This window comes from Schistocerca gregaria, chromosome 7 (genome assembly GCF_023897955.1).
Source record: "Schistocerca gregaria isolate iqSchGreg1 chromosome 7, iqSchGreg1.2, whole genome shotgun sequence".
Classification (NCBI taxonomy): Eukaryota; Metazoa; Arthropoda; class Insecta; order Orthoptera; family Acrididae; genus Schistocerca; species Schistocerca gregaria.
In genome coordinates this window covers 219,466,011-220,619,443 of record NC_064926.1, presented here as the reverse complement: position 1 = coordinate 220,619,443, position 1,153,433 = coordinate 219,466,011, and the positions used below count along the sequence as shown (strand labels likewise).

At 43.2% G+C, this 1,153,433-nt stretch overlaps 1 protein-coding gene and 2 non-coding genes across 4 annotated transcripts; all 3 read left to right on the top strand.

The window, feature by feature from the left end:
• Positions 1-575,801: 575,801 nt before the first annotated feature.
• Positions 575,802-575,876, top strand: Trnal-caa (transfer RNA leucine (anticodon CAA)). Its single transcript has one exon. It is a non-coding gene; the product is annotated as a tRNA-Leu (tRNA).
• A 29,187-nt stretch (positions 575,877-605,063) lies between these two features.
• Positions 605,064-1,139,562, top strand: LOC126281354 (mucin-5AC-like). 2 transcript variants are annotated; one of them, XM_049980262.1, is made up of 4 exons: positions 605,103-607,471; positions 1,051,392-1,051,625; positions 1,108,691-1,108,756; positions 1,134,689-1,139,562. In XM_049980262.1, the coding sequence occupies exons 1-4, from the start codon at positions 605,507-605,509 to the stop codon at positions 1,134,863-1,134,865; spliced, it is 2,442 nt and encodes an 813-aa protein (XP_049836219.1). In that variant the 5' UTR covers positions 605,103-605,506; the 3' UTR covers positions 1,134,866-1,139,562. The 2 variants fall into 2 exon arrangements, with proteins under 2 accessions (XP_049836220.1, XP_049836219.1); XM_049980263.1 differs by lacking the exons at positions 1,051,392-1,051,625; positions 1,108,691-1,108,756; positions 1,134,689-1,139,562 and adding an exon at positions 736,524-738,237 and having other exon boundaries at positions 605,064-607,471.
• On the top strand, positions 887,983-888,055 carry Trnap-ugg (transfer RNA proline (anticodon UGG)). Its single transcript has one exon. It is a non-coding gene; the product is annotated as a tRNA-Pro (tRNA).
• Positions 1,139,563-1,153,433: the final 13,871 nt, after the last annotated feature.

Here is a 1,153,433-nt window from a genome sequence, read left to right as displayed (position 1 = left end):
CAGTGTAACATCGTTAAGAAATAATTTAGTTACTTTCGGATGTATATATCGTGTTGTGTGTAGTTCTAAACTAGAAACTGCATTGTTGTGTTCACACATAAAGCATTGAAATCATACCAAGCTGATAATTAAGGTACACGAAGACTGCAAACCTACACGTTTCGTGTAAAAATCCATCAACAATATCCACGTCATTGTGGTGTGCCTGTCACGTTTGCTGGTGCAACACATAAATAAACCGTTGTAAATGTGGTGCACATTGCTGGTGCAGCTTTTACGCCGAGACGTCTGAGTGCTTGTTTATAAGAGCGGAACATTTACAGGCAATTAGTTCCTGAGATATTTCAAAGATAAACTGTGTTTGCGCTGCAAGAGTTTTATAACCTCTGAATCATTCCTGTCCTCAGAGTAAACACCGTGCATTTCAGAGCCGTATGGAAAGTTTTTCATGAAAAATTTCAACAATCAGTAGTAACACAAGACGTCTTTGATGATTCCTCCTTATAAAAACGCCACATTTAATGCAGACAGTGAAAATACACAGGCCACAATAGCTCTATAGGTACGGCACCCTAATAGTTTCTCTTACTCATACTGCGACTGAATGATTGGAAGTCCAACATACAACATTTTCTGGAAAGCAAAACATAGAATACTGTAATTGCAGCACCCAATGGATTTTGTTTTCGCATGAAGGGTTCAACTGACTGGTGACAGTTTTAGCCAGTAATTACATGTGTTTCGAATGACTTTGGACAGGAAAAGGTTTACTTTGAAATTTCAGTTACACTGCATTCCATTTTAACAGGTTCCTTCCATCAGCTCTATTTTTCTCGAATCGTGGACCTTCAAACTGAAGCTAATACAGATTGTATGCACTTATACTCTATAAAAATAGTACGATGTCACAACTGTAATTATGAAATTAATCAATTAACTTACGCAAGTTGGTATGCATGTTTGGTTTTCATTTGTCTCCTTTACATTTTTGTGACAATTTTGCTCTCCGACTGTTTTCTATACGAAATCTGGATAGGCTTACTCCATTTGGCGAGTTGCTGGTACAATTCGGTGCAGCGCAGCATCCCATTTAGAATTTTTCAACACCAGAAATTTACTCTCACTGAAGGACACTATAAACATACATTGTCTGCTACTGTCACATAACGATGCAAATGGCACCACCGCAAGGAATTATAGGAGTGTGATCTAATCTCTTCAGTACAGACGTTGAGGCTGCATCAATAATACCAGGGTAATACTAGGGCAGCGATGAGACGAAAGTAACTTCTTCAGCAAGCAAAATTACGTCAGTAATTTAGTCATTAATTCAGAAAACAGTACGACTGTAGTTGTTTCGAGATGGAGAGCACACATGGTAGTAGCGCCACACGAGAAAGTGACGTACCATCAGAATAGCCGTACGGAGGTGATCCTGCCCTGTCAGAACTACCAAAGCTGCTCTCAGCCTCACGTAAAGCAATCTTTCTGCACTTTTTACGTAGATTTTATAATTTTGGAAGTAAGTTTATAAAAAGTTCGTATTTAGACGTTTCTTTACGACGCTACATGGATGAAATTGAAACGTCCCCTTTGAACAATTGTGCAAGACTGTGCTTAAACTGACACACAATATTTTTAGCGCAACGCAATCTGACTTTCAGTAATCGCTACAAGAGAAAGGCCCTGACTAACATTAACCTACACCTTTCACAAATCACCTACCACACAAAAATCTTCGTTACTCGAACTACTGCTATACAGCGAGCGCCACTACTGCCAGCTAAATAAAAGATTCAAACTACTGAAGGCACTAACTACTGATAGGCACAGTTAGCAAATGAAATATTTTAATAGAGGACAAACAATGTATTTACCTCAATAGTGTTCAAAAGTCATTATGTATATAGCAGTTCATGACATCCAGTCTTACAAATTTCAAAACTCAGCCATCTTTCTCCCCACGTCCAGCACTGCTGGTGGCCCACCTCCAACTGCGCAACGCTACGCGCTGTTAACAGCCAACTGCCCAACACTACAATGGCAGACAACAATGCAAACCAGCCACAGACTGCACACAGCACAGCCAGTGATTTTCACACAGAGCGCTACGTGACGGCGGCGTTACCAATATAAGAACCTAAACAGCCTATTTACAAAATGACACTGTAGAAAACGACATTTTGACAACACGGAGTGTTCGGTGTGGCAGGCCGAGGGAAACGCTTCTCGTTGACAGTAGATAAGGGCAGACGAAATCCCAAACCCCTCAAAGTTAATTCCAAAATCTCCTTTCTTTCTGACTTTTTTTTTCAATCTGTTTTTGCGCCTCCTCCTTGCTTTCGCCTTGGCAGGGGCCAGTAGCATAACAGGGACAGTTGTGGCCCAAAGTGTGTCACCAATGTCATCACTGATGACATGATGGGATTCCTGCCCCTCCCCCTCCCGCCTGAAAAGGCCAATTTCCTTACGTATAAAATGCCGGAAAATAAAATTCTTATGTGATATTCAAAATTATGACAGGAATTTAAAAAACTAGCCCAACTGCAGGAATGTGTTTTATATGGGACAGGACTATTGTCCTAATTAAGAATTGGCAGGAAATTCAAAATGTAGCATTGTCATGCTATTATATCACTGTCCAAGACTGGAGCACCAGCCTTAGTATGACGTCAAAATCCAAGATGTCTGAACTGGAATACAAGATGGCGATCAGGGCATATTGGCACCGGCTCTATGATGTCACAATCCAGCTCAGACTTGTCGAGCAATTAATAACAGTGCATAATTGTGACGTAATGGCCAGGATTCAGATGATGCATTGTCATGCTGGCTGACTCGGGATACTGCCTGTTTAAAGTCACAGTCTGGCTCATACCTGTCAGGCCATTTATAATAGGGTAGAATTCTGGTATACTGCCCCAGAGCTCGAATGCTGGTGCAGCTGCATGACATCAGAATCCTAGATGGATAACCGGGAATACAAGATAGCGACTGAAATACACTGGTGCAGCTCTATGACTTCAGAATCCATGGCTCAGAATATGGGCACGGGCTCTGTGATGTCCGAATTCAAGTTCTGGAATACTGACACAATGTAGTCAAAGACAAGGGATGTTTGTTCAGGTACAGGACTGTTTAGTAACCAACTTGACATGTTTTCTTCAAGCTGCTATCCATTCAGAGGTCAATGCACACTGCTTCTCCCAACTCTAAGTTTGGATACACCCACACCAGGAAAGATTTTTAAAAAATACCCTACCAGGGAGCCTAGCAAATGATAGGAATGCTGGAATTGAGAAGAACCAAAGTGGTGCTTCAGTCACTTCTACTCAATGGGAATGAATGTCGGCACTGCTAGTGAGAAACACCAATACTCTATGACCCATACACGCATATGTACAGTCTGGATGGAACATGTCATGGTGGACACTTTTGCACAGGCTCTGAAGCTAAACAAAATGGATTCGTGTGCTATGCTTGTAAACTCCATCACAAAAATGCGTGTGGGATGGATGGCGGTAATAACATAACCAACTGCCACAAACCTATTTCTTTTTTTAAATTGTTATTTCATCCCCCTCACCCCACATGGGAAGGTAGTGGCTGTTACCAGTACAGCTCACTGCTCTTCAGCCAAGTGAAATAAAAAAAAATTCTAATGAGAATATACGAACACAATTTTGGGCTGTTTTCTGTTTTAAAGAATCAAAGAAGCATAATTAAAAATGACAAAAATACACAAATTTTAAAAACACATCACAGGAGGGTAAAATGCTTCTGATGAAAACATAAAATCTGAAGTACTGGCAACAGGGTTAGGAGTGTTGCTGGAGGAGACAGTAAGTTCCACAAGGTTGAGGGGTGTGGGTAGAAAGATAGGGTCTTTTAGGTAGGAAAACTATGGAGATGAGAGATAGGAGTTGAGGTGGATAGTGGAAAATACAATCGGTGGGAAAGACAATGGGTGAGGAGTAGTGTGTTGTGTGGGTAAGGCAGCGGTTCGAGCAGGAAAGGGATGGGGATGGATGGAGAAGGAAAGAAGAGAGGGGCCTTGATGTGGAACAGCATAGGTGGGGGTGAACTAACATTGGTTGGAGGATAGGATATGGAGTGTGTGTAGGCGTATGAACAGAGGAAATAAGTAAGGATGTGACTGGATACCTGGGTTGATGATCACAGGTGAGACAATAGGTGACTGGAACCTAGTTGCAGACAGTATAGGAGATATTGAGGTGTTTTATGTGCATGAGGAGAGGTGAGGATCCAGGTGGAGCCACACAGAGTGGCTGTGCTGTTTGAGGTGCCATGTCACGGACTGTGCAGCCCCTCCCACTGGATGTTCGAGTCCTCCCTCGGGCATGGGTGTGTGTGTTGTTCTTAGCATAAGTTAATTTAAGTAGTGTGTAATGCGTGTGGGACTGATGATCTTAGCAGTTCAGCCCCTTAATAATTTACACATATCTGAACACATTTGATCCAGGAGGAAGAAGGTAAATAGATGCGAAAAATGAGCTGGAGAGCATGGTGTTTGAGGATTTGGATGGACTTATAGAGCTTTGGTGGGGCTGAGACCCATGCAATATATTCATAACAGAGGATGGGCCAGATCAGGGTTTTGTAGGTGTGGAGGATAGCGGAATGGTGTAATTCGCAAGTTCAGTCTGTTAGTAATTTTAGTCTATTATTGGTTTTCTGTTGCATGGTTAGTAGGTGAGTGTTTCACATTAGTACCTGGTCGAGGGTGAGTACAAGATATTTTAGTGTGTTACTTAGGTGGATAAGACAGTTGTAAATGGTAAGGTAGAAGTCATGGAAGTGGAAGGTGATTGTGGTTTGTATTTTAATTATTACCTGGGTTTTGGAGGGGTTGATATTGACGAGCTAAAGGCTACACCAGGGTGTAAACTGATTAAGGTTGTTTCGGAGGGATTGTTGGGATTTCTGGATTGTAGGGTAAAGGGCAGACTGGTGGGGGTGGTTTGGGCATATCAGCAGCTTATAGGACATAAAGGTGAAGTGAGAGCTGTTTTTTCCCTTTATTGTTATTTCACATCCTCAGACTGGGGATGGGCTGGCAGTGGACATTCATCTCTTCAACCAAACACAGTGGTCCTTTTTTCTTTGATTGGGATTTCATTCCCCTGCCCCATATGGGCATGGAAGAGCTGGTAGCGACACAATCCGCCACTCTTCAGCCAAGTGACATAACAATTTATAGAAGAAGGAAACTACACATATAAAAGGCGATAAAAAGGGGGCAGTTTATAGGGATATCAAACACGCGAACTTATATATGGAAACAATGTAGCATCGGAAGCTGAGAATGAAACACATGTATATTTATTTACAAGTTGAACAATAACCCTCAAAATATACATATGATGGGGAAGTATTACGTTTCCTACAACAGTAATGGTCTATACCATTCTCGTACATCACATTTCAAGACGAAAAACTGAACTGCCATCACGAACAGAGTGCAGCGCCAACTGATGGTAGATGACTGTGGCTATCATCAGCGACACTTACTTGCTCCATCTGAAGGAGGGAATGTGAACACAATAACACGAGAGTGCTGTCAAAAACTTATCAGGGGTGACGTGGTGAATGCGCCAGCCTACTGTAAAAACAGTGTTCGTGTACTTCACTGGACTGGCGACCGAGGTCTGCAAACAGCAGCCCCGAATGGCTGGCGTCATTCCTGTATCTAAGTCTACTATATACTGGTAGCTGACCACAGCCAATCGAATTTTACACATAGGTATACATTACAGCGTTGTGTCTGTGCTATGCAAGAAGAGAATGTTCCTGACGGCACTGACACATTTAGAACCTGTGACCCCCAAACATAGAACCCATCCTTTAACACTTAATATTTTACAGTAACAGCAGAACTTTACGAAATCAAAAATCAAACAACTTTGCCACTGTAACTGCGAAAGGTTTCTGTGATCAAAATCGTTTGGTGGGAGGTGGGATCAGAGGTTAGGCATCGAAATACTGCGAGCAAAGTGGTATCGTTCCTATAGAGATCAGAAAACGCATGAGATTTACCATCAGTTCTTGAGAAATTGGAATTGCTGAACAAAATAAACAATTTCCCACATAAATCGAGGAGTTTTCACAACAAAATACTTAACATCAAACGCCTCCATATGATTTTTAAGTGGTGTCAGGTGACATACATACAGCAACTCATTGAATTTTCACGTCAACTTGAACCAGGACAAAATAGGAGAAAAACGTTAGAGATCTACTAGAAGCATATAGAGGTACCGTATCTAGTGTTAAAGCAACACACAGGTTGACAATTATTGAACCATGTGAAATAAAATTGTCATTAACTTCTGAACCGTTTGCGTAGGACGTCCAAACTGCACGGTTGTCCGCGAGCGTGATGGGAATTAATATGTGATGTATGGTTTGGTTTAGCGACGAAGCCCAGTATCATTTGGATTGGTTCGTCAATAAGCAAAACTGGAGCATTTGGAGGACTGAGAATCCGCATTTTTCGATCGAGAAGTTTCTTCACCCTCACCGGGTGATTGTGAGGTGTGCAATGTCCAGTCACGGAATAATCGGTGTGATATTCCTTGATGGCTCGATGATTACCGAACAGTACATGAAGATTTTGGAATACGATTTCATCTCCATTATCCAAAGTGAATCTGATTCTGACAAGATGTGATTTATGCAAGACGAAGCTCGACTCCATAGAAGCAGGAGAGTGTTTGATGTCCTGGAGGAGCAGTTTTGGGTCCGCATTCTGGCTCTGGGGTAGGCAGAAGCTACTGGCATGGGGCCCGATTGGCTGCCATATTCTCCGGATCTGAACACATGTGACTCTTTTTTGTGGGGCTGTATTAAAGATAAGATACACAGAAATAACACGAAAACCATTGTTGAGCTGAAAACAGCTATGTAGGAGTCATCGACAACATCGATGCCCCGACTCTTCAGCAGGTCATGCAGAATTTCGTTATTCGTCTGCGCTGCATCATCGCAAATGATGGTAGGCATATCGAACATGTCGTAACGTAAATCCGAAAACTTTTAGTGACGTTTACATGTTGAATGAAGAGTGTGCACGCCGTACTTTCTAACTAATTTATGTTTTTTTGTATGGTTCAATAATTGTCACCCTGTACATAGTTCCCAGAGCTCGTAATATAGGAAGCACAACTAAAAGTCTGAAATCAATACAGCAGCTGCAATGTCAGATAAATTGGAGCAGCACGCAGAACTGGTTTCAGAAAACCTCTACGGTTTATTGACATTGGAACAGGAACTTTAAGGGGGTGAAACTACTACCTTGGACACCAAATACAAGTTTGATTCTGTCTGGTCAACTCGTTTGTAGGTTTGCAGAGGTGAACAAGGTCAAGTGTTAGGAAATTCACGTCCAATTACGGTTTGAAAATTGTGGTAAGTTCACATAATTTCTATAAACGTTTCCAGGAGAGTTGAAAATCATTTACAATGAATTGTAATAGTGCTCGTACAGAAAAATGTGCTATAATAGTTCATACAGACGTGTGAGTCACCTTGACTCAGTTGGTTTACTATCATACTAGCAGTTGTAGTAGATTCAAACAGTAGGTCCCATGGCGAATTCGATAAGGTAGACTAATGCTATAGTTGGCAGAAAGTTCACAACTAGCAGCAGATTCATAACGGATGATTCTCAGTCATGTGTACCATAGCGACTCATACACTTTTTTGAGGGATGGCTGTATGGTTTTTTAACTAACAGAGAGACTCCCACTGTAGCTACACCTTAGCGTGATGGGAATTTGATATCGATGCATATGAAATTGTAGCCATCCTTCCTATAGACAAAACGCGAACTAATGCACCATCCTTCACAACTTCGAATCCCTCATACATCCTATCCTCTGTTATGGCAGTATTGCCTGGATCTCGCCCCCCCTCCCCACGCTTTTATAAGGCCATAAAATCCTTGAACTCCATGCACTCTGCGTTGTCTTCCATATCTGCCTTCTGTCCCCCACACAGCTCCTGTACGACTTCATCCCCTTCAGCCAAATCTTCCATTTCCACCAACATATCCACATCCTTTACACTGGCTGCAGGCTTGATCCCCCCCACTCCCTGGTGTCATCCTTCTACTCCATCCCCCCCCATCTGTTTCTCCACCTCTATCAGTGTATTCCTCCTCTCTCCACCTCCCCATCCTCCATATCCATCAGGGCAATTTCCAGCACCTCCACCCTCCGCTGTGACATCTACCCTTCCTACCAACTGTAGCCTAGCCTTGTTCCCCCCACCTCACAAGCCCCCCCTTTACCCTCTCCTTCTTCTCCCCAGAGCGGTTTTTCCTTCTTTCCTCCCCTTTGTCTCTGCACTCCCTCCTCGGCTGTTTTCCTCTTCCGTCCTTTCCTCCACCGCCCCCTTTGGCGCGTCCCCCACCCCGTCCCCCCTTCTCTCCCCCCTCTAGTAGCACTGCCCCTTCCCCTTTCTTCCATTCTCCCTCATATCCCTACACCTGGAAGATCCCCCAAGTTTGTTCTTCGTCACCAGTTTTGTATTTGGTGCCATTCTACAGTGAAGTCAAGTGCTGTGGTTTTAATCGTGTGCTTGATTGTATACAGTTTTGCTGTCTGTGATTGTTCTGTGCTACGCCGCCCATCGCAAGGCTGTTGTAATCATTCTGCAAGATATGCTCCAGCCGTACTTCCCCTTGTGTTCTTTAAATCCTTACAGTAAGTGGTTTTTTTATAGATTATTATCTCCATTTTTACAGTCATCCCCTTTTGTATGCTCTCTTCCATTACGTTCCCCCTTCTTATATCTATGTTCCGGAGTGTTTTCTCCTTTATATTGTTTTAAATATCTTCTGTTACATACTTAATGTCTCTCGGTTGAAGAGAAGCGCCAATGCTCCTACCAGCCCGACCTGGATGAGGAACTGAAATACAATAAAGAAAAAAAAAAAAAAAAAGAAAGAAACTTCAGCGCCAGCAGTATATTTTTAAGTGTCTCATAACATAAATTATTAATGTTTCACGTTGTACGTAGAACATTTAACATTTACAGCAAAATTTTATCCACGACGGGGTATTTGTTTCGATATAGGATGTTCATAGGTGACACACACTATGTGATCAAAAGTATCTGGACACCCCAAAAACATACGTTTTCCATATTAGTTGCATTGTACTGCCACCTACTGCCAGGTACTCCGTTTCAGAGACCTCAGTAGTCGTTAGACATCGTGAGAGAGCAGAATGAACTGTCCCACGGATCTCATGGACTTCGAATGTGGTCAGGTGATTGGGTGTCACTCGTGTCATACGTCTGTACGCGAGATTTCCACACTCCTAAACATACTGAAACGTCCTCTTTGAACAATTCTACACGAATGTGCTTAAACTGACACACAATATTTTTAGCGCAACGCAATCTGACTTTCAAAAATCCCTACAAAAGAATGGCCCTGACTAACATTAACCTATACGTTTCACATACCACTTACCTCACAAAAATCTTGGTTACTCGAACTACTGCAATACAGCGAGCACCACTACTGCCAGCTAAATAAAAGATTCAAACTACTGAAGGCACTAACTACTGATAGGTATAATTAGCAAATGAAAGATTTTAATAGAGAACAAACAATGTATTTACCTTAATGGTCATAATATATATATCAGTTCATGACATCCATTCTTACAAATTTCAAAACTCCACCATCTCTCTCCCCACATCCATCACTGCTGGCGGCTCACCTCCAACTGCGCAACGCTACACGCTGTTAACATCCAGCCGCCCAACACTACAATGGCGAGTATTACAACAATACCAACCAGCCACTGACTGCACACAGCACAGCCAGTGATTTTCATACAGAGCGCTACGTGGCGTTACCAATAAGAAAACCTAAACAGCCTACTTACATAGCCCCCACGCTCCCCACAAAAAAATTTACAAATTGTTTTGGGCAGTGGCCAATACAGATTTGAAAAAAATTATCATAATTACAATAACAAAGAATCGAAAAGCACACACTTATTGATACAATGTTGGTCAAAAGCTAAAATTTTCTCACAGTCCATAAATACAGTCCTGATCGTTCATCACAGTAAAATAGCAGTGTTTCCGCTCAATGTCCGAGCAGTAAAAGAAAATGCACACGGAAGTAGTGGATTTCCTTGCAGTCTTGTAGAAGTAGTATTGTCCTTCCAACGGAAAGACAGTGCTGACTCTTGACGTGCTGACAGGTAATGTGCCACAACAGAGCAAACCCACAGCAGGGTCAGTCGAAGTTTTGAAGAATATTGGTAGGTAGGTCGCCACAGAGTAGACCCACTGTAGTCCTGGTAGAGAGTATGGTAGTGGTGGGCCATCACAGGTGCAGACCCACTGCAGTCCTTGTAGAAATAATGGTATTGGTTGGTCATGAAAGGTGCAGACCCACTGCAGAAATAATGGTATTGGTGGGTCATCAAAGGTGCTGACCCACTGTAATCCTTATAGAGAGTGCCAGCAGCCATCTGTTGCGACTGTGCAGGTGCACAATCGCCATCGAAGAGTCTTGCAGAGAATATAGCAAGTCCATAAACCACCACTTGTCCACTCACAAAAAATCTGTTTGAAATGACCTTAGAACCAGCAATGCTGTTATCCAGTCCCTTGCTGAATTGTCAACACACGTGCAAACACTAACATTCCTTTTTTTCACATATTGTGCATATATTATGACCAACAGAAACGTGTGCACTGAAATGAAACTTAATTTGAAGAACTGGTGTCTATACAATTATAAATTTACAGCATAATAATACAATTACAAAGGTACAAAATACATCATTAAAGAACATAACAATACAGATAACATTTGTAGTAATACAGGCTTTACAAAAGAATCGAAATAACATATACATCAGTGTTACAAAAATTATGACTTAAGTACATACATAAAAGATCAGAATAACTTTTGAAACATCAACTTCACACATGAGCATTAGAACAAAACAGAATAAATAATGTGTAAACATCTTTATGAAGTAAATAACATGTTATTAATGCAAATTATATTTGAGGATAACATTATCATAGTGAATGTAGCTTAGTATTAGAAGAGAAAAAATTCTATGAAACAGTACACAGAGATAGGAAGAAAATAAATACACAAGGGTACACAAACACATAGTGGGATAACACAAAAGGAAAGGACAAGGTTTGTTTTCAGGGTAACACTTGGTACTGCAGTCCAACCCAAAACTGCATTCCATAAATCGTCCCTCTTATTTCAACATTTGCTCCAGCTCAAAAAAAAAAAAAAAAAAAAAAAAAAAAAAAAAAAAAACCTATCCAAGCATGCTTTCTGTATAGTGTTCACATCCTCTTTCAAAAATATTTTTTCTCCACTGTACACTACTTTTTTTGGCCAAACCATTTTCTTATAGCTTCTCAATGCTTTTCTTCCAATGCATCATACTTAGTTTCTTATATAGTCTACCCCCTCTTAAGCTAACTTAAACCTACTGAGCTCAGATGCTAAACTAAGGGACGACGCAATGCAGCAGCACAAAACAATTTACACAAACAGCAATGACAAAAAAAATTGGCAAAAAAGGTAGCAATATAGGACTTAGCAAAGCAAATGCAACATTACAACTAATATGAAGCATTGAACAGCAACAAGAAAAATAAATCAGTAGTAAAACTGGCTTAACAGAGTAATACAAAGTGGAATTCAGTAACACTATGCTTGGCAAACAGCAGCAGCAAATGCAGTAACTTATATCTAAACATGACAAAGCTCAAGCAGAAAAAATATTACAGTTAAGACAACAATGCAGAAAAGGGAAATGTCTGTTCACATATTAATATCTATGTCATTAAAGTGGTGCACCACAAAACTAATTCTACAACAGATATTACCAAGTAGTTGAAAAGAAAATTAAGTATTCAGTTACTGTTATTAATCCCTTCTTATTGTTCTTTCCTTTCCAAGTGCTCCTTTTTCGAAGAACGTGGATCATAAAATGATTATTTAATAGATCTGTTGACAGAAAGTGTTTACATTAGCAAATGCATTTAATTTTATTTTATATAACCAATGCTGCAACACAACTGGAAACCAGATATGAAATGAAATAAGCAACTATGAAAGGCAAAGCATAAAAATATCATTGAATAGTCATGTGACATTTCATAAGTTAATACAAATTCTCTCAACTCTCGTAGAAAGACGCTTGTCATTATCAGGTGTGCAGATGTAAGAAAGTATCTTTCCAAGTAATGAGCGTGTCGTTTTTGCGATGCTTTCTACAAAGGAATGTCAATAGCGAGGATAATGGCCTCTCTTTTCTTTCATCTAATGGCTTTCTTTTGTCAGGTGGCTGTCGCGCAGCTGGGTGCCAAACAGCCTACTTACAATACCTAGGTCCACTGTTTCCAATGTTATAGTGAAGTGGAAATGTGATGGGACACGTACAGCACAAAAGCATACAGGACGACCTCGTCTGTTGACTGACAGAGACTGCCATCAGTTGAAGAGGGTCGTAATTTGTAATAGGCAGACATCTATACAGACCTTCAGACAGAAATTCCAAACTGCTACAGTTAGGCGGGAGGTGAGAGAACGTGGATTTCATGGTCGAGTGGCTGCTCATAAGCCACACATCACGTCGGTAAATGCCAAACGATGCCTCGCTTGGTGTAAGGAGCGTAAACATTGGACGACTGAACAGTGGAAAAATGTGTGGAGTGACGAATCACGGTACACAATGTGGCGATCCGATGGCAAGGTGTGGGGGTATGGCGAATGTACGGTGAACGTCATCTGTCAGCGTGTGTAGTGCCAACAGCATAATTCGGAGGCGGTGGTGTTACGGTGTGGTCGTGTTTTTGAGGATGGGGCTTGCACCCCTTGTTGTTTTGCGTGGCATTATCACAGTGCAAAGCACCTTCTTGCTTTCCACTGTTGAAGAGCAATTCGGGAATGGCGATTGCATCTTTCAACAAGATCGAGCACCTATTCATAATACACGGCCTCTGGCGGAAGAACTACACGAGAATAACGTCCCTGTAATGGACTGGCTTGTACAGAGTCCTGTTCTGAATCCTACAGAACACATTTTGGATGTTCTGGAACGCCGACTTCGTGCCAGGCCTCTCCGACCGAGATCGATACTTCTTCCCACTGAAGCACTCCATGAAGAATGGGCTGCCATTCCCCAAGGCACCTTCCATCATCTGATTGAACGTATGCCTGCGAGAGTGGAAGGTGTCATCAACATCATATTGAATTTCAGTGTTACCGATGGAGGGCGCCACGAACTTGTAATTCATTTTCAGCCAGGTGTCCAGATACTTTGGATCACATAGTGTAGCTCTCCACAGGAAGCCGGTAGCGAACTAGAGGGAAGCCTGAACGTAAATAAAGCTAACTGCTCAACATAAATAGAACTAGAAATACTGTACACTGTAACAAGGAACACGTTTGAAAACGCTGTAGAAATAACAGAATGACGTCAAATTGCAACGGAATATAATCAGAGAAGGGGGAAAAATTATGGCAGAAGAAAAAAAAATAAAGAGAAAATTGACCATTAGATGGCGCTGTATGAGCCACAATATGTAAATGGAAGAACCTGTGATGCGCATGGCACACTGAAGTTGGTATAAACACGACAGGTACACGGCTTTTACTCCTTTCACGTCTGTGACATTCGCCATGACTATCTCAATGCAGGATCGCGCTCTACTTGTAAAGTTGTATTACAAAAATTATGAATGTGCACACGTCGCTCTGCAGAAGTTCCGGAAACTGAAGGGTTTGAAAATAGGCGTTGGTCCAATGACCGCTGAGTGTCTGGAGAAAATGATTCGGAAATTCTAAAAGACGGCTTCTTTTGGTGTGCAACATGGTAGACGTAGTAAACGAATTGATTCGACGTCAGTGGGAGCAGTGTCCACAGCAATACAGGAGGAGACGAGTGGTGGTGTGCAAACGTGTGGTGCAAGGAGAATCGCCCAAACATTGGACATATCCGTCAGCACGGTGCGTTGAATCCTTCGAAACATCCTTCTTTGCTATCCATTCAAAATTACCCATGTGCACGAGTTGCTTCCTGTTGACCTGCCAGCAAGAGAGACCTTTGCTTTGGAACTTCTTGCTTGCATAGAAGTGGACAATGATTGGCATGGAAGATTTTGTGGACAGACGAAGCCCACTTCCATCTGACAGGATATATCAACACACAGAATTGTCGAATATGAACAACGAAAAATCCACATACAAATCAATCAGTACCACTTCATCCTGGAAAGGTCACTGTGTGGTGTAGGTTTCCTGCATCTTTTATAATAGATCCATATTTATTCGAAGAGACAGGTGCTTCTGGTCCTGTTACTTGTACTATCACTGGTAAGGGCTATTAGTGTCTTTTGCGTAATCACATCATTCCAGCTCTTCAACAGCGTAGATGTGAGGATGGGATCATTTTTAAGCAAGATAGCGCACCTGCGCACATTGCAAATCCAGTGAAGCAGGTACTGAAGCGCCATTTCGGAAATGCTGGAATTATCAGCCGTCATTTCCCTACGGCCTGGCCGTCCCAGTCACCTGATCTTAATCCATGTATGACTTCTGGCTATGGCGCTATCTGAAAGATGTTGTGTTCAGTGTTCCGACTGCAAACTTAGCTGCATTGAAGGCACGCATTGCGCAACACATTGTGAACGTGACCCCAGGAACACTTCGGTCAGTTGTGGAACATCCTGTTTTTCGATTTCAACTTGTTGCAGGAAACGGTGGACACCATATTGAACATGTTTTGCGACAGTCACACGGAAATTAATAATCCGATTTAATTGTAATTGATGGTTTCTATGCGGTGTTTGGCCTCAGGACAATTAAAAACCAATTTTTCCCATCCTATATGATACGACATTGCTGTTGTGGATGGGCTTATGGAACTAACAGAATCAAACCTGTACACTGGGTAGTACAGTTTGTTTAACGTCAAATGAACACTTTAGGCATTGTTATTTGTAGTCGACCACTATTAAGTTATGATGCTTACAGCGCCATCTATTGCTACATTTTGTAACTGTTTATTTTTCTTCTGTCATAGATTTTCCCCCTTCTCAGATAATATTCCGTTGGAATCTGACATCATTCTAACCAGTGGTGTTATTTCTATAGCGGTTTGAAAGCTTAACTTTAATTATAATCACCCTGTATATAGCAGTAAGCAACTGGGGCTAGAATCTGTCAGATTCAGACTCAACTGCATATTTCTTACGGGAAGCAATGGACAACCCTCAATTAGACGAGCATGATATAAGACGCAGTTGCACTGGTGGAAAACGCAGGCTGGCAACCAGGAAGATGAAGTACGGAACGCTCGTGTGATGGTGAGCGTGCAGATAGAGGAAATGACAATGATAGAAGCTGTAGTTGAGGATGCCTTTTGTTGTAAGCGATTTGTGGTGAACATTTTAGTACAGTTTTCAGACGTTTTGAAACAATGTTTCTCTTTGTTGCAACATGTAGGAGAGTTGAAGTGTTATGTAGCCTCCACTGATCAACTTCCTGCTTCCTCGAAGTCCAAAGTTCAACTGAAATATTTCAGCTTTATCAGAACACTTTAGAAGAAGACTCTGCTATGAATTTTTGTCAGGTTATTCACATATGGACACTCCAGCACAGCAAACCACTGAGCAGGATTACAACACATGCTTGACAACATAATCGAAGATAGTTTTAAGTTTGAACACCATATACTGAATCCCTCCATAGCGATCCTTATTGCAGAGTACAAGTCGCACAATTTCACCACAACTGAACGCTGAAACTTATTTGATAGAGACACGAATTCGTTCTCCCAGTGCTCCATATGCAAGTGGGGTAGCAGAAGAGCCAAACCACTCCTCTCTCTCTCTCTCTCTCTCTCTCTCTCTCTCTCTCTCCCTCTCTCTCAATGTACTCTGTCGAAAAACTCAAGAGATGCACATTCGTCCCCCTGATGGTGGGCCGTTCCCTTCTTATACATGACATTTCAACACAAAAAACAATCACTAGTGCCAAATGCTAGACCACAGCGCTCCCTGTGTTTAACAGGGGCCAGAAGTCAGGAACGCTTACTTTGTGTTCCGACAAATACTTGACAACACAATCGAAGAACAGTTACGATATATCTGCCATTGCGATCCAGTGGCACTGGTTCACTCGGAAGCTTTCGTATTGCACCATAGGCAGATGGAATAGCACAAGTGCTCAACTAGCGGTGATATATTTTCCACAATGTGTTGTATGAGGGCTTGTTGAGTATATAAGTCGTATTTCTAAGGTCGGAGGTTTAGCAGAAGCGGCATCAAAGTCTGTAACACTTCACACAACACATACCTCTCATTTCTGACGATTTGTAATAACGTTTGTTCAGAACAATGTGCTATAATAGTCTATACAGATATGTGGATCACTTTGGCTCAGTTGGTATAGTACCATACCAGCCGTGTTGTACTAGTTTCAATAGATTCAAATCGCAGACTCCGTGGTGAATTCAGATTACAATAGGTTTCACCTAACGGTAGGATTCTCAGTCAGCAGTACCCTAGCGACACAAACACTCTTGACAGGTGACACTATTACTTTTTAAGTAATTCCTGTAGACACACTTTGGTGTGATAAAACGTTAAACTACAGCTCTCCTTCCTATAAACATAATGTGATCAAATGTCCGATCTGGCACTGCATTTTTAAGTGATTCATGACATATGTACATAGGACATCCAAGCTTTTCAGTAGGTTTCTAGTCACTACTCACCTTTAGCATTCAGGCGGCTTACTGCCCATCAAAAACGAAGTCTCTGCTACGAGTTTCTGCCGTGTTATTCATATCTGAAATTCCTACGCAGTAAATCACTGAGCTTGTTAATGCTGTTTCTATGATGTCACCATGCAGGTACTAACCTGCATAATTCTAAGTTTAGAATCGGACATCCTTGATGATATCACACTCTCCTCTTCTGCCACAAACACCATGTGTGGTTCACCCGTTCACCCATTGTGTGTGTGTGTGTGTGTGTGTGTGTGTGTGTGTGTGTGTGTGTGTGTGTGTGGTTTATCATGTATGCTTCAGCTTCTTGGTAGAATAACGAATCCAAAAGATAAACGCTTACAAAATGTGTGTGGAACCTTTAACAATCTCTCAAATTCCTAAAACGTATCTCCTGTTCTTTTAGTTGCCAATATCCACATTTTTATGCAAACGAGCCGCTGTTACTGTAGTAAGACGACACAGAGAATATCGTTTTCGTTGCACAACACTAAATTAGTCAGCCTAGTTAGGGATGACTAGAGATGCAGGGCAAATGCTCTCCGCGTGCAGCGATCTGCTAGAGGTGGAGTTGTAAACCTACCGTAGGCTACTGTTACCTGTCATAAGTAAGCGGAGACTACGGCAGTTTTCCTAGTAGCATCGGCAGTTAAGATCGTAACTGCGATACCTGAACGTTAAGTGTGTTTCATACCTATAGGGCATTACTCCATTTCGATCATTTTGTTTCCGTATGCGCTCAATGTCTTACTATATTCCCCTAGAAACCAGAAGCTGTGAACTGTCTAGAAAGTGAATGAGGGTATATACAAAAGGCTGTGTAGCCTACGGAACATTTTTGTTATACATAGTTAATTTCCTCTCCTTTACTTAAAAATAAGCAGTATTCATAACAACATTGAAACTGTTAATGTTTAATTCAGGTTTTATTCGAAAACTGTTCACTTGTAACGTGAAACAGATTTGCCATATTGCGCTAGAAAATGCAATTTCCTGAAAGGAACGTAAAATTAAAAAAAAAAAAACGCAAAATAAAGACATATCAAACATTGCTTCAGTGCTTTGTCGAGCTTATATAAAACATGTCTGTCTTACTCATAAACAACTTCCACACTTATCAATAACAATAGGAAACTCTTGCCTTTGACCGTGATGAAGAACTTTCTATTGAGTACATAATAACAACAGTAATTACATAGACTTTTTATGCTTGAATATGTAAACCAGTTGCATCAAAACTAACTGCTTTGGCAACATAAAAGCATGGGAGTTACGTGCTTAACTAGTTTTTATTACTTATAAAACGCAGTTTACATTTTGTAAAGATACAAAATACACCAAGAGCGGATCTTAGTGTGTCCAAAACAGACAAACAAACAAAGAACAAAGAGAAGCCTTTGGCTCCCAGTTTCTCTCCCACTCATTCATTTGTGTTTCTTTCCCTATCAATGGCACCAGTACCACGAAGAACCATATCACATTCTACGTCATTTATGTATAGTACCAAAATTGCCGACCAGTAGTTTTTTTGGGCGCAACTCTAATCAGTGGCGAGGCTGCAGCGTAAAGGTATCCTGAGGAAATGAAAATGTCTCCGGAAATTAAGAAAAGGCAGGTCCTAACACTTTGCTATCTTGTGGACTACGGGAAGATTGATCTTGCTTCTTTCTTGCTATTTGACTTGCCATATGCCATTTTAGGTAAATTCCAAGAGGCAAATTCTAGCTAATTGCGGCTTTATTGTCTGCACCCTTTTTATGAATATTTTCCTTGTTATGGGCTGCTTGGCACTGAGTTCCGCGGACGTCTCTGCTTCTGGTACTCTCTGATAATACATAGTGATTAGTGCCGTATCATTTAATTTTTGACTTGTTATCTAACTGCTTCTTTCATTTGATTAAATTGTGGGTGAAAGAGTAACTGTTCGTTTTATCTACATTCATGATCAGGAAAGTGTTGAAATTTTCAGTGTGTTTTATATCCTTTGTACCAACTAACTTCAGTTTTATCTTGTAATACGCTTTTAAATTTTTTATCTGGTAATATGGGCCATTCGTCGAATCCATTTCAGATAATAAGAAGACGAAGAAAAAGAAAATTCTGCCTTGCGGAGAACGGAAAAATCGAACTTGCTTCTTGCTTGCTTGTGCCTTAATCCCTGCGACACATACCATCTCCATATTGTCACTCGAATTACCTTTTAAAGTGCCTTGGCAAAATCATACTTTGAAAAGTGCGCTGCAAGTGGTTGATGAACAGCATTAAACCGCTAAGGCTCCTCACAATCGATCCTCCAGCTGTTGCATGAGTTAAGCATACGGAGAAAGCATCTTTTTGGTGAATTGCGCAAAAACTAGAAGGGCAAAACAGCGTGACGAATCTATTAATAGCAGGTGAGTACTACATTATTTTCAACTTTCGTTCATCAGTGAGAACACAGTATAAATAAATTTTCTCGAAAGTATTCGAAATGGTGCAGGGGGAGAAGGAGCAGCTGCGGTTAACGTCAACTGAAATTGAGAGAAAACGATCTTGAGCTCTGTTCGACAAAAGAGGCTGTTATACGCTCATAAAAAAGAAAGTAGGGTATACTAGTAAAAAGGCGCTTTTTTTTAAACACATCATGTTTACGCCAGTGGCTGTTAAACTTTTTATTTCCACTATTGCAATTTCGGCCTTAGGCCATATTAAGAGCAGCTGAAATACAAAATGTCTATAAAACATTTTACAAAAATCGTTGTGTATTTTGACATTCGGCCGATTACACAATTTGAAAAATGCAGCTATGTAACCACGTTTACTTACATGTTTTGGCTTTAAGCCATGTCAAATTTATACACGCTGTAAACAGTCGTTCGCTACTGTGGTTTAATGCAAAAGTTACTACTGGTGGTGGAACAAATATGTGTATATACAGAGTGTGCTCTTTTACGATATATGGACATGCGTGCTTGCACTACTTAGCAGCGTTAAGAATGTATATAACATCAAATGACAACGACGTATATATATGTGTCAGCGTGTATAAAGTTGACATGGCTTAAAAGCCAAGACATGTAAGTAAACATAGTTACATAGCTGCATTTTTCAAGTTGTGTAATCGGCCGAATGTCAAAATACACAAAGATTTTTGCAAAATATTTTATAAACATTTTGTATTTCAGCTACACATGTTAACGGCGTAAGGCCGAAATTGCAATAGTGGAAAAAACAGTTTAACAGTCACTGGCGTAAACATGATGTCTTTCAAAAAATTTTGCATGACTGTGAATCCCAGTTATGAAAAGTTAAGTAGGCGCTGTTGTTCCACGTTTGAAACTACTATCACATTACACCTCCATAAGCTCCGTGGGAAGTTAGCACTTTCGATTCGTTACGTCAAATCGTTCTTAGGTGGATTTCCACATCTGAATATGGAAGTTTCGGGTAGTTGTAAATTCCCTCCGCCGGAACATACTATTAAAATAATTAATATACAAAACCCCACAGAAAGATATTCCACGATTCACTGTAGTGACAAGGTGATGGATGTGATTCCACAATTCGCGGAGTATGTTATGGTGCCTATTTTTGCATTTTTTTGGTTTGCGGATGAAGGCTAACCAAAACTTTTTTGCATTTGTTTCTGTAAATGACCACCCACTTTGGTTTCTCACGTAAGGATTCGATCACAGAAGTAAGTACCAAAGCCCTTATCGGGAAAGCTCATCGTCGACAGACTCCACGAAGCTGCGCATAACGCTACAAAATGAATAAGTATACTGTTCCGTTAATTTAAATGATTATCCGATCTAACACACAGAAAATGACGCGTACCGCATTGCCAACCACACTCGTTAAATACAAATTACGAACACTATTCACATTTTCAAATTACAGCGCACTTTATTTCAGTTCTCACATCCCGGGGCTCGAAACGGAATCGCATACATATATATTTGTTTCTTCCATATATGAACAGATTATGTCTCACGATTACGCTGCTTAACGACTACACAGCAATTCGCGATCCAATCTCTATGAGCCAAACAGTTTTCAGCTTTCCAGTCCATCACTGCAATGTGAGCGTATCATATGAACCCACGGATCGTATCTTCGCTTTACTGTGTAATTTCTGGACGACTGCAGTAGGCTCCTGAAACAATATAAGTAGTATATTCTTAACAACAATACGAACAGTCACTCTACTGTGGCACTGCTGTCGGCAAATTTCCCTGTCCTGTGAGTAATCGAGAAGGAATAATTTAGTTGATAGACGCCGTAATCATGTAGTTGTCAGACAGATAGAATTTTTTATTTGCAGTAATACTGTCTTTTTTTGAGAATTTACCATACTAGTATATCAAGAATACATCAAAACTCAGTATTTTACTCCCATTAACTGTAGAATTTGCATAGTTACAAAAACAGCTATTATTCTTACAACAAAAGTATCAGAATCTGTTACTTTTTTGGGCCCATCAAACATTTTTTCCATTTTAGTTTTCATCAATACACATGCCAAAAATTCATTATGTTTCACTCAGATTACTACTTTTGTCGTTACACTATGTATATTAAATAAGTGATCGTTTCGACAGAAGAAGAATACAACTGGTATTTCGCATCAAAATTGAAAGCAAGTGCATTTGTGCAAAACAATTAATAAATTGTGCATAAACATCATCTAGTATTTTATCAGTTGTTATTATTGTCTTTCATTATACACAAAATACTTTTATCTTATGAGAAACTGGGGTATATAATCTTTGCATAAACTGTATGGGGATGATAAATTACATCAATGGGAATAACTTTTGTCAGAGGAAAATGTTCGTTGACCCATGCAGCAACGTTATGCGTCTTTTAAAGACACAAATTGGTTATGCCTTTGAAAGGCATTAGGGCGTAGGTCCTCTACAGTATTCGCAAGCAGTGTGTGTTGCCTACAGTCAAATCAACTCTGCGTAAAAAGGGTAAGCTGAGTTTCTAAAACATCTTAGAATTACTTCACTAGTTAATTAGTTTCATATTCCATGGTTCACCTGCAAGATAAATTATAATGATATGGAATGAGTCATTTTACATTCACATTGCAAATTAATATGTAAATATAGCTACATACTGAACATTTAATTAAAAAAAAATCTTTTCATTTGATAAGATATAAAGTAATTTCTATCCCTCATTTTACATTTATGGTAATAGAAATTGTCCTACAGAATAGAAGCAATTGCCAAGGAGAAACGTGTTCAGTCTGCCTTCAAATTTTACACTACTGGCTGTTGGTCATTTTTTATCACTGGGTAAGTAACCAAAAATTCTGGTTACAGCATTGTACATCCCTTTCGTGGTAAAGACAACCTTAATGCGGAGTAATGAATGTAATTTTTTCTTCTGGTACAGTAATTATGTACACTATTATTCCTTTTGAACTGCTGTGGGTTATCTACAACAAACTTCATGAGTGAATAAATAAACTGTGAAGTAGTAGTGAGAATGCTCAGCTCCTTAAACAGACGATTGAGAGTGAGTACCATATATTATCCTTACAGCCTCTTCATGACCAATGAATACTTTCTTTCTTCAATATTAGTTATCCCAGAACGTTATTTCATATGACATTATGAAATGAAATAATCCAAAATACGTAAAATTTCTGATTTATGTCTCCCCGAGATTTGCTATGATTCTAAGTGAAAATGTGGCTGACTTAAGTTGCTTTAGGAAATCCAAAATGTGCTTTTACTGGTTTAAATCCTCATAAACAATGACACCTAAGAATTTTGAAGTTTCCATTCTGTTTATTACCTCCTCACTATGTGCTAATCTTACAGTTTCTGTTGTACCACTAGATGTGCAGAACTAAATATGTTGTGTCTTTTTAAAATTGAGGGTGGTAGCATTTGCAGAAAACCACTCAATAATACTTTTGTGAACATTGTTTATCATTTCTTCTGTTGCTGTACGTATGCATGGATAGATTATAACGCTAGCGTCGTCCACAAAAGTAACTAATTCTGCTTGTTGTATATTAGATGGAAAATCGTCTACGTATATGAGGAATAATTGCAGACCTGAGACAACCTTGGGGAACCACACATGAGCTTTCTTCCCAGTGAGAATAATTACTTGGACTACGTTGGTTGACTTGCAAAGTCCAACTTTTTGTAATCTTTTGGTCAGATATGACTTTGGTTAGAGATGACATTGTCCACTGGTCGGCTATACCCTCAGCTCTATTAAACTTCATTTTATGTAGGAACATATAGTGATTCACACAACAAAATATCATAGACAGGTCACACAAAATACGAGCTGGCGATATTTTGTCATTTAATGCTTGTAAAATTTGGTGAGTCAACATGAGAATGGCATTATCGGTACAGCAACTCTTTTGAAATTTAATCTACGAGTTGGTCGTGCGGTAGCGTTCCCGCGACCGGGTTCCCGGGTTCGATTCCCGGCGGGGTCAGGGATTTTCTCTGCCTCGTGATGACTGGGTGTTGTGTGATGTCCTTAGGTTAGTTAGGTTTGAGTAGTTCTAGGGGACTGATGACCATAGATGTTAAATCCCATAGTGCTCAGAGCCATTTGAACCAACCAATCTGCGAGTTGCTGAGGATATTATTGCTTCTCGGGTGAGATACCTTTCTAGAACGCATCACCCTCTCAAAAATTTTCGAAAATCATATCAATAATGAAACAGGTTGGTAGTTAGTGACGTCTCTCCTATCACCTTGCTTAATGAGAGGTTCGATAACATATTTCAATCTCCTTGGAAAAATGCCTTCAGTCAGTCAAGCGTTACATGTTTCAGATAAGACAGGGCTTATTATATGGGCCGGCCGCTATGACCGAGCGGTTCTAGGCGCTTCAGTCTGGAACCGCGCTGCTGCTACGGTCGCAGGTTCGAATCCTGCCTCGGACTTGGATGTGTGTGATGCCCTTAGTTTAGTTAGGTTAAAGTAGTTCTAAGTCAAGGGGACTGATGACCTCAGATGTTAAGTCCCATAGCGCTTAGAGCCACTTGAGCCATTTTTATTATATGGGAACAAATCTTAAGTATTCGATTCTAAACGCCCTGAATACCATATGGGCTTTTATTTTTGAGGGAATATATAATTTCCTTAACTTTTGAAGCAGAAGATAGAGAAGATAGTGATACATTCATATGATTGAATTTTATGAGAATGGGTTTTTCAACATACTACTGCGATTTGCCTCTTTAAATGTTTTTTCCTACACTTTCTGCTATATTTAAGAAGTGATTATTAAATATATTTTCCATCTGTGAATCATCATTTTAGCTCTTCCATTTCGCTCAATAGTGATGTTATCATATGCTGTGGCTACATGTCCTGTCTCTCATTTCTCTACATTCCATACAGCCTTAACTCTGTTGTCAGAAGTACTGATTTCTGACACGATGTGCATGTTCCTTGATTTGTTAGTAACTTTTCTTAGTAATTTTTAGTAGTTTCTCTAACTTGCCGTTACTGCAGGATCTCTACGTGTTCTTTCCAACAGAAACATTTCCATTTTCCTTTCATAAGATACTTTAATGCCTCTAGAGATCTATGCTTTTTACATCACTAATGTCCTTTCGAATTAGCTTATGTGAAAAGCTGTTTTAAAAAAATAATATGAATCATTTCAACTACATACCAACAGTCTTTATCCACCTCTCCTGGAAAGTTAATTACTGAGATCAAATTGTAGGATCCAAGTGAGAGTTCCATATCATTTTTGCTATCAGAATCCTTTAGAAAATCTACATTGAAGTCACCGTCTGCTTCTATCTGACAGACAACATAGTAAGGGATGCAGATTCCTCATGTATAGTTCAAGTATTTCACAGTGGAAATCTGTACACTGTTACAGTTAAAGTGAACTATTTTCTGTGGTTAATTCACAAGCACACACTTCGCTCTGCTTATCACTACAAAAGCAACTTGTCTCAACGTTTTTGAACTTGAGTTCTCTCTTAATATATCTAACAACTCCTGCTTATTCCATATTAGCTCTTCATGAATAAGATACTAGAGCTTAGTCTTCTATATGTAACCTATCGAACCCTGTGGTTATGTGGTACTCGAACAGGCACAGAATGTATATTTTTCAGAGTTCTTTAAATGTTCCAAACAGAAACGTATCTCTTCTATCTTATTACTCTATCCTCTAACATTTCGAAGAAATAGGCTAAACATACTTTTCTGTGCCGTTTAAGTATTTTCTGTGTTACTTATTTCTTTCAGAAGAATGTGCCTAAATGCTGATTGTAACCTAAGAAAGGCACATCTCTGGCAGCAGTAACCACAGGGATGTAGCTTTGTGTGATGATGGTTTCCCACATATTTTCTCCAAGAAGCTGAGCCAGCTTATCTTTCCCTCTCCTTTTCAGGTACAGGCCGTGTCTAGCATATCCCCAACTATAGTAACAGGATCTGCGCTCATAAGAGATTTAATCATCCCGCGCCAGCCTGCTCATTTCCGTTTTCACACGGCTCACAGCAGTGTTCAGCCAGGCTGGTCGTGGTGCTATTGGACCTCCACAAAACTCACATTTGTTTGTATAGTTGCTACTTATATTTCATCCAGATCACCCCTAATGCTGTAGTAACTGTCCTTAGCCAGGCTGTTCCTCGCTCCACCTACTACAAAAACCTGATCCTCCTTTCCAAAATTGTTGCACTAATTCCCTATTCCTCTGTCACCTGGCTAAGATTATTACTTGACTTCACAATACTCGTGACCTGGTGCCCTGTTACTAATCTGTCCTGTACCATCTGTCCTTCACCCGTGCCATGGCTACCGTCTACCAGGAAGACTCTCTTCTTCCCTCCCAATTTTGGTACCGACTTACATTTAGTTTCTTTGCTAGAAGTCTGCTGCACCCACTGTGACCCAAAGCTGAATAAAGCTGTTCCTCTCCTACTTCTGGCAACATGTCAGAGTCAGATTTATTAGACACTCTCAGGTCAGATGTCGGTGAAAGAGTTGAAGAGCTGTTTCCCTTTCTCCCATTGTTCCCACCATCTTTTCCACCACTAAACCCGTCTACCTCAAATTTCGTGTACTCTAACTCAGCCTGAAGGACAAGCATCTTTGTGTCCTGTTCAGCGATTCTTTTGTCTCTTTTGCAAAGTCTACAGTCCAATGGGCGACCCTAGCTGAGTTCCACATTCAGTTTCCCACTAGTCACCCAAGTGAAAGTCCAACCCACAGTCTATAACATACGACTCCCTCTCTGACTATCCTACAGGATCATCCTCATTTTTCACGCATTGCAGCGCGGATTACACCCTTAAAAATAGCGTTAAATCACTCAGCAGATTTCACACTATGCGAATTTTCGTTACTTAGAGGCGCAAAGATAAGCCTACAGATTAGCCACTCAGGTATGGTAAATGTAAAAAGTTAATTATTTCCCCTTACAACACAAACTCAGCACTCACTTTTCGTTACTTAGAGGCGCAAAGATAAGCCTACAGATTAGCCACTCAGGTATGGTAAACGTAAAAAGTTAATTATTTCCCCTTGCAACAGAAACTCAGCACTCACTTAACTGCGGTATCTGTTAATTAACCTATTGACCATAGAATGTAACTTTCAATTTAACTTTGACGTACGCAAACTGTATGTAAACAAACTACACATACAAAAGGCTCTAGATGAAACAACTTGAGATCTGCGCTACAAAGCTCAAAGTTAAGGCTTTCTTGATTAAAAAGACTATCAATATACTGCGGTAGGTAGTATGCTGATGCAGAGGACCTGCTTAGTAGACCCTCCTAGTTCGGTGAAACGCTGTGTGGAAGGCAAACCAAGGACGGTTTTTGTTGGCAGAACTCTGTGAAGATGAAATAAATGTACTGAAGAGACTGCTTACTCTAAGTTTGTCCTTCCCCTTCTGCAGGATGTGCTGTATGTGACCCTTACTATATCGGTCTGACAGTGGACTTCTAAAAAGTTCAAATAAGGGCAGCTCGTGAAATGCGAGATAGTGTCCCGGATATGATGCGCGAATAGTGGTAGTAGTCATTAAAACAAAGGCGTTTTTCTATGCTGCGAGATCATTTCATGAAATTTCTATTTGCAGCTTTCTCCTACAAAAGTGTCTGCCTCCGTAGCCCAGCGGTAGCGTTACCGCCTACCACGCAAGTCGCCAAAGTGGCGTCAACTATAAAGACTTGCTATACGGCGGCCGAACCCCGAAGGGGATATCCCGGCCAGTAAATGCCTTATAATCATTTCATTTTTTCCCCTACAAAGGCGAAAATATTTTGCTGACGCCCACCTGCGTAGGGAGCGACAATTCTCGTAATGAAATAAGAGAAACCAGAGCTCGCACGGAAAGATTTAAGTGTTCGTTTATCCTGACAGAGAAATAGTGTGAAAGTTGTCTGATGAACCGTCTGCCAGGTGCTTAAGTGTGAACTACAGAGAAGTCATGTAGATGTAGATCTCATCGTGCCAGGGCCGATAAATTCAATGAAAAGACGCTTAGCGTCACCGGGAAATGTCCGCGAACATTTTGTCTCCAAAAACAGTTTACCCCCAAGATGCGATATTCGTTTCATCGACATGCATTAAGAGGGGCATTAAAACACGAAAAATCTACAATGATGTGAGAAAACGCATAGGATACCCTCATAATATTGTGTCGGACCTCCTTTTGTCCGGTGTACTGCACCAAAACGACATGGTATGGACTCAAGAAGCCGTTGGAAGTCCCATGCAGAAATATTGAGCTACGGTGCCTCTATAGCCTGCCATAACTGCGAAAGTGTTACCGGCGCAGCATTTCGTGCACGAACTGACCTATCGATTATGTTCCACGAATGTTCGATGGCATTTATGTCGGTCAATCTGGGAGGCCAAATCACTCACTCGAACTGTCCAGAACGTTTTACATGGCGTACTGTCATCCATAGAAATTCCTCGTTGTTTGGGAAAACGAAGTCCATGAGTGCCTGCCAACGGTCTCCAAGTAACCGAACACAACCATTTCCAGCCAATGCTCGGTTCAACTGAACCAGAGGACGCAGTCCATTCGATGTAAACACAACCGACACTGTTATGGAGCCACCACCAGCTTGCACAGCACCTTGTTGACAACTTGGGTCCATGGCTTCACACACGAACCCTACCATCAGCTCTTACCAACTGAAATAGGGACTCATCGGACCAGGCCACGGTTTTCCAGTCGTCTAGGGACCAACCAATATGGTGGCGAGCCCAGGAGACACGCTGCAGCCGATGTTGTGCTGTTAGCAAAGGCGCTCGCGTCGGCCGTCTCCTGCCATAACCCATTAACGCCAAATTTCACTACATTGTCCTAACAGACACGTTCGTCGTACGAGCCACATAAATTTCTGTGCTTATTTCACGCAGTGTTGCTTGTTTGTTAACACTGATAACTCTACTCAAACTCCGCTGCTCTCGGTCGTTAAGACTGCGTTGTCTGTGGTGGGAGATAATGCCTGAAATTTTATATTCCTGTCACACACTTGACACTGTAGATCTCGAAATATTGAATTCCCTAACGATTTCCGAAATGTAATGTCCCATGCGTCTAGCTCCAACTACCATCCGGTGTTCAAAGCCCATTAATTACCGTTGTTCGACCATAATCACCTTTTCAATTTAATCTCCTGAGTTCAAACGAAACTGCCTTTTTGTAATGTGTGCGTGTTACTACCACCACCTGTACATGTGTATATCGCTATCTCGTGACTTGTCACCAGCCACTGAGCAGCGCTGCTGCATGGCTGTGTCAGTTAGCGTGGGCCAACGCGATGCACGAGTAGCCGCTACAACACTCAGAATGTATCGTGTTTTACTGTCTTTGTTAATACATGTCGATGACATGAATATCACTCTAAATTGGGACCCCTCTGTCTAATGGGTACGCAAAACTCCGCTTAAAAACGCATTTTCCTTGTAACAGGAAACAAACCAACGCTTTCCGTCGACAATGGACGTCGGATGGAAGACGTATTTGTTTGGGCTGACTCCAGCTGCACATTGCGAAAACCGCATTATTTATGACAGAATTAATGGAAGGTCCTTCCTTATTACACTCGTGCAAATGATATAGTATCCCTGTTTGTAAGACCATAACTTTTAACAGTCCATCCCATACACTTTCTAGTAGGTAGATCTAACTACGACGTGGTTCGCAATGGCCGTCACTTGTGAGTACACGCCAACGCATAGCAGCGATGACGATTCTCAACAGGTGCGTGAAGGTCAGCAGTAATATGATGGTATCTACACGTGGTCTGGCAGCTCGTCATCCCGTGGCACGGAGAAGCTGCAATAACTGAATGCTGAATCGCTGCATGAAACGGATAATTTAATGTGACAGTGTTTCTAGAAAAACATTCGATACTTCGTTATGTAATTTGATTTATTAGTTAAAACACACAAAAATCAAAAACTTTGACACAGTATGTTTTACCAGTGCGAATTAGGTACACTTTACAAAGCTGTGATTATCTGAATATATTACTGGAATAATCAACCATTCTGACCGAAAATTTTTCTGTAAAGACATGTCTCATTCCTCCGATGGCGCATCTCAAAGTGCCTTCTGACTTTACCAGTATATAACGGGCGTTCAGTAAGTAATGGAACGCATTTATTTCTCGGCCAGTTTCGGTTGAAAACGTGCGGAATCTGTTGCGGGACATCGTGGAATGTTCCCTATTCAGCCCGCACAGTTTCATGAATTTCCGATAGCTGGCGGTGCTGTAAAAAATGATTCAAATGGCTCTGAGCACTATGGGACTTAACATCTATGGTCATCAGTCCCCTAGAACTTAGAACTACTTAAACCTAACTAACCTAAGGACAACACACAACACCCAGCCATCACGAGGCAGAGAAAATCCCTGACCCCGCCGGGAATCGAACCCGGGAACCCGGGCGCGGGAAGCGAGAACGCTACCGCACGACCACGAGATGCGGGCGGCGGTGCTGTACGTAGCCTTCAAAATGGCTTATTTAGTGGACTGCGTTTCAAGCAAGGAGCTGTCGTTGAATTTCTTTTGGCAAAAAACCAGAGCATTGCAGATATTCATAGGCCCTTGTAGAATGTCTACGTCTACGGAGACGTGGCAGTTAACAAAAGCACAGTGAGCCGTTTGTCATGATCGCAACAAGGTCGCGCAAACATGTTCCATCTCCTATTTGCCAGAAGGCAGCACACAGCTGAGACTCCTGCAGTTTTGGAACGTGCGGACACTCTCATTTGAGATGAACGCCGGGTCACAGTCGAAAACTTTACTGCGTAACTGGATGTCTCTGCTCGTAATGCTGACACACGCGTCCGTCAGTTACGATGCTCAGTGTGCTCGCAGGGTTGCTCGCCGCCTGACAGAAAACCATAAAGAGCAACGTAGGACCATCAGTGCGGGTTTTTGTCGAACATCGTCCCAGACAATGAAACACGGGTTCATCACTTCTAACCGGAAACAAAACGGCAATCCGTGGAATGGCGACACACATCTCCTCCGAAGAAAAAGTTCACAGCTGCACCCTCAACCGGCAAAAATCATGTTGACAGTCTTCTGGCACTCTGAAGAGGTTACTCTGTTTGATGTCCTCCATCATGGTGCAACGATCAACTCTGATGTGTATTGTGCCACCCTCAGGAAATCGAAGAAACGACTTCATCATGTTCGTCGCGACATAAATGCAAACGAACTTCTACCTCTCCGTCACAATACAAGGCCTCACACAAGTCTACACATCCGAGAGGAGCTTACAGAACTTCATTGGACTGTTCTTCCTCTCCACTCTTCAGCCCGGATGTCGCACATTCCGACTTCCATCTGCTTTGCCCAATGAAGGATGCACTTCGCGGGAAGTAGTACGAGAATGATGAGAAGGTTATTGAATTAGCAAGATGTTGGCTCCGATAACACCAGTAGAGTGGTACCGTACGGGCGCTTCCAGTAATGTGACGCAAGGCCGTAGCCAGATATTGTGTTGAAGAGTAGGGTATAGGGCCAAAGGAATGTGTAATAATATGGTGTGTAGGCATCCCGAATAAAACTAACGCGCTTTCAGGAAAAATGTGTTGCATTTCTTATTGAACTCACCTTGTACAACGATTTCAGACATAGTGCTTCTTAAAGTCTGTTCACAGCTGGTTGTGATCACACTAGTTACTATTATGGTCTGATAAATTAACACTAAAAACAAGAAGCGGTGCAGTAAGATAAAGGAATACTTCCATGCGTATTTCACGGCAGCGGCAAAGCAGTGTCGAAGCATTTTTCGAGCATTTTGTGGAACTTTTCCACCTACAGAACTGTGGTGTCTTCATCTTTGCCAGATAGCAGTGTCGCTTTCCACGTCAGCAAGTGAGATACGCGTCACTCATTGTCACCTAATGTTCGTCATCACCCATGCCTTGGAACACCTCCCAAGGGTAAATAACTGCGTCCCCTGAAGCCAGTTCGATCTGTTGATGGCTGCGATGTGATTACAACAAATCTCTAAAATTTCCTTAAGTGATAATTCCAGCATAGCTGGTCACGCAAAAAGCTACAAAGAATTACACTTTCACCTTTATTCGTAAATAAGAACCGTGCCAGTCATGCGCTGACACGAATATTCCAAATAAATGAAATTTCTTTTACTGCGTTGATACTACTGGCAGAAATTCTTGGAAAAAACTTATTTCGTCATGGACTCTGTGGGTGTAGTCTTTTCCAAACTTTCAGATCAAACTTACGTTGACGCTAGAGGATCTTAGACTGAGTGTTTTGAAATGAGGAGCCATTGTTTGGAACTGAATATTTCAGGCAATATGCACAAAGAGTACGTGACACATGTTTTTAAACTTCTTATGTATCATGGAAAATAGCTATTGCATCGATACTGGTGACAGTACCTTGAAAAGTACTACACAGTCTTCTGTGATGAAGCAACGGTAAAGTATTGTGATATTACTGGCTGTGGCCGCCAGTATTTAATCTTGCTAAAGCCTCGCCCCACAAAGTGGAGTGAGGTACAAGCGTCAGATGGTACAGTATGTACCAGTCCCGTGGGAGAGTTCGCCAAGTGTACTGAACTCCCAGAATGAGATTTTCACGCTGCAGCGGAGTGTACTGAACTTTCTTCTGATTGGTCGACACATTCGGATGTTAGGCGCCAAAACTCCTAACTTCTCTTATTGATTATTTGTATACTTTTCATTGTATTTAATCCCTCTTTCAGTATGACAATCTCTCATGGTTACCCTACGAGTGTACCGTTATCGATAATTAAATTTCACTACTTACGAGAAACATAAGAATAATGATATTTGCAACCAAAGTGCTTTGTACACTTTCGGGTCGCTTTGGCCAGCCTAAGTTTGGGTCGTTCGGAGGGCTGGACGCGTAAGAATGTTTCTGGCGTTCTTCAGAGCCGGACATGTATCTTTGTTTGGGGGCGGACATTTCGTATTCTATATCGAAAGTTGTTAGAAAAATTACTTACGATGAAGAATGCTATGTCGAGTGTTCTAAATGACAGTGTAAAAAGTGCAATCATATAAAATACAACAAAACGGGATACAGTAATGGGAAGTGTCGCCTACCATCATTGTCAATACTACAGATCTTGCCCTCTGTAGATACGGAGACTAACCTGGCCAAGTAGCATCCCATAAAAAGGCACAATCACAGGTTCCAGATGACTGCGTAGCAGCCTCCGACGAAGAAGATCCCACTACCGACGAGCTGCCTTCTGCGCTTGGCACATAAGTTTAGAAGACGACAGGTTGGTGGAAAGAACGGTTACGGACTCTTATTCAATCTCTCCAGATTTCTCCAGCTTCCAGATCGGACTTCCAAAGGACACACATAATTTATAGTACACTTCTGTTTATAGTTCATGACTGTTCGCGATAGGTGACATTTTTTTGTTATGGTGTTTCCTCATTATCATTTCATCCTAATCAGTGGAAGGCAACGGGAAACCACCACTGGAATCACTTACCTAGACGCTCATGCGGTGGACCTCTCTGACAAGGCTTCCCCCATGCACCATTAGTAATTTCCTTTCCTGTTCCCTCGCAAACAGAGCGAGGGAAAAACGACTTTCTATATGCCTCCGTATGAGCCCTGATTTCTCGAATTTTACCTTCGTGGTTCTTACGCGCAATGTATGTTGGCGGCAGTACAATCGTTCGCCAGTCTTCTTCAAATGCAGGTTCCCTAAATTTTCTCAATAGTATTTCTCGTAAAGAACGTCTATTTATCTCCATGGATTCCCATTTGAGTTCGCGAAGCATCTCGGTAACACGTGTTGTTCGAACCTACCGGTAACAAATCTCTGAACTGCTTCGATGTACCTTTCGACTGTTTTACTTACGGTTTTTGAGATTTCCTTCTTTCGTTTGTCAAATTCAGTATATTTCGTATTATCCCGAGGGTTCTACAGGGGCTTGACTTTATACCTAGGTCCTCTGGTGCCTTGGTTATACCTCTCAGAACTATCCATTTGTCTCCTATTGTATTTATTTCTCCTGTTTCAGTCAATAGGCGCTAACGCGCCATTTCAAAACAAACCCTGATTCTTTCGACGTATCCAAGCCCCACGGCCTTAATTTCTTACCGTCTCGTGATTTATTCAATTTTAATCTGGAGTTCATTACTATGGAATTATGATCAAAGTCCTTATCTGCTCATGGGAATGTTTTGCAGTTTAGAATCTGGTTTAGCAATCTCTCTTACTCTGTTATACGCCATATGAAACCTTCCAGTGTCTCCATGTCTCTTCCACTATAAACGTCTTTCGTAACTCTTGAACATAATGCTAGCAGTGGTTACGCTGTGTACTGAGGAAAATCCTACAATACTGCTGTGTATTTTGTCAACATTCTCAGAAAAAAAATTAATAGCTTTTAATACGAATGAAAAGAAAGCAGGTTTCTCAAATGTGAGATAGATGGTGATGGTACTTGATGAACTATTTGCACAGTAGAGTGTCAGTACATGATGGTGGGAGAAGATTCGACGACAGTAAGGACTCGTCATCTTGCCTGTGAAATGTACACCTTTAAGAATATAATACACAGTGGTTCGTAAAATGAGAGATCTCTGACAGCTACACGTGGTCAGCAAACCGTTTACCATGACAAATCGCATAACACCACTTTGTTTACATTTCTACAAGAACGCCTTAGAGTTTCTGCAGTTATATGCGACAATGGCATTCAGGCAATGCTGACGGCAGACTTTTTGTTGACAGCTATCGAAAGTACTTTCACCTGTCGGGGATCTTCTTTCGCCCTACGGAGTCCAGAGGAGCAGCAAATACAGTTTCATCACAAACAACGCGTGCCGGTAAATGAGCCAAATGACTGTCTACCCAGAGTTCAGTCCGTCAATAGATTATAAAGTGCAACACTGCAGTGCCGAAAGTCTTTGTTGTTCACAGATGAGGTTTCTCTCAACCCTGATGATGTATTCAACTCTCGCAATAGCCACGTCTGGTGTGATGAAATTCCGTACTTCACACTCGACCTAGAGCGTCGACAACGAGTTTCTGTCAGCTTCTGAGTGAAACTGTACAAGAGCATATGAGTTGTTATTGCTACTCCAGTGATGGTGGAAGTGCTGGTGTTTTTCGAACTGCTGTTGCAGTTTCTGAAAACTATACCTTTGGTTATTCTATAGTGCGTCATCAAACTTAAATACAAACGTCTCTGGATACCCAAACAACGGATGATGGCGACATGTTTGATCGCCGAAATATTGTGCCCGTTGGACACTATAGACCGGCAGTACACCCGTGGATATTTTGATTATCAAATACGCCGGGAGAAACTCAAGAATCACAACGGATATCCAGATTGCTGGAATGGACGGGTAGTCCTCTTCCTTGTCGTGTCCTTTGAGTCTTCACGCTGCCACATCTGTTCGTATTTTCCCTTAAACTAGCATAATATTTGGTAGAATTTGTATCTTAATAGCATATTTTATACCAAGTCTACATTAACAGCATAGAATTTGATGCTGAGGAGCATGTGGACGTCATAGTCTGTGTGTGTGTGTGTGTGTGTGTGTGTGTGTGTGTGTGTGTGTGTGTGTGTGTGTGTGTGTGTGAGAGAGAGAGAGAGAGAGAGAGAGAGAGAGAGAGAGAGAGAGACTTTAGCTAGTATCAAACAGTCGGTCACTGTCGCTTCTCACATAGCAATAGAAACTGTGACGCCTTCATCTCACGCCGCTAGAGTCATACAATTTCAATGCTTGCACGCTTAGATCCTTCTACTTCCTGGGCTTATCCAGTGTCCTTACAGGTCGTCATGTTAATCTAAATTAAAGTCGGCAAAAGATGCACGACACCCTTTGGCTACACTGCTTGTAGTTGTGGACAGGTTTACATCGGTACCACAAAGAGAAGTGTGAACACCCGTCTTGTTGAATATAAGAGGAACTGCCGCCTGGGTCACACGGATAAATCGGCCGTAGCGGAACATGTTTACCAGAAAGGTGATCATGAAATAAAATTCAGCGAGACGAGCGTCATATCAAAAACCTCGCATTATTATGCACGCTTGTATAGAGAGGCTATCGAGATTGATAAACATCGTAATAATTTTAACAGGACAGACGAAGGTGTTAAACTGGATAAAATTTGGATGTCAGCGTTGCACCGCAAGCGTGACGATCGATTACTTTCAATCGAGAATGTTGGCGTTACCAGAGACAATCTCATAGCCGACGCCACGTGATCAACAGTGGCGCCCTCTGTAATGCCTATATAATCAGCGCTTCCTCGAGTTCTCTTCGCAGTTCGTCGCTTTACCTCCGAGGATGTCTCCCGCAGACGGAGACGAAACGTCAGGAGAGAGTTTTATACTTCGACCACGGCCTGTCAGCCCGGAAGTTTTAAGTGAAGACAATACCGGCCGTGAAAGCTTACATTGTATGATCATTTCGAAAACGTTCACACTCTTTCACATTGATAAGGCTAGAAACAGACAAGTGGATGCTTCATCATGACAAGTTCAACCCCCCCCCCCCCCTAAAAACCTAATCTGAGTCCTTGGGACTTTTTTCTTTTCCCGAAACTGAAAAATATCTTAGAAAGACGTTACTTTAGGGTTCTGGAGAACATTCAGAAGACTGTGACCAACATTTTAAAGTACCTACAAGTTGAAGGCTTTCGACGCTGCTACCAAGACTGGAAACGACGACTCCGCCGGTGTATAGCTGCCGAAGGGGACTACTTGAAGGGAACAATACTGTTGCTCGAAGAAAACCAAAAAGTGTAGTTGATGAAATGCCAGTCTCATTACTTATATCACACACCTCGTACTTCTCACGTGAGGGCAGCGAAGACAATATAAGAGTCATCAGGTCCTCGTTTGGAGGGATATAAAGAGACGTTTTTCCCTCGCTCCATTTGGGAGTGGAATACAACAGGGAATGACTAGCAGTGGTACAAGGTGCCCTCCGCCATGCACCGTGTGGTGGCTTGCGGAATATGTATGTAGATGTAGATTTAAAACGCCATTTGACTCAGAACTGATAACGCAAGTAGTGTTGTTTGAAAATAGAGCCACGTCACACAGAATGGGCAGTTGGTGCTAAGCTTTCTAACGAATCAGACTGAAACGTAACAGCCCAGTTAGACTCACTTAAAACATGCATTCTCCAGATGAATTCGGAATTACACATGCATACAAAAATATGTAACTCGTTTAGAAAAAATTATAACTGCAAAAATAACTGTTTGATTTCATTTACTTCAAAGTGTAGAAGCTCTGTGAATGAAGGGAACAGATTCCATGAAGGGAGCCTCAAGTAATTAACGAGCTATGTAAATGCATTATTGTAATTATGTATTCGAGAAATTATACTCAAATAGTATCAAAAATATGACCCAACATAGAATTGTACTTGCTGTTCTGGCGCAAAAATACGTTTATACACTCCTGGAAATGGAAAAAAGAACACATTGACACCGGTGTGTCAGACCCACCATACTTGCTACGGACACTGCGAGAGGGCTATACAAGCAATGATCACACGCATGGCACAGCGGACACACCAGGAACCGCGGTGTTGGCCGTCGAATGGCGCTAGCTGCGCAGCATTTGTGCACCGCCGCCGTCAGTGTCAGCCAGTTTGCCGTGGCATACGGAGCTCCATCGCAGTCTTTAACACTGGTAGCATGCCGCGACGGCGTGGACGTGAACCGTATGTGCAGTTGACGGACTTTGAGCGAGGGCGTATAGGGGGCATGCGGTAGGCTGGGTGGACGTACCGCCGAATTGCTCAACACGTGGGGCGTGAGGTCTCCACAGTACATCGATGTTGTCGCCAGTGGTCGGCGGAAGGTGCACGTGCCCGTCGACCTGGGACCGGACCGCAGCGACGCACGGATGCACGCCAAGACCGTAGGATCCTACGCAGTGCCGTAGGGGACCACACCGCCACTTCCCAGCAAATTAGGGACACTGTTGCTCCTGGGGTATCGGCGAGGACCATTCGCAACCGTCTCCATGAAGCTGGGCTAGGGTGCTGGGCTAGGGTCCCGCACACCGTTAGGCCGTCTTCCGCTCACGCCCCAACATCGTGCAGCCCGCCTCCAATGGTGTCGCGACAGGCGTGAATGGAGGGACGAATGGAGACGTGTCGTCTTCAGCGATGAGAGTCGCTTCTGCCTTGGTGCCAATGATGGTCGTATGCGTGTTTGGCGCCGTGCAGGTGAGCGCCACAATCAGGACTGCATACGACCGAGGCACACAGGGCCAACTCCCGGCATCATGATGTGGGGAGCGATCTCCTACACTGGCCGTACACTTCTGGTGATCGTCGAGGGGACACTGAATAGTGCATGGTACATCCAAACCGTCATCGAACACATCGTTCTACCATTCCTAGACCGACAAGGGAACTTGCTGTTCCAACAGGACAATGCACGTCCGCATGTATCCCGTGCCACCTAACGTGCTCTAGAAGGTGTAAGTCAGCTACCCTGGCCAGCAAGATCTCCGGATCTGTCCCCCATTGAGCATGTTTGGGACTGGATGAAGCGTCGTCTCACGCGGTCTGCACGTCCAGCACGAACGCTGGTCCAACTGAGGCGCCAGGTGGAAATGGCATGGCAAGCCGTTCCACAGGACTACATCCAGCATCTCTACGATCGTCTCCATGGGAGAATAGCAGCCTGCATTGCTGCGAAAGGTGGATATACACTGTACTAGTGCCGACATTGTGCATGCTCTGTTGCCTGTGTCTATGTGCCTGTGGTTCTGTCAGTGTGATCATGTGATGTATCTGACCCCAGGAATGTGTCAATAAAGTTTCCCCTTCCTGGAACAATGAATTCACGGTGTTCTTATTTCAATTTCCAGGAGTGTATATGTATTTTCAGTTTTTATATGTTAATTTTAATTGTTATATATATATATATATATATATATATATATATATATATATAGGGGTAGCCATATTGGCAGAGGGGCTCAGTACTTTGTGTGTATTTGGTCAGAAAACATGTAGCTTGTTGAGCAAGATTCATTTCATTATTGTATGTTACTACTTATTTCAGATTTGTGAAGATGCCTTTATTTACTTTGAGATTGTAATAAATATTCATCTGAAACATTATACTGGATTTAATATTCATTTTACTTATTAGTTAGATCTTTCAGTCGGTGTTATCCAGGACTTCCGCTGCGACAGATCGTCTGCAACGATGAGTACACAGAACCCCAATATAAAAGTCAAACTTATTCATAGTCACGTTTCAAGATGTGTACCTACGATCAGTGTCTGGCTGGTAACTTGTTTCTGTGTTTTAGTTAGGCAACATGTTTGCTTTGTTGACCATTAATGCAATGGAGTACAGAGATAAGTATTTTCAACATGTCCAGAATGAATCTTTCACCCTGCTGACAAATATGAGCTGCATTGAAAACGGCTTCACCGTTTCTTCCGAAGGCTCTAGTGCAGCAAATCTGTGTGAGGTTTGGAAGGTATGATAAATGATGGCGGAATTAAAGTTGTGAGCGGGAGTTGTGAGTTATGTCTGGATCACTCAGTCGGTAAGGACGTTGCTCGTTAAATGCATGGTTCCGAGTTCGACTTCAACATGCACCAAAAATCGTGTTAAAATGGGCAGAATCTTTACATCCGGAGCATTGGAAGAGGTAAGCACGGGAGTTATTTTTGTCGTACAGTTTACTTTAGAAGCATATTAAGACGACAGACTTCCGTATTTCTTTTTGTCGACACATTATATAACAAATAATCGCAGACAAACTGTTTTGCATTTGTTACGTAAACCGTGTGCATTGAGAAAGAGCGTTGTAAATCGTTTAAGAACGGGACGTCAGGGAAAGCCACTCGTTTACCTAACGATACGTTGCGTAAACAAAACTTCTGATGAAACAGTGACGTATGACCGTAAGTCCGCAACCCTAACGATTATGTAACTGCGAAGTGCTGACGGGGCAAAGAGATTCTGATAAAAGACTTCGCAGGCGGAATTCAGATCTATTTCGGTAGGGGCTGTGAAACAAATTGGAAGAATGTCATGATAAACTGAAAGCACAGTGCACTCATTAAAGCCGATTGCCCAGAGTGTAATTCATTTACTGTGTTCTTCAAGCAAAATTCTAGACGCAAAGTATCATGAACGCTAAAATAGGTTGCAGACAGAATAAAAATTCGTTGGTCATGGACTGCGGGAAGTATTCAGACGATTTCTCTCTTTGACGCTATCAAAGAGAATTAAGGTTAAATTAGTAGCATGGAAGAAGTCATCATGAGCCATTTTTCACCCGCTGCAGAATGAAGGGCTCGCATACGCTTTTCCAAATATGCATCGAATTTCGCCCTCCCTTGTATCCTAATGTCTTGTACTCGTTTTCCGTCGGGTCGTGACAAGATGGTTTATTCCCAAGAGGAATCCAGAAAGACGTTTACTTAGCCAATATTCAGTCACTTTAAGTATAGGCTCTATTCATTACGTTCCATTTTCGTAATTTTCTCTATGACAACCTGTCTTCTCTCTTACTCATTTATTCGACCACGTAATTTACATCATTTTAGACGTGATTCTTTCCATTTTTAATAATGTGAAGCTTTGTCGCATGTTATAACGATCGTTCACAAGGTCTAAAGAATGTCAGAGTTTTACATTTGAATATAATAGACAATTTTTCAAACTCATTTTTCTGTGATAATTTATGTCAAGTGGAGTTCTTGGACTTTCAACTTTATTCATTAATAGTATATGTTTAAAAGGTTTCATTAACTGTTTTTATTTTTGTTGCCTGCATGTACAAGACGTTATCAACTGATCGAGCAGTATGTCTCCACCTACGTAAGTCCTTATCAGTGTCCATTCTATCAACTATGGAACACAGCAAGCAACATAAATAACGTTAATCTTCTATATAGGTATTTGCTTTGGGCGACTAAAGATCAAATAAGGCAGAACGGATGGATAGAACACAGGGAGGAGAAGACAGTCAGAGGACCGCCTTCTGCCGTCCTAGTGTTTGAAAGAGTTTATTTGTAGCTGCAGTTCTTCCATCGTCGCAGATGAGTGCGAGAACCATCACTTCGACGCACCGGACGCAGTATATGCGGTGATATCGCAAATTGCTTCGGCTTATTAGGGCTATAAAGCTAAACAGCTCTGATCACGTTAGTTTATTTACACTGAGGTTCCACAGCACCGTAGATCATCTTTGAAAGTAGTGTCTTCTAGTGTTTGATACGTAAATGATGTCAGTCATTTCACGTTAATGATATTAGACCCCACAGTCATAATACGAGTAAGGGGCAGAGTTTGGCAATTGATTAATATTTTTAGTTAGGAAATACAGACAATTATACTTAAAGAGTTGATTTTAATATATATATATATATATATATATATATATATATATATATATATATATATATATATATATATATATATTGAACAACAACGTTTATCATTTAGTAGTATTAGTTGCCTTCATCATTCATTTATGTTTAGATTGTAATTTATATGTTAAAAAGAGCATTAAGAGATCTTAATATCTGCTTCAGGGGTAGTCAAACAGGGCCACATCATCATTTTAGCGCTTATTATTTTCCGTTGCGCACATTCATATTTACATCCGCCTGGAGTAGCATCTTGGACAATGAAGCAACAATGACGGAAATAAAAGAATGGCCCATGAGTGAGATTAAAATTCAAGATAAAAGGATATCAATAATAAGATTCGCTGGTGACAGTGCTATTCTCAGTGAAAGTGAAGAAGAATTACAGAATCTGTTGAATGGAATGATGAGTGCAGATTGTGGACTGAGAGTAAATAGAAGAAAGGCGAAAGGAATGAGACTAGCAGAAATGTGGACAGCGAAAAATGTAACATCAGAACTGGGTATCACTAAATAGGTGAAGTTAAGGAATTTTGCCACCTAGGCAGCAACATAATCCACGGTGGAGGGAGTAAGGAGGACATAAAAAGTAGATTAGCGCTAGCAAAAAGGGGATTCCAGACCAAGAGTTGTCTGCTAATACCAGAAGCCTTAATTTGAGGAAGAAATTTCTGAGGGTGTAAGTTAAGTACACCGATAAGGAAAGAAATGAGGAGGTTCTGTGCAGAATTGGCGAAAAAGGAACACATGGAAAATACTGACAAGATGAAGAGACCGGATGGTAGGACGTCTTAAGACATCAGGGAATAACTTCCATGGTACTAGAGGGAGCTGCCGAGGGTACAAACTGCGTAGGGGACAGAGACTGGAATACATGCAGCAAATACGAGGGCTGTTCGGAAAGTAAGGACCGATTGGTCGCGAAATAGAAACCACAGTGAAAATCAAAACTGTTTTCTTTGTACATTTAGCTACACCTTCCAGGTGCTTCACTGAATTGTCGCCGCTCCGACTTAGACATTTGTCGGAGCGTTATACCAGATTTACAACACCATTGTCATAGAAGACAGCCGCCTGTGTTTTCCCATAATTCTTTACACTGGTCTATAGCGCGTAGCCTGCGCCCAAGTGTTGTCTTCGTATCCAGTGTTTCATGTGAACAGAGATTATACTCACGACGAGCCATTAGGGCTGTGTTGTGGGTGATCGAATAATTCCCATCGAAAAGGCTGCAGGAGCATCTACACTGTCCCTGCAGAGTGCGGCTGAGAATTACCGTGAAGAAAGAAGTGCGTGGCAGTTGTGTTAGGTGGACTGCATTCATTAAGGCGAAGCCTCTCAGCGGGCCCTCCTACTTGGCGGAGACATTGTTGTTCTAGGCACCTTTACGCGCTCTCAGTGCGCTCACAACTGAAAAGAGCATCTTGATGCGATCGACGGGCATACTAGAGACACTGTCCAAAATGTCTCTGAGAAGCCTCGACGGGTTTTCACAGTGGTTTCCACTTCGCTACCGATAGTTCCTCACTTTCCGATTAACCCTCGTAATTGACGACGTAGGTTGCAATTGCAACTCTTAGGCGAAAAGGTTGGCACAGGAGAGGATTTTGTGCAGACCAAATCAAACCAGTCAGAAGACTAATGAGTCAAAGGAAAAAAAAGTATGTTGTGCCAGTCTCAGAAGTTTTGCAAAATTTGCTGTGTTTCATGCTGATGGTGTTTCGAGAATCGATTTGCTTCTTTGAGGCCAGTTTCTTTTCCTCGAACAGAGAACGTACTATGAGATCCTGAAAGGAACGGACAAGAGTAATGATATGTCATTTCGTGTGTCTCTTCTTTTTATCATACTTATCAACAGGAGTCTTTTTCAGCGATGTAGGATTGTTTCCAGTAGCAGTGGTACTCGAAAACGTTGAGGCAAAGGGGTTGATTCCGCACCATTATAAGTCCAAAATCTTCTAGAAATTCTGTGGAGCTTTTAGTGCCGTAAGATGCAAACGTCTACTCGTGTGAGGCGCTTTCACCAGGCCAGGATATCACACGACGTTTCCAGACAACTCTGTTGAGTAACAGAGCATGGAGGACGGACAGTAGTTCCCCAGTGTTATATGAAGTTACACCATCTGATCAAAAGTATCCGGTTGCGCAGAGTGGCCAAGCGGAGGCGACGTGTCACGGATTGCGCGGGCGCTCCCGCTGGAGGTTCGAGTCCTTCCTTGAGCATGGGTGTGTGTGTTGTTTTTAGCATAAGTTAGTTTAAGTAGTATGTAAGTCTCGGACCGATAAACTCAGCAGTTAGGTCCCTCAGGAATTCACACACATTTCAACATTATTTTTTTGAAAAGTTGTAACCTTCTCGTAGAAAATAAAAAATATATAATTTAATGAAAATTTGATAATTAAGTTCTAATGTATGAAAACTGATAAATCTTAACTCATGAAAAACTGATAAATTTTGACTTAAGCATCGCTACGCCATGGCCCTGTAAAATGAATCTGAATCTGTCCGTGAGAAATAAACTGAAAACTTCTTGAATGAGATTTTCACTCTGCAGCGGAGTGTGCGCTGATATGAAACTTCCTGGCAGATTAAAACTGTGTGCCCGACCGAGACTCGAACTCGGGACCTTTGCCTTTCGCGGCCAAGTGCTCTACCATTTTTTTTATTGAACACACGGATAGTACATATATATATATATATATATATATATATATATATATATATATATATATATATATATATATATAAAGCAACAGTTCATCAAGGTACCAGTTAAACATATACAAATGAGTTTCAGGTAAACAAATTATTAGAATAACATTAAATACAACAAAATATAACATCCTTTTTTTAATAATTTGTATTGAAGAAACTAAAAGTACATATATATTCACCATGCAAGAGTTCTTCAAGGTACCATTCCATTTAAACACATACAAATGACTGTTAGTTAAGCAAAAAAATAAATAAATACATTAAAAAGAAAAACATTAAATACAACAAAGTATAATATATTCTGTCTTCTTACTTTTTTTAATTTTTTTTTTGTCGAAGCATGGGAACGTGGATAAGGGTGTTGCATCATGTGACAGTTATGCATGGTACACCCCAGCTTTGAGGGGGGTCAAGGAAGACGCTGCGGAGACAACCGGCAAAAGTTTGTCGGTAAGATGGTTTTTGGGTGAGGGTGCTATGCGAGGTCACAACTTTGTACCAGAAGTCAAGGACTGTATGCGGACCATTTTGAAAGAGGTATTCTAAAGCCAGTCCTCGAAACCAGATGAGAGTATGGTGCTTAGCAAGAGGGTAGTGAAATGTCTGGGGCAACAACAGGAAATCGGGGGTTACTGTCATTGGCGGGGCACGGAGGTAAAAGCCCACGATTCGTTGGATGAGGAGCCATACGTTTTGTTTCAGGGGGCACGTAAGACGGTGCTCGTCGGTGTCTTTGAGCTGACAGTCAGGGCAGAGTGGGGAGTTGGCCAGTCCTATGCGATAAAGTCGACTGTTAGTCGGGAATTTTCCATAAACTAAAACATACCAGAGTGCAGACACAGACGACGGTAAAAAGGGTGCATGCACACACCCCCAAACCGTGCGCCAGTTAATGTCAGGATGCCGTAGCACCATGGGGTCGCAAGGGTTGGACAGCACAAACAAACGATAGTAATCTTTTGTACGGGGAGGACGGGTGACTGGAAGATCGGCCCGAAGGTAGCTGAGTTCTATGAAACAATTGGCGACGTGGTACAATAATGGAGAAATAGGTGCCACATTGATCAGTGGATCGAGAGAAGCTGGTCGGAGGATATCTAAGAGACTGCGTGTTAAGGACGGAACCGTCCCCTGCCAGTGCCGCAACAGAGTGTGGACAAAGAGTGCAGAAGATCGTGCCCGCACGTTGACGAGTCCGAGGCCATATTTTGCAGGAGGCAATGTTAAAGTGTTGTAGCGGACTTTGAAAAGTGCCCCTGCTGACACGAAATATCCAAAGGCTGATTGGATGCGGCCGCCAAGGAGTAACGGCATTGGGAGGATCTGGGCGACGTGTACCAGTTTATGGGCTACATACATGTTGACATAGGCCACACGTTGGAGTTGGTTTAAGTTACGGTGCACTTGACCGCGGACATGGTGCCGAATCGACTGCAAAAGCCGCCGGTATGCCAGGGCCACTGTGCGGTGTGTGGAGCTCGTAAATTCGATACCCAAGTAACGAAGGGTGGTACTGACTGGGAGTGGGTTCGGCACCATAGCCAGGAGGCCGCGCCCAATGTGCATCATAGTCGATTTACGGACATTAAGAATGCTACCAGAAAGACGTCCATACTGGTGGATCCATTGGATGGCGTCATCGAGTTCCGTGGAGGAGCAGGTGAGAAAGAGGAGATCGTCCGCATAAGCCCTACAGTGAAAAGTGTAGTCACGCAAAGTGAGGCCCTGCAGTCTAGAGGTAAGTCCAGTGATGAGGGGCTCAAGTGCAATGGCATATAGTAAAGTAGACATAGGGCATCCTTGACGTACAGAGCGGCATATAGGAATCGGTTCTACAAGCCTCCCATTGACTTGTACCATCGAGACGGCGGGAAGTCGTAACCGGCGAATGGCATCGACAAAAAGTAATGGGAACCCCATACGTGTCGCCACCACGAGGAGGAATGGGTGTCGAACGCGATCAAAGGCACTTGTGAAATCGACGGATACCAGTGCTGCATGAAGGCGACAAACCGACGCCAGTGCAATGAGGTCACGGCATTCTCCTAGGGCTGTTTGTAAGGTGGCCCCACAACCACGTGCAGTCTGCTCAGGTGAAAGGACCGTAGGTAAGACGGTGCGCATGCGCGCTGCTAAGAGGCGTGCATAGATTTTATAGTCTGCATTCAGTAGTGTAAGGGGGCGATATGCAGAGAGATGAGGCCCTCCCTTCGGTTTAGGCACAGGTAGAAGAATGCCAGTGACGAATTCAGGTGGAATTGGGAAGGATGGAGTAAAGAGTTCCTGAATCATTTCTGTCCAGCGAGGAAGCATTAACGTGGTGAACGCCCGGTAAAACTCCACTGGGAGACCATCTGGTCCTGGTGATTTGTTCTTGGCCCCTCTGTTGATCGCATCTACTATCTCTTCTGCGGTGATTGCAGACATCATGGACGTTGACTCCGCTACGGTGAGGGTCCGGTTAGGGGAAGGACGGAGATCATCAGGAATTGGCGTCGCCATCTGTTCATCATTATAAAATTGGCGATAATGTTCAGCAAAGGCAGACACCACCGCCGCCTGTGTTGTGTGGTGAACACCATCGGAGGTCGTGATGTTGGAGACGAAAAGTCGACGTCGACGACTATGGTCGGATGCGGCATGGATTGTGGATGGGGTTTCGTCGTGGAGGAGGTCTTGTCGTCGGGAACGCACCACGACACCATGCAGTCGTGCACGTTAAAGAGAGAGGAGACGAGCTTCAGTACGCTGTCGTTCCCTATGGGTGTCAGGTGATGGAGGGAGCGCATCGAGCTCACGGAGGACGGCGTAGTAAAAATTTGTGGTGTCTCGATGCCATGCTGCTGCTTCCTTGCCACATTGTATGAAGGCCTTTCTGATCGCAGGTTTGGCACATTTGAGCCACCAATGGAACGTGGATGTGTACTGCGGAAGGCGTCTTTCGCAAGACGCCCACGTAGTGGCAATACATTGTCGGCAGTGTGAATCATTAAGGAGGGAGGTATTAAGCTTCCAGTAACCTCTGCTGCGCCACACTGACTCAGGTGGCAGAGCCAGGGAGCAAATGACGGCGCAGTGGTCCGAAAATGCAAGGGGCCACCGTTCAGCTTGGGCGACGTCATTGCCAAGGTGGGCAGAGACATATAACCGGTCCAGTCTGCTCGCAGAATGTGCTGTATAATGGGTGAAACCGGGGGTATTGCCATGAATTTTCTCCCAAACGTCCACTAGATGAAAATCTTCGATTAAGGTGAGAAGCGCCGGGCATGGCGAATAAGCAGGCATTTGGTCCTGTGGATGGAGGACACAGTTGAAATCGCCTCCCATGATAAGGCGATCATAACGTCCAGAAAACAGGGGCGCCACGTCATGTCCGAAGAAAGTGGACCGCTGCCGACGGTTCGTGGAGCCAGACGGAGCGTAGATATTGATGACGCGAATGTCCAAGATGGTAACAGCCATGCCTCTTCCACAGGGAAGGATTGTCGTGTCCTTGAGTGGGATTCCTTCGCGTATGTAGTAAGCCACTCCACGCCCTGATTGATCACATATGGACGTGTATGAGTCGTAGCCGTAGACTGGTGGTAGTGTGGCAACGCGTACTTCCTGAAGAAGGGCGACGTCGACGTCAGAGGCCCGAAGCATGTCACATAGGAGTTTCAGCTTGGGTACAGTGCCGATCATGTTGATGTTCAGCGTGGCAAACCGATACGTTTGTTTCAGTGGTGGTGGACGCGCATCTACCATCACCAAGGGAAGTAAGAGGAGGGCACCGACAGGAAGTCCCGTCCCATCAGCTGCAGGGCCTCGGTTTTGATGTTAACAGACAGCCTTGTCCGGCGGAGGCAACTCATCCGGAGGAGGGGGCGTATCTTCCTCAATCTCGTCGGCCCATGCTCCTGTGCCATGGGTCCGTCCAATGTCCATGGGAATTGCGTCGTGGTGAGAGAGATCTGGAGTTGTCGGCGGGGAGACAGGCGTCTCAACCGGCGCGCCGATCGTTACATTGTGCGTGGCGACCTCCATAGTGGTCCCGTCCTGCGAAATGTCTTGATCATCGTGAAAGTTGTCCGCCGACCTCTGCATGGAAATGTCGGTTGGTTGGGTGTCGTCTTCGTCGTCGCGGGTGGCGACGCTTTGAGAGCCCGTGGGTGAACGGCGACGGCGTTTGCGCCTACATGGCGAGCGTTGTTTGCGCACGTGTTCCTCAGTGTCGGACGACGGCAAGGAAGAGCGTCGACCTGGTTCGAATGCGTCGGTGGGTACAATGAAATTGTCAAACAGGTGTTGTGAAGAAGTACTCTTCTCTTCAGCGTCCGGTGCGGGAGCCTGTTCGGCGGCAAGGTTGTCAGGTGGGACGTCCGCACCGTCCATAGGTGACTGGGACGGTGGGACGTGCCGATCAGAAGGACCGGGCGACGGACTGGACGAAACTGTAGACGTGGCAAGAGCCGCTGCGTAAGTGACCGGTAGGGCGGTCATCGTGGGTGTGACGGACGCTTCCGACAACGGGAGCTGCGCGACATGTCGTTGAATTCATTCAGACCGTAGGTGACCTTCTTTCCCGCAACCGGAACAGGTTCGAGGTTGGCCGTCGTACATTATAATGGCACGGCAGCCTCCGATAAGTAGATAAGAAGGCACGTGTTTCTGGAACTCGATGCGGACCTGTCTAACACCGTTTAAAACGGGATAGATCTGAAATTGTACCCATCGTTCGGCAACATGTTCCAGAACGTTGCCGTAGGGACGGAGCGCCTCGATGACGACGTCTGCAGGTAGTTCGAACGGCAGTTCGAAGATCCTTATCGTCCGTGTGCCGAGACCTGCGTGATCGACGGTAACGGGTCCGACGTTGCCGTCGGAATGGCAGAAGCGCAGTCCACGTTTTGCCTCTTGAAGCACCTTGTCGCACGCCGCATCGTTGATCATTTTGACGTAGACGCTACTGCTAACAATCGACAAGTGGATACCAATTAGATCCGTTGGTGGTATCTTAACTTCATCGCGAATAAATCGTTCTACCTCCAGGGCCTTGGGTCGGGCAAAGTCGGAACAAAAGTTGAAACGTAATGTCTTCTTCCGATAGTTGTGCGCCATGATGGTCTAGAAGGGAAAACGGCACTTACAGCGACCGAAGTAAACACAAACACACCGTGCGCGCCTCGCCCGCAGCGCTCTGGCGCGTGCCATCTGAGCTACCCAAGCACGACTCACAGCTTTACTTCAGCCAGTATCTCGTCTCCTACCTTCCAAACTTAAAACAGTTTTAATCTGCCAGGAAGTTTCGTATCAGCGCACACTCCGCTGCAGAGTGAAAATTTCATTCTGGAAACATCCCCCAGGCTGTGGCTAAGCCATGTCTCCGCAATATCCTTTCTTTCAGGAGTGCTAGTTCTGCAAGGTTCGCAGGAGAGCTTCTGTAAAGTTTGGAAGGTAGGAGACGAGGTACTGGCAGAAGTAAAGCTGTGCGTACCGGGCGTGAGTCGTGCTTCGGTGGCTCAGAAAGGCAAAGGTCCCGAGTTCGAGTCTCGGTCGCGCACACAGTTTTAATCTACCAGGAAGTTTTGAAAAATTCTTACCTCGTGATGGTGTCGCCGGATAACGCTGTCTGTATATCTCCTCGTAATTGGCACAGCCTAGTGCAATGCTGGTCTATCTACTAATACTGGGTAATATTTGTCTGAGATCTGAATTACTAGAAAGACTGACTTTACTTAGTGACACAACTGCACAGCTGCTCCTCTGAGCACATGACTATGACCTCACAAAAAATTGTGGGATATTTTAATTCAGGTAAATGACTGGATCGAGACTGGCAATGACTTAAGGGGAAATTACACTTTTATACGTGGCTGGTAAAAACAATTATATTCGGAAATTTTTTACGTTATTGATAAAGATCTACAATCCATTACATGGGAAAATTGAATATTTTACAAATCTGGGTCAACTGGTACTCACGAATCACAAAAGAAAAGATTGAAATAAATTCATATTAACACCTCAGACAAGTGCCTTAACTACGCGCAAGGCAACAAAAATAATAAAACGTATCTTACAATAGATGGTTGACTTAATTACACTGTTGATTTTTCATTATATTAACAGTTATTCATTTGTTCATCATCATCTCAGTCCACCGCATCATTTGGGTCTGCGTCTGATCATAATTATTATCAGTTCCATATAGTAAAATTTTACAATTTGTTCTGCACTGTCACTTTAACAACCGCTCACTGTAAACTGCGCTTTACCAGCGACAGACTACAACTACACTGTAGCAGCGAGCGACTGCAGCGGAGACTGCTCTGACCTGCGACTATAGTGCAGCTCTCTTTTAACAGGGGCAAAGACATTTTATGTCTCAGGGAGAGCCTGTGAATTGTCGTTCTAGCAAGTGAGCAATACATCGAGATTACATTTGCTCCTGTAGGGTGGTGAACCTCTTACAAAGTATCCAGACATCTATCAGTAGACAATTTATGGTATGTCAGACTCCGCCTTTGTGGTGGCTTGAACGTTGTTGTGGACACTTTTCAATGAGATGTCTGAATGTCTGTGGAGGAATGGCAACCCATTATTGCTCATGATCCGAAACCATAGAAGATATGTTGAACGCTGGGGTCTGTAGCGAAGTCGACTCACTAACTCGTCGCAAAGCTGATCCATTGGGCTTAGGCAGGAATTCTGGACAAGCCAATCCATTTCAGTAATGTTGTTGTCCTCAAACTATTGCCTTACTGATGCTTTTTGATCATACGTTGCAATGTCATGGTGATACGTTTATAGCCTCCAAAGTGTTTCTCCAGTGTACAGAGCACACAGTGCCGTAAAATGTATTCATATCCTTCCGCTCTTAGCGTTTACTTAAGCGCAATAAAGGGACCACACGCCAACCACGGAAAATGGCCACATCATAACACCATCTCCTCCAAACTATACAATTGGCATTACATGTGTCGTCGTGTGACTAGGGCCTTCCGTCGGGTAGACAGTTCGCCGGGTGCAAGACTTCCAATTTAACGCCACTTCAGCGGCTTGCGCGTGAATAGGGATTAAATGATGACGGTTAAGACAGCACAACACCCAGTCCCTGAGCGAACGAATTCTCCGACCCAGCCCGGAATCGAACCCGGGCCCTTAGGACTGACATTCTGTCGCGCTGACCACTTTTTTACTTCATTTTGTTCGTTTTAGTTCGTTGCATCTGTTCGTGGCGGACGTCACAAGACACCCGTTTCAGTTCGTCGTTTATCCATTAACCAAGTTTTTTTTTTATTACAGAGGGCAGCTAACCCTCTGACCGAACACGCCGAGGTACCTTGCCGGCACCACTTGGCCACAGGGGGCGGACGGCGTTACATATGATAGCAGGTAACGTTTTTTAAGCATTCGCCAAACCCAAATCCTTCTCTCGGATTGCTACAGGGTACAGCGTGATTCAGCACTCCTAATCACACGTTTCCTGTCATCCACTATTCAGTAGCGTCGCACTTTTACGCCACGTGAAGCGTCGCTTACCACTGGCTACAAAAATGTGCGCCTTATGAGTAACTACTCTACCACTGTACCCCCTTCTTTTCAACTCCTTATGCGCAGTTATTGTGATAGGTGGACTACTGGTAGCACTTTGGAGCTCACAAGTGATTCCTTTGGCTGATTTCATGTGATTATTTGCCACCAGCCTCAACAGTGGTGCACGGGCACTGTCCATCAGTCTGCCTGGTCTTTGTAATGTACCCCTTATTTAAAGATAAGAGAGCATCTTACTTTACTTCCAGTTTTACTGTTTCACATACGTGAGCTGAATGTGTCAGTGCTGCAGTACGTATGCAGTAAGGAGCGAGCAGTAGGTTTCCCACGTTGGCTAGCAGAGGCAGTTGTCCATGTGGCGCTTTTTGAGCCAGTGAGATGTGCCGAATCAGAAATCGCTCCTGATGTCCGCAAAAAGGTGCGTAGGGCAAGTACGTTTACTCTGGAGCGAATCAAGTAATTGTTAGTAATAAATATTTGCTAAAGAAGTAGCCTTTTGCCACACAGTCATTAGGAGGAGTCTATGTGTCATAAATACTATGTCTGTAAATGAATAACATTGGCATAACCAAAGTTGTACAATATTATACGAACTACACATATTGTACGCTCAAGTTACAGACAGTGCGTCATAGTCGGCAGTCTTCCATAGGCTGCCTTTCGATCCAGTCATGCGGCACACCATGATCTCAAACCGTTAACAGTTTGTTTATAATCAATGTGAACAAGTTCATTTTGCTGTGTTTCTTAAATAATCTCACCATAATGGCAACCTGTGTACAAATTAGTTCCACAAGAAAAAACTTCTTCCCACTTCATTACATAAAACGTATACAGTAGTATTGCACTTTCAGAATCCAACGGCACTGCTAAGGGTCTGCAGGCGGACATAAAACTTCGAGAACATCTCCGCATAACAAGTAGGAAGAATTCCTAGCCTCCCGGAATGGCCGAGCGTTTCTAGGCGCTACAGTCTGGAACCGCGCGACCCCTACGGTCGCAGGTTCGAATCCTGCCTCGGGCATGGATGTGTGTGATGTCCTTAGGTTAGTTAGGTTTAAGTAGTTCTAAGTTCTAGGGGACTGATGACCACAGCAGTTAAGTCCCATAGTGCTCAGAGCCATTTTGAAGAATTCCTACGCAGCGGATCGCTAGGTCAGTAAAATTATGGACTGACTTAATTATCGCAAAACTCGTGTGAGAAAGCATGGCCAGTTATAATGCGCAAACCTACACCACCATCCACAAAGTCACTGGCTAAACTGTCCGCCTCGACAGCTGAGTGGGAAGTTGGCCTTTGGCTGTGCTGCGGTGAGGACGCGCTGTTTGTGTTCCTGCCGCGGAGCGAGCGCTCGTGTTGTTTACATCGTACTCGGCCGTTTCGCGCGTGCCGGACTCCGCATACAGATCAACATGGCGCACCGGTACAGAAAATCGACGCTCAAATTTACGTTCCGCAACGAATTTACACGGCCCAAAGCACTCGAAGTCGAACGATTTCTACGAGAAGAAGTTAAAATCCCGGCGGCCGACATTCTCGGCATTCACTTGTCCATTGTGAGCAGTATCGTATATGTCAAGATCATTAACGACGTAACATGTGAACGGATCCTTCGGGAAACGAAACAGGGCCTCCGTTTCTGCCATGCTGATGGCAATGTGGGGACTGAGCACGTCGATTATTCTGGCATGGGACTTAGCACGATCAGACTTTTCGAACTACCGGCGGAGGACGTCGTGACAGTGCTGCGCCCTTACGGCACGGTGCATGAACATATTTCGGAAAAATGGACGCAATTCCAGACATATCCTTTGCTAAACGGAGTCCGTCAGGTCCGAATAGAACTTAAAAGACACGTACCTTCATATCTGAATATCAGTGGCTGCCGTGCCATCGTCATCTACGACGGGCAACCGAAGACCTGCTCTGGTTGTGGGAAGGAGGGACACCTCAGATCCGAATGTATCCAACGTCGAATCACTCAACTGCCGCCGGACCCGCCGAGGACCCGCCGTCGCAGCCGACGCTGCTTCCCGTGACTTATGCAGCAGCCCTCACGACAGCTACCACTTCACCACGACAGCCGACATCCACAGTTGGGTCGCGGCTCCATGCTTCAGTACAGGGCGATGATGACACACCCATCCCACAAGCTACGGATTCAACTCCGATGCAGCCTCCCCCGTCTACGGATAACAACATACATGACGACAGCATGGTCGTAGACTCGCTTATTGTACCTACGGCTGCCTTTGTGCCAGAACGTCGTGAATCTTTGCCATCGTCTGACACAGAAGGACACACCAGGAAGCAACGCTCTCCGAAGCGACGGAAGCGGAGGCGTAGAGCACCTTCCGAACGGGATGCGACACAGCCTCCAGAGGACGACGACTCCACCTTCAATGACGACGCTACCACAGAGGCAGCCGCGGCACCAGCGAACGGAACTGAGGACAAACCACACGTATCTACAGTGGCAAAAGCGGATACCGATACGCAGGACAGATGCTGCCAACCATGCCGTGTCCTGAGGAAGCTAGGGAAACCGATCTGGCTTTGAGTTCCGCGACGTGGGCGGATGACCACGACGACGACGCCACCATGCAAGTTACGCCAACAGGGCCCCCACGCCATTGGCGCCGGCTCTCTAGAAAGGACTGCAGGTGAGGTTTGGGGGGATGCGGAGGTGTTAATACAGTCCGAAGCGTAATTCCAGTCTTAATGGATAACTTAGCACCTGCGGTTCGGCAACAGGCTTATCGTATCGCCACTATTAACCGCAACACGATACGAACGCCAGTGAAGATCCAGTTGCTGCGTGAGATGCTTCGTTCTTCGGACGTTGACAGTGCCCTATTGCAAGAAGTGTATATAGCGGCCCTCCCTGCTTTCTACGGTTATGTGACATATATGTCACCGGCGGACCGAATTGGCAGCGGTACGGCAATACTAGTGCGCGACGGAATTGCCATCGAAGAAGTGACTTACCTTCCGTCAGGAAAGGGGCTGGCGATCACAGCACTGGGCACGCGCATCGTTAACATTTATGCTGCATCAGGAACTGACCAACGCCGCGAACGATCGCTGTTCTACTCCGAGGATATCGCCCCTCTCTTTATCAGTCGCTTCGATCAATATATCTTCGGCGGCGACTTTAACTGTGTGCTCCACCCCAAAGACCAAGTCCCTCATTTCTCGACTTGTCAAGAACTTCGGCTCCTGGTGAGTGATATGCTTCTCACCGACACGTGGGAGACACTAGACGGTGACCGTCCTGGGCCGACATATCTTACTAGTCACTCAGCCAGTCGCCTAGACCGCATTTATGTCTCACGAGCTCTAGCGCCGGGAGTATTGGACGCCGAACTTTGGCTGCTTGTCTTCTCCGATCATAGCGCTTTCATATGCACACTCACTCTACAGCAGTAGCGGATATGGCGCAGCCGAGGACCCTGGAAGCTGAATGTGGCCCATCTTCAAGACCCGGAATGCCGTCAGATTATCGCCAACACATGGATGGATTGCGAACGTCGTCTTCCCCGATACCCTTCGACTCTAGCATGGTGGGTGGAATGTGCTAACCCGCTTTTCGGCTTGTGCTAACACAGTTCGGAAAAGATATCGCAGCGTGGCATCGTCACACATTGGACTTTTACTACACGATGCTCCGCGAACTCGCCAGCCAACCACCATCTCCAAACCGACAAATGGAAAGCCGCCGAATTAAAGGTAAAATATTGTCGCTTACGAGGAAACGTTTGGAGGGGGTCGTCGTGCGATCGCGACGTCAAGACCGAGCGGAAGGAGAAAACCCGTGTATGCATCACATCGTGCTCGACAGCCGCCGACGCCGACAGCAGCTGATCACGGACCTCACATTGCCAGGTGGTAGGGTCGTAATGACTCAGGCGGCGTTTACAGAAGCCTTTGTACATCACTATCGCCAGTTTTACGACGAGGCGAATACAGAGGAAGCGGATGGGCACGACATACTGCAGCACATGTCGCACACACTCGACGATGCAGCAGCGACGACGCTGTTAACTGGACTTACGAGGGACGACATCGGGGAGCACTCAACAAATCTCCCGGGCCAGACGGACTGCCGCTCGAGTTTTATCGGACTTTCTGCGATCTAATGATGCCCCTATGGATCACCATGTACCAAGGACTGATGACCCCCGGTTCCCAAAATGGTTCAAATGGCTCTGAGCACTATGGGACTCAACTGCTGTGGTCATTAGTCCCCTAGAACTTAGAACTACTTAAACCTAACTAACCTAAGGACATCACACACATCCATGCCCGAGGCAGGATTCGAACCTGCGACGGTAACAGTCGCACGGTTCCGGACTGCGCGCCTAGAACCGCGAGACCACCGCGGCCGGCCCCGGTTCCCACGTGCCATCTGGATTCGTGGAAGGTCTCCTCATACCGATACACAAACCTTCCCGAGGTCGGACGGTCGAGGACTACAGGCCCATTACAATGCTCAACGCCGACAGTAAATTCTTCGCCCGACTACTCGCCAGCCGCATAAAGAAGGTTCTGCCCCTACTCATCTCCATGGAGCAAACGACACAGGACGGAGTGACCAACATGCAAACGGCAACCAGCGAATGCAGGGATTTAATAGCTATCGCCACATCCCGTCGCCTTTGAGCTGCTCTGATCTCCATTGATTTCGACCACGCCTTCGACAGAGTTCACCACAAGTTCCTCCTGTCCTTTATGGCCCGCATGGGCTTCCCGCCTGGCTTTCTCGACATCTTTCAGCGCCTTTTCCGTGGAGCTGCATCCCGTGTACTGGTGAACGGACGGATTTCGGGTCCCTTTCCGACCCGATGGTCAGTTCGCCAAGGATGCCCACTCTCCATGATCCTTTACGCGATCGCACTCGAACCACTTGTCGGAGGGTTGAAAAACTGGCTCTCGGGCATGTCATTGAGGGATCACACATTTCACTGCAGGATATATGCTGATGACCTTCTGTTACTTGTCCGATCTGGTGATACAATGGATCAATCGCTATGGTTTGGCAGGGGGCAGCCTCATGAATGTGGCCAAGTCGGCAGCGATGCCCATGGGAGAGGTCTACAGGAGGACGCTTTAGCCCCACTCCCACTAGTCAACAAGATCCGGTTCTTGGGCATAACATTTATACAGGATGTGCGCCGCACGGCTGCCATGAACTATGCACGATTACTACAGGCAATAAGCACCGAAGTTCGCCAGAACCTACTTCGACAGATGGACTTCCTACAGCGTGTGGAATACCTCAACCTTCACGTGGCGACTAAGATGATCCACATGGCTCAGGTCCTACCGATATCAACAGCGATGGCACACAGACTGCAAGCAGCGTTTGGATATTACCTTACCGCCGGACACCTATTCAAAGTCCGCTACGAAACACTCACCCTCCCCCACGTGATGGCGGACTGGGACTTATAAATGTACGAGCGAGAGCTACAGCGTTATACTTGTGCACGATGATGAAATTGTGGACCCACAAAGATGCTTCCCTTACGGGACATCTGTTAGAGGAATTGCTGCCTGCGTCTCTCCTGCCACCTGTCACGATTGCGCACATTACACCCTCACTCTCGCACCTCTCGGCATTTATTCTTGAGTATAGTTACGTGCACCCAGACCTCCCCAACACTCGCACTCCCAAGGCGAGAGACGTTTACCGGCTGCTGCTAAGGTCCATCCCTCGCAATATGATTGAGAGGAAAAGCCCGACCATCCTATGGCCTGCAGTGTGGAGAGCGGTCCAGAAGCCGTTTCTCCCCACGCGGGTACGAGCAGCGTGGTACCAGGTGGTAAACGGAAAGGTTGTAACACGACAAAGGCTGCACGCTATTAGGATGTCGGATTCCCCCCTTTGCCCACGTTGCCACCTCGTGGATACTGACGAACACCGTTTAACATGTGGATCGGCGTTAGAGGTATGGCTACTAGTGCAGATGATCCTCGCCTGCTACCTACGTATCGCGCCTCGCACAATTGAGCCACGGCTCCTTCTTTGTCCAGAGAATATTTATTTCCCACCTGCGAAGACTCACGCTCTCACATGGTTTAAAGGCATGTCCATATACTTCCTCTTTCGTGATGATGAGAAAATGCTACTTGATTACTGGCAATTTCTCCAGGACAGTCATAGCAAACTTGAGTGTGCACCCAGATACCGACAACTATTTGCGAACTATTTGCGCAGTGTCTTCGATAACCCCCCTCACAGTTGGAGAGTACCGGGCAGAGGATGACCGTCGTTGTGGAGCTCCACACGCTGCCAAATGTTTTATTAAATTGGGACATGGAATCTGTACGCAGATGAGCCATGCACAGGGAATGGCGTGCCGGATTTGGTTACATTTTTCTTTCTTTATTATTTATCATCATACTATTAGTTTGGAATTCTATTTCATAGTTTAGAAGGAACTCTTGTTCCGTTGTTGCTACGGATGTACTTAAAAAAAAAAATGGTCAGCGTGACAGAACGTCAATCCTAAGGCTCCCGGTTCGATTCCCGGCTGGGTCGGAGATTTCCTCCACTCAGGGACTGGTTGTTGTGTTGTCCTAATCATCATCATTTCATCCCCATCGAGGCGCAAGTCGCCGAAGTGGCGTCAAGTCGAAAAACTTGCACCCGGCGCACGGTGTGCCTGACGGGAGGCCCTAGTCACACGACATTTACACTTTTACTACTGATGACTCTACCTGTAACTCTGCCTGACTTAAGAAAATATACGGTTGCCAGTCCCTAAGGATGCCATCTGTTTTGAACTTAGTAAATGTCAGCATAAATTTTCTTTTTTTCACTTGCAAAGAAAGGATAGGGGCCCAACATGTGATAAACAATGAAACGCCACTACTAGTTAACTGATGCAATATGATTTAAAAACCACTGAGATTTTAAATTAAATCTGTCCTTTGTGTAAAAGTAACTACTTAATAAACTGAAAACAGTGATTTGATATTTAAAAAAAAGTGGTCAGCGTGACGGATTGCAGTCCTACGGGCCCGGATTCGATTCCCGGCTGGTTCGGAGATTTTCTCCGCTCAGGGACTGGGTGTTGTGTTGTCTTCATCATCATTTCATCCCCATCCGGATCGTAGGTCGCACAATGTGGCGTCGAATGTAATAAGACCTGCACCAAGCCGGCCGGATCTTCCTTCTCAAAGGGGCCTTCCCGCCAATGACGCCAAACGGTCATTTCCATTTTTCCACTGGTTAAACTGAGACGAGACGAGTGGTGCGTCTCGATAAAGTTGTGCCTGTTTCTTCGCGTTTCCACCTCGAACTAACATTACCAGTATACTTGGGCAGCATTAGAAGGGGAGAAGTATTCCTAATGGATTTGTTACTCAGGTGACATCCAATGGCTAGTGCAGATTTGAAGTCGGCGACCTGCGTTGCTGTTACCTCCCTACTAAAAACGCAATAGTTCCTGCTTCTTTTCATACTAGCAGGTCCACCTCTCGTGACATCTAGTGGTCAATTAATAACACATTACAAAGCAGTGTCCAGATCCTTTCGATTAGTTAGTGCATACATCACACGGCATTCAGTATTTCAGAACCGACCTGTCTACATCCCTTTGTCTAGCTTTCGCTGACTATGACTTGCGTTTCGTATTGGTTTTCGTTCGCGTGTTACTGCCTTCCGCGAATCGACACATCCCTCTCTGCGCGGCCTGCGCCAGTCGCGAGCTAGCTGGCAGCCGCACAGCTACCGCCAGTCGTCCGTCTGATCGCAACTGTGGCGCAGCCATCACCAGCTACATTCGTGTGATAATATCTTGTCAGATAGTGTAGAGGCATTCGTCGTTTTAAGTACTGTTATTTCGGGGATGCTTATTTTAGTATCACGTAACTGTGAGATTCTGCGGCACGCAAATAGTGATATAGTCTACGGAGCCTCATGGAAGACAGTCTTAATTGCAACATTTACGAGGAGCTTTCAGTAAGTAATGCAACACATTTTTCTCTGCAAGTGGACTGGCTTTATTCAGGATTCCAATACACCACCTTATTCCCTCCTCTTTTGTCTACAAAATCCTATTTTTCAACCCAATCTCTTACCGGGAGGGCCTGTATGCCCGTATAGAAGCACTCTACTGATCGACGTCGGAGCCAACGCTTTACTGCATCAGTGACTTCCCTACCATCCATGTACTGCTTTCCAAAGAGTGCATTCTTCATTGGGACAAACAGATGGAAAATGTAAGATCCGGGCTGTAGAGTGGATGAGGAAGAATAGTACAAAGAAGATTTGTGAGTTCCCCCCAAATGAGCACAATTGTGTGAGGCCTTGCGTTGTCATGGGGAAGGAGACATTCGTTTGCAGTTTGACGTTGAAGTCATTTTTCAGTTTCCTGAGGGCAGCACAACACACTTCAGAGTTGATTGTTGCACCGTGAGGGAGGACATCAATAAGCTTTTCAGAGTCGCAAGAGGTGGTTCCATGACTACTGGCTGAAGGTGCGGCCTTGAAGTTTTTCTTCCGAGGATTGCCGTTTTGCTTCCGGTTAGATGTATTAAACTCATGTTTCATCGCCTGCTGACGATGTTCGACGAAGAATTGTCACGATCAGCCTCATAACGTACAAGCAACGCCGCACAGATCGTCCTCTGTTTACTCTTTATAGTCTTCCGTTACGCGATGAGGAACTCAGCAGGCACACATCTTGGAGTACCCTTACTGGTGGACGAGTGTGTCAGCACTACCAACAGAGTTGTCAAGACGTACAACGGGGTATTTGACTGTGATCCGGCCATCACATTCCAACGCTGCAGGAGTCATCGCTGTGTGCGGTCGGTCGACACGCGGGAGTTGGGACAGGTTTGCGCAGCCTTGTTGCGATGAGGACAGACGCCTCGCCCAACGTCTCACCGTTTTTTCCTTCACTGCTAGGTCTCCGTAGACATTCTACAAGCTCCAATGAACATCAGTGATGCTCTGCTTTTCCTCCAAGAAAACTCAATTTCAATGGCTACGTATAGCGCCGCCCTCTATTGGAACTTCATGAAACTATAGTGACTGAAGCGCGAATATTCTACGCTGTCACACAACAAATTCCGCATTTTTTCAACTGAAACTGGCCGAGAAAAAAATTAACGCCCCTCGTAAATGTTCGGTTGTTTGATGAACTCAGTTTAATTTGCATTACGCGGTGAGCGAGGCATGTTTCTGTGCCTAACGTCTTCTATCCTAATGCTGCTCATGCAGGAGACATCATCAGAGGCTACAGAGGCTGAGAGAGTAGTTTCAGACTTGACTAGCTCCCCAAACCGAACTGTTTATACATACAATCCGGTCATGACGTCATTAGACCGCTGCTCAGGACCACGCACTCGTGCCGACGTGTGTTGTGGAGCTTGTAGTCGGGAAGAGTGGCGCTGTTTGCTTTATTTACCTCTACGGCTCACAGCTTGTCTATTTTCAACCTTCTCTTCTGCTCATATTATTTTGTGCTTTTGAATTTCTGTGACCTCTCTGTGCATCCTAGCCTAGTACTGATTGGATCCTGATATCACCGTAATAAGAGAGAAAAGAATTTAGTGGTTCCCTTGTCCCTTGTGTGCTACTTCCGATTTACCCTTGTTTGCCAGACAGCAGTTGTGCTTTTGTTCCGTAAGCCGAATGTTAATGTTTTCTTGACGGCATGCGGAAATAATTTTGTATCCTCCTCCTGTGCCAAATGGTGGGTGCAGGTCCTTTTCACCGTTCAAATATTCACGCACCTTTTTCATTCGTTTGAACACTCTGTCAATACCATGTCTTCTTAGTCCTCTGCTAATACGATATGTGGCTCGTTTTGCGAATGGGAGGAAGACGCTCCATTTTTTGATCCTTTTTCACTTAAGCTCCAGGTGTTTTGGTATGTAATGCCTTTATTTATCTGTTTGTCGGGTTCTTTCTCACAGTACTTAAATGATCGAGCTCTTTCTCAAAGTTCTGTGTTGTTTACAGGTACTTATAGCCCTGTCCATTGATGTTTCAATGACAGTCCTATTAAGCCTTGGACCACGGTCTATTACCCATGGAACAAAATTCATCAGAGACGCAAATACAGGCCGTGAAAGCCTCCACTGTATTCTGTTCGAGGCCAGATGCGTCTTTGATAATGTAGAGCTTTCAAAGCATTCTTCATTCTAGAATGGGCGTTCAATAAGAAATTCAACACACATTATTCTGAAAGTAGGTTGGTTTTATCCAGTATTCCAATACATCATATTATTCCCTACTCTGTTGGCGCCAGCCGTAGTGACCGAGCGGTTCTAGGCGCTACAGTCTGGAGCAGCGCGACCGCTATGGTCGCAGGTTCGAACCCTGCCTCGGGCATAGATGTGTGTGATATCCTTAGCTTAGTCAGGTTTAAGTAGTTCTAAGTTCTAGGTGACTGATGACCTCAGAAGTTAAGTCCCATAGTGCTCAGAGCCATTTGAACAATTTTTGAACTCTTTTGGCCACAAAACACTATTTTTCAACACAACCTTCGTTCAGTGCGACGGCCTTCTGTCACAGGGCCTGTGTGCCCGCATGGTACAGCTCTACTGGTCGGCGCCGGAGCCAATCAACGCCTTGCTCCATTAAATAACCTCTCCCCCCCCCCCCCAAGCATTGGTTCCCCTCTGAGTGCAGCCTTCATTCTGCCAGACAGATGGAAGTCGGAAGTTGCGAGATCCATATTGTAGGGCGAATGGAGAAGAACAGTCGAATGAACATTTGTGGGCTCCTCTCGGGTACGCAGTCTTTCATGAGGCCTTGCTATGTCGTGGAGAAGTCTGTCTGTATTTTTGTGGCGACGAACTTGCTGAAGTCGTTTCCTCAATTCCCTGAGGACCAGCCAGCACGAGGAAGATCTGGCAGGTTTGCGCGATCTTGTGATGATGACAGAAGCCTCACCCAACGACTTACTTTGCTTTTGTTCATTGCTAGGTCTCCGTAGACATTCTGCAAACGCCTATGAATACCTAAGATGCTCTGGTTTTCCGCCAAAACAAACCCAATGCCAGCTCTCTGCTTGGAACGCACCTCCATTATAAACGCCATTTTGAAGTCCAAGTGTAGCGCCAACAATCGGAGCTTCAAGAAACTATTGGGACTGAAGCGGGAATACTTCATGATGTCCCACAACAAATACTGCATCTTTTTCTACCGAAACTGACCGAGAAAAGAAATGTGTTACATTACTCACTGAACGTCCCCAGTATTTTGAATATTTAAAGGCGTCTGAAATTACTAATGTAGCAGTGAGCACTATTTACTTTATTTTACACTGAGATCCACAAATATTTTAAGATTTCTTTCTAATGCAGTTGTGTGGATGTTTCTTTGTTAGAATAGTCTCCTTATATATTTTAGTTCGACCTCTAGTTATGTGAGTCGTGTTGGGGAATGGTGGTCTTATTAATCTGTGTTATCTAGAAGTTATTGGGCTTCTTTAAGAGCCTATTTGTGGCCCCTGTGTATACTTGGCCGCTTCTACTATGTGTTATGATGGACACAGGTCCTTAGGAGTTTTTTAATTATTCAAAGAAGTTTCTTATTGGTTCGAGTTTCGTATTCATATCCTGTCTTCGTAGCACTCTGTTGTTTGATTACTTTTAAGAACGTTATTTAAACTTTTCCTTTATCCAGATGTTTTCCGTCAGCTGTTTTTCTGCACGACGTCTTAAACAGTACAGTTCACCCGCGAAGTACAGTGGCTCACATTCCTTTAGCCGTATCCTTCATAGGATTAATTATTCCTCTGTTCTGTTTAAGAGTGTCAAAATGGCAACATTAAGCCAAGGTAGGTCTTTCAACGTCTTTTATTAACTCACTGGGTACATGTTAATTCAGAGCACGTTTTACGATGTTGTTTTAGATTTGATCATAATCCTACTTTTATCAGATTCGGCACTAAAGGAGATTAAGAAGACTTGACGCTATTTTGTCGAAAACTTACATTTTGAGAACCATGGCAGCAATACTATCTGGTTTACAATGTTAAACTTTAAAGAGGCTTAATACTTTTGTTTTATTATAGATGTAAGTTACTTTCATGTTTCAGGGATTATTTTTCACAGTAAACCGTGATGATGTGGAACTAATTAGTACACACATGTCACAAATTAATTTTAAATATTGTTACATGCTGAACATTTATAAGTTTTAAATTTTAATGATTTTTTTTAAACTTACAGATGTCAGTTAGTAATTCTTACCCACACCTTTTACACACTACAGTAACAGAAATTCACCTGTGGAATAGAAAGAGTTATCAAGGAGAGACTTCTAGGTTGAAATTTTACTTTGCCGCCTGTCAGACATTTCATATTCCCGCGATAAGTGATTAAAATTTTTAGTTGCAGCATTGCACATCCCTTTTATGTTAAAGTCAACCTTAATTTGGAGAAATAAATGCCATTTTTCCTTCTAATAATATAATTATGAACATCATTGATCATAATTGATTCCTCATCAAAATGGACCCCTAAAAATTTTTAGCTTTTCACCCTATTTATTATTTCCTCACCATGTGTTACACTTATCATTGGTTTAGTACCCATAAATGTGCAAAACTGAATGTATCTTTTTAAAACTGAGAGTGAGAGCCCAGTGGCAGAAACGCAGTCAATGATACTTTTAAGAACTTTGTGTACCATTTCTCCTGTTTCTGTGTGTATCCTTGGACTGACTACAATACTAGTGTCGTATGGATAAAGAACTAATTCTGCTTGTTGTATATTAGACGAAAGATCGTTTCCATATATGAGGAACAACAGTGGACCTGCGATTGAGCCTCGGGGAACCCCAAGCGTGATTTCTACCCAGTCAGAATAACTTCATTGGACTACATTGGTTGAATTGATAAGTACAACTTTCTGCATTCTTTTGGTTAGTATTTGGAGTTTATGGGCACTCAAAGGTAAGATTATCAGGTCACTTACGTTGGGGTTAGACAAGACATTATCCGTTGGCCGCCTATACCATCAATCCCATAAAACTTTAATTAAGTTGAAAACGTCCACGGCTCCATATTAATACAATTGCAGTTGTATGGAAATATATTCTTGACAACGAGTGCTGGGTATACAAAATACATTGTACGTACTGGGAGGTATCATTAAATAGGGTATTATCACTGAAAGTCATAGAGACGAAATACCACTCAGTTAGATAAGGATGAAACTGCAAATTGGCCACGGCATTTTTATGGAAACCATCCCATCTTTCGCCTGAAGTGATATTTTTGGATCCCATGGAAAACCTAAATTAAGATGGCTACACGAGGATTAGATACCTATTTGCATTCAGACAGGTATAATCAATGGCGCGAGTTGTCATTCAGTAATCCCTAACAAGCAATAACAAATCCCAGTTTGTAACACAGTTTTATTTACCTTCATGAAACATCTATATAGGATTTTTCCATGAAGATGATTATAACCTTCAGTGACAATGGAGAAAGGTAAATATACGCTTTTGAAATAGGGAACCAAAGTCTCACACCGACATAGTGAAAGAACTGGAAGCGAGGTGTAGCAAAGCTAATGCAGCGAGCGCTCAGCTACGATCTACTCTCTTCTGCAAGAAGGAAGTCAGTACCAAGACTAAGTTATCTGTGCACCGTTCAATCTTTCGACCAACTTTGTTGTATGGGAGCGAAAGCTGGGTGGATTCAGGTTACCTTATGAACAAGGTTGAGGTTACGGATATGAAAGTAGCTAGTTTGATTGCAGGTACTAGTAGATGGGAACAATGGCAGGAGGGTGTCCACAATGAGAAAATCAAAGAAAAACTGGGAATGAACTCTATAGACGTAGCAGTCAGGATGAACAGGCTTAGATGGTTGGGTCATGTTACACACATGGGAGAAGCAAGGTTACCCAAGAGACTCATGGGTTCAGCAGTAGAGGGTAGGAGGAGTCGGGACAGACCAAGAAGAAGGTACCTGGATTCGGTTAAGAATGATTTTGAAGTAATAGGTTTAACATCAGAAGAGGCACCAATGTTAGCACTGAATAGGAGATCATGGAGGAATTTTATAAGGGGGCCATGCTCCAGACTGAACGCTGAAAGGCATAATCAGTCTTAAACGATGATGATGATGATGATACAAATTTCCAACCTGTGTTCAGACCAATTTCGCCACTTTCATGAATGATGGTGAAATGATGAGGATAACACAAACACCCAGTCATCTCGAGGCAGGAAGAAATCCCTGCCCCTGCTGGGAATCAAATTCGGGCCCCCATACTCGGGAAGCGAGAACGCGACCGCGAGACCATGAGCTGCAGACAATATTAACAGAGATGTATTGGGCAGTGTGTATAGTATGCTCGTAGATCGCGTCACGTCGCTCTTTTCAGTTCTCAGTGTACAGTGAGCATGTAAAGAAGTCTAGAAAATAAAATCTCCCGTTAAGTATGAGTGCCTGCTAGGAGATTTCGCCTGATTTCATACAGCCCACATAACGTAAATGCCATGCATTTCTTTCTTCATGACAGTTCGCGCCTGCACATTGTGGAGGCAATGAAGGCGATTCTGCAACGTTTTCGACGGTAAGTTCACCCTCCATACAGTCTCCTCTCTCCGAGTTTCATCGGTGCTCTAGTGAACCGCTGGCGTAGACAACGAGCTGCAGACCAGGCTAGTGAATTGGATGAAAGAACAGGTGGCTGCCTTCTGTGCTAAAGGTATTGGAAAGTTGGTACAACGCTGTGAGAAGTCGGAGCGGCGACTATGTAGAGAAGTAGCTGGATGGCGTAGCTAATTGCTGCAACTAAAACGATTTTTATTTTCACTGTGGTATCTATTTCGCGACCGATCGGACTTTAATAAACGAGTAGCTCTCGTATGATTAAACGACACACAGTTTGGGAGGTATGGCGTTTTATACATGAGACGCCGATTTTTTAAGGAAACCTGGGTGGGTTGGGCTGCTGGGAGTGGATCACTGGTCATACATAAAAGAAATCAATGGGATGAGATCAGGTGAACGAGCTGAATGAGACTGGACCTCCTCTTTCTTGTGACTAATCATTTATGTGAAATGAATCACTAATAGTATCGAGTACTTAAAGAACTCCATTTTTAGCCATCTGCTGTATAAATAACCCTTTATTCCCTATTGGTTTCGGTTACTCAGACCATAATCACAGGAAGAAAAGACAGATACAGTGAAAATGGTCTGAATGACCGAAATCGATAGAGAATAAAGGTTTATTTACACAGCACACGGTTAAAAATGCAGTTTTTTTAACTATCATCTCATTAACATGCACTGCCGGTCAAACTTTTTCGGTCATCCAAAATAAAAACTACGTACTTTCTTTCAGCGTAAAAACACATCGTATAGACTAAATAAACTAATACAATAAACTATATCGTTAAATAAGATATAGTTTGGTTCAGATTTTAGCCTTTTCAAAGTATCGAAACTCTGCACTGTCATGCTGCAGCATCCACTTGTCTACAATGTCCACTCTCACTCGGTTCACCCTTTCCCTAAGCCTTTCAAGCATACCTTTGTAAAACACTTTGTTGACAGTTTGTCCTGAAGGAACAAATTCTGTCTGATCCTACAAGGACGCGCACATTTTCGACGTTTTCATCGGGTTTCGAAGTTGAAGGTCTATCTGAGTGAGGTTCATCTTCAACGTGTTCTCGACCTTCCAAAAAATGATTTGTGCCAGCGAAAACTTGTGCTTTTGAAATGGAATGTTCCCTATAGGTCTGTTTAAACTTTTCATGGGTCACACTCGCGGATTACCCCAAGGTTAACACGAAATTTCACTGATGGTGCTCTGAAAAACCACATGATGGCTATACAGAGCTGAATCTCGGACGGATCACCTGGAAGGGATGAACACACTGGTCTACACAAGTAGTACAACATACGGCGCCAGAACGCTACGTAAGAGAACGAGAGGGTGCAGATTTTTTTCTGAACGGCACGTTGCAAGCGATCCCAGATATGCTCAGTAATGTTCATGTCTAGTGAGTTTCGTGACCAGCAGAAGTGTTTAAACTCAGAAGAGTGTTCCTGGAGCCAATCTGTAGCAATTCTGGACGTGTGGGGTGTCGCATTGTCTTGCTTGAATTGCCCTAGTGTGTCGAAATGCGCAATGGACATGAACGAATGCAAGTGATCGGACAGGACACTTACGTACGTGCCACCTGTCAGAGTTGTATCTATATGTATCAGGGGTCCAATATCACTCCAACTGCACAGGCCCCACACCATTACAGAGCCCCCACCAGCTTAAACAGTCGTCTGCTCACATGCAGGGTCCATGGATTCATGAGGTTGTCTCCATATCCGTACACGTACACAATTTCAAACGAGACTCGTCCGACAGGGCAACATGTTTCCCGTCAACAACAGTCCAATGTCGGTATTGACGGGCCCAGGCGAGGCGTAGAGCTTTGTGTCTTGCAAAGGTACACGAGTGGGCCTTCGGCTCCGAAAGCCCGTATCGATGATGTTTTGTTGAATGGTTCGGACGCTGCTTCTTGTTGATTGCCCACAACTGAAATCTGCAGCAGTTCTTGAAAGAGTTGAACTTCTGTCACGTTGGACGATTCTCTTCGGTAGTCGTTGCTCCCGTTATTGCAGTATCTTTTTCCGGACGCAGCGCTGTCGTAAATTTGATGTTTTACCGGATATCTGATATTCACAGTACACTCGTACGCTCGTGAAATGGTCGTACGGGAAAGTCTCCACTTCATCGCTACTTCGTTGATGCCGTGTCCCACCGCTCATGCGCTGACTAACTCCACGTTGAAACTCACTTAAATCTTGATAACCTGCAATTGTAGCAGCAGTAATCGATCTAACAACTGCGCCAGACACTTGTTGTCTTTTATAGACGTTGCCGACCCAGCTCTGTATTCTGCCTGTTTACATATCTCTGTATTTGAATACGCATGTCTATACCAGTTTCTTTGGCGCTTAGTGTATATAGCGTATTTCACACGTATTTCACTTGATATAATTTTGCAGGTGTAACTAGGGGTATATGTGCATACACTCTGTGAAGTGTGTCGTAAATACAGGTAGTAGTAAATAAGTAGTAAATTAAAGCGTCATGCGGCTGTTTTACTGCACGAACAGCGAAAATGTAGTGAGCGATAAATTTTTTTCCTCTCATCATTTCAAGGCGAATTTGAAAATCTCCTCTGTGGGAGCTGACATGAATACCATCAACAAAGATATTCTGGAAGTCAGTTTGACCTGTTCGACCATGAGGTCCTGAGGGAAGTCTACAATCCCGCCAATACTGATGCCGTGTTCCTCACCTTCCGGAAGGCAAAGGTGCAGTTGCGACACGTTGCCAGGTGGGAAAAATATAAGTTTGTTTCATGTAGAAGCAAGCTCATGCCCGCAATTCACATTTGTATTTCACTTGCGCTAATAGCGCCGAGCATTGTCGCTTTTACTTCGTTTTTAAAAATACTCCACGCCTACGTGTCATTGCTGTACACGGTGGGTAAATTGTTCTCATTTTGTCACACATCAAAAAAGTCCATTTTCTTATTTCATAAATTTGTTTTTTATGAACGTCCTGTATGCCCTTCAGCTGTTTATTTGCGCTTTGTTACACGTATACGTTTGTTATTTTGACGTGGTTCTTATATTCTGGGAAATAATATTTTGACTATATGGATTATTTGAAAATGGGTCCCAACCTGAAACTATTCATCAAGTAAATAAAAGGGAAATATGCAACTTTGGGTATTTTTCTGTTGAACTAAACATATTTTTCGTTCTGATTTTCTCATTTTTACACCTGATGATAACGGCAAAACCCGAAACTTGTCATGATTTTTAGTAAAGTAATATGTGACCAAAACAGTTATTTCTACAATAAACTGGTGGATACTTGAGATTTTCATCCTGGATGACGCGATATAGAACCGTTCGCGTTGAAAAGAAGTATATCCAGGGACAAATACTTTTTGAATTAAGGGAAAGAACTGTTTGTCACTTCGTTTACGTAGCTAGCACCAGCTGCTTGTGGAATATTTCAGTTTCCCCTCAGATGACTAACTACGTTTTTGTTAATTGCCCTGATTACTTTCAGGCTATTAAATCTTTTTACTTCTTTTTTTCAAAAAGTAGATCCCCTCTCTCCGTTTCCCGCTCTTCATTTGGTTGTGAAAATTCTGACTAATCTCGTACGTAAGTTCTAGGGCGTCTTGGTTTCACGCCGCTCAAACGTTTCAATAACAAGGAAATAAAAAAAACGGAAAGAAAATCCAGGTTGTACCAGTAGTCTGAAATAGCCTAATTACGGAGAAAACGTTCCCAGTGTACCATTATTTCGGTTTTCCTGCACTCAACTGCCCTTGACGAAATTCATCGAACCCTCTAGAACTTTTTCATGTCTGACGTAACATCGCAAAACGATTCGAAACCATATAAACGGAATGCTGTTTGAGCGAGCAAAATGTCTTCAGGCTTCCAGAGAGTGCATATGCAGTTAATCGCCTAAGTTACCGTATTGTAAAGATGGAGAAAGCGCTAAATCCTGCAGGATTCGAGGAGTTGACTAACTTTGCAGTTATTACCTAGAAATTAATTACTGTGGAGAGAGCTTAGCCCCAGTCGATTCTTGCAGCAGCAGATGAATTTATCGGAGGTATTTCGAGGGTTAATGAATCCTTGCAATCGAGGGATAATGAGTCCTTGCAACTGGAAAATAACGCTGTCACAGCTACAATTTGGCTATTACCCGAACATTGTAAAATTAATGTACATTAGTGTTTCTTTTAGCAGAACTAAATTTTAAAGGCAAGTTGAAATTATAATTTTCTTACCCCGAGTTCTTCATCTACTGAACCTTAATAATATTAACAACGAGATGGCGTCTGTATGTGTGTGTGTGTGTGTGTGTGTGTGTGTGTGTGTGTGTGTCCATTTACGCTATAAGTGATTTATTCTTCTCTGCAGCACTAGAGGAAACTATCAAACTGTTAAAGTTGGGGAAAAGAATAAGGAATATGCGTTAATGGAACAGTGGAGTGTATTCGACAACAGCCTTTTCACTGATGACACAGTTCCGGTTTCCTCCAGTAGAGATAAATTTCAACGACGATTGGAGAGAGACGTCTTTGAAAAGGTCTTTACAGAACCACTCCACAGAATCTCTTTAAGTGAGACTATGTGACACTGTACTTGGTGATCCGTCGGTCGTAAGGGTAGCCTACGCTAATCACTTTTGGTGCTCTTCGAGAGGAGGCGGCTGTCTGCTAATAGTGGGCTTTACCTCCTCCCTTTTCTCATAACCAATCCACACAAACATGACAGTACATTATCCACCAATGAGGAGGAGAAATGCGTACCATCACGTTTCCGACTTTGATAAAGGTCGGATTGTAGCTTATCGCGATTGTAGTTTATCGTATGGCGACATTGATGCTCGCGTTGGTCGAGATCCAATGACTGTTAGCAGAATATGGAATCGGTGGGTTCAGGAGGGTAATACGGAACGCCGTGCTGGATCCCAACGGCCTGATATCAATAGCAGTCGAGATGACAGTGATCTTATCAGCATGGCTGTAACGGATCGTGTAGCCACGTCTCGATCCCTGAGTCAACAGATGGGGACGTTTGCGAGACAAAAACCATCTGTACGAACAGTTCGACGACGTTTGAAGTAGCATGGACTATCAGCTCGGAGACCGTGGCTGCGGTTACCCTTGACGCTGCATCACAGACAGGAGCGCCTGCGATGGTGTACTCAACGACGAACCTGGGTGCACGAATTGCAAAACGTCTTTTTTTTTTAGGATGAATCCAGGTTCTGTTTACAGCATCATGATGGTTGCATCCGCGATGGCGACATCGCGGTGAACGCACATTGGAAGCGTGTGTTCGTCATCGCCATACTGGTGTATCACCCAGCGTGATGGTATGGGGTGCCATTGGTTACACGTCTCGGTCACCTCTTGTCCGCATTGACGGCACTTTGAACGGTGGACATTACATTTCAGATATGTTACGACCCGTGGCTCCACCCTTCGTTCGATCCCTGCGAAACCCTACATTTCAGCAGGATAATGCACGAGCGCATGTTGGAGGTCCTGTACGGGCCTTTCTGGATACAGAAAATGTTCGACTGCTGCCCTGGCCAGCACATTCTCCAGATCTCTCACCAATTGAAAACGTCTGGTCAATGGTGGCCGAACAACTGGCTCGTCACAATACGCCAGTCACTACCCTTGATGAACTGTTGTGTTGTGTTGTAGCTGCATGGGCAGCTGTACCTGCACACGCCATCGAAGCTCTATTTGACTCAATGCCCAGGAGAATCAAGGCCGTTATTACGGTCAGAGGTGGTTGTCCTCTGCACTGATTTCTCAGGATCTATGCACCCAAATTGCGTGAAAATGTAATCACATGTCACTTCTAGTATAATATGTTTGTCCAATAAATACCCGTTTATCATCTGCATTTCTTCTTGATGTGGCAATTTTAATGTCCAGTGGTGTAGTACGCTGATTAGGACTGCACAACGACAGGAGCGGCCTCTATCCAAAGAGAATAAAAGCGCCGCCGCTGATAGCCACGCCGCACTAGAAGACCGGCACTAGAAGACGAGCTGCCATCCTGTTTAGCTGAGACTTGTGCCTTATATTAATTGCTTGCATCGAAATTGTATATAGCGAAGGACATTGATGACTTGCATGTCGCCAACTGCTTGGGACACTTCATTGTGAAGAGGCAAAGTTAAGTATTGTCAATTCAGTTGCTGTAATAAACTCCGTTAATATGAATTGCTTGCCTGTAGTTCAGCTATCCGAGAAAACAGCTTCCTAGGCACCCTGTATCACGCGAGTGGGTAGGATCCCATAAAGTGTGTTCAAACAGAAAGGGAAATTTTGTAATTTCGCTTGTTGTACTAGCAATTTTTACGTTATTGTTTTTGGTAGACGTTGCTACAGCACATGTTTCTAAGACGCAAGCAATTTTAGCCACTCGCGAAAGACTTATTACCACGCAGTTCAGAGTATCTCTCCCGCCTTGCGATACAGAAATAACCTTTTGCCGTCCTCAAAGAACTTGTGGATAATTCTGGACCCTCACTTGGAATGGATTGAGAACGTAAGTGCGGTCTGTAAGAAGGTGTCAGCATCTGTTCACTTACTACAGTAATATAAAAAAGTATTTCCTTTAAAGATTAAAAAAATTAGTAGAGGCAATAATACCCTGAATACCTACCTATGGTGATGGTATTCTCCAAAGACTTTCGTATGGAGGCTCATGGAGTATAGAACCATCATAAATGGTTGAGTGCGATACGTTTGTGATGAACGCTATTTCTTCGATACCACTTCTGCCTACGCACAGTTATCACGATTGCGTGCCGATAAGTGTAGAGACTATCATACTCTGTGTCTGCTCTATCGTCGCCGGCCGCGGTGGCCGTGCGGTTCTGGCGCTGCAGTCCGGAACCGCGGGGCTGCTACGGTCGCAGGTTCGAATCCTGGCTCGGGCATGGGTGTGTGTGATGTCCTTAGGTTAGTTCGGTTTAATTAGTTCTAAGTTCTAGGGGACTTATGACCTAAGATGTTGAGTCCCATAGTGCTCAGAGCCATTTGAACCATTTGCTCTATCGCCTTTTTAGTCATTCAAATCCTTCTTATTTAACTTCATCTTTTACACTACTACCTGAACAGCACAGCAGGAATACTGACTTTCAGTAAAGTAAAATGCTCTCTGCACCATCACATAATACTGCCGTGTTTTCTAACTCATTTGCTGCACCAGGAACCTGACTTTGGAACAATCTTCCTCAAAATATCTGAGAACTAAACTCGTTCTTGACTTCAAGAAACATTTAATAGATCAGCTTGAAGCAAAGCAAGCGCTGTATCATGTATAAGATACAGAGGCGAGCGAGTGCACGGGACTTACCCTAGTTCACTGCTAGTAGCGTCACGTCATCGTAACGCGCCTGCATATAGTATTGCACCACGTTTAACATAAAAGTAAAAATTAAGATTTGTGTGTAAAACTTTGTTAAAGTATAGTTCTATGTAATAATGTTTCAGGTAACAAATCTTAATGTTATAAAATTAGTAGTTTACGTAAAATTCACGTTTTGAAAGAAAAATAGGAGGCGCTAAATAATGACGCTAGGAAGCCAAAGTTTGGTGAGAAGGTGCAGTAAGAAGTCATTAATGAATGGTGCTGGTTTCCAAAACCATAAAACTAAAATTGACTCCAGAATCCGCGTTTTTCAGAAAAATCAGAGGCGCGAAATAATAGAGCTACAATATTGAAAATTGGTAGGATGCTTCAGTTCACCCTAATAATAATAATGGAAATACCACAATCAGTTACCTCTTCTAGTTTTTTAGTAATTTAGTAAAAACTACTTTTGTGAGTAAAATGTACATAAGCATTATAGATTAAGTACTTTAAATTTTAATGATAAAACAAATTCTTTAAGACCAATGATCAGATAGGACAATTAACAAAGCTACACCAAGTTTTAGTCTTGTAGCATAATTAACAGCTGATACAAGTCTTGATAAAGCTATGGTTCAGAGGTAACAATCTACCGTTAGTTCCATTGTAAAAATTCTAGAGAGTAAAGTTTTAATTTTAGCGGGCTGAGATTTTCTACGTGCTTCTGTACTGCTCAGATGTATGTATACAAAAATTGAGAAGTTTGTAAAGCTATTATTAAATGTGATATTTAAGATTATGTGCCTGAGATAGCGATCATTTGGAGGTTGCAGGCATCTGCATAGGAACGGAAAGAACAGATGCTCTCTTGGCGGTACGCGCCGGAGCTATATAAAAAGAGCGGCAGAGGCAGTAGTAAGCTCACTCCGCATTAGACCAACGCCTAGTCCACGCGAGCTTAACGTCCGATCGCGCCTCGCCTCGGGTGACGTCATAGCGGGCTGTGACATGCGCGTACTTAGCAATGTAAACGGACATTGAAAATCGCGAGGACTGTACACCGTCCTGGATCGTTTAGACTTCGGTAACAAACTGTTATTGTGCCGTCCGTGTGAAGTATAATTCCGCGTGGCAAGTGGTGACTAACTCCACTTTTAAGGCGAGCATTAATCTTTTTTTTTAACATTATTGCGAACTATTAATAGAGCACTGTTAGAGTAATGAACTAGTCGGGAGGAACTTGCTGTAGAAGTCGCCTCTGAACTATTAAACGATTGGCTGAATTAACAATATTTAATGTCTTTAGCATTTTCAGAAGTTTCGAGTCATTTTTGTGAGCCTTTAAGATAATAAAATCTTGTTTGGAACTTTAAATTTTATTGAAGCAGCCCTAATCCCGTGAAGAACTATGGATATTTTTCGTTTAGCTGGGCTGTACAGGAATGTGGCCGTGCAGACTGGGAACTAAGGTCAGTAAGTTTCCCTTCGCTTTCTGACTGGCCACCAAATTAGTTGCCAGGCTCGCGTGATTTAAGGTGGCAATGTTCAACTTTCATTCAACATTAAACAACGACTTCTTCGCCGTCCCACATATGTTGCATCGGCAATAGTCTGTTACGTGAAATGAACATTCAAACAACTCATTCGACGACTTCTTCGCCGCCCCACATATGGTGCTTATCGGCCGGGAAAACTGAATTAAAAGCAAATAAAAGTGCTCGATGTGTGAAAGCGATTGGTATAAATTAACGAACTCGGTAGGCAATAACAGGACACTGAATTGAACTAGTGTGGGAACAGTGTTACCAGTAAAGGCGGGTGTAGTGTATAAACAATAAGTGTCTACCGCTGTACGTTGGTTAGTGACGATGGTGAGGAAGGCGACGATGCTGGATCGCGGCTGCCGACGGCGCTGAGACTAAAGGAAGACGGTGCGTCATCGCGGAGCTGCGCTGATCTGCGAGACAGCTGCCGGCTGCGCCGAGCGGTCAACGGTGCCTTGCTGCCCCCCCCCCCCCCCCTGGAGCTATTGCAGTAGGCGATTCCTGTGGCGGTACTCGACGCTACAGCTGCTGCTGCTGCCTTCAATACGTCGCGACGCGTCGCATCACGATTGCTGGTACACCGCGACGACAACATTCGTCGAAATCAAGCATTTAAGTTAAGTCAAAGACTTTTAAAATATTTATTAACTGCTGCTAACAAACTAAAAGATATGGAAAGTAGTGTACATTTCAGAAGGGAACCGGTCTCTGACCAAGAATCCTCAGGATCAGGAATTGAGTTTAATGAGGATGGTTCCATTAATCCCTCAAATATTGAACTAGAACGTAATTTGTCACCAGTAAATTATGACTTTAATTTAAATGAGAGTGCAGGGATGCAATCAATAAGTGAAATAGAAGTCAAAAGGGAGCCAGTAGAGTTGCTTTGTCAGGTAGTGAAACTGAGCTCAATATATCTCCAGCTCAGTCAAGTCAAGAGATACAAAGTATCAAGGTAGAAGCTCCGGATTGGATGCAAATACTGTTTGCCAAACTCGAATCAAACCAAAATAAAATTGAGGCTAAAATTGAAAATAGTAATAAAGAGTTGGAAAATAAAATTGAGGCTAAAATTGAGGATAGTAATAAAGAACTAAAAGAAGAACTGCAATCAAAATGGAATAGTTTGAATTATAAGATAGATGCTATTCATCATGACATTCAAGTAAAAGTAGGGCAACAGTTAACTAAAATGCATAGTACTTTCAAATGTGAAATAGATCAAATTCAAAAAAATTATCAAGAGGCAGATGAACTTTTGGAAGAGAGGTTGTCCGAAAGATTGAGCAACGAGTCCAAACTTTGCTCTGACAAAGTTAAAGAGGTACAAATTAAAGTAGATACTTGTCAGAAAAACATTGAGAAAGTAAAAGAAACCTGTACCGAAATTCGTGGTGCAGTGGAACAAAGATGTTCTGCCAGGATAGAAGCAGTAGAGTCACAAGTAGAGGAATTAAATACTAACATTGCTAACCTAGAAAATAGAGTAACCTCTGTTAATTCTAGTCATTCTACTGTACAGCATGTGACTTCAGTTGACGCCGCTTTTATAGGGTGTCGACAGTTTTTGCGCTTTGATCCTGATAAGTACATTCACCCTCTTGAATTTTGGAATGACTTTGAGGATGTTCTCCCCAACACTTGGTCAGAAAGAGAAAAAATTTCATTTATAAGAAGTCATTTGTCAGGTGATGCTTTGCGATGGTCAGCGGGTGTAATGATCAAATGTAAAACTTTATCTGAATTTAAGTCTGCATTTCTCAACGAATACTGGTCACATAACAAACAAAATGATGTGTTAAGGGAATTCTGGAGTGGTAAGAAGTTTTTCCCAGGGCGTGAATCAGTAAAGGATTTCGCTAGGAAGTGGGTTTCAAGACTGTCACATTTGACAGAAAAGATGAAGCCAGATATGATCATTATGGGTTTAGAAGGTAAGCTGCCGTGGTACTGGCAGAAGAGGATCATTTCCGCCCCTAGAGATAATATAGACAAATTTATTGAATATCTGGAAAGAGTGGAAAGAGTAGCTGCTGCTGAGGAGCAGGTGCAGCAGAATAACAAATCTTCTAACAATCACGTACAAAATAATGGAAACGTGAACGTTAGAAATATGGAAGTTAGGCACACCAAAACAAACTATCGAAACCAAAGCCGTGGCAGAGGAAGAGGGGGTAGATACTCACCACGCTTTCGTAACAACTACTATGACGAAAGTGGAGAAGTAAATACTACGCCATTAAGACAAGAAGGGAGTCATGATGCTACTATATCTAGTGGTGTCACAGATGAACACAACAGGCCGCGTGTGGGAAACTAAATCCCGTCTATGAGGAAACTGGCGCTCACCAGGCGGTAACGGAAACACAGACAATCAGCCAACATACACAGACAGACAACATGGATGACGAAATAAATACAGATAATACCAGTGATGTGTTAAGCCACTCTCACAAAATAGTGGATAGTATTTTGGATACACTAGAAAAATGGGTCAAGGAAGAACAGGAACTCAAGGTAGATAATGGGGAAGAAATAGATAATGGGTTTGAGTCTGATGGGAATAATGATGAAGTAAAAGCTTACATCTTCGATGAAAATGGCAATCTAAAAGCTGAAGTAGAAATAGCAGAAGTAGAATCAGTACTGCAAAACTTTAGAGAGGAGGAAATGATGAATGAAGGGGGTAGAAATAGTAACGAGGTGAAAGAATCTAGTAGCTGTGTAAACGTGCCACAAATGGTTGAAGGTGACGACATTCTTATGAACAGCAATATTGCGCAGGGACGCAGTTGCTCAGAGGTAGAGGATAGTTTGGCAGATGTGCAGCAAACAAAAGTAGAAAAAGTCGTCAGATGCTTCGATTTAAAGTTAGTGGACAGATTAGAGAAAGCAGCTAAGATTATAGAGCATGATGAGCCCCAGGATGTAAATGTAAATGTAATTGCAACTGATCAGAATTACTTTAGCTGGAAGAACATAGAACGAGATTTATTAGACGAGGTGTGTGAGCAACCTGTTCAATGTAAAATAACTCACCCTGTTTTCAAAGTAAACATATCAGGAGTCACTGTGCGTTGTCTGCTTGACAGTGGCAGTGAAGCAAGTGCTTTATCACAAACATTTTTTGACACCATACCCAATAAAGAGAAGTTAACAGTTATGAAAGTAAGTGGCTTAAAGATTATAGGTGCTACTGGAAAAGTCTCTAGACCAGTTCAACACGAAGCTTTGATACCCATTGGTATAAATGACGTAGTAATAGATCATCCTTGTTTGATTGTGCTAGGCTTAAGTGTTGATATGTTGATTGGTACTGATTTCTTATCAAAGTACCAGGGAAAGATCAATTTTGATCAGAACAACTTAATTTTAACTTTACCTGACTCTAAAGTGATAAGAGAGTCTTTTATAGGAAGTCATATAGGCGGTAGTAATGAAACTTGGGAACTGCCTATTAGAGTAATAAAGAATAAAGGATACTTGCAGGAAAATTTGGTTTTCAGTGAGAATGAGGAAAGTGCTAAGGTTGAAGAGAGACACATCCTAAAGGAAATAGAGGAAAAGGTACAATCAACAAAGCTAGTGCTGGTCAAAACAAAAGAAAAATCAAAGAAAATTTCTGCAGAAACTAAAAAGTTTATGCATGTATATCATGGACCATTTAGAATAGTAAGTAAACCTCATGCAAATGCCTATCGTTTGGAATATCCAAAGAGTAAGAGAGAACTAGGTCTAAGAAATATTGTGGATCTAAAGGAATTTAAAATTAACAGTAATTAATTACTGTAGGGAGTCTGCCACTCTTTGGCGGATACACGGTTTGGCGTACCGTGCAGTCCCAGCTGGGTGAAACTTTATTTCCTTTTCAAGTTTCATTCCCTTCTTCTGGTCTATCATAACAGGTAAGAATCACATATGTCTTCATGTTGTATATATGCTATTAGGTTTTAAGTATTCTTAGTAAGGATCTACCTAGTGAATGGCAAAACAAAAGTCTGGGTACCAATAAGAGGCAAACATGGCTAAAATAAATAAATTAAAATATTTCATGTAATTGTAAAAGGGTTAGAAACTACAACTAAGAGAGACACTTTGCAGTATATGAAGTACGGTATGAATATGAATAATCCATGAGATTATGCAGAAGGTAGTATGTTGCTAGAAATAAGGTTGTCTGAAGGAAAACAGCGTAAGAAGGTAATGCTCATAGAGGCAAGCAATGGCGTTTTAGAATTAAATAAATGGAGATGTGTGGAAGTGGTGTGAGGATCGCACCAAATATATAAAAACAGGACGTCAATAGGCTGACAAAAGGAAAAGGGAGAAAGAAGTGGAGAAATGAAGTATTTTGAATCTGGAAGAAAAGGGAGAAAATGAATAAGGTAAAGAAGTGAAGTAAGTAAATTGAAGTAAATGATGTAGGATTAAAGAATAATTCCCTCACGTCTCGTGAAATGGTGAAAAACGCTAAATCTTGCTTGAGGCAAATAAATAGTTAAACAGACAACAGAAACACACAAATATTGGAAAATGCAGAAATTTGGAATCGGTATACTGAAAATAACTAATTTCTTTAGTAATTCATACAATAAAGCAAAGTGCTGGTCAGCAAATGACTTCTTTGATGAACTAATCCATACGATAATTAATCCAGAGTACATTAAAACTAAAAGGTTACTCAATTTTCTAAGTTGAAGCAAGATCTTAATATATTAATTTGCTAAAAGAATTTTCACTATTTAGGAACCTAAAAGATTATTTATGAAAGAAGAAAGTAGGAGCTATTGTATCAGATACGACTTAGTGCTAAATGTCTTTCTGACAACTTCACAATTAGTAAAATAGTGCCAGAATATAAACTATAAAATGTACTTTGTCCTACCTTAGATATAAGTTGAAAACAGAAACTTAGACTGTATTGTCTGTTTCTCAGGGACATGCAGGCTGCATGAATGACTGACAACAAGCGGTAGGGAGATTGGAAGTAGAGACGCAAACCACAGTGAATACGATTTCCTCCCACAATTCCACAATTTTGTCAATCAGTGAAATTAAATGAGTGTTACAATAGGACACCCACCACAGTGCCGAGTATTATAGTAAAAGAAAAATGTGAGTGCGTTGCAGTGATAAAAGTCGTGTGTATTTTCTTTTTCAGGAAGAGACTGACTTTTTTTTAAAAAAAAATAACTATTTTGTAACCATTGAAAAATTTATATTTCCATGTAAATGTATGTAAATAATTTGTGAATGTCTTCTGTACTAGGTTTTCTATGTGTATATGAGTATGGTTATTTTGTGTATGTAGTAATAAGGAATTTCCTAAGAAGAAGCAACTTACGTTGAAAGAGGTATACTAAAGTAATCCATCGCTTGTTTGTTCTTTTAGAAATTTAATTTTGTTCAAAAATAGATTTTCACGAAAATTAAAAAGGGGGTGATGAAGCAAAGCAAGCGCTGTATCATGTATAAGATACAGAGGCGAGCGAGTGCACGGGACTTACCCTAGTTCACTGCTAGTAGCGTCACGTCATCGTAACGCGCCTGCATATAGTATTGCACCACATTTAACATAAAAGTAAAAATTAAGATTTGTGTGTAAAACTTTGTTAAAGTATAGTTCTATGTAATAATGTTTCAGGTAACAAATCTTAATGTTATAAAATTAGTAGTTTACGTGAAATTCACGTTTTGAAAGAAAAATAGGAGGCGCTAAATAATGACGCTAGGAAGCCAAAGTTTGGTGAGAAGGTGCAGTAAGAAGTCATTAATGAATGGTGCTGGTTTCCAAAACCATAAAACTAAAATTGACTCCAGAATCCGCGTTTTTCAGAAAAATCAGAGGCGCGAAATAATAGAGCTACAATATTGAAAATTGGTAGGATGCTTCAGTTCACCCTAATAATAATAACGGAAATACCACAATCAGTTACCTCTTCTAGTTTTTTAGTAATTTAGTAAAAACTACTTTTGTGAGTAAAATGTACATAAGCATTATAGATTAAGTACTTTAAATTTTAATGATAAAACAAATTCTTTAAGACCAATGATCAGATAGGACAATTAACAAAGCTACACCAAGTTTTAGTCTTGTAGCATAATTAACAGCTGATACAAGTCTTGATAAAGCTATGGTTCAGAGGTAACAATCTACCGTTAGTTCCATTGTAAAAATTCTAGAGAGTAAAGTTTTAATTTTAGCGGGCTGAGATTTTCTACGTGCTTCTGTACTGCTCAGATGTATGTATACAAAAATTGAGAAGTTTGTAAAGCTATTATTAAATGTGATATTTAAGATTATGTGCCTGAGATAGCGATCATTTGGAGGTTGCAGGCATCTGCATAGGAACGGAAAGAACAGATGCTCTCTTGGCGGTACGCGCCGGAGCTATATAAAAAGAGCGGCAGAGGCAGTAGTAAGCTCACTCCGCATTAGACCAACGCCTAGTCCACGCGAGCTTAACGTCCGATCGCGCCTCGCCTCGGGTGACGTCATAGCGGGCTGTGACATGCGCGTACTTAGCAATGTAAACGGACATTGAAAATCGCGAGGACTGTACACCGTCCTGGATCGTTTAGACTTCGGTAACAAACTGTTATTGTGCCGTCCGTGTGAAGTATAATTCCGCGTGGCAAGTGGTGACTAACTCCACTTTTAAGGCGAGCATTAATCTTTTTTTTTAACATTATTGCGAACTATTAATAGAGCACTGTTAGAGTAATGAACTAGTCGGGAGGAACTTGCTGTAGAAGTCGCCTCTGAACTATTAAACGATTGGCTGAATTAACAATATTTAATGTCTTTAGCATTTTCAGAAGTTTCGAGTCATTTTTGTGAGCCTTTAAGATAATAAAATCTTGTTTGGAACTTTAAATTTTATTGAAGCAGCCCTAATCCCGTGAAGAACTATGGATATTTTTCGTTTAGCTGGGCTGTACAGGAATGTGGCCGTGCAGACTGGGAACTAAGGTCAGTAAGTTTCCCTTCGCTTTCTGACTGGCCACCAAATTAGTTGCCAGGCTCGCGTGATTTAAGGTGGCAATGTTCAACTTTCATTCAACATTAAACAACGACTTCTTCGCCGTCCCACATATGTTGCATCGGCAATAGTCTGTTACGTGAAATGAACATTCAAACAACTCATTCGACAACTTCTTCGCCGCCCCACAAGCTTTTATCACAATAGCCATCTCTACTAGTCTGCAGCTCACTCTCATCAATCCCCCCTCCCTCACAACGTTTCCTTCTCCATTGTTGCCAGAGTTCGTTATTTAAATTCTGTTCTTTCCTAACAGCCACTATCATTCCATATCAGTCTTCTCCCATTTCTTTGCCCCTTCCACTTCTATAATACTAAATATATATTCAAATGTCCTGTATTGATCTGTACAATTAGTAATTCTTTTCACTGTTGTTATCGTTATTGCGGTATCGTATAGAGTTCGCGCAATGATGTATGGGAGATGCTCCAGCAACAGCATCGCCCTCACAGCCTCTCAAGAATAGCAACGCCCTAAGACTGAGGTCAACATAGTGTCGACCATGCATACACTCTTCCCAGTTCAAGACCTCTGCTACAGCAGTCAGCATCATCAAACAGGACAATGACAGTTAAAGTTTCGGGTGAAATGTACTTCGTAATGTTGAACGTTGTGCCTACAGAGAACAGTTGTTAATTATTCCAATAAGTCATGCTTTGCTAGTCGATGTCAGCTGTAAATTGTCCAGTACTCGTGTGGCAAACAATTGTGTTAAAGTTAAGTAAATCTTTAATTCATTTATGTACTAAAGTGAACTGATGTTCCATGTGATCTAGTTTCATGAGTCTTCTCCCTGAGCAATCAAAGAATCCACAGTTGTGGCTGGACAAGAGCAATTTCCCCTGATCACATTATTATTATTGTTAGTACCAATTATTATTTTCATTATTATTATTATTATTGTTGTTAATTCTTATCGTCATTATTAGTGTCTACTACTACGACTTTATTATTATTAATATTATTCATGTGAATGTTTTTCGTAATATCTTTGGTACATCTTGTTCCTGCTCAGATGTAAGATAGGACCTCAAGGTCCTAATCTAATCAAACCGAATAAGCAATAAATAAATAAATAAATAATAGCACCTGTACAGTTTTAGAAGTAGCGAAAAATTTTTGCTGTCGGCTGTCAATCAGATCGCGTGTTTTGTCATATTCGTCGAATGCACTTGGTGCTGAACGTATACATGCGGTAGAAACAGAATCCCTTATCACCAAAGTAGAAGCTGTTTCTAAGGAGCCTTGCTTACCAGCAGCAACTATACAAATTCGGCACAGGACCGAATAGGGATAGCCAACAGCTATGGCAAAAGTAGATGGCAACCCAGATTAGCAGCAGATTATAATAATTTGTTGATATATGATCGAGATTACATTCTGCTATCTGTCGGTTTCCAGGAAATGTGTGTTACAACTAGACCACTAGGCCGACATCTATAGTTCATCTATAATTTCCGATAACTGAGTTTGCGACATTCAAAATAGCTGACATATATGGCTGTGTCTTTTGACTACATTGACTTAAAAGCTTGAATGTTTTTACACTGCCAAGGGACCGCGACTTTAGTATTTGACATAAATTTCAACTTGAAACTACCACGTTCCTGAGAAAAAGCTGCCCTTAACAGTTGGACAGGCAGACAGACAGACAACAAAATGATACTATAATGTGTTTCAGTTTTTATCGATTAAGGTAAGGAACCCCAAAAGCTGGCTAGATTCATGGCTACTGGAGACGGTTAATACACCCACTCATAAGTTATTGTTCTTTCGTTAATTTTTGCTCACAGGCAATACTAGCATGATTCCCCAGTCTCCATATTCGACTTAAACAGTTGACTTTTCTCTGTTTTCAAAAGTAAAAGGCCAAGATGAGACCCAGACAGCATCGCCGAGGATGCTTAAAGTTATCCCGGAGATCGACCTCCAATAGTGTTTCGGGGATTAGAAAAAGCCCTGGCATACTGGTATGACATTTGGTAGGAACTGTTGATGTAGACAAATAAGTAAAATTATTTCCAAAAAATAAATGTCCGTAATTTTTTTTTGAACAGAACTCGTGAGTGATAATTTTCAGAAGCTCTGTAACGTTTATATTGTGCTTTCAGGGTTACCACCGAGTTGTTTATTCCATCTTTCAGCAAGAAATTTGTGTGGTTGATCCAGTCGCCTTATCCAGGTTCTGAGACCTGTGTTACGCGTACTCACTGACTGGACTCCAACCAGACTGTGAAGTATTGTTGGTGTCACTTGAATTGCGCCAAAGTGGAAAGGTACTACAGAATTTTGACCGAAATAATCACACATTTCCAGTTACAAATTTAAAAAAAATATTTGCGTGGAGTCGTAATGTCTCATAGCGTATTTGCCGAAGACAAAGGAATTTTGTTTCCCTTCAGTTTTCTAAACACTACGATATCCTATATCTAAGGGTTTCTGTAAAGGTAAGAGTAAACCAATAAGTTTCCACGCTTTGATTTCACTTTCAACAACGACAGATTTCTGACTTTCAGTAAAAATTACGAAATTTACACGGCACCCAAATTTCCCAAAAGTTTTGTTCAAAAGGCTCTGAGCACTATGGGACTTAACTGCTGTGGTCATCAGTCCCCTAGAACTTAGAACTATTTAAACCTAACTAACCTAAGGACATCACACATATTCATGCCCGAGGCAGGATTCGAACCTGCGACTGTAGTGGTCGAGCGATTCCAGACTGTAGCGCCTAGAACCGCTCGGCCACTCCGGCCGGCCCCAAATGTTTGGCAACAGTAAATGTAGGTGAGTCCAAATCCACGAAAGATTGCTTTCACGTATCTGTGTATAAAGGACAGTGTCCTGATTGACTGACTGGCTCATCATCGCTCAGCCCAAACCGCTAAGGAAAGAAACTTTAAATTTGGATAAGATGTGGGTCTTATACTGTAGGCGTCGTTTAAGAAGGGATTTTTCGAAATTCTAACCCTAAGGGACTGAAATAGGGAATAGAGGTTTTTTGAAAAATGTCGCTATTAATTCAGTTTTGAAACTAGAGCCAAGAATTTGGTTTTTCGGGAAGAAGTAAAGAAATAAGTGTTTCAGCATATTTGGAAATTTAACCCTATGGGCGAATTTTTTAAAAAATACATCGTTATTAAAGAACTGCTAAAGTATTTTTGAAGATACCTTTATGAACACTGGTGTCTGACTTCTCGGTTTCAAATAAAAACATACATCTTTCACTTGTTTTTGGAATTTTGAACCACTAAGGGGGCGAAATAGCAGTTGAAACGTTTTATGAAAATATTTCATAGCGAAAGCATTTTTAAAGCTAAATCTTTAAAAATTGGTGTCCGGGTTCTTGGTTAGAGATGAAAAACATACGAGTTTCATTGACCCCTAACGGGGTCAGACTGATTCACTGACTCACCATCGCCCAACCCAAACCGCTAAAGACAGAAACTTGAAGCTCGGAGAGGGTGTGGACCTTATACTGCAGGCACCACTTGAGAAGGAACTGCCAGAAATTCCACTCCTAAAGAGTTAAGTAGGGGTTGAAAGGCTTTTTGAAAGTATGTCGCATTAAGGGTGCCGGCCGCGGTGGTCTCGCGGTTCTAGGCGCGCAGTCCGGAGCCGTGCGACTGCTACGGTCGCAGGTTCGAATCCTGCCTCGGGCATGGACGTGTGTGATGTCCTTAGGTTAGTTAGGTTTAAGTAGTTCTAAGTTCTAGGGGACTAATGACCACAGCAGTTGAGTCCCATAGTGCTCAGAGCCATTTGAACCATTTTTTGAGCATTAAGGGTATTTTGAAGCTAGTACTACGAAAACTGGCATTTGATTTTTCAGTCAGAAAACAAAAAAATACCTGCTTCAGCATTTTTGGAAGTTCAGCTACTATGGCAGTAAAATAGCGTGTCGCTGAAGTGGCGTCAAATCGAAAGACTTGCACACGGCGACGGTCTACTCGATGGGAGGCCATGGTTAACAAAAACGTTGTACTCCAACTACCAGAATCGCTTTTTGGTCGGAATTACATTCGAAAAAGGCCATGCTTATATGGCCTCAAGCACCATAAAGAGCTTAGGAGACGTTGCAATTTGTGAATAACATAAAATTCGATTAGATAAAAAAAACAAATCAAGAAATCTCTGCATACCATACAGTCTAAGCAGGAGTGCGAAGCTAGTCTACACACATACTTTGCAAATCACTGCAAAATGCATGACAGATAGTAGGTACAAGGCTACCCTACGAATTTCCCTCACCAAAAAAATGGTTCAAATGGCTCTGAGCACTATGGGAATCAACATCTGTCATCAGTCCCCTAGACATAGAACTACTTAAACCTAACTAACCTAAGGACATCACACAAATCCATGCCCACCGCAGGATTCGAACCTGCAACCGTAGCGGTAGCGCGGTTCCAGACTGAATCGCCTAGAACCTCTCGGCCACACGGCCGGCTTTTCCTCACCGATTTGATTCATATCAACAGGTGTGGTGGACGCGAGTGGGACTTCAACATATGTAAACAGGAAGACGAACCTCAACCGTTTTCGAGAAACTTGAATTTGATAATGTTAGGCGAGTTTGTTTGCTCGCAGCCAGCCGGTAACCGCGCGACCGCTACGGTCACAGGTTCGAATCCTGCCTCGGGCATGGGAGTGTGTGATGTCCTTAGGTTAGTTAGGTTTAAGTAGTTCTACGTTCAAGGGGACTGATGACCTCAGATATTAAGTCTCATAGCGCTCAGAGCCATTTGAACCAGTTTTTGTTTGCTTGCTAGTATTCAAGGAATCCGCACCTGAGCTAGTAAACGCTTAGTTTCATGAGTGAGACGAATCTCGCTGATGGTATTTTTTAAAATAGCAATGTAATCCTAATGAGAGCTTTATTTGTTTGTAGATTTTCCAGAATCCTGCCACAGAACCAAAGTCTGTCGCCTTTTGCCGTTAATATTAGCTCTCTGGTCATGCGTTGTTGTACATAGAGAATTATATTCGCTACTGCAGCTGCGAAAGTAAGTAACGAGACAAGTTATCCACTACGCAAGTGACAGAGGGTAACCACACGTGGACCTGCAGTGTGATGAAGCTCTGATATTAGCATAATTTGTCACTGAACGATGGTAGATCGGAGGAACTCCCGTGACAAAATTGGCACCAAGGAGCTTAACGACCAGTTAAAATGCGTACGTAATGTCTGTCTTTGTACAATAACCAGTTTAACAGTTCTGAAGTCTTTACCCATGCAGACTCTATATAAACGGTATTTATGTTAAAAAAATAATATTGTCAGATACAATTGAATTAGATCACTACAACGAATCTCGGCGGAGATCACGAAAGAACGTTCTATCGCGGGCACGTGGGGTGCTCAACTGCGCTGCTATGAGAACCCGTACAAAGTCCCAATCTGTACACAGTCGAACATCGTCATGTTCACGAATAATGATGAAACTATAAGGACAACACAAACACCCACTCCCCAGGCAGAGAAAATCCCCAAACCGACCGGGAATCGAACCCGGGACCCCGTGATCCAGAGGCAGCAACGCTAGCCAGTAGATCACGAAATGTGGACGTGGGAAACAGAGGCAGTTTAGTCCTGGATTAGTCATCAATTAGCTATTGCGGTGTGAACATGTGACACAGTCATCAATAAGCCAGAATGATGTGAAGACGTAGATAACCAATTTTAGCTCAAGTGGTTCAAATGGCTCTAAGTACTATGGGACTTAACATCTGAGGTCACCAGTCTCCTAGACGTAGAACTATTTAAACCTAACTAAGGACATCACACACATCCATATCCGACGCAGAATTCGAATCTGCGACCGTAGCAGCTGTGTAGTTCCGGACTGAAGCGCGTAGAACCGCTCGACCACCCAATTTTAACGATGTAAACATGTATAAGGGCAGCCAAATGAAAACAGAACATAGGGATAAAGTACGTAAACCCTTTATTATTGCAAAAGCTATCGCCGTAACTATTAATACATTTATGGGACACACGGTCAGTGTCTTAATGGGAAATCCAGGCGTGCACCTCTTCGTCCGACGGCCACGAATGTCTTTCTTCAGGGCTCCAAATATATGGAAATCGCATGAGGAGAGATCGGGCGTATAGGGAGAACGTGTGAGGGTCCATATCGAAACTTCTGCAGCGTGGTTGAAAAAATAGGAACGCTAGTTCAGGGAAAATCATGGTCACCTTTTTCCTTAATTGGAAGGGCTCACTGCTCATTTACTTCCAGAACATGGTGCCACAGTTAAAGCACAGCGGTAAGTGGGTGCTTTGCGAAAAATGAAGCGCATCATGAAGTACAAACGCCCAAGAATGTTGTTAGACGCCATCATTCTGGCGCAGGATAACGGCCACCCTCCTGTAGCCAAGGTTGCTTCCAGTACATTGCAGAAGTTCCATCATACTGGCGCAGGATGACGGCCACCCTCGTGTAGCCAAGGTTGCTTCTAGTACATTGCAGAAGTTCCGCTGGGAAGCCCTTACACATGCTCCTTAATTGTGCCGACCCCTCCCCACGCGATTTCCATCGTTTCAGAGCCCTGAAGAAAGACATTTTCGACCGACGATTCGCTTTGGATGAAGTGGTGCATGCCTGGGTACCATCATGGTTCCGTAGGCAGCTACAAATAGTTTTCCTCGAAGACACCGGCCATCTTGTCTCACAGAGGGATAAATGTATTAACAGTTATGGTGATTACTTTTGAAACCTAAACAGTTTTCTTACTTCTCTATCTGCGTCGTTTCCATTGGGCTGCCTCTTATATATCAGTCATCACGGAGCGTCTGTGATGTGAACGTGCATCAGTCATGATCAAACGGACTAGTTACTGCACGTATGTGAAAGTGATACATATGATAATTTTGACTAGTAAAACGTTAATTTGACATTCAAACACTCATACGTAAAAGCAGTAAAGTTATATTTCATATTTGTGGTGTTCGAGATAGTATGATCAGATCTTGCGAACATTACTTTGTTTTATGAATTTCGACTAGTTCCCACGTAGGACAAATATTTTGTATAGCCAGATACAAATATTTCCTTATTCCCTCGGACTACTAAAAAAGGTGGCATCCTTTTTTTTAAATTAAAATTTATACGTTAATTTAGCGACAGTAGCAGTAATGCCAACCGCCACACTGAATTTCTTAATGCCAACCGCCACACTGAATTTCACTGTTAAAATTAGGAATGTTAGAAGCAGCGACCTACGGAGAATAATTCCAGTGGGGACAACGAGACACCTTTAGAAGATACGAGGTAAGCAGGGATCTTCTTGAACGGTCAGCGAAATACTAAGTGCAGATTGATAGGATTTACCCTTGTAATTTGTCCAGCAGACCTCTCCATATACAACTTCACGTAATGGACAACTTACAGCTTAGCATACTTCGATGCAGTGACGTATAGCGGCTAGAAGGTTATGTATATCGATCTTTTTTACTAGAAGAGACCATACCGGGGAACTGCTACACGCTGCCTAGCCTATGGCTGAGCCTATGTGATCATTCCGGCCATCATTGCAAATTTTTGCACGCACTTAATTATGTGATTTGACTTATTCTAATTGTCAATCATTGATATTGTTGTTATAAAAACTATGCTCTTTGTTTTATGAAATACATAATTTTAAATTCCTGCACAGTGAAAACAATCTGGCAATCCGTCACAGATTCGAAATCTTATCAAGATCTAATTGAATATTTTTTTAGTTTTTTTCAGACATCACGTCATTATACATAACTACCGGCAAGTTATAATTAAGTTGCAGCAACTTATGGAGATCCACTGTTGACCATAATTATGGTATGACAACGAAACAAGGTAGATACTCCGCCCGAATAGGCCATGAAGGCCCAACGGTACCGACCGACCGCCGTGTCATCCTTAACCCACAGGCGTCACTAGATGCGTATATGGAGGGGCATGTAGTCAGCACACCGCTCTCCCGGCCGTAGGTCAGTTTACGAGGAACTAGGCAGATACGGTTATGGGTAATTTCCAACAATGATTGCCTTTCGAAGTCGTGGGGTCCAAACGATACATATCGAACGTGCGATCCTACATCGATCATGTGTTATGATAAATTATTGGTGATCCTCATTGTTATCTATTTTCCATTGTTCCCTTAGTTGCTCTAAGTTACATACCTTCGCGACTTAATGCAAAAAGGGAATTGTTCCCGTAGCGTACTCATCACGTGGTCTTTCACATGAGGACAACACCTACGACGAGTAAGGTAAGTCATCTCCCTTCTAATTATAAGTGTTTTTGTAACGGACTTCTTTTGTCATTGCTGCAGTGACCACCGTAAACATACTCATAACGCCCGCCATCACAGCCGCGTGATCGATGTAGGGGCATCGTTCGATATGCATCGTTTGGACCCCGCGACTTCGATAGGCAATCAGTTTTGGAAATTACCGTAATGTATTAATGCGGAAACGATTTACATGGAAAAAAAAAACATACTTCCAAATTTCGCCACAAGGTGCAAACAGTATTACGATATGACATCCACCCTGTCGTTTGAAAAGCCATAACATCAGCGAACATTATGCCTACCGCTGTAAGTGAAATTGTTTTATCTGAACAGCAGCAATTACAGTGCTACACTGAGAGAGTATCGCCGACTGAAACGTCTGAGCAGAGGCCCGATATCATTAAGCGTTTTAAAAAAGATTCGGAAACACTGCCGAGTTTGGTGTGGCACCTGGAAGAGAAAGGCGTTCTGTCCCTGTGGAAGTTATTGATGCGATCGCTGTTGCTGTAACTGACGGTGTAGCATGTTCCTTGGGTAGTGATAGAGCTCGTGCAGTATCACGAGAATTTACGTCCCATGGTCAACGGCGCGGGATTTCGTTGTGTCAGTTAGTGTCAACAGACACATAGGCTAAGATCAATAAGTGTACTTGTTGTCGACTGTACACTTGCTTGTAGAGAAGCTGTTTGTGCCATTTCGCACCATATTGTATGAATAATTACGTTTAACAGAAAGATGTGTGGTTTGAGAATGGCCGTGTTAGTCGAAACCGGAAACCACTATAGTTGAATTTTATATCAGTGCAACTGAGACGGACGAAACAAAAAATTATCCAATTTCCTCAGTAAGGAAAGTTTTGCGGCCTACGTTACAATAACACCCGTACAAGATTCAGACGGTGCAGCAATTTGAAACCTCATTATCCGTAGCATCGTTCTGAATTTGCTCTTCGGTTTCTGGCAATACTCTATGGAGTGACGAGGCACACTTTCCATTACAGAGTGCAGTGAACACACAGAATTGCCGAATTGGGGCACTGTTAAACCGCGTGTTGTGCAAATTCTTGTACACTGACAATTGACCCTAAATAACGAAAAGTGTAGGGTCATCAGCACGAGTGCTAAAGGAGTCCGTTAAACTTCGGTTACACAATAAATCACTCAAATCGAAAGGCAGTAAATTCAACTAAATACCCGTTGTTGTTGTTGTTGTGGTCTTCAGTCCTGAGATTGGTTTGATGTAGCTCTCCATGCTGCTCTATCCTGTGCAAGCTTCGTCATCTCCCAGTATTTACTGCAACCTACATCCTTCTGAATATGCTTAGTGTAGCGATCTCTTGGTCTCCCTCTACAATTTTTACCCTCCACACTGCCCTCCAATGCTAAATTTTCGATCCCCTGATGCCTCAGAACATGTCCTACCAACCGGTCCCTTCTTCTTGTCAAGTTGTGCCATAAACTCCTCTTCTCCCCAATTCTGTTCAATAACTCCTCATTAGTTATGTGATCTACCCATCTAATCTTCAGCATTCTTCTGTAGCACCACATTTCGAAAGCTTCTATTCTCTTCTTGTCCAAACTATTTATCGTCCATGTTTCACTTCCATACATGGCTACACTCCATACAAATACTTTGGGAAATGACTTCCTGACACTTAAATCTATACTCGATGTTAACAAATTTCTCTTCTTCAGAAACGCTTTCCTTGCCATTGCCAGTCTACACTTTATATCCTCTCTACTTCGACCATCATTAGTTATTTTGCTCCCCAAATAGCAAAACTCCTTTACTACTTTAAGTGTCTCATTTCCTAATCTAATTCCCTCAGCATCACCCGACTTAATTCGACTACATTCCATTATCCTCGTTTTGCTTTTGTTGATGTTCATCTTATATTCTCCTTTCAAGACACTGTCCATTCCGTTCAACTGCTTTTCCAAGTCCTTTGCCGTCTCTGACAGAATTACAATGTCATCGGCGAACCTCAAAGTTTTTATTTCTTCTCCATGGATTTTAATACCTACACCAAATTTTTCTTTTGTTTCCTTTACTGCTTGCTCAATATACAGATTGAATGACATCGTGGACAGGGTACAAACCTGTCTCACTCCCTTCCCAACCACTGCTTCCCTTTCATGTCCCTCGACCCTTATAACTACCATCTGGTTTCTGTACAAATTGCATATAGCCTTCCGCTCCCTGTAGTTTACCCCTGCCACCTTTAGAATTTGAAAGAGTATTCCAGTCGACATTGTCAAAAGCTTTCTCTATGTCTACAAATGCTAGAAACGTAGGTTTGCCTTTCCTTTCTCTATTTTCTAAGATAAGTCGTAAGATCAGTATTGCCTCACGTGTTTCAATATTTCTACGGAATCCAAACTGATCTTCCCCGAGGTCGGTTTCTACCAGTTTTTCCATTCGTCTGTAAAGAATACGCGTTAGTATTTTGCAGCCGTGGCTTATTAAACTGATAGTTCGGTAATTTTCACATCTGTCAACACCTGCTTTCTTTGGGATTGGAATTATTATATTGATCTTGAAGTCTGAAGGTATTTCGCCTGTCTCATACATCTTGCTCACCAGATGGTAGAGTTTTGTCAGGACTGGTTCTCTCAAGGCCGTCAGTAGTTCTAGTGGAATGTTGTCTACTCCCGGGGCCTTGTTTCGACTCCGGTCTTTCAAACTCTTCACGCAGTATCGTATTCCCATTTCATCTTCATCTACATCCTCTTCCCTTTCTATAATATTGTTCTCAAGTACATCGCCCTTGTATAGACCCGCTACATACTCCTTCCACCTTCTGCTTTCTCTTCTTTGCTTAGAACTGGGTTTCCATCTGAGCTCTTGATATTCATACAAGTGGCTCTCTTTTCTCTAAAGGTCTCTTTAATTTTCCTGTAGGCAGTATCTATCTTACCCCTAGTGAGATAAGCCTCTACATCCTTACATTTGTCCTCCAGCCATCCCTGCTTAGCAATTTTGCACTTCCTGTCGATCTCATTTTAGAGACGTTTGTATTCCTTTTCGCCTGCTTCATTTGCTACATTTTTGTATTTTCTTCTTTCATCAGTTAAATTCAAAATTTCTTCTGTTATCCAAGGATTTCTACTAACCCTCGTCTTTTTTTACCCACTTGATCCTCTGCTGCCTTCACTACTTCATCCCTCAGAGCTATCCATTCTTCTTCTACTGTATTCCTTTCCCCCATTCCTGTCAATTGTTCCCTTATGATCTCCCTGAAACTTTGTACAGCCTCTGGTTCAGTCAGTTTATCCAGGTCCCATCTCCTTAAATTCCCATATTTTTGCAGTTTCTTCAGTTTTAATCTGCAGTTCATAACCAATAGATTGTGGTCAGAGTCCACATCTGCCCCTGGAAATGTCTTACGATTTAAAACCTGGTTCCTAAATCTTTGTCTTACCATTATATACCCAGGAATAACATTTACGAACAACTTAAATTGGAAGGATCGTATAGAAAACGCTGTGGGGAAGGCTAACCGACGAATGCGTTTTATTGGCAGGATGCAACAGATCTCCTAAAGAGATTGCCTACACTACAGTTGTCCGTCCTCTTTTACAATACTGCTGCGCGATGTGGGATCCTTACCAGACTGGATTGATGGAGTACATTTAGAAAGTTCAAAGGAGGGCAGCACGTTTTGTATTATCGCGAAATATGGAAGAGAGTGTTATGGAAATGATAAGGGATTTGAGGTTGACATAATTAAAACGAAGGCGTTTTCCTTTGCGGCGGAATCTTCTCACGAAATTTCAGTCTCCAACTTTCTTTTCCGAATGCGAAAATATTTTGTGACGCCGATCTACATAGGGAGAAACGATTATCATAGAATAACGGAAACCAGAGCTCGCACGGAAAGATATAGGTGCTCGTTTACTACGCGCGCTGTACGAGATTGGAATAATAGTGAATTATTGTGAAAGTGGTTCGATGAACCCTCTGCCAGGCATTTAAATGTGATTTGCAGAGTATCCATATAGATGTAGAAGAGCCACTGCATTTGTAATGTGTGACTGAATCAAGCAGTTTTATTCTCGGCCTGTTCAGATGTATTGTGACGTCTGCACATTATCAAGAGCTCCTTGTACAGCTTGTGAATCCTGCATTGGAAGAGCGCTACTATGCATTAATCACTGTTTTCATGCAATATGGGGCAACACCTCATGTCGCTCGCCCAGTGAAAGATCTGCTTAATGCAACTTTCCACGAACGTGCTATCGACAGAGGTTTTCCAGATGCATGGCCTGTGATATCACCTGATCTGAATTCTTGTGAATTTTGGCTTTCGGGATATCTAAAGGAACTCATTTACCAGGGACACGTTCGATCTCTACCCGATCTGAAGACCAGTACACAGGAACATTTTGCTCAGATTCCAACGGAACTGTTGATCACGTCGTTTTACGGATGCAGCATCTCATTCATGTATCTGGTACTATACTGAACTAACTGTGTAAGCAACAGTTAATAATAACATTATACCTTTCTCATTCGTTTGGTCTCTCCTGCCCATGTCACGTTCCTAATCCATTACATATGAACACATTTCCATACGTGTTCCCTGCATTCCCAGCGCCAGATTTGCATCCAGTCGCCAAAGTGTTTTGCATGGACACATCAGCATATGTACCAAGTTTCGATGTAATACGATAATTACAAGGCACAATGGTCCTCAGTGAGTTGTTTCACTGTAATTACAAACTCCTGTACATCATCTGTCAAAAGTATCAGGTTACTATTAATGTTTCCTGTCACGTCATTAACACACAAATTAACAAAAATGATCCAAACACACTACCCTGGGGCACATCTAATGTTATTTGAATTTCTTTTGATGACTCCAGTCTAACAACTAGGTCACAACTTTTGTTTGACGCATCATATAACCACACCTTTGTAAATAACCATTGGTGAAGAAATTAATAATAATGGCAATACTGGCTGATTAAATATATTTTATGTTCTAAACCAGTTATAGCATTGGCCTTTGTTTATACCAGATGCAGATAACTGTCTTGATTCCAATTGGAAAGTACCTGCGTTTTCACAGTCGTGTCCTAGTTTTAGCTTTCACCATGACAGTAAGAAATGAAGGGATATGCTGGTGCCGTACGGGAAGCTGCGAAAACGTCCCGGGAAGCTTTTCATGGGAGTGGAGTTGTGGCGCTTCGTGCTCGTTGTTGCAGACTCCAGCACACGCGTGAGGCATTGCGGTCTGACAGCGGGCGACGCGCTGGAAAATGAGATTCCACCCAGTCACCGGCCAGTAAATAATGGCGACTCAGTTCTGCAGCGGCGCTGCACCCGGTAAGGTGTAGGTAGCATCAATACTTCGTGCTCTCGTATCATTCCATCTCGTCGTAAGGAATGCGTTCAACGTTCATCGTGTCTGGCGAGGAGAGTGTAACCCTCACAACATCAGGGGGGTGGGGGTTGTGTCCACCTTTTGAAAACATTGATATCTACTCAAATACTTTATGTTTTAAAATTTGTAAAAAACATTTATTGTCTTCAATGACGTCTTTTTCCAGATTCTGTAATTGTTTTACATTTTTCGTTTAAACTTAATTGAAAAATTTACGTTTATAGGAGGTGGTCATGAAGTCTCCCCCCTTGGTTTTAGATGCGTCTTAGTCCACAAATAATAGCATTACGTTGTCTTAGAACACATGGACATTGTATTTCTTTGGATTTACAGCAACAATGGCCACAACAGTGATTCATTTCTCTTTGGTTCGTTATTGTTTCCTGTTCAGTAGCACTTCAAAAATATGGTTCAAACGGCTCTGAGCACTATGCGACTTAACTTCGGAGGTCATCAGTCGCCTAGAACTTAGTACTAATTAAACCTAACTAACCTAAGGACGTCACACACAGCCATGCCCGAGGCAGGATTCGAACCTGCGACCGTAGCGGTCGCTCGGTTCCACACTGTAGCGCCCAGAACCGCTCGGCCACTTCGGCCGGCTCAGTGCACTTACTCCAGTGTAAATACAACTGTGATTGAAAATGTATCGACACTCACTTATTGGCAGGGAAATATCACAAATTTTGGAAGAATTCACAAATTCTCAAATTGAGTTTGATAAAAATGACGATGTAGGGAGTGAACATGAAGAATACTTACACACGCTGCAGATGAACTCTGTTCGCCTGAAACTGATGTGCGACGCAGCTAGCGATGTTAGTGACAAATATATTACAAGCACTGGAAAAATTTATAGCTCCAAACCTCCTCGCATTATAAGACGAGTAGCACAAAACATAGTGGCACAAAGAGAAGGCATAAGAGACGAAGGTGAACTAGGAACAATAAGAGAATCATCTGAAAAGTTTTTGTCACCAGAAGTTGTCAACATCGTAATAAAGCATACCAATGAAGAGGCATTGAGGCAGAAACTACACAAGACAGACACATACAGGACACAAACAGGGCTACTTATTATTAAAGGGAATGAAAACGACAGCAAGTCATGTTACAGATTTATGGTCCTACACTTCAGTAAGGTTTATTTATACTGCTATCATGAGCCGAAGCAGATTCCAGCAGATTACTAAAGTAGTATGATTTGATGACAGAGTTGCAAAAGCGATCGCGGGAAACGTGATAAATTTTCTGCAATACGAGAAGTTTTTTGATAAAATGAATGAATTACTGCCAAAATGTTGCTCTGCTGGGATGCACAGTGTCATTGATGAAATGTTGTCATTGTTCCGTGGCAGGTGTCCCTTCAATGTCTTCATGAAGGAAAAACCTGGTAAATACGGGATACTTATTAGTATGCTCACAGTCGCTAAAACCAGATATTTTATAAGCATGGAACCTTATGGTGGGGAAAGAAATGATGGTACACAACAATCAAATTCCGCTGAAGCTGTGGTTAAACACATGGAGGTTCCTATACATGATTCAGGGCGAAATGTCACTACAGACAGATATTACACTTCAAGTTATTGGGCCGAATATCTATGGAGGAATCACAAGCTAACACTCGTGGGAACGTTACAAACAAAAAGAAAACATATACCTCAAGAACTGAAAGATATCTAAAGACGAGAATTATAAACTAGTAAATTTTCCTTTAGTGATACTAGTACTGGAAATATTCCATTCAAATTTGTTTCTTATATTCAGCGTGAGAAACCTAATATAAATCTGCTGCTTCTATCATCCCAACATTATCAACTCTGCATTTGGTTCACTTACTGATACCAAGAAGAAAACTGGTATAAATGGCGTTGACACGATAGATCAAATAGTGAGGAAATATTCAACTAAGAGGGCTACAGGAATGTGGTCGCTGTCTGTTTTCTATACTCTTGTGGACATACCAGCGTTAAATAGTTACACACTATTTTTGTTGAACTTCCCGGATTGAAATAAGAAAAAAATCTAAAAAGCGACGACTTTTTCTTCATTTTCAAGAACTGGGACTACAGCTCACGAAACTATACATTGAAGGGAAGGCTACATACAAATATTGCTGTTGTTTCAAGTATGGAGGGTATTCTCGGACGGAAAATCAAGCAGAACTTCGGTGCAAAGGAAGCTCGTGAAGGTAAAGGTAGATGTCATTTGTGTGTTAGCGAGTTAATAAACTTAATAAACGTAGACTTAATAAACGTAAATTACGAAATAAGTGAAAGATATAAGATGCATTTTTGAAAACAGTTTTGAAAGAAATATTCAGTTTCTGGATCCTGATTATGCGTCAATAGATCTTTCAAAAGTATGTTATTAATTTAATTCAAGAACAATTAATGAATTTTATTTTTTTAAATTTTTGATGGTGGGAACAAAGTATCCCCTCCCCCCGCCCTTGGTAATACACGTTACTAAAAGTGACTTGGTGTTGCGGGGGATATGCCAGGTTTGTTGACAACAGTACAATCTCATTTGATTTAACTCTGGTGTAAAAAGGTATTTTGTTTCTAATTCTTGCAAAGAAGTTGTCATAACATAAAAAATCCAGTGCTACACTGTTCATTCATTTCTCAACATACTCGCTACACAGACACTGTAGTTAAAGTAACTATTACGTCTGACTTCCATTTTATGTATTCTAACTTTCCTATTGCTTACCCGAAAACTGATAATGAGGGAGTTTTTGAGCTCAACAAGAGGTTAATATGTTAGTACAGTAACAGGTCCGATATACAGCAGTCCCATATACCGCAAATTCGGATATTATGCCGTGTAAAAACATTATTACAATCTACATGCAGCGCTTCTGCAATATCACGAAGAAGAAAGCACAGAAGACACTCCCAGTACACGTGAAATATTTGATAAGACAAACAAAATGGCTACGTGGATGGAGATACAATGTGAACCATATCGTATTTAATTGTTGCACTTGATGAAGATCAAATAACACGCTCAAAATAAAGTACGTGAAATTGTCCTTCAAAAAAAGGTAACTGACTTCTTTAGAGCAGTGAAAACTTGAATCTACGATAGCTTGCGCTCAATGTCGTTTATAGTCGTGTATTTTGTAATGTACACTGAAGTTCAGAAGAAGCAGAACACTTTGAACAACTGGAGGTAGGACGTTCATATTCACAGAACATGTACGTCAGTATGTTCTGCAAAAATTGTAAGCATTTCGGTTACCTCTTTTCAGCATGTGTCCTCTTCCCTAGGAGGCGCAGGGCCACCATGGGCCCTGATAACTTGTTCCGTGCGTGATGGTATCGATGTGTATAAGGCGCGAATGGCGTCGTGTGGAATTGCCATCCATGCTGCATTCACCTGGTTCAGAAGTCCATCTGTGGTGGTTGGCATTGGGTCAACGCGCTACACCCGTCGTTTCACCATATCCCACACATTTTCGATTGGCAAGAACTCTGGGGATCTGGCGGGCCTACGGCACCAAGTAGGCACGTGTTCATGTAGTAACATGTGGTCATGCGTTGGCTTCCTGAAAAGTGGCATCTGAGATGGTGGGCAGAAAGGTTACGGCAACCGGTTCGCAGGATATCATTTAAGTAAGTCACACTGGTAAGTGCCCTGGACATCCACCACCTGTGATTTGTGGAAGTACTCAATAGCGTCCCACACCATAATGTCTCGAGTTGGCGCGGTATGTCTGGCGCAATTGCAGTTACAGTGACTCCGCTCACCCTGTCTTCGCCTGCGCTCGCAGGTTCGAATCCTGCCTTGGGCATGGATGTGTGTGATGTCCTTAGGTTAGTTAGGTTTAAGTGGTTCTAAGTTCTGGGGGACTGATGACCTCAGATGTTAAGTCCCAAAGAGCTCCATTTGAACCATTTGAACCCCTGTCTTTGGCAAACCGAAATGCGACCTTCGTTTTCAAACAAACAGAACTTGGATTCGTTCGAATATACTGTCTGATGCCATTCCTGTCTCCAGTGACATGGCGGCGCCCAGTGACCACGCGGTTTGAGGTGCCAGGTCACGGCTTGCGACGCCCTTCCGTCGGTGGTTCGAGTCCCCCCTTGGGCATGGGCGTGTGTGTGGTTCTTAGCATAAGTTAGTTTAAGTAGTGTATAAGTCTAGCGACCGATGACCTCCGCGTTTGATAATTTTTTCCAATGACGTCGTCCAATACACCATATTGGTCTAGCATGTTTCCGCACATTTTTCAAAGGGAGATGGAGAAGTGGACAACGCGCACATAACCATGCTGCAATAAACGGCGATGGACTGTCAACTCTGATAGTGAACGATCTGTTCCACTGCTGCGCCGGAGCCGAGGAGGACACTGATCTGTCCTGCAATGTCATTCGCATGAAGTGTCGATCTTATCGGAAACGGAGGGGGGTCTGGGTGATGCAACCTGACCCATCTCGTCGTGTTCTATGGCTTTCCGTGAACCGACCTGCACACACCCGTTGCTCTGCCGAAACACTTCGTCCCAGACGAGCAGAAATTTCGCAAATGGACGCATGACATTCTCTCATGCAAATAATGCACCCTCTTTCAAACTCACTGATTTGAAGGTACGTAGAGCGCATACGTCTGCGAGGCATCCAGCACGTCTGCTCAAGTCACACCGATCCATTGCCTTCGGTTCATGGTGACAACGAGTGCCGCAGGCACATTTTACCGGTAGGTGGTGTTGCGCCGCAATATGGAACCCGCGGACCCACATGTTTCAAATACAATCTTCTCTGCAGAACATGCTAATGTACACATACTCTAAATATGAACGCCCTATCTTTAACCGTTCAAGGCGTTTTTATTTTTACTTAACGTGACTGTATTTTATATAGTGTTGTGTATTTTATTTATGCTGATGTATTGTTATTGTTTGCTTGCTGTTTGTGTGACGTTTATCTAATTGTTGTATTTGTCAATTTTTAAAATGTTTTTCTCGTAACGTTTTTTAAATTTAAATACTGTGCAATATACAGGCTGTCCCATCCAGCTCCGCCACATCAAACACTTCCGAAATGAAACAAAATGTGAAAAATGCGATTGGCAGGGGATGTACGTACGTTCGGGGCTCACACAAAGGGCTGGAATGTCGAACACCAACTTAAAGACAAAGCTACGTTTATTTAATTGACACATGTATGTTTTTTCTACAGAAATGTAAGCTAGACGTACAATTGTGATAAGAAATGGTCCTAGTGTCCTAAACACAGTTACTAGTGGCACATAACTTACAGAAACTTCCAGTATATGCTTGACATCCAGCATGGAAAAAACACCTGCAAACAACCGGTAATGTAACGTCCAATGAAACTGCGTCACTCAACAGATGTTGGAAGCTCCTACCGTTTACACCAATTCCCTTGTGGATATGGCGTACAAGTGGGCGTTCCACAGATTGTAATGTTCCCAGAGATACTGCCGCGCATGCAGCAGTAATATGTTGTTGCATATTCTATGGTGTCGTTGGGGGTTCGTGGTATACAGACTATTTCACTGTGTCCCAGACAAACAAGTCTAACGGCGTCATGTCAGAGGATTGGGCTGGCCAGCTCACAGGAGCTCCCATCCTGTTCCACCTATTTGGAAACACTGCATCCTCAATTTGCCTGGAAATACGTGCCACGTGTGCAGGACATCCATCATACTGGAACGACATTGATAGACGCCTTTCCAGGCCCAAGTCCATGAGACAGGTTAAAGTGTCTTGTAGAAATGATACATATCGCCGTCAGGTTAAAGTTCCCTTTCAAAAAGGTCTTACAATAAGGGTACAAATGATACCGCACCAAAGACTGGCGCACCACTGTTGGTGAGGAGCAACCGCCCGAAGCCACTGATGATGGTGCACGGGTCAGTAGTGCATGTTCTGCGGTCTCACAGGACCATAATTTTGTGAACGAAGCTTCATCCGCAAACAATGTATGACGTACGAGGTCAGGATGGCCTTACAACTGTTGAAGTGCAAAACGACAGAACTCAGTGCGGGATTCAAAGTCATTCCCGTACAGTTCTTGATGGAGTGAGATATGATACAGACGAAACGTATGCTTACGCAAAATTCTTCACACATCGCTGCAGCTTATTCCAGAACTGCGTGAAATCTGTCATACAATCACCTTAGGATTGTGCGCTACAGCGACCAGAACAGCAATTTCGTTGGCGCTGTTAGTTGCTGTGTTTGTACGCTGACGCTTTCTAGCTGCCCATCTGCCTGTTTCCGTGAGACTTGAGCAGATGCTGGAAGTAATACGATGAGAAGGACGGCGTTGATCGGGGTAGCGTTCAATGTACACAGCTACAGCTGTACAGCTGTGGTTGTATTTCTGTGACATTGGCCATATATTAACATCATTTACAGTTTTTCATTATTACTGAGGACTGGCATATCGACGAGACGACCACCAAAGTCGGAAGCCATACCAAAACGGAAAGCACTGTACCAAACGAATGTGAGACGAGCACAGTGTACTTTCCTTTTCGACACCGGTAGCAGTATACCAGGCCCGAACAGGAGACTCTTGTAGACTGAACAGTGTAGGCAAGCCGCTGTTTACAGCAGGCTGCAGGATAGTGCTAGAAACTTTTGCCTTGCGCATTACGGCAGGAACCGCGGTGCCGATGCCTGCCCTTAAAGTCTGATATTTCAGAATGTATGAGGTTTAGAAAAGCGAAACCACGTCTGGCGTTACTAACTGTACCTCTGATTTCCATTTCTGCAGAAAAAACATAAATGCGCCATTAAAAAAATGTAACTTAATGTTGAAAGTGTTGCTCGTTGATCTTTATGGATTAAGCATTCCTGTCCATTGTATGAGTACCTGACATAGGTGGGTCCCTGGCCAATTGTATTTTTCACATTTTGTTTAATTTCGGATATATATGAGTTACCTGGGACACCCTGTATGGTACAACATAACGTTCCATTATGGGCATTTCCAACCTTTCCACGTCTAGTTTGTCATACCACAGTTCACTCTAGATATACTACAGTTCGCTATAATGCAAGAGTAAAGCATGCCTCCGAACAACGCGCTGCATCTGGCTTCTACGGAATACAAACTGAAGCGCCAAAGAAACTGGTATAGGTATGCATATTCAAATACAGAGATATATAAACAGGCAGAATACGGCGCTGCGGTCGGCAACGCCTATATAAGACAACAAGTGTCTAGTGCAGTTGTTCGATCGGTTATTGCTGCTACAAAGGCAGGTTATCAAGATTTAAATGAGTTTGAACATGGTGTTATAGCCAGCGCAAGAGCGATGGGGCACCGCAGCTCTGAGGTAGCGATGAAGTGGGTATTTTCCCGTACGACAGTTTCACGAGTGTACCGTGAATATTAGGAACCCGGTAAAACTTCAAACCTCCGACATCTTTGCTGCTGAAAAAAGATCCTGCAAGAATGGGGAAAAATTTGGAAATTTGTCGTAAGGTCGTATGGGACCAAATTGCTGAGGTCATCGGTCCCTAAGCCTACAAAGTACTTAATCTAACTTGAAATTTGTTACTCTAAGAACAACACACACACCCATGCCCGAGGGAGGACTCGAACCCCGACGGGGAGAGCTTCACGGATCGTGACAAGGCGCCCTTGACTGCGCGGCTACCCCACGCGCCCAAGAAGAGTGGGGCAAACGACGACTGAAGAGAATTGTTCAGCGTGATAGAAGTGCAACCGTTCAGCAAATTGCTGCAGATTTCAATGCTGGGCCATCAACAAGTGTGAGCATACGAACCATTCAATGAAACATCATCAGCATGGGCTTTCGGAGCCGAAGTCCCCCTCGTGTACCATTGATGACTGCACGACACAAAGCTTTACGCCTCGCCTGGGCCCGTCAACACTGACATTGGACTGTTGATGACTGGAAACATGTTGCCTGGTCGCTCGAGTCTCATTTCAAAGCGTATGGAGTGGATAGACGTGTACAGGTATGGAGACAACGTCATGAATCCATGCACCCTGCATGTCAGCAGGGGACTGTTCAAGTTGGTGGAGGCTCTGTAATGGTGTGGGGCGTGCGAAGTTGGAGCAATAGTGGACCCCTGATACGTCTAGATAAGACTCAGTCGGTGGCACGTACGTAAGCATCTTGTCTGATCACCTGCATCCGTCCATGTCCATTGTGTATTCCGACGGACTTGGGCAATTCCAGTACGACAATGTGACGCCCCACACGTCCAGAATTGCAACAGAGTGGCTCCAGGAACACTCTTCTGAGTTTGAATGTCTCCGTTGGCCACAAAATTCCCCAGACATGAACATTATTGAGCCTTGCAAAGCACTGTTCAGAGCAGGTCTCCACCCCGTCGTACTCTTATGGATTTATGGACAGCCCTGCAGGATTCATGGTGTCCGTTCCCTCTAGCAGTCCTTCAGAGATTAGTGGAGTCCATGCCACGTCATACTCTGGCAATTCTGCGTGCTCACCGTGCCCTACACTATATTAGGCGCGTGTAACTGTTTCTTTCGCTCTTCGGTGTACGTTGCATAGATTTCATGTAAGATATTACAGAAAGTAACTTTTGCGAAGTGCATGAGGTGTGACACAGGTAACAAGAGCTTGTTTCTTAGGAGGGCACCAGCCAAGAGACTCTAGAGGAAGGGTTGGGGAAAAATATTGAACATAATTTTTTACCGAGTACTCGTTACTATTATTTATTAACCAATAATATAAGGCTAAACTACAAAGACTACTTGAGATTTCACCCTTAAAAAAAGGGTATTAAATATGAAACACCAGAAGCAAACAATGTAGATATTCTTTTAAGTTTTCACTAAAAATTAAAATTCACCAAAATATTTTATTTTAATAATTCACTATGAAAATAATGCTGGAGCACACCATAATCTGAAAATTTTAACAAAGTAATAGAGCAGCCCACGTCAAAACAGGGCTCAAACTTGCAAATGACAGAACAGACCCCAGATGTAGACATCGAGACCCAGCCCCCAGCGGCAACAAGCCGCGCTACAACGTATACAGCAAAGCTCTTTTCAGCAGTGGATAGTTTAAATAAAACCAAAGCCTTTGACCCAGCTCCAAAAGAAATCTAGTAACAATTCTGATTTAAGATTGAAGCGCCACAGAATGTTAACTCGCCTCGTGATGCTAGTTAAAGTGAACAGGTTTGAGCGAGACACACACTTAAAGCAGGAGTTGCTACTGGCTAAGGACCAAAATTGTTAGTATCTTAAATATAGGACCAATACCACCACAGTTTTAACAGGTGCAGGAGGAGCCTTCAAATAAGCATCCACAGCCTAAGACATACCAATAGCCTATTATTAGTTTAAAGATCAAATCACAGTTTCTTAAGAATTCCAATTGTCCTAATGGAACCGTCTTCAGCACAGCTAACATATAATTTAACGGAGGCAAGCACCATATAAAAAATTCCACTTATTTTTCTTAAGAGTACTTGTGGTATCTAAGCGGAAAAAAGCTTACTGCCCGCAAGAAACAAGTTACTGCCACTATATAAATGTCAAAACCCATAAACTAATCTTGTCATACAGATTTACACCCGAACCAGACCCTGAAAAACTGTCGTCAAAGTTGTCACAGGGCTCCTTCCATCAAGTAGGGTTGGGGTTGAACATGCAGTCGCATTGTATAGTATTTTTTCGAGCTGTTGGCAAACCTGCCACTGGCTGCTGTCAGATATTGCCACAAATTTTACACGCCACAAATGGAAACATTTTTACAAGGAAATGACAATTAACAAATACTTAAATCACTCTTTCATTCTCAGTAAACTCCGACAGCACTTTTTCGAGAGTTCAGTCGGTTCATTAGGACGTAACCACACAATAATCACGCTACACAAATAGAATACTGAGGTCTTTTTGAACAAGCATTCAACAATTTGCCACCATGCAATGCACAAATTACACCAGTGGAACTCAGAAATAACGTGAAGACAAGCAATGAATGGATGGATCGATCCTTTTCCTTATATATGTGGAGAAAGGAAAGGTAAAGAGAGTTTTCGTTAGGACAGAAGATTACGACAAACACAGAAGTATCACGCAGGAGAACATATTTTGCTGAAAACTCACCTAAAGTAGCAAATTCTTTGAAAGGAAAACTGCACATGGCAACTGTTGTTCACCGTGTCCTATGAAATTACAGATATTCCGCACGAAAGGAGCTATCATCTGGCGCACCCTAAAACCAACAAAATTAACCGAGTTGTACGTCTATCATGATCTGAAGAAATATTTTCAGAAGTAAAAAACAAGCTTACCCATACTGAATTAAAATAGTAGTTAGTGTAATTATTAGTTATGAGTTGAATCTAAACTGGCAAGTGCTAATGGCAAAAGAACTCATTTTATTTGAGATATGATTTGTACCGATAAGGAGAAACTTAAAGTATTAATATTAGAAACAATTAAACATACCAGAAGAAATTCTATAATAGTAGAAAAATAAATGATTGCTACTCCTACATGTAGGTTATACGAGATGAGTGCACTGTGTTGCTAGACATTTCTCTGTATAGAGTATTAAACTTACTAGCAGATGTATATAATTATGTCAATAATAGTAATAAGATGATTTAAATACAAGCAGTGTAATGTGAATGTTAAGCAGCAGGTTACTTGGTCAGTACTCAATAAGACAGAACGTAAGCAATATGACGATAATGAGAAATTTATATAGAGGGGATTTATTTCGTTACGACGGTTAGACGTAATGATTAAGGAAAAATGGGAAGAACTTTTTCTCTAAGATTTTCACGTGTTGATGGACAGGTGACGAAACTGTAACACAGATCAATTGGTCCAAGTAATTCTTACGATATGAGCACTTTTTACAAGATCTATTGTATTTAGAATTTAAGATAGGTGAATTCTCATCACCTCTGGAGTCTGTAATAAAAGCCTTGGCGATAGGTAAATTGTCATCACCTCTGGAGTCTGTAATAAAAGTCTTGGCTCACTGAGAATGTACTACAGTCAACAAACTGTATCTATTCTTACATTCATGTTACCAAAAATAGCTTTAAAAAGTTTTATATATAGTCCTCTGCAAGACCTTGTATATATTAGTTGTAAGTAAAGCAAATACGTTTTGTATGAGCACGGTTCCATTGCTTCTCGCGATTTTGAACACTGATCAGGTTTGAGCCTCGATTTTCCTTTGCAGTTAGTTTCCCTATCAGTGACCCACGTACCTATTTATACAGACACTCAATGTCTTGGTTAGACTCGCCACTTTTACAAATAGACAATGTCAATCTAACCAGTCCGTAAACGGACCTAATGTAAAGATAAGCGCTGATTAGGTCTGAAACGTAACTAACACGGAAAAATGGTTGTAACTAGCTCTTTATAATGTATGGCAATAACCTTTATGTTACAATGGGTGCTTATTGTTTTGAAAATAAGATAGTTAAAAATGTTGTGATAAAGGCACTTGGATACCCTGAAGAAAAAAATGGTGTAAACTGTAAAATGTGAAACCAATGGGTGATGGTAATGTGAGCTCAGTTTCTAGGACACAAGACTCTTATGAATGTGAGCAAATGACGTGATATAAACAGCGATGAACACTACAGGGTAATGGCGGCACAGTCCGGGCTAGTACTGTGTCGGGCATGTTGTTGTGAGCTGTAAAAAAGACTAAAATACTGCCTGCTGCTGGTGTAGTACAAGCTTTACGACGGTGTTGTCCCTGTGTAGTGCGACGTGTGCTACATGATGTGGTAAAACTCACATTGAAGGATGCACTGTTACGACACTCAAGAGTTAGCAACTGGGACTCTACCCAACTGTTGCTGCGCTTAGCTCTCGCCCGGATTGTTGCTATGAATTCTTGGCGCATTGGCACTGCTAGATAAGAATGAGAGAAGTGAATGTGATAAAGTGATGCTTTAATAATCAATAACAGATTTAACTTATCAAGTAACCCTGTGGCAAAGATCTTTGTCAAATTTAAGTAAATATTTTATTCTTTTATGTAATAAAGTGAACTAACGTTGCATGTGTTCTAGTTTAATGTGCCAGCTTATAGAGAAATCAAAGAAACCACGCTTGTGACCAGAAGACTGTAATTTCGTATGGTCACAACAGATACTGTAATATCCTACTGAATAAAATGTTACAATGCAACAACAATCCTGATGCCAATTTTCTCACGACGCATTCTAGGGGGCAGTGTAACTAACCGTTTCAGGTGTAAAAACAGATATTGCTTTATGTCTGTGCAGCAATCGCTGATGATAATTACATTTCCTGGTAAAAAAGTGGTTCAAGATTCGCCTCCTATCTGTTGTCATCACTACTTCTTCGTAGGCCTTCTTGTGCGTAGCAGCTTACCATTTAAAAAACCTTGTACTATTATTTAAGGGGTTGCATAACAATAACAATAGTAGTTGTAATATATACCTCTGTCTATGTTTCACTTTCAAAGCACCATGCTAACCCTCGTCAATAGTGATAACAAGATTTGTCTTTTTCAGTGTAACTGAAGTTGGAAGGAGTTCAGTTTGGCAACGTGTCCATTTGCGCGGCAACCACGAGCCGTTACGTGCAGATTTGCACACCCCAGAGAAGTCGAACCTTTGCAGTCTAAGTTTACTTCCGGAAGTCCGACCTACACTACTCCACGTATTGCTACACTATTCGTTGCATCGCGTTTAATAAAACCGCTGTCCGCGGTCACCAAACTTTTCAGTTTGTCAGCAACGGTTCGGCACCTAATTATCAGAACACCCGGTAAACGAATCGACAAAATAGACAACTTGCAGTAGAAATTATAATGCATTAGCACAACTTGATTTGTATGATTGATTTCTGCGATGGTCACTATGACTCATCCCGACTTCCGAATAATTAAGATTCGGAAGAATAATACAGTGACGGGTAAAAAAATCGCAACACAAAGAAGGAGATGGGTGACAAACGAAAGCTGGTAGGCGCGTTTCCACATCTGAAAGACGATGTCTATTCAAATTTTGTGTTAGTCTCATAAGAGTGACTGTAGTAGCGAGTTTGCTTTAAATACACTTTGTAGCGGTCGTGGGCGTTAGATATTGTGAGATTGAACATGGTGAGTTCGTATTAGTCAAAAATGCCTTTAAGGCGAGAAAGACGCCATTATCAACACCTCACCGAGTTAGAAAGTGGTCATGTAACTGGGCTACGAGAAGCTGGATATTCTTTCTGCGGTAATGCAGAAAGACAGGAATGTAGCCACTGTACATGGCAGCGGTGATCAAGAGAATGCAAAAAGACTGGGCTCTAGACGGATTATTGGCACTACCGACAGGGAAGACCATGGTGTTCGGCCTGTGGCCCTAGCGTATCATACTGCAACTGCAGCAGCAGGCTAAACATCAGTTGGCACCGCAGTGCCATAACGAACTGTTATAAATCGGTTACTTCAAGGACAGCTCCGAGCTAGACGCCTTATAGCGTGCCCTGACACCGAAGCATCGCCATTTACCACTACAGCAGTGTCAAGCGAGATCTCAGTGGAGATCAGGTTGGAGGCCTGATGTGTTTTGTGATACAATCTGGTTCTGCCTCTGTGCCAGTGATTACTGTTGTGGTTGCGTGGAGACCTGTTGAGTTCCTGCAACCAACCTGTGTGCATGCTAGACAACTGAGGTTATGATCTGGGGTGCGTTTTCGTATGAGACTGTAGAGCACTCTCGTGGTAATCCCACGTACAATGACTGCAACTTTGTATGTCAGCCGATTGATTAGACCTGTTGTGCAGCTATGCATGAACAGGTTTCCAGGGGTTGTTTTCTGACTAGATAACGCTCACTCACATACCGCTGTTGCAACTTAACTTGCTATACAGAGTTTGAACATGCTGACTTGACCTGCTCGATCACCAGATCTATCTCCAGTCGAGCACGTATGGGACATCATCGGACGACAATTACAGCATCATCCACAAGCAGCATTAACCGTCTCTGTATTGACCGACCAAGTGGAAAACGCATACCACAAACTGACGTCCGGAACATGTACAACACAATGCGTGCACGTTTGCATACTTCCATTCAACATTCTGGCGGTCACACCGGTCATTAATGTACCAGCATTTCACAACTGCACTGGAGTATCTCGCGCTTACATTAACCTGTGATCATACAAAGTTAATCAGTTAAATACACTCCTGGAAATGGAAAAAAGAACACATTGACACCGGTGTGTCAGACCCACCATACTTGCTCCGGACACTGCGAGAGGGCTGTACAAGCAATGATCACACGCACGGCACAGCGGACACACCAGGAACCGCGGTGTTGGCCGTCGAATGGCGCTAGCTGCGCAACATTTGTGCACCGCCGCCGTCAGTGTCAGCCAGTTTGCCGTGGCATACGGAGCTCCATCGCAGTCTTTAACACTGGTAGCCAGTGGTCGGCGGAAGGTGCACGTGCCCGTCGACCTGGGACCGGACCGCAGCGACGCACGGATGCACGCCAAGACCGTAGGATCCTACGCAGTGCCGTAGGGGACCGCACCGCCACTTCCTAGCAAATTAGGGACACTGTTGCTCCTGGGGTATTGGCCAGGACCATTCGCAACCGTCTCCATGAAGCTGGGCTACGGTCCCGCACACCGTTAGGCGGTCTTCCGCTCACGCCCCAACATCGTGCAGCCCGCCTCCAGTGGTGTCGCTACAGGCGTGAATGGAGGGACGAATGGAGACGTGTCGTCTTCAGCGGTGAGAGTCGCTTCTGCCTTGGTGCCAATGATGGTCGTATGGGTGTTTGGCGCCGTGCAGGTGACCGCCACAATCAGGACTGCATACGACCGAGGCACACAGGGCCAACACCCGGCATCATGGTGTGGGGAGCGATCTCCTACACTGGCCGTACACCTCTGGTGATCGTCGAGGGGACACTGAATAGTGCACGGTACATCCAAACCGTCATCGAACCCATCGTTCTACCATTCCTAGACCGGCAAGGGAACTTGCTGTTCCAACAGGACAATGCACGTCCGCATGTATCCCGTGCCACCCAACGTGCTCTAGAAGGTGTAAGTCAACTACCCTGACCAGCAAGATCTCCGGATCTGTCCCCCATTCAGCATGTTTGGGACTGGATGAAGCGTCGTCTCACGCGGTCTGCACGTCCAGCACGAACGCTGGTCCAACTGAGGCGCCAGGTGGAAATGGCATGGCAAGCCGTTCCACAGGACTACATCCAGCATCTCTACGATCGTCTCCATGGGAGAATAGCAGTCTGCATTGCTGCGAAAGGTGGATATACACTGCACTAGTGCCGACATTGTGCATGCTCTGTTGCCTGTGTCTATGTGCCTGTAGTTCTGTCAGTGTGATCATGTGATGTATCTGACCATAGGAATGTGTCAATAAAGTTTCCCCTTCCTGGGACAATGAATTCACGGTGTTCTTATTTCAATTTCCAGAAGTGTATGTTACCTAGACAAATGTATTCCCAAAATTTTCTCGAATTTTACTCTCATCTTTTTATTGGGATGAGTGGACGTACTGCCAATTGCCCTGTCTCGGTGTAGCCAGTACAACTCATGCTGCACCACTTCTCCTACACGTCTCTCCTCTTGGTCGCCGCTGTGGTCTGGCGGTTCTAGGCGCTTTAGTCCGGAACCGTGCTGCTGCTACGGTCGCAGGTTCGAATCCTGCCTTGGGCATGGATGTGTGTGATATCCTTAGGTTAGTCAGGTTTAAGTAGTTCTAAGTCTAGGCGACTGATGACCTCTGATGTTAAGTCCCATAGTGCTTAGAGCCATTTGAACCATCTTGTTGTTTGTGCTACTTACCTCTGTACAAGACTGTATACCACGCAAATACCTTCAGAAAATATTTTTATAACATTTGAACATATATTCGATGTTAATAGCTGCGGATTTTGGGAAACGTTCTCTCGCTGTTACCAATATGAAGGCTATCTAAATTCGGTCATTGTCATTAGTTCTGCTGCCCAAATAGCAAAACTGATCTACTAGATTTTAGTGTCCAATTTCGCAGTCTAATTCGATCAGCATCATCCGATGTACTTCGTCTGTCATAACTGCAGTCCGGTTTCTGTACAAGTTGTATATTACTTTTTCTCTTTATAATTAATTAATCCATGCTGTTTTAAAAATTTCAGAGTGTATTCCAGTCAACATTGTTTAAAGTCTCTGATTCTAAAAATGCTGTAAATGTACGAAGGTGTTCTGAGAAAAAATGTGTGTCAATTTTTTGTCTGAAAACTCGTAATGATTTTTAAATAAAACAAACATTATAAGAATTCTACATCTTTCGTCTTCATGTCTACACATTTTTTTCTCAACATAGTCACCCTGGCGAGCAACAGATTTCTCTCAACGAGTGACCAGTTACTTGCTACCATCACTGTGGAATATTTGATTTTGTTGACAGTCGCAACCTCACCTTTGCTTGTACCGCTTCATCACTATCAAAGTGAAGGTGCCGAATGTGTTTTTCAAGTTTTGGAAACACATTAAAATCGGAAGGGGTTAAGTCGGGACTGTATAGAAGGATGTTCGATGACAGTGAACCCAAGTCGTCGGACTGTTGCAAATATCAGAGAGATCGTGTGTGGTCTGGTATTGTCATGCTGAAGGAGAGGTGCTCCATGTGTGGATGAGCTCTTCGAATTCGAAACTTCATTACAGTACAATGTTTCTCACGCATGGACATAATTACGTTACAAACCTCCAAGTTACACGCTTCAATTTGGAGGCCTCTAGCGGCGGAGGGCTGCAAATATGTAGACATGAAGGATAAGAATGTGGAATGTTTAAAACGTTTGTTGGATTGAAAAAAGCTTTAATGGTTTTCACATTAAAAATTCGGACAGCACACTCTCCTTGGTTTGACTCTCTCCAGTTATGTTCTAAGGTATGTCATAGGTCACTTGTATCAGACGCTGTCATTTAATTGGCGAGAGGAACAACCTCAGCTGGCCAATCGGGTGCACAGATGTACCTAAAGAAGCCACTGCAGAATAATAGGTGAGAGATCAACTTCGAGACTGCGAAAGAAGGGACTGAGGATCTGGGTCCTATTCCCACTACATCATCGGTTTTTAGTGGTGGGAGGCCTGCAAGGGGTGGTCTCAACCTCGTGAGGCCATCTGCGAAGCTGCTTGAATGAGAAGTTGCAAAGGCTGGTAAGCTGACGACGGTATGGAAAATGGTGTGCTGACTCCATGTTCCTCCATAACGCGTCCAAATGACGCAAAATGACATAGGATGAGATGGCCCAGTTTGCATCGTATGGTCCTGATTTCAGAAAGACTTTTTATAGTCGTGTTAGACGCGACATAAGAGGACCATTTGCCGGTCGGTGTGGCCGAGCGATTCTAGGCGCTATAGTCTGGAACCGCGCGACAGCTACGGTCGCAGGTTCGAATCCTGCCTCTGGCTTGTGTGATGTCCATAGCTTAGGTAGGTTTAAGTAGTCCTAAGTTCTAGGGGACTGATGACCTAAGCAGTTAAGTCCTATGGTGCTCAGAGCCAATTTGAAGAGGACCATTTGACAAAAACACTTAAAGGTACATGAATTGAGTTCGAACCAATAATGAAGAACAGTGTAGGTTGTTTTGCTATAATCGCTATAACCACTATCGTGTTCGGAAATTCCCGTTACTTTTAGGATGTGTAGAGGGAATGAATAGATAACGTTTCGAATTGGAATCCATGCCCGAAAGCGTACTGTTTGCATGCTACAACCATTTGAAATCATCTATATCTACATATATTCTAGCCACCTAGCGGTGTGGGGTGGAGGGCACTATTCACGCTAAAGTCATATTTCCCCCCTGTGTTCCGCTCGCGGGCGTGCGAGGAAAAAACGACTGTCTGAACTCCTCAGTACGAGTTCTAATTTCCCTTGTCTCTCAATGGCGATGACTGCGGGATTTGAAAGATGGTGGTAATAATATACGCTCTGCATCCTCGGCGAAGATCAGATTTTGGAATTTAGTGAGCAGCCTCTTCCTTTTGTGGCGTCGTCTATCTGCAAGTGTGTCCCACTTCGAACTTTCTATGAGATTTGTAACGCTCTCGTGATGGCTAAATGTACCAGTCACGAATCTTGCCGCTCTTCTTTGGACCTTCTCAATCTCTTGAATCAGACCCAAAGGGTAAGCCGAGCGAAGTGGCGCAGTGGTTAGCACACTGGACTGGCATTTGGGAGGACGACGGTTCAATCCCGCGTCCGGCCATCCTGATTTAGGATTTCCTTGATTTCCCTAAATAGCTCCAGATAAATGCTGGGATGGTTCCTTTGAAAGGGCACGGCCGACTTCCTTTGCCATCCTTCCCTAATTCGATGAGACCGATGACTTCGCTGTTTGGTGTCTTCCCCCAAACAACCCAAAGAGTATCGCGACCACGTTTACAAGTAATTGATCAGTCTTGACACAGCACATCACCTGTTTCACAAGGCAACTCATTAATAGCGAAAGACATTGCTTGTGTATTCCTTGACGGGTTCTCTTCAGTGATGCAGTACGGCCTCTTCCAATTCGGGTGTGTGGCGTCTCCTTGGAGCATCACAGTCAGGATTGCTAACAGTGGAGGAACTCTTCTTCGAAGCCGTTGCGTTACTGTGGCGAAAGGGGTATAAGATGAAGTTGGACGTTTTGGAGAACGATCTTGATGAAGGCGACGAGCTGCTCTTCTGTTACCGTGAGCTTCGCCATTCAGAAGGATATTGTTGGTGTGTTGTGTTAACGTGTGCTTGCAACCATGTTGCCCTAACACTCAGGGGGACCTGAATGAGACTCGAAGGAGGTCAGAGACTTAGAACAGACGTCAGATGACATCAGCCGATCCAATGTATAAACAGCCCCGCCATGACTTCCCTCCTGCACACCTACCTAGCAAACATGTTTTCGAACGGCTGTTGCACGAAGCGGTACGTTGCGGACATGGTTCCATATTCAGAAATTATGCGCTCACTCCCCTTACAAGTCCTAGGAATTTGTAACGGGTGTTTCCGAACACCCTGTATAAACTCCAGGGTTTACAAAAATGTGTGTAGCGAACGAGAAATATTTTACAATATTAAACTGAGTACCTAGACGCCACTCTTAGAGGGATATTTGAGAAACGCCAGAGAAAAGTGAAGGCAAAGAGTCACTCTTGCATACAACGCGACGGTACGGTACTAAAAAGAGATTGAAATTGTGCTGTTGGACTGAAACAGGCGCAGTGAATATTTTTTATTTATTTTTTTGAATCAGGATTGTCTGTCAGAGCACCCGAGCTGCCTCACGTCTACCCTGCCCCCTCCCCACACCGTCCACGTTTTTTCTCTCTCCAACCATTGAAAGTGCCCGTGCGTTTGTACTCTCACACAACTAGCACAGGCGCGGAAGAGAGAGAGAGAGAGAGAGAGAGAGAGAGAGAGGGTGAGGAGAGGGTGGCGGTTGGAGGGAGAGAACGGCAGGCTGCCAGAGAACGGGAGAAATAAACGAAAAATAGAGAGAGGAAATGACTGAGTGCCAATCCAAACAAGCTACATCGCTTAATCAATTCTGTTGCGTGCGTTCGCAGATCAAAAAACGACACAAAGGACAAATTTCATGCAAAAAGTACTGGAACAAAGTAACAAAATCAAAAATTAGTTAAACGTTCTGCCATTCTCGACTGGAAATGTATTCGAATTCTGAAAGAATTAACAGGAACACTGCTGTCTCAACACGACCAAAATGCTACACGCAACTTAGCAAATTTGCATTAACAATTTCCGGACGCCCGGTTTCCCTAATGGTCTCTGCTCGAAACGTTTTTACAACAGAGGAAAGGTTTTTACACTTGCATGAAAAGCGCAGGTTCACAAAGTGCACGTGTGAATTGTTCCATTAAAATAGTCATAGCTTTTTAAACTCAGATCTGTTTCATTACAAGAAAACTCCTATTAGTCTACAAATCGGCAGATTTTTTTAGCAGGACTATAGGCTGACGTGGATTTACTCCTAGAACAGAACTACGGTTACGGTCACACGATCGTATTTTTCACGTAGCGTGAAGCCCAGAGAAATCCCGTCAATAGTGCGTCGGAGCAAGCTGTGGCATCATTTCCTGTAGGCGGTTAGTATCAACTACAAGCGGAATTTCATTAAATAAGAAAGCTGTCCTTGCACTGCGTTCTGCGATAGTTATCCACAGGCGTCAAGAAGCGACGGCATGAGATAAAGTGCTGGATTCACCGGATATTACGTGGGACATTAACAAAGGGAGAGGTTGCGCTTTTACACTGCAAACTGAAGACAAATCCAGAAAGTTTTTTTGAATACCAAAGAATGTCTCTTAAAGTTGTTTGAAATGCTATTGAGCATGTTCAGAGACAGAATTTCTGAAAGGAACACAACTACGAGAGTATGTATCAGTGCAGAGAATAATTCGCAAAAACTTTAAGGTATCTCATTACGATTCCAAAATCGCTGTTAAGTTACATAGTTCTATTCGTTACAATACTCATTTTTTGGTAAATAACCATCGTCAGATTATTTGTAAGTAAATGCTACATAATTTTCTTACAATATTTCAAATATAGTAGCTAATATTAATTAGAAAACATTATCACAAAATTTGTTACATAAGTCAGTTGTGTTTGACTTTCACATTTTATCATGGTTCTGTCGCTGTCTCTCTATTTTGATTACAGTCCTTTAGTATTCCTGGAGTAATATACCTGGTTATAATAGATATGATTTGTTATAGTCTACAGATAGTCACTCACTATACAGCAAAAATACCACACCACTAAACGTTAATATACGAAAATAAATCACATTTGCAAGAGACGCACCAGTCAGAAAGAAATCCGAGTACGTGCCAACTACATACCTATGAAATAAATCTAATAAAATTAACCCGCCACTAAAAAATACAAAATAAAACAAAAATACTGCAGCAAAACCGCCACATCATATGGATGTCAAACCCATCTAAAGACTGTAACAGTCTTTATAATAATGTTTTGTAATTAATATTTACATACTGTAACCTCCCCACAAAATACCAAGTGTAACTTCCTGTCTGGTGTATCGTGTTGGCTGGGCCGGTCGTGTGTTTTGATGGCGGGGCCTGAGCGTTGTAGCATAAGGTAAAAGCAGCCTCGCGCATATGTAGTATTGTTACATCAAGTCCCATGTAAATCTGTTAATCTTTCTCATAAAAAGTAACTTTTGATATTCATCTCAATTTAAAGAATTCACTAATTTCTCCAATCCTTGGCCGTCCCGATTATTGAAAAGAAAAATCAGTTATTTCCTTTTATATAAGACGAATCTATCGGCCAGCATTGCACTTAGCTGCGCCAGGAAAATTTCTTATAGGAGCAGATATATACGCGTTATCCGGCGATCTAATTAAGGTAAGATTTTTTAGTTTATTCAGAATGATGAATCAGGGCCATGACGCAGCATTGCTGACGTCCAAAATTTACCAGGTTAAGTTGACTGTCAATTATTGAAAGGTTGTAAGTGACCCACATTTTTTTATTGAGAGATTAGTCACATTTTATTATTGACACGTTACGCAATTTTCCTGTTGGTAGGTTATACTGAATGTGAACCACATAATTATATACCTACATCGGGTAAATGCCCATACAACACATAATGTTTCAAGTTCTGTAACAGAATAATTGCGTTCAGCAGGTGACAGAATGCGACGTGCAAAGGCGATGTTTTTAATTACTGTATTACCGTCTTCTTCAATTTCCTGAAAAATGTGTACACCTAAAGCTGTGTTAGAACTGTCGGTGGCAATGGAAAAATTTCTAGTAAGATCTGGGTGTGATAAAAGTAGTGCGTTCAACAAAGCTTGTTTCAGATTGACAAATTCTGACTGCTCTTGGCTATCCCAGGACCAAATAGTGTTTTTACCCGTCAGTTGGCATAATCTAGGGGTGTCTAAAGCAGAGTAATGAATAAATTTACGGAAAAAGTTAATTAATCCCAGAAAGCTGCGTAATTGTTTCTTTGTCGTTGGAACAGTAATGTCACGTAAAGCTTGAAGTTTTTCCGGGTCAGGCGCTATGCCTTCTGCTGAAATTACATGTCCAAGAAATTTTATAGAAGTTTTGTCAAAGTGTGATTTGCTAACATTAACTGTCAGTCCTCGTGCACGAGAAGTTTGCAACAGTTGTTCCAGAATCAAATTGTGTTCAGACCAGTTAGCTTCTGCAATAAGAATGTCGTCTACATACGTTGTGATTCTGTCTTTAAGTTCTGTCGGAAGTATAGTATTCAAACCGCGTATAAACGCTGCTGAAGAAATTGTTAAACCGAACGGTAATTTGCAAAATTGATAACAGTCCCCAAAGCAAAGAAATGCTGTGTACTTTCTGCAGTTCGGATGGAGCTGAATTTGCCAATCCCGATCTCAAATCTAGTGTGGAACAAACAGCAGTACCATGAAATTTCTGTAGAAGTTCTTCTAGTGTCTGTGGGCGATCTGTTTCATTAATAATAATGTCGTTCACATGACGCGAATAAAGTACGTGTCGATGTGATCCATCCTTTTTCTTAACAATGTGTTGTTGTTGTGGTCTTCAGTCCTGAGACTGGTTTGATGCAGCTCTCCATGCTACTCTATCCTGTGCAAGCTTCTTCATCTCCCAGTACCTACTGCAACCTACATCCTTCTGAATCTGCTTAGTGTACTCATCTCTCGGTCTCCCTCTACGATTTTTACCCTCCACACTGCCCTCCAATGCTAAATTTGTGATCCCTTGATGCCTCAAAACATGTCCTACCAACCGATCCCTTCTTCTAGTCAAGTTGTGCCACAAACTTCTCTTCTCCCCAATCCTATTCAATACCTCCTCATTAGTTACGTGATCTATCCACCTTATCTTCAGTATTTTTCTGTAGCACCACATTTCGAAAGCTTCTACTCTCTTCTTGTCCAAACTAGTTATCGTCCATGTTTCACTTCCATACATGGCTACACTCCAAACAAATATTTTCAGAAATGACTTACTGACACTTAAATCTATATTCGATGATAACAAATTTCTCTTCTTCAGAAACGCTTTCCTTGCCATTGCCAGTCTACATTTTATATCCTCTCTACTTCGACCATCATCAGTTATTTTACTTCCTAAATAGCAAAACTCCTTTACTACTTTAAGTGTCTCATTTCCTAATCTAATTCCCTCAGCATCACCCGATTTAATTGGACTACATTCCATTATCCTCGTTTTGCTTTTGTTGATGTTCATCTTATATCCTCCTTTCGAGACACTGTCCATTCCGTTCAACTGCTCTTCCAAGTCCTTTGCCGTCTCTGACAGAATTACAATGTCATCGGCGAACCGCAAAGTTTTTACTTCGTCTCCATGAATTTTAATACCTACTCCAAATTTTTCTTTTGTTTCCTTTACTGCTTGCTCAATATACAGATTGAATAACATCGGGGAGAGGCTACAACCCTGTCTCACTCCTTTCCCAACCACTGCTTCCCTTTCATGCTCCTCGACTCTTATGACTGCCATCTGGTTTCTATACAAATTGTAAATAGCCTTTCGCTCCCTGTATTTTACCCCTGCCACCTTTAGAATTTGAAAAAGAGTATTCCAGTCAACATTGTCAAAAGCTTTCTCTAAGTCTACAAATGCTAGAAACGTAGGTTTGCCTTTTCTTAATCTTTCTTCTAAGATAAGTCGTAAGGTCAGTATTGTCTCACGTGTTCCAACATTTCGACGGAATCCAAACTGATCCTCCCCGAGGTCTGCATCTATAAGTTTTTCCATTCGTCTGTAAAGAATTCGCGTTAGTATTTTGCAGCTGTGACTTATTAAACTGATAGTTCGGTAATTTTCACATCTGTCAGCACCTGCTTTCTTTGGGATTGGAATTATTATATTCTTCTTGAAGTCTGAGGGTATTTCGCCTGTCTCATACATCTTGCTCACCAGCTGGTAAAGTTTTGTCATGACTGGCTCTCCCAAGGCCGTCAGTAGTTCTAATGGAATGTTGTCTACTCCGGGGGCCTTGTTTCGACTCAGGTCTTTCAGTGCTCTGTCAAACTCTTCACGCAGTATCGTATCACCCATTTCGTCTTCATCTACATCCTCTTCCATTTCCATAATATTGTCCTCAAGTACATCACCCTTGTATAAACCTTCTATATACTCCTTCCACCTTTCTGCCTTCCCTTCTTTGCTTAGAACTGGGTTGCCATCTGAGCTCTTGATATTCATACACGTGGTTCTCTTCTCTCCAAAGGTCTCTTTAATTTTCCTGTAGGCAGTATCTATCTTACCCCTAGTGAGATAAGCTTCTACATCCTTACATTTGTCCTCTAGCCATCCCTGTTTAGCCATTTTGCACTTCCTGTCGATCTCATTTTTGAGACGTTTGTATTCCTTTTTGCCTGCTTCATTTACTGCATTTTTATATTTTCTCCTTTCATCAATTAAATTCAATATTTCTTCTGTTACCCAAGGATTTCTAGCAGCCCTCGTCTTTTTACCTACTTTATCCTCTGCTGCCTTCACTACTTCATCCCTCAAAGCTACCCATTCTTCTTCTACTGTATTTCTTTCCCCTATTCCTGTCAATTGTTCCCTTATGCTCTCCCTGAAACTCTGTACAACCTCTGGTTCTTTCAGTTTATCCAGGTCCCATCTCCTTAATTTCCCACATTTTTGCAGTTTCTTCAGTTTTAATCTACAGGTCATAACCAATAGATTGTGGTCAGAGTCCACATCTGCCCCTGGAAATGTCTTACAACTTAAAACCTGGTTCCTAAATCTCTGTCTTACCATTATATAATCTATCTGATACCTTTTAATATTTCCAGGGTTCTTCCACGTATACAACCTTCTTTCGTGATTCTTAAACCAAGTGTTAGCTATGATTAAGTTGTGCTCTGTGCAAAATTCTGCTAGGCGGCTTCCTCTTTCATTTCTTAGCCCCAATCCATATTCACCTACTATGTTTCCTTCTCTCCCTTTTCCTACACTCGAATTCCAGTCACCCATTACTATTAAATTTTCGTCTCCCTTCACTATCTGAATAATTTCTTTTATTTCATCGTACATTTCTTCAATTTCTTCGTCATCTGCAGAGCTAGTTGGCATATAAACTTGTACTACTGTAGTAGGTGTGGGCTTCGTATCTATCTTGGCCACAATAATGCGTTCACTATGCTGTTTGTAGTAGCTTACCCGCATTCCTATTTTCCTATTCATTATTAAACCTACTCCTGCATTACCCCTATTTGATTTTGTGTTTGTAACCCTGTAATCACCTGACCAGAAGTCTTGTTCCTCCTGCCACCGAACTTCACTAATTCCCACTATATCTAACTTTAACCTATCCATTTCCCTTTTTAAATTTTCTAACCTACCTGCCCGATTAAGGGATCTGACATTCCACGCTCCGATCCGTAGAACGCCAGTTTTCTTTCTCCTTATAACGACATCCTCCTGAGTAGTCCCCGCCCGGAGATCCGAATGGGGGACTATTTTACCTCCGGAATATTTTACCCAAGAGGATGCCACCATCATTTAATCATTCAGTAAAGCTGCATGTCTTCGGGAAAAATTACGGCTGTAGTTTCCCCTTGCTTTCAGCCGTTCGCAGTACCAGCACAGCAACGCCGTTTTGGTTAATGTTGCAAGGCCAGATCAGTCAATCATCCAGACTGTTGCCCCTGCAACTACTGAAAAGGCTGCTGCCCCTCTTCAGGAACCACACGTTTGTCTGGCCTCTCAACAGATACCCCTCCGTTGTGGTTGCACCTACGGTACGGCCATCTGTATCGCTGAGGCACGCAAGCCTCCCCACCAACGGCAAGGTCCATGGTTCATGGGGGGGTTCTTAACAATATGGAGCAGATTTATGTACGGACTAACTGCTGGTTCAATAATGCCCTGGTCAAGCATAGCTTGCAATTCTTTTTTAACCTGTTCTCTGTGAATATACGGAATGGGATAATGTTTAGCTTTAAATGTGTCGTGCTGTTTAACTTGAAATTCATACATGAAACCGGACATAGTACCAGGGATGTTGTCAAAAACTGGAGCTTGCTGTAAAATAATTTTGCGTAGTTGCGTACGTTCGTCGTCTGTATTTGCACTGCTCTGTTTAACCTTATCTGAAATCATTTGTATAACGTCATAGTCGGCTTCGTCTGGTGTACTGTAGTTGTGAACATACGTATCTGTGAACAATGTGGAATGACAGTTTATGTTACGTGATGCAAAAATGACCTCTGTCCGATTAATTGTTTGTTCTTCTGTAGATAAAGAGTGCTGAAATTCTAATGCCAGTTGTACATTTTCATCCTTTAACATTACATAAGAATTTTGAAAGTCAATAATTGAGTCATGTTGTACCAGAAAATTCGTACCTAAAATAACGTCTGTTGTCAATAAGGGATCAATCCAAAAATTTGAGTGGAACGTACGACCTGCAATACAAAATTATAAGTGTGTCTGTAATTTTACATCTACTCCTTTACTAGATACTGCTCCTTTTACTTTAGTTTTACCTAATGGTAACGTAGGATAAGTATTCTCTTCGTTACATTCGTTGAAAGTTTCTTCATTTATAACTGACATAGGTGATCCAGAGTCGATTACTGCTGAAAATGTGGATGATCCAATCTTTACTTCAATGACAGGGTGGGAAATGGTTTTTTTGAATAACTGGTTTTTCCTGCAAAAGAGTGTCTCGGATGTCGTCAAAAGTAATAACATTTTCGTGAACAGGAGTCTGTGTATCAAAAGTATTGCTTACATCGCTGGAAGGTTCAATCTGTGCTGTATCTAGTCAAATTCTATCTGACGTGCTGTTATTTGCGGGAGGATACTGTGGCATTTCCACTATTTGTACTGTTCTGCATTTCGTCCTGACGCATTAGGTTCGGGATGATACCTACTGTCTGGTTCATTCATGATAATCTGTTGTTGCGGATGATTCTGCTGCTGGCAAGACCTACTGTTATTACATGTACGCTGAAATCAGTGCTCATTACTTTTACGTCTGTCATGATAATCATTGCTATACGGCGCGTTGCGATAGGAGTTGAAATGATGTGTTTTCTGTACGTAGTGATTTCCTTGTTGCTGTGCGTTACTATTTGGTGGAGCCGACGCTATACTTCTAGGCGGCGAAACATTAAAGCTTGTTGACCTTGCAGACTACATTGTTAGTTAGGTATGCTAACCGGCTGGTTTTGATGCTGTAGCGGAGAAAACCCTCTATTGTTACTAAAATGTGTCTGCGATTTCTGAAAATTTTGTACATACTTATGATTAAAATTTTGTCTGTTATTAAAGTTCTCGTGGTTGTCATTTCTGGAGCGTATAATGACTGTCACTTTCAGGGAAAACTCGTCGTATCAGGTTGTCTTTACTCATTCTTAATCCTAGATAGATCGATAGTTGAAGAGCTGTTACGATAGATATAAAGGACAGTAAAAGAGAAGGCAGCAGTGCAGAAAACTAAAGATGACATAGCACTACTACGGCTCGGGGCCCTGTGCACGCTACGGCACATATTCATCGAAGTGTAATGAATCCCCTGAGGTCACTTACGCGCTGCAAATAAATTTTAGTTTCTGCATTACAGGCAATGTCGGTGAGAATTCAAATGCAAATTGTTGTATCCAGGCCAATTCTAGTTTCTGCATTACACGTCAAGCTGATGAAAATACAAAAGCAAATTGTCGTATCCAGTCCAAAGGATGTATCTGTTCTGTCATTTTTAAATACCTTAGATTTTTTTACGGATAAAAATTGCTTATAATCAACGTTATCTTCTCTGAATGTGTGAAGTGGTTCAGGATTGTATGGTAATCCGTTTGTCTGTGTCTGCCCGGAATCCAAGTCACGTACTCTTTGTAAATTACCTAAATTATACTGCATGTGTGAGTGTGTGAAATGTTCGGAATGTGGCGTATGTTGTGCCGTGTTAGTGGCTGAAACATTTTTCATCTCTGTCACTTCTTGCTGTAAAGATGACAGTTTTCTACGTAATGTATTATTGGACGAACCTATCTCACTGATTGTCTGCTGTAAGTTTTCGAATTCGGGTGTCTGATTGAACGAAATCAGTGACGTATCGACTGGTTTAGTGTCATTGTTATTTTCGATAACCTCAATACGACTGACCAATTCATCAAATTTTTCAGTCAATGCTTTAACCTGATCATCATTTTTAGTGTCACAAGCATTAATTTGTTTTTGGATTTCACGGGTAGTTTTGTTCAATTTCTTAACGTATGCTTTAATGGCATCGGGATCCTGTATCAATTCTAATTGTTCAAGTCTGTTGGTCACTGTCTGAAAGTCTACTGTGTGTGTGTCTGTTTTTGTTTTAAGATCGGAGATTTCATCATGCAATTCGGTGTTCAACTGTTTAATAGTATTGATTTCGTCTGATACTGTAGCAATGTTATTGTCTACTTATGTTTTTGCTTTCGTAAACAACTTTCGCTTATCTTCTTCTCTCTGTGCAGTAATTGTTTCCATCATTTGTTTCTTTACTTTGTTCTGTTCCTGTATGAATTTACGGTAACGCGTTTCATTGTTTTGTAGGTGGTGATTAAAACGTTCGTCAATTTGGCTGTTTTGTTGTTAAAATTTCGTGTCTACTTTCGCATCCAGTGTGCGTGAAAGTTCTGATGACATTAATTTAAACTCGTCGCGTAACTGTGTTGCGTTTTCAGAACATTGTTTAGCGACTGCACTAATTTCATCTCTAAGTAATTTGGTTGTGGCTGCATGTGTATTAAATATTTCTTGTGCAACGGATCTAATTTCTTCACTACTATTCCTAGCACTAGCCTTAATTTCCTCACGTAGCTGTTTTTTAGTTTCATTACACTGCTCGGCAATGGCTGTAATCCGTTCAGTAAGCTGTTCAGTAGAGGTGTCAAGTATTTCATTAATCTGTTTGAGATTTTCATTAAGTTGTTTGTAATTGTTGTCTTGTTTTTCATTCGACTGTTTGTAATTGTTGTCTTGTTTTTCAATCGACTGTCTGAGTTTTTCATCAAGTTGTAGCAATAGTCCCATAACTCGATCCATGCCAAAAGTAGCGACTCTATTTTCTATGATGTGTGATGGTGTAACTGCATGTGACACGTTTTGGATAACGATTTGGTCATTGCCTGATTCACGAAAAGGTTCGCTAATCGGGTGTGCACTGTTGGCCACTAGAGCGGAATCAAATAAATCTGACGTGTTTTGTGTATGTTGTTCACCTTCGTTACAAACAATTATCTGTTCGCTACGTAAATTTTGCAAATCCGGCGTGTCAAACTGCACAGCGTTCATTGTAACGGAAAGTGCCGCGTCATCAATTGTCGTTAAATTTACATTGGACACAATTGAATTTGTTTGCTCATCATTTAGATTAGAATCATTACTGGTGGTCGGTACGCACTGATTGTCTGTAACTGGAGGATTATCATCAAGACACTGAGTGTCGCTAGTATTATCAGTCAAATTATTATAGTCGGCTTTTTTACCAATTACGACTCGCGATGTACTGTTGGCAGTTTTTCGCGGCATTTTCACAACTCAAAGTTAAGCACAAAATCAAACAAAGACAAAGCAAAAATGGAACAAATACAGTTACAACAAAGAGCAATAAATTGTCGATGATCTGTGAAAGAAAAAGTGACAAATTAGTAAATGCGTTGGGCCAGATGCAAACTACTTTTAATATCAAGTAAATAAGAGCAGACATATAGCTGACTACTTCTCAGAAATTCACAAAAATACGATCGTGGCCGATTGTCGACAAGTGTAACCTCCTCACAAAATACCAAGTGTAACTTCCCAACAAAATAAAATAATATGAATAATATTCTCATTTAGTGTAACCTCAAAACAGAAAAATTCCTAAACCTCTCAACAGTAAAAAAATATAATTATGTCGTTCACATTCAGTATAACCCACCAACAGGAAAATTGCGTAACGTGTCAATAATAAAATGTGACTAATCTCTCAATAAAAAAATGTGGGTCACTTATAACCTTTCAATAATTGACAGTCAATTTAACCTGATAAATTTTGGACGTCAGCAATGCTGCGTCATGGCCCTGATACATAATTCTGAATAAACTAAAAAATCTTACCTTAATTAGATCGTCGGATAACGCGTATATATCTGCTCCTATAAGAAATTTTCCTGGCGCAGCTAAGTGCAATGCTGGCCGATAGATTCGTCTTATATAAAAGGAAAGAACTGATTTTTCTTTTCAATAATCGGGATGGCCAAGGATTGGAGAAATTAGTGAATTTTTTAAATTGAGATGAATATCAAAAGTTACTTTTTATGAGAAAGATTAACAGATTTTTTTAAAACATTTACATGGGACTTGATGTAACAATACTACATATGCGCGAGGCTGCTTTTACCTTATGCTACAACGCTCAGGCTCCGCCATCAAAACACACGACCGGCTCAGCCAACACGATACACCAGACAGGACTGCTCGCTAGCAACAACTTACTCCTACACAAGTTCCTACTGCAGTCAATACTGCTCTTTGATCTCAGATTCCCTTCTAGCTTACATATCGCAGGCAGCTCGTGAGCAATACATCGAAATTACATCTGCTCGAGTGCGCTAGCAACATATTCCTTAATTATGGACCTCTTAGCGTCAAGCTACTGGTGTTTATATACAATATCATGTAAGTGACATAAGACATATTTAAAATGTAAGACATTGGAACTATTACTCAAGGTCGGTATTCTAATAATACATAGACATAATGGAATCAATACACAGAAAATTTGCATTATCTTTAGGACTAAAAATATATCTTAAACTGGTAACATTATTTAGTTGTATACAGGTAATAATTGGGACTTGAAATTTTTTTCTTTTTTTTTCGAGAATCGTAATTAACCAAGTCCTTAAAATACAGATATAACGCAGGGGGCCCAAAGGACTAGAAAAAATGTTGAGGTTTTTATTTATTTTTTTTTAGTCAGCTCATGTACAAATATTAATTAAAGTAGTTTTTGCCAATGTTAAAATTCTTTGACTGGAACAGTTTACAAAATTTATAATTACAGATCAAAAAGTGTGGCGAAGGTTCTTTACTTTGTTCGATGCGCTGTGATACATTGATTTCATAGTATTGTGCGTAAGGCTGATTAACCGTGCCGCAAGTTGGTGGAAACGGTGAGGATGAAGATATGGAAACGATATATGATTTTAAAATTTGAATGAATTTCAATTTAAAGTCCAAATTGTCATCTATTTTAAGATTCCTAAATACAGGAAGATGCTACATGAGACTCATCTCGTCCACGCCATGCACGAGAAGCGTAGATACTACCAAATGTCATTTTAACAGCTGTAAAATTTTTCCCCTCGACTGAATCCTGTTTCTTCTTCTTCTTCGATTTTGAGCTCAACGTACATTCTGTGGATTAAGGCTGAGATGCAAGTACGCTCTCTGTACTTTGATCACTTTGAACGATCTTTATATTCACGCCTATTTTGATACACAATGGCGTTTTTATACACTCCCGGAAGAAATAAATACACCTGTAAAGACGACATCGATTTTGATCCAGTGACGTCGTATGACGCCGAGGGTTAGCAGAGGTACTGATATTGGTTTCAATGTTGTCCGCAAACAGATAGTGTAGTGGTGTAACCATCAGCATTATCTGTGTCTGTCCTTCAGTAGGGAATGCTCACAGTGAGAAAGCTCATTGTGGTGCGAACGTGTGAAGCAAGCAGGCAATCATGCCACGGAGAATTATCCGTGCTTTTTACAGCCAAATGAGCGAGTTTGAAAGGCAGGATAAATCTTTCGAAGAATTGCCACAAAAGTAGGATGTACTGCGTCAGTTGTGCTACGACGCTGGTAACAGCGGTGAAGTGAACATCCATAGACCAGGTTCTGGACGTCCATGCAGCGGTGAACACCCATAGAGGAGGTACTGGACGTCCATGCACCACATACGCTCGCCAGGATCGCCGTATTGTAAGGGCAGCGGCAGCAGATCGTACAGCTACCGCAACACATACAGGATGTTACAAAAAGGTACGGCCAAACTTTCAGGAAACATTCCTCACACACAAAGAAAGAAAATATGTTATTTGGACATGTGTCCGGAAACGCTTACTTTCCATGTTAGAGCTCTTTGTATTACTTCTCTTCAAATCACATTAATGTTGGAATGGAAACACACAGCAACAGAAAGTACCAGCGTGACTTCAAACACTTTGTTACAGGAAATGTTCAAAATGTTCTCCGTTAGCAAAGATATATGCATCCACCCTCCATCGCATGGAATCCCTGATGCGCTGATGCAGCCCTGGAGAATGGCGTATTGTATCACAGCCGTTCACAATACGAGCACGAAGAGTCTCTACATTTGGTACTGAGGTTGTGTAGACGAGAGCTTTCAAATTGCGAAAAGGGTGATCTTAGATAGTTTTGGTCGCAGATATACTGAAATCAAAGTATGACGGTACCCATATCCCTCATTTCGGCGTTCATTCTAGTCTCAGGGCAGGCACACCAATCTTTCACTGTGCTGTTTATTGCGAGTTGTAGTATATGAAGTTGCAGCGTTGCAGTTTTTTTTCTTTTTCCTGGAATAAAAGGTACCGGTACTCACAAAGAAGATGTTGAGAGGTCTCTGTTGGATTCCTTTCATGTTAATTTCTTAAATCTGTTGTCATTTACGGCATAAATTCCTCTTCTAAATTTACTGTGGTTTTTCTGACTATCCTGTCAGGGTCGCCATGTGTAACATTGTTGCTTTAATTTGTGCTGTAAGCGGTGCTGATGTTCAAGACCATAAAAGTGGTTTAAAAGCTGTGAGATATCTGAGGAAGTTAACCTTGCATTACTGCACAACTGTTTCACCAGGTATCCAGTCTAGCTTACCAAATTCCCAACCAGACTAACATTAATTATAATCTTTTAGTACTCATCATACGATAACCGGTGGTATATATATAAAGACAATTTAAATAAAAAGAAATAAATAAGTTTATATTTGGACATTTATTTTAACATTGATCATTGTTCCATTAAAATTTCAGCATATCAAACTTGATACATAACTAAACTGGTGCTTTATTTAGGATTGTGAAAATGTGAGTCTGTAATCTTACAGAACACATCAAATGTGGAGCAACGATTGGGAGACTGCATACAACACTGCATTCATAAAATAACACACGAAGAATGTTGAAACATATGCAAGAGGAAATTAACCACTACCAACCGATTCAATTTTCGCCGAAAGAAGTTACGTTCGTAGCGCAATCCTGTCCGTCATGTAATTACCACACACTGGTATACTAAATTCATACTGTCTGTGAAATCTTCCCGAAAAGAAGAGCTGAGGGCTACTTTGATGATTATACCACATGCTTCACGTGGTCAACTTGGTTTATACAAAGAGTGTAACTACAATAATTTTGATAATTAAAATAAATTAGATCGAAAAGCAATTTACAAAAGAAAAACCTCAAACTGGTTACTAACGTCTTACTATTAACCTGATGGGTCAAACAATTGTATAAGCACGTGGTACTGGTCTCACAAAGTACACCCCACGTGGGTTGAACATAAAGAAAAGTTGCTGTATTGAAAAATATTGTCAAGGCGAGACGTTATAATCTCACACACATTCGCATTTAAGATTGATGATCTTAGTTAGAGTTACTGATCAACACGTCGTTCCACATTACTCACAAAGTAGTGACCAAGCAACTACCGGAATATATTCTGAACTTCACACTCGAATTACACTGTGTTGCAATTTAAGATAACATTAGATATTTTAGTGCTAAACCTGAAATAAAGGTGATTAAATTTTCAGTTAGGCTGATCTTAAGAAATCCATTGTCCTACGGACTTAGCAGACACGCGCTTAGCCGGAGATCTTACCACTTCAGACGCTCGCCGCGGACAGACTGCCGTGATCCCTTCCTGAGGGTGGCTCACAGATACAAACGGAAGTGACCAGAGAGGCAGCTTCCTATACCAACATGACAAGGGACGGACAGGACCATACTAACAATAGAAACCTCTTTGCTTCTAGAAAGCGTAGCTACCTGTTCCGACGTTGGTCCTACTGTTCTCTAGCAGACTACTACAATCAAGCATGCAACTAGAAATACATTTGCTCATTCATTCTTTCACACAGAAGGGAAGGGGGATGACAGTATCCTATCATATACAGTATATACAAGAAAGCGGATGTAGGTTCCGTATGAGACTGTGTGACATGAATTACATATAAACTGTGTTTAAAGTGTAGTAGTGTGACAGATCGTTCTTGTTTATGTGTAAAAGTAACACGTTTCATTGTTCAGTCTCCTCCCAGATTGTCAGAAACACCACAGTAAATTTAGAAGAGGAATTTATGCCGTAAACGACAACAGATTTAAGAAATTAACATGAAAGGAATCCAACAGAGACCTTTCATAAACCCAACGCTCCGGGAAAAGACTGTGCAGGGAATTTTCTGGCCATGCTAGGACATTCCCAAGCGGGCTTGTCACACCCAACTTAAACCAAAAATGTAAAGAAAAGGCAAAAGTCACCAGCCACTTGCTAAAACACAACACATCTTTAGAATCTACCAATTTCAAAGAGAAAAAAAGACAATCTGTGACACCTATTTAAAAGATAGTGTAGACCTAATTCGGTCAGCAAGTAAAAACAATGGTTCCTGTGTCATTAACATGAAAACAATTTCTGGTTGTTACCCTTATGGACTTCACCAGTATTTGCTCATTGCAGGAGCCAGCTGATCACAGGAAAATTTATGACTGTTTATTAACAAGCAAAATTTATGAAAATAGCAAAGGTGCCACAGCAGTAGCTTTTTTCAGACTTATACAGACTTATATAAAGATCAGACGAACTAAATGTAGGACGGAGTCTTTCACTTTTGTGGAATTCAATTCTTTTGACCTTTATGATCTCCTTCCATTGGAGAGAGATGCCGTAGTATCGACTACAATTTGCAGTTCCCTCAAAATCTGAACTTTATTCATTATCCTCCTGTGTGTTTTTGCAGGTCAATATTTCTCTATCGTAGCCCTAGACTTAGCTTTCTAGGCTCTTGGAGAACATCAATCGTAAAGTCCAAACTGAGGTCGTGTATCTTTTTTTCAGTGACGCTAACGTTTCCGGATTCACCAAAATGACTGCTTTTGCCATATGCCGACTCTGTCCAAATTTTCTTACCCATTCGTTTTCCGACAGCTAGACTTACGACATCACGGCACAATTTACATTCCAGCATTTTATTCTTGACACATGGCCACATGTTTCTCACGCGAAAGTCATTTTCCTGCAACAGTGTCCTACATTCTGACCGGTCGTAACCAAAACATTTCTTGTCCGAATCGACAAGTCCTGGTTTTGTGGCCTTCCTTTTTTTTACTAATCGACATAAATAAACTACTTATTTAATCATTTTCAAGAATGATAGTACTGATTTACGAGAGAATGACTCAAAATCGCCGTGAACAACTACCAAAAACTTGCCTGCAACAGTGAAAACAACTTAGAAAAAGAGACCCCGATGTACTTTTAGCCAATGAACTGCACACGACTTTCTTTTTCCGTTACCAAAATATGAAACAAAAAAGCCTGATGCCTACTTATCAGGAATTTGATTATACGGGGATGTTTATCATACGATTCGCTCTAAATAAATCTAACACAGTTATTAAAACGTAATAAGAAAGGTACCGGTACTGCGTACCGTTGTGTACTGCCAGAAAAAACGCAATGCCCACAAAGATAATGATCACTGATGAGTTTTCAAGCAATTGTTCACGATTAACTCTTTGAGTGATACACTTGGAAATTTCAGTACCATTTCATGGTTAGTAATTTACATATCAGATTTCTGTATTCAGAGTAGTACGGCTGTTAGATGGATGGCCGGCCGGGGTGGCCGAGCGGTTTTAGGCGCTACAGTCTGGAACCGCGCGACCGCTACGGTCGCAGGTTCGAAGCCTACCTCGGACATGGATGTGTGTGATGTCCTTAGGTTAGTTAGGTTTAAGTAGTTCTAAGTTCTAGGGGACTGATGACCTCAGAAGTTAAGTCCCATAGTGCTCAGAGCCATTTGAACCATTTATTATACGGATGTGTGAATTCGTACAGTTTTTGTTTTGCATGATGGTGTTCGGCTATTGTAGATCTATTTATCAATTGTTATTTTTATTTGCATTTCATTGTTAGTGTTTGAGTTTACATATTATTATCTTACCATTTGGAGATAATGAGTGAAATAGTGCACTCTAGAAAAAGGAGTGCCATAGAGCGATGCGTCGTCTATGGGGATAATGCCATTGGACAGCGCATTACAAGAAAATAGTTTTCTCTCTTTAAGGAGTATCATTTTGATATTAGTGACTCTTCACTTTCTCTTCGGGGTTTGATGAAATTTTAAACGCATTACTCCACAATAATCCACATAATGTCTTCGAGAACTGGCAAATGTGATGAACCGTGGTCATTCCAATAATGTGTGACATTTTCATGCAATGGGGAAGATTCAGAAATCGGGTGTATGGGTACCGCATACTGTAACCTAAACTCTCAAAAATCTGCGGGTGGCCATATGTGAATCTCTGCTTCCTCGTCTTCGTATGAACGACACCGACCATTTCTAAACTGTATCGTTGATGTTGACGGGAAATGGTGCCTTTATGCTAACATAAGAAAAAGAAAGTAATGGTTGAGTCGAAATAAAGCAGCAGCTCTCCGTACAAAGACCTGTGCGCATCTACAAAAGGTAAGCAGCTGGTTGAATAGCGAGTGTCGTGTACTAGGAATTGCTTCCCCGACATGTAACAATCACTGCTGACATTTACTGTCAACAACTATGACGTCATGCAGACGAAATTCAAGAACAACGACCAGGATGCTTGCGTGAAGTAATCCTACTCCACGATAACCCACACCCACATTATGCTAGACTCACGAAAAGCAATATACAGGAGATGGATTGGGAAATCATTCAGCACCCACCCCATTCACCTGATTTTCCGCTCACAGATTTTCGCCTTTTCCGTTCTTTACCAAACAACCTTCAAGGAACTTTCTTCCCGTATGAAAATGCTCTCCGAACATGACAAGTTCTTCGCCTCCAAACCACGTGATTTCTACAGTTGCAGATGAAAAAGTTACCCGAGCGTTGGCAGACTGTTGTAAATAATGAGGGACTTTGTATTATCAATGACTAAAGTCTCTGTTAAGTATGTTTATTTATGGAAAAACGCTACGAATTAATGCACCAACCCAATATATCACTTCTAGCTCGCAGTGTAGGGAAGCGCACTGAAACATTACACAGAGAGGCATAGTATTAAAGATTACACTTTGTTACACACACACACACGCACGCACGCACACACACACACACACACACACACACACACACACACACACACATATATATATATATATATATATATATATATATATATATATATATATATATATATATATATATATATCAGGTGCTTTTTTTGCTAGAGCATGATTCTTTCTCTCAGGGATACTATCTTTTCTTAACACTTTTACTTACGTGCATAAGTAAATATGAAACGGGTTCTTGAAGGGCTGCTGTTATTCATGCCTCAAATTTAGATTTTGAACGTGATGACTAAAATATAGTTGCCATTAACTGAATTGACTGTAATTTTGTTAATTTCTAGTTATTGATTGCAAAGCAAGGCTCGAGGGAATTTCGATTGTTGCCGTGGAGCGGCCAAGATAAAACTTACTGAACTCATGGAATGTGTATAATTTAAAAATGAACTTTAACGTTAAATTAATTATCTGTTGCAATTTAGAAAGGTTCTTACAACGAAATCTCTCGCATTTATAGTTACTGTAAACACTGTGAAAAATAAATTAATACTTCGGCGCTTAATGGCAGATCAGCGGCTGCATCGGAAGATGAGCTTTCCGCAACGCAAATTACTAAAAAAAATGCTTATTAAAAATAATTAGGCACTGCTACCATTTGAGGTGACAACTATTACAAGGAAGTTCATTTTGTGATAACAATTATTAGTTTATTTTAGCAGAATACAAATAACTTGCATAAAATATGTGTAGCCGCTCAATGGCTGCCTTCCATATTGCGAAACAAAACAGTGTGTGTTCCATAAAGTATGTCCGTCCTCCTCGGTCGTACAAAAGCGTCTCTTAGCGATCCTTTTTTTGTTTTCATAAACATGTTTTAAAAAAAGATGCTACTTTTAAATTATCGCTGCATATCAGCTTTTTTTTCCAAGAACATTAACAGTATCTTTTATACTGATTATGTTTATAAAATACGTTTAGTGTTAACAAATAATTTTTAGTTCGCCCTTAACAATTCACAATATTTTTCACTGCTTACAACCGAAAAAAATGTCAATATTTATTTGACGTACCGTCACAACTTCTGTCATAGCATATACTAACGATAGTAGAAAATACGCTGAAGCAGGAATTATAATCCGGGCACAGTATTGTACTTCAAACCAGCATCTTTCACAGAAGAAGTCTTGTTCAACAGTATCGACATAAAGTTTTCAGTCTGTGACGGCAAGTCAAAAGCACTGCATACTATGACAGACACAAACAAACGTAACGAGTAATTAATATTTTGTACTACTGGTTATGTGGTATCGAATACACACTCTGCCACTGAGCTTTGCCTCAGCAGCAGCTGCCACTGTGCAACTATCTGGAGGGCGCAGCGCTGCAAAGCGGGCGGGGTTCCGCCCCCGCGACGCCTCCACAGCAGATTCCGCGACCGTCTCCGGCCTCCGCTGCGTCCATTCCGTTTTTCTGAATGGCTGCCCCTTCCGGCCGGCGGCGATTCGATTTCTGGCGGGAGCTCCGGTCAGACAGTCAAGAGCACGACGCCAGACGCTGACGGAGAAAATCCTTGCACGATAAAATGAAAGAACAAACAGAAGAAATGCGTGCGTCGGGTATCGTCGGGAAACTTCCGCCCGTCTATTTGGATGTCTCGGAGGCAGTCGGGAATCTGCGACAGGCGGGGCTTCGCTGCACTCGTAACTCTGCCCGTCTGCCGTTGCAGACGTCCCTAAGGGGGAAAAATAGGGTTCTGTTGAGTTACGCAAAAGTTCCTAGCAGAGTTGGTCGTGATAAAACTTTTTGTTTGAATAGATTAGGATGCGTAAGAAGCGTTCGACAGTGTAAAATGACTTAAGTGATTCGAAATTCTCAGGAAAATTATTGTAAGCTACAGGGAAAGACGAGCAAGATACAGTATATACCAGAACCATGAGGGGAAAATCAGAATGGAAGGCCAAGGATGAATTGCTCGGGTTAAAAAGACAGGACGGCTTTCTCTCGTCCCCACTGATCAATCTACACATAGAGGAAGTACACTACTGGCCATTAAAATTGCTACACCACGAAGATGATGTGCTACAGACGCGAAATTTAACCGACAGGAAGAAAATGCTGTGATATGCAAATATTTAGCTTTTCAGAGCATTCACATACGGTTGGCGCCGGTGGTGACACTTACAACGTGCTTACATGAGGAAAGTTTCCAACCGATTTCTCATACACAAACAGCACTTGACCGGCGTTGCCTGGTGAAACGTTGTTGCGATGCCTCGTGGAAGGATGAGAAATGCGTACCATCACGTTTCCGACTTTGATAGAGGTCGGATTGAAGCCTATCGCAGTTGCGCTTTATGGTATCCCGGATCGTGCAGGCACGTCTCGATCCCTGAGTCAACAGATGGGGACGTTTGTAAGACAACAACCATCAGCACGAACAGTTCGACGACGTTTGCAGCAGCATGGACTATCACCTCGGAGACCATGTCTGCGGTTACCCTTGGCGCTGCATCACAGACAGGAGCGCGTGCGATGGTGTACTCAACGACGAACCTGGGTCTACGAATGGCAAAACGTCATTTTTTCGGATGAATCCAGGTTCTGTTTACAGCATCATGATGGTCGCATCCGTGTTTGGCGACATCGCGGTGAACGCACATTGGAAGCGTGTATTCGTCATCGCCATACTGGCGTATCACCTGGCGTGATGGTATGGGGTGCCATTGGTTACACGTCTCGCTCACCTCTTGTTCGCACTGACGACACTTTGAACAGTGGACGTTACATTTCAGATGTGTTACGGCCCGTGGCTCTACCCTTCATTCGATCCCCGCAAAACCCTACTTTTCAGCAGGATAATGCACGACCGCATGTTGCAGGTCCTGTATGGGCCTTTCTGGATACAGAAAATGTTCAGCTGCTGCCCTGGCCAGCACATTCTCCAGATCTCCCACCAGTTGAAAACGTCTGTTCATTGGTAGCCGAGCAACTGACTCGTCACAATACGCCAGTCAGTACTCTTGATGAACTGTGGTATCGTGTTGAAGCTGCGTGGGCAGCTGTACCTGTCCAAGCTCTGTTTGACTCAATGCCCAGGCGTATCAAGGCCGTTATTAGGGCCAGAGGTGGTTGTTCTGGTTACTGATTTCTCAGGATCTATGCACCCAAATTGCGTGAAAATGTAATCACATGTCAATTCTAGTATAATATATTTGTCCAACGAATACCCGTTTATCATTTGTATTTCTTCTTGATGTAGCAATTTTAATGACCAGTACTGTATATCCATGATAACATTCGATTATGACATTACTATCCCCAGTGTTGTGTGACTAGGGCCTCCCGTCGCGTGGACCGTTCGCCGGGTGCGAGTCTTTCAATCTGACGCCACCTCGGCGACTTGCACGTCGATGGGGATGAAATGATGGGCGAAGAATATCTCCGACCCAGCCGGGTATCGAACCTGGGTCCTTAGGGGTGTCATTGTGCAGCGTTGACCACTCAGCTATCGGGAGCGGGCACTTTCCCTGTGAAAGTGAAAGAGAATTGTAAGATCTGTAGAATGGAGTGAACGGCCTGTGGATTGAGGATAAATCGAAGAAAGAGGAAAGTGATGATTAGTGGCTGAAATGAGATTAGCGATAAAGTAAACATAAAAATTTAAGACTACAAAGGAGACGAGGTTTAGGAATTCTCTCACCTTGGCAGCAAAATGATGTACGACGGACGAAGCAAGGCGTCGTACCGGACGAAAACACACTCGCTGCTGCAACGGTGGGTTCTTTGGTTTGCTCCAGGAGGAGACCGAGTGGAAACTGTAACGCATAAAATATTGGCTAACTTTATTGTAACATAGATAAGAAGAATTTATTGACTATGCACAATCCATTTCCACAGGAATGTCATGACTAAGCCGTGGTAAGAATTGCTGTTTTGGAGAGCGTGCCGCAGCGCGTAGTGTGAAGCAGTCGCACTCCGTTTCTGGCGGTGGCGCCGCTGTGGCAATCGCAGATTTCGTGTCTCCCTCAGGTGGGAAAGTAGAAAGGTTGCCTGTTCACGTACATTGAAGGGGCGCTGTGAGCTCGCCAGTCGCGGTCAGTCTGTGTGAGTCTGGAGTCAGTCTGGGGCCAGTCTATCGTCGCCAGCTTGCTAGTCTGCCTCTCGTCTGGATTGTTAGTATGTATTTCGTTCGGATCAGTCTTTATGCCGCATAATTGAGAGACTTTCCACTCCGTCAGTAAGAGAATTGTGCGAGTGGTCGCCCTATCAGGGCTTAGTTCCTGCATCTGAGTCTGCACGTTAGGCCGCCAGTCTGCTCGAGTTGCTCAGGCAAGGGTCATTGGCGGTTGGATCGATCGGTTGGTCGGTCGCGCACTGAGACAGAAGATGACTTGTCCGCCTTGAGCGTCGGCGCATGTGAGGTCGCCACGTGAGTCCAGTAGGCCGCGCCGTATAACGAGGGGTAGTGGCTTTGCGGCCGACACGAGAGCAACAGGAGTCAACCCACGACATCGGTCTGGCCGGTGCGAGCTGCGACGCCGTGAGACGGGAGATCGGCGCACCTTCCTGTGTCCGTTGAAGCGGCTGGCAGCGGCCGGTTCGGGAGAGCGATTTGGGGGTGCTACGCCAGGTCTTCTCGAGAAAACGCAGTTTACTAGAAGATAAGTGATTGGTGATATGTTGTTTGATTTACTTGTTAAATTCTACTTGTTTTCTTGGCGAGGTTCAAAAAAATGTGTGTGAAATCTTATGGGACTTAACTGCTAAGGTCATCAGTCCCCAAGCTTACACACTACTTAACTTAAATTATCCTAAGGACAAACACACACACCCATGCCCGAGGGAGAACTCGAACCTCCGCCGGTACCAGCCGCTTGGTGACGTCACCAGCCGCTTTGTTTTGTGGTCATCCCACCATTCTTCTCCGTTTGCCCACCGGCGGGAGGGTGGTTATTTATGAATTTGGTGGTACATTTTTCTCTTGTGGAGTAGGGGCGGGTTACAGCAACCTGCGGTTCGGGTTGTTCGGTAATCTCCCCATCAATCTGCCGTACGTTAGTAGCTGCCTGTGTCATGTTTGTCGGATTCGGTGTGTTAACAAATTCATTGCTTGGAGTGTAAGGCCTAATTCCTGAAATATGTTTTTATTTTGCCTATCATCTTGAGAGGCGGTATATGTGTACTGTAGAGTGTGTTAACTCGTTTGGCAAACCTTGTATAATTTGAAACTTCCTGGCAAATTAAAATTGTGTGCCCGACCGAGACTCGAACTCGGGGCCTTTGCCTTTCGCGGGCAAGTGCTCTACCATCTGAGATACCGAAGCACGATTCACGCCCGGTGCTCACAGCTTCACTTCTGCTAGTATCTCGTCTCCTACCTTCCAAACTTGTCAGAAGCTCTGCTGCGAACCTTGCAGAACTAGCACTCGTGAAAGAAAGGATACTGCAGAAACACAGGGGATCTCAAGTTGATTCCGTATTTCTAGATTTCCGGAAAGCTTTTGACACCATTCCTCACAAGCGACTTCTAATCAAGCTGCGGGCCTATGGGGTATCGTCTCAGTTGTGCGACTGGATTCGTGATTTCCTGTCGGGAAGGTCGCAGTTCGTAGTAATAGACGGCAAATCATCGAGTAAAACTGAAGTGATATCAGGTGTTCCCAAGGGAAGCGTCCTGGGACCGCTGCTGTTCCTGATCTACATAAATGACCTGGGTGACCATCTGAGCAGTTCTCTTAGGTTGTTCGCAGATGATGCTGTAATTTACCGTCTAGTAAGGTCATCCGAAGACCAGTATCAGTTGCAAAGCGATTTAGAAAAGATTGCTGTATCGTGTGGCAGGTGGCAGTTGACGCTAAATTACGAAAAGTGTGAGGTGATCCACATGAGTTCCAAAAGAAATCCGTTGGAATTCGATTACTCGATAAATAGTACAATTCTCAAGGCTGTCAATTCAACTAAGTACCTGGGTGTTAAAATTACGAACAACTTCAGTTGGAGAGACCACATAGATAATATTGTGGGGAAGGCGAGCCAAAGGTTGCGTTTCATTGGCAGGACACTTAGAACAACAAGTCCACTAAAGAGACAGCTTACACTACACTCGTTCGTCCTCTGTTAGAATATTGCTGCACGGTGTGGGATCCTTACCAGGTGGGATTGACGGAGGACATCGAAAGGGTGCAAAAAATGGCAGCTCGTTTTGTATTATCACGTAATAGGGGAGAGAGTGTGGCAGATATGATACGCGAATTGGGATGGAAGTGATTACAGCAAAGACTATTTTCGTCGCGGCGAGATCTTTTTACGAAATTTCAGTCACCAACTTTCCCTTCCGAATGGGAAAATATTTTGTTGAGCCCAACCTACATAGGTAGGAATGATCATCAAAATAAAATACGAGAAATCAGAGCTCGAACAGAAAGGTTTAGGTGTTCGTTTTTCCCGCGCGCTGTTAGGGAGTGGAATGGTAGAGAGATAGTATGATTGTGGTTCGATGAACCCTCTGCCAAGCACTTAAATGTGAATTGCAGAGTAGTCATGCAGATGTAGATGTAGATGTAGATGTAGAACACAGTTTTAATCTGCCAGGAAGTTTCATATCAGCGCACACTCCGCTGCAGAGTGAAAATCTCATTATTGTATAATTTTATAAGATTGCATTTCATGACCTTTTATTTAAAATGTCGTTTTAGTATTTAAAGTTGCCACCCTTCCACCGTAAGACTTTTCTTAGAAGTTAAAATCAAGTTGCACCTTCGGTGGCAAGTTAATCTTTTAATTTTAGTGTTTTGTACCATTTCCATCCCTCCTACGGGGTGATAGTTTGTGTGCTTGTGTGAATTGTCAAAACTCTTAGTTTAAAGTAATCTGGTGTGTTGCAGATTTGCACCAGTGTAGTCTTTCAGAGGTTGTTGTGAGCGGTCGTGACTACGGCCGTGTCAAAAGTGAGTGGCAAGGTTCTCTGCCCGAAAGCTCATACACTAAAAAATTTGTTTCTTTCTGCCTCTGAAGAAATTGTAACTTTGGATGGTACTTTCTACTTATAATTTCAAATCTCTATTTTTTTTGAAGAAACTCTTTTAGGAATAAAATTTCCATTTGTTAAAAGCAATTTGATTATGATTTCATCAGTTACTCCCTGGCAACTGCTTCCACGTTCACGTCGTGTGATTAAATGTTTTAATGTTCTTTATGAATCGATAGTAAATAAATTTAAATTTTTAAGAAGATTCTTTGAAAATAAATCCACGGTTCAATGAGTATTCACAGCTGTCTCTGAAAATTAACTAGCACATGATACAGACAAAACGAAAGTTTCTCTGTGAGAGTGCATTGAAAATAAATTCTGTGGAGACTTTGTTTGATCCATTCATCATATAGCTGGGAAACTAGAAGACGTTGCTGCCATATTAGTCAATGACCGCGGACTGCGCTGAGCAGTACTTCGCCCATCTTTGTGTAGGAGAGCGGCTGCTACAGCTTATCGAAACGTTTTCGAGGCGTGGCTACGCCGGTATCGCTCATTCCTCGTTGCGGCTTGCAGCGATTATCTTCCCTCGTGGTTGCGTTGCATATTACCAACCTTGCTTTGGTACCTGGCACACAAGGTGGATATAAGAAACAGACTAGCCCAGGAAGAGAGCATTCCTGGTCAAAAAACCCTACTAGTATCAAACATAGGCCTTAATTTGACCCGCCTGCGGTGGCCGCTAGGTTCTTAGCGCTTCAGTCCGAAACCGCGCGACTGCTACGGTCGCAGGTTCGAATCCTGCCTCGGGCATGGATCTGTGTGATGTCCTTAGGTTAGTTAGGTTTAAGTAGTTCTAAGTGTAGGGGACTGATGACCTCAGATATTAAGTCCAATAGTTCTCAGAGCCATTTAAACCTTAATTTGAGGATGAAATTCATGAGAGTATACGTTTGCAGTTGAAGGCTGTATGGAGGTGACCCACAGATTGTAGGAGAAGAAAAGCATCGAAGCGTTAGAGATGCGGTGCTACAGAAGTGTTGAAACTTAGGTGGCATGAGCAGGTTCTCCGCCGAACTGACAGGGAGAGGAATATGTGGAAACATTGACAAGAAGAAGATACAAGATAACACCCATGGAAGCTGCAGAAAATAAAAACGGCAGTTGAAGACGTAGACTGGCATATTGAAACGTCTCCTTAGAAATATTACACAAGACTGTGCTTAAACTGACACACAATATTTTTAGCGCAACGCAATCTGGCTTTCAAAAATCCCTACAAAAAATGGCTCTGACTAACATTAACCTATACCTTTCACAAGTCGCTTACCTCACAAAAATCTTGGTTACTCGAACTACTGCAATTCAGCGAGTGCCACTACTGCCAGCTTAATATAAGATTCAAACTACGGAAGTCACAAACTACTGATAGGGATTAGTTAGCAAATGAAAGATTTTAATAGAGAACAAACAATGTGTTTACCATAATATCATAAAAAATCATAATATATATAGCAGTTCATGACATCCAGTCTTACAAATTTCAAAACTCCGCCATTTCTCTCCCCACATCCTCCACTGCTGGCGGCTCACCTCCAACTGCGAACCGCTACACGCCGCTAACAGCCAACAGCCCAACACTACAATGGCAGACAACAATGCAAACTAGCCACAGACTGCACACAGCACAGACAGTGATTTTTATACGGAGCGCTACGTGGCGTTACCAATAAGAAAACCTAAACCCCCTACTTACAATATATCCAACAAAGAATTGAGGAAAGACGCAAGTCCACACTTAAATGAAGAGGCTGGCACGAGAGAGGAATTGGTGGCGAGGCGCTTCAAGTCAGCCAGAAGACCGATGAAAAAAAAAAAAGACTCGTCTCTAATATAGCGTCTTATCTTATCAGTAAAGGTCTCACCGCTGGGAATCTTTCAGAAAAGAAGTATGATTTAGAGTCTAAGACTGTGTCTACCTAGGTTGGAAAGAAACGTACCACTGCTAAAAGAACTCGCGCTCTGATTGTTAATAAATGGAACAAAATGACATACTGTTACAATTCTTGCACGGTGGAAGGTCGTCTTATATGCTCAATAAGTGCCAGAACCACCATATCATGTGTTTGATCGTTCCTCCCCTTTACCTGCACCCACATCGTATTGACAGCTTATAGCACCATAGTTTCACCTGGTGAAAGAAAGTGGAACTATTATTTTTCAGCATACTCCACGAGCGCTCCGATTAATGAACATACCTACGATGTTTCAGCGTCCTGCCGTGTATACAGCCCGCACTATAACACTCGGAATACCGTCTATTCAGTTATAACCATCCGGTATGTCTACTCGGAAGGACGATAGCAGCCACTGTGGAATGGAGAGACGTCACGCCATATATAACATCAATGAACATCGGGATATATGTCACCACTGGTATGCATCCAGGACTTATAGACTTTTGATTCAAATAATGAACATTTATTTACCAATGTGCATAAATCTTCGGCGTATGAAACGAAAATTATGAAACTCGATAATATTGTCAACAGCAATGCAAAACAATGATATGATTACCTGGCATCTTCAGCTTTAAGTGACAATGATGGCATATCTTTACTATTGAAATGTTCATAACCAAATTCTAAAAGTATTTGTGCAATAAAACCCTCGCATTTTAGTACACCATCGGAAATTCTTCTGTATCCTCTGAAGCTCGACAGGCCGTGCCAGGATTACTTCATTTGCGGCTCTGCCAACCTCAGTAAGGAATTGTGCGGTCGCTGTTAGCGAATGCTTTGTTGTATACGTTGCTTGACTATGTGTTGTGTGTTGCCTGTTAATTTCTTCTCTCATTTCGAAATGAGTGAAGAGACTAAAACAAGGCCATCATGGGGATCGAGTACGACTCTCAGAACACTAGAAGAGATCGCCTATCTCTGTGACGATATGTCAGGCCTGCTTTCAAAGAAGCACAAATCATTGATACAGACTCTCATGTCTGCGAGAAGGAAGCGCAACTTCTTTCCCTGCATCGCTCCTCTCTTCTCCGGCTGTTCAAAATGGTTCAATTGGCTCTAAGCACTACGGGACTTAACATCTATGGCCATCAGTCCCCTAGAACTTAGAACTACTTAAACCTAACTAACCTAAGGACATCACGAACATCCATGTCCGAGGCAGGATTCGAACCTGCGATCGTAGCAGCAGCACGGTTCCGGACTGAAGCGCCTAGAACCGCTCGACCACAGCGGCCTGCTCTCTGGCTGTCTCAAGCTCCCGCTCGTTTATTCGGACGTGAAGATCCTCAAGTATCCTTTTCCATTTCATACCACATAATAGCATATGTACATGAAATTTGGTGTACTACATGTGCCTGTATGGTCATTCTAGTTTCCACTTGTGTGGTATGCTTTCTAATCTCTGTTGAGTTTTGTTCTTATGTTCTATTTGTCTATAATTGTTATGTTAAGATTCCTCAACAATAAGCATTATAACTATGTGTTTACTGTAAAATAATTTTAAATCGTTGTTCACACTATTTACATCGTGGTTTCCCTGTTCATATAACTTTATATTTTGTATGAACGTGTTGCCAGTATGGTTCAAACGCAGCTCCTGGTCGAGAGGCTAGCGTTGCTGCCTCTGGCTCGCGGGGTCCTAGGTTCGATTCCTGGCCCGGTTGGGGATTTTCTCTGCCCGGAGACTGGGTGTTTATCTTGTCCTTATCATTTCATGATCATCATCACCCGTGACAGTGGCTAGATTGGACTGCGCAAAAAATTGGCCTGTGTAAAAATTGGGACTTCGTATGGGTGCTGATGACCGCGCAGTTTAGTGCTCCACAAACCAAACATTATCACAATATGGTTCAATAAACCCAGTGCAATATAAAGGTGAATATTTATAGTTTGTTTACGCTCATGGCTGACTGCTGTTTGTTTACATTTTTTAGTTACTACTGAAAATTTAATATTAAATGTATTTATCCTGTTCTTAAAAATTATTTGTTAATAACAGCAATGGTGAGTAACTGTTGTTGCTATGCATGTATCGATGTATATCAAAGGAGGGAAAGTTACGTCTCCTAGGTTAGCACCAAAAAACGTCAAGTTATTGTTATCATGCTAGTACGAGACGCTTCAAGTGTTGGAAGTTTTGAGACACAGTGTAAGTAAAAGTAAACATCGAAGAGCTAATTTATATAATTTTATCGCCATATATTTACAAGACAAATGCCAAATACAGCGTGCATTTGTGCTGTCAGAAAGTCCATTGAATGTTTACACTTGAAACTTCTATATTTAAGTCCAAAACTGCTGAATGCAACTACTGAACCTTCTTAAACTATCGAGTGCAATTGAACGTACTGTCTCGTTACTTATTTTTTTATCATTTTAGCACTGACCTGCAGAATTTTCCCTGACAAATACACTTCAGACTTATTCTGTTCAGTTGTAACCCACAATTTACAAACGCAACGCAATCTGACTTCAAAAAGTTAACACAAAAGAATGGCCTTGAATTAGAAGAAATCCTAACAATAACCCATTCATTTCTTAAGTTACTTACCTCACAGAAAATCTTCATGACTCGAAGCACAACAAATACAGCGAAAAGCAACGACTACAGCAAGCTAAATAAAAATATTCTAGCTACTATAGGCTCGAACAACTAATAGGCATGTAGTTAGCAAAAGAAAGATTTTGTTGCAGAGCAAACAGTGTATTTAACAGATTTTATCTTTCTTTAGTCAGTACCGCCATTAGACTGTTTTTTATTTGCACAGTTAAATTTACACGATCATGATTTCGGCTTAAAATGCCATTATCAAGTGTTTTAATGTTATACCGTGCCTAAGATGGCATACTATTGTTTTTAACAGGTATTTTAAATACGACAGTATGCCATCTTAGGCACTGTATAACATTAAAACACTTGATAATGGAATTTTAAGCCGAAATCATGATCGTTTAAAAGTAGCACTGCAAAGAAAAAACAATCTAATGGCGGTACTGACTTTATATAAATATATTATGTCTGTGGCCCCACATTATGAAAAAATTATTAGATTTTACCTTATTCATGTGACATCCAGTTCCAAAAATTATATAATCGTCAATAATTCCATTTCCCAAAATCAGCAGATACATCTATCATCATTTTACAATCCATTTCCAACCAATACCAAATCTCCATGACGTATACACGTCCAGACCGCCTGCTCGCTCACTGCTAATCTCCAACATTGTTAAATATTAACTTCTATTTGCGAGTCCGACCAGTCACAGAGTCTCATACATAGAGCGCACATTGCTGTCAGTGATATGAATGCAGTCTATAGCGCTGGCAACATACAAACACATAAACAGGCTACTTACACACTTTTTTGGGTAGTTTTCATACGCATCTAAGTTTTTATATACAGCCTTTAGTTGCATTTCCAGTCCCAAAACCCGCAGATGGATCGCATTTTATTCGTTTCAAACACAGTCTCCAAGTCTGAGATATTTGTGCCCATAACTACCGTGATTGTGAGAAATCGTTATTGTGGGTGCCATCAGATGTTTTCTCTACACAGATGTGTGGAATATATCATGCTACATATTCACAACTTTTTACTGTGTTGCAAGTAACAGAGGTAGCTTGAAAAAGCCCAAGAATTCGAAAATAGCTAAGTTATGAAATAAAGTGATAATTTCAAATTAAAACAACCTTAAAGCAGCACACGTTTATGTTTCGGAAACATACGAAACAAGCACTCGAATATGTAAAAGAAATCCATATATTTTCTCTTAAAAAATAACCTGAAGTCAAATTAGGATAATCATTTTATTGTATCTTCGCCAGAGACAGTAATTAAGGAGCCACAGTTCTAGAAGAATCGCGAAGCCATATTCTAATTTTTTCCGTTCGCATATTTGCGCTGCTTTCTTGTCTGGTCTCCAGCTATGAACACGTAAGTGGCATTTTCCGTTATTGGGCCAAAATAGTACACATTGTACTCTTAATGCAGATTATTTTTATTTGAAAACACTCTACCTTACTCGTTTCCTGTGGTATGAATACAATTAATTAAATGTATTTATTTATTTATTCAGTGGCCGTATTGAAAAGACCGAACGCGGATCATTCTGTGGTATAACGACATGTCACTTACGTATGCCTTCGTTATTTATTCCTTATTACAAAGCAGAACCACCATGAAATTTATTTTCCGATATTTTCTCATTCTCGAGTATATTGTTACGTAAGAATTTTGCCAAACTGACCGGTCATGTATCATCGAACTATGAACTCGTCAGTCGCCTCATAGGTCTTATGTTCACAGCCCCACAATCTAATTTTGACGATGAATTTCTTCATAAATATATGCTGAATTATAATAATTCAAGATTTTACACCATTTTATCTACAAAGGAATTAACTTTTATTCATCGCCTTTGGAGGTTTTTCTCTCTCGTCGTGGTATTCGAGTTATGCAAAGTTTCTCGGTATTCATTGTCTTCGTATCTTGAATTACTGAGAACAATTTTTATTGAAATATCTTAGTCTTTAGAAAGGAGATGGAACGCTTCAGCCTACACAGGTAAATTATTTCGCTCAAGAAAATATTAAATATGGATTTCAGAGTCATTTCTCAGTGTTTTACAGATTTTCTAATCATGAAAATTATTTTAAAAACGTTACAGTAAGAAGTCATATTTCTAGTACCTCTGACAATGTGAATGATAATATGCGATTCATATTTTAGTTTCCCTTTGAGGGAATGAAATTTATACATATGAATATATTGTACAAGAAAATAAAATAGAAGTATTCGTTACTCCAATGAAAATTTCAAAGTGTGTACAAAACACTTTACAGTAGAATGTGTGATATGGTAAAGTTTTAAGGAGCATTTGTGTGACAGGAGGGGTGCAACAGGCACTTAACTTTGTTCTGCATTCATTCAAGTTTTTGAATGTTTCAGTGTAATATTTTTTCTTTATTGTATTGGACGCTACTCTGAGGTGAGAAAGATCATGGGATACCTCCTGATATCTTGTTAGATCATCTTTCACTCGGCGTAGTATGTACTCAACTAGCCATTGGAAGTCCCCTGCAGAAATCTGTTAAGTATTGCCGGCACAGGATTTTGTGCACAAACTGAATTCTCGAGTATGTCCCGTAAACGTTCGATTGGATTCATGTCGGGCGATCTGGGTGGCCAAATCCTTCGCACGAATTATACTGAACGTTCTTCAAACTAATCGCGAACAATTGTAGCCCAGTGACATGACATCATTGTTTAAAAACGTGAAATCCATGAATGGTTACAGATGGTCTCCAAGTAGCCGAACATAGCTATTTCTGGTCAGTAATCCGTACATTTGGACCAGAGCAACCCGCCTCTTCCATGTAAACACAGCCCACACCATTATGAAGCCACAATCGGCTTACAGAGAGCCTTATTTACAACTTAGCACCATGGCTTCGTGGGGTGTGCACCACACTCTAACCCTGCCATCAGCTATTATCGACTGAAATCGGGAATCATCTGGCCAGGCCAAGGCTTTTTCAGTCGTCTAAGGTGTAACCGATACGGTCACGAGCCCAGGAGAGGTGTTGTAGGCGATGTCATGATGTTAGCAAAGTTACTGAAATTGGTCATCTGCTCCTATAGCCCATTAGAGCCAAATTTCCCCTCACTGTTCTAATGAGTATGTTCGTCGTACGCCCCTCACTGATTTTTCCATTTAACGCGGTATTGCTTGTCTGTTAGCACTGATAACTCTACGCAGACGCCGCTGTCTTGGTCGTTAAGTGAAGGCCGTCGGTCACTGCGTTGCCCGTGGTGAGACGTCATGCCTGAAGTTTGGTATTCTCTGCCCACTCTTGACACCTTGGATCTCGGAATATTGAATTCCCTATCTATTTCCAAAATGGAGTGCCCCTTGATTGTGGCTCCAACTGCCATTCCGCGTTCAGTTCCTACCGAGCGGCCATAATCACATCGGAAACCCTCTCACATGAATCACCTGAGTACAAATCGCAGCTCCACCAATGCACTGCCTTTCTATATCTTGCGTACGCGCTGCTACTGCCATCTTATTATGTGCATATCGCTGTCCCAGGACGTTTTCACCTCAGTGTACATCTCTAATGTGTTCCAACATTATAAATTAGCTCGAAGGAAAGGGTTCATTGACAAGCAGCCAACATGCATTCAGAAATATCGTTCTTGTGAAGCACAGGTAGCTCGTTACTCTTACGAAGTAATGAGTGCTATCAGATTGCTTTCATATTTTTAGATTTCTAAAAGACTTTTGACACCGTTCGTCACAAGAGACTTGTAATCAAATTGCGTGCAGATGGAGTATTGCTTCAGCTGTCCGACTGGATTCATGATTTCCTGTCGAAAATGTCACTGTTCGTAGCAATCAACGGAAAATTATCGAATAAAACAGAAGCGTTCCCCAAGGAAGTGTTATAGGACCTCTGCCGTTTGTAATGTACATAAACGATTTAGGAGGCAATCTGTGCACCCCCCTCGATTGTTTCCTGATGATGCTATCATTTGCCGTCTACTAAATCAGCAAAAGATGAAAAAAAATTAGAAAATGACGAAGACACGATATATGTATGGCGCGGAAAGTGGAAATTGTCTCTCAATAAGGAAAAGTATGAGATCATCCACATGAACGCAAAAAGGAATCCGTTAAATTTCGGTTACACGATGAAGCTCACAAGTGTAAAGGCTCCCCATTCGACTAAATACTTAGGAATACAATAGCAACTTAAACTGGACCCATCACATAGGTAACATTGTGGGGAAGGCAAACTAAAGTCTATGTTTTACAGGCAGAATGCTTAGAAGATGCAACAGGGCTACTAAAGAGCCTGCCTACTCTACGATTGTTCGTCCTCTGCTAGACTATCCCTGTGCTGTAAGGGTTCCTTACCAGATAGGATTAGCAGAGGACAAAGAAAAAGCTTAAAGAAGAGCAGCTTGTTTTGTATTACTGCGAAATGAGGAAGAGAGGGTGACGGATAAGACAAGCGAATTGAGATGACATCCATTAAAATAGTGGCTTATTTCGTTGAGTCAAAATCTTTCTACGAAATTTCAATCACCGGCTATCTCCCGTGAATTTGAAAATATTTTATTGTAACCAGCCTACATAGGGAGAAACGATCATCATAATAAATTAAGAGAAATCGGAGCTTGTACGGAAAGATTCAAGTGTTGTTTTTCCCACGCGCTATTGGAGAATAGTCTGAACGTGTTTCGAAGAACCCTCTGACAGGTACTTACGTGTGAACTGCAGAGTAATCAGTTGGACGTGGATGTCAGCATCAGGCCTACACACAACGCAGCGCTGTTGCTTTGAATCTGCATGTTAACCAGTGTGCGATGTGCAGGAACTTCAGTATTCCGGGCGGAGTGTGGTTAGAATTACCACCCGGCATTCAGATTCGTCTGTGGCTAACAATGAGACACCATCAGTTTCGTTAAGCCGGCGGCGTAACGAGAAATATATACGCCTTGCTGGGTGTGCGACCTTCAGAGGGCGTTTCGGCCGACCCTGCAATACAGCAGACAACACCCTGTGGAGAACCGGATTACGGCCTGTTCTCGTCGCTAGTTAGCGCGCCGTAATTGGGAATTCATCGAGGGTGCGTCGCTGATTGGCATCCAAGTCAAAATACAGCTCTTAGAGCCTGTGAAACTCTGCATCTGGATCACACGGCGTGTAACCTTTTTTTTGTACATGTAGTACACTACAATTGACGAGGTTCTAATTACAACAAGGTTTTAGTGAGCCAAAGACAATTCCCTATAACTTTGTAATATGGACAGCCAGAGATGTTGAAAATCAAGGCATACTGAATTCAAATAAAACTGCAAACAGGTGTTAATTTATCATTTTTTCACACAACCAGTATCGCTGCGTTAAAGCAGAATCAGGTGATGTCAAATACACTCCTGGAAATTGAAATAAGAACACCGTGAATTCATTGTCCCAGGAAGGGGAAACTTTATTGACACATTCCTGGGGTCAGATACATCACATGATTACACTGACAGAACCACAGGAACATAGACACAGGCAACAGGGCATGCACAATGTCGGCACTAGTACAGTGTATATCCACCTCTCGCAGCAATGCAGGCTGCTATTCTCCCATGGAGACGATCGTAGAGATGCTGGATGTAGTCCTGTGGAACGGCTTGCCATGCCATTTCCACCTGGCACCTCAGTTGGACCAGCGTTCGTGCTGGACGTGGAGACCGCGTGAGACGACGCTTCATCCAGTCCCTAACATGCTCAATGAGGGACAGATCCGGAGATCTTGCTGGCCAGGGTAGTTGACTTACACCTTCTAGAGCACGTTGGGTGGCACGGGATACATGCAGAAGTGCATTGTCCTGTTGGAACAGCAAGTTCCCTTGCCGGTCTAGGAATGGTAGAACGATGGGTTCGATGACGGTTTGGATGTACCGTGCACTATTCAGTGTCCCCTCGACGATCACCAGAGGTGTACGGCCAGTGTAGGAGATCGCTCCCCACACCATGATGCCGGGTGTTGGCCCTGTGAGCCTCGGTCGTATGCAGTCCTGATTGTGGCGCTCACCTGCACGGCGCCAAACACGCATAAGACCATCATTGGCACCAAGGCAGAAGCGACTCTCATCGCTGAAGACGACACGTCTCCATTCGTCCCTCCATTCACGCCTGTCGCGACACCACTGGAGGCGGGCTGCACGATGTTGGGGCGTGAGCGGAAGACGGCCTAACGGTGTGCGGGACCGTAGCCCAGCTTCATGGAGACGGTTGCGAATGGTCCTCGCCGACACCCCAGGAGCAACAGTGTCCCTAATTTGCTGGGAAGTGGCGGTGCGGTCCCCTACGGCACTGCGTAGGATCCTACGGTCTTGGCGAGCATCCGTGCGTCGCTGCGGTCCGGTCCCAGGTCGACGGGCACGTGCACCTTCCGCCGACCACTGGCGACAACATCGATGTACTGTGGAGACCTCACGCCCCACGTGTTGAGCAATTCGGCGGTACGTCCACCCGGCCTCCCGCATGCCCACTATACGCCCTCGCTCAAAGTCCGTCAACTGCACATATGGTTCACGTCCACGCTGTCGCGGCATGCTACCAGTGTTAAAAGACTGCGATGGAGCTCCGTATCCCACGGCAAACTGGCTGACACTGACGGCGGCGGTGCACAAATGCTGCGCAGCTAGCGCCATTCGACGGCCAACACCGCGGTTCCTGGTGTGTCCGCAATGCCGTGCGTGTGATCATTGCTTGTACAGCCCTCTCCCAGTGTCCGGAGCAAGTATGGTGGGTCTGACACACCGGTGTCAATGTGTTCTTTTTTCCATTTCCAGGAGTGTAGGAAGAAAAGCATTCTAGCAATCTAAATATTTAAAACTTAAGGAAAACCAATAAAAAATCTAAATGAAAAGTACTTACAACAGTGTTACATAAATTAGCACAAGGAGACGCCTGCAAAATTCGTCGTCACGGAATCCAGCCCCATGAAGAGCGGAAGTCGTCAGCAAAAAATAACCGGCAGAGCACTGAGGCGAATAGTGCAGGGGAAGAGGCGCTAAGGCAAAACTAACAGTAGCTAAATGTAATAAATAGGATTAAATTGTAGTAAAAGAAGCATAAAACAGTACTTAAATAGTATCATAAGTAGAGAGTCCGTCTGAGATACGTAACCCGTTAACCAACACCGTTACTACAAAGATAAAAACCTTCAAAATGAAAAAGGTACGCAAGATTAAAATTGGTAGCGAGAAGTTATTGGGCCTACATGTACATCCATGTGCAAATTGAATGCAGGCGAAGGAGGAAAACTATTAAAAACCTTATAAGTTTATAAACCTTATTTAAGACACTTAGAATGAACGTATTAGATAGTAGAAGACCCCATTTATAATGGAAAAGCCAGGAAACCAGAGGAATAAATTAATAAACCGCCTAATATAACTTGAATGTCCTAATATACTAATTTACGAGACTTGTATACCCAGTACGTGATAGTCGCAAGGCTAAAGCACCCGAGGCGCTCAGCTGTATACTAAACTCGTAGGTATAGTCCGATTTTTAATGTTGCATAACTTTTTCCTTCTGAAGATTTTTATCTCTGTAGCAACGTGGCTCGTTAATGGGTTACATACCTCAGACAGACTGTCTACTGATGGTATTTTACAAATAGGTCACACTGTCACCTGCAGAGCTATCCATAAATTCAACGTAGAAAAAGCTTTTGATATGAAGTTTTTCATTCCCGTGAACGCGTGTATTGTACACTGGATTACTAGTTTCTACAGGACTAAGATGTCATCTTCAGATGCACAGAGTACAGCCTGATTTCATAACATGTACTTTGTGGATCTGTAGATGGTAGCTTAGTCCTGCCGAAACTAGTATCCCAGTATACATACATGCGGTGAAGGCAATAAAAAAAATTTAATATCAGAAGCTTTTTTTAGATTGGTGGTATCTTATGTAATGCATCTTGTAATACAATTTAAGCATGTTTATTACATTTTTTTGTATAGTACACCATCCCCTCATCCCCTGTACTATTCGCCCCAATGCTCTGCCAGTTACTACGTGGGGTTGGATTATGTGACTACGAACGTCGGGTGGAGGGGGGAGGGGACATCGCCGTGTGCTGGCCTGTGTGTAAGTAATTTTAATTTATATTTATTTTTATTGGTTGTCCTTAAGTTTTTGGTTATATAGGCTACAAGGACGCTTTCCTTTCTACGTAGTATCACCTGAAGACGCTACTTTAACAAAGTGAAACCGGTCGTCGAATAAATCAAGTAACCGCTGTTTGAGATTTTATTCAAGTTCAGTTTACCAAAGATAATTGCCTGACCAGTCCTTGTATAAATTTTAGTTTAGGGCAATGGGGATTTTATACTGGAAATTAAGACAGCGCCTAGCACAAACAAGACCATGTCAAGTCTCATGGAAGAATTGCGTTGAACCTTTAACGTATGACATTGCATGCCCGACCAGGCAGTTTACCATGTGGGCCAACTATTTAGCCAGATGGTGCAAAGGCGAGTCGTTTTGAACATTTAGTACCCCATATATCTAACGTGACACTGCAACTTTTGACATGAGCCGTTTAGTTTTGTCTAAAAATGGTTCAAATGGCTCTGAGCACTATGGGACTTAACATCTATGGTCATCAGTCCCCTAGAACTTAGAACTACTTAAACCTAACTAACCTAAGGACATCACACAACACCCAGTCATCACGAGGCACAGAAAACCCCTGACCCCGCCTGGAATCGAACCCGGGAACCCGGGCGTGGGAAGCGTGAACGCTACCGCACGACCACGAGCTGCGGTCCTAGTTTTGTCACCTTAGGTTCTGGAACTATTAATTATGTGAGCCATGCATGGTTCGTGTTCATGCCATTTATTGTTTGTCATCTTCTATTACGGTATGGCCGCCTCGTTTTCTTATTCCATTTACTGGCGTCACTAACTTCCTGCTTAACTTGCCCGTGAGTGACAGCGTATCAATATGAGCACTGTCGTACCATCTCTGGAGCGACCGATAGTATTTCCGGGCCGTCGTGTGTCTGGTAGTCAGTTGGAGACGGATCAGCAGTACAGTCGGGGACGGAGCAGCGGCCGGCGACGAAGGAGGGTCGGGGACGGAGCACCAGTGAGGTGTGGACAGCCAGTAGTTGCGACCGCTGGCGACACAAATGCACTGTCCAACTGAAGCAGACTGGAGCGGGAACGACCGTTGATTGGTCGTTCGGTCGGTCGTCCCGTCAGCCGACGTCTGTTTGGTCCTTTGACCGTTTCCGGGTGGTGGCAGTCGGTCAGTTGCGGCAGAGCAGCGAGGAAGTCTCCGTGGCGTGTTGTCAGGCCGGAGCCGCTGGTGGCATGCACGCGAGGTTGGTGTTGTGAGGCAATTCTTGCGAGTGTTACGAAGTTCGTCGCCCACCCATCATGGGCACTAAAGTTGAGTGCTAACTTAACCTACTATCAAGCCTCAACTGCTATTACATCTCTTCGTTTGATCCTGGTTGTCACTTTCTGGGAGATTCCTACGAGCAACTACGTGTGTCCATTGAAGACAGGTAGAATTGCAGCTGTCTTCGTGTGTCGTTTTTAACTAAATTTAATTCATTCCTTCATTAATGAAGTGTACCAGCGTTATCTTCTGCCTTGTAGACGTTGATGTTCTGCTGAAGTGCCCTGGTTGTTGACATCGTTTTCGCCAGTGTATTTTCCTCGTCGTGTTGATGCTGTCCACCACGGCGTGTAGTTCGACAACTGACGTGTGTTGGTAGTTTTGGGCGTTTATTCTGACTTGGTTGGATTGGACACAAATATCCAGAACGTTGTGCTATTGACAGCTTGTCATTTTGCCGATTGGTTGGAGCAGAACTGATCTTGTTGATTGGTTCACTGGCTGGCTTTCAGTTGGGTTGCTTTCCGAATAACAGGTTGTCAGTCTGGCTGCCTGTCTCACCTAAGCGTGCGTTAGTGTTACCTTCCCAGGCCGACCCTTGGAAACTTCTGAGCGCCGCTCCCTGTGTTTTACATAGTGATTTCCTTTTTAGTCTTAAGTATTTTGTGTGGCCTTCAGCCGAGTTTTAGCTTATTAAAATTGCAAGGTTTCTTCTTTGGCCTTAAGTCGTAAAAGAAAAAAAATTGTTCTTGTCTGGTATGTGGCCTTCAGCCGCGTTTTCAGTCTTTTCAAATCAAAAATTGAAAAATTTTATCTAGGCCTTAAGCCGTAAGAAATATTTTTTAGTTTGTATGTGGCCTTCAGCTGAGTTTTCCAGCTTCAATTAAAAATGGGAAATTTCTTTGTCTGGGCCTTAAACTGTGAGATTGTTTGGGTTTCATATGTGGCCTTCAACTGAGATTTTTGTGAAGCATTTTAGGATAAAGCCTTTAGCCTATTTTAATTGAAAATCAGAAGCTCTTCCCTTTTGACTTAAGCTGTAAAATAGTTTTCTGCATGGTGCGTGACTTCAGCCGAGTTTTAATCTCCGTTAAATTAAAAATTAAGAATCCTTGACCTGCCCTGAAGTCATAAGATTGTTATTCCTTAGCATGAGGCCTTCAGCCTTTTCAAATTGACAGCTCTTCTTCCTAGGCGTTAAGCCGTTAAATTGTTTTGTTGATATGCGGCCTTCAGCCGAGTTTCCAGCCTATCTTGATTGAACATTGAAAATCTTTGACTCGGCCTTAAACTGTAACACTGTTCTTGATTCAGCCAAGTTCTATGGAAAAAAAGGCTAAGGCTTTCAGTCTATTTATACTGAAGATAAAAAAAGTTTCTAAAGAAGAACTCCTGTACCTCAATTCCTTGCTTAGGCCTTGTGCCTTGGATTGCGACGTGACCTTCAGCCGATCTAAATTAAATCAAAGGAGGTCTTTCGTTAAAACCTTGAGAGTTTTTGATTCTTGCTTGTGTGATTGTGTGTTTTAACAAATAAAGTTTATACGTTGAGTGCAAGTGACAGTAACTTATTTTGGCCCCTTTCCACAAATATAACCTCATCCGCTCTGTCCTGCTAGCCCAGGGATTTGGTTATGGTTGCGTCTTCCTCATTATCTTTTGCTGTGGGTCACTCTTCAGTTCGTTGAATGGGATCACTCAGCAGCTCGTTCCCTTTAGCTTCATACGTTGTATTGCACATTATTACTGTGGGGGTTTCCTTTGTTGGACTGTAAGATGACAATATCATTGTTATTCCTGAGCCTTTTGAAGGGCGCACTTTCTTCTTGCGATAGACACTGATCAGTCAGAACGTTATGACCACCGCCCTGCTGTCTATATAGGCCCGCCCAGGCGGTAGCAGTGACACCTGGGGAGGAATGACGGCTAGGCAGACACACGCTCGGTGCAAGTAGTATCAGTGAACATGATGTCCGTATGTAGAATGGAGAAGGCACGTGATCTATCCGAATTTGATGTGGGGTAGATTTTGATGGCCCGGAGCATTTCGAAAACTACACGATTTGTCGGGAGTTCGAAGAGTGTTGTATGAGTGTGTTCAACGTGTGGCGAAACCAATGTGAAACCGCGTCTAGACGTCGTGGGTTGGGGAGACCACCTCTAATTACAGATGTTGGACGACGTGAGCTGGGCAGACTGGCAAAACAGGACAGGAGGCGAACTGTGGCGGATCTAACATCACACTTTAATCCTGGGCAGAGCAGAAGTGTGTCTGAACACACAGTGGACCGAACACTCCTAACGATGGGCCTCGGCAGTTGACGCCCAATGCATGTTGCCAATGTTAACACCGCGACATCGGCAACTGCGACCGGAATGGGCACGTAGCCATCGGCACTGGACGTTGGCGCTGAGGTAGAGCGTTGCATGCTCCGACATATCGTCATATGTTGTTCATTATACCGATGTGAGGGCGCGAATCCGTCGTCTTTCGTGCGAACCGCTCTTTGACACCTGTACTGCGGCAAGGAGACAAGCTGGCGGCGGCTCGATTATACTGTGGAAAACAGTGATGCAGGCATCAATGAGTCCAGAGTATAATCTCCCCCCTCCTTCCTGATTCCTTCTATTGTCCACATTAAACAAAGTTCAGTCCAAGTAATAAATAAGCAAAGTCTGTTATGATTTGAAAGGAGCAAAGATATAATAAATTTTCAAGTTTACTTCTCTTGTCATGTTGAGATGGGTCCAGTCCTTGTTGTCTAGGGGTCTGATAATTGAAACTGAAAATCTCAATCAGGCCATCACCGTTGGTTTGAAGTAAATAAATTTGAAGATCATTGCCGTACAATTTTCTAAGTAAATATATATTCTCACATTTTAGTATATAATACAGTATTTTCATGTTTCTCATTAACGAAGCCGAAATTACATTGTTCGCACAGAAATGCAAAAATACATCCTACCACATCAGAGGCAACGTTACGACTACCACACTCTGTGGAAATAGTATTCCAAAGAGTCTACATTTTTTCTCAAATGAATTTCTACTGCTTTCCGTTACATTATTAATTTTGATTATTATTTCATAAATTAATCCAGAAATAAACATAGTAAACTGTACAGGATTGTGAATTAATATTAAAAATTTTAAGTTTGCCAATAATTCGTAATTTCAAATGTTTCTAAAAAACATAATTTTAATTGTACGTTAGAACATTCCTTAAGACCCTCCAGATCCTCGAGCACCATACACTCCGCCTCACCTTCCGAATACGCCTCCTGTCCCCCTCTATCTCCACACCTTTCATCTACTTTCCCAAGGTGGCTTCCTTCAACTCTCCCTCCCAAATGATGCCCTCTCTCCCTCCATTTATCCCTCCTATCAACTCTGATGCTCACTTCCCATCCTTTCCTCTGTCCTTTCACTGGACTCCCTCTTCCCTCCCTTCCATCCTGTTTTTTCCTTGCCTACCCTCTCTCTGCCTCCCTTCTCTCCCCTCCCCCCCCATCCTTTTGCATTCCCCTCCTCTGCCTTTCATCACTCCCTCTCACCTCTGCCCAGCCCCCTCCCTCTTATCAGTCCTCATCCTCTGTCTACTCCTTCCCTCCTCCCCACCACTTCGTTTTTCCTCTCCTTCCATTTTTTCTTCCCCATCATCTATCCAGGTTCTCCCCATCTGCCCTCAGCTGCGGTGTGTGATTTTTGTGCCAACTTTGTAGTGCAGTGTTCAAGTGAGTGTTCTGTGTTGTGCGTCTTTTCCAAAGTGTTCTGAGCAGAAATCATGCTGTTGCTGGGTGTGATTTTTATATCCCTTGCGAACAGAAACCAGACGGTCGCCGTATTTTTTTAATTGTCTGTCTATTATTTTACCTGTCTGCTTCCTGTGTATTTTATTAGCATCGCCAACCCTTTGTTTTATGTTTTAAGTTCCACAATGTTCTGCCATTTTACCATTTAAGTCAATGATTTTATCTCCTGCTTTTATTATCATTAACTTCACTTTTTTTTTAAAAAATTCTGTAGGCTGAAGAGTGACCTACTAAGCTGCTGCCAGCCCACCCCCTTCGGAGGGAATCGAATCTCAATCAAGGAAAAGAAAAGTAAATTCTTTACAGTCTCCTGCCACACCATGATAGACATGACGCTACCAAAGTGAACCAGGGGGTACAACATTATTTTTACGTAATTCATTGTTATAAGATAGTTGTCATTAGTTTGTGTAAGATATATATTGTAATTTCACAGTATGTTCGCCCTGCAGATGGCCCCTGGGATGGGCTGAAACCGGTCGGCACTAAATAAATAATAAAAACGCGATAAGACTGTTTTCGTAATACTAAGTTAATTACACTCCTGGAAATGGAAAAAAGAACACATTGACACCGGTGTGTCAGACCCACCATACTTGCTCCGGACACTGCGAGAGGGCTGTACAAGCAATGATCACACGAACGGCACAGCGGACACACCAGGAACCGCGGTGTTGGCCGTCGAATGGCGCTAGCTGCGCAGCATTTGTGCACCGACGACGTCAGTGTCAGCCAGTTTGCCGTGGGATACGGAGCTCCATCACAGTCTTTAACACTGGTAGCATGCCGCGACAGCGTGGACGTGAACCGTATGTGCAGTTGACGGACTTTGAGCGAGGGCGTATAGTGGGCATGCGGGAGGCCGGGTGGACGTACCGCCGAATTGCTCAACACGTGGGGCGTGAGGTCTCCACAGTACATCGATGTTGTCGCCAGTGGTCGGCGGAAGGTGCACGTACCCGTCGACCTGGGACCGGACCGCAGCGACGCACGGATGCTCGCCAAGACCGTAGGATCCTACGCAGTGCCGTAGGGGACCGCACCGCCACTTCTCAGCAAATTAGGGACACTGTTGCTCCTGGGGTATCGGCGAAGGCCATTCGCAACCGTCTCCATGAAGCTGGGCTACGGTCCCGCACACCGTTAGGCCATCTTCCGCTCACGCCACAACATCGTGCAGCCCGCCTCCAGTGGTGTCACTACAGGCGTGAATGGAGGGACGAATGGAGACGTGTCGTCTTCAGCGATGAGAGTCGCTTCTGCCTTGGTGCCAATGATGGTCGTATACGTGTTTGGCGCCGTGCAGGTGAGCGCCACAATCAGGACTGCATACGACCGAGGCACACAGGGCCAACACCCGGCATCATGGTGTGGGGAGCGATCTCCTACACTGGCCGTACACCTCTGGTGATCGTCGAGGGGACACTGAATAGTGCACGGTACATCCAAAACGTCATCGATCCCATCGTTCTACCATTCCTAGACCGGCAAGGGAACTTGCTGTTCCAACAGGACAATGCACGTCCGCATGTATCCGGTGCCACCCAACGTGCTCTAGAAGGTGTAAGTCAACTACCCTGGCCAGCAAGATCTCCGGATCTGTCCCCCATTGAGCATGTTAGGGACTGGATGAAGCGTCGTCTCACGCGGTCTGCACGTCCAGCACGAACGCTGGTCCAACTGAGGCGCCAGGTGGAAATGGCATGGCAAGCCGTTCCACAGGACTACATCCAGCATCTCTACGATCGTCTCCATGGGAGAATAGCAGCCTGCATTGCTGTGAAAGGTGGATATACACTGTACTAATGCCGACATTGTGCGTGCTCTGTTGCCTGAGTCTATGTTCCTGTGGTTCTGTCAGTGTGATCGTGTGATGTATCTGACCCCAGGAATGTGTCAATAAAGTCTCCCCTTCCTGGGACAGTGAATTCACGGTGTTCTTATTTCAATTTCCAGGAGTGTATATATCAATCGCTGTTACTCCACAACCATGTTGTCCAAACATTTTTCGTAGCATTGTACCAGCTTTCCAATGCCCTTGTCATTGAAGGCAGCCGCCAGTGCCTTCTGCCAATTCTCTAAGCTAATCTGTCAAAAGGTTGTCTGTGTCAAAAGGCTGTCTTGGTACCCAGCGGTTAATGTGAGCAGAAATGAAAATTAGAACGAGCCTGTTCCGGACTGTGTGGTGGGTAATCAAATACTTCCCAGCGAAAACGCTACGGAAGCGTCGCCACCGGCCGCTCTGGTCAAGCGGTTCTAGGCGGTGCAGTCTGGAACCACGCCTCGGGCCTAGCTGTGTGAGCTATCCTTAGGTTTAAGCAGTTCTAAGTTCTAGGGGACTGATGACCTCAGATGTCAAGTCCCATAATGCTCAGAGCCATTTGAACCTTTTTTTGTGTGTGTCCTCATTGCCTCTATAGTGAGTGGCCGAGAATTGTCATGAAGAAGGAAATACATGACAGTTACGTTGTGTGGGTTGCATGAGATCAGGCGAAATCTCTTACAGGCATTCATACTTGGCAGGAGACATTATTTTCTAAGCATTTTTATGTGCTCAATTTGCGCTCAGAACTGTGAAGACCGCCGTGACGCTATCCAAGGGCTTACTAGAGACACTGTCCAACATAGCTCTGCAAAGTTTCATCCGATTTTCACCAAGTACAATGCAAGTGGCTGTAGAGGAAAAAAATGTTAACGGAGCCAATACTAAGAAGTTCAAATGAGTTAAACGAGACTTTCCGATGATTTTTAGAATGGAAACAATGTGTCAAACGTCAGTAGTGGGGAAGTATTTATTTTGAGTATGTCAGACAGGATGACACTGCCTCCTTCGCCTTCTAGCCACGCTAAATGCTGTTTAAATTTTCCCCTGCATGTGCAAACGGCGTAAATGTCTGACGTCGTCTCTTAACGAGCTCCCATTTGGGCGCTTAACAGCTCGTATCCGCGGATATGGCGCGCAGCCACCTGTTGCTCCCGTGGAGAGCGCCTGCCCTCTAACCTTATGGCAGTGTTTCGACGGGCCACACGGCTCTGCTGGGGATATGACGCCAGCGGAATTACTACGACGCATCCACTGCTGCAGGGTGCGCTGTCTGACCACCAAGACCTCGTTCTAAGAAGGGTTCTCTGTATCATACGGAACTTTCCGAGTAGTATTTTATATCCCGGACAACAGCAGATGTTGAAAGGCTTCAAGCCGCATCATCAGATGACCCTACACGATACAAGACAAAGTACAGTGTCACCACATTTTTTTTTATATTGAAATTAATAAAGGAATGTCTAAAATATCCTCACAACGTTTAAGGATCATCGGCATACCCATCGCTCCTGGTCAAAATTTACTATTCAGAGTATATCGTCACGACTACGGCGAGCGAAGGATGAAGAAGACGTGGTCCATTATTTAAAATTTGCCTCTATCTAAAAAGAAAAAAAATGGTTCAAATGCTCTGAGCACTACGGGACTTAACATCTGAGGCCATCAGTCCCCTAGAACTTAGAACTACTTAAACCTAACTAACCTAAGGACATCACACACTTTCATGCCCAAGGCAGAATTCGAACCTGCGACCGTAGCAATCTCGCGGTTCCGGACTGGACACTGAAAATAAAGTGTATCGTATTCTCAAACGAGATAGCGCTCGTCAAAACTAAAAAAATAATTTTTTAAACAGAAAACTTTTTAATATAACTCGTTTTTAAAACGGACTAGAAAGTATAATACCTTTTCCTTAGCCCTGTACAGATTCCTAATCCCATACGGATAGTCTTGAAAATCTGGGCTCTTGAATTCTTAACAGCTATGAAAATAATTGTAGAATTTAAAACGAAAAATGTGGAGGGCATGCAATAGGAGGTGAACTATTTGTGCATCAGTTATGTATTGCATGCGTTCCAAGTTTTCCGTTTTAAAACCTCCAAGTAATTTCATAGTTATTAAAAATTCACAAGCATAAATTTTCTGGGGTCTCTTATGGGTTTAGGAATCTATACGTGGCTAGGAGAAATTATTTTATACTTTTCACTGCTTTTAAATTACGCATTGTACTGAAAAGTTAATTATTTAAATAATTTTCTGCATTTTAGTCTTATGTGTCATTTTTCAGTCGGTTTCAAACATTGTAATGTGATTACAACAAAGACAGGTGGTAAATTTCAGGAGTATTTCACTTCTTCACCCGAGGCAACCAGTACATCGCTTCCTCCTGTGAGTATGCCACGAACAGACCTGTAAGGTAAGAAATAGAGAAAAATCGAGCTCACGTGGAGACATATCAGCAACCGTGCTGACTACTAAACATTCACAAGCGGAACAGAATAAGGGGGAACTGCCGTGATACACACAGTACTTTCCGCCACACACCAGATAAGAAAGCCAGTTAATATTGCACTGTCATCCAGTTGTGAGCTATGTTGAACATTTTAAGTCTCCAACCCATTGGGAGATTATAGTGGTAAACGAAGTACCATCTGTCATACACCAGTCAAGTAAACGAGTTAATATTGTATTGTCATTCAGTTCTGAGCTATGTTGGAAGTTATAAGTCTCTATCTCATTGGAAGTTAGTTTAAAATCAACTGAATATTTTTAATGAACAAACAGACAAGTAACCGACCCAATAGAAAGGTGCTAAAAAGGTGCCATGAATATATCTGTTCAGAGCCAGATATTTGTTGAGACTGGGCCAATCAGCGCTATGTTAACCAACTGCCTGTAAACGCTACAAGATGTGCTATGTGTGAATACCATTCATTTTTACACATTCTTAAGTCGTCCTCCTCAAAGAATCAGAAACTCACGCGAATACTCTTGACTGCATTCGAATTGGATAGACACGCGCTCATGTAACGTGAGCTTATCGTGTAGAAGATACCCATGCCTTAAAATGTCCTCACAGCCAGAGATCTAGAGGATCGCACAGAACTTCTGGAATCGTAATGCCGCCACTGACTGTAGTTTTAGTTTATTTTACATTATCGGCCAGCTTCGTCTACTGTGATATTTTCAAGTGATAGTTGACGCGCATGGGGACAAACTAGCAAGTTGTCCAGCAACCAGCGTATGGCGGGCAAACACAGGATTACGTGTCGTGTGTTATGTTTGTCCACAATGCGCTGGTTGCTCAACAGCTTGTTAGCTTATTCCTATGCGTGTCAACTATCAGTTGAAAATGTCACAGTAGAAGGAAGTGGCCCATAGAACAAAAACGATGATTACAGAGTACGGCAGAGACGCTGTCATTTCAGAATCAAGACAGGTGAATGGTGAGGCCATACTACTGAGCCTCTTACAAAAATCCGCCGTTCATCAAAAGTCTGTTAGATAAATGGTGTTACACAAGGAATGCAACTTCTGAATAGGTAATAATATGCAAATATATTGACGAAAATTAGTAATTTACATATTAATGCAGTGTATGCTGCCTGCGATTACACATGAAATATGATACTACCCAAATCCGCTCAACTACTATTCAGGCACACTCCCATCCTCTCGAAGAAATTTTCCATCCCTTTTCGATATACTTACATCTCCACTTCTGAAATTACATGCTGAAGCTCTGTCTTGAGCCCTGCAAATGATACTGATTTGTTGATGTACCCACAATATTTCAAATACCCGCACAGAAATAAATGACATGGTGTCAAACCAGAAGATCAGCATGGCCAATACACGTCACCGTTGCGAGAAATCACCCGTCCAAGGTAATCTCTTTCATAAAAAGTTCACCCTGATAGCTGGGTGGTCAGCGTGACGGATTGCCGTCCTACGGGCCCGGGTTTTATTCCCAGCTGGGCCGGGGATTTTCTCCGCTCACGGACTGGGTGTTGTGCTGTCTTCATTATCATTTCATCTCCATCCGGCGTCCACGTCGCCCAATGTGGCGTCCAATGTAATAAGACCTACACCAAGGCGGCAGGACCTGCCACTCAAGGGGCCTCCCGGCCAATGACGACAAACGCTCATTTCCATTTTTTCATAAAAATTTCATTTTTGCAATTGATGTTTGGTAAGCTCCGCCATCGTGTTGAAACAAAACCTTGAGCGTTCACATGATCCAGTTCAGACCACAAAACTCTCTTAAAATATGGCAGTAGCGTTCGCTGCCCGCTTTTAGTGCGTTTTCGGCGTCATCTTCGAAATATGGGACCAATTACGCCTTCAGTCGAAATTTCACACCAGTCACTCTTTGTGGATGTAACGGCTTCTCCAAAACTACTCGAGGATTTACTGTGCCCCAAATCGTGCAGTTTTGCTTATTCACGATGTCATTCAACAGAAAGTGCCAATCATCAGTGAACATTTTCCTGAAGAAATTGTTGTACGCTATTTATTTCGCAAGCAGCCAATGAGCAGACGCTCGGCGCTTTTCGTTGTCCTTCGGCTTATGTTCTTGATTCAGTTGGATTTTATAGGCCCAGAGGTGCAGATCTCTTTTCAGAAATCACTGCATGAACGTTCTGGGAATAACATATTATTGTGAACGTCGGTGAATAGATTTCTTCAGACTTACAGTAACATTGTCACACTCGATGGCGATATTTTACGCCCCATAGGTGTCCACAATTGTACCGGTTACCTCAGATATGGCAGTCAGTCTCATTACAGTTGACTTATTCGGTGCATTACGTTGACAAAACATTCCACGGACTTTCCCCTAAGTCTGAGAAGAATGAAGTCTGTCATATTGAGCTTATGGAGACGCTGATCGAGGTGGAGACTTAGGCATAGAACTATCAAGAAGTGGCCTTCCACTAAACCTACACGGATAGCCAATCGTGTGGAAAAGTAAATTACAGAAATGTGTTATTCTTTCTTGGGACTTAAGTTAGCCACTCAGGCCGCTGCGCGGACAAATGCAAGCGGCCCGCCAGGTACAGTTAGTTGTTTTCACAGCGTAAATGACACCGCACGAGACTGCTCAGCCTTTGGCTCGAGTTTGATCGTTACTACCGTCTCATGTCGAGTTCGTGTGTCGCTCTCAGGTTCGATTTGAGGGAATGAAAGGAAGAACACGTTTGGTGGCACCATCTCTAGCAGTCTGCTTCACTTTGCGCAAGCAACGGCCTGATTGGCTTCCTTCAATGCGAATTAACTCGGACAAGGTGTATCGTATTTTTCTTAACAGATATTTCTCAGTCCAGCCTACCCTGCAACACCCTTATAAGCTTTTTGGACTGTTTGTGACTATCCTGTGTTTGTATCATTAATCTCTGAGAGGCTGTCACTTGTTATTATGAAGACTTCTTGAGTGCTTTGATGTTCTTGCCGTATTTTTCTACTATTGCCGTACTTTCGTGATATTTCAAGTAAATGTTTCGTTTTAAAACGCTGTTTGACGTTGAAAGGCCTCAATCAATCCGCCGGTCGTAATTGTGTGATTCTGCTTTGTCAATTTCAGCAGAGTATCTCTTCTCTGTCTGCTTTTGTTTATATTTTCCATGTCAGGAATTGAGTGTGTTCATTATTCGTGTTATTGTAAGGGGCAGTCAAATAGATAGAAAAAAAGTAAGTAAACTTCATTATCTCAATAGTAATCGCCAAAATTGTTAACACATTTATCCCAGTGTGAGAAAAAACGGTCTATGTTTTCACAAAAAGATTTTGCAGTTGCCTACGGAACCATGATTGTAGCCAGGTTTGGACCTCTTCATCCGTAGCAAATCGCCGGCCACGAATGTGTTTCTTCAGGGTTCCAAAAATATGGAAATTGCACTGGGGGAGATCGGAACTGTATGGAGGATAAGTAAGGGCTTTACAGCGTAGTGCAAACAACCTTGGCAATATGTAGGCGAGAATTAACCTGCAACAGAATTATGCCATCCGTCAACATTCACGGTTGTTTGGAGTTGATGGAGCACTTCAGTTTTTGCATAGTGTCCACGTGTCGCTGTGCGTTAATTCCGGCGCCAATAGTGTCAATGAGAAGCAGGCATAGCAGTTAAAGAAAATCCGCGTTTCTGTTGTTTCGGCTACGCTGCAAAGGTGTGCTGGGAAGTCCTTACACAGCCTCTTCACAGTCCCTACGTCTCTCCAAGGGATTTCCATATTTATGGACTCCTGAAGAAAGATGTTCGTGGCCATCGATTGCTTCAGACAAAGAGTTGCACGCTTGGGTACAATCACCGTTCCGTGGGCAACCGCAAAAATTTTCCATGACGGCACTGGCCGTCTTCTGTCACGGTTGGATAAATGTGTTAAGCCGGCCGGTGTGGCTGAGTGGTTCTCGGCGCTTCAGTCTGGAACCGCGCGACCGCTACGGTTGCAGGTTCGAATCATGCCTCGGGCATGGATGTGTCTGATGTCATTAGGTTAGTTAGGTTTAAGTAGTTCTAAGTTCTAGGGGACTGATGACCTCAGATGTTAAGTCCCATAGTGCTCAGAGCCATTTTGATAAATGTATTAACAGTAGCGGTGATTAATTTTGAAAGAATGAAAATGTTACATACTTTTTTCCATCTGTCTCTTTTTCAGATGTGCAACTGATAGTCAGCACAACATTTACCCATCACCATCTGTCCTAAACATGAATAATCCCTTGTTTTGAATGAATATGGCTGTGATCACAAACACTTGCAACTGGATAAATTCAAGTGGAAATTCTTGGTTAAAGTTTGCAGTAGCAGTCTGGAAAGTCGGTTGAATGTAATCTTCGAAACCAGCTCCGGTGGCGACAGTGTGTCACAAGTCCCAGTCGAATACCTAGACGCATTAGCCACGCCATTGGTCCCTCCGAATATAAGGGTGGCGATGCCGTCTTCGGAATACCAGACGTTAAATCGGGTCGAAGATTTTAGACCAAAGGAACAAGGCGCTTCCTCTCCTGTGTTCTGATTGGAGGATACACCTGGAATCCCTGCTTAATTGGTCTTGCTGACTGGTAAGTGCGCCCCCACCAATTCTGTTCGCTCTCGGTACGCAGAGGAGAGGCAGTTCGGATTTTTTAATCGAAGCTACAGGGAAGCGGATGAATCGAGTTTCAGCATTACACGCAGCTCTGTGGTCACGTAAGTGTGACGTGCTGCTACCCTGCACACGAGAACAGTGATTTCTGAATGGGAATTGGTTCAGTTGAGTTACGATTCTCTATAACGGCTAATATCAAATGCTAGGAGCAATGGCGGATTCTCGGGAGTGATGATTTTAGTATCGTTCTACGTATATAAATTCAGATGAATCCAAAACAGATCCATTATTCACGACTCACTTTATGTATGGTGTGCCCAGTTAACTTTCGTTGTGACTTACGAGCTGCCTTGGACATTTCAGTTATTAGTGGAAAGTCATGAACTTTGCTTTCGACAACTCGGCAAGTTTGAATTTTTGTGTGTGAGCACATGAGAGTGGATGTTGCGTTTCCTTAGTCCACAAACCCTTGGTGATTAATAATAATTGATACGTTATTATCGTTTGCTCGTATGGAACCACAGCATTTTTGTGTGTGTACTATGTTTATTTGGAATGAAAGTAACGTAAAAATTGAAAATAGAAATGTTTACAGACAGGGACTCCACCCGCGAACCCTGAGTTACCGTGCTGAACTCTTTCCACTGCGCCAAAACGCTGCCTGACAGGTAAATGGCTCAAGCCTCACCATATGCACGCCAAAACTCTTGGCCATCTGGAGCTCCCAGTTGTCACTTTCATTCCTGGCCAAGCTCTACATATGCCACAAATCTGAATGAAACAGATGATGACGAGTAGGCAATGTCACCTTGTCAGTCTCGTGTCTTTTTCTCCTAGAATTTATTGTGTGTGATCATTCCATTTTACTCGTGAGTTACAATAGTTACTGTTTCCGGTGATCCGTCGCCACTAGCGTAGAGCAGTAGCGGGTCTCTCCGCCTATTTACGTGCATGACGTGCGCACCGCGACAGGTAGAGAGAGAGTTGGAGGGAGGTAGGCCCCGCCCTCTTCGCTGGAGGAACTCGGTGGCAGAAAAACCTGGCACCTGGCTGGCGTCCTTGTGGAGACGGCGATTGGTATGTTGTGGCTGGTGACTGGTGAATGCGGACAGCTACTGCTTCATGCTGTGGCTTCCGACTCACAGCTACCAGTGTTCGAACAGTGGCCCTCTTAGGGATACAGTAACTAGGTTGTGTATAAACACTAGTGGCAACTCTTAAACAAGCGGGCGTTCGTCGAAGATCTCCGCAGGACTCTCCTTCAGTTACCATCCGTATTTTCCCAAGAGCAAATTCCTAGCGGCTCGTCTGCCTGGGAGGCCTCAAGAGCAGTGGTTTCCAACCTGGGGAAAATTACCTCCTTGGAGGTAAAATCTAATTCCCTGATCGGTAAAAACAAAACGGATCAACTGTGTTTCGCTCGAAGAAACTAAACTGTTTTTAAAAGAGCATTATTACTATTTTGTAACACTTTAATACAGATTAAGTAAGCTTCTAGTAATTAGATTTTTTCAGATACTAACATTAACACGTGACATAATATGGTTGAAGCTATAGCTTGTAAAACAAATGAATGAACACCATGTTCGTCATATAGTCATTACACTACACATATGTTTTGTATTTTGTACAATGCACTATGACTGAAAAATTGAGAGACACACACGACATGTGGTTAAATACGTCATGAAAATTCCTTCTGCGACTTGTAGTATAACCCTATCATTACTATTGTTGGAAGGATAGTCCTATTTATAGGAAAAGGATATACATTATAGGATAAGGATATATATTATAGGATAAGTAAATCACACTATTCACTTGTTTCCCTAAGGTCTTACCCAGCGGCTAGATAGAAACGCAGTATGAATAATGTTATATTAAAGCTAGGACAACTCAGCTTCAAGTTCATTTAGAAAATATCTACTAATGGTGGCCAGCCTTTCCAAGCAATGAAACAGTGAAGTATTGGGAAAGCAGAAGTATGAATTTTACCTACTTTTATGCTACTGTTTAAATTGATTCTTCAAATAAATATTACTCCACTTAATGTTGGACTGCACCCTTATACATTAGGTTTTTGAAAGGGAAAAAGCCCAGTAGATAACTTCAAGGAAGCCTTTCCAGGCAATGAAACAGTGAAGTATTGGGTAAGCAGAAGTATGAATTTTGCCTACTTTCATGCTATTGTTTAAATTGATTCTTCAAATAAATATTACTACACTTAATGTTGGACTGCACCCTTATACATTACGTTTTTGAAAGAGAAAAAGCCCAATAGATAACTTCAAGGAAGCTAAAAAATTTGGTCAGGGGGACCTTTAGAAAAGCATTTTCCATAATCAAAGGTAAATGCTAAAATACTTAGATACTAAGGCACACACTTATTTTTTAATGAACATTCCACTTCAAGAAAACCTCTGTCTTACTGGAATTTACTTTCAAAAGCTATTGTTCTTTGAACTAACACTGTATAGTTAGTTAACAGATTCTAGTAACTTGGCTTCAATCTGAATTTTACGTAAGCAAACGTTTACTATAACACTTTGCACGAGTTCAGAAAACTTTCTCATTATTTACACATAAACAATTTAAATGGAGCCCCTTTATATTAGCTTAGCACTTCGTAAGTCTGTAAAAAAGGATACTCGGATTAATCAAACACCAGGAAGGAACATTATATAGGTGTGTGATTAGGATGAAATAACAGGGCGACCCAGTTTCTTTAAAGTTCAAAATGGCCCTGAGCACTATGGGACTTAACTACTCTGGTCATCAGTCCCCTATAACTTAGAACTGCTTAAACCTAACTAACCTAAGGACATCACACACATCCATGCCCGAGGCAGGATTCGAACGTGCGACCGTAGCAGTCGCGCGGTTCCGGACTGCGCGCCTAGAACCGCTAGACCACCGCGGCCGGCCCTTTAAAGTTCAAGAATAATTATTAAAACACAGTTTAAATTAATGGTTCACGGTGTACAAAAGTAAAATACAAATAAATCTTACCTGGTGGCTGTAGCCTTGAGTGTGGCGAACAGTTATGAAGGTTACATTACCCACAGTACGGCCTGCAAATATCTTGCTGTATGCGCTCGATTTCCATTCGTGACGTCGTTCAATTTTACATGCAGCAGCCCAACAACTCGTAGGTATGCCGTAAGCCGGTTTCAGTCGTCATCCGAGGCAATTTTGTGCAAATCTGCAGGCAAAGCTTCTCTTGCTCCACACGGGTGCTGTCTCAATCACTGCTGCTTACAGACTATATGACTTCCTTCCCGCTCTTAGTCTAGGTAGCGCGACAATTCGCCCATGCCACCTTTTCGATTCCCCAGAGCCACTTTCGTTTGAAACAAAGGACCACTGGCTTTTACATAACACCTATTTCTTACATTGTTCCTAAGCGTGACCATTTCTTACAACTGTCAAATTTACATCAACATGAGCAGTTTGTACACACAAATATTTTAAATACAAAATGTTATCAGAAAATTATTTTGCATAATAAACAATTTACACAGTATTTTACATACATTACTCGCGTACAATGCAAAGAACTTCAAACTCCGGTGTAGCACACTTTACATATACAGGAAACATAGTATCAATATGCGAAAATTTTAAAACAAAATATTACAAACATTTAGATGAACCATAAACAAATAGTGTTGTAGTTGGTAGTTAGAGGAATGGACCATAAATTGGTTCATTATTCACTTTGAACAAACGAACTGACTGACAGCACAACACCAGGGTAAATGTGTAATGGATTCTACACTGCTGAGGCCTACACTGTATTATTATTATTATTATTATTATTATTATTATATATTATTAGTAGCAGCGGTGAGACACAATGCACTGCAGCCTGAAGTCATCTAATTACTGACGGTTGAGAAGCGAGGAGTCGAGCAATCGAGTGATTTACCAACAGTAGGTCTAAGTATAGCGCACACTTTTTAATGTTATTTTTAAATGGACGTGCAGGGTGTGGGTGCAGCAAGTGTCGCTAGGGAGAGGGCTGGTGTAGAGAAAGCATGCTCCGTAACAAGTGTCTACTCTCAATGTGGATAGTTACCTATGTTTCCTGAGAAGGAGTCATAGCTTATACTAAGGATGTATAGAGGATTGCTCCATCATTCAGTAAAAAAAAAAATTGTTATAAATAAGCAATACCAAGTGTGTCACTGGCTCATTAGTTCGTGGTTAAATAAAGTACCTACAAAAACTAAAATGTTATTTATCTTTCATAATTTTGAAATTCAACGTGTTCAAGTAAAACTGCTCAAGAGGGATTAAATAAAGTACCTACAAAAACTAAAATGTTATTTATCTCTCATAATTTTGAAATTCAACGTGTTCAAGAAAAACTGCTCAAGAGGGATTTTCAGACGTCTGTTTGCAAGTTCTACCTGCTGAACACCACTTCGGTGAGTTACACACCTCAACCTACCCCAGTAATCCTATTGGCGAAAGGGAACATGCAGTTGAACGTGGAATTAGAACCAGGTGTCATCCTGGAATATCTTCATATAACTGAGAGGTGAAGATTAGCGTGAAGGCAGACTGAAAAATTCCGGTATCTGATTGGTATTCAGTCCAGCGACCTTACGGTCTTTGGCATCGCACGTTTCCACTAGATGACCAATCTGGGAGTCTGTTTCGTAGGAGGATTTTAAATAATGCAATATGTAAAAGGTGGTGGATAAGAACTACTAATTCACATCTGTATTTAAAAAGAAAATTAATATATGGATGTAAAATGACTCGTGCCACATCATTATGATCAATCTTACAAATGGACTGTGGAACATTAACTAACGCTGCTCTTCATCTCAGACCAGTATGAACATCCAACGAATTAAATTATTTGTACTATACTGTGTGAACCCGAACTCCACCAAAAAATTTCTGAGGTTGTTCACGGATACTTTCTATTTTTTTGTTGATGATTAATGAAAACCATCTCAGCTGTTTTTCAAACATTTATTTTGTTACAACGTTTTTCGTTTCTTTGAACATCTTCAGGTTGACAGTTTTAGTCTTGTACCTTGAACTGCAAGGACTGTTCCCTTCGCCTGGTGAGGCAGACAGAAAATAATATTGATCGTGTTGAGCCCATAGCTAACAGTAATACTACTGATCAATGAAAACCACCTCTGCTGTATTTTTTCACATAAATGTTTAAAAACACAGCTACGGTGATTTTCATTGATCACTAATATTAATGTCAACTGTGGCCTCAACAACATCAGGATTCTTGCTTTCTGTTTTGTTATAAAGGACTTTTGGTCTTCGTTGGTTCCTTACAAAGTGATAATGTAACAACGAATTCTTCCATTCTTGCCTCAGATATATATATATATATATATATATATATATATATATATATATATATATATATATATATATTAGTGAAAATGAGTGTCTTTTTGTCATTACTCTTTTGACTGAAACTTCCTGGCAGATTAAAGCTGTGTGTCGGACTGAGACTCGAACTCGGGACCTTTGCCTTTCCAGGGCAAGTGCACTAGGAGTAGAGAGAGTCCCGAGTTCTAATCTGCCAGGAAATTTCATATCAGCGCACACTCCGCTGCGGGGTGAAAATCTCATTCCAGTCTTCTGACTGGATGCGGGCCGCCATGATCTCCTCTCCTGTGCTAACCTGTTCATCTCAGAGTAGCACATGCAACCTACGTCCTCAGTTGTCTGCTAGGTATATTTGAATCTCTGTCTTCGTCTACAGTTTTTGCCCTCTACAGCTCCCTCTACTTCGGTAGACGTCATTCCCTCAAGACTTAACAGATGTCCTAATATCCTGTCCCTTCTCCTTATCGGTGTTTTCCACATATTCCTTTCCCTCCGATTCTGCGGAAAACTTCCTCATTCCTTACCTTATCAGTCCATCTAATTTTCAACATTTGTCTGTAGCACCACATCTCAAATGATTAGATCCTTTCCTGTTCCGCTTTTCCCATAGTAAACCGAAACACCCGAATAATGGCTTCAGCTCCTTTTTTAAGAACTGTACATTGAAATTTCCATAAGCTACTGTTTCTTCATGTATGACAGATAGCTCAATAATACATCTAGATATCTGAAAAATAGCTGAAAATTTACAGCAGCGTATTTTTAGAGTACCACAATTACCAGAGAAGTATTGTGCAGTAAAAAATCACAAGTGCGTGGCTCTAGATTCTGATCTGCACAAAACTGTTTTTTTTAATATTTCTTAGTTCGTGTTGAGCTCTTATGTATGTTGCAACTCCTTTTTTCTACGCTAACTCTACATGAAAATGCCACTAATCTATAATCCACTAGTCCATAATCCCTGATATTTAACTTCTCCATCCCTGTGATTACACAGTGTTCAGAAAGGCACGGAATACCTAACACATTAGAATTTTCCGCAGATTGTTCTATGCTATTCTAATTTCTTTCAAAAGTTATGTCTCTAATATGACTAACCTAACATATGTGGCCCTCTGTCCCTGGTAATCAAAGGGATACAGTTTTGTTGGCTTGCGCTCCCCCCCCCCCCCTCCCTCCCCCCTCACAATTTCTGTAAGATGAGACGATGTTATAATCAAAAGCAACCTTACCATTTCTTTGTTTAGGCAGCTAACAGCTATGTTAACCCAGGGCTAGGCCTCCAGAGGCATTTTCGCTAATTAGTACACCCTGATGAGCAAAAACATTATGACCTCTACCAGCACTTGGCTGAATACAGTCTGGTGGCATTGAGCCCGCATGACTCGGTAAGGAAACAAAGGAAGCGGGGGAGAGATAAATAGGCAATCATTCTAGCAACGGCAGGGACTGCAAGTGAGGAAATCCACTGACAGACGAGTTTGACAAAGGGCATACTATTATGACCCAGCGCCTGGAAACGGCAAAGCCGGTCGAACGTTTGCATGCTACTGTAGTGAGCGTATATGAAAAGTGGTTCAATGATGGTGAAACTACGAATAGGCGACAAGGTGTTGGACGTCCACACCTCATTACAGAACGTTGAGCTTGGAGCTTTCATCACTCTGTGTTGTGTACATAGTTTCACATAGTCAGCACGTACACAACTTTCACACCAGACAGCGCCCCGCTAAGCACAACAGCGCAGGCGCAGCACTCGTCTGTCTCCGCACTACGAGATGGCGCTGCCTTAGAGACGGACCAAATTATGCTTCCGCCTATCCGCGTGTTAATATGTAACGCACCCAATGAGATTGCTGCTAATGTAAAACCTTTTCTCCTCATGGATCACACTCGCGCAGTGATACATTAACGCACAAGGTATTATAACAAGTGTACACACCTCCGGTTAGTCAGTCTGCATTAGTCTATACCAGTCTGCATTAGTCTATACCAGTCTGCATTAGTCTGTACCAGCCTGCATTTGTCTGCACCAGTCTGTACCAGTCTGCATTAGTCTGTACCAGTCTATAGTCAAGTTTCAGTCTACACCTGTTAAGATTATCATATTCCTGTACATAGTCATGAAGAGAAATGTATAGACACTTTGTCAAGTATCAGAGATATGTGAGAATAAGATTAACTCACCAAGACCAAAGGAACTTCAGGTTGTCAATTGTAAATAGCATGCAGAATCAAGTTACGTAAGGTTTATGCTTGTTACTATTTTAATAAATGTGTGTGAAAATTAATCAAGTTCTGTTTAAAGTTGGTCACCGTCAATGTGCCACTCTAAGCGTGCAATTGGCATTTCTATCGTCTGACTTAACGGCAGAAGATAAACACGCCGCAATAAGACCACGAGACATATTGCTGACACCCGCCTACTTCGTTAGAGCGACAAGTCAAATAATGTGATGGTGTGTGTACCGAAGGTCTTACAGTACGCACACTCTCTGTAATGCAGGATAGACGGCGATCTGTGGCAGCTCTGACGTTAGAGTACAGTGCTGTTGCAGGCATAAGTGTATCGGAGCACATTGTTGAACACGGAGCTCCACAGCAGGTGAACCCTACGTCTTTCCATGTTGACCCTATGGCATTAATTATGATTTCAGTGGACACGGAACCATCGAGACAGGGCGTTGGGTCGATATAAACGTGTCTCGCAGCAGGTTTAATCGCGTTTCTTGTTACACCAGGCCGACTTTCATGTCCGATTATGGCGCCATCCTCTTCGAAACATGCATCGCGCCATGAGCGCAGGCGGGTGCGGGCAGTATTAAGCTATGACGGATATTCACCTGAGCTTTCATGGGACTTGAGATAATAATCGAGGGCAGTATGTCGTTGTTGACTATGTGAACACTACTGCGAACCACCTGCATCTCTTTGTACATGATGTCTTCACTGAGGGCGATGTCATCTTCCAGCAGAATTAACTGTCGGTTTCACTAGGCCAGAATCGTGCTGCAGTGGTTTGCCTATCATGATAGTGAAGTCACACTGATGACTTGGCTACCAACTTCGCCTGACCCCACGCAATACAATACATCACGAACATTATCGGGCGTAAGCTCAGCACCCACAGACAACAGTAATTTGCGTAGATATCTGCTGCCACATACTCTACGGGAACCTAACAAGAGATTGTCGAATCCGTACCGCATAGAAGAGGTACCAAACTGCGTTCCAAATGTGGGCGAACACGTAGTTAACCAAAAAGAGGTCATAACGTTTTGCTTAGTAAGTGTGTACTCCAGTGGCTTGTTACGGAGTCTGTTGTTGATGTTTTAACAGCGCTGAAGGTAGCGCGACATGCGACAAGAGTATCCTGTAAGAGTTAACCGCAGTAGCCACGAAGAGTGAGTGAGGAGGCCGCCCATTCGCGAGGCGATTGTAAATGTGTGGTACAACCCCTCGGACGGACACATGATGACCCATGCACTTTGAAACATCCCCCATGACATTCCTTTATTGGATTTTGCGTAATTTATCGAAGCCGCCAAACAGTTAATTATTATAATTATATGACCGTGTGCTTAAGGCTATCGATTTTCCTGCTGTGGTTTCGGGGATATTTCAGCGGAGTGCGGCTATTCTGAGACTGAATAGTGGAATGATTGAAAGTTTGTCTATTATTAAGGACCACGAAGGTTGCGATGTACAAACTGTATTGTATTTTCTATACTAACACACAAAGTCTGAGGCAGTTGCTACCTTCGCCTTACACATCTAAGTACGGTTGTATCTCTTATTGGTTGCTGATTTTAGTTATTTCGTTGCACGCAATGATGATGTTTAACATCCACAAGAATCGTCACTGCAATCCATGGTTGTTGCTGGCCGACGCGGTTGACGCGAAACACGAAATTCGGCACTTGTCACTTTCTGTTTCATATCACTCGCGAATCGGTATTAGTGAGGGTCAATCCCACGACGATCAGGGGGACGTGCTCACTCGTCATACTCCGGTGATTTTTACCATTTACAACTCACTCGACCACCATTCTTGCCCGTCTCTCCACCACTACTTTTCACTCGACACTATCCAGTACTACTCTAGTCAACACTCGTCTCACTGCCTCCTGCAGTGCTCAACAATCGACTCCTGTCTGCTATCGACCTGGGCGTCGGATACTAGCATCTATGTTTGTGGGATCACGGATGCCTTATAACTTATTGTTTAGGTAAAGCAAACTATGATTTACGAGTTCAAAATTCCAAATTTTGCGAAAGAATATATAAATTTCAGTAAACAGATTTTGCAAGGAATGATTACAAATTACAAAACTCAACGAAAAAATTGAGACGAATTTCATTTTCTACGAAAATAATAACTTTTGTACACAATTCCACATTCACATATGTATTCTAGGATTCGATTTCAATGAACAGCTTTAGCTGTAGCTTCTAAGACGCCATTTCCCAAAAATCTTCCTTCGGCGTGCTGTTGGACAATGTGCTCCAGGTCTACTCTGCTGCTGCGTAGTCTCATTCAGAGCTATCGTCTGTGCCCACGGGCCTATGGCAGCTCTGGTTCTGTTTACAGTGAGGTGACAAAAGTCGTGGAATACCTCTTTATATCGTTTCGGATCTCCTTTCCCCACGCAGTGCAGCAACTCGACATGGCAAGCGCCCAAGTCGTTCGATGTCCTCTGCAGAAATATTGAGCCATGCTGCCTCCATAGCCGCCCAGAATTGCGAAAGTGTTACAGATGCAGGATTTTTTGAGGGGGGGGGGGGCGGTGGCATGAACTGACGTTTCGATTGTTCCCAATAAATGATCGATGGGATTAACGTCGGGCGAACTGGGTGGACAAGTCGTTAGCTCGAATTGTACAGAATGTTCTTCAAACCGACCGCAAACAATTGTGGGCCAGTGACATGGTGCATTGTACCATAAAAATTTCATCGTTGTTTGGAAATATGAAGTCCACGAATAGCTGCAAGTGTTATCCAAGTAGCCGAACGTAACCATGTCCGTTCAATGATCGATCTAGTCCATTCCACGCAATCACAGGTCGCACCATCATAATGCCACCACCAGCTTGCACAGTGCTTTGTTGAAAATGCTTTGTGGAAAACTTGGGTCCTTGGTTTCGTGTGATCTGTGCCACTCCCGAACCCTACCATCAGCTCTTACTAACCGAAATGGGGATTCATCTGATCAGGCCACGGTTTTCCAGTCGTGTAAAGGCCAACCAATACAGTCATTAGCCCAGGAGAGGCGCTGCAGACGATGTCTTGCTGTTATAGAAGGCAGTCGCGTCGGTCGTCTGCTGATATAGCCAATTAACGGCAAATTTCGCGACACTGTACTAAAGGATATGTTCGTCGCACGTCCCACATTGATGTCTACGGTTATTTCACGCAGTGTTCATTGTCTGTTAGCACTGACAACTCTACGCAAACGCCCCTACTGTTGGTCGTTAAGTCAAGGCAATCGGCCCCTGTGTTGTCCGTGGTGAGAGGTAATGCCTGAAATGTGGTATTCTCGGCACACTATTGACACTGTTGATCTCTGAATAATGAACTCCCTAAAGATTTCCGAAATGGAATGTCCCATGCGTCTAGCTCCAGCTGCCATTCAGTGTTATGTTAATTCCCGTTGTTGTTGTTGTGGTCTTCAGTCCTGAGACTGGTTTGATGCAGCTCTCCATGCTACTCTATCCTGTGCAAGCTTCTTCATCTCCCAGTACCTACTGCAACCTACATCCTTCTGAATCTGCTTAGTGTACTCATCTCTCGGTCTCCCTCTACGATTTTTACCCTCCACACTGCCCTCCAATGATAAATTTGTGATCCCTTGATGCCTCAAAACATGTCCTACCAACCGATCCCTTCTTCTAGTCAAGTTGTGCCATAAACTTCTCTTCTCCCCAATCCTATTCAATACCTCCTCATTAGTTACGTGATCTATCCACCTTATCTTCAGTATTCTTCTGTAGCACCACATTTCGAAAGCTTCTATTCTCTTCTTGTCCAAACTAGTTATCGTCCATGTTTCACTTCCATACATGGCTACACTCCAAACAAATATTTTCAGAAATGACTTACTGACACTTAAATCTATATTCGATGTTAACAAATTTCTCTTCTTCAGAAACGCTTTCCTTGCCATTGCCAGTCTACATTTTATATCCTCTCTACTTCGACCATCATCAGTTATTTTACTTCCTAAATAGCAAAACTCCTTTACTACTTTAAGTGTCTCATTTCCTAATCTAATTCCCTCAGCATCACCCGATTTAATTGGACTACATTCCATTATCCTCGTTTTGCTTTTGTTGATGTTCATCTTATATCCTCCTTTCAAGACACTGTCCATTCCGTTCAACTGCTCTTCCAAGTCCTTTGCCGTCTCTGACAGAATTACAATGTCATCGGCGAACCTCAAAGTTTTTACTTCGTCTCCATGAATTTTAATACCTACTCCAAATTTTTCTTTTGTTTCCTTTACTGCTTGCTCAATATACAGATTGAATAACATCGGGGAGAGGCTACAACCCTGTCTCACTCCTTTCCCAACCACTGCTTCCCTTTCATGCCCCTCGACTCTTATGAATGCCATCTGGTTTCTGTACAAATTGTAAATAGCCTTTCGCTCCCTGTATTTTACCCCTGCCACCTTTAGAATTTGAAAAAGAGTATTCCAGTCAACATTGTCAAAAGCTTTCTCTAAGTCTACAAATGCTAGAAACGTAGGTTTGCCTTTTCTTAATCTTTCTTCTAAGATAAGTCGTAAGGTCAGTATTGCCTCACGTGTTCCAACATTTCGACGGAATCCAAACTGATCCTCCCCGAGGTCCGCATCTATCAGTTTTTCCATTCGTCTGTAAAGAATTCGCGTTAGTATTTTGCAGCTGTGACTTATTAAACTGATAGTTCGGTAATTTTCACATCTGTCAGCACCTGCTTTCTTTGGGATTGGAATTATTATATTCTTCTTGAAGTCTGAGGGTATTTGGCCTGTCTCATACATCTTGCTCACCAGCTGGTAGAGTTTTGTCATGACTGGCTCTCCCAAGGCCGTCAGTAGTTCTAATGGAATGTTGTCTACTCCGGGGGCCTTGTTCCGACTCAGGTCTTTCAGTGCTCTGTCAAACTCTTCACGCAATATCGTATCACCCATTTCGTCTTCATCTACATCCTCTTCCATTTCCATAATATTGTCCTCAAGTACATCACCCTTGTATAAACCTTCTATATACTCCTTCCATCTTTCTGCCTTCCCTTCTTTGCTTAGAACTGGGTTGCCATCTGAGCTCTTGATATTCATACACGTGGTTCTCTTCTCTCCAAAGGTCTCTTTAATTTTCCTGTAGGCAGTATCTATCTTACCCCTAGTGAGATAAGCCTCTGCGGACATAATCACGCCGGAAGCCTTTCACATGAGCCACCTGCCCTTTGATACCTGGTTTACGCGATACTACCGCCATCTGTATATGTGCCTGTCGTTATTCTACGACTTTCGTCGCCTCAATGCAGGCGGACCAAATCCTCATGGGTAGTTCGCATACTAAGGCTGGAAACAGGTGCGGCTTAGTAGCCGTTACTGTGGAAATTTTAATCAGCTTCCCACCTCTCTTTCCATGCCTTCTCAAGGAGAAAGGGTTGACGCTACAATGGGAAACTAGTTGATACAATGTAGCATATTCTCGCTACTTAGCCATATTGTTCCATCAAGGAGTCGGGATCATGATAAAAACTCTGTTTTAATTTTAAGATAATGTTAAAGTGTCTTAGTATTATACCTTGTTTGAAGTCAAGAATGAGATCTCTCTCACACATAACATACAGCGAACTTTTGCATAGCACAGCTCTGTCGCAGTTGTTATTAAAAGACTTACAATCAGCTCATTCAGTTGATACTACACATTCCACTTTAGTTTGTTTTGAACCGAACTTTAAAATGTGGAAAACGCATTTAGAAATTGATTTGGTCGTAGAAGATTTCACTCCTTCTCAGGCCAAAAAAGTACGCCAGCTCCACGCACTTTGCTTGTGTCTTTTCCGTTGTTCAATTTGAGCGTTATAGTGCAGGTAACGACAAGGGTGCAGCGCCGCTTGCGAATACGTAATACTGTTTTAACTGTGAGGAGTGAATTTTCCTATGGTAAGTGCGGTATTCTGAATTTCGCACTGTGTTTCTTAAAAACCGTAGACTTTCCATCAGCAAGTATTGAGGATCGCTGCTGTACATATTATGGCTTCTGTGAAGGCAGGATTGGAAGACGAACTTTAGATCGGCAGATGAGGACTGTAAGGTGAGTCGTTGTGTTATCTGAGTTCGCTTCCGAGCCTGAGTTTCGGCACCAGTAGGAAAGACATGCGAGTATAACTATTGTGTAGTTTGGCTCCTTGTGCAGGTCAATCTAGTATTGTATTAATCTGTATCCGTTCCTTACTAATGATAAAACTGTGAAACCGTCGTGTCTGTTTGTCTGTTTGAACACGTTAATCTCTAAAATTACTACACGCATTTTCATGGGGTTTTTCACACGTACTTTGACCGTAGGTTGGGGCCACAAGTAGGCTTAGTTTTATCAAAATCGGAACACGAAAAACAGATATGGTAGTTCACAGTTTCATCTAAAATCATCTGTTCTGGTTAGTAGTTCGTATGTTTAATCATCATGGTGTAGTTCACTAGAGAACTAACAGTTGGTGCTGTTATTATTTTTTTAGCTTGGTGTCAAAAGTATTTCTGGAGGTTTGTCAGTGACATAATGTCCTCCTCCGCCTGAGTGTCAGTCTGCTTTCGGTAGTGGTGAGGCGAGCACAGCTTGTTCGCGTCTCGCCTCTTGTACTGCTTGTGAATGACGGCGCGTTTGTTTACTTCCGCGTACAGGCTTGTCTTTACGACCAAATTCACCGATCATCTTGGCGTTTTCCTATCGCCAAGTCACGATTAAATTAACGTTTCCTTTGGATCATGAACGACCCGAAATGTATGTAGTTGAGCGGTTTATATGGGACGAAATGCCTCTCCCGCCGCAAGATGTTCTCTGCATTGATTTTTCGATCCTTATTACCACTGTGTGAATCAAGCAGGCGAATGAAGAGCTGTGCGCCAACGTTGTGCTGCGCCATGCTGCTAATAATCCCATGTTCCGATACTCTGACTGCCATATAGAGGCTGTCGCTGGTATCTGCCTCCGATTGTTCCGAATCTTAGAAAAAAAAATGTTCAAATGTGGGTGAATTTATAAGTGACCAAACTGGTCTGATCATCAGTCCCTAGACTTACACCCTACTTAAACTAACTTACGCTAAGGACAAGCCCGAGGGAGGACTCGAACCTCCGGCTGGAGGGCCCACGCAATCCAAGACTGGCGCCTGGAACCATGTGGCCAGTCCGCGCGGCACGAGTCTTAGAACTCTCATTTGAGGTGCCTCCGGACGTTGTGGTAGCCGCCTTTAAGCCTTACGACAACGCCGTCAGTCACGTTGCTGAAACGTGGAAGACGTTTGAAACGTATCGTGCCCTCAATGGTGTCCGTCAGATAAAAACTGAACTGAGGAAGCACATGCTTTCCTACTTGGTAATTGCGGGCTACCGAGCTATCGTCTTGATAGATGACCAGCCATGCACTTGTTGAGGTCGTGGCCAGGAAGGCCATGTCCTTTCTGAATGTCTCCGACGTAGACTGGTTCGGACGCCGATCAGAGATGTCGATCTCCCTGCAGCACCCACTGTGTTACCTCTAGCTCATGAGTCAGCGGAGGGTTGCCTGTTGCGCCCCCTCTGAATCAGGTGGTACCGGTGTCGACTCCTCTCGATAATACGTCGACGTTTTGCCTGTCTCTCCTACACTGCCGCCGGACTGTGGCCGTCAGCAGACACAAACTGGCTGGGGTGGGTTGTTTGCGAAAAGAGATCAAACTGCGAGGTCATCGGCCTCATCGGATTAGGGAAGGACGGGGAAGGAGCCCTTTCAAAGGAACCATCCCGGCATTTGCCTGGAGCGATTCAGGGAAATCACGGAAAACCTAAATCAGGATGGCCGGACGCGGGATTGAACCGTCGTCCTCCCGAATGCGAGTCCACTGTACTAACCACTGCACCACCTCGCTCGGTCACAAAACGGTTGCCCCGAGCCCATGACTATTGATCATGGAGCTGTACCGATCTCCTCTTTTCTCGCTTCAGGTCACATGTCCGACGACAGCCGCCCGGCATCTGACACGGAACAGCATGTTAGGAAGCAACATTACGGCGGTCTCTAGATACCCCTTTGGCTAGGTTCCTGGGAACACAATAATGCATCTGCCCTCCGACGTCACGAAGTCCATGATGCCATGCAGACGGGTTCTATGAACAAGTTGCCTTGCTCTGACGATCTCCCACTGGAGTTTTATTGATTGGACATTTCTTCCTCTAATGGGGCCGGTGCGGATGGAAATTTGTCGGGACCTTATGTCGCCTTTCGTGTAGTCCCCAGACTGTTTCCTCAATGGCCTCTTCATTCCCATCCACAAGCATCGGAGTACCTCCTGGAAATGTGATTAGCGCCCATTAATGTCGCTCAGCAACGACACAAAGATGTTAACCTGTCTGTTAGGTGTATGGCTTAAACGGACGGCCTGGTAAATGGTTTCGTCTGATCAAACTTCTTTGGGATATGCCAACAACATCCGCACTGCCTTCTGTCGATTCGGAACATAATCGCTTTTGCTCATGCTTGTCGTGTGCCTGGACTTTTGGCAGCTCTTCAGCCAGGCGTTCGATCAGATCGATCATGACTACCAGGAAGGGGTTCCCCACAATATGGGATACCCTGATAATACCATCGATGTCCTTCACGGAGCAGTGTCGTGTGTACTCTATAATGGCCGTCTCACTCCTCTCGTCTTGAACCACCGCTCGGTGCGTCAAGGCTACCCGCTCTGTTCTGTTGTATGCTTTCACCATGCAACCGTTGTTCTGCGGCCTCCGTCCATGGAACACGGTGTCTTAGCTCCGCCAACCTGGTACAGTGTGTAAGGCCAGCGTCAAACGAAGCGTTGCCCTGCAACACGAGGTAATAGAGGAGATAGTACGAGCAGTTAAGGCGTCTTTCTTGTTGGGAAAATTAGGAAGACTACTCATCATACACGGCATGAAGGAAGGACGAATATTTTGCTACTGCATTGCGACACATCTCCAAACTGCATATAGATACTGTAGTCCGAAGGAGATCTATGTCTCTCAGGGTGGTATTCATGTACATCACCCAAACATTAAATATATTGGTTCATTGGAGCAGGTGGTTGGTGATCGAAGTCGCTTCCATAGATCGATATAAAGTTTCATCACCTGTACTGTAGGATGACTATCCAACAGACGGTCAATCACATGAGAGGGTTCCTGTAGTGTTCCTACACAAGCAGTTTAATACACAGTTTTTTTCGGTTGTAACACACCCAATCAGTGTACACTGCCACACACTTTGTTTTTTCTACCATGAGTTGGAGATCCGTGTCAACTGCTGCTAAACCGACATTAACACGTTTCGATCCTCTGGCTCTCACAGAAAAATGAACATCGCATGGCGTAAACTATACAGCTACCACAACACAGCCTGGTAGAAATAAAACACAGAGGCGATGTTTAGCATCGAAAAAAATGTGCAAGACATCACAACATATGGAAACTGGAAGAGTCTGCGGTATTGTAGAGTGCTTCCAACAGCTATTCGAAGGTGATTACTTGTACTGTTAATCTCATCTTCCCATCGACAGGGTAGCGGATGTCTCGGTGCTCCGTTTCGAAAAGCAATGTTTCTTCTTTTCGCAGTCATATATGTGATTACTGTCAAGTGTTGACCCTCTCTGGAAAGTGCTGTTCACAACACGCATGAGGTAGAACAAATAAAAACAGCTACTGTTACCTTATTGGTGAAAAAAATAAAAAAATAAAAATAAAAAGACGTGGAGGGCATCGCTGCATATGGAAATAGGACGAGTCTGTAGCAATGAGGAACGCTTTCAAACAACTCTATTAATGTGTTGACCTCTACGTTTAATCCCATGTTCCACAGCGAAAAGTAGCAGATATCCAGTGTTCCACAAAGGTTCGCTTCATCTCAACGAAGTGGTGTCAGTCAATCATTATGCGGTAATCAACAGGGTATCTAGTGGACAGTCGGGATGGGAAAGACACCATTGATATAGAGAGATGTACTGTATTGCACACCGCAGTTAATAGCGAGATCAATTTCAGCAATTTTACCCATCAGTCGGAGAGAGCAATATCTACCACATCCTGCAACCTGTGTAGAAGCAGAGAGAGCTGGGTTAATGCTGTAGGAGAGTGTTTTGACCACTCGGTGGAAACACATTGTCGTAGCTCTGCCACCCGTGTACGTTGTGTAAGGTCACTTTCAAATGAAGCCTGCTCTTGCAACACGATGTAGCATAAAAGGCAGTGCGAACAGTTGCAGTGGTGTTTCTTATGGGGAAAATTAGGAAAACTCAACATCGACGCAGATCCGTGTCCTTCTGGATCTATTCATCTCTATCACCCAAATTTTCTATCATGGTTATTCTGTACCATCGAGCAGGGAAAAATTACAGCACAGCAGTCTTAAGTTCTCTACTAGCTGTACCTCACATCTGTTACTCTACAGTTCTCATCCCTCAATATATCTATCCTCTCCATAAAAGCTCCGCTAATTTCATCCTATAGACTTTTACCGCATCTCTCTTCTGGTATATCGTAAACAATGTCTGTGCCGGCATCGAGCATACACTCCTGGAAATGGAAAAAAGAACACATTGACACCGGTGTGTCAGACCCACCATACTTGCTCCGGACACTGCGAGAGGGCTGTACAAGCAATGATCACACGCACGGCACAGCGGACACACCAGGAACCGCGGTGTTGGCCGTCGAATGGCGCTAGCTGCGCAGCATTTGTGCACCGCTGCCGTAAGTGTCAGCCAGTTTGCCGTGGTATACGGAGCTCCATCGCAGTCTTTAACACTGGTAGCATGCCGCAACAGCGTGGACGTGAGCCGTATGTGCAGTTGACGGACTTTGAGCGAGGGCGTATAGTGGGCAAGCGGGAGGCCGGGTGGACGTACCGCCGAATTGCTCAACACGTGGGGCGTGAGGTCTCCACAGTACATCGATGTTGTCGCCAGTGGTCGGCGGAAGGTGCACGTCCCCGTCGACCTGGGACCGGACCGCAGCGACGCACGGATGCACGCCAAGACCGTAGGATCCTACGCAGTGCCGTAGGGGACCGCACCGCCACTTCCCAGCAAATTAGGGACACTGTTGCACCTGGGGTATCGGCGAGGACCATTCGCAACCGTCTCCATGAAGCTGGGCTACGGTCCCACACACCGTTAGGCCGTCTTCCGCTCACGCCCCAACATCGTGCAGCCCGCCTCCAGTGGTGTCGCGACAGGCATGAATGGAGGGACGAATGGAGACGTGTCGGCTTCAGCGATGAGAGTCGCTTCTGCCTTGGTGCAATCGATGGTCGTATGCGTGTTTGGCGCCGTGCAGGTAAGCGCCACAATCAGGACTGCATACGACCGAGGCACACAGGGCCAACACCCGGCATCATGGTGTGGAGAGCGATCTCCTTCACTGGCCGTACACCTCTGGTGATCGTCGAGGGGACACTGAATAGTGCACGGTACATCCAAACCGTCATCGAACCCATCGTTCTACCATTTCTAGACCGGCAAGGGAACTTGCTGTTCCAACAGGACAATGCACGTCCGCATGTATCCCGTGCCACCCAACGTGCTCTAGAAGGTGTAAGTCAACTACCCTGGCTAGCAAGATCTCCGGATCTGTCCCCCATTGAGCATGTTTGGGACTGGATGAAGCGTCGTCTCACGCGGTCTGCACGTCCAGCACGAACGCTGGTCCACCTGGGGCGCCAGGTCGAAATGGCATGGCAAGCCGTTCCACAGGACTACATCCAGCATCTCTACGATGGTCTCCATGGGAGAATAGCAGCCTGCATTGCTGCGAAAGGTGGATATACACTGTACTAGTGCCGACATTGTGCATGCTCTGTTGCCTGTGTCTATGTGCCTGTGGTTCTGTCAGTGTGATCATGTGATGTATCTGACCCCAGGAATGTGTCAATAAAGTTTCCCCTTCCTGGGACAATGAATTCACGGTGTTCTTATTTCAATTTCCAGGAGTGTATGTGGCGATCCTATTAAATACACAGGTGTTGATGCGTTGGAGCAGGCAGCCTGTAATTTACGTCGCTTGCACAGACCTGTGTGAAGTTTCATCGCCTGTACTGTACGAGGATCATCTCCCAGACCCTACCAGCCGCAGGAGAGGGGTCCCTGTTTCGGTGTTTGATACACCACTCTTTCTGCTATAACCCGTTTTGTGCAGTGCCGTACATTTTGATTTATTCCACCACTACTTTGACGTATGTGTCAGGTTCTAAACTGACATTAACACATTTTGGTCTATTGGCTCCCCCAGAAAACTAGACATCACACGGTGTAAATCATGTTGGGGCTTCTGATCCCACAATACAGCCATGCAGTGTGTGATTGAAATAAAAGACAGTCACAACATAAGGAAACTGGAAGAGTTTTCAAGCGTTGTGGACCGTTTCCGAATTGCTGTCTGAATGTGACTGACGACCTCTACCTTTAAACTCATCATTCACAGTGACGGGATACCTGATGACACTGTGTTCCGTTTGAATGATTCCTCATTTGCTGCCGTGCATCTGTGTCACTGTTTCGGTGTTAAGCCATCCCTGGAAGGTGTTGTCCCCTACACCAAGACTCTCTTCATCTCAAACAAGCGATGTCAGTCAGTCATGTGGTAAAAACAGTGGATGATTGGGATGGAAAAGACATCATCGATGTATTGTAATAATAAACACCATAGTTCACAGTTCGATCAATTTTAGCAATTTTGTCGTAATTTCAACACCGACCAATGATGTGGCAGCATGCTTAGCAATTTCTGTATCATCGCTAAACAGCCCCTCCACTACTTTGTTACCAACGCAAATGTAAACAGATGACTGTGCAGTACGTCCATTCATTGTTTATTCCCAAACATCTACATCATCAAAGTATACCAGAGAGCTACCTACACATTTCTAGCACTTCAATCATAGTGCGTAATACAAGATCTTTCTCTATGTGGATGGGAGTCACAGGGCATGCACGCATTCCTAGGATAAAGCTAGAGATCGAAAGATCTCCTCGCATTGTCTTTGGCCAACGCTCCCTGCAGCTGACCAGAGATAGACCGCTACATTCCAGGTTTCGTGTAGGAACAGTGCGAACCGAGGCTGTAACTGCTGTCCCGCACGCATCCAAGAGTACAAGATTTCTCCAAATGTGCGAATGTCAAGGCTGTTAGCACTTCTTATCAGTGTACAGTAGGTATGAAACTGTTCTGATGATATAACAGATGGTTAAAAACAAGAAACGAATGGTTTTTATGCGTGATGGAGCTCCAAACACATGGAGTTTGCTGCGTTTTACGTAAATCAACTGCTCTAGCAATTCTAAATTATTGTTCTAGTGTCTGTGGTTATTACCAAGAAGGTATTGGTAAGAGAGAACATAAACACTTGCACTCCTAAGCCTACAATGTTCTGCTCTTAAAACATGTCATAATGTTAGATCGTTGCGGATTCCGACCTGACAGTCGTATAGAATGCAATGCTGTTACTACCGCAATGTAAGAATACCTTTCCAGCGCATGAAATACATTCTCCTTGCAGGTTTCTCTACGATAAACTATGGTGATAAACTGTAAAATGAAAAACTGCTTCCTTAAAACAGCGATTCCTTGTGATACACATACAATATATCTTTCCAGAGGTGTAGCCCCAACTATTCACATCCGATCTTGGTTCAGAATGCTGGCACCAGTCCTATATAAAACGATCTTTAGTAACGGACAATGCCTCTTTCAAAGAAAGGGACAAACGCATAGCAGCGGTGTTTGACATGTGAAATTACGCGTCATTCCGCCGTCCGTAAACAGGATATCTGTCAAGCAGATGTATGCACGGGGATTGCAATACCTCACAAACACCTGTCACTAACTTAGAATCACCGTAGTTATGAAGCTGAAGACTCGATTTTATGTATAAGATGCAAAAGGAGAATGGAGTACGCGGCGTAATTATTTGTTCGTCTACAGGAATGTGTCGAAACAGGATGGAAGTCCTTTGATGATCGAGATGTTTGCTGTTAACGATTGCAAGTCGGCAGTGCTCTATGTCACACACAGAACACGCAGTTGTATGCGAGTCGAACGCAGGTTATGTCAGACAACTGATGCATCTCGACAGAGCAACTGAAAAAAATGGTCAAATTACCTGCAGCAATATGCTCTCTCTCTCTCTCTCTCTCTCTCTCTCTCTCTCTCTCTCTTTCTAGAATGCATCATCAGTCTACCATTAAATCCTACCTTCTTTTCAACTCCATCTCAATTGATCATCCATTAACGCATATGCAAGTAAGTTTAGAGACAGGTGGTTCTCTTTTTTTACAGGAAAGCATCGAAGACAGTAGTCAACTAGCATGTGTCACTATTACCTCAATAGACATACAGTAGAGTACTTCCTCAACGAAAAATAAAAAGAGTGTTTCCCTGGTTCCCGGTGCTTCCAAATCCACGTTTTCCTGTATTTCTCTTTCTGTTGTATACTCTTTCTCATGTACAAGAATTGTTCTGCACACATGAGAAGACATGCTGACACTCCCTCAATTTCAACGCATTTCGACGTATTTTCCCTCAATTTATACGTACTTTCCGTCGTTTTAATGCACTTCTATCCACGTGGTAACGACATTTATCGTTCCGTGTTCCAAAATGTAGTACAGCTGCCAACACCTAACGCAAATGCACCAATTTGCTGGTCGGACGACATAGTATAGCACTGTACTCGAATGCAACCTGTAACCTCCGACCGGACATTCTACAGTTGCAGCATGTCTGCTGTGCTTTATCTATGTCTGCGTCAGTGCATGTGTCGCAGATGGCTCCCAGGTCCCACAGTAGACCCGAGCTAGCATTCGAATGCGGATCCGTCAAGTGTTATATCTGGAGCGATGTTGTGATGCGGATCCACAATACGTCACATCTGGGCTAGGGCTCGAAGGTGGAAAAACCACGTGTTACGTACGGAGATGCGTTCTGTGTTCGAAGCTGGAAGCACCAGCAGGAAAAGCACGTCATGGGAGCCTTCTGCGACACTTGCACGGACGCAGTCATAGATAAAACAGAGCCTCTGTGTTTTATATCTACCAGCCTGTGTTTTGTTAGCTGTATAGTTTATGCCATGCGATGTTCAGTTTTCTGTGAGAGCCAGAGGATTTAAACATGTTAATGTCGGTTTAGCAGCAGCTGACACAGATCTCTAAGTCATGGTAGAAAAAAACAAAGTGTATAGCAGGCTACACTGATTGGGTGTGTTACAACTGAAAAAAAACTATGTATTAAACTGCTTATGAAGGAACAATACAGGAAACCGCTCGTGTGATTGATAGTCTGTTGGATATGGTCACCCTACAGTACGGACTGTGGAAGCGACTTCGATGACGAACCACCTGTCCCAATGAACCAATACCTGTATATTTAATAGGATCGTCGCATATGTTTGGGTGATAGACATGAACACCACCCCTAGAGACACAGCTCTCCTTTGGACTGCAGTACCTGTATGTAGTTTGGAGATGTGTTGCAATGCAGTAGCAAAATCTTTGTCCTTCTTCATTGCCATGTATGATGTATAATTTTCCCAGTTTTCCCAACAAGAAACACCGCCGTAACTGCTCGTACTATCTCTTCTACTACTTCGTGTTGCAGAGGAATGCTTCGCTTGGCGCTGGCCTTACACACTGTATCCAGATGGCGGAGCTCTGACACAATGTTCCCATTTCCAACGAATGGTCAAAACGCACTCCTGACGCATTAACTCAGCTCGTCCCTTTTCCCCACAGGATGCAGAAGGTCTTTGATATAGCTCTCTCTGACCTACATACAGGTCAGACTTAAATTGGGACGACCACATAGACCAAGCTGAAGGGAGGGCAGGGCAGAGACTTAAGAGCAGTTACAAGATGCAAAGGGACTGTCTAAAAAAAGTGCTGGAGTTCTTGGTGTATGAGATCCTTGGCAGATAGGATCGAAAAGAAGGTGACTCGTTTCGAGGTACGAGAGTGGCAAGAATAGAACTCACCAGTGGCTGTTATCATTCACGGACGTCTCTACAGGATCAAACGCAAATATGTGGTTGAGTGAATAGACTTGATTCCAAATGTTGGACAGCATTTTGGACAACATTTATGCCTGAAAGCTTAACACTATCAGTGACCGTGTATGCGTGTAGACTGAAGACCTCTTTTTGTGCAGGTTGATGGTAACATAGGCGTTATGGTTGTGTTTTTAATAGTACGGTCCTTTTGCAAAATGTATGTTGTGGGTTGTAGAATCCCTCTGTGCCATTTCTCATTAGCGTTCATCGAAAAGAACATCGTGTTCCCTACATGGATTTCCAGTTGCCCTACTTGGCGACTGTAATCCGACTGCTGAAAAAAAATTACTCGCCATAAACAATGACTCTCATGATCAATTTAATTAATTAGCCTATCAAATTGATGTCAATGACGTCTCACATGGCAGGTGGAAAAGATGGGTAGGGCGCTACAGAATGATTCTTGACAAGAATTTCTTTTTTTTTTTCGTTGTGGCGATATATTTTAACAAAATTGGAATCTCCCACTTACACAGGGCGATATAGGCTCTCACGATTTGTTTCGTAAACACTAGTATGAAATATCATCACATTGGTAAGAGGGGACTTGTCAGTGTACAAAACAGCTACGTTCTCTTGAACTATAGCATCTGGTTGTCAAACGTAAAGTGAATGTGCCATTGGCATGAAAGATTGTCTATAATGTTTGTAATACATATGTGCATGACAGTTTATTTACAGACACTGAACACGAAAGAGGCTCTCAGGGCGTGTAATTTGTTAAACAAGCTGAAATAAATTGTTAAATAAAGATTTTTTTGCAGTCGAGTGTAAAAACTATGCCGAGTTTACTCATGAAACCAAAAGAAAATGGACTTTATCTATTTACGTGGAAGGAGGACATTTATTATGGTCGCAAATGTGTTTTCCTTTTTTTAATACACGCTTGACTATATATGCGTCGACATCAAATGAAAGTGTTTTCCATTGCAGAACGAGAGGCCTATTGGATGCGTGGGTGCCTACCTAGTCTGTGTCAGGTCACCGCAGCATGTGCACTTCCTAACCATTCTGGGCAGCTGTGTCACTATAGACAAACAATTAGCACTTGGGGCGGCAGCCCTTTCTCCTATTGTTTAGTTGACTAAACACGCTACAGTGTTACTGTAGGAGTGTCACCTTGAGGCGGCGGCCAGATGGTGGAAAGCCTATTGCTGCGTGACATCTGCACCGTTCTCCGGATGGGCGGCGTTATACCTGTAAATTTCCCTTCTGTGCTAAAGGGCGCCGCCTCAAAGGCATGCCGCGTATCGCGAGTGACCACGGAGGACCTGGTGGGTCATGCAGCAAATGTCTGGCAGCGGGGGCGCGAGAAGCTCTATGGAGCATCTGGCCTTTTGAAGAAGCATGTGTCCTCCATCTAAAGAGATGGATGAATGGAGGGGGAGGGGGAGGCGCAAGGGGAAGTGAGAAGGCATTGGTTTTGTGCTGCATTATGACCAGTTCATTACGAGTGCTGGTTTTTTCACGACAATTTTTAAGTGTAATTAGAGCTGTGACGCTTTTTTTCCATGAGTTGCGGTAGCGTATATTGGGTTCGATTACCTGGGCTGCAGGATGGGGTCTGAGAAGGGTCCGCAGCTCGTGGTCGTGCGGTAGCGTTCTCGCTTCCCGCGCCCGGGTTCGCGGGTTCGATTCCCGGCGGGGCCAGGGATTTTCTCCGCCTCGTGATGACTGGGTGTTGTGTGATGTCCTTAGGTTACTTAGGTTTAAGTAGTTCTACGTTCTAGGGGACTGATAACCATAGATCTTAAGTCCCATAGTGCTCAGAGACATTTGAACCATTCATTTTTTTAGGAGGCATCTGTAGCAAACTCTGACGTCAAACAGCGATGGATACTGACAGCTTACAGGTAATACACTTTTTAAACTCGTCTCTGTCCAACACCAGCATCTCGTCAGTTGAATGTATTTCCCACCAAAAAGAATAAAGATAGTACCTTACACCCCCTGCCTTTTCCTTGCCAGCTTGTAGGTGTACCGTAAAGTTTCAGTGTGTCTGTCGCTAGTTTCGAGTGGTATTGCGAAATTTTTTCCCAGCAGGATAACACCAGTTGTGTGGTATCGTTTCTGCGTTGTATTGCGATTTTATGCCATTCTTGGGTATCACTATGGGTATGGTTGTGTAATTAGGCCTGATCTTTGTGATTAATTATGTAATTAGGGTCGATCTTTGGGTCAGTTTCCCGACAAAATAAATAAAGCACTTTAACCTACCGTTCCTTTCCTGAATCTGGACAGTTTGCATGTGTTAGGCGGTGCACTTAGGCTTCCCAACCAGCATAATCAGGGTTTGAGTCCCAGAAAGGGCGCCACCATTTTTAATCTCCTGTCAATTCCAAGTGTCTAGTGGTATAACCGTGTTAGGAGGGGTCCAATTGGGCTTTCCGTCCAGGAGCACCAGGGTTTAAGTCCCAGAAAGGGCACCGGCAATTTTAATTTCCTAGAAATTCCCGTGTGTGTGTGTGTGTGTGGGGGGGGGGGGGGGGGGTGATGGGATGTCAGCAGAGACCTGGGACTAAGAAATTCCCGCCAAAATTCGAAATGCCCACCAAAGTTCGAAATTGCCGCCAAAATTCAAAATTTCTACCAATAGGGTATGTTGTGGGATGGGGAGGGGTTGGGGCAGACGTGCAAGCTGAGAAAAACACATGACATCATATGGGGTCTGGGGTGTGCGTGGCCGGGGTTAGGGTCGGGTGGGCGTGATTAATTGATAAATTTAAATAACTTGCATATCAATTTTATATCAAAATTGCACTGAGACCGCCATCTCCATACTACTTGCGGTGGCACGGTTCATCATACAAAAGAACTTCATGCACTGTGACTGGAGGTGAAGATCCTCACACTCGGCAATTCTGTGTGTTCACCTCACCCTTCAGAGAAAAATGAGTTCGTTGTCCATAGAATGGTCCAGGGACAGCCCAGGTCAACTTCAGTCCTTGCGAAGAAGTGGAGAGCGAAGTTAACACGTCGTTGTACGGCCTTTGGAGCCAGCTGCTATATTATATGGATCTTGTATGGGTACCATATGAGAATGGTTCGATGTACCTTCTGTATAGTAGAGCATGGAATGCTCAACTGGCGTGACACAGCATGCACACTGCCTGACGATCGGGAATTGCGTGTTGTCAGCCAAAGCAATAGCGATTTCATCAACCACCTCTGCTGCAACCGGTCGTCGGCCTATTCCTGGAGCGACGCCCAGTTTCCCAGTTGATTCGAACTTCTTCATCGTGCTCCATACAGTAATCCTTTCAGCTGGCAATATTCTCGAAGTGCAGCTGCAGCGTTACTGTTACTTTGATAACAAAGGTTCACAAATAATGACCTGCCTCTTTTGTCCGAACTCACGTTGACACATCGACAAGAGCACTGCGACTGGTCAGGTGTGTGAGACTATGAATCACGATGACTGATCACAGCACCTGGTCGCCGTAGTTGAAGCTCGATGGTAGCGCTATGACGCAGGGAAATCATGCACCCCATACTCTGTACATTAATGACACCAAGTGTTATACTCGTACGGTAATTAGTGTCCGTGTTATAAGGTGTTAAATAAAGTTTAATTATAACCACCCGGGATTAGTAGTGGCTTAGAGCTGCCCAGAGGTAAATGGGTTGTTTGCTGGTCTGTCATAGGTGGATTAGATAGTTTGAAGTGCCTCGAGCTAGGTAACATCACGAGTGCGTTTTGGTGAATGTTGAGTCCTAACATATACGGCAGACACCATCTGGCTCGTTAGCTTGAATTTGTCCATAGACAGTTAAATAGATCGGAGCCTTAGCTGATATTTAGTGCGCAACGTAGTAAAGTGGAACGATTAGCGAACAGCACGTAAGTAATCTGAGACTTGCCGAGTGAAGAGCGACGAGTGGCCAATTTTCAAATAAGAAATTGTGACGCCAACGCCTGAAGAGACAGGGCTTTGCTTTGATTACTAATTGTGCGGGTCAAAGGGGCCGTGGCATTTATAATTTTTGTTTTACATTTGTTGATTGTGTTATTAGCGATTTTTGGTGTATTAGCTTGTTCCTGGCACTCAGTCACGTACATCGAGAAAATTGTATTGAAATACATTTTAAAATTCAAATTAAATGATACTAAGTGATAGAAATATAAAGGAAGCTTGTGCTTTGAATTAAAGTTGTTGTGATTCAGTACCATAGAATTTGCATTACAAGTGCTAGGTTGGCGTAGATATAGTCAGCTAGAAAGAGAGTTTATTTATAGCATCTACCTAAATCAGATATAGTAATCACAATCAGTAACTGAATTTGATAGGAGATGAAGGTTCCTGCAAAGAATACAGTAACCTGCAAGTGTCAAAGAAGGCAAATTTAAGAGTTTCACTTTGAAGGTGAAATTTCAATTGCTCGTTACTCGTAAATTATTGTTTTAATGGGACTCAATACGCAACTGGAAATCTCATATTTTCGGTTAGTTAACGTAAAAGATAGAGAAAAAGGTTGCAGAAAATAAACGAGATTAGTATTTTGAGACTTCTTTAGAGTAAATAACAATTGGTAAATAAGTTTAATAGTAATTACGCATTATCGTTGACATTCAAAGATGTGTTAACTTTGATGTACATTACGACGAACTGACAAGGTCTCTAAAGTCCTGTTTAATGACGTATTGTTTAATCGGGAAAGGCATTAGAAAGCAAAAAATATTCTTATATATGCATTACGTTTAACTACTTCTCAGAAAGGAAAGAAAGAAAGAGAGAGGTTTACTGATAATTCATGATGTACTTAATTACAGGCGAGGAATATCTAAGTAGCAGGATTCAAATATATTGCAATTTGACGCGAGGAAATGTATTGCATAGTGGAAATGATAGCGACTTATTGCGATACATCAGAAGAAGTCTAAAGAGTTAATTTCCACCTAAACTAATGCGAGGTTAAGATTTATATGACTTGATCTGAATTTTTCAGGACTCATATTCATTGCCATCAGGATTTTTATGTCTGTTGAGATTCCAGTACGTGGCATTAACCTGTAATATGTCTCGGTGGCTGATGTAAGATTTCGAGTACCGAAAATCTGTTTCTTGCTATTAATTACACAGAAGCGGTAATTAGCACTGCTGTTTCTGAAGTAGAGTCACAAATATTTGTCGTTGTGTAGTTTTGCGTCTTACCTTGTTCCACTCATTCGACTTTGGGACTTTGAATAATAATTAGTTTTAAAACACCTCTGGAGCATTTTGAGACTAGTTTTATGTGAGGAATAAATAACATCTTCACTAATATAAACACTGTACGTTGAATCACTTCTGGTGAGCAGGATTGCAAGTCTACTCGGGTATTAGGGCAGGCCGGCCGAAGTGGCCGAGGGGTTCTAGGCGCTACAGTCTGGAATCGCGCGACCGCTAAGGCACTGAGCACAATGCGATTTAACTTCTGAGGTCATCAGTCGCCTAGAACTTAGAACTAATGAAACCTAACTAACCTAAGGACATCACACACATCCATGCCCGAGGCAGGATTCGAACCTGCGACAGTAGAAATGACCTAGTAGATAGTGCCGGAAGTTCCATGCGGCTTTTTGTGGATGATGCTGTAGTATAGAGAGAAATTGCAGCATTAGAAAATTGTAGCGAAATGCAGGAAGATCTGCAGCGGATGGGCACTTGGTGCAGAGAGTGGCAACTGACCCTTAACATAGACAAATGTAACGTATTGCGAATACAAAGAAGGTTCCTTTATTGTATGATTATATGATAGCGGAACAAACACTGGTAGCAGTTACTTCTGTAAAATGTCTGGGAGTATGCGTGTGGAACGATTTGAAGTGGAATGATCATATAAAATTAATTGTTGGTAAGGCGGGTACCACGTTGGGATTCATTGGGAGAGTCCATAGAAAATGTAGTCCATCAACAAAGGAGGTGGCTTACGAAACACTCGTTCGACCTATACTTGAGTATCGCTCATCAGTGTGGGATCCGTACCAGGTCGGATTGACGGAGGAGATAGAGAAGATCCAAAGAAGAGCGGCGCGTTTCGTCACAGGGTTATTTGGTAGCCGTGATAGCGTTACGGAGATGTTTAGCAAACTCAAGTGGCAGACTCTGCAAGAGAGGCGCTCTGCATCGCGGTGTAGCTTGCTGTCCAGGTTTCGAGAGGGGGCGTTTCTGGATGATGTATCGAATATATTGCTTCCCCCTACTTATACCTCCCGAGGAGATCACGAATGTAAAATTAGAGAGATTCGAACGCGCACGGAGGCTTTACGGCAGTCGTTCTGCCTGAGAACCATATGCGACTGGAACAGGGAACGGAGGTAATGACAATGGCACGAAAGTGCCCTCCGCCACGCACCGTTGGGTTGCTTGCGGAGTATAAATGTAAATGTAAATGTAAAACTGGTTATCATTTGTTGATTTCAAATCAGAATACAGAAGCACAAATGTGCTTATAAGAAATCAGTTTGTTGAAATTGAACAGATACTAACACAAGCAACGATGAGCAATGATACAAAGTGCTTCCGTTTCAGCATATTCGTTGTGATCTTCACGCGGAACTTGTTAAGAATATGACTTCGGGGAGAACAAGTCATTCTGCACTCCTGTTTTATAAAACAAATTGTTTCCAATTTTACATAGTTATTCTGTGTGCTCATTGAGTGATTTCTTCTCTCTTCATTGAACGTAAATCTCGAGCTCCGTCCTGAATTCTTTCTTGGCTATCGAGTTAAGCATGTACGACAGTGACCTGTCCCGTTCGATGCTGTACACCGTACATCTTTTTGTGTTTAGCTCTTTTGTCTTAAGAGGCGGCTCTGAAATGACTTCAGTTCCGAACGATGTTATCTGACATTCCATATCCGCCCGCCCCCTCATATGTAGTTACCCTTAAGACTTCGTCCTATTATCGACAGATAAGTGGGACAATGCGCATCTCCCACAAAAGGTGTGTCACACCAATTGAGGATAGAATGTATTTAATTGGTTATGGAAGTGTGCATCGTAAAAGTAGCCCATTGTTTACCTAGGCTAGCATAGAACGCGACCTGAATGTGACGCCGAAGAAGGTCGATAGCTGGTAACACTCGAACTCTAATCTGATTGACGTCACGCGGCACCTCTCCACCTCGCTATAGGAGTCGATACTTGACTCTTCGTGCCTCATCCCCAACCACACGCATAGCCATTCGGACTCCCTGTACTACCAGCAAGAAAGCAGTCATCAACAACCTTAAACAGAAGTAGAGGCAGCCATTTATTTTCCAATTTCGCTATTTTCCAACAACGCGCTTCGGCAGCATGGTACCATCATCGGGTGCCTAACTCTTATTTACACATATATACATAATCAGATAAATACATACAATCACGCACAGATAAGATAATTTGTGCTACATTTAAGGTTCTGGATGTAGGACGAACTGGGAAAGGTTTTCAAAAAGATCAGTGAGCACATAAATATCTACTACATCAAGAATTATTCTACATCAGCAGTAGCTACCTACATTAAGGACAGAGGGCACACAGTCAATGATATCAAAAGTGATCTTCATATATTACATAAAAGTGACTTATTTGAAGAATCTTCAAATTTTCATCTGAGGCATCATACGTAGTAACACGTTTCTCAGTGATGAGATAGAAATTGATAACGTAATTTTTTTAAAAACTTTCTTCCGTTTTGAATGCCTATTTCATTAACAGTTAAAAGACTTACGGCATGCTAATCCTGTACATGAAGACAACTAAGGTAATTGCAATTGGTGACTGTTGCCGAAAAGGGAGAAAAACGAATAATACTGTTGATAATACATTGAAAAGTATACTATGTAAATGTGTCACAATGTAAATGTACTAGGAAAATAAAAATACCTGTGCTCTTATTGTGTGTTGTATTAGCACCTGCATTCTGTATTGTCTCAGAAGCTGAAGAAACTTCGGTGTGCTCTAGTAACTCCAATGTAACTACTGTGTGAGAAATAACTGGTACTGTGTTATTTTGCTTCGTGTGCCAGATATGGATATATCCTCACTAAATGTAATTAAAAATATTCTTGAGATAATTTAAAAAATACAATCCAACAAATGGAATACAATTACATAAATTATTCTTACTGGGCATCGGCAACAAGATTTCGGAACATAACGTCATTCACCCGCAACCGACAAAAATTCTTTTTCTCACTTTAAAGCAATCTGCTACTAAAAGTGATATACAAATAAACGTGACTGAAGCTGAGGAACCGTTATTTTATAATTTTCACAGTGCAGGCATGGACTTCGACCAGTTCCATGGAATAAGACCAAACGTAAGTGAAGAATACTGATTAGAAAGTCTGATGGTACAGGAGTAATAACAAACCCATCATTGAGCATTTGACTTAGCAAATTGTCCCAAAATTCTAGAACGAAGGTTTCTTTTACTGTTGGAACAAGTTATCGAACAGATCAAATGTTAAATTTACTCACGTTAGACCATGGAACTGATGCTTACGCAGAATGTGGTGCCTTCTAATTCCGCTAATACTCGATCCTTCATTAGATTCATAACTTTGAAGAATAGCTTATGATAAGACTCTCTCGGTCAAAGTTCTTTGCCTCAAAAAAACCCCGGCAAATGCGTCGTCTATCCAATGACCCCTTGCTCTTTATCTGCATTTGCCCAAAGATGGCCACTATCTTTTATTCGACATCTGGTAGTTTATCAGAAGTCGGTGATATGAATGGAAATAGGTGAACTATTAACGTAATACTGTTATTTATTGCAAATAATATTTTTGTTAGTGACCAGTTTCGAACATTTTTGTTCGTTCTCAGATCATTACCTACAGTAGAAGGTAAAATGTTATTAACAAGCCATGAAACACAACATTTTCAAAAGTTTTGTGTGAACAAGTCTCAGACATTATCACATTATTTTAGAAATTACTGATATGTTACCGTTCAGTAAAGCAGGTAGCTTGTGACATGTCAGTAATTTATGAAACAGTGCGATAATGTCGGAGACCTTTATCTATACAGTAACTATGTGTTCAGTTGTAATATTATGATCTCTGAGATACACAGCCTAAGGACTTATACTAAACGATTAAAGGCGCCCGTCAAATATTTATGTATAAAGAACTATAAACGCCTGTCGAATTTTGAAGATATCAAGGAAATCTTAATACAGTCTAATAACACCTGTTATTTTGATCTAATGTAAAAAATAAATCTGTTACGTACAATGAAACATTACAAATGCAGGTATGTCATGAACGATTTATTGCACTGCTGTAATCTGTGCACACAAAATGTTTGAAAGTGCTACATTCCATATTTTGTTAATTACATTGTACCTCATAATGTAGGTAAAGGTTTTATAACGAACGAAAATGTTCGAAACTAGTCAGTAATAAAAACTTTATTTGCAACTTTGACGGAAACCTTTATCAATAAATTACAAATGTATTGCGTTGCTGATCACGATAACAACACAATGTTGGAATTACGTAAGTGTTTAACAGTGTTAGTTTGTAGTGAGATATAGCCCAGCTTCGCAACTTCACAGTGGTATTCCAGACAAATCTATCTCCATGCAAGTTTTATGTCACAGTGGCACACCTGAAATTCAAGCATGGACGCCAAAAAGAAAGTCTGTACCGAGTCTGAAGAACGGACTCCCTCCTGTTTTGAGTATGGAGAGACAGTTCTTAACGATGGGATACCTGGGTGTTAACGTCGGAAAAAAGCAACGTACACCGAAATCCTGTGGACGAGCAGCTTGGAACACACAAGACTATTCAGCACAAAACTGCTGCTGGCAGCAGCAGACAACAAGATTTTAAAATTATTGTCGAATTGCCCTGCGGCAGCGGAAGTGAAAATATAAGAGTGCCTAGCTCCTCCACAGCAGAAAGACAAGATCCTAAGGAAACTTCCGGTGATTAAGATATTGTTCATGTGCGTGGTTGATTGACTGGTTGATTTGGGGGAAGAGACCAAACAACGAGGTAATCGGTCCCATCGGATGAGGGAAGGGTGGGGAAGAATATCGGCCGTGCCCTTTCAAAGGAACCATCCCGGCATGTGCCTGAAGCGATTTAGGGAAATCACGGGAATCCTAACTAAGGATGACCGGACGCGGTTTTGAACCGTCATCCTCCCGAACGCGAGTCCAGTCTGCTAACAGCTGCGCCACCTCCATCGGTCACGTGCAAGGTATTGGATGATTTTTATATATTTTTTATTTTGACTAACATGCTTGTCTACGAACCTAACTAGTGTTGTTCAAGTACGGCATAACTATCTCCCCTTGCGGATTTGTAAATGAAATGACTTGAATATGTGATACAGTGATTGTGTGAGTAAACAAGAGTATTTTTCACGTACTGTAGAGGACTGTATGACTTAAAATCCAAGTCAATAAAATAATATAACAAATCGTAGGTTGGATTCCCACTTATCGATCTACCAGTGCCTGCAAGAAAGAGCAGATGCACTTAGTCATCTTGCAACATAAATGACAAATAAGATGTTTCTCATGATGGTATAACAGCAGTGGAGCGGAATTCGTGGTGTTTGAATTCTACCTCTCCTTCAGACCAGCAGAGTGTGCAGCTTTGTCCGTCTGTAACATTCTTACGAATGGCAACTGGCCGTGCAAACTACGGGGACCATCGAATGGAGGAATCATTGGCCCTGAACAGGCTGTAACATCAGCAGCCGCGCCCGCAGTTATCATTAATGTGTTGTGAATCACTGATTCCTTAAGTGCGCCGGATCTCAGGCCTGAATGTTCGTCTGCTGAAATTTACAGTCCACTGGTAAGAGCACGCAGAAGTGCCGCAACACGACGTAGCATGGACTCGACTAACGTCTGACGTAGTGCTGGAGGGAACTGACATCATGAATGCTGCAGGTTTGTCCACAAATCCGTTAGATTACGAGGGGGTGCAGATCTCCTTTGAACAGTACGTTGCAAGGCATCCCAGACATGCTCAGTGTCCATGTCCGGTTGTTTGGTGGCCAGCGGAAGTGTTTAATATCAGAAGAGAGTCTTTGGAACCACTTTTTAACAATTCTGGACGTGTGGGGTGTCGCATTCTTTCGCTGGATTTGCTCAAGTCCTTCGGAATGCACAATGGTCATCAATGGATCCAGGTGATCTGACAGGATGCTTACGTCCTTGTCACCTGTCAGAGTCGTATCTAGACGTATCAGCGGTCGCATATCACTCCGACTGCACACTGTCAACACCATTACAGAGCCTTCACCAGCTTTACAGCCCCTGCTGACATGCAGGGTCCATAGATTCATGAGGACACTTCATACCCGTACACGTCCATCCGCTCGATACGATCTGAAACGGGACTCGTCCGACCAGGCGACATGTTTCAAGTCAATGTCGTCAGTTAGCCAGTGTCGTGCAGTCATCAAGGGCACACGAGTGGGCCTTCGGCTGCGAAAGCCCGAATCTGTGATGTTTCTTTGAATGGTTCACACGCTGACACTTGTTGATGACCCAACACTGAAATCTGCAGCAATTTGCGGTAGGATTACACTTCTGTGACGTTGAACGATTCTCTTCAGTCGTTGTTGGCCCTGTTCTCGCAGGATCTTTTTCCGGCCGCAGCGATATCGGAGATTTGATGTTTTACCGAATACCTGACATTCACGGTACACTCGTGAAATAATCGTACGGATATATCCCCACTTCTTCGCTACCATCGCTCTTGCGCCGACTGTAACACCACGTTCAAACTCCCTCAAATCCTGATAACCTGCCATTGTAGCAGCTGTAATCGATCAAACTGCGCCAGTCACTTGTTGCCGACCGCAGCGCAGCATTCTGCCTGTTTGCATATCACTGTATCTGGATACGCATGCCTGTACCAGTATCTTTGGCGCTTCAGTATACATTCCACTGCACAACACTACGGAGCTCGATCATCACAAAATTTTAATACAACTTAGCTTGTCATATTTTTGATACTTTTTGTCGTAATTACGGAAACCTATTTTGTGAATTTTTCTACAGAATATTTTCTCAACATGGGTAAATTAAATGAAGTCATTGCAAGTTGTCGTCACGTCCTGCATACTACCAAATGTCTGAAACGGCCGGCCGATGTGGCCGAGCGGTTCTAGGCACTTCAGTCTCGAACCGCGCGACCGCTACGGCCGCAGGTTCGAATCCTGCCTGGGGCATGGGTGTGTGTGATGGCCTTAGCTTAGTTAGGTTTAAGTAGTTCTAAGTTCTAGGGGAATGATGACCTCAGATGTTAAGTCCCATAGTGCTCAGAGCCATTTGAACAATTTTTTTTGTCTGAGACACATACTAGATCAAAAGTATCAAGACACCCCAATGTGATGCGGAATTGGCCACTAGATGTCACTAGAGGAGGACCAACTATTATAAATGGAGGTGTAGAGTATTTTGTTGTCACTAATGGAAATGAGCGTTTGGCACCATTGGCCGAGAGACCCCTTGTGGGGCAGGTCCGGCCGCCTCGGTGCAGGTTTTATTACATTCGACACCACATTGGGTGACCTGCGCGCCGGATGGGGATGAAATGATGATGAAGACAGCACAGCACCCAGTCCCTGAGTGGAGGAAATCCCCGACCCAGCCGGGAATCGAACCCGGGCCCGTAGGACGTCAATCCGTCACTCTGACCACTCTGCTATCGGGGCGGACTGTTGTCAGTAGAAAAGCAGTAACGGCGGAATGGGTCGGTGAGGAGAGCTCAGTTACTTCGGCCGCGTTCTAATCGTCGAATGTCACTTGAATAACAAATCTGTCAGGAAGATTCTTGGCGTTCTGTTTCTGCCCAAGTCAAGTGTTCGTGATGTCAATGAGCAGAGGGGATGGATACAAGTTTGTCCCATCATGGCTGCCAGCCTTCAAAATCCGACAGGCCGCACAAACAACACGTGACGCAATGGCTACCGGCGAGTAACTACCGCCACGAGTCCGGTGTCCAACAGAAGGAAAAATGCAGCCAACACCTCACTCGCCGATGAGCACCGGTCATAGCAAGCAATGCAAGAAGCAATAGAGAACAACAAATTCCCACTCCCTCACCGTAGCAACCTATTACATGAAGCACCAAAGAAACTGATAGGCATGCACAATCAAATACAGAGATAAGTAAACAGGAAGAATACGACTCTGGGGTCGCCAACGCCTGTATAAGACAAGAGGGTCTGGCGCAGTTGTTCGATCGGTTACTGCTGCCACAATGGCAGTTTATCAAGATTTAAGTGAGTTTGAACGTGGTGTTATAGTCGGTGCACGAGCGATGGGACACTGCATCTCCGAGGTAGCGATGAAGTGGGGATTTTCCCGTACGACAATTTCACGAGTGGTACCGTGAATATCAAGACTCCGGTAAAACATCAAATCTCCGACATCGCTGCAGCCGGAAAAAGATCCTGCAATACCGGAACCAACGACGACTGAAATGAATCGTTCAAGGTGACAGAAATGAAACCTCCCGGAAGTTGCTGCATAATCCAATGCCGGGCCGTCAGCAAGTGCTAGCGTGCGAACCATTCAACGATAGATCATCGAAATAGGTTTTCGGAGCCGAAAGCCGACTAGTGTACCCCTGATGAATGCAAGTCCATTTTGGACGTCAGATAAACCGCTCCGTTTCGACATTACGACAACGACTGCACTGTTACCTTGTTTCCCCGACACGATTTATATACTGTGCACTGCTAGAGCTACTACCGGACGTCCGCGAGCGGTTATAGCAGATTGACGCCGATCATAATATTGCGACTGGACAGTGTATTACTGGTTGTCGGTTGGAAATCAGAAACGAGCTCTGTGTTCTCGATTTAAACTTGCCAACGAGTCCTATGACGTCGTCTGCGAACTCTCCACCTCTGTGTGCTCGGAGACTCGTCTCTTCAGTATCCACCGATGTCCATTTAACCTAGGACTCGTTAGTTGAGTCTGCTGCCGGCTAGTACTCTCGCTTCTCTGCGGTGGAATTTCGTCACACCATCTATGATAGCCATCTAATTAGAGTGTATTATATCACGGACTTAATTTGTGAAGCACTTTTGTGCCCACACTTTAGTTAGTTACTTAGTTATCTGCATATTCAATGGCTCCGGTCTTTGAGAATGATGTGGAATGTGCCAGTGTTCTAATTCTAGTAGCCTTTCTCACTAGGTAAATGTGCAACCTCGAACGCTCAGAATCTCACGAAACTGCCCTTAGAACATAAATAACTCATTCCTAAAGCAGTGGTATGAGCTAGTTGCATGCAAAACTGCTTGGCTTACTAATAGAGATATTTGAATGAAGACCTACTAAAGCTCTAAGACAGAAATTTTGGCTACGCGAAAAAGCAAAACGCCATATAATGGGACCAGAAACACGCATTTGTCAATCTCATGACTTATTGCTGTATTTCGCTCTAAAACTTACTGGCAGATTAAAACTGTGTGCCGTACCGAGACTCGAACTCGGGACAGGAAGTTTCATATCAGCGCACACTCCACTGCAGAGTGAAAATCTCATTCTGGAAACATCCCTCCGGCTGTGGCTAAGCCATATTTCCACAATATCCTTTCTTTTACGAGTGCTAGTTCTGCAAGGTTCGCAGGAGAGCTTCTGTAAAGTTTGGAAGGTACGAGACGTGGTACTGGCAGAAGTAAAGCTGTGAGGACGGGGCGTGAGTAGTGCTTAGGTAGCTCAGACGCTCCAGTCCAGCCTACACCACATCCTTCTCGCCGATTCACCCTTGTGTGCCACATGCCAAGTGATTGACACGGATGAACATCGTTTCGAATGGGGGTCGGCATAGGACGTTTGGTATTTGGTGGGTCAGATATTGGCTTTTCTCACACGCAATGTTACCGACAGGATAACTACTTGATCACTTCCTTTCCCCGATGAGATGTATTTCCCAAGAGCCACGCTGTTCACTACATATTCGGTAATGGCGGAAAGACAGTACCCGATTTTTGGTATTACCTCAACGAACGATATTGTGCGATCGTTAAGAACCCTAAATATAGGCAATATTTTTCTAAATTTCTTTTGAGCGCATTCCATAATCCGCCTCGCAGCTGTATTATCGATGACATGAGAAGATAACCATAGCACCTCTTTCCAGTTCCTTTTTTTATGAGATTGAACGAACAACGGAAACAACACAGCAACGAGACGACAGTCATAGAAAAATTCGAAGCAGGCTGTAGTATGGAGCATCCTTTGTCGTAACGGGACGACTTCCTATTATTCTGTTTATGTAACCGAAGAGGAAGGGCTTTCCTTTTATACATTTGTATAAAAATAAAAATAAAAAAGTAGAAAAACAAACCTTCTAAAATCATTTTTCCTTTTTTTCACTTTTGTTAAAAAAAATAAAGACGGTACATCACTTGCCTGCGAAAGGCAAAGGTCCCGAATTCGAGTCTCGGTCCAGCACACAGTTTTAATCTGCCAGGAAGTTTCATATAAGTGCACACTTCACTGCAGAGTGAAAATCTCATTCTGTATTTCGCTCTGTTCGAAATAATTATACTATCTGAAGAACAAAATTTTCTACAGACCTGACACTGCTTCACAGTTGTTCAGCATTAATACTAGATGTATGGGATTTCAATGAAGTGGTTAAAGCAACGTAGAACAGAACAATATACACATCCGACTAAACCATTTTTTAACAATCAACATCTCTTCTGCATTCAAGTCTTCCAGTATCAAGCCTCTCACTCGTTAATTTTAAAACGATCATAATAATATGGGCTGTTCGAATGCGAAAGTGATGTTCAATGTTAACAAGTGGTTTAGTCAGAAGTGCATATTCTTCTGCTCCAATTTGCTTTAATCACTTCATTCAAATGCCACACCTGCTCTTTGAAGGCTGAATAACTGTGCAGCGCTATTAGGTCCGTGGGAAAATTTTGTTGTTCAGTTTTTATTTTTACGGCGAAGGGAAATACAGCAATAAATCACGAAATATGAAACTGAAATATATGTATGTATAGTCCTATTAATATTACATCGGTATTTTGCTCCTTTGCGTTACCAAGTTCCTTTCGTAGACCTTGAATAGGTGATCACTAAAATATCTATGCTAGTTAGACTGCAGCTTTGCATGCTAGGGGCTCACACACTGTTTTTGGAATGGTGATATACGTCCTGACCACAATTTTGTGTTTCTGAGCGTTCGAGGCCACTTACCTTGTGAGTCAAAAAGTGGGAACATTCTGACCGCGAGAATGATTGTCGGAAGCTAGTTGTACACTCCTGGAAATGGAAAAAAGAACACATTGACACCGGTGTGTCAGACCCACCAACTTGCTCCGGACACTGCGAGAGGGCTGTACAAGCAATGATCACACGCACGGCACAGCGAATACACCAGGAACCGCGCCGGCCGCGGTGGTCTCGCGGTTCTAGGCGCTCAGTCCGGAACCGCGCGAGTGCTACGGTCGCAGGTTCGAATCCTGCCTCGGGCATGGATGTGTGTGTGCTGTCCTTAGGTTAGTTAGGTTTAATTAGTTCTAAGTTCTAGGCGACTGATGACCACAGATGTTAAGTCGCATAGTGCTCAGAGCCATTTGAACACCAGGAACAGCGGTGTTGGCCGTCGAATGGCGCTAGCTGCGCAGCATTTGTGCACCGCTGCCGTAAGTGTCAGCCAGTTTGCCGTGGTATACGGAGCTCCATCGCAGTCTTTAACACTGGTAGCATGCCGCAACAGCGTGGACGTGAGCCGTATGTGCAGTTGACGGACTTTGAGCGAGGGCGTATAGTGGGCAAGCGGGAGGCCGGGTGGACGTACCGCCGAATTGCTCAACACGTGGGGCGTGAGGTCTCCACAGTACATCGATGTTGTCGCCAGTGGTCGGCGGAAGGTGCACGTGCCCGTCGACCTGGGACCGGACCGCAGCGACGCACGGATGCACGCCAAGACCGTAGGATCCTACGCAGTGCCGTAGGGGACCGCACCGCCACTTCCCAGCAAATTAGGGACACTGTTGCTCCTGGGGTATCGGCGAGGACCATTCGCAACCGTCTCCATGAAGCTGGGCTACGGTCCCGCACACCGTTAGGCCGTCTTCCGCTCACGCCCCAACATCGTGCAGCCCGCCTCCAGTGGTGTCGCGACAGGCGTGAATGGAGGGACGAATGGAGACGTGTCGTCTTCAGCGATGAGAGTCGCTTCTGCCTTGGTGCCAATGATGGTCGTATGCGTGTTTGGCGCAGTGCAGGTGAGCGCCACAATCAGGACTGCATACGACCGAGGCACACAGGGCCAACACCCGGCATCATGGTGTGGGGAGCGATGTCCTACACTGGCCGTACACCTCTGGTGATCGTCGAGGGGACACTGAATAGTGCACGGTACATCCAAACCGTCATCGAACCCATCGTTCTACCATTCCTAGACCGGCAAGGGAACTTGCTGTTCCAACAGGACAATGCACGTCCGCATGTATCCCGTGCCACCCAACGTGCTCTAGAAGGTGTAAGTCAACCACCCTGGCCACCAAGATCTCCGGATCTGTCCCCCATTGAGCATGTTTGGGACTGGATGAAGCGACGTCTCACGCGGTCTGCACGTCCAGCACGAACGCTGGTCCAATTGAGGCGCCAGGTGGAAATGGCATGGCAAACCGTTCCACAGGACTACATCCAGCATCTCTACGATCGTCTCCATGGGAGAATAGCAGCCTGCATTGCTGCGAAAGGTGGATATACACTGTACTAGTGCCGACATTGTGCATGCTCTGTTGCCTGTGTCTATGTGCCTGTGGTTCTGTCAGTGTGATCATGTGATGTATCTGACCCCAGGAATGTGTCAATAAAGTTTCCCCTTCCTGGGACAATGAATTCACGGTGTTGTTATTTCAATTTCCACGAGTGTACTTTCGGTGTATGTTTTCCCTAGAGAAACAACGCCTGCCTGTTAGGAGGCTGTAACGTCAGGTGCAAGGCCAGCTCAGCGTCTGAAGGTGCGACTTTGTGGCCACCTGCGTGTCGCGACTTTCTCAGATCGCTTTCTGGCGCAGCGGCAGCAATCGCTGGCCCTGCGAAAGCCGCCCTCGAGGCCAGTGTCACTGAGGCGACCTCGCGGTCACCAGGACGCTCTCACGGCTGGTTTCTACCGCGGCCGCAATCAAACTTCCTCACCCAGCAGTCTCCACTGTCGTGTTACTCATTCCACCTCGAGACAACAAGAAGACGAGATGAAATTTGCCCTTATCTGCATGGGAGTTGAATAGGAGAGGTAGGGCTGACCTTCATTCCTTCATTTAGTGACTGAATCCTCATCTACACAAATACTCCGCTAGCCTTTTGTGCAGGGCGTGATCGATGACAAGCATAGCGTTTGTTATAGGATAACAGGATTAAGGTTGGATAATTAAGCGCGCTATTGAGATGAGATGCGATGGAATGTCTGATAAGGGGACCGCACCTGCTCGTTATGGCAAGAAAGGAAGAATGAATTGATTGTTGGCGTTAATAACGATCATTCTCCTTTCCCTCCTTTGCGTTACTGCAGATGACGAGTCGCTGACCACATTTGTTCTGTGCATGCTGTACACGTGAGGCGCCTACTTGTGTCCACTGCACTGTGTGGAATACGAAGGTTCTGTTACAGTTCACTATTTTCAGGTTGATGTCCCCAGCGCAGAAAACAGCACGCAGGTCGTAGGTTCTGTATCTTGAGGCTGAAACTGACTTTTAGCGAGGTTCTGTTCTGAAATAATGTATCACTTCTTTTTAATATAGCCACACGAGAAGACTACATGCTTTTAATACAACACCTTCTGATACAGCAAAGTACATGACGAGACACAATGTTTACGAAAATGTATCTTTACACTATTTGTGGCACGTGTCTGTGCCTCATGACTTCCGGAGTGAATCTTTTAATACTGAATACTGACAAACACATCCTGCGACAGACAACATGTCTGTACATCTCGACTGCCTAATACAGAGTGACGAACAGGATCTTGAATAAAATTGGAAACACATCCTACGACAGACAAGATGTCTGCTCTTCTGGACTACCTAATCCAGAGTGATGAACAGCCCGAAACACTTCCCGCGCCATGCTAGAAAAGGCGTGACCCGAAAGCTTCCAAAATGCTTCGTCTGCAATTTCTCAGTCTTTTGTTTTTGATTTAAATTGTTTTTAATAATTCTAAAATGACTGATTGATAGTCAGCTGTTGAGAGATACTTATATTGAAAAGTGAAATCATTCCAATGAGTAGTTTAACTAATAATAATAACTATACTTTAACATTTTGGAGCTATTGCTCCGAACACAGCAGCCAATCACAGAGCAGTAGCATTATGCAGGCGGTCTTTCTCACGGGAATGGTACCGAATCTAACATCTGCCACAGGTACCTCCCACCACATTTCGTCATCTATATACTTCTTGCATCTCCACTGCTCTGGGAACAGCTTCTTGGAGCCTGATATGATGGCTGACCAAGCCAGAAATATTAGATCGTCATCGCCGATTTCGTGCAAATTTACTACATTGAAGGGCCAAAGAAACTGATATAGGCATACGTATTCAAATACAGACGTATGTAAACAGGCAAGAATACGGAACGGCGGTCGGCAACGCCTATATAAGACAACAGTGTCTGGTGCAATTGTTAGGTCGGTTACTGCCACTGCAACGGCAGGTTATCAAGTTTTAAGTGAGTTTTAACATGGTGTTATAGCCGGGCGCACGAGAAATGTGACACAGCTTCTCCAAGGTAGCGATGAAGTGGGAATTTTCCCGTACGAGCATTTCACGAGTGTACCGTGAATATCAGAAATCTCCGACATCGCTATGGTCGGAAAATGATCCTGCAAGAACAAGACGAACGACGAGTGAAGAGAATTGATCGACGTGACAGAAGTGCAACCCTTTCGCAAATGGTAGCAGATTTCAGTGCTGGGCCATCAACAGGTGTCAGCGTGCGAACCAGTCAATGAAATATCGATATGAGCTTTCGGAGCCAAACGCCCACACGTGTACTCTTGATGACTGCACGACCCAAAGCTTTCCGCCTCGCCTGGGTCCGTCAACACCGACATTAAACTGTTGATGCTGGAAACGTGTTGCCTAGTCGGACGAGTTTCAATTTGAATCGAGCGGTTGGACGTGTACGGGTATGGAGACAACTTCCATGGACCCTGCAATTCAGCCAGCAGTGGAGTGTTAAGGTTGGTGGAGGCTCTGTAATAGTGTGGAGCGTGTGCATTTGGAGTGATATGGGACCCGTGATACGTCTAGATACGATTATGACAGGTGACATGTAAGTAAGCATCCTGTCTAATCACCTGTATTCAATTTCAGCAGGACAATGCAACACGCCACAGTCCATAATTACTACAGAGTAGCTCCAGGAACTCTCTTCTGAGTTTAAACACTTGCGCTGGGGAACCAAACTCCCCAGTCATGTACGTTATTGAGCGTACCTGGGATGCTTTGCAACGTGCTGTTCAGAAGAGATCTCCAACCCCTGGTAATCTGTCAGATTTGTGGACAATCCTGCAGGACTGTCTGTTCCATCCACCACAACTTCAGATACTAGTCGAGTCCACGCCATGTCTTGTGCGTGCTCGCAGGGGACCTACGCGATATTAGGCAGGTGCACCATATTCTTTGGCTCTTCACTGTATGTTAGCAGCAGCTGGTCAGAAATCAAAGTGACAGATCGCCGAGCGTTTAGAGCAAAGTAGGATTCGTGGCGAGGGTCGGGCGTGGCATGGGCGAGTTATGTCACCGAAGATTCCAGGCAGCGGTTGGCGCAGCGCAGAAGATACAGAACGGTAACCCGAGGGTCTTGGGTCGAATTCCTACGCGGTAGCTTTTACGTTACTTACACTTAAAATGAATCGAAATAATGCTCAATATACTGCATTTATTAATATTTTCTTAAAAGGAATGAGGGGGAAAGGCAAATGAATATCTGGGATTGTCATCGTGCAGTTTTGAAGTGACTCCCCTAGAATGCACTACGGCAGTGCGATTCTGCGAGGAATACTTTTATCGTCAGATAAAGAATTTGATCATAATCCTTCAAAATTGCTTTTGACTCATCGAAAGTGAATAAAAATCAAACTCTGAGAAGACAGCATCAAAATACATTCCAGTGTATATTACCAGCTGTCATTGCCAGCCAAGCGGGATGGTGCAGTGCTTGGCACACTGGACTCACATTTAGGAGGACGACGGTTAAGACCCGCGTCCGGTTATAAATGACTTTACCTAAATGTCGGAATGGTTCTTCTGAGAGGGCATGGCCGATTTCTTCCCCCACCTTACCTAACCCAAACTTATGCTTCGTCTCTAATCACGTCGTTGTTGACAGGACATTAAACACTAATTTCCTCCTTCTCGTGATCACCGATATATGATGTTGGGTTACGCATGGTTAGTCGCCAAATTGTTCAATGAAAGAAAACCTTTTATGAACCGAAAGCAAGTTTGTTTTTCTATAGGGAACATGTGGAAGAGACCGAGAAAGTTACTGCTTTTCCTATTTTTATGATGAATGTCACCCCAGCACATGTGAACCATCAACTGGAAGATGTCGCGTACGCCTTAGATAACCTTTGTGGAAATTTATCTGCAATCCCAAATTTTCCCTTGCCTTCCTTTTCATGCTTCTATGAAAACATACATAAATACAATATATAGAGCATTATTTCAGTTTATTCGGAGGATAAGCAATATGAAAATGAAAAAAATGTTAGTACATGGAGAGGACCCAACGATCAGCGGATTCCCGCTCTGCACCTATTTCGCTGCGCCAACCGCAGTCGGGAAGCAATAAACTTTGGACGAAGTCGGTGATGACGAGGAGGCGCGGTCCCGGTGTGAGTGTTCGTCATACCACACGGCTTTTATCATCTTTGTACACAACGTACTCGAACATATAGAAGCTAGGGCATTACTTGTTTATCCGAGAATGTTTGTAAAAGCGTCCTGGTTCATTTTCACAATAACTTGAATAATCGGGCACAAGTCATGGAACGGAAGGCAGATTTTAAAAAATCACTACGTGTAGGCAATAACACTCAAAACACCACAGAAACATCTCCGTCCTGAACTACACCTTCCAAACGTTTTGGGTTAAATGTTCGATAGGATCATCGGTGCACTCGACCCCCTACATCAGTTGGAAAGAGCCAAAATTACGACACGATTGACCACTTTACAATCCCTCAATCAGTAACTGTCCAGTTCGTGTATTGTTTGATCCACTGAAGAGACACAGCGTTATTTGCCACGGGGTAAGCAACGGTTTTTCGTGAGGCACCCGATTCTGCCAATCCTCCACATACAAATGTGTTCTCATTTTTCTCTTGTAAATCAGTTGAGATAGACCTACATTCACTGACAGCAGACGTTCTAAGACGGCCATTCAATAAGTAATTCAACACATTTTTTTCTCAGCCACTTTCGGTTGCAAAAATGCATAATTTTTTGTGGGACATCAAGCAATATTCCTGATTCAACCCTTATAGTTTCATAAAGGTCAGATAGGTGGCGGCGCTATGCGTAACCTTCAAAATGGCGTCTTAAATGTAAGTGCGATCCAAGCAGGGAGCTGTCACTCACTTTTCTTTTGGCGAAAATCCAGAGCATCGTAGATACTCATATTAGCTTGCAACGGAGAGCTGGCAATGAACAAAAGCAAAGAGAGTCATTGGGCGAGGCATCAGTCATTATCACAACAAAGTCACGCAAATATATCCGATTTCACGCGTGCCTCCCGGCCGCACGCAAAAGTGACTCCTGCGATACTGGATGATGATTATGATGATGTTTGGCTTGCGGGGAGCGCAACTGCGTGGTTATCAGCGCTCAACTTTTGCTCAGTCCATTCGGAATACTTTCATGAATGATGATGATAGCACAAGTACCCAGTCATCTCGAGGCAGGTGAAAATCCCTGACCCCACCGGGAATCGAACCCGAGACCCCGTGTTCGGGAAGCGAGAACGCGATCGCGAGACCACGAGCTGCGGTCTGCGATACTGGAAAGTGCAGACACATTCATTGGAGGTGATCGACGGATCACAATCAAACATCTCAGTGCTCAACTGGACGTCTCTGTTGGTAGCGCTGACACAGTCGTCACCAGTTTGGGTACTCAAAGGTGTGTATCCGTTGGGTTCCTCGGCGCCTAACAGAAGACGAAGGACCATCTGTGCTGAATTGCTTGCTCGTTACGAGGCTGACTGTGACAATTTTTTGTCGAATCTCTTCAGTGGCAATTAAAAATGGGTTCATCACTTCGGACCGAAACAAAACGGCAATCCACGGAGTGGTACCACACCACATCTCCTCGGAGGAAAAAGTTCAAAGGCGCACCCTGGTCTCGTGGGACTATGATGGGGTTATTCTGTTAGATGTCCGCCCTCTTGGTGCAAGGATCAGCTGTGGAGTGTATTGTGCTACCCTCAGGAAACTGAAGAAACGACTTCAGCGTGTTCTTCGCCTCAAAAATGCAAACTAACTTCTCCTTATTCACGACAACGCAAACCTGAGCACTCGAGATGAGCTCACAAAACTTCATGGGGCTGTTCTTCCTAATCAACCTTACTACCAGGATCTAGCACCGACCGACTTCCATCTGTTTGGCTCAGTGAAGGAGGAGTAGAACGTGGATGATGGGAACGTTATTGATGCAGCAAGACGTTGGTTTCTATGTCTAGTAGAGTGGTACCATGCGGGCATATAGGCCCTCCTTGTAAGGTGGTGTAAGGGCTTCAAACTGAACGGAGATTATGTTGAAAAATAACGTATTGTAGTCAGAAGAATGGAGAATAAAGTGGTGCATTTGAATCCTGAGTAAAAACAAACCTGCTTTTATAAAAGAATTGTTGTATTACTTATTGAACGCCCGTCGTAGCTGGGTTTGAAACCGAGTGTCATTGATAAGATGGGACACTCGGTCTCCGGTAAATGAGTGTTTGGCCGGGAGGCCCCTTTCGAGACAGGTCCGAAAGCCTTGGTGCAGGATTTATTACATTCGACGCCACATTGGACGACCTGCGCGCCGGATGGGGATGAAATGATGATGAAGACAACACAGTACCCAGTCCCTGATCGGAGAAAATTCCCGACCCAGCAGGGAATCGAACCCTGGCACCTTAGGACGGCAGTCCATCACGCTGACCATTTTAATTTTTTTTGTTTTGTCGTTGCGGACGTCGCATGACATCCGTTCAAGTTCGTTGTCGATCCTTTCACTCAGTTTTTGCATTACAGAGCTCTCAGACCGAACACCCTGAGCTACCGTGCCTCTGGCCATTCAGCTCTCGTCTCCGCTCTCCATAGGTTAGTACCGTTTTACGCCTATCGTTCTTACGCAGTGTTACGTGGCTGTGAGTGGTACATTATTCTTTGTAGACAAGTTCTAAGTTGCCTGTTTATGTGTCTGTATGTTGGCAGCGCGATAGACTGTATTAATAACTCTGATAGCGCTGTGCGCACTCTGTAACAGACTCTGTGGCTGGTTGGACTAACAGTTGGAGGTGAACAGCCAACAGTGATGGAGGCTATAGATTAATAATTAGCAATGTTGAAGGTTTTGCAGTATTAGCGCGAGCAGACGATCTGGACGTGTCCGACTTGGAGACTGAATATTATTCATGGTTATATAATTTTTCAAACTGGATGTCAGTAGTTAGAATCCTTTATTTAGCTGGCTGTATTGGTGCTTGCTGTAGTTCGGGTAAGAAAGATATTTGTGAGGTAAGTGACTTATGCAAGATATAGGTTATTGTTAGGATTTCTTCTAATTCAGTGCCATTCTTTTGTATTATTTATTTGATGCCAGGTTATCATTTTTGAGCAGTCAGATTGCGTTGCCCTAGGATATTGTTAGTCAGTGTCGAGATGATAAGGAATGGTAAAGAGACAGTACGTCAGTTTCACTCAGCTGTTTAAGCAAAAAAAATTCATAATTAAGAAGTTTCATGTTCACAGTTATTTCATTTCAGTTTAAGTAAAAATTTTTTTTATGAAGAAGTTTCACCGTGAGACAGCCCACGTTGACACACCAAGGAACTGGGCAACCTCATACACGGTGCAGTGAAGGGCGGTCGATCACGATAGCTTCTTTCTGTCATACTGTCATGCTACCGCGTCCGACCATCTTCCTGTGCTGATTCCATACAACCGAGTGGCACATCATCTGCGGTGGAGGGTCAGATAATCGTGTGGAACCAGTCCTCCGCCATCAAGGCTGCATAGCGCTCCCAGGCGGCCAATGTGGTCTTTTAAAGAATCGATTTTATGTCGACCTGTATTGGCGGTTGCCTGTGCTAAGCCACTCCTTTACTGAGCGAGGAAAAAACGACTGTCTGTGTGCCATTTAAGCGCCTTAGTCCTATTATCTCACTTTCACGATCCTCACGCAAAATATACGATGGCGCCAATAGAATTGCCGAGCTGTCTTCCTTGAAAACCGGTTCTCTAAACTTACTTTCGCTGGATTAACATCACGTTTCACTGTGGAACGGAATGTGCACTGATTTGAAAAAATAGAGCATTTCCAGAATGAAATTTCACTCTGCAACGGAATGTTGCTTACTAGGCGAGTGTGTTAGCCACTAAGTGCCTCCCTAGTAAGCAGGAGACCCTGGTTCGATTCCCGGCTATGGTACAAATTTTCATTCATCACTTCAGTCTGTATACATAAAATCATATCTGTATGAGATCAGTAAAATCTCTGAAAGTGTGTCACTTCATCTGCTAGGATTTGTCGGTGTGAGTGAGAGAGTGGTGGGGTGCTACAATTGAACCTTCAATTGAATATATTAATATAGCCCACTAGATCTGACATATTTACCAATGAAAACAACGATACAGAAATTCGTCTGCCTAGGAAGTTAGACAACGAACTCAATTAACTCAATTTATTATACATAAATTCAAAAGAAATGGTTTAACAATCATTGATAGTAAAGAGCTAATGCGTAGGAAAACATAGGCAAAGGATCTGGAAAGCTGTTCAGATGAAAGCATATATGATATACCATTTACATTCGCGAAAGTCGTAATGGTACTTCGGAAAGTTAGTGCATAGAGGTAGAAAATACTGCAGAAGCATATGTCTGTGTATTTAAGCCGGAATTGAAAGCATATTGAACTTCTAATTGCAAACGAGTCTCCAGAATGAATACTGACGTTACTAAACATTGATAAAACTGATTCGACTTTCCATACAGTTCACGTCGATGTTGCGGCTGGACCTCACCATAATCCCCAAGTGGTGGATGAAGTGGCTGCAGAATCAGTCGCTTGCTCTGTACCAAAACTAAGCCCCATCTGCGGCTTAGTTCAGCTCCGCCGGATGGGAGCCTCTCGATCGAGACGTGCCTGGAGAAGTCCAGAAGCGAAGCCTGCCCACGGAGACGGTGAACTACGAAATGAATTCCAGCAGTTCGGTACTGATACAGAAGACTCTGTTCTCTGTGTTTTTTCGCGTCATGTACTTTTAGCTGGCTAAGTGATAAATATTGTGAGTGGCAACAAGTAGAAAGCTGTCTTACAAGACACAGGTCTCCCTGTATTACTCGTGTTTCAGGTGGTTAACCAGTTACAAAATTCAGTATACTTAGTGCTCCAAAACTGTGTCCTACTTTCTCTCTCTGTCTGTCTACGTTCGCGTGCTGGCCAGTAAGGCTGGATATCTGTAGGAACAGTTGTTCTCATTACTCCCAATTCCGAATTATTTATGTGAACCAGTGATCACCATAGTTACATTCCCTTAAACATTCGGTTTTGCGGGACCTGAGGGTGGTGTTAGTGTCTCACGATCTCCAAAGGAGCCCTGAAATCTCTGTTCCCATTCCATTTTCTAAGATGTTATCTTAACAATCCGTGATTTTCGGCCAAGTCTGATTGCCAGCATTTCTTTCTACAGTACCAGTTCTTCTGGAAATCTGCCAAAAACTACTCACATTCCAGACCACACACAACACGCTGAAAACAGTGTTTGTTATCCCCGCACAACTTGGAGATACGGTGTAGTCTATCTTTTGTGACTTTGGGAGTCCGGCGCCTAGGCAGCTTTCGTGCAAATCACTGTCGCTCCCAACTGTCTGCCATGGTCCTTCGCTCGGGTGCGGCCGGCAGTTCCGCCAATACCTCTGGGGGATGGTTCCGTTCCACTTTTATTCTCATAAAGCGCATCCTGTCGTTCATAGCCAAGTACAACCTCTTTTCACAGTGGCTTCTTATTTACCTACACAGGCAGTTCAACCATACAGTACTTACACTACAATTTGGTATAAATTGTTACCTAAGGACTAGGTGGTTACGACTGGAGTGCAGCCACTCACAGAGGTCTAGTGTGGGCTGTAATCACCGTATAGCAGCGGAACTTGCCAGATATTCTAGACTGTGGAACCAATTTACAGGGAACAAAAATTAGATCCAGTTTTGGCTCAAAATGGCTCAAATGGCTCTGAGCACTATGGGACATAACATCTGATGTCATCAGTCCCCTAGAACTTAGAACTACTTAAACCTAACGAACCTAAGGACATCACACACAACCGTGCCCGAGGAAGGATTCGAACCTGCGACCGTAGCGGTAGCGCGGCTCCGGACTGTAGCGCCTAGAACCGCTCGGTCACACCGGCCGGCTCCAGTTTTGGCTCTGTGAATGCAAGAAAGAGTATACACTCCTGGAAATGGAAAAAAGAACACATTGACACCGGTGTGTCAGACCCACCATACTTGCTCCGGACACTGCGAGAGGGCTGTACAAGCAATGATCACACGCACGGCACAGCGGACACACCAGGAACCGCGGTGTTGGCCGTCGAATGGCGCTAGCTGCGCAGCATTTGTGCACCGCCGCCGTCAGTGTCAGCCAGTTTGCCGTGGCATACGGAGCTCCATCGCAGTCTTTAACACTGGTAGCATGCCGCGATAGCGTGGACGTGAACCGTATGTGCAGTTGACGGACTTTGAGCGAGAGCGTATAGTGGGCATGCGGGAGGCCGGGTGGACGTACCGCCGAATTGCTAAACACGTGGGGCGTGAGGTTTCCACAGTACATCGATGTTGTCGCCAGTGGTCGGCGGAAGGTGCACGTGCCCGTCGACCTGGGACCGGACCGCAGCGACGCACGGATGCACGCCAAGACCGTAGGATCCTACGCAGTGCCGTAGGGGACCGCACCGCCACTTCCCAGCAAATTAGGGACACTGTTGCTCCTGGGGTATCGGCGAGGACCATTCGCAACCGTCTCCATGAAGCTGGGCTACGGTCCCGCACACCGTTAGGCCGTCTTCCGCTCACGCCCCAACATCGTGCAGCCCGCCTCCAGTGGTGTCGCGACAGGCGTGAATGGAGGGACGAATTGAGACGTGTCGTCTTCAGCGATGAGAGTCGCTTCTGCCTTGGTGCCAATGATTGTCGTATGCGTGTTTGGCGCCGTGCAGGTGAGCGCCACAATCAGGACTGCATACGACCGAGGCACACAGGGCCAACACCCGGCATCATGGTGTGGGGAGCGATCTCCTACACTGGCCGTACACCTCTGGTGATCGTCGAGGGGACACTGAATAGTGCACGGTACATCCAAACCGTCATCGAACCCATCGTTCTACCATTCCTAGACCGGCAAGGGAACTTGCTGTTCCAACAGGACAATGCACGTCCGCATGTATCCCGTGCCACCCAACGTGCTCTAGAAGGTGTAAGTCAACTACCCTAGCCAGCAAGATCTCCGGATCTGTCCCCCATTGAGCATGTTTGGGACTGGATGAAGCGTCGTCTCACGCGGTCTGCACGTCCAGCACGAACGCTGGTCCAACTGAGGCGCCAGGTGGAAATGGCATGGCTAGCCGTTCCACAGGACTACATCCAGCATCTCTACGATCGTCTCCATGGGAGAATAGCAGCCTGCATTGCTGCGAAAGGTGGATATACACTGTACTAGTGCCGATATTTTGCATGCTCTGTTGCCTGTGTCTATGTGCCTGTGGTTCTGTCAGTGTGATCATGTGATGTATCTGACCCCAGGAATGTGTCAATAAAGTTTCCCCTTCCTGGGACAATGAATCCACCGTGTTCTTATTTCAATTTCCAGGAGTGTAGAAATGTCCTATATGTAACGGATTAGGAGAAAGGCGTAATGTTTCTTTTTTTGTTATTAACTACCGCTTTCACAATTTGTTCAGTATGAGCACCGGAGACGTCGGTGGGAAAGTGTACAGTGCCCCATTTGCAGTTAATGGCCGGAACTGGAACCAATTTTTTTCCAGCTGAAATCGTTTTCTCCTTAACGCATACTATATGTAGCAAGTTTCGCTGCAATGCTATAATCACAGCTCTCAGTGCACCTCCTTGGAGGAGCTGCAGTATAAATACAACCACCCGGCATGAGGACGAGCTGAAAAGTAATATTTCTGAAGTTTTTAAGCTAAAACAAACGTTATTAGCGTTCTACATCTTTATTCTTCATACCTATACATTTCTCAACATAGTCGCCATGGTAAAAGACACATTTCTTTCTCCCCTGAGAGACCAAATGGTTAATACCGTCATTGTGGAATGTTTGAGTTGTTGATGGGTCCATAAACTCACTTTTGCTTGCACTATTTTATCTCTGTCAAAGTGAAGTTCTTGAATGTGATTTTTAAGTTTTGGAAACACATGAAAATCAGATGTGGCGACGTCGGGACTGCATGGTGGAAGATTGATGACAGTGTGGTATGTCATTGTCATACTGGAGGAGAGAGTGCTCCATGTGTAGACAAACTCCTCAGATTCGAAGCTCTATTACAGAGTGATGTTTCTCATACACCGAAGTATAGCGGTTGATGGTTCAGATGGCTCTGAGCACTATGGGACTCAACTACTGTGGTCATCAGTCCCCTAGAACTTAGAACTACTTAAACCTAACTAACCTAAGGACATCACACACATCCATGCCCGAGGCAGGATTCGAACCTGCGACCGTAGCAGTCGCACGGTTCCGGACTGCGCGCCTAGAACCGCGAGACCACCGCGGCCGGCGAAGTATAGCGGTCACGCGAGTGTGCGCCAACTGAGCCACACCTCCAGCTGCTCTGTACCATGAGCACTCTATGATGCTGCAATAGAGAATGATCGATGGCAGCCATATGCCCCACTCACTATCAGAGCCACTTGGCTACGTGATGCTAATCAGATGCTGCCTCATCGAGGCTCTGATACCATTGTTAGTGGGTTAGTTCAGGGGGCCACATCCTTGTTGTTATTGCATCACCTCATTTCCGACAGTTCTGGAACCTGTACAGAAAATTGGAATAAAGATCAACATAAACATAATTTCCGCCCTTTTTGTTTTTCACAAAAACCACACACTGCATGTTGTACCACCATACAACGAGACCTTCAGAGGTAGTGGTCCAGACTGCTGTAAACAGCGGTATCTCTAATAACCTGTAGCACGTCCTCTTGCACTGATACATGCCTGTATTCAAATGTTCAAATGTGTGTGAAATTTTATGAGACTTAACTGCTAAGGTCATCAGTCCCTAAGCTTACACACTACTTAACCTAAATTATCCTAAGGACAAACACACACACACCCATGCCCTACGGAGGACTCGAACCTCTGCCGGGAGGAGCCGCACAGTCCATGACTGCAGCGCAATAGACCACTCGGCTAATCCAGCGCGGCATGCCTGTATTCGTCGTGGCATACTGTCCACGAGTTCATCAAGGCACTGTTGGTCCAGATTGTCCCACTCCTCATCGGCGATTCGTCGTAGGTCCCTCAGAGGGTATGGTGGGTCACGTCGCCCATAAACAGCCATGTTCGATAGGGTCCATGTCTGGAGAACATGCTGGCCACTCTAGTCGAGCGATGTCGTTATTCTGAAGGAAGTCACTCACATGTTGTTGGGCCCATCTGTACCGCGCTGCATGCTGTCTGTGGTGCTTGCAAAGATGGACGTAGCCACGGACGTCGGGTGTAAAGTTGCGCATCATGCACAGTTTGAGTCGTAACACGACGTCCTGTGGCTGCACGAAAAGCAGTATTCACCACGGTGGCGTTGGTGTTAGGGTTCCTCCGAACCATAATCCGTAGGTAGCAGTCATCCACTGCAGTAGTAGGCCTTTGGCGGCCTGACCGAGGCATGGCATCGACAATTCCTGTCTCTCTGTATCTCCTCCATGTCCGAACAACATCGCTTTGGTTCACTCCGATACCTCTGGACACTTCCCTTGTTGAGAATCCTTCCTGGTGCAAAGTAACAACGCGGAGGCAATCGAACCGCGGTATTTTCTCTCTAGGCATGGTTGAACTACAGACAACATGAGCCGTGTATTTCCTTCCTGGTGGAATGACTGGAACTGATCGGCTGTCGGACCCCCTCCATCTAATACGTGCTGATCATGTATTGTTATTACATAGTTGGACGGCTTTAGTGACATCTCTGAACAGTCAAAGGGACTGTGTCTGTGATACCATATCCACAGTGATTGTCTTTAGGAGTTCTGGAAATCGTCGTGATGCAAAACTTTTTTTTGATGTGTGTATTAGCTGGACTTTATTCCTTGCTGCATTATTTTAATGAGTCTTTGTACCCTCGGAGAAAGCTATCAATCAAGTAAATATATTGTTTACTGTATTTACTTGTTCGCTCATCATTTCTGCTCCTATCCAATTTGCTTTGGTGATAGCTGCTGGACCACTCTGTAGCCCACCTCTCCTTACTGTTGTATACAACGTCATACACAACAATGACTGTTACAAGTTTTTATTGCACTATTGCAATTTCGGCCTTAGGCCATTATCAAGTGCCGATATTATGGCTTTAAGCCAAGTCAGCGTAATGTTAGCTGACACATTACGTTGACATGGCTTAAAGACACATCATCATCTTCGTGATGGTATGGGGTGCCATTGGTTACACGTCTCGGTCATCTCTTGTTCGCACTGACGGCACTTTGAACAGTGGATGTTACATGTTACGGCTTTAAGCCATGTCAGTGTAATGTAGGCTGACACATTACGTTGACATGGCTTAAGGCCATAATATCGGCACTTGATAATGGCCTAAGGTCGAAATTTCAATAGTGTAATAAAAATTTATAACAGTCACTGGCTTAAAGATGATGTCCTGCAAAAAAAAAAAAAAAAAAAAAAAAAAAAAAAAAAAAAAAAAAAAAAAATCATGACTGTGAATCCGAGCTACAACAAGCGTGAAATATGGAATGGTACTGGAATGTAAGCCCTCTGATTTACAGGCTTACCATGGAACACAGCTGCTCTCTTTGAACCTTCCCCAATGAACACCCTGAGGCATCAGTAAATGGTCAGTTTACTAATAGAGGGAAATGTTGGAGGGCAGAGGATGAATACTGTAGAAGGAGACAAATGCTTGACTATAGTATCCGGTTCAAGTCCACGTAGGCTGCAGTGGTTACACAGAGACGAAGAGGTTTGCACAGGATGGACTAGCGTAGAGAGCTGAGAGACTGAAGACAACAACGAAAATAAAAACAACAGTTCCCACTGGAGTTTGCTGAAGTTCCCTGTAACGATCACGAGCTACATGTCCAAATGCGAGACCAATCGCCTAGCTCCTCTTTAAATTTTTTAAATCCATTCCGTTAATTCTATACGGTAAACAGTTTATAAGCGCCTGGTGTTGTTGGTGAATTCAGATAAATCTGTGTGACTAGAGTTATCAAATACTTCTTCTTGCCCCCCCCCCCCCCTCCCTCCTCAAGCATTAATCATAGAGGTCTTCCACGGCTAGGTTGGTGCACCCAACGTCCAACGCTTCTTAACCTTACGTGTTGACAGTTTCAACCTATATTTCGGATCCTGCTGTCATCCTTCCGTTTTACATGCCTCATCAACACTACTGGCCATTAAAATTGCTACACCACGCAGGTGACGTGCTACAGACGTGAAATTTAACTGACAGGAAGAAAATGCTGTGATGTGCAAATGATTAGCTTTCCAGGGCATTCACACAAGGTTGGCGCCGGTGGTAACACCTACAACCTGCTAACACGAGGAAAGTTTCCAACCGATTTCTCGTACGCAAACAGCAGTTGACCGGCGTCGCCTGGTGAAACGTTGTTGTGATGCCTCGTGTAAGGAGGAGAAATGCGTACCATCACGTTACCGACTTTGATAAAGGTCGAATTGTAGCCTATCGCGATTGCGGTTTATCGTATCGCGACATTGCTGCTCGCGTTGGTCGAGATCCAATAACTGTTAGCAGAATATGGAATCGGTGGAATCAGGAGGAGGGTAATATGGAACGCCGTGCTGGATCCCAACGGCCTCGTATCACTAGCAGTCGAGATGACAAGCATCTTGTCCGTATGGCTGTAACGGATCGTGCAGCCACGTCTCGATCCCTGAGTCAACAGATGGGGACGTTCGCAAGACAACAACCATCTGCACGAACAGTTCGACGACGTTTGCAGCAACATGGGCTATCAGCCCGGAGACCATGGCTGCGGTTACCCTTTGACGCTGCATCACAGACAGGAGTACCCCAGATGGTGTACTCAACGACGAACCTGGTGCAGATGAATCCAGGTTCTGTTTACGGCATCATGATGGTCGCATCCGTCTTTGGTGACATCGTGGTGAACGCACATTGAAAGCGTGTATTCGTCATCGCCATACTGGCTTATCACCCGGCGTGATGGTATGGGGTGCCACTGGTTACACGTCTCGGTCACCTCTTGTTCGCATTGACGGAACTTTGATCAGTAGACGTTACATTTCAGATGTGTTACGACCCGTGGCTCTACCCTTCATTCGATCCGAGCGAAACCCTACATTTCAGCAGGATAAGGCACGACCGCATGTTGCAGGTCCTGTACGGGCCTTTCTGGATACAGAAAATGTCCGATTGCTGCCCTGACCAGCACATTCTCCAGATCTCTCACCAACTGAAGACGTCTAATCAATGATGGCCGAGCAACTGGCTCGTCACAATACGCCAGTCACTATTCTTCATGAACTGTGGTATCGTTTTGAAGCTGCATGGGCAGCTGTACCTGTACACGCCATCCAAGCTCTCTTTGACTCAATGCCCAGGCGTATCAAGGCCGTTATTATGGCCAGAGGTGGTTGTTCTGGGTACTGACTTCTCAGGATCTATGCACGCAAATTGCGTGAAAATGTAATCACATGTCAGATCTAGTATAATATATTTGTCCAATGAATACCCGTTTATCATTTGCATATCTTCTTGGTGTAGCACTTTTAATGGCCAGTAGTGTATATATGTCGGCATTTTTCCAACTGTTTGGAGGAAAAAATAGGCGCATAAAAATATGAGAAAGGAAGTCGCCTTCTGGCCTTGCTAAAGAAGCCTTCGTTAGGCTTGAGATTGTTTTGGGGAAATAACATGAAACTAAGTCAGAGAAACTGGACCAGAATCAACTTCCAACTCCTCCACGAGACGATTCTAATATCTTAAATACTGCGCTACTTTGCTCCGTGAAGGAAGTTTCATAGCAGTGCTTTGTACTCTTATTACAAACTTTGACCATGTCTGGGGGAGATAGCTGTTTATCTGCGTGTAGTGACTGGAATTACGCGATTTTCCAAACAAAGGTAACGGATAACTTAAAGTTATGCAGACTGTGTTTAAAAAATTCAAACTGACTTATATGCCAAGATCATCTTTCAATACTGAAGTGGCACGTTTTTGGAGAGTAGAATAAACATATCTGAGAGAAGATTAGAACATTGATTTAGACTTAAAATGATTGATGTGATGAGATACATAAAAAGTGGAGTGGAAATGTCAGCATTATATTTTCGGTTATTAAACATGAAAAAAGGATGCAACGGGACACCTAACGCATAATGGTGACAGGAAGGTTCCAGTTCTACACGTCATAAATGCAAAACTTAGTGCGGTATATGTTGGGCCCTTTCTCTCGCTGGAGATACGTACATAGACAGAGAAAGAGAGACTGGGGGAAAGGGAGAAGGAAGAGAGACCGGGGGGGGGGGGGGGGAGGGGTGGAAGGAAAGAGATAGAGGTGGGAGTGAGGGAGGGCTGGTTGGGTGGTTGATTTGGCGAGAAGGGACCAAACAGTGATGTCATAGGCCCAATCGGAGTAGGGAAGGATGGGGAAGGAAGTCGGCCGTGCCCTTTCAAAGGAACCATTCCGACATTTGCGTAAAGCGCTTTAGGGAAATCACGGGAAACCTAAATGAGGATGGTCAAACACGCGTTTAAAACGGTCGTCCTTCCGAATCTGAGTTCAGTGTGCTAACCACTGCGCCATCTCGCTCGGTGAGGAAGGGCGAGTGAGGGTGGGGAAGGAAGGGCGATGGCGAGAAGAGAAGGAGCAAAAAATTCTCAGATGCACTTCACGCCTTGCCGTCATGCAGAGGACCTGAGCATTCAGCAGAACACGGAGATCATGGTGTGCATCCAAGGAAAATAACTGAATTCATTTCAGTATGCACCGTGTCACAATGCATTAATATTGTTCAGAAGATGAAAAATGTTATCCCAAAGATCAGCATTTGCAACGTGAACAAATAATTCGATGCAAACGCGTGAGTAATTTTGCGTGATGGGCTAGAGACTTATAAATAATTCTACCGTATTACAAGGTTATGTAGCGTAGTAGTTCAGGCGAATTCATAAAATACTGAAGATTGTCGGTTCGAATTGCATCAGGTGCTCTCACATTTTTATTTTTGAATCTTGACTAAGGTTACTGTGATCACTACTTTTATTCTGTCAATTTGTGTAAATGTTGTTTTTTATTTCCAATCCTTTGACGCGTTGTTTTAATTATATTAACTTTTTTATTTGCTTAATTTTTCTTCCTATCATTAGTTTTTCGTTTGAATCTCTATGCGCGTGATTTTTACAATTTTCATTTATCCATTATAATATTTAAACGTTTGAAACTGCTGATTAGTCGGTTACAAAACAAAGACGATATAATTTATTTACATCCGCTGCGCAATGGTTAGAAAACTTATTTTTCATTACAAGATGGAGGTTTTTGGATAGTAATCCTCATGAAAACATTTAAAACAAATTCTTGTTTCACTACGGACAAAGTAATGCAAATGAAGATTAAAGTGACTGAAGGGATCATAAATAAAGCGAAATTGAAGTAACATGAGATGGTAAATAATCAGGTTTTCCAGCACCAAGAAGTGAAGTAGGTGAACCTACTACAGGCTGAATATCAGTTATATCTTGTGGGGGTCTTCACGATCCAACACCAGTATGGAGTGCTGTACTCTGAAGCAGAATTTGCTATTTTACGTTTAAAGGGAGTGAGCAAACAAATAAACAAAATGTAAAATTCCTGTGCTCTATTTTGCAGCACTTGTTTCCTGAGGTTCATCACACAGTTATTGCTCTTTATGTATGAAAACGAACCTCTACAGGGATTAGGAATCTGAATAAAGAAGCTATACTGGAAGCCATGAAGAACTGCCCCACAAGGAGGAAACAGCTATGGATTATGCCTTCATCTAGTAAAGGGCAACAGGAATCTGAGAAAGGCTACATTAACGTCTGCTTCTTCATCATATGACTCATTTATTTTTCATCTTGACTATCGGTTATTTAGTCCTAAGGTGTAATACATATGTGATGCGTATTAATTCGACCAAAATTTTTATTGAACCTAACTAGTAGGAAAATGAACGAGCAATACACCACAGCACCTATGGAGCGGCGCATTTGCTATGTAACCCCACTGCTGCGCTGCGCTACACAATCTCCTTGTGACAACATAGTAAACGTTTTCGCCGGAATTGAGTGGAACAGGGCTGACAGAGGGAGGGAAGTGTTAACACGCACAGAATGATACTGTATTCATATTCTGAGCACGTATACTACACTCTAAGACAAAACAAAAAGGAAAGACGCACCACGAAGGAATTATCCTATTGGAACGGAAATCGGTAGATGAGATGCACATATACAAACAAATGATTACAGTTTCAGAAAATTCAATGACTTGTTCCTGAGAAAGACTTTACAAATTGAGCAAGTCATTAACGTATTGGTCCACCTTTGGCAAGCAGTTATTCGGCTTGTCATTGGTTGATAGAGTTAGTGGATGTAGGCACCATTTGGACAGAATATTTTTTGTCATTAGATTGTATTTAAATCTCTCTCTCTCTCTCTCTCTGTTTGTCTGTCTATCTCTGTATGTGGATGTCACCGCGGGCGCGCTTGTGTGTGTGTGTGTGTGTGTGTGTGTGTGTGTGTGTGTGCCTTTGTTAGAGTGTAGGCACGCTTGGTCAACAAGAGGCATATACTGCGTACAAAGCAAATAGTTAATGAAAAACTGTTGTTTGGTTTATTGTGCATGTCAGCGGTAGGCGAATAGCTTTTTATAGGAAAATAAAGGAGCCGTTGGGAGTTCGGCAGACAATGAGGGCGAGCTGGTGACAGCCACGGAGGCAGTGTGTGCGGCAACCTTTACTGCGGCTGGTGCACTGCACATTATATGTCAGGTGTGAAGGCTGCCGACAGCGGCGTTCACTGGAATGCCCTGTTGAGCCAGTATGCAGTGCGTAGCTGCTGCCGCTATTGGTGCACAGCATCATCTGGCCAAACCACCACAACCGTCACAAATGCCGTCGACCACGTCGACATACTCCTCCACTGCACGCTGTCTTGGATATACAGACGATGGCGTCCTAGGCCTTTCACCTCCTAGTCCCCACCACTCGTTTGTTTGCACTTTCGACTTTTTCTGTTGTACTGAAAACTCCAGATTCCATAGCAGAAAAAATGTAACAATAATGGAGTTACTTAAAACTGTCATAACCAGACAGATAACTTTAAAAAAATAGTAGCTAACACACACTATGACGACAAATGACAACCAAAGCAGTGTCAGGGAGCCAAATAAAACTCTTAAAAATGTAACTAAAAATCGAAATTTCACGCCATTGTTCTACAAGTTCGGAGTACTGTTGGCAATTATTTAAGGAATGCCCCATAGGCGGCAGCATACTACAGACAAGCGAAACGCACCGATGACTCCAGTTCAATATGTTTGCCCATCTTGCGACATATAAGAAGGAAGAACAGCGTTGTTATACGTTTTCGAGCAGAGAAGCTACGAAAACTATTGAAATCTATAGGCAAATGAGGGCCATCTAACAAGATTAAGGCTGGAGTAGAAACTTCGGAAATGGCGTGATTTCCGTAACACACGCTCAACGCCCGTCAGGCCACTACGTTGTCACACCAGAGAGAAGTGAAGCAGTTGAAGCCATAGTGATGTAAAATCACCGTATGACAGTCGATGGAACTGCCGCAAATCTGAACATTAATCCTGGTTCAGCACTTCACATTACTCACGAAGCGTAAAATCAAAAACACCTTTACCCCTTTATATTTCGTACATAGATGGTGAAGGTGTTTTTGGTTTTAAGTTTTACACTGAATGGCCCAAGTTCCTCAACCATCGTATGCGAAGATGGACTTAGAGAGTCATTCATGAACTGCTCAAGTTCCACGAAGTGTCTACCACGGCACCGCATCCCAGAGGTGAAAGAGCGACGCACTGACATCTGTGAATAACTTTTGGGGCGCTTTGAAGCAGAAGGACACGGCTTCTTCGTGAGAGTCTTTACAGGACACGATAACTGGGTCCACTACCGCAAACCAGAAACAAAGAGAGAGAGCCAAAGAGAGTGGCGCCATTCATTATCACCACGACTCAAGAAGTTCTGGACGCGGCCATCTGCAGGGAAGCTTTTGGTGACTATTTTGAGATGAAAGAGGCGCTGCCTTGGAACGCTACACTGCTAGAGGCTACATCATCACTAGTGCACCATTTTTCAATACGTTAAAAATCAGCTTCGTCCTGCAATAAGATCAAAGCGACGTGGACTTCTGGCATCAGATATAATTTTGCTACATGACAATGCTGAATTCATACTGCCCGTGAAACTCTTGCAGCCGTCGATGAGTCGTGCTTTGGTACTCTGCCACATCCGCCATACTCACCAGACCTCACAGTGAGTGACTACCACTCAAAGAGGCGATGGCAACAAAGAAATTTATTTCCGATGAAGAAGTGGAGCAGACGGTTGACGGGTGGCGACGCACGCGACCATAAGGATTTTTTTTTATTTTATTATTTTTATTTTTTATTTTTTAGAGGAATTCATGCACTTCTTACGCGATGAAGGAAGCGTGTTGAACGAGAGTGAGCGAGACTATATCGGGAAATGATACATTTGTATTTTACTCCCCCTCGTAACTTGCGCCAAATGTAGAAATACATTCCCGTCCTGAGCGCCGGGCGGTCCAATCTTTTCGTTCTGAACGTGCGGCCACATCAGCTAGTTGTGCTCATTACTGTCTCTTTATTACATAGAATGGCACCACAAGCTTCACATAGGTGAATGGAAAGTTTTTTACAATCAGGCAGGTATTACACAAGATGACTTAGAGAATATTTCTAATTGGTGTGATGAAAGGCAGCTTACTGTAAATGTAGCAAAATGTAAGCTAATGTAGGTGAGTAGGCAAAAGAATCCTGTAACGTTCTAATGCAGCATTAGTAGTGCGCTGCCTGACACATTCACATCGATGAAATATCTAAGCGTAACGTTGCAAAGCGGTATGAAATGAAATGGAGCATGTCAGGTTGGTAGTAGAGAAGGCGAATGCTCGACTTCGTTTTGTTGGGAGATTTTTGGGAAAGTGTGGCTCACGTACAAAGGAGATACGAAAAACTGGGGCTCATACTGACGCTTTTAGGCAGTCATTCTTCCCTGGCTCTACACGCGAGTGGAACAGGAAAGCACAAAACTACACTCCTGGAAATTGAAATAAGAACACGGTGAATTCATTGTCCCAGGAAGGGGAAACTTTATTGACACATTCCTGGGGTCAGATACATCACATGATCACACTGACAGAACCACAGGTACATAGACACAGGCAACAGAGCATGAACAATGTCGGCACTAGTACAGTGTATATCCACCTTTCGCAGCAATACAGGCTGCTATTCTCCCATGGAGACGATCGTAGAGATGCTGGATGTAGTCCTGTGGAACGGCTTGCCATGTCGTTTCCACCTGGCGCCTCAGTTGGACCAGCGTTCGTGCTGGACGTGCAGACCGCGTGAGACGACGCTTCATCCAGTCCCAAACATGCTCAATGGGGGACAGATCCGGAGATCTTGCTGGCCAGGGTAGTTGACTTACACCTTCTATACCACGTTGGGTGGCACGGGATACATGCGGACGTGCATTGTCCTGTTGGAACAGCAAGTTCCCTTGCCGGTCTAGGAATGGTAGAACGATGGGTTCGATGACGGTTTGGATGTACCGTGCACTATTCAGTGTCCCCTCGACGATCACCAGAGGTGTACGGCCAGTGTAGGAGATCGCTCCCCACACCATGATGCCGGGTGTTGGCCCTGTGTGCCTCAGTCGTATGCAGTCCTGATTGTGGCGCTCACCTGCACGGCGCCAAACACGCATACGACCATCATTGGCACCAAGGCAGAAGCGACTCTCATCGCTGAAGACGACACGTCTCCATTCCTCCCTCCATTCACGCCTGTCGCAACACCACTGGCGGGCTGCACGATGTTGGGGCGTGAGCGGAAGACGGCCTAACGATGTGCGGGAGCGTAGCCCAGTTTCATGGAGACGGTTGCGAATGGTGCTCGCCGATACCCCAGGAGCAACAGTGTCCCTAATTTGCTGGGAAGTGGCGGTGCGGTCCCCTACGGCACTGCGTAGGATCCTACGGTCTTGGCGTGCATCCGTGCGTCGCTGCGGTCCGGTCCCAGGTCGACGGGCACGTGCACCTTCCGCCGACCACTGGCGACAACATCGATGTACTGTGGAGACCTCACGCCCCACGTGTTGAGCAATTCGGCGGTACGTCCACCCGGCCTCCCGCATGCCCACTACACGCCCTCGCTCAAAGTCCGTCAACTGCACATACGGTTCACGTCCACGCTGTCGCGGCATGCTACCAGTGTTAAAGACTGCGATGGAGCTCCGTATGCCACGGCAAACTGGCTGACACTGACGGCGGCGGTGCACAAATTCTGCGCAGCTAGCGCCATTCGACGGCCAACACCGCGGTTCCTGGTGTGTCCGCTGTGCCGTGCGTGTGATCATTGCTTGTACAGCCCTCTCGCAGTGTCCGGAGCAAGTATGGTGGGTCTGACACACCGGTGTCAATGTGTTCTTTTTTCCATTTCCAGGAGTGTAGCAGTGGTACGTGGTATCCTCCAAAATGCACCGCACGGCTGCTTTCATATTGTGCATGTAGATGTAGATTATACGCAATGCCACTAAATTTATGTCACAGGAAGCAAACAGAGAAACAAACATCTCATTATAAGCTGTGCTTGGAAGCGTTGCAGAAATTGCTGGCTTTTCCCATAGCACAGTAAAGAGAATAACGAAGGAGGGGCAAAACAGCTATATGTACCTACCAGATATCTACATGACTACTCTGCAATTCGCACTTAACTGCCTGGCAGATGGTTCACCGAACCACTTTCAGGCTGTTTCTGTACCATTCCACGTTCGAATAGCGCGCGTGAAAAGCGAAGACTTACTTCGTTCCGTGCGAGGCCCGATTTCTCTTACTTTATTGCAGTGGTTATTTCTCCTTATTCAGGCGGGCACAAACATAATGTTTTTTCATTTGGAGAAGAAACTTGGTGATTCATATTTTATGAAAGTATCCTGCCGAAACGAAAAACGCCTTTGTTTTAATGATTGCCACCCCAACCTGCGTAATATATCCGTGACATTCTCTCCCCTATTTCGTGAAAATGCAGAACGAGCTGCATTTCTTTGAATATTTTCGATGTCCTCCGTCAATCCTATCGGATCTGCACTGTGGAGCAATACTCCAGAAAGAGGACGAACCTGTTACATGTAGGCAATGCCTTCAGTACACCTGTGCCATCATCTATGTGTTCTGCTAATAAACTGCAGTCTTTCGTTCGTTTTACATTTTAGCTGAGAAACTTTAGGGAAGATACTCAAAAATAAGATCAAAATTTTACATTTCGATAATATTGATCAGCAGATTGTCAGGAGACTGACAATTTGTTTTACATTCTCAATACAGTAGCAGGCGACTAAGTCCGCTAAGCTACGTTTTTTTGTCCTTTTTTTCATTTTACGAGATTTACACGTGGTCTGACTTGTTTTGCTTCTCTGGAGCCTTTGTTTATGCAACTTTTCGGCGGGGCCTACTACAGTGAAAAATGTCATCGAAAAGCAATGACATCGAAAGTCTATATTTGACGAATTATTGGTCGTACTGACAAAACCTGGCAATAAGGTCGTTTTCCGACTCACTAGCTGCCATTTACAAGTTCTGTGAGATATGTATTTGTATGAAGGATTCAACTGTCAAATAACACATTCGCTAGCGCGTGATGGCAGTTCATAACGGAGGCCTCACCTATACTCAACAGAGGAAAGTCCACTGGACCTGACGTGATACCAATTCGATTCTACACAGAGTACGCGAAAGAACTTGCTCCCCTTCTAACAGCCGTGTACCGCAAGTCTCTAGAGGAACGAAAGGTTCCAAATGATTGGAAAAGAGCACAGGTAGTCCCAGTCTTCAAAAGGGGTCGTCGAGCAGATGCGCAAAACTATAGACCTATATCTCTGACGTCGATCTGTTGTAGAATTTTAGAACATGTTTTTTGCTCGAGTATCATGTCGTTTTTGGAAACCCAGAATCTACTCTGTAGGAATCAACATGGATTCCGAAAAAAGCGATAGTGTGAGACCCAACTCGCTTTATCTATTCATGAGACGCAGAAAATATTAGATGCAGGCTCCCAAGTAGATGCTATTTTTCTTGACTTCCGGAAGGCGTTCGATACAGTTCCGCACTGTCGCCTGATAAACAAAGTAAGAGCCTACGGAATATAAGACCAGCTGTGTGGCTAGATTGAAGAGGTTTTTGCAAACAGAACACAGCATGTTGTTATTAATGGAGAGACGTCTACAGACGTTAAAGTAACATCTGGCGTGCCACAGGGGAGGGTTATGGGACCATTGCTTTTCACAATATATATAAATGACCTAATAGATAGTGTCTGAAGTTCCATGCGGCTTTTCGCGGATGATGCTGCAGTATACACAGGAGTTGCAGCATTAGAAAATTGTAGCGAAATGCAGGAAGATCTGCAGCGGATAGGCACTTGGTGCAGGGAGTGGCAATTGACCCTTAACATAGACAAATGTAATCTATTGCGAATACATAGAAAGAAGGATCCTTTATTGTATGATTATCTGATAGCGGAACAAACACTGGTAGCAGTTACTTCTGTAAAATATCTGGGAGTATGAGTGCGGAACGATTTGAAGTGGAATGATCATATAAAATTAATTGTTGGTAAGGTGGGTACCAGGTTGAGATTCATTGGGAGAGTCCTTAGAAAGTGTAGTCCATCAACAAAGGAGGTGGCATACAAAACATTCGTTCGACCTATACTTGAGTATTGCTCATCAGTGTGGGATCCGTACCAGATCGGGTTGACGGAGGAGATAGAGAAGATCCAAAGAAGAGCGGCGCGTTTCGTCACAGGGTTATTCGGTAACCGTGATAACGTTACGGAGATGTTTAGCAAACTCACGTGGCAGACTCTGCAAGAGAGGCGCTCTTCATCGCGGTGTAGCTTGCTCGCCAGGTTTCGAGAGGGTGCGATTCTGGATGAGGTGTAGAATATATTGCTTCCCCCTACTTATACCTCCCGAGGAGATCACGAATGTAAAATTAGAGACATTCGAGCGCGTACGAAGGCTTGCAGACAGTCGTTCTTCCCGCGAACCATACGCGACTGGAACAGGAAAGGGAGGTAATGACAGTGGCACGTAAAGTGCCCTCCGCGCACACCGTTGGGTGGCTTGCGGAGTGTAAATGTAGTTGTAGATGTAGACTATTCTCACCTCGTTTACCATAGTTGACATCTGAAGTTTAGGCTCCAGTGTTTCAGGCCGCGACCGCAGCATTCTGATCCTGCGATTATAGGTAACGACATTGATGTCTGTGTCCCCCATAAAAATGTAAGAACTTTAAAATTCTTGTATGGTATAGATCTCTATAAGGTATCTAAGTATCTAAACAATCTGTTCTGAAGTGTATTTAGGCTGTTAAATTTTTCTGTAACGGATGACGTCTTCCCGTCCAAGAACGCCAAACTACGAAAGCCATTGAGCTCACTGAAAAGTATATTTGTAGATCACCAAAGGAATTCACTCAACAATGAATAATTTCCAAAGTTACGTTTCCTGTATATAACTTCGGAAACCGATATTATTTTGTACGTTTTTCAGTACTTAACTTGTACGAAGTGTGAAGTTCAATGCGTCTACGCTGACGAAAAAAGAATCGCAACACCAAAAAATACTTAATATAGAGTAATGAAATTTCGAGACTACATTTGTCTAGGTAACATATTTAAGTGATTAACGTTGCAAGATCACAGGTTAATATAAATGCGACACAAGCGACAGCAAATGTGAAATGCTGACACATTAAATATCTGTGTAACCGATAGAATGTCGAATGCAAGAATGTGAACGAGCATGCATTTTGTTGCGCACGTGCAGGATGTAACTTTGTGGGATGGATTTCCATGCCTGTTGCACTATTGTACTTGGTCAGTCTTTACAGGGACAGTTAATGCTGTTTGTGGATGACGCTGGAGTTGTCGTCCGATGATGTTCCATATAGGCTCGATTGGAGACAGATCTGTTACTCCAGGAGACTAGGGCACCAAGTCGACGCTCTGTAGTGCATGTTGGGTTACAACAGCGATATGTCGGCGAGTATTACTCTGTTAGGAAACACCCCCTGGAAGGCTGTTCATGAATGGCGGCACGATATGTCTAATCACCAGATTGACGTACAAATCTGTAGTCCCACGAGGGTGCTCCTGCTGTCATTCGAATCACACCCCAGATCATAACTCCACTGCCGGCCGCTGTGGCCGAGTGGTTCAGTCCGGAATCGCGCTGCTGCTACGGTCCCAGTTTCGAATCCTGCCTCGGGCGTGGATGTGTGTGATGTCCTTAGGTTATTTAGGTTTAAATAGTTGTAAGTCTAGGGGACTGATGACCTCTGATGGTAAGTCCCATAGTGTTTAGAGCCATTTGAACCATTTTTCATAGCTCCACAATGTCTAGCACGCAGACGGGTTGGTTCTAGATCCTCAACTGGCCTCCTAACCAACACGCTGCCATTCATTGGCACCGAGGCAGAACCATTTTTCACACAGACCTCCAACCCGCCCTCCAATGAGCTCTCGCTTGACAACACTGAGCCGGCCGCTGTGGCCGTGCGGTTCTGGAGCTGCAGTCCGGAACCGCGGGACTGCTACGGTCGCAGGTTCGAATCCTGCCTCGGGCATGGGTGTGTGTGATGTCCTTAGGTTAGTTAGGTTTAAGTAGTTCTAAGTTCTAGGGGACTAATGACCACAGCAGTTGAGTCCCATAGTGCTCAGAGCCGCTTGAACCATTTTTGACAACACTGAAGTCGTAAACGGCTGTGTTTTGGGGTCAGTGGAAAGCTCGCTACCGGGTGTCTGGCCTGGAGCTGTGCATGAAGTGACTGATTTGTAACCGTTGTGTCACAGTGGTGCCGACTGCTGCTCAGATTGCTGGTGCACATGCAGTACGATTGGCCAGAGCCATACGCCAAACACGATTGTCTTCTCTCCCGGTACTGCCACGTGGCCGTCTGCAGTCCAGTCTCCCTGCCACGGTGGCTATATTCCTGCCAAGTCTTTCTGAAATATGACAGAAGGAACATCCAACTCTCATAGCCCTATTACGCGACCTCGTTCAGACTCAGTGAAGTGTTAATAATGGCGTCGTTGTCGTCTTACAGGCGCTCTTGACCAACATAACTCACCACGTCCAATCTCAATGGTAACTAACTCTTACTACCATTACAGTACAGTGTGTATTTAAAGAAAACGTAATGTGCATCCTCATTGTGGTGGTACTAGAGTCATTCATAATGCTACTCGAGCGAAATTTGAATAGACGTAATAGTTTAGGTTTAGAAACACGCCAACCAACTTTCGTTAATGTCGCATAAATCTTTCTTGATGTTGTGATTTTTTTCCGTCACTGTATTTCCTTCAAAAATCACATACAAGTTCGGAAATGCACATCTAGCAAGGACCTACATGATATCTCTTAGCAACTCAGACAACTGTGCACAGTTCTTCTTCGGGCTGTAGTTACATTTTGTCTTGGAACCGACAGAATTAAGGTGACGGGAGAAGTTTCGTAGTTGACAACTAGCTGACGCAATGCTTTGCGAGATGGTAGTGGCAACACGATGGCAGCCGACAATGCTGGTATAGCTTCCATTGGAGAATTGCTGTCGGGAGCTGTCCAGACCACTCGCTGTCAAACCTGAAATCAGACTGTACCTACAGTAACATCTGTTTACCTCTCCTCTGCCTGTGGCCTTACCGATAAAATGAATTGTCCAGTAATGCCAATCAAAATTGGAGGATATGATATTCCATGTGTATCACTGGCAATCTTTAGACATTTTCTTCGATGTTTCGGCAAATTTTTCCAAACAAATGTTGCCCAGCAAGTGTTTCACGCTACTCCCATTGCTAATACAAAACATTGGTTTGTTTCTCTTTAGAAAGTAAATCTTTTTTTAAAGTGGAATTTTATGTATTAATTCGCTATGTTGATCCAAAATTTTTCTAGTACAACGTTCGATCTAACGCAAATTCCTTCAAAAGCACTTGGTCAGCAAGTTTTTCTGTGCGACTCGCCCCGTCTCGTGTGTCTGCGACCTGAATCAAGCAGCGCCGTAAATAAACGACCTTGATGAAACTTGGCCTGTATGTACAGTCAAAAAAATGAAATACGTCTTTTCACGTTCTGGCCCAGTTTCAATTTTAAGGAGTAAAGCACACCTCGAGAGGTAATTTGGCATGTTAGGTTTCCCTGACATATAAAAGACGTATTTCACGTAGAGTTGAAATGTAATTCACGTTCTTGAAAATATATAATCAACTTTTGTCACAATTAGAAATTTTTTGAAATATCCATCACTATTAATCAATATTAATGCGTAGCAATTTTTTTGAGAAATAAGCTTACTCATTGTGTTGCTGGAGTATTTTCAACTTACCTAATTAAAATATTTAAATGTTTATTGTTATTCTAATTATTTGTTTTGTATATTTCTTATTTTATTTTTGAAATTGTTATTTTACATTTGAAATTAATATTTTTAGTTGACCCCATCTCACGTACATGTATGTTGTTAATTGAAAATAATAAATAACTCGTTATGATACGAAGTCACTAGAGTAGTGATAATTAACAAATAAATGCTTAACGGTTTTCTTACACCATGAAACCGAACGGAATTGCTTTACAAAATACGCGGGACGGACACACAATATAAAACAAAATTCAGCAGGACAAAAATTGTGGCGGGTGACCCTCTAGATATCCTGATTTGTATTAGGCATGTTTAAATACGTTGGTGAACCTTAGCGAAGAGAACAGATTATGTACTAGTGAGCGTTGCTTGATTTTAATGTTTCTCAGTTGGAGACTGACATTACAGTTATTCAACAAAATAAGATCTGAAAATCTTCTCACGAAATTCTTCCAGCCTCTAATAATTTTTCTAAAACTATGACAAGGAGGTGGTCAATAAGAAAAAATCATTTTGAGTGTCATACCTGAGGACAAGGAGTTTGTTCATCTGGTGATCCCAAAGGGCCCGACGGAACAGATACAGCTATTGATTAATTTCGATAAAGGAAACTTCTTGTTACAACTTAACTTAAAAAAATTTTCACACCACATCCGTCCATGTGTAATAAAGCTGTTTTCTGAAATACCATTTTTGGGAAGTAAGCTGTACACAATGGTCTGTTGAAGTATTTTCAACTTACCTAAGTAAAATATCTAAATGTTAATTATTATCCTGATTATTTATTTTACGTACTCTTCTCACAAAGCTCACATTGAAAGCAGTGTTTGTTTAACGGCAGTACGTGCTCTGTCGAGCCTTTTGGGATGACTAGAAAAACTATTAGAGAGTTTGGACCGAGAATACGAAAAACATTTTGTAAAGCTCAAAATGTTCTTGTGACGGCATCTAAATATGGTAAACTAACGTGTGACCACGTCACAAGGCCGGCCGAGGTGGCCGAGTGGTTCTAGGCGCTACAGTCTGGAACCGCGCGACAGCTACGATCGCAGGTTCGAATCCTGCCTCGGGCATGGATATGTGTGATGTCCTTAGGTTAGTTACGTTTAAGTAGTTCTAAGTTCTAGGAGACTGATGATCTCAGAAGTTAAGTCTCATAGTGCTCAGAGCCATTTGAACCATTTGAACGACACAAGTTTTTGATGGAAGTTTCCTTGACCAGTGCCGGACAAAATTTTGTATTATTGTTAAAAACTTAGGGACGGTCAGTGTGAAAGAATCACTTTGAGCACTTTACCTGAGAATAAGAAACTTGTTCATCTAGTCATCCAGAAAGACTCGACAGAGCAATGTGCGAAGAGCTTTCTGAGAAGAGTACGTAAAACGAATAATTAGGATAGTAATTAACATTGAGATTTTTACCTTGGTAAGTTGATAATGCTTCAACAGACCATTGTATACAGCTTGTTTTCCAAAAATGGTGTTTCAGCAAACAGCTTTATTACACATGGAGGAATGTCGTGTGAAAACTTTTTTAAGTTGTAACAAGAAGTTTCGTATATCGAAATTAATCAATAGTGGCGGGGTGTTTGGCAAAAATTCGGATTATTATAAAAGTTGATAATACAGTTTTCAAGAACGTAAATTACATTTCCGCTCCTATATGAAACACATTTTTTTTATATGCCATGGTTTCGTAGATATTCCCTCGAAACCTAAGATATCAATTTACCTTTTGGTGTGTGTTTCACCCGTTTAAAATGAAATTTTGACCCCTCTATACACCCACCAGGTTATCATAAAGATAGTTTATTTACACCTGGGAACGTTCCAATGTCAGTCACATATTTCACTGGGAGATAGATCTGGATAGCGTGCAGATTAGGGCAACAGATGAACGCCTTCTGTATTTTTGTGGGTCAACACAGCATGGGGAAACTGCGGTCTTGTGCTGAAAAATAATGTCAGTAACCTCAATGAGGCCAACGGCCTTTACACGTCAAAAATGTAACAGCTGCTGCCCAGATTATTGGCTAAGCGAACCAGAGACGTTCGTGTTGTGTACCCAGTGGCAACCCATGCCATAGCACCAGGTGCTGGAAACGGTTGATGGTTACGATCTACCTTAATACATCGTGATGCTGATCGCTGTACTCTTGTGAAAGACTACTTGGCGCCCCTCCTGTGTTGTCTTGTCGTTGGTCATACTGCTCTTGGCACCCTCAAGTGAGGGTGTAACAGTACCCGCCATGCTGGCAGTCTGCGGTACTCAGGACTTCGTCAACTGTCTTGCTCTAAACATGCCTGACTTCAGATACGTGACGCGGTTGTACGATCCTGCACGGCGTCCGTTCTCTCGACCACTAGTCACATGCGATACAGGAAATTCTGCCTGCTTTGTATACACGGAGGTAATAGACACGTTTGATATTACGTATAGTATATCTATGAGAGGTCGATATGTCACCGTAGTTATGTTTGGAGGTCACTCTCGTGACGAACACAGCTGTTCTCACGTTGTTGGTGTAATAGAATTCGGTGCAAGTAAAGAGCAAATTTTCAGTAATAGCGCGACGACAAATGCAACACGTTTTTTATCGTATTGTAGGGCGGGCAACCACAGTCAAACTTCGACATTTTTTCAAAGAAAATTCCGCACTGGCTGTATGGATGATTTTTATTAAATCTGCGACCGGTTTCGTACCACTTACCGGTGCATCCTTAGGCAATGTGCACAAAAAATAATAATATAATAATAAATAATACGAACTATTCGATCCTCCAATTCTGAGGTGTAAATGCGCTATTTATAACATAGTAATGTTGAACAGTGCCCTGTAGCCACTTCCCACCATTCACGTCCAATATACCGTCATCTGGTGAAAGCGATAGTTAAAATTTAAAAGTATTTTTTTAAAAATTACTTAAATGATGACAGTGACAATGACCTAGAAAATTAAAATAAAATACGATGCTGATAAAACTGCCCTAAACACGAACGACAAAGAGCGGAACATTAGCACGAACAAACAGAGGAGTTAGGGCAATGTAAACATATCAGAACATACCGTGCGAGTTGAGAGGAGCCGCGCGGCAGCGGACACAGCCTGGCTGACTGGCGCGAGAATCGCCAGAGGCCGGATGACGTGTGCAAGGTGTGAAGAGTGGGGTGTGCTGAACATTTCATAAACAATTCCTTACATCTGTTTTTTTAAAAAAGTCTAATACCGTACTAGGTGTACAATATAAAAAATGGGCCGTTAGTTAAAACCATAAGAATAATAAATGTGATGGTTCTGAATAATAATTTACACCTCAGAACTGGAGGATCGAATAGTTTGTATGAGCTCTTATTACATTATTTTTTGTACAGATTGCCTGAGGATGCACCGATAGGTGGTGCGAAACCGGTCGCAGATTTAATGAAAATCATTCATACAGCCAATGCGGAATGTTCTTTGAAAACACGTTTTTTATTACTTAGGAAATTTGATCCTGATAAGAGTAACGTGGACAGGTTAGTGATGCACTCAGAATGTTGGGGTTGGCAAACACAATCATCAGCAATGTCTCCAATTATGCTGATCACACAGAATTAATTTTACAGGTTTTGCGGTTTTGCAAGAAGATCATATGACACCTTTTCAGCGGGATTATGGCTGCGTTCAGCTTATCAAAAGTGTGTTAGTGTTTTATTATACACAGCCACGTTAATGTGGCCACCTGTCAAAAGCCTCAATGGCCACCATTTGCAGCGCGGACCATTGTGGCACGTGCTGGAGGAGTGTCACTGAGATTCTGGAAGCTACTGAATAGGGTGTGGAGCCACGTCGTTTCCAGTGCCGTGGCCACTGAGCTGGGCTTCTCGGTTGAGGATGCGTGGCGAATACGGCTCGATGAAGGTGCTCCCACAGATTCCACATTCGATTTAAATCCTAGGAGTTCAGTGACCGGAGGAGTACGGTAGACTGATCCTAGTTCTCTTCGAAGCACGCAGATGCACTGCAAGCTGCATGGCACGTTCCACTGTCCTGCTGGTAGATGCCATCGTGCCCTAGAAAACCAAACTGCATGTACGGATGGACATGGTCCCCAAGGGCAGATACATATTTGTGTTGATTCATTGTGCCTCCTAGAATGACGAGATCACCTAGGGAATGTCTCAAAAGCACTCCCTAGACTATAACGCTCCCTTCACCAGTCTGCACCCTTCCGACGATTATTGCAGTGTGTTTGCTTTCAGACGTTTCACGACTTACATATCAAACGCCATATGTCAGATGGAGCATGAAACGTGATTCATCCGAAAAGGCCACTTGTCTTCACTCAGTGGACGTCCATATGCGGTACTGACGTGCAAATCTCAGCCTTAGTCGCCGATGAACAGCACTCAGAATGGGTGCATGAACCAGGCGCCTGCTGCAGAGGCCCATATGCAGCAAAATTCCCTTAAAAGTTATTGAAGAGCCACTTTTGGTAGTCCCTTGGTTCATCTGGATGTCGCTCAATGTTTGTACGTCTATTCGCTGGTATACATCTCCGCAGCGTCCTTCAGCCCTGTCATCCATGACCCGTGGTGCACGACAGTTGTCTTGGCGTCGCTGTCGAATAGGGCCATTTTTCCATGCTCGGTATTGTATTGAACTGGGGACCTAGAAACGACGGAGAGGCTTCGTCCCCGCCGTAGCCCACTGTGTTTCACAACCCAACAACAGGTTACAGCAGTCCACTAACCCCACCGCCGCCCCACACCGAACCCAGGGTTATTGTGGGGTTCGGCCCCCAGTGGATCCTGACATTACGTCAGTGATCACAGAAGGAAGTGTAGCGTGTGAGTATACACATAGCGGCAAAGTTTAAAGAAGTAATTTGAAACTGACTAGTCATTTATTTACAGAGCGAAGCGCACTCCTGAATTGCATTAAACTTGGAACACATACAAATCTCTAATATTGGGATTCCGTAAAACAAACCGTACTAATCGTTATCATTCAGCGAGGATTGGCTGGTCAGAGGGCCCCACATGAACGCACCGTCTCTCACATTCATGGTCTCAGACATTTACAGAATTACCCGAGAAAATATTCACCTTCTCGTCAATGCTGTCATCAGAACTAGGTTGCGCGTCTCAGTGGAAAGAATACGAAGTGTAATCAGAATCATGATGCATGAAGTGCGTCGTGACCGGGTAAACAGCAAGTTCAGCCCCATCTGAAATCAGCTGAATGTTAACAGAATTATCACTTTCGAGAACCTATAGCGCTTTTAAGAAACGACTTTAAACTTACACAAAGTTAATTGCTTTGTAAATAAAAAACGCGTCTCTTGCTGCACTGTGTTTTTGTTTCCTCAGACGCGTTTCATCTTTTTTCACTTTAAGTCATCATCAGTGGGATCTATAATGATACAGTTACGATTCAGTTTTGATTTGATATGTGCTATTCTTAGATTATAAAACAGTTCACTTCAAGCTTTTTGTGGAAATAAGTCATTACTTGCGGTTCTTCCTGTTTTTAGTTGACATCTATTTACGAAACATAGTGCGACCTCCAGACCAGATGAGACGAAACACCGATGCCAACTAAAAATAGGAAGAACTGTAAGTAATCATTTGTTTCAACAAAAAGCGAGAAGAGAACTGTTTTGTAATGTATGAATAATACATACCAAAACAAAATTGTGTCGTAACTGTATCATTATAGATCACACTGATGATGGCTTGAAGTGAAAAAAGGCGAAACGCGTCTGGGAAAATAAAACACAGTGCAGCAAGAGCAAAAACAAATATTTATTTGCTTGTTTTGGAGGATGACCAGCAAACAAACTCGTTACACGATATTCCCTGATGGAAAATTCCGGACTAATTCCCATCCTGATCACCGTCTAAGTGCGCACAGACGGGATACCTCATACTCACCTGCACAGTGGCTGGTCTGGGACACGGCCAGTAACTCTACCTGAAATCCAGTCTGCCTCGTTTTCGAGAACAGAGACCAAGAAACCTGGAGGGGGCGAACTGACCAATGGACAAGACAAAATTTTTCGTGGTCCAATTAGAAGACAGAAGAGACGACGCCATTTTACTCGTTCTGAAAATTTTTTCATCGGTTCCGTGTCTCAAATTTGAGCTAAAGCGACTCTAGCGTGTTGCTCTGAAAGACGCAATCGCACGGGCACCCGCACAAGTAATGTTGCGACATACCGCCTGACGGTGCCTCAAGCCACATGCTGTTTCCAAGTCTCTGCTGCAAAGTTAAACCAAGAACGTCTACATGAATTCACCCAGATTCATGCGTTTGGAATCCAGCAATCAACCAATTTTCGGGACAGGTGGCTTCAGTAATATAGTTTGAATATCAAATGTAATAAAAATGAGAAAAATATCACTCGATTTGGGTTCTTAGCGTGATCTACCTCCGTGGCACGGAAAAATATGAGAAAATACAGACAGAGAAAAGTCTCGCTGTCTAACTTGATAAAAACACAGAATTATGAACCCACAAAAATATATGATAGGTAGATTGATTGCCACCTTTCAAGAAAGCAAGAAGCTGAAACTAGTTTCTAGCAAGTTTCTATGCAATATATTACAAGAATGTTAGTAAATTTTCATCAATCTTTTTGCAATTTTATACTGACGCCGTGGGCTATTTTGTTTACAATTATCAGGCGTCTGCCGGTAGCACACACCGAATGAAAATAGTAACACATTTTAATAAAATTGGTACAGTACCTGATGGTGTATATTAATATGTCTTTGATTAAATATATTACAAGTGTGGAATACGACCTTGAAAAAGAATAATTGTTTAATCATACATCGCTTTAGCAACGTATGGATATGTACTAGAGTCTTCAACTATTGACCATGTATGTTAAAAGAAATTATGTCGTCGACGCCCATTATCCTTGCTTTTCGGCAATTTACGTGAATTAAAAAAAGCAATTGGTGATGGGTTCTTGCGACCCTAGTGCAATATTCTACATTTCCCTTCCGCCGTTCCTGCACTACTCACCTTCTCCGCTACAATGTGATGACTGAAGCACACATGTGTGCTTTTAATTTCCAAGAGGCGTTTCGGCGAATGTTTACGAGTAGCACAGCTACAGAGAATAACGTTGTGCTGATCATTATTGTTGACAGGCGAATAATACTGATTCACTTTTTCTTTACGATCCTACAGTCGCCGAAATATCTCTCAAAATACCTTCCCTGTAGGATCGTCACGTAAAATATGTATTGAAAGTCTTAGGGCATAGGACGATAACAATAACAATAGTCTCGATTCCTCATAGATCATTATTACTGGTGCGGAAATAGAAATAAAGTTGCAAGCAATTAAGAGATGAACAGAATAGACTATGACATAAGAATGTAGACAGCGTGACATAAGGAATTTCGGGCCGCTCTACGGAGTGTTCTCGGATATCCTAAGTGGTAAAGCGACCGCTCCCGATAATTGGGAAAATCCAGGATTAAGTCCCAGTGCAGCACAAATTTTCTTGTCGCCGATGGGTAGTGTAGCTATACCCAGTACATCTGATTCAGTAAGAATTCACAGTTCAGTGAATATATTTCGAGAAACATCCCAGTTCATGGCTTTTTGAATCAAAGTGTACATGCATACTGTGTTATTATATGGCGGCTGTATTGAGTGCACATATATTCATCGCACAGGCCTTGTAAGCTTGTGGTGTTTATGCCACATAACTGCCCACGTTTATTACAGTTTGTTGTTGTGTTTTAATGCACGGCATAGGAATATTTTGTAAGAGGAGAAGGCTAGCGAGTAGGCAGGATCACGAAGCAGACTCATCGAACGAGGCGCCAGATGGTCACATAGCGTGAGAAAGGTCATGCGAGCAAAAGCCGTAGCTTGCTCTTGGAGAGAAGCTGCTGAATCACCTAACACGTTGGGGGCAAAGAAGTGAATCTTTTATCTTTTAAGCCCGTTTCACACCAGCGACGGTCGCCGACAGAGATACATTCGTTTGAACTGAGGCATTCACACCGGGACACTACAATGCTCCACTGTGACGCAGCAGTGACCCACCCTCGCCACGTGTGACGGACAAGATCACTGTGTTCACGGCAGTCACCGCAGGGCACGCATTAGTTTTGATTGAAGTGTTCGCACTGGGACACAGATCACAGACACAGCGCTACAGATTTTACAACAGACGGCAATCATTTTTTGAGACAATGCCGCGAAACATTCATTCTACATTATACTGTACACATTTTAGCCATGAGTTTAGATTTGATTAACACGGAAGACTTCATAAGTGAAGTAGAAAGTAGTCCTGCTATTTGGGATGTCAAAAGCGATGACTATAGCAACAAAGTGATAAAACTAATGCTTGGCAAGAAATTATAACGAAGTTTGTGCCTGATTTCAATGAGAAGAGCATGGATGAAAAAATAAAATTGGTAAGTTGTATGTTCTTTTATCAAATTTAATACCTTATTTTTCCGACCATGAAAGAGTAGCGAAATTTAGTTGCTAGGTCTGTAAAGGCTAGAAGGGTAGTAACCTTCAAGCACATTTGCATACCTCACCCCTTTTCTTTCGCATTTACCAGTATTAAGTGTACCTTTACACAGTCTTAATGCGGTGAGAAGGGAAAAAATGGAAGAGAATGGAAACCATGAACGCACCCCTAGAGGGCGAATTAACAAGAAATCTAAAAAAATACTTATATTTCAAAATTTTCATAACAACATTAAGTGTGCGTCTTATCGTCGTCTTAAGGCGCTCCGCCTTATTGTCCAGAAAATACAGTTAAAATATTATTGTCCATCCCTGTGATTTCTTCTTTCGCTTCTCTTAGCAGTTCATCAAATGAAGATTTCGACGTTCGAAAATACTGAGAAAACTCCTTTTCATCTATTCTCAAATCGACATAAAGAGTATAAAACAGTATTTTCTCCAGCCGATCTCGTAGCTTTGGCTTGCTTAGAAGTACTAACAAAAGTTCCACCTCGCTCGAGCCCATTTCACTAACGAATCAGTTGGCAATACCTGCGGTGTCAGACTCCAGTGATCCAGGAGTGTTCACCACAATTATCGGTAACCATCGCTGGTGACCGTCACCAGTGTCGCTGTGTGAAACGGGCCTTATACTTACTGTTTAAACATTGATATACAACTCCAACTGTGTTTATGAGGTACCTTGCACTGAGAATTTGTTAATGATAATTTCAGTGTCACCAAGTTTAAAAGTCACTGTCACCAAGTTTATGAGCAAATGATAATCATTAGTTACTGTCAGTGCTTATTAATACAAAGGAACCCATTACAAGTGCGCCTTGACAGGGCAGGAGCTAAACTGCTAAAGACAGCTCACTACTAGTCTACGATGGGTTTCCGAGGATGTAGTACATGAATACGTGTTTAAAATCTGATCTCGTGAGAAAATGGGACAGTTTGTTGTAAAACTGCCTCGGATGACTTGCTTGTTCGATGTTGTGTTCCTCCAAGGCAGTCTACGATCGGTTTCGAGATGGAAACACGCGAACTAGTGTGCGAAGTCCAACTGCGCTAAAGACGGAATTGATTGATAAAGTTCCTCGGAAAACATATTTGTGGGATTTCATGATTCTATGATCGTGTGCAGCATTTTTGAGACATTTGCGGTGCTCGGAAAATAATGATTAATGACTGTGAATCTTGTTTTGATTATCAGCCATAGACTGGCTCTAGAAATCGTGTTAATAATTTTGCGGTTAATGAAATAAAACAAAATTAGTTGGCATCCTAACATTTTACGATTCGTACAGGGTGTTCATAAATGAATATCTGGGTTTTAACGCTTTGTAATATTTATTACGCCGGCCGGAGTGGCTGTGCGGTTCTAGGCGCTACAGTCTGGAACCGAGCGACCGCAACTGTCGCAGGCTCGAATCCTGCCTCAGGCATGGATGTGTGTGATGTCCTTAGGTTGGTTAGGTTTAATTAGTTCTAAGTTCTAGGCGCCTGATGACCTCAGAAGTTAAGTCGCATAGTGCTCAGAGCCATTTGGGCCATATTTATTACATTAAACTTACAGTTATAAATGATATGTCAAATGAAAGAGCAACTCAAACAGTTTTACCAAGAACATTATAAATATTCAATGTGAGCACCATTTGTCATAAGGCACACACCAGACCTATAGCCGAGTTCTTCCCAAACGACGATGACAGGGCTTGCTTCGCATGGCCTCCACGTTCACCCGACATAACTCCATGCGATTCTTTCCCTTTGGGACTTCATCAAGGATTGTGTGTATGTACCTCCGGTACTAGCAGACCTCTCTGAATTATGAAACCGGATTGAAGGAGATGTTGCTACAATCACTGAAGACACACTTATCAACGTCTGGGAAGAACTCGGCTATAGACTCGATGTGTGCCGTGAGACAAATGGTGCTCACACTGAACATTTATAACGTTCTTGGCAAAACTGTTTGAGTTGCTCTTTCATTTGACATATCATTTATAACTGTAAGTTTAATACAATAAATATTATAAAGCGTTACAACCCCGATATTCCTATATAAACACCCTGTGTTATGCTTAGCATTCATAGATGGATGAACAACAGACCAAAGACATTACTGGCTAGGAATTAAACATCTATGGTCCATAGAACAATAACACGACAGTACTGGCGAGCCCCTGCAACACAGTTATTACTGCATACCCAGATGTACGACCAGCCGAAAAACAGGCAACCGCAGGGAAACCGTACTGTACACAGCACGCAAACCAGCCACACACACCCCCTACACCGTCTGTGAGCCGATCTATGACCGATCGCCCACTAATCTACAACGACCTTGAACTGTTGCAGGGACGCAGCAACTGCAGCAAGCGCCGCAACAAGCTCCAACAACGGCAAAGGTAAAGATACACGATACCTCGAACTAACACAACCACACCTTGCATGCACTGTCGCAGATAGCAAGCCGCTACTGCCCTTACTACCCGTCCTACTTTCGCAGAGGTTTTTTCCCCTTGGCTCTTGCCTTGGCACTTTTTTTCCTCTGCCCTTACAACCGCTACCCTTCGATCGCTTTCGTCCACTCTCTATCTCCTGGTAGACCATGTTAATGAGTAATCTTATCCAGACGCATGGATAACATCACAGCCCGCATCCTGTGACTCCTGATTCAATAACTAACATGAGGTGACAGTAGAACTTTTGGTTTGGTCACCACGTTGGGGGCCCCATCCTTTGCGAAAAAAAAAGCTTAGCATTCAAACGTACCAACTTGTCACACTATTCTGCACTGTTTGTGCACAAGCGTTAGAGCTCGCGACTGACGGAGAAGAAACCAAACGGGACGACGGCTACGAGACATCTTTAGAATATGTGAGGTTTGCAAGTTGCCTCCAGTTGAGCTAGGGGAAGTGATCGCAGACAATTCATACTAAAATCCACCGTGTTTGTTTCCCGGCATACCTTTAAGATGGGAAGTTTCTTTTACTGTAACCCGTTGTGCAGCTTGTTGGGATCAAATCCGCGTTTACTATGAGACGTTTTACCACCGACTCTACTACTCGTTACAATTTTTCACACGAACTTGTCAAGTGGTTCAGCGTGTTAGTACATTAAGAACCTTCAGACATTTACTTACAAGATATTAGCTAATTTTGCATACCAACGTTGATCATGGACTAGTCTTGGTTTTGGCCAGAATGGAGGTAGGCTCCACTGCTCAGTGTCCTTGGCGGCGTCCTAAATCTACGGCCGAGCCGACGCCCTTCGCCCACCAGCTTTGTCTTCTAAACGGCCTGAGGTGGCACCCCTCCGTGTGACGTCGCCACGCCAGTGGGCGTTAACGGCCGAGCTGCGTCCCACACAGTACTTTGCAGGTGACAGTCTCCCGTTTTGCTGTAGGGAGACATCGATTAGCAGTCTGGAATGTTTATCTCCCAATTCCAGCGTAAGCCTTGAAGCAACAAATGAAATTCTGATTCCACCCACAAATAACACTAGTGATATATGAATGGTCTAAATCAGGGACTCCAAAATACGACTCGCAGGCCGCATCCGGCCCGCAACAGATTTTAATCCGCGCCGCGCTTGAGCGAAAAGCGGCGCGCGATTCTTCCCTCTCGTTTAACGCTAAAGGCCCTTACACACGCACCAATTTATCGGCCGATCGACCGACCGACGCATTTCGCGGCAGCCTACACACGTCCCGACCGACTGCACTCTGATTACAGCTCCGTCGTGTTGTTGTAATTTGTCTATTTTAAGCTCACTATAAGTTTTACGAGATATCCTTTGGTTTTACAAAGAAACAAAAACTGGGTTTTTTCTTGTCTGTTTAGGCCAAAAAGCCGCGAGAAAGCTGTGGGAAAAGACGTGGCTAATGTAAAGAGAGGAATTCACCCTCGCTCTGTTACTTAACGAGCTGGGAGCTGATGATTTTTGTAATTATCTAAGAATGAATTAAACGTGAATTTGGAGCTGCTGACCATAATGAAACCATTCTTAAGGAAAAAGAATATAGTCGTGAGAGAGGGTATTAGTTGGGAGGAGAGTCTGTTGGGTACATTATGGTTTCTAGCCACTGACAGAATTTAAGAGGACCTTAAATTCAGTGCTGTTGTGTCCCCAAAATTATTACCTAAATACTTCCTGAAACTTGCAACGTGACTTATGGTTACCTAAGGAAATTCATCACAGTAAAGTAAAATAAATTAAATAAAGGAGGTTCATGTCAACTGCATTAATTTATTTATGTAGTAGAATAAAAGATGTCTCTATAAGTTTAAGAAATTCATTTCAAATGAGAAGAAGAAAGACGACAAATGGTGGTGGCGCATATCATCTAACAAATACAACAGATACATAGGAAATGAAGCATTTAACAACTGTAAAATAAACCACACACATTGCTCTTCGTAGCAGAAGGCTTGGATGTACGCTGGACATTTTAAACACTTATAACAACGATACAAGTATGTTTTAAAAATAAACGTCCATTGCCCGTCTGTATTTCGGTTTTATTTTCGATACGTATCAGAAATGAAATTACAGATCTAATTTGTCTGCAATTCGGTTTTCAGATTTCGTTTACGATAAGTGTCGGAAGTAAAACCTAAAAACCGAAATACAGAAGATGAGCGAACTGTAATTCACAAAATATGCATGGTGAATCAGCTAAAACTTCCAACGCAAATCTTGCAGAAACAGAAAGTGTGTAGCCTCCCCATTATGTTTGTTTCCGTATGAAATTTAGCACAATTTTACCTTCCACTCTGTAAAACCTACGTATTTCCAAAACTACGTACTCACAAACTGTTACCCAACTTAAACTGGTATGCTAACCTTTGACTGAACAGAACCTAATATGAACTGAACTGTAACAGGTCTGAATGCAGCTTGTCTTTTTACTCGCAACAGAAGTAAAGCAATTATCTGACCCTAATCAAAATTTCCAGTTACCTCGCTTCCTGACAACATAGTTGCAGATTTCTCGAAAGCACAACAGCAAACAAGCAGGCAGCGGCTAAGCTGGATTTCTGCTTCTAAATACATATTGTGCATAATACAGGCGTTGATACACATTCACGGGTACAGCTGAAAATGTGCCCCAACCGGGACCTCCTACTTCCATAGCAGACGCTCCATCCATCTGAGCCACTGATGGCACAGCGAATAGTGTGACTGCAGGGATTTATCCCTTGCACTCTCCCCGTGAGACCCACATTCTCAGCTTAATGTCCACCCACTACTTTCGTATTGCCCTTGCCCATCACACTCATTACTCGCGGCAGACAATCTTACAGAGTCCCGTAAGAGTTTGGGTTAACCGACCATTGACTTTCTTGTACTGTGCTGGATGAACACGCATTGTCCGAACTCTAACGGGACTCGGTAAGATTGTCTGCCGCGAGTAATGAGTGTAATGGGCAGGGACACTACAAATGTAGTGGGTGGACATTAAGCTGAGAATGTGCGTCTCACGGGGAACGTGCAAGGGATAAATCCCTGCAGTCGCACTGTCCTCTGTGTCCTCGGTGGCTCAGATGGATAGAGCGTCTGCTCTGTAAACAGGAGAACCCAGGATCGAGGCGCAGTCGGGGCACATATTTTCAACTGTCCTTGCTGATGTATATCAAAGCCTGTCGACAGTTTACGATCTTGATTTAATTATCATTTCATTCTAAGAGTGCAGCATGGTCACTGATGGTATTCTTCATATAGTTCAAATACATATTGATATTGTTGCATGTGGTAATGGGTAATGATAAGCATTTATTAAGGAGTGGGATGGGGAGAGTAATTACTCCTAAGACATGATATTCCAAGACAAAGATTTTAAAATGAAGTACATATTATAAAAGACAGACTAAAACTCCCCGTGATCTTCATTCATTGTCATATAACATTGGTCTGGCCAATATTATTCTTAACAAAGTGAACAATGATTTAAAAAGGATATAATGTTGACAGGGAATTTCTATAAAAATCAAACAGCTTAATCGATTTATATATTAAATCATAACGGAAGGAAGTGGGGTGGTCTTTCAGTCCACTCTAGCTGACAATAATCATTCCGACAAATTAAGTGCGCAGTTCTGCAGTCTCACCTCAAACTTCTCTTCAAAAACAATCACGTTATTCAGAACTTATATTCCTTTCATCTTTCATTGTCTACATAATATTCATCCTTGCTGTCCTCTCTTCATCTAACAGATACAATCACAAATCCACACAGCACTACTAAATGCGTCCACCACCTACCACACTTCAACCAAGAGTATCAAATTGCGCAGTGGCAAAGACTATGGCATGACAAGACCAAAGATTGTTTAACAGTAATGTGACTTGCACTCTCTCTGACGTGCACATTGATGACATGCTAAACCCAAATGACATGACCACTGTACAAGTGCTTCAGGACGTGACCTACACGTTCTCCATCGACATAGCACTCCGTCTTCAAGCCCCAAGTGGTCCATCGGGACCATCCGACCGCCGTGTCATCCTCAGTTGAGGATGCGGCTAGGAGGGCTGTGTGGTCAGCACACTGCACTCCCAGTCGTTATAACGGTTTTCTTTGACCGAAGCCGCTACTATTCGGTCGAGTAGTTCCTCAGTTGGCATCACGAGGCTGAGTGCACCCCGAAAAATGGCAACAGCGCATGGCGGCCTGGATGGTCACCCATCCAAGCGTCGGCCACGCCCGACAGCGCATAACTTCTGTGATCTCACGGGAACCGGTGTATCCACTGCGGCAAGGCCGTTGCCCGCCGACATAGGCTCCATTCCTATCGCATCTCTATCAGTCCAGAGCTCCATGGAAAGATTATGAGAATCGTGTTAACATCTATACATGGACATTAAGACAGATGTATCACGTATCTCGTTTAGTGATGAATCCACATTTACCAATCACGGCCTGGTAAACCGCCGAAACATGCACTACTGGTCTGCTGATAATCCCCGTTTGCTTCGCCAGGTGGAACGTCAGCGTCTGTGAGTGTAAATGTGTAGTGTGGGATAGCAAACCATCAGTTCATAATCCCGGTTTTCGTAACAGAACACTGAAAGCGCGCAAGTATCGCAGCCTCCTAACGGAGCATCTTCCACGGATGCCTAGAAGACGTTCCTCTGCACACAAGGAAGAGCCTATGGTACCAACAAGATAGTGCACTAGGTACTTCAGCATGTCTTCACGAATTGTTTCCAGTCCGTTGGATTGGTTGCAGAGGACCTGTAGCTTGTTCGGCCAATTCCCCCATTTGAAGCCTGCAACCTTTTTCTGTGGGGAAAGCTGAAAGACCCTGTCTGAAAGGACATACCACCCGATGATATGTATTACCGTGTTACTGCTACCTGCTGGGACATCTCCTCTTCAATGTTGGCAGGAGTGCAGCTGTCATTCCATACCAGACTGGATTCCTGTATTGCAGCTGTCAGTGGTCACAACACAACCAGTAATGGTCAATCGTCTCGTTCCTTAGAGTGTGCAACCACAGGTACTGTACAAGTGTCGTTCTGGCAACTTTTAAAAATATGGTGTCTCGTAAACCACTCGCACTAGAATCCTGCATCAAACACCACTGACATCCTGATTTACCCTTCGTTTAATTTGTTAATGTCCGTCCCCGGTAACTGAGTGGTCATCGTGTCAGAATGTCAGTCCTAAGGGCCCGGGTTCGATTCCCAGCTGGGTCGGAGATTTTCTCTGCTCAGGGACTGGATGTCGTGTTGTCCTAATCATCATCATTTCATCCCCATTGACGCGCAAGTCGCCGAAGTGGCGTCAAATCGAAAGATTTGCACCCGGCGAACAGTCTACCCGACGGGAGGCCCTAGTCACACGACATTTACTTGTTAATGTCAATAGACACTATTCCATTTACAATAGTGTATGTCTGCACAAAAAATAAGCTTAATGGATATTATTAAAATCTGTTTACTGGCTAAAAATACGAGCCCATGACTGCTAAACCATTCTGTGAAAACCACACGTCAGGAATACTTTCCATTTCCGCAGTATCTGGTCGTTCACCCTGTATATTTTTTTCTCTATGTGCCGCATAAACCATTATGAATTCGTTAAAAAATTAAACAAGTGCTCCATTTCTTGCACGTCTATTGCTATATTCGCATGACGTGACCCTTAAACATTTCTAGTCTTTAAATTTCTTCAGAAACTCTGTGAAAGTTTCGTCCACCTTGCACTCTGTAGAGCAGCATTGAACCCCGCGTGTAGTGACAAAAGACGACTGTTTGTCGCGCATTTAGCACGACAGCGCTACACACGGCACAATTTGTTGGGCGAAGTGGGGGAGGGGGGACGGGAACTGTCGTGTGTGTCCTACCCGTCCGACATCCGCCAAGGACATTCTGTCGGTCGGTCGGTCAGACACCTGCACATATTGAATCCGTTGGTCGATCGGACGGTTAGTGCATGCGTAAGGTCCTTAACCCTGCGTTGCTACAGTGTTCGTTTGTACCACCGTTGCTGCGACAGACCCGACCTGCGTATAGTCTGATTTGTTAAGCATAGGGAGCACAAAGGGTTTTCACATTCACGTAAGTTGTCTAAAGAAAGGACACAAGTTTTGCTCCGGGTTTAAGTAAATTGTTGTCCTTTATTACTACGTAAGCAGAGTAGACAGTGATTCGAACATTTACATATCGTACAGAACAAAAATGGTTACACAGTGTGACTGCCGTGTGTCATAGCACACAAAGTAGAACAATGAAAGCTACGAAAACCAAACTCAGGTATGAACAGATGAGTAGAAAACATGTACGAAAACGTTGAAAGTGAACGGAGAGTCTCCACAATGTCTTTTGAACTTATTGCTTCCACATGTCATTTTACCACACCAGGCCACTGCATGCAGTCTTTACAAATTACACTTGAGTGTTCTTTGAGACACACAAACTTAGAGCATTTGTAACAAACATATTGCGTTTTGCTACCTTCACCCTCAGAGTACCGTCCTCTCTTAGGTACCGTGCTCTGGTTCACACTATCATCATCTTGCTGTTCGACCCTCGCCAGTCTGTTGACAGATCATTTGAGGGGGCGGTTGACATGCTTACTGCCAGCCCTGTCTAGTAACTGGCCTCTGACAAGAGCCTTCCCAAGCGATTTCAGGAAGACTCTCCTCTAGGTCTCCCCCTGGTTGTTAGCTCTGAAGATGACGAAACTATTTATGCCTGCTACATTCAGTAAGCAAAAGAATAAGGCCAACGGCTACCTTCTAGTTGTTCTTGCTACATCATAGGCGGCACAAATCTGATCTACTACATCTAACCCACGCTTAGTAGCATTATACAGAGTTATCGTCTCCGGCTTCATTTCTTTCTCAGTTGTTGTTTCTATTTCGTTGTCACTATGCATAGTACTCATTAGGAGTAGGTGCCTGTTTTTCTTTGGTACGTAATTCACTAATGTCTTCTGAAAGCCACAAATATTGTAAAAGCATTTCTACCTCTTGTGTTCACGAATTCTGGGGGAATTTCCGTCTTGTTATTCCATACTGTTTCCAAAAGTTTTAATTTATGGTCTTTCAGAAGTGACAGGGCCAGTTCAAAGCTCGTAAACCAGTTATCCATCGTGATGACCCTCGAAGTCTTGGAAATACGGTTACACAACCTTTGGCAACAACAGCTGCACGATTACTCAACTTATACGGTCCATCTGGCTGTTCACCTAAATAAACTTCCAAATTTGATGTGTACGCCGTTCTTGCATCTGCTAGATTGAACACCTTTATTCCATATTTGCCAGGCTTGGAAGGAATGTACATTCGAAAACTACATCGTCCTAGAAATTTGACAAACATTTCATCAACAGTGACATATTCTCCTTGAGAATAGTGTGCTGTGCCGTTTTTGGTGAACAAATCAAGCATAATTCGTATAGGAGCCAATTTATCCTCTTTTCGCCGGTCGGACCTCCTTGACTTATCGTCAAGTCTCGGACACTGTGCCAGAAACCAGAATCTCTGTACCGTCATTGTAGAGCAGAATAATTCCAATCCTGTTCCATCTCTGTCCCAGAGTTCTTCTAAATTGACTCTACCAACCTTGTAGAGTCCACAAAAATACAACAGACCAAGATATGCTTCAGTTTCACCTTTATCTGTCTCATGAATGAAGGTCTGAGACGAGGAGTATCTCGACCTAGCGGATTGGATACATTGGTTAGTATGTATCACTACTTCATCCATTAGTTCATCCGTGAAGAGCAGCCGCCATATTTCTACATCCGTCCTTTTATTCTTTGCCCTTCCCCTCACACCAGGAACATGTGACAGAATATTATGTGACCTCGTTATGATACGAGGAGTATGCATATCTTTCATCCATTTAGTACGCTTGCCCTTACCAACAAAATATTACTTATTGTTGTAATATCTATCGCTGTCATCCCCACTTTCGTCGCTTTGCGTATCGTGTTCACTATATAGTTGGACGTCTACGTCTCCACCTTCGTCACTTGATTCGTCACTAACGATTTCATTTCGCAATGCATCGTTACACAGATCTTCTGTTACATCCATTACAGCCCTCGTCTGAAATAAATAGACTGATTCAGCAGTTTGAATGTGTGTCACAAAGGTATTTGTGTTGGGACAAACGATACCATCATTGCTACTCTGTGTCCTGTAGCCCCAACAAGTACTTACCCAAACACGCTACAAGCACTCCTAGACAGTGGACTTCCGCCGTCATTTGACGAGCAAGTGGCACAGCTGTTTAAGGTAGGAAGCTACAAGGATCGCTGCTCATGTGCAGTGTTGTGAATCTAATGAAAACGAACCACTCACACAAGTCAGGGTCCAGGAGACCCACCCACCAGTAGCAATGCAGGGTTAAGAGAGGCCCCTAGAAGCAATGTCTTCACTAGTCCATAAATAACAGAGATGCCAAGAGTGTTTGGTTGCAGCTGACTGTAACTTCCTGCTAAATGAGGCAAGCAATTAATTGACTGTGATTACATAAGGGGGGGGGCATTTTAGTTACAGCTTAAGAACTCTTTCCTGAAAAATTATACAATATAAACCAATTAATCTTGCAGCAGTTTTGGTGGGACGTCGAATTGAAGACATCGCTTGTAATTTAAGAATCAGATACAAGAAAAAGCACCTAAGTTCGCCTCGTACTCAATCACCCTCGACTGCGGACACCTCTGATACTGCTCAAGTACTGTTGTTTTTTATAGGTACCAATACGGACTTCGAAGCTACTGCAGAACTAGTAGATCTGAAAGGCGCCCTGGCCTCACTCATGTCCATCCTTGCTGGCTGAACCACTGCCGGAGCGTTGTTTCTGGTGCCGCATTAAGCGGAGCCATGTCAGTGGTCGTCGCGCCGGCATACGCCGTCAGCGTTTCTGTGTGGACACTTGTCTCGCTGTGCGGCTGACAGGGCACTGCATCTGTCCTCTCGGTGTTGCTGAAATCATTAATTTCATTGGGTATGGGCCTCCTGACACCACGAAGTCCTTACACGTATCCAGGTCTTCGGATCCCGACCTTAGCGAGCAGCAACTTCGCTGAACGACAAACCACCAATCTCCATATGCAGCGGAGCTGCCGCTGTCGACTTACGTCACGTGCTGGTCGACGCCTGTGTTTTTACTCAAAGCATAACACGATCTTCTCACAACCAACCGGCATTCAGATAATGTCTCCGAATGAGAAAGACACTGCTTAATGATTCGTTATATGCGGAATGTTTATTGCATTACTGCAATCTGCTTTGTGCGGGTGCACTGAAATGTTGATCATTTACATATCGAAGCATTTAGTACACCACATGCCAGTTTGACTTTCGTTACATGACATCTTCATTTTGTTGCTGTTTTGATGACCGTAAATGTCGGAATGCAATGCCGCGTTAGGCTGTCTGAGGTAGGAAGGACAGGGCCAAAGGGAGACTGAACATCCTTCGTGTTGTGAACTATATTTTAAAAGAACACACTTAGCCGGATTCATAAAACATTTATTAGAAAAATACCTCCAGTGATATTGACTACAAAGAAACAGAATAATTTACAATCATAAAGCTGTACCAGATTCATTAATAAAAAACAGATTAAATTCAATAATAGAAACTGTAGCAGTACAATAAAAGAGCTAAAAATTCTTTCTCGAAACAAACTTTAAGTTTTACAATCCAAAGTAGGAATATAATTTGCAAATAAGCACCATATAAGAAGTAACAAGCGCAGAAATGTTCTCACTGAGAGGGACTTAATAATTGAGATTAAGAGACCCCAACCTTACAAACAATAAAAGATATAGTCAAGCTTGGCAGTATAAACACCCAATAACATAACAGATGAAATTGTGCGGTTCAGTAATAGTACATGCAGGACGTGGCACATGAAATGAACCTACCTAATATATAATAGGATGTTAAGACCGAACTTGACAAAGAACACTCAAATTGGAACATTAGATAAGAAAAACATTCAGTAGTTTTATAAGAGTGCACGCTCGACTTTTCTGCCTAGACACAGAAGCAAGACCAACAACCGGAAGTCTGATATGGAACCGGACGTGAACTTCGGACAAACAATCACAAAACTACCGAACTGAACGGTGACAGTACTGGAACAGGAAATGGCAGTTATAGCTATGGTTACTGCCGATGCTCGGCTCACTCGATCCGATAAACCAAATCGGAGGCTTACCAGACACATACGTACAACGATCCTGGAAGAACAGTGTGGAGCCGACACACAACTTCAACACAGTAGAGGTTCATCTTCCGCCTCCAGTTCCAGCCGGTAGTTTAGAAGCACGGAACACGCTCATTCCCTCGGTACGAGCCCCACACGTCCGAAGGTTTGCAGCCAAACACAACTGAGGTAATAATGGTTCACAACCCAGAAACCCGCCTGAGTGTGTGTGCCTCGCTCAGAGCCTGTGACTGTTCACTGTCACAGCCTCACGCCTCCGACCTCCGCACGAACCACGCCCTCCTAAGGCAAAGATGTTCTACTAGAGACCGGGGAACTATCTATCTATGGCGCAACAATTCAGTTGTACCTATTAGCTCCTCTGCTGTTCCAATCTATTCGGGAAAGAAGCGAGAGAAAAATGACTATATTCGCACTCCCCTACACATTGTCTAATGTAAAGTTTCCAAACTGTGTTCTGCGGAACACTGGTAATGCGCAGGAAGTGAATAAGTTCTCCATTAAAAATGTTAATAACATGGCGTTTCTTTGAGAGACTGACAATACCAATTATTTATTAACATTGTCATGAATTCTGTGCTATTAGTAATGGTTTAAAATTGAAGTAATGACTGAATAACACAAGTTCCTCTCATTTTTAAAAATTTTATTAACCTTCAAAATAAAGAAGGTGTCCCATCAGAGTACCAGGATTATCAAACTGTTCGCTCACGATAACTACGTAAGATGTACCATGGATGCAGTATGTCGCTCACGTTGCCTTTCCCCTAGAGATAGTCATTTCAGTTTCAGGATGCGTCTGTTACAGTTTCATTTGGATTACATAAATGGACTCGTTTTGTTCGTAGCAGCGCGGCTCTGTATGCATTCGGTGTATGCTGTCATACATGCTTGCAATAGGCTCCAGACTTTAAAACAGATAGCACTAACGGCTGCTTCACTGTTTTCGTTGCTCTGTACCGCACTGTTCCCGATTCCTCCGAATAAATCTTACAGTCGCCTTCCAAACAACTGATATGGCATGTTCGTTTCTTCTCACATTCCTACGTGCTGTTAACTGTGTACATGTAGATGCCGTGGTAGACTCTAAAAATTCTTTACTTGTCGTCCAATCGAATCCACTGTCAACCTTTCGAAGAGTAGTTTCCGTTTCGCATTGTACTGTGCTCTCGCGACCTTCATTCATTCATTGACAGCTAGACTCCAGAGCCTTCGCTTATCTGTCTGTCTCATAAGGTGAGAGTGAATCCTCCTCCACTTATCTGAGGCGAGAGAGAAACTTGAGAAATGCTTCGTGATGGAATATTGCATCAACAGGAAACAACAAAATGTTGTCGTTACTGTATTGATATACAAATTGTGCATAAGTTTCGCCACGTACTGCAAGGTAGCTTGCAGAGAATAAATCTATTGATTTACACTTTAACTTTTTCCAGTCATTTATCGTGTGCCATTTGACTTTTCGTTACAGTTGCAAGTATGTAATATTTTGGTGTAACTGTAGATGGCAGGACAACCATTAGAAGTATAATCCCCGCACAGTACGCCCCGTTTTCCCCAGTCGCTATCATTACGTGATGATGTTAAGTGTGATCATCAAATGTAACGCACGACGACGTGGTTTCTGTGGAAGGAGGGTGTAAATACTGCGGATGTTCACAGGCGACTGATGGTAGCATGTGCTCGTGCTAACTCGTCCCCATACGAGTCGGAAAACTACGGTTTCCATCACTGAAATGGGGCCACCTTCACCCCCCATCCACCTTCTCCAGTACGCCGACGACATCGCCTTCTTTGCCCTTGCCCCCACCCTGCAGCGCTCCCAACACCTTCTCCAATCCCATATTGACCGGTTCACCACTTGGTGCAACCAGTGGTTGCTTAAGGTCAATCCTTCCAAACCCAGGCTATCATCGTAGGAAAAACCACCCCTTCCTTCCGCCTCCTCGATTTCTGTATCACCATCTATGGCCGTTCTATCGTCCTCACCCCCACCCTTAAGTACCTTGGCGTCACCCTCAACCGTCACCTCTCCTGGAACCCCCACCTCCAGACAATCCAAGCCAAGGCACGATCCCGACTCCGTCTCCTCAAGCTCCTTTCCGGCAGTACATGGGGTCTGGACCCCTCCACCATCCTCCATACCTATAAATCCCTCATTCGCCCTTTCCTTTGCTAAGCCCACCCTGCCTGGATCTCCACTTCCCCTACCTTTTACAAATCCCTTCAGATCCTAGAACGCCATGCTCTTCGCCTTGCCTAACGCATCTGTCTCCCCACCCAACACAGATCCTGTACGACCTTATTCCGTTCCCCCACCTCCTCCTTTTCCTCGAATAGATACGGATCCTCTACGCCTCCCGTAAACTCGATCCTCCTCACCCGCTGGTCTCCTCCATCCTCTCCAGCCCCCATCTGCTGCCGCGCCTGCATTTGCACATCCCACTTGCTCTCCATCTCTCCACTCTCCATACCCTCTCCCAAGGTGGTTTCCACCAGCTCCCCTTCCCTGATGATGCCCTCCTCCCCTCCATCTACCCCTCCTACCAATTTTGATCCTCCTTCCCTCTTCCTGTGTTTGTTCCTACGGGCACCCTCTCTCCCTTCTCTCCCCCTTCCCTCCCTCCTCCCTTTCTCCCTACTCCTGCCACGGGCTTGCCCTACCCCCATACCTCCATTCCTCCTACCATCTCCTCTGCCATTGGCATCTTTGCTCTCCCCTCTCCCTCCCCCATCCCCTTCTTCCCCTCTTGGCAGGTCCCCGAACTCGCAGACATTACGTATCCATTCGCGCGCCGGAGATCATCGCCATCTGTTTCTCGTGTGTGTGCCATCGTATTTGTGTTTAGTGTTCTTCACCATCAAGCTCCTACATTCACCTGTGCCGTCGAAGTCGTCAGTGTTTGTGCGCCGTGCCACAGTTTCTAGTGATTTTTTTTTGTTTTTCGTCTTTGTGTAAACGGCTTCGAGTTCTTTGTTTCTGAGTCTACGGTATTTTTGCCCACCGGTTTGTATTGTATCTTCTGTGTCTCCTTTGCATTTTTATTGTACAACTTGAGGCTGAAGAGCAGCATAATATGCTGCTGCCAGCCCACATTATGTAAGGTGTTAAAATAACAATAAAGGGGAAAAAAACCTGAAATGGGGTCCTGGGAACTGCCGCACACAACGTTTTCTCCTGAGTTGGCTGATTTAACTTCTACAGCGTCCCCTCGAACCACTTTTCTGGTGTCTACTGCACCGCAGAAGGACAGCTGCTCGCCGTTCATGGAAGTCTGCGAAATGATGTCCGTACAGAGATTTCTTCATAACCCCGAATAGATGGTAATAAGAAGGGGCCAGGTCAGGAGAATGCGGTGGGGTGCGACAGTACCTGGAATCCTATTTCAGTGATGGCAGCTGTGGTCTTCCGACTCGTACGGGAAGGAGCTCTGTGTTGCACGAGCACTTTTCGTGGCGGAGCACACTCTCCATACACTGCCACCAACCACATGTGAATATCCCCAGTGTTTACTCCCTCCTTCCACAGAAATCACACCGAGCGACGTGACGCAGTGGTTAACACACTGGACTCACATTCGGTAGGACATTAGTTCAAACCCACGGCCGGCCTTCCAGATTTAGGTTTTCCGTGATTTCCCAGCAAATGCCGGGATGGTTCCTTTAAAATGGCACAGGTGATTTCCTTCCCCATCCCTGACACCATCCGAGCTTGGGCACCGTGTCTGATGACATCGATGTAGACTGGACATTAAACCCTTCTTCCTTCACAGAAAGTACATCGTCCAGCGCTGCCCTTGATGATTACTTTCCATGCTGCCCGCTCACGTAATGACAGCGGTTGGGAAACTGAGCTCTACTGTGCATGGATTACACTTCTAGTAATTGTCCTGCCACCTACGGTTACATCAATGTTCTACACACCTGCAACTTAATGATGAGTCAAATGAAGCACCACGAATGATCAGAAAAAATGAAGCAGATGGCAGGGCAACTTCTAGAAGTGTAATACCTGCTCAGTACATCCCATTTTTCCCAATCGCTGTCATTACATGATGACGTGGAGTGTAATCATCAAATGCAGCGCTCGACGTCATGGTTTCTGTGGAAGGAGGGAGCAAATGGAAACGCCTCGCGTATATGAAAATGTAAAGTCAGAGACTGGATTACATCATTTCACAAGCCCTGCGTTTTACCAACTGTAGAAACACTGATACTACTGTACTAAGATATCGGACCCTTCTACATACGGCCGTGCGGTTCCAGGCGCTTCAGTCTGGAAGCGCGTGACCGCTACGGTCGCAGGTTCGAATCCGGCCTCGGGCATGGATGTGTGTGACGTCCTTAAGTTAGTTAGGTTTAATTAGTTCTAAGTTCTAGGGGACTGATGACCTCAGATGTTAAGTCCCATAGTGCTCAGAGCCATTTGAACCATTTTTTGAACCATTTGAATCTACATACAAGAAAAGCAGTCCAGGTGGCGCAGTGGAAAGGAACAGGACTCATATTAGGAACAACGGGGGTTGAAATTCTGCCCGGCTATCCAGACTGATTTTACTTAATTTTCCCAGCTCGTTCAAGGCAAACGCCAGGATGGTAGGTTTGAAAAGGCACGGCCGATTATCTTTCTTATGCTTTCCCAATGCAGGCTTATACTCTGTCTCTAATGATATCGTCGTCGAGGCGCCAAACCGTATTATTACATTTTTCTCGGAAAGATTCAAATACTCGTATAACGGTTACGAGTCTCTTCCGGTCAGGAAAGATTACAAAAAAAAAAAAAACGCTGTGCACAACGATATATACATTCGTGCAGTGTGGAACTGAATAAGAAACGGCCTGGACATACTGACGAAGAAAAGAGAAAGAAAGTCTCATTTAAGGGCAGAGCTGCAGACGCACAGCGTCAGACTACGTGTCTGGTCGTAAGGTAGTGGGGCATTGGTGGAGTTCAGAGTTTTCACCAGCACCGAGATTTTACTCGAAACAAGCGAGGCTAATAGCCCAAGCGTGGCTAATCGTAGTCTTAAGCGGACCAGGAACACGCTTACAACAAACAATACCGTCACTGGCGTGTTAATTTTTTTCCTTGGACCGAACCGAAGGATTCCAACAAGCAACGTATCTGCCAGCGCGTGCCTCTGTTTCCACTGGCTTTCAAGGCCAGACATGTCTCTAGGCACACCCGCAACGGTCTTATGCAAACGCACTGTAAAAGTAACGGTTCAGTTTAGTACCGTACGTATTCGGTACTGTCGGCACAAGTCCCATCAAAAAGTATTCGTTACTCGTTACTCTCGTTACACAAATATGTTCTTTTTTTATTTGTTGTGTACTTTGTACACTGAACAACGATTTTGAGATAATACAACGGCTGTTCAGTGTAACGATGGGGATTTTGATGAGTCTGGTGAAAGAATCGTGTTATGATGCAGACGCCAGGCTTTGCGAACCAAACACCAATCTTGAGATTACGCAGCCTTTCTTCCGAGTACTGTGGGGATTTTCTGATGCATAGTGCCACATGTTCTGTGAGTTCACGTACCGTTACAAGTCGAATCACGTCTCATCTGAAGAAATGAAAGCGGTGGATCGAAAAGTACTGATTCCACTTCACAGAGAAACTTACTGATCCAGTACTGATGGGGATCTTAGGATGCATAATGACGCAAGCTCTGTGAATTCACGTAACCTTACAAGCTCAACTATCTTTCATCTGAAGAAATGAAAAACTGTGGATTCAAAGTTATTGATTCCTCATCAGTCAGCAACCTACTGATGCACCAAAATCGCCATTGCTTGCATTTTCTGTGATAGGCAGTTCTCATTTTCATTAACAGCGGTCAACTCCACATCAGTTTTACTGAAATATTTTCCGGCCAGTTTTATTTGGTCCTCTCTATATTAAAAAGACGAATACTACCACACTTCTGTACTGAGCTACGACGCAACATGCGTAATGGTACACAGAAAATGAGGGGCTTGTAGATGACTTAGTCAGGTACGTGCTTGTGCGTTTTGTTTTAGAGATTGTGTGATAGCAGATGGTTCGCTGGAACAGAAACTAGTCATGATATGAGATCTGTATGCATTCCAGAAGAACTTTAAAGTTTGTTGTGCATCCTTTTATTAGGAATTTTCTCTCAGTTTGTGTAAATTCAACAGATCCAGAAACAAACGATGCTATTCACAAGTTGATTCTTGATTATGCAGAAAAATATAGCCAAGGAAGGAGACATATCTTGGGAGCGTGATAGTTTCCTTATTAAATCCATCTTACATATAATGCAGCTTACAGTAAACTGGATGCAGAAACGTTTAAGCAGTATACATAACGCGGCAATAGTTGAGGCATCCAGTGTTGTTTTGGTCCATTCTGTCTCTTCAGAGGACTTCTTGGATAATTCAGTGACTGAGGTTGAAACCTGGCTCCACATTTGTATTCCTGAAACCAATGGACAATCAAGGACATGACAGCACAGGGGTGCCCGAGGCTGAACAAGTTCTGCGCCCATAGAATCGGCCAAGAACCCAACGCGCCCGGTATCTGGGACAACTATTGATTTGTGTTGGTGGAGCAGTTTTCTCCGGGCTAATTCGTAGCCATAATGTAACACGTCTGTCTTCTCCACTAGATGATAGAGGCAAATTAAGACTAAACGCAGTTTAAAGTCGTCCAAAGGGGAAACATTTTTTTGCATTACGGTGTATCTCCACACACATCCCAATTCGTGGCTGCCAAATTGACGGCCCTGCGTTTCTATTTGGTCGACAATTCCCCCTGTTCACCTGACTTGACCTCTTCATACAAACGGGATGTTGTAATAAAAGTGCAGCTATTCACAGAGGTACAATGTGGGCTATAATTAACGTATGGCAGCAAAACGTGCCAGATATTCTAATGCGTTAATGTGGAACCAATTTACGCTGGAAAAAGTTGATACCAGTTTTGGCCACCAGGCGCAAATCTGGCGCTATAAGTACTAGAAATACGTATGGAAATGTTTCTGTACGTAATAAATAGGAACAGGAGATGGGCACTAAAGGTCAAACGAGTGACAAAGGCGTAATATTGATCTTATTATTAACCGCCACCTACACAATTTGTTCAATACGAGTGCAAGACAGGACGGCGCGATGCCGCATCTGTAAACCGACGTGATCAACAGTTGCTCGCAGCATTTCCGGTAGAAGGCTGTGGAACATGTTAGATTAGATTAGATTAGATTAATACTTGTTCCATAGATCATGAATACGACACTTCGTAATGATGTGGAACGTGTCAGGTTAATGAAAGATGTCTGTACAAGATATTATATTACACAAAATATTGCATGACACTAATGCTTAAGTTAGTTTTTTTCCTTCCCTTAATTTATGTCTAAAAATTCAGCCAATGAGTAGGAGTTGTCATCCAGAAATTCTTTTAATTTATTTTTAAATGTTGGTTGACTAACTGTCAGGCTTTTGATGCTGTTTGGTAGGTGACCAAAGACTTTTGTGGCAGCATAATTTACCCCCTTCTGTGCCAAAGTCAGATTTAACCCTGCATAGTGAAGATCATCCTTTCTCCTGGTGTTATAGCTATGCACACCGCTATTACTTTTGAAATGGGCTGGATTATTAACAACAAATTTCATAAGTGAATATATATACTGTGAGGTTACTGTGAGGATCCCTAGATCCTTAAATAGATGTCTGCAAGATGACCGTGGGTGGGCTCCAGCAATTATTCTGATTACTCGTTTTTGAGCGATGAATACTTTTCTACTCAACGACGAATTGCCCCAGAATATGATACCATACGAAATCAGTGAATGAAAGTAGGATAGTAAGCTAATTTACTGAGATTCTTATCATCAAAATTTGCAATAACCCTAATAGCATACGTAGCCTAACTCAGACGTTTCAGCAGACCATCAATGTGTTGCTTCCAGTTTAACCTCTCATCAATGGACACATCTAAAAATTTTGAAAATTCTACCTTAGCTACAGACTTCTGTTCAAAGTCTATATTTATTACTGGAGTTGTGCCATTTACTGTACGGAACTGTATATACTGTGTTTTATCCGAATTTAAAGAGAGTCCGTTTGCTGAAAACCACTTAATAATTTTGTGAAAAAACATCATTTACAAGTACATCACTTAGTTCTTGGTTTTTGGATGTTATTACTATACTTGTATCATCAGAAAAAAGAACTAACTTTGCATCTTCATCAATATGGAATGGTAAGTCATTAATGTATATCAAGATCAGTAAAGGACCTAAGACCGAACCCTGTGGGACCCCGTGCTTGATAGCTCCCCAGTTTGAGGAATCAGCTGTTGTATTAACATTACATGAACCACTTATTTCAACTCTCTGCATTCTTCCAGTTAAGTATGAATTAAACCATTTGTGCACTGCCCCCCTCAAACCATAATGATTTAGCTTATCTAAAAGAATCCCATGATTTACACACTCAAAGGCCTTTGAGAGATCACAGAAAATACCAAAGGATGATGTCCGGTTATTCAGAGCACTTAATATTTGATCAGTGAAAGCGTATATAGCATTTTCTGTTGAAAAGCCTTTCTGAAAACCAAACTGACATTTTGTTAGTACTTTATTTTTACATATATGGGAGGCTACTCTTGAATACATTACTTTCTCAAAAATTTTTGATAGAGCTGTCAGAAGAGAGATTGGGAGATAGTTGTTGACATCCGACGTATCCCCCTTTTTATGCAATGGTTTTACAATGGCATATTTCAGTCTATCGGGGAAACACCCTGCTCCAAAGAGGTATTACACACGTGGCTGAGAATCCTACTTATCTGTGGGGAACAAGCTTTAAGTATCTTGCTGGAAATGCCTTCAATTCCGTAAGAGCTTTTACTTTTCAGTGAGTTTATTATTTTATTGATTTCAGAGGGAGAGGTTCGTGGAAATACAGTTGTTTCAAACTGCACAGGTATGGCCTCTTCTATTAGAAGCCTTGCCTCTTCTAGTGAAGATCTAGATCCTACTTTCTCCACAACATTTAAAAAATTATTATTGAAAATATTTCCAATTTCAGATTGTTTGTTAGTACACTTGTCATTCAGTTTTATGGCACTAAAGTCTTCCTGTGGTCTTGGTTGTCCTGTTTCCCTTTCAATAATATTCCAAATTGCTTTAATTTTATTATCAGAGTTACTGATCTCAGACATGATACACATGCTTCTGGACTAAAAACTTTTCTTAGTACCGCACAATAGTTTTTATAATATTGAACAATTTTGGGGCCAGTACTCCCTCTTGCTGTTAGATACAGTTCTCTTTTACGGTTGCAAGATATTCTTATTCCTTTAGTTAGCCAAGGTTTTTTATATGTTTTCTTGAAATTATGTTTCACTGTTTTCTTGGGAAAACAATTTTCAAATACCCTTAAAAATGTATAGTGAAATAAGTTATATTTCAAGTTTGCATCGGTTTCCATATACACTTCATCCCAGTCTAGCTCCTTTAGTCTTTCCCTTAAGTTTGCAGTATTTATATTGTTAATAGAACGCACTGCTTTGAAATTCTGATTTGATATACTGCATGGAGCTATGCCATGTACTGTAACTAGCTGTGCACCATGATCTGAAAGACCATTCTCAACAGGATAAGCATTTATGTCCTTAAACTTATCTTGGTCTATAAAAAAGTTATCTATCAATGTCCTGCTGTTCTTTGTTATCCGAGTAGGAAAATCAATGACGGAGCTCAAATTGAAAGAACTGAGTAATACTACAAGGTCATTCTTCCTATCACACTCTTTCAGGGAATCAACAATGAAATCCCCACAAATGATAATTTGCTTCCCCCTGTCTGACAGATAGCACAACAAAGCATCCAAGTTTTCTAGAAATAGCTGGAAATTCCCTGAGGGGGACCTATACACTGTTACAATTATGAAAGTGCCATCATTTAGTTTTAGTTCAGTGGCACATGCTTCTATACGTTGCTCTACACAAAATTTTTTAGTTTCTGAATGTTTCGCGCTGTGGAAGCTTTTGACATATATGGCAACTCCTCCTCTCATCATATTATCTCTACTTACATGTGCAGCTAATTTGTACCCATTGATGCTAACCTTTTGCATATCAGTGACAATGTGATGCTCAGACAGGCATAGTACATCTATTACATTCTCAGTTTCTATATCTTCTAAACAAAGCAGAAGCTCATCGATTTTATTCTTCAATCCCCCAATATTTTGATGAAATATACTAACATTTTTCATTTTACTTTTGTGAGTATCTTGAACTTTTTTAACATCTTTAGTACTTGCCTGGCTGAGTTTCCCACTGGACACTGATCTTACACTAAAAAAGAGTTACCACCATGACATGTAGTTCCTCCCCCCTTTAAATTTCCTGCTATCAGCCCAGCCAGTTTATCCTTCCCCTTCTTGTTGAGGTGTAGACCATGTCTAGTATAGTCCCACCTACAGAGTGAATCAACAGGAACCACACTAATGTGTGACCCCGCATCAGATCCAAGTAGCCGTTCCAACTTCAAATTAACTCTGCTGACGGAAGAGCTCAAATGAGGCCGGTCGTGGCGCTCCAGAACCGACACAAAACCAACACTGGTATGACTCGATGCCGATGCAATATTTGCCAGGTCACACTCTATGCTGTACCCCGGATCTCTGTCAATACTGTTGTCCGGCCCACCCACAATAACCACGGTATCTTCCTTAGTAAAGCCTCTACATAGTGAACCTAAATCCTCTGTAACCTGCCCCAGTCCAGCACTAGGTTTGAAAAAACTTGTGACCTGGTATTCTGACCCTAATTCATCCTGCAGAAGTTGGCCCACACCCCTAGCATGCGAACTACCTAGCTACAAGACTTTATTTCTCTTTGCACACTTCCCTACCTTCTTATTCAATTTGCTGCTGAAAGCTTGTTGAGCCCTGTCTACATCTACTTCTGTGAGAGGCTCATCAGTTCCTCTACACAGCCCCTCAGATCCGGTAGAGACCGAACGTGTCCCTGGTAAACGCGTTCTTTTATATATCCCCAGAACCAAGAGTCACATGGATTCAGATCAGAGTTCTTGCAGGCCGTGCCTTGGCAAAAACCGCTGGATATAACATGTTCGTGGGAGGTTGCCTTAAGCAGACCTTTCACTGGGCGAGCGACACGAGGTGTTGCCCCATCTTGCATGAAAATAGTGATTTCCACACTGCTGCGTTGCTCCAAGGCAGGAATCCCATGCTGTACAAGGAGGCTTCCTTAATGTGCAGACGTCACGGTACACTCGATTGGCCCTCTGGGTGTTTTCTCTTCAAAGAACAACGGGCCGAGATAGGTACTTGGGAATCCACACCTCACAGTCACATACGGCGAGTGCTTCGGCTCTTTCTGCACAACACGCGGCATAAGAGTACCCCAAATTGGGCAGTTACGTGCATTCAAGGCACCCCGTAGTGTAAAATGTGCCTCGGTACTCCATAGAATATTGCCCAACCCATGTCATCAACTTCGATTCGTTCCAGAAACCGAGGAGCGAATTCAGAACATTACAGTACATCGTGAGGGGTCAGTTACTACACCGTCTGGGTCTTGCACGGGTACCGGTGTAACACTTTCTGTGCTGCTCACCATGGGATGGACAGTCCTCGTGACAATGCAACAGCGTTAGCACTATACGGGGCAGTTGCTAGGTGGTCAGTTAAAGCAACAGCAACCTCGTCAATAACTTCCACAGGGATAGAGCGCCTTCCTCATGCAGGAGCCACACCAAGCTCACCCGTGTTTTCGGAATTCATTATCATCTTCTTTAAGCCATTTAATGACAGTGTGCCTCTCCTGAGAGACTTCAGTTTGGGACACTCTGCAAATGCAACACCGTAATTGCTGCTGCTCACATGGAATAGTTTCACTAACAGCGCAGGGTCTCTATTATCGATAACCATACTCTTCACTCACGTCATTCCCTGGTGTGGATATCATACAGTCATACAGACAGTGTGCAGTTCCAGATTTGCATCTGGTAGCCACAAATGGAACCACTTTGTTTTCCAGCGTATATAGGTTCCACAAAACGCATAAACATATCTACCAAGTTTCGCTCCCATACGATGATTGCAGAGAGGAAATCTATAAGACAGGAAAAACAAAGCTATGCGCTGTTGTCAAGAACAACGTGAAAAGCGGCTAAGCGCTACGATTACTTCCAATGGCGCATGTAAGGCATGAAAGATAGCGTGAGCGATATGTGCTGGCCCACTGGTGAGGGTAAAGCGGTCAAAGTGCCACTAAGCTTTGAAATTGTTGAGAGCTTGTGACAGAGACTTTGCTCAGATTGAAAAACGTAAGAGGCTGGAAGAATGTCAGAATATCAAGTATCTAAGACCTTGTACAACTTATGGAGAATGCAACGTATAGCAACCCATTTGTGGTTACTATGCTCCAGCCCGAGGACTTTTTTGATTAAAAAAAAAGTAGCTGATACACAATTAACACATCGAAAGTAAATATTTCCAAATTTAGTTGTATTGGAGTGAAAAAATTGCACCTTGTGTCGTCAAGGTAAAATAAATGTCGTGTGATAGGGCCTCCCTTTCGGGTAGACGGTTCGCCTGGTGCAACTCTCTCAATTTGACGCCACTTCGGCGACTTGCGGAACGACGGGGATGAAATGATGATGATTATGACAACACAACACGCAGTGTCTGAGCGAAGAAAACCTCCGACTCAGCCGGGAATCGAAACCGCGCCCATAGGATTGACATTCTGTCGCGCTGACCACTCAGCTACTGGGGGCGGACGTCATCAAGGTGAGAACAATGTTGAAAGAACTTGATGGCTGGAGCACCAACAAGATCTTCAAGAAAGAGGTTACCACTTATATAATAAAGAACTTTGTTTTACCGTCACAACAATGTAAAAGCAACTTGTCAGCTGAGAAGAAAAATGGTCTGCAACAGATGCAGTCGTATTTGAAAGTAGCTAATCAATTAGCTAATTAATTAAAATTACTTTGTACTCTATAAAATTAAAAGTGGGATTAAAAATAAATTAATCGCAGAATAGTCTACTTGTGAAATGTGCCTGTAAAATGTTTATTATTAAGTAAATGCTTGACATTTCTTGTAGTGGTGCACGTTCTGCGTTTTTCGGAATACAATATTTATTTTCATTGGTAAAAGGAAGGGAATTTTAAGCAAATTTTGCAATAGTTGTGGGAATCTTACTGTAGACAATAAACAAAAATGTTGTTGAGATTTTTTCATTAAAATACTTTCGTCAAAACAAAAAAATGAATAATTCGGAACCTGGTCTGTTGCTGACTTCCATTCTACAATTACAATCCACACTGCACTTCTGTGATTAGTTGCATTTTAATAATAAACATCGAGCATCATCTGTTTCCTTACGCGAATGAAAATTTATTTGATTGTCGTTTGGATAAAGTTGAAGACCCTAAATACGCGCACGTTTGCTAAGAGCTGATCTGGAAATATGATGATTTTTAATGTGCTAGAAAAGCTGTGCCAAAGATGTAACAAGTTAACGGATGTGAGGACTGGAGGGGATGGGGTTTTGAATACATGTCTACTGTCAAAATCTACCTCAACTCTCTGTGTGCAGTGCTAATTACTTTTCAGTCCTCTACTCCTCTTACGGATGGCGAGAGAGAGAGAGAGAGAGAGAGAGAGAGAGAGAGAGAGAGAGACAGCAATCTGGCGGCTTCAGAAAGACGTTGCCTTTAGTCGGCGACGGCTTCACAGCCGGCCGCGTAACAGAGACGCAGCCCGGTGGCTGGCAAGCGCCCAGTGGACAAGATTCCCCAGTGAAGCCAGCGACGCGAGTCACGTCTTGCTCTGCACTGGCAGCGAACAACGGACGGCCCTGGCAGAGGTCCAGCCTCGCAGAGGTCGCGCGCCCACGGCCTGGGACACCTGCACGCTGATTGCAGAGTACCGTTACTCTCGCTCCAGCATTCATTCGACACGAGCAGACAAAGGGCTACGACAAGAGTAGCGGTGACCACAGTCTATGTGGTCTAGCGGCTAAAATCACTGCCTACTGTGGCCAATTAACTGGATATGGTTCGAATGATGTAGACTTGGGTGTGGCCAGCTGAGAAACTACTTAAAAAAGAAAATGTACGTAGCGTTATCGAGACGGAAATTTCTCAAGGATAGTCACATAGATGTTATTATTATATATGGTGAAGCTTTTCCATTCTAGCGTAGTTGTAAGGAAGAATTATTGTAGTACTAGATTCATTGCTCTCTACGTTACGGGCTATTTTTGCAGTGATTAAATTATGTAAGGACATTCACTTGCAGTCAGCTGATGTAGATTATACTTGTTAAGAGTAAAATAATGACACTTGAGTAGGGAATTTGTAATTATTAAAAAAAAGGTTTTTGGACCACATCACTAATAATTCTATGCATAGTAACGGAAGAAGAGCCAGTTTGGACCTACACTTTCCACGGAAAAACAAACAAAAAGCTCAGAACAGCATTTTCAACAGGAAATAAAGCTGGTAATAAACTGCCATAGGAGAAGAAAAAGTTTTGTAAAATACATCACTTTAAAAACGGAGCTAAAAATTCTTCATAAGTAATGCGTTAATATTCAGTTAAAGATTACTAAAGGACTGAGAGTAGTGGTTATTAATGAAACTGGAAAATATGGGGTTACCTCCTGTCTCGCAATTAGAGCATTACATCTACATCTACATCCATACTCCGCAAGACACCTGACGGTGTGTGGCGGATGGCACCTTGAGTACCTGTTGTGGGAGGGGGGGGGGGGGGGGGGGGGAGCATATGGGCGCTCAACATTGAGGTCATCAGCGCTTGAGTACCTCTATCGGTTCTCCCTTCTATTCCAGTCTCGTATTGTTCGTGGAAACAAGGGTTGTCGGTATGCCTCTGTGTGGGCTCTAATCTCTCTGATTTTATCCTCATGGTCTCTTCGCGAAATATACGTAGGAGGGAGCAATATACTGCTTGCAATATACTCCTCGGTGAAGGTATGTTCTCGAAACTTCAACAAAAGCCCGTACCGAGCTGCTGAGCGTCTCTCCTGCAGAGTCTTAAACTGGAGTTTATATATCATCTCCGTAACGCTTTCGCGATTACTAAATGAACCTGTAACGAAGCGCACTGCTCTCCATTGGATTTTCTCTATCTCTTCTATCAACCCTATCTGGTACGGATCCCACACTGCTGAGCAGTATTCCAGAAGTGGGCGAATAAGCGTACTGTAACCTACTTCCTTTGTTTTCGGATTGCATTTCCTTAGGATTCTACCAATGAATCTCAGTCTGGCATCTGCTTTACCGAAAATCAACTTTATATGATCATTCCATTTTAAATCACTCCTAATGCGTACTCCCAGATGTTGTTGTTGTTGTGGTCTGCAGTCCTGAGCCTGGTTTGATGCAGCTCTCCGTGCTACTCTATCCTGTGCAAGCTTCTTCATTTTCAAGTACCTACTGCAAACTACATCCTTCTGAACCTGCTTAGTGTATTCATCTCTTGGTCTCCTTCTACGATTTTTACCCTCCATGCTGCCCTCCAATAAAAAATTGGTGATCCATTGATGCCTCAAAACATGTCCTACCAACCGATCCCTTCTTCTAGTCAAGTTAAGCCACAAATTTCTCTTCTCCCTGATTCTATTCAAAACCTCCTCATTATTTATGTGATTTGCCCACCTAATCTTCAGCATTCTTCTGCAGCATCATATTTCTAAAGCTTCTTTTCTCTTCTTGTCCAAACTATTTATCGTCCACGTTTCACTTCCATACATCGCTACACTCCATACAAATACTTTCAGAAATGATTTCTTGACACTTAAATCTATACTCGATGTTAACAAATTTCTCTTCTTCAGAAACGCTTTCCTTCCCATTGCCAGTCTACATTTTATATCCTCTCTACGTCGACCATCATCAGTTATTTTGCTCCCCAAATAGAAAAACTCCTTTACTACTTTAAGTGTCTTATTTCCTAATCTAATTCCCTCAGCATCACCTGACTTAATCCGACTACATTCCATTATCCTCGTTTTGCTTTTGTTGATGTTCATCTTATATCCTCCTTTCAAGACACTGTCCATTCCATTCAACTACTCTTCCAAGTCCTTTGCTGTCTCTCACAGAATTACAATGTCATCGGCGAACCTCAAAGTTTTTATTTCTTTTCCATGGATTTTAATACCTACTCCGAATTTTTCTTTTGTTTCCTTCACTGTTTGCTCAATATACAGATTGAATAACGTCGGGGATAGACTACAACCCTGACTCACTCCCTTCCCAACCACTGCTTCCCTTTCATGTCCCTCGACTCTTATAACTGCCATCTGGTTTCTGTACAAATTGTAAATAGCCTTTCGTTCCCTATATTTTACCCCTGCCACCTTTAGAATTTGAAAGAGAGTATTCCAAGTAACATTGTCAAAAGCTTTCACTAAGTCTACAAATGCTAGAAACGTAGGTTTGCCCTTCCTTAATCTAGCTTCTAAGATAAGTCGTAGGGTCAGTATTGCCTCACGTGTTCCAACACTTCTACGGAATCCAAACTGATCTTCCCCGAGGTCGGCTTCTACTAGTTTCACCATTCGTCTGTAAAGAATTCGTGTTAGTATTTTGCAGCTGTGGCTTATTAAACTGATTGTTCGGTAATTTTCACATCTGTCAACACCTGCTTTCTTTGGGATTGGAATTATTATATTCTTCTTGAAGTCTGAGGGTATTTCGCCTGTTTCATACATCTTGCTCACCAGATGGTAGAGTTTTGTCAGGACTGGGTCTCCCAAGGCTGTCAGTAGTTCTATTGGGATGTTGTCGACTCCCGGGGCCTTGTTTCGACTTAGGTCTTTCAGTGGCTCTGTCAAACTCTTCACGCAGTCCCAGATAATTTATGGAATTAACTGCTTCCAGTTGCTGACCTGCTATATTGTAGCTAAATGATATGGGATCTTTCTTTCTATGTATTCGCTGCACATTACACTTGTCTACATTGAGATTCAATTGCCATTTCAATTTCATGAGCGTACCGTTAATATCAGGACACCGGTAAAACATCAAATCCCCGACATCGCTGCGGCCGGAAAAAGATCCTGCAAGAATGGGTCCAACAACGACTGATGGGAATCGTTCAACGTCACAGAAGTGCAACAGTTCAGCAAATTGATTCAGATTTCAGTGCTGCACGATCAGCAACTGCCAGTGTGTGGACCATTCAACGAAACATTATCGACATGGGCTTTTGGAGCCGAAGGCCCGCTCGTGTACTCTTAATGACTGCACGCCACAGAGCTTTACCCCTCGCCTGGGCCCGTCAACACCGACATAGGACTGTTGATGATTTGGATACATTTTGCCTGGTCGGACGAGTTTCGTTTCAAATTGTATCGACGTGTACGGGTATGGAGACAACCTCATGAATCCATGAACCCTGCATATCAGCAGTGGACTGTTCGAGCTGATGGAGGCTCTGTAATGGTGCGGGGCGTGTACAGTTGGAGTGATATGAGACCTCTGATGTGTCTAGATACGACTCTGATAGGTGAAACGTACGTAAGCATCCTGTCTGATTACCTGCTCCCTTTCATGTCCATTCTGCTTTCCGACGGACTCGGGAAATTCTGGCAGGACAATGTGACACCCAACACGTCAAGAATTGCTACAGAGTAGCTCCAGTAACACTCTTCTGAATTTAAACACTTCCGCTGGCCACCAGGCGCCCAAAATACACTCCTGGAAATGGAAAAAAGAACACATTGACACCGGTGTGTCAGACCCACCATACTTGCTCCGGACACTGCGAGAGGGCTGTACAAGCAATGATCACACGCACGGCACAGCGGACACACCAGGAACCGCGGTGTTGGCCGTCGAATGGCGCTAGCTGCGCAGCATTTGTGCACCGCCGCCGTCAGTGTCAGCCAGTTTGCCGTGCCATACGGAGCTCCATCGCAGTCTTTAATACTGGTAGCATGCCGCGACAGCGTGGACGTGAACCGTATGTGCAGTTGACGGACTTTGAGCGAGGGCGTGTAGTGGGCATGCGGGAGGCCGGGTGGACGTACCGCCGAATTGCTCAACACGTGGGGCGTGAGGTCTCCACAGTACATCGATGTTGTCGCCAGTGGTCGGCGGAAGGTGCACGTGCCCGTCGACCTGGGACCGGACCGCAGCGACGCACGGATTCACGCCAAGACCGTAGGATCCTACGCAGTGCCGTAGGGGACCGCACCGCCACTTCCCAGCAAATTAGGGACACTGTTGCTCCTGGGGTATCGGCGAGGACCATTCGCAACCGTCTCCATGAAGCTGGCCTACGGTCCCGCACACCGTTAGGCCGTCTTCCGCTCACGCCCCAACATCGTGCAGCCCGCCTCCAGTGGTGTCGCGACAGGCGTGAATGGAGGGACGAATGGAGACGTGTCGTCTTCAGGGATGAGAGTCGCTTCTGCCTTGGTGCCAATGATGGTCGTATGCGTGTTTGGCGCCGTGCAGGTGAGCGCCACAATCAGGACTGCATACGACCGAGGCACACAGGGCCAACACCCGGCATCATGGTGTGGGGAGCGATCTCCTACACTGGCCGTACGCCTCTGGTGATCGTCGAGGGGACACTGAATAGTGCACGGTACATCCAAACCGTCATCGAACCCATCGTTGTACCATCCCTAGACCGGCAAGGGAACTTGCTGTCCCAACAGGACAATGCACGTCCGCATGTATCCCGTGCCACACAACGTGCTCTAGAAGGTGTAAGTCAACTACCCTGGCCAGCAAGATCTCCGGATCTGTCCCCCATTGAGCATGTTTGGGACTGGATGAAGCGTCGTCTCACGCGGTCTGCACGTCCAGCACGAACGCTGGTCCAACTGAGGCGCCAGGTGGAAATGGCATGGCAAGCCGTTCCACAGGACTACATCCAGCATCTCTACGATCGTCTCAATGGGAGAATAGCAGCCTGCATTGCTGCGAAAGGTGGATATACACTGTACTAGTGCCGACATTGTGCATGCTCTGTTGCCTGTGTCTATGTGTCTATGGTTCTGTCAGTGTGATCATGTGATGTATCTGACCCCAGGAATGTGTCAATAAAGTTTCCCCTTCCTGGGACAATGAATTCACGGTGTTCTCTTTTCAATTTCTAGGAGTGTATGAATATTATTGACCATATCTGGGATGCCTTGTAACGTGCTGTTCAGAAGAGACATCCAGCCCCTCGTACTCTTATGGATTTATGGACAGCCCTGCAGGATTCAAGGTATCATTTCCCTCCAGCACTACTTCAGACGTTACTAAAGTCCATGCCACGCCTTGTTGGAGAACTTCTGCGTGCTCAAGGAGGTCCTAGACGATATTAGGCAGGTGTACCAGTTTTTTTGGCTCTTCAGTGTAATATTTATCCTGCAAACAATTAAGAAGTTGCCTAATTTACATTTGCTCATATTGAGCTCACAGGAAGAAGAGACAAATCAACAAGGACAAGATAAAGGAATACGACTCATTCACTTTTTTCAGTAGCTTTACATTCAACACCTATAAAGTTTGTGAAACTATCGACGTATGGAATATGTTTTTTGAATCTTCAGCGAATACCGTTTTTCGCTAGATGTATCCCTTTTTATAAATGAAACCATTTTTTCTCTTATCATGTATCACAACACCAACTAAATGTGGGGAATGTAGATAAAAAAGAAATAGCAAGGAACATCTTAAGAACTATAAGTTCCTGTCACACTGCCGTACATGATCACAATGTAACACTTTTATAAGGGAATCATGTGACAAAATCTGTAGTGCATGACAGTAATGTCTTGTCATTCTCCTGAGCTCAATATCAATATCTCATTCGTCATGGGAGGGGGGGGGGGGGAGAAGGATAGAAGGATAGCGTTGCGGATTCTGTTTCTCAGATACACTATGAAGGGAGAGCATGAAGATGTGTGTGGCGCATAGTTACATATTTACGGGCCTGAAGTTAGTTTTCCAAAAAATCGGGAGGGAGAGCAAATGCCATAGCAGCATGCTCGTCCGATTCACCAGGGGCTGTTCTTAGTTTGTGCAAAGATTCAGTTCAAACTTCGCTTTATGTTATAACTTCTCTGCTGCAAATAGTGTGTAAATCCCACTACAGCGTACAATGAGGACCAACGCTACGAGACAGTACAATTGTTAATGTCTTGTACGAACTACGGAGACAAATCAGTGTACACAAATAACAAGTAAAACTTAACCACTATATTAAGAAACAACGCACCTTTCGTTAATCGTCCCGATATGGTTATTTGATACTTAGTGCCCGAATCGTTTAGAGTATTTAGCAACCAAATTAACAAATGTGCTGCGACGTAACGGTTGTGTGACAAGTCCACCTTGATGCTGAAGATGAATAGGCACACTATTAATAATCAGTAAATATGAACATTTCGAAGACTTCACTGTGACGTATAGTAGCACACTGAACACTTCTAAGAACTGTATGTTCGGTGCAAGACAATAACCTATAACGCATGTCAGCCTGACGACAGTACTCTAAAGCTGACTCGACGAGGTAACTCACCAGTAACACACGCGCCACGCTGTAGCATCGGATACACAATACCACAGCGAGGTGAATTCTTAATACACTAGAACTTCTTGTCTGCTGCGGCTGTTCTTATGAGAAGGCCTCGCAATGGCGGCACCTGGGATTTCCGAGCCCCGCTCGAATTGGTCGCGCCTTGGATGTTTCTCTCTTTCAGCATTTCTGTTGTTGTCGACTTCTTGCTTGGAGTTTAGATATTCGATGACAGTGCAGTTAAGACATCAACCTCATATTCTGGAGGATGTAGTTTGCTCTGGTCGTGCACCGTTATTTAGGTATCTTGTGGTTTTCCTAAATAATTTCAGGCAGTTGTCAGGATGGTTCCTCCAGTAAGGCTAACCGCGATCTCCTCTCGTGTCCTCATAAAAATATGAATATTCCATGAGAATATATATTTTGAGCTTTTTTTTCCATTGTGTTATGATGACAGGTCCTGTATCATTCTGAGACGATCCCTGGATGATTAAATCAAATCAAATTTAGTTTGCCCGCATCTCGTGGTCGTGCGGTAGCGTTCTCGCTTCTCGCGCCCTGGTTCCCGGGTTCGATTCCCGGCGGGGTCAGGGATCTTCTCTGCCTCGTGATGGCTGGGTGTTGTGTGATGTCCTTACGTTAGTTAGGTTTAAGTAGTTCTAAGTTCTAGGGGACTGATGACTATAGATGTTAAGTCCCATAGTGCTCAGAGCCATTTGAACCATTTTTTTTTTTTTTTGAAATTTAGTTTACCTTAAAAAATTTATTCTGAAACGATTAATATCTTACATTCCACGCATTTTTGTGGACAATTTGTCACGAAATCGATTATTAGAATTTTCTTAGCATACAAATTGTATCGCCGCGACTATCTAGAAGGCGCTTGTTTGGCTGTCAGGTTATTGTTTTATTTTCGAAACCCGTAATAAAAATTTCTTTTCTTACTCTTTTTATACAGGGTGGACGGGAAATACCCGTTACAGACTTCTAGGACTTGTATAGGGGAGTGAGTACACCGTATTTTGAATAGGAACCCATGTCCGGAAACGTAACCCAACGAGACCACAGAGCGTCAAAGTTACAGGCGCGGGCGTCTGTAAATGTACGTATACACGGGGTGATCCCGTGATGATTTTACAGACTTTCTAGGATGATGGAGAACGATAAATGTATTAATTTGAAGTAAGTGTCCCTGCACCGGAAACGAAGCAGTCGAAAGTTATAAACGGAAACCGTTCTGATACTTCTGACAGTTGAATAAATATACTGGTTCTTGTGTTGCGAAGAGTGCAGGACTGGTAACTTTCAGTGGTGGTAGGGTGGAGGAAAACGAGAAAAATATCCAATGAACGTGGGCTCTAAATTGCATACCTGAGGAGTTATGACCATTTGTTCATCTTCGCTAATGTGAAACACATCTCCTCTACTGATCAAGTGTTCAGAGCTGTTAAGGTACGCACTGTAGAGTCCACGTTTATTGGACTTTTTTCTCGTTTTTGTCCACACTACCACCATTGTAAGTCTCCAGCCCTACACTCTACGCAGCACAAGAACTGATGCATGTATTCAACTGTCAGAGCTATCAGAACGGTTTTCGTTTATAACTTTCGACTCGTTCGCTTCCGGTACACGGATCCTTGCTGCAAATTAATAAATTTACCGTTCTCCATCATCCTAGAAAGTCTGTATCATCATCACGGAATCACACCGTGTATACGTACATTTACAGACGCCCGCGCCGATAACTTTGACGCTTTGTAGTCTCGTTGGATGAAGTTTCCGGAAAAGGGTTTCTCTTCAAAATACGATGTACTCACTCCCCTCTACAAATCCTAGAAGTCTGTAACAGGAATTTTCGATCACTCTGTATATCAGATATGTGGCAAAAAAGTGTTGAATATCTATGGCCGAATAAACGTGTAACCGTTGAGCAACTGACAGCCAGATGAAGCAAAGGAATACCAACAGCGTCCCTTCAACGACCGTTCAGCGAGTGTTGCTGCATACGCCCTTTGCAGCAGGTGGCTTGCTCATGGACCCATGCCGGCCGCGGTGGCCAAGCGGTTCTAGGCACTTCAGTCCGGAACCGCGCGACCACTACGGTTGCAGGTTCGAATCCTGCCTCAGGCATGGATGTGTGTGATGTCCTTATGTTAGTTAGGTTTAAGTAGTTCTAAGTTTTAGGGGACTGATGACCTCATAAGTTAAGTCCCATAGTGCTCAGAGCCATTTGAACCATTTTCATGGACCCATGCTGACTGCTGTTCATCGGCGACGAAGGCTGCACCCCAGTACCTCAACTGGACGTCCAGTGCGTGGCGAAGGGTTATCTTTTCAAACGTTCGTCGGATCGGTCCAGGCCGGAGGAGGGAGTTTTATAGTCTAGAGAATGTTTTCGTGGAATTCGCTGGGTGAAATCGTCATTCTGGAAGGCCAAACGAATCAGCACAAGTAAGCACCTAACATTGGGACCTCGTCCACGCCTACGTGGAGTTTATTTTTTTCTCGGCATGATGGCATCAACCAGCAGGACACTGCAAAGTTCCAAATAGCCCGCAGTGTACGTGCGTTGTCCGAAGAGCTCCAGGATGAGTTAACCACACTCCCTTGGACAGCAAACTCCCCGGATTAAAGCTAACTGAAAAGCCGTGGCACCACGTCTATATGGCTGTTCGCGACATGTATTCTCAACTAGAAACCTAGCACAGCTGTCTATGGCACTAGAGTCGGCATGGGTCCACATCCCTGTCGGTGTCCGCAGCAGGTGGTCTAGCGGCTAGCGTTGCTGCCTCAGGATCACGGGGTCCCGGGTTCTATTACCGGCCGGGTTGGAAATTTTCTCTGCCCGGGGACTGGGTGTATGTTGTCCTCGTCATTTCATCATCATCATCATTCGTGACAGTGGCTGCATTGGACTGTGAAAAAAATTGGACCTTATGAAAATAGGGACACTGTATAGGCGCTGATGACCACGCAGTTGAGCGCCCCACAAACCAAACATCATCATGATTCCTGCCGATTCCTTCCACAACCTCATTGACTCTCTTCCTGCATGTCTAGCAGCGCTTCGCTCAGCGAAAGTTGGTTATTCAGACCTTCAAGAGGTGCTCACATGAATGTGAGAAGGCAGTGTATGTGCTGTAACTGAAGTATGTTCTATGCAGTGCAGTACGTCCTGTTCGTGACATTTTCCTGCAAATGTTACACACGTACATCGCAATTTTACCAATTTGTGTTTAAAAACCTATATCTGCGCTCTGTGTTTACTGCACTGTTGCCAACTTCCGCAGTGCGTTTCCCTGTCGTCTTTTGTTTGTGTTCTGTTAGTGGCGGTTCCAAATACTACAAAACCACAGGTCAGACACACTTGTTTGAAATTAAACTGCTCAAAACTGCTTCATGAGATATCTGACATGTAAAAATAGTAAAAAACAAAACCTACGAGAGCGTAGTGAAAACTAACGCCTCCTACTCTTTATCTGAAAAGTCTTAAAGGTGTTTAAGTAAGACAAACTTCACTATTATTCTACCTGTATATTCTTCATGCCGCATATTTATTTCTCTACATAGTCACCAAGGCGACGAACACATTTCTTCCAAAGCGGGAGCAGTTTGTTGTTACCGTCATTGTAGAATGTTTGAAAAAAATTGGAAATTTGTGGTAAGATCTTACAGGACCCAACTGCTGAGGTCATCGGTCCCTAAGCTTACACACTACTTAATCTAACTTAAGCTGACTTAGGCTAAGGACAGCACATACACACATGCCCCGCGTGGCATAGAAGGTTTGTTAACGGAGCCACACCTCACCTCTGCTTGCAGCGCCTCATCACTGTCTGAATTATCGATGACAGTTAAGGCAAGGCGATGGATTGTCGCAGATGTCACAGCGCTCGCTAGTGGTCTGCCATCGTTCCGCTGAAGCAGGCGGCGCTCCATCCGTGGACGACACTCTGAATTGGAAACTCGATTATAACAGGCTGTTGCCCACGCAACGACATAGTTACGTTACACACCGTCATGTTACGCACTACAGTTCGGGACCCTCTAGCAGTGGACTGCAGAAATTTGTAAGCATGAAGAATAAAGATGTAGAATGTTAATAACGTTCGTTTTACTTTAAAAAATTTAAGAGTTTTCACATAAAAAATTCGACGCTGTAGTTTCCAGCACTCTCTCATATACGTACTATTCACTAATAAAGATTCTTCCAAAATAAAAGAACCAGTCTGGTAATCATAGAATCAGCCTGTCATTTAGTCATAGAGACCGAACGAATACGCTAATAAGTTTTCAATAATTAAGTAATTAATATTTTACCATCAGGCACGATAAGGATGGTGCAGGAATTCGTAGCGTTTTTGTTTTACATGTTGGTACTCCCGTTGCTATGGGTTATTTATCGTCTGCCATTTTTTATTTGTATTTTACTGTAGTTATCTGAGTTTACATGTTGAGATTTTGTCACCTGGAGATATCGACGCTAGAAAATGAAGTGCCAAGTGCAAAAATCGGGACATTTCCGACTTATTGCTCTATTGAGAGGGGTTACGGCAGTCGAGGTAGCCAGAAACATATTGGCCGTGTATGGGAATTACGCCGTAGGACAGGGCACGTCAAGGAAATTGTATTCTTGTTTTAAGGCAGATGGTTTTGACATTAGTGATCCTCCGTGTTCAGGAAGACCTTCGAAATTTGATGAAGATCGCTTAAATCTATGAATCCACGATGATCCACGTCACGCGGCTGCTACGGTCGCAGGTTCGAATCCTGCCTCGGGCATGGATGTGTGTGATGTCCTTAGGTTAGTTAGGTTTAAGTAGTTCTAAGTCCAGGGGAGTGATGACCTCAGAAGTCTCATAGTGCTTAGAGCCGTTGGAACCATCTAACCCACGTCAGTGTACTCGAGAACTGGCATATGTTATGACCTGTGGTCATTCAGCCAACGTCTGCCCCCGGTAGCTGAGTGGTCAGCGCGACAGAATGTCAGTCCTAAGGGCCCGGGTTCGCTTCCCCGTTGGGTCGGAGATTTTCTCCGCTCGGGGACTGGGTGTTGTGTTGTCCTAATCATCATCATTTCACCTCCATTAACGTGCAAGTCGCCGAAGTAGCGCCAAATCAAAAGACTTGCACTCGGCATTTGCACGAAATGGGGCTTGTTCAAAAAATCGGGTGTGTAAGTACTGCATGCTCTAACCCAAAATCACAAAAATCTGCGGGTGGCCAAATGTACATATAGTGTCTTTATGTCAAAGTAGGGAAAAGAAAGGAATGGTTGAGTCCAAACAAAGCTAAAAACTCAACGTCAAAGACATGATCGCATCCACAAAAATAATGTTATGTATCTGGTGGAAGAGGGACGGTGTGGTGTGCTACGGATTGCTTTCCAGAGGTGTAAGCATCTCTGCTGGCATTTATTGTCAAGAACAGTCAAGAACAACGACCAGGAAGTCTGCCTGAAGTGATGTTATTAGGTGATAATGCCATCCCGCATTCTGTTAGACTCACAAAAAACACTGCATAGGAGATGGGTTGAGAAGCTATTCCATTCCGGCCTTATTTGTCTGATCTTGGGTCGTCAGATTTACACTTTTCCGCTCTCTATCGAACAACCTTCAAGGAAGGTCTTTTACGGATGAAAATGCGCTCCGAACATGGCTGACAAGTTCTTCACCTCAAAACCACGTGATTTCAACAGTCGCGGAATCGTAAAGTTACCCCAATGTTGGCCGACAGTTGCAAATAATGAAGGAGAATATACTATTGATGACTAAAGTCTTTGTTACATGTATCTGTTCTGTTAATTATACTTACGGAAAAATTCTACGAACTTATGCCCCAACCTAATATAATTAAAACTAAGAAAACAACAATATTCTCAACATGTTAATGAAAATACGAAAGTTGCTTCTGCTGAAATTTTGTTGTTGGTTTGAGGCAAACCGAACGCTTGCTGGCGGCCTTTTATCGGTAAGCTGTCGGACGGCGTGCGGCAGTTTGCTGACATTTCGAGATTCGTGGTGCAGAACACTCAGCAGCGGATGGAGATAACGATCAGTATGTGTCCTTGGATGCGACGGCTGGGCAACATCCTCTAATCCCCTCTCCCCCCCCCCCCCTTTCCCCATCATTCTCCATAATCTATGATTGATAGCCATTACAGTCAGAAGCAACTTATTATTTATAGCCGTGTTTCATTTTATACGTCTATTTCCGTAGGACCTAATTGACAAGCAAATCTCCATGGTCACGGAACGGGTCTGTACCTGAAACTGACATCAGAAAAGTAATAGCAGATAAAATAAAGTGTATACGAGTCCTTCTCAGGCTGCAAGTTGCGAGTATATATTAGCATTGTAAACAGGTTAACACAGAAACTAGAGTACGTTGATCACTCTGCGGAAGTTGCCGCGCCCGTTTCTGACTGGAAGGAGTGGGATCACAGACGGATGTAGACTGATGGCCATTAAAACTGCAACGCTATGGAGGATAGCGAACAACGAAATTTTAGTTGTTATGCGTACACAGTGCAGTAGGAAGAACGTGCGATTAAGTTTATAGCTGATATGGTTGTATGGCGTGTCCGAATTTTCGTACACTGATTTACCACTTATGATAACATCAGTGACTGGACAGTGGTAGCCGTATTACGTTGGGGTAACAACTACGTATACGCAATGCTACGTTACTTGGACTATGTCCCAGAGTTCGTCATAGTGGCTGATGACTGGCGCTTGTTAATCTTTCGTTAACCCACGACCAGATGTTTCCTGTGAATGAGATACGATATCTGGAGCTCGTGATAGCAAGGGCCACTGTCGAATGGCCTCTAGATCGAGGAAGATCGGGACAGCACGGGAAACACAAAGATTTGCGTTATCTTGTTGAAAGGTAATGTCACGGAGGCCTCAAAGATAAGGCACAGTCATTGGCCTCTTCCGAAATGCACCAGCTGCTGCACAAATAATCTGCTCTACGAACCAGAGATAATCGTGGTGCGTACACAAGATCTGCCCATGTTCTCACGCTGGATGGAGAGACACCACGCACGGACATGTTTATTGGTATTTTACATGAAGAACCAGAACTTGTCTGTAAACATGACATGATGCCAACCGTATGTCCAGTGTTGTCTTTGAGCACACTAAAGTCACTGTGTTTCTCTCTGCTGTCTTGTCGAGGGAAACCGTAAGAATGGTCACCATGTTAACAAACATACGTCCTTTGAGGCATTTGAGATACAGCATGGCGCTTAGTTTGACGCTCTTGGAGCTATCGATTCCATGCTATCATGGCTGTCATGTAAACTTGACTAGCACGAGCAGCAATGTAAAGGAAAACTGAGCTTCTTTCTCAGTAGGCTACAATCTCCCCACTGCCAGTGTGCGATAAGTGCTGCTACTTGTTTCTCCTTTTTACACAATCGCGCAAACTAAGAACGTTGAAGTGCGGTTTCTCAATGAGAAACCCGCTGCACGATTTTGTCTTATATACTGAATGTAGATGTTGTTCTTCCTATCTACTTTTTTTTGCGGCTCCACTAATACGCTTATCTTTTGCATATCCGGGCACGTTCTGCTCTTCACATCTATTCGGCATTTGTTGCATGCTGCCTTCATAGAGTTGCAGTTTTAATGTTGGATAGTGTTTTTCATCCGACGGTATTCCAAAGTCGTAAATCCCCCAGATGCCGGCGGCAGTTTTTCACACACATTATCACTAGCACACATGAATTAATTGTTGGTAAGGCGGGTGCCAGGTTGAGATTCATTGGGAGAGTCCTTAGAAAATGTAGTCCATCAACAAAGGAGGTGGCTTACAAAACACTCGTTCGACCTATACTTTAGTATTGCTCATCAGTGTGGGATCCGTACCAGATCGGGTTGACGGAGGAGATAGAGAAAATTCAAAGAAGAGCGGCGCGTTTCGTCACAGGGTTATTTGGTAACCGTGATAGCGTTACGGAGATGTTTAGCAAACTCAAGTGGCAGACTCTGCAAGAGAGGCGCTCTTCATCGAGGTGTAGCTTGCTCACCAGGTTTCGAGAGGGTGCGATTCTGGATGAGGTTGTTGTCGTGGTCTTCAGTTCTGAGACTGGTTTGATGCAGCTCTCTATGCTACTCTATCCTGTGCAAGCTTCTTCATCTCCCAGTACCTACTGCAACCTACATCCTTTTGAATCTGCTTGGTGTATTCATCTCTTGGTCTCCCTCTACGATTTTTACCCTCCACGCTGCCCTCCAGTACTAAATTGGTGATCCCTTGACGCCTCAGAACGCGTCCTTCCAACCGATCCCTTCTTCTGGTCAAATTGTACCACAAACTTCTCTTCTCCCCAATCCTATTCAATACTTCCTCATTAGTTATGTGATCTAGCCATCTAATCTTCAGCATTCTTCTGGAGCACCACATTTCGAAAGCTTCTATTCTCTTCTTGTCCAAACTATTTATCGTCCATGTTTCACTTCCATACATGATTACACTCCATACAAATACTTTCAGTAATGTCTTCCTGACACTTAAATCTATACTCGATGTTAACAAATTTCTTCAGAAACGCTTTCCTTGCCATTGCCAGTCTGGATGAGGTATCGAATATATTGCTTCCCCCTACTTATACCTCCCGAGAAGATCACGAATGTAAAATTAGAGAGATTCGAGCCCGTACGGAGTCTTTCAGACAGTCGTTCCTCCCGCGAACCATGCGCGACTGGAACAGGAAAGGGAGGTAATGACAGAGGCACGTAAAGTGCCCTCCGCCACACACCGTTGGGTGGCTTGCGGAGTATAAATGTAGATGTAGATGAATAAGACTTCTCGCTGCATTACATAATTCGGTGATATATTCGTGCTGTTTCGACATGTTTTCTAAAGCCATACCCTTGAAAGGAACTGCGCATGTTTATGCCACTGATTCCGGGACGGGAAAGTACGCGGTCCCCAGATCGAATTCTCCTGGCGGGTTAACGACGACGGATCGATTTGCCGGCCAGCACGAATGTGTTTTTTGGGCGGTTTTCCACATTCCAATGTGTGTATACCGGGCTGGTTCCCATGTTCAGCCTCAGGTACACGCTACCCAAACATTTAGAGCTCTTTCTCACACTTGCACGCAGAATTTATACGCAGATAGATCGGATGCACTGCTTCCGTCATACGGGGTGATAAGCAGTCTGACGACCTTTTAGGTCTTCTTAAACACTTCCTCACCATCAGCAGCAGTTAACGTCATCAACGCACCTTCAATTAGAACATCACTTTGGTCATTTCATATCTCTTGGAATACAGCAAGGAACTTCTTTGTTTCATATACCGTCTATATGCCAAGCTATATCCACGCAGTTCAAAAAATTTTATGTCTGTATTTATAATAAACGGAGAAAATTAAGAACCTGGCTGGGTGTCTTACATAATCTCCCTCCCCTCCCCCCTCCCCCCCCTCCCTCCTCACCACTTGAGTACGTTTATAAAACCATGGCAACTGTCACAAACGGCCTTCTTTATGATACTGTTCAACTCGCATGTGACATAGACTTGATTGTCTGTTGTGTCGTCAAAGCATTGACCCTTCATGTGAATTTCTTCACTTTGTCGTTCTGCGGTAGGTTCGTATCGATAACACAAAAACCTCGTTACCCGTGATGACTTTTTCCAGAGAATAATTGTCCGCGTTTTTCATTTATGTCAAGTCGTGGTAGATGTCCACATGTCGTCGTTTTGGGAGTGGGTTGAAGAGCAGGTTGAATTTAGGAGAGTAGTCAGGAAGTGTGAATGGGCAAAGAAGTGGGATACTGAAATACTAAGGTATGAAGAGTTACTCTTTAACTCCTCGGAGGCCACAGATACTGCGATAATGGGCAGCTCGCTAGGCAGTTCAGTTGAAGACGAATGGATACCTTTAAAAAAAAGTTGGAGAGGAAAACGTAGGTACAAGGAAGGTAATTGCGAAGAAATTATGGGTAACAGAAGAAATACTTCAGCTGGTCGACGAAATTTAGGAATACGGAAATAAAAGTCGCTTAAGAGCGAAAAAAATAGGAAGTGCAGGGAAGAAGGGAAACTAAGGCGAAATAGCATGAAAAATGTGAAGAAATCGAAAAAGAAGTGACTTGGAAGGAATGACCTGGAATATAGAAAGACCAAAGTAACTTCCGATTAAGTTAAAAGCAATGGGGGGGGGGGGGAGGGGGATACAGTGGGAATTCCACTGTTAAGTGCAGAAGAGAGAGCGGATGGGTCAAAAGAGTACACTGAAGCCCTCTGTGAAGGAAAGGGCTTGTCTAATGTCGTGAGAGGAGAGGAAACAGTAGTCGACAGGGAAGAGATAAGGGGTCCAGTACCTAAGTCAGAATTTAAAAGAGTTTTCAACGACTTAAAACCAAATAAGTCAGAAGGCATAGACGACATTTCACAATTAATAAAATGTCCAGGGCTATTATGTCGTGGTCGAATGCTTTTCACCTTAAAACACAACGTTTCGTCTCCATCTGCGGAGGGTGAACGTAGCTATTAATGTCCGATTCACACTCTGGCTCGCTACTAACTACAGCAAAATTTCGATTCCGCGTAGTGGCGTAACGTCATATGTTTTGAATACGCGAGTGCAATTGATCGCTGTGGACTGCTGCCGTTGACTGTTGCTATCACCGCATGCTGGAAGACTGTTACACATCTTTTTCAGCATCCGATACCAGACGTCATCCAATTCCACACCCTCTTCCTTCCTGTTGAAATACGTGGAGTGTTTTACAATCTCTATGGGCTCTCTGTATAAACTTTCATTTTACAATCCCTATGGCCTCTCAGTATAATCTTTCATGGTATCCGCTTGTGGCTGCCAGTACTTGAGACCTATCAAAATGAACGCGGTGGTCTCCTGGCTGCAAAGCATGTTTCGCAAAAGATGATCAGCCAGTCTCCCCTCTTCTACAATTGTATGTGGGTACTACAAAAAGAACGGCCATCAAACGACTAAAAGAGCACATGAGCAATTGCAGAAGAATGGAGATAGACTATAGTTAATAGAGAGGGAAACTCTACCTCAGAGAGGGTGTAGAATCTGTTAGGAGTTCCATTACGTCGTGGGACTTTGTTTAATTTTAACGAATTCAGCTGTTTGCCAGCGCCGCTGACGCAAACGTCTGTTTCATTCATCTTTCAGTGGTACGAGGATTTAACTGGGGTACAGTGACATGCCTCAGACAGTCTAATGCTAAAGAGAGAGCACCAAGGCTGCGAATACCGGCACTCAAAGCCTGCATTGTATAACAAATGTACACAATCTGAGACTTAGAAACACTCTCCAAATGTACAGAAAGCATGAACGAAATAGGGGTCAAGGTCGATTCTCACCAGAGCTTGCAGCGCAGAGAACGTAGCGCTAACAGCACAGCTGTCATGTTGTCATAGTCTATGGCAGTATGCACAGTACACTTAGTAGCGTGGTTTGTTCATGTAGAACTTTTCTGCATGACTCGATGTATGTTTGCGCTCGGCTTAATGTTAGATGAGTCAGTTGCTGCTAAATGAATTATCAACTGGATAGGATGTGCCGGTAAGAAAAATGTAACACTTTCAAAGACAAGGTCATTTTATTGAAAAAGTGATGTGACTGGCAGTTCATTACTGTAGGACTATATTATCACAAATTCACTCCAAATAAAACACACTTGTCACAGTAAAATGTGCCTAAACAGACACATCAAAACACAGTGTATGCCTCTCTGATGGCAATGCAGACGTGTATTCTTATATAAAAACCACCGTAAGGGTGCTGAATCGTATCTTGTGATACATTTTTCGCAAGCAATTTCCATCTTTTGTTGCAGTTCCTGCAGGCCCTGGAAAACGAGTAGGTTACTTCACCATGTCGCGTACGTATTCAAATAGTTCAAATGGCTCTGAGCGCTATGGGACTTAACTTCTGAGGTCATCAGTCCCCTAGAACTTAGAACTACTTAAACCTAACTAACCTAAGGACATCACACACACCCATACCCGAGGCAGGATTCGAACCTGCGACCGTAGCGGTTGCGCGGTTCCAGACTGTAGCACCTAGAACCGCTCGGCCTCTCCGGCCGGCCGCGTACGTTTTCACTTGCCAACTAATCGAGTGATTTTACTTGTCAGGATAGTAGTACATCACGAACAACACGTTGTTCTGTAACAGGTGCTTATGCACGTTCACTATCCTGCTGAAATCGCAGATCTATCTGTCAGAGATTTAGTACTAATTCGGGAAGAGCGACGTAGTAGGCACAGATTACTTTACCCTGCAGATAGACCAAATATGACTGCAAATTGTAACTGATGACGATTTCACTACAGAACAGTCCACTCACAATGTCTACGCCCAGCTACTTGTACATCTACCACTCGCATACAGACTGGACGTACTTCAGGACTGAAGACAACAGATTGCTACTTTAATCTGCCGTGCTTGGCAGTGTTTGTGGCGCCAGTGGTAGTCTGATCAGAGACTCACGTCATCTTAATCCTACTGCAAGCAGACAATTCTCAGTGGTCCTTGATGACACACCAGGTGCAACATGTACCCACATTTCTTCCATGGATGATGTTCAGTCGGCTACTGCTCCTCTCACAATGCGTCGATGCTGATGTGCGTTTTAACGGCGAGGGCGTCCAGAACCAAGTCTGAAAGCGCCCACATGTCACCGATGCTTTGTGCCTAGTATTTGCAGCAATACGTCAAGACCGCATCTCGTGGTCGTGCGGTAGCGTTCTCGCTTCCCACGCCCGGGTTCCCGGGTTCAATTCCCGGCGGGGACAGGGATTTTCTCTGCCTCGTGATGGCTGGGTGTTGTGTGATGTCCTCAGGTTATTTAGGTGCTCAGAGCCATTTGAACAATTTGAACTAATACGTCAATACGTCCATACATCTCACAGATCCACAATGCGACCTCGTTTAAATGGCCTAAGTTGTTCAACAGGCTTACATACTCGACAGCGAGACATGGTTACTCCCTAGAACGAATGTTGCAAACACTGGTCACCTGTAAACTCAGCACTGCTGTTACTGCACAGTCAAAACAGAGGATAAATAGACCTACAGGACGCCACTTTAACCGCCTATGATCGAGACGAACCACTAACACCACAACCCCACATTACGCATATAGTGTACTTTGGTGCCACTGAACGCAGTCCTTGAGGATGTCGCGCTTTTTCTGGCAGTGAAAATACTTTTAATTTCAAGATTCTTCCACATCTTATAGTCTCACATTTTTTGTTGATAATGAACTAGATTTCTTTTCTTTATTCATTATTGACACAGCGACGTACCAAAACTAAATAACTCTTTACATTAAAGATAAGAGTTTGCAGTGGTTAGAGGACAGTGAGAAGACTTTGCTTCTGATTCACTTTAGGTCACACAGTGTGCATATGATTATCTAAAAAGTATTTGAAGCTGAGAGTAGATTAATATCTATCTCCTTTCTCACGAAAATGTCTTGTATGTGTGGCGAAAGGATGCGTGTAGTGCACGTCATTCTGTCCCTGTACATAGTAATTTCCTGTCTGTCTCATAACATTATTTTTTTCTCGGTAAATGATGACAGCCAAAACAGTAGCAGGATAAAGATTTATTAAAATTCTTGACCACGGTTTCGGTATATCTAAATATACCTTCATCAGAAGTAAAATACACTAAAATTATATCCTGCAATGGAGATTAGTACAACAATTGTGCCAGAGGCGTCGCCGGTAGTTAAAACATCATCTCCATTTATACAACATGATTATGGACAGAGGGTCGATGCGAACACAGCTTAGCATCAGTACTTCGTCTATGAACTGATGTTTTATTAATGTCCATTGCAGGATGTAATTTTAGTGTAAATTACTCGTGATGAAGGTCTATTTAGATACACCGAAACCGTGGTCAAGAATTCATTTACCGTGAAGAATTTCAACAGTTGGTGTTTCAGCCACGTTTAATTTTTTTTTCAAACGCTCGATATCTTTTTCAATGACACGATGATGTCCGCCCCCGGTAGCTGAGTCTCGAACGGATGTCTTGTGACTGACGTCCACCCAGACCAAACGCATCGGAAAAAAAAGGTGTCAGCCCGACAGAATGTTAATCCTAAGGGTCCGAGTTCGATTCCCGGTTGGGTCGGAGATTTTATCCGCTCAGGGACTGGTTGTTGTATTGTCCTAATCATCATCATTTCATCCCCATCGACAAGCAAGTCGCCGAAGTGGCGTCAAATCGAAAGACTTGCACCCGGCGAACTGTTTACGGGGCCATAGTCACACGGCATATATATTAAGTGGAACGATGTATTTATTAAATTACATCTGTCAGCTCGTGATCATAGAAGTGTTGTGATATGGTACACGTTAATCATGTTATTCACTCCAGAAGAGCTCAAACGAAGAAGTAAACACAAATTTTAATTATATCAATTTGCATTGAGTTCTTTTCATTATGTCCAACCTTTAGAGTGCTTTAGACCTAAATGTAAAAACACTAACTTGGCAACTAGTCTTTTATCATCACAATTCAAACAGTATTTATGGGCAAAAAAATACGACCTCTGACACTCTAGTTCAATTTACTTTATCCAAAAGATTGCACATTCGTGGTGGAATTCCCCTGTGAAACATCTTGGTGCCAACTGTCAAATATAATTTCTTGTACGTCTTTGGAATCCACAACTTTCGTAGGATAATATAGGACACTAAATGAGTGTACCCACTGATGGCAGGCTGTGAAGAAATTATGTAGGACAATAGTTGCCATAACAGTTAACTTTAAGTTTGGGCCTTAGTTGTAATGATAAAACGTCGGTTCATCACTTGGTTGCCAAAGTACTGAATATATGTTTAATTAACCTACATATGCGAAACAGATGATACTGAAAATAGTTTCATATGTTGAGTACCGCCAGTCCGTGTGGCCGTGTAGTTCTAGGCTCGTCAGTCTGGAACCGCGTGACCGCTACGGTCGCAGGTTCGAATTCTGCCGCGGGCATGGATGTGTATGATGTCCTTACTTAGGTTTAAGTAGTTCTAAGTTCTAGGAGACTGATGACCACAGATGTTAAGTCCCACAGTGCTCAGAGCCATTTGAACCATTTGTTCAGTACGTCTGACAAATTCATGATGTCACACGAGCAGTTGTTGGCTATCGAGAGTCGGAGTGATCTGCCACTCGACTGAAAGCGGAACGTACTTTGGGCAGCTCCTCTGGCGCTTCAGCTTTCCTGTTTCGGCAACGCGGACTCTGTAGCCAGTCTCAGCTCTAAGTCGCACGAGCTCAGATCTTATTTACTTGGTCTATTCTTGCTTTTGCATAAATGTTAAACTCTTCACGGTGCCGCGCTCTTACCTCTTCCGTATTTGTCCCTAACCGTGCCTTCGGACTCTCGTGGTTGACACCAAGTGTTTTCCGCGGGGCCATCCATCATGGTACACTGCGCTCATCATGAGGATTTTTCTTGGACAGGATAACATCGCTAACGAGGCTCAACAGATGGTGACGAGAAATAGTTCTCGCTTGTACGCTCCTTTTAGTGTTAATTATTGTACGAGGGTTGTCCAGAATGTTTCTATCGCGAAATGGAAACCACAGTGAAAATCAGAAACGTTTTATTTGCAACAGTTAGGTACACCTTCCACCTACTTCTCTACATTGTTGCAGCTCGAACTTCTAGTGTTGGCGAAGTGTTGTATCAACTTTCCAATATCCTCGTCATAGAAAGCAGCCGCCTGTGCTTTCAGCCACTTATCTGCACTGGTCTGCAGCTCGTTGTCTGTAGAAAAATTTTGTCTTCATAGCCAGCGGTTCTTGTGAGGAGAGATGAGACTCAGGGGGAGGCAATTACGGACTGTATTGTGGATGATCAAACACTTCTCATCGGAAACGCTGCAGGAGCGTCTTCATTGCCCCTGCCGTGTGCGGCCGAGAATTGGCATGAAGAAGGAACTGCTCGACAGTTATGTTATATGGGCTGCATGAAACAGGCGAAATGTTTAACTAGGCCCTCATACTTGGTGGGAGACGCTATTCCCTGCGCATCGTTACGTGCTCACTGTTCACTCAAAACTGAAAAGAGCGACGCGACAAAATCGACGGGCATACTAGAGACACTGCCCAACACATCTGTGCAAAGCTTTACAGGATTTTCCCAGTGGTTTCCATTTCCGGACCGTTCGGAACTTACTTTCTGGACAACCCTCGTATATTGTGGCCATCACAGGCCCACCGTTCTTCGAGCGTCGGAGGCAACATACACAGCTGCAGGGAGAGCAGCTGAATCAGCAGCAGCAGCAACACCAACGACAGTTGCAACAGCAGCAACAACATTTGCGACAACACCTGTTCTCACGGTAACAGGAGCAAACTTAGGACCTCATCGTATTTGCTAACGATGCTCCCGATGGCGCAGTCTCAAGCAACCTGCCAGTCTCATTTGCGGTTTTTGATGCCACAACGGTTAGGTACCAGAATTATCAAAGCCCTTTTAAACTGTACTACCAGGTAAGGTGCAATCACCTAGCTAGTAGTTAAGAGCACTTTGTTGCTATTGAGCAGTAGTACACTACTGGTCATTAAAATTGCTACACCAAGAAGAAATGCAGATGTTAAACGGGTATTTATTGGACAAATATATTATACTAGAACTGACATGTGATTACATTTTCACGCAATTTGGGTGCATAGATCCTGAGAAATCAGTACCCAGAACAACCACCTCTGGCCGTAATAACGGCCTTGATACGCCTGGGCATTGAGTCAAACAGAGCTTGGATGGCGTGTACAGGTACAGCCGTCCGTGCAGCTACAACACGATACCACTGTTCATCAGGAGTAGTGACTGGCGTATTGTGACGCGCCAGTTGCTCGGCCACCACTGAACAGACATTTTCAGTTGGTGGGAGATCTGGAGAATGTTCTGGCCAGAGTAGCAGTCGAACATTTTCTGTATCCAGAAAGGCCCGTACAGGACCTGCAACATGCGGTCGTGCATTATCCTACTGAAATGTAGGGTTTCGCCGGGATCAAATGAAGGGTACAGCCATGGGTCGTAACGCATCTGAAATGTAACGTCCACTGTTCAAAGCGCCCTCAATGCGAACAAGAGGTGACCGAGACTTGCAGCCTATGGCACCCCATACAATCACGCCGGTATGGCGATGTAACGAATACACACTTCCAATGTGCGTTCACCGCGATGTCGCCAAACACTGATGCGACCATCATGATGCTGGATTCATCCGAAAAAATGACGTTTTGCCATTCGTGCACCCAGATTTTTCATTGAGTACACCATCGCAGGCGCTCCCGTCTGTTATGCAGCGTCTAGGGTAACCGCAGCCATGGTCTCCGAGCTGATAGTCCATGCTGCTGCAAAGTCGTCGAACTGTTCGTGCAGATGGTTGATTGTCATGCAAACGTCCCCATCTGTTGACTCATGGTTCGAGACGTGGCTGCACGATCCGTTACAGCCATGCGCATAAGATGCCTCTCATCTCGACTGCTAGTCGTACGAGGTCGTTGGGATCCAGCACGGAGTTCTCTATTACCCTCCTGTACCCACCGATTCCATATTCTGCTAACACTAATTGGATCTAGACCAACGCGAGCAGAAATGTCGCGATACGATAAACGCAATACCGATATGCTACAATCCGACCTTTATCATAGTCGGAAACGTGATGGTACGCATTTCTCCCCCTTACACGAGGCATCACAGCAACGTTTCACCAGGCAACATCGGTCAACTGCTGTTTGTGTATGAAAAATCGATTGGAAACTTTCCTCATGTCAGCACGTTGTAGGCGTCGCCACCGGTGCCAACCTTGTGTGAAAGCTCTGAAAAACTAATCATTTTCATATCACCGCATCTTCTTCCTGTCGGTTGAATTTCGCGTCTGTAGCACGTCGTCTTCGTGGTGTAGCAATTTTAATGGCCAGTAGTGTAATTTCTATGGGACCCTGGAAGAGTAAAATTTACAGAGATGTGTAGATTACCATTGCATTACTATGGTCGGATAACGCACGTAGTAGCAGTTCTTGCCTTCTCTGTAGCCTGCCCTGTGCCTTTGGCTGTGTGAGACAAAGTGAATGTGAAACTTCACAGATGGCAGAATCTTTGGGTGATGTCACCGGCTTCATCATGGCAATAGACCATCACCGAAGTCTTGATCCAGAAACACAATCATGATGTTAGACTTCGCACCGACTTCAAGCATACAGTCGTTACACAAAATGGAATAGATATTTTTCCATTCCGTATGCCGAGTAGTTGCTGGATAAGTTGGCTGGCAGTTGGTATTATTCCAAAACTGACCTCAAAGTGCATAGTTGCAATTGCGATTCGACGCTGAGTCTCGACGGATTTAGTAATAAATACTCCTTTTGGGGCGTACCAGTTTAACCATTTCCCTTTTCGAATGACTTCAGCTCTAGGAACACTCCAGCGTTTTTTTGAGCAACATATGAAAGATATTCTGTGCTGCGTCAACTATTTGGATGACATTAGGGTTACTGGCTCCACGAGAGAACAGAAACTGCAAAATCTGCAGGCAGGCTATCATTGACTGTCAGCATTTAAGCTTGAGAAATGTATGCGATGTTTTGTTTTGGGGGTTACATTTTGTTGTTAGAAAAATTGTTCCTTAATATATACCAAATATTACATTGTTACAGTTGATCTACAGTTAGCAATGTGTTTACATTCCTAATTGTAACTCAACTGTAACAATGTAATATTTGGTATATATTAATGCACAATTTTCCTAATAACAAAATGTAACCCCCAAACAAAACATCGCAGTTAGGCAATCAAAAATTAGTGTCCAGTGCAACTGTTCACAACAAACACCAAAAAATTGTAATTTTGTAATAATGTGTAGTCTAAATAATTCTAATATTGTCATACACGGTACTGACAAATCATAAAATGTGATTTTATTATGTTAAAGAACACTTTTACAGAACAAAAAGTCAAAAGACCCGTTCGACAATTCCAAAGACAATAAACTAAGTCCGTTGTATCTTAGTCCAGAATGTTTGGTTCATAAGAACACAAGCTGCTTGTAAACAATTGCCAGTAGTTATCTGAAGATGGCCTAATAAGCCGAATACTAGTTCATACAAATAAAAATCAGTAGAAGAAAAATACCACCTAAGTGTTATTCAACCCTTAATATATTAAATTTCACGTAAAAAGATAAAAAAAAACACTCTTTTTGGATTCGTGCAGGTTCTCCGCTATGCATCTCATTTGATTTTGCGGACACTTTTAGGTAAAAGAATTTCTTTTCTTTTCGTTACTACCCATACCTATCGTGATGCTTCAAAGTAAAGTACGAAACCACGCGTATTTGGAAAAGTTTATACCGATTAATGTCGCTGTCCAGTTTACGTTTTATGACAAACACTACCGTGTACTAACTACGTCTAACATATCGAAATGTTTTTAATGATAGGAAGACAATCATACTCCTTTCCATTATTGAGAAAATGTGTGAGGGCTATTGGAAATCGCCAACAACGAGGCTGGCACCTGAGCACCATACGTGTGAATACTGCAGGCTGATAAGCGGAGTGCGGGCCTGCCTCGTGTTTTTCTTTTTCATGTCTTGCCGATACAAACCGAAGCTGGAAATGAAAGGATAGTACGAGTCATATATAATATATGCTCTCGGGTTTAAGTTCTTTTAGATTACTAGAAAATAACGTACAATGAAACTAAAACTAAAATAAACTTTGCTCCAGTATGAGAAAACTGTATATCATTGTACATAATATACGCTCTCACGAATAAGTTTTTTAAAATTACTAGAAAATAATCTACAATGAAACTAAAACTAAAATAAACTTTTTCCCAGTACGAGAGAACTGTATGTGATAGAAGAATGTTAAGAACTGTTTTGTAATCGGTATAAAAAACCTATTTAAGAGTACACGTTTATTTTGAGTTTCCTTATATCATGCGGACGTGTTATCGGCATCATGCAGTTAATTTATTATCAGCCGGCAAGCGTTGTGTCTGCAAGGGACGCGAAATGGCACACTGAGAGGTATGTGTGTCGCCAACACCATAACCAACACATTCTCAGGGCTTAGTGTACATTAACTTCTTTATCGACACTGCAAACAGCAGCTCCTAATGTCTCGTATCCAGGCGATCAATTCTGTGGTGGCGTCAGTACAGACAACAGTAAAGTAAAAGACAAATTAATGACCTAGCACCGGAGGTGCCTCTCTGTTATTTATATGATTAGAGATACTGACACACACTGGAATTCAAGCAATATAGCTCATTACTCGAATTGCGACAGCCTGCCTCCACAAGGTGAAAGGAAGCCGCAAAAACGACATTCCCCAACGGCCTACAAACACGAGAGAATGTAAAGCCAGCGCGCAGAGAATGAAGACTTTCACACAGCCAACGTATGACAAGTGAAGATCCGTTGCTACGTATACAAGGCTACTATGAAGTCCGTCACTGCCCAGCCAAAATAGTGGACAGCTCTTGCACAGCGTGATTCAGCTCTTTTTCATTCCTCTCTGCCATTATTCTTGGCTATTTCGTCTGCCGAACTAACAGCTCGCTGAAAGTTGAAACAGGAGGCCTAACTACAGTGATTATATTGCTCATATGACGCGTTTTCGAGTTTATCCACCCCCATATCTCCAGGAGCGATCACCGCTCGTACGTACGAGGATGGAGTTTCCAGTTGTACGTGAAACGCCGTATCTAAGTGCAGTAATCGCTCCTGGGTATCTGACGATGGATAAATTCCGAAACGTGTCATGTGAGCAATAACGTCATACCTTGCCTGATGTTTGAATTTTACTATTGCGATCCAGTCATCCTGAATGGTTTTAATTTAATGTTTGTATTCGGACAAAAAACGAGAAAAGAAATATCTTCTTCGTATGAGATATGCCGGCCGCGGTGGTCTCGCGGTTCTAGGCGCGCAGTCCGGAACCGTGCGACTGCTACGGTCGCAGGTTCGAATCCTGCCTCGGGCATGGATGTGTGTGATGTCCTTAGGTTAGTTAGGTTTAACTAGTTCTAAGATCTAGGGGACTAATAACCACAGCAGTTGAGTCCCATAGTGCTCAGAGCCATTTGAACCACTTTTCGTATGACATAATATAAAATTAACATTTTTCAGATTTTTCCTTTATTGTACTGTCAAACCTCGCTTCTTGTCTAATATGATCACCGTAGATCAAGGGGGAAGATCTTATTTCACTGACATCGATTTGTCGTTGAATAATGGAACATACACGCCTGGAAATTGAAATAAGAACACCGTGAATTCATTGTCCCAGGAAGGGGAAACTTTATTGACACATTCCTGGGGTCAGATACATCACATGATCACACTGACAGAACCACAGGCATATCGACACAGGCAACAGAGCATGCACAATGTCGGCACTAGTACAGTGTATATCCACCTTTCGCAGCAATGCAGGCTGCTATTCTCCCATGGAGACGATCGTAGAGATGCTGGATGTAGTCCTGTGGAACGGCTTGCCATGCCATTTCCACCTGGCGCCTCAGTTGGACCAGCGTTCGTGCTGGACGTGCAGACCGCGTGAGAAGACGCTTCATCCAGTCCCAAACGTGCTCAATGGGGGACAGATCCGGAGATCTTGCTGGCCAGGGTAGTTGACTTACACCTTCTAGAGCACGTTGGGTGGCACGGGATACATGCGGACGTGCATTGTCCTGTTGGAACAGCAAGTTCCCTTGCCGGTCTAGGAATGGTAGAACGATGGGTTCGATGACGGTTTGGATGTACCGTGCACTATTCAGTGTCCCCTCGACGATCACCAGAGGTGTACGGCCAGTGTAGGAGATCGCTCCCCACACCATGATGCCGGGTGTTGGCCCTGTGTGCCTCGGTCGTATGCAGTCCTGATTGTGGCGCTCACCTGCACGGCGCCAAACACACATACGACCATCATTGGCACCAAGGCAGAAGCGACTCTCATCGCTGAAGACGACACGTCTCCATTCGTCCCTCCATTCACGCCTGTCGCGACACCACTGGAGGCGGGCTGCACGATGTTGGGGCGTGAGCGGAAGACGGCCTAACGGTGTGCGGGACCGTAGCCCAGCTTCATGGAGACTGTTGCGAATGGTCCTCGCCGATACCCCAAGAGCAACAGTGTCCCCAATTTGCTCGGAAGTGGCAGTGCGGTCCCCTACGGCATTGCGTAGGATCCTACGGTCTTGGCGTGCATCCGTGCGTCGCTGCGGTCCGGTCCCAGGTCGACGGGCACGTGCACCTTCCGCCGACCACTGGCGACAACATCGATGTACTGTGGTGACCTCACGCCCCACGTGTTGAGCTATTCGGCGGTACGTCCACCCGGCCTCCCGCATGCCCACTATACGCCCTCGCTCAAAGTCCGTCAACTGCACATACGGTTCACGTCCACGCTGTCGCGGCATGCTACCAGTTTTAAAGACTGCGATGGAGCTGCGTATGCCACGGCAAACTGGCTGACACTGACGACGGCGGTGCACAAATGCTGCGCAGCTAGAGCCATTCGACGGCCATCACCGCGGTTCCTGGTGTGTCCGCTGTGCCGTGCGTGTGATCATTGCTTGTACAGCCCTCTGTCAGTGTCCGGAGCAAGTATGGTGGGTCTGACACACCGGTGTCAATGTGTTCTTTTTTCCATTTCCAGGAGTGTATTTTGTGTTCAGACATAATGACCTTTCTAGACTCTGAGAAGCCCATCTGCAGAAACCAGCACGATTTTAGGAGACAGTGGTCATACGAGACACAGCTGGCCCTCTTTGTGCATGGTGTACAACATGCTGTAGATACCGGCTCTCAGGTTGATGTCATATTTCTCGATTTTCGAAAGGCGTTCGTCCCAGTACCGCACTCTCGCTTGCTCCAAAAAGTGCACGCTTACGGTCTATTGGATGACATATGCTGTGGGATAGAAAGTTTTCTACACGACAGGGAGCAGTATGTCGTCCTGAAGGAGGTGACTTCAACAGAAACAAGCGTAACATCAGAGCGCCCCAGGAGAGCGTAATAGATCCACGGTTTCTTACGATTTACATAAACGATCTGGTTGATGGTATTGACAGCGGATTAGACTGTTTGCCGATATGCTGTAGTCTACAGGAAAGTAGTATCACACGAAACTTGTGAACAAATAAGTGGCGATTTGCAGAAAATAAATGCTTGGTGTAATGAGTGGCAGTTATCTCTCAATATTAGTAAGTGTAACCTACTGAGTATAACAAGGCGAAAATTCCCATTGATGTACGAGTACAAAATAAATGCCCAGTCTTTGAAAGCGGTAACATCCTTCAAGTATCTGGGTGTGACTATTCGAAATGATCTCAAATGGAATGATCAGATTACACAAGCAACGGGCAAGGTGAACTCTAGATTGCGGTATATTGGTAGAGTCCTGAAGCGATGCAGCCCTTCAGGAAAGGAAATTGCTTACAATACGTTAGTTCGTCCAGTCTTAGAGTACTGTTCATCTGTATGGGACCCTTAACAGTTGGGTCCGATTCAAGAGATTGAGAAGATCCAAAGAAGAGCGGCAATATGCGTGATTGGTACATTTAGCCATCGCGAGAGTGTTACAAATCTCATTGAAAGTTTGAAGTGGGATACACTTGCAGGTAGACGACGCGCTTAACGGAAGGGGCTGCTCACTAAATTCCGAAATCCGATCTTCGCCGAGGATGTAGAGCGTATATTATTACCACCAACTTTCAAATCGCGCAATGATCACCATTCAAAGATAAGGGGAATTAGAGGTCATACTGAGGCGATCAGATAGTCATTTTTCCCTCGCGCTTTCGCTTTCCGCGAGTGGAACGCAGGGGAGACAATATGACTTTGACGCGAATTGTGCACCGCGCCTAACACCGCTTGGTGGCTAGCGGAGTATATATGTAGATGTTGATGTAGGTTTCGATGAATGACTTTGCTAGTACCAAAATATATGACATATATGGCCGTACGTTTTTGTTCTGGTTGTTAGAAGTTATCGTTTATTATACCTCCAAGGGGGACCTTAGAATGTGACGTAATTTTCAACGTCATACATCTTCCCGTTCCCCTGAGAGAGAGATTCTTTTTTTTTAATCTGTTTGGCAGGCGGACAGACAGGCAGACCGACAACAAAGCGATCCTGTCGATTCTATAAGGATTCCGCTTTTACCGACTAGGGACAGAACCACAGCAAAAAAGAAAAGCAAGCAGGCTCTGCAACGAATTGGATCTGAAACAGCCCACCCTGGCCTCGGCCGAAAGAAAACGAAGAGCAGAGGAGGGGGTGGACGTATTGAAAATTCGACTGTAGTCTTCCGCTCTTCAAACGTAGATATCCTCGCACGTGTGGGGCCTTAATATCCTGTAGCCGAACGTAGGGAAATTACAATGAAGGAGATACCTGGTGGTACGGCAATGTCAGCGTCTAGTCCGAAATATTCAACGATACTGCTGCGCCTGTTCGCTAGAGGAAAAATATTCACGATCCATCTAGAGCACACTGAATGCCACTCTGCCCGAATATCACCTCCGTGGCTGAGGTCGCTAACACACGCTGCTGCAGCAGCGTTCAGTTTGCAGTATGACGGTTCCAATCCAGGAGGACGAAGAAATTTTCGCCACCGGTATTGGCTCGGCAAGGGAAGAGTGGTGGTGGCGTAAAGTTCCTGATCGCCAGACTTTTCTCCATTGTTGTAGGTCATATACCAGTCCTTCCCACTATGTGTCATGGAGTGCGGGGCATGTGGTATAATAGTGATCCGTGCATTGGTTGGGGCCGTTAAGCCCGATAGCCTCCATGATATTGTTCGAGAGGAGTGAGCTGTGTGCTGGCATCGGATTTCACTCTCTTCCTTCTCTCACACATCGTCGTCAATAATAATAATAATAGTAATCACAACATTACGTGGCACGAATTCAACACATTAACCTGCGCCACACAGATACAATGCTGCAACACTTCGCAAAGAACAAGTGTTGCTGCCTGTGACCAATATGTTAGCCAGCTGAATCATGCCCTTGGTGCCTCTGATGCAGCCTGTCATGTTATACGACTATATTTTATTCTATCAAACCTAAAATGAGACTAACTTTAAATCTTCAATCCTGAGCAATATCCTAGTATAGCCGAAGAAGTGTAGATGGATTACTATTTCCCCAGCACCTAACAATAAACTGAAACTTTCCATCTGGTTTACCAATAAGTGAATCTATTAGACATTTCAAGTCGTAAAAAGTAGCTATTCTCATGAATTTCATGAAATGGTTGCATCTAGTTCTGATTGAGAAACCTTGATATTTACTTTTTGATAAGTGCAGAACGGTATACTTATCTACATTCACCAGTCTTCACAAGCAACGGTGCTCGATGGACTCCTATGCGGAAGTGCTTTCCGGCTATACCAATATCATACCAATTTTTAGTGAAAGTTCACTGAAGACTTCGTGTAAGTGTAAACAGACAGATGAGCGGAGACACATCTGTGTGATGCAGGTATAGCTGTGTGGAAACCTTGAAGCACCAATGACACCATTAAACTATATTAGAATACAATCATTTAGGTTATTCACAAAGTTTACAAGTTGTCGTTCATTCCCACCAGCTTTGCCTGTTGCTCATTCAACTGTGTGTCGCATTCTAGCTGACACCTACTGAATCATCTCAAGAATTGGATGCCCATGACAAGATGTCGGTGACCTGGCGCCATGATGGGTTACTGGCGATCAGGTGCAGCCATTGCCCAGCACAAACTGACTCTCTCACTGGCTACTGGAGTGTCCTTGCTCCCACTCCGAATTCTACAATGACCCTTGATGATCCATCAGTAAAGTATCCGGTGTCAGTAGTTGTGTGGTCGATTGATCTCCTCCCTACCCATGGTAGATTTCTGCATTTGGAGGCACCTGGCAGTTGATCAGGAACATGGACCCCAAGAGGGCCTGTTGTCTTCCATGTTGAAGTTCTATGTTGGCAGCACTCTGTGATGCGGTATTGTCGGAAGATAGTTTCTCCATCAATAATGGTACAGATGATAGGTGGCAAGCAGCATAAGTTCGTCAGGATAAGGCCATCTTCTTGAGTGCATCTTTGGCTAGTTCGTAGACTGTGCTGGAGCATCTAGGACACAGATTCACTCACGTAATTGAGTTCCGTTGCTGTGAATGCCATCATCCCAATGATCAACTCACGATAATAGCTGTAGGGCTGGGGTAATTAAAGGGGGCCACCATCAGACTATGGCACGACGCTCGATTCGTAATGACTGCTTGTTCCTTCTTATTCTGCTATATTCACTTAACAAGTTTACCAGTTCCTGACTATGAGCTCTTTTTAAAGAGATAGAGTTTTTTGCACCATGTCTTACAAGCTAAATAATATTCTTGTCTCGCTTCCTTTGGTTTTCTGTCGCAGTCTTCTTTTTGCTGAATGCATACTTGGCACACAGCGTTGTTAAGTGTTGTCGACCTGACCCCCTTTGAGATACTCGCTCGCTTCTTGTTTCTGCCCCTGTACCTGGGATGACTTGATTTTGCCTGTGGCAGTGTGAACGAGATTTAACTTTTTTTTTCTAATTTCCACCCCTTAATATTCTGTGCCGTAACAGTACTTACCAGACTTTCCAGTCAGTGATTTTCGGTGGACTTCTGCATGGAGGCGCTTTGCTGCTATGCCTGACATAAGACCAGTTTACGGTGAACATTCACTGAAGACTGTTTGTACGTGTAAACAGTGACGATTAGTGAGATCATTGTTGATAAACATTTAAGCCAGTCGAGTGGGAGGGCAGTGGCCCACATAGCCACTCGTCTAAATGCTACCTTCTTCCAATGTTCACTATGTAGTCACTCAGTTGCTGATGCCATAGAAATTAATCACAGTTTGTTAAAGGGAATGCACTAACAGATGTGAGTACACATTTGACTCTAACAAACCAATTGTCAATTTCATTAACAATTAACACTTATATTCTGAATATGCATCTTCCTCCTGCAGAGAGTGCACATGTCAACACAGCTTATGGATGTGTATCTGATGACTGAACAGACCAGTCCTGGCACAAAACATGCGCCCACTCAAATCGTGCTATATGTTTGGTGGAGGAGGGGGGGGGGGGGGGGGGCTGTAACTGCCCGAGATTTCTTGCCTGTCGCCTTGCTTCTTCACGACAGCAGTGGATGTAGTTTCCTTCACAGGAAATGGTCCACAGATCATCCTTCCCATGTTTGTATGTTTATACCAGTCGTCTTCATGATGTGTTTCAAGTGATTTTTAAAACGCTTAGAATGGGTGCATGGAGTGTACTGCCAGAGCAGAGCTGATCATAAAGGACTTAGCACGGAAACTTCGTATCACTCATGTGGTGAACGTGGCTCGGCGGATGAACGATGGTGGTTGCCACAGTATTATTTATCATCGCCTCTTTGAGAGCCGTAGTTTTGGTCACATAGTTGTGCCATTTAATGTTCAAGGTGCATCGCGTTTTTAGAGTTCCTTTCAATGTGTAAAAACGGAACCCTTATAGGATGGCTTTGTTTCCGCCTGGCGCTCAGAATGTTACCACGCCTTTTTCTCAGGAACGGGCAGACGTATCAAGTCCAAATTTATATCGCATATTAAAGTCTATGGTCCCTCGGCAGTGTGAAAACTTCAAGATTATAAGACGCTTTTAATCAAAAGAATGGCCATTGATGTCACTTATTTAGATACTTGAAAACTCGATCATCAAAACCTATAGGGTACTCCCCGTTGGCCTGGCATCATTGAATTTGGCAAGAAGCAAAGTTTCATAATACAAGTAAAGTAAAAAAAACTGATAAGTGTTAAACTGTGATTATCTCACATAAAGAATATATTTTTGCCTTAAGAACACACATTGTATTCATCATGTCAAAGGTATAATAGACGAATGTGTCACTAGTGCTCGCTGGATGACTACCCAGGTTATTTGAGATTGAATTTCGGTGATCTATAGTAATGGATTTAATTTGAAGTTTAGAAGTGACGAGTTTCTCTCTGAGCTGGTTATAGATGATCTTCTCGGTTTGCGACAGATTGAGATCGTCAATCGGCAGATAAGCAGCTTATGATAATTATTTCCGTCCTGATGACAAGGATACCCGTATAACCACATTGCCCTGTGATGATATAGTCAAGGATGTGCCAGTGCTTCCAGCGAGAATGCTACCAAGTGGTCTTGTTACGATTAGGCAGGAGGAACTGAGTGTTGGTGATAAAGGGTTCATGTTCAGTACATAGGCTAAGGAGCAGTAAAACATTGCCCTTGTTACCACGTTAAATTGCGATTTCAACGCCGAAGTTTGTATACATCATCATGAGATAAATATTAATAACAATTACTACACACAAACATAAAATACAAGTTCTAGTCATGTTTTAGCCAGTGCATAAAAATATCTTATTAAAAGTTCTATATTTACATTTATATACACTACTGGCCATTAAAAATGCTACACCAGGAAGAAAGGCAGATGGTAAACGGGTATTCATTGGAAAATATATTATACTAGAACTGACATGTGATTACATTTTCCCGCAATTTGGGTGCATAGATCCTGAGAAATTAGTTCCCAGAACAACCACTTCTGGCCGTAATAACGGCCTTGAGACGCCTGGGCATTGAGTCAAACACAGCTTGGCTGCCCATGCAGCTTCAACACGATACCACTGTTCATCAAGAGTTGCGACTGGCGTACTGTGACTAGCCAGTTGCTCGGCCACCACTGAACAGACGTTTTCAGTTGGTGAGAGATTTGGAGAATGTGTTGGCCAGGGCAGCAGTCCGAACATTTTCTGTATCCAGAAAGGCCTGTACAGGACCTGCAACATGTGGTCGTGCATTATCATGCTGAAATGTAGGGTTTCGCTGGGATCGAATGACGGGTAGAACCACGGATCGCAACACATCTTATATGTAATGTCCACTGTTCAAACAGCCGTCAATGCGAACAAGAGGTGACCGAGACGTGTAACCAATGGGACCCCATACCATCACGCCGGGTGATACGCCTGTATGGTGGTGACGAATACACGCTTCCAATGTGCCTTCACCGCGATGTCGCCAAACACTGATGCGACCATCATGATGCTGTAAACAGAACCTGGATTCATCCGAAAAAATGACGTTTCGCCATTCGTGCACCCAGGTTCGTCGTTGAGTATACCGTCACAGGCGCTTCTGTCTGTGATGCAGCGTCGAGTAACCGCAGCCATGGTCTCCGAGCTGATAGTCCATGCTGCTGCAAACGTCGTCGAACTGTTCATGCAGATGGTTGTTGTCTTGCAAACGTCCCCATCTGTTGCCTCAGCGATCGAGACGTGGCTGCACGATCCGTTACAGCCCTGCGGATAAGATGCCTGTCATGTCAACTGCTAGTGATACGAGGCCGTTGGGAACCAGCACGGCGTTCGGTATTACCCTCCTGAACCCACCGATTCCATATTCTGCCAACAGTCATTGGATCTCGACCAACGCGAGCAGCAATGTCGCGATACGATAAGCCGCAATCGCGATAGGCTACAATTCGACCTTTATCAAAGGCATGGCAACAACGTTTCACCAGGCAACGCCGGTCAACTGCTGTTTGTGTATGAGAAATCTGTTGGAAACATTGCTCATGTCAGCACGTTGTAAGTGCCGCCACCGGCGACACCCTTGTGTGGATGATCTGAAAAGCGAATCGTTTGCATATTACAGCATCTTCTTCCTGTCGGTTAAATTTCGCGTCTGTAGCACGTCGTCTTCGTGGTATAGCAAATTTAATGGCCAGTAGTGTAAATTGAAGTCACTCCTCACTTCGTTTTGTATTTCCAGGGTAGTCAGAGAAACTGCTATGGAGATTCTGATACGGTATTGAAATTTTTGGTCCGATATCGTGCACAGAACCCTCAGTGTGAGAGTACTGCACGCACTTGACCAATTTGTCGTAAGCGCTTAAGTTTTTTGATATCATGGAGATAGAGTGTCCACGTTTCACAGCTATGCAAGGGCGGGAAAGTGACAACAGCTCCGTGCACCTAGAGTTCGATGTACAGCTTTAGTTCTTTGTTAGTGAAGATTGTGAATTAACTGTTCGAAGGCTAAGTGGACAGCACCTTACTTTGCCAGCATCCTGTTGGCAGGTATGGCAGTTAAACAAGATGCTTCGAGGATATGAAAAATGATCAGTCTACTCCAGTGTTGTGTCCAAGATGGAGGTACTGAATTCAGCAAGAGTTAATCCTGTGACAGGTTGTATGACTAGCTTCGTTTTTATCGCTTTCATGGTAAGACCAAAGCGACCACAGGCAGTTTTAAAGCAGCTGACTGACTGTTGTAACTCTGCAGGTGTTAGAGATGCGGCGTCATCGGTATACTGTAGTTCTACCGAGCGAGATGGCACGCTGGTTAGCACACTGCCGCGTGGAGTGGACGCGCGGTTTGGGGCGCCACGTCACGGATTGCGCCTCTCCTCCCGCCGCAGGTTAGCGTAAGTTAGTTTAAGCAGTGCGTACGTCTAGGGACCGATGATCTCAGCAGTTTGATACCTTAGGAATTTACACAGATTTGAACATCTGTTAGCACACCTGAATCGCTTTTGGGATGACAACGGTTCAAAACCGTGTCTGCCCATCCACATTTACGTAAATAAATTCAGGCAAATACCGGTATCGTTCCTCTGAGAGAGCATGAATGATTTCCTTCGCCATCTTTGAAATATTTCGAGCTCTTGCTCCGTCTACAGTGATGTTGATGTCGACGGAACATCAAAACCCTAATCTCCCTTCCTTCCTTCCTTTGCTGTAATTCTGCCACCCAGTTGTCTGGGTAGGACTTTGTGCACGAAGTCTTGGAAGACTGAAGAGACCTCCAGCAAAAGGAAACTTAATGCCTTGGTTGTTTTTTGCAGATGATTCATACAGCATGACAGCCGTGTACAGTGCGAAGAGTGCTGGAGCACGGTAGTTCCCGCATGCACTACGATCGCCTTCCTTGAACATGTGATGGTAGCATTTTTCAGATCGTCAGGAACTTCTCGAATTTCCCGAATTATGAGGATGAGTATAAAATGTTTAGTCTTCAAGGTTATACTTTTCTTTTTGTATCAAATCCAGAGAGATGTCATCAGGCTTTGTTGATTCCCTGGTTTGGGAAAGCTCTTTATGTGGGTGAAATTGCCATCCATGGTTTCTGGGGCGGCTGAGGGACGATACAAAGAAAGTCCTCAACAACACTGGGGGCACGATTGAAAAACGCGGACAAATTTTTCTTCCAACGCTCTAAGATATTTTTCACTATCAGTTAAAGTGATGGAACTGTCAGCAGTCTTCAGTGTATCTGATGAGGACGAATTGGGCTGTATATGTCCTTCATGCATACATAGAATGTTTGCAGCTCATGGGCATCAGCTGGTATTTGCAGTTCTTCAGCTTTTTGTTGGCTCCAGTTATTCTGGATATCCCTAATTTGTGTTTTTCACTTCCCTTTAAGTCCCATAAAACGTCGTTTTTTCACTCTGAAACAGGGATCATGAAGAAAGAATGGGTGGGTAATGATCAGCCGCGTAATTTCTTTATTATTTTCATCAAACCAGTCTTTCCTTTTTCTCTTCTTCACAAAATCAAGTTCTCCCTCACCTGACTCAGCAATGGCCTTCTTAAGCGTGGCGCACTACTGATTTCCACTACTAGTGCTGAGTGGAAGACTGCCCAGCGTATTAGAGATTGAATTGCTGTAATCTGTAGCAATGGATTTAATATGAAGTTTAGAAGTGATGAATTTCCGTCTGGGCAGGTTACGGGTGATCTTTCAGGTTAGCGACAGACTGATACCCTTAACCAGCAGAAAAGCAGCTTTTGATGTTTCTTTCGGTCCTGGTGACCAGGATATCCCTATTAGCACATTGTCTGGTGACGATATAATTACGGATGTGCCAGTTCTTCGAGCGAGAATGAATCCAAGTGGTCTTGTAACGATTAGGCAGGTGAAACTGAGTGTTGGTAATAAAGAATTCATAATCAACGCACAGACCGAGGAGCAGTAGAACATTGGCATTGTAGTTCACAAGTTCTTGTTACCCCATGACACTGTGTTTTCAGCGCCAGAGTTGGTAAGGTCACCATGAGATAATTGTTAATGTAATGGGCATGTTATATCTTAGTTTGTTAGAGAAGGATATTAGTTGGTTTGGTTCAAGGAATTCAGAGAAAGCTATGAAGTAATTCTCAAAAGATTCCGATTTATGATAATTCACACAGAAATAAAAGGCATTATGAGGAATTGCAATTATATTATTGCAGATGGAGCACCTAATTATATAATTTTATAGATTACAAACTCTGCACTCAAACGCAGTATTTTAACGAAAGTGTGTGGTTGAAATCTACATCTGTCTATCTTTTGTAATTTATAAATGTAATAATTGAGAGGCCCAAAAACAGCAACAAGAAATTACGCTGCATAGCATGACATTCCCATTGCTGACCTTGATGTGCTATTAAATATTAATGTTGTGTGTAATAACAACATTTTCTTCTAGAAACAGCCAATCAGTTTGCAAAATGGAAGTTTGTTAAAACCTCTTTACCATGTTTTCAACGTTTATAAAAACACCTCCTTCAGGAGGAAATATTGACAACGTAACAGTAAAAGCGTATTGGGATTATATTTACATAAGTACAATATTGTCTCATTACGAATGCAAGAAAATTATTCGAACTTACTGGTTTACCTGTGTTGCAGAGGTATGTTAAAATATAGCCGAAAGACATCAGTCGAATATAAAATATCACCCCTATTATAATTGAACATGCACAACATGGTCGTTGGCACTTGTTTTTTCTCACCAATGTTCAGCTAGTGCGCTAGCGTCACGTTCGCAGCGCTTGGGCTAAGGAAAGCTTCTGGCAACAGATCTTAAAACGTTAAAATTAAAATTATGACATTAAAACTCAGATCATATTTAGCTGTGTACATATTTAATTTTAATAAAATGTCAACAAATAATAATTTACCCTCTGAAAAAGGTTATTGTGCCATAAACAAATTAAGTAAAACTGTGAACAGTGCAGCAAAAAGAACCAGGCCGGAAAGGGGAGAAGAGGGGAAAAGGAAGAGGAATGGGAGTAGAGGCAAGGGGGGGGGGGGGGGGAGAGAGAGAGATGGAGGTGGGTGAGGGGGAAGATGGCAAATGTGTATAACTCTTAAATATAACACATCTGAAAAACAGCGAACATCAAACATCTAGAAATGTGTCTGCATCGTAACAGTGAAGAAACTAAAGTACTACTAGCATTAACAGACGAGGGATAAAACATATCCTGCAGTAGCATGGAAGATCGAGACTTTTCTCTTCCGCCTCGCTCGCCATTATCTCCCACCATACCACCCTTATCCTTCTCTCCCTCTACCCCCCATTCCTTTCCCCTTATCCTCTCTTCCCCCTTCTCCATTCTGGTTTTTGCTATTGTTTCTGTTCCACTATTCACAGTTTTACGTAATTTGTTTTCACTGCAATGATCTTTTTTAGATGTTAACTCATTATTTGTTGCATTTTAATAATTTTAAATGTGTACACAGCTAAATATGATCTGGACTTTTATGTCATAATTTTAATGTATTAAGTAAGCTTAGCGTGATAAAGTTACGTTCACTATCGCGAGTACTACTTGCACACTCTCTTGCCAGAAGCTTTCTTAAGCCCAACCGTTGCCTACTTCGCGGTACTGCATTGGCTGTACATTGGTGAGGAAATACCAAATGACAACAACCATGTTGTGTATGTTTTAGTTATTGTGGGGGTGAACTTTTATATTCGAGCGATGCCTTTGAGCTACATTTCAACGAACCTGTACCACATCGTGTAATCCACTACGTCTGAATAATTTTTCGTATTCGTAACGAAATGTTATTGTACCTATATATAAGCGTTCAAACCATGGTAAAGGGGTTTTGGTAAACCTTTCAGTTTGAAATTGATTAGCTGGTTACTATTTCTACAAGTAGATTGATTCCTACAGTTGCTACTCCATCCGTGTACAAAATTTTAAAATAATAAGAAAATGTGTTTCCGCCTTCAGCAAACAAAGTTTTTCTTATTTATTAGCCATACATGTTTTGGAGAAGTTTCCGCATCCTTAGGAGGTTTTATTTATCTGTCGAACAATATACAAAGAAGTTATGCACTGTGAATCTTATCATTTTTTGGAGATTATAGTATTTACATTACTCTAAATGGTTACAGAAAGGGTAACGTAAAGAATAAATATATGGCTTGTTATTACATATAGGTATTTACAAGTCTGTTTGGTATTTGCATCTCAGGTACAATTATTGCGTTTCAGTAGGTCATTTGCAATTAATAATTGTTTATCACTGTTTTGTTACATAATTTCTAACAGCTTTTTAGGGCATAATATGATAGTACTAGTTTTTTTTTCTTTACCTATCTGTTGCACTACATTAATAATATTATGTTGTTTCGTAAGCAAACGTTTACTGTTTTAATCTTTGACTAACATTTTTTAGTGACAGTGTATGTTTCGAAAAATGTGTTGAACTGCATGGTGATTGTGATTAGTATTTCTGAAATGTTGATTGGGGATGGGGAGTGATCTATGTATATAAATCTGTGTACTTAATTTTTGTAGATCTCGCGTTTTTCTGCTTCTGCAGGGTGTCTGAGTGGCGCTTCCTAACACACAGTGTTTCACTGTTTGGGTCATGTTCATGTTCCGCCATTTTGTTCTGGTTGTTCCGTATATGTTACTTTTCTTCTGTTATGTTTCTGTAGAGTTCTATTGCTGTATTTAAGAATTTTAAAATCTATGTATATGTCTGTTGGTCTGTGTTTCTTGTCCATGAGAAGATCTTCAAATGTGGAATGGCTGCTGTTACTGAAATGAAATGTTGTGCAACAAGGGCCTCCCTTCAGGTAGACCAGTCACCTGGAGCAACTCGCTTTAGTTGACGCCACTTCAGCGACTTGTGTGTCGATGAGGATGATATGATGATGATGATGCAGCACAACACCCAGTCTCCGAGTGCAGAAAATCTTCTACGAAACTGGGAATCAAATCAGAGCACCTCACATGGAACTTTGGTATGATGACCACTCAGCTATTGAGGAAGACACTGCTGTCACTCTTAAGTGTCGTTAATATAAAATTCAAGAAAATCTGTCTCTCTCAAAAAGTAGTAACTAAGTATGTACATGGAACTGTAAACAGTATGTTACCGGCAGCACAACCTGCCAAACACAAAGCAAAAATAGGTTGGCTGAAAAAGGAAATTTAATGTATTACAAAAAGAACACACTCACCTTTGAAGCATACAAGAATCTCACAAATATTTATTGACATCATGAAGAGAGCGAAACACCACACAGAAATCCTATTCGAAGCAAATTTTGAAGACAGCAACAAAAAATACACACAGTTGCAGAAAGTAACACAGCAACTATTGTTAAAAACAAAAGGCAAAGAACACACATTTCATGTATGACTGGTCAGCCTTACTGATATATAGATCACAAATCAAGAATTAAACCTACTAGAAAGAGGAACTAAATACAATGTCAACACCAGGCTACGTGCTAGACAATAAAGAACCAAATAACAGAAAGAGAATATATAAAAAAACAAGAGAGGAAAAAATTCCTTATTTCAATGCAGAGCCAACAAAAGAGCTAATTGCAGAGGATATCGAATGCATAACAAAGGGAAATACAAATAGCATGCTGTTGCTATTGTTGTTGTTGTTGAAAACAACAAAGGAAGGAAAAATACAAAAAAAGAATAAATGAACTTAGAAGCAATGGAGCTCTCATCACATAGTGAGACAATAACAACACCATGGTAGTAATAAAACAGGAGGAGCACAAAAATAAAACCTAACAATTTATAGAAGAGAACATCATAACACGACTAAACTGTGAGCCAATGCAAAGATACCAGGAAGATACACAAACACTTCTAAAAACATCTCACAAATATTCACAAAACAGAAAGTAAAATGGCTAAAACGAAAGAACCCAAAGTTACCCACACTAAATAGCCTATCAAAAATACACAAACAGGACACATCAATATGGCCGATCATAAGTTACAGAAGTGCACTCACATATCACCTAGGCAGAGAAATACACACATATTTACAGAAAAATTATATGTACAGAAAGAATGGAAGTATACACAACACTCAAGAGCTTATAGAAAAGATCAAACATGTCAACATAGCAACAACAGCCAGACTCACATCATTTGACATCACATCCATGTTTACCAATATTCCCACCAGAGAAACCATCAACATTATCAAAAGGAAATTAGAACAACCAAAAGATCCCACATAAATGAAATAATAAACATTCAAAAATAATCACAGGAAAAAACTGTTTCACATCTAACAACTACTTCTACTCGCAACAGTAAGGACTCCCCAAAGGATCACCAGTCAGTGCAGGCCTAGACAACATTTCTTAAGTTGCACTGAAAACAAAATATTTGAAACCATAATGAAATCCAGACAGCACAGAATAATGTACTAGTATCGTTATATAGATGTCATATGCCTTCTAGATGAAATACCTGACTGCATACAACAACTGCACAGTGATATAAACGCAGTTCACTCACAGGTAAAATTCATCATGTAATCAGAAAAGGACCAAAAGCTAAATTTCTTAGACAGTACAGTACATAGAAAAAAATGACCAGCACCAGTTTTTCATAATAAGAAACCCAGGAGTACCGGCACAACAATACATCAACAATCAGACAATCCCATTACCCATAAGGAGCTTGGGTTCTGAAACATGCTACACATATTGAATAAATCTCCCCTTGGTGAGGACAACTACAAAAATAAGCGAAAAAATGAAACAAACAGCAGCTGAAAATGGATAGAAAACAAACATGATATGAAAACTAAACCAAAAATTTTTAAAAATGTAAAGTGCACCAAACACAAAGCAGCAAACGTATCCACACCAATACACAACACAGAACATAAACACACAGAGCGCAAACACACACCACACATCAGAACCAGAAGCATCCACAAGAAAAAGCAAATGGCATACACTCACCTAGAACTACAAAACAGCTCAAAAAATATGTAATATATTCAAAAAAGCAAGGACTGAAAATTACCTACAAAACAGGCAACTCTATACAAAAAAAGAGGCTAACTAACGCTAACACAGACAAACACAAGACATCTGTGATCTACCAACTCATGTGTCAAGACTGTCAATTTGTACTGGACAAAAAAGTAGAAATTTCAACTTCAGATACACTGAGCACAGTAACAGCAGTCATTCCACATTTGCAGATCATCTCATGGCCAAGACCAACAGTCATAAACACAGGGTTAAAAGTGCTTAAATGCAGCAATAGATCCTCACAGAAACTTATAATAGAAAAAATTTACATCTTACAAAAAGCCGTATTAGAAGGAAAAGAACTGATGCATGAATATACAGCAATGAAACCCTGTTCTCAGCTCCAGAGGAATTATCAGTAAACACACACACACACACACACACACACACACACACACACACACAGCCTAATTCACTGTGAAATTCAACATTCCCTCCCAGAACACCGTGAACAAGATGTGGAATAAGTGAACATCACACAAATAGTGAAACAGTATGTGTTAGGAAGCTCCACTTAAACACTTTGAAGAAGCATGGAAACGCGAGGCCTATAAAAAGTAAGTAGACAGATTAACACTCAAAGTCTGCTCCCCCTCCCCAATCAACATTTCATAGAGGCTAATCACAATCAGCATACATTTCAACACGTTTTTCGAAAAAATGGGACGGTAATCTAAAAAGTACTAGTCAAGGAGTAAAATAGCGAATCTTTGTTTACAAATCAACGTAATATAACAACAGTAGTGAAATAGAAAGATAACGATAATATCATGTTAGGCAATCAAACGTTGTATGAAATTGCGTAACAAAACAATATAAATGCTTATTGTTTGCAGATGACATACTGGAAGGAAATAGCTGCAGCTACGCTGCAAATATCAGACAAACGTGTGAACACTTGTAGCTAATTATAAGGTAAATATTTATTCTTCATGTTAATATTTCTGTCAACACTTCTAGTAGTGCAGATACTGTAATCTCAAATAGACTAGTAAGTGTCATGGTGCATAAATTCGTTATATATTGTTCAAAAGATAATAAATAAAACTCACTGAAGATGGAGAAACCTCTCCAAATATGTACGGTCATTAGAACAAAAAAAATTATGTTTGCTGAAAGTACAGGCTCATTTCTTTATTATATATTAGAAAACAAACGCAGATAAGAAAAGAGCAACAGCAAAATGATCATGCCAATGTTTTGTTATGTGGAGAGACTTGTTCTGAATTACTGAAGGTTTGATAAGATACCTCTTAAAATAATACAAATAACTAACAGTATCGCAAGCTGATACGAGAAGCAGTTATCAATAAACTGGTGGATGTAGTGTTTGAATAAATTGTGTTACGTTGTTTGAATGGTCGTGTGATTCTGAACACTGCCTGATTTATGATTTTCTATCTTTCGTTTATTTCTCTCGTCATGACGTCACATACTTGTGAAGAGCTGAAGGCGTGTTATTTTGGAGGAAATTAAAGAGAGCTTCTTTATTTAAATGGTCATAAAAAACGCAGAACTAGAAACGTGGTTCACAGTAGTGAGAATTAAAACAAGCCCAAAAAAATCAACAGTTGAAATTAATAGTACAGGGCAAATTCTGGAAGCAGGAATTCCAACGACAATTCAAGGGGATTAGTGGGAACTGAAAAACAAGTTACTAGGCCACACGTCAATGCAACGATCCGTTAGGAAACAAGGCGATGATGCAGTTGTTTGAGACGGTAAACAATACGATTAGATTCAGTGAAACGTTAGATCGGAAGCTGATAACGAGTCTAAGCACAGCAATTCGTAGTTTTTAGATATGGTAAAACATTCAGCCAAAGTTGCTAAATATTACTGAAAAGAAATTGAGCAAATGTATGTGGTCGAGAACAAAACGCAAGAAGCGATAGACGATGCACTTCGTAATTTAAAATAGGAAACGACAGAACCGATGGCGAGTCATCAAGACACTGAGAGTGTTTCGGCAGCGGGAAAGAGAGTAGAAACTAATAAGGTAAGTGCCCACAATCCAAGTCAACGTTATGAGGCTTCTCCACAAATTAATGATGCACAAGGTAAGGCAGTCAGGAACATACGTCGCGGCATCGCTATAGTGAAAGGTGGCGTTGTAAAAGAAAGTAGCAGTCGCCACAAACAGACCTTGTTTCTAGGAGAGACAGTAGTTGATGTTTCTTTGCCGATATACAAGCGAAGCAAAAATGTGTGCCGGGAAGAGTTCTTAAGAAATCTCGAGTCATTATTTTCCAATTAAAATTCTCACTGAGTGATAGAAAATATAGTCCGTTCTTTAATGGGTGTTTGAACGGAAAAAAGTTTTTTTCACATATTCGGATTTTTATCTCATTACAAAATTGGCAATTTTCCAAATAAAATGACACACATATCACTTAAAACTTATATGTGAAGTATTTTATTTTTTTTAAATATAATTTACACTGGTTGAAAATATTAAAATTTGCATGTGCGTTGCTTCAAGATTTAATAAAATCGGTAATATTTTATATAGATGGCTGTGTATTGCTGTGTTATAAAGTTAAATGACATTTTTGTTTTGGCAGCACTGTTAAAAACAGTACCGTGTCGTTTCATAGTATAAACACGCGTTGTATGTCGAAGCGCTAACGTTTTTCTGAGGGAAAGTGATAAACAGATTGGCAAACCTCTGAAAAAGTAAAGTATGACGCCAAAACGAAGTGTTTTTAAGAAATGTGGCTTTCATGGTAATAGATTTTCGAATAAAGGGAAACATTGTGTTCAACAAGTGGCGTGTGAAGTTACATGCAATGAAATACAGGCAAGTTCGTCAGTATCTAGATAAAGACCCATCAGTGCTTCGAAGATTGAAATCCAGCGTTGTGATACACAATTTTCTCAAAATGAAAGTGATGTAAATGGTAGGTTAGGTAATGTTCTAATAGATTTACACATCCTAACGAGGGTGTTATGTGAATGTGTGTGTTGTAAAATAAGTGGAGGGCCAGTTAGTTTACATGAAGTGAGTGAGGAATCAAATGGATTAGCCAGGAAACTTATCATTAATTGAGCCAGTTGTAAATATACTCATTTTGGAATTTTGATAAGTGTAAAGTAAGTAACTGTTAGGTGGCTTTATGGATTGAGAGCTATTGGCAAAGGACACAATGCAGCAGAAACGATGTGTGTCGTGATGAATATGCCATGCCCGCCTTGTAAAATCGACAAATATGCAGGATTTATTGGAGCTGCTGCGGAATCTGTTGCATGTGAGTCAATGAAGGCTGCTGCAAACTCACATGTTAAAATAAATGATGGAATGACTGACATACCAGTACCTTTCGATAGCACTTGGCAGAAGTGCGGCTACAATTCTAAGAATTCTGTTGCTACACTGACCGGTATGGATACTAGAAAGATAATATATTTCCAGATTTTAACCAAACATTGTTACAAGTGTAAATCAGCGAATGAAGAAGGGCATATCTGCGACAGAAATTATGAAGGAACAAGTGGTGATATGGAGGTCCCTGCAGCTAATGAAATATTTAGTCCATGTGTGAACGAAAGGGAGTGTGTTACACTAAGTTCTTAGGTGATGGAGATCAAAAGCATATAACAGTGTAGTTGCAGCTCAGTCGTATGGGGAGAAGATTATCACAAAACTGGAATGTGTTGGCCATGTCCAGAAGAGGATGGGCACCAGGCTGAGGAAGTTGAAACAATGTTTGAGACACAAGAAACTTTCTGCTGTAAAACAATAAGAGGCAGACTGACAGACAAAATTATTGATGAACTTCTTCTTCTTTCTTGGCTCTACAGCTCATGATGAGCCTTGGCCTCTAGTACAGTTTCCTTCCATCTCTCTCGATCCTTTGCCAATACTCTCTAGTTTCTATAGCCCATCCTCCTAAGATCTTCGATTACTCCATCTTCCCATCTGGCTCTTGGTCGACCACGTCCTCTCTGCCCTCCTGTCTTTCCTTGTAATATTCTTTTTGGTACTACTGTATCATTCATGCGAGCCACATGTCCCGCCCACCTCAGACTGGATGATTTCACTATCCTTCTGATGGGTTGGTCTTTATATATTGTGTACAACTCATGGTTGTACCTCCTCCTCCATATTCCTCTTTCACAGTTTGGGCCGATAATTAGTCTAAGTACCTTTCTTTCAAAGGCATCCAGTGTTTAAAATATCTGTAGTTGTTCATGTCCAGGCTTCAGAGGCATATGTAAGCACTGGTCGTATAAGTGATTTATACATAGTTAATTTCGTGGTACGAGTCAGGAGCCTTGAGGATAAAAGTCTTGTTAGGGCAAAATAGGCTCTGTTGGTCAGTATTAATCTCTGCTTAATTTCAAAGGAGGCCTCATTTTGATGTGTAACTGTCGAGCCCAGATACTTGAAATGTCCAACTCTCTCAAATGTATAGTTGCCCATTGTTATTGCATTTGGCATATTTTCTCTATGTGCTTTTCCAGCTGCCAAATATTTTGTTTTTTGTTCTTATTAATGACCTACAGCAGTATTATGGGATGACCATTAGAAATAATACTGAGGATTCGTTGAGAATGAAGCAGGCAGCATAGACTACCTTCTTCCAAAGACTGTCAACTGATGAAAATCCAGTACACCATCTTTGCTCTCCTGGAACTGATTCATGGTGCAATTACTGCAATGCCCAATACTCAAACAGTTCATACAGCCATAAACATTCCATCCCAGCAGCAGTCATGGATATCATAAAACCTATTTACAGAGACCAGGCAAATCCTGAATTACTGAAGAAGTCTGCATGGTCAGACTCAAAATCCGAATGACTCGTTCAATAATCTTATGTGGACTCACTTCCCAAAAAATGTTTTTGTTGGAATGAAGACACTGAAGTGGGGGGTCAGTGATGCTGTTATTTCTTTTAATGATGGCAGCATTGGTAGGGTGAAAGTGCTACAAAAAATGGTTCAAATGGCTCTGAGCACTATGGGACTCAACTGCTGTGGCCATCAGTCCCCTAGAACGTAGAACTACTTAAACCTAACTAACCTAAGGACATCACACACATCCATGCCCGAGGCAGGATTCGAACCTGCGACCGTAGCAGTCGCACGGTTCCGGACTGCGCGCCTAGAACCGCGAGACCACCGCGGCCGGCGAAAGTGCTACAGCATTTGGGAATTAATCCTGGAGCAAACTGCATCAGAGAACTTGAACAGATGGACAAGGTTCGCATTGATAAAGCAGAGTATGCAGCACAGTGGGCCACTAAGGAGTCCAGAAAGACGAAAAGAAGAAAACACTTGGTAGAATATCAAGAGGATAATATACAGTATGGTGCAGGGTGCTTCTGAGTGGCTAAAAATAAAACATTATGCGTATATTAAGAAAGTTACAATCTTCTGAAACTTTAGAAGCCGTTCCTGAAGATTTACATTTTCTTTTTCATTTTTCCCTAAATCTCAGAAAGCACTTCGAGTAGAGTATTCAAATTTCCAGGGAGTAATTATATATATATATATATATATATATATATATATATATATATATATATATATATATATATATATATCCTGAGTGTACTGAATTAAAAGAACAATGTTATGTATAATCAAAATTATTTAGGATAACGTACAAAAAAGTACACACAATTTTAACCGTGTAGTTAAAAAATCGTACTTCCGAATGCGGTGGTTCAAATGCAATTATTATAGTTCAGTAGACTCAGAACATACAGTTGAATGTCCTGTAAAAGTCTTGTCAATGGCTGCAGTGGTGCCTGAAAATACAGGGAAGCCAAGTCACTAAATTTACATGGTCGGGATAGGGCGTTCCAACTACCTTAAGCACTAAAAAGCAGGGAAACTGCATGGTTCACACTCTCGTATGCAGATCGGACTACGTCGAAGGGTTTTAGGGAGATTTTGTGAGCGCATCGAAGGTTGAAACGTAGCCTTTCGTGGGCAGTAAGAGTCACGCTCAAGATAAACTGTGGCTCCTGAGGTAATATTTTCAGATGAAAAGACAACGCATATTGTTAGGCGTAAGATCGACAAATGAGCTTCTTGAAATACTTGTATCGCTTGTCGACATCGACCAGAGGAGAGTCCAATGGCCACGAAATTTCGAGGCATAATATGGACGTAATGGACAGCAAAGATTCGTCTGTAGTGGTAATCACAATGTTTAGTCAATCCCTTCAGGAGATCCACGTAACCGCTACGTTCACAGGTTCGAATCCTGCCTCGGGCATGGATGTGTGTGATTTCCTTAGGTTAGTTAGGTTTAAGTAGTTCTAAGTTCAAGGGGACTGATGGCCTCAGAAGTTGAGTCCCATAGTGCTCAGAGCCATTTTTGAACCTTCATGGGAGAATCCACTACCATGCATAGGACCACTTCGATTCAAAATACAATGAAGAACAAAGGAAACGAATGATGACAGCAACAGTGAGTATCGGAATGTGATCTAAGACTGACCAAATAAATGTAATGGGTGTATGCATATCGAACTGGAATTTGATGCTATTGCGGGAAGATATTTTGTGTTAACAGAAAATAGCAGTGCTGAGGGTGAAGACAACGGACAGATGCCTACTCGGAAGACAGAAGAGCAGCTCTCGACCACATGGCTATAGACAATCGTCCGGAACTGACTTAAACAGGGAACGTCGTTTAGTGAACTCTTAGAAGTGAACAGACAAGTTAATTCTTAGGAGCGAAAAGACAGTTGTTGTATATTGCATTTGCTATGACTGAAAAGTTTTCCTACGATTATCTTCACTTAGCTATTGATGGCCATTTTTGTGTTACATTACATGCAGTGTTGCAGACTTCGATATTATACACGTCACAGAGGTGAGTAAACCTTTTTAATTCATTAGTGTGACTTCATTACTAATTTGTTGGAGTGTTGTAGAACCTTCGTTCTCCTATCCAGTTATCTAATCCTGGGGCATAGCTGTGTAATACAGACAGGGAGAAATTGTCTTAGCGGTGTACTGCACCAGAAAACGTTTCACGAACTCGGTCTACCGTAACAACAGTGGCAACACGGCCTCCACAGCAGTAGCGACGAGGCCTTTACAAAACTGGCAACGAAGATTTACAAAATTGGCGACGAAGGTTTACAAAACTGGCGACGAGGGATTACAAGACCATTAATACGTTCAAATGTGGTAAGGTGAAACAGTGCCTGTAAATTTCTGGCCTCCCGAAGACCTGCCAGTGGGGTAGTGTAATACACGGTCAACGTATATTAATGTGACCATCGCCTATGTTCGACATCGACGTTCAATAACCACTCACAGACAGCAGGTAGCAGTACTAGCAGTGGAGTAGATATGAAGTGTGTCGGGACCAAGAAGAAAACAGTGCAGTGGTTGTCACAACGCAGAAAGGCAGCAATTTATTGGATGTCCAAAAGGACATGATCACTGGCGTTCGGGCACGGAATGAAGTACTGCCGAAATAGCAAAGTCCGTAAACCGTTCGCGTGCCGCCGCTCTTGAAGCATAACGCGTATAGCAAAATGGCGCTATCCAAAACCGGTGCCGGGGCTACTACGGTGCACCATGGGCTATAGATGACAGGGGTCATAGACGGCTGCTGAGATGTGTACGGGGGAATAGAAGTGCAAGTGCTGAGCAACTAACCGCTCAGAAGGAACAAGGCTCTACCAAAGCGTCTCCCCAATACCCGTTCAGAGAACGTGTAAGTAGGCTGTTGAGGTTTCTTACATTGGTAACGCCACGTAGCGCTCTGTATGAAAATCACTGGCTGTGCTGTGTGCAGTATGTGGCTGGTTTGCATTGTTGTTGGCCATTGTAGTGTTAGGCAGCTGGCTGTTAATAAGTAAAATATGCCCAACACTACAATGGCCAAAAACAATGCAAACCAGCCACATACTGCATATATTATTTTTAACAGCCAGCTGCCCAACACTACAATGGCCAACAACAATGCAAACCAGCCACATACTGCACACAGCACAGCCAGTGATTTTCATACAGAGCGCTATGTGGCGTTACCAATATAAAAAAACCTAAACAGCCTACTTACAAACGTTGATGCATATGGGTGCCTGGTTCATACACCCACGTTTACAGCTGTTCATCGGCGAAAATACTGGAATTTGAACGCCAGTAGGGGAACTGGACGTCTTGAGTGGCGGCAAGTGGTCTTTTCAGATAAATCGTGTTTTATGCTCCATCGGACAGATGGTCATTGGCTTATAAGGTGTGAAACGTCTGAAAAGAAACACCCTGCTTGCGTTGCATCCTGGGAAATGTTTTCGTGACATTCCCTGGACTATCCCGTCGTTCTGGAAGGCACAATGGATGAACAGAAATATGCATCTATCCTTTGGGGACCATGTCCACCACTACATGCAGTTTATGTTGCTTCGGCATAACGACATAGCAGTGTACATGTGTGGTTTGAAGAGGACATCAAATTCCCCAGGAGTATGTGGAACCGTGTCGATCGGGCTGTTTGCGCCATGTATCCTCAGCCGAGAAACCTGACGCAGCTGGCCACAGCAGTGGAGTCAGCAACGCTGCAAACCCCTTTCGGTACTTTCCAGAACTTAATTGACTCTCTTCCTGCACGTCCTGCAGTGACCCATACTTCAAAAGGTGGTTATTCAAGCTTTTGACAGAGGATCACATTAATGTGACTGGACAGTGTAGATAAGCAATAACTGAAGAAACTGCGCCTGTCATTGTATTATTTTGTTTTCTGATGGTGGAGATAAGGGTGTCTACAGAAATTTATCCACTGGGAGGTGGGGAGCAGCCTGTGTATGGGGACGCGAGTGTCCATTTCCAATAAAGTGTCAAATAAACATCTTGGGGTTGAAGCTGTTTTTTTCCGTGTTTGCTTTAACAATACATGTTTTTCGATAAAAAATCCTAAAAGCTACTGTCACACTAACTTCTTCCTCTCTCTCTCTCTCTCTCTCTCTCTGTCTCTCTCTCTCTCTTTTTCACACAAACATAGACACACACACACACACACACACACACACACACACACACACACACACAAAATCACAGACGCCTCTGAAAGAATCAGAACAACCGCCAGGAACACCTTCAACTGTTCCACTGTCAGCCATCTTTTTTTTACACCTTTCACTACCCGCCATATTTGTTTTTACAGCTGGTAAACAGTGAAACAGTGACAGCGATAGTGACAAACCAATATATAGTGTTTGAGAGTGATGAAGAAACGCAAGAGATCATAAAAACCACAACATGTGGAAAAAAGGTATGAATTCATAATCTGTCTTTTTTTTCAAATATCTGCAATTACGATTTAAAAACTAATAGTTACATGTATACAAACAGTAAAGAACATTCTTTATCTTTAACAGATGAAAAATAAAAGCCCATTGAAGATGAAGCAACTGCAGCGAAACATGTTTGGGTTAAAAAACAAAATTGTGTTTTGCTAAAGGCGGACCCTATCCAAAAACATATGTAAAGTGTCAAATGTTGGACCTTCACCACACAAAAGTTATAAACTTTTTCTTTTTCGTTTAACCTCAGTTGTCTCAACACGTTTCGTTGAGGGATCTTTGTCCCTCCTTGATCGAATTTTTCATCCAGCATTTTTTTATGCTTGAAAGAAAGTAGAGCAGTTATCACAGCAGCAGCGTCTTCATCGCCCGACACACCGAACCACTGTATCAGTGCTTCATATTATTAACAGTACAATCGAAAACATTATTGCGCACTCGAGATTCAATGTCAATAGAATTGCATAATATTATTGTGCAGTATTATTGACCTTCATGGGGCGCTTTAGCGATAACCAGCGAGTGGGGTTGATCATAACATGGGGCCCTAAATTACCATTACAGTGTACCTACTCTAGGTTCGTCTACTCCAGCTCATCGTGACACTGCAAGAGGACTCGGTAGGCCAGTCAAGTATCTGACATTCCATGTGTTGTCAACTGTTCGTATGTGCCATTAGTAATCTGCTGAAGCAGAGTATGACAGCAGGGTTTACAACTCTTGGTACATGACAGCGAGCTAAGCCTCCACTCAACAGTTGCCAAATCAGCCCTGTTCTCATATCAAGCATCTCTCCACTCCATCATTCCAGGTATGGAATTTCAGAATCGCTGCTTCGTGTAACGTTTCATCTGGTCATCTACAGGGACGTTGGCATCGACATGATTCCACAAATAAAAGAGAGAGTCATCGTGGAACAGCACAGAATTCCACACTCTGTTCCAGATGACTTCTGCTCTACACCACGTAAGTCTCTGTAAGCTGTGGTGTGGTGTCAGCGGCAAACAACGCTTGGAACCCCGCGGTCCCAAACCAACTTCCAGTAATCTGTTTCCTACGGTTTGTGGTGACACTGTGCCCTTCTGCTGTATCACAGCTGATGCCATTCGTCTATTCCCCAAAGCTAGCCGCCAGTCCTACGATATTCTCGTGGTGTGGTTCTGCTGGAAGGCCATATGGCTTCTGTTCTTGTCACAGTGTTGTCTGAGTCCCATTTCGCCACCATTCCTTCACTATAATCATCTGTGCGATCTGTTGGTGTGATACGCCTATGACCCTTATTCCAATGATTTGACCAGTAAGTTCCGTAGTATATTTTCAAACCTTGTTCACTCCACGTGTGACTACTGTATTGATGTTAATTATGTGGTTAAATTGTTTTGCGGGTGGAAGACATGTTTGCTACCTCTCTACTATATATTGAGGTGATTTTGTACTTATCTACACGCCCGGAACTTGATGCCAGAGAGACAGAAACTCCTAAGTCTATGGTACAGTAATGACGAATTCCAATTACCTACATAAGATTCAGAAGCTGCTAAATGCTACACATTTGCAACAGTTGTTCAAAATGGCGTGCCCGAGCGCCGCACATTGCTCTGTTGCGCTCATTCTATGTCCTCGGTGTCGTCCGAACAGTGTAGCAGACAGCGAGAGTTCTTTCCAGGAGATCCTCTTCAGTCAAGACACATGTCTCGTACATGTAACTATTCATATGGCCCCACTAGAGGAAATCAAGTGGGGTGATACCAGGTGAGCCAATGCCTTGCCGCAGTGGTAACACCGGTTCCCGTCGATCACCGAAGTTAAGCGCTGCCGGGCTGGGCTAGCACTTGGATGGGTGACCATCCTGTCTCCCAGGCGCTGTTGGATAGAGGGGTGCACTCAGCCATTGTGAGGCAAAGTGAGGAGCTACTTGATTGAGAAGTAGCGGCTCCGGTCTCGAAAATTGACGTACGGAAGGGGGGCGGGGGTTTGGGGGGGGAGCAGTATGCCCCTCCATATCCGCATCCAGTGACGCCTATGAGCGGATGACACAGCAGCCGGTCGGTACCATTGGGACTTCATGGCCTGTTCGGGAGGATAGAGACCAGGTGAACGTGCTGGCCAGGAAACAGGAAAAAGGACCTCATCTGCTTATAGTCGTTTCAGTGACTGTCTGTTCCAGGTTCCATTATGCTGGAACGACAATTGTTGACAAATAACAGGTAGAATGAATTACAGGAACCCGGATAGTACGTCTCAGATAAACATTGTGTCCATTGGAGCCTTTAAGAGGGAGGCAAGAAGAAACGGGCCTAACTAGGCCACACGTTGACTGATAATGTGTGCTGATGGTTATTCACACCTGTAGCGTTGGGATTCTCGTCGGCCAGTACGTGACCTTCGAGACTGTTTAGTATTCTCAATGATCGGAGAGGCTTAATAGGTGAAAATTACAGACACATACACAGGAAAGCAATGATTGACTGTAAGACAGTGCAAGAACTACTGGCTCAACACGACACGAGGTTCAAAATTAGCATGAGCCAAAATATGTTTTTCTGTGGATGGTCGGTGTGTAGATGCATTACCTGTGATACTCGCTACGCGGTACACTATGAAATATTCGTTTCATGTACAGCTGCTCGTGTGCCGTTTGCAGATGACTTATCCACTCGAGCAAGCACCACATCTTACAACTTGGATGTCCGTCTAGTTCGTCATCGCCCTCGATCGCTGGACTATGCTACCAATCGCTCCACTTCACTTAATCGTTGGAATTTATTTGGTAACATGTTGTGAGCTGGGTGTCTTCTACGAGGATATTTTGTCCTGTTCAACCATTCCACTTTTCTGCTGCTTCCATTTGCTTGCCCACACTCGAAAATCATGTCTGCAAGTCCTGTCGCCTGGTACCATTCCATGTAGTTGGGGCTGGTCGGCGTTGGCACTTCAGCTCGTGAACACAAACTTCAGAACCTGTAGAAATTGAAATGTATTTCTTTCAAGATTTTGTTCGTTTTTTCTCTTCTGCATGTCTTTACAAGTGTTTCCACAAGATTTTATTGTCCTACGATAACTCGCTTGTCATGGGGATCCACACAAGTAACAAAAGATTGATTATAACCAATACTGGGTGTTGCGCAGGCATTGTCGGGCGACGGTGGCAAGTGATGTGCCCAACTTTGCTGCTACAATTCGTGTGTACGGCAACATTATCGTGCCCAATGTTGTTGACAAAGGAATAAGGTAGAAGGAGTAAGTAGTGGGTCTATACAAGGGAGATGCACTAGAGGGCAATAATATGGAAATGGAAGAGGGCGTAGAGGAAGATGAGAAGGGAGATTCGATACTGCGGAAAGAATATGACAAAGCTCTGAAAGACCTAAGTCGAAACTAGGCCCTGAGAGTAGATAAAATTCCGTCAGAGTACTGCCTTCTGTGAGCCAGACATGACAACACTCTTCCATCTTGTGAGCAAGATATATGAGACAGGTGACATATCATCAGACATCAAGAAGAATATAATAGTCCGAATTCCAAAGAACGCAAGTGCTGACAGGTGTGACAATTAATGAACGATCAGTTTAATAAGCATGGCTGAAAAATATAGCACGAATCCTTTACGGAATAATGGAAAAACTGGTAGAAGCCGACCTCAGGGGAGATCTGTTTGGATTCCGTAGACATGTTGGAACACGTGAGGCAATACTGACCCTACGACTTACCTTAGAAGATAGATTAAGGAAAGGCAAACCTACGTTTCTAGCATTTGTAGGCTTAGAGAAAGGTTTTGACAATGCTGACTGGAATACTCTCTTTCACATTCTGAGGGTGGCGGGGGTAAAATACAGGGAGCGAAAGGCTATTTACAATTTGTACAGAAACCAGATGGCAGTTATAAGAGTCGAGGGGCATGAAAGGGAAGCAGTGGTTGGGAAGGGAGTGAGACAGAGTTTTAGTTTGTCCCCGATGTTATTGAATCTGTATATTTAGCAAGCAGTAAAGGAAAGAAAAAAAAAATCTGGAGTAGGAGTAAAAGTCCAGGGAGAAGAAATAAAAACTTTGAGGTTTGTCGATGACATTGCAATTTTTTCATGAGCAGCAAAGGACTTGGAAGAGCAATGGACAGTGTCTTGAAAAGAGAATATAAAATGAAGATCAACAAAAGCAAAACGAGAATAATGGAATGTAGTCGAATTAACTAAGGTGATACTGAGGGAATTAGATTAGGAAATGAGACACTTAAAGTAGTAGATGAGTTTTTCTATTTGGGGAGCAAAATAACTGATGATAGTCGAAGTAGGGAGGATATAAAATGGAGTCTGGCAGTGGCAAGAAAATCCTTTCTGAAGAAGAGAAATTTGTTAACATCAGTTATAGGTTTAAGTGTCAGGAAGTCCTTCCTGAAAGTATTTGTATGGAGTGTAGCGATTTATGTAAGTGAAATATGCACAGTAAACAGTTTAGACAAGAAGAGAATGGAGTCTTTTGAAATGTGGTGCTACAGAAGAATGTTAAAGATTAGATGGATAGATCACGTCACTGATCTATACAAACGACCTGGGAGACAATATGAGCAGCCGTCTTCGATTGTTTGCAGATGACGCTGTCGTTTATCGACTAATAAAGTCATCAGAAGATTAAAACAAACTGCAAAATGATTTAGAAGAAATATGGGAATGGTGAGAACAGTTGCAGTTGAGCCTAAATAACGAAAATTGTGAGGTCATTCACATGGGTGCTAAAAGGAACTCGTTAAACTTCAGTTACACGACAAATCAGTCTAATCTAAAAGCCGTAAATTGAACTAAATACCTAGGAACTACAATTACGAACAACTTAATTTGAAGGAACACATAGAAAATTTTGTGGGGAAGCCTAACCAAAGACTGCGTTTTATTGGCAGGACACTTAGAAAATGTAACAGACTACCTACGCTACGCCTGTCCGTCCTCTTTTAAAATACTGCTGCCCGATGTGGGATCCTTACCAGATAGGGCTGACGGAGTACATCGAAGAAGTTCAGAGAAATATGGGAGAGAGTATCAGAGAAATGATACAGGATTTGGGCTGGATATTTAAAAAAAGGCGTTTTTCTTTGCGGCGGAATCTTCTCACGAAATTCCAATCACCAACTTTATCCTCCCAATGCGAAAATATTTTGTTGACACCCGCCTACATTGGGAGGAACGATCACCAAGATAAAATAACGGAAAGATATAAGTGTTCATCCTTTCTGAGGGATATACGAGATTGGAATAATAGAGAATTGTGAAGGTGGTTCGATGAAGCCTCTGCCAGGCACTTGAGTATCATTTGCAGATGTAGATGTAGGTGTAAGGAGGATATAATGAATAGATTTGGGGAAAAGAGAAATTTGAGGTACAACCTAAAAGAAGGGATGGGTTGGTACGACACATTCTGAGGCATGAAGGGATCACCAATTTAGTACTGGAGGGAAATGTGTGGGGCAAAAATCGTAGAGAGGACCAAGAGATGAACACAGTAAGCAGATTCAGAAGGATATAGCTTGCAGTAGTTATTCAGAAATGAAAACGCTTTCACGGGACAGACAGCATGGAGAGCTGCATCAAACGAGTCTCTGGACTGGAGACCACAACAACAACAATTGTTGACGGTATGTACTTTCTACGGCCCATGTAGACGCACCTCCGGAGAAACTGAGCGGCCTACCCCTGGGTGTGGAGGCGTCAGCGGTGGCTGTTGCGGTGACGTCACGTTGGATGGGCGCGCCCGGAATGTGGCTGGCTGCGCCCAAGGTGAGCCGGTGCTCGCCACGGCCTCGGACAGCTGATGCCGGGACACGTCTGCACTCTGCACCTCTCCTCACCGTCCCTCATCCCGAGACAGGCAGGTGCAGCTGCCCGCCTAGCTGGACCAACTCACTCATCATCCTCCACTGGCAAAAACCCGCGCCTCTAGTACTCGTGCACCAAATGCTGGTGATGTGCACTGCACCTACATACACTCCTGGAAATTGAAATAAGAACACCGTGAATTCATTGTCCCAGGAAGGGGAAACTTTATTGACACATTCCTGGGGTCAGATACATCACATGATCACACTAACAGAACCACAGGCACATAGACACAGGCAACAGAGCATGCACAATGTCGGCACTAGTATAGTGTATATCCACCTTTCGCAGCAATGCAGGCTCCTATTCTCCCATGGAGACGATCGTAGAGATGCTGGATGTAGTCCTGTGGAACGGCTTGCCATGCCATTTCCACCTGGCGCCTCAGTTGGACCAGCGTTCGTGCTGGACGTGCAGACCGCGTGAGAAGACGCTTCATCCAGTCCCAAACGTGCTCAATGGGGGACAGATCCGGAGATCTTGCTGGCCAGGGTAGTTGACTTACACCTTCTAGAGCACGTTGGGTGGCACGGGATACATGCGGACGTGCATTGTCCTGTTGGAACAGCAAGTTCCCTTGCCGGTCTAGGAATGGTAGAACGATGGGTTCGATGACGGTTTGGATGTACCGTGCATTATTCAGTGTCCCCTCGACGATCACCAGAGGTGTACGGCCAGTGTAGGAGATCGCTCCCCACACGATGATGCCGGGTGTTTGCCCTGTGTGCCTCGGTCGTATGCAGTCCTGATTGTGGCGCTCACCTGCACGGCGCCAAACACGCATACGACCATCATTGGCACCAAGGCAGAAGCGACTCTCATCGCCGAAGACGACACGTCTCCATTCGTCCCTCCATTCACGCCTGTCGTGACACCACTGGAGGCGGGCTGCACGATGTTAGGGCGTGAGCGGAAGACGGCCTAACGGTGTGCGGGACCGTAGCCCAGCTTCATGGAGACGGTTGCGAATGGTCCTCGCCGATACCCCAGGAGCAACAGTGTCCCTAATTTGCTGGGAAATGGCGGTGCGGTCCTCTACGGCACTGCGTAGGATCCTACGGTCTTGGCGTGCATCCGTGCGTCGCTGCGGTCTGGTCCCAGGTCGACGGGCACGTGCACCTTCCGCCGACCACTGGCGCGACAACATCGATGTACTGTGGAGACTTCACGCCCCACGTGTTGAGCAATTCGGAGGTACGTCAACCCTGCCTCCCGCATGCCCACTATACGCCCTCGCTCAAAGTCCGTCAACTGCACATACGGTTCAGGTCCACGCTGTCGCGGCATGCTACCAGTGTTAAAGACTGCGATGGAGCTCCGTATGCCACGGCAAACTGGCTGACACTGACGGCGGCGGTGCACAAATGCTGCGCAGGTAGCGGCATTCGACGGCCAACACCGCGGTTCCTGGTGTGTCCGCTGTGCCGTGCGTGTGATCATTGCTTGTACAGCCCTCTCGCTGTGTCCGAAGCAAGTATGGTGGGTCTGACACACCGGTGTCAATGTGTTCCTTTTTCCATTTCCAGGAGTGTATATACTGCGCCAGCCAGTGTCCAGGGCATGGTAAGGATGGAAACAACCGATCGGTTAGAACTGTTACCGGTAGTATATCTGTGAATAACCGGTATTCTTCAGTATTTGGTCTCAGCTACAACAGCTACTTTTCTTTTTTTAGTATAAATAGGTACACACTGAGGTGACAAAAGTCATGGGATACCTCGTAATATGGTGTAAGACCTCCTTTTGCGCGGTGTAGTGCAGCAGCTGGACGTGGCATGGACTCAACAAGTCGTGGGAAGTCCCCTACAGAAACACTGAACCATGCTGCATCTATAGCACAGATGGGATATTGTTGGCGGTGCAGGATGTTGTGCACAAACTGACCTATCGATTGTGTCCCATAAAAATTCGCTGGGATTCATGTCGGGCATTCTGGGTGGTCTAAAACCAAAAATATGGTAGTTAAAGAAATAGCAAAATTAGTTATCCTGATATTGACGGGAGCTACTGACAACAAAATTAACACTATTGCAAGTTTGACTCTCAGGAGTACTACGTAACTAACAACGTTTATTATGAAGGAAGGACTAAATGAAACTTTAAACAAATAATTCAAAATATCTTCCTTAAGAAGGTTAAAGCCCAGACCCAGGTTGGGAGCCAAATAGTGTGGCGTTTTATTTGTGTCGGCTCGATGGTGATGGTTGTCGCAGTCTGGTTGACATGCAACAGTGTCCGTCAAGCGCGACGAGTCCGATCCGTAGCTTATTAAAAAAAAAAAAAAAAAAAAAAAAAAAAAAAAAAAAAAAAAAAAAAAAACTGCTCGCTTGGTTAATTAGTTTCAGACACTATCTCCCTTAGGCTGATACAAGCGTATCGATGGAGCAGCACGCCGGAATGTGTAAGCAGCCCTTGTTTAAAATTGAAGCACTGGTGTTCGAAGTCGGTCGGTCTTCCTTACTTCGAACCCACAGCGACTGCACCACTCAGTACTGCAACAACTCCCTTGATCGGAAAGAACTAACTAAATATGCTTCGCGTGTTCACGACATGCTGGTAAGCTTACGCGAACTTGATAACTGTAGTTCTTATGCCCGGTTCGCGAATGAGTGTTCAAACGCAGATAATAGGACATCTTGAATTGGAAAGTCCATCACTCAAGCCGGTGCCACATCACAGTTTTGCGAGGATGTTGATTTATTAATTAATATAGCGTCGTCAAGATATCGCCACGGTGTTAATTCAACCACTAATACGACGTAATTCCAGAGATAAAATATCTTCGGACAACGTACAGAAAGCGTGGTATTTCGGTGTAAACTTGCTGTTCACTATTAACAAAATCACTAAATCACGTTTAACTTCTGCGTTCTCTCAAGAAATAGTTAATTTCACAATTGCATGGTAAATTTCCATTAAATTACGTAGCCGACAAGAAGCATTAAATTTACATTGTAGTTTATTGAACTTAGTAATTATTTAAACCTGTACAGAAAACACACCGATCTGTCATTCAGGGCTAGCCGCTGTGGCCGAGCGGTTCTAGGGGCTTCAGTCCGGAACTGCGCTGCTGCCATGATCGCAGGTTCGAATCCTGCCTCGGGCATGGACGTGTGTGATAGCCTTAGGTTAGTTAAGTTTAAGTAGTTCTAAGACTAGGGGACTGTTGACCTCAGATGTTAAATCCCATAATGTTTAGAGCCGTTTCAACCATTTGTCATTCAGGGTCTTGAATCTATTTGCATCAGCGACTGTGACATTGACTGCAGCTTCCGATAACTCGGCGTAACTTTTTCTTCGTGATCGCGTGTAGCTGTTTCCTACTCAAGGTTAATAATAGTTTATGTTTGCGGTTGGTATGTTGTTGTGTCCTTTGATGTTCGTGACAATCACAGATCACGAAGGCTAAGTCCCAGAGTTAATCAGGTATCACACGATTTACTTTTCTTTCACAGTGGTCAAATAATTCGCTATAATCGTCCAGAACACTCTTTAAAACAATCATGAACAATTGTGACTTGGTAACCTGACATAGTTGTGTCGGAACATGAAGTCCATGAATGGCTGGAAGTGGTCTTCAAATAGCCGAAGATAACCATTCCAGTCAATGTTCGGTTCAGTTGGGCCAGAGGACCCACTCCATTCCATGTAAACACAGCGTACACCTTTATGGAACCACCACCAGGTTGTAGAGTGCTTTGTTGACAACTTGGGTCTGCACCACACTCGAACCCTATCGTCAGCTCTTACCAAGTGAAATCGAGACCCACCTGACCAGTTCACGGTCATACAGTCGTCTAGGGTCAAACTGATATGGTTACAAACCCATGAAAACCGCTGCAGGCGACGTCGTGCTATTGCCAAAGGGAATCGTGTAGGTGGTCTGTTGCCATAGCCCATTAACCGCAAATTTCGCCACACTCTCCTAACGGATACGTTCGTCGTACGTCCTACATTGATTTCTGCAGTTATTTCACGCAGTATTGCTTATCTGTTAGCACTGGCAACTCTACAGAACCGCTGCTGCTCTCAGTCGTTAAGTGAAGGCCGTCGGCCACAGCGTTGCACGTGGTGAGAGGGAATGCCTGAAATTCGGTATTCTCAGCACACTCTTGACGCTGTGGATCCCTGAATACCGAAATCTCTAACGAATTCCGAAATGGAGTGATACTTGGGTTCAGCTGCAACTACCATTTCTTTTTCAGAGTATGGTAATTGCCGTCGTGCGACCGTAATGACTTTGGAAACCTTTTCACACGAATCACCTGAGTTCAAATGACAGTTCCGACAATGCACTGCCTTTTTGTACACTGTTTACACGATACTACCGTTACCTGCACATGTGTAAATTGATATCTCATTACCTTTGTCACCTCAGTGCAAAACCGATGTACCAATGCGCCATCTACATCTACGTTTACATGGATACTCTGCAAATCACATTTAATTGCCTGGCAGAGGGTTCATAGAAACCACCTTCACAGTTCTCTATCTTTACAATTTCATATAGCGTGCGGAAAGAATGAACACCACGGAAGTACGAGCTCTGATTTTCCTTATTTTATCGTGGTGATCGTTCCTCCCTATGTAGGTCGGTGTCAACAAAATATTTTCGCATTCGGAGGAGGAAGTTGGAGATAGGAATTTCGTGAGAAGATTCCGTCGCGACGAAAAACGCCTAATTTTTAATGATCTCCAGCCCAAATCCTGTATCATTTCTGTGACACTATCCCCATATTTCACGAAAATACAAAACGTGCTGTCTTTCTTTGAACTTTTACGTTGTACTCCGTCAGTCCTGTCTGGTAAGGATCCCACACCTCGCAACAGTAGTCTAAAAGAGAACGGACAAGCGTAGTGTAGGCAGTCTCCTTAGTAGGTCTGTTACATTTTCTAAGTGTCCAGCCAATAAACCGCAGTCTCTAGTTAGCCTTCCCCACAACATATTCTACGTGTTCCTTCCAATTTAAGTTGTTCGTAATAGTAAATCCTAGGTATTTAGTTGCATTTACGGCTTTTAGATTAGACTGATTTCCCGTGTAACGGAAGTTTAACGAGTTCCTTTTAGCACTCATGTGGATGACCCTACACTTTTCGTTATTTAGCGCTGACTGCCACTTTTCGCATCATAGCAACGGTGCTGAAATTTCTGCTTTTAGATAAAACTTTCTTAAAGAAACGTGTTTGATTGGGCATTTTGTGGCTTCTGAAAGACTGATTCCGTCTTTCAATGATGTTTTTCAAAACAAGTTCAAATGTGTATCGATTCCTAAGGGACGAAACTGCTGAGGAGATCGGTCCCTAGCCTCATACACTACGTAAACTAATTTGTGCTAAGAACAACAAACACACACACACACACACACATGCCTGAGTGAAGACTCGAACCTCCGGCAGGAGGGACCGCGCAATCCGTGACAGAGCGCCTCAAACCGCGCGGACACTCCGCGCGGCGGTGTTTTACAGATCAACACATGAAAGAAAAAGTACTTACGAACATATTGCATAGTAAAAATTCACTAATTAATTAATTCATTATTGAAATTTTAACTGTTGTCACGTAAAGGTTCAAAGAATACTTGAGTTTGACTTCAAACACGTACCCGACTCATACGATTACAGTTGGTCGTGACTTTAATTTTCCATCGGTAAGTTGGCGAAAATGTATGTCTAATTCCGGAGGAGTGCATAAAACATCATCCGAAATTGTGCTAAACGCATTCTCTGATAATTATTTTGAGCAGTTTGTTGATGAGCTCACGCGAATATTAAACGGTTGTGAAAACACGCTTGACCTCTCAGCAACAAATAATCCTGAGTTAATAACGAGCATCAAAACAGATGCAGGGATTAGTGAACACAGGGTTGTTGTAGCTGGACTGATATTGTAACCCCTAAATCCTCCAAAAATAAACGAAAAATATACCTATTGAAAACAGCAGATAAAAATTCACTTGAAGCCTTCCTGAGAGACAATCTCCACTCCTCCCACATTAATGATATAAGTTTAGGCCAGATGGGTCTTGAATTCAGAAAAATAGTGTCGGCAGAAATTGAGAGATTTATAACAAATAAATTAACAAACGACGGAGCTGATCCTCCTTGGTGCACAAAACGGGTCAGAATACTGTTGCAGAAACAACAAAACAAACATGCCAAATTCAAACAGACACAAAATCTCCAAGATTGGTGATCTTTTACAGAAGTTCGGAATTAAGCGCGGACTTCAATACGATATGCTTATAAAGTTTCCACAACGAAACTTTCTCTCGAAACCTGGCTGGAAATCCAAAGAGAATCTGGTCGTATTTAAAGTATGTTGGGGGCAAGAAACAATCAATACCTTCTCTGCGCGATAGCAATGGAGATACTATCGAAGACAGTGCTGCCAAAGCAGAGTTACTAAACACAACCTTCCGAAATGCCTTCACAAAAGAAGACGAAGTAAATATTCCAGAGTTCGAATCAACAACATCTGCTAACATGAGTAACGCAGAAGTACATATCTTCGGAGTTGTGAAGCAACTTAAATCACTTAATAAAAGCAAGTATTTTAGTCAAGACTGTAAACCAGTGAGGTACCTTTCAGACTATGATGATGCATTAGCTCCATACTTGACAAACATATACAACCGTTCGCTCAACGAAAGATCCGTATCGAAAAACTGGAAAGCTGCACAGGTCACACCAATATTCAAGAAAGGTAATAACAGTAATCCACTTAATTACAGGACCATATCATTAACGTCAGATATGCTGTAGGACTCTAGAACATATACTGTGTTCGAACATTATGAATTACCTCGAAGAAAAGGGTCTATTGACTCACAGTCAACATCGGATTAGAAAACATCGTTCTTGTGAAACACGACTAGCTCTTTATTCTCATGAAGTGTTGAGTTCTATTGGTAAGGGATTTCAGATCGATTCCGTATTTCTGGATTTCTAAAATGCTTTTGACACTGTACCACACAAGCTGCTTATAGTGAAATTGCGTGCTTATGGAACATCGTCTCAGTTATGTGACTGGATTTGTGATTTCCTGTCAGAGAGGTGACAGTTCGTAGTAGTGACAGAAAGTCACCGAGTAAAACAGAAGTGATTTCTGGAGTTCCCAAAGGTAGTGATATAGGCCCTTTTGCTGTTCCTTATCTACACTCCTGGAAATTGAAATAAGAACACCGTGAATTCATTGTCCCAGGAAGGGGAAACTTTATTGACACATTCCTGGGGTCAGATACATCACATGATCACACTGACAGAACCACAGGCACATAGACACAGGCAACAGAGCATGCACAATGTCGGCACTAGTACAGTGTATATCCACCTTTCGCAGCAATGCAGGCTGCTATTCTCCCATGGAGACGATCGTAGAGATGCTGGATGTAGTCCTGTGGAACGGCTTGCCATGCCATTTCCACCTGGCGCCTCAGTTGGACCAGCGTTCGTGCTGGACGTGCAGACCGCGTGAGATGACGCTTCATCCAGTCACAAACATGCTCAATGGGGGACAGATCCGGAGATCTTGCTGGCCAGGGTAGTTGACTTACACCTTCTAGAGCACGTTGGGTGGCACGGGATACATGCGGACGTGCATTGTCCTGTTGGAACAGCAAGTTCCCTTGCCGGTCTAGGAATGGTAGAACGATGAGTTCGATGACGGTTTGGATGTACCGTGCACTATTTAGTGTCCCCTCGACGATCACCAGAGGTGTACGGCCAGTGTAGGAGATCGCTCCCCACACCATGATGCCAGGTGTTGGCCCTGTGTGCCTCGGTCGTATGCAGTCCTGACTGTGACGCTCACCTGCACGGCGCCAAACACACATACGACCATCATTGGCACCAAGGCAGAAGCGACTCTCATCGCTGAAGACGACACGTCTCCATTCGTCCCTCCATTCACGCCTGTCGCGACACCACTGGAGGCGGGCTGCACGATGTTGGGGCATGAGTGGAAGACGGCCTAACGGTGTGCGGGACCGTACCCCAGCTTCATGGAGACTGTTGCGAATGGTCCACGCCGATACCCCAGGAGCAACAGTGTCCCTAATTTGCTGGGAAGTGGCGGTGTGGTCCCCTACGGCACTGCGTATTATCCTACGGTCTTGGCGTGCATCCGTGCGTCGCTGCGGTCCGGTCCCAGGTCGACGGGCACGTGCACCTTCCGCTGACCACTGGCGACAACATCGATGTACTGTGGAGACCTCACGCCCCACGTATTGAGCAATTCGGCGGTACGCCCACCCGGCCTCCCGCATGCCCACTATACGCCCTCGCTCAAAGTCCGTCAACTGCACATACGGTTCACGTCCACGCTGTCGCGGCATGCTACCAGTGTTAAAGACTGCGATGGAGCTCCGTATGCCACGGCAAACTGGCTGACACTGACGGCGGCGGTGCACAAATGCTGCGCAGCTAGCGCCATTCGACGGTCAACACCGCGGTTCCTGGTGTGTCCGCTGTGCCGTGCGTGTGATCATTGTTTGTATAGCCCTCTCGCAGTGTCCGTAGCAAGTATGGTGGGTCTGATACACCGGTGTCAATGTGTTCTTTTTTCCATTTCCAGGAGTGTATATAAACGATTTGGGAGACAATTTGAGCAGCCGTCTTAGGCTGTCTTCGGAAGACGCTGTAGTTTATCGACTAATAAAGTCATCAGAATATCGAAACAAACTGCAGAACGATTTAGAAAAGATATCTGAATGGTGTATAAATTGGCGGTTGACCCTAAATAATTAAAAATGTGAGGTCATCCACATGAGTGCTAAAAGGAATCCGATAAACTTCGGTTACACGATAAATCAGTCAAATATAAAGGCCGTAAATTCAACGAAATGCCTAGAAATTACAATTACGAACAACTTAAGTTAGAAGGAACACACAGAAAATGTTATGGGGATGGCTAACCGAAGACAGCGTTTTATTGCCAGGACACTTAGAAAGTGTAACAGATCTACTAAGGAGACTGCCTACACTGCGCTTGTCCGTCCTCTTTTAGAATACAGCTGCGTGGTGTGGGAACTGAAATGATACAGGATTTCGGCTAGACATCTTTAAAAGAAAGGCTTTTTTCGTTGCTACGGAATTTTCTCACGAAATTCCAATCACCAATTTTTTGCTCCGAATGGAAATATTTTTTTGACACTGACCTACATAGGGAGAAACGATCACTGCGATAAAATAAGGAAATCAGATCTCGTATGGAAAGATAGAGGTGTCCGTTTTTTCCGCGCGCTATAAGAGATTGGAATAATACAGAATTGTGAAGGTGGTTCGATGAACCCTCTCCCAAGCACACAAATGTGATTTGCAGAGTGTCCATATAGATCTACATGTAGGTTTAGATGTAATTGTTCCTGGTAAATGTTGTGTTTTGTCGGCAATTTATATTCTTCATCTGAATTTTTTAATAGAGGATTTTCGGTTTTCCTGCGAAACCCAATTGTATTCAACTTCCCGTTAGAAGGTAATGATATATATTTCACTGAAACGGCTTTTTCATTCGAAACAGTTAAGTAAAAAGAACGCTACAAATTTTACACAAAAGCTTACTTTCTGTCTGCCATTTCTAAGAAGTACTGAAAACAGGTATTTATGGGATAAGGACAGCTGCCTGCGTCTACATAACATGCCTTTGTCTGCTTGCACCCCTTACAAACGGATAACATAACACGAAAAGCAAAGTCTTACACTCTCCGTTTACATCATGTAGCACTGATTATTCGTAATACCCAAAGAGTGCTATGATCCTCTATTATAACGTAATTCTGAAATAGATATTTAAAAAATTAGAATTCTTCGGATATTAAACTCTCGTCAGTTTTAGAGAAAAGCAGCGAATGGTAGGCAGACAAACTTTTTATATTTAATTATTTTATTTGATATTTTGATTCTATGTGTCTTGAAATGTATGACTAAAAGTCAAAGAGAGTTACAGAATTTTTTAACCTTTATGCGATGTCTATATTTATTGTTGGAAATAATAGAAATAGAAAACCGAATATCGGTTATTTCCGAAACTGGTTATTTCGAGCGGTTGTAACAATCAGGTTAAACTGGAGATGAAAAAACCGGTGTGACCGAAAGCCGGTAGTCAACCGTCATTCCTAGTGCACGGCAGAGGATATGTCTCACCATCACTACTGATACGCCCTCAAATCTTTCTCTTCTTACTCTCATGATCCCGTAAAGATGGACTGCATTTTCTCTGAGTCCTTCCAAATAAACCCATTCGCCTAATTTTACATAATCGTCCCACTATGGAAGGTGAGCATCCTATTAAAAAACAGAAAATGTGTCCAATATTTTAAAAATGCTATACAGCGATACAATTGTTGACATGTGGCCCATCCCTAGGGGCCATGGCGGGCCAACTTTGGAATCTTAAATGGGAACACTCTATTTTCATTGTAGATTCGGATTCTACGAGAAAAATGCGTAACGTCTGTAGAAAACACTTTTTCGTTGCGGGATAGACGGCTTTGTAGTCGACAGGTAACACATCTGAGATCCAAAACAGCAGTATCTAGAGGAAAATGTGCGTTGGGTCAAAAAATGAAACCCAAACGTGTTTAGCACTGATTATTCGTAATACCCAACTAGTGGTATGGTCCTCTATCACAAAGTGATTTTGAACTAGAGATTTAAGATATTAGAAATCTTTGGGTATTCAAACTCTCATTAGTTTTAGAGAAAAGCAGCAAACCTTGGCCAAAGTAATTTTTATTTAATTATTTTATTTGATATTTTGATTCTCTGTGTCTTGAAATATTTAACGCAAAAGTCAGAAGGAGTGGTAGAATTATATAACCTTTACCTTGTTTCAGGTGCGTCCTGTCACCCCGCACCAATGAGTTGCTATTTGGGGTGGGTCCTCTCGGCAGTGGGATGCTTGTTGGAGAATTATTTCACAGGTAGTGCTCAAATACGTGGTTAAGCACTTCGATGCACGTATTTATCCGCACATGCAATGACTGGACAAAATTAAGATGTTTTTGCGATGTAATCTGCTGAATGCATTAGTGATGCTCCGAATCATGTTATCGCGGGTTTTCAGCATTTCACTACTCTTGAAATATCCTCACAAACAGAAGAGAGGCAAAGTAAGAGCTGGAAATTTTGCAGAAAAGGACACTGGACGCGATATAATACCTCCCATGCTGCTACAGAGTAATGTGCTGGACAACTGTCATGTTGAAACCACGTAGTTTGCCGAAAGCCCAAGGGCAGGTCTGCAAGCGATGCTGGAAGGTAGTCCTCGAATAGTGTTCGGTATTTGTTTTGTGTTCGCTATTTATCACCATTTATGGTGCCGTCGATAAAGAACTGGCTAATCAGTTTGTCACCGGTTATTCCACACTAATTCACAATACCACGGAAGCTGACGTTCAGGTTGAAGTAACCAACGTGGATTTTCCACGTTCCAACAACGCATGTTGTGTTGATTAATCGTATTGTGGTTCGTAAGACAATACTCGAGCGAGGAATTGGGGTCTTTCTCTCTTTTCGTTGAAGCTTTCACTGGTAAAATGTTACTTGTTACCGGAAATTACTGCCATGAACTTGCTGATGGAGGGAAATATGAAACCGATGATATTTTCAAAATTCGGCAAACAGTAGTCCGACTAATTCCCGAATCGCGGCTTACCTGTCGAGTGCTAATACGGGTGCTATGTTTCAGTGAAGTAAATATCGCAGTTTCATTTTCTCTCCAGGAACTGTTCTTTGGCGGTTCTTTTTTCTAGTTGCACAGTTCCGTCGGTGGAATAACCCGACAAAAAGAAGCGCCTGATAGTATCCTGTATGGAAAACGTAGAGCATGAAAAGTTACAAGTTACAGCTTTATCGACATTCCTGCCACTTTCTCCATAAACGTAAACCATTTTAAGTTTCTCTTCTATCATAATACCCTGTACTCTGATAGTCAGATTATGAAGGAATGTATTTAAGAAATGAGGCACAACGTAATGCAATGAGATCAAGCTCAATAATCAATGACCGGAGAAAACTGCAAAACGGTAGGTCGATTGCGTCTTTTCAATTCCATGCATTTGTCTTTTGATAAAACCGTTTTGGAATTCAATAGTGTTATTTCCCGATTATAATGCCATCCATCACGCAAGAATAAAAGCGCTACACACAAAAATCTAGTATTTTTTCCTGTAGAATTCGAATATACAAGATTGGGATCTTCCTATTTAAGATTTTAACCTATTTTAATCGAATGCGTAGTTTTGGAGATATTTTGTTGTATCAAGATAAAAAAAGCCTCACCCTGGATATAGCTTGTACAGAAAAGACAGAGGGAGAGGCCTATTAATAAGTTTTTCATTGCAGACTTTACGGAGGTTTCATCAAAACATTTCGTCTTAAGTCTTGCGCAAACAGGTCCGCCCACGCTTTTCCATGAATTGTGCTTTGAACAATGAACACGTACTGTTCTATCGCGAGCACCATTTTGTGCTGAATCGAACTGGTCACTAAATGCCTCTGTTCCTCTCACTCCCTCAAATCTAGAGAGACAGCGAAGTACTCAGGACAAAACATGCACGTGATGAACATGCGCCGACGTATCACAGCGTCTGATTGGAGCATCAAAACACGATTTCCCGCATTTTATGTGATGGTCAACTTTTCCTGTTCACTAACAACGATCAGTTCTGCGTCATACTTCTAAATATTTTGGGGGCCAACATTATTAACTCGGAATGGTGATGCTATGTTACGTGCACCAGTAATCTTGTGATCACAGTGTCGGATTCTTAGTCTTTGAATGGTGATATACTTCTCTTGGTCAACATTATATTTGTTTATTGATCACCTCATCGGTGAGTGTTGGAGGATGGAGTAGCAGGCGGCAGGGTAGTTTGTATTGGTTTTGACAGATATGTTGACGGGGTATTTCCGAAACACATTATGAGGTGGCAAATTAAAAAAACAAAATATCGGTGTCCAAGACGAGTATATTATCATTCAATGCTGCAGATGATAACAGATCCCCTGAAAGACTTTCGTCTAAAATGATTATTACCCTTTGTATGGGCATTATGTCGAGATTTGATGATTGGTGCAGGGTTCACACTTGAAAGTGAAGGTAAATAAATATAGCATATTGCGTACGGAGAGGCGAAGAAATCCACTACTGCACGATTGCACTGTTGGCGTCTGCCCACTGGAAACAGGCAACTACCGTAATAAAACAGAAAAAAAACTGACGCACGACGAAGGAATCATCTGCACGGGACAGAAATCGGTAGATGTTTTGTACGTGTACAAACGAGCAAATGATTACAATTTCAGGAATACTGGACGATACATTCAAAACAAAGAGCTTCACAAATTGAGCAAGTCATTAAAGCTTTGGTCCACCTCTGACCCTTATGCAAGCATCTATTCGGCTTCGCATTGATTCACAGAGTTACTGGATGCCCTCCTGATGGATATCGTGCGAAATTCGGTCCAACTGGCGTATTGGATGGTCCACACCCCGAGCTGGTTGGAGCGTACTGTCCACAATGCTCCAGACGTTCTCAGTTGAGGAGATATCCGGCGTCCCTGCTGGACAGTGTAGGATTTGGTAAGAAAAAAGGCAAGCGAAAGAAACTGTCGCCGTGTGTGGGCGGAAATGTAAACCCAGAATGGCTTGCCATGAAGGGAAACGAAGCAGGACGTAGATTGTCGTAAACCTAATGTTTTCCTGTAAGAGTGCCGCAGATGACATCCAAAGGGATCCTGCTATGAAAATAAATGTCACCCAAGATCATCACTCCCGCCTATTGGGCTGTATGGCGGGCGACAGCCAGGTTGGTATCCAACCACTGTCTGGGGCGACTCCAGACGCATCTTCGATGGTCGTCAGGTCACAGATCGAAGCAGGAGAATTCTACGCCAGGTCGAAGACGTGTCTGGAGACACCCCAGATAGCCGTGCAATATCACCGTGGCTGCTGAGGAATGGTGGTTTGGGGTGTAATTTCTTTTCACAGCAGGACCCTTTGCTTGTCATCCGCGACATCGTTGTAGCACAGCGGTTCGTTGACGATGTAAGGCCCCGTCTTGTTGCCCTTCATGGCACGCCATCCTCGGCTTACATTTCAGCAAGGTAATAGCCTCCCACATACTGAGAGAGTTTTTGCTGTTTGTCTTAGAGCTTGCCAAACTCTGCCTTGACCAGCAAGGTCGTCGAATGTTCCCCCAATTGAGAAAACGTTTACATCATTATGAGCAGGGCCCTCCAACCAGTTCGGGATTCTGACGATCCAAAGCGCTAATTGAAAACATCGTTCCTGTGAATCACAACTACTTCTTTATTCACTTGAAGCGTTGAGCGCTATTGATAAGGAATTTCAGATCGATTTCCTATTTCTGGATTTTCGGAAGGCTTTTGACACTGTACCACACAAGCGGCTCGTAGTGAAATTGCGTGCTTATGGAACATCGTTTCAGTTATGTGACTGGATTTGTGATTTCCTGTCAGAAAGGTCACAGTTCGTAGTAACTGACGGAAAGTAATCAACTACAACAGAAGTAATTTCTGGCGTTCCCCAAGGTAGTGTTTGCTGTTCCTTATCAGTATAAACGATTTAAAATGGTTCAAATGGCTCTGAGCACTATGGGACTTAACTTCTGAGGTAATCAGTCCCCTAGAACTTAGAACTACATAAAACTAACTAATCTAAGGATATCACACACATACATGCCCGAGGCAGAATTCGAACCTGCGACCGTAGCGGTCGCGCGCTTCCTGACTGGAGCGCCTAGAACCGCTCGGCCACACCGGCCGGCAAACGATTTAAGAGACAATGTGACAGCCGTCTTAGGTTGTTTGCAGATGAGGATGTCGTTTATCGACTAATAAAGTCATCAGAACATCAAAACAAACTGCAAATCGATTTACGAAAGATATCAGAATGGTGCGAAAACTGGCAGTTAACCCTAAATAACGAAAAGTGTGAGGTCATCCACGTGAGTGCTAAAAATAATCCGTTAAACTTCGGTTACACGAAAAATCAGTCAAATGTAAAGGCCGTAAATTCAACTAAATACCTAGGTATTACAATTACGAAGAACTTAAATTGGAAGGAACACGTAGAAAATGTTGTGCGGAAGGCTAACCGAAGACTGCGTTTTATTATTGGCAGGACACTTAGAAAATGTAACTGATCTACTTGGAAGACTGCCTACAGTAAGCATGTCCGTCTTCCTTCAGAATACTGCTGCGCGGTAGTGGGATCCTTACCAGAAAGGACTGACGGAGTATATCGACAAAGTTCAAAGAAGGACAGCACTTTTTGTATTATCGTGAAATATGGGAGAGAGTGTCACAGAAGTGATACAGAATTTTGCTGGAGATCAGTAAAATTAAGGCGTTTTTCGTTGCGACGGAATCTTCTCACGAAATTCCAATCACCATCTTTCGTTGACACAGCCCTACATATGGAGGATCGATCACCACTATAAAATAAGGGAAACCAGAGCTCGTACAGAAAGATATAGGTGTTCGTTCTTTCCGCGCTCTATAAGAATTTTTAATAATAGAGAATTGTGAAGATGGTTCTATGAACCCTCTGCCAGGCACTTAAATGTGATTAGCAGAGTATGCATGACGATGCCATCAGGAGAGCATCCAACAGCTCTGTCAATCAAAAGCCAGGCCAAATAACGGCTTGCATGAGGACCAGAGGTGGACCGACGCGTTACTGAGTTGCTGGATTTGTTAAGTTCTTTCTCTTGAATAACACATTCAATTTTTTAAAAAAATGGTAATCAGCTATTCACCTGTACATGTGCGTCACTCCTACCGGTCACCGACCCATTCGGATAATTCCTTCATGATGTGTCGTTTTTTGTGTCTTAGGGTATACATGGTGATCACCCGCAGCCATAGTGCAGGTACTTCTTCAATAGCGCGCTTGTACACTGCCGAGCAAAAAAAGTGATGCATCCAGAAGACATGGTCGGATAACAGTGTAACCAAAACATGTACACATGGTCGGCGGGAATGTAAATGATTAGAACTGCAATTCGATTTGACAGATATAATGGCCACGATACAGTACTGGCGTTGTTCATGTTTAGTGTTACCAGGTCACTGTGAAGAACCCAGAGATGCCACATACCCGTGTGAGACAGCGTTGTCAGCACTGGAGAAAGTTTGAAAGGGGCCTCATTGTCGGTCTCTATTTGGCTGGATGATCGTATCGTACGATATCCAGATTTGGGGAATCCACAAGTAACAGTGGTCAGATGTTGGACTGCATGGGAACGTGAGGGCAGGAATACGCTTTGTCGAAGTTCCACTTGATCACGTCTGATCATCACAAGGGTGGGCAGCCAGACGTATTATGCACGTCATGTTCTGTTCACATCTGCGCCTGCCGTCCGAGAACTCTGTGCAACGTTCTGTGTCATCCCGCACCGTTTGTCGGAGACTATCAGCGGCTGGGCTAGGGAATTAGCGCCTTATGTATATACTTTCTTTCAGGAGTGCTAGTTCTGCAAGGTTCGCAGGAGAGCTTCTGTAAAGTTTGGAAGGTAGGAGACGAGGTACTGGCAGAAGTAAAGCTGTGAGGACGGGGCGTGAGTCGTTCTTGGGTAGCTCAGTTAGTAGAGCACTTGCCCGCAAAAGGCAAAGGTCACGAGTTCGAGTCTTGGTCAGGCACACAGTTTTAATCTGCCAGGAAGTTTCTTATGCATAGGCTGCCGTCAACACCACAGCACAAGTGGAGTGGTGCTGCAGCAGGGAAGCATGGATTGCTGATGAATGGCGTCGCACTGTGCCGAGCAATGAATCGCAGTTCACGCATTACCCATGATGACCAACATCGGCTGGTGTCGCTGCGACGTGGGAAGAGGCCCCATTCTTCCAATGGTTTGGAGAGGCACAGCGGTGTTACTCGCAGCATCCGGATGCGGGAAGCCATCTGGCAGGTCTTCAAGTCACGACTGTTAGTGACTGACAGAATTTTCACAGCTCAACGATACGTCAGGAACGTTGTATGTGCCCATGTGTTAGCGCTCATGATACAGTATCGTGGTGTCATTTTTCAAAATGGCGATGGCTGTCCACGCATGAACTGTCTGCACGATGTTGTCGTACTACCTAGCCAGTAAGATTCTCAGATCTGTGCCCTATAGAACACTTAAAGGGACTATCTCGAACGTCAAGTCCATCCCAATGACAGTATCTGGACTCTCAAGGACCAGTTATAACATTTATTGGCTAGCGTTCCTCAGGACACGATACAACGGCCTTATGAAACTCTTCCGGAACAGGTGATCGCATGCCTGCAGGCCACATGGGGTGCGTCATGATGACGACCGGGCTCATACTGCCAAGGCCTTTCTAAATCTGACTAGATATTGTAATTACTGAAATAACATCACATGCGCTCTCAACCCGTGAAGCCTCATATTTTTCCTTCTCCTCTCCAGGCTGCTTCACTTTTTTTTGTGAGGTAGTGTCTATTCGCTAATGAAATTCATCATAAATGGTCCGTACAATTTGAGAAGCATGCTAATGTCAATATCTTCAATACTAGAAGAAAAACCCTTTATTACTCACTGTTGAGATTGTCAGTGATGCGGAAAGGAGTTCAGTTTCTTAAAAACCTTTTCTCGCTCATTTGCCTATTAACATAAAATATCTGACCGGTAGGTAATGTTCAGATGTTCAAATGGCTCTGAGCACTATGGGACTTAACATCTGAGGTCATGAGTCCCCCAGACTTAGAACTACTTAAACCTAACCTAAGGACATTCCACACATCCATGCCCGAGGCAGGGATTCGAACCTGCGACCGTAGAAGCAGCGCGGTTCGGGACTGAAGCACCTAGAACCGCTCGGCTACAGCGGCCGGCGACAGGTAGGTAACTTCAACCTAATATCATATCTGTAGGACAACTCCTTCTATTTCATTGCACAAGAAACTAGTTTTAAGTGTAGTTGACGAGTGGACTGAAAAATAATATCTACATTGATAAATTTACGGCAGTGCTCCATGTAGGAACTTGTAAATGGCCAGCGTTAAGCCGTGTAATGAAATTACTCATGTGTACATATTCTGTAAATTGAATCGGCCCACGACTTTTCGATGAAAGCATCGTTCAAATATCAATGGAACTTGTAATATAGTAATCCGTCCCTCACATGTGGTCATTAAACTTGGCTGCCCCATTGATACTGTTCGAGAGGATTAGGCTGTGCGCCGATATCAGATTTCACCCTGTGCCTTCTCTCATCACCATGCGGCACAAACATGACACATAGGGTCATCTACACTCAGTAGATACACTTGAGGCATAACTCTCACATGCCGCCAGGAAAATGGAAATTGGAGGAAGAGAACCGTTTCCGGCAAGGCGTATAAACCAAATACTCCTTTTGGTCTCGTCCGCAGCTTGTGGTCTTGAGGTCGCGTTCTTGCTTCCTGAGCACTGGTTCCCGGCTTCGATTCCCGGCTGGGTCAGGCATTTTCACCTGCCTCAAGATGACTGTGTGTTTGTGTTGTCATTTCATCATCATTCGACTGAGAAAAGGTACGGGCGCTGATAACCGCGCAGTTGAGCGCCCCACAAACCAAACATCATCATCATCCCTTTGGTCTCCCAGCCAACACTGCCGTATAGTCCATTTATCGTCTCCGCCAATGACCGAGGAAGAGCTGCTGGCATCTGCTCATTCCTCTGCCATATCAGAAAGCTCTCGCTCTTGGCGACCTACCAGCTGTCTGGTGCTGACATCCCATCGATGAGCAGCCGGGACGTGGAGTGCTTCCGAACTGCGCTGCCCATCACCGATTCCGAGCACGCGGCAGCAGCGGACATACCATTTAGCGATGCATCTGCCGTCTCACACAGATCAACGTGAGGCAGAGAGAGCGAAATAGTGTGGATGGAGTCAGTAAATAAGTGGTAACGAGCTCGGACAAAGACGTGGCCTCTTCGAATCCTGGGGGTGGGTGTTCTACAACGGTAGAATGTGGGCGGTCAGACGGAGAGGAAATGTTGATCGCCACCGGGGTGTCAGAATTGCTCTTCTTCTTCTTCTTCTTCTTCTTAGCCTGTGTTTCTACAGTTAAATGTGAACTTTCGCCTCTTCAACATTTCTCTGCTAGTTATCACGACCCAACGCTCGGATTTTCCATCCCTTGCAGACCATTTTCTGCAGGTTCTCCATAACTCCATTTAACAGCCTGCTCCTCAATCGATCCCGTCCTTTTTGACCCCCTACATTTGCATTTAGTACTCTTCTAGCTATTACCATATTCATCATTCATGCCAAGTGACTCGCCCATGTCAAGCTGACTGATTCCGCTATTCTTCTAATTTATGCATCTTTATACAGAGTGTATGGCTTATGATTATACCTCCTCATCGTTCTTACTCTTTCAGATGCTGGGCCCCTGGTTCTTAGAAACACCTCTCTTTCAAAGGCATCGATCGCACCACTAGCTTTTGACGTTGCTAGGTATATGGAAGCACCGATGTCGCCTATTATCCTAGGCTTAAGATCATGACAAAAGATGTTAAGTGAAACAAGTGGAAAAATATCTTTTGAACAGCAGTGTTCGTCTGAATACCTTACAAACACACTAGGAGGAACCACCGTTGAAAATTATTTTCCTTCCATAACTTTTCCCTAACTTAGAACGCAAAATAAAATATGGAATAAATTTTCTTTTTCGTCAAAGACCAGATAGCTGGAATTGGCACAAAAGAAACCCAGTTCTGAATTTTCAGGAGGGTGCTACATATTCCCACATTTGCCTGATAACCAAGGAAAACATTCGAAAACCTTTGTCATACTTATCTGTTATCAATTTTTTCCTGAGAGAATGATGTTCCAGACAAAAATATAAACAAAGGTACTGCAACCTACGAGGCACTTTTTTCCTTGCACTTAAGTGGCAAGCCACTTTGTCAATTGTGAGCACTGTTCCCTTACGGCCGAATCCTAGCGAACCGAATTCAAAGACAAGGCAAGCAAGAAGGTCCATAAAACCAAATCTACTGTCAGCAGTCCTCGAGGAAGTATTCAGACATCTAAAGCGGGAAAGAGAAGCGGGTATGCATGTTAAATGGACATACGTGTATCAACAGTATGAAACTGTACTAATTTTACAATCCGATTTTTCTGCATAGTCGTAACTGCATTACTAAGCAGACTAAAATGTTCAAATATGTGTGAATTCCTAAGGGATCAAACTGCTGATGTTATGGGTCCCTAGACTTACACACTACTTAAACTAACTTATGCTTAGAACAACAAACATACCCACGCCCGAGGGAGGACTCGAACCTCCGGTGGGAGGGGAACCGCAATCCGTGACATGGCGCCCCAAACCGCACGGCCACTCCGCGCGACAAAGCGGACTATACCTGTCACTACAGACTAGCCGTTTTGCATCCACGTGTCCACTGTGCAACTCCTGACGTGCTGCCCATGGGAAAACAGCATTAATGGCTTGCTCTTGCCACATCTAGCTGAAGGTATTAACCAATCTAAAAACATATGACTCGTAACTGTTACTATCATTAGTCTGCAAAACACGTAAAGACAGATTTAATGTTGTTCAGTACACAGTTCTCAGTCTCAAATAGATGTTGTTATTGTTGTTATGGCCTTCAGTCCCGAGACTGGTTTGATTCAGCTCTCCATGCCACTCTATCCTGTGCAAGCTTCTACATCTCCCAGTACCTACTGCAACCTACATTCTTTTGAATCTGCTTAGTGTATTCATCTCTTGGTCTCCCTCTACGATTTTTACTCTCCACGCTGCCCTCCAATACTAAACTGGTCATCCCTTGATGCCTCAGAACGTGTCCTACCAACCGTAGATGTATGTGCACTTATACCCATTACATCTTGTGTGTGTAAGGGTGTGCCCCACGAGTTGTCGGGCCATTTTATCTGGTTTTTCGGCAGAGATCTGCTATTTCTTTTTTCAGTCTGTAGTTGGAGTCGTCCCAGACAGATACTACCCATCTCCATCTTCACGTTACACCCAGAGTCGTCGGTAAGCGTCGGTTTGTTATCGGTTACAAACGAAATTATTTTTAAAGTAAAATTTTACATGCTCATTCTACGAGCGGTCTCGAATTAGTCTACTGAAGTATAATTTTTATCGATATGTATTAACAGGAACCGTAAAACACGAAGAATAAACAGTACTCAAGCAGCAACTGAGCAGCGCTGCTGCGTGGCGGTAGCAGTCAGTGCGGAACAGAGCTGCGCTGTGGCTGCTTGAGTACTGGTTATTCTTCGTGTTTTACGGTTCCTGTTAATACATATCGATACAAATTATACTTTAGTAGACTAATAGGTAGACTAATAGCAGACATAGTAGGTGAATATGGATTGAGGCTAAGAAATGAAAGAGGAAGCCGCCTGGTATAATTTTGCGCAGAACATAACTTAATCATAGCTAACATTTGGTTTAAGAATCATGAAAGAAGGTTGTATACATGGAATAACCCTGGAAATACTAGAAGGTTTCAGATAGATTAGGTAATGGTAAGACATAGATTTAGGAACCAGGTTTTAAATTGTAAGACATTTCCAGGGGCAGATGTGGACTCTGACCACAATCTATTGGTTATGAACTGTAGATTAAAACTGAAGAAACTGCAAAAAGGTGGGAATTTAAGGAGATGGGACCTGGATACACTGACAGAACCAGAGGATGTAGAGAGTTTCAGGGAGAGCATTACGGGATGATTGACAGGAATGGGGCGGGAAAATACAGTAGAAGAAGACTGGGTAGCTCTGAGGACTCAAATAGTGAAGGCAGCAGAGGATCAAGTAGGTAAAAAGACGAGGGCTAGTAGAAACCCTTGGGTAACAGAAGAAATATTGAGTTTAATTGATGAAAGGAGAAAATATAGAAATGCATTAAATAAAGCATGCAAAAAGAAATAGAAACGTCTCAAAAATGAGATCGACAGGAAGTGCAAAATGGCTAAGCAGGGATGACTAGAGGACAAATGAAAGGATGTAGAGGCTTATCTCACTAGGGGTAAGATAGATACTGCCTACAGGAAAATTAAAGAGACCTTTGGAGAAAGGAGAACCACTTGCATGAATATCAAGACCTTTGATGGAAACCCAGGTCTAAGCAAAGAAAGGAAAGCAGAAAGGTGGAAGGAGTATATAGAGGGTGTATACAAGAGCGATGTACTTGAGGACAATATTAGGGAAATAGAAGAGGATGTAGGTGAATATGAAATGGGAAATATGATACTGCGTCAAGAGTTTGACAGAGCACTGAAAGCCCTGAGTCGAAACAAGGATCCGGAGTAGACAAGATTCCATTAGAACTACTGACAGCCTTGGGAGAGCCGGTTCTGACAAACCTCTACCATCTGGTGAGCAAGATGTATGAGACAGGCGAAATACCCTCAGACTTCAAGAAGAATATAATAATTCCAATACCAAAGAAAGCAGGCGTTGACAGATTTGAAAATTACCGAACTATCAGTTTAATAAGACACAGCTGCAAAATACTAACACGAATTATTTACAGATGAAAGGAAAAACTGATAGAAGCCGACCTGAGGGAAGAACAGTTTGGATTCCGTAAAAATGTTGGTACACGTGAGGCAATACTGACCCTACGACTCATCTTAGAAGCTAGATTAAGGAAAGGCAAACCTACATTTCTAGCTTAGAGAAAGCTTTGACAATGTTGATTGGTATACTCTCTTTCAAATTCTGAAGGTGGCAGGGGTAAAATACAAGAAGCGAAAGGCTATTTACAATTTGTACAGAAAGCAGATGGCAGTTATAAGAGTCGAGGGACATGAAAGGGAAGCAGTGGTTGGGAAGGGAGCGAGACAGGGTTGTAGCCTATCCCCGATGTTATTCAATCTCTATATTGAGCAAGCAAGAAAGGAAACAAAAGTTCGGAGTAGGTAATGACATCCATGGAGAAGAAATAAAAACTCTGAGGTTCACCGATGACATTGTAATACTGTTAGAGACAGCAAAAGACTTGGAAGAGCAGTTGAACGGAATGTATAGTGTCTTGAAAGGAGGATATAAGATGAACATCAACAAAAGCAAAACGAGGATAATGAAATGTAATCGAATTAACTCGGGTGATGCTGAGGGAATTAGGAATTAGGATTAGGAAATGAGACACTTAAAGCAGTAAAGGAGTTTTGCTATTTGGGGAGCAAAATGACTGATGATGGTCGAGGTAGAGAAGATATGAAATGTAGACTGGCAATGGCAAGGAGAGCGTTTCTGAAGAAGAGAAATTTGTTAACATCGAATATAGATTTAAGTGGCAGGAAGCTGTTTCTGAAAGTATTTGTATGGGGTATAGCCATGTATGAAAGAGAAACATGGACCATAAACAGTTTAGGCAAGAAGAGAACAGAAGCTTTCGAAATGTGGTGCTACAGAAGAATGCTGAAGAGTAGATGGGTAGACCACATAACAAATGAGGAGGTATTGAATAGAATTGGGGAGAAGAGGAGCTTATGGCGCAACTTGAGTAGAAGAAGGGATCGGTTGGTAGGACATATTCTGAGACATCGAGGGATCACCAATTTAGTATTGGAGGGCATCGTTGAGGGTAAAAATCGTAGAGGGAGACCAAGAGATGAATACACTAAGCAGATTCAGAAGGATGTAGGCTGCAGTAGGTACTGGGAGATGAAGAAGCTTGCACAGGATAGAGTAGCATGGAGAGCAACATCAAACCAGCCTCAGGACTGAAGACCACAACAACAACAGACTAAGTTGAAATCACTCTGTCAAATAGACATGTGAAATCCTACCTTAGAAATCTTTATGTTTGTAACCGGAGACAAAAGTAGACATTTTGTCGGCATTGGGCGTAAAATGGAAGACGTGATGCGTAGTATTTGTTGGGGTCACGACAGCAACACACTGCAAAAAAGGAAACTGCAGATCTCTGTCGAAACAGAAGAGAACATCCGCTTACGAGAGATGCCCCGTATATGGCGCTTCAATTAGTTGTCCATTTGAAGGAAATACCACAAATACACTTGTGCTCAAAAATTAAGGATAAATGCAGAATGTGGTGCCACACAACGTGACACTACACAAAACTGGCGCTAATGGCATAGGCACATAGGGAACACACACGACACAGATCTGTAAGTCCACGGGATTGGTGATAAGTTGAGAAAACCGTCCCGAAACACCATGTGCTGCAAAACGCCACTGCGTATGTACCCCGACATCAATATGGGATATGATCACAATGCACACGTACACAGGCCGCACAGCAGGTTGGCATACTCTGGATCAGGTGGTCGAGCAGCTGCTGGGGTATAGCCTTCAATTCTGGCACCAGTGCCTGTCGGAGCTCCTGAAATGTCGTAAGGGTTTGAAGACCTGCAGTGATACGTCGACCGAGAGCATCCCAGACGTGTTCGATGGGGCTTAGGTCTGGAGAACATGCAGGTCACTCCATTAGCCTGGTATCTTCTGTTTCAAGGTACGCCTCCACGATGGCAACTTGGTGAGGCCGTGCGTTATCATCCATCAGGAGGAAGGTGGGACCCACTGCACCCCTTAAAAGGTGGACATACTGGTGCAAAATGACGTCTCGATACACCTGACCTGTTATAGTCCTTCTGTCAAAGACATGCAGGGGTGTACGTGCACCAATCATAATCCCACCCCACACCATCAAACCACGATCTCCACGCAGGTTCCTTTCAAGGACATTGAGGGGTTGGTATCAAGTTACTGGTTCACGCGAGATGAAAACCCGGCGAGAATCGCTGTTCAGATTATACCTGGACTCATCCGTGAACATAATCTGGGACCACTGTTCCAATGATCATGTACTGTGTTCTTCACACCAGGCTTTACGGGCTCTCCTGCGACCAGGGGTTAATGGAATCCACCTTGCAGGTCTCCGGCGAATAAACTATGTCTGTTCAGTCTTCTGTAGACTTTGTGTCTAGAGACAGTTGTTCCAGTGGCTGCGGTAAGGTCCCGAGCAAGGCTACCTGCAGTACTCCGTGGCCATCTGCGGGCACTAATGGTGAGATATCGGTTTTCTTGTGGTGTTGTACACTGTGGCCATTTCGTACTGTAGCACCTGGACATGTTTCCTGTCGCATGTAATCGTTGCCATAATCTTGAGATTACACTTTGTGGCACATGGAGGGCCCATGCTACGACTTGCTGTGTTTGACCAGCCTCCAGTCGCCCAAGTTTCAACCCTCATAACGTCATCAATATATATTCTTTGAGCCATTTTCAACACACAGTCACCATTAGCACGTCTGAAAACGTCTTCACACTTACTCGCTGCATCGCAGTCCGACGTGCACCAACACACCTCGGCGTATGTGGACTGCTGCCAGCGCTACCGTGCGACGATCGCAGGTAACATGCACCGCATGGTCATAACCCGAGGTGATTAAAACCCGCAAACCGCCCACCAGAGCGTTATTTCATCATGTATCAGCATTATCTTTAATTTTTGAGCATGTGTGTATTTAGCAGATTTGAACAGAACATAGAATGCAGACTAGTACTGAAAATAATTAAATATGTAATCATGTAATATTAATTTAAGTGATAAAGGATTTTCCTGAACGTATTAACCGGGACTGTAGCCATGTAAGGAAGTGAAACTTAGATAAAAAAAACAGTACAGATAACAATGGAAGTCTTTAAAATGTAGTGTTTCTGAAGAATGCTGAAAATTCTGTGGGTATGGAGAATAACAAATGAAGAGGTATAGATCGAGATGGGGAGAAGAAAAGAAATAGTGAATTGCAGGCATTTGTTGATAGGACATATTCACAGATGTTTGGAATAATTAACCTGATAATGCTTGATCATGCTGGAAAGTTTGTGTGTGTGTATGGGGGGTGGGGGGGGGTGAGTGGGGTGAATCATTGGGGGACGCAGGGGGAGGGGGGAATGCTCTCCTACAGTAAGTAGATTAAAGGGGGGTAGGACATCAAATGTGCCGACTTGAAGCAGGAGAGGCACCACAAGACATTTTAATTTTCACTGTCTATACTTTTAAAATTAATTCATAAAACTTTGCCAGTATAAACAGGAAGGATTCAGAATTCACACTGATAGCAGTGGAAGTGCAAAAACATTACAAAATAATGTTTTTACGTGCGACATTTCATCATTTTTTCACTTACTATTGGCTGCATTTGTTACTGTAGGTACACTTTTCTTCATAAGTAAGAGACATCCTTCTATGAATTTTGTACATCGTACAAACCATACTTACAGGTGTATGAAACTCTAGAATTTTCCAAATCTATTAAAACTGTGGTAAAAATTGATATAATTAACTATAAAATTTGACTTTTTTATAAACAGGAAGTTTAAAGTGTAACAGCTCATTCATTTTTTCATAAATTAAATAAATTCTTGTGTTTTATACACCTGTACATATGGGTTGTATGCTGTGCAAAATTCATAGAAGAATCTCTCTTACTTATGAAGAAAAGTGTGCTTATAGCAACACATGCAGCCAATAGTAAGTGGAAAAATGGTGAAATTTCACAATTAAAAAAATTATTTTATTATGTTTTTGAACATCTACTGCTATCAGTGTGTATCCTGAATCCATTCTGGTTATGCTGGCAAAGTTTTATGAATTTATTTTGACTTCCTACGCCCCTTAAGGTTGCTCTAGATAGCTGTAGTTGCGCATAGATGAAGAGACGTGCAGAAAACAGACTAGCATGAAGGGCTGATCAAATGAGTCTGGCGGTTTAAGACGACAACAACAATATGAATATTTCAAAAGCCGTAAAAAGGCTACAGTGTATTGTGTACCAACATAAAAAGTGGTTCTTATCAACGCCATCTTAGTGACTGGCCTAGAGATTTTCGCCTTGTCCAACACCTACGGTGAGGCTTGTTTATACTTCAGTCTCACCACAGTGCGACCGGTGCATTGCAGTGGCCGTTGTTTCTGTTCTGTCAGAGGTCACGAATGAAATGCGGCCTGAAAGGAACCTCGGCAGAGAAGGATGCGGCCACGGGAAACACGATCCTCCAGCTGTCTGGAGCTGGAGACTTCTAACGAGCCACGGCGTGACCCCCTCGCAGACGCTGGTGCAGACCCCGGCCGGCTCTGGAGCGTCATTATTGTCGTGACTGTAGCCGGCGCCGTCGTTAGTGGGTCTTCTGGAGCCTTCTGCGGCTGCGCTCTTATTTAAGCAGCAGCCAAAGGTCACAAAGGAAACCAGCTCGTGCCCTGGTCAGGAGCTGAAAATGTAGCACAGGTCTTTAAAATACTTCACCACGTTGATTTCTTAAAGCTGAACGTGTTGGGAAGATTTCAGTACGCAAGATGTTTGACCTACATTTAAGAAAACGAATATTATAATGCTACATTTAAAGAAACGCAATTCTACTGAAGACACCATTTATAATCTATTTATTTATCTTCTGAATTTGCTCCACAAGCAATAAAATGTTTTTAAAAGTGACTCTGAAAGGTGCTTTGTAGCAGTGTTCCCGATATGCTGTCCCTTCCTGCTTAGGTACTAAACAAGGGAAAAAATGACTTGCTGCTCACCTCTGTATTTGCTCTACTCCCTTCTATCTCATTCTCATTGTTCCTATGTGAAATATATGGGGTGGTCAGAAACAGTCTGAAAAGCTTGTAAGGGTGTCGCTGTGTAGGTTGTACTGAGAAACAACTATTAAGAAACAAATTTGATATGTTGCGCCGTTTCCGATTTATTTAGCTTTGAAGTTCGCCAATCAAGTAGTTGCACGCGCAGAGTCAAGCAGTCTGCCGTATACATTTACTGTCAGTTCTTTTCATAGCGTACATGATAGCGCACCACACTGCTCGGTCGTTGCGTTGGTTCGATCCTTACTACCGCCCCATTTTTGTGTCGCTCTCTTGTTCGATTTTAAGAAAAAACACGTTTAGCAACACCGTCTATGGCAGGCCGCTTGAAGTTGCGTGCAAAACAACGTGATTTACTAACGGCAGTGCCAATTCAATTGGAAATGACGCAACGTACCAATTTTTTTTCTTAACAACTGTTTCTTAGCACAACCTACCCTGGAACACCCACACATGCTTTACAGACTGTTTTTGACACCCTGTGTGTATGGCTTTGGCAGCAGAATTGTCCCATATTCTTTCTCGAATCCGATTCTCTCACTTCATCCAGCAAGGTTAATAGTGAACCAAGTCTCCTTTCTTCCATACCTTTCCACTGATGTTCTCCGTGCTTTTCTGTCATACATATCTGTCACGATCTCAGGAGTGCGACTTTGAACTTGTTCTGTGTCTGCTCCCACGCGTCCTCGATAAGTACCCCAAACGCTGGAATCGGTCGCACTAGAGATTCCCTTTGCAAGTATGCCATAATTTTGTAGGATCCTATCGAAAAATCAGTCTCTCCCATTCGCCCTCCATACTACCGATTTTACGACTTCGTGTCATTTAATATTGCTTATTTATGCGCAGTACTCTGTGTGTTCACCACAAACTTTGAAATCGGATCGTGCAGGATACTTTGTGTTTAATATAGGTATCCACACTTAACCCTTTGAATACCAGTAGTTTCTACCTGAAACCACAATTTTTTGAGGGACCAGTGCCTTTAGCACGGAACCACATACGCTGCTGCGAGACAGAGACATCAAGTGGTACACTGAAGTATTTCTACAAATATAAAACATTGTAGTAGTCACCTATAGCGTTCAGACCAACAGTCGCCCAGAGATTGTGCTACATGATTGTAGGAGAAAATGACAAGCGTTTTCTCTCTCTCCCTCTCTCTCTCTCTTTTTTTTTTTTTTTTTTTTTTTGAGTGGCCGTATTAAGGGGATCATTGACAGTGAAAGTAAATACATCTAAAGTTATTGTAACGGAAATTTGGGTTTTACTATTGTTTTATGAGCGGTTTAGGAATGAAACCACTGGGGCAGTATATACTTTTGATAGAACATTCATTAAATTTTAGGCGCCTGTTGCTCGTTATTTAGGACTATAATTTATTTTTAGAATTTCGATTTCGTGGACGTTCCGAGACGTCGAATTGTCTCGAAGATAAGCGTGATTTTGTTTCCAAATACACTGTAAGCCAAAAACGACTCACCACGAAGAAATTATACGAATAGGTCAAATATAGCACGTCAGATCCCTTCTGATTGTCGGACTGCATGACGAGCTACAGTCAGGTTGCTGTCCCACCGCTGTCCGAGGCGTCTCTAGACACATCATCGCTAGTCACCAGGGCTGAGTTCGATGTGGGACTCATTACTGAACGAGCGAGGTGGCGCAGTGGTTAGCACACTGGACTAGCATTCGGGAGGACGACGGTTCAATCCCGTATCCAGCCATCCTGATTTAGGTTTTCCGTGATTTCCCTAAATCGTTTCAGGCAAATGCCGGGATGGTTCCTTTGGAAGGGCACGGCCGATTTCCTTCCCCATCCTTCCCTAACCCGAGCTTGTGCTCCGTCTCTAATGACCTCGTTGTCGACGGGACGTTAAACAACACTAACCTAACCTAACTCATTATTGAAGACAGTTCTACTTCATTCAATGAGATTCCACGCAGAATGTGCTCGACAGCACTGTAAACGGGCTTGGTGTTCAGAGGTCAATGGTAGTCGGCGGACGGGGTGCCGTGAGGTCAGTTCCCTCTCTGTGAGCCGCCTATCAATAGTCCATGTGGTTAGCAAACCACCAGCTGCACGTCGGGTCGACGATAATGATGGATCAAGTGCCCCTCTGACGACTGATCACTCCTCACGTTAGCCGGCCGCTGTGGTCGAGCGGTTCTAGGCTCTCCAGTCCGTAACCGCGCTGCTGCTTCGGTCGACGGTTCGAATCCTGCCTCGGCCACGTATGTGTGTGATGTCCTTAGGTTAGTTAGATTTAAGTAGTTCTAAGTTATAGGGACTGATGACCTCAGATGTTAAGTCCCATAGTGCTTAGAGCCATTAGAACCAACTGCTCACGTCCTGTCGCCTCTCTAGGTCAACTGCTTCCTTTCTGACGTTGTGTTCTGCCACGGTTCACCCTCTCGTGTCATTCCAACACCGTAGAATAATGGCATCGCTCCTATTCAAATGTCGAGCGATTCGCCAATTACTCCAACCGGTTTCTTTGAGCCCGACTACACGTCCACTTTCAAATGCAGACATCTGCGTATATTGTTCAAGCCCGTGTCTGCGAGCCAAAGTTACTATCCAGCTGAGTATATGAAATGATATAATTACGTAGGCTTCCGCGGCCACAGTCAGTCGACATAAAAGATTTCTGGGCATGGTACCGCGTGATAAAGTATAAAGAGAAAAACGAACGCTTCGGCCACGGTTGCAGCGGACTTCTTCTGGGTCTACTTCCCAGTATACCCGGAAGCAGGTCGCTGCAACCGTGGCCGAAATGTTGGTTTTTATCCAACAGCAGTGGTTTTATACATTATGACGCGGTACCATACCTAGAAAACTTTTATATATGAAATGAAATTCCAAAGATTTTATGTCCTGGAACCGACATATTCCCTGTTTACTATCCTTGCCAGCTGTGAGGTAAAATTTCACTGCAGCTTTACACATTCATCACCGGCCTCCAAAGTTTGCCGTTTTGCATTTTCCTTCGATACCTGTATGAAGGTCACTTCTGACCGATTTGCATAGCTCTATCGTGGTGCGTCTTTTTTTATCCCTTAGGGAGTGTCAGCACGACATCTGTGAGTATTTCTCACGTAAGGAACGGCATTATGAGAGCTTCCACTGTTGATAAATACAAATAAAATAGCTTCTGCGTCAGGCACTGGTTTATTTTGCCACTATGCGTTTCAGCGTTTCTCACGCCATCATCTTCAGGTGGAGAACTGTTTGTTTATATGGCTGGTGTTGGCGCAGAGAACAAACGTTCAGATGGTTCAAATGGCTCTAAGCACGATGGGACTTAATATCTGAGGTCATCAGCCCCTAGACTTAGAACTACTTAAACCTAACTAACCTAAGGACATCATATACATCCATGCCCGAGGCAGGTTTCGAACCTGCGACCGTAGCAAGTGTGCGGTTCTACATCTACATCTACATCCGTACTCCGCAAGCCACCTGACGGTGTGTGGCGGAGGGACTGAAGGGCCCAGAACCGCTCGGGCACAGCGGCCGGCTGTACAGACGTATTTTCACAGTTGCAGACCAAGGGCAGTGAAGGTTTTTTAGCGTCTTTTGCTAATGATAAAAATTTGTTTGTTAGAAAAGGCACTTCAGAGGCTGAAAAACATGAATTTCTGACTGTGAATTGTACTTACAGGGACGGCAGAGTTGTAAATAGTCTGCATACTGTTGGCTGCCGTATGTCCTCTTCACTGCACAGTCAAGTGGGCATACATCAGGCTTTTTACAACTCCACCGTCCCTGTAAGCACAATTCACTGTCAGAAATTCATGTTTTTCAGCTTCTCAAGCGCCTTTTCTAACTAACCAATTTTTATCATTAGCAAAAGACGCTAAAAATTCTACACTGCCCTTGGTGTGCAGCTGTGAAAAGACGTCTGTACTGTTCGCCAAGACCGGTCATGTAAGTATACAAATCTCCACCTCAAGATGTGTGAGCTATTGGAACGCGTAGTTGCAAAATAAACAAGTAGCTCACGAAGAAAGTGTTTTACTGCTACCACGACCTGTACTACCCAGGGAACGTACTTTCTTGCTGCGCGCGCACTAGTGCACGAGTCGGAGACGGATGGAGCGCAGAGAGTGGGGCAGCTACACTGTGGAGTGCGGGAGTTCACAGCCGCCACGGCAGAAGCCGCAGCCTCGGTCTCGGACGTGCTTGGCTCGCCGGCGGGTGTGTGTGGTACGCGGTGGCAGGGCGCCCGCTCCAGCCGGGAAAGTTGAACGCCCTGCGCCGCCGATCCGCTGGGGGGCTGCCAAGCCGCGCCGCTCTGGGCCGCTCACCGCTCACACTTTCCCGCCGTGGAGCGCCCGCTGCAGCCAGCGGGTGCCGGACACGCGGCCGTCAACTGGCCTGTGATTCCAAGGTCGCGCCGCAGCGCTCACAGTGTTACCGCCATCGGCGGATTCCGACGACGACCATCAGACCTGCTAATATCTTATATACCGTTTGATCAAAAAGTCAGTATAAATTTGATAACTGAATAAATCACGGAATAATGTAGATACAGAGGTACAAATTGACACTCATACTTGGAATGGCATGGGGTTATATGAGAACTAAAGAAATACAAAAGTTCAAAAAATGTCCGACAAATGGCGCTTCATCTGATCGGAATAGTAATAATTAGCATAACAAAGTATGACAAAGGAAAGAGCATGTTCTTTGCATGAAATACTCAATATGTCCACCATCATTCCTCAACAATAGCTGTAGTCGAGGAACAATGTTGAGAACAGCACTGTAAAGCATCTCCGCGTTGGCGTCGGATGTTGTCTTTCAGCATCCCTAGCGATGTCGGCCGATCACGATACACTTGCGACTTCAGGTAACCCCGAAGCCACTAAAGGCACGGACTAAGGTCTGGGGACCTGGGAGCCAAGCATGACGAAAGTGGCAGCTGAGGACACGATCATCAAATGACGCGCCCAAGAGATCTTTCACGCGTCTACCAATATGGGGTGGAGCGCCATCTTACATAAACATCGTACGTTCCAGCAGGTGCTTATGAGCCAGGCTGGGGATGATGCCATTCTGTAACATACCAGCGTACCTCTCACCCGTCACGGTAGCAGTTACAAAACCAGAATCACGCATTTCATCGAAGAAAAACGATAGATCTGGTAAATCCAACCCATACCGTGACTTTCTCGTAGTGCAATGCAGTTTCCACGACAGTTGTAGGATTTTCGGTAGCCCTTCCTACGGCGATAGGATCGTAACGCTGAACTAGCACATTCCCCATCCTGGTAATACAGCTTCACTAAAAGCGCCTTTTCAGGTAACGTCAACATGCTGCGACTGCTGGTGCGTCTGATTCTCTCTCTCATTACAGCTCCTTTTATACACGATTGTCATGCGCGGTCACTGACGTTTTGCTGTCCAGCGCCATCTGTCGAACATTTTGTGAACTTTGTTTTTTTTTCGGTTCTAATAAAACCCCATGTCATTCCAAGCATATGTGTCAATTTTTACCTCTCTATCTACATTATTCCGTACTTTATTAAGTTTTCAATTTTATACTGACTTTTTGATCACCCGGTACACTGAAGCGCCAAAGAAACTGGTACACCTGGCTACCCATCTAGGACCGCGCCAGCACGCAGAAGTGCTGCAGTACGAAGTGGCATGGACTCGACCAGTGTCTGAAGTAGTGCTCGAGGGAACTGACACCACGAAACCTGCAGGGCTCTCCATAAATCCGTAAGCGTGTAACGTTGTTGCATTAATTTGTTATGAAGGCGGTGCTGATAGACAATAAAAGCGGGTTCAAGGCTATGAGCTGTCTGGGGAAGTTAACCTTGGATTACTGCGCAACTGTTTCACCAGATATCCAGTCTTGCTTACCAAATTCCCAACCAGACTAGCATTAATTATAATCTTTTAATAGTCATTCGACAACCGGAGATATATATATATATCAGTTTATATTTGGAAATTTATTTTAACATTGATCATTGAAAATTCAGCATATTAAACTTGGTTCATAACTAAACTGGTACCTTATTTAGGAATGTGAAAATGTGTGTTTGTAATCTTACGGAACACATCAAATATGGAGCCAAGATTGGGAGACGGCATACAACACTGCATTCGTAAAATAACACATAAAGAACGTTGAAACATATGCAAGAGGAAATTAACCACAACCAGCCGATTCAATTTTCACCCAAAGAAGTTACGTTCGTAGCGCAATCCTGTCCGTCATGAAATTACCACACACTGGTATACTAAATTCATACTAACTCTCTGTGAAATCTTCCCGAAAAGAATAGCTGAGGGCTACTTTGATGATTACACCACATGCTTCACGTTGTCAACTTGGCTTACACAAAGAGTGTAACTCCATAATAATTTTGATAATTAAAATAAATTAGATCGAAAAGCAATTTAGAAAGAAAAACCTCGAACTGCTTACTATCGTCTTACTATTAACCTGATGGGTCAAACAATTGTATAAGCAACGTGGTACTGGTCTCACAAAGTACACACCACGTGGGTTGAACATAAAGAAAAGTTGCTATATTGAAAAATATTGTCATGACGTTATAATTTCGTGCACATTCGCATTTAAGATTGATGATCTTAGAGTTACTGATCAACACGTGGTTCCACTTTACTCACAAAGTAGTGACAAAGCAACTACCGGAACATATTCTGAACTTCACACTCGAAATACACTGCGTTGCAATTTAAGATAATATTAGATATTTTAGAGCTACACCTGAAATAAAGGTGATTAAATTTTCAGTTAGGCTGAACTTAAGAAATCCATTGTCCTACGGACTTAGCAGACACGCGCTTAGCCGGAGATCTTACTACTTCAGACGTTCGCAGCGGACAGACTGCCGTGGTCCCTTCCTGAGGGTGCCTCACAGATACAAACGGAAGTGACCAGAGAGGCAGCTTCCTATACCAACATGAAAAGGGACGGACAGGACCATACTAAGAATAGAAACCTCTCTGCTTTTAGAACGCGTAGCTACCTCTTCCGACGTTGGTCCTACTGTTCTCTAGCAGACAGACTTGTCTGCTACCCTCAAGCATGCCACTAGAAATACATTTGCTCATTCACCCTCTCACACAGAAGGGAAGGGGGATGACAGTATCTTATCATATACAGTATATAAAAGAAACCGGATGTAGGTTCCGTATGAGACTGTGTGACATGAATTACATACAAACTGTGTTTTAAAGTGTAGTAGTTTATGTGTAAAAGTAACACGTTCCACTACTCAGTCTCCTCCCAGATAGTCAGGAACGCCACAGTAAATTTAGAAGAGGAATTTATGCCGTAAATGACAACAGATTTAAGAAATTAACATGAAAGGAATCCAACAGAGACCTTTCAAGAGTAAGAGAGGGTGGAGATCTTTTCTGAACAGCACGTTGCAAGGCATCACAGATATGCTAAATAATGCTCATGTCTGGGGTATTCGGTGGCCAGCGTAAGTCTATAATCTTAGAAGAGTGTTTCTGGAGCCACTCTGTAGCAGTTCTGGAAGTGTGAGGTGTCACATTGTACCGCTGGAATTGTCCAAGTCCGTCGGAGTGCACAATGGACATGAATGGATGCAGGTGGTCAGACTGGATGCTTACGTACGTGTAACCTGTCAGAGTCGTATCTAGACGTATCAGGGGTCTCATGCCACTAGAACTGCACACGCCCCACACCATTACAGAGACTCCACCAGCTTCAACAGTCCCCTGCTGGCATGCAGGGTCCATGAATTCAAGAGGTTGTCTCCATACTCGACACGCCCATCCACTCCACACGATTTTAAGTGAGACTCGTCCGACCAGGCAACATGTTTCCAGGCATCAACAGTCGAATGTCGGTATTGACGGGCCCAGGCGAGTCGTGAAGCTTTGTGTCGCGTAGCCATCAAGGGTAGACGAGTGAGCCTTCAGCTCCGAAGGCCTATATCGAAGATGTTTCGTTGAATAGTTCGCACGCTGACGCTTGTTCGTGGCCCAGCATTGAAATCTTCAATAATTTGCGGAAGGGTTGCATTTTTGTCACGTTGAACGATTGTCTTTAGTCGTCGTTGGTCCAGTTCTTGGAGGATCTTTTTCCAGCCGCAGCGATGTCGGAGATTTGATGTTTTACCGGATTCCTGATACTTACGTTACACTCGTCAAATGGTCATACGGGAAAATCCCCACTACCTCGGATATGCTGTGTCCCGTCGATCGTGCGCCGACAGTAACACCACGTTCAAATTCAAATCGTGATAACCTGCCATTGTAACAGCAGTAACCTATTTAACAGTAGCGTCAGACACTTGTCTTACAAAGGCGTATTATGCCTGTCTACATATGTCTGTCTCGGCCATGGATGTGTGTGATGTCCTTAGGTTAGTTAGGTTTAAGTAGTTCTAAGTTCTAGGGGACTGATGAGCTCAGAAGTTAAGTCCCATAGTGCTCAGAGCCATTTGAACGTACCTCTGTATTTGAATACGCATGCCTATACTAGATTCTTTGGCGCTTCAGTGTGTAAAATACAGTGTCCTGACTGACTGTCTCACTCACTCACTCACTCATCATCGCCCAGGCGAAACCACAGAGGAGAGAAACTTCAGATTTGGCGAAGACGAAAATCTTATACTTTAGTTGCCGTTTGAAAAGGTATTTCTTCGGAATTCCAACCCTAAGGGAGTGAAATAGGGGATGAAAGGCTTTATGAAAAAATGCCGCTATGAAGGCAATTTTGGAGCTCGACCTACGACCTATGGTATTTGATTTCTCGGTGAGAAATAAAGAAATACGTGTTTCAGCATTTTTGGAAATTTAACCATATGGGGGTGAAAAAGTGGGCGAAAAATTCACTGAAAATATATCATTATTAAATAAATACTAAAGTAAATACATTGGTATTTGACTTCTCGCTTACAAACAAAAAAGTGACGTGTTTAATTACTTTTAGTAACTGAAACCCTAAGGGGATGAAATACAGGATGAGATTTTTTACGGAAATATTTTATTATGAAATGTATTTTGAAGCTAAATTCATGAAACTTTTTATTTGGTTTCTCTGTTAGTAGTAAAACATACGCATGCCATAAGTTCCAGTTTCTGCAGTTACATAAGTGAATGGACGAGTTACTCGGTGAAGGACAGCAGCAGCAACGGGATTTGACATTTACGCGCGAGGCGTGCGTAAAACATAGAGAAATGTCGTATCGATTTGAAAAAGTGGCACAATAAAACGAAATAATTGAGGCTTTTACCAGCCAGAGTATCAGAAGCTAAGGAACTACAGTGACGGTGATTGAGTATGACTCAAGAAAACACGAAGTCTCACATATTTGTGTAAATATAAGGAGTGTACAGCGAATGTTAATTGGGGACCTTACGTAAGTTAAACTGATATGGTCGGTTTTCTTTGAAGTTTAGTGCATCGACTCAAATAGTTGTTACCCGGGTGTCATTAGCTTAAAACTATAATCGGCCATTTTTATTTATCTTTTAAGTATGCATTTCGGAGGATTATACCTCCTACATTACACAGATTTCTTTAAATTACCGTAACACAGACAGTTTTTCTGAGCAACCAATGCCTCTGCCTGACAGTAGAAAGCGAATACGACACTTTTTCTGTTCATGGTTCCGAACCCATACAGGTGCATTGATTCTTCCGTAAATAGCTACGTAGATAGCTTTCAGTTTACACAGTCTACTTTTCGGAAAGGTAGTTCCAACCCACACTTCCATTTTCATGAAATGAGGATGTACAGGCTGAGAGCTAGCTGTTTAAAAGTGTGGGAAACTTACCATATTGCGATGTTCCTAATAGAAGGTATGCGATCATTTAGTAAGAGCCTAAGCATTATGGGAAATTCAAGTGGCAGACGCTACAAGAGAGGCTTTCAGCGTCTTCAAGAGGTTTACTGTTGACATTCCGAGAGCGTAAGTTCCTGGAACAGTCTGAAAGCATATTATTTTCTCTCACATTCAACTTAGAAAGTTTGCAAAATGAGAAAATTGGGAAATCGGAGCTCCTACGGAATTATATTGACAGTCGTTTGTTGCGCCATCTTAATTCTGGAAATAGTCAAGAAACGTATGCAGATTCATATTGAAAGGTCTATTTGATCAGATCAATTGATAACCAGGGATATGATAAACGGCAGTTGTAATGATCTTCGGTTACGACTAACTTAATGTCTTTATTTACTCTTGATTCGGATTTGCATGCTTTGGAGAATGAGAGAATGTTGAAAGCATTCTGGACGGTGGAGGGACAGTAGGAGTTGTACGTCACCCTTAGAGCTATTTAGCAGAAGGCCTACCGAGGCAGAGGCGAGAGTTAATAGTCCACGGCCAGGTAGTTCTTCGTGACGCCGCCCTGTGGCACCTAAGGCTTCGTGGACACACAGATACAACCTCCTGTGGTGCGAGCCCCCACCACTAACATTTTACTACCCTGAAAGAGGGAGAGCCACACACGTTTCAACAGAAAGCATTATTGTACACAGGCACAGTAAGCAGAGAGTTTTTTCCGGACGGTGCCAGGTACCACAGATAAAGATCTCGAAAATGGAATAGGGACCCACAGTTTCGGGTCTTTGAAAACTTGAAATACCGGTGGATTTGTTGACTTCAGAAAAAACAAATGTTTACATGTCATAAGCATCGCAAGGATTGAGTCAACTAAATAAACTACGCGTTAGAGAAGCGCGAATGTGCCGACGAGGGTAGTTCGTCTGGTCACGGAGAGAGACACACAGATAGAGAGAGTGAAGCGATTGTTTTCTGTGTAAGGTGTTGTCTGGTTGAAGGCATATGCGACACTCATCGGTGAAGAGAACGCGATGCCAATCGTGAGCGGTCCATTCGGCATGTTGTTGGGCCCATCTGTACCGCGCTGCATGGTATCGTGGTTGCAAAGTTTGAGTCGTAACACGACGTCCTGTGGCTGCACGAAAAGCGTTATTCAACATGGTGGCGTTGCTGTAAGGGTTCCTCCGAGCCATAATCCGTAGGTAGCGTTCGTCCACTGCAACAGTAGCCCTTGAGCGGCCTGAGTGAGGCATGTCTTCGACAGTTCCTGTCTCTCTGTATCTCCTCGATGTCGAAACAACATCGCTTTGGTTCACTCCAAGACGCCTAGACATTTATGTTGACAGCCCTTCCTGGCACAAAGTAACAATGCGCATGCGACTGAACCGCAGTATTGACCGTCTAGGCATGGTTGAACTACAGACAACACGAGCCCTGGGGCTCCCTCTTCGTGGAATGACTGGAACTGATCGGCTGTCTGACCCCCTCAGTCTAACAGGTGCTGCTCATCCATGGTTGATTACATCTTTGGGCGGGTATAATGACATCTCTGACCAGTCAAAGCGACTGAGTCTGTGACACAATATCCACAATCAACGTCTGTCTTCAGGAGCTCTGGGAACCGAGGTGATGCAAAACTTTTTTATGTGTATATAAACTATCTACTACTTTGTATATACTTTTGTATATTTATTTTTGTATACTTCATTTACTGCTCATTTTGTTGTTGTAGCTCTACTGGACTTGATTTCAATGCTTGTATCATCAGGAACTAGCACTATTCCTGCTTTGTGACTGACAAAAGAAGGTTATTTATCTATAGCATAAACAGGAGTGGTCCCAGAATTGACGCCTGTGGAGCGCCAGCAGGAATTTGTTCCCCATTTGAAGAAGATTCATGATGACTAGCTCGAACTGTTATGGGGTAAAAGATTACTACCAGAAATCGGCTAAGGATTTACTGGACACATGGTTTCTTATACTATCAATCACTGTTGTCTCGATTCATTTCGCGGCGTGCTTGATTGTTGTAGTAAATACGGTGCACAATGTACTAAATTACAATTAAAAGTCTATAACCAGTACATACTGCCATTGCATCTTACGGAACCGAAGAATGGGCATTTAATGCGCACACAGTCCAAATTCTGAGGTTGGCCCTGCGAGCAACGGAAAGAGGAATGTGTGGAACGAGAAGAGCTAAAAAGACAAGTAAAAGGATAAGATAATAGGCAGGACTGTAGGAAACCGGAATGAAGATGGAATGGTGATGTAGCGAGATGTGACGATAAGAGATGAGCAATACAGAAGACGAATTATCAAGGGACAGAGTGACGACATGAGAAAGTAAAATTAAAATGAAACTATTTGGTAAATAACATAGACATGTGTTAACTCACACAAAAATAGGACACAATATAAAAAGATTATGAAATGAAGTTTTCATTCTTAAGCAAAGAGTTTGCGTAAGATGTATAGCTTGCATTTCTTTACGCTCAGCGGTTCCACCGTCCTTCGACAGCAGTTATTTCAGAACTGAACAACATCACCGCAAAGTAACCGTGAAGACGCTGACAAATCATAAGCTGCGAATGATTCAACGATTCAGTTATCGACCGACTCTAAATATGACTGCTGTAAGAGATATTCTTGTAATAAAGTTAATATCTTCATACATTTTGTTAAGAGCTCATTTATCAAATTGTGGTCCCTTATCAAAGCCTACTGCTGTAAGACACTGTAAGGTGGTAAGCAATATCCTCCACATCATTCATGTTGCATAATACGTTGGACATTTTCTCTGCTGCTGACAGTTTCTCAGGACTGTTCTCGTGCAGTTCTTCATACACAGCTTGCAGATGCACACACCATCCAGAGATTACGTCTCCGGTATTGAACATGATCTCTCTGTTGATTTGCAACATTGTCCTCTAACTTCTTAGCGGTTACAGGTTAGTCTATAAGATATGTGACTATTTCTCCACTGATATTTATTGCAAAGTGTGCGGTCTTAAAGCATCGACTGCACACCGACCGCCGGCCGTTGTGACCGAGCGGTTCTAGGCCCTTCAGTTTGGAACCGCGCGACCGCTACGGTCACAGGTTCGAATCCTGCCTCGGGCATGGTTGTGTGTGATGTCCTTAGGTTAGTTAGGTTTAAGTAGTTCTAAGTTCTAGGGGACTGATGACCTCAGATGTTAAGTCCCATAGTGCTGAGAGCCATTTGAACCATTTTTGCACACCGACGAGCACAGCGCCGCCAAACGGCATCAAGAAGGCGCTGGGAAGACAGAGTTCAGCGCCCCCCAGTCAACGCTGCTTTAACCAGCCGCAGTCTTCGAGGGCATCAGTACTAACTAATGCGAAGACATTACTTAACCTGAGTTCTGCGAGCTGTAATGGTGTACAGTAATTGCTTGTAGAAGGCACAAGCAGCACCCCAAATTTTCTTTTAGAAATAAGAAGTTGTATTAATCTTGAAGAGCTTTGTGCAGATGTTTTTTATTCCTGCTACCGGCCACTGCAACTTATCTCCTTCCTTGTGGGAGTCGATGCTGACTTTCAGAGTAGCCGACACGACGCTGAGTATCTACGTCTGCATCTGTGCTGGCCAAGTCAATTTATAATGTTTGGAGGAGGCCACTCCTGTTAGCACTTTTGTTTTTCTATTTCCATGTTCCCTTCACATTTAATTTAAAAAAGACACAGTTCAAATCATTCTGTACGAAGCAAGATATACCATTATATACCATTACAGTAACAATACAGCATGGGTGAAAGGAAATATATAAAACTAATTTTCAAAATTATCGATGTGCTTACTCGTAAGTACATGAATTCGGTATCATGTATTATAGATAGTCTTCACTGGACTTCATCAACACTTGCCCTAAATGCAACTGATGATTTTGATGACGAAACGATTACAAAATAGGTTACTTCGTATGCTCCACTCACACAGGTCATATAGTTTCCATTCATCTACATCTACATCTACATCTACATGATTACTCTGCGATTCACATTTAAGTGCTTGGCAGAGGGTTCATCGAACCACAATCATACTATCTCTCTACCCTTCCACTCCCGAACAGCGCGCGGGAAAAACGAACACCTAAACCTTTCTGTTCGAGCTCTGATTTCTCTTATTTTATTTTGATGATCATTCCTACCTATGTAGGTTGGACTCAACAAAATATTTTCGCATTCGCATGAGAAAGCTGGTGACTGAAATTACGTAAATAGATCTCGCAGTGACGAAAAACGTCTTTGCTTTAATGCCTTCCATCCCAACTCGCGTATCATATCTGCCACACTCTCTCCCCTATTACTTGATAATACAAAACCAGCTGTCTTTTTTGCACTCTTTCGATGTCCTCCGTCATCCCACCTGGTTAGGATCCCACACCGCGCAGTAATATTCTAAATGGCTCTGAGTACTATGGGGCTCAACTTCTGAGGTCATTAGTCCCCTAGAACTTATAACTAGTTAAACCTAACTAACCTAAGGACATCACACACATCCATACCCGAGGCAGGATTCGAACCTGCGACCGTAGCAGTCTCGCGGTTCCAGACTGCAGAGCCCAGAACCGCACGGCCACTTCGGCCGGCAGCAATATTCTAACAGAGGACGAACGAGTGTAGTGTAAGATGTCTCCTTAGTGGACTTGTTGCATCTTCTAAGTGTCCTGCCAATGAAACGCAACCTTTGGCTCGCCTTCCCCACAATATTATCTATGTGGTCTTTCAAACTGAAGTTTTTCGTAATTTTAACTCCCAGCTACTTAGTTGAATTGACAGCCTTGAGAATTGTACTATTTATCGAGTAACTGAATTCCAACGGATTTCTTTTGGAACTCATGTGGATGACCTCACACTTTCGTTATTTAGCGTCAACTGCCACCTGCCACACCATACAGCAACCTTTGCTAAATCGCTTTGCAACTGATACTATCTTCGGATGACCTTACTAGACGGTAAATTACAGCATCATCTGCGAACAATCTAACAGAACTGCTCAGATTGTCACCCAGGTCATTTATATAGATCAGAACAGCAGAGGTACCAGGACGCTTCCCTGGAGAACACCTGATATCACTTCAGTTTTACTCGACGATTTGCCGTCTATTACTACGAACTGCGACCTTCCTGACAGGAAATTACGAATCCAGTCGCACAACTGAGACGATACCCCATAGGACCACAGCTTGATTAGAAGTCGCTTGTGAGGAACGGTGTCAAAAGCTTTCCGGAAATCTAGAGATACGGAATCAACTTGAGATCCCCTGTCGATAGCGGCCATTACTTCGTGCGAATAAAGAGCTAGCTGCGTTGCACAAGAGCGATGTTTTCTGAAACCATGCTGATTACGTATCAATAGATCGTTTCCTTCGAGGTGATTCATAATGTTTGAATGGTCAGCGCGACAGACTGTCAATGCAAAGGGCCTCGGGTTCGATTCCCGGCTGGGTCGGAGATTTTCTCCGCTCGGGGACTGGGTGTTGTGCTGTCCTAATCATCATCATTTCATCCCCATCGACGCGCAAGTCGCCGAAGTGGCGTCAAATCGAAAGACTTGCGCCAGGCGAACAGCCTACCCGACGGGAGGCCCTCGTCACACGACATTTCATTTGATTTCATAATGTTTGAATACAGTATATGCTCCAAAACCCTACTGCAAATGTTTCGTTGTGGAATCTATTAAAGGCATCTCGCATTGAAGTCCGTGCCAAATTTCGCGCGTCTGTGAATTTTAGCCAATCTTCGGGATTTCGCGTTCTTCTGAAATTCGCATGCTTTTTCCGTTGCCTCTGCAACAGTGTTCGGTCCTGTTTTGTGTACCATGAGGGATCAGTTCCATCTCTTAACAATTTATGAGGTATGAATCTCTCAATTGCTGTTGCTACTACATCTTTGAATCTGAGCGACATATCATCTTCATTTGCATAGTCAGTTCGGAAGGAATGGAGATTGTCTCTTAGGAAGGCTGATTATATCTGGTGCAACACCTTTAAACTTCATGTAAGCAACAATCTGAAAAAACCAGTCATGCTAACAACAGCCTCACAGTGCGTTGCAGCTCTTATGATGTGTGTTGCGATGAATCAGACTCAATATGGAAACAACAGCAGCAATCATACATACGATACTAGGAACAAAAGTAGCCTCCACTATCCACTACTTATCCTTACTCTTGCACAGAAAAATAAATTTAAATCATTTCTACTTGACAACTCCTTCTACACCTTAAATGAATTTCTGAGCAGATTAATATGTAAACGGTTGGGTTACATTTATGAAGCTGTTTTAAATGAAGTTATTAATAAATTGGAGTTATGTAAATAGCCAGATTTCAGCCATGTTTTCTCAAAGAAAACGTGTCCTATTTGTTGCTGTCATGTTCGACATCTTAGCTAATTGTCGTGGATGTGAGCTACGGAATGTGAAACAAAGAAAAACTAAACTAAACTAACTTAGGTCTACGTATATGCACTAACTGGCTGAAATTAATTCTGAAATACTTCAATAATGTGTAGAATGTGAGCAGTGCAGCCTCAGTAATTTGTGAATAACTCGCTGGTATTATTTTGTGTGTTGCACGAATATGTACTACAACATACGTATTTTTGTTGTGACGTATTTTGTGCAGCACACATCGATATGCTACTGGAGAACATTAAGAAGTGGCTGCTGTGAGCGACGTAGTGCAATACCTTGTACCCGAGGGTGTTGGCCACAGATCGCCTTCGTATTCTGTGTGGCCCTTCGTCATACGACAGGACGTCAGACTTGGCGGTCTAGCAATGGCATGCGACTCGCCGAACAACAGGCAGCTGTTCTCGTCGTATGTCCGCGTACAACTTGACTTGCTTTAATGCAATACATAACTCCAGTGGCCTCCCTTGTAAGAAGAAGGTAACAAACATTACAGCTGGTGAAACGAAATTAGTTTTCAATTGTAACATGTATAGCCGAACAGCTATGTGTCTCACTTAGATATGTCAAATCCATGGCTGGCTCAGAGCACTATGGGACTTTTAACTTCTAATTTCATCAGTCCCCTAGAATTTAGAACTACTTAAACCTAACTAACCTAAGGACAACACACACATCCATGCCCGAGGCAGGATTCGAACCTGCGACCGTAGCGGTCGCGCGGTTCCAGACTTTAGGGCCACCCCCCCCCCCCCCCCCCCCCCGGCTCTAATCCATGTTCATCGGCAAGTAACTTACCTTCCATCGATCCGTGCGGACGTGTGGAACCACTTTTCCCCTAGCCTGTTCGTGAATGCACTAGTATAGTGGCAAATTACCGTCTGCTACGCACAGTAGAAAGTTTTGTTGTGTATTTATGAAGATGTAAATAATGTATGCAAAGCTGCTAAACGCAGAGGAGAAGTATGTAGGTGGGAAGAGTACGTTAAAGGCGTCTACCAGGGGAAGATGTGACGTGAAAGAGGAAGAAATGGGAGTCGATGCAGAAGACATTGGGCACCCCGTGTTAGAGTTTAACAGAGCTCTGGAACATTTGCGATCAGGTAAGGTGGATTGGATATATAATTTTCCTTTGGAAATTGTAAAACCATTTGGGCAAGTGGCAACCAAACAACAAGCCAGTTGCTTTACACAATCTATGGGAGTGGTGACTTATCATTAGACTTCCGAAAAAATACCATCAACACATTACCTAGAGAGCAAGGGGAGATAAGTGCGCGAAATGTCACACAGTCAGCTTAACAACACATGCATCCAAGTTACTGACAGAAGTAATATACAGAAAACGTAAAAGAAAATGGGCTTTAGGAATGCTAAAAGCACCAGAGAAGCCGATCGGACGTTGCGATTGGTAATGGAAACAAATAAAATACACATTCTTTCGGAACACCAGTCGTACGTGTTGCAGTTCTTCGTTTTGGCTCTCCTCGTTTGAAAGTGTTGGGGCTCTATTGATCAGAATATTTGGCTCCGAATTTCTTTGTGACGAATGGTGATAGCTCGAGGCATCGCGACAGAAGTTAGTGCGTGTGGGTTTCCTATATACACCGTGACCCAGCTGTCTGTCGTTTCTTCTGTTAACTAACACGTCGGGGGAAGGTAGTTGGCCCGCAAATTAAATACGCGACACAGTCAAAGTCAAGAACGCCTGACAAAGTCGTTCAGAGTGAGACCAAGGAAGAGAAGAGAGCAAGCCATATGCTGGGCCAATATTCATAACTATCGGTAGATTCCTACGGAAACATGGTATCCGTTGTATTTCGCTCCCTTCAACTATTCTGTGTAATGTTAAAGACTATCTAGGTCTCCGAGTGCTGGGATTGTCTTCAGACACGTCTCCGTCCTGGAATCTCGCTGACTACAGTAGAATTGTGCTGTTTGAGGCTTTCCCGGCGCTGCATCTGCTTTATAGGTTCCCGGGAATTGTGCCGGATAATATTGTAAAAACCGCCCGCCATATCCAGGTGCTACTGTCGCGTCGCTGAAAAGCTCGCCAATTTATATCTTGACTTCCTAGAACATCTCAGACGCCAGAGTGAGCATAACGTCATCGAAGACCAATCGTAGACGGCGTCAAATAGCATATGAAACAACTGCTATGGTTGCCCATAATTTTCGCTACCTGATCAGTAACTAGCGGAATTCCTTCTTAAGCGGATATATACACTCCCGGAAATGGAAAAAAGAACACATTGACACCGGTGTGTCAGACCCACCATACTTGCTCCGGACACTGCGAGAGGGCTGTACAAGCAATGATCACACGCACGGCACAGCGGACACACCAGGAACCGCGGTGTTGGCCGTCGAATGGCGCTAGCTGCGCAGCATTTGTGCACCGCCGCCGTCAGTGTCAGCCAGTTTGCCGTGGCATACGGAGCTCCATCGCAGTCTGTAACTCTGGTAGCATGCCGCGACAGCGTGGACGTGAACCGTATGTGCAGTTGACGGACTGTGAGCGAGGGCGTATAGTGAGCATGCGGGAGGCCGGGTGGACGTACCGCCGAATTGCTCAACACGTGGGGCGTGAGGTCTCCACAGTACATCGATGTTGTCGCCAGTGGTCGGCGGAAGGTGCACGTGCCCGTCGACCTGGGACCGGACCGCAGCGACGCACGGATGCACGCCAAGACCGTAGGATCCTACGCAGTGCCGTAGGGGACCGCACCGCCACTTCCCAGCAAATTAGAGACACTGTTGCTCCTGGGGTATCGGCGAGGACCATTCGCAACCGTCTCCATGAAGCTGGGCTACGGTCCCGCACACCGTTAGGCCGTCTTCCGCAACATCGTGCAGCCCGCCTCCAGTGGTGTCGCGACAGGCGTGAATGGAGGGACGAATGGAGACGTGTCGTCTTCAGCGATGAGAGTCGCTTCTGCCTTGGTGCCAATGACGGTCGTATGCGTGTTTGGCGCCGTGCAGGTGAGCGCCACAATCAGGACTGCATACGACCGAGGCACACAGGGCCAACACCCGGCATCATGGTGTGGGGAGCGATCTCCTACACTGTCCGTACACCTCTGGTGATCGTCGAGGGGACATTGAATAGTGCACGGTACATCCAAACCGTCATCGAACCCATCGTTCTACGATTCCTAGACCGGCAAGGCAACTTGCTGTTCCAACTGGACAATGCACGTCCGCATGTATCCCGTGCCACCCAACGTGCTCTAGAAGCTGAAAGTCAACCACCCTGGCCAGCAAGATCTCCGGATCTGTCCCCCATTGAGCATGTTTGGGACTGGATGAAGCGTCGTCTCACGCGGTCTGCACGTCGAGCACGAACGCTGGTCCAACTGAGGCGCCAGGTGGAAATGGCATGGCAAGCCGTTCTACAGGACTACATCCAGCATCTCTACGATCGTCTCCATGGGAGAATAGCAGCCTGCATTGCTGCGAAAGGTGGATATACACTGTACTAGTGCCGACATTGTGCATGCTCTGTTGCCTGTGTCTATGTGCCTGTGGTTCTGTCAGTGTGATCATGTGATGTATCTGACCCCAGGAATGTGTCAATAAAGTTTCCCCTTCCTGGGACAATGAATTCACGGTGGTCTTATTTTAATTTCCAGGAGTGTATTTTTCGGAGCTCTACGGTGGGCACGGTAATTAACATTGGATTAGTGCTTGGTGCTACAATATTGAAGACCAGAGGCGTTTCACGCCTAAGCGACCCGACCGTGCTTTGCGTAGACGCAAAGCAGCTTGGTACGACACTGATTGCTTCACCTACACACCTTTCTCCTTTCCTCTTGCGGTATGAGTTTGTCGACTGTACGCACCCACACTCGTGGCGTACTTAGCGAACTGTCCACAGCAGCGCTCGGCAAACTAATCTGCGGTTGCCTCGGCGTAGTGGAGTGCCAGGCAACGCTGTGGCGGGCGAGCGCTTGGCTTGTAGAACGTGACGCCTCCAGCTCGGGTGACGGGAACACACGTGTGCCGGAACCCGCGCGATCGAGTTCTGCTGATACCCAGGGCGAACCGCGTCCCTCTTCTCCTCTTAACAAAAGACACGTGCGCTGACACAAATGTGCAGCGTGGTAATCCACGTCTCTCTACCAGCACTTGGATGCAAAATGCAGACCACCGTACTGTGAAATTTCACCAGCGTGTACGCAGGGCTTTACCGCGATGGTGCGGTGGTAAAAAGGAAGGGAGATTAGGGCTTAACAATCCGTTGACGACGAGTTCATGAGAGATGGAGTACAATCGCGGATTGTGAAGGCTGGGAAAAGGAATCAGTCGGACCTTTTTCAAGGGAACCATCCTGACATTGGCCTTGACCACGCAAAACAGAAGGCTGGATGATCGTATCGATAATTTAACAGCCATCTGCCTGTGCGCATGCGGTGTCTTAACAGTGTGCCATCTTGCTGTGTTTCAGAAATACACTCTAAGACAAAACGACACACCACGAAGGAATTATCCGAATGGGACAGAAATCGGTAGATATAATGTACACAAACAAATGGTTGCCATTTCAGAAAAACTGGATGATTTACTCAAGAGAAAGAGCTTCACAAATTGAGCAAGTCAATAACGCTTTGGTCCACCTGTAGCTCGTATGCAAGCAGTTATTTCGCTTTGAATTGATTGGTTGAGTTGGTGAATGTCCTCCTGAGGGATATCGTGCCAAATTCTGTCCAATTGGTACATTGGATCGTCAAAATCGGGAATGGTTGAAGGGCCCTGCCCATAATACCCCAAACATTCTCATTTGGGAAGAGATCCGGTAGCCTTGCTCTTAAAGATATGGTTTGGCGAGCACGAAGACGAGCAGTAGAAACTCTCGCCAGGTGCGGGCGAGCTTTAACCTTGCTGAAACGTAAGCCCAGGATGGCTTGCCGTGAAGGGTAACAAATCGAGGCGTAGAATATCATCGATCTACAGCTGTGCTGAAGGGATCCGCGGATATCAACAAAGGGGCAAAGAAATGACATCCCAGACCGTCAGTCCTGGTTGTCGGGTCATACGGCAGGCAACAGTCAAGCTGATAGCCCACCACAGTCCGGGACGTCTGCAGACACATCTTTGCTGGTCATCGGGGCTTAGTTCGAATCGGGAATCATCAATGAAGACAATTCTACTCCAGTCATTTAGACTCCAGGCTGAAGACGTTTCTGGATACGCTCCAGACGGCGTCCGGTTCGGATAATTTCTTCGTGGTGTGTCATCCTCTTTTTTTTCTTACAGTATATTTGAGGTGGGCTAACTTATCACTTTGGGTGAAGGAACTGTGATCCGGGAACGACTGAGTCGAAAGCTACGAAGTCCAAAGTCTTAGAAGGTAATACTGGTCAATGGAACACTGCAACCTACGAATCGCTTTTACGATACAATAAACTGATTTGTATTGCACGTAGCTGCTAACTTTGAAAAGTAGGGAAACTCGAACAGGTAGGCAGATGACATTATGTGTGCAGTGATACTGTCAATCGTGATGTAAGTGTTACATCCCATTGACGTTTCATTGTACCCTCATACAAATTTAGCAGACATGATTTTGTGGTCGCACAAGGAAATGGGAATTAGTGTATTTACTCGTGGATCACTTTGAATAACTGAAAATGTGATGTTATTGAGGGTAAAAAAATATAATACTCATTTACAAGCATTTACCTAGGGGAATTGTTGCACCTGGAGGATAGTGTTCATACGAACACATGATGTTTCTTGGTCGGTGACTGCTTTTCGAATCGCATGAAAGAAGCGCGCATTAGAACCCGTCTTAAGCAATTTCCTTGATTTTCTGCTATTTTTGTTTTTGTCAGACGTGAGTTTGTGTTCAATTATTTTGTTGAAATATGAAGAAGCTAGATGACACAAATTGCAGTTACTAGTGACATGAATGATCTCTTATTTAAAATTTGGAATTTTATTCTTTGGTTTTGCATTACATCTACATCTACATGACTTCTCTGCAGTTCACAATTAAGTGCCTGGCAATGTGTTCATCGAATTACTTTCAAGCTACTTTTCTACCGTTCCACCTCCGAACAGCGTGCGGCAAAAAAGAACGCAGGGCCGTTGCTAGATGTTTTGACGCCCTTGCCAAGAACTGAAAAATGACGCCCTCTTTTTTACTACCATCAGTCTCCCCGATAAACCCCACATCACCTTTTGGTTGGCTTTCCCCACAACATTATCTATATGATTGTTTCAGTTTAATTTATTCGTAAGTGTTATCTCTAAGTATTTAGTTGGGTTTACATCCTTCAGATTTATGTGATTTATCGTGTAGAAGACATTTAGAGGCCCTTTTACAAAATTTTAAATGTTTTTTAAGAGCTCATGTGGGTGAGTTTATACTTTTCGAGTTTTGGAGTCAATTTCCATATCTTGTCTAAATCATTTGGCAATTCGTTTCGATCATCAGATGAGTTTACACAACGGTAAATGCCTGCATCATTTGCAAACAATCTAAAAGGACAGCTCACATTGGCTTCTAAAATGTTTATATAGCTCAGGAACAACAGAGGGTTAAAAACACTTCCTTGGGAAATGCCAGATATTACTTCCGTTTTACTCGAAGACTTTCCACCAATTATTACGAGCTGTTACCTTTCTGACAGAAAATAACGAATCCAGTCACACAACTGAGACGATACTCCATAGTTAGGTTGGCTTTTAACTCTCAACAAGTAAATAGTATCGATGATGATGTTATGTACGGTAGCTGTCATTCGTCAAGTAATCTGTGTTAAAACCTGAACATGAATGAAGGCTGCACTGATGATCTGGACGTTCCCGCCGTTCTGCGTCAGAGCAGGTACAAAGAATTGACGATCGCCTGAAATTTTAAAACGTCGAGTAAGTTCACTGATAGAACTCTCAGGGACTGCCTGAACACAATGCAGTTCTTGAAAACTGAAGCGTGGATGTCCAGCTGGTATCAAGGAAATATTCAATTAAAATCACGGGCTATTACTCTGTCCAACAAAGTGGCTGTGGTTAACACGACACTGTATTGACGACCGAGGTACGACACTAGACATTATTGGCGCCCCCCCCCCCCCCCGTCCTTCAGAAACACACATAGTAATACAATATATTGTACCTACTCTAATAATAATGTATTTTCCGGAAAATCTGGGTTGCCTTGTAGTCCATTTGACGAATCTCTGCAAGCAGTACCAGAGGCATGATGGACCCCCTCGAATCCCCTCCCCTCTCCTCGCAACACTATGGCCAATAAACAGGCAATATTCATTTTCCGAAAGCCCTAAGCGTTCGTAGTCCACAGTCTCATGAAACTCATTTCCTTGTATAATAACTACCATTTTTCACATATACAGGCATAAAAATGTTTTAATTAACTCTATCGACTTCAGTGGCTGCCTTTACAACAGGCAGGATCCTTCGAAAAAGAACATGCATCCCTTCTCTCTCACGTCTAGACACCGAAAGATAATAATATCATACTGCACACAATAAACTCGTTGCATTGCTTTAGTCACTTCTTTGCTAATAACAGAAATACAGAAGAATCGCAGACATCTCTCGCAGCTAAATTATCGGAGGCACTTTACAAAATGTAAAAAAAGGTGGTTCAGTTGGCACGTGTAATTCATCGATCGATGTGGTATAAGGTAGTATGTTTATAGACGAGCAATCACCAGTATGTCCCAGTTACGCTGTATAGTTTACAGTAGTATTAAGTAGTATCTCAAATTAATACTGTCGTGTCGCGCGTATATGTGTGTGCCGATAACCCCAAGCATGAACAAATTTGTTAATAAATATACAGAAGTAAGTGATGTGTAATATATTAAATAACCACAAGCATGTACAAATTTGCTAAAGTGCGCGTCATTTATGTTGGCGGCCGAGTTTAGGTTCGTTCTGCGCATCTGACGTCACAAAACACAGTCAGCCAATGAACAGAGAACGACGTTGCCAGATCTCGACTGCAGTGCAGAGTACGGACGAGTGTCTTCAGTGTTAGAAACGTTCAGTCAAAAATAAAGAAATAGAACAAAAGCAATGTCTTGATAGACTTCCTTTTATAGAAAGTTTGAAAAAAGCCTTATTTATACCTATTGCTTCATATTCTATTAATTAATTAAACCAAACAAGCAATAAGACTCCTAATTCAGGCGATAGCAAGGAAAGGCGTTTGTATCACGAACCGCTTTTCGCAATAAAGAACAGCGGTAATTGTTTATTCCTATTGTACTTCGACGAAGCGTGAAAAATTTGTAGCCATACCAACAGTGTTTGTCAGTATTTTGCGTGTCCTGTTAGAGAATATTGAAGTGCCTTACTTCACGAATTTTATTCGTTTGAATGCAACTTTTTGAAATTTCTAGTGTTTTTTCTCTTCATTAACCCTTTCGCTGCTGCAGACACGTGCTCCCCGCATTCCGCTCTATGCGCGATTTTGTCATCACTGCATTGCTCGTCTGTGCAGACACATGGTGTTCCCACTGCTTTGACACACATATCATTGGATTTCACAAAAACTATTTGACCCAAAAATTTGATATTTACACGTCTTCTTGACTGATACCTTCCCCCCATAAATGACTTAATTTTGTTTCGATGTTCAACGCAGTTATTGTGCAGCATTAAATGTAGTAAGCAAAACTTTTGTTACAGTCACGAAAGATGGAATATTTCTCAATATTACATATGACACCTATGTGGTACTTGAATTATATTAAATATTGTTATACAGTAAATTTTATATAAAATTTAGGTATCTTGTCCGCATTTCATTCTGAACATTGTGGCAACTAAAATCGACCATACAGAAAGTATACGCTATGGACTTTTACCTCTGCAAACTCTTCAAAATTTCGTGCAATGGTTTACTATATTTAATGCTGCATAATAACTGCGTTCAACATCAAAACAAAACTAAGTCATTTATGGGGAGAACGTATCAGTCAAAAAGATGTGTAAAAATCTAATTTTTGGGCCAAATAGTTTTTGTGGAATCGAATGATAAGGGTGTCAAAGCAGTCGGAACACCATTTGTCTGCACAGGCGAGCAGTGCAGTGACAAAATCGCGCACAGCGCGGAATGCAGGGAGCACGTCTTTGCAGCAGCGAAAGGGATAATGTGGCCGTGGTGGCTTCACTTCATGAACTGCGCGCTCCCCCCTAGACGTAAGCTTGCGAACTGTGCTATACTATGGCGCTGCTTCTCTTGGTTGGTGCGTCGTGTGAAACTGGCAACGCAGCAATCTCCCGCGTCTGGGCGGGCATGCGCGGGCCGCCAAGATAAAAGTATTGAACTATAGTAAGTATTACAAATTATACAGATTTAAGTGATGTGTAATATATTTGACTTATTTGTAAAATGTTGTACGTCTTCAGTTACAGGGGTTTGTGGTGGGTTAAATCATGTACATTTTTAAAACTGTTTACTTAACGTGTGGGTCGTTAAGCAACACTTCTTTAGTCGTGCACCACCTTGAACAATGAAACTGGACTTTTTGCCAGGGAACACTTGATATTTGCAAATCTGCTGTGTTTCTTTAACGTCTCGACAGTCTTCCTTTACTTATAAAGGGAGGCACGTGTTAGCTGCCGATGGCTCCTCTTTCAAAATATTTTTAACTTGTACCTTTTTGACACTACTTTTTCTTAGTCTGATTTCACTTACTGATTAGTTATTTGTGTGTAGTAGAGTAATAATGTAACACAAAGAGTACTAAACACAGTATTGATAAGGTGTTCTCGATTTCGTGGAATAATTGTTCCTAGGTACATAACCATGTTGTACCCTGTAATATTTCTTTACATTTGGGAAAAACTTGCTTTTTCGGAGTAATTTTTGTAATTTCAGAAAAATATTGCAGGTGAAAGCTCTCTTTTAAAAATGAAATATGAAAATGTGTTAACTTTTATTGCAGTGCTAACCAGAAGCGGAAGCCTGAAAAGGCCAAGTGCAACACTCTCCCCTACTTGTCTGGTCTGACAAAGTATGAAGTACAACTATAGTCCGTTAACAACAGCGCAACCCACGTTCAGTTTACTACTAGTGTTTAATGCTGTTTTGTTTGCACAATGTTAAAAACAAGTTGTTTTCATAATTTAAAAGCCGACCGTGCTGGTCGAGCGGTTCTAGGCGCTACATTATGGAACCGCGCGACCGCAACGGTCGCAGGTTCGAATCCTGCCTCGGGCATTGATGTCCTTAGGTTAGTTCGGTTTAAGTAGTTCTAAGTTCTAGGGGACTTATAACCACAGAAGTTAAGTCCCATAGTGCTCAGAGCCATTTGAACCATTTGAGCCACAACATAAAAATATAGCGTTAAACTGTTCATTCAGTTCCCGACACCACTCACTGCACATGCCACATGTACTCTCAACTGGCATCAGGCCATGGCGATGGCGTTTGGTTTTTCGTGTAGTGTACCACTACTTCCCGTTTGCTTACCTGAAAAAGTGCGTCAGCAGTCTCCTGAAATGAATGAGATGCTGAGCTCAGATGATATGCTGATTAAACCGGGCTGACTTAGGAACAGAAGGCTAAAAACATACAAAAGCAAAAATCATTATAAATTTGCCAAATAAAAATTGAACCTAACGTTATTGATATGTACGAGAATATCAAAAGAATGTGTTTTATTAGTACAGTACAAATGTGAAATGCTATTTTATCAAGAATAAAAGTTTTGAACTTTACCGATTCAAGTTTGTTCAAGTTTTATTATTTAATGTTGATTAAAACCTCATAGAATATATTAAACTAGAACAGAAATGGATAAAGTCAAACACATTATGCTGCACCCAAAAGTATTCTTATGTTTCTGCAGGACCAGCATTCAATACGTGAAAATTCAGGTTATGAAGAACAGGGAGCCTCCTCTCTGGGCCACTCAATAAAATATTGAACGAGTGCATGCATTTGACTTTACATTTGCAAGAAGAGCAGAACTACGTCGCAAAGTGCAAATACAACACCTTGTCGCCCAACCAACTTAGACCAAAAAATTTCGACTGGGGGAAAAATTCGTGTAGCCGCAAAGTTTGGTACAACAGTAGGGGAGAGTGTCATGAACAACATACTAAAAACCATGACCAGAAGGGTGCGAACTTGGAGGGTGGGCGGGGGAGGGGCGGCGTGTAAAGATCAATTTCTTAGGTTTTCCTTGAACATCTCGAAAACCGCGGCTTCTATCGAAAATGTTTCGCAGCAAAATTTGAATTACATTAAATTTTCTACAAAAAAGGTCGCATTCATTTTTCTCTTGGTCTAAAGTTTCTGCACTGTTGAGAGTCAAAAAATCGGAGGGTGTTTCAGTGGCATAAAGCTGATGTTTACCGTTAATGAAGTGGTTGGCTCTGAGCACTACGCGACTTAACATCTGAGGTCATCAGTCGCCTAGAACTTAGAACTAATTAAACCTAACTAACCTAAGGACATCACACACATCCATGCCCGAGGCAGGATTTGAACCTGCGACCGTAGCGGTCGCTCGGTTCCAGACTGTAGCGCCTAGAACCGCACGGCCACTCAGGCCGGCTTGATGAAGTGGTTTAAGAACAAATATTACATGTGGATACCACATCCAAGTAGAACCGTATTAATGGATACATTGTGTAACATTTGTTCTTAACCTACTTCATTTAACAATAAACATTCGTTTCATACCATTAAAATACCATTTTTTAATAACCTCTGATTTGTTGATACCTTGCAATGCAGAAACTTTATTTCGACAGAAAAAAACGATTAGGACCTTTTGTGGACGAAATAGTATGTAGTTTTAGAGTTCGAGGAAAACGTAAAGAGTGACCTCAACACATGCCCCCCCCCCCCCATTCGACCGGTGACAATTCTTGTAACATTGGTAACATTGTCCATGACACTGTCGCCACCACTGTATAAAAAATTTCCGGTTACACGAATTTTTACCCTAACTTTCCTTCGTTGCCGGGCAAAGGGCTTAAACGCTTAGACCAAACCATCAGCTACCTAACAGCTACTGGCAATTTCCAGACTTACTGAAAACCAAACTTTTGTTGTCCCTGGAAGACATAAGATACCTATAACTGGGTCTGTGCAGTCAAGGACTAAGAGTATGGTCCCTGCGGAGGTTCGAGTCCTCCCTCGGGCATGGGTGTGTGTGTTAGTCCTTAGGATAATTTAGGTTAAGTAGTGTGTAAGCTTATGGACTGATGACCTTAGCAGTTAAGTCCCATAAGATTTCACACACATTTTTTGGAACTGTGCACCGTGCATCGTTTTAGCCGTTACTTAATATACATTGAAGTGGGATAAGTCACAGAGAACCCCGTAGTATCGTGTTGGACGTCCTTTTGCACGGCGCAGTGCAGCGACTCGGCGTGTCATAATCTCAACAATTCGCTGGAAGTCCCCTGCAGAAATACAGAACCGTGCTGTCTTTATAACCGTCCATAAAAGCGCAACTGTTTCCTGTGCAGGATTCTGTGAACGCACTGATCTCCCGATAACGACCCAGAAATGTTCGATGAGATTCATGTGGGACAATCCGGTTGGCCAAATCATTCGTTCGAATGGTCCAGAATGTTCTTCAAACCAAGGTCCAGAATGTTCTTCAAACAGCGAGCAGCTGTGACTAGGTGAAATGGCGCATTGTTGTTTGGGAACATGAGGGAATGACTGCAAATGGTGTCCAAGTAGCCGAACATAACCATTTCCAGTCAATGATCTGTACTGTTGGACCATAGGAACCAGTCTATTTCATGTAAACACAGCCCACGCCATTATGCAACCACCACCAGTCTGTGCCTTGTTGAAAACTTGGGTCCGTGGCTTCGTGGGATCTGCGCCACACTCGAACCCTACCATCTGTAGTTACCAACGGAATCGGAACTCCTTTGACCAGGCTACAGTTTTCCAGTCGTCAAGGCTCCAACCAAATGTGGTCACGAACCCAGCAAAGTCACTGCAGGCGATGTCGTGCTGTTAGCAAAAGCACTCTAGTCGGTCATCTGCTGCCATACCCACTAACGATGGATTCGCCGCACTTTGATATCGGATACGTTCGCCGAACGCCCCACATTGATGTCTGCGGTTATTTCAAGCACCGTTTATTGTCTGTTAGCACTGATAACCCGACACATACGCCGCTGCTCTCAGTCATAGAGTGAAGGTCGTCCGCCACTCCATTGGTGAAATGTAATGCATGAAATTTGGTATTCTCGGCACACACTTGATCCTGTGGAACAATGAATTCTCTAAAGATTTTCTAAACTGAATGCCCCTTGTGTCTGGTTCCAAATACCATTCCGCAATCTAAGTCTGTTAATTCCGGTCGTGCGGTCATCGTCACGGAGGAAACCTTCTCATGTGACTGCAAATGACAGCTACGCCAGTGCACGGCCGTTCTATACCTTGTGTACGCTATACTATGTCTGTCTGTATATGTGCATATCGCTATCCCATGACTTTCGTCACCTCAAGGTACATTGTGGTGATCTCCTGTATATTGCAAAGTTTCCTCCTCCTTAAAGAATTGCTTTTAAGTAATCTATGAATAACAAGTGAGTTTCTTCACTATATTGTGGTGTTTATTTAATTAACCAGAGGAATAATGCACCTGTCGAGGCACAAAAAAGGGGAATATGTTTGTCGTTACAAGACTGTGATAAAAAGTGAGGAACGAGCACCCTCAATCCTTATTCTGCTTTCTTCACCAAAAATTTTGACATGGGCAGTTTAAATCCCTTCAGCCAGTCTGTCTTAGTAGTTAAATTTTCATTCTCAGCATCTCCGTCTCACTGCCACTGTCTATATATGTCTCTCTCCAGACGTCTCCTTCTTCTCGCATTGACTTAAGGCACATTCCACTGGTACTGCCTCTTCTCTCACTTACACTGTCTCCTTTTGACTTCCTTCCCTTCGCCACTGTTTTCCCCATACCTCGGTAGTTCGAATATTTTTTGAGGGGAGGAGGCAAGGAGCAGGGTGCAACTTATTTTTTCCCCTTACACCCATGTGTTAAAAAATTTCGGTCCAAAGTGCGTCCTCCCCTGTTGGAGTTCACCGGTCTGGGAAGGGGTCTTCTCTCTTTTGCTCCCAGAGCTACTATATCCATCCATCTCTCTTTTTCTTATATTGCCATTGTCTCCCACTGACCGTCATTATCTCCACTGCTATTGTCTTTATCCATCTCTCTTTCTCTTTCACTACCACTTTCTCTTTCCAATCATCACAGCCCTCTCTCTCTTTCGCCGTCACTGTCTCACTGTCTCTCTGCTACTCTCATTCAGCAGGAAAAGAGCGAATATGTCCGCATGCCAAAATTTTGGTGACGTAAGAGGAATGAGGGCAGCAAGTTCCCCACTTTTCTGTCAGTGTATTTTAAAGGGGACCATAATTGCCTTTTTTGTGCTCCGACAGGAGCATTTTTTTGCTCGTTCCATTCTTTCTACTGCTACAGCTGGGTGTGCTGCTTATATAAAACGAATTCTATAGGTCAGTAAAGTTTTGACACTCTTTTTATATATTCCGATACATTTATATACTTTGACACGTACAGACAAAAATGAATTACGCTAATATAAAGTTAACATACAATCGTTTACTTTGTATTTTTTCTGGATGGTTTTCTCATCACTTGCAATACTTATGATTTGTATCTTAAAAGATTAAAAACGTTGTGGGAAATATGTTACTGAATTTGCAGTCTTTCCAGCTGCACATAATTTTTTGAAGTCATTTTGAATTCTTTTCAGGCATGTTAAGATCCTTATTAGCCCTGTTTTGGCTCCGCAGTTCCACTTTAGGCATATTTGTGTAGGTGTGAAATGCCCGTTATATAGAAAAAGGGCGTCATAAAACTTTATTGGAGAACTAATGCTGTCTGAAAACACTGTTTAGTAACCACGCCACCCTTGCAGTTACCCTAGAAGCCTTGCCATGTATTTACTACGTCAGCTTAAAACTGTATTTAAGCCTCTTAAGACGTATTACGTGTATAATTGCGATATCTTTGAAGCTCAGGATCTTAGTCACGGATAATGAGTTCGTAAAAGTTTTTAGGTTTCTGAGAACATCATCTTAAGAACATATGATACAAATTTCGAAGATTTGCCATGAATAGAAATTATATAAGTGTCATCTCCACGATTAGTAGTTTTGCTATCCGAAAATCATTGCTCTTCGAATGTGTGTTGATAACACATGCAGATTGTCGAAAACGGTAAAATGGCGTTTATAGACGAATGTCTAAAGTGTGTCAGTTACAATTAGAACAATTAATTACGGTTAGTTTTTTAGATAATTACGTCTCACGGTGCAAAAATGGCTACGAAAAGGCTTTTGCGGTTTTCTGCATAAGCAAGGTAACTTTGAACCTCTGAATCTCGGTAATGGGTAATAATACCGAAAAGAGTTTCGAAGTTATCCGAGAATATCATCATAAGAACATATTCGACGATCTCCCATGAACAGATAATGTAGAAGTGGCCATATGGTATTTTTCGTACCAAAAAATCATGGTTTTTCGAGGTTTCCTCGGAAGCCGACTGTCAACAAATGCCAATGAACCAACCATTTTGTTCAACTTCCCTTGGCTGGACGAAGTGTGTAATTGCCTGCTCTTTCGATAGGAGTGGAAATCGTCGCTAGGCCAAAGCCTGTCCAAATGACTTGACTCTTTATCTCTGTGATCAATAGAACACGAAATATGATCTCACGATAAATCGCATTTACACCCACAGCTTTTCTCGACGTATTGGTACTGACCACTGTCATCACGGACTCATTTGTTTCAGTGCTGTTGTATTCTCCGTGCAACACTTTCCTTTCCTGAAACAAGACTTTATTTTCCTATGATGACCGATTAAATGTCCGCCCCCGGTAGCTGAGTGGTCAGCGCGACAGAATGTCAATCCTAAGGGTCCGGGTTCGATTCCCGGCTGGATCGGGGATTTTCTCCGGTCAGGGACTGGGTGTTGGGTTGTCCTAATCATCATCATTTCATCCCCATCGACGCACAAGTCGCCGAGTGGCGTCAACTCGAAAGACTTGCACCCGGCGAACGGTCTACCCGACGGGAGGCCCTAGTCACACGACATTTACATTTACCGATTAAATGTTACGAAACTTCATGGACATGCTTGGAGTATATATTGTAGTCACTATTTAATTCCTAATGACTCTGTTACTCATCAGAAATAGACAGGCTTCCACCTTAAGTTACGTACCTCAATCGGTTAAAACGGAACCGTTTAGTATTACATTGTTGACCACATGATGCATGATACTTGCTTTCCGCAAAGCCTTGGCATGCATCCTCAATTTGAAAATGGCACCTGTGGAAATTAAATGAAGGCGCCTACAACTGTTTGCATGAGCAAACATGACTACACAACCTTTCTGCTTATTCATTAACTTTAAGTTGAAAGTTTGAATAACTTAATAGGAATGGTAACAGAAACCAAGTTAAGAATTTTATATAACAACAACATATATTTAATGAAAATCGTGAAATATACTCCTTGATCACCCCCTTTACTTAATAGTACGATTATATGGAATGTTGGCCCATCATCAGTTATACAAAATAAAAATAGTAATTTTATCCAATCTATCTCTCCTAAGAAAGATGACTACAGGGGCCAGCACGCGAACGTCTATACTCACCAGAGTCTCAGCAGGGACTGCCTAACCGTCTCTCCTCGTCCGGGGTCCACACACGGTGGCCGGAAGGGCTCAGAGAGTCTGCAAAGCGGCTATTTGCCAACTTAACAGGGCCTGCTAACGCGCGGGGAACTTACGTCTCTCTGGTCCAGTGCAGTCGCACTCTACTTAATACGATGGTTGGCTAAAACTGCATATCCTCGTTCACAGAACCCACAGCACACAGCCTACGCATACGTAAACAGACGACCAGCATTTACTCTCGCAGACTATACTAAGAGTGATAATGTAGCATAATTCCGAATGATAAATCTTATATTGCTCTTCCATGAGTGTCAGAAGTGCACCCAGATGTGTTCGACTATCGTGTCAAGCCATGTATCGGCTCACGTGGAGTCGTTACAATGTCTGTCTGGCTAACCGCTTGTTAAGATCCCTAATGCGCCGGAATCAAATTGAAATTTATATTAAATACTAATATCTACCGTACCATGGCGTGTAAAAAATTAAGCTTTGAAGTCAATGCGATCACATATTTTCATACTCGCAAACTCTCTCATGAAAATCTATAGATGAACTATCTGCATAGATAATTACGTCCTACTCGCACCTGTCAGATTTTTTGTATATTTTCCCATTCTGGTGGAGTATATTTACTTCTCGCCATATATTTACAAATCAACCGAATATCTCTAAAAGCCACATACGTTTCAACAGTTCTCCTTTTACATAGCCATTTCCTGTAGGTTGTTTGTAAGCGAAAAGATAGAATACATGTAAACAAACAAATGTGCAGTGTAGTTTCGCTAGTAGATAATTTCCTCAGTGCGCTGTCCTTAATATGGTGGAAGTGTGGCTGTCCCTCTGGGGCCCACACTTCTCCCCAATGTGAATAATCTGTGGGGTAGGTCAGCATGGTGCCCCACTGCAAATTTCAAAATGTTTAGAGCATAAGCAACTGTGTCCACATTTGGGGCGATGCATAGCACTGTTTTCAGTTACTGACGGGTTCTTCTTTCAAGACAATAATACTGTATCCATCTCGTGGACACTTTCCTCCAGGAGGCAGCAATCAACTCAACAGAGTGACCTGAAGTGCAGGGTGTATCATAAAGAGCCATCCGAATTGGCACGTTTATATTTCTGAAATTAATAAACATATACAATGACTTTGTTTTTTGATGAACTGGAAACTCAAAACTTTTTTTTCATAACTTTTCATAGGTGTTCAATATGCCCCCCTTCTCTTCTTGAGATACACTGCATGTGTCAGTGCGGTATTCAGATTGCTCCCACACTGCAGGGAGCATGTGTTGAGTTACAGTTTCTACAGCTGCTGTTAAGCGGTGTCTCAGTTCGTTTATTGTTGTTGGTAACGGAGGAACATAAACAGTCTTTTATAAACCCCCACAGGAAATAATCACATACAGTCAGGTCCGGTGACCTTGGAGGCCAGTAACGTAAGGCTGAATCATTTGGCCCAGTGCGGCCGATGCATCGTTCAGTAATCGTTTGATTTAGAAATTCCCGCACTTCCAGATGACAGTGTGACGGACACCATCCAGTTGGTAAATGAAATCGTTCGAATCAGTCTCCAACTGTGGGAGAAGAACGTTCTCAAGCATATCGAGATATGTGCTTCCTGTAAGAATGTCATCGGCAAAGAAAAATAGTGCGACTGGTCCCGGCGGAGGTCCGAATCCTCCCTCGGAGGTGTGTGTGTGTGTTTGTCCTTAGGATAATTTAGGTTACTTAGTGTGTAAGCTTGGAGACTGATGACCTTAGCGCCGGCCGCGGTGGCCAAGCGGTTCTAGGCGCTTTAGTCCGGAACCGCGTGACTGCTACGGTCACAGGTTCGAATTCTGCCTCGGGCATCGATGTGTGTGATGTCCTTAGGTTAGTTAGGTTTAAGTAGTTCTAAATTCTAGGGGACTGATGACCTCGGATGTTAAGTCCCATAGTGCTGAGAACCGTTTTTTTATGACCTTAGCAGTTAAGTCCCATAAGATTTCAATCACATTTGAAAGAAAAACAGACTGTACACCTTTTACCACGAAACTGCACAAAACACATTAAACACATTAAACTTTGGAGAGTCCCTCTCATGTTGTACAACTTCATATGGTTGTTCCGTACCCCGTATTAGAACATTATGACGGTTCTCCTTTCCATTTTAATAGAATGTTGCCACGTCACTAAACACTAAGCGTGGAAGAAAACTGTCTTCCTCCATCTTTCCAAGAACGAAATTACAGAACGCCGCACGTTGTCGTCACCTTCACGTAGAGCTTGCAGTAGCTGAATTTTGTATGGTTTCATGTGTAAACGTCGACGCTACACACACCAGACGGGCATCGGGGGTATGTTGAGGTGTCGAGAACGGATTCCTGCGGACTCCTTGTGAAACTATGGCGGATGCGTTCTACGTCTGTGTCAGATACTCAGGGAGGGCCCGGCGATTTGCCTTTACACAAACAGCCTATTTCTCGGAATTGTTCATTCCATCGTCTAATGCTCTGTGGTGTAGGATGATCCACACCATACCTAACAATGAAGTCACGCTGAACAGGTACTATTGACCCGCACTGCGCCAAATGTAGAACATAAAACGCTTGTGCCGACATCATTTTTACTAGAACCGAAGTCGGCGAACACTGCTGCTAACTAGCGGGAACCATGTGAGACTTGACAGTCTGCTTTTTCCACCAGTACGTTGTTCACGCACGTATCTCAAATAATGTAATAGCTATGATTTTTTTTTAAATCGGATGATTCTTTTTGATACACACTGTGTAGTATTTGCCGGTGTAAATTCAATCGAGTGTGCTTGGGACCAGTTGATACTTGTAGTAAGATGTTCGAGACACAAGAACTTTTCCCGCAGAAGACAGACTTTTTTTTTATTGCTTACAGAAACAGAAAGCTTGGCAATTAAGCCACACATTTTACGTTGCCGTGAATAGGCCTCTGCCTTGTCCATAGATAGCATCATTAGGTGTCTGTGTCTTTTTCACCCAGAGGACAATTTTCAACAAGATCCCTGCGAAATAGCAAGTCACTTCGTCCAACAGTTTGCTGTAGGTAGCTGTCTGAATAGGCACAGAGCGTGAGTTCTCAGAAATGGAGTGAAGGTTATTGTAAATGGTTTGACGTCAGCCGTAATTCATTCTGTGTTCCTAAATGTAAATGGCAACTGTTAACGATTTTAACCTCAAAAAAATAGTCTGCTGAACAAAAGTCTCCAAGATGATCCATATGGAGGACATCCGAAAAGCACAACCATACAAGAAACCGTAAAAAAATTTGTAAGATATCATCTTGGAAAATCGTTATACGAATATGTTTGCAATTACCGTAATTGCAGGAATTACAGTTACTTTTCGATGAAGAATTGCACCCGAGAAAGGTTTTTGTAAAATGGGTGTCACGTGTGGCCCATGGTGGATCAGAAAATAATTCGCACGACAATTTTGGCGCGTTTTAGTGAAACCAAACGTTTACAAAAGCCAGTTAATAAGGCGAAGATTATGTTATCTGTGGAAGAAGTAATGGCTTTGGTGTTTTGGGATGAGTAAAGATTTCTGTTAAACATCTTCAAGAGCGTGAAACAAGAGTAAATTTCTAACGGATCTGGGTAAAAAAATTCGAGAAAAGAGTACCTGTCTGCTGAAAAAAAATATTTCTTTTAGATAATGCACCTATCCACAGAACCGCCTTGTCAGTGAAAAAACTCAGGGTATGCGCCACGAAGTGTTGTTATAAGTGCCTTGTTCCATAAATATGGCTCCTTCAGGCAATCATCCCGGCCCACAGCGCAGAATCTTCCTGGCTGGTCAGGGGGTTTCGTCCAGCCAAGAAGGAATTACAGCTGTAGACGAGCATTCTGAAGAACTTCCACAGGAACATTACAGAGACGGAATAATGTCACTGGGCCACCGCTGGATCAAGTGTGATATCATTACGTCGGGAAATAAAATGTTTGTGATAAGAGGAGTTGTCATTTTCTGTATCAGTCCGAGAATTTCTAGGACGATCTTCGCACAGGTAAGTCCGCAATACGCCCTGCAGAGGGTGTTAATGTTTATCCAGGCAAAGGAGACCAGTAAACCCCAAATCATAATATGAAACGTCCCCTTAGAAAAATTATTGAATTACTGTCCTGATAAACCTCTTACATTATTTGATTTTCAAACAGCTGAGCAAAACTGAACGTACTCAGATATTTCGCTCTTTACCTATTCTGATCAACACTAAACTGACACACAATATATTTAGCGAGAGGCAATCTGACTTTCAATAATCCCTACAAAAGAATGGCCCTGACTAACATTAACCTACACCTTTCACAAATTACTTACCTCACAAAAAACTTCGTTACTCGAACTACTGCAATACAGCGAGCGCCACTACTGCCAGCTAAATAGAAGATTCCAACTACTGAAGGCACTAACTACTGATAGGCATAGTTAGCAAATGAAAGATTTTGATAGAGAACAAACAATGTATTTACCTTAATAGTGTTGAAAAGTCGGAATATATATATATCAGTTCATGACATCCATTCTGACAAATGTACTGTCTCTGATGGACACACGTCCAGATCATCCGCTCTCAAAAATTCGCCATCTCACTCCCAATATCCACCACTGCTGGCGGCTCACCTCCAACTGCGCAACGCTACGCGCTGTTAACAGCCACTACCCTAACACTACAATAGCAAATTCCAACAATGCAAACCAGCCACAGACTGAACACAGCACAGCCAGTGATTATCATACAGAGCGCTACGTGGCGTTACCAATATAAAAACCTAAACAGCCTACTTACACTAATTCTTAAAAGACTTGAACTCTCTTTCATAAAACAGCTGCAAACGTCTGGTAATTTACAAATGAGTTATTGTCGTCTGGTCCACACTGTATACCAATTAGGTTCCTTTTCGAGTATTCTGATGCATTAGCTCCATACTTAACAATCATACACAACCGTTCGCTCGACGAAAGATCCGTACCGAAAGACTGGAAAGTTGCACAGGTCACACCAATATTTAAGAAAGGTAGTAGGAGTAATTCGCTAAATTACAAGCCCATATCGCTAATGCCGATATGCAGCAGGATTTTGGAACATGTGATGTTTTCGAACATTATGAATTACCTCGAAGAAAACGGTCTATTGACACACAGTCAATATGGGTTTAGAAAACATCGTTTCTGTGAAACACCACTAGCTCTTTATTCACATTAAGTGTTGAGTGCTATTGACAAGGGATTTCAGATCGATTCCGCTTCAAACTGCGGCGGCAATGTTTTTCCGATCAAGACATTAAAGAAAGAGTACTTACGAAAATATTGGACAATACATATTCGCTAATGGATTCATTCATTACTAAAATGTTAACTGTTGCCACGTAACCTTCAAAGAAAACTCGAGTTTGATTTCATACACGTACCCGACTCATACGGTTATAGTTGCTGGTGGCTTTAATTTACCCTCGATGTTGGCACAAATACATGTTTAATTCCGGAGGTATGCATAAAACATCATCCGGAATTGTGCTAAATTGAAAATTATTTCAAGCAGTTAGTTCATGAGCCCACGCGAATGTAAACGGTTGTGAGAGCACACTTGACCTCTTAGCAACAAATAATCCTGAGTTAGCAACGAGCATCAAAACAGATGCAGGGATTAGTGAACACAGGGTAGTCGTAGCGAGACTGAATGTTGTAACCCCCAGACCCTCCAAAAAATAAACGAAAACTATACCTATACAAAAAAGCAGATAAAATTTCACTTGACGCCTTCCTGAGAGACAATCTCCATTCCTGCTGAATTAATGATATAAGTGTAGACCAGACGTGGCTTGAATTCAGAGAAATAATATCGGCAGAAATTGATAGATTTTACCAAATAAATTAACAAACGACGGAGCTGATCGTTCTTGGTACCCAAAATGGGTCAGAACACTGAAGCAGAAACAACGAAACAAACATGCCAAATTTAAACATACGCAAAATTCCCAAGATTGGCGATGTTTTATAGAAGTTCGAAATTTAGCGTGGGCCTCAATGCGAGATGCTTGTAACAGTTTCAACAATTAAACTTTGTCTCGAAACCTGGTAGAAAATCCAAAGGGATTCTGCTCGTATGTGAAGTTAGCAGCAAGAAACAATCAATGCCTTCTCTGCGCTACAACAATGGAGGTATTATCGAAGACAGTACTGCCAAAGTAGAGTTACCAAACACAGCTTTCCGAAATGCCTACACAAAGGATTAGAATCACGAACAGCTGACAACATGAGTAACGTAGAAGTAAATATCCTCAGTGTAGTGCAGCAACTTAAACCACTTAATAAAAACAAGTCTTCCGTCCAGACTGTATACCAATTACGTTCCTTTCAGACTATGCTGATACATTAGCTCCATATTTGACAATCATATACAACCGTTCGCTCGACGAAAGATCCGTACCTAAAGACTCGAAAATCCCACAGGTCACACCAATATTCAATAAAGGTAGTAGGGGCAATCCACTTAGTTACAGGACCATATCGTTAACGCCGATATGCAGCAGGATTCTGGAACATATATATTGTGTTCGAACCTTATGAATTACCTCGAAGAAAACGGTGTATTGACACATAGCCAACATGGGTTTAGAAAACATAGTTCTTGTGAAACACAATTACCTCTTTATTTTTATGAAGTGTTCAGTGCTATTGACAAGGGATTTCAGATCGATTCCATATTTCTAAATTTCTGGAAGGCTTTTGACACTGTACCACACAAGCGGCTCGTGAAATTGCGTGCTTATGCAATATAGTCTCAGTTATATAACTGGATTTGTGATTTCCTGTCAGAGGGGGGATAGTTCGTAGTAATCGACCGAAAGTTATCGAGTAAAACAGAAGTGATTTTTGGCGTTCCCCAAGGTAGAGTTATAGGCCCTTTGCTGTTCCTTATCTGTGTAAACGATTTGGGAGACAATCTGAGCAGCCGTCTTCGGTTGTTTGCAGATGATGCTGTCGTTTATCGACTAATAAAGTCATCAGAAGATCAAAACATACTGCAAAACGATTTTGAAAAAATATGAATGGTGAGAAAAGTGGCAGTTGACCCTAAATAACAAAAAGTGTGAAGTCATCCACATGAATGCTAAAAGGAACTGGTTAAACTTCGGTTACACGATAAATCAGTCTACTCTAAAAGCCGCAAATTCAACTAAATACCTAGATATTACAATTACGAACAACTTAAATTGGAAGGAACACATAGAAAATGTTGTGAGGAAGGCTAACCAAAGACAACGTTTTAGTGGCAGGACACCTAGAAAATGTAACAGACTTACTGCCTGCACTAAGGTTGTCCGTCCTCTGTTAGAATACTGCTGCGCGGTATAGGATCCTTACCAGAGTACGGAGTACATCGAAAAAGTTCAAAGAAATGGCGCACGTTTTGTATTATCGCGAAATATAGGAGAGATTGTCACAGAAATTATACAGGATTTGGGCTGGACATCATTGAAAGAAAGTCGTTTTTCGTTGCTACGGAATTTTCTCACGGAATTCCAATCTCCAACTTTCTCCTCCGAATGCGAAAATATTTTGTTGACACTGACCTACCTACGGATGAACGATCACCACGCTAAAATAAGGGAAATCAGAGCTCGTACGGAAAGATATAGGTGTTCATTCTTTTACGCACGCTATACGAGATTAGAATAATAGAGAATTGTGAATGTGGTTCGATGAACACTCTGCCAGGCACTTAAATGTGATTTGCAGAGTATCCATGTAGAAGTAGATGTAGTTTATGTTCAATAGTTAACGTTAAGCATGTAACACATTTACAACTGAAAACGCAAAACCCTAACTCCGTTGGTTTTATTAGTTAATAGGCTAATGAAAACATTAAACTACAGTAGCATGGATTTCCGTTTCTTCGCAATTTTTTCTCTTCTTGTTCTAAACTGACTAACACTTACTAGACGAAAGCTTATAAACACTCAAAAAGAAAAGCTGGTTTGTCATGTATTACAATATTTTTGATGACATGTCTTCTGATATATGTGTCGTACAGTGACATATCTTGCAGATAAATTCACGATATAGTCTGCAAAACGTGTTTCGAATAGAGTTAGTAATTAAAAAGTACCAGGGACGTTCTATAAGCAATCCAAAACTTTTTTTCTGAAAGAAGGTTGGTTTTATTGAGAACTCCAATATGCCATGTTAATCCCCATTCTTTGGGCTACAATATCAGACTTTTCAACATAAATTCCGTTCAATGCGACGGCCTAACGCCGTCTCCCCATCATCGACGTACTGCTTCCCACGCAATGCATCCGTCGCTAGGCCAAACAGACGGAAAACCGAACGTGCTAGATGCAGGCTATGGGTCATATGGAAGAACAGTCTAATGAAATTTTGTGAGCTACTCTCGGGAGCGCATACTTGCTTTGGGCCTTGCTTTGTCATGGAGAAGGAGAAGTTCGTTTGGGGCGACGAACACGCTGAAGTCGTTTCTTCAATTTCCTGAGGGTAGCACAATACACTTCATAGCTGATCGTTGCACCATGAGTGAGGAAGTCAAACAGAATAACCCCTTCAGAATCCCAGAAGACAGTCGCCATGATTTTACCAGCTGTCGACGCGGCTTTGAACTTTTTCTTCGGAGGAGAGGTGACGGTGGCGCCATTCCGTGGATTGCCGTTTTGTTTCCGGTTCGAAGTGATGAACCCATATTTCATTGTCTGTGAAGGTGTTCAACGAAAAGCTGTCACGATCATCCTCGTGACGCACAAGCGATTCCACACTTACGGTCCGTCGTTGCTCTTTATGGTCTTCTGTCAGGCGGCAAGGAACGCAGAGGGCACACTTCTTGGAGGAGCTCAAATGGCACATATCAGTGTCCGCACAAGCAACAGAGATGCGCAGTTGTCTACTGAGGTTTTGGACTGTCATGCGTCGATCACGTCGTATGTGAGTGCCCATGTGTTCCATATTTGCAGGCGGAAGATCGACTGGTTTTGGCGACTTCGTTGCGATGCCTCACCCAATTACCCACCGTGATTTGGTTCACTGCCAAGTCTCCGTAGGCACTTTCCAAGTCGACCGCAGGTCAAATGCACCGCATGGTCATACCCCAATGTGATTTAAACCCGCAAACCGCCCACCAGAGCATTGTTTCACCATATATCAGCATTATCCTAAATTTATGAGCATGACTATATATAACTTAGTGTGTTAAACTTTTGACTTAAGATTACACTGAGGTAACAAAATTCATTGGATACCTCCTAATATCGTGTCGGACCTTCTTTTGCCCAAGTAGCGCGGCAACTCAGCATGACATGGACTCCGCAAGTCGTGGCACTTCCTTGAAGAAATATTCATCCACGCTGTGAGGCGTGCCAAGCATGTTTGAGAGATTCGCCGCCACTCGCGTGCGAAAAACCTTTGCGATGTGATTGCAATCATACGTGTAAGCTGTTAATTATGCGTATATGAACATGTTTACATCCACCCTCTTGTATATTGTCCACTGAAAGCACGCAGTACTCAGCAGGGATAAGCCACTAGACAGCGCAGACTCCAGAGACGATATGACACTGTGGAACAGCTGGCCGCTATACGAGATCACCGAATTCGGATTTTGATACTTAATTGGTTATCAAAAGTCGAATTTGATCAACGCGTTTGTCAGTTTTGCAGGTTTCCTATTGTATTCTGCACGGAGACTAGAGAGTTGTTCACTAGAGCTGTACAGGAGTGGTGCTTAGCGTAATTTTGCAGGAGAATTGCGTGTATCACTAATCATAGGCAGGAGTTTAGCAGAGGTTTGGAACTGACGTTAGGTTCTGGTTTACTGTGTGGTGAGTCGAGATGCAGATGACTACTGCGGATTTTAGTAACTTTGAATGATATCCCAGTAAGATCTATGATTTGTTTGGCTGGTTTCCAAAAATAGAGTTCCGGTTCTACGAAATGTCTTAGTTGTGCCAAGGGCGATTTGTAAGATTTTGAGCTGATGAGAGGGTACAGTAATTTTTGTAATGACGACGGATCACGTTTATAGGACAGCGAGCCCAGGTGTTACCGTTTGTTATTGGAGTGGCATTTTATGATATCGTAATCTTCTGGTCGTTTGTGATGAACTGTTACTTTGCCGTTCCGCGATCCCAGAAGGAATCGGGTATTTGCCAGTTTATGTTGTTGGATGGTCTGGATGTGGCACTAATAGAAATAATCACATACTTTCCTTGGATTGCATTCATGTTGTTACCCAACAGTAACTGAAATCGCACCTTCACCAGATGCGGTTGTTTGAATATTTACAAAACTCAAGAACTCATCAATGCAAAGCGCTTAGCAATACTGAGACGTGGAAGTTAATAAAAGTCGATTTGCTGTTTAATTATTTCACTGAGGATTATAAAGATACGCTTATCGCCAACACATGAAGAGATTTAGCTTTGTAATTTTTGAATGAATGTTAACATTAGATTATGCGGTGGCATTTAGGATTTTTGTTTCGTTTTTGTTGTATTGCTTGTTGTATTGATCTTCTGCAGAGTAGGAAAGAGTGTTTAGCTTTGATCGCAGCACTGGCAATTTGTAATCTACGAAAATCTATAGTAGTTTGAGTTTATTGAAAAATGGGCTACTACACTGACCAAAAGAGAATTAAATCTGACATATAACTATGCAGTATTATGTAATAGTGATTGTTATTATTCAATTTGGTGTGAAATAATAGAATGGATAAGTACGAAAATTTGAAGAGAGAGTTTATCTTTGGAAGATAAAGATAACGATTTGTCTGATAATGAACTGACAGTATTCAACCTGGTTAAACGATACTACTGTACTTTTATTTGAAGAGAGAATCAGTGAGAGTGTTTTGAGATAATGCTTTGAATTATTACAATGTCTATCAACGCTGATAGTTTAGTATTGTGACAGTTAGGAATTTAAAATCGAAAGCAACGATCCAAAGATAGCGACTGTTTTCAGCAGACTGATTAACTGTTACTTTTACGAAATTACTTCTGATTGACATTGACAGAACACTTTATTTCGAAAGCTAGTTTATTAAGAGTTATCTCGACTATGTCAAGTTTATTTGACGAGATGGTTCTCTAATATATTTATATTTAGGGACTTAAGTTTCACTTAAGAGAATATTACAAAAGAAATTATTTGCATTCAATACAGCACACATTTGTTATCGCTGACCTACCTACAGAAATCTTATTGACAATCGACATGCTCAGGAAATTAAACAATTGAAAGACTTGTCTAAATCAGTTAGAAAATTCTTTTCCAAGCTGAGACTTGATATTTAACGTTCGTTTTGTTTCCGCGAATCTGAACGCTTATACCGATTTTGAATTCTATTAAAAAGGGATTACAATGCAGGCCGATGTAAATGGTTGTATAGAGTGAAAGAGCCTGCATATACTTCCGCTGGCGTTGTTTGGAATACTTAAGCACACTATAGATAGCCGCTTTTCTTGAAGTGCAAACACTGAGAAAGAAGTGACTTTGCACAATCTATTTAATTAATGAAATACTGAAGGCAGCAGAGGATCAAGAAGGTAAAAAGACTAGGGCTAATAGAAATCCTTGGGTAACAGAAGAGACATTGAATTTAATTGATGCAAGGAGAAACTACAAAAATTCAGTAAATGAAACAGGTAAAAAGGAATACAGCAGTCTCAAAAATGAGATTGACAGGAAGTGCAAAATGGCCAAGCAGGGATGGCTAGAGGGCAAATGTAAGGATGTAGAGGCGTATATCACTCGGATTAAGATAGATACTACCGGCAGGATAATTAAAGAGACGTTTGGAGAAAAGAAAACCACTTGCATTAATATATCAAGAGCTCAGATGGAAACCCAGTTCTAAGCAAAGAAGGGAAAGCAGAGAGGTGGAAGGAGTATATAGAGGGTCTATACAAGGGCGATGTTCTTGAGGACAATATTAGGGAAATGAAAGAGGATGTAGATGAAGATGAAATAGGAGATTGGATACTGCGTGAAGAGTTTGACAGAGCACTGAAAGACCTAAGTCGAAACAAGGCTCCGCGAGTAGACAAAATTCCTTTAGAGCTTCTGATAGCTTTGGGAGAGCCAGCCCCGAAAAAACTCTACCATCTGGTGAACAAGATGTATGAGACAGGCGAAACATCCTCAGACTTCAAGAAGAATATAATAATTCCAATCTCAAAGAAAGCAGGTGTTGACAGATGTGAAAATTACCGAACCATCAGTTTAATAAGCCACAGCTGCAAAATATTAACACGAATTCTTTACAGACGAATGGAAAAACTGGTAGAAGCCGACCTCGGGGAAGATCAGTTTCGATTGCGTGGAAATGTTGGAACACGTGAGGCAATACTGACCCTACCACTTATCTTAGGAAATAGATTAGGGAAAGGCAAACCTACGTTTCTAGCATTTGTAGACTTAGAGAAAGCTTTTGGCAATATCGACAGGAATACTCTCTTTCAAATTCTGAAGGTGGCAGGGGTAAAATACAGGGAGCGAAGGCCGGCCTGTGTGGCCGTGCGGTTCTAGGCGCTTCAGTCTGGACCCGCGTGACCGCTACGGTCGCAGTTTCGAATCCTTGCCTTTGGCATGGATGTGTGTGATGTCCTTAGGTTAGTTAGGTTTAAGTAGTTCTACGTTCTAGGGGACTGATGACCACAGATGTTAAGTCCCATAGTGCTCAGAGCCATTTGAACCATTTTTGAACAGAGAGCGAAAGACTATTTACAATTTGTACAGAAACCAGATGGCAGTTATAAGAGTCGAGGGGCATAAAAGGGAAAGAGGGAGTGAGACAGGGTTGTAGCCTATCCCCGATGTTATTCAATCTGTATAGTGAGCAAGCAGTAAAGGAAACAAAAGAAAAATTCGTAGTAGGAATTAAAATTCATAGAGAAGAAATAAAAACTTTTATGTCTCTGACATAATTACAATGTCATCGGCGACCCTCAAAGGACCTGGAAGAGCAGCTGGACGGAATGGTCAGTGTCTTGTAAGGAGGATATAAGATGAACATCAACAAAAACAAAACGAGGATAATGGAATGTAGTCGAATTAAATTAGGTGATGCTGAGGGAATTAGATTAGGAAATGAGACGCTTGAAGTAGTAAAGTAGTTTTGCTATTTGGGGAGCAAAATAACTGATGGTGGTAGAAGTAGGGAGGATATAAAATGTAGACTGGCAATGGTAAGGAAAGTGTTTCTTAAGAAGAGAAATTTATTAACATCGAGTATAGAGTTAAGTGTTAGGAAGTCGTTTCTGAAAGTATTTGTATGGAGTGTAGCTATGTATGGAAGTGAAACGTGGACGATAAATAGTTTAGACTAGAAGAGAATAGAAGCTTTAGAAATGTGATGCTACAGAAGAATGCTGAATATGAGGTGGGTAGATCACGTGAATAATGAGGAGGTTTTGAATAGAATCGGGGAGAAGAGAAATTTGTGGCTTAACTTGACTAGAAGAAGGGATCGGTTGGTAGGACATGGTTTGAGGCATCAAGGGATCACCAATTTAGTATTGGAGGGCAGCGTGGAGGGTAAAAATCGTAGAGGGGACCAAGAGATAAATACATTAAACAGATTCAGAAGGATGTAGGTTTCAGTAGGTACTGGGAGATGAAGAAGCTTGAACAGGATAGAGTAGCACGGAGAGCTGCATCAAACCAGTCTTTGGACTGAAGACCACAAGAACAGCAACATTTAATTAACATTTAGGCCTTGTATCCAACAAATTATCCTCATTTCATAATGACTCTTGGTTGTCCCTGCCACACTGCAATTTTTGTTGTTGTTGTTGTCAGATGTTGTTTCCTACAACGAGATAAAGTACTTGCCCTGGAGCAACAGCCCAACAGTTAGTCTTACAAGAACAGAGTGAGTTTGAGAACAGTGGCGCACGCCGCTAACGGTAGAAAGCTCTTGTTTACAGATCGCCACAATAAAGCTGCTTCTATAGCCGTCCAGAGTAAGTGCTGCCTGTGCAGGACTTCGTGCTCTCTATTATGTCCCATTAATCTTCAATGGGATTGATCGGGCTATCGGGTGGCCAAATAGTTGGCACGAATAGTCCAGAATATTCTTCAAACCAATCGCGAACAGTTGTCATCCACAAGAATAGCATCGTTGTTTGGGCACCTGAAGTCCGTGAATAGCTGTAAATGGTCTCCAGGTAGCTTGAACATCATTATTTGTAGACACTGATCGGTTCAGTTGGGCGGGAGGACCCAGTCCATTCCATGTAATCACAGTCCACACCATTGTGGAGCCACCACCAACTTGAGAACATGCCCATAGTTTCGTGGGATGTGCGTCACACTCGAATCCTACCATCAGTTCTTATCAACTGAAATCGGAACTCATCTGACCAGGTTAGACGTTTCCAGTCGTCTAGGGCCAACAAATATGGTCATGAACCTAGAAGACGTACTGCAGATAGTGTCGTGACGTTCGCAACGGCAGTCGCATCGGTCGTCTGCTGCCACAGCTTATTAACGCCAAATTTCAGGCCCTGTCCTAACGGATACGTTCGTCGTACGTCCATCATTGATTTCTGCGGCTATTTCACAAAGTGTTGCTTGTCTGTTAGCACTGACAACTCTACGACCTGCTCTCGGTTGTTAAGTGTCGGCTTTCATCCACTGCGTTGTCCGTGATGAGAGATAATGCCTGAAATTCGTTACTCTCGACACACTCTTGATACAATGGGTCTCGGAATATTGATCGCCCTAACGATTTCCGAAATGAAATGACCTATGTGTCTAGCTGCAACTACCATTCCGCGTTGAAAGTCTGTTAAAAGCCGTCGTGCGGCCATTATAGCGCCGGAAATCTCTTCACATGAATCACATGAGTACATCTGCATCTACATGGTTACTCTGCAAGTCACACTTAAGTGCCTGGCAGAGGGTTCATCGAACCATTTTCATACTACTTCTCTACCATTCCACTCTCGAATGGCGCGTGGGAAAAGTGAACACGTAAATCTTTCCGTTCCAGCTCTGATTTCTCTTATTTTACTGTGATGATCATTTCTCCCTACATAGGTGGTTGTCAACAAAATATTTACGCATTCGGAAGAGAGAGTTGGTGATTAAAATTTCATACATAGATCGCGCCGCAAAGAAAACCGTCTTTGTTTCAGTGACTGCCACCCCAACTCGTGTATCATATCAGTGACACTCTCACCCTTACTGCGCCATAGCACGAAACTAGCTGCCCTTCTTTGCACTTTTGCGGTGTCCTCCGTCAATCCTACCTGGTAAGGATCCCATACCGTGCAGCAATATTCCAGCAAAGGACGGACAAGTGTAACGTAGGCTGTCTCTTTAGTGGGTTTGTCGAAGCTTCTAAGTGTTCTGCCAATAAAACCTAGTCTTTGTTTCGCCTTCCCCACAATATTATCTGTGTGGTCTTTCCAGTCTAAGTTGCTCGTGATTGTAATTCCTAGACAGAGTCGAATTGACAGCCCTTAGATTTGTGCGATTTATCGTATACCCAATATTTATCGGATTTCTTTTAGTACCCATGTGGATGACCTCGCACTTTTCTTTGTTTAGTGCCTATTGCCACTTTTCAAACCATATAGGAAGTCGATCTAGATCATTTTGTAATTGCAGTTGATCGTCTGATGAGTTTACTAGACGGCAAATTACAGCGCCATTTGCAAACAATCTAAGGGGGCTGCTCAGATTATCACCTAGATCATTTATATAAATCAGGAACAGCAGAGGGCGTATGACACTAGCTTGCGGAACGCCAGATATCACTTCTCTTCTATTCGATGATTTACCGTCTGCAACTACGAACTGTGACCTCTCTGAGAGGATATCATGAATCCAGTCACACAACCGAGACGATACTCTATATGCACGCAATTTGATTAACAGTCGCTTGTGAGGAACGGTATCAAAAGCCTCCTGGAAATCTAGGAATACGGAATCGATTTGAGATCCCTTGTCGACAGCACTCAACACTTCATGGGAATAAAAAGCTAGCTGTGTTGCACAAGAACAATATTTTCTGAATCCTTGTTGGTTACAAATGACAGTTCCGCCAATACACTGTCATTTTATACCTTGTATATGCGATACTACCGCCATCTGTATATGCGCATATCTCTCTCCCATGACTTTTGTCACCTCAGTGTATGTCTCTTAAAGAGTAGATTATGACAGCATTTTGAATTCTGAAATTCGATCAGTAATTATACGATTTATCGAAAATCAAATTTTTGATGCTCCTGGAGGCTGTTAAAAGGCAACCAGCAACTAGGTTGCCGATAGCGCTGGGAGAAGTGTGCACGGGCCGGGGATTTAGCCAGCCGCAGCCACCTGAGGGCGAGAGCCGCCGAGGTCTCGTGTGGCGCAAGCAACAAGTGTCTGGCGCGACCGCCCCTGCTAATGAGTTTCCTGGGCCGCTGCTGGCCCTGCTGATGGATTCCGTGTCGTGGCTTCGCAGCCTAAAGGCCGCCTCGCAACGCTACGAGGTGTCCGGGCAGACACACTGCGGATTTCACGAGCCCACACTATTCAGCCTCTTAAGTCGCGTCCACACCCCCATTGAAAGTGACGCCGTTGATCGTGGCATACCGTAACGGCACCGCAGTAGCGCGTGCGTCTAATTGTCGGTGGTCTCACTGCTTTGGTGCTGCTTTTTGCCACGCAACAAAAAGTTCCCCTCGGTTGTATTTTGTTGCGCTATTAACGTTTCACCATCATTGAAAAAATGGCCTAAATAGCTCTGAGCACTACGGGACTTAACTTCTGAGGTCATCAGTCCCCTAGAACTTAGAACTACTTAAAACTAACTAACCTAAGGACATCACACACAACCATGCCCGAGGCAGGATTCGAACCTGCGACCGTAGCGGACGCGCAGTTCCAAACTGTAGCGCCTAGAACCTCTCGACCACTCCGGCCGGCTCACCGTCATTGAACATAGCCATTCGACTGCTCCCTTGTGGGTATATTTCGGAATACTAGCATCCCGTGCCAGGTTTCGGGGCATAATTAATGCTGTGTTCTGCTCGATTTCAGAGTGGTTTCGCGTTCTTCTGATCGTTTTTTAATTACAATTTTAAGTTACCGTTTCACAGGGTCTGAAACTATAGACTGACCAGATACTGTTTTTTGTTTTTTTCTTAATTTTCTGTGAAGTAAGTGTATGCTTTGGTGTTCAAATATATATATATATATATATATATATATATATATATATATATATATATATATATATATATGTGTGTGTGTGTGTGTGTGTGTGAATTCCTATGGACCAAACTGCTGAGGTCATCGGTCCCTAGACTTACACACTACTTAAACTAAGTTATGGTAAGAACAACACAAACACCCATGCCCGAGGGAGGACTCGAACCTCTGGCGGAAGGGGCCGCGCTGTCCGTGACATGGCGCCTCAAACCGCACGGCCACTAGGCACGGCTTCAAATGTATACACAATATTTATAAACGAGCGATATACCTCTCAATCTGGAATGATTTTTTGTCGTGTAAACAGATGTATTTGAAGGAGCTGAGCCGTTCAGATTTAAAATTGTAATCAGTAACACAATAATAGAACAAGATAAGTTTTAATTATTTCAGAAAGCATCATAACAGAGATATGGACAACAAGCTTCAGCAGTTTCAGCATGTAGGAGGTGTAGCTGTAAAATAACGGGATTGATGCTGAAGAACACATAATCCAAAGATGAACGACTGGAAGCTGTGAAGCCTCATCATTCGAATGCTGTATCTTTAATGTCTATAGACAAATGAATGTGGCCGTGGCCTCGTTTGCGTAAGAGCTAGTTTTTCTGTCGGAAAAATTATAAGTAAGATAATAGAGCAACGAATTGTTGGTACGTTTTACATTAAACTTACAAAAACTGTTATTGAAATCTGTCTTTTACTACAGGAACTGTGTGCACTGTTTATTACATAAGCAAGCTCTTGAGTGATTCAAACATTTCCAAGGTGGCCCAGAAGACGTTGAAGATGACACACGCTTGTGACGCTCTTCAACATCAAAAATGGATAAAAATATCGAAAAAGTAGGTAATCTAATTCGATGTGACTGGCCGTCGACTATTAGATCTATTGTTGAAACTGTAGGAACTAACCAATTTAACACAAAGGAAGCGCAAGTGAAACTAGTGCCGAAAACTCTAAGGATCGAATAAAGAGCAGTTGGTGAAAATATTTGTACTGACATTTCGAATACTATTGAAAATGCTCCTAATTTCTTGGAACGAAAGATAACAAGCAACGAATGTTGGTGTTTCACTACTGACCCAGAAAATAAGCGCCACTACATGCACTGGAAGGGCCTAACTTCACCGAAGGCGAAACATACTCAAATGACGAAATAAAGATTGAAAGAGGTGATTATTTCGTTTTCGATATTCGTGGAACTGTGTATCTTCACGAGGTTCCTGAAAATCAAACTATTAATAAAACTTGCTACCTTGAGATTTTTTCTCGGTTCTGTGAAAACATAAGAAAGAAAAAGGATCCGAACTATGAAACAACCAATTATGAGTTCTGCTTTAAGACAACGAATCGGCTTACGAGGCTCCTAGCAAAGTACAGCAACCCACCTTATTCCCCTGACCTAGCACCATGTGACTTTTATCTAGGTCAACTCTGCTTTAAAAGAAACAAGATTTTACTCCATTGAAGCAGTCAAAGAAAAATCAAGGAGCGCTCAGAGGAAGACTTTCATCAGTTTCCATAAATAGAAAATTCTCATGGAGCGTTGTACGAATAAAGGTATGAGTATATTGCGGATGAAAATAACGTAATATATATGTTTTTGGAATAAACTGTATAAGGCGGCTGTTTTCTGACGATGTTATTGGATGCATTAATATTTGTAAAGGAAAATGGTGTATTCGAAGAACAGTGGTCACAGAAACAGTTATTAGAGAACGGTATCTGTGTCTGCGATGGCAGCAGTGTGGAGTCGTTGAATCTTTGACAGTAGGTTGTGGAAAGCTGCGAAGTGCAGCAGGCGGGGTTTCGTTGAGTGTTGTCAGTGTGTGGGTGTTACGTTGACGAGTTGTGCAACGGGTTGATCTGACAAGTACCCTTTGGCTACTGCAGGAAGCAATTTCCACCCCACGCTACTACAGAAGTCAGACAGACGCTCCTAACATACCAGAAAGAAATGCTTGAAAAAGTTTCAGCAATAAATATCTTCTGGAGTCATCCGCTATAAGGAAAAGACAAGAAAATATTCCATTTTCTTACGTAACTAGTGAGTTACTTACGTACCGTAGTATTGCTAGTTAGTGTAAGAAAAACATTAAACGAACGGAAAATATTATTTATTGCAAAATTTCTGAAAAAACAAATGAAACTTTTATATATAAACAGATAGAAAAATTTCCGGTTCTTTTCGGAATAGAAGGTTGCCTCTTATGGATAGGAATCCTGTTAATGACATTTATATACAAAGTGTGCGAAAGCTCTTTTGTCCCTTTTCTTTAAGAATGTTATTCACTCGGCAGAATAGCTGAGAGCCGCGCCTACTCGAATAATTATCAGATTGAATTTTTCTACGTACGGCCGAGGCTGTCGTGTGAGAAATGTAATGGAGTGACGTGAATGAAGTATGTTATTTCTAATGGAGGAAAGTTGGAGCTCGCCTATGCTGTAGCACACAATACCGTGAGCTGCGACGACTGCTGCTTACGTCGTCGGTTGCTGTAAATAACAAAACTATCTATTTCTATCTGGGTTGACCTTCGCCAATCGAACTCTCACTACGCCTTGATGAAGTCAAGGACTCGTATCTGCCCCTAGTCTAACTATTTGCGTGGTACTCCAGTCAGATAACCAGTCCACCGCGATGCCACTCAATGTTCGCTCGCAGGCGCCAACTAACACTCTGTGTTCACACCGCACATTAAGTGTCGTGGCCAATACCGTGAACAAACGCTTAAGCACGAGCGACTCAATATAATCACTCTGATTCGCTAGCGACAGAGGTGCTCTCTCAGTGCAGTACTGAGTAGAGACTTTGTTCCTCGCTCTCTGTGTACACACATGAGTGCACTCGCTCCCACTACATGTTCCCGCTACAAGAGCGTCACCGGAACGACTTCCCTCCACGCAAAAAGCGAAAGAGTATATCATCCGCTGTCTTTCCTTCAATCCTCCGGCTCAATGCGTCAGAAATAGTCCACCAATCAGCGTTACTCTTATAAACGGGAGTATGGCTAAGCCGACCAATCCGGAAATATATAGCATCTGCGAAAGGCGTTTACTGTCCACTTGTGAGAACTCTGAAACTGAGCAGTAGGTCTGTCAAAAAAAATTCGTGTACTGGGGCTCTCCCAACAATACAGCGTATTTTGCTTTTAAGTTGTTTTAAAGTCCTTTCTTAACCGAAACTCGTTAGTGTACGGTGTATTATGTCTTGGTGTGGTTATCTCTTTTCTTTATTTAGGCTTTACGAAAATGTTCGCAAAAGCTCTGTTGTGTTACTTTGTTTTATTTATTTGGGCATTATCTTTTCTTTTCGGTGTTACTGTTTTTTTTGTGTAAGATTGAAGAAGCGTTTCCTCTTAATTCTGTCCTCAGTATTAATATTATTACCCCAAAAGAAGAAAAATCCTGCATAAATCCTGTTCTGATTTTACATGTAAAAGAAATAAATAGACTCTCCAATAGTTTGTTAGATTATATAACTAACTAAGTTTCTTTACAAAAGGTTTTAAGGCATCTATAAATTATTGACTTTACATATATAATAAAAATAATTACTTTTACAAAGAAAGAGAAGAAAAATATCATATTACAAATGTATATAATTTTCATAAATCTAGTATAGAGAGAAAATTTATTTATTTATTTATTTATTCATTTTTTATATTTTTTTTCGAAATAGTCTTTTCGTTTTGTGCTGCTTTGTCAGTTTCCGTGCTCGACTATCCCCATTGAAGTACTGGAAGGCGTTGACTCATTTATATGGATGTCAAAAATCATGTGAGAAGCACTACAGTGTGTGATGCTTTGTCTCATTTGTTGACGTTGTCATCATGAAGTAGTACTTCTAACTGATGGTTGTTGATGACTGTGGTTTACTGAATATACTGTGATGTCCTTGTACCCATTTACTGTCACACCTGGTGCGGTATGGCAGTTCGATGATTGTAGTAAGTTGATGATTGCTGACGGCTGTCACCCATTACATATGCAGTGATGTCTTGGTGCTACACACCTAGATCGGTATGGCAGTTCGGTGATGGGGTATGGAGAATGATATTTATTTAGCTTAATCCATTTCTTGATCACGTTTGTTGGTACAAGATTAATATGCTGTTTGACGTTTGTTAACATTCTTTTGAGTACACAAGATTTATATTTTGAGAGATAGCTGTAGTGGTTATCATGCCTCAAAGTTCATGGAAAGACGTATGTAATAATTTTTAGGATAGGAGAGAAAGATATTTTGCTCTCTTCTACCCTTCTTCGTCTTCTGGTCTTCTCTTCTTTCTTGCATTGCTCCGTTCTTTTTGGGCTAGGAATATGTGAATTTTAATGTAGGAGAGATATAGGATTTGTAGAATCTGACTGTTTTTCCCAAATATTGTTTTATGAGTTTGTAGATCTTAGTATTTTTTGTACATTCTTTGTAGTCTTGTTGTATCATGATTCTCCCCACGCTCTTCTGCTGAGTTGTAGTGTTGTGACATATGAAATGCCCGGGCTGCGTGCTGTCCTCCTGAAGTTCAACCTGGTTGCCCTGCATTTTTTTATAACCTACGACTCCTTCATTCTTTTATTAGTTATGGATCATTTATGGTTTGGGAGCATGTTGCGGTGTACTCAATGATACAAGGAAATTGTTAGTCTGATATGTATCTCTCTTTCTTTCCTTTAATTAATGTGTTAATTTGTCGATTATTTAATTGTCTTTTATTTAGTGATTAGTATAAGATATGAGATTTCTTTTGCCCCTTGTGTCTTTTCTTTTCTTTTACTGTTCTTTTCATTTGGATGCTTTTAAATGACTCATGTGGTAGATGCCAATACACTTACCTGTTTTTGGATTCGTTAGCTCTACCGCATTTTCGTGAGAGATTCTGGAAATTATCATCGGCCCTATATAGATGGCAAAAAAATTATGGCATTTATTTTGGCTCTTGTGTGAAAGGTAATGAGTCTTTATGAATACTTTCTGACCCAACGTGAAGTGTTTCTTTGTGGCAGACTTGTCTTGGGTGATCTTACATCTCATTGCTGCTGAGTAAATGTTCTGTAAGGTAGAAGCGACGATTTGTCTGTGTTGCTTTCGGGAAACCATTGGAAATTTAATGATTTCTTTTATTTTTTCTGGTGGATCTATATCTTTTAATACTGTAATTGGTGGATAAGTTTTGGTACTATGTGGTGTCTCATTAATTACATCTTGGAAGTCGCCTAGCTATAGGTCCCAAGTACAATGGTTCTTTCTACAAAATAGTCTGCAAAGTGTTCCCAAATCTTTCATGGTACATGCAGCAGGATTCCTACTTGGTTTGTATTTAGAAATAAAGGTAGATTTGATTTTTAATTTGTCTAGCATGTTTTTCCAATGCACTGACGCGTATTGAGGTCCATTGTCTGAAATGATTCTTTTTACTCTCCCAACCTGTTGTATGAAATCCTTTTCAAATGCTTTACTAATTGTAAATCCAGTTGCTTTCTTTAAGTGTGTAAGTGTAGTGTACTTTGATGCTAGTGCAATTACAACAAATATATAAGTGAAGCCTTTCCTTGTTCGTGGAAATGAAACATAGATATCGGTTGTTGCAATTTGTCTTAATTTATCAGGAATAGTTGGATACATTGGTGGTCTATGTTACATGTTTTGACTGTATGCATTTTTTGCAGCTTTTAAGAACACGTCGCTCCATGTTTGAGAAGTGTACTGTTCGTTTCATTTTTTTTAGACAACATTTCTTGGGATCAAAATATCCACTGCTGAAGTGGGTGTACCAAATGTATTTATTAACAAGGTCATCTGGGATGCATGCTAACCAATGTGTTGTATAACCATCATGTTTAAAAAATAGAATATTGTCTTTTACTACGTAATTTTTTCTAATTTCTGTGTTTGTTCTGTCAGTAAGTTTGTGTTTAATCTTGGGGAGGGCCTGATCCTTGTTTTGCTCGACAGATAATTTTTTTAAGGCATTTGTCATAAAATTTTCAAATGGTACGTTTTTTAGATAATGTATAGTTCGTTCTTCTTCTTCAATGTTGATTTTATGATCCTCCGTGATTCACTGTGGTAAACGAGAGAATGCACCAGCCAGAATATTTTCAGGTCCTGGTATGTATGTGACTGAAAAGCCATACTCCCGCAATACTTGCATTCATCTTGCCAAACGTCCGTGTGTTAATTTAGAAGTGGTTAAAGATTCTATTGCTTTAAGGTCTGTGTTTTGTTTTCATTTGGGATACTCCGCTCTGTTCCATCACGTTCTTTTACCTGATTCTCGTCAAATATATGGGTAAGTCCTGTTACAATGCTTCATTGCGCAATTCTTTAGCACACAGAAGTGGTCGCAGTTCGTCCTCACTTTCAGAATTTTCCCATTCTATGCTGTTTTCCCAGGCTCTGAAGCGTAATTCAACTGTATTGGGCGCTGACTCTTTATCGGAAATTTTGGTAAGTGCCTGCTTATCTGAATTGTGGCTACTGTCAGTTTTTTCTAATTTTGATTTATCTACTTCGAAGAAACGAATGTTCTGTTTTGATTGTGTTAATGGGTAATCCTTGAAATGTTGGAATTTTCTAACTGTCAAAAAGAGACCTGTGTCGTATCTACTCATAAATCGGGGTTGTGGCTGATTCATAGGCTCAAATAATGTGCCACTGCTTGTGTTGTCTTGCCTATTCTCTGGCAATCTACTGCCTGTCTGCATATTATCAATTTCCTGACCCATATTCGTATCATATCGTAACATTGGTGAACAAAAGTGTTGTTCGTTTGTCTCTAATCTGGTCGTTCGCGGTACTGTACCTGTGCTACTGTTATTTGTGTCATCGGGTTTACTAGTTCAGACACCTGTCTTTCCATTGGTATCGGCTGACTGTGTGTCTCCCGTTTCCCTAGACACTGTGCCTGGTTCTGTGGCGTGTCATGTGTCACTTTAGTAGGGGCCTTCTGTTTCGACTTCTGCGCGAGTGTTACTTTTGGTCTTTGTTCTACTTGAACTTTCTAAGACGGTTCGTGTTCATGTGCTGAATTTATGCTTGATTTATCAGTTGTTTCGCTACAGGTGTAATCGGTTTCGATCTTTTCTTCGATAGTTTGTATCAACTCCGTTCGAAGCTTTTCAAACTGATCTTTGTTTTTAAGTTCTATTTTATTGATCCGCTGATCATATTTTTTCAGTGCAGCTTTTGCGATCTTCCTTTGAATAGCTTGTTCTTCCGAAATTTGTATTGCTGTTCGAGCGGCCGTTTTCGTAAAACTTTCCACTTTTTTGTCAACGTTTACGATGTCCCATTGGACCTTGTCCTCGTCAGTGCGTAACTGCAGCTGACCTTGTGTTAGTACCTGAATTCTTTCCCTAGATTCTTTCCGCGTGTTTATTTACCTGGGTGACCTGACTATCAATTCTGGCGATCCCTTCTTCTACTGGATTTTAACCTGTTGAATCCTTGTCTTAATTTCTTGTCTCAATTCCTGATTATCCTGTTTCAATTCATGATACTGTTTCATTATCTGGGTATTAATATCCTGATTCTGTTTCGCTATTTGTGTCGTTATACTATCGTTCATTTTTTGTAACATCTCCATAATCGCGTCCTGTCGTGTAACACTACCTTCTGCTGAACTGTGTGTTTTCAATCTATTATTTTCTACTCGGTCACTTTACTGGACTGTGCTGTGACGTTTCTAAGTTCGATAACTGCAACAATCCGTGCTGTCTTCCGTTTTCCCTGTGTTGCTCTTTATGTTGAGGACCAGTTGCGTTTGTCATTGAACCATTTCGTGGCGTAAACAACTCCACACACTGCCCTCTCTGTTGTGTATGTCTTATGTTTGCAGGGGCAGTTGCGTCTGTTACGCTACTTTTTCGCGGCGCTCGTAACTTCACAGAATTCTGTTCCTGTTGCTTAGGCGTATTTAGAATGTGTACAAGAGGTTCGACGTATTCTAAATGTTCCCCCTCTTCCTCACTGTCTACTTTTCTTTGAACGTTAGCTAACTGCCGGTTCATTGACTGTATTGACGCGTATTCTATCTCTGAATATGCGGCAAACAAACGAGTTTCCTGAGCTCGTTTCGCTGCTAATTTTTGCCATTCCCTGCGTGGGCTGTCTATTTCTGGCTCAGAATGTGCCCTACACGAAATTTCGTATTCTGAAAATTCGGTGTTCTCGTCCCTTCGATTCTGATCTGTCTGATTTGTCTCAGGTCTATCCAAATCTACCTGAGCCTGCTGATTCTGCAGATCACCGACTGTCCTGGCGTCTGGTTCGCCGTCTGACCTATTCTCAAAGAGCTCGTTTGGGTACTGTTTATCTGGTTGCTTCTCCCCCATTTTATCTACTTGCTGTCTATCACGTAACCTTTTGGCATGCGCTCTCTTTAACATGGAAGTTCTTTCAACACACCACAACAATGTCTACAAAACTGTAGGACCAATTACCAGCTGGTTGAACTACCAACAACGACGTCATCAATTCTCGGCTACTGTTCTGTCTGCTCTGCTACAGTCTCCAATCTCCTCCTGTGCGCTTGCAAAGGGAGCAAAAATGTTACTTCTTAACTCTTACTAATTTAATACTACGTCACTCTGCGTCACTCTGCGTCTGTGCCTATCACCTGAAAATCTTATGCCCTAACAGCTACTCAAAAATCGTAAAAATCAAAAAATTTTCCAAGACAATAACACAAGACCTTTTTACTATAATTCTGCTTTCTTCGCTACTTGTATCTATTCTGATCCTAGATCTTTGCAAAGACATGAAAAAAAAATTTCAAAGTGATAATGCATCCTAACATAAATTTTTTCTCCAATTAACTAAATTTCTTTGTTTTTTTTTTCAAGAAAATTACAATTATTTGCTTCTCGCTTAACATAACGTTGCATAAATAACAACAAACTTTGTGTAACACACATTTTTTTTACTAAGATTGCGACCTGCCATACCTAACTACTATGTATCACCTATTCTGACACTGTCCTATCTTGGTAACCTACCTATCCTGACAGGGTCACCATTTTCTGTCAGTGTGTGGGTGTTATGTTGATGAGCTGCATAATGGATTGATCGGACAAGTACCCTTTGGCTCCTGCAAGAAGCAATTTGCACCCAACAGTACTACAGAAGTCAGACAGACGCTACTAGCGCACCAAAAAGAAATGCCTGAAAAACTTCCAGCAGTCATCCGCTGTAAGGAAAAGACACAAAAATATTCTATTTTATTACGTAACTAGTGGGATACTTGGGTACTGGAGTATTGCTAGTTAGTGTAAGAAAAACATAAAATGAACGGAAAATATTAGTTATTGCAAAATCAAATGAAACTTTTATTTATAAACTGATGCACAAATTTCCGCGTTCTTTTCAGAATAGGAGGTTACCTCTTATTGATAGGAATCCTGTTAATGACATTTAAACAGGGTGTTACAAAAAGGTACGGCCAAACTTTCAGGAAACATTCCTCACACACACATAAAGAAAAGATGTTATGTGGACATATGTCCGGAAACACTTAATTTCCATGTTAGAGCTAATTTTAGTTTCGTCAGTATGTACTGTACATCGTCGATTCACCGCCAGTTGGCCCAATTGAAGGAAGGTAATGTTGACTTCGGTGCTTGTGTTGACATGCGACTCATTGCTCAACAGTACTAACATCAAGCACATCAGTACGTAGCATCAACAGGTTAGTGTTCATCACGAACGTGGTTTTACAGTCAGTGCAATGTTTACAAATGCGGAGTTGGCAGATGCCCATTTGAAATATGGATTAGCACGGGGCAATAGCCGTGGCGCGGTACGTTTGTATCGAGACAGATTTCCAGAACGAAGGTGTCCCGGCAGGAAGACGTTCGAAGCAATTGATCGGCGTCTTAGGGAGCACGGTACATTCCAGCCTATGACTCGCGACTGGGGAAGACCTAGATCGACGAGGACACCTGCAATGGACGAGGCAATTCTTCGTGCAGTTGACGATAACCCTAATGTCAGCGTCAGAGAAGTTTCTGCTGTACAAGGTAACGTTGACCACGTCACTATATGGAGAGTGCTACGGGAGAACCAGTTGTTTCCGTACCATGTACAGCGTGTGCAGGCACTATCAGTAAGCAGCTCATTGGCCTCCACGGGTACACTTCTGCGAATTGTTCATCCAACAATGTGTCAATCCTCATTTCAGTGCAACTGTTCTCTTTACGGATGAGGCTTCAATCCAACGTGATCAAATTGTAAATTTTCACAATCAACATGTGTGGGCTGACGACAATCCGCACGCAATTGTGCAATCACGTCAACACAGATTTTCTGTGAACGTTTGGGCAGGCATTGTTGGTGATGTCTTGATTGGGTCCCGTGTTCTTCCACCTACGCTCAATGGAGCACGTTATCATGATTTCATACGGGATAATTTACCTGTGCTGCTAGAACATGTGCCTTTACAAGTACGGGACAACATGTGGTTCATGCACGATGGAGCTCCTGCACATTTCAGTCGAAGTGTTCCTACGCTTCTCAACAAAAGATTCGGTGACTGATGGATTGGTAGAGGCGGACCAGTTCCATGGCCTCCACGCTCTCCTGACCTCAACCCTCTTGACTTTCATATATAGGGGCATTTCTAAGCTCTTGTCTACGCAACCCCGGTACCAAATGTAGAGACTCTTCGTGCTCGTATTGTGGACGGCTGTGATACAATACGCCATTCTCCAGGGCTGCATCAGCGCATCAGGGATTCCATGCGACGGAGGGTGGATGCATGTATCCTCGCTAACGGAGGACATTTTGAACATTTCCTGTAACAAAGTGTTTGAAGTCACGATGGTACGTTCTGTTACTGTGTGTTTCCATTCCATGATTAATGTGATTTGAAGAGAAGTAATAAAATGAGCTCTAACATGGAAAGTAAGCGTTTCGAGACACATGTCCACATAAAATATTTTCTTTCTTTGTGTGTGAGGAATGTTTCCTGAAAGTTAGGCCGTATCTTTTTGTAACACCATGTATACAAAGTGTGGGAAAGCTCTTTCATCCCTTTTCTTTACGAATGTCATTTACTCAGAAGAATGGTTGAGAGCCGCACCTACTCAACTTGAATAATTATCCAATTGAATTTTTCTATGTACGGCCGAGGCTGTCACGTGAGAAATGTAATGGAGTGACGTGAATGAAGTATGTTATTTCTAATGGAGGAAAGATGGGGCTCACCTACGCTGTAGCACACAATACCGTGAGCTGCGACAACTGCTGCCTGTGTTTTCGGCTGCTGAAAAATAACGAAACTATCTCTTTCTATCTGGATTGACCTTTGCCAATCCAACACTCACTGCACCTCGATGAAGTCAAGAACTCGTATTTGCCCCCAGTCTAACTGTTCGCATGGCACACCAGTCAGATAACCAGTCCACCGCGATGCCACTCAATGTTCGCTCTCAGGCGCCAACTAACACGCTTAAGCGCGAGCGACTCAATATAATCACTCTGATTTGCTAGCGACAGAGGTGCCCTCTCAGTGCAGTACTGAGTAGAGACTTTGTTCCTCGATCTCTGCATACACGCATGAGTGCACTCGCTCCTGCTACGTGTTCCTGCTACAAGAGCATCACCGGAAAGACTTTCCTCCACGCAAAAAGCGAAAGGGTATATCAGCCGCTGTCTCTCCCTCAGTCCTCCGGGATAATGGCTAAGCCGACCAATCTGGAAATATATATAGCAGCTGCGAAAGGCATTTACTGTCCACTTGCGGGAACTCTGAAACGAAGCACAAAGTCCGCAAAAAAAAAAATAAATAAATAAATAAATAAATAAATAAAAAGTGTAAATAATAGAGCAGGTTTTGCTTTTAAGGTGAACACGCAGGCCATTATCCCTTTTCTCTGGCACAAATTGTTTTGGTCCATATGCGGTCGGCCGTCCGAAGCAGCTGTGTGCTAACCCACCCTCCTACAGACTTTCCAGCAGGCTGGTTGCCTCTGCCAAACAAAAACTCCTGTGGCCGTCGGATCTTGAATGGTTGTGTACGCCAGCCACAACTTTTTAATCTCGGTGCACACTTGCGATTTATATATTAGATTTCTATATCGATTAAATGAAAATATGTAAAATTGAGCTACACTATCGATTTGGGCTCGAATGAAACGTCTTAATACGCAGAATACGATGGTGAGGTTGGGATGTGTAGGAAATGAAGGTCAGGAGACCACACCACCTTACAGTGTACAGTGCAATGCGTAGACGCACTTTTGGAACTATATGAGTTGCAGTTTTATTAGGTGGAGGAATTATGACTCAGAACAATGGTTGTATAGCATACAGACATAAAAAGATTCCGGATTGAAGAACAAGGTATTAGTTAATGGGTTAAAAAGTTTATTTTTGTAGACTTGTATTGTTGGTCCCCTTCACCGTCCTTATGGTAGAGTTTTTGATAATTATTCTATTGATTTATCTTCTGAGTTAATTTACTGTACCATGGAAGTTATTAGGTTAAATGAATTTTCATATTAGAGTCTATAAATTTTTTACTTGATAAGTTCCTTCCTAACCTAAACTGCAGTACATAAAGGGTGAGTCACATGTTTAATTGGCATTCTGTATCAAGATTATGAAGCCAATTTCCCCTTACCAAAGTAGTTAACTTTTAGCAATATTTTTTTTAGATGTTGGGGAGTCTTGCTGTGTTGCTGTTACTGTCAGTACATTTTTTTGCAGGTGGGATTCATAATAGGTCATTGTTTCGGTTCCTTTGTGCAATGCAGGTTCTGTCAGTTTCTTTATTTTACAAGGGCTATGTGGCAGTGCAGATATTTTCGTGTGTTTTAGGTTACATTCTTATTCAGGTCAACATTACAGTTTTTTATGAAGTTACGTTTTTTTCCAAACAGTTTGCACTGACGAAGTATACTGAGCTTGAAATTATTGGTTTTCTTATTTATTTGTTTATGAATCAGATCAGTTTTTATACAAGGCATTTCTTCGGTTTCATGTACGTGATGTGGCTTTGAGCACAGTAGCACATTCTGTTGTCAGTTCACATTACCAGGTTTGTATTTACGACGACGCACACACAAGTAAAGGCTACTCACTTACAAATGTTTTACAGCACTAGTCACATTATTTTATACCCACACATGATACGAGGGCAACGAAAACTCTTTGCCCCTTTTTTTTTGGCAAATTACGGGTGTAAATGCGAAGTCAACGTATCTATACTTCATGCGTCCGTGGCAAATAACGAAGGGGTATTCGTTTTCTATGGAGCAAGGGACGAACTCCCATCGAAACCCACAGGAAATGCAGCCTAAGTATTGCGAAAAGTGTCTAACCTTGAGAAATGTGAGGTGGTGGTGCTGTCTGTTCGCAAAATGCCACGAAGACTCGCATAACAATGAGCTATCGGCGAATCCGGGTATGTCGCTCAGTAGCGACATTTCCCGCGTGGATGCAGTAGTGAAAGCGGATCGGCGTATGCGTCTCAAGGCCATTTTCTGATGGTCTAGCCTGTCGTGTGGGAGTGTTTACGAGATCGTTCACGGTCCTTAGAGTACCGGAAAGATTCTTGTCTACGGTTAGCTAAGCAGTTGGACAACATAATGAAGTGCAAGCGAATGATTGTTTCACGTTACCTGCGACGGTATGCCGACAAGGCTGACAGTCTCCTGGAACGCATTGTTACTGGAAATGAAATGTGGACATTGCATATCACGCTGAGATCGAAGCAAAAGATCATGGAGTGGAAACATCTGGGTTCACCTGTAATAAAGAAAGTGATATTAACGGTCTTCTGGGATCACCGTAGACCGCTCCTGCTGGATTTCATGCCACTGGGTGCAATCATCAACGCCGACAGTTATTGTTTCGCTCTGTCACGTCTGTTGGCTACCATCACGAAGAAGTGCTGAGGGGTTCTCAATGCAAACAACGTGGCTAACCTCTACGACAGTGCGAGACCTCATGTGGCAATCGGAACCACCGTCAAGTCCATATACACTCCTGGAAATGGAAAAAAAGAACACATTGACACCGGTGTGTCAGACCCACCATACTTGCTCCGGACACTGCGAGAGGGCTGTACAAGCAATGATCACACGCACGGCACAGCGGACACACCAAGAACCGCGGTGTTGGCCGTCGAATGGCGCTAGCTGCGCAGCATTTGTGCACCGCCGCCGTCAGTGTCAGCCAGTTTGCCGTGGCTTACGGAGCTCCATCACAGTCTTTAACACTGGCAGCATGCCGCGACAGCGTGGACGTGAACCGTATGTGCAGTTGACGGACTTTGAGCGAGGGCGTATAGTGGGCATGCGGGAGGCCGGGTGGACGTACCGCCGAATTGCTCAAGACGTGGGGCGTGAGGTCTCCACAGTACATCGATGTTGTCGCCAGTGGTCGGCGGAAGGTGCACGTGCCCGTCGACATGGGACCGGACCGCAGCTACGCACGGATGCACGCCAAGACCGCAGGATCCGACGCAGTGCGTAGGGGACCGCACCGCCACTTCCCAGCAAATTAGGGACACTGTTGCTCCTGGGGTATCGGCGAGGACCATTCGCAACCGTCTCCATGAAGCTGGGCTGCGGTCCCGCACATCGTTAGGCCGTCTTCCGCTCACGCCCCAACATCGTGCAGCCCGCCTCCAGTGGTGTCGCGACAGGCGTGAATGGAGACGTGTCGTCTTCAGCGTTGAGAGTCGCTTCTGCCTTGGTGCCAATGATGGTCGTATGCGTGTTTGGCGCCGTGCAGGTGAGCGCCACAATCAGGACTGCATACGACCGAGGCACACAGGGACAACACCCTGCATCATGGTGTGGGGAGCGATCTCGTACACTGGCCGTACACCTCTGGTGATCGTCGAGGGGACACTGAATAGTGGTAGAACCCATCGTTCTACCATTCCTAGACCGGCAAGGGAACTTGCTGTTCCAACAGGACAATGCACGTCCGCATGTATCCCGTGCCACCCAACGTGCTCTAGAAGGTGTAAGTCAACTACCCTGGCCAGCAAGATCTCTGGATCTGTCCCCCATTGAGCATGTTTGGGACTGGATGAAGCGTCGTCTCACGTGGTCTGCACGTCCAGCACGAACGCTGGTCCAACTCAGGCACCAGGTGGAAATGGCATGGCAAGCCGTTCCACAGGACTACATCCAGTATCTCTACGATCGTCTCCATGGGAGAATAGCAGCCTGCATTGCTGCGAAAGATGGATATACACTGTACTAGTGCCGACATTGTGCATGCTCTGTTGCCTGTGTCTATGTGCCTGTGGTTCTGTCAGTGTGATCATGTGATGTATCTGACCCCAGGAATGTGTCAATAAAGTTTCCCCTTCCTGGGACAATGAATTCACGGTGTTCCTATTTCAATTTCCAGGAGTGTATTACTACCCACCATACTCCGGATCTCGCCCCTAGTGATTTTCATGTTTTCGTTTCGCAGATGAAGTTCCTGGCAGGACAGGGTTCCATGTGCAACGATGAAGTCAAGACAGCGGTCCGACAACGTGAGCTGGACAAATTCAGTCATAGCACCATCTCACATTTAGAGCTTAAATGGAAAAAATGTCTGAACCCGTCAGTGGACTATGGAAAAATAGTGTACTGTATGTAGAATAATATTATATTTTGTAATAGCCTGTATGTATCTGGTTTCGGTTAACAAAAAGTAGGGGCAAAGACTTTATGATTAGCCTTCGTATGAACCTTAGAGAAGTGAATTGGAAAGGGAATAAAAAAGAAGTTCTGTAAAACTATGGCTGTGAAGTCTCTGCTGTGCGGAGGTGAAACTTTGGTTCTTACAAAGAGGGATGAGAGTAAAATTCAAGCATCTAAAATGGGATTTCTAAGAGCAATGAAAAGCCACACAGCCAAGATCGGATTAGCAACGAACAAATTAGAGATGAACTGAAGGTTGATGAGATAAACAACATCGTAGGGATATTTATAAACAGTTGGAAATAACGTGTGAACAGAATGCTTGTAGAAAGACTGACGAGACAAGTAATGAGATACAGTCCGAGAGGGAGAAACCCTGGTAGGTCCAAAATGAGATGTCCTCAACAATAACCTTTGGAGACGGAACAGGCAGTTAGCCTGATCCCTGGAAGTGAAGATGATTAAGATGACAAAATTAAAATAAAAAAAGCGGGTAAGTGCGAGCGGCATTCGTTCTGGACAATCTTAATTGTGAATATACACTTTGGTAAAGAGGTCATGGGATAGTAACGTGCACATATACAGATGGCGGTAGTATCACGTACACGAGGTATAAAAGGCCAGTGCATTGGCACAGCTGTCATTTGTTCTCAGGTGATTCATTCGAAAAGGTTTCCGTCGTGATTATGGCCGGATGACGGGAATTTACGGACTTTGAACGCGGAATGGTAGTTGGAGCTAGACGAGTTGTACATTCCATTTCGCAGATCGTTAGGGAATTCAATATTCCGAGATCCACAGTGTCAAGAATGTGTCTCACAACGGACAACGCAGTAACCGACGGCATTCATTCCATGACCGAGAGCAGCGTCATTTGCGTAGAGTTGTCAGTGCTAACATATAAACAACACTGGGCGAAATAACTGCAGAAATCAATGTAGGACGTACGACGAACGCATCCGTTATGACGGTGCGCGAAATTTGGCGTTAATGGGCTATGACTGGAGACGACCGACGTGAGTGGCTTTGGTGACAGCACGGCATCGCCTGCAGGGCCTCTCCTGACGTCGTGGCCATATCTGTTCGACCCTATACGACTGGTCGGATGAGTCCCGATTTCAGTTGTTAAGAGCTGATGGTAGGGTTCAAATGGTTCAAATGGCTCTCAGCACTATGGTACTTAACAGCTGAGGTCATCAGTCGCCTAGAACTTAGAACTACTTAAACCTAACTAAGGCCATCACACACAGCCATGCCCGAGGCAGTACTCGATCCCGCGACCGTAGCGCCTAGAACCGCTCGGCCAACCCAGCCGGCTCGACTTTGGAGCAGACCCCGCGAAGTTATGGACCCAAGTTGTCAAAAACGCAGTGCGCAAGCTGAGGGTAGCTCCATTATGATGTGCGGTTTGTTTACATGTAATGGACTGGGTTCTCTGGTCAAACGGAACCGATCATTAACTGGAAATGGTTATGTTCGGCTACTAGGAAATCATTTTCAGCCACTCATGTACTTCATGTTCCAAAATATGTCGCCAGGCCAAAATTCTTCGTGATTGGTCTGAAGGACGTTCTTGACAGTTCGAGCTAATGATTTGGTCACGCAGATCCTTCGCACCCATGAACCTCATCAAACATTTGTGGGATATAATCACGAGGTCACTTCGTGCACACAGTCTTGCATCGGCAACACTTTCACAGTTATGGACGGCTATAGAGGCAGCATGGCTCATTATTTCTGCATGGGACTTCCAGTTACTTGTCGAGTCCATGCACCGAGCAAACAGAGATACTACAGGATGGTAGAAGGTATGCCATGATTTTCGTCTCCTCGATGTAATTAGTTCATTGATCCCTGGAAACGAGACTATCGGCTATTTTTGCCTCCTATCGATATCGATACTGGCCAGCTATCGGTCGCGAAAATTCCGAGCGTTTATCGAACGACAAAAGCATATTTTATGTAATATATTTACCGGTTACCAGTTTTCGGATTTTTTTCCTGTAAGTGTACTATGAAACCCCGCTTTTTGCCAAATTTCATGATTCTAGTCCAACGGGAAGTACCATACACGTACTTATGGGAGAGTTTGCGAGTATGAATGTATGTGACATTAATAGCTGTATATTTTGACTACATTGATTTGGAAGGTACAATTTCTTACATCGCATAGGGACCGTAGATTTTAGTATGTGACATGAATTTCAGCTTGATAGAACTACACGTTCTTGAGAAAAAGTGTTCTTAACAGTCGGACAGGCAGACAGACGGACATCAGTGTCATCCTATAAGGATTCCGTTTTTACCGATTGACATACAGAACGCTAAAAAGAAGATAGTGGTTTGAGAGTCAAAGCACTGTAAAAAGTGTTTCATCCATGTAGAAAATATCCTCCGGGTGTGATGTGATAGTTATTAAAGAAAGAATTAGAGGTCTTCAAAGCGCTTACGTTAACGAATACATTAAAATTCTAAAATCTCGAACGAGTAATGCGTCTACATTTTAAATTTACTGTTGGCTAGTACTAGACAGCAGAAAGTCTTCGAGTGTTCTTTATTTTAAGTATTTCTTTGCCCCCATTTTATTTCTGCATGCAATCGATTTTAGGATCATACAGCTGAGTTTTATTTTTCCGGATGTTTAAATGTTGCCTAAACTCGAACATTGTAACATGCACCATAACATAAATACCGTCACTACTGACTAAATTGTGCTTTGTATAAAATATTACCTTTCTGGTTCCCTTTCAATTCCTTTCGCTAATCAGTGTTCTCCTACTATTTGTAAATTTTCCTGTCACTTAAATATCCGAGTAATTTTTTTTTACCTGAGAAAACATCCGTTCAATGTCTTCAATGTCGGAATTATTTCGCATATAAACTTGTATTACCTTGGTGGGTGTTGGATTTGTATCTGTCTTGCCTATGAAAATAAGTATGTCATGCTGTTCACAGTTATTAGTCCCCATCCTACATTAATGGACATTAAAATTGCTACACCACGAAGATGAATGCTACAGACGCAAAATTTAACCGACAGGAAGAAGATGCTGTGATATGCAAATGATTAGCTTTTCAGAGCATTCACACAAGGTTGGCGCCGGTGGCGACACCTACAACGTACCGATGTGAGGAAAGTTTCCATCCGATTTCTCATACACAAACAGCAGTTGACCGGCGTTGCCTGGTGAAACGTTGTTGTGATGCCTCGTATAAGCAGGAGAAATGCGTACCACCACGTTCCCGATTTTGATAAAGGTCGGATTGTAGCCTATCGCCATTGCGGTTTATCGTATCGCGACATTGATGCTCGCGTTGGTCGAAATCCAGTGACCGAATATGGAATCGGTGGGTTCACGAAGGTAATACGGAACGCCGTGCTGGATCCCAACGACCTCGTATCACTAGCAGTCGAGATGACAGGCATCTTATCCGCATGGCTGTAACGGATCGTGCAGCCATTTCTCGATCCCTGAGTCAACAAATGGGGACGTTTGCAAGACAACAACCATCTGCACGAACAGTTCGACGACGTTGCAGCAGCTTGGACTATCAGCTCGGAGACTGCCCTGTCCCGGCCAGCACATACTCCAGATCTGTCACCAGTCGAAAACGTCTGGTGAATGGTGGCCGAGCAACTGGCTCGTCACAATACGCCAGTCACTACTCTTGATGAACTGTGGTATCGTAATGAAGCTGCATGGGCACCTGTACATGTACATGCCATCCAAGCTCTCTATTTGACTCAATGCCCAGGCGTATGAAGGCCGTTATTACGGCCAGAGGTGGTTGTCCTGGGTACTGATTTCTCAGGATCTATGCACCCAAATTACGTGAAAATGTAATCACATGTCAGTTCTAGTATAATATATTTGCCCAATTAATCCCCGTTTATCATCTGCATTTCTCCTTGGTGTAGCAATTTTAATGGCCAATAGTGTATTTTCTGACTGTTAGACCTACTCCTGCATTTCTACCGCTGCATTATTTTGTGTTCAGAAACTTTTACTCACCTGGCCAGAAGTCTCGTTCTTTCTGCCAGCGAACTTCACTAATTCTCACTATCTCTAACTTCAAACAGTCCATTCTTCTTTTTAAATTTTGTACCCGATCTACACGATTAGGGAAGCTACCTTCTTATGCTCCGGACCATAGAACGCCGTATCTGTATAAGCGGCGCAGGTATATTTTCAGACTTAAGTGCGGTGCCTTTTGCTGGGATCCGCTTCCGCTGCGAGGCGGCCGCTGTGACGTCGAACAGTTCTCCGCGCCGCCGCCCGCTCCCATCTCCTCCGCTCGCTTTCCTTTGCCTCACTTTTTTCCTATGCTGTCAGCCCTTTCACCTGTCCAGAAACACCACGCTTCGGTTTTCCCTTGTGGGGTAAGAAAGTGTGAAGGACGTCCTTTGTTTTCGATTGCCTGTTTCTCCCAGAGTGTTCTCCATATACTACGACGATTAAAAAGAAGAACTTAATTATTTATTATTATGCAAATGAGGTAACGCAAAAAATGTAAATGACGTGCAATGCACGAATTTCACCGCTTCGGAAGTGCATGGATACCTCGTGATAAAAATTCTTATAGCTGCGATTTCCAGCCACTCGCTCACCGCCATTTTCACACCTTTATTGCTTCTGAAATGTTTGCCTCCCAGCTCTTCTCTGAGCCGTCCAATCACACGAAAGTCACTCGGGTTGAGTCTTGGTGAGAAGTTGGCTATTATATAAATTCATATTTCGTACTGTTGCTGCGACTGAATGGTAGTATGGGGAGAAGCGTTGTCGTGTTGCAACAATACACCTCTAGTCAGAAGTCGTTGATGTTCAGTGATGACTGCCGGGCGAAGGTGATTTGGTAATAGATCTGAGTATGGAGTAATGGTCACCGTTAATTCAGTTTCCATGTAATACGCCAAAAGAGTAAGCATGACTTTTCCTGCCGACGGTTGAGAGCGGAATGCTTTAGTTTGGGCGAAGAGCTATGGCGCCATACATTGGTCAGTCATTTCCTTGTTGGTTGGTGGTAGTGCACCCTAGTTTCTCCTGGTGTAACAATGTGTCTAGAAATCCGCTACCTTCCTCACAGGCACCTATGTGATGATCTCTTGATTCAGTAGTCAACTAATCTGGCACCCATCTTGCGAAAATTGAATCGCAGTATGTCAGACACTGTGCGGAACCGATGCTAATACCCAAAATAGTTATTTGTAGTTTACAACACCACGATTGTTTCTCTTCACTAGCTCTTCCACTTTGACCAGATTTTTATTCGTCACTAAGAGTTGTGCCTGCCCGGGACGGGCTTCTTCCACAGAAACCGCGTCTCTTTTAAACCATTCGTACACTTGCTGCAGGGACAAAAACGGATTACGATGTTGTGTTCTCATCCTTTGATGCATTTCCACAGGTCCAGCAGCTGAGGAAACGTATCACACACAGCAGCTCCAACGCTGTGCAGGTCAACAATGATGTCGACATCTTTGCGCTGATAAAGATCCGTTTCTTGTGATGCCTCAACAGGTTATCAACTGTTGGTCATTTGTCAAAGCGCAACGATGAGTCGTGCCAACTGTCATATCCACAGAACAAATTTGAGACATTTTATTGGACTTTTTTAGTTTTTTGTTGATCTAGTAGAATATGCTTTCTACATATCATTCCTTATTTCGATAATGCTGTATGACTCGACATATTTATGTAACAACCACATTGCACATATTTTTTCCATTATCTAAGACAAAAACAGTTTTACTGCCTCTGTTTGACATTTATTTTCTCCACGAAGGTTTCGACAGGAAGGAACGAAGGAATATTTGCGTTTAATTTCTCGACGATGACGAGATCATAAGAGACGGAGCAGAAGCTGTGACCGAGGAACTGTAGGGAAGGAAATTTATCAAACATTTTTTCAAAGAAATGAACATGTAGACTAGGAGGCGACGACGCACAGCGGCGATGGAGACACCAACGTGGAGACACGATGCGATGACAAAGCACTACAGACTACCTCCAGGCAGTCGAGATAAGAATCTACGATGGCAGTGGCCAATAATGCCGGCCAATCTAGCGATAGATTCCAACGTATGGATGAACACATTTTTTTTTCTTTTTCTTAATAGTTATTTCATTCACTTCGCTTCACATGGGCAGGAGGGGGATTGTCTGTGGCACATCCAAACCGCTCTGTAGTCAAGTACACTATGTGATCAAAAGTATCCGGACACGCCTAAAAACATATGTTTTTCATATTAGGTGCATTCTGCTCCCACCTACTGCTAGGTCCTCCATATCAGCGACCTCAGTATTCATTAGACGTCGTGAGAGAGCAGAATGGGGCGCTCCGCGAAACTCACGGAATTCGAACGTGGTCAGGTGGTTGGATGTCACTTGTGCCATAGATCTGTACGCGAGATTTCCACACTCCTAAACATCCGTAGGTCCACTATTTCCGATGTGATAGTGAAGTGAAAATGTGAAGCGACACTTAACAGATTAAAAGCGTACAGGCAGATCTCGTCTGTTGACTGACAGAGACCACCGACAGTTGAACATGGTCGTAATGTGTAATATGCAGACATCTATCCAGACCACCACACAGCAATTCCAAACTGCATCAGGATCCACTGCAAGTACTATGACAATTAGGCGGGAGGTGAGAAAAGTTGGATTTCTAGGTCGAGCGACTACACATAAAGCACACACCACGCCGGTAAATGCCAAACGACGACTCGCTTGATGTAAGGGGCGTAAACATTGGATGACTGAACAGTGGAAACACGTTGTGTGGAGTGGCGAATCACGGTACACAGTGTGGCGATCCGATGGCAGGGTGTGAGTATGGTGAACGAGCATGTATACCGCAACAGTAAAATTCGGAGGCGGTGGTGTTATGGTGTGGTCATGTTTTTCGTGGAGGGAGCTTGCACCCCTTGTTGTTTTGCGTGTCACTATCACAGCACAGGCCTACACTGATGTTTTAAGCACCTTCTTGCTTCCCACTGTTGAAGAGCAATTCGGGGATGGCGACTGCATCTTTGAACACGATCGAGCACCTGTTCATTACACACGGCCTGTGGCGAAGTGGTTACACGACAATAACATCCCTGTAATGGACTGGCCTGCACAGAATCCTGAGCTGAATCCTATAGAACGCCTTTGGGATGTTTTGGAACGCTGACTTCGTGCCAGGCCTCACCGACCGACACCGATACCTCACCTCAGTGCAGTACTACGTGAAGAATGGGCTGTCATTCCCCAAGAAACCTTCCAACACCTGACTGAACGTATTCCTGCGAGAGTGGAGGCTGTCATCAAGGCTAAGGGTGGGCCAACACCATATTGAATTCTCGCATTGGCAATGGAGGGCGCCACGTACTTGTAAGTCATTTTCAGCCAGGTGTCCGAATACTTTTGATTACATAGTGTATATTTAGTACACACTGAGCCGTGTGTGGATCGTCTTCGTGCCATATCTCCTTTGACATCCTGTTTTTACTGTATTACCACCTCGTTTTGTTAGTTTCAGTTACTGGTGTCACTGAGTGGTTGCCTTGCCTGCCCACGAGCGGCAGCAACCGCGCTTATCTATATAAGCCCTGGCGTATTATCTTTGCTGACTGTTATTACTTCCTGGTTGTCGTGTGTTCGTAGTTAGTTGAGATCTGCTAGTGAGTTGGAAGGTGCCAGGAGTTAGTTCGGACCTGGCAGTGTTTGAGTTGGCGCACTGCACAAGGTCAGTCGGGGCGCAGCTGCAGTGTGGTCCGGACCGCCATAACTCTCGCCCGACGGTTGCCGACACACATGATTGGAATGGGGACTACTTTTGGTTTGTCTTCGGTCGGTCGTCTTGCCGGACGACGTGTATTTGGCCGGTGATGGCATCTGGGTTGGCTGTGTGTGCCGACGCGTGATTTGCCCCTGTTATTGTACAGTCACTGCCCTTATCTACATCTACATCTACATGACTACTCTGCAATTGACATTTAAGTGCTTGGCAGAGGGTTCATCGAACCACAATCATACTATCTCTCTACTATTCCACTCCCGAACAGCGAGCGGGAAAAACGAACACCTAAACCTTTCTGTTCGAGCTCTGATTTCTCTTATTTTATTTTGATGATCATTCCTACCTATGTAGGTTGGGCTCAACAAAATATTTTCGCATTCGGAAGAGAAAGTTGGTGACTGAAATTTCGTAAAAAGCTCTCGCCGCGACGAAAAACGTCTATGCTGTAATGACTTCCATCCCAACTCGTGTATCATATCTGCCACACTCTCTCCCCTATAACGCGATAATACAAAACGAGCTGCCCTTCTTTGCACCCTCTCGATGTCCTCCGTCAATCCCACCTGGTAAGGATCCCACACCGCGCAGCAATATTCTAACAGAGGACGAACGAGTGTAGTGTAAGCTGTCTCTTTAGTGGACTTGTTGCATCTTCTAAGTGTCCTACCAATGAAACTCAACCTTTGGCTCGCCTTCCCGACAATATTATCTATGTGGTCCTTCCAACTGAAGTTGTTCGTAATTTTAACACCCAGGTACTTAGTTGAATTGACAGCCTTGAGAATTGTACTATTTATCGAGTAATCGAATTCCAACGGATTTCTTTTGGAACTCATGTGGATCATGTCACACTTTTCGTTATTTAGCGTCAACTGCCACCTGACACACCATACAGCAATCTTTTCTAAATCGCTTTGCAGCTGATACTGGTCTTCGGATGACCTTACTAGACGGTAAATTACAGCATCATCTGCGAACAACCTAAGAGAACTGCTCAGATTGTCACCCAGGTCATTTATATAGATCAGGAACAGTAGAGGTCCCAGGACGCTTCCCTGGGGAACACCTGATATCACTTCATTGTCTGCTTCTTCGTGCAAGTGTTCGTGAAACTGTGTGTAGTTTGTGTGACTTTGATTGACAAGTTGTTTTAACCGTTGTCTTCGTACTGCTTCTGAGGAGTCGGTCGGTTTGTGTGGATCAGCCAGGAAATCTCCGCGCGGCGCTGTGGGCCGGCCCCACTGGCGGTCTCTACGCAGTGTCGGAGTGTGTGAGAGCTGTTCCAATTGCTACGAGGTTCGTGGCTCACCGACCAAGGACGTCAAAGTTGAGTGGTGGTTTAATTACCGAAGCCAGACTGTTCACATTGTGCCGCTGGTTTTCATGGTTAGCTGTTGGGGGTATTTCCGTGAGCAACAGCGAGTTTTCGAGTTGGCGAAAGTTTGGCCACCGTCCGGTTGAGTTTAACTGTATTTTAGTTGTTTGAAATCCAAGTGGACCAGCGGAATTTTCTGCCTTGTGGCTGTTAGCGTTACCTGCCCTGGCCATTGACGTAAAGTTCAGGCAGTGTCCTTTCCTCTCCATGTTGTCGCTGTCCACACGTGTGGTGTAGTTTTGAAAGCTTATGCATAACTGGTTGTGGGCGGCTACGCCTTTTACGCTTTGGCTTTGGAGTTCCTTGTGCACTGGTCGAGTGGAAAGCACCTCTTCTTGTCGGTGGGTCCGTTGACTGTTTCTTGGTTGGGTTGCCGGCGGATCGAATATAGTTGGGCCGACTACTTGTCTCCCCTAAGCGAACGTTAATATTTCAAGTGCAGACCGACCCCGGCAAACTTCTGAGCGTCGCTCGCTGTACTGCCTTTGGTTATTGGTGTTTGTGTATTTTAATGGCTTACAGCCGGTGGTTTGAATTTGTATGCTTTTAGCTGGGTTTTCAATAATGGGCATTCAGCCGCATTAAAATTGAAAGTTCCTTCCTTGTCAAGTCTTGCACTTTTTGGGCCTTCAGCCTCATTTAAGAATATGTTTTGGATAAAGCTTTGGGCCTTCTGCCTTTTGAAAATTTATTGTAGTTGTGTTTTTCAATAATGGGCCTTCTGCCGCTTTAAAATTTAAATTCCTTACTTGTTAAATTTTAGATTGTTTTGGTCTTCAGCCTGTGTAAAATATTGTTTAAAGATAAAGCTTTGGGCTTTCTGCCAACTAAAAATTGTTTTAGATGTTTTTAATCATCGGCCATCAGCCGTTTTTAGATTACAGTTCTTGTCTTTCAACTATCAGACTGTGTGGGGCCTTCAGCCTGTTGCCTTGTGTTTTTTTCTAAAATTAATTTTACCTGCAGTCTTAAATCATGGGTCTTCAACCGTCCTTAAATTAAAATTGTTTGTTTTTCAAGTGTTAGATTAGTTGGTCCTTCAGCCAAGTTAAAGAACTTACTTACGTGACGCCTTCTGCCTTCTAAATATTCTGTTTGAGTCTGGATTTTAAGTTAATGGCTTTCAGCCGTTTTTAAATTTAAGTGGTTGTGACCTTAAGGTATAAGATAGTGTGGCCTATTCAGACGATATCTAAGTTCAAAAATTTTTGCAGTATTGTTTGGACAAGTAAATAAATTTATATGTGTTTGAGTGTAACTGACAGCCCCCTTTTGGCCACTTTCCATAGTTCCAACTACCTGCCGACTTAAGCAGGGCGTGTTACACACAAAGACGAAAACCCAGGAAATTAAAAGGTGGTATATGTATGAGTGATTTTAGAAACTGTACAGATGAATATAATGGAAGTTTTATACGTCGTCAAGTCATATTAATGTACCCACGTGCCAAAAACCTAAACAACAACCTTTTGCTGCGCGGACCGGCTTGAGACGTGTAGGAAGAGAGTCAGTGAGGTTATGAAAGGTACCGACAGGGACGTGGAGCCATGTAGACACCATTTCCGCTGTCAGGTGCATTAGGTTTCTCGTTTGAGGATCCAAGAAGCGAACAGCCCGATCGGGGTGGTCCCGCAAATTCTAGACTGGACTTAAATCCGTCGAATCTGGTGGACCAGGCAGTACGATAAACGCATCCCGGTGGACTTCGAACCAAGCATGTGGACTACAAACTGTGTGACACATTGCATTGTCTGGGAGGTGTCATCGCGCAGAGGAAAAACAGATTGCATGTAAGGACGAACATGATTTCCAAGGATAGATGCATACTTGCGTGATTCATTAATGACGAGATACCCAGGGAATGTCACGAAAGCATTTCCAGGGCCATATCGCTTCCTCCTTGTTTGATTTCAGAACTGCAGATGTTTCACGCCACACACGCCAACGGGCATTAAATGTGCTCCACCTGAAAAGGCTGCCAGTCACTGGACGTCCTGTTGCGGCACTGGCGTGCAACTTCCAGCCTTCGTCTCCGATTAACAGCAGTCAGCGTCGGTGCATGAGTCCAGCTCCTGCTGCATTGGTCCATAAGCAGTAACATTCGCTGAAAGATCGTTGAGGAGAAACCGTTGTTTCATCTGGGCGGTCACTTACTCTACAGTTGCACGTCGTTCACCCCTGTAATCTATGGCCCATGGTGTACCACAGCTGCCTCAGCGCCGGTTTTGGATGGTGCCATTTTGACATACACAGATACTTTAACCTCAGCGGCAAGCAAGTTTACAAACTTATCCGTTTCGGAAATGCTTCCACCATCGTACCTTCTTGGACATCAGAAAAATAGCTCCATTCGAGCATTGCCACAACGGCTGCACTGTTCTCCACGCCCTCTGCCCAACATTCTTTATATATCCTTCACCGCTAGTGCTGCCACCTGCCGTGTGTGAGTGGTTATTGCACGTTGACGTCGAACATATATGGTGATCATGTTAATTTGACTGGACTGTGTATCAAAGATACCTCATTTTCATAGTCGCTAATTATGAAACATTAAGTAAAAGGCAAAACAAACGCAATAAAAATACATTCAAGATGTTTAAAACACAATCTAGAAATGTTGACCCTTAAAACGAAGCACTACTCTGCCACAGAAGTGGAAGGGCCTGCCGCAGAAAAAATAATTTGTTGCTGGAGAGAAAACACTGAGGTTTCAGTACGACAGAAGGGTGTGGGTACAAGTACGGGGGACTGGTGAGTAGTATTGGAGAAGAAGTATATGTACTGACTGCACGGAACAAACGCCATGTATAGACATGTAACCGACGCTAACGGTTCACAGAGAGCAGTAGGGTATTCACAGACAACGTTTCGAAAGTTATCTAAGCGCAGTTGATAGAGAAGCAACCCGCTATGGCTCGAATTTCATGACTGACACGAGAGATATCACAGAGTTCAGGTTCTTCGAAAATGTTTCATTACTTCACCACTTTTAGCCTTCTACAATATTTGTAGAAAGCTACATGTAGACTGAAGCGAATGCGTCGCCACCGTATAGTCATTATTCTCTATATTTGTCGTATGCTCTTAAATCAAAACGAGATGAAGGAAAAAACTAATCGTATTGCGGATTTAGCAGTAAAAAGGTCTTTCGGGCTTTTGTGGTTATAGAATATGTAACCTCCCCACAAAATAAAATATTTTAATTAATATTCTCATTTAGTGTAACCTCAAAACAAAAAAATTCCTAAATCTCTCAACAGTAAAAAAATATAATTATGTCGTTCACATTCATTATAACCTACCAACCCGAAAATTGCGTAACGTATCAATAATAAAATGTGACTAATCTCTCAATAAAAAATGTGGGTCACTTATAACCTTTCAAAAATTGACAGTCAATTTACCCTGGTAAATTTTTGACGTCAGCAATGCTGCGTCATGGCCCTGATACATCATTCTGAATAAACTGAAAAATCTTACCTTAATTAGATCGCCGGATAACGCGTATATATCTGCTCCTATAAGAAATATTCCTGGCCCAGCTAAGTGCAATGCTGGCCGATAGATTCGTCTTATGTAATAGGAAAGAACTGATTTTTCTTTTCAGTAATCGGGATGGCCAAGGATTGGAGAAATTAGTGAATTCTTTAAATTGAGATTAATGTCTAAAGTTACTTTTTATGAGAAAGATTATTATTAACAGACTGCTCGCTAGCAACAACTTACTCCCACTAACACACAGTTCTTACTGCAGTCAATACTGCTCTTTGGTCTCAGATTCTCTTCTAGCTTACATATCGCAGGCAGCGCGTGAGCAATACATCGAAATTACATCAGCTCGAGTGCGCTATCAACAAATTCTTTAATTATGGACCTCCTACATAACCCTCCACTGGGGGGCAAAAATTTGGCAGCGATGGTGAGTCAATTTGACTTGCCATGAGCAACAAATTTTTCTATAATCTATTTAGTTTACTAAGGCTACAATCACAGAGTATATACATCATTGATAAGTGCAGAATATATTAAGAAATTAAATACAGTGCACATGCACTGAGTACAAAACATGTTCAGAAATGACAAAGTATATAAGCAATGAGTACAAAATATATTAACAAAATAGAGTGCACACGCACTGAGTACAAAACATATTCAGAAATGACAAAGTATATACGCAATGAGTACAAAATATATTAACAAAATAGAGTGCACACGCACGATAAAAGTTTTTAGCATTTTGTAACTACTGAATTCATTAAGAAAAGAAATAAGGTGCACACGCACTATAAAAGTTTTTATCATTTTACAAGAATTTAAATGCTCTGTATAAGCCTTTACTATTTTACAGGAACTAGGAAAGGAATGGGAAGGATTGCATCATGGTTGTAGCACAGTAGGTTGCACGTAGCTGCACTGAAAGTCCATATCTTTCTACAGAAGCACAACACCAAGTGAGACCATCTGAAGTTCTCTTCCCTGAAGTATTTATCAGTGTAGCCAAGACACTGAAATGTTGTATTAATATTCAATGTTATCATTTTGGTAGTACATTAGGTACACCAAACAGTGGGACCATAATAACATCTCCATCGTTCAAGGTGGTGGACAGCTTGATATGTCAACAGCATATTCTTGTATAATCCATACTCTTACAGCAATGTAGAATTAGTGCAAAAACCAATATAGTGCTCCATGATCATGAGGATGGACAGGATAAACGGATATTGCAGTAATTAGGTCAGAAGGTGAAGGACACATTAAGTCTTATGCTAGTCATCATAGAATTACACTAGTGTATCAACCGATATGAACAATTATTGGCACTCATGGCTAGTTACTAAAGATGTAGTAAGTATTGAGTATTACAAAACACTATTCATAACTCATCTGATTGAATCAGTGGCATGCATTGGCCAGTTACTAAACATGTAGCAAGTATTGAGTATTACAAAACACTATTCATAACTCATCTGATGGAATCAGTGGCATTTATTGGCCAGTTACAAAGTATTCATATAGTGTTACAAAACATTATTCAGTGTTATTCACAAGTCATCATTTAAAATAGGAGCTATTGAGTGTAGCATCAAGCTACTGGTGTTTATATATGATATCATGTAAGTGACATAAGACATATTTAAAATGTAAGACATTGGAACTATTACTCAAGGTCGGTATTCCAATAATACCTAGACATAATGGAATCAATACACAGAAAATTTGCATTATCTTTAGGACTAAAAATATATCTTAAACTGGTAGCATTATTTAGTTGTATACTGGCAATAGTTGGGACTCGTAATAATAATAATTTTTTTTAGCGATGCATTGCACTGGGATCGATAATTAATTGCTGGGGCATGAAAATATTTGCTTTTGACTTATTGCTGGAAATAAGGATTATTAACGTCATTTGTCATGAGTCAGCTGTAGCAAGGTTATGAAACAAGTACAGTATATGTGATCACATTCATAAATGATAGACACAACTCGGTAAAAAGATGTAAGTATTAGAACAGGTTTAATAACTAACTACTTATAGCATATTATGTCACGAAAAGCTTCTCCTGGAAAAAATACAAAATGGGTTATTGAGCTAAAAGAAGAAATGCATATTATGCTGAAAAACAGTGAACTTTGAATTAACAGGTAATGAAACGTGTACTTAATATGTATGTACACTAGCTGTATTTTTCAAAACATTCAGTCATTATACTATGCGATACAAGACATACTGTCAAAAGGAACTGCAACAAATACTTAAATAACTACATAGCATTTCTTAACTAACAGTAAATATTATCATCATCTGCAAAGAAAAAACTTCATTATTCATATTATCATAACTTCATCACTATAATCACCTGCAAAGAAAAACTTCATTATTCATATTACCATATTCTTCATATAACTATTCATCATCATCTGCAAAAATTAGACACTTCATTATACATATACATATTACCATTTACTTCATACAACTATTCATTATCATTCATTACTTCATATAGTATAGAGTTTCTTACTTCTAGCATATTTCATCACTAAAATTAACATCTGTAGTTCTGTCTGACAGTCTGCATCAATCGCCTTGTATTCTGAAAGAAAAATAATGTCAAGACTGCTATCATACGATGTGTACAGTATATTCTGGTTAATGCTTGTTAATTCTGATCCATTTACTCCTTATGACAATATATTGCATTTTCTTTCCTTCATTCTGATGGTAAAATTTCCATTTCATAGTAAACCACTGTGGTTGTTTAATTCATTTCTTTTACACGGTATTGCTTTCTGAAAAATGATGAATATGGATTAATATCTTGCATTTAATTCATATACCCATTAAATAAAAACTTGCTTCTAGTAAAATAATTAAGCATACAGCATAGCATAACAGAAAACGTATTAGGTCAAAAACATAGACAGTTTTCAAGTGCAAAAAATGTACACACAGTATCATAATGTAGTAGCAAAAAATGTAAATTAGTCAAGATATTGAGATATCATAATGCAAAATGTCAATGTAAACTGGTGTTGGTTACATCTTAAACATTTCATAGTGCATAGAGACAAAAATTCTACTTTCGATAGCAAAACAATCATACATACACAAAATCGAAAATGTGCACGGTCTGATATATAACGACAAGAAAAGCGACCTGCTAACCTTACCTTGCCGGGCACTTGCTAGGAAAAAATATGATAATCATCAGTAAGTGTTCATATCAATAACCGGAAAAGGCATTAAAATGTGCTAAATCATAAAGTATGTTCATTCAATAAAGGCTTTAATATTGGAGACGTGGTGATTGCCTTTGCTTTTTCTGGTTCTCAAAGTTTCAACATGTACCACATTTGGATGAGGAATGCTGCGAATTATGTATGGACCAGCGTATAGAAGTTCAAATTTACTGCATCTACTCTTTCCTCTGTTGGATAAATAGTGTGTGCGTACTAATATCTTCTGTCCAATGTGAAAGTCACGGCGTGTACAAACCTAATTTAGCTGTCTTCTCAGGCGCTCTGCGGCACGTTTGATGTTGTTGAGCGCAATCTCAATTATTTCATGGTGGCGTAGTCGACGAGATGTAGGAAAGGATACTAATTCTTTGATTTTGTTAGGTGGTTCAACATTTTTCAATATAACAGTCGGAGGTAGCATAGTAGATTCATTTGGTATGGAGTTAATTACATCCTGGAATGAGAGTATGTGTGTATCCCAATCAATATGTCTTATGGCAGTATATTCTACATAATTTACCAATTTCTTTCATCAGTCGTTCACAAGGGTTCGAAGAAGCGTGATACTTGGATATATAGATCGGAGAAATGTCTCTAGCTCGTAACATACGTGTCCATAACGCAGATCGAAATTGTGGTCCATTGTCGGAAATTACTTTCAATACATGCCCTACATGAAATAAAAAATGATTTACAAATGCATTCGAAATAGATTTAGCAGTAGCTTTGCGCAATGGAGTGAAGGTAACAAATTTCGAAGTGAGTTCAACAGCGACAAAGATGTATCAAAAACCTCTATTAGTTCTGGGAATCGGTCCAAAAATGTCTACAGCGGCCATGTGCCTCAATTTAACAGGTACAATGGGATGTAACGGAGGAATATGTGAAGTCGTGTCTGATTTAGCTATCTGGCAGATTTTACATGACGCTAAATCTTGTCGAATACGTTTCTCCATGTTGGCCAAATAACAGTTCTGTCTCAGTATAAGAAAACATTTTCTGGCTCCATAATGTGCGTAACTTAAATGAGTATACCAAACTAATTTGTTAACAAGCTCGTCAGGAATACATAATAACCAGTTGTTGCCGTCAGGGTGAGAGCGGCGGAACAGAATGTTATTGCGTACCGTGTAATGGTTTCTAATGGTAACAATATTCTTATCTTGCTAAAGGTGTTTAATTTCCTTCCATACGTTGTCCTTACTCTGCTCCTGTGCTATGTCTCGTAATGACGATGAAATGAAATTTTCAAATGCGACATGTTGAATATACATGATGCTAGAATTTGCTTGGCAGAAGTTAGTTGCGATGTCTTGCTGATTGTTGCAGAGAGAACGGGATAGTACATCTGCTACAACATTTTGTGTACCGGGAATGTGAACAATTGTAAAATTAAATTCCTGTAATTTAAAGTTTCCATCTGCTTAATCTGTCGTGTGTAAATTTAGCGGAAAGTAAAAACTGAGTAGCTCTATGATCTGTGTAAACGGTAGTAGGTCTTCCATAAAGAAAGTGCCTAAATCGGGTAAATGCCCATACAACACATAATGTTCCAAGTTCTGTAATAGAATAATTGCGTTCAGCAGGTGACAGAATGCGACTTGCAAAGGCGATGTTTTTAATTACTGTATTGCCGACTTCTTCAATTTCCTGAAAAATGTGTACTCCTAAAGCTGTGTTAGAACTGTCGGTGGCAATGGAAAAATTTCTAGTAAGATCTGTGTGTGATAAAAGTGGTGCATTCAACAAAGCTTGTTTCAGATTCACAAACTCAGATTGTGCTTGGCTATCCCAGGACCAAATAGTGTTTTTACCCGTCAGTTGGCATAATCTAGGGGTGTCTAAAGCAGAGTAATGAATAAATTTACGGAAATAGTTAATTAATCCCAGAAAGCTGCGTAATTGTTTCTTTGTCGTTGGAACAGTAATGTCACGTAAAGCTTGAAGTTTTTCCGGGTCAGGCGCAATGCCTTCTGCTGAAATTAAATGTCCAAGAAATTTTATAGAAGTTTTGCCAAAGTGTGATTTTCTAAGATTAACTGTCAGTCCTCGTGCACGAGAAGTTTGCAACAGTTGTTCCAGAATCAAATTGTGTTCAGAGCAGTTAGCTTCTGCAATAAGAATGTCGTCTACATACGTTGTGATTCTGTCTTTAAGTTCTGTCGGAAGTATAGTATTCAAACCGCGAATAAACGCTGCTGAAGAAATTGTTAAACCGAACGGTAATTTGCAAAATTGATAACAGTCCCAAAAGCAAAGAAATGCTGTGTACTTTCTGCAGTTCGGATGGAGCTGAATTTGCCAAAATCCCTATCTCAAATCTAATGTGGAATAAACAGCAGTACCATGAAATTTCTGTAGAAGTTCTTCTAGTGTCTGTGGGCGATCTGTTTCATTAATAATAATGTCGTTGATGTGACGCGAATCAAGTACGAGTCGAAGTGATCCATCCTTTTTCTTAACAATATGGAGCGGGTTTGTGTACGGACTAACCGCTGGTTCAATAATACCTTGGTCAAGCATAGCTTGCAATTCTTTCTTAACCTGTTCTCTGTGAATATATGGAATGGGATAATGTTTAGCTTTAAATGTGTCGTGCTGTTTAACTTGAAATTCATACATGAAACCGGACATAGTACCAGGGATGTTGTCAAAAACTGGAGCTTGCTGTAAAAGAATATTCCGTAGTTGGGTACGTTCGTCGTCTGTATTTGCGCTACTTTGCTTTACTTTATCAGAAATCATTTGCGTAACGTCATAGTCAGCTTCGTCTGGTGTATTGTAGTTGTGAACATACATATCTGTGAACAATGTGGAATGACAGTTTATGTTACGTGATGCAGAAATGACCTCTGTTCGATTAATTGCCTGTTCGTCTGCAGATAAAGAGTGCTGAAATTCTAATGCCAGTTGTTCATTTTCATCCTTTAACATTAAATAGGAATTGTGAAAGTCAATAATTGCGTCGTGTTGTACCAAAAAATTCGTACCTAAAATAACATCTGTTGTCAATAAGGGAACAATCCAAAAATTTGAGTGGAACGTATGACCTGCAATACAAAATGATAAGTTTGTCTGTAATTTTACATCTACTCCTTTACCAGATACTGCTCCTTTTACTTTAGTTTTGCCTAATGGTAATGTAGGATAAATATTCTCTTCGTTACATTCGTTGAAAGTTTCCTCATTTATAACTGATGTAGGTGATCGAGAATCGATTAATGCTGAAAATGTGGATGATCCAATCTTTTCTTCAATGACAGGGTGGGAAAAGGTTTTTTGATTAACTGGTTTTTCATGCAAAAGAGTGTCTCGGATGTCGTCAAAAGTAATAACATTCTCGTGAACAAGAGTCTGTGTATCAAAAGTATTGCTTACATCGCTGGAAGGTTCAATCTGTGCTGTATCTAGTCAAATTCTAACTGACGTGCTGTTATTTGCGGGAGGATGCTGTGGCATTTCCACTATTTGTACTGTTCTGTTATTTCTCCCTGACGTATTACGTTGGGGATGATATCTACTGTCTGGTTCATTCATTATAATCTGTTGTTGCCGATGATTCTGCTGCTGGTAAGACCGACTGTTACTCTGAAAACTGTGCTCATTACTTTTATGTCTGTCATAATAATTACTGGTATAGGGCGCATTGCGATAGGAATTGAAATGATGTGTTTTCTGTACATACTGATTTCCTTGTTGCTGTGCGTTACTATTTGGCGGAGCCGACGCTATACGTGTAGGCGGCGAAACATTAAAGCTTGGTTGACCTTTCAGACTACATTGTTGGTTTCGTATGCTAACCGGCTGGTTTTGATGCTGTTGCGGAGAAAACCCTCTATTGTTGCCAAAATATGTCTGCGAGTGCTGATAATTTTGCATATACTGATGATTAAAATTTTGTCTGTTATTAAAATTACGCTGGTAGTTCTTGAATGTCTAATGAAAATTGTCACTTTCGGTAAAACTTGTCATATCGGGTCTTCTTTACATGTTTCTAATCACAGATAGATCGATAGTTGAAGAGCTGTTTTGATAGATATAAAGGATAGTAGAAGAGAAGGCAGCAGTGCAGAAATCTAAAGATGAAATAGCACTACTACGGCTCGGGGCCCTGTGCACGCTACGGCACATATTCATCGAAGTGTAATGATTCCCCTGAGGTCAATTACGCGCTGCAAATAGATTTTAGTTTCTACGTTACAGACAATGGCGATGAAAATTCAAATGCAAATTGTTGTATCCAGGCCAATTCTAGTTTCTGCATTACACGCCAAGCTGATGAAAACACAAAAGCAAGTTGTCGTATCCAGTCCAAAGCATGTATTTGTGTTCTGTCATCTTTAAGTACCTTAAACTTCCTAACGGACAAAGTGCTTGTAATCAAAATTTTCGTCTCTGAACGTCTGAACAGGTTCAGGATTGTATGATAATCTGTTTGTCTGTGACTGTTCGGAATCAAAGTCACGTACTCTCTGTAAATTACATAAATTGTACTGGCTGTGTGAGTGTGAGAAATGTTCGGAAAGTGGCGTATGCTGTGATGCGTTAAAGGCTGAAATATTTTTCATCTCCGTCAATTCGTGCTGCAAAGATGACAATTTTCTACGTAATGTATTATTGGACGAACCTATCTCACTAATCGTCTGCTGTAAATTTTGGAATTCGGGTGTTTGATTAAACGAAACTGGTGACGTATCGTCTGATTTGGTATCATTATTATTTTCGATAACGTCAATACGACTGGCCAATTCATCAAATTTTTCAGTGAATGCTTTAACCTGATCATCATTTTTAGTGTCACAAGCATTAATTTGTTTTTGGATCTTACGGGTAGTTTTGTTCAATTTCTTAACGTCTGCTTTAATGGCATCGGGATCCTGTATTAATTCTAATTGTTCAAGTCTGTTGGTCACTGTCTGAAAGTCTACTGTGTGTGTGTCTGTTTTTGTTTTAAGATCGGAGATTTCATCATGCAATTCGGTGTTCAACTGTTTGATTTCGTCTGATACTGTTGCAATATTGTTGTCTACGTATGTTTTCGCCTTCGTAAACATTTTACGCTTATCTTCCTGTCTCTGTGCAGTAATTGTATCCATGACTTGTTTCTTTACTTTGTTCTGTTCCTGTATGAATTTACGGTAACGCGTTTCACTGTTTTGTAGGTGGTGATTAAAACGTTCGTCAATTAGGCTGTTCTGTTGTTCGAATTTCTTGTCTACTTTCGCATCCAGTGTGCGTGAAAGTTCTGCTGACATTAATTTAAACTCGTCGCGTAACTGTGTTGCGTTTGCAGAACATTGTTTAGCGGCTGCACTAATTTCATCTCTAAGTAATTTAGTTGTGACTGCATGTGTATTACTTAATTCTTGTGCCACAGATCTAATTTATTCACTACTGTACCTAGCATAAGCCTTAATTTCCTCACGTAATTGTTCTTTAGTATCATGACATTGCACGGCAACGGCTGTAAGCTGTTCACTAAGTTGTTTGTAATTGTTGTCTAGTTTTTCATTAAGTTGTTTGTAATTGCTGTCTCGTTTTTCATTCGACCGTTTGGAATTGTTGTCTAGTTTTTCATTAAGTTGTTTGTAATTGTTGTCTTGTTCTTTCTTCGAATGTTTGAGATTTTCATTAAGTTGTAGCAATACTGCCATAACTTGATCCAAGCCAAAATTACCGACTCTATTCTCTGTACTGTGTGATGGTGTATCTGCATTTGTCACGTTTTGTGAAACCATTTGGTCATTGTCTGATTCACGAAAAGGTTTGCTAATTGGACGTGCACTGTGGGTCACTACCTCGGAGTCAAATAAATCTGACGTATTTTGACTACATTGTTCATCTTCGTGAGAAAAATTTATCTGTTCACTGTGTAAATTTTGCAAATGAGGTGTGTTTAACTGGGCAGCGTTCATTGTACCGGAACGTGCCGCGTCATCAATTGTCGTTAAATTAACAGAGGACACAATTGAATTTCTTTGCTCATCATTAGCATTAAAATCATTACTTGTGATCGGTACGCACTGATTGTCTGTAACTGGGGAATTAACATCAAGACACTGAGTGTCGCTAGTATTATCAGTCAAATTATTAAAGTCGGCTTTTTCACTCATCATGACTCGCGATATACTGTTAGCAGTTTTTCTCGCGGCATTTTCACAACTCAAAATTAAGCACAAAATCAAACAAAGACAAAGCAAAAATGGAACAAATATAGTTACAACAAAGAGCAATAAACGGCCGATGACCTGTGAAAGAAAAAGTGACAAATTAGTAAATGCGTTGCGCCAGATGCAAACTACTTTTAATATTAAGTAAATAAAAGCAGATATATAGCTGACTACTTCTCAGAAAATCACAAAAATACGATCCCGGCCGGTTGTCGACAAGTGTAACCTCCCCACAAAATAAAATATTTGAATTAATATTCTCATTTAGTGTAACCTAAAAACAGAAAAATTCCTAAACCTCTCAACAGTAAAAAAATATAATTGTGTCGTTCACATTCAGTATAACCTACCAACAGGAAAATTGCGTAACGTATCAATAATAAAATGTGACTAATCTCTCAATAAAAAAAATGTGGGTCACTTATAACCTTTCAAAAATTGACAGTCAATTTAACCTGGTAAATTTTGGACGTCAGCAATGCTGCGTCCTGGCCCTGACACATCATTCTAAATAAACTGAAAAATCTTACCTTAATTAGATCGCCGGATAACGCGTGTATATCTGCTCCTATAAGAAATATTCCTGGCCCAGCTAAGTGCAATGCTGGCCGATAGATTCGTCTTATATAAAAGGAAAGAACTGATTTTTCTTTTCAATATTCGGGATGGCCAAGGATTGGAGAAATTAGTGAATTCTTTAAATGGAGATTAATGTCAAAAGTTACTTTTTATGAGAAAGATTATTATTAACAGATTTTTTTAAACATTTACATGGTACTTGATGTAACAATACTACATATGCGCGAGGCTGCTTTTACCTTATCCTACAACGCTCAGGATCTGCCATCGCTGCACACGACCGGTTCAGCCAACACGGTACACCAGACACGACTGCTCGCTAGCAACAACTTACTCCCACTAACACACAGTTCTTACTGCAGTCAATACTGCTCTTTGATCTCAGATTCTCTTGTAGCTTACATATCGCAGGCAGCGCGTGAGCAATACATCGAAATTACATCACCTCGAGTGCGCTATCAACAAATTCTTTAATTATGGACCTCTTACAAAATGTACAACAGGAAAATGAATACCAATCAGAGTATTATTAATAGAGAAATTACATTCATTAAAGAAGAGAGGGGAAAAACAAATCGAGATTCGTGTCCCTACCGTAACTAGGTAGTATTCGCAGTAGAACTGGTAATTTAAGAGTACTGAGATAGGAATTAGCTTTCGAACTGAAAATAATTGGCAAGGCATTTCGAGGTATAAAAGTGCGAAAAGTGAACCACATAGTAAATGAAGAGTGTATAGAACTAATTGCGAGATGTTTCATGAGATAAATAGGCCTGGAGCATGGAAGAAGACGTCAAGAAGTACGTGGAAGATAACAGTCTCGAAAATAAATATAGTTTAAAGATGGTTAAGCGGAAGCTTATGGCTGGAAAGAATCATCTAGCTGCGTTAGACACAGACTGAGGCCGAAATACATATAAGAGAGGAATACTCGAATATATTGAGAATTTTTATAGTAACCTCTATAGTAAAGCCAAAGCTGATATCTTAGTCATAAACGAATTGGATGCTCCTGTTTTCCGAATCCAAGAAATACTCTTCTCAGTAGTCAAACATACTGCAGTCAAGATAAAAATGCAACTGCTGCAGGTGATGAACACCTCCCAGTCGATATTTTACAGCCGATGGACGTGGAATCTATAAAGCATTTAGCTAAAATATCTTCAAGTTTTTTGCACAGTGGAAAATTACCAATAGATCTGAATAAAGTCCAATTTACCCTAATAGATAAAAAAGATATAAAAAGAACTATCGCCCTACCAGCCTCCTGTCCATACCAAACAAAGTTTTTACTGTAATTTTGACTACTAGATTGAGCACTATACTTGACGGGGCTCGACCCATTGAGCAAGCTGGTTCCCGCACACGACTTAATGCAATTCATCATATCCTCAGTCTACCTGGAGCAGTTAGCAGATCAAACGAGTTCCATCTATCTCTTTGCCTTCGCTTCATAGATTTTGAAAAGTCATTGGATTCGATCTGTCACCAGCTGTGTCTGGTACACAAACAGAACTAGGAATTGAATACCTCTATATTAAAGTCTCATGCAATTATATATAAAATATCCACATCGTTTTTTAACGTTATTTAAGAGATCAATGAATTTACAATTGAAAAAAGTGAAGTGATTCTATATCCACAAATTTATTTTCAGCCTTCCTAGAAAAGGTAATGTATATATTGGATTGGAAAACAAATGGAATCCAAAGTCTGCGAAAGAGCTTAAATAACTTGAGGATTGCTCATGATATTGTTCTATTTGCAAATAGTACAGAAGAACTTCAAATACTGGTTAGTGAACTTGCAACAGTTTTCTCTGAGGTTGGTATAAAATGAACTATGATAAAACCAAGATCGTGATGAATGAATGAACACTGGAGGGAAATACTCGTATATCTGTTGGAAGTACGGAACTGCAAAGCCTCACAGAATATATCTGTCTGGATCAACTTGCAAATATGAGACCTCAAACCAGAAATGTTTCGACGTATTAAATTAGGCTTGCTAGCTTATGGAAGATACTCTTCAATTTTTATGTCTAAGATGTCGACAGAGCTGAAAAAAAGTTTTTGACCAATGTTTACTAACCATGATAACTTACGACTGTGAGGCATGGAAATTTAAAGAATATATTGCTAGACACTCAATATTAACCCAAGAAGGAATGAAAAGAACAATGTCGGGCTACAGAGAGAAAGCAGTCGATACCAGGCAGATAACAAGAGTCAGTGACATAATGGAAAGAGTGAATGCCTTGAAATGGCGGTGGGCTGGTCTTGTTGCCCGAAAAAAAGACGACAGGTGGTCAAAAAAAGTACAAGATTGGAGACCAATTCTCCAGGAAAGACCAAGGGGAAGGCCATCGGACAGATGGGACAGAGAATTAAAGAAGATAGCAGGACTGAACTGCAAACGGGAGTTCAAGATCGGCAAGAACGGAAGAATCTGGAGGGATCCTGTGTCGCACGCCGACTCAAAGAGGCCGAATCACGAAGTGATCGAACTGTTGTTGTTGATGATGATGATGATGATGATGATGGATGATGATGGACATAGGAGAGACAGGACACACGTTCACAATTAGGTATAAAGAGCCTGCTGGAAATACGGAAATAGTGACTATGGTGGTATCACATCTGCATCAATCTGGACAAGTTTCAGTAAATCCAGCTTCCTCATAACAAACACAGGATGAAGTGAAGAAAAGTAAGGTAATGAATATTTTGGAGGAGCTTGCGAAGATATCGTAAATGATGAAAATTATCTACGCCACAGGAAGCCACGTGAAGCAATACTATGCTTGCTAAGCTAAGGTACCACGTCGACACGAAAATAGTGTCAATAATTATTTTTAAATAACACTTTATTCACTTAATTTTAGCTCTAGTCTTAATTTTTTCAATTTGTTGTCTTTTGGGCTGTGACTATTCAACTATCTCAATAGTAATGTCGGTTATGACGAAATGGCATAAGAGAACATCCAGTCCCCGAGAGTAGAAAATTGCGATCCGACCAGGAATCGAACCTGGGTCTCCTCGCTTTGCTACCATAACGGTTGATAGGTTATTCGCAGTGTACTATGTAAATTAGTAATGAATGTCACGGCGTAGCAGTCTGTCTCTGTACCCTCTCTGCATAGATCACATGTAATCTCCATTATGTGATCCGTTAGTCGTCGGTCAGCCGTGAAAAAGGCGTGTATACATCGGTGTTTGAGAGCGTTTATCCTGTGCAGTAAGTGCCTGACTTTAATTATTCTTTTTAGCTGTTCGTATGATTTACCAAACTTGCTTCAAAGTTTCTCTCTGCGTAAGTAGTTCTGTACGCGGTGTACGAGTCACTAGTATTACAAAATGACGCAGACACGGGCAGCAATAGAGTAGACACTTTTTTATGCATAGTATGTTAAGTCTCATGTGTTGGATTATGTTTCCTATGACTGCAGAGAGATTCTTCTTTGTATTTGCCGCTTTTATATGTGTTTGCTCTTCGATGTACACAACATGTACGCATTTTTCTTTTTATCTAATTGCAGTTGCCACTTCAGCACAGAAGGACTCCAACTGCCTTACAAACGGCTTGTTTGCGAATCATATGTAATGGAACATGTTTTTCTTTCTATTAAGGCTACAGCATTCATTCACCCATGTCAGTTTTCACTATATACGAGGCGTGTGTTTTAAGTAAGGTCAGTTTTGTTGTAGACACTAGTAGTTCACGCGCAAACCGCAACGAGCGCGTGCGTCGTGTACCGGCACGCCTTGGAAACAACTGTGCCCAGTTTCAGCTCTATAGATAACCTGTACGGTTCTCTTCTGTGCTTTCAAAATGTTTATCAACTCGCCCGCCGCTTGCGATACGGCTTTTGTAGGCAAGGAACATGTCTGCTGCAGAAATTCGTCGACAGATTTGCGAAGTTTACGGTGATACTTTTATGAGTGAAAGAAAAGTGCGTAAGTGGGTACGAGAATTCAAAGATGGCCGTGACAACGTCAATGGTGAAGACTACTCCGGTCGCCCTTCTTTGATTACAGAAGATTTGGTGGCTTCAGTTGAAGCGAGGATTCGTGAGAACAGGCGCTTCACAATAACAGGTCCCTCAAACGAATTGCCTGGCGTGTCGAGATCAGTGCTTTACGACATTGTTTCTGAACACCTAAAGTTTAGGAAACTGTGATCCCGTTGGGTCCCGAAACTCCTAACAGAGGACCAAAAAAACCAAAGATTTGAGTGTGTGTTGAAGTTCTCGACTTGTTATCACGAAGAAGGTGACGGCTTCTTGAGTCAGACCGTAGCTGGAGACGAAAGATGGGTTTCGTATATCACGTCCAAATCGAAGCATCAGAGCATGGAATGGAGACGCACACACTCGCTTGTAAAGGTGAAGGCCAAACAGACTCTGTCCCAGCGCAAAATCATGTCGTCGGTGTTTTGGGATAAGCATTGTGTTTTGTTGGTCGACTTCATGCAACGAGGAACCACTATCAATGCAGAAGCATCCTGCCAAACCCTGACAAAGCTACGCAGAGCGATTCATAACAAAAGACGTGGCACGCTGACAAAAGGGAATTGCCCTTCTCCAACACAAAGCAAGACCTCACATTGCAGGTCAGACCCGCGATTAATTCGACGGTTTTGGCTGGGAAGTTTTAGATCACCCATCCTACAGTTCTGATCTTGCGCCGAGCGATTACCATCTATTCCTCCACTTCAAACGGCACCTCAGTGGCAACCGTTACGATGATGACGACGACGTGAAAACGGCACTGAATTCTTGGTTATCAGAGCAGGCGGCAAGTTTTTATGAAGAGGGTATTTTAAAATTGGTTGAGGGGTATGATATGTGTTTGAACTAACTTGGCAACTATGTCGAAAAATAGAGTGAAGTATGTACTTTCTGAAAATAAATTTACTTTTTTGAAATAACCTTTCGTTATGTAGTTATGTTCAAACAGATCTTACTTAAAAAACACGCCTCATATATAGATTGCCTGAAAAGAAAATGGAGCACCCACAAGGACAGGAGGAAAAAAAGTGGAAGTTCATGGGTTGAGAGGGAGCGTGATATTATTTTACTGGTTACAAAATCGAGTCAAATTTGCAGAGAACTTAGCAATATGAGCAAGTAAGACGTTGCACCCCGTATGGCCGGGATGCTTCCACTGATTCGGTAGGGTAGGTGTCGTAAAGCTGCTGTATCCTTTCCTGAGGCAAGCTGGCCCACAACGGCTGTAACTGGACCTTGATATCCTAGATACTGACAATGGGACGGAGCCGACGTCCGACCTGGTCACACACAGATTTTCTTGGGCAGATCTGGGAACCTACCTGAACACGTGAGTACTTTGTCATGCAGACAGTATCTAGAGGCACTTGCCACATGCTATGTGTGGAGGAGCTTTATCCTGTTGAAAAATGGCACAAAATGTCGCATGAGAAGGGACACATGAGGACACATGATGTCGATGACGGACCATTGTACCTTCAGAGTTCGCTCATCAATACCAGCCATGATCTGAAGTCATACCTGATGGTTCCTCGCACTGTGCCAGGAGTAGCTCAACTGTGCCTCTCCAAAACATTGGAAGAATTGAATCCTCTTCTCAAGCAGCCGCCGTACGTGCTGAATAAGGTCATCTGTGTTAGCATGATTCGTGGCTGAAGGCAATGTGTCGCCATCAGAAGCCCATGCTTCCCAGTCACGACACCACACCAAACGCAGTAGTTTGCCGCTAGTCTCCGAAAAAGCCGTGGGATGATACAGATTGTTGCAGGGAGTCCATCGCTTGATCTTGCATTGCAGCGTAGGTGTGAAGGAATTATGATGTGTTTGCATCACAATACGGTTATCTTCCTTTGCAGTGATCGGACGTAAACGACCCAACATTGATGAAGGGTGAACCTGCGCTCGCTTTCCTTTGGAGTCCAATTTCAGACCATTATCACGTCTGGCTGCTTGGGTGGCCGAGCGGTTCTAGGCGCTACAGTCTGTCGCAGATTCGAATCCTGCCTCGGGCATGGATGTGTGTGATGTCCTTCGGTTAGGTAGGTTTAAGTAGTTCTTAGTTCTAGGGGACTGATGACCTCAGAAGTTAAGTCCCATAGTGCTCAGAGCCATTCGAACCATTTTGAACCACTATGACGTCTGAATGTCTCCCAGATCTGGGTACTGCACGATTCGATCAGACAGTCAAATGGAAACCTACAAGGAAGTCCTGTCCAAATTCTGTCAGGTGCTGATAATGCTGTCTCACATGAGTTCGCGACATCTCTGTGTCTTTGACAGTGATCACTCGACAACCGGCGCTATTCACGCTCCACATAAACCACACCAACTCTGGTAACAACACCTAACACCAACAACACTAATGCTCCACAGTGGCCATTCTACCTGTCACAGAGAATTGTGACGTACCCGCTTATATTGAATACGTATATGAAGTTTCATAGACATATATTTTGGGTACTTCACCATTCTTGTCAGGCGGTATACGCTTCTTATATTTACTAGTGTTATATTAGAATTCTTAGAGACAGTACAGTTAGTTGGATCGTTATTTGATCAGCCATGAGAAAGTACACGATGTTTCAGGACCTCTCGACTAACATTTTTAAGGAACATTAAACGTTTTGGTCAGCAGTTTACGACTTACGGAAGTGGTGAGGGTGTGTAGCACTACAGAGTGGCCTGCTGTGCCGATTCCAGTGAGGTTATTGCTCTGTGGAGTCGTACCAGTCCTGTGATTCAGCATATGTGGCTGTAAGACTGCGAAGGTTCTCCATAAAAATGTGGGCGGGATTTGTGGATAATCATCTTGGAGAACCTGGCACCCATGTTAAATGAAACAGATTACTAAACAGTTCCTGCAGGACATACTTCGGGAACAGCTGGACAGTCTTCCGCTTGTTGTTCGAAGAGGCCTCTGCTTCCAGCACACTTATGTGCTGGAGCGCCGAACACGGCTAACTAACGATTTTCGAGGAGAATGGGTAGGATGAGGAGGTCCTTTAGCGTGGCGTACGCTTTCGCCTAACTAGACGCCCCTTTAGGGACATGTCAACGGTATGGTTTACGTGACTCCAATCGCCACTAGAGCTGAGCTGATAGTCCAAATCACTGATGCGTTCCACCAATTCCGCTACAACCCCTGCGTGCACTCCAGAGTTGTATGAGCATTGGTACGAATGGGTGTAGCACGTATTAACGTACAGGTCGAATTGATTGAACCATACATGTACGAGTACATTACTGTCTGAATATGCCTAATGATGATAAATGACAAATTTTGTGAAATTGTAGTTATAAATCATTAGAAAAATGGCTCTGAGCACTATGCAACTTAACTTCTGAGGTCATAAGTCGCCTAGAACTTAGAACTAATTAAACCTAACTAACTTTGGACATCACATACATCCATGCCCGAGGCAGGATACGAACCTTCGAGCGTAGCGGTCGCTCGGTTCCAGGCTGTAGCGCCTAGAAATGCACGGCCACTCCGGCCGGCCATCATTAGAACTGTAAGGGTGTGCTTAAGAGTATATGTTCCTTAATTTTAAAAATAAAAAAATAAAAAAAATGAAAAGTTAGCCAAGTGTGAGTAGGACCCGCTTACTTAGGATTCCGTACAAGCTTGATTGTGTGCACAGACATTTCATCCATTCCGGGAACCGAGGACCTCGATGATTTTTTCGTGTTATCGGCATTGGTACTGGTGAGATATCGGTTCCAGGAATTCCAAGACCTTCGAGAATGGTTCAAATGGCTCTGAGCACTATGGGACTCAACTGCTGTGGTCATTAGTCCCCTAGAACTTAGAACTACTTAAACCTAACTGACCTAAGGACATCACACTCATCCATGCCCAAGGCAAGATTCGAATCTGCGACCGTAGCGGTCGCGCGGTTCCAGACTGTAACGCCTAGAACCGCTCGGCCACCCCCGCCGGCAATCAAAAAAACAAATATTTTTCTTATGATATAATTAAAAATCAACAGTTTTCTGATTTTTCCTTTACTTGTACCGTGAAGCCCTTATCCTTAACGAATTTCATAATTCTATGTTAAAGGGAAGTACGCTGTAAGTTTTAATGACAGCGTTTGCGAGTATCGAAGTATGTGACATAGACGGCCGACTCTTTTGATTGCACTGACTTAGAAGCTTCAGTTTTTTACGGTGTCAGACTAACGTACATAACCGTAAAAATTCGTCAAGTTTTGTCGGTGAGTTCATGAAATACCGTCTATTTTAACTAGACCTTTACAGTTTCGTCTGGCACACACACACACACACACAGAGAGAGAGAGAGAGAGAGAGAGAGAGAGAGAGAGAGTGGATCAATGAATTTTATGAATAGAACTCCGTAAACAGTTTATATTTCAGTTACATATTTACCTACACATATTTTGGAGCCAAAGATCATTTTTCGGATTTATTACTTTCAATCGCTTCTTGTTATGAAGGCTTGGTGAAGCCGCTACACTTGGATTATTTTGAATTTCTGCTTCACTAATAGGCCACTTTGAAATTGCTCTTCGTTGTCTGAACTTTATTACACCCGTATCTCCACAATAAATTGTTGTGGAAAGCATTACGTGGTCACTATTTTCGCACATCACTGTTTTGTGGTCTTGTGAGTGAACAACTTTCACACAATGTACTGGTAGATCTGATTGTCCTGTAATCAGGAAATGGGCGCTGGGGTTAAATGAAGAAATCTGGCACTGCCATTCAGGGCAAAGTCACTGTGGAGATCGTTTGCCGTTGGCTTTCTCTGACATGCTATGGTGGTGTATTGTGATGGGCGAAGAGACGGGAGACGGCAAAACCTGACGTTGACACGCAGTATACTTCCCTTGAGTAACACCAAGGAGCAATTGAGCTTAACGTTCGACGGGCGAGTAACAAAGTATCCTCAGTTCGCGAGACACTCCGTAGAGATTTGGAACTTAATGCTGCATAACGGTGCAAAGTCTGATGATCAAGAATTGGCGCCATCACCTATAATCCCTTGGTGGCGAAAATTTCTCACACGACCAACATTCGAAGCGGCTATTTGTGAGTCGACTGCAACTATTTCCCAACAATACTCATATGCGACCTCGGCAACGAAATACACAAACAAGTTTAGGTCTCTCTCGAAACTGAAATATATCGCCAGAATATCAGTGTAGCCTCCAGGCGTGCATCCAAGGGAGAGAAAGGGGAGAGAGGTTACGCGTGTTCTTGACATCTTCCCCCCCCCCTCTCCCCGCCACCAAAGTAATTATACAAGTTTTTATACTTTTACGTATATTAATTCCTAAATTTCGCAGCTAACTTTCGGGGAATAAAGCAGCACTGAAAACACAAAAAATTAAAAAATAAAAAAAACAGTCTCGAAAATTGCAAGCTACGTTTAACACAGCATACTTCTCAGTCCGTTGCTTGCGGGCCGCCAACATTATGGCTCGACCACCAGCTTCCCATGGAGGGTACAGCTGCCTATGATCAGCCTGACCTAGCTGCTGTCAACAACAAACCTGACAACGTTTTTAAATACATTTTAACGAAAAAAATATTTTTGTACCACGTGACTGCCCTTAAGCAGCGCTTCACACGGTCAGTACAAAAATTAAATGAAAGAAGAAAACCCACCCTTTGTTCTAATATTTTGGGCAACAGTATTAACAATTTACGATGCATGGTCCTCGGTCATAACAAATCATTATATCTGACAAGGGGACCAAACAAGCAAGGGGATTTTTGAAATTTTTATATTTATGGTATCGGGATACCTTCCATTAGGAACGTGGTTGCACTCAGAAACTGTGAAATGACTTTCAAATAATAGATCACAGCAATCAGTCGTCCTTTTCTTGGGTGTTCTACTCGGCAAATCTAGATTTCGGCTAGTGCCTAGACATTACCAATGCACCATTTTACTGTATCAATTTATATTCTAATACGTCAGTCTACTGTTTTTCGGGCTTCTGTCACATTTCTCTCGAGAGTACATGATAGAAATGTGACAGAAGCGCGAACGACATTGGACTGAGGCATTAGAACACGTATTGATACTACAAAATGGTGAATTGATAATGGCTACGCACTAACCGAAATCTAGATTTGCCGAATAAAACCGAAAAGAGAAGGACGACTGAATGCTGTGTTCTATCATTAGAAAAAAAATGTTTATGTTACGTTAGGTCCAGAAACCAAATATCAGTACGCCAAAGGAGATCAATGCAACTCTGAAAAATTTTCGAGATAATCGACTTCGAACTTTTCTAACTGTTTAATATGCTAAAATAAGGTAGATCTCGAAAAACGTGAAGCTGAGGTAGAGAGCACGCTGGGTGCCTTGGTCTGACTCCTAGCGCAATCATTTTTTTTTTCTACGAGCTCTGCTTGAAGCATAGAATACATAAAAATGGAAAAAATGGGTAACGCTCGAGACTGGTAGTCGCAGAACCGAGTCTCGTTTTGTTCATTATTTTGTTTATTTTTTGCTGTTCAGTTCGAATATCTACGTTATTTAAATATGAAGTTCATGAAATATATGCTAATTAAGACACCAAGTTGAAATTTGTGTGAGAAATTATTTCTAATAACATAACGCACACAAAAATCCAATTTCCACTGCAAATGTAAGCTCTTAACTGCTTATCTTTTATAAAAGGTTATTTATTGGTACTGTTGAAAGTTAAAAACAATATTAAAAATTAAAGTATTTCCATCTTATGTATTTTAAAATTCACGGAAATGCTCATATAATGTGCGACTATGTTTAAAAATTTGATTCCACAATAAAACAAAACCCAGGTCTCACATGGGTCAGGCAAACACTCTTCCACAAAACCACGCTGCTTGTTGTAAAGAAATAGACCTTACTTTATCATTATAAGCATCGTCGGGAGACATCAAAGTAGATTTTCTCGAGAATTTTTGAGAATTGCGTCGAACTGCTTTGGTGGATTGGTATTTGAGTTTCGAAATTCGCCTACCGTAAATGTAAAAGGTTACAAATATCCGCGTGGTCGCCCTTAAGATTAATCCAGCAGTAAAATATGACACGGAAAAACAACTTTTAGAATTAACTAGGATCATAACATATAACTATGCGTTGGTGTACTCCTATTACTAGCAACCGTCACCAGATAACTACCATAACAAGCCACATACTACTCTTTACCTTACTCCTTGCTCGTGTATCCCAATGTTCCCATTCTGCAACGCAGACATGTGATTATTGACGTAGTACAAGGAACACAATGAATTCTCAGCAGCCACGCTCACAGCAAAGTTTAAACAAAACACTTCGTTATTAAGACAAGTAAACACGCACAAAGCGTGTACGTAACAAGAAGATCTGTTCTCGCTCACAGCGCAGCACACGCCCTCACTTCCGTGTACCTTCAATAAACATTGAAAATTTGTCACTCGATAACCACATACTTCAGTGTAGACGCCTGCACGCGACACTCAGATAAAATGAATCTCTGGAGAAAGAAAAAACGTGCCGTTCGGCCAATCACAAATCCAAGCGGTCTAAGGCACTGCAGTCATGGACTGTGCGGCTGGTCCCGGCGGAGGTTCGAGTCGTCCTTCGGGCACGGGTGTGTGTGTGTTTGTCCTTAGGATAATTTAGGTTAAGTAGTGTGGAAGCTTAGGGACTGATGACCTTAGCAGTTAAGTTCCATAAGATTTCACACACATTTGAACATTTCCACCGGCAGAATCAGCAAATGACAAGGAGATGAGTAAGTGAAGACAGAAAGGGAAAGATCCTGCTCTAAGAAGAAACAAATACAGAAAAGTTGATCTCCATAGCGCAGCTTAAAACGACTGAAAAAAAGACCATTCTACATCTACATATATACTCCCCCAGCCACCGTATGGTACATAGTGGAGGGCGCTAGATTAGATTAGATTAGATTAATACTTGTTCCATAGATCATGAATACGACACTTCGTAATGATGTGGAACGTGTCAGGTTAATAAAAGATGTCTGTACATCTAATTACATTACACAAAATATTGCATGACACTAATGATTAAGTGTTTTTTTTTTTTTTTTTTTTTTTTTTTTTTTTTTTTTTTTTTTTACTAATACTAATCGTTTCCTTTCCACTCGCAAAGTGAGCGAGGAATAAACGATTGCCTTCAGGCCTCATAACGAGTCCTGATTTCTCTCATATTACCTTTGTGTACGGGATACACATATTGGCGGCTGCAGAATCGTTCTGGACTCAAACGTCGGTTCTCAACCAGTGTCTCGCGAAAAGAGCTTCGTCTTCCCTCCAGGGATTCCATTTGAACTCACGAAGAATCTCCGGGATACTTACATGCTGGTAGAACCTACCAGTAACAAATCTAGCAGCTAGCCTCTGGATTGCTTCGATTTTTTCCTTTAATGTGACGTGGCGGCCATCCCAAATACTCGAGCAATAATCGAGACAGGGGCGCACTAGCGTTCTATACGCATTCTCCTTTACAGATGCGCTACACTTTCTTCCCACACGCAGTAGTTTGCAGTCCTTTGTTCACAATAGTTGTGCTTGGTGAAATTTTGATAATAGCGAGAGCCTATTTCGATTTTATTTTACATAAATTATGATGCTCTCTAAGTTGTGGGAGCTTGTCATTATCACCGTTATTAAATTAACTGAGTTGTAAGCTTCCCACAATGTGTTTCTGTGTGAAATTTAGCCCAAATTTACCCCTCACAAGTCTACGTATTTCCAAAGCTATGTACAAACAAACTGTTATGCAACTTACACTGGTATGCTAACCTTTTACGAAACAGAACCTAACTGGTCTGAATAGAAGTTGTTTTCATATTAAATGCACAACTGAAATAAAACAATTATCTGGCCCTAATCAAAATTTCCGCTTACCTCGCGTCTTGACATTGTTACAGATTTCTTGAAAGCACATCAGCAAGCAGGCAGCGGCTAAGGTAGATTTTTATTTTTGAATAAAATTTCCAAACAGTTTAAATGGCTCTAAGCACTATGGGACTTAACATCTGAGGTCATCAGTCCCATAGACTTAGAACCACTTAAACCTAACTAACCTAAGGACATCACACACATCCATGCCCGAGGCAGGATTCGAACCTGCGACCGTATCAGGCACGCGGCTCCTTACTGAAGCGCCTAGAACCGCTCGGCCAAAAGTCCGGCTTCCAAACTGTATCCATAGTGTTGCATACCACATGGTGCAATGTGGCAATGCATAATGATAAACCTTCTTTTAAAAATGCGATGGTGACAGTAAATATTTCTGTGAAATGATATTCCAAGACAACGATTTTGGAATGATTGTGTTCTAAAAGAGAAACTTCGGATGACCTTAACACACTTAACATTGGTCTGAACAATGTTATGCTTAACAAAGTTCAAAATGGTTCAAATGGCTCTGAGCACTATGGGACTCAACTGCTGTGGTCATTAGTCCCCTAGAACTTAGAACTACTTAAACCTAACTAACCTAAGGACATCACACACATCCATGCCCGAGGCAGGATTCGAACCTGCGACCGTAGCAGTCGCACGGCTCCGGACTGCGCGCCTAGAACCGCGAGACCACCGCGGCCGGCCTTAACAAAGTCACAATGATTTAAAAACGATAGATTGTTAACGGAGAATTTCTATAAAAAAAAACAAACAGTTTAATCAGCTGATATGTTCATGCGTGATTCAGGGAAGTGGGATTGTCTTTCTCTGAGATCTTACCAAGTAAACAAAGTTGACCATCTGACAATATCTGACAAACTAGCTGCGTAGTGCTGCAGCCTTACTATAAACTCCTTCTCTTCAAGAAAATAGCATTATTCAAAATTTATACTCTTTTTTGTGTTAGCAGAAGAGCCAACACAGTGTTACGAGTGGAGGCCGAAATGCACGCGTTTTAGCTCAAGCAGGCTAGCGTGGGGAGGGAAGAACTATACTGACGTGAGGTCTGGAACATGACAAGGAATGAGAATTCAGAAAGCGGACGTAATTAGTTTGATACTTAACTTTAATCCATTAATGATGAACGTCAATCTTGACCGTACATGATTCACAATATTATCTGTTCAGAATACATTCTTGAAGTAATTATAGTAACTGAATATGGCGCCTTGCTAGGCCGTAGCAAATGACGTAGCTGAAGGCTATGCTAAACTGTCGCCTCTGTAAATGAGAGCGTATGTAGACAGTGAACCATCGCTAGCAAAGTCGGCTGTACAACTGGGGTTAGTGCTAGGGAGTCTCTCTAGACTAGACCTGCCGTGTGGCGGCGCCCGGTCTGCAATCACTGATTGTGGCGAAACGCGCGTCCGACGTATACCAACGGACCACGGCCGATTTGAAGGCTATCACCTAGCAAGTGTGGTGTCTGGCGGTGACACCACACTCTCTTCGCCTTTCAATGTATACGTCGTATTCAATCTTCCTCTACTCTACGATAAGTCTTTTTTCATCTAATAGATACAATCCCAAGTCAACACAGCACTACTGAATACGACCATCATCCACCACAGTTCAAATAAGAACGTATCAGACTGCGCAGAGGAGGGTGCCACAAGAAAAGATTTTTTAACAGTAACGTAACTTGCTCTCTCTCTCTGGCGTGTACATAGGTAACTTACAAAAATCGAAGTGACACGCACACGTGACAGAGTGACGCATTTTCAGATGTATGGTTTTCTAAAGCTATCTGTATCTTTCTGAACTGTAATTTCTTGGACGATATGAAAAGACAATGCATTATTGACTATTATAAACAATTTATTATTATTATTACATTACAATATTTTATGTTAATTAAACTGTTTATTATTACTCTATTAAACTTTTTTAATATATTTTATTGTTATAATTATTGAAATTGCACACAATTGCCGAGCTGGGGGCCTTGGTTTGACTCCTAGCGCAGTCACATTTTTAAACAACGGTGCGTGTTCTACGAGCTTTACTTGAAGTGTAGATTACAAAAAGCTGGAAATAAAACAACTGTAGCACTCGAGACTGATATTCACTCGATCGAATCTCGTTTTGTGCACTATTTTGTCTGTTTTTTTCTGTTAAGTTCGAATATATACGTCATTTAAATATAATTTTATATTTCGTTAAACGTGGTCTTAACAGCAAGTTATATTTAGGTACCTGGCGACCTCCTTGTATCCTGATTAAACCAGGTATGTATTACATGCCTCTGAGCGTGTTTCTTGCATGATTGATACATACTACGGGCCGGTTAAGTTTCTTGCCTTACACTGAACAGATGTGCTAAGGTGAGCGCGCTTCTTGCGTGATTGATACACACTGTGGGCCGGTTAGGTTTCCTGCCTAACACTGAACAGATGTGCTAAGGTGAGCATTTGTGCTTCTGCTTTATTTAACACGCTTGAGGCAACTTCGTTGTGGGATTGAAAAATGTTCGCGAGTTTCTAGGTTTATATCTTCTACTACAGTCCCGGTTGTTTTTCGGATATACTCTATTTGATACTGGTAGAGAGCTCTCAGTTGCTAGTGGTACTGGGCACGGTGGGATCGCTTTTTCGCCCACTCCGAGCTCGGGACTTGGGGGATCCGTATCTTCTCTCTCTGTGTTGGTTTAGCTGCTTTACCATCTGGTCCTTTCCGTCCTGAGGTCCTCGCCAACGAGGGCCCTTGTAGATCAAACCGCGCTCTTGACTGCTCTTCAATGTGTTGCGGTTGTGAAACGTCGGTGGCAGTGTGATGGAAGCATTACAGTTCCTCCAGTGCTCACCTTTTCAGAATCTACATCTACATCTACATCCATACTCCGCATGTCACCTGACGGTGTGTGGCGGAGGGTACTCTGAGTACCTCTATCGGTTCTTCATTCTATTCCAGTCTCGTATTGTTCGTGGAAAGAAAGATTGTCGGTATGCCTCTGTGTGGGCTCTGGTCTCTCTGATTTTATCCTCATGGTCTCTTTGCGAGATATCCTTAGGAGGGAGCAATATACTGCTTGACTCTTCGGTGAAGGTATGTTCTCGAAACTTCAACAAAAGCCCGTACCGAGCTACTGAGCGTCTCTCTTGCAGAATCTTCCACTGGAGTTTACCTATCATCTCCGTAACGCTATGGCGATTAGTAAATGATCCTGTAACGAAGCGCACTGCTCTCCGTTGGATCTTCTCTATCTCTTATATCAACTCTATCTGGCACGGATCCCACACTGCTGAGCAGTATTCAAGCAGTGGGCGAACAAGTGTACTGTAACCCACTTCCTTTGTTTTCTGATTGCATTCCCTTAGGATTCTTCCAATGAATCTCAGTCTGGCATCTGCTTTACCGACGATCAAATTTATATGATCATTCCATTTTAAATCACTCCTAATGCCTACTCCCAGATAATTTATGGAATTAACTGCTTCCAGTTGCTGACCTGCTGGACCATAGCTAAATGATAAAGAATCTTTCTTTCTATGTATTCGCAACACATTATACTTGTCTACATTGAGATGCAATTGCCATTCCCTGCACCATGCGTCAATTCGTTGCAGATCCTCCTGCATTTCAGTACAATTTTCCATTGTTACAACCTCTCGATATATTACAGCATCATACGCAAAAAGCCTCAGTGAACTTCCGATGTTATCCACAAGGTCATTTATGTATAATGTGAATAGCAACGGTGCTACGACACTCCCCTGCGGCACACCTGAAGTCACTCTTACTACGGAAGACTTCTTTCCATTGAGAATGACATGCTGCTTTCTGTTATCTAGGAACTCTTCAATCAAATCACACAATTGGCATGATAGTCCAAATGCTCTTACTTTGTTCGTTAAACGACTGTGAGGAACTGTTTCGAACGTCTTGCGGAAGTCAATAAACACGGCATCTACCGTGGAACCCGTGTCTATGGCCCTCTCAGTCTCGTGGACGAATAGCGAGCTGGGTTCGACACGATCGTCTTTTTCCAAACCCATGCTGATTCCTACAGAGAATGTGTGTGCAAAGCATTTACTTACCGATTTTTATGAGTGATAATTAATATCAAGTAACGTTTTCGTAAGTCTACTCATCATACATTGGTTGCAATGATTCTTGCGATTATTCTTATGAATTATTTACGTTCTCCAGAATCGTCAGAAACAGTCTGATAAAGCTTGTAAGGGTGTTGCATTGTAGACTGTGCTGAGATATTGATACTTTCCGTTTTTACCGAGTTAATTTGCACTGAAGTTAGCCAATCAGGCCATTGCAAGCGCAAATTCAAGCGGCCCGCCAGAGACGGTGTCGCCAAACGCGTTCTCCACTCGGTTTACTAAAACTGATCAAGAGAGCGATAAAAAAAGTTGGACACAAAACCAAAGAATGATCGAACCCAAGCCCATGTCCGAGCAGTCTCGTGTGCCATCGTCTACGCTATGAGAACAACTGACACCAAGTGTATCTGGCGGGTCGCTTTAATTTGAGGCCAAAGAGGCTGATTAGCTAACTTCAATGTTAATTAACTTGGAAACGACTCTGTGTAAAGAATTTTTTTCTTAGCAATTATATCTCAGCACAGACTACCCAACTACAGCCTTAAAAGCTTTTCAGACTGTTTCTGACCACCACGTACATGCGTTGATGCTTGCGTATTTATCCTTTGCTATGGAATTCCCATCCTCCAGGCGCCCGTCCTTGGACACTGTGCTCAGAAATACTACGTGGATCTTGCAAGAAGCACTTCGCAATTAAACTGTGACTTAGTAAGTAGGCAAATGCGATCACTCTTCACTTTAATGATACGGCGTCAGGAAGAATATCATACTCTAAAGCGCCTACATTGTTATCACGCGAATCTATCTTCTCGAATAACTACTCAGCAGTATCTTTCATTCTCTGTATTTCGTGACCATGAGGAAGACGAAAGCTCATCGTATTACGTCTTATAGCTGTTTTTATTTAGTGAGCAACAGCTGTACATACAGGGTGTTTCAAAAATGACCGGTGTATTTGAAACGGCAATACAAACTAAACGAGCAGCGACAGAAATACACCGCTTGTTGCAATATGCTTGGGACAACAGTACATTTTCAGGCAGACAACTTTCGAAATTACAGTAGTTACAATTGTCAACAACAGATGGCGCTGCGGTCTGGGAAACTCTATAGTAGGATATTTTCCACATATACACCATGCGTAGCAATAACATGGCGTAGTCTCTGAATGAAATTACCCGAAACCTTTGACAACGTGTCTGGTGGAATGGCTTCACATGCAGATGAGTTGTACTGCTTCAGCTGTTCAATTGTTTCTGGATTCTGGCGGTACACCTGGTCTTTCAAGTGTCCTCACAGAAAGAAGTCACAGGGGTTCATGTCTGACGAATAGGGAGGCCAATCCACGCTGCCTCCTGTATGTTTCGGATAGCCCAAAGCAATCACACGATCATCGAAATATTCATTCAGGAAATTAAAGACGTCGGCCGTGCGATGTGGCCGGGCACCATCTTGCATAAACCACGAGGTGTTCGCAGCGTCGTCTAAGGCAGTTTGTACCGCCACAAATTCACGACGAATGTTCAGATAGCGTGATGCAGTAATCGTTTCGGATCTGAAAATTGGGCCAATGATTCCTTTGGAAGAAATGGCGGCCCAGACCAGTACTTTTTGAGGATGCAGGGACGATGGGACTGCAACATGGGGCTTTTCGGTTCCCCATATGCGCCAGTTGTGTTTATTGACGAAGCCGTCCAGGTAAAAATAAGCTTCGTCAGTAAACCAAATGCTGCCCACATGCATATCGCCGTCATCAATCCTGTGCACTATGTCGTTAGCGAATGTCTCTCGTGCAGCAATGGTAGCGGCGCTGAGGGGTTGCCGCGTTTAAATTTTGTATGGATAGAGGTGTAAACTCTGACGCACGAGACGATACGTGGACGTTGGCGTCATTTGGACCGCAGCTGCAACACGGCGAACGGAAACCCGAGGCCGCTGTTGGATCACCTGCTGCACTAGCTGCGCTTTGCCCTCTGTGGTTGCCGTACGCGGTCGCCCTACCTTTTCAGCACGTTCATCCGTCACGTTCCCAGTCCGTTGAAATTTTTCAAACAGATCCTTTATTGTATCGCTTTTCGGTCCTTTGGTTACGTTAAACCTCCGTTGAAAACTTCGTCTTGTTGCAATAACATTGTGTTCTAGGCGGTGGAATTCCAACACCAGAAAAATCCTCGGTTCTAAGGAATAAACCATATTGTCCACAGCACACTTGCACGTTGTGAACAGCACATGCTTACAGCAGAAAGACGACGTACAGAATGGCGCACCCACCGACTGCGTTGTCTTCTACATCTTTCACATCACTTGCAGCGCCATCTGTTGTTGAAAATTGTAACTACTGTAATTTCGAAAGTTCGTCGGCCTGAAAATGTACTGTTGTCCCAAGCATATTGCAACAAACGGTGTATTTCTATCGCTGCTCGTTTAGTTTTTACTGCCGTTTCAAATATACCGGTCATTTTTGAAACACCCTGTAACAGCATACTGCTGGGCATTAAAAATGCAACACTATGAAGGCAGCTTGCAACAGACGTTAAGTTAGCATGAAGTGTGCTACATGCTTGGATTGGCAATTCATCGGCATTTTAGCACAATCACAGTTTTAGAGTAATATTCATTCTGTACAAAATCACCCCCATGAACCATGGACCTTGCCGTTGGTGGGGAGGCTTGCGTGCCTCAGCGATACAGATGGCCGTACCGTAGGTGCAACCACAACGGAGGGGTATCTGTTGAGAGGCCAGACAAACGTGTGGTTCCTGAAGAGGGGCAGCAGCCTTTTCAGTAGTTGCAGGGGCGACAGTCTGGATGATTGACTGATCTGGCCTTGCAACATTAACCAAAACGGCCTTGCTGTGCTGGTACTGCGAACGGCTGAAAGCAAGGGGAAATTACAGCCGTAACTTTTCCCGAGGACATGCAGCTTTACTGTATGATTAAATGATGATGGCATCCTCTTGGGTAAAATATTCCGGAGGTAAAATAGTCCCCCATTCGGATCTCCGGGCGGGGACTACTCAGGAGGATGTCGTTATCAGGAGAAAGAAAACTGGCGTTCTACGGATCGGAGCGTGGAATGTCAGATCCCTTAATCGGGCAGGTAGGTTAGAAAATTTAAAAAGGGAAATGGATAGGTTAAAGTTAGATATAGTGGGAATTAGTGAAGTTCGGTGGCAGGAGGAACAAGACTTCTGGTCAGGTGACTATAGGGTTATAAACACAAAATCAAATAGGGGTAATGCAGGAGTAGGTTTAATAATGAATAGGAAAGTAGGACTACTGGTAAGCTACTACAAACAGCATAGTGAACGCATTATTGTGGCCAAGATAGATACGAAGCCCACACCTACTACAGTAGTACAAGTTTATATGCCAACTAGCTCTGCAGATGATGAAGAAATTGAAGAAATGTACGATGAAATAAAAGAAATTATTCAGATAGTGAAGGGAGACGAAAATTTAATAGTAATGGGTGACTGGAATTCGAGTGTAGGAAAAGGGAGAGAAGGAAACATAGTAGGTGAATATGGATTGGGGCTAAGAAATGAAAGAGGAAGCCGCCTAGTAGAATTTTGCACAGAGCACAACTTAATCATAGCTAACACTTGGTTTAAGAATCATGAAAGAAGGCTGTATACGTGGAAGAACCCTGGAGATACTAAAAGGTATCAGATAGATTATATAATGGTAAGACAGAGATTTAGGAACCAGGTTTTAAGTTGTAAGACATTTCCAGGGGCAGATGTGGACTCGGACCACAATCTATTGGTTATGACCTGTAGATTAAAACTGAAGAAACTGCAAAAATGTGGGAAATTAAGGAGATGGGACCTGGATAAACTGAAAGAACCAGAGGTTGTACAGAGTTTCAGAGAGAGCATAAGGGAACAATTGACAGGAATAGGGGAAAGAAATACAGTAGAAGAAGAATGGGTAGCTCTGAGGGATGTAGTAGTGAAGGCAGCAGAGGATAAAGTAGGTACAAAGACGAGGGCTGCTAGAAATCCTTGGGTAACAGAAGAAACATTGAATTTAATTGATGAAAGGAGAAAATATAAAAATGCAGTAAATGAAGTAAGCAAAAAGGAATACAAACGTCTCAAAAATGAGATCGACAGGAAGTGCAAAATGGCTAAACAGGGATGGCTAGAGGACAAATGTAAGGATGTAGAAGCTTATCTCACTAGGGGTAAGATAGATACTGCCTACAGGAAAATTAAAGAAACCTTTGGAGAGAAGAGAACCACGTGTATGAATATCAAGAGTTCAGATGGCAGCCCAGTTCTAAGCAAAGAAGGGAAGGCAGAAAGGTGGAAGGAGTATATAGAAGGTTTATACAAGGGCGATGTACTTGAGGACAATATTATGGAAATAGAAGAGGATGTAGATGAAGACGAAATAGGAGATACGATACTGCGTGAAGAGTTTGACAGAGCACTGAAAGACCTGAGTCGAAACAAGGCCCCCGGAGTAGACAACATTCCATTAGAACTACTGACGGCCTTGGGAGAGCCAGTCATGACAAAACTCTACCAGCTGGTGAGCAAGATGTATGAGACAGGGAAATACCCTCAGACTTCAAGAAGAATATAATAATTCCAATCCCAAAGAAAGCAGGTGCTGACAGATGTGATAATTACCGAACTATCAGTTTAATAAGCCACGGCTGCAAAATACTAACGCGAATTCTTTACAGACGAATGGAAAAACTGGTAGATGCAGGCAATACTGACCTTACGACTTATCTTAGAAGAAAGATTAAGAAAAGGCAAACCTACGTTTCTAGCATTTGTAGACTTAGAGAAAGCTTTTGACAATGTTGTCTGGAATACTCTTTTTCAAATTCTAAAGGTGGCAGGGGTAAAATACAGGGAGCGAAAGGCTAATTATAATTTGTACAGAAACCAAATGGCAGTAATAAGAGTCGAGGGGCATGAAAGGGAAGCAGTGGTTGGGAAAGGAGTGAGACAGGGTTGTAGCCTCTCCCCGATGTTATTCAATCTGTATATTGAGCAAGCAGTAAAGGAAAAAAAAGAAAAATTTGGAGTAGGTATTAAAATTCATGGAGACGAAGTAAAAACTTTGAGGTTCGCCGATGACATTGTAATTCTGTCAGAGACGGCAAAGGACTTGGAAGAGCAGTTGAACGGAATGGACAGTGTCTTGAAAGGAGGATATAAGATGAACATTAACAAAAGCAAAACGAGGATAATGGAATATAGTTAAATTAAATCGGGTGATGCTGAGGGAATTAGATTAGGAAATGATACACTTAAAGTAGTAAAGGAGTTTTGCTATTTAGGAAGTAAAATAACTGATGATGGTCGAAGTAGCGAGGATATAAAATGTAGACTGGCAATGGCAAGGAAAGCGTTTCTGAAGAAGAGAAATTTGTTAACATCGAATATAGATTTATGTATCAGGAAATCGTTTCTGAAAGTATTTGTTTGGAGTGTAGCCATGTATGGAAGTGAAACATGGACGATAACTAGTTTGGACAAGAAGAGAATAGAAGCTTTCGAAATGTGGTGCTACAGAAGAATACTGAAGATAAAGTGGATAGATCACGTAACTAATGAGGAGGTATTGAATAGGATTGGGGAGAAGAGAAGTTTGTGGCACAACTTGACTAGAAGAAGGGATCGGTTGGTAGGACATGTTTTGAGGCATCAAGGGATCACAAATTTAGCATTGGAGGGCAGCGTGGAGGGTAAAAATCGTAGAGGGAGACCGAGAGATGAGTACACTAAGCAGATTCAGAAGGATGTAGGTTGCAGTAGGTACTGGGAGATGAAGCAGCTTGCACAGGATAGAGTAGCATGGAGAGCTGCATCAAACCAGTCTCAGGACTGAAGACAACAACAACAACATAAGGAAATATTACGCAGAGAATTTCTGCCAGAAACTATATTTCAGTGTTGGTTAATCGTAAGAAGATCGTGTTATGGCTCATGTAAAAACGATAAACGTCTAGTAAAATGACTGTCGGAATTCGACAGTGGCGAGATCGTGGCCCATTAAGATTTCAGTTGGTCTGGTTACCATGCTTGTCTCGCGCATATTGCACCAATGGGTTTAGGACGACCATTCTCGACGTTCTAACACCCCCATTCCCTCTTTCCAATAATCACAAAGATGGTTAACTCAACACAAAGTTAGTTTCTGGATGTTTCTGTCGTCATTAAGAGATATACAAATGTGCAACACTACAGTTCAGGAATCAGACTTGTAGATAGGCGACACCTGTGTTGTTTGTTGCAATAAAGGAAAAGCAAAAAATATACTCTTGATTCTTCTGAGCCCCTGGTCTTGGTATGTTTCCGAGTAGAACAGTAGCCTGGTAACGATGATTCGTGGTAATGAATTCTTGAAATCAACTCGTCAATAATGAGAGGTTGTTCAATTACATAAAATGTGATTGGATAAAATTGTAGGTTTTTGAAATAAACTCTTTTTAAGATCGACTTTTGTATATATGACCATAACCAGTTGCAGAACAGTTCTTGAATATAAACATAGTTCCTCATAGACGAATTTCAAGTAACACATATTACAGGGTTAAACGTGGAGATAAGTTCCAGGCTTAGCTCCGAATGTCTGATCTCCTCCACTGCCTCACACAGACTTTTTCAGATTCGTTATTTCACTGTAAAGAAAGATGTTACATTTCGACAGAACAGACAGTTTGTTCTGACGAACGCTATACCATTTGACTGCGTTTGTCACTATATTGGATCTCATAGTATTGCATATGCACTGTGCGTAACTGTACCAACAGACAATTTTAATTTTCCTTCGAATATCCATGCCGCTATGTGATTTCCACGACCATACAGAAATATTATGTCGAACAAAAACAAGCTTTGTAGAGAATTAATGACTTTGAAATCTCAAATATGATTTCTGTAACGGAGTTTTATATTTTGTGTATTGTGAAATGCAACATTATTTGCCTGTAGTTGGCAAAAGAAACATAACTGCTTTCATTCGATAATGATCGTTTTCAGAGACAAAATGAGAATGCAAGAAAATGGAGTCCTAAAAATTGCAGAAAATACAAAAAGATTAATGAAATATCGTAAAAAGGTGATCAAACAACATAATGATGCCGGAAGCTTCCATTTGCAGTAAAACGTGTGAAAATTTCAAAGAAACCTCGTCAAAATAATAGAGGTATCGACCGGTTCATTTGACACAGATGTATCGTCAACTACTACAGCGTCATACAGGATTTCAATGGCCCCATGCAAATAGTGCTCAAGAGGACTGCCATATTGTTCGCTCCACCGTAAAGGATCGGACAGCTACGTCATGACCCTTGAGTCAGGAAATGGCCTTCTTTGATGCAAGATATCTATCTACACGGGCAGTGCGACGGCGTCTGGTTCAAATGGCTCTGAGCACTATGGGACTCAACTGCTGCGGTCATCAGTCCCCTAGAACTTAGAACTACTTAAACCTAACTAACCTAAGGACATCACACACATCCATGCCGGAAGCAGCAGCGCGATTCCGGACTGGAGCGCCTAGAACTGCACGACCACCGCGGCCGGCGACGGCGTCTGGAACTCCGCATAGTGTCAGCCGGTCAGACTTCCCTTGGAGCCGACAATGGTGCGCCTGTCGACAGCGATGGGTATAGGACACCACGTCGTCTTTTTACATAACTCTTAGTTCCGCTTAAATCACCATGAATGTATTCGTGGGCTGAGACTCTGAGAAGAACGATCCTTTCCAGACATCATTTGTCATGGCCATAGGGGCCTAGCACATAGTGCGACGGTATGGTATTTTGTTATGGCACTGAGTACACAGTGTGGTCACTCTAGCTTGCATGGCTGCTACTTTAGACAGTAGGCGTTAAGTTTCTGACGTATTAAGGTTGGTGGCTGTGCCGTATCTTTGAGATTTCCGTGACGTTATTTTTCAACAACATAATGCCACAACGCTTCTTACTTTTGCTATCTTGTCCTACTTCGATGCAAGGGTGTTTGACTGTCGTACTGGTCAGCAAGTTCCCCGGAACTGTCACCGACTGAAAACATTTGGTTATGAGTGTCCAATACATTCGAACTCAACCACTTGTCTGTTCCCACAGTTAATTATCCCTGGTATAGAGCTGAGACATCATGGCATAACGTGCAAGTTCAGGATGAGTCACCTCCCCCTACCTATACCGTTTCGTGCAACCTGCAATGTTATATCTGGCCTTCAAAAACCACGCATGAGGATTTTTACACTCTCGTTCGCTACGCGCAGAGGATTAATCCTAAAAATGAACAGGATCTTTATGCAAGAAATTTAATGTTGTCAAGTTATGTTCTGGGATACGTTTTCGCAAGAGCCGCTGGAGGCCACGGTTTTCGACTTATTCAAGAAAAACGTACAAGGCGATCTTCAAACGCATTCCCCCACTCCCACACTTACCCCTCACCACTTAACGATTCTTAGTATGTTGTTCATAGGACTACCACCTACCACATTACGAAGATTTCCGAACAACACGAGCTATTCCCGATATTCGACCGATTTTGCTGTCTACTGACTGGGCTGTTATGCAACCAGTATAGTCGGCTACACATTATTAATTTTAACGTGCTCGTGAGGGTAATGAAAGAAAAACGACTTTTGTAAACGATAAATTAAAACCAATTACGATGAAAATTGGATCCGACTTTTCTTAGTCAGAAGTCCTGAGGAATACTACGATGTACTTGTTTATTTTACGCTGTAAAAATTCCTAAAACTTTTAGGTAAAATTTACACGAACGTCAAATTTACTTTTGTAAGTGCTCGACCAAGCCAGTGGCATAATAAGGTCAGTCAATGATGACCAAATGAGATCGAATGTGGGACATAATGTGTGCAGTCGCAAACTTTGGTACAGTGAAAGGAGAGAGTGCAGTGAACAAACTACTGGAATCCTGACTGGTGGGACTTGGACGTGGGAGTGGCACTGCGTTTGGGGTCAGGTTTTCTTGAAGATTTCGAAAACTGCGACCTCTAACGAAAATTTATCCCATTACAAACTTTAACTACATTAAAAACAATCCAGTTCTTTTTTTCTGTAAGACTAATAGTTTGTGCTTAGCGAGCGAGAGAATAGAAAATCTCGCAGGTGATTTTTTAGGGTATGATTTAAAAACGGTCGCAAGGCAACCCCGGCAGCCTCAAGCCACACCCCCATACTACTAATTCACCGAAAAATTAATGCAAGGGATCGCGTCCACCCCATGACACGCCCACAATAATCTATCTACGCACTTGTCCCTCCTGGAGGAGCCACATGATAGTTAGTACAGTGATGGGTAATTGACCGAATGCAGTATACACTCCTGGAAATTGAAATAAGAACACCGTGAATTCATTGTCCCAGGAAGGGGAAACTTTATCGACACATTCCTGGGGTCAGATACATCACATGATCACACTGACAGAACCACAGGCACATAGACACAGGCAACAGAGCATGCACAATGTCGGCACTAGTACAGTGTATATCCTCCACCTTTCGCAGCAATGCAGGCTGCTATTCTCCCATGGAGACGATCGTAGAGATGTTGGATGTAGTCCTGTGGAACGGCTTGCCATGCCATTTCCACGTGGCGCCTCAGTTGGACCAGCGTTCGTGCTGGACGTGCAGACCGCGTGAGACGACGCTTCATCCAGTCCCAAACATGCTCAATGGGGGACAGATCCGGAGATCTTGCTGGCCGGGGTAGTTGACTTACACCTTCTAGAGCACGTTGGGTGGCACGGGATACATGCGGACGTGCATTGTCCTGTTGGAACAGCAAGTTCCCTTGCCGGTCTAGGAATGGTAGAACGATGGGTTCGATGACGGTTTGGATGTACCGTGCACTATTCAGTGTCCCCTCGACGATCACCAGAGGTGTACGGCCAGTGTAGGAGATCGCTCCCCACACCATGATGCCGGGTGTTGGCCCTGTGTGCCTCGGTCGTATGCAGTCCTGATTGTGGCGCTCACCTGCACGGCGCCAAACACGCATACGACCATCATTGGCACCAAGGCAGAAGCGACTCCCATCGCTGAAGACGACACGTCTCCATTCGTCCCTCCATTCACGCCTGTCGCGACACCACTGGAGGCGGGCTGCACGATGTTGGGGCATGAGCGGAAGGCGGCCTAACGGTGTGCGGGACCGTAGCCCAGCTTCATGGAGACGGTTGCGAATGGTCCTCACCGATACCCCAGGAGCAACAGTGTCCCTAATTTGCTGGGAAGTGGCGGTGCGGTCCCCTACGACACTGCGTAGGGTCCTACGGTCTTGGCGTGCATCCGTGCGTCGCTGCGGTCCGGTCCCAGGTCGACGGGCACGTGCACCTTCCGCCGACCACTGGCGACAACATCGATGTACTGTGGAGACCTCACGCCCCACGTGTTGAGCAATTCGGCGGTACGTCCACCCGGCCTGCCGCATGCCCACTATACGCCCTCGCTCAAAGTCCGTCAACTGCACATACGGTTCACGACCACGCTGTCGCGGCATGCTACCAGTGTTAAAGACTGCGATGGAGCTCCGTATGCCACGGCAAACTGGCTGACACTTACGGCGGCGGTGCACAAATGCTGCGCAGCTAGCGCCATTCGACGGCCAACACCGTGGTTCCTGGTGTGTCCGCTGTGCCGGGCGTGTGATCATTGCTTGTACAGCCCTCTCGCAGTGTCCGGAGCAAGTATGGTGGGTCTGACACACCGGTGTCAATGTGTTCTTTTTTCCATTTCCAGGAGTGTAGAATGATCGACGGCAGCCAAATGCCCCACTCACACTCAGAGCCACTTGGGTACGTGATGCTATTCAGATGCTGCCTCATCGAGGCTCTGATACCATTGTTAGTGGCTTAGTTCAGGCGGCCACATCCTTGTTGTTATTGCATCACCTCAGTTCCGAGAGTTCCGGAACCTGTACAGAAAATTGGAATAATGATCAACATAAACATATTTTCCGCCCTCTTTGTTTTGCACAAAAACCACACACTGCATGTTGTACCACCATACAACGAGACCTTCAGAGGTAGTGGTCCAGATTGCTGTAAACACCGGTATCTCTAATACCCTGTAGCATGTCCTCTTGCACTGATACATGCCTGTATTCAAATGTTCAAACGTGTGTGAAATTTCATGAGAATTAACTGCTAAGGTCATCAGTCCCTAAGCTTACACACCACTTAACTTAAATTTGCCACTGCCTTCCTCCGACCGTAATGGGGATGAATGATGATGATGTAGACGACACAACACCCAGTCATATCGAGACAGGGAAAATCCCTGACCCCGCCGGGAATAGAACCCGGGACCCCGTGCGCGGGAAGCGAGAATGCTACCGCAAGACCACGAGCTGCGGAGATCGAAATACTCTGTGAATATTCGACATTGTATTAGTGTTCCTGCAGTCCCATTCTTCGCTGTGCTGGACAACATGCATTAATACAGTTTGTTGCCGTTTAAAATGTATACTCTGCCATTCCTGGCTCTTCATGACTACAAATATACGAGACCTTTCAACATGATACCGGAAATGTTACTCACACCTATAACGTTATCGCCCCAGAGCGGAACCTCCTGTTTCTCACATTGAAGATGCCGAGCACACTTCCAAGGATGAGGTGTGTACTCAGCATGCAGCCTTACGGGTGGTAAGCGGGTATCTCCACCATGATTTTTAATTGCTGTTGCCATTTAATCAGAAGCACGGACGCAGAATTAAAAGTTAACTGGTCGTTCCAAAGCGGTGGCTGGCGAACAAACTGCTGACCAGCTCCGCTTTGATTGGCGCGACACGCAACAGAGGCGCCGTAAACCGCCGACAGAACTAATTGGAAACCGGAGCGGCTACAGTTGGAACGGTGTTGGCTAATTGGGTGAAGTGTCAGTATTACGTAAGGTACAGTGACGTTTCATGCGACAGGGAAGGGGAAAAGTTCAGTTGTTTTTCACTCCCATCAAGCTGTGTCATAACTTCAAGCCATCTCTGGTTGATGAGTTGGGTCTCTGGTTGATGCATTTATCCTAGTAAAGGAAAAATATCTGCTTTTAACGGATGTAAAAACTTTTCCCGCACGTGTGCAAGGAGCCGGCCGCGGTGGTCTAGCGGTTCTAGGCGCTCAGTCGGGAACCGCGCGACTGATACGGTCGCAGGTTCGAATCCTGCCTCGGCATGGATATGTGTGATGTCCTTAGGTTAGTTAGGTTTAAGTAGTTCTAAGTTCTAGGGGACTGATGACCATAGATGTTAAGTCCCATAGTGCTCAGAGCCATTTGAACCATTTTGAACTAGTGATAGGATAAAGTATGGTGTGCTGTACATTTATATTTACATGACTGCAGTTCATAATTAAATGCCTGACAGAATCACTCTCACAGTACTTGTCTACAGTTCCACTCACAAATGGCTCGCCAGAAATGCTAACACTTAAATATTTCCGTGCGAGCTTTGACTTTTCTTAATTTATTATAATAATCTTTTCTCCCCTCGTAGGCGGGCGCCAACAAAATATTTTCGATTCGGAGGAGAAACTCGGAGGGCGAAATTATGTGAAAAGATGTCGCCACAACGCAAAATGCCTTTGTATAAATGGAGAAATCCTCTTTGAAATGTTGAACAAAATCTATTTTTTTTGCTTAAAATGATCTCTGCAACGTCTTATTTACTCTAGAGTTTATGTACAGTTCCCCGGAAATACAGTTACCAGGTGATTTATGAAGCACTGTCTCCGAAAACCATTCACAGAGGGGAAAAAATAGTTGACATCTGGGCCAATATGGCAACATGTAATTTCAACGACAGCCTTGCTGGCTTTGTGGAAATTATGAAAGTGCCTTAACTCGGGACCAGACCAGACTGGTAAAACTTCTGCACAAGAGCGAACGGAGAGCGTATCGAGCGAGCGGGGCAGCGAATGACAGAAGCGCCGAAGAGACCTGCAGCACCAGCACGGCCACGAAGAATATGGAGAAAGACCTCCTTTCGGATCTGGAAGGATTTCTGTACGGTGCACGGCTCGCTGACTGGAAGTACGTTTAACTCCACAAAAAAAAAATGACTCAAAACACTAAATGCGTTTTTCTCGAAACAGTGTTTTTCAAGTTGGTGTGAAAGGGGGGGGGGAGGGTATAACACTAGATGGTACATATGATATGGATCAGAATTTGATGCTGGATTTATAAAAGCAATTCTCTAGACGTAGCCGTTTCGCTATATCTTCAAACGTCTATTTTCGGTGCACGCTTTTGTCCCAATTTTTTGGGCGAAAAAGTCACCATTTTGTCAGTTATCCTATGTATGGTCACAGAAAAATATTGAAAATGACTTACATAAAATCATTTTGTTTAGGATCGACTAGGATAACCAACATCCTGGCTGCAAGGAATCCTTCCACCTGGTGGAGCGGTTACAGGGAGCGTACGATATGGACACAAAAATGATTTTTGCAGACAGAGATGTAACGAATAAAACTGTATCATCAGATTTAGCATCACTTTTCATTTCAATTAAAAAATCACGAAAAACAGACAGAGATGTAACGAATAAAACTGTATCATCAGATTTAGCATCACTTTTCATTTCAATTAAAAAATCACGAAAAACACCTATTTACCTATTTCTCGTGCCTTCAAAGAGGACTGACATTATAATGATTGGCACCCTAACTCGCGTATCATATTCATGAAACTCTCTCCCCTATTACGCGATAATACAAACAAGCTGCCCTTCTTTGAACTTTTACAACTATCTGGTAAGGACCGCATACCGCACAGCAATACTCGTAGAAGAGGACGGACAAGCGTTTTGTAGGCAGTCCCTTTGGTATAAATGTTGCATGTTCTAGGCGTTCTGTCAATAGAATACAGCCGTCGGTCCAGCTTCCCAACAAAATTACCTATCACCGTTTAATATAATTGAAAGCCTTCAGATTTGTGAAATTTATCGTGTAACCGAAATTTAACGGATTCCTTTTACTACTCGTGTGAATGTGCATCTGGAACCTGCCACCTGAGAAAACCGAATGTCCGATAACCGCTTTATGCTACAGAAACAGAACCAATACCCTCCTGCACCTTCACATCTGTGTCTTGTCGCATATCAGATACATGTACAACAGTGTATACGGCGTCTAAAACAACATCAGCAGGGGCTAGAAGAGCACCAAGCTTGCAACTGTATTCCCAACCAAGAGTAAACAATGCTGAGTCAACACAACACTGTTTTTATTAAATGTCTCTGAGTTAACCAAAGATTACATTTCCGAATCTAACTTTACTTGAGCTACTGCGCTATAGAATTTGAGGGTTAATTTTTCGAAACACGTAATCGTCTCGATTTACGACGTAGAATTTAGAAATTGGGCTCAAAGCTGCCTACAACATCCTTTGTAAAGGTGCAAAAGCGTGGCACTCTGCAATCTCATCTTAAATTGTGGCTACGCTTCAAACAGCAAGTTGTCGACTCATGCGAAAAATGGGGAGAGCTCAGAAATTCATGTGAGGTTTAAGGTGGTTTAATAATATCACATTGCCACCAAAAGCCATGACGATTCTGCCCAACGCCATAGTGGGCGTGTGACACTACGGGAAGGCCGTCATTCCCCTCCTATCCATATTTCATGCCTCTGCCATGGAAGTAAGAACCTCGACGCACAGCACTTATGAATGGCCGAGAAAAACACACAGATGCTCAGAATCGGCAGAAAAGGGCCTCAGGGAGTTTCATATGAATCAAACACTTTTCCTTGGAACATTGATTTCCACACAATTCGCGGTCGAAAACGACAATTCGCTGTGTGGTGCGCAACAAGACGACTTTCTTGACACTTCAACATGGCTGACACCTCTTGGACGATTCAACACTTCTCTAAGACACCATGGGCCAGCAACTCCATTAAACATGATCGCTCCACTTTCAAGCGCAGTGCGAACGCAATTTTTTTCTGATGTACGGGGTGAAACCACTAGGGACTGATCAAAACCACTGGATAAGATCTGAACTGACTCGAAGCAGGAACTTGTGTCTATGCTTTTTCAGCCATCCTGTTTTATGCCCTCCTGTCACGTGATCATGGACAGTTGGGTGGGGAGGTGCGTCATTGACACATGTATGAATAAAATGGCAAAGTATTCCAAGTCGATCCAGTTTGACAACACTCTCAGTGCCGCCTGCCCGCCTTTGTCGAGCACTCTAAAAATGTACCTGTACAGAGGCAAACAGTGACAGAGACCTAGGCGCCTGTAGGCAGGCTACACAGCTGCTCTAGCCCCTGCGAGGAGGCAAGTGGGATCAGGGGGCTGTTAGTGGGTTACCTCCTGGCATGTACCTGTATATGTATATTTATAGTGTGGTCAACAAAGGTGCGTCGGTTACACCGAGAGTGTTGCTGAACTGGGGTATGTTAGAGGATTCCATTGCCATTTATTCATGCGTGTGTCCCTGCTCTGTCCTCATGTGATCACACCACAGCAGAGTACACAACAGGAAGGCTGGAAAAGGGTAAGCACCCTTTACTACTTTGGATCAATTTCAGATTTCGTCGAATAGTTTTGAACGGTCACTAGAGCCTCCACCCCTGTACACTTGAACAAAAATCGCAGCCAAACTACACTCCAAAGTGGTGCGATTAAGTTCAGTGTGGCTGTTGGCCTAAAATATCCGTATATGAGGGTGGAATTGTCCATAGGATGTCAGCAATTTCATATGTTGTCAAGAACGCCGTACTGTTGCTCAAGCTAATTGTCATCCTCGACTGCAAATAGTGTGGGAATCAATACCCCATGGAAAGGACTGGTTTCGTTAACGTCCTTTATGCCAATCCCTGATACCGTTTCGTGTCGATTTGGAGAGACAGTGTGTCTGGTATGTTTTCCTTAGCCACCCATATGAAAACAATGTGATTTCAACGCTGCGCGTCTTTTCTGACATCCATGGCAGAGGTGTCAATAACAAAGGGTGAAATGTGGGCAAGAGAAAGTGTGACGACCTTGTGATCATGTAACACGTCCACGATGGTTTTTCATTGAATTTTGGTGAAATTTGGTGCTAATTTGACATCATTAACACACCTGTTACCTCACATGAAATTCTGCGTTCTGTCCTTTTTTGGCATGTGTCGACACCTTGCTGTTTGAAGCTATTCGGAGACCGCAGGAGGCGTCGCGGGTCCCACGCTTTTGCATAATTAGAGAGGAAGGTTGTAGTAATCCTTGAGTTAAATTTCAAACTTAAGCGTCCCAATGACAGTCAAGGGTCCGCCGCCACAATTCCTAGTGACACATGCCCGCGTTCAGGTGTAGACCACCTAGGCTGCAGCCTAAGCTATAATTTAAGATAAAAAAATATCCTTTCAGTCATATTTTGGTGAGGACCCTCTTGTAATTGTAAAAGACGCAGACTCGCTGCCTGTAATTTCCGAGACAGAGAATGTGATGAGAGCTTAAGTCTCGTTGTTGGCGAAGAAGGAAGAACGAAGGAAGATTGAGATATAACATCCGGTCGACATCGAGGTCATTACAGCCGGAGCACAAGCTCGGACTGCGTCAAGTATTGGGAAGGAAATAGATCGTAGGAACAATCCCGATATTTTCCTTGAGCAATTGAAGGAAATCACGAAAACGTGAAGTGCCAGATGCGGATTTGAATCGTCGTCCTTCCGAATGCGAGATCAGTGTGCTGACCAATGCGCCACCTCGCTCGGTGTGTTGAAGAGAGACAGAGGCTTACTAGAGCATCATAGCGGACAGTGACACGAGACGTATTTAACAGTAGAAACATTAGACATAGAGATCTCTGTGTGACTTTCGAGTATACTGAAAAGAACCTACTTATTTAGTTCCTTGAACATGTTGGGTAGCTGTTGTTGATGTGGTCTTCAGTCCTGAGACTGGTTTGAAGCAGCTCTCCATGCTACTCTATCCTGTGCAAGCTTCCACGCTCCGATCCGTAGAACGCCAGTTTTCTTTCTCCTGATAACGACGTCCTCTTGAGTAGTCCCAGCCCGGAAATCCGAATGGGGGACTATTTTACCTCCGGAATATTCTACCCAAGAGGACGCCATCAGCATTTAACCATACAGTAAAGCTGCATGCCCTCGGGAAACATTACGGCTTTAGTTTCCCCTTGCTTTCAGCCGTTCGCAGTACCAGCACATCAAGGCCGTTTTCGTTAGTGTTACAAGGCCAGATCAGTCAATCATCCAGACTGTTGCCCCTGCAACTACTGAAAGGGCTGCTGCCCCTCTTCAGGAACCACACTTTTGTCTGGTCTCTCAACAGATACCCCTCCGTTGTGGTTGTACCTACAGTACGGCCATAAAAACAGTAACTGTGGGAAGTGTTACTCTTCTGCTTCCCTCTCAAGAAATCTGCTGCAGCAAATCGTCGTTAGCCAGTAGAAGCCTATGGACCACATGTTCTCTTGGAAACAACTTGCGAAGATTGGTTTCGCCGAGTCAAAGACAACGATTTTGAGATGAGTGGCACAATACGGTGTGGTGTAACATGAGCAGCTGTAACCGGGTCTGACGGTGAATGCCGAACGCGACAAAGCCCAGCTGCTCAATCTGAATCGCGCACTTCAAGAAACATGTCCACAATATGCTCAGAGACATGAGAAAGACAATCTGCTTAATGACAATACCAAGCCATATGTTGCAAACCGACTGTAGGAAATCTTGAAGGCTCTTCGATGCGATGTCTTATCCCACCTGCCATATTCACCAAACATCGTCCCTTCCTACAACCATTTGTTTCGGTCCATACAGTGTGGTCTTACTGAACAACACGTCACATCTTTAAACGATCTCGAGAACAGTCTTCTGAGTGGATCACCTCAAACGATCATGAATTTTTTTCATCTTTTAATCCATTTGTTATCCGAGAATTGGGAAAGGTTGTATCGATCGAAGGACACTATCGTCAGTAAATTATCTTATGCTATTCTGTTAAAATAAACATGTGTTTTCTGTCCAACGAACAGTGAGATTCAAGTACCCAATACAAGCCGTCTTACCAGTCGTATAACATGTTAAAATATATATTTTTTATGTGACTACGTAGAGTATTTTTCTGTTTTTGCGTGACGGCTGATCACGGGGAAAATGTGTGGCGCCTTTGAAGACGTAAGGCGCTGACGAATGAATGTATGGTTGCAACTTGTAACGCGCCGAAGTCCGTCGTCAATCAGAGCAACGACCTCAAATTTTCCTTGCTTGCTACGTGAGAGTTTTATTGGCGTTAGTAGTTTTTCATGTTCGTGGATCTGGTTTAAATGGAGTTCATTATATCAGATGGGCGTGTTCATTCTAATGTACAAAGCTTATAACACCAACAAATGTTTGTTCAACGTTTAAAAGAAGTATTGTAGTTGTTTCTCTGGATTTTGATATATTTCATTTTATGAAAGAGAAGAAAATTCGTTTTATTAGAAGAACACATTCTATTTTTTACTGTACACTTGAGTTTGGAGAGATGTTTTTTGTTTTTAAAACAAAAGTTTAATGAAGTATTAGACCTACCGACGTAATTTTATGAGAGAATAAAATTATTTATTATTTTTTATCCATATGTAGACGTTCTGTGCCCTCAGGACGATTTCGTGAATTCTATTGACGACAAATAGTTTCCAAATTTTTCTAGTCGTTAGCCGGCCGGAGTGGCCAAGCGGTTCTAGGCGCTACAGTCTGGAAGCGCGAGACCACTACGGTCGCAGGTTCGAATCCTGCCTCGGGCATGGATGTGTGTGATGTCCTTAGGTTAATTAGGTTTAAGTAGTTCTAAGTTCTAGAGGACTGATGACCTCAGAAGTTAAGTCCCATAGTGGTCAGAGCTATTTGATTATTTTTTTTCTAGTCGTTATCCCTGCTCTACGTTTTCTGTTATCTTTTCCATCTCACACTATACAGAGCCGAATCTACCAAGCTAAAAATGGAAATTAATATTATGAGTCAACGAGAAATTTTCGTACTGTGCAGGGAATACAGACCTTTGATGGACATCTTTGCTAACTGAATTGATGTATTCAACATACTCGGAGAAAATAAAATTTATTTAGCAAAGAGTAAGACACGACGATGACACTACAAGACGTAATTACCTTGTAAAGGCTTATTCGGCTACATTTTTCAGTGGTGAATAAAATTAGCACGCCGGCCGCAGTGGCCGAGCGGTTCTAGGCGCTACAGTCTGGAAGCGCGCGCGACCGCTACGATCGCAGGTTCGAATCGTGCATCGGGCATGGATGTGTGTGATGTCCTTAGGTTAGTTAGGTTTAAGTAGTTGTAAGTTATAGGGGACTGACGACCACAGCAGTTAAGTCCCATAGCGCTCATAGCCATTTGAACCAACCAAAATTAGCACGTCGCCCAACGTCAAATGGCTGGTGGCGCTCGGTCAAACGAGTGACACTTTAGTTTACATAAACGCTATGACTTTTAAAGGTCCACTTAACGGAATGTTGGCAGTACGAAGTGGATTCGCTGTAGTGAAAACCCAGTTTACTGCACAGCTAATTTTATGCAAACAGGAACCAGATTTTTCCCACTAAACGCCTGGGAAAAGCATTTTCACTTAACTTTGCTCTTTTAGGAGATATCTGCGGTAACGTACAAGATTTCTTAAGATCCATTGAATCTGACAGTTAGTTTGCTAACTTGTGACGTCATAGCATAGTAAAGCGATCACCGTCGGCGTTTTAGCGGAAAAATTCTGAGTTCGCTCAGTTCTGAATACGTTATTTTAAGTTCTGAAGATATTATAAGTAGCATCATTAGTAGAAATAGTAGCCACAAACCAATTAGGCAGTAAGATGGTTGCAAGCTTTCATTTTAAGACTAACTGTTTTTGGAATTACTGCATTTGGATAAAATATAAGTAAAATTAGTTCGTTTGTTACATTAAGTTTGCTGTCTTGTATTTGCCAAACTAACACGTTTGCTTATGGCTACACAACGTTATTTAAAAAAATTAAATGTTGATTTTGAATGGACATGAATCCTAGCCTTAGGTTGTTATTTTGATTTTTGCTGTTTAATACAGTTGTTCACAGTACTGTTAATAACTCGAGCTGAATGCCTTAATGAGTGCAGTTCTTTTCCCTCTTAGGATTAAGTACCTCAGTCGGTAGAAACGGAACCATTGTGCGAGTGTCGTCCTTCCGCATGTCTGTCTTTCTGTCCGACTGTAAAGACCACTTTTTCTTAGGTATGCTTCAAGGTATCACGCTGAAACTTATGTCACATTTAAACGTCTTTTATCTCTTGGTAGTGTGAAAAATGTAACTTCTATATCAATGCAATCAAAAGACACCACTATTTAAGTCACACATTTCGATATTAGCAAGCTGACTCATCAAAACATGTAGGGTACTTCCTGTTGACGTAGAAACATGAAAATTGACAAGAAACAAGGTTTCACATTACAAGTAAAGGAAAAATATTAATTTTTAATTACATCACATAAAAAACACTGTTTCTGCAATTTGTTTTCGTCTGTACGCCTATTCATCTATTAAGTTCCCTTTCTCTCAGGAACGGTTAAAGGTATCAAGTTCAATTTGGCGGTTTAAAATGTTTTAGCTCTGAGTCAATGCAGTCAATACAAAAAAAGGCTCTGAGCACTATGGGACTTAACTTCTGAGGTCATCAGTGCCCTAGAACTTAGAAGTACTTAAACGTAACGAACCTAAGGACGTCACCCACATCCATGCCCGAGGCAGCATTCGAACCTGCGACCATAAGGGTCGCGCAGTCAACACATGTCACATATTTTGCTACTCGGAAACTTAGTAGTCAGAACCTACTGACGAGCAATCTGTACACAAGTCGGGGGTGGGGAATTAACGGTGAAGTGCTGGCATGGAAATAAAGACGTTGCGGAATAAATTTCGGTCAGACAACTCATTTTTCAGTCTTCGTGTTAACCTAACCTACACCTCCTAACGAGGTGAAAAGCCTCCAGAAACAACACGTGATTCGGATTCCGCGTTAAAGTGTAGGTTCGCTTTCACTGGCTGCATCACTGGGGTAGGTTAGGGACACGCAACTAGCAGAAGTGGCGTCCAATAGGAACACTTGCACCAGGCCATTTGCCGTGTTCACCCTTACACATACAGTCTTCGGTTCTTTCTCACTCACTATAAATTTGTTTAATGGGTAAGGACTCATAATGATTTCTTAACGGCATAATTTATGGCCGTGTTGCTACCAACTGCAAGTGGACCCAAAACACCGGAATACGTGCTTTCGCTTTAAACAGGCAATCCTCCTCCGCTTCGTATTCATATCTTTCTCAAATTAGTGGGCTACACCTCCTTTTTGTGAACCAAAAGCAATAAGAAAAAATCCTGGACGTAAAATGCGTGTTAAAACCCGTGGACTGCAATTGAGAATATTTTGAAAAACAACATAATTTATTGTTAATCGATTATAGCCTTTCTTTTAATATCCATGGTTCCTTCAACATGTAAATTAACTTTCATTTAAGGGCATCGTCCCAGTTCAGTCAGTAAATTACAAACTAGCACAGCCATTTAGACGTAAAGTGACGCAAACGCCTACCTTAACAATCCTCAAAGTCACTTCAAAATGTATTTATAGAGCACAGCCATCCAACGATTATGTTGTGAGTCACAAACACACTAACGAGTTTCTCCACAAATAGTTGTTAATACTCTTCATTGTTCTTCTTACCATTTAGCTACGAATAGTTACTAGGATTTAGGAAATCGGAAGGATATTAGCAGTATCTTTTGCTGATTTCTCATCAACATAGTAACGTTATTACTACGATCACCGATTTCGTAACTTTGTATGTTATTACTTGCAACACATATGTTGATACAGTCATTGGCGGTCAATCATTATTCCTCTGACACATCACCTAAACCTTTCATGATTATACAAATCTCCAGTACCACGTAACTAGTTACATAGGTTAAACCACAGAACAATTCGCTCAAGTCAGAGATATTGTTTTACACTTTGCGCTCATAATAGTTCTCGTCTAAAAAGGTTCGTATTTCATGCAAATTGTCAATATGAGAAAATAAACCTAAAACTTCAGACTGTCCGTGAACCTTGTGAAAATTAACTCGCTAAATCTTTTGAAATTAGATAATAATTTTTCTAATTATATCTGCTCAGTGCTTCGAATCTCCACAGTACTTCTCTCCATAACCATCTCCAATCACTGCTAGTCATGTGATGAAGACAGTTTTTAGGGAGAACAGCGTTTTAATTACCTTTTCACTAGCTCAGATACAACACTAGTCACAAAATTTTTATGTTTCATTTTGTGTCAGTTTTAATCAAAGGAATAGCACGACAATGTCTTCCAGCTTGGTAGGACCCCGCTGTCCATCGGGCGGATATCAGTATTGCCCAGCTACCTCCGACCAGCGACACCCACACTCAGCTGGAACACTTTGCCATCTCTCATGATGAACATGAAACAGATAAATCATGTATACAAAATCAATACAAAAATTAACAGTTAACGCAGGACATGGAATGAGCGACCATAAAGCGGTTACAGAATCGGTAATTTCAGCCGTAAACAGAAATATTAAAAAAGCTAGGAAGATTTTTCTGTTGAGCAAAAGTGGCAAAAAGCACATTTCAGAGTACTTGACGGCTCAACACAAAAGTTTTATCTCAAGTACACATAGTGTTGAGGATCAGTGGACAAAGTTCAAAACCATCGTACAATATGCGTTAGATGAGTATGTGCCAAGCAGGATCGCAAGAGATGGAAAAGAGCCACCGTGGTACAAAAACCGAGTTAGAAGACTGCTACGGAAGCAAAGGGAACTTCACAGCAAACATAAAGACAGCCAAAGCCCTGCAGACAAACAAAAATTACACGAAGCAAAATGCAGTGTGAGGGGGGGCTATGCGAGCGCGTTCAACGAATTCGAAAGTAAAGTTCTATGTACTGACTTGGCAGAAAATCCTGAGAAATTTTGGTCTTATGTCAAAGCCGTACGTGGATAAAAACAAAATGTCCAGACACTCTGTGACTAAATTGGTACTGAAACAGAAGATGACAGACTAAAGGCCGAAATACTAAATGTCTTTTTGCAAAGCTGTTTCACAGAGGAAGAATGCTCTGTAGTTCCTTCTCTAGATTGTCACACAGATGACAAAATGGTAGATATCGAAATAGATGACAGAGGGATAGAAAAACAATTAAAATCGCTCAAAAGAGGAAAGGCAGCTGGACCCGATGGGATACCAGTTCGATTTTACACAGAGTACGCGAAGGAACTTTCCCCCCTTCTTGCAGCGGAGTACCGTAGGTCATTATAAGAGCGTAGCGTTCCAAAATATTGGAAAAGGGCACAGGTAATCCCCGTTTTCAAGAAGGGACGTCGAGCAGATGTGTAGAACTATAGACCTATATATCTAACGTCGATCGGTTGTAGAATTTTTGAACACGTATTATGTTCGAGTATAATGACTTTTCTGGAGACTAGAGATCTACTCAGTAGGAATTAGGATGCGTTTCGAAAAAGACGATCATGTGAAACCCAGCTAACACTATTCGTCCACGAGACTCAGAGGGCCATAGACACGGGTTCCCAGGTAGATGCCGTGTTTCTTGACTTCCACAAGGCGTTTGATACAGTTCCCCACAGTCGTATAATGAACAAAGTAAGAGCATATGGACTATCAGATCAATTGTGTGATTGGATTGAAGAGTTCCTAGATAACAGAAAGCAGCAGGTCGTTCTCAATGGAGAAAAGTCTTCAGAAGTCAGAGTGATTTCAGGTGTGCCGCAGGGGAGTGTCTTAGGACCGTTGCTATTCACAATATATATAAATGACCGTGTGGATAACATCCGAAGTTCACTGAGGCTTTTCGCGGATGATGCTGTAATATATCGAGAGGTTGTAACAATGGAAAATTGTACTGAAATGCAGGAGGATCTGCAACGAATTGACGCATGGTGCAGGGAATGCCAAATGAATCTCAATGTAGACAAGTATAATGTTCTGCGAATACATAGAAAGAAAGATCCTTTATCATTTACCTACAATATAGCAGGTCAGCAAATGGAAGCAGTTAATTCCATAAATGATCTGTGAGTAGGCATTAGGAGTGATTTAAAATGAAATGACCATATAAAATTAATCGTCGGCAAAGCAGATGCCAGACTGAGATTCATCGGAAGAATCGTAAGGAAATGGAGTCCGAAAACAAATGAAGTAGGTTACAGTACACTTGTTGGCCCACTGCTTGCATACTGCTCATCGGTGTGGGATCCGTACCAGATAGGGTTGTTAGAGGAGATCCAACGGAGAGCAGCACGCTTCGTTACAGGATCATTTAGTAATCGCGAAAGCGTTACGAAGATAATAGTAAACTCCAGTGGAAGACTCTGCAAGAGAGACGCTCAGTAGCTCGGTACGGGCTTTTGTTGAAGTTTTGAGAACATACATTCACCGAGGAGTAAAGCAGTACATTGCTCCCTCCTACGTATTTCTCTCGAAGAGACCATGAGGATAAAACCAGAGAGATTAGAGCCCACACAGAGGCATACCGACAATCTTTCTTTCCACGAACAATACGAGACTGGAATAGAAGGGAGAGCCGATAGAGGTACTCATAGTACCCTCCGCCACACACCTTCAGGTGGCTAGCGGAGTATGGATGTAGATTGCAGTGAAATTATAAATGTAATCACATAAACACACAGGTTGTTTTTGAAATTCCGTGTACAAACTTCTAGAACGTGCAGAGGGGAGTGAGTATATAACATTTTGAGTAGGAACCCATGTCCGGAAACGTCACATGCAACGACACTACAGAGTGTCGAAGTTAGAGGCGCTGCCGGCTGTGGATGTCCGTATATACAGAGTGTGCCGGTGATGGTGTTACAAAATTTCCAGGATGATGGAGACGGATATATGTATCAATTTGAAGCAACGAATGAGTCGAACGGTTCCTTTTGTCCTATTTACCAGCACTTACCTGTGATCTCGTTGCAGCATATCTCCTGTAAGAAAGCCGAGCAGAAACAAAATCATTCTGATACCTCTGACAGTGAAATAAGTGTACCGCTACTATTGTTGCTAATAATGTACGGTATGGAAGTTTCAGAGATGGTGGTGTGGACCAAAACAACAAAACATGTTTAGTAAACTTGGCCTCTAAAATGCGCATCTGAGGAGCTATGAGTGCTTGTTTATCATCGGTAATGTGGGACACATCTCCTCTTAAGTTATGCATTTTAGAGCCCAGGTTTACCAGACATTTCTTCTTGCTCTGGTCCACACTATCGTCCCAGAAAATTGCCCGTCCTACAGTCTCAGAAACAACACTGCCGGTACGCATATTCCACTGTCACAGGTATCAAAACGGTTTTCGCTTATAACTAGTTCGTTTCCGGTACAGGGACCCTTATCTCAACTTGATGCATTTATCTTTCTGCATCATCCTTGAAAGTTTGTAACATCATCGCGGAATCACAATGTATACAGGGTGTTTCCGTAAGAGCGTGCAAAAATCTAACAGGACACTGAGGATGCTCCACTGAACAATTTGAGGTAGGGAACCTGGGTTCAGAGAAGCCAGCTTAAGGAGATAATAGGAATGAAAACACATTACTGTGTACTTTTTTATTTACATTAGTTACGGTTAAATGAAGTACCCTCACTGTCACAATGGACATACCATTTGTACTGTACCTTACAAAATCTGCTCAAACCGACGGCCCTCAACCTCAGTGCAAGCATTACATCGGCGAAGAAGATTCAGATGCACCCTGACAAATATCCCTGATGTGTTTCGAATCGCATGACAGGTATCTACATTTCTGGCAACTAATTGCATCTCCGTATCCACTGTGGTCTCATAAACAGGTGACTTCAGATATCCCCTTATAATAAAGGGGGTTCAGGTCAGATGACCGTGCAGGTTATGGAGTAGGATCTCCCCTCCCAATTCAGCGACTGGGGAATACAGCAATGAGATGGTTGCGGACATCCACTGAGAAGAGATGCAGTGCACCGTTGTGTTATATCCACATCCTCTCGCGAACAGCCAACAGGTCAGGTACAACTATTTGCACGGAGCTCAAATACAGATGGCCATTCAGACGGTCAGGTAGACTTCCTAGTAATGAGGCTTGTCCTTCTTGCTTCGTTGCAGGAAATGAGCAATATACATATAAATAAACAGCACGTACGTGTAAAAATGTACGCATGTTAGTCGTAAATCGGCTGGAAAACAGTAATCCTAGACGAAGTGGTACACAAGTTTACTTCCATACCTCATCAAGCTAGCTTCTCTGACCCCAGATTCCCTACTCAGTTTGTTCTGCGGAGCATTCTTTATGTCCTGTTACATTTTTCCACGCTCTTACGGAAACACTCTGTACTTGCCCTTTTCCATAAGAAAGCCATAACATAATACGTTTTGATTAGTTACGACAGTTCAACTACCGCCATATTAAATTGCGATTAAAATAATAGAAGAAAGGGAAATGTCTATTATTTTAATAGAAGAAAGCGAAATGTCAAGTGTATATTACTCTGAAAATGCAAAACAAAGGAAACAAATTAAAATATTGACTCACTTTAAAGTTATGTATTTTTTTTACCTTTTTGAATTTTGTCGCTGATAATTTGTCTTAACACCTCTCATTATTGTTGTTGTTGTGGTCTTCAGTCCTGAGACTGGTTTGATGCAGCTCTCCATGCTACTCTATCCTGTGCAAGCTTCTTCATCTCCCAGTACCTACTGCAACCTACATCCTTCTGAATCTGTTTAGTGTATTCATCTCTCGGTCTCCCTCTACGATTTTTACCCTCCACGCTGCCCTCCAATACTAAATTGGTGATCCCTTGATATCTCAGAACATGTCCTACCAACCGATCCCTTCTTCTGGTCAAGTTGTGCCACAAACTTCTCTTCTCCCCAGTCCTATTCAATACCTCCTCATTAGTTATGTGATCTACCCATCTAATCTTCAGCATTCTTCTCTAGCACCACATTTCGAAAGCTTCTATTCTCTTGTTGTCCCAACTATTTATCATCCATGTTTCACTTCCATACATGGCTACACTCCATACAAATACTTTCAGAAAAGACTTCCTGACACTTAAATCTATACTCGATGTTAAGAAATTTCTCTTCTTCAGAAACGCTTTCCTTGCCATTGCCAGTCTACATTTTATATCCTCTCTACTTCGACCATCATCAGTTATTTTTCTCCCCAAATAGCAAAACTCCTTTATTACTTTAAGTGTCTCATTTCCTAATCTAATTCCCTCAGCATCATCCGACTTAATTCGACTACATTCCATTATCCTCGTTTTTCTTTTGTTGATGTTCATCTTATATCCTCCTTTCAAGATATTGTCCATTCCATTCAACTGCTCTTCCAAGTCCTTTGCTGTCTCTGACAGAGTTAGAATGTCATCGGCGAATCTCAAAGTTTTTATTTCTTCTCCATGGATTTTAATCCCTACTCAGAATTTTTCTTTTATTTCCTTTAGTGCTTCCTCAATATACAGATTGAATAACATCGGGGATAGGCTACAACCCTGTCTCACTCCCTTCCCAACCACAGCTTCCCTTTCATGCCCCTCGACTCTTATTACTGCCATCTGGTTTCTGTACAAATTGTAAATAGCCTTTCGCTCCCTGTATTTTACCCCTGCCACCTTTAAAATTTGAAAGAGAGTATTCCAGTCAACATTGTCAAAAGATTTCTCTAAGTCTACAAATGCTAGAAACGTAGGCTTGCCTTTCCTTAATCTTTCTTCTAAGATAAGTCGTAAGGTCAGTATTGCCTCACGTGTTCCAGTATTTCTACGGAATCCAAACTGATCTTCCCCGAGGTCGGTCTCTACTAGTTTTTCCATTCGTCTGTAAAGTATTCGTGTTAGTATTTTGCAGCTGTGGCTTATTAAATTGATTGTACGGCAATTTTCACATCTGTCAACACCTGCTTTCTTTGGGATTGGAATTATTATATTCTTCTTGAAGTCTGGGGGTATTTCGCCTGTTTCATACACCTTGTTCACCAGATGATAGAGTTTTGTCAGGACTGGCTCTCCCAAGGCCGTCAGTAGTTCCAATGGAATGTTTTCTATTCCGGGGGCCTTGTTTCGACTCAGGTCTTTCAGTGCTCTGTAAAATTCTTCACACAGTATCGTATCTCCCATTTCATCTTCATCTACATCCTCTTCCATTTCCATAATATTGTCCTCAAGTACATCGCCCTTATATATTATTACCATTGTATATTGTATCATTATTATGCTACTTTAATTTTAATTACGGATCTGATAATGGCAGCAGCCGAAACGTCGTAATAAATGAAAACATATTAACCGATCTAGAAGGCTTCACTCTCAGAAATCGACAATGATAACAGACTTATTTACCGAATCTACTCTTTTTAAAAATTACTAGCAGCGGATAAGCAAATCACTACTTCTCTTTAGCCATCTCTATTAAGAGAATTCAAGTATCAAATCCAGCACCTTGCAGACCTAAATACTATAAATCCGATGTAATATTTGTGCCAACCCACTTCGTAATTCGCTCAGCTTTTAGACAAACTGTACAGTTTAACCAGTTGTTCACATGAATTTTGCATAAGCAATGGCTATCTGTGGAGAGAGCTGCTTATTCATACCGGTGCTCTAGGATTTTTAGTGAGAGGGCCACTGTTTACGCGTATGGAAAGCTTTCATCGGCAGAGAAAAATACGGCGAGTAATTGCGGGTCTGAAATGCGTAAATGAATCAGAAGCGTGTGACAGCTATCCGACAGATAGAGGTTAAACCTGGATTACGTGGGTGCAGAGCTCTGGCGTCAGTGTACACCGATTACCGGTATCTGTAATTGTCAAGTGGCGAACCTGCCGCCCGTGATGCATCAGACAGGATTGTCATGCCACAGCAGCCAATATTTCCAAGAGATTTCTTTCGCTGACTCACCTAAATTGGTTAATAAACAAACAATTGATGTTAAACGAGAAGTTATGTTGTTGTAGCTGTTCAATGTAAACGTTGTCGCAGTTACATCAGCTATCCATTGTTTGATAGCTTTACAAATGAGTTCATGCGTTCGAAATTTGACATTAAGCAAGTAAAACCTTTATAGCTTAAGACGGGAAATCCTAATTAGTTTCGGATTTTTTCACCGATAGGCTAATGAAAAAGTTGAAACCAACACCGAAACAGTAGTAAGCGATAAACTTCTCCCACTTTATTAATTTGTTGGATGTTTCAGTGAGAAAAATGTTTGGAAAGGTTTGAAATTATATCTAGTTTGTTGAAAGTCGCTAGACGTTCTTCTCCTCTAATACTAGTTGAATATAGTCTGGTTAATTTGCGCGCCGAGAGTTTGCTCTGTCAAGATATATACAGGATAATTATGAAGTCCATGAAATCTTTAGGAAAAATCGGTACCGATAAATGAAGAAGAACGATGTAACAAATGAGGCATTATTCGAAAGACAGACTCTCAAATATTTTTCACAATGTTTATGAAAGCTCTACGTGTCCAGTGTTCTTCACAATGCACACATGTAATTGTTAATCGAATTCTGTTCATACCATACTCTGCATATTAGAAGAGATGGTGAGAACCCCTGATGCGATGTGTTGTCACATGTCTTGAAGGTTCTGTGATATATATGGAACGCTGTTCTTGATGTAACGCGACAAGAAAAAATCGCAAACCAAGCCCTGCTCAAATATTAGCCACTAGATTAGCGCCAGGTCAGGTGTCGCTACTCGACCCATTCAGCGGTGTCCCATTGCGGTGATTTCGTACACAATTGTGGAAATGTGGAGGGGCGCCATCTTGATGAAAAATCAAATCCCTGCTATCAGCTATCAGCTGCAACTCCAGTGTGTCGAGATAGGTGATATGCCTACCACTGACAGTTCTCTCAGTGACGAAGGGTCCATAGACTGTCATGCCGGACATGACACAGAACACTTAAACTAATGCTGGACGTTTTCGACAGTTGGATGTGGTTTCCCTCTCTGGACGCGGGCAAATTCTAGCAAACAAAATGCTTTCTCTGATGGTTCGCCACCATTTTCACAAGCAACGATTAGTGGCACCACAGTCGGCCGTTTTACGAATTTACTTTTTGGCATCACGTTAAAAAACTTCCTGGCAGATTAAAACTGTGTGCCGGACCGAGACTCGAACTCGGGACCTTTGCCTTTCGCGGGCAATTGCTCTACCATCTGAGCTATCCAAGCACGTCTCACGCCCCCTCCTCACAGCTTTACTTCCGCCAGTACCTCGTCTCCTACTTTCCAAACTTCACAGAAGCTCTCCTGCGAACATTGCAAAACTAGCACTCCTGAAAGAAAGGATATTGCGGAGACATGGCATAGCCACAACCTGGGGGATTTTGCAAGAATGAGATTTTCACTCTGCAGCGGAGTGTGCGCTCATATGAAACTTCCTGGAAGATTAAAACTGTGTGCCGGACCGAGACTCGAACTCGGGACCTTTGCCTTTCGTGTGCAAGTGGCCGATTTGGATTAATCCATGCTTGGATAGCTCAGATGGTAGAGCACTTGCCCGCGAAAGGCAAAGGTCCCGAGTTCGAGTCTCGGTCCGGCACACTGTTTTAATCTGCCAGGAAGTTTCATATCAGCGCACACTCCACTGCACAGTGAAAATCTCGTTCTGGACGTTAAAAAACGTTTGTATTTCAGATATTGCATGATTTGTTACGATACCGTAAGCGCTTCACTTCCACCAGGTATTTAAAATGTTTTGTGGACTTCATAATTAATCCGTACACAGTTTCTAACTTTAATACTGTCTTGCTGTGTTAAACCTTTAACTTCAGGTTATGCCTCTGAATGAGAGATTATGACAACATTTTAAATTTGATAAGTAATTATACGAAATATATAAGACCAAATTCTTGTCGCCCCTAGGAGCCGCTGCAAAGGTAGCCTTGAACTGGGATCAGGCGACTATAAGATCCGTTTAATAATTTAGATTTACTAAATTTATTCTGAAGCACATGGTTGCCAGCTTTGTTTAAAACAACGTATTTTGTAATTTTCTGAAGCCATTATTTGGGTAAAACGAACATTCCGGGATGACAGTGGCTAGATTATCTTTTGACAGCGTCTTCTACGTGTTACAATTCATCGGACTACAGGAATAAAAACGGATTCCACAAACAACGATTGTGTTAATCCCAATTCTGTTCGTCCACGAGAGCCAGAAGGCAATAACTACCGGCGCTTAGGTTGATTTCCGGAGAGCGTTCGATGGAGTTCCTCAGTGCCGCCTGATGAACAACATACGAGGATGGTCGGTTGGTGCAGGGATGAGCTTTTCTACTACATCTCCATCTACATTCCTATACAGATTCCACAAGCCTCTGTATGGTGCGTGGCGCAGGGTAGGTTGTACCACTACTACTCATTTCCTTTCCTGTTCCACTCGCAAATATAGCTAGGGAAAAACGACTATCTATATGCCTCCGTGCGAGCCCTGATTTCTCTTAGGTTATTTCGTTATCCTTACGCGAAACGTACGTTGGCGGCAGTAGGATAGCTCTGCAGTCAGGTTCAAATGCTGGTCTCTAAATTTTTTCAATAGCATTCCTGCAAAGGAAAGTTTCCTTTCCTCCTCGGACCCCTTTCTAGTTCCTGAAGCATCTCCATAATACGTGCGTTTTCCCTTTTCTGGTGATACATACAGTAGAATATTTTTTACATTTTCTTTAGAAAATTTGAGATAAAAGTGTTGTTAGCCTGTTTCTGTGCTCTTGTTGTTACTAATATTTGCTGTGGAGCTAGTTGTAGTTTCAGTAACAATTTGAATATAGCAGCCTCTGATAGTGCTGCTCCCTTCTACCGGGCAATCTCTTATGCTTTTCACCGCGTCCGCACCCTCTTTCTCGTTCTATGTCATATTGATCGCACCCTCATACTCGAAATTCTCCGTCTGTTCATTTTGAAACAAGGACGGGCTCCGAACTGTCTGTTCCATGGGAAACGTTATCAGCTCTTCCAGTATACCTGATAATTCCATATCTTGATGTCCCTCTCTTATTCGAACTTTCTATTAACTTAAATAACTCCTTAGTTGCTCTCGTCTGAATCCTAGTCCTCATTAAAACAATTATTCAAAACACCTCACGTACAGGTAGATAAAATATTATTAAACCCATCCAAAATAATTACGACGCTGTATCAATGCTCTTAGATTGGTAGGATGTGGAGCAATTTCCACAAAAACCACAGAATACTGAAATATCACATACATGAATTATTTAATTCGCGCTAGTAAAAAGCCTCTGACTAACGCGTATCTATGTCTCTAGAAATGTGATTATAAACCAGTCTAATTTAATAAGTCTAAGTTTTTGTTCCAGGCTACATCACAAGGTAACCAGTCACTGCCATGATCCTGGCACGAGTACATTAAAAAGGCACTACACGGTTCCCTTATCCGTTAGGTAATTAAACTGTATCAGTATGTAGATGACCAAAGAAGATGTAAACTATCATTTGTTGTGCAAGGATTTTTATTAACGCTTGATTATTGTCCTATAGACTTCAAAAGTGTGGTGGAATAGAGACACCATAATATAATTTTGCGATCTGGTAAGATTTGTAGTTAACGTAAGTTCCACTGTTCATTATAAACGCTCATATGAAACGAGTGCAGTAGTTGCACTGAAGTATAGCAGGAACGTGTTTAATAACATCCTATTCACTGACAAATTATCACAAAAACATGAAGCTGTTACAAGTAACTAACTTTGACCGATATTCAAGACAAGGAACTGATACGTACGTTACTACATTATTATCACACTGATCCGTTTTCACGATCTGACGATAGTGATTGCCCGAATTTCCATGCCAAAGGGGAGCCTTCGTCCTCTTCCTTAACACTCGCGTACTGAGTACATTACGACCTATACATGCTCAAGCCGGTTGCAAATCTCACCCCTTTTTTTCTTTTTTTTTAGCAGCGTCGTTGTGTTGTCTGCCAGAGATCCTGTTGGTGACTGTTGTGTCGGATGATGCCCGTGGATACCAGAAAGCTACCACACCTAAACTACTTTACATCCTACACCAATTGGCACTCCAAAGTGAAATGACTATGAAGTGATGGAGTCACTAGCAGCGGATAAAGTGTCACTTTAGCTGATCCTGTCTTCTCTCGTAGTATTCACCCCTTATTCAAGAGCCGATCCTAGCCTCTCAAGAGCAGTGATAAAATGACAAGAATCAATTCTCCTGGAGTGTTCTCCAAATCTGAATAATTTTTCAACAGTTCTACGTAATACCAGGCTAACCAACGAAATTCCCACGTTTTCGCACCCAGAGTCCTACAGCTAAAGAAAGGAATTTTTTATGCCTCTGTCCTGCCCGTGTCTTAAAGGAGCACGTTATTGTGTTACTGCATGTTGTTTCCTATGATCCTAGTGTGTGCTAGTCCGCAGCTCGTGGTCTCGCGGTCGCGTTCTCGCTTCCCGAGCACGGGGTCCCGGGTTCGAATCGCGGCGGAGTCAGAGATTTTCACCTGTCTCCAGATTACTGGGTGTTTGTGTTGTCCTCATCATTTCATCATCATTCATGAAAGTGGCGAGAGTGGGCTGAGCACAGGTCGGGTATTTGTATGGGGGATAATAACCGCGCAATTGAGTGCCCCAGAAACCAAACATCATCATCACCAACATTGTGTCTGCTATGTGTGAGGGGCGATCCACAGGTCTATTTGAGACGAGAAAGATGCAGTGTAGTTGTTGTGGTCTTCAGTCCAAAGACTGATTCTATGCAGCTCTCCATGCTACTGTTTTCATAGCTTGGTCCCCTTTACGATATTTGCCCCCCCCCCCCCTCCACGCTTCCCTCCAATACTAAACTGGTCATCCCCAGATGCCTCAGAACATGTCCTACCAACGGTCCCTTCTTCTTGTCAAGTTGTGCCACAAATTCCTCTTCTCCCCAATTCTTTTCAATACCTGATCTTCTACCCATCTGATCTTCAGCATTCTTCTGTAGCACTACATTTCAAAAGTTTCTATTCTTTTCTGGTCTAAACTGTTTGTCGGCCATGTTTCACTTCCATACATGGCTAAACTCCATACAAATACTTCCAGGAAGAACTTTCTATACTTAAATCTATACTCGATGTTAACACATTTCTCTTCTTCAGAAAAGATTTTCTTGCCATTGCCAGTTCACATTTTATATCTTCTCTACTTCGACCATCATCAGCTATTTTGCTGCCCAAATATCAAAACTCATTTACTACTTTAACTGTTCCATATCCTATTCTAATCCGCTCAGCATCACCTGATTTAATTCGACTACATTCCATTGCCGCCGTTTTGCTTTTGTTGATGTTCATCTTATATCCTCCTTTCAAGATACTATCCATTCCGTTCAACTGTTCTCCCAAGTCCTTTGCTGTCTCTGACAGAATTACAAAGTCATCGGTGTTACGGCGCAAAGTCAAGCCGTCACGCTAGTCGGCAAAGAGACAGAAGAGATGGCTGTGAGGAGACGTCAGCCAATCGCACGCCGACCGACCCCTCTCAAGGATGACAACGCGATAGCAGCGGACCCTATGTGAAGAGGAAATAAGCGCCACGCGCGAGTAGACGCGTCCCAGTTGTACAATAGCTTCAAGATTAGTTTCAAATGGCTCTGAGCAATATGCGACTTAACTGCTGAGGTCATTAGTCCCCTAGAACTTAGAAATACTTAAACCTAACTAACCTAAGGACAGCACACATCCATGCCCGAGGCAGGTTTCGAACATGCGACCGTAGCAGTCGCACGGTTCCAGACTGTAGCGCCTAGAACCGCTCGGCCACTCCGGCCGGATCAAGGTTAGGCACTTGTATAGCAGCGACATTGGATTATCGATACTGAAGAAAATTGCTTATTTTGCCTGCCACCCTTGCCTGCCACACATCTATGACACTGAAGAAGTTAAGTTTTGTGTGTTTTCAGTCCTGCCACCTTTAGAATTTGAAAGAGAGTATTGCAGTGAACATTGGCAAAAGCTTTACCTAAGTCCGCAAATTCTGTGAACGTAGGTTTGCCTCTCCTTAACCTGTCTTCTATGAGAATTCGTAGATTTAGTATTGCCTCGCGCCTTCCTACCTTTCTCCGGAACCCAAACTGATGTTCCGCAGTGTTGGCTTCCACCAGTTTTTCCATTCTTCTGTCAAAGATTCGTGTTAGTATTTTCCAGCCGTGACTCATTAAACTGATAGTTCGGTAATTTTCACACCTGTCAGCACCTGTTTTCTTTGGAAGTGAGATGATCGTGTTCTTCTTGAAGTCTGAAGGTATTTCTCCTGTCTTCTACATATAACTCACCAGATGGAAGAATTTTGTCATGACTGGATCTCCCAAGACTATCAGTAGCTCCAACGGAATGTTGTCAACTTCCAGGGCCTTGTTTCGACTGAAATATTTCAATGCTTTATCAGATTCTTCATGCAGTATCATATCTCCCTTCTCATCTTCATCTACGTCCTCTTCCATTTCCATAACATTGCCTGCAAGTGCATTACCTTATCATAGCCCATCTATATATTCCCTCAACCTGTAATATTATATATGTCATAAAAGAAAAGGACAGCCAAAGAGCTGTAGTTAGTAAAAATGATAAGCATCACAGCGCGATAGTAAAGAGAAGAAATATATTTTTTTTTAATGTACGCTTATACCAAGACGCGCTTCCAGCGTTTAAATACTTTAAATAAACACTATGACACGCTGGGCGCAGATATTTAAAATTGCCACAGCGCTTGACAGCAAGAAGCTGCGAAACAGAAGAAAGAACAATCTATCTTTTGTTAAGAAATATTCTAGAGACTACATTATCCTTTGTACATTTGGTCGCCGACATGTTAAGCCGTAGTACATAACATTGCTACAAGTTGCATTTTTATTTTGTGTAAAAATTATGTGAAACGACGAACGAACGTCTCGGAAACTCGGGTGAAGATATAATGTACTTACGCGCACACAAGGACATAAGGAACGGACTGAGAGAGCAGCGATTACTGGACTGCGACACGTACAAAAGAAACATCAGATGTAAGTTCATTGTATATTTATCAATGTCTAGAAGTTTAAAGCCATTTTGTTGAAAATATATTAATATTTTACGATGCAGTAATTTTTTTTCTTATTCTTTTCTTGCACTAACCAGAAGTGATGTTCAAATGTATATGAGCTTTGTTATAGGTTCGTTTTTTATCGCGGTGTCTCGATTGTATTTGGGACACCACTAATGTCTTCAACTTCAGATCTATTAGTCTTTTTCTTACTAAATTCCAGTAAGTTGCTTTCATTTCCATTTTCATATTCAAGTAGGTCACTTAGGTATTTTCATCGAAGATTCTGATTGCGTGAAGGGAACCCGGGTCAAAAGGTCAATTAAGAAAACCACTTCGAGTAATCAATCCGTACGTCTCCTGAACACAATCGAGAACCGACGCGTCGGTGATCAATTAATAATCTCTCTCTCTTTTCAAGTTGTACAGAAAAACGGCCACACAGGATAGCCGTAAGTACACAGTCTGGTGTTAAGTTGCATTTTGCCAGTAAATATTACCAACCAACAGTGATAGCGTCACTATTATTATTTGCTACTATTTCTTATACAGAATAAGCAACGCCAGAAAACTTTCTGCTTTCCCTGCATTGCTTAGGACTTGTTTTCCATCTGAATCATCACACCCCGCCTGCCGTTTTGTGCCAAGAGGATAAACCCATGAAAAGCTATAGTTTTCACAGAGCTTGCATAGTGTCCACCGGTACATTGCTCTCGTATTGAAAGACTGGCATCGTCTTCTACCCATTCTCCACCCAAGGCCCATTATTGCCCACCTTCCGGGATCTCTATTGTGCTTTACAACACCCTCAGCACACGAAAACGCTTTGGGAAGGTGGGGCCAGCGGTCATCTCGTGCAGGATTACGACTCCTCTGTGACTGTCCAGACGTCCACGGCATTAACTGCCGTTTGCATTGTGTCGGCCTGCAACGGGCATCCCCTCATTCTGTCCTCTACACTCAACAGCCATTAGCGAATTCTGACCTATTTGGCAGCAGCTTCAACTTTTACAACGTGCGTTAAGTTAATAGATCTCTTTGGCCCACTTTCATCTGCTGTCTGTTTGTGAATCTGCCAGCCCAGCCAAACAAAATTCTCAAGAAGTAAAACACCTACAAGTACTTTACGTATTGGCAGTCACTGTTGGATAATCGTTAACAAAAATAAAGGAATACTTTATTTTCAGATCAAATTAATTCAATCTACATATCACTCTATACAATTTGTTTCTGAAACGGTTAACTGACACTTACGTCGGTTCTTGGTAGAACAACTTCTTAACTATGAATATTGTGTTAAGTTCTACAGTATTAATTTAAATTGTCAACCATTTTTCGTGTCACAAGTCTGTTATTATAGTGTGCGCTGAGCACCTTCATTTCATTCACACACTGCCTCACATTTTGACAGAGTGCAATCAATTGAGGCCCCAAAGCAATCAACTGTGAAATATAATATTAATAAAACTATTGAATGAGAGGGTCAGCACTTGGCTTCATCACCTAGAAACAAATGTAAAGAACTTCAGAAATTTTCATGTCAAAGTCGGAACAGTGAATCTGTACATCTACTATAATGTTATGTAGATGGTCGTTCCTTGAGAGGTAACAAAACATTTGTTACCAGAAAAAATAAAATTGCTTTTTTAATACTTTAAGAGCTCGAAATATCGAAGAAAGTTTTCTGATACCATTATCGTAACACATTTACACTTGCCGATATGATTCTCCGATAACCAAACATTTACTCTGGCAAAAATATCCTATAAATAATTTACATGCAAACAAACCTAAAATATTATGGAATACATCCACAAAAATGGTCACTGCAAGAGGAGCAAAATCAAATATTGAATAAAACATCAAATAACTAAGCCTCGTTACTTGCTATTGCACAGACGTATGTAACTTTTCTGTTTTAAATTTTTCTTAGGATTTATACAAATGCTAGTAAGTGTAGCTTTTATACTCTAATTTTTCTGTTGAGACAGTATACCATTTATGCGTGAAACTTTTCTGCCTGTGTGACCGTCTATACAGTGTAACAATATTCTCTTTATTGACTGTCTGTAACCATTAATTTTACTGCATATGAAGCACCTGTGTTTAGAATATCTACATGCATGATTATGTACATCTCATGCAATCCTTATGAGCACTGTTTATCTGACGTACTACATTTCAATATTATGTTACTGTAAAATTTTTATGAATAATCCCCTACGCACAACACCTACACAACCCCAGCTACAAAGTAGTGTGTACTTCTACAACTACTGAACTAAATAGTATTAGAATGTATGTGAGACCAGTTATGATTTCACTGAATGTAATTTCATACACATTCACTGTTCCCTAACTGGACGAAACAATTTTTAATGCTGGCCCTAATAACGACTTGGCTTACCTGTGCGACAATGAATAATTAGGCTACTGTAATGCAAAGGCACTTCTCTGAAACACCCTGAAAGAAATAAAGCTGCTTTTGCTTTTACTAAAATACATAAAATTTTAAATAAATTTTTTTACAATAATTACTTTGTAAGAAAAAGGGATAAGAGTGATATGGTTCTTCCCTGAGATCATGCGTATTGCTCATTACTTGAAACAACAATACAAAATAGTGAGACAATGCGAGTTACGAACATTTACAAACCAAGACTGAAGAGTCCCGTAAATGCAACATCCCATTTTCTGCAATGCTAGCACTCATTGATAATCGGACCTCACATGTGAGTCTGAATTCCAACCTTTTAAAAATTTTTAAGTATCAAGTGAGATGTGGAGACTTTTTATCGAATAATTTAAAAAGTAATTGAACTTCAATTTTCTATTCTTTAGAAGATTAGAGAATATGAACAACCATATATTATTAATCTTTGTTGTGAATAATTGCAATAACTTCGAACACTGAACATAAATTTCGTCGTATAAAAATTTAAAAATTTTTTTTCACAGTGATTACTTTGAAACAAAAAGAGTTCAGAGTAGTGTGGTCGTTTCCTGAGCTCATGCGTCTTCTGTATTATGTGAAATAACAGTACCAAATGTTCAAAAAATTCGAGTAACGAGAAGTTACAATCCTGATGTGGTCCGATGGCTTAGTATGAATCATTCTGTTGTTTGTCGGATGTGGCGGAAGTGTGTAGAGACCGAAACGGTGTCCCGAGGACCAGAGCAGAGCCGACCGTGTGTGACTTCAGAAGAGAGGAGCATTATTTGGCTGTAAGGGTACGACAGTATCGCTTTAGAACTGCACTGTAACTGGCATGTGAGTTCGCAGCATTCACTGGACGAGTTGAGTTGAGGCAGATCGTGGGCAGTAGGCTTCAGCAGAGTGCCCTTTATTGTCGGAGACTTGCTGTATGTCTACCTCTGACGCATCTTCACAGAAGGGAACGTCTAGAATGGAGTCATCAAAATGCCTCCTGCACAGTCGAACAGTGGGCCAATGTTGTTTCCACAGGTGACTCCCAATTCAGTCTGGAGAGTGATTCTCGATGGATTTGCATCTAGAGGGAACGTGGAACACGATTTCGGGACCTAAACATTGTGGAAAGCGACCGATATCGAGGAAGGTTCCTAATGATGTGGGCAGTGGTCACGGTTACCACTCGAACACCTCTTCTTGAAGTTGTATGTGTGAATCGGCAAGGTTTAACTGGTATTAGGTATCGTGTTGACATCTTGGGATCTCATTTGTGGCTGTTGCGAGGTGTTGTGGGCCCAAACCTCGTATTGATGGACGATAATGCTCGACCTCATAAACACAGGTGGTTGGTGTTTTCTTGGAAACGGAAAATACTGCACACATGGCGTGGCCTGCTCACTCTCCAGATTGGACTCATGCAGACATGTTAGGGATGCACTAGGGAGACGGCTTGCATCACGTCAGCATCCACCAACCACTCTCCAAGACTTGAGAGCACCTCTGCGTTCACAGCATTCCCCGTTGTTGTCAGGCCTGCACTTGTGCTAGAGGTGGTCACACCCTTTGCTGAGCACTTTAACCAGTTGTCGGTATGTCTGTGCAAATCCGTTAAGTTGTAAAAAACGAAGAACATTTTTGTCTACCGTTATGCATGTTGCACAACATTTTGTATTCTTTTACATTTTGTGTTCTTTACATTTTACATTTACATTTTTTTACATTTTGTATTCTTAACATTTTTTGTACTTTACTATCATCTTTTTATACTTTTTTGTGGCGAAATAAACACTACCTTGGAAAATTTCCGTTGTTGCCTTAATTCTGCAACAAGTCTTGAACTTTGGTTGTCAATGACGACAGCGTGGAAGGTTTTAAGAAAACATTTACACACGAGTCCATACTGATTACATGTAGTTTGTACTTTAGCCGGAGAACTGTGGTTCGTTCGTTATAACTTTGCACCTGATGTGTTGCAGTAGGAAAATTACTTTCAAGATCGTGTGGTGTTTAGTAATGAGGCAGTTTTTCACATAAATGGGAATGTTCATGTCTTAGGTCAGAAGATAATATGTATGTAGCGCTGCGCCCCGACGTCATGAGCACAGACCATTTTTCTTTTTTTCTCTGAAGCCACCGTGACAGGCGTAACTTATCTGGATACGCTACAAGAATGTTTTTTTTTCCTTTTAGAAGATGAAATTGAAAATCTTACTTTGTGGTACGATAGAGCCTCTCTCCAATGGCATCTGTTGTACGAGAGTGGTTGAGCGCTACGTCCCTGACCGTTGGATTGGTCGGAATTGTCAATACGACAGAGCTGTTTTCCACTGCGTTGGCTTCCACGCTCACTTTATCGCTCACCACACGATTTTTTCCTTTAGGGCTTTACAAAAACTGGTGTCTCGTGTCTACGTTTCGCCACAACATAATGATTTTTCAGAACTGAAACGCAGAAATGAATAGGCTATTGTTTCCATTAATCTGGGCTTGATCACTGTGAGAAGAATTGAATTTTGTTTATATGAGTGCCGTATAAGGAAAGTTGCACATGCTGAACACTTGTGAGAAAAACTATGTTCTTTATCTTCGTTTGGTGCACGATTTGTTGTCTGTAGTCCACGTTATACTGTTATAGTGTGCCACTGCAATTGGGTGTTTGTTTAAGGGCACCGTGTACAGTGGAAGTCAAACAAATATGGGGCGCGTAGCTAAGTACCTGTGAATGAAAAACCTTGTCTGAGTGTACACTGTCCTTTTATACTGCAATTCATTTTTTTCTTTCTTTAATTCGTAGGACTAAAGTCATATTTTTGGTTGAATGAGAAATAGAAGCACTCACGAATGGTCCTTTACCGGAGCACGAAAACTGTCCTTATTTACTTACGTATAAAGTAAACCAATATTTTCTTATCTCAGAGTGATTACCCTGATTCGTGGCTGGAGAAATTGTAAATAGTACTAGCCAGCTGTCTCAAAACAAAGTTTGTATGTGAAGAGCTCTCTGCACATGTGCAACAAATCGGAGGGGAGTGAGCGGGAAGACCTCTGTGACCGAGCAGTTCTAGGCGCTTCTGTCCGAAATCGCGCTGCTGCTACTGTCACAGGTTCGAATCCTTCCTCGGGAATGGAAGTGTGTGGTGTTCTTAGGTTAGTTAGGTTTCAGTAGTTCTAAGTCTAGGGGACTGATGATCTCAGATGTTAAGTCCCATAGTGCTTACAGCCATTTGAACCATTTGGAGTGGGCGGTTCGTTCATCGCCTGCTTGGCCTTTAGGAATTCAGTCCATATGACACCCTTATATGGTACGTTCTGTGTGTGAGAATTCTGCAAAAACAGTGATTCGGCGACTGTAGCACGGAGGAAATTTTGCAGTCATCGTGGATTGCACAATGTAAATGATGCTCCAAGCGTCCCCCTTATCCGAGAATTGGTCGAAACGTTTGAGGAGATTGGTTCAATACTGGCGAAAGTGAAATTCAGGAGATCAAGGTCATGAAGAACGAATAAGGCCGTGCAAACTGTAATCCGGTCTGTTCGTTACATCCTAAACTCTCCATTCGGAGGCGTGCAAGTTCTTTAAAGGCGCATAGGTCATCACTGCATCGAATTGTGCATAAAGACCTCAATCTGCACCCTTATTAAATCTAATTGGTGCAAGAATTAAAGCTTCAGGATGCTAGACATTGGCTGCAGTTCGTTTACGATGTGACTGGGCGTCCTTCATTTAATATTTTTTCTGACGAAGCTCATTCTTCAAATGGTTCAAATGGCTCTGAGCACTATGGGACTTAACATCTACGGTCATCAGTCCCCTAGAACTTAGAACTAGTTAAACCTAAGGACATCACACAACACCCAGTCATCACGAGGCAGAGAAAATCCCTGACCCCGCCGGGAATCGAACCCGGGAACCCGGGCGTGGGAAGCGAGAGAAGCTCATTCTCGCCTAAATGGTAACGCCAATAAGCAAAATTGCCACTACTGCAGTGCAACGGATCCTGAACAGAAGTATAAGAAACTCCTTCATTCGCCAAAAGTTTACTGTTCGGTTGCGATGTCGGCTCGAGAACGAGAGTGGTCGTGCAGTTACAGTGTGACAATTACTGTACTATATGGAAAAAAATCACCAAGCTTGTGCACGGTTTATGTTAGGACGTTCAAACAGCACATTTGGCCGCGGGTCATGATGGGAATTACTATGTGCCTGCGCACGCGCCTTGTTGTTTCATTTGGATGGTTTCATCAATAACCAACATTGGCGAATTTGGGTGACTGAGAATCCGGATTTTGCGATCGAGAAGTCTCTTCACCCTCAATGGGTCACTGTGTGGTTTCCAACGTCCAGTCACGGAATAATCGGTGCGATTTTCCGTGATGGCACACTGACTACCGGACGGTACGTGAAGGATTTGGAAGATCATTTCATCCCCATTATCCAAAGTGATCCTGATTTCAACAAGATGTGGCTCATGCAAAACGGAGCTCGTCCCAATCGATGCAGGACAGTGTTTGAGATCCTGAAGGGGCGTACTGGAGGCGGTATTCAGGGTCTGGGGTACCCAAAGACCACCGGCATGGACGTCGATTGGCCGCCATATTCTCCGGATCTGAACATATGCGACTTCTTTTCGTTGGGCTTATTAAAGAGAAGGTTGTAACCTCCCCACAAAATAACTTCCGAAACCTACCAACAGCAAAAAAATAATATAAATAATATTCTCATATAGCGTAACTACCCAACAGTGAAAATATGTGTAGCATTGACATTTTGCGTGACCTACCAATAATACAATGTGACAAACCTCTCAATAAAATTGTCGCTCACTTATAACCTTTCAAGAATTAACAGTCAATTTAACCTGGTAAATTTTGGACGTCAGCAGTGCTGCGTTATGGCCCTGATACATCATTCTCAATAAACTGAAAACTCTTACCTTAATTATTTCGCCGGATAACGCGTATATATCTGCTCCTATGAAATTTTTCTGGCGCAGCTAAGTGCAATGCTTGCCGATAGATTTGTCTTATATAAAAGGAAAGAACTGATTTCTCTTTTCAATAATCGGGATGACCAAGGATCGGAGAAATTGGTAAATTCCTTAAATTGAAATGAATGATTGTCAAAAGTTACTTTTTATGAGAAAGATTCTTATTAAGCGGCTTTTTTTTTAAAAACATTTACATGGGACTTGATATAACAATACTACATATGCGCGAGGCTGCTTTTACCTTATCCTACAACGCTCAGGCTCTGCCATCGCTGCACACGACCGGCCCAGCCAACACGATACAACAGACTGCTAGCAACTACTTACTGCTACTGCGACACAGTTCCTAGTGCAGTCAACACTGCTCTTTGGTCTCAGATTCTCTTATACCTTACATGTCGCAGGCAGCGCGTGAGCAATACATCGAAATTACATCTGCTCGAGTGCGCTAGCAACATATTCTTTAATCATGGACCCCTTACAAGGTCTACAACAAAAAATCCTAAAACCATTTCTGAGCAGAAAAGAGCTATTCAGGAAGTCATCGACAAGATCATGTTCCAACACTTCAGCTGGTCATGCAGAATTTCGCCATTCGTCTGGGCCACATCGTCGGCAATGATGGCAGGCACATCAAAAACGTCATAACCTAAATCCGAATATCTGTAGTGACGTTTACATGTTGAATAAAGTGTGTGCAGGCCGTAGTTTGTAACTAATTCGTCTTTTTCATACAATTCAATACCTGTCACCCTGTAGAGAACATGGTTTCAGCAAGATGGAGCCATAGCACACGCGTCCAAAGCGACTATACTGCGAATTCGTCAAATTTTCCGTGGCAAGTTGATGTTCAGAGGGGGTGACATAAAGTGGTCCCCACGCAGTTCAGATTTGAGCCCCATCGATTATTTCCTATTTGGATGTGTCATATCCAAAGTGTATGTCAACTGCACACCTGGCCGAGGGCCATAACGGGAATTAGTCCGCGCATGCGCACGCACCCAGTCTCTGGAGCAACTGAAACAAAACATCCACGGAGAAGCGGTAGCCATCCCAGTGCCTACAGGCCGAGCCGTCATACAAAATTCCAATAATAAACAAAGATTCTGTCGAAGGACTTCAACCTTTATTTTATTTAGATAGTGAAATGACGTAGTCAATAGTACCCCTTACGTATCGCTTTTTGTCTGGAACATTCGGAGCTCAACCCGCCTTGTCCAGCAGCGGCATTGTCTCGCTGTTTCGTTCAATATTCCCCAAGCGCTATCGTTCACTGTCCTTTATGCGAGGCGCGGGTAGACGCTATGGATGTTCGCTTGGAATGTGCACTGTAGAAACGGGTACGAATAGTCTGACTCTACCTATCATGTGAACTCTTTACATAGCTGTTGGGGTTCCCTTCAGTGGAATTGATCCTGTTGCGATCGCAGCTGAATATAGGTTTTCCAGTACAAATTTATTAATATACGTAGAAACAATTATAGTTTCAACGCATCTGACGAGTTGTTTATGTACAAAGATATTTTGGTTCTTAACAGATAGCTTATGCGCATCAGCGAATCTTTTGAATTTAGTAATAATATGCGGTGATAAGCACAGGCAACTCTCTCTTTACCTTAAGTGCAATTACTTGCCTACGATTTTGTACGTAAGATTACCTCGGTTTCTTTTACTGTGAACAGTTACGTAAATGATTTTTTACGTAGCGCGCATCACGAACTATCTATTGCGGACTTGAGGCTTTTTATCGAAAAATCTTTTCCAGCTACAAGCGTCCAAAATTAAGGAAAGGGAGAATATTAACAGTAACACCTTTTTCGCAATTTTCTTGTGGAATAAAAAATCTGCTTCAGTTGCCAGTAATTAATCTTAAGGTGCCACCAAATGGGGACATAAATTTGTGTCGGTCTGGCCTGTCAATCATGGGGATCACACTCACTTCGAACAAACGCATCGGAGCGTGGGAGCAGCAACCAAAGCGCCCGCCTGGACAGCACGACATGTAAGTGGCTCATACAAATGCCTTAGATAGTGGTTCTTGAAAAGGATGGTCTATGTTAAACTATTTCAAAGCACATCTTCAGAGACTTACTGGCGAATTAACAACGTACAAAGTAAGTTTTAACTGTCAAATACTAGAATCTGTCACGTTAAATACAGTGCACTTGAGACATTACTTTGCTAAAGGCCAAAGCTCGACCTGTACACAACCAGACAAAACAGCGACAACTCAGTTGCTACCAGATGAGCCGTGGCTGACTCGCGTCATGCCTTGTTTTTTATCTCTGGCCGCCGTGGCGTTGCTGTCTTCTCTCCATGAGTTGCAGCAGCAGCTTGTATTGATACTAGTGTTGCTGTAATATCTTTGGTGTAACGGATATATTTTCCGGGTGTGATGTGTGTGGCAGTCGGTCGGTTGGGGGAGAGCATCGAGGAGGCCTCTGTGGCGTTTAGTCAGGCCGGAGCCGCTGGTGGTGTGCACGTGCGGTTGGAGTTGTGAGGCCCTTCTTGCGAGGGTTACGAAGTTCGTCGCCCACCCACCTGCACACTAAAGTTGAGTGCTCACTTAACCTACTAGCAAGCCTCAACTGCTATCAAATCTCGTCGTTTGATCCTGATTGTCGCCTTCTGGAAGGTTCCCGTGGGCAACAACGTGTGTGCATTGAAGTCGGCTAGAATTGCAGCCGTCTTCCTGTGTGGTGTTTAACTTAATTTAATTCATTCCTTCATTAATGATGTGTACCGGCGGTATCTTCTGCCTTGTGGCCGTTGACGTTCCGGTTACCTGCCCTGGTCGTTGACGTAGTTTTCGGCAGTGTGTTTTCCTCGCCGTGTTGATGCTGTCCAGCACGGCGTGTAGTTCGACAGCTGAGATTTTGTTGGTAGTTATGGGCGTTTATTCTGACTTGGCTGGATTGGGAACAAGTATCTAGAACGTTGTGCTATTGACATCTTGTTGTCGTTTTGCTGATCGGGTGGAGCAGAATTGATCTTGCTGGTTGGTTCGTCGGCTGGCTTCCGATTAAGAGGGTGTCGGTCTGGCTGCCTGTCTCATCGACATTTCTTCTTCTTGAAATCGTGTTTCCAAATTAAAATATTGACATAACTACTGATGACGTGGTGGTGGCTTCAGTATACTGAAAGATTGATGGTATAGTATTGTTAACAAATATTGAATGTGTGAAGGCCGTTTACGTACCGGCGGTGCAGTGTTACCTTTCCAGTCCGACCCTTTGAACTTTCTGAGCGCTGCTCCTTGTGTTTTACATAGTGATTTCCCTTTTAGTCTTAAGTGCACTGTATGGCCTTCAGCTGAGTTTTCCATCTTAAATTAAAAATTGGAAATTTCTTAGTCTGGGCTTTAAGCTGTGAGATTGTTTGGGTTACATATGTGGCCTTCAGTCGAGTTTTATGTGAAGCATTTCAGGATAAAGCCTTTAGCCTATTTTAGTTGAAAATTAGAAGCTCTTCCCTTCAGGCCTCAAGCCGTAAAATTGTTTTCTGCGTCATGTGTGGTCTTCAGCCGAGTTTTAATCCTTCTTAAATTAAAATTTCTAAATCCTTGTCTTGCCCTTAAGTCATAAGTTTGTTATTCCTTAGTATGAGGCCTTCAGGCGAATTTTACACGAAATATTTTAAGATAAGGCCTTCAGCCTTTTCAAATTGAAAGCTCTTCTTCCTGGGCCTTGAGTCGATGAACTGTTTTTGATAAGCGGCCTTTAGCCGCGTTTTTAGCCTATTTAGATAAAACATGAAAAATCTTTGTCTCGGCCTTAAGCCATAACACTGTTCTTGATTAATGTGTGGCCTTCAGCCAAGTTGTATGGGAAAAATTTAAGCTAAGGCTTTCAGCCTATTTATATTGAAGACAAATGTTTTTCTAAAGAAGCAAAACCTCCAGAAGAACTCCTGTACCTCAATACCTTGCTTAGGCCTTGTGCCTTGGATTTTCGATGTGGCCTTCAGCCGATCTAAATTAAATCAAAGGAGGTCTTTCGTTAAAACTTTGAGAGTTTTTGGTTCTTGCTTGTGTGATTGTGTGTTTTAACAAATAAAGTTTATTTGTTGAGTGCAACTGAAAGTAACTTATGTGGACCCCTTTCCACAAATATAACCTCATCCGCTCTGTCCTGCCAGACTAGGGACTTCACCAGAATTTCTAGCAATGTTCCACAGACAAATACAGATACTAGTGGACTATCACTAATCACCGAATCACGATCGCAGACGTTAATAATTACTTCTTACGACCCAATGAACGTACTACTGCATGAATAAATAATTAACGGAAGGGATAATATGCGACTAGATTCGTGATTTCCTGTCAGAGAGGTCACAGTTTGTAGTAACTGACGGAAAGTCATCGAGTAAAATGAAAGTGATTTCTGGCGTTCCCCAAGGTAGTGTTATAGGCCCTCTGCTGTTCCTTATATACATAAATGATTTAGGGGACAATCTGAGCAGCCATCTTAAGTTGTATGCAGAAGATGCTGTCATTTAACGTCTAGTGAAGTGATCAGAAGATCAAAATAAGCTGCAAAACGATTTAGAAAAGATGCCTGTATGGTGCGAAAATTGGCAGTTGACCCTAAATAATGAAAAATGTGACGTCATCCACATGAGTGCTGAAAGGAATCCGTTAAACTTCGGTTACACGATAAATCAATGAAAGCTAAAGGCCATAAATTAAACTAAATACCTAGGACTTACGATCACGAACAACGTAAATAGGAAAGAACACATAGAAGTGTTATAAGGAAGGTGCACCAAAGATTGCGATTTGTCGGCAGAGCACTTAGAAGATGCAACAGACCCACTAAAGAGACTGCCTGCACTTCTCTTGTGCGTCCCCTTTTGGAGTACTGCTGCACGGTCTAGGATCCTTAATAGATAGGATTAACGGAGTACATAGAGAAGATTCAAACAAAAGTAGCACGTTCTGTATTATCGAGAAACAGGGGACAAAGTGTCATGGGCATGATAGAGGATTTGTGGTGGACACAATTAAAATAAACGCGTTCCTTATTGCGGCAAAATCTTGTCACGAAATTTCAATCACCAGCTTTCTCCGGCGACTGCGAAAATATTTTGTTGATGCCGACTTATATAGGGAAAAATGATCATAATAAAAAAAGGGAAATTAGAGTTCGCACGGAAATGTATAGGTGTTCGCTTTTTCAGCGCGCTGCTCAAGAGTGTAATAATAGACAATTATTGTGAATGTTCGATAAACCCTCTGCAAGGCACTTAACTGTGATTTGCAGAGTATCCATATGGATGTAGATGTACTGCATCTTGAATTTTTGGCATCTACAACACAATTACGCCACACATGTAACAGAAGTTTTACAGGCTTTCTTAAAAGTTGCTTGAATGCAAAACATATTTGCAGATGCTGAATCAATAAGTGAAGGCGACACAAAAAAAGAAAAAAATCGTGCGTCTTTGGCTTGTACAGCACAAACTGTTACATTCTGTCGAGTCGCACTATAATATATCAACAGCCTGCAGATGTTGATAAAGTATGCGTTTGAAAGTTTTTCGTCGAATGCAAGGGCAAGTGATTGATTCACCGGTTTATACGGGGACGATCTCTGTAAATATACTCGTTCTCAGTGGAGAAATTATTATAGTCATTTTTATGAGCAGGAGTCATTAGCAAGCTATAATACTATGTGAACAATTGTGTAGGCTATCATTACCTTTCACAGCATTATATTTTAATTTGGAAAACTAATACAGTAATGATGAACTTCAGCTTAAAACTGGAATCAAATTCAATTGCTTTGTGAGGATGCCTGGCCCTGACCATTATTAGTAAGTATATTATTTACGAACTCAATAAACGAAGCAAATAGTGTGAAATGTATTCCGTTCAAAGCAACATTCTTCGTTTACAAATGAGCTTTAACATTCGTATAGGAAAATGTCGTTTTCGTTTTGGGCAGCACAGTCAGCTTTCGATCGAAGTGTCTTCTGCCTGTTAACCTTGGCTCACCTATTTTTGATAGCCGCAAAGTAAACTGTTTCAGTTAAGTATCAGACAATATAGTGGGAGGTAAGTTTCAAAATAAGCTGTACTACTCTTCTAAACATTCATGGTGATTTCTGTTTGTTTTATATCATGTCTCCCTACCACTTTCGCGCAACGACGCTCTGAGCGTGTTTTTTAGGGAATTGGCTGATCTGAACATGGGGCCTGTTGCGGCTAAGGAGACGCCAGACCACACATGACATGTAGAATTCCGAAGAATTCAGTGAGACTAGCGATGATATAACCAAATACTTAATGATTTCAGCGTCAGCTACACAGCACTCCCTGTAAAAGAATCATAATACTAATTAAATTTAGTGGAAGGGGTTCAAGACTTTCCTATTTTTAGTTAGCTGGTAAAATAACGTTGAAAAAGCAGTTAAGTTTACCAAATGGAAATTTTATTCTACTCACAAAACATTGTTTATAAATTGAATTGCACTATTGATAAAAGGAAGTGTTTTAATACAGGATGGTAAAAACCAACTGTGTTCAACAAAAATGTGAACGAATATTCCCTGAATGGGTTTCCAAGTTCTACAATGGATCGAAGGATGACCTATGCCATATCACATCTATAATCTAGGTTTAAATTAAGTTTCACAAAAGAGAAAACTATCAAAATGGTCTACAGTGACCCTCAATTATCTTTCATTACCTATCTAATTTGTCGTAAATTACAGTGGCTGATGTGGCTTCTCAATAATTATATAACAGAGAAATCATCGCGTTTCAGATTTTTACTTCAAGTGGCAAATATGAACTCCATGAGCTTTAATTGACGATCGACACTAGTATTACGCAAAAAGGGGGTGTAACAGATGAGACTTCTGCAGTTCTGAGTGAAGCCTTATGCGCTCAAAAATGCGGCATCGCGTGCGTTCATTACCTTGTCGGTGTTTAGGCAGTGTCAGGGCGGCGACGGGCAGCACAGCTCCGCTCACCTCGACATCTCGGGAGCAACTCACTCCTAACTTCTCCTTACTACCATTTACCGAAGTTGGTTTAAAAAAAAACTATCTGGCTGTGTTTTCATCTGACCAATCAGGGTCTCAATGTTAACCTTACGCTCCGTCTACAAAAATTCTGTCTATCCAATGAGAAACGTTATACTTTTCGTGGTGGGGCAATGTTTTTAAAGTTTGCAACGTAACAGAGACGCGGAAAAGTCGCACGCTAAAACTTGCAGCTGGTGTGGTCCTTTTAGCGTTATCGTAAGATCTATACTGTTTTTCTGGAGGACTCTAGCTTTTAACATGGGCTGGGGGGGGGGGGGGGGGTGGTCCTTGACATAACAGAGATGCGAAAAAGTCTCACGCTAAAACTTGCGGGTTTTGTGGCCCTAGTGGTTAGCTGGCGACGTGGGTGTCCCGTCCGTCCCTTATCGTAGGGCCTTCTAGCTTAACACGGTTCTGCTCTCGGCTTCTGTTCTCGTTTCTCCCTTCAGAACTGCGTCTGTCTCGCGGTGGGAAGGTATGACATGCATTTAGGCATTCTTGCGTTAGTCTGTGGTATTCCATTTGCTCACTCGTTACTCGTATTACTTTGGATAATTTAATGTCACGATTTAGTCGGAGCTATGTGACATACTACTGGATTTGCTTATCATGTCAGGGTTTTCATGGAAGGTGTTGGATTTGCCTGACACCTTACACTCTCTGTAGCTCTCTATAGTCTCTCTCTCTCTCTCTCTCTCTCTCTCTCTCTCTCTCTCTCTCTCTCTCTCTCTATATATATATATATATATATATATATATATATATATATACTCTCTCTCTCTCTCTCTCTCTCTCTCTCTCTCTCTCTCTATATATATATATATATATATATATATATATATATATATATATATATATGTGTGTGTGTGTTGTGGTTGGCAGGAGAGCCAACCGTGTTCCTAAAGGAGGCCGAAATGCACGCGTTTTAGCTCACGCAGGCTGGTGTGAGGTCTGGAACATGACAAGGGAATTAGAATTGAGAAAAACGGACGTAGCTGGTGGAATACTTAACTTTCATCCATTAAAGGAGAACGTGGCTCTTTATGGTACATGATTCACAATATCCTTAGTATGGATACTGGCGCCTTGCTAGGTCGTAGCAAATAACGTAGCTGACGGCTATGCTAACTATCGTCTCGGCAAATGAGAGCGTAGAAGTCAGTGAACCATCCCTAGCAAAGTCGGCTGTACAACTGGGGCGAGTGCTAGGAAGTCTCTCTAGACCTGCCGTGTGGCGGCGCTCGGCCTGCAATCACTGATAGTGGCGACACGCGGGTCCGACGTATACTACCGGACCGCGGCCGATTTAAAGGCTACCACCTAGCAAGTGTGGTGTCTGGCGGTGACACCACAATATATATATATATATATATATATATATATATATATATATATATATATGATTTTTCCAAAATAGACTGTTGCACTTCCTTCGCTGCTTCAAATAACCTGCAACATATAGTTTTCTGCATGTAAGAGTAAACACGAAAAATTCATTTTACATACATTTATAATAACAGTAACGTATCATATCTTCCTATAAGTTTGAATCTGAACTTTGTATATGGAGTGTAATAAAATTATCCTCGAACGTAATAATAGGCAGTAACCTGTGTCCTCCAGGTTCGAGCACGTCACCGGCAATTTCAGTCCCATCGGAGTAGCTTCGTGTACGGAACTGCGTTGCAAGCCAGTCGGCAACCAGTTATCGATCTCGATCAGCTACAGGTTCCCTTTCTTCTGAGCAGCTCCGGGTATGGACGCTTTTAAACTTGTGCTATGACGTTGCTAGATATGTATTTTGCGGTGAATGAGCTATGAGCAATAAGCAGCAACCATTATTATATTATTAAATCCATCTAATTACGATTTTAATAGCAGCTCTTGTAATTCATTTTAATTCTATTTGCGTATGTTGTATGCCTGTCGCAGTACGTCACTATTTTTGGACTGTACTGCATGATTATACAAAGTGTTTGCCTAACAAATTTTTCGCGCGTATTTCATAGGAATTTATAGTCGGAGGCATGGCTTATATGACGGACGTTCAACAAGTAATGCAACACATATTTTTTTTTTCTCCGCCGATTTCGGTAGAAAAAAATGCCAAATTTGTTGTGGGGTATCGTGGAATATTCTCGTTTCATCCCCTATAGTTTCATGAGGTTCCGATGGGCAGTGGCGCTGTACGTAGCCACCGTAGTGGCGCCTGTAATGGAGGAGTGTTCAAAACGGGGAGCTGTCATTGAGCTTCTTTAGGCGGAAAACCAGAGCATTGAAGATATTCATAGGTGCTTACAGAATTTCTACGGAGACCTGGCTGTGAGTCGTTGGGCGAGCGACTTTCACTATCGCAATAAGGTCGTACAAACGGGCCAGCCGCACACAGCTGTGAATCGTGCACTGTTGGAACGTGCGGACACTCTCGTTCAAGGTGATGGCCGAATCGCAATCCAACACCTCGCTGCACAACTGGACATCTGTTGATAGCGCTGGCATACTCGTCCACCAGTTGAGGTACTCCAAGCTCAGTCCAGCTGGGTACCTTTCTGCCTAACGGAAGATCATAAAGAACGAAGAGTTTGGCTTAATGAAGGATGCCCTCCGCGGGAAGCAGTACATGCGTGATGTGAAGGTTGTTGATGCAGTAAGACGTCAGGTCCGACGTCGACCAGTAGTACGATACCATGCGGGCGCACGGGCATTCCCAGTTAGATGGCGTAACGTCTTCGTATTGGGCGGAGATTATGTTGAAAAATATGGTTTTATAACGAAAAGAGTGGAGACAAAGCGGTCTATTGGTATAATGAAAAAAAAAATCTGCTTCCAGAAGTAGTGTGTTGCGTTACGTCCGTCGTAGTTCTTTCGTTGACGAGTTATGTTTGTTCATGCACTGCGAGAACTCGTGCTATTACGGCCGCTTTCGTCCTTCCTATTCCATTCACAGTCGGTGTTCCGGAAACCACGTTGCCAGTAAGTGTCTGGGTAAGACGGAACGTGTAACCTTTTAACGCCACGATCATTAAGCGTGAGTCCCGTAATTGGGAATAGCATATACTATGTGATCAAAAGTATCCGGACACCTGGCTCAAAATGACTTACAAGATCGTAGCTCCTTCCATCGGTAGTGCTGAATTTCAATGTAGTGTTGGCCCACTCTTAGCCTTCATTACACCTTCCACTCTCGCAGGCATACGTTCAGTCAGGTGCTGGAAGGTTTCTTGGGGAATGGCAGCCCATTCCTCACGACATGCTGCACTGAGGAGAGGTATCGATGTCGGTCGGTGAAGCCTGGCACGCAGTCGGCGTTCAAAACCATTCCAAAGGTGTTCTAAAGGATTTAGGTCAGGTCTCTGTGTATGCCAGCCCATTACAGGGATGTTATTGTCGTGTAACCACTCCGCCAAAGGCCGTGCCTTATGATCATGTGCTCAATCGTGTTGAAAGATGCACTCGGCATCCCCGAATTGATCTTCAACAGTGGGAAGCAGGAAGATGCTTAAAACATCACTATAGGCCTGTGCTGTGATAGTGCCACGCAAAACAACAAGGGGTGCGAGCCCCCTCCATGAAAAACATGACCACACCATAACTCCACCTCCTCCGAATTTTACTGTTGGCTCTACACATGCTGACAGACGACGTTCACTCGGCATCCGTCATACCCACACCTCCCGCCTAACTATCATAGTACTTGCAGTAGATCCTGATGCAGTCTGGAATCTCTGTGTGATGGTCTGGATACATATCTGCCTAATACACATTACGACCCTCTTCAACAGTAGGCGGTCTCTGTCAGTCAACAAACGAGGTCGACCAATACGCTTTTGTGCTGTACGTGTCTCTTCACGTTTGCACTTCACTATCACATCGGAAACAGTGGACCTAGGGATGTTTACGAGAGTAGAAATTTCTCGTACAGTCTTACGACACAAGTGAGACCCAGTCACCTGACCACGTTCGAAGTCCGCAAGTTCCGCGGAGCGCCCTATTCTGCTCTCTCACGATGTATAATAACTTCTGAGGTTGCTGATATGGAGTACCTGGCAGTAGGTAACAGTATAATGCACCTAATACGACAAACGTATGTTTTTGGGGGTGTCCGGATACTTTTGATCACATAGTGTATTTAGCTGCTCGAGTTGGAATGTACGCTTTTAGAATTTCAGTGAACTACCTGTGTTTCTAGTTCCTTCACCCATTGAAGCATATGGACCATTTTGTGGGTTGGCACTCTTAATAAACAAGAAGGAAGAAAAATAACAGTTCTCGGGACCCGTGCGGTATCTGCTACTACCGGTTTATCCGTCCTTCCTTGACGACAATTGCTGCAGTGCTCCTTGAGCCGGGTGTATCTGTCACAGCAGAAGTATAAAAAAAAAGAAAGGGGAAATGCGGTCAAGTATACATAGGAACTACAAAAGAGAAACGTTAAACCCGGCTTAAGGCAAAAAAATACTACAGAAAGACTAGTAACAACGCAAATCCTGCAGCGCACCTATCTGAACATAATTTCTATGATGCTGAGTGTCCATATGCTAAATAGTATTCCGTCTACAATGGGCAAGTAGCGAAAGTTCAGTTATAGCCACCCTGTGTGTGGTTCCTCAGGCCCGCATCTCGTGGTCGTGCGGTAGCGTTCTCGCTTCCCACGCCCGGATTCCCGAGTTCGATTCCCGGAGGGGTCAGGGATTTTCTCTGCCTCGTGATGGCTGGGTGTTGTGTGTTGTCCTTAGGTTAGTTAGGTTTAAGTAGTTCTAAGTTCTAGGGGACTGATGACCATAGATGTTAAGTCCCATAGTGCTCAGAGCCATTTGAACCATTTGGTTCCTCAGGTGCCTTTCCTCACATTACGCGTTGATCAACGTCAGTTGTTTTTGCATCTCCCTACTCCAAGGCATTTTTTAAAAGTAAGTTCCATTTTTAAACATGTTCAAAGGGTATACACGCTTATTTGATGAACACCTGCACCCATTGGCTACTCACTTACGCCAAAACAGAAGCATTTGTGTCATAATAATTTTCTTCGTTCATATTGAAAATTCCTCAGTCGAGTGTGGAATACCCCTGTGATCAGTTTTTTCTAAGCCAAAGGCGTGAATCAAATGAATAGGTGCAGTATGTGGAGAAAACGCCCTAAGTGATGTAATGGTAAGAAAACATTTAATACATTTAAAGATGATCGTATTAATGTTGATAATGAAGTGCGAAGTGGCAAATAATCTGTCATCACACTTCGACTTGGGCATGGTGCAGAAAGTTGCAAATATGCAAGAAAACGACCTATTCTGTCCTTGAGAGCGCGCTTGTGTTCTTGAGAAAACTACTATGTGCCAGCGCCACGACATTTACTATGAAGTCAGTCTGGCAAATTAGTTGACAAAGGTTTATGAGAACAGAATTCAGCAGATATTGGTACGTTACGACGTATGCCTTAATAGTGGTGGAAATTATACCTAAAGGTTTTTTTTAACTACCGCTACCAGCCCCAAACGTTGATAACTAATGTATTATTTATTTATTGTGCGACATGTTTCGAGGATATACCTCTTCATCAGGTTAGATGGCACCAACAAAACAATTTCACAATAGGATTATGTAGATATTAAACAGTCTTTTCGTAAGTGCTGTGGTTATCCTGTGGAAGAAGAGAAAACCGAGTAAGGGTTGATGTCACTTTGTAAGCTGGACTGATATTTTCAGTCTCTCACTTTGTTCTTATGCCGCGGTAATCTCGTTGTGATGAGCTGAGGTGTTTCCATTTCTGTGGTTCTCTTTGCTTTCTTGATCACTGCCCACAAATTTTCAAAAACGTACAAATAACTTGGAAACAGGATCACAAACACCAATCTGTAGTGCAGTGGACAAGGTGGCGGTGAAAATACAGCTGGTTTCGATTTGTTGATCTATGTGGTGTCAAATGATCTAACATTCAGTGCAACTTTGATAACACGACGAATGTCTAATCTGCAATCAGTTGTCAAGTCCTATGAAGCCAGTCTTGATGTATGGCGGTAACTGCTTGTAATATTTTGTAAGAACGAAATAATGTTTAATCTTTCACTACCCTCCGTTTCGAATTTTTTATTATTAGGAGTTTTCGCGCTCTTTTTATTTTGTCGGACAAATGTACAATGTCCCTAAATACATGTATTAGTTAAGAATTAACTTCTAGGTTGAAAATCAGCCATTCTTACGGTGCACCCACACAACAACTTGCGCTTATTATACACTTTCTTGCTAAATGTTCGCTTCTATGACGCTTCTTTAATTTCGTCACTTTCTCAGACAACGGAACGGTCTGAGCGGCCTTAGTTCCTTAGCCGCTAATTTCTCCAGGTAATTTTCTTTGCTGTTAGCACTCAAAACAGAATCAACAGAGTTCATGTTGACACTGCACAGCAAAGCCGATTCCTGCACAGTAAACGAGCAACTACCAAAACAAACTGCAGCTTGCGGAAATGATTAAGTAGTACTGTCTATCAACAAGGTCACTTGACTAGAATACAAATGAGGCGCTGAGAACCAAAAAGGCCAAAAGCGTACCGTCTTCGGCCCCACATTTAAGTGAATAACAGAAAAATCTGCGAGACGGCTCTTAGTGATTGCTTATATAAACGCACAATGTGGGACTACAGTACAGAAAAACCAGGCCCACCATAAGATCGACAGACGTCAGAAGCAAAGATAAATGCAGCAGTCTCACAATCGACGGTAATGTATTTTATGGTTCTCAGCGCCTCAGATAGATTACCGTACAAATCTAAAACTTAGTATACTATATCTCATTCAGAATACCACAAAATAAATTTTTCTATCAGTATATCTGATGTCCGATTAATTTTACTGCATAATGAATGTATCGGCATATCTGGGGAATGTGCTACCGTCTAGTGGGATTTATGCTAAGCGAAGTCAGCTGCAGTGTGCTATCACCTAGTGGCAAAGACGTAAACACGTAGTTGAGTAGTAGGGGCTAACAGTGCACGCCATGACCAGTGCACATTTTCTATCAAATCAATTTGGTCCGTAAGGCAATTACGTTACGCAAGTTGCGCATGCGCAAAAGCTCCTTAAAACGAACACAATTGATGGTCTGCTCGTGACCCCGTCACCAAGTTTCACCGAGGCTAGAGGAGCGATATAGCACAGTGCGGTAGATTTAGTGTAGTGCATTTCAGATTACCACATTTAAGTTACGTTTAACAGCATTCAAAGGAAAATTTATTAATAAATTCGCGAGATGTCAGAAGTTAGGGTGTTCACATGCTCTTTAGATCTTACACTACAGCCACCACTGAGTTTGTGTAACTAATTTATGAACACCCTGTTGTGCTTCATTGGCGATGGAAATTACGGAAAAAGTTACATTGACTAGTATCGTATTTCGCTTAGTCGTCAGAGTGCCTTCAACGATGTTGTCAGCTTGCGTCTTCTTCTTCTTATGTCTTTGTCCCACATCGGCATAAATGGTTCAAATGGCTCTGAGCACTATGGGACTTAACATCTGTGGTCATCAGTCCCCTAGAACTTAGAACTACTTAAACCTAACTAACCTAAGGACATCACACACATCCATGCCCGAGGCAGGATTCGAACCTGCGACCGTAGCAGTCGCGCCGTTCCGGACTGCGCGCCTAGAACCGCTAGACCACCGCGGCCGGCCACACATCGGCATAGAATCACCGTTATCACTAAGATAGTTACTTCTTTGTGTTTTAAAATTTCTTTATAGTCCTTAAGTGGTTGTGACACAAAGACTGCCGAACTCCCTTCTCCTTGTTCTAGAACAGTGCCCTCTCAAGAAATACACAGAAGTAATTACAAAAAAGTTCTTTGTAGTTGTCGCCGGTGTGTCTCCTGAGGTTCCAGTGCTGAAGCCGCAAGATTTCCAGGCATTCCTCTCCTACATTCCAAACTCGAAGTCGTATTCAAAGACGTTCGTGGTCAGTGACTTATTGGCGCCAGTCTCGATGACATTTCACCCCTTACTGACTAGTTTGGGGTGAAAATGGAATGACGTGAAAGTAAGTAACAAGGCAACACCGGGTAATCAGCTGGTAAATAAGTAAACATTCCGCTAAAACTTTTGTTCATTACCAATGCGGAACACTGTGACTTTGATGCATAAATGTTTCCCGAAATCACTGCAAACAGTCGCCTTTTGTTTTATTCTTAGGTTTTTATTTTCCATTACCGGTGACTCATCGTCAGATGGTGGATATTTATTGCATATTTGCAGCATTGTAGGGGTCGCGTAGCCGTGGCAGAATGTATAGATGAAACATGTCTGCACTGAATGTGGCGAGAATTATTAACATTATGAGGTCGATTGATTGTATTACTTACAGTTATTACTACCTGTTGATTTGTTCTTGGTGCACACATTGTTTTGAAAAACATAACGTACGTATTTTCAGCGACATTAATTTTACACCAATTCACAGTTCTATCCACAGGTAATAACTTCTACGAGCTTTACAAAATGTAAATAAACGAAAGAGCAGGATTAAAGTTACGTTCTAAGAGTTTGTGTTGGAGAAGAGAGTTTCTTTTTTCGGCACCTCCATTGCACATCGGCGACAGTAAATGTGAATCTATAGTATATTCACTAGTGTAAAAATAACTTGTATTTATATTATAAACATGACATGTGCTATTTACAAAATTACTAAACAATGGGCGGCCCGAGTGGCCGTGCGGTTCTAGGCGCGAAATCTTTCGAAAGTAGATAATAATTTTTCTAGGCGCTTCAGTCTGGAGCCGAGCGACCGCTACGGTCGCAGGTTCGAATCCTGCCTTGGGCATGGATGTGTGTAACGTCCTTAGGTTACTTAGGTTTAATTAGTTCTAAGTTCTAGGCGACTGATGACCTCAGAAGTTAAGTCGCATAGTGCTCAGAGCCATTTTTACTAAACAATGAATCTGCATGTTATTTCGTCTACAATTTTAATAATGAATTTAAGTTTGATATTTATCTTTATGCATAATGGACATTGATCGTTACGTATGAAATAAACATTAATTCTTAGTGTGTTTGCGCGCGCGCGAGTGTGTGTGTGTGTGTGTGTGTGTGTGTGAGAGAGAGAGAGAGAGAGAGAGAGAGAGAGAGAAAGTGCGAGAGAGAGCGAGGGAGGTTTCTTTTTTCTTCCTGGGTTGTTAAGTTTTTCAAGTTTAAAGATTTTTTTACATTTTGTAAAATGTGTTTTTTGCTAAGTCAGTTTGTTCTTTTTAGATGGTGTGGGGTGGTTTATTGTTATGGGTGAAAATCTGTAATTGTTCCTTTGTTTAAAGTGTGCAGAATATGTAGAATCGTTTTGATGTCTGTAACTGAATTACATTTTTGTGCTAGGTGGGCCGCATATCTTAACTAATTTAAATTTTTTAAACAGTGCGTCTGTGTGCTCTTTGGTTCGATTGCGTAGTTTCTTCCTGTTTGCTCCAGGTAGTAGCAGCAGCAGCTTTCATACTTTAATTTACATATACCAGATTTACAAAAAGGTATGTTGGCTGTTTTAGTGTTATGAACTATTATGTTTTATTTTGACTGTGTGGTATTTAAAGAGCTTTGCAAGTTGATACGAGATGTTACAGAGGAAATGCATGGAGATATATTTAGCTTCTTCTGGTAATGAGGACTGTGTTGTGGATGCTGTTCAGTTGGTTTTTATAATGAAATCCCATGTGGTAGGTTTCCTACAGATTTGGAATATTTATTTGTTCTTGCGATAGGTTACGGTTAAGTTTAATATTCAACTGTGAAAAGCTTCACGACCCTCACAATACTGCAAACATGCAATAAAAATGTACCATCTGATGTTGAATTCCTAGGTGATTCTGAACCGGTAATCGAAAATAAACATTGAAGAATAAAACAAAAGGCGAATGGTTGCTGTAGTTTCCGGAAACATGTCACTGTTCTGAGAGTGCGTCGTAATCCGCACCAAGAGGCATCCGTTTGGTTTCAGCGTCGCTGGGTAGCTCCTCTCTCTTAAGAGACTCAGCGCCTAGGAAGCGTGAGAGAGAGGAGAGGAGAGAGAGAGAGAGAGAGAGAGAGAGAGAGAGAGACGCTCGCGTTTGTTTCGCCAGACAGCTTCAGCCACGGCAGTAAGCAGTTACGGCTGCTTTAACGAGGGCAGGCCAGCGCTCTGCCTTCTTCCAGGTAACGCGGCTGTAATTGTATAGCGCAATTTTCCGCTTTGTCGTGGGCAAGATCTCATAATGCGGCGTGGGAAGGTAGCATGTGGAGCAGGCGGCACCTCTGTCCCTCTTGCGTCACGCTCACGGCGGCGAGTGAACCGCTCTTATGACTCCTAAGCGAGCCAGATTAATTTCTCCCCCGTAGTGGTGAAAAATTTGTCACTGCGTGGCTGTCCTCACAGCTGCCAACAAAGGAAATGAATGACATGAAAGATGTGGGTTAACAACCGACAAGTCTCAATTCGTGAGTTAAGTTACAAAAAAGCTTCAATTTAGCTACGAAAGAAATTTCTTACAGAAACATGAAGCATTTTTTTAGGTAAGTATCGTTTTCCTATTACGTACATAAGAAAGTTGGTTCTGGTTCCAAGCAAATGTAGGACCTATGACGGAACTGTAGTGATACGAAATATCCTGTCCTATCATTGCTGGGCTTTCCAGCAGCAAAGATTTATATTTTTGAGTCGATTTCATGTTTCAGTGTAATTGAGACACGGAAAACCATAAAGGTCCAAAACACCCAAAGAAAGTTATATGAAAAGTAGCACTTTCTAAAAATGAAATTTATAGACAGACCACCACTCTCATAACTTTGAATTATATTTAACCTAGTCTCTGTGTCCTACACTTCCTACGAAAAATAATGTATCCACTTTATGTTACGAAATATTAATTATTGGTTCAAATGGCTCTGAGCACTATGGGACTTAACTTCTGAGGTCATCAGTCCCCTATAACTTAGAACTATTTAAACCTAACTAGCCTAAGGACGCCGCACACATCCATGCCCGAGGTAGGATTCGAACCTGCGACCATAGCGGTCGCTCCGTTCCAAACTGTAGCGCTTAGAACCGCTCGGCCACCCCGGCCGGCTATTAATTATTACTTAATATCATACAGTAAGTGACATATGAGTCATGGGATAGCGATATGCACATATACAGAAGCCAGTAGTATTGCGTCCACAGTTTATAAGACAGCGCATTGGCGGAGCTGTCGTCAATATTCCGACATCGAGAGAGTCAAGAGCGTGCCGAGAATATTACATTTCAGGCATCACCTCTCACCAGGGCAACGCAATGGCATACGCCATTCAGTGACTGAGAGCGGTAGCGTCTGCGTAGGGGCGTCAGTGCTAAAGAACAGCAACACTAAGTGAAATAATCGCAGAAATTAATGTGGCACGTAAGACGAAAGTATCCGTTAGTACGGCGCGCAAAATTTGGCATTAATGGGCTAAGACAGCAGACGACCGATGCGAGAGCCTTTGCTGACAGCACGACGTCGCCTGCAGCGCCTCTTGTAGGTTCGTCACTGTATCGGGTGGACCCTAGACGTCTGGAAAACCGTGCCCTGGTCACATGAGTCCCTATTTCAGTTGGTAAGAGATAATAATAGGGTTCGAGTATGGTGCAGACCCCATGAAGCCATCCACCCAAGTTGTCAACAAGACACTGTGCAAGCTGGTAGTGGCTCCATAATGGCTCGGGCTGTGTCTGCAAGGAACAGACTCGGCCCTTTCGTCCAGTTGAACCTGTCACTGACTGGAAATGGTTATATTCGACTACTTGGAGACCATTTGCAGCTATTCATTGACTCCATGTCCCCAAACAAGGATGGATTTTTTATGGATGAAAACGCGCCATGTCACTGGGCAACCTTTGTTCGTCATTGATTTGAAGAATATTCTGGACAGTTAGAGGAAATTATTTGACCACTCCGATCGTCCGACAGGAATCCCAACGAACATTTGTGGGACGTAATCAAAAGCTCAGTTCATGCACAAAATCCTGCACCGCCGAAATTTTCGCAATTATGGATGGGTGTAGAGGCAGCGTAGCTCAATATTTCTGCAAGGGACTTCCCAACGAATTGTTGATCCCATGCCATATCGAGTTCCTGCACTACGCAGGCGCAGGACAAACGGGGGGGGGGGGGGGGGGGCATACGATATTATGAGGTATCCCACGACTTTGTCACCTCAGTGTATCTAGTATTAACGTTAATTCATTAAATTCCCATATATGGGCTAGTCATAATAGTGTCTTGATAGTCGTAACGTTTGTAATTAATGTGAAAGTAGAATCAGAACATAAAGAACAGTTACTAAGTGCACCAAACACACCATTATGATCTAAACCTTCATGATCGCCATTAGCATCATTTTCGTTAAGTACATTTCTTGGTTCGAGGTTCAGATAAAACTGCCAATTCACCTCCAATTATGAAGAATTACTACTCTGTACATGATGTAAGATATTAAATTATGTTGTTCAACCATCGAAAAGAATTGAGCAGCGCAGGGTAACAAAATTATGCTTTGTACCTTGGGACCATATGGAAATGAATATAAGAGAAATTGGTGACACCTTTTCGTGAATGTTCATGTATACAGTGTGGTGATACAGAAACATCTACAGCTATCTACGTCTACATGGATACTCTGCAAATCACGTTTGTTTGCCTGGCATAGTGTTCATCGAATTCACAATATTATTCTAATCTCGTATAGCGCGGGGGAAGAATGAACACCAATATCTTCCGTACGATCTCTGATTTCCCTTATTTTATCGTGGTGATCGTTTCTCCCTTTATTTCACATTCGGAGGAGAAAGTTGGTGATTGGAATTCCGTGAGAAGATTCCGTCGCAAGGAAAAACGCCTTTCTTTTAATGATTTTCCTGTATCATTTTTGTGATACTCTCTCCCCTATTTCGCGATAGTACAAAACGTGCTGCCTTTCTTCGAACTTTTTCGATGTACTCCGTTAGTCGTACCTGGTAAGGATCCCACATCGCGCAGCAGTATTCTAAAAGAGGACGGACAAGCTTAGTGTTGGCAGTCTCCTTAGTAGGTTTGTTACATTTTCTAAGTATCCTGCCAATAAAACTCAGTCTTAGGTTAGCCTTCCCTACAACATTTTCTATGTGTTCCTTCAAATTTAAGCTGTTCGTAATTGTAATACCTAGGTATTCAATCTAATTTACGGCTTTTTGATTAGACTGATTTACCGTGTAACCGAAGTATTTAACGAATTCCTCTTCGCACTCATTTGGATGACCTCACACTTTTCGTTATTTAGGGTCAACTGTCACTTTTCGCACCATTCAGATATGTTTTCTAAATCGTTTTGAAGTTTGTTTTGATCTTCTGATGACTTTATTAGTCGATAAATGACAGCGTCATCTGCAAACAACCCAAGACGGCTGCTCAGATTGTCTCCCAAATAGTTTACATAGATAAGGAACGGCAAGCGGCCAATAACATTACCTTCGGGAACGCCAGAAATCACTTCGGTTCCACTCGATGGCTTTCCATCAGTTACTGGGAACTGTGACCTCTCTGACAGAAAATCACAAATCCATTCACATAACTGTGACGATATTCCATAAGGACACAATTTCACTACAAGCCGCCTGTGTGATATAGTGTCAAAAGCCTTCCGGAAATCCAGAAATAGGGAATCGATCTGAAATCCCTTGTCAATAGCACTCAACACTTCATGTAAATAACGAGCTACTCCTGTTTCACAGGAACGATGTTTTCTAAACCCATATTGACTGTGTGCCAATGGACAGTTTTCCAAATGGTTCAAATGGCTCTGAGCAGTATGGGACCTAACTTCTGAGGTCATCAGTCCCCTATAACTTAGAACTACTTGGACCTAACTAAACTAAGGACATCACACACATCCATGCCCGAGGCAGGTTTCGAACCTGCGGTCGTAGCGGTCGCGCGGTTCCAGACTGTAGCGCCTAGAACCGCTCGGCCACTCCAGCCTGCAATAGACAGTTTTATTCGAGGTAATTCATAATGTTTGAACACAATATATGTTCCAAAATCCTGCTGCATATCGACGTTAACGATATGGGCCTGTAATTTAGTGGATTACTTCTACTAAGTTTCTTGAATATTGGTGTGACCTGTGCAACTTTCCGGTCTTTGGGTACGGATCTTTTGAAGAGCGAACGGTTGTATATGACTATTAGGTAGGGAACTAATGTATCAGCATTCTCCGGAAAGAACCTAACTGGTATACAGTCTGGACCGCAAGACTTGCTTTTATTAAGTGATTTTGGTTGCTTCACTACTCCGAGGATATTTACTTCTACGTTACTCATGTTGGCAGCTATTCTCGATTCGAATTCTGTAATATTTACTTCGTCTTCTTTTGTGAAGTCATTTCGGAAGGGTGTGTTTAGTAACTCTTCTTTGGCAACACTGTCTTCAATAGTATCTCCATTGCTATCGCGCAGAGAAGGCATTGATTGTTGCTTGCCGCTAACATACTTCGCATACGACCAGAATCTCTTTGGATTTTCTGCCAGGTTTCGAGACAAAGTTTCGTTGTAGAAACTGTTATAAGCATCTCGCATTGAAGTCCGCGCTAAATTTCGAGCTTCTGTAAAAGATTGCCAATCTTGGGGATTTAGCGTCTGTTTAAATTTGGCATGTTTGTTTCGTTGTTTCTGCAACAGTGTTCTAACCGGTTTTCTGTACCAAGGAGGATCAGCTCCGTCGTTTGTTAATTTATTTGGTATAAATCTCTCAATTGCTGCTGATACTATTTCTTTGAATTCAAGCCACACCTGGTCTACCCTTACATTATTAATTTGGATATAGACAAAGCAGGTGCACCATAAGATGAACAGATGTCAGGAGCATGCATAATACTACAGTCTCAAAATCGATGATTGTGTGCTTTACGCGCTTATTGTTCTCGGTGCCTCAATTATAACCTACGATTTCACGCTGATGCATTATGTACTGTTTGCGTGTAACTACAATAGGTGTTGTTATACTATGTTTCACGAACGGCGCAGCATGAACTTGAGGGGACGGTAGTCTTTATATCCGAGAGAACAGTTAACCCCACCGAACATCCTCGCCATAAAGTCGGCGACCAGAGGAATGAAGAAAATGCCGAGAGCCTCTAGTTCTTGCTATGTCCTTTCCTGTTAACAATGGGTAGAGAAATTATTTTGAGAAACTTTCAGTGTCTTGATATCTTGAAAGGTCAAGAGTAGTAATCTGAATTCTTAAATTATTATGTTGCACGACGCTGTATACATATTTTTCCAATACACGTTTTGTGAAGCTGTTTGAATTAATTGAAGATTTTTTTTGAAGAGTATCTTTGAAGAAGTGGTACTAGAGAAAGCAGCGCCATTTTAGGAAAATACATCCTTAAAGACGAGATTCAGACTGACGCTGGCGAAAAAGTAAAATTTCGCTTTGGTTTATATAATCTTACAAAAGTGATCAAATGGACTTTATTAATATGATTGATGGCGGGAAATCAGTTCCAAATGTTAACTGTTAGTTAGAACTCTAAATAGCGCAGTGAAGTGAGTGCAGAAATTTAAAAGCCAATTTGCATTTAATACGTTTGTTTCCTTGACCTCCTTCCGCAGCAGTCGTTAAAATCAGTCATTATTAGTTTTTCCGTATTGAGGTTAAGGTAATTTGATTAAAGACAATTTTACGTCAGACGCATTACCCCATTATTTTTAAGGCATCTTCTGTGGTTATTCTGCAAACTAGTTATGCATGTTTGTGCATTTTTGGTTGTTTTAGATTAAATAGCGTTTTGTTTATAAAGTTACTTACAGTGTTTCTTTACACATTTTCCAAATCACTGTTTCTTACCTCCCATCTAGCGGCGACTGACGTAGGAAGACTTCGTTTCACATACACACTTAGCAGTTCTTGCCATTCTGCATTATTACTTGTGCTGTATTTAGATTACTTAAACTTCGCTTCCGTAAATCGAACAGAAGTTATGTCAGTTTTTCACTCTGCACTGTGTTACAGTGTTTTCGCCTGCTGGTTCGTTTTCGTGCAGGCTGTGAGCATTGCCAACCTGTGAAACTAAATTTTTGTCCGCGCGCGAGTCGCGAGTCTGTATATGTGTGTATGTGTGTGAGAGAGAGAGAGAGAGAGAGAGAGAGAGAGAGAGAGAGAGAGAGAGGAGGGAGAGGAGAGACGAGATGGATTGTGTGATTTTCCATTTTGTTTCTTGTTTTTGGCGGGGGAAGGCCTGGATGGGTGATAACAGGACAGAGCCTGGGAAGAGATGGTAGTGTCAAATGGAGCCTACGGTTATATATGTATACGTAAGGTTATATTCAGTGGTCAATCAGTTTAAAGAGAGTGTGGGTTGCCAGGTTAGTCTGATCATTGATGGGTTGTTTCTTTCGGTTATGGTTTTTTGAATGTGGTCGTCTTCTTGTTAGGTGAGGAGATGGTTCTTGTTGTTGTTTGTCCTCAAAATTTCCATGTATGTGTATCTGATGGTAATTTTATGTTGGTGTTGGTGTCAGTGTTCTGCAAAAGTTGGATATTTGTCGTATACTTATATGCTCTTACATGTTTCTTGAATCTGGTGTCAAATGGCCTCCCGATTTGATCTATGTATCTTCCATCACATATTTTCCATTTCAGGTGGTATATCCCTGATTTATGATATAGATCAATTTTTCCTATTGTTTTTTGGAAGTATTATTGGATTGAATTATCGGCTTGATGGGCTATATTTACGCCTTCTTTTCTGAAAATATTTGATGTTCTGTGTGTGTATTTGTGGTTGTGTGTCATTGCGTACCGTCGTTCGTTTTGTGTTTCTTTCTCACTTTGTGTTGTTCCTGTTCGTGTATTTTGTGTGTTTGTTTGCGTGGGATTCTGTCCTTATGCTGGTGACAACTGAGAGTTTGTTCTTTTCCTTCTCTTGATTTCATTGTTCAGCTTTGTTACTAGGTTATCTTTGTATCCTTTGTTTGTGGCTATTCGTATTATGGTATTCATTTCTTTAGGGTAAATGTCTGAGTCTAATGGTACTGTGTTTAGTCTGTGGAACATGTATTTAAGTGCTGCCTGCTTTTGAAAACTGAGGTATTGAAGTGTGTCATGTATAACTGTGTCTGTTGCTGTCAGTTTTCGGTATATGCCAAATGCATGTTGGTTGTTTTGAATCTTTATGGTAATGTCCAAGAAATGAAACTACCTATTTTGCTTTTTCTCTATTGTAAAATGTATCTTGCCATGAGCAGCTGGTCAATTTTATTGCTTGGGTCATCTATCAGGTATAAGGCGTCATCCATATATATATAATCCAGTATAGGACGTTGTACCTATTTGGCAGTCACATCCACGTCAAAGAAGCACATGGGACTGGAACAAAAGTGCTATCTTTGGTGTACAATAGGAGTAATGCAAAGACGTAGTCGTTGAAATGAAATAGCATAAAGTGTATTATATACATGGGAGCGTCACTGTTAAAGTACTAATTATAGTAATACATAAACGTAAGTGTTCGGGGAAAATGCCTCAAAGTCAACATGACGGAACGCAGGATAGTAAAAAGATAAAAGATAAAAACACAACAAAAACGGGGGTATGGATGTTATACAGAAAATACAGCCAAAAAATTAAACAATAAGACGGCACCAGCTGAAGGGCGGCAAGAAAATGATGGTAACCGCTGCGATCGGTAATGATGTATGACTTCATCTTTAAGAGGTAAAAGAAAAAAACGATCTTAATACAAAAAATGTACTCGTGATGAAACTGATATACACAACAGGAACGTCAATGTGGACACATAAAACAGAACGGCGCATGACATGGTACCATACGTTATAGAAATAAACGAGAGGTACCTAAAAGGAGGTCTAACCTAAAACTAAGGCAAGCAGATAACGAAACTAAGTGTACATGTAGTGGATGAGAATACTAAAATTCGGGTATCGCAGCATCAATGTAACGGCTCAGTCATTAAAATAAACTAGCAGAATCTATGTTACATTCATGGGAGTGTCAGTGTTACGACAGTTTGCAAACGGAATTAAAGTCCAGGGAGAGGAAATAAAACTCTGAGGTTTTCTGATGGCATTGTAATGCTCCCAAACAGGCAAGGAACTTGGAAGAGCAGTTAAATGGAACGTTTTGAAAAGAGGTTATAAGATGGACATCAACCAAAGTTAAGAAAGGATAATGGAATGTAGTCAGATTAAAACAGGTGAAGTTGAGGAAATTAGATTAGTAAGTGAGATATTAAAAGCAGTGGATGAGCTCTGCTCTTTGGGCAGCAATATAATTAATGATACCCGAAATTAAGAGGATAACAAATAAGTCTGGCTTTAGTAAGAAAGCCAGTTCTGAAATCGACATTTTGTTAATTTCTATAAATTTACTTGCTAATAAGTCTTCTCCCGAGGTATTTGTGTAGAATGTAGTGAAACGCATACAGTAAACAGTTCAGAAAGAAGAGAATAGGTTTTCAAATGTGTCGCTACACAAGAATGCTGAAGATTAGGCAGGTGGGTTGAGTAGTTGATGAGAAGGTAATGAGTCGATTTAGGAAATTTATGGCACAACTTGACTAAAAGAAAGCTAATGACGGTGGTTTGGTGCCAGTGGAATGAACGCAACAGGGCGTTTGGCTTGTAGCTCTCCTCGAAGTAACCGATTTGTAGCAGTTCGTTGTGTCACTGTGGTGCCAGTTGCTGCTCATATTGCTGCTGCAGGTGCATTACGATGCGCCAGAGCCATACGCCGAACGAGATGACGTAGGGCCATGTGGCGTCTGAGCCCTGTTTTCTTTTGACTGTGCAATTTCGTGACCACCGTTTCCAGCAATCATGTACGATGGCTATATTCCTACCAAGTCTTTCTACAATATCGCAAAAGGAACACCCAAATTCTCATAGCCCTATTACACTACCACGTTCACTCAGTGAGACGTTGATAATGGCCTCTTTGTCGCCTCAAAGGCATTCTTGACTAACATCAACTCACCATGACCTATCTCAAAGGTAATTAAAGCTTACGATTGTTACAGCGTGCATTTGCAGCAAAAGTGATCTGCATCCTTATAGTGGCGCTTCTAACGCCACTCATATGTGGCTGGCGCGAAATTTGAATAGACATCATCTTTCAGATGTAGAAACACGCGGACCAACTTTCGCTTATGTTGTGCAATTCCTTCTTGGTGTTGCGCTATTTTTTGTTTGTTTGTTTGCCTTCAGTGAAGATACAGGTTGCAGTAGTTACTCAGAGACGAACAGACCTGCACAGGGTTGGGTAGCTTGAAGAGCTGCATGAAACCAGTCTTTAGACTGTAGATCACACCAACAGAAAGGGAATTTGGCTTCCGTTTCCCATCGCTGTTGTCTCCTGATGACTAAAGGATACTTTCCTTACGCAGTAACGATCGCTGTTACTCTTCCCTGCTGTCAACTAAGAAAGATAAACTCAGAGTGAAAGAGGTATACATTACGTTCGTTTGTCAGCATCGGATGATACAGCTAATTCTCTGTGTTATTTAGCTTTGAACAATCTGAACCTGTAAGCTACTGTTCCGAACATCGGTGGACTGCCTCTTGAGGTATGGGACAATGTGTGATCTCCGTTTCCTTAATGTTATTTTCTTTTGGAGATTCTCGCAGCAGTTTCAAATTCACTGACCATTAAGTAAACATATGTACCGCTATATTCCCGTGAGTTTCACAACAATGTAGTATACCGTAGCAATACGTTGGAAAAGGCAGGTTATGTTATCGAACAGCTGCATGTAAAATCAGATTGTCAGATTGGGTTTAATGTTAGGAGTACTTTGCGTGGCTAGGATTGAGGTGGAGACGTTATAAAATCAACTCTGTGCATTCGATATCTATTCTTAGCAAGATTCAATTTATCTTGATGAAAGGATAACGAGGCCAGAATTGGAGACTATCGGCAATATTGTGCGTATTTCTGACTAGTAACAAACAGATACCGTTCCTGTTGTTATTTATCGACGTATAGCACTTCTGTGAGTAATAAGGCTATATTTATTTGACTCAGTCATATTGACTGCGTTTGAGATTGGTAGTTAATTAGGAACTTTTTGTGATTTTTTAAATATGTAAATTTTCGATTTCTTTAGTATTTTCTCTTGGCATTTTCGAAAGAATCCCCCTTTCCCTCAATCTTCATCTTCACGCTCCTAACGCATGTGTCTTCAACGTCTCGAATTATCATGGTGTTTTCAGTGCAGGCGAAACACTATGATACGCCTAAATCCATCCAAAATAATACTGTAAATGCGGAAGTGTGTTCGTCTGTTACCGTTCCATGGCAAAATCACTGAACGCAATTTGATGCAATTTGGTATGCACATAACTGACCCTTGCGTGGCTCGTGTTCCCGCCATCATGTATTTTACACCCTGTTTTTAACGTACTTCCACCTCATTACGTTAATTTAAATTACTACTGTCACTGAGTTGCTGCTTTGCCAGACCGTGAGCGGCGTTGGCAGCGCGTATCGATATATCCCCTCTTGTAGTACCTTTGAATGACTGCTATTACTTCCTGGTTGTTGGCGGTCGTAGGGAGTTCGTGGCGAGTTCGGCTCTGCCAGTCATTTGCAACGACTCTGGAGTGCAGTCCGAACCTGCCAGTGGAAGTGGCGACGTGGCACTTGGGCAGTCGGGTTGTAGCAGCAGTGATGTTTGCGTCGACACGGCTCGCCCGACCATTGCCGCCATGCATTACTTGAGCCGGGCCACCGTCTTGGTGGATCGTCGGCCGGTCGCCCTACCGGACGACGCGTTTGGGCTCGCCGATCGTTCATAAATCGGCTATGTGTGCGTCGCGTGCGTGCTTGTGCGCGTGCATCGACTCCAGATTTGTTTTCGTGTGTTTAGTTACTGGTGGGGTCTCGTTCAGGTCTTCGTGCAAGTGTTTGTCAGGTTGTGTGTGTAGTTATCCTTATTTTTACTGACGACTACTTTAGATGTTGTCGGCATTCTTCGGGTAGTCGGTCGGTTGCTGCGGAGTTTTCCTGTGAGGAACATAGTGTTTGGAGTGGTCGAAATAGCCGCCGTCAGGTGGAATTAATCAAATAGGTTTACTACTGTTCAAATGTATCGACGGAATTTTTTTCTGCCTTGTGGCCGTTAGTGTTCTGGTTTCCTGCCGTGGCCGCTAACGTAATTTTAGGCGGTGTCCTTTCCCCACCTGTTACAGCTGTGTAGTTTTGGCAGCTTAGTACACACATATAGTTGATTGTGGATACTGACGCTCGTAACTTTTGGTCTGAATTCTCATGTACTCTTTCGTGGCAAGCAAATAGTTTGTTAATCAAAATATCCACGGGTGTACTGCTGGTCTATAGTGCCCGTTGGACACTATAGATCGGCAGTACACCCGTGGATATTTTGATTATCAAATACGCCGGGAGAAACTCAAGAATCACAAATAGTTTGTTGGTCGGTCCGTGGCTGCCCCCTGGTTGGGTTCCTCCGGATCAAGCATAGTTGGGCTCACCTACGTGAACGAGGGTAGACCGACCTCCCTGGAGGCCTTCTGAGTGCCACCGGTATTTAATTATCCTGTTACGAGCTATTTTAAATTTTAGTTTTATGGTTATTGTTTGTTTCTTAAAATCCTGCAAATTAATTTTTAAATTTCTTTCAAGCTTGAATACTGCGGCCTTCTGCCTTTAAAGATTGGTAATATATTTTGAAATTTGTAGTTTGATTGTGGTCCTCAGTCATTGGTATTGCATCTTGAATATGTTGTCTCTTTAAATTATTTTGCTATCTTTTTTGGATTTTTATCTTGTTAATTCGAGGCTTTCAGCCGTGAAACAGTTGCTAAAATACAATAAATGACAATTAGAAGCAGAAACTGACTTAAACACTTGGCTCTTTCCACAATCCTATTACGTGTTTTGCACAGCGGGTTTAGCGGGCATTTCAATAGCACAAACCCTGAAGAACAAAAGCTACTTTAAAAATTGTGCAGTAGCACATATTAGTTGATTTGAAGAACATAAGGCGAAGTAGGGGAAAATATTTACAATTTGAAAAAGCTATTTACCTTCTGACTTTTTTACTTTACCATATTTCTGAAAATACTATTATTGGACAATATGTTCTGCGTAACACGATTCAACGTAATAAATGCAATACTTATACAATCGTACTTCCATACTAATATTATCGACCCGTGACAGAGTGGGGTCGGAATGGAGCATATTTTTTTTACGTCAAACATAAGACATATTAAAAATATATAAAATTTGTTGCATAGTGTATAGCTACCTCAGTAGCACGGTAAACAGATGTGCCCTCCTGCCAACACCCCTCTGTACGCACCTCCCCCTCTCAGCATGGGGCGCTTGATGAGGGGGGGAGGGGGGGGAAGGCGGAGGGAGGAGGCTGCACACGACGAAGTTATGCCTACCCAAACAGGCAGATAGGTGAGGGTAGCTGACATTATTGCACGTGCAATAGGTTACTTACACACTACCATCCTACGTAAGAAAACTACCAATATGCCAACGCAACTGCGGATAACAACTAATTCAAAAATGGCTCTGAGCACTATGGGACTTAACATCTGAGGTCATCAGTCCCCTAGAACTTAGAACTACTTAAACCTAACTAACCTAAGGACATCACACACACCCATGCCCGAGGCAGGATTCGAACCTGCGACCGCAGCGGTCGCGCGGTTCCAGACTGTAGCGCCTAGAGCCGCTCGGCCACCCCGGCCGGCTAACAACTAGTTTTCCTTAAGTCACGTTAAGCTGTACGGCGGAGGAAACTCTGGTATCGCTATGATGTCCCAGTTTCCTGTTAATTACGCAAATAGTGGGTGCGATGATCGATTGGCAGTAAGCCACTCCGTGAGCTCCAATTCCTCAGATTATCTACATGTGGCAATTATACGAGATACATTCAAAGTAGGAATATGTATGGAGCCAACATGGTGTACTGCTCATGTCAGCAACATCAGACCTTCATTCTCACGTGTCACTGGTATGATGCTGGTGTTTACATTTTGTACAAACACTGATTTTTTTTTTTTGAATAGTCGCAATAGGAAGCTATGCTACTACTATCTACAATGTGGAGAACGATTACATGTGAGTAATCTTTTAGTTTCATTAAGACTGAAAATATGGGATCATAGATGAAAAAGGTAAGAATTAGGTTTCTAAAAATACGAGTATATCCAGGTACAATAAATAACTAATTTGCTGCATGTCATGATTCCACATTCGTTGTTTTTCAGGACATTTTCATTTTGGCGTACTAAAAGCAGTTTTGTGCTGCCATCGCTCTTTCATTGTCAGACTTTGAGAGGCGGTAATATGGACCAAAACAAGGAAAAAATCTCCAATAAACATGGGCTTCAAAGTACATACCTTATTAAGAGCTATGAGCACTTGTTCAGTAGAAGCGAAAATGGAAAAGTGCTCATAGCTTTTGAGGCATCCATTTTGAAGTCCATGTTTGTAGTAGCAATGCAACGATATTCAAAATCTGCAGAGTGATTAAGAGTACAGGTATAGCTTACGCCGCACCATAGTCGTGTGACTTTTGTGACAAAAATTTCACTACGTATATGAATGCTCGTTCTATAGATACTGTCACTCTATGGATGCATATAGGAGGAAATGATGCGTTGCGCGATTTTTCTCGGAATGTGTGGTAAAGGAGTTAAGTCTATTAATTTTTCCGCGATGAACAACGCCTCTTTCACTTAAGTTCGACGATAATTACCGTGGCGCATCGGTCTGCGCTTCTTTGTATCGTCCTCATCCCGTGTAATAATCATCCTAATAACGTACTCAGAGTGGAGGGCTATACTCAAGTCATTAGAGCTATTGTTTCATAATCTGCTAGTTTCGCTGATGAATTACAGTTTTACAGGTCTTTTAATGAATCGGAGGTTCACTATGATATTTGCTCTTGGCAGTGTTTTATCGTGTATAGTGTAATCGAATAGTAGTGGAACTCTCCGCCTATGTATGCGCAATGCGTTGAATCTATTTTTTGTTTGGTACATTATTGCCGGCCGGGATGGCCGATCGGTTCTAGGCGCTACAGTCTAGAACCGCGTGACCGTTGCGGTCGCAGGTTCGAATCCTGCCTCGGCCATGGATGTGTGTGATGTCCTTAGGTTAGTTAGGTTTATGTAGTTCTAAGTACTAGGGGACTGATGACATCAGATGTTAAGTCCCATAGTGCTCAGAGCCATTTGAACCATCTGTGCTAATAAGTGTTTTTTATTTTATTTTTATTTTTGTGTAGCCTTTATTTTAGCCGCGCTATTGTGGGTTGTGCAGACAGCGTTCATTTTGACGCAAAATATTCCGACGGTTGAACTAATTGGTGTCATCGTATCCTGCGAGGGATGGTCGTAAATACAGAATGGTGCTGGGAATCAGAATCTATATCTACATGATTACTCTGAATTTCATAGTTAAGTAATACGTAGAAGTTGGATAGATGTAGATTTGTTTTTTGATCGGATTTCAACAAATGTGGCACTCGTAATACACAAAAGCTCCTTAGAGGAACTTCTTCTCGTAAAGCATGCGGTTGTTCAATATTTTATTGATTTTTAGGGTTCTACTCCTCAGTCTCTAAAAACGGAACCCTTATAGGATCGCATGTCTGTCGGACTTTGAAGAACCATTTTCCCGAGAAACTGGAAGACGTATCAAGTCTAAATTTGTGTCACGTATTAAAGCCTATGGTCCCCTGACAGTGTAATAACTGATAAGCTTCTAAGTCCCTTCAACCAACAGATACGTCCATTTATATTACATGTTTTGATACTCGAAAACTCACTAACCAAAACGTGTAGGGTACTTCCCGTTGGCCTAGAGTCATGAAATTCGGGAAGAAGCAAGGTTTCACATTAAAGTGAAGTCAAAATCTGAAACTTGTTAAATTGTTATTATATCACACAAAAATATATTTTGGCATTTGAACATACATTGCATTAAACATCCTTCAAAAGCACATAAACGAATATTACTACACGTAAACATAAAATGTAAGTTTCAGTTATGTCTCAGTAAGCAAATAAAAAATGTTTGTCTTCCCTCTCTACCTAAAGTATGTGATCAAAAGTATCCGGACACCCCCCAAAATGTAGGTTTTTTCATATTCGGTGTGCTGTGCTGTCACATACTGCCAGGTACTCCGTATCTGCGACCTCAGTAGTCATTAGACATCGTGAGAGAGCAGAATGAGGCGCTCCGCGTACTGCGAACGTGGTCAGGGGACTGGGTGTCACTTGTGTCATATGTCTGTACGCGAAATTTCCACACTTCTAAACATCCATATGTCCACTGTTTCGGATGTGATAGTGAAGTGGAAACGTGAAGGGACACGTACGGCACAAAACCGTACAGGCTGCCGTCGTCTATTGACTGACAGAGACCGCCGACAGTTGAAGAGGGTCGTAATGTGTAATACGCAGACATCTACCCAGACCATCACACAGGAGGCCCTCGTCACACGCCATTATTATTACCACACAGGTATTCCAAACTGCATCAAGATCCACTGCAAGTACTATGGCAGTTAAGTGGGAGGTGAGAAAACTTGGATTTCATGGTCGAGCCACACATCACGCCGGTAAACGCGAAATGAGTCCTAGTTCGGAATTAGAAGCGTAAACATTGGACGATTCGACAATGGAAAAACGGTGTGTGGAGTGACGAAGCACGGTACACAATGTGGCGATCCGATGGTAGGGTGTGATATGGTGAATGCCCGGTAAACGTCATCTGCCAACGTGTTTAGTGCCAACAGTAAAATTCGGAGGCGTTGGTGTTACGGTGTGGTCATGTTTTTCATGGAAGGGACTAGCATCCCCTGTTTTGCATGGCACTATCGCAGTATAGGCCTACATTGCTGTTTTAAGCACCTTCTTGCTTTCCACTGTTGAAGAGCAGTTCGGGGACAACGATTGCATCTTTCAGCACAATCGAGCACCTGTTCATTAATGCACGGCCTGTGGCGGAGTGGTTACACGACAGTAGCATCCCTGTAATGGAGTTCCCTGCACAGAGTCCTGGCTGAATCCTGTAGAATGCGTTTGGGATGTTTCGGAACGCCGTCTTCGTGCCAGGCCTCACCAACTGACATCGACACCTCCCATCAGTACAGCACTCTGTGTAGAATGGGCTGTCATTCCCTAAGAAATCTTCCAGCACCTGGTTGAATGTATGCCTACGAGAGTGCAAATTGCTATCAAGGCTAAGGGTGGAGCAACACAGTATTGAGTTCCAGCATTACCGATGGAGGGCGCCACGAACTTGTAAACCATTTTTCAGCCAGGTGTCCGGTTACTCTTGATCACATTGTGTATGTAAAATGAAGACCCGTCCTCGCTTCTTCTTATGTGTCTGGACTAGTCTGAGGAACTACAGTTTAAATTATCTGATAAGATCTTAGAATTCCCGGGACCAATATCCTGCCAGTACTGATATCGTTCCCCTTTTCCCAGGATGGACGAACTATATATGTACATATTTATATACAATGTACTAAATGTTCAGTGCGCGATGCCTACTTGCCCTTAGTCAATTTATATTATTCATTTATTAACTCTTTAAAATGGCTTTTTGATGGATATTCCACATGTACGAATTTTATGTTTAGGTGGTATTTCGGACTATCCAGTCGAACGATATAAAACTACTACTATGTGAAATTGTACAAGCAGAGCGACTTGGCAGCCCAAATGCACACACATCTTTTGTGTGTAGGATAAGGTGAAAAAACGAAGGTAAGTTAGTTCTTGGTCACCATTGATTTACTGACGCCGTTAGATGTGCAATGACTTCTGCTGATAGCTCGAGAGAGAAACTAAGTGCTAGTAGATGGGCCAGGAGCTGTGTGTGCTGGAAGTTCTGCTTTACTGCAAAGAATTTGGGAGAGTCAACCAGAACGTTATAAGATGCTGGTAAGCGAGCCAGCCTGAGAGAAAAATCAATCGTGGTAGTTACGACGTGTCAATTTTTACAATTGTGTGGCTATGCTATCAAATTTATCCCAACCATTATCTTATTACAAGCTCCTTGGTCTGCAGTATTGTTTTGTTCTCCAGTGTAAACTTGTTGCGAGTATTTCTTTTTATGCCGACGAATTGTGAAGGGCTGAAAAGTCTATATTTCATATATAAAGACAGGAGGAACTTGAGTGAATTTTATCTGAGGCGTGGGTCTATGAAGCATTTATTTTCAAAAGACCCCTCCAGTTTTATAGAGGTATAACATTTACATGTTCAAGTGTACAACCTTGGGCAACTAACATCAACGGACAAAAAAATCGTCACGCCTAGAGAAATCATTACAAGTATCATATCACACAGTTCCGTGTAATTCCGACCCTGGATTTAACTTCCTGGATTCGGTTAGGAAGTGAGTCCACTCGGTTGTGCAGGCACGTCGCATCCAGGCTAAGCCACTTGCTAAGGATCTGATTGTGCATTTCCACCAAATTGCAGGGAAGCTAATGTCGGCGTTTCAGCCGCTGTTCTAACATGTCCCACAGATTTTCTGTGGGTTTCTAATGGCTGTTCCAATGGCTCTGAGCACTTAACTTCTGAGGTCATCAGTCCCCTAGAACTTAGAACTACTTAAACATAACCAAGGACATCGCACACATCCATGCCCGAGGCAGGATTCGAACCTGCGACCGTAGCGGTCGCGCAGTTCCAGACTGAAGCGCCTAGAACCACTCGGCTGCCGGCTGCGGGCTTCAAGTCAGGCGATTTTGCAAGCCTGTCGAGGATGGCGGAGCGCTTAGAAAACCAGTCAGATATTGCAGTAGCCCGATGAACTTTCCTGTTGTCTTTATGTGCCAATGTGATCAATGGCGCCGGCCTCTGTGGACGAGCGGTTCTAGGCGCCTCAGTCTGGAACCACGCTGCTGGTACGGTCGCAGGTTCGAATGCTGCCTCGGGCATGGATGTGTGTGATGTCCTTGGGTTAGTTTGGTTTAAGTATTTCTAGGTCTAGGGGACTGATGACCTCAGACGTTAAGTCTCACAGTGGCAAGATCCATTTGAATCATTTTTGAGCAATGGCCTCTTGGGAGGCGGCACGCTGTTTCCGTCGGAATGTTATGTCGCTGACAGCTTGAGGTGGACCTTCATTCACTGCCTGCAGCAAGTCCAGTCAGGTTTGAAAGCGATTTTGAAACACAAGCTGTGAAACGCTTCTTTGGTTCCTCTGTCAGGATCTTTTTCCGACCACACTTTTGACATCGTGTTTTGTGACCATGTGTGTTATACTACTGTATGTCAACGCGTTCAACAACTTACCGCGGAGCACCAACAAATCCAGCAACTTCACACAACGTATGGCCATGGGTACGGCCAAACACAATTGCCTTTTTTTCCACTGTGCCACGTCCTGACATTCATACATGTTTACGTACAACGTCCGTTTGAAATATAAATGTCTCAGTGATCGCCACTGCCTTATTCTCACTTAGTGCGCATGCTGTTGGGCTCGATGTCTGCGCCCTCTGTAAAGAGTTAACGATTCATTTGTGTTTGCGCACTGAAGTGACTAATTTTTTGTCCTGTGAATTTATTTAGAAATATATAGAGGATAAATGCTTTCAGTTATTTTTCAAGAAGGTTCAGTGTGCCCTCCACTGGACACCAGATACATCCGGACCATAGTCAACTCGTCTCACACATTTTTGAGCATGTCTGATGTTACTGGATTCATTGTATTTGCGACGCTGCGTCCCAGTTTATAACCAAAGTTGTTTCAAAGGCAGTCACGTAACGGTAGCCTTCCACAAACCCCTTAAAAAGTATGTCTTGAGATCAGATTACCTCTGAGGCGAACGGTGCAATGCGAGATTGGCGGCCCCCCTCACTATCGAAACATCCTTGAGACAACTGATAAAGAAATGGATCTTACGTGTGGCAGGTGGCAGTGCGGTGGTGTTCCGTCCTGTTGGAAAATGAAATTTTTGGTTTACCCATGTACGTTATGTCTGGAACCGTCTTTCTCGCAGAACAGGGAGAGGTCGCAAATCCTCTCTAAGGAAACGTCACAAAACACATGAACTTTGGAAAGGCTTTCTTTCGTCTTCGACTGTGGTATGCGCCAGCTACGTTCCTCACTTTCTTACTGTGGCGGTTCTGTTGGCCACGTAGATGGCTGTAGCTTCATCACTGAACACTAAACTTGACAGGAAATTGTTATGTTTCATCATCATGCCCATAATAAATTTATAAAATTATACACGTGTGGCTTGAAACGCAAGCGTTGGCGCGACACGCGCCATACATATGAGGAATGGCTAAAGCCATTGGCACACGGACGTCGACGTTGAGCGTGCCAAATTCAACATGTAACTGAACGCTCAGAAACGATGATACTTGTGTATACAGTGCATGTGCCTCAACGTCGTATACGCGATCGCAGTCCGCAGCAGCTGCAGCTGACGGCTATATCTGATTCGCAAATCATACTGTTTAGGAAGTAGACGGGCGCTAAATTCCTACGTTAGCTCTATTAAAACGCAAATTTCTTCCCCTGTCCATGTCCTATTCATGTTGTTCTGCCAGTAACATACACAAGCCCGCCCGTTTAGCCGTGCTCGGCTTTCCGGACTGGTAAGGAGCCCCTGGTCTCCGGCACGAATCCGCCCGGCGGACGTGTGGTGAGCCTGCCAGTCTGTGGATGGTTTTTGGGCGGTTTTCCATCTGACTCGGCGAATGCGAGCTGGTTCCCCTTATTCCGCCTCAGTTACACTATGTCGGTGATTGCTGCGCATACGAGTTCTCCACGTACGCGTACACCACCATTACTCTACCACGCAAACATAGGGGTTACACACGTCTGGTGTGAGACGTTCCCTTAAGGAGGGGAGGAGGGGGAAGGGTGAACCGCACAATAACCCTGGGTTCGGTGTGGGGCGGCGGAGGAGTGAAGTGGACTGCAGCAGTCGTCGTGGGGTTGTGGATCACTGCGGCTGCGGCGGGGACAGAGCCTCTCCGTCGTTTCTAGGCCCCCTGTTAACATACAATACAATACAATACAATATACACAAAAAACTTCAATATTCATGAGCGTGGTATAAGCCAAAATTGAAAGTATCATATTCAGTCATTAAGGACATCGGATTACAAAACTTCCATTAGAATTAGTGTGCTAGAAATTTATAATAGTTTTCCACGTAAGATAAAAATTATTTCATCGTTCTCATTTTATAGTAAAACCCTAAGGCCTTTGTTACTTCCTCACTGTTCCTATCGGGCAGCACAAGCCTTACAACATGTGAAATACAAAATTTGAAACAACTCGCACATAAAGCCACTCTTCAGAAAGGGCGAACTCATATTTGCACAACAGCGAATATTGTTCAATATACTGCTATTGAACTAATAAAGTATCAGACCTTATAAGAAAACGCTGTTAGTAAAAAAAAAAACATAGTCGTCTAGTGAGGTGCGAAGCAGCAACATCTCAATATTTTACCTTACAGTTCTAAATCTCCAATCATTAACGCTACGCTGCATGAATAATAAATACACCACCATAATCTACATCTTACCATCTCCTAAAAGCTTTAATCATATATATCATCTTAACTGGCATTTAATTACAACAAAATGTACCAAGAACAGTGCACTTTTAATGAATCTTCAATGAGCTATTGCCCTAAAACGGTCCATTTTCATAATATGCAAATTACTACAATTCCTTAACCGTCACTGTAATGTTTCCCGTCGTTTAATGTCAACAAATCGTGCAATTAATGATGGATTTTCGAGAAATTCTCTCTTTACTGGTGCTTGAAAGGATATATGTACATATGTGCTTCAACTGAAAGCCAATATGGCGTCTCGCGACGCTGTACTGCAGAGAGACGGCGTCATCTGACGTAGGTGGTGGTACTCAATCTCACTGGTCTTTGTCCAGAAGCACATTCAGAATATCTGACATGCTAGGTGTTACTTGGCACGTTCGGAAAAACTCCCAAACGTGATGATGATGATGAAGAGAAGGCGGAGGAGCAGGAGCAAGATGAGATTGGTGTTTAACGTCCCGTCAACAACGAGGTCATAAGTGACGAGGTACAAGTTCGGATTAGGGAAGGACAGGGAAAGAAATCGGCCGTGTCCTCTCGAAGGTACCATCCGGCGTTTGCCCGAAGCGATTTAGGGAACTCACGGGAAACCGAAACCAGGATCGCTGGACGCAGGAAATTGAAAGTTGGAAATTTGTGGTAAGGTCCTATGGGACCAAACTGCTGAGGTCATCGGCCCCTATACTTTCACAGTACTTAATCTAACTTAAGCTAACTTACGCTAAGGACAACACACATCCATGCCCGAGGAAGACTCGAACCTCCGTCGGCGGCACTGGACACGGGTTTGAACCGTTATCCTCCCGATTGCGATTACAGTGTGATAAACACTGCGCTACCTCTCTCGATTTGACTTTGGAATGCACGGTCTGTGTGACGACTTAACTCTCGGCTGGCACGATGAATAGAATCTTGTGGACTATATACATCGCATTTTACAGACTGCAACACGCACTTATTTCTTCCAAAAATATGCCTCCAAAATTCAAGTGCGTCTTATAGTCGAGATTGATATAAAAATGTCTAGCGTTCGATTTAAAATTCCCGCCAGTCTTAAGAATGGCCATATATTCGATGCCACAGGAAACCTATCTCCACCCACCGATGCGACGAACATGAGTTGCGAGGATTCAGAACCTTGCTGACACTATCTCCCTTCCGCTCCGTCATCACAAACTCAGAACATTGTTTAGCCTATGATGTATCACTGCAGTCTACAGTGCCAGTGAACTTAAACTGAAAGCGATTTGTGTCATCGGTAACAGTACAATACTTTTTTAGTAGCTAGTTCCGTAATGAAAAAATAAAAGGTATTCGTAGGATGCGGTCTATAAACTGAAAGTAATAGGATATACATGAGAACATGGAAACAGAGCAGCTGAGCGACATTTCAGCCCTCCTCCAACAGAAAAAACCATTCTCAATTGGTGGGCTAGTAAAGAACGACTCCAAAAATTAGGAATACTAAACGTACTAAATGTGCAAATAGAGGACTGAATGCATAACGGCCAAAACTAGAAGACATATTGAAATGGATTCAAGATCACCATAAAAATTGTACTGAAATTAATAAAAAAATGATTCAAATACACACTCGTAAGCTAGCGCTACAATGGAACCTAACAAACCTTGAGTGGAGTTGGTTGGTGCTACGGGTTTATGAAGCATCATGGACTTACCTTGCGAATCAAAACCAAAATATCTAAGAACGTACCACAAGAGTATGGACAGAAAACATTATCTTCCCATCGCTTTATTATTCAACATAGAAAGAAAACCAGTGTGGAACTAAGCCAAATAGCGAATATGGAAGAAACTTCTCTGACATGTGATGTGACGAGTAACAGAACTGTTGCCATGAAAGGTGCTAACACTGTAAATATAAAAACAAATGGATATGAAAAACTGCACTCACTGTTATCCTTTCGTGTTGTGTTGACGGTACTAAACTTAATCCATTGATTGTTTTGAAGACCAAAAAAATGGCAAAACCTTCCGAAATATCTCCAGGTTTTGTTCACGTACATAACTAGTGCCGGATGGTCGATACTGTTTTGAAATTATGGATCGTCAGTGTGGGAGGGAAGGAAAGGTGCTTTACTGAAGAAAGGTTCTCTTCTTGTACTAGATCAGTTAGCAGTCATTTGAAAAATTGTGTGAAAGAAAAACAGACACGGTAATACAAAGCTTGCTGTTATTCCGAGAAAACTTATTTCGCAGTTTCAACCTCTTGATGTCTCGATAAATAAACCATTTAAAGCGTATGTGAGAGAATAATGGAACAAAAGGATGGTGGATGAAACTCAACAATTCACGCCGGAAGGAACTTTAAAAAGAGCAACAGTTAGAACAAGTGTGTCAGTGGATAGAACAGCCGTGGTCTACAGTGAGAGAAGACATATTGTCAAATCTTTCAAGAAGCGCGGCGTAATTAACGCTCTCGAGGGCAGTGAAGATCACGTTATATATGAAGAGGACAAGATGACGTCTAAGAGGAAGAAGAAAGAGAAAAAAGTTCAGATAACGAATTTCAGGGATTTTAAAGGTCAAATGGGTTTTATAAAATAAGATTTTTTAGTCTGGTTTTGGAGTCTAATAATAAAAATGGTAAAAATCTTATTTCTTTACAAAATACATAAAAAATTAAGGTGTTTCTTATAGTCCGTAGCGTCTTATAGTCCGTAAAACACTGTAAAACTGTTGCATGCGCTGTACGACCTGTGGAGTTCCTCTTAAATAAACAACCAGTGCGCTGAAAACGCTGGTGCCATCGTTGAAAACTTTGTGCCGTAGGAGGTGTAGTGCCGTATCCGCTACGAAAATCATGCCGCACAGCTGTAGCTGAACTGTACCTTTTGAAAAGGAGAACGATAAATGCGTTTTGTTGTTGTGTTATCATCATCTCCACTTGACGCACATTGCGTGACGCACGGGCAAGAGAGAGAGAGACAGCTGAGGGAAATGACTATTGCAAACGACATAAACCGTCAAGATATAACTGGCGTCAAGGTAAACGGTCAGTTTCCGTGTGTAACTTCAAACTCACTCCAAGTCCCTATCTTTACTCACGTAGAAGATATACTCATGTGAAATCAGATGAATCTTTCTGAAACGGCCTGTACTTCGACCTATTAACTGTCCATCTTAAATTCGAGTTCACCCTTGAAGAACAAAATTAGTATGAAGAATTTTTGAGGCCGAACGGAGCGACTTTTCACCGCTTCTGGCCGAACGACTACAGAAAGCTAAGTATAATGGTCTTGATTACAGTATTTTCTAGTAACTAGAAAGCATGTTTTGTTGATGTACTCTGTTGTTTGTTTGTAAGTGTCTTACCCAGTTTTATCAAAGGAAAACTGGTAATTTGAAAGATTTTTCTGCTTTAGTTTCTGAGAATCAAAAAGCTCCCTATTATGTCTGATCAATTCAAATAATATTAAAATAATAATATTGAAAATGTGAAAGTAGCTCTGTCTAAGTTTTCCCGTCTAAACCGCGGAACTAATTTTGATGAAATTTGGTATGGAGACAGCTTGAGTTCTGAGGAAGAACATAGGCGACTTTAGAAATTATGTACTATGACATGTTTATTGATTAGGAGAATATAACAGGAAATATGGAACAATAATTACTCTTTAAAACGCTATTTACTCTTTGACTTTCGAACTTTATCAGATTTGTGAAAATGCTTTTATTGGTTCATATGACCTACGTAATATCATTCAATGTAATCAATACAATCTTTACACAATTCTCAGCTTGTTTAATCCACATACCCCTACTAATACCAAAATTGTTAAATTCGAAAGTAGCTCTGTGTGTTACGTTTTCATGACTCTACTGTTTACGATCAAATTTAGTACGGAGATAACTTGAACCCTAACTAAGATCACAGGCTAGTTTAGAAAGTTGTATTATGTTTCAGAATATTATTAACATTCTTAAATATGGTGTACGCGAGCGGGATGCAAACGACGCTGGTGCGACTTCCGGCGACTCTTAGTATTTATAGATTATTCCCTGACATTTAGTATCTAATGTTATTGTGAGCGCAGTTTATGGAACTGATGTGCTACACCCCCTTCATACCAGGACAGTTTTTGTGGAGATACAACCATTTCGTTGTGATCCATTAGCTAGGTTAATCATCGAATAATGATCTTAGGGGGAATGTGTAAAAAATAGTCATTGTCATACGTTGAAATGAAAGGAAGAAACGGTTGCTATCTGATGCTCTGGTCGCAAAATCTCACTTTCAGTACTAGATGTCCCAGTAGAATCCGTATAAACTCTACGTCTGGACAAACGTAATGAATTGAGGTGTTTTTTAACATAATTATAAAATATAATGCATCTTCAAAGTCTCTTCGGGTTTGCTGCCGGATCCTAAAATCAACTTGATTCGTTATTTCGGCGATCCAGCTGGACGCCATCTTCAGGAAAATGCTGCTTCTGCTGATGAGTCCCGCTGAGAACTGACGTCAGGCTGCAAATCGACGTCCTATATAGGCCACCGTCCAGTACACGGCGCATGCGCCGCCCATCACGGTTTCTGCCTTCCCAGACAGGGAGGTGGCGCCGCCCTTAGTGAAACACTACTGGCAACGATATACCGCACTCAAGGCCCCACCGAATAACGTTCAGTTTGATGCGAGATAATACAGGATTCCACGTCTTGCTAAGAGCCATTGTCTCTGTTGATTAAATTATCCGCCAACCTAATTTCAATCGCCTCTTTATAGACACTGTTCCAAAAACCGGAAATGTTGGCAACTACCACAGTTTCATCAAATTTCATACTGTTTCCCTCGTTTAAAAAGTGTTCTGCTACTGCCGATTTTTTCGGCTGTTGTAGCCTCGTATGACGGCGGTGTTCCACACACGTGTCATACACTGTGCGAATCAAACAGCCAACGCAAGCTTTCGCATATTGACACGGAATTTTGTATACACCGGGTTTCCTACGCCCCACATCATCTTTTACAGAGCCGAGTAGTGCCATAGTTTTAGAAGGTGGAAGAAACAAATTATTAATGTTACAATTCCTTAAAATTCGTCCAATCTTAAACGAAATGTTTTCAGCATAAGGAAGAAAGGCCACCGATCTATGTTTCTCTTCATGCACCTCCAGAGATGGTCCAAACTCCTATGCAGTCATATAATGCATGTTTTCAGATGGCTTCAGTTGGCATGGATGCAGAGCTCAGATTGCTAGATTTTTCGACGTCTTTGACAATACAAGTTCAGATTTACCATAGACTTGGTTCTCTGCTTCCACCACATATACGCATCACCAACGAAATAGGCTGTAGGTGTGATAATATCCAAGTTGTGTAGAAAGAGACGGTTTCGGATATTCAGCTAATCATTCATGTGCCTATATACAAGCACCAGAAATGTACATTCTTGCGCACGTACTTATCTATACTATTAGATAAACGGATATTTATAAATTACTAGATTATTTTCTCACAGTCACTCATCATTACAATGCTACTGATATGCGAGCGCAGCCGCGGTTAACATCTAGTACTAATACATTCCTGGAAATGGAAAAAAGAACACATTGACACCGGTGTGTCAGACCCACCATACTTGCTCCGGACACTGCGAGAGGGCTGTACAAGCAATGATCACACGCACGGCACAGCGGACACACCAGGAACCGCGGTGTTGGCCGTCGAATGGCGCTAGCTGCGCAGCATTTGTGCACCGCCGCCGTCAGTGTCAGCCAGTTTGCCGTGGCATACGGAGCTCCATCGCATTCTTTAACACTGGTAGCATGCCGCGACAGCGTGGACGTGAACCGTATGTGCAGTTGATGGACTTTGAGCGAGGGCGTATAGTGGGCATGCGGGAGGCCGGGTGGACGTACCGCTGAATTGCTCAACACGTGGGGCGTGAGGTCTCCACAGTACATCGATGTTGTCGCCAGTGGTCGGCGGAAGGTGCACGTGCCCGTCGACCTGGGACCGGACCGCAGCGACGCACGGATGCACGCCAAGACCGTAGGATCCTACGCACCGCCACTTCCCAGCAAATTAGGGACACTGTTGCTCCTGGGGTATCGGCGAGGACCATTCGCAACCGTCTCCATGAAGCTGGGCTACGGTCCCGCACACCGTTAGGCCGTCTTCCGCTCACGCCCCAACATCGTGCAGCCCGCCTCCAGTGGTGTCGCGACAGGCGTGAATGGAGGGACGAATGGAGACGTGTCGTCTTCAGCGATGAGAGTCGCTTCTGCCTTGGTGCCAATGATGGTCGTATGCGTGTTTGGCGCTGTGCAGGTAAGTGCCACAATCAGGACTGCATACGACCGAGGCACACAGGGCCAACACCCGACATCATGGTGTGGGGAGCGATCTCCTACACTGGCCGTACACCTCTGGTGATCGTCGAGGGGACACTGAAGAGTCCACAGTACATCCAAACCGTCATCGAACCCATCGTTCTACCATTCCTAGACCGGCAAGGGAACTTGCTGTCCCAACAGGACAATGCACGTCCGCATGTATCCTGTGCCACCCAACGTGCTCTAGAAGGTGTAAGTCAACTACCCTGGCCAGCAAGATCTCCGGATCTGTCCCCCATTGAGCATGTTTGGGACTGGATGAAGCGTCGTCTCACGCGGTCTGCACGTCCAGCACGAACGCTGGTCCAACTTAGGCGCCAGGTGGAAATGGCATGGCAAGCCGTTCCACAGGACTACATCCAGCGTCTCTACGATCGTCTGCATGGGAGAATAGCAGCCTGCATTGCTGCGAAAGGTGGATATACACTGTACTAGTGCCGACATTGTGCATGCTCTGTTGCCTGTGTCTATGTGCCTGTGGTTCTGTCAGTGTGATCATGTGATGTATCTGACCCCAGGAATGTGTGAATAAAGTTTCCCCTTCCTGGGACAATGAATTCACAGTGTTCTTATTTCAATTTCCAGGAGTGTATGTGCCTGTGGTTCTGTCAGTGTGATCATGTGATGTATCTGACCCCAGGAATGTGCCAATAAAGTTTCCCCTTCCTGGGACAATGAATTCACGGTGTTCTTATTTCAATTTCCAGGAGTGTAGATCAGGAACAATAGAGGGCCTATAATACTTGCTTGGGGAACCTGAGTACAAATGACAGCTCCACCAACACACTGCTCTTTTATACCTTGCGTACGCGATACTACCGCCGTCTGTATATGAGCATATCGCTATCCCACGACTTCTGTCACCTCAGTGTAACGGCTCCGTATCGCCCCTCCGGGCGCCTGGGCAGAGCACGTCTCGTGCTCGGCGGTGCAGGAAGTTTGCGGCACTGGCTGCGCGGACACCTGAGCGGCCGCTATCGGCAGCTGTAATCTGGTGGCGGCGAGATAAGCGGCGCCCGGGACCCGCCGCCTCGTATCGCCTCGCCACGGCACGCTCTGCCCGGACCAGCCGCTAACCTTTGCAGAGGTGCGACCGGCGCCGTTTCTGCCGCTGTTTATCTGGCTCGCCTCTAATGTCAAGGCCGAGAGCGTTTAGTGAAACCTGTTTCCTGCGCCAGGTAGCCGCTGCAGCTTCCACTTCTAAGTTCTGCTGCAGTTTAGTGAAATTAAGGTTGCACTTTAGCACCGATTTGCTGCTGGGTTTGGTGAACCTAGAGATTGCTTTATGCTTCTCTCTCTCTCTCTCTCTCTCTCTCTCTCTCTCTCTCTCTCTCTCTCGTGTGTTAATGGTTCTTACATTAGCTGATTCAGATAAATCTGTTACGGAAATACCGAAAGAAAGATACTTTATCATTTAGCTATAATATAGCAGGTCAGCAACTGGAAGCAGTTAATTCCATAAATTACATGGGAGTAAGCATTAGGAGTGATTTAAAATGGAATGACCATATAAAATTAATCGTCGGTAAAGCACTTGCCAGACTAAGATTCACTGGAATAATCCTAAGGAAATGCAGTCCGCAAACAAAGGAAGTAGGTTACAGAATACTTGTTCGCCCACTGCACCTATACTGCTCACCGGTGTGGGATCTGTACCAGATAGGGTTGATAGAAGAGATAGATAAGATCCGACGGAGAGCAGCCCGCTTCGTTACAGGATCGTTTAGTAATCGCGAAAGCGTTACGGAAATGATAGATAAACTCCAGTGCAAGACTCTGCAGGAGAGACGCTCAGTAGCTCGGTACGGGCTTTTGTTGAAGTTTCGAGAACATACCTTCACCGAGGAGTCAAGCAGTACATTGCTCCCTCCTACGTATATCTCGCCAGGAGACCATGAGGATAAAGAGAGATTAGAGCCCACACAGGAGCATACCGACAATCTTCCTTTCCACGAACAATGCGAGACTGGAATAGAAGGGAGAACCGACAGAGGTACTCAAGGTACCCTTCGCCACACACCTTCAGGTGGCTTGCGGAGTATCGATGTAGATGTAGAAAACAGCATTTGTCAAGGGATATGTCACAATGCAACTGACAGATAAAGAATAAACTGACAAATTCCGATTATGGTTCCGCATCAACTGTAGAATAAGCTTGTTTCAGAAAAAATGAAATTTTGTTCCGGAGACTCGAACCCGGATTTCCCGCTTGTGAGCGTCCGCCTTGGACACTGGAACTATCCGAGCACTCTGCCAGCAGCGGTCCACATCTCTATTTGTCCTAGTGTCTAGTCTTCCTTGTAGACACCACGTCGAATGGAGATTTGGTCCGCTCGTGCAAGCGTGCTCACATAGCCAAATGTCAAGGCGACATTTGCGACAACCGGGAAATACTGGTTCGAATCGCGGCGTGGAATAAATTTTCATTCGTTCTGAAGTGCGAAGTCATCCACATGGGTACCAAAGTAAATCCGATAAATTTTGAGTAGACGATAAATCGCACAAATCTAAGAACTGTCAATTCGACTAAATACCTAGGAATTACAACTACGAGCAACTTACATTAGAGAGACCACATAGATAATATTGTGGGAAAGGCGAAACAAAGACTGCGCTTTGTTGGTAGAACACTTAGAAGATGCGACAAACCCACTAAAGAGACAGCCTACATTACATTTGTCCGTCCTCTGCCGGAATATCATGCTCGGTGTGGGATCCTTACCAGGTAGGATTAACGGAGGACATCGAAAAAGTGCAAAGAAGGGCAGTTCGTTTCGCGTTATCGCGCATTAGGGGTGAGAGTGTCACTGATATGATACCCGAGTTGTGCGGCTGCTACGGTCGCAGGTTCAAATCCTGCCTCGGGCATGGATGTGTGTGATGTCCTTAGGTTAGTTAGGTTTAAGTAGTTCTAAGTTCTAGGGGACTGATGACCACAGCTGTTAAGTCCCTTAGTGCTCAGAGCCATTTGAACCATACCCGAGTTGGGGTCTTCTTTGCGGCGAGATCTATTTACGAAATCTCATTCACCAACTTTCTCTTCCGAATGCGTAGTGAGAAATGGTCATCATAATACAGTAAGTGAAATCAGAGCTCAAACGGAAAGATTTAGGTGTTCCTTTTTCCCACGGTCCATTAGAGAGCAGAATGGTAGAGAAGTAGTATGGAAATGGTTCGATGAACTCTCTGCCAGGCACTTAAGTGTGAATTGCAGAGTAACCATGTAGTTGCAGATGTAGATGAAGTGTTCTACAGCTGAAGTGGAACCATAATTGCAGTTTACTGGTTCGTTATTGATCGAATGCGGCTGTTGATAGTCAGCACAGTGTCTCAGACACTACCCTGCAGTATCAGGTAAAAAATGTGGTGCAGACCCGTGATCGGGTTACTGGCTTACCGTGGCACTAGGAAGAGATGGTGGTAAGCTCATAGCCCCAGCCACCTTTTACCCGGAAGAAAGGACCCCGGCGTTCATTTGGCAGCAGACTCAAAGGGGTTGTGGCCATCCCAGATCCACCGGATGAGAAAAAGTCTCTGTTCCCGCTCGGGATTGAACCCGGGTTCTTCGGGTCTGAGTCTAGCGCTCTACCCTCTAATCCAGTGGTTCACAAACGTTTTTCCTCTGAGATCCCCTTCAAGAGGAAAAATAGTATCAGTCTCCCTGACTATTTTACTAATCAAAATAGAAATTTTTGTAAATATTTTCTTTGCGTTATTCTCTATTTTACCAAATTCAATTTAGACGGAATTTACGCAACAGAAACCAAAAGACATGAGTTATTATAACGAAAGCGTGGAAGAAATTGTTTGCCTTCACCACAGTTTCATCTATTCAAAAACTATGAGATTAACAATATTTGAAAATTCAGCAAAAAGGATTACAAGAGAATTAGATATTTAAATTAAGAAGGTTAAAGTGATGGCTGAGCTTGCTTTTGAGAAGAAAGTTTTTCAAGACTTTGTGTAACAGCAGAGACAGGCACTCAAAGTTCTTTGCTTATATTTAGCTTTCAACGGTAGTTCAACGTCATTGCCACCTAACCTGGAATATCAGATTTCTAGCATTGAAAGATGATGAAAAAGGCAGGTTTTTATCTCCATTGGAACTACTGGATTATCTACGTTCTCTAACAGTGACACTAGAGCAATGAACATATCTACCATGCCACTTTCCATTCGGTTTTGCTTCAATTCTAATTTCCTTATGGATGCCTTCAATTAACTTCATTTAAAGTGTTAAAGACTATATACTTTCTCAAAAATGTCAGTGGGGTGAACCATTTTCAATAGAAAATCTTCGTTACTGAAACAGTCTCCCAGAGAGCAAATTTTCTGCCTTATGAAACAAAATACCTCATTCCTCAGTTAATTGTTTCTGGTACCTTACCACCTGAAAGCAATCGAGCGCGAGCTGCATTTGTGCATACTCCAGTGTACCTCTTACCTGATATTCAGTTTCGATTTAAAAAATATCGGTCGTGTCAAAAAGGCTTTAGGGCCGTACCTGTTTTTAGTATCGGCGCACAGAAAAGCAATTCCTTTCGAATGTTAAACTCACCAAAGAAACGAGCGTTAGCACTCAAACGAGCACCTTAATGAACATCAGTCGCTTCGTCCGCCTGAAGTGCCAACAACTGTGACGCGGTAATCCTCAGAAATGACTTAAATGCTTCTAAACGCTGTGCCATTAGAAACAGAAATACTTTTCAGCTGTTGAACAAATGATTCACCACACATTGTCGATACTATATCAAAACCAGAGTTTCGGAAACCGTGTATGGTTTCTTGCACTTCGCAATCCTATGCGAAATCTGGCAAGGGGCTAAAAGGCTCTTAGAAGTCACATTCGTCGTTTTAGAAAATTTCTTCAGTGTAGAGAATAACACATTCAGTTTCCTGACAAAAAATTATTTTGTTTTTCCCGTTAATTCAGGCTGTTCGGTTTCAAGACGACTCTTTCAATTGGTGGGCTTTATGCTGTAAGTAGCTCAAATGGTTAAGCGAATTACATACTGCAAACGTTATTCGACAATGGCTGTAGTTTTCGCGAGGCCTAGCAATAAATGGTTCCCATCATACCTTCTCGTTTTCGCATTTGGAGTATCTCCCTCTTTTCTGTCAATTGATGGATCACTGGTGTCTTCATGTCCATTATTAACCAGGAATTGCTTCATGCTGCTGTCAGGTCTTCCTCAGAACTCTGAAAGACTGTAAGAAGGCGTGGAGATAGACAAGCCAAAGCTTACAATGCTCGCGATAGTTAAGGATACAATCACAGTGAAGCCGACAACGGGCAATTCTGCCGACGGCCGCCCGACGTCATCCAGCTAGCTCAAACGTTCCATACGATGCCAACAATAAATGGTATTCGTTGTCGTCGATGGCATTTGGAGTAACAGCGAAGTCCGGCGTAATGCAATCCAGGTCAACGACATCTTCTTCTTTCGAAGGAAGTGATAAACGTAACTGTTTGTTGCTAAGAGCTTATTTTTTTAGTATACCGCAACTCACTTGCACGCCATTCGCAACCTCCCCTTTCCCCCTCCCTTCCCCGAGGGGATCGCTCCCCCCAGTTTGAGAACCACTGCCTTAGACCACCACAGCCACTCACATTGCAACTAAGAAACATAATTTTACCTAAATTATAGTAGCTAGAAAAAAAACCATGATCTTTTTATGTAAACACCCAAACACATTTCGCCTTTAGAGCAAGCTGTCCTCATTGGGGCACCTGGAATATTATATATTATTTTTGTTTCACATATTGGTTTTTGGATTTTAAATAGTTCACAGAATAAATAAAGATTTCATACGAAGCATTGCTATGCAGTTGATGCGCAAAATGTCTACCATATTGAACTAGTTATAATTTACGTGTAGTGGCTGCTATTGCAACCGTGGACGATTTGCATTTGAAAAATATAAAGGAAAAAAACTCTCGCTCTGTGGGTTCCGTAGTACCATAATTATGTAGAAAGATAGTTAATCTACAGGTTTCGATGAGCGAGTTTGCCAGCGTGAAAGAAAGTGACATAAACGGTCGTATCATTTGACTTCATTGACTTAGAAGCTTAAAGGTTTTACAGCACCAAGAGCTCGTAGGCCACAGTATTGAACATAAATTTCAACTTGATACCTGTACCCGTTTTTGAGAAAAACGGATCTTAACAGACGGAAAGACAGACTGACAACGAAGTAATCCTACAGTGGTACCATTTTTACCGCCATTTTATAGGGTCCCGTACCTAACCCGTTAAAAACAGAAACCTTACAGGAGCAGTTTCTTGTCCGTCTGTCTGTTCGACTGTTAAGGCCTATTTCTCAGGAACTGATACAGATATCAACGTTTATATCACATAGTAAGGTCTACAGTCTCTTGGCGATGTAAATAATTTAAGCATCTCAGACAAATCAGTCAGAAGATATGGCCATATGCGTCATATATTTTCATACTCCCAATCAAAACCTGTAGATTAACCGTTGACAGGTACACTGTTCAGCCGGAACATTATAACCACCTACCTAATAGTCGGTACGTTCACATTTGTTACGGATAACAGCGGCAACACTTCGTAGCGTAGAAGGAATGAGGCCTTGATATGTTGCTGGAGAGAGTTGGCGCCACACCTGCTCACACAAGTCACCTGATTCCCGTAAATTCCGGGAAGGAGGGGATGAGCTCTGACGCCACATTCAATCACATCCGAGATGTGTTCGATCGGTTTTACATCTGGCGAGTTGGGGGCCAGCACATCAACTGGAACTCGTCAAAGTGCTCCTGGAAAGATTCCATCAAACTGCTGGCCTCGTGACATGGCCGCACTATCTTGTTGAAAAACGTCACTGCCGTAGGGGGACATGATAGTCTGAAGGGGTGTACATGGTCTGCAATCAGTCATGGTACCTTGCACGAGCTCCACTGGACTCAATGTGCCTGTGGTTCTGTCAGTGTGATCCTGTGATGTATCTGACCCTAACGGTGTGCGGGACCGTAGCCCAGCTTCATGGAGACAGTTGCGAATGGTCCTCGCCGATACCCCAGGAGCAACAGTGTCCCTAATTTGCTGGAAAGTGGCGGTGCGGTCCCCTACGGCACTGCGTAGGATCCTACGGTCTTGGCGTGCATCCGTGCGTCGCTGCGGTCCGGTCCCAGGTCGACGGACACGTGCACCTTCCGCTGACCACTGGCGACAACATCGATGTACTGTGGAGACCTCACGTCCCACGTGTTGAGCAATTCGGCGGTACGTCCACCCGGCCTCCCGCATGCCCACTATACGCCCTCGCTCAAAGTCCGTCAACTGCACATACGGTTCACGTCCACGCTATCGCGGCATGCTACCAGTGTTAAAGACTGCGATGGAGCTCCGTATGCCACGGCAAATTGGCTGACACTGACGGCGGCGGTGCACAAATGCTGCGCAGCTAGCGCCATTCGACGGCCAACACCGCGGTTCCTGGTGTGTCCGCTGTGCCGTGCGTGTGATCATTGCTTTTACAGCCCTCTCGCAGTGTCCGGAGCAAGTATGGTGGGTCTGACCCACTGGTGTCAATGTGTTCTTTTTTCCATTTCCAGGAGTGTATATGCACTGTGCGTGCGTTTGACTTGCAGTAATTCCTTCCCAGGCGACGCTCCTATCGCCTGGGCGAGTTTACATCGATAGTACGTCGGAGGATATAATGTTTTGGCTGCTCAGTGTACGTAGGGCCTGGAGACCGCTGGATCGGGGCATCATATCTCGATCGGACCATGGATTTGTCAGGTTTCGTTTTAATCTAGTCTTCATCTCTCGACGATGTGGGGAATCGCTGAAAACGACACGCGGTTCGGATTCCCCGTTACATTCCTAATCCTCCTTTCCTATCCGATAACTAGGATTGATTAGTGATACGCAAGTCGCCGAAGTTGGCGTCCGATAGAAATACTAGCGTCAGGCCACTGATTATGATTATTATCTATATACATAATTAAGTTTGTACGGAATCCTCAGAGGGCGAGTTTTACTCGGGTTTGTCTGATTTTTACTTAAAGCAAGACGCATTTCGATTCCTGAATTCCCACCGTCAGTTTATAACCCACTTGAAGGTGGAGATAAAAGGCCTTTGACAGTGCAGATTTCAGTGATTGAAAGCACACATAATAACAAACCAGGCGTGAGGGAACGTTCTGTCTGTACTACTGTTTTCACATCAGACGCAAGACGGTAGTAACGTTGTCCATGACGGCGGTGCGCTCACTCATTGGTACCTGTGGACATCAACTTCACTGCTGTTGCCGACTCAACTCTGGTGTGGATGTGTATCGTATAGAGCAGCGCTGAGAGACGTGGGCCTATAGTTGTCGAACTACCGTAAACTACCGTAAGTAAACACAGACTAGGGTAGTTTCTTAGTATCCTTGGTCGATTAAGACCGTAACCGCGTTTGCTGTAAAGGTAATTTTCATACCTACTGGGCGTGACCTCATTTCGATCGCTGTGTATTCGATCGGAGACTTATTATGCGGACAGTATATCGTGACAGTTTTAGGTGGGGAGTGTTTTGAACCATGGTTGCGAAAGGTACCGGCAGAGGTCGGGCCTGAACTACCACCGTCAACCACAGAAAACAGTTGCGCTGTAGCTTCTACCAAATGCTTTGTATACATCAATTAGCTTTGTGTTGTGGATTGCTTGTTTTTTTTTTTTTTTAATGAATGAAGAAACTAATCCTGGTTCATAAAGGGATTCGGGTGCAAAAGGAATCAGCGATCTCTGTGACCGTGAAACATCCCCTTAGAAAAATTTATGAATTACTGTCTGATAAACCTCTTACGTTATTTGATTTTCAAACAGCTGAGCAAGACTGAACTTACTCAGACTTTAATCTCTTTACTTATTCTGATCAACTCTAAAATGACACACAATATTTTTAGCGCAACTCAATCTGACTTTCAAAAATCCCTACAAAAGAATGGTCCTGACTAACAATAACCAATAACTTTCATGAATCACTTACCACACAAAAATCTTCGTTACTCGAACTACTGCAATATAGCGAGCGCCAATGCTGCCAGCTAAATAAAAGATTATAACTAATGAAAGTACTAAGTACTGATAGGCATAGTTAGCAAATGAAAGTTCATGATATCCAGTATTACAAATTTACTCTTTTTGGCGGACACACGTCCAGATCGTCCGCTCTCAAAATTCCGCCATCTCTCTCCCCACATCGACCACTGCTGTCGGCTCACCTCCAACTGCATAGACTTGGCCACTTGTTCCTTGTTTGGATACAGTGTATCGATACGTGGAACTGTTTCAGTGTTTCGGAACGGCTACGGTTCACTGTTTCGAAACAGTGGTGTTTCATTCCGCCCCTGTCTCGGATAACCGGACCATATTCGATCTCGAGCCAGACACAGAAATTGTATCGTTGTTTCAAAATAAGGCTGTTTCAGTCCACCTGTGCTTGGAACGGACTAATTGTATCGAAACAGTGATGTTTCATTCCGCTCTGTGTCGGACAAGATTCGGGCTCGGCACAGGTAATGAAACACAACATACCGCTTCATGAAACACTTTCAAGAGTGTCGAAATCTTTTTGACAAGCAATAGCATGAAGCTTAAGATATCCGAAAATAAAGCTTCGTTTCTAGCTGACTGTCCTATTCCGAAATGGCGTAACATCTGCTTTATAAACACTAACCTAACAATAAAACAACGCATACTATTCACATTCAAAATAATAAATATGTGATCTCATTCAGTTAAATTACACTTTTTTATAACATACGCTTCTCTGTTCATGTACAGTAATCATATTAAGAAACGCAAGTAAGGCAACAACATTTTGAATAACAAAAGGCGTAGAGTGACAGTTATAAGATATATACATAAATTTGATGTAGGTATAACTGCAAGCAATCTGTTCGACATATCACTGATAGTGTAATGGTGAACGGGAAGGGCTGGGAAGCATGGTGAATTTATAGTAACGGTTCGAAACACCTTGCAAGACAAAATTTTTTTCTGTTACATTTTGTTGTTTATTCGAATTATTTGGCGTTATTTGTGAGTCTATAGTCACTGTGCCTATTATCCACAATGATCCCCTTTGTGTGCATGGAAATTACCAGGATGGCTATATTACGCATACTAACGGAATGTGGGAATCCCAGTAGCATATCCGTTGTTTCTGTAGTTTGCTCCCACTTCCAGTTTCGTTCGTGGTGGTTCTTCTGCCTTCAGCTATGGCTGTCCTCAGCCAATTGAAAAGTATGAAAGTCACACCACACGAAAGCAGCGCATTTGCTCCAGGAAATACGAAACTGCCAAGACGCCTAAGTGATCGTTTCATACTTTCTGCGACTTGATTAGCGCTTTCGCACCTCATTTGTGTTTATATGGACATACTTATACAGTAGACATTCAAGGTGATAAAACGTGTAGGTTTATTAGATTACAAAACACAAACTGTTTCACTGTTTCGAAACATTACATTGAACTGTTTCATTTGTTTCGAAACAGTTAGGTGTTTTAGTCTGCCCATCTCTACAACTGCACAACGCTACGCGCTATTCACATCCAACTGCCCAGCGCTACAATAGCGAATATTCCAACACTGCCAACTAGCCACAGACTGCACACAGTACAGCCAGTGATTTTCATACAGAGCGCTACGTGACGTTACCAACATAAAAACCTTAACAGCCTACTTACAACCGTTATATCAGATCCGCTTTCGTGGAAGCACAGAGCGCGGACGTCGCATAGCGGGCCTTCGAGATAGAGGCGAGTTTTATTCCCCCACACCGCTCCCCACTCCTGGGACAGTCCAAGTTTTCGTTTGTTTACAGTCGTGGTCGACTGCCGCGATATACTGTCCGCATAATACTAGATTCCCCTAGAAAATGGAGGCGGTGAACCATCTATAAGGTAAGGGAGTATATGTAAAATGTCTCGTTACATACAGAACATTTTTGTTCCACATAGTTATCCTCCTGTTTGTTGCTTAGAAATAAACAGTTTTTATTCAGGTTTTATTAAATAAAATTGTTGATTTATAGTGTGAAACAGAGGGATGTTCTAGTATAAATAAAAAAACAATACAGATTTACCGTACAGTGCTAGAAAAAACAATTTCCGAAAAAGTAAAATTAAAAAGCGAAAAATGTGAAACAAAAACGTATTAAACAGTACTTAAGTAATTCGTCGAGCTTATATAAAGAATATTTCTGTTATTCGTAAACATCTTCATGCTTATCAGTAATAACAGAAAACTCTTGCCTTTTGATCATGATGAAGAACAGTCTAGCCGGACGTTATGACCGAGCGGTTCTAGGCGCTTCAGTCCAGAACCATGCTGCACTACGGTCGCAGGTTCGAATCTTGCCTCGGGCATGGATGTGTGTGATGTCCTTAGTTAGGTTTAAGTAGGGTTTAAGTCTAGGGGACTGATGACCTCAGTTGATAAGTCCCACAGTGCTTAGAGCCATTTGAATTTGAATTTGAAGAACATTCTTTAGAGTACAAAATAACAATAATTATATACATTTTTGTACTTGAAAAGTGTACTTGCTTCATAAGTAATTGATTTGGTTATATACAAGCGCAGAGATTACCGTATCAACTAATTTTTATTACTTATGAAATGCGATTTATATTTTCTAAGGATGTAAAATATACAATGGACTAACACTGAAAGAATGCCATTCTAGCTGTGTGCGAAACAAACAAACGCCGCGCGGAGTGGTGCAATGTCACTGACTGCGCGGCCCCTCCCACCGGAGGTTCGAGTCCTCCCTTGGGCATGGGTGTGTGTGTTGCTGTTAATATAATTTAGTATAAGTAGTATATAAGTCTAGGGACCGATGACTTCAGCAGTTTTGTCCCTTAGGAATTGACACACACACACACACACACACACACACACACACACACACACACACACACACACAAACAAAAAATAAAGAGAAGTCTTCGGCTCTCACTTTCTCACTCCTTCATTTGTGTTTCTTTCCCCACCAATTCTACACTTAATGCTACGATTTACTATGTCATTTACGTACTGTACCAAAACTATTGAATCGTATTTGTGATAGAGAGAACTCTATGTGGGTCCGATACATTAGCCAGGAACAGGCCGACATGCCTGCCTTTACACACGGACAGGCGAATGGCAATGCGCGATCGGCAGCACGGCTGTATCTGGAAAGATTTCCCCGGCGGCGGCAGTCGCACCATAAACTGTTTGCAACCGTGTTTCGTCGTTCGTGGAAGACAGATTCGTTTACGGGAATGGTTATCCAAGAAGGGCGAGTATGCTCGGTTTATGCACGGGCCTTGGAGGAACAGATATTGTGTACTTTAGAATGAAGACAGAAGGGAATTGGCTGTGAGTGAGCATTGATTTAAATCAATGGGGACTGTTGAAAATTTGTGCCAGACCGGGATTCGAATCCAGATCTCCTGTTCACTAGGAAGATGCGCTAACCACTGATCCATATAGACACTGTGGTCATCGCAACTGTACGAACTACCCCAGCGTGCCTCCCGTCAGGTCCAAATTCTCAACGTGCCCACGCACTACGAATGTCCAAAATAACAGGTGCCACAAATATATGCTTTCGAATGACTCCATTATCAGCACCAGGCAGGTGGGCCACCTGCTGACTCTCCTCGCGGCGACAGTTCTGTCGCTAATTCGGCGCACAGGCCACACGGTGCCGAGGGTTCTTACATTCAGCCTCCACAATCAGGCTACCTTTACTAGCGATGGTATCGTCAACTTCACAATATCCATCTGTGGGCTACAGAAAATGCCGGTGGTACGGTGGCAGCGTACCGCCAGCACCGGTTCAGCCTCATTGTGTGGGCGGAGATTATTGGCGACCGCTTCGTGGGGCTAGTCAACCCTCCACGACGCCTCAAAGGCAGGGCATATCTGCATTTCCTGCGGGTGACACTGCAGTCTTGCCTCCGCGCGCTGTCGCCGCACGGTCTAGGACGTCTTGTCGCGGTCCGGACAGCTTCCCCCATCGGAGGTTCGAGTCGTCCCTCGGGCATTGGTGTGTGTGTTGTCCCTCGAAGTAACTTAGTTTAAGTTACATTAAGTAGTGCGTAGTCTTAGAGACCGATGACCTTAGCAGTCTGGTCCCATAATAAATGGTTCAAATGGCTCTAAGCACTATGGGACTTAACATCCGAGGCCATCAACACCTAGACTTAGAACTACTTAAACCTAACTAACCTAAGGACATCACACACATCCATGCCCGTGTCAGGATTCGAACCTACGACCGTAGCAGGCGCGCGTTTCCGGACTGAAACGCCTAGAACCGCTCGGCCACGGTCCCATAAGACCTAAACACAAATTTCGAATTTTTTTTGCATTCTTGCCGAAAGACATGCCTTTGGCGGTACAAAAGGTAATGTAGCTACTATATAATGGGACAAGATGGTTTAGATTTCCACCTGTGGGGCACCTGAAACACAAGCGTAGCCCGTCCAGGACGAGTAGACCTTGGAACAATGCATTATAGCTCCCTGTAACGCCATTCGGTTGCAGGGTGGCATGTTTTAAAGTGTGGCTGCTTCTTATTTGCGCATGTCTAGAAGCCCGCCGGGACCACTTCGAATATTTTACACAACGGTAGTCTCAACACAGAATGTGAAGCAGTGAAGTGTACTTCACAGGTACGATGAATTAATTAAAAAACCTGTCGAAGACACAATGCATTTCCGATCGTATGGACATATGACCCTTTTCTGCCCCTTATCATCCCAGTGCCATTTCCTGAAGTTTGTTCCATTTAGAAAATTCACCCTACACTTAAATATATAGATTATATTGGAAATAATAGTTCTGAGACGTTGCTCGAATGCTGAGTTTCTTTAGTTCCTTACTTGCATCCTGCAAAGCTCGTAATTCCAACTCAAGGTATGACGTGGAACGTGTCGGTCCACTTCCTTTGTGAAAAAATGTGGCAACGTGCTGAATATTTATTTGACTGCTCCAAATTACCTTTATTTTATGTTTTACGTACAGTGAGTTGTACATCTACATCAACATCTGCATGGTTACTCTGCGATTCACACTTAAGTGCCTGGCAGAGGGTTCATCGAACCATTTTCATGCTACTTCTCTACCATTACACTCTACAGCGACGCTTGGGAAAAAGGACCACCTAGATCTTTCCGTTTGAGCTCTGATTTCTCATATTTTATTGTGATGATCATTTCTGCCTATGTAGGTGGGTGTCAACAAAATATTTTCGCATTCGGAAGAGAAAGTTGGTGATTGAAATTTCTAAATAGATCTCGCTGCAAAGAAAACCTCCTTTGTTTCAGTGACTGCCACCCCAACTCGCGTATCATATCAGTGACACTCTCAACCCTACAGCGCAATAACACGAAACGAGCTGCCCTTCTTTGCCCTTTTTAGATGTCCTCCGTCAAACCTACCGTGTAAGGATCTCACACCGAGCAGCTGTATTCCAGCAGAGGACGGACAAGTGTACTGTAGGCTGTGTCTTTAGTGGGTTTGTCGCAACTTCTAAGCGTTCTGCCAACAAAGCGCAGTCTTTTGTTTCGCCTTCCCCACAATATTATCTATGTGGTCTTTCCAATTTAAGTTACTCGTAATTGTAATTCCTAGGTATTTAGTCGAATTGACAGCCCTTAGGTTTGAGCGATTTATCGTATACCCAAAATTTATCGGATTTCTTTTAGTACCCATGTGGATGAGCTCGCACTTTTCTTTGCTTGGTGCCAGTTGCCACTTTTCGCACTATACAGAAAATCTCTCTAGTTCATTTTGTAATTGGAATTGATAATCTGATGATTTTACTAGACGGTAAAGTACAGCGTCATCTGCAAACAATCTAAGGGGACTGCTCAGATTATCACCTAGATCGTTAATGTAAATCAGGAACAGCAGAGGGCCTATGACACTACCTTGCGGATTGATATCACTTCTGCTCTACTCGGTGATTTACCGTCTATCACTACGAACTGCGACCTCTCTGAGAGTAATTCACGAATCCAGTCACACAACTGAGACGATACTCCAATGCACGCAATTTGATTAAAGTCGCTTGTGAGAAACAGTATCAAAAGCCTTCTAGAAATCTAGGAATATGGAATCGATCTGAGATCCCTTGTCGCCAGCACTCATTATCTCATGGGAATAAAGTGCTAGCTGTGTTGCACAAGAACGATATTTTCTGAATCCGTGTTGGTTATGTATCAATAAGTCATTTTCTTCAAGGTGATTCATAATGTTCGAGTACAGTATATGCTCCAAAATCGTACTGCAAATTGAGGTCAGTGGTATGGGTCTGTAATTCAAACTACGTCGATCTTCTGTTTCCCAGACAGATACTAACATTATCCAAGTGTATTACTGAGAGATTTCCATGCCTTAAGCTTTTGTGTGGGTTTGTTGAATTTTACTGACATAATTTTGAGAATGGAATTTTGGCAGAAGTTTATGAAGTGTTAACCATTTGTTGTGAGTGGTGTACAGTCTTGTGATTCTCCTGTATTTCTTTTGTTTTCTAACCGCTCACTGAAGTCACATAGTAGAATCCTAATGCGATGTTTGGAAGTTTTGTTCGTGTTTTCCTCCAGTAGTTCCTCGAATTCTTCTGGAACTTATGGATTCAAAATGGTTCAAATGGCTCTGAGCACTATGGGACTTAACATCTGAGAACATCAGTCGCCTAGAACATAGAACTACTTAAACTTAACTAACCTAAGGACATAACACACATCCATGCCCGAGGCAGGATTCGAACCTGCGACCGTAGTGGCCACGCGGTCACATATGGATATTTTCTGTTGCAGCCGTTCGTTGATGCGTACACATTAATCGGTGTGTATGCCTTGTTTCCTGAGTTTATTGACTGTGTTGAGAGTCTATAAAAGGTGTTTCAAAGTCGATGACTGAATCTGTGATGGACTAGGGAACAGAAAAATCCTTGTCAAATTATTTCGGTGCTGTGCTGATGTGCACTGTAGGTGTTCCTTAACACAACCTGTAATTCTCAAAATCGAAGCGATTTTCATCTGTAAACGGGGTTTCTTGCAATGACATAATATGTAAGCTCAATCTAGCCAGCGTATTCCTAAGCCTTTCAGTTTCCCTGTTTTCAGTAAAGTGTTTACATTCAGTGAATCTATGCGGTTTTTATTTGTTCGAAGTGTTTTTGAGAAGCTCCGATCATTTTCTACATGGCATGTCTGCCCCCCCCAGAACCCTATGACTAGAAATGAAATTGAATCTATTGACTATTCGTGTTGTTCAGCCATGGTTATTTAAATGGAAGATCTTTTTTTTAAAATTTCCGATGGAGGTCACGACATTATAACACTTTACTGTTGAGATCAAACCATACGTCTAACAGCCACACCATCTAGGTGTACTAACGATGAAAAACAGCCGCTGGATACAAGATCAGATACTGATGGGTTTCGTGTTTGTGTCTGGTCCATCGGGTTATTTCATTTCCCAGTACCAACCATATGTGGGAGGTCTTCCCCTGACCGCTACGTGCTCTAATACTGTATTTACGAAGGTGAGGCAAATGAAAACCGTAAATTTGTAATAACAGATCTAAATATCTAATAACAGATCTAAATTTATCGCCGTTATCCTGTAAGTTGGTAAGCGTGCTACACACAGCGTGCAAAGTGGCCTGTAGGTGGCAGCATAGTGCAGATGCACAAATACCGTCGCAGTATCAGTATAAAGATTGCCACCCCACTTGCGACTTGCACCAGGGAAGAACAGAGTTCTGTTATTCGGTTTTTGCGTATTGAAGGCTTGAAGCCTATTGAAATTCATCGACGAATGAAGGTTCAGTTCTGTGATGCATGTTTGTCATAGCAGCAAGTCTACGAATGGAGTAGGAAGTTCGCAAATGGTGTGACTTTAGTGGAAGATGCTCCTCGCCCAGGTTAGTCACAACGAATTGTGACTCCACAGGACATCTCAGCAGTTGAAGCCATAGTGAAGGAAAACCGCCGAGTGACACTGAATGACATTGCAGCATGTTTGCAGATTCGTCATAGGTCACCACACCACAGTGGGACCGAGCGGTTCTAGGCGCTTCAGTCTGGAACCGCGTGACCGCTACTGTCGCAGCTTTGAATCCTGCCTCGGGCATGGATGTGTGTGATGTCCTTAGGTTAGTTAGGTTTAAGTAGTTTTAAGTTCGAGGGGACTAATGACCTCATATGTCAAGTCCTATAGTGCTCAGAGCCATTTGAACCATTTTTTTTACTCCAGTTTCACAAAGTGTCTGCAAGAAGAGTGCCACGGCAGCTGACTCCTGAAATGAGAGAACGATTTGTTGATGCTTGTGAAGAACTTCGTCGGCGTTTTGAACGAGAAGGTGGTGGCTTCCTTGGAAGAATCGTTACTGGGGACGAAACCTGGGCTCACTTCCACCAACCGGAAACGATGAGAGCGAGCAAGGAATGGCGCCATTCCTCATCACCAAAACAAAAGAAGTTCCGATCAGAACCATCAGCAGGGAAGGTTATGCTGACTCTCTTTTGGGACGAAAAAGACGTCATTTTGGAACATTACATCCCTAGAGGGACCACTGTCACCAGTGCATCACACACACATCTCCTAAAAAATCACCTGCGGCCTGCAATCAAATCAAAGCGACGTGGATTGCTATCAGCAGGTGTCCTTTTGCAACATGACAATGCAAGGCCCAACACAGCCCATACAACAGTTGCAACAATCACAGACCTGCTTTTTGAGTGTCTTCCTCATCCACCATACTCACCAGACCTTGCCCCAAGTGATTTCCATTTGTTTGGACCACTCAAAGACGCAATGGGAGGAAACAAGTTCCGATCCGATGAAGAGGTACGTCACGCGGTGCAGGAGTGTTTGTGCGGACTACCAAAAGAATTGTTTTCTAAATGAATTAATGCACTTTGTAAGCGCTGGAGGACTTGTATTGAGCGTGGGGGAGATTATGTTGAAAAGTGATACAGCTTTTTACCACTTCTGCACAATAAATAATATTTAAAAAATATTTAAGGTTTTCATTTGACTCACCCTCGTATGAATGTTACTGTTGTTGTCGACATGGGATTGACTGTTAACAAGTGAAAAATGTTAATCCTTTGTAAATAATATAAACTTTGTTAACGTTTTACATCTTTATTCTTCATCATTACTTATTTAGTTCGCAACATAGTCATAATTGCGACGAACACATTTCTTCCAATGAGAGGCCACTTTGTTTACACTGTCAGTGCAGTCGTTTTATCACTGTGAAAGTGAAGTCCTCGAAGGCGTCCTTCAAGTTTTGGAAACAGGTGAAAATCGGATGGGTGCCAAGATGAGACTGTCTGGGGATGATCGATGACAGTGAATCCAAGGGGTCGAACTGTTGCAGATGTCGCAGCGCTCTTGTGTGAACTGGTTTTGTAATGCTGAAGGAGAGGGTTTTCCAAATGTGGATGAACTCTTCGAATTCGTGCTTTCAGTTTTCTGAAGGTCTCTCACTATCTTGCAGCTTTACTGATGATGCTTGAATTCCAAATGCACCACATCTTGAACATCCCAGAACACTGTGAGCACAGCTTCGCCTGTTGATGGTATGGTCTTGAACCATTTTGGCGTCAGTGATCCTCTGTTACGGCTCTTCATTGATGATCTGTTTTCCGGTCACAATGGTCAATCCAGCTTTCATCACCCGTCGCAATGTTGTTAATGAGACCATCATCCACAATCTCCAAAAGCAAAAGAAATACTTGACAAATGTCCAGTTTCTTCTGTTTCATATCAGGAGTGATCATTCGGAACACGAGCCTGCTACTGTCGCAGGTTCGAATCCTACCTCGGACATGGATGTGTGTGATGTCCTTAGGTTAGTTAGGTTTAAGTAGTTCTAAGTTCTAGGGGACTAATGACCACAGCAGTTGAGTCCCATAGTGCTCAGAGCCATTTGAACACCAGCCGCGCATTTTGTTTTCTGTACCGCATTGCTGCTGTGATGGCCTCCGCACGTTCTCGTGACCAACTTACCTGAGAAGTGTGTTTGCGTTATTCTAGGATTTTCTGTGATTCCGATGGGTCTCGACTGTTGCCGTACGCCGTTGTCCACTCCGAGCTCTGTCATTCTCGTTCAGGTTAGCATCACCGTTTCCTTTATCACGAGCAGGGACAACTCAATGTCGCATATTACTAACGTCTAGACAATCATTGCTGTACACAGTTTTAATACTCCTATGTATTTCAGTTCGAGGCACGTTTACTGTGGTGAAGAATTTGATTACAGCAAGCTGTTTCACACGCAATATCTTTGTTACGTTAGACACCGCAACGCTGCACATTACAACTTACTCTGAGTTCTCTGACGGCAGAAGGTTGCACTTGTGTCAGCTAAGCGAGAAGACGACCGAGTGATATGCATGACATATAAAACCTCAAGCGATATTGAAAACAGAACAAAAGGGTTGGAGGCATTTCTTTTCAGCACGCTCTCGTATTGTGAGGCCGTTTTCTTTGTACTAAACTGTTTAGAAAACTTGACTACATGCGTTTGCAGAGGACATCACGTACACTGTGTGATCAAAAGTATCCGGACACCCCCAAAAACATAAGTTTTTCATATTAGGTGCACAGTGCTGCCACTTACTGCCAGGTACTCCACATCAGCGACCTTAGTAATCATTAGACATTGTGGGAGAGCACAATGAGGTGCTCCCCTGATCTCACGGACTTCGGAGGTGGTCAGGTGATTGGGAGTCACTTGTGTCATACGTCTATACCCGAGATTTCCACACTCCTAAACATCCCTAGGTCCACTGTTTCCGATGTAATAGTGAAGTGTAAACGTGAAGGGACACATACACCACAAAACAATACAGGCTGACCTCGTCCGTTGACTGACACAGACCGCTGAGAGCTGAAGAGGGTTGTAATGTGTAGTAGGCAGACCTGTATCCAGACCATCACACAGCAATTCCAAACTGCATCAGGATCCCCTGCAAGTACTATGACAGTTAGGTGGAAGGTGAGAAAACTTGGATTTCATGGTCGAGCGGCTGCTCATAAGTCACACATCATGCCGGTAAATGACAAACGACGCCTCGTTTGGTGTAAGGGGCGTATGTAACAACGTTGTGTGGAATGACGAATCACGATACACAATGTGGCGATCCGATGGCAGGTTGTGGGTATGGCGAATGCCTGGAAAACGTCATCTGCTAGCGTATGAAGCGCCGACAGTAAAATTCGGAGGCGGTGGTGTTATGGTGTGGTCGTGCTTTTCGTGGAGGTGACTTGCATTCCTTGTTGTTTTGCGTAGCACTATCACAGCACAGGCCTAAATTTCATGCTTCCCTCTGTTGAAGAGGAATTCGGGGATGGCGATTGCATCTTTAAACACGATCGAGCACCTGTTCATGTTGCACGGCCTGTGGAGGAGTGGTTAAAGGACAGTAACATCCCAGTAATGGACTGGCCTGCACAGAATCTTGACTGAATCCTATAGAACACCTTTGGGATGTTTTGGAACGCCGACATCGTGCCAGGCCTCACCGACCGCCATCGATACCTGTCCTCAGTGCAGCACTCCGTGAATAATGGGCTGCCATTCCCCGAGAAACCTTCCAGCACCTGATTGAACGGATGCCTGCGAGAGTGGAAGTTGTCATCAGGGCTAAGGATGGGCCAACACCATATTGAATTCCAGCATTACCGATGGAGGGCGCCACGAACTTGTAAGTCATTTTCAGCCAGGTGTTGGGATACCTTTGATCACATAGTTTAGCTGTAGTTTAAATGTTTGTGTGTTCTGTCTAACAACTGATAAAAACGAAATATAACTTTCAGTTTAGTATGTTGAAATAATTATATATATATATATATATATATATATATATAGGGTGTTTGAAAAAGGTACGACGTAACTTTCAGCAAAGATGTTATGTGGACATGTGTCCGGAAACGCTTAATTTTCATGTTAGAGCTCATTTTAGTTTGTTCTTCCACCTACGCTCAATGGAACACGTTATCATGATTTCATACGAGATACTCTACCTGTGCTGCTAGAACATGTGCCTTTACACGTACGACACAACATGTGGTTCATGCACGATGGAGGTCCTGCACATTTCAGTCGAAGTGTTCGTACGCTTCTCAACAACAGACTCGGTGACCGATGGATTGGTGGAGGAGGACCAATTCCATGGCCTCCACGTTCTCCTGACCTCAACCCTCTTGACTTTCATTTATGGGGGCATTTGAAAGCTCTTGTCTACGCAAACCCGGTACCAAATGTAGAGACTCTTCGTGCTCGTATTGTGGACGGCTGTGATACAATACGCCATTCTCCAGGGCTGCATCAGCGCATCAGGGATTCCATGCGACGGAGGGTGGATGCATGTATCCTCGTTAACGGAGGTCATTTTGAACATTTCCTGTAAAAAAGTGTTTGAAGTCACGCTGGTACGTTCTGTTGCTGTGTGTTTCCATTCCATGATTAATGTGATTTGAAGAGAAGTAATAAAATGAGCTCTAACATGGAACGTAAGCGTTTCCGTCCACCTAACATATTTTCTTTCTATGTGTGTGAGGAATGTTTCTTGAAAGTTTGACCGTACCTTTTTGTAGCATTGTAACACTATATATATATAATAACTGTTGTACCTACTAGTACCTGCAATGTCTACCATGAAACAGAGAAAATTATGTCCTTATTATTAGGTTTGTGCACACTGGAGTCGCATTCGGGAGGATGACGGTTCAATCCCGTCTCCGGCCATCCGGATTTAGGTTTTCCGTGATTTCCCTGAATTGTTTCAGGCAAATGCCGGGATGGTTCCTTTGAAAGGGCACGGCCGATTTCCTTCCCATTCCTTCCCTAACCCGAGCTTGCACTCCGTCTCTAATGACCTCGTTGTCGACGGAACGTTAAACACTAACAACCACCACCACCACAGTATTAGGTTGAATTAAGTTAATTAAATAATAAAAATCATAATTCGTTTACCTAGCTGAGCAAGAAGATGAATATATTTTGGGGTCCTGTACGTTACAATATGGTGTATTTGGGGACAATCGTGTACAAGCTGTGCTCTTCTACACTGTAAGAGAAATTTCACTAGCGAACCCGGTGATGTTTCGAAATTGCAAATTACAGGAACTATATGTTCATCCTAATCTGCAGTACCCCTGCGAACTGCATCAGATCGGAAATATTCCTGTTCCTCGTTGCGACTTCGTCTGCTTTGAAGGCGTACAACTAACCACGCGAGAAACACTCATATCACAAATTCAGCATTCGTACTTCTGAGGTTTACTATTCAAATCGACTACGAGGAAGAAAGCAAACCAGCACAGAGATATATATACAGTTTTTGTTTATAATCGTATTCGGCAGAACAACAGGGCATATGGGAAAAATAATTCGCCTAATGGTTTAAATGCCCTTTTATCGTAGTTGAACGAAAAAGAAAACAAAACGTACAGTACGGCACAGCATTCCTTTCTTGCAGTCAATTTTCCCAGGAAACATGTAAATTATTGTTCAAAAATTAAATAGCTCTCGCCAGTACAAGTGTTTATTAGAGTATTGTGTAAAAGTCTGAAGTAAATCGGTTAAAAACTTCTCAAGAGTTCATATTTTAAGTGTAGTTAATGGATGGAAGGAAAAACAGGAGGCCAGCAAAGACTCAAATTTGTGCATGAAACTTCTTTTGCAAAGATTATCACTAACGCAGGCTTCCAAAGCATGGACGTAAAAAAGGAAGGGAGGTTGCATTACGTCACAAACTTGAAGCCTATGTCCGCCATCTTAATTAGCGTGAAACATTTGGTTCACTGCATTCGTACCTTCATGGTTCACCGCGGTGATACTACCCCATGACGTCATGCTGAAGTACCCGTGCCCAGTTTCGACAGCGATGAGTGCTTTGATTGTGTCGAGACGTAATTGTTTCGTCAAAAACGTCTGCTTTCGTTGTTTACGGGTGTGCTAATGGGTCATATCGTAATCTGAAGTTTTAAGGAATCTAATTTCATTCATTAGTGGAGCCGTTCAAGCAATATTTTCTTCAGCATACACGAATTATTGTGTCACTGTTTACTTATATCGTAGTGGTTTTATTTCTAACGTTTGACTTTTAAATTTACCGTACTTCACTCAGTTTCCGTTATTTCTCTTCTTGCATGTGTTTTTCATTGCCTTCCAAGTCGCAGACGCTCCGATATCCGAGTCACACAATATCAGTGGCAGATACAGAAAATCCTCAAGAAGGGGGTGCTAAAGATATCTTGAGCCACCTTTACTTTTACCCTAATAAAAAATAGTCGTCACATGAAAAGTAAGGAAGTTTTCAGAATGAGATTTTCACTCTGCAGCGGAGTGTGCGCTGATATGAAACCTTCCTGGCAGATTAAAACTGTGTGCCCGACCGAGACTCGAACTCGGGACCTTTGCCTTTCGCGGGCAAGTGCTCTACCAACTGAGCTACCGAAGCACGACGCACGACCGGTACTCACAGCTTTACTTCTGCCAGTATCCGTCTCCTACCTTCCAAACTTTACAGAAGCTCTTCTGCGAAACTTGCAGAACTAGCATTCCTGAAAGAAAGGATACTGTGGAGACATGGCTTAGCCACAGCCTGGGGGATGTTTCCAGAATGAGATTTTCACTCTGCAGCGGAGTGTGCGCTGATATGAAACTTCCTGGCAGATTAAAACTGTGTGCCCGACCGAGACTCGAACTCGGGACCTTTGCCTTTCGCGGGCAAGTGCTCTACCAACTGAGCTACCGAAGCACGACTCACGACCGGTACTCACAGCTCTACTTCTGCCAGTATCCGTCTCCTACCTTCCAAACTTTACAGAAGCTCTTCTGCGAAACTTGCAGAACTAGCACTCCTGAAAGAAAGGATACTGTGGAGACATGGCTTAGCCACAGCCTGGGGGATGTTTCCAGAATGAGATTTTCACTCTGCAGCGGAGTGTTTCATATCAGCGCACACTCCGCTGCAGAGTGAAAATCTCATTCTGGAAACATCCCCCAGGCTGTGGCTAAGCCATGTCTCCACAGTATCCTTTCTTTCAGGAGTGCTAGTTCTGCAAGTTTCGCAGAAGAGCTTCTGTAAAGTTTGGAAGGTAGGAGACGGATACTGGCAGAAGTAAAGCTGTGAGTAGCGGTCGTGAGTCGTGCTTCGGTAGCTCAGTTGGTAGAGCACTTGCCCGCAAAAGGCAAAGGTCCCGAGTTCGAGTCTCGGCCGGGCACACAGTTTTAATCTGTAAGGAAGTTTTATTTAAACTGATTAAACACATATATAAGGCAATGCCATCTGGTGATATAAATAAAGTTACAATGGTGGTTGGTTCTCTTCTTTAAATGATGAATTCTATGCGCCCATTCTTCCTGGCAAATTGGTTAACAACATCGTCAATAGGACAATCAATGGCAGGGTGAGTGTTGAACAGAGCTAAGCCATTAAGTCGACCCTCCTTCAATGTCGACCTCAGCCACGTCTTTGCACGCCGCAGTGTTGGAAAACGTCTTTCTACTGTACGAATAGATGCAGGTAGACAAGCAAATATTTTGTACAGCGTGTGAAAAGTAGGGTAGTCAGATATAGGACAGACAGACAACGCTTGCATAACAGAGTCACGATCATTATGGGCGTTTATACTCGTTTGTTTGTATTGAAGAATCTCTCCTATTAGTCTCTTCTTAATCGCAAAGAGAGATTCTTCTTCAAAGAACGGTAGTTCAGCTAAGCACTGATTCAATTTATGTGTCACACCATTTCCGTCATGTTTCAGTAGTTGTGGGGGCAAAAGGATGTTGAATTTTAAATGATAAATGTTTTCTTTAGCAAAACGTTCTCTCATGTCAGTCCTAACATGGTCCAGCGTTGGAATAAAAAGTTATTTTCCAATATGCCATAGCATCATCATTATGATCGCATTTTTCTCTGTGTCTTTGTCTGCCTGTAAGACGAGGAACAGTCATCTCCACGTCTAACTCTTCCATAACTTACGAGTCTCGTAACAGTGTTTTTGCTGGGAAATAACTACGAATCACTATTATTAATACTTCACAATCAACTCATCACTCTCACTCTTGAGTAATTCTTCACATCTGCACTTGCTGCAACTAAGACATTTTACTTATTCGTTCTTCATTCTTCAGTCTTAATATTTCTGCTTCTGAATGTAAACTAGCTTCCTATTCGGCGGATAGTCCGTATTTATAACGCTACGTATGGAAGGTTCTCTGTACAAGAAAATAGTAAAATATTCGATACTTTTCTCGAACAAATGCCAGACAGAATAACATATCGAGATCACTAGGATGGCCGTGACTTTTCTAGTAGGTATGTGTTAGCTATCTATGTGTCAGACAGAAACGTATAAAATACGATGAGCCGGACGCGCGTGCAACATAGGAAAGTACAACTACTCGATAACTCAATTCAGTCGAGTCGACTGACGAAACGAACGAATAGCGTGCTGGCTGACAGGCGGGGGCGGCGCGGGTTGCAATGTGGGCGGCCATACGTGTCCGCCACTGCACTGTATCAACCGTCTCGCCCGCTCCACACCCAGCTACGTAGCTGCACTGATTGCTGGGACAGCGTCTCATGCCCTAAATTTTTCTGGGCGATAATTGTTATACATTGTTCACATTTCCTCCCCCTTTAATAATTTCTGGCTAGAACAGCCGTAGACAGCGGCCATGTGTCATGCAGTTCTGTGTGTGTGACCGTATGAACGCGTATGTGTGCTGTGCTTCCTTTCCTTTTTCTGAAAATTTATGTGAACACCTTTCTTGTCGTGCCTGTCTTGTGCTCGACGTGTGAGTATCAATCTATCAGTTTCACGGTATAGTTATTCCCTCTTGATTTTGCTGTAGATAATGCACTGCACTTTAAGGAGCAATGATGTTCATAATTACAACACAAAAAGAAAAATGGCATTCATTACGTCAAATTAATATTGGCTGTAGCACAAGAAGGGGTTCATAATGCTGCCATGAAATGTTTTGATCACTTACCCATTGATACAAAATGTCTGGCACATAGCAAAGTAAAATTTCGAACTAAACTGAGAAGTTTTTCTTTGACAACCTGTCCTTTTCCGCGAAAGATTGTGTATTGCTGTAATGTGTAAATGGTGATGGCTGACTAACAGATGTCTGTCTTCAATTAAAAATCGTACAAACCAATAAATGATCAGCATGGAAGCATATTCACAAAAACAACTGATGTCAATATATAACGACTCGTTCCATATCAATACAATTTATCGTGGAAATCCTACATGGAACATAGAACTAACTAAGTAACTATTAGTATATCACAAAGCGTGGTATAGGCTTACGTACTTCGAAAATCTTAAAATGAAATGCAAAAGTAAAATGAATCACATGATCAAAGTAGACGTAGATTTCAATTGTGATCATTTTGGTTATGTCCGAAAAACTGACATAGTTACTGCCGTAGAATATTCCTGGAAAAGAAGTAAACAGCCAACTGATGGAGAGGTAGGCCTACATCTAATATAGGTTACGCTGACATTACTAAAAAGTTACATACTTGCATGTTAAAGCAAAATATCCATTTTAAGGGGCTTAAGCGTTTGAGACTATTCCCTGAATCACATTTGAAGCATTCCACATTACTGGAAAATGTTTAAAAATTATATCGTTTTTTTACGCTGTAAGTTGCTGTTATTAGCCACACACTGAACGACGCATCCTAGGTAATATTTCAGAGTGAGAGGATGGCTCAACTACAGTGAGACTAATGGACTACCTAATGAAACAAGAACTCTATTCTGCATGGAGGCATACCTCAAAGCAGTTGTGTTTCTTTGACATTTCGATTATCATTCAGATTTTTGACATTCACAAGCTACGGTAGCATGCCTTACTGCTTTAATCATTGCACACATTTATGGGTTAACGAAGAACACGTAGGTACTTGTTTTTTTGCAAACGTGAACACTAAAAATGTTGTGCATATGCGCTGAAAGCTGTATACATAACGAACAAGAAGCAAGACCGATACCAGTAAACAAAGAAGCATTGGTTTCGGAGTTCCAGTTTCATTTGCTGTCGATACAAATACAGCAACAGTGGAATTAAATGGATTATGAAAGCATGCTTTTCACGTCACTTCCTTCTCTTCCTGGTTATCCGAAATGCAGCAGCAAAAATCAAGTTACGTTAACGTGGCCAAATGTGCCATATTACTGCAGTTAATACGTATTCAAGAAGAGAAAAACATTCGAAACTGCCTTCCAGACACTAAATTATTTATGTAAGCAATATAATTTGTGGTATTTAAAACAGGCGTTGCGTGCACACGATAGAAATAATGAAAAAGATGCAATCATAAGCAGTAGTCTCCTAATGTTCTAGGCTAGTTAAGATGGCGGCAGACCCAGCCCACTGTGGCTTCAAACAGTGTACAGCGTAGATCTGTACTGCCATGCACATTTAGATTATCTTGTCTCATTTATTAATATACATCCTCATGCAATGCTGTGCAATTTAGGTGTACATATATTGAGTCTTATTGTAGTACAATGGCAGCCCATTTCCAGAGAAGCATTTACTAATTTTCCAAGACGTTATTCAGTTGGTAGAATGTAGTTCTTCAAGAAGCACATGTAGAATTTCTATGCTCATTTATATTTCACATACAAGAATATGGAGACATTATGAATGAAACCTTCTGCCCTTATTATCTGCTGCGGATACAACATCCCCAAGGAAGAGATGAAGACAGACGATTCGAATTTGGCCGTTGGCCTGTTGCAAAAGGCCGAGTAATCAGAATGATACTGTTTGCTGATGAAATCAATTTCACTCGTGACGGTGTTAATAATACTCGTGACAAACAATGGCAGTCCGACGAATGCTCACACGCTTTTATGGACAAGGGCATAGAAAGGAGGGGCAGGGGATAACCGCCACCCCCAAGCCATGAAGGTTTTCTTCTTTTTTTTCGTGGCCTTGAAGTCAACTACGTCAGTTATTAGTTGTAAAGATATGAGATTAACTTGAAAATGACTGCAGTTTACGAGCAGTGAGAAGTGGCACAAGTCTGTAAGTTCTCGATGCTAAACTGATCTTCTTCCCCGCACTTGTAATCGGTGCAAGTCGGTACACTTCGTGTCGACTGTCTTATGTTTACGACTGCAGCCAACTTCAGTGATCTAACAGCTGGAGCACAAGAGCAACGCACCGAACTCGTGTTGCGTGTGTCAATTGAAAAATAAATAGCGCAACGAGTTCGTTTGAACACGGATATCTCTATGATGTGCTGTCACAAAGCCTCGTTACTTCCCTGTTTAATTTGCACCATAGCTCCTGATATCTCCCCTTACGCACGCCTACAGCAGCATCATTGTGTAGCAGGCAGGTAAGTTAACATTCTTTCTCTCACGCCTCCTCGACATAGGGACAAAGTTCCCCTTCCTGCTTTCTCCGCACCTCACGATCCAGTGATGTGGGAGTTTAACGTAGCACTGACAACTTCCAGATTACATTATTAGTTGTGGTCGATCACTTAGTGCAAAAATTCTGAAAAAAACTGTGTACAGCTCGGTGTATTGCAAGATTTGATGCTGTCACTGTGTTTTTGTAGCTGCGGGAGCCTTTGATTGAAGCGCTGAGTGCTATGTCGTGTTGACCAAATGATTCCTTAGACACAGTTATAGAGACAAATTCTTTAATTTGCTCTATTCTGTTCTATTCTATAGTGTAAACTTATCACCCTTCTCTAAGTGATAGGCAAGATGCTTAAATTTGGTTGTACATTAAGCAAAATTATTCAGAAAGAAGCCAGGAAAGTAGCTGAATACACTAGATAAGAATTAGATACTCTGATGGTACAAAGGCTTTCAGGCCTGTTCTTGAGAGAGTAACTGGTATTTGTCGAAAAAGCTGGATGTCTGAATTTCTATCTCCCACGTGGTTAAGATCCAAAGAAACTGACAACTTCCAAATTACATGCAAGGTCCGAGAATATTGTTATCTGTCACTAAAAACTGTTATTACATTCCTAGAGTTTAGGTTTTCTCGTCATTTATCTTATTTCTGTTGTCCATGATGAGGACTATTCCCTCAATAAATTGTTTTCCTACCATTAAAATTATTTTGAAAATATCAAGTTTTAATTTTATTTATTTATTTTTGGAAAATGTGGCTATGGTGTTATCTGCTTAAGCTGTGAATGTATTTAAATTAACAGTTCGGGAAAGAAACAGGACACAAGACTCAAGTCATAAACGGTCAACTGTGCTTTCATTGCAGTGAAAGTTTTGTCGAACGTACCTAACAACAACGTTCTTCAGTTACAAGGGGCGTTCAATAAGTAATGCAACACATTTTTCTCCTCGGACAATTTCGGTTGAAAAATGGTGAAATTTGTTGTAGGACACTGTGGTGGAATATTCCCCCTTCAACCCCTATAGTTTCATTAGTTTCATGTAGTTCCGAAAGGTGGCAGCGCTACACGTTTCCTTCAAAATGGCGATTGTAAAGGAGGTGCGTACCAAACAAATAGCTCTCATTTAGTTTCTCTTAGCGGATAACCAGTACATCGCTTATATTCATAGGGGGTTGCAGAATACGTACGGAGATAAGGAGACCAGGTAGTGAACAAAGGCATGGTGAGTCACTGGGTGCGGCGTCTGTCATCATCGCAACAAAGTCGCAGAGACCTGTGCGATCTCCCGCGCGCTTGCCGGCTGCACACAGCTGTGATTCCTGCAATGTTGGAACGCGCGGACACTCTCACTGCCGGTGATCGAAGGATCACAATCAAACACCCCGTTGCTCGACTGGGCGTCTCTGTCGGTAGTGCTGACACACTCGTCCACCAGATGGTGTGCCAGCTGGGCTCGTCGCCCCCTAACACAAGACCATGAAGAGCAATGATGGACCATCTGTGCGGAATTTCGTAGGTGTTACAAAGCTGATCGTGAGAGCTTTTTGGCGAACATCGTCACACGCGATGAAAAATGGTTCATCACTTTGAATTGGGAACAAAGCAGTAGTTTATGGAGTGGCACCAAACTACCTACGTCTCCTTCGAAGAACAAGTTCAAACCTTATCGTCAGCTGGAAAGTCGTGGCGATGGTCTTTTGCAATTCTGTAGGGGTTATTGTGTTTGATGTGTATTGTGATACCCTCATGAATTTGGAAGGACGACTTCACTGAATTCGTCGCCACAAAAATGCAAACGAGCATCTGCTTGGTGATTAAAATTCTTCTGGGTATTATGCCACGTCATTGCTAAAAACTAACAACAACAATAAACTAAAACCGACATTTCGGCCGAATTGGCCGAATTGTAACGGCCTTCTTCAGGGTACGATTGGTTTTACATGGGGATAATTGCATCTAATTATTACACACTATCGATGTATGACGTCACTGTTGTAAAGCTTTTAATTGGCCCTCTGATATGTCTGGCTAGTCATGACGTAAGGGAAGATGGATGTCTATGTCGTCAACGATTGGTAGCTGTCCGCCAATCAGCGTTCGGCTTCTGGTCGGCAAGGTTTCCTCCTGGTGTGCGCGGAAGTGAACTGACAGTTGCTCTACAGCTGTTTGTGCAGATACGTCCGTGACCCGTGTAGCTTCTGCCCCGCGACCGCTCGCCGCCCGTTGGACTGGGATGACCGGCAGCCAGGACTCCGGAAGTTTATAGCCATCTTCTCTGTAGATGTTGTAAGGCTGCTTCATAATTTCGATCGCCTCCCGTATTTTGTGTTCTCGCATCCACAATTCTTTCGCCAGTACTCGGGCTTCCTGGAACCTGATACGTTATCCACAGCCACGGTGGTGTTCCGCTATCGCCGATTTATTATGTTGTTCTAATCGTACATAGCGCTCGTGTTCTGCTACTCGTAAGCTGACAGGTCTCCCTGTTTCTCCTATGTAGGTAGCTCCGCACTCACACCGTAGTTCGTAAACACCTGCAGCGTTAAGATTGTTTACCACATCCTTGGTGGAACCTATCATTTCGTGGATCCTGTGACTGCTTCGAAAAATCGGTTTGAAACCTCATCGGCGGAGGACGTTGCGTAGCCATTCACTGACGCCTTTACATATGGTAAGGGTACCAGTGGAAGCTTCTCTTCTTTGTCATCTTCTCGTGTTCTGCTCCCTTTGGTTTTAGCTACCTTTCTTATGATGTTGTCATCATAGCCTTTGGCTCGAAACGTGTGTTGTAGCTCCTTTAATTCTTCTTTGATGTTGTTTTCATCGCTTATACGGTAGGATCGGGCAATTAACGTATGTAGAACAGAATACTTTTGAGCTGGTGGTGGTGGCTCTCCGCATGAAGGTACCGATTAGTGTGCGTACGTTTCCGGTATACTTTGTGTCCCAGTTTACCTTCGGCAGCTCTGCATACTTCCACTTCAAGATGGCAAGGTACCATTGTTTTCAGTCTCAAGTGTGAATTTTATATTTTTGTGCAGGCTATTTAAGTGCTGGAGGAAGTTTCCAAAAAAATGGCTCAAATGGCTCTGAGCTCTATGGGACTCAACTGCTGTGGTCATCAGTCCCCTAGAACTTAGAACTACTTAAACCTAACAACCTAAGGACATCACACACATCCATGTCCGAGGCAGGATTCGAACCTGCGACCGTAGCAGCCGCACGGTTCCGGACTGCGCGCCTAGAACCGCGAGACCACCGCGGCCGCTTCGCCGTGAGGCCAGATAAGGAATGTGTCGTCCACATATCGTAGCCAACAACTGGGACGTAACGGAGCAGAAGCTAGAGCCGTTTGTTCAAAGGCTTCCGTGAAGATAACTACAGCTACAGGGGAGGGCGGGGAAACCATTGCCATTCCATCTAACTGTTCGTAATATTTTCCCCGCGAGGTGACGTACGTAGATGACACGCATAAGCGCACCAGATCGCAGATATCTGGTGGGATCTGATTCTGCAGAATGCGGTTCTAGTTGTTTATTGTTGTTGGTTTTTAGCAATGACGCGACATAATACCCAGAAGAATTTTAATCACTATGACACCGGCCGCGGAAGCCTACATTCTTAGAACATCTCCTTCTCCATGAGAATGCAAGGCCTCAAATATGCGCATCCGATAGGAGCCCATAAAACTGTATGGGACTGGTATCTGTTATCCGCCTTACATTCCAGATATCGCACGTTCTTACTTCCATCTGTCTGGCCCAATGAAGGACGCACTCCACGAGACGCAGTACGTGGATGGTGTGAAGATTATTGATGCAGCAAGGTGTTGGCTCCGGCGTGGATCAGTAGAGTGTTACCATGCGGGCATACAGACGCTCTTAAACGTTCTTAATAAGGCAGCGTAAGGCCATCGCATTGAAAGGAGATTATGTTTAAACATGATGTGGCCCCTTTTGAAGAATGCTTATTACAAGTGGTTCTAGGCTGCTTAGGACAAGACAGAAAGCTGCAAGTGCTAGAGAACATTGCCTTGCAGCGAACGTTACACGGCTGTTACAACATTAGAGTTGTTGAGTCACCCACGATGCAGGCGTGCCGGCCTTCTTCCACAGACAGAAGATGCTGGCAACCAATTTTCGTCTTGCTTGTGGTACGTCTCGAAACCGGCATAAGCGGAACCTTGGAGAGTGTGACAGCAACGAACCTGAAAACTGAAGGGGGGCTTCGTTTGCTACGGGGTTGAGATCACTCGTTTGCAAGTCATTATCATTTTAAACTTGCAACTCACCTGTGTTGGATATTATAGAATTCATATTGGCAGGCTATGAAGAGGTTGCTTATTTTTGCTAGCAGGAATTTCTTTTATTCTTTTTGTTCCGGCCTGCTGTGACAGAACATCTTGGCCATATTCTTATTTTTGGCTACGTAACCTTCTCTGATTATTTTGCCCGTTATTTGATTAAGGTTTAGGGCCACCTAAGTTTTCACAACAATCTTTATACCAGTTGAATTTATTATTTCCAGGCCTTCCTTTTCACCTACGGATATTGTAAGATCGCAACGGATAACGCAAAAGTATTTTAGGGGGATAGTCAGAGAAGACTACTTGCTATGAACTAATTTTGTCCAAGAACTTAAGATTTGGAGAGCGTATTCAGCAAACGCTACTAATATGACACACTTTTCCGGCATGTTGAGAAATAATTTACCGATAACGGAAATTGGCTTCAAATGTGAAAATCTTAATTTTCGATTACTCTTTTGCCTTTTTAACAGTAATCTTTCCCCACTTAACAGACGAACAAACATTCATGATACTTTTATAAGGGATCCTATGTCTTTCTCACTTGAGAATTACAAATCGCGTTGGCTTTAATTTGCATAGTCATGTGGTTATCGGAAGATCTAGGCAGCACGTGGTCAGTGCTCTATTTTAAAACACAGACATTCACGTCCACTAATTCCGCACGGGCAAGCGAATGTCGACAGCATTTTTAGCCAGAATAATTGTATACACGTCGTGGCTGGCATCGAGCAGGCATATTTTTAGCGTGAAGCTCTTGGAAACAAATCGACGGTACACACTCGATACAGTTTTTTTTAATAATTTAATAATGTTCACCACAAATAAAAATAAGAAGGCAAGCTGTAACTATTAAGGTTTGGGTTGAGATCTGAATTTATAGACCGCGTGGTCGCGCCTAACGGAAATCAAATTATTCTGCACCCGATTAATTGAACTACAAATTATAACCGGTACCTAAATGATCACTGCAAAATTAGCTTTGGTCAAACCCTCCTGTTCCTGCTCTCTGTCTTTCACCGACTCCGTTTAGGTTGGTAGAAGATTAAGAAACCCACCACTTCTCTTCACTCACACATGACCACACACTTTAAGGTTGGGCGAAAAATAATCGAAATAAGGACACAGGACGTGCACATAAAAATGAAAAAGAAAATACGTCGACCCATATTGTTTCTACAGGCTGAAATTATTTCACAGTTAATTAGTTGCATAAAAGATCGATTTAATTCTGATTTTGTATATTAGTTAGTATGAAGATTTGTTTTAGCACTAATTTTAATCGTGTAACGACACCTATTGTGACGTTACATTAGATTTATTTTAGCACTAATTTTAATCATATAACGACACCTATTGTGACGTTACAAACTATCACATCTAAGCCAATATTATCTTGATAATCATCATCTAATAACTATTATCATGACATATAGATAAGTGGCTGGTTAGTTAATGCCTTAGCTTGGCGTGCAGTCTTGAAGTAAATACCAATTGGCAGTAGCCATTTTACATTTATGATGATGTGCGAACCTGGTAACGTGGGAACGAGAAGCGTGACTTGTGTTTTCTAAGAAGGAAACATATTCGAGACGAAACTGTCACATGTATACCCCTCTTCTTTAGAGGTTGAGGGTGGGGACTATATACGCATGTAGTAGTATTGTCATTCAATCGATTGGCGTCTGCGTCATTCTTTCTTCCATTATATGCTACGCATAGATTAAAAGTAATAAAATCACAAAAAATGGTTCAAATGGCTCTGAGCACTATGGGACTCAACTGCTGTGGTCATTAGTCCCCTAGAACTTAGAACTACTTAAACCTAACTAACCTAAGGACATCACACAAATCCATGCCCGAGGCAGGATTCGAACCTGCGACCGTAGCAGTTCCCGGTTCCGGACTGCGCGCCTAGAACCGCGAGACCACCGCGGCCGGCATAAAATCACCAATAATCTTGTTATAGGAATGCAAATTTAATTTTGATATTTTCATTATATCGGCCCCGTACTGTATTTAATTTTTCAAAGATGATGTCATTTTTAAGATTTCACTTCAATTTTTTCTTGTTGTTAACGGCCGGCCTCGGTGGCCGAGCGGTTCTAGGCGCTTCAGCTCGGAACTGCGCGACTGCTGCGGTCGCAGGTTCGAATCCTGCCTCGGGCATGGATTTGCGTGCCGTTCTTAGGTTAGTTAGATTTAAGTAGTTCTAAGTTCTATGGGACTGATGACCTCAGATATTAAGTCCCATAGTGCTCAGAGCCATTTGAACCATTTTGTTGTTAACGCCCACTTATGACGTAATTCGATCTGTTACTGTTGCAACAACAAAACATGCACGTGCCTCTGGGAAAAACGCAACTATGTTGGTCAAGACTATGTTTGTTCAAATGTCGAAACACTAGTGTGCCAAACTTAAGGATGAAAGTAAGTTTCGCATGATGTGTCATTGCTAATTAACATAGCTCGATGATACTTGGACAATAAATAGAAATGGTACAGTACAGAAGGTAACTGCAAGAAATACGCAATGAGTCCGCAGCTCGTGGTCTCGCGGTCGCGTTCTTGCTTCCCGGGTTCGATTACCTGCGGGGTCAGGTATTTTCACCTGACTCGAGATGACTGTGTGTTTGTGTTGTTCTCACCATTTCATCATCATTCATGAAAGTGGCGAGACTGGACTGAGCAAAGGTTGGTAATTTGTACGGGTGCTGATAACTGCGCAGTTGAGTGCCTCACAAACCAAACATCATCATCATCCAGAATGAGACTTTCACTCTGCAGCGGAGTGTGCGCTGATATTAAACTTCCTGGCAGATTAAAACTGTGTGCCTGGCCGAGACTCGAACTCGGGACCTTTGCCTTTCGCGAGCAAGGGCTCTACCATCTGACTTACCCAAGCACGGCTCACACCCCCTCCTCACAACTTTACTTCTGCCAGTACCTCGTCTCCTACTTTCCAAACTTTTCAGAAGCTCTTCTGCGAACGTAGCAGAACTAGCACTCCTGCAAGAAAGGATATTTCGTGGACATGGCTTAGCCACAGCCTGGGGGATGTTTCCAGAATGAGATTTTCACTTTGCAGTGGAGTGTGCGCTGATATGAAACTTCCAGGCAGATTAAAACTGCGTGCCCGACGGACCCCTTGCCCGCGGAGGCAAAGTTCCCGAGTTCGAGTCTCGCTCCGGCACACAGTCTTAATCTGCCAGGAAGTTTCATCATCATCAATACTCTATGAGATGAACAGAAATGACACTATCATTCAAAAACAATAATTACACTGAAGTCACCACGGTTCATGATGGTACCCTGGACATTAGGAAAGGCGGGACATGGTTCTTTGTGGGATTTGTGATCAACACGGATGGTACTGCATGCTCTGCGATGTGGTCCATGCTGGCCACCAAGTATGTAATGAGTTCTTGTGGTGTGGAGTTCCGTTCCTGCACCAGCGAGGTTTACAACTGCTGCACAGTCGTTGGTGTCTGTGGTACGCTTTCCCGACCCATAGCACGCGTGCTAGACGTTAACTGAATGGGGTAGCCAGCAGGCCCGTCCATTTGCTGAATACACGCGCACGTTGTTCGATGTGGTTGCACATTCCCATCCACAAAAATGGAGTCAGGGCCAAGTGCATCCTTGGAATGACTAACGTGGGGAAGAAGTACAGTTGTTTCAGAAATCTTACATCATTTTGTAACTACTAGCATGTGTTGACAGACAACAGACATTTCCTCACTTTCGACAATGTCTGGATATTGACTGTCATAGTCGGCAGTGGTGGCCGCGCGATTCTGGGCGCTACAGTCTGGAACCACGCGACCGCTACGGTCGCAGGTTCGAATCGTGCCTCGGGCATGGATGTGTGTGATGTCCTTAGGTTAGTTAAGTTTAAGTAGTTCTAAGTTCTAGGGGACTGATGACATCAGTAGTTGAGTCCCATAGTGCTCAGAGCCATTTTGACTGTCATACACTTCAATGGCTCTACGACGAATATACAATAATTTTCGTAAGAAAAACGTAGCGATGTTAAATTAATTATCCTTTTTGCAGTTTCAGTTAGAACCTCTTATATCATTTTTCATTACTCTAGTTCATTTTATAACTCACTTTAAATATATTTTACGTGTTTGTTACGTCACTTAATCGCTATTTTACGGGCATTTTAGTGATAATTTTCAAGGTATTTTAGGGTATTGAAATCGGGCCCTGCAGTTACAGGTCGTTTTTCATATTCGCAATCTGAGCAGATTCTCCCCATCCCTTTCTCTCTGGGTTCCCATTTGCTGAAGATTAATACTGAGTGGCGGGCTTTATCCCGTTTTTACACAGTCTTGTTACAGAGTTTAAGTTTGCAGAGCGTAAAGCTGTCTGGATTTTCTTCAGTGTTCCCAGTTTCAATCAGTAAAGTTCTCTTAAATTGTGAAGAACGACGGGAGTTCAAGAGCTTGCTTGAATTCTACATTCAAGATATGGAATATGGAGTGGAAGATGTTCTTGCTGAATTACATTTATAGAGAAGATAATCTGTGAAAGAGAAGAAAGAGACCTTCATCTGCCATGGAAGCATTGCAGTTATGGAACAAAGACATGTATCCAAATATCAAAAGACTCTGAAGGTAATGGCCACACTTCTTACAAGTATAGCCAAGGCACATTCTCCACTTTGAAGAGAATCAAGACATAAGAGCAAAATTCAACAGAGCAGGAAAGTTTCGAGGTTTATTGTATCACGCTAAGTCCTTTAACAAAGAGTGGTTTGAAAAGTTCTCGGAATCACTACTAGAGGTCAGCGCTAGGGCAACGAGTTGTTCATTCATTCATTGGACTGTTGCTTGTAAACACGTGCCACGTCAGTGCTCTTGGAAGAGAGCTGTGGCTGTGACGTGGCTCTTTTGTTGTTCCCACGTAGTGATTTGCGAAGATGGAAAAAAATCGATATTCGAGAAGAGATTAAGTACTTCGTAAAGAAAGCTATGAAAGCAAAGGACATTCATGCCGATTTCCATAATACACTGGGGGAGAAATGGATTTAAAGTTGGTCGGGAGAGCTTAGATGATGATCCGCGCAGTCGTCGGCCAACATGTGTCACTGCTCCAGAAATCACTGCAAAAGTGCACAAAACAGTCATAGAGGATAACCGATTGAAAATGCGTGAAATTGCTCACACTTGAGAGACGTCATCTGAAAGGGTATATCACACTTTAACTGAAGAGTTATGTATGAAAAACTTGTCTGTAAGATGGGTGCCGCGACTTGTCGCTGGATCAAAAACGCGTGAGAATGGACATATCAGAACAATGTTTGGCCCGTTTTAGGAGAAACGAACAAGATTTTTTGCGCCAATTTGTGACCACAGATGAAACTTCTGTGCACTACTATACCCCAGAGACAAAACAACAGTAAAAGCAGTGGAAACATGCTGATTCTCCGCCATCAAAGAAATCATAGACAATTCCTTCGGCGTTAGAAGTCATGGCATCAGTGTTCGGGGTTGCGAAGGGGATTCTGTTTGTAGATTATCTTCCTTTTGGGCAAACAGTTACTGCAGAACATTATGCTAACTTCCTGGACAAATTGCAACAAAAGATACGCGAAAAAAAAGCCGGGTTTAGCAAGGAAGAGAGTCATCTTCCATGAAGACAATGCGCGCCCGCACACATGTGTCGTCGCTAGGGCAAAATTAGACGAATTAATGTATGAATTGTTGCCACACCCGCATTAGTCACCTGATAAGGCTCCATCAGACTTCCATGTCTTCCCAAAGCAGAAAATTCTTCTTCGTGGAGGAAGATTCACATCAAATGAAGAACTGATACCCAGAGTTGACAACTACTTTGCAGGCCTGGAGAAAACTCATTTTCAAGATGGTATCAAGGCACTGGAACAACGCTGAACCGAGTGCATTGATCTACAAGGAGACTACATTGAAAAATAAAAGGAGTCTCCGTGTTGCAAATACTTTTTCTCTATTCCGTTCTTAGAACTTTTCAAACCACCCTTCTTCCAAAGCTGTTTCACAGAGGAAGACTGCACTGTAGTTCCTTCTCTAGATTGTCGCACAGATGACAAAATGGTATATATCGAAATAGACGACAGAGGGATAGAGAAACAATTAAAATCGCTCAAAAGAGGAAAGGCTGCTGGACCTGATGGGATACCAGTTCGATTTTACACAGAGTACGCGAAGGAACTTGCCCCCCTTCTTGCAGCGGTGTACCGTAGGTCTCTAGAAGAGCGAAGCGTTCCAGAGGATTGGAAAAGGGCACAGGTCATCCCCGTTTTCAAGAAGGGACGTCGAACGGATGTGCAGAACTATAGACCTATGTCTCTAACGTCGACCACTTGTAGAATTTTGGAACGCGTATTATGTTCGAGTATAATGACTTTTCTGGAGACTAGAAATCTACTCTGTAGGAATCAGCATGGGTTTCGAAAAAGACGGTCGTGTGAAACCCAGCTCGCGCTGTTCGTCCACGAGACTCAGAGGGCCATAGACACGGGTTCCCAGGTAGATGCCGTGTTTCTTGACTTCCGCAAGGCGTTTGACACAGTTCCCCACAGTCGTTTAATGAACAAAGTAAGAGCATACGGACTATCAGACCAATAGTGTGGAGTTCATAGATAACAGAACGCAGCATGTCATTCTCAATGGAGAGAAGTCTTCCGAAGTAATAGTGATTTCAGGTGTGCCGCAGGGGAGTGTCATAGGACCGTTGCTATTCACAATACACATAAATGACCTGGTGGATGACATCGGAAGTTCACTGAGGCTTTTTACAGATGATGCTGTGGTGTATCGAGAGGTTGCAACAATGAAAAATTGTACTGAAATGCAGGAGGATCTGCAGCGAATTGACGCATGGTGCAGGGAATGGCAATTGACTCTCAATGTAGACAAGTGTAATGTACTGCGAATACATAGAAAGATAGATTCCTTATCATTTAGCTACAAAATAGCAGGTCAGCAACTGGAAGCAGTTAATTCCATAAATTATCTGTGAGCACGCATTAAGAGTGAGTTAAAACGGAATGATCATATAAAGTTGATCGTCGGCAAAGCAGATGCCAGACTGAGATTCATTGGAAGAACCCAAAGGAAATGCAATCCGAAAACAAAGGAAGCAGGTTACAGTACACTTGTTCGCCCACTGCTTGAATACTGCTCAGCAGTGTGGGATCCGTACCAGATAGGGTTGATAGAAGAGATAGAGAAGATCCAACGGAGAGCAGCACGCTTCGTTACAGGATCATTTAGTAATCACGAAAGCGTTACGGAGATGATAGATAAACTCCAGTGGAAGACTCTGCAGGAGAGACGCTCAGTAGCTCGGTACGGGTTTTTGTTAAAGTTTCGAGAACATACCTTCCCCGAAGAGTCAAGCAGTATATTGCTCCTTCCTACGTATATCCCGCGAAGAGACCATGAGGATAAAATCAGAGAGATTAGAGCTCACACAGAAGCATACCGACAATCCTTCTTTCCACGAACAATTGGAAAAGAAGGGAGAAGCGATAGAGGTACTCAGGGTACCCTCCGCCACACACTGTCAGGTGGCTATCGGAGTATGTATGTAGATGTAGATGTAGATGTAGATGTAGAGTTTCAATTATTAATATTTACAATTTCTAAAATTAACTAAGGCATGCTGTTGTACCAGTTCAGTAAGGTTTATAATTGTGTTTTATCCTCTCAGAGGATATTAAATATGTTAGCCGTAACGTCCATTCATCGTTCAGTATCTATTACACCACTGGAGATGATACACAACCTCTGCAAGAGAAAAAAAGAAACTGGAAATGTCATTATAGGGAAGGTGCTTATTGTTTGCTGGGACCTTTGCTTTACTTTCTATTACTTTAAGACATCCTTATTGTTTTATACATCTATAGAGCAAAACAGATGGGGTGGATGTCATTAATACTTCTTATAATGCTTCTTATAATACTATCACAAACACTTTTCAGTAACGCTAATCTTAGGTGACTTGCCCCTTTATTCATGTGCGTGCCATGTTTTATAAAGTGCTTTATTTCCAGATCAACTTCACTGAGAAGGAAAGCATTTGACGTGGACTGTCGCTCTAAACTCTAAATGCAGTTTACGGAGCGATTTACGTCAATATCAATACGATTCGCAGTTTTTCTGCTAAGCCGCTTTTATGTCAATTCTTTTTTTGTATCAGAGCTTTCTTTCTTCGTTTTGCTGCTTTTACTATGTGGCAGTTCTCCACTATTCCAAATTTATGGTACACATTATTGCTTTTTCTAAGGATCTACAGAAGAGTTTCGATATTACGTGCAATATGAGTTCCAATTCTAAACACTGGAGCAGTTTATGACAGTTCAGCTGCGGATATTTTGAAATACTGATCTGAATTAACATCTTGTACTTGAACTGAATTGAACCCGTCCCAGAAGAAAAACAATATCTACGCCTCTGTTGGGCAGATACATTTTGAAGAACGCTTCTCTGTAAATGTATAGTGTGATATGATAGACAGTCAGTTTATTCTCGGTAAGTTTGGGTTTAGAAAAATGAGGAATTTGTTTTTCCGACTCAGGCCCTACACTTTCATGAAGTACCGATAGCTGGCGGAGCTCTACGTAGCCTTGAAAATGGCATCCGTAATGGAGTGCGTACCAAGCAAACGGCTGTCATTGACTTTCTTTTGGCAGAAAACCAGAGCATCGCAGATATTCATAGCGGCTTGCGAAATATCCACGGAGACCTGGCAGCGAACAAAAGCACGTTGAGTCGTTGAGCTAGGCGTCTGTCATCGTCGTAACAACGTCACAGAGACCTGTCCGGTCTCCCTCGTGCTGGCCGGCAGTACATAGCTGTGACGCTGCAGTGTGTTCGTCGCCTCAAAAATGCAAACGAACTACTCTTTCACCATGACAACGCAATGTCTCACACAAGTCTGCGTACTTGAGAGGAGCTCGCAAAACTTAAATAGTCTGTTCTGTCCCATGCGCCCTACAGCCCGGATCTCGCGCTCTTCGACTTCCATGTGATTTGCCCAATGAAGATGCACTCCGCGGGAAGCAGTACGTGGATGATGGGGAGGTTACTGATACAGCAAGGCACCGTCTACGTGTCGCCCAGTAGAGTGGTACCATGCGGATAAACAGGCCCTCCCAGTAAGGCGGCTAAAGGCCGTCACATTGACTGGAGATTGTGTTGGCAAATATGATTTTGTAGCCAAAAGAATGGGGGAAAACATGGTGATGGTGGTTTGGAATTCTGAATAAATGTTCCATTGCTTATTGAACTTTCCTCGTAAATCTAACATTCTACGGATGATGGATTGGCACAAATGATCAGGTTTATTGGATACCAAGGTCTTTGGACATTACGCCTTTTGATTCTTACATATGGAGGGATCTAAAAAGGAAGTGTACAAATGAAAAGTGAACACGAGAGACGAGTAGAATGTCCGGATTATGAATAGGACTGCCGTCACGAAAAAAGGCTAAGACTACCTTAGAAGAGCTACACGGGGTGTTGTCAAGAGAAGTCCTAATGCGTACTGAAGTCTGAGATGGAATTTATGAAAGTCAACATTGAACTTTGTCGTTTGCCTATGCATCTCGTATACTACAAGGCGTATAACGTTTCTTTCGCCGTTTTTTCCCCAACATTTGAAGCTTTAATGAAATAAACTGGATAAACATGTATCATTAAAAGTATTTTCCATCGCTGGCCACTACTTCGTCCCATCTTTTTGGCAGTGTACCAATCCTGCGTCGAAAAAACTGTTCATCATTTGAAGCAGTCCATGAATCGATCCAATTTGTGACTTCTTCATGAGATAGGAAGTGTTGGTCAGCCAGGCCATGCGCCATTGATCTAAACAGGTGATAGTCAGAGAGAGCAATATCTGGAGGATACGGCGGGTGGGATAGGACTTCCCATTTTGACGTTTCCAAGTAAATTTTAACCTCTTTTGCAACGTAGGGTCGAGCGTTATCTTGCTGCAAAATCACTTTATCGTGCCTCTCGCTGTATTGCGGTCGTTTGTCTTTTAATGCTCTGCTCAAACGCATTAATTGCGTTCGATAAAGAGCACCTGCGATTGTTTCATTTGGTTTTAACACCTCATAGTAAAGGACGCCGAACTGGTCCCACCAACTACAGAGCATGATCTTAGAGCCAAGAATATTCGGTTTGGCCGTCGACATGGAAGTATGGCCGGGATATCCCTATGATTTTTTGCGTTTAGGGTTATCGTACTGAACCCATTTTTCGTCCCCGTTCACAATGCGATGCAGAAATCCATTCCGTTTTTGCCTCTGAAGCAACTGTTCACAAACACACAAGCGCCGTTCAAAGTCTCTTGGTTTCAGCTCACACGTGACCCAATTTCCTTCTTTCTGAATCATGCCCATCGCCTTGAGACGTTTCGAAATCGCTTGCTGTGTCACTCCCACTAATTGTGCCAATTATTCTTGAGTTTGACGCGAGTCTTCACTCAGCAATGTCTCCAATTCTGCATCTTCGAAAACATTCTCTCTTCTACATCTACATCTACATTTATACTCCACAAGCCACCCAACGGTGTGTGGCTGGGCTACGACGTTAAAATCGCCATTCACGATACGTTCTTTCACTAACAGCGTCCTTACCATAGGTACTTGAGAGCATTCGATGAGACTCAGCCGCTGTTTTCTTCATATTGGAACAAATCTCGCAAATGACAAGAACTAGGCTCGTAAACTGACATTTTCAGTCAAGAAAAACTTTATGATGTAGACACAAATCGACTAATGTTCGAATGAGGTTATGTTGACCGATGTCCAAGCTAACTGCCAGACGTCTGCGATCTGTGTCTTTCGAGGGCTACTTACCGTTGTCGCCACCTATCGGCAAACGGCGGAAGCAAAGTTGTACACCATGTATAAATACTTGTCTGAGTTACATTGCGAAAGATGTATTTCTGCGGCCAATACAGACTGGACACATGTTATATAAATGTTTTATTCGAATTAATACGTACTACCGGTCTCCTAAAATGTTAATTCTCAACCTCAGAAACCCTGTGTAGCAAAAACAAGCGCAGACTGCGAGACTGTGCGTAACAGAATATTATGAACTGCACAATAAAACGCTTTTCACAAGTCATTTGAAATACCGGTTGGAACATTTCGTGATTTTGTTCTATGATTTCATCTCGACTGGATACGCACATGAGCAAATTACAGCTAACTAGAGAAACGAACAGACATACCCCTCCTAGAATTAGAAAAGAGGATGGTTCTGCTTTTAATTGTAGGTGTCCCAAGCGATTTATAATTTTGGACTGTTGTCCTGCCTTCTACGGAACAGATAAATCGGTGGTCGTGCAGAGTGTTACTGATAGATGTTTTCCCACACATCGTATGCAAATGAAAATGGGGAGGGGAGAAGTGATAGTGGTGCGAATAGTACCCTCCGCCATACACCCTCCGGTAACTTACGGATTATATTTATAGAGGGCAGGATCCAAAGAGTTACAAGCTGAAATATCGCACCATCTGGACGTCACTATCCGCCGGAATACTCAACAACAGTGGAGTAGTAAGTAGAATGTTCCTAGCGTCATGTTCGTTTTGCGAGATGTACTTCCTGAGTAAGACAATACGTCTCTCTCGCAGCTTCTGTCGCTGGAATTGGGTGAGTGTGTCATTACCGCTAACGAGCGAGGTGGTACTGTAGTGACCACACTGGACTCGCATTCGGGAGGACGGCGGTTCAATCCCCCGGGCGGCCATCCTGATTTAGGCTTTGCGTGATTTCCCAAAATTCGCTTCAGGCAAATGCCGAGATGATTCCCTTGAGAGGGCACGGTCGACTTCCTTTCCAATCCTTACCAAATCCGATGGGACTTCGCTGTTTGGTCCCATTCTCCCAGATCAACCAACCAATCATTACCGCTATCGCCCTCTCTATACCAGCCCCTGACCAAATGCGCTGTCTTTCTTTGGCTTTTCTCTGGCTTTTCTGTTAGTCACAGCAGATAAGGATCAAACACGAGAAATTATCGGTAGTCAGGCGAACGAATATCATTTACGGTATTTCATTCATGAGCGAGCTGAATTCCCTTAGAGTCCCAATGGTTCAAATGGCTCTGAGCACTATGGGACTTAACATCTGTGGTCATCAGTCCCCTAGAACTTAGAACTACTTAAACCTAACTAACATAAGGACATCACACACATCCATGCCCGAGGCAGGATTCGAACCTGCGACCGCAGCAGTCGCGCGGTTCTGGACTGAGCGCCTAGAACCGCGAGACCACAGCGGCCGGCAGAGTCCCAATGAATGTGAGTTAAATCGGTAAGGATACATACACTGTCTGATGATAAATATCCGTACAGCTATTAATAGACAGTAATAGAGGCGAGTTCCGGCTTCACCTTTATGAATTCTGGTGGAGACACTTCCAGTGAGTGTCTAAATGTCTGTGGGGCAATGGCAGCCCACACTTCCTCAGAAACCAAAAACAGAGACGGTAGTGATGTTGGATGCAGGGGTCTGGAGTGAATTCAACGTTCTAACTCATTCGATAAGTGTTCAGCTGTGTCTCGGAGGAGACTCTGGGCAAGCCAACAGGTATCAGGAATGTTATTGTTTACAAACTGTTGCCTCACAGACGCTGCTTTATGACAGAGTGCACTGTATGCTGATGTAAACTGGCGTCGTCTCCGCACTTATCGTTTAGTGGACGCAGTACAACATATTGAATTTTTTTTTCATATTTTTCCGCATTTAGCTTTTTCTTGAGCACAGTAAGGACATCATACGCTAACCATAAAAACACCACCATACCACAACACCAGCTCCTCCGCACTTCGCTGTTGGCACTACACATTATAGCAGGTAACGTACTCTAGGAATTCGCCAAACGTAAACCCTTCCATAGCGTTGCTACGGGATGTTGTTTGATTCGTCGCTCCAGCTCACTCGTTTCCAGTGATACGTTTGCCAGTGGCATCGCTCTTTTACCATCTCAAGCACCGCTTGCCGTTGACTTCAGAAATGTGTGGTTTATGAGGAAATGTTCGACCATCGCACCCCATTATATTGAACTCCCTACTTGTGGTGTAAAATTCCTGGGCGTTTATAAGTTGGGGCAAATGCCCAGGATAAATGCCTGGGAAAATGACCAAAATTTATAAATGCCAAGGCATTTATGCTTTTTGAAGATTAACTGATAAGCGGCGTTTATAAAAAAAGTTTAAACTAAGTTTTTGTATTGGAAACCGTGTTTTACAACATTGCTTCCCTAGTGGTCGGGTAATCAAATTGATTAAGTTGCTTGCGAGTTTGTGAAGAGTTATTATGGTAAATAAATTGGACTGTAAACATAACTTCTTACATCCTTAACGAGGTCAATTCTTGGGATAGTGCATCACAAAAAAAGAAACAACCCTTAAGTTTAAAAGTAATTTTTGAAATAAAAGTGCAGTTTATATTAAGTAGCTAGCCTGTAGGTGGTAATTTTACATATACTATATTACTGCAAAAAATTTAATAAAAATGCCAGTCAGTTTCTCGATCTTCATAACTTGAAGAAGAATCACGAAGTTCCGACACTGCATCATATTCACCTGAATCTGATTCCTCGCTGACCACTGGGTTCCTTTCCATTTTGATTTTGACTGGACTGTTCAATATGGGGTTTTCCTTGGGATCTACATCTACATCTACATCTACATGACTACTCTGCAATTCACATTTAAGTGCTTGGCAGATGTTTCATCGAACCACAATCATACTATCTCTACTATTCCACTCCCGAACAGCGAGCGGGAAAAACGAACACCTAAACCTTTCTGTTCGAGCTCTGATTTCTCTTATTTTATTTTGATGATCATTCCTACCTATGTAGGCTGGGCTCAACAAAATATTTTCGCATTCGGAAGAGAAAGTTGGTGACTGAAATTTCGTAAAAAGGTCTCGCCGCGACGGAAAACGTCTATACTGTAATGACTTCCATCCCAACTCATGTATCATATCTGCCACACTCTCTCCCCTATAACGTGATAATACAAAACGAGCTGCCCTTTTTTGCACCCTTTCGATGTCCTCCGTCAATTCCACCTGGTAAGGATCCCACACCGTGCAGCAATATTCTAACAGAGGACGAACGAGTGTAGTGTAAGCTGTCTCTTTAGTGGACTTGTTGCATCTTCTAAGTGTCCTGCCAATGAAACGCAACCTTTGGCTCGCCTTCCCGACAATATTATCTATGTGGTCCTTCCAACTGAAGTTGTTCGTAATTTTAACACCCAGGTACTTAGTTGAATTGACAGCCTTGAGAATTGAACTATTTATCGAGTAATCGAATTCCAACGGATTTCTTTTGGAACTCATGTGGATCATCTCACACTTTTCGTTATTGAGCGTCAACTGTCACCTGACACACCATACAGCAATCTTTTCTAAATCGCTTTGCAACTGATACTGGTCTTCGGATGACCTTACTAGACGGTAAATTACAGCATCATCTGCGAACAGTCTAAGAGAACTGCTCAGATTGTCACCCAGCTCATTTATATAGATCAGGAACAGTAGAGGTCCCAGGACGCTTCCCTGGGGAACACCTGATATCACTTCAGTTTTACTCGATGATTTGCCGTCTATTACTACGAACTGCGACCTTCCTGACTGGAAATCACGAATCCAGTCGCACAACTGAGACGATACCCCATAGCTCCGCAGCTTGATTAGAAGTCGCTTGTGAGGAACGGTGTCAAAAGCTTTCCGGAAATCTAGAAATACGAAATCAAATTGAGATCCCCTGTCGATAGCGGCCATTACTTCGTGCGAATAAAGAGCTAGCTGCGTTGCACAAGAGCGATGTTTTCTGATACCATGCTGATTACGTGTCAATAGATCGTTCCCTTCGAGGTGATTCATAATGTTTGAATACAGCATATGCTCCAAAACCCTACTGCAAACCGACATCAATCATATAGGTCTGTAGTTAAATGGATTACTCCTACTACCCTTCTTGAACACTGGTGCGACCTGCGCAATTTTCCAATCTGTAGGTACAGATCTATCGGTGTGCGAGCGGTTGTATATGAGTGCTAAGTAGGGAGCTATAGTATCAGCGTAATCTGAAAGGAACCTAATCGGTATACAACCTGGACCTGAAGACTTGCCCGTATCAAGCGATTTGAGTTGCTTTGCAACCCCTAAGGTATTTACTTCTAAGAGACTCATGCTAGCAGATGTTCGTGTTTCAAGTTCTGGAATATTCCATTCGTCTTCCCTGGTGAAGGAATTTCGGAAAACTGCGTTCAGTAACTCCGCTTTAGCGGCACAGTCGTCGACAACAGTACCATCGGCACTGCGCAGCTAAGCTATTGACTGCGTCTTGCCGCTTGTGTACTTTACATACGACCAGAATTTCTTCGGATTTTCTACCAAATTTCGAGACAATGTTTCGTTGTGGAACCTATTAAAGGCATCTCGCATCGAAGTACGTGCCAAATTTCGCGCGTCTGTAAATTTTAGCCCATCTTCGGGATTTCGCGTTCTTCTGAACTTCGCATGCTTTTTCCGTTGCCTCTGCAACAGCGTTCGGACCTTTTTTGTGTACCACTGACTTATCTCATGTTTCTGTTCCATTCATCAACTTCCAGTTGTACGAGAGGCAGGTTAGTTTTGCAGCTCTCTGAAGTGAGTCTGCGTCTTTTTTTCTTTTTATCTTTTTTAAATCCATCCAAACGTGATGAAGGAGCGCTCTTTAGCAGCAGATGTAACTGGTGTGCCCAGATTTTTATGGCAACTTCTGATATTTCACAAGTTTCTCTTCAATCTCGCCACCACAATCAAGGATTTAGGCGATGATTTTTATCATCTTGAGGGTGAGGATCCACTCCACATAAATTTTCTGCATCAAATTCCTCGTTTGTCCCTAAGATCAGCCAAGTTCTCTCTAACTTGAATGGCATTTATTTCAATTTTCTTTGCTGTGCCACAAACAAAACTTTTGCATCAAGCATCTCGATATGCGTCGGGCTACTACCTTGTACTGCTGGACCAAGAAAATTAGCTGCAAGGTGGGCATCGATTCTTTGTTATTAAATATAAGTTAGTGTCCACATTTTTTCTTCATAGGATTGCAGTCATACGAAAGTAGACAAAGAAAGGAGCAGAATAGAAAACTACAATCTTTCTAAAATGTCGATACAATTGATAATAAAGCAAGTTTTTGTTTTTGAAATGAAAGCAATTTAACATTTAAGAATAAATTTATCATCGACAAACACATGCAAGTTGTTAAATACATTCAGTAATAATTTTGCTATCAATAATTATTCTTCAATATTACTCATAGATTTAGCTTGGATTATAAAGTGTGTTACATTACAAAGCGATGACTTACGGACAACGTTTTTTTCTACCGGCTTATCAGTACACTGTTGTTCATTGCGGTGTGTGTGTGTGTGTGTGTGTGTGTGTGTGTGTGCGTGCGACCTAGAGAAAAGTCAATGAATGATTTACACAGGTTTAAGCGAAAACACTTAATAACCTTTAATATTAGGGGCATCATCCCATCCCTTATTTTGATTGGTAAATTATGCATTCTGGCAGTAAAACCTTCTTATAAATGCCCGGATTTTGGGCATTTAAAACTGTTTTGTGCAAATTCCCGGGTAAATGCCCATATATAGATGTCGTGCCCACTGGGCATTTGGGCGGCCCACTCACCGCTCCCTATGCACGGTCATTATGCTTGCTGAAGTGCTGGTAGCCCTTTGGAACTCACGAGTGATTCCTTCCGAGATTTCATACGATTTTTGACAACCGTTCTTCGCAATGCTCCACGTCTCTGTCTACCAGTACATGAGGTATTGGTTTAGCTATGATTATTCCTTCGCGTCTCCATTTCTCAGTAGCATCACCATCAGTCGACTTGTGCGGCATCATAAGGATCGAATTTTCCCACATGAATTTGTTACTCAAGTAACATCCAGTGACTAGTCCAAGTTCGAAACCACTGAGTTCTCGTCACCCACCCATTCCGCTGATAATTTTTCTCTACTGACAACATTCCTCACCGCCTCCCTCCCCCCATTTTATTCTAGGGGGTCCGCCTCTCGTGATATTTAGCGTTCAATCCCCCATTACATTGGAGAGTAGAAGTGGTTTTGATCAAATAGTGTACTTACAGAGGTTTTGCGGCCGTTAGCGCTTGTGGTGGTTGGTTACGAATCGCTGAATTGAACTATATGGATCTTCCCACGTGGTTATACGTAACATTCTAGAATTGTTGGAGATCAACGGCCAGTCCCTAAATCATGCGTTGATTCTCTACAGTCTTCCTACATTTCGCAACAATTTTATGGACTTACGACTGTCCTGTAGCCTCATGGTGGTAATAAGATTTTTCAACACGACTTTCACATCTGGTGTGTCCTCTCCAAACATCACCGAGTAGGCAAAACCATGATCACCGAGATAAATACAGTATGCTTTCCTACAATTCGTTAGTTTAAGGCAATTCCAGCATTATTTTAGACTGAGAATGTTTCATTTAACGTACGTAATGTGCATGTAGAGCCACTTGGATTTTGTATGTTTGTATTTTGAATAGTACTACCATGTTAGTGACTTCTTAAATTAACTATAGCCATGAAAATTTTTACAGTATTTTTACTTTTTTCTACGGGTCGTAATGTAAAGAAATTGGCATATATCGGATAAAAGTTTAAGACATTTTCTCTCAGGTTGGAAAGGGCGATAGAAAGACACTTTGTCAAAGAAAACACAGTATATCCCACATCCTCGATGAACCAAAGACACATACTTCGCAACCCTTTAGCCCCTCCCCCCTCCCTCCTCCCTCCTCCCACTCCCCCCTTCCCACCCACCCACTCTGTCTCTCTCTCTCTCTCTCTCTCTCTCTCACACACACACACACACACACACACACACACACACACACACACGCCCTCACGGTGCCTACAAAACAAATATTTCTCTGTACCAACAAACAACCCCTTAAAAACCCGCAACAAATATTCGAAATTAACACCACACTAGACAAAACCAAAACGAGGAACAACTGAGTGGCGACAATACCACAGCGTCTGTCAATGGGTATGTTTACGTAAATTTATTCTCTAATCTGATTTGATACCAGGTGGGGGTGGAACGTAAGAAGCATGAAGAATGGTATATGCAATTATAAACAAAAAGAAAACACACCAAAGATCCCCAACAGGTGAAAAATTTAACTACAGGACATACACCACTACTGCTCTCAGGAAAAATATTTCAACATTAATAACTTTGTACGCAAATTCTGTCATCTTCGTAGATAATAAATACTATCAAATCACAAAGAGGCACGAATGCAAACCGACCTATGCAAATCCTCTATCAAATTCATAGAATTTTAGTTGAGCAATCGAAACAAAGTAAACAAAACTCTCATGTTATAGTCTTTATGCTCAAAGCAACAAAAAAAAATCCCTCAACTTTGTATAATATTTTTACAGAAATTCGTTGAGAGCCACAGAAGATGAAGCATATATCTCAGAGACGAATTCAGATGAGGAGGGACTAAGAGTGGTGATGGGGTCCAAGAATTACTCACCTGCTAAAATAAAAAATAAAAAAATGAAGAAGACTCTTTGCAATATAGCTTTCAGACTTCACAGTCTCTCGCCATTGTAATAGGTACTATAATATTAGGTAGGTGCATAAGTTCTAGCGTTTCCCATAAGTTGTAATGAACACAACAGACACATATAAAAGAGATTTTCGTCATTAATAGAACGTTCTGCTTCACCGTATACAACTGTCTACTAACGTCGGCGTTACTTTTCGATACGGCAAGTGTAGAAATCACGTGGTTTTGAGGTGAAAAATTTGTCCAGCCGCGTTCGGAGTGCATTTTCATTCGAAAAGTAAGTTACTTGAAGGTTGTTCGATAGAGAGAGGAAAAGGTGCAAATCTGAGGGAACAAGGCCAGGTGAATGAGGTGTGTGCGGAGTGACTTCCCAATACAACTTCTGTATAGTGTTTTTTGGCACTGTAGCAGACTGCGTTTGCAAGACGTCTCAGTTGTTGACAATAAATGTCAGCAGTCACGGTTGCATCTCGGGGAAGCGATTCATAGTAGACCACACTTTCGCTGTTCCACCAGACGCATAACATTACCTTTTGTGGATCCACGCAAGTCATTTTACGTCAAGTTGCTGCTTTGTTTGGCTCAACCACTCCTTTTTTGTACTTATTTTAGCTTAAAGACATCACTTCTCGTCACCAGTAACGATACAGTATAGATACCGTCGGCGTTGTTCACGAGCCAATTGATAACACAGAGCCACATGTGGGGGCACCGCTGATTTTTGTAATTTTGACTTAGAGTATGCGGCACCCAACCTTCCCCACAGCATGCCTATGTCGCACGATGGTGGAATGATCACATTTCATCACATTTGCCAATTCTCTCGTGGATCATTGGGGATTACTGCGTTTTACCGATCTTCATCAAACGCCGAAGGTCTTCCCGAACATGGAGAGTCACTAATGTCAAAACGATCCTCCATAAAACGAGAAAACCATCTTTTTGTGTTCCTCTGTATAGTGGGATTTTGCGGCTTTATCCCGATGCAGGGCGCAAATGTTTGTAGTTGCCTCCGCTGCTGGCTCCCTTCTATTGAACTCAAACAGAAGAATATGTGGCAAATGTTCCGATTTCTTCACTTGGCACTCCATTTTATAGCGTCCACAGCTCCACTCACTATCTACAAATGACGAAATGACCATATGTAAACTGAAACAGCAACAGTTAACTACAATTTAAAAAATAGCTATCGATAAATAAACCCACAGCAACGGAAATGTAAACATGGAAAACAAAAACGGTGCGAACTTATGTACCAGCCTAATAAATTAAGAAAACGCTTTTGTTTACTGTAGAGAATTTGGAAACGGCAGGTTGATACGAACAAAATTTGTATGAGTCAAGCCACCCCCTCGGCCCCACAGACAGACCATAATCTTGGATTCAGTTGTGGTGTCGAAACATATCTGGATAGATATAAGAAAGAAAGAATCTGTGTTTTGCAGAAGGCGAAGTGTAAAAAATTGAAATTGGAAGGAGTTGGACGAATCTCTGCAAGCAGGTGTAACAGGAAAATCCTGGTAGTACAGTAGATGACGTTGATGGCGGTTAAGTAAATGGGCGAAGTATCTTGGTTCAAATGGCTCTAAGCATTATGGGACTTATCATCTGAGGTCATCAGTCCCCTAGACTTAGAAATACTTAAACCTAACTAAGGACATGACACACATCAGTGCCCGGGGCAGGATTCGAACCTGCGACCGTAGCAATAGCTTGGTTACGGACTAAAGCTCCTAGAACCGCTTGGCCACAGGGCCCGGCTGAGTAGCATTTCGATGTATTTCAAGTTTCTTTATGTGGGATCTGGAAATGACAACAGGTCAGTTGGAAAGATGGTGTCAAGAACGGCGACAAGGATCAGAGAGGGTGCGGAAGTGTTGGCACCCCGGAGGATACGGGCGTTGCGTGCCTGCGGCAGATAGCTGCTCCGCTAGCCGCTGTCCTTGCAGGCGCCCACCGGCTGTCCACAAGGATAGCTGGCGCTGCGCTGCACGGGGCGACCCAGTGGCGGCGGCGGCTAGAGCCGTCTGGCTGGTCACATGACCGCGCCGAGCGCTCTCTCCAGCAGGCGGTAGCGGCGGCGGCAACCGCAGCCACAGCAGTCGCCAGTTACTGGGTGGCCGCCTCGCTGCGACCAAGCCTCCGAGCCGCCTGCGCCGGCACCACACGCCACCAGGTTCGCTGACCCCGTCTCCGCGGGTGCTCTCTTCTGGAATCTGCTCTGGCGCCTCTCTCGAGAGAAGTGAACAGTCTCCACCAGCAGCAGGAGCTCATCTGTGATCGTGTGCTCACACCTGTTCTCGCCGAAAACGCGCCGCGGCCGGTGTGAAAGTGCTCGAGTTTCAAGTGGTAACCAGTCAGTGAAACTGTGGTAATCGGGAAAGGCCAGTGTCGGTTGGGCCAGACAGTCTCTCGTTTGTGGAATGTCTGTAGGCAAAGTGAGCTCCTGACACTGAGCAGTTTCCTCCCTCTCAACAGTGCACAGAAACGCAAAAGATCTTTACAATGGAAGAAGTAGTGGCTAGATCCAGCAGCATCCCTCCACCGCTGCCGCCCAAGACGCGCAACAGGACGCAGCAGCTGTCCAACTCGTCCAACAGCAGCAGCAGCAGTGGCGAGATCCTCACCACGTTCACTTTCCCCGAAATGCGCAGCGTAAACCTGGTCTCCACCGCGCAGCAGCAGCAACAGCAACAGATACAAGAGCAGCAGCAGCCGCAGGGGCACGTCGTGAAAATACGCATCAATCCGGAGCAGGAGTCTGTGGACTACGCGCCTACAGACGGCTGCATAAGGATCAGTGTGAACGGGACCAGCTCGCACCACCACCACGAGACAGTCATAGACACCTCTGTCGGCAGCGGCGACGACGCGATACTGCGCCGCAGCACCGGCGAGAAATCGTCGGCGACAGTGGTGACTGCGCCGACGCCCGACCGCGGGCCCGGGGCGCCGTACTACTTTTACAACTCGTTCCCGTCGGCCAGCATGGTGATATCGAGCGGCCAGTCTTCTCCCAGCGACACGCTGGACAGCGGCACCTGCAGCGACCTGGACGGCAGCACGCCGCCACCGCTCCCCAAGAAGACCTCCGGATCGTCGCCGCCACCCCCGAGACCGGTCGCCGCGGTCGTCAATACTTCCGCAGCTCCGGGCGGTTCCACCGTGGTCGGGAACACAGTTACCGTCACCGTGAACGGCGGTGTCAGCGCCAGCACTTCTGCGCTCACCGCCTTCCACCAGCGCAACGGCAGCCTCACCAGCAGCGGCGCCGAGGTGGACTCTGAGGACGAGGAAGTGGACGACGACCGCATCAGCTGCGACTCACTCAACAGCCGCGAGCTGTCGTCGCTCTCCGTCATCTCCACGACCGCCACCAACGATAGCGGCATTGTGCTCTCGCTGGGGGCTTCCGTCGATAAGATAACAGTGAACGCGCAGGATTGCAGCCCGTCTCTGACAGATAGCGGCATCGAACGCGACGCGCCTCCGCCTCCACCGCCAGTCGCCGGCATGCCCGTGTCCACGTCGCCGCCGCCTCCACCGCCGCCCCCAGTGGCAGAGGTCTCTCCGGCCACTCCGACGCCCCCTGCCAAGAGGCAGCGTCCGGAAGGCGGCTGCATCTTGCCACAGAGCTTGCTGAACGATATCCGCGAGCGCTCTGCCAAGCTGAATAGCGTGACCAACGGCAGCAGCCATGGCAGTGGCTCTCTCAAGAAAAAGGTCACCAGGACCTGGAAGGACGCGACGCCAGCCTCTTCGCCCTCCACTGAGGAGGAAAAGGCGGCGGTACAGCCGAAGCTCAAACCGCTGAGCATCGTCCCCATCTACGACGACTCGACGCCAGTGAAGAAGCCGGCACTGGGAGCCACCCCAGAGGCTGAGGAATCCGAGACCGACGGGACACCCCAACAGGTGGTACAACCTCAGCAGCAGCCGCCTCCGCCAGTGCCGAAAAAGCCGACGCCGAGTCACGCCCAACAGAACGGCGTCGACCAGAAGCCAGCACCCCTTACGAAGAATGTAGTGATAGTGGAACGTAATTCGCCAACATCGGACAAGAAGATAAATTGCGTGGTCCAGGAACGCACGTACGAAGACCGCAAGAAAGAGTGGGAAGAGAAGCAGCAGCAGCTGGCGCGTCAACAACAGCTCGCGGCAATTCGCGGGTCCTTCAAATACGAGGCTGACCGGTTCTACAATTTCCACCTGAACGAGCACGCGCCCGACGACAGTGTCATCGTTCCCACATCGCCCACTACGCCAACGGGCAGACGCGACTCCATCAGCTCCAACTGCTCCTCCGTTTTGTTGCAAGATGACGGCCTGCCCGACGCTGAAGAGACGTTCGCCGGCCTGAAGAACATCAGCGCCTCGTCGACCATCCGCAGCGCCAAGGGCACGGTGCGTGGAGTGAAGAACCGGGTGCGCGCCGGCATCGCCACCTTCCTCCAGATACAAGACACCAAGGTGAGTCGATGCGCCCTGCTGTGCTGCCTAACGCCCTCAGGGCAACAGCTGCCACACCGCTGTCTCCCGTGTCTGCAGTCCCATTCTCAAAAGTGTGCCATTGCTTACAAGTGCGCGACTTGTTTTACTCGTGACAATCTGCGTAAGTGTTGTGTCGTTGTCCACTCGTGTTGCACAAGTCAAAAAGTACAGTGTTCGATCTTTGTCGTGAGGGTATTTTTTTCCAGACGTTACAGTGTGGCTGGAATGATTTGTGTGAATGTGAGAAGTGCGAAGTTGAATAATGGTTTGGATAGCGCACACGTATACCGATTCCAAAATGATGTCATATTCTCCTTATTTGACTTCAATAATTGACAAAAGTCCATAAGACCAACACAATCACGTGATTTCGATCTCTATGGCCAATGGATTGATAAATACCAACACATTTTTCAGAACAATTCAAGTCGTAAAGTTCAAATTTCATCTGTCACCACAAACAAATGTATCAGTAACCTGCACTTATTTTACAACTGATTCATAAGTCATCGTCGTTATCACCCATGCAGGCCCTTTGCGTCTCCATTTCAGTCGGTCAATCGCTTCCTTCTCAGTGCTCCCACAGTGCTGCCGTCCAACTCACCATCCAGGATTTGAAATATCTTCCTATCTCGCCCCCTCTCCGCTTCCACGTACCATTCTAACACTGTTTTTATAAATCCGCCCTCCTTACTTAATACACGCCCTATCCAACTTCTTTTCCTTCTTTTTATTACACTTAGTAATTGTCTCTGCTCTCCCCCTCTCCTGAGCACCTCTTCAATTTCACCCTTCCCATCCAACTAATTTTGTTCAGTCTTCACCACGTCCACATCTCAAAAACCTCCGGTCCATCTTTGTCTTCTTTCCTCATTGTTTACGTTTCAGCACCTTAGAGGAGGACACTTCATGCAATAACATTTTGCGGTCTTTCCGTCAAATCTTTATCCATACTGATGCACGAAACTATCTCTTTCTACAAAGTATTTCTTTCACCACTACTTCCCCGATTTTAATGTCTGTGTTACAAGTCCAGTCTCTTTCTCTTCTACTTCCTGGGTATTTGAAGCTCTGCACTGGTTCTAATATTTTTCATAGACCAATATCTTTACGGTTTAATGACCTCCAATATTGCCTAGCACAACTATTCATCCGATGCTGGAAGATAAACTTGTCTAAAAACATAAACACCACGTTATTCTTCCTATTAATGTCTGTCTGTCGACCCCCTCCCCCCTCGTCCCGAATATGTCTATGTCAGGAGACAGGCAAGGCAAGTCTTGTCTTACTCTTTTTCCTTATTCAGTCCATCCAGTCCAACTGGATTAAGCAGTAAACAGTATATTTCCATAAACAATCTGTTTCACGCACGGACGTTGGCGACGCAGTATTAGGTTGTTATTTGTACACAGCATCGCACATCTGTGTATGGAAAAGATTGTGACGTGGAATACACGCTTACTCCCAAATCAACTGTAAAATGTATGCTGATATACTTGTACATATATTTATTTATTTATGTATAAATAAATAAATGTACACAGATGCAAATGAAATTTGAATTTGAGGTGAATTTTTCTGTTACGTGTGCTTGGTGATCACATGATAATGACCACGGTGGCCGAAATTAGATAATTGCGTTAGATATATAGACTTGTACTTAATTCATACGGCCAACTAAAAGGAAAAGTGGCTTTACTTAATAATTTTGTGCAGGTCGTTTACCCCAGTTACAGAAATTATTAAAAAGAATTCCTCCTTAACTGAAGTGGTTGGGCTGTTTATGGTTCTTAGCAAGGCGAAGGTGTATGTCTCCCCGTACAAGCAAATATATGAATTGGTGATTGCTTCACTTCTGTGTGCAGTGTCTATTAAAAGCTTATTACTTCTGTTTATGAATAATTCAGAATTAGTACAGTTCATTTCACCATGGATATTGCAGCTTTAAATGGTATTGCAGTAAACAAAGTTCTACCTGTGTTCCGAGGTCCTTTTACAACGTAGTCTCAGAAGTTTAAACTTACATCATCAGGCGTTTCAAGTTGACTATTAAAGCCGAAACGGCTATGCTAGTGGTGTATTCTTTGCCATGTGGCTGTAGTTGTCCACGCTAAAATAGCTGAAAATCGAGAGTTAATCTCCGAAACTGGTTACATTATTAATAAAAGACTTTGTGGCAAAGATGGAATTGAATTTAATGTAGTTAACAACTGCCAAAGACGAGTGATACCTTCGATAAGCTCGAACAGTGTTATTACAATCTCTTTGTTACTCGGGAGGACGTCGATTCAAACCAGCGTACCGGCATCCAGATTTAGATTTTCCGTGATTTCGCTATATAGTTCCAGGCAAATGCCGGAACTCTTTGAAAGGGCAAGGCCGATTTCCTTCGCCATCCTTGACACCATCCGAGCTTACGCTCCGTCTCTAATGACATCGATGTCGGCGGAACGCTAAACCCAATTTTCCTTCCTGTGTTACGGGAACGTTGCCTTCTCTTACCATAAACAGTAAAGAGGATTATAAAATCCTGGGGGACTGTTGGCTGGAAGAGGAAGTTTAGCCACATAATCCGAAAAGTTTTCTTCCTTCCGCACATTGACAACAACCCACCGTCTTTGTGAGTGTTATGTGAATTCCATAAAGATATGTGGATCGTAGCTCTGTGTTGTTAAAGACAGCGGCAGACATTGAAATCCAGTGTTGGCACGTACCCTGCTTCTCTCGAATTGCAACACCGGGAGCGCCTAGCTAATCGTCCCAAATCCGACTGACGTAAGGAAGGAGTATCAGGATTTAACGTACGTCGACGACGATTTAAATAGAGACGAAGTACAGTCTCGAATTGGAAGAACAGCAAAAACAGAAATCAGCAATTTTCATTTCAAAGAAACTATCTTGACATTTCCATTAATCGAGCTCGGGAATCTGGAGAATCTAAATACGCGCAGCTGGAGAGGACATTTGAACCGTCCTCCTTCTGAATGCGAGTCCAGTCACCTCGCGCGAGAATCGAGGGAGAAAGTTGTCGTTAAACAGAAATAAAGGTTTACAACGTCGAAAAACATCGTAGGTTTCTCTTACTTGTGGTCATTCTGCACATACTTAGAGTTTATTGTGCTGTTACTGGTGATAAATTATGCCACGTAGCATCTCACGCTATGCGGCACTCACAGTAAGCAGTGTTGTTTGCCTCAATGTGGAAGGTATAAGTTTAGTTCAAATGAAATGTGTATCGTCGAATATTACCTCTCATTGTAAACAGCACAGGTGGGGTGATAATGAAGCTCCACCCCAACATTATTCCAGTAGAGTATAAACGATATTCCGTAATCCATAGTCAGTTTGATCAGTACTTCTGTGTAACTATGCTCTGACGTAGTGAAAACGGTTTCTAATCTTGAAGGATTGTCGTTCGTTACTATTCACACGCGTTAAACATGAGTAAATGAGTCAGTAAGCGATTTGAGAGCCCGTATTGTTTTACCGTGTATTGTCACAGCAATGATAAGAAGAACGTAAACGGTTAGTGCAGGATCTCAACCACTGTGCGGTTAACAATTTGCATGTTCAGTATAAGTGCTAGAAGTGAAGTACACGTTCATTACTGGAAGAAATTTTAAAACTGCCGAGAATCGATTTTTTTTCCTTCGAATTAAGAGCATGTCCCTGAAATCCAATTAGCGAACCACTGAAACACGATGGATAATAGTGAGGAAAATGAATTAAATTCTTGGTATGTCACTGACATTGACCCAGTATTTCGAGCTCAGAGAAGTTTTTCGAAGAGTGATTTCAGATGTACCGCAGGGGAGTGTCGTAGGACCAATGCTATTCACAATATACATAAATGACGTTGTAGATGACATCGGAAGTTCACTGAGGCTTTTTGTGGATGATGCTGTGGTATATCAAGAGGTTGTGACAATGGAAAATTGTACTGAAATGCAGGAGGATCTGCAGCGAATTGACGCACGGTGCAGGGAATGGCAATTGACTCTCAATGTAGACAAGTGTAATGTGATGCGAGTACATAGAAAGAAAGATTCCTTATCATTTAGCTACAATATACCAGGTCAGCAACTGGAAGCAGTTAATTCCATAAATAATCTGGGAGTACGCATTAGGAGTGATTCAAAATGGAATGATCATAGAAAGTTGATCTTCGGTAATGCAGATGCCACACTGAAATTCATTGGAAGAATCCTAAGGAAATACAATCCGGAAACAAAGGAAGTAGGTTACAGTACGCTTGTTCGCCCACTGTTTGAATACTGCTCAGAAATGTGGGATCCATACCAGATAGGGTTGATAGAAGAGATAGAGAAGATCCATCGGAGAACAGCGCTCTTCGTTACAGGATCATTTAGTAACCACGAAAGCGTTACGGAGATGATAGATAAACTCCAGTGGAAGACTCTGCAGGAGAGACGCTTTGTTGAAGTTTCGAGAACATACCTTCACCGAGGAGTCAAATGGTTGAAATGGCTCTGAGCACTGTGGGACTTAACATCTCAGGTCATCATTCCCCTAGAACTTAGAACTACTTAAACCTAACTAACCTAAAGACATCACAAACATCCATGCCCGAGGCAGGATTCGAACCTGCGACCGTAGCGGTCGCACGGTTCCAGACTGAAGCGCCTAGAACCGCTCGGCCACTCCGACCGGCCCGAGCAGTCAAGTAGTATATTGCTCCCTCCTACGTATATCTCGCGAAGAGACCACGAGGATAAAATCAGAGAGATTACAGCCCACACAGAGGCATACCAACATTCCTTATTTCCACGAACAATACGAGACTGGAATAGAAGGGAGAACCGATAGAGGCACTCAAGGTACCCTCCGCCACAGAGCGTCAGGTGGTTTGAGGAGTATAGATGGAGATGTAGAACTGTATGCACCGTGTAGCATGTACACATACGAACTGGAACATCTTTGACGTGATCTGAAATTTGTTCGATAAACTTTAGCTGCAACATACATTGCTTCAGGATCCAATTAGTAGGCGATGTAAGTAGGGGAAAGACTGCTTTTAATCGTTTACTCTAGCGACAATGGCCGAGTTTGTGGCTGGATGATTAAATGTTATCCTGACTTGTTGGCAGCGGTGCCGTGCGCAGTGACAGTGTCGTGTTCGCTCGGTGTGTTGCCGCCACCTGCTGCTGCCACGTAGGAACTTCCGAAACCGGAGACTTTCCACTGGCCTCGATTAGCGAGCCGAGCGTGGCTGCGCGACACTCTCCGATACAAGCTGGACCGCTGTGTTTTTGTGGTTGCTTTTGAATGACCGTGGCGCTTGTTATCGTAAGGGATTTCTGCTTATTCGATGACTTCTTCAATTTCGACAGGCAGATATACTAAACTTGTATTGCAGCACTGCGAATCTGGAGCTAGCAGAATTGGAGGGAAATATTAAATCGTCCTATGAAACAACGTAGGTGATCGATAAGAATTTATCTAACGCGTCTTTTCATTTGCCTTTTGGCAGTTATTCATTCGACTGTTACACAAAATTTTGCAAAGGTTTTGGATATTTCATCAGTCTCACATGTAACGAAACAGAGAGTGATTTAATTTATACCTCGACTCCTTCTTTCTCTTTGCGATTGCAAATAAAACTGAATCGACATCAGAGACATAATTGCTTAAGTCAGCTCAAAAGCGGCAGCAAAATATGTCAGAACGTAAAAAACCGTACTCTATATCAGGACACTAAAATGGCCAGATTACGTTAAAGCCAGGGGAGGTGTCATATGAGACTGTGCCACAGCTTTTTATGTATTCTCACCAGTAAATATAGGTAGCGTATGGCATTCTTGGCTGGGATATCCACGAGGTGGATACAGCCACCTAGCGGAAAGTGCGTTTTTCCTCCGTGCACACCGACTTCTTTCCTTACGGATATGTGTGAATTGTGCCTCATGTGTACTTGTTAGAGTGCAGGTGAGTGTAGTGGATGCGGGTAAAGTGCAGTGTTACGTTCGTGTTGTAGTATGACGCTGAGAGGAACGAGAGGGTGACGGCACGTAGCCTACTTCTCTCGAACAGCACCGAGGGCTGCCGAGCTTAAAATTTCCATCATACGGACGGATCACCATCAGCAGTGTCGCATGACCTCAGATCTTGAGACACTGTGAAGACGTCTGGAATTGTATCCAATACATTGCCACAAAGATTGGTGATAAGGAAATTTACGCCACTTACCAGCCAAGTACTGACATTGAATATTTCGTCCATCACTGGGAGTTTGCAACTTTATCTACGGAAGCGAGTCCAACTAAATTGTTCTCGCACAGAACTTATCAGTAACTTTACAATATAACTCAATCGCCACGTTTCCGAGAGAAACCGGATTTCCTATTTCCATTCTTCAAGCACCTAACTGCTCAGTGTTTGACACACATACCGCTAACAGATATTTGCATGGCTGACAGACGCGATTCGTTGTGAAAGTTACTCTTCTACCCAACCTGTATTCGCCAGTTACGTCTTGAAGCCTCTACTCGTAAAGACAGTTTTCATCAGACGTGGTAGCGATGTCGCAAGCGTTCAGACTGTTTGTCCACATTTTTCTAACAAAATTTCCTATATATTAATTAAACTAAGCAAGATGCAGAAAGAACATATCTAACAAAAATTAAAATGTACAGAAGACGCGAAAAACATCATTGTCTGAAACACAAAGTTTGTACATGAAAAATTTCTGCAGCTTTGCAATCATGTTTCATCACAATATTGAAAGGAGAACTACTCTGACATGTGTCATATCAGACTGTTATCGTGCATTATTTATTGTACATGTGCCCTTTTAAAACCGTAGGAATTTTAAAAATTATGATGAAGTAATCAATGAACTACCACAAAAAGATTTTCTATTATTTCACATGATGGAATTAGGAATTGAGTGAAACTAATAAGAGTCTTCAGAAAAACTTATGAAAAACTTCCCGTAATTACTATATTCATCTCATTCATTGTCCTCTCCTTCTGTGTATGTTATGGGACATTTGAAAAGTGTCTCATGAAAGTCTTAGCACCCCGCAGGAATATGGTGTGCACGTTTTTACAGATCCTTCATTTTTATACGTTTTAGAACACTACCAGTGATGTATGCTTTCTAGTGAGGTAGACTCGGAGGGACATGGTAGCATATAAGAGAAAATGTGTGCTTTTCTTATAAAAAAAGCTTCGCTTTAATACCTCTTCCTGCTGTCTCATCTGATCGACACTGTTTTATAATGCGTGGACCAACGTTCCTTGAAATCTAAAATACCATTTGACTTCACCACTTTTATGGAGAAACTGTAATCCTGTGGTTCTCCACAACAAACTCTTCTCGGCATTGTGACCTAAGCGGCAAGTGTGCTACTCAGTTGAACTGCCAGGTGCAGAAAGAATACTTTTACTTTGCCGGAAGGGAACAATCGTGCTAGATATGTCGGTTCGGCATCTTCCGTGATAATCAACAGCCAGCGGAATGATGTTCCAGTAGGTATATGTGTGATGTTTCTGCACAATGCATGGTGTTAAACGCCAGCTATCGGTTCATTAAAAGATGAAAATTTAATATTTTGTTAGATAACCTGTTTCTGCATCTTGTAGTTTAATTGGTTTGGCAACTCCTCTCATATTATCGTGTTTACTCGTGTTCAGTACCAAAAGAATCACTCTGCTACTTCTTCCGTTAAGAGCAGGCCGTTTATTCTCTAGTCACATGTCACCCTCCGTCAGTTCATGTGCTATGGAGACATGATTTCGACCTTCTACTACATTCAAAATTTCACTGCTGAATTACTTGTCGAATCAGTTCATGTTTGTTCAAGTGTTCTAAGACACATACTTTTGGTCGTTCACAAAGTTTTCCTAGTTTGTATGCACACCGCCAGCGATTCACATTGTAATTCGTGTAAAGCGGTTATAAGAAAAGCCGAGAAATCATTTATTCACAATAACATCCATTCTCTCTCTCTGTCCGAACAGGACTCAGGAAGCCCAACGGTACCGACAGACCACCGTCTCACTCTCAGTCGATATACATCACTAGAATAACATCCATTATCGTCCACTTAATCATAAAAACTACACAAATCTCGGTTGGCGAAAGGGAAGATCAAGCTGGATAAACTGGACTGCAGCGTTGATCTGAAATATTGTTCCATTGTCACTGAACCTTGCACTGCGCTTTTGTAAGGTAAGCTGTAGTCAGGCCGTTACACTACTTCTTGACGATATCAGAATGCATTCATCACAAATATATGACTCTGTCCTCTAAAGACGGGATGTTATCAGTGAAAATGAAATTTCCTGATAGAAAATAGGACAACTGCAGCCTTACTTTTTCAACTGCTTCACATTCGGAGGTAAAGAAAATACGTAATTTAATTCAGGTATTACATCTAAATCCCATAAACTAGAAAATGGTGATTTGGTGCATGAATTGCGTCAGACTGACTTTCTTGGAATGAAGACAAAGTAGCTATGTTGTATTCTGAAATATCTTTCTGTTTATCACTACAGAGCATTCGTAACTAATGAACTAACGAATTTTCAACAGAACTTTCAGGAATAAATTTTTCGCCTGATGTGTTCAACTTAAGCATAAATCCTTGTCGGCATATAGGAAATTTGTCAGTTGGTCTGAAATTCTAACGATCGGTTTCCCACAGCCGACTGCCCAATTTCTTTCTTTAAGTGTGCATGTGTCAAGCGCATCATGGCTGCGGTCCACGATAAGCGCATCTGTGTCGTAAGCTGACAGCTGCCACGTTTCTGGTCTTAGGGCCATAAGACAAATAATGCAATCAATCAAAATCTTGTCTTACTTTACTTACAACTAACATCTCACACATGTTCCTTATATTTTAGTGGTGGTAACTGAGTTCACTTCGATTACTTTCTCTGGTATGTTTGGCGTCCCAATTCTTTCCTTTCGATTTCACAAATGTCTGCTGCACAAATGTGAAATTTTTTCAGCATACTACACGGCACATTTTCTTGCGCGGTCTTCTTTGATCTTAGGATAGAAAATTGGCAAGTCTTACGTGATACAGTGTCGTAATTTTTTCCCTCACGTGTTTGTTTACTGACGTTAAGGAATGTCGGTTCTAACGCAAGGAAAGACGTTGTAATCTATTGCGCAGTGGCAGGCCTTTGTGACGAGAATATCCATACGTCATTTAAATCACTCAACACTCAAATCCAGGGCTCAATACTAATTGCTATTTTCAGAGCCAACCATAGCATATGGGAAGAAGTACACCGCCTTGCCGCCTCCAGAGTAATACGTGCAACAGCTAACGTAAAAGGTACATGGAACTCAAAACTCTCTCACGCTCGATCGTTGTACACTACACCAGCTTAGACCACCCACTCGTCTTTTTGTCAAATTATGCGTTATTCCGCTCTTCTCTCCCCATTAAATGTTTTCGGCCATTAAGCGTTTTCTGCGGAACAAGCTCTTGTCTTGAAACCAAAATCGTCTCTCGAAGTCTGGTCTTCTTCAAACGGGTTATGGGAGAGATTGCTGGCGCAGATAGACTAGCATGGAGAGTTGCAGCAAACCAGTCTTAGGGCTGATGACCGCAACAACAGCAGTTTTCTGATGCATAAAAGAAAGTGTGAATCGTAATGAAGTATGTATAGAGCACACGTTACTGAATAAAAAACTTGTTCTTGCCAGCGACTGCCTTCCTCGGCGCAAGCTTCGTGGGTTTAAACGGAAAACTTTCTGGGAGTTTCACTTTCTGAAGGACTGTGGGTTTAATAGTTGATGGTAAAAAAAGGGTAACTGATACTCTAGAAGGCAAAAAAAAAAAAAAATACGAAATTACCTGAAAACCATCACACCTTTACGTTACATGAAATTATACGTAAGTAGTACCCCAAGGAGTCTCGATACTTGTATTGGAGTAAGTTCATGATTTGGCGGAACACATAGACGAATCTCAGATACCTCGTTGGCAATGGTTAGCGAACGATCTACATGTTAGGCCTACCACATGCAGCTGTTATGCCTGACCTTAAGGAAACGTCGCACACTCGGCTTTAAAACGGATGTTTTTTCAGTTTTATGTGGTACTGTCCGGTTTATTGCCCTCAGTTTTTCCTTTGTTTCACACCATACCTGTGTGCTATCGACTCATTAACTTAAAAGTGGCAGCAAAGTTGAGTCGAATGTTCTGTCTTTCCTTCTTCCTGAAAAGTTTCTGTACTTACATCGTATCGGATAGAGTCCACGAATATTGGAGACTTCTCGTTGTGCACTGTCCCAATTCATGGATCAGTAGTGGAACGGAAAGTTTTTGACTAGCTGGTGGGATGGATGATACAGAGGGCATTATGAACATGGATCGTCGATTATTCATGGATGTCCTCGCCAAATGAGGTAATACAAAACCCTCTTATAGCGCATGATCTTTTCATATTCTTCGTGGTCACTTCTTGTTCTAATAAATGTGTTACTTATATGTGTCGCCGTTATACGTGTTCGTTCTGGCCATAGTATTGACTTCTGAGTAGCAAAAGCGATTTCTGCAACGTAGCACATAAGACCATATCGCTTTATTATCTCGGTGTGTGAAGAGATATTCAGGTGTGTAATATGCCTGTAAATAGTGGGTTGCGAGAACGACCCTGACAAGAACGTAAGGTCTGCACCGTTCATGTTTGATATACCGAAATGTTATTAATGTTGATTGAGATAAATTACTGTTTGGGAGGATCTTGCGTCAACGAGGATCATATCATCCGTCATTTTCTTAAACTGTGCGTACTACATGCTATCTCGGGCGGTTCGTGCTGTTGCGAGATTCGCTGTGATTAAGACGCTGGATTCACATCTTGTAGAAAGTGGATTGAAACACCAGGCTGACTATCGTGATTTCGCTACACTGCTTCAGGTGGAGTTCTAGCTCACGCTTTCAACAAAGCGATAACTTGCTTCCCCTCTCTATGGCAGGCTAGAGCTGCTGCTCTGCTCTGTCTCCAAAATCAGCGTTGACAGGACGCTGATATTTAAACTTCATTCGTTACTTCAGCTAACCTTCCTCTCGACAGTCGTCACATACGTTGGAGACGAGGACATTAGAAAGGGAGCATTGGTGAAGTAGGGAGACGGAAATTGGACGTGCCCTTTCAAAGTGTTTGACTAAAAAAAAAATTCGGGACCCAGGGAACGTAAATATATGTGGCCTAGGGGGGTTTGAACCGTCGTCCTCCCAAATGCGCATCTTGTGCCTACCAGTGCCTATCACTGCACCGCCTCATAAATCCACTTAAGAAACAAGCGCACGATAAGTAAGTATCGACGCCTTAGTTTCGGTAGCTATGGTATCGTCATGCATACCAAGAATTAGATAATTTCATAACTCACTAAAAGTATCAGTGTTTGGGTATCGGTAGCCTCGAAGAAAACATAGTGTAATTTCCATGTTTCACCTTTTAGCCCATATAAGTCATGTTGTGTTAAAGAAAAGCTTCAAAATGCGTCAGTAATCAATACCTTGCGATATTTCGATATCGATACTCTTTTTTCCATTATCATCGAAGAATCGGAACAATGTTGGGTTTATTTCGGTTCTGCATTATTAAGGTAGCGGTGCAACTTAATGTTATGGTATCGATACTTTCGGTACTGTATTACCGATGTTTCGATACAACTTTTGACAGTTATATCGATACCGAATTTCGTATAGATTTTTGTTTTGGAACTTTGTTGCTGTTCGTACTGCCAGTGAAAGTCATTTCTCTCGGGTCGAGCGGCGGCAGCGTCACAGCCGCGGTGCAGGCACGGATCGAAAGTGAGCGAGCCGACTCGCCGCCGCGAAAAAGCGCGACCAGCCAGCGGCTCGGCTCCGCTCAGCTCTGTCCCGTTCTGTCTCACGGGCCGGCGGCTCTCTCCGAATCCGCTTAGTGGACCGAATCGGCTTCCACGCGGCATTCAGTGTGGGCTGCAGGCTGCCTTTCCAGCGGCAATTATGCAGTTAATCCAGGAGAAAGCAGCCGCGCTGCCCCTTAGCTGGGCACCCGTGAAATGCAATTACGGAACCGTTAATCCGACGTGCGCGCCTTTTACGATGCCATATTGCGAGAGACGCGCCCCTTGTCGCTCGTTGCGGCTAAAGGCGACGAATGGTTTAATTTTTCGGAGGAGCATGCCTGCGGTTTTTCGTCAGTTCTGTTAAGCCCGATAGTTTTTAATTAAATCGCTCGTATTCATCGTCACCCTTTGAGGCTTGCCATAGTGTCTCTGCCTCGGCACGCCGTTTCTTGAGGTGAATTTCTTCTGAATCTCACCTTGTTTGCTTCAACAGCAGCTGTTATTTTGAGAGTTACAGTTTCTTGTTCTTCCGTATTTTTCACTCACGTCTCAGCGTTGTTATGCCATCAGCCAATTTCCCGTTACTTTATTGTAAAATATATTTAATATTGCATAAAAATGCGCATAGTTTGGGGTTGCGGTCAAAATTCACAAAACTGTTTGTGTAAAAATCATGCATTATCAGGACATTTGGTTCCTCGTGTTGCTGTTTGACACCTGCAACTAATAACGATTTTTTTTATTTAGCTTGTAATCTATTATTATGATATGGTAAAAGTATTAGTAAGGAATTAACTGCGTCTAGTAAATAACCACAATAAAGCGAGTAAATAGTTCAGAGAGTAGATTCCATTTTGAATTTAAATTTTCTTTTCGTAGAAGGGTAGCAAGGTAAAAGTATCCTTAATAGTGGCAGGCGATGAACCGTGTAACATTACCACTTGTATTAGGCAACACATCCAAATGTAGTGATGATGCGTCTATGTTAATGCAGAAATAGTTTAATCAGCTTTAAAAGCGTAATTTCGCCCTTTATGTATTTCTATATAATATTATGTTTTACTGCAAAATAAAGAAAAAACCATCACCGAAACATCTGCTGGAAATAGTGAACAACAAGAAACTGTATTTTTCTTGAGAGGGAATCCTCAAAATATATTTACTCGATTTTTTAGCTACAATCCCATTTCAAAAAAATGGATACAGCATCTCTTTGTGAGATGATAGACGTGAAGCATGAGGTTATGCTTGCAGAAGGAAGTGATGCTGTTCCATTTACTTTCCCATCTCTCCGTCAGCCAAGAGTACTGTAACGGAATTACAACCACAACGTGGACATCCATTATGAATATATTTTGAGACCTTGACTGTTAGAGTTTGATTTTCAGGTATAATAACATTTTTGGAGTAAATATGAAATATCTACGTATGAGGTCACAAATTGCATTTACTTCAACTCCTCGTCTTGAGGAGAGTATCTGTATTTTTGTGTTGACACTAGCTTTTTAATATTACTGGTGGCACGCATTTGTAGACTGAGCTACTAGTTACCTCCTAACGACTCCTTTTAGTCACTGTTTTTTGTTACTATTTCACTGTTCCTTGCCGAGTGTGAAGTCACGCCTGGTCGACTTTCGTGACCTTGCCGCAACCTTGAGTAGCTACAGATGCGTAAGCTATACACATGAACAGCCTAGCAAAGTGACGCTACTGAACGATACTTTTAATGAAACTATTACTTATTTAACAATTATGTTAATGACTTCACTGTTTAAAAGGTTAACCGTATTCTGAGTTCTGACCAAGCTCCCGCAATGGCTATCGCGATTTACCGAAGCGTCCAGTGAGGCCCTTGTCAAAATAAGTTTCACAAACACTTCACCACTAACCTGAGTTATCTCTCAGATAACTGCGGGCTATCCGCAAAACAACAAAGCCAGCGCGCACAACTGGGGCGGGAACATGTACAAACTTACCTTACAAAGATCCTTCTGTAAAAATATTAATTAATGAAGAAATAGTCGCTCGTCCTGAAGGAACAAATGGAAAAAAATTTTCGATCTCGACTTAAAACTCATTGGCTGTACCTGGCAAGATAGTTGACACGTTTGCTTTGGTGCACGTTTGTCTTGGCGCACGTTTGTGTTGATGAGAAGGAAGATGATTCAAGCAAATACAATTTCAACACTTTTTGCTGTTTCATAACGAGAAAATGTAAACCTTAAGCCTTACAAGCTACTTTTCCAAGACAATAAAAGCCAATAACCATAAAATTTAACACAATGGCCATTCTTTGTAAGGAGAGCAGTAACGACCCTATCAGTTGTAGCTTTTTCAGTTATTTTACTGTGTTAATAGAATAGTAACATGCAATAAAAGATCAACAAGACTTATTTACTTAGTACATAGCTCAATCAATTAATATTTATGATGCACAACAATTACTTTACTCTTCAAATATTACGCAACAAATAAAGTACTTTTAAAGCAACACATGAAGACTGGAAATAAAGAATAAAGGAAATGATCAGTCCACAATAATTTACACTGACAAAAGCATACATTTTACAAAACTTAGATGTTGTACATAACTGGTTATAAACTACAACTGATGTTCCTCTCTCATTTCTACAGAAATGAAATTGTTATTAACTGTTAATGATGCTCAGACGTATGAACAGTCATTAGTAAACACATTACAATATCTGCACGTCTCTTACCACAAAGATAGCTCCAGTTCGCCATACTGATTTTCCATTAACTATCATGTTTATTGAAAGTGCGGAGCGAGCAACATTAGCTTTTTAGAGCCTCAAAATCATGGATCCGATGCAACAATATGAAAGAGACGAGCTCCACAACAATGAAACACATCTGAATACTTCTTTCAACTCTTTTTCGTTGCACAACACCTCTGCTCGCTACGGATATCTGCGTACAAATTTCTTCACAAACGTCTGCCCACGACTGACGCACTTTTTTCCAGTGACACTTCTGGCCAAGGTCAGAAAAGACGCAAAATTAAAATGCGTTTACTTTCCCTTGGGTGATATAAGATCACATTCAGAAATAGTAGGCCGGCCTGTGTGGCCGAGCGGTTCTAGGCGCTTCCCTCCGGAACCGTGCGACTGCTACGGTCGCAGGTTCGAATCCTGCCTCGGGCATGGGTGTGTGTGATGTCCTTAGGTTTAAGTAGTTCTGATTTATAGGAAACTGATGACCTCAGAAGTTAAGTCTCATAGTGCTCAGAGCCATTTGAACCTTTTTCAGAAATGGTAGGCCTACTTGCATTATGATCCCTCATGTAGAGACCTATTATTTGATTTACATTTTGTAATTCTGAATAAGTTAACACATATTTTCTTTATAATAACGGAAACATAGCTTGACAAAACAGATATTATACACACTTGACACGTACTCGTACAACACCAGTTAAGCAGGTTTATTACAGAAAGGCTTTACGTAGGCCGTAATCGATGTGCCAATACAATGACACAAATATGAAGCAACATATAAAATACTGTGTTGCTACTTTGCTGTCTTCACACCCACGAATACTTTACAAATGTATGTCGTCTCTCGCTTTACAAACATGCTGTAGTCCACTGATATCGTGGAGTTCAATAATGATTAAGAGCCTTTATGAAACTGAAGTTAGTTTTGAAATATGGTACCCAAATTGGAACACAAATACAACCTTTAGCAAAATGTCTAAGCCTCATTTGTTTAATGTCAGTAAATTAAAGAAATAAGACCCTAGTGCAAGAAACGCCTCGTAAAATACCTACAAATTTACTCTCGCTTACGGAGTGTTTTGCCTCTCATAAATTTACTTGATGAGTTGCTCCTGTAGATCTGTTGCTACCATTGGATGTCGGGTTCGTCGTATAATGTTGTAGTGATAAACTTGCTTAGAATTCATATTCTCTGAACTTGTTACAGAACGCATGGGTACTATGTATACATTTCTGAACTGCATTAAAATTCAGTGTTGTATTATCTGAGTCTTCCTCGATCTTAAAGTGCTCAGACATTCAGAAGTTTCTTGAGCCTAGCGCCTTTGTAAGAATGCGAGAGTGTAGTTGAGTACCCTATAACAACAGATTTGTATTCAAATTATGTAAGAGCATTCTATCAAAACAAATTCCGTTTGCCCCTTAGTGGTACTTAGTTAGCCGGGTGTAGTTTAACCTATCTACAATGACGAGTATAGACTGATAGCAAGAGAGAAGCAGCGGCGGGGTTGGAGGTGGGGGATGGAGGAAAGCGGAGAGAGGGGCACTAAACTGAAGATGAGGAGAATTCACTTTTGCGTTAGTTTGTGCACGTACGTCGCCGTGGGTTTCCGGGCTCGCGACGCATGTATATTTGTATGCGCAGCTGACGTGTTTTTGTTTGTCTTTGATACCGCCTTGCGTCACTTTCCTATATTGTAAAACGCTGTTGACACTTCCGCCGTCCTCATTCGATAATAGGCTATAGGTAAGAAATGTCTGCCAAAATGACAGCGACTCTTCTCCCTGGAACGTGCTTTCAAAGACCAGCGCTCTTACGTGAATTTTCTTCTGCTCTTACTTCGCCAATTAATCCCATTCTGAGTGATTTCCTTCATCACAGAACTGGTGGCAGTTGGATGTAGGCTGGTCATGCGAACTTGAGCTCTTCACACACAATATCCTCAGAGCCACGCATAGATAAAATCAGGTCGATTTGTCGTGTCTAGACTTTCGTGAAGATTTTCGTTCAGTAACACATGGGCGCCATTGAAAGAAAGTACGGTTGTACTGGGTATATGAACAATTTTTGAACAGTTTTAACCCTTGATTAGTAAGCCCACTTAAAATATACGATTTGCAGTTGGTGGCAATTCGCGGTTATAGCGTGTAAAACAGGACATTCTGTACTTACTTTGCATACTTTGCATGTGAAATGTCATTGGAGACCTTGTAATTAACAAGGCCGCAGATTATGATTTATGATCTTCTTTGAATAAAATATGGACTAGCGAGATTTACTGTGGTTTAGTAACCATATAACGTCCCATCCTCCTTTAGCGTTCTAGTGTTACTTGAACAATTTTCGACAAGGAAGACTCTGCACGATATTGTGGAAGATTTAAGAGTATTTCGTTAGAAATGTTTGTTCTTTTCGAGTTTGCGCTTTTGTTTTAGTTACGAGCCTTTTCGAAAAAAAAACATTGGTTCAAAGGGATCTGAGCACTATGGGACTAAACTTCTCAGGTCATCTGCCCCCCTAGAACTTAGAACGACTTAAACCTAACTATCCTAAGGACATCACACACATCCACGGCCGAGGTAGGATTCGAACCTGCGACCGTAGCGGTCGCGCGGCTCCAGGCTGTAGCGCCTAGAACCGCTCGGACACTCCAGCCGGCCACGAGCGTTTTATCTGAAAGATCATATAATCTACACTACTAAACGATTAAAGCAGTAGCCCAGTACCAATTTCCGGTAGCGTAACTACTGGCTTACAGGACCAACAACAATGTCACTTTCAGTACATCACCTAATTATTGTTGGAAAGTAATAATTTAAAATGCTATTACAATCTACTCATTAAGCAGTATAACCTTAGGTCGGAGGTTTAACACGATATGTCAAGAATTAAATTTAGAAACTGTTTTTATCTGTTGCGCCAGAGGAACTCACGGCGCGAAAATTACACAGACTATATTCATTCAATATTTGAGAATGGGAGGACGTAATGATTTCTAACAAGCCGTACACATAATATCAAACTGTTTTGAAACTTTTCCTCGCTGACATTTCTCCAAAATAATATGAAGGGAAAGAAGGTGATCACTTACTACTTTTTTGTAGTAAAACTTCACTATCAGCCATAACGTTTAATCTGCTACATACTAGCAGTGTTCCTGGCGTTGTGCCGTCCGCGGTGGTCTCGCGGTTCTAGGCGCGCAGTCCGGAACCGTGCGACTGCTACGGTCGCAGGTTCGAATCCTGCCCCGGGCATGGATGTGTGTGATGTCCTTAGGTTAGTTAGGTTTAAGTAGTTCTAAGTTATAGGCGACTTATGACGTCAGATGTTAAGTCCCATAGTGCTCAGAGCCACTTGAATCATTTTATTCGGTTAGTGACTAGAGATAACTCCATTGGAGGTATCTCGATTGTTGAGCGATTTCCAGGATTGATGAACTACCTACCCATAATGAAGTTTGTACGGAATACTCGGTTCGCTAGGCCTCTTCGCACTTACAAGGATTGTTTTGGTGGTCCTAATAGTTGTCAGTGCCAGACTTTCGAGACTGTTGGTGGGCTTAAAATAATTCTAGAGTTATAATTCATAATTCTATTCTTAGCACTTGGCAAAACACAGATATTCCATTTTATAGTGTATTACATTTTTACTATCCTACTATTTGTTGTGATTGCCGGTCCGAAAATTGTTTTGACGGTACAGTTCTCCACGCTAGTCTATTCTTTCAAGCCTCTTCATGTTTGAGTAATCGCTGCACCCCACCTCCATTTGAACCCGCTTATTGTAGTTAATATCTGGTCTACCGCTCCCAGATTTTAGTACACCTAAGATAGAGTGAGCTAATTATTTTACCTTATCTGCGTCACTTTCTTTTCCTGCTCTTTTGTTAACTCCCGTCCACTCTCTATCTTCTGCAAGTCATAACTGAAGATTGCGTTGTTCTTTGTGCTGCTAATTTTTAATTTTTGTGTAATCGAAGATACCGCACCTTCTTCACAAACGGTGACGACCAGAGATAGTGTTCTCTGGCATCGACTATATTCGATTAGTGACTGGAGATAACAGCACAGGTGATATCTCAATTGTTGTTATCTACTGCGCTTTCTTTTTCTGTTTTCTGTTAACTCTCGTCCTCTGGTTATTTTCTTAAAGTCGTAGAGTGCGGATGCCGTTGTTCTTTGTGCTGCTTGTTTATATTTTTGTCTAATCTAAGATACCACACCTTCTTCACAACTCGAGACATCAGTTCTCCGTTTGCACCTCTCTAGCATGGACTATATTCGATTAGTGACTGGAGATAACTCCATTGGAGGTATCTCGTTGGTTGAGAGGTTTAGATCGCATTAAAAATCTATTGTGCCATTCCCACGCCAGATTGCTAACAATACTCAACACTGTAGAGGTAGCAACTACTGCTGGATCAGTGTCGTGCCTCTACCATGAACGACCTTAGTGTTCTGGTTAGATAGTGCGTAGTCTGTTACCGTACTTCTCTTCCACTTAAAGATTTACTAAATACCTTAAATTTGATAAAGACATGCCTTTGTCCACTGTATCAGTATTTTTATCTATTTATAAACTCGGTGTTAAGTGCATTCACATGTACCACTTCGGTTAATCCTCCAACAGTACTGACGTAATATGTTTTCATAGAATAAAGTTATTATGGAGGTGATACTCTTGAGATGTCAGCATCTCAACTACACTCACGTTTATGGATTGTCTGATAACACAGTTAACTACTCTACAGTGCTTTCGCAAAGAAGTAAAATGAAATTAAAAAAATATTATAACAAGGACATTTAAGGGCCAGGAAAATGTCAGTAACGATAATATCAAGTTACAACACAGCTCGCACATTAAAGGGAGAGGAAGATGTCAGTACTGATAATATCGAGTTACAACACGACTCGCTGTCTGCACATACAGGCGCACTGCTTGGAAGAGAAAATAGTTTCTTAAGTATTTGACTGGCTTTGTAAGGGTTTTGTGTGTCATACACATTCAACCCATAACGAAGACACGGCAACGGAAAATATAAAGTTTGTGACTGGCTCCAAGTTATCTTAACTAGCAATTGTGCTTTCGGTCATCAGCTCTACCGTTGGTTTCACGCAGTTTTACATAATTATCAGGTACCTGCATCTACCTCTATACTCAGCAAGCCATCTTGCGGTGTGTGGCGGAGGGTACTTTGTGTTTCGCTGTCATTTCCCACCTTCCCCATCCCAGTGACGTATGGTTCGCGGGAAGAACAAATGCCGGTACGACTGCGTGCGACTCGAATCTCTCTAATTACATCTTGATAGCCTTTTCGTAAGATATACGTAGGTGGAAGCAAAATATTTGTTGACTCTTGACACTCTCGGATCTTTTAACAGTGAATCACTCAGTGATGCAGACTGCCTCTCTTGCACCGCGTGCCATTGGAGCTGGTTGATCATTCCTATGAGGCTTCCGTATTTCCTAAATGAACCTGTAATGAAACGCGCTGCTCTTCTTTGGATCTTCTCTGTTTCCTCTATCAGTTCTAGATGGTACGGATTCCATACTGACGACCAATATTCAGCTGTTGTTCGAACGAGGGTTTTTTAAGATACCTCCTTTGTTGGCGGATTACATTTCCTCAGGATTTTCCCATTGAACCTCAGTCTGACGTATACCTTTTCCACGATTAGTTATATGTAGTGATTTCATTTCAAATAGGTCCGTACACATACTCCTAGATATTTTATAGAAATAACTGCTTCCGATGGCTGTTCTGCAGTCGCGTAATCACACAGTAGTGCGTCTTTATGCCTGTGCGGTTGCAATATGTTACATTTGTTTGTGTTCTAGTCAACTGATACTCCTTGCTCCAAATGTCAGTCTCCTGCACGCCTTGTGTGTTTGCCCTGTCGGCACCAACTCTTGTCCTGGTGGCGGAGCCAGTGCTTCACTGTGCGAATTTCCTTTGCTGACTGACAGATGCAGCGCCAACTGCCGAGTCGTAATGCGTCTGTCCTCGCGACTGACAAAATCAGCTCGCTGCAACATTTCACGTGTGACAGCCGTGGATGGTCTCCCCGACCGTTGCAAATCATGGAGCTCCGCCGAATCGCGTTCTGATTACCTCACCCTCCGTGTCCAGAGACTAACTATTCTTCCGACGACAGCAGATGCTCCATAGGTTTCTTTCTCTTCAGTCAGAAATTCAATGACGGGACGTTGCTCGTAAAGTACTTCACCTACAGGTGAAACTGGTCTGCAGCTACGCTATCTGTCGGAAGCGACGGAAACTTGGCGCGCTCTCTCTCTGGATACTTCAAATAATACATGCGTAACGTTTTGCATTCGTAGCATTGTTTTCGGCTGAGAAAAAAAAATGCGGTGCATTACTTTCTGGGCAACCGTCGCAGTTGTGCAACGCTGGCGTGAATCTGTTGTATGATTATAGAACATTTTTGTTCTCGCGGATTATAACACATCACAAATCAAGATCGATGCATGACACCACACTAAACACTCGCCCATTACAATCACCTACACTCAGCAAATCGACTTAAGAGCCAACTATCGTTTACCGCGTGGAAAAGGGCCATTGTGTACGGAGGAAGAAAACCGATCCTAGTTAGGAAACCGAGCTACTCCTGGGGGGTCTCCCAACGACCAATGGTATTCGACACCCTTTTTTTTTTTTATCAACGTGGGTCTTTTTTCGATCCACAGCATGGGCACAGATAAATTTTTCAGAAACAAGCAAAATCCTGCATTTGCTTCTTATCAAAAGCGCTGGGTAACTTGGTGAGGGCAGAGTTGCATGTGTTTTACCACTATTGAAATTTTATTCATTATAGCCTAAATGTGAGTTATAAAGTATTTAAACAATGCCATTCACAAATGCAGGATGTTGTTATTGGTGTCTGATTTAAATCATGGAATTCTGAAGAAAATAAACACACTACATTAATTTTCTAAACATGTGCAAGTATGACTTCCCACACAACAGTTAGGAGAGGTGGGCTATAGGGTGGTACGCCAACTGTCGTCGTAGGAAAGTTGGACAGGACCAGAAATAGTAAGTAAACAAGTTATCTCATCAAACTGACTATTTACGTAAACTGTATTTCTCCAAATCGAATGAAGACTCATTACAATTAATGAAGGAGGAAGCAGAACGCATCTTTCGATATAACGTCGAACATCATCTCCTCAGATTAAAGAAAATGCTCTTGCAATCAATTTTTAACTTCTTTGGAAAATATTTTTTCTGCAGCGAAAAATTTTCATATCTCCGTTTGCATTTTTATTTTCATTGTGCCTCACTGTGTTAGAGTTCATCGGTGCTCCATTTTCCAAAACGTCCTTGTTATGCCATATTGTAATCCAAAAAGCCATTTAATTAGCCGGCCGCGGTGGTCTCGCGGTTAAGGCGCTCAGTCCGGAACCGCGCGACTGCTACGGTCGCAGGTTCGAATCCTGCCTCGGGCATGGATGTGTGTGATGTCCTTAGGTTAGTTAGGTTTAAGTTCTAGGAGACTAATGACCACAAATGTTAAGTCCTATAGTACTTAGAGCCATCATTTAATTAATAACATAGGATAAAGAACGCATTAAAAATTAATCAGATGCTTTCTAAATATTGTTGCACTAATAACGCTAACTTATTTCTTATAAAGCCCACTACAGGAGCAAGTTTCTTCAATTGCATACGATATTGGAAACTTACAGCGGTACTTTACATGAAAAACGGCTGTTTTCTGTGTGCCAATTTGCTAAAAAATATTTACAACGAAAACAGTGTCGTCTCTGTCTGAAAAGTAACGTTATTTCGTTTATATTCACGCACAAATGAAACATTTTGTTCCCACTTACTTTAGAACAGTAATTCTCTTCGCCATGAAGACAAAAAGTTGGATGAAAACTACGACAAAATCAACGCTGTCTTCAAACGATCTGTTCCTCAACATGCAGAAATTATAGCTGACAGTATGTCTCCAAGAAGTACGAAGTTCACGCTGAGTCATCCAAATGTAGGATACTACAAGAGGTACGAATTTTATAATAGTACTAATTATGAGCCGGTACAATTCAGGCCCCTCTTCACTGGCATCGTTTCCTATTCCAATGTTTTCTAAAATATCATTACATCTCCAGTTTCGTACTTCAGTCGAACTTTACGAGTCATTAGAGAATTCGCTACATCCCCTTGTTCTTTTTCGTATTTTGTGTTAATGAATGTGTCGAACAGAAGGAAACACCGGCAGGAACTGTGCAAATGTTGGACAAATTGAAATACCTGGGAGAATTTATAACAGGGAGGAACAGGAGCAAGGAGGGAATAACAGAGAGAATAAAGAAGATGAGGTCAGCCTTCTGCATGACGAGAGATCTATACAATAAAAAGAATATATCCATAGAGGCAAAGATAAGCCACTACAAGGCTACGGTGAGGAATGCAGTATTATATGCTGCTGAGACCATGACACTAGGAAGATATGGGGAAGAACAACTCGAGAAAGAAGAGAGAAAAATACTAGGTCCCAAAAGAGGTGGATACGAAGACTTAGGGAAGAATTGTACCGAAACATGAGAACAATATCCGGGGAAATCAGATGAAAAGGGCAAGGTTTGCTGGACATGTAGTTAGGATGAGTATGGACAGAATTACGAATAGAGTGTGGGAAACAACAGGGAGGATAAGGAGAAAGACACGAAACAAATGTGGGTTGTTGAACTTTGGAAGGACTGGTTGGAATTGGGGATCAAGGTCGAAGGAAGGAAAATTGGAGGTAGAAATAAACACCGACAAATATGCCGGAGATCAATGACAGTGAAGAATAGTGGAAAAGATTAGAGTGTCACCAGTGGAGCCGACAGGAGAAACAGAAACTGAAGATCTCGGAAGAAGAACGGGAGAGAAGAAGAGAAAGAATGAAGAGGTTCTGGGAGAAGAAGAGGGTAGTTAGTAATTATCAAGCAGTATTTATATATTTTTTGTAAATTAGTGAGTTTCGTATATTGTAGCCCTCCCTTGAAGGTAATCATACATTATTGTAATATGAGATGTGATCTATCAACAATAATTAAAGATATTTTTCCTTTGTTGTTCTCACTAGCGAAAATAACTTTCATCGGTAATCCTTATTCAAGTAATTCGTTGATGTATGTCCAGGTCCTTAACACGACATCCACTGCTAAAGGCTTTCGATCGTTGTTGCCGAAAAAGTTATAATCCGCGTTGAGATTGTAATCACCATAAGTTGCTACGCCTGTCTTGAGAATCCACCAGCGACGCCGGTAGAAGCTGAGTATCACTTCATTACGATGCCATCGTCATCATCGATTACACGGCACGGTCCCCGCAGCAGCGATGTTGCTGCTCATTAAAAAACCTTGTTTGCCCGGTGCCACCTGCGTCCTTTCACTTTCAGCCGCCTTTGTGAATCATGCTCTGCTGTCGGTTCCGCTGAATTTTTTTGCTAATATTCACTTTGTACCTTCGTACGTTGCTGTCCTATTGTTGTATTACTTGTTGACGCTAAGAAAATTACATCCCTCACAGCATTCTATCATTACCACGGTGAAAGGACAATCCTGTGACTTCCTTAAAGGACAATCACAGCCTCGCTTGTGGTTAAGCTTGGCACAGTCTATCAATCACATCGCGCACATGATGGAGGTAGTTTGCTATAACTGTAACTATGCAACAGTTTTCAAGATTACGTAACGCCTTCTGTCTAGCTGGTCCTCAGTAACATTTGAACTATATTTTCCATTCTATGTATTGTATTGTCTGTTGACCGGGGACCTAGAAACGACGGAGGGGCTCCGTCCCCGCCGCAGCCGCAGTGGTCCATAACCCCAAGACGACTACCGCAGTCCACTTCAGCCCTCCACCGCCCAAACCGAACCCAGAGTCCGTCTCCGGTGAACCCCCCCGGGAACGTCTCACACCAGACGAGTGTAACCCCTATGTTTGCGTGGTAGAGTAATGGTGGCGTACGTGTACGTGGAGAACTTGTTTGCGCAGCAATCGCCGACGTAGTGTAACTGAGGCGGAATAAGGGGAAGCAGCCCGCATTCGCCGAGGCAGATGGAAAACCGCCTAAAAACCATCCACAGACTGGCCGGCTCACCGGACCCCGACTCAAATCCGCCGGCGGACTCGCGCCGGCGACCAGACGCTCCTTCGCAGTCCGGAAAGCCGTGCGTTAGACCGCACTGCCAACCGAGAGGCCATATTTTCCATTACTATTGCCATCTGTCATGACAACTAAATTTATTGCAAATGACAGAGGGCTGCTTCCTTCGGCTACATATTTAATTCGTAGTGGTTGCCGTAACTCAGCAATTTGACATGACTTACCTGCGAACACGGAAGTAAAACAAGAGCTGCAAATCCAAAAGATGTAAATATTTTACATTATTCTTGATTACAAATGTAATTACATTTCTTCCATACTCTTCGCACTTCTTGCAGATAATTGTGTAAATCCATGAATATACTAAAGGGTTACGTTTCGTTCTTGAACGTCTTACCTCATCAGTATTGTCTTGCTTATCCTACTTCAAACCATCTTCCGCTTAACGTGTCCTGTTATTACGAGAAATCTACCGAAAATTATCATCAGCTCACTGGTCATTTGTGATGACAGCTAAATTTAATGCATATGGCTGAGGGTTGTTTCCTTCAGCTGCATACTGAATTCGTAGTGAAACATATATGAACGGAGTATGTTGTATGCACTGTGAGAAAACAGCTTGCCTTGACTCATCAGTTCGACAGGATGGAATAATGGCATTCATTGTTGTAGTATTATCATCACTGACGGTAGAATCTATACAGTGGTTTCTGTGAGGCTTCACGTATTGTGGGAAAGACTTTAAAACATTTTAAAAAATGTTCCCTGACACTGGATATTCTTTACAGATAAGTCGTCCTCTCACAGGTACCAGAATGTGAATTGGCCGAATGAAATTATCAAGACAAATAGGCGTTTTATTGTTAAGTAAAGTTTGCCAAAGATCCGTTGCGCAATAAGGTATAATGGTACATGAAGAAATACGACTGTTTCTCAGCCTGTTTGTACTCGTGTCTGTGTACCTCATTCTGACTGCTATGTTTACCTTCAACAAATATGGCGGCGTAACAGCAAGGTATTAATCAAAAGGCGGAATATGAATGAAATATTTTCAAATACTCGTTACTGTATGAAAATTTTGTTCAGTAATTAGGACACGTACTTTTAGTGATTTGTATGTTTCTTATTCTCCTACTTCTCCCATTTAACGGAAAAAATGTGGAACAGGACATTTCGTACAACTTGAGGCTTTACTTTTCCACACTGTGATCTCGTTATTAAGTTTTCAGTGCTTCTCGCAGTGTCATACTAATTAGACATAGTTTGCCATATCTTAGAGCATTTTTGCGATCACTAATAACTTTCTTCAGTCGTTTACTTTCCTGTCCGTGAACCAGTTGTCCGACAGAAGTGTCAACTTTCACTGAAATTCAGGATCTCTTGCGCAGTTTCATATCATAAGCGCCTTGTTTAAGGACCAGTTGAACAAAGAGGCTTCCGCAGAGATATGTGTAATGCTTACTTTTCTCTAGTGGAAAAATTCCGTTTCTTGTCCTTCAGTAATAACAGTTTTACCAGCATGTTTGAAGTGACCGATAAATAAAATCAAATAGTTCCTTAGTTGAACGAAAGCTCTGCCAGTCACAATCAACAATTATCGAGCCTACTTGCTTTTGTTACATTAAGTCATAACCGACTTAGAATTTTAGTAATTAATTTCAAGACGGAATTGTAACTTTTACTTATGTCTAATGGGGCGGAAGATTAGTTCAAGTTACTTACTCTCTATGCCACTTCCACCAGGAGATGTACTCAAAACTTTGTAGAGTGGCTGTTACCTGTAGCAAATAATAATGTTAAGAAATTGGGCCGACTGTAAGCAGCCTTGAAGTACTGTATGGGCAAGTAAATGCCAATTTGATGAGTTCACAATTATCAGTCAGTAGATCATGTGTTGGCGTAACTGAAGAAAATTTGTAGCATTCGACATTAATGTGTTTGTAGACACTTATGAAGGGTTTGTCGTTTTAAAGTGTGCTATACGCAGTTGGTATTAACTTGAATGTATTCGTATTTTTGAACACATATTCTTCTTTCTGTGATTGTGATTTTGCACTTTTAAAATATTTGTTATTAGTCTATTTTATATTTGACATTGGACTACTAAATTTTTATTGTAATCGAGATTACTTGACTGGCTAGCTGCGTTTGTTTAATTTCCTCGTTATTTTTTGTATTTATAACTGATATGGAGTACCTTTCACTGGCTGTTAAGTTCGAAGGAGAGCACGTTGGCTTGGGTTGATCTCGAATCTCATGCCTGCTTGGTCTGTGTAATAAAAGTTTTCGCTTGTGCTTTAAGCACCCAACTTCATGTAGAAGGGACCTACAAATTTTCTGATTATAATTGGGTGCTTTCTGTAATTGATTCTAATAACTTCTCATTGATATTTTTCTATTATCGCTGTTCTATATTGGTGGGACGAAATTTTTTCTTAGTATTTTTAGTAGTATTTCCTCATTTTTCTTCGAAATTTTTAATTTTGTAATTTGTTAGTTCTCTTCACAGCAGTTTACCTGTACTTTGCTGTGTAATATTTTTACATCTGTTCCTGAAGTTGTAAGTTATTGTTATTTTATTTTATTCTGATTTTAGTGATGTTTCATTCAACGTAACGTTATTTGCTGTTTCCAAAAGTTTCATTTTCTTACACAAGACAATATCGTATCATGTAGCAATATGAGGAAACCTTATTACAACGAATAGATAACATCTATTATACTTCGATAAGATAAATTAATATCTTAGAATGAAAAGAAGGAATTGTGGAAGTTCTACAACAAAGTATTTTATTTTGTTCATTGTTTCATTATGGTGTAGATCTACTGAAGCATACTGTAAACTAAAACAGGTTATTGTAGATCTGTCGAAGGTACTTGTCATACCTAAATATTTTGTAGTTACGAATTTTTAGTCTGTGAACCGTTGATTGTAAATACCAATGCGTCATTAAGTTTAGAATTCAGTTTTGTTCTAATCGCTGAGTTTCTAACTTGCTATTTTGAGCTGCTTAACGTGTTTACTACTGGTTATGTCAAAATTTTCTTCTTTAATTATTAAAAAAATGTGTTTATTTTAAACATTATTATCATGGGTAGTAGTTCCTCCTTATGCTCTTAATGTATTTGGTGTTTTATGACATGCTATGCCGTACAGGATGGCGTTGCAAAATGGCCAACTTAATGTCAATCGTCATATGGACAGGAGGATGCCAATCATTTCTACAATTTCAAGAATTTAAATCCCACTCCTTAGCTGTAAAAATTGTTCCCAATTACTACCAATCATACAGTTCCAGCTCTTTTGTCGCACTAACTGTAGCTAAATAGGTAGTAACAAACGCCGAATATAATAAAATTTCTATTACAATGTGTTTTCCCAGGAGTTGATTTACCCGGAAACAGGCTACCTTTAACTGAGCAATTGGTGTTTCACTGTTTGTTTTGAAATCTGGTTTATTGAATAATTACTCCTATCATGTTTCATGTTAAATGAGGCTTATTAATTGTGATCGACATACAGTGTTGAGAATTCAACATACGTAAAGTGGAAAGCCAAGTAATTTTAAGAGCAAGAAAGAGGCAACAACTGAAGCATGTCAGAAGATAGAAGATGAAGAAAACAAGCTGTTATAACGGTAAAGGAATGGCAAGAAAGGAAAAAATGAGCTGTTTCGGAGGTTGTTCTTTGAGACGCCATTTTACTGTTGCATCAGCTGTCGCGAGTTGGACTTTCATTCTCAGATAACTCAAACACCGTGATCACACAGCAATTCAGTTTCTTACGTGCAGGCGGAAGAGAGTTTCTTTGTAGTGCTCTAGCTGAACGCGACAAAGACTTGAGTCACGGTTCTGTGCAATTCAGACTCAGAAAATTGGTTTCACTTTTTGTGTATGGTACAGTAAACGCATGACTTACAGTGTAATATAAATCTAAACCAAATAAGCGACGAAGGGCTTCATCGTCATTGTCATTCAGTATTTTAGCCTTCTGGCTTGTCTGCTTCTGTAGTAAATACCCTCCAAAAATAGCTGCTATCAGAACTCACGTCTCGAAGTTTTCTTCAGCGGGCTATAAATGTCTGCCGAGTGCCCCCTTTATGTTTTCCATTTCATCCTGTCTTCCATAGCTCCACGCAGAAAACCCCTCCTCTTCCAGCACTCTCGTTCTCCTGCTGCATGTCACAGTGCGTGCCAAATCCAGGAAAGATTTCCTCCATGCAATTCTCTCCGAAGTATTATTTCCTCTCCAACTCTATGGAGAACTTTGGTATTTCTTGTTCATTTCTTGTTCTGTTCGTCATTAATGTCTTCAGTAATAGCCTTTAACGTCAAACACTGAGGAGTCAAAGAAGCTGGTACAGGCATGCGTATTCAAATGCAGAGATGTAAACAGGCAGAATATGTACTGCGGTCGGCAACGCCTCTATAAGACAAGTGTCTGGCGCAGTTATTAGATCGGTTACTCCTGCTACAATGGTAAGTCATCAAGATGTAAGTGAGTTTGAATGTGATGTTATAGTCTGCGCACAAGTTATGCGACACAGCATCTCCGAGATAGCGATTGAATGGAGATTTTCCCGAATGACCATTTCATGGGTGTACCGTGAATCCGGTGAAACATCATATCTCCGACGTCGCTGCAGCCGGAAAAAGACCCTGCAAGAACGGGACCAATGACGACTGAAGAGAATCGTTCAACGCGACAGAAGTGCAACCCTTCCTCAAATTGCTGCAGATTTCAATACTGGGTTATCAACAAGTGTCAGCGCGCGAACAATTCAACGAAACATCATCGATATGGGCTTTCGGAGCTGAAGCCCCATTCGTGTACCCTTGGTGACTGCACGACACAAAGCTCTACGTCTCGTCTTAGCCCGTCAACACCGACATTGGACTGTTGATGACTGGAAACATGGTGCCTGGTCGGACGAGTCTCACTTCAGTTTCTATGGAGCGGATGGACGTGTGCGGGTATGAAGACAACCTCATGAAACCATGGAGCCGGCATGTCAGCAAGGGACTGTTCAAGCTGGTGGAGACTCTGTAATGGTGTGGGGCGTGTGCAGTTGTAGTGATACGAGACCACTGATACTTCTAGACACATGTCTGACAGATGACACCTATGTAATCATCCTGTCTGATCCCCTGCATCCATTTATATCCATTGTGCATTCTGAGTTTAAACACTTTCGCTGACAACAAAACTCCCCAGACATGAACATTGTTAAGCATGTCTGGGATGACTTGCACCTTGCTGTTCAGAAGAGATCTCCACGACCTCGTACTCCTACGGATTTATGACAACCGTGCAGGATTCATGGTGTCATTTCCCTCCAGCACTACTTCCGAGATCAGTCGCTTCCATGCCACGTCGTGTTGCGCCACCTCTGCGTACTGGCGGGGCTCCTACACGATATTAGGCAGGTGTACCAGTTTCTTTGGCTCGTCAGTGTATCTTAGACTGTCACTTGTGGTATTTGAAGCTCAAAATCGATGTCCATATTTCATTACTACGCAAGTTGATGGACGAAAAACTTTCGTAAAAAAGGTCTTTAAGTCCCATTACATATACCTAGGAGGGGCTTGACATATTCGGCATTTTCCTTACAAGAGAGGGAAATATACTGATAATCTTGGTCAGAAGCTGGGACGGGAACTTTTTTAAATATAATTCTGGGACAATCAACTGCAGAAAAACAGCAGCAAACCCTCGGGTATATGTAAGCGTGTATCTGATCGAAGGTGCCTGTAGAACGATATGTAATGTGGAATCGAGCACTAGATGCCACAAGAGACGCACATTCCAGCATAAAAGGAGACGAGGAGAACTGTGTTGTCAGTAGAGAAGCAGCACAAGCAGAATGGGTCCGGCAGGAGAGCTCATTGATTTCGAACGTGGACTAGTCATTGGAAGTCACTTGAATACCAGATTCAACAGCGATATTTCAGCCCTTCTACAGCCACCCAAGTCGATTGCTGGTGATGTTATTGTGAAGTGGGAACAACCACAGCTAAATCTAGACACGGTAATGGTGGACAGAGATCGTCATCGAGCGTGGCGGAGGACTGTAAAAATCGCATAAAATCGGGAGAAGGAATTGTCCGTGAGTTCTAAAGTGCTACCAGCAGTCCAACTAGCGTAGCAGTTGTCCGTACAGAATTAAAAATAATGGGGTAAAATGGTCGAGCAGGTCCTCATAAACCACACGGCCTGCCAGGGTGGCCGAACGGTTTTAGGCGCTACAGTCTGCAACCGAGCGACCGCTACGGTCGCAGGTTCGATTGCTGCCTCGGGCATGAATGTGTGTGACGTCCTTAGGTTAGTTATAATTAAGTAGTTCTAAGTTCTAGGGGACTGATGACCTCAGAAGTTAAGTCCAATAGTGTTCAGAGCCATTTGAACATTTTTTTTGAAACCACACGTTTCTGCAGTCAGTGGAAGTGCATAATTGGAAACGAGTAATTTGGAATGATAAATCGCGCTATGTCCTGTGCCAAAACGATTGAAGGGCTTGGGTTTGGCAAATGCCTGGAGAAAGTTACCTGCAGGCATGTGTAGTGCCAGCAGTTATGTACGGAGAAGGTGTTCAGGATATTTTATCATTTTTGTACGTAAAAAGCCGCTATATGTGGAAGTACATGAATACGTTTTAGGCCGTAGTGCACTTCGTACAGTTGAGGAACATTCAGAAGATGCTGACTGCTTCTATCAGCATGACTGTGCATCTCGCCTAAAACCGGGATCTGTGAAGCATTGGTTTGTGGACAATAACTTTCCTGCGATTGCAGGCTTTCTCGGCGTATTCCAGTGATGAACTCTTCTCGGGTGATCAGCCGAGTGGTGGCGTCTTCTCGTCGCAACGTTTCGATGAGTTTCGTACCCATCATCCTCAAGCGAGCTTCAACTACCATTCCACGATCAAAGTCTGTAAATTTCCGTCGTGGAGCCATAAATACGTCGGGACCCATTTCACATGAATCACCTGAGTACGAATGAGAGCGTCACCAAAGCACCGTCCTTTTATATCCTGTGTACGCTATACTACCGCCATCTGTATATATGCCTGTCGCTATCCTATAACTTCTGCCACCCCAGCGTGTTTCTACACTTGATCCATTACAAGAAAATTTAAAGCCAAAGAAAGATCAAATTTAATTTGTACATAGTACAGGCTGTTTTTAATGGGGTGAAATTTCCTTTGTGCAATGAACGTGCCCACCTTTCATGTAATATTTTCTCAGTTTTGCAAAGTGAATACGCTGACTTTAGGTCCTCAACATCAATGACATTTACAGGCAGGAACACAGTACTTAGTGTCGCCACAATTCAGCAGGTATACCTGGCAGTATTTGTTACTGATAACAGCAGCAGCTGTAGGACAAGTGCTGTGGGGTACATGTTTCGCATTGCTGAACAAATATTCATGACTTTTCCAAAAAGAAAAAAATCAGCGGACATCGAAAATCAATGTTCCCGCGCGTTCCTAAAGTGACGCAGAGTATCACTTAACGTCTCCCGTCATGTTATTCCTGTATCAATGATATACGGAAATTACCAGCACAAGTCACTCAATCGCGACCCGAACCCTCCAACAGACACATGATTTTCTTCTCCAACTACAGGGTGACTCTAAAAGGACTTTACAACTTTACTTAGCCGGCCGGTGTGGCCGTGCGGTTTTAGGCGCGTCAGTCTGGAACCGCGTGGCCACTACGTTCGCAGGTTCGAATCTTGCTTCGGGCATGGATGTGTGTGATGTCCTTAGGTTAGTTAGGTTTAAGTAGTTCTAAGTTCTAGGGGACTGATGACCACAGATGTTGAGCCCCATAGTGCTCAGAGCCATTTGAACCATTTGAACCATACAACTTTACGTACATACAGAATTTCCTTGAGAAGCCTTATAAATGCAGTAGAGGAAAACACCGCAAGTTTCATCCCATACATTGACTTTCACTCTAAATTCCACTTTTACTTTGGCTGGACGGTCATACAGCAAACGTCCATCATTCTCAAGCGAGGATATTGGGTACGAAACTATACTGGTCTGCCAAGTGCCCGACCGGTATCCATTGGAACACCTTTGGGATAAGTTACCACGTCGACTTCGCTCCATGATCCTGGGTCCTTCACTACATTCTACATTTGGAGGAAAAACGGGCTGCCATTCCTCCAGAAACATTCCGGTACCTCACTGAAAGTATCCCAGCACTGTCAAATGCGTCGTAATGGCGAATGGTGGACACATCCCATATTAATTCCCTCTAGCAGCTGTCCAGATACGCTTGAACCGATACAAGGGTTGGACAAAAATACGGAAATATTCGAAGAAACGTCTGCTTGAGCATAAATGCAGATGCTAGCGAAAACTACAGACCACTTGTTCAATGTTCTCAATAGTTGCAGCGTCAGTCGTTGCCATAACAATGTTCTGTGAAGTTCAGTGCATTATGTCGGAACAAAGTGAATTCGAACGGTGCTCGTGTCATGTATGGTTTCGTAACCGAAGTGTTCTGTCTTTCAAGAGGCACCATATCTGAGACAAATATAGGTAAAGCGCAAAAACATCATCCGTTAAATCACAATGCGGACGTAAGTGTGTGTTGAGTGATTTTGACAGGTGACCGTTGAAGAGGATTATGACGAAAACCACAGCAAAAATCACCGTAGAACTGAATTTCGCACTCGCGATCTCTGTCAGCACCAACATATCACAAATGGAGCTCAATAAACTTGGAACTGCGCCGTGAGCTGGCGTTCCAAAACCACCCATCACTGATGCAGGTGTCCGTAACAGGAAATATTGAGGCCAAAGCCATAAAACGAGGGCTATGGAGCAATGTAAGAAAGTCATTTGCTCTGATGAGTCTTCTTTCGCACTATTTCCAACTTCTGTTTGAGTTTACGTCTCGAGAGTGAAACATGGCGGGGCTCGGTGATGATTTATCAGTCATATCGTCCTATCCTATGGGCCGCATGCTTACTCTGCAAGGTGCCATTACTATAATGGATTATGTGACGTTTTTGGCTGATCACGTCCATCCCATGGTACAATGTTTGTTCCCCGGTGCTGACTCTGCGTTCCCATCGTCCAGGCCTGGTTTTGTGAGCACGAGACTGAATTGTCGCGTCTCTCAATGTTGTCGAGCCTTTGTGGTCTACTTTGGGGATAAGGCTGCATAAATGCTATACGCCTCCTCCACTATTGTCTGATGTTGCCACTATTTTGCAGGTATCCCCTTAAAAACCATACGTAACCTGTGTTTATCCATTCCGAGATAACTTGAAGCTGCCTCGGATACTAATGGGTTTTCCAAATCGTATTAACCATGGTAATGCGTTGTGATTTTGGTGTTTCTACTTCTGTCCAATACCTGTAGTGTATGAGTATATGCAGTAAATTTGATCATTTGACCGGTATGTGTGGTATACCTATTCCGCTGCCAATATAAGACACAGCATCACTGTCCTAATTCCGTGTTTTTGACTATGAGAGGGAGTTTAAAACAATGTCCATTTTCGTAGACATATTGAAACTTGAAAGAATTCCCTTTCGTACTTTTCAAAAGGCGCTAAGAGCTGAGAAAGAAGTGTCTTGTTGAACATTATGCATTAGAATTTTAGTGGGCACTTAGTTGCTGTCCTGTACCGACAGGTGTAAACCACAAATCCTTTAGAATAAAAAATTGTAGGATAACGTTGCTGTTTTTTCTCTTTCTGCCTTTCCCTATCCTTTCGGTAAGCGGGCTTGCTGCCGGTCGTCAGCTCCCGGTGACAGAGCGTCTTTCCGCAGCGGTCGCGCTTCGCCGGATGACGCTTCTGAACCGAAACGCTGCACCAGTGAAGGTCGATCTCTCACGGAGTTAGCTGCTGAGTGAGAAGCACACGTACCCCGACACGTCAGCTTTCACAGCGCCTCACTTCAACTTGTTCACGTGGTGGGCAATTTGCATATAAAGCTTCCACCATCGCGCTTTTATTTTGAGTCGCTGCTGCTCTCTCTAAAGAACACCAGATATTTTTACAAAATTTTCAAAGAAAACCTAACAGGGTATCAACCACTTAATCTGTGCTTTCGCCGGTCCGATGGATCACTGGAAACCAACCCTAAAACGAACTGCCAAATTTTAGATAAATATTTTCACTCACTTCTCCGTTGCGAGCCTCCGACAGAACAACTAGATTTCCAAAAACCCACATCCAATTCCGATTCAAATCCACCATCACTTAAAGAGATAAAGGAAATAATCAATTCTTTGAAGAACAAGTCTCCAAGGGAAGACGGAATCATAGCAGAAGTATGGAAATTAAATGACAATAATCTCACCCAAGCAACCCACAGAATTATATCAAATATTTGGGAAACTGAACAAATAAGCGCAGAGTGGAAATGTGCACTAATCACTAATTCACCCTCTCCGCAAAAAAGGTACAAAAACCGATCCAAATAATTACAGGGGAATTTCACTGCTCCCTGTAATATACAAATTTCTTTCAAAGGCCCTGTTGAACAGACTAGATGAACAAGCGGACCAGTTAATAGGGGAGGATCAGGCAGGGTTTCGCAAAGGTCGATCTTGCATCGAACAAATATGGAACTTAAAAACAATTTTGCAAATGAGAAGATGTAGAAATACTGTGGCAACTTTTGTCGATTTTAAAAAGGCTTACGATTCAATAGATAGACAAACATTATTTCACACCTTAGAAGAGTTCAGGATTGACAGGAAAACAAGGTCAATTATTCAACAGGCATTAACAGATAGAACCTCCAAAGTTATATTCATGGGAGAAACATCAGAAGCATTTCATATCCATATTGGTGTTCGCCAGGAAAATGGAATGTCCCTCATTCTGTTTAACATGGTTCTGGAAAAAACTGAGAGGACATGGGAAAAGGAAATAAAAGGAATTCAGCTTTGGATTAAAAAAGAGCACAGAATTAAAGTGAGGTTTCTGGATTCCGCGGACGATCTTGCCATTTTAACCAATAATAGAGAGGAAGCCAAACTTTCATTGGAAAAACTACGCGAAATCTCACAGAAAACTGGGCTACAAATCTCGTACGAAAAACACAGTAAATAGAAATAAACCTATAGATAGTGGCACAAGTTTCCCACTTCAGATATCTGGGAGAGATAATCCAACCATCAGGACTGAAATCAGTAGCCAATAAAGACAGAATCTGCAGATTACAAAAAGCATATAAGCTCACTTGGAATAATCACTATAATAAGAAATCTATTTCTGTCAATGCGAAACTAAGACATTACAACACAGTAGTCCTACCAGAAGCACTTTACGCTGCAGAAACTACAGTGAATCATGGTCATACTAGGATCAGAGAGATTGAAAAGCAGGAAAGAAAAATTCCGAGGAAAACATATGGACCAGTGTTTATGGAAGGAATTTGTATGAAGAGGCCAACGAGAGAGATTTACAAAGACATAAAAACAACAACAGACACCATTAGAAAGTGAAGGATAAAATTTTATGAACATATCAGCAGGATGAATAAAAGCAGGCTCACAAGAGAAATCTTTGAGATAGTAAACAAGAGCAAAAACAAGACAAAGTGGATCACTGAAGCAGAAAAAGACATTAAAGAACTGGGGATCACACAAGACAAAATGAACAATAGAGAACAGTTCATAAACATCATACAGAAACACACACTTAAACAAGAACATACGGAGAACAGAACGGGAAAAAGATGGTTGGAAGAACTCAAGAGAGAACACAGTGAACGTATAAAGAGAATTTGGGAAGAACGCAGAAAGAAGATGAAATCATGACTACTCAAGTTCAATCATTCTCTCAAAACGGAAAGAGAGAGAGAGAGAGAGAGAGAGAGAGAGAGAGAGAGAGAGAGAGAGAGATTCAAAAGTCATATCTCATGGAACAAAATCTAAATTGGCGATTCAATAGCCGTGGCTCACAGGCCTAAGGCATATTCAGGGGTATGAATGCAACTATCATTCGAAGCAAAAAAGTCAATTAAACCTGGGCTCCAAAATGCATATCTTAGGAACTAAGACCACTTACATATCTTCGATATTGTAAAACGAATCTCTTGTACTGCAAGCTCTGCTTTCCGTGTTTTGCGAGAAGGTATTGTGGACCAAAAAAAGAAAAAAACTGTCCAGTAAACATGGGCTTCAAAATGCACGCCTTAAGCGCTATGAGCATTTGTTCAATATAACGGATGTGTGTGTCAGTAGCGAAGGTGGCCAAGTGCTCATAGCTCTTAAGGTAAGCACTTTAGAGCCGATGTGTTCTAGATATTGCTAAGAATCGTATTAGCCTAGTATGCCTCCAGTAACATTTGTCTGAATATATTTTACTTCTTCTGCGGAGTTTTATAGTTAGAACAGCTAGTGTGTCACCATGTCTATGAAATCTTAAGAAATTTTTCTACTGTATTCTTCGGCTTCGGGTCAAACATATGGCGTGTGGGAAGGTATATCTCATAGTTAATTTTCCATTTGAATGTTTTTAATCTTATATTTGCGATTTAAAAAGTTCCCAATTTTATACTCTTACGTAGTTAACTGTAGCGTTCAGTTACACAAATAAAAGCACAGATATGCTTAAACTCTGAGTGATTCTCCAAACTTTTTCAGTTGTAATTTTACGAGTTGCTATGAACGTATTCGACGTGGAGTTGTGTGTAGACGATAGTTTGATTTTGTACTTAAGTTCCCCATAATTTTAGTTTTTCAGTTTTAATCGTTTTGTTTTACTATTACCTTTTCTAGCAAACCATCTCGTGCTGGCTTTCTAAGAAGTCGAAATAGGTAATGAAACATATGTCCGACTTCAGGCTGAAATTTATAACAGACTGTCGCTGCGAGACGAGCACCGTGTTACCCTGAGACAGCCTAGTCTCTGTCCACAGGGAGAATCTGAGTTGGGAATTTTGTTGCCAGAGACTGTTAACATAGCGTTCCTTCCAGTGATCGTAGGGATGATAAATTAATTGTTTTGTCCGCGACTGATCTGTGACGTTTTAACATTAAGCAACTGAAACAACTGCCGTCGATTAATGTATGACTAGGTTCAGGTGTTTAACTTCGGATAGTGCATCTACGTAGCAAATTTCGCATATACTTTGCACATGCATTTTATAGCGAAACAAAAGGCTAGATACAAAAAATAAAAAATAAAAAATGCTGGAAACAAGAAACTGGTTATAATAGGCTAGTAGGTAAGTTAGACCGTAAAGGAACCTATGTAGACTAGTTTCTCTACGGAATGAACGGAAATTAACTACTAGCTCTTAACGGATCTAACGGTTTCCTATGTAGGCGCCCGTGATCTTGAGTACTTGCCGTGGGCATTAGCAGCCAATTAACACTGCGCTGTCAGAATGGAAAGCGGAACCCGTGATGCCCCAGCCGTCATCACATCAAGTCTTAACCTAATGCTGTGTGTATTAATGTCCAGCGGAGATCATGAGCTTGCCTTGTGTTTCTCTTGACCTTGAACGATTTCATTCGGTTCAAGCACGGGAGAGGACACCGTAGGCACGCGCGGCTTGGAGTACATCTAATTTAATGTCGGAGTAGGGCGATAGTGAAACACCTAATGCAATCTAAATCAGATCTCAGCAGTAAAACAGAGTGCAAATTAAATCACTGTAACGTGGCTTCTTCATTGCAGAGTCTCATTCATGTGCCAACAAAGAGTGTTTCCGAAAGGAAAGTAGCTTAGACGAAGTCCTCTGCTGTTTCTTGTCTGTGTTAATGATTTATTTGATGCATATGAAGCAGCTTTAGCTCCTTTCGCAGATAATAGCACAAATATGATAATCAACACCAACAGGCACGCAGTAACAATAGAAATTATAAATAAAATGTTTAGAAGGATTATTGAGTTGTTGTCTCCGAATTCTCTCTCTTTTAATATTAAGGGATCGCTGCGTATTCAATTCTGCACATTAAACGACACATTGATACAATATTGGTCATAAATTTAAAACGTAGACAGGAGTTGAAAAACAGGCCACACTGTTCAGAATTTTTGGGCATACATATTGATGAGAATTTTAATTGAAAAAAGAAAAAAAAAGAAAAAAGTGACAGCTTCTTAAGTAACTCAGTTAAGTACCTCGACACTTTGTGTTCTTGCAAAACTTGGAGATAAATCAGCAAGTTAAAGTACTTTGATTATTTTCATTCAATAATATATTGAATTTATTCTGGGGTAACTTACTCTGAAGCAATAAAATTTTAATTGCACAAAAGCTTAGTATAATAATAACACGAGAGTTGCCCAGAAAGTAAAGCACTACATTTTCGTCAACAATTCTTTATTGAAAATAATGAGAATTACACACAAGAAAGAATGGTGTTTTATCTACAAATCCTATTTTCCCATGTAATCTCCATCCCGCCCTCTGGCCTTCCTCCAGTGCGAAACAAGGGCATGTATGCCCTGTCGGTGCCAATTGTTGTTCTGTTGGCGGAGCAAGAGCTTCAATGCGTGAATCACCTCCGCATCATCCTCAAAATATCTTCCCCGAATGGCATCCTTTAATAGCCCAAACAAGCAGAAGTCCGAGGGGGGGGGGGGGGGGAGAGAAGGAAAGGAAAGTGAGGGGATTACTGATGTCAGCTCCATCGGGACGCAGAATAAGGGGCGACGAGTGAAAATGAATGTCTACCGGGCCGGAATTCGAACCCTGAATCTTTTGCTTACTAGAAATATGAGTTAACCACTCCGCTATCCGGGGCTCAACGTCATCTCAACTGCGGCACGACCCACATTCCTAACGAGCGCCACCTATCCGCCGTCCCTGTACATTTCCTCTGTGTAAGATTCATTCAAACATAGTTTAGTTCATAAAGGGATCAAGGTGTTTTTCCGTTAGTATTATACGATCTTTACAAGGACGTAGATATCTGGAGAACATTAATAGATTCTGCCCGGGCAAAGGGTCCTAGAAATGTCGAAAGCAATTTACTGTGTGATGTCTGACCTTTTCCATCTAGCTTCTGCCAGATAAGATTTTTTAAAGCTTCCGTCACTCTTTCTTACCCAGGCCAGTCACCGTTCCCATTGCCATTCTTTATACAACGTGTTTCAAAGTCTTTTCATCAAACGTCTAGCGGTGGTTTATCACGTCATGGGGGACAGCTAAAACTTTTGTTGGGGACAATATGTTCTCTAGCGTTTCCCCCTGGCGCTAGTCGTCCTGCAGTATTCGCCCGTCCTGGGACGCCAAGGCTTCACCGAAGTGGCAGAGTCTGCCAATCAAGTGTGCATCATACTACCTACCCAAGTAATGTTATTTTCAACAAGGAAACCTCAGGTATGAGTGCCTCTAACCGAAGAAAGATGTTTTGCTGCTAGAAGCAAATCAGGAACTTTAATTTTGTGACCTTTCTCGGAGTGATTGATTAATAATGCGAGACTGGATATCCTGCCAGGTTGTTTCCTTTTTCAATTTCATCCATAAGATAGAAGCAACAACTCGGCAGAACACCCAAAAGCACACTGTTAATTTTAATTTTGCTAGGCCTACTCCCTTCCACGGGGAGCTGATGACTGGATAATAGACAGTACACAAGCATATGCACACCTTAGTGTACCCATGCCCTGCCGCCTCCAAGGAACATAACCAACACAAAAGGACGCATAATGTCCCCGGGGCGTTTAAACGAACATTTTGTCTCTAACAAAAGTTGTACCAGCGACTTGTCCTGTCGTCCCTAGACGCTTGACTCAAAAACTTTGAAACAGATTGTACGCAGTCGATGGCCCCTGTTAGACCGATCTGATATTGGTCTCATAGACTGTAGTTGTGTTTGGGCTCTGTCGTTTTCTTTGACAAACTGCAGTTTCCTAGTATTCGAGCAACACATTAGTCTGCCATTGGCTTTACTTACAGCTGAGTGTACGTAGTCATTCCACTTCATATCTCAACTCATTGTTAACCAAAAATATTTCTGTTTGCATCGGTAGTTGTGTGATCAGCATGGCTGAATGCCAGCTGAAGTGGCTCGGTTCCGATTTCCGGCTGGATCGCAGGTCTCCTCCGTTCGGGGACTGGGTGTCGTGTTGTCATCATAATCATTTCGACGCGCAAATCGAATAAACGGCGTCGCATAAAGGAGACATGCACCCGGCGGCGACCTGCCACTCGACAGAGAGAAAGAGAATGAATTAGATAGCGTTCTGAAAAACAGTGCCTCCGAATTTTTTGCGTAATAAGTCTTATAGCTTTTCAAATAAAACAAACGTTATTAACACTCGACTCTTTATTCGTCATGTGTACGTATTTGCAACCTTCTGCCGCTAGCCAGTTCCGAATTCTATCGTCTGACAGAGTGATGTGTAACGTAACTATGTCGGTGCATGATAATCAGCGTGCTGTAATCAAGTTTCTAATTCGAACAGTTCGTCCACACATGTAGCGCCCTCTTCTATAGCACGCCAATGCCAGGGAACGCACAAGCGCTACAACTGCTACAACCTTACGCATTGCGTTCACTGTCATCGATCATCCTCCACACAGTCCCGACTTGGTCACATCGGATTTTTATCCGTTTCCAAAACTTAAAGAATACCTTGGATGACTTCATTTTGATAGTGATGAAGCAGTGCAAGCAGAGGGGTGGTAGTGGATCCGTCAACACAGTCCAGCATTCTACAATGACGGTATCAAAAACTGGTATTTCGTTGGGAGAAATGAGTTCGTTGCCAGAGTGACTATGTTTAGAAATAAATATGTAAACACGAAGAATAAAGATTTAGAATAGTAATAACGTTTGTTTATTTAAAAATCTTAAAGAGATTCATGTAAAAAATTCGGAGGCATTACTTTTCATCTTTTGTGGCTAATAATTACGTACCAAAAGATAGTTCGCACTCCTCTTTTACGGATTGCTAACGGCACGTCTTTAAATTTCTCTTCCAGAGGAGGTAGGAGTAATTCTGATGTCTTGTCAAGATCTAGCTTGATATAACTGCAAATACTGGTAGGGAATATTTCTTCATGGGTGACTGCAGCTCTTAGGAAGAGCCGGACACTGTAGGTAGTATCATCCATCAAGTTGTTAATATATAATATGAGCAGCAACACTCCACTCCAGTTCACCAGATATTACTCGCACTTCAGTGTCTTCAGATGCCTCCATCCAGGATGAAGTGCTGTGTCCTGCCTGTCAGCAAGATTGGCGACTTGCATCAAATATTCATAAAAAATCAATTTGTTTGCAGTTCACAAAACGCAAAATCATTGTATGCTTTGACTACAGCTGAAATCAGATAACTTAGTGAACACCTACGTGTAGCAGTTTGTGGGGATATGAAATGAGAATGTCACATAGGCACAAATGTGTGTAAAACCATTTGCAGGTTACACTTGAATTGTAGACTACTGGTAAGTCCAATCTTTCTGTAAATGAGATTGCTCACGAAACACTGATGCTACCCACCTTGGAATATGCGAGGGGATTTCAAAAACTAATTTACACCTTATTATGGCAGGCCAAATATCTTTTATTGAACGCTACACTATTGTTCAACATTGCCTCCAAGACCCTGTAAACAACGGTCGGAGCGCCGTACTGATCGTTCAGTTCCTCGACGATAGATGGCTCTGAGCACTATGGGTCTTAACATCTGAGATCATCAGTCCCCTAGAACTTCGAACTACTTAAACCTAACTAACCTAAGGACATCACACACATCCATGTCCGAGGCAGGATTCGAACCTGCAAGGGTGGCGGTCGCGCGGTTCCAGATTGAAGCGTCTAGAACCGCTCGGCCACACCGCCTCGGCGATAGAAATTCGCTCTTTCATCACGGAGGTCTACGAGAACCGGTATGTGTACGTCCGCGTCGGAAACTCTGTGATTACTACGAATCAATTCCTATACTGCCTGGGCATTATCATCTCTGGTCGATGTCGTTAGTCCACCTTCCTAATCAGTATTCTCCTCTGTATGGCCTCGGCCAGATAGTTAACAGCATTTCATTATCGCTAGATGCAACATTGCATTTGGTTCATACACTGTGAATCTGTGTACAGTTTAGACGTTTTGCCAACGAGAGTCGTATCGTTCCGCGCACTTAAACTAAATCTACATCAATGCTCCGCAAGAGGTGGAGGGAACACATGGAACCATTAACTGATCTCTCTTTCCCCGTTCTACTCGAGAATGGCACATGGGAAAAATGATTGTCGTTAAGCATCTGTATCAGCTGTAATTTCTCGAATTTATCATCGTTATCATTTCGCGAGATGAATGTGGAAGTAATATGTTGCCCAGAATCAGATTTTTACTCTGCAGCGGAGTGTGCGCTGATATGAAACTTCCTGGCAGATTAAAACTGTGAGCCAGACCGAGAGTCGAACTCGGGACGTTGCCAGTTGGCGGGCAAGTGCTCCGTCGTCTGAGTTACCCAAGCACGACTCGCGCACCGTCCTCACAGCTTTACTTCTGCCAGTATCTCGTCTCTTACCTTCCAACCTTCACGGAACTCTCCTACGGACCTTGCAGAACTAGCACTGCTGGAAGGAAGGATATAGCGGAGACGTGGCTTAGCCTCAGCCTGGGGGATGTTCCCAGAATGAGGTTTGCATTCTACAGCGGAGAGTGCACTGATTTGAAAAGTTTTAATTTGCCAGGAAGTTTCAATATGTTGTCCAGCTCTTCCCGTACAGTATTCTCCTGAAATTTCAATAATAAACCTCTCCGTGATGCACAAAGGCTCTTTTTTAGCGTCTGTCAGTGGTGTTTGTTGAGCCCTCTCTAACATTCTCACGCCACATGAAAGATCCCGTCACGAAATGCGCTGCTCTCGGTGCTTACGGGCGCTCTACAGTTCTCTATCTCTTCTACGTGGTAAGGACCCCAGACTGAATAGCACTACTCAGAAATCGGTCTAACAAGTGCGTTGTAAGCCACTTCTTTCGCAGATGAGGTTCATTTCCTTAAGATTCTTCTTAAGATTGTCAGTCTTGAATCTGGTTTTCGTATTATTTGTTTTATGTGGTCATTCCACATAAGGCCTCTCTTGATAGTTACTCCGAGATATTTTACGATATATACTGTTTCCAGCAATTAGTCATCGGGCCGGCCGTTGTGACCTTGCGGTTCTAGGCGCTTCAGTCTGGAACCGCGCGACCGCTACTGTCACAGGTTCGAATCCTGCCTCAGGCATGTATGTGTGCGATGTCCTTTGGTTGGTTAGGTTCAAGTAGTTCTAAGTCCTAGGGGACTAATGACAGATGTTAAGTCCCATAGAGCTCAAAGCCATTTGAACCATTTTGAAATTCCTCATCGCCAGCGTAGTTGTTCAGTAGTGGATTTCTTTTCCTATGTCTGCGCATTAAACTACATTTATTTACGTTCATGATCAGCTGCCAGAGATTGCACCATTCGTCGCGTTTCTGTATGTCATTTTGTAAATCGACAAATCTTCTGGCGTTGCTACTTTCTTATAGACAGTCACATCATCTGCGAACAGTCTTAAAGGGCTAATGACTCTTTGCGCTAGTTCATTTATACACGTTATAAACAGTAACTGTCCTATCACACTTCCTTTGGGTACTCCGGCAATTACCTTTACATTTGTAGATTTTGTAGTGTTAAGACGGACGTGTTGAGTTCTGTCTCTAAGAAGTCATGAATCCAGTCGTAGTCCGGCCTGGTACTCGGTAAGTTCGTAATTCTTTTCATTAAGCGGTAGTACGTTTGTAGTTATCCTGTACTGTATTTCAATCACTCACTTCATGCACCTGTAATCAGTACCGCAGAGGAACATTATATTCGCTTCTGGCAATGGACCACTCCTGATTCGCAGTCGTCTTAGCGTGAGACGACATGCATTACTTACTTCTGGAAGGCCCCTCCTAGTTCGAGAGTGTTGGCCTAGTAATAAATGGGACTAACAGGGGTTACTGAACGTATTCAAAGAAGGACAGCACATGTGGCCATAGGCGTGTTTCAGTCGTGAGGGTGCGCCACGTAAATGCTGTAATACTTGAAATACTGGACACATCATTGTAGACATACATTTATCCCGTGAAAGAGCACTTATAAACATTCAACTACCAGAATTAAATGAGAACCGTAATAGTTAAGTAGAGACTCCTACGTATCGCTCCCATAAACAAGATTCGACTGATTACAGTACACACAGAGGTCTTTAAACACGTAATCTTTTTGAGATAACTACGTTAATCGGTGGTACAATAGGAAGTATCTCGGCTACGCACTTTACTGTGGATTCCAGCGTATGGGTGTACATAATTCTTAGGTGTCCATATTGATGAGAATTTAATCTGGAAAAAGCACATTTGTAACTCCTAAAAGAGCTTAGTGCAGCCACATTTGCACTGAGAATCACTGCAAGTCTTGGAGAGAGACGAATCAGTGAGTTGATATACTATATATTTTGCTCATTTTCATTCAGTAATATCACATGGAACGACAGTCTGGAGTAGCCCATCTTTCAAAGTGTCCCTCAAACTGTATTTATTTCCTCATGAGGTTTGTTGTAAGTAATCCACTACAGTTGAAAAGGTATAATGATATACGTAATTACAATACCAGAAGGAAAAATGGCATTCATTACTCCACTTTAAGGTTGTCTTTATCACAAAAAGGGACGCCCAAAGGCGCAAAATTTTTTTTGATAACTTACCCAGTGATATAAAATGTCTGAAAGACAGAAAGTACAATCTGAAAGCAAACTGAGAAAGTTTCTCCTTGAGAGCTCCATCTACTCCGTAGAAGAATTTTTATTATTGCAACGTATAATAGTTGCTGGGTAGGATTCACTAACTCACATCTATTGTATCTTTTGGTATATAATAAAATCGACAAACTGCAGGGTCGGTTTCCTGGCTGGAAACGGACGAAAAAGGTTCTATGAACATATGAACATATGTACAGAAGCGCATCGTTGCCACGGTATATGGCGCTGACGAATGATAGCTCCTCTGACCACGTCCCTTGCGTGCTGCAGTCTGCGTTGTTGACGCAGCGTACTGTAAGCACCAGAATGGTCAGATATTCATGTCGGGAACAAACCGAGTGGTGTTTGTGTATGGCTAAGCAGATAGAAAAGGTCCAGAGGCCTCACGGCTGCACCAAAACAAGTATCCTCGCAGAGACCAATCAGCTCTCACAAGATTTGAAGCCCGTTTGGGGCGTTTGCGTGATCATGGGCCCTTTCAGACAGACGGAGGCGGTGGACTGTGTGTACGCCAGATATGGAGGACCGGGTTCTACAGTATATTGAGACGGACCCTGGTACAAGCTCTCGGCAAGTGGTCCGTGAACATACGTAAGCCGGACTACGCTTACGTGTATTCTGCTTGACAGCCGTTACTATACCACCTGCAGTCCCATGGAGGCCACTTTCAACATCTGTTATGACGTGGATGCGGTCAGCTCTCTCCTGTGCTCCGGAATGATTTACTGTCGTTGCACGCACACGTCCATTTCCGGACATGTGCTTATAGGGCCTTTTTTCCTCCATTACCAATCAGCAATCAGTCCCTGCAGCTTGCCCGTTTCAGTAAAGTTCGCCTTCATATATGTGTATACACTAACAAACGTTCTACATCTACATCTACATTTATATTCCGCAAGCCACCCAACGGTGAGTGGCGGAGGTCACTTTACGTGCCACTGTCATTACCTCCCTTTCCTGTTCCAGTCGCGTATGGTTCGCGTGAAGAACGACTGCCGGAAAGCCTCCGTGCGCGATCGAATCTCTCTGATTTTACATTCGTGATCTCCTCGGGAGGTATAAGTAGGGGGAAGCAATATATTCGATACCTCATCCAGAAACGCGCCCTCTCGAAACCTGGACAGCGAGCTACACCGCGATGCAGAGCGCCTCTCTTGCAGAGTTTGCCACTTGAGTTTTGCTAAACATCTCCGTAACGCTATCACGTTTATCAAATAACCCCGTGACGAGACGCGCCGCTCTTCTTTGGATCTTCTCTACGTCCTCTGTCAATCCGACCTGGTACGGATCCCACACGGATGAGCAATACTCAAGTATGGGTCGAACAAGTGTTTTGTAAGCCACCTCCTTTGTTGATGGATAGCATTTTCTAAGAACTCTCCCAATAAATCTCAACCTGGCACCTGTCTTACCAACAATTAATTTTATATGAACGTTGTTGTTGTCTTCAGTCCTGAGACTGGTTTGATGCAGCTCTCCATGCTACTCTATCCTGTGCAAGCTTCTTCATCTCCCAGTACCCACTGCAACCTACATCCTTCTGAATCTGCTTAGTGCAGTCATCTCTTGGTCTCCCTCTACGATTTTTACCCTCCACGCTGCCCTCTAATACTAAATTGGTGATACCTTGGCGCCTCACCACATGTCCTACCAACCGATCCCTTCTTCTCGTCAAGTTGTGCCACAAACTTCTCTTCTCCCCAATCCTATTCAATACCTCCTCGTTAGTTATGTGATCTACCCATCTAATCTTCAGCATTCTTCTGTAGCACCACATTTCAGAAGCTGATATTTTCTTCTTGTCCAAACTATTTATCGTCCATGTTTCACTTCCAAAGTTGGTTACACTCCATACAAATACTTTCAGAAATGACTTCCTGACACTTAAATCAATACTCGATGTTAATAAATTTTTCTTCTTCAGAAACGCTTTCCTTGCCATTGCCAGTCTACATTTTATATCCTCTCTACTTCGACCATTATCACTTATTTCGTTTCCCAAATAGCAAAATTCCTTTACTACTTTAAGTGTCTCATTTCCTAATCTAATTCCCTCAGCATCACCCGACTTAATTCGACTACATTTCATTATCCTCGTTTTGCTTTCGTTTATGTTCATCTTATACCCTCCTTTCAAGACACTATCCATTCCATTCAACTGTTCTTCCAAGTCCTTTGCTGTCTGCGACAGAATTACAATGTCATCGGCGAACCTTAAAGTTTTAAATTCTTCTCCATGGATTTTAATACCTACTCCGAATTTTCTTTTGTTTCCTTCACTGCTTTCTCAATATACACGATCATTCCACTTCATATCGTTCCGTACGCATAATCCCAGACATTTTACAGAAGTAACTGCTACCAGTGTTTGTTCTGCCATCATATAATCATACAATAAAGAATCCGTCTTTCTATGCATTCGCAATACATTACATTTGTCTATGTTAAGGGTCAGTTGCCACTCCCTGCACCAAGTGCCTATCCGCTGCAGAATTTCCTGCAATTTTTCTAATGCTGCAGCTTCTCTGTATGCTACAGAATCATCCGCGAAAAGCCGCATGGAACTTCTGACACTATCTACTAGGTCATTTACATATATTGTGAAAAGCAATGGTCCCATAACACTTCCCTGTGGCACAACAGAGGTTACTTTAACGTCTGTAAACGTCTCTCCATTGAGAAAAATATGCTGTGTTCTGTTTGCTAAAAACTCTTCAATCCAGCCACACAGCTGGTCTGATATTCCGTAAGCTCATACTTTATCAGGCGACAGTGCGGAACGTTCGGAATGTAATGTACAAATGAATTTGCGACGTGAATGTAAAATGACTCGTACCACACCATTACTTACATCGTGCAAAATGATCCGTGGAAGATGCAGCTAACCAACTAATTGACACACAGACCACTCACATATATTTGCTAGCCAATACATGCTGACGTCATCAGGCACTCACATCGCATTCGTGGATGGCTAACCGAGCCGCGTGCCGCGTGCCTTAGTCTGACTCAGGGGAAGACGCTACTGCTGCAGGATGATGGCGAAGCTTCTGCGAAGCGCGTGACGCGCCAGAGAGCGGAGTGTGGGCACCGTTAGCGCCGTAGGCGCCCGCAAGGTTCCGGGGAGGTCGGCTTTCACTGCCTGGCTGGCTGCTGCGCGCGGGCCCCACAAATGCCACACCGACGGCGCCGCAGCACCTGTTGGCCGGGCCGGCTGCGCGCACCCAGACTCTGTGGAACAGCGGAGGTGACAAGGGACGGCAACGGGCAGTCAGCGCGGGAACTTCGTTCTCCTTCTCTCATTGGCTTCTAGGCTTTGACCACACAGCCAACTAACAATAGTTCATCCAGTGCTTGATTTGTGGCTGTATACATCGGTGCACTGTAATGAAACAAAAAACAAAACCAAAATTCATAACCGTAGATTTTGAGATAAGGTACAATACGAACACATTTAAAATGCCCAGAAAAGTGTTAAACTGCACGGTTGGCCGCAGCACAAGACCGGAATTAGTATGCGTATGCATGGTTTGGTTTAGCGACGAAGCGCACTTTCGTTTGAATGGGTTCGTCGACAAGCAAATTTTGCCCATTTGAGGGACTGAGAATCCGCATTTCGCGATCGAGAAGTCTCTTCACCTTCAAAGGGCGACTATATGGTGTGCAGTGTCCAGTCACGGATTAATCGGTGCGTTATTCCTTGATAGCAGTGTTATTACCGAACGATACGTGAAGGTTATGGAAGATAATTTCATCCTCGTTATCCAAAGTGACCCTGATTTTGACAAGATGTGGTTCAAGCAAAACGAAGCTCGATCCCACTGAAGCAGGGGAGTGTTTGATGTCTTGGAGGAGCACTTTGGGGGCCACATTCTGCCTCCGGGATACCCAGCCGAGATTGGGTGCCATATTCTCCGGACCAGAACACATCCGTATCCTTTTTGTGGTGCTGTATTAATGACAAGGTTTGCAGCAATAACCTCAAAACCATTGCTGAGCTGAAAACAGACATTCAGGCGGTTATCGACAGCAATGATGTTCCGATACTTCAGCGGATCATGCAGAATTTCGCTATTCGTCTGCGCCACATCTTCACCAATGATGGCAGGCATATCGCACGCGTCATAATCTAAATCCGAGTATCTGTAGTGACGTTTACATGTTGAATGCAATGTGTGTACACCGTAGTTTGCAACTAATTAACTTTTATTTTTACATAGTTCAGTAATTGTCACCCTGTATGATTCCTTAATTCATCTTACTCAAATTGTAAAACTACACTACCGGCCATTAAAATTGCTACACCACGAAGATGACGTGCTACAGACGCGAAATTTAACGGAAAGGAAGAAGATGCTGTGATATGCAAATGATTAGCTTTTCAGAGCATTCACACAAGGATGGCGCAGGTGGTGACACCTACAACGTCCTGACATGAGAAAAGTTTCCAACCGATTTCTCATACACAAACAGCAGTTGACCGGTGTTGCCTGGTGAAACGTTGTTGTGATGCCTCGTGTAAGGAGGAGAAATGCGTGTCATCACGTTTCAGACATTAATAAAGGTCGGATTGTAGACTATCGCGATTGCGGTTTATCGTATCGCGATATTGCTGCTCACATTGGTCGACATCCAATGACTGTTAGCAGTATATGGAATCGGTGGGTTCAGGAGGGTAATACGGAACACTGTGCTGGATCCCAACGGCCTCGTATCACTAGCAGTCGAGATGACAGGCATCTTATCCGCATGGCTGTAACGGATCGTGCAGTCACGTCTCAATCCCTGAGTCAACGGATGGGGGCGTTTGCAAGACAAGAACCGTCTGCACGAACAGTTCGACGACGTTTGCAGCAGTATGGACTATCATCTCGGAGAGCATGGCTGCGGTTACCCTTGACGCTGTATCACAGAGAAGAGCGCCTGCGATGATGTACTCAACGACGAATCTGGGTGCACGAATGGCAAAACTTCATTCTTGGGATGAATCCAGGTTCTGTTAACAGCATCATGATGGTCGCATCCGTGTTTTGCGACATCGCGGCGAACGCACATTGGAAGCGTGTATTCGTCATCGCCTTACTGGCGTATCGCCCGGCGTGGTGGTATGGGGTGCCATTGGTTACACGTCTCGGTCACCTCTTGTTCGCATTGACGGCACTTTGAACAGTGGACGTTACATTTCAGATGTGTTACGACCCGTGGCTCTACCCTTCATTCGATCTCTGCGAAACCCTACATTTCAGCAGGATAATGCACGACCGCATGTTGCACGTCCTGTACGGGCCTTTCTCGATACAGAAAATGTTCGACTGCTGTCCTGGCCAGCACATTCTCCTGATCTCTCACCAATTGAAAGCGTCTGGTCAATGGTGGCTGAGCAACTGGTTCGTCACAATACGCCAGTCAGTACTCTTGATGAACTGTGGTATCGTGTTGAAGCTGCTTGGGCAGCTGTACCCATCCAAGCCATCCAAGCTGTATTTGACTCAATGCCCAGCCGTATCAAGGCCGTTATTACGGCCTGAGGTGGTTGTTCTGGGTACTAATTTCACATGATCTTTGCACCCAAATTGCGTGAAAATGTAATCACATGTCAGTTCTAGTATAATATATTTGTCCAATGAATACCCGTTTAACATCTGCATTTCTTCTTGCTGTAGCAATTTTACTGGCCATTAGTGTAGGTATCAAGACTAGTTGCTTAGTTGAGGTCAGTCAAAATAGAATCGATATGAAGGCTACGCACAATTGAGCAGGAGTAAACTAGTAGATGAAATAGCAGGGCAACTTGTTGCACGTAGCAGCAGACTGAAAACAAGCACCGAGGTGGTAATCACGTGGATACGGATAGTGAGCGACGTCATTAGTGTGCGATGCACTGGGCATGACGTCAGGGCGAGCTCCTGGGCGTAGCGCGGTGCGACCAGTTACGGAACCCGTGTAACTGTAAGCGCTCACCCACGGCGCTGCAGCAAGGGGGCTGACGCCTGACACACAAAGCCCGGCTCTCGCTTTCTACTTCGGAATTTGAATATAATGACTCGGCGACTGGGCGGTGCACACTTGTAAGGAAAACTGGCCGCTATTGTGGACGGCACGAAAAACACCGCGGCCGCCACTCCCTTTCCTTGTCCACTTGTGAGAGCAGGCGCGAGCGAACCTTTATGACTCCTTTGTGTCCGCGGCAAGCCAATGCTGTGTGCGTCACAGTGCAAACGTGAAAGTCTGCAAACAAAAAAATATATATATTTTAATAAATGCACTCGAGAATTAATTAAGATTTCAGAAGCAAGTGACCATGAGAGGAGGAGATACGATACTACGTACAAAATGGCTTGTATGCCCTCAGACACATTATAAAAGCCTGGAGAGAGCGAGTCAGCTCTGGAGAAGTACAGGTAGGACGAACGTGAAGTCCTCACGTTCCGGTCTAGACTATACCTCAGGGCCCGCGACATTCAGTCTGTGATTCTGAGTCAAATTGTCCCTGTAGAATATGCGCAAATTCTTTAAGTGGATTTAAACTTTTATCTGCAGCCTGGAGATCAACCGCGTAAAATTGAGGAAAAATTAAGAAATGCTAGAGGAAACGGGTGGGCTCATGTGCTAACTAAAAAGCAGTAGTAAATTGTTAATCGGTGGAGCTGATATTCAAAAATGGTTCAAATGGCTCTGAGCACTATGGGACTTAACTTCTGAGGTCATCAGTCCCCTGGAACTTAGAACTACTTAAACCTAACTAACCTAAGGACATCACACACATCCATGCCCGAGGCAGGATTCGAACCTGCGACCGTAGCTGTCGCGCGGTTCCAGACTGTAGAGCCTAGAACGGTTCTGCCACCCCGGCCGGCTGATGCAATTCCTCTGGAAGAATTCTGTGCAGAAAAGTAAGTAAAACCAACATCAAAATGAGTACACGAACTGGAGTCAGTAAACAGGGTCAACTCTTTATATGTTGGAGCATGCATATTGTTGAAAATATGAATTGGGAGAAACGTGTGCCTGCGCTTCACATAACTGCTAGTTAGGAAAATAAACAAAATAACATAGTTACATGTTTTGCGCATTTCCACTCACTACTGTCTTATTCTACATTTTTCTGGGGTAACTTATCACTAAGGGAGAAAATACTGGTTGCACACAGCGGGCAGTGGGAATGATGCTTGATGTTTGCAAGTAGTCTTCTTGTAGGCATCTCTTCAAGCAACTGGTTAGTGTAACTGAGCTTTCACAATATACATATTCAAGAATGAAACTTCTTGTAAATAATCTATTGCACATTGAAAAGAATGGTAATGTCTGAAATTAATACACAAGAGGCAAAATTTACAGGAATTTCGTAATGGTTAATCAGTTGCATTGCAGGATTCATGTCAAATTCATTATGTTGGACGGGCGTTTGATTTCATGCCCTTTTTGAGCGACAGAGTGTTTAAAAAGAAGGGTTTTAATACATTCAGCGCATAATGGAAAACATTTTTCAGCACTATGTTTAGCACGCATATAATTTCGACCACGTCACTTTTTCAGAGGATGAGGGTGAAATGAACTACATGGTTGGAAAGTTGCACAGACAAAATCAGAAATGGCGTTTAACCATTAATTTAGAGAAAGTAGAGTGTTTGGCTACCGTTGCAGCGGATGAAAACTTGGCATTAGATTTTGGAGGTAGTAAAGTTTGTGGATTTTTATAAACATTTGGGAGTTATTATTAACGAAGATGGAGGCAATAAAAGTAAAAAACAGGAATCGCATAGACTATGGTAGACAAGCAACCAAAGTACGGAAAGAAGTATTATGGAACACACACATAAGATCAGATTCGGATGTTTAAATCTATTGTAGAAAGTATAGCAACGTGTGAAGCAGAAATGTGGGATATAATTTAAAGAATGAAGAGGAACTTACTGGTAGCAGAGATGTTGGAGATGTTGCTGTATGATTTACATTATGTGTTAAAATTGAAAATGAAGACAGATGTAAGAGAATGGACCTGGACACCACTGCAATGGATAAATAGAAGCAAAACGACTGACGTGGTATGGGCATTTGTGCTGTTAGGGTGAGGACGGGTGGCTTAAGATGTTGGAATGGATTCTAATTAATAGAAGTTGAAAGCGACTCGCAAAAATAGCATTGTCAAAGACGAATTTTCAGGTGGAAGATTGGGAAGATAGGAGACTGGATGCTAGAATATGAGAAACAACTATAATAATGTGTTATTTATGCTACTGCAGTCGCTCCTACCAATTTCCGCCCGCAGATGGACGAGATTATTTGTTCGTCTAAAGTTGATGGGGCGAGCTCTACTATCGTATTGCGTGGTGGTAGTCAGAACAAGGAATGGCCATTGAGAATGCCTACTTTCTGCTGCTGCTCCTGATTAGCTGAAAGCTCAATATGTTAATCAATTCGTTGACAGGTTTGGAGCTCGCGAAGCCGAGGAATCGAATGGAAATTATCGTGCAACTGAAGTGTCAAATCATGAGCTCTCTGGGGATTAATTTATACTTTAATGCGGTTATCATTTCGCAGCTCGGTAATTAGTGATCCTCCGTGATCAACGAGATTACTTTTCCGATACTGAAAGCTTACAGAGCATTCGAAAGTGCGTCCCCGGGCTTTGGCACTTGTCTGTTTTTCTCAGCGAGTGTTCATAAATTAGTGAGCGTGGACTTGCTTGGTCAGACGAGGCTTTAGAGCAGAACATGGAACAGTCAGCTAGCCGGAGGAGTTGTGGATGCAATAAAAGTAATAAATAATAATCGCATTTTCTAAGGTATACAAGCAACCAAAACATTGAATGGAGTTTTATGGAGCTCACACGTAAAATCAGATTGTTGTCGCTGTTATGGTCTTCAGTCCTGAGACTGGTTTGATGCAGCTCTCCATGCTACTCTATCCTGTGCAAGCTTCTTCATTTCCCAGAACTTTCTGCAGCTTACATCCTTCTGAATCTGCTTAGTGTATTCATCTCTTGGTCTCCCTCTACGATTTTTACCCTCCACGCTGCCCTCCAATGCTAAATTTGTAATCCCTTGATGCCTCAGAACATGTTCTACCAACAGGTCCCTTCTTCTTGTCAAGTTGTGCCGCAAACTCCTCTTCTCCCCAATTCTTTTCAATACCTTATCATTAGGTATGTGATCTACCCATCTGATCTTCAGCATTCTTCTGTAGCACCACATTTTGGAAAGCTTTTATTCTCTTCTTGCCCAAACTATTTATCGTCCATGTTTCACTTCCATACATGGCTACACTCAATACAAATACTTTCAGAAATGAGTTCCTGACATTTAAATCTATACTCGATGTTAACAAATTTTTCTTCTTCAGGTCTGTGTCTTTTAGCAGTTCTCCTTGTTCACTTTCCGTCTTCGTCCCTTCACCGCATGTGTTCCTGTTTCTATGCGTTTGGGCGCTAGTGACCACGCTGTTTAGCGCCCGAAAACCTCAAACCACACACACACACACATACACACACACACACACGAACGCTTTTCTTGCCATTGCCAGCCTACATTTTATGTCCTCTCTACTTCGACCATCATCTGTTATTTTAGTCCCCAAATAGCAAAACTCCTTTACTACTTTAAGTTTCTCATTTCCTAACCTAATTCCCTCAGCATCACCCGACTTAATTTGACAACGTTCCGTTATCCTCGTCTTGCATTTGTTGATGTTCATCTTATATCCTCCTTTCAAGACACTGTCCATTCCGTTCATCTGCTCTTCCAAGTCCTTTGCTGTCTCTGACAGAATTACAATGTCATCGGCGAACCTCAAAGTTTTAATTTCTTCTCCATGGATTTTAATGCCTACTGCGAATTTTTCTTTTGTTTCCTTTACTGCTTGCTCAATATACAGATTGAATAACATCGGAGAGAGGCTACAACCCTGTCTCACTCCCTTCCCAACCACTGCTTCCCTTTCATGCCCCTCGAGTTTTATAACTGCCATCTGGTTTCTGTACAAATTGTAAATAGCCTTTCGCCCCCTATATTTTACCCCTGCCACCTTTAGAATTTGAAAGAGAGTATTCCAGTCAACAATGTCAAAAGCTTTCTCTGAGTCTACAAATGCTGGAAACGTAGGTTTGCCTTTCCTTAATCTTTCTTCTAAAATATGTCGTAAGGTCAGTATTGCCTCACATGTTCCAACATTTCTATGGAATACAAACTGATCTTCCTCGAGGTCGGCTTCTACCAGTTTTTCATTCGTCTATATAATCAGATTAGGATGTTGAAATCTACTGTAGAAAGTACATGAATGAATGAAGAAGACTGTCGGGCTTTGCTACGGTTCAATTTGTTTCAGTGCGAATTTAATCTTGATGTTTTTGATTGACCTGCTCCATGTTGTTCATGTTGTGTTGTTGTTATTATCGGCGGGAGTTGGCAGAAACAAGCTGGAGATGGTGTAAAGAACTGTTAGCGGTGAACATATTCCAGTCTGGCTGTCGGATCTCGTAATTTTAACTGAAACTACATTACACAATAAAATTAAAGAACCACTAAATCGAAACCCCTTTATTGTCACCCAATGGAACGCAGAAGTTTGCAATTTGGCCCTCAGGTCCCTACAACCTTACACTGCAGTGGTGCAAAAACATGTCGTCATGCGACGTCCCCTTCCTGCTCGGGGACGCTTGAAACAGCAAGGTGCCGACAAGTGCGAAAATACGGCCAGAGTTCAGAAGTGACGTGGGTTAATGTAGTCACATTGACACCAAATTTCACGACAAACCTGCCCTACGCGACTGTGGACGTGTCACACGATGAGAAACTCGTCACTCCCCTTTATACCGACATTCATCCTTTCTTGTGACACTTCTGCGGTGGAGGTGAGAACCGCGACGTTCAGCATTGAAATTACGCTGTTTTCTCATGCGTGGTCGAGAAAAAACATTTCAGGCACACCTCCGTTTAGAGTCGACTTTAGGAGACCTAAGAAGGTGGCATCAAAGGGTGTGAAAGAAAGTATCCTTTTCCTTTGGGTAGTGTCCCCCACAAATCTTGCGTCCGAATTGAAAGTTCGTAGAAAGACGTTCTTGACCCTGAACCACTTACCAGGATCAAACCGCTTTGCAGTACGACAGAAATTTGGCTCTGGTGTTGTGGTGCTTTTTTAAAATTATATTTTGATCAAATTATTATTCTCTTGTGAAGATTCAGAAATCTGTTGTGAGTTTTGCACCACTTCTTGGCGGGAAGAGCAAAGACTTTTTAAAAAAAACTTAAGTACTCTAAGTCCTTTAACATTTTCTACAATTCATCGTAGCTGCAGACATAAATTCTTACATAGCACTGCACAATAGTAATATTTTATAATAACTAATTAGTGATTGCGGACCACTCCATATACGCGTCCGCCATCTTTAAAAAATATCAAGACTGTGGTAGTAGAAGAGAATTACAATTCTTCAGCTGTCAAAAAATAAGAAACACAAAATATCTCTATCGATACAAATTATGAACAATTCGTATTCCGTGCCGTGGCGCGTAAGGTATTCTTTGAAATATCAGGTGGTCGCTGCTCAGCGACGATCTAAGAAATTTTTTTCACAGATGGGTTGTTGGAACCTGCATGGTTAGATTATCGAATGTAAGTTTATTTAAGCTATGGAAACAGATACTAATATTGCAGTGTACAGGGTGAACCCACTATGGACAGTTCACAACTATTGGATGAAATTTAAACATGATCCGTAGGAGGAAAATGTCCTTATGTTTTGCCACCCTCCTGCTTCGCTCCCTCTAGTGCCGTGATCTCATTGATACAGGGTCGCTCTGAGACCTCTCAGTTTGACAACGCCCTCTGTACCACCTGTCCACCTTTGTTGAGCATTTTTGAAATGTACCTGTACAAAGAACACCTGTGACGCAGACCTAGGCGCAAGCAGGCTACGCTGCTGCTGTAGCGCCTGCTAGCAGGTATGTGGAATTCATGACGTGTCTGGGATTTGCCTGCCTGCAGGCGCCTAGGACATCCCCCCCCTCCCCCTCCCCTCAATGATGGGTTGTTTCTATACAGGAACATTTTTAAAGCTGACAAGAAATGTGCTGGGTGACACTGATGGTGTTGCTATCGCAGAGGCGACAAAAGAAGGGTTGAAATGTGGGTAAGAGGGGGTGTGATGATCACATTGTGTGAAACGTCCACGATGGATTTTTCCACAATTTAAGTGTTTCGAAAGTGACGAAACGTTGCTGTTTGAAGTGTTGCCACGCTCGTGTGTAGCCTCACAGCGCGCCACGCTTTTGCATCATTGCAGAGGTAGGTCGTAGACACTTTTGAGCCAAATTTCAAACAGCTGCTTCAAAACGGGGTTTCGAAAAAATGTCTCTTTAATTGATTTGCGCATTCTAGTTAGGTAGCAACAGGACTTTTATTGGCTCTGAGCACAATGGGACTTAACTTCTGAGGTCATCAGTCCCCCAGAACGTAGAACTACTTAAACCTTACTAACCTAATGACATCACATACATCCATGCCCGAGGCAGGATTCCAACCTGCGACCGTAGCGGTCGCGCGGTTCCAGACTGTAACGCCTAGAACCGCTCGCCCACTCCGGCCGGCGGACTTTTATTATTGACTTTCGAATTGTTTGAAGTTTAACGCCATCTCGCGGGTCAAATCAAAGTTGGCGACACTAATTTAGACTGACTGACATGTGTAGCAGTGCGGGTAACTAATCCGGGTCTGCCAATGAAATCTCCTGGGCATTACGCCGCCTAATTCGTCTCGCTCGTCCCAGATTTCCGCAGCCACGCATGTGATATCGCACGACGCTACGCAACGGGCGAAAGTGTCGTTTCAGTTCCACTGAAATCGGCATTTGCATCAAGGCACCTGCGACTCACGTTGCGCTGCATCAGTACTGTCACGCACTCTCATACAGAAGCAGCTCGGCGACAGCAGCTGGTGCAGCCAGCAGCAGGAGCGCCGATAGAGGAGCTACGCCGAGGGACACAAGTCCGTAATTAGGGTGCACGCCGCTGGCAGAGGGGCCGCCCCGTCCTTGGCGAGGTGCTGAGGTGTGGGCGGCGCCGACCCAGCGTGAGGCGACGCGCCGAGGACGCTGCTGCAGCGTGGGCGGCGGGCGTGGCGCAGCTACCCGGCTGCCTTAGCGGGAACGCCTCGCTAGTTGTGTGGAGACGCCGTAAATCGCAACCTCAGGCGTCGGGAGACACCTCCCACGCTGTTACCACAACTTGGTTAGCACACTGGGATGCAATTCGGAAGAATACCGGTAAAGATTTAGCTTTTACTTGGTGTCTACGTCTACAACTACATCCATACTCCGCTAGCCACCTGACGGTGTGTGGCGGAGGGTACCCTGAGAACCTCTATCGGTTCTCCCTTCTATTCCAGTCACGTATTGTTCATGGAAAGAAAGATTGTCGGTATGCCTCTGTGTGGGCACAAATCTCTCTGATTTTGTCCTCATGGTCTCTTAGCGAGATATACGTAGGAGGGAGCAATATACTGCTTGACTCCTAGGTGGAGGTATGTTCTCGAAACTTCAAGAAAAGCCCGTACCGAGCTACTGAGCGTCTCTCCTGCAGAGTCTTCCACTGGAGTTTATCTATCATCTCTGTAACGCTTTCGCGATTACTAAATGATCCTGTAACGAAGCGCGCTGCTCTCCGTTGGATCTTCTCTGTCTCTTCTATCAACCCTATCTGGGACGGATCCCACATTGGTGAGCAATATTCAAGCGGTGGGAGAACAAGTGTACTGTAACCTGCTTCCTTTGTTTTCGGATTGCATTTCCTTATGATTCTTCCAATTAATCTCAGTCTGGCATCCGCTTTACCGACGATCAACTTTATATGATCACTCCATTTTAAATCACTCCTAATGGCTACTCCCAGATAATTCACGGATTAACTCCTTCCAGTAGCTGACTTGCTATATTGTAGCTAAATGATAAAGGATCTTTATTTCTATGTATTCGCAGCACATTACACTTGTCTACATTGAGATTCAATTGCCATTCCCTGCACCATGCTTCAATTCGTTGCAGATCTCCTGCATTTCAGTACAATTTTTCGTTATTACAACCTCTCGATATACCACAGCATCGTTTGCAAAAAGTCTCAGTGAACTTCCGATGTTGTCCATAAGGTCATTTTGTATATTGTGAATAGCAACGGTCCTACGACACTCCCCTGCGGCACACCTGAAATCACTCTTACTTCGGAAGACTTCTCTCCATTGAGAATGACATGCTGCGTTCTGTTATCTAGGAACCCTTCAATCCAATCACACAATTGGTCTGATAGTCCATATGCTCTTTGTTCATTAAACGACTATGGGAAACTGTATCGAACGCCTTGCGGAAGTCAAGAAACAAGGCATCTACCTGGGAAATACGGCATCTACCTGGAAAGTTTCCCTCCATTGCTGAACAAAAGTATGGAAATACGAGAGAAATGCATGCTTCTACATAAATGCGGATACTAGTCAAATCTGCAGCTTGTGCTATTGTATTTGACGACGAACGGCTCCGGCACAATGTCCTCTATACGTTGGTGATAACATTGTTCTGCGTAACTGTGTGTGCGTTACGTCGGAGCAAAGTGAATTCTAACGTAGGAAAATTGTTGATTTTCATATCACAGATGCTTCCGTAACCAAGGTAGCTGAAATGCTCGGTCTTTCAACAGACACCATTTTGAGACACATACGGAAAAGCGGGAACACGTCTTCTGCTAGGTGACAACGCGGACGAAAGTAAATGTCGAGTGATTGTGACAGATGGTCCTTGAAGAAGGTTCTGATGAAAGATAAGAGAACGACAACTGCTAAAGCCACTGCAGAACTTAAGGTCGCACTCGCGAACCCTTTCTGCACCTAAATAACACGAATGAAGTTCCGGAAGCAGCGGACTCAACGTGACCTGCAATCCAAAACCGATCACAGTGATACAAATGTCCGTAACATCAGAACGTGGTGTCGAATCCATTAGGCTATGGAGCAAGATAGGAAAATAATTTGGCCGGATGGGTCTTGTTTGACACCGTTTCCGACTTCTGGCCGAGTTTACGCAGTATGAATCAAACATGGCGGAGGTTTGGTGATTGTTTAGACATACATATCGTCTACATCTGCATCTTCATGGATACCCTGCAAATCACACCTAAGCGCCTGGCAGCAGGTTCATTGAATCACCTTCACAATAATTCCCTATTATTCCAGTCTCGAACAGCGCTCAGGAGAAACGAACACCTATATCTTTCCGTACGATATCTGATTTACCTTATTTTATTATGATGATCGTTTCTACCTATGTAGGGGTAAAGTTGGTGACTGAAATTTTGTGAGAAGATTCCGTCGCAACGACAAACGCCTTTTCTTTAATGATATCCACCCCAAATCCTGTATCATTTCAGTGACACTCTCTCCCCTATATCGCGATAATACAAAACGTGCTGCCCTTCTTTGAACTTTTTCGATGTACTCCATCAATCCTATCTGGTAAGGATCCCGCACCGCGCAGCAGTAGTCTGAAAGAGGACATACAAACATAGTGTAGGCAGTCTCCTTAGTAGATCTGTTGCATTTTCTAAGTGTCCTGTCAATAAAATGCAGTCTTTGTCTTGCCTTCCCCACAATATTTTCTATGTGTTCTTTCCAATTTAGGTTGTCCGTAATTGTAATTCCTAGGTACTTAGCTGAATTTATGGCAGAAGTGCTGTATGGAAAACCATATTGATACTGAAGGATGAAAACAATTGTAATCTTTATTATGATTTGGTCCACAACTCCATTAAAACATCTTGAGACAGATTAATTTTTCTGCGCGCAGCTGCCTTTTTTTTTTTTTTTTTTTTATCTGAAATAGACTCTTCGTTTCGTTTCATTCGCGATTCGTTTAGGTTCGTCCCCCCATGCCATCATTCAGTTCAAGTGATATGCTGACCTCATTAGAGGCTTAGTGTATGCTGGTACTGTGACTAAACCCGCATGTCGATTGCACTTTCTTTTTTTCTACGTTCGGGATCTCATATCTGTGACTGTTGGCCCGTATCTACTATGGTTGTGTTGCAAACTTATTGAGGGCTCCATTATGTGTTTCTCTCTCCCACTGTTGTGTCTGTTACGGTTTGATGTAAGTATGTAGCACGTTTTTTGTTTGATGTTGCTTGATGATGTGCGAGAGGGGCAAAATTAGTTAACAGCAAACGAAATGGAATAAAGTGTTTATAAGAAACAAGTAAGAAAATGACTTCGTTGAACAAAACCAATGCCTTGCAACATTGTAAGTCATTAATTTATTCAATCGCTGCAGTCAGTTTTTCGGGTCACAAATAATGTTCATGCTAATCGATGTTAGGTAAATCCTTTAAGAGTCGTTCACACGGAAAAACGAATGATTTCACTGTGTCGTTTGGTCCTTTCATTTTCCCTTTGCTTCGCGAGTTGAGAGCGAAACAGTGGACAGATGAAAGAGAGAAACAGAGAGGAAAGAGAGAGAGACAGTGTGTGTGTGTGTGTGTGTGTGTGTGTGTGTGTGTGAGAGAGAGAGAGAGAGAGAGAGAGAGAGAGAGACAGAGAGAGGACATGGGTGAGATGGCGTGTGGAGACACACAAACCGGCTTTCGGTACTTAAAGGACAATTTCCCCTGACGGTCTAGACTTTACGTTCTAGACCGACAGCAACGTAAGCGTGTGGTATTTCCCTCACGGATGCACGGTGATAAAATTTGATATTTAACATAGGACCCTGACGCACAAATACCTTCTGGGCAAACACGAGGCAATGTGACGCTATCGACTGAAGGGGAATCGTAACGAAGCAGAATAATCGGGGGTTTATCTCGAGTATTTACGCTGAAACATTTCAGAAGTACTTTTGATATGGAAACATATCGGTTCCCACCAGTTTCAATGGCAGTAGTAGCAATTCTATATGAAATATTTTTATACCTACCATTAAATTTATATGAATGAGATTTTCACTCTGCAGCGGAGTGTGCGCTGATATGAAACTTCCTGGCAGATTCAAACTGTGTGCCCGACCGAGACTCGAACTCGGGACATTTGCCTTTCGAGGGCAAGTGCGCTACCATCTGAGCTACCGAAGCGCGACCCACGCCCGGTACTCACAGCATTACTTCTGCCAGTACCTCGTCTCCTACCTTTCAAACTTTACAGAAGCTCTACATCTACATCTACATCCATACTCCGCAAGCCACCTGACGGTGTGTGGTGGAGGATACCCTGAGTACCTCTATCGGTTCTCCCTTCTATTCCAGTCTCGTATTGTTCGTGGGAAGAAGGGTTGTCGGTATACTTCTGTGTGGGCTCTAATCTCTCTGATGTTATCCTCATGGTCTCTTCGCGAGATGTACGTAGGAGGGAGGGAGCAATATACTGCTTGACTCTTCAGGGAAGGTATGTTCTCGAAACTTTAACAAAAGCCCGTACCGAGCTACTGAGCGTCTCTCCTGCAGAGTCTTCCACTGGAGTTTATCTATCATCTCCGTAGCGCTTTCGCGATTACTAAATGATCCTGTTACGAAGCGCGCTGCTCGCCGTTGGATCTTCTCTATCTCTTCTATCAACCCTATCTGGGACGGATCCCACACTGCTGAGCAGTATTCAAGCCGTGGGCCAACAAGTGTACTGTAACCTGCTTCCTTTGTTTTCGGTTTGAATTTCCTTATGATCCTTCCAATGAATCTCAGTCTGGTATCTGCTTTACCGACAATCAACTTAATATGATCATTCCATTTTAAATCACTCCTAATGCGTACTGCCAGATAATTTGTGGAATTAACTGCTTCCAGTTGCTGACCTGCTATTTTGTAGCTAAATGATAAGGGATCTATCTTTCTATGTATTCGCAGCACATTACACTTGTCTACATTGAGATTCCATTGCCATTCCCTGCACCATGCGTCAATTCGCTGCAGATTCTCCTGCATTTCAGTACAGTTTTTCATTGTTGCAACCTCTCGATACACCACAGCATCATCTGCAAAAAGCCTCAGTGAACTTCTGATGTCATCCACCAGGTCATCTATGTATATTGTGAATAGCAACGGTCCTATGACACTCCCCTGCGGCACACCTGAAACCACTCTTACTTCGGAAGACTTCTCTCCATTGAGAATGACATGCTGCGTTCTGTTATCTAGGAACTCCTCAATCCAATCACACAATTGGTCTGATAGTCCGTATGCTCTTACTTTGTTCATTAAACGACTGTGAAAACTGTGTCAAACTCCTTGCGGAAGTCAAGAAACACGGCATCTACCTGTGAACTCGTGTCTATGGCCCTCTGCGTCTCGTGGACGAATAGCGCGAGCTGCGTTTCACACGACCGTCTTTTTCGAAACCCATGCTGATTCCTACGGAGTAGATTTCTAGTCTCCAGAAAAGTCATTATACTCGAACATAATACGTGTTCCAAAATTCTACAACTGATCGACGTTAGAGATATAGGTCTATAGTTCTGCACATCTGTTCGACGTCCCTTCGTGAAAACGGGGATGACCTGTGCCCTTTTCCAATCCTTTGGAACGCTTCGCTCTTCTAGAGACCTACGGTACACCACTGCAAGAAGGGGGGCAAGTTCCTTCGCGTACTCTGTGTAAAATCGAACTGGTATCCCATCAGGTCCAGCGGCCTTTCTTCTTTTGAGCGATTTTAATTGTTTCTCTAACCCTCTGTCGTCTACTTCGATATCTACAATCTAGAGAAGGAAGCACAGTGCAGTCTTCCTCTGTGAAACAGCTTTGGAAGAAGACATTTAGTAATTCGGCCTTTAGTCCGTCATCCTGTGTTTCAGTACCCTTTTGGTCACAGAGTGTCTGGACATTTTGTTTTGATCCACCTACCGCTTTGACATAGGACCAACATTTCTTAGGATTTTCTGCCAAGTCAGTATATAGAACTTACTTTCGAATTCATTGAACGCCTCTCGCATAGCCCTCCTCACACTACATTTCGCTTCGCGTAATTTTTGTCTGCAAGGCTTTGGCCATGTTTATGTTTGCTGTGAAGTTCCCTTTGCTTCCGCAGCTGTTTTCCAGCTCCATTGTTGTACCACGGTGGCTGTTTTCCATCTTTTACGATCTTGCTTGGCACATACTGATCTAACGCATGTTGTACGATGGTTTTGAACTTTGTCCACTGATATTCAACACTATCTGTACTTGAGACAAAACTTTTGTGTTGAGCCGTCAGGTACTCTGTAATCTGCTTTTTGTCACTTTTGCTAAACAGAAAAATCTTCCTACCTTTTTTAATATTTCTATTTACGGCTGAAATCATCGATGCAGTAACCGCTTTATGATAGCTGATTCCCTGTTCTGCATTAACTGATTCAAATAGTTCGGGTCTGTTTGTCACCAGAAGGTCTAATATGTTATCGCCACGAGTCGGTTCTCTGTTTGACTGCTCAAGGTAGTTTTCATAAAAAAATTTCACTGGATTCTTTATCCCTGCCACCCGTTATGAACGTTTGAGTCTCCCAGTCTATATCCGGCAAATTAAAATCTCCACCCAGAACTATAACATGGTGTGGAAATCTACTCGAAATATTTTCCAAATTATTCTTCAGGTGCTCAGCCACAACAGCTGCTGAGCCCGGGGGTCTATAGAGACATCCAATTACCATGTCTGAGCCTGCTTTAACCGTGACCTTCATCCAAATCATTTCACAATTCGGATCTCCGTCAATTTCCTGCGAACCTTGCAGAACTAGCACTCCTGAAAGAAAGACATGGCTAAGCCATGTCTCCGCAATATCCTTTCTTTCAGAAGTGCTAGTTCTGCAAGGTTCGCAGGAGAGCTTCTGTAAAGTTTGAAAGGTAGGAGACGAGGTACTGGCAGAAGTAAAACTGTGAGTACCGGGCGTCGGTCGCGCTTCGATAGCTCAGATGGTAGAGCACTTGCCCGCGAAAGGCAAAGGTGCCGAGTTCGATTCTCGGTCGGGCACACAGTTTTAATCTGCCAGGAAATTTCAAATTTATATGAAGCTTACATAACAGCATGTTTACTGAAATCGTTTATTGTGGGGGGTATTTGTTTATATACAGTGTCGATTGATTTCATTATTTGCTGTGGACATATTTTTTCTGGACGTCAAACAAGGTATTGTCCTACAGGGGTTCTAAGAACATTTTATAATTATTACGTAAAGCACTAGAAATTATGCACAGGAAACTTAAGGAAACTCGATGAATTCTCTGCAAGCACTTAAATGTGAGTTACAGAGTAATCATGTAGATCATGTAGAAACTTGTAACTCGTCTATCGATTATGTTCTTACAGTATATTCGAGACTATAACACACAGAAACAGTAAACGAAGCATTCAGTCGGGTAGGTGTAGCTATGGATAGAACACGTTTGAACGAAGGAATATTAAGGGCGTGTTCTATCACTGTAAGAGTACATTAATACTGTTATTTACCACAATAAGGATTATGGTAAGCTGACAATAATAAAATGTGTTTTAATATTTAATTATTTTCTTTCTCTCTGGATGGAATTTAGCGTCTAGTTGAGTCCAGGTTATTAAAGACTAAATGTACCCTCTGACAGCATCTCTAACTGAGCTGTCAGTGTGTATGACTGCCATGCAGATGACCCAGGTAAATAACCTGTGTGGTGGCCCCGTGCCTCGCCTGCCCCCCCCCCCCCCCCCCAACTGCATTCAAGGACGCATTAGGCACAGTTCGACATGGTGACCGGTCAACGTAGCGCTTTCCTCAAGGTCTGATGGCCCAGTAAATAACCTCTGATAGGAGAAAGTTGAGGACGTTCGTTGGTCGTGGCCTTGTTTAAAGAATCATCCCAATTTTCATATAAAGTCATTTAGGGAAACCACACATAACCTAAATGAGGACGGCCCTACGGGAATTTCGACCTTCTCCTTCCCGACAGGAGCCCACTCCCTTATTTTGCAGCCATCTCACTGGGTGTAAATGCTTCAAGATATTAAAACTACATATTCTTCAGCAACTGATAGAATGCTCAGGGAGACGGTTTTTTTTACACTACGGATGACTATCGTTACTTTCTTATACAATAAAATGTAACTAATAATAACGGAAGTACGACAACAGTATGACACAATACAACGATGCCAACGTTTGCCTAATATTTTTTCCACAAAAGAGACGAGATTGTGCTGATTAACAGGATCGAGGATACTTGCTCAGCGAAACTTTCGCCCTGTTGTAATGTTTAACAATCTTAAACCAGCGATCTGTCGACAAATATTAACAATATAAAGAGTTGAAAGGTTCGTTGAGATCCAAAGCACAGGAAAAACATGGAAGTTCACTGAATGGAAAACCATGATTTTACATTTAAAATACCGTCAATCGAAATCAGATGGCCAAGTTAAGCTGTTTTGTCAGGAATTGACATTTTGAGGCTCCAGTGGTTTTATTATAAGCTACAGTATAGAAACAGCTACTAAAGAAAATTTTCCTTTTTAAATACATTTTATTTTTCAATGCCATTACTGGACTCGAACTTTCGTTCATCGTCATGTGGCTGCATTACACGATGAACTGCTAATCGGACGTTGTTCTGTTTGCTATGGTGCCCTATCGTAAAATTATGGTAAAGAGTAAATGAAAATAACTGAAATTTAGAAATTACATAAGGCTTGTTTGGCACCAGTACTTACCGCGAACGTCTCTTGGTAGCTGTGAAGGCTTGTGTAGCTGTTTAACGACGCGGGAAAGTTGTGAGTGTGTGCGGCTTCATCTTTAGTTGTAATTGGGGAGAGAAGATTCTCGAATCCGTGGGAATAGATGAAACGGTTCTGGTGGCAATTACAAATAAAGCAAGAACAGAGGAAAATCGGTTAAAGTCTTCATTGTCGTCGTTTCCGGAGCTACGATGTAGACTGCACAAGCTTGCGGTCCACAGCTCTTCAAACGTGTGACGCGTCTGGAAAGAACGCTGCCTCACGTCGTCAGCCGCGCATGAGGAAGTGACCTCGCGGAAAGATAGCAAACACTTTTCCAGGGTCTTACGCACTTAACTCTCCAACGGATTTCTCAAGGTACTGTCGGCACGTACGCGCCTGACTTATTTCTTTGAGCGTTACTATCTCATCCTGTATTGCCACAGTCATTGCTATCCTGTTGTGGCTTACTTCTCTTAATTATTGCTATCCGTCGCTGTACTAGTTACTTTCTACTCAAAGAGTTTTCTCGACTAATGGTTTACCTCTCCCTCTCTCTTCCTTCTCTCTCCGCCCCCCCTCTCTCTCTCTGTCTCTCTTTGTGTGTGTGTGTGTGTGTGTGGGTGTGTGTGTGTGGCCTGCCGAAGTGGCCGAGCGGTTCTAGGCGCTACAGTCTGGAACCGTGCGACCGCTACGGTTGCAGGTTCGAATCCTGCCTCGGGCATGGATGTGTGTGACGTCCTTAGGTTAGTTAGGTTTAAATAGTTCTAAGATCTAGGGGACTGATGACCTCAGCAGTTAAGTCCCATTGTGCTCAGAGCCATTTGAACCATTTGTGCGTGTGTGTGTGTGTGTGTGTGTGTGTGTGTGTGTGTGTGTGTGTGTGTGTTTTGCTTGGCCTGCATCTCCTTCACACTTACATTTATTTAGTATATTACTATCGAGAGCTGTTCTGGTATATGATTCGGAAAATGCAAATGTTTGGTCACTAAATAAATTACTTTTGACAGGTTAGTAAGGAACCAGAAATAAGTGCAAGGAAAAGCTATAGCTACATGAACACACACACACACACACACACACACACACACACACACACACACACTCGCGACCTATTTCTCGTGAAGTATTGGAGTGTGACGGTATCTCGGCAGTGAATTGTGTCCCAGTGCTGCTATACGTCTCGTCAGAATGGATCACCTTAGCGCAGTGGTTCCAACCCTGGGGGTAATTATCCCGTGAGAGTTAAAATGTAATTTTCTGAAGGGTAAAAACTAAGGGTTCGACTGTGTTTTACACACGAAAATGGATTGTTTTTTTAAAGATGATTACTATTTTACTACTTTGTAAGACTGTAAAATTGATTACATAAGTTACCAAAAAGAAGATATTTTTGTTTCAAATACTAGCAGCAATGTGTGACACAACGTGGTGGAGGTCACAACTTGGAAAGTCTTCGTCATCCAACAGTCCACCCACTACATACATAATTTGTATCACGCATTTATGGAAGTTAACTTGGTAAACTTGAGACATGCACTTGTCGTATTTCACATATGAAAATGCCTTCTCCGACTTGCAGGTAGTTATCGCGGTAAACCAGGAAATGATTCGTTATTTAATGATCACCTATTTGTTCGGGACCACAGTCATATACAATATTTTGAAAGAAATTTCCGCCATCGGACTGTTAATTGTTCATTTATTATATCGTGATTTCTGCTTTGTAGCCATTATCAACTGCATGTTGAATTATTACAATATAGCTGATGTGTCGACAAAGACATATCAGGCATATTTTAAAATTTCAACATGAAGTTGAGAATGGCTACGAAGCCAAAATCATGACTGTGTAAATTAAATGCTTCTTTATTCATTTTGCAACGCATAAACAGACTAATTGAGAGCACATTACAACAGTAATTATGTAATAGCAGATAAATTGCAGTAGGGTCTCCACACTGAAACAGACTGATGAAGAAGTAACAGGTATCTGTCTACGAAGCCGAATTGCGGACCTGACAAAAACTTACGTCTACTGAGATGCTATACTGAGATGTGCTATCACGGTACTTATCCTTCATATAAACATTAGAAAAGTAATTGTAATTGAAACACACCTTTTGTTTTGTGAAAATGTTTCGTAAACATATCAGGGTGACACAGAATTTATTGGAAATTGTTGTTATTATTGCTGACTTCAGTCTGAAGACTGGTTTGATGCAGCTCTCCGTGCTACTCTATTCTGTGCAAACCTCTCGATCTTCTAATAACTACTGCAATCTACATCCTTCTGAATCTACCTGCTGTATTCATCTCTTGGTCTCCCTCTACGATTTTTACGCCCCACACTTCGCTCCACTACTAAATTGATGATCCCTTGACGTCTCAGCACGTGTCCTACCAACCTTCTTGTAGCCACATTGTGCCACCAACTCCTTTTCTCCCCTGTTCTGTTGAGTTCCTCTTCGTTAGTTTCGTAACTTACCTATCTAATCTGCCGCATTCTTCTGTATTACCACATTCAGCAGTTTCTGTTTTCTTCTTGTCTGGACTTCCTATCGTCCACGTTTCACTTCTATACATGGCTACAATCCATACAAATAATTTTAGAAAGACTTCCTGACACTTGGATGTACAGGGTGTGTCAACTATATTACGAGATAGTAATACTCATCGAAACAAGAAAAATAAGTTCATTAAACATGTAAATGTCCTACACCATTTGTACGTACAAATAGAGCAATAACAGTGAACAAAATAAGTGATTCCGCGTTTGGAGGAAGGTAAAACACCACGATGTTTACCCAGGACTGACGGTACTATACAATTAGGCACACTAACCGACGAAAACTAACGTAGCCCAGAACACGACTGACTGCAGACCACCTAATGATACGTAGAATACTGTGACTAAGACATCATAATACCCAGCCGACACATTTGACGGAGCGCCAATACAATGACTGTGCTAATATCTGCAACCAAGCGTCGGGCAATCCTTCCTATAAACCCGTGTTTATCTCGGAAGGTATGCGTTCCCAGACCCATGTTTATTGGACTTATTTGACTTGTTTTCAGGACTGCTACCACCTCTCAAAGTATCCGATACTTTTTTGAACACCCTGTATATTCGATGTCAACAAATTTCTCTTCTTCAGAAACGCGTTTCTTGCCATTGCCAGTGCACATTTTATATCATCTCTAATTCGGCCGTCATCAGTTACACTCCTGGAAATTGAAATAAGAACACCGTGAATTCATTGTCCCAGGAAGGGGAAACTTTATTGACACATTCCTGGGGTCAGATACATCACATGATCACACTGACAGAACCACAGGCACATAGACACAAGCAACAGAGCATGCACAATGTCGGCACTAGTACAGTGTATATCCACCTTTCGCAGCAATGCAGGCTGCTATTCTCCCACGGAGACGATCGTAGAGATGCTGGATGTAGTCCTGTGGAACGGCTTGCCGTGCCATTTCCACCTGGCGCCTCAGTTGGACCAGCGTTAGTGCTGGACGTGCAGACTGCGTGAGACGACGCTTCATCCAGTCCCAAACATGCTCAATGGGGGACAGATCCGGAGATCTTGCTGGCCCGGGTAGTTGACTTACACCTTCTACAGCACGTTGGGTGGCACGGGATACATGCAGACGTGCATTGTCCTGTTGGAAAAGCAAGTTCCCTTGCCGGGCTAGGAATGGTAGAACGATGGGTTCGATGACGGTTTGGATGTACCGTGCACTATTCAGTGACCGCTCGACGATCACCAGAGGTGTACGGCCAGTGTAGGAGATCGCTCCCCACACCATGATGCCGGGTGTTGGCCCTGTGTGCCTCGGTCGTATGCAGTTCTGATTGTGGCGCTCACCTACACGGCGGCAAACACGCATACGAACATCATTGGCACCAAGGCACAAGCGACTCTCATGGCTGAAGACGACACGTCTCCATTCGTCCCTCCATTCACGCCTGTCGCGACACCACTGGAGGCGGGCTGCACGATGTTGGGGCGTGAGCGGAAGACGGCCTAACGGTGTGCGGGACCGTAGCCCAGCTTCATGGAGACGGTTGCGAATGGTCCTCGCCGATACCCCAGGAGCAACAGTGTCCCTAATTTGCTGGGAAGTGGCGGTGCGGTCCCCTACGGCACTGCGTAGGATCCTACGGTCTTGGCGTGCATCCGTGCGTCGCTGCGGTCCGTTCCCAGGTCGACGGGCACGTGCACCTTCTGCCGACCACTGGCGACGACATCGATGTACTGTGGAGACCTCACGCCCCACGTGTTGAGCATTCGGCGGTACGTCCACCCGGCCTCCCGCATGCCCAGTATACGCCCTCGCTCAAAGTCCGTCAACTGCACATACGGTTCACGTCCACGCTGTCGCGGCATGCTACCAGTGTTAAAGACTGCGATGGAGCTCCGTATGCCACGGCAAACTGGCTCACACTGACGGCGGCGGTGCACAAATGCTGCGCAGCTAGCGCCATTCGACGGCCAACACCGCGGTTCCTGGTGTGTCCGCTGTGCCGTGCGTGTGATCATTGCTTGTACAGCCCTCTCGCAGTGTCTGGAGCAAGTATGGTGGGTCTGACACACCGGTGTCAATGTGTTCTTTTTTCCATTTCCAAGAGTGTATTTTGCTGCCCAAATAGCAAAATGCATTTACTGTTTTAAGGATCGCGTTTCCCACTCTAATTCCTCAGCATCACTTGATTTAAATAGACTACATTCTATTATCGTTGTTTTGCTTTTGTTGATATGCATCTCATATACTCCTTTCAAGGCGCTATCCATTCGCCGGCCGGTGTGACCGAGCGGTTCTAGACACTTCAGTCTGGAACCGCGCGGCCACTAACGTCGCAGGATCGAATCCTGCCTCGGGCATGGATGTATGTGATATCTTTTGGTTAGTTAGGTTTAAGTAGTTCTAAGTTCTAGGGGACTGATGACCACAGATGTTAAGTCCCGTAGTGCTCAGAACCAATTTTTACTATCCATTCGGTTCGTGTGCTCTCCCAAGCCCTTTTCTGTCTCTGACAGGATTACAACGTGATCTGCAAACCTCAGAGTTTTAATTTCATCTCCCTGCACTTTAACTCCTACTAAAAATTTTTCTTTGGTTTCCCTTACCGCTTGCTCAGTGTACAGATTGAACAACATCGGCGATAGGCTACAACCATGTCTCACTCCCACCTCACCCGCTGTTCCCCTTCCATACTTCTCGGCTCTTCTAACTGCTGCCTGGTTCTTATGCAAGTGGCAAAAAGCCTTTCGCTCCTTTTATTTCTACCTCTGCTACCTTCAGAATTTCAAAGAGAGTATTCCAGTAAACAACGTCAAAAGCTTTCTCTAAATGTACAAATGCTGTAAACTTGGGTTTGCTTTTAATGAGGTACAGGGTGAGATTTATTGAACTATATGAAATAAAATCGTCATATTGTCTGAACGGTTGGTCGCAGTGCACGACGGGAATTAGTATGCGCATGTATGGTTTGGTTGAGCGACAAAGTCCGCTTTTATTTGGAGGGGTTCGTCAATAAGCAAAACTGGAGCATTTGGAGGACTGAGAATCCGCATTTCGCGATCGAGAAGTCTCTTCACTCTCACCGGGTGACTGTGATGTGTGCAATGTCCAGTCACGGAATAATCGGTGCGATATTCCTCGATGGCACGGTTACTACCGAACGTTACATGAAGGATTTCTAAGATAATTTCATCACCTTTATCCAAAGTGACACTGATTTCGACAAGATGTGGTTCATGCTAGACGGAGCTGGACCCCATGGAATCAGGAAAGTCTTCGATGTCCTGGAGGAGTAGAGTACCCAGAAGCCACCAGCATGGACCTTGATTGGCCGCCATACTCTACGCATCTGAACGCATGCGACTCATTTTTGTGGGGCTACATTAAAGACAAGGTGTACTGCAATAGCCTCAATACCATTGCTGAGCTGAAAACTTTCAGGGGGTCATCGAAAACACGTCAGCAGGTCATGCAGAATTTCGCTATTCGCCTCCGCCACCTCATCGCCAATGATAGCAGGCTTATCGAATATGTCATAGCCTAAATCTGAAAATCTGTAGTGCCGTTTACAGGTTGAATAAAGTGTATGAACGCCGTAGTTTGTAACTAATTTACGCATTTATCATGTAGTTCCATTATTGTCACCCTGTGAAAATCCAGCCGTAGCTTCGTCAAGCTGTGGAATCAGGTAGTCTGAAGGTGGGGCTGATTACGCTAGGACTCGAGCACAAGTCGGCAGCCATTAATTTGCGTTAGGTGACCAGCAGGCGGTGTGACGCAGCGGCGGTCGTTGCTCCGCTAGCGGCCGCGGTCATGCCGTCTAACTGTACGCGAAGGGCGCCCTCTGCTCGAATGGAATCCGTCGCCAGTGGAAGGTCCCCGGTGTTCCTTCCGTTCGGCGTCGATACTCGTCTCTGTTAAGGACTTCCGCCCACATCTCAACGGTTTGACAGTCGCAGCGAGTGCCGAAATAAAACTGCGCGGTATACAGAGTGTCTTAGTTATTTACATTATATGGTCTTCATTGGACCACTCTAGCCAAATTTATATAAAGAATTTTCCAGTTTTCTGTCAGCCCAGTACTTCTTCATTCTCCCGGATCTTACCCTTCTTTCTTCATCGGAAATCACCCTTCCTATTGTCTGTTTGTTGATTCTCGTTTGCAGTCTGATTTGTTTGTCTATGAATTTCCTGGTTTTGTCAATTTTGTCAGTTTTGTTTCTTAGGTCTTCCAATGTAATCTGCAGCTCATCCATATCTTCCTTGATTTCTGTAATCCACTGAATGTTGTACTTACTACACCAAAATCTTTCTATTATTCTCCTGGTGTTCTGATTAGATGTCCGAAAAATGAAATGCGTTTCTTCTTGATTGTACTCATTACCGGTTCCATTTCCTTGCAGACTGTTTCATTTGTAGCTACTCTCCAGTGTCCATCTTTCTGGTACGATTTGTTGATGCACGTTCTGATGATTTTTCTCTTTATTTTGAGCATTTTGTCAGCTTGTGCAGTCTTAGTTGTTTTGAACATATTTTCACTTGCGTATGTTATTTCTGGTTGAGTGACTGTTTTGTAGTGTTTTAATTTTGTTGCTATTGACAGGCTCTTATTGCTGTAGGTGTTCTTTGTGATATATTGTGCTCTAGTCAATTTGTTTGTTCTGTTATGCCATGTTGGCTTTTCATTGAGGGTACATGTTATGATTTCTCCCAGATATTTAAATTTATCTACAGTTTTGATTTCTTGGTTTCCTATGGCAGTTTTGTTTATGAGTTGTGTGTCAGGTAACATGATCACCGTTTTTCCAAAGGATATTCCAAGGCCTGCCTGTGTGGCCGAGCGGTTCTAGGCGCTTCAGTCTGGAAACGCGGAACTACTACGGTCGCAGGTTCCAATCCTGCCTCCGGCATGGAGGTGTGCGACGTCCTTAGGTTAATTAGGTTTAAGTAGTTCTAAGTTCTGGGGCACTGATGACCTCAGATGTTAAGTCGCATAGTGCTCAGAGCCATTTGAACCATTTGAATATTCCAAGACCATTTTTCTGTGCTATTTCCTGCAGTGAGATAACTTGCTTTTGGTTTTCTGAAGACTGTTGGACAAGAGAGCAAGGTTATCAGCAAATCCTAGACAATTTAAACTTATTTTGTCTTTGGGTATTCCGATTTGGATGTTCTTTGGGTTAATCTTGTACCATTCCCTCATGATGTATTCTAAAGCACAGTTTAACAGCAGGGGTGCCACACAATCTCCTTGTCTTAAACCTGGTTTTATGTTGAATGGCTCAGAGAGTTCCCCACTGAACTTGACTTTTGGTACAGTGTTAGTTAAGGTGAGTTCTATCAATTCGATTAATTTTGTATGGAGCCCGAAATTTCTTAAGATTTTTAGCATTGGAGGTCTATGGATACAGTCATATGCTTTTTAAAAGGTTATTACAAGAGGTTTATTACGTTTCTGGTAATATGCTATGGCTAATTTTAAAGTGATGGTCTGTTCGGCACGGCTTCTCCAAGGTCTGAAGCCGCCTTGGTATTCCTCTAATTCTATAGAATGTCTATATTAACGTCCCAGTTTCAAAATGCTACAAAAAGAGAACTGCAGCTCAAAATGATGTGGGACACCTCATGGGAAAAAAGGCCTCTGTAAGCGCCGTAACAGATGTACATAATCTGTACTGTTCAATGAGCATGACAGCCCAAGTTCGGCAGTCAACAGTTGTGGCACTGTTAGTTACGTAAGCAGATACTCCACGACAAGGTCGTGCTACATCGAATGGGAAAAATCCGCTTGTAATTGTCCTGAGGCCAAAAACCACATAAAATGCAAAATGACGCCGGTTTAATTGCCCTGGGGCCAAAAACCGCATAACAGCAGAACGACATCGGTTCTAATCGTCATGCAGCCAAAAACCGCATAAAAGGCTAAATGACACCGGTTGCTAACTATTGTGAGACTGGCGCAAGAAACCGATTTGCAACAGTTTGTGCACAGTGCTGCCGATTGCTGCTCAAATTGCTGCTGCAGATGCAGTGCGATACGCCAGAGCCATACGCAGAACACGATGATCTTCTTTCTCGATGGGGCACTATAGCAGAGAGAACATCCAACTTCTCGTACCCCTATTACACGACCTCGTTAAAACTCAGTGAGGTGTTGACAATAGCACCCTTGTCGCCTTAAAGCCATCCTTGACTAACGACAACTCACTACGTCAAATCTCAAAGGTAACTAACGGTCACGACCGTTACGGCGTGTATTTAATGCAAACGTGATCTGCATCCTCATAGAGGCGCTATTAGCGCCACTCTTACGCTACTGGTGGTAATCTGAATAGACGTCATCTACCAAGTTCCGTGTCCGTCGCATAACTCCTTCTCGTCGTCGCGGTTTCTTTCTCTCAGTGTGCATAAAATGAGAATTTTCATAAATGAATGTCTCAGAACCGTACAAACCACGACTGTGGGGCAATGTAATATCTTGGCTGCTTGAGATGATTGTGCGTCACTGAATGGATTTCGAGGGGCGCCTTTCTGCAGTTCTCGCAGCATTTTACAGACATACGAATTCAAGTGGGCGTCATGCCCGTCCTTCCCGTATACTTCCTCCAGCGTATATCTTGCGAAATGACTATGTTGTTAAAATTAAAGGAATTCGGTATCATACAGAAGAAGACCCATATATGTTCTTGCAGTGTACCATCGGCGAATCAATGGTGTAGTGAGACAGGCACTGGAACACAATATGACCTGTGCCATAGAGCATCCGGTGCATTGCGAAATACGCATGAATGTCTAGAAAAGTAATTTAGAAAGCGTAATCGAAAAAGCTGTTTTTTTCCCCTCATGGTCAACATGTCCCACAGGAATTACGTGATTTGCACCGTACTCACCCACTGACGTCTGATCACGTGTCTGTAAAAGATAGGAAAGGGTGAGAAGAAACTGCAGTCTGGAAAGTAGTTTGATTTTAAGTGCACGGTTAATTACTTTAGCTGTAAAAGTTTTCAGTTTCTCATATGGAACGCTCTGTATTAAGCACGCAAACCACTTAGAGTTTCAAGTGGGAGATAAGAAGGGCTGACTGCGCTTTAGATATAGGCACTTTATTAGCGTCGACGGAAGCACTCGTTGCGTTATTGGTTGATCGATACGTACTTTATATGATTGATTTGTTCACCTTTGTTCAAAGTACATCACCGCTGTGGCGAAGTTTTCCTCTCTAGTTAACAACTTGCACGCTGTCGTTTGCAACAGGTAGTACTTTTAGGAATTATCACACTGATTGTATGCGCTGAAGACAAAGCGAAGCAAGTCGTTCATATAACTTTTTTGTCCTGACGACAATTTTTTGCAAGCTGCGGTATACAGTAGTTTCGTATTTAAAAGCTACAGTGTCAGAAATGAGATCATTCTTGCTCCAATAGCTGTGTGGAGAACGCATTAGAATTCCGTAGAGATGTAACATGTTACCTGTCCAGAAATATCATCTGACGACGCTAGAGGGCGTCTAAGCGGCGCTCCGCCTGCTACTGAGCTATCGTTTAGGCAGCAAACATAATGGTTCAAATGGCTCTGAGCACTATGGGACTTCACTTCTGAGGTCATCAGTCCCCTAGAACTTCGAACTACTTAAACCTAACTAACCAAAGAACATCACAGACATCCATGCCCGAGGCATGATTCGAACCGGCGACCGTAGTGGTCGCGCGGTTTCAGACTGTAGCGCCTAGAACCGCTCGGCCACCCTGGCCGGCTAGGCAGCAAGCATAACTTCGTACGCTGACGGATCGAAGGCAGAACGTCTCGCAGTGCTGTTTGTTATTCACCGAGAGGTACAGACTGCCACAATCTCCATTAGAGAAGATGGAGATAGCTGCTAGCTTAGAAATGCCTTGTCTCCTATGACTGCGATGCTCTTTTGCATAGGTGAATGATGGTTTCGGACACGAATTTCCATCTGCAGTTTTTTCTCGTGTAAATTGAAAAAAAAATGGAAATTTTAGACGGGTCCAGATGAAAAATGAACTATGGTTGGAAACCCTTGTCCGAAATCGTCATCCACTGAAGCAACAGAGCGTTGCTTTCACAGGAAAAAAAGACCTCTTAACGCCGCAGCTACCTCCTCGACACACCCTTCGAGCCCCTACAAGTTTGTCGGTATCGTTTTGTCACTTGTCTGGGACAATGGACGACACTGTTCCAGAAATAAATTAAACATAGGTGCTGTCCCCCAGTTGCGATCAAGGTTTCCGGAAGTTTCTCCTTCACCGTCAGGCGAATGCCAGAACTGTAAATCCGGTCCCATAAATTCCCATTTTTGAATGTATGGGGCCCTTTAGGAACGGAGTCATTGCGGATGTGGATAGGGTGCTTCCGGATGCCACGAAGAGTACAGGATGCAGCAACTACAGGTGATGACTCATGTCTGTACCAGTGACGTGTGTCGCTTTGGATCGGAGGAGATTCTCTCTGGCGATTGTGGCCATCAGTCGCTATCACTGAATAACAGACTACATTACGAGACGTTCCGCCTACGGCCCGTCAGCGTACAAAGCCACGTTTGCTACCAAAGGGTTAGCTAGTGGCAAGCACGAGCGGCTGTAGATTGGATGACGTTTCTGTACGCGTACTCCTATCCCCAATGTTCTCCTCAAGGCACCCTTTTCAACCCCTCGAAGTTTGTCGGTATCGTTTCGTTACTTGTCTGGGACAACGGATGACACTGTCCCAGAAATAAATTAAACATAGGGCCTGTCACGCAGTTCCGATCAAGATTTTCGGAAGTTTCTCCTTCACCATCAGGCGAATGCCGGAACTGTAAATCCAGCCCTATACATTCCCATTTGGGAATGTATGGGGCCCTTTAGGAACATGGCTGCCAAGGAGGGGAAGGAAGCCAGTGAGCACTCCGCGTGCATACCGGGGGGAGTCATTTCGGATGTGGAAAGGGTGCTTCCGGATGCCATGAAGAGTACACGCAACTGCAGGTGGTGAATCATGTCTGTAACAATGATGTGTGTCGCTTTGGTTCGGAGGAGATTCTCTCTGGGCTTGGGCGGCTAGCGGAAATGGCAAGGATTGCCCGTCTTGCTTGCGAGATTAAGGCTGAGCTCACCATCTGCAGCATCGTCGATAGAACCGACTGTGGTCGTTTGGTGCAGAGCCGAGTGGAAGGTCCGAATCAGAGGCTCAGGTGGTTCTGTGACCGTGTAGGCTGCAGATTCCTTGACTTGCGCCATCGGGTGGTGGGTTTCCGGGTTCCGCTTAATAGGTCAGGAGTCCAGTACACACAGGAGGCGGCTACACAGGTAGCGGGGGCTGTGTGGAAGGGACTGGGCGGTTTTTTAGGTTGAAGGTCTCAGGAAACCACAGAAAGGACGTCCGTCTAAAAGGGGGAAGGTAAAACACAGTAAGGCAGTTGTAGAAACGATTGGTATTGTAACTGCAAACTGTCGTAGGTGTGTTAGGAAAGAACAGAGCTGCAAGTCCTAATAGAAAGCACTGAAGCTCAGATAGTTTTACGTACAGAAAGCTGGCTAAAGCCCGAAATAAGTTCAGCCGAAATTTGTTCAAACTATCTAGCAGTATTCAGAAAGGAATGATTAAATATAGTTGGTGGTGGTTTATTTATTGCTGTTAGAAGTAGTTTGCCTTGTAGTGAAATTGAAGTAAATAGTTCCTGCAAAATGGTATGGATAGAGGTTATACCTGACACATAGACTAAACTATTAATCGGATCGTTTTACCGACTCCTCGACTCAGAAGATATAGTTGTTGAAAAGTTCAAAGATAACTTGAGTCTCACTTGAAATAGGTATTCCACCCATACAATTCCAGTTGGTAGTGACTTCAATCTATCCTCGATATGCTGGAAAAGTTATACGTTTAAAGCCGTTGGCAGACATAAACCGTCATACGAAATTGTACTAAATGCTTTCTCTGAAAATTATTTTCAAAAATTAGTTCATAAGCGTACTTGACCTCCTAGCAACAAATAATCCTGGACAAATAGGAAGTATCGTGACGAATAGAGGGATTAGCCACCACGAGGCTGTTGCTGCTAAGTTGAATACAGTAACATCTACAACCATCATGGGCAAAATACATCTATTTAGAAAAGGTGATAAAAATGCTCTTAACGCCCTTTTAAGAGACAGTCTTCACTCATTCCTATATGATCACGTAATCGTAGAAAAGACGTGGAATGATTTCAAAGAGATAGTATCGACGGCAGTTGAGAGATATATACCATATAAATTAATAAATGATGGCACTGATCCTCCATGGTACACAAAACGGGTAAGATTTTCACCTTCTCCGTTTCCTATCGAACAACCTTCAGCGAACTTCCTTTCCGGATGAAAATGCGCTCCGAACATGGCTTGACGAGTTCTTCGCCTCAAAACCAGGTAATTTCTGCTGTCGCACAATCGATAGGTTACCACAGCGTTAACAGACTATTGTAAATAGTTAAGGAGAGCATATTATTGGTGACTAAAGTCTCTGTTATGTGTATCTGTTGTGTATATTAAACTTACGGAAAAACGCACTGTAAATAGGAAGGAGAGCACATTACTGGTGACTAAAGTCTCTGTTATGTGTATCTGTTGTGTATATTAAACTTACGGAAAAACGGTGCGAACTTATGCATTTACCCAGAGCACCATCTACAGAGCTACAATGGGACCAGTGTGCTCTTCTGAAGGAGTACCAATGTATCAGGTGAGATCATTAGCATAGATTGTCTCGAGCACCGCTCATCATCACCAGCAGCGGATGGATTCCATTTCTTTCTTTTTTCCCCAACCCCTGATGGAAGAAGGCGGGACGTAGAGAACATAGGGTTATTTGGTGCCTTATATTATTAACTTAATATATGCTGTTGAAATACCTCTCATTTCTTCTGTACGGATAGTTCTGTTTCCTGTTTTCTTTTTCTATATTGCTAATATTTCTAGATTGCACTTTATCTGAGTTTGTTACTCACTCACGCGAATTGTAAGTTGTTCGTGGAAGAATGATATGACCCTGGTATTCACCTAAGTGCTAGGAGGAAATCTCCTTAAAAGCTCAACAAGGGTCTGCAAATTTACATTTCTTTGTTTGTTGGTTTGATTTTTCTAGTCGTCGTCGTCTTCTTGTGATGTTACTCTTCTGTTTCGTCGACTGTGAATGTTCTTGTTATACGTATTGTTAAGTTTTCATATACGTCCGCTTCATTTATATTTGCTGTAGTTGGTCTTGCTGCGGATACGCGCCAAACTTTATGTGACTCAACCAACGGCGAAGAAACGAACGTTTATAGTTCAGCGCGTCTTTATGAGAGTTGCATGGACTTCGAGCAGCTGCCTTGCGTTCTTGTGTCGAAACATTAGTGCTCTGGTGTAACAAAAGGAGTGGCGAAGCGCGGCGTCTGCAGTGGTAAGTACCTGTGCTTACACAGGCTATAGCGTACCATTTTTACTACGTGTGCAATAAAGTTTCCTCGTGGGACATCTTGGTAACTTACAGTTCTCAGTCACCCGCGTGCAGGAGATATGGACCGCTCTATGTGGTGTAGCAAGGACGTCGTTCTGTAAGCAAGTCAGCTGGCTGTCTCCGTCGGAGAGGAAAGGTTAGTGGTTTGGCAGGCGCGCGGCAGACAAAGCAGTCGCCACCGCCACCCACGCGCGCGCTGAGATGGCGGCCGATAGCTGCTGCACTCGGGCCGCTTACGGCAACTCCGGCCGTTACGACAGCACCGGGCTATTCTCTCTGGAGCACACTGCGCCACAGCGGGCGAGCAGCAGACGTGCTGCTCTGGCCGCTATTCACGGGACGTGGCGTTCCACGTGCACGGTGCTGAACGCTCAGGAACGACACGGCTTGCCCCTACGGCACGCGTACCGCTACGTGATCATATGCGACCGCAGCGCGCTCCAAAACATGCGTCGTAATAAAGCTCCAAAGGAAGCACTAAGCCCCAGGGTCTGATCAAATCCGCACCCCACTCTTAAACCAATGCTTGTAGCACTACCCTCAGATTAATATACTTTCCCTGAATGTGAAAATCTGCGAGTGTCATCGCACGTCCGAAGCATAATAAAGACCTGCTCCTTCCTGATCTTAGAATCCCTTCTCCAGTCCATATCCGACTACAGTCCCCCCATACCTGAGCAGTTTGGCTTCCGCGCTGATCACTCCACCGTCCATTGTTCCTTACGCTTGGTTGAGCAAATACGTCTGGTCAGGGCGAAGAGGGAGTCAGCAGGAACAGTTTCCATGGGTGTTGAAAAAGCGTTTGAGCGCGTCTGGCACGATGGCCTTATCTACAGATTTTATCAGTTAGATTTTGACCAGAACACTGAATCTGGATCATTGATTCATTTCTTGCGAGACGTCAGTTTTTCATAAGAAACGGAACGCGATTCAGCCAGGCACGTACGGTTGCCGCCGGAGTTCCGCAAGGTTCAGTCTTAGGTCCCGTCTTATACACCATTTACACCAACGACAGACCCAAGCAAGTCGGTGGTGAAGTAGCCTTATACTCTGATGACATTGCCATCTGCATGAGCAGCTGCATCTCACACACCGCAGACTACGGGAACATCTCGACAAAATCACATAATGGTGTAATGTTCTGAAGGAAAAATTTAGTCCTACCAGATGCCGGGCTATTTATTTTACGAAAAAAATTAAGCTTCCAGACCGTCAACTCTCGACTGACGGGCGATGCCCTTGTCGTGGCGTGACTCGATCTCGTACTTGGACCTCGACACCGACAGGCGCCACAGATGGCGCAAGCATATAATCCAAACAACGAATAAAGATTTGGCTCTCCTGTACCGTTTGCATCCTCTCTTGTAGGGTACTGGTGGTGCAGTGCGAACTACTCCTCTCACATCAGCTCATACTTCTGTTCATACTGTACGGCTCGGAAGTGTGGTTTCTTCACCACAATACCTGTTGAGAGCACATTTTTCAAATGTTACGCGAACGGCAATTCTTCTGACGAAGTTCATTTTTATGACATTCGTATAAACGTCATGATATCTCTACATTGCAACCCAACTGGAAACTCGAGAGCTTTTCATCAAATTCTGTGAGATTTCCGATTAAAACGGAGGTGGCTGATCTCCTGAATCACTCTTGCCTAAAGAGAGCTTGAGCTTCGGCTCTTATCTCGTCTGCAGAATGTTAAATCCTAATTTTCTTTTCTTTCCAGCAGGCATGGTAATATACGGAACGAGCGGAAAGTATGATCGCGTGAACACAATTCTACGTATTATGCGTATGAAAGCTTAAAACTGCATCTTCGATATTCATTTCCATCCATATGCTGCAACAGTGTGATGATTTTGTCCAAGACTCCAGACCACGTAGTTGTTTTATCTTAAAGAAAATGATGATTCTATCTGCAGCAGCAAAAAATTTAGTGTGTTAGCTCTTAGTTCGACCGCCTGATGTGAATCCGAAGGAGGACGTTTGAGGTGGATTCAGCTTACTAGTTGAATTCCTACCCAGTTAGAGCCTTGCTCCAGTGAAGCGATCTTAAGAAGGGAAGCGCTATGGACCTTGTACGGAACCCGTACAGACCACTAGTAACAGACTTTCATATCGAAATTGTAATGTAATCATTTTGTACAGTACATATAGTTTGTAATTTCGAACATAAGTAGTTTGTTGGAAATTCTCGTATCACGTTTTAAATAATGTTTCACTAATGTTCACTAAAAACATGTTTCACTAATGACTAAATTTTATAACATATTAACTGCATCTTTTACCGACGTTAGTATAATGATTTTTCTGATGTTTCGCCAGCACGTATGGCTGAGACTGTCAACGATTCACCCTCCATTGTCGGTGAATGGTTTGCATAAATTAATAGTCTCTCATTATATATATGACTTTTCCCTATTTTGTGGAAACCAGTTTAGTATGCTTGCGAATTAAGAACCACGAGAGGTCGTCTTTCTGAACAGAAGGTGATTTGTCGCTTCCTGTTATAGCGGTATGTGTCATCGCAAAAGTCCAACAAAAGTTATATATGTATTGTCCGTCAAATGTTGCAGTGAAGGAACTAACGTTTTTGTGTCGGTAAAACCTAGTTTCCTAAATTGCTCTGTACCAAATCATGTACCATTAGTTTGATTTTTTTTATTGCTCTGCTTTGGCTTTCTTCTTTTATTTTGGTTTAAAACCAAAATATTGAAGTCCAGTTGAACACAGACAAAATGGCAAGTTTATACAGGGTGTTACAAAAAGGTACGGCCAAACATTCAGGAAACATTCCTCACACACAAAGAAAGAAAATATGTTATGTGGACATGTGTCCGGAAACACTTACTTTCCATGTTCAGCTCATTTTATCACTTCTCTTCAAATCACATTAATCATGGAATGGAAACACACAGCAAACGAACGTACCAGCGTGACTTCAAACACTTTGTTACAGGAAATGTTCAAAATGTCCTCCGTTAGCGAGGATACATGCATCCACCCTCCGTCGCATGGAATCCCTGATGCGCTGATGCAGCCCTGGAGAATGGCGTATTGTATCACAGCCGTCCACAATACGAGCACGAAGAGTCTCTACCTTTGGTACCGGGGTTGCGTAGATAAGAGCTTTCAAATGTCCCCATAAATGAAAGTCAAGAGGGTTGAGGTCAGGAGAGTGGAGGCCATGGAATTGGTCCACCTCTACCAATCCATCGGTCACCGAGTCTGTTGTTGGGAAGCGTACGAACACTTCGACTGAAATGTGCAGAGCTCATCGTGCATGAACCACATGTTGTGTCCTACTTGTAAAGGCACATGTTCTAGCAGCACATTTAGAGAATCCCGTATGAAACCATGATAACGTGCTTCATTCAGCGTAGGTGGACGAAACTAAAATGAGCTCTAACATGGAAATTAAGCGTTTCCGGACACGTGTGAACATAACATCTTTTCTTTATTTGTGTGTGAGGAATGTTTCCTGAAAGTTTGGCCCTACCTTTTTGTAGCACCCTGTATAGAAGTTCCGCCTGCAGTATGAAGACAGTTTCGTTACTAACAAGAAACCAGAAATCTTTGAAAGTTCTTTGAGATACCCGACAGCTGAAAAAAAAAGAAACCAGAAGAATCCGTGAATCAAGGAACCATATGATAGTAACTGAATTCTTGTAAAAGGAAAACGGCTATAATGAGTTCTTTCGACTCAGAAACGCTCATGGCGGTGGTCAGTCAGTAAAACTGTTTTGCATGTCTATGTATCGTATTGTCTGATATCAAACGACTGAACGAAACGGAGCAGCGTTGGAGAAGTAGAACGTGTGGACGTCATCTAAATCAAGGAAAAAACTTATGGTAACGTCCAAGAGGCTCATAGTCCGAAACAGATTTGAATCTCTGTTAAAGATAAAGACGGACAATTGGACTGATGGGAAATTAGCGCGTAATCTTTCGGTGAGATCTGAAGACCTTTTCTTGACTAGTATTTATCAGTTTACATACGGAGGAGGAAAACCGCATTGTTCTTGTAAGCTATTTTTTCCGGCCAAAAAACTGTTGACTGATGAGATAGCATTCTAATTTATTGGACACTCCAATACATATCGAGATGTTGTTTGATCTGAGCCGTGGCTTGGTAGCTAATCAGACTGCGATTAGTTTTCAACTGTTCTACGGAAGATCTTCGCTCAGTTTGTTCTTTAACGCGTAGTATAGAAATACCCCAGGAACACGACTCTTCTCCTGTTGCACAGCTGCTGACGTTCTGCAGAGGAACTGAAACTGTAGCGCGTTCTACAACGTGATTTAACTATTATTGACCTATTAGTGTCTCAGGGCATCGAAGTGTGGCAACAGATGCCGGAGTACACTTCCAGTAAGCGAGCTATCCGACTAGCAATACTATCCCTGCATGTAAACACATCACCACATCACATATTAGATATGATAACTTCGGTCGGCACCAATAGGCCGAAACGTGAACGTTTATGTGAAACTTCTGCTGCATACAATGTATCAAACATTTAGGCTACGGGATTTTAGTTACAATTGACGAGACGGCTACAATTTTATTTTAATTAGTCAAGTTATTTGTAATTTGAGCTTAGAAGGCGTTATACTAGGGCAGTTGTCATCTGTGGGCAAAGAAACATACCTAAAATACTTAAAACATATGCTGTTTGAGGCTTTTCCTACTAATGACGCTTTGTAAGGCTCACGGACGTTGCTTCGAATGGTATTGTGGAAACGAACAAAATTTGTGCGACGCAGCTGCTTCCGTCGACCGGCGTGAAGCAAACTATTCTGTGTTCCGTATAAGACGACCTAGCTCTAAGGAGATCATGAATATGCAAGATACCGTACCTGTGTGGGAAACCAAAAATTGTAGACAAATGTTGCAGTGCTAAAGATAGATGAGTGTTGTCGTCACACCAGACTAGGTCAGTCAGAATGATGTGCTGTTGATACGGCACACTGTATAAACTGCGGAGAGACAGATGAAGAGTGCAAATGTGAAACGTTCTATGTGCCTTCCGTTTTTTACAAAACGCGCTTTCATTGCTATTGTGTTGTCGGTACTCTGTTGCATATCCATACCATTGCTCCAACAGTGAAATCACGGAGAAAATGTTTCCAGAGTTCATTACTAGGTGACGCAAGCTGTAGCCCCGCCCCCTGGCACCTATACTTTTCTTTTCTAGCGAAACAACTTTTGAATTGGAGAGACACAACAGTCAGGGACAAAAACGCCTGAAGATGAGGAGCAGCTGCCTCGATGTAACATTGTGCAGTTCCCATGGGAGTATTCGACCCATCGTGCGAGAACCTTTCAAGCACTTAAAAACAAACTTGAAATGTTAACTATGAGAGCAACCCATTAAGTATTTGCGGAGATACTTCAGCGACTCGTAATATTGTCGACCTGTATTGAGTAGACTGAACGAATACTGGAGAAATGTTCAAGGAAAATAATACGCCAGCCTAACAATACATGAAAACTTCGGTGTTATCTAAAACAATACCAGATTCACAGTGCACGAAAAACCTTTGATTTCACATTCGGTTGCTGCTCATCTGATATATATGTAGGGTAAGTCACGTAATACGTAACATCATTCTCCTTTTGTGAACGGTTACACATATCGAAATGCGGTTTTCGGCAAATGTTAGAACGTGAAGGGGAACGTAGTTTCTTGTCTGGGTAATTTTTTTTAGCGCTGGTATCAACAGAGACAGCGAACCAAGTGCGTTTTTTTTAATGGAACAATATCTTTTTTAGCTGCAATCGATAGCTCTTGAAAAAATAATTACAGTGATATAGCGTTTCTTAACGTTGACTTTCAAACTTGCCGTAAAAAATTGGAGAAATGTAGAATTTGAGAGCAAAAGGGCCGGAATCGACATTAGCGATGCAAACACAGCCGAGAAGGGCTCTCGTGCTACGCTGTGTCAGAATGTCAACATATTTGCCTCTTTGCTTGTCTGCACATCAGGCCGCTCATTTCTGCTTCAACATTCGTTGCGTGTAGACATGCACACAATGAAGAGAAATGCCATCAACACAGTACAGCGGTATAAGGCTATATACCCGAATCGCCAATGTCCTGCTCGCCAGGCAACTGCACGAATTATTAAGACGCTAGAGCTGTCAGGGTGCTTGAAGTCAAAAAGAGGATAAGAAAAATGTCTGCAACTGACAAAGAGCCGAAGAAACTATTCTGGCTACGATTCTAATGAATCCGTACGAGACATACTGCCAAGGAATGTGGGATCAGTCAGACGAGTGTCACACGTATTCTGCATCGAGAGAATTTCCGTTTTCACTACGTCAGGCACTCGACGACCGTGATTCCGACCGTCGTACAGAATTTTGTCGGACTTTCTACGATATACGCTACTGGGCAGCCGAAAATCTACACTGGCTTCTTCAGGTGCAACATCAACAGCCGTGGAGCGTAAATCTATAGTACGGTATCATAGGAAATTGCATTGTGGGACCTTACTTCATCTGAGACGTTCTAAGTGGATATTCTTACGCACACTTTGTGACGAACATTTTGCGAGTTCTTCTAGAAAAGATGCCACTAGATATTCGACAGCGTGCGTGGTTGCAACACGACGTTTATCCAGATCACTCGTCCCGTGTTGAAACGCAAATATTGAATGAGAAATTTTCTGGACGCTGGATAGGACGAAATTCTTTTTCCAAATGGCCTGTGAGATCCCCAGATTTGACACTCTGTTTTCTTTCTTTGGGAAGCACTCAAAGATGCAGTCTATGAAGAAGCTACAACTACGCCAGACGATACGTGTCATCGAATCGACAGTGCAAGCTCTGCCATATCATACACTGTGCAATTACACATACTCATCGTTCTTTCGAACGGCAATTACAAATGTACCTTTCAGTCGGTGGTCAACAGTTTGAAAACATGCTTCAATAAAGGATATAGTTTTTTTTTTTTTTGGAAGACAAAATTTATGGTATGTGATCTGGGTAGCTACCAAATCATTGTTAGTAAATTGTTTATATCTTTTATGCGTGTACGAGGTTACACTGCACTGTCAAATAACTCGACATCGTGCATTGCATGTAGCTGGTAACACTGTCATAATGCGCTTACGCTCAGAATGATACGAAGTTTCGTTCAAAAGAATATTTATTTGGCGGTTTACAGGTGGTCGCCAAAATTCTTTCAAACAAAATGTTTACTTCAAAGAATGTATCCCATATGGTATAATTTAGAGCAGGGTCGGTAGAGACAGTTGTCCGACAGCACGTATTTTACTTCCAAGAAGCAAACAGCCGGGTACAGAAAAAGATAGGTCAAGTCTCCCTTCTAACATTTACATATTGAATACAGTAGTTGCTTTTTGCGGCGTATAAGACCTCTTTACCTCTTTAATGGTTAAGAATGAACAGTTCATTTCTCTGTTTCAGCTAATGAAAATATGGGAGGAAACACAAAATATGTAAAATAGATTTACTAAGCCCTTTATGATGCGCTAGATTCTAGCCTATGTCGTTATTTCCAGATACAACATTTGTAGGTGAACCTGCGTCTAGGTCATAAATTTGTTCTAGGGGAAATAAAGCTTTACTATCGTAGCGCAGACCTGTCTTGCGGTGTGGAAATACACAACGTTGTCCGTGATGCCTGCCTGGCAATGTTTGCACCGCAAATGTCTTTCCCGGCCACCGCGTTTTCACTTTCTAGGGCGTTTCACGAATATTTTTACGACAGGTTTGAACGTCGTTACCAAACGGTGTGTCACAGTAATTGTCTTCTCAAGAGCTTTGGAATGCAGTAAGAAAAAGTATACGGTTCCGGTTAAAGAAACATACTTGCAAACATACTTGCTTCTGTATCTCCGTTGATACCAACGCCAAAAACATTAACGAAACAAAGACATACGTACCCCTCAACGCCCTAACATTTGCCGTAAACCGCGTTTTGATTTGTGTGACCGTTCCGGGAATAAAAGGGTTGTTCCGTCTTGCGTGACTCACCTTGTATATGCCTGAACATCGAAAGGAATAATACTAAGCACCAGAAGAATTATTACGAAATGGAGTTAATAGTTTTCAATTGACAATTTAATCATGCCAGTCAGAACAGCGCAAGTCGTACAAACTATTTCACTTTAATAGTTCCTGCTTGTCAACCCTTAGAAAATAACGCACAATAACCATATTAATGATTACACTGAAAACCCAAAGGAACTAGTGCCCCAGCCTAATATCGTGTAGAGCCCCCGCAGCACGCAGAGGTGTCGCAACACGATGTGGCATGGACTCGACTGGCTGAAGTAATGCTGGAGGGAAATGGCACCATAACTCCGCAAGAGTACGAGGGGGTGCAGATCTCTTCTGAACAGGACGCTGCATGGCATCCCACATACGGTCAACAATGTTCATGTCTGGGGAGCTTAGTGGCCAGCGGAAGCGTTTAAACTCCGGAGAATGTTCCTGGAGCAATTCTGGACGTTTCGCATTGTCGTGCTCGAATTGCGCCACTCCGTAGGAATGCACAATAGGCAAGAAATGGATGCAGGTGATCAGACGTACGTGTCACTTGTCATAGTCGTATCCAGACGTATCAGGGGTCCCATACCACTCCAACTGCACCCGCCCCACGCCACTGTAGAGCCTCCAACAGCCTCAACAGTCCCCTGCTGACATAATGGGTTCATGGATTTATGATGTTGTCTCCATACCCGTACACGCCCATCCGTTCGATACAATTCGAACCGAGACTTGTCCGACCGGGGAACATGCTTCCGGTCATCAACAGTCCAATGTCAGTGTCTATGGGTCGAGGTGAGGCGTAAAGCTTTGTGTCGTGCAGTCATCCAGTATACACGGGTGGTCCTTCAGCTCCGAAAGCCCATATCGATCATGTTTCGTTGAATGGTTCGCACGCTGAAACTTGTTGGTGACCCAGCATTGAAATCTGCAGTAATTTGCTGAAGGGTTCCACTTCTGCCTCGTTGAACGTTTCTCTTCAGTCGTCGTGGGCCCCGTTCTTGCAGTATCTTTTCCCGGCCGCAGCGATATCGGAGATCTGATGTTTTACCAGATGCCTGATATTCACGGTACACTCGTGGCATAGTCATACAGGAAAACCCTGACTTCATCGCTCCCTCGGAGATGCTGTGTGCCATCGATAGTGCGTCGACTATAGCACCGCGTTCAAACTCACTTAAATCTTGATAACATGCCATTGTAGCGCCAGTAACCAATCTAACAACTGTGCCAGACACTTGTTGTCTTACATAGGCGTTGATGACAGCAGTTTGTTAACATATCGCTTTGTTTGAATACGCAGGCCTATACCAGTTTCTTTGGCTCTTCAATGTAAATAGCGCTACACTAATTTACATTGTATTTGTGAATCGCAACATAAAGTGTTCAAAGCGAACAGATCTGTAACACTTAGTACAGTTCAGAAACCGAGCACTTTTACACCCATGAACAAAGCACTATGGGTTGTTTGTTCAACGACTTCGTACTCACTCCGCCGTACAGTTCTTCGCGTTCGGGCATTAGTGGGGTGGAGCCAGTAACAAATAGCCAGTGCAAGCGAAGTTTGAAACCACCACATTCATAATTATGGCCCAAGTTTTAACGCGGGACGCTCGCTGGAACTGATATCCAGCAAGTGTGCTATTTTCTCCTTAAAATATGAAATCGAACTGATGATGCTTCCCCCGAGAGAAACATGTATTGGTAACACGAGAAATTTATGCCTGTTTACTGCAAGTGGAAGGGTCCGTTGGTGTGAATTTCACTTAACAGCGAAGGTGCTTCTAGATTTCTCATGCGGTCTGTTCGCTTTCATAAATCGGTATTAACTGAGTATGGAAACCCCCTACGACTTAGTTTTAGTTCTGTTAGCTGCTAAACCACAGGATCAGCGTTTCAGTCTATCGTGGCCGAGCCTGTTTGTACGTCAGCGTTTTTATGCGGTCGTCGTCGTATTTTGTCGTGTTTGCGACCCAGCCGTGCCACTTGTTCCAGGCTGGCTTCATTTCTAGACAGGACCATACTCAGCTCATTCAGATGAGTTATACCATTCTTTTCTGTTCCTTCTTTGCGAGACTGGCTGGTATATTTCTAGGTTAAATAATGGAAAATGCCAAATCATCCTCATGAGTACCGGAAAGAAACCGCTAAATTTCTGACACACGATAAATCACACAAATTCAAAGGTTGTAAATTCAACAAGATACACTACTGGCCATTAAAATTGCTACACCACGAAGATGACGTGCTACCGACGTGAAATTTAACCGACAGGAAGAAGATGCTGTGATATGCAAATTATTAGCTTTTCAGAGCATTTACACAAAGTTGGCAAAGGTGGCGGCACCTACAACGTGCTGACGTGAGGAAAGATTCCAACCAATATTTCATACACAAACAGCAGTTGAACGACGTTGCCCGGTGAAACGTTGTTGTGATGCCTCGTGTAAGGAGGAGAAATGCATACCAACACGTTTCCGACTTTGGTAAAGGTTGGATTGTAGCCTATCGCGATTGCGGTTTATCGTATCGCGACATTGCTGCTCGCGTTGGTCGAGATCCAATGACTGTTAGCAGAATATGGAATCGGTGGTTTCAGGAGGGTAATACGGAACGCCGTGCTGGATCCCAACGGCCTCGTATCACAGCAGTCGAGATGACAGGCATCTTACCCGCATGGCTGTAACGGATCGTGCAGTCACGTCTCAGTCCCTGAGTCAAAAGATGGGGACGTTTGCAAGACAACTACCATCTGCAAGAACAGTTCGACGACGTTTGCAGCAGCACGGACTATCAGCTCGGAGACCATGGCTGCGGTTACCCTTGACGCTGCATCACAGACAGGATGGCCTGTGATGGTGTACTCAACGACGAACCTGGGTGAACGAATGGCAAAGCATCATTTTTTTGGATGAATCCAGGTTCTGTTTACAGCATCATGATGGTCGCATCCGTGTTTTGTGACATCGTGGTGAACGCACATTGGAAGCGTGTACTCGTCATCGCCATACTGGCGTATCACCCGGCGTGATGGTATGGGTTGCCATTGGTTACACGTCTCGGTCACCTCTTGTTCGCATTGACGGCACTTTGAACAGTGGACATTACATTTCAGATGTGTTACGACCCGTCGCTGTACCCTTCATTCGATGCCTGCGAAACCCTACATTTCAGTAGGATAAAGCACGTCCGCATGTTACAGGTACTGTACGGAACTTTCTGGATACAGAAAATGTTCGACTGCTGACATGGCCAACACATTCTTCAGATCTCTCACAAATTGTAAACGTCTGGTCAATGGTGGCCGAGCAACTGGCTCGTCAGAATACGCCAGTCACTACTCTTGATGAACTGTGGTATCGTGTTGAAGCTGAATGGGCAGCTGTACCTGTACACGCCATCCAAGCTCTGTTTGACTCAATGCCCAGGCGTATCAAGGCCGTTATTACGACCAGAGATTTCTCAGTATCTATGTACCCAAATTCCGTGAAAATGTAATCCCATGTCAGTAGTATAATATATTTGTAGTAGTATAATATATTTGTGCAATGAATACCCGTTTATCATCTGGATTTCTTCTTAGTGTAGCAATTTTAATGGGCAGTAGTGTACTTACGGATTTCAGTTAAGAATGACTTCAGTTGGAACGATCACATAGATAATGTTGTGGGTAAAGCAGACCAAAGAAAGCCATTTATTGGCGACACAGTTAGAAAATTGTCTTATCACGTTTTTGGTCTACTCCGGGCGTCCATCGTCGGCTAGTATGAGGGCAGCCTAGGGAGACGTCCAATTTTTCCACTGTTTTGGAGGGGCACAGCGGTGTTACTCCTATTGTTGTGGTGTGGGGAGCCATCGGATATGACTAAGTCACGGCTGCTAGTAACTGAGGGATTCTGATGTCTTAACAGTATGTCACGCACATCCTGCTTTGTGTGTGTGACTTCTGTAACACATTTTCGCTGTGCCATATTACAGCAAGGGAAGTGTCGCCCGCACATGACACATGTCTCAGTAAACTACCAACGTGATGCTGAGGTACTCCCCTGGCAAGCAAGATATTCAGGTGTCCCCCCGATACAACATGTGTGGAGTCAGCTCATACGCCAACTCCATCCTAGTGCCAGTATACTGAATACCAGAATGCTACAGGAGAGAACACAGTGGCTTTATCATAATCTCGGGATGTGGTGCTATAGGCGAACGTTGAAAATTAGGTCGACTGATAGGGTAAGTAACTAGGAGGTTCTGTGCAGTATCGGAGAGGAAAAGGATATGTGAAAATGCTGACAAGCAGAAGGTGCAGGATGATGGGACATCTCTTAAGACGTCAGGGAATGAGTTCTATGGTGCTAGAGGGAGCTGTAGAGGGTAAAGACCTAGAATAAGAGAGATATTGGAATACATCCAGCGAGTAATGGAGGACATAGGTTGCAAATGCTACTCCGGTATGAAGAGGTTGGCACCGGAGAGGAATTCGTGGCGGGCTGCAACAAACCAGTCAGAAGACGGATGACTTAAAAAAAAAAGACTTATCAATAGAAGTAGTGAGCGTATGTGTGCATATAGGCCGCAGGGAGAGTAACGTCATGCTGATAAGTCGAGTCATACTAGCAAGTTCTTTATAAATTAGACGCGATGTTGGAAACATCGAAATAACCTCACATGCCCTCTCATTCCGTAAAGTTTCATTTCGTTTTCTCTTACTCTTTTGGGACCTTCATCACTTTTGTCATATTTTGTAGTTGCACTATCTCATTTTTTAAATTTAAATACAGTTTTTTTGTAAGATCATTGATCTCAACTTTTTGTTCCTTTCTTTTTAATAAACTATAGTCGTTCACAGTGATGTTAATAATTCGTGTTAAACACCTTAATGATTGAATTTACTTTTTATTTTTTGTCTCATAACTGCATAAGTCATAACTGTATACAAAAATTTTATAGAGCTAAATAATAAACCTTAATGCTACACTATTGGCACCAAACTCGAAACCTGATCTGAATTTCTATATTTGCGGGTTGCGTACCACAACATTTCCCCAGGCAGGGCTCGTTCCACAAACTCAGTCCAAGGTGAATACATTATTAATACAGCCCCGACAGAAGTTCTCGCATATCGGCTTCTCGACGTAATACATATTCCTCTTCATCGAGGTTGTAGAAAAGTAGGGCAGGCCTTTACCTGTGCACCAGTCACCAGTTAGTGGAAGGAAAGCTGTCGTACCTTGCCAGGTCATTTCTCCGCCGCGTCGCTTCGATGCTTCTTGGCAAGAGGTGAGCAGGATCTCCTGCCGATGAAGGACACAGATACGTCCATTCTTCTTTTTGCGTCTGCGGAATGCTAATATTAAGAGTGCCTTTCAAGGTGTACAAAGACTAAATATGGAAAACTGTCTTATTTCAACCACTCAGTAGTAAATCAAATAAAGATTTTGTTTATATAATGATCTCAAAAAGGATAGTTATTTGTTTTCGAACTTAGCAATTTAGTATTTCAGTTTTGTAGCGTTGTGATTTTTCTCGAGTCAGCGAATGACGCCAGTACTTGACAACGTCTTATTCATTACAAAGTACGAACTTGAGGGACCTACCCGCCAGTTTATGCAGGTACTAAGCGAAGCAGTTACGGCGTTTAATTATTCGTTGAGTTCTCAATGTTTCCTTTTGCAGATATTTTCTGTAATGTAGCATGTCATAACACGTCTCTTTTTCTATGTAATTTTTATTAATTCTGCATGATATTTGTGAGAACTTTAACGTACTAGCTTTCCGTGCCGAGCAGTATACGAACTAATTGGAACTGCGGATGTCGGTGATTTGTGTGTTGTGTGCCTAGCTAGACGATACAGATCGCCTTACCGCAAGCGCAGCCGCGTGGGAGGGATATCTGTGGAGAGGGGACACACTCCTGGAGAGGGGTAGCAGACTTTTCAGTTGTTGCAACAATGTGGATAATTGCCTGAACTTGCCTTGTAGCATCAATTAACGTGGTCTTGCTGTGCTGGTACTGCGAACAGCAAGGGGAATCTGCAGCGGTTATTTTTCCCGAGGGCATGCAACTTTACTGTAGGGCTTATTGATGATGGCATCCTCTTGGGATAAATATTGCGGAGGTAAAATTGTCCCTTATGCGGATCTCTGGGCAGGGACTGTTCAGGAGGATGTTGTCATCAGGAAAAACAAAACTAGCGTTCTATAGGTCGTGGAATATTAGATCACTTAATCGGGCCGGGAGGTGAGAGACTTTGAACGTGGTAATGGATAGTCTGAAGTGAGATGTAGTGGGAACTGGTGAATTTCGGTACCAGGAAGAATAGGAAATCCGGCTAGGTAAATATAATGCAACCGTTACAAAGTTTAATTGGTGGAAATAGTTACTTTTAATGACGGCTATCTTACTGTCAGTCTAAGCAGTTTTGAGATGAATATCAAAAACAGTTTAATACATTTCTCAGTATTGCCGTTAGTGTGCGCCGGTTCCGTTCAGTTCACTGGAAGAAAGGAGACTGCAGGCGCGGTTCACCGCATTGAGAGAAAGCGTGCGGTGCTTACTTCGGGTTTTCCCGTTGTGTCACACATTACGGACAAAGCTGTTACAAAGGATTTCTTTTAGACAGCGTTTTAAAGGTTAGGGTCGTATTGCATCAGAAATATAGTGTGACAGATCGGTATGGTCCTACTCCAAAGCCAGTAAACCACAAAGATATGACACGCCGCCTCTCGTTGTCGGCGTAGTACCCTGCACTCAACGTGACAGGCTACGTACGTAGACACAGTCCCCGACAATACACAGCCTTCACCGTGTAAAGGCTGCTTCACAGCTCTACGGCCTGTGTAAAGACGGAGTTATGTCGCTGTGTAACCCTGACCTGCCGCTTGACGGGAAGCGCAGAATCCGTTGTCAGTGCATCATATCCTGATTGCCGGATTTTTCACAGTTCCCATACTCCAAACGGCGCGAAGAGCACGGCGCATATGATACCGAAAGGAAAAAGAAAAGTTGCAGTATTGAAAGAGTGTCGCAGATGAACCAATACTGTTTCAGTTATTGCAGAGTACTGCCAAAAATATATTTGGCAACGTAGTTTCCTAAAATACTTAACCGAAACGATTCGAAATTTTTTTGTAAGATGTGTTCCAGCGCTGGTTGTGATACAAATACTATCATTATCCGTTTCGACTTCTTAACAAGTCTTCATTAAACGATCTTTTTAAAAAGAAAGAAAATGGGAGATAGTAAAGTACACTGAATGACCAAGGAACTGATATAGGCATGCGTATTCAAACACAGAGTTATGTAAACAGGTTGGCAACGCCTATATAAGACAACAAGTGTGTGGCGCAGATCTTAGATCGGTTACTGCTGCTACTATGGCCGTTTTTCAAGATTTGAGTCTGAACGTGGTGTTATAGTCGGTGCACGAGCGACAGGTCACGATGAAGGGGGGATCTTTCCGTACGACCGTTTCACTAGTGTACCGTGAATATCAGGAATTCGGCAGAACATCAAATCTCCGACATCGCTACGGCCGGTGAAATACCCGGTAAAACATAAATCTCTGACATCACTGCGCTGGAAAAAGATCCTCCAAGAATGGGACCGAAGTCGACTGAAGAGAATCGTTCAAGGTGACAGAAGTGCAACCTTTCCTCAAATTGCTGCAGATTTCAGTGCTGGGCCATCAACAAGTGTCAGCGTGACTCTGCAGGAGTAGAATTTGATTATAATCTGGATGTTTGTAGAGCGTCCGGCGGAGGACATATTATGGGACTTTCATGTAGCTTTGTGATATTTCTGAGACTGATGTTTTTCAAGAAATGTATGTTACCTGCAAGGCATGGTGCCCGGAAAAAGCACAGGGTGGTGAGAAAATCGTTATAATCCGGGGAAACATATTTTCTCGGATCGTAAAAACTTGAATTTTTGATTTCTCATTATTTTTGTGACACTACAAGTCTGCATTCTAAAAATTTTTGCCAGATATCTTCTCAGAAATAAGTGTCCTAGAATCATTGCTTTCATTTTGTTCCGCCACATCAAGATTTTTCGCAAGATATCGTATTTAAAGCGTATAAGTAATCGACGCACAAATATTAAAATAAAATTTCAGTCATTGTCTATATTTCTGTAATTATTGTTTTCTTCTTACTCGTATACTAAAATTGCTGAAAACAGTTGTCTTAGTGACTTTATGCCTACTATGCTGTTTTAATGTTCACATTTTCTCATTTTTGATTTCTTCGAAGAATCTGTAACTTTAATGTCGTTCTTCAACCTCCAATAACACTCGTCGTCAAACTTTCACTCCTTCATGCCTGAGACCTCCATTTTATTAGCATGTAGATGCAAGCGTTGTCCTTGCTCCTCACTATAACGCCCCAGATTTTCTGTTGTCAATATGTGGCTGTAGGAAGTGAACTTTTACACTCATGTTACAACTGAATTTCTTGTAATTTTCCAACGTGTTTTTGATTACGTTCTTGTGATTTTGGGTTTTTATTCTCTGAGCAGTTCTTTTTTGTGGTCTGTAAACTGTTCATGTAAGATTTTTTTAGTCCCAGGCACAAAATGACTACGAATTGGACAAATATTTACACTCTAGTGCTTGTGCTTTGCCTGGATACCCCAATTACACAAAAAGCAGGGCATTTCCTTGTACTAAGTTTGTTTTACTAATAAAATTCCTAATATTAAAAATAAAATTTACATGTTTTGAAAAGAGACAATAGATGATCAATTAAAGTCACCTAAAATTTTAAAAAACGACGTATCTCAACATCAAGGAAACAGAAAACTTTAAATATGTGAAGTATAAAAACTGAAAAAGAAGCAGTTGAAATCAGAACTGGAAAAAATGGAAAAAGCATACATGAATCTGAGATATCAGTACATTAAAAATGTTTTTCTAAAGGTGTTACAATAAGGAGTTACAATTCAAAGGTAAAACCAGAAGTCATCTATGCGTCGGAAACACTACTTTTACGTAGTTGCAAAATGGAATTAGAAGATTTAGGAAATAAACAAAGAAGAATATCACAAAAATAGTAGGTCCAATCAAGAACAAAGATAGCAATTCGGTTTTGAGACCAAATATAGAAATACGAGTTTCTCACTCTGCCAAAAAAAAAAAAAAACAGGTGGGATCAGAAAGAGGCCTTTTGTGCTCTGTGGACGTCTACAGAGAACAAAGGAAGACAGACTAACGAAGAAGATACACACATTCCTCCAAAACAGAAAGACAGGCAAAGAAAATGGGTGTGTAGGGTAGACAAAAAAGGGGTTAGAAGAAATGCAGATTGAACAGGAGACCCTATTCAACAGAAAAAAAATCCAGACTGGAAGCCAAGAAACTCGAAGATTGTCAGGAAGATAACAGAAACAGAAAATTTTCTGGTGTCATATGATCAGATGAGACGAAAATAGTTACCTTAATGTAGTCCGCTGCTGGCCTGGAACAAAATTTTATCATCGTTATTTATTGCACGTAAACAGGCTGTTCAGGTCCATGGCAGCAGAAAAAATATCATACATAAACATAAAACATAACGAAATAATGAACACATCCAGTCCACGAATCATGGCTAAACAGAATTGTAATGCCCCAAGAATTGACTACATATGTGCTGGCTGCTAGGTGTGCTTCTTACAGGGTCACTAAGCTTCGTCTATCTACCTCGTTTGCGGACGACCTCTTGGACGTCCAGCAGTTGACTGATACGCTAATATACCTCTGTTCGGAAAACATGTCCTGCCCACTGCAGTCTTCTTCTTGCGATCACTGTCCCAATGTCAGCTTACTTCAATCGTCGATACAGATCTTCATTGTACCTTGTTTCCCATTTTCCAGTTTCTGTAATGAATACCGCACGATAAATGCATGGATGCGCTCTTCCATTGTCTCTGTACTTCGCCATGACTCACAACCATACAATATAACCAGTCGCAATACTGACATGCACAGTCGTATCTTGCTTTCATGGAATACTGTGCGTGATGTGTACAGGTGGTTTAAGCTGTAGTACACCTGGCTCGCATTTATTATTCTTCGTTGAGTTCCATCCTCTATGTCGCTTTCATTTTGCAATATTGACCCACAGCTACCTGAATGTTTCGAGTCTTTCAAATTGTGACAGTCAGTAGTGATGGTGTCTATACCATTTTCAAAAGAAAATGAAATTTAAAAATAAATAAATGAAACTGCAGCTGGTATAAGAATAAACAAAATGGACAGAGCATATGGCTTGACAAAGAATATTTACAACAAAAAATGCATGTGCAGAAAAACAAAATTAAAACACTACAGCATGGTGGATGACCAGAACTTTTACATGTATGTGAATGTCTTATAATGAACTATAATCTGGACACAACAGAGGAACTTGAACGACGGATTGTTACAATAATAATGGGCGCACTACAAATTACAAATTCTTATAATATGAGAAGTAATGAGACCTAAAAAAAATAAAAAGTAAATATCAGAAGTAATGATTAAAAGCAGTATCTTCTCTTTTGGACGTCTCTGCCGAGTGAATGAATAAAACAAATATTCATGTGTTCCTGGAAGAAGAAATCGTCAGTAGCATGGATTACAGAAATAAGTGAAGAACTAGACACAAACACCATCAAAGAATCGGAAACAACGAAAAGAAGCTTTTCTTAAGAATAAAATATTAAATTTAGAAGGCTTGAGAAGAAGATATAAGAAATTTAGTTCAACATGGACAGAAGAAAGGAGAAGAAAACGTGAGGAGAAGATGAAGGTGTACTGGAAAAACAGGAAAGAACAATGTTCAAATGGCTCTGAGCACTATGGGACTTAACAGCTGTGGTCATCAGTCGCCTAACTAACCTAACTAACCTAAGGACATCACACACATCCATGCCCGAGGCAGGATTCGAACCTGCGACCGTAGCAGTCGCACGGTTCCGGACTGAGCGCCTAGAACCGCTAGACCAGCGCGGCCGGCAAAGAACAAGGAAAGACAAGTTGGAGTTCTTAGCTGATCAATAGGAAGATAGAGTAAATAAATAAGCAAAATAAAAAGTAACTATTAAAATCAGATGGCCGTAACACTATAAAAGAGTTCACTCAACTAATAGGACATATTTGGCAAACGGAGAAAGTACTTGAGTATTGGAAACCTGCCCTAGTTCATCCATTTCATAAAAAAGGGATAGAACCGATGTTAATAATTACCGAGAAATCTCTCTTATCCCGGTCACAAACAAAATTCTCTCGCAACGTTTTCTCGATCGAGCCCAAGAACAGTTAGAACCTAAAATTGGTGAATACCAAACAGGCTTTCGACCAAACAGGTCCTGTCAGGAACAAATTCTTATTTTAAAACTAATCCTTAGGCACCAAAGGATGTCTAGTAACAAAACTGTATGTACAGGCCCACGACTCAGTTGACCGAGAATCTATTTCCCAAATTTTAAAGGAACGAGGGTTAGATAATAAAAGTCTAACACTGATTAAGGAAACGTTAACCGACACTGGCTCTAAAGTTAAATTCACGGGAGAAATTTCTGAACCATTTGATATAAAGACTGGTGTTAGACAAGGAGATGGACTCTTTCCGTCAATTTTTAACTGTGGTTTGGAAAAGATAATTACAGAACGGAGCAGGAAAGGTCGAGTCAAAATATAGATCAATCAGTCAAATTAGTTAGAAGTAATATTAGAGCAGACTGCCTCGCCTTTTCAGATTGTGTGACAATTTTAACTAGGGATATTACCACAGCTCAAAGAAAAATTGAAATTGTTAATAATCACTTTATAAATTCAGCAGTCTTAAGCATTACAGCACTGTAATCAAACCTGAATCTCTTTAATTTTAAATAGAAAGAGGGAAATTGAAAAAAATTAAAAAGAATGAAAGAGTATTAGGAAAATATTAGGCCCCAAAAATTACTGATGGAGAAACTTATGGGCTGAGAAATAATAAGGAAACAGAAGAATACACAGACATACTTTGTGACATGAGAAAACGAAGACTTAAATTTTATGGCCACTAGGTTGACAAAACAAATAGTAGAAATCTACGAAAACAGAAGTAAGGTCAAAACAGAGCCAATAAATAAATTGCTGTGAGTAAGGATGATCTTAAAGTAGTTGGTATGACTCAGCCAGATGTTACAGATAGAAAAACATCCAGATAAAAGATGTTCGATTGGAAAGTTCTCATAGGGAAATTAGAAAACGGACTGGAACACCGTGGTCTGAGGAAAAAAAGAGAATTCATTCTGAAAGGATGAAACAAGTTTGGACACAGAGGAAGGCCAACCATCAAAAGCGACACTGATTGATTGTACCTCGCATGGTTCTCCGGGGCCCAACTGCCGTAATCTTTAATTTAACCAGGTGAATGTATTTCCGCGTGCCTGAGTTGGGTGGCGTTTCGTGAACTAACCCCGCCCAAAAGAGGAGTAAGCCAGCACGCGGTTCATACCGGTCTTCTCCGCAGTGGCGGAGACACTGGCGCCAAAACGCTGGCGTTTGCAGCGGCCCGGCGCTCCAGCCAGCCAGCAGCGTATTGACTGGCCTCAACAAAGCGTGGCGGCGCTCTGTAGAGGCGGCGAGTAATCAGCGCCGCGCGCCCACAATGTGAGAAGAGCGGGCGAGCGAGCGTTCCTTCTGCACTGCCGCTGTTGTGCCCCTCCCAAACGCTCCGCCACCGATCTCGCGGGCAATGGCTCAGCTCGGCAGCTCGAGAGCGCGGGACGAGTCGGCAGCCGTGTTCGACTCTGTCCTTGCCCGACTCGGTGACTGAGTTTGTACTAGAAATGTGCCCTTGTTACTATCGCTCCTTGTGTGGTTTATCTGGGAAACGAATTCCGAGCAGTTTTTATATAATCATTCTGAACTCTATAAAGCAGGCCTGGCCAATAACCGCTCCGGTCGCGCTCTAGGAATGCCGGTTTTCGTTTGTATCCGTTCTTTTCCACGCCATTCTACGCTCGATAAAAAAATTATAATAATAATTAAAAATAAAGTTCAAATGTGTGTGAAATCTTATAGGACTTAACTGCTAAGGGCATCAGTCCCTAAGCTTACACACTACATCTACATCTACATACGTACTCCGCAATCCACCATACGGTGCCTAACGGAGGGTACCTCGTACCACAACTAGCGTCTTCTGTCCCTGTTCCACTCCCGAACAGAACGAGGGAAAAATGACTACCTATATGCCTCTCTACGAGCCCTAATCTCTCCTATCTTATCTTTGTGGTCTTTCCGCGAAATGTAAGTTGGCGGTAGTAAAATTGTACTGCAATCAGCCTAAATTATCCTAAGGACAAACACACACACCCATGCCCGAGAGGGACTCGAACCTCCGCCAGGATCAGCCGCACCGTCCATGACTGCAGCGCCTCAGGCCGCTAGGCTAATCCCGCGCGGCGCTCGATTTAAAACTGATCGAAATAACCAGTTTATGAAATAACTGATTTTCAGTTTTTTATTCCTATTATTTTCTGTAATAAATGTATAAATTCAACAAAGATTGAAAAACTTTTACTGATTTCAATGTACACAGAATCAGGATATTAAATTAATCGACCTATTAAAAGAACGTACGCCTGCAATTCATTGACGTTCTCGAAAAGTTACAAGTGGCTGAATACTGCGGAAAGTTACAAGTATTCTCTTACAGATTTTAATTTTTTGAAACCCTGGTCAAAAATCACGTTGTAATCGTGAATGGTACCTCTGTTGTGGGTATTACGAATAGTCAGTGCTAAAGGGTGAAAACCGGTGTTGAACGACACTGTTTTTCGTGTTAATTTGTCTGCTACCGAGGGCTAGAAGCACATAAAAGCATATTATGTGGACACAGGTAGCGGATCGGCTACTTTCTATTTTTATTCCATACTGCGAAAGAATCGTTGTTAAGTTTTTAATTTACTACTGTTAACGTAACTTTCTAGCTCTTTTATTATTTCAGAGAAATATTTTAAAGCATTTGAAGCATTGTACTTCAAGCATATGAAGCATTGCACTTCACTGCTACGTCACTTCCTGAAGTTATTTGCAGACTAGGGCTGATGCCCTGCAGTATAACAGGCGTGCTACGACGACAGCGAGACACTACTGTATAGAGCAGATGGTTGATTGTTGGTTGGTTGATTTTCGAGAGGGGACCAAACAGCGAGGTCATCGGTGCCATTGGAATTAGGAATGATGGGGAAGGAGAGGCAAGGAAGTCGGCCGTGCCCTTCCAAAGGAACGATCCCAGCATTTGCCTGAAGCGATTTAGGAAACCTATCAGGATGGCCGGACGTCGGACTGAAGCGTCGTCTTCCCGAATGGGTACTAACCACTGCGCCACTTCCCTCGGTAGACCAGCTGCGGACAAGTACATGCATACCTCAAGCCACCACACATGGCAACAAATACTCTCAGCAGTGCTGTACCAGTTCTTATGTCGTCTGTTTGTTGCTCATTTCTGTCGGCATTGTTATTAAAGTAGCACTGATTTCTTTTCCCAGTTTCCATAATAACGCTGAAACACCTGTTACAACCGAGAACAAACAAATACCGAACAATATCGGTTATTCAGAACTAAAATATCAGTATCGGTTTTAAGCGGTCGGTTTTTCCCTTCCCTACCTCGCTCGTGCCTGGCGCTCCGGGCCCGTTGGCGGGGGAGTGAGGAGCAGGAGGAAAATGATGGGTGCAGACGGACGCAAAGCTGTAGCCTTGTCACACGACAAGCAGTTTGATGGCATTACTACTTATTTTAAATTAGCTTCACGGAGTCTATGCAGTTGTCCAAAGAGGAAACAGTGAAAAAACCACACCGTTAAATTTCGGATGAGAAATGGCTTACTGTACGTATCGTTTAAAAGCCATGCAAAGTGCTTGATATGCCATTGCACTATTATTAGCTGGGAAATGTTTTGCAACGTCATTGCAGCACCACAAAGACAGTATGACGCACTCATTTTCTGAAGAACAACAGTGAATGCTGGCTGATCTGAAGGCGATCTTAAAGCAGAAAATTAAGTTATGAGTATGTAGAGTGGTGTCAAAATCTTTTATGCTTGATGTCACCAATGATTTGAATTCATTGATTACCTTTATGAAAGGGGTAATCATTTGGTAACAGATATGGCGGACGAGATTGATGCTATCCAACAAAAAGTAATCCTAGGGAAAAATCAGCTACAAGCTCATTGCTTGGAATATTTCTCGTAACTCCAGGCTGTCATTTGAGGACTAGACATGACTGACTACGTCTCACTGACTGAAATATTTCATAATGAGTTTTCAAAGAGGTTCTAAGACATTGCACGACTGGAGACGGATTTCGATTTCTCAGACATTTCTCGCTTTTGGCTAAAAATGTATATACCTCATTACTTCCAACTTGAGCTGATAGACATACCATCATCCAGTTCAACGACCTGTTAGTCCAATCCAGAAATGTATAAAACTTTTATAAAATGTTATCTCAAGATCAATAGCCACGGCTGCACTGAGAAGCCGCTGAAGTTTCTTCAACGTTTGGTTAAACACATGTGTGCGAACGCTTTTTTTTTTCTTGTTGTGGAGCTGACAACGTCCCGTCGACGTTCATGTTTAACAGATTTTAATGTGCGTAAATCCATGTGTTTGAGTATATCACGAATCCATAGGTCCATATGATCACATATTATAAAATCGGAATGTGAATAAATTTAAAAACATCCCAATTTAATGTTAAATGACTGTATGCAAATCTTCCTTAGTTCCTCTCATCGTGCTGGCTCTAACCGGGCAAGAAAAGTTATTGCTTTGGCACAAAAATAAAAAGTTGTAGACCAACACACGTGATAAACGTCTCCTCGTAGAAGTTTATTCGCCTCTTGGGAGCAGCTGCACTCTGTCGAAACCAGATCTTCCGTAAGTTTCCGGCGTGTGCAGCCTGCGGCGTGTAGCAGTCTCACTCACAAACCTGCTCGGAATACTGCAGTGGTCGGGACGCAGACTCTACTGCGCCCTCGTATCTCGGGCAGCACTGCTGTAAAGTTCCGTGCCTTGTGTGAGAAAAAACCTTCTTGCATCTGAATATATTTAGGTTGGCTCCTATACGGCCGACTCGCCACGAGAGGACGTTGGCCGAAAATACAATTACATCAAAATCCGTATTAAGACCGGGACGCCTGGAATACGAGCACATTAGTACAGAAGCGCATGACTCACAGTGCGAAGTCTGATATACTTTCGTAATACGACCAGACATACAAACAAAACACGTGTATTCAACACGTCAGATCGAGGAGGTACGATTATATGAATAAAAAATGGAACCTCTCGTAACTACAGTGGAACACACAGGACTTACAACTACAGAAATGGTTTGTAATTAATCTGTAATGACCAGCAGTAAATCAACATATATACAACTGTGTAATATGTAACTGAATACTTTGAATGAAACACTTTCAAAATACAGGCAAATGTGTTTGTAATTTACGGAAAGTTATTTAGCATGCTCTCAGCCTTTGCAGTAGCAGCAAATTGTAAACCACCTGTCTTCAAGAATCTTTTCTTTCACGGCTTTGACCAAATTTCTGAAATCTTTGGTGGACGAGTTGATTGCCGTTTATAGTGGACATTGTTCTGCCCATCCTTGAAGGCTAGCACCCACCTACGCACTTTGCTTTCACTCATCCCATTGGTGCCATATGCTATACAACTCATCTGTCGACTCACCGACCGTGCCGGCCGGTGTGGCCGAGCGTTTCTAGGCGCTTCAGTCTGGAACCACGGGACCGCGAAGGTCGCAGGTTCGAATCCTGCCTCAGGCATGGATGTGTGTGATGCCCTTAGGTTAGTTAGGTTCAAGTAATTCTAAGTTCTAGGGGACTGATGACCTCATATGTTGAATCCCATAGTGCTCAGAGCCATTTTTATCACCGACCGTATTTCACAGTCGCCTCACTGATCAGTTGTTTTAAACATTTTGAACTGACACTGTAAACAGCACACTGCGACAAAACCAATGCAAATGGCGTCGTTTGACGAGCAGGCCATACCGGGAGTCGGTGCGCATGCGCGTTTCAGTGTTCGCTATGGCGATTCAGACCTCGCTTTCCGAATAAGCCTTGTACTCGACCACTTTCGGAAGTGAATGGGGGTTATACGAAAGTACAGACATTTAGCGTCGCGTGCATGGCTTATGCGGGACGGATCATAATAACAATGATCTTGTTCTTCTTCCTCATCTTCTTCTTCCTTGCCGTTTCCCGTGTCTCTACGGGGTCGCCATTGCTCTACGGGGTTTAGCAGTTCTTGTGACACGTGGTGGCTGGAAACTACCACTCCCCAGGATACGGAACGTGTGTACCCCATCTATCTGCGTGTAGGGCAAATTGTATACAAAGGTGTGACGACTTTTTCTAAATGTTTTCCTAATGTGTGTCCGAAATGGGACGAGACTGGTATTCACTTAGTTGGATATGGGAAACTCCTAAAAGCCACATCCACTGTGGCCAGCGCACTTGCCCCTGTCGAATTCCATCCGACGTCGGCTCGCCTCTCCGAATCCCGGAAACTGCGCGTTAAGGCGCTCGGCTATTCGGGCGGCTTTATGCAAGATGTTCATACTTTCTTTTTCTGTTTTTCTTTTGCTTGTGCCGTTTTTCCCGCTGGTACGCAGGGTCGGCATGATTAATCGGATGTGGCAAGTTGAACGGGTGATGGGATGCCCTTCCCGCCGACCCCCCGTACCCCCTGGGAAGGAATTAGTGTTCGCCAACTGTCGGCGAGTAGTGTAATCCATGGAATAGTGCGAAAGTGTTCAGATATCTGCGAGCCGTGTAACTGAGGCGGGACGTGGGGACCAGCCCGGTATTCACCTAGGGGGATGTGGAAGACCGCCTAAAAACCACATGCAGGCTGGCCGGCACACCGGCCGTCGTCGTTAATCCGCTGGGCGGATTCGATCTGAAGCCGGCGCGCCTACCCGAGTCCAGGAAGCAACGTGTTAGCGCGTTCGGCTAACCTGGCCGGTTTATGCGAGACGTTCACGAAACCTCTAAAAATCAGAACATCCAGCGAAAATTGGGACATTCGGTGATACTACTTCTCACCGATGAAGACAACAACGACAAATTTAAAGGAGCGACTTCCTACAGGCGTACGTTCACGGGTATCGGATCGCGTCCGCGCGGGCATTCCATCGGCGAGAGATGAGTCGCGCCTGCGACCTTGGGCGGCGATGCGTGGCCCGGATAGCAGGCGTTCACCCTGGCTGCCGGCTGGGAGGCTGCGGCGCGATGTGCCGCAGGTGCGCCGGAGAGAGAAAGCGGGTCACTCACTCCTCGCGGGAAGCTCCGCCGTCTTCCCGCGTCCGCTTTCGCTTCTTCTCGCCGGGCAGGGCCGACCGCCCTCTCGCCGTGCCTCATTTCGCCCACACTCGAGAGTGCATGTACTTGTAGAAGCACGGAGGATGGCACCCCGCAGACACCCTTGGCGCCAGTAAGCGCAGGGACAGCTTTGCTTTTCCCACCTTACATCATGGCTTCAGACTACATTGAGGTATCTCCTAATATCGTGCCGGACCTCTTTTTCCTCTGCCTAGGGGAGCAACTCGATGTGGGGCGGACTCGACGAGTGATTGGAAACACCTGTAGAAAAATTAAACCTTGCTGCTTCTATAGCTTCATAAATGCGAAAGTGTTGCCGGTACAGGATTTTGTGCACGAACTGCCCTGTCGAGTATGTCCCAAAAATGTTCTATGGGACTGTTGCCGGGCTACCTGGGTGTCCAAATCATTGGCTCGAATTCTCCAGAATGTTCTGGACAATTATGTCCCCGTGGAATGGCACACTGTCATCCATAAAACGGAAGTCCATGAATGTCTGCAAATGGTGTCCAAGTAGCCGAACGTAACTATTTTGAGTCAAGATTGGTTCAGTTGGAGTCCGCAGCTCGTGGTCGGGCGGTAGCGTTCTCGCTTCCCACGCTCGGATTCCCGGGTTCGATTCCCGGCGGGGTCAGGGATTTTCTTTGCCTCGTGATGACTGGGCATTGTGTGATGTCCTTAGGTTAGTTAGGTTTAAGTAGTTCTAAGTTCTAGGGGACTGATGACCATAGATGTTAAGTCCCATAGTGCTCAGAGCCAGAGGTTCAGTTGGATCTGAGGACCCAGTTCATCCCATGTCAACATAGCAGTTATGAAGCCACCACCAGCTTACACAATGCCTTGTTGACAACTTGAGCCCATGGCTTTGTGGGGTCTGCTCCACGCTCCAAACCTACCATCAGCTCTTAAAAACTGAAACTGGGACTCATGTGACCAAAGCACGGTTTTCCAGTCGTCTATGGCCCAACCGTTATGGTCACGAGCCTAGGAGAGACGCTTCGCCTGCTGCCACAGCCCATTAATGCCAAATTTCGCCGCATTGTCCTAATTGATACTTTCGTCGTACGTCCCACATTGATTTCTGCGGTTACTTCCAGCAGTGTTGCTTGTCTCTTAGCGCTGACAACTCTACGCAAACACCGCTTCTCATGGTGGTTTTAAGGAAGGCCTTCGGCCAGTGCGTTGTCAGTGGTGACAACTAAAGCCTGAAACTTGGTACTCTGTGCACACACTTGATCTCGGAACATTTATTTACCAACGCTTTTCGAAATGGGATGTCCCATGCGTCTAACTCCAACTACCATTCGGGTTTCAAAGTCTGTCAGTTCCCGTCATGGGGTCACATTCAGGTCGGAAACATTTTTAAGTGACTCACGTGAGTCAAAATGACACCTCCGGCAATGCATTGCCCTTTCATACCTTGTGTACGTGAAGCTATCGCCATTTCTATACTTAGATATTGCTGTCCCATGACTATCACCTCAGAGTATTACGGATTATGCTTAATACTTACGAATCTATCGCCCTAAATTACGTAATTATACTACAAATTAATGAAAATAGACATTTTACAGCCTGGTGTACGTAAAAAATTCGGAAAAGGTATTGATTATATTTCGCTAATCATATGCTACTAAAATGTCTTACAGAGTGTAATAATTTCCTGTCACCACGTATTCCTAAAGGTACGTTTACACTTAGTACGAAACATGTTCTGCAACATTGTTCGTGGCTAGTACTAGACTACCGATGTTGGTAACGTATTGTCATCATCTTGGCAACACAAAACCAGTGTTCCACGGCTGTGTCGTTAAAGATCAGAGGAACATTCTTCCTAGCCTGCTACGACTAAGTTCCGCTACGCAGCGCTAGTATTGGTTTCAGCACTGTAGTGTTAGGTGTTGCGTTTACGGATGTTGCTTTACGAATTGGAGTGGACAACACGCAAAATTTACGAAGTTGTCAACCACAGGATTCATTAGCTGACTTTACAAAAATCGGATATCAGCGAGTTACGTTAGCTGTCATTATACGAAAGAGCGGAGGTGGAAAAAAAGGAGAAATGAATATATATACTGTAGGAGGTACCCCGTCACGTTCATTTGAGATGTGAGTGACACTGAGGCTGAAGAAGTTTTCTTTGTTGAAAAACATATTTTGGATTAATTTTAATATGAAAATAAATATATGATCAATTAAACGTATCTTATTTATTTAGGACAAGAAAATGTCTGAAACATAGCGTTTGATATGCCCTAAACCTGGCTTCTGCTTTTTAAGAGGTTCTGTTGTGTGTCGGGGTGGGGGGGATTGGGATGCCCCCCCCCCCCCCCGTCCAAATTTGGCATGCGATTACTCACGGCCTTTTCTCAAGGTTCCCAGCAAAGTTAAAGCTTGCCGCACTAAATATTAGCCACCTTTGTGAAAATCGTCAGAAATCTGGGCACGAACTCCGCACCTGGACTCGACTATGTGACCAATGCACGCTCCTGACGAGCGGAAACAATGTGACCGTTGCACACCGCGTGACAGAACGCCACCTGGTGGTGTTGGTGTATGTGACACTAGTATGTGACATTGGTATGTGACACTGAACAAGGTGGAGCAAAGGCGAATAGATATCCATTCGCACCGTCAGTACGGGAATCCATTGACATAGTCGACTTTCACAAAGGGAATTTTGTTACGGCTCGTCGCCTGGGTACGACTCTTTCAAGCACAGCGAAGCCAGTCGACTGTTGTCGTGCTATCGTTGTGAGAATTCGTGGAAAGTGTTTCCAAGGACGCTGAAACCACGAGTAGGCGATAACATTTCGGATGTCCATGCGTTATCACAAGCCGTGTAGGCATGCCCGCCCTTTAAAGCAGAATAGTCGAATATGACGACAGAATAGAGCGCTGGGAGAGGCACAAGTATTTCAGAATGTACAGTTCAGTGCACCTAGTAGAATATGGGGCTCTGGAGTAAGCGACCAATACGTGTTCGCATACTGACCAAATGATGAGGTAGATATAATTGCAGTGGGCACAGGATCATCGAGCGACTGGACTGTGGATCAATGGAAAGTATGGTCGAATGAATCTCGTTTACTGTTACACCGATCCGACGATCCCGTCCAGACACTCCGCCTTCCAGGCGAATGGCTACTTGAAGCTTGCACCATGCCATGGACACAAAGAAACGGATACACTATTACGGTTTCTTCCTAATTTTACACGTGTAATTCCATAGGACCAAATTTAGGAACATGAAATGACAACAGAAAAGTATTAACAAATAAAATAGAATGTTTACGAATCATTAAAAGACGAGAAGCTTTAAATTTACATAGACTCTATCAAAAATGGAAAAAAAATTAACTTCATTTTTCGTGGAACTTCTCAACAGCATTGAAGGAGTGACACGTGAGCAAACTCTTAAGATTAAATTTGAAAGCGCGTGGATTACTGCTACGATTTTTGAATTCTTGTGTTAGCTTATCGAAAACGGATGCACCAGAATACTGCACACCTCTCTGCCCAAGAGTCAAGGAAGTGCGAACTAAAAGCAGATTGGATTTCTGCCTGGTATTTACTGAGTGAAAGCTGCCAATTCTTGGGAATAAGTTGAGTGAAAGCTGCCAATTCTTGGGAATAAGCTGATATTGTTAACAAGAAACCACTTTAATATATTGAGAGGCCAGTGTCAGGATACCAAGACTAATGAACAGGGGTCGACAAGAGGTTCCCGAACTTTTACCGCTCATTTCCCGAGCCGCTCGCTTATGAGCCAAAAATACCCTTTGAGAATGGGAAGAGCAACCCCAAAATATAATATTATACGTCATAAGCGAATCAAGATAAGCAAATTAGAGTATTTTACGTGTCGAATTATCACTTACATCAGATTTGTTCTTATAATAATTATGGCATCGTTAAGTCTTTGAACAAGATCCTGAACATGGAGTTTTCACGACACTATCTGAACACCTAGAAATTTGAACTCTTCGGACTTAATAATTATATGTCCGCCCCTGACCCGTAAGTGGCCTCCCGGCCAATCACGCCAAACGCTCATTTCCATTCATTTCCAATATCATAAGCCCATTCTGTGTAATCAAAATGTCAGTTTTTGTTGAATCGTGAGTTAGGAACTGTGAAAACTGAGAAAGAGGTGATTTAACGTTAGTTTATTTTCTACAAGCCATGAAATTATGTCTTGAACTGCACTATTTGAAACAGAGCCAAACTTTGCACATCCTTTACTACCAATATAATGTCGTCAGCAAACAGAATTTTTTTTAGAATTACCTGTAATACTAGAGGGTATATCATTTATATAAATAAGGAACAGGAGTGCTCTGAGCGCTGAACCATAGGACACCTCCAACTCGGACCCCACATCATACCTATTCACAATACTGTAGAAAATGACCTTTTGCTGTCTATTCTTAAAGTAAAAGGTGAAGTAATTATGTGCTACTCCCCCTATACCATAATAGTCCAACTTATGGAGCAATATTTTGTGATCAAAACAGTCAAATGCATTTGTTAAATAAAAATTATACGCCTAGGGTTCGAAACCTTTTGCTTAAAAATATCTCACAGAGAAAAGAAACTATACTATTTTCTGTTGCTGAACCTCTTCTGAAACCAAACTATGCTTCTGACAGCGAATTATGTGACATAAAATGATCAATTATCCTTACATACGCAGCCTTTTCAATAATTTTAGCAAACACTGATGACATAGAAATAGGTCTAAAATTGTATGCATTAACCCTTTCTCCCTTTTTATGAAGCTTCTTTAGTACCAAGTACTTTAATCATTCAGGAAACTGCCGATTGCTAAAGGAAAAGTTACAAAAAATGGTTCAGATGGCTTTGAGCACTATGCAACTTAACTTCTGAGGTCATCAGTCGCCTAGAACTTAGAACTAATTAAGCCTAACCTAACCTAAGGACATCACACACATCCATGCCCAAGGCAGGATTCGAACCTGCAACCGTAGCGGTCGCTCGGTTCCAGACTGCATCGCCTAGAACCGCACGGCCACTGCGGCCGGCGCGGCTGGTCCCGACGGAGGTTCGAGTCCTCGCTCGGGCATGGGTGTGTGTGTTTGTCCTTAGGATAATTTAGATTAAGTAGTGTGTAAGCTTAGGGACTGCTGACCTTAGCAGTTAAGTTCCATAAGATTTCACACACATTTCACACCGGCCGGCAAAGTTACAAATATGCCTAAGTACAGGGCTAACACGTGCAGCACAGTACTTTAGTGCTCTGACAGCTACTCCGTCATCTCCACGAGAGTCTTGATTTATTTAATTATTAACTCAATCTCTCTGTTGTCAGTATCACAGAGGGGCATTTCAGATATCTGTCTCGGAAAGCCATTTTCCAAAATAGTTGTATGATTCCCTGTAGAAACTAAGTTTTTATTTAATTCACCAGCTATGTTCAGAAAGTGATTAAAAATACTCTACACTACATGTACTGACTTATCAGTAACAGAAACATTTTTACTACGTACTGAGTTTATAACCTCGACCTTGTGCTGGTGACACGAAATCATAATCCCACTAGTGAGCCACCAAGACTGCCTTTTACTGCTAGTACCCTGTTTTGAAGTTTCTAATGGAAATCAACTTCAAAAGATCATCAGAAATGTTTTAGAGAAGTATTATATTTGTCATCTAGGTTCTCAGCACTACAAACATCGTGCCACTCTTGTACCTATATGAGGTTTAAGAAGCTATCTATTGCCATTGGATTAGCTTTCTGCATAGCTTGTAATTGTCTATAATACAGAGTTTCAGTACAAAAACCTTTTAAAGCCATTATGACTATATTTCGACCGTGACTGTATCAAAAATTATGAAAAAGTTTATTTAAATAACCGCTACCAGTCACAAAATTTGTTACTACTGTATTATTTATTGAGCAACATGTTTCGGGGAATACCCCATCTTCAGGCTCAAAGGCCTTACAAAAACATATTTTAACATTAAAGTCATATTAAAGCCTTTTATAAGAGCTGTTGGTGTCTTTGTTCTTCAGGCGTCGCAGTCTCGTTGTGCTGGGATGAGGCGTTTCCATTCCCGTGGTTCTCTTGGTGTCCTTGGTCACTGGTCACAAGTATTCACTGAATTGTCATATTATTTAAGTGGTGCCCTGATATACGAATAATGTCAGAGTCAACATCTATAAGCAGTTTACTAACTTTATCTCTAATACCTCCTATATTTTGAAGAAATATGCTAATTCCTTCACCACTTTGATTCCTGATTTTCTTTGAAGGTGGTTCCTTCGTTGGAGAGACTTCGTTTAACGCCAACTATCATAGGAATTTTCTCATGAGTGATCCCACCACCGCCCACTACAGTCAGCTACAAGCTTTGCCATCCTCCCCTTCTGATACCTATTGAGGTGCAGACCGTACCTAATGAAACCCGACCTATTGACAGGTTCAACTGGCAGCACTGCAATGTGAATCGTGCCCTCTGCCATCAGTGCCTTCTCAAGCCTCATGTTAACATATTAACAGCAGCATAAAGGTGAGGCCTATCATGATGCAGGAACAGATGCACGAAGTGCACATATGCGCCACCAGTTTCAGTATCTACGTTTTCCTTGTCACCACTTTCATCACATTACCCGTTCCTATCAAGGCTATTTCCAGTTCCTCCCACAATCACTCCCTGACCCCCTTCCGTAAAATTCCTGTATAACTCCCCTAAGTTATCAGTTACCTGAGCCAACGCTGCACTAGAATTCACAATGCTGGTGACCTGATACTCACCCCCCAACACTTCATACAACTGCTGGTCTACACTTCTGCCATGTGAACAACCTAATAGCAAAACCTTCTTCTTACTATTTGAAACTGTAACTGTCTTAGGGTCTTTAATTACTGAGTTCTGGTGTATGTTCCTCACACCTACACCTACAAGAGGCTCCTCTCCACTAAGCTCTGACAATTGGTCCAATCTATTGGTTATACGTAATCTCCTCCTCCTAGTAGGCTCACCAACTGCGAGTTCCCATTCCCCAGCGCCCTTCTCCCTCCTCGTCTTATCTAGCTCCTTCTTTGTGTTGTATAACCGCACCTGAAGGGCAAAGATCTTACGCTGTTGCTGCTCTATTAACTTACTTCTATTACAAATACCGCATTTCCAGGAGGGAATATCACTAGAATGCCCACTGACTTCTCCACTGCATTCCCCATAATGAAAATACTTTGAACAAATCTCACTACTCAAAACCTACGAGAAAGCCTACACTTCTCGCTCATGGTAAAATGTTAGCAATCACTGAAAGAAACTAACCTCAGTTACTACAGTAGAATGATTTAAAGAACTAACAACAGTCATATCGAATTTTGCTCTTTATTAAAAGCACCTACTTATTTTAACACTACTAAACCATAACTAATAGCAATACTATAAAAACTTCACACAATGTCTTGTCTAAAATCAAAAATTCAAGCAACCACTGGAAGAGTCAACCAAACTAAACAATGTGAGCGAAATTTTTTACTGAAATATTTCACTAGAGAGAGCAAGAAACACTGGTTGAAAATCAGAGAACAAAATTTAATTGATGACTACAACGCACAAACAACTTTATAAAACACAGTGAACTAAAGTTTTCGAAAGTTTGTTCAACCGTTATTTCTCCGGAAACAGTAAGACACATCGTTGAAAACTACTAAATTTCATAACCAAATACAGAGCACAGACAACTTTACCAGTAGTTCAGAACCGCCACAGCTGCAACTACTCGTCGCAAAATGTAAACACACTGATGAGACTTTGAACGACGTAAGCACACTCACGAATAACAGGCCACTCGAAACAATAACACAACAAGAAAGATTGACATGAATGAAAATCCACTAATGCATTACTTTTACATTAAATATTGTCGCAAATAATCGTTAAAATAGGTATCTGAAACCTAAAACTTTATAATATATTGGTTAGGGCTTTGAACAGCACTCTAGCACTTGTGAAGTCACGCCAAAGAATTAAAGACATTCAGTCGGGTTTCTGTGGGACTGGCAGGAGTAATTGAAGACCCCAGGACAGCTGTTGCTATGTGAACATAATTGTGTAGCACCTGCAACCATCCGTGTTTGTTGCCTGCTGGGCCTGATGCAGTCTTCCAACAGAATAACATGCATGTCACAAGGCCAGAATAGTGCTACAGTAGACTGAGAAGTACGATAGTGAAATCATGGAGATGTGTTGGGCAACAAATCCGTCTGTAATGAACCCTATACAACACATCTGTGGCATTATCGGGTGCCAAATCCGCGCTCACAAACCGTCTTACCGTAAGCTGCTTCTTTACATAGTCGCCCCTCAGACTTAGACGCTTGTTGTACATTGCTACCAACTTTTGAATATCCTCGTCATAGAACCCAGCTGCCTGTGCTCTCTGCCAGTTCCCTATGCTGGTCTGCAGCTCGCTATTTGTGTGAAAATACTGTCGTTGGAGACGGCGGTTCATGTGAGCAAAGAGATAAAAGTTAGAGGAAATCAAATCCGGGCTGTGTTCTGAGTGAATAAACACTTTCCATCAAAAACGCTGCAGGAGTGTCATTGTTGTACCTGCAGTGTGGGGCCGAGTACTGTCATAAAGCAGGAAATGGATGACAGTTACATTACGAGGGTTGCATGAAATCAGGCGCAATCCCTCACTAGGCAATTCACGTTTGGCACGAGACACTATTGTTCTAAGCACATTTACGTCATGACGCTGCACTCAGGTCTGAAGTGTGCGATGGACAGGCTCAATAAAAACACTGGGTACCACGACTCTTCAGAACTACATCGAATTTTCACCGCGGTTTTAGTATCGTGACCGACCGGAGGCTGAAAAAAACTATATCCCTAGTATTTCATTCTGTTCCCTCGTCGCTCTGACACACGGAACATTATGGGACTGTGTCTCAGTTCCTGCACCTCAGTCAAAACAACCATGTGATCGACACCGGAGAGTAGTTGAACATGAGAGAAGGTTACGTTGTCGGTTTGCCGTTAGGCGCTGTGCAGTTGCGTGCTTGGGCAACGGATATTTCCTTCTGCAGTGACTACGACTAACACAGTCTCTGTTAATGTGCAGCACCGTTCGCTTTACAGGGTCCTTAGAGCTTTATTACTCTTTTGTGCAATTTCGCTGACGGACTCCCACGATCTTCAGCATAAAATAAACGACCGGCACAGGGAAACAAAGCACACGTAAAATAATAAATGGACAGTTATATTATCGCCACCTGAGTCAGCAGAGTGGCATGACAACGGAGAACAGAACACATTCAGTGATCGTCTGTAGCCTCAGTGGCTGTCCTAACCAACTAGGTAACATCACTTCGTTATTATGATCCAGGTACAATAACTGACCTGTGTGCACATCACAAATAATACAGTTCTGGCTCGGGCGAGTCGCCCATCAAAAAGGGGCGTCATATACAAAATCCCCGATAATACCCAAAGGATAATTATTTAAAGTCTTCTTGGGACTATAAATATTTGTGTGATCGCTACAATGGTTATAGGTCAATTTACAAGAGTAACAGCACTTTAAAGAACTTGAAAGCCCATAGTTAATGAAGCAAACTTGTAGTAATACAGGAAGAATGACTGCAATGCTCGTTGCTGTCATAAGATAACATGCAGAACCAAATCGTATTGATGCAAGAAGAGCAAGTGCAGCGCTCGTTGCTTTCACAAAATAATACATAAATTATCCTTGTAGTTGCCCCCTACGCTCAATGACAACCCTGACCCAGTGAAGTGAACCAATTGTGTATACAACAGGTTTTTTTTCTTTTTTAATGGATCTGACCAGTACTGGCTGTAGGACAAGTTAAGGGAGCTTGCAGTCTAAGTCAATATTAAGGTTAAAATGTAGTTACTTGCTCTAATGATTAGCGTAAGTCAAAACGACTTTACAGAGCTCAAAATTCTATACAATTTGAATCAAATTAAAAATGATACTAACAGAACAGGGTGATACCAAAAAGTGTGGAAGACTGTATGCATTACGCGCAACAAGATCTGCTTATCGGGCAGCTCGTTATCATTACAACAAGAGCTACAAATTACGATCAAACTAAGCGACTCAAGTTGCGTGGAAAAGTAAGAAAGTAACGAGCTGCACAGAATATGGATCACACTACCACAATTGCGACACATACATTCCCCTAGACAGTTAGCGTGTCGGGTAACACTAGACGGCGGCCCGATAGACTCCCCTCTCTTCGATGTCATGGAGCAGAACACCCAAAATGGAAATTCACAGCCCTGGAATCTCTAGTTTCAAAATATTCTACATGAAAGGGACGACTACATGTTGTTTCCAGTCATGAAAAGCCATCTTTCCCTCCTGCATAAAAGTTGTACATCTTTGAGCGTGAAGTTGGTACTAGTACTATGGCGGAACAATGTCTTCACGATTGGGCAACCTTGTAGGCAAATAACACTGTGTTGAGCGAAGCAATGCTCTAGGCTGAACCAAATTTTAAGAGAAAATACGACTGACTGTCCGAAACTGGACTGGTGAAAGAGTGGCGTCTGGGCCTTTCAAGTACGCGCAGAAAGAGAAAAATGTCTTGGTCAATTATTTTCCGGGGGTAGCGGCGTGGCCGCGGTATTCACTGACACAGAAGGTGCAGGTGTCTGCCCTTTATTCAACAGCTGGGGAGGCGTCACTTACAGATTTTCGCGAAGACAGGCGAGACCCACCTGATCTAATGAAATTCACAGACTGCCTTCTACCGACAAAAGAAGCCGTGCAGACGTTTCTCGTATTACACCAGTCTGGTGTGGCGAGATCATGGCTGCCTTTCCAAACACATCGCTTTAGTATACTCACTAAAATAACCACGAAATAGCAGCAGAAAATGAATTAATACCACTTAGTGTCATGTGACAGTAACGTCACACAGTGGCAGTAATGTCACAATCTGCTTCTCACTAAGTCACATAATACTCATAAGATGAAAACCTAACTTGTGCTACACCGTAGTGTAATCAAATACACTCGCACTTTCTCAAAATATCAAACTTTTATGAAAGTCCATTTTAGAACTACTGCACCTAAGAAAGACTGAGTAATTTTGATTTAAAACAAACAGGACTGAGTTCGTTTTTCCTCTCTTCAATTGTCCAATGTTTACGTTCCCTATACCATGTGAGGCGTCGTTTGGCTTTTACCGGCGTGATGTGTAGCTTACGAGCAGCCGCTCGATCATGAAATCCAAGTTTTCTCATCTCCCGCCTTACTATCATAGTACAGGGAGCGGATCTTGATGCAATTTGGTATTCCTGTGTGATGGTCTGGATAGATGTCTGCCTATTACATATTACGACCCTCTTCAACAGTCGGTGGTCTCTGTTAGTTAACAGACGAGGTTGGCCTGAACACATTTGTGCTGTACGTGTCTCTTCATGTTCCCACTTCATTATCACATCGGAAACAGTGGACCTAGGGATGTTTAGGAGTGTGGAAATCTCGCGTACAGACGTATGACACTAGTGACACCCAATCACCTGACCATGTTCACTGTCCGTGAGTTCCGCGGAGCGCCCCATTCTGTTCTCTCACGATGTCTAATGACTACTGAGATCGCGCATATGGCTTACCTGGCAGTAGGTGGCAGCACAATGCACCTAATATAAAAAAACGTATGTTTTTGGGAGTTTCCAGATACTTTTGATCACATAGTGTATTCCCATACTGACCTAAAGACATCGTTACTTATAACTGACTTGGATACGAGATCATCGAGGATGGATTGTGTATCAATAAAAACGTGTAGCGTCGTCGGATGAATCACATTGCTTATTCGATCAGGGTGATGGTCACATCCGGATATGTCATCACCCAAGGTAATGACTGCTCGAAATATGCTCCAGGAAATAACACAGGCTGGTGTAGACAAAATTATGTTTCGGTGGACACGGAGCTGGGCTTCCATGGGACCTGTCGTAGATAGTTATCTAAGGCACCATGTCAGCTGTGGATTACGTGAACATCATGGCGCCTATCTTGCTTGATTTCTTCCCCGACTAGGATTTCATCTTCTAGCAGGATTTCTACGGCTGTCACAAGGTCAGAATCTCGTAACAGTGGTTTTAAGCGCATGATAGTGAACTTGATGACTTGGCCAAAAATTTTCGTCTGTTCTGAACCCGAAGAAAAACATTTGGCACGCTATCGCGTGCCAGATTTTCACCCACAAACGAGAGAGGCATAAATTACAGGTCTTAAAACGCATATCCTGCAGTTTGTAGGTAAGCTAGGGAGAAGTATTAATGAAGTCACTTTCCTTTTATTACACCAGTTCTCTTCCTCTTCTTTTGTTTTTTATTGAAGACAGATCGTGGTAGTTGTTTCCCACGCACCTAGACAAAACACGTAGACTTCAATGAAAATAATGGCAATACAGTTCTTGTTGTATGAATGCATTGTGTCGCGGCGTTATGAAGTAATGAAATCTCCTCGGGCTTCCAGCCTCGTTAGGTTGTGAAAACTGCACATATGAATCGGTATATCTGCACGCTCCCAGTCACCACCTTCAGGCACAAAAATTTGGAGTTGTGAACACCCTCGTCCATCGCGCTAAAGTCGTCTCAGACGCTGAAAATCTGTCACTACAACTAAGCCACCCTCAAAAAGTGTTCTGGGAGAATGGCTCGTATCATCGCTGGGTATCACAGGCTATTTCTGATGAGTCGCGCAGGAGAAACACCACTGAAGAAGAGGTGAAAAAAACTTGAGTTTTTGCCCTTCTGTGGCACAGTGTTGGGAAAGATTAGCTGGCTCCTTAAGAGACAATACTCAGGCTCCCAGAAAAAATACTACTGCTCATGAGGCCTGTGAAGGACAATCTAGGGATTGTAACGCCTGGAGTGTACAAATAAGTGCGGCTGCTACTACAATACTCACTGTGGAGCAACGCTAGACGCAACATGAAAGGTGCTTACGCCTACGCTATCCTGAAAAATCAACCATGGCAGGACGTGCTTTAGAAAATCGATACCTAATTCTATTCGATCAAAAATCTGTTATTATGTCCGCCTGCTTAGCTGGGTAGTAACGTGCTCGCCTCCCATGCAAGCGTCCCGGGTTCGTTCCCAGCCGGGTTGGTGATTTTCTCCGCTCGGGGACTGCGTGTTGTGATGTCCCCCTCATCATTTCATCATCACCGGCTCGCAGGTTTCCCAGTGTGGCGTCGAATGAAATAAGACTTGCATTTGACGGCCGAACTTCCCGGAATAGGGGCCTCTCGGCCAACGATGCCATACGCTTGTTTCCATTTCTGTCATTATGAGATAGACGGGATTTTAGGACAGCGTTATAAAAGATGCCATAGAAATAAAAATATGTGAAAACACTATCAATAAGGCTGGCGGGATGCAGCTCAGCACAGTCCGGGGACAGTTTGAAGTGGGCGAGACGGACGCGACAAGAGATTTTGCCTCTTTTTGCTACAAGCTATTTTTACACTGTTCTCAGTATTACTATAGTACCTGTCTAACAGCACATGTTTCGTAGATTACTTTCTCGGCTCTAATTCACAGCTACTTTGATCGTCTCTACTTTGAGTTAGAAGCTACCTGAGCCAAAGGTGACGTTGCTCAACGCACCTGTTTGACGGAAAACTTACTCCTTTACCTGAAGGCGTAATAGTGAACCGTTCCTCGATCTTTTCTGAATTCTGGAGTTGGTGTATACCCGGACAAGGACACCTTCCACTGGGAACCTGGCACGTACAACAGCCGAAGAAATGAGCCTAGGAGCGCGACCACGAATTAGATCTGTGTACTGGGTGATCAAAAAGTCAGTATAAATTTGAAAACTGAATAAATCAAGGAATAATGTAGATAGAGACGTACAAATTGACACATATGCTCGGAATGACATGAGGTTTTATTAGAACCAAAAAAATACAAACTTTCAAAATATGTCCGACAGATGGCGCTTCATCTGATCAGAATAGCAATAATTAGCATAACAAAGTAAGAAAAAGCGAAGATGATGTTCTTTAAGGAAATGCTCAATATGTCCACCATAATTCCTCAAAAATAGCTGTAGTCGAGGAATAATGTTGTGAAAAGCACTGTAAAGCATATCTGGAGTTATGGTGAGGCATTGGCGTCGGATGCTGTCTTTCAGCATCCCTAGAGATGTCGGTCGATCACGATACACTTGCAACTTTAGGTAACCCCAAAGCCAATAATCGCACGGACTGAGGTCTGGGGACCTGGGAGGCCAAGCATGACGAAAGTGGCGGCTGAGAACACGATAATCACCAAACGACGCTCGCAAGAGATCTTTCACGCGTCTAGCAATACTTTTTTTTTTTTTTTGGTTCTAATAAAACCCCGTGTCATTCCAAACATGTGTGTCAATATTTACCTCCCTATCTACATTATTCCGTGGTTTATTAAGTTTTCAAATTTATACTGACTTTTTGATCACCCGGTATTTGAGTGATGTTTTATCTGACGGACCGCAGACAGAACAGACACCACTCAAATGTCTCATTCCTATAAAAGCGCGACAGCACCATGACGTTTGTTTCAGTGTGGATGCACTGGTATCGACCCAACTCCTACGGGAATCAATAATTTGAAAGCATGGGTATTACTGGACGCGAGACGCTGCTTGCAGCGTGGGATAAGCTGCAAATCTGAGCCGAGCAGTGACCGTATCTGGATGGCAGAAGCGGTTAAGGCAACCGCTCATCAGAAGCGGTAAATCCTGTTTCGAGTCCCAGTCCAGCTGTAATTTTCAAGTTTCGCCTTTGCATTGTGAGGTCCGTGATTAAGGAATTTGTTGCGAGCGCACTCGAGCAGATGTAATTTCGATGGATTGTTTACGCGCTGCTTGCGATGTGTAAGCTGTAAGAGAATCTCAGACCAAAGAGCAGTGTTGTATGCAGTAAGAGCAGTGTCTGTAGCAGTAGTGGTAGTAGTAGTAGTAGCTTGCAGTCGTGTGTATGAAGTTGGCTGGGCCAGTCGTGGGGAGCGATGGCCGAGCCTGAGCGATATAATATAAGGTAAAAGCAGCCTCGCGCATATGTAGTATTGTTATATCAAGTCCCATGTAAATGTTTAAAAAAACTCTTAATAATAATTTTTTTATAAAAATTAACTTTTGACAATCATTCATCTCAATCTAAAGAATTTACTAATTTTTCCAATCCATGGTCATCCCGATTATTGTAAAGAAAAATCAGTTGTTTCCTCTTATACATGACAAATCTATCGTCCGGCATTGCACTGGGCTTTGCCAGAAAAATTTATTATAGGAGCAGATATGTACGAGTTATCCGGCGACTTAATTGAGGTAAGGATTTTCAATTTATTCAGTATGATCTTTCAGGGCCATGATGCAGCACTGCTCAAGTCCAAAATTTACCAGTTTAAATTCACAGCCAATTATTGAAAGGTTATCTATGAGTCACATTTTTTTATTAGGAGATTAGTCACATTTTATTGTTCCAAGGTTACGGAATTTATCTATAGGATGTTACGCTGAATGTGAATTATATATAATTATATTTTTACTTTTGGGAGGTTTCGGAATTTTTTTGTTAGGAGGATACAGCATTACCACAAAGCTCTGTGTGACTGGTACCACCCATCCTTTCCCTTTCTTTCCCCATTCTCTATTTCTCATACACGAGTTACATAGCTCATACTGTCGACATTACGGCAAATAATCCAGCTGTTAGTACAGACGTTTCTGAGGGTAGCGAGAAGGATGGTCACGCTCCACTCTGCGAATCCTGCAATGGCCGCAGCGCTCGGCCCAGCTCGTGGAGCAGCGCGGACAGAGCGGGATGATGGAGTGCTAAGTGGCCGCCAGCGATCGCCATTTCCCTTCCCTCCCCGCTCCCCTGTCCGCAGCGAAACGTGCACACCGAGCGGGCCGGCTTGCCAGCCGGACGGGTTGTTGCGTAGTCGCCAGATTAAGCTCACTGCTCCTGCTCTCGCCCGCCCGACTTTCTCGCTGCCGGGCCGACAGATCGCGGGGCGGAAGCGACGCCACTGCACTTCCGAACAAGTTGTCATTACCACCTCGACAACAATAAGGTCACGCAGTTCATTTTTGTTTGTTTGCTTGCAGATACGCGTTTTCAGTTTTGGTTCACAGTGAAATCCCTACACCATAACACTCTAGCACAACGCCAGAGAAAGCAGAACTAAACCGCGTACCCCTACTTCCCTTTAATTTTGGCTTCTCTAGCGGCTACGGTACTACTGCGTAGAGCAAAGAATTAATTATGGAAGAGTATTATTTCGAGCTCATCTACATATACGAGTGTCACTCCAAAAGAAATGCACACTATTTTTGTAAAAATACGGTTTTCATTCTGCATGTTTGAAACTCTTACAGTGTGTAGATACATCCTTCCCACTTGTTTTCAAACGTAGTTCAACCTCTTCCCGTGAGTGGCACCGTCACAGCATGTCTTCAAGATGGCTGCTACATTTGACGTTCGTCAGAAGCAACGTGCTGTCATAGAATTCCTGTGCTATGAAAACGAGACAGTGGGAAACATCCACAAGAGGTTGAAAAAGATGTACGGACATGCTGCTGTCGATCGCAGACCAGTTAGTCGGTGGGCAAGCAGGTTACGTGATGAATGCGGGCACGGCAACATTGAGGATTGTCCTCGCAGCGGCAGGCCTCGTACAGCACACACTCCAGACAATGTGCAGATAGTTAACGAATTGGTGACTGCTGACAGACGCATCACAGAGAACGAATTGTCACGTTGGGGTAGGGGAAGGAAGTGTTTGCAGAATACAGAAAGTGTTGGCGTTATAAAATGTTTGTGCCAGGTGGGTTCGCAGGATGTTGACAGTGGCTGACAAAGAAACAACAAAAACGGTATGCAGCGAACTTTAGGAACAGTACGAGAATGGTGGAGATGAATTTCTTGGAAGAATTGTTACAGGTGATGAAACATGTCTCCATCATTTTTCACCAGGGACAAAGAGGCAATCAGTGGAGTGGCATCATGCAAATTCACTCACGAAAAAAATTCAAAACCACACCTTCCGCTGGAAAAGTTATGGCTGCGGTGTTTTTCGATTCCGAAGGACTCTTGCTTGTGGACATCATGCCAAGTGGAACCACCAAAAATTCTGATGCATATGTGACGACACTGAAGAAACTTCAAGCTCGACTGAGTCGTGTTCGACCACATCGGAAAAAGCAGGATCTTTTGCTGTTACACGACAATGCACGGTCACATGTCAGTAAAAAAAAAAAAACAACAACAACATGGAAGCAATCACAAAACTCGGATGGACAACACTGAAACACCCGCTTACAGTCCTGACCTGGCTCCATACGACTTATCTCTTTGGAAAACTGAAAGACTCTTTTCGTGGAACAAGGTTTGAAGATGATGAATACCTTGTGCACGCTGCCAAACAGTGGCTCCAACAGGTTGGTCCAGAATTTTACCGTGCGGGAATACAGGCGCTGATTCCAAGATGGCATAAGGCAGTTAAGAGGGATGGAAATTATGTGGAGAAATAAAAATATTGTCCCTATAGGATGTATCTACATCCAGTAAAACTTTCAAACATGTAGAATAAAAGATGGATTGAAAAAAAAAATAGTGTGCATTTCTTTTGGTGTGACCCTCGTACAAGCATCTGCACACGATTATTCTGCAATTCACAAATAAGTGCCTGGCAGAGGGTTCATCGAACCACCTTCAAGCTATTTCTCTGCCGTTAAATGTGAAAAGTATGTACCAGGACTGCAGACACGTGCCTGCAACCAAACAAAACACTCAATAAAATCTTCTCAGTTTGCAAGCCGTGTCATTTGGAATAAAACACTCGAACTTTCGATAGCTGTCCCGGACATGGCCGTGAGGAGTTGAAATCACAGTGCTGGGACTGGCACGGTTTCTCTGTATATAGATGTAATGGCAGCGTCTGGAAGCTCCCAGACAGGGCCGGAGTGGTACATGCCGCCGCAGGACTGAGTGACGTCACACGGCGCGAGCCGTAACCACCGTGTTTCAAACCGGCGTTCCAGCGTCCCTACAAGCGTCAAATCTTTCACTCAATGTTGTGCCAGCTCCGGCAACAACGATTTCCATTCCTGAAGACGATGGCGGAGGCAGCTATCGAAAGCCCCAGTGTTTAAATTCAATTGACGTGGCTTGTAAACTGGGACGATTTTATTAAAGCATGTCACTGCAAAATACGCCAAGGACAAACAAAACATTAATTAGCGACTTTAGTTTTTCGATGTGGAAGTTAAAACCTTATTGCAGCCCGGCGCATTGTGCCTCCTGGCACGCCGTAGCTGTTTATATTCTCGTAGATATCCTACCACCTTTCGTAGAATAGAACTTGACAGACCAGCACGTAAAAATTTTAGTAGAAGGTTGTTGGCAGCTGTAAAATAGCATTCGAATATCATGACTGTGTTACTCATATTCCTCTTCATATGCTTTTCTAGTCTCCTCTGTTTCACAATATTCAAACACAAATTATTTTAGTTAAACACAGATGACTCATCATATACTTACATAAATATCTGACATACTTAACTGATTTCTACGGATTTAATGGTGTTCTTAGTAAGAGTTGGAATGTCAGGAGAATTTATCTATAAAAATATCAAATATGAACTGACAATTCGAAACGTTAACATAAACAGAAATATTAAAGATAGAAGTCTAGATGACTAGCTTATAATTATTTCAAACTTCATCTTGTAAGTTTCCTTTAAAGATTATTTTCGTTTGTTTTTGAACTCGTATTTTCGTTTGATTTTAAACTCATAGTAGCTTGGTCGGTTGCAACCTTGCTGTTGTTTAACTCTGGGTGACTTAGTGCATTTTCAACTACGAGGGAAACTAAATATACCAGCCTGCGAGAATACAACGTGAAAACGTGAATTTGGCCATATTTCATAGTATTTCTAAAAATGTAGAAACCGATTAAATCCTGAACTTTGTTATTAAACTCTCTAATTAAACAAAGTGGTTCTTGTGCGTTAATGATCTGCCTAATAATGCTGTTCAAGAAATTGTCCCTGTGCGTTGATAATTTTCGTAGCAAACTGATCCTGAAATAGAAATATCTTACCTCGTAATGTAGTTGCTTGGAAACGTCGTGCTTGATGCTCCCAGTACGCCAGCTGCAAATTTCTAACTACAACTGCTGAGAGCTTACTGCAGTCTCCAGACAACAAGGAAACTTTTTTGTACACATCGTTGAGTGAGACACTCTTTGAATAAAAATAACTTGAATCAATGATGTGAACAATGCTCTTACCTGAAATATTTCCTTAAGGAACTCTTTTTAAATAACCTCCTATATTATTTCTTGTATAAAATTCAAGTTACAACACTCATTAACACTGAGAAATGTCAACTTGTTGTCAAACTATTACTCTCACAAAGTCAGACAAATAATTAATAAAAATGAAAAATACCTTACAATGAAAATTACTGAGTCTTTAATGAAAAATCTGAAGTTCCCTGACATCTGCGTCTCATTCAACAAAAGTTCCGAGCTACGCGCGAGTTCAATGCAACTAAATAAAAAATATTACCTTCATTTCTCTCAATATACTTTTCTGGTCATATTACATCTCATTTCATTCTTAATCACTAACTGAATCTTCCTCCTTTGTTTCACAATATTGAAACACAAATCATTTTACTTAAACACAGATGCACTCAACATCACGTCTACGTTGTCACGATTCCCCTATAGATAACGATAGAACTCACGCGCTCCGCGCTGCCAAAAAGCTGTGACATAGAAGCGCATTTTCCAGCGGCACAGCTACTCTGACCAAAGGCTGCGCGCGAATAATCAGCAATTCAAAATTTTCATCCTGCGTCTGAGACATCTAAAGTATGTAAAAATTCCAGAAATATAAATAACAAACTCTCAACAGAACTGTGTCAATAGCTCTTACCAAGTGTATGAGTGACAAATAACAACTTAATTAACAATGATTGTTGTAGAAGACGCTGTAAACGTGCTATGAAAAAAACAACTTCAAATCAGTTCCATAACTACTCAGAGATAGACATGTATCAAAGACTACAAATATAACAAAGGATTTAAGTGAAAATAATAGATATTACATAGGAATAAAACAATTATACTTTAAGACTTCCACCGAAAATCTAAAAAAAAAAAACACAACCTTTCTTGAGAAGAACAGTAGAAACATGAATTCATAAAAATAAACCCAATCCATGTGGATTGACAGGAAATATAGTGACAACTACCATACTGTATAGTGTACATATGGTCTCCATACTTTGTGGTACATAACAACATATATTCGATATAGTTTCACAAATGCAGTTGTTTTACTTCTTATTATCCATGTACTCTATTGCTTATTTTAAGTTTGATAATAGTAATTTTATTGCGGTGCAGTTATATATTAAAAATAGGTTCGTCTGATAAAATAATTTTATTAAAAAGAAAGTAAAATAGTTCTTGTAACTGATCCACCATAGAAATAAACTACTCTACCACTTTCATCTTAAACAAGAGCGTCGTCTGCTGGACATATCATATATTATGTAGTATCTTTACATATGCTTCTTTGGTAGAAGTACAGTTTTGGATTATTACGCAATGGAGAAGCGTCAACACTGGAAGACGTAAACAGATTTTTTCTGAAAATGAATAACTGGTTCCCTGCAATTAGGACGTCACTGAACTTAGTTAAACCACAATCCAAGCAATACTGTACCGCAAAAGTACTGACTGCACAGTTACAAATAATGGATGAGGCAAAACTAATGAATGGAAAGAGTATCCTAAATTTTTAGGAATTTGCAATGACAAGAACGTGAACCGGAAGTCACTTGTTACAGATATTATTTAACGACTAAGCCATGCAACTTCTGCGTTACGGATTATTGTGCATTTTCGAGATGAAAATGCCAGATAGTTTACTCACTTTTCCTGTTACGTCTTATGGCACATTTTCTGGGACAAGTCTTCGGTAAGTGCTACTGGTACAGAAGCACGTAATTAGGATAATATTTCCACTCAAGAACACTTGTTAACAGCTCCTTAAACAGTTACACATACTGACGACAGCCTCACAGTGGATTTTTCTCATGTGAAGGTTCATCAGAATCTTTATATAAGACAGAGGAACTTTAGGTTTTTCAGTAAAAAGTAGTTAATTCGGGTCTTTCATTTTCTTGACTGTAACGACCATGACGCAAGTGTCCAGCAAATCCATACTAACCCCTTGAGTGCTGCTAAATGTTGCCGAGTTCTAACACAGTGGGTGGTCGTTGTATTTCTCCATCGCACTCGCTATAACCGGTTCTTGAAAGCAGTCTTACCATGACAATAGCCTGTCATCCATCATTTTTCTCTGAAACTCGCGTAACAGGACCTGACAGGTGTGTATTGCAGTGTCGAAATAACCAAGAAAGATTTGTTCTCTGCTACGTTCCTCATTTACGAAGACAGAGACATATTTTTGCTTATTGTTGCTTCTGTGTATTTGTTACGTGAAATAACACTGCTTTCTTTTCTGTTACAGGTAAGCAGCTGTTATAAGGCTTCGGACTGCGGTCAGAGGTAACGTACTAACTTTCTAGGGGAGAAATAACCTTTTCTCCGCAATGATGATTTGTTCGCTTTTAGACATTTTCTTTTCTGTTAGAGTCTCACTATATGTTTTCAGCAGACCAGAAGCTGGTACACGACAAGAACCATTTGGTATTACGTATTTCCTTGTTCCGAAACACGACTGTACTTATTTAATGCAAACCAATACTAAGAAATATTTCCGGTTCACAGATTGATATCAATATATATTTCATGTAAGGGTGTTTTCATCCCACGATAAATTCGTGATATGAAACATATCCAAGTCCAATTTGGAATATTTCACATTCTTGGCATGTCTCAATTCGTCTTTTAATTTCTGTTGATATAATACTATTGTTGCTTCTTTTGTGTTATTGTGCAACTTCTGAATCAGTATTGTTCAGTATACTCTTTGATTTCTGTATCTCAAAATTATATTGGTCTTCGAGTCAAAAATACCTTTCTCTCCTGCAAGTAATTTACCATTGTTCGGTTTCAAATTTGTATTGCGATATAACACGAACTACAGATAGTCTGTTCTTAACCGTGTTTGCTTCAGGCGCTTTGGAGTCAGTCGTTAAATGTTAGCGAGCATTGCACTACAGTTATGCAGAGTTCACAAGTTAATGTTCCGGCCAAATTTCCAGTTTTTACACAAAATGTGTCCAATAAAAAAAACTGTTTTACACTTTTGCTTTTCGTAACTACCTAATGACGCCACCCAACATCGTTAAACTGCATGCTCTAGTTAGTTTTGCCTCCTGTCATCTACAGACTAATGTTGAATACTAGTACTGATTTTTCAAAAAATTTCGAATCCGTGTTGCCCTCATCATTCGCATATTAACTCCACCTATGCTTTTATCTACATGAGCTTGCCCAGTATTACCTTGCAGTGTTCACATTTCGACAGATTGTTGCCCATAATTAAGTGAAATATGGAGGAAGCAAAGTAAGACATGTGACACCAAACAATTATATTTGACAACGAATAAAAATCTAAGAAATACGACGTCAATGAACTTATGACTTAGAAATGCAATACCCTGAAGCTCACCACCGTAATAAATGGCGCAGTAAATCAGACCAAACGACGGCTATTTTAGTCTTTTACCATTTCAAGTATTTTATAAGGTGACTTGGAAGTAAACAAAGATAGATTTTGATGAATTTGAAAATAATATCGCACTGACAGATGATGCATACCCATAAGTGTATTGTAGAAAAAAGTTAACAGTGCACTAAAAGTAGGCCAACGTGATCTTCGTAAATTAAATAGCAGTTTCCATATTCAAGCTTTTGACATGTCTGAAAACGTAACTTCAGAGTCGGCCCCAGTTACTACTTCGGCTTCATAGCAGTGACACATGAATTTTTGATGTGAAAACCATTTAACAAATGTGAGCTGCTTGTTGTTCATTCGAGCTATGCATGGGAGTTATGAGGAGAAAGAGGAAAGTAAATAAATATATTAGGTAAGAAACAGGAGTGAAATGAATCATTATGATGGTAATGATATGGGAAGCGGGCGAAATATGTAGCGAATGTGTCACACAATGTAAAAATACCTGCGGGGGATCGACACTTGATGCAAGTATTAGATGTTGAACCCGAATATAAAAAAAAGAAAAAAATGTAACGCATTGCTCTTAAAGAGGTACAAAGATTATGATACGATTACACAACTGCAGACCAGTCAAGGGAAGCAGTCACATATATAAGGGAAAACTATATAAAACTAATATAAGGTCAGGCAGAAGCCGGACAGATCCTCAGGAAACGTATTTCACCTAGAATGGAGATACGGTAAAAAACTGTCCATCGACTAATATTTGAATGTTTCCCTTTAGTCTTGGATGAGTACTAGGTAAGGTTTAAAGAAGAAATAGAGAAAATCCCAATAAGAGCAGCGCGTTTCTTTACAAATTCGTTTAGTAAGCGAGAAAGCGTCACGGAGATGGTCAGCAAACTCAGTTGGCAGGTGCTACAAGAGGGGCGTTCTTAATCACGGTTTAATTTACTGTTCAGATTTCAAGAGCGTACGTTCATAGAAGAGACAATCAGTATATTGCTTCCTCCTTCGTTTATCTCGCAAAAAGACCATTAAGATAGAATTAGAGATATTCTAACTCACACAGGATCTTGCTAGCAATCGTTCTTGCCACGGACCATTGGCTGGAACAGGAGAGGGGCCAGGAGTGATAGTGGTACACAAAATACTCTCTATCACACACCATAAGGTGGCTTACGGAGCTATGTGCGAGGGCTATTCAGACAATCAAGCCCGAGTGAATATCTGATGAAATTTTGCATAGACGTGTTGAACAGTGTCTCTAGTATGCTCATTGATAGCGTCACTCGCTCTTTTAAGTTCTGAGCGCACAGTGAGCACATAAAGATGTCAAGAAAAATGGTGTCTCCCGCCAAGTATGAGGGTCTGTCACAGATTTCCCCTGACTTCATGCAGTCCACACAACGCTATCTGTCATAGATTTCCTCCTTCATGACAATTCTCGGCCGCACACTGCAGAGGCAATGAGGAGGCTCTTGCAACTTTTTCGATGGCACGTGTTTGGTCACCCGCAGTACAGCCCGCACTTGGCTCCCTCTGCTGTTCGCATCTGCTCGTGTGAACCTCTCTCTATGAAGACAACGTTTTGGCACAGACAACGAGCCGCAAATCAGCGTAGAGAATTGGTAGAAAGCACAGGTTGCTGCCTTCTGTGACAAGAAATTTGGTACAAAGCTACGACAGATGTCTCAGTCGGATCGATAACTATGTAGAGAAGTATCTAACTGTTGCATATAAAACGTCTCTGGTTTTCACTGTTGTTTGCGTTTCGCGACCGATCAGACCTTACTTTCCGAATAGCCCTCGTGTATGTAGACGCGGTATGAATTCAACACAATGGTCTGGAGCAAGGAAGTCGCTCGTATTTTGAACAGTGGAGTGAGAGGAACATCCTGTTCCTCGACCACAACATTTGCTTACATCTGATATCTTTTTCTACTAGAACTCAGTAAAAAGTATTATTCTTGCAGAGAGAGAAAAAAACTCCTACTTTAGACAGTGGTTTTGCTCAGACGGTGATGTGGTCAGTGGAACGGCAGCAGCGAAAATTTTAAGACTCGTTGTTGGTTTTTGTAAACAATTTTATCACTTGATTTTCGACTGGGGGTCCTAATGTTATTTTGGTAATGCCACGTATCTGTCGTTTGTCGTTCCATAAATCCTGAAAAGTTGTTACATCAAAAAGAAAACATCACGTATTTATGTGGATACTTGCTGAATTATATGACCATACCTTATTTTATTGCGTCGAAGCGCATGAGCCATTTAACCATCTGGGGTCAGTAGCTTTCCCCGGGAAAATAACATCTAATTCTTTGAGAACTGTTCACATCTGCGACTACAATTATAATGAAGTGCTCTGCTTTAACACATGAACATTTACAGGAAAATGTAATACTTCCTTCAGCACTTCCCTGCTACATCGCCTTCAGTTATAAAAACAAACAGCGCAGCGTGCTTCTTTGCATGTTTAATAAAAATATCCTCCACTTTATGCACAAGGGGGTGAATCTTTAGTTGTAACTGGTGTGTGCTAGACAGAACGGCGTCTGGTCTAGGACGGAGGTTGTTGACTGTTTGTAGCAGATAAGGACGAACAGTTTACCTTGTTCTTACTATTACCAGAGCTTAGCGTCTGGCAGAAGTTGTGGCCAAGAGATTAGTGTCTGTTAGCAGGATTGCAAGCTCAGGAGCCAAAGCTGCCTTTTTGTGACGTGGACGTTCGTCCTGTAATCCTGTATCTGGTATCACAGGAACATAAGATCCTGGTACTTGGCGATTAACTGCCAAGTTCGTAAGCTGTGCCCGGAATACTAACAACATAGTTGCTCACAATAAATCAGAATATTAAAACAGTTCATTCGTCTCATATTGGCAGAAAATAAAGTTCATCTGTAAGAAAAAAGATACAGGAATAAGCGATATGTTCACATTCCGACCGTGACCATGGCTGAGAGAAACTGTACTACTCTTAGAATGTGAAAAGTGTAACTTGATACGACAGAGATTCGAACTGTTAAGATGGACATACAGACGTATAGCGAAGAGGATTATTTGCACCTCAAGAAGTAGTAGTATAATTAAGGGAACGGTATTTAAATTGGCTAAACCCATATTGCATGGGTTACTATATAATGTAGACGATTGGCATGAGGGCTAAGTGATGTGCGATGTTGCTTTGTGCTGAGGATGGGAGCAAAGAAGTCGATAAAACCCATTGAAAATCCACTCGAATGTCATCGAGGCAGCCACTGACTTTAAAGTCCACATACAACAACCAGACCGCCAACAAATGCCATATATCCTCACTCCGCGAGACAATGCGGAAAGGACTGGGATTTAATGTATGATATCGGTAAGCAGGCACTACGAGTATATACCACATCTTCTCTTGCCCGGCCGAACACAGGCAATGAGAACTACTTTTTCGTCACTCAGTCACCATTTAATACAATCTTACATTTGTAAATTTCGCCTTGTATTTTAGCAAACTCTTCCTGGCATTAGCTTAATAGTGTTTCTCCAGGACACAAATGAACATCCTTTGAAAAGGATTTTTTCCTCTTGAAACTAAAACAAAATTTTTCTGTTGTGAAAGTAAAAATTTTTTTCTCTTACCAGAAAATACCTTTTCACAGACACAATGAATCTGTCCTCGTCAGTACTTGTATTCCTTACTATCGAAAGTGAAAATCGTCTATCCTGGAAATTAAATTAAAAATTCCTAGCCGAGCGGGGTAGCCGTTCGGTCTAGAGCGCCTTGTCACGGTCCGCTCGGAGGTTTGAGTCCTCCCTCGGGCGTGAGTGTGTTGTCCTTTGCGTAAGTTACTTTAAGTTAGATTAGGTAGTGCGTAAGCTTAGGGACCGATGACCTTCGCAATTTGGTCCCATAAGACATTACTACAAATTTCCTAATAATTCTGTGATCTAGGATAATAAAATTAATGTTCCCCACACTTGATATACAACATTGCCGGAACACGAATTTTGAACAGGAAATTTTTTCCATCAGATCTAAAGTTTTCTGTCTAGTGTCTGTGGCAAACTGTCCACAAGAAAAGCGCAACAAAGATGTAAACCTTGAGGGAACCTGCCATGGCGCTCTGTTGTCAACGTCTCTTACGCACTCCTCCGTCTGTGAGTTGCCATATGAAATTATCTTTCAGGTAACTTCAACAAATTGCTGAACATAAAATTGTTACATTAGTTGGTCTCTCGGAACATGCATGGAGTGTCAGTTTGAGAGCTGATTAGGAAATTAATGTACTTTTGGTCGATTTTAATAGTGTTCCTTTGACTTAGCGGTAATTACTTTTACCGGGCATCACTATAGTCTCTCCAGTGTGGCCTCCTTATATACACCCACCCCACAGTCCGTAGATGTTTATTCTGGTTTTGGTTTAGCGATCTGTCATCACTCGTGGTCACTCCTCGTTTCTCAGATCTTCAGTTATGCTCATGTCCCTTATTGTCGGTCCCTGTCTACTTCTACTCTCGCCTCAGCACGTGAGGTGTGCCTTGGGTTCTCCTCTTATATCTGCATTTACGCATAATACACTGAAGCGCCAAAGAAATTGGTATAGGCATGCGTATTCAAATACAGAGATACGTAAACAAACATAAACATGTGAGCAGGGGACTGTTCAAGCTGGTGGAGGCTGTGTAATGGTGTGGGGCGTGTGCAGTTGAAGTGATATGGGACCCCTGATACGTCTAGATACGACTCTACGTACGCAAGCATCCTGTCTGACCACCTGCATCCATTCATGTGCATTGTGCATTTCGACGGACTTCGGCAAACCCAGCAGTACAATGCGACCACCGACAAGTATCGAATTGCTACAGAGTGGCTCCAGGAATACTCTTATGAGTTTAAACACTTCCGCTGACCACCAACTGCACAGACTTGAACGTTATTGAGTATATATGGGATGCCTTGCAATGTGCTGTTCAGAAGAGGTCTCCACTCCCTCGTACTCTTAGGGATTTATGGTCAGTTCTTCGGGATTCATGGTATCAATTCCCTCGAGCACTACTTAAGACATTAGTCGAGTCTATGCCAAGTTGTGGTGCGGAACCTCTGCGTACTCGCGGGGGTCCTACACGGTATTAGGTCGGTGTACCAGTTCCTTCGGGTCCTCAGTGTATTTAAATCTTATGCATGATGCGACAGTTTTTCACACATATCAGTGTTTATGACGTCATGTCTCCTGATCTCCTGAACTCACACAATGATATCATTTTGCAGATACATTCAGGGGAAGATGTGGACACGGTCCGCAAAATGTGTTTGGAATAGAATTAGTATATTAGAAATAAAAAATTTAAAAATTATGGACGATGCGGCTGTTTTTTACGCGTTTTAGTGATTATTACGTCATATCTCCTGAACTATGGGTGCAACCATGATATACAAGGGTTGGAACTTAAACAGTGGAAACTATTTATTCACAACGGATAAAAAAGAGTTACATGTTTGCACCTGTTACTGTCCTTCAAAGTAGTCACCAGCGTTGTGTAGAACCCTTTGCCAGCGATGTGGAAGGCGTAACCGAGCCTGTTCTGTTGATGGTGCGAATGGAGCGGTCTACTGCGTCGAATCTCTGGAACAGTTCTGAACCGAATGCCACGAAGTGGTTCCTTCATCTTCGGAATCAAATCAAAGTCAAAAGGACTTTAGTCAGAGATGTATGGTGGATGGTACAGTACTTCCCAGCCCATCGACCGAACAGAGCAGCCACAACTTGCGCTGTATGTGGGCGCGCATTGTCGTGCAAAACGATGGGGGAGGGTCGCGCAGAAAGCGTCGTCGATTGTTTCGCAAAACTGGTCGCAGGTGATGCTCGAAAACGAACAGTAATACTGTGCATTGACGGTCTGCCATGGAGGAAGGTAATGTGTTAGGACATCACCATGACAGTCGTACACGAGAATGACCATAACTTTAGACCGCTCCATTTGCACCACCAACAGAATATACTCTGATAATGGTAAACTACGCCTTCCACAACTCTGGAAACGGGTTCTACACAACGCTGGTGACTACTTTGAAGGATAGTAATAGGTGCAAACATGTAACTCCCTTGCATCGGTTGTGAACAGTTTCTACTGTTTAAGTTCCTAGCCTCGTACTTTTTTAGTGTCATATGTGGATACCGTCTGCAAAATTTGTTGCGAATACAGTTATTAGCACAGGAGCGATACATCTAAGCGCCATGCAAGATGCGGCATCTTTTTGCGCAAGTCACTGTTTGTGGCGTCATATCACTTGAACTATGGTATGCAGCCGTTCTTACGCCAATAGGGATATGTACAGTAAGCTTGATTGAAATGCGTCCAGTGGTTTAGGAGGAGATGTGGAACATACATCCACAGACAAATAACTTCATACTGTGTATGAGTGTTATTATGCAGTTGTTACCTGTTATTTGGTAGAAAATGAAGCCACAGTGGTGAAATTTCGCCGAAAAATGCACGGCTGAAAGTGAAGAAAACTGCATTTGTTCAAGGCAGAAACCTTTCCGAGACGTACGTGCTTGAAAGCAAGCGCGGAAAAATACCAGCTTGAACCTCAAGATGAAAGGACACATGGTTCCGCTGTCTCTACTTACTGTATCACCCAAGACGTAAACACAGAGCGTGAAAGCTCCCATTTCACGAAGTTCCGCGGAGACTGTGTTAGATATTTGGTGCAGCTGCACTGAATACATCTGCGCTGCCCCGCGGCCGGCTGCAATTCAGGTACGTCACGGCGGCGGTTGGCGGCCACGGAGGGGGTTCGTGTGTGCGAGGCGGGGAGTCCGCCTGCCGCCTGAATTATTCATGCCGGCCGGCGGCTGGCATTCCGCGCCTTGCGCCGCCTCCTCGCGCCGATCACAACTGTCGCGAAGCTGGCCTGTGTGTCGCTCGCACAGCCGTACCACACGAGCCCTCTCCAGCCCCCAGCCGCCGTTAGGTTCCGCTCGCCAGATCTCACTCAGCGGGCCCAGGGCGCTCCGCACCTCACTACAAACCGACGGCGGCCTCCCTGACGTCACGCGCTGTTATTTACCTTTTTTACAAGGGGGTGACACAAAAGTCATGGAATAGCGATACGCACATATATACAGATGACGGCAGTATTCTTCTTCTTTCGCTTACGCCATAGTCCCGCAGCGATCGCAGGGTTAAGTACGGATTCGGCAGGCCAGTGTTAGGGGTGGCCGGATGCCCTTCGTGCCGTCACCCCGTACCCCAGGGATGGAATCACTGTACCCAAGCTGTCTGCATCTAGTGTAAACGGTGAAATAGTGGGAACGTGTTTCAAATGTCTTCGACGTGTGTAACTGAGGCGGAACATGGGGACCAGCCCGGTATTCACCTAGCCTAAAAACCCACATCCAGGCTGGCCGGCAAATCGGCCCTCGTCGTTAATCCGTCGGGCTGATTCGATCTGAGGCCGGCGCGTCTACCCGAGTCCAGGAAGCAGTGCGGTAGCGCTCTCGGCTGCCCTGGCGGGTCGCAGATGACGCCAGTATATCGTACACAAAGTATACAAGGGTAGTGCACTGGCGAGGCTATCCTTTGTAGTCAGAATATTCAAAATGGCTCTGAGCACTATGGGACTTAACATCTGAGGTCATCAGTCTCCTAGAACTTAGAACTACTTAAACCTAACCAACCTAAGGCCATCAAACACATCCATGCCCGAGGCAGGATTCGAACCTGCGACCGTAGCGGTCGCACGGTTCCAGACTGGGATAAATGTCTTAACACGACTGGTGATTACTTTGATGGAACAATTCCATTGTCCTGTTGCGGTAGATGTTTGGTTTGCATTCCTGCGCCTCTTACCTAAAAATCTTCAAGTTCAGTTTGAAAGATGTCTGGTTTAATTAGCCACGCTTCGTATTTTCCATTTATTTATATGCGGGCTACTGTCACGCACTTATGCTTTCGTATCGATAACACATTGATTTATTTTCGCATTTTCTCTGCTACATCACTTAGGTCTTCGCCTGCGGCTTTTGGGGTGAGTTTTGTCTCTGCTTCCGTTGGGCAGACTAGGCATCCAAACAAGGAAGTGGCAGTTGGAAAGGACCAGGCAATAGGAGTGTGTTTGTTGCTATGGTTGCGAGCAGGCAGATACTACTGGTCAGGAGTTGTCTGACGCATTCTGTTTTGGCGCTGCTGTGGACAGAAGGCCTGGCTTTGGTATGTAGTGGTAATGAGCACCGTTACAATGAGATTAACTTAAAGCGAGGGCAATAATGACTTCATATTAAAGACCTGAGAACAACAACCATATCCTCGAGTGCCGTAAGACCTTTTTGCGTCTTTAGCAGGTGAAAACGGCGTAGTTTACCCGACGGGGTAGCGCTGAACTATGCTCTCAGTCGCACATATATCGCCTCCAAATAAAATGGTGATGAATGATCTGCGTTGCCGGCCGGGGTGGCTGAGTGGTTCTAGGCGCTACAGTCTGGAACCGCGTGACCGCTACGGTCGCAGGTTCGAATTCTGCCTCGGGCATGGATGTGTGTGTGATGTCCTTAGGTTAGTTAGATTTAAGAAGTTCTAAGTACTAGAGGACTGATGATCTCAGCAGTTAAGTCCCATAGTGCTCAGAGCCATTTGAACCATTTTTGATCTGCGTTATTAAATTATAGCTTATTGCTTAAATGAAAGTATGACAAGAGTGCGGGGGAATAGAACACGAAGATGGCTGCCATATTCCGGACGCTAAAGACATTTTCTCGGTGCAGCCTGAGAGTACGTATGGTTTTTCTCTATGTTGTTGTTGTGCATGCTTTTTTCCATCGTTTTTACGATGGCTCTTGTTGAACTCTGCACCCGTTGAGGATTGTTGGTGAGGAGCGCAACCAGCCACAAATAATTTCACTTTGTATTTTATCTAATAGAGGCACTTTAAAATGTTGTTGGTACCCACGCAACGAACACTAATCGACCAAAAGCATCATGGCTGCTATTACGCGACGGGTTGTGTCAGCCCTTCGCCTTTATGACGGCTCGAATTACTGCCGACGATTTCAGTGAGGTGTCTCAGTGTCTGTGGAGGAACGGCAGCCCGTTCTTCCTCAAGAGCCAAATTCAGAGAAGGTTGTGCTGTTGGACCGTAAGGTCTGAAGCGAATTAGACTTTGTAAATCATCGTAAAGGTGTTCCAATGGATTCAGGTAGAGACTCTGGAGAAGCCAGTCCATTTTAGGAATGTCGTTGTCCACAAATCATTGCCCTAAAGGTACTGCTTTGTGATAGGGTACATTGTTATGCTGATACAATCACCGCCTCCGCAGTATTATTCTATTGTACACGTTACAAAATGCTGTAAAATTTGTTAATATCCTTCCACATTTAGCGTTTACTTAAGCGCGATAGGTGGACCACACCCCGCCTCCTCTTCCCCGTAACACAATCTACTCCGTACTAAACACGTTGACAGGTGATCTTCTCCAGGCGTTCGCCAAACCCGAACCGTTCCATTGGTTGGCGACTCCACAGTATAGCGTGATTCATCTCTAATTTTCAGTCATCCACTGCCCAGGGGCTTCGCTAGTCGCACAACCTCAAGCGTCGCTTATTATTGACTACAGGAATTTGTGGCTTATGAGAAGCTGGTAGCCCACTGAACACCGTTTAATAAACTTCCGACACATTAATTGTGCTAGCCGGACCGCTGGGTAGGATTTTGGAACTCACGAGCGATTTCTTCCTCCGCTTTCATACGATCTCATACAACCGCCCTCGGCTATATTCGATGGTCCCTAGTCCGTCAGTACTCGAGGTCTTGCTGGTACTGGTTTAGCTAAGCTTGTTCCTTCGCGTTCCCGCACCTCAGTCACATTTCCAACAGTCGATATGGGCAGCTTTGGAAAGGTATAGCCCTGATGGAAATGTTCCTCAAGTGACATCCGGTGACTAATCCACGTTCGAAGCCACTGACCTCTCCTGACTGATTCACATTGCTGTAATTGCTTCTCTACCGACAACATAATACTTACCGCCTCCTTTTGCATGGCTGGGTCTGCCTCTCATGACATCTAGTGGTCAATTCTGCATCACATAGGGATGTCAGTATAGTTTTGACCAAACAATATATAAATGAATACTAAAAACTGAAATATTCTTATTCAGTGCACGCTGCTGACACGTAGACTGCTGTAATTTCACCGAGGAGCCAAAGAAACTGGTACACCTGCCTGATATCGTGTACGGTCCCCGCGAGCACACAAAAGTGCCGCAGTACGACGTGGCATGGACTCGAGTAATGTCTTAAGTTATGCTGGAGGGAATTGACACCACGAATCCTGCACGGCTGTCATAAAGCCGTAAGAGTACGAGGGGGTAGATCTCTCTTCTGAACAGCACGTTGCAAGGCATCCAATATATGTTGAATAATGTTCATGTCTGAGGAGTTTTGTGGCGAGCGGAAATGTTTAAATTCCGCAGAGTGTTCCTGGAGCAGTTCTGGACACGTGGGGTGTCGCATTGTCCTGCTGGAATTACCCAAGTCCTTCGGAATCTATAATGAATATAAACGCATGCAGCTGATCAGACAGGATGCTTACGTACGTGTCACCTGTCAGAATCGTATCAGGGGTCCCATATCACTCCAATTGCAACACACCCCACACCATTACAGAGCCTCCACCAGCTTGAAAGTTTCCTGCTAACATGCAGAGTCCATGGATTCATGAGATTGTCTCCATACCCGTACACAACCATCCGTTCGATACAATTTGAAACGAGAGTCGTCCGACCAGGCAACGTGTTTCCAGCCATCAACAGTCCAATATCGGTGTTGACAGGCCCAAGCAAGGCGTAAAGCTTTGTGTCGTGCAGTCACCAAGGGTACAGGAGTGGGCCTTCGGCTCCGAAAGCCCATATCGATGATGATGCGTTGAATCGTTCGCACGCTGACACTTGGCGATGGTCCAGCACTGAAATCTGCAGCAATTTGCGGAAGGATTATATTTCTATCACGTTGAACGACTCGGTTCAGTGACCGTTGGTCCCGCTCTTGCAGGATCTTTTTCCGGCTGCAGCGATGTCCGTGATTTGATGTTTTACCGGATTCCTGATATTCTCAGTACACTCGTGAAATGGTCATACGGGAAAATCCGTACTTCATCGCTACCTCGGAGATGCTGTGTACCAACGCTTGTGTGCTGACTATAACTGCACGTTCAACCTCTATAGCCTTTCATTGTAGCAGCAGTAACCGATTTTACAGCTTTGCCAGACACTTGTTGTCTTACAGAGGCGTTGCCGATCGCAGCGCCGTTTTCTGCCTATTTACGTATCTCTGTATTTGAATACGCATGCCTATACCAATTTCTTTGGCGGTTCAATGTATGACCGTACTTAACCACCTGAAAGTAGACGAGATAGCCCGGCCCGAAGCGTAATGACATAAAAATTAAGTTTTTTAGAAGCATTTATGTCTGCCTGCGTTTTCCACCAACAGATAATGCTTATAGCTACACGGCGCGAGGTGACGCAGTCGTTAGCAGTACCACATTTGACTTGCATTCGGGAGAACGACGGTTCATAGCCGCGTCCGGCCTGCCAGATTTACGTTTTCTGTGATTTCCCTATATTGCTCTAGGTAAATGCCTGGACGGTTTTTCGAAAGGGCGCGGCCGTTCTCCTTCCGCATCCTAGACACGAGCCGAGTTTGTACTCCGTCTCTAAATGACTTCGATGTCGACGGGACGCGAAACTGAATCTTCCTTCCCTTTCCTTCCTTTTGGTTACACTGAATAATAGACAGTTTAATGAATATGTTTATTTTGCTGTTGTTAATGCTACGATTTCGTATGGATTAGCATTTGCAAACTATCGTCCTAAAAATGGCATAAGCTGTTGCATCGATAAATGAATAAATTGGTCACCGTTACACCGCTGCTCTTTCATTCGGCGAACGTACCAATAACCGTCAGTTTTGCGTTCATCCTATGCATCTGAGCTGGCTTGTTGTTCACACAGCAAGTGTGATGGGAGAAGGCTGCACCACCAACGTCAGTGCTAAAGTACATCTATATATTTCCCAATTTGCTGACTCAAAAACGAAAAAAATTAGAAACAATGCTCCGTCATTAAGGGAATAGGAGGTAGGCTATCGTTCGGAACAAAATTCGATCCGCGTGTCGCTATGAGCGACGTTGGTGGCGGCACGCCACAGGTTGGACTGCTACGTACGTCTATTGCGTGCCTCTTGCTTCAGACTTCTCGTGTCACGCGAGCTGTCGTAACAAACTTCCACGGAAATATGCTTAACGAACGCGTGACATCCTCACTGGGGCGACGCGCAAATTGTCTACGGTGTCTCCAATAGAGGTGCGAGGCGAAGACAGCGAATGCCACACCTCGGCTGGAAATTATCGACACCATCTAGCGCCTGCCTGATGTAAATTCTAGTACAGAGAAAAACGTTTATAGTGGAACAGAGAGGTGCGAAGCATCTTTTATGTTTAAAAGAACATGGTGTTAAACAATACATGCAAAAAACTGTATATTTTCAATCATTTTGAATTTTATTACAGTACAGTAATGGAATCCCCTCCTAAAATTTACTCATGTGGATACATACTCTATGTTGAAAGTCTACGTACTGTATATTACGGTCTTCAGGAGAAAACAATCTCTTACTATATTGTATAGTGCATTTTTCAGCCTCAGATGGACGACAAATTTATCGTTGTACACCGTTTACCATTTTGTTTATTTTTCCATTCGAATGCGCATCGAAATACTTGTGCAGATTTTCATGATGTTCCGAATTTCTATAGTGGTGGGATAAGACCTGCAGTGTTGATTTCATTGTCAAATTATGTTTTAAACTGCTATTCGTCAAACATCAACATGTCGTATTTATGATTTGTTGAATCTGGCATTTGATGGTACTTCAGCAGCACCTTTCACTGTATTTGGCAAAACATGGATATTTACGTAGAGCTGGACGTCATGGATGCAACTGCACAAACGCTCTAAAATTATGGAATTATTTGAGTCTGAGGGTTATGGTTGCAAATAATGTACCCGACTTTGCAGCATTGTTTAAACAAATATCCGCCCCAACTTTGCACGGGTAGCACTACTTATCTAAGGCAGACCACTTGTCTATCATATGTAGTGATATCCACGAACGAGACAACCATATTAAAAGCCCTACGACAGAAAAACGTGGCGAGGGACTTCACTTTATAATATGTGTATAGGATGTCACGAAAAACAACGACAAATTTTAGGGATAAGTTCCTTATACAGAAAAAAGTGTAAAAAGGCTAGTAAACACGGGCTGCAGAAAGCTTACCTGAAGACCTGTGAGCACTTGTGCATCTTCGCTAGTGTAAAATACAACTGCTCATAGCTCAAGGTACGCGTTTGAGAGCCCTTGTTTACTAGGTATTTTTTTCTTGGTTTGATCCGTACCATGTCTGCCCAAAGTGTGAAAAGCGAAGAGGTTGCAGTACAAGAGATGTGTTTCGTAGTATTGAAGAAGAGCAAGTGCTCATATTTGTTTACTAGGCATTTTTTCTCGTTTTGGTGTAAGGGACCTCTCCTGTTTGTCGCCATTGTTTTGGGACACCCAGTATACATTCCGGTCAAGCTTCGCTCTCTCTGCTGCTGCAGCTGTTTCCTGCTTTCCCGGTAGACACCGCCTCCGCGCAAGCAGACCAGCCCGAGATGTCACTCCAAACGCCAACTGAATATGCAACAGATAACAATACATATATTACAGCCGCACGGGGTCGCCGCGCGGTCTGTGGCGTGTTGTCACGGTCCGTCGGAGGTTCGAGTCCTTCATCGGACATGGGTGTGTGTGTCGTCCTTAGCGTAAGTTAGTTTAAGTTAGATTAAATAGTGTGTAAGCTTAGGGACCGATGACCTCAGCAGTTTGGTCCCATAAGACTCTACCACAATTTTCCAATTTCCATATATTACAGATTCATCGTTATTATAAACAATGGTTTATATTTACCTACCTTCAACGTGAGTGCAAGAATGTGGCTGCATGAGAACGTCCGAGTCAACGGTTGACTGTAATTAGCAAAACAGAGCCCCACCTATAACGAGTAGGCGATGCCTGAGAGGTATGCGGGTGATTATGTGACGCCTACTTAAGCGTCTTTTCTTATGCTGATCGCATTCAAATTTTATGTGGCTCGCCTTTGCATTCTCGTGTGCCAGCGCCTTAGCAAACTCTGAGAGTTCCTACAGTACGGGCTGCATGCAACCCTCTGCTTCGTTTAACTACGAAGGCGTCCTGAAAGGTAATGCCTCCGATTTTTTAAAGTGAAAACTCTTAATGATTTTTATGTAAAACAAACGTTATTACACTGAAGTGCCAAAGAAACCAGTGTAGGCATGCGTATTCAAATACAGAGATATGTGAACAGGCAGAATAGGGCGCTGCGGTCGGCAACGCCTATATAAGACAAGTGTCTGGCGCAGTTGTTAGATCGGTTACTGTTGCTACAATGGCAGGTTATCAAGATTTAAGTGAGTTTGAATGTGGTGTTATAGTCGGCCCACGGGCGATGGGACACAGCATCTCCGAGGTATCGATGAAGTGGGGACATCACTGGGGCCGGAAAAAGATCCTGCATAAACGGGACCAACGACGGCTGAAGAGCATCTTTCAACGTGACAGAGGTGTAAGCCTTCCGCAAATTGCTGCAGATTTCAATACTGGGCCATCAACAAGTGTTAACGTGCGAACCATTTAACGAAACATCATCGATATGGGCTTTCGGAGCCGAAGGCCCACTCCTGTACCCTTGGTGACTGCGCGACACAAAGTTTTACGCCTTGCCTGGGCCTGTCAACACCGATGTTGGACTGTTGATGAGTATAAACATGTTGCTTGGTTGGACGAGTATCGTTTCAGATTGTATCGATCGGATGGACGTGTACGGGTATGGAGACAACCTCATGAATCCATGGACTCTGCATGTTAGAAGGGGATTGTTCAAGCTGGTGGAGGCTCTGTAATGGTGTGGGACGTGTTGCAATTGGAGTGATATGGGACCCCTGACACGATTCTGACAGGTGACACGTACGTAATCATCCTGTCTGATCACCTGCATGCGTTCATATTCATTATAGATTCCGAAGGACTTGGGTAATTCCAGCAGGACAATGCGACACCCCACACGTCCAGAATTGCTACAGAGTGGATCCAGGAACACTCTTCTGAGTTTAAACACTTCCATGGCCACCAAACTCCTCAGACATGAATATTATCGAGCGAATCAGGAATGCTTTGCAACGTGCTGTTCAGTAGAGATCTCACCCCTCGTACCCTTACGAATTTGTGGCCAGCTCAGCAGGATTAATGGTGTCAATTCCCTATAGCGCTACTTCAGACATTAGACGTGTCCATGCCACGTCGTGTTGCGGCACTTCTGTGTGCTCGCGGGGCCCCTACACGATGTTAGGCAGGTGTATCACTTTCTTTGGCTCTTCAGTGTAAGATTCTACATCTTTATTTTTCATGTATGCATAGTTGCAGGCCTCTGCCACTTCGAATTGGAATACGTACAATGGCGGTGTGTAGCATAAGTACATCGATGCGTGAGAAATAGCGTGTTGTAATCGAGTTTCGAACTCGAATAGTTCGTTCGCACATTGAGCCCCGTTTCCTTCAGCATAAATATGCCAGACAACACATGAGTTCTGCGACAACTAGCCTACAACAGTCCAACGCCTTGGGTTTACTGTCATCGACCATCTTTTACATTCCAGACTTGGCACCATCCGATTTTCATCTGTTTCAGAAGCTTAACGAACACGTTAATGGATTTCACTTTGATAGTGATGAAGCGTTGCAAGCAGAGGTTAGGCTGTGACTCCGCCAACAACGTCAAACATTCTAAGTGACGGTGTCAAGAAACTGGTCTTTCGTAGGGAGAAATGAGTTCGTTTACTGGGAGGCTATGTTGAGAAATAAAAATGTAGACAGGGAGAATAAATATGTAGAATGTTAATAACGTTCGTTTTATTTAAAAAGCCTTAAGAGTTTTCACACAAAAATTCGGAGGCATTGTTTTACAGCAAGTCCTTCTATCTTGCTGCTGCTCTGAGAACCTCTTAATCTTACCCTTCAGAAGATATTATTTCCAAATGATATGTATTCTCATGTAACATTTAGTTGCTATTTACTGAGTATGGTCACTGAAGCGTATGTGGATTTGATCCAGCAGTAGTTTTTCTTGCTTGTGTAAAACCAAGCGGATTCCTTCTAGAGCCACGGTCGCCAAACGTTTTTGCTCAAAACCCGAAACCGACGTTATGAGGCATCTCTGGCCGTATATGTGCAGATCTTATTAATAGATATCCTACATAAATCAGTATGTTATGCGCCCACAGTAGACTTCATACGGTAAGGGCGCGTTAAGCTGGCCGCTGGCCCTTTAAATACCGATGGTTAAAAATTTTCACCATTCGGAACACTTCGTGTTGACTGTTCCATTGCGACCATCCGAAAGTTGTGACATTATTGTTGCCGGATGAAGTGTTGATATGTTGTGTGTGTGAATGGACGACTGATTAATAACAGTAACTATTTTTTTAGGTTAGAAGGCCTCGGGAAAGTGCGGGATGGGCTGCAATGTCAAAGGGTGCTTGGCAATTACAGGACGTGCTTGGATCAAGGAACAGTCGGAATTATAGTTGTAAACTGTTGTAGTTGCGCTGGAAAAGTCCCTGAGCTTCAAGCGCTGATAGAAAGCACAGAAGCTGATATCGTTATAGGTACAGAAAGCTGGCTAAAGCCTGAAATAAGTTCTGCAGAAATTTTTACGAAGTCTCAGACGGTGTTCAGGAAAGATAGATTAGGCAGAATTGGTGGTGGAGTGTTGGTGTCTGTCAGTAGTGGTTTATCTTGTAGTGAAGTCGAAATAGATACTCCGTGCGAATTGGTGTGGGTGGAGGTTATACTTAACAGCCGAATTAAGTTAATAATTGGCTCCTTCTACCGACCCCCAGACTCCGATGATACAGTTGCGGAACAGTTCAGAGAAAGTTTGAGTCTCGTAACAAATAAATACCCCACTCATACGGTTATAGTTGGTGGGGACTTCAACCTACCCTCGGTATGTTGGCAAAAATACTTGTTCAAAACCGGTGGTAGGCAGAAAACGTCTTCCGAGATTGTCCTAAATGCATTCTCCGAAAATTATTTAGAGCAGTTAGTCCACGAACCCACGCGAATTGTAAATGGTTGCGAAAACACACTTGACCTCTTAGCCACAAACAATCCAGAGCTGATAGAGAGCATCATGACTGATACAGGGATTAGTGATCACAAGGTCATTGTAGCTAGGCTCAATACCATTTCTTCCAAATCCATCAGAAACAAACGCAAAATAATTTTATTTAAAAAAGCGGATAAAGTGCCACTAGAAGCCTTCCTAAAAGACAATTTCCATTCCTTCCAAACTGACTATGCGAATGTAGACGAGATGTGGCTCAAATTCAAAGATATAGTAGTAACAGCAATTGAGATATTCATACCTCATAAATTGGTAAGAGATGGAACGGATCCCCCGTGGTACACAAAAAAAGGTCCGAACGCTGTTGCAGAGGCAACGGAAAAAGCATGCGAAGTTCAGAAGAACGCGAAATCCTGAAGATGGGCTAAAATTTACAGACGCGCGAAATTTGGCACGTACTTCGATGCGAAATGCCTTTAATAGGTTCCACAACGAAACATTGTCTCGAAATTTGGTAGAAAATCCGAAGAAATTCTGGTCGTATGTAAAGTACACAAGCGGCAAGACGCAGTCAATACCTTCGGTGCGCAGTGCCAATGGTACTGTTATTGACGACTGTGCCGCTAAAGCGGAGTTATTGAACGCAGTTTTCCGAAATTCCTTCACCAGGGAAGACGAATGGAATATTCCAGAATTTGAAACACGAACATCTGCTAGCATGTGTTTCTTAGAAGTAGATACCTTAGGGGTTGCGAAGCAACTCAAATCGCTTGATACGGGCAAGTCTTCAGGTCCAGATTGTATACCGATTAGGTCCCTTTCAGATTACGCTGATACTATAGCTCCCTACTTAGAACTCATATACAACCGCTCGCTCACCGATAGATCTGTACCTACAGATTGGAAAATTGCGCAGGTCGCACCAGTGTTCAAGAAGGGTAGTAGGAGTAATCCATTTAACTACAGACCTATATCATTGACGTCCGTTTGCAGTAGGGTTTTGGAGCATATACTGTATTCAAACATTATGAATCACCTCGAAGAGAACGATCTATTGACACGTAATCAGCATGGCTTCAGAAAACATCGCTCTTGTGCAACGCAGCTAGCTCTTTATTCGCACGAAGTAATGGCCGCTATCGACAGGGGATCTCAAGTTGATTCCGTATTTCTAGATTTCTGGAAAGCTTTTGACACCGTTCCTCACAAGCGACTTCTAATCAAGCTGCGGAGCTATGGGGTATCGTCTCAGTTGTGCGACTGGATTCGTGATTTCCTGTCAGGAAGGTCGCAGTTCGTAGTAATAGACGGCAAATCATCGAGTAAAACTGAAGTGATATCAGGTGTTCCCCAGGGAAGCGTCCTGGGACCTCTACTGTTCCTGATCTATATAAATGACCTGGGTGACAATCTGAGCAGTTCTCTTAGGTTGTTCGCAGATGATGCTGTAATTTACCGTCTAGTAAGGTCATCCGAAGACCAGTATCAGCTGCAAAGCGATTTAGAAAAGATTGCTGTATGGTGTGTCAGGTGGCAGTTGACGCTAAATAACGAAAAGTGTGAGATGATCCACATGAGTTCCAAAAGAACTCCGTTGGAATACGATTACTCGATAAATAGTACAATTCTCAAGGCTGTCAATTCAACTAAGTACCTGGGTGTTAAAATTACGAACAGCTTCAGTTGGAAGGACCACATAGATAATATTGTGGGGAAGGCGAGCCAAAGGTTGCGTTTCATTGGCAGGACACTTAGAAGATGCAACAAGTCCACTAAAGAGACAGCTTACACTACACTCGTTCGTCCTCTGTTAGAATATTGCTGCGCGGTGTGGGATCCTTACCAGGTGGAATTGACGCAGGACATCGAAAGGGTGCAAAAAAGGGCAGCTCGTTTTGTATTATCACGTTATAGGGGAGAGAGTGTGGCAGATATGATACACGAGTTGGGATGGAAGTCATTACAGTATAGACGTTTTCCGTCGCGGCGAGACCTTTTTACGAAATTTCAGTCACCAACTTTCTCTTCCGAATGCGAAAATATTTTGTTGAGCCCAACCTACATAGGTAGGAATGATCATCAAAATAAAATAAGAGAAATCAGAGCTCGAACAGAAAGGTTTAGGTGTTCGTTTTTCCCGCTCGCTGTTCGGGAGTGGAATACTAGAGAGATAGTATGATTGTGGTTCGATGAACCCTCTACCAAGCACTTAAATGTGAATTGCAGAGTAGTCATGTAGATGTCATGTAGATGTATACTTATACTTAAATGCATTATGGTGGATGAGACACGATCATAAATGTTTACTAAATGTTTTAAAAGTCTTTTTTTCTACTCATCCCTTAATTTCATTTCATATTCGTTGCTAAAAATATGTACCGCAGGTAGCCGACTCTGTAACTGGTATTCACGAATCCCTTACGTCCGTGACAAAATTTGTACATTAGTAGCTGATCGGTACGAGCCACCCAAGACTGTGAGTTGTCTGTACTGAAAGACAAACAATAGATTATTTCCCCTCTCACATCCTCTAACACCGCAATGGCCATGTTACTTAGTCCTCTGCCCCTGAGATGAGCTCACGGGTCCGCAGCTCGTGATCGTGCGGTAGCGTTCTCGCTTCCCACGCCCGGTTGTCGGGGTTCGATTCCGGGCGGGGTCAGGAATTTTCTCTGCCTCGTGATGACTGGGAGTTGTGTGATGTCCTTACGTTAGTTAGGTTTAAGTAGCTCTAAGTTCTAGGGGACTGATGACCGCAGATGTTAAGTCCCATAGTGCTCAGAGCCATGTGAACCTTTTTGTAATACATGTCAGTTCTAGTATAATGTCCAATGAAAACCCGCTTCTCATCTGCATTTCTTTTTGGTGTAGCAGTTTTAATGGCCAGTAGTATATTTCGTTACCTGAGTGCAGTTGTCTTTTTGGGTGCGTCTATCAGTTGCTTGATTGCTTATTATAACATGTGGCTGAGAACCGCGGGCCGCATCGAGGCCTGAGGCTACGGATGGACGACCGCCGTGCTAGAGGGAGGGTCAGATGCAGCATTTATTGACAATCGTTGCGGCAGCACAGGAGAAGGCGAGCGCTACCCACCAGCCGTAAGGCAGGGAAGGCCGGATGCACTGCCCGCCTCCGGTGTGCGGAGAATACTCAACTGCAGCTACCGTCGAGGCCTTACCGGAAGCTGCGGCCGGCTGCTGTGTGGAAGGGAGCGGCGCATAATCCCACAGCGCCTACATCCCGCACCACCGGTCGCTACGTTTATACTGGGCTCCCAAATACTGTTTCTTGTGAAGGGATGTTCCAATACAATTTGTGGCTGGTGATGGGAGCTACCAAAGAGCGAGTTTGGAAACGCTGATTTGACTTTCAAGTTTCAGCTTCCAGAAACCTGTTTCGTTCCATGTAAACGCGCCACGACTACCGCGTTAAGGCGGGGATGAGGTTCGACAAAGTGATTTATGTGTGCAATCAAGGAAAAGAAGTTTTCAACGGAAAAGTTACTCATTTCCTTCCTTTGTTCAAATGATGAAAAAAAGCTCATTTTTAGGGTTCTGTACCTCACTCGGTGAAAACGGGACCCTTGTAGGATCACTTTATTTCCCGTCTGTCAATCCGACTGGTAAATACCCTTCTCCTCATAATCGCATCTGACATCTACAGTAGCTTGGCGGTTAAAAAAGCTCAAGCTTCCGGTACAGTGCAATCAAAAGATACGGACATTTATGTCACATATTTTGATACTCGAAAACTCACTCATCAGAACCCGTAGAGTACTTCCCGTTGACCTAGATTAAAGAAATTTGGCAAGAAGCAAGGTTTCACAGTACAACCAAAGGATACTACTACCACTACTACTACGTGATCAGGCCCAGTGGACCGCACGCATCTACAAGTTTCCTCCTCCACTGTTTTCTGTCCATTGCTGCTATCCGCCATTCCTCCATATCTTTTGACAATTGGTTTAAATCTTCATGGAGTCCATCCCTCCAACGCTTCTTGGGTCTCCTTGGTGGTCTCTTTCCTGTAGGTGTGAAATCCAGGAGCTTCCGAGGGCATCTGTGATCCTCCATCCGGGCCACATGGCCGGCCCACTGCATTCGTTTGGCTTTGACAGTTCCTGCTATGTTAGGCTGCTGGTATAGTTCTTCAAGCTCTTGGTTGTATCTGATCCTCCATTCCCCTGTATCTGCATCCAGATGGATTATGGAAGTCCTGTTTTCGGATACTCCATGTCTCACAGCCATATAGAGCAACAGGTTGGATCAGGGTTTTGTACAGTCGAATCTTGAACTGTCTGCAGAGATATTTGGATCGTAGCAGTTGTGCTAGGCTGTGGTAAGATACGTTTCCTGCTTGTATTCTGGCATCGATCTCTGCTTCACATGACGAGTTCTCACTGAAAAGTGCCCCTAGATATTTGAATTCTTGCAACCAAAGGATAAACCCCGAAAATTGTAATCACATAAAAACGTTTTTTGGTCTCACCTGCCGACAGGTGTTGTTGACATACCGCGATGGGGACAGCTTACATGGCAGACGCTCTATCCATTATAATTTATTTTTTTTTTGTTATCTCGTTTTCGTTCATTGCATCTGCTCGGGGCGGACGTCGCAAGACAGCTATTTCAGTTCGTCGTTGATCCATTAACTCATTTTTTTTTTATTACAGAGGGCAGTTAACCCTCTGACCGAACACGCTGAGTTACTGTGCTGGCTCCATCTGAGCTACAAAGGACACAGATGAATAGCGCGACTGCAGGGACTTATCCCTTGCACGCTTTCCGTGAGACCCACATTATCAACTGTCCACTGTTCTACATATGTAATGTACCTAATAGATATTTGCCCCATCTACTCATTACTCTCGCACACTTTGGCGATTACCGTCAGAGTTCGGGGAACCTGTGCACATTCGCACAGACGAAGGTCAATGGCTGGGTAACCTTTAACTATATATATGAAGACAGTAACTGTTCTCGAATGAACAGATAGTATTGATGACCGTGCAGCTTTAATGATAATTAATTGAAACCCTCAGCTGCCGACAGGTTTTGTTGACATACCTCAATGGGGATCATTTATTCTATAGAAAGCTGCACGGTCATCAACAGTATCTGTTCTTTCGAGAACAGTTAATGTCTTCAAATATTTTTTGGTGTCACTTGTTATCAGACTGACCGTCCGTACGTTCGTCTGTTAGGACCCCTTTTTCTCAGGAACTGTTGGATGTAGCAAATTGAAATTCACCTCTTGTACTAAGGTCTACGCTCATTTGGGGGTGTAATAAATGTAAGCTTGTAAGTCTGAGCAACCAAAAGACACATGCTTGGTGACCCCCCAACTTACAGATCAAACCCTGTAGTGTACGTCGCAGTGGACTAGAATCATGAAATTTGCCAAGAAACAAGGTTTCACTGTACAAGTGAAGAAAAAAAATCCAAAAATTGTGAACTTGTGATAATATCGCACAAAAAAAATGTCATTTATTATCTGTCTGTCCGTCAGTCTGTTAGCGCCTCCCCCCTCCCCCCTCCCCCCTCCCTTTTTACTCACGAACCGTAGACGTGTCAAGTTGAAATTTATGTCGCATACTGAGGGTGTGTAAAAATCTAACCTTCTAAATCAATGCAATCCCAAAATACAGCTGTGTACGTCACATATTTTGATACTCGCAAACTCACTCATCAAATCCTGTCGGTTACTTATGCCTGATGTAGAATCGTGAAATTTGGGAAGAAGCAAGATTTCAAAATATAAGTAAAAGGAAAGATCAGAAAATTGTTATTTGTAATTATATCACACGATAAAATAATCTTTTGTCATTTGTTATCGGTCGTCGAACTTGAAATCAAAACATTCTCGAAAGTGTTGAAACTCCTGGGACCGATATCTTGCCAGTATCAATATGGATTACAGGAAAAAATAGTTGACACTCTCGATTCTCGGAATGTATGAGCTGTCTATATACGTAATTAACGTTAGTACGGAATTCATTCTCCGAATCTGGCCATGTTTTTATTTAAGATACAGAAAAGGATACAAAAGTGCTGATATATTTATTGATGTGCCCGATGTTATGCAATCTGTTCATTGAACAAACAATAAAGGAAAAAAATGATGTATCGGCAAAGGGAAATAAAATTTATGGAGAAGAAATGAAAGCTTTGAGGTTTCCCGATGACGTTGCAATATTCGTAGGTAACAAAGGACTTTAAAGAGCAGTTAAACGGAATGGAGAGTGTGTTAATAAGAGGTTATAAAGTGAACTTCAGCAAAAGTAAAACAAGTGTAATGGACTGTAATCAAATTCAAGTAAGCGACGCTGAAGGAATTACCTTAGGAAATGAGACACTAAATGATGAGTTTTGCTATTTAGGCAGCAAAATAACTGGTGTGGACTGAAGTAGGGAGACTGTAAAATGCAAACTGACAATTGCGAGCAGAGCGTTTCTCAAGAAGAGAAATGTCTTAACATGTAACGTCATTTTAAGAGTTGGGAAGTCTTTTCTGAAGGTGTTTATCTGCAGTTTAGTCTTGTGCGGAAGTGCAACGTGGACAAGAAAACTATTTAGACAAGAAGAACTTAAAAGCTTTTGAATGTGGAGCTTCTAAATTGCCAGTCCCTTTCAACTAATGAACAGTCAGCTAATGAAATTCATAAAGTTCGATTTCTCATATATTTTCCTATCGGTCCAGTCCGACGCAGAAATGTGTGATAGCATTTGATGGGAAACGGCACTGTAGACTCAATTTAAAATGTCGTTATGTAAAGTTTCAACCATTGTAAATACTTGTGACTTTCTCGAGAATCGTTGGCTCACTCGCAGTTCAATAATCTGCTAGGGAACGAATCAAAAAATGGTTCAAATGGCTCTGAGCACTATGGGACTTAACTTCTGAGGTCATCGGTCCCCTAGAACTTAGAAGTACTTAAACCTAACTAACCTAAGGACATGACACATACCCATGCCCGAGGAAGGATTCTAACCTGCGACCTTAGAGGTCGCTCGGTTCCAGACTGTAGCCTTTAGAACCGCATGGCCTCCCCGGCTGGCGGGAACGAATCACAAGAGGCTCGGGTCTGATGCGTTTCCGTGAAGACACTTGGTTGTCAGTAAATAAAATGTCGTAGTTACTCGTATTATTATCATATAACGATCTCAGTTAAATTGATTAATTTCGAAATAAGCTCTGGCTTCCAACTTGAAAAAATTGTGTTATGTCTCAAAATTACAGATTTACAAAAAATGACGTTTTGATTTCACACATACTTGACAGAATACAGTTCATAAGATGCTCCACCTTAAATATAACGCAGTTCCAGCTATGCCACACCACATCTGTCCTGTCTCAGCACACATAAAAGACTCCTCATAACTCGTAGAAAACAAATACAGCACGAAACGATGGTACACTGAAACAGTGTTGAGTATTTACAGAAAATTCCATTTTACTTTTACCGAAAATTAATAGCCAAGACATAAACAAATGTTATAGTAATACGTAATTCATTTAAATAGTTTCGGGATTAATTGTCTAGTGTCCTTTTCGTATTTAAATAATGTTAAATACTGAAATATCTGCCAGTTACGGACTACAGAAGGAGATGCAGTTTCCTAGCAGGCGCTGCAGTCTGGAGCCGAGCGACCGCTACGGTCGCAAGTTCGAATCCTGTCTCGGGCATGGATGTGTGTGATGTTCTTAGGTTAGTTAGGTTTAATTAGTTCTGAGTTGTAGGCGACTGATGACCTCAGAAGTTAAGTGGCATAGTGTTCAGAGCCATTTTGCAGTTTCGTATCGGACGAGGATACACATCAGACACGGCCCCCTTCACGCAGCGCGACACCGCATTTTACCAAACTTGTATCTTCAGGCTTACTGCGTCCGTAGCATGCTTGCTACAATATTCAGGGCGATTTTGCCTGTTTGGCATGCCGATTGTGGACTGTATTGTCTTCGGACAGAGACTTCATAATTGCCCCTTAACAACTGCCATTCCCAGTCCTCGCTCTGAGTGGTAAAGGCAGGTTGCTTCTCGCTCGTCTATATTTAATACACTACTGTTCCGGAACTCTCCAAGGTATATGTGAACATGCGACACACAATTTGTTAATGTCAGAGGCAGCCCGGGAGCTCCTAATAAAGCGAAGCAGATCATGTCCGTCGTTAAATAAAAACATAAATATGTGTGACTTGAGCGCTATGGTGCCTTGTTTAAGTGACAATATTGTCATCGATTTCACTTGTCGCAACCTGAAGCTATTGGTAAACCTCGATTCCTTGTTTGTTTTCCACTTCGAACCCCAGCTCTAAGAATTCTGAGGAGCAAAATGAAACACAAGAACAAATCTCGAACAGAAAGCAATTTGTTTTGAATGCGAAAACAAATTTATTCTGAATACGAGGCTAAGTGGCCAATAACAAGTATTTTTCCTTAGTCCTGTGAATAGTCCTTCCCACATTTCTGTCTTCAGCCTTGCTCCTGGAAGGCTCTCTTGATTACCAGTATCAAATTTCTTTACTGTAAAGCTATTAGCAATTGTTGTTTCTCATATAAAGCATAGTTATCTTCTCTTGCTACTGCAGTATAGCATACATATGATCTGCTGTAACCCCGACGTTAAAAGATAAAGCGACCATACAAATTCAGAAGCGAAAGTGAATAGTGAGGTGCCAATCCCATCCCTGTCCCCTTCCCCAAAGCACATTATCTACGAAAGACATATTAACAATATAGTTCGAAAATTACTGCTGGTTCAATGGCGAACGTGAAACGTTGTATTGTCTGTCCCGGAATTAAATATGTGCTTCACCGCAATAAGCGACATTGCAACTACTGTATTATTAATATGGATTTCCAGAGACAAGCTTTTGAAATGTATCTCTGTCAAACAGAATGAATTATCGCAGTGCGACATAGTCGGATTCGGATGTGGTAATCATTCATGTAAAGAAGCTTTTGTCTGTAGGGTTAATATTGGTAATTTATATGAGCCAGGTGTTCCGCATCGATGCCGTTAATAAGCGATGCACGTCTGCCATTTGTTGTTTATCCATGAAAATGTGGTAATTTTTTTCTTTGCCTTTCTTCACGTTTGTCACAGTAGTTCACTTCCTTATCCGTCCTTTCAAGTTCGCTGACAAAAGGTAAAGGAGATCATTAACCTATCTAAAAAAATCTAAATTTTTCGTCTGCATCCTTGAATATAACAAAAGAGATTAAATAACAACAAAATAACAGTCGATTATCAATAGAGTATTCTTCCAGTTTTAGAAAAAATCTTGGGAAATAACATCTACTTACCTCCATGCTTGAATTAAAATGATAATATTTGCATTATCGATGAAGTAAAAGAAATGGAGAAAATTTGCTACGTAGAAACAGCAAAATATTACATGTTTCTTAAGTAGCTGTAGCAAGACATTTCTAGACATAACAACTTAAATGGCTGATTTATTATTGTTCTCAGTGTGAACGTTCGAATGTACATATTTGGGAAAAACCTTAAAATAGTTTCCAAGGAAATGTGGGATACAAACTCGTCAAACAGATGCAAGCAACAAACTTGCTATCGAAAGTCTTACAGAGAGCATAATTGATTTTTACTGATATCAGAAGTTAGATTTCTCTAATTACAATAAATTGATTAATTTCAATGTTTAAAGTACACACTTGTACAACATCTCTTGGGAAATAACATCCATTTACCTCCATGCTTGAATTAAAATGATAATATTTGCATTATCGATGAAGTAAAAGAAATGGAGAAAATTTGCTACGTAGAAACAGCAAAATATTACATGTTTCTTAAGTACCTGTAGCAAGACATTTCTAGGCATAACAACTTAAATGGCTGATTTATTATTGTTCTCAGTGTGAACGTTCGAATGTACATATTTGGGAAAAACCTTAAAATACACTCCTGGATATTGAAATAAGAACACCGTGAATTCATTGTCCCAGGAAGAGGAAACTTTATTGACACATTCCTGGGGTCAGATACATCACATGATCACATTGACAGAACCATAGGCACATAGACACAGGCAACAGAGCATGCACAATGTTGGCACTAGTACAGTGTATATCCACCTTTCGCAGCAATGCAGGCTGCTATTCTCCCATGGAGACGATCGTAGAGATGCTGGATGTAGTCCTGTGGAACGGCTTGCCATGCCATTTCCACCTGGCGCCTCAGTTGGACCAGCGTACGTGATGGACGTGCAGACCGCGTGAGACGACGCTTCATCCAGTGCCAAAAATGCTCAATGGGGGACAGATCCGGAGATCTTGCTGGCCAGGGTAGTTGACTTACACCTTCTAGAGCACGTTGGGTGGCACGGGATACATGCGGACGTGCATTGTCCTGTTGGAACAGCAAGTTCCCTTGCCGGTCTAGGAATGGTAGAACGATGGGTTCGATGACGGTTTGGATGTACCATGCACTATTCAGTGTCCCCTCGACGATCACCAGAGGTGTACGGCCAGTGTAGGAGATCGCTCCTCACACCATGATGCCGGGTGTTGGCCCTGTGTGCCTCGGTCGTATGCAGTCCTGATTGTGGCGCTCACCTGCACGGCGCCAAACACGCATACGACCATCATTGGTACCAAGGCAGAAGCAACACTCATCGCTGAAGACGACACGTCTCCATTCGTCCCTCCATTCACGCCTGTCGCGACACCACTGGAGGCGGGCTGCGCGATGTTGGGGCGTGAGCGGAAGACGGCCTAACGGTGTGTGGGACCGTAGCCCAGCTTCATGGAGACGGTTGCGAATGGTCCTCGCCGATACCCCAGAAGCAACAGTGTCCCTAACTTGCTGGGAAGTGGCGGTGCGGTCCCCTACGGCACTGCGTAGGATCCTACGGTCTTGGCGTGCATCGGTGCGTCGCTGCGGTCCGGTCCCAGGTCGACGGGCACGTGCACCTTCCGCCGACCACTGGCGACAACGTCGATGTACTGTGGAGACCTCACGCCCCACGAGTTGAGCAATTCGGCGGTACGTCCACCCGGCCTCCCGCATGCCCACTATACGCCCTCGCTCAAAGTCCGTCAACTGCACATACGGTTCACGTCCACGCTGTCGCGGCATGCTACCAGTGTTAAAGACTGCGATGGAGCTCCGTATGCCACGGCAAACTGGCTGACACTGACGGCGGCGGTGCACAAATGCTGCGCAGCTAGCGCCATTCGACTGCCAACAACGCGGTTCCTGGTGTGTCCGCTGTGCCGTGCGTGTGATCATTGCTTGTACAGCCCTCTCGCAGTGTCCGGAGCAAGTATGGTGGGTCTGACACACCGATGTCAACGTGTTCTTTTTTCCATTTCCAGGAGTGTAGTTTCCAAGGAAATGTGGGATACGAACTCGTAAAACAGATGCAAGCAACAAACTTGCTATCGAAAGTCTTACAGAGAGCATAATTGGTACTTACTGATATCAGTAGTTAGATTTCTCTAATTACAATAAATTGATTAATTTCAATGTTTAAAGTACACACTTGTACAACATCTCATAACCACAATGTTGTTAACCACAGATGCATTTTCGTACATTGTTCAATTTAGTGTCTCCTGTGATTAAACCATAACCTAAAAATAAATAGTACCTTTCTTTATCCATCCATACACTGGTGGCCATTAAAACTATAACTTCTTGGAGACGGTAAGCAACATACTTTAAAATGGCATGAAATGTACTACGTGCTCTGATATACAAATGATTAGCATTTCAGGTGAGAGTAAAAACATCAAGATTCTGTATATATTGCAACATTACGCAGCGGTTCCGGCATCCAAAAGTCGCACTTGAATCTTATTTTTCTGTGTGGAGATCATGTTTCGTCTCGTGGAAGAAAAAGAAACGAGCAGCAGCACCGACAGGAAATCGATAGTGGCCGGATAGTGATCTATCGAAACTGCAGCTTATCATTCCGCAAGACATACACTTTGCTGACAAAAGTCATGGGATACCTTCCAGTACCGTGTAGGACCTCCTTTTCGCATCGTCGTGTAGCAACTCGACGTGGCGTGGGCTCAACAAGTTGTTGAAAGTCCCTGCAAAAATACTGAGTCATGCTGTTTCTATAGCCGTACATAAATACGAAAGTGTTGCTGGTGCAGGATCTTATGCACGAACAAAAACATGTCTCTGAGCACTATGGGACTTAACATCTGAGGTCATCAGTCCCCTAGAACGTAGAACTACTTAAACCTAACGAACCTAAGGACATCACACACATCCATGCCCGAGGCAGGATTCGAACCTGCGACCGGTATGGCCGCGCCGCTCCAGACTGAAGCGCCTAGAACCGCTTGGCCACACTAGCCGGCTGCACGAACAGATCTCTCGCTTATGTCCCGTAAATTTCGATAGGGTTCATCTCGGGCGATCTGGGTGGCCAAATCATGCTCTCAAATTGCCCAGAATGTTCTTCAGACCAATCACGAACAATTGCGGCACAGTAACATGGAGTATTGTGTTAATAAAAATTCCATTGTTGTTTGGGAACATGAAGTTGCAGGTTGCAGGTGCTCTCCAAGTAGCCGATCACAATTATTTCCAGTCAATGATCGGTTCAGTTGGACCAGAGGACCCATTCTGCTCCATGTAAACAAAGCTTACAGCATTATGGAGCCACCACCAGATTGGAAAGAGTCTTATTGACAATTAAAGTCCACGCTCCGTGGAGTCTGTGCCGCACACAAACCGTAGCATCAGCTCTTACCAACTGAAATCGGGACTCATCTGGCCAGGTCACGGTTTTCCAGTCGTCTAGGGTCCATCCTATATGGTCACTACTCCAGGAGATGCGTTAAAGGCCATGTCGTGCTGTTTGCAAAGGCACTCGCGTCTGTCGTCTGCTGCCACAGTCCATTGACTCCAAATTTCGTCGCACTGTCCTAAAGGAAACGTTCGTCGTACTTCACAGATTGATTTCTGTAGTTATTTCATGCAGTATTGCTTGTCTCTTCGCACTGACAACTCTACGCAAACGACGCTGCTCTCGGTTGTTAAGTGAAGGCCGTTGACGATTTTGTTGTCCTTGGTGAGAGGTAATGCCTGAACTTCGATATTCTTAGCTCACTCCTGACACTGTGGATGTCGGAATAGTGAAATCCCTAACGATTTACGAAATGTATTGTCCCTAGCACCAACTATTACTCCGCTTTTTCAGCGTGTTGATTCCCGTTGTGCGGCCATAATGAGGTCGGATACCTTTTCTCATAAATCAGCTGAGTACAAATGACAGTTCCGCCAATCCACTGCCTATGTGTACTCAATATTACCACCATCTGTACACGAACATATCGGTATCCCATGACTTATCACCACTGCATAAATGATCTAGTAGAAAGTAAGCTCCTAAGAAAGTTCGCAGATGCTACGGTTGTCTATAAGAAAGCAGCAATGCGAGAAGACAGTATCGATTTGTATAATGACCTACAGAGGACTGTTGAAAGGTACAGCCTGTGGCTGTTAACCCTGAACGTAAGTAAGTGTAACATATTACGCATACATAGGCAAAAAATTCACTACTGTACGACTACACCATTGATAAACTATTGGAAGCAGTATCTACAGTAAAATATTTTCGAATGGGCCTGACTATACAGTGCGTTGTTAAGTGGATTTGATAAATTACTGGAAACAGTATCTACAGTAAAATATCTTGGATTTGGCCTGACTATCCAGTGCGTCGGTAAGTGGAATGACCAAAGAACACAAATAGTAGGAAAAACAGATGCAAGACTGAGATTAACAAGAAGGATCATAAGGAAATATAAATCATCAGCGAAAGAAGTGGTTCTCCAGGTGTTTGTTCCACTGATTATTTAGTATTTTTCAGCAATCTGATATCATTACCAGGTAAGACTGATAAAAGAAACAGACAACGAAGAGCGGCGCGTTTCGTCACTGGCTCGTTTAGGCGGTGTGAGGGCGTTACAGAGATGCTCAACAATCTCCAGTAACAGATTTTAAATGAGAGGCGTTGTGCATTACAGAGAGGTTTACTGGCAATTCGAGAAATTAGAGCCAATACAGAGCACTACCGACAGTCATTCTTTCCTCCCGTCATTCGCGAGTGGGACAGGGAAGGAGGATCAGTTACCATAAGTAGCCCTCCCCCCCTCCTCCCTCCCCCCCCCCCCCCCACACACACACAAACATGGAAGAAACCCACTTTCGTCCTTTGGTTTTAGTTAATGAGGATAATATTCTTCTCTGTCTATAATCAAAACGCATCTTATCGGGCCCTTGGAGGGATTTCTCCGTCCTGAAAAGTCTACATGTTCACTGCACACGTACTCTACAACCCTAGTGGCCGTTTCCTGCGTGCATGGTTGCTCTATTAAGCGGTACCTACAATTATCTATGTGATATCGGAGGTCGAGAAATCCGCGTCCAAGATCGTTACAAAATAGTCTGTGCGTCTGGTTTAAGCCCTCCTCTTAGCTCTAAAACAGAATCTTGTGATCAGTTCTGGGTACGATGCTGCAGAACGCCGGTTCTATTTTAACGCCGCGAGCGAGGTCAGCTGTCTTCACCAAAGCGGCCGGACGCCTGTAGGAACCGAGTACAGCCTCTGAACCCATGCAGCAGGCGTGGCATCATTCTTGGCGACGTGAGCCACAATTTGCAGCCAGTGCGCACAGTCGCTGCCGGCAACTCTTTCTCCACGTGTTGGACGTGACTGGTGGCCCCTGTCAAGCGAACAGGTTGCACACTGGCTTTCCTTCCCAGCCTGCCCTCTATTTCGCTAAGGGACTTCATCACTTCATCACGTACCTAACGCTGCGGCTCTCAGTGACAAGCAATCCCACCATCTGCGCTTGTCCGAACATTTAAGGAAAATCGGCCACGATCCCAACAGACGATTCTGCTGGCTCAGATGTAATTTAGATAATGGTCCGTACCTCAAACCTGGTTTCAAAGCGTAAAGGTACAACCGTGGGGCCGGTATCCACTTTCGTCTTCCACCCGGAGATTCACGAATCCGCCACTTTTAGCTATTTGGCATCAAGTATGGGAGAACAGCCAGAACGTGCGAATCGGAAGGCGCTGCGACGTTAAACATCGCTGGCGGTGCAACAGACAGCAGAGTGCCAAAGCATTTGTCTCACGTCCCTAGCGCCACCACAGCTAAGGATAACAGCCTCGCAGACGGCGAGAGAGGTCAGAACAGCTCCCAACTGTTTACGGATCTTGGTCAGTTCCCTATGTATTTGTACACAACAGGCGCAGTCCCTATACATCTATAATCAGTGTATGTACCACAAATAATATAACACTAAACCAAGTAATGGCTGGTCGCGAAGACCGCTGATTCGCTACTTACGGGTTTCACTGCCCCCTAAAGTCGGTTCACACAATGCAGACGCACTAACACCTACAAAAAACTTAGAATAAGTTAGTATACATTAGTCAACATAGTAAAATACACAGATTCAATTCAGTTCTTCGCAGAAGCACTTGAGAAGAAAAATAAACCAAATGCTGATTATAAACAGAAACTGTTACTGCTTGTGCAGCGCGTCCGCTGGACTTGGCGGCTATAGCTAGACATGTATCCAGATTGCTGGGTGTTACCCGGCAACCAGGTGTGTTGAACATTGAAAAAATTGATGCCCAGAAAATAATAGTTCGGTATACAAGAAAAAGTGGCAGGCGAGCACTACTTTCATACACCAATAACACTCAATAAATTAAGTCCTGAAATTTCCAGATGCTGACGCAATAAGGTGAAGTACGGTTACTCTGAGGACGACAACTGCGAATCCAGACATTGAAAAATTTTCTGCTCTGCTCACTCTAGGCGAAGCTCCAAATGAACAAGATCAAATTTGATCAAAAGACAGTGCCAAAAGAGCTGCAGAGCATCGCTAAAAATTTAGTTCACTGTAGAGTTGGAAAGCGAAGTAGCTACCATAATGTTTTATTTGATAAATTCTCGAGCCATGTTCTATGCCGTTAAGTAGACCGTCTACGTTGTTGCAGGCTTTTGCGTGCATCTACTGGAGAAGTCTTTGATTATACTTTTTTTTGCTCTTTGGCTAATAAAGCGGTGACCTGGTCGGCGGAAGTGGGTATCAGTTGTTCTGAGTGGATGGCCAGAGGCTGGCGCAGTGTAATCTTATCTTACGTACTGTGCCGTATGTCGCTTCCTATCACACGCACTTCATGACACAGTGTATCAAGTAAGGCATTCAATAGCGATGTACCAGTTTTGCACCACCAAAATCATCCCATCGCCACATAGCCAGAGATGCTTCGTACGTCATTTTGAGAAACTGTTTCTGTTGCTTGTAGTACCAGATAGCAAACCAGTTCTGGATATTTCAGTTCAGTGTAGTCACTTTCTGTGCTGCATCTACAAGCAGGTTTGTTAAACAATACATTTACTATCGTTTTATTGACTAATAGTGTCACATCTGCTTCCGAGAGTCACGGAGAATATAATATTGAAACACATTTTGTCTTTGTAGAATATATGTAAGCTTTTTCCAAAGTAAGCCGCAGCAAACTATGTAAATGCGAGAGCATGGTCAAATGCCGGAGCAAATCACCTCCAATATTTACGATATGTACATGAAACCGTAATCGTAGTTCGAAACGAGAACAAATTATGAGATTCGAACAGATTTATTACAGGAATCAAGACTGTGACGTAGACTATCTTCCCTTATCTTGGTTCAAATAGCTCTGAGCACTATAGGACTTAACATCTGAGGTCATCAGTCCCCTAGAACTTAGAACTACTTAAAGCTAACTACCAAAGAACATCACACACATCCATGCCCGAGGCAGGATTTGAACCTGCGGTCACGCGGTTCCAGACTGGAGCGCCTAGAACCGCTCGGCCACTCTGGCCGGCTCCCTTATCTTCAACATGTCTATGAGCGCTACATATAATAAGAGGTTTGTTCGCTATAAAGCCGGATTGTAACCCTATCAACAGAAAGATACACCCAGGCGCACTGATTTTTGTAGGCGATTTAATCTTAGTAGCAATTATAGTATACCATGTGCAAAAAGTTATGCAGAACCTAAAAAATCTTTCAGCTTTGTTACTCTTTGGAAATATCGACTAAAAATGACGATACAATGACGGAAAGTGTTACACCATAAAGCACCGTTCACAGATTTCTTGTCTTTCTCAGCTCCTTCCCTACCTCCACCCTCTATAAAAACTTCCGACACTTCCACTTTAAGTGCTACATATGCCTAGTATATAGATTGTTAATAAAATGAATACAATATTTCAATGGAATAACAATTTCTGTTTTTTATGGGAGAGGGCCACTTGACGCCTCACCCTTTCTTCCTAAGGCCTGCCCCCTCCCCGCTCCGCTCCCCCCCCCCCCCCCCCCCCCTCACCCACCCGACCACTATCGGGATCCACACGTGCTTTGAGGTTAAGTTCCGGCCGAGAGCGTTTATATGATCACTCTAGGCGTGAGCCCCGCCTCCAAGAGTGTGATGTCAGAATTGGATTTCTAGTCGGCCAATGCACATAGCGATCAGAAAACTCTAGAAGAGAAATATCTCCAGATCCATCACCCAAAAGCATTCTAATCTATCTGCAGGCAAACAGCCATGCATTCAAGTTCGCCTGTTTGGGAGCTGTTGCGCTAGCCATCAAGAAAACTTACAAGTGATCCTAATCTACGTAATACACACTTCAGGAGAACACAGTAACCACCTAGTAATATTTTAATTATGCCGCACATGCTGCTGATGAAATGTAATAAATAAAGAATAGTTGTCGATTTGATATCAACATAGTTATGTGAAAATAAAAAGAAGTGTTTTGTTTGGAATAAAGTGGAAAGGAAAGGATCAAGGTATTGGTGTATACTATCGACGGAAGGTGGCGGTCCAAGTCCGGCAGTGAAGTGTTGTTTATTCGAGTGAGATGGTTCAGTGGTTTGCACAGTTGGCTCGCATTCGGGAGGACGACGGTTGAAAGTCGCGTCCGGCCATCGTGATTGAGGTTTTCCGTGATTTACCTAAATCACTCCAGGCAAATGCCTTGATGGTTGCTTTGAAAGGTCACGGCCGATTTCCTTCCCCATCCTTGACAAAGGCCGAACTTATACTCCGTCTCTAATGACCTCGATGTCAACGGGACGTCAATATTCCTCCCTTCCTTCCTTCCCAGCCAAGTGATCACATCACTGGTCATGTCCTCAGGACAGACGAAGTGGCTCTTAGAAGTTTCAGTTGCAAAGTTTTGAGTTTTCATATTGTTCAATAATTGTGTTTAAAAGAAATAAAAATAATTGTATTAGACATGTAAATAATGTTCCCAACAGAAAATCGTTTCACGAAAAAATATTTTTATATTGAATTAGGAAATCAAATGAAATGCACTGCAAAATTATAAAATATACGGAAATGATCTTGTGTTAGATACTATTCCCTCTGGTGTGTATTATACCTGGTGTTGTGTGGTTTTCTTGGTGTACGCAGAATGAAGGACTATTAAGATAAAGCAGTATGATACGTTGCTTGTAGTTGGTAGACGACACCAACAACAGAAAATCAAAATAGAGCAGGTGCTACTTAACTTAAGAGGCAACATATCCTTTCATTTACCAAGCACGAAAAGATGAAAGCAAGTACAGGAAGTGCCATGTTCGTGGCTTTGAGCAAAAACTGACATAGCGTGCTAATTGAACAGGTTGGAGTTTATATACGATGTCATGTTTCGGTGCTTAATTTTTTTTCCGTAACAGGAGCAGCAGAACTTTGTCAGGGTGACATGGCATCTCACAACATCGACCGACCGCGGAACTGTGTTTCTGGACGTATTATAACGGTTCTCGGAGCACAGAAATTTAATATTACCTAGCGTGGAAAATTCGCAAGTAATAACTTGCCACGAAGGGGACGTCGCTGCCTTCCCGATAGTTCAGGTAAACCTAACAAGGGTGACGCTCCCTCGGTTATTGATTTGCGTCGGAAGCTGCTTACCAAAGTTTTCTTTCTGACAAGAAATACACGGGTCCATCTGGATGCTACCACTTTCTGCTGCGACGAAAAGTTGTTAACTAACAAGTTTTAACAAGAACCGATCATAATGACGAACTCTCTGACGAGAAATTTTCATTCCCAGTCATGCACGGAGGAGACTATTCATACAAATGATTTCGCCGACATCGACATTTTTCTAATTCCATTCGCAAATTCTTCGTGCTTTTGTTTGCCGTAAACTGTATCTACTACACCGTACAACTTACTCGAGTTTACGAAGTTCACACGTAGTCAACAGAAAAAAATTGTTGACGTGTTATTTAGCTGGCATCATTCCACCACACAGTGTCCTTTTGCTAAACGCACTTTGGACAAGTTGCTGTCCAGCTTAGGGAACAGTTTAAAGTTAATTACATTTATTAATTAGAAACAGACCACCTGACTGTGACAAATAACAATTCTTTTTATGTTGCCGCACCGTCAGCAAATGATTCAGAGAATACTGTTGTCTTCCAGGTTATCAGTACCCAGTATCTATAGTAAGGATCTTAACACTGTTCGCTGGGCCACGTTTGAAGTTATTTCTACTTCTGTCAATGAACACCTCTGAGACAACATGCTGTCTACCAAGGAATCCTCAACCCCATCACAAATTCGTTTGAGAGCCAGTATGATGTTATAATGGGGCAATCAAAACATTTTCGCTTGAGAACTTTGTTGTTGCGTATATGCCACCCAGCGCGACTCCGAAGAGGGTATATAAGCATCGACATGTGGGCATAGTATGGCTTTCGAAGGGAAACTCTTTCATCGCCCCAATGCCTTTGTTATTAAGCGTTAGTCTGGTGCCGGGTCAAATGCTAGTGTGGGTAGACGTTAAAAGTTTCCTTTTCACTGATAAATGTATTTCATCTAGTACCCATATGTCTATCGTCCTGTATTTTCTTTTGGCTGTATCGAACAGTTGTTGCTGTCGCTTGAGAAGTTTCTTTATTGCGTCGCTATACGCAGAGAGTCCTATCACGAGCTGTCTAGTTTTCTTCTTTCAAGAAAATCGTTTAAAAGTTGGAACGACGCAGGTTTTTAACAGGGTAGGAACCGCAGCATTTTACGGCCACTTACAAGTTGTCATTCGTCTTCCGAAACGTTAAAAATGCTCCATATCCCCAGCTTTAGCTCCCCCCCCTCCCCCCCAACCCATAAACTAGCATAGGGACGGCCTTGTACATCCATCCACTGATTGGTCAACTACTGTTATAAACTTGAGCCGTTGTTTCTCTACAGTCTCTTGTCAAGAGCTGAATGTTTGAAGTTCCCCCTCGAGGCATGACGCTTCTGATTCTTAACCTGGTTTACTAAACAGGGTCAGCTTTCTAGGAGTTTTAGCTGGTGATTATCACTCCTACAACAGCCACGTGGACACTGGTCCCGTGTGAGTAAAATACGATGCATACAAATCCAAAGTAACAGCCACTGCAGCCGTTGTTGTTGTTGTTGTCTTCAGTCCTGAGACTGGTTTGATGCAGCTCTCCATGCTACTCTGTCCTGTGCAAGCTTCTTCATCTCCCAGTACCTACTGCAACCTACATTCTTCTGAATCTGCTTAGTGTAGTCATCTCTTGGTCTCCCTCTACGATTTTGACCCTCCACGCTGCCCTCCAATGCTAAATTTGTGACCACTTGATGCCTCAGGACATGTCCTACCAACCGATCCCTTCTTCTAGTCAAGTTGTGCCACAAACTTCTCTTCTCCCCAATCCTATTCAGTACCTCCTCATTAGTTACGTGATCTATCCACCTTATCTTCAGCATTCTTCTGTAGCACCACATTTCGAAAGCTTCTATTCTCTTCTTGTCCAAACTAGTTATCGTCCATGTTTCACTTCCATACATGGCTACACTCCAAACAAATACTTTCAGAAACGACTTCCTGATACATAAATCTATATTCGATGTTAACAAATTTCTCTTCTTCAGAAACGCTTTCCTTGCCATTGCCAGTCTACATTTTATATCCTCTCTACTTCGACCATCATCAGTTATTTTACTTCCTAAATAGCAAAACTCCTTTACTACTTTAAGTGGCTCATTTCTTAATCTAATTCCCTCAGCATCACTCGATTTAACTTGACTACATTCCATTATCCTCGTTTTGCTTTTGTTGATGTTCATCTTATATCCTCCTTTCAAGACACTGTCCATTCCGTTCAACTGCTCTTCCAGGTCCTTTGCTGTCTCTGCCAGAATTACAATGTCATCGGCGAACCTCAAAGTTTTTACTTCTTCTCCATGTATTTTAATACCTACTCCGAATTTTTCTTTTGTTTCCTTTACTGCTTGCTCAATATACAGATTGAATAACATCGGGGAGAGGCTACAAACCTGTCTCACTCCTTTCCCAACCACTGCTTCCCTTTCATGCCCCTCGACTCTTATGACTTCCATCTGGTTTCTGAACAAATTGTAAATAGCCTTTCGCTCTCTGTATTTTACCACTGCCACCTTCAGAATTTGAAAGAGAGTATTCCAGTCAACATTGTCAAAAGCTTTCTCCAAGCCTACAAATGCTAGAAACGTAGGTTTGCCTTTTGTTAATCTTTCTTCTAAGATAAGTCGTAAGGTCAGTATTGCCTCACGTGTTCCAACATTTCTACGGAATCCAAACTGATCTTCCCCGAGGTCCGCATCTACCAGTTTTTCCATTCGTCTGTAAAGAATTCGCGTTAGTATTTTGCAGCTGTGACTTATTAAACTGATAGTTCGGTAATTTTCACATCTGTCAACACCTGCTTTCTTTGGGATTGGAATTATTATATTCTTCTTGAAGTCTGAGGGTATTTCACCTGTCTCATACATCTTGCTCACCAGCTGGTAGAGTTTTGTCATGATTGGCTCTCCCAAGGCGGTCAGTAGTTCTAATGGAATGTTGTCTACTCCCGGGGCCTTGTTTCGACTCAGGTCTTTCAGTGCTCTGTCAAACTCTTCACGCATTATCTTATCTCCCATTTCGTCTTCATCTACATCCTCTTCCATTTCCATAATATTGTCCTCAAGTACATCGCCCCTGTTTAAACCCTCTATATACTCCTTCCATCTTTCTGCCTTCCCTTCATTGCTTAGAACTGGGATACCATCTGAGCTCTTGATATTCATACAAGTGCTTCTTTTCTCTCCAAAGGTCTCTTTAATTTTCCTGTAGGCAGTATCTATCTTATCCCTAGTGAGATAAGCTTCTACGTCCTTACATTTGTCCTCTAGCCATCCCTGCTTAGCCATTTTGCACTTCTGGTCGATCTCATTTTTGGGACGTTTGTATTCCTTTTTGCCTGCTTCATTTACTGCATTTTTATATTTTCTCCTTTCATCAATTAAATTCAATATTTTTTCTGTTACCCAAGGATTTCTAGCAGCCCTCGTCTTTTTACCTGCTTTATCCTCTGCTGCCTTCACTACTTCATCCCTCAGAGCTACCCATTCTTCTTCTACTGTGTTTCTTTCCCCCATTCCTGTCAATTGTTCCCTTATGCTCTCCTTGAAACTCAGTACAACCTCTGGTTCTTTCAGCTTATCCAGATCCCATGTCCTTAAATTCCCACTTTTTTGCAGTTGCTTTAGTTTTAATCTACAGGTCATAAACAACAGATTACGGTCAGAGTCCACATCTGCCCCTGGAAATGTCTTACAATTTAAAACCTGATTCCTACATCTCTGTCTTACCATTATATAATCTATCTGATACCTTTTAGTATCTCCAGGATACAACCTTCTTTTATGATTCTTGAACCAAGTGATAGCTATGAATAAGTTGTGCTCTGTGCAAAATTCTACCAGACGGCTTCCTCTTTCATTTTTAGCCCCAATCCATATTCACCCACTATGTTTCCTTCTCTCCCTTTTCCTACTGACGAATTCCAGTCACCCATGACTGTTAAATTTTCGTCTCCCTTCACTACCTGAATAATTTATTTTATCTCATCATACATTTCATCAATTTCTTCATCATCTGCAGAGCTAGTTGGCATATAAACTTGTACTACTGTAGTAGGCATGGGCTTTGTGTCTATCTTGACCACAATAATGCGTTCACTATGCTGTTTGAAGTAGCTTACCCGCATTCCTATTTTCCTATTCATTATTAAACCTACTCCTTCATTACCCCTATTTGATTTTGTATTTATAACCCTGTATTCATCTGACCAAAAGTTTTGTTCCTCCTGCCACCGAACTTCACTAATTCCCACTATATCTAACTTTAACCTATCCATTTCCCTTTTTAAATTTTCTAACCTACCTGCCCGATTAAGTGATCTGACATTCCACGCTCCGATCCGTAGAACGCCAGTTTTCTTTCTCCTGATAACGACGTCCTCCTGAGTAGTCCCCGCCCGGAGATCCGAATGGGGGACTATTTTACCTCCGGAATATTTTACCCAAGAGGACGCCATCATCATTTAATCATATAGTAAAGCTGCATGTCCTCGGGAAAAATTACGGCTGTAGTTTCCCCATGCTTTCAGCCGTTCGCAGTACCAGCACAGCAAGGCCGTTTTGGTTAATGTTGCAAGGCCAGATCAGTCAATCATCCAGACTGTTGCCCCTGCAACTACTGAAAAGGCTGCTGCCCCTCTTCAGGAACCACATGTTTGTCTGGCCTCTCAACAGATACCCCTCCGTTGTGGTTGCACCTACGGTACGGTCATCTGTATCGCTGAGGCACGCAAGCCTCCCCACCAACGGCAAGGTCCATGGTTCATGGGGGGGACCCAGCCATCAAGAAATATTGGAAATGTTTTCGGAATTGCAAGTATGAACTAGCATCGTCTGTGTGGTGGCATGGTGGCACGACGACGCACCGGGACTCGAAACGGAATTTCCCGCATCTTGCAAGCGGTTGCCTCAACCGCTTTTTTGTTGATCTCAGAATGTTCGCTAATGGGCGTTGTATTTGATCGGGGCGGTCGTCCCATGACGCTTGTTCAAGTTCATCGTTGCTCCACTAACTCAGTTTTTTTTTCTTTCTTTTTTTTTTTTGCGCTGAGTTACCTTGCCGGCACAGCTTCGGCTATCCATTCATGATTCACAAGCAGATCCAAACTTCATATGTCGTCGTCTCTGTCACAATCCGTAATATTCCCGTCCAGGAAGGATATACGGGGTGACAATTATTTAATTATATGAAATAATATCGTCATAACTTCTGAACGGTTTGCGTTAAGAAGTTCAAACTGGACGGTAGGCGCGAAGGATATTGGCATTTGTTGATGTGAATGTGGTTTGGTTCAGCGGCGACGCACGCTTTCAAAAAGATGGTTCAAATGGCTCTGAGCACTATGGGACTTAACGTCTGTGGTCATCAGTCCCCTAGACTTAGAACTACTTAAACCTAACTAACTTAAGGACATCACACATATCCATGACCGAGGCAGGATTCGAACCTGCGACCGTAACGGTCACGCGGTTCCAGACTGAAGCGCCTAGAACCGCACACTTTCATTTGGATGTGTTCGTCAATAAGAAAGATTGGCGCATTCGGGGGAATGAGAAATCGCATTTCACGATCGAGAAGTCTCTTCACCCTCAACGCGTGACTGTGTGGTGCACAATGTCCACTCACGGAATAATTGGTACGATATTCCTTGACGGCACGGTAACTGCAGAGCGGTACGTAATGGTTTTAGAAGATGATTTCATCCCTATTTCCCAAAGTGATCCTGATTTGACAAGATGTGGTTGATGCAAAACGAAGCTCGATTCCACCGAAGCATGGGGGTTTTGATGTCTTGCTGGAGCACTTTAGGGACCGCATTCTGGATCCGGAATACCCAGAGGTCACTGGCATGAGCCTCGATTGGGCGCCATATCCTCCGGATGTGAACACATGCGACTCCTTTTGTGGGGCTATACTAAAGACAAGGTGTTTAGCAATAACATCAAAACCGCAGCTGAGCTGAAAACAGCCATGCAGGAGGTCATCGACAGCATCGATGTTCCGACACTTCAGCGGGTCATGCAGAATTCCGCTATTCGTCTGCACCACATCATCGCCAATGATGGCAGACATGGTTTGATATTTGTCCATTTGTCGTGTGTGTGTGTGTGTGTGTGTGTGTGTGTGTGTGTGTGTGTGTGTGTGTGTGTGTGTGTGTGTGAGTGAGGGACAGAGAGGGAGGGAGGGGGAGGAAGAGAGAGAGTAAGGTTTAGTTAATTAATTAGCTTGGTTATGTTTTACATTTCTCTTTTTTATTGTTTTAGTGGCTCTCTCTCAGCTCTCAAACTACTTTTGACAGGTGAGTGACGCACCAGAAATAAGTGCAAAGGAAAGTTACAGCTACATGAAGACACACACTCACACACACACAAACACACACACACACACACACACACACACACACACACACGACAAATGGACAAATATCAAACCACATGTACATAACACAAAAAAAGACGATACACCCAGTGACAGGTGGCAATACTACTCGTTGTGGAACCGCGCGACCGCTACGGTCGCAGCTTCGAATCCTGCCTCGGGCATGGATGTGTGTGAGGTCCTTAGGTTAGTTAGGTTTAAGTAGTTCTAAGTTCTAGGGGACTGGTGACCTCACATGCTAAGTCCCATAGTGCTCAGAGCCATTTGAACCATTTGAACTACTAATTGTATACACAGACACGTTCAACACACAGCGAAAAGTTCAAGTGAAGTGTTGTAATAAATGTCCGCGAAAAACGCCGAAAACTGGTCATCTGGAATACAGAGACCGAGTAAACACACCTCCACGGTGACACACATTAACTAACAACATCTGAAATCATAACACCAAATAATAATTTAACCTCACGGAACATGTGCTACAATAATTGTTCCTAGCCTGAAAAAAAGAGACAATGACAAGAGAAAACATAGTAAATTAACTAACTTGCAACTGCAACATGATGCATTTATCATACGTATAAAAACAAACATGTATTACTGTTGTGTACATAGTTCCGCGTAGTCAGCGCGTATACAACTTTCTCACTAGAGCGCGCCCTGCTAAGCACAGCAGCGCAGGCGCAGCGCTCGTCCGTCTCCGCACTACGAGATGGCGCTGCCATAGAGACGGACCAAATTGTGCTTCCGCCGACCCGCGTATTAATATGTAATGCAGCCAATGAGATTGCTGCTAACGTAGAACCTTTTCTCCTCGCGGATCACGCTCGCACAGTGATACATCAACGCGCGAGGTCTTAAATGAGTGTACAGAACTCTGATTAGTGAGTCTGCATTTGTCTGCAACAGTCTTTACGAGTTCTACATTTGTCTGTACCAGTCTACAGTCAAGTTTCAGTCTGCGCGTAGTAATATTACCATATACCTGTACATAGCCATGAAGATAAATGTATAGACACTTTTGTGAAGTATCAGAGATATATGTGAGAATAAGATTAATGTACCAATACCAAAGGAACTTCAGATTGTCAGTTGTAAATAGCATCCATAACCAAGTTACGTAATGTTTATGCTTTTTATTATTTTAATAAATGTGTGTGAAAATTAATCAAGTTCTGCTTAAAGTTGGTCACCATCAACCTGCTACTCTAAGCATACAAGTGGCATTTCTATCGTCTGACCTAACGGCAGAAGATAAACACACCACGATAAGACCAAGAGACATATTGCTGACACTCGCCTACTTCGTTAGAGCGACAAGTCATATAATCTGATGGTGTGTGTACTGAAGGTCTTACAGTATGCACACCACAATTACACAACTGAAGACGATTCGTAAATAAAAGAAGCGAAATGCGTATGGCAAAAAACAAACTGCCTTTCATTTAATTGCAATAACGGAACATGCTTTCTTGGAAAATGATTAGTTTGCCTACCTGAAACGATTGGCTTGGAACAGAAACGCGCTCCCAATATATTAACTTCCGAGGAGGGGGGTAGGGGTATAAATCTAGGTATCATTTCCGAAGCAGCCAGCAGGAAAAGCAATGAAAGTGCAATCATTCCGGAGGGAACGAGATTGCTAGCGAAGAGGCTGAGGCGGTACCCGTGCATTCGAGAGTGCCCTGAGGCGACACGTGCTGACGCGAAGAGCGCCGAGGTGAAGGCCAGACACGTGGCCTGCTCCCGCCCCCCTCCCCCCCTCACGCCCTCACACAGGATCACTCTGAGGGGCTTACGAGGATGGAGCCGGTCCCGGGGGCGGTCCGATGGGGCGACGGAACACCGCCTGCAAACACCGAACCGGGCGGCTTTGTACTCCCGATAACGGACAGTGGATACGCGCGGCCGCCTGCACGCTGCCTGCCGCCTTTGCTCGGTGCATTCGGGGAATACTGATCCGCTCTGTGCGCACTTGGCGGGCTCTCGTCTCTTCCGCGGCCCAAACAGCGGCGCGCATTTGTTCTCCAGTACTTAGGGCGCGCGCGAACGGGTGTCTGAAGTGCAGTTCCTCACTTCCTCCCATAATCCCTGAAAGTTTTTGGCACAGTTCCGCATTGCCGTCTAATGAACAAAATACGAGCATACCAGTTGTGTGACTACACTGAAGAGTTAAGAACAAGTCGTTCTCAACAGGAAAAATCTTCAGACGTAAAAGCAGCTTCGGGCGTACTGCAAGAGAGTGTTATACCATCATTCATTCCACAATATACAGGGTGTCTCTCCTCAGAGTCGTTCGTTAGGCGCATTTTCTATGGTGTTTCGGAAGAAATTTCCAATTTGGTTTTTGAAACTTGTAGCTGGACTGAGCCCAAAGAAATGCTGCTCATCGCGTCTTACAAGCGACCCCTGCATCTATGGAAAGAGCCGGTTTGTTTCCCGTTACAAACAAAATGATCTGTAAAGTGGAATTTTACATCCCCATTCGACAGAGCGGTCCCAAATTAATCTGTACGAGGTCCCGGGTTCGATTCCCGGTGAGGTCAGGGATTTTCACCTGCCTCGAGATGACTGGGTGTTTGTGTTGTCCTCGTCATCTCATCATCATCCATGAAAGTGGCGAGTTTGGTCTGAACAAGGTTGGGAATTTGTACGGGCGCTGATAACCGCACAGTTGAGCGCCCCATAAACCATCATCAAATTAGTCTATCCCCATATTCGTTTTATTCATACGTATTAGCAGGTACAGTAAAACACGAGGTTAACGACTAATGCAGCGGCGACGGTATCGCCATGGCCCTCTCTGACTGCTACCCCCATGCAGCAGAACGCTGCTCAGTCGCTGTTGGAGTACTCATTATTCTGCGAGTTCTTTCTTTCGCTAGTGCCTTGTTTCCCGTGGATACACAGGGTCAGCATGGTTAATTGGATGTGGCAATGTTAGTTGAAGGGGTAGCCAGAAGCCCTTCCTGCCGCCGCCCAGTACCCCCCAGGAAGGAATTAGTGTACCCAACTGTCTGCGACTAGTGTAATCCATGAAAGAGTGCGAAAGTGTTCAGATGTCTGCGAGCCGTGTAACTGAGGCCGGACGTGGGGACCAGCCCGATATTCACATAGGGGGATGGGGAAAACCACATCCAGGCTGGCCGGCACACCGGCCCTCGTCGTTAATCCGCCGGCGGATTCGATCCGGGCTCGGCGCGGCTACCCGAGTCCAGGAAGCAGCGCGTTAGCGCGCTCGGCTAACCTGGCGGGCTATTCTGCGTGTTTTACTGGTCCTGTTAAAACATATCGGTAAAACGAATATCGCACTAGACTAATCTGGCAGCGCTCTTTCGAATGAATTTTGATTGAAATGGGAAATAAACCGAAACATTCAGCCGATGTTGGGCGTCGTATGAAAGGGTGATGAGAAGAATTTCATTGGGCTGCTACACGCTGCGAAAACGAAACTGCAGATATCTGCTGAAACACCACAGCAAATGGGCCTGGCGACTAGGACTGTTGATATTTTTAAAAATATGGGGATCAGTTATATCGATATTTAAAAGCCCGATGTCGGCCCCTAATAGAGAAACGTTATCGATATATCGACGGAAGAATATCAACGTGCAGGCCATAAAAAAAAATCGGCTGCACATTGCAATAAACTGCTACTTTTAGAGCTGTGGCAGTTATAAGAATCGAGGGGTTTGGAAGGAAAGCAGTGGTTGGGAAGGGAGTAAGACAGGGTTGTAGCCTATCCCCGATGTTATTCAATCTGTATATTGAGCAAGCAGTAAGGGAAACAAAAGAAAAGTTCGGAGTAGGTATAAAATCCATGGAGAAGAAATAAATTCTTTGAGGTTCGTTGATGACATTGTAATTCTGTCAGACACAGCAAAGGACCTAGAAGAGCAGCTGAACGGAATGGACAGTGTCTTGAAAGGGGGATATAAGATGAACATGAACAAAAGCAAAACGAGGATAATGGAATGTAGTCGAATTAAGTCGGGTGATGCTGAGGGAATTAGATTAGGAAATGAGACACTTAAAGTAGTAAAGGAGTTTTGCTATTTGGGGGGCAAAATAACTGATGATGGTCGAAGTAGAGAGGAAATGTAGACTGGCAATGGCAAGGAAAGCGTTCCTGAAGAAGAAAAATTTGTTAACATCGAGTATAGATTTAAATGTCACCAAGTCGTTTCTGAAAGTATTTGTATGGAGTGGAAGTGAAACGTGGACGATAAATTGTTTAGACAAGAACAGAATAGAAGCTTTCGAAATGTGGTGCTGCAGAAGAATGCTGAAGATTAGATGGGTAGATCACAAAACTAATGAGGAGGTATTGAACAGAATTGGGGAGAAGATGTGTTTGTGGCACAACTTGACTAAAAGAAGGGATCGGTTGGTAGGACATGTTCTGAGACATCGAGGGATCACCAGTGTAGTATTGGAGGGCAGCGTGGAGGGTAAAAATCGTAGAGGGAGACTAAGAGATGAATACACTAAGCAGATTCAGAAGGATGTAGGCTGCAGTATGTTCTGGGAGATGAAGTAGCTTGTACAGAATAGAGCAGCCTGGAGAGCTGCATCAAACCAGTCTCAGGACTGAAGACCACAATAACAACATAATTTGAGTATTGATCTATTATTAGATATTCTGTACATCACCTAGCTAGCAGCCTGCTTCTCCCTGTTAGAGCAACGAAGACGATGCACGATCACCACAAGCAATATCCACTTTGCTGACAATGGTAACAGCAAGTTAGAGGCACGATAAAATGTGCCCGATGGTTCCGTTGTTCGGTTTCATCACACATCGGATTTGTCTGGAACACTTCATGTCGACTTCTGCGTGATGGACTTAAATGTAGAAATTTCACTTGAGCCAGCCGCTGTCGCCGAGCGGTTCTAGGCGCTTTAGTCCTGAACCGCGCTGCTGCTACGTCGCGAGGACAATAATTTTGTAATTTCTACATTTCGAACAGATTACATTTACAAAAGGTGTTTGAAATTTGAACTGTTGGCCGAATACAATCATCGCATCGTTCAACCATCCCTTAGCGCCCAAGCCCAAGCACTGCGCGAGCGGCGAGGTGCATCGTCTGGTAACGCCACATGTTCAACATTTCTCATCTATTTTTGGGACATTTCCCGACATTTACGACCCATATGTCTTACATTAAATTACTTGTGTCAGAGTCATCTACGCCGCTTCGAGGTTTTTTGAAGGTTAATAAGAATTATAAAAAAACACCGTCCGAACAGGCCTTAAAGTCCCAACGGCACCGACCGGCCGCCGTGTCATCCCCAGCCTGTAAGCGTCACCAGAGGCAGATACGGAGGGGTATGTGGTCAGCACACCGCTCTCCCGGCCGTTGTCAGTTTTCGTGACCTGTGCGTCTGCTCCTCAGTCAAGTAGCTCCTCAATTGGCCTCACTAGGGCTGAGTGCCAACAGCGCTCGGCAACCCCAGATGGTGGCCCATCCAAGTGCATGCCAAGCCCGACAGTGGTTAACTTCGGTGATCTGACAGAAATAGGTTTTACTACTGCGTCAACGCCGTCGACTGTTAAGAAGAGTCACCCAGTACAAATATTCACAATCGCAAAGTTTTATCCTCGTATCTGTTCCAATTTACAGGTACTACTTCAGTAAGAAATACACTTTCCTTACTTCGTCTTCTCCATTCCGTAATACTTACAGCAATCAGTCAAGTCACAGAATTACTGATGTACGCAGTTCGGAGCAGTGACATCTTCAGATCAGTCTCGTAACATTAATTTTGTCACTGTTTATTAGTATTTAAAAATTCTTGCCACGGATTCTTAGTTTTCAGATAGAACAGATGGCAAATAAATTTGTCTTGCACAAGTAGCATCTACAAGACGATTCGTTACTCATCTTGTCATTAATGGAACAGTACTCTTGGCTAAGATCAATTAATAACTTTTCTTCGGAACCTTTACAATGAAACTCACGTTGCACTTATGAAATCGCTACCATTGCCTTTAAAATTTCGGAGTCAGGTGGTGTTATGAGGAAATCATTCCCGAAAATTGGCTAAAGATCAGAGTAAAGCCTGTTTCAGATTTTAATTGAATACTTAACACAATTTTTCTAGTCGACTAGGATTTCACAGCGGCGTTTTTAGTTGCGACTGAATCTTCTCACGAAATTCCAATCACCAACTTTCTCCTTCAAATACGAACATTTTTTGTTGGCAACGACCTACATAGGGAGGAACTATCACCAAAATAAAATAAGGCAAATCAGAGCTCGTACTGAAAGATACAGGTGTTCAATCTTTACGCGCGCTATACGAGATTGGAATAATGGAAAATTGTGAAGGTTGTTTGATAAACTCTCTGCCAGGCACTTAAATGTGATTTGCAGAGTATCCATGTAGATGTGGATGTAGATGTAGATTCATGTAATTAATACAGTCTGAGCAGCTTGCATCCGTATTTTTGTTCTGCATCAAAATATTCGTAACAGTACAACGACATGATGCGAATTTCAACTTTGTTTTTAGTAAATCCCGTGAAAAACATGATCTTCCAATGTGGACGCTGTTCTTTTACTGTTCAAGCCACACCTTCCTCCTAAATGCCGATCTTTGCGGTGTGGCACTGGCCTCCGTTTTCCCAGAAAACGACTACGCGTTTCGTGCGCGTCGAAACGGCGGCAGTGGCCTAAGTGTATGAACGGGCACTCGCAGCGCGTTTCCGGCCAACTCTTTGGCACTGGTAGACAAAGCGGGTGCTGCGAGCAGGCAGAATGCAGGGCCCTTCGCAGGCGCCGTGACTGCGGCCGGTGCAAGAAACCGCCCGCGCGGCCGGTGGGTTTCTTGCGCCGCGCGCAGTGGTCGCTCCTTTGTCAGCCGCTGGATCCGCCCGGAACGTTCTCCAGTCCCGCGATCCAGCGCGCTGACGTGGTGCTAGTTCTGTGCTCCCAGAAAAAGGCTCAGATCCTTAGAGATCCGCCTCATCCCTGCAGTTCGAAAGTGAACGCCAGTAACTACCTGCCTCACCTATTCCTAACCGATCGGTGCCACGAAACCACTTGTGTAACACGATCCACGACCAAGCATGGATCCATGGAGTAGACTTCCGATAACACTTTAGAACTCACGAGGAATTCCTTCCGCTGACTTCATACGATTTTTTACAACCACCCTCCGAAGTGCTGGTCTTGGTTCAGCTGTGTCTGTTCCTTCGCGTTTTCGCTTCACAATCACGTCAACAGCAATCGATTTCGGCAGCTTTACAAGGTTTCAAATGTCCCTTACGCATCTGTTACCCAGTTTAATCCATTGTCTAATTCACGTTCCAAGTCGCTGAGGTATTCCAAATGATCCATTCTGCTCTCTACTGACTACGAAACACTGCCTGCCTCTTTTACGCTGGGGGATACTCCTCTTGTGACACTTAGTGGGCAACTCCGCGTCACAGACGTGTGCCCGGATATCTTTAATCAAGTTTACGGACGGCCGCTGTGGCCAAGCGGTTCTAGGCGCTTCCGTCCGGCACCGCGCTGCTGCTATGGTCGCAGGTTCGAATCCTGCCTCGGGCGTGGATGTGTGTGATGTCCTTAGGTTTAGGTAGTTCTACGTATAGGGGACTGATGACCTCAGATGTTAAATCCCGTAGTGCTTAGAGCCATTTGAGCATTTTGAATTAAGTTTACGATCTTACGATACAACAGAGACATCTTATGGACAAGCAAAGTAAACAAAACCTGTTTCATGACTTCCTAATAATCGGGTTCGTCACAGTACGTGTAAACTCATCCTCATGGTAGCTGTAAATAAGCTGGAAAACAGTAATATTAGACAAAGCGATAGACAAGTTTACTTTCCTATTTCCTTAAGTTGGCATCTCCCACCCGAGGTTTCCTACCTCAAATTGTTCTGTGGAGCATCCTCTATGGACTATTAAATTTTTGCACGATCTTGCGGAAACACCCTGTATACATAAGGAGCGACCAAAACTTTCCGTTCGAAGGCCGCACTAATGCTTTGCCTACATATCGGTGCTTATATACCCGCATCGGAATCGCGCTGGGTTGCATATACCTTACAGCAGGTCCCTTGTCCAGTATCGGCTGGTAAATACGATATTGCAGTGGCTGTGTTACTCTGATTACGATGCAAAGTTCCTTTGGGCACGCATAGATGGCCGTGCGTTGTGCACAGATAGCCAAATGGTAAGGCGATCGATCGCGATTAGCGGGAAATCCGGGTTCGAGTCCCGGTCAGGCACAAATTTTCGTTGTCGCCATTCCATTCGACAGCTGACAGCTTATTAGCATCTGCGAATTCATTTACTGTGTTCTGTAACGGCTGTAGTCGCCGCAGTGCGTCGCAATCAGAGTAACACAGGCCCTGCAATATAAAACTTATTGAGAGTCGAGGACCTGGTGTTGGCGAATAAATGCGGAATAGCGGTGTCTGCATTATTAAGAAGTACTATACAATGTCCATAACGCACTTCCTAATAGCACAAATACAGCAATTTCGCATTTATTCGCAAAACCAGGCCCTCGACTCGCAATAAATATATGTTAAAAATGACGTAATTCCCACAGCTGTATTAAGGTGTTTGTTTTATTGGCAACTGGTTTCGATGTTGTTACATCATCTTCACGCCCATACTTGATGACAGTAACCGTATGTAACACTAGTAGTCAGTGGTGAGATAGGCGTGTTCCATGCGGAAGGGAGGCAATTATGGATATACGAAGGCGCAATAAATATGTCCTTCTTGGACAGGAATATACGTAATGTACGAGTGCAGGTTGTGACACGTAGAAGACGACATATGGAAGTTTGGGTCTGGCGGTGATCCGTGGATTGGTAACTGAAGCAGTTAAGGTGACCGTTTGCGCAAAGCGAGAAGTCCGGATTCGAGTCTCGGTCCGACATACATTTTCATCGTCTTCATTCCAATGTACAACCGATAATGGTTCATATTCGTAACGGTGAATACATTTCGTATTTATCGCCCTGGTCCCGATGTACCTGTATTCATCCTTCTACGTGGCTCCACAACGTGAACCTCGGAGCATCTCTCGAAATTTGTTGAAGGTGAGAGTCCTTTCAGGTAGTCTCACTGAATTATGCATACCTTGTGGCTTCGTAATGGGCATCGTACGGCGCAGAACGCATATAGTGTGTTTAATGAGCGAAATCATTTTCTAGGTCTCCTATGCTTACAGAAACACATTTTTCTTTTACATTTTATACAGACATACTAGATTTCGTGTAAGAACTTGATGAACAAATTTCATTTACACCAAATCAGTATCTACACCGGTGAGTAGAAGGACGAAAGTAACTTTTGCATGATGTGTCATTCCCATGTAAAACGGTTCACCGAGACTTGGACCGTACATAAAAAGAACTACTGCGGTATAGCAAAGAAAGTATCTGAAAGAAATACGCAATGACAGAAATGACAATTTTTATTCAGAGGCAATGATTACAATGAATTCATCACGATTTATGATGGTCTTCAGGGCATTACAGAAGGCTGGGAATTGTTCTTAATTACTGGTAGGTGTGTTATTACAAACGACAGCAATGCTTATTCCGCGATGTGGTTCCACGCTGGGTACAGAGTTGGTAAGGAGTTTTTGTCATACGACGTACCATTCCTCTACACAAAAAAAAGGTTGAAATGGCTCTAAGCACTATGGAACTTAACATCTGACGTAATAAAATGTAAATGTCGTGTGACTAGGGCCTCCCGTCGGGTAGACCATTTGCCGGATGCAAATCTTTCGATTTGACGCCACTTCGGCGACTTGCGCGTCGATGGGGATCAAATGATGATGATTAGGACAACATTAACACCCAGACCTTGAGCGGAGAAAATCTCCGACACAGCCGGGAATCGAACCCGGGCCCTTAGGATTGATATTTTGACGCCCTCGCGGTACCACTTTTTTTTAAATCTAGAAACCTTCAACTTCATTTGTACAAAATTACATTATTTATACATATTCATTCTTAAAATAGTTTCTATTTCCAAATAATATTACTTATATACAGATATCACAATTATGTTAACAATATTCTGTTAAGTTTTCATCCATGGTGTGGTGGACAAAATGGTGACAATATCACAAACATTCAAAAAGGAATGCAAAACATAAATATTCTTAAACTATAACTCATTCTGGCAGTTAAAATTTATATAAATGTTTTGTATAAGAAATAATGAGCTATTCATTTTTTTTTCTTCTCAACCAAGAGCTGCTAAAACACAGCACTCCTTTCATGGCATTAGGCCAGCTCTGTTTTACAATGCAATATATTAACAACTCATCTATATCAAAGCTTTCAAACAGAATCAATATTTACACATACCAATGCCATACGTGAAAAAAAGACGATGGAAGACAGAATTGTGAAGTACTTCAGAACAGCAATCCTACTATATGTGTTACCAGTCACTTACTACTGCACAATAACAGACTACAGAGTAACTGTACACAATTCCAGTTTATTCAAAACTGACCTTTCGTCGTCTAATGTCATGAATGACTCAAGATGGCTAACCTAACTGGTAGAACTTTACATCCAGTAAGTGCTGTTTGAAAAAGCAAATATATTGATTTTAAAAGCTTTTATGTAAACTAACATTCATATGTAGGACAAAACTTATAGCACATATTTCAAAGCACCTTAAATTCAGATTTATGTGCTAAATAAATATTATACCAAAGTGACTAGGCATGTCTCTAAATTACAAGTTAGTACGAAACTCTTCTAATAAACTTTAATCCAATGAAATAAAACTACTGGCAGAACATTTTTAAAAATGTTATAGAACTTACATGATATTTATTAGCATGCTCTGTAGGCAAAAGATACGTTCATATTACTGAAACTTGAATACAAAAATATATGTATTTCAACAAAAGCGTATTTAAACTTCAGTTCAATTCTCAATTCTGTTAGTCCATTAAGGATTTACTTTAGTAAATAAAATATAAACATCCTAAACTTTGCTGTCATTCATTGCAGTTACAAACAAAGCATATAGCAGAATCAGAAAAATCAATCACTTGGTCCCATATTGTTAAATATACTAAGCACGTAAACTTTTTTCTTTGGAGTCAGCTACCGGGGGCGGACATGTGAGATCTTCAGTCCCCTGGAATTAGAACTGCTTAAACTGTGACCGTACCAGCAGTGTGGTTCCGGACTGAAGCGCCTAGAATCGCTCGGTCGCAGCGGCCGGCACGGTCAGCACGTGCCTTTTTTTAATGAAATCATTGTCACCTTAACTTTTGAAATTATTTTGTTTGGAGAATAAACGGTTGCTGTTGCTTTTGTAAACCCTCGTCGCCAGTTTTGTTAAGGCCTCGTTGCTACTGTTGTGGAGGCCGAGTTGTTACTGTTGTTAGGTAGGCCGAGTTTGTGAATTCGTGAAACGGTGCAGTACACCGCTAAGACAATTTATCACTGCCACTGTTACACAGCTACGCCAAGAGTCATATAACAGGATAGGAGAACAAGGATTCTACAACACTCCAATAAATTAGTAACAAAGTCACACAAATGAGTTAAAAAGGTTTACTAATCTTTGTGACTTGTTGAATAGTGAAGTCTGCAACACTGCTTGTAATATAACACAAAAAGGCCCTCAATGGCTAAGTGCAACTAATAGTAGGGGATATTCACAGTTGAAAGCAAACGCAATTTACAAAAACTGCCTGTTCACGTGTCTAAGTCAGCCCTGGACGATGATCTGTAACCAAGTGGCCGAGAGATGCTCTCCTATCTTCCGAGTAGGCTTCTGTCAGTTGTCGTCCGGTCATTGGCGGATTGTACACAGCCGGCGATTGGCCGACGCGAAGTCGCATATCGTGAACCTCAGCGCCGCCGATGGCGCTGGTGGAACTAACGCAAGTGGTGAGTCTCTCTATGGCACCGCACCAGACCGCATCTTTCACCTGTGGTGCTCTTCCCATGGCTGTCTTGTTCGGAACACACAACAGTTTCAACCTTTATGCCATTTACAAATGCATCGATTTTGTAATTTATGAACTGTTAAAACTTTAAAAAAAGCTATCATCCCATTTATTGTAAGCGAATGAGGATTTTCGCGGCGTTATCAGTCTCGGGTTTCCTGCCGCGTCAGTTCGACACTTTTGAGAAGACGGAAGGACAGATTATTCCTTGCGATAGGTTTCGTATTCACTGCGAAATACCGATCCAAGAAGCCTAAGATGGTTTTACTTGCAATATGTTGTATGTCATTGTCACATAGATCATCTCCAATAACTATCTGTACTATAATATTTCGAATACTTTCGTATAAATAACAGTAAGCAACTGCACGTATTCTTTGCTTGGCGTCAGTTGCTTCCAGAGTAAATGGTTCAAATGGCTCTGAGCACTAAGGGACTTAACATCTGATGTCATTAGTCCATTCGAACTTAGAACTACTTAAACCTAACTAACCTAAGGACATCACACACATCCATGCCCGAGGTAGGATTCGAACCTACGACCGTAGTGGTCGCGCAGTTCCAGACTATAGCGCCTAGGACCACTACGGTCGCAGGTTTGAATCCTGCCTCGGGCAGGGATGTGTGTGATGTTCTTAGGTTTAAGTAGTTTTAAATTTAGGGGACTGATGACCTCAGATGCTTAGTCCCATAGTGCTCAGAGCCATTTGAACCATTTTGTAGCTCCTAGAGCCACTCGGCCACTCGGGCCGGCTTTCGAATAAATCTGCGATTTCAGTCCATATGTTCCAAATTATAATCTGATTACCATATTTCCATCCACATGATGCAACAAACAATCTTTCTTGGACTAAACTTACCAGTTTCTAACGCTCCAAATTTCGTGTGCTAGAAAGTCGGTCGATTCGACCGAAAACAAATTGATTTGAATTGCACCGATTGTCGTTCGAAGACTGTACTTTAAGCAGATAAGAGCGGCTCTTGTCTAACCGCGCACGGAGTGGCGTAATGATTTGAAAAATATCGGCCGTCGTTGGCCGATGTCGATCGTCGGCGGAATTCACCGGTATCGGAACCACTGTGACCGCAGCCTTAGGCGCATCATGCGGAACGGGCTTGAGTTTGACTTTACCGTTTTGGGACAGCCTGCGTGCCGGCCAGCCACCTTGAAGGTGGTGGTACGGTACGTGACTGCAGCAGGCTGCACTCGGATCTCGCCGAGACTTGAGTCAGAGCGGACACGTCAGCAGAGGGGAGGTCAGCGTTCTGCAGACGGCGGCGTGGAGCGGCACTGCCGCGTTTCGCAAGGACCGCGCCGCGCCAAAGGTTGGCCCCCAGCGACCGGCGACCGCGCCCACGGCGGGCGGCCGCTGCCAGGCGGTCGCCAGTGACGTCACTCACCCGACCCGAGCGATTCGCTCGCCGATACGAGCAACTAAGATGAGGAAGCCACAGCCGCGTCCCTGTGGCGTTCAGACACGTGGCCTCCCTCGCTCGCTGTGTGTTACGACCTCTGTCTTGGCGGCCATATTTACGGAAGCGTTGTTAGCGATTTGATAGCAGCTAAGTATTTGTGGCAAGTAAGACTATAAATATGATGGCTCATCGTTTCACTCACAACAAACCGAGGCCTACGAGAAAGGCTGTGGCGCGTATGTCTCAACACCTGACACTGCAGGTCTTAAGAGTGCCCGCTCTCCAGCGGGGAGCGAGTAATTTTTTAAGACGAATTTAAAAATGTTTGACTGTACGTTTAAACGAGTGGAAGCTGTCGATAGCACACGTCAAAGTTAAGACCTTTAGTGGGTACCTATTGGTTGATTTCCCGTGGGCCCTGCACGGAGTCGAGCATCCGCGAAGTGTGACCTAAGAGCCGTATAGTGTTACGTCACAAGTTCGTTGCGAGGCCCGCATTTCTCGCGGGCCCCACAATAGCTTTAAGCTGTGGTCTAGGTTCCTGCCAAACCACACTCGGAAGGCGCCATAAGCAGCGATATATTAGTGACAGACAAGAATATAAATGTCACTGCTGGTAGTTTCACTCGCCGAAATTTCATCTTTGTTTTCTTGAACAGATGTAAGTCACGAAATCGAAGGAACTATTCCTGAGACATCACCCTCTGATATGTAAATAACATAAAATAGTGCAGATCATATTTCTGATAAATCAATTAAAAATAGTCCCAGATTGTGTTACAAACACGATGATGATAAAAAAACAGTTTGTGGCAGCAAACGCTAATAATTTGTAATATTGTTATCGTTTATCTTAAAATTTTCTAAGCACTTTTCGAGCTGACGGGCTAGCAACTAACTATTATAACGCAGAGCAGGATTTCCCCAACTGTGTTCGTGGAACACTGATGTTCAGCGGGAAGTGAATAAGTGTTGCGTGAAAACTATTAACAGCAAGGCGTTCTTTTCTGACATTTTTCTTATTTTTCTACAATTTTATTATGATTTCTATGTCGTTAGCTATGATTTAAAACTGAAGTAATCGCTGAATAAAACCAGTGTTTTTTTCTGTTTAATAATTTAACCTTTCAAAATAAACAAGGTTTTCCATCAAAGTTTATTTATTTATTTATTCAGTAAAGACAAAATTGGTTCAAATGGCTCTGAGCACTATCGAACTTAACATTTGAGGTCATCGCTCCCCTAGAACTTAGAATTATTTAAACCTAACTAACCTAAGGACATCACACACATCCATGCCGGAGGTAGGATTCGAATCTACGACCGTAGCAGCAGCGAGGTTCCGGACTGAGTCGCCTATAACCGATCGGTCCCAGCGGTCGGCGAAGAAAGTGTATTAATTCTTATCTATTTACTGTTCACGCAGTAAAACTTCAGTACCCGGCACGACGTTGTAATTTATTGCTTCTTTACTACTAACCCTCGTCACAGCACGTTTTGGTATAGTATCCATATATACCACTGAACGTATCATTGCACATCCTGTTCACTGATCAGCCGGAACATACGACCACCGAGGTATGATTGATATAAACCCGTCCAGGCGATAGCAGCGCCACATGGCGAGGAATGGCTGCTAGTCAGACACACGCACGGTGTATAATGGGAAGGCGCGCGATCTATCTCCGTTTGATCGAGGGCTGATTGTGATGGCTTGAAGGCTCTGCACCAGCATTTCGGAAACTGCACGATTTGACAGGTGTTCTAGGACTGCTGCGGTAACTTTCTTCAACACATGGCGAAACTAAGGTGAAACCACGTTCAGATGTCGTGGGGTTGTGCGGCGACCCCTCATTACAAATGTCGAACGTCGTAGGCCGTGCAGACTGGCAAAACAGAACAGGCGGCGAACTGCGGCAGAACTAATATCATATTTTAATGCTGGGCCGAGTACAACTCTGTCTGATCACACACTGCACCGAACGCTCCTAACGGTGGGCCACCTTAGCCGACAACCCATGCAGTAGCCTACGGTAACACCACGACATGGGCAGCTACGACTGAAATTGGCACGTTACCATATGCACAGGATGTTGGCACAGTGGTAGAGCGTTGCACGGTGTGATGAATCCCGATATCTATTTCCGCATACCGCTGGGTGGGAAAGGGGGGGACGCGAAACCGCCATCTTCCAGGATAACAACTCCTTGGCACCTGCATTGCGGGATGGAGACAAGTTCGAGGCGGCTCCATTATGCTCTGACAAACATTCACGTGGACATCCTTTGGTCCAGTGGAGCTCATACAAGGCACGATGACGACCAAGGACTGTCGTAAACTGGTTGCAGACCATCTATGCCCCTTCATTACAATCACGTTTCTAGACGGAAGTGGTATCTTTTCAACAAGATAATGCGCCATTGCATAAGGCCACGAGTGTCATGGAGTGGTTCGAGGAACACAGTGAAAAGTTCCAATTGATGTTCTGCTCCCCTCCCTCCTCCCCCCCCCCCCCACCCGTCTTCCAAACTCGCCAGATCTGACCCGATCGGAAACATCTAGGATGTGACTGAAGGAAGTGTCCGACCTCGTCGCCCCTTTCCTCCCCCCTCCCCAGAATTTGCGGGAATTGGGTAACATGTGTGTGCAGATGTGGTGATAACTCCCTCTAGCGACCTACCAAGGCCTCATTGGTTCCACCCCTCATGCCACTGTTAGCTATACCAAACGTGGACATACCAGCTATTAGGTAGGCGGTCATGATGTTCTGGCTGATCAGTGCAGTTGAAGAGATACATCATAAACATTCATATGAGTGAAAAACTAGTTTTTGTTCAAAACGGAACACAGATTACACACACTGTGCTCGTCAAGTGTTTAATAGTTATAGCACTTATCGTCCAACAAATTTTAAACATAATTTCAAACTTTTGCTCTCTTACCTGTTTAGCGCCAAATGCTTAATACATTACCTCATTTGTGAAGTAAAAAGATGTTTGAAGCTGTTTCATAGGTGGGTGTTAGTTCTTTAGAGAATCGGGAGGGGGGAGTGTGGAAGGTTTTACTGGTTACTATCTATTTGGTATCTTTAATCCGCCCACGCAACACACCTAAAATCACGAATGCAATTATAATCAAATTTGGTTCATATAGGAATGTCATCGATAGTTTCAAAGACTTCTTAATCTCTGAATAACCTAATTGTAATGTGGCGATAGTTGTTGCCTGTCCTGATGAGTGTGGCATCACTTACTTATTACTAACTGAATTTTAAGTCCTTCCTTAACAGCACTTGCTTAAAAAAGTAGACACCGTCGGGTGAATGACCTCCATTAGTACAGTATTTCTGGTGTCTGGAAGACCATCAGTTCTGCACAAGTTTCCACTGATACGTGTGCCACTACGAGGTCCATACATCCCCCGGCACTGAAATTGCCTCAACGAGTCCGGTGAGTACGAACGCTAGTTTGGTTGTTGTGTCAGCAAAGCGCCGTGGGAAGTGCCTGCAGACAGCCTGTCATTACCATCAGTATACAGGGAGTAAACGATTACTGTTTACGATGCAGAGGAACACTAATCGAACAGTTTGAGATAGCATGCTTGCGCTCTGTGAAGTCGAAAAGCTACCCCAAGTTGGCTTAGAAAAACCATCTAAGCTACAGCGCTCGCGTTTCGCGCGAGATTTTCAGTATTCTTTCGCTCCCTTCGCGCTAAGTATTAGTCCCAGATAAAAATGAACATGAGATTTTTTGTAGGATATTTAATGCACCGTTAATTCAATTTTGTGCTGTGATATGTTTTGCTAGAGACACCGATTTTAGAGTAATTCAAGAAAAACATACAAAAGTGACTATTAAACGAATCCCCCCCCCCCTATACACACTCCCACTCCACTCCCCCCCCCCCCTCTTCCCCTGCCACCACAGGTGATTTTTAGTACTCATATGTTGTCCTACGCCTTCCCGCATACCACTGTAGAAGAAATCTCGACTGCACGAATTATTTCCTACATTGGGTCTGTTTTGATCTTCATTGACTGCGGTACTATGTTACCGGCGTACGTGGCTATTTAGTTAATGATATTTATTTAAACTTTCCCATGAGGATAATGAAATAAGAAAGACTTTAGGAAACGTTATGCAGTAATTCAATACGTTTACAATTCGACTTAAAATTAACCATTTACAAGTACAGCAGTTTCGTAGTAAGAAAGCCAACGAAATAAAACTGTTTAGTTGTTAATATTATGCTGCTAGAATTCCACAAATCTTTGAGGTAAAATATACTCAAACATCAGTTTTACATTTTGAAGTAGAAGCTGTGTCAGTGTTTCCTTATTAATAGATTTGTTTTTGGAGAGGGTCTACCTTGAGAAAACAATAATGAAAATTGTGTTTTTCTGAAGGTGTACCCTCTCCAAAACCAAATCTATCAGTTATACAAATGCAAGCGCGCGACTAAGCTGGTGGCGTAATAGCCCAATCAGTGAATGCTAACAAAGGTCGAATAGGGGAGATAATTCGATTAGTAGCAGATTTGTGTACAGTGACAGGAGAGAATTCCATGAACAATATCCTAAAAATCCTGACCGATCGGGGATGAGTGTGGTTATGCGTTCGTTTGAAGGTCAGTTTTGTAATTTTTTTAATACCTCGAAATCACGGCCTCTAGCGAAAATGTATTCCAGTGTAAAATTAAACTACTTTAAATAACATGCAAAAAATGCCCTTTTTATTTTTTTTTCTCTGGGACTAATAATTTGCCCGAAGAGAGGCACAGTACTGAAAATCTAGCTCGCCGTGCGTGCTCTGGAGCTTAGGTGGTTTTGCTGGTCGGTTTGACGTGGTTTCCCGACTTGATAAGACACTGCCTTACATCAAAATATTAGTCTCTACTTCTTGTACACCACTGCGGTACTTTGCGAACGATTATCGTTCACTGCTCGTACAGCAGGGCTGTCATCCGCAGACGCAGACACAGACGGAGACTGCGCCACAAGGCCACCGTGCTCCCTGCTGCCGACCGCCCACATAACGGTGTCCGGAACAGCCTTCAGCCTTCAGTCCGCCCGACACCTCTGGCACCAGGCCGGTCGACCGGTCCGCCGGCCGTCGCTTTCCAACATAACAGTATGCCAGGTCCGTGACGTGCGCCAGAGTGGACCAAGGCCGCGTGCGTGACCAGTGAAAACCAAACTCACTCCACTCCATCACAGCCATTACCGTTCCTCGGGGACCGCCGAAGCACCGCCCTCGCGTTGGCCATAGTTACCTCTCGCGTTGTAAAATTAAATAATCCGCAAACAATTTAGCAGTTGGCTGCAAAATCCAGGTAAAGAATTACTAATGCACTGATCGTTTATTATTTTTTTTTTAGATCTTCGGCCGATGGTTGATTTGCGATTTTCCGACGTTTAGCCAAAATGAATGACTACCATCGTCAAAGATCCACTATCCAGTGCTGTAGACAGACTAGAGTCGAGACCGTAGTAACATGTTGTAAGCTCACCCGACAAAACGTTATTCATCCCCTTAAAAGGGCTCAGAGCTCGTTTCGGAGCGCGTAATATGGTGTAGAAGTGCTAGTAGCCCTCCAGCGCTGACATAATTTACGGCAGTGAGGTCGAGTGTATGTGCCAGTCGAGTGTATGAAATTATCGCAGTCGTATGGGTCGGCAGGCACGCTTAGCACAACTGCGGCGAGGAGCATCGTGTGATTACGTGTGCGCGCCCACACACTTGACTGAGTTTTGTCGCCGGCCGGTGTGGCCGAGCGGTTCTAGGCGCTGCAGTCTGTAACCTCGCGACCGCTACACCTCGGGCATGGGTGTGTGATGTCCTTAGATTAGTTAGGTTTAAGTAGTTCTAAGTTCTAGGGGACTGATGACCTCGGAAGTTAAGTTCCATAGTGCTCAGAGCCATGGAAATGCTCGTAGAATATGCACCGTTATTAAAAAAAATTACCACAGTCGGGAACAGAACCCGGGCAGTCGACATGGAATACAGGAAATCTAACAATGAGCCACATGGATGATGAAAAAAATTACGATATTCCAGTACCTATGTTGTTAAGAAGATAGGTGCAGTATTCCTTTCGAGATAAATGCGTTTCCAAAGATACACTGTGTAGTCCTTTTAAACAACTCAGGCACTGCAAAGTGATATTTATCTGCCGATACCGCGTAGCGATTTTCAGTTAAAATGTCCTCCCCTGTACGGCAATTACACAGTGCGTCTACGAATACAGACTCTTACCGCAGGAGCGCCGACATGCGGAAGTATGGCTGTGGCCCTGAGTCGTTATGGACAGCCAAAAAAATTAATGAGACCTCTTGCGTAACGAAGTAAATCCAGGTTCGAGCCCTGGTCCGGTACAAATTTCCATTGTCGTCATTCTATTACACAGCCGACGGTTGTACTTATTCACCACTGCGAATATATTTTTTTTAAAATAACGTTGTTATTTGGCATTAAAGACGTTTGGAAATCTTCAAACTCGATTTTTTCGAGAACTTTTGAGAGTTGTGTCGAGGTGCTCTTGGTGACTGATACTTGAGTTATGAACTTCACGTACCACAAATGTGAAAAAATCACTAAATTCGCCCAAAACTGACCGTGGCTGTGTACAATTAATAAAGGTTAATTGTTACAAAGAAGAAAACAGCAACCAGCCACTATTAATACTGCTATTTATTTAGGTAAACAGCGCCGTTACCGGTTTCGAACTGGCAAGGTCATCATCAGAGGGCTGTTCACATGATTTTCAAGATGCACTTTACATTATCGTCTGTTTCCCATTTTTATCATTCCACTGTGGCGAAGTATTTTTGGTGTGTTGCTGCCGCAAAAATACTTCGCCACAGTGGAATAATAAAAATCGGAAACAGACGATAATGTGAAGTGTATCTTGAAAACCATGTGAACAGCCGCCTGATGATGACCTTGCCAGTTCGAAACCGGTAACGGCGCTGTTTGCCTAAATAAATAGCAGTATTAATAGTGGCTGGTTGCTGTTTTCTTCTTTCTAAGAATCAACCTACATTCACTAAATTCGACTGCTGTGTAGTGTCCTCGTGTATCGCTTATTTCTGGAGCTACCCACAGCCCTGCGAGGCACGCCGTGGATGCAGACTGCAGACTCCACCGCAGCAGCCCTGCCGGCGCCACGAGTGGCCACCGAGCAGAGCCCTCGCCGCTGCCGCCGCCGCCGCCGCCGCCGCCGCCTCCTCTGCTTTAGAATTCCCCCACCGCGCCCCACGCTCTCGCCACTGCGTCGCGACTCGTTAGCGCCTGCTGTCCCGCGTCCCGGCCTGAATATAAAGGCAATCGAAACACCCTTACGTTCGCACGTGCCTTTCGTGTTAGGCCGCCCGGCGGCATCTGTGCAGCGGTATATGCAACGCGGCTGCAGAAAGGAGCCCGGCGAAGCTTATGCAGAACTGTGGAGCTCTAGTTGCAGGTGTCTGGACGCCTGCAGGAGAACCCAAATTGTTAAGGCAGTATGAATAAAATTTCTTTTGATGATGGTCAAGCGTGACCGATCTGGAAACGATGCGTAGAAAGCGATGGTAATCAAAATAAACCATTCGTGGTGTGTCTGCTGACAGATGGACCCCCATTGTACACAATGGCCCAAATCCCAATAAGTTATTGTTAGCAGATACATATAGGGGATTGGAAAAATAATGTGAACACATGTACTTATTTGCGATTGGTTTATTAAAAGGTTGGAGTCCCATTTGCCCGTAATACAGCTGCGATTCTTCTTTGAATACTAGCATATAACGATTGTATAGTCTCCGGTGGAATCTGTAAGTAGGCTGTTTAAGTGTTTATGTTGGTAACGTCACTTAGCGCTCCGTATGAAAATCACTGGCTGTGCCGTGTGCAGTCTGTGGCTGGTTGACATTGTTGGAATATTCGCCATTGTTTTGTTGGGCAGTTGGATGTGAACAGCGCATAGCGTTGCGCAGTTGGAGGTGAGCCGGCAGGCGTGGTGGATGTGGGGAGAGAGATGGCAGAATTTTAAGAGCGGACGATCTGGACATGTGTCCGCCAGAGAGAGTAAATTTGTAATACTGTATATCATGAACTGATATATATATATATATATAATGACTTTTGAACACTATTCAGGTAAATACATTGTTTGTTCTTTATCAGAATCTTAAAATCTTTCATTTTCTAACTATGTCTATCAGTAGTTAGTGTCTTCAGTAGTTAGAATCTTTTACTTAGCTGGCAGTAGTGGCGCTCGCTGTATTGCAGTAGTTCGAGTAACGAAGATTTTTATGAGGTAAGTGATTCATGAAAGGTATAGGTTATTGTTAGTCAGGGCCATTCTTTTGTAGGGATTTTTGGAAGTCAGATTGCGTTGGGCTAAAAACATTGTGTGTCTGTTTAGTGTTGATCAGAATAAGTAAAGAGAGAAATGTCTGAGTACTCTCAGTTCTCCTCAGCTCTTTGAAACTCAAATAACGTAGAGATGTATCAGCCCAGTAATTCATTAATTTTCCAGGACGTTTCAAATGTTATACCACTCTTCGATCAGAACCTCTTCTAACTCCTGTAATGACGAGAGAGTCGGAAATCTGGTCCGGTCTCTGCGTTCCAATCCCGCCCACAAGGGTTTTATAATGTTCAAGTACGAGGATTATGCTGACCAGGGAAGACGCGGCAATTCAGTGCGTGTCCCTGATACCACGATTGTATTGTCCTGGCTGTGTGAACGGGTGCATTATCGTCCTGAAATATGGCATCATTGCTGGGGAACAATATTTGAATCATGGGGTGCAGCTGATCACCTAAAATGTCCATATAATCATCGGCTATAACACGGCCTTTGAGAGTAATGATGAGACCAGCAGCATACCGTAATATGACTGCCCGCATCAACGCACTTCCACCTCTATGCGTGACCATAGGAATCAAGCAATCAGCATTGTAGGCTCCTTTTGGCGTGCTCCAGACGTAAACCTGGCCGGAGGTTGGAAATAACGAAAACGTTGACACGTCAAACCATAAGACGTGTTTCCACTGATCAACCGTCCAGGATTCATGCTCCTGACACCATGTTTTACACTTCTTTGCGTTGGTTGTCGTCACTAACGGTTTTGATATAGCAGCTCGTCCATGAATATTCGCTTTATGGAGTTGTCAGCGGATAGTGTCGATAGATACGGGGCTGGAAGATGGCTATTGAACTCTGCAGTCACTTTAGCCACCGCAGCTTTGTGTTATGACACAATTAATGTTAGCGTACGACGATCTCTGTCATTTAGTTTTGATTTGCGGCCATTATTACGTTTACACGATGTTGTTTTTCTATGTTTTGTGTAGGCTGTTATGACTGTTGAAACAGTTGCTTTTGAAACATTCAGTAAACGAGCTGTCTTCGTTACTGATGTTCCAACTAATCGAGCCTTCACAATCTGTTCTCTCTGGAACTCTGTTAAGTCTTTCATTGCACGACATCAGCCTGTGAATGCAAATACAAAGTATGCACTACTCGTAAACAACCTGCCCTGATGCCTAGTCCGTACTGAACACACACAGCCCAGCGCGACACGTGCCTTACCTGTGTTGTTGACCATCAAACACAATCATCCGAGTATTACCACTGTTCACATTATTTTGCCTATCCCCTGTAGTTGTTGTTGTTGTTGTTGTGGTCTACAGACTGATTTGATGCAGCTCTCCGCGCTAATCCATCCTGTACGTGCCACATTCATCTCTGCATGATTGCTGAAACTTACATATATTTGAATCTGCTGTCTGTAATCAAGCCTAGATCTCCTCTCCACCCGCCCCTCCCCACCCCCTCTCACATCCATTCCTTCCATTACCAAACTGTCGATTGTATGATATCATCGGATGCTTCCTATCAACCTATCCCTACTTTTAGTCAAGTGTTATTTTTTCTCCATTTCGACTCAGTACCCGATCTATGTATCTAATCGTCGTCATTCTTCTGTTCATTACACTCCAAAAGCTTCACTCCTCATCTGAACTATTAGTCATTAACTTCTACACAATACTACACTCTAGACAAAACACCATCAGGGGGAAACGCTTGTCTTGCTAGTGCTCGTCTGTGTTTTATATATCCTCTACTTCAAGCATCGTAGTTATTTTGCTGTGCAAACAGCAGTCCTCGACTACTGCGTTTAGTATCTAACTTCCTAATCTAATTTCCTCAGCATCGTCTCATTTACTCTGACTTCAGTCCATAGTTTTACTGTCGTTCATCTTATAACCTCGTCCAAGACGCTATCCCTTCCGTTCAGCTGCTCTTTCAAGTCCTGTACTCATGCGACATCACTACAGTCTCATAGGCAAATAACAAAAATTTTCAAATTTGTCACTGATTTTCCTTACAGGTTGCTCGAAGTACAGCCCAAGAGCGTCGTTGATGGGGTGCGACGTGGTCACATTTGCTTCACAACTACTACTCCCCTTGTTGCCCTTCCACTCTTACAAAAGCAGTGTAATACATACCTTCTCACTCCCTGTGTTCCTTGCTGACAAAATTTAATACGTGCAAATAGGGTGCAAACGATAACTTTTTATAACGTACTACACTTGTGGTCTATTGATACTGGAAACAACCTCAGATTGGCCCACAAAAGCCTTTTTAATTAAAGCGCATGCGCGTCACGCGCAATTTTTAACATCCTATCGCTCTCCTACGCCATCGACTTCTGTTAACACTTATAAGATTATTTTCCTGTGAGGTTAATGAAAGGAACGGACTTAATCTTTACAAGCACACTTATCTGGTAGTAAGAAGGCCAGAGAAACACTACAATTTAATCTGTAATATTACGCCGTTACAATTTACAAAACTGTGGGGTAAAATTTACACAAATTCATTTTTACACTTCGGAAATGCAAGAAAATTTTTCACAGAGGATTTCAGCCGAAATATCGTGTTTCGCGCATGTGCTGTAGCTTAACTTGCTTACGGAGGCCAATTTGAAGTTGTTTCTCTACTCGATAGACCCAAAATGTGTTACATCAAATCGCTCATCTCGATTTCACTTATACCACTGTGGAATGTTATAAACTGTTACCGTTTAAGATCTGTATATATATGAGATGAAAACAAATATCCTGTCAACCATTTACAGACCGTTTCTGTAAAAATTACTAACTATATCAATTAAAGAATTCCCCTATGGTATGGAAAGAATTGTTAAGAAGATACACCTATAATTTACACTCGAAAATACTTCTCTATCTTTCAGGACTTTTACTTCTATGGATAACTGTCAAAGAGTTTTATACAGGGGTTAGATAAAAAATGATAGCCAAGCGTGCTGGTTATGCTGCTGTATCTGACACGAACGGCACCTGTCCAGTATCCTCAATTGATTGCAAATGTCAGTCCTTAAAACACTGTTTTGTTTAGTCGCGAGTGCATTATGTTGGAGCTGAGTCAATTTAAAAGTGGGTAAATTGTTGGTGCTCACACGTTGGGTGTTTCCGTAGCCAAGGCAGTGGAAGTGTTTGGTGCCGGAAGAGTCACCGTATTGAAGATTTATACCGCATACAGGGAAAACGGAGAAAACATCGTCCTACAACTCGAAACGGGAACGAAAGTGTGTGTTGAGTAATTCTCACGAGCTATAATTAAAGAGGATTTTGATGAAAAATAAGGACTACAGCAGTGAAAGTGACTTCAGATTTGACTGTCGCACTCGCGAATCATGCCAACACCAAATCCACACGAAGGGGGCCATAAACTGGGAATGGCAGATCGAAATGGAGTTTCAAAACCGTTGATCAGTAAGGCAGATACCTGTAAGAGGAAGACGTTTTGCCGAAGTCATAAATCCTAGACTATGGAACAATGAAAAAAAAAGCATTTCGTCGGATGAGTCTTGTTTCACTTTGTTTCCAGCTTCTGGCTGATTTTAAGCCCCAAAAGCGATGAATAGGAGGAGATTCGATGACGGTTTGGGCAGCCATATTGTGTTGTTTCATAGGCCCCATGGTTACTCTGCAAGGGTGCATTATTCCCAAGTATAATGGAACCACTTTCATTAATCAGGTCCATCCTATCGTCAGTGTTTGTTTTCCATGGCGATGCTGTGTTTCAAGACAACAGGGCCCCTTTTCACACAGCTCGCATCGGCCACGGCTGGTTTTCTGAGCACTAGGATGAATTATAGCCATCAGATTTCGATAAGGTTCAAATGGCTCTGAGCACTGTGGGACTTAACTGCTGAGGTCATCAGTCCCCTAGAACTTAGAACCACTTAAACCTAACTAACCTAAGGACATCACACACATCTATGCCCGAGACACTATTCGAACCTGCGACCGTAGCGGACGCCCGGTTCGAGACTGTAGCGCCTAGAACCGCTCGGCTACACCGGCCGGTGATTTCGATATTATTGAGCGTTTGTGTTCTACTTTGGAGAGAAGGGTGCGTCATCTCTATCCACCTCCATCATTGTTACTGGAACTTGGCATTATTTTGCAAGAAGAATGACCTACGATTCTCTTGAAAACCATACAGGAACTGTATTTATCCATTTCGAGGCGACTGGAGGCTGTTTTGAAAGCCAACGGTTTTTCTATTGGACTTTTTTAGTGTGTTGCGTTTGTGGTGTTTAAATATTTTCATGCATCCTCTGTAGCTCCATTTCACCCCTCTTCTGTGACAAAGCTACACTCAGATCATTTTTTCTACTAGTGTTGTACTTATGAATATCCGTGTCACTCTCAAACATGAATTACTTATAATAAATTTCGTAAGCTGATAAGTGTGTTTTGAGGCTGTGGTTAATATTTGGAGTTGCTTAAAGAGATGCCTGCAAGATGTACATGTGTGGACTTCACTCCTGATTAATTTTTCTGTTTTGTTCAATGAATACATTTTGTCCAAAATAGGAATTCCTCGGGATGCTATACTGTACAACATCAGTGAAAGAAATTATGCAAAATATTTAACTTACTAAGTTATGTATGATCAAAACAGGCAGTTATTTTTATGTGAAAAGTAACCGATTCTCAAAGTTTTAGCCAGTGTACCATATGATTCTTACGTTTTCACCGATATGCACACCTAAGAACCAAAAATTGCTATCCTGTTTAAAATTTCATGTTCATGTACTAGTTTTTTTTCATTCTGGAGGTAAAAGGGGTGAAATATAGGGAATGAAAGTTTATATACAAAGAGTGCAATCTTTCTTCGCCACGGGACTAGGATGTGGAGGGAAGCGCTCCCCTCGTCTCATCCGATTTCACCCCTAGCAGACATCCCCTAGACTCATTTGATACAGAATCAAGGGAACTATGGCCGTCCCGGGGGGACTGAAACGAAGAAATATCCCCACCTCTATCCAGAAGTGAACTCGGGTCCTCCGGAGCCGGAGTCTAGTACTCTACCCGCTAGGCCACTACAGCCGCATTAGCACAGTATGTTGTTGTTGTTGTTGTTGTCGTTGTCGTGGTCTTCAGTGCGAAGATTCGTTTGATGCAGCTCACCGTGCTACTCTATCTTATGCAAGCAGTTTCATCTTCGAATAGTCAGTGCCACACACGCCCATTGGAACCTGCTTACTGTACTCGTCTCTTTGCCTCCATCTGCAATTTTTAACCCCAGCACCTACCTCCAGTGCTAAATTCGTGATCAAACAGTTAGCTAAATCTTCCATCTACTTCTCTGCATAATCCTCGCTCCGACTAAGACATTTGTCTTACAATTTACAATACCCTGGCCATAGAAGGCAGCCGCCTGTGGTTCCCGCCAGTTCTCTACGCTCATCTACAGCTCGTTGTCTGCGCCAAAATGTTGTCTTCATAGTCAGCGGTTCATGTGGGCAGAAATGAAACTCTGGGGAAGCCAACTATGGACTGTATTGTGGGTGATCAAACTCTTGTCATCGAAAACACTGCAGGAGTATCTTCATCGCCCCTGCAGAGTGTGGCCGAGAACTGTCATGAAGAAGGGAACGCATGACAATTGCGTCATCTGGGTTGCATGAAATCAGGCATAACACATCCCTGGGACTTTTCACTTGGTGGGAGTCACTGTTTTCAGTACGGCTTTACATGATCACTGTGCGCTTAGTACTGAAACGAGCGACGTGACGCGATTGACAGCCATACTAGAGACACGGCCCAACACATCTGTACAAAGCGTCAGCGGATTATCATTGTTTCCATTCCGCGCCCGATCGGACCTTACTTTCCGAATAGACTTGTACAGAAACCATACGGTAGTTGTAATAGCCGAATGACATGAAAGGGAAACGATGGTTGAGGAGTGAATGGGACAGGATTGTAGTATATTCCCGATGATATTGTACATTGAGCAAATAATAAAGGAAGCCAGAGAAAAAATTGGGGAAGGAATTAGAGTCCAAGAATAAGAAATATAAACTTTGGGTTTGCCAACAACATTGTAATTCCGTCAGAGACAGCAAAGGACTTGGAAGCGCAGCTGAAAAGAACGGACAGTGTCTTAAAAGGGCAAATAAGATGAACATCAATAAAACCAAGACAAGAGTAAAGGAACACAGTCAAATTAAATCAGGTGATGCTGAGGGAATTAGCTTAGGAAACGAGACACTAAAAGTAGTAGATGAATTTTGCTTTTTGGTCAGTAAAATAGGTCATGATCGCCGAAGTATAGAAGATATGACATGTAGACTGGGAATGGCCAGGAAAGCGTTTCTGAAGAAGAGATATTTTTTAACATCGAATGTAAATTTGTTAGGAAGTCTTTGCTGACGGTATCTGTCTGGAGTGTAGCCTTTTACAGAAGTGGAATATGGACGATAAGCAGTTCGGATAAGGAAAGGATAGATGCTGTTGAAATATGGTACTACAGAAGCATGCTGAAGATTAGATGGGTAGATTGTGTAGCAAATGAGGAGGTACTGGATACAAATGGAGAGGCGAAAAATTTGTGGCACGACTTGTCTGAAAGAAAGAATCGGCTGATAGTACACTCTGAGACATCAAGGGAGGCCAAGAGACAAGTACGGTAAGCGGGTTCAAATGGGTGCATGTGGCAGTAGCTATTCGGAGATGAAAAGGCTTGCATAGGATATAGTTGCCCAGCGAGCTGCATCAAACGAGTCTTCGCACTGAAGAACACGACGACGACATCAGCAACAACAACACACTGCGCTAACGTAACTGGCCTAGCGCGTAGAGTATTAGATTCCGGCTCTGGAGGACATAGCGCAGAGGGTACTTCCTCGTTTCAGTTCCTCCAGGACTTCCGGAACTCCCTTTATTCTGCTATCAAATGAGATAGAGGATACTTTTGGGTGTGAAAGGGCATGGGCAAAGAGCACGCTTCCTTTCTAGTCCCACGGCGAAGAAAGGTTGCACTCTTCGTATATACAGTCACGTCAATAGCCTGGCCACCCGGTGTGCGTCGCAGACGTTAACGTTATTTATTCTGTATTATGAGCGGCTGTCAAATGAAAACCGAACACCCACGATAACTGGACCATGGAATGGTTCCATTCCAAAAGTAGCGACTACATGCGTTAAGACATTTATCCCACTGGAAGATGAGACCAGACGATCAATTCACCAAAGATGTGACAATCACTCGGCGGAAGATCTGGGCTGTACGGGGGAGGTTGTACCGTTTCCCACCCAAATCGTGGAAGCGTAGACTTCGTCCGAATATCAGTGAGAGGGGGAGGAGTCGTTATCGTCCAACGGGATGAGTCAGTCCGACGGTGTTCCTGGTCGTTTTGACTTAATGGCGCGTCGCAGTTTTTGCAACGTGTCTTCTTAGCACTGGGCACTGATTGTAGCTCCACGCTCTAGAAACTCGACGAGCAGAAGGCCCTGTAGTAGAAAGAGGAGGTCATGATTACCTTACCAGATCTAGTGTGGACAGCTTTAAAATGGTTTAAATGGCTCTGAGCACTATGCGACTTAACATCTGTGGTCATCAGTCGCCTAGAACTTAGAACTAATTAAACCTAACTAACCTAAGGACATCACACACACATCCATGCCCGAGGCAGGATTCGAACCTGCGACCGCAGCAGTCGCGCGGTTCCGGACTGAGCGCCTAGAACCGCGAGACCACCGCGGCCGGCGGACAGCTTTGGACTTCCTTTCTTGGCGAGATGTTGATGTGGGGTGTTTCCACTATTGGCAATGCCTTTTGCCTCTGGGGTGTCCGGAATCTGTCGGACAGAATCATCCTGTTGCGCGACAACCGCTGTCCGCACACCGCCAGTCGTATGAAGCCTACGCCTCAGAGATTTGGTTGGAAATACTGCAACATCCTCCTGGAGCTGAGACCTTTTCTCCGTGTGATATTCATATCTTTGGCGACCTGAAGGAAGACATTTTTGGATTTCGGTTGCAGTCGGACGAGGAACTGCACGAGTGGTTGGAGCTGTGGAGCGGCGAGCGACCGACTATGTCCTACGAAACAGCAATTGAACGCCTCCTCTCCCCGTGGTATAAACGTCTTAAGGGGGGTAGGACGTCAAACGGGCCGACTTGGAGCACGAGAGGCACCAAACGGCATTTTAATTTCCACTGTGTATACATTTACAAATAAATTCATAAAAATTTGTCAACATGACCAGGAGGGATTCAGAATTCACGCTCTTAGCTTCAGTAAAGGTGTGACAATAACTCGGCGGAAGATCTGGGCTCTACAGAGGAGGTTGTACCGTTTCCCACCCAAATCGTGGAAGTTCAAAAATATAACAAAATAAACTTTTTCTCGTGTGAAATTTCATTATTTTTTCACTTACTATTTGCTGCATTTGTTGCTATAGGTACAGTTGTTTTTATAAGTCGGAGAGATACTTCGATGAATTTTGCACATCATACAAACCATACTTACGGGTGCATGAAACTCCAGAATTTTCCAAATCTATTAAAAACTGTGATAAAAATTGAGATAATTAACGATAAAATTTGAGTTTTTTCTAAACATGTTTAAAATGTAACAGCTCATTCATTTTTTCATTAATTAAATAACTTCTAGAGTTTCATACACCTGTAAGTATGGTTTGTACGCTGTGCAAAATTCATCGAAGAATCTCTCTTACTTATAAAGAAAAGTGTACCTATAGTAACAAATGCCCCCAATGGTAAATGACTAAATGATGAAATTTCACACGTAAAAAAATTAATTTTGTTGTATTTTTGAACTTACATTGCTAAGAGTGTGAATTCTGAATCGCTCCTGGTCATGTTGACAAAGTTTTATGAATTTATTTGTAAAAAGTATAGGCAGTGGAAATTAAAATGGCGTGTGGTGCCTTTCCTGCTCCAAGTCGGCCCGTTTGACGTCCTACCCCACTTAACGCGCGTGGTGATTATTTTGAATCTAAGAATTCCATGGAGCTGATGTGGCTGCAGTTTGGCTTTCATATGACTGCCCCTTGAAGGTTAATAGAAGGCGGAATATTTTTGACGGAACAAAACTCGACGCGTTGAAATTAGTCTGATAGTGTTATATAGTGCAGCGATTAGCAAAATAAACAACGAGTAAAGTGAATCTTGATGAGATTTGGCGTGACAGCTTTTATTCGTACCTGACGAATGAGACACAGCGGCTGGAGCGGAGACAGTGGCGCAGCAGCTGGTGCGGCGTCCAGGGCGCAGCAGCGGGGCCGGGCGGAGGACGCGGCAGCAGGGCAGGTGATGGCGGCTGTCGGTCGCTGGCCGCGGATCCCGCGACCTTGGCAGGCGCCGCGCCGAACCGAACCGGATCCCGGAGACTTTTCCCGAGAAAGCGAGCGCCAGCTCGGCCGACGCCGGCCCCTGCGCAGGCTGTGTCGCTGCTCGCCGCCGCGCCGGGACGGGCCCCACTTGGAACGACGGCAAAAGTGCGGAGAAATCCCGCGGAACCACAACCGCGCCGCTCGCACGGCGCCGGAATGCGGGCGCCCGATTCTGCCCCTGTGTGGCGGCCGAGGAGCCGCCTCTGCGTACCACGTGTGGCGAGCTGCTGCTAGTGCTTTAGACCCAAACTTGCAGAACAACACAGAGAGGCAACAGCGCAATGACAGCTGGTTCAACTGACTCTGAACAGTATGCGACTTAACGTCTGACGCCGGCCGCGGTGGTCTAGCGGTTCTAGGCGCTCAGTCCGGAACTGCGCGACTGCTCCGGTCGCACGTTCGAATCCTGCCTCGGGCATGGATGTGTGTGATGTCCTTAGGTTAGTTAGGTTTAAGTAGTTCTAAGTTCTACGGGACTGATGACCACAGATGTGAAGTCCCATAGTGCTCAGAGCTATTTGAACCTTAACGTCTGAGGTCATCTGTTGCCTAGAACTTAGAAATTAAACCTAACTAACCTAAGGACATCACACACATCCATGCCCGAGGCAGGATTCGAACCTGCGACCGTAGCGGTCGCTCGGCTCCAGACTGTAGCGCCTAGAGCCGCACAGCCACTCCGGCCGGCGCGCAATGGCAGTTACGCAAGTTGATACAATCCTCTGCCGTGTTTTATGCCGTGTTGTTGTTGTAGTCTTCAGTCCAGAGACTGGTTTGATGCAGCTCTCCCTGCTGTTCTATCCTGTGCAGGCTTCTTCCTCTCCCAGTACGTACTGCAGCCTACATCCTTCTGTATCTGCTTTGTGTATTCATTTCTTGGTCTCCATCTACGATTTTTACCTTCCACGCTGCCCTCCAGTACTAAAATGGTGATCCCTTGATGCCTCAGAATATGCCCTACCAAACGATCCGTTCTTCTAGTCAAGATGCGCCCAAATTTCTCTTGTCCCCAATTCTATTCAATACCTCCTCATTAGTTATGTGATCTGCCCATCTAATCTTCAGCATTCTTCCGTAGCACCACATTTCGGAAGCTTCTATTCTCTTCTTGTCCAAACTGTTTATTGTCCATGTTTCACTTCCATACATGGCTACACTCCATAAAAATACTTCCAGAGACGACTTCCTGACACTTAAATCTATACTCGATGTTAACAAATTTCTCTTCTTCAAAAACGCTTTCCTTGCCATTGCCAGTCTACATTTTATACCCTTTTATGCCGTAGTGTAAGATAATGGTACGCGTCATGTCAAATAGCTGTGAGTTAACTCCCAACTATTCATGTTCATAATGTACAAGCAAATGCGAAATTTCCCCTGATTATGATGGCTGAACACTTGACACACACCTCTCAGCGGTTACCGTAACATGTACATTTACATATTCTAGAATGAGAGGAAGTACTGCGTGACATTCGAAATAAGAAGACGCGAACGGGAGAATTCAGTTCAATACACCGCTGACTGAACGAAAGATACCTCCAATACAGAAAAACTCCGAAATCAGTTTGAGGCATCTGCAACCCACAAGTTTCGGAGAGTAGAGTGAAGAGAGAAACTTCCTAGAAGAAGGTTATGTAAATGGACATTATGGGCTGTTCATTCAATAAATACGGCGGGAGAAACGGAAGAACCACAAAAAAAGGTGTTTCATGGTTTTTGGAAATTCAGTCCCTGTGGGGTGGGGGTGAAGTAGGGCATATTTCGTTATTCAAACATTTTTGAAGCTAAATCTACGAAAAATTGTATTTCGCCTCTACATCTACATCTACATTTATATTCCGCAAGCCACCTAACGGTGTGTGGCGGATGGCACTTATCGTGCCACTGTCATTACATCCCTTTCCTGTTCCAGTCGCCTAGGGTTCGCGGGAAGAACGACTGCCGGAAAGCCTCCGTGCGCGCTCGAACCTCTCGGTAGGTATAAGTAGGGGAACGCAATATATTCGACACCTCATCCAGAAACGCACCCTCTCGAAATCTGGGCAGCAAGCTACACCGCGATGCAGAGCGCCTCTCTTGCAGAGTCTGTCACTTGAGTTTGCTCAACATCTCTGTAACGCTATCACGCTTACCAAATAACCCTCTGACGAAACGCGCCGCTCTTCTTTGGATCTTCTCTATCTCCTGCGTCAACCCGACCTGGTACGGATCCAACAATGATGAGCAATACTCAAGTATAGGTCGAACGAGTGTTTTGTAAGCCACCTCCATTGTTGATGGACTACATTTTCTAAGGACTCTCCCAGTGAATCTCAACCTGGCACCCACCTTACCAACAATTAATTTTATATGACCATTCCACTTCAAATCGTTCCGAACGCATACTCCCAGATATTTTACAGAAGTAACTGCACCAGTGTTTGTTCCGCTATCACATAATCACACAAACACACTTTTTTGTATGTATTCGCAATACATTACATTTGTCTATGTTAAGGGTCAGTTGCCACTTCGTGCACCAAGTGCCTATCCGCTGCAGATCTTTCTGCATTTCGCTGCAATTTTTAATGCTGCAACTTCTCTGTATGCTACAGCATCATCCGCAAAAAGCCGCATGGAACTTCCGACACTATCTACTAGCTGTGAGTTAACTCCCAACTATTGTTGCTCATAATGCACAGGCAAATGCGAAATTTCCCCTGATTGTGATGGTCAAACACTTGACGCACACCTTTCAGCAGTTACCGTAACATGTACATATAAATATTCTATAATCAGACGAAATAGTGCGTTACATTCGAAATAAGAAGACGCGAAGGGGAAAATTCAGTTCAGACTGTCTTCCTCTGGTTTAATACACCACCGATGAACGTAAGATACCCCCAATACAGAAAAACTCCGAAATTAGTTGGAGACATGTGCAACTCACAAGTCTAGGAGAGTTGAGTGAAGAGAGAAACTTCCTAGAAGAAGATCATGTAAATGGACACTATAAACCGTCAGTACACCCGTGGACTGTTTAGTCAACAAATACGCCAGGAGAAAGGGAAGAACCATAAAAAATACTTGTTTCATGGTTTTCGGAAATTCAGCCCCTGTGGGGTGAGGATGAAGTAAAAGCACTCCGTCTCCAGGCCACGAGTGGCCTACCGGGACCATCCGACCGCCGTGTCATCCTCAGAGGAGGATGCGGATAGGAGGGGCGTGGGGTCAGCACACTGCTCTCGCGGTCGTTATGATGGTATTATTGACCGAAGCCGCTACTGTTCGGTCGAGTAGCTCCTCAATTGGTATCAAAAGGCTTAGTGCACCCAGAAAAATGGCAACAGCGCATGGCGGCCTGGATGGTCACCCATCCAAACGCCGACCACGCCCGACACCGCTTATCTTCGGTGATCTCACGCGAACCGGTGTATCCACTGCGGCAAGGCCGTTGCCTGGTGGGGATGAAGTAGGGCAAGAAATATTTCGTTGTGCAAACATTTTTGAAAGTAAGTCTACGAAAAATTGTATTTCGCTTCTCTGTTAGAAATAAAAAAAATACGCGTTTCACTGTTTTTGGATTTAACCCTTAAGAGGTCGAAAAAGGGGCTGAAATGTATTATGAAAATATTTCGTTGTGAAAGGACTTCTAAAGCTAAATCTTTGAAAACAGGTATCTGGCTTCTCGGTTAGAAACGAAAAAGAAAACGTGTTTCACTGTTTTTGGAAATTCAACTCCTGTGAGGATGAAAACTTTTAAGAAAATATTTCGTTCTACTAAAAAAGATTAAAGCTAAATCTATGGAAATTGGTATTTCACTTCTCGGTAAGATATAACGAAAAATGTGTTAGGGGAAGTGAGTTTTTATGGGAATATCATGATAAAAACGCAAAAGCCATGACTAACAAAAACCTTGGACACGAGCTTTCAGCATCGCTTGTTGGTCAGAAGTACATTCGGAGAAGGCCGAGCCTATACGGCCTTAATTAGCGCCAAAAGTTTAGAAGCTGTTGCAGTTTGTGAACAACAGAAAAAGTCGATTAAAAAAATCTGTGCAGACCATACAGTACAAGCGAGCGAAGTAGCGGGCGCTAGGCTAGTTTGAGTATAAATTGTTTTTCTAGCTCAGTGACAGAAGTATTTTCGGAAGTTTACGTCAGTGAAACAATGAAGCGCCGCAATCTTATCTTTACGAATTCGACCTAACATTGAATTTACTTGGCTAGGATCTACGGATTTAGTGATTTCCCTTTGCGTATTAAAAACTTACCGACACTGTTTTGCTTCTTTTGATAGGTTTCATTTGTCTGTTTTCCGTATTTCCCTTAGTTGCTCTAAATTCGTGGAGGTTTGTACCGTCTATGCGACTGAATGAAGGCAGTTTGTTTATTGTCATACGCGTTTCACTTCTTTTATTTGGGATGCTGATCACCAAATGGAAAGTGAAAGTGAAACATGCAATGTGACAGATGTGGATGAAAGAACGCCAGAAATCGGCCAGCTGGATTATGAAAACTAACAAATACATCTCCAGGACCACACACATGTATTAACAGCGCTGGAAATCGCCACTGATGATGCTCCCCAAATATGGCAGTAAACAAACTGCCTTCATTCAGTTGCAGGACGGTTCATACCTCCAAGGTTTCATTTGTATTTGACTTCTTGGCTAGGGAAAACTAATTGACAAAGTGTTCCTTAAGGCTTCCGGTTATACCAGCTGAGATAGGGAACCGTTGTAAGCGAAGTTATCCAAAGACCCCTTTTTACCTTACGTTGAGAAACACGGACAGGCAATGCTGAGGAGAGTAGACATTAAAAGCAGTGTATGCGTTTTGCTATTTGAGCAGCAAAGTAACTGATGGTCTAAGTAGAGAACATGTGGAGACGGATATTAGTCAAAAACCGATTGTGTGTGAGAGAAATTTGCTAACATTGAGTATCAGGTCGAGCGTTGGGAATTCTTTTGTGAAGGTATTTGTGTGAAGTGAAATGAAATGAAACGCGGACGACAAGCAATTCAGATAAGAAGACAATAGCAGCTTTAGAATGCTACAGAAGAATGCTGAAGATCAGATGGTAGATCGAATAACAAATGAGCAGGTACTGAATGAAAATCGGGAGAAAAGAAATCAGTACACAGCTCGACTCAAGGATTCTTTAACAGGTCACATCCTCAGGCATCAAGCTATCGCCAGTGATATAACGGAAAATTGGGTGAAAATTGTAGGTAGACCAGGGGTGGGCTACAGTGAGCAGTTTTAAGCGGATGTACGAATTTGCAGTACCTATGCAGAGATAAATAGTCTTGTTCGTGACAAGACTAGTTTGGAGAGAAGAAACAATCGAGGGACGGGAAAACCGGCCAGTTAGAAGCTGTACCGGTATTTTAGTTCTGATTAACCGTGTTTTTCGGCATTTTTTTTTGGCTCGGATGTAGCACATGTTATTTATTTTTTGCTGATAACCGAGTAAAACCATCGATTAGACATAGCAGCAGTGCTCAATTTTTTCATTTTTAAATAAACATTTTTTGAGAAGGAGTAATTTTTGTTCGTAAGGGGTAATTTTTGTTGTTTGTTGTTTGGTTTGATGGTTCAAATGGCTCTGAGCACTATGGGACTTAACATCTATGGTCATCAGTCCCCTAGAACTTAGAACTACTTAAACCTAACTAACCTAAGGACATCACACAACGTTTGGTTTGAAATGTGGCCTTATTATAGAAAATGGGAAAAGCGATCGGTGCTGTTTTAATAACAATACCGACAGAAACAAGAAACAAACACATGACCTAGGAATTAGTTCACCATTGCTGATACAATAATGCCCCTCTTTCCGTGTGTCGTGGCTTAAAGTATGCGTGTACGTGCAGTGTTAAAATGGTTGAAATGGCTATAAGCACTGTGGGACTTAGCATCTGAGGTCATCAGCCCCTTAGAACTTAGAACTACTTACACCTAACTAACCTAAGGACATCATAAACATCCATGCCCGATGCAGGATTCGAACCTGTGACCGTAGCAGCAGCGCGGTTTCGGACTGAAGCGCCTAGAATCGCTTGGACACAGCGGCTAGTGTGCAGGACGTGCCCCCAACTACTCTACATGGTAGTTTCTTGCTGTCGTCGCCGGACATGCATTGTGTTGCAGAATGACACCAACCCCAGGCTGGGCATATTTTTACGAAGTGATGTAGCAGTGAAGCGAAAATCTTCCTTTGCTTTAAAAGATTTGCCTGCCATGTCTGCGACAAAGTAAAAACGGAAGGAAATTATGGCAACAATAATAAATTAAAAACTTAACAATACATTTATAGTATACAGTGCAAATAGAAAGCAGCTGATTTGCTGTCCATGTCTACATGATATGCCTTCATCTGCTTTTAGTCGTTGAAAACGGAGAAATTAACACGAAAAGAGTTCTTCAACGTTGGTTTTCACGTTTTAGCACTGCCTAACAGAAACGCCCAATCAGTGGTATGATCCTCCATTACAACCTGATTTATGAGGAAAGTTTCAAAAAATTAAAATCAATATAGGAATACTAGTGTTTTTTTTTTGCAGTTACCCACTTCTTTGGTTTGACTATTTAATTTAATATTTTGATTCTATGTACCTTGAAACTGAGAGTCAAAATTATTCACTCTTTGTTTGATTTCTATGTTTATTACAGGAAATCACAGGAATAAAAAACTAAAACCGGCTATTTCAGAAACCAGTTATACTGAGCGGTTCTAACAGTCAGGTTAAACTGACCTGAAAATAAAAGATGTAACTCAAAACCGGAGAGTTCAGCGATAACCTCCATCCCTACAAACAGACCATTCTTCGGACTAAAGACCACAACAACAACATATAACTGTACTATTCAACAACTTTCGAATGCTGTTAAGGAACTGTTTCATTCCATTAGAAAAGTAACAATACTTGCTTCAGTATGTCGCTTGTTAAAAGACTTCAGAGGATTAACAATGCCACAAAATTACGTACCTCTCTGCGTACTGCCACTTGCCGAAAATTGTCTCGGTGGTTTGAAGCGTTCACGAAAGGAAACAGGTATTACCTTTCACGCTACTCACCATGATTCAAAAATCACATGTCTCTGAGCACTATGGGGCTTAACATCTGTGGTCATCAGTCCCCTAGAACTTAGAACTACTTAAACCTGACTAACCTAAGGACATCACACACACCCATGCCCGAGGCAGGATTCGAACCTGAGACAGTAGCGGCCACGCGACTCCAGACTGAAGCGCCTAGATCCGCACGGCCACACCGGCCTACTCACCATGAGTTCTGTGTTCAAGAACTACCCTACAGTACTCCTTGCCACACCTCTGAAGCTACATTTTGATCCAGCGATTTGTTCCCTTTGAGAATGACATACTGAATTATATCTGTTAACAAGTCCTGAGCACAAAATGTATACATAAAATAACTGGACTGATGCTGTCACAGGCTATGTACGCATGCGCCAAAGACGAACGACCAATAGTTGTGAAGCGTGAACCCTTCTTAATCGAATTTGGCATCTCTGGTGTTTGTAGACAAATCAAGGTAGCCATGTCCTTCGTTTCTGTAAAATGTTTTATCTTGTTTTGCCTGAAAAATGACAAATGTAGCAACAGGGAAACGAACTGTCGTGAAGTTTCACGTCAAACTTCGATAAACTTCTATAGAATCCTACCAGTCACTAAAAGAAATGTGTTGGGAAGGCGTTTTATCAAGTACTCGAGTTTCTGAGCGGTTCCAGCATGTAAAAGATGACCGAGAATACGTTGAAAGTGACTGGCGCCCGGGACGCCCTTCAGCAACAGAAATGGAAAAAAAAAAAAAATACAGAAACCGTGGGTAATCTGATTCGATCTCACCGTCGGTTGAGTAATCGATCGATTTTTGAAACTGCAGGAATTGACCAAGAACGTGGAAGGCAAATTTTACGTAACAAACTTAACACGAGGAAAGTGGGGAAATGTGTGCGAAACTGATGCCGATAATTCTTACAATCGAACAAGCAGGAGCTCGTGAAAATGTTTGTTCTGACAATTGGAATACCAATGGAAATGATTCTGTCCTCTTGAAAAGAGTTATAATGTGTGACGAAAGTTGGTTTTTCATTAATGATCCAGAAACTAAGCGCCACTTCATTCGCTGGAAGGAACCAACTTCGTCGAGTTAAAAGAAAACTCGAACGACGAAATCAAGATTTGAAGCGATGATGACAGCTGTTTAGATATTCTTGTAATTGCGTGTCTTCGCTGGATTCCTGAAGTTCAAATGGTTCAAAAGGCTCTGAGCACTATGGGACATAACATCTGAGGTCATCAGTCCCGTTGAACTTAGAACTGCTTAAACCGAAGTAACCTAAGGACATGACACACATCAGTGCCCGAGGGAGGATTCGAACCTGCGACCGTAGCAGCAGCGCGGTTCCGGACTAAAGCGCCTAGAACCGCTCGGTCACCGTGGCCGGCTCCTGAAGTTCAAACTATTAATCAACATTACTACCTTGAGGTTCTTACGCAACTCCCCGGGAAAGTAAGAAAGAAGCGACCCGAACAGTGGAACAACAAGTCATAGGTTCTCACAGCACTATCTCCATCAATGGAAGATTCACAGAGAGCGTTGTAGGGATAGACGAGTGGAGTATACTGAGGGTGACATTAACAAAATGTATATGGTTTTGAAATGGGAGACCGTGCGGGTCTGTCGAGTGCTGTTGGCAAGTGAGATGCACTCAGCCCTTGTAAGGACATTTGAGGAGCTGCCTGACTGAGAAGTAGCGGCTCCGGTCAAGAAAACTGACAACGGCCTGGAGCACGGTGTGCTGGTCACATGCCCCTTCGTTTCCGCATCCCGTGGTGCTAAAGATGACACGCCGGCCAGTCGGTACGGTTGGACCTTCAAGGCCTGTGCCGGACGGTGTTTTTTTATATGTTTTTGAAATAAAATGTTTTACTGCAATACTTCCGTCATTTTATAGCCACACCTCCTACAGTCACAACGGCATTCTCATGTGAGCTATGGTGCTCAGTTTCTGACAGCCTTCAATAAATCTTTGTGTCCTAGGTGACAGTAATTATGAGTTTCATCTACATCTACATCTACATGATTACTCTGCAATTCACATTTAAGTGCTTGGCAGAGGATTCATCGAACCACAATCGTACTATCTCTCTACCATTCCACTACCGAACAGCGCGCGGCAAAAACGAACATCTAAACCTTTTGCTCGAGCTCTGATTTCTATTATTTTATTTTGATGATCATTCCTAAATATGTAGGTTGGGCTGAACAAAATATTTTAGCATTCGGAAGAGAAAGTTGGTGACTGAAATTTCGGAAACAGATCTCGCCGCGTCGAAAAACGTCTTTGTTCTCGCGTATCATATCTGCCACACTCTCTCTCCTATTACGTGATAATACAAAACGAGCTGCCCTTTTTTGCACCCTTTCGATGTCCTCCGTCAATCCCACCTGGTAAGGATCCCACACCGCGCAGCTACATTCTAACAGAGGACGAACGAGTGTAGTGTAAGCTGTCTCTTTAGTGGACTTGTTGCATCTTCTAAGTGTCCTGCCAATGAAACGCAACCTTTGGCTCGCCTTCCCCACAATATTATCTACGTGGTCTTTCCAACTGAAGTTGTTCCTAATTTTAACACCCAGGTACTTAATTGAATTGACAGTCTTGAGAATTGTACTATTTATCGAATAATCGAATTCCAGCGGATTTCTTTTGGAACACATGTGGATCACCTCTCACTTTTCGTTATTTAGCGTCAACTGCCACCTGCTACACCATACAGCAATCTTTTCTAAATCGCTTTGCAAACTGATACTGGTCTTCGGATGACCTTACTAGACGGTAAATTACAGCATCATCTGCGAACAACCTAAGAGAACTGTTCAGATTGTCACCCAGATCATTTATATAGATCAGGAACAGCAGAGGTCCCAGGACGCTTCCCTGGGGAACACCTGATATCACTTCATTAAGTAACCGTTACTGTATCACTGTGTGAAGGCTGTTCAGCCGTAGCCTAGACTGTGATTCGTGCGGTGCCACCAAAAGTGAAAGTCTCGCTGTGCATCTGCGAAGCTCGAGAAGCGCCGTCATGGCGTTCGGTGCAGCGTAAGAGCGCCGTCGTGATGTGGCGCGATGAATCGCTGGCTGCACGGGGCACACCATCCACTGGACGTGTAGGTCAGAGGTGAAACCCTGCTGCCAGCTGGCTGGAACAAAAAGTCGCTGCCATGTACAGCCGAAAGTCGGACACAGTGTCATGCGAGTTAATTACACAGATCCACCACAACATATCTCTGCAATTTGCATATATTCGATGACATGTGATTTTCAAAAGGGATATTTGATACCGATGCGAAAAATAAATGCGCTCTGCGTTTTTCGCAGTTCTACATGTTTCGTCATATTCAGCGCTTAAGGGTTACTCCCCGCTGCTCGTACACGAGGATTATCTGCCAGAACGTTAGATGGCGTCACTCGTTGGCACTGTCAGATGTCACTCTAAGATTCAGGGCATTTACATTCTTTGTGTGTGTGTGTGTGTGTGTGTGTGTGTATGTGTGAGAGAGAGAGAGAGAGAGAGATAGAGAGACATAGAGAGAGAGAGAGAGAGAGAGAGAGAGAGAGAGAGAGAGAGAGAGAGAGAGAGAGAGAGAGAGTTGGTGGTCTACGTAAGTGTACAGCTCAAGAGACGAATCAAAATCACAGAGAATTAATAGAGAGAATACAAATACCATGGAAGTAATACCAAATGAGGAACATAAGCCCATTCAAGTTATGAAATAAGGAGAGGCTCCAGATCACGATTTTTAATGTGAAGTGGATAAAACTTGGGGCAAAGTTGCACATTAAACACTTGCAATATTTTTAGAAGTATTAATAGGATAGGATGACATTACCTCATAATCTAGACAAAGCTGTAGTTATTCTGCTTCACTGAACAAGAGGTAGACACGTTATAAAAAATTAATCTTCTTAGTAATATACAAGATTTTTACTAGTTTTATCGCCAACCATATAGTAACAAATAATTTAAATAACAAAGGGAAGGATATAGCTTTAGAGCCGAATACAACACTATCGGCCACTAGTAAATAGTGAATAAAAGTATGGAATCGATAACTGAATATGAATTATCGTCTCCTACAGGTTACTGAGGATCATGTACAGATAAAATGAAGCGGAACGCGTATTATACACTGAAGGCCCAGAGAAACTGTGCACTTGCCTATCGTGTAGGGCCCCCGCGACCATCCACAAGTGCTGCAACAGGACGTGGCATGGACTCGATTAATGTCTGGAGTAGTGCTGAAGGGAATTAACACCACGAATCCTGTAGGGCTTTTCATAAATCCATAAGAGTACGAGGGGGTGGAGAACTCCTCTGAACAGCACGTTGCAAGACACCCCAGATACGCTCAATAATGTGCATGCCTGTGGAGTTTGGTAGCCAGCGGAAGTGTTGAAACTCAGAAGAGTGTGGCTGGAGCCACTCTGTAACAATTATGGACGTGTAGGGTGTAGCACTGTTCTGCAGGAATTGCCCAAGTCCGTCGGAATGCTCAATCGACATGAAAGGATGCAGGTGGTCAGACAGGGTCCTTACGTACGTCTCACCTGTCGGAGTCTCATCTAAACGTATCAGGGCCCCATATCACTCCAACTGCACACGGCACACACCATTATAGAGCCTCCTCTAGCTTGAACAGTCCTCAGCTGACTTGTAGGGTCCATGGATTCATGAGGTTGTCTCTACACCCGTACACGTCCATCCTCTCGATACAATTTGAAACGAGACTCGTGCAACCAGATAACATGTTTCCAGTGATCAACAGTCCAATGTCGATGTTGACGGGCCAAGGCGATGCATAAAGCTTTGTGTCGTGCAGTCATCAAGGGTACACGAGTGCGGCTTCGGCTCCGAAAGCCCATGACGATGATGTTTCATTGAATGGTTTGCACGCTGACCCTTGCTGATGGCCCAGAATTGAAATCTGTAGCCATTTTTCGGAAGAGTTGCACTCCTGTCACGTGGAACGATTTCCTTCAGTCTTCGTTGGTCCCGTTATTGCAGTATTTTTTTCCGGCCGCCGCGATGTTGGAGATTTGATGTTTTACAGGATTCCTGTCATTCAATGTACACTCGTGAATTGGCCGTACGGGAAAATCCTCACTTCATCGCTAACTCAGAGATGCCGCGTCACATCGCTCGTGCGCCGTCAATAACAATACGTTCAAACTCATTTAAATCCTGATAAGCTGCCATTGTAGCAGCAGTAACAGATCTGACAGCTGCACCGACACTTGTTGTGTTATTTAGGTGTTGCCGATCGCAGCGCCTGTTTACATATCTCTGTATTCGAATACACATGCCTATACCAGTGTCTTTGGTGCTTCAGTGTATAAAAATAAACAGCCATTTATTTAGATCCGTAGACGTACCACATCATAATAGTAATATAAATAACAGTACAGAAGCAACCTAGGAACAACGAAAAAAATGAGGTAAGGAAAACACTGCTGATTGACAATGGAGTAAAAGAAACCATTTTCTCGATTTTTCTATTTAAAACATTTGAAAACAACAACTGGATCGGTAGGAAAAAGAAATAACCAGATAACTAATGACGTGCTGGTGTGCTTTTTGTAAACAACCTAATGTTTTCAAAATTAAACTTTCAACCTGTTTCAAAAGGCAAGTTTATATTATCAGTTTTGATTTATGCCAGTTACACTCGGGGTCTTAATGCGAAAGCAAATGAAAACTTGAGAGATGCTCATCCAGCAATGTAGAGATGTGTACTGAAAATAACGGAAATGCAGGAAAATAATAAAGTTTATTAAGGACCTGGCTGGAGTCGATTACATAGCTATAACTGTAACTGAAATGGAGATGGGCGGAACTTGTAGCCCACTATAGGGATGGGAGACGGGTCGAGGAAGTTGTTTGCTGGATTCCAACTGATAAGAAGACCGAGAAGACGACTTAATGAACGGAGGAAGGACGACATTAGAAAACATTCAGGGGCAAGATGAATGTGTCCAGCAGCACACAAGTCTGCTGGGGGGCTTTATACGACAGTGAATCTAATGGCAGATGACTTAGTCGTGTGTATTATCTGCTCGAAATTACTGGACACCTATTAGCGGATATTAATATGTGGTGTGTCCACCATGCGGCTTTATGTAGGCTTGAGCTCTGTTGGGGTTACTTTTTACCGAGTGTCTGGATGTATGTGGAGGAACGACAGCTCACTCTTCGTCAAGAGCCGAAACCATTACAGTTCTAAGGCGCCACTGGGCTATGGCTAAAAAAAAAAAATAAATAAATAAAAAAAACATCGTCTTTGACCTGAATCGAATGAAACCTCTCGATATGCGGATCACTCCCTTCCGGCTCAGATGTATTTGATAAATAGCGTACAATGGAATAGGATTGAAAGGTAGCGGCTCTCAGAAGTGAGTCGTGTGTATGGTCCTTGTAAAATTAATAACACGGTCTAACATATACAACCGCGACACTCATAAGTGTGGAAATTGTTACCATATGGCGGTTGGTGCGACACTAGCGCCCCGAGTAGCGAGAAGGCAACCATAAAATTATAGTTTTTAAAATTATTTTTCTAGTTAGCGAAATACATTTTTGCTTTCAAAGCATTGTAAATTACCAACAGATCTCCCTGATTCAGTAACGTAAACTATAATTTAGTGATATAGAAATACTTTCGAATATATGTATAACTGCGTATTGCTGCTCTAAAACCAAGAGAATATAAACACATACTTCATGTGGGAGAAGAATATATTTCTTTTGTTGTCTGTTCTTATTATGACAGGCACTTCCATTAACACGCAACAACTTTCTGCGAAGCTAATGTTTCGCACAGTCTTACACTTTCCTCGACTTTGTAATACACAAATGTTTTTGTAAATGTAATTACTTTTGCTTCAAAATCGACGATTTATGCCTTTGACGTTCAAATTCAGCAACAATTGTGGAATTGGTTGCTTCTGTAATGGAAAACAGTTTTATTGCTTTGTTCTTTCATTATCACGTCTCTGAGGAATTTTCTTCAGCTACAGTTGTGGTAACTTATCTGCTACGTTAAATAATGTGGATATTTCATTGCATACACGTTTCCCATGTTCCACATTCACTGATTTGACTGGAAGTATAGCGAAGAAACTTCACGTTTTTTGGTAGACATACGACGCATCTCTGCAGGTCAGGTCTTATGCTGTTTACCAGCATTTTTTTTTTCTTAGAGAATACGACGTTCTCCAGTAAATATCTGTATGTTACAGCAAGATCGTAAATAAACTGTTCTGTGATGTAGTGGCTCACATCTCCTATGGTCGTTAGGATCCCTAAAAAAAGACAAATGTGGTGTCTTCTTGTTGTTGCTGCTATTTATAGCACTACAGACGTTCCCATTTGTAAAAACCACTCTAAGGACCTATATAAACAATTGCGATTCGCTTTCGCTTACACAAGATCTCGCCGCACTCAGCAGTGTAAGGTCCTGGCCGCTCCGCGCGCTGCTGTCGCAGTGGGTAGCAAAAATGAGACGGATTGTCGCGTTTGTTACGTTAGGCTAGCGATAGCGGGGACACAGGGGTTCGTCTCTAAATACTGAATGGAGAGATCGATTACGTTGTAAGGCTTCGAGCTTATTTTTGGCATTCAAGAAAAGTGATGTAGGCTCTATTTTCATTCGATGTGCCATATTCCATTTCTGTATATCTGATACTTTTCAAACATAAGTTTTCAATAATTGATACGTTGTGCCACAGATGTTCTGAGTACAGGCAATGTGATCTGTGGTTGGTAGTAGCGTTGTCGTTGCTGTGGTATTCTAAGAGAAGGTAATGACTGAGTCCGTTGTTGGTAATATTACTGAGCGTTCTTGTGATAGCTTGCAGAGCATAGAGATAAAACACAGATGATGAATTTTGGGAAATATTATTTGGTAAAGAATAATCTGAGAAGCGAAGGTGTCCAGGTGTTGTTGTTGCAGCATTGCTTGCTTGGACATAATTTATGTGTTTGGAAAATGGAAAGTTAGTGGATATTTTCTTTATGGGTTCAGATTAGTTGGTTTTGTTCTGTAAACATAATTAAGTACTTATCTATTCACATGGCTTGTACTCAGATGTTATTGATTTACTATTACTTTACCATTTCAACAATTAATTTCACGGCAGACATGTTTTAAGTAATAGGTAATTTTTGTAATAGTCAGATAATGAGTTTTGTTTTTCACAATTTAGTTTCCTTAAAGATTAATCTCTTTTAAGTTATTTAGAAAGTTTAAATTCCTCCACCGTCTCCTCACGAAGATTTGGATTTTTATTTACGTTTCGCCGCACTGCACTGAGCGGAACAGAGTTCCTTAAAAGTCAAGCATTATCTACTAAGAGTAGTTGCATGTCCTTGCGTTGCACTTATCTAATTTACTGCTGCGCTGCATTTTTATGTCCATCACTTCGAACGGTACCGTGTTTTCGTTACCAAAGTTAAGCCATGAAAAATTTTTAGGGCCAATCTTACATTGCTATGAGGACAGTAAGATCATTCACAATTAGATTTGCTTTTTAAAATTGATATCATGCTCAGTTTAGGTGAAATAGTTCACGCAGACAATTTTATTTCCGCGATACAGTGTTACATTTGTGTGTATACACGGAGTGGCTGGGATTTAATTTAGTCAATTTTCCGAACGTAGAATCACAGAGCATTTTTATAGAAGCGTTTTGGTTACTTATTTGTTCAAATTTCAATTTCTAATTTTATGTAGAATTTCTGTTGTTAACTTTGTGTGTTAGAATTGAAAATCACCTACTGTGATGTCTTGTATTGTAGCACTGTTGACTGTACTGCATAGTACACAGTTTCACAGGACAATTTCTTTGGCATACAGCGTTAGGTTTTCTGATTATTTTGGTAAAAGGTAGTTAAAATACAGTTATACAGCTTCAGACAGTCTTGGCGACTCATATTTTACCATACAGCGTTTTCGTAATACACCATTTCCATTGTTCTGGATTATAATGGAGACACACGAAGCTTAAGATAGGAACCCAGTCCAGGTTTAGTTTACAACAAATAAACATTTATATTCACAAAAGTTACAAAGTAGATCGCTTCCGAAAAATCTTGTAGAGGTTTTTTTGAACATTCATGAGATATTAGTTGTGCTAACGTTAGGTGGAACACCTTGTGAGCAGTAGTGCCTGATTAGGACAAAGGATTCTTTATTTATTTTCTCTGAGGCCTTCCTAAATAACACATTGAGTATGCTGCGATTGTCACCAGCATTTCTGTCAGTCTGAGCTAGATCACTGCCTCTAACAACCTAGAAGTAACAAATATGAAATAAATATATCACCATCTGCGCAAACCGGCGAAACGATTCAATATTGGCTTACTATGCTGTCGGCCTTTATATCTGGAAGAAGTCGCAGTCTAAAATTGACAAGGATTTCTCTCCGGAGAGATTTCAAGTGGAGCGAACAACGTTAAATTTGCTGAGGTGGTAGTAAGTACCAAAACAAGAAAAAGAGGTATAGTAAACATGTCTCGAAAATAGCGTATTTTAAGAGCTATGAGCACTTGTTCAGTAGAGGATACGTGTTTCACAGTGGAGAAGATGTGCTTTTTAGAGCCTCATTTTTTTTCTCATGTCTTGGTCAATACTACCACCCCTGAAAGTCTGTCAGAGGAGTTCTGGTTCGCCCTGTAGAACTGTCCGCGGGGATATCAGATCCAGACTCCAATTTACACATAGTATCCTAAAGAAATGTAATCCACAGACGGAAGAGCCGACTAACAAAACCCTGGATCGATCAATTTTCGTATACTGATCCTCACCAAATTGGACTAGTTGAAGGAACAGAAAATACTGAAGGAAGAGTTGCACGCTGCGTCACCGCTCGGTTTAGTCGGCGCGTGGGAGTCACAAAAATTCTGACGAACTTGACTGACAAGCAATGCCAAAAATGCGAGTATTGCGGAGTGCCTTACTCAAAATTTCCGAGAGCCAAATTTCCTAAATGATTCAGTAAACACACTACCTCCTCCTGCGTATATCTTTCGTAACACCACAGCGCTCAAACGAGAAAAAAATCGTCCTCATATTGTCGGAGGAGAAAAAGAGCCAGATAATATTGTGGAGTCGAGCCAAAGTTTACAAATAACCAAATGTAGGAAACGCACTATTGTGTTGCTGTGACCTTGAAACGGTAGCCAATCACCGATAACCCACAGAGGTTGGCCAGGTAAAAGAACTAGTTTGGGTGTATTTGGCTGTTCCAATCGTAAGTTTTCGATAGGGTACGCGAAACAGTTCATGAACGATATTAACTTTCTTAGAAATGTTGGAAGCAGGAATTTCGAGTATTCGCCGTAAAAATCTGATCTGAGAAAGGGAAGGATGTTTAAAATTTAATTTCTTTTTTTCGTTTTTATCATTGCCTTAGTTCACACTTTTTGATCTGTTGTACTTTGCTAGGATGAAAACTCATTCATGCTCCCTGGGCTTCATCAAAAATTGAAACATGTTCCCTTTAGATTCCATTATTAATAACATTACCCTTATGTACCACATGCTGGTTATGATACTGCAGTGCTGTTTCTCCAATGCAGGTTATTAATAATGGTGTAAGGGTAGTTTGAGCGTAGATGATTTAATAGTCAAAACAAATTTAACAGTCAAAACAAATAAATATCGTAGAAATTTCCCGTCTAACGTTACCATCCATGGAGAGGAATATTAGGTTTGATTAACTTTGGCTGCTCAACTGAGACAATTATCTTCAGCTACTTTAATTAGGAACAGCAGTCTTTGGCGTAACAGGTATTAGCTGTCGCTGAGACACGTTAATTTATCGCGGCACGCTTTTAAACGAACTGAATGAGGATTGTAACCCGAGCTCTAGAGTTGAAGGTTTTATAAGTTGCCTCGGATGAGCCGCCTTTGTTAGGGGCCTATAACAAAAATCTTCTGGAAATATTGATTTGCCTGCATATAAAGTATTACAGGGGCCCTAGGGGTCGGACTTCTGTTTACAATTTTCCTCCATTCCTGAGGAGCTGAACTGCAAAGAGTATTAAACGCCTCAGCTAAGAATAACCAAGTTTCTAAAGTCCACACAGTAATTAATAAAAACCGTACACTCTGCAAGTTGCTTGAAAATAAAATGATCTTACTTTAACTCGGGTTCATTTTGTAAGGGGAATGACTGACTAATGAGTTAACAACAAAGGATATGTTCTTTTAAATAAAATTACAGACATTTGCAACTCCTCGGAATAACTTCCTGTAGTCTACAAAACAGTTACAATAAGAACTATAGTAGCTCTATCCTGGCGCATATATAAATACGTCAGCATGGAATGGACACAAATCAAAGACTGAGTCGTACATGTAAAAATTTTTCTTGTTTCCACACACCAACATAGGGTTGTGTACTCTGTCTTGCTCGTTCCATTGCCTTGCGCCTACATCGCACGAGTACGTTCGACCGTCTTCTGTGTATTGCATTCCCTGGAACTGGAAGCTAGGTGATGGTTTTGAAGTTCTTAGAATGAAACAGATTTCATTCCAGAAATATTAACGAAAGGGCTTTTCCTCACTTGTCGCCCTTCTCCTCACAATTTTAAATTAATATCTCCTAACTTATATTTGAAATTAATATTTTACTGGGGAATGAAGAAACGTATATAACTGTACAGTTACAAGCTTAACTGCAAGCACTTCCACGCGCTAGTTTTTGAATTTCTGTCGTTTTATTATCCTAGCTGCACAGTGATAGATTTTCTGTCTGTGGTTATTTGGAAAATGTTCTTACATTCGAATTTCACATACTCTGCTCTGACGTTATCATTATCAGGTTCCTTTTCTCCATAATGCGTAGGACTACCGAAAGGCTATGCCATCCGCAAATGCAATAAGAAGCGCCGAAAATACTTTTGTGCCCATTGTACCCTCTGCCACAAACCGTACACAATCCAGATATAAACCTTCATGTCAACGGGACATTAAACTAAAATCACCCTTTCCCCCTAAATTCGACCACCGCCCCCTTACTTTATTCTCTGTTCTAGTTTAGCTACCAAGTCAAACTGTTAAAAGAAATGTCAGAAAACATATTAATGTCAGCGAAGTAGATAGTGAATTCTGATGAGTTTGTGCCCAAGGTGACCGACCCACCCGATAAAAACAGGACGCAGCATAACAAGTACAATAACGGACCTAGGGAAGTGTTACACAAAAGGAAGTCGTGTTTACTCGTCAAAGTGCTTCATAGATGGCATTTCATAACAGAAAGAGACGGGTGTTTATTGCCAGCCGAGGTGACCTCAAATCCCGGGATGAGTGGCAGATGCTTCCTTTTTACGACCGGGAGAGAGAAGGGGGTAAGACATGGCTCACGGTCTGGTGCTCTTCGAAGCAGAATGCTATTCCGAGCTGAGCATCTCGTAACACAGGATACAGGTTGAACTCGCCAAGCTCAGGAGTTAAATTTCGAGCGTTGTTCTGGGATATTTTATGAGTAATTTGGTTTTCAGGTACCTGAGGTCTCTGGTGCCTTGTGAAAGAATAAATGCACCTATATTGATTCCTTGTCTTGAGAAGGTGTCCCATTGTCCCTAAATATTTGAAGAACGATATGATGACCGCCAAGAGCTGTTTATAAAACTTGTTTATTTCACAACCAGCCTCGGTTCGCGGACCATCATCAGTTTCGTGAAAGCATTTACATTATATTAGGCGATACAAAATCATTGATGTCAGATTATAAAAATCCATGAATTTGTCACTGTTTTAACATAGTAACGTAAATTATATCGTCAACCATAAACTGTGCACAATGACGCCTTGCTGATCTGTTCCTGGAGCGGTGGCAACCACATTGCAGCGTTTTCCCATCCCCGGATTACTATTGTATTGCTCTGTTTTGTGCTGTATGTTTTCGTCACGGCACTGTTGTGAAGGCATTACACAGAAATATAAGTAACTGGGGTAACCAGCCTAATAAACTAAATTAGAGTATTAATCTGTACCGAGCTACATGAGACCATGGGCCTCTTATACAGAAATACTGAGAAAATATCCCTAAATGGTCTGCGATGTTTTGTCGGTTGAGTCGGGGTTCGCCCTGGAGATTTGCGAGCTCTTCTTGCCTGCTGTAGCAAAACTAGTGTCGGTGATTATTTCGCCACCATGATTGACCTATTATTCTGTAAAAGGGTGTCTAGCTGACAGATAGTCCCATCTTTTACAGAGTTAGACGTGTTCGGTAGGTAAGTTATCCATATATTTTATTCGTCCTTGGTGAATACCTATTACTCGCCTCGGGAACCTGTCAGAAGTGACTGTACTTTAGAATTTAATTACGCAAGCATAATATCAGTATGCGATCAGTAAAGGACTGACGCGGAACGAAGAGTTAGTATCTGTGACGAGGAAGTGGAGTATGGAGTTAAGGTTTGAACACCACAGCTGCTTACTTGGAATGGAGCTGCTGAGGTTGTTACGTCTTTGTGCCTTCTTCCTACCGTTGAGGTGATTTACCCAACGAGAAACCCACAGTTTAATGTGGACACCAAACCACGGCAACCTGACATTTTTCACATTAACAAGGTAGAAACTTGCGTATTTGGATTTGTAGTCAGGTTCATACACACTGAGCCAACGAGTCACATCCCCAACAAAATCTTCTACTTCCTCCTCCTCTTGAAACGTTTCTGCTTACGCAGTTCGTTCACAGAACGTCTTCCAGACCTCTATTTCCTCCCGTGCTCTTTACTTGGTATCTCCATCTTGTTTGTGGTATTTCCATTGGTCTCATCCAGATACTGTCCATTCTAGAGTCTTCTGGCAAGTCATTCTGGTCCCATTAGGGTCTTTATCCACAGGATGTTTCGTTTGTTTCTTTCCTTATCCTGTTCCTTGTTGTCTTATCCAGAATCTATAGCAGAAAGCGCATCTCTGTCGCTTGTATTCTGCTCAGACCTTTCCTTGTCTAGGTCCAACATTCTGATCTGTGGGACAAAAGAGGCAGATAATACGGCAGGTCTTTCTTTGTCCAAGGCCAGCATTCTGATTCATAGGTCGAAATTGGCAGATAACATGACTTGTATATTATGATCTTTGGTTTCGCAGATGTTTTCCAATCTCTATTATATCTAATACATAATAATAAAATGTCGAACAATTTTTTACTCTCTTCGAAATTTCGTCCTTGATGTTTCCTTTCTTTGTTAATTTACTTCCCAAGTGCTTGAAAGCACCTACTTCTTTAATAATTTTTCAGTTGCTACTTACATCCTTGATTTTTTCATTTTTGGCTGATTTTCATTATTTCATTTTTTGTTAAGTTTTTCTTTTCATGCCTGCTTCTACAATTAATCGCTGCCAGGTGTTTTAGCTGGTCTTGCAATTTCTGGTCGAAATGCTAATTGCAAGTTCTGTAGGAAGTAAGAGGACGAAAATTTACTGGGACACGTTTAAAAGGCAATAGAGCTAGCGTTTAGGTGGGGTTGTCATAGAATATTAATTGTCATCTCGAAAAAATTTAGCTGTGGCTTTAAAATTTGGTGGTGGTGTTAGTCCTTCTCTATGATTTCACCTCTCAGTGCGATACGGTTTTCCCAGCGATGGATGACCTGGCGAAGTATACGGTCGTAGAAGTCTTCATTTAGGCTATTCAGTCTGTCGAGTGTAGCTCTAGAAAGATCTGCTAGTGATATTTTCATGGATATTAATAAATGCTTTAAAGCCAACTCATTGACATTAAACTTCGAAAAGACTCACTATATGCAATTCAGAACCTGTAAGAGGTTTCCACCCAGCATATGCATAAAGTATGAAGAAGAGCAGATAGAAGAGGTTGACAGTCTGAAATTCCCGGAATTACAACTTGATAATAAATTCAGAGGGGAGGAGCACACGACAGAACTGCAGAAACGCCTTAACAAATCTGTATTTGCAATTCGAGTGTTAGCAGACATAGGCGACATAAAAATGAAAAAGCTTGCATACTTTTCCTACTTTCATTCCATAATGTCATATGGAATAATATTTTGGGGTAGCTCTTCAAGTCAAACAAAAGTTTTCAGAGTCCGAAAGCGTGTAATACGTATTATTTGTGAAGTAAATACACGGACGTCCTGTTGAAACCTCTTCAAAGAACTGGGTATACTAACAACTGCCTCTCAGTACATTTACTCCTTAATGAAATTTGTCCTAAATAATATATCTCTTTTTCCAACAAACAGCTCAGTTCATACATACAATACCAGGAACAAAAATGATCTGCACAAGGACTTAAAAGCACTTACTTTAGTTCAAAAAGGGGTCCACTACTCAGGAACACTCATCTGAATACTTTGCCAGCAAACATAAAAAATTTAGTTACAAATAAAGATCAGTTTAAAAGAAGCCTGAAAGACTTACTAGTGGCCAACTCCTTCTACTCCATTGACGAATTTTTTAATAGAAACAAATGATGTATTGTATATACTCATATTATTAGTATTGTTATTTCAGCTTTAAAAGATGATATATTTTATATGTTCATGCTATTAGCATTGTTATTTCAGCTTAAAAAAGGTGACATTTTCCACATCCACGAGGATCTCCTCAGTACATATCTATGGAACGAAAACTAATCTAATCTAATCAGTAAACGCTCCACGTCGAAAATCAGCTCCTCGTGTTTCTAGAAACGCCGGCCACTGTATATTTCTTCATCCGCAAGAGGAGGAAGTCACTGGGTGCTGTGACTCGGGAATATCTCTGGTGGGTCAGCCAAAATTCGATTGCACAAAGAAGCACTGGGTGCAGAATGAGTCGTATCGAGGAATCCATCCGACGACCAGATGCCGGATGCGGCCTCCTACGTGAGGTTAGGATAGACGAGCGGATGTAACGTGGTGGGGTGCTGCGGAGCGCCGGGTTGGTAATGACACGTCATTCAACAGACATTTATTTGCGATAGTTTTACAATGTAATTTCATATTTTTGAGGTGATAATTTAAGCTTTGAGTATCCCTGGAGAATGGTGCAGTGGGAAGTACCCTCTGTCGTGAAGTTTGCAGAGTGTGTGTGTGTGTAGACGTCGGTGCAGACACGTGCGCTGGCACGAAGCAGCGATTACGCCCCCACACGTCCCAGCGAAGAAGCACGTGGACGGGCTGGAGGCCGCGCCATGCGGAATCTACGGGTTGACCCGCCTGTGCGCTGTGCGCATGCGTGGGTCAGACGAGCCCAGCCGTTTCGGGGTCGCCGAGCCGACAGAGGGGAAAGTGTTGCCGGCCTCAATGGGGCCTCCAGCCAGCTGCCGGGCCATTCATGCCGCAAAATCACGCCGCCTGCCTCTTCATCCACGCCTTGCAGACCCGCGCCCTCCCTCCATCTGGACGAAAGGGATTTGCGACGCACAGTCGATGTCGTGAGCTGAAAGAGGGCGACCTAAATTTGAAAGGGAGGAAAGAAATAAGGAAAGGATTGTGCACGGAGGTGCTACCCCTCAGTAGCGTTCGCGCGTGAATCGAACTTTGCAGGCTGAAATTGTAGGATTGACTGTAGGAGACCTCGATGTTTGCTAGAGTAGCTTTCTATAATTACAGGGTTTGGGCAAAAATATGGAATCAGCAAAGATACAACACATCACCATGGTTCAAATGGTTCAAATGGCTTTGAGCACTATCGGACTTAACTTCTGAGGTCATCAGTCCCCTAGAACTTAGAACTACATAAACCTAACTAACCTAAGGACACCACACACATCTATGCCCGAGGCGGGATTCGAACCTGCGACCGTAGCGGTCGCGCGGTCCCAGACGGCAGCGCCTAGAACCCTCGGCCACTCCGGCCGGCTTATATTACCATGTCTGATATGGTGTAGGAAGTCCGTTGGTATTCAAAATAGCTTCCAGACGTCTCTAAATCATCCTGGACCTGCACGATTTTCATCGGAATGTTATACCATTCTTCCTAAAAATAGTGGGAAGTTCAGGTAACAAGCTGGAGGTGTATAGAGATCACGCACCCATCTCTCCAAAGAGATGGGATAATACTGAGATCTGGCGACTGTTGTGGCCAGGAGAGATACGACATTTCATATTCGTGCTCACAAAACATGCCCTGGAGGATGCGATCTGTATCAACAGAGTATCTATCGTCTTGGAACACATCATCAGCATCTGGGAACGAACACTGTACTGTGGAATGGATCTGACCAGACAAAACAGTCGCGTAACCCTTGGCAGTATTGCAACCTTGAAGAGTAGCCATGGGTCTGTGGAATTCCATGATATGACTGTCCAGATCATCATCAAACCCCGCCATGTTTCACTTTTGGCACCTAAACACTGCCAGAAGTTGGAAATAGTGTGAAACAAGACTCGTCCAACGAATTGATATTCCTCCATTACTCCACTGTCCAGGTTTCGTGACTTCGGCACCACGTTTCCCTGTTGTATCTATCTGGATCACAGATTAATGGTTTTGGGATTCCACCTAGCCTTGAAATTCCCTGCTTATGGAGTTCCCTTAGCGTCGTTTCGGTGCCACATTCACCTCTCCTCCTATTATATTTTGTGAGAATCCTCTTCAGTGACCACCTTTCACGAGCACTCAACAGACAATTTCGTCCACGTTGTTACTTATGAGATGTGTTTCTCTGTTTCTCCTGTATGCGACATAAATCCCCGATATTGTGCCTCTTGAAAGATCAAATACATCGGCTCCCTTCGTTACGGAATTACCCACGATATGAGCAGCAACATTTTGCCCACGTTCGCATTCACTTAGATCCGACGTATTAGACTCAGAACGACACGCAACACTGTTCTGACCTTGTGTTGAGGACATTGCACAGTTACTGTTCGAGATCAAATACACAGTCCAGCCACACTAGTGTGACCACTCCCTTTGTTCGTTGTCATTGTGAAATAATCACAGAGGGTCCGTAACCAAAGTCTCTTCGAAGAAGGGTGAGTTGACTTAACCGCGTGGCGCGTTGTCCATAGCAAGAAGGGAGCTTTTAGCCTCGCGTTTCATCTTATAAAGAATGATTTCCTGGGCCGCAGCAAGGAATGCAAGGCTTTTGCACACTTTCAGTTTGATTCCTAATGCAGACTTGACTGATCCGTAAGAAGAACGTAGCACAAAGGTGTTGTATATGTTGAAGCGACATCGGGTCAGTGTGAATGTTTGTGTGCCTGCAACTGTGTGTGTATGCATTCTAATCTTTTCCGAATCTTTGTATTTTTTCTTCTTTCTCAATTTTCTTTGTCTCATTACTTTATGTCCGGTGGAAACCGTCCACATGGGTTAATATTAGAGTTTGTTGGCCCTCTGCCATTATCTGTTGTCTATTCTGATGTGTCCTCTGTAAAATGTTAATTGTTTTCGACTGCGTGGTTTGATGTTACTAAAATTTTGCCACTGCAGGTAGAAAGTGTGTCTCCGCGAACCACGTAGGGACACGAGTCTGTTCCGAAGCGTATAGCGTTTCACAAGCAATTGTACTTAGATACCAGGCAACAGCAGTTCTGTAGATGCATTACTTCAATGTTTTAAGGAATAAATAATTTTGCCTCCAATCTTATCCAGTGTACCGATGTTACATCTTCGTTACCTACGCCATTTACCTTGTAGTTTTCCTTGTTAGCCGATCCATAGAGTTTCCATGTGCACAGGTGCAATAATTAGTGTCCTTTTTTTATTTAAAACAAATGCTTTGGAATAGTTCTTGTTTTCAGGAATGTTGCTGCAAGCTACACTTGTGCATAGTGCTCGCGCACTCTTTACTTAATTCAATATTTGATTCACGGGAACAATGCCTGGATCATATTAATAATTACATCCCATTCTTTATCAGTGACTTTACAATGAATGTTCTTTTCTGAGTTTTTCTTAAGAATAAATTAAGTAATTTTCCGACTCCGCGCAACCTCGTATTTGTCGTGTGGCTAGAGTTGGTGGCGACCCAATCTTTTACGTTGATTTCAATGTCAGATAGTATTTTCTTATTCAAAGTGCGCGTGGCTCTTTTAGCCATCAGGACACATTCAAAGTGCGCTTCACGCTTCTTACACATAGCGACCTTTTATTCACGCTACTTACAGCACCTTATACAATATTATTCATAAGTACCTCTGCGGGTTTAGAAAACGACTACATCAAAACCGTTTTATGCACAAAAAAATTGACACAAAAAATGGCTCTGAGCACTTTGCGACTGAACATCTCAGGTCATCAGTCCCCTAGACTTAGAACTACTTAAACCTAACTAACCTGAGGACATCACACACAGCCATGCCCGAGGCAGGATTCGAACCTGCGACCGGAGCAGCAGCTCGGTTCCGGACTGAAGCGCCTAGAACCGCTCGGCCACAGCGACCGGCTAAAAGTGACACACATCAGTGGATCAAGCATCTCTCGAAAATTCTTAACTCACGCTACAGGTGCTTAGTATCGACAACATTTGTGACGAAGAAAACGCCAGTACGGGGCAGAGGAGAACACGTGTGCAGTTAATTGAAGTCAATGCTGCTGCTACAGCAGACCTCTTTGGAAATTCGTTAATTGGATTTATTCTATGCAGGAGTGACGTAATTCGATGTGACAATACAGGGCGTATCACGTGTCTGCACGTTGTAATACGCCTGCCTCCTTGTGGTGTGCTCTGCAATTATGCCACCGCGCGTATTGCGAATCGAAACTTAGAGAGCTGTTCATCTACTAATGTGTGGCATTATTCTGTGTGTCTTGTAGTTTTCACACAGTTGTGTTCTGAAACAGCGGAAGCGCTTTCGAATAACCCTGTATTATCAATTACCTGTCACTATTGTGATGTTTGTTGTTGGCGTTTTAATGACACCGAGTGAGACACTGGACGTGGATTCGAGAGCGACAGTGTTACTGCGTTTTGCCTTTAATGACGTTTTTGTCTTTGGAAGGTTAAATAGTAACCTCCTTCCTTTTTGTCTCACTGAGGTTGTATTCATCAAATAAGTTTGGCGAGCAACATAGGAGGTAGCAAGAAGCGAGTCCCCTACCAGAGAAAAGTAGAGCCGCACGCATCATAAGTGACAGTTACCAATCATTTATTAAAATTATGCACGAGATTCTCATGTCTAGTTTGATGTGAACAGTCGTGTCACAGTAGTAAAAAGTATGAATACTACTCTAAGGCTATCTCAGTGATAACTGATAACTAACTGAACTAACGGTTGTGAAGTCTGGGGCCCAGTAATCAGTTTGTAGGTCAGGCTAGAATAACTGATAAACACCTCGACACTCGGCGTTAACAGTCCTATAATCATTCGTTGATGGCCGCTGGGCTGTTACTGCAGGGTCTGGTCGGTAACTGGTTGATAACTGGCTTGCAGCTAGTTGGTAACTGTGTAGAAATTGATTGATAACTGGTGAGTAACTACTCCGAAACTGGTAGGTAACTGGTATGCAACTGGCAGAGTTAAGGTGTGCGGTCGCCTTCATCAGACATACGACAGTGCATCGCAATCTGCGCTCTATTTGGCAGATTTAGGATATAGTCCCTGGTTTCAGCGCATTCTGTGGCGTCAGCCGTAATTATCAGCGCATAGGTAGAATAATTTTAGTGTCCTGTGCGAAAGCATAATAAGGTTCGACCCGGCCGGGGTGGCTGAGCGGTTCTAGGCGCTTCAGTCTGGAACCGCGCGACCGCTACGGTCGCAGGTTCGAATCCTGCCTCGGACATGGATGTGTGTAATGTCCTTAGGTTAGTTAGGTTTAAGTAGTTCTAAGTCCTAGGGGACTGATGACCACAGCAGTTAAGTCCCATAGTGCTCAGAGCCATCTGAACCTGTAAGTAGGCTGTTTAGGTTTTTATGTTGGTAGCGCCACGTAGCGCTCTGTATGAAAATAACTGACTGTGCTGTGTGGAGTCTCAGGCTGGTCGGCATTGTTGCAATATTCGCCATTGTATTGTTGGGCAGTTGGATGTTAACAGCGCGTAGCGTTGCGCAGTTGGAGGTGAGCCGCCAGCAGTGGTGGATGTGGGGAGAGAGATGGTGGAATTTTAAGAGCGGACGATCTGGACGTGCGTCCATCAGAGACAGTAAATTTATGAGACTGGATGTCTGACTTTTGAATACTATTGAGGTAAATACATTGTTTGTTCCTTATCAAAATCTTACATTTGCTAACTATGCCTATCAGTAGTTAGTGCCTTCAGTAGTTAGAATCTTTTATCTAGCTGGCAGTATTGGCGCTAGCTGTATTGCAGTAGTTCGAGTAATGAAGATATTTGTGAGGTATTGTTAGTCAGGGCCATTCTTTTGTAGGGATTTTTGAAATTCAGATTGCATTGCGCTAAAAATATTGTGTGTCAGTTTAGTGTTGATCAGAATAAGAAAAGAGAGAAGTATCTGAGTACGTTCAGTTCTGCTCAGCTGTTTGAAAATCAAATAACGTAAGGGGTTTATCAGCAGAGTCATTCATTAATTTTTCTTAGGGGACGTTTCAAACCATAATAAGGTTCCTGCTATGTGCACCTTGCGTGTGGAGAATGATCCTTGCTTGTGACACCGCGTTTGGCAATGCCTGGTGTGTAGCTCACTGTGTGATTATACCTTTGTGCCGTGTGTGATGCTGGACACGGCAAATAATAATAACGGCCGACAACTCAGTAGCAGCGATGATGGAAAGAATGTAGCACGTGCGGAACTGCAGGGCATAACAACCCAGTTGTACTCGTAACGTGAGTTCGGAACTTTATAAATCATAGGAGAAAGTATAATATTCAAAGATATTTGCTGGTCTTGGTTTGGGGCAAGAATATCAAACACCGAGGTCATCGGTCCCTTCGGATTAGGTGAGGATGGGGAAAGAAGTCGGCCGTGCCCTTTCAAAGGAACCATCCCGACATTTGCGTGATGCGGTTTAGGGAAATCAAGGAAAACCTAAATCAGGATGGCTGGACGCGGGATTGAACTGTCGTCCTCCCGAATGCCAGTCCAGTGTGTTAGCCACTGCGCCATCTCAGTCGGTTTGCTGCTCTTGTACTCCGTGTTCCGTGTTCAGCATAAAGTAATCGCGATATTGAACAGAGTGAAGTCATATAGTATACATTTATGATAACACCTATTTGTAATAATTAAAAGACAGCTCCAAGTTCACTTTGGTAACAGACTACTTCACCACAATAAGCAGCCAAAATATCTAGAGGCTACATTAGACCCGACACTCTCCTACAAGAAGCACTTGGAAAACAACGCAGCAAAGAAACGACCTACGGACAACATCTTACATAAGCTGTGCGGAAAAACCAGTGTCTGCGCTGCTGAAAGTCTGTGGACTTCAGCACTTGCATTACTACATTACTATAATAAGGAATACGGCACCTTTGAATGGCTCCGTAGCGCACATAAACAACTGCTCGACACATAGTTGAACAAGACAATGAGAAATGTCAGTGGTACAATAAGATTAACCGCTGTCGAAAGGCTGCACGAATCACATTCTTATCTCTGGTCTCCGAAGAAAAGAAGCTGTTCTTCGTGAGCTAAACGAATACAAGCAACCCGCAGCTACCTACCCTTGAAGATGCGGTTGTCCTAGACAGAAACCGGATCCAGTCTAGGAAACCATCCATGAAAACAGCCGTGGAACTGCATACATTTCCGTTCCACTTAACTGACTCATGTTAACGAAACCAGACAGCGTCCTACCTCCACATCGCCAGAACTAGCCCTGCATACGAAACAAACTCCCTGCCTTCGACCAATCACGCAGAACATCGCCAAAGATTAATAGAATACGCATTAATCATCGATGGGATGAAGCTCCGTATTTAAAATTCGGCTGTGGAATAGCCAAGCAAACCGTTCGGCGCATTGCTGCCGAATGTCTCAATAGGGTGTATAGTGGAAATTTCGATGATTTCCTGATGGAAAAGCCGCGCGGGGTAGCCGTGCGGTCTAGGCGCCTTGCTACGGTTCGCTCGGCTCCCCCCCCACCCCCCCCCCCCACCCCTTGGAGGTTCGAGTCCTCCCTTGGGTATGGGTGTGTGTGTTGTTCTTAGTGTAAGTTAGTTTAAGTTAGATTAAGAATGTGTAAGCCTTATTACCTTATGGAAATGAACGCCGCAATTGGCTACATTAAAATTTTAAATATATCTCTGTAAATTACTTATGCTACTATTAGTATTTTATTGGTTAACAAACCATAAAATATGAGTAGATAAATAAATAAATAAATAAAATCCAACAGATGTGTGCAGTACTTAATTCTAAAAAGCCTAGAGGAATTCGAATGATAAACTTCTCGAAAAGATATTAGATGCCAATGAATTTGGTTATGCACTTTCCATATTTCTCGTTTCAAGTAAATTACACATAATAAACTTATCTGTCTAGGAATTGTGAAATGACGACGATCTTGGGAGCCTGGGAATAAGCAATGACAATAGGTTCAAATGGTTCAAATGGCTCTGAGCACTATGAGACTCAACATCTTAGGTCATAAGTCCCCTAGAACTTAGAACTACTTAAACCTAACTAAACTAAGGACATTACACACACCCATGGCCGAGGCAGGATTCGAACCTGCGACCGTAGCAGCCCCGCGGTTCCAGACTGCAGCGCCAGAACCGCACGGCCATCGTGGCCGGCAATGACAAAAGGAACGTTCAGCCTCCGCCACTGTGAGTTTATTTATTCACCACACTGAATGTTTAAAAAGGCTAGCTGCCATCACATAAATAATTAAACCATTCCTGTAAATCTATAACCAAGTCAGATCAACTCTGACAACATTTTGTTCCAAAATGGTGAATAATTTAGCTTTCCCCATGAATCCATAACCAATATGGTTCGCTGATGATCTTCCTCAGTTACAGATTTATGGGAATAGTTTAATTATTCACTTTACACAATGTGCTGGTCAAAGCTAGCCTTCTGAAATTTAGCTTATGAGTAAGTTCATTCACAGTGGTAGACGCTAACGATATCTTTTATCACTTCTTAAAACACCTCCACCGCTCTTACAGAAAATACGTGAAATAAATTGTCTTTGTCTCATGTTGTTAGCGTTGCAGGAGCAGCAGTGACGCCGTAGATGACATCTTGTTAATGTTTTGTGAGAAAGCAGTCGAGAGTCTGTGAAGGTGTTTCTCTTGACGTTTCAGGCGAAGCTATCTCGGAACTTGAGCTGTTCATTACCTACGAGTAGAGGAATGACCAGCTACGAGCCTTATCTTTAGAATAATATTTCGGTGGACCGTACTTTCGTTGTTCTGAGGGTCACACAGGCTGTGACGCAAAGCCCGTATTTTCCGAGGAATTCCGCAGAGGCATTAAGGCATTCGACCGGGCTTCTGCAGACAAAGAGCGAGCTGCTGCCGATATGATTTCTCAGGGGAACACTTGTTCTCACTCTGGCGTTGTTGCGACGCAAGTACAGTCGCAGCAAGAAGGCAGCTCTGAGCAGGAACGCGGCGCTCGACCGCAACATTGCACAACTGTGAAACAATGTTTACGCACCGGCGTGCTTTCCTCTGCAGTACCACTGACGCTGCCTTTTCCTATTTAGCAGCGGACATTTCGGTATCTAGCATTTATTAGTTGTAATGTTTATTAAGTAAGGGAGGTACCTTGTCTTAACGTAAAATTTCGCCTTTCAAGGTACAACTTGCTTCGTATTTAACTGAGAGGATTAAGGATCGTGTCAGATAACTCACGCGTAATTCATGATGAATTTTCTTTCGAATGGATACAATGACATTCCACAAGGTTCAGTTCTGTTGCCACTCTTGTTGTCGATAAATACACTCCTGGAAATTGAAATAAGAACACCGTGAATTCATTGTCCCAGGAAGGGGGAACTTTATTGACACATTCCTGGGGTCAGATACATCACATGATCACACTGACAGAACCACAGGCACATAGACACAGACAACAGAGCATGCACAATGTCGGCACTAGTATAGTGTATATCCACCTTTCGCAGCAATGCAGGCTGCTATTCTCCGATGGAGACGATCGTAGAGATGCTGGATGTAGTCCTGTGGAACGGCTTGCCATGCCATTTCCACCTGGCGCCTCAGTTGGACCAGCGTTCGTGCTGGACGTGCAGACCGCGTGAGACGACGCTTCATCCAGTCCTAAACATGCTCAATGGGGGACAGATCCGGAGATCTTGCTGGCCAGGGTAGTTGACTTACACCTTCTAGAGCAAGTTGGGTGGCACGGGATACTTGCGGACGTGCATTGTCTTGTTGGAACTGCAAGTTCCCTTGCCGGTCTAGGAATGGTAGAACGATGGGTTCGATGACGGTTTGGATGTACCGTGCACTATTCAGTGTCCCCTCGACGATCACCAGAGGTGTACGGCCAGTGTAGGAGATCGCTCCCCACACCATGACGCCGGGTGTTGGCCCTGTGTGCCTCGGTCGTATGCAGTCCTGATTGTGGCGCTCACCTGCACGGCGCCAAACACGCATACGACCATCATTGGCACCAAGGCAGAAGCGACTCTCATCGCTGAAGACGACACGTCTCCATTCGTCCTTCCATTCACGCCTGTCCCGACACCACTGGAGGCGGGCTGCACGATGTTGGGGCGTGAGCGGAAGACGGCCTAACGGTGTGCGGGACCGTAGCCCAGCTTCATGGAGACGGTTGCGAATGGTCCTCGCCGATACCCCAGGAGCAACAGTGTCCCTAATTTGTTGGGAAGTGGCGGTGCGGTCCCCTACGGCGCTGCGTAGGATCCTACGGTCTTGGTGTGCATCCGTGCGTCGCTGCGGTCCGGTCCCAGGTCGACGGGCACGTGCACCTTCCGCCGACCACTGGCGACAACATCTATGTAGTGTGGAGACCTCACGCCCCACGTGTTGAGCAATTCGGCGGTACGTCCACCCGGCCTCCCGCATGCCCACTATACGCCCTCGCTCAAAGTCCGTCAACTGCACATACGGTTCACGTCCTCGCTGTCGTGGCATGCTACGAGTGTTAAAGACTGCGATGGAGCTCCGTATGCCACGGCAAACTGGCTGACACTGACGGCGGCGGTGCACAAATGCTGCGCAGCTAGCGCCATTCGACGGCCAACACCGCGGTTCCTGGTGTGTCCGCTGTGCCGTGCGTGTGATCATTGCTTGTACAGCGCTCTCGCAGTGTCCGGAGCAAGTATGGTGGGTCTGACACACTGGTGTCAATGTGTTCTTTTTTCAATTTCCAGGAGTGTATTAAAGACTTTTTGTCTTACATTGATAAAGCAAAAATATTACTTTAATAATACAAATATCATAACAAAGACCAACGGAGCTGCAACAACAGGAGGACCAACAATCTTGTGGTGCTTAGGGTCTACAGTCAAAGTGATTTTTTTGACGGACATTACGATTCTGCCATTGATTGCATTTCAGAATTACGATGTAATTTCTCATCGCACAATTGTAACTTAGACACTTAGGCTATCGGCTAGTACTTAAAACAGTGCCTTAGTAAAATCAGAAATATCTGCCGTTATACAAATATAGAGATATTTTTGACAATGGTCTTTTATATGTTGATGTTTGTCTGGATACTTTTGACTTCCGCCGAATCACTGTTTTATGCACCTGGCGACAGCATAAGTACAAGAATTGCCGTAAATATACCAAAATTGCGTGTTGAAAAATAAAGCATTACACTCAGTGCAGGAAAGATGACGTCGTTCAAAACGTGAATGAAAGAAAGAAAAGTCACTGTGCACAGTCTATCACATCACCTATGACGGCAGCAATGCTAGTATCTAACAAGTAATCAGTTGTACTCTGTAAACGCATAAGCAAATTCTCTTATACATATACACAGAAGAGCCAAAGAGACTGGTACATCTGCCTAATTCCGTGTAGGGCCCCAGCGAGCACGCAGAAGTGCCGCAACACGACGTGGCATGGACTCGACTAGTGTCTGAAGTAGTGCTCGAGGGAATCGACACCATGAATTATGAATCCTACAGGGCTGTCCATAAATCCGTAAGAGTACCAGGGGATAGAGATTTCTTCTGAGCAGCACGTTGCAAGGCATCCCAGATAGGCTAAAAAATGTTCATGTCTGGGGATTTTTGTGGCCAGCGGAAGTGTTTAAACTCAGAAGAGTGTTTCTGTAGCCACTCTGTAACTATTCTGGACGTATGGGATGTCACATTGTCCCGCTGGATTTGCCCAAGTCCCTCGGAAAACACAATGGGCATGAATGGATGCAGAAGATCAGACAGGATGCTTACGTACGTGTCACCTGTCAGAGTCGTATCTAGACGTATCATGGGTCCCACATCACTCCAACTGCACAAGCCCCACAGCATTGCAGACCCCAACCATTTTGAACAATCCCCCTGCTGACATGCGGTGTCCATGGATTCATGAGGCTGTCTCCATTCCCGTATACATGCATTCGCTCGACACAATCTGAAACGTGACACGCCCGTCCAGGCAACATGTTTCCAGTCATTAACAGTCCAATGTCGGTGTTGACGGGCCCAGGAAAGGCGTGAACCCTTGTGTCGTGCAGTCGTCAAGAATACACGAGTGGACCCTCGGCCCCAAAAGCCGATATCGATGATGTTTCGCTGAGTGGTTCGCACGCTGACCCTTGTTGACTTCCCAGCATTGAAATCTGCAGCAATTTGTGGAAGAGTTGCACTTCTGTCACGTTGAACATTCTCTAGAGTCGTCGTTGGTTTCGTTCTTGCAGGATCTTTTTCCGTGCTCAGCGATGTCGAAGATTTGATGATTTACGGATTCCTGATATTCGAGGTAGACTCGTGAAATGGTCGTACGGGAAAATCCCCACTTCATTGCTACCCTGGAGACGCCGTATTCCATCACTCGTGGCCGACTACAACAGCACGTTCAGACTCACTCTCGATAACCTGCCATTGTAGCAGCAGTAACAGATCTGACAACTGCACCAGACACTTGTTGTCTTATATAGGCGTTGCCGACCGCAGGGCAGTATTCTGCCTGGTTTACATGCTTCTGTATTTAAATGCTTGTGCCTATACCAGTTTCTTTAGCGCTTCAGTGTGCATTAGTCTCCCATGTGTTTGACCTGTGCCGTATTGTTCTAGAATTAAACTGAGAGAGCTTCCGTCCCCCATTCTGTCCAAGGTATCCAGGAAACATTGCTTCAACTATTCCTGCATCCATCAGCGAAAGAACGTCATAGAGAGGGAAGTGAAGACAGATTGAATTCCAGGCAGCACTGAGCACGAAGCCGTATTCAAAGTGCAAGAGCACTCATTCAGGTTGTTGATAAAGTGGAAGATGCCACATAGTACCTTTGAAAGCCAAATTTGTGATATCTCGCAGCTCTGGAAGGGCTTCTGGAGGAAACCGGTATACAGGAATACTGCGACCCAACTGCGTCACCCTATGACTCCAGCCTATTGAGTTCTGGGGTGGGAGCGTTCGTGTTGAAGGAAAACTAACCTGCTAGTTCACATACATACTTCACAAAGTCGCCCCGAGCGCCACGCTCAACCCCCCCCCCCCCCCCCCCCCCCGTAAATGTATCCGCAACAGAAAGTACCGGGTGATCAAAAAGTCAGTATAAATTTGAAAACTTAATAAACCACGGAATAATGCAGATAGAGAGGTAAAAATTGGGGTTTTATTATAACCAAAAAAACACCCCATATTGTTAGACGCGTGAAAGATCGCTTGCGCGCGTCGTTTAGTGATGATCGTGTGCTCAGCCGCCACTTTCGTCATGTCTGGCCTCCCAGGTCCCCAGACCTCAGTCCGTGCTATTACTGGCTTTGGGATTACCTGAAGTCACAAGTGTATCGTGATCGAACGACATCTGTAGAGATGCTGAAAGACTACATCCGACGCCAATGCCTCACCATAACTCTGGACATGCTTTACACTGCTGTTCACAACATTATTCCTCGAGTACAGCTACTGTTGAGTAATGTGGTGGACATATTGAGCATTTCCTGTAAAGAACATCATATTTGCTTTGCCTTTGATATGCTAATTATTGCTATTCTGATCAGATGAAGCGTCCTCTGTCGGACATTTTTTGAACGTTTGTATTTTTTTGGTTCTAATAAAACCCCATGTCATTCCAAGCATATGTGTCAATTTGTACCTTTCTATCTACATTATTATTATTAATTCAGTTTTCAGATTTATACTGACTTTTTGATCACCCGATATATCAGTATTTGTTTAAAGAATGATTTGGCTTGAGTTAACCATTGGCACCACTTGCTTCAATGGAACTCTAGCCTACTTTTATATTACAATTGCAAACGCTAAAACACACAATGAGGTGTCAAATGCCATGGGATATCTCCTAATATCGTGCAGAAAGTCTTTGGAAGTTCCCTACAGGAAGACTGAACCATGCTGCCTCTATAGCTGTCCATAACTGCGGAAGTGTTGTCAGTGCAGGATTTTGCCCAGGAGCTGACCTCTTGATTATGTCTTACGTATGTTCGATGGGATTGATGTTGGGCCATCTGGGTGGCCAAATCATGCCATCGGATTGTCCAGAATGTTCTCCAGACAAGTTGCGAAAAATTGTGAGCTGGTGACATGGCGCAGTGTCATTAATAAAAATTCGCATTGTCATTCATAAAAATTCCATCTTTGTTTGGGCATAGAAGTCGATGAATGACTGTAAATGGCCTCCAAGAAGCTGAACATAACCATTTCCCGTCAATGATCAGTTCAGTTGGACCAGAGGGCGCAGTCCATTCCATGTAAACACAGACCACAGAATTACAGAGTCACGACCCGCTTGCACAGTGCCTTTCTGACAACTTAGATCCATGGCTTCGTGGGGTCTGCACCACACTCGAACCCTACCATCAGTTCCTACGAACTGAAATCGGGACATCTGACAACGCCAAAGCTTTCCAGTCGTCTAGGATCCAAGCGGTATTGTCACGAGCCCAGGAGAGGCGCGGTCGTACTGTTAGCAAATGCACTCGCGTCGTTCGTCTTCCACCACAGCCCATTAACGCCAAATTTCACCGCTTCTCCTAACGGATACGTTCGTCGTTCGTCCCACATTGGTTTCTACTGGTGTTCCACGCAGTGTTCCTTCTCTGTTAGCGCTGGAAACTCTAGGCAAACGCCGCTTTGTTAGCTCTCGAAGCTCTACGCAATCGCCGATGCTCTCGGTCGTTAAGTGAAGGCCGTTGCACTCCGTTGTCCATGGTAAGAGTTAATGCCTGTAATTTGGTATTCTCAGCTCGCTCTTGACACTGTGGAGCTCGGAATATTGAATTTCCTAACGATTTCGAAATGGAGTGTCCCATGCGTCTAGCTCCAGCTACCAGTCCGCGTTCAAAGTCTGTTAATTCTCGTCGTGCGGTCATAATTACGTCGGAAACGTTTTCTCATGACTCACCTGAGTACAAATGACAGTTCCACCAACGCACTGCCTTTTTATACCTGGTGTATGCGATACTACCGCCATCTGTACATGTGCGTATCGCTGTCCCATGACTTTCGTCGCCTCAGTGTACTGGCTAATACATGTACAGTTAACGGAAGATAGAAACTGAGCTTTAAAGAATAGTTCAAATGGCTCTGAGAACTATTTGACTTAACATCTGAGGTCATCAGTCCCCTAGAACTTAGAACTACCTAAACCCAACTAATCTAGGGACATCATACACATCCAAGTCCGAGGCAGGATTCGAACCTGCGACCGCTGCGGTGGTGCGGTTCCAGACTGAAGCGCCTAGAACTGCTCGGCCACACCGGCCGGCAATTGAGCTTTAATTTCAGTGATTATACTCATAAATTAACCAAGTATACCTTATAATTTACTTGTATAAACGAAGCATGAACAAAATTACTCTGAATTTCTCGGACTAACTTGTAATGGTAGGGCATTCCGTGGAAAATATTCGCATAACTAAGTGGTAAAGCATCAGTCCTAAATGAAAGGCTTGGTAAAAAGATTCTTACACTTTTTATATCTTGATGCCAACGTTACACTCTACCATCAAGTCACGAAAGAAAGTTTGGACGTAAATAATCACCACCTCTTATTTTCATTAAGCGGTTCCGCGAAAGTGGTCCATGGAAACTTCCGACCAGTCGACTGATGCTGTCAAAAAAAACTTAATAGCTACGTGTGGTAACCAAGAATAAGAAAAAAGAAGAGACGAGAAACTAAGGACGCGTTGGAACTGAGTCGATTGGTCGACTTTCTTCGCGAACTGGCGGTTTGCGATACTTTCAAAAGCGTTAGGGCAATACCCAGTTTGGTGGTCTCGCGGTTCTAGGCGCGCAGTCCGGACCTGTGCGACTGCTACGGTCGCAGGTTCGAATCCTGCCTCGGGCATGGATGTGTGTGATGTCCTTAGGTTAGTTAGGTTTAAGTAGTTCTAAGATCTAGGGGACTGATGACCACAGCAGTTGAGTCCTATAGTGCTCAGAGCCATTTGAACCATTTTTTGAATACCCAGTTCCCTTATCATCCTGCAGCTATCTTGGAGATGTACTGATGCGTAATCGCGTTCATCCAACCTTCTCAAGCAGTCTGAGGGATTGTTCGGAAATTGCAACAACACACTTGTGATTCACATAAGAGTTACGACAGGTAAAGAAGAGCAGGTGCGAACTGAACGTCTGGCATGAACTGCCTGTGCAGTCGGCACGCACAACATCAACATTCATACAGCCTAGTAAATCATCCTTTAAAAATCAGAAGATAATTCCATCTTTCATTACTTCTCCCACTTCCTGTTCTATTTTCGAACTGCGAACTCATTTATAGAATCCCTCCTAACTCGGTTCTGTGAGCCGTATGCGGAAAGCGCCGTGGTGACAGTAGAAGAATTATGGCGCACATGAAATGCTGATAGTCTGTAGGACCCAAGCTTCTTTTCACCAGGTGTCTAATTATTGCCAGTTTTCCGGTTTTAAGTTTTTTTCACCCATGGCAGTTGTTTGTTAATAGGCAAAATACCAAGCCTCAGCGTGCTTCGGAAGCCACGTTAAGCTGTAACGCCCCTCGTAAGTGGCTGAGTAAGTCCTTTGAAAGATCCGAGGTGTAGTACCTTCAATAAGACAAAACGTAGGTTTTTACCGAACATCACATTGAGGACAGCATCAGTTTGTGACTGTTGGTTCATGATAGAATATTTTATATACAATGAATGAAAAACACACGTCACTTGTGTAATGTTTATTACTGGCTGTACCAAGTAAGGTTTGCTGTCACTGAGTCTGCATAAATGGAAACGAAATAAAAGAGTAAGCACATGTTTCTAATATGAATGGAATATACGTCCTAATCTCCTTCTCTAGCCTGTCTCCGTCCATATATTCCTCCACTTTGCTTTGTCCATCTCCACCTCCTTCCCCATCTCTCTGACCATCAGTTTCTTCCCCTCTCTCTGTCCATCTTTTCCTCTCCCCCCTCTCTCTCTCCATCTCCGCCTGCCCCATCTCTCTCCCACTCACTCAGTCCATCACCTCCCCCCCCCCCCCCCCATTATCTGTCCATGTTCTCCTCATCCTCTCTCCATCTCCTCCTGTCCTCTCACGCTGCCCATCTCCTCCTTCACGTTTTCTATATCCATTTCCTCCCACCTCTCTGCCCATCTCCTCTTCGACCCCCTCCACCTTCTGACTTTGAATCTTGTGTACTGTTATTATAAACTGAGATTTTGTAGTAGTGTTCTAATCGTAAACCAATAAGCCTTAAATTAAACTTCCCTGTTTGCTAAAAACGTTTCACTATTGTATATTTCATACAGTGTGTGGTTCATTTTAACCCTTAATGTCAAATAACTCTGTTTAGAGATGAGACACAGCAAAATATTTTAGATGAAATTTGTAAGTGGCAAAGAGGGTCACGCATTGCTACTAGTGGCAGTGATCTTAAACATGATGATTCAAGATGATTTGGAGGTGAAAGTGATTTTTTTTTTCAAGAGAGCTCTACTATTTGATTTAAAATTTGAAAAGAACCGTAAATTGTACATTGTTCAAGATCATGGCAAGGTTCAGTGAAGGACAAGTAAGCAAATATGTTATTAGTTATAGGGATTAACTCGGAATAGAGGAGGGAAGCAGCAAAATACAATGTTAGATACAAATTGGAAGGAGCATAAGAGGTCACGTATCTTTTCCATTAACCAAGATCTTAAAGATAATTATGGACGATCATTCGAAGGTTAAGTTTTGTTTCATGGCAACCCATTTATGTGACGTCGAATTTGTAAAGGCCGAAAAGAAATTTGATATTTAAGTTTAAATTAACGTATTTATTGGCAAAAATAAATACATCACAACGTATAAATATTACTTTGACATTTGAAGGACACAACAAACATTATAAAATGTGGATCATTGATTTATAAGTCGTTGAATGAGTTCCCTCTCCTCTTATTCCTCGGCATGCCGCTTCAAATTTGTATCTAACTTTGTATTTTCCTGTATCTCTCCTGGATTTTCAGTTAATCCCTTTTACAGCTAAACAAATATTTGCTTGTTTTACCTTCATTGAATCTTGCCATGAACTTGAATAATGTATCATTTTGCTGCCCTTTTCAAACCTTAAATATTACGGTCCTATTTTTTTAAAAATGACGTTAACCTTCAAATCACCTTGAAAATCACGTTCAAGGGCACGGCTTTTAGTAGCAGTGCTAGATCCTTATTTTCACCTACAACTCTTATCTAAAAGACTTTGCTGTAACTCGTTTCTATCCTGTATTATTCGCCATTATGGGCTAAAATGATCCACCCTACATATATTTATATATTAAAAAGTATCTAATCTATACATGTCTAAAAGTTTATTGCAATAACATGTAAAAAACTGAAGTAAATCGGAAGGTACATTTTGAGAGTTTTGGTAACAAAGCTTTCCCACTGTATATGACATATAAATTTATATATTATAGGTATTAAAAACATTAATGTATTTAAGAATTAGGTACCTGGGAACACGCCAGTTTCAGAATGAATGCGTTGTGTCAAAATTTCAAAGCAAACAAACATTTACATTTTTATGTATATAAATTTAATTAACAGGTTTTCGGCTTTTAGGCCATCATCATGTACAAAGGTATGTACTGCTGTGAATTTTATGACAACACAGACTTTAAACTATATGCATCCAAAGAGCCTCTCTATTGTCTGTAAGAGATGACAATTATTTACGTTCGATAAAAAACTAAAGTGAGAAGAATTATTTAGATAAGCATGTGAAGTAAAGCTTTTTAGCTTGGATAAAATATATGACACACTGAGTTAATGAACTGTATGGCAAATTTGAACAGTATTTCAGAAAAGAAAAATAAATTGAGTAAAGTGTCATAAACTTTGATGACATTTTTCAAGAGTATAGCTGAACCAGGTAATATCGTCTTAAACAACTGCAATATTGAAAGCGGGACACATGATGAGATTAAACCGGTAATTGAAACGCCTGTAATAACACAAAATAAAATATAGGACAAGTGAAATAAAGTATAATATGGCAGTTTATGCTTTACTATGTATAGCTGATGAGGCATTACAGGCAAATACTGGTTAGTTATATAATAAATATTGTAGACATGCTGTATGCTTTACTTTTTCATATTGACTCGATTCGTCAACTGCAACCTTAGCAAGAAGTACTCGATTTTCTTAAATTGCATTCTTCAGGATGAGATCTAGAGCATTTCGGATCTTCAAGTAGTACTGAACAGCAGGTCGATCAATGCATTACATGCCTTTTCTTTCCGAGATATGCTACAGTGACTCGTAAAGCAATGATAATAGTAGTTTGCACGTCAGTACACGTCAGGAACTATTGACCTAACTGGGCACTAGTGGTTATCTCGTTGGACGTCTGGAATGTCGAAAAAATAACAGCAGTGTAGCTCAGAAACACAGCGAGCACTGACAAATACATTGATGCTCAGAATTAAGGCAACAAACCACTATTTCCCCATTCTTTGTCTAATTCACTATATAATCATACAAACTGACAACAGACGTCCGCATGATCGTGTTCTGCACGGAAGATGGCATTCTGGTCAACGGACAGCCACGCAACGATGACATCAGGGCACCTGTCAAACGGGGTAGTCTTTGCCGGGTAATCTCACATCCACAATCGCTGTGTGCATTGTCACAGTCGGAGCAGTATGGCATAGTGAAGACGCCTACCAGGTTCTCTGTGGGGGAGGGCCATGGGAACAAAGTAAGCAGGACGATCGCAAACTAATGTGGCCCGATGGCTTAATGCGAATCATTTTGTTGTTTTTGGGATACGGCGATAGTTGATAGAGATCGAAACTGTATCCCGAAAACCAGGGTTGGGCCGACCACGTGTAACAACAGAAAGAGAGTACCACTATTTGGCTCTAAGGGCACATCCACATCTTCTTAGTACTGCACTGCAACTGGCATCTAACCTCGGAGCATCCACTGGACATGTTGTAGGGAGCCAACGGTGTACAGAAGTCTTCGGTAGAGTGGCGTTCACTGTCAGAGACCTGCTGTATGCGTACCTTTGATGCGTCTTCACAGAATGGAACGCCTAGAGTGGAGTCGTCAATATGCCACATGGGCGATGGAACAGCGGCCCAATGTCCTTTTCACAGCTGGGTCCTGATTTGGTATCGACAGTGATTCTCGACTGATTCGCATCTGGAGGGAACGACGAACACGATTTCGGGACCCAGCCATTGTGCAAAGAGAATGATATCGAGTATGATCCCTAATTGTGTAGGCAGGGATTATGTTGACCAATTGAACACCTCTTCATGAAATTGTACAGCTAAATCGGCAAAGTTTAACTGCTTTCGGGTATCGTGACGAGACCTTGAGACGTCATGGGCGATTGTTGCGAGGTGCTGTTGGCCCAGACTTCGTATTGCTAGGCGATAATTCTCGACCTCATGGGCACGCATGACAGATGTTTTCTTTGAAACGGAAGATACTGCACGCATGGCGCGGCCTGCTCGCTCTCCCGATTTGAATCCGATAGAGCACCTCTGGGATACACTAGGAACGCGGGTTGCATCACGTCAGCATCCAAGATCTACTCTCCAAGACTTGCGAGTAGCGCTACAGGAAGGATGGGCGTTATTGAATGAGACTGGTGGCATCATTCACAGCATGGCCCGTCGTTTGTCAGGCCTGTAACGCTGCCAGAGGTGGTTACACCCCACAATGAGTGCATTGACCACTTGTCGGAATGCCTGCGTAAATCCGTTAAGTTGGAAAAAACGAAGAACATTTTTGTCTGTCGTTATGCGTGTTGCAGTTATTTACGTTCTGAATTCTTTGTATCGTCCGTAGCTCGTGGTCTTGCGGTAGCATTCTCGCTTCCCGCGCACGGGGGCAAGGGGTCGATTCCCGGGGGGGGGGGGGGGCGGGGGGGTGGGGAAGGAGGTCAGGGATTTTTCCTGCCTCGAAATGACTGGGTGTTATCGTGTCGACATTATCATCATTCTTCCCTATTACGGTCGGAGGAAGGCAATGGCAAACCACCTCCGTTAGGACCTTGCCTAGTACGGCGGTGCGGTTCCCCCGCATCGTCCCTAACGCTCCACCGAGCGAGGTGGCGCAGTGGTTAGCACACTGGACTCGCATTCGGGAGGACGACGGTTCAATCCCGTCTCCGGCCATCCTGATTTAGGTTTTCCGTGATTTCCTTAAATCGCTTCAGGCAAATGCCAGGATGGTTCCTTTGAAAGGGCACGGCCGATTTCCTTCCCAATCCTTCCCTAACCCGGGCTTGCGCTCCGTCTCTAATGACCGCGTTGTCAACGGGACGTTAAACACTAACCACAACCACCACCCTAACGCTCCTCGCAGTATGGGACCTCATCATCATTATTTATATCGTTTCTACTCTCCTATCACGTGGACGGCCGCTGTGGCAGAGCGGTTCTAGTAAGCATTTATGATTGTGTCTCATACTCCATAATGCATTTAAGTCTAAGTATAGTTACTGTTATTAATCAGTCATCCATTCACACAAACAACAAGACAACACTTTATCCGGCAACAATAATGTCACAACTTTGAGACGGTTGCTATGGAACAGTTGACACGGCCGGTCACTGTGGCCGTGTGGTTCTAGGCGCTTCAGTCCGGAACCGCACTGCTGCTACGGTCGCAAGATCGAATCCTGCCTCGGGCATGGGTCTGCGTGATGTCCTTAGGTTACTTCCCTTTAAGTAGTTCTAAGTCTAGGGGACTGACGTCATTAGGTGTTAAGTCCCACAGGGCTTAGAGCCATTTGAACCATTTTTACTGACACCTAATTATAGTGTTTTGAGGCAAAATAAACGCAACTTGGTAAAATTTCGGTTTGTTGCTTTAATTTTAGACACCAGTGTGGTTGTCTCGACTCGTAGACAAGTTGTAAGATAGGCGGAGAGCAAAATGTACGGTCTGAGAGCAGCTCAAGTAGTAGGCTCTAGAAACGAGGATGGCAGTATTATCTTGTCCCGGCCGTATAAGTGATGAAGCGCCCGGCGCGGCGCTTTCACAATGAACAGGCAGTGGAGCGGAGCACTCGCGGAAGTGTCATTGTCGCCGGAGCGGCGGCGGAGACGAGACGAGCTCCCGTTCCGCGCTCTCCAGAGTCGCCAGCGGCCGCGAAAGCCGGCGCGGCCAGCGGCTCCTCAAAGGCGACCCACATCCCACATGCGGACACCGCGGAGAAACTCGCCGCTCCTGCGGCCGACGCGCTGGGAGCGGCCCGCACCACCAGCCGGGCCGGGCTCTGCTCAGGGCTCTTGGTGGAGCCACTCGAAAGGGCTTTGCAGTGCCCTGCTGCTCTGCTGGGCGCTGTTGACCATCCCGACCGTGGGAAACGACCAGAAGCCGAGCCATCTTGACGGCTCTTTCCAACAGGCACGCGAGCGCACTCTTACACGTACGCACACAAACACACACACACACACACACACACACACACACACACACACAACTGAACAGCCAAAACATTATGACCATCTGCTTATTAGGGTGTTGGTCCACATCTGGAATGGAATACATCATCTCCTGAGGATTGTCTTCAGCCCACAGATGATGATTGTGCAGACTGATGATGTCAGGTCTGGTAAAGGTTGATTCGTCGGCAAAGAGGACTGATGACAGACATTCCACAATTGTGATGGTCCCTTGCAAAAACCATCGACAAAATACTTCCCGTAAAAGGAAATCCACTGCTGAGAATCCTTCTACTCGTTGCAACTGATATGAGTAATAGCGGTTGTCATGCACGATACACATAACCGTACTTTGGCTTACAGCATGTAGGCTGGCCGCTTGCCTGGCGCTTTTACTAGGATTCGTCTCAGTACCCTGTAGAACCTGGTCCTCCAGATTTGGCGTACGCACAGTCCGCCGCCTCCCTGCACGTTCGTCTGTCTGAAAGGACCCATGATCACACAAAAGTCCAAAAAGGGCTTGAAATTCCGTGTGATGTGGTCGCTGGCTGTGAGGCTACTTTGTTTTGGTAAATCCGTGCGTCGCCACTGGACGCTATATAGCTGAAAACGAGTGATTTGGACTTATGAAACAAGCCCTACTCTGTTGGAATCTGATGGAAGGGTCTGGGTTTGGGAAAAGTGTTTTTCGCTATTAGTATGTGGTTCGCTTATTGCTCCTAAAATAACGCTAAATGCGGAAGGATATGAACACTTGTTACACTATTATGTACTGCGTACAGCAGAAGAACAGTTCAGAAACGATGAATGTGGCACCTTGACAACACACCATGTCATAAATAAGCATCTGTGAGGCAATTGGTTGGTGACAATAATATTCCTGCAATGGACTGGCGTACCCGAAGTCTTGACATGAACCCAATGCAAAATCTCTGGGATGACTTAGAACGTTGACTTCACTTGAGACCCTAGCGTCCAACATCATTGTCTTCTCTGGTTTCGATTCTTGAGAACGAATGGGCTGCCATTCCTCCACACACACACACACACACACACACACACACACACACAGACACGTCACGCAAAATCTCCCCAGCAGAATTCAAGCTGGCATTAAGGCACTGACTGGACACTCCCTAATAGATACCCGGATGCGTGCAGCAAATTTCCGCGATGAACGTATGAATTTCCATAGATGATGGATAATGGCAAATGTACTAATCTGATATCAGTTACCGATGTCATGAAACATCTAAACCGAAAATTAATGAACGAAACACATTGTGTGAAAACTTTCTCCTAGAAATATAGGAAGCTACAAATTGTTGTCTGTACAATATATTGACTTGTTATGTAACACTCGCTAACCCTGTATGATAGGCACAATCAGCGAAGAAAACATACGGAAATAATAGGTACCAAGTCTCCCTTTATTTCGCGTTTGATTTCGACCAGCATCTAATAAATGTGGCACCTCGCTAGCACAAAGCTTTATCGCACCTTATTCTTTACGAAAAACGCATCCTTTTCTACCTTTTGGTATGCCTTTGGCATCATCTCTTAAATAAATCGTTTATCACCAACCATCCAGAGCAGTTTCTAGATTGTTTTGTTCTGTTGTTTCAGTTTAGGGAGATCTTTCACATTAATCTTCTTCAAATGATGTACCGCCACATTTGAAAAAATCTGGATTTTTCTGTGCTCTTGAAACGACCTTCACCAGCTACTAGTAAATTAACTTTAGAGACAGTCCATAGAGAAAATGGTTCAAATGGCTCTGAGCACTATGGGACTTAAACATATGAGGTCTTCAGTCCCCTAGAACTTAGAACTACTTAAACTTAACTAACCTAAGGACATCACACACATCCAAGCCCGAGGCAGGATTCGAACCTGCGACCGTAGCGGTCGCGCGGTTCCAGACTGAAGCGCCTAGAACCGCTCGGCCACACCGGCCATCTCACAATCCATAGAAAAGTAGTTTTGTGACAGAGTAGTATTCAAGTTTATCTATTTCAGCTGTATACACACGAGTGCTTTAAATAGTTCCATAAACAAAACTGTTGTGACTTTTCACACTGCAGCGGAGTAACAGCTTATGACAAGTTCTTAGAAAACTATTTTGTACATTAACGATACTGCCTATGTGGAATCTGAATTAAAATGGTAATTATAAGTATACAGTATGAGGTGTCGCTTGAGCTGCTAGCACACTCTTAAGATGGTAAGAGTCCAATCGTCAATCACCTAAAGGGAGGGACCTACCCGGGATTCGATCACACAACCTTAGCCACACGTCCTGCCACACCAAATGCGAATTAATTCCCGTTTCCGACGTTCTCGAGCCACTGCTCCTGTCTCGAGTAATGTCGCTAGGTGACAATGACGTCGTTTTCACAAATTTACTTTAAATAATCATAATCCAGACAAACTGTAGGAATTATTTACAAATTATATGCAAAAAACTTTTGCGTGAACTAGTGTACTTATTACTCGACACCGGGTCAAACTCGCCATAGCAATTCCTGATATTAGGTTGCATACACAGAGGGACCATAAATTACAGAGAAGAGAAGAGTAGAGGTAAGGAGACAATGTGAGCAGCCCTTTTAGATTGTTTGCAGATGACGCCACCGTTTACCGTCTAATTAAGTTATCAGAACATCAAGACGAATCGAAAAATAAATCAGACGAGGTACCGCACGGCACGAAAAGCGGCAATTGACCATAAATAATGAAAACTGTGAAGTCTTCCTTCCGAATACTAAAAAAAAAAGAAAAAATCCGATACGTTTCGATTACACGTTAAATCTAACAACTTGAAAGGCTATGTATTCAACTCAGTACAAGCCCTTGTGGCTAAAATTACGAACAATTTAACCCTGTTGTGTGCCGCCTCTACTGCAGTGGGCAGTTGTTAATGGTCGTTGCTTTGGCATTTTCAATCAGTCCTGCGACTGCTAATGGGCGCAGAGCATTGCCGTCGGCACTCCCTGCTTTTGCTGTGCATTTGAGGCTTCAGCACTGATTTAAAATGCCAAAGAAGCGACCGTTAACAATCGTCCACTGCTGCAGACGCAGGGAACCACAGAGTAAATTGAATTATCACACATAAAATATTGTGGGGAAGGCGAATCAAAGACTCTGTTTTACAGGTACGAACACTTAGAAGATGTAACAAACCTATTAAAAAGGCTGCCTACACTACGCTTGCCCGTCCTCTTCTGGAGTTTTGCTGCACGATGTGCGATCCTTGCTAATTAGGTTTGACAGAGTATATCGAAAAAGTTCAAAGAAGGGCATCGCGTTTTGAGTTACCAAAATGTGGCACAGAGTGTCACGGCTGTGATAAACGCGTCGGGGTGACAATCATTAAACAATGGCGGTTTTCATTGCGGCGAAATCTTTTCACGTTACTTCAATTAGCAATTTTCTCCTCTGAATGCGAATATCTTTGTTGACTGCAACCTACATAGAGAGCGTTGTAATAAAACAACAAACAAGAACCAACAACCTATCGTAAGATCCAAAAGGCTCAGTTCCACCTGAGGCCCTCCGCCGGAAATTTTTCTCTATGCTCAGCGAGTTCCAGAGCTCAGAAATATTCTACGCCGATGGATCGATGGTCAGCGATCTTGATCGTTTCTCTTACGTTCACGTTGGGCATGCTGAACAGCGCCCCTTGTCGACTGGCTGCAGTCTTTTCACTGCAGAGTTGGGAGCCATCTACAGCGCTCTTGATCATATCCACTCCTGCGCCAGGGGAGTCCTCCGTCATGTATAGTGAACCCTTAAGCAAGCTACAAGCTTTCGACCAGTGCTTCCCTCGCCATCCTTTGGCACTGACTACCCAGGAGTCTCTTTATGCCCTCGGCAACACTGGACGCTGAGTGACCTTTACTTGGATCTCAGGACATTTGGGGATCCCGGACAATGAACTTGCTGACTACCTGGCCAAACCAGATCTGGAGATTGGGATGCCAGATACTGGATCCCACATGAATGTCGTCCACATATTGTCGAAATGCCCAATTTTAGCCGTTCTGCGGACTTTTAACCTTCCCAGCACCCCATCTCCGGTGTTGGGCTACCGTGCCTCAATGGCTGGTGTTGTTTTACGTTTTATTTGTAAGGTTTTTTTTTCATACAATGTAAGGATGGGCGTCTGGTCTTCTCTCCCAGGTCTCCCCCATCCCTCCATTTTAACTCTTCCTCACTCTTTCTTTGCCGTTTGTCTGCCTTGGTGTTCTTGTCCCTATTTGTGTTCAGCTCACCTTCCCTTTTAGGCGGGAGATTTTAGTGTGCTGCAGAGTCGGTGGATCATCCTTTTTTATTCTTGTGATCAGCCAGCTTCGGCCATCTGCTATATCATTTTAATACCTTCTGGTACTTATCCTTTTAGTCTACGTTTCCCCCTTTTTGTTAGCTTCTTTCGTTTTTTCTTTCTGTGTCCTTCCCTGTTAGATTTCCGCCATTTTCCCTTCTCCAACTCCTGTTTTAACTTGAGCCTTGTTTGCACGACGAAAAAGGGTCTGATGACCCTGTAGTTTGGTTCCTTTATACCCCAAAACGACCAACCAACCAACCAAAAGTCAGAGCTCGCACGGAAAAGATGTAGCTGTTCATTTTTATCACGTGCTAGTGGAGAGTGGAGTAGTCACGTAACAGTCTTAAAGTAGATGTATGAACACCCGGCCAAATACTTAAGTGTGAACTTGAGATGAGATGCAGATGTTGTGAGTCGACCAGTGCGTGGAAGCCACATTGACCCTTTCTCAACTGGAGATACAGCGCAGTACAGTGAGTTGCACTGAAAATGACAATTTACCTCAACCTCCACTATGTGGGTGGTTTTACTTACCGACTTACTGTGATATACAGAGTATGGAGAAAGAGGGTGGTGCAAAATACTTTTTGGGGAGATAATATCCCAGTAACAGCACCCACCAGGGTACCCGAGAGCACTAACGGGCTGCTTCGGACTCAGGAGCGCCAGTCCTGGATCGAATTCGCCCGGCGCACTACCGACGAGCGCCGGTGTGCCGGCCAGCCTGGATGTGGTTTTTAGGCGGTTTTCCACATGCCACCAAGTGAATACCTGGCTGGTCCCCACGTTCCGCCTCAGTTACACGAGTCGCAGACGTTTGCATTATTCCATGGATTACACTGGACACAGACAATTGTCGTACACACATTACGGCCCGAGGGTGTATGGGGTGGCGACAGGAAGGGCATCTGGCCACCACTTAAAATTAACACGCCAAATTCGGTTAGTCATAACAGCCGACCCCGCACGTCGGGATTAATGTTAGTAAAGAGAGAGAGAATATCCCAGTAACAGTGCATGATATGGCGGCCATTGCTGTCTGCTCCTGCTGTGGATGTGGTGGTCAGGTGTAAGGCGTAGTCGCAGAGCGGCGATTGCGTAGTCGCGACGTGTCCGCCGAGGTCAGTGACCGCGCAGCAGGAGGCAGTCCAGTCGGCGGCAAGGCGTCCGCTTCCGGTCGCGAGCCGACTGTTCCGGAGGCGTGCCGGCACACTGGCACACTTACCGCCTCTAGCCGCCAGCATAGCACGCGGCGCGGCTCAACACCTCGCGTGACGTCAGAGCCGCCTCTGCCACTCCAGCTGGGTAACTGTTACGGGGTGTCCAGTCAGGAAGACCTGATTTCAAACTTAAATACATCGAAAACTAAGATCAACAGACAAGTGCAACAAACGGTACGCTTATTGTGAATGTTGTAAGAATTTTATACAGAAGTTACACAGAAATTTCGATAGAGTTCTAAAAGCTGATTCCAGATGGCACTGTAATCACATCACGTAGTGCCAATAAATAGTGTGCCGCAGCTCAGAGCGATCAGTTGAACTGTGGAAAGAGGTTAACGTACTGAAGCAAGAGTCTGAAATCATGTTTTCCAGTGAATGGCAACGCTTGGACATCTGGAGCTCGCATCTCTGTTACTTCTGCTTCTAGTCAACCCTAACTATTCCATAAATTTGGACAACATCGGTGGTGACGAATAGACACTGGACCCTTGTAAGACATAAATGATTGTACACTTATGAAGACTTATTTGGCCTTCACATGTTTACTCTTTTCTCTTTACTCTTTTCTCTTCGATGCACTGCTTCCTTATTCTTTTCGGTGCGTTGATAAGCTGATACTGATGATTTTTATTACATTATAACAATTAGCCTCTCTTCCAGAATATAGTACGAGCGCGGTTTGATAAGTCTTCTAAATTTCCACGAAAAAATGGAATATTTCTGCTTGGTTATTCCAAGGACCGTCTAAAGAATTTCGACAATTTACAGTGAACAGTAGTGTGTTGATAGCCGCCTGAATTAGCCAGTGTTCTGACTGTGGTTGAGAATGTAGAAAAGAGAGTTTCGTGCTGATGTTAAACATTTTCATTTGAAAGGTTGGACTACCGAATTGGATGAAGTTCATAGGTACTCTGCCTCGTCACTAAAAACCATTTACTTTTGCATTGTTGTTGTTGTTGTTGTTGTCTTCAGTCCTGAGACTGGTTTGATGCAGCTCTCCATGCTACTCTACCCTGTGCAAGCTGCTTCATCTCCCAGTACCTACTGCAACCTACATCCTTCTGAATCTGCTTAGTGTATTCATCTCTTGGTCTCCCTCTACGAGTTTTACCCTCCACGCTGCCCTCCAATGCTAAATTTGTGATCCCTTGATGCCTCAAAACATGTCCTACCAACCGATCCCTTCTTCTAGTCAAGTTGTGCCACAAACTTCTCTTCTCCCCAATCCTATTCAGTACCTCCTCATTAGTTACGTGATCTACCCATCTAATCTTCAGCATTCTTCTGTAGCACCACATTTCGAAAGCTTCTATTCTCTTCTTGTCCAAACTAGTTATCGTCCATGTTTCACTTCCATACATGGCTACACTCCAAACAAACCCTTTCATAAACGACTTCCTGATACATAAATCTATATTCGATGTTAACAAATTTCTCTTCTTCAGAAACGCTTTCCTTGCCATTGCCAGTCTACATTTTATATCTTCTCTACTTCGACCATCATCAGTTATTTTACTTCCTAAATAGCAAAACTCCTTTACTACTTTAAGTGTCTCATTTCCTAATCTAATTCCCCCAGCATCACCCGATTTAATTTGACTACATTCAATTATCCTCGTTTTGCTTTTGTTGATGTTCATCTTATATCCTCTTTTCAAGACACTGTCCATTCCGTTCAACTGCTCTTCCAAGTCCTTTGCTGTCTCTGACAGAATTACAATGTCATCGGCGAACCTCAAAGTCTTTACTTCTTCTCCATGAATTTTAATACCTACTGCGAATTTTTCTTTTGTTTCCTTTACTGCTTGCTCAATATACAGATTGAATAACATTGGGGAGACGCTACAAACCTGTCTCACTCCCTTCCCAACCACTGCTTCCCTTTCATGTCCCGCGACTCTTATAACTGCCATCTGGTTTCTGTACAAATTGTAAATAGCCTTTTGCTCCCTGTATTTTACCCCTGCCACCTTTAGAATCTGAAAAAGAGTATTCCAGTCAACATTGTCAAAAGCTTTCTCTAAGTCTACAAATGCTAGAAACGTAGGTTTGCCTTTTCTTAATCTTTCTTCTAAGATAAGTCGTAAGGTCAGTATTGCCTCACATGTTCCAACATTCCTACGGACGCAAACTGATCCTCCCCGAGGTCTGCATCTACCAGTTTTTCCACTCGTCTGTAAAGAATTCGCGTTAGTATTTTGCAGCTGTGACTTATTAAACTGATAGTTCGGTAATTTTCACATCTGTTAGCACCTGCTTTCTTTGGGATTGGAATTATTAAATTCTTCTTGAAGTCTGAGGGTATTTCACCTGTCTCATACATCTTGCTCAACAGCTGGTAGAGTTTTGTCATGACTGGATCTCCCAAGGCCGTCAGTAGTTCTAATGGAATGTTGTCTACTCCGGGGGCCTTGTTTCGACTCACGTCTTTCAGTGCTCTGTCAAACTCTTCACGCAGTATCGTATCTCCCATTTCGTCTTCATCTACATCCTCTTCCATTTCCATAATATTGTCCTCAAGTACATCGTCCTTGTATAAACCTTCTATATACTCCTTCTACCTTTCTGCCTTCCCTTCTTTGCTTAGAACTGGGTTTCCATCTGAGCTCTTGATATTCATACACGTGGTTCTCTTCTCTCCAAACGTCTCTTTAATTTTCCTGTAGGCAGTATCTATCTTACACCTAGTGAGATAAGCTTCTACATCCTTACATTTGTCCTCTAGCCATCCCTGCTTAGCCACTTTGCACTTCCTGTCGATCTCATTTTTGAGACGTTTGTATTCCTTTTTGCTTACTTCATTTACTGCATTTTTATATTTTTTCCTTTCATCAATTAAATTCACTATTTCTTCTGTTACCCAAGGATTTCTAGCAGCCCTCGTCTTTTTACCTACTTTATCCTCTGCTGCCTTCACTACTTCATCCCTCAGAGCTACCCATTCTTCTTCAACTGTGTTTCTTTCCCCCATTGCTGCCAATTGTTCCCTTATGCCCTCCTTGAAACTCTGTACAACCTCTGGTTCTTTCAGCTTATCCAGATCCCATGTCCTTAAATTCCCACCTTTTTGCAGTTTCTTCAGCTTTAACCTACAGGTCATAACCAATAGATTGTGGTCAGAGTCCACATCTGCCCCTGGAAATGTCCTACAATTTAAAACCTGATTCCTAAATCTCTGTCTTACCACTGTATAATCTATCTGATACCTTTTAGTATCTCCAGGAATCTTCCATGTATACAACCTTCTTTTATGATTCTTGAACCAAGTGTTAGCTATGATTAAGTTATGCTCTGTGCAAAATTCTACCAGACGGCTTCCTCTTTCATTTCTTAGTCCCAATCCATAATCACATACTATGTTTCCTTCTCTCCCTTTTCCTACTGACGAATTCCAGTCACCCATGACTATTAAATTTTCGTCTCCCTTCACTACCTGAATAATTTCTTTTATCTCATCATACATTTCATCAATTTCTTCATCATCTGCAGAGCTAGTTGGCATATAAACTTGTACTACTGTAGTAGGCATGGGCTTTGTGTCTATCTTGGCCAAAATAATGCGTTCACTATGCTGTTTGTAGTAGCTTACCCGCATTCCTATTTTCCTATTCATTATTAAACCTATTGTATTTATAACCCTGTATTCACCTGACCAAAAGTCTTGTTCCTCCTGCCACCGAACTTCACTAATATCCACTATATCTAACTTTAACCTATCCATTTCCCTTTTTAAATTTTCTAACCTACCTGCCCGATTAAGGGATCTGACATTCCATGCTCCGATCTGTAGAATGCCAGTTTTCTTTCTCCTGATAACGACGTCCTCCTGAGTAGTCCCCGCCCGGAGATCCGAATGGGGGACTATTTTACCTCCGGAATATTTTACCCAAGAGGACGCCATCATCATTTAATCATACAGTAAAGCTGCATGTCCTCGGGATAAATTACGGCTGTAGTTTCCCCTTGCTTTCAGCCGATCGCAGTACCAGCACAGCAAGGCCGATTTGGTTAATGTTGCAAGGCCAGATCAGTCAATCATCCAGACTGTTGCCCCTGCAACTACTGAAAAGGCTGCTGCCCCTCTTCAGGAACCACATGTTTGTCTGGCCTCTCAACAGATACCCCTCCGTTGTGGTTGCACCTACGGTACGGCCATCTGGATCGCTGAGGCACGCAAGCCTCCCCACCAACGGCAAGGTATATTGTTCACAAACCACAGACAAAAACCATGATGAGGTTTTACCAAGATTTGACGCGGCAAGAAGTCCGAGAATATTTTATTCAAAAACCATGATATCGTAAAGCAAGAAAAATGGCTCTGAGCACTATGGGATTCATCATCTGCGGTCATCAGTCCCCCAGAACTTAGAACTACGTAAACCTAACTAACCTAAGAACACCACACACATCCATGCCCGAGGCAGGATTCGAACCTGCGACCGTAGCGGTCGCGCAGTTGCAAACTGAAACGCTTAGAACCGCTCAGCCACCCCGGTGGGCGTAAAGCAAGACCGACGGATAAAATTTCATGAGATTGTTGAGGCTGCAGGCGTCTCCACTGAGCAAGTCCATAATATTCTGCACGGAGGATCGCCTATGAAGAAGCTGTGTGCTAGATGGTTGCCAGGATTACCCATAGTCGACCAAAAGCGTATCCGGCCCATCATATCAACACAATGTCTGACGATGTTTAATCGCGGTCCGCAAGAGATTTTTTGCCGATTTGTGGCTGGCGATGAAACCTGGATTGATCATCACACACCAGAGTTTGAACGGCAATCAAAATAATTGGGAAAGGCTGGTGAATGTGTTCTGAAGAAGACAAAAGACCTTTTTGTCAGCTGATAAGGCGATGGCCGCTTTGTCTTGGGATTCCAAAAAAATAATCCTCATAGTTTACTTGGTAAAATGCAGGACAATAACTAAACCCTATTATGTGCTCCATTGTTGGAAAATTTCGTTGGCTGGGAAAAACGAAGGTTGGCCCGAAATGCACCATCCCACACATCAGCGACAACAATGGCGAAAGTGCATGAACTGTCCTTTCAACTGGTCCCCCATCCACCATATTCACCAGACATAGCCCTAAGTGTCTTCTTGCTGTTCCCTAACTTGAAACTTTGGCTGGCTGGGAAGAAAATTTCGTCAAATGAGGAAACGATAGTTGCAGTCAACGAGTACCTTGCGGAGTTTGACAGAACATATTTTTCAGGTGGGATGAAAAAGGTGAAGGATCGCTTGAGCAAGTATATATCCTTCATAGAATACTGTCGAGAAGTAAAGTGAGTTGTTTACAGAACTCAGATTTTTTCTTGCTTTTTTGTAAGTCCTGTCAAAATACCCTCGCATGTATATTTAATATATCGATATTGGCAGGGTTTGTATCTATCTCTGTCCTATAGCTGATATTTTATTTTTAACTGGTTATTACTATTCATGAATATTTACGATGTGTCTCATCAATAACTGTTACGCTGAACGTCAAAAGAAAACCGTTGTTGAGGATATGTATCGTTTAAGGAACAGGGTATACTACAGCGGTACTCGGCATATCAGAACGTAAGGAAGATATTATACCTGAAAATTGAACTGAAATCTTAAACTAGAGCATTCAAACGAAAAACTAAGGCCACACTACCAATTGGACAGATGAGCTACACAGTATTCGATGAATTATCGTACATGTGGCTACACGTAGCCAAATTACCTTTCTTTGACATTCAATTTCTTGCGAAAAAATGGACTGTATGAAATTTTATCACAGACATTTTTGTGCAGGTAGTGCGATAGGTACTGCATTGTGACGCCCCTGTGGGCAAAGTTTGATTCATCTTGTATAATTACTGCCTTTATTCTCAGTGCTGCCGGAAACACCAGGTCTGGAAACCACCTTTCACCCGCAGCGGTGCCATCGTTTCATTTTCACGTCTCGCGGGATTTATCAACCAAAGCAGCAGCCATCTTCCGCGTCGTTTGCATTTTGTAGCAGTCAACGTCGCAAATAGCAAGCAGAGCGTCGCGTTTTGTTCCGTAATGAGTCTCATTCCAACGGCAGACGGCAGTGCAGTAATGAGGCTCTATTTTATAGACACTGCGGGTTTCTGACACCGCGAAACACTGTGAACGTTCTCTTCTCTAGGATGCCCTCCGAAACCAAACATTTGCTCCGTTACTACAAGTGGAAAGGGGAATTGCTTGGGGAACCGTCACGGAATCCTTCAGGGTTCCCGTGGAATACCTAAATCAGAAAAGCCGACACAGCGAGATGGTCTAGTGTTTTGCCAGTGGACTCGAATTCGGGCACTTTGAATCCTCGTCCACTCAAACGGCCTTAGATTTTCCGTGATTACCCTAAATCACAAAACCAAAAGCCGGTACAGTCCCTATGAAAAGAACATGGCCACATTCCTTCCCAGTCCTGTCACCAATCAGAGCTCCGTCACCGTCTTTAATAATTTCGTCGTCAACGATACACTAAACCGTAACCTTCTTCCTTGCCTTCTTTCCGAAGTGTTGAAGGGGAAGTTGAAAGCCACCACTCCCAAATACAAGTCCATTGCATTAACCGCAGCACAAATTCCGTCAATAATGTCATGACTCCATTCTTTCTACCAGTGCTCCTTAACTATGTTGGAAGCATCTGATTAACGACAACTCTCCTAGAAACGCAACAAGACTGAGGCGTTGTCATAGTGACGTAAACAACATCGCGTTACATGAACGGTCGTGGTAGACATGGAAAGCATCCTTACAAAACCCACTTTAATTGTCATGGATCTTCTCTGGTCATACGTACCGTATGCAGGTGGTTAAAAAATTCAGTACCCAAACTGACAGATATGACGGAATCATTCAAGCAGGCGTTAAAACGCTACATGCTGTTCACCTTCTCAATGCTAACATCAGGACGTCACTATGCTATGTACTTCAACTTTGGTGTAAAGAAGTACCGGCCGCTGTGGTCGAGCGGTTCTAGGAGCTTTAATCCGGAACGGCGCTGCTGCTACGTTCACGGGTTGGAATCCTGCCTCGGGCATGGATGTGTGTGATGACCTTAGGTTAGTTATGTTTGTCGTTCTAAGTCTAGGGGACTTATGTCCTCAGATGTTAGGTCCCATACTGCTTAGAGCCATTTGAATCATTTTTTTGGAAAGTAGTCCGAAGAAGGTACTTTTTTGCCACCTTCGCATACTCACGCATGCTTAGTTGTCACTCAATTGCTCAACGAAAAACACTAATGGAAATAAATTAGCACGCGCCTCTACAGGCTTCCATTTTACTCAGGATTTATTGATGCAGCAGTGCATATGGAATACATGAAATGATTACAGTTACAGATCAATATCACAAGCGGTTCTGACGTACCAGGTAGTTGGTTCAAATGGCTCTGAGCACTATGGGACTTAACTGCTGCGGTCATTAGTCCCCTAGAACTTAGATCTACTTAAACCTAACTAACATAAGGACATCACACACATCCATGCCCGAGGCAGGATTCGAACCTGATACCGTAGCGGGCGCGCGGTTCCAGACTGTAGCGCTAGAACCGCTCGGCCACTCCGGCCGGCGTACCAGGCAGTGCCATCTTGCAACATCCTTATTAGTGTGTGGTGTAGCCAACACCAGCGGCAATGTAGGCACTGACTCTGGCATTCATTCGATCGTACACATGATGAATATTGACCTGGGATACATTATTTCACATCTGCTCGACCTGTTGACGTGTTGTTGGTTGACGAATGGCATGATTCGCATCATATCTTATACATGCTCGTTTGGCGACAAGTCCGGAGATCGTAGTTGTGAGGGAAGTTGCTGCACGTTTTGCAGACCACATTGACTTTCACGGGCAGTGTGTGAGCGAGCATTATCCTGCTGAAACCACACATCACTTTCCTGATGCAAGGACGGCAAAAGAATGGTCTAACAACTTTCTGCAGGTTGAAAGTATCTTAGATAAAATTGTATCCTTTTTTATGTGTGATAGTATTAATGATAAGATTGTTCTAAATTAATTTGTCAACAAACCTGCATCTGATTGCGTCTGCGAACTTGTTTCTTGCACTCCTCCATTTTGCCAGAAATGCAACATGTATTCGACTCAGCAATCAAGTTTAAGAGAATATTGCCTTGTGTGCAATGGCATTAAGATGGTACTGAAAAATTAATTTTCGGCCCTGATGTTTACTTAATGAAATTATATCTTGACTAGCATAACGCCAGTTCTGAAATGGCATAAAATTAGTTATTTGAATTAACTTTGCTCTGATAACGTTAGTTCGACCAAAATCGATTTCAAACCATGAATTGCACATATATATTGCATAGAGGCGTCATTTTCTTTACATTCTTTCATTGGCGGGTAACTTTACTTTACTACTAATTTTCATATTCAATACAAGCAAAGGATGTGGACTATGATTAAGGCTGTTAGATTTAAACACAATGTTGATCTCAAAAAAAAAATATATATATATATATATATTTCAACAATATATATATATATATATATATATATATATATATATATATATATATATATATATATATATATATATTGTTGAAATTTTAAGTCATGCACAAAACCTATCATTTCAAATATTCGCTTACTGCGTCAAACCTTGGACATACAAATCCTAATTCTGGTTATTATCTAACAAAAACGAATTTGAAATGATTATATATCTTCACTCACTGACGTGCTAAAGTTTGGTCAGCGTCAGCGACCTACCTTAACGCTGTCACTACACGTCTTCTTCTTCCGGCCGCCTAGCTGCGACTTCTCCCTTAAAGCTGTCTGCACACGTCTGCTTCCTCCGGGCAACTACTTGCCACTCCCTAGTGTTTTTACTGCGCACGTCCGGCTCTCTTAACCATCAAAGATCTTCGTACTTGAAGATATTATACTCGTTTCACCTTGCGGTTGGTAACTACCTATTATTTTCTGGAGCTACCCTAGCCGGCCGGAGTGGCCGTGCGGTTCTAGGTGCTGCAGTGTGGAACCGAGCGACCGCTACGGTCGCAGGTTCGAATCCTGTCTCGGGCATTGATGTGTGTGACGTCCTTAGGTTAGTTAGGTTTAAGTAGTTCTAAGTTCTAGGCGACTGATGACCTCAGAAGTTAAGTCCCATAGTGCTCAGAGCCATTTGTTCGCTGACGCTTCCCAGTGATGCTAGGCGTCCTGCAGTATTCGCCCGTTCTGGGACGCCAGGATTTCACAGAATTGACAGGGTCTGCCAATCAGGTGTGCATCATACTACCTACCCAAGTAATGTTATTTTCAAAAAGAAAACCTCAGGTAAGAGTGTCTCTAACTGAAGAAAGATATTTTGCTGCTAGAAGTGAATCAGGAACTTTAATTTTGTGACCTTTCAGGCTTCCTCGGAGTGATTGATTAATAATGTGAGACGGGGTATTCTGCCATGTTGTTTCCTTTTTCAATCTTATCCATAAGATAGAAGCAACAACTCGCATAGTGCTCAGAGCCTTTTGAGACTGGAGCTACCCTGATCAAACCTTAGCACATACCTTTCAAGGTACCGGGCGTTGGTTAGCGTCCCGTCCAGAAACACTAAAGATGGAGAGGAGCTGTAGCTTATCGCACCCCAGCCTGGGGTGGGATCAGCGAGTCTTTGACAGATGCACCCCTGGGTCATCTCACACAGGGTCTACGTAGTATGCTCAAACGACTATAACTTGGGTGCATGCAGAGTCTGCTTACATCACTGAGGATCATATCGCGCCATTCTACCTTCCAAGAGTTCCTCTGAGGGCACAAGTCGCGTCGTGCCCGTCGATGCTGTGGCGTGAGTGGAAGACGGGCTGGAGTTGTGTGTGGCCGTAGTCCCACTGCTAATAACCGGCTCGCAAGAGTTTACACTCTCAAGCCCTCTCATCCGCGCTGTGGAAGTTTTAGTCTGCCACTGCTGCCCTTACAATACAAAAAATCCAGGCAGGCGTCTGTGCTGCGTGAACGTCCAGCACCTCGTCTACAGGTGTTAGAATGTTCACGTGACCACTCATAACAGGATCGTTGCACAACTGATGCAGCACATCCAACTTGTGTGGCAGTTCTGTGAAAGGACTATCGGGCCACTCGGAAGGCCACAATTTGACCCCTTTCAAACTCGGTCATTCGGCTGTAGGAGGCACGAGTGGTTACATGCTTGTTTCACACCCTCGCACTACATTGAGCCTTCTGACTCTGAGCTTTCCCTATTAAAAGTTAGACACAGATTGGCGATATCTACTAACCACCAGGTGGCATATATATAGTCATCGGATCTAAATTGACCTCGTCTTTCCAGATGTACTAATTTTTTTCTGGCAGTGTATGTTTGTTTTAGGTTTCGTCGGAACTGAATTTTTGAACATCCTGTTTAGTACATGTGACGATTTTCTAGACAACATTTCTGATGTACGGTATGTTCTTGGATCTTTTCATAGGAACTTTTCTTCATTGGTTGCAAGTAAACTGTTATATGAGACTGACACAATTTTATCAATTTCTGTTCATTTTTCACTTAAAAACTACCTACTTAATGCTCTTTTCCATTTTTTACAGGTAAGCCAGTACGCGCTATGATGTCTGTGTGCGGTGAGTCTGTGTTTTGGCATCTTATGTTAGTCTATGGCTGGTAATGCACTTTCTTTTATCGCCTCTACGTAACACGGAGAACAGCAAGTACTAACAGTGTCAGTAGAGCGAAGGTGTTCCGGCTAGAAAGGAATGTGGCTGACAGTACGTGTAGAAAACAGTTTGATTTGTTTTCCTTTGGAAGTGAATTTCCCATTTATGCATCAGTTACAGAACCATTAAAAGGGGAAAAGGACAATATTCCATCTAGCAAGAATTTACTGCGTTTTCCAAATGATTCGCTTCTTGTGCTGTTTGTCTCAATAAATTCGTAATTTGTACACTCTAAAGAGGGACCATTTCAAGTCTTGCCTTCCTAAATCTGCATTTACATATAAAATTCGTTTGGAATTAACTTCACTAGAGAATAATCTTTTCCATTTCCTTTTATACCTTTTTTGCTTTGCTAGCTCTTGGGATTTGATCCACTCATAAACGTAATTCTCACAAAGTTTACCTTTCTCTTTCCCAACATTGCTACGTAGCATGTAATTATTTTTGTTTCTCATTATATATGTTGATAAATTTGCACAATGTCAGCCTGTATTCGTAAGTGGGTCATTTTTTATTTTCCTTTCTGTGTTTCTTCATAAAGACTTTCTATATAAAACAAAACAAAACTCGATTCGCTTAGTTTTCCTGGTTTACTTTTAATATTGTTAAGAAATGCTCTTTGTCTGCGTTGATTACCCGTTTAACGCATAAAGCGTGCGTGGGACGTGAGCATTTCTGTTGTATCTGCTTCCCAACATTTTTGTTTGTTTATTACACTGATCTTCTTAATTTCTAATGTTTGGTGTGTCGTAACTTACTTACGTCATACACATGTCAGTCAGTTACTGAGTCTTTGCAATGTTTGATTCCTCTTCACAGTGTCTCAAGGAAATAATTTCTAGGGATGCAGATTCTTGCTAGGATACGGTACTGGTTGTAAAGAACTCAAACACATTTCAGCATTTGCTATCCTAAGCTCAAGCAGGTACGAATTTGTAGCAACGGTATTAAAAATTCGTATTCGTATATTAACATAAAAGTAAATTTTATCCCTTGTCAGAGATGACAGAGTATGGTAAAATGAGGTGTCACATATGTGACGCAGCTGTGTAATGTTATCAGTTTCAGACCTGTGTCAGTAAAGCGAGTGCCATTTCCAAATTAAGAATGAGGGGCCGATGTCTGGATAACTATTCATGTGTTACGTTTACAGATTATATTGGTTCCTATACATGTCTCCCGCCCCCTCTCCCAAAAAAAATAGGCACACCACGTGGGAATTATCCAAATGTGACGGAAATCGGTAGTGTGATATACATGCACAGCAGCACAGTAACGAGGTGGTCCATATTTGGCCCTTATTCAAGCAGTTATTGGTTTGGCATTGACTGATAGAGTTGTTCGATGTTCTCCTGCGGGATATCGTGCCAAATTCTGTCCAATTCGCTCGTCAAACCGTCAAAATCCCGATATGACTGGAGGCCCCTGTCCATAATGCTCTAAATGTTCTAAATTGGGGAGGGATCTGGCGATCTTCCTGGGTAAGGTAATGTTTGGCAGGCATGAAGACAAGCAGCAGGGACTCTCGCTGTGTGCGGGTGGGCGTTATATTGCTGAAATGTAAGCACAGGATGGCTTGCTATGAAGGGCAACAAAACGGGGCGTAGAATATCACCTACGTCCCGCTATGCTGTAAGGGTGCCGCGAATGACAAGCAAAGGGGTCCTATTATGGAAAGAATGCACCCCAGACCATCACTCCTGGCTGTCGGGCGGCAGTCAGGTTGGTATAACACCGCAGTTTGGGGTTTCTCCAGACATGTCACCCGCCGCTGTGGCCGAGCTGTTCTAGGCGCTTCATTTCGGAACCGCGCTGCTGCCTCGTCGCTGTTTCGAATCCTGCCTCGAGCATGGCTGTGTCTGATGTCCTTAGGTTAGTTAGGTTTAAGTAGTTCTAAGTCTACGGGAGTGATGACCTCATATGTTAGGTCCCATAGTGCTTAGAGCCATTTGAAGCAGTCACGTCTTTGGCCTTGCATCTTATTGACTGAAGTGGATTCACTTCGGTGACGACAAGCGAAGACGTGCCTCTAGACGCCCTGGACTGTCACCTGCCATACGGCCCAACAAGCAGGAGTGATGATCTTGGGTCTCATATTTTTCATAGTAGAGCCCCTTCTGTTGTCGTCCGGACACCTGTACAGCACAGCGGGGTGTCGACGATATTCTACGCCTCGCTGTGTTGCCCTTCCTGGTTAGCCACTCTGCGATTACATTTCAACAAGATAACGACCTTCCGCACACGGTGAGAGCTTCTCCTGCTTGTCTTCGTGCTTGCCAAACCCTATCTTGGCCAGCCACGGTCGACGGATCTCCGCCCAATTGAGAAGGTTTGGAGCGTTGTGGGAGGGCTGTTTAACCAGCTCGGGACTTTCACAATCTAACGCGACAGTTCGACAGAATTTGACACGAGGAGTACATCCAACAACACTGCCAATCAATGCAAAACCGAATAACTGCTTGCATAAGGGCCAGAGGTGGACCAACGCGTTATTGATTTGTTCAACTTGTGAAGTTCTTTCTCTTGAATACATCTTCCAATTTGTTTGAAACTGAAATCATTTGTCTGTACGTGCACAAGACATCTAGTGATTTCCATCCTATTCGGATAATTCCTTCGTGGTGCCTCGTTTTTTTCGTCTTAGAGATTTCGTTAATTGTTGTTTAATTAATACGAAAAGATAAACCCAGTTTAGCGTCACGCCTACGACGAGGTCATTAGCGTTCAATCAGATGTTCGGATTGAAAATAATTGGGAAGAAAACGGACTGTGTGCTTTTTTGTAAGGAACCGTCTTGGCTTCTGACTTAAGCGATTTGGAGAAAACACGAGGAACCTAAGTCTGAAAGTCCAGATGGTAATCTGAACTCTGTTTCCCCTGATTACTGATCGAATGCGTCAGTCATTGCTAGCTGATAAGTTAATTTTGTTTCTTCTTTTTCTTTGGCTTTAGTTCCGTAAGCATAAGGGGTCGGCCTATTAATACGGATTTGGTAATGTTAGTGGTATACTGCGACCGAGCAGCCCGGTATTCATCTAGTGGGATGTGGGAAACCACCTAGAACCTCATCCAGGCTGGACGGACTCCAGCTTTCCTCGTTAGTCCGGCGTCCTAACGTACCTAGCTGGTCGGGAGGGTGCACGTGATAGTTAATACGTGTAAGACACATTATTTTGAAAATTCGTTGCTATAGGTGCAGTATGGGACTACTTCTGGCCACTTGTACCTGCTTCAATTGGGCTCTCTGTTATTGTGTGGAAGTTTGCTGATGGCGTTGGGGATGATGTGAATTTCACACCTATGGTACTGAGAAACGTTTGCAAGTTGTCACTGCACGTCTGCATCAGTTTGAATTTCTTTCAGAAGTGTTGCTGTTTATTTGCTAAACGTGCTTTATATTACAACAGCTCGCTTGTCTCCCTTGAATCAAAAGCGTACCGTTTAATCGTCTGTCGATACTCCTCACCAAATATGAAGACATTTTTAATTTTCATTTCACTTCACATACAGGCATCGCAGGATATCACCCAAGTAAAATTAGTACATAATGAAGTGCTTCCAATGGCCATTGTAGAATTCCAAACCACGGTCTTGCGTTATTGCTAGTTCTGCTCAGCAAGACTGGATGATCAGCAAATCAGGCTGGAGTCCACTCATACCTTCACAGAATTTTGTTTCTTAGAATATCCTGCAGCCTCAGGTCTTTCTCAGTCTTTACATAAAAGAAAAAAAAGTTACGGTTTCAGTGTATTCGAGATTGTTTGTACTGTTGAAGCTAACGGCTATTTCGCCTCATACTTCACCGTAAGAAATTCTGAAGACCTTAGAAATTATGATGAGTGACCTTGTCCCTACGATATAAGCATATAGTGTACACTGCGGTAAAAGTTGCGGGTGTGGTCGTTGTCTTTCTTTAGTTGTGCTATGTTGACGGTGGACTAGACAGCTGTACCGCTCGTAAATCCTGACAGAAGTTGTCAAGTAAGAGGTGGAGGCCAGAGTGCAAAGACAGAGCGAGATAGTGTTCGTTGTCTGCTGCTGTGTCTGTGTGGCTCAAAAGATTACGTCATGACATTAGGCAGCCTGGCATTTTCTGCATACCCTTACTTACTGAAAACTACATACTTACTGGGAACTACATGTAATGCGGTGACAAAAGTCGTGGGATAGCGGTATGCAGATATACAGATGACGGTAGTACTGGGTACACAAGGTATGAAAGGCAGTACATTGTCAGAACCGTCATTTCTACTCAGATGATTTGTATGGAAAGGTTCCGACATGATTATAGCTTCACGACGGGAATTAACAGACTGAACGCAGAATAGTACCTCGAGCTAGACGCATGGGACTTTCCATTTCGGAAATCGTTAAGGAGTTCAGTATTCTGAGAGCCAGTGTGTCAAGAGCGTGCCGAGAATACAAAATTACAGGCATTAATTACCTCGCACCACGGACAACGTATTGTCTGAAGACCTTCACTTAATGACAGAGAGAAGCAACGTTTTCGTAGAGTTGTACCAAGCAATGTGGCATGTTCGCGCACTGGACTCGCATTCGCGAGGATGATGCTTCAAAGCCGTGTCCGGCCAGCCTGATTTAGATTTTCCGTGATGTCTCTGAAATCGATTCAGGCAACTGCCCGGATGGTTACTTCGAAAGGGCACGGCCCACTTCCTTCCTCGTCCCTACCTCATCCGATGGGGCCTGCATACAGTAATCGAGCACTGGTCTAGAATTTGTACCTGTCACGCTTCCCTCCGTTGTCAGATCGATAATTTTTTGATACATCAGGATGTGCACTATCAAACGAACGCTTCTTTTGGTCTGGTTGTACCACAAATTAATTTCTTCTCCACTTGGGTTCACCACCTCCTTATTAGTTGTTCTATCTAACTATCTAATGTATATCGTTCTTCCGCAGCACCACCTTTCAACAACCTTTCTTCACTTCTTCTACGAACTGTTTATTGCCCACGTTCAGCTTCCAGACAAGTTTACAATCCACACAAATACCTTCAAAAAGGACTTCCTTGCATTTTAATTTATAGTCTATGTTAACAAATTTCTCTTTTTCAGAAATGATTTTCTTGCTAGTAATAGTCTATATTTTTTATCCGACTTGATATTGTGTTTATAGTGATGGAAGAGAAGTTAAATAACATTATGTTGTGTACAGCAGGATTATTAGAAGTGCGGCGAAGAAACGAAGAGCAAACAGAATCAAAATTACGTCACATATTTTATTGTGGAGGGAAGGAGCATGGAGAAGTGTGCTTCATTGTAAAAAAGAAAGCAAAAAAAATGTTTCAAATAATGAAAATATCTCAGATAGAGTAGTTAAAAATGAGCAAATAATATTGCATGAACATTTTGTAACTCTTTCCGCCAAAATGCTCTCGTTGCTTACCTGTAAGTGGTTTGATTTTCAGTCTAATATAATGATCCTACTTCTTCCTAGACTTATGCTTGAGTGGTTGCTTCCAAGAAAAGCTGTTGTGATCTTTGTACCGCTGCAGGCGGAATATCTTAAGATATTTCAAGAGCTTCAAGTGTAGAACACTGCCCATGTTCCTAGTCAAGTTAATCACGGGAGTTGTTAGGCTTCTTGGTAACATTAGAACCGGCCTGCGAAGAAGAACTGTTAGAGCGTCAGCTACGACGTGGTCATTTTCACTCGTAATAACTTCATGGAAAAGAATCTCTCGTCGCCGTGGTTACTGCTACATCATTTTCATTAACTACCGCACACATGCACTTTATTCTAATGAGCAGTTAAGCATTGTGACTATGACACCGTAATACTCGTCCCACTTTGGTACCCAGGTCACATTAATTTCTTAGCACTTCCTGCTCTGAGAGAGTTGTCCTACAGCAAAGAATGAAGGAAATTGAGGGGGCCAAACATGAATCGTAATTGAAGTGACTCATTAAACAGCTGGGGTGGACGTCGTTCCATATATGTTTTGGCAAGTTCTGCATTATTCACAAAGTTCTGCTTTACTAGCTGTTCATAGCGGTAATATTCTGAGGAGAGAAATTCTACAGTTGGCTTACTCTGTTTTATTTACACGACACGTTTGTAGTTTTTCTTTTCCCAGCATTTAACCGCTAATAATTTGTTGCCTGGGGCGATTTTGTATTGTGTATTAACTTTCCTTTCAAAATATTGGATGCGGAATTACGGTATTTTCGTGAACTGTGCATAATCACCAGACTGGCGTATGAATTTGCAATCAGGACGGGATGGGGTAACGACCAGAGTGCTCATGCTGTCATGCGAAATCGCACCCCAGGCCATAACCCCAGATGTAGGTCCAGTGTGTCTAACACGCAGCAGGTTGGTTGCAGGCGTTCAACTGCCCTCCTTGTACCCAGCACACGACCATCACTGGCACCAAGACAGAACCAGCTTTCATTAGAAAACCTCGCCGTTTAGTTCCATAAACTGCATCAGTGAGTCAATCAGTGAGGAAACACATCAGATCTTCACCCCGCCCTCCAATGAGATCTCGCTTGACACCTCTGAGGTCGCAAGTGACGGCAGTTTGGAGTCAGTGGAATACACGCTACAGGGCGTCTAGCTCGGAGCTTTAAGTAACCGATTTGTAACAGTTTTTCGTGTCAGTGCGGTGCCAACTGCTGCACAGATTGGGTGCTGCAGAGCTGCAGATGCAGTACGATGCTCCAAGGCCATACACCAAACACAATGACCTTCCCTGTCGTTAGTGCCATGCGGCTGTTTGGAGTCCGGTCATCTTGCGACTGCACGTTCTCGTGAGCAACGCTGCCAGCTAACATGTCCATTCCTGCCAAGACTTTCTGCAGTATCGCGTAAGGAACATCCAGCTTCTCGCAGCGCATTAGACGACCTCGTCAAAATCAGTTTGGGGTTGATAACGGCGTCTTTGTCTTCTTAAAGCCATTCTTGACCAACATCAACTTACCACGAGCGATCTCAAAGGTAACTAACTTTCACGACCCTTAGGAAGTATATTTAAAGTAAACCCTACCTGCTACTAGGGCCACTCTTATGCGACTGGTGCGAAATTTGAGTAAACATCATCTTTCAGATGTAGAAACACCCCTACCAACTTTCATTTATGTCACATAACAACTCCTTCTTGGAGTTGCGATTTTTTTCGGTCGGTGTATTTTTTCTGCATGTTGTTATGTTAGCCCTGTTAAGTCATCTTCATGAAGCATAATAGTTCGACCGTCCATGAAGTGCATCAAGGTTGCTGTTGTTGTTGTTGTTGTTGTTGTCTTAAGTTCGAAAATTGGTTTGATGTAGCGAGCCACTCTGGTCGAACGCTAGTCTATTCTCTGCAAGCCTCTTCATCTATGAATAATTGCTGCAGCCTACATTCATTTGAACCTGCTTACAGAGTTCATGACCAGGTATCCGTCTACAATTTTTGTCCTTCACAATCCCTCCATTACCAAACTGACTGTTCTTGACGCCCCAGGATGTATTCTTTGAACCGACTTCTTCTTTTAGACAAGTTGTGCGATACATTTCTTTTCTCAACGTTAAGCATTGTTGTACAGCACAACGTTTCTAAAGCTTCTAATATCTTCTTGTCTGAACCGTTAATCGTCCACTTTTAACTTCCGCACAAGGCTACACTCCAGACAAATACATAGAAAGGACTTCTTGATATTTTAATTTACATCAGATGTTAACAATTAATATATAATATTACTAGCTATACACGGCGAACTTCGTTCCGCCTCTGAAAATGTTTAACGTTGTTTCGCCATATAAATTGTCTCTAGTCTATAAGAATAATGTATACGTGTAACACAATTTATACGTGTAACACAATAGCCGTTGTTGCCGGGAGCTCGTGTCACAGACAATAATAATGGCCGAAAACTATGTAGGGATCGAGAAAAGGCTTAGGGGGAAGTCCAGCAGTATCGGCCACTAATAGTTCTAAAGTTTATACGGTAGATCGCGTGTATTTAACAATTGCAGCCGGTACACAGCTCGTCCATGAGCTTACAAACATAGCGGCAACGTGTTCGCCAGCATTATGAATAAGGCCAAGCGCACACTCATAGATTTTTATCATGGGTAAAAATATTGTACGATTAAATTATTTTACAGTAACAAAGGAGAGCATAGGAACTTCTTTGTCTCACTAAAAGAATTTTATCGTATGATATATTTCCGTACGATAAAAATCGATGCGTGTGCGCTAGGCCTAAACGTCGGTTTGGTGCATGACACGTGCTGCCTAGTTAAACTTCTCGGTCTAGTTACTTCGATTCAAAGAGGGGGATATTCGAGTAGTTGCTTTTGGTACGTTTTCTTCAATTACTTATCTATCGAATAGTGAAAGACTACCACCGGTAGACACCTGGCGGGGATAACTGATCAAATGATAATTGACCGTTTATCGGCCGGGGTTGAAAATTATTAAATTATTAAAATCTATTAAAAAAATAGGGGTTGGTGGAAGAAGGGTGAAAATTTAGGGTTGCGTGTATTTTGTAATGCCACATCATAAAAAAAGGAAGTTCTGTTTAAAATTAAGAAAAACGTTTTTGGAGTGGACCACTCTTATCACTTAAGGGCATGAAAAATAGATTGCGACCGATTCTCAGACCTACGGAGTATACATGTAAAATTTGATCAGAATCGATCGAGCCGTTTCGGAGGAGTATGGCAACTAACAGCTGACACCTGAATTTTGTATATAAAGATTATACAACGTTACCCCAAAGCTGAAATTGCTTTATCCGTTGGACAGGTAAGACTGATGTAGGTCCCCGTAAGTCATCTCGTTGCCTCACATTAGTAGTTTAAGCTTCAGAAAGTCGTGAGTCAAGTAATCTTGGGCTGCTGGTTGACCCAAATTTCCACTAAATATCTGCCAACCACTGCGAATGTGTATCATGACCTTAACTTAAACGTATTTGATTGGTTTTGCGTACATCATTTGGTTACGTAATATGATTCACTACAAATTCTTAATGACAATCTGAACGGTTTCCAAGTCTCCTCATAATATTACTGGCAGTAGGAGACAATACAGGGAAAATGCAGATATGTATCATCCAAACGTTTTTCGAATTTGTTGGTAGCAGTTTGCTTTCGTGGTAGCACTTAATGCTACTATAGCAAGGAGTGGAGGAGTAAAGTGAGAGTGCCAGTTGAAAGAAAGAAACTGTACATCGTTCGTAAATACGAGAGGAATGCTGACTTAAGCAATACGCTCATCTACGTGTCAAAAGACCAGGCCTTGAAACGTGCCTTGAGGGAGGGGGGAGAGAGGGGGGGGGGGGGGGAAGCTGTTACGCAACCATCGCTGGCTACTTACGCCCGCTGTAGCACATGCTGTGGCGTATTAGAAGTGCGTAGCACAAGTATAATCAGGCTGATGCAGTATTGTAGTAATGACAGTCTGAGGTGCAGAAATGATGTAGTGGATGCGGACTGATGCGCGGCTGATAACAGCAACGCCTGTCTTTCGATCCGAGAATTCTTAACACAGAGATCATCTGTCGTACGATCTTGGCCTTTGTGTTCATCCGACGACATTTTAGTGTAATCCGATACCCTTGGAAGAAAAGGCATTTTCTTTTTTGTGAGGCAAGTTTCAGCAATCTAAGGGAGGGGTAATGGACGAAGCGATGAAACGTGTTCCAGTTTAAAGTAGCCGATATCAGGGAAGGAGCAGTATCTTCTGGATGCAGGGAAAGAGATCAAAACCTAAATTTTGACGGCGAGAGTGGGGGCGTGTAAACCGCCCTCCTCCAGAATACGAGTCCAGTGCCCCCTCGCTTGGCGGCAACAGGACCAAACACTACTGGGCACTACCGTTTTGGGAAATAAGACGCCGGCGATCTCGGCTGACAGAGAGTCCGAATAATAAGCAAAGACTAGTTCCGGCTTTTGTTTAGACTTCCTGCAGCACTGTGAGAACGGAACTGTTCTGTAAAGTCGTTTGTCAAGGCGGACCGTCAGAGATACAGGGTGAGATTTTCGCAGCCAACCGTTATAAGGATTGAGGCGATAAATTTTCCACAGTCTACGGTATTCCTCCTATAGCCTCTGTGGTCCCTATTTGCAATCTAATACGTTAATCACGACGATGCTCAAAATACCCAGAAAGAAACATTGTTTTTCGCTGTTTCTCGTGGTTGCTTGGGTTTTCACCTAGCAATCAGGAAAACTGTACAGTGCGAGTCGCGTAACAACTGCGTCTCCTTTTTGATTCTTACTCTCCAACACATCTTACGTTATGTGGCGGAGCATACTTTGTGCACCACTGTTAGATGTCATTTACTTCGCGAGCTGCTCAGGATAATCCAAAAATGGTTTTCGGAAAACAATAGTGCAAAGATGTTACTTAAGTTTCTTACATGTTATGACACTCTTGCGTGAAGCGAGATATAGAAGCAATAAAACTTTTTTTAACTGCAAAAAGAACATACTTTTTGATTGGTGTTCGAAATCTCTTAAATAGACCAGTAATTTGTTACATACATTCTTCAAATGGTTCAAATGGCTCTAAGCACTATGGGACTGAACAGCTGAGGTCATCAGTCCCCTAGACTTAGAACCACTTAAACCTAACCAACCTAAGGACATCACACACATCCATTCCCGAGGCAGGATTCGAACCTGCGACCGTAGCAGCAGCGCGGTTCCGGACTGAACCGCCTAGAACCACTCGACCACATACATTCTTAACTTTGGCGTTGAAACGGGTAGTGTCACTCACCTCGTGAATGCATCCTAATGCATCCAGCTTAGCTTAATAGTTTTAAAAGTTGTGATTTATACACTGTCTGACAGAATGATATGCTCGGACGTCATTGTAACTTCGTGGACTTACATACCATTTGCGGCTGTGTAAATGGTGAAAGTCGCAGACGTACCTGTATACTGTACTTGGATAGGCTACTGCATTTAGTGTGTGTGTGTGTGTGTGTGTGTGTGTGTGTGTGTGTGTGTGTGTGTGTGTGTGCGTGTGCGCGCACTAGCTGAGAAACCTGGCACTGCTCGAGTATCCGTTTTTTCAATTTTCTATTACAGACAAAATCTTGTATGCACACCTGCAGTAGAGTCAGTGAGAGACGGTCTCCAATAGTTTCTGTACGCTGGTCGCAGTTATTTTGCGAGCCTATAACACGATTTTGTGAACTCAATGGCAACGCTTCTTCAGAGCTCTATAGCGGTTACTGTTTCCGTCTACAGCTGCTTTCGCTGCTCAGCTCAAAACTGTTGAAAGCGCTGCCAGGTGTCAGGTATTTTCTCAAGTCGACGCGAGTGTAGGAGTGTCATAGTAGTAAAGAATAGATGTATTAAAATTTCATACATGATACAACATTTTTTCACGCCTCCCTGTGTCAGTGACGTCACATGTCTTGAACTATGTTTCTTATAACGATATATCTGTGTGGGTACATTTAGCGGCATAAGGGATACTGTCTGCGAAATTTATTGCGAACAGGGCCTGTATCATAGAAGTAATAAATTTAAATATCATGCATGATGCAGCAGATTTTACGCATCTCAGCGTTTATGATGTCCTATTTTCTGAACTATGATAGGTAGGTGATTCTTACTCGTATAGAGATTGTTGCCTGACAGTAAGGGATATATGTACCAAGTTCTGTTGAAGTCGGTCCAGTGGTTTAGAAGGAGATGTGGAACATACACACACACACACACACACACACACACACACACACACACACATGCATTTTACCATTTTTATAATACGTACAGATTTACAAGGATAATTACATAGTCTATTTGAAAAAAACTTCCTGAACATAACAGAACAGATGGTACAGAATGTGCCGAACGTTGTGACCGAGCGGTTCTAGGCGCTTCAGTCCGGAACCGCGCTGCTTCTACGGTCGCAGGTTCGAATCCTGCCTCGGGCATGGATGTGTGTGATGTCCTTAGGTTAGTTAGGTTTAAGTAGTTCTAAGTCTAGGAGACTGATGACCTCAGATGTTAAGTCCCATAGTGCTTAGAGCCATTCGAAGAATTTTTTTTTTGGATACAGTAAGTGAAAGAGAAACTCTCTCTCTCTCTTTCTCTGTCTCTGTCTCTCTCTCTCTCTCTCTCTCTCTCTCTCTCTCTCTCTCTCTCTCTCTCACTTATTCTTCCCCGGCCCCGCACATTAGTTTCGAAAACTGCCAATAAGGGCATCACCGTCTGTAGTTGCTAAAAATGCCGACAAACCAAGCAGAGTACGCGTTTTTGTGCAAGAATTTGCCCGTTGCCAATCATCAGTGTGTGTGGAAGTGCTTTCCGTGAGAGGTTTCACAAAACACTATCGGTTTGCAACGGCGTTGTGAAGTGGTACAAGAAATTCTGGCAGGGTTGCTGTTTGTGTGAGGCCATACTTCAGGCCGACTGGGCGTGTCACAAAAGGCGAGGGACGTGATTTTGCGAAGCCCACAAAGTTTACCTGTAGATCTGGTCCAGAATTCCACAACTATGTACGAGAATACCTGAAAAGGGACGTTGCCACGTCGCTTGCTACACCTCTCACACAGAATATCAGAGAGTTGCGTCACCGCATCGCTGCAGCTGTTCTCACTGATACCTCTCATACGTTGGGTCGGTTATGGGCACAGGAGGACCTACGATTATATGTGAGCCGAGTAACATAGGTTGGCCACAAATCACATTTACGAACACTGTGAAAAGCATTGAGAGTTCGCCTTTCACGTTCAGCACCATTTGTTACTTTGTTCCTGGCCCGTTATCTGTAACGGTTTTCTGAACTGTTTTACAGAGTTTATAATTGACCCGCATATTTACACACCTATCGGGGAGAAAGAGAGAGAGAGAGAGAGAGAGAGAGAGAGAGAGAGAGAGCAGCAGTGTATGCGGATGTAGATATTATTCTACGGGAAACGGTGGAGAAAGGACAGAATATTATTTGAAAAAAATATTTAGTTTTCTCTTCCAGCGACGTAAAACTCACGGAATACTACCACGCCAGTAAGAGTACAGTAGTAACATCACACAAAATCGCTGACGTTAAACAAAGCGTAATTCAATTTTCCTCTGATTGAGAATGTATTTTAACGTGTGTTGTCATAATGCACGCTGTTCGCTCAAATGAAAATACGATGTTCACGAACATGTAAATGCAGGAAGACTGGGCTTTAAGTCCCTTCGACCGCGAGCTCATTAAGGAAGGATCATTAGGTCACTTGATGCAGATCGGTTTGGATAACGATCGTGTTCTATAAAAAGCAGCCATTCTGGAATTCGTCACAAGCGACGTAAGGAAACCACAGAATATATAAACCTGGATTCCCAGGAGGGGACTTGAACTCTGTTTCTCCTGATTGCGAGTCTAGTAATCACATACAGACGTAGATGGATCACTTTACGGAAAACAAATATGGGTAAGCTACTTGCCAATCAGCTCAGTACACAGTGTAATGACTCACACTAATGTAGTTCGAGTGACACTAGCATTGCAGACAATTAAATGACGACATTGACTGGAGACAAGAGGTCTTTGCTGTCAAATGATCAGTACGCCATCCGAGATTTTGAGATTTAGAAGTTGCTGTGGACATAACTCTGCATGGGCTTACCACTGTCCACGTGCGTCACCAATCTCTTTGGGCCCTGCCAGGCTAATGTACTGTTAGTAGGACCCATTGGCACATACGAATTCCTGAGAAGCCGTCATCACTGTCCGGATAGAAAGAATATTGGGAGTACCGGACTGAGGCAGTTTGAGGAATAACGTCAGAACATGGGGAACGCTCTGCTACTTTTACATCTGCACCTTATGATACGACTTTGAGGAAAGCAGGCAGTAATACAGACCTTAAGCACGCCATCGCTCATACCATTTTTAATTTAGGCTCAATAAATTACATAACTTCAGGCTACGATGACAGGAAACTGAAACTGTAAGAAGTCTTACATAACGCTGATGGTGTATAGTTAGGATATCCAAAGTGCGGCAAAAAAGGGACCAAATACATCTAAAATCGGGATGAGTGTTTAAGTACAGAGTAACATAATAAAGTGGAAATTCAGGGGTATGGGTAACAACAAAATTAAATATAATATTACACGTATTCGAAGAATCTCAGTACCAAAGAAGTCGCAAAAGCACTTGGCAATTTTTTGCACTTGGCCCAGTTGTAGACAAAGACTTACCTTCAGTATTTCTGGTAAACTAAGTCGCTTTTCAGAGCCCTCGATGTTTTGGAAACGGAAGTTTGTTTTCAGTGTGTGTGATGCTTGGACTGCAATTACACATGGGCTGATAACGCGAAAGTTATTAGAAAACAAGGAATAGTTTATCGGGGAAATAGACCATTGGATAAATGCATGTTTTACTTGGCAACATCGGAAAAAGGTTCCGTGAAGTGAGTGAACTGGAAAATGTAAGTATGGCTGCAATGTAGATATGTAAAACCAAACGTTCTTAGTGACAGGGAAAAGCGCAATTCATTCCTGTTTCCAAGAACGATCGTCGAACTGACACGAAACTATACGCTCATATCGCTGACTTACCAGTGTGTTGTAAGATTCTGGAAAACGTTTCATATTTGGGTAGTACGATATTTCTAGACATTGAAGAATTTCCTCTGTAGGAATCAACATGGATTCCGCAAACAATAATGAATCTCAGATCGCTCTCTTCGCTCAGAAGATTAAAAAGGCAGTATATAACGGCGACCGGGTAGATTCTGTGTTCTTTGACGCTGAGAACGCGTTCGATACAGTTCCACAATGCCGCCTAGTGAACAAAGTACGAGCGTACGGAATATCAGACCAGCTGTGTGACTAGATTGTACAGTTCCTATCAAACAGAGCAGAGTAGATCATTTTTAAGGTAGGGAAATCTTCATACGTAAAAGTAACTTGCGGCATCTACGCACATGATTCTTGTGACGAGATACATTTCAGACGTTACAGGATCGCGGTACAAGAGAGATTTCATCGATCTCCACAGAAAGAAAGCAAGGCTCGATAAATCAGGCGAGTGTGGGGACCAGAGAAATAGTCCAACTTGCCCAATACATCGATGTTCAAATGCCTACGAACAGCCACTCCAAAATGATCAGGGGCCCCACCATGTTGGAACCACAAGCTGAGCTTCGCATCTGGTGAACCATCTTCATGCAAACCAAAAAGAACCCTTTCCAGAAAGGTCCGATAATTCGTGGCGGGCAAGCTATGTGGGAAGCAATGTCGTGCTGCGTGGTGCCATACACGGTGAGGATTTTCTGGCGTCCACAAATGCCCATTGTGGAGACTGAATACAAGTCCATACGTGAACGACTCCTGATCACTAAACAACATAGAAACTGGGAAATGCACATCTCGTCCACTTTGTCGCAGAAATCACTTTGCGAGATGCGTAGGCCTATGTTTAGGCTGGTTATCGGAATGCAATAACAGCAGCCTTCTGAGATGAAAGGCGTGTAATGGCTCGGCGTTCAGAACACTGGGCACCGCTACGAGAGCCGGCCGGAGTGGCCGAGCGGTTCTAGGCGCTACAGTCTGGAACTGCGGTCGCAGGTTCGAATCCTGCCTCTGGCATGGGTGTTTGTGATGTCCTTAGGTTAGTTAGGTTTAAGTAGTTCTAAGTTCTAGGGGACTGATGACCACAGCAGTTAAGTCCCATAGTGCTCAGAGCCATTTGAACCATTTGCACCGCTACGAGACATTCTTCAGCCCGAGGCAACGGCACATATGCTGGTGCTCGGATTAGTCTCCACTGCATCCAACACAGTTTCTTCCCTAACGACCGAATGCGCCGATCGTGGCCTGCGCTAACTCTGCCACTTCTTAATGACCCGTAGTCACACAAATTTTGATGTAGACGTGAAAAAAGATTGTCGCGGTTTATGTTTGTCTGGGAGCGTTCTTGATTAATGCGTCCACCGGCTCATCCGTTGCACTCAACTATTCCATACATTATGTACGTGTCTGCGCTAACGGCGTTGCCGCAGTGGTCACACGGTTGCCGTCAGATCATCCAAGTTAGGCACAGTCGGGCTTGGCTGTAGTAGTAGTAGTAGTAGTAGTAGTAGCAGCTTTATTCATCCATAGATCTCATTTTACAAGGATATAGGACATGTCAAAGTATTTACAAGTTTAGGCCAATTTAAAATAATGTAATTCGTATACACATACATTTACAGACTTCTAGTTTGAAACAATCATTAGATTTACTCCTGGTATACAATACTTTTTTACAAATAACTATTAAATAATGTAGTGCCACACGTTTCTCTCATATCTCACCATCAGTCACTGCGCGCATTATTGTTTCATAGCACTTCACTCACTGCCGGCCCTAGTGGCCGTGCGGTTCTAGGCGCTACAGTCTGGAACAGACCGACCGCTACGGTCGCAGGTTCGAATCCTGCCTCGGGCATGGATGTGTGTGATGTCCTTAGGTTAGTTAGGTATAATTAGTTCTGAGTTCTAGGCGACTGATGACCTCAGAAGTTAAGTCGCGTAGTGCTCAGAGCTATTTGAACCATTTGAACTTCACTCACTAACACACAAACACACACGCAATGGGTGTGATCTCTGGGCCATTTTCTGTACCACAACTTCCCATTTGTTATCCTGGAAAACTAAGTCAGTATCCCTTTATAATGACTGACATGTTGAGCTGGCATTTGGATGGATGACCGCGTGTCTGCCAAGCGCTGTTGGCAAGCGGAGTGCACTCAGCCCTTGTGAGGACAACTGAGGAGCTACTTGATTGTCAAATAGCGGCTGCGGTCATGAAAACTGAAAATGGCCAGTGGAGTGATGTGATGACCACAAGCTGCTCCATGTCTGCATCCAATGACGCCTATTAGCTAAGGGTGACATGGCGGCTGGTCGGTATCGTTGGCCTGTTTTTACGGAGTTTAAGTTTAAGGGTGTTTCCGCAATCTCACCCGTCTTATGCTGCTCCGTGCTTCCCGTCTACTGGCTAGCGATCGACTCAGGGAATCCTCCTTCCCGTAGTCTTGTGTATAGCACCATCTGGTACTCTTGTGTGCAGTACCACGCAGCGGCATACGACGACGTTTGCGCACATTGGTTGCTATGCAATTCTTGATCCTTATGATGTACCCCACTTCCACTAAAAGTTTGTCATGACATTTCTGCGACGCCCTGCACATTTATATATTCAATTTCCCTCGTTAGATTTGTCAGGCGCATTTGGTCTAGAGATTCGGTAGATATTTGCTCAGAAAGGCTCTGAGCACTATGGGACTTAACATCTGTGGTCATCAGTCCCCTAGAACTTAGAACGACTTAAACCTAACTAACCTAAGGACATCACACACATCCATGCCCGAGGCAGGATTCGAACCTGCGAGCGTAGCGGTCACGCGGTTCCATACTGAAGCACCTAGAACCGCTCGGCCACACCGGCCGGCTTCACCCTGGCACCTGGTTGCCTCTGCCACAAATTTTCCATCAACAATTATGCACCATTCTCGTCCATTTCATTTTAGGAATATGAATGAAAATAGGTCTTGCATGTTAATACTACTGTAAACCTGGTCTTTTCATGGCTTGTATTGTAAAAGAGGACGGACAAGTGTAGTGTAGGCAGTCTCTTTAAGACCGAGCGAGGTGGCACAGTTGTTAGGTATTCGGGAGGACGACGGTTCAACCCTGCGTCCGGCCATTCTGATTTAGGTTTTCCGTGATTTCCCTAAATCGCTCCAAGCAAATGCCTTGATGATTCCTTTCAAAGGGCACGGCCGACTTCCTTCCTCGTGCTTCCCCAATCCGATGAGGAGTCTCTTTAATATATCTGTTACATTTTCTAAGTGTCCTGCCAATAAAACGCAGTCTTCGGTTAGCCTTCCCCACAACACTTTCTGTGTGTTCCACCCAATTTCTTTGCTGGTTCCATGGTTAGGCACACACTTTACAATTTTTTACGTTGATTACACTAACAGTACAAATTGTTTGAACACACAAAGCAATCTACAACAATACCTGTTAGCTGTACATATGAGTTCGTTATTCGGCATGTGCTTCTACAGGCAGAAAGGTGTGCAACGGTACCAATTGTTTAGTAATAGAGAACGGATACGTTTGCAAAATTGAATAGCCAATACGACGCTTGCATAAACGCTCAAGGGCATTACTCGCATCACATTATTGTCCAGATTATCACCGTTCTAAAGTAAATTTACGGTTCGTTGGTAGTTTGGGGATGGTCTTACTGCATGGGAGTATGGTAAAACTATATATCTTTGACCAAAATTCATACCTCGACTTACTTGAAAGTCGTCTTATCAGCCGAAGTACACGGTACTTTTGTACCAAAAGTTCGTATAACGCAGATATGAAGTTTACGTGTAACTACTTTTCAGAAAGAAGATAAACTAACAAACTCACTGAAGATACCACAACGAGTGCTGAAACATACCTGGATGATAACAAAACCAAAAAACAGTGTGTTTCATAAGGCGTAATTCCTGTACAGTTCTAATTGGAAATCACCATTTAAATCGTTGCCTGGAACACTACACCTCGTAGGAGGCGGTCCCAGAGACTCGCGAGCTCCATGCAAAGCAATGAAAGTTAATAGCGAGGTATACGAGCTTGATGTGAACGCTGTAAGCCGGTTCTTAAGCTACCTAGGCATAAAATGGGGCATACACGTGCTGTATGGGCATTAGCCAGGCGTCAACAGGCTTAACGCGATTTGGTCGCTCGCCGAGCAGCCGGTGTTCGCTGCAGCCTGGAGCCGTAAACACGCTGTTAGCTGCTTGCTGCACAGGTCGTTCGAAGGATAGATGAGAATTTCATTTAATCATTTTATTTTCCTGCCTCATATGTCCAATTATGGGTAAATAGATAAAAACAAGCTCTAAATCGCTGACAGAAAACGCTAGTGGATGTCTGACGAACGCCGACTGAACATAGTTTGCTACAGACAGTCTGCACAAAACACAAAGTGTGCACAGCCAAAACTCAAATCACAGGGTGAACCAGAATTCTACCGATAAGATTTCGGAGGTTGTTCAGGGATATTGTCATAGTATTTTGTTATAAGGGGCAGGCTGTCTGGTTTATCACAGAGTAATAATGTTATAATGATCGATTTTGTTTGTTACCGCAGTTATCTCCGTTTCTGTGAAAATACCTTCATAATAGTGTAAGAGCCTGTAACAGGCAAACACCAAAACGTACAACAGGAAATGCAGAGTAATCCAACAACCCTCAGACAAAACACGTGTACTTATCACCCCTTGTGCTGGAACAGCTCATCATAGCGTGGTTGTGCCGCTCTAATTGCATTCAGTGGAAACACACTGCGGTGCATATCAGCTAACTCCGCGTCAGTAAACCCATCCATACTCCTGTGTATCACTGTTAACATACAGCTATCACAGCCGGAAATCAAACGCGGGACGCACCAGAGAGCTACTGAATGCTAATTTGACGACGAAGAGTAAAGTGAGCATTATTTTGTCGATAGCAAGTGCGGTGAGCAAACGCGAGAAGTGTGTTTCCGAACAAGACACGCGGCACATACGTCAACATTTGTAAAGTTGTGCAAATGTTTTCAGTGTAATAGGTAATAGGTAAGTTAGTCGGTAATGGGCCACCGAAGGCCACGAGTTCCTTATAGCAAGTACCCGGAATATATCACCAAACAAACTTCGAAATTTTGTTTGTGGATTTCGGCCTCACACTAAAAAAAAGTTCAGTTACAGAAGCGATTCCATTACACTTCCATTTTTCCTCCACGAATGCTGTTATTATTTGTCTTCTTGTGCAGCACAACTAGGTTGTGTTATGTGTTCCAAACAGTTTTAATTTTTAGTGCAATGAGCGTAAAAAATTGTAAAGTGTGTGCAAAGTAATAGGAAGCTAGATTCAAAATAAAAGTTATAAAACAGGTTAAAGGATCGAACAACTGTGCTGTAGCAAGGGCATTCGATGCACCAGAGAACTGGAGAAAGAATGAAGATGCTATTAAACAAATGCCAATTAAAAAGTTTTCTGTAAATGAGAGGAATAGCCTGCTGGCCAGATTTAGAAAATAGCGTTGCAAAATGGTTCAAATGGCTCTGAGCATTATGGGACTGAACTTCTGAGATCATCAGTCCCCTAGAACTTAGTATTACTTAAACCTAACTAACCTAAGGACATCACACACATCCATGCTCGAGGCAGGATTCGAACCTGCTACCGTAGCGGTCGCGCACCTCCAGACTGTAGCGCCTAGAACCGCACGGCCACTCCGGCCGGCATATAGCGTTGCAGAGTGGGTAGAACAACAGAGGCGGAGTTGTTATGTTGTTACAAGAAATGTGATTATAGCTTATGCAATTTATCTACAGGGGATCTTAAATTGATTTTATATTTGTAGACCCATACAAGGCTTTTAATACTGTTCCGCCGGCCATTGTGGTCGAGCGGTTCTAGGCGCTACCGTCTGGAACCGCGCGACCACTACGGTCACAGGTTGGAATCCTGGCTCGGGCATGGATGTGTGTGATGTCATTAGGTTAGTTAGGTTAAAGTAGTTCTACGTTCTAGGTGACTGATGACCTCAGAAGTTAAGTTCCCTAGTGCTCAGAGACGATAATGTTCCGCACGAGCAGCTTCTAATCAAATTGTGTGCGCGCGGAATATCGTCTCAATTGTGACAGTGGATTCATGATTTCGTGTTAGGAAGGCCACAGTTCGTAATAATACACGGATAGTCAACGTGTATGACAAATATCAGCCCATCTTTCATAAACACAATAGCAGACACAGTACTATAGTTATTACTAAATGGTTTATAATATGTATTTGTGGAATTTATATCATGCTTATCATAATATGTGGAATGCAAAATGTGTAGAATACCTGGTTACATGTAAGAGGAAGTATGGTCACCACAATCTTCCTAGATTAAATAAATAAATAAAAAAGTTAGCCCGCAGCTCGTGGTCGTGCGGTAGCGTTCTCGCTTCCCGCGCCCGGGTTCCCGCGTTCGATTCCTGACAGGGTCAGGTATTTTCTCTGCCTCCTGATGGCTGGGTGTTGGCTCAAATGGTTCAAATGGCTCGGAGCACTATGGGGCTCAACTGCTGTGGTCATCAGTCCCCTAGAACTTAGAACTACTTAAACCTAACTAACCTAAGGACGTCACACACATCCATTGCCGAGGCAGGATTCGAACCTGCGACCGTAGCAGTCGCACGGTTCCGGACTGCGCGCCTAGAACCGCGAGACCACCGCGGCCCTCGGCTGGGTGTTGTGTGGTGTCCTTAGGTTAGTTAGGTTTAAGTAGTTCTAAGTTCTCGGGGACTGATGACCATAGATGTTGAGTCCCATAGTGTTCAGTGCCATTTGAACCATTTTTTTGAAAAAGTTAGAGTCAGTTGTACCTAGCGATGCCAACAGTCTTCCCCACCACTCGAAAGCACCATTCGACTGGTCCCTGGTGGTTGTACTTCGAAACATCTTGGTTTCATCCTTGGAAGAGATAGTGTAGTAGGCCATTCCACTTTAAGGGTTTTTTTCATTATACTGTCCCGCATCTGAACGTCCACTGAGTGACGACAGGTGACCTTTTCAGCTGAATCAAGTATTGTACTACATCGGACAGATGGCTCTTGGCGTGTTCAGCACTGCAACGACCGTTGAGAGTCCAGGCAGGAGCAGGGAGTGTTATGGTCTCGGAAATGTTTTCATGGCATTCCCTGCGTGATCCCGTCATTCTGGAAGGCACAATGGATTAACAGAAGTGTCCATCTACCCTTGGGGACCACTTTCATCACCATATGCTGATCGTTTTTTTCCTTGGCGCGATGGCATCTACCAGCAGGACAATGCAACGTGTCCCACAGCTTTCAGTGCACTTGTGTGGTTCGAAGAGCACCAGCATAAGTTTACCTCCTCCCCACCCACCCGCCCTCCTCTCCTCTGCCACCAGACTCCCCGGTTTAAAATCGGATGAGTTTTTATGGGACTACCTCGATAGCGCTGTTTGCACCATGGATCCTCAACTGAAAAACATAGCGCAGCTGGCCATATCACTGGAGTTGACGTGGTTCCACATCCCTGTCGACACCTTTCAGAACCTCACTGACTCACTTCCTGCATGTCTACGTTGCTACAAAAGGCGGTTAGTCAGAATTCTGACTGACGGCCACATTAATGTGATTGGATCGTGGATTTTCTGATCCAGCATTTACAATTTCCGTTGCTCGTATTCAACTCTTTCCCTAAGTACCCACGCTTTAACATTAATTTCCGCCAGAATAATCTCAATTGACGCCATATTCGAAACAAAATTAGTGGCGTCAAGTGTGCCTGTTGATGGCCGTATAATAAGCCACGAGCAGTGGCGCCATTTTAGTTGCGTGCGTGAATGTGACTGAACGCCAGCTGGACCGTCAAGCGCGAGCGGCGCAGTACAGCAAGGCACGGCGGCGTGCCGACGTAGGATCCTGTTTGCCGCATTCCTGGCGAGTGAAGGGGCGGCCGAAGGACTCCGACAGCGAAAGTGAGCCGCCGCTGCTGCTGCCACAGCCGCCTGGCTCCGGCCCTCTACACAGAGCCACAACAGCGTGCAGAGCGGTAGGCGGCGCCTAGCGTGGCGACATTGTAAAGACGTTACAATGACACCAACCAGCCACGTCTGGCCGACGGACTTGATCTGTTTAAGGAGTGACTGCCTTCGAGCATTTCCTGCTCATAAGGTACATACCCACAATGGTGCGTTACTTGTGCAATCCAACTCCCGATCTGACATTTTTAATTTGATACTCCCAGTGTAGCGGAGCGACTGGAGTCGTATTTATTTTATTATAATTACTGTCACGGATCGTACGTGTTTATTCACTGAAGAGCCAAAGGAACTGGTACAACTGCCTACTATTGTGTATCGCCCCCGCGAGCATGTAGAAGTGCCGCAACACGACGTGGCATGGACTCGACTAATGTCTGAAGTAGTGCGGAGGGAATTGACACCAAAACTCCTACCGGGCTGTCCCTAAATCCATAACATTACGAGGGGGTGGAGATCTCTTCTGAACAGGCTCCCATATATGCTCAACAATATTCATGTTTGGGGAGTTTGATAGCCAGCGGAAGTGTTTAAACTCATAAGAGTGTTCCTGGAGCCACTCTGTAGCAGTCCTGGACCTGTGAAGTTTCGCATTGTCCTGCTGGAATTGCCCGAGTCCGTCGGAATGCACAATTGACATGAATGGATGTAGGTGATCAGACAGGATGCTTACTTACATGTCACCTGTCAGAGTCATATCGAGACGTATCAGGGGTCCCTTATCATACCAATTGCACACGCCCCACACCATTACCGTTCCTCCACTAAACTGAACAGTCCCCAGCTGATATACAGGGTCCTTGGGATTCGTGGGGTTGTCTCCACAGCCGTACACGTCCATCCACACAATTTGAAACGATACTCGTGCGACCAGGCAACATGTTTCCAGTCATCAACAGTCCAATGTATGTGTTACGGGCCCAGGAGAGGCGTAAAGCTTTGTGTTGGTGCAGCCATAAAGGGTACATCAGTGAGCCTTCAGCTTCAAAATGCCGTATCGATAATGTTTCGTTGAATAGTTTCTGACACTTTTTGGTGGTTCAGCATTGAAATCTGCTACAATTTGCGGAAAGGTTGCAGTTGCGCCACGTTGAACGAATCGTCGCTGGTCTCGTTCTTCAAGTGCTTCAAATGGCACTGAGCACTATGGGACTTAACATCTGAGGTCATCAGCCCCCTAGAACTTAGAAGTACTTAAACGTAACTAGCCTAAAGACATCACACACATCCATGCCCGAGGCAGGAATCGAACCTGCGACCGTAGCTGTCGCGTGGTTCCAGACTGAAGCTCGTAGGACCGCTCGGCCAGTTGTCGGCGGTCCCGTTCTTGCAGGATCTTTTTACAGCCATAGCGAAGTCGGAGATATGATGTTTTACCTGATTCCTGATTTGCACGGTACACTCATGGAATGGCCGTACGGGAAAATCCCCACTTCATCGCTACTTTGGAGATGCTGTGTCCCATCGCTGGTGCGGCGATTATAATACTACGTTCAAATTCACCTAAGTCTTGATAACGCCAGACAGTTGTTATCGCCGGCTGAAGTGGCCGAGCTGTTCTAGGCACTGCAGTCTGGAACCGAGTGACCGCTACGGTCGCAGGTTCGAATCTTGCCTCGGGCATGGCTGTGTGTAATGTCCTTAGGTTAGTTCTAGGGGACTGACCACCTTTCATGTTAAGTCCCATCGTGCTCAGAGCCATTTGAACCATTTGAACCACTTGTTATCTTATATTGGTCGACTGCAGTGCTATTTTCCGCCTGTTTACATATCTCCGTATTTGAATAAGGATGCCTATACCTATTGTAAACAGTAATGGCCCTATGACACTCCCTTGGCGCACTCCCAAAATTACCTTCACATGTGTTGATTTCGTCTTGTTATATACAATGTCATATAGAAAGTCATGAATGCAGTCGCAATTCTGTCCAGATTCTCGGTTTGTTCATATTTTGTTCCTGACCAGAAACAGCCCATAGTACCGAACATGACCTCAATCTGAGGAATTCAACTAAATATGTGGAAATTATAATTACGAACAACTGAAATGGGAACCATCACAGTAGTAAATGTTTTGGGGAAGAGAAAAAAATTGCAAAACACTTAGAAGATGCAACAGATCTGCAGAAACGACTCATATCTTCGCGAAATTTAATCTGTAATTTTCTGTAAATTACGCTTTAGCAACGACTTCTTGCCAGATGTGAGCGTTGGGACTTAAGGTGAGGCTTACTGTTCAGATTGACTGATCGCAAACAGAGCGTGCTGTGTCTGGTATCATGTTTTACGCTATAGCTGATGTACGGGTGAGATAAAAGAGCGAAAAGGGGGGTGGCGGGTGGTGGGCGGAGCTAGGATCACTATGACGACACACACCTTGCTCATTCCGGTTAAGACCAAGATGAGAGCCAGCCTTAACGACGGACTGCCCGCTAGCAGCAGGAAGTTAAGTCACGTTGTTATTTTGTGGCCTTGAAGATGAGAATTCCTCGTACCGATACATACTTTCACTCTCATCTTGCTTTAATTTCCGTCTCCATTCATATCAAGAACAGAACATTGTGCATCAAGAGCATGTATGAAAGCCAAATACGCTGGACATTTGCATACGTGGACATGCATACGTATACGTGGAAAAAGTGATGACAGGCCGTGAGGGAAAATAAGAAACTGTTTTCGGAATGTTAATCTACAAGAAGCGTTTCGTGGGCTGAAAGCTTTCTTACGCTGATGGTAGGAAGTCTGACAAAAGAGAAATCCGATTCGCGCATGACTAGGGAACTATTTGTGTTGCCGTCTTAGTGCGGAACCGTTATTAGACCTTGAACTGTGCCTCGTGGTGCTGTAAATTCTCTTCCAACAGATAAACTCAATTTCGGTAACCGAGCAGCTTTCTGTGGGCGTGTTCTTGCTCTCCACACTAGCAGCATACTGGCTCCTTAAAACGGTGAAGAGACGAAGAGCGTACCATGATAGCAAGGGAAACTAACAGATCTACAACTATAGCAACACTGTGGTGCTAAGTTAGAGTATTTATTCTTTCCCGTCCGCCCTTTTTTTACGTGAAATTCGATGATTTTCTTATCGTATTTATAAGTGGAGTTCACAGGGAATCTCTCTTCTCTCACGTCTGTCATATCTGAAACACGCACAACTTACAACGATTACAGTTAGCCGTAAGGTTTTATTAGATCCACTACTACTGATCTCTGCAACACGCATATAGTGCATGCGCAGATCAGAGAAGTTTTGAAAAGATATAATATTAACAGTGGACGAATGCATCGGTCTGGATCACACACAAGTAATTTTTCGCCAAATTATGCGACTAAAATGATTCAAATGGCTCTGAGCGCTATGGGGCTTAACTTCTGAGGTCATCAGTCGCCTATAACTTAGAACTAATTAAACCTAACTAACCTAAGGACATCACACACACCCATGTCCGAGGTATGCGAGTATATTCATTAACTTTAGGACAATATCCCGTACGAAAAATCAACTAACAAATCTTTCCCATATGTTTACTGAGTTTTAGCCTTTTTTTCTTATAGCATCAAACACTGAAGTAGCACAATTCGAGGCTACAGTTCGAAACCTTTTAAGAGTCACCTGTTATAGAATTTTAAAAAATCGATACCTTTAAGAGTTACATGTAAATAACATTTTATAAAACATTAAAATTGATTGATTTGTTCAAGTTGTAATATTCGTACTTCAAATAGTGCCACGTTTCTTATCATTTCCGTTTCAAGAAAAGAGCACCGCATTTTTTAGCTTTAACATTTGACATGTATCTGGCCATTTCCACTCATAAAGCAGTAATTGATAAAGCTGGAAGGTACTGGTGCCCACCTTCTATAGAAATGCTGTGTTTCTAAAGAAATGTATCAAACAACAACAGACCGGCGCTTTTTACAATAGCTGTATAAATCACACAGTCATGCTGTAACTACTTTAACGGATACAACAGCTTATGAATAACTTACGTAAGAGATCTGAAGAAGTTTTTGGAATAGCCATATTAATGGTGCTGTAATCGTAGGAAGTTGCTTATTTAAACTGTTTGGGTATAACAGACTCGATACAAGGGGATGTGATACAGTAAACTTATTGGGCGCTTAGTTCTGCCTGTTACCGTGAATCTGAATCCGGCATTAGAAATCGAATTACACTTTCTACATGCCCATGACATAACTGCGGGAGATAGTAAGAGAATCGAATAGACATAAAGAGATTGTAAGCGGTGCGACAACAACTGGACAAGAACAGCATTACTGTTGTGTCGAAACAACATGCAATTGTAAAGCTGGAAGTGCAAGAAAGTACCAGGGACTTATGAAACACACAAATACAAAATGACAGCTTACGTTTCTACTCATGCATTCTCTAAAGAAAGACGGGTGCGAGAGAGAGAGAGAGATTCGAAGAGATGGAAAGCGTGAAGCGTCCAGGAACCAAAGTAGCAATGAAATCGAGGAAATTATGGCTTTCCGCCACGCATGAAGTAACCACCTCTAGTGGCTTGTGTGTAACTACGTCGTAACAGATTCAGGTGCAAAGTGTTCTTCGTTTGTATTGTGCCGTGACGAAAGTCCCCGTAGCCTTCAGCGGTTCCGGTTGACGTCATTCATTCGACTCATCCTCGGATATCTCCACAGGAAATTTTCATCCTATATATTAAGACGTCATGACAGCAAAATACTAACACGAATTCCTTACAGAAGAATGATATAACTGGTAAAATCTGACCTCAGAGAAGATCAGTTTGCATTCCGGAGAAATGTACGGATAAGCGAATAATTACTGACCCAACGACTTCTCTTAGGAAATAAGTAAGGAACGCAAACCAACGTTTAAAGCATTTTTAAACTTAGAGAAAGCAGTGTTGTCTGGAATACTCTCTTTGAAATTCTGAAGCATGGGTAAAATACAGGTGGCGAAAGGCTGTTAGCTATTTACAACTTGTGTAGAATCTAGACGACAGTTAGAGGAGTCGAGAGGCTTCAAAGGGAAGCAGTGGTTGAGATGTGAGTGAGACAGGATTATAGCGTATTCGCGATATTATTCAGCAAGCAGTATAGGGAACGAAAGAAAAATATCGAATACCAGTTAAAGTTCAGGGAGAAGAAATAAAAACTCTGAGGATTGTTGCCGACGACAGTGTAATTCTGTCGGAGGCAGGAAGGGACTTCGAGGAGCAATTGAACGGAATGAACACTGTCTTGAAAGGAAACTATAAGATGAACAATGGCGATAGCAAAACAATGATAATGGAATTGATAACGGAAGTAGAGAGGATATACAACGTATACTGTCAATGGCAATAAAAGCGTTTCTGAATAAGAGATATTTGTGAAATTCCATATTGATTTAAGTGTCAGGAAATCTTTCCTGAAGGTATTTGTACGGAGTGTAGTCATCTATGAAAGTGACAGATGGACTATGAACAGTTTAGACAAGTAGAGAATAGAAACTTTGGAAGTGTGGTGCTACTGAGGAAAGCTGAAGATGAGATAGGTAAATCGCATAATTAATGAGAACTGAGGAGAAAAGAAATTTGTAACACAACTTCAGTTAAAGAAGGCCTGAACTCTCAGCTTTATTTCCACCAGCACTCCTTCTCCAGTTACGAAACTTCATAGTAGTTCTCCTGCACAGATTGAGGGACTGGCGTTAACTGAATAGAGAACATTGCACAGAAATACCTAGATAAAAGTTCGACGTTCGAGACTCAGTCCAGCAAACAGTTTTAATCTGCCAGGAAGTTTCAAACGGACACACTCCTCTCTGCAGATTGAAAATATATTCAGAAAATTGTTGGAAGTTATAATAAGTTAAATATTCAGTTTCTTCTGGATTAATTCTGCGTTTCTTCTGCTTCTCGGATACCTACCCTTGTTTCCAGATGTACACTCTGTAAGAGAAAAAGTCTTATGGATGAATAGTGTCCCCTTCGCCAACTCTGTCGAAGTGCATGCGAGAAACATAATTAGGGGAAGGTGATGTTGCATCCTTAGCGCAGCATCTGAGCCCATTGGAGCGCGGGTTTTGATCGTCTGTCACCATCTCTGCACAATAACAAAGGGCGGGTGTTGTAGCGTCGTGGAGTTGGGAGCAACGGACGCGGTGCAGTTATTAGTTAATTGCTTCGTAATGGCAGGCGGCTGACGGTGGCCTAGTGTCGGGGATTAATTATGTGGCCAGCCGGCGGGCGGCGAGTTTTAGCTAATGAAGTCTCTGTCGTGGCGGTGTCAATAATTCAGCTCGTGTTGTCTGCAGCTACTGCTGGAACGTACAAGTAGGCTACAACGTATCGCCAGAACACAAAGCATTGCTGTTCGTTCTCAGGGCGTCAGAACTTGTAAGTAATAGCGAGAAGGGCCTTCGTTATAGCGTGAAATCTTCTGCGTTTGCTTGTCGCTATTTCAGTTAAGACGGCGGCGGCACTACTTTCCCACACTTCCTGGAGCTTGTGCACTTTAGAATTCCTTAAGCCACCACGCAGGCTTTCGAACAGTTTCGATCAATATTCAAATTCCAATATCCCAAGAAGAATCCTGAAGGGAGGATGGAGTTTTCAAACGTCTATAAGCAAATGAGCGTAAGAAACCAGACTCAGGAATCTTGCTTTGCCGCTCTTAGCAACGTCTTAGTGGAGGTGGATTGCCGTTGCTTTCTTCCGACCTATTATGGAGTGTCAAGTGTGTATCTGTGTCGCGTTCATGACTGATGCGTACCGGCAGACTGTGCTGTTGGTCTGGAGTTGTTATGGATGAAGGGAATAGGACGAAGTGGGCTGCCGAGTTAACGTCCTCATCCGTCGGACGGATTGCAAATCAACAGTGCCTCGCTTCATGAGACGCTTGAGACTCTTGTACTGTATTGTATTGTACTGTATGGAACCGGGGACCTAGAAACGACGGAGAGGCTTTGTCCCCGCCGTAGCGCTCAGTGGTACAGAACCCCACAACAGGCTACAACAGTCCACTCACCCCACCGCCGCCCCCACAACGAACCCAGGATTATTGTGCGGTTCGGCCCCCAGTGGACCCACCCGGGTACGTCTCATACGAGAGGAGTGTAACCTCAATGATTGCGTGGTTGAGTAATTATGGTGTACGCGGAAGTGGAGAAAGTGTTTTCTCGGGCGGAATAAGGGGAACGATCCCACATTCGCCTCAGATGTTGGAAAACCGCCTTGAAAACCATCCACAGGCTGGCCGGCACACCCGACCTCGACACTAATCCACCGGGCGGATTCGTGCCGGGTACCGGCACGCCTTCCCGCCCGGAAAGCAGTGCGTTAGACCGCACGGCTAACCGGGCGGGCTAAGGACCCTTACACGAACTCCTTTCCTCCCCTGGTCAGTCAAGTACTAGCAGTTAAATTTTTCACCATTAATATTCGAACCGGCTTACCACAGAGTCGAGCGCTTCGCTACAGGCATCAGTTGGCTGTCATTTTTTAAGGACTGCAGTCCACTCCTCAAGCCCCACCTTACGCCCGCCATAAAAAAAACGCCTCACTCAGTTTATGTTTGTTATTCGTTAAGATATTTTCCTCTCGGAACTTGACCTCAGGTATTAAAAAGAAAATGGTTCAAATGCCTCTAAGCACTATGGCACTTAACATCTGAGGTCATCAGTCCCCTAGGCTTAGAATTGCTTAAACCTAACTAACCTAAGGACATCACACACATCCATGCCCGAGGCAGGATTCGAACCTGCGACCGTAGCAGCAGCGCGGTTCCGGACTGAAGCGCCTGGAACCACTCGGCCACAGCGGCCGGCAAGGTATTTTTCGAACGCTGTAAATAAATCGTCTCCGTGGAATGTGAGCTTCTTTATGAAACATAACGAAAAACTTCTTCATATAAACGAATAAAACAGTCTCTTTGTGGAAACAAAAATAAGTATTTATACTCTTGGAGAACAAATTTCATCATCTGAGGAAAAGAAGTTATAACAAATTGCGCTGGAAAGCAACAACAATGAGAACTCTTTTAAAAAGACTAATAGCAACTCCTCTTAAAAAAGAAAAGAAAAAAATTAAAACATCTCGGAAAGAAACAGTAAGTCCAAATATTCATGGCGATAACTAATGAAACTTTTCTTGAGATAAAACAAAACTCTTTTCTAAGAGTAAAAGGAAAAAATGCAGTCTGTAAGATAAAGGTATGGACAAAATGCATAAACATTCCTCACACTTAGAGGAAGAAAATATATTACATGCACATGGGTTCCAAAACGCTTTATTTCCATGTTGGAGCTCACTTTCTACTCTGTTCTTTATCACATTAATCAGGGGAAACACTCTGAAACAGAACATACCAGCATTACATGAAACGGTTTCTACACGAAATGTTGCCCAGTGAGCCCTCGACGCCCGGAGAACTGAAGGAAGGAAGGAAAGATGGAAGAAAGGAAGATTAGAATTCAGCGTCCCATCCACAGGGAGGTCATTAGAGATGGAGCACAAGTTTGGGTTACGAAAGGATGGGAGAGTGAATTCGGTTGTGCCCATTTTAGAGGGACCATCCCGGAATTTGTCTGAAGCGATTTACGGGAACCGCGGGGAATTTAACTCTGGATGGCCAGACATCGACTTGAACCCTCGTCTGCCAGATCCTGTGGCCACTATACTCCCACGACCTAACCTCACTAGACTTGTATTTGAAGGGTGTTTGAAAGCTCTTGTTTGCGAAACCCCTGTACAAGAGGAGCACAGTCTTCCCGTCCGAACCGTCGAAGTCTGTGAAGCAATACGCAGTTCTTCAGGGATACGTAAGCGCATAAGGGATTCAGTGCGACGGCGGGTTGAGGCATGTCTCCTTGACAGCAGAGAGCATTTCGAACATTTTATGGGCCGGCCGCTTCTAGGCGCTTCAGACCGGAACCACGCGGCTGCTACGGTCGCAGGTTCGAACCCTGCCTCGGGTAGGGATGTGTGTGATGTCTTTAGGTTAGTTAGGTTTAAGAAGTTCTAAGTCTAGGGGACTGATGACCTCAGCTGCTAAGTCCCATTGTGCTTAGAGCCATTTGAACCATTTTTGAACAAAATGAGATTTTCACTCTGCAGCGGAATGTGCGCTGATATGAAACTTCCTGGCAGATTAAAACTGTGTGCCCGACCGAGACTCGAACTCGGGACCTTTGCCTTGAAAACATCCCCCAGGCTGTGGCTAAGCCATGTCTCCGCAATATCCTTTCTTTCAGGAGTGCTAGTTCTGCAAGGTTCGCAGGAGAGTTTCTGTAAAGTTTGGAAGGTAGGAGACGGATACTGGCAGAAGTAAAGCTGTGAGTACCGGGCGTGAGTCGTGCTTCGGTAGCTCAGGTGGTAGAGCACTTGCCCGCGAAAGGCAAAGGTCCCGAGTTCGAGTCTCGGTCGGGCACACAGTTTTGACAGTCTGCCTTCGGCAGTGCTACGGCACGGACGTCTGTTTACGTCCCTGCCGGAGTAGTTCGCGCTCGCGCAGTTGTTTACCTCTTCGGAGTACTCGCGCGTTTAGACGACTCGATACAGAATGGCACATGCATACCGAAAGTCGACTCTCAAGATTAGTTTTTCGAACGTATATGCGAGACCGAAAGCCTACGAAATAGAAAGGTTCCTACGAGACGAAGTTAAACTTGACTACAACGAACTTATCGGAATCCACCTCTCCATAGTGAGCAGTGTCGTTTACGTCAAGCTGATTAACGATGCAGTATGTGACAGAATCATCCGAGATACTAAACATGGACTCAAATTTCGTCACTCTGATGGACATGTTGGAGAAGTAACTATTGATCATGCAGGACTGGGCTTACGAAACATACGCATGTTCGAACTTCCCTTCGAGGTTCCGTCTGACTTGGTCATTGACGCCTTACGCCCGTATGGAAGAGTGCTCAGCCACGTTGAGGAAAAATGGTCCAACTTCACGACTTACCCCGTTCTCAATGGGGTGCGTCAAATCAGAATAGAACTGACACAACATGTACCCTCGTACTTGTTCATCGGCGGATGCAGAGCTATAGTCATCTACGATGGACAACCCAAAACATGCTCTGGATGCGGGAAAGAGGGCCACGTGCGTTCCGAATGTATGCAGCGGAGGATAGTGCAAGTTCCAAATGGCGAACCTGTACCTACGTCCACGTTGACGCCGCTGCCACTAACGTATGCGGACGCATTCCGAACAGATCCCATCCCGAAGAATGACCAGGTACAGAATCCTGACAGTTTACGGCAACCGACTGCAGCAGAGACCGCCTCCAGTGACGAAACGACGCACACTTCTGCCGCTCCGCCGCCGACGACGCCCTTAACCGAGCGGAAAGGATCGGTAGGAGATATGGAAATTGATCCTGCGGTTGTGCCGACAGCTGCTTTCGTCCCTGAGCACCGGGAGTCACTTCCGCACTCGGATACGGAGGCGCACACGCGCAAACAACGGTCGCCGAAGCGCCACAAGAAACGACGGCTAGCGCCGTCGGATACCTGCTTACTGCAGTCCATGTCAGACGATCTTGGGTGTAACGTCGATACAGTGCATCCGGAGGCGCAACGGGAGGTTCTACCCCCCACACAGCAGTACGACGCCAATCACGCTAGACAGGAGTTGAATACAGACACACCGGACGGAAAGCCGACGGAAGGAGACCCTCCACCCACCGCAGCAACGCCACCGCCTTCGGTCAGCCCGACCGGAGAGACGCGACGGGAGCTGGACCTCCAGCACAGTAACTGGGCCGACGAATCCGATGCTGACCCACACACTGACGACGCACCCGCAATGGCGAGTGCTGCGTCCACCGGATGTTAACCGCGCAGAAGATGCAGATTGACGCACAGACAGCAGGTCACCGGGCAGCAGCACACAAATTAACATAAGCGTTCATGTGCGCTTTACGCACTGAGGAACAGCGGCAGGCATATCGAACAGCCTCTATTAATATTAATACGATCAGAACGCCTGTAAAATTGCAGTTACTACGAGACATGTTGCATGCGTCAGACGTCGACATCGTTCTGCTGCAGGAAGTATGTGTTGAGAGCTTCCCCGACCTCTATGAGTACGATACGTACATTACACCTACTACCGACGGCGGCAGCGGAACAGCGATACTTCTACGTAGTGGCATAGTAGCCGAGGACGTGGTGTACCTGCCGTCGCGCGGGGACTGGCTCTCACAGTGCTGGGAGTACGGGTCGTTAACATTTACGCACCGTCGGGGTCCGACAGACGGCGCGACCGATCCCGATTTTACGCAGAGGAGATTGCAACACTATTCTTAGGTCGGTATGAAAATGTCTTATTTGGAGGCGACTTCAACTGCGTGCTCGCACCAAAGGATCAACACCCACGTTATACTTCATGCCCGGAGCTGCGACAACTCATACAGGACATGAATCTCATTGATACATTGGAGAAGATACATGGCGACAGACGTGGATACACCTACGTCACGAGTCACTCTGCAAGTCGGCTCGATCGCATTTACGTAACACGTCGTCTCGAACCTGCGATCCTCGATGCGGAATTGTGGCCTGTCGCCTTTTCAGATCACATAGCATATATTTGCACGGTCTCCCTGAGTCGCCAACAAGTTTGGAGGAGTCGCAGTGTTTGGAAACTGAATACAGCACACCTCAGGGAACCTGAGTGCAGACGCATAGTCGAAGATGCTTGGCACGTGTGTGAACGACGCCTCCCGACATATCCGACGACGTTGCAGTGGTGGCTGGAATGCGTTAAGCCTGCATTGCGCCGAGCGTTAATTGCATACGGAAGAGAGCAGATGATGTGGAGGCGACACACGACGGAATTTTATTTCACGATGCTCCGCGAACTTTCTGTACAAGCACCTTCACAGGAGCGTCGAGCCGGTATAAAACGAGCACAGGCCCAAATAATTTCCATAACGCGCCGCCGTCTGGAGGGAGTCGCAATCCGTGCAAGGGCCTTTGAACGAGTCCATGGAGAATCACCGTCGATGTATCACATTATCAGAGAAAAACAACGTAGCCGCAGAACCTTAATACAGACGGTCGTACTGCCAGATGGTCGCCGCATGACAACGCAAAAAGATATTGCCAACGCTTTCGTGGAACACTACGGTCATCTCTATGAAGAAGCGGAACACGATCAGCCAGCCTTTCAGGAGGTCCGTCGAACGCTCTCCGCGTGTCTCGACGAGCCGGCCAACCTGGAGTTAACAGGTGAAATCACAGTTGACGACGTAATGGGAGCGATTGATAAGGGAGCGTCGCACAAGTCGCCGGGGCCCGACGGGTTTCCGTTAGAGTTCTATCGTACATTTAAAGATCTCATGATTCCACGATGGACTGCCATGTACTGCGAATTGATGTCTCCCAACGTGCCTCTTCCACCCGCCTTCGTGGAAGGAATGATCATCCCCATCCACAAACCATCTGGCGGCACAGGGATACAGGCCTACCGGCCACTGACCCTTCTTAATTGCGACTACAAGATCTACGCCAGGATACTTGCAGCACGTTTTAAACGCGTAATACGTCAAGTGATTTCACTCGACCAAACCCAGCTAGGAGGAGACAGTAATATACAAACGGCACTCAGTGACTACCGCGATGTTATCGCACTGGCATCAACATGTCGTCTCCGGGGTGTATTGGTATCGATAGACTTCGATCGCGCATTTGACAGGCTGAGTCATGCTTATCTCACGGACGTTATGACAAAAATGAAGTTTCCGGAAAGTTTTGTCACCGTCGTTATGAGACTACTCCACGGAGCCGCATCCAAAGTGCTCATCAATGGACGCTTGGTGGGGCCCATCACCATCTCACGATCGGTCAGACAAGGGTGCCCGCTGTCACCGATATTGTATGCCATCGCTGTCGAGCCCCTGCTCTGCGGGCTCCGGAATCGACTCCAAGGAATGACGATAAGGCACAACAAGTTTATATGCCGAACATACGCAGATGATCTAGTGTTTTTAGCACGGTCAGGAGACGAAGCAAGAGCCTCATTGCATTGGATTAATTTGTATTGTATGGCTACGGGAAGTCGCCTGAACATGGCAAAGTCGGGAGCGATGAACATCGGGAGAGGACTCCCGACAGGAAGTGTAGCACCATTACAGCGGATCAACAAGATGAAATGCCTAGGAATTATCTTCACTACAGACGTTCGACGCACGGCGGCACTAAGTTACAGACATCTTCTGCAAACAATTCGTGCGAGTGTCCGAAGTCACAGGTTAAGGGCACTGGATATGATACAACGGGTCACCTTTGCCAACACTTATCTAGCCTCTCGCATCCCCCACCTGGCACAAGTTCTTCCTATGCCGGTGGTGCTGGCCCGCCGAATCCTGGCGGCACTAGGATATTTTGTGAGCACGGGTCTGCTTTTTAAGGTAGGATACGAAACCCTCACCCTTCCTCGTAGTCGTGGAGGTCTTGGACTAGTCCACGTACGCGACCGAGCAGTGGCTATTTATGTAACCACAATGATAAAGATGTGGACACGACACCAGACAAGTCTGACGGGCACGTTGATAGACGTACTCGGCCCACCTTCTCGTTCGGCTCCGGTAGCGGTGGCTCACATCTCACCATCGCTTACCCATATTCGAACCTTTTTTGTGGAACACAGTTACGTACATATGGAACTACCGACTACCAGGACGGCAACGGCACGTGATATATATCACATCTTAACTCGACGACGGCCGAACAATGCCGTAGAGCGCCGCCAACCAACAGTTACGTGGTCAGTGGTATGGCGTACAGTGCACCATCCACACCTTGATACAGGAACGCGCGCACTGTGGTATCAGGTGGTAAATGGGAAATACGTGACTCGTTCCAGGTTGCATACAATTCACATGGCGGACGAGCCACTGTGTCCGCAGTGCAATGTTATAGACACAGAGGAGCATCGCCTGATATGCGGTCCTTCGGCGGACGTATGGTGTTTGGTCAAAAAAATGACCGCCTTCCTCCTTCGGGTGGGGCCGCAAACAGTAGAACCACGCACATTACTTCTCCCAGATAGGACATATTATCCCCGAACAAAGACAAACGCCGTGACTTGGATTCGAGGTTTGACTGTACGTTATCTTTTCCGAGACGGCAGTAAGAATGTGCTTGACTTCTGGGCCTTATTACAGGAACATCACTCACAGCTTATGAGACATCCAAGATATAGAACATATTACGCAAATTTTTTAGGGAGTGCCTTGCTTGATCCCCCACCCAGTTGGGGTGTCCCGGGTAGGAGAATGTAATTATTACCTATAAGTATTAGAACAAGAAAGGACCAGGACAGTGGAGAGGATCCACAAACACACGTGAAGACGTACCCGACACCAACGCGAGGTATGACGGGATTAGCGAGGTACGCGCCTGAAAGAGGAACGTAGACCGTTGTTGTTTTGTCCTGACGGAAGCAGGATTTTCTTTTATTTTTTATTTTATTTTTTTATTCTTTATTTTTTTTATTCTTTATTTTTTTCACACTTATGTAAAAAAAAAAGGTGGACAGTCCACTTATTTACGTTTCCCAGAAAAAATTTATGTTATGAAGTCATCGTCTTCTATATTAAAAAAAAATGCTAGAAGCAGTTTATGTTTGTTATGGCAAAAAAAAAGTTGGTATAGCACTTGCCCGCGAAAGGCAAAGGTAAAAAAAAAAAAAAAAAAAAAAAAAAAAAAAAAAAAAAAAAAAAAAGCGGTTATAGGCGGAAAAAAAGTGGTCAGCGCAAAAGAAAAAAAAACAAAACCGAAAAAAAGACAAAAAAAAGGTGGTACAGCACTTGCCCGCGAAAGGCAAAGGTCCCGAGTTCGAGTCTCGGTCGGGCACACAGTTTTAATCTGCCATGAAGTTTCAATTTTTGAAGATTTTATGTAGGAAAGTGTTTCATACTGTAGTGATACGTTCTTTGCCTGGGTGATGAAGAGTTGCAGAAACTGAGCTGTAACATGGAAATAAAGCGTTTCCGAATCTCATGTCCATATGATATACTTTCTTCCTCTTTGTGTGAGGAACGTTTATGGAGGTCTGGCAATACCCTTATGTTACACCATGTACTTGTACGGATACCTCACTCTATTCCACTAAGAAAGTTTCTATTTCTGTTGCAACTTGTTCTTTTCTAGCCAATGTTGCCGAAGTAGTCCCTATTACCGATTGATCCCAATGTTGAAGTCTTGAGTAGGAAACTCGGATACGAACGTGAAAGCTTGCTTACGAAGATTCAGGAAATGGCATTAAGTGAAGCGTATAGTAATATATTACAGATCTCTACGTATCACTCTCTTGAGACAGCGCGAAGACAAGATTAGACTATTTATAGCGTGCAGATGCAACTGATCAATCATTCTCCACGTGTCCCATACACGAATGGAACGGGAAGAAACTGGTACATTGGGAAGGTCCTCCGGAATTCGCTTTACAGTGGTTTGCAAAGTGTGTGTGCAGATGTAGATGTAGATGAGTAGCATGTGACAGCTCTCCGCCTGTTAGAGTACTGGTGTATACAATATTTAACTGCATGATATATAGAATCCTTTTTACGTGTAACTAACGATAATAACCGTCATAGTATTAGTTTTATATTCATGATCACACATGTTGTATCACACACGTTGTATCCTGTTGGCAAAAGATGACAGGCAAGGGGCGGGGCTTCTGCTATTTAACTCCATGACACCGCCACGTAATCATCAGTCAAAAACAATGGGTGGTATCCACATCGCCTAACCGTTGCCAACGCGTCCGCACTTCATCACTGGATACAGGTACAACATCGAATAATTTATTTTAACTCGGTGTTGATATAATACATGTTTCCCTCTATTTTGTTGTATTCTGAACTACAGAGCACGGCCCGAGGTGATCCACAAGGAGTCGAAACCGGGACCACTTATGCATAAAAGTGTTTTATGCGGTCAAGACTGTTCTATATGATATTTTATCTTCGAGTTATGACTCTTTGTGATACAGCGGTGGAAGCGCTTATACCTCTGGCAAATTTCGCACACCTGCAGTCAATGAGAGAGCTGGGCGGTTAGACTGGCCATGCTTCCGAGTGACTTATGTGCACAGTTTCTTTCGGATCATCGAGACGAGGAATTGCCGCATTTCTGAGATACCGGCCGCTGTTTGGAAATCTCGTGATATGGTTTGATTTATATGTAGTAGTTATTAAGGGGAGACTTCTCTATTCAATTCCAATGTGCGGTATTCGTATTCACACCATTATTTAGCAGGAATTTCGAATTCTGAACTTGTAATGAATTGCGAACATGATCTGGTATTTAGGCGCAAAAATACTACAAAGGCTCATGTGCTGTTTGTTTATCGGCTCAGATGCTGTTTGTTTATCGTAAGTTGGAAGCTGATTACACAACCGTGTCATAGCTGTTCAATGCGAAGTGTTAGAGAATGAAATTCGTCATTCCATCCGGCCCTACAGATTATTCAATGCGTCACTGAAAATCGTCTATGGAAGTCTTATGCTTCTGAGGTTGCTAGACTTTCGACTTACGTTTCATGTGTACTGAGAATCCCAAATGGCTTTTGTTCACTGTTTGATTACTTTAAAATTAATATATAGTATCAGTTTAATTTCCCAGTTACTCTTTTCTGTCTTCTTAAACTTTTTATTGAACTTTACCTAAGTAATTGTGAAGCATGTTTTGTGTAGCGCCACCGTGTTCACACCTTTTATGAGCAGTCCCTTTCTCTAGCTGTTGATTATCACTTACGTAGGCAATCAGATAAGTGAGTTCGTATACAATATTTGGAAATTTTTTGGAAATTATTGGTAAGTTCCTATGAGACCGAACTGCTGAGGTCATCGATCCCTATGCTTACATACTACTTAATCTAACTCAAACTAACTTAAGCTAAGGAAAACACGCAGACCGATGCCCGAGGGAGGACTCAAACCTCCAACGGGGGCTGCCTCGCGAACCGTGGCAAGGCGCCCTATACCGCGCGGCTACAATATTTGCACAGCAATAGAAACGACTTCTCGTACCCTTGCAAGCGCAGTTTTAGAGTTGTGGAATGTATGTTTTGTCGCTCGTTCCAGAAGTGCAGGACTGCTATTACAGACTTTCTGCAGTGTGTATCTGCTCGTGTCTCCATGAAATAATTTGTACCAACCGTGGAATTAATGCCATCACCAGTTTTCCTTAGTACAAGTAGAGTTTATCTTTTGAACTTAATCGCTGTGGTGAGGTATTAATAATAATTAACCGTTTTCTGATTGAGATATTGTGAGTAAAGTCGAGAGGAATCACTCAATTTCACAGGATTTTGCTGTAAACTTATTAGTTCTACACACCCTAGATTTGATACGGTTCTACAAGTTTTGTAGGAAGCACATTGTGCTCATGTGGGAGCCATCTAGATGCTTGTAAAACAATAAACTGGTAGCCAAGATCGCAGGAATTCTTTTTGTTCCATGATTACCCGTTTCGGAGAAACTAAAGCCGCCATCATCGGATTTTAGAACACACACAAGCTACAACATCAAGGCAAACAATGGTGATATTAGTAGTTACCCTTGTAAGGCCTGCGTGTTATAGGCAACTATTAATATCACCATTGTTCGTCTTATTGTTGTAACCTGTGGATGTCCTACGATCCAATGATGGCGGCTTCAGTTTCGCCGAGACCGGTAATCATGGAATAAAAAGAATTCCTGCGATCTTGGTTACCACTTCATTGTTTTACAAGGTTCTACAAGTGTTTTCACATTGTTCGGTGTTAAGTTATAATAGATACGCCTACCAATTTCCAGTTGGGCGGTTTATAGTTTTTCTATTGCTACTAAGTCCTTTGCTTGATTCCGAAAACAGATTGCTTTATGATACTGATTGATGATGATGAAGTCCCACATTCCTTGACAGCGCATGGGACAATACGGGAGACCCACACCGCTGTACTAGGCAAGGTCCTAGTGGAGGTGGTTTGCCATTGCCTTCCTCCGACCGTAATGGGGATGATGATGATGATGATGATGATGATGATGATGACGATAATGATGATGATGAAGACGACACAACAACATCCCGACCCACCTCGGGAAGCGAGAACGCTACCGCGAGACCACGAGCTGCGTACTATGATATTGATTACCGGGTCCTGAAGGAAGGAAGAGGGAAGAGTTTCATTTAATCCAGAGTTAGTCTAGGTTAGTATAACTACTTATCATAGCAGACCAGTTCTTAACACATGAAGTCACTTGCAAGCCGTTAACTGAAAAATTAAGCCGAATAAGTCCATACAGGATAAATACGTCTACGCCTTTACGATTATAATGAGGCCCGCACCACATTATGAAAACAAAGATTTCTTAGTTTAAATATATGTGTTGCGCGCCCTTGAACTGCAGTCTAGACAGCCCGCCACTAAGTGCGGATATGGGAACCAATGTAAAGGTGCGGGCAACACGAGGCGCATAGTGTGTTATTATGTGTTTGTGGCTGGCCCTCGTTGCCCTGCCGGACATTAGAGGGCGAAGCGCCAGCTGCCGCACTACAGGGTAGTGGCGCGTCATGTCGGCCACCGCAGGATTAATTACCTGGGCAGGCGGCAGTGGGGAGGGGGGGAAGGGGGGCGGCGGCAGCAGGGGGATGCCGGAGCAGAGCAGAATGCGGTCGCCATGATTGATGGGCGCCGATCCAGCATTCTTCTGGCGCGCGCGCGGCCCCAAATTCCTGCCTATTAATTTTCTCCGTCCGCTTCGCTTTCGCAGTCGGGTCTTCGCAATGTAGTGCTGGATGGTGGAATGTTGTCCGGATGACGCAGCAGTATCGGCTATCTGGGGAACTGGTATCAGAACATATTTGTTGGCTTCAAAAATTACTTCTCCAGTATTCCGAAGAGCAAATTTTCATAGTATTAAAACTATTTCTCATATTTCGCGTTTACCCACACACTCCTGTGTAAAAATTCCAGCAGTTAATAGTTTTTGTATTTACTTTATTTTGCGCTCACGACCGATTACTCTTACCAAAAATTCCGCATGCAGATGTATATAGACTGATAAGCCAAAACATTATGCCCACTGCCCACTATGAGATAGGGCGCCGCATAAGGGCGTCGCGGGCACTTGAGGCGCTATGACAAGTATGTATGCGCAGCAGAGACTGATGGAGTCCACTCTAGCGAAGACATGGTCTGCAAATGGGGAAATCCAATGAGATAAGCGACTTTGTCAAAGGAGTGATTATTACTACGTAAAGCCTGTGAAGGACCATCTCCCAAACGGCGAAGCTGGTCGAATGATCGCCTGCTACTATCGTGAGCATGCACGGAAAGAGGTAGAATGACAGTGAAACTACCACTAGGCGCTAAACGTTTGGACGTCCACGACTCTTCACAGAGCGTGGTGTTTGGAGACTTGTCTGCTTTGCAAAGGAGGATAGATGGTGATCTGTGGCATCTCTACCGAAAGAGCCAATGTTAGTGCGCGGACAAGTGTTTCGGAGCACACTGTTCATCATACATTGTTGAACATGTAGCTCCGCAGCAGAGCACCCTTACGTGTTCACGTGTTGACCAAACGACATCGTCATATACGATTGCAATGGGAACAGGACCATTGGGAGTCAACCGTCGATCAATAAAAACGCATCGGCTCTTCGGGCGAATCACATTTTTGCTACGCTACGTCGATGGCCGTCTCCACAAATGTCGTCATCGAGGTGAACGACAGCTCGAAACGTGCATCGCGCCACGGACGCAGGCTGGTGGGAGCAGTATTCTACTCGGGGAGACATTCTCCTCTGCTTGTACTGGACCTGTGGTAGCAATCGAAGACACTTCGACAACTGCGAACCATCTGCATCCCAATTTCCTACCCTAGGCGATGTCATCTCTCAGCAACATCATTGTCCGAGTCTCGGAGGCAGAACCGTGCTAAATTGGTTTAATGAGAATTAAAGTGAACTCACGTTGATGCCCCGGCGACCAAATTCTTCTGCTATAAATCTTATGGCACCCACGTGGGCCGTTATCAGGCGTCATCACCGCGTACGCAAATCAGCGGCCCGTTATTTACGCGACTTACATGACCTGTGCGTAGAAACGTAATGCCACGAACCTCCACAAACCTACTAACGAACTATTGGATCCGTAATATGCAGGATCAGTGACATATATCGTTTCAAAGAAGGCCAAAAAAGCTATTAAATGGGTCGTCATAATGCTTTGGCTCCTCAGTCTAAAAGCTGCCAGACGATTAGGATGTCGTATTAGCTCTTGTAAAATGATGACCAGAAGAAAAATGACAAAAAAAATACAAGGCGAATCGTGCTCTTATTTGCAAAAGAATATTATAATTCACATCAGCGATTGCTATAGGTATGTAATAGCAATAGCTTAGGTCAAACCATATCGAAATATTTCTTGCAGTTTGAAGGCCACGCTAACTCCTTTCCTATATATGTTGATTTATATACACTGAAGCGCCAAAGAAACTGGTACACCTTCCCAATATCGTGTAGGGCCCCAGCCAGCACGCAAAAGTGTTGGGACACGATGTGACATGGACTTGACTAATGTCTGTAGTGTTGGAGGAAACTGACACCATGAATCCCGCAAGCCTGTCCACAAATTCGTGGGAGAACGAGGTATGGAGATCATTTCTGAACAGCACATTGCAAGGCATCCCAGATATGCTCAACAATGTTCATGTCTGGGGAGTTTGGTGGCTAGCGGAAGTGTTTAATCTCAGAAGAGTGTTCCTGGAGTCACTTTGTAGCAATTCTGGACGTGTGCGGTCTCGCATTGTCCTGCTGGAATTGCCCAAGTTCGTCAGAATGCACAATGGACATGAATTGATGCAGGTGATCAGAGAGGATGCTTACGTACATGTCACCTGTCAGAATCGTATCTAGAGGTATCAGGGGTCCCATACGGAACTGCACACGCCTCACACCATTACAGAGCGTCCACCAGCTTGAGCAGTCCCCTGATGATATGCAGGATTCAGGGATTAGAGGTTGTCTCCATACCCGTACACGTCCATCCACTCTACACAATTTGAAATGAGTCTCGTCCGTCCAGGCAACATGTTTCCAGTCATCAACAGTCGAATGTCGATGCTGAAGGGCCCAGGCGAGGCGTAAAACCTTGTGTCGTGCAGTCATCATTGGTAACGAGTGGCCATTCGGCACCGAAAACCCTTATCGATGATTTTTCTTTGAGTGCTTCGCTCGCTCGCACTTGCTGGTGGCCCAGCATTGAAATCTGCAGCCATTTGCGGATGATTTGCACTTCTGTCACGTTGAACGACCCCCTTCTGTACTCATTGGTTCATTTCTTGTAGGATCTTTTTCCGGCCACATAGATGTTGAAGATTTATTGTTTTGCCCGATTACTGATATTCATGCTACACTCGTGATATGGTGGCACAGGTAAGTCCCCACATCACTACTACCTCAGAGATTCTTGTGTGGTGTCGCTCATGCGCCGACTATAATATCACGTTCAAACTCACTTAAATTTTGATAATCTACTGTTGTAGCAGCAGTAAACCATCTAACAACTACCGAGCGAGGTGGCGCAGTGGTTAGCACACTGTACTCGCATTCGGGAGGACGACGGTTCAATCCCGTCTCCAGCCATCCTGATTTAGGTTTTTCGTGATTTCCCTAAATCGTTTCACGCAAATGCCGGGATGGTTCCTTTGAAGGGCACGGCCGATTTCCTTCCCAATCCTTCCCTAACCCGAGCTTGCGCTCCGTCTCTAATGACCTCGTTGTCGACGGGACGTTAAACACTAACCACCACCACCATCTAACAACTGCGCCACTTGTTGTCTTATGTAGGCGTTGCCTACCGCAGCGCAATATTCTGCCTGTTTACATATCTCTGTATTTGAATATGCATGCCTATACCAGTTCTTTGGCGCTTCAGAGTATAACCCCATAGGAGTTGCACTGGGTTGCATATACGCTGCAGCAATATTCTCAAATGGAAATTTTTTGTATCGCCTTTTATATTTTTGCCTGAACTTCTACTACTGTTTTGCCTACTAAACTAATAGGACAAACCGACATTGCTCCAATCTCGAAAGACCGGCGAGGGTACACGAGCGAATTTTTCCGCGCAACGAGTTGCGCAGCGTACGCTGGCGGTACAGGGGACTAAACGCAGGTTCAGCCGCTACAGTGCGCTGTTCCATTTATTCTGGTGTCCTGCCGGCCCGGCGCGCCGGATCTCATAACGCTCAGCCGCGGAGAGACCCACCGTGTGCGCTGTGTACAAACGAGTCTCGTTTCTAATGAAATTATAAGTAATGCCCCGCGCCCCTGTGAGTTTCCCCCGGCGGGGGATGATATTTTTTTCTCCCTCCGCGCCTGGCTGCGGACAATATTTGCACGTCGAGGCCTCCACTGCTTCAGCAGCTTAGTGAGCAAATTCCCAAGACTCGTTGCCGGCTGAAGTGCTCACCATAATTTATATCTTTTAGCCACCCCAACTCGGCTGCTCATGAAGAAATAACAGGAGATTGCCGCAAGTTCTGACGTTGTGAGGACTAACGGTTCGTTTGAAACGGGGAAGGAAGATTAGGAGGTAACGCCTGTCAACGATGCAGGCGCAGAGAGATAGAATGCAAGCTCGGATTGCGGAAGACTCGGAAAGGATATCTGTCAGACCATTTCAAAGGGAACATTTCGGCATTCGCCTTAATCCTCTTACTAACACGCGTTTTTTTATATGAAAGGCATTAATGTATGGTTTTTTCGATTAATGCCGTAGTCAGAAGTAGCAATACGAGAATATATATATATATATATATATATATATATATATATATATATATATATATATATATAGTGTTGTTCATAAATATCTGCGCAGAAAGTATTAGGCTGGTGTATAGCTTCGTAGCATCTTTGCTTCGCATGTTGGTATTCCGGTCGTTATGAGTTTGTTTATCGATCGTCATTTCTCATTTGTAGTTCACTGTTAATCTGAGCTTACATATTGTCATTTTGTCCTTTGGAGGTAGTGAATGGAGTTGTGGACGCTAGAAAATGGAGTGCCAAATGGAGAAATCGGAACATTTCCGACATGTTCTTCTCTTTGAGTACTGTACAGTAGAGGGATGACAGCAGCAGAGGTAGCCAGAAACATTTGTGCCGTGTGTAGGGATAGTGTTATTGGACAGAGCACAGAAAGGAACCGGATTTCTCGTTTTAAGAACGATAGTTTTGACATTAGCGACTGTCCACGTTCAGGGAGATCTTCGAGGGCTTGATAAAGTTTGTTTAAACGCATTAATCCACAATGATCCTCGTCAGTGTAGTCGAGAACTGGCATATATGAGGAAACGCGTTCATTCCACCATCGTTCGACTTCTGAATGCAATGAGGAAGGTTTAAAAATCGGGTGCATAAGTACCGTGTCCTCTAAGCCAAAATCACAAAAATCAGAAGCTGGCAGCATGTGCATCTCTGGTAGCTCGTCACCAATTGGCTCGTGAACAACACCGACCATTCCTGACCGCTTACATTACTGGTGTCAAGAAACAGGTCTTTAATATAACGTAAGGGAAAAAAAAGAATGATTGAACCCAAAGAAAGCAGCAACTCCACGTACAAAGACCTCGGCGCATTCACAAACGATAGTGTTAAAACACACAATTTCTGCCGTTGGGGAATAGAAAAGTTACCTCAGCGTTGGCAGACTGTTGTAAATAGTGAAGGAGAATATGTTATTGATTACTAAACCCTCTGTTATGTTTACCTGTTGTCTTTGTTAGACTTATAGTAAAACGCTACGAACTTATGCACCAGCCCAATGCAATAAAGTTCAAAAGGCAAAGAGTAAACAGCGTTTTCAAAAAGTAAATATTTTTCCCAAATTCGCGTAATATTCTTAAGTTCAATAAGTATTTGTACGACGTGCTTTCTAAAGTAGCCTACGTTGTTTCTCAGGATTCCAGCTTCCTCCTTACCAAATTTCGTCGAAATCGCTTCTACGTGTTAACAATAATAAATTAAAAAATGATACATGATGCTGCTGTTTTTCAGGCATCTTATTGTTTATGACGTTATACGTCCTGGTCTGAATGTCGTACAATGATAATGTTCTGCAGGTACATTGCCTAGTACGAGTATAGGTGAACACTGTCATCAGAATGTGTCGCGAATATGGTAAGTGATAAAGAAATAATAAATTACGACGTCATGCCTAATGGGAAAATCAGCAGCTAAAATGTAATAAGCAATTCATCATTTTGTGGGGAATCTAAGCTAGAAAGTTCTTTAAAGATTTGAAATCACGAGTGAGGATCGTTGCAATTCACTAGGTGCTCTCTTTCTCAAATAGTGGATGAATAAAATCTAGCTATCGGCTCGTCGTGGCCTAAATTCCGTTTTCAGTGTCAGGTAGATGGATAGATGTTTCTTGATAGGTAGATGCTTCATACGTCCAAAGCGATTCTTTCCAGACAGTAAGTGATATGTGTACCAAGTTTAGTTGAAAACGGTTTGGTGATTTCCAAGGAGATGTGGGGCATACTTGAATATATACAGTTTGGTAATGTGTAAGAATATCTTTTTTTCAGTTTCCGATTTTGATGAACTAAAGACTGTACGGTGCCCCAAGCTACGCTCAAATTACCAGCGAAAACTCCATGAAAATTCGTGTAATAGTTTTCGAGAAGCGTACTGAAACAAACAACCAGACACGGCAGATTCACAAAGTTGTCATAGATATAGATTACAAATATTGGACATTTCGGTTGATTATTCCAAATGATAAATCTCTTTATCATGACATGCAAATCTGTTTACCTCATATGACAGTCACATTGATCGTCTTACATGTGATATAGTTTTTGCGTAAAGCAATGTAACTCATGGTACATATGTTTTCGTTCTAGCCGGCCAGAGTGGCCGAGCTGATCTAGGCGCTACAGTCTGGAACCGCGTGACCGCTACGGTCGCAGGTTCGAATCTTGCATCGGACTTGGATGTGTGTGATGTCCTTAGGTTAGTTAGGTTTAAGTAGTTCTAAGTTCTAGGGGACTGATGACCACATCAGTTAAGTCCCATAGTGCTCAGAGCCATTTGAACCATTGTCGTTCTAATTTCCTTATTTGTTGTTTCACATCCTATGCCCGTCTTTATTGTTTCACCTGCAGTTGGCAGATGGTCCCTAACATTCACTATAATCTGCACGCAGCACTTGGGTTTCCACGAGCTTTCTTTCTTATGACGGACACATCTTTCTTTCCCAGAGCAATCATATCCTCTGTAAGTGGCACAGGAAAAACGGTCAGCATCATTTTTTTTATAATGGTACGTCTAGCGAGCAGAACTAAAAATACTTGAAGACAGCGAACCTATAGATTGGTTCCGTATTGACGTATTAGCGTTACTACCAAGTTTCATTGGCGTACGGTAATTACAGTCTACACAGGATCTCCTTTGGTAACTGCACCTTAATTATAACCACCCCGTACACCAGCAACGGTATGCAGTAAAACCCTATTACTTGTCGGATAACATGGGAAAGAAGCTTCCCAGTGGTAGTGAAAGAGTTAATCGATCTAGGAAATCACGGAAAACGTAAATGTGGTTGGCCAGACTGGCATTTGAGTCGTCATCTCCCCAAAACGAATCGACTGTCCTACAACTGCGCCACCTAGTTCGGTGAATGGTTCATTTGCACACTAGGCATCATATGGGGAGACTTGTGACCCTAAACTGTGCAAACCACTGTGACGTTTTGTATTGTCACTTAATACAAAATCCCAGCTAGTTACGTTCTACGGACATTTGGCCACGGTCTAATGCAATGTTTCTTAAACGGAGTTCCTCGGAACCCAGCGTTTTCACGATACTTACGTGGCTTTTCCCACAGCTTTGCAGAAAAAATCCTAAAAAGTAACGTATCCACAGAATTAGAAAACAAGACGAGGTGCGTCCTGTACGTTTAAAAAAAAACGTTACACTCAATTTATCATGCTGAAACAATTTTAATGACATTGTACGATACTTCTGTTATTTTTCTACATAACCGCCATGTTTTCCAACCATTTCGGTAACGTGACAAATTTTTCCAGACCAGTGGTGTACGAGATCGTGTCCGTGTAGTTAAGACCGTGAAGAAAAGATGAAGTAGTAGATTATGTGATGTGTTTGCGTGAAGACTATTAGATGCAGAGAGAAAACAACCAACATCCTGAAGCTGCTATATGTTAACGTGCCAACTGTCACAATATCCTTAACACCCTGTATAATGGTAGGTGTCTTTATGTTTCTATTAGAAATCTATAGTTCCTTGACTTTATAAAACTTGTATACGTGATTCCTCCACCACAACCGCTCCCCCCCCCCCCCCCAAAAAAAAGAGGAAGGTAATTGTGTACATAAAATTTGACGTTTCTTGCTTGCCAACTTCATGGTGTCGTAATTTTAGTGCCAAACGCAGTACTTGGAGGTTTGAAAATAAAAAAATACACGGAAGTGCCAAAGAAACGTATAGGCATGCGTATTCAAACACAGAGATACGTAACAGGAAGAATACTGCGCTGCGGATGGCAACGCCTATAAAAGTCAACAAGTGTGTAGTGCAGCTGTTAGATCGGTTACTGCTGTTACAATGGCAGGTTATGAAGATTTAAGTGAGTTCGAACGTGGTGTTATAGTGAGCGCACGAGCGATGGGACACAGCATCTACGAGGTAGCGATGAAGCGCGGATTTTCCCTTACGACCACTTTTCGAGCGTACCGTGAATATCAGGAATCCGGTAAATCAAATATCCGACATCACTGCGGCCGAAAAAAAGGTCCGTCAATAACAGGACCAACGAGGATTGACGAGACTCGTTCAATGTGACAGAAGAGCAATCCTTTGGCAAATTGCTGCAGATTTATATGCTGGGCGAATAACAAGTGTCAGCGCGCGAAGCATTCGACGTGACATCATCGACGTGGGCTTTCGGAGCCGAAAGCGCACTCGTGTACCTTTGATGCCAGCGCGACACAAAGCTCTACACCTCGCCTGGGCCCGTCAACACCGACGTCAGACTGTTGAAGACTCGTCGGACGAGTCTCGCATCAAATTCTATTAAGCGGATGTTCATGTACGGCTATGGAGACAACTTCATGATTCCATGGACCCTGCATGTGAGCAGGGGATTGTTAAAGCTGGCGGAGGCACTGTAATTGTATGGGGCATCTGCATTTGTAATGATATGGGACTCCTGATACAACTCTGGTACAAAAATGGCTCTGAGCACTATGGGACTTAACTTCTGAGGTCATCAGTCCCCTAGAACTTAGAACTACTTACACCTAACTAATCTAAGGACATCACAAACATCCATGCCCGAGCAGGATTGATACGACTCTGACAGGTGACACGTACGTAAGCATCCTGTCTGCTCACCTGCATCAATTCATGTCCATTGTGCATTGTGACGGATTTGGACATTTCCAGCAGGACAATGCGACACCCAGCACGTCCAGAATTGCTACAGAGTGACTCCAGGAACACTCTTATGAGTTTAAACACTTCCGGTGGCCGCCAAACTCCACAGACGTGAACATTATTGAGCGTATCTGGCTTGCCTTGAAACGTGCTGTTCAGAAGAGATCCCCACCTGTTCGTACTCTTACAGATTTATGGACAGCCCTGGAGAATTCATGGTGTCAATTCCTTCATGCACTACTTTAGACTGTAGTCGAGTCCATGCACTTCTGAGCGCTCGCGCGGGCCCTACGCGCTACAGCTTAAACAGTAATGTTGATGGATAGGCCCCCGACCAAATTGTACGAGGTTCGGTGTCAGATCGCTCATGGAGATCGCTTCTCCAGCAGACGGTACCTGCTGACATGAACTGCGCACCGTTCCACGTGACTCTTTCGTCTCGCTGTGTGGCTGCATGACGGTTGGTTGTTCACGGAACGACAGGCCGCGGTGCTCCTAGCGGTATACACACTGCTGGAGGCGGCCTCCGCCCCTGCAACGCAGCGCGGCGACCCGCATTCCGGAGACGGAGACCTGCCATTAGGCCAGGGAGTCGGCGCCGTCACGGAGAAGAACTGCACAGTACTGCGCGGTCACTGGAGCGGCCGTTCCGTTCCTCCGGATTGCTCGCACCAGTACAATGCTGTCTCCACTGTCGTCTGAAACCTGGTATTCACGGGGACGCTGCTCCACTAGTCTCGGTACCATGTATAGTAAGACCAAATCCCTAAATGTCCTAGAGGAAGTCCGTACTTCACTGTTTTTCAAAATTTTATTGACCAGTTATTTACGTTACCCTTCCGGGAGTCGGGTTTGCTGTGGCCAAATGGCTAGTCTTCACCGATTACATTACAAAATTTTACAGTATTAATAAAAACTTTAAAAGCTAAAATGGATCATCTACACAGTGCAGTCACATTAATGTACCCACTGCATATGTTCGATGTCAGCATGCAATAGCCATTCATAGACGGCAGGTGGCAGCATTAGCAGTGGAGATTACATGAAACGTGTAGGGGTACACGATTTCTTTCCTTCTTTTTTTTTTTGGGGGGGGGGGGGCCTTTCGAGCGCCAGCGCGGGATCGACTTGTTACCACGGATTTGGCCGTGTTAGCTGCAGAGGGTGGCAAGACGCCCTTCCTGCCACCACCCCGATTCCCCCCTCCCCAGGACGTAAGTAGCGTACCCTGGCTGTCTGCATCTAATGTAAGCCATGAATCAGTGCGAACATGTTCAAATGCCTGAGAGTCGTGTAACTGAGGCGGAACGTGGGGACGAGCCTGGTATTCACCTTGTGGGATGTGGAAAACCGCCTAAAAGCCACATCCAGGCTGGCCAGCATACTGGCCCTCGCCGTTAATCCGCTGGGCGGATTCGATGTGGGGCCGGCGCGCCAACCCGAGTCCAGGAAGCAGCCCATTAGCGCTTTCGGCTACCCTGGCGGAGTGGGGGGAACACGATTTATCTCACGTCCAAAACGGCAAGCTTATTGGCTTTCGGGCCAAGGGTGGAATCATTTTCGAAATGACTTAGTCTGTCCACTGTCCGCGAGCCGTGGTTAAAGTATATCCTGCGTGGTAAAATGGCGCTCTCCAAAACCGTCGCCCATGCAACTGTGCTGTACCACGGACGGCTGCGAAGATATGGACGCGCGAATAGACGTGAAACTGTTGAGCAGCTGACCACTCAGATGAGCCTAGAAGCTACCAACAGTGTCTCGTCAACGGTCTTTCAAATGGTTCAAATGGCTCTGAATACCATGGGACTTGACATCTGAGGTCATCAGTCCCCTAGACTTAGAACTACTTAAACCTAACTAACATAAAGACATCACACACATCCATGTCCGATGCAGTATTCGAACCTGCAACCGTAGCAGCAGCTCGGTTCCGGACTGAAGCGCCTAGAACCGCTCGGTCACAGGTGGCCTCTTCAGATGAATCACGCTCAATGCTCCATCGGACAGACGACCGTTGGCTTTTAAGGCCCTGCAACACTCGTCGGAAGAGTCCAGACCGGAGGAGGCATCTTTATGATCTGAGGCATATTTTCGTAGCTTTCCCACTACGATCTCAGCGTTCTGGAAGGCACAATGGATAAACAAAAATATGCTTCTATCCTTTCAGACTGTGTCCAACCTACACGCAGTTTGTTTTATTCTTCGACAAGATGGTATCTACTAGCAGGTTTATGCAACGTGTCACGGGGCGTGCAGTGTAGGTATCTATGTGGTTCGAAGAGCACCGGGATGAGTTTACCGTAATTCCCTGGCCATAAAACACCCTGCATTTAAACCCAGTCGAGTATCTGTGGGGACACTGCGATCGGGCTTCTCGCGCCATGGATCCACAACCTCAGCACCACGCCACGGTACCACGACCGGCCGGACGCTGCGGTCGAGCGATTCTAGGCGCTTCAGTCCGGAACCACATGGTTGCTACGGCCGCAGGTTCGAATCTTGCCTCGGGCATGGATGTGTGTGATGTCCTTAGGTTAGTTATGTTTAAGAAGTTCTAAGTCTAGGGGACTGATGACCTCAGATGTTTAGTTCCATAGTGCAAAGAGCCATTTGAACCATTTTTGAACCACTACAGCCTGTATGGTTCCACATCCTTGTTGGTACTTTTCATAATCTCGATGACTCTCGTCCCACACCTCTCGCAACTGCCCGTGCTGCAAAAGTTGTTTACCTGGCTTTTGAAAGGTTGTCACATTAATGTAGCTAGACAGTGTATAGGACAATATGATAATGATTTGATGTCGGCCTACAGTCACTTTATAATGAGCAGGATATTATGGGCACTCCTGTGGGTAGGGATTGGAACGTGACAAGTATTGAGGAAAATGGTGGAAAGTCATATGAGAAGAGTATACGGAAAGGAAATGATGGGCAGGTTGTACATGTTGCGAAATGAGCGAGATGCCTACTGGGAGGTAAAGGTACGAGTAGGCCTTCATTTGGGGTGGGATCGAATGGAATGGGTAAGGCAGATTGTGATTGAAAGGATGGGTAGATTTCAGGAATGACGTCATGGTCTGGGAAGGGAAGGCTACTGAAACTGGGGACACATGGCGTATCTGAGGGATGTGTTGATAAAGACACAGGCAGCGCAAGCAGGGTTCTCAAGTATGAGGAAGACTATTGTATTGGAACTCGAGTTTATGGGAGAGGCAGGAGCGGCGAAGTTGTTCTAGGTGCTGGGGAGCTATGGAAACTTCCAGTTGGTACAGGATACGAGTGGGAGAAGGTAGTCAGAAACGGAAACCAGTGAGGGATGAATGATTTTTAGGGATTTCGAGGGAGCGATAAAACAATGGAGGAGCGGAAGTCGGTGCTGCACTGAGATAGGTTGAGACATGTGAGGGTTTCATGTGTGTGCATGATGGTTGTGAGATTTAATTCCTGTGTTTGGCCAGTCAGCAGCTCTAGCAGTAAGTCTGTTGTGAGGTGTATTTCGGATCGTTGGCAAGTTAGTGTTCGATGCTAATTTTCGATCGAATCTTAGTCAGAGGCATTTTAGTGTTTTAGTTAGATGGATTGGACGGTAATGAACTAGTGGATTGTTACGTCTAAGCCTTTGGGGCGAAGCGATCAAGTAGTGTTTCCATAATGATTGCCTGGATTTCTGTAGACTAGTGATAAGGTTTCATTGATTGCAACAGCAGGTGAAGTTGTCGAGACAAAGTTGCAGAGGTCGGTGTGACGATGAGAGGGTAAGGGGCACTGCAAGGAAGGCGATGTCGTCAGCATATTAGAGCAAGTAGACTACACCGGAGCAAAAAGAGTAGCATAATGCGCACGGAGTCAGTCACATAAATTCCGCTTCACAAAATTTATTTTCGCAAATACCAAATTTTTTGATGACTTTAAGCATTAATCCTTAAATCAAAGTAACTGTTAACAAAACGATTTTAACGAAGCATTCGTGTAAACTTTTCTCTTCTGATCATTCGTTGCTCAGTGCGATACTCGCAGGTTAATGGCGGGCCAGAACTTAACAAAATTCTGCGGCAATACCACTCTCTATGGTACTGTCAACGAAAGGCGTGCAAATTATTATTGTTAGAATTGGAAGAAAAATTAACATGGTCAGTTGTGAGAATAGCAGATTCTTCTATTCATGGGTTCCCTCAGTCACAAGGGGTGAAGATAATTCAGTCGTATTTAAAACGGAAACAAGAACCACACAATATGTTGAGTACGCTGTACCCATTTCTGAACATTCATACAAATCAAGTATTTATAAACAACGATAGCATTCTATAAAGACTGTTTTCTCTATGCTTATCGTGAATTTTATATTCCAGCGCTCTGTTAGATTTTCAGTCAGCCTTTAGTTGCTGTGAATTCAGCGCAATTTTTCCTGAATATCACGAAAGTCTCCTTGAGGTATCAGTTTTTCACATAGAGCACGTGACATAGTTTAATAAACCGTGTACGAGTATTGTGAAAGTCAGCTTCCAATAATACATCGATAAACCGCTCCTGTCACATTGTTCTTTTCCGGACTGTGATATTCTTACTCGTTTTTTCAGTATAAAGCTGGTAAATGTCACAGTTACAATAATGTCAATCTGCAAAATAGTTGTAAATACTTCTCACTGTAATCGTTTGCGTAGTCTACAGCTGCAGGCTGACAAGTTCTCTGTTTGTGATTTTCAGTCTGATGGGGGATAACTCGTTAATTAATGTAAACACAGTGAAAAACGAAATACACACGTCGCTACTGCCTACATTTCGGTTAAACCAACATATCGTCAAATTAAAATTGCATAAATAAATTCTGACAGACAGGAATAAACGACACACGTTTTCTTCAAAGAAATTTCAATACATGCTAACATTTCGTACCAAGAGGTCACAGTTAACCATCCAGTAACTCATCGTAATTTACAAGTTATAAGAGAGTTAACTAATTTTATAGTTCGTTTGAGAGCAGATTCAAAGAAAAATAAACTTAATACAGTCGTAAGTGGTAATGCCAGCGATTCCAGTTACTTTGGAATGAAATCACAGCTCGGCGTGGCTCAAGAAGTTGGAATGCACCTGCAGAAATACTGAGCCGTCCTGCCTCTGCAGCTGTACATAATTGCAGAAAAGTTGCCCGTGTAGAATTTTGAGGACGAACAAACCTCTCGATTATGTCCCATAAATGTTCGATGGGTTTCATGTCGTGCGATATGTGTGGGCAAATAATTCGCTCGAATTGTCCAGAATGTTCGTCGTACAATTGTGGTCCGGTGAATAGCACATAGTCATCCATAAAAATTCCATTGTTGTTTGGGAACATAAAGTCCATGAAAGGTTGCAAATTGTCTCCAAGTAGCCGAAGATAACCGTTTCCAGTCAATGGTTGGCTCAGCTTGAGCAGAGGACTCAGTTCATTCACGCAAACACAGCCCACACCTTTATGGAGCCACCAACCCTTGCACAGTGCCTTGCTGACAACTTGGGTCCATGGCTTCAAGGGGTCTGCGCCACACTCAAACTATACCATCAGCTCTTACCAATTGAAATCGGGACTTATCTAACCAGACCACGGTTTTCCAGTCGTCTATGGTCCAACTGATACGGTCACGAGGTCTGGAGAGGCCATGCAGACGATGTCGTACTGTTACCAATGGCATTCGAGTCGGTCGTCTGCTGCTGTAGCTCATTAACGCCGCTTTTCGACTCAATGTCCCAAAGGTTCCGTACGTCCCACAATTATTTTAGCGGTTATTTCACGTAGTTTTGCTCGTCTATTAGCAATGGCAACTCTACGGAAACGCCGCCTGCTGTGGCCGAGTGGTTCTGGGCGCTTCAGTCTGGAACCACGCTACCGCTACGGTCGCAGGTTCGAATCCTGCCTCAAGCATGGATATATGTGATCTCCTTACGTTAGTCAGGTTTAAGTAGTTCTAAGTTCTAGGAGACTGATGACCTCAAAAGTTAAGTTCCATGGTGCTCCGAGCCATTTGAACCATCTACGGAAACGTCACTGCTTTCGGTCGTTATGTGAAGGCCGTCGGCCAATGCGTTGTTCGTAATTAGAAGTAATGGAAGAAATTTGGTATTCTCGACACACTCTTGACAGTGTGGATCTCGGAATATTTGATTTCCCTAACGATTTCCGACTTGGAATGCCCAATATTTCTAGCTCCAACTAACATTCCGAGTTCAAAATCTGTTGGTTTCCGTGGTGCGGTCATAAACACGTCGGAAACCTCACATAAATAACCTGTGTGTAAATGACAACTCCGCCAGTGCACTGTCCTTTTATACCTTGTGTACGTGGTACTACTGGCATGGTACTACTTTGTATGCGTATATCACTATCCCATGAATTTTATCACCACACTGCATGATTCACTTACTTTGTTTGAGTTCATTGTTTCTGGCTTGTAAATGTTCTTTTGTTAATTATTTATGAATTATTTAATATTTTAATGTTGCTAAAATAGTTAATTCACTATTAACTAGAACACCACTTTATAGGTTTTGAGACTGCATGGCCGGTCGCGGTGGCCGAGCGGTTCTAAGCGCTTCAGTCCGGAACCACGCTACTGCTACGGTCCCAGGTTCGAATCCTGCCTCGGGCATGGATAAGTGTGATGTCCTTAGGTTAGTTAGATTTAAGTAGTTCTAAGTCTATGGGACTGATAACCTCAGATGTTAACTCCCATAGTGCTTAGAGCCATTTGAACCATTTGAAGACTGCATGAAGTGGGGTAGAAACTTTCGCAAACAGCGTAGTCTGAAATAGCACAATCAGTGTGGTATTTAATATGATTAAAATTCCACAAATCACCACATTCACTTAGTAATGAACCAGTTCAATAAAACACTCCGTCCGCTATGAACTATCTGTTTACCTGTCTTTCAATACACTCTAGTATATTTTGGTGTACACACGATGCTGAGAAATGGAGGCGTATATCTCGTAATCACTCACGGATATTCACACGTATAAGGTTATTTGTGTGTCCGGTATCAAAAAAGTCGGAAAATTACAAACAAAATGAATGAGTTGCTAGAGCTATGTCTTAAATACAATTTAACCGAAAATCTATATAAATTTTGATTATGAGCCAACATCATTTCAGTCACCAGGGGTGTGCAAATTATCAAGCACTCTCTTCCACGCATAAGGTCACCAGGCAAATAGAATTTTATCAGACGATGACTCACCTGTCAACCTGCAACACGATGCAACACACATTTGTGAAGAAACCTCTCTGCTGAACCACGACTGACCAGATGTCTGTTTCTTAAACATTTGTGCAGTGCCAAAAAATTGTAATTCGATTCAGTACTTCTTCATTGGTTACTCGAGCTACCCATGCAATCTTCAGAATTTTTTATGGACGATATTTCAAAAGCTACCATTCTCTTCCTGTCTCTACCGTTTATCCCTCTCGTTTCTCATGCGTATAAAGGTTGCAATCCAGACTAATAGTTTCATTAAAGACCTAACACTCAATTGATATTAGGTGTCAAACTATTTCCATACTGGAGAGAAACAACTCTTTCTGTTGTCAATCTGATTTGTATGTCCTCTGTACCTACGATATTACTTTATGTTTTGCTTCCAAAATGACAAATGTCGTCTACTAATTTTAGTATCTCGTTCTCTATTTTAAGCTTTATAACGCTTAATTTATCTAGTTTTTCTTTTCTTGATGTTCTCATGATTATCCAAGACGCTATCCATTCCGGTCCAGTGATCTTCCAGGGACTTTATATTTTATATCTATATTTATGCTTTTTTCCTGAACTTTGTATTCTGTTTTTTTTTCTGTTTTCGTTCACTGATTGCTTTGTCTACGGATTTTATAATGTGGGGAGATTGGCTAGAATCATATCTCACTTCTTCCTCAGCTACGTAATAACTTACATGTTCTTTTGACTCACACAATGGTAACCATGTATCTGTAAAAGTTCCAGATAACTTATCGCTGCATGTTTTCGTTTCTGATAACTTCTTAATTCTAGACTGTATTCCAGTAACGATTGTAAAAATCCTTTTCTGAGTATGTTGTTGTTGTTGTTGTTGTGTCTTCTATCCGAAGACTGGTTTGATTTAGTCTCCATGCTACTTCAACCTTGTGAGTCTTTTCATCTCCGAATAATACGGCAACCTTTATCTTTCTCAATCTTCTTACTGCACTCATCTCTTGGTCTCCCTCTTCGATTTTTACACCCACACTTCCCTCGAATAATAAATTCCTGGTTCCTTGGTGTCTCAGAACATGTACTACCAACCGATCACTTCTTTTAGTCAAGTTGTCCAGCAAATTTATTGTCTCGTAAATTCTATTTAGTACCTCCTGTTACGTGATCTACACATCTGGTCTTCTGAATTCTTTTGTAGCACCACGTTTCAGGGGCCTCTATTCTTATATTGTCTAAACTATTTATCGTCCATGTTTCACTCCAAAGAGATACCTTCATGAAAGACTACCAAGCACTTAAATCTATATCCGATATTAACAGATTTCTCTTCTTCAGAAACGCCTTTTCCTTCATTGCCCGTCTAGAACCTCTCTACTTCGTCCATCATCAGTTACTTTTATACCCGAAAAGAAAAAGTTGCCTACTCCTTTAGTGTCTCGTTTCCTAACCTAATTCCTTCAGCATCACCTGATTTAATTGTACTACATTAACAATGTTTAGCTTTTATTGGTGTTCATCTAACAGCCTCCTTTTAAGACGCTGTCGATTCCGTTCCACTGCTCTGCAAAGTCCATTACATCATCAGCAAATCTCAAAGTTTTTATTTCTTCTCCCTGAACTTTAATTGCTACTCCAACGGTTTGTTTGGTTTTCTTTTCTGCCTGATTAATGTACAGATTGAACAACGTCGAGGATGGGCTACAACCCTGTCTCACTACCTTCTCAGCCACTGCTTCCTTTTGATGTCTCTCGACTCTTGTAAATGCCATCTAGTTTCTATACAAGCTGTAGATAGCCTTTCGCTTCATGTATTTTACCCCTGCTATCTTCAGAATTTTGACGAGAGTAGTCCACTCCACATTGTCAAAAGTCTTCCGTAAGTCTACAAATACTGTAAACGTAAGTTTGGCTTTCCTTAACCTATTTTTTAAGATAAGTGATGGGTTAAGTATAGTGTCGCGTAAATTTCTCTGAACTGATCTTCCCGAGATCGGCTTTACCAGTTATTCCATCTTTCTGCAAAGAAATCGTGTTAGTATTTAGCATCCATGATTTTACTGATAGTTCGGTATTATTCACACTTTTCAGCACTTTCTTTCTTTCAAACTAGAATTGTTGCATTTTTCTTGGAGTATGAAGGCATTTCGCCTATCTCATTCATCCTGCAGCCCGGATGGAAAAGTTTTGTCTTGACTGGCTCTCCCAAGGCTCTCTCTAGTTCTGACGGAATGTCGTCTACTCCTGGGGTCCCGTTTCGACTGAGTTCTTTCACGCTCTGTCAAATTCGTCTCGCAGGATCATATCTCTCATCTCGTGTTCATCTGCGTCCTCTTCCCTTTCTATAACATTGGCTTTAAGTTTCCAATGTAGAAATGTTGTAGTTTTGTATTTCATCAGTGTTCTAAAGCAAGTTGTAGTCAGTACTGCCCCTCTTGTTTCTACACGTTCCGGGAACTCAGACTGACTTTTCCCCAAATCGACTTCTACCAATCGTTCCATTGCTTTGTAGATAGTTTATGTTAGTCTTTCGTAACTAACACATTTTTAAACTGGTGGTTCGATAATGAACTACTCATACGTGCCAGTACTTGCCTTGTTTGGAGCTGGAATTATTAAATTATGACTAAAGACTGAGCGTATTTCGCCTGTGTCATATGTCTCGCATGAGATGGCAGTGAGACATAACAGCATTACTTTCACCGGGCATACAGACATAGACGTCGCTGTGAGTGTATCGCACAGTGTCAGCTCCCTGTGAAGCCACTTAGAGGCGCTGTACTGTAGGATAAGAGACTCTCTAGCTGGCAGCGGATTGTAGCAGGCGCTACCAGATCGCCTGAGGAAAGTGAGGCGGAGTGCTGAGGCGCTTCAGCCCGAAGGGCGCGGGTTCATTGCCTGGGCGCGGCGTTGCCAGACGGTCGCCCTCTCATCACGGCTTACTTGGCAGCTGCCATCAGCTGATCTCACTTTTGTTGGCGTCGTGTTCTTCCGAAGTATCATTGCATGAGCTTAATTCACAACTCACGTGTAAACCCTGGAGTGCAGACTAAGACGAGGGCGTCGGAGATAGAACGACTAAAAGATGAAAAGTTACCAGCCTGGTACAGTGTTAGGGTTGATATCTATCACATTTTGTTTCCGTTAAGCTGGTGGAGGTTGCAGTGCACCGCATGTGAAGTCTCAATTTGCTGCTCAGTTCTCACAAGCAATTTTAGTGTAGTATTATTACGTACGTTTCGTTTAAGTGGCGAATCTAGATCGCTGCATTTCTAAAAAATTCCTAGTATTGAATTCATACAGAAGTCATGGAGGTATGAAATAGGTGAGTGTATGCAAACGCAGTCGTACTTTCTGTTAGAATTATTGACGTGAACGATGTTTTGAACTTGCAACTGCAAGTGAAAATATCGTGAAATTTCAAAACACGATAAAGCTTATACGAGACGGATGACGTCATAAACGCATGATAATAAAGAGCAAAGGGAATTTGAAGAGATGTGATGGTTACGAAAAAACTTCTTACGGTATTAGCGTTGCTATTTGTTGATAGTTGACCAGAAGCAAAGTGGAAAACTAATTTTCCAGCAACGCCTACACTACTGTAAAAAGAGCCTATAACAGATTTTTGAGGAGCATTTGCTAATGTGGATGAGACCAGGCTCAACACGACCAGAACGAATCAGCAATCGCAGCAGTCACTGGCACTGCACAACACAGGCCAAGTAATCTCATGTTTCCATAAAGTGACGGCTAGAGTTGCAGAGGGTAAAACTATCGAATAATAGGCTTGTCTTCTGGACTAACCCCGTGAAGAAGTGACAAGGAACCTGCAAAAAAATAAATAAATAAGTACGTAAATAAATTGTCTGTTGCTAGGGCAATGCAACTGGCCACTCAAGTGCTTTGTATAGGGGGTGAATTATAAGATTATAAGGTCTGAGTCGTCGCATTTGTGAAAATCCACCCTCTTCCCAAATTTGTGGCACTCTCTGCTTCAAACGTGAAACGAAATTCGTAATTGGTAAATACTTGGATTCCGAGTAAAATTGTTTGGCGCCACTGATGACTTTTTCCTCGTTTCGTATACGCCCAGACACGGGATTTTAGAATATATATTAAATTAAGAGGATTAATTTAAAAAAGGTCATTTCTGAAAGACCTCAGAATGAGGTGGTGAGATTTGTACTTGCGTTCGAGTTGTATGTGACATCGATGAAAGCTGTGCGTTGAACCAATTATTCTGCCCGACAACCTTGTGACAAATGTTCATCAGCTGCCACTCTGCAACCTTACATCAGCATATCTGCTCACAGCACAGGAACATTGTGTTGTTGTTGTGTTGTTGTCTACAGTTCAAAGACTGGTTTAACGCAGCTTTCCAGGCAACTCTATCTTGGCCAAGCTTCTTCATCTCCGAGTAACTACTGAAACTTACATCCTTCAGAATCTGCTTACTGTATTCATCTCTTGGTCTCCCTCTACGATTTTAACCTCCCACGCTTTCCTCCAGTACTAAATTGGTAATCTTTCGATGCCTCAGAATTTGTCCTACCAACCGATCCCTTCTTCTAGTCAAGTTGTGCCTCAAACTTCTCTTTTCCCCAATTCTATTCAATACCTCCTCATTAGTTATATGATTTACCCATCTAATCTTCAGCATTCTTCTGTAGCACCACATTTCAAAAGCTTCTATTCTCTTCTTGTCTAAACTGTTTATCTTCCATGTTTAACTTCCATACATAGCCACACTCCATACAGATACTTTCAGAAAGGGCTTCCAGAGACTTAAATCTGTACTCGATGTTAACTAATCTCTCTTCTTCAGAAACACAGATCTTGCCGTTGCCAGTATACATTTTATATTAACCCTACTTTGACCATCATCAGTTAGTTTGCTTCCCAAATAGCAAAACTCATCTACTACCTTAAATGTCTTATTTCCTAATGTAAGTCCCTCAGCATCACCTGATTTAATTCGACTACATTCCATTACTTTCGTTTTGCTTTTGTTGATTTTCATCTTATATCCTCCTTTCAAAATTCTGTCCACTCCGTTCAACTGCTCTTCCAAATCCTTTGCTGTTTCTGGTATAATTACAATGTCATCGGCAAACCTAAGAGTTCTTATTTCTTTTCCCTGGACTTTCATTCCTACTCCAAATTTTTCTTTTTTTTCCTTTACTGCTTGCTCAGTTTACAGATTGAATAACATCGGGGATGGGGTACAACCCTGTCTAACTCCCTTTTCAACCACTGCTTCTCTTTCGTGCCCCTCGACTCTTATAACTGCCATCTGGTTTCTGTGCAAATTGCAAATAGCCTTTCGCTCCCTATATTTTACACTTGTCGCCTTTAGAATTTGAAAGAGATTATTCCAGTCATCATTGTCAAAAGCTTCCTCTAAATCTACGAATGCAATAAACGCAGGTTTGCCTTCCTTAACCTATATCCAAGGAGGAGTCGTAAGGAGTCTTAGGGTCAGTCTTACCCCACGTGTTCATAGATTTCTCTGGAATCCTAACTGGTCGTCAAATCAAATGGTTCAAATGGCTCTGAGCACTATGGCACTTAACAAAAAAATGGTTCAAATGGCTCTGAGCTCTATGGGACTCAACTGCTGTGGTCATTAGTGCCCTAGAACTTAGAACTACTTAAACCTACGTAACCTAAGGACATCACACACATCCATGCCCGAGGCAGGATTCGAACCTGCGACCGTAGCAGTCGCGCGATTCCGGACTGAAGCGCCTAGAACCGCTCGGCCACCGCGGCCGGCGGTCGTGTAACAACTCCGTCACAGGCCGTGCATTATGAACAAGTGCTCCATCGTGTTTAAAGATAAAATCGTCATCTCCAAATTGCTCTTCAACAGTGGGAAGCAAGAAGGTACTTAAAACATGAATGCAGGCTAGTGCTGTGATAGTGCCACGCAAAACAGCAAGGGGTTCAAGGCCCTCCATGACAAACACGACCACATACTGTGATTAGTCATTCTACACGACGTTTTTCACTGTTAAATCGTCCAATGATGACGCTCCGTACACCAAGCGAGGCGTCGTTTAGCATTTACCGGCGTGATGTGTGGCTTATGAGCAGCCGCTCGACCATGAAATCCAAGTTCAAAATGGTTCAAATGGCTCTGAGCACTATGGGACTTAACATCTATGGTCATCAGTCCCCTAGAACTTAGAACTACTTAAACCTAACTAACATAAGGACATCACACAACACCCAGCCATCACGAGGCAGAGAAAATCCCTGACCCCGCCGGTAATCGAACCCGGGAATTCGGGCGTGGGAAGCGAGAACGCTACCGCACGACCATTAGATGCGGGCAAATCCAAGTTTTCTTACCTCCTGCCTAACTGTCGTAGTACTTGCAGTGGATCCTGATGCAGTCGGGAACTCCTGTGTAACAATCTTGATAGATGTCTGCCTATTACACATTACGTCTGTCTTCAACTGTGGGCGGTCTCTGTCAGTCAACAGACGAGGCCGGCCTGTGCCATTTAGTGCTGTATGTATCCCTTCACGTTTCCACTTCACTATTACATCGTAAAACGGATGTTTAGGAGTGTGGAAATCTCGCTTACAGAAGCATGAGACAAGTGACACGCAATCACCTGACCACGTTCGAAATCCGTGAGTTCCTCGGAGCGCCCCATTCTGCTTTCTCACAATGTGTAATGACTACTGAGGTCGCTGATATGGAGTACCTGGCAGTAGGTGGCAGCACAATGCACCTATTAAGAAACTCGTATGCTTTTGGGGGTTGTTCGGATACTTTTGATCATATAGTGTACGTCGTGCAATAGTCAAAAGAGTCTTCAAGACATCACCTTTGCTGACCACGTGTGGAAACAATAACAAGCAGAAAGTTTGGTCGAGACGCTGCGTTCTGAGGATGCTCGGATTCACTTCAGAATAGAACGGCTCCTGTTTCTCTCCGGCGGATAAACGTGCTGCTGAAATCGTAGGTTCACTCTTTCTCCCGTTAGATGGTAGACTGCCTACACCTGACTTGTACACGTTAGGTTTGTCGTGTAACGCCGGGTTTACTTCGGACTATAAACATGATAGGTGATCAGTCTGAGTGCGCTTTGCCCGAGCAGGCATTCGCGACTTTTATGTCTTGTAGTTGCCGAGTTCAGCATCGCTACCGCCCTGCTTGTAAGTAGATATCCTACGCTGCGGGCCGGCCGTTTACGCGTTACCACAACTGGGTTAAGCGGCCGTCAACCGAGACAGCTGTGTCCCGTTGTAGATCCCTTCCAGGCTCTCACGGAATAGCCAGGGCGACAGCCAAGCACTGTGCGCGGGTGTAGAACCGGCGGTAACACCTGCAAGCACACACCACGGTCATCGGTGTCCCTCTCCTCTTCCTCCCGTTCCTGCTTCCTCTTGAGTTAATTTCACTGTCGTGTATGGAAACTCAATACAATGTGGTGCGTTATTTAAACCGTAGATTGAAATTACCGAGTGTTATCTTGGACTTATGAACAAACGTAGCCGGCCGATGTGGCCGAGCGGTTCTAGGCGCTTCAGTCCGGAACCGCGCTGCTGCTACGGTCGCAGGTTCGAATCCTGCCTCGGACATGGATGTCCTTAGGTTGTATTGTATGTTAACTGGGGACCGACGGAGAGGCTCCGTCCCCGCCGCAGCCGCAGTGGCCTACAACCCGACGACGACTACCGGAGTCCACTTCACCCCTCCGCCACCCCACACCGAACCACTCTTTCAGGGTTATTATGAGGTTCGCCCACCGGTGGCTCCCCCAGGGAACGTCTCACACCAGACGAGTGTAACCCCTATGTTTGCGTGGTAGAGTAATGGTGGTGTATTTGGAGAACTTGTTTGCGCCGACGTAGTGTAACTGAGGCGGACCAAGGGGAACCAGCCCGCATTCGCTGTGGCAGATGGAAAACCGCCTAAAAAACATCCACAGACTGGCCGGCTCACCTGACCCCGACACAAGTCCGCCAGGCGGATCCGTGCCGGGACCGGCGCTCCTTCCCGCCCCGAAAGCCGTGCGTTGGACCGCACGGCCAACCGGGCGGGTTGTCCTTAGGTTAGTTAGGTTTAAGTAGTTCTAAGTCTAAGGGACTGATGACCTCAGATGTTAAGTCTCATAGTGCTTAGAGCCATTTGAACCATTTTGAACAAACGTAGTCATTTCTGTGATACCGAAGACATTTGCGCTTTCTCTTGAATGTACACTAAGATGACAAAAGTCATGGCATACCTTCTAATAGCGTGTCGGACCTTCTTTTGCCGGTGTAGTTGCAGCATCTCGACGTGGTATGGACTCAACAAGTCGTGGGAAGTCCCCTGTATAAATTTTGAGCCATACTGACTTTTTAACAGTCCATAATTGTCAAAATATTGTCGCTGCAGGGTTTTGTGTTGGAAATGACTTCTCGCCAATGTTCCCTAAATCTTCGAGGGGATTCATATTGGGCAATATGGGTGCGCAAATCATTCGCCTGAATTGTCCAGAATATTCTTAACCAGTCGAACTGCTGTGGCCCGCTGACATATTTGGGTAGATGAGGTCCAGGACTGTCTGCAAACGGTCTCCAACTATCCGGACATAACCATTTCTAGTTAATGATCGGTACAGTTGGACCAGAGGATCCAGTCCGTTCTACGTAAACGCAAACTATGCCACTATGGAGCCACCACCAGTTTGCGCAGTGCCTTGTTCACAACTTTGGGTGAATGGCTTCGTGGGGTCTGCACTACACTCGATCCCTACCATCAGTTCTTACCAATTGAAATCGGGGCCACGGTTCTCTAGTCAGACATCGAACGCGATATGACCACGAACTCAGGAGAGGCACTTCGGGCGATGTCATGCTGTTAGCAAAGGCACTCGCGTCGGTCGTCTGCTGGCACAGCCCATTAAAGGCCAGTTTTGCTGCACTGTCCAAACGGATACGATCGTCGTACGTCTCACAATCATTTCTGTGGATAATGCCTTTTATCATTGACAACTCTACTCAACGGCCGGTGATCTAGGTAGTTACTTGTAGGCCGTCGGTGAGAGGCAATGCCTCAGATTTGATATTATCGGTACACTATTGTCTTTATTTAATCTACCAGCAAGCCCCAACTGTTCACATTGTGTGGTTTGAATTTCGTTGTGGGCTGCTCTCGCTTGATCCGTCGACTGTCGGTCGGTTAGGTTGTCGTCGGATCGTGAATGGTTGGCCCGACTGCCTGTCTCACCTAAGCGAGCGTTAGTGTTTGAGTTCCACGCCGACCCTCGAACATCTGAGCACCCTTGAGTGTACTGCCCTATTGTTTTAAATTTGTTCTTGTTGTTTGTACTTGCATGGCTTCTTGCAGATTTTCTTCTTTTTTTATAATTACAGTTGTTTTGCTCTTAAGGCCTTGTGTCTAGTTTAAAGTATAGTTTCACGTAAGTCCTTTGGCATTCCAAAATTTTAATGTTGTTGAATTTTCAAGTCTCGGGCCTTCAGCCGGTTTTTAGTTTGAGTTGTTTGCTCTTAAGGCCTTCAGCCTAACTAAAGAACTGTTTTGAGATAAGGCTTGCCTTCCAAATTTCTGATTATGATTGAATTTTAAGTTATTGACCTTCAGCCGTTTTTAAATTAAAGTGGCTTACAGCCGGTAATTAAGTCCCAAAGGTTAAATCTGTGTGTTTCAAAACAATTTTTTTGGGCTCTTGTAATGTCTGATCAAATAATAAAGTTGTATGTTCGAGTATAACTGACAGCCCCTTATTTTGACACCTTTCCACAACTTAAACTACCTGTCCTGTCCTGCGGGTATAGCACGGCGTCTCACTGGATCAACAGCCCAGGCCCGCGAACAGTGGAAAGCCCAAATATACGTCGGCCGATGAGGCGACCAAACGAACGACCAACCAACGGTCGTCCCGCTCCAACCTCCCTCCGTCGGACAGTTCACGTGTGTCGCCAGCGGTCGGCGAGCAGTGGCTGTCGGCGCCTCATCGGCGCTCCGTCCCTCGACTTCACTGCTGCTGCGTCCCGACTGCACTGCTGGTCCGTATCCGACTGACTGCCAGATACGCGACGACCCGGAAATACTATCGGTCGCTCCACAGATAGTACGACAGTGCACTTATCGCTAGGCGCTGCTGCTGCTGCCGCTCACGGGCAAGTAAGACAGAAAGTTCGTGACGCCAGTAAATGGAATAAAAAAAATGAGGCGGCAGTACCGTAATAGAAGATGAAAAACAATAAATAGGATTAACGCGAGCCGTGCACGGCTCAACTGTGGATCTCCGAGTACTGAATTATGATTTCCGAAATGGAATGTCCGCCGCGTCTAGCTCCAACTAACATTTCGCGTCCGAAGTCTGTTAATGCCTGAGGTGTGGCCATAACCACTTCGTAAGCCTTTTCACGTGAGTCACCAGTATACAAATGATAGATCTGCTAATCCACTGGCCTTTTACACCTTGTGTACGCCATAATGCCGCCATCTGTATATGTGCATATCGCTATCCTACGACTTTTGTAACATCAGTGCATTTGAATGTGATATATCGGGACTGGCTACAATGTGGAACGTTGGTTAAGCCATAACTTGAAAGCACAGCGCGCAGTCAGGGTCTTACTGGCATCTACACATAAGTTAAAAGTGTATACCAATCATCCTGACTTCTGTAATCTAGGACATACTAAAATTGTCATTAATTACACAGGAAAAATCCTCCTTTACAAGTGAATAGACTTTATGACCAAAAGTACTTGAACATCTCTATGTCACGAATATTGTTTTATCTATAAAGAAACAGTACCAGCAGAATGAGTTGGTTTGGATGGCTTCGAACGTGGAGTAGTCATTTAATGCAACCTGAGTAACAAACTCATGAGGAACAACTCACGCTTCTATACCTGCCGAAGTTGACTGTTGAAGACGTGATAATGAAGTGGGAGCACCAGCGAACAGCAACAGTTACGCCAAATCAGACAGACTTCGTCTACTGACGGATAGCGACCGTCGAGCGCTGCGGAGGGTGGTTGTAAAAAATCTTACAAAATCACCAGAGGGAATCACTTGTCAGTTCCAAATCGCTACCAGCAGTTCAGGTAGCACGATGATAGTGCGTAGGTAGTTAAGAAGAACAGTTTACAAAGGTACAGCAGTTCCTCATAAGCCTGTTCTGTAGACATGCCGCAGTCCGATGTGGCCGAGTGGTTCTAGGCGCTTCAGTCTGGAAAAAAATATTTCAAGCACATGCAGTGTGGTTTTTTTATTCAGGTAAGTGGATGTTTTCAAATATGTCTACGGTAACGACGTATTTTTAAAATGGTAAATCCTACCCAAAAGTTTGTTCTTAAAAATTTGTCTATGATTACTGTACATCGTTTACCTACAACCTGAATGCAATTAACATCTGGTAGAATTGACTTCCCACTGTTTACTTGCTGGGACAATTGACGGAAAATCACTTCAAAAGTTATAATAAATACAAATTTTTGAATGTACTAATTATTTCAGTTTTCGATTCTAAGATCAGCATTAGCAATTTTGGCAATAATAAGGTACAACAAACTCAAAAATTAATCTACAGTTCAGCAGAATATACAGTCAATTTTAGTAAGCACTACAGCCGGTAAACAATGTTGAGGATGACCCTCAACACTTCTACCATCACCATGACACGCAAATTAACGTTGTTTACTTCCCTGAATAAGTATTCATATTTACTTGATTAGCATCAACTTTTGAAGCAAATCTGCCTTCAGAAACATATTCAGCATCATCTAAGTTACAGTTGTCAACATCATTCTCATATTGGTTTAAATCGTCCCTGAAAACCATTTTACTGACACGAACACCATACACTTTGCTACTACTAACACGCACGTATTTCCTCTTTCTTTTACGTGCGCGCAGCCTGACCATGTCTCCATTAGAGAGTCTGAAATTAGATGATGATGTTTGGTTTCTGGCGCGTTCAACTGTGTGGTTATCAGTGCCCGTACAAATTCCAACCTTTGCTCAGTCCAAACTCGCCACATTCATGAATGATGATGAAATGATGAGGACCACACAAACACCCAGTCATCTCGAGGCAGGTGAAAATCCCTGACACCGCCGGGAATAGAACCCAGGACCTCGTGCTCGGGAAGCGAGACGGCGACCGCGAGTCCACGAGCTGCCAACAATCTGAAATTAGAGCTAGATCTGCCATTTTTAGAATGTTCGTGGAACTAACAACTACTATAAATAAAGCATCGTGGAACTACCAACTAATATAAATAAAGCAGACCACTTGCCACGTTTTATACGTAGTCGTTGTTTCTCATCGACTATGCCACACAACTGCTTTCGGCCGAGATCTTAAAATGCGTCCTCCGGCCGCTTTGGCTGAGCGGTTCTAGGCGCTTCAGTTCGGAGCCGCGCGTCTGCTACGGTCGCAGGTTCGAATTCTGCCTCGGGCATGGATGTATGTGATGTTCTTAGGTCAGTTAGGTTTAAGTAGTTCTAAGTTCTATGGGACTGATGACCTCAGCAGTTAAGTCCCATAGTGCTCAGAGCCATTTGAATTTAAAATGTGTCCGCCAGTAAATGTGTCGATGTATGGCAGGTGGAAGACGCGAAGTGAGAGATATGAACAGGCGTTCTAGAGTGGTTTTTGGTCCCAGACCCGTTGACTGGCAGAAAACGTTAACATGTATTTTGAGTGCATTGATGACACCCAGCAGCAGTTCCTCTCTAGTCCAAACTCTTCATCTCAGAGCAGCAGTTATAACTAACGTACTCAATTATTTGTTAGATATATTCCTCATACTTCTTACCCCCTGCAACTCTCTCAAGTAACATGCAAATTATTGCTTGATATCTTAAGATATGTCCTATCATCCTGCCCCTTTTTCTTCTTCTCAGTGTTTTCCCCATGTTCCTCTGGTATTCGATTCTGCTAAGAACTTTCTCATTTCTAAGCTTATCAACCCACTATCCTTCTATAACAACACATCTGAAACGCTTCGATTTTGTTCTTGTCCAGTTTTCTCACAGCACATGCTTAACTTTCGTAAAATGCTGTGCTTTAAAAGTACATTTTCAGGTATTTTTTTCTCACTTTAAGGCCGATGTTTGGTGCTTCTTTTTTTTGCAAAGATCTCCTCTTTATCTTTCCTAGGCAACTTTTTATGTCCTCCTTGCTTCGCCCGTTATATGTTACTTTACTTCGAGCATAGTGGAATCCCTCTTCCCTTCTTCTATTTCGTGAGTCCCAATTTAGATATAAGGTGTGTTGCTAATCTAATTTTTGCTAGTCATTATTTTCGTGTTTCTGTTGCTTTAGTCGCAGTCTATAGTGTTTGAGTGCTACCGATCGAAAAAAAAGCAATGCCAAGAAATGTAAGGATTTTATAACCATAAGTTTGATTTCTCACGCGGCAAAATTTCTGCTAATGGTGACAAAGAGAATATTTCCTGGAAGACTGGAATAAAGTATTGCAGATAAACAGTCTGGATTTAGAAGAGCGAACGTTACAAGAGATTCACTTGCACTGTTAATAATTGCAGGTGGAAGATACGTTGAAATAGGAAGGGAAGTTTAAATTGTTTTCAATGACTTGGAGAAATCTCTTGACAGAGAACAATGGAATAAATTAATGGCCATTCTAAGAGAGATTGTAGTCGACTAGAGGGATAGAAGGCTAAGGATGTATAACTACAACAAAAGATACGAATACGGGTTAGGTATGAGACGATAGAGGAAGGCAGAACTGGAAGGGGAATGGGGTAAGGCAGTTGTCTCTTCCCAATGCTGTTTAACATATATTTGGAGCATATTATTCAGAAATGTTTAAAACCATAAAGAGGAGTGCGGGCTGGTGGCCAGAGGATAGAATGCATTCGAATTGCGGGTGATACAGTGTTATTGGCAGGGAGCGAAAGAACTATGCTTGAAATGTTAAAAGAATTAAAGGAGGCCTGTGAGAATTAATAAGAAAAAGACAAAATGTATGGTGGTAAGTGCATAGGACAGGAAGATGTGGAACAAGTTTGTGGTTTCAAATATCACGGAATTATAATCACAGAAGACATTAAATGCAAGATAAGCAGGCGAAAACGCTTATACCAATGCCGAGGAGGTATTTCATATGAAGAGGAGACCACTGGGTGGTTACATGGACAGGTGTCTGAGGAAGAGACTGGCGAAGTGCTCTATACTAAGCGTGGCGTTACAAGGATGTGAGACGACACTGAGGAAAGAGGAAGAAAGAAGACTGGAAGCATTTGAGATTTGTATTTGGAGGAGGATGGAAGGAATAAAATGGGTTGACGAAGTGAGAAATGAGGTGTTAAGACAACAGGGAGAAGAGAAAGAAATTTTAAAAGTAATCGGTAAGATACTGGCATGAAGAGATTGTTTACTGATGGGCGTTGTGGAAGTAATGGTAAATGGAAGAAGAAGAACAAGACGCAGAAGATAACACATGGTGGATAGTATAAGAACAGAAAAGAATTATGAGAAAAGAATGAGGGTAGCAAATAACAGGCGTGCGAAGAGAGAAGAGCTGCGCTAGGGCAGAAGTCTGATGATGATGTGGGTTCTGAATTCACGATTTAGGAATTCGTTTACTACAACGGGGACCGTTAGCCGCTGTGACCGTGAGATGTGCTCTTACATGCTGGCTGCACGGCAGTGAAGATGGGCGCCGTGACCTTGCCTTGGAATGAAAGTTTTTATCTTTGGCCAATTACGGGACCTCTGGCAGGTCGAGAGTAGGTGTGTGTGCCTGCGTGTGTGTGTGTGTGTGTGTGTGTGTGTGTGTGTGTGTGTGTGTGTGTGTGTGCGCGCGCTGTTAACTAGCGCGGCAGGGATGACAGATAGCAGGCTGTTATCACGCCGGGCCTCCGTCTTACGGCAACAGAGTCGTGGCTGGGTGGCCACACTTAGCGTGTCTTGCCGTGTCGTCATGCGACGGAGCCTCGGCTGCTGCACGCAAAAGCCAGAGACCGCTTAACTGTACTCGGTTACGCAACGGTCCCTCTTGACAGACAACTGCACCTTGTGGGCCTGCGCACGTTAACCCTTTCACTACCACTGGGACGTATGTGGTACATGATAAGTTATCAGAAAGCTGTGGCACTGTGGGTTACTACCGACAGAAAGTACGGGGGGGGGGGGGGGGGGGGGGGGGAGCTCGGAATCGGTGAGGGTACGTGGAATTACTTTGTAAGCCGGCCGGTGTGGCAATGCGGTTCTAGGCGCTACAGTCTGGAACAGCGCGGCCGCTACGGTCGCAGGTTCGAATCTTGCTTCGGGCATGGATATGTGTGATGTCCTTAGGTTAGTTAGGTTTAAGTAGTGCTAAGTTCTAGGGGACTGATGACCTAAGATGTTGAGTCCCATAGTACTCAGAGCCATTTGAACCAATTACTTTGTAACTAACAACCCTGTTAAAACCTTTTATTTATTTATTTACACGTCAAGTTCCGTAGGACCAAATTGAGGAGCAAATCTCCAAGGTCGTGGAACATGTCAGTACATGAAATTACAACACCAAAGTGGTAACAGACAAAAATAAAATGTTTGTGAGTCCGAAAAAAAAGGCAATCCAAAAGTTTAAGTAGACGAAATCAACAATACAACACTAATAAGATTAATTTTTCGAGGAACTCCTCGACAGAATAGAAGGACTGACCTATGTGGAAACTCTTCAGTTTCGATTTGAAAGCGCATGGATTACTGCTAACAAGGGAACCTCCCCATCGTACCCCCCTCAGTTTTAGTTATAAGTTGGCACAGTGGATAGGTCTTGAAAAATTCAACACAGATCAATCGAGAAAACAGGAAGAAGTTGTGTGTAACTATGAAAAAATAAGCAAACTATACAAACTGAGTAGTCCATGTGCAAGATATGCAACATCAAGGATAGTGTGAACTCAGGAGCGCCATTGTCCCGTGGTTAGCGTCAGCAGCTGCGAAACGAGAGGTCCTTGGTTCGATTATGCCCTCGAGTGAAAAGTTTAATTTTTTTTATTTTCAGACAATTATCTGTCCGTCCAAAGTAGCTAACAGTCAACTGGCAGCCAGGGAGCCTCGTTAGCACGAATACTCTCTCTTCCGTGCGCTGCAGTCGACTGACGTCGTGTGTTTCGATGTTTGTTTAGGTGTAGCGTCACCATACTACGGCGCAGTTTCCTCGCATCGGACGGACGGACGGACAGATAATAATTGTCTGAAAATAAAAAAATTAAACCTCTCTCTCGAGGGAAGACTTGAATCAAGGACCTCTCGCTCCGCAGCTGCTCACACTAACCACGGAACTACGGCGCTCCTGAGCTGTCATTATCCTTGATGTTGCCTATCTTGCGCATGGACTACTCAGTTTTTATATTTTGATTATTTTTTTCATAGTTCCACACAACTTCTTCCTGTTTTCTCGATTGATCTGTGTTCAGTTTTTCAAGGCCTATCCAATGTGCCAACTTGTAACTAAAACTGAGGGAGGGGGGTGCGATGGGGAGGTTCCCTTGTAAGATTTTTGAATTCGAGTGGTAGCTGATTGCTAATGAATGCAGCAGTACACTGCACATCTTTATGCAAAAGAGTTAAGGAAGTCCGATCCAAATGCAGGTTTGATTTTTGCCGAGTATTAATTGAGTGAAAGCTGCTTATTCTTGGGAATAAGCTAATATTGTTAACAAGAAATGACAGCAAGGAATATGTATATATTGAGAGGCCAATGAAAAAATACCCAGACTCGTGAACAGGGGTCGACGAGAGGTTCGTGAACTTACATCACTTTTTGCCCGAACCAAAAATATCCTTCTAGAATGGAAAGAGTTGCCCCAAAACATAATACCATACGATATAAGCGAATGAAAATCAGCAAAGTAGACTAATTTTCGTGTCCAAAGATCAATCACTTCAGATACCGTTCTAATAGAAAAAATGACAGCATTAAGTCTTTGAACAAGATCCTGAACGTGGGCTATCCACGACATAGTACCACCTGTCTGAACACATATAAATTCGAACGTTTCAGTTTCACTAATCATTTGCTCATTCTATGAAATTAAAACGTGAGATTTTGTTGAATTGTGTGTTAGAAACTGTAAAAACTGAGTCTTACTGTGATTTAACGTTAGTTTTGAACGTATGTCATGAGCTGCACTATTGAAACCAGGCCAATGTTGCATGCAACATCCTTTACTAACAAGTTAGTGTCATCAGCAAACTGAAATATTTTAGAGTTACCCGTGATAATAGAGGGCATATCATTTATATAAATAAGGAACACGAGTGACCCCAACACTGATCCCTCAGCCCCCCCCCCCCCCCCACTTGATTGAACCCCACTCAGACCCCACATCACAGCCATTCTCAACACTGTGAATAATGACCTTTTGCTGTCTGTTGCTAAAGTAAGGGTAAAGTAAGAGGGGAACCAATTGTGAGCTACTCCCCGTATTCCATAATGGTCCAACTTCTTGAGCAATATTTTGTGACCAACACAATCAAACGCCTTAGTTAAATTAATAATATGCCTAGCGCTCGAAACCTTTTGTTTACGCCATCCAGTACCTCACAGACGAAAGGGAATAGAACATTTTCATTTGTTAAACCACTTCTAAAGGCGAACTGTACACTTGATAACAAATCGTGTGATATAAAATGATCAAATATCATGGGAGCGGGATAGCTTGATAAAGTGGTTCTTCAGGTGAAAGCCACTGGACGATACATTTTCAAAACATTTACTAACATCTTTTAAGGAACATACAGTGGAACCTTCAGCACAACTCCATTCACCACAGTGTGTCTGTTTTATGTCTGTCTTGTAGTTTTTACGCAGTCCTTTTATGAAACCCCTGAGATGCTTGTGGATAACCCTCTGCGGCCCATCCCTTCACGTGTTGCAGAACGAAATGGCGGGAACTTTTTTTTATTGTTACTTCTAACTATGACATTGATTAAGATAAACTTACATTCATGTCTTTCACTTTGCAAAGTCAAACCTCACTGTCAAGTACCAAGCCACAGCAGGTATCAGAAACATTAAAACGACAAGCTCATCAGGAACTCTCACTGGTTTCACCTCTATCTCCCAATCATCAGACATTTACTTTGGTTATCATTCCAGGACATGTAAGGAAGGAAGGTTAGGGTTTATAATCCCATCGATGACGAAACCATTACATTCTGAGCACGATGTTTGGGATGGATAAGGATACGGAAAAGAACTATCCTCATTTTCACCGCAACCGGTTTTGGGAGGTCACACGAAAGCTAAATGTTACAAGGTGGATTCAAATTCGAACATCGCCCGCCATCACACACAAACCTGACTCTACCAGCAGGACATTAAAAAACATTGTCGCTTAAGTTCCCAGCACCAGTGCAGACGACGGTGCAGCAACCGCTTATTCCCAACCTTCTGCGGCATCATTTCATTGCCATATTGACGACAGCAAATTCATTTCCATTGTTATTACTTTTCCCTTTAAATACTGCAGCCCGCAGAATAACGAGGCTGGCCTGCATTGTCACTGGCAAGAGTTGACTAGATTGACCGTTCATTCTGTTTTAGCACTGTTGGATGTAAAAAATAATCCTATTTGGTATAGGTAGCTAATTGTATATAGCCTGAATATATTTTGCCATTTCGATCTATCGTATTATAGCATAAAAAAATTACTTCGTATTTCCTATGCTCTGCTTCTGCCTTTAGTGAGGACCTACTGAAATTCACGTTTTTTTGTCCCCGCTGAAGCTAAAGCAGTGGTACTTGTATCCACTTGTAAATATGAAATCTGTGATACCAATACTCACAGCATGTTCCATGGTGAAATGGTGCAGTTCAGCTTTGCAAGTATCGGAATGCATATTGAAAGATTATTGGCAAAGGATTTATGTGATAAACATACCTTCAGAATAGAGAGGTGTCTCTGAGAACAGTCCCCAGACCAATTGTCAATTTTACGGAGTAAGGAAGAATGATCCCAGAGCACCGGTGCAAGTGTGGTACGTTTGTCCTGGCAAATTTCCTTCTTGCCTTGCTATAAGTATCAGATCTTCATATCAGCATTAATTATTACACGTAGTGGCGAAATCAGATACATTTTAATCATAATTAATGATTTTATGTCGCTGTCGTTACTGCTGACGATGGGTATTTTAGATTTCTTCTCACAGGATGTGTATCCAAACGGACCTAGAGTATAAATAATTACAAATTCTTAATAAAGATTTTGTATCGGAAACAAGTGATCGACAGTAATGATATGCATTGTTTCAGTATTGGTATCTATAAATATTTTTAACTCTTCCTCTTAATGTAATTGAAACTAATAGTAGTTCTGTATCTTTTGTTTCAGGTAAGCGCACCATTCGAGTCCTGTCACTGAGTTATAAGTATTATCACTGAATCAAGGTAAACAAAAACAATCCCATGTTTTCATGTACTAACTCATTTATTGCCTGAATGTAGCTGTATTTGTAGTGCAGTGTTGTAACAGGAAAGTTGGTAACAAAATCTGCTTCGTTTTATCAAATAATACAGTAAACTATTTTTTGGCGTTCTCTGTATGTTCAGAGTTGAAGTGCATTAATTATTTTCGCGCAATAACTCAGTTAAATTACAATAAAAGATCAAGTAAATATCCTCATTTTTTATTAACTGCGTACTCTTACGTGAAGCTTCTATAAGCGTATTAACCATTTCACGAGCTTTCTATTCCGATAACAAAAGGCAAAACCCCCTTTAAGAAACTATAGTTGTTTAAGAGTCTAAGAAGGTGAACAAGTTATCTCTAAACATACATAAAAATGACTTGGGTATTATCACTTGTGTAAAACCTTCTTTCCGTGTCAACAGTTTATGACTAAATTAAGAGGGCGTATATGTTGCAGAGAAGTATTAAATTAAAACCTATTGTAGTCAAGAAATAACTAAACCAAGAACGAATGTGATTCAATGAGTGCTGCTCAGGTAGTATGGTTAGAAATATTCGTTGACAATGAACGCAACCCCTGCCATCACGTAAGCGTAGAACGCATGTATTTAAACGTCAGTGCTGAAATAATTAAAAGAAATTCGTACATAAATATTAAAATTTAATGTAGCAGTAACAGGCTTCTTCTTTTATATGCAAACATTTTATGTTAGACATTACTGTGACTGTTATGATTATCAGTTGAAACTTCAAGTTATTGTAACTAGTCAAAATTTATATTTGTTGCCACTTCACGCTTGGGAGTGTTAAACTTCTACCATCACGTGGATTTATGTCAATTAATAAGGCACATTAGTATTGTGTGTGTGGTTTTTGGGTAGCCTGTGACACAGTCAGCAGTGGTCAAAGGCTCATTATTCTGCGGTGTTTACGTCAAATAATCTTTGTATACGGTAACTTGTAGTTCAGATGACACCTTCACTCCAAAATATATAAGACCATATAACAAAGTGAGGATTGTTCAGCGACTTGCAGAATCGGGAAAACAAACAAATATTTCAGTGAGGTAATTAGAGAGGAAGAAGTAATACTTTCTGAAGCTAAAATGGTATGGTGGGGCAACAAGTGACCAGGTGAATTAGGGTAGAGGGACAAAGCAATTTGTTTGTCGTTGTCCCTGCTGCTACATCTTAGATTCCTTCTTTTGTATGATTTATAGTTTTCTTGTCAGCAATAAAACTTCCTACTTAACGTCTTGTTTGCACTTTACTGAAGGATAGGGGCGTGAGGACAACTTTCTATGGTCATCTATCTTTGGCCAGTCCCGTGATACTACGATGATAAAAATAGTTCCAATGGCTCTGAGCACTATGGGAGTTAACATCTGAGGTCATCAGTCCCCTAGAACTTAGACCTACTTAAACCTAACTAACCTAAGGACATCACACACATCCATGCCCGAGGCAGGATTCGAACCTGCGACGCAGCAGTAGCGCAGTTCCGGACTGAAGCTCAGTTCAGTCACAGCGGCCGGCTAGCTGCGTAGAGGTTTGGAAATTAATCCTGGCCACATTTCAGACGCTGTGTCCATCTGAGCCACCGAGGGCATAGGGTATAGTACAGTTGCAGGGATTTATCCCTTGCACGCTTCCCGTGAGACCCACATTCCCAAGTTAATATCCACACACTACATTCGTAGTGCCCCTGCCCATTACATTCATTACTTGCGGCAGACAATCATACCGAGTGCCGTAAGAGTTCGGGCAATTCGTGTGCATCCAGCACAGAAGAAGAAGGCCAATGGCCGGTTAGCCACATGTGCGAAACAACAGATACCATCTTTATATCGTTAAGGCTAACCGGCCATTGACCTTCTTCTTCTGTGCTGGATGCACACGCATTGCCCGAACTCTTATGGGACTCGGTAAGATTGTCTGCCACGAGTAATGAATGTAATAGGCAGGGGCACTACGAATGTAGTATGGGGACATTAAGTTGGGAATGTGGGTCTCATAGGGAGCGTGCAAGGGATAAATTCCTGCTGTCCCACTGTCCTCTGTGCCCTCGATGGCTTAGCTGGATAGAGTGTCTGCCATGTAACCAGGAAATCCCGGGTTCGAGTACCGATCGGGGCACACATTTTCAACTGTCCCCGTTGATGTGTATCAACGCCTGGCGACAGCTTAGGGTCTTGATTTAATCATCATTCCATTCTACGAGGGCTGTATGGTCACCGATGGAATCTGTTCTTGTGGATAAGTCCGAAAGAACAGATAACATCTTCATATTGTCGTATTTAGATCCATCGGTGTGAACACACGTAGCTCTTGGCCAATGTCGGAGAAAAGGCACTCCTCCAGGACAGTGGTGGACGCGCCATTGGGTCGGGAGCTGTGACGCAGCCGTCGTCCGTGAGACGCGGAAGCAGAGGCGAGGTTCGCCGTTCGCGATCGTCTTTTTGCGTCGAATACAGTGAAAGTGCGCCTGCGGGTACGGCCGGTCGGCGAACGTGCGGGCAGCGTTTTCGTAGCCATGGGACGGATCCGTTTCTCTCTGAGCAGAGCCGCCACCTGTGTCGCAGGCTTTCTCGACAGACAGACCTCTTCACTGTGTTTCACTGTTTATTCTCAGTTCTTATTGTCTGATCGGTCTATTTTCTTATTAAGCCTACGCAACTAGCGGACGGGTTGCTCGAGGCGCGTCTGAATCTTTCCTGTGCTTCGGGAATCAAGTGGTCGTAAAAATCGTCGTATCACATAAAATATTCAAGATATCGAAAGCCGCGTTGGATTAGCCGTGCGGTCTTAGGCGCTGCAGTCATGGACTGTGTGGCTGGTCCCGGCGGTGGTACGAGTGCTCCCTCGGGCATGGGTGTGTGTGATTGTCCTTAGGATAATTTAGGTTAAGTAGTGTGTAAGCTTAGGGACTTATGACCTTAGCAGTTAAGTCCCAAAAGATTTCACACACATTAATTTTTAAAAAAAGATACCGAAGTGACGAATTTTGGAAATGACAGCATGCAGAAAGGACTATTTTATCATATGATTAACACTCGATACGTTTTTGTAAGCGAATGAGCAGTGCGGAAACAAGACTCCCTATACCATACACAATGAGGTTTTGTCCGGATTTTCATAACCAAATAATGGGAAAGAACAGGTATACGGTGCATAAAAGTGACCAGCATGAGGTCTAGTATGGCATGAAAATATTTAGCTGCTTGAAAGTAATCAGGGTAATGAACGAAAACTTAATTAATGAGCTGAGGAAAAGTTTAAATATTTTTTACGAAAAGCTACTGTATATGAAGTGTCAAAAATGTCATCTGTTCAAGACCTAGCAATTTTTCACATAAAAAGATACATTGGTGCGGCATTTAAATATCAAAAAGGCTTCCTTCGAATCAAGTACGTTAGGAAGGCATACGAGGAGTCAGTAAAATCATGCCTTCTGAATAAAACTTGAAATTCAAAAATTGAACAAATCAGTCAAATATTTTATGAAATAATTTATGTAAAAGAAATAAGTAGATGAGAAAAACGTTCTATGTGCCTTTGAGGGATGCTCGAAATCATGAACAGAAAATGAGCTGCACTAAACGTTTCCCTTATATTTCCTATTTCATACTTTTAGACAAATCAATACACAAAACGTTTGACTTTCTATTCAAAAATTTTCTAAGCTTTACTTTTACAGACTATTTAGAGTAATTGAAACACCTGACCTTAACACTGACTGCTGATGAACTGCGTTCGCAACATCAAGTATCTGTGGAATTAAATTTTTCATTGTAATTTATTAGAAATTGAGTGTGAGTGATATACTGGGATAGGTGTTAAGATCATGTTCTTTGGCAAGACCTTAAAAAATATACTTAGCGATGCAGTGTAAACAGTATACATAAAACTTAGTATACAGAATCGTAACTGAGTCAGTAAAAATATAAGAACGGCCGGAAATCGAACCCGGGACCCTTTTATTACACGTAATTATGAACTGTATACGCTATTCCTACACCACAGCTAGCTATTGTTCTCTGGTATCAATCTGTGTGCTTATGTTTGTATTTAGCGTAGTTAGTCACGTAATAATCATTCCTCCACATTTATTAGCTGTTAAAAGTTCTTGATCATGTTAAAAAAGATTCATATTTAATTCATTGATGAGATAGTCGAATGCTCCTCTGCTCATTCACATGTATTCGAAGAACTTGTCTGGTGATCTTCGTAGTTAACGATACTTATTAAATTCTCCATGAAGATTCCTCTTTTTGTAAATTTCATGCACAGCATTGTTTTCGCTTTATTTTCTTAAGTAAACTTAATTCTGTAGCCTTACTCTCCAGCTACGGTATTCTACAGGTCAAGGACGCCGTTTTATAGAAACAGCTGGTTGGCTCTAAGCAGCCATCTTGTAGCGCGACATGGTCGCTCGCATGCAGGACACCTAAGGTTTTCCGGTTCTAGGAGCTACAGTCTGAACCGCGCTACCACTACAGTCGCCGGTTCCAATCCTGCCTCGAGCATGGATGTGTGTGATGTCCTTAGGTTAGTTGGGTTTAAGTAGTCCTAAGTTCTAGGGGACTGATGACCTCAGAAGTCCCATAGTGGAAAGAGCCATTTGAACCATTTTGAACCCAAGTTTTCTCCAGATGTTGCTGCTTGTCTCTGGAGTGTCGCGTACCCAGAAGTCGCTCGCTTCTGTTGCTCACGTAGGACACGGCCTAACAACTGCGCCAGACGTTTGTTGTTTTATATAGGGGTTTGGGACCGCAGCGCCGTATTCTGCCTGTTGACTTGTCTCTGTATTTGAAAAGCAGCTCAATACCAATTTCTATGACGCTTCAGTGTATGTTTGGGGTTTTATAATCTTTGTCCGGGGTCGGTAGTTTCAAAGATGGCAGGCCTCGCGAAGAGTCCATGAACGTAAAGTTAGAGACATTCGAGCTGAGCAGAAGAGCACCACTAGACGCTTTTCACGCGCACCATTCGGGACTGGGAATGGGTGTGGTGGAGGGACAGGAGGCTGACTGTAGTACCCGTAATACTCTTCGTCATGCACCGTTACACGGCTTCCGGATTACGAGAGGTAATCACTACAGTTTAAGTATCACTTTGAAACAATAAAGTCAGAATAATAGTTCTTTTAATGTTCGCAGATGCACACCGGCAGTCCTGGTACTCTCTAAAAGACGTGCATCACAATTCCGTAGGACTCCAGTAGAGGAGCAGTAGATAATGGCACAGCCCATCTACATTAGACCGTGCATGAGTATAATCGCGCATGACGTCATACCATTGAAACGAACATCTCCATTAGCTGAGTAGTGGCGCCATGCATTTGCAGGCTGCTCAGGTTATTATTATGTTAACTACGATATTTTCAGAAAGAATTCTTCATTACAAGGGGAAATGTTATGCAGCGTTGGTTACACCGAAAGATGTATGAAGGCAGATAATATTTCGTTCCACAGATGATCCACAGATGAAACATATCTAAGAATAAAAAAAAAAAAAAAAAAAAAATTGCAGAGAATTTTTTTGAAAGCTCTATGAATGTCGAGCATTTCGAGACAATAGAATGTTAACATCTAACTGACTACGAGAGACGTCTCTATAATCAGTTTTTTAAAAATATTTTGCTTTTTATATCGACATAGAGGGTCTATACAAGGGCGATGCACTTGAGAACAGTATTATGAAAATGGAAGAGGATGTAGATGAAGATGAAATGGGAGATATGATATTGCGTGAAGAGTTTGACAGAGCACTGAAAGACCTGAGTCGAAACAAGGCCCCCGGAGTAGACAACATTCCATTGGAACTACTGACGGCCTTGGGGGGACCCAGTCCTGACAAAACTCTACCATCTGGTGAGCAAGATGTTTGAAACAGGCGAAATACCCTCAGACTTCAAGAAGAATATAATAATTCCAATCACAAAGAAAGCAGGTGTTGACAGATGTGAAAATTACCGAACTATCAGTTTAATAAGTCACAGCTGCAAAATACTAATTCGTATACTTTACAGACGAATGGAAAAACTGGTAGATGCGGACCTCGGGGAGGATCAGCTTGGATTCCGTAGAAATGTTGGAACACGTGAGGCAATACTGACCTTACAACTTATCTTAGAAGAAAGATTAAGAAAAGGCAAACCTACGTTTCTAGCATTTGTAGACTTAGAGAAAGCTTTTGACAATGTTGACTGGAATACTCTCTTTGAAATTCTGAAGGTGACAGGGGTAAAATACAGGGAGCGAAAGGCTATTTACAATTTGTACAGAAACCAGATGGCAGTCATAAGAGTCGAGGGGCATGAAAGGGAAGCAGTGGTTGGGAAAGGAGTGAGACAGGGTTGTAGCCTCTCCCCGATGTTATTCAATCTCTATATTGAGGCAGCAGTAAAGGAAACAAAAGAAAAATTTGGAGTAGGTATTAAAATTCATGGAGACGAAGTAAAAACTTTGAAGTTCGCCGATGACATTGTAATTCTGTCAGAGACGGCAAAGGACTTGGAAGAGCAGTTGAACGGAATGGACAGTGTCTTGAAAGGAGGATATAAGATGAACATCAACAAAAGCAAAACGATGATAATGGAATGTAGTCGAATTAAGTCGGGCGATGATGAGGGAATTAGATTAGGAAATGAGACACTTAAAGTAGTAAAGGAGTTTTGCTATTTGGGGAGCAAAATAACTGATGATGGTCGAAGTAGAGAGGATATAAAATGTAGACTGGCAATGGCAAGGAAAGCGTTTCTGAAGAAGAGAAATTTGTTAACATTGAGTATAGATTTAAGTGTCAGGAAGTCATTTCTGAAAGTATTTGTATGGAGTGTAGTCATGTATGGAAGTGAAACATGGACGATAAATAGTGTGGACAAGAAGAGAATAGAAGCTTTCGAAATGTGGTGCTACAGAAGAATGCTGAAGATTAGATGGGTAGATCACGTAACTAATGAGGAGGTACTGAATAGGATTGGGGAGAAGAGAAGTTTGTGGCACAACTTGACTAGAAGAAGGGATCGGTTTGGTAGGACATGTTTTGAGGCATCAAGGGATCACAAATTTAGCATTGGAGGGCACCGTGGAGGGTAAAAATCGTAGAGGGAGACCAAGAGATGAATACACTAAGCAGATTCAGAAGGATGTAGGTTGCAGTAGGTACTGGGAGATGAAGCAGCTTGCACAGGGTAGAGTAGCATGGAGAGCTGCATCAAATCAGTCTCTGGACTGAAGACCGCAACAACAACATCGATATTGTTTCTGTGTCTGTACGGTATTGAACAAAAGTCATATAACATAAATACTTATTTCGCGTAAAGTACGGACATTACGGACAGAAGTGAAAGTCATTTCTTGTAAAAACATAATAAAATATATCGCATGTGTTTTTGAGGGATCGTCAGAAAACTAAATGCTTGCTGCCAAATTGATATTTCGTGTTTCGTGCCCTTGTGGAGAAAAAACCGTAAGCATCACATTGATATTGAGGGTTTAGAAGTAACTAGGTCTGCTGTGCTGCTTCAGGTTATTTACCGTAAAGACGCGCCGTTGAGTTGCAGACAGCCACAATGAAAAGACACTTACATATTAGGTTTCGGCCAAAGCCTTCGTCAGAAAAGGAAACACATGCACACTCACTCACGCAAGCAACACCTCATGTACACAAGACTGCCATCTCCGGCACCTCCGATCGGAAATGGCAGTCAAGCGTGCGTGAGCTGTGCTTGCTTGTATCAACGAATGTGTGTGTGTGTTTCCTTCCCTCCAAAGGCTTTGGCCGGAAGCTAACGAATGATTCAAATGGCTCTGAGCACTATGGGACTTAACTTCTGAGGTCATCAGTCCCCTAGAACTCAGAACTACTTAAACCTAACTAACCTAAGGACATCACATACATCCATGCCCGAGGCAGGATTCAAACCTGCGACCGTATCGGTGGCGCGGTTCCAGAGTGTAGCGCCTAGAGCCGCTCGGCCACTTCGGCGTGCCCGAATGCTAAAGTATAAGTGTCTTTTCGTTGTACCTGTTTGCAACTCGCTGTGCCATCTTTACGGTAAGCAGCAGTCTATCTTTTTCTTATATTCTTGATATTCCCAACCTGGAGTTTCCATTGTTTGATTGTGCTACTACATGTACAATACTAATACAAGAAGCCCCTCGTTAGTTAAAATCCGTGATAGATACAGCTATAGTAAGCAATTCGATCCGTTGCACTCCGTGACATGGCTCAAACGTTGGTTGCATAACTAAACACAGCGGAGTTGGGGGCATGCGCAGGCTCTCTGGATCTATGCCCTAAGGTATCTAACCTTGATCAGTGGTCTGCACCATTTTTTTCGCTTCCCTGGCTGCGTGCAACGGTACTGCGACTTCGATGTGTGTCAGGACAGTAGACGTGTGGGTCGAAAGAAAGAAAAAAAAACTATTTATCATACGCATTTATTGTTTCGAGGTGGTGATCAAAACTTTATGAGTAATCCTCGTGTAGATGTAGACGTAGATTACAGTGACACTGAATGAGCCCATAAAATGTGAAATACGAGCCTGCACGGAGACAGCAAGAGCGGGTAAAGGTGTAATTCGATCCTGGTAATGACTATAAAAATATATATAGGGTGTAACTAAAGTCCCTTTATAGCCTTTAAGGATAGATTCCTTTCACCAAAACAAGAAAAAATATTCAGTAAATATGGGCTCTGAAAGACATACTTTATGAGCTATAAGCACTTGCTCATCTTTGATACTGTGAAAGGCGTCTTTTCTGTTCTAAACTCTTTGCTTTCAAACTTTTGGATACAAGTAGTATGAACAAAAACAAGAAAAATGTCCGCTAAGCATGGGTTGTGAAACACAAACCTTAAGAGATATGAGCACTTGTTCAGTAGATGAGAATATGAACAGCTGCTTATAGCTCTTAAGGTATGTCTACCGGCCATTTTTATTATTTTGGTCCATAATACCCCGTCCTCGAATATGTAAAGCAAAGAGCTTGCGGTAGAAACGATGCATTTAACAATATCGAAGACGAACAAGTGCTTACACTGAGGTGACAAAAGCTATGGGATAGCGATATGCACACATATAGATGGCGTAGTATCGCGTACACAAGGTATAAAAGGGCAGTGCATTGGCAAAGCTGTCATTTGTACTCAGGTGATTCATTCGAAAAAGTTTCCGACGTGATTATAGCCGCACGACGGGAATTTACAGTCTCTGAGCGCGGAATAGTAGTTGAAGCCAGACGCATAGGACATTCCAAGTCGGAAATCGTAAGTGAATTCCATATTCCGAGATCCACAGTGTCAAAGAGTGTGCCGAGAATACCAAATTAGAGGCCTTTCCTCTGACCACAGATAACACAGTTGCCGACGTCCTTCACTTAACGAACGAGAGCAGCGGGGTTGGGGTAAAGTCGCCAATGCTAACCATCACGCAACATTGCGTGAAATAATCGCAAAAATCAATGTGAGATGTACGAGGAACGTATGGGTTAGGACAGTGGGCGAGTGCGTTTGCTAACAGCACGACGTCGCCTGCAGCATCCCTGTTGGGCTCGTGACCATAACGGTTGGACCCTAGAATACTGGAAACTTGATGTCTGGTCATATCAGTCCCTATTTGAGTTATAAAGGCTGATGGTGGTATTCGAATATGACGAAGACCCGAGAAAGCCATGGATCCAAGTTATCAGCAAGACGTGCAAGCTGGTGGTGGCTTTATAATGGTGTGGACTGTGTTTACGTGGAGTGGAGCGGATCATTGACTGGAAATGGTTATGTTCGGCTACTTAGAGACTACACTAGTGGCCATTAAAATTGCTACACAAAGAGGAAATGCAGATGATAAACGGATATTAATTGGACAAATATGTTATACGAGAAATGACATGTGATTACATTTTCAAGCAATTTGGGTTCATAGATCTTGAGAAATGAGTACCCAGAACAACGACCTGTGGCCGTAACAACGGTCTTGATACTCCTGGGTATTGAATCAAATAGAACTTGGATGGCGTGTACAGGTACAGCTCCCCATGCAGCTTCAACACGATACCACAGTTCATCAAGAGTAGTGACTGGCGTATTGTGACGAGCCAGTTGCTCGGCCGCCATTGACCAGACGTTTTCAATTGGTGAGAGATCGGGAGAATGTGGTGGCCAGGGCAGCAGTCAAACATTTTCTGCATCCAGAAAGACCCGTACAGGACCTGCAACATGCGGTCGTGAGTTATCCTGTTGAAATGTAGTGTTTCGTAGGGATCGAATGAAGGGTGGAGCCACGGGTCGTAACATATCTGAAATGTAATGTCCACCGTTCAAAGTGCCGTCAACGAGGACAAGAGGTGACCGAGACGTGTAACCAATGGCACCCCATACCATCACGCCGGGTGATACACCAGTATGGCGATGACGAATACACGCTTCCAATGTGTGTTCATCGCGATGTCGACAAACACGGATGCGACCATCACGATGCTGCAAACAGCACCTGGATTCATCCGAAAAATGACGTTTTGGTATTCTTGCACCCAGGTTCGTCGTTGAGTACACCATCGCAGGCGCTCCTGTCTGTGATTCGGCGTCAGGGGTAACCGCATCGATGGTCTCCGAGCTGATAGTCCATGCTGCTGCAAACGTCGTCGGACTGTTCGTGCAGATGGTTGTTGTCTTACAAACGTCCCCATCTGTTGACTCAGGCATCGAGACGTGGCTGCACGATCCGTTACAGCCGCGCGGATAAGATGCCTGTCTTCTCGACTACTAGTGATACGAGGCCGTTGGAATCCAGCACGGCGTTCCGTATTACCATCCTGAACCAACAGATTCCATTTTCTGCCAACAGTCATTGGATCTCGACCAACGCGAGCATCAGTGTCGCGATACGATAAACTGCAATCGCGATAGGGTACAATCCGACCTTTACGAAGTCGGAAACGTGATGGTACGCATTTCTCCTCCTTACATGAGGCATCACAACAACGTTTCACCAGGCAACGCCGGTCAACTGCTGTTAGTGTATGAGAAATCGGTTGGAAACTTTCCTCATGTCAGCGCGTTGTAGGTGTCGCCACCGGCGCCAACTTTGTATGAATGCTCTGAAAAGCTAATCGTTTGCATATCACAGGTTCTTCTTCCTGTCGGTTAAATTTCGCGTCTGTAGCACGTCATATTCGTGGTGCAGCAATTTTAATGGCCAGTAGTTTATTTGCAGCCATTCATGGACGTCATACTCCTAAACATCTATGGAACATAACACCGAGCCATAACTGTTCGCGAATGCTTTGAACAACGTTGTCGACAGTTCGAGCGAATGATTTGGTCACCCATATCCCCCCAGATTAATCTCATCGAACGTTTTTGCACATAATAGAGAAGCTTTCTCGTTCACAACATCCGTCACTGGCAATACTTTCACAATTGTGGACGGTAGTAGAAGCAGCATAGCTCAATGTTCCCACAGGGGACTTCTTCCATTGATCTGTTGGGTCCATGGCACGTCGAGATGCTGAACTACGTTGGGCTGAAAGGGGTCTGACACCATATTAGGATGAACCACGGATTTCCTCACCTCAGTGTACAGCCCTTAAGGTATCCCTTTCAGAGCCCACTCTTACTAGAGACTTTTTTCGTGTTTTTGGCGTAACGAACCTGTCCTCAAAGTCTGCAACAGGAGTTTAGTTAACAACCTGTGTGATGCAGTGTCGATAGCAGTACTCTATACAAGACGCAAGCTTGCGGCGTCCTCCTCTGCCGCGGAAGGCCAACATATCCCGCGGTGTCCGCCGTCCTTGTGCGCGAGCGCAGCGCAGCTCCCAGCGGACAACCAGCCGGTGGCGGCGCGCAGAGAAAGCCACGCCAGGTCGGGCAGAGCTTACTTCGCGGTGCTCGTTTTGTGCGATTATCCACTCGCGCCGCTGACGCGAAGAAAGCGCCGCTCCTGAGCCGCGGGAAGAAGGCTGTAGTCGCCGCACTCGCCCGCTTTGAGATTTAGCGCTCCTCTAAAAGGCGAGATCAGCCCGAATGAAGATGACTACGGATGACACGAGAGGGCACTGTAGCATCTCTTATACATCGCACTTAATAACGCACCGGTTGGGTAAACTTAACGGCCAGAGTAGCTTCCTCATGATGCGTCACTGCCAAGCAACGTAACTCGATGAAACTTACGCTATAGAAAGAAAGAATTGATACAATATTCACTACTGGACATTAAAATTGCTACACCCAGAAGATGACATGCTACAGACGCGAAATTTAACCAACAGGAAGAAAATGCCGTGATATGCAAATGATTAGCTTTTCAGAGCACTCACACAAGGTTGACGCCTATGGCGACACCTACAACGTGCTGACATGAGGAAAGTTTCCAACCGATTTCTCATACACAAACAGCAGTTGACCGGCGTTGCCTGATGAAACGTTGTTGTGATGCCTCTTGTAAGGAGCAGAAATGCGTACCATCACGTTTCCACTTTGATATACGTCGGATTGTATCCTATCGCGATTGCCGTTTATCGTATCGCGACATTACTGCTCGCGTTGGTCAAGATCCAATGACTGTTAGCAGAATATGGAATCGGTCGGTTAAGCAGGGTAATACGGGACGCCGTGCTGGATCCCAACGGCCTCGTATCACTAGCAGTCGAGATGGCAGACATCTTATTCGCATAGCTGGAATGGATCGTGCAGCCACGTCTCGATCCCTTAGTCGACAGATGGCGACGTTTGCGAGATAACAACCATCTGCATGAACAGTTCGACGACGTTTGCAGCAGCATGGACTGTCAGCTCGGAGACCATGGCTGCGGTTACCCCTGACGCTGCATCACAGACAGGAGCGCCTGCGATGGTGTACTCAACGACGAACCTGGTTGCACGAATGGCAAAAAGTCATTTTTTCGGATTAATCTAGGTTCTGTTTACAGCATCATGATGGTCGCACCCATGTTTGACGGCATCGCGGTGAACACGCTTTGGAAGAGTGTATTCGTCATCGCTATACTGGCATATCACCAGGCGTAATGGTATGGGGTACCATTGGTTACACGTCTCGGTCACCTCTTGTTCGCATTGACGGCACTTTGAACAGTGGACGTTACATTTCAGATGTGTTACGACCCGTGGCTCTACTCTTATATCGATCCCAGTGAAACCCTACATTTCAGCAGGATAGTGCACGACCGCATGTTGCAGGTCCTGTGCGGGCCTTTCTGGAAACAGGAAATGTTCGACTGCTGCCCTGGCCAGCACACACTCCAGATCTCTCACCAATTGAAAACGTCTGGTCAATGGTGGCCGAGCAACTGGCTCGTCACAATACGCCAGTCACTACTCTTGATGAACTGTGGTATCGTGTTGAAGCTGCATGGGGAGCTGTACCTGTACACGGCATCCAAGCTCTGTTTGACTCAATGCCCAGCCGTATCAAGGCCGTTACTAAGGCCAGAGTTGGTTGTTCTGTGTACTCATTTTTCAGCTTGTATGCACCCAAATTGCGTGAAATTGTAATCACATGTCAGTTCTAGTATAATATGTTTGCCGAATGAATACCCGTTTATCATCAGCATTTCCTTTTGGTGTAGCAATTTTAATGGCCAGTAGTGTAGTATAGTTTAGTATTGTAACGGCTCCATTTCTATGAAGGTGCAGAGGCAGTTTAGTCAACCTTTGTATTAGGTACAGTGCGACTGTTCTGGACCAGAGGGAGATAAGTTCCCCGCAGTTCCCGTTAGGTTTGCAAGTAGCCGCGGTGTGGACTGTCTGAGTCCTTCCGGCCACCGCGTGTGGACCTCGGACAAGGAAAGACGATGAGGTTATCCTCTTCCCAGGACGCCGGTTGAGTACGGATGCTCTGAGTAGCATCTCTGAGTGTTGAGATGAAATGTGCGAGAGCTTTTCTTGTGTCACCGGTAGTCACTCTGGTGCGTTGTACTGATAATCATACTGCACCAACTATTTCAATCAGGGATCGGCGTTAATTTCAGTAGTATTCAGTTGATTCGATGAGGTATTTTGTGCAACTTTAGCTTGGCGTGGACGAGAGGTGACACCACGTGATGTATAGCGTTAGTTTCTTTGTGTGCCATGATGCTCCAGTTAGACGTAAACACTTCTCGTGTTAGAATTGAACCTTCAGTTTCATGACGGAGTAGACGTGTTCTTCTTTGGTACACTTATTTAAAAAAATACTGAGTTTTACGAAATTTTAGAAGTGGACTTTGTTCTCTGAAATTGACCGTTAAAGGCATTCGCGATATGACCCATTGTGCTTACATATAGAATAGGGAAGCTTTCTTCTAAATTCTGTCTTTCGTTGTGTGGCTGATTAAGGTGAACGAGGTGTGTGCGATCTTGATAAATCGCATCCAGTAATTTAGCAGTCTTGCACCACATGCGTCGCTCAAGATGCTTCGCTGTATAATATACCATGTGTCCATATTCACGCGCTAGGATTTCAAGTAACTGTATTTTAACTTCTGTGTGAGTGTGTGTGTGTGTGTGTGTGTGTGTGTGTGTCAATGTTAATGAGGAAATAAATGTGAAGGATTGCTAAATTCTTTATTATTACGTCTCATAGGGCCATTCCGCTCCCTAGTCAGGATCCTTAAAACGAGTCGGTTTGCACCTCCTCTTATCAGTGTTTCATTAAAATTTATCCTGATTATTGTTTATCCAATATCTGGATCGGTATTTTATTAAATCATCAAATTATCTGAAAGATGGCGCCTTTTTCTCAGTTGAATTAATTAATATTTAAATAAATTGGCCCACTAATTAGATATTCTGTGTTTGGTACTTGTTGCCGGCAAGAAAATGTAACCTCTACTTGAAGAGTCATTCTTGGGATTTAGGAAATCAGTTGCGTAGCTGATCTTACCAGTACCTTGGAGTAATAAAAGAGGAGACGTATCATTCAGTATATAATTATACAGAACACAACTGAAAGATACACGTCATCAGACGAACGGAAGTGACACTTTTATTCAAAGACAATAATTACAATGAAACCATAGCGATAAGGTAAAGATGCTGGTAAAAGCAAAAACAAGCAAAAATGTGAAATCAGCCCACTTATGACGTCGATGTTAGCGCTCTGCGCAAAGGCAGGTTTTCGCATGATATCTCTCCATGCCCTCCTGTGTCTTGCCATCTTCTTCAGACCTGCTTGATTTCCGCTTTTCTTTATGTCTTCTGTCATCTTGTATTTCCTCCTTCCTCTCATTACCCTTTCACAAACTAGACCTTCCAAAGGGTCTGTTAGCTACCACTCCCGCCTCAACCAATGTCCCATCCAGTACTTCCTCCTTTCACTTATAACCGCAGCAGTCAGATGAAGAGGATAAAAATTACCTTTGTACTAACTATTTGAAACGCTACAAGCAATTAAAAGGAAATCAAGAACAAGTCCAGTGCCTTAGATGCAGAAGATGGGCTCTCATCGATTGTCCCACACGAAACACATTTTTTATTGTACATAAGAAAAACTCGGACAACGACAGTGAATATACCTTTAATTAATATCCAAATTTATATGTAGGCCATATTATCCTAAGAGATGGAAGTTCGCCAGACTATTTGTTTACTGTCAGTAAAAATTTTGTATTTTACCGTGTTAATTCGTGTAAGTAAGACTTTAATTTTGTTTATTGTCAATAAAAAGCATTTTGAAAATTGCGTATATGGTTCTCGGGCGAGACGTCGGATGTCATAGTGAAAACTGGTGGAGTTTTGACTATGACATCCGACGTCTCGCCCGAGAACCAAATATACAACATGTCCATCGGGAAAGCCTCAAGCAACACATTTTGAAAATTTTTAGTAATTTTAGTTGTACGCTCATTTTTGCGTGCTATGAAATGCGTAACCGTGCCCCCATGGGTGCGTAAACTTGCCCCTTATCCATGGCACGCTTTGCACTCGACTTGGTGCTATACTAAAATGTTTTACACTCTTAATTTACTGGTGAGTTATAATTGTATATCCCAAGTTATACTTTAATAACCATGTTACATGTCTAAATAATTTTGAACATGATAAATGTAACCAAAAATTTTTAAAAAATGCGAAAATAAATGGATAAATGTATCCCGGTTGCCCCTGCGTACCATACATATCATGTTGGCGGCAAAGTTCTCTGTGATACGGCAACATTTCAGGACCACTATAGTCGACACAGCAACAAAACGGGCAACTGCATTCATGGTGTGATCGTATGAACTTCCAAATATGACAGTTCGTTTCTGCTATTCTATCACGTCTCCATGGTGATCTAATTCAGTTGCACTGATTCCATACAACTGAATGACGTCAGCAGTGGAGTTTCATATGGCTGACGGGTACCAGTACCATACAAAGTGGTGAAAAGCAGCCAGTCTGATCTTTAAAGGGGAGACCAATATTTTGAACGGTGACCTTGTGAGATTATACTGGCACTCATTAAGCCAATATGCCGTGGAAGCCATAATTTTTATTCGCGTGTGAATAGATAGGAAAGCCTTACTTTCACACACAGTAGCCATAGCGCAATGTTTGTCACAGTCACTAACCAGATCAGCTGATCCTCCGTACAGCCCTGTGTGTCAAAAGTTCGGAATCCTGCTACAGTGGCTCGAGGAGAATGATTGCGCACTAACTTGCTGTTTTGGCGACGAAATAAACCTGATCAAAACCCGACGGAAGACGTCAAGCGAAAGGGCACAGTGGTTAGCAAGCTGGACTCGCCTTCGAAAGGATGGCTTAGGTTTATCGTCACTATCAACACAATTTCCTCCCATCGAGCGAGGTAGGAGCCTTATGAACAATATGCCTCCATTGATTTCTGTTCCGGTACAGTTTTTCCCTCTCCACTGCATCCCGCGTTACTACCCTTTTCTTGCGATCTACATTAACTTAGCCTGTTCATGTCTTCCTAGGCCACCCACTCGGTCTTTTTCCTGGTATCTTCATCCGAAAATATTAACGTGGAGTTCGAGTCGAGTGCATTCTCTTTATATGACATAACCACTTCATTCTCGAAGCACTCATGCTCATGCTCAAGTTCATCTGTAGGTCTCTTCTTACGTATTCGTGCCTGACTCTGTCTCTTCTGGATTTTGTAGGGCTGACCTAAGGAACTTACGTCAGTTGCATAAATTTGATTCTATTCTTTCTTACTTATGACACAGGTCTCCAGGCTATATGTCATCATTGGCAGCAAACAGGTTTTATACGTGGCCTGTTTAGCTCTCAGAAGGACTGCCTTGTCCCATGTAAGATTTCATACTTGGTGGAAGAAGTTGGGTGCTTTTGCTAATTTGTTTAAAATTTTTAGTATGGCATTTACATCATTTGACATAACACTACCCAGATAATTAAAAAATTTCAGATATTAAGCCTTCTCTCCTTCCAGTATGATGTCAACGAGTCATTTTCTTCCGACGGAACATACTACTCAAATGGCTCTGAGCACTATGCGACTTAACTTCTGAGGTCATCAGTCCCCTAGACTTAAGAACTACTTAAACCTAACTAACCTAAGGACATCACAAACACCCATGCCCGAGGCAGGATTCGAACTTGTGACCGTAGGAGCAGCACGGTTCCGGACTGAAGCGTCTAGAACTGCTCGACTTCAGCAGCCGGCCCAGGAAAATGCAGGCATGGTTCCTCTGAAGGCCGCTGCCGATTTCCTTCCCCGCTCTTGCTCGCGCTCTGTCTCCAAGGACCTCGATGTCAATGAAACATTTTCTTCCGGCGGAACACAACTGGGACCATCACCACGCCGGCAAGCAACTGGCATATACTTTGCGGAAATAACGTGACCTGTGCGCTGATATCTCACGCCACATACTTCGGGCAACCTACCAAGGACTATTGGAATGCCAGGCTGAATGACACCTGTACTGAGATCTGGAGGTGGAGCAAAACCTTACGAAGCAGGTGGCCATAACGTTTTGACCGATCAGTGTAGGTGCTGTCCATCTTTTCTTTCAAGGGAACCTCTAGAGCGACGAGAGGTTTTGAACGTACAGTCACCTTTCAGTTTTCCCAGGAATGGTTATTTCGGCCTTCTCCGCAGGCAGTTTCATCCTCAGAGTCCAACAATATGAAAACAAACATAATTTTAAATTTTTGGCAAAAGCTACCGTTGTTAACAGAGTAAGCAACGAATACAAGGAAAAATTGGCAAAAAGTAAACAGTCAGTTGTTTTGAGGAGATGGTCTTGAAGAGTTACAAGCCAGTTAGGCAAACGGCTTCTCACACTGCTTGTGTAGTACAAGGAAAGGTGATCGTGACAGGAGAATATTAAGCAGCGAGTAGGTCGCTGAACATACACTGTGCGCCAGTGTTTGCTTTCGTATGTGCAGACATTAAGTGGGATATGTGGAATACGAGAAAAAGTCGAGGGTGGACGACAAATAAACGGCTTCACCTCCTATGGGCGGAGCCTTTTACGTTATGGTGCTACTGTTAATTCGCAAGTTACTCTAATGATCTGTACACCCATTCAAGGAAATAGATGTTTGTGAAAGGAAAGTAGTGGGCGTGCTTTCTCGTGATTTAAGTAGAAGTTATCTTGTTTTGGTCCAGTAATAGCTGCAGAACGGGAAGATGTCAAGCCTTTGCTGGGCTACAAACGGGATTTCAGAGCCACTCATCAGCAGGACCTCTACTTGAAGAGAGTCAACTACGGTGACCACATTAAAAAAAAAAGTAGTATGTCAGATATTACGTAATGTGACAGATCTCATGAAGTGTTCTCACTCTGCTTCAGCTACAAAGAGCTAGCCAGCAGCTGTATAAAACCTTAAAACCAACAGGAAAAAATACTTCATTTGCACTACAGATTGGGCGTTTTCAACCAACCTTCATTTCATGTAATGCATTTGAAAGCAAATTCGCATTTTTTTTTCTAGTCATGATCCCAAATCTCTAAACTGTCATAATGCCTGTAACAGGTTATAGTCCTACATACTGCCCCAGTAGTTTAATTTTGAAACCATTCATAAAAGCAGTAGTTCAAACTAAAAAAATTAACGTTAGATTAAATTTAAATATACTTTCTTTGACTTTCAATGATCTTTTTAACACAGCTATTACAGAATAAAACGCATGTCAGTATCTCCTGTAATCGCGTAAATCCATCTCCACGCAGACAGTTGCTACAATGCACTACATTCGTGGAAGCAACTCAGCATATCACCAGATGTCTTTATCTTTCAAGAAAAAAAAAAAAATGGGAAAATAGTGATCACATGCAGAACAAGAGGGTTAATGCACACTTGCTTAGCCGGAGCGAGATTCGTACTCATGCCCTGCCTGGGCGCGCGTCCGTCGCCTAGAATGGAACTCGGACCATCTGGTTAGGAGGCGAGTGCTGCACAGGCAGTAGCACGAGGTTGGGCGCGGACCGCTGATCGGTAGCCGACGCGGTACTTACCCGGCCGGCTTTCACTTTGGTTACATAAAGCGCGGTGCCAGTCTCGTGCCGGCCTTGCCAACCCACTTGTGGTGCGGCGCGCCGGGCAGTCTGTGGAAAACAGTGGCCGAAACGCGGAAAAACAGCCGGAACGCCCTACCAGACGCCGCACGGCGCGCTTCACGGATCACTGTGCAGGAAAACTTCGCCTGCACGGAGCGCCATCTACAACCGTACAGCGACTTTCTTAACTTCTTTTATAGAGCTGCTAAAGTAATGACTAAATTTTGTACCGTACACTAAGTGACCAAAAGTATGTGCCCACGCCTATGTAAAGCGGAATTGACCACTAGGTGTCACAATACGAGAACCAGCCGGCGTAAGACGAGACGGGGAGTATTGCTTTGTCAGTAAAAACAGCAGAATGTATCCGTTGCCTAAATAACCCTTCTAAGTCTGCCCTACTCGACTGTTGGAGATGTGACTGTGAACCGGAAATTCGAAGAAACAAGAACAGCTAAACAAAGACCAGAAGACCTTACGAATGATGGACAGGGACCGTCGAGCACTGCGAATGGTGAAACCTCGCATGAACTTAGTGGAAGGAATCACTCGTGAGTTTCAAAGTGCTGACAGAAGTCCAGCTAGTGCAAAGACTCTGCGTAGTGAGTTAAAAAGATAGGATTCATCTTCTCATAAGCCCAACGTTTCAGTAGTAAATGCTAAGCGCCGTTTCAAGTGGTGTGAAAGTGACGCTCCTGGACAGCGCATCACTGGAAACGACTCATTTGGAGTGACGAATCAGGGTATATCATGTGGCAATCTGACGGAAGCGTTTGGGTTTGATGAATGCCTGTAGGACGCAAACAGTCATCATGTGTAGTGCAGGAGGTGACGTTGTGGTACGAGGATGTACTTCGTGGTTAGGTTGTGGTCTCCTTATTGAGCTTAAGAAAAACACTAAATGCTGACGAATATGTACATATTTCGAAATTTAGCGCGGACTTCAATGCGAGATGCTTATAACAGTTTCCACAACGAAACATTGTCTCGAAACCTGGCAGAAAATCCAAAGAGATTCTCGTCGTATGTGAAGTATGCCTTCTCTGCGCGATAGCATTGTAGATACTATCGAAGTCAGTGCTGCCAAAGAAGTGTTACTAAACACAGCTTTCCGAAGTGCCGTCACGAAAGAAGACGAAGTAAATATTGCAGAATTCGAATCGAGAATAGCTGCCAACAGGAGTAACGTAGGAGTAAATATCCTCGGAGTAGTGGAGCAACTGAAACCACTTAATAAAAGCAAGTCTTCCGGTCCAGACTGTACCAATTAGGTTCCTTTCGGAGTATGCTGATACGTTAGTTCCCTACCTAACAGTCATATACAACCATTCGCTCTTCAAAAGATCCGTACCCAAAGACGGAAAGATGCACAGGCCGCACCAATATTCAAGAAACTTAGTAGGAGTAATCCACTAAATTACAGGCCCATATCGTTAACGTCGATATGCAGCAGGATTTTGTAACATATGTTGTGTTCAAACATTATGAATTGCCTCGAAGGAAACTGTCTATTGACATACAGTCAACATGGGTTTAAAAAACATCGTTCCTGTGAAACATAACTAGCTCTTTATTCACGTGAAGTGTTGAGTGCCATTGACAAGGGATTTCAGATCGATTCCGTATTTCTAGATTTTCGGAAGGCTTTTGACACTGTACCACACAAGCGGCTTGTAGTGAAATTGCCTGCTTATAGAATATCGTCTCAGTTATGTGTCTGGATTTGTGATTTCCTGTCAGAGAGGTCATAGTTCGTAGTAATCGACCGGAAGTCATCGAATAAAACAGAAGTGATTTTTGGCGTTCCCCTAGGTAGTGCCATAGGCACTTTGCTGTTCCTTATGTATATAAACGGTCTGGAAAACAATCTGTGCAGCCGTGTTCGGTTGTTTGTAGATGACGCTGTCGTTTATCGACTAATAAAATCATCAGAATATGAAAACAAACTGCAAAACGATATAGAAAAAATATTTGAAAGGTTCGAAAATTGGCAGTTGACCCTAAATAACGAAAAGTGTGAGATCATCCACATGAGGGCTAAAAGGAATTCGTTAAGCTTCGGTTACGCCATAAATCAGTCTAATCTAAAAGCCATAAATTCAACAAAATACCTAGGTATTACAATTACGAACAACTTAAATTTGAAGAAGCACATAGAAAATGTTGCAAGGAAGGCTAACCAAAGAATGCGTTTTAATGGCAGGTCACTTAGAAAATGTCACAGACCTCTACGCTTGTCCGTCCTCTTTTAGAATACTGCTGCGCGGTGTGAGATCCTTACCAGATAGGACTGACGGAGTACATCGAAAAAGTTCAAAGAAAGGCAGCACGTTTTGTATTATCGCGAAATATCGGAGAGAGTATCACAGAAATGATACAGGATTTGTGCTGGACATCATTAAAAGACTGGCGGTATTCGTTGTGACGGACTCTTCTCACGAAATTCCATTCAGCAACTCTCTCCTGAAAATGCGAAAATGTTTTGTTGCCACCGACCTACATAGGGAGGAACGATCACCACAATAAAATAAGGGAAATTAGATCTCGTACGGAAAGATATAAGTGTTCATTCTTTCCGCACGCTATACGACATTGAAATAATAGAGAATTGTGAAGGTGGTTCGGTGAACCCTCTGCCAGGCAATTAAATGTGATTTCCAGAGTATCCATGTAAATGAAGATGTAGATATATTTTACAGCATTGTGTCCTGGGCACAGTAGAGGAAGAGTTGAAAGACGATAAACGTTTATATCAGCATGATTACGTACTCGGTCATAAAACAACGTCTGTGAGACAATGGCTTGTGGACAATAACAATTCTGACGTGGACTGACCTGCCCAGAGATTCGACCTAAACCGCAACGATTCAACATTGGAATGAGTTACCACTTCAGCTTCGCCACAGACTCCAACGTCAGACGTCACTAACTTCTCGGGTTTTGTTCCTTGAAGAAGAATGGGCTATCATTCTTTCATAGTCATTTAGAAAACTCATCGAATGTGTCTCCTGCAGAGATGAACCCATTATAAAGGCGAAAGACAAACACATCCAATGTTAATGTCCACAAATAAGTGTCCGGACACTTTTGATTAGGTACGGTATTGCCACGAAAAATAACCGTTACAACGTATTCATACCTGTCGTTGCCGCGTGGTTTGAGGCGTCATGTAACGGACTCCGCGGCCCTTGCCGCCGCAGGTTCGAGTCCTCTCTCGGGCATGGGTGTGTATGTTGTTCTTAGCATTAGTTAGTTTAAGTATTATGTAAGTGTAGCGACCGATGACCTCAGCAGTTTGGTCCCTTAGAAATTCACACACATTTGAACATTTGAACTGCCGTTACTGAACGTTGTTACTGATGTAACCATTACTTACAAATAATTTTTTGTTAACCTATCTAGTTACGGGTATAAGCATGATTGTCAATTCACCACTTGAATGCGATCTCTTTCCTGAATAGATTTTTCTTTTCTGCACCTATATACATATGAATAGTCACCATGACTATACTGGCTTTAACGATAACAGCTGATTTTGCAAGAATTGAGCTTCTTGTCATATCAGAATAACTACTAATTATATCTCCACTTCATTGCCTCACGTACACCACTGAGTGCAGATACAGAAATTCTCCTGCACGGTGGGCAGCCCATGCGATGGCAACGCTCTGCTACGAACTGCACTGTAAGGTCGCCGGAGGCAGAAGATTTTCTCTGGCCACGTGCCGTACAATGAGAATATTTCTATTTAAAGCAGTGGGCTATCGAAAAGCTGACGGCTTCCTATATGACGGAAGCTGTAGCTTGGAAAAGAAGCAACAGGAGTCGGACACGAATCGCATTTGCGAAAAGAAATCTTGGAGAGTAACGAAGTATATTCGGTACTCCGTGTGAGTAACAACATATTACATAAAAAATTGGAGGTATTCGAAAACTGCGTCATCGGCGCGAACGCCTGCGAAGGTGGACAGGTTAGTAACGAAAGCTTTCCGTTACCCCATCTGCGCTGTTGTTGTGGTCTTCAGTCCAAAGATTGGTTTGATGCAGCTCACCCTGCTTCTCAATCCGGTGCAAGCCCCTTCATCACCGAATAAGTACCTTTTAACAAGCTTACCGTATTCATCTTGGCGCCCCTCTGCAATTTTTACTCGCAAACCTCACTCCAGTACTAAATTGATCATTCCTTCATGTCTCAGAAATTGTACTATCAAATGATCCCTTCTTGTAGTCAAGATGTGGCAACATTTTTTTCTCTCCAGATCTCTTAAGTACTTCCCCATTTGTTACGTGGTAGACCCACCATTCAATTCTATACAAGACTGCGCTCCAGTGAAATACATTCAGAAAAGACTTCCTAACACTTAAATCTATGTTCGATATTAACAATTTCTCTTCTTCAGAAACGCGTCTCTTGCCGTTGCCAGTCTATGTCCTATCCTATCTACTTCAGCCTTTATCAGTTATTTTAGTGCCCAAGCAGGAAAACTCGTCTTCTGCATTGAGTTCCTCGTTTTCTCATCTAATACCTTCGGTATCGTATGATTTAGTTGGACTACATTCCATTGTCCTTGTTTTGCTTTCAAGAGACTGTACATCCCACACAGGTCCTTTTCCAAGTGCTTTGCTAGCTCTGGCGGAATTAGAATGTCATTGGCAAATCTCAAAGTATTTTTTTCCCTGAACTTTAATTCCCACTCCAAATTTTCCTTTAGTTTCCTTTACAAATTGCTCAATGTAGCGACTGAATAACATTGGGGACAGGCTACAATTCGCTCCCTCTATTTTGCCTCTACCACATGCAGAATTTCAATGAGAGTATTCCAGTCAACACTGTCTAAAGCTTTTTCTAAGTCTACAAATGCTAAAAACGTAGGTTTTTCTTTTTTTAACCTACCCTTTAAGAGATGTCGTTGGGGCGGTATTGCCTCGCGTGTTCCTACATTTCTCTGGAATCCAAACTAAACTTTGCTGATGTAGTACCAGTTTTCTCATTCTTCTACAAATAATTTATGTCAGTTTTTCGCAGCCATAAGTTATGAAATTGATAGTTCGGTTACGTTCACACCTGTCAGCATATGCTTCCTTTGAAGTTGGAATTATTACATTCCTCTTCAAGTATAAGGGTATTTCGCCTGTCTCATACATCTTGCACACCAGATGGAATAGTTCTTCCATTGCTGACTCTCCCAGACATATCAGTAGTTTTGATGGATAGTCTCCTGCTCTAGGAGGCTTATTTCAACTCAGGTCTTCCAGTGCACTGTAAATTCCTTCTCACAGTATCAGATCCTCCATCTCATCTTCATCATCATACTACTATACAATCCTTCCATTTACCAGATTTTCCTTCCTTACTTGGTAGTAGTTTTCCGTCTGAGCGCTGATATTCACACAGCTGTTTCTCTTTTCTCCGACTGCCTCTGTAATATTACTGTCCTGTCCATCTTTCCCGTAGTGACACTTATTTCTGTATCCTTGCGTTTCTTCTCTAACCATTCCTGCTCAGAGCGGCGAATTGCAAAAATATGTAAACTATCGACATGGCTCGAATATGGCACGAACTGAGATAGGGGAAGAAAACATGCTAGTAATGAAACTTTTCAGGCAGTAACGAAACTGTACTTTGATATTTGTGAGATACTCTTTACTCAGTAACGAATATTTAAGATATGCAACATTTCTATTGCTTTATTTTATCAAGCGAGGTGCCTTGGGGGTCATGATGCGGCTTCGTATTTGTGTGACTCACATGTATGTATCCTAACACAACACTACCCGCACGAACGTTCACATACGCGCGGACACACACACACACACACACACACACACACACACACACACACGAATACAAAGTGTACGTAAAACCACTGCACTGATGATGTGGACAGTTCTCGTAACATACAAAAAAACAAATGAACATGAAAAATACGGCGCTGAATCCAAAATAAGCAAAGCCGCAGTTAAGTTTGTATGAAAGCAACTTGTGCAACTTGTTGAAAAAGTACAGAGAAGGACACGAGAAACAAATGCAGCAAATGGAAAAGCAGGTTCCAAGAAGTGGCAAACACGCAAATACTGAGAGTGAACCCAAGCTGTTTTCGACTACAACCCATATTAAAAACGAAGATATACCTGTTGCCTTGAAGCCGGCCGCAGTGGCCGAGCGGTTCTAGGCGCTACAGCCTGGAACCGCGCGACCGCTACGGTCGCAGGTTAGAGTCCTGCCTCGGGTATTAATGTGTGTGATGTCCTTTGGTTAGTTAGGTTTAAGTAGTTCTAACTTCTAGGGGACTGATGACCTCAGAAGTTAAGTCCCATTGTGCTCAGAGCCATTTGAACCATTTTTTGTTGCCTTGAAAATATGTAAATGAAGCTAATAAGCGCTGTAAGTAACGTGTACATCATATTCATAAGCGTAACTGTTTCAGTGCTTACCAGAATCCCTTCTCCTTTCCCTAAAAAAAAAAAAAAAATGGTTCAAATGGCTCTGAGCACTATGGGACTTAACATCTATGGTCATCAGTCCCCTAGAACTCAAAAACTACTTAAACCTAACTAACCTAAGGACATCACACACATCCCTGCCGATGCAGGATTCGAACCTGCGACCGTAGCACTCACGCGGTTCTGGACTGAGCGCCTTAACCGCGAGACCACCGCGGCCGGCTCCTTTCCCTCACATTTCCAATGTTTTAAAGAATCGAACTCCCGTGTATAAAACGTCATATCTCCGGAACTATGTGCTGTAAAATTTTACAGGTGCATTCAATGGTATACGTGGGTACTGCCTGCAAAACTTGCTGTGAATAGAGTTACTTGTAAAGAAGTAATATACAGTATTGGGTTACACATGTCCGTTGCAGTGGACAGCTGTTAATGTCGCTTTTTTGGCGTTTTCAGTCAGTCCTGAGGCAGCAGATGCGCGCAGTCCAGTTCAGTGGAAACACTCGCTACTGGTGCCATGCCCAGAGTGAATTTACAGCCTCGCGACTGACTAAAAACACCAAAAAATCGGCCATCAATAGCTGTCCATTGCAGTGGACATGTGTACCACAGGTTTAAAATGTCATGCCTTAGGGGGTTTTATTGCATGAACAGCGAAAATGTAGTTAGAGGTAAACTTTCTTCTTTTAATAATTTTGTGTGTGTGTGTGTGTGTGTGTGTGTGTGTGTGTGTGTGTGTGTGTGTGTGTGTGAGGGGGGGGGGGGTTGTCAGCTAGAAAAAGGTTTGAAATTGTATGTAAGTTTGTTGAAAAAGTCACTAAATATTATCATTCTCAAATACCGGATGACTGTAGTGTGGGTAGTTCACATGTCATTTGTTACACTGCTGCAAGAAATACACACAGTCTCTAACTTTTATACTTGACTTAGTGAACTGAACTTATACCATAAGATTATACATTTTAATGAGTAGATTCACAGAATATTAAAGTTTTAAAATTCAGTGAATAGTTATATGAAATACTGAACGTCAAATTTTCCTTGCGCCTCTAGAAGCCGTCAGGCAAGCAACGTGTAACTGGGTTTAGGACACCAGTTAGGCAATTAGTAATACAGGTAAGTCACCAAAACTGTAAAAGAATGTAATTTTTACCACTTTACAGAACCAGTACTAATGATACCTTGTCAGCAGAAGTGAAATATGTCTGATGTAACAATGTTACATCAGAGTTCACTTAAGAAAGAAAAGAACATATTTCTTACCCGACAGGTTTTCTGGTTAAAAGCGTTGTCTTTCATCCCGAGCTTATGATCGCTTTGGCATTACTTTTACTACTGTAATGCTCCAGGCTGTGAGTTTATATGTATATACCAATCATTAAATGTGAAGGTTAGGTTCAGTGACGTATAGCTGATGAACGACATGGCTACGACAGTGCCATAACTGGCTGTGCAACCGCTTTCAGGAAATCCTGCGTCATCAAATACACCGCATGACTACGCGTTAGCAGAGGGAATGCTAATATGACGAGATTCTGAACGTGTCTACAGCTGAACTGTATATTCACTAAAGATCACAAAAAACAACAGAAAGTTAATAGAAGTCCAGTCAAGTCTCCACGAACCATGAAATACAGATATTAGTTATGTTATTGAGGTTTACCGCGCGGTATTAGCCGAGCTGTTTAAGGCGCTGCAGTCATGTACTGTGCGGCTGGTCCCGGCGGAGGTTCGAGTCCTCCCTCGGACATGGGTGTGTGTGTTTGTTCTTAGGATAATTTAGGTTAAGTAGTGTGTAAGATTAGGGACTGATGACCTTAGCAGTTAAGTCCCATAAGATTTCACACACATTTGAACATTTTTATTGACGTTTAGACATGATGTTTGTAATAAAATTACCTGCGAGTACAGAGCCTTAACCAAACAAAAAAATCATAATATAACGATTGTGCTAAGGCAAAGAGTGCGCCACAGTTACACTTAAGGATTAGCCTCTGCATATATAGTTACAGTTATCTTTATTGTCTATATGTATTAGTAAGACATTTTAGTAAAATAACGTTGTGCAATTGTCATTTGCCTATAACAGCAACCTACGAGCATAAAGAATTAAGCTTCGAATTTGGCTAGTGTCACGCAATTCCGATTCATAGTGTGAAAACTAGTATGGAGGGTGATTCAGAATTAGCTGTACGCATTTTTTGGGTGTAATGTAGATGTCATAATAAGGCTGAAACGTTAAATAATGTTTTTGTCTGAAATTTCTTTATTTCTATTACTCAGTAGAGCAGATATCCCAAATGCAACACGAAGAACACAAAATTAATTCTTCTCAGAAAGCAATGATACGAAGAGACCCGAAATTCAACAAAGCTACGTGCTGTATGTTTACTCCAGGACATGTTCAAAATAATGTAAATGTAGACGAAGACGTCTTAGCGCTCTCGGAATGTTGCAGGCTCTGCTCAACTCATTCTGGACAACGGACCACACCAAAGTCAAGTAAATAAAGTCGTTTCGTGCCAGAATCAGTTGAGCAGTGTGGAGGTGTGTACAAGCAACATCAGTCGACATACCGGCGAACACTACACAACAAAAGCCTGTACTGGCCCATGATGTAATGCCTACCGCAAATGATATTATGCATCATAACTCGGAAATAAAGCAGCTTCAGACAAATCTTTATTTAACATTTTACTATTATTTTGATCCATACGTTAAACACACGGAGTGTATACAGGCAGCCGGCCAGTGTGGCCGAGCGGTTCTAGGCGCTTCAGTCTGGAACCGTGAGACCGCTACGAATTTGTCCAGCCTCGGGCATGGATGTGTGTGATGTCCTAAGCTTAGTTAGGTTTAAGTAGTTCTAAGCTCTAGGGGACTGATGACCTCAGATGTTAAGTCCCATAGTGCTCAGAGCCATTTGAACCATTTTTGTATACAGTTACTTTTGAATCACCCTGCATGAAAGACAGTTTCAGCTCGGTATAGAATTACTCTGTTAATCTGTATAATAATGAAATTCAGAAGTAGCGTAGGACTTTATCTTATGTGTTTAATGTAAAATATTTTTAAAAACTGTAAATAATTTGAGTTGGCGATCTCGGAGTTAAACACAGATGTGACTCAAGTTGTGTAGGGAAAAAGCAGTGCATGTTCGCGGGCTTTTGTCGGCGTTCGTTGTGAGGATAACAACTGTGGCAGGTATGAGACGCTGGTGTTAGTGTGTGACAATATGGTCGGCAGTTTGAACTTATTCAAGATTGGTGCAATAGCTTGCAATTGTGATTATGCGTTTATTCGTTTAGTTAGCTAGAACAAATGTTGCTGATCCTTGCATTAGACTCTGTGAACCCGAAAGCTACGAGGAATTAATCGACCTTAGTATGCCTTTGCAAGATTGAAACACTGCTTACAAAACATTATTTATTGTTTGTGTACTTTAACCTATGTATGGCCATCAATTGAGGGAACATGTTTTGACTTAAATAAGACTGAACTTCATTCTAAATCTTCGTCAGGATACATTACTGCACAGATGGACCATTCCCAGATTACTTCATATATTCGTTGTCAAATGTGCTTTAAATTATTCCTTGGCTGTTCATAGGGTGGCGCATTATTTACTGAATGCGGATAGGGCTCAAAGCAACGGTGTACGACCACACTGCTGAGAAGGCGAGACATGTAACACGTTGTGCACTCGCCCTCAGATAACGCTGCACTGCAACCCACATTTCGGTTCAGTGATTTCTGTAAGTCATTGGGAGACTGGTATCCTAGTAGTGTAGACGGCCTTTATTTTTCAGAGCAAATCCGTTGTGATGAATATACGGCGTTGCAAGTTCTCTACCATCTTTCGTTCAGAAGGGTCATGAAGAATGGATCTGGAACGTCGAGTTGTGTATTCAAGATTGAGGAGCTGGTTACAAAACCGCTGTACTGCGTAAGCACGAAATTGAGTTTGCGCCAGTGGTTCTTCTGTTTCGGAGCCATTAAGTAGCAGCCGGCGGGCGCTGTTTCTGTAATTAGTTGCGCGGTTTCTCGTTTCGGAAGTCGCGGCCGACAATTGGCGGGAGATCTGCAATGCGAGAGGCGCGTCTGCTGCAAGAGGAGGCCGCCTCGGAATTCTTCTTCGGGAGGGAGGTGCACTTTGCGCAGCTCCGTCTCCGGACGATGGCGGCGAGTGTTTCGCCACAAAAGAGCGCCCTTGCCCCGTGGGCGAGAAATAACGGTTAGCGAGCGAAAGCTCACCGTCGTCCTTCCAGTTCATCGTAGAGATGTGGAGAGCCGTGAGGAAGTACTTGGCGAAGCACCGTTCGATGCAAGTCAGTGTTCTGTGAAGGGTGTCCATCAAATTCCGCTAATCGCTTTAGAATATCATAACTTAAAAACTGTTAGTGACTGGAAATCGTGGTTTGTCGTAAAATGTTTACCAACTCTCAAAATTCTTTTTCCCCTTTCTCCTTTTCTGAGGTTTTGTACAAAATGGTTCAAATGGCTCTGAGCACTATGGGACTTAATATCTGATGTCATCAGTCCCCTAGAACATAGAACTACTTAAATCTAACCAACCTAAGGACATCACACACATCCATGCCCGGGGCAGGATCCGAACCTGCGACCGTAGCGTTCGCGCGGTTCCAGACTGGAGCGCCGAGAACCGCTCGGCCACAGCGGGCGGCAGAATTTTCGTTGACGCAATCCCGCAGTAAGTAGTTTAATGGCGTGACATCAGGATTCAATGTGACAGTGAGTTGAAGCACGTGTCAGTGATTGCATTGAGCATTTTGAATATTTCCTGTAACAAACTGTTTCATGTGGTATACTAGTCCTTTCCGTTTCTATATGTTTTTCAGAATAATGTACTAATAAGAGTTGTAGAAAAAAATTATGACATAGAAACGAAGCGTTTATGGATCCGTCAGCTTATAACGCAGGGACTACACTACTTGATGAAATATCTCTGGACGTACGTATGTAATACGAAATTGACCACCAGACGTGACCAGTGACGGACCCACCAGTGTACGGGGAGCCGCGGAGTCTTGTGTTGTGAGAAGCAGTAACAGCAGCATGGATCGGACAGGTGAGCTCAGTGACTTCGAAAGTGGACTAATCATTGGATGTCACCTGGGTGACAGATGAATCTGTGACATTTTACCCGTTGTGCAAATGTAAGCGTAAGGTTTCGCGGCGTTGTCGCTGTTATTAAAATTCTTCTGGGCTATATATGAATGTACACTACTGGCCATTAAAATTGCTACACCACGAAAATGACGTGCTACAGTCGCGATATTTAACCGACAGGAAGAAGATACTGTGATATGCAAATTATTAGCTTTACAGAGCATTCACAGAAGGATCACGCCAGTGGCGACACCTACAGCGTGCTGACATGACGAAATTTCCCAACCGACTTCTCATACACAAATAGCAGTTGACTGGCGTTGCCTGGTGAAACGTTGTTGTGATGCCTCGTGTAAGGAGGAGAAATGCCTACAATCACGTTTCCGGCTTTGATAAAGGCCGGATTGTAGCCTATCGCGATTGCGGTTTATCGAATCGCGACATTGCTGCTCGCGCTGGTCGAGATCCAATGACTGTTAGCAGAATATGGAATCGGTGGGTTCAGGAGGGTAAAACGAAACGCCGTGCTGGATACCAACGGCCTCGTATCACTAGCAGTCGAGATGACAGACATCTTAACCGCATGGCTGTAAGGGATCGTGCAGCCAAGTCTCGATCCCTGACCAAACAAATGGGGACGTTTGCAAGACAACAACCGTCTGCACGAACAGTTCGACAACGTTTGCAACAGCATGGACTATCAGCTCGGAGACTATGGCTGCGGTTATCCTTGACTCTGCATCAGTCAGGAGCGCCTGCGATGGTGTACTCAACGACGAACCTGGGTGGAAAAATGGCAAAACGTCATTTTTTTCGGATGAATTCAAGTTCTATTTACAGCATCATGATGGTCGCACCCGTGTTTGGCGAGATCGCGGTGAACGCACATTGGAAGCGTGTATTGTCGTCGCCATACTGGCGTATCACCCGGCGTGATGATATGGGGTGCCATTGGTTACACGTCTCGGTCTCCTATTGTTCGCATTGACGGCACTTTGAACAGTGGACGTTTCATTTCAGATGTGTTACGACCCGTGGCTCTATTCTTCATTCGATCCCTGCGAAACCCTACATTTCAGCAGGATAATGCACGACCGCATGTTGCAGGTCCTGTACGGACATTTCTGAAATGTTCGACTGATGCTCTGGCCTGCACGTTCTCCAGATCTCTCACCAATTGAAAACGTCTGGTCAATGGTGGCCGAGCAACTGGCTCGTCACAATACGCGTCACCACTCTTGATGAACTGTGGCATCGTGTTGAAGCTGCATGGTCATCTGTAGCTGTACACGCCATCCAAGATCTGTTTGACTCAATGCCCAAGCGTATCATTGCCGTTATTATGGCCAGAGGTGGTTGTTCTGGGTACTAATTTCTCAGGATCTATGCACCGAAATAGCTTGAAAATGTAATCACATGTCAGTTCTAGTATAATATATTTGTCCAATGAATACCCGGTTATCACCTGCATATCTTCTTGGTGTAGCAATCTTAATGGCCAGTAGTGTAGTATCCGTTCCAGAAAGAACAGATACCATTGATGACCGTGCAGCTTCTCTGGAATGAAATGATAATTAAATCGATACTCTAGATGCATTAAGGCGTTGATTTACATCATTGGGGACATGTTGAAAATGTGTGCCCCTACATGGAATCGACCCTGATCTCTTGGTTACATGGCAGACGCTCGTACGGGACTTTGTAGATAAATCTGCCACGAGTAAGGAGTGTGATTGGCAAGCATGAATTGGGCGCACTAGGAATGTAGTGATGTGGACATGTTTGGAATGTGGGTCTCACGGGGAGCGTGCAAGGGATAAGTCCCTGCAGGCGCACTATCCTCTGTGCCCCTAGTGGCTGAAATGGATGCAGCGTCTGCCACTTAAGCAGGAGATCCGGGGTTCGAGTCCCAGTCGGGGCACACATTTTCAACATGGCCCCTGTGATGTGTATCAACGCCTGTTTGCAGCCGGGGTATCGATTTAATAATCATTTTCTTCTGGGCTGTTGAAGGCAACCGCGTTGCCGCAGTGGATACCCCGGTTCCCGTGAGATCACCGAAGTTAAGCTCTGTCGGGCGTGGTCGGCACTTGGGATGCCACTTGAGAGCTACTCGACCGATTAGTAGTGGCTTCGGTCAAGAATACCATCATAACGACCGGGAGGGCGGTGTGCTGACCCGACGCCCCTCCTATCACCATCCTACACTGAGGATGACACGGTGGTCGGATGGTCCAGGTAGGCCACTCGTGGCCTGTAGACGGGTTGTGAGTGTGTGAGAGAGAGAGTTCTGGGCTGTTGAACGCATTAACAGTATATATAATTGTCTGACATATCGGCCACTATTGCAAGTGGCCTCCCTCAGGGCTTTGTGCCGAGCTGGGCACAGAAGAATTTATTGGCATTCTATAGCTGTCCAAGTCAACTGCTGGTGATATGATTGCGAAGTGGAACGCGAAGGGGCTACCGCAGCTAAACCAAGACCTCACTTACTGACGAGCATGTACCGTCGAGTGTTACGCAGCACAGCATAAACCACACATTTCTGTACTCAGTGGTAAGCGCCGGCCGCTGCGACCGAGCGGTTCTAGGCGCTCCAGTCCGGAACCGTGCGACCGCTACGGTCGCAGGTTCGAATTCTGCCTCGGGCATGGATGTGTGAGATGTCCTTAGGTTAGGTAGGTTTAAGTAATTCTAAGTTCTAGGGGACTGATGACCGCAGATGTTAAGTCCCATAGTGCTCAGAGCCATTTGAACCAGTGCGAAGCTGCGCTCGAGGTGGTGCAAAGAGCGATGGTCCTGGAAACAACTGATTTGGAGTGACCAACCACTGGGGCAATCGGATGGACGTGTTTATACCTAGCAGGTACCTGCAGAATTTACCTGGCAGTTCTTATGTGCAACAGTGAAATATTGAGGAGGTAGTGTTCCAGTAGTGGCATTTTCTTCGGGGATGGGTTTTGGTCCCATTACTGCGCTCAAGAAAACGCTAAATGCGGAAGCATATGAACACATTTTGCATTATCGTGTACTGCGTACAGTAGAGGAACAGTCCGGAGACGATGAATGTAGTAGCTTAATAATGAACTCTGTCATAGGCAGTATCCGTGAAGCAACGATGTGTGGCTAACAACATGCCTGAAGCGGACTGGCCTGTCCGGATTCCCGACCTGAGCCTATTGGAACAGCTGTGGGTTGAGTTAGAAAGTTGACCTCGCTCCAGACCCCTGCGTCCAACATGACTACCTTCCCTGCTCTCGGTTCTTGAAGAATAATCGACTGCGCTTCCTCCGCAGACATTCAAACATCTCCTTGAAAGTGATTCCAACAGAGTTTGAACCGTCATAAAGGCGAATGGCGGACGCGCCCTATATTAATGTCCACTACTAGCGCTTTCGATCAGATTGTCTACATCAGCACAACCTGGATTGTAAAAATTTAGTTCTAAGATGGAAATACAGCGATTTCGGATCCATATGCTGATAATAATATTTTCTGCTGTGATATGTGAGTAATTTTCCCTGTAATTTCTGCGGTATCTTTATATTATGTTCGTGTACATTTTTTTTATGCGTCTATTGATCCAAACAATTAAGATTTCGAAAAATAGTTCAAATGGCTCTAAGCACTGAGGCATTTAACATCTGAGATCATCAGTCCCCCAGAACGTAGAACTACTTAAACCTACATAACCTAAGGACATCACAACATCCATGCCCAAGGCAGGATTCGAACCTGCGACCGTAGCAGTCGCGCGGTTCCGGACTGAAGCGCCTAGAATCGCTCGGCCATCGCGGCCGGCAGTTAACATTTCGAACATCTAGCGTCAGTATGGAATCGATGAGTTAAACGCTGAACTCGTATTCTGCATCATTGGTAGGTTAGTATTCAAATCCCTATTCCATCGACGTAAGAGACGTTTCCACAGTTTACCTAGTCTCTTCAGACGAATGCAGGTCAGATTCCCTTCAATTATGGTCCTTCTTTTTTATGTAGTCTACTTCGAACTACTTAGTACACCATCTAGCATGATGTAGACATCGACAAGATGTTTAACTCTAAGTTCCCTTACTTTATTAGGCCGGTAGCGGTGGTCTCGCAGTTCTAGGCGCGAAGTCCGGAACCGTGCGGCTGCTACGGTCGCAGGTTCGAATCCTGCCTCGGGCATGGGTGTGTGTGATGTCCTTAGGTTAATTAGGTTTAAGCAGTTCTAAGTTCTAGGGGACTGATGACATTAGCAGTTAAGTCCCATAGTGCTCAGAGCCATTTGAACCATTTTTTACTTTATTCAGTTTACTTCTGAGCTGCATACACTACATTTTTAAGATCGCGTAGTGTTCTTAAACTGGGCAGTTATGTCAACAGTGCGTACGAAAATTTTACCAGTTGTGTTTTCTTGTAGGGGATACAAATGGGGTAACGACCAGCGGCTATGGTGATGAACAAAAATGGTTCAAATGGCTCTGAGCACTATGGGACTCAACTTCTGAGGTCATCAGTCCCCTAGAACTTAGAACTAACTAACCCAAGGACACCACACACATCCATTCCCGAGGCAGGATTAGAACCTGCGACGGTAGCGGTCGCGCAGTTCCAGATTATAGCGCCTAGAACCCATCGGCCACTCCCGCAGGCGGTGATGAACAATCATTCGGGAAATATCAGTTTTAGTACGCATATGACCTCACAGGTAGTCTGTGTTGGACACCTTGTGTTGTTGAAACAACATTCCTACGCGTCGGAGGATGTGCAAGTGGCACATTAACGCCATGAAAACACCTGATTAGATATCGATTTTTCTCTATTGCGCTATAGTGATTTTCATTAAAGGGAGTTTATGATTGTCTTCTATTGAGGCTTACACAATTAAGCTTTGTATGTTACTGCTGAAGAAGTGGGACATTAAGTAATATTAGTGTAATCATCACTATAATAGTACAGTCTGCTCACAAGAAGTCAGTTAGCAAACAACCGTAATATTCGTGCAGAGGGAGCGTTTAATTTGGGTGATTAAAACTTTAATGTTCCCTCGCTCGAAGAGTAGCAAGCGTCGTTAGCGAAGTTTTAGTGTTGTTAAATCGAAACTAGCTCCAACACTTAACGGTATTACCAGAATTACTCAGGCATTAGCAAATTACCCACCGATAAAGTCCCAATACACATGTCTAAGTGCGATCGTCCATCTAGCAGTCTCTCACGTCATAAATATACGTTCCAGATTCAGACTACGGGAACTCCGTACATACACAAAACAAAACGTGTTCTTATGAGTAGCTTCAGTGACAATATTCATATCTTTTTCTCTTCAAAATTTCACCGATCCTGCAAAAACGTCTGAGAAATTGTCACCGGAAACGTGTCGCGAAACGAGTGAAGCAATAGTGAGGAACACAGGCTGTAAGCATGTCGCACACGGATTTTGCAGTCGTCGTATTTTATGTATATTCCTGAGGGCACGGTCTATTGTAAGCGTTTCTAGCTATTCCCTCTTCGGCGTCTGTGATAGGAGTAAGTGCGACTGTGGTGAGTGGCGAGCGCCAACACGGCTAGCTATATAGAGGAGTCTGCAGATGTGGTTGATAATGAACACTTGGTCCGAAGAAGTAGTTGAAAGTTACCCAGTTAGTGCACTGAATTTTATGGTCGCGTGTCGGAAGTACTTCGTAAGCAGTGAATGTTGTCCAAGATTGAAGCATTTTTGACTGTTGAATTTCTATTAGAATCTCGTGTCACGATTTTGTTACTATAACTATCGATAAAGCCTACAATAAATTAAAATAAGATGCATTCAAGTTATAAAACTTCTGATTTTTCCCATTAGGACTGGAACAATATAGAAACACGTAGTTTGTTTTAAAATACGCTTGCACTCGTTTTAGGTGCGTAGCAGAGATGACAGCACTGTACGGCACACAGAACTCTAGCGGCAGTGGCGGGATAGAGGACTGGTTTTGATATTTAAATAAAAGCGACATTTCCATTATTAGAGCAGCATGTAATCATTTGTTTTATCAATTTGCGTTTTGTGACACCGATTGAAATTCATCGCCAACTGAGTGTGGCCTGTGATGGGGGTGGGGCAGATATGTCTAATGTGTGTTCGTGGGTGCGGTAGTTCAAAGAAGGTAGAATATTATGTGACACAAAACCAAGACTATTTTTCTCCGCACCAGCCGGTTTGAAGGCATAATATAGCGAATGTAGAAAGTTGTTTTGCAGGATCACTGAATGAGTGTGGAACATCTCGTCTTCAGAATTGGCGTTTGCATGGGATCCGTGCGCACAACCTGCTAAAAGGCCTGAATATGTGAAAAGAGTCCTCCAGTTGCGTACCACGAATGCAGGCGGATGGTCATAGGGCTGCTCACATGGTATGTTGCTTGGCAATGTTGATGCGTAATGACGGCATGAATGGGACTTTCTTTTCATCGACTGCGACAGTTTACGAGGCATGGATGCCGTGTTTCAATCCTGAAACGAAGCGCCAGTCAGTTCAATGGAAGCACATACAGTCAATTGGTAATAAAAAATTTCGTGTAACTGTCGGTGGCCATGTTCTGGGACAGCGGTAGCGAAATTCGTACTCATTGAGTTCCATAGCGCACTATGGTGACAGGTTCATCCTACCAAGATGTTTTGGAAAACAATATCCTTCCAGAATTGCATGAGAAACGGCTGTAAAAGGCTGTACGTGTGCCATTTCACCAAAACAGTGAACCAGAGCATAGGGCTAAAGCGACGCCGCAGTTTCATTGTGACAACAACGTTGACGCGATTCCTCATGATTCCTACTCACGTGACTTGGCTCCTAGCGACTTCTAGCAGTTCCCAAAGATGAGAGACAGTCTCTGTGGTCGCACATTCACTAGCTGTGCCATTATTGCATCAGCGGTTTCCCAGTGGCCAAACCAGACTCCTAAAGAAGCCTTCGCAGAGGCCACGATCATGGTATCGACACAGTGAAAAATGTCTAGAATTGCTGGGAGATTACGCCTAGAAGTGACACAAGTTTCACAGTTTCCGTGTGATTAGTTTGTGAGAATAAAGAATCAGTGATACTATAATTTTAATGCAGCTCGTTGTGATATCTCGATCTGTTATGTTTAATGATCTTCGTCTAACGGATTATCATGGAATACTGGTATGAAACAGTCCATAACCGACAAGGAAAGGAGTAATTATCAATGGAGTGTCCAAGCGATTCAGTCGTTATCAATTCGAATGCCTCGAGGTGATCGTCGACTTTAAGAGCCCCATTCGAAAGGCGGGAAGATCATCAACAGCGTCAAATTCCCTTTCCTCTAAAACAATGAGTCGAGTTTTACGATGTGACGATTCACACCCCTCCCCCTCCTCCATTCCCCATCCTCCCCCCCTCTCCCTCCAGCCCCTTACTATTTCTCTTCTACACCACTACACAAAGAGGCTGCCTCTGAAAAGGAGGTACCCGTCAAATGAAAATAGCCTGATAATCTCACCTACTTAGCCGACAAGCTTATCCTACTCTCGTCCAGTCTATGCATAACTCTTTACTTCTTGCATTTTTTCCTTCTGTGATTTGAAAGGAAGGAAGATGGAGGTTAAACGTCCAGTCGACGATTCAGCTATCAGAAACTCTGCACAGGGACGGCTGGATGAAAGAAGGCAACTTTGTTCTTCGCGAACATGCAATAACGACATTTACGTGATGCAGCTTAGGGAACCCATAGATCAGGTGAAGTGGACTGAAACTAGAGTCGTCTCAATGCGGTTTCAGTGTCATTCCATTGCTCCACCTTGCTCAATTTTTTCGGTGAAGTCGAAGAACTAACGTAACGATTATCCAATTACGGCCTCATGTACATAATCAACAGACCGTTGGAACACATGCAGGGAAGCGCTCACACTGATGACACGAAATAAACAGTCCAGCCACATTGTGGTGACAATCTGTCAAAAGCCTGGATAACCAACTTTTGCAGAGTGGGAGAGAGTCAGTGACTTTCCGGAAAGTACCGACAGGGATGTGGAGCCACGCCGACTACAGAGCTGTGATTAGGTTCATCGGTTGAGAATCCATGTCGCGAACAGCCCGGTATAGGTGGGTCCACAGACTGTCGATTGGGCTTAAGTCCAAGGAGTTTGGTGGCCAGGAGGGACTAGTAAATGCACCATGGTGCTCTTCGAACCATGCACGTACATAGCGAGCCGTGGCGGCACATTGCATTGTCTTGCTGGTAGATGCCATCGTGCCGAGGAGAAAACAAGCCGCATGCAGGCGCTGCGTATTATTTGTGATAATTTAAGCACATAAATAATGTATCAATGTTTTAACTAATGGAACTGTGGTTAACAAAAGCCATATCTCATTTTTTAAATTTTTACAAGATAATAACAAAATTAAAATCAATAACAAATGTTTCAGTATTGGAGCCTGTTTCCTACAAAACTCCATTCTTGGCATGAGATGTTGCCAAGTTTACTGTAGAACTCCCTGTGCCGTTGAGGAAAAATGGCAACGTCTTCAACAGGTCTTTCTGTTTTGCATTGATTCGCTGGTCTTACACGTGATTTACGACATCCCTTGCCTCTTTTGAAAACATAGAAATTTTTCCATTCTTTATTTCAGAGTAAATTTTAATTGCTGTATGAGGTGGATGTGTATTAAACACTTCGCTCACACTGTATTTGAAGATCTTAGATTCCTACATTAAAAACAATGCTTCAACAGCACATTAAAATCAGTTTTATGGATTGCAGTAACATGTAATGGGATCAAAGTTTTATCTGACTCGACTGTCCTGTGTAAATCTTGCAGAACAAAGGCCTTGGTAACAATTCTTCTACCATATGTCGTATAGTAATGAATATTTAAAACATTTTCTCCATGATTTGTCACTTGGGATGGTAACACTCATCCTTACAAGACTTTCCGCAAACGTGACGTCATGTGTGTGTGTGCGTGCGGGTGTGTATAAGCGTTGGTGAGAGATTCTGGAATTTTCTTATAAATGTAATACAAGTATGCAAGTATGTTCTCCTGTAATATTCTCTGTTATTTACATTTTCGACTGATTAGAGATAAAAGGATGAAATAAATATTTGGCGATTTCCAAGTACGGTTAGGGAGGAACCCAAGAGGACAGCGAATGAAACGAGGAACAATAACATTTATATTCTTCCTTGTCACAAAATCGACAGCAATTCCTGCGGATGTTGATGTTCCATGTGACGTCAGAATGAAGTCACTTTATAGAAAGTCTTGTAAGGTGCTATCGCACTTGGAACAGGTCTAGGGGCGTACTACAGAATACTGGGAACACAACTGTGAAAAAATAACGCTTTGTACTTCGACACTTCCACTCTTCATATGTAGATTTAGCCTATACATAGATCGGTATGTGTAAAGAAATATACCTAACACTGCTTCACATGGTTAAATGACGGTATGAACTCAAGAAATCTACTGCGGCACAACGAGGAAGGTAACAAAAAATGAAGTACACTAGAAATTTTGATCATTTCGTGCTAGATGAATTAAAATTGTTGAACTTAAGTATACTTCATTGTGACGACTTCAGTGCAATTTCTACCGCTTTCCTTTGTGCAACTATTAACCATGACTATTATCGGTAGTTAGAAATATCAGTTAAGTTTTAGTAGCTCGAACGGCTTTTCATCTGTTTTCACTGTACTGACACGGCGAATGCATATAATCTGCACCTCCTGTGGTGATATAATTTATCGAATTTTGCGTCAATTAGTCGCATAAAGCACAGAATAAACATTGGTGCTGAAGATAATTACTTTCATGGGTGACGTCTTTGCCGTTTTCGCGTATTATCTTTGACGACATAGGAATTAAACTTTGCCGCGGAACAAAGCAGCGTGCCACAAAAAATGCCTTTGAAGTATTAGTTTTGCCGTATAGAAATTTATGTAAGTACCTCATGGCTGAAACTGTACAAGAGCAAAACAATTCATACAGACAGTGAAGATAGTAAGTATGAACCGCTGTCAGTACCTGCTTCAGGAGGATTCTTTGAAAACGACGATCGTTAGAACAGAAGGGCGTTGATTTACAGTCGGAGCTGTACAAAGCAGCGATGAGTACGCGCCAGGGCAACAAAGCGCTATTCGGTGACCGTTTCCAAGCCTTGAGAAGAGCTGAAAGAGCCGATGACGTCAGGCGTTCGTCATTTCGCCGAGCTGGACAGACTCATAGGGACCGAAAGGTTAGCACGAATGTCATTATTCCTGTTATTATAAGGAAATATTTAATTCAACCTAGTTAAAATAATATGATGTCATACACGTACTTTGCTTTGTTAACGTCAGTAATACGGTAGCTACAAAAAACTGTAATGAGGCAGTGATTGCTGTTGCCACCAAGTAAAAATCCTCTGAATATCCATTACATACAAAGATAATTTCTTGCAAGAACACATCAAAAGAAGGGTAATGAATTTGAGTATGGAAATACAGGATTTACTTGAGTAAACACTGTTTGCAGAGACGATAACCGAAAGACTATCAGTTGAATCATTCCTCGTGTTTCGTGATTCTATCAAGAACGATAGCCATTAGAAAGGTGAAACAACTCAAGGTTTACATTAAGAAAACGGGGGTCAAGGGCTATTCGCTTATAAATAACTCGTAGTTTTGATGTGTGACAGGAAGTGCGATAAAAGTTTTATAAAACCTCTATATATATTTATATTCGTACCGTGTACAAGAGTCTCCCTTACTGCTGTTTTTAGGGTAGACGATTCTTTTTTTAAAAAGAATACCATGTGTAGTATGAAACCGGAATTTCGTTGTAATAATTCCACGTATATTGTCTGAAACTGATAAACAATATTTTATTCTAAATTATCTCCATTGCTATTTATTCATTTCTCCCTCCTCTTCGGCAGACTATGAATGCCACGCAGTTCTGCTTTTGAAGCGAACCAGTCAGCGAGCTATTTTTGTACATTTTCATACGAATTGAAGCGTTGGTCAACGAGAGCGTGTCCTAGTGATGCTGATAGATGATAACCGGACGGAGCCAAGCCTGGAGAATAAGCTTCGTGCCCTAGTATTTCGCAACTGAAGGATTCGATCGTTTCCTGGACGCGTTTTGCCGTGTGTGATGGCGCGTTGTCGTGGAGCAATATGACTCTGTGTTGCCTTTTTCCATACTCCGGTCGTTTTTCACGTGATGCTCTATTTAAATCGATCATGTGCTGTTGGTAGAGATAAGTTTTAACGGTTTCACCAAGTTTTAGCAGCTCACAATAGATGACACCCCTCTGATCTCACCAAACACAGAGCATTGTCTTCCTTCCAAAGCGATTTGGTCTTGCAGTGGATGTCGATGGTTATCATGAATTCGCCCGTGATTTACGACCTTTAGAATTCTCAAAATATATCCATTTTTCATCACCTCTCACTATTCGACGGAGAAAGGCATCCTTTTGTATCTGGCGAGCAGCATTTCTACAAGTGGTCGTTCGATTTGCTTGCTGTCCTTCATTCAGTTCTTACGGAACCCATTTTCCCACTTTCTGCATCTTTCCTATATCTTTCACCCTAAGACAAACGGCTTTCTGCGTTACATTCCATTGTTCCGCGAGGTCCTGTTGAGTTAAAGTATCATCTTCATGCAATAATGCATGCAATTCGTTTTGTTCGAACTTTTTCGGTGGTTTCCCGCGCTCGCCGTTTCTCACGTCAAAATAACTACTTATCAATTTTTTCAACCACTCGAATCAGTGTGTTTTCCCAAAAGCAAGTTTGTCGAAAGCTCCAACAAGCATTCGACTCGATTTTGCAGCACTTTTCTTCTAATGATAACAGAAAACCAATGTTGTCCGCAAATCGTAGTTCGTAGGCACAGAACTCTTCACGTTTACGGGGTTTAAACAGATATTGATGTATGGAAGTTGGGTTACTGTGTGTTGGCATTCGTCGTCAGCCGTTAAAAGAAATAGATGGCGCTGCAGACGCGATCTCACGAACCCTACACTGACGGCTAGTACTATCTTTAGGGAAATTCCGGTTTCATACTTCTACACCTGGTATTTATCTTATTAATCCGTGTTTGACTATGGTAGTTGTGCATCGAAATCCTTATTTTACCCATCCAGTAAATTCTCGTAATGAAAACTGACTTGTTTTTTGTTTCGAAATATGATAAAGGATATGAGGTTGTGACGTCGGTTGACGCTTCTTCATACGTCGCTGGTCAAAGTCGACAACTATGATTGGAATTTGCAAATTATCCTAAAAAAAAAGTAACTCTCAGAAACATGATGTGTAAAATCTGTTAGCAACATACTGTAAACAAATAGTATACAATATCTGTACTTTCGCAAGCTAAATACAACCTAATAATTTAGCACGAAAGCCACTACTATATTTTACTGTTTCTTCAGTTATAATCAGTAGCAGCTGTTCAGTTTCTGCTGGTATTTTTGAAGAAAATAACTACCTACATGTTTTAACAACGAGCAACAATGAAACATGTAAACTTATTTATCACAAATATTTGACTGTTTTTCGGTAATATATAGTGATTTCTCATGAGGTGATTAGGATGGGATCTAACAGATCACTTTAGAGAGCTGCGATTCAACCAAAATACAGGCGATTACCGGTTCATTTCTTGAAGAGTTTCGCAGCGGCGACTGATAAGAGTATCTGTTTGAAATCGTCTCGGTCGGTGCTGACAACAATTTCAGTGAATATACTCTTCAACGCATTATTAAAAGGAAAGTTTGCTAGCGACCTGAAACAAGTACATATCGGTCTGAAGTTCTTTCATTTCCATGTTCGCTCAGCATTTCCAGGAAGACATATATGTTTTACAAAATCACAGGGTATCATGATTCTCACTTCAAGAACATTCTACAGTTTAAAATATACACATTCCTTTGTGACTTCACTGTATGGATACTCCGTATAAATTTAGCCTCACTTTAATTGTGGTGTTGTAATCTTCAGTCCCAAGACTGGGTTGATTATCTTTCCATGCTAATCTGTCCTGTGCTAGCTTCATTTCCGAACGGCTGCGGCAGACTACATCCATTTGAATCTGGTTACTGTACTCATCCCTTGGTCTCCTTCTCCAATTTTACATTTTATGCCCTTCCACACCCCCCTACCCTCTCCACCATCCCGCCCTTACAAACTTTCCATCATTACGAAATTAATGATTGTTTGATGCTTTATGAAGTATCCTATGAACCGATCCTTATGATTATAACGGTACACTGCAGAAGCCTTTCTGTGGTCTGAAAGAGGCGATACATTACAATTTGCATTAAACGTTTACTCAGAGAGAAGGCTGCGCTTTAAATTATACAAAACGACCGAATTATTGGATTTTGGCCTATACCTAAGAATCCCTTGAATGCATGTCTAGAAGCTCTACTTTAGGTAAGTTCTGTATGGCAAATATGGAATATGGCTTCAAGTGAAAACTTCGTTGCTGTATATGATTAACGGAACCTCTCCTCAGTTTTAAAGCTTTGTTCTAATAATATCTGAAAAATACGGTACAATTTGTTCATCTTATTGAAGTATACAAATCACAAAAACCATGACTTGATAATTTTCCCGTGTATTGGTAACCTATTTATGCTTCGGTTGCTTGATAATAATTCTATGGAAATTTTTTATCAGAACCTGCGTAATGGAATATTGATAGCTGTGTTTATGACAGATGCATTTCGCTCTTTTATTTCGCGTAGCGCGTAGGCTCGTAATTATATCATTCTTTTAAACAACTGTATTGGTAATTTAGTTAGCTTTCTGGGTTGGAAACTGCTCTCAGGCCATTTTAATCTGTTAGAGTATGTGGATAAATATCAGAGGCACCGAAGGGTAATTTATTTTTACATTAAATTCAAACAAATACATGGTTAACAAGTTTCTATTTTTAATCAGTGATTTAATCACCCTCGTTATCAACAACATTTCTGCCATCTAGTATGGAAATTATCAGTGCCGAATCAATAAAAATCAATTGGTTTTTGAGCAAAGTATCTAGAGATGGCATTTTGGACGTCATGCATATTTTCACATTTTTTCACACTAAAAAATGTTGTAGCGATCGGAACAAATGGAAATCTGATGGCGCGCTATCGGGCGAGTGTGATGAATGAGGCAGTACGTCCCATCCCAGTTAATTTTTTCCAGCGTTCGTCTTCCGCAGTGCGGTCTTTTGCACTATCGTGATGCAGAATAATGCCTTTTATGTTGATAACCGTTCGGCACTTTTCAATTACAGACTTATTTACTCGAGCCAGTTATTCACAATAAAGGTATGCATTCTCAGTTTGTACAGGTTTCAGCACTTCAAAATGAACGACCGCGCGAATGTTCCATCAAACATTCATTCGAAGACAGTCACTGCGTTTTGCGTTTTGGAATTCAGTGGGGACTTATTTCTCATCTTCAGTAATAAAGCGATCAAAAAATGCTTCCGCCTTGTGCCGCTGAAGCATTAAGTTGCATGTGGTGGATCGGTTAGCTTTGTTTCTCATCACCAAAGTTCTGCAAATGTTCTTGGATGGTCGCCAGCTTAAAACTGATTGACAGTTCCTTGACTGTCTGTGACGGATTTTCTCCACACTTCCGCCCTTAACATGTCATTGTCTAAAGTTGTAGGTCATCCTGAGCGATGTGAGTCGGAAAAATCAAAATTAACGGTTATGAACTCAGAAAACTATCTTTGGTGGTTACGAATGTCTAATGCATTTGGATAAATATCGCAAATGAAACTCAAACGCAAACAGTGTCGGCGGGATATATACATCCTCTGGTATCTGGCTGGTCATTTCACGATAAACTAAAAAAAAGACTTAATTATTTACAAGGAAACAACTGACTCTTACTTTAAAATGTCCTTAGCTGAACTTCTAAGTATGCAGTGACAAACGAATATCGGCATGCGCAGTAACGATATTACTTTCCGGTCCTTCTAATACTTGCCATCCCAAAATCCGGGTTGATTCTATCATTTAACTGTTGATCACTTATTACTGACTCAATGATTTGGTTCACATATGTAGAAAATGAAATACACACGTCTTTTAAGAGGACTATTTCGAATAAAGTCTGATGATGTTCCAAGTAAAGCCATGATTGGTTAACTTACTATCTTCGTTGAACACGAGGTCAAGAAGTACATTTAGCTGCTTAAAAAGAGGGGTCGAGATTTACGCACGGTTATCTTCTCTGCACGTACCAAATGAGTGTGGGGGCAGTGGAGGTTTCAGTAGTTCGGCTGGTAACGAAGATTTGCTGTAGTGCTTACGAGGTGAATCAACTCTAATTTAGGCACTACTCTTAAGGTAGTAATAGGCACCGAAATCCGTCCGGACGGATAACGACGCGAAAGGCGGCAAGTTGCGGGATGGCTTCATTAGGGAGCGAGGTGTTTGTTTACTTGCTGGCGGCGCAAAACTGCGTGCCAACTCCGCCGTCATGCGGAGCGCAGCGACGAGTTTCACTTACACAACAGGATAATTAATTGCGCGGATATAACGCGCAAGTTCGGTCTGAACCGTCCCGAGCCTCGGAAGTTATAAGTGAAACAGCGCAAGCGGCGGAGAAACATCGTGAAGTTATTAGTTGTGATTATCTGAGGCCTTTGATGATCAAGTAAGCCTAGTGTGCCTCCTTTTTCATTTACTTTTAATAGATTACTCGCTTTTGTAACTTTGTTTTGAGTACCGTAATTTCCCATAACTACTTAAAACTCGCTTCATTGTCCAGCATTAAATGAGGACTCGCAGCATATACTAAAGCCCTGTATACATCAGTCGAGCACGGATCGGAAAGACAAGATTAGATTAACAAAATACTAATGTATGGAATACCAGACGAACTGTGTGACTGCATTGAAAAATTTCTATCAAATAGTACGCAGCATGCCATTCTTAACGGAGGAAAGTCTTGATATGTAAAAGTAACATCGAACGCGTCAGAAGGGAGTGTTATAGGACCATTACTTTACACAATATGTAGAGTGTTAAAAAAACTTTCGAATATTTTGAGAACTGATAATACTCATCAAAACATGAAAAATAAGTCCAATAAAAATGGGTTCGGAAATGCCTTCTTTCCGAGATAAACACGTGCTTATAGAAAGGTCGCTGGCCAGTGTGGCCGAGCGGTTCTAGGCGCTGCAGTCTGGGGCCACGCTGCTGCTACGGTCGCAGGTTCGAATCCTGCCTCGGGCATGGATGTGTGTGATGTCCTTAGGTTAGTTAGGTTTCAGTAGTTCTGAGTTCTAGGGGACTAATGACCTCAGATGTTAAGTCCCACAGTGCTCAGAGCCATTTGAACCATAGGAAGGTCTGCGCGACGCTTGGTTGCAGATTTTAGCACAATAGTTGCACTGGCTTTCCATCAAATGTGTCGGCAGGGCATTATGATGTCTTACTCACAGTGCTCTGCCTATTAGGTGGTCTGCAGTCAGTTGTGTCGTTCGAGTCGTGTTGTAGGCTACATTACTCTTCTTCGTGTTTTTGTGCCTTATTGCACAGTGCTGTTGACCCTAGGTACGCATCATGTTGTTTTACATCTACATCTACATTTGTACTCCGCAAGCCACCCAACGGTGTGTGGCGGAGGGCACTTTACGTGCCACGGTCATTACCTCCCTTTCCTGTTCCAGTCGCGCATGGTTCGCGGGAAGAACGACTGCCGGCAAGCCTGCGTGCGCGCTCGAATCTCTCTAATTTTACATTCGTGATCTCCTCGGGAGGTATAAGTAGGTGGAAGCAATATATTCGATACCTCATCCAGAAACGCAACCTCTCGAAACCTGGCGAGCAAGCTACACCGCGATGCAGCGCGCCTCTCTTTCAGAGTCTGCCACTTGAGTTTGCTAAACATCTCCGTAACGCTATCACCCTTACGAAATAACCCTGTGGCGAAACGCGCCGCTCTTCTTTGGATCTTCTCTATCTCCTCTACCTTCTTCCAAACGCGGATTCACTTCCGTATTTTCGGTTATTGCGCTGTTTGCACGTACAAATGGAAACTGGGAATTTGTGGTGAGGACTATGGAACCAAACTGCTGACGTCATCGCTCCCTAACTCCACTACTGAATCTAACTCAAACTAACTTACGCTAAGGACAACACACACACACACAACAATGTCCGAGGGAGGACTCGAACCTCCGGCTGGGGACCTGCGCGCACCGTGACAAGACGTCCAGGACCGCACGGCTATCCCGCGCGGCCGTTCAAATGGTGTAGAACATTTCCAGATTGTCTCTTCCACCACTTGTCAGCAATGGAAGTCCGCTACTCGACAAGTGAAATGGCGGATATGATATTCTGCTATGGTTTAGCAAATGGACGTAATCTGCGAGTCCGTGCCTCCTACGTTGAAAAATACCCACAGCGCAGGGTATCCTCGGAAAATCTGTTTGGCAGACTTTTCCAGTGTCTGCGGAAGACAGGTTCCCCTACACCTCGGAAGACTGACAGTGGGAGACCCCGCACAGTCCGGACGCCCAAGGTTAACTGGGTTGCATTACTTTCCCATTAACGTATTTCCTACCTTGCTGGAGGCTGCACCGTTGCAGAAACTAATACAAATATGCTTCATGCATGATGCAGCACCAGTACTCATTCATCACAGTGTGCGCGAACATCTGGCGCAGGTATTTCAGGACTCCTGGATTCCTCCGGGTGGGGTTGAAGGGGGTGAAAATGGAGGGGTGGCCCTCACCTTGGCTAATCCCCTAGGCCTTTGGTTATGGGCACACTTGAAGCTATTGGTGTTCGCCACGCCAATAAACGATGTGCGGACATTACAGGCCCGCATCTCGTGGTCGTGCGGTAGCGTTCTCGCTTCCTGCGCCCGGGTTCCCGGGTTCGATTCCCGGCGGGATCAGGGATTTTCTCTGCCTCGTGATGGCTGGGTGTCGTGTGTTGTCTTTAGGTTAGTTAGGTTTAAGTAGTTCTAAGTTCTAGGGGACTGATGACCATAGATGTTAAGTCCCATAGTGCTCAGAGCCATTTGAACCGTTTGACATTACAGGGTCGTGTCTTCTATGCGTGCCAGCAGGTACAACAGCAACCGGGTATCCTTCAAAGGATGCGTCTTTCCTTACGGCAGAGGGCATAAAGGTGCATTGTCACTAATGGACGCCAAGTTGAACACCTCTCGTAAACACGAGTTTATCCCAGAGTATGCATTTCCGGATCCACGTTTATGGGACTTATTTTTCTTGTTTCGATGAGCGCTAACATCCCTCAAAGTATTCGATACTTTTTTTGAACACCCTGTGTATAAATACCTAGCAGATAACGTCGGAAGATCCCTCAGACTTTTCGCGGAAGATGCTGTCGTATATACAGAATTCGTGACGCTGGAAAATGCGGGAAGAGTTGCAGAGCATCGACACTTGGTGCAACTGAGCCTCAATATAAACAAATGTAAGGTATTGCGAGTACATATATAGAAGAACCCACCACGGTATGTTTAAAAAATTGCACTGGAAGCAGTTACTTCCATAAAATTTAGGATCATGTGTTATGGAGCAGTGTGGAGTGAAACAACCACATAAAATTAGCCGCGAGTAAGGCGGTTGACAGACTAAGATTCATTAGAAGAATCCTTAGAAAATGTACGAGTAATCCTTCGACAAAGGATGTAGCTTGCAAAACTCGCGTTCGACAAATATCTGAATACTGATCGTCAGTACGGGATCCGTACCAGAGAGGACTGATAGAGGGAACAGAGAAGATCCGGAGAAGAACAGCGCGTGTCACATTTAGTAAGCACGAAAGCGGCACAATTCCAGCTGCAGAAGAGGCGTTCTGCGTCGTGGTGTGGATCGTTGTAGAAGTAACGAGAGCGTATGTTCCTACATAATCAACAAACATACTGCTTCCTCCTACGTGTATCACGCGCAGAGATTATGAAGATAAAATTAGAGACATTCGAGCCACGTGGAGGCTTACCGGCAATCATTCTTCCTGTGACCTATACGCTACTGGAATAGGAAAAGTGGAGAGTGACGCTGGTGCACAAAATAGCCTCGGCCACACACCACAAGGTGGCTTGAGGGGTATAGTTATAGATACATATGTAGAATAACAACGGGTACGGAGGTATTCAAGCACAATTTTTTCAGGCGTTCCATACGCGGGTGGAATGGGAAGAAGGCCCAATTAAGTGGCGTAATTGGAGTTACTTTCTGCCATGCACTTCACAGTGTTTCGCACAGTGTAGGTATAAATGTATATGAGAGCTCTCAATCAGTATCTACTGAAGCGTTTACTTTCCTTTGCTGCTTTAATATTTTTTATTACTTTTCATTCCCTATCCCAAAGGTAGAGTGTGATGTTAAACTAATTGTCTATTAAAGTATTAAAACGTTGGGGACTTTTCAGCTAAATACCAGGCGAGTTGGTAGCGACATACAGGGAATTTTTTTTTTTGGGGTGGGAAGGGGAGGGGGGGGGGGGAAGGGGTGGCTGTTGTAAACTTCGTTCTGTTCTATTAATTGACCGAGCAGTTGGGAGTGCGGCGGGTAGGGGATCCCAATTGGGAATAGTTCGGAGGGGACTTGAGCGCTCGACATTCACCTAATAACTCGCGGAAACGTTGGTCGCAACAGGGGCACTGGAATTATTTTCATTAATTTCTAGAACTATTGCCCCAATCAATATCGTGTGTGTGCTGAGCATGAATTCTACTTTGTTCGAGCAGCGTCTTTCATATCTCTTCTGTTTACGCTATTTGCCGTGAATGACATCGTGCTAACAGCGTTCTTCGGCCATAGATATCTGAGGAGTGGCTGCAAACGATTTAAATCCACATTTCGAGTTCCTTACGAAGGTTGTGTATATAAAAACAGATAATTGTGTGCATGTCAATTTCAGCTAAACTTGGGAAACGTATGAATTATAGCAAGAAGATAGTTACGTGGGTGTAAGATGCTCCTAGGATCCGTAGTTCTGGGGATTGGAGTTGGTTGCTTCTGAATGAGATACGTGATCAATCTACCTGAAAGACTGAAATACTTACTAAAACCGTGGCTTCTGAGACCACCAGAACGTATAGAAAACTAGTAGTTTGATAGGAGAAATTAATAATTTTCCTAATTTTGTATTTCTGAAAATATACTGCACACTGTAACAGTGTACAGTACTACATTTGCAGATCGCCTCAAATAGTGCTGAGGTCGCCATGAAAAACGAGGCACAGTGCTGGGTTATTTTGTAGAATCCTTTTGTGGCTTCGTTCTTGTCAGAGTAAATAAATCCTTCGCTTTGGGGTTTATCACTGGCGTGTGATCCTTAGTAGACTCCTTGGCGGACAGCATACTTTTGTTAGGTGGTTCGTTTCCAAAGTTGCTGTCACTGCTCTACTTCTGCATCTGGCAAATGCCGACCCCTTTGAGTTCGGTGCTGCTGTGTCTACACTCGGTAGTAAAACAGACGCGCACACACACACACACACACACATACACACACTCACACACACACACACACAGAGAGAGAGAGAGAGAGAGAGAGAGAGAGAGAGAGAAAAGCGACGCCTGGACTGCCTTTGCCGCAACGGCGTCCTGTTCGCTGACGACAGCTGCGCATGCGCGCTGTGTACCACGCGACGCGTCCGTGTCTGCAAATCGAGCTTCCCAATTAGCGACGGCAGGCTAGCTGTTCGTCTGTTTGTTGATGCGTTAACGTCTGACAGGCGCCTAACAGCAAGTCGAAGGAACAACGATCAAGCCACAACTTTTATAACTTTTGGGTCAGGAATACAAAGAAGCTTCGCTTAATCTGAAGCCTTATTTTTCTCATGCGTCTCTAACCCAGCAGTTCATTCTTTTAATTCAAGTTACTGTCACAGTCCTTTGTAAGAGTGACTCCGGTGGATATGTTGTATTCTGTAATCAGATAGCTTTTGTTTCTATCTAGGAACATTTTAACTAAGTGCACTGGCATAGAATAAATCGAATCGATGAGAATGAAATCAACGAAATATAACGTCATCTGTAAATCAGATAGCAGCGAACACATACGTGTAAACTTTGCCTCCTTGTCTAAAGTTCAAAGCAGAGTTACATATTCTGATGGTGAGATATTCAACAATCTCCGATCAAATACAAAGCAAGAAAGTGGGCACCCATGCATTTTCAAAAGTGAACTAAAAACTGCTCATTGCGTAAATTATCTGAACACGTAACTTGAAGGATTAATAAGTTATGACAAGTGGAAGCGTTTGTCCTAAAGCTGCGTGACTCAGTATTTACTGTTGCTGGTAACTATTTTCTTTTTAAAATGCTGTTATAATCAAACGACCATTAAGCTACCAATAGCAGGCCAAAAGCGACTGTCTACTATAACTGCGGATGCAGCAACCACTTTTCTAGTGTATTTGTTTACATTTAGCAACAATAAACATGAACACCATTAACGAGTATCGAAACAGTTTATTCAGTAATATTATAGTAATAGATTACTGCTAATATGATAAATGGATTAAGTTTCTACGATTTCCTTATCTTTTGTTAGCACTTATCTTGACTGATTACTTGTCCTCTAAGTGGGATCGACAGGACGTGACAAATGAATGAATGAATAGAAGAATGAATGAATAAAATGGACTGATGTGAAATTTGTTCATTTTCACTGAAATTGCAATATAATAAATACTAGTTGTTACCTGTGGCTACACTCGCATATAAGTAGCTCTGTTACGATGAGTGATAGCGAGCAAGTAGGCTACTGTTCGTGCAGTGACGTCAGCTGCCGTCAACGCGTCTACGTGTTCGGGGGGCCGGGCTCGTGATGTGTGCCTGCCCACCCGTCACCAGCTCGAACAGAACGACAAGGGCAGCGCTGAGCAGTACGTGGGTACGTGCAGAGGGGCGTGGCTGGAGCGTGGTTGTATGCATCGTGCTATTCACGAAGCTGTACATCGTGCTACAAATTGAATAATTTTTTACATTTTTTATGTTCACTGATATAAAAAGAGATATCCCATAGTTCACCTAATCCTCCTTCCGAAAGAGCGCTACGCCAGGGTTCAAGATATTTCCATATCGAGTTTCATAGAAATCGGTTCAGTGGTTAGTTGTGTAAACATAGCAGACAGTTACTTTCGCATATTTGTGTCGTTATTATGGCGCGTTAAAATTTACGCAGACTTGAGATGGGAGCCCGCCCGTTGTGGCCGAGAGGTTCTAGGCACTTCAGTCCGGACAGCGCTGCTACTGCGGTGGCAGGTTCGAATCCTGCCTCGAGAATGGCTGTGTGTGTCCTTAGGTTAGTTAGGCAGTAGTTCTAAGTCTAGGGAACTGATGACCTCAGATGTTAAGTCCCATAGTGCTTAGAGCCACTTGAACCATTTGAGATGCGAGACCAGACAGCGCGGAGGTAAGTTGAACCAACAGGGACGTACGAACGTATCCCCAGAATTACGGAAACATTAAATGCTACTCAGGAATTTCAGTGGATCTAATTCAATCCACGTATTTCACTAAGTCAGAGTAAGCTGCCTTCTTCCATCATATCCTCTCCTCTGTTCATGCTGTTTTCAAAGACATAATCTCGAGTTGGTTGTTAAAAAATTTGGAAAAACTGAATTAACATTGAACATCTGGGTCGGTCCTCGAAGCGCACAGATTGGTCTAACTGCTTAATGCTACCTCTCGCGATTAGCACCATGTCTGGTTTCGAATTCTCGTCATGGACAAAATTATCTTGTTACGACACATTCTTTTAACATGAGGACATATTGACAGGGTTCTATTCCATTGATATGGACTTCTAGACGAGGTAGCTAACACATGCAGTTCCGGTCACTGGCAATCGTATTCTGGAGGCCTACGGTTCAAATTTCCTTTTAGACATCCAGATTTTGGTTTTTAGCAATTTTCCTAAATCGCTCAAGGCAAATATCGAGATGGTTCTCTTGAACAGAGCATCATCGATTTGCTTCCCATCGTTTCGTAATTCGATCTTGTGCTTCGTCTCTAATGACCCTATTGTCGATAGAATGTCACAACTCTTATCTTTCTTCCTTCAGGTTCGGTGGCGCCCGCCTTAGATACAGTCTGTTTCAGTACTTATGGTCATCAGCCGAAATATCAGAAGAAGAGATATTGCCGTCATGGATGCACGCCCGAAGGATGATGGAGTTTTCTACAAGTCACGAAATTTTCAAATAACACATTACGTCTTGCATTCTCAACGAAAGATCGGGTTCAGCACCCCCCAAGTCAGTTTTTATTCAATACCACGCCAATGGAATTCAGTGCAGCCGAGCGTGCAGTGTACTGTGCATCCCTAATGGGTCATAACTGTAGTTTGTTTTTCCGTCGCATTCCCCAGGAGAGTATAATCGCGGCACTCAGGGCCACGTGCGGGCACATCTGGGGGCGGCGCGGCCCAGCTCCTTGGGCAGGACTCCATCAGGGGGCTGAGCGCTGCCGGCCATCAGCCCCGCTCTTCCTTTTTTTGCGGTGGCCGGCGCCCGTATCGATCCCCGTGGGCGGCGGTCAGCGGCGACCCGGCGCTGCGGCCTTGACACGGGTCATGCACGTGCTGACGTCACCTGTCCTGCCGACACCATACCTTGCAAGCCGCACGCACATCAACAGCTCGCCACCGTAAACTGTTTACTACCGGTGCGATCACAGTGGCGGCCAGCTGTCAATACGGCCGCTGGTCTTCTCTGCATCCGCATAAATACATCGCAAAGTAGTGTAGAGTGCGTGAGCGGAGATACCAAGTACTCCCTCAATTTCCTGTCCCACTCTCGAACGGAGATTCCGTACTTTACTAATCTACGTCATATTGTTCGTGGGATATACGGCGGAGACAGTTGCATCACATTACAGTTTGTTGCATATACTCGTACTTCAAAAGCAAGCAATAGCATTTTGTGAGAAGGATGTCTTTCTCCTAACTTTTGGCTTTCCAAACAACAACCTTTGTTATTTCTGGAGCACTGAACTGGTCTGTTAGAAATATAAGATTTCGAACTCTTATGGAGAAAAGGAGGACGGCTGGAAAAGAGAGATGAAGGTGCGCGAGAAACGAGGGATGGAGGTAGAGAGAGAGAAAGAGAAGGGAAGGAACGAAAAAACTAGAATGAGGGACGGAGGAGGGGTGTGGGTAAGAACAGAGAGGCGAGAGAAGGAGGGAAAGAGAGAAGGAAGCTGGAAGGGAGGAATGGTGAGGGACAGACAGGAAAGGAAGAAGGGAAAGAGGTGGGGATGTAGGGAGGGAGGAAGGAAGGGGATGGAGACATTGAGGGACGAAGAGAAAGAAGAAAGGAAAGAAAAAGGGAGGCAGGATGGGAGAGGGGTAAGAAAGAATAGTTTGAGAGAGGAAGGAAATGAGACAGGGATGTAGGGAGGAAGGGAGAGAGAGAAGGAAGGAGAGGTGGAGGAAGGAAGGGAGAGAGGAAATGAACGAAAGATGGAGTCAGGATGGGAGAGGGAGGGAGGGAGAGAGGAGGGGGAGGGAGGTGCTGGGGGGAGAAGAGAAGAAGGAGATAAGCATGAAAGAGACACAATATGGAATAATCCGTGAACTTACCAGAATACTACTGTAATCGTCGTTGTTACTGGTAAAAGCATAGAGCTCGTCCATATTTTTTTTTAAATCCACTTCGGTAACTGTATATAAAGAGCAGTTAAACGTAAAAAGGCAGATGAAAAATATACGTAAATTGCTTAATATTTCGAAAATAATCACTGTAACTGTTAATACATTTATCTCACTGTGACACAAAACGGTCAGTGCCATCATCGGAAAATGTTTGCGATTGCCAACGGAATCATGATTGTAACTGGGCGTGCATCTCTTCGTCAGAAGCAAATCGATGGCAATGAACGTCTTTCTTCAGGGCTCCAAAAATATAGAAATCTCAAGGGTAGTGTTCGGGACTGAATAGAGGATGTGTAAGGGCTTCCCACCGAAACGTCTGCAGCGTAGTCGAAACAGACTTGGCAACCTCAGGGCCCTTACGAAACCTCCATACAGCCCCGAACTCTTCCCATGCGACTGTCATATTCTGTGGCCCTGAAGAATCGTGGCCGTCGATTTGCTTCGGACGAAGAGATGCACACCTGGGTAAAATCGTGCTCCCAAAGTCAAAAGCAAATATTTTTTCTTGAGGGCATTCACCGTCTTGTTTAACAGCGGGAAAATTTTTCAAACAGTTACGGCTGTTACTTTTGAAATAATAAACAGTTTACTTACTTTGTTTCCATTTGTCTCGTTTTCATTTGACTTCTCCTTATTTGTATACGTGTGTGTATGTAGAAGAGACGGGAAAGACCGGTCTCTCACTCGAGAGAAGCCTCCCGTGCTAATTAGATTTACCATCCTTTTTGTTAAACAACGGTCGTTGGCACATGGATGCCTCTAATATCGTGCGGGCCAGCAACAGGTAGCTTCGCCTTACGCGTCTCTCTTGTTAGGTTGGGGGGTGCAATATGTACCTAGTTTGTCTCCGTGTGTAAATGTCACAACTACAGATGTGATTGGTTAAAGTTCGATTTCCGGTCGGTGCTGTAGTCTTTTAGAAACACCTTACTTCAGTTTTTTCTAGAGTAATGCTATATGTATACGTGTCAAGTAACAGCTTGTATTTTACATCGAATTCCTAATTACATTGTAGGTTTCCTTATTGAATGGCAGCGTGAGGTGGTTTTCTGATAGGAGGAACATATTGAAGTAATGCCATGCGCACAATGTAATTTCATGTACAAACAGAACTTCGGCTTTATGATTGCTCCAAATTCTTATTTTCGTATTACACGACCGATGTGGGTCAACAGACTCTTCGGAATGCTTTAACTGAGTACGACAGTCGTCCTTCAAATCTTTAGATTTGACGAAAGTGTGATAGTTTGCTTGTCTGTTGCGTAACTTGTTTACTCAAGTGTCTCGGTATTCAACCTTCCGAAGCTGGGTGGAACCTAATTCTGACATTCTCAAATTATGAGACTGTCACTGGTTATCAAAACCAGGAACTTTGCTTAATTAGTCAGAGACGCTAAGCACCTGACTACAAGTTTCTCTCATGTGTTTTCAATTGCTTATATTACCAATAGCAGTTGCAATGTTTATCAGTTGCAATGACTCGATAATTACTGACGAGAATAATTCTACACTCTTTCTCGAGAGCTTCTTGAGCTAACATTTCAGGAAGACAACACCTGCGCTCTCCTTGTCGAGCTTGTCGAAATTTCGTTTTGCATGACTGGAATCGTTTCTTCGCTGGGTTTCCAGGACCATTGACATATTGCCCTTTAGAAAAAGACCGGATAATTGTAACGGAAATGTTCTACAAACTCTACTCCGTACTCTGATGCAGGAAATAAATTGGTTACATCGGACCCTCCACTGAATTTCCATATTATCTTTAGAAGGGTGCATTGAAGCGTTTTAGTTGTAGTGTAGTTATATTCATCAAAAAGCTTTTTCTTATGTGTAGTACTAATTTTATGCTCATGCTTCTTTTAGTATTAGTTCTGAATGAGCAGTTTTACAGGTTTTTACGTGAATTGCTAAATATCCTTATTACGCTGCATTAAACGTTTTAAATATCATACTTTTAATGAAATTTATGAAATATAAGATTTGTGTATTTATTAAGAATGTATCTGTCACATTTAGTATAGCCCGTACGTTCTGGTTATTTCATGTGACTTACATTACCTTTAACCTTTAATGTTATGTGACGAATCGATATCTTGTAACTGAAACAATATCCTGCTGAAATGTAGGGTTTCGCAGGGATGGAATGAAGGGTAGAGCCACGTGTCGTAATACATCTGAAATGTAACGTCCACTTTTCAAAGTGCCATAAATGCGGACAAGAGGTGACCGAGACGTGTAACCAATGGCACCTCATACCATCACGCCAGGTGATTATAGCAGTATGGCGATGACGAATACACGCTTCCAATGTGCGTTCACCGCGATGTAACCAAACACGGATGTGACCATCATGAAACTGTAAACAGAACCTGGATTCATCCGAAAAAAAATGACGTTTTGCTATTCGCGCACCGAGGTTCGTCGTTGAGTGCACCATCGCAGGCGCTGCTTTCTGTGATGCAGCGTCAAGGGTAACCGCCATGGTCTCCGAGCTGATAGTCCATGCTGCTGCGAACTTCGTCGAACTGTTCGTGCAGATGGTAGTTGTCTTGCAAACGTCCCCATCTGTTGACTTAGAGATTGAGACGTGCCTGCACGATCCGTTACAGCCATGCGGGTAGGATGGCTGTCATCTCGAGTGCTAGTGATACGAGGCCGTTGGGATCCAGCACGGCGTTCCGTATTACCTTCCTGAACCTACCGATTCCATATTCTGCTAACAGTCATTGGATCTCGACCAACGCTAGCAGCAATGTCGCGACACGATAAACCGCAATCGCGATAGCCTACAATCCGACCTTTATCAAAGTCGGAAACGTGATGGTACGCATTTCTCCTCTTTCCACGAGGAATCACAACAACATTTCACCAGGGAACGCCGGTCAACTGCTGTTTGTGTATGAGAAGTCGGTTAGAAACTTTCCTCATATCAACACGTTGTAGTTGTCACAATCGGCAACAACCTTGTGTGAATGCTCTGAAAAGCTAATCACTTGCATATCACAGCATCTTCTTCCCGTCGGTTACATTTCGCGTCTGTAGCACGTCATCTTCGTGGTGTAGCAAATTTAATGGCCAGTAGTTTGTGTATGATTTTTGGGCATTAAAAGTGGAGAAATAGTTTTCATTAAATGGAAACCAAAATCGTCTGGAAATAGCGCATAAAATCTCATGTGGATAAATTTGAGTGACAGTACTCTCCGGAGATGGGACGATAATTATGGGACTATTAGATTTTATAGCAGTTGTCTCAAATGGCTCTTGTTACGGCAAACATCCGAAACGTTTTAAAAGGACACAAAACGAGTGCTACAGCGGCGTTGTAGATATAACAGAAAATTCTCACTCACGGTGTCGCTGATTCAGTGTTAACGTCTCGATGGAAAAACCGAGTCTTACGCTTCCAGATCCTATTTTCGCTTTCGTCCATGGCCTTCCCCCTGATATAATCTTTCATAGTTAGCTAATGGTCCCCTAAGCGGGTTTTCAAAGTACCTCGGGGCGGTGGTGCGCGCAGTTACACTCCTGCTGAAAGCATTTTTGTGTTTCCACGACTGATGCCGCCAGTTACGTTGTTAGCAAAAAGACTCTGTGGACTAGGTTAGGTTCTTTTAACTTTCATTCGCACCTTACTGTACAGAAAGTAAGCTGAAGAATGATATGTCAGAGGTGTCCGATATACAGTACGTGTGCAAAGCTGGTTGATTAAACCGTTGTGAATGCTTCAAGAGACCCAGTGCATAAAGAAAAATGATTTTTAAGTTGATAACTCTGTAAAATTGAAAATACAACTAATACAACTGCTGGGGAGCAGAGCCAATATATTTACTTAGGATTTTCGTTACTTGACCGAAATAGTCATTTGCTTATGATAATAGTTCAACTTGTTTCATGCTCATGGGAAAATTATTGCAGTGCTCTTCATCAGTCGATGATACATTGAATGAAATTACATAGTCTGTCAGTTGATAATTTTGTTAGTTTTCTTATTACAGTGGACGTATTACCGAAAGGTATTTTCTAAAGTCTGGATAATAAAATGTTATGTAAAACGGTTTCAGCTTCATGTGGTGTTGATACAACAACCTTTGTGTAGAATATGATGCAAAAACAGCCTTTGCTGCAGAATTGATTTAATTGCTTAATTTTCCCATAACGCGATTTCCGCCTAATACAAGTCATCTTCAGACTGACCGGTATAGTATTGAGCGTCAGTATAGTGTATCAGACCATAGAAGGAAGAACGGTACATAATCCGTATGACGGACTACTTACTGGCCCGATCCTGCCTTGTATTCTCTGGACTACGCTACAGAGGCCTGCAAGGCTATCGGGAGCTACGCTTTTAACGTATGGAGCATATGTCCTTAAATTTAAATTTCGTACACCTTCTTCTGTCCGCATCTCGTGGTCTTGCGGTAGCGTTCTCACTTCCTGCGCACGGGCTCCCGGGTTCGATTCTCGGTGGGGCCAGGGATTTTTCCTGCCTCGAGATGACTGGTTGTTATTGTGTCATCATCATTCATCCCTATTACGATCGGGAGAAGGCAATAGCAAACCACCTTCAATTGGACCTTGCCTGGTACAGATGTGCAGGTCTCCTGCAACGTCCCCTACGCTCCTCGGAGTATGGGACCTCATCACCATCACAAATTTTTTATGTAAATAAAATCACGCAGTTATATTAGAACATTAATTGATAATTGCCACTGCCACGCAGCAATTTTTCGTAGCATCATTGTGCCCGATTCCATCTCATAAGCTGAAACTGTGCTCTGTGACGCCGACGAGGTACACGTGGACGCTGTTGCTTCCTCTTTTCCATCCTGTCTGACAGCTTACACAGACGAGCAAAGACGCTATGACCGTTCGCTAAATAGCGTATTGCTCTGCCTTTGGAACTCAGGACACCAGCACTTCGTATGTATTCGATAAACGGAGATGTCCATCCCCAGTTTACGAAATTCTTGAAATTTACATACCTGTAGTCTGTGAGCGAAAAGCTGATTTCTGGTATCGACCAAGATGCTTGCCATCGGGTTCAGGTCAGGAAGATGTGGTGGCCAAGATAACAGTGTCAGTTCACTGCAGCACCATTCTATTCTTTTGACACAAACAGTTAGCCTGCTGGAATATGCCAGCGCCATCAGGTAAGACATAAGACACGAAGAGATGCACGTGGTCCTATCCCCCGCACACGACTGCGTCCGGGGCGCGGTGCACGTTTCAAGCACTTTCAACCTGTATGACAGCGTATGCGGTCACGGCCATCGACCTGGCGTAACGAAAAACGCCATACACCCGATCAGGCGACTCATTTCCGTTGATGCACGGTCCAGTCTGGATATCAGTATGCCCACTGCAACGCTAACTGGCGATCTAACTTCGTCTACGTGCGGAGTTCCACGTTCGACAGTGGGCACTGAATGATGTGCTCTGAAACACTTGTACCTGCTCCTGCAGTGCACTCTGTCCTCATATGGGTCAAAGATCGCCGCCTGCCCAGCCTTACAGACCGGCGAAGCCTCCGACCATGTTCTGTGTGAAAACGTGGACGCTCAACACATTGTCGCCCAGTCTTGGTTTGACCGTCAGCCAAACACGCTCCACAGACGATCACGACAGTTTCCGAGAAGCTCCATTCCACGCGCCAGGCTGTAACAGTCTGCCCTCTGTCAAAGTCGCTTATGTCATTGCATTGCTCCATTTTCGGCATGCTGGGAGTATAATACAGACATGCACATGCTCTTCATTGACTTCAAAAAAGCCTATGACACCGCACTCAGGGGTACTATAATCAGAGTACTAAAAGAATTTCAGTTTCCATCTAAAATAATTCGCGTGGTGGCAGTGTGTCTGGAACAAACACTCTGTAAAGTGCAGACAAGTACCGATCTACCAGAACAGTTCGAAGTTCGAACCGGCCTCACACAGGGAGACGCCCTCTCCCCTATATTATTCAACCTTGTGCTAGAAAAAATATACCGGTAATTTATGAAAACTGACCCCATTGGAATACCCCTAGACAACATGTCAATGACTCGATACGCGGATGATATAATCCTAATAAGCGGTAGTAGAGAAGACCTCAGACCTGCAAGATTGCCAAGATTCAAAAGGTCAAATATTGCAAATACCTTGGTAGTCTTTGCAGTGATCAGAACCACTGTGAAATTGAAATAAATGCAAGAATTGTTGGAGGCAACAGAGCATACTTTAGCCTTCCGGATGTGCTGAAGAAAAGATGCCTGTCAAGGAGTTTTAAGATCAGGCTGTACCAAAGTATGATTATGTCAGTGGTTATGTACGATTGTAAAAGCCTCACATTTAGGAGAACAGACGAAGAGAAACTACTTGTTTTCGAACGAAAAATCCTCAGAAAAATATATGTTCGTGTGATAGATTCACAAACAGGGGAATGGAGAATTCGGAAAATCCAAGAATTATAAGAGCTTTACCCACAGCCTGACATTATAAAAAAAATAAGAAGAAGGTTTGACCTGGGCTGGACATGTAGCAAGGATGAATGAAGGGAAGACACTGCATGATGTGTCTCTGGGAGCTGTAGCTGGAAGGATATACTGAGGAGTTTCGCGGACGAGATGGAAGGACAATATTGACAAGGACACCGAGGGCATGGGACTAGGAGCGGGCGAATGGTGGCAGGAGGCCGGCAATCGGAAACTATTGAGGAAGAGTGTGGAGCAGGTACATGGTCACTAAGGCCCACGCCATGGGTAAGTCAGTAAGTAAACGGTCGTTATAGTGATTCTCCATTCGATACACTCTACTTATACACAGAGAGGCCAAAGTTATATCACCGCTTCCCAACGCGACGACGGATGCCCCCTGTTGGCACTGCGGGCACGTGATGCGGTGACAAAAGTATGTAAGCGGAGCAGACACAGACGGGGGACCACCCCAGCGAAGGTATGGGCTGCAAATGGGGTAACCCTTTAAGATAAGCGACTTCGACGAAGGGCAGATTGTTGTTATGCAGAGCCTGTGAACGAATGTCTTGAAAACGGCCAAGTTGGTCAAATTAGAACGACCGTGAAACTACGAGTAGGCACTAAATGGTTGAACGTCCACGACTCTTCACACAACGTGGGGTTCGGGGGCTCGTCTGCTCTGTAAGGTTGGACAGATGGTGGCATCTCTGCCGAAAGAGCACAATACTGGTGCAGGCACAAGTGTTTCGGAGCACACCGTTCATCGTAAATTTTTGAACATGGAGCTCCGTAGCACACCATACCTACGTGTTCAAGTGTTGGAAATGAAATGAAATGAGCGTTTGGCGTCCTTGGCCGGCAGGCTCCTTGTGGGGCAGGTCCGGCCGCCTCGGTGCAGGTCTTATTACATTAGACGCCAATTTGGGCGTCCTGCGCGCCGCATGGGGATGAAATGACGAAGAAGACAACACAACATCCAGTCCCTGATCGGAGAAAATCACCAACGCAGCCGGGAATCGAACTCGGGCTCCTAGGACGGCAATCCGTCTCGCTGACCCCTCAGCTATCGCAGCGGACTGTTCAAGTGTTGATCCAACGACATTGTCAATTACGACTGCAGTGCCACAAACGCCATCATCGAGGTGAACGGCGGTTCAAAATGTGCAGCGCGCCGTGCACACAGGTTTGTGGAAGCAGTATAATACTATGCGGGACATTATCCTGCGTTTGCATGGGACTTGTAGTAATCCAACACACGCTGAAAGCCACCTGCATCCCTTCCTGCTTGATGTCTTCTCCGACTGCGATGTCAGCTTTAAGCAGTATAACTACCCGTGTCTTGGAGCCAGAACCGTGCTACAGTGGTTTCAGCGGCATTACGGCGAACTCTCGGCGAGAAAATTCGCCTGATGTAAGTCCTATGGAAGCCGTCCGGATCACTATCGGGCGCCATCACCGCGTACGCAAATCTGCGGGCCATTATTTACGCGAATTACATGACCTGTGCGTAGACATCTAATACCTCCAGAAACCTACCAATAAACTTTCGGGTCCCTGGTACGCAGAATCAGTGATGTATTTCGTTCCAAAGATGGACAAACAATCTGTTAACTATGCCTGTAGCGCCACCTGGGGCATTCAGTTTCGTACTGGACAGTGGTCATAATGTTGTGGCACATCATTTATTTACATATGTATCTACGAGAGGCGTTCTATAACTATTGCAGTACATGTTTCTCCTTTTCTGAAAGCAGGTTCGTTTTATTCAGGATTCCAATACCCCATATTATTTCCGACGCTCTTGGCTATAAAACCATGTTTTTCAACTTAATCACCGTTCAGTGCGACGCTACATTACTCTGAAGGACTGCACGCCGTCATAGTATCACTCTACTGGTCGACGCCGGAGCCAACATCATGCTGCAGCAGGTACCTTGCCTTCGAAAACAGAAAAAGTCACAAGGAAAACCGTCAAAGCCCAGTTCATTCCTTTTCGTCTTCGACATTTCGTTTCACCCTATCGCCAAAAGTGTTTTCCGACACAATGTCAACTTCGCGGGCCTCCTGTTTTCATTGCAATTTTGTCTGCGGGATATAATGGCGGACACACATTTTTAAATTTATAAGACACTTGAAGCATTTAAGAGAGATACCGACAGAAACTAACACATTCCATCAGTGTGGGAGTTTGATCAGAACCACAACAGGATCACGATGTCCACGAGTCACGTCCCTAAACTAAATTCCGAGTGGTTTCGTTGAAAATCACTTGACTTATCAAGCCGTAGACAATACAACGGATGTTGCTCCCAAGAGTTGTCAGACGCTTTTTCTCTGGCATTTCGGCATATATTTGCAGTTTCGATACTGCCATTTCTAGCTGGAGTCAGTTCATTTAAAACTGCTCATCACGCCTTTCATGCGACGCCTCAGTGCCGATGGACAGCGTCAGTTTGGTTTCTGTTACAAACAAAATGATTTTTTAAAGTAAAATTCTACGTGACCATTCGATAGATCGGTCCGAAATTAGTCTAGTGCTTTCGATTTATTGATATGCGCTGACAGGGGCAGCAGAACATGAAGAATAACCAGTACTGTAGCAGCGACAGAGCACCGCTGTTGTATGGCGGCAGCAGTCAGCGCTGGGAGTATAGGCTATTTTTCTTATATTACTGTTACGGTCAGTGCATATCGATAAAGCGAATATCGCACTGCACTAATTTGGGTCCACTCTATTGAATAGGTACGTAAAATGTTCATTTGCAGTGGAAAGTAAGCATCGATATTAACAACTGAACGACAATAGCCTATTAAAATAACATAAGTCACCACATAGAGAAAGTAATTTCTGTGAAATTGTCAGTATTAAAGCGACAGTTATTATTTTAACATCCGATCAGGTATTAGCATAACAAACGTAGTTTGGAACACTATATTTATTGTTATTTCTTTATAGTCTTTTACGATTGGTAGAATTACCTGTTTCAGGAAATTAATTTTTGCTACAGTTTGTACCATATGATTCATCGTTTACATAGAACTGGTAGAAAACGTACGATTTTTCTAGGAAGCATTCTGATAGCAGACAATTCCTCGTCAATACATATAAAATGTATTTAAGCCCTCATAAAAATGACATCCACTTTTATCTAACAGATCCAGTTTTTGCATCAAATAGGCTTCGGTTCTTTATAAATTTCACTGAATCGACTGCAGATACTGTATATATTCAGAAGTTACTAACGAAACCATAGAATTTTGGGCCTTGTGACAAGCATAAATCCTGTGCTGTAATTGTAGGATGTTAGGTCCGCCATTTATGCAAAACACCGTTTTTTCTCAGCACCCAAATATGTTTCAGCGTCACTGTGCCATCATCAGTGGGTTTCCGTTTTATTTATTACTTACATTTGGTGTGCATGATTTTTCTGGACCACTTGTGTATTATTTACTACAGGTAGCTTGTCATGTTTTCATGTGGCAGGCCATTTTATTCTCCGCATCATGATGAGGTATCGTGGTGCACCCGTAAATATAACACGTATTTTCCATAAATAATGTCGTAAAAGCACTTTTCACTTGATCAAAACACTATGAAATATTTTAGAGTGACGGTATCAACGAACTGGTCTCACGTTGGCAGAAATGTCTTGAGAAATAAATATCTGGACACTGTATTTTGGTGATGTGAAAAGTACTTTAACGAACTTATTTGTGGAAAATAAAAGGTCTTGCCACATGAAAACATGACAAACTACCAGTAGTGAATAATGATCCAGAAGAATCATGCACACCAAGTGTAAATAATAAATAAACGGTAACCAACTGATGATGGCAGAATGGTGCTGAAATATGTTTGGGTATTGAGGAAAAATGGTGTTTTACATAACTGGCGGACCTCACATCCTACAATTTTAACTGAAAACACGGTCAACACAAGGAGCTGCAAATCCAAATGATGAATACCTGTGTTTTAACTCCCGTAATACATGGAAATTTCGAGCTACATCAGTGGGAAGAACTGTTAGCAATATTAATGATTACATGAAATTAATTACGAAGAAAGACAATATGATTAATATTTCATATATTTCCAGGTGTACTTTTATGAAATTGATATACAATTTGGTATCTTTGAAGCAGCCTGACCTATGGAACGAAATTACGCTTTCTTCCACATGTATTCCGTGTAACCAATCGATGTATAAGGATTCACCACTATAATAAAAAAAATTCACCTTTAACATTACAACAAAGAAAAATTAAATTTTTGCTCCATGAGCGGCCTGCCAGCAATATCCACTCATCGGCTCATGGAGAAGCAGGTGTCCATCACTTAATGTACTGTCCACTTCATCTATGGTATAAATATGAAACCGTACTCGCATTTTCGAGGACTTGTTCAGTTTGAAAGGTGAATGAATGTTCAAGAAATCTGACCGCTGGTCACCTTAAAACGCCGGGAATGAGTAAATTCCGCATCCATTTAGATGGGTACTGTGTTACGCCGCTGTGTTCACGACGATATATAGCACTATTTACGTGTTAACAAAGCTTAAAGTTTTGAACAGCGCCCAACAACGGCCACTATCTTTCTTCATTAGGCAAGGCCAGGTTAATCCGTCCGCGGCACGCTAGCGGTCGATCAGGCTCGCGTTATCACCCTTCCCTTCTGTGCAGCCTCCTCCCGCTACCACGCGGCAAGTGCATGAAAAATGGTGCTCGTTTTAAACTTCCAGCTGGCCCATCAGCGTTTGGTAATAAACTTCACGTTGGGTGTGCCGGTGTGCGGTCTTTACGATGGTGTTACTAAACACATTAATATTCCCTAACAGAAGTTTAGCTTAACTTACGTCTTTTGCGAATTACAGATCAAAATGAATTACTGTGTCTGCCATGGGACTGTTGTGACGTCTCAAACTGGAAGCCGATGTCCGCGATGTTAGTTGCCCCAAACATTAGGTTCTGGTGGAAGCATCGATAATGTCAGACTGGGTTATTTACGCGTGTACTAATTATTCTGATTAAGGTCTAAGGGATTTGCTCTTCATTCGTAAGAGAACTCAAGCAAGTGGTATTTTATGTTCTATACATGAATTTTAGTTGAACTGTTTACTTTCGCTTTTGTTTGTCATTTGACAGGTTTTCTATCAGACCAACTCGAAAATTGGCTGGTTGAACGTCGTAAGAAACAAAAATTGGGAACAGACGAAACATAGCAAATTTTCTCTGGTCATTTCGGGAAGAGAACATCAATCAAACATCAGCTTCATCAGTCTGTATTAAGGAAAACACAGAATTACGATAGTAGCCTTTCCACAAATCCGCAGATCGTTCAGAGTGGTTGGTAGAAGCACTCCGTCTTCAGGCCACAAGTGGCCCATCGGGACCGTACGACCGCCGTGTCATCCTCAACTGTGGATGCGGATAGGAGAGTCGTGTGGTCAGCACACCGCTCTCCCGGTAGTTATGATGGCTTTCTTTGACCGGAGCCGCTACCATTCGGTCGAGTAGCTCCTCAATTCGCATCAGGAGGCTGAGTGCACCCCGAAAAATGGCAACAGCGCATGGCGGCTGGATGGTCACCCATCCAAGTGCCGGCCACGCCCGACAGCGCTTAACTTCGGTGATAGGCGGCACGTAAACAGCTTCCTTCACATAACCCCATAAGAAATAGTCGCAGGGTGTGAGATCAGGAGATATCGGTGACCAGAAGTGCAGAGCCATCTCCGCAAACCCCTGCGACTGATCGAGCACTGAGGAAGTCAGTCATCCGAAAAACCTCTTACAACGTGGTGACAATGGGTCTTAGTTCCATCCCGTTGTAAAGTGAAGTCCTGTGAATCTTCCATAACTTGAGGGAACAGTCGTTGTTCCAATATGTCCAGGTATGTGATTTCCGTTACAGTTCTTTCCGCAAAGAAAAATATTCCATAAACCGTTGTACGGGGTATGGCACAGAACATATTGACCTTCGGTGAGTCTCTTTCGTGTTGCAACGGTGAATGTAGATTTTCCAAATCTCATATGCGAGCATTGTGTCTGTCTGACTTTCCCACTAAGGTGGAACGTCGCTTCATCGCTAAAAATTACACACTTTAGAAATGCGTCATCCTCCACCTTTTATAGCACATAATCACAAAATGCGAGACGCATCTCTTTGTCGTTGGGGTTGAGAGCCTGCACAAGTTGTAATCTGTAGAGCTTGTACAGTAAACGCCGTCTCTGAACTTTTCATGCAGTTGGTTGGGGTGTTCCAGGTTTTCGACAGGCTCTATTGGAGGACTTTCTGGGACTGTGCACAAAACTTCCCCGCATCTGTCGGACATCACCGTCTGACACACGCGGTCGGCCTGTGCTTTTTCCTTTGCACACTTTCTCACTCTGTTTAAACTGCTCAAACTAACGGCCAAGGGCCGGCCGGAGTGGCCGTGCGATTCTAGGCGCTGCAGTCTGGAGCCGAGCGGCCGCTACGGTCGCAGGTTCGAATCCTGCCTCGGGAATGGATATGTGTGCTGTCCTTAGGTTAGTTAGATTTAATTAGCTCTAAGTTCTAGGCGTCTGATGACCTCAGAAGCTAAGTCGCATAGTGCTCAGAGCCAGTCTAACAGCCAATGCTTTTGCGATTTAGTGGTTGAATATCGAATGAGGTACGAAATACCAGTTGTACTGCAATGTGCAACTCACTTTTCGCGAACTCAAGAACTCAGAAAACCCTGTGCTCCACAATCGCCATCTCACTCACAACTGACAGTGAAATGGAATGACGGCCCTATTGTCGCGCCAACTCTACCGGGCGTTTCTGAAACCATCAGCACCCATCCGCCGCTGCCCGCCAAAAACTTTCTCTTTTCATTGGTGCAAACCTTGTTCATTGTGGATTTGTACTTGAATATACGAACTTTTGAAAATGGGTCCATCTTTTAGTATAAAAAATGGTTCAAATGGCTCTGAGCACTATGGGACTTAACATCTGAGGTCATCAGTCCCCTAGAACTTAGAACTACTTAAACGTAACTAACCTAAGGACATCACACACATCCATGCCCGAGGCAGGATTCGAAACTGCGACCGTAGCAGTCGCGCGGTTCCGGACGGCGCGCCTAGAATCGCGAGACCACCGCGGCCGGCTTTTAGAATAGCCCTGTAGAATTGAATCTGAAATCACGGAATTTATGGGCGTTTTAGACAATTTAAACAGTTCGTTGTCTACTATCTGAAGCTGGCAGCGACCGAAAAGCAGCAGCCAGACCCTCCAATGAGAAACGATTGCTACCTGTTGACAAACTCCTACCAGCTTCAGTGCTGCTTGTCTCCCTACAGTGCGCGTGTAGTACAGTAGCCGCACAGTCGTGTGTTGTTTCCATACAACCCTGATCAAAACATGCCGAAGACTGTCACAGTTTTCTTTTAGGACGGACAAGTGCAACGTAAAAGTCTCCATTTGCCTGTGAAGGAATGTATAAAACGGAAATCGCACGAGAGAGTAAAACCGCTCAGCTGGTACTCGCTTGATTCTATCAGTCACGCATCATCTCCTTCCATTCAGAAACAGCTCCACTCCATCTGCCGGGTAATATATCACTGTGGAATTGCAAGATGGGAATGCAAACGGCTGAAAGCTCCGGCGAGAGCCCAGATGAAGGAGAAGGTAGAGCATTGGAAGAGCTGTCGGGGTGCAAGTAATGGCTGGAGTTCCCGGAACGTTGCTAAGTGGAGATTCGATTCATTTCGGGGGGCGAACGAATAACATTCGGACTAGCACCACTGAGAGATGCACCTCGTGAGATAGCTACGGGGGAGCACTGCGGCAAAGTACCGCTGGCTGTTAAAAACTTCGAAGTTCATTTTCACTGCGTTCTCTGAATCGTTTATAGCAACATCAGTTTTGTTTTTGTTACACGAGAAAACAAACCTTTGGACTTATATTCCACAACTTTTAGATGACCTACATTTTGGGTTCCCATTCCACTTTTAGTGTTACTGTTGCCAAGATATTGCTCGTGTCGTACAGTACAGTAAGGTCTTCAGTCGAAAAACATCTTTCATGCAGCACATCATGCAAGTCATACGTGTGCAAGCCCCTTCATCTATACTAATAATATAAATTGTAAAACCATAGTGTCTGCCCGTTTGGACACGCTAATCTCCAAAACTGCTAGACGAATTTTATGGGGTTTTCACAGGTAACTTGAGCGTAGCTTGGGGAAAGCTTAAGGCTTAGTTTTATCGTAATCGGAGCACAGAAAGAAAGTATCGTAAATTTTCATTTAAAACCGTCTGCTCAGCTTAGTAGTTGGGATGTTTGCCTTGGCGACACGGTTATCACGGTGTAGTACACCAAAGAACCAGTATATGGCGATGTTAGTTTCATAGTACACCAAAGAACTTATAGAGGCCGCACCTAGTTTTTTTTTTTTTTTTTTTTTTTTTTTTTTTTTTTTTTTTTTTAACTCAGTGACAGATGTGTATTCGGAAGATTAAGTCAGTGACAGAATTAGGTGCCGCCGTCTTTTCTTTACGAATACATACTAACTACGAAATTTTCTTGGTTAGGATATACGGGTTTACTGATTTTGCTTTGTATATTCAAAACTTAATGACATTGCTTTGCTCCTCTCCATAGGTTATATTTATGTCCCTTGCTAGGAAATACGAATATATTTAGTATTTTTTGTGATGTATGTGACTATTAATTACAGTTTTATTTCGTTTTGTTTACGAATAAAGATGCCTAGCAAACTGTACAGTCTTTCTGAATACACCAGAATGGCTAAAAGACTGAGGAATTTGTGGTCTCAAGAATTCAATGAAGATCGCGAGGCGACAGTTTCTGTGGCACGGGAATATTAGGCTTTTACTCGCTCTATGGAAACTCGTTCTGAAAGCGAGGCACGACGTAACTCTGATAAGTAGCCTTATGCATTATATTGCTCCTCATTACGTGTTATGAATAAGTCGTCTGGCCACAGACGATTAGTGCTACATGCGTGAAGCCGTTAAACTTACTTTCATTTGAATCTGCTAACAGTGTTCATGCCTTTGTCCCCCTACACAATTCTTACGTACCACACTACACGCAATTACCAACTTAGGGATTTCTTGACGTCACAGGATGTGTCCTGTCAGTCGATTCGTTCTTCTAGTCAAATTGTGTAACGAATTTCTCCGTTATCTCCTTCAGATCAGCATCTCCTAATTAGCTATTCGATTTAGCCATGTCATTTCCAACATTCTTCTCCAGTACCACATTTTAAATGCCTCTTTTTGTCACAACAGATTTGCGTCCACGCCGACTCGTATAGAAGGGTACACTCCATGCAAATATGTTCAAAAATACTTCTTAACATATCAATTTGTATTCAAAATTAACGAATTCCTCTCCTTCAGAAATACTTTCTTGCTATTGGCAGCCTGCTTTTTATTTCCTCTCTACTTCGGACATCGTCAGCTACTATTCTGTATAAATAACAAATCTCATCCACTATTATTCGCATCCCATTTCCAATTCCTTCAACATTGCCTCATTTCACTGACTTTATTTTGGTACCCTTGTTCAATTTTGTGGATGTTCATTTTATTATCTCGTTTCAAGACAGTATATATTTCATTCACCTCGTCTCGCAGCTCCCTCAATTACAAAGTCGTCGGCAAACGACAAAGCTCTTATTTCTTGTCCGAATTCCCTTTCTAAATTTATCTTTGGTTTTCTTTACTGGTTGTTCAACGTCCAGAATAGCCCCGGCAGTCCTTCTACTCTTACTGTACAACTTCTGTCTGCTTTCTGTACAAATTATGAATAATCGTTCACTCATTGGATTTTACATCTTCTAACTTCAGAGTTTCAAAGAGCATAGCTCATTCAAAACTTTTCCTTAAATCTGTAATGCTGCAAATGTAGGTGTGCCTCGTTTCAGCTAGTCTCCTAGGTTACGTTGCAGGGTCAGTATCGCCTCTCATGTTTATGCATTTCGCCGGAACCCAAACTGAGCTTCCCCGAGGCCGTCTTTTATCGCATTGTCCAGTCCGCTTTAAATAGTTCGTGTCAACATTTTGCAGTGATAACGTCCTAAACTTATCAGTTCAACACTCACACCCGTAATACCGGCTTCGTTTGGATTAGGGATCCTTTTTCTTGAAGTGTGATGGTATTTTGGTTGTCTCGTATATCTTATGAAGTGGAATAGTTCTATAATCTCTGGCTCTACCAATGAGAAAAATATCGACGTACCATAGTACACAACGAGGACCTTGAATGGTTGTTGATTGGTGTAACATCTGACTCCTACATTACCAGTTAGATTTGTTACTAGTTTCTCGCTATATCGTATCGTCGATGAGGTAATAACAGCTACACAACAGGTCGTTTTGGTAATTTTCACAGCATTTCCTAAAAGTGTATAGCATTAGTGAATGTGAACAATCATCAGATATATAAGGGAACGACGACAGTGAAACTTTGTGCAGAATCACGATTCGAACCCGGATTTCCCACTTTACTAGAGCGCTCGCCTTAACCACTTTTGCCCTCTGTGCACAACTCACGGCCAGACCTAATCTTCATGTGTCATCGTTCCTGCGTACTCGTACACACGTTATGTAATTCCCATACAGGGGAGGAATTTTAATGGAAAGTCGCTGCCTGGTATTGGTGGATAAATACGGTATGCATGCATGTCCGAAGAAGCATTGCATCGTTCAAAAATGGCTCTGAACACTATGGGACTTCGGAGATCATCAGTCCCCTAGAACTTACAACTACTTAAAACTAACTAACCTAAGGACGTCACACACATCCATGCCCGAGGCAGGATTCGACCCTGCGACTATAGCAGTCTCACGGTTCCGAAGTGACATTGCATCGTTCCTCTCAACAACACACGTTTTGCAATATCGTGTTTATGGTACAAATTATACAAACAAAACGCATAGGAGTGAAGGGGAGGGGGAGGTGAGGTTGATTTTCTTGAATCTGTTCTGGAAGTATCCAAAAGGGTTGATAAACCGGAGTCCGTTTGGTCGTTCAACACGAATTATTGATGGCTCTTTTGCTGCATGTTTTTTTGTTGTTGTTAATTTCTAATATTTACAGCCGTGGAAGAATATGCCGCCTCAACGTTGAATATAGTTTATCGATAGCTGTGGAATGTCAATAGTTGATTGTGAAAGAACTTTTCGCAAAAGTGGAGTGTCGTGTCTGCAACTTAGGCGTTTATGACGTTGTTTTAGTATGGCACAGACTGATCTCTCAGCGTTTCGTAAGTGTCGTAGATTTTGATAACGTTTTGGCCCAGTTTCAATAAAACTGGTATGAACCACTCCTTGGATATTAGGAATTGTTCCATCTACGTTCTATTAGTGGTCATTACGCAGTTCGTAGCTGCGGCTTCGATCGGAAATGGTCAGGATTGTGAGAAGAGTCAAATAAGCTATTTTAATCAGCCTTAGAGGAAGTTTTCAGATTCCTTAACTAGAGGAAACAAAGAAGGGATACTTTTTAATGGACGGCATCTGAACCATATTCGTTTTACTGATAACTGTGTACTGTTACCTTTTGCTGCAGACAAAATTTGAAAAAGGGTGGTGGAACTTACAGAGTGTACGGTCTGAGCCTGAAACATCCCTTCGAGGCAGGTTGAGAGACAGAACACTGTACACAAGCCACACTCAACCCGTTCTCTATTGGAAAAACACCGCGAGCTATTGAAGTGCCCTGGGTATGCAGGTTTATTTTTACCTCTAGTACACACACGGCTGTACACAGCGATTTACTGCGGCAAAGGGAGTATTGAGAAAGAGGCGTCTGATCAAAAAACAAAAACTGTGCAAATCGTGAGAGCGAACCCAAAACGTTTTCGAGTAGTCTATTTTCAAACACATCTTGAAATACAACACCATGACTGTATTTATCGCTTATACGAACTATGATGTTTTTTACAGGTCAGCTATGCTTCCAAACTCAGATTTTTTTAAAGGTCTTAGAGCTCCTCTATGGTAACTAAAGGAAACTTCACAAGCCAAGATCGCTAAAAAAGAATTTCATTGGATGACCAGTTTCGAAACAGCTACGCTGTCACAATCGGATGTTATGCCTTTGCTTTTTTACAAGATAAGATCCGATGATGACAGCTGAGCTCTGTCGAAACCGGTCAACCGATAAAATGCCTTTTCAATGATCTCTGATTACGTTTTCTTCAGTTACCATATACTGCAGATCGCCCCCAGACTGACGTTGTCAGGAATAAATATGTTAGAACTGCCTTGAAATATCCCTCGTACGACTCAGGTCTTACTATAATCGTCTCTGCCAAATGATACTGACAAGAGAATGGTCCAATCAGACATGTGGAAACCTACCCTGAAATTTTCCTCACGGTAAGAATACACTGAAAGAAATGCACTGTCAAAATTTCAGCTGCTAAGGTGCATTGCAACTTTCCTTTTTAAATGGCGAAGTTACATTTTCCACTCGAAGAACGGCTTGTAACAGCGGTTTGTACAGACCATCCTGGCGAGCGCGCGAATCAGCCAATAAGCAGACGCAGCCTTGACAACAGGACTTCGTGCTGTGTTGCGCGGAATCCACAGTGCTCAAATGCGAATTTTAACCACTTACAGCATGAAAACAATGCCTGAGAATCACTGACCTTTTAAATAACTTGCAGTTTATATCGACAGCAGAACTTTTGCAGATGTATTTGTTACACAAGTGACTAGCAGAGAAAAGATAACCGCGGCAGTGCACTTTGTTACACAACAGACGCCTTCCATCAATAGGGACTTTCATTTGTACACATGAAATATTTACTACAATTGCTGTGGCACAGTTATTGTAATTTTTAAATAATGTATATTTTTGTAGCAATGGAACAATCCCTTGTATATTCACTTTTAATCATCACAGAAATGAGAACTGTTTCTCGAACGACAAAAACAAACATTTTCCTTATACGAGCCACACCTAAATAAAAGAATAATTGATGCATTCAGGCGCTTCACGGTGTTAATAGTTTTATTTAGACAAAATTGGGATGGAGAAAGAAATGGTCGTGGCCGTTGATCTGCATATAATGCTGCGTACGAAACATACGTGATCAAATTCGTAAGACGTGGTGATGCAAACTGATAATGCACAGATGTCAGAAATTTAACAGTATCGGTCCGCTGATAAACCTGAAGGGACAAAGAGTTCTCAGAAATCATATTGTGTAACTATTTTCTGAAAAAATGCTTTTCACTGTAGAAAAATTTCTATATCGGGAGGCTGGATCACCTTATTAGTTCTGTGTGGAAACCGAATTATACCAGTAATAACAGTGTTTTCGTCGGCCTCCTAAAGATAGAAGTATTGTTATTTCCTGGCAAAGAATCCAACACAGGCAATGAATTAATTTTTGCAACCGGTAGGAAGACGTTTCGGATGTAATACTGACACTCATTCTCTTCCATTTTTGCATATTTTCCTACATTGATTATAAAATTTTCGCAACCAAACAGTCGTTCTTTAAATTTTTCGTTCTTATTTACGCTGAGGTTCCTGAAGAAAGATATGAAGCCGCGGTAAAAGAAACCCACTGGTACATATCAGTGGCATTGTTGTACACGACTGTGTCATAGCATTAATCGACTGCGAACTGACTCTGTCTTCCTCGCTCGAAATGGTAAAGTGTGCTTTGCTCACAATTCTTGCACGAAACCTGACTTATATGCCATATATACAGTATTTTAGGGGATAGCAAGATTTGTCTTGGGTCAGTTACGAATTTCCCTGCAGTATTAGCCATTAATGATATATCCTCTGTGCAATACTTGAAATAAAATCTGTAATTTTGCGGCTTCCTTATCTGTATAATTTCGCGAATCTGTTTAACTTGGCCGAAGAAACCTGGAAATCAGTAATGTTCATCGCACTTGCAATTCAGAGGGTCCGTCTCATACGTCTCCCCAGTAACGATTCATTGACTCTCACTAGAAGTTGCAGATCATTCTTTAACCAAAAAATTTTAGGCCTTTATTTTGGTTACTGAAAACTATTACTTTAATGTTTTCTATGGGTTAGGAATGTTTCGTGTTTTTGTTCTGGACTTTGACTAGCACAGTAATCAGAAGTATTCCCTATTTGTTCTAATGTCTTTACATTTTCTAACAAAAAATTGACGCTATTAGAAAAAATATCCGAGAAATTAACTACTAAGTAACACATACGTATGTCCATAACTGTTAACGATGCAGTTCATAATTATTATGGATATTAAATGACTTCGAAATTCCAGTAAACACAAATTGTGAACAATGGTGCCAGAGAAACTATCAACAGAAACTGAAATTCGCTTATCAAATTACAATCACTTTATTTCATGTTACTTGTTTACCGATGCGCTGTCAACCAACGCCACATACCTGCCGTGTTGCGCGTGCACTGTTGCTACAGCTACGGTAGGTGTCACATTTCTTCAGCCACTGGGCGAGCTAGGAATTTGACAGGTTTCACATTTTTTTTCGAAAATACTTGCAGTGTTTCTTAGAAGCTAAAATTCTGACTGACATCGCGTTTCTTTTGGTGTATACTTCGTGTATAAAAAAACAGGGCAGGTTTCGACATGTCGGATTGAACCGTTCTCTTGTCAATGTTCCAAATATTAGTCTTAACTGAGTAATCCTGGATACATGTTTTCTTTGTTTTGCGTGATACCAGAAGTTGATATAAACTGATAATTTGCAACGAACACAAGACGATGTGACTCTTACTCAATTTTTCGAAGTGCTACGACGGACTTGGACTTTATTCAGTGACTTGCAGTGCTTCCCAGTATTTTTTTTTTTTTAAGTTCAAATGGCTCTGAGCACTATGGGGCTTAACAGCTGAGGTCATCAGTCCCCTAGAACTTAGAACTACTTAAACCTAACCAACCTAAGGACATGACACACATCCATGCCCGAGGCAGGATTCGAACCTGCGACCGTAGCGGTCTCGCAGTTCCAGACTGTAGCGCCCAGAACCGCATGGCCACTCCGGCCGGCCGTAGTATTCACTCTTCGCATAAGGACAGTCGGGCAGAAGACTGTGCTATGCGCCAAACTCTCAACTTTTACAGAATTTATAACTAGTGTTTCTTTCTCTTATTTTCCAAATTCGCGGAACAGAGGCATTATTCCAACACTATAAAAAGTAGTATCCGGAAAATATCTCGTAGCAGGCTTCCAGGGCCACCAAACACGCGAGAAACACGTAAAACTCGTCCTATGTATTCCTGAAAACTCCTCATTCTTGGGCCCTTTCTACAAATAGCTACGAGGAGACAGAGGTTCTCGAGAGAAGAGCTGTGCTATTATTCACGGGTTCGTTCAGTAAGCATGAAGGAGTCACGAAGATTCCGTAATTCATTGCTTTTACCTTTCGTTTTAGCAGGAACGAACACTCGCCATCTAGCATTTTTGATGCATCGAACTTACTAATTAACATCTTCACCCTTATTCGTGCATCTTTTTTTGGGTAATTATACCTCAGAAGAACTGTTTTTACTGTCAAATGCACTTATCCCTTTTTACCACACTTTTTTTTTATTTTTTATTTTTTAGGGGAGCCCTCCATAGCTGATGATGGAAGAACAGCTGAACTACTTTTAATGAATCCTCTGAGAGAATGGGTTCTACTCCCATCTTCAGCACTTTTACCACATCGGATCAAGGCCGGGGCCGATGTGGGATGCGCTCCTCGTGACTCATGCTGAGCCACAGAGGACTGTCGACATCCACCTACCTGTAGCAGCAAATACGGAAACGGAGTTCGCCTATGTAGCGCAAAAATAACGAATGTCTGAAGTATCTACATTCTTTGTGAAATACGGTGATTAGAGTGAAACTATTTTAAATGCATCCGAGCTAGGTTCGCATCGTCACAAACCTTATGCTGTCCGTAAAACACAGTAATGAGCTCTCTTACACAGGAGACGTACAAAGGAAAGTCTGCCACCACTCAGGCGGCCCTCTGCTCCTCAAAGCGGCCAAACGCAGCCGCCGACGCTTTCGCTGGTCTCACAAATAAACGGCTGGCCACTTTTTCCTAACCGCCCGATGGTGAAGGGCGAACTTTCGCTGACATATTGCTGTGCAGCGCAGCGTTGGCTTGAAATACCACACGTTACAGACTAATCGATGCTCACGGTGTCCAAGTTGTTTCTAAAATGTCACTTCGCAAAAAGCTGTTACGATACGTGGAAACCAAAAGAAACCACCTGAAGGGATGCGTCTGTCACTAACTTAAACAGTCTGTTCCCGGAAATCACGGATATCTGTTGCATCTACTTCTCCACCTACGCTCCGCAAAACACAGTGGGTAGTGGGCTGTAATTCTCGTAACAGTGTAATTTCCCTCTCTCTCGTCCCACTGGCGAATAGTGCATGAGAGAAACGAGTGTGGGTAAGCCTCCGGATGAGCTGTAATGTCTCTGATTTTGCAGCCGTGGTCAATTTGCGATATGCTTGTAGGAGAAATTAATGTGTTGCTTAACTCTTCCTGGAACGCACACTTTCGCAATTTGAACGGTAAACCTCTCCGCGTTGTACAACACCTCTCCGTGATACACAACACTCCCTCTAGTGTCTGCAACTGCAGATGAGCTTCATCGTTAGACTCTCGCGCTTACTGAACGAACCAGTGAATAAAAGCGCATCTCTTCTCCCCTCTATCCTCTCATAACAATTCCTAGTAAGGGACCAAGCTAGACGAACAGTTCTCAGAAATCCATCTAAAGGGTTTTACGTGTTTCTAGCACTGGTAACCCTGGAAGGCTGCTACGAGATATTTTATTGTTATTACTTTTTGCGCTGTTGAAACAGTTCCTCCGTTCCCCGTATCTGAAAAGAAAACGTTGAGAGCTTAGTGCATAAAGCAGTCTTCTGCCCGATTCCACTTACACAAATAATGAACACTAGGAAATACTGCAAGTCACTGAATAAAGTTCAACTCCGTTGTACTACTGCTAAAAATGTAGCAAGATTCACACGTATAAGGTTTGATCGAAAAGTAACAAAAAAATTTTCAGTTTCGCGGGCTTTATACATACAGTTTTCAAATTTTACTTTTGTCCTGCTGGTACACATTTCCTTGATGTAGTTTTGCATTTTCAGGTGTTTTGAATAGTTAGTTTATTGTTGACAATCGCAAAGATTATACGTGTTTTCGAGTACTCGGCGATTTTTTACTTCCGAAAAAGATGTATCAAAGATTTTGCAGTAAATTGCGCTTGAAAAACGAAATAAAAGGCTGCATCGCATTGGAAATGTTGACTGCGGCTTTTGGCGAATCTACTATGAGTAAGAGAAGAGCTTACGAGTGGTATACATGTTTCAAAGAAGTTCGTGAAAACGTTGAAGACGACCGCGCTTGACGGCCTAGCACATCAATTACTGACGACAGAAAATGGTTTTCGACAATCGACGAATCACCATCAGAGAGATTTCTGGTGAGGTCAGTAAATCCTTTGGCTCATGCCGAGCAATTTTTTTGGTCATTTGGGGCATGAAACGTGTAGCAGAAAATTTTGTTCCGTATCTGTTGAATTTAAACCAAAGACGACATCGAGTAGACATCGCTCAGATATTGCTGAATGGAAACGACAACGATCCAAAACTTCTAAAAAAGGTAACGAAAGATGACGTTGAAACTAATGCGCATTCATCGCAATGGAAACTGCGTGAAGAGCCAAGACAGAAAAGAAGTCGACAATGTCGATCACATGTGAAAGTTCTTGTCACTGTTTTCTTCGATTACAGTGTAACAGCGCTTTATGAATTTCTGCCTTTGGTCGTAGGGTCGATAAGGAATACTACTTGGAAGTGAGGCGAAACAGTCGGAAGAAAAATACCACAATTTTGGGAAAGCCACTCGTGGAAATTTCATCACGATAATGCTCCCGCTCAAACTTCAGTGCTTGTTCGTGATTTTTTGGTATAAACAAAACCGTTAAGTTTCATCAGCCACAGTATTCACCGGATATGGTCCCCTGCGATTTCTTCCTGCTCTCGAGGCTGAAGAGAACCGTGGAAGGACGTCGTTTGGCCACTGGTGATGAGATGAAAACAGAATAGCTGAAGGATCTGAACACCACAACGAAAAGTGAGTTCCTGAAGTGCTTCTAAGATTCGAAAAAGCTGTTCGACAAGTGTATTAAATCCGATGGGCATTAGTGTGAAGTGGACAAAGTTAATGTTGCTGAATAAATAAAGACTCTCTAAGAAATACAAAAATTCCCGTTGCTTTCTTATCGCACCTTGTGCACTGTCTGGTCAGAAGTATCCGGCAAACCCTTATAACGTGGAATTTACACCTTGATAACGAGCAAAATGGCGCATTGGTTAGCACATCGGACTCGCTCCACTCTCCTCGGGCCATCCTGATTTAGATCTTCAGTTATTTCCCTAAATCAATTGAGGCATATGCTAGGATGGTTCCTTCGAAAGGGCACGGCCCACTTCACTCCCTCCCTGTCCTTCCCTAATTGAAAGGGAGAAAAGACATCGCTGTTTGGTCCCCTCCCCCAAATGAACCAACCAACCAACACCTTGATGTCACGAGAGGCGGACCAGACAGTACAAAAGGAGGCGGTGACAGTTGTTTTAGTAGAGTGACAGTGACAGTGCACGGGTCGGTCAGGAGAGCTCAGTAAATTCGGACGTGGACTTATCATTGGATTTGGCTGAGTAATCCTTCGGGGATAGTTCAAACCTTCTATAACTGCCCAAGTTAATTGTTGGTGATGTGATTGTGAAGTGGAAACACGAATGAACAGCCATGACTAAACCAGACCAGACATGTACTGACGGATGGTGATCGTAAGCATTCTAGACGGTGCTTATGAAAAGTTGAGGGAGATCAGCGCCAGGAATCACTACTGAATTCAGAGTTCTACCAGCATTACAGCTGGCAAAATGAGTGTGTTTAGGGAGTTAAAAAGATTGGAATACAAAGGTTGAGCAGACCTCACAAGCCACACGTTCCTGCAGTAATGCTCAACCGTCACTTGAGGTGGTGTAAAGAGCAACGGCGGTGTACTATGGATGACTGGAATGTTTTGCAGTGATGAATGATGCTGTACCCTGCGGTAAGTAGATAGAAGGTTTTAAGTTTGGCGATTACTGTTCACTTTACCTGTCATCGTGTTTATGCCAACGGTGCTGTCTTGTTACTGCGCTTGAGAAAATGCTAAATGCTGAAGGATATGTACTCATTTTACAACATTCTTTACTGCGCTCTGTAGAGGACCCTTTCCAAGAGAATGACTACTTCTATCAGCATGAAAATGGAACCATTCATAAAGCAGTATTTGTGAGGCATGGTTTGTGGACAATAAGATATCTGAAATATATTGATCTGCGCAGAGTCCCGACCTGAACCCAATTGAACACCTTTCGGATGGCTTAAAACATTGACTTCTCTCCAGATCCTAGCGTCCAACATCATTACCTTCTCAACTTTCCGCTCTTGACGAAAAATGGGCTGCCATGACTCCACTTACACTCAGACACTCGATTGAAAACGTCCACAGCAGAGTTGAAGCCGTCATAATGGGAAAAAGGGACACATCCCATACAAATGTCCCGTAGCTGCCGGATACTTTTGATCAGAAAGTCTAGTCCCAGCACGCAGAGCAGTTGGTCAGTAGGAGGTTAGCCATCACGTATGGTGTAAGTATGTAGACCGAATACGACAGTAGTTTGTGGTAGCTGCGTAGGCAACCATATCCCGTTCCAGAGACCGCGGGATCGGGCCATGTGCTGTGACGTTACGCATGAGACCGTGTATGCAACTAGTTGCTGTGTGCTTGCGGGCTGTGGGATCGCCGGTTGTCGAAGCAAGTAAATAATCTCGCTTTCATAATTACACACGTAGTGTAATATAACAGTCGTGAGTAATCCACAAGTTTATGTTGACGTTCAGCTGCCAGTCTCTAAACCAAGCGTCAGTCGCCTGCACACCTTAACGCGTTTCGTACATTTTTTTTAGTTTTCTCCGATTCCACTGTAGCGTTTTACGTGCTGCACGTATGCTGTCTCACTGAGAGTTTCCGTGAGGTGTCTGAACGTCCGTGGCGGAATGGCAGCCTATTCTTCCTCAAGGGCCGAAACCAAAGAAAGCAGTGGTATTGAATGCTGGTGTGTGGAGCGAAGCTGACGTTTTAACTCAACCCACAGGTGTTCCATTGCTTTCATGTCGGTACACTGCTCAATCCACTTCAGGAGTGTTATCGCCCACAAACGATTGACTCACAGATGCTGCTCTTCCACAGGGTGCATTGGTATGTTGATGCAAACAGTAATCGCCTCCGAACTCTGCCTCTAGTGTGACAGTAGACAATGCTGCAAAATGTCTTCATATCCTTACATATTTAGTCCTTGGCTAAGCACGATAAGGGATACACATCCTAACCACGAAAGAAAAGAAAAAGAAGCAGTCGTACCGTAAAACCACGTTTTCCCTTCTTCAATACTGGTACTATACATGCTGGCAGGTAACGTTCTGCACAAATTTGCCAAACCCCAAACCCTTCCATCGGGTTTCCAGATAATGTAGCACGATTCACCTCACCAAACCATTTCCAGTCATCCTGTGTCCAGTGGCGGCGTTTACATCATCTCAGGTGTCGCTAGCACTTAGTACAAAAAAAGTGTGGCTTACCAGGTGCTGTACAACCACGGTACGCCATTACTTTTAACCCTCTACGCACAGCTGGACTGCCAGTAGCAGTTTGACGCCCGCGAGCGGTTCCTTTCGCCAGTTTCATGTAGTTTTTTAGAGCCACGTTCTGTAATGATCGATAGTCCCCGTTCCGAAAAGCGTTCTGCCAGGTCTTGCCTTAGCTGCGTTGTTCCTCGCTTTTACACTTCATAATCACCTCACCAGTAGTTCATTCGAAAGTTGTACAGCAGTTTAGACAGAATTGTTTTTCATGCGACATGCAATAAGCCGTCCACTTTTGAAGTCACTGAACTCTCCTCAGCGACCGATTTTGTTGTTACTATTTCTCTACCGACCACTCAGCAATCCCCGCCTCCTTTTACCGTGGCGGATCCTATCGACACGTCTACTGATCAAATCGACGTTACATAGGGATTTGGGGATGCTTTTGATTAGATAGCGGTAGTGTATGTACAAAATCTCTTATACACTAATATGGCATGTTTGTAAGTCTTTGTAGTGGACATACTACTGCTGCTGTAGATAATATAAAAGACAACTTTTTAACCACAGCGTGGCAGATTAAAGGTGGATTTCTGGTGTTTTCACTAAACTGTGTGGAGCTGATGCAGTGCCCAACAGGATTATTTCGTTTGAACTTCATAATAAAAGTTACAAGCATACCAAAGGTCGAAATGAAAAAAATTATCTCTGTAAACAGCTGTACTTTTACAATCAACAAATCGAGGACCTTTCGTTCGAATTGATCCATGCACCCACCTAAGATATTTACAAATTTTCTTGAGATATTGTTTGTCAGAGGCACTGCAAAGATGGTATTCAGCCGATCCTCGTTTCGTAAATCAGCAGCTAGAATCAGGATCACTACAGTTTTCTTGAAGTACGACGACGTCATTTTGAGTGAAGACATCAATTAACCACCAATTGTGGAAACAGTGAGCTAAATGTCATAGTTCACTGTTACACAAGGATGAATTTTCAAACGATTATTAAATATTAATGTATGACGAGGTAACTGTTTGTATCGGTGACGAACCACAGAACAGGGAGTTTATAAATGAATATCGGGGTTTTAACGCTTTATAATATTTATTATATTAAACGTACAGTTATAAATGATATGTCAAATGAAAGAGCAAGTCAAACAGTTTTACGAAGAACCTTATAAATGTTGAATATGAGCACAATATGTCACACCGCACACATCAAGTCTATAGCTGAGTTCTTCCCAAACATTGGTAAGTGTGTCTTCAGTGATTGTAGCAACAGCTGCTTCAATCCGGTTGCTTAATTCAGGAAGGTCTGCCGGTAGCGGAGGCACGTACACACGATCCTTGATGAAGGCCCCCAACTCCACAAAAAAAAAGATAATTTCGCGTGGCGTTAGGTCGGGTGAACGTGGAGGCCATGCAAAGCAAGCCCTGTTATTGGGCCCCTTGCGGCCTATCCAGCGCTCGGCTATAGTCTTGATGTGTGCCGTGAGACAAATAGTGGTCATATCGAACATTTATAAGGTTCTTGGTAAAACTGTTTGAGTTGCTCTTTCACTTGACACATCATTTATAACTTCAGGTTAATGTAATAAATATTATAAAGCATTAAAACCAAGATATTTATTTATAAACAACCTGTATTTGTGGCGCCATAGCCAGACGTTCTGAAGACAACTACTAATATACGGTCCACCCACATTAATGTGACGGCCGCGTTTGTTCTACGTCGACGTAAAATAACCGTTGACTGACGGCAGGTGGCACCAGTGGTAGCGGAAGATGTATAAAGCGTGTCGGGAGTCGCTGTTACAATGCTGAAACGGATCGATTTATCTCACGTCCAAAAGGGCTTGATCATTGGCTTTCGGATTATTTCCGAAGCGGGTAGGTTTGCAAACCGCTCGCATGTTGCTGTGTTTACAATAAGCCGTGTAAGGCAAGATGACGCTAACCAAAACCTACACCGGGGCAGCTGCTGTGAGTCACGGGCAATACGTGGCAGAGCTAAACGAAGACTGTAGAGGTGTGTACAGGCGAATAGACATGTATCTCCTGAGCAACTGACCGCTCTGATGAACCAATGTGCCGGCCGCTGTGGCTAAGCGGTTCTAGGCGCTGCAGTCTGGGGCCACGCTGCTGCTACGGTCGCAGGTTCGAATCCTGCCTCGGGCATGGATGTGTGTGATGTCCTTAGGTTAGTTAGGTTTAAGTAGTTCTAAGTTCTAGGGGACTGATGACCTCAGATGTCAAGTCCCATAGTGCTCAGAGCCACTTGAACCATTTTTGAACAAAGGTGCTGCCAATAGTGTCCACTCAACGACTGTTGCTACGTATGGTGCCGTGCCATCCCTCACGTGGTTCAATGCGGTCATGCTGATTGCCGTTCATCGGAGACGAAGACTAGAATTTGCACGCCAGTACCGCAGGTGGACGTGCACAGAGTGGCGACAGGTGGCCTTTTCATATGAATGACGTTTTGTGCACCATCAGACGTGAAAGGGTCCAGACCAGAGGATTGAGATCTATGTTCTGGGGAATGTTTTCGCAGCTTTCGCTGGGCAGTCTCGTCATTCTGGAAGGCACGGTGGATCAATACAAGCATGCATCTATCCTTTATGGTCATGTCCACCCTTACATGCAGGTTGTTTTTTCCTCGTAACGATGACATCTACCAGCTGCACAATGCCAACTGTCACTTAGCTCGCAGCGTACGTGCGTGGTTCGAAGAGCACCAGGATGTGTTTGCCGTACTCCCCTGGTCACTGAACTCACCGGATTTAAACCCAATAGAGAATCAGTGGGCCACCTCGATCGGGGTTTTCGCGCCATATGTCTTCAAACTAAGAAACCTTGCATAGCTGGCCGAGACTGTAGAGCTGGCATGGCTCCACATCCCTGTCAGTACCTTCTAGAACCTCACTGACTCTCTTCCTACACGATTCACGATGCAAAATTGGTTATTCAGACTTTTGACAAATAGTCACATTTATGTTACTACATATTATGTATTTCTGGGGAAATGCCACCGCAATGTCGCGCGTGAGAACGGGCAATGGTCAAACCGTGATATGTGTACGTTTATGTCCAATAAGAAAGCTGAAGACCATGTTGTTGAGCGTCGCAGATTCAGCATCAACGACATCCTCATCGAGGAACGAGCAGATGAGGCGTAATGTACATTTCCAAAGGGGAAATATTGTTTTAATGAGACGGTGCAGCTGTCCTACACTGCGGCATCTGGTGCTGCCGTCGCGACTCTGCCAGGATGCTGCGTGCTGACCAAGTACTCAGGGCTCAGCAAAAGCAGCCGGCGCAGGAAGCGTACCGCCAGCGAAACTGGACACGCCTTACACCAACGTACCTGCGCGTCAAGTCACCCAGCACCAGAGAGGACTGCGCCAGCTGCTCGCTGGGCTGCGCAATCACTACTCAGCTCAACACTGCTTCCTCCTTTTCTCCTTGTTTCGCATACCGAATCATGTATTCTTGTGCAACCCACCGTCCAGCGTACAATCTTATAGCGCCTTCGGACGGTAGTGCTGGAACAAGTTGGGAATTTCGTATGATTCAAAGATGACTAAATAAGTGTGTCAGACAGAAGACTTGTAGCTATCTGTCTGTGTTATAAAACAGTAAATAAACTTTCGTCTAAGAATGGAAGCGATAATTTAATTTTCCTGTCTTCAGCCATGGAAGTGTCGCCCAAGACGGCGAAACAGGCGCCTTTGCTATATTTCAGTTTTTCAGTCACTTGCGTGACTAGACAGTTTGTGTAAGAATTTACAGCCTCAAGTCAGGTCTAATGGTCTAATGGTAAAGCGATTGTCAGGAAACCGAAATATCACGTGGTCTAAGCTTGTTCACTCAACGGAATATTTCAGTCTGGCTTTAACCTCGTCTTTACCAGTGATGATTCGCCGGGAACGAAACGTGGCTCACATTATATTTTGAGCTGTAGGTCCCCTTTCCCTGATACGATTAGTGTTGCTCGTTAGGAACTAGCAGGTTTATTAACTGGCGTCTAATTCGCACAACACGAAATTATTATATTAGGATTACACATTTTTACCCTGAAGACAGTGATTAACTTCAATTTAACATATTTTCCTTGCCTCCTTCTTCTTTACTCTTCTCTAAACCTCTTCAATGTTTCGCTGCGTTCTCGTTGCCTTTGCTCTATCCCTGTTTTGTCTGTTCACATGGCTCAGAGCACTATGGGACTTAACAGCTGAGGTCATCAGTCCCCTCGAACTTAGAACTACTTAAACCTAACTAACCTAAGGACATCACACACATCCATGTCCGAGGCAGGATTCGAACCTGCGACCGTAGCAGTCACGCGGTTCCAGACTGAAGAACCTAGAACCGCTCGGCCACAACGGCCCGCATTTTGTCTGTTTTCTTCCTTTCTTTTACTTCAAATTTCGTGTTCACAATTTTATTTCAGAATTTTTCTCAATCATTAATCATTTTCTACAGATCCCTGCTTGTTTTAGGTTTTCTTCTACATCTTGAAAGCAATTTTTAATGAAGTGTTTACTACATCAAAAAACCAATTTATGAGTCCATTGTTGTTCATTCTATGTTAGTCTCCATAGCACGTTAGTTGGCGTTTCTTTATCGTATCAGTGAGTTCGTCTGTGCGTTCGTATAATTCTTTGGTTGGTCTCTTCACCCATGTAATGTCTCTGTCTACCGCTCCAAAAATTTTTCTGAGGACTTCAGATTCTATTTTTTCCGTCTCTGTAAACCCTGATGCTCCGATTGTGGTCGTTTCTGATCCGAACAGTGCTTCTGGTGTTATAACTGTATTGTAGTGCCTGAGTTTCACAACTCTTGAAACGTCTTTTATTATAGTGCGTCGATGTCAATTTGTACGCTTTCTGAAGCTTTTCTGTTCGTTCCATGTAGGATGCCTTGTTTGATCCTCCTGTTTGTATATCTTCCACAAAGTACTTTTCCACTCTGTGATTCTTTCCGTATTTGGTATTTTGTATGTATGGCTTGTTTGTCGTTGTTCTGTCTTTCCATGCATTGCGTTTTCTCACATGATATCTGTAGATCTGTTCTCATTACTATTATTATTATTATTATTATTATTACCGCCTCAGTCTAGTAAATTTTCTTTAAATGAAGCCTTTTGACAATCACGGTAATATATGCTACGGTGGTTTAGAGCAATAGCAGATGATAAGAATGTAGTGCTTAGTACGCAGTATATTCGTATTATATTTATTGACAGTTAGTTTCGGCGGCCAAACATCTGTTATCAAGTTTGAAATAGTGATGAAGCTACCAGTCTGTGATAAAAATTCCGCCCGAAGTCCGCCATCAATAAATTGTAACGTGCATTGAGATAGTATGCCGAACCTATTTTCTAGTTCAATCTGAAACTGACGTTGTAAATGCAACTACGCGTGCACAAAATGTAAATGAATATTTATGTTATTTACTTAACAGGAATGTGGGAGTTCGAATATGAAAAAACATTACGTTTATACATGTACAGTATAAGAGCACATAAAAGAGAAAAAAGGTTACATTGTGTTGTGGGGTAAAACTGAGAAATAAAATAAAAGTCGGATGGATTTAAAAGTGATGTATGCACTAACATGGTAGGAAATATTGGCGTGTCATGATTATAAAAGCAGTGCATTTTAATAAATTAAAAGTGTTGGAGTTAATGCGTTAGCATTGAAAGGAATAATATTTTGACATATTAGAAATTTTAAATTGTTTGCTTTACCAATGAAACGCAAAACGTAGTTTTTTTTTACCTTTAATGTAAATCTAAAATAGTTTCACCCGACGGTTTGCGCTGGTCTAGCGTAAAATTGCGTTCTGGTATATGAACGAAAAACAGTTTGAACACAGAGGCCGCAGCCGTGTATTGCTCGGTAAGAGAATTGCTAACAACACGTGAACTCAGCTACGAATTTGCAGAGTGCCCTGAAAGGAAGGTATCGATAACAGTTCCGCATACATGTAAATGTGTAAAATTAAAACTAAGAATTTTTCTGCAGCTTTTGCGGTAAGAAAAAGTGTAAATGAGGTATGACACTGTTGGTTGAGATACCCCGCGGGGTGGATTCAGCCGTATGTTGTAAAGGGTGTTCCTCCGCCGCGCATGTTGACCCCTATCCGTGCGGATATGTGAGAGGCATGTCATATTTGTAGTTGTAGAGTGTAGGTGACTGCTATGGATGCATGTATAGTGCCGTGTTACGTTAGTGTTGTAAGATGATGAGAAAAGGGAGAGGTTCAAACTCGGTGCCGGGACATAGCCTGAACATCTCGAGACCGCCGAGTTTAATGCCCCCATTAAACGTACGGACGGATTTCCATGTAACAGAGTCTCATGCCCTCACTTCTTTAGCCAATGAGGAGAGAATTGGATTTTAATCCATGACATTTTCGCAATGAACCGCGATCAGTAAGTCTAAGCCACCACCTTTCCCCCTCTTGCCTGTGAGATATTGTCAGTGAAAATTTCATCCACCACCTGGATTCTAAGCGGCTTACCTCCTAGCCAGGGGTAACCGCTCAAGTTTGTGTTAGCGACCTCGTTTACGGAGGTAGGTACTTGACGGGATATTCACCAATGTCTTCATTGCTCGCTCGACGTACTTCAGTTTCTGATCATTTGGGCTTTATATTTACATGTCTCACAGCCATAAGTTAATGACAGTCCACACCGATAGGAAACACTCCACTTCGTCAATATGTTTATTTTCGCTTGTACTCTTTTCAGAATTGAAATAGAAAAGTCGGAGAAGTATCACTGAAAAATTTCGCCCTGGTCCAAGATGAAGTTCCTGAACTTTAAACTGGGAAGACGAAGAAGCGACACGTATTAATTGAATGTATCTGAACAATCTTCGTGCTGATGGTGCTATACTGTATGTCTCTATTGCTGAAACACTACATTAACGAATGGACGACCGATCCAAATAGAGAGTGTCTGGAAATAGACCTCTAAACCAAATACGAGGGTTGGAACCTTAGTAATGGCAACTATTTATTTACACCTCTTACAATATACTCGTAGATACACGCTTCAAAGTTATACTGAGCTTCAAGGTACTCACTAACCCCTTTGCCAGCGATGTGGAAGTCGTAGGATACTCTTAGCAGTGCCAGTTGTGTTGACAGTTCGAGCCGTGCTGTCTGTTGCCTGACGAAATTGTAGCAGTTCTGAAGCGAATGCCGTGAAGTGTTTCCTTCCGTTTATAAATCGAGCAGAACTCAAGAGGGCTTAAGTCAGGGGAGTGCAGTAGGTGGTATAGCACTTAGCACCTCCATCAGTCAAGCAAACCAGTAACAGCTTGCACTGTACGTGCTTGAGCATTGTCCTGCAAAATGATGGTCAGGTACTGCAGAAAGTGTCATCATTTCTGCCTCTAAGCTGGTCGTAGGTTATGTTAAAAATGAACTTCTGTCTCTATGCTGTTCATTTTTGGAAATGTAATTGTTTCTTTATGTACAATACAACTTAGATTAGCATTTATATACGATAATAATTCATACTTTAAATACGTCCTTTAAACCGCGGTTAGAAAAGGAATATGTTAGGGTTGTTTCTGCAACCCAGAAGCTAGTCCTTATGTGAAAGTTACCTGTGTACCCCAAAATAACATAAAAAGAGCAATTATCTTATTCCGACTTACATAATTTATGAATTTGGTACCACTGTCAAAATTGTTGTAGCATTCGTATCACTTTTTTCCTTTGATTATAAAATTTATTTTGTGCTTTGTGACCCTCATCATACATACCCTCACAAGTTCGGATGTATTTGTGACGTTGCAATAACGCCACTCAACTTGATATCATCTACGTGTAACATTTAGTTCTGCAGTCGATAGCAAATCGTTTGCAATCACTGCAGCCTCTGGAGAGCGACGCGTTCAAATAGAGCAATCACATTAATGCCTGTTTTATCCGATCGAGATAATACGCTGGTTCTAACTGAAAAGTACGCTTCCGTTTAACGTTGCAGTTAATTACAAAATTACATTTGTCATCCTTTTTTTGCATTATCAACGCATAGTAGCAATGTGCTGTTCGGCACTGAATTTACACCACGGCCTGTAATCTAGTGGATGGTGTGATTTGTAGCAGGATTTAAACACCTCGTATTAAGTATGGCCGTAGGTTGTGACGTTCATAACATATATTCCATCAACAATACACTAAAAATCCAAAGACCCTGTTTTTCTCTGGAAGGTGCTGAAACAGCTTTGTAATGTATGTCACAGAAGAAAAGATGGTCACTTGATTGAAAGAGTATGCCCGTGTTTTTACATGGTTGTTACGGTGTACTTGTGGTGATTAGGAATCTCTTACTTTGGTTGAAGGTTGGAATTAGTGTGCAGAATAGGACTGGTGTCATAAGTTAACACCAATTTCAAAACTTACTACACTTGTAAAAAATGTAATAACGACTGTGAAAAGGAGTCGCAGACATGCCTCAAAACGCTAAAGAGTACTGTCTGTACTGTTCTACTGTTCTGCAATTTCAGTTAACTGTCCGAAAGGTTTACGTATACTTCCACGCAAGGACTCGTAGCTTCCAGCATTTTTCAAAGAAGCCGTCGCACGATGTTATAGCCACTTTCTCTATACTTCTATGCTGTGACCTCACATTATTAGGTAACAAGTGAGCATGTTCTACACTTCATTCAGAGGTACAGATCGTGGATTAGTTTAGAATCCTATTTAACAAACGACATAGTGGCACTGAAAGTGACACTCGTTGGAAGCATAATCTTCACCGAGTAATCCTACTTTACTGTTCGCCGAGTTGGAGATCGACTGAAGTCCGTAGTTTACAACGACGAACAAAATTTAGTGATGGAACACGATTCTTTTGAGATGCAATCATTCGCTAACTCTGATTATTGTATACTTAGGTTATGCCTCACAATCGTGGGAAAACTGTTTAAAGCCAAACGAGTAAACAATGGCGACAGCGTGACACTACCAATTGTTCTTCCTGTGATGATCGTTTAGATGCACAAGTCATTTTGTTATTTATAAACCAACCTCGATCTCTTCTGACTGCAGTTTACTTATCTCAGAAAACAAAAAGACAACGGTACTGACAGTCTTAATAATAAAAGCATATTGTTACAAATAAATATCCATAAAAAGGCAGTAGAACAAGCTTATCATTTTAGATATTTAGGTTTCGGTATTAGCTACATCAGTAAAAACAGTAAAGAGATAAAACTAAACACATAAATCTAAATAGATTCCAAGATACATTTCATACAAATGAAGGTAATCTCGTAGAGAAAAGCAGAATAGGAACTCGCCTAAAATTTTGTAAAATAATTTTGCAGTACTTCTTTACCATGTTGAGGAACTAGGGATTAAGCTCATTAATTTGAATATAGCGTATGAAATGTGTGTTAAAAAGTTTCTGAAATTTTTGGTTGCAGGAAAAACTTTTACGTAGTCGTCTAGATCAACGGTATAACCTTCAAAATTGTTCCCATTACGTGTCGTACACTTACACCATCGCTTTTTCCGAATCCCAGAAACACTCTAGAATTCGAACTATGGGATACCTTTTAGCTCTTTTAGCGATTTGTTTTAATGTTACATACTCCTGTAAAACTACATCCTTTTAAAGTCGTATTTATTTTTGGGAACAGAAAAAAAAATCACATGGGATCATGTTGGCGAGTATTGAAGCTCGGGCGTCATTACTGAATTGTCTTTGACTAAAAATTCGCGAACAAGCCACAAAGTGCAGGTGCATTATCATGATACAAAAGCCATGAGATGCTTCGCAACACGTCAGGTAATGTTTTCGTGTTTCTTGAAGCAAACACCATTGTCTTTGTAAGTAGTACTCCTAATTGGTCAATCAATCGAGTGCCATTAACTAATGGTACACTTATTGTTGTTGTAGTCTTCAGTCCTGAGACTAGTTTGATGCAGCTCTCCATGCTACTCTATCCTGTGCAAGCTGCTTCATCTCCCAGCACGTACTGCAGCCTACATCCTTCTGAATCTGCTTAGTGTATTCATCTCTTGGTCTCCCTGTACGATTTTGACCCTCCACGCTGCCCTCCAATACTAAATTGGTGATCCCTTGATGCCTCAGAACATGTCCTACCACCCGATCCCTTCTTCTAGTCAAGTTGTGCCACAAACTCCTCTTTTCCCCCATTCTGTTCAATACATACTCATTAGTTATGTGATCTACCCATGTAATATTCAGTATTCTTATGTAGCACCACATTTCGAAAGCTTCTATTCTCTTCTTGTCCAAACTATTTATCGTCCATTTTTCGCATCCATTCATGGCTGCACTCCATACAAATACTTTCAGAAACGACTTCCTGACACTTAAATCTATACTCTATGTTAACAAATTTCTATTCTTCAGAAACGCTTTCCTTGCCATTGCCAGTCTACTTTATATATCCTCTCTACTTCGATCATCATCAGTTATTTTGCTCCCCAAATAGCAAAACCTCTTTACTATTTCATGTGTCTCATTTCATAATCTAATACCCTCAGGATCATCCGATTTAATTCGACTACATTCCATTATTCTCGTTTTGCTTTTGTTGATGTTCATCTTATATCCTCCTTTCAAGACATTGTCCATTCCGTTCAACTGCTCAGTATACAGATTGAATGACATCGGAGAGAGGCTACAACTCTGTCTCACTCCCTTCCCAACCACTGGTACACCATGCCGTTAAAATCGAAGAACACAATGAGCCTAGCCTTCACAGTGACCGCACTTGTTGAACTTTTTCCTGTCTTGGTGATCTAGAATGCTCCCTCTGCGACTATTCAGCCTAAGTTTCGACGTCATATCCCTAAAACAATGTTTTATCAGCTGCTATGAAATATTTTAGTGATTGTGCATCGTTGTTGAGTTCATTAGTAATTCTTGCAAAACATCCATTAGGCGCTGTTTCTGTTCGAAATTCAACAATTTTGGGACAAGTTTTTCTCTCTAACGTGTCATAGCAAGACAATCGAAAAAATTAATAGCGTGAGCCAGTTCATATGCCAATCATGGCAACATCATCAGGAATTTCTGTGACTTTGATTTGGCGATCGTTCATAGTTATTTCCTTCACTTGTTCAACGATTTCTTCTGTTCATCAAGGGCACCCTTCAGCTTCAACATCTTCACGGACTCTTTATAAACTCTTATATCATTCGTAATCCCTTCATTTACTGATAACATACTCACCGAAAGCACAATTTCATATTTCTAAAACTTTTCTACAGTTTATTCCGTTCTTGTAAAATATTTCATACATGTTCCCTGACCCTTTGTTATACAAAATAAATAATCGTAAACGCTACCATAACACAAGTTAACTAGTTGCCAGCTGACAACATATCAAATAAGCAGTATGGCTGACACTGTGCAGATGCTGTTTAAACATGTTAACAAACACAACAACGAGTAAGTCGCGCTATTCGAACTCGCTCAAAATTATAAAATTTCTGTTACTTTTCGAACACGGCTTGTACATTACACCATACTGTAAGAAAGAGAAGAGCTTTAAGGTTTCACCACCAATGACAAAATAAAACTTGGGAAAGTTAGTAGAAGTAACATTAACAGGTTGGCAAATAGCAAAGCACTGAAAATATTTCACGACTAAATGCTAATCGCTCGTCTTGAATATGGATGATGTACAAAGTGGTGGGGAACTGACCGAATATTCCGCGAAGGGAAAGAAAGATGATAGGAAGAAGAAGTAGAAGGTGAAGACGACTAAGAAGTTCATGATGATAACGAAAGATGAGGAGAAGGAAGGAGATAGAGAAGAAATGGAGGTGGAGAAGAAGATGCAACAAGAATTTTTGTGCTGCCTGGTTAGTGTACTTTTCAATACCAGAAATTTGTCCGCGATACTCGTTTGTGCTAGAAGACTACACGTAAACATGTCTTTGAAATTAATATATCGAGGCAAATAAATATTTATGTCACCTCGGTATTCCAACTAATATGTTCTTCTTAGCACATGCAGTCGACCTAATCACTTAGACCACTCCTGCGCACCTCCTCGACCGATTGAAATGTTTCATTTCACTGAAGCGTCCATCCTGGTACTTCCGGGTACTATATCATAAATTGACTACGAAATGAGAACAGCACCAATGCAGGAACGGATTTGAATTAACTTGATTTGCCTTTAGTAACGCCCCTTTTAAAGACGTCACTATTTCGACTGTTTTCCTGGTGTTTATTTTGTTTTAAGGATGAGTAATGTTGTCAAATAACTGACGTTGTTTTCAATTTCACCATCGACGCCCAAACAATGACGGCTGATAATACAGACCACAAATCAGAAATGTTGTAAAGTCGATGTTAAATGATAAATTTATAGAATAGCATCAAAAGCCATTAAGAAATACATTCAATATCATATTTATTAATTAATAAATTCAGCAATAATCAACAAATTTTTATCTATAGACTGTAAATTATCATTTTTGAGAAATAGATCCTCTCCAGTGTACTGCATTGTTAAGAGCTAGATTTTTAGAACAGGCTTTCAGAACCTGATGATGTGGCAATATATTTTAAATAATTAAATACAACTATTTTAGCTTTGGTTTGGCAGTAGCGATGATGTGATTCCTTTATTCTAATTAATCTTGTTTAACATCCTGAAGACGATCTTGAAGATAATAACCTGTGTGATGTGGCAATATAAGAGAGCGAAAGGGAAGTTGAAGGTTTACATTTCGCATTTAAGGGATCGTTCACGTAAGAGAATCGTACAAACATATCATTGTTTGGCTTTGCATGGACTCCGGTATAGAACAACTAATAACGGGTAACCATGGCATAGAGAAACACCGGAAAGAAACGAAAAAAAGAAATAAGTCGTCAGGTCCGGATGGAATCCCAGTTCGGTTTTACAGAGAATACTCTATGGCACTGACCCTTTCTTAGCTTGCATTTGTCTAGAATGTCTCGCCCATCGCAGAGTCACAAGCGATGGAAAAAGTGCAGGCGACTCCTGTACAGAAGAAGACTAAAAGAAGTGATTCCCAAAATTATAGCGCAACATCCTTAATATCTGTCCGCTGCAGAATCCTTAAACGTATTCTCAGTTCGAATACAATAAAAAAAGCTCCCTGCGATGGAAAGCTCCTGCCCGTATCAAATGGTTCAAATGGCTCTGAGCACTATGAGACTTAACATCTATGGTCATCAGTCCCCTAGAACCTAGAACTACTTAAACCTAACTAACCTAAGGACATCACACACATCCATGCCCGAGGCAGGATTCGAACTTGTGACCGTAGCGGTCACGCGGTTCCAGACTGAAGCGCCTAGAACCGCACTGCCACACCGGCCGGCTCCTGCCCATATCAGAACGGTTATAGAAAGCATCACACGTGCAAAACGCAGCTTGCCCATGATATCCTGCTAACTATTGGTGAAGGGCAACAGGCGGATTCCATGTTTATAAATTTCCGAAAAGCGGTTGTCACGGTGTCTCACTGTAGACTGTCAACGAAGGTAAGAGCAAACGGAATATGTCCGCAGATATGTGAGTGGCTCGAAGACTTCTTAAGTAGTGGGACACATAGTCCGTTTTCATCGGCGGCGGGTGTTCATCAGAAACAAGGGTATCGTCAGGAGTGCCTCATGGAGGTGTGATAGAACTTTTCTAGTTTCTTTGACGAATGCTAACTAGTTCCAAGTGCAGAAAAAATACAGGTGACCAGGAAAAACAAAATTTAATGTTCGAATACATAATTAATAGTGTGTTACAAGACGTAGGCACATCTTTTAAATATCTGGGCGTGACGTTGCAAAGCGATACGACTGGAATGAGCGTGTGAGGGTTGCAGCAGGGAAGGCGATTGGTTGATTTCGGTTTACTGGGAGAATTTTGTGAGGGTGTGGTTCATCTGTAAAGGAGACCGCGTAGAAAACACAAGTGCTACCTCTTTCTCGAGTACTGCTCGAGTGTTTGGGATCCTCACCATGCCCGATTAAAGGAAGACATCGAACCAATTCAAGACGGGCTTCTAGATTTGTTCTCGATAGGTTCGATTAAGATGCAAGTGTTATGGAGATGCTTCGGGACCTCAGATGGTAATCCCTGGAGGGAAGGCAACGTTCTTTTTGCGAAACGCTATTGCGAAAATGTAGATGACCAGCCTTAGAAGCTGACTATAGAACCGCGGCCAATGCACATTTCCCGTAAGGACCACGAAGATTAGATACGATAAGTTAGGGCTCGTACAAGGGCATATTGACAGTTGTTTTACCTTGCTCTACTTGCGAGTGGAATAGGAAGGAAAGTGACAGCAGCGGTACAGCGTAACCTTCGCCACGCATCGTACTGTAGCTTGCAAATTGTGCATGTTGATGTAAATGCAGCTGAGCTGTAACTATAGGTTCGTTTCTATTCTAGTTTGCAAATTACTTTGCTGTTCACTCCACAAATCAAATTTAGTTTCTCTGTTTCTCCCGTAATGTGTCAACGTATTGTCCACAATGTACAATAAAAAGCACTAGCCAACGCTTTTCCTACGACAGTAACGAATGTTCCTTCAAAATTGCTATGCCCATCTCACACCACCATCCACATGGCAATGTTTGATAAGTCGCAAATGTGCTGAGCTATTATTATTATATAAGGTATAATCAGAAAAATGTTCATTTAAATGACAGAAAAAAAGTACTGACAATGGTAACATGTAGCTTCCTTTTTTGCCATCGTCGAATGTCGATAATTTCTCTTTACTATTGACATTACGATTTGTCAAAGACTTCAGTATGAATATTGAAATATCTAAGTTTTTAATTTACGTTCTGTAAATATCGTTAATCAGCGAACACTCCTATTTTAATATTATGGCTGAAAAAGGTCGTAAGTGACTCAAAGGTGCAGGTTGGCATAGATAAAATTAATGACTGCATGTTCGCGTCCTAAACAGTATCCAAGGTGCTGAGAATGAAAGAAGCTACCTTTCTTAATCTAGTGCAGTCTTCTACGGCAAGTAAACACCTCACTTAGCTCTACGTAAACGGAGAAGCCGCAAGAAGTCCTTATGGCTACCAGGGATGCAATAAATCACGAGTAACTGGAGTGACAGCCTTCTGTGCAAAGAGCAGCACGCTCAGTGTTGGGGCAGTACTGGAGAACCAATGTGCAAGTACCTCAGTTTCGCGTCCTAGTTGTGCTAATTATAGTGATGCAATTCCAAGGATATAAATCGCATGAGACCTATGATTATTTTAGAAAAAGCACGTTGTACTTTCGATCGATTTACGCCAGTGTAATCAGTACCAGAAATTCAGCCAGTGATTTTCCATTGTCATTAGTTCTGAAGTAGAGTAATAGCCATTTAAGTCGTTGATATGGAGCGGTTTTGACTGTTAACTTCCATTTTGACAGTTACTGTGATGGTTTAACTCCTTCATTTAACTCGTGGCATGATCTACCTGCCGGTCTCGGTGGTCTCGCGGTTCTAGGCGTGCAGTCCGGACCCGCGCGACTGCTACGGTCGCAGGTTCGAATCCTGCCTCGGGCATGGATGTGTGTGATGTCCTTAGGTTAGTTAGGTTTAAGTAGTTCTAAGTTCTAGGGGACTGATGACCACAGCAGTTGAGTCCCATAGTGCTCAGAGCCATTTGAACCATGATCTACCTCCTCGGCTATTCTGCTCCGTGGATACTTTAATATGATCACTTATTTCATATCTTGTAAATGGAATAAACATCAAACAAGTAATCAGCTTTAAGTATCTAAGCGTCAGAATGAGTCGATGATTGTAGAATCTGTCTGGAGAAAAAATGTAGAATTGCGCGCGATAAATCAGCGTTCAATAAAAATAACAGACTACTAAAATCGGACTGTTAGATGATCATGGATTAGAAGCAAGGTGAAAGAGCCCTATAGAAAGCCTATACAAGGGGTACGAGGTTATAGAAATACACGCAATAGAAGCCACAAAGAAAGTACCCAAATAAAATGCATTGTAGGGAGAAATGACACTTTTTCTTTGGATGCATGCAATAAAGACGCTGAGGCATAGAAATGTGTTACAATATACTGAGTGAGCAAATATAAATTTATAGCCTTACGCACCTACGCAGGAAGAAAACAGTGGACTGAAGACGGTGTGGAGGTGTCGAGAGGTGATCAAGAGTATTTTTAAAACTATTTGCTCACACACTACCGTTAGTGGGCACTTCTGCTGTTATTAAAGTCTTTGGCTCATGTAATTGCAGCACATATTAAATCCCCAGTACATGTGCAGCGGTTTATTATACTTAAATGTTAATACTTTTTATTCGATACCAATGACAGGCTCTGTACAGCCTAACCTGAAGTGTTCACATTAAAAAAGAATGAATTGAAAATTAATTTTCAAACCAGTGATCACAGTTCCATATTGTCATACAACTAGTTTAAGACTGCCAACAAGAACCAGATACATGCTATAATGCATTATGTGCCAGACACTTGATGTCTTATACAGCCGTTGCCGACTGCAGCGCCGTATTCTGACTGTTTACATATCTCTGTATTGAAGTATGAATGCCTATACCAGTTTCTTTGACACTTCAGTATATTCCACAACCACCTATCTTTATATTTATGTGATGAATAAAATTCAAGTCCTAACGGTTGTCATAGGCTAATCTATGCAGCGGGAATCGTAGGAAAGTCAATCAAAGATACAGCACAGTCACTACATAGTTCGTCTGAGAATATACGGCACGTTTAAATTTTATGTATTTCGTTAATTATAGAAATTATTAGATTGATGAAACATAAAAAGGGATGGAAAAGATAGATTAACTTCTCACAGGAAAATGACGCTAGCAGATTCGCTTGTGTTCGTGCCAACTGCTGCTGTTCGTGACATTTTACAAAATCCTAGCGAACGACTACAAAGGTCAAGCTTGTGTACGCAGGCGAACCTCGCAAGACGAGTTTAACGTTGGCACGAGTTCAAGTTGCCTCGGACAAGACAAATGGTGTGAATCGATTAAAATCGGTCTCGGTCCTCAGGTACATCAGGAGCATAGAATTTTGCAGCCTTTTTTTATTGCAATTTCTCAGAAATTTAAATTGAAAGTAAATATTTCCACCGCGACTAGTTTTATAGTATTCCCATGTATTTTTTAATACAGTTGCCTCATTGCCTTCACTGCAGCTGTAGCTGGCTACAACATGACCTTTCTTTTCAATCCGACATCAGTTCAACGCCAGTTTTGATTCTTATTCGCTTCTCTCTAGACTCAAAGAAAATAATTCTGTCTCCGTAGCTACGGCCTGTAAATGACAGAATATGAGTGGTAATGTTCGGGACTGGATTCAAGATTAGTGGTAAGGTAGATCACGGCCTTTGAGGTTTCTCTCATCCACTTGAACCCTATGTGTAGAATCTAAGATAACACATCACGAAGACATTAGCTGACTGGGACGGACATACACAGATGTTATGTACATGTACAGACGAAGAAATGATAACAGTTTCAGAGAAAAATTGGAAAATTTATTGAGGAGACAGAGCTTCGCAAACTGAGGAAGCCAATAACATATTAGGTACCCTGTGACACTTATGCAAGCAGTTATTCGGCTTTGCATTGTTCGATAGAGTTGCTGGACGTCCTCCTAAGGGATATTGTGCCAATCTGAGTCCATTTGCCGTGTTAGATCTCAAAATCCCGAGCTGGTTGAAGGGCGCTGCTCATAGTGCTGCAAACTTGCTGAAGCTATATTCAAGTTACATGTGAGAACGCATGACAATTCGTCTTGTTCTTTTGGAGATTAGCTTGTTCAGAGACACAGACGAGACGGTTTTAATAAAACTCTCAACTACGTTATTTTTTTCCGTTAGCCGATTTTGATAAACTATATCTACAATACTGTCCATTCAAATTGCTACACCAAGAAGAAATGCAGATAAACGGGTGTTTATTGGAACAATATATTATACTAGAACTGACATGTGATTACATTTTCACGCAATTTGAGTGAATACATCCTGAGAAATCATTACCCAGAACTGCCACCTCTGGCCTTGATACGCATGAGCATTGAGTCAAACAGAGCTTGGATGGCGTGTAGACGTACAGCTGCCCATGCAGCTTCAACACGATACCACAGTTCATCAAGTGTAGTGACTGGCTTATTGTGACGAGCCAGTTGCTCGGCCACCATTGACCAGATGTTTTCAATTGGTTACAGATCTAGAATATGTGCTGGCCAGGGCAACAGTCGAACATTTTCTGTATCCAGAAAGGCCTGTACGGTACCTGCAACGTGCGGTCGTGCATTATCCTGCTGAATGTAGGGTTTCGCAGGGATCGGATAAAGGGTAGAGCCACGGGTCGTAACACATCTGAAACGTAACGTCCAAAGTGCTGTCAATGCGAACAAGAGGTGACCGAGACGTGTAACCAATGGCAACCCATACCATCATGCCGGGTAATACGCCAGTATGGCGATGACGAATACACGTTTCCAATGTGCGTTCACCGCGATGTCGACAAACACGGGTGTGACTATCACGATGCTGTAAACAGAACCTGGATTCGTCCGAAAAAATGACGTTTTGCCATTCGTGCACCATCGCAGGCGCTCCTCTCTGTAAAGCAGCGTCAAGGGTAACCGCAGCCATGGTCTCCGAGCTAATAGTCCATGTAGCTGCCAACGTCGTCGAACTGTTCGTGCAGATGGTTGTTGTCATGCGAACGTCCCCATCTGTTGACTCAGGGATCGAGACGTGGCTGTACCATCCGTTACAGCCATGCGGATAAGATGCCTGTAATCTCGACTGGTAGTGATACGATGCCCTTGGGATCCAGCACGGCGTCCCGTATTACCCTCCTGAATCCAACGATTCCATATTGTGCTAACAGCCATTGGATCTCGACCAACGCGAACAGCAATGTCGCGTTACGATAAATCGCAAACGCGATAGGCTACAATCCGACCGTTATCAAAGTCGGAAACGTGATGGTACGCATTTCTGCTCCTTACAGGAGGCATCACAACAACGTTTCACCAGGCAACGCCGGTCAACTGCTGTTTGTGTATGAGGAATCGGTTGGGACCTTTCCTCATGTCAGCACGTTGTAGGTGTCGGCACCGGCGCCAACCTTGTGTGAGTGCTCTGAAAAGCTAATCATTTGCATATCACAGGCCTTCTTCCTGTCGGTTAAATTTCGCGTCTCTAGCACGTCACCTTCGTGGTGTAGCAATTGTAATGGCCAGTAGTGTATAAAGTGCCCCAAAGTATGTGCAAGTTACCTGCGAAAATCTCATGAAAATTCTTCTAGTAGTTTTGGAGAAGAGTGTTCAAAGACGGAGACAGACACGACAGTTTTTCAAATTTGCTCTCGGTATAGATGTTTTTTGAGCTTGCTTTTGAGGGAGAAGAATTAAAATCTTTTGCTGTCACCCGCGCCGATGGTAACGAGATTTTCTTCGCCTCGTGTTGCAGAACTACAAGGAGAAGGAGGCCGGCAAGGTGGTGGTGTACACGACGACGATGGGCGTGGTGCGCGAGACGTACCAGGCGTGCCTCAAGGTGCGCAACATCCTGCGCACGCTGCTGGTGCGCTGCGAGGAGCGCGACGTCTTCATGAGCCGTGAGGTGCAGACCGAGCTGCGGGAGCGCATGCGCTGCGCCAGCGTCGTCGTGCCGCAGGTGTTCGTCGACGGCCAGCACCTGGGGGTGAGTGCAGGCGCCGTCGCTGTTTCTTTTATTTCTCGACTTTGTTCGCGCTCAGGCTGTAATGCTTCAGGGTATATCCAGCTGCCGTAATTAATTGGCAGCAAATTACACCGCCACTTCCAGAAAATTGAAACTGTTGCTGGAATTTGTTTTCAGTTGTTCGTGAATTATCATTAGAATTCATGATTTTAATAAGTTTACAACTATACTAGATGAGACTACCCATTTTCAACGTTTAAACGACTGCAAGTTCATTTTTCGGAGACTAATTTCCTGAAGCGCTACGGTGCCAGCCTCAAAAAACTCGAAAATAATAGTCGTCATTGAAGATTAGATTTCCGAGGACGGGTAAGCACAAATCAGTTGTATTACATGAACGTTAGCATCAATAACTGAGCACGTCGCGTGGAAGTCAGGTAACTGTGTTGTCACTGGTTCAAACCTCACTAGCAATAGCATTATTTTAAATTTTTATTTATATTCATTATTTACTGACAAACATAAATGTTAATTAACAAATACTGAATCATAATATTTTAAAAAAATCATTATTTTCCTTTCTTTACTGGTCGCATGGAAATAGATTAAAATTTGGTGCAGACATCCGAAATGGCTTATAGTTAAACGAAAAAACTACATCAATAATAGCGTACAATCTCTACAAATAAAAAAGTCTTTATTTTCTATTGGGGTTTTGTATATTTACATCAAAATTTAATCTACTGTTTATACTGACATCCCTGTGGAATTAGTAATTAAAAATCAAAACGTGCTATTTTTATTGAAAATTATGATTCGATATTTGTTAATAAATATGGAACTTAAATATAAGTCAAAAAGTGTTGCTAAAAACGATACTTGAACCAGTGACTTGAAGATAACAAAAGTATGATGCCGAACACTCATCTACTGAAATCTACGTTTATGGTTTACAAGTTCTTATTACTTGATATCTAAATTACAGATGCCTTTTTTTAGACTTTCTTTTTTCTGAAAATTGCGTCGTACTGGTTTAGAAAACTGTTGTCCAAACACTCAGCTTCAAGTTTTCTAATTATGAAGAAAATTGAAAATGAACGGTCTTTATTGTCCCCATATAAGACAAAACTGTAGCAAATGCCGGGTTAGAAAACCCACAGTGCTTATAGTAAAATGGATGTCAGGTGTTGGAATGCCGGACAGCAAAGACTCAGAACCATAGTTACTGTGAGAGCCTAGACGTGAAATGGAAGACAAAGTCCCGCTTAACGAAGTTGTCTGCCATTTTTTCTTTTTTCTTTGTTTTTCACGGCTTTCTTAACTGTCGAATTCAATTAGAGCGAGACTGTGCCCACTGTCTTGGCCATTCCATGGGTTACGAGAAAGACGAGATTATGACCACAGCCAAACAGAAAACTAGCAGGTAGACGGTTGTAGATGCTTTGTGTCTTGAGTTGATATCAATAACACAGTATCACATGTGCGTTCAGAAACGTCGTTGAAAATTTGTTTCCAAAGTAGCGTGCAGATTTCCATCGGCCCATACACGAGATTTGCATGTGTTTGGTGCCGTTGCGTATAAATATTCACTGATCAGTAAACAGAATATGTGGGATACAGCCTTCTTTGGCCGTGATCCTTTGGCATCACCTCCTGTTGTAGATATGACGCACTCTGCCACGGTACGAATGCAGACCCCGATCATGCATTGTGTGCATCACTCGTCGAACACCAAGCTGTGCAGCAGTCCTTCTACAGCTCGTAGTTCGGCTGCGTTCTATCATTTAAAAAAATGTTCTCAGCTTCACTTAGATCTTGTCGGACACGCAATCGGTCAAACACAATCATAAATACATTGAATCCCGGGCTCTGAGATTAGGAAACCGTCGTTCGTATTCGTGAACAGCGACTCTCGAATTCCCATTGCAAAAAGCTTGTAGACAAAGATCATGTTAACATACCGCTCATTTGTGAAGACCTGTGACATTTTCACTATTTCGATCCTCACAGCTATGCCTGTACCTGTAACGACACTGTAATATAGTGGCTGCTGGTGCAACCACTATAGTTCTGAGAGGTGAGATAAACAACGTGTACGCTTGCTGGATTCGTCGCTCAACCATGGGGAAGAGAAGTGCGAATTGAAATGATCTGTAAATGTCTTTACACACTACGTAGACTAACTTTGCCCTGATTGTTTTGCGTGTGCGTGCTGCTTAAGAGCGACATGCGACTCAACCCGTGATATTCAAACAGATGTATGTCGGATGATGTCAAGAAAAGGACATATGTTTATTTGAAATTTTTTGTTCTCAGTGACGAATGCTATCATTCCTCATAGCACGTAGGTTTCCTCCGCATTCACCCTGTACGTTTAGCGGCCATCTACGGCTTTGTGAGTCTCGTGTGGAGTGCGTGTGTCGGTAGCATTAGGATTTCCAGGCAGACTGTTGCTCCTGGTTACAGCCAAGTTTGAGCTCGACCTCCAGTGCTGGAAGCAGTGGCTGCGACAGCCATTGCGCTCAGAACCAGTCATGAGCAGTCCCCCAGCATAAACGGAACTGATTTACTTAAAGCCTACCTGACCAAACTAAAATACATAGAATAGATGGAGAAAGAAGACTTCCAAGTTGAAGATCAGGGTCTGTTTTCACAAAGGAAAAAAGGGTAGAGAAGCAATTCTGAGATTTTGATAAGTAATAGAAGGCACACTGAAGAAAAATATTTTTCCAGCATTTGATGGCATACAGCAAGTCTTCCATAATTCAATATAGAATAAGACACTTTACAATCCTTAGAAGATTACTCTGAAGTACAGATACAGAAGAATAATCTATAACACATACAAAACTCTAGTAATAGTATTAAAAGTGAAAAACTAAGGGAGATGAAATTGCAGTAAGAAGGGAGTAAGGCAGAGTTGCAGTTTATCGCTACTGTTTAACAATTTTTACGTTGCAGAAGCAGTGAAAAGAGCGAAAGAAAATTTCGGAACAGGAGAAAAAGAGCAAGAAGAAGAGGTTCCAATGCTATTATTGACAAACGACATACCCTTAGCACTTCCGGTAGCAGTTGAAGAAGACTTAGAAGATATTCTGAAATTAACAGATATCATGGAAAGGACAGTTCATAACAAAGAAAAGATTGAAGTATATCTATCTGCTGAAACACTGAATAAAAATCTCTCGGTGTACATGCCGCGTCAATTCAGGATAAAACTCCAAGCTTTCGACCACTACCTCCATGGTCGTCGTCAGGTCGTCAGGGCTAAAACTGACTCTCGTAAACTAGCGAGGCTCCCACTTTTATATGCAAAGGACGGCTTCTGATTGGCTAGAATACGTCATAGCAACAGCGAAATGGTGCGTAGTGAAGTGGTCCCCTCTACTTCCATAGATGTAGTTTCTATCCCGCGTTGCTTGCAGCGCCATCCCTTGAATCAGGAGGTAAAGTGCGTGAAGTTTTGGTCTGCGATTTTTCTCTAACCAGTGCACTCTTCCAAGTGTGGCTAAGTGCATAGCCGTTGTCGCTGCTAAAGTTACTATCACTGAGTCTAATTTCGACCGCTTCCCGGATCACACAGTGCTGAAACACTAGTAAAATATTTAATAAAGAAAATTACAGTAATACAAATGCTGTAAAGCTGGTTACTTATCACAACTACATAAAAAGACTTACCATATGAAAATGAATGAAAGTCTCAAAGTAGGCAGGAAATCCATTTCAGGAATGTTACTGTCCACAAACGTCTGCTTCACAAATGCTGTTTTATGACAGGGTGCATTGTGGTGCTGACACAGTCAACTGTTAGGTTACTGCACCTCCCGCATTGAGCGGTTTTTTAAGCTCAACAAGGGGACCACACACTAACAACGAAAGACGCCCTCTTCCCTAACACTATCTCCTCCGTACTTCACTGCTGTCACTACGCATGACGGCAGGTAAAGTTTTCCAGGCATTCGCCAAATCCAAAACATTCCATCGCATTTACACACCGTATAGCGTGATTTATCACTCCAAATCAGTTGTTGCCATTCATCCACTATGCAGATACATCACTCTTTACCCTGAACATCGCTTAGCATTGACTACAGAAATATGTGGCCCATGATAAGTTGCTCGATCACTGTACCGCATTCTTGTTACCTCTCTACGCACAGTCACTTTGCTATTTTGACTGATTGTATCACTTTGGAATGTTAGGACTGGTCCGTTCCGCTCATTTGCTCGACAGTCCCTGTCCGTCAGTACGTGAGGTCTGTATGCAGCGTCAATGGATGACGTTTCCGGACGCGGGTTTCTGTCCTCGATTTGTTCCTCAAAACACACTCTACAACTGCTTGAAGTTTGTCGCAACAGTTTTGGGACACGGACACCCTGCATGTACCTCTGAAGTGAGCTGAAGAAAGATTACGAGGCTGCTGCATTTGCGTCAGGGTAAAGAGGTTATGGTTTGAGTAGGTTTGGCACTTCACTCACGTTCCGGCAGGTCGTCGCGTTGAGCGGTCCGGTGATGCGTCGCGAGGCGATCTGCTCGTGACTAATTGAGCGGACTGCAGTAAACTCGACGGCGAGCAGGGCTGCAATTCCTGGGAGACCGCTCGCCGAGTTCTCGACCGCCGCCGTGGGCCTGCAGTGAATAATGCAGACGCGTGGAGACGGCCGAGTCCTAACCGGCGCTCCCGCCGTCTACGTCGCAACCAGGCAGACGGGAGGCTAAGGCTAGGAGGAACAGGCGACCGGAGGTCCACTGGAGGCTCAGAGCATACACTGTCCAACCAGAATATTGTGGCCACTGACCTACTATCGACATAAACCCGTCCAGGCAATAGCAGCTTCACGTAGCGAGGAGTGACTGCTAATCAAACACAGGCACAGTGAGTCCTTTGTCAGTGAGCGTGCTCTCCTCGTGTAGAATAGGGAAGGCACGCTATTTGTCTATGACTGCGAGCAGACTGTGATGGCCCGGAGGTCCGGCACGAGCAGTTCGAAAACTGCACTGCTTGTCGGATGTTCTAGGAGTGCTGTGGCGTGTTCAACACGTGGCAAAACCAAGATGAAACCACGTCCAGACATCGTGAGTTTGGGCGGCCAACTCTCATTGCAGATGTTAGACGCCGTAGGCGGGCAGACTAGTAAGACAGGACAGGCGGCCGATTGTGGCGGAACTAACATCAGACTTTAATGCTCGGCAGAGTACAAGCGTGTCTGAACTGTGTGCATCGGATACTCCTAACGGTGAGCCTCGGCAGCCGACGACCCATGCACATCCCAATGTAAACACCATGACGTCGATGTTAACTCCACGACATCGGCAACTGTGACTGAAATGGGCACGTGACTATCGACACTGGACGTTGTTACAGTGGAAGAGCACTGCAAGATCTGTTGAGTCCCGATACCTTCTTGATCATGTCGATGGGAGGGCGCGAATCCGTCGTCTCTCAGGGGAACAGCTCCTTGACACCTGTACTGGTGGACGGAGACAAGCTGACGTCGGCTCCATTATGCTTTGGGGAACATTCAAGTGGACATTCATGGGTCCAGTGGAGCTCGTGCAAGACACCGTGACGGCCAGGAAGTATCGTACACTGGTTTCAGACCCTTCGTAACTATCGTATTTCCCGACGGCAGCGATGTTTTTCAACAGGATAATGTTCCATAGGACAAGCCAGAAGTGTGATAGGTGGTTCGAGGAACAGAGTGGCGAGTTTCAATTGATGTGAATGTTCATCGTATAAAAGGCACTAAACGATTACACTTTCATTTTCTGCTGAGAAATAATTGCATACAGAGAGGCGTACAAGTGATTCTTTCGACTTTGCATCCGTGAACGAAACGAGAAGAAAGCTGAATATTGCAACTAACAAAAAAGTAAAGCATCCACATGGGAAGCAAGTAACGATATGAAACTTCACGGGGTGAGAGAGTATGTGATGTTATTTCAGTGATATCGAAATTGAGTCAAATTCACGAAGGACTTGCAAGTATGAGCCCACTTATCAATATGATGTTGCGTCCCCTCTGCCCTGGATTTAGTCCCTCGAGTTCAATCGTTTTGCAACCCTTAAAAAAATTCTAAAGATTTCTAAAACGTCTTAGATGCTTCCATTTTTCAGCAGCATACAAGGGCACACTCCTCACGAAACAGTTTCTGCCTCTTTCACTGGTAGCTTGTCTAAGGAACAACAGTAATGTTTCGCTTATCTACAAGTTTATTATTGCTCTTCTTGCATTTACTTCTTTGCATCGCTAATCTTATACAGAACCCAAAGTATTTGATGAAAAGTGGCATAGTTACAAAAAAGAGAGCACCGATCCAATGTTCGAATATGTATCAATCTTTCGTCATTCTAGACCTAGAAATTTACGTTTTCATACTGTCGTATTAATACAGATCGACCTGAAAAACGATCATAATTGATGAAAACTAATAATCGTTTTTTTTAAATCCTTGGACTCAAAGACGGGTTCAAATTCCACAGATCCCATTGTTGTAAGCTGCCTTCCTGATTTGTTTTTTTCTACCGGTGACCAATTTTGTCTTGCTTTCTCCCGTGACAGTCACCATTGTCTTTGTCCTTCTATCGTGTGTCTTTGTGCCACCTGGTTCACAAATGTACTTCTATTTCTTCTAAATGTTGCTGTTTGGTCCTTCAGGTTGTCTAGGCTAAACTGACTGTTTACATGTTTTTGGTTCTGGAGCCGAACTGTAATTTCCTTTAGGCGATGTTTCCAAAACCTCTCTACTTGTCTCTTTAAGGCGTCAAGCACAGATATCATCGCACACAGTATGGATTTCAGTCAAACTGTTAGTAGGAAAAGAAATTTGAGGGGCATTGGATGAGAACTAGAGTACGTAATCCACTCCTGCTTTTCCTCCCTCCTTCTCTCCCTCCTTTATTCCTCTCAATGTTTCGTAGCGGCGTCAGTTTTTTGCTTATTATTATTATTATTAATCAGTTTCTCAACTTTTTTGATGCGGCCTGCCACGAATTCCTTCTCCTGCACCAACCTCATCATCTTACAGTATCGCTTGCACCCTGTATCCTCAATTATTTGTTGGATGTTTCAGGTCTTTCGAATGTTTGTCTCCCCATACAGCTTTACCCTCCACAGTTCGCTCTAGTACCATGGAGACTATTCTCTGACGCCTCATGTCCTATAATCATGTCTCTTCTTCTTGTGAGTGTTTTACATATGTTTCTTCCCTCGCCGATATTGCGGAGCATTCCTCATTTCTTGTTAGTCCACCTGATTGCCAACAGTATTTTGTAGCACAATATCTCAAACGCTACGATCTCTTCTCTTCCGCTCTTCACACTATTTGTGCTTCACTCCCATGCAACGTTTTGCTTCAAACACACATTATAAAAATGTCTTTCTCAAATTAAGGCCAATGTTTGATAGAAGTAGACTTGTATTGGTCAGGAATACCCTCTTTGTTTGTTCGAGACTGCTTTTTATGTCCTTCTTGCTTCGCCCGTCAGTATAATTTTGCTTCCAAGGTAGCAGAATTCTTTAACTTCGTCTACATCGTGATCACCAGTTATGATGTTAAGATTCTGGTTATTCTCATTTCTGCAGCATCTCATTACCTTTGTCTTTTTCCTTGCCTTAGCCCGTGTTCTGTACTCACTAGACCGTTAATTCTATTGAATAGATTCCGTAATTTTTCCCATGCATTCACTGAGGATAGAAATTTCAGCAGCGAAACTTATCGTAGATGTCCTTTCACCCAGAATTTTAATTCCATTCTTGAGCCTTTCTTTTATTTCAGTCATTGCTTTTTCGATGTACAGATTGAACAGTATAGAAGAAATACTGCAGACTTATCTTACCCCCCATTTTAGTCTGAACAATCTTTGTCTCCAGTCTTAGTGTCCCATCTCGGTTCTTGTACATATTGTATAAAAACCGTCTTTCCCTGTAGCTAACCCCAGGTTTTCTCAGAATCTCGAACATCTTGCACTATTTTTCATTGTCGAACGCTTTCTCAATGTGTACGTAAGCTATGAGCGTGTCTTGATTTTTCTTCACCTTTGCTTCCATTATCAAGCGGAACGTGAGAACTGCCTCTCTGGTACCTTTACGTTTCCTAAAGCCAAACAGTTCGTCACATAGCAGAGCCTGTTCTTTTTCATGCGTAGACACGCATACATTTACCTGCTGTAAATCGCCCTCGTATTTCTCACGCCTTTCTCATGGTTGTCACTGGAAGGAAGTTAGTAATTGGAAGCAAATGTTTCGGGCTGTGGCGGGAGAGATTACCCCGAGAGTCTCAGCGTTCATCTCTGCGGTGGACTGAAGAAACCGCCAGCTCCGCAATCGTACAGTGAAAGCGGTGGGCGAGGCAAAGAGGAGAGCGTGGAGAGGTCCCGCAAAAAGGAAAAGGAGGAGTGGGAAGGCGAGGCCCCCCTTCCTTCGTGGAGCACCCTGGGCGCCCGGTTTCCCTTGCAGCCCGGCCTCTCACTGTACGCGACCACCTGGTACTGCGGCAGGATGGAAGAACGATCTGTAACTTTGGTAGTTTACTGCCCAACTTACTTGGCTAAGAACCTACTATCTTACAGTGAACGTCAGAGCTATACAGGGTGTTCAGCTGCACCCACCGACATCGTTTTATGCAACCAGCCTGGCCTTCAAAAACCACGCAAGAGATTTCTATATTCTCTCTTTCGCAAAGAATTAGTCCTACAGTAAAAATTAATACGACCTTTTTGTAAGTAATTTAATGTAACTAAATTTTGCACTGGGATTCGTTTCGAGTAATTCAAGAAACGTACAAAAGTGACTTTCAAACGAACCGCTACTCCCACATTCAGCCCCACCGGTCAGGGTTTCTACTGTGTTGTTTCCGGCACTCCTTGCTAGCGCTTTGCACGCATTTGCGACTCCACGAATTATTCCTCACATTCGACTTATTTTGGCCTTCATTGACTAACCATAGTACGTCACACGCTTAGTCGAGCACTTACAAATTGTAAGTGCTCGTAACAGTTCTGTGAATTTTAACAGCATCAAACAAACAGCTGCATCATTATACTGGTCAGGCCTTCTGACTACGAAACTACTGTGCTTTTGATGGTTAGGTTTGTGAGAGATTGTCGACATAATTAGTTTAAGCGTAACTTTTAATAAAGTTGTTTTTCTTTCATTGATCTCATGGACACGTTTAAATTAATAATATTAGCGATGTAGCCGACTACGCTGGTGACAATTAAACCAAACAATAATGGTCAATAAGGGTCAAATATCGGGAATAGTTCGTGTAATCGAAAATTTTTGTACAGTGGTAAAACGAAGTGTCACGAGCAACATACTACACTACTGGCCATTAAAATTGCTACACCAAGAAGAAATGCAGATGATAAACAGATATTCATAGAACAAATATATTATACTAGATCTGACATGTGATTACATTTTCACGCAATTTGGGTGCATAGATCCTGAGAAATCAGTACCACCTCTGGCCGTAATAACGGCCTTGATACCCCTGTTCATTGAGTCAAACAGATTGGATGGCGTGTACAGGTACAGCTGCCCATGCAGCTTCAACACGATACCACAGTTCATCAAGAGCAGTGACTGGCGTATTGTGACGAGCCAGTTGCTCGGTCACCATTGACCAGACGTTTTCAGTTGGTGAGAGATCTGGAGAATGTGCTGGCCAGAGCAGCAGTCGAACATTTTCTGTATCCAGAAATGCCCGTACAGGACCTGCAACATGCGGTCGTGCATTATCCTGCTGAAGTGTAGGGTTTTGCAGGGATCGTTTGAAGGGTAGAGCCACGGGTCGTAACCCATATGAAATGTAACGTCCACTGTTCAAAGTGCCGTCAATGCGAACAAGAGGTAACCGCGACTTGTAACCAATGGCACCCCATACCATGACGCCGGGTGATACGCCAGTATGGCGATGACGAATACACGCTTACAATATGCTTTCACCGCTATGTCGCCAAACACGGATGCGACCATCATGATTCTGTAAACAGAACCCGGATTCATCCGAAAAATATGACGTTTTGCCATTCGTGCACCGAGGTTCGTCGTTGAGTACACCATCGCAGGCGCTCCTGCCTGTGATGCCGCGTCAAGGATAACCGCAGCCATGGTCTCCGAGCTGATAGTCCATGCTGCTGCAAACATCGTCGAACTGTTTGTGCAGATGGTTGTTGTCTTGCAAACGTCCCCATATGTTGACTCAGGGATCGAGACGTGGTTGCACGATCCGTTGCAGCCATGCGGATAAGATTCCTGTCATCTCGACTGCTAGTGATACGAGGCCGTAGGGATCCAGCACTGCGTTCCGTATTACTCTCCTGAACCCACCGAATTCGTGTTCTGCTAACAGTCATTGGTTCTCGACCAACGCGTCCAGCAACGTCACGATACGATAAACCGCAATTGCGATAGGCTACAATCCGACCTTTATCATAGTCAGAAACGTGATGATACGCAATTCTCCTCCTTACACGAGGCATCACAACAACGTTTCACCAGGCAACGCCGGTCAACTGCTGTTTGTGTATGAGAAATCGGTTGGAAACTTTCCTCATACTAGCACATTATAGGAGTCACCACCGGCGCCAACCTTGTGTGAATGCTCTGAAAAGCTACTCATTTGCTTATCATAGCATCTTCTTCCTGTCGGTTAAATTTCGCGTCATCTTCGTGGTGTAGCAATTTTAATGGCCAGTAGTGTATTTCTCTCCTCAGGCTAGTAGTAACAGCAGTACTCCCTAAATTAGGATTTGGTTTACCTCTATACTCGATTTTGGTTTTTTTCTTCTACGTTCAGTAGTTTTCAATATTTTATATTTTGTTATAAGTGTTCTTTAAGCAGAAATATATCTTTTTCTATGAGTTAATGTACATTCACTGTTGTGCCTTAAATACCACGTTCTCAGCAGTCTCCTCAATTAATAGAAGAATTAAACTGAATGGTTCTGGTCACAGACATAAAAATCCGGACCAACCGACCACCGGGTCATCCTGTGTCATATGGCAGCATTTGGGTGCGGTATGGGGGGACGTTTTGTCAGCACATCGCTCTCCTGGCCGTTGTCTGCTTTGCAGATCTTGGAGTCGCTACTTCTCATCCAAGTACTCCTCAGTTGGCTTCACGAGGCTGATTGTCACATGTTCCAGTTGTCCCAGCAGGCAAATTTTCCGGTGACAACTCACTGGATAGCGATATGCACATCTGCAGATGGCGATAGCCTCGCGTACACGCGGTGCCTTGGCTGAGTAGTCATTTGTACTAGGTGGCTCACGTAAAAAGATTTTCGATGTGATAATGGCCACACGACGGGAATTAATCGACTTTTAACGCCAAATGGCAGTTGGAGCTAGACGCATGGGACATTCAATTTCGGAAATTGTTAGCTAGTTCAGTATTGCGAGTTCTACAGTGTCAACAGTGTGCCGAGAAAATCAAATTACAGGCATTATCTCTCACCACAGACAACCCACAGCGTGATGGCTCTCACTTAACGACCGAGAGGAGCGGCGATTGCGTAGATCTGTGAGTGCTAACAGACAAGCAACACTGCGTCAAATAAATGCAGAAATCAATGTTGGACGTACGAATGACGTATCCATTAGGACAGTGCTGCGAAATATTTCATTAATGGGCTATGGCAGCAGACGAGCAATGCAAGTGCCTTTGCTAACAGCACGAAATCGCCTGCAGTACATTTCCTGAGTACGTGACCGTATCGGTTGGACGCTAGGCGACTGTAAATCTCCCCCATCTCGTGGTCGTGCGGTAGCGTTGTCGCTTTCCACGCCCTGGTTCCCGGGTTCGATTCCCGGCGGGGTCAGGGATTTTCTCTGCCTCGTGATGGCTGGGTGTTGTGTGATGTCCTTAGGTTAGGTAGGTTTAAGTAGTTCTAAGTTCTAGGGAACTGATGACCTAAGATGCCACCGGCGCGGTAGCTCAGCGTGCTCGGTCAGGGGGTTAGCTGCCCTCTGTAATAATAATAATAATAAAAAAAAACTGAGTGAATGGATCAATAACGAACTTCAATGGGCGTCAGGTGGCGTCCGCCACGAACAATTGAAACAAACAATAACGAACAAAATGGGATTAAAAAAAGAAGATGTTAAGTCCCATAGTGCTCAGAGCCATTTGAACAATTTTTTTGATTGTAAATCCATGGCGCAGTCAGAAGCCAGATGAGTCCTGTTTTCTACTGGTAAAGTGAGAGCTGATGGTAGGGTTCGAGTGTATGTATGTATGTATGTATGTGTGTGTGTGTGTGTGTGTGTGTGTGTGTGTAAGACCGTAGGAAGCCATGGACCCAAGTTGCCAACAAGGCACTGTGCAAGTTGATGGTGGCTCTATAATGGTCTGGGTTGTGTTTACACGGAACAGAGTGGTCTCTCTGATCCATCTAAACAGATCATTGACGGAAAACTGTTAGGTTCGGCTTTTCGGAGGCCATTTGCAACTATTCATGTCATTCATGTACCAAACAACGATCGAAATTTTATGGCTGACTATGCGTCATTTCACTGGGCCAAAATTGTTTGCGATTGGTTTCGAGAACACTCTAGCTAATGATTTGGCCATCCAGATCGCCCGATGTGAGTCCCATCGAACGTTTATGGGACATAATCCAAAGGTCAGTTCGTGCCCAAAATCCTGCACTGGCATCACTTTTTCAATTATGGACGGCTGTGGAGGTAGCATGGCTTATTGCTTTGCAGGGGAGTTACAACTATTTGTTGAGTCCACGCCACATGGGGTTGCTGCTCTCACTGAGCAAAAGGGGGTGCGACACGATACCGGGAGGTATCCCGTTACTTTCGTCAGCTCAGTATACACGACGTTAAACCTCGCCCTACAAAATGTCAAACACGAACTAAACGTCAGCGCCTGATAAACATAATTTAACCATTATTTAGATGATCTAATACGACATGAACTACAACAAAATTTTGTCAAGTTCTGATGTGCAGATTGCGTTCCGTACATTATGCAGACTGGGAGTGAACGTTACGTCGTTGCACACTAGACCAACCACAGGCATTCTAGCAATGTGTAACCAAGGCAAGCTTTTACTGTAACCCAAAAAAATCTGTACGACAGTCGTCTTTTTATTTTTATTTAATTTTCAGTTTTTATCCCGTCACACAACAGCCTATGTTTGTTTCATATTAGTGTTTTAATGATATTACTTACTGCTACAGAGCTGAGACTGTGCAGTACTGGATGAACTAAAATAAAGAAACGCTTTAGTCGAGTACTGCCGATTGTTGTCACTGTGTACCGGGTGATAAAAAGTCAGTATAAATTTGAAAACTGAATAAATCACGGAATAATGTAGATAGAGAGGTACAAATTGATAATCATGCTTGGAGTGACATGGGGTTTTATTAGAACCAAAAAAATACAAACGTTCAAAAAATGTCAGACAGATGGCGCTTCATCTGATCAGAATAGCAATAATTAGCGTAACAAAGTAAGACAAAGCAAAGATGATGTCCTTTACAGGAAATGATCAATATGTCCACCATCATTCCTCAACAATAGCTGTAGTCGAGGAATAATGTTGTGAACAGCACTGTAAAGCATGTCCGGAGTTATGGTGAGGCATTGGCGTCGGATGTTGTCTTTCAGCATCCCTAGAGATGTCGGTCGATCACGATACACTTGCGACTTCAGGTAACCCCAAAGCCAATAATAGCTCGGACTGAGGCCTGGGGACCTGGGAGGCCAAGCGTGACGAAAGTGGTAGCTGAGCATACCATCATCACCAAACGACGCGCGCAAGAGGTCTTTCACGCCTCTAGTAATATGGGTTGTTTTTATTTGGTTCTAATAAAACCCCATGTCACTCCAAGCATGTCTGTCAATTTTTACCTCTCTCAAATTCTAAAGATGGCAGGGGTAAAATACAGGGAGCGAAAGGCTAATTACAATTTGTACAGAAATCAGATGGCAGTTATGAGAGTCGAAGGACAGGAAAGGGAAGCAGCGGTTGGGAAGAGAGCGAGACAGGGTTGTAGCCTGTCCCCAATGTTATTCAATCTGTATATTGAGCAAGCAGTAAATGAAACAAAAGAAATATTGGGAGTAGGTATTAAAATCCAAGGAGAAGAAATAAAAAAATTGAGGTTCGCCGATGACATTGTAATTGTGCCAGGGACAGCAAAGGACTTGGAAGAGCAGTTGAATGGAATGGACAGTGTCTTGAAAGGAGGGTATACGATGAACATCAACAAAAGCAAAACGAGGATAATGGAATGTAGCCGAATTAAGTCAGGTGATGCTGAGGGAATTAGATTAGGAAATGAGACACTTAAAGTAGTGAAGGAGTTTTACTATTTGGGGAGCTAAATAACTGATGATGGTCGAAGCAGAGAGGATATAAAATGTAGACTGGCAATGGCAAGGAAAGCGTTTCTGAAGTAGAGAAATTTGTTAACATCGAGTATTGATTTAAGTGTCAGGAAGTCGTTTCTGAAAGTAGTTGTATGGAGTGTGCCCATGTATGGAAGTGAAACATGGGCGATAAATAGTTTGGACAAGAAGAGAATAGAAGCTTTAAAAATGTGGTGCTACAGAAGAATGCTGAAGGTTAGGTGGGTAGATCAAATAACTAATGAGGAGGTATTGAATGGAATTGGGAAGGAGAGAAATTTGTGGCACAACTTGGCAAGAAGAAGGGATCGGTTGGTAGGGCATATTCTGAGGCTTCAAGGGATCACCAATTAAGTATTGGAGGGTAGCGTTGAGGGTAAAAATCGTAGAGGGAACCAAGAGATGAACACACTAAGCAGATTCAGAAGGATGTAGGCTGCAGTAGGTACTGGGAGATGAAGAAGCTTGCACAGGATAGAGTAGCATGGAGAGCTGCATCAAAATAGTCTCAGGACTGAAGACCACAACAACAACAACAACAACAACAACAACATGATATTACTTACTGCTGCAGAGTTGAAACTATGCAATAGTGGAGGAACTAAAATAAAGGGATGTTTTCGTTCAGTAATGGAGACTGTTGTCAATGTGTATGTTAGTCGGTAGTGGTTTTTAAACCCCTTATTCCAAATGCCATATCCCTCCTCCCAGCCCAGCAATCTCAACCTTCTGCATTGCCGACGCTGTCGCCAAGGTAGCTGCCTCGGCGTCAAGGCCGGAGGTGGTGTCCGCAGCTGTTGCGATCGATGTGAGAATAGCTGCCGCAGCCGGTGCTCTCGGGTTCGGCGGAGTCTGCCGTTGGCTACTCTTTCTCTTACCCTGACCCTTGGCAGTGCTAATGGGCCAGCCGCTTGGGGTGGCTCTGCTAAATGGCTTCCAGCCTTCCCACCTACCTCGCCAGCTCCTCCGTCCGTCCGCTGTTAAGACTGCATTCGGACTTAACGACTTAACTGTAGCTTAAGGGAGAGTATCGAGAGAGGAAGCCCCACTTTTTCAGTTAGGGCAACGCGACTCGGAAACCGAACGAACGCGTTGGGTCAAACCTGAGAGAAGTAAGATGATTAGGGTTTAAGTAGTGTCGACGACGAGGGCATTACAGGCGGAGCACGAATTTGTGCTGGGGGAGGTTATTGTTATTGTAATTGTTGTGCTGTTCACTCCGAAGAGCAGTTCGATGCAACTTTCGACGCTAGTCCACCCATCTGTACATAACTAATGCTGCCTTCATCCCTTTGCACCTTTTTACTGTAGGTAAGCCTTGGTCGCCATCTACAACCCCACCCCCGATTTGCATTCATTCCCAAATTTAACTTGCTTGATGCTTCAGGACGTGCCCTATCAACGGATCTCTGCTTTTATAGTAGTGATCCCACGAATTTTTTCTCCTCATTTCGATACGGGACTTCCTCATTAGTTACCCGTTATAGCCATCTAATTTCTAACATTCTTGTGTAACTGTCTACAATTTTTCTCGTTATTTTTTACCTCCATACGAGCAAATTTCTCTTGTCTTTTCTTCTTTCTCATAGTATGTATTACGTGTCCTTCCTGCTTCGGAGCCGGCCGCGGTGGTCTCGCGGTTCTAGGCGCGCAGTCCGGAACCGTGCGACTGCTACGGTCGCAGGTTCGAATCCTGCCAAGGGCATGGATGTGTGTTATGTCCTTTGGTTAGTTAGGTTTAAGTAGTTCTAAGTTCTAGGAGACTGATGACCACAGCAGTTGAGTCCCATAGTGCTCAGAGCCATTTGAACCATTTTGAACCTGCTTCGGACATGCTCCGTTATTTGGCTGCCGTAATACAAAAAATCGTCTATCAATAATAATGGCTAATGTCGTAATCTAATTATCACAGGATCGCCTGATTTAATGCGACTAAATGGTTAAAATGGCTCTGAGAACTATGGGACTTAACTTCTGAGGTCATCAGTCCGCTAGAACTTAGAACTACTTACATCTAACTAACCTAAGGACATCTACAGACATCCATGCCCGAGGCAGGATTCGAACCTGCGACTGTAGCGGCCGCGCGGTTCCAGACGGCAGCCCACAATCCTTGTTTTAGCTTTCTAGACGTTATCTTAGAACCCGTGTCTTAAGACACTATCCAGTTTCTTCCGCTGCTTTTCCAGTTTCTTTGTAGTCCTTCATTGTGTTGCTATGTCATTGGCAAATCTCACCGTCCTTGTTTGTTGTTCCGGCTCTTTAATGCCTGTTCCAAATTTTTCGTAAGTTTCATTCACAGCTTGTTCTACGTAAAAACTGAATGGCATGAGGGATGAATTACAACCTTGTCTCAGTCCCTTATCAACTATTTCTTTCCTTTGATGACTTTTGACTCTTGGAACAGTGTTCTTGTTTCTGCACTATTTGTAGACAACCCTGTGTTATGTCTTCTCTCTTTAGAATTTCATAGAGTTTATTTCAGTCAATATTGTCAGCAGCATGGGCGAGAATTTAAAAAGAAATAAACTTGTTCCCTTTCAAAGTAACCCACCCGGATTTACGTTAAGCGATTTATGAAAATTACGGAAAATCTGATCTGGATGAGCGGATGGTGGATGTGAACCATCGCCCTTCCGAGTCCTCTGTCTACGCCATCTCGCACGACGTCAAGCTGGAGGCAGCAGCTCTACTAATGAATTTTTTTCCCTTCATACCAGGAGGTAGTTCCTCTTCATTCTTAACTCACTACATAAATGGAACAGAGCTGCTGAGCATGATTGAAAATGCGACGGGAGCGTGGAAATATCTCACCGTGTCGCTGAACTGCCACTCAACATTAATGATCCTGCAAAAAAGTAGGTCGCTTTTAGACACGAGTTCTGTGTTAACGTATGCCTTGTGTTGCCATGCTTTATCTAGGTGTTCCCAACAGCCAACTGCCAACCAGCAGGCGTATCCTCATGTGCATTGTTTCCTCCACTACAGATGGGAAGCTGTCTGGCAGCCGCTACCCTCTGCTGAAGTTTAATAATATGAATTGAGAGGAGCTACAACAGCATTAAAAGCATTCAAACATACTTCTGCACATAACCAATAGCACGATTTAATTTTTGTCTCTCCCATCCCTTGTCTCGGAAACAAATAGAAGATTTCATTGTTGTACACATTAATTAATTACTCATTCTACTAACAAAGCTATCACACCTGAATTCAAGTAACAAGAAGACCACGTGTCAAACGAATTTTTGTGATTTTTTTGTATTTGTGCTGCGTAAATTTCAGAACTCAAATATGAATCTAGCATAGTAGTCCAGTGTAACTCTGAAAAATCCTTGATAAAATCGACTTTGGAGCTCTCAGAGGATCCTTAATATCCTGAAAAAAAGGTCTTTTCCTCAGTAGGCAGCATGGCTCTTCGGTAGAGTGCCTATCTGCCACGTGGGTGGCCTGGTTTTGATTCCTAAATGATGTAAATATTCAAACAAAATTGCACGTCCTAGTAGTGTGAACGTAAAATACATGAAGATGGGACACGTCGGAAGCATTCGACAAAGGTACTTACTCGTTCTAATCCGGTTTCGGTCATTATTTTTTCCTCTTTTCCCGATCAGTTCTAATACCTACGTCATCTAAATACAAAATTCATTAAATATATGCTAATTAACAAACGGTGTAGACTCAGACACGGACCGCAGAGGACACGACTGTAGCTGTACTAGTTTGTCTAAAACACAGTAATTTAGCTGTTGCTTCTCACGTACTTCCACGAGGAAGTGAATTGTTCAAAAATGGCTCTGAGCACTATGGGACTTAACATCTGTGGTCATCAGTCCCCTAGAACTTAGAACTACTTAAACCTAACTAACCTAAGGACATCACACACATCCATGCCCGAGGAAGTGAATTGTACCTGTGTGTTTTACTGTGTAGAGTAATGCCTGCTATCCTGCTGTAAGTTTCTTTTTTGTGTAAATTGTAGTGCATATCTTTGTGTGAGGAAACTTTCTTGGGTAACTTCCTCCCGTCAAAAGCACCACGTCACGTTACTCCGTTTAAATGTCGTGCCAGTGCACAGCGGATAGTTCAGATCCGTACTTTAGAGTTAGCGTATTTATTTCCTGCAGTACCTATTGTGTAAGCAGAATTTCTAGTAAAAAGTAGCTGCTGACACTTCCATTCTCCGTACAGAAATTTATTTTTGTTTTTATAACTAGTGGATCTCGCGATCTTAAGGTAGAATGAAAACTCTCTCTTCGTTTATAATTTGTGTACATTCCAACCTCAGTAACGCCACAGTCTATTTGCAGTGGTCTGTTTGCTCTTTCTCTGTTGCTTCTCACTGCTGTGTTTGTATTTTTTGAGATCTTTCAGTATTGTACACAGTGCGGTATGGATAGGGATCGTTCTCGTTGCAAGCGGACACATGGAGAATTGCGTGCTGCCCATAAACAGCTGGAAATTGCGTTTTCCACGGTCGATGGGCTTCTAGCTGTTGGTTAAAGCTGTGGCGACATCGTGGTGCCTTTGGAATCCCCTCGTAATCTGGTTATCGCAGCCTCCTCCTATACTCAACATCGGATCGATTCGTTTTCACTCGAGAATGAGCGGCGGATATTGGTGGGTTCGTGTGCCACTGAGCGTAAGGAGAAGATCACACCTTAGCAACAGGTACGAGGTGCTAACCACTGTTGACAGTACTTCACAGACAGCACGAGGCGCCTCTCCTGTTGGACCAGCGACAAGTTTTCCTGCCCAGTCCGGAAAATTGAAGAGGGCTGGTATGTTTGTCATTTGGAGCTCCAGTGGGACAGATAATCAGGGAAATAGAAGGCAGAGCGGGAAAGAGCGTCATTTTGCACTCGGTATGTTCGCCGGGCTGGTCATGTTCGAAACGTGGAGAGGGCTTTGCCAGCGGCTATCGATCTCACTGTGTGCAACCATCTAAAAGTAGTGGCACATGTGAGCACGAATGACGCCTGCCGCTTGGGTTCTGAGGCCACCCTCGGTTCCTTTCGGCGAATGACTGACTTGATGGAGGCAACTAGCGTCGCAGACGGGGGGCAGGCAATGTTTACTATTTTCGGTGTCGGACTCAAGGTAGATGACATTCCTCTGGAATGGAGCAAAGTGGAAGGTCTAAACTAGAGGCTTAGACTATTCCGCGACGGTACCGGATGCGAATTTCTCGACCTCAACTATCGGATGGATAATTGAAGATTCCCCTTAATCGGTCAGGCGGCACTACATGCAGGAACCGGTAACTAGGCGAGCAAATGGTTTTTTCTTTCTTTTTTTTCTTTTAGCTTAGAGAAACCATCCTCTCCCTTAGGATTAGAGACGAATTCCTGCCAGAATCGGAGATACATCAGCCACAATGTTCACAGAAAATGCTCGTCCGTACACATCTGATGTAGAAAATGATAATATGATACGAGAAAACAGCAGAAACATCCAAGTAAAGGTTCCAGAATTAGTAGGGATGCGCGTGAAATTGTCCTGAATGTCTTGTCCTAAAATTACTTCGAGCAGATAATTATGGAGAAACTCGAGAAGGTAACGTCTTAGACTTCCTAGCAACAAACAAACCTGAACTTATCTAATGAGTTAACATAGAGGAAGGTATCGGTGATCATAGGAGTGTGGCAACAACTGTAACTACGATAGTTTTGTAAGGAATGTTAAGAAAGTTAGAAAAAAAATTTTGATTTTCAAGAGTGACAGAATACAAATCACAGGGCATCTGAATAATTTGCATAAAATATTCAGTACTGAGGGCGAAGATGTGCGGCACAAATGGAAAAAATTGAAAAGCGGCGTCGATCAGTATGCCTTAGACAAATATAGTACGAGAAAGTTCTTAAGGGATGGAAAAGGTGCACCGTGGCTTAATAGCCATATCAGAAAACTGATACGTAAACCAAGAGAGTTTTATCATAGACTCAAGAGAAGTCCATACGACCAAAATCTGAAAGCAACGAAAGTGAGTATAAGGGAAACAATGAGATAAGCGTTCAGTGACTTTGAGAGAAAAATTTTGTCAACCGATCTGAGTAAAAGCTTAAGATATTTTGTTCTTATGTAAAATCAGTAAACCGTTTCAAATCTCTATTAATTCACTCAGTGACCAATCTGCCACCGAAACGGGTGATAACGAAGAGGAAGCCGAAATACTACAGTCTGTCTTCCGAAATTGGTTCCGAAATACTGAATTCGGTCTTCTGAAAATTATTCACTGCTGAAGATCGTAACACGGTCCCTCCTTTCACTCATCACACGAATGTCGAACTGTTCGCGGAGTAGAAAAGCAACTGCAATCGCTTAGTTAGTGGGTTGGGTTGGGTTGTTTGGGGAAGAGACCCAACAGCGAGGTCATCTGTCTCATCGGATTAGTGAAGGACGGGGAAGGAAGTTGGCCGTGCCCTTTCAGAGGAACCATTCCGGCATTTGCCTGAAGTGATTTAGGGAAATCACGGAAAACCTAAATCAGGATGGCCGGACGCAGGATTGAACCGTCTTCCTCCCGAATGCCAGTCCAGTGCTTATTTAGTGGGAAGGCATCAGGATCAGGTGAGGTATCTATAAGATTCTACAAAGATTATGCGAAAGAGGTTGTTTCCCTACTAGCAACAGTTTGTCGTAGATAACTGGAGCAACGAAGGGTACTTAGCGTCTTGAAAAAGCGCAAGTAATTCCTAATTTCGTAGTACAGATGGACGTAATATAGGCCTATGTCGTTGAAGTCAGTCTGTTGTTGAATTGTGGGTCATGTTTTACATTGAAGGATTACGAAGTTTTTGGAGAGCGAAAATCGCTTCTATAAAAATAAACATGGATTCCGCAACGGAAGTCTTGCAAAACTCAGATCTCTCTGTTCCTCCATGACATCCACAGCGATGTAGACAAAGGAGTTGGGGAAGATGCTGCTTTCATTGACTTCAGGAAGGCATTTAACATCGCCTCGTACTGCTGTTCACTGAAAAAAGTACGAATTTATCGCGTCTTGGACCAGGTTTGCGACTGGATTCGTGACTTACATGCAGGTAGCACTCGACACGTCGGTTTTAACGGGACAAAACCGACAGTTGTAAAGGTAATTTCTGGAGTACCCCAAAGAAGTGTGATAGGGCCGTTACTATTTGCAATGTATAGAAATGATGTAGTTGAAAACGTCGGAAGCTCTCTTAGACTGTTCGCACCTGATGCGGTTGTCTATAAGAAAGTAGCAACGCCAGAAGACAGTATCGATTTTTAGAACGACCTACAGAGGAATGATGAATGGTGCAGACTCTGGCAGTTGACCGAGAACGTAAAGTAGCATATAGCCCATACTTCGGAAAATAAATCAGTTAATATGCAACTACACTATTGATGACAAATTACTGCAAACAGCATCTACCGCAAACTTAAGAGTAAGTATCCAGAGTGACCTTAAGTGAAATGACAACGTAACACAAAGAGTAGGAAACGGAGATGCCAGACTGAGGTTCAAAGCTAGAATCTTCGGGAGATGTGACTCATCCACGAAAGAAGAGGCTACAGGGTGCTTGTTCTACCGATTCTTGAATATTGTTCGTCAGCCTGGCACCCTTACCAGCAGGGCTGATAGAAGAGGTAGAGGAGATTCCACGGAGAGTAGTACGTTTCGTCAAGGGGTCGTTTAGTCGGCGTGAGAGCGTCAGAGGTGGTCAGCAAACTCCAGTGGCAGAAATTTTTGGGTACATTTCTCTTGGAGAACTGTGGTTTTTTTGTTACAATCGCATGAAATTGTTTTTTATGGAGTTATCTGTTTTGATCTTTTTTAGGCCATCTTCAGATCTGCCACTATGATGGTAGACGGTGGCGTTGAACGGAGCAAGTGCTACGATTCCACGAACGCTAGCTGCTCGTTGTAGCTTAGCGTAGCATGGAATCGTAGCGTCCGCTCCATTGGGCGCCACCACCTACCATCATGATGGCAGGTCTGAAGATGACCTAAAACAGACCGAAACCGGTAACCTCCTCAAAACGGAGTTCCTTGCGGTTGTTACTGTTCATGTCCATTTTTCCAGTGGCAGACGCTACAAGAGAGGCATGGTGCATCACGGAGAAGTTTACTGTTAAAATTCCGAGTGAACTCTTTCCGCGAGAGTCGGACAGCATGTTACCTCGTCCCACATAGAAGTCATGAACTGACGACGACGAGAAAACTCGATAAATTAGAGGCAATACTGAGGTCATTCTTCCCAGGTGCCGTTTGTGTATGGAACGGGGAAGAGGCGATCAGTTACTGGTATCAGAAATACCTTCTGCTAAGCACCGTTAGGTGGCTTACGGAGAATGATTTAGATATAAATGTAGATGAAACATTGTTCCATCTACGTTTTTGTTGTAGACATCGATGAAGAAGTGTTCGTCAGAGAATCAGGTTACTCTCGAAGAGCCTGCATGCCTGTGAAATATCGCCTCAGTTGTTCGATTGGATTCATGATTTCGTGTCAGAAAGGTCACAGTTCGTAGTAACAGACAGTAAGTCATTGAGTAAAACATAAGTACTATCCGGCGTTCCCCAGAAACTGTTATAGACCCTCTATTGTTCCTGATTATATTAACGAGCGAGGAGATAATCTGAGTAGCCGTCTTAGATTGTTTCCGGATGATGCTGTCATTTACTGTCTTGAAAGTCATCAGACGATCAAAACGAATTGTAAAATGATTTAGATAAGATATGTGTGTGGTGCTACAAGTGACAATTGATCCTGAATAAAGAAAAGTGGTAAGTTATTCCCTAAGTTTCGATTACGCGATAAGTAACACAAATCTGAAGGCTATAAATTCAGCTAAATACTTAATGATTACATTTACAAATAATCTAAATTGGGACGATCACATAGATAATGTTGTAGGTAGAGCAAACCAAAGACTGCCATTCATTGGCAGAACACTTAAAAGATGTAACAGGTCTACTAGAGAGACTTCTTGCACCACGCTTGTCCACCCTACTCTGGAGTATTGCTGTGCAGTGTGGGATCCGCATCAGGTGCGACTGAAGGATGATATCGAAAAAGTTCAACGAAGGGCAGCTCGTTCTGTATTGTCGAGAAATAGTGCAGATAGTGCCACACACATGATACGTGAATTGGAGTGCCGTTAATTAAAACAAAGACGTTTTTCATTGCGACGGGGTCTTCTCATGAAATTTCAATCAACAGTTTTCTCCTCCGATTGCGAAAACATTCTGTGGCACCCAACTATACAGAGAGAAATGATCATCACGATAAATAAGAGAAATGAGGGCTCGCACAGGAAAATGTAAGTGCTTGTTTTTCCCGCGCTTTTCGAGAGTGGAACGGTAGAGAGACAGCTTGGAGGCGGTTCACTGAACGCTCTGCGAGGCACTTAATTGTGAATAGCAGAGTAATCACGCAGATGTAGATGTATATGCAAATGTAGATGTAGATGTGTAGTTGTAATACCGGTTATCAGCATGTGATGAGTCTCGACTTTAAGAGGCACAAGGCAGCATCTCGCTGTTCAGAGAACGGCATCCTTGACCACTGTGAGGTGATGTCAGCCCCTATTTGCCGTGTGCCGTCTTCCTGTGAGGTCGGATCGGAGCGGGCGAAAACACGCACAGTCACAGCCAGAGCGCTGCAATCCCATTAGCGGCTTTTCGGACCTTCCCGAAACAAAAGGGAACAGCCGAGCGCTACAAAACCGGGCCCCACGCACAGCATCCTGAGAGTTAATTCTTTAATGGGATACGAGGATCCGTCCTGTGCACTGCGCGATACATCTCCATCTGCACCATCTGACCGACCGTTGCTAGGTAACGTGAAACTGGCCGCTAGGTGTCACGAGAGGCGGACCGACAAGTACGAAAGGAGGTGGAGAGTATTAGGCTGTCAGTGATAAAGCACTGAGAGCAGTATGGGTCCGTCAAGACAGCTTGCCTTCGGACGTAGAATGGGATGTCATATGAGTAACAAATCCATTTGGGACACATCAACCTTTCTGGAGGCTTCAAGGTCGACTGTTGGTGGAGTGACTGAAAAGTGGAAGTGTGAAAGGTCGACCACAGCTAAACCAAAACAACGAAGACTTCATTTACTGACTGGACAAGGACAAGCGAGCACTGCAGAGAGTGGCTGCAAAAACCGCATGTAATCAGGGGAAGGAATCACTCGTGAGTTCCAAAGTGCTACCAGCAGTCTTCGTAGCACTATGACTGTGCGTAAGGATTTAAAAAGATTGGGTCGAACAGCTCCTCAAAAGCCACACATTTCTGTAGCCAGTGCTAAGCGACGCTTGAGACGGTGTTAAGACGCAACTGGACCGTGGATGATTGGAAACAAGTGACTTGCAGTGATGAATCACGCTGTACCGTGTGGCAATCCGGTAAAAGGGTCTGGGTTTGGAGAATGCCAACGTGTACAATGCCAACAGTGTAGTACAGAGCAGGTGATGTTATGCTATGGGAGTGTTTCTGGTGTGTAGTGTACGGTACCATTAGTACACTTACGAAGTCCGCTTGCTTAGCTGGGGGGTAACGTGCTCGCCTCCCATGCAAGCGCGCCGGCGTTCGATTCCCGGCCGTGTTGGAGATTTTTGCCGCTCGGGGAGTGGGTGTTGTGATGTCCTCATTATCATTTCATCTCGGGCGCGCAAGTCACCCAACGTGGCGTCGACTGAAATAAGACTTGCACTTGGCGGCCCAACTTCCCCGAATAGCGGCCTCCCGGCCAATGACGCCATACGCTCATTTCTATTTTTACATTTGTGAAAACGCAGACTGTGGAAGGACATGAGCATATTTTACAACACTGTGTGGAGCAACAGTTCACAGACGATGATTGTTAAAACAGCATAACAATGCACCCTGCCATAAAGCGGCGTGTGTGAGCAATGGTTTTTCGATAATAACAATTCTGAAATTGACTGGCCTAGAAAGATTTCTGACCTGAACCCAATGGTACACCTTAGGGATGAAGTACATGGTCGACTTCGCTGCAGGCTCCAACGTCCAAAACATACACAACAGAAAATCCTTCAGAGAAAATGTCAGAAAGTAAGTTGAGCAGTGCTGTCATACAAAGCTTTGTTCATGTCATTGTGGATAAGAGGTGCTTCCGACATATAATGTAAGTAATGTTAAGGACAATTTCCTAACAGGAAACAAATGCGAAAATTTGAGTAACATGGCTAGAGTTGACACAGCAAATGTAAATAAAATGATGCATAATGACGGATAATTCCAAACAATTCTGTGCAATAACTGAAAGCGTCTGTTCTGATACATCATAACTAACTATTTTGCTCAAAAATTTAGGTTATGGTGAACAAAGGATCTCTATTCAGAAGCAGTTGATTGGTATAGGCAGAGTGTTTTTAGGGCACACTTGATATACGAAAACTGTGGAGAATTCTAGAGAATTACGTCACACTGAGAAAATGTGCTGCTCTTATTTGGATTTTTTCTGCTTGCTCTCTGTCATTCCTATCTGGTTAGAGTTCCAGATTGAGGACTCTAATATAGGTTGAACGAGGGTTTTGCAAGATCTTCTTCGCGAGTAGCCTACACTTCCTGAGGATGCTACCAACGAATCGGAGTCTGGCGTCTGCCGTAGCTGAGATTAGTTTCACGTTGCCGTTCCTCTTTAAATCGCGCCGTACGCATGCTCCTAGATGTTTTATGGATATTACTGCCTCCACTGATTGTTCTTCTATCGTGTAATGAGGCAATAATGCGCGTTTCTCCCTATTTATGCGCAATACGCTACATTAGTTTATGTTGAAACTCAACTGTCAGTCCCTACGCTAACTGTCGAATCTCTGCTGGTCTTCCTCCATTTCACTACAATTTTCTAGCTTTGTGACTTCTTTATATACAACAGCAGTATCCGCGAACATCTTACACAGGTTCAGACGTTATCTGTAAGGTCACGTCATTACAGTGACGTAGCGCTGTAACACATATGTTTGAGAAAGCCGCGATGCGGAATCGAGGGTTGATTGGGGGTGGGGTGGCGGTGGGGGAGGAGGGGAGACGGGGAGGTCTTGGTACTCGGTTGCTGTTTGAGCTAGGAACTTGGAGTAACATTTGTGCGAATCTATTAATTCCTTTTGTAAAAGATATTAACTGGGCTGAAATTAATGCTCAACTAATGGTACCATTTAAATGTGCACTCTTCAGATACGTGCAAATACGTGCAAAAACACGTTTTTTGTGAGGTTTTTGAAGCACGATACTTATACGCTTTAAACTTGTACGAATCTGTTCAAACTTTGCACTAAGGTAGATCCGTGGTGAACTCAAAACGAATTTTTTTTAATCCAATAATCTACATCAGTTGTCGAGATACAATAGTTTAAATTTGAGCTAAATGTAGAATTCATTCATATGTGAATCGAATTGGCGGAAAGAGTTTAAACTGATTCAGATGAATAGGAAATGCTTTCGTAAGATAAAATTGGAAACTCGATTTCAAAAATATAGCTTCGTTCGGATTTCACGTACAAAAAACGTGTTTTTGTGAGCTTTCTCAAGCGTGCTGCTTATATTTTTCAGACTTGTGCGAATCGGTTCGTATTTTGGAAGAAGGTAGAAAAATACGTGTAATTAATGGCCGTCTTGTTGTTTTGTGTAAGATTTATCCGTTACCACGATATACGCAACATGCTTAGAAAGACAATAAAAAACCTATACCATATCATTTTTCCCCAGCGCCAACAAAACTTTACACCGGTTGCCAAGCTGTGGTGGTCTAATGTAAAAATTATGGCAAAGTAAAAGTTTTGAACCAGAACGAAAAATGTTCCTAAAATAGCACGAAAAATTAGATATATCCAGGACCGAGTTACGGATGTAAAAGAAAGAAACGTAGTGAAATCTCTTAGCTGCAAGGTGTATTCAAACCTGCAGCTTTCAATTTATAGGCTAAAGTCCCTTATCCTGTGCCCAAAAAAGGTTTGACAGCCATTGTACTCGTAAAGAATGTATAATACCCTATGACTGAAGAGCATGCATGTAATAGCTAAAAAAGTTTTTCAGGGAGTATAAAATTTCTGGGGTGGATCAGAAGCTCGAGTATGTTAAGATGTTGTACTTAAATCAAGATGTCTTGATTTATATGTCCTTGAAGCCACCAGATAATTCGAAAAACTAGTTCCCTTCTTTTACATTCCTACTTCTTTCCATGACAAATTGGCCTTCTTTGTGCTACAGCATGACCATTTTACATTCTGGTATAATATTGTCCCTTGACACCCTTTTGGATTACGTCGTAAGATAATTTTTCTGCTGATGATATCTTTCTGCTAGTCAGAATGAACGTATCATATTTGACCTTCATATCAGTTCTCCTTTTTCTGCTCACTAGGACACCTGCGAATGAACTTCCTTATGATTCGTTTACATCCTCACGTTACGCTAGCTTCTGTGGCTATTGTTTACAGATGCAAGCGCTGCAGCTTTGTCGTCGTGTTTTCTCGGACTTCTGTTAAAAGTTGCCTTTGTGTTTAGATATACTGATGTAATAGGCTTTTTGTGTGCTCTTATCGAGTTTCAGCGTCTACATGAGTGTTAAGGCTATCATGGATCTATGAACTCGGTTTTCATACAAGGATTGTGACTCAGAAAACACATGAATTTTAAGTACTTATTACTGATAATACAGAACAGGCACAATACATTGCTCATTCAATGCGCTTTTACATTGTACTTCATTTCAGGATGCCTATGTGGCTACCTAGTTACTGCCTTTCGAGTTTATCATTGACTTTAGCAGGAGATCTTTTCTTGCTTATTAATGCAAGGAAATGTTTAACACGCCACTGTATATCTCAATTATTTAATCGCGTCTGACACTGAGCCGGTAAGACAAAGTATTTTACTTAACTTGGAGATGTCTTCACAACAGATTCACAATTCCATTTTTAGTTCTATGATACTGAAATGTCGAACTTCGTACTATCTTGCAGCAATGGCTAAGTGCGCCATCTCCTTAATTAATTTTTATGCGTTAGAAATCAGACGTAATCCAGAAGAACCTGTAATTACATCTGCGGGTGCGTTGTAGCATTGCCTCTGAATTAATTACGTGCGTGCCGGACGGGGTGTCCGAGCGTTTCTAGGCACTACAGTCTAGAACCGCGCGACCACTACGGTCGCAGGTTCGAATCCTGCCCCAGGCATGGAAGTGTGTGATGTCCTTATGTTAGTTAGGTTTACTTAGGGGGTTGTAGTGAATTTTTAAATTAATCACTGAGTTCTGATTCTTGATACCTTTTAAGTACATTATTGGCCTCTATCTTCAAGAGTTTTTTCAGCATCACCGTGACACGTTCCTGTGGATCAAATAAGCCATCCGTGCTGCGCTTCTCTTTATACGCTCAGTATCCCCTGTTGCTTCTTGAGCAATATTCTAGATGGTTAGCAGGAGTGTTCTCTAATCAATCTCTTTTGCAGATTGACTTGATTTTCCCAGTACCCTTCCACTGCTTTGCCTACTATTGAGCCCATGTGATTATTTCATTTCATCTTCCCACAAATTGCTGCACCTGGGAATTGGTATGATTTCACTGATTCCAGTAGTATCTCATTGATATTATACCCATAGAATACAACTTTTTTTTCGTTTGTTAGAAAATTTCACATTTCTGAACATTTAAGACGAGTTACCAGTCTTTGCACCAATTTGAAATTTCATCAAGATTAGACAGACGTACACTATGTTCTAAAAAGCAGTTCTGTACCCTAAAGCTGCGTAATAGAGAGAATGATTGTGGAAGAATCCATTTAATTCGTGACATTTTTAAAGTAGTAATGATAATAATAAACCCTTAATTCCACGTAAAAGTGGTTTACATGCGTGACCGTGAAAAATATTGTCTTGATAAAAGTAAGAATCGCACTAGAGACCGCAGGATAAAATCTTAGAATTTAATGGGTACAGAATTTAATTAGCAAATCTTGTGGAATTCAGGGAAATAAGCAAACGTCGATCATCAATTTAAATTTGGAAAACTTTCTTAGCCCATTATCAGTCTCGTCAAATCACTTTGCTTTCAGTAACATTCGTGTCTACGGCAAATTACGTTTCTGAATTCTGCGCAGTGATTAATGTTCCCTTTCACATTGTGTTCTATAACTGACGGCAATATCAGCGTTTGGAGTATGTGTTTTGTTTCTAAATTCCTTCCCTTACACTGCCTATTTCGCTGGAATTAGAGGAATGAATGCAAATGCACGAGGAACTGCTACTGGAATTTTAAACCCGTGGGTAATGTAAATCACCAGATTTTGGAGAGGTGGGCTGAAGGAGGGGGGGGGGGGGGGATATGCCGTAATACACGAAGTAAAAACTTGCATGCTCCTGGTGTATGGTGTTCGGTGATAAATGACTCTTAAGTAAGCGAAACGTGGGCGATAAACTGGAGGCAGTTTTCACTCTTAACTGAAGATAATTTCATGTTCGGTTTGAACATATTATCCATAACAGTTTCCACGAAGCATATCCTATTTCCACAGCAAAGTGATTTATTAATTGTGATACTACGTAAAACATTCAAACTGCATTATTTCTACGTTATTCTCTAGTATTTGGCTAATAGATGCTAACTCATGAACAACTGGTTGAGGTTATGAACATCAGAAATGCGATTGCCCTGTAACGAAGAGGAATGATAAGTATTCTTGTGAAGACGTTGATATAACATCCATGACGAATTGTTCATTGAATGCCGCTCGAAAGCGCTTGTGTGTATTTGGAGCTTACGGACGCTCAACGCCGAGGTTACTGGCGTTCCCTTCGAAAGCGTCATATTCACGATATTACATCTGAGCAGTTCTCTTAGATTGTTCGCAGATGATGCTGTAATTTACCGTCTAGTAAGGTCATCCGAAGACCACTATCAGTTGCAAAGCGATTTAGAAAAGATTGCTGTTTGGTGTGTCAGGTGGCAGTTGACGCTAAATAACGAAAAGTGTGAGATGATCCACATGAGTTCCAAAAGAAATCCGTTGGAATTCGATTACTCGATAAATAGTACAATTCTCAAGGCTGTCAATTCAACTAAGTACCTGGGTGTTAAAATTACGAATAACTTCAGTTGGAAGGACCACATAGATAATATTGTCGGGAAGGCGAGCCAAAGGTTGCGTTTCATTGGCAGGACACTTAGAAGATGCAACAAGTCCTCTAAAGAGACAGCTTACACTACACTCGTTCGTCCTCTGTTAGAATATTGCTGCGCGGTGTGGGACCCTTACCAGGTGGGATTGACGGAGGACATCGAAAGGGTGCAAAAAAGGGCAGCTCGTTTTGTATTATCACGTTATAGGGGAGAGAGTGTGGCAGATATGATACACGAGTTGGGATGGAAGTCATTACAGCATAGACGTTTTTCGTCGCGGCGAGACCTTTTTACGAAATTTCAGTCACCAACTTTCTCTTCCGAATGCGAAAATATTTTGTTGAGCCCAATCTACATAGGTAGGAATGATCATCAAAATAAAATAAGAGAAATCAGAGCTCGAACAGAAAGGTTTAGGTGTTCGTTTTTCCCGCTCGCTGTTCGGGAGTGGAACAGTAGAGAGATAGTATGATTGTGGTTCGATGAACCCTCTGCCAAGCACTTAAATGTGAATTGCAGAGTAGTCATGTAGATGTATATTAGTCAGCTGTCCCGGAGTTTCCGAATCCAGTATTAACTGTACTCTTCACAGGTTTTTTAATCTTGAAATTCGTACGTCTTCTGTTTATTGAGTTACGATAAGACAAATATTTGGAATAGCACTGATCTCGTCTTTTCGTACGTGACTAATACTAGTTTTAATGATGCCGTGTACTTGTATTGGGTGAAAGTGACTGTTATCACGCCGTCTTGACACAAAACCCGCGAGAATACTAGTATTTACCTGTAGCAGGGCACAGAGCCCCTTGTCTCATTGAAGAACGTTCCGGCGCGACTGGTGCACGATGGGAAGTCGGAAAATGGAATTTTATTTTCTGTTTTTATATGGTAAACCCATTGCCTTATTACCTAAGACGGATTGCAATAAACATTATGATTTTGAAAAGTCCATATTATATAAATTGTTTCATGTTTTAGATGGTTTTAGAACTAAAAGTACTTAAACACTTACTGTTAATGTAACATATTAGAAAAAAGCTAGTGAACTACTTTTGAAAAAAAAAAAATGAACAACCTTACGGTTAGAACAAAAAGGAATGTACAGATTCCCATCAGCGGACCGCAAGCTATGTGAATGTCATACGGAATAAATGTAATAAATGTCCAAGTCTGCTGACACGGCACATTTACTGTTAGTACATAAACGTTTTATATAAGCAGCGTATTACGGAACATTGTGTAATTCCCGAATTATTTCTAAGGCATTCTACGACTCTGAATGCCACATAATTTACGCTAGTTATATTTTTTTTAACGAGACGAAGTCGTTATAATAGAGAACTACTACGTTAAAAAGTTCACTGCTTAACCACTGATTAACATTTGGGTAAGCGTGCAAGTGCCATGAACTACACTACACTGACTGTAGGTGTTAAAATCAAGACTGGCCCTATGAATATGGAAAGTGGAACTCGAGAACTTTCTACGGAAAGGTATAGAGAATGAGACTGTATTGGTTTTTACTATTTCTGTGACTTCAAAATGGCTCTGAGCACTGTGGGACTTAACAGCTGTCGTCATCAGCTCCGAGAATATTTAAACCTAACTAACCTAAGGACATCACAGATCCATGCATGATGTGGGATTCGAATCTGCGACCATACCAGTCGCGCGCATCCGGACTGGGGGCCTAGAACCGCTCGCAACTGCGGCCGGCTATTTCTGTGACTTCACAGGTATAGTGATCACCAGAGCGCATTAGTCTTGTTCGTATTTAGTGCAGTTGCCAGGCCCAGTAGGACATGTGATGGCTGTGAACAGTGTCAACTGTTGGGTAATGACTGGAAGGACTCTGTGACACGGGGTTATATGCAATCGACAGAGTGGGAGAGGGGCCTGTTTGTGGGTCTACATTTGACCTGCTGGCCGAGTCGTGCAATACACAAATTCGTGGAGCATTCATATGTGACAGTGAATGGATGGTGAACTGCGCGAAAATATGACGGCAGGCAAAACTATGGGCGATGTTCCGGGCGATCACTTCTAATCAGAAGAAGGAAGCATCACCATACTGTGCAGTAAGCGGATCGTAACTCCTCCACATATGTTCAAATGACTCTGAGCACTTTGGGACTTAACTTCTAAGGTCATCAGTCCCCTAGAACTTAGAACTACTTAAACCTAACTAACCTAAGAACAACACACACATCCACGCCCGAGGCAGGATTCGAACCTGCGACCGTAGCAGTCGCGCGGTTCCAGCCTAGTACCGCTCGGCCACTCCGGCCGGCTCCACCTTTGCGGCTGCCACCTAAAAGTCTAGTAATCGACTGCCTGCAGCAATCTGTGTCACACCTCATCGTTTGTAGGAGAATAGCATCTGCCAGACTAAGGATTTACCATGCCATGCACAGGCTGCCATTAACACAACAACAGAAACGGCTGCAATTGGAATAATAATGTGACCAGGAAGCATGACCTGCGTCGCATTGCGTTCAGCGATGAACTGCGGTCCTACACCGCCCCGGGTAACCATCGTCAGCGAGGACCTGGAGAGCTGCCCCATTCTTCCAATGTTACTCCTGTTGTCATGGTGTGGGGCGCGAACGGGTATGACATACGGTCGCGGATAGTAATAATTGAAGGAAAGCTGATGGCTCAGTGGTACATCACCGACATCATGAGTTCTCTGTATCGCATTTCATGTGACATTATTGTCGTGCTGGTTTTCATCACGACAATGTTCGTCCACCCTTTTTTCACGTCTCTATCAACTCTGATAATGGGTTACTCCCGAGGCAAGTGAGATACGCAGCTCTCTCACCGACAGAAAAAGTCTGGAAGCAGCTCGGATGTCAACTCTGTACCAACTAGTGTCAGTGTCAGAGATGTCAAAGACCATTTACAACAACTGTGGGACAGATTGCCCCAGGAGAGGATACAACAGCTTTATGAGACCCTTCCCAACCGAATAAGTGCATGCATATAGGCTACAGAGGCGCAACCACATACTGGTCATAGGGCTCGTACGTCCAAGTTCTTCAAAATTTCACTCTATATTGTAATCACGGAAACAACATCACATACCCTCTCAACCCGTGAAGTTTAATTTCGTTTACTCTTCCCCTTCTGTGTGCTTTACTGTTTTCATTAGACGGTGTATTTAAAAAATAAACGGTTCGAGTAATTTCTTACACTACTGGCCATTAAAATTGCTACACCACGAAGATGGCTTGCTACAGACGCGAAATTTAACCGACAGGAAGAAGATGCTGTGATATGCAGATGATTAGCTTTTCAGAGCATTCACACAAGGCTGGCGCCGGTGGCGACACCTACAACGTGCTGGCATGAGGAAACTTTCCAACCGATTTCCCATACACAAACAGCAGTTGTCCGGTGTTGCCTGGTGAAACGTTGTTGCGATACCTCGTGTAAGGAGGAGAAATACTTACCATCACGTTTCCGACTTTGATAACGGGTTGCAGCCTGTCGCGATTGCGGTTTATCGTATCGCGACATTGCTGCTCGGGTTGGTCGAGATCCAATGACTGTTAGCAGAATATGGAGTCGGTGGGTTCAGGAGGGTAATACGGAACGCCGTGCTGGATCCCAACGGCCTCGTATCACTAGCAGTCGAGATGACAGGCATCTTATCCGCATGGCTGCAACGGATCGTGCAGCCACGTCTCGATCCCTGGGTCAACAAATCGGGACATTTAAAAGACAACTACCATCTGCACGAACAGTTCGACGACTTTTGCAGCAGCATGGACTATCAGCTCGGAGACCATGGGTGCGCTAACCCTTGACGCTGCAACACAGACACGAGCGCCTGCGAAGGTGTACTCAACGACGAACCTGGGTGCAAGAATGGCAAAACGTCATTTTTTCAGATGAATCCAGGTTCTGTATACAGCGTCATGGTGGTTGCATCCGTGTTTGGCGACATCGCGGTGAACGGACAGTGGAAGCGTGTATTCGTCATCGCCATACTGGCGTATCACCCGGCGTGATGGTATAGAGTGCCATTGGTTACACGTCTCGGTCACCTCTTGTTCGCATTGACATCACTTTGTACGTTACATTTCAGCTGTGTTACGACCCGTGGCTCTACCCTTCATTCGATCCCTGCGAAACCCTACATTTCAGCAGGATAATGCACGACCGCATGTTGTAGGTCCTGTACGGGTCCTTGTGGATACAGAAAATGTTCGACTCCCGTCCTGGCCAGCACATTCTCCAGATCTCTCACCGATTGAAAACGTCTGGTCAGTGGTGACCGAGCAACTGTCTCGTCACAATGCGCCAGTGACTACTCTTGATGAACTGTTGTATCGTGTTGAAGCTGGATGGGCAGCTGTACCTGTTCACGCCATCCAAGCTCTGTTTGACTCAATGCCCAGGCGTATCAAGGCCGTTATTACGGCCAGAGGTGGTTGTTCTGGGTACTGATTTCTCAGGATCTGTGTACCCAAATCGCGTGAAAATGTAATCACATGTCAGTTCTAGTATAATATATTTGTCGAATGAATACACTTTTATCATCTGCATTTCTTCTTGGTGTAGCAATTTTAATGGCCCATAGTGAATTTAGGTTGGGGTCGGGGATGATTTACCTCCAGGCACCCCTCTCCCCTGTCCGCCTCCACTCCATCCCGTTGGATCCGCGCTTGAGGCCGCAGGGTGAAGCGGATGTGCTGTATCTTCGTCAGGCTGCCCCGGCAGCGACTGCCTGACGTCTGGAGGGTACGCGGTCGGTAACGTGACGGAGGCGTGGAGCGTGGAGCCTCCCAGAGATCACGCAGTCGGCAGCTTATTTGTATCGACTGCCGAGAGGCCGCGGCTACATCACAGGCGGCCGAGATGGATGAGGCTTTTAAAGCTAGTGGCGCACTGTCTTCTCGCCCGGCGGCTTAAAGCAGATGGCCAATTTTTCCCCGCCCAACTTCTGCCAGTTACGTCCCGTTCCCCGCCATTTGTTTCGATTAAACACAGCAGTTTTCGTTTCTTCCCTCTCCTCGTGTCATAACTCGTTCATCACACCTTTCCTTGAGCCCCTCTCGAAGCAGTTTCTTTCTTGCTGTTATACACTGATGGTCCAGACTTTATTACCACCTGCTTAATAGATTGTTTGTAATGAAATACTTCACAGATTGTGCATTTCAAGAATCCGACAGTTTGTTGCCACGGTTGTGGAGGTATGTGGCATTAGATGTCAACGCTCTTGTCATGCTCATCTACATCTGCATGATTACTCTGCAATTCACACTTAATTGCCTGGCAGAGGGGTTCATCGAACCATTTTCATGCTACTTCTCTACCATTTCACTCTCGAATGGCGCATGGGAAAAAGGAACACCAAAATCTTTCCGTTCGCTCTCTGATTTCTCTCATTTTTATATGATGATCATTTTTCCGTACGTAACTGGGTGTCTACAAAATATTTTTGCATTCGGAAGAGAAAGTTGGTGATTGAAATTTCGTAAATAGATCTCGCTGCAAAGAACACCGCGATTGTTTCAGTGTCTGCCATCCCAACTAGCGTATCATATCAGTAACGCTCTCACCCCTGCTTGCCGGCTGCTGTGGCCGAGCGGTTATAGGCGCTACAGTCTGGAACCGCGTGACCGCTACGGTCGCAGATTCGAATCCTGCCTCGGGTATGGATGTGTGTGATGTCCTTAGGTTAGTTAGGTTTAACTGGTTCTAAGTTCTAGGGGATTCAGAAGTTGAGTCTCATAGTGGTCAGAGTCATTAGAACCATTTGAACTCACCCCTGCTGCGCGATAACACGAAATGAGCTGCCATTCTTTGCACTTTTTTGATGTCCTCCGTCAATCCTACCTGGTAAGGATCCCATACCACGCAGCAATATTACAGCAAAGGACGGACAAGTGTAATGTAGGCCGCCTATTTAGTGGGTTTGTCGCATCTTCTAAGTGTTCTGCCAACAAAGCTCAGTCTATGTTTCGCCTTCCTCACAGTATTATGTATGTGGTCTTTCCAGTTTAAGTTGCTCATAATTGTAATTCCTAAGTATTTAGTCGAATTGACAGCCCTTAGATTTGTGCGGTTTATCGTATACCCAAAATTTATTGGATTTCTTTTAGTACCCATGTGGATGACCTCGCACTTTTCTTTGTTCTTGTAACTCTCCTAAGTACAGGACGCTGGTTTGCGTACACGGTGATGGCACCGGACAGCGACCCAGATGGGTGCCATACGATTTACATGGGGCGAATTTGGTCGCTGACACATCAAATTTAATTCAGAATAATGCCTCTCAGACCACTGTAGCACTGTTCTGGCTCTGAGACACGGACAATGATAGTGCTGAAAGATGATGTCGCCGTCGGGGAAGACATCAGTCACGAAGGAGGCAGGTTGTTACTAGCTATCACCGTGTCTTCGATTACTACCACAGGCCCAATGCAAGCACAGGAGGATGTCTCCTATAGCATAATATTGCTCCCACCAGCTTGCGTCCGTGGCTTGCTGTACGTTTCGAGCCGCAGTTCACCTGGAAGACAGCGTTTGTGAAGACGACCATCGACCTAATGTGGCAGTAATGTGCTTCAGCTGAAGAGCCGTCTCGTTTCCATTGATCGACGGTCGAATGCCAATAGTCCCCTGTCCACTGCAATCGTAACTGACGATGTCGAAGAGTCAACATGTAAACACATAAGGGTTGTCTGCTGCGGAACTCCGTATTCAACAATGTGCGCTGATCGGTGTGCCTCAAACACTTGTTCGTGCACCAGCATTGTACGTATATTTGCTTCATTTGAAGACGTGATAGCGACTCGAAGAAGAAATTGGATGACGATTGAATTCACGATATCTAGTAATTTATGGTACTATGCGACAAGTTCGTTTATTTGGATAGATCCTTATGGGGTTTGAAGATGGCATGATGAAATGCCGAAACTGGCAGCCTTCACAGTAAAACAAAATAATACCTTAAAATAAATGGCTGTTGGTGAATTTTATTGATACTGACAACTCCACACAAGTAGCTTTAAACTTTTGAGTTTCCATATTTGTCAATGTCATAATTACGTGTATTATATTAGACGACTGATTGTTTTCAGATTGCTTCAAAATGACAACATGTTGAAATTTGCAGTCGCAATAAATAATGTTTAACAGTCAAAAGCGGAAGTCATTTCACCTAAAAATTATGACAGTGAGCCGTGCATCATGGGAGAAAGTCCGTCCTGACTACAAATAGTACGCTGTCGAATCAATGCAACAGTAAGCAACAGATTAAAAGTCATACTGCGCAAAGGGATAGTTTATAAAATCGTCGAACTATTGGCCAACTTACAAGGTTAAGAACAAAAATCAATTGTAGATACATCGAAAGTGAATTTTTGAAGCACCAGAATGTGAAATAGATGGTAAATAATTCGGTTTTCAGTACTGTAGACTTTCGCAAAACACTTGGTTCTTTTTCTCCTTCCCTGTTTCCTCGAGCATTACTTGCAGATCTGGCGTGCAAGTAATGCACTTCACCTCTGAGAGCGTTTGCAGACCGGGGGAGTTCTCCGTCAGCCGGGCGACTTTGAAGTGCTAATGGCGATATTTCAGCGGCACTCTCTGCTCACTTTGTAGTGGTTGTTGCGAACGCTGAGGAACGCCGTAAAGCTGTCATGTGTTAACTGACTAATGTGAGCTGGGATATCCTGAAACCGTAATAACCGCAGCCTCTTTCTGCTTACGTACCTTACCACGCGCTCGCTTTCATTCCGCATCGTTGAACATAAGAATATGCTTCCTACTGAAGTCGCTGAGCTTTTCGTGTACGATTCGTATATTAGCTGTCGAGCTCTTCGGAAACAGCCGAAAGGTGTCCCGCAAATCCACGAATATATGAAACTGAGCACCTCGGATGAGGCTAGTGGCATTTTGACTGTGTTCTGGGAAATGCTAGCTACTGCATCAAAGGTATCACAAGTCTCTCCGACTTCAACGTCTGTCTGAAGTAACAGGCACACGAAGTGTTGGGACAGGATTTTCTGTTAAATGCACCTTCACCTACTGGGGCAGGATTTTCTGCTAAATGCATCTTCACCTACATTGATATCTTGGGAATCGCTGAGAAACGCATGGCAATGTGTACTTTCTGAGCTCAAATATAATAAATTTCCTTGAGCTTCAGTCCACAGGTAAGCACGGTTTAAAAAAAGAAATGGTTTGTGCGAAATACGCTTGCCTTTTTCTACATTTACATCAACATCTACATGGTTACTCTGCAATTCACACTTAACTGCCTGGCAGTGGGTTCATCGAACAATTTTCATACTACTTCTCTACCAATTCCACTTTCGAATGGCACTTGGGAAAAAGGAACACCTAAATCTTTCCGTTCGAATTCTGATTTCTCTTATTTTATAATGACGATCATTTCTCCCTACGTAGGTGGGTGTCAACAAAATGTTTTCGCATTCGGAAGAGAGAGTCGGTGATTGAAATTTCGTAAATAGAGCTCGCCTCAAAGAAAACCGCCTTTGTTTCAGTGACTGACACCCCAAGTCGCGTATCATATCAGTGACACTCTCACCCCTATTGCGCGATAACATGAAACGAGCTGCCCTTATCTGCACTTTTTCGATGTCCTCCGTCAATACTACCAGGTAAGGATCCCGTACCTCGCAGCAATATTCCATCAGAGGACGGACAAGTGTAATGTAGGCTGTCTCTTCAGTGTGTTTGTCGAATCTTCTAAGTGTTCTGCCAACAAACCGCAGTCTTTGATTCGCCTTCCCCACATTATTATCTATGTGGTGTCTCCAATTTAAGTTGCTCGTAATTGTAATTCCTAGATATTTAGTGGAATTGACAGCCCTTATACATGTGAGATTTATCGTATACCCAAAATTTATCGGACTTTTTGTAGTAGCCATGTGGATGAGCTCGCACTTATCTTTATTTAGTGCCAATTGCCACTTTTCGCACCATGTATAAATTCTCTCTAGATCATTTTGTAATTGGAATTGATCGTCTGATGATTTTACTAGACGGTAAATTACAGCGTCATTTGCAAGCAATCTAAGGGGTCTGCTCTGATTATCACCTGGATCATTTATGTAAATCAGGAACAGCAGAGAGCCTATGACACTACCTTGCGGAACGCCAGATATCACTTCTTTTCTACTCTACATGTTATCGTCTATCCTGCGACCTGAAGATGAATGGCGTTGGTAGATTCCATTTTCCTTGATTTGCGAAAAGGCTTAGACACGGTGCCCCACTGCAGAATGTTAACGAAGCTAAGAGCACATAGCGTAGGTTCACTTCTCAGGTACAGACCAATACTCCGCCATCGACGGCGAGTGTTCATTAGAGGCGAGTGTACCGTCAGAAGTGCCTCAGGGAACTGTGATAGGACCGCTGTTCTTATCTATATACATAAATGATGTGGGGACATGGGGGCGGGAGGTGCAGCTTTTTGCGATTGTTTGCTGATGAAGCTGTGGTGTACGGGAAAGTGTCGTTGAGGACTGTAGGAGGATGCAAGACAACTTAAACAAAATTTCTAGTTGCTGTGATGAATATCAGCCAGCTGTAAATGTAGAAAAATGTAGGTTAGTGCAGATGAGTAGGAAATATAAATCTGTAATGTTCGAATACAACATTCATGGCGTGCTATCTGACACAGTCAGATCGTTTAAATACACTCCTGGAAATGGAAAAAAGAACACATTGACACCGGTGTGTCAGACCCACCATACTTGCTCCGGACACTGCGAGAGGGCTGTACAAGCAATGATCACACGCACGGTACAGCGGACACACCAGGAACCGCGGTGTTGGCCGTCGAATGGCGCTAGCTGCGCAGCATTTGTGCACCGCAGCCGTCAGTGTCAGCCAGTTTACCGTGGCATACGGAGCTCCATCGCAGTCTTTAACACTGGTAGCATGCCGCGACAGCGTGGACGTGAACCGTATGTGCAGTTGACGGACTTTGAGCGAGGGCGTATAGTGGGCATGTGGGAGGCCGGGTGGACGTACCGCCGAATTGCTCAACACGTGGGGCGTGAGGTGTCCACAGTACATCGATGTTGTCGCCAGTGGTCGGCGGAAGGTGCACGTGCCCGTCGACCTGGGACCGGACCGCAGCGACGCACGGATGCACGCCAAGACCGTAGGATCCTACGCAGTGCCGTAGGGGACCGCACCGCCACTTCCCAGCAAATTAGGGACACTGTTGCTCCTGGGGTATCGGCGAGGACCATTCGCAACCGTCTCCATGAAGCTGGGCTACGGTCCCGCACACCGTTAGGCCGTCTTCCGCTCACGCCCCAACATCGTGCAGCCGGCCTCCAGTGGTGTCGCGACAGGCGTGAATGGAGGGACGAATGGGGACGTGTCGTCTTCAGCGATGAGAGTCGTTTCTGCCTTGGTGCCAATGATGGTCGTATGCGTGTTTGGCGCCGTGCAGGTGAGCGCCATAATCAGGACTGCATACGACCGAGGCACACAGGGCCAACACCCGGCATCATGGTGTGGGGAGCGATCTCCTACACTGGCCGTACACCTCTGGTGATCGTCGAGGGGACACTGAATAGTGCACGGTACACCCAAACCGTCGTCGAACCCATCGTTCTACCATTCCTAGACCGGCAAGGGAACTTGCTGTTCCAACAGGACAATGCACGTCCGCATGTATCCCGTGCCACCCAACGTGCTCTAGAAGGTGTAAGTCAACTACCCTGGCCAGCAAGATCTCCCGATCTGTCCCCCATTGAGCATGCTTGGGACTGGATGAAGCGTCGTCTCACGCGGTCTGCACGTCCAGCACGAACGCTGGTCCAACTGAGGCGCCAGGTGGAAATGGCATGGCAAGCCGTTCCACAGGACTACATCCAGCATCTCTACGATCGTCTCCATGGGAGAATAGCAGCCTGCATTGGTGCGAAAGGTGGATATACACTGTACTAGTGCCGACATTGTGCATGCTCTGTTGCCTGTGTCTATGTGCCTGTGGTTCTGTCAGTGTGATCATGTGATGTATCTGACCCCAGGAATGTGTCAATAAAGTTTCCTCTTCCTGAGACAGTGAATTCACGGTGTTCTTATTTCAATTTCCAGGAGTGTACATCTACATCTACATCTACATGACTACTCTGCAATTCACATTTAAGTGCTTGGCAGAGGGTTCATCGAACCACAATCATACCTATCTCTCTACTATTCCACTCCCGAACAGCGAGCGGGAAAAACGAACACCTAAACCTTTCTGTTCGAGCTCTGATTTCTCTTATTTTATTTTGATGATCATTCCTACCTATGTAGGTTGGGCTCAACAAAATATTTTCGCATTCGGAAGAGAAAGTTGGTGACTGAAATTTCGTAAAAAGCTCTCGCCGCGACGAAAAACGTCTATGCTGTAATGACTTCCATCCCAACTCGTGTATCATATCTGCCACACTCTCTCCCCTATAACGCGATAATACAAAACGAGCTGCCCTTCTTTGCACCCTCTCGATGTCCTCCGTCAATCCCACCTGGTAAGGATCCCACACCGCGAAGCAATATTCTAACAGAGGACGAACGAGTGTAGTGTAAGCTGTCTCTTTAGTGGACTTGTTGCATCTTCTAAGTGTCCTGCCAATGAAACGCAACCTTTGGCTCGCCTTCCCGACAATATTATCTATGTGGTCCTTCCAACTGAAGTTGTTTGTAATTTTAACACCCAAGTACTTAGTTGAATTGACAGCCTTGAGAATTGTACTATTTATCGAGTAATCGAATTCCAACGGATTTCTTTTGGAACTCATGTGGATCATCTCACACTTTTCGTTATTTAGCGTCAACTGCCACCTGACACACCATACAGCAATCTTTTCTAAATCGCTTTGCAGCTGATACTGGTCTTCGGATGACCTTACTAGACGGTAAATTACAGCATCATCTGCGAACAGTCTAAGAGAACTGCTCAGATTGTCACCCAGGTCATTTATATAGATCAGGAACAGTAGAGGTCCCAGGACGCTTCCCTGGGGAACACCTGATATCACTTCAGTTTTACTCGATGATTTGCCGTCTATTACTACGAACTGCGACCTTCCTGACAGGAAATCACGAATCCAGTCGCACAACTGAGACGATACCCCATAGCTCCGCAGCTTGATTAGAAGTCGCTTGTGAGGAACGGTGTCAAAAGCTTTCCGGAAATCTAGAAATACGGAATCAACTTGAGATCCCCTGTCGATAGCGGCCATTACTTCGTGCGAATAAAGAGCTAGCTGCGTTGCACAAGAGCGATGTTTTCTGAAGCCATGCTGATTACGTGTCAATAGATCGTTCCCTTCGAGGTGATTCATAATGTTTGAATACAGTATATGCTCCAAAACCCTACTGCAAACCGACGTCAATGATATAGGTCTGTAGTTAAATGGATTACTCCTACTACCCTTCTTGAACACTGGTGCGACCTGCGCAATTTTCCAATCTGTAGGTACAGATCTATCGGTGAGCGAGCGGTTGTATATGAGTGCTAAGTAGGGAGCTATAGTATCAGCGTAATCTGAAAGGAACCTAATCGGTATACAATCTGGACCTGAAGACTTGCCCGTATCAAGCGATTTGAGTTGCTTCGCAACCCCTAAGGTATCTACTTCTAAGAAACTCATGCTAGCAGATGTTCGTGTTTCAAATTCTGGAATATTCCATTCGTCTTCCCTGGTGAAGGAATTTCGGAAAACTGCGTTCAATAACTCCGCTTTAGCGGCGCAGTCGTCGATAACAGTACCATCGGCACTGCGCAGCGAAGGTATTGACTGCGTCTTGCCGCTTGTGTACTTTACATACGACCAGAATTTCTTCGGATTTTCTACCAAATTTCGAGACAATGTTTCGTTGTGGAACCTATTAAAGGCATCTCGCATCGAAGTACGTGGCAAATTTCGCGCGTCTGTAAATTTTAGCCCATCTTCAGGATTTCGCGTTCTTCTGAACTTCGCATGCTTTTTCCGTTGCCTCTGCAACAGCGTTCGGACCTTTTTTGTGTACCACGGGGGATCCGTTCCATCTCTTACCAATTTATGAGGTATGAATATCTCAATTGCTGTTGCTACTATATCTTTGAATTTGAGCCACATCTCGTCTACATTCGCATAGTCAGTTCGGAAGGAATGGAAATTGTCTTTTAGGAAGGCTTCTAGTGGTACTTTATCCGCTTTTTTAAATAAAATTATTTTGCGTTTGTTTCTGATGGATTTGGAAGAAATGGTATTGAGCCTAGCTACAATGACCTTGTGATCACTAATCCCTGGGCGTAACAATGCAAAGTGCTATGAAATTTAACGAGCATTTAAGGACTGTAGTAGGGAAGGTGAATGGTCGACTTCGGTTTATCGGGAGACTTTTAGGGAAGCGTGGTGTCGTTAGTGCGACGTAGTCGTGCGTACTGCTCGAGGGTCTGGAATAAACCGTGACGTCTCGTTCTGTCTCGGCTCGATGGTGATGGTTGTCCCAGTCGAGATGACGCGGAACGGCCTCCGTCGATCACCACAACTCCAATCTGTAACTGTTATAAAAACAATCTCCTCTCGCGGTTTGGTTATTTTTCAGATACTGTCTCTCAAAACTGATATCAACGTCTCGATGGCGCAGCACACCGGAGTGTGTGCGCCACCCTTGCTTGTAATTAAAGCAATGGTGTTCGATGTGTCTCCATCTTCTCCACTTATAAATATAACGACTGCACCACTTGATAGCGCGATGACTTCCTTGATCTGAAATGATAACCAAAATTCCTTTGTGTGTTCGCGTCAGACTTTTCAGTTTACGCGTATATACTGACTGTATTTCTTATGCCCGGTTTGAGAACGGGTATTCAAACGTTGAAAAAATAATGTCCTGAATCATCAGCCAAGCCGATGTCACATCATGATATTTGCAAGGATATTCAGTTGTTAATTATTATTCCGTAGTCGAGGCGGCGCTACGTCGCGTATTCAACATCTACACTACGTAATTCCAAAGATATCACACCCTTCAGCATTGTTCACAATGCGGCGTATTGCGGTGTAAACTTATTGCTGTTTACAGTTAAATTGTGACTAAATCACTTTTCACTTTTATATTATCCGAAGAATCAGTTAATTCCACAAATTCACTTTAAATGTCCATTAAATGATGTATCCAACACGATGAATTAAAGTTCAATTGAAGTTTATTGTTCTTCGTAATTATTTGTCCCTACACTGAACACACACACCGATTTTTCATTCAGGGAATTGCGTCTGTTAGCATCAGCAATTCTGACTTTGACGATAGCTTCTGACAACACGGCGCAATTGTAAGTTCTTCGTCATTGTGTTTATCTGTTGCCTATGTAAGTCTCATAATTGAGTTTATGTCGCCGATCAGTCTCTTTCTGCGTCCTTTGATGTTCGTGACTGTTAAGTATCACGAAGGCTAAGTCCCATCACAAATCAGCAATCACACGAGCTATTTTTCTGTCACATATATCATATCCCGTTATCTGTCTAAACGGTAAAGATGATTTTACTTCAGTCCGACTTCTGACTAATACTTTCAACTGTAAAACTTTTAAACTTCAGATCGGTTTTAAAACAATCTAGTAGCGCTTAACATGCGTACTACTATTGGAAGAGTACAAGAGACAAGTTAATATCTCCATTGGCGAGTTACATTGTGGTCACAGCGAACTTACAGCTCGATGCGCCTACAACTCTCTTCTAGGATAAATGTTTCTCTTTTGTATCATATGCTATTCTTTCATTCAATCTTTTCTTTATGATGTAGTTGTAGTTGTGGTCTTCAGCCCAGAGACTGGTTTGATGCAGCTCTCCATGCTACTCTATCCTGTGCAACCTTCTTCATCTCCCAGTACCTACTGCAACCTACATCCTTCTGAATCTGCTTAGTGTATTCATCTCTTGGTCTCCCTCAACGATTTTTAACCTCCATGCTGCCCTCCAATACTAAATTGGTGATCGCTTGATGCCTCAGAACATGTCCTACCAACCGATCCCGTCTTCTAGTCAAGTTGTGCCACAAACTTCTCTTCTCCCCAATCCTATTCAACACTTCCCCATTAGTTATGTAATCTACCCATCTAATCTTCAGCATTGTTCTGTAGCACCACATTTCGAAAGCTTCTATTCTCTTCTTGTCCAAACTATTTATCGCCCATGTTTCACTTACATTCATGGCTGCACTCCATACAAATACTTTCAGAAATGACTTCCTGAGACTTAAATCTAACCTCGATGTTAACAAATTTCTCTTCTTCAGAAACGCTTTCCTTGCCATTGCCAGTCTACATTTTATATGCTCTCTACTTCGACCATCATCACTAATTTTGCTCCCCAAATAGCAAAACTCCTTTACTACTTTAAGAGTCTCATTTCCTAATCTAATTCCCTCAGCATCATTGACTTAATACGACTACATTCCATTATCCTCGTTTTGCTTTTGTTCATGTTCATCTTATATCCTCCTTTCAAGACACTATCCATTCCGTTCAACTGCTCTTCCAAGTCCTTTGCTGTCTCTGACAGAATTACAATGTCAACGGCGAACCTCAAAGTTTTTATTTCTTCTCCATGGATTTTAATACCTACTCCGAATTTTTCTTTTGTTTCCTTTACTGCTTGCTCAATATACAGATTGAATAACATCGGGGATAGACTACAGCCCTGTCTCACTGGCTTCCCAACCACTGCTTCCCTTTCATGTCCCTCGACTCTTATAACTGCCATCTGGTTTCTGTACAAATTGTAAATAGCCTTACGCTCCCTTTATTTTACCCCTGCCACCTTCAGAATTTGAAAGAGAGTATTCCAGTCAACGTTGTCAAAAGCTTTCTCTAAGTCACTAAGAGTATTCCAATCACCATTGTCAAAAGATTTCTCTAAGTCTACAAATGCTAGAAACGTAGGTTTGCCCTTCCTTAATCTAGCTTCTAAGGTAAGTTGTAGGGACAGTATTGCCTCACGTGTTCCAACATTTGTACGGAATCCAAACTGATCTTCCCCGAGGTCGGCTTCTACTAGTTTTTCCATTCGCCTGTAGAGAATTCGCGTTAGTATTTTGCAGCTGTGACTTATTAAACTGATAGTTTTTTCACATCTGTCAGCACCTGCTTTCTTTGGGATTGGAATTATTATATTCTTCTTGAAGTCTGGGGGTATTTCGCCTGTCTCATACATCTTGCTCACCAGATGGTAGAGTTTTGTCAGGACTGGCTCTCCCAAGGCCGTCAGTAGTTCCAATGGAATGTTGTCTACTCCTGGGGCCTTGTTTCGACTCAGGTCTTTCACTGCTCTGTCAAACTCTTCACGCAGTATCATATCTCCCATTTCATCTTCATCTACATCCTCTTCCATTTCGACAATAATTACGATACGAATTAGTATTTATAGCATTCTTGCTAATAAAACTGTCAAGAATGTAAATTTTGTTGTCAGTAGCTGTCATCACTGTCAGGATGGCTGATTTTTCTATTTCTTTTTGCAACAAAAGGGTGTTCATTATGGGTTCTATAACTGGGGTGTTACAAAATTAGGGCTGATATGGGGTCGTACAGACAGTCCTTTTTCCTTCGCAATGTTGTGGAGTGGAACAGGAGTGGAAAGGACGAGTGCTGTTACAGCGACCACCGTACGGTAGCTCGCGGAGTATGTGTGCAGATGGAGATGTAGCAGGATTTTTCCCATTCAAATCAAGGATGGGGCGTGGAAAGAATTACTGCTTTTATTATTCCGTATCAACTGCTACATTCCAAACTTTTCTTTCTTTCTGCTACATCTCCACTGCACAAATAGATAAGAGAGGGTGTTCGTACTTTCTTTCATGAAGAATGATCTCAAAGGTACGTAAGGAGGTTCTCGAGCAATGTACGCCGTCTTACTTAGAGTATCTAATTTTTGAACATTTTTGGTATAATATCTCGTCAGTCAAAGAAACCTACGAAGATTCGCACCGCCCTTCTTTTTGTACGCTGGATGCCTCGTACTGGTCCTGTCCGATATGAGGCCCACACAATCGAACGTTATTCCAGTATGAACCTCTAGAGTGTTTTGTATCTAATATTATTTTACACACGACGATTTTGGTAAATAAGGTAGAAATTGCAGGAAACTTGTGCCTGAGAGGATAAGGCGCAACAAAGGTAATGCGAGCTTATAGCCGAAAATGTGTTCCAGGGGAGGTACAACCACATGAAGATGGAGATAATAGACCTCTTACAGTGACCCCAGTGTCAGCACCAGTGGCCCGCCAGGTTGCTGGTGTAAACAACTGTGTAGAACATTGTGACTGCTGCCACTATCCGTAATCACTTACAATGCTTGCAGGCCTTATTGCCCACGGACATGCCTCTACGACGACAGTTTTGTCTCTGATTCGTCGCACAGGCCACTACGGTGCTGATTACTCTGTCCTCCGCCCTATTCACAGTTTAGGCTGCCCTTACGAGGGCTGGTATTGCCAAGCTTCATAACACCCATATGTGGCCTGCACAGAAACCACACAGTATCGTGGCAGCGAATCATCGACATCGGTTCAGTCTCAGCGTGTGTGTGGGGCATTATTGGCGACCGCCTCGTGGCACCAGCCATCCCTCCACAACCGCTCGCAGGCGAGGCATATCCGTACTACATGCGGGTGACTCCACCTCCCATGCTGAAAGACGTGCCTTTGGTGGTGCGAAGGTAATGTGCCGTTGTTCATTGCGCTTTTGAGAGTGTAGCTAAAACACTAGTACAGATAGAACATTCCTACTTGCTTGATGCTTTCCATCACTGAAACATACACTGTCAAAGATTTCTCATCCCTACCTTCAAGTGGGTGTGACACTTATGCAGCGCATTTCCGGACATAGATCCATAGGACCTGTTTTCCTGCGTATCATCTCCGGGATCATTTCCTGCAGTGTGCCCCCATTTAGCAAAATCAACCTGAAGACAAACTGCACTTCCCTAGTATACCACCGAGCGAGGTGGCGTAGTGGTTAGACACTGGACTCGCATTCGGGAGGACGACGGTTCAATCCCGCGTCCGGCCATCCTGATTGAGGTTTTCCGTGATTTCCCTAAATCACTCCAGGCAAATGCCGGTCCTCTGAAAGGGCACGGCCGATTTCCTTCCCCATCCTTCCCTAATCCGATGAGACCGATGACCACGCTGTCTGGTCTCCTTCCCCAAACTTACCAGCCAACCTAGTATACCACCAGTGAACTGTAACGCTGCGTCATCTACAACTTATTTTGTGTAGCTAAAGTACTTCATACAACGTATACAAGCAGTTTTTCTCCCAACGCCCTATCTGCGAGTGAAACAGGAAGAAGTCTTAACAAATGATACAATAAAAAGTATCTTTCATAGGGGCGTAATTAGAATATAAAACCTGGGGCGCGTGCCCTGCGCTTCGTTTCCGTGAAGCGCATTTTCTGACAGGAAAAAAAGACCGTAAGGAGGCGCAAAAGAAAAAGGAAAGTGGAAGTAGGCTTGTCATAAGATGAGAGGAGTCAGGAGAAGAAAGAAGACCAAGAAGAGGTAGAAGAAGAAAAAGATGATGATGAAAGACGGAAGGAATGGAGGACATGAACAACGGGAAGGTTTCGGCTCTGTATAAAAGAAATGACGAAAAGATTCTACCGAACGATACTGAGCCACAGTTTTATATGAGTTGGCTGTTGCAGATACGGAGACACTTGTTTGTTGTTTTTGGTAACTAGATGAAGCCGTTCTCGTCATACCAAGTGAGACAAGGCAACGAGAATCTAAAGAGTATATGTTGTATTTGTTGTTTTGTTCTGTACATATTTGTATTGATAGAAATTAAACAATGAATAAGGAATCGCTTTATTATTACAAGAAATGACGACTCTGGGCTATGTGTTCTCCATATTTTGTTTCTCCCTGCGCGCCGGTCATCCTAATTACTTTAATCACATTGTGTCGAGCCGCAGGCTGTAGAATTAGACGTAGACCACGAGCCTGCTGGAGTCCTTGGAGCAGAGGGCGGTGTCTCCGTGTGTCCTAACGGTGCCTGGCTGCTCTGGGGCCGTTCCGGACGGCCGCACGCAGCGTCGGCCTCGCCAAACCGCAGCAACACACAGCAGACAGGCAGGCACAGAGGTGCGGCCGCTCCCTGGTTCTACCTGTAGAGCGACGGGCCTTGGCCCTCGTGTTTTATCTTTTGTTCGCTTCCACTCCCTCTCCTAGCGTAGAGGGCGGGAGATCAGAGATCTCAGTCAATTGTAAAGCTCGGATCTGGAGATGGTAACTTCTTCATTTGCTTTTGCCTTTTCCCACTTCGGTGTATAGTAGGCATGGTTATTAAGGGGGGTAGGACGTCAAATTGGCCGACTTGGAGCAGGAGAGGCACCACAGGACATTTTAATTTCCACTGTCTATACTTTTACAAATAAATTCATAAAACTTTGTCAGCATTACTAGGAAGGGTTCAGGATTCACTCTCATAGCAGTGGAAGTTCAAAAATATAACAATATATATATTTTTTAAATGTGTAATCTCATCATTTTTTCACTTACTATTTGCTGCATTCGTTGCTATAGGTACACTTTTCTTCATAAGTAAGGGAGATTCTTCGATGAATTTTGCACAGCATACAGCCCATAGTTACAGGTGTTGACAAAGTTTTATGAGTTTATTTGTAAAATTATAGACAGTGGAAATTAAAGTGTCGTGTGGTGCCTCTCCTGCTCCGCGTCGGCCCGTTTGACGTCCTACGACCCTTAACGGACTTGGCATGATGAGGTTATGGTGTTGCCGCATGCCCATCCTGTCACCACCCCGTTAACCCCCAGGACGGATTATGCCTATCCGAACTGTGTGCGTATGAAGTTATTCACGCGCAAATGAGTGAAAGTTAAGCCGGCCGGTGCGACCGAGTCGGTTGTAGGCGCCTCAGTGTGGAACCGCACGACCGCTACGGTCGCAGATTCGAATCCTGCCTCGGTCGTGAATGTGTGTGCTGTCCTTAGGTTATTTAGGTTTCATTAGTTCCAAGTCCTAGGGGACTGATGACCTCAGATGTTAAGTCCCAGAGCCATTGGAACCATTTTTGAGCTAAAGTTTCCGAAATGTTTGCGAATAGTGTAACTGAGGTGTTACTTGGGTAACAACCCCGTATTCACCTAGTGGGATGTGGGAAACTGCGTAAAAGCCACATCCAGGTTTGCTGACACACCGCCTCTCATCGTTAATTCACCAGGGGGATTCAGTCAGGGTCCGGCGCAACTCCCCGCCCCGTAAACGGCGCATTAACACTCACGGCTGGTGTTCGAGTGGATATAGAGATCGTAACGATGCATAAAACATCATCGAGCGAGGTAGTGCAGTGGTTAGCACACTGGACTCGCATTCGGGAGAATGACGGTTCAAACCCGCATCCGGCAATCCTTATTCAGATTTTCTGTGATTTCTCTAAATCGCTCCAGGCAAATACCGTGATGGTTCCTTTGAAAGTCCACAGCTGACTTCCTTTCCCATCGTTCCTTAATCCTATGGGACCCATAACCTCACTGTTCGGCCCCTTCCCCAAAAACCAACCAACCAATCATAAAATTTGGAAAATGTCGATATTATGAACAAGAAATATAGACGTTTATACATCGATAATCAAGCATCGATATTGTAATGATGACATAGAGGATGTGACGAAATGTTTGGCCTACAGTTCAGGGAAAATTCCTTACACGTAGATGAAGATTACGTCGACATGGGTTTGGAATCACTGTATTTTTATGGTAGAGCTCAGTTTCTATTTCTCTTCATAATCACCTTAATTATGGTAACAAACAGGAAATGAACGTACCACCAGACCATAAATCAGTTTTGTACATGAAATGTTGAAAATGCTCTACCTTAGCGAGAATACAACCACCAATCCCTGTTGGGATGATGTGAACTGCGTATTGTTTCACAGCCTTTCACAATAGGGACACGTAGACTGTACATCTTTTACCGGGGTTCCGTACACAAGAGCTTTCAAATACCCCCACAAATAAAAATGTAGTGGTCTTAGGACCGGAGAACGTGGAGCGCAAGGAACTGGTTCACCTCTACCTATCTATCTTTCCCGAGATTTTTGACAACTTACTGTACATTCTAATCATACGTAACACTGCATTTTGAACATTACATGTAAGATAACGTTTCATGTAATACTGGTAGGTTCGGTTACTACGTATTTCCGCAAAGTTTGACCATAGGTTATTATCACAACACTGCACTGACTGCCCGTTGTGTATAACATCTTTGCAATTCGTAAGTTAGGGGCCAGGAAATACAGGCAGCGAAAGATTACCCTATAATCTGTACGGATATATGACTGCAGTTATAAGACATGACAGGAAAATAGTAGTTGAGATGGGAATGAGACATAATTGTAGTCTCTCCCAGATGTTATTCAATCTGAACAGTGTGCAAGCAGTAAAAGAAACCACGTGGAACTTTGGAAAAGGCATTAGACTTTTGGGAGAAGCAATTAAAATTCTGAGCCTTGTCGACTGGTGTAAATGTTTTTATTGAGCCACTGGAATTTAGGCTTTTGTACCATTTTCACACCATAATGTAACAACAAGTCTGATGTTCGGCGAAAGCCCAAAAGCCGAAATTGCAATAGCGTATTAAAACAGTTACAACTAAAAGTGGAAATTACGTCTTTGAAAAGATTTTTCGATATTTTTTTCTGATTGTGCCACACTGCTCTAGCGAAATTGACTCGACATATCGATCTTGTTCAGATGTGACAACTCTAGATTAACGAAGTGTGATGTTTGTTTTTTTTTGGACTGAAGTGCCGTCTAACCATAATTCTTTCAACTTATAATATCGTTTCCCTTAGAAACCGTAACTTTTTATTATATGTTTAGGTTTCGCAATCGCATGTTTTGACCATGTTATCTACATCTAAACCTACGATCCGCAAGCCGCATCAGGGTATGAAACGGCGGTTACTTCTTACATCACAGACGTTTCGCCCCCTTCTCTCTTCCATTCGCAAATGGCCCGTCCTGAGAGCGACTGTAACCGAACCTCCTCCATAAAGCTGTGACTTCTCTAATTCCCTATTCATGTTTCTTTCACGAGACTTATTTTGGAGTAAGTAATACGTTGTTCTACTCTTTATGGAACGTGAGATATCGGAACTGTGACAATAAATCTCTCCGTGATGCAAAACGCCTCTCTTGAAGCATCTGACACTGAAGTTCGTTGAACAACTCCGAAATGCTCTCCCAATTCATAAACAGTCCAGTGATGAAACGTGTCACGCTTCCAGTCACCTTCTGTATCTTTGCGATAACCTACCCTGGAGATTCTCCGACTTATGAGCAGTATTTAAGAATCTATCAAATGAGTGTTTTGTAAACCACTTCTTTCGTGAGGGAACTACATTTTCTTAAAATTCTCACACTGAATCTCACTCTGGCTACTGCTTTCCCTGCAATTTATATTATGTGATTATTCCACTTTAGATTGTTCCGGGAAATTACTTCCGTGCATTTCATTGTTTGCCATGATTTATCTCTAATAGTGTAATCTGATGTATCTCTTCGCTCATTTATACAGCGTACATGACGTCTATTTACGTTCAGCCCCAGCACTCACCACCAATCTTCTGCAGGTCTTGCTGCCTTTCATTAGTCTCATGGGTTAGTAATGTTTCTGTAGACAGCAGATTCGTCAGCGAACAGCTTCAAGAATCTTCCAACGTCATCTTCCGTGTCACTAAGACGAACGAGTATTATAAAGTATGGCCACCTGAAAAGGAGACATTCGCTCAAGCGTCTTTGCATGTAATACCATTGGCTGAATGTGTCTACCGCTGGCCGCTGTGGCCGAGTGGTTCTAGGTGCTTCAGTCCAGAGCCACGCTGCTGCTATGGTCGCACGTTCTAATCCTGCATAGATGTGTGTAATGTCCTTAGGTTAGTTAGGTTTAAGTAGTTCTAAGTCTAGGGCACTGATGACCTCATATGTTGGGTCCCATAGTTCTCAGAGCCATTTGAATCATTTGAATGTGTTTACCGAGACATGGTATGCTAGTACCTGTTGCACGAGCGGGGTTAAGGGCTTCGCAGCAATTTACTCATTTCTGGAGAGTTGTTTATGCTGTTGGTTGCGTGATTCCTCCCAATGAGCTTGTAGAGCTATGATCCAATTCCTTTGCGCGGAAGTGGAGAATGACTCAAAAGTTCGTCGTAAGATGAAAGAGGTGTACAGAGAGCAGTGTCTCGTACGTTGATTAATATTCCGGTGGTACCAGCCTGATGTCGACGGCCCTCTGGCCAAGAAGACCCTCCAGCTCTTCAAACATTTCGATGGGAGGTCCTGGAACACTGTCCTTGCAGACCCGATATCTCCCCATGTGACTTGTGCGTCCTGGGCCCCTTAAAACAAACTCTGAAAGGCCAGAGATTCAACTGTGACAAGGAAATGGAGGGCACAGTTGAAACCTGGGTACGTCAGCATCCACTCCCTTCCTACGCATTCATCTCGCTCTTTCAGAGATATCGCTGTTGTGTACAGTTGCACTCTTCCACTTGAAGTGTAATTATAATACTCTTTTTTTTTGCATATAAGTGTTGTCTCCTTCTTATGGCACACCTGATGTAAAAGTAATGGACTTACAGAATTCCGTTGGGACACCTCAGAAATTAGCTTAACATCCGTCGACTTCATCCTGTTAAGAACGACGTGTTGACTATTCTCTGCAAGGAATACCTGAATCATTCCCAAAGTGACCCGATAACCGGTAAGCTCGAATTTTTACACCGCTATCCGGAACTGTATGGAATATCTTTCGGAAATCAGGAACGTGGTGTCAACCTGATTGCAGTTCTCCATGGACCTGTGGATCTCACGGACGAACAAAGCTGGCCATGTTTCCCAGGTTTATGGAATCCATATTGTTTTTGATAGAGGAGAATTTCATTCTCCAACGAAAATGTCATAATGGGTGAGCGTGAAAAATATTCCATATTTCTACACAAATTAGCTTCAGCAATAGGTAAAAGCCAGGCAAAGTGGCCACGCTAAGGTATTCAATTTTTGTAAGCTGAGTAGAAATGGATATAAATGTATAGACATCAGTAATTAAGTACTTTAGACAATTCAATGTTCACGAAGTGGGAAAAAATTAAAAAATAGGGTATACAAATTATTTAACAAAGAACTAGATATATTTTATTGTGAAACATGACGAAAATTACACTTTCACGTAGGAATCGAATTGTGTAGCTCAACCCCTGTACAGAGTTCATGAACCCAGAGAGAGAGCACAATTGGTATTTAATCCATTGCTCGTGTGGCCTTGAAGCTGAACATATTTCTTTGCCGTACATATACTCTATGTTCTCATGCATGTTGTCAGAAGTTCTTCATGGGTTGAGTTTCCTGTTGTTCTCTATTTTATTTTTGTTGCTTGCTTCTCTTCGACTGATCTTAGTTGTTCCTCCTTTTCAATTTCTTTTTCTTTTCTTTCTTTATTTGCCGCTACTAGGTCGCTGTCATTTCGGCCCCTGGTTTTACTTTTTTCCCTTACACAAAGTGGCCAGATGCCATCGACGAGATGGCAACTTTTCCTGCATTGAGGCTTTTACTCGAAAGCTGTTGACCATCAAATAGCATGACCGGACTTTCGACAGCTAAAATAGGATTATGAAGTCAATATATGACACTTTCAATATAATTTTTTTAGAAAGACATAAGTGACATTTTCATCTCAATAATAAACACTCCAAGCCACTACTTGCCCTACAAGAGGATAACTACAATCCACAGAAATTACTAGAGCTTTGAGGAGCGGCACAGAAAACAGGCGAGGCTGCACGGGGTGTCTGGGCCGTCCAGAGGGAATACGTTGAGGCATTTGCTGCGCGTTGCCGACACATTCTACATCTACATCTACATCTACATGGTTACTCTGCAATTCACACTTAATTGCCGGGAAGAGGATTCATCAAACCAATTTCATACTACTTCTCTACCATTCCACTCTCAATGGCGCGTGGGAAAAAGGAACACCTAAATCTTTCCGTTCGAGCTCTGATTTCTCTTATTTTATTATGACGATCATTTCTCCCTACGAAGATGGGTGTCAAAAAAATATTTTCGCATTCGGAAAAGGAAGTTGGTGATTGAAATTTCGTAAATAGAGCTCGCCGCAAAGAAAACCGCCTTTGTTTCAGTGACTGCCACAGCATCACGCGTATCATATCAGTGACACTCTCGCCCCTATTGCGCGATAGCACGAAACGAGCTGCCCTTCTTCGCACATTTTCAGTGTCCTCCGTCAATCCTACCTGGTAAGGATGCCGTACCGAGCAGCAATATTCCATCAGAGGACGGACAAGTGTAATGTAGGCTGTCTATTAAGTGAGTCTTTCCAATTTAAGTTGCTCGTAATTGTAAATCCTAGTTATTTAGTGGAATTGACAGCCCTTAGTTTTGTGCGATTTATCGTATACCCAAAATTTATCGGATTTCTTTTAGTACCCATGTGGATGACCTCGCACTTTTCTTTGTTTAGTGCCAATTGCCACTTTTCACACCCTACAGAAATTCTCTCTAGATCATTTTGTAACTGGAATTGATCGTCTGATGATATTACTAGACGGTAAATTACAGCGTCATCTGCAAACTATCTAAGGGGCTGCTCAGATTATCACCTAGATCATTTATGCAAATAGGCACCAGTAGAGCGCCTGTAACACTACCTTGCGGAACGCCAGATATCACTTCTGTTCTACTCGATGATTTACCGTCTATCGCTACGAACTGTGACCTCTCTGAGAGGATATCACGAATACAGTCACACAACTTAGACGATACTCAAAATGCATGCGATTTGATTAATAGTCGATTGTGAGGAACGGTATCAAAAGCCTTCTGGAAATCTAGGAATATGGAATCGATCTGAGATCCTTTGTCGACAGCACTCATTACTACATGGGAATAAAGAGCTAGGTGTGTTGCACAAGAACGATATTTTCTGAATCCGTGTTGGTTATGTATCTATAAGTCATTTTTTTCAAGGTGATTCAGAACGTCCGAGTACAGCTCGCGGGATCCCATTGGACACTTTGCCCGGCTCTCCCCTCCAAGTTGATAATTATGTACATCCATGTTACGACCCTACTTAGGAACGGGAGTGGCCTGCGCTTTTTCTCTAGTCGTTCGGTACCTGTGTGAACAAGCTTATTCGTGTAATAACTGTAGAGCTACAACACATGGTCTGCGTTCTGTAAGTCATTTTCACAAGAGGTCGTAACAGCCAGGTCACAGTCAAACAGTAATGTGTCAATAGATTTACTGCTCTATTATTTTAGTGCTTCTATGATTTTTAATTTTCGCTGCTTCCAGCAGGTCGTCTGAGTACAGGATGTGTAAGAATAGTGACACACAGCTACCTTGTCTATCGCTGTAATTCTTTATTTTGCAAGTTTGCTGTTCTGGTGATGATCGTTATTGTTCTGCTGTAGAACTCGGGACTTGGTTCAGCAGTGCCCACGCGCGTTGTTTTGCAAGGTAATAGCCTCCGCCCTGCGCCTACTTCTACTCACTCCGCGCTGTCTTGTTGCAGGACGCCGAGACGATCGAGAGGCTGAACGAGAGCGGGGAGCTGCGTAGAATAATGAAGCCGTTCAAGGTGAGCACAGCTGCTACTGCTGGCGCAGCGCCGCCTCACACTGCGCACGCGCGCGCGGTGCCAGTGCCAGGCTTGTGTTATTCTCGCTGCTGTCTCTGGGATGCTGCGCGCGGTACATCTGCTGCTTCGTCGGCCACCACGGAAACACACACAAACGCACATACACACAAGATATGTACCACGCTCTCACAAACTGCGTAGTCTGTGCGTCTCTTTTGCATTGTTTTTTTAGCATTTCTTTCCTCAATCGGTGAATAAGGAGCGCTTAGAGGATCACTTTGTTGTCCGACTGATAATGCCAGTTTTTCTCAGGAGCGGGTAGAGGTATCAAGTTGAAATTCATGTCACACATTTCGGTGTGAAAAATTTAACATTTTAAGTCAATTAAATCAAAAGACAAGGCCGTTTATTACATATTTCGATATTTCCAAACTCACTCGTGAAAACCTACAGGGTATTGACCTAGAATCATGAAATTCGAAAAGGAACAAGGTTTCACAGTGCAAACAAAGGAAAGAATCTGAAACTTGTTGACTTGTAATTACACTCTCGAGACGAAAACAGACGCACCTCGAAGGAATTATCCGAATAGGACGACAGTTGATGGATGTGATGTACATCTGAAGTAAAACAAAAATTATAACAATTTCATAAATATTGGATGACTTATTCAGGAGAAAGACCTTCACAAATTGTGCAAGCCAACGACGAGTTGGGCCACTTGTGATCTTTATTCAAGCATTTATTCAGCCTGGCACTGATTGACAGATTTGCTGGATATCCTCTTTAGGAATATCGTGCCAAATTAAGTTCAACTGGGGCGTTATATCTTTAAATTCCCGAGCTATTGGAGTGCCCCACCAACAGTTCTCCAAACATTTCAGTTTTGGAGAGATTCGGCGATCTGACTGGCCGATGTAGGCTATGCCAAGCACGAAGACAGCCAGGTTGGTATCCCTCCAGTGTCCGGGGCGTCTCTAGACATGTCTTCAGCCTGGAATCTCATTTACTGGAGTAGAATTGTCTTCAGTAATGAGTTTCGCTTCGAATTAAATCCCGATGAGTAGCGAAGACATGTCTGGAGACACACCAGACAGCGGTGGTATACCAGCCTGATTGTCGCCGCCATACGGCCCGACAACCAGGAGTGGTGATGGTCTGGGATGACATTTCTCTTCAAAGAAGGACTCCTTTGGTTGTCATCCTCTCCACTCTTACAGCACAGCGGTACATCGACGATATTATATGTCCCATTTTGTTGCCCTTCATGGCAAGCCTTCCAGTTCTTACATTTCAACAACATAAGGCCCACCCGCATACTGCGAGAGTTTCTATTGGTTGTCTTGATGCTTGCCATAGCCTACTTTGGCCAGAAAGGTCGCCGGATCTGTCCCCAGTTGAAAACGTTTGAAGCATTGTTGGTAGGGCTCTCCAGCTACAGGTGTCTCTGGATTTTGGTGATCTAACACCCACGTTGGACATACTTTGGCGTGATATACCTTAGAGGACACCCAATATCTCTATCAGTCACTTTTAAGTCGGATAACTGCTTGCTTAAGAGCTAGAGGTAGACTAACGCGTTATTGATTCGCTCAATTTGTGAAGCTCTTTCTCTTGTATAAGTCATTCAATGTTTATGCAACTGTTATCGTTTGTTCCTCTGTACATTTTCGTCACATCTACCAATTTCCGCCCCATTGGTATAATGCCTTCTTGGTGCCGTGTTTTTTTTTATCTTACAGTGTATACTAGATAAAGGTATTTTTTTTCCATTTGTTGCCAGTCTGTCTGTGCGTCCGGCTGTTAAGACATCTTTTTCTCAGGAACGGGTGGAGGTATGAAGTTAATATTTATGTCAAAGACTAAGCTCTACGGTTCCTTGGCGGTTTAAAACATTTAAGCTTCTAAGTGAATACAATCAAAAGATACGCCCTTATGTGTCACCAAAATTTGTATATCAACTATCTCTATAAATGTCAGTACTGGTGTTCTAACGGTAAAGCGCGTGTTTGGGATGTGAGAAGTCGTGGTATCAAATCCCAGTCGGGAAACCGATTTTTCAGGTTTCGTTTGCATTTAGCCTTCATCTCTCAACGATTTGAGGAGTCGCCAGAAACGACACGAGGTTCGGATTTCACCGCAAACGGTAGGTTCCCTTCCCACAGTTAGATAATTGGCGTGGCTTAATAACGTGGAAGTGCGGAAGACACTTGCACTAGGCCATTGAATCACACCAAATTATTATTATTATTATGGGGCTGTATATAGATAATCACGTTCATAAGGAACCCGAGAGCTCCAGTCCTACTTGCAAAACCATCTTTACTGGGTGTTTTAGTTCCTCGTTTGCTCTTCCACCCATCTGATCACAACGTAGAGGACGGACTTCCACTACGCCCATCAAAAGGCGACATGTATTCACGCCGAGAGCTTTATCGCAACACAGGTTTCTCGCTAGACCTAGTGGTTAAACATCGTTCACAACTCTCGTGGGACGAATGTGAAAGTCCCTTCAGATGTGCAGTGAAGCGTTTTACGTCATTTAGCTTGTGCTAAAAAGCCACAAGTGCGTTTCAGTGGCGAGCAATATGAACTATTAGTTGACACACTATCAAAAACTTACTATCGACTATTTTTCTGCGCTTGGCGTATGTCGGGAGCAAATAGCCCTCTTTTTCACCGTCCGTTGTATGTTTAGCTAAAAGCAAACCCAGGAGATTCCTTTTCTTTTCTCTCACGCAATCCATAAATACTGTACAGTAAATAACACTTTCTTTAAAGCAACAACACTCTCCCCAGATAGCAGGTGTAGATTGAATAGTTAACGCGCTTGTGGTTTCTTTTTCTGGGAAAACACAAAAGCGCAACATAGCTAAGTTTTGCATCCCTGCCGATACAAAACACACTCTTCTTTTCGCACGGATCAAAAGTCCTGCACGTAGAAAAATCAGGTGTAAGGAACGAAATGTTTCTTAAGTTATGAAGGGTAGCCGCGGTGTGATTAATGCTGTATGAAAAAAAAATAGGACTCAACTTCTTTTAAATCATCATCATCTTAATGGTTTGATGAGATCCATCTCGATTGCATGTCCTGTAGCAATATCTCCATGCCGGAGATGCAGTACGTCCTCAATTAATTAGCCTGTATTTTTCGTTCTTTGTCCTTTCTTATAAATTTTTCCTTCTGTATTTCCCTGTAGTTCCATGGAAGCTATTCCAATGTCATTCAGCACATTTCGTATCACTGTGACGCTTTCTTATAGTTGACTTGTAAAACGTGTTCATTTCCCTGTCGACTCTGCTGATGGCTACATCACTTCTAATCTTATCGTTCTTTTTTCAGCATTCCTCTATACAGTCACATCTCAAAGACTTCGATACGCTTCTTTCCTGGTTTTCCCAGAGTCCTTGTTACTCACAGCCACTCTTTTCTCAGAAATTTTCTTCTCAAATTAACACTTACCTTTGATACTAGCAAATTTATGTTGACAACGAATATTCTTTTTGCCTGTGCTTCGTGTGTCACACCTTATTTTTTTCCAACGTAGCAGAATTCCTTCGCCTTGACCACCACACTGTCAACAATTTTCGTTATAAGATTGTTGCTGAAGTAATTTCTACTAATCTAAAATTTACTGCAGTGAGGTGAACAGAGAGGACTAAACACGTACAGTGCTTGACATCAAAAGGTGTGAAGACAAGCGAGAAGAGCTGAGAGCTCACAACATCACTGACGTAATGAAATACTGAAACTGGTCATAACGCATGTCTGGATCTAGGGTATCCAAAAAAGATGGGCGATCAGATCTGTTGGTGAAGGCAAATATGTGCCTGGAAATGATGCCAGGAAAACACGGAACCGGAACAGCCTAAAAGACCAAGCCTTGATGCTGCTGCTGGTGTCTCGTAGCTGATCGTATGCATTGCAGCAGACTGCAAAGAAGTACAGATATGAAACAGTGAGGTAGTTCCTGGAGCCACTACAGATTGACTTACTTCGACATGAAACTGAACATATGTTAGCTGCAGTGTTGCACTGGTTTTTAATTTACTTCTTTTAAAAATATTTTTTTTTAATCAGTACTCCTAGTGCTCTTTGGCTGACTGGCGAAGCGGGTATTCCCCTGTCGTTCTTTTCGCTTGTATAGACACTCCTGTTGCGTGGTGAGCGAGAAAACGGGAACTGAAAATTCTTTTTGTCCAGTCGGAGAATTAATGTGCTGACAGCGAGCGAAAGGCCTCTCTTCGGCGCCTGCCTCTGGAATGTTCGGTGCCTGCCATACGACGGAAGCCACGCCGCTCTGATTAATGGTGGCGCCTGCCGTACTCGGTATTGGCAACCCGCCTTTCAGTACTGCATAGCGGGAATGCATAGCTCGGTCCGTGCAGGCGGGGTCGCAGAGGTAGACTAAAGGAACGCGGCAGCAATAGACGGATTTGAAACTGAGTGTTAAAATCTAAATTTAGGAGATTTAATTTGAAGCTTACCATGAATATCATTGTGCTATTGGCTAATTTTATTGTGTAATACAAGTATCCCTCTGAACTTTGTCTTCATACTGTGTATTTTTCACACCATTCACTCGAGATTTTGTCTTTCATTAGTTGCAAAATTTCGGGAATTAGTGATGTAAAAATAGCAAAGAAGAAAATAACCAATGATGTAGAAGGTAACATTGAAAGTCACCTTTTACTCACTGGATGAAACTAGACTAACTTCTACTTAGAATTAAAGGTGAATTGCCTCCACTTCAGTATACCACTTGGTTCTCCTTTCTAAATGAAACTGATAATCCCTATGGATTATACTCTACAATTTATTCAGTATAAGAGTACGAGGTCGTAAAGCAGACGTCTGAATAGATTATTGCACTAACTGACACATAAGCATGGATCTGAATTACAATATTTTGACACTTATGAGCATCGCATGTAACGTAAAAGTTACTAGATAACAAATGATGTTTTGTTTAGACAATCCTATCGAATTTACGTTTGTACAGCAAAATTTTGAGTGTCGTGTTCACTATAGATGCTTCTTCTTACGCTCTACGAATGACTTAAAATATTAACCGAGTATGGGAAATGGCAATTCTATGTTAGAAACCAAAACAAGTTGTCACACTTTATGCATAAATGATTCAACAAACATCACTTTGACGAAATTATCAAGTACATGGTTCATACCAAGTTGTGTGTTCCTTAACACCATGCACACTTATTTATGCAAATAACTGGATAAGCTGTAGTCCCCCCCCCCCCCCCCCTTCCCTACCCAACCCACTTAACCCATTAGTATATTACGAGGATTTTTAAATTTAGTTAAAAAAACATGTTAGCAATTTTCACAGAAGTTTCTGGGCTGAGAAAGGAAGTAAGTGTATTGAATATAATTTCACTGAGAACAGGAATCGATCAAAAATATCTCAATTATTAAAATTTTAACTATTGCATTAATTAGACAGTTAAACTCTTCGTTGAACAGATTACATCTTAACAGAATTGTATTTGACTGTCATTATGTAATTAACTTATTGATTAGAGGAATGATATCACAAATGCCTGGAGCAACTTTATACCTTAAACTCAGGTGCCAGCTAATTTATGTCATTCTGTACTTGGATGCATAATGTTCGTCACTTCTATCGTACTACTACAGTTTCACCGTTCCATTTTGATAATAAAAGTAAAAGTGAAAAGACCACCCTCATTTTCGAAACATTCATTCGCTATCTTCTCACGTTGTTATTGTTCTGTTGATAGGCATCGCATTTCAATCAGTTAATTGTCCCTTCAAAGATATTTGAGAAAATACATAAGCGGATAGTTTCAGTTGCCATCGGCTTCTCAGTTTGGGCCACGTGGCAGTACTGAGGCCTTTGCAGCTCCAGACCGGCACCTTTTGCGGTATCGGGTCGTCACAACACCTCTACGACTCGCTTTAATAATTTCATTTCTAAAGTAAATACACTGCAATGAACCGCGTTTCTGCCTCTAAACTTGTACATCAAGTGTCGACGACGTGGTTATGGTGCCAGTAGAGGGACTTACGTAATGAATTAGTTAATTAGTCGCTCCTTCTAGGAAACCAGAGAGCGGGTTCCCTCTTCACATCTGGCAATACGTCTTCCGTTTTGCAGATGGAGCTTCAGGGTCACACTGGGTCTCACAATATATTTTTGGTCAAAATAACACCCAAAGTACACGAGCTTAAAATTAGTTTTTTATCACACAACTACCCCAGAGAGCGTTCAGTGTTAAAAATTAGATCGTTTAAATCTGATCCTTAACTTGTGTACTATTAGCTGATTTCACTACGTAGCAATTACCAAGTGCTTCTTCAAACATCCAATGCAGTGAGGAAGAGCAGTGGTATAGTACCGGTAGTGACAAAGAAAACAAGCACAAATTCTGTAAGACTGCGCAGTCAAAAGACTTCAGTTTTTTATGACTACTTACAAAAATCGTTGCTCAATTTATAGTTCACGGTCACTGCAATAACATGGGAGTGTAAAAAACAGTTTTGTTTACAAGAACTTTGTTTACGTTTCCACGAAATATCAATGGCTGCGCCACCATCGGTTTGAATTTAATTTAAATGGTCCAGTCTTCTAATTCCAAGTAACAATATCGGTTCCTTGACTTAATATAACTTATTTAACTGCTGTATATTTGGTTGCTGTGTGGATGAGTATAAGATAGCATTTACAATGTCATTTATGACCTTTAAGTGTATCTGGAGTTTGTTTTGAGTTTCATATCTTACGTCTGTAAAAAACGCACCAGTTTTTACATGATAGCAAATCGATTGGTGGTAGGTTCTCAGGTCGAAAGCTGGCAAAGAAATCAGTTGCGAAACTCTGTTTAATGACTGTCGTGTTAATTACACCTCATGTTAATGACGTCTGTAGTTATGTTTTGAGTAATATCCATCTTTCTGGGATAGCGTTCATTCATCAGTCCGTGACGTGTTTGCATCTGTTTTATTCCACGGCGACAGATTGTATGTATTTTATATGTTAGTCAACAGATGGAAAATCATAATTTCAGTGACTATATTGGAACACACACACACACACACACACACACACACACACACACACACACACACACACACACACACACAAACACACGCAGACATTTTAATGTCCACAGTAGTGACGAAGATAATGTCCAAGAAATCATCATTTATCTTCAAATCAGTGAATTCTCTTAAAATTCCAACGACTGTTTAAAGTGGAATCTCAGCACTGCTATATGTTTTTGTGCTCGAGAAATCACTTTTCCTTTTCACTATCCCCATACAAATTAGTTGCAAACAGGAATACCCAAGTTCGTGAATTGTTCATGAAACATTCTGGAAGTCTTATTAAATGAACCAGTACAGATATATGCTTCGACTCATAGAACGTATCATACTTTACACGAATAGCAAAGTCTCACAGGGCTTTGCAGCAACAAGTAGCTACTGAAGCCGTGGCAGTGAGTCACGCCCATAATGTGACTGGAAGACTGGCGAGCTGCGAACAATAAAATCACATCGTGCTGTATGCAGGGCGGGACAGCGTTCATCTTGAACGTTTGTACAGTTCTGGGCGTTAAGACCGCAAAACCAGGAGAGATATCAGATAACGAAATTAGTACAGTTCGCTGTGGGGAGCTTCGCTCCTCGCTTACATTTTGTTATAAAACATTTGAAAATACAATCCGTTCCCTTCGTTTCAGCCATAGGATTCCTCTTATATCTTCGATCTGAACTCATAGTTTATACAAGTTGTATTACATTTTTTGTAGGCAGCATGAAATATTTCGATTCCCGGCGGGGTCAGGGATTTTCGCTGCCTAGTGATGACTGGGTGTTGCGTGATGTCCTTAGGTTAGTTAGGTTTAAGTAGTTCTAAGTTCCAGGAGACTGATGACCATAGATGTTAAGTCCCATAGTGCTCAGAGCCATTTGAACCATTTTTTTTAAAAATATTTCTTTAAGGGAGGAGCGCACATTCACACAACAAAATCACTTTCAAATATATTTCATATTTTAGAAAAAGATGAGTTTCTTCAAGTAATGCTTCAGTGTGCATAGCCTTCTACTGCCATATGCGTGCGAAACCCTACCAAGCACTTGTCGAATACGTGCCACGCAAAGTCGCAACTGTATTGCTTAGGGAAGGTGGATCAAAACGTTATTGACCATTGTACGGAACTGGTAACAGCAAGAGAAAGCCAGATGAGTGGATCAGGAAATAGACTAGAGTAAAAGACATACTGTGATAGCAATGAAACTGGTGGAAGGTGCAGCCAGGCAAATGGGGGATACGTAGAGCAAGCATGCTCTCTGGTGGATTCCAACAGACGTGAAAACACCGATATGGCGATCTACATGAAGGTGGATCTGCAGGAGGAACGCATATACGTATAGCTGGTTTGAAATACATGAAAAAAAATTGGAATACACGTTCATTCACAAGGCGGAGTCGAGTGGCTGATGATGTAGAAGTTAATGACACTAGTGTGTGAAAGCGGAATCGTACTGCAAAGAAAAGACAGTATCGAGAACCAGTGTTGATGCAAAAAGGAGAGTTTGCTTTCCAGCAGATTTCTGCTAGTCATATGAGGGAGTGAGGAGGACTGTATTCTCTCTCTCTCTCTCTCTCTCTCTCTCTCTCTCTCTCTCGCTCCACTTCCTCTGAATCAGCCAGGGCAGGCTACATACTAGCAGCAGCGGCGGATACCGAGAGAGTAAATCCGTGGCAGGCCCGTCTCGTGAGGTCCATTTCACGCTGACGCCGCACCCCGCTAAGCCTGCGGCGTCTGTGAACGATGTGCGAGCCGTGGCGGCCATAGCCACCAGCTTACATCCCGGACAGATCGACTGCGAAAGGCGCCACCCAACTGCTTACGCATGCAAGCGTGCGACACCCTGTAGTTTCCGCGCCATGGGTCCGCCTGCGCGAACCGAGGCCAGCGCTTCTGCAGCTGTGCCCACAGTTCGATAGAACTTAACGTAGTGCGCCATGTATGTGGCAAGCATGAAGGTTACGGAGGGAGTCGTTATGGGCTGAGTCCCTCATAGTAGGATGCCTACATCACCATCTACACTACTGCCCACTAAAATTGTAACACCACAAAGGTAGCATGCGTCGAACGTCATACTGGCAAGAAGTGTAATAAATTGGATATGAAAACAGTTAGATTCTCAGCACAACCACACGAAGTAGATAGATCTACATCTACATCTACATGATTACTCTGCAATTCACATTTAAAAATGCTTGGCAGGGGGTTCATCGAACCACACTTCTACTATCTCTCTACCAGAAACTCCCGAACAGCGCGCGGGAAAAACAAACACCTAAACCTTTATGTTCGAGCTCTGATTTCTCTTATTTTATTTTGATGATCATTCCTGCCTATGTAGGTTGGGCTCATCAAAATATTTTCGCATTCTGAAGAGAAAGTTGGTGACTGAAATTTCGTAAATAGATCTCGCCGCGACGAAAAACGTCTTTGCTTTAATGACTTCCATCCGAACCCGCGTATCATATCTACCACGCTCTCTCCCCTATTACGTGATAATACTAAACGAGCTGCCCTTTTTTGCACCCTTTCGATGTCCTCCGTCAATCCCTGCTGGTAGGGATCCCACACCGTGCAGCAATATTCTAACACAAGGACGAACGAGTGTAGTGTAAGCTGTCTCTTTAGTGGACTTCTGGCATCTTCTAAGTGTCCTGCCAATGAAACGCAGCCTTTGGCTCGCCTTCCTCATAATATTATCTATGTAGTCTTCCCAACTGAAATTGTTCGTAATTTTAACACTCAGGTACTTAGTTGAATTGACAGCCTTGAGAATTCCAACGGATTTCTTTTGGAACTCATGTGGATCACCTCACACTTTTCGTTATTTAGCGTCAACTGCCACCTGCCACACCATACAGCAATCTTTTCTAAATCGCTTTGAAACTGATACTGATCTTCGGATGACCTTACTAGACGGTAAATTACAGCATCATCTGCGAACAACCTAAGAAAACTGCTCAGATTGTCACCCAGGTCATTTATATAGATCAGCAACAGCAGTGGCCCCAGGGCGATGTAAGAACATTTGCATTCTGCACGTAAGGATAGAGTACTTAGCAGATTCCTCATTCAGAATCGCATCTGAATGTTGTTTGTTTGTGAGAAGATTATGTTATGCCTCACCTAGGGAGAAAAGTCGTCTACCAGCGTGTGTTGCAATTCCACAGCGTTAGAATCGTGGACAGTCAAAACTCGACTTCACCGTTATGTGGCATTGCCGCTCGTATTGTCAGGATTTCACAACTGTAATGACAATATGGGGTCGATGGTTTCCAGAGAGTCATATAAAATGCAACACAGCTACATCTACATCTACATTTATACTCCGCAAGCCACCCAACGGTGTGTGGCGGAGGGCACATTACGTGCCACTGTCATTACCTCCCTTTTCCGTTCCAGTCGAGTATGGTTCGCGGGAAGAACGACTGCCTGAAAGCCTCCGTGCGCGCTCTAATCTCTCTAATTTTACATTCGTGATCTCCACGGGAGGTATAAGTAAGGGGAAGCAGTATATTAGATACCTCATCCAGAAACGCACCCTCTCGAAACCTGGCGAGCAAGCTACACCGCGATGCAGAGCGCCTCTCTTGCAGAGTGTGCCACTTGAGTTTGCTAAACATCTCCGTAACGCTATCACGGTTACCAAATAACCCTGTTACGAAACGCGCCGCTCATCTTTGGATCTTCTCTATCTCCTCCGTCAACCCGATCTGGTACGGATCCCACACTGATGAGCAATACTCAAGTATAGGTCGAACGAGTGTTTTGTAAGCCACCTCCTTTGTTGATGGACTAAACTTTCTAAGGACTCTCCCAATGAATCTTAACCTGTTACCCGCCTTACCAACAATTAATTTGATATGATAATTCCATTTCAAATCGTTCCGCACGCATACTCCCAGATATTTAACAGAAGTAACTGCTACCAGTGTTTGTTCCGCTATCATATAATCATACAATAAAGGATCCTTCTTTCTATGTATTCGCAATAGATTGCATTTGTCTATGTTAAGGGTCAGTTACCACTCCCTACACCAAGTGCCTATCCGGTGCAGATCTTCCTGCATTTCGCTACAATTTTCTAATGCTGCAACTTCTCTGTATACTACAGCATCATCCGCGAAAAGCCACATGGAACTTTCGACACTATCTACTAGGTCATTTATATATATTGTGAAAAGCAATGGTCCCATAACACTCCCCTGTGGCACGCCAGAGGTTACTTTAACGTCTGTAGACGTCTCTCCATTGATAACAACATGCTGTGTTCTGTTTGCTAAAAATTCTTCAATCCAGCCACACAGCTGGTCTGATATTCCATAGGCTCTTACTTTGTTTATCAGGCGACAGTGCGGAACTGTATCGAACGCCTTCCGGAAGTCTAGGAAAATCGCATCTACCTGGGAGCCTGTATCTAATAATTTCTGGGTCTCCTGAACAAATAAAGTGAGTTGGGTCTCACACGATCGCTGTTTCCGGAATCCATGTTGATTCATACAGAGTAGATTCTGGGTTTCCAAAAACGACATGATACTCGAGCAAAAAACATATTCTATAATTCTACAACAGATCGACGTCAGAGATATAGGTCTATAGTTTTGCGCATCTGCTCGACGACCCTTTTTGAAGACTGGGACTACCTGTGCTCTTTTCCAATCATTTGGAACCTTCCGTTCCTCTAGAGACTTGCTGTACACGGCTGTTAGAAGGGGGGCAAGTTCTTTCGCGTACTCTGTGTAGAATCGAATTGGTATTCCGTCAGGTCCAGTGGACTTCCCTCTGTTGAGTGATTCCAGTTGCTTTTCTATTCCTTGGACACTTATTTCGATGTCAGCCATTTTTTCGTTTATGACAGGATTTAGAGAAGGAACTGCGGTCTTCCTCTGTGAAACAGCTTTGGAAAAAGGTGTCTAGTATTTCAGCTTTACGCGTGTGATCCTCTGTTTCAAAGCCATCATCATCTCGGAGTGTCTGGATATGTTGTTTCGAGCCACTTACTGATTTAACGTAAGACCAGAACTTCCTAGGATTTTCTGTCAAGTCGGTACATAGAATTTTACTTTCGAATTCACTGAACGCTTCACGCATAGCCCTCCTTACGCTAACTTTGACATCGTTTAGGTTCTGTTTGTCTGAGAGGTTTTGGCTGCGTTTAAACTTGGAGTGAAGCTCTCTTTGCTTCCGCAGTAGTTTCCTAACTTTGTTGTTGAACCACGGTGGGTTTTTCCCGTCCCTCACAGTTTTACTCGGCACGTACCTGTCTAAAACGTATTTTACAATTGCCTTGAACTTTTTCCATAAACACTCAACATTGTCAGCTACACCCGCAAGCAAATTGGCTAGGGAGGGGTGGATGGGAGGAAGGCGGGGATGTGTGACCGCCCCCCTCCCCCCTCCACCCCCCCCCCCCCCCCGGGCAGTAATACTAGACGCAATGGAAATTTTGTAGTCCCAGAATGCTTTCTTAATATTATTCATGTTTGATTATGATTGAAAGTCGAGCGAAAGAAGTATCAGGTGAAAAGAAATTGATGATGAACAGCAGAGGAAGATTCAAGAAATAATATAAGGCTCCAGCTCCCGTGAAGCAGAGTAGATGCTGAACAGTTTCATAACATTACTGAATCAATATTTGCGTGAAGATTTCCATGTAGTTGAAAACAGGTTTGAGCTAATTCTCTTAGTTTGTCTCCAGTCTCAGTGCCACACTTAACTACACATGGCAAACTTTAGGTGCAACATTGCTGCGTCTGAGATGTTTTGAAACAGAACAGAACAGACTCAAGGTTAGAATCTTCGTTCGAAAACTTGTGTAACGTGAATAGATATTTTTCACGTAGGGAAGAAAAGCGAATAATTTTGACTTCTGTTAGTTTCTTTGTATTTATCGAGGTATTTGCTTTTCTACTGAGTAGTATGTGAGATTAATATTTCAGTAACACTGCTGTAAATTAAATAAATATTTGTACTGTAATTTTGCGGAAATTCGAGCTGTTAAGAAGTTTATGGATATTTAAGACGAATGAAAACAGCAAAACCACTTCTTGTCCGCTTGTCTGTGCTATTAAAAGGTGTAACCGAATCTCAGTTTATAATATAAAACGTCTTACTAGGTCAAATTAGCTTTCCGAATCCACCTCATACCTCGGAGAGCATTTAGTTTAGGAGATATGATGTTATAAATATTGAGCTGCGTGAAAACGAAACTGTAGGACGAAATTCGCTAGAGATACGGATGAAGTATGTGTAGAAATATGTATGAAATGTGTTACATATGTTAAATATATATGGCAAGTGCGTATACGGGCAAAGGCGCGATTCAAAAGTTCTTCCTCTACCTCCGCATTTAAAGAGAAATAACGTGGGAGTGAGCACCAGAGACGTCCTTAGGAGTGGGGGTGATAACGTAGCGAGAGAAGAAGGGGGGACGAACAGATGGAAAGAGAGAGTGGCGGGAGGATATCGACAGAGGTTGGAGGAGAGAGGAGAGAGACAGAGAGCGAGTAGTGGGAAATGGACAGAGAAAGGGGGGATGAGGAGGAGGTTCTACCGACCCCCAGACTCCGATGATACAGTTGCGGAACAGTTCAGAGAAAGTTTGAGTCTCGTAACAAATAAATACCCCACTCATACGGTTATAGTTGGTGGGGACTTCAACCTACCCTCGGTATGTTGGCAAAAATACTTGTTCAAAACCGGTGGTAGGCAGAAAACGTCTTCCGAGATTGTCCTAAATGCATTCTCCGAAAATTATTTAGAGCAGTTAGTCCACGAACCCACGCGAATTGTAGATGGTTGCGAAAACACACTTGACCTCTTGGCCACAAACAATCCAGAGCTGATAGATAGCATCATGACTGATACAGGGATTAGTGATCACAAGGTCATTGTAACTAGGCTCAATACCATTTCTTCCAAATCCATCAGAAACAAACGCAAAATAATTTGATTTAAAAAAGCGGATAAAGTGCCACTAGAAGCCTTCCTAAAAGACAATTTCCATTCCTTCCGAACTGACTATGCGAATGTAGACGAGATGTGGCTCAAATTCAAAGATATAGTAGCAACAGCAATTGAGATATTCATACCTCATAAATTGGTAAGAGATGGAACGGATCCCCCGTGGTACACAAAACAGGTCCGAACGCTGTTGCAGAGGCAACGGAAAAAGCATGCGAAGTTCAGAAGAACGCGAAATCCTGAAGATGGGCTAAAATTTACAGACGCGCGAAATTTGGCACGTACTTCGATGCGAGATGCCTTTAATAGGTTCCACAACGAAACATTGTCTCGAAATTTGGTAGAAAATCCGAAGAAATTCTGGTCGTATGTAAAGTACACAAGCGGCAAGACGCAGTCAATACCTTCGCTGCGCAGTGCCGATGGTACTGTTATCGACGACTGTGCCGCTAAAGCGGAGTTATTGAACGCAGTTTTCCGAAATTCCTTCACCAGGGAAGACGAATGGAATATTCCAGAATTTGAAACACGAACATCTGCTAGCATGAGTTTCTTAGAAGTAGATACCTTAGGGGTTGCGAAGCAACTCAAATCGCTTGATACGGGCAAGTCTTCAGGTCCAGATTGTATACCGATTAGGTTTCTTTCAGATTACGCTGATACTATAGCTCCCTACTTAGCACTCATATACAACCGCTCGCTCACCGATAGATCTGTACCTACAGATTGGAAAATTGCGCAGGTCGCACCAGTGTTCAAGAAGGGTAGTAGGAGTAATCCATTTAACTACAGGCCTATATCATTGACGTCGGTTTGCAGTAGGGTTTTGGAGCATATACTGTATTCAAACATTATGAATCACCTCGAAGGGAACGATCTATTGACACGTAATCAGCATGGCTTCAGAAAACATCGCTCTTGTGCAACGCAGCTAGCTCTTTATTCGCACGAAGTAATGGCCGCTATCGACAGGGGATCTCAAGTTGATTCCGTATTTCTAGATTTCCGGAAAGCTTTTGACACCGTTCCTCACAAGCGACTTCTAATCAAGCTGCGGAGCTATGGGGTATCGTCTCAGTTGTGCGACTGGATTCGTGATTTCCTGTCAGGAAGGTCGCAGTTCGTAGTAATAGACGGCAAATCATCGAGTAAAACTGAAGTGATATCAGGTGTTCCCCAGGGAAGCGTCCTGGGACCTCTACTGTTCCTGATCTATATAAATGACCTGGGTGACAATCTGAGCAGTTCTCTTAGATTGTTCGCAGATGATGCTGTAATTTACCGTCTAGTAAGGTCATCCGAAGACCAGTATCAGCTGCAAAGCGATTTAGAAAAGATTGCTGTATGGTGTGTCAGGTGGCAGTTGGCGCTAAATAACGAAAAGTGTGAGATGATCCACATGACTTCGAAAAGAAATCCGTTGGAATTCGATTACTCGATAAATAGTACAATTCTCAAGGCTGTCAATTCAACTAAGTACCTGGGTGTTAAAATTACGAACAACTTCAGTTGGAAGGACCACATAGATAATATTGTCGGGAGGGCGAGCCAAAGGTTGCGTTTCATTGGCAGGACACTTAGAAGATGCCAGAAGTCCACTAAAGAGACAGCTTACACTACACTCGTTCGTCCTTGTGTTAGAATATTGCTGCACGGTGTGGGATCCCTACCAGCAGGGATTGACGGAGGACATCGAAAGGGTGCAAAAAAGGGCAGCTCGTTTAGTATTATCACGTAATAGGGGAGAGAGTGTGGTAGATATGATACGCGGGTTCGGATGGAAGTCATTAAAGCAAAGACGTTTTTCGTCGCGGCGAGATCTATTTACGAAATTTCAGTCACCAACTTTCTCTTCAGAATGCGAAAATATTTTGATGAGCCCAACCTACATAGGCAGGAATGATCATCAAAATAAAATAAGAGAAATCAGAGCTCGAACAGAAAGGTTTAGGTGTTCGTTTTTCCCGCTCGCTGTTCGGGAGTGGAATAGCAGAGAGATAGTATGATTGTGGTTCGATGAACCCTCTGCCAAGCACTTAAATGTGAATTGCAGAGTAGTCATGTAGATGTAGATGATAGAGAGGGTGCCGGAGGAGACCGACAGATAGAGGAGGAAGTAGAAGGACTAATGGAATTGGAATAAATACATACCCGAGCAGCACCGAGTACTCAGATAGTAACCTACAATCTGGAATAAACTAAAATAAGATTATAGGTCTATAGGAAATCTGACTTGTGGATCCGACAGGGTTCTTTACGTTGTAAGTCTATGTTTCACTGCCGTAGCTCAGAACTGCTAATACACACTGACTCTCACACTTCCTTTCCAGATAATATTTAGTTTACCGAAAACACTCTAGGCCATATGCACTCCGTTTCCTATTCCTAACATTCAGTCATTGTCATAAACGACCATAAATGCAAAAGGTTCTGAAGTAGTTGTATGAGTTAAGTGATAACTTGTACAGTTTTATTTGCGTTAATATCAAACTGTTTTAGCTTGATTGTAGCTGATTTTCAAGCCAACGTTCTAATTGCCTATTTTTAGTTTCAGTTCAAGTTTATCTTCACCAATTATAAACACTGCAGTATGATCAACAAAAAGAAAGTTGAGTTTAAAGTTACTGACGCTTGACACCCATTTGGACAATTTGCGTTTTGCAGAACACGGTCTTTAGATTATCTCTTCACAGAATCAAATCCAGAAATCAAATCTAAATATAGTGACATCAAACGGTGTTTACTTTCATGACAGTCGCAGTGCCCACGCTTTTCCCAACACGGCATGGCACCATTTATGAAAAACGAAGATTATTCAAATGTGTTCCATTAACTCGTTTCTCATGATGAGATATGAGGACTTCCTCTCGGCTTGTCGAGAACGGCATTGTTAAGGTGGATTCGTTTTGTCCGGCTCAGATCAATTTGATACCCATACGTCTTAGAGCCACTATTCCTGCCAGAGTTTGTAGCTTTCCGACCTAAATTTTCGCACCCAAATCACATATAAATTCATTTATGCATTATTCGTACTAAGCCGTATAAGCGCAATAAGTAAAATTTCGTCATTTGCTTTCTCTCCCAGTTTTTCAGTGTTAATTACCAGCCCTGTACAAATTCGGTAAATGTTCAAGATAAAAGCATCCCCACCGTGCAACCAACACGCTGTTATGTTAATGTTACTCGCTCGCCAATATTCTGGTCACGTCAAGGGCGTGGTTCGCCATCACAGCATCTGTCATTGCTTATTGCCTTAACGCACTGTGAGTGTATCTTCGTCGTTCCCTGAGTTATTCAATGATATATCACGTGTAATGTCAGTTAAGGCCTGCATCGGCACTGGTCCATTTAAGGACACTCGTGGAACGTTTCGTGAATAATTCACGAACTCCAGTATTCGTTGTCTGCTTGTGATTTTTATCTGTGGGCATATTTAAAAGGAGAAGTGTAGGAAAATAATTTTAAATCGTCAGATCAACAGAGGGAAAACAGATGCTGGGATATCTAAACAATCGATGTTTTACTTATGCATCAAGTGAGTTTGAATGTAATTCCACGAGCACAAAGAAGTCATAGCGGTGCAGGATTCCCGTTGAAAAGTTTGTTGTAATTTTGAAATGTAAATTCTAATTTCATATAAAATGATGTTTCCTACGACTGATTGTCCTTGTTATTGACGAGAGCTCTCTTTTGCCTTGGACATACGGACATGCGCGCGCGGGAGTTTGTGTATTTGTCTGTGGCTGTTACAGTACAGTTTCTGAACGTGTCGTTTTCTAATTCATGAGAACATTATCAAATTAATGCAATTTACGGAAATGCTATATGTTATTATAGAGCATCATTTCGTACGTTCTGAAGTTCGTCGAACATTATAAATCATTTCACGGACACTAGAATTGAAATAATGATGAATTTGACCACGCAGTGATGGATTTACTGTTTTTTTTATGTAGTCGTTAGATTTTGTAAAAGTTTCACTTCGTTTGGTCGGGTGTTAAAGTGCTGCAGGTAATCATAATATAACTAAGCTCTCATTTCGAAATTAAACTGATAATCTCTCTGGATTGCAATCTAAATTTTTATCAGCTTTCTATTACGGATATGCATCTACACACAACAGAAGAGTACGTGCAGAGCAGTGAGTAAGCAAAGACTAACCGCAGACTAACTAGCACCAAAAAAAGTAGTATAGACACGCGTATTCAAATATAGAGATATGCAAACAGACTGAATACGGCATTGCGGTCGGCAGAGCCTATATATGACAAGAGTCTGGCCCAGTTGTTAGATCGGTTACTGCTGTTACAATGGCAGGTTAACAAGATTTAACTGAGTCTGTACGTAGTGTTATAGTCGGCGTACGAGCGATGGGACACAGCATCTCCGAGGTAGCGATGAAGTGAAGATTTTCCCATACGAACGTTCCACGAGTGTACCGTGAATATCAAGAATCCGGTAAGACATGAGATCTCCGACATCACTGCCGTAAAAGATCGTGCAAGAACGGGAATAGCGACGACTGAAGAGAGTCGTTCAACGTGACAGAAGTGCAACCCTTCTGCAGATTGCTGCAGATTTCAATGCTGGGCCATCAACAAGTGTCAGCGTGCGAACCATTGAACGAAACATTGTCGAAATGGGCTTTCGGACCCAAGGGCCCAATCGCACACACTTGATGTCTACACGACACAAAGCTTTATGACTCGCCTGGGCCCGTCAACACCGACAATGGACTGTTGACGTTTGGAAACAGGTTGCCCTGTCAGACGAGTCTCGTCTCAGATTATATCGAGCTGATGGATATGTATGTGTATGGAGACAAACTCATGAATGCATGGACCGTGCATGTCAGCAGGGGACTGTTCAAGCTGGTGCAGGCACTGTAATGGTGTGGTGCGTGTTACGTTGGAGTGATATGGGATCCCTGATATGTCTAGAAACGACTCTGACAGATGACACTTACACAAGTATCCTGTATGTTTACCGGCATCCATTCATGTCCACTGTGCATTCTGATGGTATTGAGCAATTCGGGCAGTTTAAAGCGTGTGACTCTTAGCAACACTCTTCTGAGTTAAAACACTTCCGCTGGCCACCAAACTCCGCAGACATCAACATTATTCATCATATCTGGGATATCTTGCAATGTGCTGTTGAGATGAGATCCCCACCCCTTCATACTCTTACGACTTTATGGACAGCTATACAGGATGTAAGGTGTCATTTGCCCCCAGCACTATTTCAGACACTACTCGAGTCAGCGGCACGTCGTGTTGCGGTACTTGTGCGTGCTCGCGGGGGCCCTACACGACATCAGGCGTGTGCACCAGTTTCTTTGGCTCTTTAGTGTATAAGACCACACCTGACATACATGCAGATACCTGGATTACCTGACACATACATGGTACTTCAAAAGAATGTTACACGTTGTTACGGCTGACCAAGGACCTCTCACTGACTGATGCACTACATTTCAAAATGACGTTGATACATGATACATTCTCACCAAATTTCTGTATACAACCAACGGTACTTACTGCCAGTCGCTCAGTTCCTTCGTCACCGAATCATTCCAGAACCGCCTCATCGTTGGATAGCCTAGGATTGCTGTGTATCTGATCCTCGATTACGTTGATACAGTCATGTGCAGTCGATGTCGGTGACGTTCCTTCACGACCTTTGTCACCCAAGTCTTTGTTGATATGATGACATCGTTTCACTACGGCTGGACGGGACACGGCAATCCTGTGTTAATTTAGACTCCTGCCTACAAGATTCATACTGTCCCACATACCTCAACTTTGGAGAACATTTCCAGTAGTCATCCAATTTCACTCGCACACTGTCATACACCTGTTAACCCTACAGCAGCCGCATTGTGCCTGCAGGGAACCTGGTACACGTCGACCTACTCTCTCCTAACAATGCACCATTCTTGATATGCAATGTGATGTCTTAGCGTAGGGAAACATTTCTACCTTACGCATCGTAAACTGTTCTCAAATTATGTATGAAGAGAGTAACTGTTCTCGAAAGAACGGATACCATTGATGACCGTGCAGCTTCTCTAGAATAAATGATAATTAATTAAAACCCTCAGCTTCCGACAGGAGTTGTTGATATACCTCGATGGGGACAGATGAAAATGTGTGCCCCGACCGGGACCTCCTGCTTACATGGTAGACGCTCTATGCATCTGAGCCACCGAGGACAGAGATGAATAGCGCGACTGCAGGGACTCATCCATTGCACGCTCCCCGTGAGACCCACATTCCCAGTTTCCACAATCTACATATGTAATGTTCCTAATAGATGTTTGTCCATCCAATCATTTTGCAGCTTAACACTTTGTTCAACAGATCATGTCATAAGAAACATTGTTGTATAGTAATATAACAACAGTGTGTTTCATTAATATTTTATAGTTAACTTGTTGTTTAGGATAATAACATCAGAAACAACTTTAACAAATGCTCAAATGTATGTGAATTCATAATGAACCAAACTTCTGAGGTCATCGGTCCCTAGACTTCACACTACTTAAAGTAACTTATGCTAAGAACAACACACACACCCATGCCCGAGGGAGAACTCGAACCTCCGGCGATAGGGGCCGCGCAAACTGTGACGTGGCGCCCGAGACTGCGCGTCCACTACACGCGGCAACTGTAACAAATCTGGACCTAGAAATACAGATTCCTCCTAACTTGTATCAGTCTACACTTTGATGGAACAGTGTTTATCGTGTCTATTACAGTGCTAAAATGTCACGCGGTCATTGTCAGCTATCCAAACGCGGTGTGTGCGACTAACATATTGGTAACAAAGAACGTAGCCAGCGAATTTTGTAGCAAGTTGTTCAAATACATAAAAGAGTCTTTACCTCCTTCAGTAAAAAATCTTCACCTATAAAGAACATTTCTCATAAAAGACTAGTGTGACCCACCCTGTAATATTCCTGAAATCTGTGGAGCGTGTACAAATTGGATCACAGACGATACTGAACTATTCAAAGAACAGCAGTACTAATGATCTCAAGTTTGACTTATGGGAGAGCATCGCGGCGGTGCTGATAATTCTTTAAACAGCAGGTACTTGACACAACCTATCATACGGAAATTTAAAAGTTTTAAGAACCAGCCTCAAATAGGGACTCGAGGAGTGTACTGAAAGCTCGTATATGTCGCTCACGTAGGGATCTCATAGGCAATATCAGACTAATTACAGCACGCACATATGCGTTTAAGTAACCACTGTGCCTGCACTCCACACATGATTGGTAGTGGGAGAATCCCTGATAACACTGTGCAACAAAATTTCATAGGATATTTGTAAATTACTTTTATTTTGCGTTTTTACATCTATTTAAATATAATGCGATGAAAAATAAACATTAATAGAAATATGTATTTCCAGCTTCACAAATGCGAGTACTTGTCCTGTTTTATACCATCAGTATGCATATTTATTTAAGTAGCAATATACCCTAGAGATTTTAAATAAGTGAGAATATTGTTTATAATTGTGAATTCATGGAATAAAAAATCAGCTGAACAATCTGGCGTTCTTGCAGTAACAAAGTGAGGTAGACATCAATTCTAAAAGTTAGAAAAAGTAAGCCAAATAAAACTGAAGAATTTCCTAATGACTATTCCGTAGTTACATATGAAAACTAGCAAACATACACAAATAATTCTTTAATTTATAATGCATAAAGAAAATAACTGTAGGTACCGTTAGAGCTAATAACATTCAGTACTATAGATGGCTTTACCATAATCAATGTTCTCACATAACATTTTGAAGAGTTTATAATCAAACTGAAAGTCGGCTACACTACGCGTTTTTGCTTGACTTACCGCTTGTAAGCTACATCCCGAGCATCGGCAGCACTAGTCCAGCAATAGCCTGCCAAAACGTCAGGAGACCACGTCCCTGAATACCTCTTCTTCATGTTTACAATACCCTGATGAAATTGCTCGATATATTCTTCAGAAACTGCTCCAGAATTTCCAGTTGGGCATGAAGGAAGCATATTTCAGAGACATGGAGCAGTCCGACTTTTCATGACATGACAACAATTCACCTGCATACTCCTTATAATTTTCTACTCTCTAATTTCCTAAGAAATTGAAACAAACAGCAACAAACATTTTCAAAATTTTTCCATGTATCCTCCTTATCACCATTTAACATTTCACCGAATTACTTGTCTTTGAAAATCTCTCACTTCTTTAGGTCAACGATGATGTCTTCTTTAACTTTTGATTCACACAATTGTGGGAATTTTTCCCTTACGTGCTTTTAGGCCTTGCCATATTTATTTATTTTTTTAACAAAATGTTTTGTAAACTACACAAAAAATGTTTTTAGAACACATATAAGGAGAAACTGCAGTAACTGCTACCTACAATACCAGCTGATGTAAAGTACTGGAATGAAAAGACTTAAGTGTTGAACAATATTTTTATCGTACCGTTTTATTTTTGTCATTTTATACATACTGTGGCAATACGTTTTCTCTATTATCCTTTATGAATTAAAACCACAGCTACATTTCAATTCTTTGTGTGATAAAATTTTTTATCAGCTTGGTAGAATTGACAAGAATTAGCTTGTTTCATACATTTTATATTTTCACTATTACTTGCTGTAATTGTTACAGACTGAAGTACCCTCTGTCTTGCACTTCACAGCTATTTTTAGAGTATACAGGGTGTAAACGGTAACTGTTTACAACGTACTACCGTTGTACAGCTGAAATCGAGACGAATAAATTCATGTGAGACACTCAGGGTCTATCAAGTTAGGAAACATTCTGAAACTGGCGTACAAAAGCTACCTAATATTTAGTGCATGCATCCGGCCCGAGATATGGATTAAAACTCTCCTTGAATATTAAAAATCTCTTCTTCTTACATTCACAGAATGTAAAACTGACATTTTTGTACATTTTACCTCAAACTGGGATAAAATCGTTTCTTTGGTCCGGCCTTCGTATTGCAAAACTACTACTCTTGTGAGGGTCAAGTTTAGATCGAATTGCAAACTTAATTAGTTTTTGCACAACGTTTACAAAAGTCACTTTCCTTTCATTATCCTCACAGAAAAGTTTGAATTGATAATGTTAACGAAATAGCCGACTGGTATAAAGAATGGGAGAGGCTACTGAAAATCTCACGTGGTGCACGTGCCCTGTAACTTAGGTAGTTTTTGTAGGCCACTTTGAGGCGGTTCTCCGGCGTGATTGTCCGCAAGTCTCCTACATCAAACTGGTCGTCTCGACTTCCTCTTCACCAATGTAGTACGTTGCAAACATCATCGACGGTTACAATTTCTTTGTTTGTACGGACTCTGTATCTTCACAACAAAATGTTCTTCAGATATGCATGCGTGTCTGTTCGAGACACTATCATTGACGATTACAGTTGTGTTAAAAATTACGGAATAGATTCGCATTCTGCAACTGTGCGTTGATGTGACACATGAAAATTTTTGCCGGGTGGAGTCTCGAAGCTGGATTTCCCGCTTATCGCGAGCGGTCAACTTAACCACGCCTTCAGAACCGACCCAAACTTCCATGCGCCACGTAGTCCCAATCCTTACGGTCGCACAGTTCATGATTCTCGCCCAGGGAGTCAAACATATCATCATTTCAGCCTATAGAGGCATGGTTACATCACTGTTAGTTGTAATGTCTGTGTTTATAAAGTGTCTGTATCTTCGCAGTGCAATGTTCTCCAGACTGCCTGACACATGTAAGTTTCTATATATCCGTCCTTTTAGAGACGGTTGCGGGACTCGGCTGCTCGATAGAGAATGTCAAATTAATCACCTTTCAGACGTCTAGTTTCCAATCTTATTTTATTTGGTAACCAGTTTCAGCGCTTTACTACTCCATCTTCAGGTCCCTGACCGGCGCGTAGGAAGAATCTACCTCAGTTGTGATCAAAAGAGGAGCCAGGAATACTGGTATAAGATTTTTAATGTAGTGACCACTTCAACCACGGTTCAAGAGTTTTACTATAGTGATCACTCGGTTGTGATCAAAACAGGGCCAGCAATACTGGTATTAGTACATTTTTGCTATAGTGATCACTTCAACCACGGTTGAAGATTTTTTGGTGGTTGAAGTGATCACTTTAGCAAAGATCTATTAATACAAGTATTGCTGGCCCTGTTTTGATCACAACCGAGGCAGATTCTTCCTACACGTCGGTCGGCGTCCTGAAGATAGCGCAGTAAAATGCTGAAACTGGCTGCCAAGCAGAATAAGATTGGAAAATAGACGGCTGAAAGGTGTTTAATTTGACATCCTCTACATGTAAGTTTGGATCGTTCCTGGAGGCGTGCTTGGATAGCCGAAGTGGTCGGCGACCGCTCACGATAAGTGGTAAATCCTGGTTCGATTCCCGATCCGGCACAAATTTTCGTGTGCCGCAAACGGGGCGTAGGGGAAGTGCGGGCACCACAACTAACTTCTGATTTGACACTAGTTGTCGGTCCGACATACATCGCGAGACCTCGGCTACCTCTGGAACCAGGTGGGAAATCAGTATGTCAATGAAAAGGTACCCACTGAACTCCTTAACTTTGTAATACCTTGTCGAGAGGGTGAGTCTGCCTAAACCCGCAACTACGAAGTATTCAAGTAGTCTCATGGAGTAACTTGTTCCACCCTGTAGACGGCCGCTGCAACTTGTAAGACCTATAATGTCACATGCTGTGACATACGCCACAGGGCCCGCACATCTCCTTGGACACGGTCGCAAACAGCTAACGTCAGTGCATAGTCACAGAATGCGGATGTATTTCTACATCTACATCTACATCTATACTCCGCAAGCCATCTGACGGTGTGTGGAGGAGGGTACCCTTAGTACCTTTATCTGTTCTCCCTTCTATTCCCGTCTCGTATTGTTCGTGGAAAGTAGGATTGTCGGAAAGCTCCTGTGAGGGCTCTAATCTCTCTGATGTTATCCTCATGGTCTCTTCGCGAGATATACGTAAGGGGGGAGCATTATACTGCTTGACACTTCGGTGAAGGTATGTTCTCGAAACTTTAACAAAAGCCCGTACCGAGCTACTGAGCGTCTCTCCTGCAGAGTCTTCCACTGGAGTTTATCTATTATCTCCGTAACGCTTTCGCGATTACTAAATGATCCTGTAACGAAGCGCGCTGCTCCCCGATGGATCTTCTCTATCTCTTCTATCACCGTATCTGGTGGGGATCCCACACTGCTGAGCAGTATTCAAGCAGTCGGCGAACAAGTGTAGTGTAACCTACTTCCTTTGTTTTCGGATTTCATTTCCTTAGGATTCTTCCAATGAATCTCAGTCTGGCATCTGCTTTACCGACGATCAACTTTATATGATCATTCCATTTCAAATCACTCCTAATGCGCACTCCCAGATAATTTATGGAATTAACTGCTTCCAGTTGCTGACCTGCTATTTTGTAGCTAAATGATAAGGGATCTATCTTTCTATGTATTCGCAGCACATTACACTTGTCTACATTGAGATTCAATTGCCATTCCCTGCCTCATGCGTCAATTCGCTGCAGATCCTCTTGCATTTCAGTACAATTTTCCATCGTTACAACCTCTCGATACACCACAGCATCATCTGCAAAAAGCCTCAGTGAACTTCCGATGTCATCCACCAGGTCATTTATGTATATTGTGAATAGCAACGGTCCTATGACACTCCCCTGCGGCACACCTGAAATCACTCTTACTTCGGAAGACTTCTCTCCTGATATAAACAGTTACCGTTTGCATGCTGTAGATGTAGACGTTGATTTTTCTAGCTTTTACCAAATGAATATGCAGTTATTCGGTTTTGATGGGATGGGAGACTGCTACAAGACGTTTGTGTGTGTTGCAGGACCCCACGGTGTGCCATACGTGCCAGGTGTGCGGCGGCTTCCGGCTGCTGCCCTGCTCCGTCTGCAACGGCTCCAAGAAGTCGATGCACCGCAACCACTTCACCTCCGAATTCGTCGCGCTGAAGTGCATGCACTGTGACGAGGTCGGCCTGGTGCGCTGCTACGCCTGCTCGTAAGCAGCGGCCCAACAAGACCACTGGCGTTCACGAGCGAGGGACTGGAACGCATCGACCACCTAACACCTGGGTGCATTCTACACGTGCTGCCCGATATCGACCAGCTGCGCGACGGGACACGCTTCGACGGGTCATACCTAGAGGCCATCGCTCCCAACACCTACTGCTTGTTGCTGTGCGGAATTCTCTCTGTACTGGATCTGGAACCGTTGTTTCGGTCCCTCTAAGGCGGAGGTGTGCTTCGTAGACGACTGGTTGTAGTACTTAAAGCTCACTTCCAGATGACTGGGCAAATGCCCCACTGTGAATCCGTCTCACGTGCGAAGAGTTTCTGTCTCACGACTGAATTTCTCTACTGCTGAGTGCTATCAGAGAATGACCGAGAACTCATTTTGCTGCCCACAACAAGCCGTGACTCATTGAATTCACTTGCTTCGGATAAGTCCGCAATTTTCTAAGTAGCTGCGATACATATTGTCAGAATTCTCAACTATTGATCGATGTTCGCGACATGGTATGGTCGCTTTAGTTTATGGAGAAAATTAAGCTCAATATAACGGATACTTCCTGTTTCTTACATTAATCCCGTTTTCATCATTGGGCAGTGCTACATTGTGCAGTATTTACATGCGAGAGAAGCTGCTTGGTGTACAAGGAAAATGTGAAACTGAAACATTTTCATTCCAGATTAATATATTGAATGTGTCGTAAATGCTGTTATTTCTATTTTTAAGCAAATTTTGTTGGATGTGGTTCTGTTGTCGGCCACTATGTATCAGCTGTACTTAAAGACACTAAGATCGTTACTTGGTTAAACAACAAGGGAGGTGCATATTCATCACGAAGAAGAATCAGATATGATCCTATAATTCAGTAGTTAAGTCTTTAATAAGGGTTTTATGGGGATCTGAGTCATTTAGAGGTTGTTTTAGTATTTTAAGTTCCCGTGAAGACATCCCTACGTGGTTTCTGTTGCTGGAGATTGAATGAAGGACACCAGTCAAATACTTTTGGCTTCTTTGATAACATAGGAGAAAACTGTCAGGAGCCACTTATAAGGACTGCGCCAAAAATTGCAAAAATTGTAGTTATTATGTCACCTCTTTCATTTGTAGGCCTAATTAATCTTCTCAACCGAGCATCGAATATGTATCACATGGAGGAAACTGATACAGAAGTACCTCGTGAGTACTTCGAAAGTTTCGAATTGTGTCAGATATCCTCTGAAGTACTGTATGAAAAAGAATGCAATGTCACTTGAAGACTAACCCTGAAGAATAACTTGGCTGAATGATGATTTTCACCGTTATCCAATTCTCTAAATTCCGAAGTGCTTACTTAATACACTCCACCACTCTAGTATCATTTCTTCTTTCAATCTACTTGCCAAGTTTTTAACGGACACTGTTTTAATAGCATTACTTTTATCAGGGCTGAAGTCATGCACCTGATGGTGAGATCTCATTTTCTTTTTACGGGAAATGATTTGGGGATTTTCGAAGGTGATCGACACTTCTGCGTAATAGCTCTTCACCAGCATTTATCATCACCGGAGTCGATGTGTTTTTATATAGCCATTGCGTCTCCTATTTTTGCAAAAGGCTGCACTCCACCAGAAGCTCGTCAGATCACACACAATTCTTGTCCTCACTGCTTATGGGTCTCTTCAGAACAGAAATCCTTTTAATGCACTTTTGACGAAATAGATGTGTAAATAAAAAATTAAATGAGTCAAGAATGATGACTGATGCGTTACTTTGATTGTTTGGATTACTTAATCTGTTCTGGATGTAGTGCTCAACATTGTTTCACTTAGGTAACCAGGCCATATTTCATTTATGAAAATTTGAAATACACTCTTAAGGGAATACAGTTCATTATGTATCATACTGTAACGAGGACATCAAAACTACCGAAATTTCGTAGTGAGAAGCTGTGAAGTTTAATTTAAAGGAGCTATCGAAAGTAATAAAAATCATGAATGTGTTTTACTAATACATTATACATGTAATTGATGTCAACAGAGGCGACTATTTTGATTAGAAACGAGAATATTTGCTCAAGAACTGAACATTGTACAATTTGTGCAGACACGAATGTAGACCTTAGTAGAAAAGGATATTCACATATGTACTTACATTGTAATTATGTAATAACGCTATGAATAATGGTGCTCTAAATTATAATTTAGTTTAGAATTTAGGCATAACGCACTGGCGCTAGCGAGTGAAGGTGCTTATTTCTACGCAGCAGTGAAGCATGTAACTCATGGTGTTCTTTTGTTATGTTATTTTTCTTTTCTTTTCTTTCTCATAGAGATAAGCAGTTTATTTTCTTTGTTGAACTGCAAAACTTCATCCTAATATATAAGCAAGATTTACGACAGTGTTTCCAGACTCTATGAGTCTGATTAAGAAAGCATCCTGTTAGCTCGAAACGAGGTTAAGCCCAACGGAACTGATATGAATAGCAATTGCTATGCACAGATGTGTTTCACCAGAGACTTTATTTTACTAGACCAAGAGCCTCGGACTATTTTGTACCTCCATCATCAAGTAGAGTCAATCAATGTAGATTTGCTTGAGTGCTGAACTATCTGTATTACGAAACGAGGACAATGTGGTTACAATACGTGTCAATCGCAAATTATGCAGTGTTGCGAGAATCCCAACAGCACTGTTGGACAGCTTTTGGTTGTCAGTGGCTACTTCCCAAAATCGTACATTCTGTTCAATATTACTTATAAACATATGTGTCTTTCCATCAATATCACCTCTCTCTTTCTACCTCTCACTCTATTTCTGTATTCGTTATCACACATGTAAACGCATAGCGAAAGAGTTGGCTACTGAAAGTGATAACCCACATATTTTGTAAATATGATGTCACAGATACATTGTGATTTGGGAATATTTCCCTTCCAGCTGGAGAAACTTAATGTCTGTGTAGTTCTTACCACACGTGCCACAGGTGGCAAGAGAGTTCAGAAGTATGGAGTTTGGGTACTTGGTGATAATAGATAGATTCCATCATAATTAACAGCAAGAACAGACTCGGCTGAAAATATATCATAATAGAAGCAAAAACGTTCCAGTAAACACGTGTCTCCAAACAAGATGTTTGTTTAGATCGCTGTTGAAATTTGGTATACAGCCACCGCAGACTTCAGTATGAAATATATTCTAGTTAGTAGAAATACAAGGTGATACAGCTACCCCGATCTATTGCTTTTATGCAACTCGCTTCAACTTGGAAAACCACGCAGGAGATTTTCATATTGTCTCGCTCACGTGTGAACTATTAGTCCTAAACAAAAAGATGAAAATGACATTTTTGTCTAAGAAATTTAATGTAGTTAAGCAGGTTTTGGGTTGCATAAAACCTATAAGTGCGGGTAGCTAAGTCACTTGTATGTTAGAAATGTAGAGTTTCCGGTTAAATCCTCATATAAGTGGGCTTGAAATTCACCCATGGGATATCTTAACAAGTCATACAATACTACTTCATCATTTTCGATGGTACAATGTACTGTGGACTACTTCTATCTATTGAAGCAGCTGTTCCAGGTATCGCGCTCGCGTTTGGAAGCAATAGGATACAATTGTTTGCAATGAGCTACACTCACCCGCAAATTATCTCGCACAGTGCACGATTCGTTGCGTCGGTTCTCCAATCGTACCACGGGGAGTGCTGTGCACTTCACTTGTCTGCTGACCGTAAAACAAAACGAAAAATAGTGAGATCAGGTGATCACAGAGGCCAAAGTATACAGGTACTGCACGACCTGTACATCTTGGACAAGTTTGAAGTGTTAGAGTCATCGGCAGCAAAATGTTCAAGTGCATGCATGTACCTTATTTTCTAACCACAGGCCACGGTTGTAATTTGAGCCTAATTTGGTGGTTACTTAATCGAAAATTTTACAAATTACGTTTATTCTAAAAAGCGCAATATTTCATACTGAAGCCAAAGGCGGCAGGTGACGACTATTCGTAGTTACTTCACAGTGGCTCGCTTGGGGATCTAAGAATAATGGCACGTTTTTGCTTTTACTATCGTGTGGTTGCACGTGAGTCAGTTTCACATTAATTTGAATACATCTTGTATACATATTTTGTTTTTCTGCACTCTTCCCCTATCTCTCATTTTGTTTTTTGTTCCCCTTTATCAGCTGCCTGCATACTTAGCTTCGAGCGCCGTCAATGATACCGAACTATATCTATAGCTGCTCTGCAAGATATGGAAATGGTATGTCCCTTAAAACTACAAAAGACGCTCCTAGATGGAATGCCTTGGCTAATAAAGATTTCAGCTTCGGGCTACGGCCGTCAGCAGAGCAGCAGACGTTTGATGGCCCTACTCGTGCAGCTGATTGCTTAAGCTGGCTAGGGTAACTCCAGCAGAGCCGCTTCTGCGCCTGCGCGTCAGAATGCCAGCCGGCAGCTCACCGGTTCGGAGATTACGGAAATCTTGTTACTCAGATGGAACGCATTACGCGGCTAAAAGGAAATTACGTGCGAATAAAGTGGCCGTTGTGAAACAAGAGACCCACGTCCCGAAACCGTATCAGCGGCGCTCCGACCAGCGAGTAACTGCCAACTGCTGTGTTTTCTGCTCCGTTTCTGCTCTTCTGTAATTTGTTTAATGACTAAAGCTGATGTATAATGAATTATGTAAATAAAGAGATGTTTACTTTAGCATAGCATTTGCATCCTTTATGCCTTTTCCTCGTCTTCGATACAGGCTTTGGCCGTCATTCCAGGTGAGTCTCCTCTATCAAGTTCAGCGAACTCAATGAAATTACGGCGTCAAGCTGATCTCCTCTATGTACCTAGCAGCTCTAAAAAAAAAAAAAAGCACAGAATCATGTGAGATTTGTAAATGATTCAGTTTTCAAAATCGAGTCACTGTTGGTCAATATCGCATGCACAATGTTACAAAACTTTAGGTTAAAAACTATTAATATTTGATTTTTCAGTGGATAATGAGCTCATAAGAATATCAGATGATGAGGTTCAAAAAGTGGTAAATAAATAAGATTATGTCGCCTCCCATGAAGTTTAAAAGCAACAGGAGCGTATACAGGGGAGCAGACAACAGTATGGAGGTACAAGGAACACAACACATTAACATGAGTAATACGGTGTAGGAAAACCGTTATCATTCAAAACAGCTTCCAGTCGTCTCAGAATGGATGAATACAGGTCTTGTATGGTTTCCAGAGGGTTCTTACTCCATAATTCCTGCAGAATAGTTGAAAGTTCAGGTAACAACGATGAAGGTGTATACCGATCACGCACCCTTCTCTCGACAGTAGACCACAAAGGCTCAGTAATACTGAGATTTGGTGACTGTCGTGGCCAGGGGAGATGCGATAATTAGTTCTGGGCTCACAACACCAGTCCTGGACGATGTGAGCTGTGCACAGTTTTCTCTTTGAAACAACAAGGATCAACCCACGGCTGAGGCCCCAAATAATTTCTCCAAAATAAGCTTAAATAATTGCTTCTAAAACACAAGGATTTAGGAAACCGGCTGAAGACTTTACTTGAGTAAAACTGGAATATCTTCTCGGCTAAAGGTCGAAATAATGTTTCAGATCACCTTAGAAAATTCTTTAAAAGACAAACATTACACATTTCGGCTGGATACCATATTAAGGAAAATTCAAATTAATTCCTCGGCTGACAGCCCAATAATTAACATAATAAAAGAGAAGCTTTAAAAATAAACATTTACACAGTACAACAGAAAACCATCTAAAGAAAACTTGAAGTATCTTGACGGCTATGCCCAAACAATTATTCAGAATAATTAAAGACAATCCTAGGATAAATACTTACACAGTATGGCGGAAAGCCATTTTAAGAATTCAGGATAATTAAAGAGAGACATTACAGACAAGGATTTACATATTGCCGCTGAAGGCCACAGATTTTGAATCAAACGCGGCTGAAGGCCTAATTTTGAAATTCTTAACATGAGGCTCGGCTGAAGACCATGTACTAAATATAGAACAGACGAAATTAATACACGGCTGAAGGCCTGGCATTGTACCTGCGACCAAACAAAATCACAATCACAAACCACGAACAGTGGTACTCAGAAGTGTTCCAAGGGTCGGCCTTGAAAGGAAACTCTAACCACAGTTTAGGCGAGGCAGACAGCCAAGCGTACCACTAAATAATCGGGTGGCAACACGACCTAGGGACGGCTGAAGAACCAACAACCTAATCAATTCCCTCTGACGCAGCCGACCAATTGCCTACTCCAGTACGCAGACAGCATTCATCTGCTCAGTGGAAATTACCGAAGTTACATACAGTTCCACGTAAACACACTTGCACAAGAGCTCGAACAATCACTGTGAAACAACAAGGACGAATCAATTCGACACACAGTGTGTTTCCACAAGCGGTCGGCGACCAAATACACGTCGTCCGATGAGACTACCGGCCGAACGTCGAACCCACGTCGTTCCCACTCAAGATACGTGTGTTGACAACGATCGGGTGAGTCTTGGCTGTCCAAAGCTGACTGAAGCTCCAACCCGACTCAAATCCATGTCCGTTCGGAATTCGGAGACACGGCGATCCGGACACACTGGCTCGGACCCAATCATGCAGGGGTACCTCTTGTGCATTGGCCATGATACAAGGGAGGAACCGACCCACGTCTGACAAGATGACCAACTGACGAAGCCCAGAAATGGTCAAAAGACTAAAACACGTCGCCCGATGAGACAAACAACCGAACGACCAACCAACGGTCGTCCCGCTCCAATTTCCTTCCGTCGGACAGTTCATGTGTATCACCAGCGGTCGGCGAGCACTGGCTGTCCGCACCTCACTGGCGCTCCGTCCCCGACTTCTCTGCTGCTGCGTCCCGACTGCTGCTCCGTGCCCGACTGACTTCCAGACACACGACGACCCGGAAATACTGTCGGTTGCTCCAAAGATAGTACGACAGAGTACTTATTGATGAGTGCTGCTGCTGCCACTCACGGGCAGCTAAGGCAGGAAGTTAGTGATGCCAGTAAACGGAATAAGAAAATGACATGGCAGTACGTTAAGAAAAGATGACAACAACAAATGGAATGATCACGACCCGCGCACGGCTCGACAGCTACCCAAATCATTACCGTACCCCCAACATATTTCACTCTTGGGTTGTAAATTTGTCTATAAGTTAGAAAGTGTACGAAACAAGACTCATGCGACCAAGTGACTTTCTTCCTTTGCTCCATTGCCAGTTTTTATGCGTTTGGCGCCACGTTGTCCATTTACGGGCGTATGCATTACTATTGAGTGGTTTTGGAATTTTAGCTCCCCCTGAATTCTCTGCTTTAGAGTTCCCTACGTGCTGTTTTGATGCTTACACGGCTCGCGAGTGCGATATTCAGTTCTGCAGGGACTTTTCCAGCTGACTTCCTCTTATTTTTCGTCACAGCTCTCTTCAGCGACAGTTCGTCACGATCATTCAAAACAGAGTTTCGCCTGCGTTGTCACTTACCGGATGTTTTCCAGCTTTACCTGTATGCGGTATAAATCTTCGATAAGGTGCCTCTTGGAGCACCATACACTTCGGCTACATTTGTTACGGAAGTACTCACCACAAGAACACCAACAGTTTACCACATTCGAATTCGCTTATCTCCGACATGATGCACTCACAATCGTTCTGACTGCTACTGATACTTGGAGCCTATTGAGGACACCGCGAAGTTGCCGACCGTGGTCAAATACAACAGCGCAACCTGCAGGGCTTTCTAGCGTCTGCTTTTATGTTCGAATAGGCATCTCTCCCAGTGTTTTCATGTTTTTTGTCTAATCCCTGAAAGTCACATCAATAGCTTTTTTATCAGTATAATAGTTGGATAAAAGTTGAAGAGAGCATATCTTAGGTATTAAAAGACAACATAGTCTCACTAAGGATGTCTGTTATTTGAGAGCAATGTTCCATTGGTTACTGTTGATCAACATCGACCACATGATTAATATAAAGCGTTATTAAATGTAGCAATGACATAAATGGGAAGATGAAAAATGTGTACGCACAAAGCGACATACAGCACAGTCATACAGTGAAATGTATACAACACGAAATGGATCAAATGACTATATAGTAGTTTTCTTTTGTGCCAACAGTCCTCTGGTTTGTGCGACCCGCCACTAATGACTCTCCAGTGCCAACCTTTTGATCTAAAAGCAGCCCTCACACCAAACGTCTTCAATTATTTGTAAGGTATGTTAAAGTATCCGTCGCCTTCTCTCTATTACCATGGAGCTTATTTCTTGGTAACTTAACTCATGTTCTCTCATCCTGTTCCTTCTTCTTGTCAGTATCTGTTTCTATAGGATAATTACACCAGACGCGCTTTTCTTTTATTTATAAAGCATCTTCCGTGGTTATTCTGTAAATTTGATGCATACGTTTCTACATTTTTGATTGTTTTAAGTTGAAAATAGAGTTTTCTTTATAACGTTGGTCTGCAAGATACTTATGGTGTTTCTTTACATAATATGTTCCTCCCCTCCTTGCTAGCAGTGGTTGGTGTCGAAAGGCTTCATTTTACGTTTGTATTTGGTAGCTGACATTCTGCAGTATTACCTGCTCTGCACTATTTACAACTCATTTTCATAAAATGTTTCTCATTGTGCACTGCCTCAGTGCTTAAGCCTATTCGGTTGTTTCTGTTCACGTTGTGAGTGTTGGCAACCTGTGAAATGTATTCTTGTTAATGATTTGCAACGTACTTCTTTCTCACCGATATTGCGGAGCACCTCTTCTTTTCTTATCTTGTCAGCCCACCTATTTTTCACATTCCTTCTGTAGCACCACACCTCAAGTGCTTCGATTCTTTTCCTCATCGGTTCCGCCAGACAGTTCATGATTTACTTCCATGCAACACTGTCAGAAATTTCCCCCTCGTACTAACGTTTCTCTCGACCAGGAATGGCCTTTTTTCCTGAGGTTGTTTGCTTTTTATACCCTCCTTGCTTCGTCCGTCGCACATCTGTATCTATACTCTGCGGGCCACTTTGTGGTGTGTGGCAGAGGGTACTCCGTATAGAATTGTCGCTTGCCCTCGCTCTCCCGTCCAGCCTTTTCCTCGATCAGTCGCAAATAGTTCAAGGAAAGAACGATTGCCGGTAGCCTCGAATACCTCTAATTTTATATTCATGGTCTTTTCGTAACATATACATAGGAGGAAGCTTGATATTTGTTGACTCTTCCAGAAAAGTATGCTCTCAGCACTTCAAACTGCAATGCTTCTCTCTTGAGGCGTCTACCATTGGAGCTGGCTGGTCATCTCCATGAACCTTTTGTGCTTATTAAATAAACCTGTAATGAAACGTGCTGCTCTTCTCTTTCTTCTCTGTCAATCGTATCAAGTAAGGATCCCACAATGAGCAGTATTCAGTGATTAGTCGAACGAGGGTTTTGTAAGCTACCCATTTGCTAATGCACTACATTTCCTGACGATTCTTCCAGTGAATATGTCTGGCATCTGTCTTTCCTTGGGTTATATTTATGTGGTCTTTCCAGTTTAAATCGTCTTAAGCCTACTGCTTCGACTCATTGCACTGCAATCGTTTAATCATACAAAAACTGATCTTTCTGTCTGCCTGTACGTAATATGTCACATTTTTCTATGACGACGGTCCCTTTCCACACCCTGGACCAAGTCTCGGTCCTCTGCAGGACTTCCTTCATTCCGCTACAATTTTGTAACGTTGCGACTTCACTCTGTAAGATAGCGTCATCCACGAAAAGCCTCAAGGGGCTTACGATGTTGTTCACTATGTCATTTGTGAAAAGTAATGGACCTATAACACTCCCTTGGGTTACGCCCGAAGCCACTTTTACGTCTGAAGACGTCTCTCGATTGAGAATGAGATACTGTGTTCTGTTTGCCAGAAATTCTTCAGTCCAGTCACACAGTTTGTCTGATATTCCATAAGCTCTGATTTCCTTATTAGGTGGCACTTAAGAGCTGAACCGGACGCATTATAACACTGGATATATCTGGGAACCGGTGTCTACCGCCTTCTGGGTCTCGTAGACGAACAGAGCAGCTTGGTTGCAAACGATGGTTGTTTTCGAAACTCAGGTCGATTCCTACAGAGGAGATTTCAGTCCCCAGAAATATAATGCACAGGCATAAAATGTTCCTAAATTCTATATCTACCCGACGTCATAGAAATGGGTGTATAGTTTTGTACGTCTGTTGGCCGACCCTTCTTGAGAACGAGCATGACCCGTTCTCTTTTCCTGTCATCAGGACCATTTTGCTCCTTCAGAGACCTACGGTACACTGTTGCTAGGGAAGGGGAAAATTCTTTCCCTTACTCTGTGTAGGATCGTACTGGTATCCCGTACTGTCCAGGGGCCTTCCCTCTGCTGAGCGATTTCGGTAGCTTTTCTATCCCACGGTCACTTATTTTGGTATCAGACATTTTTTCAAAAAAATGTGTGTGAATTCTTATGGGACTTAACTGCTAAGGTCATCAGTCCCTAAGCTCACACACTACTTAACCTAAATTATCCTAAGGACAAACACACACACCCATGCTCGTTGGAGGACTCGAACCTCCACCGGGATCAGCCGCACAGTCCACGACTGCAGCGCCCTGACAGCTCGCCTAGTCCCGGGCGGCGACTGTTTTTGGTTGTGACGATATTAAGGACGCACTACAGTGCCATCGTCCACTGTGAAACAAATTTGGAAAAAATTCTTCGACCTGTTTACTGATTTAACATCAGACCAAAACTTCTCAGGATTTTCTTTCAAGTCCGTAGACAGAATTTTACTTTCGAAATTGGTGAACACTTCACGCATGACTACCCTTACTCCAATTTGGCTTCGTTCGATATTTGTGGTTTGTGCCGTATTGCCTACATTTAAATTTACAGTGAAGCACTCTTTGCTTTCGTGGCAGCTTCCTATCAAGGCTGACACACCACAGAGGGTCTCTTTCGTCCCTCACAACGTTTCTCGGCACATTCCCGTCCAAAGCGTATTGTACAATGCCCCTGAAATTTGTCCATTGATACTCAATATTGTCAGTGATGGAGATGAAATTTTCGTGCTGACCTATCAGGTAATCTGAAGTCTGTATTTTGTCACTTTTGCTAAACAGAAAGAGCTTCCTATGTTTCTTTGTATTTCTATATACAGCCGTATTCACTGATAGTGTAACTCCATTATGATAACTGAGTCCCTGTTTTACTTTAACTGAGGCGATAAGTTCGCATCAGTCTGTCACCAACAGATCTAACATGTTGCCTTCATGAGACCGTTCTCTGTTTAACAGTTCAACTTAGCTTCTGGATAAAACATTTAAAACAATTTTACACAATTCCTTGTCTCTGCTACCCACATATTCGCTTCATTCTTCCAGTCTGTAGCTGGTAAGCTGAAGTCTCCACTTAATATTACAGAACTACCGGGGAATAACGTGAAAAATTCTCCACGTTTTCCTTCAAATGTTGTATCGCTACTGTTCCTTATGCAGGGGCCTGTAAAAGCATACGACGACAATGTTTGACCCATCTTTAATACTTGGCTTCACCAAAATTATTTCGCACTTGGAATGCGTAATAATCTCACTAGATTTTTTTTTTTTTTTTTTTTTTTTTTTTTTTTTTTTTTGCTATAAAGACGCACCCACCACCAGCGTTCATCCTATCTGCGCGATATACGTTCAACTCAGAATTTAGAATTTCGTTGCTACTGACGTCTGGATTCAGCCAGCCTTCAGTCCCTAGTACAAAGTGGACTTTGTTAGCGTTTATAAGCGTGAGTTGTTCCTGTATCTTTCCGCAGACGCTCCTGTAGTTAATTAATACCATGTTAACATTTGCTTTCTCCAAAATTCTGTGACGAATACTACTTTGTCTGGAAGCAGAACACATCTTATCGGACCTGTGGAAAAATTTCTTCAACTAAAAAGTCCACATGTGCACGCCACACAAACTGCACTAGTCTAGTAGCCACTTCCTACGTGTAGAGCACGCTGAACTATTAAGGAAACACTACAATTGTCCACCCGACTGCGGAGGTCGAGAAATTTACATCTGATACAATCGCAGAACCGTCCGAGCCTCTGGTTTAGACCTGCGACTCTGCTCCGAACCGGAGGCCACAATCGGTCCTGGGAACGACGTCGCTAAACGATAGATCTGCCTCCAGCCTGCTGACAAGCTAGCAACCAACACCAGATCAGCCAGCCAAGTGAACGAAGTCAGGTGGCAGGTGTCATTCGTGTCGACATGCGGCACGATCTGCACCCGTGAGCACGCAGTGTGCGCAATTCCTGCCGGTAGAGCCTCCTCCACGTGTCGTACGAGACCCTGTGGTGGACATGGACCTTCCCTTCCAGCCTGCTCGCCATTTTCCTGAACGGCTCCATCACTGGAACTTCCAGTGACAAGCAATGCCACCCCCTGCAGTTGTCTAGATCCACATCCCCAAAATGCAAGGCGTGAACTGCTTATCAGATGTACACTCCTGGAAATTGAAATAAGAACACCGTGAATTCATTGTCCCAGGAAGGGGAAACTTTATTGACACATTCCTCGGGTCAGATACATCACATGATCACACTGACAGAACCACAGGCACATAGACACAGGCAACAGAGCATGCACAATGTCGGCACTAGTACAGTGTATATCCACCTTTCGCAGCAATGCAGGCTGCTATTCTCCCATGGAGACGATCGTAGAGATGCTGGATGTAGTCCTGTGGAACGGCTTGCCATGCCATTTCCACCTGGCGCCTCGGTTGGACCAGCGTTCGTGCTGGACGTGCACACCGCGTGAGACGACGCTTCATCCAGTCCCAAACATGCTCAATGGGGGACAGATCCGGAGATCTTGCTGGCCAGGGTAGTTGACTTACACCTTCTAGAGCACGTTGGGTGGCACGGGATACATGCGGACGTGCATTGTCCTGTTGGAACAGCAAGTTCCCTTGCCGATCTAGGAATGGTAGAACGATGGGTTCGATGACGGTTTGGATGTACCGTGCACTATTCAGTGTCCCCTCGACGATCACCAGAGGTGTACGGCCAGTGTAGGAGATCGCTCCCCACACCATGATGCCGGGTGTTGGCCTTGTGTGCCTCGGTCGTATGCAGTCCTGATTGTGGCGCTCACCTGCACGGCGCCAAACACGCATACGACCATCATTGGCACCAAGGCAGAAGCGACTCTCATCGCTGAAGACGACACGTCTCCATTCGTCCCTCCATTCACGCCTGTCGCGACACCACTGGAGGCGGGCTGCACGATGTTGGGGCGTGAGCGGAAGACAGCCTAACGGTGTGCGGGACCGTAGCCCAGCTTCATTGAGACGGTTGCGAACGGTCCTCGCCGATACCCCAGGAGCAACAGTGTCCCTAATTTGCTGGGAAGTGGCGGTGCGGTCCCCTACGGCACTGCGTAGGATCCTACGGTCTTGGCGTGCATCCGTGCGTCGCTGCAGTCCGATCCCAGGTCGACGGGCACGTGCACCTTCCGCCGACCACTGGCGACAACATCGATGTACTGTGGAGACCTCACGCCCCACGTGTTGAGCAATTCGGCGGTACGTCCACCCGGCCTCCCGCATGCCCACTATACGCCCTCGCTCAAAGTCTGTCAACTGCACATACGGTTCACGTCCACGCTGTCGCGCCATGCTACCAGTGTTAAAGACTGCGATGGAGCTCCGTATGCCACGGCAAACTGGCTGACACTGACGGCGGCGGTGCACAAATGCTAGCTGGCCGCGGTGGTCTCGCGGTTCTAGGCGCGCAGTCCGGAACCGTGCGACTGCTACGGTCGCAGGTTCGAATCCTGCCTCGGGCATGGATGTGTGTGATGTCCTTAGGTTACTTAGGTTTAAGTAGTTCTAAGTTCTAGGGGACTAATGACCACAGCAGTTGAGTCCCATAGTGCTCAGAGCCATTTGAACCATTTTTGCACAAATGCTGCGCAGCTAGCGCCATTCGACGGCCAACACCGCGGTTCCTGGTGTGTCCGCTGTGCCGTGCGTGTGATCATTGCGTGTACAGCCCTCTCGCAGTGTCCGGAGCAAGTATGGTGGGTCTGACACACCGGTGTCAATGTGTTCTTTTTTCCATTTCCAGGAGTGTATTTTCAGCAAAAGTCTACACCTAATTCCTGTTTTTAAGACACAATCTGACAGCCGTGCGGCCTTTATCAACTTTCATCTTCCGCACAGAGACACAGCCACTGTTCACCAATCATCTTCAGGTAAATATCGATCCGCCAGGACCAGCAAATTGTAGGATGCAGCGTCATCAAGGGTCTTAGGTGTCGCTATAGGTTCCACAGGTGCCATGGAATCCGTCTCAGATGGCCCAACGCTACAACAGCGTATGGCAGCCGCCTGAAGCCAGGCGATCGTGGCCAGCACTGCTTCCAGCTGATTATGGCAGCGGCCAATCCCTCCGCATCCGTGGACAACAGTCGCAGTTCCCAACCACCTTAAGTCAGTTATTTGTCTGAACCACAGGTAATGTAACACTAAACCAAGAACCGAACTAACTCAACACAAACAATAGAAAAATATGCCAACTCCTACAAAAAAAAAATAAATGCCGCTGCTAAAAACAGCTGAATAGTGAGCTACTGGTCACGTCCGCTCAGAAATAAGTGAGAATCTCAGTAAAAAAAACTATATACACTGAGACGTGGTATTTAATGGTTTTAGTCAAAACGTGGAGGTGAGGTCACAAAAATGTAACTTTCTTTTCACACAGTCTGTTTATTTAATAATATATATATAATCATACATTTGTTTCCTCTACAAATTAAATGAAGGAACTTTTACAAGGAAATCAAAACAAGAGCAACATGAGAAAAATTACAAGGGCAGGGAACTGCAGCCATCCCGTTGTCGGGTGAAACAGCAGTGTTTACTACCACGCTGGACACAGCTTCTCTTATTAAATGCCCTTCTGCAAACACATGAAATAATATAAGTAACATTGATGATAATAGTGTTTCAGTTACTCAAAAGATGACGTAAAGATTTTTTAAAATTTGAAACTGATGTCGAAAGCTTCGGGGTTGAGATGCGTACCTATGCTTGAAGGCTACACAAATTAGGAAACAATTATAACAATGATAAGGTTTACTTCAAAGTGAGTAGCCGTTTCTTTTCAATCAGCAACAACGATCGACTGGATGGCAAGCCGTCCATTTTGATTTATTTTGACTAAAGCCCTAGTGACAGTTGGCTGTTAATATGTCAAAAGTTAAATTGTTTCTCAGGTATGAAGGCCGGTCTGAAGGAACATTTTAAAACATTGCGTATGAGCACTTATTACAAGAGAACTCACTCGGCCGAACCACAAGATCCAGATAAAATTACACCAGTAATGACTTGAATTTTCAAAGACAGGAACGCACATCTTAGTACAACAAGTAGTTCAGATTAACTCAAATAAATTACAATCAACGAATTGAGCAACTTAACATCTAACCTAACCATAAGACTCCTGTTTGTTTAACGGCAACCTGTGCCTCGGTACAATTGTTACGACTGTATTTCCAACCAGGAGCTGATTCATTAAAACATTAATGATCGAGTATGAACCAGAAAGGAAGGTCCATATAATATCGGAATAAATTTTCAAACGATAACTAGCGTCTAATACAATACTACAGTCTATATTTACGACCAAAGACCCGACCGAGTAATACTCAGGGTCGGGTGCAAACCAGAAAATAATTAGGAGGTCGAGTAGACAATGATACGAATCACCACGAGGATTGCGGAATGTTACTCCCTTTTATCAGCAAGCAGCTACATGGGTGCACAATGAGTCGCGGCGGTTACAGAATGGTGGGGATGACAGCCAGGTAGAAGAGGACATCCAGGCAACTAGCGGTCGTCCGACACAGATGTTACCAACCAAACGACGGGATGTCGGCCTGCTGCTTGTAGTCGACGCTGACCCCTGTGTAGTGCTCCGGTATCCTTCCTTCGCGCAGGCCCTCCTTGCGTAGCTCGTGGTTTCGGCTGCTCGGACCTCGTGACCGCCTCTTGTCGCGACGCTACCGCCAATCCGCAAACTTGGTGCCTTTTTTCTACTTTCTTCTTCTTTATTCTATTTTTACTTTATACAAAGGTGGGCCGGCAGCGGCTTACAGATGCCGCTCTGCAGCCAACAGAAAAAAAAAAAACATATAGCAAATATGGAGACATAGAAGTAGAAATACGTGAATGTTGAAAACAGAAGACACACACAAAAGAATAGTGATAAAAGCGTTCGTCGGAAGGCACTGGTTACAGAAACAAGGTATACAGTGTGCACAAACGAAGATAATCAGTTTTACACTCGAATGAAGGAGTACATCGAAGATAACACTGACACACAGGAATGAAGAAAACCCTGTTGCACTAAACACTGGTGACGATCTTTGGCACAAAAAACACCAAACACACTTGATGAGATGGGGGTTGGGGGCTGCCACTGGGTTTAGGGGACAGGCAGGTGGGGGGAAGGAGGGGGGGGGAAGAAGCCAATGGAAGAAAAGAAGGGAGGGGAGAGGGGAGGGTGTGGTGTGGAAGCCCAGGGAGGGGCAGGGGAGGTACTGGGACAAATGGGAGAGTGGAGGAAGAAAGGATGGTGAGAAAGAAGAGAGAGGGAGCCCTGGTGGAAAGGGGGGAAGGGAGAGAGGAACAGGAGGATTAGATCTGATAGGATAGGTATATGGAAGGAATGACGACATCAGCAGGGAGTGGGAGTTGATGGAAGCCACCTTGGGCAAGGGTATGGAGAATGTGAAGATGGAGAGCAAATGGGATGCAGTGATACAGGCGCAGCAACGGGGTAGGGATGGGAGAGACAAGCGGATGGGAAGAATCAATCTTTCGGGAGGTGTAAAGAATCCGTATCCATTCAAGGAAAAGGAGGAGGTGCGGAAAAGAAATCAAGTAGTATAGGAACCACGTGGGATAGGCGAGGCGGAACACACGGCGTTCCAGGATTTGGAGGGCCTTGTAGTAGGTGGAAGGGGCGGAAATCCAGGTGGGGTGGGCATAGCAAATGATGGGGTGAATGAGGGGTGTGGGGGATGGTGGAGGGGTCCAAACCCCATGTACAGCCAGACAGAAGTTTAGGGTGACCTTTCTCAGTCCATCGAAACCGTATATAAATTGGCAAGCAAAGAGTTTCTGAAGACACAGATACCAAGTCTTCCTCATACATACTGGCAACGGGTCCGCAAGAGGGATAGTCGATACTACCCTTGAGCTGGCAGCGCCAGACAGAACAGTCTGCTAACTTAATGGCTTACGGCTCCTATACAATCTGTGTACAAATCATAACCTACTGCTGCTCTGAGGCTGCAGCTCCAAGCAAGTAAGTAAACACAAGTCAGTACACTAAATTACACAGGTGCAATTCACTTACTCGCAGAAGAACGTTTGACAACAGAAACAAAATTATTGTCCTACAGCTAGAAACGTCCTCTCAACTCCGCGTCAGCTGGTACGCTGACTGCACGGGTGCTATACCAAATGGTAATGACATTAAGGCTGAGTCACGTGACGTGGCGCTTCTACTGGCGAAAAAGCGCATGAGAAAATCGCCTGTAGCGCTATAATTTACGCAAAAATCCTTAGAATAAGTTATCAAACACTAGTCAGCATACTAAAATACACAGTCACAATACACCTTTTCGCAGAAGTATGTTTGGAAACAGAAAATAAATTATTGTGCATCAAACAATTACAGCTGCAGATGTATCCTATAGGCCCTGCGACAGCGGCTACGATATTTTACTTCGAAGGTAGCAGAATTCCTTCACATAGTCTGATTTTTGGTTTACAATTTTGGCGTTAAGTGTTTCACTAATCTTTACCGTTACTCCTCGTTACTTTCGCCTTTATTCGATTTACAATCACTCTGATACTGTACCCAGTAGACTGTTCTTTCCGTTGAGTGTGTCCTGCAATCCTTCCTCTCATTCACTGAAAATCGCAATGTCACCAGAGAATCTTATCGTTGATATTCTTTCACCCTGAATTTGATTTCCAACCCGTGAATCGTTTGTGTCCGTCAATATTTCTTCTATGTACAGACTGAACAGTATGGGTGAAAGAATGCATCCCTGTTTACACCATTTTTAATGAGAACACTACTTTTTGGTCTTCCAGTGTTATAGTTTCTTCGTGGTTCTTAAATATCTTGTATTTTGTCTTTCTCTGTAGTTTACATTTATTTTTCCGAGAATTTCGAACATGTTGCACCATTGTACATTGTCGAACGCTTTTTTTAGGTCGACAAATCGTGTGAACGTTTCTTAATTTCATTGGTGCCTTTACGATTCCGAAAAACAAGCTGATCGTCATCTAACAGAGCCTTAATTTTCTTTTCCGGTCTTATGTGTATTACTCTTGTGAACAGCTTGAATGCATGAGACGTTAACCTGATCGACTGCTAATTATCACACTTGTCTTTTTTTATTTCTTCGAGATTTTGTGGATGATATTTTTTCGAATTTCTGATTGTATAACTACTGTGTCATACATAGATTCTACACA

Bases quoted from the DNA above. Each gene is read 5' to 3' on its own strand.
- LOC126281354 (XM_049980262.1), top strand. From the start codon at position 605,507: ATGGAAGAAGTAGTGGCTAGATCCAGCAGCATCCCTCCACCGCTGCCG. The intron at 1,051,626-1,108,690 runs GTGAGTGCAGGC...GTCTTGTTGCAG, and splicing joins TCGACGGCCAGCACCTGGGG to GACGCCGAGACGATCGAGAG. The intron at 1,108,757-1,134,688 runs GTGAGCACAGCT...TGTGTGTTGCAG, and splicing joins GAATAATGAAGCCGTTCAAG to GACCCCACGGTGTGCCATAC.